At 42.4% G+C, this 1,153,433-nt stretch overlaps 1 protein-coding gene across 1 annotated transcript; it reads left to right on the forward strand.

The window, feature by feature from the left end:
- The first annotated feature begins 11,152 nt into the window (after positions 1–11,152).
- LOC126417100 (uncharacterized) lies at positions 11,153–916,165 on the forward strand. The gene is made up of 6 exons (XM_050084995.1): positions 11,153–11,270; positions 100,285–100,514; positions 348,708–348,843; positions 550,391–550,524; positions 793,179–793,524; positions 914,175–916,165. Exons 1-6 carry the CDS (start codon positions 11,153–11,155, stop codon positions 914,261–914,263), a joined length of 1,053 nt encoding a protein of 350 aa, XP_049940952.1. The 3' UTR covers positions 914,264–916,165.
- Positions 916,166–1,153,433: the final 237,268 nt, after the last annotated feature.

Genomic DNA, 1,153,433 nt, shown 5'->3' on the forward strand with positions numbered 1-1,153,433 from the left:
CAGAGAGGACATTATCATCGTTGATAAAGAACGTCCGTCCTCAGAGACCAAAAACAGGAAAAGTTAACGTAATATTGGTAAACTGCAGGAGTATCCAGGGCAAGGTTCCTGAATTAGTATCTCTTATTGAAGGAAATAGTGCGCATATAGTATTAGGAACGGAAAGTTGGTTAAAACCGGAAGTGAACAGTAACGAAATCCTAGACACAGAATGGAATATATACCGCAAGGATAGGATAAACGCCAATGGTGGAGGAGTATTTATAGCAGTAAAGAATTCAATAATATCCAGTGAAGTTATTAGCGAATGCGAATGTGAAATAATCTGGGTTAAGTTAAGTATCAAAGGTGGGTCAGATATGATAGTCGGATGCTTCTATAGACCACCTGCATCAGCAACCGTAGTAGTTGAGCGCCTCAGAGAGAACCTGCAGAACGTCGTGAAGAAGTTTCGTGATCATACTATTGTAATAGGGGGAGACTTCAATCTACCAGGTATAGAATGGGATAGTCACACAATCAGAACTGGAGCCAGGGACAGAGACTCTTGTGACATTATCCTGACTGCCTTGTCCGAGAATTACTTCGAGCAGATAGTTAGAGAACCAACTCGTGAAGCTAACGTATTAGACCTCATAGCAACAAATAGACCGGAACTTTTCGACTCCGTGAATGTAGAAGAGGGTATCAGTGATCATAAGTCAGTGGTTGCATCAATGACTACAAGTGTAATAAGAAATGCCAAGAAAGGAAGGAAAATATATTTGCTTAACAAGAGTGATAGGGCACAAATCGCAGAATATCTGAGTGACCACCATCAAACGTTCATTTCTGAGGAAGAGGATGTGGAACAAAAATGGAAAAAATTCAGAAACATCGTCCAGTACGCCTTAGATAAGTTCGTACCGACTAAGGCCCAAAGCGAGGGGAAAGATCCACCGTGGTATAACAATCATGTACGAAAGGTACTACGGAAACAAAGAAAGCTTCATCATAGGTTTAAGAGTAGTCGAATCATAGCTGATAAGGAAAAGCTGAACGAAGCGAAAAAGAGCGTAAAGAGAGCAATGAGAGAAGCATTCAACGAATTCGAACATAAAACATTGGCAAACAATCTAAACAAGAACCCTAAAAAGTTTTGGTCATATGTAAAATCGGTAAGCGGATCTAAATCCCCTATTCAGTCACTCGTTGACCACGATGGCACCGAAACAGAGGACGACCGAAGAAAGGCAGAAATACTGAATTCAGTGTTCCGAAACTGTTTCACTGCGGAAAATCGTAACACGGTCCCTGACTTCAGCCGTCGCACGGACGCCAAAATGGAAAATATTGAAATAAACGATATCGGAATTGAAAAACAACTGCTATCACTTAGTAGCGGAAAAGCATCCGGACCAGACGAGATACCCTTAAGATTCTACAGTGATTATGCTAAAGAACTTGCCCCCTTTCTATCAGCAATTTATCGTAGATCGCTGGAAGAACGTAAAGTACCTAGCGACTGGAAGAAAGCGCAGGTCGTTCCCATTTTCAAGAAGGGTCATAAATCAGATGCGAATAATTATAGGCCTATTTCGCTTACGTCAATCTGTTGTAGAATAATGGAACATGTTTTGTGTTCTCGTATTATGACGTTCTTAGATAATAAAAATCTCCTTCATCATAACCAACATGGATTCCGCAAACAGAGATCATGTGAAACTCAGCTCGCCCTATTTGCCCAAGAAATTCACAGTGCCGTAGACACTGGCGAGCAGATTGATGCCGTATTCCTGGACTTCAGGAAGGCATTTGATACGGTTCCGCACTTACGTTTAGTGAAAAAAATACGAGCTTACGGAATATCGGACCAGGTTTGTGATTGGATTCAGGATTTCCTAGAAGAAAGAACACAACATGTCATTCTTAACGGTTCAAAATCTGCAGATGTAGAGGTAATTTCGGGAGTACCGCAGGGAAGCGTGATAGGACCTTTATTGTTTACAATATACATAAATGACTTAGTTGACAACATCGGTAGCTCCGTGAGGCTATTTGCAGATGACACGGTTGTCTACAAGAAAGTAGCAACATCAGAAGACTCGTACGTACTCCAGGAGGACCTGCAGAGGATTAATGCATGGTGCGACAGCTGGCAGCTTTCCCTAAACGTAGATAAATGTAATATAATGCGCATACATAGGGGCAGAAATCCATTCCAGTACGATTATGCCATAGGTGGTAAATCATTGGAAGCGGTAACGACCGTAAAATACTTAGGAGTTACTATCCGGAGCGATCTGAAGTGGAATGATCACATAAAACAAATAGTGGGAAAAGCAGGCGCCAGGTTGAGATTCATAGGAAGAATTCTAAGAAAATGTGACTCATCGACGAAAGAAGTAGCTTACAAAACGCTTGTTCGTCCGATTCTTGAGTATTGCTCATCAGTATGGGACCCTTACCAGGTTGGATTAATAGAAGAGATAGACATGATCCAGCGAAAAGCAGCGCGATTCGTCATGGGGACATTTAGTCAGCGCGAGAGCGTTACGGAGATGCTGAACAAGCTCCAGTGGCGGACACTTCAAGAAAGGCGTTACGCAATACGGAGAGGTTTATTATCGAAATTACGAGAGAGCACATTCCGGGAAGAGATGGGCAACATATTACTACCGCCCACATATATCTCGCGTAATGATCACAACGAAAAGATCCGAGAAATTAGAGCAAATACGGAGACTTACAAGCAGTCGTTCTTCCCACGCACAATTCGTGAATGGAACAGGGAAGGGGGGGATCAGATAGTGGTACAATAAGTACCCTCCGCCACACACTGTAAGATGGCTCGCGGAGTATAGATGTAGATGTAGATGTAGATGTAATTCATTGGCATACCAACAGTGTTTGTCAGAATTTTGCGTGAGCTGTTAAAGTCCTTATGGAGCAACACAGAACGACGAGCTGCGCTAGCGTAACGGTTAAGGCGTAGGGTTAGTAAGTATAAGGTAGCGAGTTCAAACCTTGTGTGACGCTAAATATTTTCTTTATTTAAAAACAATATCGAAGTGTCTTACTTCACGAATTTTATTCGTTTGAATGCAATTTTTTGAAATTTCTAGTGCTTTGTCTCTTCATTAACCCTTTCGCTGCTGCAGTCACGTGCTCCCCGCATTCTGCGCTGTGCGCGATTTTGTCATCACTGCACTGCTCGCCTGTGCAGACACATGGTGTTCCCACTGCTTTGACACACTTATCATTCGATTTCACAAAAACTATTTGGCCCAAAAATTAGATTTTAACACATCTTCGTGACTGATACCTTCCCCCCATAAATGACTTAATTTTGTTTCGATGTTCAACCCAGATATTGTGCTGCACTAAACGTAGAAAACCATTGCACGAAATTTTGAAGAGTTTGCAGAGGTAAAAGTCCATAGCGTATACTTTCCGTATGGTCGATTTTAGTTGCCACAATGTTGAGAATGAAATGTGGACAAGGTACCTAAATTTCATATAAAATTTACTGTATAACAATATCTCATTTAATGTAAGTACCACATAGGTGTCGTATGTAATATTGAGAAATATTCCGTCTTTCGCGACTGTAATAAAAGTTTTATTAACAACGGGCGCGTTTGGCTTTATTTTAAAGCACTTTAATCAGTCAAAGGAAGTGGGGGGAAGGTATCAGTCAAGAAGATGTGTAAAAATCTAATTTTTGGGCCAAATAGTTTTTGTGGAATCGAATGATAAGTGTGTCAAAGCAGTCGGAAACACCTTGTGTCAGCACAGGCGAGCAGTGCAGTGACAAAATCGTGCACAGCGCGGAATGCGGGGAGCACGTCCTTGTAGCAGCGAAAGGGTTAATGCGGCCGTGGTGGCTTTACTTCATACACTGCGCGCTCCCCCCCTAAACGTAAGCTTGCTAACTTTGCTATACTATACTATGGCGCTGCTTCTCTTGGCGCGTGCGTCGTGTGCAACTGGCAACGCAGCAGTCTCCCGCGTCTGGGCGGGCATGCGCGAACCGCCAAGATAAAAGAATTCAACTATAGTGACCCCTGTGCGCCCGCGGCATTAAGTTTCGTAGCGCCCGCTGTTCTCGGATCGCCCCTGTGTCAATGCCCTCGAGCACGTGCACGTCAGTACTCACAGCCGCAGCTGTAGACGCTTCGTGCTCTCTTTGAAGGCAGCCTCTCCGCGCAGTATTGTGCTTAAAGGCACTGAGTGCTTCAAAGGCGTCGACGCCTTGTTCCCACAATGCCGCCTACTTCCAGCAAAATTGAAAGCCTGTGGCGTTAATTTTCTGGCACCATTAAAGGCGTCACGCAGAAACTTACGTCGTCACTTGCAGCAGAGTCTGTGCTTAATAAAATGTCTGTTGCGAGCTTAATTAGATTTTCTGACGCTCGAGATGTTAAGAAAGGAGCATTGCCCTGCATAATCTAGCTTTAAATATCTGACAACAAGCTAAATGACGGAGAAAACTGCGGATTACCCTTCCGTGTTTATTATGTTATGGGCATGTGGCAAGAATATTCAGAATTTTTTTTTTATTTTTTTGGCATCAGACTTCTGACTCCTTTAATGCAGGACACCACAAATTCCTTTCCTGCGCCAACTTCAGAGTAGCACTTGGTTTCTTCGATATTTGATAGATGTATACCAATCTCTGCCTTCCTCCACAGCTATTACGCTGTACAGCTCTCTGTATTATTGTGGAAGTTATTCCTTAACGTCTTATCTTCCCTTCCAGTATCAGGCGCAATGTCAGAACTGCCACCTGGTGGCCTTTCCCGAATTTAAACTGATCATCATCTAACATATCCTCAATTTCCTCTTCCATTCGTCTTTACAATATTCTTATCAGCTACTTGGATGCATAACCTGTTAAGTTAAATTATACGACGGTTCTTGTGGAAGATATTTTTCCGAAATTCCGATGGTATATCTCAAAGTTTCTAGAAACCAACTTGAACAGTTGTTTGGTACCCACTTTCCATAATGATTTTAGAAATTCGGAAGAATGTTATCTGCACATTCAGTTTTATTTGATTGCAAGTGTTCCAACGCCCTCTTAAGCTACAACTCTACTGTTGCATCTCCTGTGTCCTTGAGATCAACTACCATTTCTTCTATAACGACATCAGACATTTTCTCCTGTTCGTTTAGAGCTTAAAAGAGAGCAGTTCCATCTCTCTGCTCATTCATCAGCGCCTAAAATTTGCCTCAGTACTCTCTCTCTCTCCTGATGTTGAGGCCTCTACTTTTATTTTTAATAAAGTTTTTTGGACTTTTCTGTATTCTAAATCAGTCCTTACAACAGCGATTTGGTTTCCGTTTCTTTCCCATTTTTACTCCAGCCATTTCGTTGTGGCATCCCTGCAATTCCTAAGTACTTCATTCAGAACTGATTTGGATTGATGTATATCGTCCTTTATTTAGAGCATTTCTGGTACTTCTTCCTTCGTCGGACAGTTGATGTATTTTTTCCGTTACTCAAGGTGTTTTAGAAGTTCCTTTCATTGTATCTGTATTAGTCTGTCCACTTTCCGCGATTGCCTTTTTCGTGATGTCGATTTCTCATAAAGTGAATTGCCTCTTGCGGTATTCATTATCGAAGTATTTACAGCCGTAGAGAGCTCATGATTCCTCAGTAATACATTATCCTACTTCTTTCCACATTGATTCTTCAAGAGAATTGTCTTAAACTTTAGCATAGACTGTATCATTACCACTTAGTGATCTGAGTCTATATCAGCTACTGGGTACGCCTAACAATCCAATAGCTGATTTTAGTGTGTGTTTATGATCATGAAGTAATTCAGGTGAAATCTTACCGTATCTTCAAGTATACTACTTCTCCTTGTGCTTACACTAGCTGATATTTGTTGATGACCTTAATTCGTGTTTCATCTCTTTCCGTCGTACTACCAACCTAATATTCTCATGCAACTATATTTTCTTTTCCTTCCCCTACTTCGGGTTTCAGTCAGCCGTGATTACTAGATTACGATCTCTCATTTCTTACTGAATCACATGTCCAGTGTTCTCATATATTTTCTCTGTCTCTTCATTTGTCGCTTGTGATGCAGCCATGTATACCTGAAGTATTGTCGGTGTTGGTTTGCTGTCGATTCAAACGAGAAGACTCCTGTCTCCACCGTATCTTCTTATTCATGATACTTTCTGCTCCAGTTACCTCTTTTACGGTCGCTGTTGATGTGAGCCTTAACTCATCTGACCAGAGGTTCTTATCTTCTTTCCATTTCATTTCATCAGTCGTGACCATATCTGTCCCGAGTCTTGCCGTTCTCGTGTCAGATTTTACAGCCTCCCTAACAAATTCTGACTACTGCAAGATCTGGTCTTTGCTTCACATATTTTAACTATCCGCATGACTATAGAACTATTCTCAATTAACTCAGCTCTGTCTTCTTCTGCACACTCTCATAATTTATCCACTGACTGTATGTACGATGATCAGAAGGTTAATTACTCTTAGATGAATTCTGCCAACTGTTTAATAATTAAAGACAAATACAGAAGTAAATAATTGTAATTTTGGATGATGTAAGTGCAATGTGCCTGAATAGTGTTTAATTTGATTCTGCAAACGTAATTACAATTCGAATTTTCCTGTTCAGCATGCACATGCATGAATAGCTTATACTCACCTGTTACCTGCAAAACTGCTATATCATTGCATTATTATGAAACCAAGGACCAGAGAACGAAACAGACCATTGTAGTTCTTGCCTGCATGGCGCTACAAGACGTTATATTTAAAGATGTTTTCATTTTATTACGAATTCCTGCTGCTGAGTACCCAGCCTAAGGGGCCATCTACACGTAAAGAGATATGGTATAAATTTAGAAATTTTCCACACGTCTACCACATTCATGTCATCGTTTATTGGCAACTCCTACTATGAAATAGCCCTGCCAGGCTATAAATAGTTTTACCACCTTTCAACATTCCTCCAGGCCGTTGTAGCATCTGCACGGAACGCACATTTGAACTAAAGTTTATTTTTAGTAACAATAGAAGTAATGATAATGACTTAGTGGTTTTATTTATTAATGTCTAACAATAAGTTGGCAGATAAAGTACGAAATTTAGAAGTATCAAAAAGAATGGTCGTAGGAAAGCTGCAAGACAAGACGGGAAAGATTAGTGGAATATTTGCTACGATATCCAGGAAGCTGGAAGGAGCGCTAGATGAGATAAATGACAGGAATAGGCAAGAAGCAATGTACACAAATCGCAATATGGTGAACATTGAATGTAGTAGTTCTTCAGAGACGAATAGATTAGCACAAGATAGGAACAGATAATGGACACCATCAGGACAGTCCTTCGACTGAAGGTTTTAAAGGATTGAAATAGAAATAGGGATCCTACGGATTTCTCGCTTATTACAGGTATAACTCGACAATAGTCTGCTATATCAAACGCCTTCCTGCAAGAAACTGTCACATATGTCTAAGCCTTAGCACTCAGCTGTTGTTGCGTCTTTCCTTATTAAATTGCAATACAGTTTTGTATTCTTTCGTTCTCAATTCATTTCACATGACTGCATCAAAGCAGTCTATGCTCTCAACTGTGGCGTGCTGGATATCAGTGCATCGTTACGATATATTTATTTCTGATATATTGTAGTCGTGGTGTAACATCCACGAGATAAATTTTTAGCTACAGTGCGACGAGAGGAAATTATGCCTCTAACAGTTACAAATGTTATGTATTCGATGTATGAAAAAACAATGAAAACTTAGAGTGAATTAATTATTTATATAATATTCTATGATATAAATAGACATATCGATCTGTATCATACAAAGACAATGATAATTGTAAACTTCTTTTATGATCTGCGATTGTCTTTTTTTGTTTTTACCTTTTGTTGGTTGGCTTTTGTAGACTGCGGACGCATATCAAACTGAGGTCTGTTAAGAAATTGTAATAATTTGTTAATTATTACTTGAAAATACAGTTCATTATTATTATAAATATGAGTGAATAATTATTTGTAGCTTTAATCCCTCTCTCAGTAAGCATTATCTGTGTTAATTATTTCTTTCCGCTGCAACGAGCGCAGCCATTGATGATAGCGATTTGTATCGCGTTTTTGTCTATGTTTTCCTTAGAAACAAATCATATGTTTGCTTGATGAAGTCTGAATAGTGCACAGTACAAAAGTAGAGTTTCTGTAAAGTTCAATAAGCATTTAAAATACTTATTTGCTCTAACAATAGAAAGTCTCTATCAATTGTCTGCCGCCATCTTAACAATTATCACAGCGCCAAATTCAAATTACGCAACTCTGCAGACATAAATGCTGAACGCAATACAAATGTGTAAAAATAAATGTGCACCGGTGGTCCCGAACTCATTTTAATGAAATTGATTCGAATCAGATTTGTTCTTTAAAACCAGTGCTCATAGCACGATCCTTATAAGAAACTTTTCTAGCTGATGTATGGAGCCGAAATTATTTACGCACGAGTTGCGAAGAATATTGTTTCAGGTAACATATGTCAGTGTTGTGCGCGGCTGATATTCGGTGGTTTTAATGATCATTTTGCTGAAGATAACTGCTTCCATCTTAATCAATAGTTGTATAGAATCTGTTGTATGAACTGTGATTTATTGACACTTACACAACTTACAGACAACACTTTAACACGACGTTAACTTGGAGTTCTTTAGCAACTTGATCAAATCTTTAGCCGGAAGAAAAATTATTTAGTAATTACTCAATGTAATAAAATAAGATTATCATTTCCATTTACAAATTAGTTAAATACCAAACCACTGAATAACATAGCGAACGCCACAGAGGGATTAACTATGCGCAGGAAATGGCCCATATCCGGCCACTTTCTTAGAGTAGTCGTTGTTCTACCTGTAACGCAACAGCATTGCGTACTATATGTTGCGGCTATCTATATTTTTGTGTTTTTCTTTACCTTGCATATCAACTAGGAAGATGAAACTACAGAAATTCCAAAAATAAAAACGAATTAAAGTCATATCCTGTGTGGCGTCTCCAGATGTCAGAATGAATACCATACATAGTGAGTTTGTTAAATGAGGACAAACTGCAGGAAACCATCCCAGAGAGGTTAGGGAACGGAAATGTCATGTGGAAATTTAACGGATTTCTTTCCGTATACATGCGTATGACCACACACTTTCCCTTATTCAGAGACTACTGCCACTTTCTGCACCATACAGATATTTTGCGTAAACCATTTTGCAATCGGTTTCGATCTTATGATGGCTATACTAGACGATAAACAATATGAGAGGGCTGCCCAGATTGTCTTCTACTTTTTTATATAGATCAGGAAGAGCGGAGGGCCTATAACACTTCCATAGGGAAAGCTAGTTATTACTTCTGTTTTCTGAGTCGATACACTGTAGGCATGCAATTTGGTTAGAAGTCTCTGGTGAGTAACGGCGTCAAAATCCTTCTGGAAATCTAAAATATAGAATTTGCTTCCCCTGTTGATAGTGTACTGATAGATAGGACAGCTTGGCTGTGGAAGTGGAAGGGTAGCCCACGATATAGACAGACAACAGTATTCACAATTACAAGCACCCAAGCTTTAATGATCTTCCAGCAATAAAGGTTCGTAACAAATCTCAATTAAGCAAGGACATAAACTTGGTTACAAACATATGTTAACTTTCAACCAGTGAATAACCCCAATAAAGAATTACCAATGAATAAAACGTAGATAAAGGACTGCTTTACAAGAATGCTTAAATGAAGTAAAATCATGAAAGCTAAATTACAAATTTTATGTTAAGCTTCAACAGGTGAAAAACCCCAACAAAGAATTCTCATTTCAATAAAACGTAGATAAGAAAATGCCTTACCAAAATGCATGAATTGTGTAAAATCATGAAAAGCTCAGTTACAACTTTTCTCACAAACTACTTAGGAATTTACAGCAAATAAACAAATTTGATCTGTTTAACCAGAAGGTAACTGCCAAGTCCAAGCGACCGAAGCCACTCAGAGCGGACGACCGCCCCAACGCTGGTCACCAACCGCCATCGTCACGGCCCAGTGGCCACCGTGCTAAAACAGACTAACGTTTCGGTAAGCGACCGACAGCAACACAGGAGTAACAGTGACTGAAAGTCGGCGTACGCCTTACGAAATACGGCACACCCTGAAGAGGGAGCAGGCACAGCTGACTAGCGGCCATACAACCGCGAGCAAACAAATCTCACGCCGCCCGTACTAATGCAGGAAATGATAGCGAGCGCCAAGACGCCACGCGCAAAGCAGCAACCGTGCCTACCCCTCGACCACAGAATGTGCCCTGTCTCCTTGTCTATGGTAATACAATTTATAGCACACAAGAAACGATTTAATAATGGCATTAGTTCAAAGCAAGATCAGTTAACAGTTAGGCCCAGTAAAGATTTACCAACGGATTTACCTTCAAACCAACTTCCGGACCACAGGCGGAAGTTAGTAAACTTGGCATAAGTTTTCACGAGACCGATAAACAAGAAATCAAATTAAACAGTTGTCAAAAATACAGTCACGATACGCAAGCCCTTCAAGACCTTGCTATCTTACAGTTATCATTAACGGCAAAACATACAGAAATGAATGATAAGAAATTCACCACTGAAAGCAAAAATATAACACACCACAAAGGTTAAATTAATTAATTTGCAGACGAGCCAGTCACTGACAGCTCAGTTCCACAAGATTAGGACTAACCTCACTCGGCAGCAATACATTTGTGTGCGTGATAACTAGGTTGCCCAGACAGGACTCCCAAACCCAAAACAACAGGTCGCACGTTAGCTGTCTTGTTCTCGGATACTAGGCACCTCCGGGCTAAGACAATCGCGACGAAAAAAAAAATCTCTGAAATTACAGCTGCCTGCAGCAAAACAAATGAGTCAGGGTGCATGAACGTAAAGCACCAGCCACTGTTCCAGCCGGAGCGTAACCTTTTCAATGCACATACGTGCAGAACAACACACGTGGGCATAAAGGGAGCAGCAGATGCGTACCAAGCAAACTATACTGCGCCAAAATACGACCCACGTCATGTCCACAAACCGGAGCACTGCTCCCGGAGCTGGTGTCTGCTCGCTGGACTGCCCCAACTCTTTGTCCCCCGGAAAGCGATGGTGACTGTCGGCTTGCTCAACGCTCCCTTCTCGGCCGTGCACAACAACTCTTCTCTTGTCGCCTCAGAGTGCGGCCGCAATGTCCGTTCTCCCCTGCTGTCCGCCCCCGACTCCCGTACTCACACTCACTCCCCCGTTAGGACCCGCTCCGACAGGAGGCGCTCGCGATCGCACATAGTGCCAACCTCAACCAGAGAAGTAATCTATGGCGACTTGCGCCCGAGAGCCGCGCCACGGCTCAGATAGCAGTCATTATTTCGCGAGGGTAAAGAACAAGTCGGATTTCAATAGAACGACGTTCCCTCAATCCGTGCTGACTGTCAGTAAATCGTTTTCGTTACAGGTAATTCATAACGTTCGAACAGATTATTATGATCCACTTTTTCTGTTGATTCGTTATGTAAATAGTTAACGTCACAGTTTGTACACTGAAGAGCCAAAGAAAGGTGTACATCTACCTAACACAGTGTAGGACCCCCGCGAGAATGCAGAAGTACCACAACACGACGTGGCATGGACTCGACTAATATCTGAAGTAGTGCTGGAGGGAATTGACACCATGAATCCTGCAATACTGTCCATATATCCGTAAGAGTAGGAAGGGATTGAGATCTCTTCTGGACAGCACGTTGCAAACCATCCTAGATATACTCAATAATGCTAATGTATGGGGGTTGGGCAGCGGAAGAGTTCAAACTGAGAAGAGTGTTCCTGGAGCCACTCGGTAGCAACTATGGACATGTGAGGTGTCGCATTATCCTGCTGCTATTGCCGATGTCCGTCGGAATGCACAATGGGGTTGAATGGATGTATGTGACCAGGCAGGATGTTTACATGAAACTTCCTGGCAGATTAAAACTCTATGCCGGACCGAGACTCGAACTCGGGACCTTTAATCTGCCAGGAAGTTTCATATCAGCACACACTCCGCTGCAGAGTGAAAATCTCTTTAGGATGTTCACATATGTTTCACCTGCCAAAGTGGTATCACTTCAACTGCACACACCCCACACCATTACAGAGCCTTCATCAGCTTGAACAGTCCCCTGCTCACATGCAGGGTCCATGGATTCATGAGGTTGTCTCCATACCAGGTCACCTCCATCCGCTCGATACAATGCAACTTGTTTCCACTCATGAACAGTCCAATGGCGGTGTTGACTAGCCTAAGCGAGGCGTGATGCTTTGTGTCGTAAAGTTATCAAGGGTACACGAGTGGGCCTTCTGCTCCGAAAGCCCATATCGATAATGTTTCGCTGAATGGTTTGCACGCTGACACTTACTGACGACCCAGCATTGAAATCTGCAGCAATTTGCTGGTGTTGCATTTCTGTCACGCTGAACGATTCTCTTCAGCCGTCGTTGATCCCGTTAAAACAAGATCTTATCCCTGCCTCAGTGATGTCTGAGATTTGATGTTTTACCGGATTCGTGATATTCACTGTACACTCTTGAAATGGTCGTGCGGGAAAATCCCCACTTCATCGATACCTCGGAGATGCTTTGTCCCATCGCTCGTGCGCTGACTGTAACACCACGTTCAAACTTACTTAAATCTAGATAATCTGTTATGTAGCAGCAGAAACCGATCTAACAACTGCGCCAGACGTTTGTCTTACAAAGGCATTGCCTACCGCAACGCCGTATTCTTCCTGTTTTCGTATCTCTGTATTTGAATACGTATGCCTGTAACATTTTCCTCGTCGCTCCAGTTTAGTTCCATAGTTCTACGCCTGAGCAAACCCATTGTCTGTAATGATCTTAGTCTCAAGGAGACGCCGGGACCTAGCCTCAGGGCGTTCCATTTCGGCACGCGTAGCCAGATGAGTGCAGTGGGGGCTTTCGTTTGTGTGAGGCCCAGCACGTGACCGGATGCGGTGCTTGTGCAGGGCATGCGGCAGATTACGGCAAGTGTTTGATGAGCCTCATGGCCTCGACTGGCTCAACGCGCGACACCGGCACTCTGCCAGCTGTTCCCCATTCGACAGGCTCGTCCCAGCACGTCATTTGTGCTTTTTTTTTAGTGCAACAAGAAACGATCGTTGCCATATTTTTATCGCTCTGAGATATTACCTTCCGATATTTTACTGGAGTGTTTCACCTGAAAACAGTGAAACCTTCCCGTCTCCTCTATATCTGCTTTGTTACGCAACCTTCCCTTCTACAATATCCTGTGAAACCTTCCCTTAGGATTTCTATCTCTTACTTAATAATAACAACAAATGAAACGTTCCCTTTGAAATTAATTCTCTTTCTCAATCTTCACATACAAATTTAAATGCTGCTTATTAAAAGTGATTTTCTGATTATTTCGAAGAAACGTAGAATGTGTCGTCGTCGTGACCCTCAGTCGTTACGGGCAATAACCCAGAACTGTTCTTTACCTTTTTTTACTGTTACTGGATCGCCATGTGACTGCTACATCGAACTGCGACATGAATATACTTACTCTGTTTTACTAAATTCTATTAGGTGCTGGTAGGCTGTCATAATAAGTGGCTGTATTTATTACCAAAGCTGACATTCTTTTATAGCAAAGCTCATTTTATTCTTTAATTAATTTGACTGAAGTTACGTAATTCATTGTTGAACTTTTTCTTGACAACAATAAAATTTTGCAAGGTTTTACGTTGATGGTTTTTGGGATGGATTATAATCAGTAATGCAATATTGCTGGTAAAAACTAATTATATTCTGATTGAAATGATTTCACAAACGTTCAAATGGGACTTACTTTTTACAATAATCTTACAACTAGCATTGCGCAAACATACCTTCAGTAGCCTTGAGTCTCTCAAAAAAAGTAATTCAATAATACTAGTTCCTCTTGTGATAATAGTTAGCTGATGCCTCTGTACATCCGTCTATAATCTCTTGTAAATCATAGCTAGTGGCTGGCCGGCACACCGCTCCTCTCAACCTCTCGCTTAAGACCTGCTACCGACTCGCTTCACTTCTCGCTTACTACTGACTTCCTACGAACGCTAAAGTGCGGTCTCTCCCGACAACAATGCTTTCTGGTGCAGACAATCACTGCTACTATTACAAAATGTATCCATACGCGGTCTCTCCCGCCCTTTTTAAAATTATGTCAATGTGCGGTCTCTTCTGCCAACAACACTTTAGTGCAGACATTCCCTGCAACCACAATTATTTCCAACATGACAAATATTAATTATTCATACTTAATCCTATTAACAAAATATAAACATCTTTCATAAATTGTGGTTTGACAATAGACAATAGAAATATACACGTCTTTCAACAGATTATTTTGCACTTATTCAGTTTAATTTTATTTTTTGAAAGTTAACGGTATTCAACGACTAGACATAAATTGTTCGATTGAATACTTTTGATACTTGCCGTCAAACTAGGCCTCAGTAATTTTAATCCATTATCATTATCATCGGCTTCAAGGAATAGGCTTTCTTGCTTGTTCCGCCTGAGAATTCTCCACTCCCTTAAAGGGCACCTATGTTTCTCCTTGCTATTGGATTATATAGTACTACAGTTATAGCTGTCCTGCATTGGACAAGGTAATTCCTGTACAGTCTTTATTTTTTCAGTTATAGTTGTAACTGGTTCGACATTAAGATTTATCCATGTTCATGGTCCAAAAATGAGTGATCCACTACAATGCGGAGAAATTTCATCTCTGATGATTCGATCTGTGACAACTGATCTGATGTCAGAGTCCAATATCCGCTACACACAGAGGTAAAGGCAAGGCCCTTGCTTTATGATGTTTCGTTAATGTTTCTTTCCGTAATTTATGTTACAATGTACGTCGTGTAGTTCCATAGAATTGTGCCATTCTGTTCAATTTTAGCTTCGTATCATATGGCATGGAAAATTTAAAATTGCACTCCAAATGTTTGAACTCTGTTATTTGGTAAATTATTTTGTCCTTTTCTAACAATTTTCGTTCTAATGGCCTCTAAGACTTAAAATCCCATCAATTGTGTTTTATCCGTGATATTCCCATTTCCTAATTGATACTTTATTAAATACAAGAAATAAAATACCTGCTAAGACACTGCAATCGTTATGAACTTTATTGAATAATGCTCCATATGTTGCTTAATGATCTTTTAATTTATTGCTTGGCTCAGAAATTTCAAAATCTGTGACTATTGACTGTGCTAGCCTGAATGTGTTACTTAAGATCTAATGAACGGAAGAAAATTCATAGAAATCTGTTATTTCGTAAGTCATGTACTAGTAATACTTCCCACGCGTATTCCCTAGAAGGTGATTAATACGAACAATTACAAATTGTTGTTTGAGCAGCAGTGGTGTGTGGGAATTCAGCTCTCGAGTTTTCAGTAAAATTGTGCGTACGTGTCCCGTAGAATTCTATGCCCACAAGCGACAATATAATTTTAAAATTTATTCTTTCGGAAATCATATGTAAATGAGAGTGCTAGAGTTCCATAATCTTCTTACTTTTTAATGGGTGATACCTACAACTAAGCTTTGCAATAAATTTTAATGGGTAATACCTACAACTATGCTTTGCAATAAATTTGCCTCGCGGGAAATTCAGTCGATGAGCTCTACAGAATTCTATCATAATACTAAATGACTGTCATGATTATTTATCTTCGCACGAATTGGTGACGAAGTATTGAGACCTATGCAAGATCAAATACATGTGAAACAGTAGTGTGTCTAACAAAATGCTTGTTCATTGTCATAGGAACCACTTTTCTCAATTTTTTTATATTTCATATACAGTTTTATTTGACGGAACCTTAAGAAGAATAATATTAATTTTCGCATTCACTGAACTATCCCTGATCATGCAACGAAACAAAAGATTTTCTTATATTAAAAGAAGAAAAAAAAAGTTAATAAATGGAAACATTTGATTCATACCGCGAAATAAAATTGCCCTAAAACAGATGTAAAAAGCGAACTTATTGGAAAAGCAGTTACAGCATGCGGCAAACATTAAGTCTACGATGAAGGGTTGATTAGATAAATCAATTGAGTAAGTAGCAGAACAATATAAATTAATGAAATAACATATTTCATCCTACAATGAACACCCATAGTACGACGCAGCTTACTATAAACTTCACATCTAGCACGCGTTTGTGGCAGGCTCAACATCTGTGGTCCATAAACGAGAAAATCTGACAATACAAAGATACAATTAAGTCTGTGAGGAACCGTAATTGTAAAAGTAGATAAATTAGTTATCTTTCAATTAACGTTTTATAACTTAACATCAAGATGGCCATGATTTGTGGATTAATAAACTACCGCTTTTTCTCTTAGTACGCTATGTCCACACGTATTTAATTCCCGGAAATCCGTCGTTCTCGCGGACCTGGGACTGCTGTTGCTGATGTAACTAAAGAATTCATAGCCGTATCATAAAGGAAATTTATTTCAAACTGCTAGATTCGTCGCCACACTTATATTCAGGTCTACTATATACCAGAAATTTACTTTGATTTCTCCGCCCACGTGCCATAGAAACCATGTAATACTAGTTGTCGTGAATTGCATACATCATGAGTATACACACTATAAAGTGTATACCACACAGTAGTGAAAACATGTGGAGTATGCTCTCCTGATGTATGAAATCCGTGACAACTAATTTATTTGGGTACTACGATAGGTGGGCCAAGGAATGAAAGAACTTTTCTTGTTTATAGTGAACCTTAAGATGGCGTAAATGTTGCGCCGAATCGAGTAGTTTGAAATAAATTTGTTTGATAATACAGTCCTGTTGGTTCGTTGTCTTCATTTACGCGTATTTCCTGTCGCAAGTGGTGAAGGCGTCAGTGACTGGATAAAGACCACGTCCCAGAGCACGCTCAGTCTCCCACAAATGTCAGCAGAGAGGACAGTTCTAGTGATCGTTTAGGCCAAAGGGGTTGACGAAGCAGTTCGATAACGCCTCGGTAAAGTCCGTGTATGCAGAGTCATTGGAGGCCCTCCTCTGGAAAATACAATGATTATGGAAACATGAAGTAAGACACGGATGGATACTTACGCCATTTATTGTTCAGTCTATATATCCAACAAGCAATAACAGAAATGAAATGAGACTTAAAGAGTGGTATTAAACTTCTGGGCCAAAGAAATCCGTGATAACATTCGCAGATGATGTTGCTCTCCTCAGCGAAATATAAGAGAAATTGAGAGAAATTGTAGCATCTGTTGAATGGGATGAAAAGTCTATTGAATGTAGTATATGGATGAGAGTAAACCGAAGGGAAACGAAACTAATGAGGGGAGCAGAAATGAGACAAATGATAAACTTAACATAGAAATACATGAGCATGAAGTAAGTGACGTTAAGAGATTATACTACGTTGGATGCCAAATTATGGATAATGGCCGAAGGAGGGAAGACATGAAAGCAGACTTTCATTGGCAAGGAGAGAATTCCGGTCGGAAAGAAGTGTAATACGAGTGGTATAAAATACCCTGAGAATGTGCGTTTGGATTACAGCTGTGTTTGACTGTGAATCGTGTACAATGGGAAAACCGGAACAGAAGAGAATCGCAGTGTTTGAGATGTGGTGCTGTAGAAGGACACAATAAAAGCATGTTGGAAATCAGGAGAACTGATATGAAATAGGGAAGCTGTCCACAGAATAATGGAACATACGGAATACACTAACAAAAGGAAGGTGCAGGTTGATATAATTTTCATGGGAGTAAAAGAAGATTGTAGAGGATAACAACTGTAGGGTAGACAGAGCTTGGACATGGAACTGATAATTGTGGGCGTAGGCCGCAAGTGCTACTCTGATATGAAGAGCTTAGAATAAGAGCAGATTTGGTGTCGGCGTGCATCAAACTAATAAGAAGGCTAAGGACGCAAATGGAGGGAGAAGTGATGATCTGTAGGTATGTTAGATAAATTATTATTTTTTTCAATAAAATAATTTCTTGACTACTTCGGCTGCACCCTAAACAGGTTACTACACAGATTATGTTTTTTGGCTACACCGACTTGTTGTAGGAACGTAGTAAAATGTGAATGTCGTGTGACTAGAGCCTCCCGTCGGTTAGACTGTTCGCCGGGTGCAAGTCTTTCGATTTGACGCTACTTCAGCGCCTTGCGTGTCGATGGGGATGAAATGAAGATGGTTAGAACAACACAAAACGCAGTCCCCGAGCGGAGAAAATCTCCGACCCAGCCGGGAATCGAACCTGTTCTCTTAGAATTGACGTTCTGTCACGCTGACCAGTCTGCTACCGGAGGCGGACCAGGAACATAGTGAAAAACAAACATAAGTTTCAGGCATGTGAGCCTACACCATTGGCAATCACAGACAGAAATCTACAAGATGCTGACTACAGATCTAATTCAAACAACATTTCTCACACATCAGTAGGTCCGATATGCACGACTGACAATAAAAAGGCACCCATTCAGTGAAGAGCGCGTGAAAGGTTTGCATTAAATCTAGCAACTGTTAGGCTGAAGTTTGGAGTTCACGTTTTAAGTACTTCAATCTAATTATTGGAGCTGAAAGTACAATGATAGCCAAAGCTGAAAATATTATTCAGCAGTGAATTTGTCTGTAATGTTTACTAGATGAAGCTTGATTCTTAAATGTATACTGAGATTACCGTAGTGCCATAAGTCTATTAAGATAATACGCTTAACTACGGGATCAGCGCAGCAGTAAGCCGACATATACCATTGTAAGATGAAATGTTTATATTTTTAATACTGGAATCCAAAGGCATCATGTTTAAACTTTATAATAAACAGACAGCACCTATTATTTTTTTACTGCCCAGGAGACCAGTAACTATAAACTTAGATACTGACGAGAAAGAAGAGACAGATTAACGTTTCAAGATTCATGTTTTCTCTAATATAATTTTCAAAGATATTTTCAAAGTTTCTGTATCCAAGGTCGCAGCAAGTTTGACAGCCTCTATAAAATTCCCGACCCATTGCAATCATGAAAACTTTCGACCGGTCTGTTCTGATTGTCATTTTGTTGGCATGCTTCATACAGGTTTCTTTACGACCATTCTGTTATTTTGGTCTCTCTGACGTTCCCTACCCTGATTAGATCTATGTTTTTTTTTCTGAATCCTATATACAGAAATTTCCTTCATTGAAGAAGGTCACGTTGGCGACTAATGGATGCTGTGAAGAGCATCTCTGACTGGTTACTGTGCAGTTATTATTGATACGTAGAGTTTTTAAATGAACTTAGTCGATTATCATCGTGGACTTAAGCTACTGCAGAATGTGACAAATGTATTAATTTACAGAATCTTAAACATGCCTGCTAAACAGCAACTGTCTAAATCTGAAGAGGTTGAAAATCAGCAAAAGAGTTGGAAATAAAGGTATATTAATCCTTCACGTAGGTTTCGATATTTGTAGAAATATCATCTTCGGAGGTAGTGGGTCCTAAAAATGTACACAAGTAGTTACAAAATTATTTATAAAAACATAATAAAATATTAATAGAAAATTGTTTGTGGGTTAATCGTACTCACTTGTTATATTACGTGATGGTACATTAGATTACATGAAGCAGTGCAGCTCTAGTCATAAACAAAATTTAAAAAAGAAAAAAAAAATTTACCGCAAGCCATGGCTTTATATAACAACCAAATTGCATATATCATACTTCAGTGCTCACTAGTTAATAGCCACAGGCAGAGGCTATCGTCAACATAAAATTGTAATAGGCGTCTCAGAATAAAATATTAGCGTAATTTACGTGTACCTTAAGCAAAATGCTACAGATATACAGGTTCAAGCGACCAGGAAAAATTGGGCTACAGAGGACGCTAGATACGAGGATTGCTTAGAAATAATGCACTGCATTTTTTTCTTCTGCAGTTCTTTCTTGAACATAATGGGAATTACACACTTGAAAGAATGGTGTTTCTGTACATCCCATTTTCCCACGTAATCTCCATCCCGTTCTATGGCCTTCCTCCAACCCGAAACAAGGGCTTGTATGCCCTGTCGGTACCAATCCTTGCCCTGATGGCGGAACCAGTACCTCACTGTGTGAATCACCTCTTCATCGTCCTCAAAATGTGTTCCACGAGCATCCTTTTATGGCCCAAAGTCCGAGGGGGCTATGTCAAGTGTAACAGTTGTGGATGGCCTCCACCACAGCTTGAAATCGTGGAGCCCCGCAGAATCGCCTTCTGATGACCTCACCCTTCGTGCCCAGCGACTAACTGTACATCTGTCGACAGTAGATGATCCACAGACTTGGCACCAGCGTTTGTGAATATTACTCACAGTTTCTTTCTCTGCAGTGAGAAATTCAATGACACCACGTTGCTTATAACGTACATCATCTAAGACGCCATTTTGAAACTGTACTGCAGCTACGCTATCTGTCGTAAGTGACGGAAACTTTGCGTACTCATTCAGGAGACTTCAAATAATACATACGTAACATTTCACATTTACAGCATTGTTTCCGGCTAAGAAGAAAATGCGGTGCATTACTTTCTGGGCAACCCTCGTACATGCGCGTAAGAACTGCGTCTTGGTTTTGTTGAACACCAGCATTGTATATTAAAGTAAGCATGAAATTTCCTCTATAAGAGTGTTAATAATATAATAGATTTACAGGTATACATTATGTACAAAATTACCAATACATTTGCTATCAGAGTAATACAGTACATAAATTACGCGTGCAGAAGGTAGATTTCTGCTTACAAAAGATCACTGCTACAAATGCACGGGAAAAGAAGAGGATATACAACTTAACACTTACAGCACGGTGCCCGTACGCCATACGGGCGCGGCCGCCCTGTCGTTGGCGACGGCGCCCGTATACCGTACGGGCGAGCCTTTATTTGGCTCCGTAAGCGCGTTTAGCGGGTCTCCGAAGCAGTTTCGTCAACTAATGTGGACGTATTTCATTCTTCTTCCGCAAGAGGCAAGCACTTATCGGCTATCTCATCCTGGGAGCGGCTGTCAGCACTGCAAAGACGAAGTTACCTGCATTTCATTCAAAGGTGTTTACGATCGTCAAAATATCGCGCAGCGAGTTGACGGAGGCAGAGATCTTAGATATTCTTTATGGAGATGCAGGATCTAAAATTGACGATTCTGACAAAGAGGATTCGTACTCTCCAGACGAAAGCACAACTGATGATTCAGGTATGTATATGTCTCAATTGTTCAAAAATTGAAGAGTTCCTTACCGCATTTTGTATTGTGAGTAATGTTCATTACTTCACTTGCATTTAGTACCTCCTAGTACCAATCTTAGCATTATATTTTTTCTATGCAGACAATGGTACAGACCATCAGTCACCATTTGTGTCGTGTGTGGCTCACTGAGCACAAAGAGCAAGAATGGTCGGAACTAGACGATCAGCCAGCACACTTGGATTTCCAGGAAATAGTCGGCGTAGCATCGCATTTTTCATATGCCACTGAGGAACTTCGATATTTTAGTTATTTCTTTGATGACGACCTTATTCGGCTCATCAAAAGTGAAACTAATCTGTACGCTGGTAACGTTATTACGACAATGAAACGCAAAGGTAGACTGAAAATAAACTCTGTTTGGCATAAGTGGTCTGCAGAAAAATTGCAAGAGGTGTACTGGTCTCTCAGTGTTATTTTGTATACGTGCGTCGTCAAATAGCCGAAAATCAGTGATTATTGGTCAACAGACCCGTTTCCGCAGACAGGATTTGCGAGTAAATTGTTGAGTCGCAATCGATTTTGATCTACATTGTCGATGTTACACGTGAATGACAATGCTACGTTAATTAGCAGAGGCAAAGAAGAGCACGACCCACTTCACAAAGTGAGGCCTTTGTTTGATTTCTTTGTGAATAAAAGCAAAATTAGTTTTCGTCTAGGCATGAATCTGACAACAGACGAGGCCATGTGTCTCTTTCGTGGTAGAACAAGCTTCAGAGTATACATAAAAAACAAACCCAATAAATATGGAATAAAATTGTATGCTCTCTGCGATTCATCAACTGGTTATTTGCTAAACTGTGATGTATATACAGGTTCTGCAGGCAGTGTTGACAATAGTATCCAGGGCCTTGTAGAAAGGTTGTGTACACAGTACTTTGATAAAGGACATTGCATTTATATGGATAGGTACTACACCAGTCCATCTCTTTTGTACATGTTGTGGGAAAATAAAGCTCTTGGAGTGGGAACTGTAATGAAAAACAGGAAAGTTTTGCGACGAATATTCAGAACACTAAAACTAAAAAAAAAAGAAAAAGATAGTTTTTCAAAGGAAACACCATCTCTTGGCAGTGAAGTGGAAGTCAAAACGAGATGCTTTTTGTCTTTCCACAAAGGAGAGCTCTACCAGCATTAGTATTCAAGTGAGGGCCACAGGTGGAATAGCAGAAATTGTAAAGCCAGACGTTATTATTGATTACAATAAGAATAAAGCTGGGGTTGACAGAGCAGATCAGTTCTCATGCTATTATCCGTTTGCCCGAAAAACTTTGAAGTGGCGGTAAAAGCTTTTTTTCCACTTGTTTATCGTGGTAACTGTCAACAGTTTTAAATTATATAAAGAGAACACTAGGAAGAATGTATCCCTAGTAGACTTTATTCACAGAGAGGGGAAGAAATTGGCTGAGAAGGGCGGAAATATTTTTCAGCAACAAGCCGCATCATCCTCGCAAATTGAGAGGACATTTGCAAGTCACTTTCCAGAGAAGGTCCCACCAACTGCAAACAAGGTGAACATTACTAGGTATTGCAAAGTATGTTCAGACAGGGGGAAGAAAGAGACGGGTAAGCGCATCAGGAAGGAAAGTAGATGGTGGTGCAATGATTGTAGCTTTGGCCTTTGCGTCTCACAGTGTTTCCAGGATTTTCACACAAAGGCTAACTACATCTGAACTATTAAAATACTCTAGTTTACAGGTACCTGCCGTTAAACAGTCCAGTGATATTTTGTTTTAAATTTAGATACAGTAATAATGGCATTACTCAAGAGAGAGACCATGTAAAACTTTTTTATCCACGATATTTTTGTGTTTTCTTTTTTTAATTATAACATCCATTTTTAATTTATAATCTAAAATAAACTGAAATTCATGTGAAGCTCTTACTTTTTCCTTTTAAATGATGCAAGAATCATATTCCTATCATTTTTCTGTTCTTTGCAATCTAATTTCAAACATCCATTAAATATGCCAATCCACAGCAAAGCGCCGGGTGTAAAGAGGGCAGTGTTGAAAGTGTTAAAACAATGTCACCAAAAAAAAAAAAAAAAAATCTTCCGCTTAAAACTACGGAGCCCAAGCGATAAGAAAAATGTAAAAGTAGTGGGCCCTATATACATGCGCGTAAGCATTGCGTCTTTCTGGTGTTAAGTAGAATAATTTTACATTAAAGCAATATGAGAATATCTTATAGAAAGTCAGTAACAAATGCAACAATTTTAGAGGTGTGGATTAAATAAATGGTCTGTAATACATTTATGTAGAAAAGTAATATTGCACGTAGCTTGAGTGTGCAGAAGATAGCTGTTACAAAACTTACTTCTGTTACCAAAAATGTGAACGGCATAATAAATGGATAAAGTTATATCATAACATAAAAAGAGTCAAACAGTACCAACATCATTTTTGGAATATCAACTGTCGGAAAATGTATTGATAAGGCCACGAAAAATGAAACCCAGTTGTATGAAATGTCAGGAGCTCAATAGTGGAGAAAAAATATTTTGAGGGAAACGGCACATTCACCGACATTAGCGGAGACCGTTATACATGTATTATGTGACTGTAAGCAGCGATTTAAATCCATCAAGGAAGTGCTTACTCGCGAGTTGCAACTGTCCCCCTTTCTTACCCCAGTAGGTGCTCCTTATATCTGGCTTCAATAGCTCTACCGCTCTGCCCAATATAATACCCCTGGACAATCTTTAAAGACGATTTTGTAGAAGCCTGTTTTTGTAAAAGGATCTAGTTCAGTTTTTAATGTATATACTAAATTTTTCTTCAAGCTACTGTTCATAGAGAAAGTAACTTTACAGTTGTATTTTCTAGTAAGAGACAGCTAATCCGTGGAACACACGTTAATATAGAATGTTGTTGTTCAACACAACTGAGTTCATAAGTGCATGTATTTAGCGCCCTCTGCAGCATAGTTTTTCCAGGTCACTTGAGCCAGTATATTTGTCGCAGTTGGCCTTAGTCTCTGGCATGATGTACACGTAACTTATGTAAATACTTTATCCTGTGACTCCTATTACAATTTTATATCGACAAGAGCCTCTACCCGTGGACATATACTGGTGAGCACTGAAGTATGATATATTTCATTTGGCTGCTATCTAACGCCATGGTTTGCGATAGTTCTTGAATTGTCAATTTTTTTTATGACAAAAGCCGCTCGGCCTTATCTAATCTAATGTACCATCATGTGATGTAACAAGTGAGTACGGTTGCCTCACAAATATTTTTCTGTTAATATTTTATTATGATTATAAAATTAATTTTGTAACTGATTATATTTATTTTTAGAGTTCACTACTTCTGAAGAAGATTTTTTTACAAATATGGAAACCCAGGTGAAGGGCTAATAAACCTTTATTTGCAACTGGTTGTCTGATTTTTCAACCCCTTCATAATAATTTACACGTCATGCGGCTTCATTTCTTTACAATATGTCACGCTTTCATAAATAATCATAAATTTGTGGACGTAAAGAATACAACATGAACGGGAACCTTAAAATTTGCACACCGGAATATGGAGAAGGAGATTAATGTTTCAGAAGAACTGGAAATCTTCTCTTAAAAGCAACTGATGGTACAGTAAATCCAAAAATGTAATATAATAGGTATAGATGTTTTGACTACTTTACGTAAATATTTTGGAAGAGCAGATGAAAGGAGTTAAATAGTTTACACAATAAAATACACAGAATCAATAGTAAATTCTAAACTTTGCAGCCGTTTGTTAGTTTGAACATCAGTGTCATGTTTTCTTTTAGGTAATAGAGGTAAGAGTAAAAATTCATGTAATTAAATTGACTGCTGTTGTATGTTCAATGTACCGTGTACTCAATCGCTGATTTCACTAAAAACCCTTGTAGTAATTAAACATTCCATCAGCTTCACAAACTTATATTCTGAATGTAGATGAGATGACTTTTAAAATGTGTAATAGATTTCCTGGCGCATAATAGCAACACCACGTTATCAATCTAATTAAAGTGAAGAGTTGTTACCAAATAGATTTGTAGGAAATTAGAGTTTTATTCATATTTAAATTGAGAAATTTAAGAAGAAAATCCTCCCCCTCACCCCTCCCCCCCCTCTATGAACCATGGACCTTAACGTTGGTGTGCAGGCTTGCGTGCCTCAGCGATACAGATAGCCGTACCGCAGGTGCAACCAAAACGGAGGGGTATCTGTTGAGAGGCCAGACAAACATGTGGTTCCTGAAGAGGTGCAGCAGCCTTTTCAGTAGTTGCAGGGGCAACAGTCTGGATGATTGACTGATCTGGCCTTGTAACATTAACCAAAACGGCCTTGCTGTGCTGGTACTGCGAACGGCTGAAAGCAAGGAGAAACTACAGCCGAATTTTTTCCCGAGGGCATGCAGCTTTACTGTATGGTTAAATGGTGATGGCGTCCTCTTGGGTAAAATATTCCGGAGGTAAAATAGTCCCCCATTCGGATCTCCGGGCGGGGACTACTCAGGAGGACGTCGTTATCAGGAGAAAGAAAACTGGCGTTCTACGGATCGGAGCGTGGAATGTCAGTTCCCTTAATCGAGCAGGTAGGTTAGAAAATGTAAAAAGGGAGATGGATAGGTTAAAGTTAGATATAGTAGGAATTAGTGAAGTTCGCTGGCAGGAGGAGCAAGACTTTTGGTCAGGCGAATACAGGGTTATAAATACAAAATCAAATAGGGGTAATTCAGGAGTCCGTTTCATAATGAATAAAAAAATAGGGGTGTGGGTAAGCTACTACAAACAACATAGTGAACGCATTATTGTGGCCAAGATAGACACGAAGCCCACGCCTACTACAGTAGTACAAGTTTATATGCCAACTAGCCCTGCAGATGACGAAGAAATTGGAGAAATGTATGATGAAATAATAGAGATTATTCACATAGTGGAGACGAAAATTTAATAGTCATTGGTGACTGGAATTCGGTAGTAGGAAAAGGGAGAGAAGGAAACGTAGTAGGTGAATATGGATTGGGGGTAAGAAATGAAAGAGGAAGCCGCCTGATAGAATTTTACACAGAGCACAACTTAATCATAGCTAACACTTGGTTCAAGAATAATAAAAGAAGGTTGTATACGCGGAAGAAGCGTGGAGATACTGACAGGTTTCAGATAGATTATATAATGGTAAGACAGAGATTTAGGAACCAGGTTTTAAATTGTAAGACATTTCCAGGGGCAGATGTGGACTCTGACCACAATCTATTGGTTATGATCCGTAGATTAAAATTGAAAAAAAAAACAGCAAAAAGGTGGGAATTTAAGGAGATGGGACCTAGATAAACTGACAACCAGAGGTTGTACAGAGATTCAGGGAGAGCATAAGGGAACTATTGACAGGAATGGGGGAAAGAAATACAGTAGAAGAAAAATGGGTAGCTTTGAGAGATGAAGTAGTGAAGGCAGCAGAGGACCTAGTAGATAAAAAGACGAGGGCTGGTAGAAATCCTTGGGTAGCAGAAGAAATACTGAATTTAATTGATGAAAGGAGAAAATATAAAAATGCAGTAAATGAAGCAGGAAAAAAGGAATAGAAACGTCTCAAAAATGAGATCGACAGGAAGTGCAAAATGGCTAAGCAGGGATGGCTAGAGGACAAATGTAAGGATGTAGAGTCCTATCTCACTAGGGGTAAGATAGATACTGCCTACAGGAAAATTAAAGAGACCTTTGGAGAAAAGAGAACCGCTTGTATGAATATCAAGAGCACAGATGGAAATCTAGGTCTAAGCAAAGAATGGAAAGCAGAAAGGTGGAAGGAGTATATAGAGGGTCTATACAAGGGCGATGTACTTTAGGACAATAGGAATAGGATGTGGATGAAGATGAAATGGGAGATATGATACTGCGTGAAGAGTTTGACAGAGCACTGAAAGACCTGAGTCGAAACAAGGCTCCCGGAGTAGACAACATTCCATTAGAATTACTGACAGCCTTTGGAGAGCCAGTCCTGACCGTCTGGTGAGCAAGATGTATGAGACATGCGAAATACCCTCAGACTTCAAGAAGAATATAATAATTACAATCCCAAAGAAAGCAGGTGTTGACAGATGTGAAAATTACCGAACTATCAGTTTAATAAGCCACTAATGAAAAATACTAACGCGAATTCTTTACAGACGAATGGAAAAACTGGTTGAAGCCGACCTAGGGGAAGATCAGTTTGGATTCCGTAGAAATATTGGAACACATGAGGCAATACTGACCTTACGACTTATCTTAGAAGCTAGATTAAGGAAAGGCAAACCTACATTTCTAGCATTTGTAGACTTAGAGAAAGCTTTTGACAATGTTGACTGGAATAATCTCTTTCAAATTCTGAAGGTGACAGGGGTAAAATACAGGGAGCGAAAGGCTATTTGCAATTTGTACAGAAACCAGATGGCATTATAAGAGTCGAGGTGCAGGAAAGGGAAGCAGTGGTTGGGAAGGAAGTTAGACAGGGTTGTAGCCTCTCCCCGATGTTATTCAATCTATATATTGAGCAAGCCGTGAAGGAAACAAAAAAAAAAAAAAAAAATTCGGAGTACGTATTAAAATCCATGGAGCAGAAATAAAAAGGTTGAGGTTCGCCGATGACATTGTAATTCTGTCAGAGACAGGACTTGCAACAGCAGTTGAACAGAATGGAAACTGTCTCGAATCGAGGATATAAGATGAACATCAACAAAAGCAAAACAAGAATAATGGAATGTAGTCGAATTAAGTCAGGTGATGCTGAGGGAATTAGATTAGGAAATGAGACACTTAAAGTTGTAAAGGAGTTTTGCTTTTTGGGGAGCAAAATAACTGATGATGGTCGAAGTAGAAAAGATATAAAATGTAGACTGGCAATTGAAAGGAAAGCGTTTCTGAAGAAGGGGAATTTGTTAACATCGAGTATAGATTTAAGTGTCAGGAAGACATTTCTGAAAGTATTTGTATGGAGTGTAGAAATATTGGTACACATGAGGTAATACTGACCTTACGACTTATCTTAGAAGCTAGATTAAGGAAAGGCAAACGGAAAGCGTTTCTGAAGAAGGGGAATTTGTTAACATCGAGTATAGATTTAAGTGTCAGGAAGTCATTTCTGAAAGTATTTGTATGGAGTGTAGAAATATTGGTACACATGAGGTAATACTGACCTTACGACTTATCTTAGAAGCTAGATTAAGGAAAGGCAAACCTACGTTTCTAGCATTTGTAGACTTAGAGAAATTCTGGAAGTGAAACATGGACGATAAATAGTTTGGACAAGAAGAGAATAGAAGCTTTCGAAATGTGGTGCTACAGAAGAATGCTGAAAATTAGATGGGTAGATCATATAACTAATGAGGAGGTATTGAATAGGATTGGGGAGAAGAGAAGTTTGTGGCACAACTTGACTAGAAGAAGGGATCGGTTGGTAGGACTTATCCTGAGGCATCAAGGGATCACCAATTTAGTATTGGAGGGCAGCGTGGAGGGTAAAAATCGTAGAGCGAGACCGAGAGATGAATGCACTAAACAGATTCAGAAGGTTTTAGGTTGGAGTAGGTACTGAGAGATGAAGAAGCTTGCACAGGATAGAGTAGCATGGAGAGCTGCATCAAACCAGTCTCAGGACTAAAGACCACAACAACAACAACAAGAAAAAAATACTTATTTTCGCATTTTTTATTGACTTTCATTTTGTGTAATTAAATTACAGAATTTAACAGTATATAAAACAATTTTGAAATTCTTGACTTATAGTAGAAACAGCAGCCATAAAGATGTAACAACACATGTATGTAAAAATAGGAATTCGTAAATTTGGAAAAAAATTGAAAAACTGTATCTATGCATAAAGTGTTTCTTGTCCAAGGAAAATAGTATTACAATAAATAGCTGTAAACTTCTAAAAATAACTATAAGAAGTTGTCCAGTAGGAGCGTTTAATATTAGAAAATTTTTTCAGGGACTAGCATTGTCTTGGTGTGTGACTATTGGTGAGTTTAGTTCGGTGTTATCAATCCGCCAACATACGTGAATTAGACTACAGTTTCTGATAAAATATGTTTCGAATAGGAAAACCTAGCCTAATCAAGTATTTGGTGCTGAATCCAATCTGAGGAAAAGAATAAACTGCAGATCCACTCCCGTCAATATTTTGCTTAAGACAAAGTCAAGGGGGAATTAAGACAGAGCCAACCATAAACAAAAAATTTAACAGAAATCGCTGTATTCTACAGGACATGTTCAGCTACGTCTCATCCTAATAATTGCAGTAGATGAACGTGCAACTCTATACCGAAATAGGTTTTCAGTCAATAGAAGAAGGTAGAAGAAAATTTAATTTATCATTATCTTTGTGACAGGTACAAAAGTAATAAATTATTGTAAGAACTGAATAAAGTTGTTTTCTCTCCCACCCCCCCCCCCCTTACCTAGAATATCCCCACAATATCTTAAATCCGATGTGTAGCAATAAATGTTTTGTAATTAAAAACTGATTTTGTTCAACATCGCAGTAAGATTTGTTTTTATATAGAAATAAGAACTACCACTGCGATATTTATCCAGTCAAACTGGTATGGAACAAAATAAAACAAAAATAAAGGCACAGTTTACCATCAGTCATTCGTTGGAACGTTTATCGGACTGATAGAAACTGAGTAGAACCAACTGTAGCAGTCTGGACTTAAGTGTGCGCTTCCATTATGAATACTGAAAAGGAATGTTGGCGTCGTGATGGTTGAATGAGTGAGGAACAGAACAAGTTGTAGTTCCAATTAGACCTGAAAATGACATACACCGTTACCAAGAACGGCCGTTAAAATATCTAACCAGAAAGAAGTTATGTAGATAAGGTAACGGTATCTAATGACACAGCTGATAAAACCATAACCTGAACAGTTAAGGTTTACCACAGAATTTACTACTGTATCCAATACTCATACAGAATCATTCTTGATAGGTTATACAGTATTTCATTTTTTTCTGGCGACTGACGAAAATGTGATATTTTGGATGTTTTTTCCATTACGTCACTACCCTTTTTAATGAATGTAACATCAATTACATTTCACTGGTGCTGTTTCTATGTCACACCACATTCTCTGCTCTACAGGAAAATTATTTCGATAATTACTAGGCACAAACAGGATAAGTAAAACGACAAAAAATCTCTAGGGGAAAATACATTAGTAGTATACTCCAAGAACAGTTCCAGCGTAAGGACATATCCTAGATACTGAATCACTGTCAAAATAATCTCTTGATGTTTTTTTCTTCGGTTCTGTTTCACGCCACTTCAAGTTTCTTGTCACTTATTGATCGAAGAGTGTGGACATATTTCTGAAATATTGGACGACTTCAAGTCTACCCGATAGAATCTATCTTAAATGACAGACCCTTCCATTTTTGTAGGGAGCACCTTGTGCTCATGTGGGAGAGACCTAGATGATTGTAAAACAATAAAGATCTCAGGAATTCTTTTTATTCCATGATTACGGATTTCGGCGAAACTAAAGCCGCCATCATCGGATCTTAGGACACATTTCCATTTTTAGCACTGTGCAACAATTTTTCATTCTTCAGTAAATCAGTTTAATGTTTCTCAAGTGTATCCCGATTTCGAGATGCTGCAAAGAAAATCAGTGCCACGAAATTGCGAGTTTTGCGGACGACGACACCCCAGTTGCCTGTCTTGCACCATTCCTGACAGGCGAAGGTCTGGCCGTAATTACGGCTTGTAACGCCGGGGGTGCTGCCAGGCGAGAATCTGCCGACCCCCACACTTCTTGTTTAAATTAAAAAAGGAATTCTGCACACCTTTGCAAGTTGCTGAGCGTATAGCAAAACCTCGTAACGTCAGCCTTTTTTTTCAGAGGTAAAATAGACGTGGTAATTTATAAAAAGGGAAAAATTACGTTTTTTCTTGGTGATATGGTCCGTCTGTGCAAATGTGGTACACTCATTTCTCTCCTTTTTTAGTCATCTACGGTGGCCTGTAATACATTTTTTGTTTAGGTACATGTCTTGGAAAACTGTAAAATCCGGCACTTTATGGAATTTCTTGGCAATATATAGATTCCAAAAAATCATTAGGCAGGGTTATGAACTGCAACTTACTTAATACTTCGGTTAGGCATTTAATAGAATGTCGGTTACGATTAAGGCCAAGTATGAGAGTAAGATTATTTAAATATTTTTACAGTTACTTGAGCCCCGGACATCATTGTTGTAACAGTTTCAGAGCAGATAGGTTGGAATTCATTTGTGTCAGAGTGACATCTTCTCTACAATGGAGGCAGCGCATGATGAAAGTGAAAACATCGTGGATGATGATTGTACAAACACATTGAAACAAAGATTTTATTGGGAATTACAGATAATGAGGAGTATTTCTTCAAGAAAGGGAGTCTTCCTAACAGATGAACCTATAAGGAAATAATGAGGACGAATAGGCTAAGATTCTGGAAAGGAAGCAGGCTCATCCTAAATGGGTCATGATGAAGTATACTGTAATACAGATCCGTGGAAAACAGAAAATGATAGTACGACTAAGTTAAATACGTGGTGCAATACTCTTTTGAGTGCCAGATACTGAGTTGTTTAACATATTCTATGAGATCCATTCTTCGATTGGCCATTGTTGGCGAGACATGATAGATTCGTTAATGTAACGCGTCATGTTAACATTTCATACAAATCTTTGAACCCTGTCAGCAGAAGCAAAGACGTTAGAAAAAATGTAGCAAATCAAAGATTTCTTCTGAATTTAATTATCGATACCAGGGTGGCGTAACTGATTTTCAGACTCATTCAGATCGTGAATATAAGTTCACTCTTGTACTTTAAGATCACTTGACGAAGTTTGTTTCACTTAAAGCCTTTAAACTAAAGACAGCTGAGGAAATAGCGTATCACTTGACTAATATATGCAAGCTTTCTTTTCATTGAATATATGGATTTCTTGTTTGAACCGGGTATTTTATCGTAATTTCATATTTTATCTGTGTCCATTTCGTGTATTATTTATAAAATCGCTAGACGTTTTGTGCATTTCATGGGAGAAGCAAAGGACTTGGAAGAGCAGTTGAACGCAATGGACAGTGTCTTGAACGGAGGATGTAAGATGAACATCAACAAAAGCAAAACGAGGATAATTGAATGTAAGCGAATTAAGTTGGGTGATGTTGAGTGAATTAGGATAGGAAATGAGACACTTAAAGTAGTAAAGGAGTTTTGCTATTTGGGGAGCAAAATAATTGATGGTGGTCGAAGTAGAGAGGATGTAAAATGTAGACTGGCAATGGCAAGGAGAGCGTTTCTGAACAAGAGAAATGTGTTAACATCGTGTATGGATTTTAAGTGTCAGGAAGTCGTTTCTGAAAGTATTTGTATGGAGTGTAGCCATGTGTGAAGTGAAACATGGACGATAAATAGTTTGGACAAGAAGAGAATAGAAGCTTTCGAAATGTGGTGCTACAGAAGAATGCTGAAGATTAAATTGGTAGATCACATAAATAATGAGGAGGTATTGAATAGAATTGGGGAGAAGAGGAGTTTGTGGCACAACTTGACTAGAAGAAGGGATCGGTTGGTAGGACATGTTCTGAGGGATCACCGATTTAGTATTGGAGGGCAGCGTGGATGATAAAAATCGTGGACGGGGACCAAGAGATGAATACACTAAGCAGATTCCGAAGGATGTAGGTTGCAGTAGGTACTTGGAGATGAAGGAGCTTACACAGAATACAGTAGCATAGAGAGCTACATCAAATCAGTCTCAGGACTGAAGACCACAACAACAACAACAACAACAACGTGGGAGAAGTGTTAAACCTGAAGAAACACCATGTCAAGAAATTCTTGACATTCTATATATTGTCCACGCATTCTATACATTTTCTTGACGTCACACACAGCTCGTTTTCTTGTTATTAAAAAAAAACAAAAATTCAAAAAACTGTAATACAGTAACATATCATTAAATTATTGTATATATAAACAATATATTACAGGCAATAGAAGATGTTTCATACATGAAAAGAAGCGAAATTCATATGTGATGTAACAGATTATAAATTAGTTTCATATAAAGGCAATATCGGCAAAAGTACAGGAGCAACCAAGGTACGAAGGAAAACATAAAAAAATTACGGAAAAATAGCATTTATCATTTCAGTGAAGTCGTGTGACATTTTTATTCGAACTGTTGTGTGCGTGAGTCAGAGAGGCTCCAGGCAGTAGTCAGAGACAGAAGGCATTGCCTCAACAGCGTGGATATACAGCCAGACGACTCCGTAGTTCTGATGTGATGTACAGCTGGCGCCGGCTTTGCAACACTATATTTGCTGCACCTCTCACATGACCAGATTTAGTACTTTGACCAGTGTCCTTCCGCCCGTCGAGTATTTAGAGGTTGCCCAACTTGACGTTGGTAGAGCGAAGTAGAAGCTCAACTGGATTTCAAGTGAGGAGTCAGTGGGTCCACTTCTGGGGCTCTTGCAAACTGTAAACTAACGCTATTAGAACTTCGATACAAGGCGATTATTAGTCAGTAATGAGCCTAACGTGAATGCAATAGAGACAGTTACTGCATATACTTTATTCAGTAACGATACTGCTTGTGGCAACGACAGAAGCACCACCTGTGAAGAGCCCAGCCGCCTCTTGCAAGTCTTTTTAGTTGACGTCTTTTCGGCGACTTGCTTATCAATGAGGGTTGAACCGTGGCGAGCTGGTGTCAGTCTTATTTTGTTCACGTGTCGTTGAGATCGATTTCGGTTGAGTTAAGTTAGCTTTGCTTTTCGCGTGTCTTACGTTGCGGCTTGGCAGGCGAAGCGAGTTGGTTGTTAGCCTTCGACGAGTAACTCTCGAGATCTCGTGACATTTGCTTGTAGACGAGTGTCAACGGCTGCCGAACGAGGGTGATGACCGTTACACGTTGTGGTGAGAAATTGGTTGGCCGTTTTGCTGACATGGCCGGCTTAGAGATACAAGTTCTGTGACTTCGCTGGGAACAAATTTGAAGGGAAGCGGTGAAGCTGTGGAGCCAATTCCCTCCTATTGTGTACCTGATATGGAGTAAGTCGTCGCAATTGTTTGTTTGCCGACGCACTGAGAGATTTTAAACTTTATTATTATGGTGAGACTTTCATAGTCGACCCTTAAGACGGTGTGGAAGAGTTCAGTTGGCCTAGTTAAATGTTGGCCGTCATTTGAAAATTTTCTCTGAAGTTTTACTAGTGCTTTGTGTCTCTTGCAATCAAATAATTTTATGTTGCTGTTTTTAAAGCCTGCATTCTATTAATACAGGCGTCCATGCGTAAGTGAGTCAAAGGTTCTACAGAGTGTTTCTATGTTTCAGAGTTATTGGAATGTCTTTGTGATTCGGGCAGAAACTTTTAATTGTGCCAGCGCCCTGGACTGGAGCGAAATGTCATCCGAGGTCTAGGTCTGGCAGTGTTTAAGAACCTGGCCACTACCGGAAATGTTCACATACCCCTTCCAAAGTTAGTATTTATCTTCCTTTCGTCAAGGCAGGTTACGTTGGTAGACACATATATTGTATGTAACCTGTTTGTATATGAACTTGTTTTCTTAAATACTAGGGACTGCAAACTGGCTAAACCTTAAACCGCATAGCATCTGCTGAGTTCCTTGTGCAGCTTTTTCTAGTAATTTTTTATTAGCACGTCTGAGCACGTAAACATTTATTTTTTAAAGGTCAGTGTCTCTGTTGCAGTTCTTTTATTTAAGTGATTCTATCATGTCGTGTAATGAAATCTTAGCTTGGTACTAGTCTTCGAGTGTTATTAAGTCACCATTTACCTGTAACTGTTTCATTATATCTATATCGAGGGTAGTCCTATATGGGAGTTTGAAGTTTTCAAGTTTGTCAGTAACCCTGTTTTCTTAATTTGGAATTGTTTGTTAGAGTACGTTGGGTTTCTAACTGTATTAGTGAAGTTTTATCTGGTTGATCGGCCACAATTTGTAATTGTCAATTTTTTAAAGGGGTAATGTCAATACACTGTCTTAATTGTATATTGTGATTACCAACCATGATTCCATCCCGCTTCCTCTTTTATGGTATTTATGATATGGTGTGTAAGTGTGGTACGATTAAAGAATCACGTATCAAACTTGAATGGATAGTCAATGCAACACACACATTTCACAATGTGACGCATTTGCATATCTGTATCTTGCGGTACCTTCTAAAGTAATTTAAATAAATTGAATAGTGCCACAAATACAACGGTGTGTGAACCTTAAGGAAGAAACGAACATTCACGTGAACCATACATGTATTTGAACCATGCATAGAAAGAACTGCTGCAGTGTAGTACAGGAGGTAACTGAAAGGAATACGCAGTGAGACGAACGGAAAACACCCTTTCATTCTAAGAGAAGACTTAAAATGGAGTCATTTTGATTCATAGTGGCGCCCTTGATATTACAACTGGAGGGACGTGTTTCGTAACAGGTGTGTGATCACCAAGGACGGCAATACATGGTCTTCAAAGTGCTCCCATCCTGACCACGGAGTTGATAAAGAGTTTTGTGGTAGGGTGTTCCATTTCTCAGCCAGGACGGTTGACAACAACTGGGTGATGGATGGTGCCCGTCGAAGTGCTGCAATACGTCTTCCCAACGCATCCAAAATAAGTTCGATATTATTTAAGGAAGGGGAACGGGTAGACAAGTCCGATCGCTGAATATAATCTCGTTCCAAGAAGTCCTGTGTCGTGTCGCATCGTCAATGTGAGGTTGCGAGGGTTGTAGTGAATGGGCAGTGGTGCATCAGATACAAGCTACTGGATTCCCAGGATTGGTTCCATGCGGTGACCGTAGCCGTGTTAGTCTCTTGGAGAGAAGTGATCATTGAGCATTTAGTTTTCAATGGCGATGCAATTTCTGTGACATCGTCAATGTAAGCGTTACAGTGAACAGGCAGTGGTGCAACGGATACATGCTACTGGACTCCCAGGAGAGGTTCCGAGCCTCATAGTAGCCGTGTTAGTCTCTTGTAGAGACGTCCGCATGGAGCCTGTAGTACTCGATCTTGTTGCAATTTCTGTGTCGCTTCGTCAGTTTGAGGGTGAAGTCAGGGTCGACCGTACCGACTGAAAGACCCACGTGGTGTAGGAGTACATCGTCACAATAATAGGTGGGTCTACTGTCAAGGATTTAGAAATCAGTACAAAAAGGTAACATTATTCTTCCAGACATCACAACACCCGGACCACGAAAACGATCACGCTACGAGGGCTGGGAATAAATAATGTAGCCAGGAAGACTGTCTAAATGATCGGTTTGGTTGTCGGGGTGTTGTGATGTCCGCACGGGCGGACTGATCTCTAAATCTTTGAGCATGGTAACCTCACTGGCCAACGCTATTGTGACAGTCTACTCCTTCCTCATGTATTTTCAGGGATGCACTCGGCCGCGATCATATTTTTATGCACAGCACAGGGCTACCATATCGAATAGAACAATTGGAGGAGGTCTTGGAGCGAGAGAATATTCGGCGAATGGATGGCCTGCCGGTTCCCACGACTTCAGTATCGACCCGTTACGTGTGGGATGCGTTAGGGAGAGATATTACAGCGCGTTCATATGAAGAAAAACATTGCAGCATTTGTCAACCACTATGGTGGTGAGAGTGGAACGCCCTGCCACAAGTCCTTGCCAATCTAATGGCTAGCATGAGCCGGCCGGAGTGGCCGAGCGGTTCTAGGCACTACAGTCTGGAACCGCGCGATCGCTACGGTCGCAGGCTCGAATCCTGCCTCGGGCATGGATGTGTGTGATGTCCTTAGGTTAGTTAGGTTTAAGTAGTTCTAAGTTCTAGGGGACTGATGACCACAGCAGTTAAGTCCCATAGTGCTCAGAGCCATTTGAACCATTTTTTTGATAGTATGAGAATACGTTCCAAAGCATCCATGTCAGATCTTGGTGACCACACATCTTATTAAGAGCCATGTCCGTCATTTCGAATATCCAGTGAACCATGTAAAATTCATAGTAGTTATTGACTTTGAATAAAAGCATTACTTCTGTTCGTCTCATTGCGTACTTCTTTCAATAATCTTCTGCACTCTCCTGTAGCTGTACTTTCTACGTGTGATCCAAGTTTGAAAGATCTGTGTTACTTGGCTGTGAAACATCATGTGAAACTTATATTCGTCCTCACGTTTGACGCACCAATGTATTACTCCAGTTTGGTGAAGAACTTACTATCCTCCAATATTGCTTTCGGCAAGAAAACAGAAGGGGAATTTAATCAAGATAGCCCGTGGGGCACAAACTATGAGGGTAAATTAATTCTTCTGCCATTATCTAAGAAGAGACCAATATTTATTCTCAAGAAAGTTTGTGTGTAATTTATTTGAGATGTTCGCACACGTCAATTGGTATAACGCCAGGTTATAGATAAACACAGCCAAGTATTATTTTACTTTGCTTAGTTTTTGTTATACTGAAATACGACCGATTTTTGAAGCTGAATGTTTGTTGATCTTAAAGATTTTAACTACATGGATGAAATGTAATTTCTGAAAGCGATAAGACTGATTATACCATCGTTACTTTAACTTCCCTGTGTTTCAAACACTTATGGGAGAAAATATACTGGATTCAGTAAAAGAGTTATTTATCTCGCACAAATAAAAATTCGCGCTTGATAATCTTAAAACAGAGGTGATTAACTTTTTAAATTATTTTTGTTACGGGATACTTGCTAGATGTGTTGATTAATATGTGGATGTCATTGACAAGTTTCCGCGAATTTACAGCTTACGGCATAATGTTTTAAGGAGATATTTTTTTATTCATGTTATGAAAGCCACAGTTACTGTGTAACTTCTGTAGCGCATACATTTTGTAGTGTGTTTTGACTACTCTTCACACCGTGTTAGGAATAGTTATTTCGACAACACAATAATGTAAGGAAAAGTCTCCGTTTTTGTTAAACGTCTGTGTGTCACAAAGTGCGATGTATCACGCGAGCACACATTCTCTCTATCATTTATCCAATTACATGAAATGTCTGACTGGCAGCGCTAAACATTTTAAAATGAAATAAACCCTCCTGTGAATAAATTCATTCGTTCCAATTAAAATATGAATTTCCATAGTGTGTGAGAGCTCGTTTCCTTTAGTTTTTAAAATTTAAGTCTTTTTCATTAGCAGCATGTGCAACGTAGAAAAATAGTATGTTAGTTTTCTCCCACTGAATTTAACTAGGCTTCATTATGCTGTTTGTCAGTGGCAAATGGTATGAATTCGCCAAATACACAAATTAATCATATGTGTATGCAACCTGCAAGCTTACTCGTTCAACATCATTTAGATAGAAATTGTGCAAATGAGGTTTTCAACACGAAACGTACAAACCAGCCAATCAACAGACAAAAACATAATCCTCTCTGGGATGTGATATCTTTCCGTGTGTTTGCCGAAATGTTTAATTGTTCATTACGTGTACGCGACTCGGGGGTAGCATTCATCTTACGCTAGGTGAGGAGAGCCCTACGTCATACTGACGTAACGCTACGTCATGGTGATGTAAATAAACCTAAATCGACTTCATGAGTACGTATATCGATCTTTTTGCAGTTGTACCACAGAGGTTGCACTGTAACGTGAAAGCTAAATGAAAATACATGTGTAGAAACGAAGTTACACCAGTTGTGTGGTACGTTGAGCCCAGTTGAATTACTTATTGAGATGGAATACCAACAATTTTGGATGTTACTGGGTGTTTCTTGAACATAATGAATGTCTTAACGAAGGAACCATAACGAAGAAGAAAAAGGAACGCTTGCAACCAATTTCTTTTAAATCCGATGAATCGTCCATAAATCGTGTGGACAGGAACGTGAAATAATTAATTATTAAGATGTAATCCAAAGAATTTGGGATGTTATTTGGTATTTCATGTACATAACGAAAGTGAAAAAAAGCTTATAGTCATTTTTAGAAATTCCCATGAATCGTGCATGATTGTGTCGACAGAAACGTGAAATAAGTATTAAGCTCTAGTCCCAAGAATGAGGGATATTATTGTGTGTTTCATGAACATAACGAATATCTGAACGAAGGAACCATAACCACAATGAAAGTCAACAAATCCGATTAATTGCGCATAAATCATGTGGACAGAAACGTGAAATAGGGAGCAATTAAAGTGTTCAGTATTTTTATAAGAGCCGATAGTTGTACATAATTTTTCTGGGCAGAAACGTTAAACCGTGAAATTAATGTGTTTCCAAGGATAATTCCGAATGTTGCTGGAATTTTAATTTTGCCTTCGTGTTACAGATCAACTCAGATTATTCACCGTATCACTTTTGTCGCGTATTCATAAAATCACCGAAATTTGCCCTCAAAACGATGCAGTATTATTTAAATCCGATATTAAGCAAAATGTAAACAAAAATCATAAATCATAAGAGCAGTCTGCTTCGAATGTCATTTTTGCAACCTACATACGTTTTACAACTTAAATAAGCTATGTTAAACTAGGTTAATTCGCAACAAGGTATTTAATTTAAAATGTAACAGCAATGATAAAAATCACACTGCTATTTTAATTATCTGTGGACTGTAGAATGTCTGTTTATATTAGAATCCATGGAGAGTCTGTAAATAGCACTACCTACAGTTCTCGACTGACCAATTGGATTCATTTCAGTATTGTCTACACATTGTCACAGCTGATATATGCTAATCACGAGATGCTCATTTGTCAAAAAGTGGAGTCCGTGTAAAGGTTATGATTGATGTATGTGAAAGAGACATACACAAAATGGGGGAATTATTTGACATATGTAAACGTAGGCTTCCGCGGTCGTTGTCACAGTCAATAAAATGCTTCTGGGTTTGAGGCCACATTGTCATCTGTAAAATACCGACGTTTCGGCGACTGTTGAATGGCGCGTGCCTCAGAGTGTGTTGCTAACGGTGTCGCAGCACCCTTCCTCAGGGTATGTTGCAGCAGTTAGTAACACACCCTGAGGATGGCGCGTTGCAACAGTCTCCGAAACGTCGGTATTTTACAGATGACAATGTGGCCTCAAATCCAGAAGAATTTTATTGAGTATGTGACATATGTTCGACTTGATTCAACTGGAATAAATTGTTCGGAGCCTGAAAGTAGGGTTTATCTTATTTCATGCTTTAGAAAACACTTGTGGACCTCAGATAAACCGTGGAACAACGAGAAGCTAGCTATAGCTTGCAGAAAAGGCTAACTGTAATATTATTTAATACTGAAATAGAGGTACTTTCACTCATAATGAAATCGAATGTATTACATATTTATTTATTTATTTACATGTCAAGTTCCGTAGGACCAAATTGAGGAGCAAATCTCCAAGGTCATGGAACGTGTCAGTACATGAACTTACAACATAAATGAAATAACAGATAAAAATAAACGTTCATGAACGTGAAAGAAAATCAGTCCATAAGTTTAAGCAAACGCTATCAGCAATACAATGAGAATCAGCTAGATTTTTCAAGGAACTCCTCGACAGAATAGAAGGAGGGACCCATGAGGAAACTCTTCAGTTTCGATTTGAAAGCGCGCGGATTAGTGATAAGATTTTTGAATTCGAGTGGCAGCTTATTGAAAATGGATGCAGCAGTATACTGCACACCTTTTTGCACAAAAGTTAAGGAAGTCCGATCCAAATGGAGGTTTGCTTTCTGCAGCTTATTAACTGAGTGAAAGCTCCTTATTGTTGGAGATAAACTAATATTGGTAACAAGAAACACAATAAGGAATATACATATTGACAGGCCAATGTCAAAATACCCAGAACAGAGGTCAACAAGAGGTTCGTGAACTCACACCACTTATTGCCCGAACCGCCCGTTTCTGAGCCAAAAATATCCTTCTAGAATGGGAAGAGTTACCCCAAAACATAATACCATACGACATAAGTGAATGAAAATAAGCAAAGTAGACTGATTTACGTGTCGAAGTATCACTCACTTTCGATACCGTTCGAATAATGACAATGGCAGTATTAAGTCTTTGAACAAGATCCTGAACTTGGGCTTTCCACGACAGCTTACTATCTATCGGAACACCTAGGAATTAGAACTGTTCAGTTTCACTAATCATATGCCCGTTCTGTAAGATTAAAACGTCAGGTTTTGTTGAATTGTGTGTTAGAAACTGAGGTCATGTACTGTACTACTTGAAACCGAGTCAGTGTTGCACACTACATCCTTTACTACCAAGCTAGTGTCATCAGCAAACAGAAATATTTTAGAGTTACCCATAATACTAGAGGGTATATTATTTATATAAATAAGGAACAGGAGCGGCCCCAACACTGATCCCTGGGGCACCCCCACTTGACAGTACCCAACTCAGATCCCACATCACAGCCGTTATCAACATCGTGAATAGTGACTTTTTGCTGCCTGTTGCTAAAGTAAGAGGTGAACCAATTTTGAGCTCCCCTTATTCCGTAATGGTCCAACTTCTGGAGCAATATTGTGAGATCAACACATACATATTGATAACATATGTAGGGTGCATAAATGTAGTTTTAAATCACCATTCTCTAAATAGAGACAGGAAGGAACCCTTTCCAAGCGACTGGCTGTAAAAGTGTGGTACAAAAATTGAATTGGAGCTAATATAACGAAAGTCTAAGTCATATTCTCAATAAAAGACAGATTTGCAAGTAATAAGAAGTCAGTTTAATATGAATTTAGCCTCCTGATGGGACCAGTCATAGCAAACCGATGAATGACTTAAAGAGCCTTATCTACATCCATACTTCGCATGCCCGCCAATGGTGTGAGGAAATGTACGTAATGTACCTTTGTCGCTCTTTTCTGCTCCAGTTGCGAATGGTACTTGGGGAGAACGATTGCGTGGAAGCTTCGGTGCGAACTCGCATCTATCTAATCTCGTTTTCATACCATTTTCGTGAAATAAACGTACGCCTACGGAATTTTAACAGCGCCGAGCGTTGTAGTCGAGTGAGAGCTTTCATGGGGGAGGCTTTCACATTTACTACACACATCTGTTACGAAATGCTCTGTTCTTTAATGTGTCTTAGCTATTTCATTTATCTGCCCCAGTCCAGCAATACACAAGCGTCCACCGAACGAGGTTTTGTAAGGATTCTTCTAATTAATCTGTCTGTTACTACATATCTACAAATATTTCTGTGTGGTCACTCCACTTCCGATCATTTCGTACGCATAGTTAAAAAAATTTTGTGGATGTGTCTGCTTCCTGGGATTGTTCATCAATCAGATATTCACACCAGAACGGGCCCTTCTCTTTATTTGTGTGCAATTTCTTTGTGTTAAGGGTCGACTGTCAATTCCTACTCCAAGGCTCAAACCTCTACAGTTCTTCCTCCAATTCGCTGCAGTTCTAGCGTTTCGGTCCCTGTATTTAAAATTGTGTCATATACAAATAGTCACATAGAAATACCGACGTTGTTGATGCATGTTTTCAGAAGTAATGGCCGATAACACTTTGTAGCGTAACGCCTAAATTTATTTTTGAGTCTGAATATTTCTCTTCGTTAAGAATGACACTCCATGTTCTACTCCAAGGAACTCTTCAATCTGACCTTAAAGATTATTTGATATTCCTTACGTTCGTTGGACGAAAGGGTGAAACTGTGTCGAATTCGACGTGAAACTTAAGAGTAACAGTATCGACTACATTATCGCTATTTACCATCTTCTAGGAGTCATGAACAAACAGAGCAAACCACGATTCATGCCATCGATGGTTCCATTATCAATTTTGATTCCTACAGACGATATTTTCACTCTTCATGAAAACAAAAAAATACACTAGCATAGAATGTGATCTAAAATTCTACAACAGTCTGATGTCAGCGAAATTGACCTATAGTTTAATGCGCCTATTCTGCGACCTCCGTTGAATACGGGAATGGCCTGCGGATTTTCTAATTACAAAAACGCATCGATCTTACAACTACCTACAGTATTCTGCTGCTAGAAGAGGCTCAAGTTCTTTCGCATACTCTGTGTAAAATTGTATTGATATCCTATCAGGTCTAGTTGCTTTTCGTCAGTTGAGATATTTAATTTGATTTTCTATGCTTCATTAACTTGTTTCAGCATCTACCATTACAGTGTTCGAGCAACGATGTAAATGAGAAACCTCCTGTAAAACAATTTTGGAAAGAGAAATTTAAAATTTCGCCCATCTCTCTGTAATTCTTCGTATCGATTTCACTACGGCCAAAGGTGTATGTGCATTGCTGGCTTTGATACGTTTAATGATTTAACACATCCCAAGACTATGCCTGTGTTTCTCAGATGGATGTCTGTAAAAACATAATGCAGCAGGAGAACCACGCCATGTGGTAAAAAGGTATGAACAGATAATTTTATTTGCTCTTCAAAAGTCTGTAATTACGATTTTTAAACTAATATCTACATGTATATAAGCAGTAAAGAACATTTTTTATGTCTAAGAGCCATAAAATTAAAAAAATCCTATGATCACGCTGTAACAGCAGTGAAACATGTTTTGGGTAAGAAACAAAACTGTGTTTTGCTAAAGGCGGACCCCAAACAAAAAACACATAAATTGTCAAAACATATATGGACGAAAGAGCTTCATCCTAAAGATGATTGCAAGACTATTGTGACAGAGCGGTAGACATAATACTACTTTCGAATTCGTTGAACTCTTTACGTATGGCTCTCTTCACGCTAATTTTGGCTTCTTGGATAGTATAAGTTTGCCGTAGTGCTTTTCTGTTTTAATTGTTCTTTCCTACACAGCTGTGTAACCATTTTCCAGTGTGAAGTATAACCGTTAAATGCACACACTTTTGCTATACTTTCAACGCTGCCGAAACTACGCAATTGTGAACAATGTAAAATAAAAGGGTGGTTTAATTCAAACAGTAAGAGGTAGTTTATGCTCTTCACCATTATGGAGTCATATTTTATTGTCTGGACGACTCGATGTTTCGGCGGTATCAATATTTATTACACTGGAAAAATTACGTAATCACAAATAACAGGTAGTGACGCAAAGTAACATCATTCAACAAATTTATCATGACCGTGGACCCGTATGCAGCTGAGATACTGGAATTACGGCATTGTTAAGTTTTTCTTTGAGGCTTTGGCTACATTTAAATCTGCGATGAAGCTCTCTTTACTTACAGAGCAGCATTCTAACAATCTTGAACAACCAAGAATGTTCTTCAGCAATTTGACTGGCACATACATGTGTATTGTACAATGATTTTGGACTTTGTCCATTTATACTCCACATTTTCAGTCTCAGAGATGTAATATATTGGCAGCTAAGGTATTCTGAAATCTTTGTCGTTCATGCTAAACATATATACTCATGTCTTCAGAATTATCTGTGCATTCGTATTTTCAGCCGAATTCAGTGGTGCTATAACGCTCCGGTAAGCACTGACTGCCTGTGTTACGTTAACTGAGTCGACGACTTTTGGCGTGTACGTAACCATAAAACCTGAGATGGTACCATCACAACACAGATCTTTGATTAAATAGTTAAGGTAATTTTAGGCCAAGGCATTTAGAACAATTTCATATGATTTCTTGCTCCTAAAACCTGTCCTAATCACTTGGCAATTCGAAATCTCCACATAAGCTACAACATGACTACGGAATATGCACATAACGTTCTGAAGTTCTTCCTCAAATATTCGACTACCCCTGCTTCTGAGCACTAGGTCTATAGTATTGCGACAAGCTGTTTCTAGGACATTGCTCTGCCTTATAGTTATTTTTCTCCTATATTCAAGAAACCTGACCAAGGTCAACAATTGACGTTCAAATAGTTCAAATGGCTCTGAGCACTATGGGACTCAACTTCTGAGGTCATTAGTCCCCTAGAACTTAGAACTAGTTAAACCTAACTAACCTAAAGACATCATACACATCCATGCCCGAGGCAGGATTCGAACCTGCGACCGTAACGGTCTTGCGGTTCCAGAGTGCATCGCCTAGAACCGCAAGGCCACTTCGGCCGGCTAACAATTGACGTACTGGGTTTTGACAGCACAGACGGACAGAAGAAAATTTTATGCCCACGTTCAGCCAAATGAAAGGCATAGTTTGTGAGTTTGATCACAACAGGCAGCACTCTACATACCTCATAGGATAAGCCTACGACAGACCTCTATTCTGATCCATCTCAATACGCTAAAACTTAGGAATTATCTGTATTACTCCGTATAGTCTTGTCAGTTAACCGATCTCAGCCACGTTATTCTGCTATATAATAAATTACACGAAAGAACAACAGGATCAACACAAAACACGTGGGAAGTAAGGAGACAATTTATTGAACTGCAGCTGCCTATTTCTCTGAGCCAAACATGGCTTTGTAAAGTAATAAATGTCCTGATACTATTCAGTAACATTAACCCATTTAAATAAATTCAAAGGACATTACTTGAGCTTCACTATCCAACGAACATTATGTTTTAATATATTGCTGCAGTAGTATACTTTTGTAGGTGTCTAGTATTCAGTTAGTTTTATAATTTATGATTACTTCTTCAAATAATACGAACTCATGTTGTAAGGATGAGGGTTTCACTCGCACAATAGAGTAGATAAAAGCTTTCCTTCTTTCCTTCCCCCTTTTCCAGCTTCGAAGACAGATTCCTGACTTCTCCCTCAGGAAGTCCATAGATAACCATTCTACTACCGTTGCTTGTACGCGTGCTGCACGGTACCTTGAAAGGCGCCATCCCGATGAGAATGTTCTCCGTCGTCTGGAGCAAAGCCTTCGGGAAACCGATAATGATCATCCACAAGTAATGCACAGAGTTCGTCCAAAGACTAGACCTACTCCACAGAGGGCGCGAATCTTGAACAGCTTACCAATCATCTCGGCGAAGTACCCGTGATAATGCAAGGTAGTTTGAGATATCTCAGATACTGAGTGTTGAAAAACTTCACCCACATCATTACACGTTATCTCAACACCAGCGGCCAGAAGACCGCATTCGACAAGTACAGTTTTGTGAATGAGGTTCGCACCAAGTCTAAGATAACGAACCTTTCGTAAGTGACTTGATATAGACTGACTAATCTAGCCTCACTCATGAAGGTATCATCAACCTACGCAATAGACATTATTGATCGGAACACAACCCACTTGTTAACCGTGAACGTGGACCTAAGGCACGGTTTGGCATAAACCTGAGGGCTGCAATCATGGGAGTGCCTTTGCGCCCTTACCTGTTGCCAGATGAGTTGAACTCGCCCCTGTATCGTGTTTCTTTGCAACACGCTATCTGACGTATTAGAAAACGTTCCACTTCGTGTTCGGTGACAGCTATGGTTTCAGCACCGACATCCACAGTCACACTTCGGAATGAATGGGAGTAACTATTTAAATAAAGCGTTTCCAGGGAAATGCGTTGGTTGCGGTTCAATATTCTGGCTTCCATGTTCCCTGGACCTTAATCCATTTGATTTTTGTAAGTGGGTTCACGTCAAGGAACAAATTTGTAGTACTCTTTCCCAGGATGTATACGACCTAATAGCTGGCATGCATTCCGCTTCTGCAATGGCGGATAGAGATGTATTGCATAGAGTCCAGCAAAGTGTGATCAAACGAGTGGCAAAGCAGTGGAAATATGTCGCTCGACGAATCTTGTGAACAGAGACACGGGCTTTCAGGTCAGTACAGCTTGGGATCCAGCAGTGGCCATATGAAGTCGCATCGAGCAGAGAGGAGTACTATTGGTCATACGACGGATGATGATTCGCCAGCAACATAAATATTCTGTTGACAATGGGAGGATAGTCATTGCGCCTACGCGGACGCCCATTTTTGCTTGCGGCTTCCGACAAAGGTCGCTGTGGCGGCCGATGACAGCGCAGAGCAGCAGCGGCAGCCTCCGCGCGTGCGCCGAAGTCTTTGGTTCTTCATCTTGTAGGTGGTTTTACTGTCCTTCCAGCTATCGGTTGATATTGTCGCTATTGGCCATCGAATTTGGCGCCTTCCACGCATGCGCACTTCCTGCCTAAGACTGGCATAAATAGGGTTGGTTCAAATGGCTCTGAGCACTATGGGAGTCAACTTCTGAGGTCATCAGTCCGCTAGAACATAGAACTTCTTAAACCTAACTAACCTAAGGACATCACACACACCCAAGCCCGAGGCAGGATTCGAACCGGCTCATAAATAGAGGGCTCTAGTCTTGCCTTAGCAGTGTGTTCGTCGCACCTGAAGATGTCGGCCAGTTGCACTGATGAGATACTGTGAAGTTTTCACTATGACATCCGACGTCTCGCCCGAGAACCATATATACAACATATCCAACGGGAAAGCCTCAAGCAACACATCGAGTGGCAAAATGTTTGCAAATGCAAGGTAGTCACTTTGAATATATTCTTCAAAGTGAACGTTTATCGTACGCGTTTTATGAAGATAAGTTTTCCTACTGCGTGACATTTCGACCACTTTCTTGTCCGTAGTCTACCTCAGTTATCCACCTTAGCAAAGGGGGGAACAGCGTAACGCAGTATCTGAACCAATTGTTGTTTCTAGCGATTCCTTACATTCTTACGTGGTGTGGGCTGGGTTATTTCGGAGACTATAAGATAGTGGTCTTTGGGAGATTCGATCACAGACCTCTGGCTTTACAGGCATGCACTTTAACGAAAGACCACAGGACACAACATGTACAGCAGTAGTTCACCTAAAGGTTTAGCAGAGTGAGTTTGTATCAAAAGTATGGCTGCATCATTTGATTGCATTGACTTAGAATTTCAAGTTATTTACGCCGACAAGGAATCGTACACCTTTGTATTTGACATAAGTTTCAACATGACACCTCTACTCATTCCTGAGAAAAAAAGGATCTTAACAGTTGGACACACAGACCGACATACAACAAAGTGACCCTAAAAAAAAAATTCGAAACCCTTAAGAGGAAGTTGATACTTTTCTTCTTGATATTAATTACACTACTGGCCATTAAAATTGCTACACCACGAAGATGACGTACTACATACGCGAAATTTAACAGACAGGAAGAAGATGCTATGATATGCAAATGATTACGCTTTTCAGAGCATTCCCACAAGGTTGGCGCCGGTGGCGACACTTACAACGTGCTGATATGAGGAAAGTCTCAAGCCGATTTCTCGTCGACAAACAGAGTTGACCGGCATTGCCTGCTAAAACGTTGTTGTGATGCCTCGTGTAAGGAGGAAAAATGCGTACCATCAGGTTTCCGACTTTGATAAAGGTCGGATTGTAGCCTATCGCGAATGTGGTTTATCGTATCGCTACATTGTTGCTCGCGTTGGTCGAGATACAATGACTGTTAGCAGTATATGGAATCGGTGGGTTCAGGAGGGTAATACGGATCGCCGCGCTGGGCCCCAAGGGCCTCGTATCACTAGCAGTCGAGATAACAGGCATCGTACCTGCATGGCTGTAACGGATCGTGCAGCCACATCTCCATCCCTAAGTCAACAGATGGGGACGTTTGCAAGACAACAACCATCTGCACGAACAGTTTGACGACGTTTGCAGCAGCATGGACTATCAGCTCGGAGACCATGGCTGCGGTTACCCTGGACGCTGCATCACAGACTGGAGTGCCTGCGATGGTGTACTCAACGACGAGCCTGGGTGCACGAATGGCAAACGTCGTTTTTTCGGATGAATCCAGCTTGTATCTACAGTATCATGATGGTCTCATCCGTGTTTGACGACATCGCGATGGACTCACATTGGAAGCGCGTATTCGTCATCGCCACACTGGCGTATCACCCGGCGAGATGGTATGGGGTACCATTGGTTACACGTGTCGGTACATCTTCTTCGCATTGACGGCACTTTTAACAGTGGACGTTACATTTCAGATGTGTTACGACCCGTGGCTCTACCCTCCATTCGATCCCTGCGAAACCCTACATTTCAGCAGGATAATGCACGACCGCATGTTGCAGGTCCTGTATGGGCCTTTCTGGATACAGAAAATGTTCGACTGCTGCCCTGGCCAGCACATTCTCGAAATCTCTTACCAATTGAAAACGCCTGGTCAATGGTGGCCGAGCAACTGGCTCGTCACAATACACCAGTGACTACTACTGTGGTATCATGTTGAAGCTGCATGGCAGCAGTACCTGTGCACGCCATCCAAGCTCTGTCTGACTCAATGCCCAGGCGTATCAAGGCCGTTATTACGGCCGGAGGTGGTTGTTCTGGGTACTGATTTCTCAGGATCTATGCACCCAAATTGAGTGAAAATGTAATCACGTGTCAGTTGTAGTATAATATATTTGTCCAATGAATACCCGTTTATCATCTGCATTTATTCTTGGTGCAGCAATTTTAATGGACAGCAGTGTAGGTTGGGCGAAAAATATTTGAGAAGAAACAGTTACACGCCTCACGCAGTAGCGGTAATCCGCAGACAGCGAAAGGCGCTAGTGTAGCTGCGGCACGATTTAAAAGGAAGACGCAGGCAGGCGCGAGGGGGAGTTAACGCGCACGAGGAAATGGACAGGAAACAGGCCGACATGAGGGCCCACACGCGACCCGGAAATACGGCGGCAAACGGCGGACAAGGCGGCGCATCTGGCGCAGGGCGCGGTGAATATTTAGTCGCTGCGCGCCGGCAGCTGCGATGTTTAAATTAAAAATGCCTTACACGCCCCGCCGCGGCGCCCTCTGCCGCCGACAGCGACAAGCGACGTCGCGCGACTGTGGCGTGGCGGTTGCGGGGGTGGAATGAGGGTGAGGGGTTGTGGTGGGGAGACCGCCTCAGCCGCTGCGCGACTCTACACGGTCTCCATTAGTCGCCCGGCCGCCACGCGCTATCAGCGGAGAACTGTCGCTTCGCCGATTCCATCTGTGCTCCACGGCTCCACAATCGACGGGTGGAAACCTGAATTAGGCGTTAGAAACGCCTTTTTTCTCTCTTTAGGTGATCAGCTTCCTAAATGGTGTGATGTGACCCACCACGGTTTCTTCGCCTCCACCGGCCATTTCATTTCTGAGTGGAACTCACAACATCCGTCATCAATAACTGGGAAGAAAAAGAGCGTCGATGAGAAACGGTAATAGACTTATGACGAACTTCAGTCAAAGTTACCCACAGTCACATTTCATGACAAAATCATGACCGGTTTCTTACTCATGCAGGAATTAAAGTTCCTGTACGCGTTCGCTATCATTTTGGATATTTTGTGAATAAAACTGTCCCGACAGCTTAATAGATTTCTTTATTTACTACGCCGTTTCTGCTACTGCCATCATTAGATATCAAAGCTTAGTTAGCCAGGGGACCAACATGAAGTCCGAAAAGTTACGGAAAAGGCTAAAAATCAGAAAGTATGTTCCTGAATTTTTTGTCTACTTGCAATAAGTTGTTGTTAAATTGTTAAAACATGCTATAGATAGCAATGAACGTAATTAACAAAGCAAAAGAAAAAGAAATACAAAAGAAATTGTTCATAATTTCATCCCCATTTAAATATATTTTCCATTCTAACTCTGCCAAACACTTTCACTGTTATAAATCACTTGAAAACCATCAAGGAACAACGCTGTTATGATTCAAAAATTGGTTCTAATGGCCCTGAGCACTATGGCACTTATATTCTGAGGTCATCAGTCCCCTATAACTTAGAACTACTTAAGCCTAACTAACTTAAGGACATCACACACATCCATGCCCGAGGAGGCAGGATTCGAACCTGCGACTTCAGCGGTCGCGCGGTTCCAGACTGTAGCGCCTAGAACCGCTCAGCCACTCCGGCCAGCCAACGTTGTTATGCCTTCTAAACATTTGTCACGTATGAATTTGTATGTTTGTGTAGAAGAAGAGCACGTTCCGTGACATCGAACCAAGCATTTCGAAAAACGATGTTTTTTCCCATGCGAAAAAAGTAAATAGCAAAAAAATTCAAATTTTGATTATAGTTCCAAATTTGGTCCCCGGGACGTAAATTGAAACTACAAGGTCGACGAAATTGTTTATTATAATGGCTGCTGCAGTAAGATACGCCATACCCTTTCCTATAGCGATTAACACCAGAAATTACATCACACGACATACATACAGCCAAATATTTGAACGGAAGTCGGTACTCACACTAAGAATAACAGGCTGTTAATTCCACTAACGCAATAGCTCTCATCAGCGTAAGAATTGACTTCCCTCGTACACGAATGCTAAGCTCACACAACAGACTTTCTCAACAAGAGAACAGAATAAGATCAGTCATTCGCACGCAGCTTAACATTCGTTATCAACTGTGGAAACTGGAAATTCCTAGGGGTACGAAATCTCACTGACGGAGTAAGGACACCTAATCTTAGAGGTACCAGAAGGTAACGTCGTTTCTGCACATGCCGATATTCGCTTGTCATTTATCAGCTCCTCGTGAACTACAAAGTCGTGCCAGAGATGCTTTAAGGTTAAAGTGACGTGTGCACTCGAAAATAATTGAATCTTAAATATCTTTCTTGGCGATTTATGGACGTATGGGAATCCAAATACAAGGAGAGGTACATATCTTGCATCCTATGACTTTTTTAGTTTCGAAAGACTAGTAATGAAACAGTTGCTACCAAAAAGTGTATTAGAAGGTCGTAAACGCCAAAGGCGGTATTCAAACTGATAACTCTGAACTTCGAATCTATCAAGAAGACCAATAACTTTAGACAATGACATCTTCACCGTGGAAGGAAATCCGTGTCAGACAAACGAACGACTGTCAAACACTCTTAACTAACCAGGATCGACTATTCAAGAACATTTGCAGGAACCTGGTAAAGACTAAGAAAGCGAACACATCCACCAGATGCAACTTGTTGCTTCAGCTAAACGATACAGAATCGCTTCTTGATCACTTGAACAATGCAGACGAAAAATCGGTCCACAGCAATAATAACTAACGCAAAAGGCAGCTCTCTCCGTATGAATAATCACGAAGTAAAGCTGCGCCAGGTTTACACCTAAAAAAAGGCGCTTTTATGTATTTCTTGGAGTTTTCGCACGATCTTTTATTTTGGAGTGCCGAATCCTGGACAAACTGTGAATTCAGAGATTTACTGTGAACAACTGGATAGAGAAAATGAATATTTGTGGAAAATATTACAGCGATTGTCAACAGAAGAAGGCGTTATTCTGCAAGATGATGTTGCAAGACTGCATTGTGCAAGACGAAACGTGAATAAAATTAATGAATAGGGGCGGGAGCCGCCGCAATACTGCGCTATCGGATTTCCACTTACCTATCGCTACAAACCTCTTCTACGTAGCAAAAAGTAAAACTTTATGGTATCCACATTGCTATCTCCAGATGTTTTGCTCAAAAACTGATTGCTTTTTATCGATGCGACCACTCTAGATGGAAAATGGTCGTTGATAACGAATATGATTATGTCTTTGCTTAAAAGCAAAAACTTGCTAATTTACCTGTTTCAATTTACTGCAAAAAAACATCATTACTTTTCAGTCCCCATAGTACCAGAAAACAAAGTTTCACTGTCAGTATTAAAAAACTATGCCTGACCGGGGCGTCCCTATTAGGCACACGTTTTTAATACTAACATTAAACTTTGGTTTGAAAGTTCTAAGTTTCTGATATAATGGCAGTAACTGAAACGGTCTAAAAAATGATGAAATATAGACGTCTGTATTCACAAGACACAACACCTGTCGGCCTACATCTGAAGACGGCCACTGGCGGAAACCGGTTTTTATTGTGTCATTGATTATAAATGCGTCTGAAACAAATATAGTCATCCACTATTTGTTGGATATCTTCCTACCTCCGTTATTCTTAAAAAAATTTTGCTCTCTGTCGCGCCCTCTAGTAGCATAAGAGTTATTCTACATCTATCTGTACGTAGATAACGCGCAAGCCACCATACGGCTCGTGGTTCAGGAAACCCTGTACCATTGCTAATCATTTTCTTTCGTTCCACTCGCAAAAAGAGTGAAAGAGAAACGACTGTCTATAGGTCTCCGTATGAACCCTAATTTCTCGAATCTTATCATCGTGGCCCTTACGCGCAATGTCTGTTGGCCGCAGTAGCATGGTTTATCAGTCAGCTTCAAGCTCCAGTTGTCTAAATTTTCTCAATAGTGTTTCTTGAAAGCAACGTGGCTTTGTCTCCAGCGATTCCCATTTGAGCTCCCAAAGTGGTATTCAAACCTATCGGTAACAAATCTAGCAGCGTGCCTTTCAATTGCTTCGATGTCCTCTTTCAGTCCGACCTGGTACGGATCCCAAACACTCGAACAGTATTCAAGAACAGGTCGCAGTCTCATTTACGGAGTAAACACTCTTTCCTAAAATTCTCCCAGTAAACCAAAGTCGAACATTCGCCTTCGCTACTACAGTTCTCACACGCTCGTTCCATTTCACGTTGCCTACCAATGTCACGCCCAGATATTTAAACGACTTGACTGTGTCAAGCAGGACATTAGTTATACTGTATCCGAAAATTACAGGTTTGATTTGCCTAGTCATCCGAACTAACTTACTTTTTCTCACATTTAGGGCTAGCTGTAATTCATCACACCATTCGTAAATTTGTCTAAGTCATCTTGTATCTTCCTACAGTCACGTAATTTCGACGCCTTACCGTACATCAGAGCATCATGAGAAAACAACTGCAGTGTGCGGCCTACCCTGTCCAACAAGTCATTTATGTATACAGAGAACAACAGCGGTCGTATCACGCTTCCCACGGGCACTCCTGACGATACGCTTGTCTCTGATGAACATTCGCTCTCAACGACAACGTACTGGGCTTTTTGACCCAAGAAGTCATCGAGCTACTCACCCATCTGAGAATTTATTCATATGCAGGTACCTTCGTTAACAGCCTGCAATGGGGCACCATGTCAAATGCTTTCTGAAAATCTAGAAATATGGAACCTGCCTGTGGCCCTTCACCGATTGTTCGCAGCATGTCATGTGAGAAAGGGGCAAGCTGAGTTTTGCACGAACGTTGTTCTCATAAACGATACTTATTCATGGACATAAGCCTCTCATTCTCTAGTAAGTTTATTATATGCGAACTGAGAATATGTTCAACGATTCTGCAGCAAACCGAAGTTTGGGATATTGGTCTGTAATTTAGCCGAACCGTTCTTTTCCCCTTGTTATATACTATAGTCACGTTCACTTTTTTCTAGTCGCCCGGGCGAGAGATTCTCGATAAATGCAGGCTAAATAAGCGGCCAGTGCCATAGAGTACACTTTGTAAAATCGAATTGGGATTCCATACGGACCTGTTGACTGATTTACTTTCAAGTCTATTAGTTTTTTCTCTACGCCGGGTATGGTTGTTACTATGTCGTCCATACGGGACTGTGCCCGATGGTCAAATGACGGTATGTTGGTACGTTTCTCCTGTGTGAACGATTTATTGAATGTGAAATTTTATACTTCGGCTTCCGTTTTGCTATCTTAAACTGCCACACCAGACTGGTCAAAAGGGACTGAGTGGAAGCCTTAGATCCGCTTAGCGATTGTACATAAGACCAGAATTTTCTCGAGGTCTCTGCCAGATCTTTTGCTAATGTGTGGCAGTGGTAGTTGTATGTTTCCCACATAAGGCTTTTCACAGTCATACGAATGTCTGCTAACCTTCCCTTATCGTTGTTTGTGCGTTACCTTTTGAATCGAGAGTGCAACAGCCTCTGCTTCCTCAGCATCCTCCGAATTTTGTTATTGAACCATGGAAGGTGTTTTCCATCCTTTGTCCACTTACTAGGCAGATAATTCTCCAGACCAAGATTTACAATATGCTTGAACTTCGTCCATAATCCCTCCACATCCATCTTACTGGTACGAAGTGATCTCAGTTCATTCCCTAAGTGAGATGCTAACAACTTCTTCTCTGCTTTATCTAGCATAAACACTCTCCTACTCTTCTTGACTGATTTATTAACGTCCGTAATCACAACTGCTATAATGATATTATGATCGCCAATCCCCGTTTCTATACTGACATTGTAGATAAGGTCTAAGATATTTCCATTGCGTGTAGGCAGACAAGCTAGCTGCTCAAGGCAGTTTTCAGAAAACTTGTTCAAAAGTATTTCGCATGCCTATCTCTCTGTACTACCCGCCATGAATCCCTAGACATCCCAATTCATACTCAATAGGTTAAAGCCGCCTCCAACTAGGACAGCATGTTATGGATATTGCCCGTAAACTCTTCTGGAATGACTCTAGAACTGTGACAGTGGAATCTAGTGGCAGCTAAAAACATCAAACAATTACTTTGCTTTCATGTACACCTCTCATACGCTACCAGACAGCTTCTCTGCCACACTCAACATCGACCTCAGTAGAGACAATATTTTTCTCTACTGCAATGAACAGTCCGGCTTCTGCGGCCGATAATCTATGTTTCCGACACAAGTTCCACGACTCACTCAGTATCATAGAACTTCCAATTTCGGCTTTCAGCCAGCCCCCGCTCCCAAGAATAATTTGAGCGCAATAACTCTCCTGAAGGGCAGCAAATTCGCGACCTTTGTTACGAATAATTTGACAATTTACGAGTAAAATTATGGGAGTCGAAGTGTTTTTATTCTGATTGCATGTGTTCATCAGAGCACCTCAAACTATCGCCTAGCCTAAAAAACCTCTCATGTGCACTCCACAAGTACTCTGCTACCCGACTAGCTGCTTCTTTTGTGTAGTGCACCCCTGATATACCGAACTGGAGTGCTACAGATCTCAACACGATGACGCAGGTGTAGTAGTCAACAGCCAAGACCGTCAGAGAATAGACGAAGCTTTTGGCCGAGACCTTCCACTCGACTCCGAACCAAAGGACCCCGATCAGCTCTGGGAAGAATGATGGAAATTGCGAGATGTGCGTGCCCTGGGTGCAAGACCAGCGGCCTCCACTGCCTCCACCAGACGCCCGTACGAACTGAGGATCGCTTCAGAACCCATGCGACAGGCGTCGCTGGTGTCGACGTCATCCACAACTTCCAGACGACTGCACCCTGCACGCTCGATACACGCAGGCAGGGCCCCCTCCATATCTCAGATAGGGCCCTCCGGCAGACACATCGAGTGCACATTGGCTTTCTTTCCACCCCTGAACACTATCTCCGTAAGGTGCTCCATAAAGCGCCTAACATTGAAGCTTCCAACTACTAGTAAACCCCTCCTCCCGTGTACTTGTTTGTACCTTGCTGAAGGAGCGGCCACCTGTCCACTCACAGGGTGAATGGGTGACGCCAGCCGGCCTTTCTCCTCACAGGTCCTCCGCCTCTAGCAACTCGAACGCGTTACCACCCGCCACTCATCCTGCCGTGGGTTCGGATCCACCACGTCACATGCACTCGTAGGGGTCTCGGAAGCAGAGTCCTTCAGAAAAACAAGCAGAACCTTAGGTATCTCAGGCAACGCGCCAGACTCTCCGCACCGCTACACCTCGAGGCAGCAGCCTAAAGAGGACTCACCGTAGCCAAAAGCTTATTCAGCTTTTCGCCAACTACGGCCAGCTTCTCCTACACCCTCACACAGCATGCAAACGTCCTAATCGTCCTAGCAAGACTAACTGAAGAAGTAAACTGTAAAAACAGACAGAATCCTACATTCCTGATTTGTCACTAGTGGATGCTCATGAGCTAATGAGCTATGTAGCTGGCTGTTCAGTTGGCAACTCTTCCGCTACAGGCTGAATTACTTTGCACGGTTCGTTGGTTGGTAGCCCTGCACAAGGCCGCACGTACGGTGACAGAGCTCTCGTGAAAGATAAGTTATTGAGGTAGTAATTAATAGTAGTTGAACACTTTTAACTAATTAAATAAGTTCTTTAGTTTACTCTTCAAGCTCACCATTAAAAGTTTTTCTCTTATTTGCGTAGTGTTCTAGTAATCTTGAAAAGTTCGTTTGTTTACTTACTGCTACTTAGGCATAATTTTTCGAGTGTACATATTTAGCGTTATACCGCAACTGGAGGTGCATTTGCTGTAGTTTAACTGATTAAATACGTTCATTCGGATGCCTTTCAAGCTCACCATTAAAGGTTTTTCTTTTATTTGCGTATTGTTCCAGTAATCGCGAAAAGTTCGTTTTGTTTATATTTCGCGGCTTTGCCTTACTTTCCGAGTGTGCATACTTAGCGTTATACCGCAATCTTAAGTGCATTTGGTTTAGATTAACTAAATAAATACATTCATTAGTGTGCTCTTCAATCTTGCCATTGAAGGTTTTTCTTTTATTTACGTATTCTTCCACTTATCGCAAAAAGTTCGTTTTGGTTACATTCGGCTGTTTAGGCCTAATTTTTGATCGTGCATATTTAGTGTTATACCACAAATTTAAGTGCATTTGGTAATAGCTTACTTACATATTAGTTTCCAAAACATATTTAGTGTCCTTTTGCATCTGTATTTAATGTATTATCGTTATCACTCAGTAAATCTCTTTAACTAATTTTCAAACTACCATGGATACTCAGTGTGTCAGCTGCAGTAGGAAAGTTAGTTCAGGGGTTTTGTGCAGCTGTTGTGACAGGTGGTTTCATTGAGGAAATTGTAGCGGCGTGGGAATTGGGGAAGCAAACGAGACTCTTCCATTCTCTTGCAGGGTTTGCTCAAGAGATAGGGTTATAGCTGAACAGGAGGAGAAAATTAGAGCCCTTCAGGCTGATATGGACAGAGCGAGGGTGGAACTGAAGAGGTTAAGGGGGGAGAAGGGCAAACAGCGATGGGAAGTGGTAGATGGGAACAGGGGCCACAGAAAGAGGACAGTGTCTGACAGTTTCCCAATTGGCACAACCAATAGATTTGCTATGCTACCACAGTTAAGTAAGGAAGAGGCTCCAGTAGAAGTAGATGTAGTTACGATGCAACAGAATTTCACTAGGAAACCAACTGTTTCAAAAAAAGTAGAAAGTAAGAGGAAAGTTCTGTTGCTAGGTAGCAGCCACGGAAGAGGTGTGGGCCAGATTTTGCAGGAAAAATTAGGTGACAGGTACCAGATCACAAGCCAAGTGCAAGTCTTAGCCAGGTGGTAGAGGATATAGGTTCCTTCTGCAAGGGATTCACAAAGCAGGATCATGTGATGGTAGTGGGTGGAGTGAGAAACAGTATTGATAGGGATCAGGGCTACAGCATTGTGTGTGACATGGTGAAAATAGCCTCAGAAACGACCCATACCAATGTTGGGCTGGTGCCTGCTTTCGTGCGGCATGGTCAGCCCCAGTTGAACCGCTCTGTCAGGAGGGTAAATATGGAGCTGAATCAGTTGCGTAGGGCGGCCGCTGTCTGAGACATTGGATTGGTTCCCGTCAAGGCTATTGATAGGGGGGATTTCACAAGGCATGGCCTACATCTCAATAGGAAAGGGAAGGGTAAAGTGGCTGGGTTGTTAGCGAAATCTATAAGGGGGGCCACTAGTACTCATGGATGTACATCTTATTTAGGCTAACATCAGTGTCCAATGAGAAGTTCAGGCAGGCAGGTGCTAAAGTCAAAAACAAAATTCTCACACCAGGAAAGTAAATAATAGTTTTACCATATTTAACCAAAATATTGGTGGATTAAAGAAAAAAGTAGATTCTCAGAAAAGTAAAGTAAAATATAATGTTACCATTTCTCACCAAAATATTCTGGGATTGAAGAATAAAGTAGATGAGCTCCTGGTTTGTTTAGATGGCATTGAATCTAATAATGTAATAGATATACTATGCCTGTTTGAGCATCACATTGTGTCTGATATGGAAAAGGTAAATATCAGTGGTTATAAACTAGCTGCACATAGGAGTAGAGAGAATAAGGTGGGAGGAGGAGTTGCCACATATGTCAAAAAGTTTTGTCTAGAGCAACATATAGAAGCATGTGCCTGTCAACTTAAACTGGAGGAGGGCTCTTTTATAATTGTAGCAGTATATAGGTCCCCTTCAGGAAACTTTCATTTATTCCTGGAAAACTTGGATGCATTGTTGTGCTATCTTTCAGATAGAGGAAAGCAAATATTTATTTGTGGGGACTTCAATGTTTATTCATTGAAAGAATGACCTGGAAGCCTTGCTCGGTTCTTTCGATTTGACATCTGTCGTCAATTTTCCTATTTGGATAGTAAAGGACAGCAGCACATTGATAGATAGCACTGTTATAGACCAAGATAGGTTTATAAACATAAATTCTTGTCCTGTTGAGAATGGGCTTTCCGATCATGATGCCCAGCTAGTTACAGTATATGACATAGCTCCATTTAGTAATTCAAAACTACCATCCAAAGTTGTGCATTTAATTAATGACTCAACAATTAGAAATTTCAGAGAAAATCTTCAGCAGGTAGACTGGGATGAGGTGTACAGAGAACCCTATGCTAATTTAAAATATGACATATTTCATGATACACTTGTAAGAGAATTTGAAAACTGTTTCCCCAAGAAAGTAGTTAAATCTAATTTTAAGAAACTATACAAAAACCCTTGGCTTACTAAAGGAATAAAAAATCTTGTAACCATAAAAGGGAACTGTATCTAACAACAAGAAAGAGTATTGACCCAGAAACAGCCAAATATTATAAAAACTACTATGCTACATTAAGAAAGGTTATTAAAAAGTCCAGAAGCATGTGCATCATGTCTGTGATTAATACTTCTGATAACAAAATCAAAACAATTTGGAATATTATTACAAGGGATGCAGGACAACCGAGAGTACAGGATGACGGCATCACCATCAAAGCGAATGGAAACTTGATAAACAACAAGCTAGAAGTCCAAAACATTTTGAATAATCATTTTTTAAATGTTTTAGAGAAAATAGGATCTAAATGTTCAGTAGAAGAAGCAAGGCAGTTAATGGAAGAGGCCTTACCCACACCATTTGATACAGTTGAAATTCCACCCACTTCTCCTTCTGAAATTAGGAAGATGATAAACTCTCTCAAGAATAAAAGCTCACATGGGATTGATGGCATTTCCAGCAGGATAACAAAAGCTTGTTACCAAGAAATAAGTTGGATTCTTAGCCACATATGTAATAGCTCTCTGAAGCAGGGTATTTTCCCAGATAGACGGAAGTATGCCATTTTTATACCACTGCATAAAAAAGGGGATACGTCTGATCTCAACAACTACCACCCAATCTCTCTTCTGACTACCTTATCCAAAATTCTTGAAAAAGTAATGTATTGTAGAGTAGCTTCACACCTTTGTAAAAATAAAGTTTTAACAAAAGGTCAGTTTGGTTTCCACAAGGGCGTTTCAACGGAAAATGCTATATATACTTTCACTAATGAAATATTAAATGCTCTGAGTAACCGGGAGTCACCTGTTGGGATTTTTTGTGATCTATCAATGGCTTTTGATTGTGTAAATCATGGAATACTTCTAGATAAGCTCAAGTACTGTGGTATGAATGGGACAGTGCTCAAATGGTTTATATCATACCTAATTCAAAGAGTGCAGAAAGTTGAAATAAACAGTTCACATAATACGCAAAAAACCGATGATATCTCAAACTGGGGAACAATCAAGAATGGGGTGCCGCAAGGTTCGGTCTTTGGTCCTCTGCTGTTCTTAATATATATTAATGACTTGACATTCTATATTCACGAAGTTGCAAAGCTGGTACTTTTTGCCGATGATACAAGTATGGATAACACACCCGACAGACAAGATTTAACTGGTGAAACTGTAAACAATGTATTTCAGAAAATCGTTAAGTGATTCTCTGCAAATGGGCTCTCATTAAACTTTGACAAAACACAATATGTACAGTTCCACACAGTAAATGGTATGACACCATTAATAAATATAGACTTCGATCATAAATCGGTAGCTAAGGTAGAATATTCAAAATTTCTAGGTGTATGCATTGATGAAGGGTTGAAATGGAAAAAGCACACTGAGGATCTGCTGAAACGTTTGAGTTCAGCTGCTTATGCTATTAGGGTCATTGCAAATTTTGGCGATATACATCTGAGTAAATTAGCTTACCACACCTATTTTCATTCACTGCTTTCGTATGGCGTCAAATTCTGGGGTAGCTCATCACTGAGTAAAAGAGTGTTCATTGCACAAAACCGTGCAATCAGAATAATTGCTGGATCTCATCCAAGATCATCCTGCACACACTTATTTAAATAGCTAGAAATCTTCACCGTGGCCTCATAATAGCAGTGTACATGGCTACAACACTAGGAGAAAGGATGATCTTCACTACTCAAGGTTAAATCTGACTTTGGCTCAGAAGGGGGTAAATTATGCTGCCACAAAAGTCTTTGGTCACTTACCTAATAGGATCAAAAGTCTGACAAATAGCCATATATCATTTAAAAGGAAATTAAAAGAATTTCTTAATGGCAACTCCTTCTACTCATTAGATGAATTTTTGGATATAGTAAGTGGGTAATTTCCCAAACTCCACAAAAAAAAAATTGAGTGTCATGTAATATTTTGTCTAATGTACTATCTTGTATAGACACCTTTTATTAACTTGACACGTTCCACATCATTACGAAGTGTCGTATTCATGATCTGTGGAACAAGTACTAATCTAATCTAATCTAATCTAATCTGTTTACAAAAACGCGAGATTAAACCTCTTCAACATAAAAAGTCCCACGAAATTTAACAAATATGCTACGAGGAAACCACACAGAAGATAAACAACTTGCCTCTCAGTAGACGTACATTAGCCGAAAACTGGTGTCTAATTGACAGGCTTACTAAACGAAAGGAAGTTTGCTTCAAAACAGAACAAATCTCTTAACACGTATCATTCAAAAAAAATGGTTCAAATGGCTCTGAGCACTATGGGACTTAACAGCTGTGGTCATCAGTCCCCTAGAACTTAGAACTACTTAAACCTAACTAACCTAAGGACATCACACACATCCATGCCCGAGGCAGGATTCGAACCTGCGACCGTAGCAGTCGCGCGGTTCCGGACTGCGCGCCTAGAACCGCGAGACCACCGCGGCCGGCTCGTGTCATTCCCTATTCTGCTCTTCTGATTGGCGACTTCAACTCAATACTTTCATTGCTTATTGCAAACTATTTTTTCATTTCTAATCCTCCATTTCGGTTTCAGCATTCTGCCTGTAAGACGACAGCTTCAGTGCTTCGATTCTCTTCGTCTGAAATTTTATCCCCACGAATCACGTTCACAAAATATTATGGTCCATTTAATGAGATTTATTCCTTCATTTAACGCGTACAAATGAGACCAGTAGCATACTTACTTGGAGAAGGAATGCTCTTTTCTTGCACTCATCTGCCTCATTTGTTCTTTTTGCTTCGACAGCAGTACAATTCCTTCACTCCATACATTACGTGAACAAAAGTATTGTTTGTCTTCTGGTCCTCAACATTTCCGTCTCTCTAAGGGTCACTCTCACCCACATTCTGTGATGATTAGACCATTTCATTCAACAAGTCCTACAATTCTTCCTCTTTTACATAGAGTAGCAATGATAGTAGCAGATCTTGTAAATGATATGATCTATAAATGTTTAAAAGAAAGTTCACAGGTCCATTCCCTATTTGCACAGGAAGAGAAAATCCAGCGATCTATCGTCACAAGCTGTTAAAAGTGAATGGGAATGACAGAAGGATGATAATACCTAATGTCTACTTCGCTGTCGCATAATCGATGTGTACCGTAAATTTGCTATCGAACGACATTGCAACATAATGCAGAAAGAAGGTGAAGGCTTAGTTGGTTTTGAAAGAGAAAAACGTTACAATGGTCGAATTGCCAAGATTCGTTGTTTTGTATACCAAGAAGCACTTCGCGCAAAATTTGAATGTATATAATACATTATGAAATTGGATGTACCGAATAGTACATTTTGTGAATTCGGGTTCATAGCTGCAGTGTCAGTTGTAACCGTTTTCGAGTGGAGTGAGCGAAGAGTGTGGGGACTTTATGTAGTACTGCAGACTATGTTGGCTAAGTCAAGGTGCATGCCAGAAATGACATAAAACTCGCTGTTGTTGAATTTATGGAGGAAAAAGGAAACGAGAATCAGAACATCCGGAATGGATTGCAGACAGAGCATTTATGTAGACTTGACTGGACACAGTAATACACTGTAAGGTAAGAAACAAGTTGAAGTTATAATCTGATGGGTTATTAGGACGCATCATATTTTCTCTAAAGTAATCGACGTTTCGACACCTCTACTGGGATCTTCCGGTGTCCACTACTGCTAGAGCACATACATGCATATATATGAAACAACTGATTTTTGATTTGATGGGGATTTATTTAAAAAGGTAATCGCATTGTGAAAAGGACTAATTCTTACAGAAAACACCGGCCGTTTCCCTAATCTCACTGGCCTTAAAGAAAAGGTGAGTTTAAGAATTTATTATGGTCTAGAAAGAACTAAAAGGATATTTTTCTAAACGTTTTGTAGACACTGCCTATCTTATATCCGCTTTCGATCCATTCTAGAGACAGTTCGTCTTTTCAATTGAAATCGAAACCACCCCTGTGCATCATGTGCAGATGGAAATGATGGATCTACCAAGTAAATCTTCAGTCTTATGACTGGTTGACGCGGCCCATCACGGATCCCCTTCCGGTGCCAAACTAAGTATGTTACAATTACGTGGCAACCTGAGTGCGAAAATCTGTGAAAGTTTCTGCGTCTGTCCATATGCCGACAGTTTGTACTATACATAAATTATACTATGCCTGAAGCACGCCAGATTGATTCAATAATAGTGAAAATCTGTTTTGTTTGTGATCTAAGTTGTTCAGAAACTCGAAAGATGACACCAATTCGTATGCAGTGTGACGGCATTGCCTTCTACGAGGGTGTGTAGCAACGTAATGCTTCACAATTTTTCTTCTGTTGTCCATATCGGTTGTGGTATTCACGTCCTCCTTCGCTGACGCAAATTGCAACCGTCAGCCACTAGAGGGCTCCGAATTGTAGCACGTAAAATGGCGGTTTTTAACGTTTGTATGTCGCTGCGCGGGAAACTACGAGCTGCAATCGTGTTTGTAACCGCAGAAGATTTCGTCCGCACATGGAACACCCTCTTCACCAGCATTACAGTCCCAGACCACACACAAGCGCTGCAACATTTGTAACAATCCGATGTCTTGCGTTCACTATGATCGATGATCCTCCACACTGAACCGACCTGTCCCCACCGGACTTCATCTGTTTCCTAAGCTTGAATAACGTAATCGAGGACTTTACTTTGATAGTGATAAGGCGGTGCAAGGAGAGGTGAGGTTATGGCTCTGTCAAAAGTGTCAGACATTCTAGAGTGATGGTGTCAATAAACTGGTCTCTTGTTGGGAGAAAGTGTTCATCACCAGACAAACTATGTTGGGAAATAATTGTGTAGATGGTTCAAATGGCTCTAAGCACTATGGGACTTAACATCCGAGGTGATCAGTCCTCTAGACTTAGAGCTACTTAAATTTAAATAACCTAAGGACATCACACACATCCATGCCCGAGGGAGGATTCGAACCTGCGACCGTAGAAGCAGCGCGGTTCCCGACTGAAGCGCCTAGAACGGCTCGGCCACAGAGGCCGGCAATTGTGTAGTTTTGAAGAATAAAGATGTTTTATTCAAAAAGCCTCAAGAATTTTCACATTAAAAATTCGGAGGCCTTACCGAAAGGCATGCACTCCTAATGTGACACATCCTTAGTTTCCCCTCTTCCCGATCCTCCTGCTCAGATAGCTTGGCGTGGCGGTGAGGGAAGTGTGCAGCCAGGCAAGAGAGCTATGCAATTGTGCAAGAGCGCTGCACATTTTTCAAATTCTTCGCCATTCCCGTATTACGTGCTATCTGTGCAAATCAGGGATGGGTCACTATTTTCGCTCTAAACTTTCATCACACTTCTGGCGCTTTATTTCCTACCTTTTGTAACGGTACTTTGCGGGTAGGCGTGTCAGTTACCATCATATTAATTAAAATCGGGAAAGAGTTAAAAAGGGGAAAGTAATACGAAACTTTAATAACTGCACAGTATTACTAAGAAGCAATACAATGAAAAGTAATAAAAAGCAAAGTAGCAAAGATCAAGCGGGACGGAAAGATATAGGGACGCGTTTGTTTTTTAATATATATATAAGAACATGTGACACATTATTGAGCTCTCTACCTTCAGTTATCACGATCGGGCTAGTCGATGAAAAAGTTGTACGCGACTGCGAAATTCGTTAAGGAGATTATTTAAAGACTCTTCAAGCACGTTTAAAATACATTACGTGTGACGAAGTGATCAGAGGCGTTTGTTGTCGGGTGAAGTGAAAATGATTCCGACAACATAATTCGAGCTTTGTGTTAGCTGATAAAAATACTCTTGGGAAACTATTATGGTTGTGGAACACGGGCGAAAGTTGTACGCAACGGAAAGCTATAGTTTACATAATTCTGCATTTTTTAAAATTGTGAAACGCGTGTGCGTGGAACATTAAGAGAATCTTCTCCTTTGACGGTTGCGGGGGTAACTGATACAAACAACGCGCCAGCATAAATGGTTCAAATGGCTCTGAGCACTATGGGACTCAACTGCTGAGGTCATTAGTCCCCTAGAACTCAGAACTAGTTAAACCTAACTAACCTAAGGACATCACAAACATCCATGCCCGAGGCAGGATTCGAACCTGCGACCGTAGCGGTCTTGCGGTTCCAGACTGCAGCGCCTTTAACCGCACGGCCACTTCGGCCGGCCGCCAGCATAAAAATAGTTCGCTTATTAACTACCAGATATTAATGAATGGGGACCTAAAATACTAAAAACAGTGCCTACACCGTTAAATTGAATACTGAAAAAAAGTATAGGATCATCACCTCCAATCCCGATTCATATTTCATATTTAGTTAACGAATAGAAAGTGTTAATAAACAAATTACATTTCAACTTTATCCACGATTTTGGCTTCACTACGTAGTCTTGACTACATGATAAACAATATCTGTGGAAGTTATATACAACGCATCGTCATAATATTTAGCCAACCAATATTGTGGGACACCAGAAATGTAACTCCATGAAATTGTTCTTACAGCGGATGTATAATGTGTGAGTGCGACGAACTATACTGAGAAAATGAACATCCATTACGTACTTGCATGTTTATCTGCGAAAATGGTCCTTGTCAGTACAAAAGCACAGAGTTCGAATAGAATCGCTGGAACGTTGCAAACCATTCAGATTAATCGAACATCTAAATACGCATAATGCTGTTATCACCAGGATGTGTTCTTTCTCCTCACCCCCGTGGCAGCAATTGAATTAAGAGTCAGCCGCGAATAATATTGAAATCAATTCACGACCATTGAGCTAACGCCACGAATTTTCAAACGTCCACTGCCATGTATGAAGGCGAGTAACACCATTAGTGCTAACGTCGATCGAGGGTTGTCGTCGTCATCGTACTGAATGACGTTGAGCGGTCACACTTTCTCCATGTACAGATCGAATGGCAGAAAAGAATGACTGTAGCCCTTTCTGAACAGTTCTTCTGTCTTGCTCTTCCATTCTTATGGTTCTATTTTAGTTCTTGTAGATAGTACACATTGCAGCCTACATTACATCTGTCTCAAGAAGTACTTCAAACATCTTGCACGACATTATATTGTGACTGCTTTTTAGGTACTATGAAAGTGTCTTGATTTTTCTTAAGTCTTGCTTCCCAAGCATAATGCAAGAACTGTCTCTTGGGTACCTTTCCTTTCTAAAGACAAACTGTTCGTCATTCTTCAGTTTACTTGACTTTTTTCCCGTTCTTATCCATCGTTTTTCTTCCACATTCTATTCTATGCCTAATGACAAAGTGAAAAGTACTCTCCCAGACAGTGAACAACAGTTGTCATTTCTGTCAACACCCTTAAGGTTGAAATTTTTATCTTTTAATTTACGACGCTTCCCAGTTATCCGCTTCATTTAAGCAAAAATTGCACTCTGCATTACCCACAGCCTGACAGATGTATTCATATCTAGACCACATCTGTGACTCTTTCCTTCCGACAGCCAATTAACCACTGTTTCCACAAACATCGCGTCTGATAATATGTGGTTAGCCACCCTGTTTCGCAGGTTCATTATGCATTGTATCCAGCACGTCCTCTCGTTGACACAATTCAGGTCGACTTTATTCACTGTTCGATGGATCTATCTTCTCATTAACAGTCCCCTTTAACACATTTTAAATGTTTCTGATCACCTTATTTCTACCTTGATTTTCTCCTTGACTCGCATCCAAAACTGAATTCTAAAATTTTAGAAAGCGTTCTTGACTGGAGCATAGCGATAGTTATAAAATGTTAAAAATCAATATAAAAAAAGTCTCGACCGCGTTTTTAAATTTTTTGTTTGTTGGCAAGCGGTTTCGTCCCTTTCCTCGGATCATTTTCAGATTTACTCTGCCATTATCGCTGCTTGTGGTGGCAGGCGGATATCGCTCAAATAAAAAAATCTGAAAACGCGAACGAGACTGTTTTATTGATCTTTAACAAACAGAATTCTGCTCTAAACATGACTTTTCATGAAAACTTTTCTGACCTCACGGTTGATATTTTTGGATGTAACAGCTGCTTTTATTTTATATTCCATTTTTATCATTTAATTTTACTACAATATTGCTTTCTCTTCTGCAGTCCTTCCTAGTAGGTCATTCTTCCTTTTTCACGTGTTCTACTTCGAAGACAGTAATATTTGCCGACCACAAATACATTTTTCCTTTGACTTAACCCCATTAATTAAAACAACAAGCTTACTGCAACGAGTTACAAGTTTCTTTATTTGCACTAAAAGTTTCAGAGCTTCAAAATAAGTTGATACATGTCGATGAGAATTGTGAGTATTATGAGTACGACTGTCTCCAGTGGTCACAGGCTGCGTTTTCTGTCGTCTTTACATCATAAAAAGAGGCCTTTAGGCACTGAAGACAGTTCCTAATTCATACTCACGACATGTACATTTCCTATAGAATGACGTGAATCAACGTGATGATTGTTAGTGGAAATAGAATAAATTTGTACTTTCAGTTGTTGTCAACGTCACGGTTGAGCGTAACCTAAAATTTTCGCTTGTAACGTAATTCATTGTTATGTCAATGCCCTTTCCTCAGTGTTTCTCCTCAGTATATACACCGGTTCGAAAGTGAGATTCTGGAACCCCTCGGAGGAATAGTCGAGGTTAGGGCGACCTGTTTAATGGACTTCAAATGGACTCACATTTTCCAAACAAAAATTTCTCTGGATGGGGCAAGAGACCAGAGTGTATCCAGTTTGCGTAGACCGTTGAGAATGCAGGTCTGTGTGCATTAATCGGATGAAATATATGTATCTCGCTATTCACAACTTTTCTTATGATAGTTTTATGACGTTTGTTGCGAAGACTTTCGTAACACTCACCATTTACATTCATTCACTATGTAGGCTCAACGAACTTAATCAGAAGAGACTTCAGCAGCCTAGAATATCTTCCGTGCAGGTGAAACCATACGAAGAAGGGTGAAGAAGTCACAGGCTTTTTTGATTACAAAGAGAACGTAATAGGAATGTTTAGTACCGCAAGTTGCAGATACTCTTTGAAAGACACCGTATATCTCATTAGACTTTGCTCAGAAATCGTTAACCACAACTTTTCACGGGAGAAACGTTATATTCTTTAGCTCCCTAGTATTATTCCTTTAGGTACTTATTCATAAAATTAGGCGCATAACAGCTCTGTCAGAGGCGATAGAACTTCAAGAAATGTTAATATATCGCACACTACAGAGTTCCCGTTACTATGCAGTTCGCAATGATTCACTGGGTATAGACTTAGTTGTAGAAAAGTTCTTTCATCACCAAGATACGAGCAGGCTACTTCCAGGACGAGCACTATAGTTGTGCTGCACTTTAGTAACATCAGCATGGGGTCATGTAGTACAAGATACGTATGGCTTCCTCAGCAACACTCACTGTATTTTTTTGTAGCAGCTAGTTTCAAAATCGAAATTTGTGCATCCTTATATAAATACACTACTAATCATTAAACTGCAGCATGTCAAGGCAACATGCGGAAAACGTCCCATTAGCATGTAGTGCATTGGATATGCAAATAATTAGCATTTCTGGATAGCCAAACACGGTAGCAGAAGAAGGAACGAAGGTTAGAGCCTAAAGTTCTGTTGACAGTACGGTCATTAGAGATGGCGCAATATTTAAAACGCTAACTATAATCCGGATATAAGATGAACATCAACAAAATCAAAACGAGGATCATGGAATGTAGTCGAAGTAAGTCGGGTGATGCTGAGGGAATTACATTAGGAAATGAGACACTTAAAGTATTAAAGGAGTTTTGCTATTTGGGGAGCAAAATAACTGATGAAGGTCGAAGTAGAGAGGATATAAAATGTAGACTGGCAATGGCAAGGAAAGCCTTTCTTAGGAAGAGGAATTTGTTAACATCGAGTATAGATTTAAGTGTAAGGAAGTCGTTTCTGAAAGTATTTGTATGGAGCGTAGCCATGTATGGAAGTGAAACATGGACGATAAATAGTTTGGACAAGAAGAGAATAGAAGCTTTCGAAATGTGGTGCTACAGAAGAATGCTGAAGATTACATGGGTATATCACGTAACTATTGAGGAGGTATTGTATAGAATAGGGGAGAAGAGGAGTTTGTGGCACAACTTGACAAGAAGAAGGGACCGATTGGTAGGGCATGTTCTGAGGCATCAAGGGATCTCAAGTTTAGCATTGGAGGGCAGCGTGGAGGGCAAAAATCGTAGAGGGAGACCAAGAGATGAATACACTAAGCAGATTCAAAAGGATGTAGGTTGCAGTAAGTACTGGGAGATGAAGAAGCTTACACAGGATAGAGTAGCATGGAGAGCTGCATCAAACCAGTCTCAGGACTGAAGACCACAACAACAACAACTATAATCCACATATATGGGAAGATAATGCAGCCGGTTCTTCATTTAGAAATAGTATTTTGATGTTGATTGTTTGTGAGAGGACGATATGCTTCGAGGTGTTAAAAAGAGAAGCAACTATCAGCAAATATCAGAATTCCAAAGCCACAGGTTCGCCATATACCAAGGACGAAATTTTATGTTCCTGAATTTTGCTGTTTGCGTTGATCCTACTATTTTCGTGTGAATATAGAATCGATGGGTTCAGGTGGGTCATCCTGTACACTATGCGGAAACTAATTTATCGCCAACTGACTGGCACTCCAGAGGACAGACACATTTTTCGATCGGCGCCAACACTGTTGCGCTCGCGACGGCACTGGACAGAGAAGTGGCACTGCAGCCTCTTTTCAGTCAAGTTCTGGTGCTGCATATAGCACCACGATACATGACGCAAGTGGATACACTGCAAGAGGCGTTTTTCATATAGCCGGAAATTTGAATGGCACTCGTTACATTTTCGATATGATAAGTTTGGTGGCTGATCTTCAAGGTCTCAGTGCTGCCATCTTTAAGCAAAATAACGCAAAACTGCATGGTGTCCTTTCATTTCTCTGCTCCATCTAATTAGATTGTGTTCCACTTTTCTTCTGGTCAATATATTCTCCAAATTTCTCTTTCACTGGAAAATCTGGTCGTGGGTAACCGAGAGATTGGAACGCCTGGCACTACGATTGACTAATTTCGGAAGAGAGTTGAGCAGCATAGAATGACGTGTGGCGGCCGCTGTGGCCGAGCAGTTCTAGGCGCTTCAGTCTGGAACCGCGCGACCACTATGGTCGCATGTTCGAACCTGCCTCGGGCATGGATGTGTGTGATGTCCTTAGGTTAGTTAGGTTTAAGTAGTTCTGAGTTCTAAGGGACTGATGACTTCAGATATTAAGTCCCATAGTGCTCAGAGCCCTTTGAACAACCATTTGAACCATTTTGACGTATGTGTATCTACCATACAAGCTCATCTCGGCTCAGTGCCCAGTCGAGCAAGAGCCACTGTCGCTGCAAGAGGTGGAAGCTAAGTGTATTAAAGTTTTCACCCTTTATATCTCCAAAACACCTACAAATCTAATCATGAGTTTACTCTGCTTTGCTGAGTACGAATAAAAATTTCTTATGCAATGTTCTTTGTGATGTTACCGTTGTCATGTCAAGCGATTAACGCTAAAAATAGATTCCACTCAGCATAAAGATTCAAAGCTTTGAGAAACTTCTGAAAAAACGTGAGGCGGGACTCTACTTTCAGTAACTAAAAGAACATTTCTTATAAAGACGATAAATTTTTCTGAGCAATTAAGCAGCATTATTACTCTTCAAGCATCTTCGTGCTCGATGTTTTGAACCGTCTTCTGGAATATTCCTTGGGAGTCTGTTATGTGGTACAGTGTAGACAGAATAGTCCATTCTTTTACCCTGTATGATAGCTGGAAATCTTTTAGACTACTGCCAATGATTACGTAGCTAATTCTTCTTCGTCTCCTTTCATTTTATTGCGGTGAGGGAAGCATATTATTTTCTGCAGCTCTGGGAACTTTCTCAGCTGCCTCGCAACACAGAAGTTAATTTAGAAGGGCTGGGGCGTCACAAACTTGTTCAGCGCTGAATGTGGCTCCCGAGCAGTTATAAGGTAGGAAATTTACTGTGTCCTATCTCCACAGAAAAGGGATGCTGGTGGCGGACTGCATTCTGAAAAAAAAAGAAAGATAAAAAGCTGGAAACCCAAGTGCAGCACTCAGAACTTGATTCTGTACGAGTGGTCATGCCAAGAAGGAATGTTCGTATGAGTCCAAGTAACACAGACTCATAATAATTATTTCCGTACAATCCAACTTTTCAACATTTATCTACATTGAAGGCTTTTAGCTGCCCTGAGTTATAAACCGGTCAGGTAGTGGGACAGATTTTTGGCCTTCCTTCTCGGGCCACAACACTACTGGTTAACCATCACAAAATCTACGAGACTAGAATTCGTTAAACTTGTTTGTATAAAAATGTTATTGGTCTGAAATCACATCGTCTGCTGCGGTTGGCCAGCGAGATTCCTATGCCGACATATCCAGCTAAGTCTTGGTGACTTAGGCCAGTGGACTCTGGGTACCGGGTCATCGAGAGCAGAGGAGACCTGCTTTAGGAACTCCATCAAGAACACGCTCCACTTTAGACAGCTGCAGATACAGAACTCTCCTTCTTATAGTATAGAGGTTGAGCTGGATTCAGAATTTCCAGCTGCTACTACCATCTTATTCCACTCAGAAACCATTTGTTAGTGATCAGCACAGACCATTGATGCAATCATGGAGCCAAAGTGAATGTGTTGCTAGTTAATTTTCATCAGGATACATTCGCGCACTTTCACGGTTCGCAGCCAGCTAGTTACTGCCATCATCTACTTTGGCGGATCTGTTCGTACTTCGCTTTCTGGTGTTCCTTCCTTGAATCACTAACAGGTTATGCAGTTACTGGTCATGCCAGAGTTACAGTTTGAAGTTATGATTTCATGTGTCCACCAACCTGTGCCAACGTTACATTTGCCGGCCGATGTGGCCGAGCGGTTCTAGGCGCTTCAGTCCAGAACCGCGCGACTGATACGGTGGCAGGTTCGAATCCTGCCTCGGGCATGGATGTGTGTGATGTCCTTAGGTTAGTTAGGTTTAAGTAGTTCTAAGTTCTAGGGGACTGATGACCTCAGACGTTAAGTCCCATAGTGCTCAGAGCCAACGTTACATTTCACAATTACAGCATTTCGTTTGCTTGTAGAACGTGTACATCCTTAATTCAATGGGTAAATTATTTGTTCAACGTCTAATGGTAATAAATCAAATTGTTCCTGTGACTACTAGTTTCCTTTTCTAATTAGATGAGCCCCTTCATTAATATATCCATGTGAGTTCTGGTACTCACAATTTCATGTTTTTACTGGGCCACACCCCTTTGTTTTCCATCAATAAAGACTAATCTGTTGCACGACATTGTTTCTCTTAAATTTGCGTTAGCTCGCAGCTAGCCCTAAATGTGAAAAAACGTAAGTCGATGCGGATGAGTATGAAGATAAAACCTGTAATATTAGGTCCTGCTTGACACAGTCAATAAGTTTAAATATCTGGGCTGAAGGTTGCAAAGAGATATGAGATGCAACAGTCATGTGAGAACTATGGTAGGGATGGTGAATGGTTGACATTGGTTTACTGGGAGAATTTTAGGAAAGACTGATTCACCTGTAAAGAAAACTGCCTATAGGACGTTGGTGCGAGCAGTTCTTGACTACTGCTTGATTGTTTGGGATATGTACGAGGTCGAATTGAAGGAAGACACCGAAGCAATTCAGAGGCGGCCGCTACTGGTAGGTTCGAACGACACGTTAAGTGTTACGGTGATGCTCCGGGAACTCAAATGGGAGTCCTTTGAGAGAAGGTGACGTTCTTTTCGAGAAACACTATTCAGTAAATTGAGAGAACTGGCACTTGAGGCTGATTGCTGAACGATTCTACTGTCGCCAACATAGATTGCGCGTAAGGACCACGAAGATACGAGAAATTACAGCTCATACGGTGGCATATGTATAAGCATTCTTCCCTCGCTCTATTTTCGAGTGCAGCAGAATAGGAAATGACCAGTACTGGCACAGTGTACATTCCACCACGCACCGTACGGTGGCTTGGGGAGTGGCTCGCGTGTAGAGATCTTCCCTTCCCTGTAGGTCACCAGAGTTTTATAACGCCTTAGGTGTTTCTTAAACGGCTCACTCGAATCCACACAATTCCACTCGTGTCCCTGAATGGTTGAACAAACATATCGCTATCTTAATTAGGATCAAGAAATATACAGGGTATAAATTTTAAGTTGACAAACCAGAATAACTCGAAAAATAAGCTTCATATGAAAAAACGTTCAGAATCCAAAGTTGATTACTTTCGAGCGGGACATCTACTGGTGCTAAAATAGCCATCACCCACTTTGGGTGGGGCTGCAGGCAACTTTAAAATTTCAAATGGGAACCCCCATTTTTTATTGCAGAATCAGATGCTACATAAAAATGTACGTACATTTGGTCTTAAACATTTCTTTTGATTCATGGTAGTTGGCGCTGTAATTCAAGAAAATCCATGTTCCCATTTTTTCCTGGAAAATGGTTTCGGATAAATAAAAAATAGTTATTTACTTCGTAAATTCTGATTCGCTGAAACGAAAAAATTATCAGCAATAAACGAAACCAATTGTTCCTTTTTAGGACCACCAAATCTAAAAGTGGAATACGTTCATATTTAGTTAGCGAGTGCGTTAGTCTTTTCCTCGGTTAGTATTTTACTTTGTTTACTGTGTGAGTTAATGAGTTCATTCGTTAGTAAGTAAGATGTTTGGTTAGTTCGTTAGCTAGTCAGATGATTTTTTTGATAGTTAAAAGTTGTGTGGCCTCATAACCACGAAACTAACAAGACTTATCAGAATCCACAGAAAAAATTAATATTTGGGTCAACATTTATAAAACTCTTATTGCTCTCTCTCAGACCCCACCCTATGGGGAGATGGTTCAAATGGCTCTGAGCACTATGGGACTTAACTTCCAAGGTCAACAGTCCCCTAGAACTTAGAACTACTAAAACCTAACTAACCTAAGGACATTACACACATCCATGCGCGAGGCAGGAGTCGAACCTTCGACCGTAGCGTTCGCGCGGTTCCAGACTGTAGCGCCTAGAACCGCTCGGCCACTCCGGCTGGCCCTATGGGGAGAGAGGGAGAGTTGTAGTTTTAGCGAATCAAAATTTACGAAGTAAATAAATATTTTCCACGCAAAAATGAGAACATGGATTTTCTTGAATTACAACTCCGACTACCAAGAGTCAAAATATGATTCTGCAATAAAAAAATTGGGGTTCTCATTTGAAATTTTAAAGTTGCCTCTTGCGTCACCCCCAGGGGGCTGGGGTGGGTGGCTAATTTTAGAACCAGCATATGTCCCCCTCGAAAATAATCAACTTTGGATTCTACACATACGTAATTTCGTGTGAAGCGTATTTTTCGAGTTATTCTGGTTTGCCAACTTAAAACTTACAGCCTCTATATTAGTACACGATTACATTTGGAAAAAGTCGAAAAGATTATAAAGGTTTATGTTACTACAACGTTTCATTACTCTCCAGTGTTAATTAGCTGTATATAGTAAGAAGCTGTCAGATTGTATAGTCAAAATTCGGACGAAACAGTGCATGACACTTTCCTTTTTTGTTACCAGTTTTCTGACTGTCAGTAGATACTCAGACTAAGTGCACATTTCCAGTCTGATAAAATCTTTACAAGGGACTTTAAATTCATAGCGGCTAGACATGTGCTTAATATAGCTTTGCGCCACCCTTCAGTAGGGAGCAATGAATGAGGAATTAACTGCAGCTCCGTCTTAAGCACACTCTATTACGTCCCGGTGCCCTTAATTACATCCGAGAAGCAGCGTACCGCGCGGCCCACGGAGGACGGAACCCATAATTACGAGAACATTCGTGGATTAGGCTGGGGGGCAGCGGCCGTTTGCCGTGGAGCACGCCTGACATGAACACCAGTAAACACATCGTCGGCGGGTAACGACAGCGGATTTAAACGAGTCCAACTTAATAAAGGAGGGAGGCAGCAAGGAAAAAGGAAGGGGGAAAAAAAGCAGCAGAAAGGAAAGAACAGCGATGGAACCGCTGATTTAAAACTCGCCGTCAGCGGCGCAGAAGAATGCAAACTTGAAGCCGTATTTCATTTCGATGCGTCTGCGTGGGCGACGAGGAAAGTTTTCTCGTTTGCGGCGCAGGAGAGGAGGAAGAAGCAAGCAAAGAGGGTATGGGTGGGTGTGAGGGGGGTGATGGGGAGGGGATGGGGGAGGGGGTGGGGTGCTGAAGGCGGTGGCGCGAGAAGAGCCATGGACCTCGCCACTGCTCGGCTGCCGCCTGTTCGACACGGCTGTAGGGACGCCTCGCCAATTACGAGCACGGGTAACCCGCGGGTCTGCCTTTAAGGGCGCACCGGAGCCAAGAATGTCGCCCTTACCTCACAAGTTTAGCTGAATCGGCCTCTCCCGCCTCAGTGAACCGCGTCCCTCAGCAAAACGCGATCAACAACATTTTGAATTCGACTTCAAACAAATTTGTTTTGAGACGATTTGTTTGGCATTAACACGAAAGCATTGAGGATATAACGAGACAATTAATATGGCTGCTGTTACTGTTGTTGGTATTACAAAATATGTAAATATACTGCATGAACGCATAATGAGATCCAAAAATGACAATTAAATTATAACGATTAAGTTATATGTTAGTCCGCCTGACAAAAATTTTATTAATGTTCATATGACTTTCGTCCGCTCACCACCTCCAAGTGAACTGTAAGTAGAAGAATGGCTTGATCAATATTCGATACAATGCACCTCGTTACCACCGATAATAAAACTGGAAGATATAATGGAAATGGCCGTAGGTCATCATCACAAGGCAGTGTAAACAGGACTGAGGTATGAGAAAAATAATTATGTAGTTAACTTAACAATTACGAGTTCATACAAGTCATGAATTAACTCGATATTAAGTTCTAATTAATGTTGTCGTGGTCTGGTACCCAAATTTTTGATATGAGATTCTGTTTCCATGTATCAATTGTACTGATAAAATAGACGAGACGTGTAAATCAATCTGTTTTGTTGTATGTCTGAAATTGTAGTTGATGATGATAGCTACGTAACAGTCTTTTTCATACTTCTCTTTACACTGCCCTGTGAGTATGGATGCCTGTTTCCCTTATATCTTCCAGTTTATACTTACTTTTCAATAGGAACAGTGACGAGAGAAACTGTTTCGAATTTTGATCATGACATGTTGCCGATATGTTCATGTACATTACATTTTGGAATTTTTCTGGATCTGTAGAGCTATAGACGTCTTGTAAGGACATTATATGTTTAGTAAGCCGAAGACGTTTCAATAAGATATTGCTTATTGACGGTATAAGCTTATTTCGGATCCATGACCATTATGAAGCCATCTTCAAACGTATGGACCTACTAGTGCACATACCTATTTCTATTTGTAACTAACCACAGTTCTGTGTATGCGAGTATGTACCACGACAGATACATACAAAACTGTTATTAGTTACAAGTAGACATATTCGATAATGGTCATGACGTCAGAATATGTAAAAATTCATTTTGTGTATTCGCAAGTAAATGAAATTAAACAATTCCTGCGATTAAATAGAGCTGTATATACTACAATTTCAGTCATCAGGATCTCAATATCATCACATTTGTAACTATATGCTTAAGCAAATAAGATTATAAAACATTCTTATCCATCCCCTTTTTTCCTTCATTGCCAACTCACTTGCAGTATTCCAAAGTCCTTTCCATTCTGCTATTTTGAACAGTACCATTTAACCTGATGGTTCTAACTACGTAAATTAGGGCACTCAGTTAACAGTAAATGAGTGTCGGACATTTTCCTTTGGGACCTGATTTAAACGTTTGAATATATGTGCCAGGAAGTTTAATGAAATTACCTCAAAGCGATCTCAACGATTATATATAATTTACAGCATGAGAAGATAATTAAAGTTCAGTGATAAAATTTAGATTTACTCGGTGAAAAGTGGAACTGAGTACAAAAAGTTTCATGCAAAACTGGCTAAATTCCAAATCGTTTTACTCGTATTCATCCACATCAGCTACAAATTACACGTTTTGGTAGGCAGTCATCAACGGATTTTTTCACATAAAAATATGCATAGAAAATTAACAAAAGGGAATACTGTTTCACGACACGGATATCACTTTATGACAAACTATCAGATAATAAAGGAACAGTACGTTTAGAGAGGAAAAGATTAATCATCAGGAAATTGTCAGAGATTTTTTTTTACGCTGAATCGTATCATGTAGAAGGGTCAACTTCCAATTTGAACGTGACATTCAGTAGGCAAGACTAATTCCTGCAACACGAGAGGCGCACTCTGCATTGTTTATTTTTGGTCTTCCATTTACAATAGAATCTAATGATGACAGTTAAAAAATGGTTCAAATGGCTCTGAGCAGTATGGGACTTAACATCTGAGGTCATCAGTCCCGTAGAACTTAGAACTACTTAAACTAGCTAACGTAAGGAATCCCACACACACACACACACACACACACACACACACACACACACACACACACACACACACACACACACACATGCCCGAGTCAGGATTCGAACCTGCGACCGTAGCGGTGGCGCGGTTCCAGACTGTAGCGCCTAGGAATGCTTGGCCACTTCGGCCGGCGATGAAAGTTAAACAATGTCCGATATGGACAAGTCATTCATTGCATAACTATAAAATGATGATTGACATCTTTCTAGACTTTCCGCCTTCTGTAGTAGTTAATAGTTACATCCTCACGCACATTTACATGGATGGAACATAATAACAACTAAAATTTGTTTATATTGAGATGTAACTGTAAATTAAAACCAGCCTTTTTCGAAACAATACGCATCACAATTGAGACTTTCAGTGGTGTACTTGCAAATATGCAAAGGCAAACAAAATGTAATATGAAAATCACTTCGATTTGACGGACTAGGTATCTTGAGTTAACCATCATGTAATTCCTGTACCCAGAGTTTTTCCTTTTTAATCTTAAAACATGCAGAGCTTTCTTAGATAGCCTGGTTTGAAATCTGTTAAGAAAATGAGTAGGCGTCATTAATAATACTAAGCAAATAAAAAACCACAAAATATGGAATATCATTGAAATAATTAATAATTTTTAAAAATTGCATGTAAGGTGAATACATCTCTGGAATGGCACCTAGTTATTAAATTTCAGCTTAGTACGAGGGAAATTCGGAGTTTTAATTATTACCTCTAAATAGCAAAGCTACGTATTAAATTTTTAAGCATTTTCAGGTGCATGTCTGCCGTCCTGGTTCATGTTAGCTACTCCTTGGTACTGTAGCACTACGGTAGAGGAGTCAAAAACTAAAGGGTGCAGCCCATAACGAAGTATGGTATCGCGCGATTATTCAATGGAAGGGAACAACGCCTTAAAAATCCATGATGACTTGATGGAAGTGTGCGGTAACGATTCACCGTCGTATGACACAGTGTTTAGGAGAGGTAGACAGTTCCATGTGGTCAAATAAGCCTAAATGATGAGGAAGGAATTGGCAGACCATCTCAAGAAAGGAGAATCGCAAGAGATGTGTTGGCCCTGGCGCTCGACAACCTGTGTATCAGAATCTAGGTAAAAGAGGAAAAAGTGAAAGTCAGTCGTGAACACCAATTGTTTCGTGCCCAAAAGAGACAAATCCTAAGGTACTGACATTCCTCCAAGGCTACTATTCGGGTTTTAAAGTATTAACCCCGTCAAATTTGCCTCCTTCATACTAGCAGCACAGTAGTGCTGCTTGAAAAAACTATGTTGACACCAATATCTCTGTTATTATTGTAGCTGTGAAAAGATACTGCACGTCATTTTGTGTGGATATTTTCACAGCTCATTTGGGTGAAAAGAGAATTATGATGTCTTAACTGGTTCGGGAAATACCTGAGATAATTTAATTTTGTATTTACGTACTAAATATACGTTGGAATTTTAGCTGTTGTTTATTTACCCCAATACATCCTTGAGATGTATTTTTCATTTGGTACTGATCTGCCTAATGTCTGGTGTTATAGAAGAAGAAACAGGAGTCGATTTTGAAGAGATAGGGGATCGAGTATTAGAATCAGAATTTAAAAGAGCTCTAGAGGGCTTAAGATGAAATAAGGCGGAAGGGGTAGATAACATTCCATCAAGATTTCTAAAACCATTGCGGGAAGTGGCAACAAAACGGCTATTCTCGTTGGTGTGTTGAATGTATAAGTCTGAACGTACCATATGACTTACGGAGAAATATCGTCCACACAATTGCGAAGACTGCAAAAGCTGACAAATGCGAGAATTGTAGCACAATCAGCTTTATAGCTCACGCATCCAAGTTGCAGGCAGGAATAATATACAAAATAACGGAAAAGAAAATTGAGGATGAGTTAGATGACGATCAGTCTGGCTTTAGAATAAGTATAGGCACGAGAGAGCCATTCTGATGTTGCGATTCATAATGGGAGCAAGACTAAAGAAAAATCAAGACGCGTACACAGGATTTGTCGACCTGGAAATGGCGTTAGACAATGTAAAATGGTGCAAAATGATCGAAATTCTGAGAAAAATAGGGGTAAAATATAGGGAGAGACGGGTAATATACAATATGTACAACAACCAAGAGGGAACAATAAGAGTGGACGACCAAGAACGAAGTGCTCGGATTGAAAAGGCTGTAAGACAGAGATGTAGTCTTTCGCCCGTACTGTTCAATCTGTAGATCGCAGAAGCAATGATGGGAATAAAAGAGAGGCCCAGGAGTGGAATTAAAATTCAAGATGGAAGGATACCAATGATACGATTCGCTGATGACATTGCTATCCTGAGTGAAAGTGATGAAGAATTACATGATCTGCTGTATGGAATGAACAATCTAGTGAGTACAGAATACGGACTGAGAGTAAATTGAAGAAATACGAAAAAATGAGAAGTAGCTATCAGAAATGAGAAAAGCGAGAAGCTCAACATCAGGATTTATGGTCACGAAGTAGATGAAATTAAGGAATTCTGCTACCTATGCAGTAAAATAACCTATGACGGACGGAGCGAGGAGGACATCAAAAGCGGACAAGCAGTGGCAAAAAGGGCATTCGTGGCGAAGAGAATACTACTAGTATCAAACATAGACTTTAATCCGAGGAAGAAATTTCTGAGAATGTACGTCTGGAGTACAGCATTGTATGATAGTGGAACATGGACTGGGGAAAAAAGGAAGATAATCGAAGCATCTGAGATGTGATGCTACAGACGAATGTTGAAAATTTGATGGACTGATAACGTAGGGAATGCGGAGGTTCTGCACAGAATCGGAGAGGAAAGGAATATGTGGAAAACACTAACAAGGAAGAGGGGCAGGGTGATAGGACACTTGTTAAGACATCAGGGAATGACTTCCAGAGGACAAGAGGGAGATGTAGAGGACAAAAACTGTAGAGGAAGACAGAGATTGGAATGCATCCAGCAAATACTTGAGGACGTATGTTGAAAGTGCTACTCTGAGATAAAGAGGTGGGCACAGGGGAGGAATTCGTAGCGGGCCGCATCAAATCAGTGAGAAGACTAACAAAAATTTGATCTGTATCTCATGTGTGTAGAACTTATCTTCACTTTCTTCATGAGTCGAATACCTTAAGTCTCGTGACTGTCGTAACTGTCGTTCCATCAGTGGAGGCATCTACTATGATGTATGGCAGACTTACTGAGTAAATATTTTTTCATAAATTCCATGCATATCAGCAAGCATATGAAATAAACTAAAAGATCTCATTGTCACTCACACATTCTCAATATGTCAAGAGAAACGAGGAATTACTGGAGTAACACAACTTCAGCGTATATTCAATAAAGCCGTCTGTACAAGGAATACGCTTAGTAATTCACTAGACGTCTTCCTTTAACTCAGGTGCAGTTAATAAAAATTCCATGAAATGATCTATCTTGGGCAACACATATAATTTCGTTTGTCTGGCACGGAAACAATTCAAAGACTGATGTGTACATAATTTAAATAAAATTCTCCTTTGAACTCCTACGGCCTTCAGGTCTCCTTTGTCGTGCACTGATCTTCGCTTTGTAATCACCGCACACGCTGCCTATGAATAGGTATTACGTTCCCTGCGAGTCAAATTACTGCGTGGTGTCCCATAACGTACTAGAACAATTTTCAAACAAACTAGTACAAGGATCATCGCACGATTTCAGCTTTAATTATTTTGTTCGCCATATGTTTTTCGAACTCCGCGCAAGTCATGTTACTTCGAAGGAAGAAATTAAAAAAAAAAGAATGTTCATGTACTGCCGATATACACAGCACATAAGAATTGAAGGGTCACTTTTTTGAAAACATGTCGTTTTCTACTAAAGAAAGGCTAGAGCTCAGGAATTCACGTGTGGTCTAAGGTGGGTTAAGGGTCTCTTATTGGCATCAAATTTCACCACAATTCTGCCCAACGCCACCATGGACATATCACACGATGGAAAAGTCGTCAGTCTTCCCCATTACCTCCACTTCATTCATTATTTGAAACCTCTGCGATGGAGGTCAGCAGGCCGATGCCCAACGTTGATTTCGCCTAATCTTCTTGTGGATTACTAAAGCAAACATTTCAGTCACACCGCCGGTCGGAACCGTCACGAAACGGTCTCAGGGAGTGGCATAAAGGGAGTCAATGCTACCACCCCTCCCCTTGGAGTGTTCATTTACACACATTTTTCAATGTGGTACGCAACAGAATGACGTTCTTAACAACCTTCTTTAACGACATCATGGGACTGCAACTATGTTGATTTAATGTGACCCCTTTGCAGTGTATCGTTACCGCAATTATTTCAACGCTACACAGGGTGGACTTACTAGGGACCGTTCAAAACCATTGGACGAAATTTGAATTTGACCCAAAGCAGCAGGTGTTCTTGCTTTTTCAGCCCTCCTGTTTCACGACCTTCTATGGGGTGGTGGTGGTGGGAGGGGGGGGGGGGGGATGGAGAGGGGAGCGACATGGACATGTGAAGGAATAAAACAGCGAAGGGTTCCCGTAAGGCTCGATATTGCGGCAACACCCTCAGTGCCAACCGCGTGCACTTTTATTAAGTACGTTAATAATGTACCTGTGCAGAGAAAACAGATGATCGTATCCTAGACGCCTGTGGGCAGGCAACCCATTCGACACTCTAAGATTCAGCATGCCCGCAAGCAGGCGTTAGACCAGCCGTATTGTGCCACTCAACTGTAGAGTGTCGAAGTGGTTGCCTGCCCACAAGGCTCTACGAACTGAATAAAGGTTGTTACTATGCGGGTATATTTTTAACGTCTCCAGAATGAAATTTTCACTCTGCAGCGGAGTGCGTGCTGATATGAAACTTCCTGGCAGATTGTGTGCCTGACCGAGACTCGAAGTCGGGGCCTTTGCCTTTCCAGGCAAGTGCTCTACCACCTGAGCCACCCAAGCACGACTCATGTCTCATCCTCACAGCTTTAATTCCGCCAGTACCTCGTCTTCTATCTTCCAAACTTAACAGAAGCTCTCCCGCGTACCTTCCAGAACTAACAATCCAGGAAGAAAGAATATTGCGGCGACATGGCTTTGCCACAGCCTGGGGGATGTTTCCAGAATGAAACTTTTCGCTCTGCAGCGGAGTGTGCGCTGATATGAAACTCCTTGGTAGATTAAAACTGTGTGCCGGACCGAGACACGAACTCTGGACCTTTGCGTTTCGCGGGCAAGTGCTCTACCATTTTAACGCGCTCTAGGAAAGTCAGGAATAGAAATGATGGTGCTAGCCAAGATTATGTAAGAACTCGCAAATGATACCTGCATGTAGAATAGTAGCAACAGCAGTGAGGACATACTATGATATGTACAGGCTGAACAAAGAGGGTACGAATTCATATTTGCACACAGTTTGCTTGGATCGATTATTGTAAAGTCGCCTCCTCTCTGACACATTTGGTGGTTTATTTTGAGAGGGGAGGAGAGCTTAGGAAGCCAGCGCCGGCAGGCTGAGCGATGCCACTAATCCGGCGTCACCTCCGGCGCCGTGTGCCGGCTGGGTGCGGCTGTTGCCTCCCTCTGCCGACTGCTGCTGATTTACGCGGCACTTAGACGGGCCGGGCTGCCGTGTTACCGCGCCGGGCCGGCCCTGTTAGCGCTGCTGACAAACGGCCCGGCGCGGTCTGCGGCGGCGCAGGTGGAAACGTGAGCTCTCCTTGGCTGCGAGCGACGCCAGACGGATGGGACCCGGGATTGGCTGCAGGAGGGAGGAAGCCGTCACACTCCTAACATGCACGGGACACCGCACGTGTATCCTCTGTCGTACAGAATCCTACACCGAGTAGCCACGTTTGGCTGACGAACAAGATAAGGTTACTTTTATAAGAACATTTCAGTCGTTCATACCAATGCTCTTCGTCCGCGCATTGCGATAAACGCTGTGTCCGGGTGGCGCAGTGGTTAACGCTACTGCCTAGCGATTCTGGGTCCGAGTCCCGGTCCAGTATACATTTTCACTCGTTGTCACTGATTCTGCAAAATTCCCAATGCGTCTGATATCTTAGGTTCCTTCCCATTCCTTTCGTTTATTGCCCTCCTTCTTCAATATACATAACATTATAGTCATTGTAGAATGTGCACAAAATATACAGCGTACTACTCGGTAGGACATGGGACAACTGTATTCATGAGGCTATGTTGTGAACGACCACTCAACAGTATGTGAGGCGCACCTAAAGTCTACTCACAGAAAAAAATGGTCCAAATGGCTCTGAGCACTATGGGACTTAACTTCTGAGGTCATCAGTCCCCTAGAACTTAGAACTACTTAAACCTAACTAACCTAAGGACATCACACAAATCCATGCCCGAGGCAGGATTCGAACCTGCGACCGTAGCGGTCGCGCGGTTCTAGACTGCAGCGCCTAGAACCGCTCGGCCACCACGGCCGGCTCTACTCACAGACCTATGTCGCTTGCATTATGTATGTTGCAGATAGAGTGTCTGCTGTGGCACTGCAACGAATTATTCGATAGATGTAGCAAAAAAATGGTTCAAATGGCTCTGAGCACTATGGGAATTAACATCTGAGGTCATCAGTCCCCTAGAACTTAGAACTACTTAAACCTAACTAACCTAAGAACATCACACACATCCATGCCCGAGGCAGGATTCGAACTGCGACCGTAGCAGTCGCGCGGTTCCGGACTGAAGCGCCTAGAACTGCTCGGCCACCTTGACCGGCGAGAGATGTAGCAGCAGAGAGCTAATAGTTCCTTTCTAGACTGCCGAGAAGTTTATAATTGGATAAGAAAATCGACCATGTGTTGAAAAAAGAAAATATTATAAAAGAAAGAGGGGTTAAATGTACTGCATTGTACTGATTGTAAAACTAACAATATAAATCGTAGGACTTGTGTCGTGTGAAAATTATGTGTCAGTTTCCTGACTATGTTTTCACTAAAATAACCCAAAAATAAAATTTTCTTCTTCTGCACCTTGCCGAAGTAGCGGAACCTCGGGAAGCCCTTTCCGCTATGCTTTTCGCCTCCTATTTTCTTTTTATTGTGAATTTGGAAAAGCTAACAGGTTCTACAACTTTCTCACAGTATCATTCCATGTAGGCTTTCACGGCCGGCGTCTTTATCAGTAAACTCTTCCGGGCTAAGTTGCCGTGGTCGATCTGTAGAACTTCTTCTCCCTGACGTTTCGTTCTCAACTACGGAGAACATCTTCCGAGGTGAGTCGACGACTGGCTGCTAGGAGCTGGGGCCGCCGCTTATATAGAGATCGTAGGGGGCGCCACCACACGTCACATGGCGTCGATGTGCAGCTATCTCTGGCTATCGTCTGTTCTCTCGATTGCAGGCAATCGATTGTCACGTGATTGATGCAACGTCGACCGCCATATCTTATCCAATTTTAATCCTTCTTCTTTACGATTAAAATTGTATTGATATTTGTGGATTTCAATTGCCTCTCTATACATACGTGTATAATAGTGCGACGTCCTCGCTAGCACGCTTGTTTCATCAAATTTTATGTCGTGATCTCCATCCTTAAAAACATGTTCCGCTACTGCCGATTTGTCGATATGTCCCAAGCGACAGTTTCTTTTGTGCTCCGTCAACCGTGTATTGATGCTTCTTTTGGTAGTTCCTATGTAAACCCTGCCGCAACTACACGGAATTTTATATACCCCTGGGGTGGCTAGGGGGTGACGAGCATCTTTTGTTGATCTTAGGCATTCACTAATTTTCTTAGTAGGTCTAAAAATGGTCTCTACCTGAAACTTGGCTAGTACTTTTCCAATGCGATCCGTGATATTATGGATGAACGGAAGAAATACTTTTCCAGCTGATGGTCGTTGCTGTCTCCTATTTTTAGGCATTTTTCTATTTGGGTGAAGTGCTCGATTAATCTCGTTTTTTGTATAACCATTTTTCGCAAAGGCCATTCGTAAATGATTTAGTTCTTCTTGTAAGTAGCCTGGTTCACAAATACTTTGATTCATCAGTTGCCTTTTCTAATAAAAATTTAATGTTATTCCATATAATGACCAACAGTGGATTATGAAGAAGTTTCCTGCACCTGTGGTTCACAAAGACTGTAATACTTAGATATCTAGACTGGTGTGCAAGACTAAAGGAGGAAATTATCATTCACATTATGTGTTGATGCTAGGTAACATAGCTTGAACAGCTCGGGGCCGCGCGGTAGCGTTCTCGGTTCCCGAGCACGGGTCTCATGTTCGATTCCCGGCGGGATCATGGATTTTTACCTGCCTTGAGATGACTGGATGTTTGTGATGTCCTCATCATTTCATCATCTTTCGTGCACGTGGCTAAATTGGACTGAGCAAAGGTTGGGAATTTGTATGGGCGCTGATGCGTGCTTAATGGAGAGAGGAGGTAACATGTAATGCACAGTGTCGAACATGATATTTTGGTGGTGATGGTGTTACGGTGTGTAGAGGCATGGGCATGCTGTCCTCCAAATCTTTGAACACGGTTCACGTACAGTTCAGCATTAATGTGACATTGTACTCCTTCCCCGTGGGCATTTCTTCAGGGGTACATTCGTCTCTGACTTCATTTATATTGATGAAAACGAGAGTCCGCATAGAACGGAGCACGTGAAGGAGCTCTTGGAACGAAAGGATATTCGGGAATTGCCTGGCCTGCCCGTTCCTCCAACTAAAATCCCATCGAGCATATGGTGGATTTGTAGGCGCGCCCAAATGCACTAAAGATTGTCCCGAAGCTGTCAGCAGCCCAGGTGGAGGAATGGTTCGCTCTACCAGAAGAATACCTAACCAACCTTGTGGCCAACATCGGAGCTTATTGCAGAGTATGCACTGTCGTCCTATTAAGAACCATGTCCCAGCTGTTGTGACGTCCATGGGACAATCGTAAATCGTGGTTACTTCGGTATAATACTGCCCACCACAGCTGCTTTTAGTTGAGGTCATCTGAAACTATAGGGCTGATAAAGTCGACCCGTAAACGAAAAGGTAAGTCCATTGTTTCCTCTGCCAAACACCGACTTCAGTGTTTTCCAGCCTGAGGTGAGTGTACGCAATGCATGTTGCTGGGCGAGAAGAAAAATAACACATGGCAGCTGGTTAAAACTACTTACTTTTATATGGACTGGTGATTTCTAATGCGCTGGTGGGGACGGAAGGAGAAATCCAATAAACTGGGAGGCAGTATGAAGGAAAAAGGATGAATGGTTCGTAAAAAGATCTCGTATTGGCGATGGTAAACTACAAACTTAGCCTCGCTTGGTGTAAGAAGCGTAAACATTGGACTATAGAATAGTGGAAAAACATTGTGCGGAGTGACGAATCACGATGCACAATGTGCCGCTCCGATGGCAGGGTGTGTGTATGGCGGATTCCCGGTGAACGTCATCTGCCAGCGTGTGTAGTGCCAACAGTAAAATTCGGGGTCGGTGGTGTTATGGTGTGGTAGTGTTTTTCATGGAAGGGGCTTGCATCCCTTGCTGTTTTGCGTGCAACTGTCACTGCACAGGCCTACATTGATGTTATGTTATGTTACGTTATGAGCACCTTCATACTTCCCACTACTAAAGAGCAAATCGGAGATGGCTATTGCATTTTTCAACACGATCGAGCACTTGTCAATAATGCACGGCCTATGGCGGATTGGATACATGACAATAACATCCCTGTAATGGACAGGCCTGCACAGAGTCCTGACCTGAATCCTATAGAACACCTTTGGGATTTTTTTGGAACGCCGACTTCGTGCCAGGCCTCACCGACCGACACCGATACCTGTTCTCAGTTCAGCACTCCGTGAAGAATTGTCTGCCATTCCCAAGGAAACCTTCCATCACCTGACTGAACATATGCATGCGAGAGTGAAAGCTGTTATGAACGCTATGGTTGGGCTAACACCATATTGAATTCCAGAATTACCGATGGAGGGCGCCACGAACTTGTAAATTATTTTCAGCCATGTGTTCGGATACTTTTGATCACATAATGTATAAGGCAAACGAGTCGTGGAAATCAGTCATAAACTTAGTTAATCCGTTTGACACACAGATAGTGTGAGGAAATACAATTAGTACTTCACAATGCTATTATGAAGGAGAACTTTTGCAGCCGACACCCATTTTGTGTAGCACCAATATCTTCAGTAACTAATTCGGAGCTTTTAAACAGTGTGATTTAATAAAATGATTATTGGGGACAAATATGAATAGTGTAGATAGATAACATAGTAGGAGACATTTCGGAATTTTCCTGAAGTAGTTTCGCGAAAGCACAGAAAACCTAAATGGACGGCCATATAAAGACTGGAGCTTCCACTCCCAAAATACAAAGCCGGTCTCTCGAAAGCAGTGCTACATCATTCCATTAATTCCTAGTGTAGAATACTATTTCACAAAGAAATTATTTAATAATGTAAAACGCTAGAACTAAACTGTTCATCTATTTGCTATTCCCATTCACTCCGCACACTGCAATCACTACACTCAAATTCTTTCATAATGTAGAACTACGCGTACTACACGATGATGTCCACCCATAGAGACGATGTCTGGTTTCAATTTTGTGTATCGCGACCTCCCTTTAGCTAATCTGAGGAAATGTATCATCATCCCTTGTAAGGTGACCATAATTTCGCACCTTACAAGCACTCATCCACGTACTTTGCCGTGATTTACAACCGGAATTAGGTATCTTTGTTTGACTGAACATCGTATACATAGATATTTGAAGAAGACTGACAGTGTCACGTAAACCTTGTAAATAGTTGTTAACGCTTACTGCATGAACGGTGATGGAGTGTCTGTAGTATAAAAACGCCAGTGGAAATGAAACTCTGCAAGAGAGGCGCTCTGCATCGCGGTGTAGCTTGCTCGCCAGGTTTCAAGAGGGTGCGTTTCTGGATGAGGTATCGAATATATTGCTTCCCCCTACTTATACTTCCCGAGGAGATCACGAATGTAAAATTAGAGAGATTAGAGCGCGCACGGAGGCTTTCAGACAGTCGTTCTTCCCGCGAACCATACGCGACTGGAACAGGAAAGGGAGGTAATGACAGTGGCACGTAAAGTGCCCTCCGCCACACACCGTTGGGTGGCTTGCGGAGTATCAATGTAGATGTAGATGTAGAAACGACAGGCGTAACTCAGGCCCTGGGTGGAAAAGCCCGCCAGCTGTTTTGGTCCTGCTTAACACCTCACCCAAGACGGACAGTCGGGACACCTGATCGCTGAAGCACAATAGAGAGGCGGCTGGCCGGTGTTGTAGCTAGGCCGGAAGGATAACCGGAATCTCTGAAAATCTCGGACGCAGCTGAGAGCAACAAGGAAGCGTTACCTCAGAAATCACGCAGGCTGGGTTACTTCCGAGGATTTTTGCTCTGAGAAGCGTACCATTTTATGAATTCCTAATTAATGGGAATAGGTGTTTCCTTACAAACTTTCCGCGCTGGACGACAAAAGACTAAAATATGGTTGGTCGGCGTTTGGAAGAATCTGTAGAGAGGGAGAATATTCCGTGGTTTCGAGAATATGATTCGCCTTCTGCAGTTACGAGGGAGGGAAGCCGAGCTTTTCTGGGAAGCCAGCAGTGGAGAGTTTAAGGTCTTCCGTTTTGAGCGCCCATGTTTGACGGTCGTTTTGTATCAACTTTGTTGGTACAGACAGACTTGCTGTCTTTGCTCTCAAGAGATTTTATAGTTAGAACGGTTAGGCCCTGTACTGTTGCGAACTTGTACGATTCTGGACTTCGCCTCCGGGTAGGGAGTCGTTGAATATGCAGCGTTCAGTGATTGAGAGCACTTCCTCTGTCTATACTCACGTAGCGACGTTATCTGGATTCCGTCCTTGTGGCTGGGAGCTCGCGTTTCTTGCCTGTAGACGGCAGAAGGCAGTCCTCTGACTAGTGTGATCTAATACTGTCTACTCCTTTCCGTGGAGAGGAGAAGACATTATTAGATCATACTAGTCAGAGGACCGTCTTCTGCCGTCCTAGTCTCTGAAAGAGTTTTTTATTTTGTGGCTGAAGTTCTTCCATTGTCGCAGACGTGTACGAGAACCATCATTCTGACGTACCGGACGCAATACGTACGGTGATATTGCTAATTCCTTTGGATTATTAGGGCTATAAAGCTAAACAGCTGTGATGACGTAAATTTTATTTCCACTGAGGTTGCACACCACTGTAGATCATCTTTGAAAGTAGTGTCTTCTAGTGTTTCGTACGTAGATGATGTCAGTCATTTCACGTATCCATAAAAAGGAGCAGATTTGCGCAGTTGATCACTAATATTAGATATGAAATTCATTTGTGTCTCTTTATGTCCACTGGACATTAATATATAACCATGTGTAATACACTCCTGGAAATTGAAATAAGAACACCGTGAATTCATTGTCCCAGGAAGGGGAAACTTTATTGACACATTCCTGGGGTCAGATACATCACATGATCACACTGACAGAACCGCAGGCACATAGACACAGGCAACAGAGCATGCACAATGTCAGCACTAGTACAGTGTATATCCACCTTTCGCAGCAATGCAGGCTGCTATTCTCCCATGGAGACGATCGCAGAGATGCTGGATGTAGTCCTGTGGAACGGCTTGCCATGCCATTTCCACCTGGCGCCTCAGTTGGACCAGCGTTCGTGCTGGACGTGCAGACCGCGTGAGACGACGCTTCATCCAGTCCCAAACATGCTCAATGGGGGACAGATCCGGAGATCTTGCTGGCCAGGGTAGTTGACTTACACCTTCTAGAGCACGTTGGGTGGCACGGGATACATGCGGACGTGCATTGTCCTGTTGGAACAGCAAGTTCCCCTGCCGGTCTAGGAATGATAGAACGATGGGTTCGATGACGGTTTGGATGTACCGTGCACTATTCAGTGTCCCCTCGACGATCACCAGTGGTGTACGGCCAGTGTAGGAGATCGCTCCCCACACCATGATGCCGGGTGTTGGCCCTGTGTGCCTCGGTCGTATGCAGTCCTGATTGTGGCGCTCACCTGCACGGCGCCAAACACGCATAAGACCATCATTGGCACCAAGGCAGAAGCGACTCTCATCGCTGAAGACGACACGCCTCCATTCGTCCCTCCATTCACGCCTGTCGCGACACCACTGGAGGCGGGCTGCACGATGTTGGGGCGTGAGCGGAAGACGGCCTAACGGTGTGCGGGACCGTAGCCCAGCTTCATGGAGACGGTTGCGAATGGTCCTCGCCGATACCCCAGGAGCAACAGTGTCCCTAATTTGCTGGGAAGTGGCGGTGCGGTCCCCTACGGCACTGCGTAGGATCCTACGGTCTTGGCGTGCATCCGTGCGTCGCTGCGGTCCGGTCCCAGGTCGACGGGCACGTGCACCTTCCGCCGACCACTGGCGACAACATCGATGTACTGTGGAGACCTCACGCCCCACGTGTTGAGCAATTCGGCGGTACGTCTACCCGGCCTCCCGCATGCCCACTATACGCCCTCGCTCAAAGTCCGTCAACTGCACGTACGGTTCACGTCCACGCTGTCGCGGCATGCTACCAGTGTTAAAGACTGCGATGGAGCTCCGTACGCCACGGCAAACTGGCTGACACTGACGGCGGCGATGCACAAATGCTGCGCAGCTAGCGCCATTCGACGGCCAACACCGCGGTTCCTGGTGTGTCCGCTGTGCCGTGCGTGTGATCATTGCTTGTACAGCCCTCTCGCAGTGTCCGGAGCAAGTATGGTGGGTCTGACACACCGGTGTCAATGTGTTCTTTTTTCCATTTCCAGGAGTGTATATAAAGGGGTTTTAATTAACAGTAAATGTACAAACAGAAACAGCATTTATCATTTTATAGTTGCAAGTTCCCTGAATCATTCATTTATGTTTATGTTGTAATTTATATGAGAAGTAATTTATATAAGAACAAAAAGGAGGAGATAATATCACCTTTAAGAGAGCCTAAGATCTTGTCTCGAATAAAAGCCCACAGTTGCACTAAATTATCTTTATTTAAAACCTTGACCATGGTTTCTGCTATAATAATATAGCCTTCTTCAGAAGTCATGCTCACTAATAAATGATAATGTCTGATCCCAGCGGCTGCGTCAAGACCAATAAAATAACTTCAACAGACATAAGCCTGTTTCGGACATAAGTAAAATTACATATGATACCGTTTGTCCTCCGCCAGTACTAGCCCGACCACGGTTGACCACATTCTTTTGTTATATCCTTTCTGTTCCTGATGTCTTTACACCTCAGTTCTCAATTTTACAAATCTATTCAATTTTTGCCGTGTTCATCTCTCTCAAGGCTGTGGCAGAAACAAGAGCAGAATTGCTACCGTCGTTAACTGGTAAATATTACTTCATTTGCATTCCAGTTGGTGTGTTTCTCCAACAATATATCTATGCGTAATATCTAATTAATAACAGATAATGCCTACATCAACACTGTAGCCATAAAAGGTTGACGAGCCTGGAAAAAACCTAGCAAAAAAAAAGAAATATGTTAGCGAACCTGTGCTGGCGCAGCATATAGATGCACCTTAGGCATGTTCATTGAAATGAATGAATACCACTGCCAGAGGGTTCATACTGCCTCGTAATAGGAAAGAATACGAAGAGGAAACTGTGTCTTGATTTCAGCCAAAATACTAAAGATCGAGAGTGAAGAAGGTACAGCTATGGTAAAACTGTCAGTAAAGTAAAGTAGATGAAATATATTGCAGTGTCATCTAAAGAGCTGAAGTATTCTGTTTCATTACGTAACATCGCAATTGGCTTGCCTATTGCTTTTGAGGGCACTGCCCAGCTCACTGTGGGAAATCAAATAATTTGTTTAACGTGAAGAGAGTTTATAAATTATTCCTTACTAAAATTGCTTTCTGGAGCAAACTTGATACAAAGACATCCTTCTTACTGTGCAGTTTCTTGGTTCGCTCACTATGTAACTTTGTAGTTCAAGGATCTGAGAGCAAGTCTGCACTATTGAGAATATGTGTGGGAATCTGAATATTGCCTACAGTATGTACACACTTGACTAAATTAACCGCCAACGAGGTTCCGTGACTGTAAACGATCTACTATTTGTAGCCCATGAATTTTCCGAAGCTGCGAACTTTAGGAATCTCGTCGATTCTGGTACTGAGACAGCAATCTGCGTGGAGCTCACTTTAAACAGTTAGCTATGAAATTTTTACCTTGATGCCAGGGCATGTAACTTCCCACAAATGCTACCCTACCTTCGTCCTGCATGCGTTCGAGCGTCTAAGAACATTAGGTTTTTCACAATGCCCTCGTACCTTGCTGAGCGCATTCTACATCATTTTCGTTCATTTCATGCTCAACAGAGAACACCGACTGTGTAATAACTGGAAGAGGGTCTCTCGAATAGTCGCGAATAGGTGAAGCAGACCGTACAAACCAACAACAATGGCGGCCGCTCGTGGCAAGCGGTGTGGAAACACCTATTGTTCACGGACCAAATTTCATTACGTGCGTAATACGTTGTGACATGATACATTATTATGAGATGCGTGCTCCTTTGGTGCTAAATTCGTAAAATTATGGCACTGGAAAAATGACAGGTAATGTTACGTTCTCAATGAATAAATTGTTCCCTAGTGGATTCTCGATAGCAAACAATAATATACGCTCGTCGACCCTTTACAAAAATTACGTTCACAGCGCCCCAACTTCAGCGAAATACGTTAATGCTCTGTGTGGAGGTTTCGCATCAAAATCCAATAATTGGAACGAGTGATTCATAATTGCTGTACAGTCAGAAATAATTTTTTTGCATTTATGTCAACCGTATTTCCACGTGGATAGACAACGCAGCCTGAAAATACACTCTTATCACGTTTAGAACATACTGCACTTCGGCACCTATGACTTCCACTAACTTAAATCTCGTAGCCATTAGAGTGTTAAGGTATTACATTAATGCCACTCACTCTGGTATCATCCTATCCTTAATAAACAGATACTTTATTCCTGCTGTGATAAGATTCTATTTGGTATTGTTTTCTTTCTCATACACACACACACACACAGTGTCACATTTCAAACAGTTCTTCTCAGAAACCTATAGAATCCAACAAAACTTGCTTTCATTCACTGTTATGTTGCCAAGGTAACTGAAAAGATCCAAAACCGAATGTTTTCAATTGGGGAACTACGGCATACTTCATCTGCTTCTCGTTTCTGTGCTGATCGTGTGCGCCAGGAAAAGAGATTGTGTCCAGTCTGGAGGTAATGAGTCAGCCTTTGCCTAATCGTCCTAAATTGGTAGTAGTCTGGCATCCGAGGCCGGCGCAGGAACAACTGATTCTACCATGACGTTTTATCTAAAAGCGGCGCGCACATGAAAGGTATTTTCAATCAGCAAACCCCTGCAAGCATACGAAGCAAGATGTACTGGCTCTGGAGCCAGAGAGGCGGCTCCATTTCCCAAGTCACGAGCGGGAAATAAGTACCCACTTGTGTGCGCTATAATTGGGAATAGGACGCCTAGATACCGGGCGTCATTCTGAAGGGCTGAAAACCCTAAATGTTAAATATTTTCTTCGACCGTTTTGGGAGCTCAAGAAATCAAGGAGTGGACCGAAAGCCCACGTTGTTGTAGGTGGCACGGTGTGTCTGATGGAGCGGAAGTGGTGTTCCAAAGTGTCTATCTGAAATCAGTTTTTCGTGATCCTGAGCAACGCCCTTATTTTTTCAGCTCACTCAGTGTACAAGAATGGAAAGTGCGTTAGCGTTGGAAAGTTCAAAAATGGTTCAAATGGCTCTTAGCACTATGGGACTTAACATCTCAGGTCGTCAGTCCCCTAGACTTATTCTAAACGGGTGTAAATAGGTAAATGGACAAACGAAACAAAAGAAACATTTCAGAAAAATTTGATGATTCAATCAAGAGAAAGGGATTCAAGAACTGACCCAGTGAATAAAGCATTGGTCCACCTCTGGCCCTTACGCAAGCAGTTATCCGGCTCGACATTGGTTCATAGAGTTGTTGGATGTCCTCCCGAGGGATAATGCACAATATTCTGTCCAATTGGCGTGCTAGATCGCCAAAAACCCCAGATGGTTGGAAATTCCTGCCCGTAGTGCTGGCCGGCCGTTGTAGCCGTGCGGTTCTAGGGGCTTCAGTCTGGAACCGCGCTGCTGCTACGGCCGCAGATTCGAATCCTGCCTCGGGCATTGATGTGTGTGATGTCCTTAGGTTAGTTACGTTTAAGTAGTTCTAAGTCTGGGGGACTGATGACCTCAGATGTTAAGTCCCATAGTGCCTAGAGCCATTTCAACCATTCAATCCGTAGTGCTCCAAACATTCTCAACTGGGGAGACATCCGGTGATCGCAAGATAGCCAAGGTAGCATTAGGTATGCATGGAGACAAACAGCAGAAACTCTTGAAGTGCACTCAAGACTGTATATGTGGAAATTGCACTCATCTTCTATGGCTTCAAGCGTATCAGTTGTAATGGTTTTTTTTTTTTTTTTTTTTTTTTTTTTTTTTTGCTTGTAGTCGCAAATGGCCATGCTACCTTAACGACAGATGGAAAGCGCTTTTTATTTCTTTCTTTGTTCATTGCCTTTAGGCGTCGATAACGTTAACTACTTGAATCCACAATCTAATTCATAACTGGCTCGCCCGCATTGAACACCTTATGCTCCCTGTCAGCTCGGTTTCAGTAACTCCGAGCACAAATCCTGGTGTGCTGCTGTGTATATATTAATACATCCCATACACTATACAGTTGCACATATTCTTCTCCAGCGTAATTTTAAAGGGATTCACTTCCCTTAAAACGAAATCCACCATGAAATCTCCCCCTCCTATCAGATTTAACCCCCTGTTCCCTAACCCTTCTAGACTGCAGGGCTCCTTTCTTTGCTATCTCTCCCTCTCCTTATCTTGACCTGTGCCTGGCGCACTTTCTTCGTATATGTACCCTGAATCCCATTTTTACTACAAACTGTGGTGTCATCGTCAGACACCACACTTGCTAGGTGGTAGCATTTAAATCGGCCGCGGTCCGTTAGTATACGTCGGACCTGCGAATCGCCACTATCAGTGATTGCAGACCGAGCGCCGCCACACGGCAGGTCTAGTCTAGAGAGACTCCCTAGCACTTGCCCCAGTTCTACAGCCGACTTTGCTATCGATTTTTCAGTGTCTACATACGCTCTCATTTGCAGAGACGACAGTTAGCATAGCCTTCAGCTACGTCATTTGCTATGACCTAGCAAGGCGCCATATTCAGTTACTAACAGTTAATATTGTGAATCATGTACCGCCAAGAGCGACGTTCATCTTTAATGGATTAAAGTTAAGTATCAAACTAGTTACGTCCGCTTTCCGAATTCTCATTCCTTGTCATGTTCCAGACCTCACGCCAGTATAGTTCTTCCCTCCTCACGCCAGCCTGCGTGAGCTAAAACGCGTGCATTTCAGCCTCCCCTCATGAAACGGTGTTGGCTCTGCAGTCAACACAACACAAACAATAGAACCTACCTGAACCAAGCAGCTCCACAGACCTTTTGAGTACCTCAGAGGACCAATCTACATGCCCTCTCCACAGAACTCCTCCTGAATGCCGCGGCGCGTACATCACGTGACACTGCAGGTCTTACGAGTAACAGCAGCCATTACCTGAGGGGAGCGAGTAACTACTTCAGTCGAGTTTGATAATTCTTAACTGTGTGTTTAAACGCATGCATGATCTCGATAGCACACGACAAATCTGAGACCTTCAGTGGATACGTTTTCATTGACGTATTGATTTCCTGTGGACCATGCACGGAGTAGAGCGTCCGCGACTGGTGTGAATTTCTCGTGGACGTCGTCCATGATGGTAATGTGCAACACAGTACAGCGTTTGTTTTTATCTACTTGCAACCCACTGCTTTTTAATACCAGGCAACAGGCAACATTTTCCTGTGCAAGCTTCTCTATCTCCAAGTAACTACTGCAGCATGCATCATTATGAATCCGCTTTGTGTGTTCACCTCTTGGTCTCCATCTACGATTTTTACAGTACACGCTGCCGTCCAATACTAAATTGGTTATCCCTTGATGTCTCAGAACATGTCCTACCAACTGACCCCTTCTTCTAGTCAAGTTGTGCCACAAATTTCTCTTCTCCCCGATTCTATTCAATACCTCCATCTAATCTCCAGCTTTCTTCTGTAGCACCATATTTCGAAAGCTTCTATTCTCTTCTTGTCTAAACTATTAATAGTCCACGTTTCACTTCCATACATGGCTACACTCCATACAAATACTTTCAGAAGCGACTTCCTGACACTTAAATCTATACTCGATGTTAACAAATTTCTCTTCTTCAGAAATGCTTTCCTTGCCATTGACCGTCTACATTTTATATCTTCTCTACTTCGACCATCATCAGTAACTTTGCTCCCACAATAGCAAAACTCATTTACTAAATGGCTCTGAGCACTGTGGGACTCAACTGCTGAGGTCATTAGTCCCCTAGAACTTAGAACTAGTTAAACCTAACTAACCTAAGGACATCACAAACATCCATGCCCGAGGCAGGATTCGAACCTGCGACCGTAGCGGTCTTGCGGTTCCAGACTGCAGCGCCTTTAACGGCACGGCCATTTCGGCCGGCTCTCATTTACTACTTTTAGCGTCTCATTTCCTAATTTAATTCCCTCAGCATCACCCGAATTAAGTCGACTACATTCCATTATCCTCGTTTTGCTTTTGTTGATGTTCATCTTATATCCTCCTTTCAAGACACTGTCCATTCCGTTCAACTGCTCTTCCTGGTCCTTTTCTGTTTTCCACAGAATTACAATGTCATTGGCAAACATAAAAGTTTCTAGAATGAGATTTTCATTCTGCAGCGGAATGTGCGCTGATAAGAAACCTTCTGGCAGGTTAAAACTGTCTTCCGGACCGAGACTCGTACTCGGGACCTTTGCCTTTCGCGGGCAAGTGCTCTACCAACTGAGCTACCCAAGCACGACTGACGCCCCGTCCTCACAGCTTTACTTCTGCCAGTACCTCGTCTCATACGTTCCAGAAATTTCCAAGTATCAAATTTTCTATTTCTTCTCCATGGATTTTACTTCTTACTACTTACACTTGAATAATATCAGGGACAGGCTACTAACCTGTCTCAGTCTCTCAGCAACCAATGCTTCCCTTTCATGCCCCTCGACTCTTATGACTGCTCTCTGGTTTCTGCACAAATTGTAAAAAGCCTTTCCCTCCCTGTATTTTACACCTGCCACTTTCAGAATTTGAGAGAGTATTCCAGTCAATATTGTCATCTGTTTATGTGTATATAATTTATTCTCTCAAATTTATTGATTGTATCTTTTAAACCGTTTCTGAAGTTTCTTCCCTTTCCCTTTACACAGTGTGCAGTATGTTAGATATTTGCTTCATTTGGGTATTACTCTGGTGTTTAATTATGCCTTCTCTGTTTATATATTTCAATAAACAGATAATCTTATTAATAGACTGGTATGGAGTTTTACCATTCTTTCGTTTGATCTGCTTCTCACAGACCTCTGGCTGGTCAGTTCCTTTGACCAATTCTCGCCTATACGGCATTCCAGTGGCCACGCCGCCAGAGGGAGCTAATTACTTGCTACAGTCTGTTGTTGACTCCATGTGGTTACTTCCATATTTATATTGTTGTTTTTATAATATTCTGTTACCTCCGTAACCTCGTTCTTATGTATTCGATTCTCTTTTTATCTAAAGTTGCCACAGGTGCGTCTCAGAATTACATTTCGTCAGTTAAGCTTTTACTTTCCAACAACCTAAATTTAACTTAGTCATGCTTTCTATTTATTGCACTTTCACTGTAATAACTTATATACTTGGCAATCCCTCTGTAGACTTTACCTATTGCATTCTTCTTCTTACTGCATTTTCTCTAGAATTATGCGATTGATGAATTGTTGTAGCGTTACAATAGCAACAACTTGATTGAGAAGTAGCGGCTCCGGTCTCGGAAACTCAAATACGGCTTGGAGAGCGGTGTGTCGACTACATGCCCCTCCATATCCGAATCCAGTGACGCCTGTGTGCTGAGGATGTCACGACGGTCGGTCGGTACCTTTGTGCCTTCATGGCCTGTTCGGGAGGAGTTTACACTAGCAACATCTAACTAGCTTACTACACCAATATTTTGTGGCTACCGTACTGCAGTTTGTTATGTTTGTAATACCTTACCCTTATACACGTAGTAGCCTTACGATAGCTTTTATCTAGCAATTTTTTTACAATTATACATTTTATAAATACGTGGAGGCTTACAGCAATGCCATCTAACGAGATTGCGACCAAACATTTTGTGGTTGCTGCATTGCAGTTTGTTATTAAGAGTAGCGCCGTTAACAAGATGACTCCGCCTACACTGGCCTACTATGTAACATAAATATGTGCTACAATGCTAAGCTGATCTCGTGTGTATCTTTTGACGGTCTCTGTGGCTTCATTACATTAGGACATCTTTTAAAATAGTTACGCCTCGTCACATTTTAAGCGTGTGTTTTCCAGAATCCTGTCATTATTGTCTTTCCGTTGTGGCCTATTTGTTGGTTTAAGGTGTAGACCAGTAGCTTGTGTTTTTATCCAACTTTTTCCTGCATACCTGAAGATGGTGACCGTTGACCGAAACCGGTAGCCTAATGACCTAACAATTTTTGTGGTCATATATGGATCCTTCTGTCCACAGAGAGGAGTCTCGTTCCACAGTCATCCGATTCTCCTCCCTCCGGGACGAAAAGTGTCAGAACAGAGTAATAAAGACTACGCTTCTTCTTATTTTAGTGTTCAACCCTGAGGTTGACTGTGCGACGCTAAATGACGTTGCGCTGAGACGAGACGTTGCTTCTGTTTGCAGGCGTGGGCGGGCTGCGCGACGTGTCGGTGAACATCCCGCTGGCGGTGGCTCCCGGGGACACGGTCAAGCTCACCTGCCTGTACGATCTGGAGGGCGACCCCCTGTACACCGTCAAGTGGTACAAGGGCCGCCAGGAGTTCTTCCGATACGTGCCAAAGGAGCTGCCGCACACCCGCGTCTTCCCGCTGCCCGGCGTCAACGTCGATGTGAGTAGCGCGTTCCGCCTCGCTCCTATTCTCTTGCAGGTGTGATGGGGCGCTGACGCGACGGAGCAGTCTTCACCATGTCGCTCCTAACACGTGTGGCTCATTCAGAGCCTCGTCCACTTCCGTACCAACTGATTGTAGGCTGTACAGGTTCTCAACGTACAGGTCCTTCAGTTTCCTACCGCGTAAGGAGATACTTCTGAACTGGTCGGAGCTGGGTCCAAATCATGCATATAGCATTCGATAACTTCCACGCTGTGCTTTATATTTATTTGTGTAACCTAATCTGATTAGTGTTTTTGTTACAAATAAAACTCCTTCAGCGGTACTTAAGGTTTTATATTCATTTGGCTACTAGTTTCGACGTTGCGTCAACGCCATCTTCGGTCTCGTTCACTTTGATGAAATCAATTGTGTGTGGCTCAGTACTAGAAGTCCGCTGTGAGACCAACACGTGTGATGTGGAGCACGTGTTGGTATCACCGCGGATATCTAGTACTTAGCCACACACAATTGATTTCATCAAAGTGTACGAGACCGAAGATGGCGTTGACGCAACGTCGAAACTTGTAGCCAAATAAATATAAAATCTTGAGTACAGCTGGAGGAGTTCCATTTTTAACAAAAATTATACCAGCTGTGTACCACCTTTATCCAATTTAAATATGGATTTACGATGATCTAATTAGGGTCATCAGGCCGTCTCTTACATCGGACCAGGATTTCACAAATACAGTACGTTTTTTTGCATCATACCTAGTAAGACATAACCATTTTAATATGACAAATAGTGTTCGATAACTAGAGTGTCTGTATTGACACGGTGAGTGAAAAAATATTTTCTATATAATGATCAAGTCAATACTGGCAATACTCGTACTGTTGCTGCTGCTGTCACTAATAGTGATAATAATAATACGACATCAAAAATGAAATTTATGGGAAAACTTTCAAAACCATTCGAGATAAAAACTGAGGTTAGACAAGGTGATGGGTTTTTGTTCAATGTAGTTCTAGATACAGTCACGGAAGAATGGGAAAAGGAACTTGAAGAAGAAAATTGCCTGAAAGTAATTTCATTAGGAACCAAAAACAACAACCTACAAATTCCCTACTTAGCCTTTGCAGACGACCTCACAATAGTGGCTGATTCTTGTGAGATGGCTATGAAGCAGACAGAAACTCTGAAAGAATGCACAGAGAAAGTCAGCCTGCACATATCGTTTGAAAAGACAGTGTTTAGAACAACAAATTTAGAAATTTTCAAATTACAAACCAAATATGGAGAAATTAACAGAGTATCACACTTTAAATATCTATGAGAAATCATCTCTGAAAAATATGCACAACAAGAAAAAATACAAAAAATTCATAAACTTTTAGGATTAGTGCAAAACCTCTATAATAAAAAATACTAAACTTTAAATGCCAAAATTCGACATTACAAAAGAGTAATTATACCATGATTGTTATATGCCAGCGAAACCTTGGCACTTAACAGGAAAACTGATATAGAAAATATAAAGAAAGAAAAACAAATATAATTAGGAAAATTTTGGGACCAAGATGGACAGAAATGGATATACAGGGTGTTACAAAAATGTACGGCCAAACTTTCAGGAAACATTCCTCACACACAAAGAAAGAAAATATGTTGTGTGGACATGTGTCCGGAAACGCTTACTTTCCATGTTAGACGTCATTTTATTACTTCTCTTCAAATCACATTAATCATGGAATGGAAACACACAGAAACAGAACGTACCAGCGTTGCTTCAAACACTTTGTTACAGGAAATTTCCTGTTCAAAATGTCCTCCTTTAGCGAGGGTACATGCATCCACCCTCCGTCGCATGGAATCCCTGATGCGCTGATGCAGCCCTGGAGAATGGCGTATTGTATCACAGCCGTCCACAGTACGAGCACGAAGAGTCTCTACATTAGGTACCGGGGTTGCGTAGACAATAGCTTTAAAATGCCCCCATAAATGAAAGTCAAGAGGGTTGAGGTCACGAGAGCGTGGAGGCCATGGAATTGGTCCGCCTCTACCAATCCATCGGTCACCGAATCTGTTGTTGAGAAGCGTACGAACACTTCGACTGAAATGTGCACGAGCTCCATCGTGCATGAACCACATGTTGTGTCGTACTTGTAAATGCACATGTCCTAGCAGCACAGGTAGAGTATCCCGTATGAAATCATAATAACGTGCTCCATTGAGCGTAGGTGGAAGAACATACTGACGAAACTAAAATGAGCTCTAACATGGAAATTAAGCGTTTCCGGACACATGTCCACATAACATCTTTTCTTTATTTGTGTGTGAGGAATGTTTCCTGAAAGTTTGGCCGTACCTTTTTGTAAGACCCTGTATACTCCAGAAAACGACCAAAATTGAGGAATATTCTAACATAGAGACATAGGGAAAAGACGCCTCAGCTTCTATGGCCCCATAATGAGACTAACAAAAAGAATAATAAATTACGTAGATTCCCTCGCTAATGGAGGAGAGTGGATCCAAAAGGCTAAAAAATCTTGGAATTAGCCAAAATCACCAAAGGAGAAGCAGAACAATTTTAGAATAAAAGTAGAAAAATTGGAGGTTAAACCAGAGACAAATCCGCGAAGAACCGGAACAAAATCGAGCGAAACTGGTGGGAAAATAAAAAGAAACAGAAGAACAAGCAGAACGAAAAATGAACCATCTTTACTTAGCGTCTCCCACTCTAGGAGTTTTGCGACTAATAATAATAATAATAATAATAATAATAATGACAATAATAACAAGAATGACAGTATAAGGCATAAAAAAAATTTGTTTTCTGATATAGCAAGTTCTGCGGAAAGGAACTTTAAAGAGACTGCATCAGCTAAGTATACAGGGATATTACGAAGACCTGGTTGGAAAGAAGGATGTAGAAGGGTACCGAGTGCGTGCAGGAACAATGGCATTTATTACTGTTGCTGTAGTATATATGGCATTAACCGTCTTCTGGAGATGTTATTCAGTCCTCTAATGTAATGCGGGAGATATTCCTAGAGTCAGGATTCTACTACTAAGAATGACTTAGAGGAGTGGTTGAACGATGGAGTGGGACATAAAGTATTTTGCTCTGAATGGTGCAGGTGTTTATGCCACGTTATTCAGACAATAACATTGAGGTTGAGGACAAATGTTGGGGATAGTGTACATTGATAAGGGTAAGCTGATAATGAAGTAGAGAAGACAAAGGGTATGTAAATATCTGCGCTTGTCTGCACGCAGTTGGGATAGCCGTGCGTATTATGGTGAAATATAATCAAAAATTAGAACATCATAGATGTAATGAACACTAGTGTAATCAGTTCCACGCACCGTGAGTTTTCAGGATAAATTTGTTGTAATCAAGCATAAGTGTTTGTACAATTTTCTTTTTCCGGCAAAGAGGGAAGAGATTTTACATTTTTGCAGGGCACGGCGTGATACTGTTGTCTTCTAGCACATCGGAGCTACGTGCTACGTCCAATTTAGATTTCCATCTGTTATTACTCCTAGACTATTTCCTAAAGGGGAGAAGTTGATATTAGTCAGTTATTTGTAAGATTGATTGGTTAGATGAATCTTTGATTTTGAAATACTAGTAAATTTATGAAAAGGGAGCAACATGCATTTGAATCACTTAGAACACAAGCGACCTCACCTCACTTGGGGGTCTATAAAACCTTCTGACAATGTTTGAGTGATGTAACGATACATTGTCCTGACGAAGATACAGTTCACAAGAATTGTACAAAGTGTAGGTTCTCTTGGTGTTAACTTGTCAGGAACACAATGTCATCGTATGTAAAATGCAAATCTACAACACCTCCATCAAGTGCCTGAACGGTAAGCTACCTGGAATTGGGATGTGTCGGTTCGTATATATTGTTGTATGGGACGCCTTTTGAAGAATGCTTTTCTGTAAATATGTGGTGTGGTATAATAGACCATCAGCTTCTAGTGAGGGTCGTTGCTTATCAATATATGTAGATACAGAAGGCGTTTCAAGAATGATAAATACTGTATCTTAGGAGATGGTAGTAGAGACTAATTCTAATAAAACATTCCTTCATTCACAACATGTGTCTAGTTTTTATTGAGTACATATATACTTTTGGGTACAGAGATAAGTTTTCATTTCATTTGTTGGTACTTACCGATTTTTTTTTTTTTTTGAGGTTGTTGCAGAAAGCTGGCCCACAGTGGAAACGGGTGGAGCAATTGACAGGATAGAGGCAATATTAACACTTTAAGCATTTGCATTGTAATCACAAAGTCACACCGAACTTGTTCATTGGTAACCCAACAACAATACTCAATAAAATTATCCAAAACACAACAAACGCTTCAAATGAAAGAACTAATGGAACCAATATTACAAGAAAAAGAAAGGAGTTACAACCATACAAATATTGATAGTAACATTCAAAGTTTTACATCTTAAATCTTTAAATTATTGTTTTTCCTTAGAAACTGCTATTACCTTAATCTTACTCAAACCAGTAATCAGCTGCATGGTTTCCACCCTTATTCACAATGCAGACTAAGCATAACCATATCTTTAAAATTATGTACACATGCACGGGAATATACAAGTGAATATACATAATTTGTTTTGGAATTATAGAAGACTCAGTAGTAACAAAATTTTCTTGATATTCACCATCAATATCTTTGATAGAGTTAGATATACAACATTACCTCCCTTTTAGTATCGTATTGTTGTGTCACTCAGGGTGTTCCATCGCACGCCTTTCTTTACGATGTGCTCCAACCGTCTAGCTCTGTCCACACAATTACAAGACTGTGTCAGCTTCTATACCTGAATCAGTTAAGTATCAGAGGGCCACACATAACAATAACTTTTAAAAGACAAACAGCTTCGAATAAGCGGCTTTTAGCAACTTGCTTAATAAACAACTAGACGAAAACGAGCATCGTCTAATTCGGTAAATAGTGACAACCTCCACTTTATAAATTTCTTTAGCACGCGCACTCAGACAACCATTTAGTCCAAAAATCAAATGCTGCACAACCCGAAGAAAACAGGGCTTTAAGCAAAAGGTTGAGCAGTGTGATACCGAGGCACTATAAGTTAATGTTGGATAAAGATGATGAGCCTATAATATTGACGAATGAAAGAATCTTTTGCAAACTTTGCATTAACACAGCGGCTGCATTAACTTTTCACGCACCTGGCCACTTGAGACACGTTACACGCACCATTGTCTGCTTTGAGTCACCGTGCTTCTTATTTCCGCTGTGCACGAAGCGGCGCACTCGCTCGGAGCCGCGCTTTTCTCACGCGGACAGGTTGCTGCCGTGTCCCGTGCGTCTGTCTTCTGCGTCTGTCTTCTCCCTTCACCGCCAGCGACCTATCCCTTCTCGAAGCCTATACATTCCACAGATAATCGTCCTCAGAGGAGTTTTACATACAAAGGCAGGGCAGTCCGGTCAACCTTGATCTGCTAGTGCCAGCTAAATCATCGTGCCGTACACTGCACAAAGTTAAAGCTGTGATATTGTGTTCGAATTTACATAACTGAATTTTTCAGCTGTGACTGTGATTCGTTGGTCAGTTCTACTGTGTTATTTAAGAATGTGGTACATATTTATAAATGCTGACTATTTCTCAAAGGGGTTTTTGTTCGGGTTTTGTCATTAAAACACTGTTGCTGCTTGTTAGGAATGCAATAGACGATTCCCAAAGCACCTTAATATATTACTATTATTAGTTAGTTAATGAAAATTATTCTTTATTTATTCATTATTATAAATAAATATTCTTTATGCGTGCTTTTATTTTAAATGGTTCAAATGGCTCTGAGCACTATTGGACTTAACATCTGAGGTCATCAGTCCCCTAGAACTTAGAACGACTTAAACCTAACTAACCTAAGGACATCACACACATCCCTGCCCGAGGCAGGATTCGAACCTGCGACTGTAGCGATCACGCGGTTCCTGACTGAAGCGCCTAGAACCGCTCGGCCACCCTGGCCGGCGCTTTTATTTTAAATATTGGTTTAGTTATTAGTTTTAGTTGGTTTAGCTTAGTTCCTTATTTTCTTTTATCTTTACTGTCCTGAAAACCTGGAAAATATAACTATTTCGTTTTAAATACCACAGGAGAGCAAGAGGTGAATTCCACGGCAGCGATCTCGTGGAAATTCCTCGTCGGTATCTGCTCCATCTGAAATCTCTGCAACCTTTACTCGCTACGCAGATCGTACGGCACAAGTGTGTGCTATGGTGTTTGTTGAGTCTAGGTGATAGGTCCAACAAATTAGCAAGCGCTGTTGTTCCACACTTCACCTCCGAGCGATCTCGTAATATCTGCACCGTGATAATTAACTAATTTCGGTATGGAGATATACACACCTGAATTCGTGATGTTAGTTATTGGATTTTATTTTGTGCAAAAGCTTTTTGAACATTTACTGTATACCATAATGGCGTCTCACAACAATACAACCTCCCTCCTCCTCTCACACGTCTGACCTATTTTCTTCCCAAAGAGCCCTAACACAAAATCTTTGATTCGGTAAAAGGCAGAGATTCGTTCGTAGCACGGAACGTCAGATTCTTGCAGTCGGTATATTCCAAGTAGTAGACAATCGGTTGATTGGGTCTGCTGTGTTACTGCATCGTCTTATAGAGCCTCTTTATATACAGTTTCCAGTATTACTCAGAAAGGTTCCCTTGGGTGCAAAGATGAGTATCTTCTTATGCATGACGGCACCCCTATAAATTCCAGTCCTTACGTGACACACAATCCAAACATAGCATCCCCCTCCAAGATGGATCGATAGCAATGATCACGATTCTTCGTCACCAACTTGTTCGGACCTTTAGCGCTTTAGATTTCTGCCAGTGGAGATGACCGAAACGCTAAGTGTACAAAGAAAAAATTAACACAAGAACTGATAGGATTACCAGTAGTCCTCTCCTGTAAAAGAACATCAAGGCGATCTACGAATAGCTACACGTTGTCTTGGTGAGAAAATTCGATAGTACACTGAAGCCATGATTGTAATTTATAAAAATGAACTATTATGTTAATCATTTGCCTTTTCTTAACAACTTCTGCGAGTGTTTGTTGGGGTTATGTTCTAAAACTTACAGCTTGGTAAACATTAAAATTTGGACGCTTGTTATGTGTATTAGTCTCTTTTCACTACTACTTTCTTTTTACTTCTTTTACTACTACTACTACTCCTCAAACGCACTCTACATGTAAAGCGTCCCTTTTCCTGCACTCCTGGTAACATTTTTCTCTTTTGCCATGCGGTGTGGTCGTTGTGTATGCACTTTGTACAGGGCCCGTGGATACGAATGGAAGTGAATGTATGCAAAAAACCCGCACCCTGTGACACGCACACCACTTGCAAGTCCACCGCGTGATCCACACCGCCTCAGAAAATAGTGCGGGCTGTGTCAGTGTGAGTGGAGCAGTGCAAAGGGAACGATGGTACTCACAGCGAAGCCTGCGACGAGTGCCATGCAACGCTTAGCCCGAAAATAGCTTGAGACAGGATCTGTCTTGAACAAGTCAAAAAGTGCCCGCACACCAGAATATGTGGCTGCAGTTCACCAGAAAATGCTTCAGAGTCCTTGCAAATCAACCCGACGCCTGTCGCAAGAGACCGGCATATCACGTCGATCATGCAGACGAATGTTCACCTAGGGCTGCACTGCCATCCCTACCGAGTGTCTGTTGTTCATGCATCAAAACAAGCAGCTGCTCCTCGGTGCCTCCAATTTTGTGAGTAGGTCTTCACTGAGGTAACAGTGAATGGCTTGGACTTGGATCTGTTCTTTATGTCTGATGAAACATGGTTTCACCTGAGTGGTTACGTCAGTTCACAGATACACAGGTTCTGGGCAACGGAGAATCAGCGTAACTTCCACGAAGCACCACTGCACAATCAGAAGGTTGGGGTTTGCTATGCAGTACCTCCAGTATTATTACCCCATCTTCTTTCATCCCACAGCAACTTCGGCGAGTTACATTGCCAACGTTTTTGGCAACATTATCGGAGGCAAGAAAGACCTACAGTTACTTCCAAGAGGATCGACCAACTGCTCATGCAACCCACAGAACCTTGAAGCATATGTACACAATGTTCAAGCCTGACACATTTTTTAGCAGATGTCAGTATGATCGCGGGCTTAGCTAGAAACTCAGTTCACCTGATATGACAGTCTGTGTGGAGCCCTCAAGTGTAAGCTGTATCGCAACAGCGCTCATAGTCTTGAAGAACTGCAGCAGAAATTTTCCGAAAAACTGAATCAATCCCAGCAGTCCAGCTTCTATACGCCCTCAGCAAGATGCTGATCAGGGTGCAAACTATAGAGGAATAGGGCATGTGCCGGTAACTGCCATCAACCTGCCGCACAAGCAAGAAACCATACCCATTGCAGTCATCGACGCTCAACGGGTACAATTAAGACAGTGCTCTCATACACCTCATGGAAAGGAGGCATTGTGTGCTGAATAAGAACGTTCTTTTCGATTAGACAGTTCAGCTAATTCTAGGGCATCTCCAATGATAATATACAATTCTGTGTTGCCCATTCGAATTAGTGTGACTACCTGTGAAAAGCCTGAATGACTATCTTCCGCAACGCAGAACGCTGCGTGCCGTGGAAGAAGACGTTTGATGAGATTCTGAAAGGTACCGACCGGAATGACTCTAGTGGCCAGCTGCGCTAAGTTTCTCGTTTGAGGAGCATTGATGCAAACAAGCTGGTCGAGCTGGTCACGAGGATTAAATTCGGGGAGTTTGACGGCCAGGGTAGTACGGTAAACTCATCCTGTTGCTCTTTGAACCAAGGACGTAAACTGTGGGCTATGCATGTTATATTGCCCTGCTGGTAGATACCGTCGTGCCGAAGAAAAACAAACTGCATGTAGAGGGGAACATGGTCCCAAAGGATAGATCCATTCTTGTATTGATCCATTGTGCTCCGGAAACATCCCCCACAATATATTGCTCCATCTTCTGGCCTGGACCCTTCCGAAGATTGTTTTGGGTGTCTAGTTTCAGACGTTTCTCGGCGTACAGGCAAGTGACCACACATCCAATGGAGCATAAAACGTGTTTCATATGAAAATGCCACCAGTCGCCACTCAGTGATCGCCCATTCACAGTACTTGAGTGGAGATTGCAGCCTTCCTCGCCGATGACCATCAGTCAGAATGGGTGCAAGAACCAGGCGCCTGTTGCTGAAGCCCAAACGCAGCAACATTCCCTGGAGGATCGTTGAGGAGACACTATTGGTAGCCCCTTGGTTCATGTGGGCGGTCAGTTGCTAAAGAGTTGCACGTCTATTCGCTCGTTTACCGCTGTAATCTATGGCCAGTGGAGCATCACAGTTGCCTCGTAGCCGGTTTTGGAGAGCGCCATTCTGCCAAGCACGGTGCGCTTTAACCACGGCGGCAAGTAAAATTTTACAGACTTTGCCGTTTTGGAAATGTTTTCCGCTCTTGGTGCGAAAGCCAATGATCGAGACCGTTTGGACGTCAGATAACTCTCTCCGTCTCCACATGAAGATGTCGGCTGTATTGCTTGCGCATTCTCCCGTGACACTTTATATACTCTCCATTGCTAGTGCTGGCACTTGCCATTTATCATCACTTTGATGTCGAACATAGACGGTGGTCACATTAATGTTTTTTTTCTTTCGACAAGCTGTAAAAATGATTCCTCGTTGAACGTGGCCTGAATGACGCCACTGGCATAGTAAATATGTGCTGCAACGTGTTTTCGATAGATTTAAGATCGAACATGCACTTTTATCAATGCGAAGAAAAACACAGCTGAATTTGCAAGGGGAGAAGAAGGAGCATGAAAACATGTAAATGACTTCGGAAATGTACCAGGCATTTCTATGTCTTCTTGTCGAGGGTGTATCCTGAGTACCTCGATTCAAGGGAAACAGATGACGCCACAGTCAACAGGCGCGGGCGGAACTCTCTGTCGAACATTTTTCACGTCAAACTTCCCCGTGAATTATCTTGTGACCAGCCCTCCATCATCACGTGAGCACTTCAACCTATAATAAGCTTCTCTTCGGACCACTCCTTCCTTTATTATCCTATGATGACAGTATCGATTCTGAGGTACACACCTTAGCGGTGCTTGAGTCGGTGTCTTCGGATCACCCCCATCCAAGGCGTACGTGGTGGGTAACCTTTGCAGGCTCTGGCAAGCATAGGGTTGTGACGTAGGGACCCTGTCCAACGGCTCGACAAGCCGTCATATGCTGTCTGTATATGAAGCCTTCAATAACGCACCATTCCAGTTCTAGTACAACGACATATTATTCTCTTCTTCTACGCTTACTGAATTTTCTCCTGCCACTATGGACATACTTCGCAAAGACTTTGACTTGTTTCACGTTTTATGTTACCCAGCCGATCTACATTGAAACTCCACTTTCTTACTTTTAACTGTGTCTGAAGAAACAGACATTGGCGATGATCTTGCAGCTGTGCTAAACCTATGAAATTAATCCGCACCTGCGAAATCTTTCTGACATTAGCTCCGTTAGGTACGAAGATAACCAGCTGCTGACACATGCAAATCTGAACCGGGTCATATAGAAGATTGAGTCGATCCTGGAAGCATGCTCGGATAGCCGAAGTTGCTAATCTCTCTGCTCGTGACAAGTGGAAAATTCGGTTTCAAGTCCCTGTTCGTCGTAAAATTTCGTGTGTCACCAATAGCTAATGTCTTCATGCCTAATGCTACTAATGTCATAAATTCGTAATTATTCGTAATTCGTAGTTACGAATAAATATCATGAACTCTACTTTGCAGGACTACGCCCTGATCTAACACTTCGTGCTCCCGCGGTTATCAGTTTCGTCGATTTACGCAAGTCACCAGACGCACGTGTTTCTATCGCGGCCAACAGAAAACTTCGGGAATAAGAATATCTGGCTATGCGTTCTCGGTAACGGGATAATCCCAGCCCTCGCAACCAGCACCCAATAGAGCTGTTCAGTAATTGTCAAAATAATTTACAGATTTCTATTGCAACACGGCCAAACATCAACATATTTATTCTTGAAATTCATTCTTAAACCTTTCACAAAGAGCAAAATTAAAAAAAAGAAGGAATTAAAAACCTTAAACGTAGCGAAAACTAGCCTTGTGCGATAAATTCTGTGTTAAGATGTCGTAAGAGTGTGTCTTTACGTTGTCAATATTTAAAAACCTAGGAAATTTCGGTCTTAAGGAAAATTTGTTGTCAGGAATAGGATGAATTACTGTGAAATGAAGGAAAATCCAAAGTAAGTGTGTACTGAGATCAAAAAGATGCTCTTCGAGAGGCCAAATAGCTGTGAGCTTTGAAGCAATTATCTCAGCGACGCACCAAGTTGAAAACACCGTCTACTGCTGCGTGAAGAAGTCCGTAACTCCCTGCCGCACAAGCGCGTCCGACAGGATCCTTCGAAGTCTTTTTTAAGGAATCAAAGGCTTTATAATCGAACGGGGAAAGATGAGGACAGCAGGGCGGGTGCTCGAGTGCCTCCCAGTTGAGTTTTCGTAACTTTGCGTTACGACATTTGCGATATGGGGACGAACATTATCATGAAGCAGCAGCTTCCCTTGTTGTAGCGTTCTTCAACGGTGGTTTTCGTAAGAAATGCTGCCCCATACACATTCCCCGTTCACCAGTGGGAGTCTACAGCCGGTTTTCCTTTGGCAGCCACGAAAAGAATAGTTCATGTTTCCGCATTTACCATATGCACGTCGGAGAGACAACAACGCGACACTTATCTCTTGCCTACATGTCGGTGCTTGTACAGTCACATCGGGGGCGCGCTGCGTTGCATGTACGTTGCAACGTTTTAGTTGCCGTTGTACAATAACTCAAATATTGCATGTCTGTTGAGAATCAACGGGCTTTCATGGGCAGGTCACGTCGCTCGACTGCATGGCGTTTGAAATTCGAGTATTTTAGTCCCCGTAGAAGCAGACCAGTAAGAAGAGCAACGTTGAGTGGTGGAATTCATGATGATTGGCTGCAGGTCGGGGTAGAGGGCGACTGCCGGTAGAGAGCAGGAATCAGGATTTCCATGGGAGAGGTGCCATGTAGCTGCGCACAGTCTTCTGAACCTAATCACGTAAAGCAAAATAAAGTAACGAAGATGTTCTTACTTCCAGATAGAAGTATTTGATAAACTAATCGCATAGCAAATTTTTCACGTCGATTGCTGTAAATGACGCCATTTGTAAGAAATTGAAATGCCTCGGGACCTGGTATCCGTTGGAGTAGCCTGCACAGTATTCAGTGCAACAACAGGTTCAGTGAAAAATAGGTTCATTGCAAGTAATAAAAATTCAGTTTTCTCCACATTGGAACATAAATTCGCAAGAACACAAAAATGTAGTTAGTCGTTGCTCGTCTGTTCATTCTCTAACGCTGCTGATAATTCAAGACAAAATTTAACTGTTCTCTGAGAAAGGCTAGGTCCCGAACGATATTATGGTCTTAAGGACAACGCGGTGAGACGACTGTTTCTAACACTGTGGTCGTCAAACTGTGAACTGCTCGCCACACGCGGCCCCAATCAAGTATTCGTGCGGCCCGCGGTACTAAGCCGTATTTTATAATAATTATAATTCACATCTAGCAACTAACAGCCGATGACTAAAACATCCATTAAAATTAACAGATCCTCAAGCGTGTAGTTCTCCTGTTCAGTAACACACAGAAAGACTTACAGAGACTGTAATATTTTAAGACGTACTTCATTTTAATTGACGTGGTGAATTCGGCCGCAAGCTGAGTAAAGTTCGTCGCTTATGTCAGGATCAGAGGGGTTTGCAGCGCAGCCACTGTGGGGTCAAATTGTTCAAATGGCTCTGAGCACAATGGGACTTAACTTCTGAGGTCATCAGTCCCCTAGAACTTCGAACTACTTAAACCTAACTAACCTAAGGATATCCACACATCCATGCCCGAGACAGGATTCGAACCTGCCACCGTAGCGGTCGTGCGGTTCCAGACTGAAGCGCCTAGAACCGCTCGGCCACACCGGCCGGCACTAAGTAATTAATCACGGTAACTGTGTTTGTAATTTTATTGTCTGCTACATTCGTTTGTTTACGAATATGATAAGTTGCTATCTATCTCTGACTCTATGTAACGTCTCTGCCCTAGGTATGACGTCTTTGCTCAAAGCCGACGAGTGGAACCGGACACTAGAATTGACCCCTGATTTTCATAGATTACCGGTTAATAATAACATCGGTACATATACGGGAAGAGATGCCGGCTCACAGTATCACTATCGGCTCTTCAGCAGAATTGTTTGACAGTCACTACTCTAACACAGTAACAATTAGAGCGAAGATACCAATGTGCTGGACATGCTGAGTATCAAGAAGTCAAGTACCTGCGTTGCCAGGATGAGGATTTGTTGATGGCTCTATGTAGCTCCGGAAGGCGACGATACTTGGTTACCCGACTGCAACTCCAGATACGAGCTGTAGCTTAAATACCGGCGGGTGGATGAGTTGCTAACGAACTACTTGCGGCCGTGTGACGTAGCCGAAGCAAAAAGTTGTATGCTATTTGCACCTCCTAAGAGGCGAGGCGAGCGGACGAAGTCGCAGCAGTGTAGTCGTTTTCCGTTATATGACTTGTTAATCGTAGTTATTGGCGTACTGACACGTAGATTTCCTTGCCTCGTTGTGGCCCCTGCACTGATCTGAATAGGCAACCCGGGGTGCACTGCTGTCATGCTGGTGTACTATTTGCCTCGACATCGCACTCTTTAGGCTGCGGTCATGCTCGTTTGTGAGGGAATTAACGCTGACATTATATGAGTAGACCACTGTTTGTTGAACTGAGCTAGCCACACGAAGCGTTTTCGCACGCTACGCACGAACGTTTATGTGACGCTAACGCCCTGGGGTGCATTAGAACTTCGTGTTTTTTTCACACTGGGCGCTCGCCACGAGTCCGGAAAACGGTGCGGAAATGGTGGTACAGAATGACTAAGAATATGTTCCCCATATATCAGCTCAGTGCAGCGAACGGTGAGCTATCTAAATACATTTCGTTAACACAGCTTCCGGGATTTTGTAATTTAGTAGCACCGATTTATGCAAAAATTTGACCATGGCCACCCAGTGCCGTGCTATATTTCAGTTACACGGAAAAATAATGTTTCTTGCGTATGTACTGACAATTATGAAATCAGTAATAAACAAATTTTCGACAGCACTGAAGTGTTGGCGAAAGCATCCAAAGGCTCGTAAGTGATTATGTCGATTCCGATTACAGAGTAACTTAGTCATAGTGCCCATAATAGTCACTCACACTGCCAGACATACAACTAAATTATTAGTTATGAACTGAACAGGATAAATATTTGTACAAGGAACACTGTGCAGTTTTTGTGTATATCAGTTTACTGTACTGGCAAATCCGTACGTTCCGTTTGATTTACTGCCAAATGTTTTATAAAAATTAGTTTGAAAAATAGCCAGGCAACACTCGGACCCATTTTATTGATTTTAATGAAAGATAGTACCTACATTCATTATGAAAAGATGTATGTTTGTGGTAATGTTTTAGCGGCAGATAAGCTTCTTGTCCTTCATTGTTAATTTTATGGAAATGTCACATCAGTGATTCCATAGCATCCATCCTCCTCTTCTAATGTTCCCGTATATTGACACGTTACAGGTATAATTCCATTTTGCATTCCTTTATCATTAAAAAAACACGCTGTTGCTGTATTCCGAGCACATCACACGACAACTATAACTATATTCAAATCTACTACAAAAATAAAGTCTTTGCCTAACGTGCCGAGCTCTCTTACCACGTTAATTTGTTATACGTGCTGCATTCACTCCACATTGCGTTCACTACATATTTAATGGTTCCTACATTACTAATCTTTTGACATAATTATTCACGGAAATAATATCATCACCATTTACGAGTCTCTTCATACAGGAAAATGACAAAATATGTGCAAATAGTTCTTTACGCTTCTAACAGATAGCATTACTCGTCGCATTCTCAGAATATTTGTGCCTAATTTTAAATATCTAATATTCCGCTACGTACTGAAATTTACAAATGTAAGAATAAACTTTACGCCATGTCTTCATTTTCTAAAAGTGAGTGTATTTAAATGCGTGTTACAGTCTTTGCTTAACTCTGTCATTACAGTGTGTTTATTTGCATTATTTACTAACTACTGTATTTCATATAGCGTGAAGCGTTTAGTCAAAAATTTAACACTCTCCTGATGCGATTGCGCAGTGTGTTGCTATTAATTTGAAAAGCGCACTACGGAAATTTAGGTATTACTTAGACACAGCTGTGTAGAGGGAGTACGGACTTGGAAGCTTGCTGTTCAGTGTGCAGGCAGACTATACCACCCTCGCATTATTGTCGATGCAGCCATCTTGTTCTACCTTATAAAGTGTCGTAATTGAGTATCTGGACAGTGAAGTAATTATTATAGAAGTGCAGACACATCCATGGCTGCAAGACACAAGAGCCAAAGAGTAGAAAAACAGAGACAGAAGGAGAAAATCATGGCGATAAGTTACATCAGCCTATTAGGGAGAAAAAAATAAGACATTCGTGAGAACCAACAGTACACTGAAACGTAATCATGAGTAAAATGTCAATGAGCCAATTTTTAAACTAAAGAAACCTGTCTTCACGTCGGATGTTGCTGTGGTACAGCCCCTTGAGCGGACAGAAGTAGTCAGCAAGATGATCTATGATCTGCTGCTATTAGATCTTTTTATCTCATATGCAAGAAAAATTTCAACTGCACATGTCAGTGCATGAACAAAATTGTGATTTTTTATTTCTCACGTGCAAACTTTAGTTAATTATCGATTTTAAATACGATACAACTTTAGGTAAAAATTGTTCATCTTTGTGCACATTTTCGTACACCTGTGGTCAATTAACGCAGCGCACGCACTGAGCTGTCAAAAGTTACTCAATAGAGATTAGCGCGTATAGTGATAGTGGTAGTATCACACACACACACAGAGTACAATAGGGCAGTAGACTGGTGGAGCTGTCATTTGTGTTCAGGTGTTTCAATCTACACGGTTTCCAACATTATTATGGCTGCACGACGGGAGTTAACAGACTTTCTACACGGAATTATATTTGGAGCTGAACGCTGGGCACATTCCATTTCGTAAATCGCTAGGGAATTCCGTATCCCGAGATCCACAGTGTCAAGACAGCCTCAAGATTACCAAATTCCAGGCATTTCCTCTCCCCAGGGGCAACACAGTGGCCCACGACCTTCACTTAACAATCGAGAGCAGCAGCGTTTGCGTAGTGATGTCAGTACTGTCACACAAGCAACACTGCGTGAAATAAACGCAGAAATAAATGTGGGGCGTACGACGAACGTATCTGTTAGGACAATCTGGCGAAATTTGGCGTTAACGGGCTATGGCAGCAGACTTCCGACACTAGTGCCTTTCCTAAGCACGACATCACCTGCAGCATCCCTGCTGAGTTCGTGACCATATCTGTTGGGCCCTAGACGACTGCATAACCGTAGCCTGGTCCACTAACTCCCGATTTTGGTTGGGAATATTCGATGGTATGGTTCGAGTGTTGAGCTGACCCCACGGAGCCATGGACCGAAGTTGTCAAGAAGGCACTATGCAAGCTGGTGGAGGCGGCCCCATAATGGCGTGGGTTGTGTTTATATGGAATGGATTGGGTCCTCTTGTCTGACTGAGCCGATCATTCACTGGAAATGGTTATGTTTGGCTACTTGGAGACCGTTTGCAGGCATTCATGGACTTCATGCTCCCAAGCAATGATACGCCATGTCTCTCGGGCCACAACTGGTCGCGATTGGTTTGGAGAACATTATGGACAATTCGAGCGAATGATTCGTCAACCAGGCCGCTCCACATGAATCCCATACAACATTTATTGGACGTAGTGGAGAGGTCAGTTCGTGCAGAAGATTCTGCACCGACAACACTTTCGCAGTTATGGACAGCTGTAGAGGAAATATGGCTCAATATTTCTGCAGGGGACTTCCAATGACTTGTTGAGTACATGCCACGTCGAGTTGCTGAACTGCACCGGGCAAAAGGAGGTCCGACACGGTATTAGGAGGTACCACATGTCTTCTGTCATATCAGATGTAATGCAAGGAATGTATTCTTATTTAATAAAATACCACTCGTGATTATCACTAAAGTGCATCGACAGTCTACTAATGTGATTTCCGTGACTTAATGCTGCATGAGAAAAGCTAAGTGCCACGCGTTCTGCGTTAATTCTCGCACAAACTGGCGTGAAAAACGCGATGGTGTGGCCATAGCCTTAACGTCTCAGCCTCACCGGTGCTTCCACTCCTCAACGGCAGTGATTCGTCATATACATTAGTGCAGTGCCATCACCCGAATTCCGACGAACTTCGCTCAGTGGGAAAGGAAACAAAATAAGCGAGCACGTGTCAAGACTTCTCCGCACTCGACCATTTATGAAACATCGACGGTCAAAGTCTTTGAGGTATTTTCCAGGTACTTTATGTTCCAGCGTAATATCAAGCACCGGTAGCTAAATGGGTTGAAAATAAATAAATCGCCAGGTCCTGATGGGATTCCAATTCGGTTTTACAGAGAGTACTCTACTGCATTCGCTCCTTACTCAACTTGCATTTATCGCCAGTCTCTTGCCCAACGGAAAGTCCCGAGCGACTGGAAAAAAGCGCAGGCGACGCCTTTGTAAAAGAAGGGTAGGACGGATCCTCAAAATTACAGACCAACATCCTTAACATCAGTTTGCTGCAGGAATCTCGAACATATTCTCAGTCGGATTGTCGACTTCGGTTCATTGGTAGAATTTTGGGAAGATGTGGCTCATCTGTAAAGGAGACCGCATATAAAACACTAATACGACTTATTCTTGAGTACTGCTCGAGCGTTTGGGATCCCTATCAGGTCGGATTGAGGAAGGACATAGAAGCGATTGAGAGGCGGGCTGCTAGGTTTGTTACTGGTAGCTTCGATCATCACGCGAGTGTTACGGAAATGCTTCAGGAACTCGGGTGGGAGTCTCTGGAGGAAAGGAGGCGTTCTTTTCGTGAATCGCTACTGAGGAAATTTAGAGAACCAGCGTTTGAGGCTGACTGCAGTACAGTTTTACTGCCACCAACTTATGTTTCGCGGAAAGACCACAAAGATAAGAGAGATTAGGGCTCGTACAGAGGCATATAGCCAGATATTTTTCCCTCGTTTTGTTTGGGAGTGGAAGAGGGAGAGAAGATGTTAGTTGTGGTACGAGCTACCCTCCGCCACGCACCGTATGGTGGATTGCGGAGTATGTTTGTAGATGTAGGTGTAGACCGGCGCGACGATCAAGCACGGAAGACCAGAGATGACTGTGAGAAGAAGTCAGCACACAGTACGCTGACAGACCCCTCTCCAGGACGACACCGAGACTGGAGCGGCATCTAGGCCAAGAGAATATAAGCGCTGATTACGTTTCAGTGTACTATTGGTTCACACAAATATCTTATTTTTATTGCCACACATCACATCCCACTTTTCTCCCTGAAAGGCCCACGTAACTTATCGTCACGATTTTCTCCTTTTTCTCTGTTTTTCTACTCTTTGGCTCGTGTGTTTGGCAGCCGTGGATGTTTCTGCACTTCTGTAATAATTACTTCACTGTTCAGATGCTCAATTATGACACTTTGTAAGAACAAGATGGCTGCAACGACAACAACACGAGGGTTGTATAGACCGTCTGCACACTGAACGGCAAGCTTCCAAGTGCGGATTCCCTCCATACAGCTGTGCCTGGCCGCAGCCCGAGGTGAAGTCGAACCGACCTATGAACGCTACCTCAGTCATTTAGAAACTTTATTGGTTCACTTGTATTGCGAGCTACGTGCGTAGTTATGTTTGTCTGTCGCCCCTTGCTTGCAACACATCTGTATCTCACAATTCCTTTTTTAATAAACACCATTAATACGATTTGCTTGAATTGTTGCCTATATTAGACGAGTGGGCAGAACACAGCACTTTATGTGCGTTTTACGGCACCGTATCCTCAGACAATACCGTGACAGTGGTTAGCGTCACGGCTCATTGAGTTTGCGCCTTGCGTCAGAAACCCCATTATTGTTTCATTTATTTTATTTCGCGTGTTTATTGTTTTCATTTATCTACCCACGTTCCTTCAACGTTATTACACGAATGTTTCTATGAGACTGGGGTACAAGGGCATTATATTGGCTGTATTATTACAACTGAATTTCACTGTAACTCTCACACATTTATTACGTAATATATGTGTGGATGATATGTAGAGGGGTTACAATATTGAAATACTTATATTCTGATATTCCATTCTCAAGTCAATTCTTATATTAATTTTTATGTTTTATTCGTATGTTCATTATTCAAGTAGATTTGGTGCTTTCCTTGGATGATACCGATCGTAGAAACATTCGATATACAGATGTTCTGAACACCGCGAGCATCTCGCGAAGGCAGATTTGCCACAGTGAATTTCTTCGTATCAGTCTCACTTGGGAAAGCAATATCGTTAAATTGCTGAAGATTTGACGTGTTAGCAATAATTAAGCGGCAAACCATGCATAGCGGATCCCTTTTCCGAAACTGATTTTGCAATTGCTTGTAAATAAAAATGCACTACAATAATTTTCTCATCCTTTTTTTTTTTTTTTTAATTCAGTCTTCTGACATACAATTAGTAGATGAACAAGGACAACGTTATATTAGTATAGACTGAAAAACATTAGGGTAGTAAACTCTTGTAGACATTAGTGTATAAATTAAAAACATAAGAAGAGGTAATAATCGGGTTTCGAACAAGGAGCGCATAATCAAGAAGCCGCGACGCTCACCACTGTGCCACCATTTTATTCGAGAAAACCGAGCAATAAGAGGCACGTGAAGTATCTGGAAATTATCTACAAAACTTCAGCCTTCCTTTTTTCAGTAACGGCAAATACCTACGGCTACGCTGAGACACGTGCTCGCTTATTTTGAGTCCTCTCCCAGTGAGCGAAATTCCTGAAAAATAGGTTGATGGCATTTGCCGTGTTCTCCTCATCAGCGCTAAAAACGTATACTTAAAACGACCAGGTAAACTCACGTCTAGTTGTCATTAACTGAGAACGAGCTCTGAGGATAATCTATCTGAAACACATGAACAAATAGTTGTGGCGTGCGCAAGTGCAAGCTGCGTGGGCGCCATTTTTTCCTTCCCTCTTTTTTCTACTGGTGAAGTTTTACGTCAGTGCACAAGTGAGGTGCGAGCGTGCTTTCGTTATGAGGACAGGCGGCCCGCGAACAATGGCTGGCAGCGGCGGCGGCCTTTGATCGTGTCCGCGGCGCGGCCGCCGTGGCTCAGCAAAAATCAGACGGAACAATGGCGGACGCATTACTCGGGCGATATTTTAGCGGCATTCAAGCGCCGCATTGTGCCCCTGCGCGCACTCTTTTGTGGGCCGGGGTGCTGAGGGGCGGCCAGTCTTATGCGACACTTGCTGTGCACGCCTGCTTTCGTGTCGCTCTGTGTCCTCTGGCACTACGCTGCGAACTGCAGCCAAATGACTCCCTCCACGAGAGAACATAAAAATTCGTTACAATGATATGTAACCCTATCATTAAGAGTGAGCGACGTAGCTGAGGAAAATTATATCGCGTATATCACCATTACTATTACCATACCTCATAATCAATCGAAATTCGAGCTGATGTTTTCCCGGTGCATTTCCAGCTTGTAGGATTTCCTTTGTCCTTATTTAAAACTCCAGTGGCATTAAATGTGCAAAGTGAAAGATCGATTAGCATGGTGGGTTTGTGGGCCATAGCTGGGTGCCAACAGTGCCATGGCATCTTCGAACAGGGTCCCTAGTTTGGAGGTGATGATTTGTGCCTCCTTGAAATCCTTCAACGTAATTGTAATTATGCCAAAAATGTTCCGTTGTTGCAACGTAGAGAGAAAAGCTTCAGAAAGTCTTCAGAAGGGGAAATGTTCTTGTGGAGCTGCCATTGGTGGTCGTCGAGGGGTACGACGGAGCCTGTCGATTCAGAAGTCCTGTAAAATCGTTTGTACTGTTATAGAGTTGGTGGCGGGTTTCGCTGATGCCTGTAAGTGTGCGGTACGGCCCTGGGTAGTGTAGGAGCGCAGAGATTGTTGAAAGGTGCTGGAACCTCTCCGAGCGGCCGGGTATTCTTCGAAGCAATTTGCATAAGTTGGTTTTTCAGCTGTAGATTTCGTGACTTTTGCGCCTGACACACCTGGCGGGAAGTGAACAGTAATTTTCAGTACAGATATAAGACTGGCAGCTTTGAGACTGTGGAGGACCCTCCTTAGGTTTGTAAGTTTCCATCTTTGTGTCCGTGATATGAAGGACGTCGTAAATCGACTCATTCTTTGGGCCAGCAGGGAGTGACACAGTGGATTCACTGGACTATTGATATATCCGTCTTGGTGTCCCTCGTGTTGAACTGGCGCGTCACATTTTGTGTAAAACCAGTGGCATCTAACTCAGTCTCAACTTGCTTCTCTGTAATTTCGCCCGGAAGAAGTTGCGGAACGAATTTTCGTCGCCCGAGGTTTAGGTGACCGTCTGGAGCCTGAGGTGGGAGGTTGCTGTGAGTCTTCCATTCATACGCGTCACTTCCACTACCTAACCTTTCACTTGCAAGGGGTTGAATTGGTTGGTAGTGAAATTTTTCGCATCACGCGACGTCTTGTGAGTTATTCTTCTTACGCCAAGTTCGTTTCGGACAAAGTGAAAATCTGCGTCTTCATCGTTGCCTGACGGATGGGTAAGCTTCGAATCAGATTCGATGGCTGGTATTGGATAGCGGACAGAATCGGAAGAGTCATGGCCGTTGTATCTAGGCGTGATTTCACCGTGCCTATCGGCCATATCACGCGCCAGTTTCTCTTGCCTTCTTCAGTGTCGTCTGTTATTCTCTGTCCTCGACGGTCTTCAGTCGGTGGAATGTGGATAGGTGATAGCGTGTGTATGACGGTCGTTACCGTAAGGCCGTGGCGGATTCCAGACCTCTATCGTTGATGTGGAGGTCGCGAGCTTACCTGCCGCGGCAAGGGCCGACGCCTTCCGTTGTTGCCGTTCGCACCATCACAGAAGTTGCCGTGTCCGTACCCATTGTCGTCGTCCTTTCTGCATGGCCATGGTCGTCGTGGACGGGGCTGCCGATAAGGCTGCTGTCGGCACAAGCGCCGCCAGACGGCGATCGGCCGATCCCTGCGCGGTCGAAGCAGCTGCCTCAGCCCCGCGCTCGCTCCGATCGACTCATTTGTACATCACGTGCTTGATGATGCTCAGGATGTGACCGAACCGTCCTATTTATGACAAAAGTTCGCAGGCGCAAACGCGCAAAATTTTGGTGACCGATAGTGCAAATTTACAGACCGGTAGCGAGGGAGACAACTAAGCCGCCCGTTGGACGATGAACTCACACGCAGAGGCGTGTCGGTCGTACTGTGCGCTGCCATCGGCCGTTCCAGCGCCCTCTGTCGGGAGCCGCCTGTCAGAAAACGTTTCCGCGCTGGCTTGTGGCTGTCCTCACCATTTTCAGCCAAATATCTATGTAAAAGACATATTTACGCCAGTGACCGTAACACTTTCTTTATTTCACGATTGCAGTTTCGGCCTTAGGCCATTATCAAGTGCAGATTTTTGTGGCTTTAAGCCGAAATTGCAATCGTGAAATAAAGAAAGTGTTGCAGTCACTGGAGTAAATATGATGTCTTTTGTTAAGTTTCACATGACTGTGAGTCCCAGGAATGAAAAGTTAAATATCTATGTCGTCACCGCAGCGTCATTTCTCGTACGATCAACAGTTCGCTGTGATTTTACCTGGTCAGCGCTGGAGCCCATGTCCTGCTCAGCTGGTATCCTATGTTCCTGTTAAGCAAATTAGTGGAGCTGCGAATTTCCACAACTTCTTTACTAATGCTGTCCCAATACGAAGACATCGAATACAGAATATCAGTGTTTTTATATTCCATACAATGTCCTAGACTACCGTAGATTTCTCCGGGTAGTCCAGACGTGCGTATCATCGATGTTCGACGCATCTGTCCTCTACGAGGCAACAAACTTGTCCTATGTATGACATTTTTCGGCTACAGGGAGTCTTACAGTTTCGTTGGCGGACGAAAGACAGATGTAAGTTCATGTTTCTCCAATAATCTTCCTGCTTTAGAAGAAACACCGCTGACTTATGGCAAAACGACGCTTCCTATTGTAAGTAGGCTGTTTATGTTTTCTCTATGTAAGTAGGCTGTTTATGTTTTCTCTATGTAAGTAGGCTGTTTATGTTTTCTCTATGTAAGTAGGCTGTTTATGTTTTCTTATTGGCAACGTTACGTAGCACTCAATATGAAAATCACTGGCTGTGCTGTGTGCAGTCTGTGGCTGCTTTGCATTGTTGTAATACTCGCCATTGTAGTGTTAGGCAGCTGGCTGCTAGCTTTGCCAATTTGCATTTTTTGCATTGCTGTTTGTGTTGATTTGTTATGTGATGCTGCATTGCCCCGTCCTTTAGTTTAGCATCTGAGCTCAGTAGATTTAAGTTAGCTTAAGAGGGGGTAGCCTCTAAGAGAATGAGTTGCGATGAATTGGAAGAAATGCATTGAGAAAACAGGTTTAGGTAGGATTTTCTTGGAAATAAATGTTGAGGTAAGAAATGTGTGAACATATAAATACAGAAGGCATGCTTAGATAGAATTTTTTTGGTGGAAACAAAGGATGAAATAAGAGGAAAGATATATGAAGTTTTGGGTTGGACTGCAGTACCAAATGTTACACTGAAAACGAACCCTGTCCTTTCCTATTGGTGTTATCCCACTACGTGTTTGTGTACCCTTGTGTATTTGTTTTCTTCCTGTCTCTGTGTAGTTTCATAGAATTTTTTCTTCTTTTAATATTAAGCTACATTCACTATGATGAGGAATACTGTCATCCTCGAATATAATTGGCATTAATAATATGTTATTTACTTTGTAAAGATGTTCAGACGTTATTTATTCTGGTTTGTTGCTCACATGTGAAGGTGATGTTTCAATAATTATTCTGATCCTTTATGTATGTACTCATGTCATAATTCTTGTAACACTGACGTATATGTCTATTTCTATTCTTTTGTAAAGCCCCTATTACTACAAATGTTATCTATATTGTTATGTTTTTAATGATGTATTGTGTACCTTTGTTATTGTATTCTCATGTTATAAAATTGTAATTGTTACCAGTTCTTCAAATTAAGTAACATTTCACTGCACACGTTTCTGTTGGTCATAGTATATGGACAATATGTGAGAAGTAGGGACTGTTAGTGTTTGCACGTGTGTTAATAATTCAGCAAGGGACTGGATAACAGCATTGCTGGTTCTAAGGACAATTCCAAAAACTTTTTGAGTGCACAAGTGGTGGTTTATGGACTTGCTATATTCTCCGCAAGACTCTTCGATGGTGAATGTGCACCTGCACAATCGCAACAGATGGCTGCTGGTTATCTCTACAAGGACTACAGTGGGTCTACATCTTTGATGATCCATCAGTACCATTATTTCTACAAGGACTGCAGTGGGTCTGCGCCTCTGGTGGCCCACCAATATCGTAATCTCTACCAGGACTACAGTGGGTCTGCTCTGTGATGACCTACCAATATTCATCAAAACTTCGACTGACTCTGCAGTGGGTTTGCTCTGTTGTGACCCAATACTTGTCTGCATGTCGAGAGTCAGCACTGTCTTTCCGTTGGAAGGACAACACTACTTCTTCAAGACAGCATGGAAATCCACTACTCCTGTGTGCATTTTCCTTTACTGCCATAGACTTTGAGAAAAACACTGCAATTTTACTGTGATGAATCAGGACTGTCTTTATAGACTGTGAGAAAATTTTAGCTTTTGACCAACATTGTATCAATAAGTGTGTGCATTTGATTTCTTTGTTATTGTAATTATGAAAAATTTTATCAAATCATTATTGGCCACTGCCCAAAAATATTTTGTAAAATTTTTTGTGGGGAGCATGGGGGCTATGTAAGTAGGCTGTTTATGTTTTCTCTATGTAAGTAGGCTGTTTATGTTTTCTCTATGTAAGTAGGCTGTTTATGTTTTCTCTATGTAAGTAGGCTGTTTATGTTTTCTTATTGGCAACGTTACGTAGCACTCAATACGAAAATCACTGGCTGTGCTGTGTGCAGTCTGTGGCTGCTTTGCATTGTTGTAATACTCGCCATTGTAGTGTTAGGCAGCTGGCTGTGAACAGCGCGTAGCGTTGCGCAGTTGGAGGTGAGCCGCCAGCAGTGGTGGATGTGGGGAGAGAGATGGCGGAGTTTTGAAAATTGTCATGAACTGCTATATTTATATATGATAATATCAAGGTAAATACATTGTTTGTTCTCTATTAATATCTTTCATTTGCTAACTATCCCTATCAGTAGTTAGTGCCTTCCATAGTTTGAATCTTTTATTTAGCTGGCAGTAGTGGCGCTCGCTGTATTGCAGTAGCTTGGGCAGCGAAGATTTTTGTGAGGTAAGTGATTTGTGAAAGGTATAGTTTAATGTTAGTCAGGGCCATTCTTTTGTAGGGAATTTTGAAAGTCAGATTGCGTTGCGCTAACAAAATATTGTGTGTCAGTTTAAGCACAGTCTCGCGTATAATTGTTCAAAGGGGACGTTTCACTATTTGTTTATCACATTCTTCGAGCTCCTCACTTTCTCCAGCACGCGCCGGAAGTACGCAGGGCGAATCTCCCATTCAGAATATCCATTCTCTAAAAATACGGCACGAAGGTGGCGTAGTTCATCAGACAAGCTCGTGCTCTGTACACAAGTCCTAAGCGCGCCACTTCATTGTGCAGAATGGTGACAGCTTGTTAGCTGTAAGTTCACGCTGTAGGTTCACGATACACAGTGTGACCCAAGCTGCCATCCTTTTTCTCCGCACCAAAACGTCCAGCAACTGTAGCTTGCTGGTTTCTCCATCTGTATCGTGAACTTGATGTTTGAGTGAAGAGAATCTAGGTGTCGCAAAAATGAATCCAGAGACGCAGTGCTGTAGGGTCAGATGACATAGGCGTTATCTACATATCGCCAAAAGGAAGTAGGTTTCAGCTCCTCTGACTGGGGTTCTCCGTCTTCGAAATCGTCCATAAAAAGACTGGCTACAATGGGTGATAAGGGACTACCCATTTGAACACCGTCATTGGTGGTCATCGAATAAAATGTAAGTCGAGGGAACTGGAAAGGAACGTCGTTTTCGCGCGTATCGATATTTGTTTCTCATCCAAAGTTGAGCCAAGCACATTACAAGGTTAGAGTGGCATGTTTATTACTAAATAATTAAATCTTGTTATTATTTCTATATGATTACCATTTTGCAATTTACGGTGGAAGGCTAACGAAATACCAGTTGTGGTACATTTCCGACATTGTAAGTTTTCTGAGTTTCACAAGGATAGTAACGCAACAGTTGCTACCAAAAGTATTTCTGATGTTTATCCAAGTGCATTAGACATTTTTGAACTCCAAAGGGGGTTATCTAATTTCAAATCCGCTAATTTTAAGCTTTCCGACGACTACTGTTGAGGACGACGCACGACTTTAGACAGTGACATACCAAGAGCGGAAGTGAAAGAAAATTCGTGTCAGGCAATCGAGTAACGGTCAAACACTCTTAACCATCCTTGGTTGACCATTCAAGAACACTTGTAGCAGATTGATTAAGACAAACAAAGCAAACCGATCCACCAGATGCAACTTGTGCATTCAGTGGCACGATACAGTAGCGTTTTTCCACCGCTTGATCAGTGGAGATGTCAAATGGGTCTTTTATAACAATCCAAAACGCAAAAGGCAGTAGCTCCATCCGAATAAACCGCCACGAATTATAGATAAGGCAGGTCTATAGCCCAGACAGGCGCCGTTTTGTGTCCGATGGAGTATTCGCGGGGTCGTTTGTTTTGGACTGCTGAAATGTGGACGAACTGTGACTGCAGAGCTTTACTGTAAACGGCTGGGTCGAGTAAATCAATATTTAGTTGATAAGTGCCCGTCGACTGTCAATAGAGAAACGTCTTGTCTGCAACACGACAATGCAAGACCTCACTGCACAAGACGAACCATGGACAAAAAATTAATAAATTGGGCTAGGGGGAATTCCTTCCCCACGATACTCGCCCGATATTGCACTGCTGGATTTCCTTTTATTCAGATTGCTACAACATTTTCTAAGACGAAAAAATATTTGAAACTTTATATAAAGTCCAAAATGCCATCTACGTACATTTTTCTCAAAACCAAATCGATTTTTATCGACTTGACATTGATAATTTGCACACAAGATGGGCATATGGTGTTGATTACGAGGTGAGTACATCATTGGGTAAAAACAAAAATATGTTACAATTTACCGGTTTAAATTTAATGAATAAAAATGACATTTTCCAGTCCCCATAATATATAAATTACTCCTGGACGAATCAATACACTTTCGTTTTTCATGGTACCAATTGTAAGTGAAATCCTTAGCGGTTATAAGTTGGATATTATTATTATTAATTTCAGGTTAAAGTGGGTTATCAGTGAATGCCGCTCAGTTCTCAGGCGACAGTACTTGACAGTGCTGTATCCATCTTCGGATGCTTTTAACGCCTATACTGGGGTGACGTAAGTCATGGGATACCTGCTAATATCGTGTCGGAGTTCCTTTTGCCCGGAGTAGTTCAGCAACTCGACTGGTATGGACTCACCAAGTCGTTAGGAGTATCCTGTAGAAATAATGAACCGCGCTGCCTCAATAGACATCCATAATTGCTAAAGTGTTGCCGATGTCACATTTTTGTGCACGGACTGACATCTCGACAAAGTCTCGTAAATGTTCGATGCGATCCAAGTCGGACGATCATTGTTGCCAAATCATTAGTTAGGATTGTCCAGAATGTTCTTGAAACCATCCACCAACATCTTTGGCCAATGGACATGGAGCACTATCGTCCACAAAAATTCCATCTTGGTTTAGGAACATGGTGAATGGCTGGAAGTGGTCTCCAAGCAGCCGAACATAACCATTTCATGTCAATGATCGGTTAGGTTGGACCAGAGAACTCAGCCCTTTCCATGTAAGCTCAGCCACCACCAGCTTGCACAGTGCCTTATTGACAATTTGGGTCCAGACCTTCATGGGGTCTGCACCACACTCATACCAGCTGAAATCTGGACTCATCTGAAGAGGCCACAGTTTTCGAGTCATCTAGTGTCCACCAGATACGGTCACGAGAAAATGAGAGGCGCTGCTGGGGACGTTGTACGTTTATCAAAGTCACCTGCGTCGGTCATCTGCCGCAGTAGCCAAAAAACACAAAATTTCGCCATACTGTCAAAACGGATACGTTCGTCGTACGTCCCATATTTGTTTCTGAGGTTATTTCAGGCAGTGTTGCTTGTATAGTAGTAATGATTTATGATAGTACTGACATCTCTACGCAGACGCTGCTGCTCTCGGTTGTTAAGTGAAGGTCGTGATCCAGTGTCTTGTCTCTGCTGAGAGGTAATGCCTGAGATTCTTGGCGCACTTTTGGCTCTGTGAATCTCGGAATACTGAATTCTCTAACGATTTCCGAAATGGAATGTCCCACGCGTCTACCTCTACCATTCCGCGTTCAGAGTCTTGTTGCTGGTAGCGCGGCCATTATCACGTCGGAGACAGTTGAACATGAATCATCTGACTACAAATGACAGCTCCGCCATTGTACGGCCCTATTTTACTTTGTGTACACGACACTACAACATCTGTATAGGCGTATACCGCTGTTCCATGAGTTCTGTCACCTATGTCCACTTGATTTTTATTCCGTGTTCTTAATGTAGTGGATATCTTCCAAGCTTAATTTGTTCGTGCGCCGCCAATGCTCTTTTCTGCATCTTCGCCAGTTTGCTACAAAGATTCGTTTTTAGCCTCAATTTCTTTTCATGTGTATCCTTTCCACTCTCTCTGTACTATCGCTACGATTGGTCGATTTTTTTTTTTTAAATATATGTGAAGAAAGAACAGATACCATTTATGACCGTGCAGCTTCTCTAGAATAAATGGTAATTAATTGAAGAGCTTATTTCAACAGTGGTACAACTCCACTTTTGTTCATTCTCAGATACAGAGTCCCAAAGTTAAATGAGCGCTGAAAAATCTGCAGATGAGATAGCAGAAATATTCAAGCATATGGCTTCTTGCTAGAGATGAATCTTTCTTTCTGTTTGTTTGGACCATTAATGGCAAAGCATTATAGACAGAAAAGTGGTGGTAATGGACTTGCACCACTATTGAAAGAAGCCCGTCAATTGAAACCCTCAGCTGCCGGCAGATGTCGTTGATATACCTCGATGGGGACATCCGAAAATGCGTGCCCCGACCGGGACTCCAACCCGGATCTCCTGTTTACATGACAGACGCTCTATCCATCCGAGCCACTGAGGACACAGATGAATAGCGTAACTGCAAGGATTTATGCCTTGCTCGCTTCCCGTGAGGCCCACATTCCCAGCTGTCCACGATCTACATACGTAACGTTCCTAATAGATATTTGCCCATCCACTCATTACTCGCGCATACTAAGGTGACGACTCCCCTAAGAGATCGGGCAACCTGTGCACATTCGCACAGACGAAGGTCAATGGCCGGGTAGCCATTTAACACATTTTCGCCTGCCCCTATCGAGGTATATCAACAACACCTGTCTGCAGCTGAGGGATTCAATTAATTATCATTTATTCTAGAGAAGCTGCACGGTCATCAATGGTATCTGTTCTCTCCAGAACAGTTAATATCCTCATATATTTAAATGGCTACCCGTCCATTGACCTTCGTGTGTGCGAATGCAAACAGGTTGCCCGAACTCTAACGGGAATCGTCACCTTAGTGTGCGCGAGCAATGAGTGGATGAGCAAATATCTATTAGAAACATTACGTATGTAGATTGTGGACAGTTGGGAATGTGAGTCTCACGGGAAGCGTGCAAGGGATAAGTCCCTGCAGTTGTGTTATTCATCTGTGTCCTCGGGGGCTGAGATGGATAGAGCGTCTGCCATGTAAGCAGGAGGTCCCGGATTCGAGTCCCGGTCGGGACCCGCATTTTTGGCTGTCCCCATCAAGGTATATCAACAACACCTGGCAGCAACTCAGGGTTTCAATTAATTATTATTTATTTGAGTTTAATATTTTATTTTAAGATTTTCCTTATTTTATTCTTGTTCTTTTACTGTGCTGTTCCACCTTTCATCAAATTTTCTATTCGATTTCTTTTTATGCTAGTGATTCAAATGCTGCCATATGACTGGCTGCAATGACATTCGATATACTTCTTTTATAGTTGTTTTAGTCCTTCATAATGACGCAGCCTATTACCCAAAATTATTTTATGCGAATTGAAGCCTTGGCTGAAATTAACTACGTTTTGGCGATCTTCACTGATATACGTAGAGGCACCGGAAAGTAAGTCAGTCCTACGGTAAGACCATACCGCAACAGGAGTGATGCATTGTCAGAAGAGAGTACATGTTCCGGGTTTCCTGCAGAGACAGTTCTGCTGCGCTACTAATAATAGATGCATCACAGTGTGCGACTGAAACAGCAGAGCAACTGGAAACGTACTTCGAAGTTGAAGGGCGCAGGACAGTGCACACAAATTGGCCGTGAAAATCTGGCCATGTATGGACTCAATGCTTTGACGCGACCAGCAGTAGTCAAATAGTGCCGACAATCTGATCATCACCATTAAGATTTTATGAGAAGCCACGATACTGTTTTCGACAGTGCTGCCAATAGAAAACATGTAATTTAACCTTTGTAATGCTGGCATCCACAACCTTCTATACAAATGTTACCGTTTTTATTTTATCTTGAAATAACGCATATCGAATTTTTAACATTTACATGTCTATACAATATTTATAAAGAACGTTTCCCAAGTTTGTTTGTAATTGTTATACATAATTTTATTAGGGAAATTTGACATTTTATAACAGGATGAAAATCGGAAAACTTAAAAAAAAAATATGCCTACTTCCCTCAACTGAATAAATTTATTGTTGCTTTTAAATCTGAGAATACGATGGGAAATTCGTTGCCATTTAGTTACCAGTTTTCGTTTGTAGATTTCATATTATGGTGTTAAGAACGTTTTCAAAGAATAACCATCAATTTAGGCGTAGTTCAGAGTGCGAATAAAACGCATTACGATGTACTTAAATTGCATTCCTGCACTGCCTCGCTTATTCATTCAGTTTAATTGATTATAAACACTGCCCTCAAACGCATTACTTCAGATAGTCGGCTTGATTGCAGTTCGTTGCTTGTATGTTCACATTTATAAATAACAAATGTAATTAACAATCCACAAGTAGCAATCCATCACTATGCAAATGGGAAGATCAAAGTTGCCTAATGAAATGCAGCAGCTAATAAACCGGTGAAAAGCTCTCAATCTCCAATCAGGCGGCAGTGTTGAGTTACCACTGCGTTTCGACCAATATTTTACTTATTACTTTCTGTCGACTAATCGAGATATTGCGAATGTGCCCATATTTACAAGCGAGGCGGATCAGGTATTTCCACACAGAGATTGGAATGCAGCCTTCGTCTTCTCCCACCTCACCACTCCGCCCACCATCCCGACGGCAACCAGATGGTAGGGGGCCACCGCCATCACGTATAAATGGTGATTAAGAAGGGAAAGATTCCACATTTTGGTCAGAATAAACTGACAAGTAATGTTGCTGTTGTTGTTGTGGTCTTCAGTCCTGAGACTGGTTTGATGCAGCTCTCCACAAGTAATACAGGTCCCAAATTTACGACCTAATAATTGTTCACTACAAACTGTAGGCGGCAACATTTACATATACATCTACACGACTATCTTCAGATCACACTGAAGCATATGGCAGAGGTTGCTTCGGACCACGTTCAGTCTCTTTTTCTACCGTTTCTCTCTCTAACATCTCGTGGGAACAATGAATACTTAAAACTTTTCGTACGAGCTCTGATGTCTCTTACTTTTCTATGGAAATCATTTTTTGCTATGTAGGTTACTGCATACGGAGGAGAACGTTGGTGATTGAAATTTCATGAAAAGATCTCACGAAAACGATAAGCACCTCTGTTTTAATGATGGCCACCCAAAGTCGCTTGTCATATCCCTGGCACTGTCACCCCTATTTTGCGATATATGCAAAACGAGCTTCCCATTCTTTGAAATTTTTCGGTGTCCTCCGTCAATCGTATCTGGTAACGGTCCCATAGAGCACAGTAATAGTCTAGCAGAGGACCAACAAGCGTAGTGTAGGTTGTCTCTTTAGCAGACCTGTTGCATCTACTGGATGTTCTGATAATTAGACGTAGTCTTTGGTGTACGTTGCTCGCAACATTATCGACATGGTCGTTCAAATGTAAGTTGAAAGTAATTGCAATACATAGGCATTAAGTTGAACGGACAGACTTTAAATTTGAGTGATTTATGGAGTAGTGTAAGTTCAACCGATTTCTTTTTGTATTCATGTGGACGACCTCATACTTCGTCGAGACAAAGCTGCCAATTTTCGCACCATTCGTATCTAAGACGTTTTGCAATTGATTTTGATATTATGATGACTTTGTTGAACGGAAAATGACTTTATCGTGTGCAAACTATCCGAGAGGGCTGCTCATATTGTCTCCTAAATCGTTTATGTAGAGTAGGGACAGCAAAAGTCCTGTAACATTTCCTTGCGAACGCCGTACACCAGTTCGTTCTACTCTGTAATTTTCAGTCGATTGCTACGTACTTTTAGAGAAATCACGGATTCAGTCGCGTACTTGAAGCGACGCTCCATAGGCAAGCAATTTGATTAGAAGTCTCTTGTGAGGAACGGTGTCAAAAGCCTTCTGGAAATCTATGCATATGGAATCAACTTGAGATTTCCTGCCCATAGCACTCATTACTTCGTGCGAATAAAGAGCTAGTTGTATTACATAGAGACCATGTTTTCTGAATCCGTGTGTGTTCCAATGGATCATTCCCTTAGAGTTAATTCATACTGAATATCGATCTATTGTATCAGCAACCTCTGAAAAGAGCCTTATTGGTATGCTATCTGGACCATAAGACTTGCCTTCATTAAATGCTCAAGCTGCTTCGCTACGCCGAGGATATCGACTCCTAAGTTGCGCGTATTGTCAGCGGCTCTTGATTCGAATTGTGGAATATTCGTCTTTTTGTTGAAGGAATTTCGGAAAACTTTAATTAATAACACCGTTTTAGTCGTACTGTCATCGATTAAAGTACCAGTCGTATCGCACAGTGAAGGTTTTGATTGTATCTTGCCAATGGTGTACTTTGCATACGAACATAATTTATTTGGATTTTCTGTCAGATTTAGAGACAGAGTTTCACTGTGGAAGTTAGTGAAAGACTCTCGCATTGAAGTCCGCGCAAAGTTTCGACTTCCAGTAAATATCGCCAACCTTGGAGATTATGCGTACTTTTAACTTGGACATGCTTTTCTCGATACTTCTGCAACGGTATTCTGACCTGTTTTGTGCACCATGGGGGATTAGCACAATTTTTAATAATTTATTTCGTATAAATATCTCAATTTCTTCAGACACTAATTGTTTGAATACAAGCCACATCTCGTCTACACTTAGGTAGTTGGAAAGTGGTGGAGGCTGTTACTTAGAAAACCGTCTAGTGGATTTTTATCTGCTTTTTTAAATATTTTACGTTTAATTTTATTAGATTTGGATGCTGCGATGGTCAGTCTCTGTACATCTGTTTAAACCAATCCCTTTTATCCGTCATTATACTCCCTATTTGCTCAGGATTACTTGTTGCTAAGACGTCAAGAATGTTTTCGCAACCATTTACACTTAGATTTGGCTTCTGTACTTATTGTTCATAGCAATTTTCGGAGAAAGCATTTAGTAAGATTCCTGACAATGTTCATGCGTGCCAGCGGGTTTGAAAATGTATTCTCCCGAACAAATGGAAGGTAGTTTGCCGTCACAACTTAAGTGAGTACAATACAGACTTAAGTCAGAACTTCATAATGGCCAGATGCTATGGATCACGTGTTATAGCCATTTAGTATTTGAATTTTCTACGGTAAAGAGCACTTGGAAGAACACGGCTACAAATCAAAACAACACTGCGGCTAGTGAACGGTAATATGTTTGCTCTTTAAACATTGCCTTATTTCTTGATTAGTGACACCACAGTTATTGAGATACATTGCTTTGCTGCTAAAGAAAAATCCAAGAATTATTTGTTCCGCAACAATCTAGTACGAAAAGGGATAAACTGCTGGTATGGGAACGTTTCGCCCTCCAGGGCGAAATTCTACGTAGAGCCAGTGCTCAGAAGCGAGGCGGTCGTAGCCGCGCATCGAGGGCGTTCGGTCTCCGGCCTCCAGATTCCAGTACTGGAGAACGGCCCACTATCCGCCCGCAGCGCCCAGAAGCATAAAAGGCCAGAAATCGGATCGTCTGCCGGGTAACTGGCTCCATTACATTTCGAGGCCGGGCGGTGATGGCTTCCAGGATTACGTCTGCGTACCTTGCGGTCTCTGCATTAATGCAAGCGGGCGCCGTGGAGGGTGCGGTTAGATAGCGCACCTGCACGGCACATGATCGGTCTTTATGGAAGACAGACTGCGTAAAAATGAAATGTCTTGCAGTAAGCTGCACTTCAAGTAGCGTGTCACTTGGCGACTAATCATTTCACACTCACTCACTCAAACAAACACACACACACACACACACACACACACACACACACACACACACACACACACGCACACACACACAATTGCACTAAAGATCGCAAAAGCAACCGTCTCTTTCACATTTTATAGGTTCATCCACAACTACTCGGTGCATACCACCTTAAAATATGTGCTAATGGGTACTTAACGCACCAGCATCGTTTCGACCTTTCTGTTGCATCGTGGATAGTAGTAGGAAGAGCCAGTGAGGGTAACCATGCGCTGTTCTTGTTGTTGTTTACAGTCCAAGAGCTGGTTTGTTTGAGCTCTCGGTGCTGGTCTATTTCATTCATGCCTCTTTATCTTAGCATAGATACTGCAACTATGTTGCTTTCAAGGTGCATACAAAAATGGTTCAAATTGCTGTGAGCACTATGGACCTAAGGACATCACACACGTCCAAGCCCGAGGCAGGATTCGAACCTGCGACAGTAGCGGTCGCGTGGTTCCAGACTCAAGCGCCTAGAACCGCTCGGCCACCCCGGCCGGCTCAAGGTGCTTGCAGCAATCGAGTACGGGTCTCCCTCTGCAATTTTTATCCTGTACACTTCCCTGCATTACCAAATCGACGATCCAAATCTCTCTTAGGTTGTGCTATAAATTTCTTTTTCCCCTATTCGATTCGGTACCTTCTCTTTGACAAGGGTATCGTCAAGGAACTGCATAAATATATATTTCTACTATCCCGTTTCGCTAGAGGAGTAACTGATTTTTGCAACTCTAGAAGAAGACACAATTAAGATAATCGGATTGCTAAAGGAAAGTCACTTCTAACTAAAATAAAAATGGCTAAAACTTTGATGTTTCACAAAATTTATTAGGGGTCTGAGACATGGACAATGAAAAAGCTAGCCTGTAATATAATGGAATATTTTGAAACATGGATTTGTACAAGTATCCTGAGGATTTGAAGAAAAGAAAAAGTAAAAAATAAAACGGTCCGGAAAAAAATAAATAAAAAAGTATCTACGTGGTCATAATGCCATGGATGAAATTGAGGTACGTTGCACTTATCATGAGAGCAGAGGACAACTGATGAAGTTGTAATCTCGGAAGAACTAATGACAAAGACGTAAAGGTAAACCAATGAGAAGATAGAGGACAACAACGAAAGCACTGGAATGCTCCTGGAAAAAGTGAGGACCAAAACAAAGTCCAATACTGCATGGAGGAAGGTCGTAATGTCACCAGAAGACGGTGATTACATAATGGATCATAAGACCAAATCAGAGTTCTTCTTTAGTTATTCGATGTAGCAACACTATTTTCAAAATTCTTTTGTAGCCCCACATTTCAAAATTTTTATTCTAGTCTTGTCTCAGCTGTATATCATCCATGTTTCACTTCTGTACAAGGTCACATTCCAGACAAACACACCCAGAAAAATCTTTCTAACATTTAAGTTTAAATTCTGTGTTAGCAAATTTTTAATTTTTAGTAATGCTTTCCTCGCCATTATGAGTTTGCATTTTAGATCCCCCACTTCGGCCATCGTTAGTTATACTGATTCCCACATATCAAAGTTCTTCCAGTAATTTTAGGCTTTCACTTCCTAATCTAATTCCTTCAGAACTTGATTTAATTGTACTGTATTCCACTAGTTTTGTTTTACTTTTCATATTGATCTGGTAGTCCCTTTTCAGGACATTAACCATTCAGTTAAACTGTTCGTTCGCGTCCATTGCTTTCTCTGAGTTACAAACGTCCGGCTAAGGTCGATTATCAGCATACTAAAGGAACCCGTGGATAAATCCACTGCTCTTTTATTGGAAATTTTCGTTTGCTTATTCACGAGTACTGTTAAAGGTTCCAGAGACTGCCGAGGAATACTCAAGAATCGCAAGAACAAGAGTTTTCTAAGCTTTTCATTTTACGCATGGACATCATCTTCTAGTTAATCTCAGACGTCTGTGTTTCATTTTGTGTGGTCATTCCACTTCATATCAGCGCATTATTACATATTTTACGATTGCCGCTATTATCGCTGTTTGAGGCCAATCATGTAATCGACTGCAGTGGCTCTTTCGCTCATTTACGTGCAATAACTATCTTGAGGTTCAACTATCAATCTGTCCTACGCAGGTAGTCTTGAATTTCGTTACAGAGTCACGCACATACACGTACACACACAGACACAAAGACACACACACACACACACACACACACACACACACACACACACACACACACACACACACGCCCAGTAATTGCGTGTAATTGTGCTCGCGCGCGCCCGCGCTCGTGTGTGTGTGTGTGTGTGTGTGTGTGTGTGTGTGCGTGTGCGTGTGCAATTATTTGCACACGGCTTCCAACCTTATCAAGCCGATCGCTTATAGTTACCTCGAAAAGTTATTTTCCTGCCTAATCTTGATCATTAAGGACCTACAATTTCCACTTGGAGTTACTTCAGATTTGATGATTTGTGACCGTTAGAAAGAGTAACTAACCTTACGTGGAATCAGAAATATGGACTCATTATCGACAAACTCCTGTGTTGTTCACAAGGCAACTGTGTGGAACTGTACAGACTGGCTTTCGGAAGCTCCTTGGGTATCACAATCTATCTCCTTACGAAACTCGAGGATGATCAGTAAGGGAGGGTACCTATTTACAAAGCCGTGTTAATGTCTGTGGCCTCCAAAAGAGTGGTAATATATGAGTTCTTGGTCTATAGTTCTAGAATACATGGTCGCCAGCGGTTTAGTGACCTACAGCTAAAAGTAATGGGCTGAGACAATTTTCGATATACACTGATGAGTCAAAAAATTATGAACACAGCCCACCGCGAGATTGAACGCATCCTGGTGGTGTTGCGGGCACGTCACACAACAAGGATACAATGTAAGAGGAAGAGAGACGAATGGGCAGTCATTGTAACGAAGATACGGTCCGCAAATGTGTAAATCCATTGATATAAGAGGTTCTGACAAAGGGTACATTGTTATCGCGCAGCGACTGGAAACGAGGATCTCTGATGGCGAAGGTGGTCGTCTGTTTGCCTACTATTGTCGTGAGGACCTGTGGAAATCTGTTGAAGGATAGTGAAATAACGCTTAGGCCGTATGCTACTGGACGGTCACGTCTCATCACAAATTCATTCATCGGTGTATAAAACTAATCATCGCCATTTCGTCTCCGACTGCGGGAGACGTCTCCGAAGATGTCTCCCTCAATCACACACGAAACTTCAGGGAATAGTTTCACGTATCGATAACGGCCATTCTGCCTGGAAGATTCCATTGATGTGAGCACCACCTGAGAATGTCGTTGTCTGTCGACCTTTCTTCTTAACTGTTTTGCGTAAAGGCAGGTGGCATCGTTAGAAACGTGTTACCAATTAAGAGAGAGTTGCAGAAACCAGCGCCCACTTCTGGTGACATCCAATGAGTTGTCCCCAATCACCGAGCTCTCCTGTCCCACCCATTCTGCTGTTACTGCTTCTGTTTCGGATAGCCCATTTTAATTCTCAGTATATCGTACGCACGAAAAAATTTGCTAATAAAACCTGTGTTCGATCTGATCTTCAATTTGGTTCTTCAGTTTCATGGATTACTAACTGAATTAATAGTAGTAAGGAAAAGGGCTCAAAGAAGAACAAAGCAGTTCAATATGGATTTGTTTTGTCAGCATATGAGTGTTGACAGGTAATTATCTACAAGCTGTATGGAAAATGTAAGAAAAGTGTTCTGCATAACAGAGAGAATCACTCACAAATTCAGAGCGCCCCCGACCATTAAGTAAAAAAAGAAAAATATATTCTGTTTCCTACAATATACTTTTCATGTAACAAAATTACGATGCTAAAATTGCAGAATTTAAGCTCAATAAAGAGGCGCAGATCAAAACTTCGGACCTCAGAGGGGGAAAGGGGCGGAGGGAGGTCGGAGTTTATTACGTCTAATCCTACCTCGCTACCCCATTCACCCCCCCCTTCCCCCCTTAAACGCAAAAATAAAATCCATCAGGCTTTTAACGACCCCCAATATGCACGATTTTAATAAGAACAATAACATATATAAAATATTAAAATATTTTACGATAATAATTAGAAAATGTTGCATGATTGCTATAAAATAATCAGATGTTTTGTTAGTGAAAGTAATTGCTTTACATTGGTGATAGGACACTGCTTTAGCATAATGTCAAAGACCTTTCACCCGTCTAAATTTCCAAATTGTTATTTTATTGGGCTACCAGTTTCGACGATATATTACGCTATCTTCAAGCTCCTTCTCGACATATAGGAAGATTCCCACCTTTAATCTTGTCTCCTACTGACTGGGTGATCTTTGAAGTGACCGCTGTCTCAAAAATCTACGGATACGACAGTTTCAATTCTGGCCCCTATTTTGATTGGACCAATGGTGCGAATATTCCAGCACGTCGGTCAGGGGGCTTGAAGATGGTGCAATATATCGCCGAAACAGGTAGCTCAATAAAATAAAAATTAAGAAATTAGACGGTTGAAAGGTGTTTGATTTGACATTCTATTCTAAACAGCCGAGGTCCTGCAACCTCGCACAAAATGTTACATGTAAGCTATTAGTCGTACAGGAAAAATGAGTAGGCTCTTCTTGTAGGATATTTAATTTGGCTAAATTTTGTACCTGGAGGTAACGGTTCATTCTTTTTCTCTAGGACTAATAGTTTTCACGTAGCAGCAAAGAGGGTATTAAACTCTTGCCTGTGATATTAGGGCTATTCGGAAAGTAAGTTCCGATTGATCGCGAAATGGAAACCACTTTTGAAAATGAGTAATATTTTATCTGCAACAGTTAGCTACAGCTTCTAGCCACTGCTGTTCATAGTCACCACTCCGACTTACACGTTTGCGGTAGCGTTGTACCAACTTTCCAATACCCTTGTCATAGAGGGCAGCCGCCTTTGCTTCATGCCAATTCTCTGCGCTCGTCTATAGCTCGTTGTCTGTACTAAAATGTTGTCTTCATGGCCAGTAGTTAATATGAGCAGAGATGAAACGCAGAGAGAGCCAAGTACGGGCCGTAGTGCGGGTGATCAAACATTTCCCATCGAAAACGCTGCAGGAGCATTTTCATTGCCCCCTGCAGATTTCGACCGAGAATTGTCACAAAGTGGGAACCGTATGACAGTCCTGTAATGTTGGCTGCATAACATCGGGCGAAATCTCTCACCAGGACCTCATACTTAGCGGGAGGCACTACTTTCTACGCATTTTTATGTGCTCACCATGAGCTCAGAACTGAAAAGAGCGAAGTAATGCAACCGACAGCCATACTAGAGACTCTGTCGAACACATATGTGCAAAGCCTTATTAGATTTTCACAGTGTTTTCCATTTATTGACGGATCATCGCTTACTTTCCGAATATCCCTCGTACCTGAAGGCGGTGCGGGTTCTGCAAAGCCCAGAGGCAGTTGTAGCTTATTAATTTGGATTGTAAAAATATAAACTTTTTCTAGAAATATTCTATTCCTTACGCCTGCCCCACAGGCTGTGAAGCGTGTCTAGTCCCTCATCCTCCATAGGATATGCGATGTAGTGGGGTGCCTCGGGGGTAGGGGGTGAGGGGGATAAGGAGGAAAGAGAATGTTACTGCAGTACTATAATAAATGAGTCATCCATTTTCAAAGCACAATATTTTCCAAATCATGGCATATACGAACGTGAATAATGAATGAATAGAACCGTAAACTCAACATGTTCATATTTTCCACTCTACAAATGTTGAATGCTCGCCTATTTGGCCACACGACAGACGACCAAGCGGTAGTCAAGTTTGTTCCACACTTTACGTAGCAACATCATGTCAGTTGTTATCACGCAGCAGCAGTGATGCTCTTACTGAGCTGCCCCAGTGTTCTTGGCTGAGGGAATAGACAAGCACGGTACTTAATGTACCCTAAAGGATACAGGAACGAGCGACCGGGAGGGGCGGAGCGAGATAACGGAGCCACATCATCTTCACTGCGACGTCCAGTTCACCGATGCTGAAGTTCGTCGTTTAGTGTAGCAACGAACAATGATGGTCCAAAGAGGGGAAAATGTAGGAGTCAGGCAGTCAGTTGTGGAAACAATCACAACTGCAATACATCACAAAAGAGAAACGGCCCACACAGCTATGCCTGTAGTATTGCACAGAAAACGTTAATCGGCTGTAAATCTCGTTCATACACCACAATTTCAAGAGAATGTTCAGTGTCCCACATTATCACATTGTGGTGATTAACTTTTGAGATAAATGGAAGATAGTTTTGTCGCTGGTTGTCAGCTTGAAGGCGAGATGTTCATTCCTAAGTGTTTCCTGCACTGCGATATAAAACTGAAGGCGCAGGCCATAATTATTCGGTTTAATCGTTGCACGTGCTGCAGACGCTATGGTTTGAAATGTAACCGCCGTCGCAATATCTTCGACGCCGTTTGATGGGGTATTCAAAATTCGTCGCTTGCGTATACCGATGAGATCTTTGGACTGCGTAGGAACCATGCCCACACCCTCTCTACGGAAGCATCTGTCTCACTTGGTCGACCGGTACTTTTCTATTTATAGAGACAACCCGAGTCCCTAAACGTTTTTGTTTACATTGCGGTTCTTTTTTTCATACTGCCTTCTGAATTCACAGTGGAGTATTTTAACGGATAAACATCTCGCATATTCCAACACATAAAAGCTCTTTTCTTCCTATGCCTCAGTTTTGTAAATGCACTGCACTCGTAACGTTATCTTGTGGGCACAATGCAGTTCTATTCACGCATCAACCTTTTTTGTACACGTGATATTGTAGAAAATATGGAACTCTTATAACGAATATAGTAGCCCAGTGTAATACTAACTTTTGTCAGAGACGCAGGATACTGTATTTTGTTCATAGTTACTACTACGATACTACGAATGGATGGGCAGATGAGGAAAAAATTTCACGAATTCGGCCAAAGTCACCAGATCTGCAGCATCAGCAACCACCCATGGATGCCAGTTATTCATCTTCGCTAAAACACTGCATTCCACTTGCATCGCGCAGCAATTTGAATCCACTTGCTATCCTTTGAATCGTTAGCTGTTTACTGAGATTTTGTTTCTTTTCATTTATTACAGTAGAGAGGGTAAATATTTAATCTGTTATGGCGAAATGTATTTACTGATAATAAATAAAAAGTCATGTAGGTGAGCTGTGTCCACTTTGCGTCAGCAAAGTAGGACATTACCATGTAAGATTTCCTAGAGACTAATCAGTGAGTATCTACTAATTTACCAGTGAACTTCAAGCTAGAACATACTGCTCGACAGCAATCATAAACACAAGAGAGAGAACAAAATTATGTTCAGATCCGGGAGTGGTAGGAACGTAACAAGGAAGCAAAAAAATATGAAATTCACAACACCTCTCAGACAAACAGAAGCTAAACGATGTCAAAGTTGGCGTAAGGAGGGCTATGCGTGAAGCGTTCAGTGAATTCGAAAGTAAAATTTTATGTACCGACTTGACAGAAAATCCTAGGAATTTCTGGTCTTACGTTAAATCAGTAAGTGGCTCGAAACAGCATATCCAGACACTCCGGGATGATGATGGCATTGAAACAAAGGATGACACGCGTAAAGCTGAAATACTAAACACCTTTTTCCAAACCTGTTACACAGAGGAAGACCGCACTGCAGTTCCTTCTCTAAATCCTCGCACAAACGAAAAAATGGCTGACATCGAAATAATTGTCCAAGGAATAGAAAAGCAACTGGAATCACTCAATAGAGGAAAGTCCATTGGACCTGCCGGGATACCAATTCGATTCTACACAGGGTACGCGAAAGAACTTGCCCCCCTTCTAACAGCCGTGTACCGCAAGTCTCTAGAGGAACGGAGGGTTCAAATGGCTCTGAGCACTATGGGACTCAACTGCTGAGGTCACTAGTCCCCTAGAACTTAGAACTAGTTAAACCTAACTAAGCCGGCCGCGGTGGCCGTGCGGTTCTGGCGCTGCAGTCCGGAACCGCGGGACTGCTACGGTCGCAGGTTCGAATCCTGCCTCGGGCATGGGTGTGTGTGATGTCCTTAGGTTAGTTAGGTTTAAGTAGTTCTAAGTTCTAGGGGACTTATGACCTAAGATGTTGAGTCCCATAGTGCTCAGAGCCATTTGAACCATTTGAAACCTAACTAACCTAAAGACATCACAAACATCCATGCCCGAGGCAGGATTCGAACCTGCGACCGTGGTGGTCTTGCGAAACGGAGGGTTCCAATTGATTGGAAAAGAGCATAGGTAGTCCCAGTCTTCAAGGAGGACGAGCAGATGCGCAAAACTATAGACCTATATCTCTAACGTCGATCTGTTGTAGAATTTTAGAACATGTTTTTTTGCTCGCGTATCATGTCGTTTTTGGAAACCGAGAATCTACTCTGTAGGAATCAAGATGGATTCCGGAAACAGCGATCGTGTGAGACCCAACTCGCTTTATTTGTTCGTGAGACCCAGAAAATATTAAATACAGGCTCCCAGGTAGATGTTATTTTCCTTGACTTCCGGAAGGCGTTCGATACAGTTCCGCACTGTCGCCTGATCAACAAAGTAAGAGCCTACGGAATATCAGACCAGCTGCGTGGCTGGATTGAAGAGTTTGTAGCAAACAGAACACAGCATGTTGTTATCAATGGAGAGACGTCTACAGACGTTAAAGTAACCTCTGGCGTGCCACAGGGGAGTGTTATGGGACCATTGCTTTCCACAATATATATAAATGACCTAGTAGATAGTATCGGAAGTTCCATGCCGCTTTTCTCGGATGATGCTGTAGTATACAGAGAAGTTGCAGCATTAGAAAATTGTAGCGAAATGCAGGAAGATCTGCAGCGGATAGGCACTTGGTGCAGGGAGTGGCAACTGACCCTTAACATAGACAAATGTAATGTATTGCGAATACATAGAAAGAAGGATCCTTTATTGTATGATTATATGATAGCGGAACAAACACTGGTAGCAGTTACTTCTGTAAAATATCTGGGAGTATGCGTGCGGAACGATTTGAAGTGGAATGATCATATAAAATTAATTGTTGGTAAGGCGGGTACCAGGTTGAGATTCATTGGGAGAGTGCTTAGAAAATGTAGTCCATCAACAAAGGAGGTGGCTTACAAAACACTCGTTCGACCTATACTTGAGTATTGCTCATCAGTGTGGGATCCGTACCAGATCGGTTTGACGGAGGAGATAGAGAAGATCCTAAGAAGAGCGGCGCGTTTCGTCACAGGGTTATTTGGTAACCGTGATAGCGTTACGGAGATGTTTAATAAACTCAAGTGGCAGACTCTGCAAGAGAGGCGCTCTGCATCGCGGTGTAGATTGCTCGCCAGGTTTCGAGAGGAGATCACTAATGTAAAATTAGAGAGATTAGAGCGCGCACGGAGGCTTTCAGACAGTCGTTCTTCCCGCGAACCATACGCGACTGGAACAGGAAAGGGAGGTAATGACAGTGGCACGTAAAGTGCCCTCCGCCACACACCGTTGGGTGGCTTGCGGAGTATAGATGTAGATGTATATGTAGAACACACTAATACAGGATTTTAAATTAATCAAACAGTAGCTATTAACATGGTCTGTTGTTCTAAGTGATGGTTTTTACTCATGTGACAAGCCCTTAATTCTAGGGGACTTAATTTTTATATGAAAATACAGATCGTTGCCGATGTATCTCATGTGGAGGCATGTATGTGAGTGGATTGCTACTGTGAAGTTGTCTATCCTTCTGAAGAAGACGGGTTCAGATAGAAGAAGGGTTTAGATCCGTTGAAACCGTGGGGAAGGTTATTTGAAAACCACCATTTTCTGTAACGGTTGCTGTAGTGCAGCAATGTTCAACATTCTGAAGTCCGAGTGTAATGGATAATGTAATGGTTCACTGAGTTGAAGATTGTAGGTTCGCGTCCTTCTATATCCCAATATTCTTATTTTGCATAGTAGCGTTGTAACACATAATGGGACGTTCTTCACAAGTATGTTCTGCAATATTCAATATTTCCGTCTGATTAGAGAACGAAGTATGAAATAAATATTTCGGTGTTTACTTACTTCCGACTCTGTGGTGATTTCCGAATGTGCGGTTAGGCAGAAACCTAGGAGGACAGCTTAAATTGTTCCGAATGAATCGTGGAGCAATGGCATTCACATTCTTCCTAGTAACCACTATCTCGCGGGTAGCACTAATATCAGAAGCTTTTCTGAAAACCAGTGGCACTTCCGATTAGTATGCACTATGTGATCAAAATTATCCGGACATCGAGCTAAAAATGACTTACAAGTTCGTGGCGCCCTCCATCGGTAATGCTGGAATTCAGTACGGTGTGGACCCACCCTTAGCCTTGATGACAGCTTCCACTCTCGCAGGCATACGGTCAACGGTGGCAGATTTCTTGGTGAATGACAGTCCATTCTTCACGGAGTGCTGCACTGAGGAGAGGTATCAGTGTCAGTCGGTGAGGCCTGGCACGAAGTCGGCGTTCCAAAACAGACCAATGGTGTTCTATAGGGTTCAGGTCAGAACTCTGTGCAGGACAGTCAATTACAGTGATGTTATTGTAGTGCAACCACTCTGACGCAGGCCCTCCATTCTGTACAGGTTCTGGATCATATTGTAAGATGCAGTCGCCATCCGCGAATTGCTCGTCAACAGTGGGAAGCAAGAAGGTGCTTAAAACATCAATGTAGGCCTGTGCAGAATAACAAGTCCCCTCTATGAAATACACGACCAAACCATAACACCACCACCTCCGAATTTTAATGTTGGCACTACACGCGTTGGAAGACGACGTTCACCGGGCATTCGCCTACCCACATCCTGCAATCAGACCGCAACATTGTGTACCGTGATTTGTCACTCAACACAACGTAGTTCCACTGTCCAGTCTTTACGCTTCTTACACCAAGAGAGGTGTCGTTTGGCCTTTACCAGCATGATGTGTGGTGTATGACAGAAGCTCGACCATGAAATCCAAGTTTTCTCACCTCCCTCCAAACTGTCGTAGTACTTGCAGTGGATGCTGATGCAGTTTGGAATTCCTATGTGATGGTCTGGATAGATGTCTACCCATTACACGTTACGACCCTCTTCAACTGTCGGCGGTCTCTGTCAGTGAACAGACGAGGTCTGCCTGTACGCTTTTGTGCTGCACGTGTCCCTTCACGTTTCCATTTCACTATCACATCGGAGACAGTGGACCTAGGGCTGTTTAGGAGTGTGACACAAATGGCACCCAGTCTGCGGACCATGTTCGAAGTCGGTGTGTTCCACGGAAAGCCACATTCTGCTGTCTCACGATGTCTAACGGCTGCTGAGGTCTCTGATGTGGAATACCTGACAGTAGTTGGCAGGATAGTGCACCTAATATGAAAAACATATGTTTTTGGGGCTGTCCAGATACTTTTGATCACATAGTGTATTTGTGCTGCCAACAACATCTGTGAGATGTTTGCGAGAGTGGCCCACATCCAACCCTAAGAGGGAAAGGCGACACCAGCTCGATACTGTGAGTCTTGTCAAAATTACAGCACGTCTGGACGAAGTGTTGTGAAATGAGTGTTACGCTCAGCTGCTGTCGTATTCCGGCGGACCGCACTCAGTGCGCGGAGCGCTGCTGGGGGTCAGGAAGCTCGTCGGAATGCAATTTCGGCGCCGCTGCGCGCCGGCCCGCCTGCTTGTAGCGTCGGTGTCGATGTGCAGCAAACCAGCTGCTGACGTCATCCGCGTCCCGACGCGTGTGGCTACGGCGAGGCGGATGCACCAGCTGCTTCTGGACGGCGCCGGCGCAGCTCGCCTGCTGGCCCCAGGAATGCGTCCCTGCAAACGGGCAGTGCAAACCCCGCTGCACCATGTGCGCTAAGTGCTTAGATTTTTGGCTGCAAGGGACAGCCAGACGAAAACGAGACTAATGAAAAAAAGTATGTTCACTATTTCTAAAGTAATCGCCATAACTGCCCTGAGAGTTTATAAAATAAATAAAATAAATAAATAAATAAAATGTTATTTTAAATATGTTAATTATTCTATCTGTATGATGGTGATTGTGATTGCAATTGTATTTGCTTATCTGGAACGTGGACGTTTAATTATTCGGTATCAGACGCTTGACAATGGCTTTTTCGTAAAGGCAATGTTACTCGTAGTTGACCGTGAAATAAAACTGAATAATCGGACTTCGTAATTAAATCGTTTCCAAAGACTGCTGCGGTAGGTGCGGACTCATAATCTAAATCTCAATATTACAATAATTTGCCAGCCATGCCAATACGTCGTACAGAGGTGATTGTCTACTAAACATAAAAAAGTTACTCAGTTAGTTAAATCAGATATATTCAATGAATAAGCCAACAGTTCATAATCCTACTTACTTTTATAAATATAAATTCTTTACAGAATCGAGTGCCTAGTGTGGTTGCAACTCGCAGTATTCTTCTATAACATGAAATATGGCGGTGTGCCAGACAATAAAATAAAATACGTGCTTCTCGCACCACTTCAACCAGAGCTCTCCCTTTCTTAATCAAACATCAGAGTAACGTAATTGTGCTTTTGTTTTATCAGCGACACAGCGCTGCAGTTGTGTGCCATAGGCTTTATTTATTTGTCACTGATTATTTATTTAATTAGTAGTTCGCGTTTCCGCGGAAACTCACGCTCGGCATGCAAATGTGCCTTTATAAGTTTCTTGCGGCGATATGTTTAAATAAAATCTTTCCGGTTTGTAAGCCGCGTCTGTTTGAATAAAATTCTCAAGCTTTCGATGACCATCTCCGCTTTTGTCGTCACCAGAAGAGCCACTAACTGCCGGAGTTCGCATGATTTTCCTCGTATATAGCGGCGATTGTGGCCTCTGACACCAATCACCACACATGCGCCGAATCGGATTGGGCAGCTCATAGCAGCTCCGGCCCGCCACGGGTCCGAGTGACGTCTGGTTGCGTGATGGCCGGCGCCATGTTTGAAACTGCCGCTCCCGTCTCGCTTCCTTTAGACATCCAGTTCAAATAGATACGGCTTGAAGACCGGGAAGATTTTATTCAATCACCATAACTTGTGATGCATTTACCCCGCTGTGAGGCGAAACCGACAGTGGCTTCATGGAAGCATGTTTGTTGTTGCCTATGTAACCTCTTCGTGAGAAGCCACGAATGTCTTCCTTCGCATCTTCAAAAATATGGAAATAGTATCGGGACTGTATGAAGGCTGCGCAAGGGCTTCCCAGAAAAATCTCGGCAGCCCAGTCGAAACTTCCTTCGGAACATGGGCAGACCACTATCCTGAAGCAGAATGGTGCCATCGGTCAATATTCCAGGACGCTTGGGCTTGATGGTACGCTTCAAAATTTGCACAGTGTCCACTTACCACTGTGCGTTAATTGTGGCTTCGTGTTAAAGAAACTCGACGAGCAGCGGACCCTTGCAATCAAGAAAAGTTTCATCGTGACTTTCCCTGTACTGGCATGCCTGTTGTTGGCTGCACTGATCTCTTATCTCACAGTGAGATAAATGTGTTGACGGTCATGGTCATTACTTTTGGAATAACGAATAGTTTACTCACTTTTTTCTATATCCCTCGTTTTAGTTTGACTGTTCATTACAGGTGAAATTAAACATGGGTACGAATCAATACAGTACCTTAAGTATTCGGTATTGACCAAACATCCTTTCTAAAGTACCCAGTACTCTTATAACTGCGTAGGCTTTCGCGACCAGAGACAGTTTTCACGCAAATGTCACGAGTATGGTCCTGGGTCATGTTATAAAAAAACTGTTAGTGGTGAAACGAACGCCGGCCGGAGTGGCCGAGCGGTTAAAGGCGCTACAGTCTGGAACCGCACAACCGCTACGGTCGCAGGTTCGAATCCTGCCTCGGGCATGGATGTGAGTGATGTCCTTAGGTTAGTTAGGTTTAAGTAGTTCTAAGTTCTAGGGGACTTATGACCACAGCAGTTGAGTCCCATAGTGCTCAGAGCCATTTGAACCATTTGAAACGAACGTTTCGAACACTGTTGCAGTAATGTTCATCTGGATGTAGTAGTGACCAGCAGATGTAGAAGTAGGTCATTGTAACCAAGATCGAAACACTAGTTTCACCAGTAATAGTTTTATGTAACATGAAGTAGTACCAGCTTTTATTGTGGACCTTTTTTACTAATCTAACTAAAACACGTTATTAATTTCTTTTGCTAATCAAGCAAATTGACTGTTTCATTTTGGTGTGTTCTTTTGCCTGATCAGATTTTTCTTTTCTGCATATTGATTAACAGTCACAAAGACCCTGCTTCCCACAACGCATTACTGAATTATTTTTTTTACTTCTTTAAAAAATTAATTTCACCTTGTTTGTTTCTTCGGAAAATAACAATTTAAATTGAAAATGCAATTAGTAGATTTAACATAATATAATCAAAATAAATACGTACCGCTGTGTACTGTTGGGAACAAAACACCAAGTGATATGTGAAGGTTACACGTGTTTGTACTGAACCAAACGAATTAAACATGGGTACAAATTACAAATTAAAAACAAAAACCACTATTTACTTGGTATGATGAGCGGCTACACATTCAGTTCGCAGTCCCTCATTACATTTCTTCGCCGGATACGTACTGATGCCGTACAGTTTATTCCAACACATCACCTTGTTTTGAGATCCGGTATTTACACAACGACGTGGCTCATTATACCAGACCCGAGCTCATCTGCTACCGTACACCTGTTTGGGGTTCTTCCAGGCCGTTTCGGTGGCGTCGCATACAGTACATCTTCAAGAACAGATGCATAATTTCTCTTAGAAAACTTTCATGAGACACTGTTTCTCCATTTTTGCGATAGAATTTGTGTACAGTGACCTCCAGTAACCACCTGAGAAGAGCGTAGTAGCATTTCCTGTTACAGATACCTCATTCTTCCCTATTTCCTTATTCTTTGGAAGGAGGGAATTTTTGATTGATGTGATTTTCTCTCAGAGTCCCAGTGCCCAAAACAATACAAAATTACAACAGCGATAGGCATGATACAATAACCCGCGAAAATTGTTATGGTGTTCTCACTGGTGGTTAACGGCACTTTTATGAAAATGTAGCGGGTACCCCTGACATAGGAGTAATACTGCTTAAAATTAAATAAATGGCATGCGATTGTCAACGTGTTAGGGAACCGTTCACACTTTTTAAACCAGATGATTCAAAATTTTAATTGTTATGCTTACTATAAATCTATGCGAAAAAGAAATTCAGGCTGTAGAAAAACGTTGAAATTCAGTTGCCAATTGTTCGCAGACGTGGACTGCCTTTCACAACTACTAACACCAGAATCAAAGACGAGACACTTAACAATCCCTAAATAAGCATAACAAGTTTCATACTTGACCAGAAAATCTGTGGAGGTCGCATCGTATGTAGCATAAATATAACGCTGGATACTAATGGGTTACTGGTTCAAATAGTTCAAATGGCTCTGAGCACTATGGGACTTAACATCTGAGGTCATCAGTCCCCTAGACTTAGAACTACTTAAACCTAACTAACCTAAGTACGTTACACACATCCATGCCCGAGGCAGGATTCGAACCTGCGACCGTAGCAGCAGCGCGGTTCCGGACTGAAGCGCCTAGAACCGCTCGACCGAAACGGCCAGTGATTACTGGTAACAGCTTAAGTTGCGTTAGTTGAACTGCTCGTATGAACAGGTTTCCAAATGAATCGACAAGCCACTGTCTTGTGTGAACTGCTACAAGCAGACACAGCGGTTCAGTCGTAAGGCTGTGACAAGGCACGGAGGCTTATTTTCACCGGACGGCAGTAACTGCATGCCGACTACTTGCCGTACACTGTGAAAAGCTCCGTTTAATGTCATGGGCTACCGATTTGCCGGCGATTTGCCTTACAGCAGAAACCATAATGTGTGAAATGAAAGAACTGTGGGATCATGAATACTGCTGAGTCTGCCCGAATAGGGTACGAATTCTATGTGGAAAAGAAAACAAGTCGAGTGACAAAAAATGTATTCGATATTCTTTGTCACTAGCGACTTATAAGAAATTGGAGTAATACGAAAACTATCGAATTGGCACGAACGTGCGGGAGATATATTTGTAGTCTCCTTTACGACCTACCTTACGTCTATGGTCTAAGTGGGGTGGTCATAAAACTTTAATAATTAAATTAATAATTATTATCAACTCCAAAAGTTACATCATTAAGTTTTTGCTACGGGTTCGTGTCTGCTAATTTCTTTTCTTCATTTCAACGGGTGCAATATGAGAATAAAGGGCGGAAGCTCATGGAACTGTATGCTTCCAAATACGAAAAGTCTCTCAAACATCTATGATGTACATATGCAGACTCAAACGGTGAATGAAAATTTGTGCCAAGGCTAGGAATCGAACCGAGGTCAACTGCTCGCGAGACAGATGCACTAACCACTACGCCATCCTGGCGCAGTGGTTTTGCACAATTGCACAAATTATCCTAACATGCCTGATTACTCAGTCGACATTCCAATTCACGCCTCAGCCCACTTGGTATTGCCCCAAGTAGGCTTGGGAGTGAATGGGAATTGGGTAGAGAAGGGAGGCAGGCTAGTGCAGTTTGTGCAGATGTGTAAAGCGACTTTGCTAGGGTGGCGCAGTGGTTAGCGGAAATGCCTAGTGAGCATTATACACGCCTTCGAATCCTGGTCTTTGTGTAAAGTTTCGTTCGCCGTTTCACTGTTGCATACGACACAGTGGTTCTTAGGTAGCGCAGACGCATCCAGTGTGATCAAACGAGTCTGAATGACGGAAAACGAAGTGATAGCCAATTTCTCTGAGAAGAGTCGGGAACTGTTAAGAGATGGAGGCTCTGGTGGTTGGAGAAAGGTTTATCACAAAATTGGTGATAGGTGAAAGAATAAAAGTAATGAATAAAGTTTCAATATTTTGCACGAAGTTCGCCGCCTCCCACTCATTCTGAAACTTCGGTGAACTGAGGCATCGACGGATATACAGCAGTTGTTTCAGGACATCCAGATGAATTTTCGGCTTTCTAATAACCTTGGACCAGTTATGGGTGTAGATCTATGATACTGCCATGAAACCCAGTGACTTCTTTCTGTTTCCTCTTTGTGCAAAGTTTACTAGGGAACTCCTGTGTTTGTAGTTTGAGTAACGTCTAGCACTGCAATGAGAAACTGAACAGGTAGCACATGGCGAAGCTACCTTACGCCTTGAACCACTGATGGTACCAGGTGGTCCATGGACATCAGGTGCGAGTTGTATTTAACGGATGACAGCTGAACGTGGTAGATACGCTACTGTGTTAAATCAGAAGTGATTTACGCTGGATAAAAATTAAATCCGGCTTAAGCCACCAGGTGCAAATATTGCACTGTACACTATTTGCTTATGGTATGACATTCACTTTGTCATTTGACTAGCCAGACCCTGAATGCACAATCTGACTATTGAGAAAAGAGACAGTGCTCTGTTAGTGGAACTGTCTTACGTGAACGGCAGCAATTGCCGTGCTGCGTTGAGAGATTATCGCTGACTGAGTAGAGGCCTGACGTCGTAAAACAGTTTAAAAATGTTAATGAAATTAGTGTGGCACCTGTAAGATGAAAGCGTCTTATCCCGGTGGAAGTTATTGAAGAGGTTACTGCTGCTATAAATGACCGTGCAGCACGTGCCCGTGTTGTGTTATTGCTTCTGTAGTGTCACGGGAATTATCTGTCTCATGGTCAACAGTAAAGAAAGTTTTGCTGTCTGGTTTACTCTGGTACCCGTACAAATTCTATACGATGCAGCAACTGCAATCTCACGATCTGCAGCAAAGTTCTGAATCTGCTCTTCGGCTTCTGGCCCGAAACGCAAATGATAAAATGTGACTGGACATTTCATACGGAATGACACGTCACCTTTTATACAAGGTGTAGTGAATACACTGAACTGCCGAATTTTGGTACTGTTAAACGGCATGTACAACACGAAGAGACACTGCATTCGCCGTACGTGATTGTGTAGTGTGGGTTCGCAAGCACCTTCATTCCCAGTCCATTCTTCTTTAAAGAGAATACACCCAGACGTACCGTGAAGTCTGCGCATTATCGAGGCCTCCACGTACAGCACGTGATTCCTGCTTCTGAAGAGCGCAGCTTTATGGAAACCACTGGTTTCACGCAAGTTGGGGTATCACCTCATTTTCTCAGTGAAAAATCTGCATAATGCTGCTTTCCACGAGCGTACTCGTATAATCTCCAGGAGCCTTCCAGATGCACGGCCTGCATGATCACTTGACATGAAACCATGTGGCTTTTGTGTATGGGTATATGTACAAGAATGCATTTAGCAGGTACACGTTCGGTCTGTACGTGATCTGAAAGCCAGGATACTGGAACACATTGCTCAGATATCACCGGAACTACTGCGAGCAACTACTGATCACGACACTTTACGGATGCAATATCTCGTCGACGCTTTCGGTGCTCCTACTGAACAAATTGTGAAAGCGGCGATTAGCGATAAAATCAACATTTTACCTTCTTCATTTGTCTGAACTTCTCTGCTCACATCTCGTTCCTAATCCATCACGTATGGTAACATTCCTATACATCTCTCTTGGATTCACAGTGCTAGATTTGAACCGGTGGCCAAAATTGGAACTAATTATTTTCCAGCGTAAATTGGTTTTGCATTAAAGGATTAGCACATCTATCAAGTTTCGCTGCCATACGATAATTCCCGCCCACACTGGACCTGCGTTAGTGGCTGCACTTTAAATATAACAACCTGGTATTAGAAAGCTAATTTGGTGGATCCACAAAGAAAGACTAGCGAAAGGGACGTCATCATTTCTATCTGGGACGTAAGTTTTTCCAGTAAGTAAGTACCTAAAAGGCGTGCTGTTGTAGCGAAAGTAATGTGGTATAAAATTTAGTGTGGTAAAAAGTACTTACCGGAAAGAGCAGACAGAGCAGTGGCTGGTCAAAACCACCAAGCAGCAAAGCGTTTTCCCTAAGACGTAGATGCAGCCTTCGCCACGAGCAACTGAGGAGCAAATTAAATTTATAAACAATTCAGATACACATACCTCAGAATAAAATATAATTTAACGTATTTTTTTCGGTTTTCCCATAATCTTATTTTAAAAGTGAAAGTGAGCTGATTACATGTCGTCTGTTTGTGATAGATTATTTGTGTAAAAACGGTACAATAATAAATTACAGACGCACAAACCATCATCACATTAGATTTAGACGTGTTTTATTACCTGCTCTTTAAATAGTTAGCTTGCTTTTTAAATCATTAAATTTGCATAATGACATAGTCATCAATTTAAATTAACCGACATTAGTAACGGTTTGAGCTCCGAAATAGAAACCTGCGAACACTGCTCGTGGTAAAAATGAAGAACTTTGCATGTTACGCAACATTCCATTAAAATTTGGTCTCTGCGCAGAGGACAGACGCCATCACATTAAAATAACAGTGTACAGTAATGCATTCCTGATATATTTCTTGAACAAGGGTCGCCTGATCACGGGAGAAGTTATGGGAAGTAGGAGTCATAAATGGTAACGTTTATCACTATACTAGCAACTTATTCAAATGCAAAACCTACATGGAATCTAACCGCAATGTGACCTTTGAAAAAACGAAAACACTGGACGTTAACGCGAATTACGAAAGTTAAATATGTGGGGCTTCGACTGACGTCGTTAGGAAGGAAGACTGAAAGAAGAACAGATCACAGGCCCTCATCTGCACAATTCGGATTTTCGAACAAACATGAGATATAACTCACTGAAATTCGCGTCCAAGGTGCACAGATAACGAGATAAGTGGGAACTGCTCAGAGCAGGCACTCTGAGATATGAAACTAACGCCTCATGCTGTAGCCAAAGTCACATTTAAACCTTCAGACTTCACAGTCAGTATGAGACATCAGTCAGGAAGCGAAGGACAAGAATACCAAGTTCCCTTATCTTAGCCTAAATAATATGTCTTCGGAGCGGCGGCATCAAGTTCGTGGGCAATGTGACGAAAGTAAGCCTCGAAGCATAACAGTAGAAAGGAATAGAACAAAAGTTGTCCTGAAATGGCGTACAAATACTTAGAATTTCTATGGCTGGTACAGAGTTTCGTCGTCTTTTGCTATTCGCTGACGTAAAATATACAGCGCATAGTAGGGCAAGTAATACACAGGATTAAAAAATGTTCAAATGTGCGTGAAATCTTATGGGACTTAACTGTTAAGGTCATCAGTCCCCAAGCTTTACACACTACTTAACCTAATTTATCCTAAGGACAAACACACACAGCCATGCCCGAGGGAGGACTCGAACCTCCGCCGGGACCAGCCGCACAGTCCATGACTGCAGCGCCTTAGGCCGCTCGGCTAATCCCACACGGCATACACAGGATTGGCCAGACAATAATACTGTTAAGATGTTGTGAAATGCAAAGTTTCATGAAAATGCAAAGATAGGATTCTTGTTCATATTCAAGCTGAATAGATACTTTCCGCGTCTCAAGTAGGCACTAAGACACCTTTGCAGTCGCGCGTCGGAGATTACCTCCCGGCAACCGCAACTCCAAGACACGCCGTTCACGAACTGGGTTCCATCCCCAACGCCACTCAGCATGAGCTACGCCTTTTCGGTTGCACTTCTTACAAAACACACGATGTCCCGCAATCCGATACGTGCAAAACTTTCAGCCACAATCTAACAGTCAGTACTGCCCATTTTGGTTTTAAAAATATATGCAGCTGATATGAGTGACAGAGAATGGTGAAGCAGTCTCTACCGGTCATTTCATGTAATAACATTGTCGATGGGGCAGCATAGATTTCTTGAAATTATTCTACAGATCATAAGGGAAGCATATTTTCTTACGTGTATGTTAACAAGATTTTCTCAGACGAAAAATATTTGGACAAAGCCGGCCGGTGTGGCCGAGTGGTTCTAGGCGCTTCAGTCTGGTACCACGCGACCGCTACGGTCGCAGGTTCGAATCCCGCCTCGGGCATGGATGCGTGTGATGTCCTTAGGTTAGTTAGGTTTAAGTAGTTCTAAGTTCTACGGGACTGATGACCTCAGATGTTAAGTCCTATAGTGCTCAGAGCCATTCGAATCATTTGAACCATTTGCATAAAATTTAAAGGATATGAGAAAATACTTACCTTTCATACACCAGTCCTCTTTGACATTACACAATAAGTTTAACGAAATGACATGCCAGTGTAAGTACCAATGAAACTACGTTGTGAAGAAAGACATAGGTGTTTTTATAATAAAAACTTTAGAACTAAATACATAGGCATCTTAAAATATATTGTTTAACAAAAATCTTTTGCCAGCGTAATGGCAAACGAAGAAGGCTTACATTTGTAGATTTAACGTCGTCATAACTGACGAAAGTGAAAGTAAAAACTTATGACCAAGCAAAAAAATTTAAAAGAATTAATTGTTTAATAAAATTAACGTGCCAGCAAAATGATTAAATGTTTGAATTTGCGGCTATTAAATCCACGAATAATTAACTCTAACACTAATTCTGCTGTCTATGCTTACCGTTTTACGTCATTAGGTTCGTCAGCATAAGAGGAACTTAAATTCAAGGGCAAAATTTCACAATAGTCCCTGACGCTAGGTGTAACATAATTTACTTTGCTGTCTTTTGAAAGAATAGTATTAACAGTTTCTATACAAAATATTTTCTTTTAGTCAAAACTATAAAATAGAGAAAAGATTCCAGAATGAGATTATCATTCAGCAGCGGAGTGTGCGCTGATATGAAACTTCCTGGCTGATTAAAACTGTGTGCTGGACCGAGACTCGAACTAGGGCATTTGCCTTTCGAGGGCAAGTGCTCTAACACCTGAGCTACCCAAGCACGACTCACGCCCCGCCTTTACTTCTGCCAGTACCTCGTGTCCTACTTTCCAAACTTCGGGGGAGAGCTTCTGTAAAGTTTGGAAAGTAGAAGACGAGGTACTGGCAGAAGTAAAGCTGTGAGGACGGGGCGTGAGTCGTGCTTGGGTAGCTCAGATGGTAGAGCACTTGCCCGCGAAACGCAAAGGTCCCGATTTCGAGTCTCGGTCCGGCACACAGTTTTAATCTGCCAGGAAGGGAGAAAAGATTATTTAAGATTAACTCCTTATAATCTTTTCTGGCGACAGATGTCAGACAGGGCTCTGGTCCTTTTGTCGGCAGTCGTGTTAATGACACGACCTACGAAATGATTACGCACTCCACCTTCAGTGCAGCCCCCCCCCCCTCCCACCCCCCAGATGATTCATAGAGACATCTGTCTATTGTAGGCCTGCCGCTGCCTCTCTCTCGTAAGCGCTGTCATGCACCGCGCAACTCGCCTTTACTGCAAAAATGGAGACGGTGCCTTATACGCATATTTCCTACAGAAATACGGTTTATATAACAACCTGAGAATCATATTACAAAAACTAATTGAGTTTCATTCCATGAAAGGCAATTAGATATAACAGTGAAATTTTAGATAAAAGTTGTAATACTTAGCCTCACTTTTTTTTAATGAAAATTATATATATATATATATATATATATATATATATATATATATATATCAACACGGTTTTCATAGTTTAAGTTTTGTTTTATGCCAATATTTTACTTTTATTTTGACATTAGTGAAACTGTTAACCCCGAGAGAAGACAAATATACACTCCTGGAAATTGAAATAAGAACACCGTGAATTCATTGCCCCAGGAAGGGGAAACTTTATTGACACATTCCTGGGGTCAGATACATCACATGATCACACTGACAGAACCACAGGCACATAGACACAGGCAACAGAGCATGCACAATGTCGGCACTAGTACCGTGTATATCCACCTTTCGCAGCAATGCAGGCTGCTATTCTCCCATGGAGACGATCGTAGAGATGCTGGATGTAGTCCTGTGGAACGGCTTGCCATGCCATTTCCACCTGGCGCCTCAGTTGGACCAGCGTTCGTGCTGGACGTGCAGACCGCGTGAGACGGCGCTTCATCCAGTCCCAAACATGCTCAATGGGGGACAGATCCGGAGATCTTGCTGGCCAGGGTAGTTGACTTACACCTTCTAGAGCACGTTGGGTGGCACGGGATACATGCGGACGTGCATTGTCCTGTTGGAACAGCAAGTTCCCTTGCCGGTCTAGGAATGGTAGAACGATGGGTTCGATGACGGTTTGGATGTACCGTGCACTATTCAGTGTCCCCTCGACGATCACCAGTGGTGTACGGCCAGTGTAGGAGATCGCTCCCCACACCATGATGCCGGGTGTTGGCCCTGTGTGCCTCGGTCGTATGCAGTCCTGATTGTGGCGCTCACCAGCACGGCGCCAAACACGCATACGACCATCATTGGCACCAAGGCAGAAGCGACTCTCATCGCTGAAGACGACACATCTCCATTCGTCCCTCCATTCACGCCTGTCGCGACACCACTGGAGGCGGGCTGCACGATGTTGGGGCGTGAGCGGAAGACGGCCTAACGGTGTGCGGGACCGTAGCCCAGCTTCATGGAGACGGTTGCGAATGGTCCTCGCCGATACCCCAGGAGCAACAGTGTCCCTAATTTGCTGGGAAGTGGCGGTGCGGTCCCCTACGGCACTGCGTAGGATCCTACGGTCTTGGCGTGCATCCGTGCGTCGCTGCGGTCCGGTCCCAGGTCGACGGGCACGTGCACCTTCCGCCGACCACTGGCGACAACATCGATGTACTGTGGAGACCTCACGCCCCACGTGTAGAGCAATTCGGCGGTACGTCCACCCGGCCTCCCGCATGCCCACTATACGCCCTCGCTCAAAGTCCGTCAACTGCACATACAGTTCACGTCCACGCTGTCGCGGCATGCTACCAGTGTTAAAGACTGCGATGGAGCTCCGTATGCCACGGCAAACTGGCTGACACTGACGGCGGCGGTGCACAAATGCTGCGCAGCTAGCGCCATTCGACGGCCAACACCGCGGTTCCTGGTGTGTCCGCTGTGCCGTGCGTGTGATGATTGCTTGTACAGCCCTCTCGCAGTGTCCGGAGCAAGTATGGTGGGTCTGACATACCGGTGTCAATTTGTTCTTTTTTCCATTTCCAGGAGTGTAGAACGTGTTATTATGGCTGCTCTTTCACCTGTTAAACTCAGTTATTCTGTTGATTAGATGTGCGCTATGCACTGAAAGTTTGTGTCTTATGGCGAAATTATGGCAAAACCGAAATGTTCCCACTAACTCTTAAGTAATATTTTAAAATGGCACAAAAAAAAAATTGTTTCTAACACAAACAAGAAAATCAAAATCGTTCACCCCTTCCTCGGTAAACTGGCGTCAGATAAAACCCTCTCAGCAATCCGTACAATTGCTGGATAACACCCTTGCGTATTTACTCGCTACTGGTGGCATTCCGTACACATAATGTCTCGAGTGCGTCTTGGTAACTACTCAGATCAGCAAAGATAAAACTACACTGCTCCACTTGCCATATACTCCACACTTACATACCATACCCCAATGAATTCAGCTTCACCGTTCATAACCTTACACAAACATAGAAAACCTTGGTCTCCACAAGAATTTAAGTTTTCTTAAAGTAATGGAACACTACACAATAGAAAGGAGACACGGTTTTTCACCATTTATAAGCTAAGGAAGAGTGGCACTTGACCATGTGTTAACCTTTTTCCGTCGCATCGAGAAGGACTGAAAGTAAAATAATGTATATAAACCGGCACCTTCGACATTTCTCGTTGATCATCGCCGTAGCACTTTGTCTGGAACGTATGATGAAAAAGCATTACATCTTCGAACTACATAATTAGTGAGACAGTAATGACTGGTTAACAAAAACAGACATTTCTAAAACACAAGGAGCGTAGTAACAATATTTACATAACACAAAATGAAACCGTAAGATTTACGCAGACACTGGCGCAGGTGTGCCTCTTTCCAGCACCTTACTATTTCACTGCATACGGCTCATGAATCTAAATACTTACGGGCTAACAGCTCAAATTACGTTAAGTGCATATAAACAAATATTAACAGAGTCACGCGTAAAATGTCATGAACTGAAAATCGTTTGTATAACTTTCAGTAAACAAAAATGTCAACTCAGAATGTGTATGCTCAGCGACTGTGCAGTATATACTCAACGTGCCCACTTTGTTAATGTACAACCTCTTGGAGGCGAACTATAGTGTTTCCAACGACCCTCACACAAGTCATCCGTGATTCCCCGGAAAACTGTTGTGATAGCCGCTTGCCGTTATATTAGATTACTTCGTTTGTTGCTGCAGACCGCCTCCGTCAAATGTCTTCATAAGAAATGATCACAGGGAGTAATACACGGCATGTGCAACGGCTATACTGAATCGCCCGGGAAACTTTATGGATTTCTGTGTGGCATTATACGGTACCCCGAAATGTTTGTGGAGGAAATCCGGGATAATATTAGCTGTATTAGAAAGAGCTCCATTTTGCACGAACCATTGTATCTCCATTGGTGTATTCCTTTCATTTTCTGGATATGCAACATTCCTTTCCACTTCCGTGAAACAAACTGTTCCCTGTGTCAGACAAAAGATTCCTGACGTGTGCTACACGGCCCAGAAAAATCTTGTGAATGCCTTAGACGTGGAGCTACCTGTAGCCCTCTTAAGTGATGTCCAGGTGACGTATTTAAAAACAATCTTCGTAGCTACGAAGACATTATAGTAACGTTTTTCCTTCTTACTACCGGTCCCCAGAAGATGATAGCAGTATAAGCCACTGAATTTCTTCGAATGATTATCAAAAATCGAACACCGAGCTTCTACATGGAAGTTATGCCTTTTCGCACAGGGCAAAACTTCCTTTCATTTGTGTCAGTCCATGCAATTCAAACAGACCGAGTTCTTAAGCTTATCGTCACATTTTCTCAGCCCAAAATGGATGAAGAATGGGTGCGTTTAGCAGATGAGTTCCTCTCCTCTGGCTCTCAATGCTGGAAAATTGATTTTCCTGTTATGCTTCTCATTGCGCCACAACTTTGTCCTGCTGCTTATCTATGCTCAACAGTGCTTTTCCTACGAAATTTTCGATTAGGACAAGATATGGACGATTTATTCCTCTTTTCCGTGACTTACTCCAGCAGGTGACGATGCCTATGACTGTATTCTCTTTTTCAGGGATGTGTTTTACCTGAAAATGATCTTCAGTTTTTATCTACAGTTTCTAACCAATTAATTATGGTCAGAGACTAAATTCACCCCAGGAAATGTCTTATAGTACAAAATCTGGTTCCGAAATCTCTGCCTCCCGACTATATGATCAGTCGGAAACCTTCCAGTGTGTGTAAGACCCTTCCACATACACCAACGTCTTTCATGATTCTTACACAAAGAATTATCGACGATTACCTTACGCATTGCGAAAAATTCTACCAGGCGGGTTCCACTTTCATTACTTTGCACCAGACCATATTCTCCTACTGTTTTTCCTTCCTCTCCTTTTCCTACTTTTCAGTTCTCTACACAATTATCCTCTCCCTTGACTATCTGATTTTTTTCACGTAATACTTTCTTTTAATCTCTTCGTGATCTGGGCAACGATATTTCATGTAAAATGTGGTGGAGAAAGGCTAAAAGTGAAGTAAGCAGATAAAATACCGAATGAAACTAATATAAGAGGCGGGGAAAGATGTTAATAATGAGCCCTTAACAGACATGTTAGTGGAATTTTTCCTATACCATCATGGAGTAGTCTATTCGACGCTGAAAGAGGGGGAAAATAGTAGAAACGTACAAGGATCTGTGTTAAACAGTTTTTAGTAAAATTTGGCTATAGTACATACCTAGAGATGAATAGCTTAGCACAGGATATGATTGAATTACAAACTCAAAGCAGTAGGTAACCTAATAGATGGCACACAATGATTCACGGATAAAGTTTCATTCTTTCGTACCATAAATTCATTCTCTATCTGCACGTAGTCCATTGTACTTATTTTTATTTGAGCGCGTCTCTCGAAAACAGGACTTCCGTGTCAGTAAGTTAGCACTCTTTTCTGCTTTTCCTTTGTTGGTGTCTTGGTGGAGCTGTGGTATCCGTCTCAAGAAAAATGCCGTCAACGTTAATTGAGATATGCGAGTGCTTTGTCTTGCCCGCTCGAAGAACTGCAGCGCGTATCCTTCACTTTTCTCCGAGAAGAACCGTACTGCCGCGGTCGCGGTACCTGTGGGACTGCATTCTTCTCGCGGACTCTCCAACCACTTCCGAAACAATGTGCGGCTATTGCAGCAGTTGGGAAAGTTTCGATGTTCTGTGAAGCGGCTCCATTGTTTCGGCCAAAGCACTGAGAAACCGCGCTGGGAATCTCCATCAAACTTAGTCCCAGCTTTACCCCCTAATTGAAATCGAAGTTGATTGCTCGGGGCACGCAACAAATTTCATGCAACATTAACACCTTTAAATTAAGCCATCTGTAAATTCATCCACCGGAGAAGCGAACGTTGCTAGTTGTAATAGAATTTGTAGAGCGATTGTTTTGCATACGGGTTTATTTTCAAGCAAAAGTTATGCTTTATTCTGATAGTAATGGGTAGACATGAAGACACTCCATCGCATTTGTGAACAAGTTCAGAGAAGCTGACGGTTATTCAACTGTTGTAGTCATGTCTTCCTCAGTTGCGTGTAATACGGTATACTGATAATTTTTACTTTTTGGACCGTATGACTACAACTGAATGAAACACAATTTTCGTGTCACCTTTATGCTCCTCAAGGCATCTTCAGTGGCCTCGAATATGTACATATTATTACTATTTAGTTCACATAATATGCAGAAAATCGTCTAAGCAACCTGTAAGTAAAATTTAAAACAGTACTACATCGTGGCAAAAACGAACCACCAGAACTGTTTATAACCATAGGTACATTGCCCCAAAACGTAAACTAAATAGTAAAAATATGTACATAATCCTGGCCACTGAAGATGCCTTAGAGAATAAAGGTTAATCGTGTATGGCACGAAAATTGCGTTTCATTCGAGTTGTAGTCAGACGGTCCAAAAAGTAAAAATTATCAATATACCGGAAAGTTGACGAACATTCACTTAGATTTCAATGAGATGTGTGTGACACTATGCACTGTACACATGGTCAATACAGCATTCAGTGTTCATAATATTCACATTTGCAGCTGCATAAGCATCCCTAATAAGACTTAAATCAAAAATTAAAAAAAAAAAAACACACACAAAAAACCTGTACGAAGTAAAGAAAAGTATAAATGTTCAAATGTGTGTGAAATCTTATGGGACTTAACTGCTAAGGTCATCAGTCCCTAAGCTTACGCACTACTTAACCTAAATTATCCTAAGGACAAACACACCCATGCCCGAGGGAGGACTCGAACCTCCGCCGGGACCTGCCGCACAGTCCATGACTGCAGAGCCCCAGACCCCTCGGCTAACCCCCGTGGCAAAGAAAAGTATATATTTCCTCTTTATGTTCAAATAAGTAGTAATATTTTAATGCAAGCGTCGTCACGTCGATGGACCGCTAAGTAAATAATTTTAAAAAAAGTAAGAAGTTAACAACAGCTATCCTCTCTAAAACACTGGAACAGCAGACTTCCATTATTGCCGGTTATTAACCTCTTCTGTTTGGCATCATCTCTTCCAGTCCTACGCGTCCCGCATCCACTCTTCAAAATAGGTAGTGAATTTATAATTACTTGTTATGTAAAATATGAAAACCAATACCTCTTTAATTAGTTTAACATTGATAAATAATGAGAGTTACCTATTTAATTTGTATCGCATTTTTACGCAATTACTTAAGAACTTAGTTTCAAGCATTAGTCTATCTTACGAGGCCTATGTCACAAACTGGTTTGAAGACAGCGTGCTAAGTCACGCTTAATAAAATCGCGAGCGCGAGTGACGCGGTGCGGCGTACGCAGCGTACGGGGCTTGACCAAGTGTGGGAGTGTGGGAGTGGTCGCGTGGTTTGAGGTGTCATGTTACGGAGCGAGCGGGACCTCCCGCCGCAGGTTCGAGTCCTCCCTGGGGCATGTGTGTGTGTGTGTGTGTGTGTGTGTCGTTCTTAGAATGAGTTAGTTTAAGTAGTGTGTACGTATAGGGACCGATGACCTCAGCAATTTGTTCCCTTAGGAATTCACGCACATTTGGACATTTTGCTTGACCAAGAGCGGCGATGCGAACGGGCAGTCTTGTGAGAACAGGCGTGATGACGGTTGTGTCTGTGTTGCGAATTTTTCGGTTCAACTACTCAACGATTTGATATTGTTGTTTTGATGTTCAGCTACGTTGCCTAAGTAGCCTGCTTGTATTTAAATTTCATACTTCACCATTTTTAGATGTATTCTGTCTTTATTTCATTTACATAGCGGTCCCTCGACGCTAAGACACTTGGATCAAGATACTTACTACTTATACTAAACTTACACAGGCATACGTTTTTTACAGGATTTTTGTGTCTTTCCTTTAACTTTTAATTTATGGTATATTTCATGCTTTTATTAGTAGACGTTCTATCCCCACTTTTACGCAAATGGCCGGCCACTGTGGCCGAGCGGTTCTAGGCGCTTCAGTCCGGAACCACGCTCCTGCTGCGGTCGCAGGTTCGAATCCTGCCTCGGGCATGGATATGTGTGATGTCCTTAGGTTAGTTAGGTTTAAGTAGTTCTAAGTCTATGGAACTGATGACCTCAGATGTTAAGTTGGTTCAAATGGCTCTGAGCAGTATGGGACTCAACTGCTGAGGTCATTAGTCCCCTAGAACTTAGAACTAGTTAAACCTAACTAACCTAAGGACATCACAAACATCCATGCCCGAGGCAGGATTCGAACCTGCGACCGTATCGGTCTTGCGGTTCCAGACTGCAGCGCCTTTAACCGCACGGCCACTTCGGCCGGCAGATGTTAAGTCCCATAGTGCTTAGAGCCATTTGAACCATTTACGCAAATATTTTCCGGGACGAAAACGAAATTGGGACGTGAGATCTTTTTCACTCATGCCATTTACGAGTTTTTTTTTTTTTTTTTTTTTTTTTACTCACACGTGTATTTCTTACCTATACTTTATTATGTGTTTAGCTAATTTAGGTAATGTAACCAACAATGAAGTCTGAATGATACGGGAAGATTTCAGTTAGATTACATCATGGTCAGACAGAGATTCAGAAATCAGATACTGGATTGTAAGACGTATCCAGGAGCAGATATAGACACAGATCACGTTGTAGCAGTAATAAAGAGCAGACTGAAATTTAAGAGACTACTCAGAAAGCATCAGTACACAAAGATGTAGGATACGAAAGTACTAAGCTATGATGGAGTACGCTTAAAGTTGCCCAAGGCCATAGATAAAAAGCAATAAGGAACAGCACAGGAGGCAGTACGGTTGAGGAGGAATAGACATCTCTGAAAAAGGCAGTCACAGAATTGGGAAAGGTAAACGTAGGTACAAAGTAGATAACTGCGAAGAAACCATGGGTAACAGAAGAAATAGTTCAGTTGATCGATGAAAGGAGAAAGTACAAAAATGTTCAGGGAACCTCAAGAATATAGAAATACAAATTTCTGAGGAGTAAAATAAACAGAAAAAGCAGGGAAGCTAAGACGAAATGGCTGCTTGAAAAATGAGAAGAAATTGAAAAAGAAATTACAGGCGGGAGGACTGCCTCAGCATGTAGGAAAATCAAAATAACGTTTGCTGAAATTAAAAGCAAGGGTGATAACACTAAGAGTGCAATGGGAACTCCACTGTTAAATGCACAGGAGAGATCGGATAGGTGGATTGAGTAAACTGAAATTCTCTACGACGGGGCATATTAGTCTGATGTGATGGAAGAAGAAACAGGAGTTGATTTAGAAGAGATGTGGGATCCAGTTTTAGAATCAGGATTTAACAGAGCTTTGAAAAACTGACTACCAAATAATACAGAAGGGATAGATAACATTCCATTTAAATTTCTAAAATCATTGGGGGAAGTGACAGCAAAACGACTATTTACGTTGGTGTGTGGAGTGTATGAGTCTGGCGACATACCATCTCACTTTCGGAAAAATATCATCCACACATTTCAGAAGACAGCAAGAGTCCACAAGTGCGAGAGTTATTGTACCATCAGCTTAACAGCTCTTGCATCCAAGTTGCTGACAGGATAATATACAGAAGATTGCAAAATAAATTTGCGGATGTTTTAGATGACGATCAGTTTGGCTTCAGGAAGGCTAAAGGCACTAGAGTCGCAATTCTGCCGTTGTGGTTGATAAAGGAACCAAGAATATAGAAAAACTGAGACACGTTCATAGGATCTGTCGATCTAGAAAGAGAGTTCAACAACGTAAAGTGGTGCGCGCGTTTCTTTGTAACGTTTCTTTCAGTTTCAGAGCAGCTACGTGCTGACCTAAAAATATTTAACGAAACATTTGGGCTGATGGAAAATTTAATGATACCCTACGGCGAAAAGAAGATGCCTTATGGGAAAAAAATAGATATTTACTTCTCGGCTGACTTTAGCTCCTAGATATGTTGAGCATACTTTTCGTGCAGCGAATAATAAGTGAACAATACCACACAAAATCATTAGATGTCAGTGTAGCTTGTGGCGAACACATTGTAAAACAGATTGTAGCACTTCACAATTATGTTGCAATGAGAGTTCGTTTTAAACACGAAGAAGGAAATGTCACAACTGAGGATAGCCGATAACGTCCGGGCTAAATTTATCAACAGTTTTGTTAACGAAGGTAGACTTGAAAATGCAGACCTTATGTTATGAACGGAAGTGTTGTTATTGCGGACTTCAGTCCAGAGACTGGTTTGATGCAGTTCTCCATGCTTTTCTATCTTGTGGAAGCCTCTTTATCTCTGAATAACTATTGCAACCTACATCCTTCTGAATTTGCTTAGTGTATTAGCCTCTGGGCCTCCCTCTACGATTTTTACCCTCCAAACTTCCCTCCAATACTAAATTGATATTACTTTAATGCCTCAAAACGTATCCTACCAACCGATCCCTTCTTCTAGTCAATTTGTACCACAAATTCCTTTTCTCCCTAATTCTATTACCTCCTCATTAGTTGCGTGCTCTAGCCATCTAATCTTCAGCATTCTTCTGTAGCAAAACATTTTGAAAGATTCTATTCCTTCCTTGTCTAAACTAGTTATCGTCCATGTTTCACTTCCATACGTGGCTGCAATCCATACACTAACACTTAAATCTATATTCGATGTTAACAAATTCCTTTTCTTCAGAAACGCTTCCCTTGCCATAGGCAGTCTGCATTTTATATCCTCCATACTTCCACTGTCATCAGTTATTTGGCTTCCCAAATAACAAAACTCATTTGCTACATTAAGTGTCTCAGTTCCTAATCTAATACGCTCAGCATCACCTGATTTAAATCGACTACATTCCATTACCCTCGTCTTTCTTTTGTTGATATTCATGTTATATCCTCCTTTAAAGACACTGTTCATTCCGTACTGCTGACCTACCAGATCCTTTGTTGTCTCTGACAGAATTACAATGTCGTCGGCTAACATCAAAGATTTTATTTATTTTCCATGGATTTTAACACCTACTCCAAATCTGGCTTTAGTTTCCTTTACTGCTTGCTCAGTATACAGATTGAATAACATCGGAGACTGCTTCCTTTTCGTTCCTCTCGACTCTTATAACTACTATATGGTTTCTATACAAATTGTAAATAGCCTTTCGCTCCCGGTATTTTACCCCTGCCGCCTTCAGAATTTGAAAGAGAGTATTCCATCCAACATTGTCAAAAGCTTTCTCTAAGTCCGCAAATGCTACAAAGGTAGGTCCGCCTTTCCATAACGTATCTTCTAAGATAAGTCTTAGGGTTAGTATTGCCTCGCGTGTTACAACATTTCTACGAAATCCAGAATCCAAACTGATCGTCCCCGAGGTCGGCTTCTACCAGTTTTTCTATTCGTCTGTATAGAATTAGTGTTAGTGTTCTGCCACCGTGACTTATTAAACTGATAGCTCGGTAATTTTTCGCTCGACGAGAGATCCGTGCCCAAAGACTGGAAAGTTGCACAGGTCACACCAATATTTAAGAAAGGAAGTGGGAATGATCCAATAAATTACATGCACATATCATTAACGTCGATACGCAGCGGGATTTTAGAACGTATATTGTGTTCTAACATTATGAATTACTTCAAAAAAAAAAAAAAAAAAAAACAACACGATGTGTTGAGTGCTATTGACAAGGGATTTAAAGTTGATTCCGTATTTTGTATTTTTCGATTTTCAAAAAATTTTTGATACTCTACATCACAACCAACTTGTGCTTATGAAATATCAGCGCAGTTATGTGACTGGATTCGTGATTTCCTGTCAGAGAGGTCACAGTTCGTAGTAACTAACGGAAAATCATCGAGTGGAACAGACGTGATTTCTGGCGTTCCCGAAGGTAGTGTTATAGGCTTTTTGCTGTTCCTTATCTATACAAACGATTTAGGAGACAATCTGAGCAGTCGTCTGAGGTTGTTTGCAGCTGACGCAATCGTTTATCGACTAGTAAAGTCATCATAAGATAAAAAAAAAAAAAAAAAAAAAAATTGCAAGACAATTTAGAAAATGTATGTGTATGGTGCAAAAATTGGTATTTATCCTAAATAACGAAAAGTGTGTGGTCATTTACATGAGTGCTAAAAGGAATCCGTTAAACTTCGGTTACACGATAAATCAATCGAATTTAAAGGCTGTAAATTCAACTAAATACCTATTGTGGGGTCCTGCCCACTCGTCTCTTACAGGGTGGCTAATGGATGTTGCCTTCTCAGATAGTTATATAACAATTCATGCAAATCATATTAAGAGTTTTTATTACAATAAAGAAGATTGAAAATACTTCGGATTTACAACGAGTTGTCGCTAGCAATGGGTGGCATGAAACATTTTATCAGCACAATCATTCATACATTTTTCTCAGCGGAGGTTTCACTATCGCGAAATAGGCGAGCGAGTGTCACTTAAATACAGGATATTGGTGACCATCATTAAAATTGACGTGTTCTTCATTGCGGCTGGATCTCCTCACGAAATTTCAATCACCAACTTTCTCCTCCGAATGAGAAAATATTTGGTTGACGCCTACCTACATAGAAAGAAGCGATCGTCATAATAAAATAAGGGAAATCTGAGCTCACACGGAAGGATACAGCTGTTCGTTTCTTCCGAGCGCTGCACGAGATTGGAGTAATAGAGAATTATTGTGAATGAGGTTCGATGAACCCTTTGCGAGTCTGATTTCCAGATTATCCAAGTAGATGTAGTTGTAGATTTTATTATTAACCGCCACTTACACAATCTGTTCAGTATCAGCGCGAGAAACATCCTCGAGATCCTGTACAGCGCCACATAAGCATATGGTGCCCAAAAATGGAACTAATTTTTTTCTAGCGTAGATCGGTTCCGCATTAACGCATTAGCATATCTACCAAGTTTCTCTGCCATACGATAGTTACATCCTAAACAAAGAAAAGTGCGAGGTCATCCACATCGGTACTAAAAGAAATTCGATAAATTTTGCGTATATGGTAAATCTCACAAATCTAAGGGCTGTCAATTCGACTAAATACCTAGGAATTACAATTACGGACAACTTAAATTGAGAAGACCACATAGATAATATTTTGGGAAAGGAGAAACAAAGACTGCACTTTGTTGGCAGAACACTTAGAAGATGGGACAAAACCCACTAAAGAGACAGCCTATATTACACTTATCCGTCCTCTGCTGAAATATTGCTGCGCGATATGGGATCCTAACCAAGTACGATTGAAGGAGGATATCGAAAAAGTGGAAAGAAGGGCAGCTCGTTTCGTGTCATCGCGCAATAGGTGTGAGTGTGTCACTGATATGATACGCGAGTTGGGATGCCAGTGACTGAAACAGAGGCGGTTTTCTTTGCTGCAAGATCTATTTACGAAATTTCAATCACCAACTTTCTCTTCCGAATGCGAAAGTACCGGGTGAACAAAAAGTCAGTATAAATTTGAAAACTGAATAAATCACGGAGAAATGGAGAGAGAGAGGTACAAATTGACACGCATGCTTGCAATGACTTGGGGTTTTATTAGAAACAAAAAAATTACAAAAGTTCAAAAATTGTCCGACAGATGGCGCTTCATCTGATCAGAATAGCAATAATTAGCGTAACAAAATAAGATGATGTTCTTTGCAGGAAATGCTCCATATTTCCACCATCATTCCTGAGCAATAGCTATAGTCGAGGAATAATGTCGCGAACAGCACTGTAAAGCATGTCCGGAGCTATGGTGAGGCATTGGCGTCTGATGTTGTCTTTCAGCATCTCTAGAGATGTCGGTCGTTCACGATACACTTGCGACTTCAGGTAACCCCAAAGCCAATAATCGCACGGACTGAGGTCTGGGGACCTCGGAGGCCAAGCATGACGAAATTGGTGGCTGAGCACACGATCATAACCAAACGACGCGTGCAAGAGATCTTTCACGCGCCATCTGTCGGACATTTTGTGAACTTTTTTTGTTTTGTTTGTTCTAATAAAACCCCATGTCGTTCCAAGCATGTGTGTCAATTTTTACCTCTCTATCTACATTATTCCGTGGTTTATTAAGTTTTCAAATTTACACTGACTTTTTGATCACCCTATAATTTGTTGACACCCACATACGTAGGAAGAAATGATCATCATAATAAAATAAGAGAAATAAGAGCTCGAACGGAAGGATTTGGGTTTTCTTTTTTCCCACGCGCCATTCGAAAGTGGAGTGGGAGAGAAGTAACATGTAAATGGTTCGATGAACTCTCTGCCAGGCACTTGTGAAATGCGGAGGAACCATGTAAATGTAGATGTAGATGTCGGTGAGTAGCTGAAATTTAATAAGAACCACGCGGTATTTCCGTATTCCGATAAATAAAACGTTGCTGGGACCTGGAAACACGTACGGCATCGCCCCCTAGATGACCTGGCGCGAGTCAAAGACCCTTGACTAAACAGCGGCAGTGACGCGCTGTGGCAGCAGGGCGCGCGTGTGTATGTGACTGTGTGTGCCTGTTTCCCCACCCCCCAGCAGAGCACAGTGGGCGCAATAACGGCTCCAATCGGCGCGGACCGAGGTCCCGTGTATTATTCACGGTCCGCTACGCGGTCTGATCAATAGCTGCCAGTTCAGTTGGGAGCGCGACAGCGACCGACCGCCCACCCACCCGCGTGCCTCATGGCCGCTCTGCCGGAAGGCGACGTCCTTGGCTGGTCGCCCCTGTCCTGTGCAAAACAGCACTGCGCGCGCAGCACGCGCGGACACATACACACACCACGCCCGTCAGCCACCTCAGGGGGCACATCTCCACATCCAGTTTGAATCACTATAGTACCGTTAAACTAGAAAACACCTCACTCTCTGATCAAAAGTACCCGGAGCGCAGAATTGACAACCAAGTGTCACGGCAAGCGAACCGTCCTGCACAAAATGAATCGGGGAGTATTGTCAGTGGAGAAGCGGCAACGGCAGAACTGGTCCGTCAGGAGAGCCCAGTGATTTCAAACGTGGACCAGGCATTCGATGTCACCTGACAAGGGGTCCGCCCCCTGTAGCTGAGTGGTCAACGCCACAGAATGTCAATCCTAAAGGCCCGGGTTCGATTCCCGGCAGCGTCGGAGAGTTTCTCCGGTCAGGGACTTGTGTTGTCTTAATCATCGTCATTTCATCCCCATCGACGAGCTAGTCGCCAAAGTGGCGTCAAATCGAAAGACTTGCACCAGGCGAGCGGTCTACCCGACGGGAGGCCCTAGTCACACGACCTGACAAGGGGAACAGGGCAAGTGCCCGAACCGTAGTACTACTCAATTCTTCAGAAAATCTAAATTTAAAATCTCACCACAGTTCTTTAAAGTAAATAGGAAGCCAGGGATCACTGGTGATGGACAAGCTTGTAATTGTTTTACAATTTTAATTTGACTCAAAACAGACTTTATTACTAACTTCAGTTCGGACATTTGCCCTCGTACTGATGCAATATACAAATCTTCACTTTAATTTAATTACATAAACACGAATAAGAATAATATTTTGCGCCCGCAAGCCGCGCGGGATTAGCCGAGCGGTCTTGGGCGCTGCAGTCGTGGACTGTGCGGCTGATCCCGGCGGAGGTTCGGGTCCTCCCTCCGGCATGGGTGTGTGTGTTTTTCCTTAGGATAATTTAGATTGTGTAGTGTGTAAGCTTAGGGACTGATGACCTTAGCAGTTAAGTCCCGCAAGATTTCACACAAAAAAATGGTTCAAATGGCTCTGAGCACTATGGGACTTAACATCCATGGTCATCAGTCCCCTAGAACTTAGAACTACTTAAACCTAACTAACCTAAGGACATCACACAACACCCAGCCATCACGAGGCAGTGAAAATCCCTGACCCCGCCGGGAATCGAACCCGGGAACCCGGGCGTGGGAAGCGAGAACGCTACCGCACGACCACGAGATGCGGGAATTTTGAAACGTCCCCTTTCAACAATTTTACATACGACTGTGCTTAAACTGACACACAATATTTTGTTAGCGCAACGCAATCTGACTTTCAAAATTCCCTACAGAAGAATGGCCCTGACTAACATTAAACTATACCTTTCACAAGTCACTTACCTCACAAAAATCTTCGCTGCTCAAGCTACTGCAATACAGCGAGTGCCACTACTGCCAGCTAAATAAAAGATTCAAACTATGGAAGGCACTAACTACTGATAGGGATAGTTAGCAAATGAAAGATATTAATAGAGAACAAACAATGTATTTACCTTGATATCATCATATATAAATATAGCAGTTCATGACAAATTTCAAAACTCCGCCATCTCTCTCCCCACATCCACCACTGCTGGCGGCTCACCTCCAACTGCGCAACGCTACGCGCTGTTCACAGCCAGCTGCCTCTCTACAATGGCAGACAACAATGCAAACTAGCCACAGACTGCACACAGCACAGCCAGTGATTTCATTTTGAGCGCTACGTAACGTTGCCAATAAGAAAACATAAACAGCCTACTTACATAGAGAAAACATAAACAGCCTACTTACATAGCCCCCATGCTCCCCACAAAAAATTTTTACAAATTGGTTTGGGCAGTGCCCAATACAGATTTGAAAAAAATTTTTCATAATTACAATAACAAAGACATCAAATGCACACACTTATTGATACAACGTTGGTCAAAAGCTAAAATTTTGTCACAGTCCATAAAGACAGTCCTGATCATTCATTACGGTAAAATATAGTGTTTTTCTCAAAGTCTGAGCAGTAGAAGAAAATGCACACGGAAGTAGTGGATTTCCATGCAGTCTTGAAGAAGTAGTGTTGTCCTTCCAACGGAAAGACAGTGCTGACTCTCGACATGCATACAGCTAATGGGCCACAACAGAGCAAACCCACAGCAGAGTCAATCGAAGTTTTGAAGAGTATTGGTAGGTAGGTCATCACAGAGCAGACCCACTGTAGTCCTGGTAGAAATAATGGCGTTGGTGGGTCATCATAGATGCAGACCCACTGTAGTCCTTGTAGAGAACGCCAGCAGCCATCTGTTGCGATTGTGCAGGTGCACATTCACCATCGAAGAGTCTTGCGGAGAATATAGCAAGTCCATAAAACACCACTTGTGCACTCACAAAGTTTTTGGAATTGTCTTTAGAACTAGCAATGCTGTTATCCAGTCCCTTGCAGAATTATTAACACACGTGCAAACACGAACAGTCCCTACTTCTCAGATATTGTCCATATACTATGACCAACAGAAACGTGTGCAGTGAAATGTAACTTAATTTGAAGAACTGGTGTCTGTACAATTATAAATTTACAACATGAAAATACAATTACAAAGGTACAAAATACATCATTAAAGAACATAACAATACAGATAACATTTGTAGTACAGGCTTTACAAAAGAATCGAACTAACATATACATCAGTGGAATTATGACATGAGTACATACATAAAAGATCACAATAACTTTTGAAACATCAACTTCACACATGAGCATTGAACAGAACAGAATTAATAATGTCTAACATCTTTACAAAGTAAATAACATATTATTAATGCCAATTACATTCGAGGATAACAGTATTCCTCATCATAGTGAATGTAGCTTAATATTAAAAGAGAAAAAAAATTCTATGAAACTACACAGAGACAGGAAGAAAACAAATACACAAGGGTACACAAACACATACTGGGATAACACAAAAGGAAAGGACAGGGTTCGTTTTCAGTGTAACATTTGGTACTGCAGTCCATCCCAAAACTTCATTCCATAGATCTTTCGTCTTATTTCAACCTTTGCTTCCACCAAAAAAAATCTTATCCAAGCATGCTTTCTGTATTCTGTTCATATTTCTTTCAAAATAATTATTTCTGATTGTACAATACTCATTTGGGCCCAAATCCTTTTTATATAACTTCACAATGCATTCTTTACCTATTCTCCATAGTCAGTTTCTCATATAGTCTACCCCCTCTTAAGCTAACTTAAATCTACTGAGCTCAGATGCTAAACTAAGGGACGAGGCAATGCAGCAGCACGTAAAACAATTATTATAAACAGCAATGAAAAAAATGGAAAGTTGCAAAGCAAGCTACAGTATAAATTAGCAAAAGTCAAATTCAATAACACTATGCCAGGCAAACAGCAGCAACTTATACCTAAACGTGACATAGCGCAAGCAGAAAAAATATTACACTAAAATGGCCATGTCTAATACCTATGTCACATCTTAACATTAGAGTGATGCATCACAATTTATTCTACAAAAGAGATTACCAAGTACTTGAAAAGAAAATTATGAATGCAGTTCCTGTGAAGGTAAATGTCGCTTTGTGCTCCCTCATTTTTTTGAAAAAAATTATTATATACTCGATCTGTAGACAGAAAATATTTATATTAGTACATCTATAAAATTTTATTTTAACCAATGCTGCAGTGCAGCTAGAAACTTGATATTAAACAAAATGTGTAAATAAATACATAAAGCAAGCCATATGGCATTTTTCTTAACTAGCAAGGCAATAGCTGTGAAATGTTTCTCATCGTTTCATTAGGCATTTCAGTAAATATCATAAATTACGAGCTCCACAGTATGCTTTCAACAAGGAGATGTCAGTAGCGCGGACAATGGCCTTCCCTTTCTTTTTTTTCTACCTGTGCTTCTGACGAGGCACTCACACTAATGGCTTGTTCTCCAGGCGTCTGACACACCTGGGTGCCCACGACGCATTAACTTTCGTACGGAAATATTTACGACAGCAGTTTCCGCTACAGTGACAGTCATATATACAAAATTTCACAGGTCGAGAATTTACTTTGCAAATGTGTAGAAACAAAATCCTATGAATATAACAGTGTCCAAAAAAATTTTCAGTGGCATTGTGATACATTCACACATGATTCACACATGTACACACATTTCATAATTCTAAAGTACGATTCTTGGTTTCCAACATCCTTTTTCACAAGTCAAGAGTCCCTACCCACTATTCATTACTCCTTACCTTATTACACATATACATATCCATCGACACTCGTCAATATTTCGTCATTATAAATATGAAGCATAATCAAATAACTCATATAGCCTCAGCCTATTAATCGTAAACATACCTCAGCAGCATAATACACATCGTCGTCGTAAAAATAACATCATAACACCTCAGTCAAATCTCAAAATCGTCGTAGCTTCCTCCAATAATTAAAAAAATTCTCTGCTCATGTCAAAAGTGTCATCTGCCTCAAACGTACTTTAAAAATCATGAATCCATATCAAATACATCATTCAAAGCTCTCATAGTATCACAATGGTCCCAAAAAAAATATGAACAGTTTACAAAGTACAGACAAAATACAATTTCATAAGTGTGAAGTTATCCAACTCTGTAATTGCGTAAACATCTGTCACTGACGTAGTAAAAAAAATGTTTGTTTCTCTGTCAAATAATCAGATAGCTGTGTAATTGTGTGTTAGAGAAATATGGTACTGAAGTGTAAAGTTGTATAAGCAAATACCATATTAGCTAGGGCTCCTTGTGCTTGCCAAACACATGGTACACAAAGTGAGCGTGTACCCCCCTGAGGATTAATGTAATTATACCCTCAGGTGTTACAGATTACAGCAATGAAATGAAATGTATCACTGAAAACTTTCTTTGTAATGAAAAAAATCTTTAAAAATAAATGTTTTAAGTACAAAATTAATGACTCAAATACGTGTCCTGTAGCGCTAAATGTGCGTCTTGTTGCAACATAATCTCTGTGGAAGTGTCATAGTTATCGTCCTCCGAAAGCTAAGTTCTGCAGAAGTCAATGTACTTACCTCATGATAAACAAAAGTGAAATGCTTTGCGTAGAGATATCTTAGTTATTACGCTTATTGTTGTGATGATGAAAGTACTGTGCTGTAACGTATTGTTGTGCTATGGAAAAGGCTGTCTCCTTGTAGCTATTCCACAAAAGTTACTATTAAAACATGTTTTACTTTCCAGAATAATACAGAAAAACTGTGCAGATATAAAACAGATACTCCGCAAAAGCAACAATGTAAATTGTCACACATTAGTAACGTCGTGATATAAATCGTGTAGCTGTCCCATAAACTAACCACTGTGTCATCTGGTATCTCACAGAAAGTACTTTAAATACAGAATGTATTTTCAGGTAACCAAAATGTTGCATTAAAATCTCATTAGCAGTACCAGTTATAATGTTATTTTTCTCGGAGCCAGCCGGCGCACGCGACTGCCTGCGGTGCGAGTCATTGTCTGTTCCTTTGTTGGCGCGCGTCGTTATTGGGATTAGGAGACCTAACTTCTACAAATTCACTCTGACGAGAGGGCCCTGCTCTGTTTGAATCCCGCCAGTTCTGATGCAATTCAGGTCTGTCGTTACGATTATATCGTCTGTCGTCATGTCGGTAGATTCCGTAGTTTCTTCCTTGTCCGTCACGCGGTGGAGAATTTCTCCCTGAATCGTAACTGTGCGCCGAACTGTTGCGTCTGAAGTTATTCTGCCTCCCTTGATAATAATTGTTTTGGTTCCCATATTGTCTGTTTCTCTGGTAATCTCTGTCATATTCATTACTACGGAAATGCGATCTTTCTCTGTAACTATTACTCTGCCAGTGGTTGTCATACGGGTGGTGTCTGTTTGGGTCACGATTTGCGTTGTAAGAATAGCCTTGTCGTGTCCAGTTATTGCTTCTGTCGTCACGGAATTGTGACGGATGTGATTTGTAATTGTTGTGCTCCTGCGTTCCGCGATTGTCAGTGTCACTTTCCAGTTCTTGTAACAGTCCCTGAAAAGCTTCAATGTCGTCTTTGCAACGTCCTGCTAAAATAATATGTCGTAAATGTTTAGGCAGTTTGATTAAGCAAATGCGGATGAGTTCTGAGGGGCTGTATGGGTTTGACAGGTATTGATTCTTGTGCAACATGTCTTCAAAATATTTCACAAGACTGGAAAATTCAGATTGTTCGAAGTGTTTCATCATTATGATGTTATGTTTTACACGGTCTTGTGTAGCTTGAGACCAATACGCTGAGAGGAAGGCATGATAAAAATCTCCTTCACTGTGACAATCGTGAATGACCGATCGCATTCTTACACCTGGTTCATTCTCTAAGTAGCCACACATAAATTCTAACCTGTGCTCCAATGACCAGTTGGGAGGGAAACAATGAGAGAATTGATGGAGCCATGCTTGTGGATGAATGTCGTTGCCAGAATTCTTAAATGTTTTGAATTTACGTGTAGTAATGAACAGCTTATAGTCAAAATCATCGTGTCGGCGAGTAGCATCTCGGTCATAGTTACGTCGTGTCGGCGGTTCCATCTCAAAATTCGGTGTACCTTGCCAATTTCTTTCATAATTACCGAAATGCCCTGTGTTATTATTTTGTGGCTTTTGCGTATTTCTAAGTTCCTCTTCCCGTGTTGGAGCGCGAGTGTCTTCTGAAATACGTAATTCTTGTATTACCTGTGTCAGCCGATCTTGTACTTCCCGGATTTCTCTTTGGTGTTGCGTATCAATTTGATTCAGATTTTGTTTCAGTTTCCTAATTTGTTCGCTCTGTTCTGTGTCATTAAAGACTACCGGTTTTGCGTCATTCAGATTATCATCTACCTTCGTAGATAAATTATTTAGCTGATCCGAAAGTTCAACTACTTTCTCTGATAATGAACACATTTCCTCAGTGTGTTTTTCTGAACCAAGCTTCAGAGTGTCCATTTGTGTTGAAATCGAATCTACTGTGTCCTTTAAGTTTTCCTGAGTTTTTGCAAGTTGCGTAACCGAATCGGTAGATGCAACTGAGTCAATTTTAGCCCACAAGGTCTCATGATTTTCATGAACAATGGTTTGCAGTTCTTTTATGGCTGCTTCGTGATTCTGTAATGCATTTTCATGCCGCGAAAAAATAGGTTGAAAATGCTCACAAATTTGTGTTTTTACGTCATTACACACTTTCTGACATTTCGATTCAATGTTATGTAACTCAGCAGTTAAATCCTCACGTGTTTGTTCGAGAGTTTGTTCCAATGAGTCTAACTTTTGAAGCTTTTGCTGTGTTTGTCTCTGATTTTGTTCAAGCGTTGTGTCTAACTTTTGTAGCCTTTGTCCCATTTGTTGCATTAACTGTAATAACAATGCACTGGTGTCTGAAACATGTTCCTCAGTGCTTTTCGGCAGTGAATTTGCACCGGCAACATTCACATTTTGACAAGCGGAAAACGTGTCTTGACTCATTTGAGAAAACGGTGAGGACGCAAAACCTGAATCTACAGTGTTTGCAAAATTGTGTCCTATCATTTCGGATTCCTGAGGCGAGCTGTTGCCGACCGATCGATCGATAATGCTTCCCTGTTCACTACCTGTTTCACTGCCTACGCCATTGTTTGACGCCCGCTCCATTTCCCTATGCACAGTTACCAAATTACTGCTTTGAATATTAGTTAATTCATTACATGGTGGGGCCAACACACTGCTTTCGTTTTCACTGTCATTTCTCAGTTTACTTTGGAGCCGAGTGTTACGTTTTTCACACGCCATTATTGTCACAATATTTCACACGATAACACAGAAAAGCACAATTTGAAGAGCAAAGATAGGGGAATACATTAAAATAGCACTGAAAATAATATCTAGTTAATTACCAGCGCAGCTGCGAAATACTTGGTGCAAATCTACATGCATGCCACAACTGTTTTACAGTACAACAATGAAAGATTGCAACTACAAAGGAGATTCTCTCTACAATTACGCGCTAGCAATAAACAAAAGCTACACTAAATACACAAACTACAAGAAAAAATCAGAAGATTCCAGTGAGGTATCCTAGGCTAAGGGTCGACATATGAAACGTCCCCTTTGAACAATTATACAAGACTGTGCTTAAACTGACACACAATATTTTGTTAGCGCAACGCAATCTGACTTTCAAAATTCCCTACAAAAGAATGGCCCTGACTAATATTAAACTATACCTTTCACAAATCACTTACCTCACAAAAATCTTCGCTGCTCAAGCTACTGCAATACAGCGAGCGCCACTACTGCCAGCTAAATAAAAGATTCAAACTATGGAAGGCACTAACTACTGATAGGGATAGTTAGCAAATGAAAGATATTAATAGAGAACAAACAATGTATTTACCTTGATATCATCATATATAAATATAGCAGTTCATGACAATTTTCAAAACTCCGCCATCTCTCTCCCCACATCCACCACTGCTGGCGGCTCACCTCCAACTGCGCAACGCTACGCGCTGTTCACAGCCAGCTGCCTAACACTACAATGGCGAGTATTACAACAATGCAAAGCAGCCACAGACTGCACACAGCACAGCCAGTGATTTTCGTATTGAGTGCTACGTAACGTTGCCAATAAGAAAACATAAACAGCCTACTTACATAGAGAAAACATAAACAGCCTACTTACATAGAGAAAACATAAACAGCCTACTTACAATTTCACACACATTTGAACATTTGCGTTCACAACCAAAATCATAGATAGTAGACACGGTGAATAATCAATCATAAACAATCCTTCTTGTTTAACCATATCTCAAAATAGTAGTAGCGCTATACAAACCAAAGTTACACAGCCACATATTTCCACAACTTCAGTAAAAAGAGAAAGATCTTAAAGATTAATAAAACTGGACTCCCAACATAAAGGTCCACAGTGAAACATGCTTATGCTAAAAATGCAAAGTGGGAGCCGGCCGCGGTGGTCTCGCGGTTCTAGGCGCGCAGTCCGGAACCGTGCGACTGCTACGGTCGCAGGTTCGAATCCTGCCTCGGGCATGGATGTGTGTGATGTCCTTAGGTTAGTTAGGTTTAAGTAGTTCTAAGTTCTAGGGGACTGATGACCACAGCAGTTGAGTCCCATAGTGCTCAGAGCCATTTGAACCATTTTTTTTTTGCAAAGTGGGCCAACCAAGGTCGAAAAACTGGCACACAGGAAAATTAACAAGCTGCAAGTTCATTAAAGATACACAAATGATTAACATAAGTGTTAAATAAGAATGGCTAGTAATAACTCAACAAGTAAAATGACTTGCAGAAACGCTGATGTTAACAAAGTGACCTCACTTAACTAACGGACATAATGACTCAGAATGGTTCCCAAATCGCACTTAACTTTAGAGAACAGCGTTAAGGCCCACAGCAGTATTTGGAAGCAATAACGCTACGGCCGGCAGGCAATACGAGCGTTCACTCCCCACGGCTTGTGCACAGGCTTACTAGCAGACGGTATATATTTATATACAGTCCGACCGGCCTCCCAATGAGCAGTCCTGACCAGAATCCATAACAGCACCGTTGCCAGGAAAAGAGCAGACTTACCAAATAGCCTGCAGCACAAATAGATTGCAATGAAAACAATGTCAAATCACAGCCACACTGGAATATATAACAAGCATGACGTCAGATTCTTATGGAGCAATACTCTGACGTTACCCATCTCCCAGAAAATTAGCAGGAAACATAGATCACGCTTTAAGGCACTTTCAGCATTAAATAAACATACCAAATCCTGCCATGACAAATGATTAATCCATTAACTCTACGGCTACCAGGCGCGTACAAAACAGCAACCAGTTCCAAAACCGATCAATATGTCCTACAACAAGTTTAAATTGGCATGAAAACCACTTAAAACACGCACTCCACAGATGATGAGGAACGAAATAAGAAACATCAGCCTCCTTAAAAATCCACTGTGGAGCCAAGTTCAGAACCATCTCCGGCAGCTAGGCATGCCACAATTAGTTTCAACAATCTTCTTAGTTAAACACAGAATAAAAGTCATACGTAACTTAGAGCTTGCAAATTACGAGCTGGGATGCTGTTCAGCGTGAGTCGACGAACCCACTACAATTTTGCACGTTAAGGCGCCCATTGATCGGCACCGTACATCCGGCGCGACAAAAGACAAGGGCGGCGGGTGCGACGAGGCCCATGCACCACGGTTAGGGACACCGGGTTGTTTTCAACACAAGTTGGCTCGTTGAACGAAAACCAGAGACTCTCTCGTGACACCTTCACCCGGAAAACTGCCGGGGGGAGCAGTCAAAGATAGCAAGACAATCGAATATCGATATCAGAGATGCAAGTAGAACACCCTAGCGCCACCCGCCACAGCTCAGTGCAATAAGCCGATTTACCTGTAGCTTTGCTTAGTGGAAGAGGAGTCAAAATAACCGAACACGTGTTTCGGCTCATCGGTTGACACTCGTACGTTTCTGATAAAATGACCGTCAAAGTTTTCGACGTATTTCAGATGCCCTTAAACGTGCACTGGTCTCAGCTTAATTGCTGGCGCAGTGGCTAGCAGCCCGACACAGTACTTCACTATTGCGCTCCGTGTTCCTAACCCGATTATTGTTTTCCTTATTCTATTTTATAATTTTTTCTCATTTATCTACCCATGCCTGTAGAAGATTACTACACGAATCTATATCACCACTTTTGTGAATACAAGGGCAATTGTGAAATTACAACTGGGTTTCACGATACCTTGCATTTATTGCACGATATGCACTGAAGAGCCAAAGAAACTGGTACACCAGCTTAATATCGTGTAGAGCCCCAGCGAGCGCCAAGAAGTAAGTGCCGCAACACGACGTGGAGTGGATTCGACAAACGTCTGAAGTAGTGCTGGTGGGAATTGATGCCATGAATCCTGCAGGGCTGTCCATAAATCCGTAAGAGTACGAGGGGGTGGAGATCTCTTCTGAACATCACGTCGCAAGGCATCCCAGATATACAAGACTTGGAGTGGATTCGAAAAATGTCTGAAATAGTGCTGGTGGGAATTGATACCATGAGTCCTGCAGGACTATCCATAAACCTGTACGAGTACGAGGGGGTGTAGATCTCTTCTGAACTTCTGAACACCACGTTGCAAGGCATCCCAGATATGGTCAATAATGTTCATGTCTGGGGAGTTAGGTGGCCAGTGGAAGTGTTAAAACTCAGAAGAGAGTTCCTGGAGTCACTCTGCAGCAGTCCTGGACGTGCGAGGTGTCGCATTGTCCTGCTGGAATTGCCCAAGACCGTCGTTATGCGCAATGGACATGAATGCATGCAAGTTCAAAAATGATTGAAATGGCTCTGAGCACTATGGAACTTAACATCTGAGGTCGTGAGTCCCCTAGAACTTAGAACTACGTAAACCTAACTAAACTAAGGACATCACACACATCCATGCCCAAGGCAGGATTCAAACCGGCGATCGTAGCGGTCGCGCGGTTCTAGACTCAAGCGCCTAAAACTGCTCGGCCACTGCGGACGGCTGCATGCAAGTGATCAGACAGCATGCTTACGTACGTGTGACCTGTCATAGTCGTCTCTAGACGTACCATGGGTCCCGTATCACTCCAACTGCATACGCCCCATACGATTACAGATCCTCCAACAGCTTGAACAGTCCCCTGCTGACATGAAGGGTCCATGGATTCAAGAAGTTGTCTCCATACCCATATACGTCCATGTGATCGATACAATTTGAAACAAGACTCGTCTGACGATTGAACATGTTTCCAGTCATCGACAGTCCAATGTCGGTGTTGACGGGCCCAGGCGAGGCGTAAAGCTTTGTGTCGTGCAGGCATCAAGGGTACACAAGTGGGCCTTCGGCTCCGAAAACCCTTATTGATGATGTTTCGTTGAACGGTTCGCACGCTGACACTTGTTGATGGCCCAACATTGGATTCTGCAGCAATATGCGGGAGGGTTGCACTTCTGTCAGGCTGAAAGATCCTCTTCAGTCGTCGTTGGACCGTGCTTGCAGGATCTTTTCCCGGTTGCAGTGAGGAGGGAAATTTGATGTTTTGCCGGATTCTTGATATTCAAAACTCACTCGTGGAATGGTCGTAGGCGGAAATTCTCATTTCATCGCTATCCCGGCGATGCTGTGTTCCATCGTTCGTGTGCCGACTATAACACAACGTTCAAACTCACTTAAATCTTGATAACCTGCCATCGCAGCAGCAGCAGCAGCAGCAGTCACCTATCTAGCAACTGCGCCAGACACTTGTAGTCTCAAGTAGTTGTTGCAGACCGCAGCGCCATATTCTACCTATTTGCGTATTTCTGTATGTGAATACGCGTGCCTGTACCAGTTTTTTTGTCGCTTCAGTGTATGTGTGAACAGTATTGTCAGGAATTTCAGCCATTTTTAAATTCTCACATTTGTTTCAGTTCTTATATTCTTGTATATTATTGTCGTTTTCATTCTTCAGGGAGATTTGATACTTTCCCTTGCATGATATAGGCCTCAGAAATATTCATATTACAGAAATTACGAACACCAGGAGCATTGGGCGATGGCAGGTTCGCGAAAGTGACATTTCTCCTCATGAATGTCATTCGGGAAGAAAATGTCGTTAACACTGCTGAAGATTTGACGCATTGTAAATTATTTCGGGGCAAACCACTAGTACCATATCACTTTACCGAAAACTGAACCTTGCAGTTGATAAGACTCAGGGTACACTACAAGAACACCACCGACAATAACTTCAAATAATGCTCTTATTCATTTATTTTTAGTTTTCATATTTTTAAAATTCGTTCACCAGATATACATTTGGTAGACAAGTAATGACAACCTAATTTCAATAAACACTGGCAAGTATTCCGTAGTAATCTTCTACGAACATGGGTAGGTAATTAAGTGGAAATTAAATAAAAACTAAAATCGGGATTCGAAAACTGGGCACAAAAATGTGGATTCGCGATGCTAGCCACAGTGTCGCCGCTTCGGTTATGCTATTTGGTCGCTTAAACTCGAAACCTTTGACCGTCGTTCCGTCTGCAACGATAAGGTATCGACACATAAGCCGAGACACGTGCACGCTTACTTTAGCCCTCTTCCATTCATCGAAGTTTGTGAGAAATCGGGTTACAGTAAAATTGTTTGGAAGATTGGAAAAATTTTTGGAAATTAGTGGTAAGTTCCTATGGTACCAAACTGCTAAGGACATCGGTCCCTGGATTTACACACTACTTAACCTAACTTAAACTAACTTACGCTGAGGACAACACACACACCGATGACCGAGGGAGGACTCGAACCTCCTACGGGGTTATCCGCGCCAACCGCGGCAAGGCGCCCTTGTCCGCACGGCTACCCCGCGCGGCTTGGATCATTGTTCCAGGAAATTAGCGATCTATCAATATTATCTCATTTCAATACACACAGTCATGATAGCATTTAAGTAGCTTATTTTTGTTTTGTGTTGACCAGTTTCGGCCTTATAATGAATCATATTTTGGGATCTTACATTCCTTGATGACCTTAGGAACCGTCGGTGCGGACCAACACACTAGTGTTCTCCACGCCCGCGAAGATGGATCTGCTGCGCTGCAACGATTCCCACGTTCATGTAAGAATCTAAGGTCCCAAGATGTCTTCTTAGAAGATCGAAATCGGTCATTTATAAATGAAAGTAAGCTACTTAAAAGCGATCGCAATTGTGTGTATTGAAATAAGTTATACATTTGTCAGTGACATTTCAGCCTTTTTAAAGCTGCCGAAGTAGACTCTCGTTGACGTGACAGAAGTGGAAACGCGAAGTGACAACCGTAGCTCTACCAAGACCATGTAGACCTCATGCATTGACGGACGAGGCAGGAACCGTCGAGCATTGCGGATTGTGCTGTACTGTCAGCGGCATGAGTCATTCACGAGTTCCCAAGTGATACCCACCGTCCAGCTAGCAGAATGACTGGAAGTAGGGAGTTGAAAGTGCGGCGTACAACAGTCGCGCAGCTCCTCATAAGCTACGTTTTTCTGTAGTTAGAGGTAAGAACACGACTGGATAGTGGATTACTGAAAGTGAGTTATGAGTTACGCTATACCCGTGGCAATCCGATCGATGGGGTTGGGTTTGGTGAAAGCCTAGAGAACATTACTTGCCAACCACATTGTTACTGATTCTGGTTTTCTTGGTTATCAGCTGCAGTTTCCTCTACGCCCACACTTCTTTCATCCTTCGAGAATGTTGTTTCTGCTGTTGTTGTATCCGTTTTTCTATAATATTATATATCTTCACATTTTTTGTATTTTATGTTGTCTTATACTGTACACTTTATTTCATTTAACCTTATGATACATATTATAGATTGGCAGAGGAATTTTATTTACCCGTCCTGTTCCACTGTGATCTACCATCAATTTATAAGAATTTATAACAGTACATTGTGGAAAGAGATTATTTACTATTATTCTTACCGGCTGCTGACGTAGGCTGCCCAACGAAAAAAGGACCATCTGATGCGCGTTTTAAAATCGCGCGTTTTGAAATCTAACATCCAACGTACAGTCGATTAAATGAATACCCGTCGACACGCGTTAATGTAGTACTCGTGGAAAAGATCACTAGATGCAGACAGAAGTGCACTGGCGTACGGCAAGAAAAATAAATGTGCCCGTGTGCCATTCAGTAGATGGTGCGTTTCTGTCGAGACCAGGAGATATTTTCGTACTAATCTATTACTTTATTTTGTTGAGCATTGAGAAAATGAATGAAATCGAAGCCGAAAATTTTGTGTCGGAACAGAAATTTTCGTTTTGATCTGTTAGGTAGTCTGAAATCTGCCTCCTATTACTCTTGCTAAACAGATAAACCTTCCCTCCTTTTTTTTGTATTCCTATTTACTTCCATATTCAGGGATGCTGCAACGACCTTATGATCACTGATTCCCCGTTCTGCGCATACAGAGTCTAAAAGTTCGGGTCTGTTTGTTATCAGTAGGTCCAAGGTGTTGTCTCCACGAGTCGGTTCTCTGTTAAACTGCTCGAGGTAATTTTCGGATAGTGCACTCAGTATAATGTTACTCGATGCTCTGTTCCTACCACCCGTCCTAAACATCTGACTGTCCCAGTCTATATCTGGTAAATTGAAATCTCCACCTAAGACTATAATATGCTGAGGAAATTTATGTGAAATATACTCCAGATTTGCTCTCAGTTGTTCTGCCACTAATGCTGCTGAGCCGGGAGGTCGGTAAAAGGAGCCAATTATTAACTTACTTCGGTTGTTGAGTATAACCTCCACCCATAATAATTCACAGGAACTATCCATTTCTATTTCACTACAGGATAAACTACTACTAACAGTGACAAACACGCCACCACCGGTTGCGTGCAGTCTATCCTTTCTAAACTCAGTCTGTGCCTTTATAAAAATTTCGGCAGAATTTATCTTCGGCTTCAGCCAGTTTTCCGTACCTATAACGATTTCAGCTTCGGTGATTTCTATCAGCGCTTGAAGTTCCGGTAGTTTACCAACGCAGCTTCGACAGTTTACAATTACAATACCGATTGCTGCTTGGTCCCCGCATGTCCTGACTTTTCCCCGCACCCTTTGAGGCTGTTGCCCTTTCTGTACTTGCCCGAGGCCATCTAACCTAAAAAACCGCCCGGTCCACGCCACACAACCCCTGCTATCCGTGTAGCCGCCTTCTGTGTGTAGTGGTCTCCGGACCTATCCAGCCGGCCGGAGTGGCCGTGCGGTTCTAGGTGCTACAGTCTGGAACCGCGTGACCGCTACGGTTGCGGGTTAAAATTCTGCTTCGGGCATGGATGTGTGTGGTGTCCTTAGTTTTAAGTAGTTCTAAGTTCTAGGGGACTGATGACCACAGCAGTTAAGTCCCACAGTGCTCAGAGCCATTTTTTGACGTATGCAGCGGAACCCGAAACCCCACCACCCTATGGCGCAAGTCGAGGAATCTGCATTCCACACAGTCACAGAACCGTCTCAGCCTTCTAACTCCATAGTCATGAAGATGCAAAGCTAGTTCGATTTGCTGATGATACAAGTATAGTAATCACACACAACAAGCAAGAATCAGCTGAGGAGATAGCAAATAATGTCTTTCAGAAAATTATTAAGTGGTTCTCTGTAAATGGACTCTCACTAAATTTTGAGAAAACACAGTTTATACAATTCCATACAGTAAATGGCATAGCACTATCGACAAATTTAGACTACTAACAGAAGTCTGTTGCAAAGGCAGAATACTCACAATTTCTAGGTTTGTGCATTGATGAGAAATTGAACTAGAAGAAACACATTGATGATCTGCTGAAACGGTTGAAAGGTGGCTACACTGAGCCACAGCGCCAGAGATTGCGCCAAAGGGTATTATTCAGCCGCCTCCACTGGCAGTTCTTGTTGAGATGTGGTGGTGGAGAGTGCTTGTTGAGATGTAGCAGTGGAGTCGTTGTTGAGAAGTTCCCATGGAGAGTGCTTGTTTAGAACTTGTAGTATTGTTTTGATGGGCTTGACACCAGATGTTGTTGGATTGGGGATGCTGTAATGATCAGAGTGCGCTTTTCGTCAATATATATGAAGGTAAAAAAAATTCCTTTTTCTTATTATTTCAATGTCTTAACCAATAATGCCTCTTGGTCACAGGTTCAGTCAACAAAGCATCTGGGTCGTGTTCTTGTATTAGACTGTATTTCTGGTTTCTATGTGTAATTATAGTATTTGTTTATGTTTTTTTTAAATTACTTCAGTATAAATGGTGTTCAAAATATCTGGTATTATTGAGGAAGAACCGTGCCAGATGTGTACGTTGAATCACACTTCCACACGCAGAACAGCTACACTTGTGCTTTGTTGTTTCCTAGGTTTTATAGTTGCTGGGGACTTAATTAATTAATTGTGTTAACGGAAATTTCCTTTCATTCTTGGATGTTATTTTATGCAGTCAGATTGCGTACTAATACTAGTCAGGGCCAACCGGTTACGAGACTGCGTAACCGGACAGACAGCTACTAAAAAAATTAAAATTATCTGCATAATAAAATTTAATTAAGCCCCCATGCACGTGGCGACCGCTGCTTCGGATCGACCCTTGGTATTCTTCTGATTGTAAAAATAGCAGACAGTAGTATTGTTGAAGTAATTTGTAGTTTAGTAATTGTAGTCTATATTGAATGTGTAGATTTGGTAATTGTCTTTCTTGTAATGGTATTTTTGCAGAATTTAATTTTTGTTGTCTTGTATACGCGTTTGACAATTTTGTGCAATTATGAAGATTTCAATTGTTCGTTAGGCGTGTTTGTCGGGAAGCATTTCGTGTGGACGGTATTGTTGGAAATAAAGTCTCATTGTGTGTAATTTTCGTATAGTGACGAATTTTGTATGTTTTGTAAATGATTACGCGATCGATGAAAAAGGCAAAAATGATGGATAGTCAGAATGACGAAATTGTTGACATGGCGAACTCGCCAACACAGGAGAACAGTATGATGAATAATGAAGTGGAAAACAATTTAATAAGTCGGGAAAATAGTCCGGAACCATTTCAAAATTTTTCTCAATCAAACAATTTTCAGAATACGAGATTAACGACAGAAGGTTCTGGAATAGTATCGAACACAGATGCTATGACGAAGGAAGTTAGTTTTACGGGAAATGTTAGGGGCGAAAAGAATTTCGAACAAGTTAATATGGAGCAGTTGATGAGTGCAATATTAAATTTGGAATCACAAATAGGAAGAATTAACACGAAGATGGATACATTGACAATACGGTTAGGCTCACAAATAGGAACAATTAAATCCGAGATGGAAACAATGGAAACACAGTTAGGCTCACGAATAGGGACATGTTTCAAAAACATGAAAGATGAATCAAAGAAAGAAATTAGAGAAGAAGTACAGCCGATTTTGAATGCTCACAATAATAGTTTAATTTCAACAGAAATTAGACAAGAGGAACAGGACAGAGAACAGGAAGAAAAAGATCGCGTGATAGTACAAAAATTTTCAGCGTTAAATCAACAACGTGCACACGATAAGGTAGAAATACTTGAAAGAATCGAGGAATCCGTACCAAATGACAGAATAAATAACTTAATGCAACAGTACGAACAGTTAACTACTAAATGTGACAATACCGAAACCCGAGTCGCGACACTTACGGAAGACGTAAATAAACAGAATAAATAGGTGACTCATCGGAAAGAGTTGAGAAGATCTCAGATAAACTGACAAATCTTACCAGAATGAGATTTTCACTCTGCAGCGGAGTGTGCACTGATATGACAAATCTTAGTTTAAATGGCGACAAAGATTCAGATGATACAGGTCCATTGCCATTTCCAGAAACCGAAGAGTACCAGAACATAAATAAGCATGTTGAAAATCAGGGAAAATTTAATGATCGCGTTAAAAGGGAATCTGAGGCATTACGAAAGCAAGTCAAATATATTGAAAGCGAAATTGATGGAAAAGGCATCAGAAGAAATTTGGAATCACCGATAGCAGCGGGTTTGAAAGATGATGATGTAATTCATTTACGAGATGCAACAAGAGAGCGCCAGGCGCGCGAACTTTACAATAATCGACATTGGGACAGGGACAGACGTGGTAGGTCTTTGTCGCAACGAGGAGAAAACTTTGACTATAAAAACTTCTTAACTGTTCGGAAATTTAAGATCTTTCGCAATTCTAAGAACGACATACATCCATGTTCATGGTTAGATCAATTTATGTACGCACTTCCACCAAATTGGCCACTAAGTCACAAACTGGAATTTATGTGCGGCTATTAAAGTCCTCAGGGGATTCGCTACACTAAGTGAATATGTGCCGTAGCGTGCACAGGGAACCGAGCTGTAGTGGTGCTATTTCCCTTTTAGTTTTCTGCGCCGCTGCCTACTCTTCTATTATTCTTTGTACCTATCAAAACAATTCTTCAACTATCAATCTATCTAGAGAGTCAGTAAACAATAACCGGATATGACTATTTTACCTAAAAGTGATTTCGGAAATTACCGTTTGGACTTACTGTATCCTCTGCAGCATTCATTCGCAGTTTAAACGAAATTTTACCTGTTTATCTTCGTGACAAAATTACTTCATATGTTGACGATATTCTTATTGCTAAACGTTCTTGGAGTGAGCACAACAAAATTTTGGATTCATTATTACGTATTTTTGCAACAGTTGGCATTACAGTGAACTTGGAAAAATCTGAATTTGGTCGTTCTCAGGTGAAATTTCTTGGTCATATTATTTCTACTGAAGGTATTCTTCCTGATCCAGAGAAACTAGACGCTATTCGTAATTATGCTGTTCCTACCACAAAACGTGATGTTCGTAGTTTCCTTGGTGTCTGTAATTTTCTTAGACACTTTGTTAGATTGGACGATTTGGCCACACCTCGTTTATGTGAACTATCTGGAAAGAATTCTAATTGGTGTTGGGATGAGGAAGCTCAGTCAGAATTTGAACAACTTCGTGATGCTTCAGTTGCTGCTCCACTTCTTTCATATCCGGATTTATCTAAAGATTTTTGTTTGGCGACGGACTCATCATACAAAGGCGTAGGTGCACACTTATTTCAAGAGATAGAAGATAACGGCGTTGTAGTGCAGAAAACTATTGCCGATCTGTTCTTGCCAAATGCAAATTATGTCAAAAGGCTAAGCCGCCAACTATTTCTCACAGAGCACCGTTGTTTCCTATCATTCCAGCGAAATTAAAGGAGATGGCTGTAGTCGATTTGTTCGGTCCAGTGGTTCGTTCTACTAATGGTTTTGCGTACATTTTGGTAGCAGTGGAATTGACATCAAAATATGTGTGTTTTACACCTTTACGCAAAGCAGCAGCTCGTTCAGTATATAATGCTTTCATCAAACATTTTCTTAAAGAAGTGGGTCATGTTGATAAGGTTATACCAGATAATGGATCACAGTTTCGTTCTAAAATTTGGCTTCGTACTCTACGGCGTCGTAAGATTAAACCAATTTTCATTTCACTTCTTCATCCTCAATCTAACGCTTCAGAGAGATGGATGAAGGAAATCAATATATTGTGTCGACTTTATTGTCATCAGAATCACAGAACTTGGGATCAGTATCTTCATATTTTTCAAAACATTCTGAATGAACTCTCCAATGATTCAACGTCTTTACCGCCGAAATTGATATTAAAAAATAAGCACCGACAAATCGCATTTCTGAAATCGTTCCTTTTCCGCCTACACGGAAACTGTGGCATTCTGAAGTTGTGAACCTGGCTCCGCAAAATATTGCATCTGCGGCTGCTAGAAGAGAGAAATCAGCTAAACGTCCTGGTCGTTTAAAAACCTTGTAAGTTGGTCAAAAGGTGTTGATTAAGTCTCATCTTTTGTCTCATAAAGGAAAAGGCTTGTGTCGCAAATTTTTTCTGCTTTGTAACGGTCCATATAGAGTTCGCAAAATTATTCATGTTAACACTGTCGAAGTAGAAACTCTTAAATCTCGACGCTCTATGGGAGTACATCATATATCTAACGTTAAAATTTTTATGGAATGACATACTTTCGAGAAACCAACAGTTATACGTAAACATGCGGAGAGTACGAGGATACCGCGCCGTGTTCCGGCGGCGGCACAGACTCATAGCAACAGTCAAGGCTGCGCGCCGCACAAGGCAGTCGTTGACCGCAAACAATTACTTCCTACGTCACGCGTACCTACAGCTGATCGAGCGCACTGTGCGAATGCACTGACAGCCGTAAACAAATACACAGTCTAATTTTTCTTTTTCAATTCAGTATAAACCTATAGTGACTGGATAAATTATGTTATTAACGTTCAGTATTTTTCAGCATACGGTTGTATAAAATATTTAAGACCTTCAGGTAAATTCTGTGTGTGTCCGATGTTAAGAGGACTTGCTATCGAGAAAATTTCAGGAAGAATGTAATTTCGAAGAAGAAAGTAATAAACTAAAAAGGTAACTATTAATTGAGTTATTTTTCAGGTAACATATTTCCACTTGGTACGTACTTTAGATGTAATTTGCTGCTCGCGATTACGTGATTCATACTTCGTGTTACTGATATTGACAATGATTGATTAATGAACAGGCGTGATGGCTGGGTGTTGTGTGCTGTCCTTAGGTTAGTTAGGTTTAAGTAGTTCTAAGTTCTAGGGGACTTATGACCACAGCAGTTGAGTCCCATAGTGCTCAGAGCCATTTGAACCATTAATGAACAGGGTTGTTACTTGTGTATATTATGCATCGCTTGGCTGCACTGCTTTTTCACTGATGTCATATTTTTCTATTATGTGCCTGCTGTGCTCATTTATTTAAATTATAATTGTCACCTGATTAATTGTGCTGATGTGGTTATGTATGTAGGTTACACTTCGTGATTTATCTGCTTGCGCCTTCATGTTTACTTATTAAGAGTACATATGAACATTTATTTGCTTATGCTGATATGATGCTAATGACCTGTTTATTATGTAAGATACATAATTGCTGCTTGCATATGGATTACATATTTACACGTTTCTGTTTGTTGTCATAACTACTCTTTAATTTGGCATATAGAAATGCTAATATACTGTGTACCAACATGGAGTTTAGGCCACAGTATGGTATTAATTATAGATTGTTCGCTTGGCAGAGCCTCGTTGTAGGAATTGTGCTGCATCCACTTGTTGACATTCTGTTCTCCACTGGTATATTTACTGGCTATTGCATGTTTTGCTTACGCTCAGTGCTTTATATTTTAAGATAAGAAAATGAACTGCTATAATTCTGCGAACGACATTGGTGCAAGAAACTTCATTGAAGTCACATGAGATGGAGGTTTTATGGAAGCTGTATAAATTTATGATAATAGGAAGGATGCTAACGACATGACATACCAACACGAGCTTTAGACCATTGACAGTTATTACACTGCATTCTTCGTGAGCAATTTAAATAGCAAGTGACACTTGTCACAAGAAATACTCCAGATGTTTGCTTCTGTTTTGCCATGATTCTTGAAGTGGTGTACACACTGTGAAATATTACGATCATTAACACTCCGTACTCATACTTACTTACTGAAAGTTATGCAAACTAAAGGCTGTTAGAGGTCATGTATACATTTCTTTTATTTAATGGTGGACAAGGTAACCAAAATGTATTTTTATAATTCATAATGAGTAGAAAACTTGGGTCAGATGGATTACACAGAGGTTGTGTGTGGATATTGTGTCATCGGATTGTATGGGATGATGAATTGAAGTTTGCACTAGGATTTTATCTGTACTTGTTCGAGGAGACTGACTAGAGGAAAGAGTTGTTATGGAAGTGAAATGATATTGGCGATAAGGTTTATATGTATCGACGTATTGAAGAGGTACTGTTGAGGTATTGAGATTGTGTAAAGTTGATAATTATTGGAGTTTTGGTGGACAAGAGGTAAGGTAAATGATATTCATGATAAGGTTTATATGTATCGACGTAAGAGGTATTATTGAAGTACTAAGATTATGTGATGCTGATGATTATTTGAGTTTTGGTGGATAAGAGGTAAAGTAAATGAGGAGTATATTTTTATTTTGTTGGTTTGTATGGAACAAGGAGGATGAAGATGGCAGACTAGAACACTCAAGTAGAAGGACGATTGTCTACACACACACTTTGTTAAATCACTAAGCAGTATATACTTTTTTTTGGAGAGAGGAAGCATTTGTATATCTTGGCACACTGACAGTTGTTCAGCAACCGTACATTTTGATTTGGTTTGGCAAACATTGGTCTTGACATGATGACTACGGCGTTGACTAACTATTATTGACTGTTATACATTGTTGCCACTACTACTTGATACACAAGTTGAACATAAAATTTTGGACAGAACTGCATTTACACAGTTAACACTATTCAATTACACAGTAGTACTTAATGTAGATGAAAGATGAGTGAGTGTGTTTTGTGTGTTTCCCCTTCCTAATCCCAAATAATTGGTACCGACCTATCTCCTAAATATTATTTTACTTGTTTGTTGTGGCTTGCACTGACACCCACAAATATTATAGGTTTACTGTTATTTGTGTATTGTAATAGTTAATATGACAATTATCTGATATCATTTGTGTGTTTATTATAATTTGTATGTTTAGTGTAAGAGAATTGATGATAATTTTGTAAAAGCAATTGTGTGTGCCTTCAAACTGTTGTACGTGCTTGCACCTGTCAACATTACTGGGTGTCACTGATGGAACTGCTTCTACTGAATTAATGTTACTTGTTACTGTCTGCACCTGTTCTACATTGCTGGGTGCCACTGATGGAACTGATTCTACTGAAATGATGTCACTTGTTGCTGTCTGCACCTGTCAACATTACTGGGTGCCACTGATGGAACTGCTTCTACTGAAATAATGTCACTTGTTGGTGTCTGCACCTGTTCAACATTACTGGGTGCCACTGTTGGAACTGCTTCTACTGAGATAATGTCACTTGTTGGTGTTTGCACCTGTTCAACAACGCTGGGTGTCACTGATGGACTGCTTCTACTGAAATGATGTCACTTGTTGGTGTCAGCACCTGCTCAACATTACTGTGTGCCACTAAAGGACTGCTTCTACTGAAATAATGTGACTTGTAGCTGTGTGTACCTGTTCAACATTGCTGGGTGCCACTGATGGAACTGCTTCTACTGAAATGATGTCACATGTTGGTGTCTGCACCTGCTCAACATTACTGAGTGCCATTGATTGAATAATACTTATGTAAACTATTATGTAAAATCACATGTATGCAGGCATTTGTATTCCCTACTGTATTTTATATATTAGGTTATTGAAGGGTCAGTGCAAAGCCAAAATTTATCTAGTTATGTGATATTTAATTATTTATATTATCTTTTATTTTTGTCTGTGTTTTTTTTTGGACGAATTTGGTGGTATTTTCACCACCAATGCTGCCAAAAATACCATCAAATTCTAGCTCGTGGAGGAGGGGCATATGAAAGGTGGCTACACTGAGCCACAGCGCCAGAGATTGCGCCAAAGGGTATTATTCAGCCGCCTCCACTGGCAGTTCTTGTTGAGATGTGGTGGTGGAGAGTGCTTGTTGAGATGTAGCAGTGGAGTCGTTGTTGAGAAGTTCCCATGGAGAGTGCTTGTTTAGAACTTGTAGTATTGTTTTGATGGGCTTGACACCAGATGTTGTTGGATTGGGGATGCTGTAATGATCAGAGTGTGCTTTTCGTCAATATATATGAAGGTAAAAAAAATTCCTTTTTCTTATTATTTCAATGTCTTAAACAATAATGCCTCTTGGTCACAGGTTCAGTCAACAAAGCATCTGGGTCGTGTTCTTGTATTAGACTGTATTTCTGGTATCTATGTGTAATTATAGTATTTGTTTATTTTTTTTTAATTACTTCAATATAAATGGTGTTTAAAATATCTGGTCTTATTGAGGAAGAACCGTGCCAGATGTGTACGTTGAATCACACTTCCACACACAGAACAGCTACACTTGTGTTTTGTTGTTTCCTAGGTTTTATAGTTGCTGGGGACTTAATTAATTAATTGTGTTAACGGAAATTTCCTATCATTCTTGGTTGTTATTTTATGCAGTCAGATTGCGTACTAATACTAGTCAGAGCCAACCGGTTACGAGATTGCGTAACCAGACAGACAGCTACTAAAAAAATTAAAGTTATTTGCACAATAAAATTTAATTAAGCCCCTATGCACGGTTAGGTTCAGCTACTTATGCTGTTAGGGTTATTGCAAATTTTGGTGATAAACATATTAGTAGATTAGCCTACTATGCCTATTTTCATTCACTGTTTCATATGGCATTATATTTTGGGGCAACTTGTCATTAAGAGACAAAGTATTCATTGCACAAAAGCGTGTAATCTCGATAATAGCTGGAGTCCACCCAAGATAATCTTGCAGACATTTATTTAAGCAATTCAGAATATTCACAGTACCTTCGCAATACATATGTTCACTTGTGAAATTTGTCATTAATAATCCACCCCAATTCAAAATTAACAGCAAAGTGCATAGCTACAACTCTAGAATAAAGGATTCTCTTCACTATTTTGGTTTAACTCTCACTTTGGCACAGGAAGTGGTGAATTATGCTGCCACAAAAATCTTTAGTCGTTTGTCAAATAGTATTCGAAGTCTCACAGAAAGCCAACCAACATTTAAAAGCAAATTAAAAGTATTTCTGAATGACCACTCCTTCTACTCAGTAGATGAATTCTTAGATAAGAAGTAGTAACTGTAAAAAAAAGAAAATTAATTAATTAATTAATTATTCTGTGTACAGAAAACTTACGTTAAAGTGACTCGTTCCACATGATTATGAAATGTATTCACGATCTATGGAACAAAGATGTATGTATGGATGTATGTATGTATGTCTAAAACAGTAATGGAGTAATGCTATATATTCTGGTCTCTCGTGAAAAACAAAAGTGTGCTAGCTGTAGGATCAGTAGTGTGCATGCTGTCCATAATATTTGAAATGCACTTGAAATTCTTTTGACTGATAAACGATAACATTTAAGAAAATCCGACTTCTTTACCAAAATTATATTAACTGGACAGGGAGGCCATAATGATTATGGTGAGTTACTAACACTGAGTTTTTTTGCAAAATTATATTGCAAGTGAAGTTTGACTTTTCAGAAACATCTGATAATTGAAGTTACATTACTCAAAATTGATTCACAAACACTGAGATTTAAACAGCAAGTATTATCTAACCTCATTAAACCAGTATAAGTGCAGATCTCAAGTTACGTGTAGCTCTGTTAAAAAATCTTAGAAGCATTATAAAAGTGAAATATCTAACTAGCCTTTTTATCAAAACAGTTTACGTACATTCTGGGGTTACACAACAATTACCAATTATCAGCCAACTCATCTACTCTAACTAGGTAGCAAAAACCAAAATCATATGACATCTTTACTTTGCTTGTATGGAAACTTATGCTTTCATGTTCAACAGTAATGACATACCTAAATTAATCTAACACTTGGCGGCCTCACACAGATCACCACAAAAATTGCCTACTCCATCGTCTTATGTTCATAGACAGCTAGCTACAGCTGGGCGCCATGCGCTCTCTTACTCCAACACTATAGTGATCTCAGTCCAGAAACAGTATCTCTGGGTCTGCGATCTTACATAGCAGGCCGGCAGGCCGACCGCTACGGTCGCAGGTTCGAATCCTGCCTCGGGCACTGATGTGTGTGATGTCCTTAGGTTAGTTAGGTTTAAGTAGTTCTAAGTTCTAGGGAACTGATGACCTCAGAAGTTAAGTCGCATAGTGCTCGGAGCCTTTGAACCATTTTTGATCCTACACAGTCAGCGTTACAAAGCCTATCAAATACATGCATCGTCTATAAAATCATATTCCGGTGCCACGTACTAGTATGCCCCAGGATCCTTTTTTCATAAGTTATTGGAGCGTGCCAACTTTCCTGCAAAATGATCACTTGCCGGAAGCAATGTGGCAAGTATTTCTGAACTGAGTTCATATCTGTCACTCGATTTTGTTCCAGCGCATTAATTAGTTGTTCCTCCAAGGTTTACTGTGTTGACGACTACAAAAAACCTATGATTCACTGCTGATCTGTGCCTCCTTATCTAAAAGCGTTCAGATTAAAGTGCTCTTCCTTCAACATAATGGCGACGCTACGACATCCTGTATGTGACGTTTCAGAGCGCAGCTCATTAACGATAAGAGGCGGTTAGCACGGGCGTAGGAGATTTTTAAAGGGAAAGACAGCTTGTCGAATTACATACACTTCACTGCTGTCATGAGTAGAGGAAGCGATTAATCTTGCTGTCAGATAACGATTATCAGCGGCTTTTAGGCGGAAGTAGACACAGTTTCTGAACCAGCTATGTGTGTGATCAGTTCTTGTGCAATTGTGAAGTAAACACGCTGGAAAGGGACAAAGCACCACTCTAAATAACGGACCTGAAACTGTGCAGACTCACGTGTCACTCACCTCTGAGGAGAACTTGGACTATGCTAGCACCTAATGGCCAACAGTCATGCTACACTGAAAGAGCTGTCTCGAATTCATATATAGGCCAAACAGAATGGTGCCACCCTTGTATGATGGGTTTGTAATTTCTGGACCAACAGTGTAAAGTCGCAAAAGGAATTTCCGCCACAGATTCAACGCTGCACGGCTGTTCGTTGGCGACACGATATCTTCTTCAAAGAGACTCGTTTTGGGCTTTACATAATGAACCATATATCAGGTAACACACACGAAAGAGAAAGAAAACAAGACATTACAACACACGATGTACAGTGTAGGAAGACGTTATTACGTATACGACATCCTTGGCATATACGTGATCGAATGCAATCGTGTTACGAGCTCTCTTAATTTTTCTGTCTCTTGAACTATGTTTTCTTTCACTGCTTTAGGTAAACACAGGTAAAAGTAGTTTCTACATGTGTTTGTATTTCATGTGTTTGTTTACAAAATCCTTGCACGTTTATGTAAATAACAGTACTTTCAGTTAGTCTTCTTTTGTAGTACTTCGTTTGTAATACGTGACGTTACACACGCCGGTATCCTCTCGCAGCCAATGGCGAGAGAAATCACTCTGATTAGTTTTTGATAATTTTCACCCCACGTTTTCGACGCCACCGATTACGTTCGACTAGTAGTATAATTCAACGTCACAACTGGTGGGCTATATTTATTTACTGATTACTGTTAAGTTTTGTTTAACTCTCATGAGTTAGGAAGTAGTAAGTGACATATTATGAAACAAAATGGTTTTCCTGCCATCTTGACAAGAGGATGAGTCGCTCAGTTCAATAAGTACTGCTACATTTAATCTCGAGTGTATTGTAAAAAGTAATGCGACACTGTTCATCAGAGAGAAATGAAGGTCCAGGTCCTATTACTGACTAAGCAGAAGAAGGGTACGTGCTAACAAATTTCACATATTTAGTCTATAAATTTCTGTTCTGTTAATGATAAATGTATTTTTTAAGGCGTCAGCTTATGCCAAAGGTGTCATACAACTTTCATCTTAGCATCTCGTGTTACGCGATTAATGTTTCATCGTCAATCTTGAAACCATTCTGGACAGACTGCGTCCCGCAGCACTAGATATGACGATGATCGTAATCTTTAATTCAGTATCACAAGGGAAACGGGAAACTCCCCATCGCACTCACCTCAGATTTAGTGATAAAATCACCCAGTGGACAGCCCGTCAAAAACTAGAACACAGATCAAGCATGAAAACAGGAGAAGGGTGTACTGAACTGTGGGAGAGAAACGAAATAAAACCAACGAACGGTCGAAGCTCAGGACGTGCAACATAGAGCGAATTGAGAATCACGGCGTCATGGTTGTGTGGTCACGCTATTGGACTGCACAACAGGAGATCCGTGTTCAAATCTCCCTCACGTCCCCTTCTTTTTCACAATATTATGAACTTTCCGTCCGGTTATTGACGTGTTAGTTCTCCTTCTGTAGCCTTGGCAAAATTCATACAATTAACTGGTTGCGGAATATGATTAATGTGATAATATTTACGTCGCAAGTAAAACTGATGAATAGTGAGGGCAGGGCGAGATGAAAACAACAAATAGACGGATGTCAGCTATGTTGCAACAAGGAAATTAAAGAGTCAAAACTTCGAAAAGGAAATGAAAGAGTCATAACGTGTGGTATCTGTGTGGACCAAGTAGGAGATACGTACGTCTGGAGGCTCCTTCCTAACTCCTCGCTGCAGCAGATCGACGTACACCGCGACACAGACACAAATTTGAATAGAGCGACCAGACACTTCAATGACTGGACGCACATCTACATCCACATCTACATACATACTCCGCAATCCACCATACGGTACATGGTGGAGGGTACCTCGTACCACAACTAACATCTTCTCTCCCTGTTCCACTCCCAAACAGAACGAAGGAAAAATGAGTGCCTATGTACGAGCCCTAATCTCTCCTATATTTGTGGCCTTTCCGCGAAATATAAGTTGGTGGCAATAAAATTGTACTGCAGTCAGCCTCAAATGCTGGTTCTCTAGATTTCCGCAGTAGTGATTCACGAAAAGAACGCCTCCTTTCCTCCAGAGACTCCCACCCGAGTTCCTGAAGCATTTCCGTAACACTCGCGTGATGATCAAACCTACCAGTAACAAATATAGCAGCCCGCCTCTGAATTGCTTGTATGTCCTCCCTCAATCCGACCTGATAGGGATTCCAAACGCTTGAGCAGTACTCAAGAATAGGTCGTATTAGTAATTTGTAAGCGGTCTCCTTTACAGATGAACCACATCTTCCCAAAATTCTTCGAATTTCCGCCTATCCACCTTCCCCACAACTGCCATTACAAGCTCGTCCCACTTCATATCTCTCTGCAAAGTTACATCCAAATATTTAATAGACGTGAGGGTGTCAAGAGCTACACTACTAACGGAGTATTCAAACATTACGGGATTCTTTTTCCTATTCATCTGCATTAATCTACATTTATCTATATTTAGCTGCCATTCTTTACATCAATCACAAATCCTGTCCAAATGATCTTGTATCCTCCTACAGTCACTCAACGACGACACCTTCCCGTACACCATAGCATCATCAGCAAACAGCCGCACATTGCTATCCACCCTATCCAAAAGATCATTTATGTAGATAGAACACAACAGCGGACCTACCACACTTCCCTGGGGCACTCCAGATGATATTCTCACCTCCGATGAACAATCACAATCGACGAAAACGTACTGGATTCATAATTTGAGAAAAAAAATTGGGCACCAGTAACATCTGTACAGTGATCCCCCATTAGCAGTCCAACATCGTAACCGCAGAACCACGACGCCATGGCTGTTCAAATTCGATCGATGTAGCACATCTTGAGATTGGCCCTTTCACCGTTTCTATTTTGCTTCTTAGTTCACTGTTCGGTACACCTTCCTCTTGCGATTTCAGTCTGTCTCGGCGTATTCCACTGATGAATTCTTCTCGGGTTATCAGCAGGGTGGTCTTGTCGCAACGTTTCAATGAGGTTCATACCCATTATCTTCTGGCGAAGTGTCGGGATGCTGCTTACTGTCATCTAATACTTTCCCCTCTTTGGGGAAGTGTGTGTGGGAGGTTGTAGCCTCACGGCTTTTCCTCCACTGTGTAATTGTGTGTATGGTTATTTCAATAGTTTTTGGGTGTCTGCGTGATGTGATGAATGTTCTCTGTGTGTCTGGTACTTGCCTTAGGTTGGCGAGATGATTGGTATTTTGGGGGAGGGAGGAGGATTAGGAATTGGATATAGGGATGTTCTCTTCGACTTAGTCGTCGAAGATCGTCATTGGGCGTTTGTGCTTATCGCGGGACATATTACACCGACCTAAGGAGTGGATGAGGTTATTTCCAGATCTGGAATAGCTCTCGTAGTAAGCCCTTGCCAGATCTTGGAATCTTTCTTTGATGAGTGGGATTTCGGCAGCGGCGTGCAAATCGTCGGTGTGTAATCTCATGGGTATATGCAGTGCCCTCCTGAGGGCGTGGTTCTGCAGTCTCTGGAGTTTTTCCAGGTGCTGTTTCGCATGCATACTCCATTACTGGCCTGATAAACGTTCGCCCCTACAGAGCAGGGAAGGGAGCTGGATGTGTTGAAGACTGGGTATAGGATGGACATTCTGGCACAGACCTTCCTGTGGACGTGGTCTGTGTGGGGTTTCAACGTAAGACGAGAGTCCAGGGTTATGCCAAAGTACTTGGCGGTACTGCGCTAGGGGAGTTGGTTTCCGTTTAGGTGAAGGTGGGAAGGGGGGGGGGGGGCGTTGAGGAGGTCCGCGCCTTACAAGCCTACTGGTGATCAGCATAGCCTGCGTCCTTTCAGAGTTGATGGTGATGCGCCAGCGACTGGCCCAAGTTTCTGTGTCATCTAAAGCCCTTTGTAGTCTACGGATGACCAGGTCCTTGTTCGCATTTCGAGTGTAGAAGGGTGTGTCATCTGTGTACTGTGTGGTGTGATCCAGTGGGGCCATTGGTTTGTCCGCAGTGTACAGACTGTACAAAACTGGCCCCAGGACCGATTCCTGTGGCACCACAGCACGAATGCGCCATTTGGTTGATGTGGAAGTTCCTTCTTTGGCAGAGAAAGTTCTATGTGTGAGATAGCTTTTGTTCTGCTTAACTATGCTCCCGGGGTACCCTTGTGCGTACAACTTGTAGATTAGCCATCTATGCCATACAGAGTCGAAGGCTTTGGCTATCTGTTGTAGCAGGGCGTGTTTTATTTGTGTCTCGGCGTGCAGACAGGAGGCGGGAGGAGAAACCAGAAGAAGACGAAGCAAAACGTGTGGCGTTTCTGCCGTCTGCTGGACCGCCAACAGTCAAAATCGCAAGACTATTAAAGAAGCACGAAATAACGACCATGTTTCGAGCACTGAAAAAAGTCAAAGATATACTTGGCTCGACCAAAGACCAGCTGGGGTTGCAGACACCAGGCATTTACAGTATTGAGTGCGATTGTGGGATGGAATATATCGGGCAGAGACCACGATGTATCTCCCAGCACTGTACTTGAAACGTCCCCTTTGAACAATTTATACAAGACTGTACTTAAACTGACACACAATATTTTGTTAGCGCAACGCAATCTGACTTTCAATAATCCCTACAAAAGAATGGGCCCTGACTAACAGTAAACTATACCTTTCACAAATCACTTACCTCACAAAAATCTTCGCTACTCAAGCTACTGCAATACAGCGAGCGCCACTACTGCCAGCTAAATAAAAGATTCAAACTACGGAAGGCACTAACTACTGATAGAGATAGTTAGCAAATGAAAGATATTAATAGAGAACAAACAATGTATTTACCTTAATATCATCATATATAAATATAGCAGTTCATGACAAATTTCAAAACTCCGCCATCTCTCTCCCCACATCCACCACTGCTGGCGGCTCACCTCCAACTGCCCAACGCTACGCGCTGTTCACATCCAGCTGCCGCTGCCCAACACTACAATGGCAGACAACAATGCAAACTAGCCACAGACTGCACACAGCACAGCCAGTGATTTTTCATATAGAGCGCTACGTGGCGTTACCAATAAGAAAACATAAACAGCCTACTTACATAGCCCCCATGCTCCCCACAAAAAAATTTACAAATTGGATTGGGCAGTGGCCAATACAGATTTGAAAAAAAATTTCATAATTACGATAACAAAGAAATCAAATGCACACACTTATTGATACAATGTTGGTCAAAAGCTCAAATTTTCTCACAGTCCATAAAGACAGTCCTGATCATTCATCACGGTAAAATAGTAGTGTTTTTCTCAAAGTCTGAGCAGTAGAAGAAAATGCACACGGAAGTAGTGGATTTCAATGCAGTCTTGAAGAAGTACTGTTGTCCTTCCAACTGAAAGACAGTGCTGACTCTTGACATGCTGACAGGTAATGGGCCACAACAGAGCAAACCCACAGCAGAGTCATTCGACAGTTTGAAGAAGATTGGTAGGTAGGTCATCACAGAGCAGACCCACTGTAGTCCTTGTAGAGATTACAGTATTGGTGGGCCATCGAAGGTGCAGACCCACTGTAGTCCATGTAGAGACGGCCAGCAGCCATCTGTTGCGACTGTGCAGGTGCACAATCACCATCGAAGAGTCTTGCGGAGAATATAGCAAGTCCATAACCACCACTTGTCCACTCACAAAAAATTTGTTTGACATGTCCTTAGAACCAGCAATGCTGTTATCCAGTCCCTTGCTGAATTATTAACACACGTGCAAACACTATCAGTCCCTACTTCTCACATATTGTCCATATACTATGACCAACAGAAACGTGTGCAGTGAAATGGAACTTACAAGTTACTTAATTTGATTAACTGGTGTCAATTACAATATTATAACACGACAATATAATTACAAAGGTACAAAATACATCATTAAAAACATAACAATACAGATAACATTTGTAGTACAGGCTTTACAAAAGAATAGAAATAAACATATACATCAATGTTACAGGAATTATGACATGAGTACAAAAATAAAAGATCAGAATCACTTTCAAAACATCAACTTCACACATGAGCATTAAAACAAAACAGAATAAATAATGTGTAAGCATATTTATAAGGTAAATAACATATTATTAATGCCAATTATATTTGAGGATAACAGTATTCCTCATCATAGTGAATGTAGCTTAGCACTAGAAAAATTCTACAATTCATATCAGATAAACACATAAAGACAGGAAAAACACAAATACACATGGGTACACAAACATATAGAGGGATGACACAAAAGGAAAGGACAGGGTTTGTTTTACTGCAGTATTTTGCATGGAGATCTCACTTTGTTCATCATTATTCCCAATTGTACTATGTAAGCCTGCTGTCTGTATTCTGTTCACATCCTCTTTCAAAATAGTTTTTCTCCACTGCACAATACTCATTTTGGTCCAAATATTTTTCATATAACTTCTCAATGCATTTTTTTTCCTATTGTCCATAGTCAGTTTCGTATATAGTGTACCCCCTCTTAAGCTAACTTAAATCTACTGAGCTCAGATGCTAAACTAAGGGACGAGGCAATGCAGCATCACATAAAACAATTAATATAAACAGCAATGAAAAAAAACGCAGATTTGCGAAGCAAGCAGCATTAAGAAATTAGCAAAGCAATTTTAATATTACAACTAATCTAAGGCAATGTGCAGCAAACAATAAAAATAAATCATTAGTAAAACTGGCTTAACAGAATAATGTAAAGTCAAATTCAATAACACTATGCCTGGCAAACAGCATAGCTCAAGCAGAAAAAATCGTACACTAAAGATAACAATGCAGATAAGGGAAATGTATATTCACATCTTAATGTCTATGTAATTAAAGTGGTGCACCACAAATTATTCTACAAAAGAAATTACCAAGTACTTGAAAAGAAAATTATAGATGCAGTTACTGTTATTAGTCCCTTCTTATTGTTCACTCCATTCCAAGAGCTCCTTTTTCGAAGAATGTGGATCAGAAAATAATCATTTAATAAATCTGTTGACAGAAAGTGTTCACATTAGCAGATGCATTTAAGTTTATTTTATAAAACCAATGCTGCAACACAGCTGGAAACCAGATATTAAACAAAATGAGCAATCTCTTAACTACAAAGACAATAGATGTAAAATGTTTCTAATCATTTCATTAGGCATTTTAGTAAATATCATAAATTACGAGCTCCACAGTGTGCTTTCAACAAGGAAATGTCAATAGCGAGGACAATGGCCTCCCCTTTCTTTTTTTCTACCTGTGCTTCTGATGAGGCACTCACTAATGACTTGTTCTCCCGGCGTCTGACACAGCTGCGTGCCCACGACGCATTACGTGCAGGTGGTCACTTAACTTTCTTACGGAAATATTTACGACAGCATTTTCCGCTACTGTGACAGTCTCATATACAAAATTTCACGGGTCGAGAAAAACCCTATAAATATAACAGTGTCCAAAATATTTTCGCCGACATTGTGATATATTCACGCATTTACACACATTTCATAACTCTTAAAGTACGAATCTTGGTTTCCAACAACCTTTTTCACAAACTAGAGTCCCTAAACACTACTCATTATTCCTTACCTTATTCGTCGACACTTCTTCAATATTTCATCATAACAGCTACGTGGCTTAATTAAATAACTCATATAGCATCAGCCTATTAATCATAAACATACATCAGCAGCATAATACACATCATGGTCGTAATAATAACATCATAACACCTCAGTCAAATCTCAAAATCGTCGTAGCTTCCTCCAATAATTTCAAAACCTAAAAAGAATTCTCTGCTCATTTAAATAGTGTCACCTACCTCAAACGTACTTTAAAAATCATGATCTCATACCAAATACATCATTCAAAGCTCTCATAGTATCACAATGGGTCCGAAAAAATATGAACAGTTCACACAGTACAGACAAAATACAATTTCATAAGTGTGAAGTAATCCAACTCTGTAATTCCGTAAACATCTGTCACTGACGTAGTAAAAAGAATGTTTGTTTTTTCTCTGTCAAATAATCAGATAGCTGTGTAATTCTGTGTTAGAGAAATATGGTACCGAAGTGTAAAGTTGTATAAGCAAATACCATATTAGCTAGGGCTCCTTGTGCTTGCCAAACACATGGTACACAAAGTAGGCATGTACCCCCCTGAGGATTAATGTAATTATACCCTCAGGTGTTACAGATTACAGCAATGGAATGAAATGTATCACGGACAACCTTTGTATCATTGTACTCCAAATATCTTGAAAAATAAATATTTTAAGTACAAAATCAATCACTCAAATACGTGTCCTGTAGCACTAAATGTGCGTCTTGTTGCAACATAATCTCTGTTGAAGTGTCGTAGTTATCGTCCTCCGAAAGCTAAGTTCTGCAGAAGTCAATGTACTTACCTCATGATAAACAAAAGTGAAATGCTTTGTGTATAGATATCGTAGTTATTACGCTTATTGTTGTGATGAAGAAAGTACTGTACTGTAACGTATTGTTGTGCTACGGAAAACCCTGTCTCATTGTAGCTATACTACAAAAGTTACTACTAAAACCTGTTTTACTATCCAGAAGAATTCAGAAAAACTGTGCAGATATAGAACAGATACACCGCAAAAGCAACATTGTAAATTTTCACTCATTAGTAGCGTCATGATAAAACCGTGTAGTTGTCACATAAACTAACCACTGTGTCATCTGGTATCTCACAGAAAGTACTTTAAACCCAGAATGTATTTTCAAGTAAACCTAAATGTTGCATTAAAATCTCATTAGCAGTACTGGTAAATGTTCTAAGTATGTGAGCCTTATAGTTGTTACGTAATCGTGCAACTAACAAGCAAGAATGTACACACACAATAACACTGTGACGTCTGTTCACTGTAACAATGCATTCGTAATTTCTGTTTAAAAATGTTCCCTAGGTTCTAGACTGGATATTTAACTTCAAACATTGTTGTATGTTAACAGATTCTAAGTCTGACAAAGCATACTAGCAATGTAAAGTGAAAAGTTATATGGCAAAGACAAAGTTAAAAAGCAGATTATCTTTCAATAAACGGTTTTACATGTGAAATGTGGTGTAAACCTTTACTCTTCCTAGTACGCAGAGTTTCAACTGAAATGCAATTGTCATGTTTTATACGTCGGTAAGGAATGTTAAAATTTTTCTCAAGGTTAGCGTCTATGTTATTTTTTCTGAGCCAGCCGGCGCAAGCGGCTGCCTGCGGTGCGAGTCATTGTCTGTCCCTTTGTTGGCGCGCGTCGTTATTGGGATTAGGAGGCCTAGCCTCTACAAATTCACGTTGCTGAAAGTGCCCTGCTCTGTTTGAATCCCGCCAGTTCTGATGAAATTCAGGTCTGTCTTTATGATTATCTCGTCTGTCGTCGTGTCGGTAGATCCTGTAGTTTCTTTCTTGTCGGTTAAGTGGTGGAGAATTTCTCCCTGAATCGTAACTGCGCGCTGGACCGTTGCGTCTAAAGTTATTCTGTCTCCCGTAATAATAATTATTTTGGTTCCCATATTGTCTGTTTCTCTGATTGTCTCTGTGATAGTCACTACTGCGGAGAGGTGATCTTTCCCTGTAATTATTACTACTCAGCCAACGGTTGTCGTACGGGTGGTGTCTATTTTGGTCACGATTTACGTTGTAAGAATAGACCTGACGTGTCCAGTTATTGTTTCTGTCGTCACGGAATTGTGACGGAAGTGACCTGTAGTGATTGTTTTCCTGTTTTCGCATCCCGCGACTGTCTGTGTCAATTTCCAGTTCTTGTAACAGTCCCTGAAAAGCCTCAATGTCTTCTTTGCAATGTCCTGCTAAAATAATACGTCGTAAATGATCAGGCAATTTGAGTAAGCAAATGCGGATGAGTTCTGAGGGGCTGTATGGGTTTGAAAGATACTGATTCTTATGCAACATGTCTTCAAAATATTTCACAAGACTGGAAAATTCAGATTGTTCGAAATGTTTCATCATTATGATGCCATGTTTTACTCGGTCTTGTGTAGCTTGAGACCAATATGCTGAGTGGAAGGCATGGTAAAATTCTCCTTCACTGTGACAATCGTGAATGACCGATCGCATTCTTACAGCTGGTTCATTCTCTAAATAGCCACACATAAATTCTAACCTGTGCTCCAATGACCAGTTGGGAAGAAAACAATGAGAGAATTGATGGAGCCACGCTTGTGGATGAATGTTGTTGCCGGAATTCTTAAATGTTTTGAATTTACGTGTAGTAATGAACAGCTTATAGACAAAATCATCATGTCGGCGAGCCGCATGTCGGTCATTGTTACGTCGTGTCGGCTGTTCAATCTCAAAATTCGGTGCACATTGCCAATTTCTTTCATAATTTCCTAAATACGCTGTGTTATTATTTTGTGGCTGTTCCGTATTTCTGTGTCCCTCTTCCCGTATTGGGGTGCGAGTGTCCTCTGAAATACGTAATTCTTGTACTACTTGTGCCAACTGATCATGCACTTCCCGGATTTCTCTTTTGTACTGTGTATTGATTTGATTTTGATTTTGTTTGAATTTTCTTATTTGTTCATACTCTTCTGTGTCAGTGAAGGCTACAGGTCTTGTGTCATTCAGATCATCATCTACCTTTGTAGATAAGTTAGTGACCTGATCCGGAAGTTCAGCTACTTTCTCCGATAGTGTACTTGTTTCCTCCATGTGTCTTTCTGAACCAATTTTCAGGGTATCTACTGTGTCCTTTAAGTTTTCCTGAGTTCTTGCAAGTTGTGTAACCGAATCGGTAGATGCAACTGAGTCAATTTTAGCTTGCAAGGTCTCATGATTTTCATGAACAATAGTTTGCAGTTCTTTTATGGCTGCTTCGTGATTCTGTAATACATTTTCATAACGCGAAAAAATAGGTTGGAAATGCTCACAAATTTGTGTTTTTACGTCATTACAGACCTTTTGACATTTCGATTCGATGTTATGTAACTCAGTGGTTAAATCTTCACGTGTTTGTTCAAGTGTAGTGTCTAACTTTTGAAGATTTTGTTCCATTGTGTCTAACTTTTTGAGATTTTGTTCCACTGTGTCTAACTGTTGCTGTGTTTGTCTCTGGTGTTGTTCCATTGTGTCTAACTTTTCAAGCTTTTGTCCCATTTGTTGCATTAATTGTAATAACAATGCACTGGTGTCTGAAACATGTTCCTCAGTGCTTTTCGGCAATGAAGTTGCGCCGGCAACATTCACATTTTGACAAGCAGAAAATGTTTCTTGACTCATTTGAGAAAACGGTGAGAACCCAAAACCTGAGTCTACAGTATTTGCAATATTGTGTTCTGTCATTCCCGATTCCTGAGGCGAGCTGTTGCCGATCGATCGATCGATAATGCTTCCCTGTTCACTAATTGTTTCACTGCCTACGCCATTGTTTGCCGCCCGCTCAATTTCCCTATGCGCAATTACCAAATTACTACTTTGAACATTAGTTTATTCATTACTCTGCGGCGCTAACACACTGCTTTCGTCTTCACTGTCATTTCTCAGTTTACTTTGGAGCCTAGTATTACGTTTTTCACACGCCATTATTGTCACAGTATTTCACACGACAACACAGAAAAACACAATTTGAAGATCAAAAATAAGAGAACACATTAACACATAATATCTAGTTAATTGCAGCTGTGAAATACTTGGTGCAAATCTACATGCATGCCACAACTGTTTTACTGTACAACAATGAAAAACTACAACTACAAAGGAAATTCTCTCTATAATTACGCGCTAGCAATAAACAAAATCTACACTACTTACACAAACTACAAGAAAAATCAGAAGATTCCAGTGAGGTATCCTCAGCTAAGGGTCGACATATGAAACGTCCCCTTTGAACAATTTATACAACACTGTACTTAAACTGACACACAATATTTTGTTAGCGCAACGCAATCTGACTTTCAATAATCCCTACAAAAGAATGGGCCCTGACTAACAGTAAACTATACCTTTCACAAATCACTTACCTCACAAAAATCTTCGCTACTCAAGCTACTGCAATACAGCCTGCGCCACTACTGCCAGCTAAATAAAAGATTCAAACTACGGAAGGCACTAACTACTGATAGGGATAGTTAGCAAACGAAAGATATTAATAGAGAACAAACAATGTATTTACCTTGATATCATCATATATAAATATAGCAGTTCATGACAAATTTCAAAACTCCGCCATCTCTCTCCCCACATCCACCACTGCTGGCGGCTCACCTCCAACTGCCCAACGCTACGCGCTGTTCACATCCAGCTGCCGCTGCCCAACACTACAATGGCAGACAACAATGCAAACTCGCCACAGACTGCACACAGCACAGCCAGTGATTTTTCATATAGAGCGCTACGTGGCGTTACCAATAAGAAAACATAAACAGCCTACTTACATACTGAACACATCAGGAACGTACGACTAGGACAGACAAACAAGTCCGCGGTAGCAGAACATAGCATTATCGAGGGACACAACCTCGAATTCGTAAAAACGAAGAAGCTGTGCAGCACCAACGGTTTCTGGGACTCGATCTTTAAAGAGGCAGTAGAGACACGCCTGCACAACAATTTAGTAAACATGGATAGCGGTTTTCAGCTCACTGCAGCGTAGAATCGCACAAATGACAAAAAACGTCAAGAACGCTCCCATCTGAGGGCAGCGGCGTCCGGAGACAGATTGGATATCCACCAGGTCTCGACGCCAGGCCGCACCACATTTTGTGACGCTATGTGGTACACAGACGTCTACGCGCAGGTTATTTAATTCGCGTAAATAACGGGCCGCTGATTTGGATACATGATGATGGCTCCCGATAGCGACCCAGATGGGTTCCATTGGATTCACATCAGATGAATCTGGTCGCCGAAACATCAACGTGACTTTACTACAATTGTCCCCAAATCAGTGTTGAAACGTCCCCTTAGAAAAATTATTGAATTACTGTGCTGATAAAGCTCTTACATTATTTGATTTTCAAACAGCTGAGCAAAACTGAACGTACTCAGACGTTTCGCTCTTAAATACCTATTCTGATCAACACAAAACTAACACACAATATTTTTTAGCGCAACGCAATCTGACTTTCAATAATCCTACAAAAGAATGGCCCTGACTAACATTAACCTATACCTTTCACAAATCACTTAGTCCGCAGCACTTGGTCGTGCGGTAGCGTTCTCGCTTCCCACGCCCGGGTTCCCGGGTTCGATTCCCGGCAGGGTCAGTGATTTTCTCTGCCTCGTGATGACTGGGTTTTGTGTGATGTCTTTAGGTTAGTTAGGTTTAAGTAGTTCTAAGTTCTAGGGGAGCCATTTGAACCATTTGAACAAATCACTTACCTCACAAAAATCTTCGTTACTCGAACTACTGCAATACAGCGAGCGCCACTACTGCCAGCTAAATAATAGGTTCAAACTACTGAAGGCACTAACTACTGATAGGCATAGTTAGCAAATGAAAGATTTTGATAGAGAACAAACAATGTATTTACCTTAATAGTGTTCAAAAGTCATAATATATATAGCAGTTCATGACATCTATTCTTACAAATGTACTGTGTCTGATGGACACACGTCCAGATCGTCCGCTCTCAAAACTCCGCCATCTCTCTCCCCACATCCACCACTGCTGGCGGCTCACTTCCAACTGCGCAACGCTACGCGCTGTTCACATCCAACTGCCCAACACTACAATAGCAAATATTCGAACAATGCAAATCAGCCACAGACTGCACACAGCACGGTCAGTGATTTTCATACAAAGCGCTACGTGGCATTACCAACATAAAAACCTAAACAGCCTGCATACAACATTAATGTGACTGGACACTGGAGTTTTATAAGTAAACATAGCGATCCAGACGAGCCTTCTTTCCAGTGCTTCCGGTAGTCATATGCAAACGTAAGAGACCTATGTGCATGCTTAATGACGTACGTATCGTATGTAAATGTCCTGTCTCTCTCCATCACCTCGCCCCACACCCTCCTCCCCCAACGACTAAGTCCCCCCTTCTCACTCTACGTATATGTATCTTACAGACAAAAAGAGTTTTAGTACCAAATTAATTTTTCTACCACGTTTACAACACGTGGCTCAGTGGTTCCGCGGTCCCAAGACGATATCTCAGTTCATTCTTCAGGCGACGGGCTAGTTTCTGTAACAGAAAAAAAAACTGATTCAAGTTCCCATAGATAAAATGCTAGAGGTATCCCGCGACACTCACATTGAACTCCTAATGAAAGATGACGAAAAAGCGGATAGATAAGAAAGGAAAATGTAGTAAGGTTCCAGATGACAAATCGATAGGTCTCGGGTTAGTTCCCGACCCAGTACTTGGATTTTTATGTGTAATTTGTCAAATCTTTCATCTGTGCCAGCATTTGTTGATTTGAAAAATGCCGGGTTGCACCGTGGTTCTGAATCCAAGTTAAATTGTGTCCCCCACCATTACTGAATGGGTGAGTCAGTGTAAAGGTCGGAGGAAGCCAAGGTCTTACCAGCCCCCACAGGACCATGTCTAATAAAGCACTGTGGTGTTAAAAACAGTCTTCAGATCTACGACTGCTCAACTTTTTTATAAATGGAAGTAAATGCTGGAAGTACAAGTTAGAATGTGCGTTCCTTAGCCGCGCTATTACTTCACTTTCCACGTTTAATTTACTTTATGTTAAGATGTTTTATGCTGTTTGTTTCCAACTATTGAACATGATTTGAAACCAGAAGAGTGCCGAACCGTAAACCGGAGACATTCTTTCAAAGAGAAATCCTTTCAGACCTGCTGTCGAGCTTTAGCATCTCGGATGTGGACGCGTATATCTCTCCTCTTTAAGGCACTCCTGCGACTCTCTGACAACGAGCGCAGGAAGCAGAGTGGAGCAAATCTCCAGCATCTGTGGAAGCGGCGTATGAAATATCTTCCCTAAGCTTCGCCGCCTCGAGTAATAAGCCAGCAAGGCGGAAGGCAAAAATGGGACCGAGGACGTGCAGACGGATGGAGGTCGTACCCGAGACGTAGTGTCCACTCACCACGCACACGAACACACACACACACACACACACACACACACACACACACACACAATGGGTGGCTGGGGACGAGTTGCTGCGAGGCGAGTCTCTCTCTGGCCCTCTCCCTACCTGTTGGGGGGACATTTTTCCAGACGAGGGCGCCGCTACTCTAGGGGCAGCGAAGGAAGAAATTGCCGCCCACTTTGAGGCCGGCTGTTTCGGCTCTCTCCCCGCACCGCACTCCCGTGGCGACAATAACAGACCGCCAAAACTGCGCACCTCTCGGGACCGGCCAGTCCGGTACATGTGTAGCCAAGTCCGTCGTCGCTCCGCCGAATACCTTCAGGCTGCGCGCTGGAATCGACAACAAAGATTCCATTTACACTCAGCCACATGCAACAGTACTACATGCCGAAGAGTACATATTAGGAAATACCCTCAAACCCAGAGACAACACGGCAAAGAAAATATTTGACACTCTCAGAGACAAGCCACTCAAGAAAACTACATACAAGGAGACCACATGGCAACCGGGATTTTGTAATTTGTTATATTTATGGTATGTCAAGTTCAGAACATAAATATTAATCACTCGAAGCAGTTCAATGCAGTTCTCAAAATTTATCGAGAAAATCGCCTTTGAAGGTTTCCGAGAGGTTTTAATAACCTAAAATAAAAAGGGATTAAAACATTATGCGTGGCTGTGTGATAGAATTCTCGCGAGCAGGGTGTGCGACGCACGTTGGATTTTCTGTCATGGTATCTTTTTAAAAAGATGCATGTTCTACAAACATTTCGTTGAAGCGTAAAATGCATAAAGATGAAAAAAAGCTTAATCTGTATTTTTTTAATTTAAAGAATCTTTATTAACAGTCTTCGTAAAATGTCGATAACTAACTGACAAACCCGGACTTGCCAGTTTTTTATTAGAAACAAAAACAAAAAGTGAACTGCGCTTGTACTGAAGCATCGAAAAAATTTAATTTCTGTGTATTCATAAAAAACCGTTGAAATTATGAAACAGTCGTACAAAGAAATATGTACCGGGTGATCAAAAAGTCAGTATAAATTTGAAAACTTAATAAACCACGGAATAATGTAGATAGAGAAGTATAAATTGACAGACACGCTTGGAATGACATGGGGTTTTATTAGAACAAAAATAATCAGTCCGTGCGATTAATTGCTTTGGGGTTACCTGAAGTCGCAAGTGTATCGTGATCGACCGACATCTCTAGGGATACTGAAAGACAACATCCGACGCCAATGTCTCACCATAACTCAGGACATGCTTTGCAGTGCTGTTCACAACATTATTCCTCGACTACAGCTATTGTTGAGGAATGTTGGTGGACATATTGAGCATTTCCTGTAAAGAACATCGTCTTTGCTTTGTCTTACTTTGCTATGCTAATTATTGCTATTCTGATCAGATGAAGCGCCATCTGTTGGACATTTTTGGAACGTTTGTATTTTTTTGGTTCTAATAAAACCCCATGTCGTTCCACGCATGTGTGTCAATTTGTACCTCTCTATCTACATTATTCCGTGATTTATTCTGTTTTCAAATTCATACTGACTTTTTGATCACCCAGTATAATGTACAAGTGTGTATGTACAGTATCCAGTTTAAGAAACATGATCCCGGACAGCAGCTGCTTCGGTGTCTACAACGCGATTTTGTAAACGTCTCTATGGCAAGGCCTCTTCATAGCTCCGTAGACGGCTATCGCTTTCGCCTACAAGTATTTGCGCTTCGCAGTTGAAAGCTGTCAGAAGCGGTGCCCTTTGTCAGAGATTTCCTTAAGTTGACTCGACTGTACAGGATCTTGGTAATAAAGAATAAATCTGTTGAAACACTTCTTACGTATCTCAGTGTTTATGACGTCATATCTCTTGAACTGCGTGTCCTACATTGCCATATTTGTGTAGGTACATTCAGCGGGATATGTGGATACGGCCAGGGAAATACGCTGCGAATGGAGTTAGTACCAAAGAAGTAATAAATTTAAACGTAATTCATGATGCAACAGTTCTCACTCATATCAGTGTTTATGAAGACATATATCTACTGATCTACAGGTCACGCAATGATATAATTTTGTAGGTACGTTGGGTGGCATATGTGGATACTGTACGCAAAATGTGTTGCGAATAGAAGTAGAAGGAAAAATGTTATAAATTTATACGTCATGCACAATGCTGAAGTTTTTCACACATCTCAGTGTTAATACCGTCATATATCCTGGGTAGGTGGTTCTTACCCCTCAGAGATTGCTGCTAGACAGCAGGGGACAGGTGTACCAAGTTTGCTTGAAATCGTTCCAGTGGTTTAGAAGGAGATGTGGAACACACACGCACACACACACACACACACACACACACACACACACACACACACACACACAAATCCATTTTGATAATACGTATGGAATAAGAATTTATATTTACAATGAAAACTGTTCTATGTGGAATACGTAATTAGGAATAAAAAGACGTGCATTTTTCTTAAAAATTACAAATATGTACTACTTGGTAATTGACATATGTGTGACGGACTTCACAATGTGTGACCAAAAGTATCCTGACACCCAGCTGAAAATGACTTTCAAGTTCGTGGCGCCCTCCATCGGTAATGCTGGAATTCAGTATGGTGTTGGCCCAACCTTAGGCTTGATGACAGCTTCCCCTCTCGTAGGCATACGTTCAATCAGGTGCTGGAAGGTTTCTTCACGAAGTGCTTCTCTGAGGAGAGATATCGATGTCGGTCGGTGAGGCCTGGCACGAAGTCGGCGTTCCAAAACATCTCAAACGTGTTGTAAAGGATTCGGGTGAAGACTCCATGCTGGACAATACATTACAGGGTTGTTATTGTCATGTAACCACTCCGCCACAGGCCGTGCATTATGAACAGGTGTTCGATCGTGTTGAAAGATGCAATCGCCATCCCCGAATTGCTCTTCAACAGTTGGAAGCAAGAAGGTGCTTAAAACATCAATGCAGGCCTGTGGAGTGATAGTGCCATGCAAAACAACAAGGGGTGCAAGCCCCATCCATGAAAAACACGGCCACTCCATAACACCACCGCCTCCGAATTTTGGTGTTGGCACTACCCACGCTGGCAGATGAAGTTCACCTGGCATTCGCCATACCCACTCCCTAACATCAAATCGCCACATTGTTTACCGTGATTCGTCACTCCACACAACGTTTTTCCACTGTTCAATCGTCCAATGTTAACTCTCCGGGACCGATAACCAAGCAGTCTGGTCTCCTTCCCCCCTTTTCAAACCAGTCAATCAATATACTCTCCTTACACCAAGCGAGGCGTCGTTTGGCATTTACCGGCGTGATGTGTGGCTTATGAGCACCCGCTTGACCATGAAATTGAAGTTTTCTCACCTCCCGCTTAACTGTCATAGTACTTGTAGTGGATCCTGGTGCAGTTGGGAATTCCTGCGGAATGGTCTGGATAGTTGTCAGGCTATTACACATTACAGCTCTCTTCAACTGTCGACGGTCTCTGTCAGTCAACAGACGAGGTCGGCCTGTTCGTTCTGTGCTGTACGTGTCCCTTCACGTTTCCACTTCACTATCACATCGGAAACAGTGGACCTAGGGATATTTAGGAGTGTGGAAATGTTGCGTACAGACATATGAAACAAGTGACCACGTTCGAAGTCCGTGTGTTCCGTGGAGCGCCCCATTCTACTGTCTCACGATGTCTAATGAATATTGAGGTCACTGATATAGAACACCTGGCAGTAGGTGGCAGCATAATGCGGCTAATATTAAAAACGTATGCTTCTGGGTGTGTCCGGACACTTTTTATCACATAGTGCATATACGAGGTGTACTCAAGTTCTAAGGCCTCCAATTTTTTTTTCTCCGGACTGGAAAGAGATAGAAACATGCGCATTGTTTTAAAATGAGGCCGCGTTCATTGTCAATACATCCCAGAGATGGCATCACCGTACGGCAGATGGAATTTTACCGCCAGCGGCGAGAATGAGAACTGTTTTAAATACTTAAAATGGCGACGTTTTCCTTACTTGAACAGCGTGCAATCATTCGTTTTCTGAATTTGCGTGGTGTGAAATCAATTTCAAATTTATCGACAGTTGAAAGAGACATGTGGTGATGGAGTTATGGATGTATCGAAAGTGCGTTCATGGGTGCGACAGTTTAATGAAGGCAGAACATCGTGTGACAACAAACCGAAACAACCTCAGGCTCGCACAAGCCGGTCTGACGACATGATCGAGAAAGTGGAGAGAATTGTTTTGGGGGATCGCCAAATGACTGTTGAACAGATCGCCTCCAGAGTTGGCATTTCTGTGGGTTCTGTGCACACAATCCTGCATGACGACCTGAAAATGCGAAAAGTGTCATCCAGGTGGGTGCCATGAATGCTGATGGACAACCACACGGCTGCCCGTGTGGCATGTTGCCAAGCAATGTTGACGTGCAACGACAGCAGGAATGGGACTTTTTTTTCGTCGGTTGTGACAATGGATGAGACGTGGATGCCATTTTTCAATCTAGAAACAAAGCGCCAGTCAGCTCAATGGAAGCACACAGATTCACCGCCACCAAAAAAATTTCGGGTAACCGCCAGTGCTGAAAAAATGATGGTGTCCATGTTCTGGGACAGCGAGGGCGTAATCGTTACGCACTGCGTTCCAAAGGGCACTACGGTAACAGGTGCATCCTACGAAAATGTTTTGAAGAACAAATTCCTTCCTGCACTGCAACAAAAACGTCCGGGAAGGGCTGCGCGTGTGCTGTTTCACCGAGACAACGCACCCGCACATCGAGCTAACGTTACGCAACAGTTTCTTCGTGATTACAGCTTTGAAGTGATTCCTCATGCTCCCTACTCACCTGACCTGGCTCCTAGTAACTTCTGGCTTTTTCCAAAAATGAAAGACACTCTCCGTGGCCGCACATTCACCAGCCGTGCTGCTATTGCCTCAGCGATTTTCCAGTGGTCAAAACAGACTCCCAAAGAAGCCTTCGCCCCTGCCATGGAATCATGGCGTCAGCGTTGTGAAAAATGTGTACGTCTGCAGGGCGATTACGTCGAGAAGTAACGCCAGTTTCATCGATTTCGGGTGAGTAGTTAATTAGAAAAAAAATCGGAGGCCTTAGAACTTGAATGCACCTCGTATCAGTAACGTAGCTATTTAACTGAAGGGAAAAAACGAAGGAAAAGAATAACTGATACGGGAGTCGAAGCATCGATTACCAGTCACGCGGGATAATGGTTGTCTTTTCATCCTTATGCATTTCATGCTTCATTGGAACGCTCGTAGATCATCTACCGTTGTTTAAAAGTTTGCATCAGACAGAAATCGAACCCTGGCCTCTTTCGTGGCAAGTAACCACTCTGCCGCACTGCCACTCTGCTTGTAGAAAAATCGACCTTATTTTAGATTATTAAAGACACTCGGAATACTTCAATGTAGTTATCCTTGAGAATGTTTGAGCTATATGCGTAACTGCTTTCGGCGATTTACATTTGAGTTCTGAACTTCATGTGTCTTAGACATAAAAAAAGTTTTAAAAATCCGATTTGCCATGTTGTCTCTACGTGAGTCAAAATTTCAGAAATACTGCTGAAACATAGTATGGAACAATAACCCACCGCGTTGTTTACCATCAGACGTCCATAGCCGCGTGATACAAGATTGTTAACAAGATAATATCAACCAGTGAGAAACTAGCAAGCGCACATCTGATCAGGACAGACGCCTGAAGCCCTTCCGGCGAACCAGACACTATGGAGGACAGGAGTCTGTGTCGAGAGTCGTCAGACGTTTGGAAAGAAACTAACCTAAATATATCGCGGCAGTAAAAATCACGGCATCAGACTTTAAGCCATTAACTGCCTGCAAGAGATCTGCCAGAACGTGGATAGCCGGCGACGCGACGTACTCGATCTGTCACTTGCGACACACTGAGAAATGAAGTTTCTAACTTTTCTAAGGGACCAACACGAGACAGCAAGGAATTCACTACAATTACATGAAATTTTTAACACTTTTTAAATTATTGCATTAGACAAAACCTTTTAAAAATTGACGAATGGTGGCAGTCAACAACAACCCTGTCAACATGAAGACGGAGCAGCAACTGCACGAACGAAGCATCCCTCTACGCGGAGTCAACCTCCCAGTAACATATAGCCACAACGAACTTCATGAACCGTCAGATCATTCCTCATTTAGTCTTTCGAATTAACTGCGTATGTTCATAAGAAATTAATAAAAGTTTACCAAAAAGAAAAAGTTTCATTATATTTTTCTACAGGAAAAATCTACACAATTTACAAGAAATTTCTGTTATGGCTTTGGTTGTAACCTCAATAAAAAGCAACATAAGTAATTTAAGAGTGGAAATGTCAAATGTTCTAAATGCAAAGCCTTACATTGTACCTCTTCATGTAAGCAGCTTATTTGTGTTCGAAAAATGAGAAGGTTATTCTCATATCACTTAATTTTGCTGCTTACCTCATCCTGCAAAAAGCAGTGAGACAAATTAGAAATTAAATATGTTTATCGACAATGTATTACGTGCCATAGCAAGTAACTGACTGGCTCAAACACGGGACCTCCCTCGGAACGAACAGGGATTTGTTTTTGAACATTTGTACACAGAAATAGCTCACATTTCTAACAAGGCCTGCGACGGCATGTGATTTTGTTTCTCGTGGATTGTACACTACAGCCTTACAGTCTTGGAGGAGAAGGGGTTAACACGCCAGTCAGTCGGTTACTGCAAAATCTCTGTCGCCGTTCGCAAAGCTATGCGCTCGGACATAAAACTTGAGTGTTCCTCTTTCAGACAGTCTCAGGCTTAACGGAAACTTAATTAAAAATTAAACAGTTGAGGCCTTGACGCATGGCACTTGGAACTCTGGAGAAAAGCTTTGGTTGGCACAAGGCCCGGCCCATCTAGTAGTGATAGTTTGAAGCATTTTCTTCATGATATAGCACTTTGAAAATGTATAGGGACATCCCACAGAGTACGGAGAACACAATAGCACCGAAAACGCACTTCGTGAAAAAATGACGCTCCTTTCTTAATTTGATAAACGACATCTTGGTGTGCATCATGTGCTGCACTTAAAAAGTATTTCCTTTCCCGACCGATATTCTCGCATGTAGCCCATCATCAGTGGCACATTATAGAGAGGATAAACAAACAAAAATATTCATGTCGATATCGATAACACAAAAATATTTTGTGTGAAGTGGAAACGTAAGATTACTTACATACCGTACACATCTTCATCAGCCAATATGTCTATCATGGTACTTGAATGAAGACGAGATTGGATTACGCCCAACGTATAATTGTGGACGTTCTGTGTAACTGATACTTGGTTGGCACAGGAGAGAAATACGTGGCGGACCACATCGTGCCAGTTACAAGACTGACGGTCTCAGGTGGTACGCCTAATGGCGTCGTTAAAAGTCTTGCTGTTTCGACGAGGAACCCGCTGGTTACCTCCGTGCGAAACTGTGGACAGTCACGACACCACCGCAGGCCGTTAATTGTAGAGCAGAAACACGAGTCTGCATGAGCGAAGCGACAGTCTTTCTGCGGCACCTTTATCCTAGACAGAAAAGGAACAAGAGTCGAGGATGGAACTATGCTGCAGTATAGTCGGATACTGATTCGGAAGGCACCATGTTATGATTTCACAGTTTTACTGCAATGACGCCATGTGCAGTCGAAATTGACATTTACTGTATAGTGGTCGCTTTAGAAACGATGAAGATTCGTCGTTGGTCGACGAGATACAAGAAGAAACTTAAGTACAAAGACATGTTGAAATATTTGCAGCTCATTCAACAAATTTTTCGTAACTTTGCTCGCTCTTCTACTTCATACTACAAAACAGACCAACTGTAGTAGGATCAGAGTTTACAAAGCACATTTACTACAAAGGGATCGCTTTACAAACGATGAAGATTCGAAGTTGGTCGACGAGATACAAGAAAAAAGTTAAGTATAAAGACATGTGGAAATATTTACAGCTCATTCAACAAATTTTTCGTAGCTTTGCATGCTCTTCTACTTTATACCACAAAACGGACCAACTGTAGTAGGATGAGCGTTTACAAAGCACAGTAAATACTTCTTACGTAAGCTGTGTAAGGACTTGTGCAGTATTACTGCTATCATTATTGTATGCTAATATCGACCATTTAGAATTTGCTCTGTATTTGATTTTAAATTGACTAAAATTAGACGTTAATACTCAACACGGTATGCGATACGTAAACACCAAGGTCCTAACTATGGCTGACACCAAAGTTATAGCTTAATTGAAAGACGTTCAGAACCCAACTTCATCAGGCGTTTGGATTACGTGCTAGCAATGATAAAACCAAGAAGAGGAAAAAAGGCGTCATAACAAGAGGATACTTAGATATTTCATCCGATATCCTATTTTCGAGGTATTCCTGTCATCGCGGCGCCGAACGCTGGTTGTAAATTCGGCAACAGAGTTCTCAGTGCTATCGAGAAGCGACAGCGAGCAATCTGGAGTTGCGTCCAACATCAAGACCACCGATTCCACGTCACGGATAGCTTCGTCCGGCAGCATTCGACACTAGAATGAAAACAGTCTCTAGAAAAACGTAGTGTGTTGATTATCAAACCACTTAGCAAATGAGGAGATTATTAGATGTAATATTATTGCACAGTGGATGTGACGATCTCTTAGTTTTGACCGGACGACGGGGCGCAGTGGGTAGCACACTTGGCTCGCATTCGGGAGGACGATGGTACAATCCCGCGTCCGGCCACCCTGATTTAGGTTTTCCGTGATTCCCCTAAATCGCTCCAACCAAATGCCGGAATGGTTCCTTTGAAATGGCACGGCCGACTTCCTTCACCGTACTTCCCTAATCCGATGAGACCGACGTTCTCGCAGCCTGGTCTCCTACCCAAAACAAACCAACCCAACCCTCTTAGTCTTGGATGATTTTACATTAATATTTCATCGAATTGAATAAAAAGTTTCAGCTATGTAGCCTGCACAAAATCTATTTCACTGTGTCCTACCAATTTGAATTGCACACAGAAATTTTTCCTTATCCTAAATTTCAGTCTTGACCAATGAACGATTTTTTAATAAATCCTGTAACAACAGTCAAACCCCACCCCCCTGCTCACACAAACAGTGGACTTGCCGTCGGTATGGTGGCTTGCGTGCTTCAGCGATACACCTTGGATGCAACCACAACAGAGGGGTATCTGCTGAGATGCCAGCCAAACGTGTAGTTCCTGAAGAGAGGCAACAGCCGTAGTTGAAGGGCAAAACTCTGGGTGACTAACAGATCTGACCTTGTAACATCACCCAGAGAGGTCTTGCTGCTCTAATACTGCGAAGCAAGGGAAAAATAATGCCGCAACTTTTCCCGAGGGCATGCAACTCTACCGTATGGTTAAATAATGATTGCGTCCTCTTGGAGAAAATATTCCGTGACCAAAAAAAAAAAAAAAAAAAAAAAAAATGGTTCAAATGGTACTGCGAACTATGCGACTTAACTTCTGAGGTCATCAGTCGCCTAGAACTTAGAACTAATTAAACCTAACTAACCTAAGGACATCACACACATCCATGCCCAAGGGAGGATTCGAACCTGCGACCGTAGCGGTCACGCGGTTCCAGACTAAAGCGCCTAGAACCGCACGGCCACACCGGCCGGCGTAAGTAAAATAGTCCTCCATTCGGATTTCCGGGTAGGAACTACTAAGGAGGATGTCGTCACCAGGATAAATAAAACTGGAATTCTACGGATCGGGCAATTAGGAGAGATTATTTAAAAAAGGTAATCGATAGATAGACGTAGGCGGAAACACTGAATTTTGGTGGCAGGAGCAACAGGACTTCTGGTCAAGTGAGTATAGGGTTCTAGATACAAAGTGAAATAGGAGTAATGCAGGAGTGGGTTTAATAATGACTAAGAAAATAGGAATGCAGATAAGGTACCCGAAACCCACGCCTACCACAATAGTACAAGTTTATATTCCACTTAGCTACGCAGATGATGAAGAGATTGAAGACTTATATCAGGAGATAAAATATATTATTTAAGAAAATTTAAATGTGGTGGAGGATAGGAATTCGATTATAGGGAAAGGAAAAATAAAAATAGGTGAATGTGAACTGAAGGAAAGGAACGAAAAAGCAAGCCGTCTGTTAGAATTTTGTGTAGAGCATAATGTAAAAGACATGATAGAAGGTTGCATACGCGGAAAATACCAGGAGACACCGGAAGGTGTCGGATTGAGTATGTAATTTCTATGAAAAAGATTTTGGAACCAGATTTAAAATTGCAAGACATTTCCAGAGGCAAATGTCGACTCTGACCACAATTTAATGACTATGAACTGTAGATTAAAACTAAAGTCATTGCAAAAAGATAGAAAATTAAAGAGATATGACCTGGATAAGTTGAGGGAACGACAGGTTGTTGAGAGTTTCAGTGGGAGTATTAGGCAACGGTTGAGCAGAACAGGGAGAAACAATACAATATAAGACGAAAAGGCAGCTTTAAGATATGAAACAGTGAACGCAGCAGATTAACAAATACATCAAAGGACAAAGCCTAGCAGAAATCCTTGGGTAACACAGGAAATATTGAGTTTAATTGGTGAATGGAGAAAATATAAAAATGCCGCAAACGAAGCAAGCGAGAGGGAATACAAACGCTTAAAAAGAGACAAGATGTACAAAGTGGCTAAGCAGGAATGGCTAGAGGACAGGTGTAAGGATTTTAAAGCATATTTCACATGGGAAAATATATATGCCGCTTACAGGAAAATCAAAGAGGCCTTTCCAGAAAAGAAGAGCAGACATAAAGGTCTTAGAAGAGCAGCCGAACAGAATTTATATTGTCTTGAAAGGAGGATGTAAGATGAAAATCAACAAAAGGAAAACGGACATAATGGAATGTAGTCGAATTGAATCACGTGATAGTGAGCGAATCAGGTTAGTGAAAGAGACACTTAAAGTAGTAGAGAATCTTTGCTATTTCGGCCGCAAAGTAAATAATGATGGCCGAAGTAGAGGGGATACAAAATGTAGACTGGCAATTGGGAAAAACTTTTCTGATAGGGAGATAATTGTTAACATCGGTATAGACTTGATTGTTAGGAAGGCTTTCCTGAAGATATTTGTCTGGAATGTAGCCATGGACAAGCACAGGACAAATTCTGGTACATTAAAGGATCATCACTTTAGTTCTGGAGAAAGGTGTGGGGGAAGGGGGCTCGTGGTCAAAAATCGTAGAGGGAGACCAAAAAATGAATACAGTTAGCAGATTCACAAGGATGTAGGTTACACTAGGAGCTAAAGGGACTTGCACAGGATGTGGTAGCATGGAAAACCGCGTCAAATCAGTCTTCGGACAGAAGACGACACAAACCAGTAGCTGTAAATAAAGAACGAAATTGGTTACTTGCTTTACTCGCGAAAGTTCTCGATTATCCGATAAATCAAAGTGATTGAGACTCTAGTCTCGCATTTGAGAGGGCAGAAGTTATAAACCCACTCTCCCGCACAGATGTTACCAGTAAGTCTCTGAAGCAACGAAGGAAGCTGACGAAATGATTCTTTAGCGAGGAGGCGGTCGATTTCTTTTCCCATCCTTTCCTACTTGATAATTTTCGTGCGTCTCTATGGACTTCGCCATTTCCGGAACGTTATATCGTAATCTTCCCCTTTCTTTGTGTGTGTGTGTGTGTGTGTGTGTGTGTGTGTGTGTGTGTGTGTGTTTGCGTGTGTTTACATCGCTGCTTTGCTTCTACAGCCTCTTCGGGTGAGGATTCAGACAATAGCTTTAGAAAATAGCGAGAGTGAAAAAAACTTGAAACAAGTACCGTAGAAAATTTTTAAGTATAATTCTAGATTTCCAAAAATTTCATTATCCATTGTTGAAACTAAGAAAATCATAGCATATCCCCAAGAATAATCTCCAATCAGATTTCAAATTGCAAATTAATGTTATCTCTAACGGGGTTCTCGTTAAGGTATGTTGGTTTATGTGATGAAGAAGGGAGTTATCGGTTGTAATTGCTAAGAGGAGCTGTCCGGTGCGGTTTTAGGTGCTTCAGTCTGGAACCGCGCGACCGCTACGGTCGCAGGTTCGAATCCTGCCTCGGGCATGGATATGTGTGATGTCCTTAAGTTAGTTAGGTTTAAGTAGTTCTGAGTTCTAGAGGACAGATGACCCCAGATGTTAAGTCCCAGCCATTTTTGCTAAGAGGATAAGGCGTAAAGAAGGGGCGAATGGGGTTTATTAAAACATATGTTTCAAAATTTACGTAACACTACTTTATTGTATGTAAACGCTGCTATTTTCAAAAAGTAGTTTTGGTACTTTCGTAACATATTCATAGTTAAGACGAAGTCATCAATTAAAATTGTCTACTTTTATGAATTGATGTAGAAGTACCACATGTATCGCCACTCGTAATGGGTAAGCTGCTGATACAGCATACGATATGATTTAATTTCCCATAGAGTATCACTGCAGAGAATTTACATGCATCTTTCATTCTTCGATCGAAGACGGTGACGTTTTGAGTGTTTGATTGTAGCACACTATTTAACAGTTTACACTCCTTCCAGTCTAATCTGATAGCTAAAGTTCCTTTTAAATACATGCACATTTCCCCTTTCTTCAGTAATTACTTTGATATTGTTCTCTGTTTGGTTCTGAACAGTTAATAATAACGATAACAGGTTCAATCTTTCATCATCCAAATAAAATATCCTTTGGTGTTCATTTTGTTATCAGGATACAGATACTGGCGTTAATGAATATTTGATGTTACGCAGAGGGGTATATAGGAAACTCAATTTGCTCTAAGAGGAAGTATTTCATCGTGGACAGTTGCAACGTTTCCAAGTTCGCCAGAAATCCAGTTGTCACATGCTGCCTGCAGAATGCCGTGTTGATGATATTGTAAGCGATGGCAATTTAGATGAGATTTCGCGCGCAGTCGTGTTGTTGGAAATTGGGATGTTTTAACAGGATAACGTTACTGAAATGGCGGCGACTTCCGCAATTGTGGTCGGGCCATTTCTACATCTGTCCGTTCCACGTCATAACATTGTAGTGCTATGTTTGTGTCATCGAGCAGGAGCCGCGGCATTACAGTGAAATTGCATGACGTATCGTGCGGCTGGTAACTGGTCGCCAACTGGCGAATTAACCCAGGGCGTGCGGCGGGCAGCATGTCGTATGTAGCCGCGCGAGAGCAAGCGCTGACGATCGGAAGCAATCTAATGGCTCGGTGTCCACCACGCGTTCAGCAGACCCACGGAGACTCTTGCAAACTAGCTGCAATCGAATTCTCTATGTGGATATATGCCAAATAGCATCCGCAACGAAGAGATGAATATTAATCAGAGAAAAGCGACGGCGATGAAATGTATACGAATTAAATACTGCAGTGCCCAGATAATTCTGCTAGCTAATGGGATATTAAATGTGGTAGATGAGTTTTGTTATTTGGGCAGCAAAAGAACTGAAGATGGCCGAAGTAGCTAAGATATTAAACGCAAAATGGCAATATCTGCAAATTCATTTCTGGAAAAAAAATTGTTAACACTGAATATAAATTTAAATATTAGAAAGTTTTTTCAGAAAGTGTTTGGAGCATGGCCGAGTACGGAAGTGCATAGTGAACGGTAAACTACTTAGAGAAGAAAAGAACATAAGTTTCTGAAATGTGTTGCTACATATGAATATTGAATGTAAGATGGATAGATTGAATAACTGATGATTGGGTACTGAATCGGAGGAAAAATGAGTATATGACACAATTTGACTACAAGAAGGGATCGGTTGGCTGAGCGTATCGTGAAGTAACATGGACTCAACAGTTTGGAAATGGAGAGAAGTTGAAGGACAAATTGCAGAGGGAGGCCACCACAACTACAATAAATTTTCAGAAGGCAGAAGGTGAAAAGATTTATCCATAAAAAAATATTTTAAATGAGGCTGAAGGCCCAAACAATGCAAGACTTGACAAGTAAGGAACTTTCAATTTTAGAACGGCTGAAGGTCCATTATGTAAAACGCAACTAAAAGCATACAAATTCAAACCATCGGCTATGAGCCATTAAAATACACAATAAAATACCAATAAGAAAAGGTATTACAGGCAGCGGCGTTCAAAGTTTCTGAGGGTCGATCTGCACTTGAAATATTAACGTTCGCTTAGGGGACACAGGCATTCGGCCCAACTATATCCGATCCGCCGGCAACTCAACCAAGAGACAGTCAACGGACCCACCGACAAGACGACTTGCTTTCCACCCGACCAGTACACAAGGAACTCCAAAGCTAAAACGTAAAAGGCGCAACCACCCACAACCAAGTATGCATAAGCTGTCCAAAATTACACACACGTGTAGGACAGCGACAACACGGTGAGGAAAGGAAACTGCCTGAATTTTACGTAAGCGGCCAGGGCAGATAACCGAAACGCTAACGGCCACAAGGCAGAAAATTCCGCTGGGGCACTTGGACTTCAAATAACCAAAATACAGTTAAACTCCACTGGATGGTGGCCAAACTTTCGCCAACCTGAACACTCGCGGTTTCTCACGGGAATACCCCCAACAGCCAACCATGAAAAGCAACGGCACAATGTGAACAGACTGGCTTCGGCAATTAAACCACCACTCAACTTTGATGTACTGGGTCGGTGAGCCACGAACCTCGTAGCAATCAGAACAGCTCCCACACACTTCGATACTACGTAGAGACCGCCAGCGGACCCGGCCCACTGCGCCCCATGGAGATTTTCTGTCTGCTGTACACCAACCGACCGACTTCCGCACATCGGCTAGCCGGAAACTATAAGCGCCAGACCAAAGATAGTACAAGGTGCGAGTATCGATATACACCGCTGCTGCCACACGCAGAAAGACGAAGAATCACTGAATAACGGCAATAACCGCGGGAAACCAAACACAGTCAAGGTTTAAACCAGCGCATTAGCCGGGGCCAGCTCGGCTCAAACCGGATGCTGGGAGTGAACGAACTACACGGCAGTTGTGGCGGAAGAAAGCGTTCACGAAAGGCTGCAGCCTACGCCGTCAACAAGTACACGAGGTGTCTCCCGCCCAATCCTCCGTCTGATGCGTTGGACACGAGGAAGGACTGCATCTATTTCATTCCCAACGAGTCCAGGCATTGCAACCTGGGGAACTACAGCAAGCTCACTGGATTGACCCGGTGGTTTATGCAGGAATCAGCTGCAGACCGAAGTTTCGCGGCGAGTGTCCTCTGATCAGGCTGCGTTCTCATACGAGGGTATGATGAACATTCACACCCTACATACTGCGGGTGCTACAAGTACGCAAGCCTCACAACATAAATATACCGTTAACGGGTGGGATGGCATCGTCGAAGTGTTTAACTGAGTCGTACTTTCTCCCGGACCGACTTGATGGTCGAACGTATCTCGTTTTACTGCTAGAGCTTCTACCGCAAATGCTAAACGATGTTCCGTGCCTATTCGTCGCCGCATTCGATTTCAGCACTACGGAGAGCTCTCTCATTTTACCTGACAGGTGAGGGCACATCAACAGGCAACCTTTCCAGGCCTCTGGAGTGGTCACAGTGAGACGGGATCAACCGACCTGTCCCAAATCGATTTTTTTTTTTTTTTTTTTTTGTGGTCGTCAGTCTGGACTGGTTTGATGCGGCTCGCCACGAATTCCTTTCCTGTGCTAACCTCTTCATCTAAGAGTAGCACTTGCAACCTACGTCCTCAATTATTTGCTTGACGTCTTCCAATCTCTGTCTTCCTCTACAGTTTTTGCCCTCTACAGCTCCCTCTAGTACCATGGAAGTCATTCCCTCATGTCTTATCAGATGTCCTATCATCCTGTCCCTTCTCCTTATCAGTGTTTTCCGAATATTCCTTTCCTCTCCGATTCTGCGTAGAACCTCCTCGTTCCTTACCTTATCAGTTTACCTAATTTTCAACATTCGTCTATAGCACCACATCTCAAATTCTTCGATTACCCTTCTGTTCCGGTTTTCCCACAGTCCATGTTTCACTACCATACAATGCTGTACTGCAGACGTACATCCTCAGAAATTTCTTCCTCAAATTATGGCCGGTATTTGATATTAGTAGACTTCTCTTGGCCAGAAATGCCTTTTTTGCCATAGAGAGTCTGCTTTTGATGTCCTCCTTGCTCCGTCCGTCATTGGTTATTTTACTGCCTAGGTAGCAGAATTCCTTAACTTCATTGACTTCGTGACTACTTTCCTGAAGACCTAGTGGACAGGATTGTTGCGGCAGGTGGATGTCTTCGAGATACAACAGATAACTTTGCGATGATGCGTGGATGTCAGACGTCTCTCTATTCATCAGGACAAAACTTTGATCCTCTCCTGCAGTGGGCGTGCATGTGACTAAATAACAGCATCGTCATGCAGTAGACCCGGATGGCCGTAGCGGAGCCCTGGTTCCTATGCGATTACTGATTTTTGTGTGCCCAGTGTGTCATGTCAGTCTTTAAACGTTTTTGTGAGTCACAATGTGGTATGTGAATACGGGAATAGTGATAAGCTTCTGAAGCTTATCGCATCGAGTGCGTCTTTATCGGTATTACTAAATATGGTATGAAGTGGCGGGAATAGGTAAATTCATTGACATGAAAGATGCGTAACAAACTTCACGTTGATGGAAGGGTTCTGTAGAATAATAGTGCATCTGTAATGGACATCAAATTTAATAGTGTAGTGCGACCAGTTAGAAAATTTTGTAGTAGTCTCAATTGGTCATTATGTTCTTCTAGTCTTGGTGAACTTGCCCTTTGTTCTCATCTATGTTCTACTTATTGGGTAATCTTGAGAGATTCAATCAGAGACGCGCTGCTTGTCTCGCAACAGGCCACTGCAGTGGTTATAAAAGTGTATGAGAGGGCATCAGGTAAGTTCAACCTGAATGTATGAAGAAACGGAGAGGATTTTGCTCTCTAAATTTAGGGTACTGGTGCTCTCTGAATATTGTGCCGGAACTATGCTGCCAACGTCTTATGTAAGGAGATGAGAGAAGAAAAGTAGTGTGAAGCGTCATACACACTGTCATTTTTCCCTTACCTAACACACGAATGGAGCAGGGCAAAATCGTCAGGGACTCTCCACCAAGCTCTGTCCAGTGGCTTGAATACTGCAGTACTCTGCATCACTGAGTTCCTCGTGCAGCTAGACAGCTATTACTGGGTGAATGAAAACTGATAATCGTAGCATCACTTGTATTACGAAACACATATGTGATTCATCAGAAAGGTTCGTGGTTGGATCTGAAAAGAAGACCAGGCATACCACCAACAAAACTTATTCTAAAGCAACAGTCAACCTAAAACAGTGCAGACCGGTTACGAAACCAGGAAGGGTATGTAACAGGAGACATTTAAAATAAATACAAGGAAACAATTATTGTAGTCCTCATTCCATAGAGCCATTTCGTGCATCTATTACGCCACTCTGTCCTATCCGTGACTCTTCGACTTCGCGTAATTACTACTACGTACTTCCATTTAATAGTGCTCCCCACCACATTTAGCTCAGTTTTTTAAGTCATCAGTCTTCTAACTGAATGCCTCACCTACGCCAACCTACGTCCTGAATTATTTGCCGGATGTACTCCAATCTTTGTCTTCTTCTACAGTTTCTCCCTCTACAGCTCTCTCTAATACCATGGAACTTATTCCCTGATGTCTTAACAGATGTCTTATCATTCTGTCCGTTCTTCTTATAAGTATTTTCCATTTATTCCTTTCCTTGCCGATTCTACGCAGAACTTTACCTTATCAATTCACATAATTTTCCACATTCTGTAGCACCACATCTTAGATGCTTCGAATCTCTACTGTTCCGGTTTTTCCACAGTCCATGTTTTACTACCACACGATGCTGTGATCCAAACGTAAATTCTCAGAAATTTCTTCCTCGAATTAAGATATATGATTGATACTAGTAGACTTCTCTTGGTCAGAAATGCACTTTTTGCCAGTGCTAGCCTGCTTATTATGTCCTTTTTGCTCCGTCGATTTCCACATTATTACTTGATCTCTCTATGTTTAGTTAAGTTAGATTCAAATGGTTCAAATGGCTCTGAGCACTATGGGACTCAACTGCTGAGGTCATTAGTCCCCTAGAACTTAGAACTAGTTAAACCTAACTAACCTAAGGACATCACAAACATCCATGCCCGAGGCAGGATTCGAACCTGCGACCGCAGCGGTCTTGCGGTTCCAGACTGCAGCGCCTTTAACAACACGGCCACTTCGGCCGGCGGTTAAGTTAGATCTCAACACTGTTTTCTTACCAGTTCATATCCCTTCTTTATTTATACGGCCAACTGATAAATCTATTTTTAACACATTGCTAAGATTTCCATTATTTTCTTGTCGGTCAAGTTATCATACACGTTTCAGTTTCATACATGTCTACATTACACGTAGCTTGAGAGACGTCTAATTTCTACGAAATTTTTGTTAGATGGTAACACATTTCTTTTCAGACCCAACAGTACAAATAGTCACGCATAACAAATTTACATCAGTGACAAAGCTTAGCAGTTCTTCGGCTATCAAATTAGTACCACAAGTGAATTTCAGTTAAGCATAAATTTGTTTCATAAATTTCCCGTGGATTATTTTCTTCCACCAATAACGGGTAAGCTGCAGGTGGCACATCTTATTCGGGCAAGTGGAAATTGGAATATATGCAGAAAATAATTAAAGACATCAGCTGTTGATGAAGAAATTTCATCGTGCCTAGCCGCGTGTAACTAAGAATACCATAAGTGAATGTTTTACCACTCTCTACTATTTTGTCAGTACTGCTTTGATGCGACCCTCCACGAATATCTCTCGCGTGCCAGCCTCTTCGTCTCAGAATAGAACTTGCACCCAACGTCATCAGTTATTCCCGTGTACTCTTCCTTGGTGTGTAATGCGACACCGTATGATTTACTTACGTGTAGCACCAATAACACTATCAGTTTCGTGTATTAGCTTTTGTTCTACACCTACGTCACTACCCTGCAATTCTCAGTCCGTCCTGGTCTGCCAGTGCTGTTGGCAATCAAGGTGCACTCAGCCCTAGTGAGGCCAACTGAGGAGCTACGTGACTTAGAAGTAGCAGCACCGGACACGAAAACTGACAACGGTTGGGAAAGCGGTGTGCTGAGCACATGTCCCTCGGTATCCGCATCCGATGACACCTATGTGCGAAATGGGGATGACAATATGGTCGGACGCTACCATTGGGCCTTCAAGGCCTCTTAGGACGGTGTTCGTTTCTTATCGTCTTTTTATTCGTCTAGGTTAATATTGTCTCGTCAAAATAGTCCGCAATGCATGTTATACACTTATGCTTGCTCTTCTACCAATCCCCGAAACAGTTTTGGAATTCGATCTTTGGGATAGCGTTTAGCAGTTTCAGCGATCCGCTTTTAATCTCACCTACGCTTGCAAAACGATGGCCCTTCACGGTTTTCTTTACTTTTTGAAACAGAAAAAAGTCTCACCGTTCCATACTTGTAGAATATCTAAACTGGAGATCGTATTTGTTTTTCCCCAAAAGTTTACGAGGAACCAATGAAGTGTCAGCAGATCCATTACAGTGATGCAAAAGCCTTGAACTGTTTCGCCAGAAATCCGTTCTTTTTTTCGGATTGCTTCTCGGAAAAGATGTTGAACATGTAGGTAGTACTACCAAATGACCGTCTTACCTTTTGCCAAAAACTCGTGATGCACTACGCCGTTAAAACTGAAGAAAACAGCGAGCAGAACCTTCGCATTCGACAGCACTTACTGAGCATATTTTTGGCACTGGTGATCGAGAATGCCTACAATAGGACGACTGGGCCTTCATTTCGACGTCATACCCGTACACCAACGTATTAGAATAGGTTTCAGCAGTTCTGAAAAGTTGTTGACTGCATTTAGCGTCTCCTGAGCGACTTACATTCGCCGCTGTTTTTTTTCGAAAGTTTGCTGTCGCACTTTTAATAGCTAAAACATCTGAAAATACTACATGGCAGGAGCACTTTGGTATGAAAACCTCATCAGCAACTTCTCTTATTTTGATCTGGCGCTCGTTCACAATCATTTAATTCACTTTTTGCACGTTTTGATCGGTTGTTGATGCGCTTGGGCATCTAGAACGCTCATCCACTTCAGCGTATTCACGTCCATCTCGAAAACGCTTATACGACTCGCAAACCCTTGTTTTGGTCATAGCATATTCACCAAAAGCAATATTTTACATTTCTAAAACTTTGTTGCGTATTTTCCATTTTTGTAGGAAAATTTAATATAAATTCCATGATCCATTTTTAAAAGAAATCAATAATCCCCATTTGTAAGGAAACACATAGTACGTACTTGACAATTGACGACCGTCTAAAAGCCCAATATGGCCAACAGTATACAGATCTGTTTCAGGCACGTCTACCGTCACACATCGGACTAATACAACCCACGAAATTACAAAACTGCCGGGCCGAGCGGTTCTAGGCGTTTCAGTGTGGAAGCGCGCGACCGCTACGGTTGCAAGTTCGAATCCTGCTTCGGGCATGGATGTGTGTGATGTCCTTAGGTTAGATAGATTTAAGTAGTTATAGGGGACTGATGACCTCAGATGTTAAGTCCCATAGTGGTCATAACCATCTGAACAAAATTCCTGGTACCTTTTGATCATACTTCGTGCAACCTCAAACTGCAAAGGCTCTGAGCACTATAGGACTTAACTTCTAGGGTCATCAGTCCCCTAGAACTTAGAACTACTTAAACCTAACTAACCTAAGGACATGACACACATCCATGCCCGAGGCAGGACTCGAACCTGCGACCGTAGCGGTCACGCGGTTCCAGACTGAAGCGCCTAGAACCTCACGGCCACACCGACCGGCAAACCGCAAAAGATCACGTAATTTCCTCCTGACCTTCTTGGTGCTTCGCTTTTCTTTTTTTTGACAGCCAGTGAATTTTCTGCACCCGAGTCGCTATAAAGTTCTTTCACTTTCCGTTTATTTCGCTCCCAAATGCTATAATCTTTTAGTTTCCCGAATATTTTTTGTATTCACTTCTTGCAACAAGTGATTGAGGATATAGGGCGTATGTCTTTCTTTGACGTGAGGAGGAGGAATCCTGCTAGTGGCATCAACTCGCTCAGAATACCGATGACCCTCGTCCCTTCCATAAATGCATACTGAATCACTTCCTCATCTTCTCAAACAAGCTAGAAGTGTGATAAGACTGCGCGTTAACGAACGCAAACCGCAGCAGTAATTATAAATGGCGAGAGACAGAAGCTGTAGCTGCTACGCACGGAGCTTACCGCTGTAGCTGCTGAGTCTGCCTCATCAGTGCCCGGCTGAAGGAAAAAGAAAACAAGAGAAGGCGAGCTGCCGCACGCAGCTCCGCCCGCGCCCTGCTGCGTCAGCCTCTCGCCGTGACGCACTCACTCCGCTGCGCAGCCGCCTGCAGCAACCGGTGCGAAACCCGCGTCCTTTTGCGCCGGCTGCACGTCACGCCGTTGTTCCTCTTTGTCTCTTTCTCCGCTACGTCCACTCAGTGAGCTGCGAAAAATACGTTCTGTCACCGATTAAAATTCTCCAAGTTCCATTTGCTTGAAAATTTTTATAGCGATGGTGTTGGTTGTAAATGGAACTATGTTCATTCAAAAAAATTTCTAGCACTTTATCTTTTTAAGTAAACACATACACACTGTGGTTCCGAAGTCGCTCCCCAGTGGTAAATGTCCACAAACATTTTATTAACGATCATTAATACATAAGTTGTACCCGGTTCTCAGGAGCCTGGGAATTCGTGTACTACACTACAATTCCACATACACTCCATGCGTTGTCGACCAAACGACGTAAACCTGTAAAAATGTGATCCACTGATTTCTGCAGGAGAGTCACCGGTACATTTCTAAGGACAACTGTGATCATCCCCTCTAATTAATCAGGAGTTAGTGGGTTTGATCGGTAGATCCCTTCTTTCGCTCAACCCGACAAAATGAAGACACAAGGGGTGAAGTCGGGACTACTTGTGTGGCCGAGCGGTTCTAGGCGCTTCAGTCTGGAACCTCGCGACCGCTACGGTCGCAGGTTCGAATCCTGTCTCGGGCATGGATGTGTGTGATGTCCTTAGGTTAGTTAGGTTTAAGTAGTTCTAAGTTCTAGGGGACTGATGACCGCCGGCCGGAGTGGCCAAGCGGTTCTAGGCGCTACAGTCTGGAACCACGCGACCGCTACGGTCGCAGGTTCGAATCCTGCCTCGGGCATGGATGTGTGTGATGTCCTTAGGTTAGTTAGGTTTAAGTAGTTCTACGTTCTAGGGGACTGATGACCTGAGAAGTTGAGTTTATAGTGCTCAGAGCCATTTGAGCCATTTGACTGATAACCTCAGATGTTAAGTCCCATAATGCTCAGAGCCATTTCGGGACTACTTGGAGGCCAATTCCTGATGTCCTCCCTGTCACAGCCAGCGTCCTGGAAAGAGTTGGTCAAGCCAGCCACTAACGATGCAGGTAATATGAGGTGTTGCCCCGTTTTGCTCGGAAAGAATATCCGTACCATTGTTCCGTAATGATATCAGTGACCACATAAATTCATTCCGCATCTGGTGATACCAATCGCTGTTCATGGTGTCTCGTAATCTGAATGGAGCAATCAGGCTATCCGTGGACATACCGCACTATGCTGTCAGTTTTTGTCCACTCTTCTTTCAGTTGTCATTAATGGATGTATTTCGTTCCATTTAAGTCAGCTGCGTCGACTGACGACTCTCCCAATGTGAAAGACCGCCTCATCGCTCCAAATAATGCCCTCGAACAAATCCGGCCAATCGTTATGCCACGATAGCATGATTTCGCCTTATTCCACCCGCCTGTCACAATCCTCCAACGGTAACTCCTGAACATCATGGGATCTACAGGGTTTCCAGATCAGGTCTTCCTTTAATACAACACGCAGCGAGGGCATACTGATTCCTCTCTCGTGAGCTGCCTGACATGTTGATTTACCAGGACTGCAAGTAAAGATGCCCCTCAGTGCAACTGCATTTTATTGAGATTGTGCCACCGAAGTCCGTCCTTCTCGTGGTTTATTCACAACTGCCCCCGTTGTGTTTAGCTTGGTGCGGTAACCCCTAAAGCTTTTAACATAAAGTGGGACATGAGGGCCCTGAACACACACCACCCTCCCTGACCAAAGGCTACAGACCGCCATTCTTCAAACCGCGAAACGATTTCGGCACGCTCTTGTACTGTCAACTTCACTGCCATCTCGTCGTTCACTAAAAGAAGTTTCTTTGGACGGTCAAGGTATTCTCAGGGATCCTGTAACAAAACACAACAATGTTCTTTAATACATATCAAAGATTACAGAACTTATTGGCATTTAAAACTACAGTTAGCATTACCCACCTCATATACTGCAATCCAGACGGCAACCGTTAAAATAAACATTAATGGTTTCTTACTTTTACCCATGTTATATTTAACTAATAGTTATCTGCAATTGTATTGCAAATTTAAGAAATAATTTCTATTCTTTCAGTAACATTTTACTAATATTTTTTAACACAATGCGTTTCAACACGCTGCCATTATCAGCTGCTTCACAGTTACATGCACATTGCATTAACCTCACCACGTGCGTAGCGCAGTGCACAGTTTGTCTACCTATTATGTGGACGCACGGGGTTCGATTCTGATTACTGCCAGAATATTTTCCTTGGTAAGAGGACTGGAAAGGGGTCCACCAAGCCAATTGAGTACCTACTGGATTGGTCACGAGAGTTGACAGGGATAGCGAGAGCGGTGTGTTGATCCCACGCTCGCCTATGCAGCTTACAAATGACGCCATTCACAGTGGATGACACGGCGATCGGTCGGTGCCGATCGGCACGACTGGGATAGGACATCGAGCTTTCTTATTACATTAATTGACGTGTGATTAACATTATTCACTGGGTGTGTCGAAGAAGTAATGTAGAGACATTTAACCACTTTTTATGGAAATTTGTCTGACGCACTAAGCATGGAAGTAATCACATCACTACTTAATTTTTGACATTCAGATCTGAAAGTATTAAGTGATTATGATTCATTTGTTTCTATGTTATGTGTGTCAAACAAATAATTTTCAGCGAAAAAGGATAAATCTACGTACGTAACATCACCGGAACAGCAAGAAAGTAATCCTCATCAATTTTCAGATTAATGTAATATAAGTGAAACCACAATGCATCTGGTGGTGACTGCATACTGGCGGAATGCGGTGTGCTAATAAATATTCGTAAAAAGCCATTGAGACACTAAAAATTATTTCATAAAAAGTTAAACTTTACTGATTTACTTATCTTCACGTGTCTTTCGTACGATTTACATTTTGTTTTGCACGCGACATCATTCGTTCGATTGACTTTTGCGCGTGAAGCGTCATTAGACTGAAGGATCTGTTCAAATGCAAAAGGAAGCGAAGCCGGGGGAATTGTTTCCATTTCTGATGTCGAGACAATTATTGCCTGTAAGGTTTCCTTGACTCGTGACGTTGCAAATTTCTTTGATGCTCATATGAGTGATAATACCGTCATGAAGTCTGTCCTCATTATCTACAGCATCTAACATTTACCAATTAGGTTACTACTTCCCTCTTCATGTTGAATATCATTATGTCTAGGCTATTGCTTTTAAGTGTCATACTAATCCAGTTTTTGAAGCCCTAGGGATGAGAAACAAAGTTATATTTACGGGAAACTTTCGTGAATTGTGTTAGACTCGATGGTGGAACGGTATTTCAGCCATCCACAAGGAAAGGAAGTGACCTCAACTAAACTAAAATGCATTTCTAGTACTAGCAACAACCGCAGTGGCCACCTACAGAAGGGCTCTCTTTATTAACGAATCTTAATGACTCGTACATTCCTTCATTCGTTGATATGTAAGATAGAAATACAACTATTCCTTTCCGTGTACGTCCAGTTTTGTATCGTTTAGAAACGCCGACATTAAAATCTCGTAGGCCAAACTTTGATGTCGGGTCAGAGATAGCTTCAAGGACAATCGAAAATTGCTGAGAAAATGCTATCTTCAAAGATATTACAGCTAAAATAGTAAAACTTGTTATGATTATGTACAAGATAATGAGTGATATTCTGTGCAATTTATGTTTAAAGATGCCCATCGAAATATATTTTATAAGGATTTGAATTTTTTGTTATTATTGTGTCTACAGTGTATCTTTTATCGTAAACAATTTAAGCAATTTAACTGGAATTTCACAGTTTGCATTCGCGTAGGTCGCTACTAACACACGTGGAACAGATTTTTGTTTAAGGTCATAGTCGCTCTGAAATTAGTTTTTTTTATGTACCCATTTTTCAGAAGTTCAGGGTTGGCTGGGTACCTGAAACTTGGTTTTATAACGTAATACACTAATGGCCATTAAAATTGCTGCACCCCGAAGATGACGTGCTACAAACGCGAAATTTAACCGACAGGAAGAAGATGCTGTGATATGCAAATGATTAGCTTTTCAGATCATTCACACAAGGTTGGCGCTGGTGGCGACACCTACAACGTGCTGACAGGAGGAAAGTTTCCAACCGATTTCTCATACACAAACAGCAGTTGACCGGCATTACCTGATGAAACGTTGTTGTGATGCCTCGTGTAAGGAGGAGAAATGCGTTCCATCACGTTTCCGACTTTGATACAAGTCGGATTGTAGCCTATAACTATTGCGGTTTATCGTATCACGACATTGCTGTTCGTGTTGGTCGAGATCCAATGACTGTTAGCAGAATATGAAATCGGAGGGTAATACGGAACGCAGTGCTGGATCCCAACGGCCTAGTATCACTAGTAGTCGAGATCAAAGGTATCTTATCCGCATGGCTGTAACGGATCGTGCAGCCACGTCTCGATCCCTGAGTCAACAGATGGGGACGTTTGCAAGACAACAACCATCTGCACAAACAGTCCGACGACGTTTGCAGCAGCATGGACTATCAGCTCGGAGACCACGGCTGCGGTTATCCTTGACGCTGCATCACAGACAGGAGAGCCAGCGATGGTGTACTCAACGACGAACCTGGGTGCACGAATGGCAAAGCGTCATTTTTTCGGTTGAATCCAGGTTCTGTTTACAGCATCATGATGGTCGCATCCGTGTTTGGCGACATCGAGGTGAACGCACATTGGAAGCGTGTATTCGTCATTGCCATACTGGCGTATCACCCAGCGTGACGGTATGGGGTGCCATTGGTTACACGTCTCGGTCACCTCTTGTTCGCACTGACGGCGCTTTGAACAGTGGACGTTACATTTCAGATGTGTTACGACCCGCGGCTCTACCCTTTATTCGATCCCTGCGAAACCCTACATTTCAGCAGGTTAATGCACGACCGCATGTCGCAGGTCCTGTACGGTCCCTTCTGGATCCAGAAACTCTTCGACTGCTGCCCTGGCCACCACATTCTCCATATCTCTCAACAATTGAAAACGTCTGGTCAATGGTGGCCGAGAAACTGTCTCGTCATAATACGCCAGTCACTACTCGTGATGAACTGTGGTATCGTGTTGAAGCTGCATTGGCAGCTGTACCTGTGCATGCCATCCAAACTCTGTTTGACTCAATGTCTAGGCGAATCAAGGCCGTTATTAAGGCCAGAGTTGGTAGTTCTGGGTACTGATTTCTCAGGATTTATGCAGCCAAATTGCGTGAAAATGTAATCAAATGACAGTTCTAGTGTAATATATTTGTCCAGTGAACACCCGTTTATCTTCTGCATTTCTTCTTGGTGTAGCAATTTTAATTGCCAGTAGTGTATGTATATATAGATATATATGTATGTAGGTCACGTGATAGTTTCTGTTAGTTAATGACCAATTGCGCGGTTCCCTATGCTCTCAAATGAATTAAAAAGACAAGAATGTAGAGAAATCATCTCCGACCTTTAAGTCCTCACCTCGATGTGTTAATGTTAGGATCCTTCACCATCTGTGTAATTTTGGCTCCACGTGCGGGACGTTTTCTGTACTCTATAGCGATCGGCCTTGTTCCGACTTATAAGCTTCCATGGAAGTAGATTCCACGGTGCATACGTGCTCTGAATTGGCAACGAGAGGAATAATTATGAGTCAAAACAATCAACAACATTTTACTCGCGAAATCTGTACTCGTATTGTCGTAGGGACTGTAAAACAACAAACAGAATTGGATGACCGATCAAAAGCGTCCCACTCTGCTGGAGATAAGATTCTAATGTGATTTAGTTTGTTGCTGAGTAAAGACGTTGTCTGATAATACCTGTCTTCATTTACTACGCTTTAGGAAACGTTAATGGTTTTGAATCTTCAGAACGCTTTGTGTACTCCATTCGATGTGACTTGCATCAAGCCATTATACTTGAGTGATATTTCCTGTGCGAGTAAGGCCTTCTGATCTTAGTCTAACAAAAATCGATTCCTATACTCAAGACACCTCTGTCCTTTACCTAATTTTTCTTTTATTGCGATTCGGCGAAAATTATGACTATATTTTCTTTCTTCTGCAATCTCCTTCACGATTCTTATTTCCGTATTTCTTTTCATATCTGCGCCCATAGGTTTCGCAGCTGCGACTGTCTAGAGTTTCCTCGCGCCTCTATCGCACCCTGGTCTGTTATTTTACGAGTGCTGCGTCACATCTGAATATTCTCATTTAAAATCTTTTCTCTGCTCGAGAATAATACTACGTGTTCTGTCAGCTACGGTGAACATACAAGTCTTCTGTCTTAATGTATTTCGCGTTTTATGTGTTTACTAGAATAAAGTTTAGGTAGTAGGCAGTAGCTTTATGTACACAAATCCTGCATCATTATGCCTTTAGTAACACAGTAATGGGCTTACTGATGCACAAATTCTGAAATCACGGAATCTGTACCCGCTAGTGTCCCTGTGGGTAGACGTATTACGGCATATCTAAAAGTCCAAGGTTGAAGCTTTGTAAAGAGGTTTTCGCCATCTGCATCAGAATGAATTTTTTTTATTGTGATGTATTTTGCTTATCATGACCGGTTTCGATTTACTATATCTCATAATGTATTTCGAAGAGAACTGAAAACTCCCATTATAATCAAAAAGAAAACCATCATTTGTGTTCCATGCGGTGAATCACTTGTAAGTCATAAGCATGAAGGATTCCAAGACCTCATGTCACAGCTGTAAATTGAAAGAGGCTTAACCTTCGGCTAGCGCAGGGATTTGGGTCTCTTATTACATCTTTTACCATTAGTAAATTTATGCACACTCTAAAAAGGTGAAGTGGCACCTTGTTTCTAAACCTACACTAAAATGTAGGTTGTAGTCTTCTTTTTGATATTCTAGCTTTTATTGTATTCCGTGAGATCTAATAAATGTTGGAGGAGACGCAGTTTACTTCATTTTCTTTCACCTACATATGTCTCAACCATTTTATATGCTAACTTCAGAAGATTTTTGTTTATTATTATGATTGGAAACCTGTTATAAGTAATAATATTTCACAGAGGTTCACACGGAATTTGACGAATAGCTATTTCTGCACAAAAGGAAATGATAGTTGAACGTTAATTTACGTTATACACAAATAGCTAAAAATTGTGACACAAATTACACAATTACGCTATGGAATATTATAAATCTGTATTATTAACAATAAAAGAGAATTATCCTAAAAAAAATCAATAACTCAGATGTTCATCACTCCCCTATAAAACACCGTTTGCCACAAAGGAAGTACTGTACAAATAAACTAGTACCAAAAACAAAGGAAACACAGAATGATTATAATTAAAGCTAAACTTTCAAACCGCTGTAGAAATAACACCACTGGTAAGAATGACTTCATACTGCAGTGGAATATTATCGGAGAAGGGGGAAAACGTATGGCAGAAGAAAAATAAATAGTTACAAAATTTAGCTATAGATGGCGCTGTAAGTGTCATAATTTATTAGTGGTCGACTACAAATCACAAATGAGTCATACAACAATGCCTAAGGTGTACGTTTGACGTTAAACAAACTGTACTTCTGTGTGTGCATGGGTGTACAGGTGCGATACTGTAAGTTACGTAAGCCCATCCACCACAGCAAGGTCGTATCACATCGGATGGGAAAAATCGGTTTTTATTTATCCTGAGGCTAAAGCACACATAAAAAGCATCAATAACATGGGTTTTTAATTGTCCTAGGTCAAAAACCTCATAAAAAAGATTTAATAACATCGTTTTCCAATTGTTCTGAGGCCAAAAACAGCAAAACATCAATCACATCGGTTTTTAATTGCCCTGAGGCCTAAAACCGCCTAAAATGCATGAATCTAAATCAAATCGGATTAATTGGATTATTAATTTCCGTGTGACTGGCGCAAAATATCTTCAATATGCTGTCCACCGTTTTCTGCAACAAGTTGAACTCGAGAAACAGCATGTTCCACAACTGACCCAAGTGTTTCCGGGGTCACGTTCAGAATGTGTTGCGCAGTGCGTGCTTCAATGTAGTAAAGTTTGCAATCGGAACACTCAACACAACATCTTTCACATATCCCCACAGCCAGAATTTCCACGGATTAAGCTGAGGTGGTCCGGATGGCCAGGCTGTACGGAAATGGTGGCTGATAATTCTAGAATTTCCGAAATGGCGCTTCAGCAGCTGCTTATCTGGATTTGTAATGTGCGGAGGTGCGCCATCTTGCATAAAAATGACCCCATCCACACATATATGCTGTTGGAGAGTTGAAATGACATGGTTGCGCTAAAGACACTCATTGCGTTACCACTGATGTTACAGGCAACGGGACAGGAAGCCCCTACGGCCCTATGATGAATGATGCCGTAAACCTGCACCACACAGTGACATTTTCAGGATGAAGTGGTACTGGCTGATTTGCGTGTTCATTTTCTGTTGTCCATACTCGACGATTCAGTGTATTGACATATCCTTTCAGATGGAAGTAGGTTTCGTCTGTTCACAAAATATTCCGCGGCCAATTATTGTCCACTTCCTTGCGAGCAAGAAATTCTAAAGCAAAGGTCTCTCTTGTTGGCAGGTCAACAGGAAGCAACTTGTGCCCATGGATACTTTTGAATGGATAGCAAAGAAGGATGTTTCGTAGGATTTTACGCACCGTGCTCACGGGTATATCCACTGTTCGGACAATTCTCCGTGCACTACACGTTTGCACACCAACACTTGCCTCCTCTTGCGTTGCTGTGGCCACTGCTTCACATGACGTCGAATCAATTCGTTTCCTCCCTGTACCAGACTGCACACCAAAAGAACCCGCCTATTCGAATTTCCGAATCATTTTCTACAGACCCACGGCAGTCATCGGACCAACGCCTTTCCTCAAACCCTTCATTGTCCGGAACTTCTGCAGAGCGATCCGTGTGGGACTGTCATCACTCTTGTAACACAGTTTTACAAGCAGAGCGCGATCCTGCATTGCGACGTTGCAGACGCTAAAGGAGGAAAAGCCGTGTACCCGGCTTGTTTCGCGAACTTCAATGGGTCGTGCGCATGGCAGGTGTTTTCATTTACGTAATCTGACATATATAGTGCCATCGATTGATCAGTTTTGACAATGTTTTTTCTTCTGCCGTACGTTTTCCCCCTTCTCCGATAATATTACGTTGCAATTTGAAGTCATTCTGACCAGCGGTGTTATTTCTACAGCGTTTTGAAAGTTTTTATTATAACCACCCAGTACATCAACTCTCCCTGTAATTGAACTTCCCCTACTCGTATGATTATCCTGTATATCCAAATTTTCACTAACCGCACTGTACCCTCACTACGCCTTCACACACACACACACACACACACACACACACACACACACACACACACAAATACACATACACAAATAAACAGGCTACACAATCTACCATCCTCAAACACGCATTGAATCAAGTGAAAGATCATGTAGCTACGATAACATACGAGCAGGTAGCAGAAACTTTGTGTTTCTGTGATGAAATGGTAGCGATGGATGTGATATAGTGAAAACAGCGAAATTAAAGAAACTAAATGTTTTAATGCGCCGAATACAACGACAAACATAACAAAAACACGAGAAAGCTCAAGGTAACGTACTAAAATCATGATAACATGTAGGATTGCTACTTTCAACTGAAATGAAAAAAAGTAGGAAACGCATTTTTGTTAATAGATGAGAGGCTGTAGAAAGTAGATGCTACATTAAAACTACCAGCACTAAATAAGCGACAGCGCTATGTGACCTTAACATACAGGAATGCCCTTTTTGCAGTGTTAGTCTGCTTTTGATGTCCTCCTTGCTCCTTCCGTCATTGATTATTTTGCAGCCTAAGTAGTACAATCCCCTAATTTCATCTACTTCGTGAGTATCAGTCCTGATGATAAGTTTCTCGCTGTTCTCATTTTGCTACTACTCATAACTATCGTCTTCCTTCGAATTGCTCTCTGTCCATATTCTGCATTCATTATACTTTTCATTCCACTGAAAGCACTGTAATTCTGCTTCACTTCCACTGATGATAGGAATGTCGTCAGCAAATCTTACGCCTTTGAACTTGAATTTTAACTCCACTCTTGAACCTTTCTCTTTATATTCGTCATTGCTTCATCGATATGTAGATTGAACAGTAGGGGCGAAAGACTACATCCCTGTCTTGCACGGTTTTTAATTCAAGCACTTCGTTCTTGGCTTTCAACTCTTATTATTAGCTCTTGTATCTTCTACATCCCCCCCCCATGAACCATGGACCTTGCCGTTGGTGGGGAGGCTTGCGTACCGTAGGTGCAACCACAACGGAGGGGTATCTGTTGAGAGGCCAGACAAACGTGTGGTTCCTGAAGAGGGGCAGCAGCCTTTTCAGTAGTTGCAAGGGCAACAGTCTGGATGATTGACTGATCTGGCCTTGTAACAATAACCAAAACGGCCTTGCTGTGCTGGTACTGCGAACGGCTGAAAGCAAGGGGAAACTACAGCCGTAATTTTTCCCGAGGGCATGCAGCTTTACTGTATGATTACATGATGATGGCGTCCTCTTGGGTAAAATATTCCGGAGGTAAAATAGTCCCCCATTCGGATCTCCGGGCGGGCACTACTCAAGAGGATGTCGTTATCAGGCGAAAGAAAACTGGCGTTCTACGGATCGGAGCGTGGAATGTCAGATCCCTTAATCGGGCAGGTAGGTTAGAAAATTTAAAAAGGGAAATGGATAGGTTGAAGTTGGATATAGTGGGAATTAGTGAAGTTCGGTGGCAGGAGGAACAAGACTTCTGGTCAGGTGACTACAGGGTTATAAACACAAAATCAAATAGGGGTAATGCAGGAGTAGGTTTAATAATGAATAGGAAAATAGGAATGCGGGTAAGCTACTACAAACAGCATAGTGAACGCATTATTGTGGCCAAGATAGATACGAAGCCCACACCTACTACAGTAGTACAAGTTTATATGCCGACTAGCTCTGCAGATGACGAAGAAATTGAAGAAATGTATGATGAAATAAAAGAAATTATTCAGATTGTGAAGGGAGACGAAAATTTAATAGTCATGGGTGACTGGAATTCGAGTGTAGGAAAAGGGAGAGAAGGAAACATAGTAGGTGAATATGGATTGGGGGACAGAAATGAAAGAGGAAGCCGCCTGGTCGAATTTTGCACAGAGCACAACATAATCATAACTAACACTTGGTTTAAGAATCATGAAAGAAGGTTGTATACATGGAAGAACCCTGGAGATACTAAAAGGTATCAGATAGATTATATAATGGTAAGACAGAGATTTAGGAACCAGGTTTTAAATTGTAAGACATTTCCAGGGGCAAGATGTGGACTCTGACCACAATCTATTGGTTATGACCTGTAGATTAAAACTGAAGAAACTGCAAAAAGGTGGGAATTTAAGGAGATGGGACCTGGATAAACTAAAAGAACCAGAGGTTGTACAGAGATTCAGGGAGAGCATAAGGGAGCAATTGACAGGAATGGGGGAAATAAATATAGTAGAAGAAGAATGGGTAGCTTTGAGGGATGAAGTAGTGAAGGCAGCAGAGGATCAAGTAGGTAAAAAGACGAGGGCTAGTAGAAATCCTTGGGTAACAGAAGAAATATTGAATTCAATTGATGCAAGGAGAAAATATAAAAATGCAGTAAGTGAAACAGGCAAAAAGGAATACAAACGTCTCAAAAATGAGATCGACAGGAAGTGCAAAATGGCTAAGCAGGGATGGCTAGAGGACAAATGCAAGGATGTAGAGGCCTATCTCACTAGGGGTAAGATAGATACCGCCTACAGGAAAATTAAAGAGACCTTTGGAGATAAGAGAACGACTTGTATGAATATCAAGAGCTCAGATGGAAACCCAGTTCTAAGCAAAGAAGGGAAAGCAGAAAGGTGGAAGGAATATATAGAGGGTCTATACAAGGGCGATGTACTTGAGAACAATATTATGGAAATGGAAGACGATGTAGATGAAGATGAAATGGGAGATATGATACTGCGTGAAGAGTTTGACAGAGCACTGAAAGACCTGAGTCGAAACAAGGCCCCCGGAGTAGACAATATTCCATTGGAACTACTGACGGCCGTGGGAGAGCCAGTCCTGACAAAGCTCTACCATCTGGTGAGCAAGATGTATGAAACAGGCGAAATACCCTCAGACTTCAAGAAGAATATAATAATTCCAATCCCAAAGAAAGCAGGTGTTGACAGATGTGAAAATTACCGAACTATCAGCTTAATAAGTCACAGCTGCAAAATACTAACACGAATTCTTTACAGACGAATGGAAAAACTAGTAGAAGCCAACCTCGGGGAAGATCAGTTTGGATTCCGTAGAAACACTGGAACACGTGAGGCAATACTGACCTTACGACTTACCTTAGAAGAAAGATTAAGGAAAGGCAAACCCACATTTCTAGCATTTGTAGACTTAGAGAAAGCTTTTGACAATGTTGACTGGAATACTCTCTTTCAAATTCTAAAGGTGGCAGGGGTAAAATACAGGGAGCGAAAGGCTATTTACAATTTGTACAGAAACCAGATGGCAGTTATAAGAGTCGAGGGACTTGAAAGGGAAGCAGTGGTTGGGAAGGGAGTAAGACAGGGTTGTAGCCTCTCCCCGATGTTGTTCAATCTGTATATTGAGCAAGCAGTAAAGGAAACAAAAGAAAAATTCGGAGTAGGTATTAAAATTCATGGAGAAGAAATAAAAACTTTGAGGTTCGCCGATGACATTGTAATTCTGTCAGAGACCGCAAAGGACTTGGAAGAGCAGTTGAATGGAATGGACAGTGTCTTGAAAGGAGGATATAAGATGAACATCAACAAAAGCAAAACAAGGATAATGGAATGTAGTCTAATTAAGTCGGGTGATGCTGAGGGAATTAGATTAGGAAATGAGGCACTTAAAGTAGTAAAGGAGTTTTGCTATTTGGGGAGCAAAATAACTGATGATGGTCGAAGTAGAGAGGATATAAAATGTAGGCTGGCAATGGCAAGGAAAGCGTTTCTGAAGAAGAGAAATTTGTTAACATCCAGTATAGATTTAAGTGTCAGGAAGTCATTTCTGAAAGTATTCGTATGGAGTGTAGCCATGTATGGAAGTGAAACATGGACGGTAAATAGTTTGGACAAGAAGAGAATAGAAGCTTTCGAAATGTGGTGCTACAGAAGAATGCTGAAGATTAGATGGGTAGATCACATAACTAATGAGGAAGTATTGAATAGGATTGGGGAGAAGAGAAGTTTGTGGCACAACTTGACCAGAAGAAGGGATCGGTTGGTAGGACATGTTCTGAGGCATCAAGGGATCACCAATTTAGTATTGGAGGGCAGCGTGGAGGGTAAAAATCGTAGAGGGAGACCAAGAGATGAATACACTAAGCAGATTCAGAAGGATGTAGGTTGCAGTAGGTACTGGGAGATGAAAAAGCTTGCACAGGATAGAGTAGCATGGAGAGCTGCAACAAACCAGTCTCAGGACTGAAGACCACAACAACAACAACATCTTCTACATGCTGTATATTACCCGTCTCTTCCTATAGTTTACCCCAATTTTACTCATAATTTTGAACATCTTGCATCATTTGACACTGTCTAACGCCTTACATCATTATCGTAGGTAATTAGTTCATTTATTAAAGTCTTTTCGAGACATGATTCAGTCCGTTGAACGGCAAACTTCAAAATTATTGTTTCTTTTTCCTAAACTTTTATTACCTTTCCAAATTTTGGTTCATTAGCTGCCTGTTGAATGTAAAGATTGAATAACATCGGGGCTCTGACACTTCCTTTTTGTCCGTCTCTTTTAACTGCAATCTAATTCCTGTACAAGCTGCAGATCGCCTTTCGCTTCTAGTCCTTTATCCCAGATACCGTCAGAATTGGAAATAGTGTATTACAGTTGACATCGCCAAATCTTTCTCCACATCTTCAAAAGATTTAAATGCAGGATTTCTTCTCTTCAAACAGTTTTCTGGTAGAACAAAAATAAACAATCGGTATTTTGCGTACGGAGAAAATCTTCTCCACTGTGTAGGCCTATCCTACTACAGTAGGCTGGTATGTCGGCTGAGCTGTCGGAGTGTGACCCCATTATCTTAGCGAGACTGGTCGCGTTTCGAAATGCGCTTGTGTGCATTCGCGAGAGGCCGTTAATGAAGAAAAAAACATTTCAAAGTTCCCCCAGCATTAAATGTTACTTAGCTGCTGATTAAAAAATCAGGGAGGAGACAGACTGCAACAGATCGATTCTTAACATACTGAGTATGCCGGAATTTAATGTCAGACGTGATCATCTTGCTAGGTTTTGATTATTTGATGAAGATGGCGACAACCGTTACATTCGGAAAGAAATTCAAACGGCTCGTCTTTCTGCTAGAGGAGACGCATTGCTACAAAAACGATTGTATTACGACGGTTGGAGTCAAGGCAAGAGGAAAACGTCTATGGACAAAAAACGTCTGATTTGGATGTCTTATCAGGTCTTTTTTTTATGTCGGGGTTTTACCGGTTTCCGAGTGTTCCGGAGTTATGAAGCCTCAGGTCACTATCCGTCTACACATCTAGCCCCCCCCCCCCCCCCCCTCCTTCCCTTCACCAGTTTATCTTAGGAGCAACGGTTGTAGCAAGTCCACACCGACGCACATGGGGTAAACAATCGGCACTTAACGCCTTGGATAACATAGAAGTTGCCTCCTCATTATCTTGAGCGAAATGTAGGGATGTCGATCGTACATAGGCAACATCGTCTAAAATCGGCGAACACAACTACGTCGCACTGTTACAGTGAAACAACACCCTCCATCAAGTTCTAAACAGTCATCGCAACGGCCCCCTTTTGTCACCACGATCACTACGTCGTGTGTCCAGTTCCTTCTTTAATAATTTAGGATACTGCTCACATGAATTCAGCCTTTCGCTAGGGGATGTGTAAGCTATTAGTAAATACGTTTGTTGAGTACTTCATTCGTTAAGTGATGTTTCCGTATGTAATTTACCTTGTCAATAAAGACCTATCTCAGCTACAAGTCTGTGATTTGTAGTTCATTATATTCCATTGTTAAACTCTGTTTTAATTACACTTGCATCAGCTGTCCTATTTCCTCAGTCTTGTAATTAACTGAGATTCCCAGTGACTAAGAACGGAGATTGCCTTCTACGGTCGGAGCTTAGTTAGATCTCTATTAAATTCCTGGCACGTAGCTAATTTCCGACTCAGCGTCAGTTGCTATGATAGACGTGAAACTAGTACATACTACTTCTTACAGGACCATGCCTAATAAAGCGCCAATACTGCCATACAGACTGTAGGACGTCCAGCAATGCAAAGCTGTGTTGTACAGTCTCAAACCAATAAACAAAGCGTGCTATAAACTAATGCCTCCAAATTTTTTCGTGAAGACTCATAAGTATTCTTAAATAAATATTATTTTTATTAACGTTCTATACATTTATTTTTCCTTTCAGTACATTTACGTTTACCATAGTCGTCCTGGTGACGAATACGTTTCTGCCAACGAGAGACCAGTAAGTTGATACCTTCACTGTAGAATGTCTGACTATGTTGACGGAGCCAGAGCCTCACCTCTGCTTGTACCACTTCATTACTATCAAAGTGGTCCTCAAATGTGTTGTTTAAGTTTTGTACACTTGTGAAAATCGGATGGGGCCATGCCGAGATTGTGTGGCGGGTGATCTATGACAGTGAAACCTAGGCGTCAGATCTTTGTGAACGAACTCTTCGAGTTCGTGGTTTCAGTTTCCTACTTTCTCTCAGCACCTCGAAAAGCTTATGGTGTTGCCTTCAGGCATGAATTACAAATGCACCACACCTTGAACATCACAGGAAAGTGTGAGCATGACACTGCGTGCTGATGACATTTTCTTGAACGTTTTCGGCGTTAGTGATACCTTGTGGCCGAACTCCAGTGAGTTTTCGGAGTAAAAATGGCGACCACAGGTTTCCTCACCTACTACAACGTTGTTAAGGAACCCAGTAACCAAACGTACAAAACGCGGAATTAATTGTTGACATATGTCCAATTTCCTCTATTTCATTTCAGGACTGAGCCCCCGAGTCACCCACCGAGGCGTACCGCATTTCTGCATTGGTGACCTGTACACCCTTTCGTGATATACCATGCTTACCTCTGAGCTGTGGCTGCGTTATCCGACGGTTTTCTCTTGAAAGTTCATCAACCCGATTCCGATGTGTCTCGTCGTTTGCTGTACGCGGTCGTCCTCGCGTTGAGGTTGGCACCACCATTTTTACATTAGGATCACGAACAACCTAACATTTCTCATTACTGATATCGATACTGCAGTAACCGCGGAGTAAATGCAACCAGCGACATTGACACAAGTTTATGAAATAGATACAATAGGTCTGATTACACGACTGTGAATGACTCAAAATCCTTTCCATTGTAAATACTATTTGTAACTAGAAAGTGCAGAAGTCTCTAGGTAGCCAAGATAGACGCCTACGAAAGTGGTATAAGTTTATTTGCCATCTAACTTTCCAGATGACGAAGAGACTGAAGAAATGTACGATGAGATAAAATAAATTATTCAAGCAGTAAAGGAAACGAAAATTTAATTGTAATGGGGAACTAGGATTCGATAATAGGAAAAGAAAGAGAAGGGAAAATAGTAGGTGAATATGGACTAGAGGAATGGAATGAAAGAGGAAGCCTCCGGGTAGAGTTTTGCACAGAGAATAATTTAATCATCGCTTATACTTGGTTTAAGAATCATAAAAGAAGGTTGACTACGTGGAAGAGACCTAGGTTCATCGGAATGTTTCATATTGATTATATAATGGTTAGACAGAGATTTTGGAACCAGATTTGAAATTGTAAGACGTTTCCAGGTGTAGATGTGGACTCTGACCACAATTTATTTGTTATGAAATGTAGATTCAAACTGAAGAAATTGGTAAAAGGTAGGAAATTAAGCATAGGGACCCGGATAAGTTAAAAGAACCAGAGGTTGTTGAGAGTTTCAGAGAAGCAACGGTTGACTAGAACAGGGGAAAGAAGCAGTGTAGAAGACGAATGGGTAGCTTTAAGAGATCAAATAGTGGAGGCAGCAGAAGATCAGATAGGTAAAAGGACAAAGCGTTGTAGGAATCCTTGGATAACACAAGAGATATTAAATATAATTGATGAAAGGTGAAAATTTAAAAATACAGAAAGTCAATCAGGTGAAAGGCAACCCAAAGTTCAAAAAATGAGATTGACAAAAAGTGCAAAATTGCTAAGCAGGAATGGCTACAGGACAAATGTAAGGATTCAGAAGCGTGTTTCACTAGGGGTAAGATAGATACCACCGACAGGTAAATTAAAGAGACCTTTGAGGAAAAGAGAAACAGCCGTGTGAATATCAAGAGCTCCGATCGTAAACCAGTTCTAACCAAATAAAGGAAAGCTGAAAGAAACATTATGGAAAGGGAAGTGGACGTATACGAAGATGAGACTAGAGAAATGATACTGCGTGAAGAATTTGACAAATCTCTGAAGGATATAATTCGAAACAAAGCCGCGGGAGTAGAAGAAATTTCATCAAAACTATTGACAGCCTTGGTATAGCCAGCCATGACAAAACTCTTCCATCTGGTGTGCATGATGTGTGACACAGGCGAAACACCTTCAAAGAAGAAAGTGATGATCCCAGTTCTCAAGAAAGCAGTTGCTGGCGGGTATGAAAACTAACGATCAGTTTAATAGTTCACAGCATAGCATTTGTAGACTTAGAGACAGCTTTTAAAAATGTTTCCTGTAATACCCTCACCGACGTTCTGAAGTTGTCAGGAGTAAGATATACGAAGCCAGAGGTTATTTACAACTTGTACAGAAACCAGATGGCCCTAATAAGAGTGGAGGGCAGGGAAGAGACGCAGTAGTTGAGAAGGGAGTGAGACCGAGTTGTAGCCTGTCCCCAATGTTATTCAATGCGTACACAGAACAAGTAGTAAAGGAAACTAAAGGAAAATTTGGAGTATGAATTACAGGTCAGAGAGAAGAAATAAAAAAATTAGAGATATGCCGATGGCACAGTAATTGTGTCATAGACAAAAAAGGACTTGGAATAGCAGTCAAACGGAATGGGCAGTGCTTTGAACGGGAATCATAAGATGAACATCAGTCAAAGCAAAACAAGGAAGTAGAATGTAATCGAATTAAATCAGGTGATGCCAAGGGTACCACATTAGGAAACAAGAAATTTAAAGTACTAGATGAGTTTTGTTATTTGGGCAGCAAAATGATTGCTGACGAAGTAGAGACGATATAAAATGTAGACTGGCAATGACAATAAAAGCATTACTGAAGAAATTTGTTAACATCGAATATAGGTTCAGGTGAGAGGAAGTCTTTTCTGAAGGCAAGTACAGCTGTGAAACAGGAACGACAAACAGTTTAGATAAAAAGGGACTAAACTTTCGAAATTTGGCGCTTCAGAATTGTGTTGAAGATTAGATAGGTCGATCACGTTACTTATGAGGGAGTACTGAACAGAGCTGTGGAGACAAGAAATTTGTTACGAAATTTGACCAAAAGAAGGGATAGGCTGATAGGACACATTCTGAGACATCAAAGGATCGCCAGTTTAGTATTGGAGGGAAGTGTGTGGGGTAAAAATCGTAGAATGAGACCAAGAAATGATAAAGTAAGCAGATTTAGAAAAAAAAGTAGGTTTCAGTAGATATTCAGAGATGAAGAGGCTTGCACAGGATAGAGTGGCACGTAGAGCTGCATCAAACCAATCTTCGGACTGACCACCAAAACAACAACAAAAACAACCACGAGGTCTGATAGAGATGCAGTAAGACTTACAACACTGTGTTGTTCCGCTTTTGTAGACCATTGTGTTCATCCCTTCCAGATTCCCAGTACGAGTTTCAGCTCCGTATAGGTATCAAGTGCTTTTTGAGAACGCCATCGGTGAATCTGTGATTTGTTGTGTGTTACGAAAACGGAAGAGGGGAATTTAGAGCAACATTGTGTCATCAAGTTCTGTGTTAAGCTTGGGGAACCAAGACGACCTCTGAAAAGCTGATACAGTCCTATGGGGGACCTTTTTCTATCAAGAGCACAAAATTTTTGCTGGCACAAATCATTTTTGGTATGCAGAGAACCTCGCTCAGAGAGACCTTCAGCTTCATAGCTTCATAAACCGACGAAAAGGTTGAACGTGTACGTTCTCCTGCGAGATTGTTCCTCTGGAATAAATTTTTAACCAAGAGTTTCACAACCTTGAAAGACTCAGGAAAAGGGTGCATCGATTGAGACCAGAGATTGCAGACAAGTGGGTGCTGCATCATGGCAACACCCCCTGCACACGTCCACTTACATCGCGGAATGTTTGACCTCAGAATGCGCACCTGATGTTGTACAGCCCACAAATTCACCATTTGAGTCCTTGTGACTTTTGCATAAATTGAAAAGTGTTTTAAAATTACATCATTTTGGGATTCTGAAGAACAATAAAAAACTGCTATCGACATGTTAAATGACCTACCAGCTGAAGGCTTTCAGCGCTGCTGCCAAGAGTGAGAGCAACGACTCCACCAGTGTATAGCTGCCAAGGGAGACACATTGAAGGGAACAATGAAAAAAATTTAAAATGGTTGGTAGACACTTTCACCAATGGCGTTCTCAAAAAAAACATGATGCCTATACGGACCTGAAACCCGGACTGAGCATCTGGAAGGGATGAACACACCGGGATACAGAAGCAGAGCAACACAGTGTTGCTATATCGCTCACACACCTTGTAAATCACCACCTGTAGGCTGTACATGGCTTAGTATCTACAATAATAAATGGTTAACTACTTGGTGCCGGCCTGTGTGACCGAGCGGTTCTAGGCGCCTCAGTCTGGAACCGCGCGGCCGCTACGGTCGCAGGTTCGAATCCTGCCTCAGGCATGGATGTGTGTGATGTCCTTAGGTTAGTTAGGTTTAAGTAGTTCTAAGTTCTAGGGGACTGATGACCATAGTGCTCAGAACCATTTGAACCATTTTTTTTATTTTGATTTTTGTAAGTTATCGAAAGATTAGACCCGTGGTCTAGGGGTAGCGTCTTTGATTCATAATCAAAAAACGTCTTCGGTCCCGGGTTCGATCCCCGCCATTGCCTAAATTTTGATAAATAATCAACATTGGCGGCCGAAGACTTCCGGCATAAGAAGTCAGCCTCATTCTGCCAACGGCCTTGTCAAAGAGGGCGGAGGAGCGGTTAGAGGTTCAGGGCACTCTCTTGTCCTAGGGGTGGGAAATTGCCCCTAAAGGCGGAAGAATCAGCAATGATCAACGACATGAGGATGCAGAAGGCAATGGAAACCACTGCATTAAAGACACGTTACGTATATTCACAGGACATGTGGCCTGTAATTGAAAAAGTGTCATGATGATCTCTCCATTGGCAAAAGATTCCGGAATAGTCCCCCATTCGGATCTCCGGGAGGGGACTGCCAAGGGGGAGGTTACCATGTGAAAAAGATTGAATAATCAACGAAAGGATAACGTTCTACGAGTCGGGGCGTGGAATGTCAGAAGCTTGAACGTTGTAGGGAAACTAGAAAATCTGAAAAGGGAAATGCAAAGGCTCAATCTAGATATGGTAGGGGTCAGTGAAGTGAAGTGGAAGGAAGACAAGGATTACTGATCAGATGAGTATCGGGTAATATCAACAGCAGCAGAAAATGGTATAACAGGTGTAGGATTCATTATGAATAGGAAGGTAAGGCAGAGGGTGTGTTACTGTGAACAGTTCAGTGACCGGGTTGTTCTAATCAGAATCGACAGCAGACCAACACCTACAACGATAGTTCAGGTATACATGCCGACGTCGCAAACTGAAGATGAACAGATAGAGAAAGTGTATGAGGATATTGAAAGGGTAATGCAGTATGTAAAGGGGGACGAAAATCTAATAGTCATGGGCGACTGGAATGCAGTTGTAGGGGAAGGAGTAGAAGAAAAGGTTACAGGTAGATATGGGCTTGGGACAAGGAATGAAAGAGGAGAAAGACTAATTGAGTTCTGTAACAAGTTTCAGCTAGTAATAGCGAATACCCTGTTCAAGAATCACAAGAGGAGGAGGTATACTAGGAAAAGGCCGGGAGATACGGGAAGATTTCAATTAGATTACATCATGGTCAGACAGAGATTCCGAAATCAGATACTGGATAGTAAGGCGTACCCAGGAGCAGATATAGACTCAGATCACAATATAGTAGTGATAAAGAGTAGGCTGAAGTTCAAGACATTAGTCAGGAAGAATCAATACGCAAAGAACTTGTATACGGAAGTACTAAGGAATGACGAGATACGTTTGAAGTTCTCTAACGCTATAGATACAGCAATAAGGAATAGCGCAGTAGGCAGTACAGATGAAGAGGAATGGACATCTCTAAATAGGGCCATCACAGAAGTTGGGAAGGAAGACATAGGTACAAAGAAGGTTGCTGCGAAGAAACCATGGGTAACAGAAGAAATACTTCAGTTGATTGATGAAAGGAGGAAGTACAAACATGTTCCGGGAAAATCAGGAATACAGAAATACAAGTTGCTGAGGAATGAAATAAATAGGAAGTGCAGGGAAGCTAAGACGAAATGGCTGCAGGAAAAATGTGAAGACATCGAAAAAGATATGATTGTCGGAAGGACAGACTCAGCATACAGGAAAGTCAAAACAACCTTTGGTGACATTAAAAGTGACGGTGGTAACATTAAGAGTGCAACGGGAATTCCACTGTCAAATGCAGAGGAGAGAGCAGATAGGTGGAAAGAATACATTGAAAGCCTCTATGAGGGTGAAGATTTGTCTGATGTGATAGAAGAAGAAACAGGAGTCGATTTAGAAGAGATAGGGGATCCAGTATTAGAATCGGAATTTAAAAGAGCTTTGAAGGACTTACGGTCAAATAAGGCAGAAGGGATAGATAACATTCCATTAGAATTTCTAAAATCATTGGGGGAAGTGGCAACGAAACGACTATTCACGTTGGTGTGCAGAATATTTGAGTCTGGATATATACCATCTGACTTTCGGAAAAGCATCATCCACACAATTCCGAAGGCGGCAAGACCTGACAAGTGCGAGAATTATCGCACAATCAGCTTAACAGCTCATGCATCGAAGCTGCTTACAAGAATAATATACAGTAGAATGGAAAAGGAAATTGAGAATGCGCTAGGTGACGATCAGTTTGGCTTAAAGAAAAGTAAAGGGCCGAGAGAGGCAATTCTGACGTTACGGCTAATAATGGAAGCAAGACTAAAGAAAAATCAGGACACTTTCATAGGATTTGTCGACCTGGGAAAAGCGTTCGACAATATAAAATGGTGCAAGCTGTTCGAGATTCTGAAAAAAGCAGCGATAAGCTATAGGGAGAGACGGGTCATATACAATATGTACAACAACCAAGAGGGAATAATAAGAGTGGACGATCAAGAACGAAGTGCTCGTATTAAGAAGGGTGTAACACAAGGCTGTAGCCTTTCGCCCCTACTCTTCAATCTGTACATCGAGGAAGCAATGATGGAAATAAAAGAAAGGTTCAGGAGTGGAATTAAAATACAAGGTGAAAGGATATCAATGATACGATTCGCTGATGACATTGCTATCCAGAGTGAAAGTGAAGAAGAATTAAATGATCTGCTGAACGGAATGAACAGTCTAATGAGTACACAGTATAGTTTGAGAGTAAATCGGAGAAAGACGAAGGTAATGAGAAGTAATAGAAATGGGAACAGCGAGAAACTTAACATCAGGATTGATGGTCACGAAGTCAATGAAGTTAAGGAATTCTGCTGCCTAGGCAGTAAAATAACCAATGACGGACGGAGCAAGGAGGACATCAAAAACAGACTCGCTATGGCAAAAAAGGCATTTCTGGCCAAGAGAAGTCTACTAATATCAAATACCGGCCTTAATTTGAGGACGAAATTTCTGGGGATGTACGTCTGGAGTACAGCATTGTATGGTAGTGAAACATGGACTGTGGGAAAGCCGGAACAAAAGAGAATCGAAGCATTTGAGATGTGGTGCTATAGACGAATGTTGAAAGTTAGGTGGACTGATAAGGTAAGGAATGAGGAGGTTCTACGCAGAATCGGAGAGGAAAGGAATATGTGGAAAACACTGATAAGGAGAAGGGACAGGATGATAGGACATCTGCTAAGACATGAGGGAATGACTTCCATGGTACTAGAGGGAGCTGTAGAGGGCAAAAACTGTAGAGGAAGACTGAGATTGGAAGACGTCAAGCAAATAATTGAGGACGTAGGTTGCAAGTGCTACTCTGAAATGAAGAGGTTAGCACAGGAAAGGAATTCGTGGCGGGCCGCATCAAACCAGTCAGTAGACTGATGACAAAAAAAAAAACGTTATCGAAGTGCACGTAAGAGGGAGGGAAAGTTACGTTACTGTTAAAGAATGTTTGGTCTTGCTGTGGCAGAATTTGCCTCTGCTCAGTCTGATACATTCTCAGCTTAAGTGTGGTAGGTGATGGACTTATTTAGTAATGGTGTGTTGACTAGTGATTATACCTGTTACATGAAAACCGATTTACTGCAAAAGACAGCAAGGATAAATATGAATATATATTTGAAAGTGAAAAGAATAACGTTAATATTTTCGAAGAGAGGAAGTCTGAGGTAAGACTGCAAGATATGATCTGGTTAAGCTGTTTAGCTTTTATAGAAATTGTCTGCTAATATTGCACACTTTTCAAATCATTATCCACTTTGTTAACCATAGTGTTGTTCAGAACTTTTACTTCTGAAGGTCATGCGAAATATTACTCTGTCCCTTTGAATACATATTTCATTATTCTAAAATCGTTGTCTCTGGCATATCATTTCGTAGGAATAGTACTCTCCACACCCTACTGTTTGAGAAAGGTTCATCATTACGCATTACTAGATTGAACCATATGGTATGCAACAATTTGAATATTGTTTGGAAATTTTATTTAAAAATAGAAATCTAGCTTAGCTGCTGTCTGCTTGCTGTTTGCTTTTTGCTTACAAGAAATCTGCAACAATGTTGTCAAGACGCGAGCTTAGTGGAAATTTTGATTTAAGCCAAATAATTGTTTTACTTCAGTTGTGCTTTAATATAAAGACACGTTGTATTCAGATCAGTTGCAGTTACATTCAAATTATGTTCTGTTTAGCTAAAGGTTATCACACGAGTTTTAGTTGGATAACAGTTTTGCTGTGCGTAGTTTTGTTAATACGTAAAAATATATAGAGTGAAAGCTGAGTGTGGGCTAAATTTCATACAGAAACACCATAGAGGGGGGCTTACACATCCTGTAACACTAGATAAACAAATCACTAAAAATATGTGTAGAAAAGAGAAAAAAGTTAACTGTATGTAACAAATGTACCAGACAGTGAAAGGTGGACACTGTAGCTGTGAGCAGCTGTCTAACTGTACCTGTCTATAGTTAACTAACAGCAACTAAACGCAACAGTGTTTGGCCTAGTTACAAAAGCTTATAATCAGCAGGTTACACTCCATAAGTCACAGTTAAATAGCTATTTTCAATATTTTTTGGGAAGTTGTTATAATCATGAAACAACTAATTTTCTCGATTGCTACACCTTAACAGATTTAAGAATTTAGCTGTTATAAACCAGTTCAGTTCCTGTTTATCACATCTCCCTTATCTCTACCTACCAACCCCACCATCCCACCCCCATAAAAGCCTTTCCACCCTGTTTCCCACCTTATCACACTTCTCCCTTCCCATCTCCCCAAGCTCCAAGCTGCAAGCTGTGTGTTGCTCAACCCTGTTTTGTGTGTATAGTTTACCTTCTCGCTCTCTTTCTCTCTTTACGTGTATTTAAAATCAATCCACCCACCTTCCTCCCTACCCCCTCCAACACTTCAACCCTCCCCCATTTCCAAGCACCTCACATTTTTATTATTATTGGTCTATTACGATTACAGAACTGTAAAGCCAGCCTCTGATACGTAATTGGATTCCCTTGGTGTGGATGGCTAATGATATGACTCTATCAGTCTTCATAATTAGAACATTGCAGTTTGGTAGGTTACAGTCGCTACTACGACAACTTGTTTGCAGTTGTATTCAGCAAGTTGCAGTCCTTAGGTTCCAATTTGTATGGCAGCTTCAATAATTTGTAGTAAATGGCTGTACTTAGACGGTCAGAAAATTGCTATTTACAACCACTAAGTCGTTGGTAGTATTCTACACACTATAGCTTGGCCATACTCTGTTGCGTTTAGCTTCTGTTAATTAGGCATATCCACTTAAATTTAAATTCATAGCTACATTTAGTGAGCCTTTATCTTTTTGGTATATTTTTTACATATAGTTAGTTTCTTTTTTTTTTACACAGCATTTTTAGTAAGTTGATCATCTATAGTTACAAGTTGTTATGCGTCTTTAATTAAAAGAAGTGGAGCATTTTCAGTCCTAAGTGGTGGTCGTCTTACATTATCAGGCAGTTAACCGTTTATTGTTGCAGGTACTAAGCCATATACTACATTCATTTTTCGTGCAGGTGGTTAGCTATGTGTAAGCAATGACTTATAGACATGCTATTCTATGTTCCGCTTCATAGTTAAAAGTCATGTTTAGGGTTAACAAGCGCTTCAAGTCATTTACGGTCATATAACGTATGTGACTGTCGCTAGCTATACACCGACGGAAAATAAAACCGCAACACCAAAAAGTAATCAGTGTAAGGTAATGATGTTCCCTGAATATACTTATTAACGTTGCAAGGTCACAGATTAATGTAAGCGCGGCATACACCATTGTAAATGGGAATGCGGTACATTAATAACCAGTGTAACCTCCAGAATATTGAATGTATGTGGGCAAAAGAGCATACAGGCGCCGGTTTCTGGGATGGAGTTCCACGCCTGTTGCACTTGGTCTGTCAATACATGGATGGTTAATGCTGTCGTCCGATAATGTGATCGATTGGAGACAGTTCTGGTGATCTAACATGCCAAGGCAACTAGTCGACATCCCTAGGGCGTTGGGATACAAGAGCGGTATATGAGCTATTGGTATCGTATTGGAAAACTCCCTGAATGCTGTTTATGAATGGCAGCACAACAGGTCTTGTCATCAGATAAACGTACAATTTTGCAAGCATGGTGCGTAGGGTAACCACGACGGTATCCTACTGTAACGAGATATCGCACTCCAGACCATCACTCCAGGTGTAGGTCCAGTATGTTTAGCACTCAGACAGGTTGGTCGCCGGCCCTCAACTTTCCTATAAGTCACCAACACACCGCCATCACTGGCACCGGAAAATAACAAGTTTTCTTCATGAAATTCACAGACGTGCAACCTGCCCTCCATTGGGCTCTGGCTTTACTCCACTTAAGCTACAAATTTCTGTATGTTCATCTTTTTAGCGATGGTTGCCGGATCGGCTGTTCAATAGAGGATGTCAAACTAAACACCTTTCAGCAGTCAGTTTTCATCCTTACCTTATTAGGCCACCAGTTTTAGCATTTTGTTGCGCCATCTTCAGGCCGCTGATCGACGTGTAGGGATAATCTACCTCACTTGTGCTCGAAACAGGGGTCAGTAATACTGGTACTAGCAGATATTTGCTACAGTGACCAACCAGGTCGGCAGGTGGTGATAACAAATATCGGCTAATGCCAGTGTTGCTGGTCCCTGTTTCGGTCACAAGAGAGGTACATTATTCCTACGGGTCGGTCAGGGGCATGAAGATGGCGTAGTAAAACGCTGAAACTTGTTGCCTAATAAAATAAGGTTGAAAATTGACAGCTGCAAGATGTTTTAATTTGACAAACTCTGACTTACAAATGGCGGTGGTTTAAGTTCAGTGGAAAGCACACGACAGAGCCACTTGCTCGGAGCTGTCCTTGAAGTAGCCTACTTGCAACAGTTCGCTGTATCATTGTGGTACGAACTGCTGCAGATACTGTATGATGCGCCTGAGCCATACGTCGAATATGATAATGTTTCCTCTCGGTATTCCTACATACCCCTCCCGAGGCCGGTCTTCTTTCGACCGTACATTATCGCGACCACCGATGCCAGTAATCACGTAGAGTGGCTACATTCCTGCCAGGTCCTTATGCAGTATCACAGAGAGAAAATCCAGCTTGTGGTAGCCATGTTACACGAACTCGTTGAAACTCAGTGAGGTGTTGACTAACATTAACTCACCGTTACCAACATCAAAGGTAACTAACGTTAACAAACCTTACAGCGTGAGTTTGAAGCAAACCTGATATGATTCTCATAACGGCACTAGCAGTGCGAGTCTTATGCGACGGTGCGAAATGTCAATAGACATCTACCAACTTTGGTTTGTCTCGCACTACTCTTCCTTGGATTTGCGAGCTATTTCGGGCAGTGTGCTTACGTCATGGAGCGTATTTAGGACTTTGTATACATTTTCGAATCACTTACTGACTGTAACAAAAGTATACAACGATGCCCACAGTTTCTTTCACCTACGGTCAATTTTGACCAATGACTAGGAACTACTTCTCCATTTTTTTCCAGTTATTGCTTTTCCCCTCTTGGTGCATCTCGCGTGCTGCTTACGCCTCCGTATTTCCTGCTACAACTCAATTGACATCACTACACCAGTTCAGCGAAGTATTTTAAATTTACAGCACTGTATAACTGCGTGATGTCGCTAGTTACATTACTTTCATGAATTGTACTTTCCACCAGAATATATTCCAATACCATTTGTTTCACTGTAATGGAAGTATACATCTATGCCCAAGTTTACTCTCCTCTATAGCCACTACACGACACTTAATATTTTGCAATAATTGAGAATTGTCTCCAGTTGCGGTTCCTAGCCCCATCAAGCGCTTCGCACTTCGTTTTTGCTGATAGGTTCCCTGCTAGCATGCTACTCACCTCGCTACAGCTGTCTGGAGCTTAGTTCCCAAATTTCCCATCTTTAGCGCCTCTTGCCTTTCGTATTAACTTATTTATCATTAGGTTTTTTATATTTTACGTATTATTCTACTTACGGACAACTATATTCTCGTTTATGCCTCCCGAAAAGTATAATTTTGTAAGGTTATATTTCGTATTATTTTCGCGTACTTTTGTCTCCATTCTGAGACCAAATTTAAGATATGCATGTCAACAAGCTCCAATTCCGACATGATGTCTGCAATTGTTGTTAGACTTCCACCGGCTGTTGTGGCCAAACGGTTCTAGACGCTTTAGTCGGGAACCGCGCGACCGCTACGGTCGCAGGTTCGAATACTGCCTCGGGCATGGATGTGTGTGATGTCCTTAAGTTAGTTAGGTGTAAGTAGTTCTAAGTTCTAGGGGACTGATGACCTCAGCAGTTAAATCCCATAGTGCTCAGAGCCATTTGAACCATTTTTGTTGGACTTCCTCATACCATTTTCGTACAGGTACAATGAATCACATGTAGCATTTACTGTTGTATCGCCCGCAGTCCGGCCGGCCATACTTTCAAATACGCGCGCCGACAGTTAAGCAGCCGCTTTTCGTACAGCCGCCACCGGGGTACGAGGGCGCGATTAAGTCGCTGCCAATGAGATGCAATAAACCTCTTTCCCGAGTTACAGCGGTGGGTGTAATTAAGTTCGAATATCCATGGGCTGAGCACATTTTGTGTGTCTGCCAGTTGAATAACATTTACAGGCTTCTTAGTGACCAAGGCTCCACATCTGCTGCGTAATCGTTCAACTGAAGAGTGATAGATTTATAAATCTTTTCTATCTGTATGTATTTTTAGATTCGAATCAGCTGTTTGCAACTGTTGCTGCCACTCCAGAAACAAAGCTACGTACTATTTTTCGGTCTTTACTGTTTGTAGAGTAGACTAGTATTTGAATTAACTGTTATGTATTTCAGAAACTATCATTAAGTTCTTGCAGCACGCTCTTTTTTTAAATTTTTGGTTGAGGTGTTTTCTTTATTATACACTTTGAATTTTGGTACAGCCAGGGCGTGTTGTGCCATTCCATGCTGTCTACTATTACGCAGTCGTGCGCAGGTCCCTATATTACATTTAATTTGTTAAAACAGTACAGCTGCTCGTAATGGATTATCGACCGTACTACTAACTTATTCAGATTCTCTAATAAACCATTTTACAGCTCTTGATACCACTTTCAACGTATTAGTTGTTTGCTCTAATAATTAAATTCATTAAATTTTGAAACTCCTAGCGAGGTTTTGGGTAAGCGGAAGGTACCAGCCCACAGACACCTTTAATTTAAAAAAAAAGTGCACCAACTTTTATTTCAATTTTAAATGTCATAACCTTCAGAAGTAATGGTACCGATCATTAAACTTTAATCGTTTACACATGTTGAACGAACTTCTCCAAGCTGTTTGGAAAACTTTAATACTGAATTAAACTATTATGAAAGTTTGGTCTAATAGCTGTTCGGAAACTAGCTTGGCATTTGCCTCCACTCATGTGTACAATTGTTCAAATTACAGTTAGATAACACAAGTTTACGATTTCAACCGTGTGAGTTCTCCAACATGTCTAAAATTGATTTCAAAACCTGTTCTGGTCATCAACGGCCAACATGCTGCATTGATGCAGATTGTAAATGGCGTCAAACCGCTGCGCTGTGCACAGAACCGGGTACATCCAGCAGTCACCGGAAATTTCCTCGCTCCACCACACCTCAGTCGTATCATATAAATAATCACATTACGTCGAATTCGACACTGTACTACGATGCCGTGTTTAGAACAGATTAACCCTGTGAAAGTAGAGATCTGCAAAACTTGGTCACCACATCTGACAGTCTTGTGGCATTTCAAATCAAAATCGCCACTGCGCAAGTTCCATCCGTGAAATGTAACTGCGACATCGCTGAGCACACGCTGACACTCAGAACATCAGTCTGAAGTCTCTGGGACTTAAGTACGAGTGCTGTTCGGAAAGTAAACAACGATAGGTCGCGAAATGGAAACCACAGCGAAAATCAAAACTGTTTTATTTGCAACATTTAGCTATAACTTCCAGCTTCTTATCTCCATAGTCGCCGATCCGACTTAGACCATTGTCGTAGCGTTGTACCAACTTTCAAATACCCGCAGCCGCCAGTACTTTCCGCCAATTCTCTACGCTGTCTGTGCCAAAATGTTGTTTCATAGCGAGCGGTTCAGGTGAGCAGAGATGAAACTCAGAGGGAGACAATTACGGGCTATATTGGGGGTAATCAAACATTCCCAATTCAAAACGATGCAGGAGCATCTTCATTGCCCCTGCAGAATGCGTCTGAAAATTGTCTTTAGGAAGAAAACGCACGACAGTTACGTAATGTTGGCTGCATAGCTTCAGGCGAAATTTCTCACCAGGCCCTCGTACTTTGCAGGAGACACTATTGTTATAGGTATCTTTATGTGCTCCCTGTGTGCCCAGAACTACACCTGTGCTAAACTTTATCTGTTTTTCACTGTTGTTTCCATTTCGCGACCGATCGTTTCTTACTTTCCGAATAATCCTCGTATCTGACGGAATGCCGGTCAAAACAGAGAGATCCCATCGCCCCCAACAACACTGAATCATAATGTCATCACAGCACCACAGCCACGCTACTTAGGCGGAAGTTTCAACGCACGTGGGCACACGATGACGTCATGCGCAGGTAGTCATAATCTCTCTACAGCACTCGAGACAGCACCACACTGGTTCAACATTTTATACATATCTTTGGGTGAAAGAGTACTATGATTTCGGCTATACGTTGTATAAGCTCCCTACGTCGATTTTTTTTTATTACTTCGGAACCGATACCTTGTTTCCGAAGCCTTGAGATATACTTTCAAGATGTCAAATGATTGATCGGGGTAAGAGTTAAGTTATATTGTATTACGAGCTCGTCAGCCGTCATACTGGTTGCAGACAATCCTTCTCTTCTATAGATATCCCCTAAAATAGGTGGAAGAAACTATGTTATGACGTAAGCAAACACGTTTGCTTTTAGTGATCTAAAATTTCGTGTGTGGTGGTAGGCCGCTGGTCCGAAAAAAAACATTTAAGCCTCCCGGAGAAAAATCTCCTGATCTCAAAATTATATTCATGTCTTTTTATGGACAGAGACGTGAAGTGGATGGAATCTGTGACTTTGAAAATTATGCAGAGCTGTAGCTGTTTTGCTGACTTCGTTTCACAATGCACCGAAGAAGAAATGTGGTTGACAGCCACTGTCGTATCAATTTTACCTTTTATTCCAGTCACTGGTTTATTACCGATACCTATACTAGCTGTCACACTTACTGAGTTGAATAGAGCAATCAGTAAGACGCTGTCGCTATATCTGTGACTACAGAGTTAACCCAATAGCACTATTCTGCAATTTCGGCTCCAAAATCCAATCATAATGCAATACAATGCCTTTTCGGCGGATTGGTTTCCTGCCATAACCTTACCGCAGAGCAGTGAGAGTTATTAGTGGTCGTTGACACAGGAAACGCGCCAACGTTGAGGGACGAGTAAATGCAGGTGCACACGGTCTCAGATCAGTATTACCGAGCACGGCAGTCCAGTAGTTAGGAAAGAGGACTCAAATTATGGTGGATAGCGGTTCAAATCTATGTCGTCCTTCCAGACATCGGCCCAGGCAAATGTCGGGATGGTTCCTTCGAAAGTGCACGGCCGATTTCATTCCCCATCCTTGAAACACGCCGAGCGTGTGAACCGTGCAACGTGCACCGTCTCCAGTGACTTGGATATCGATGGGACATGAAATCCTAATCATCCTCCATTCCAATCACAACTGACATTTCCGAAATGTAAATGCGGGTGTTGCATGATGGTAAGCGGTAAAAAAGAAACGCATTAGTTCCCAGAATGAGATTTTCACTCTGCAGCGGAGTGTGCGCTGATATGAAACTTCCTGGAAGATTAAAACTGTGTGCCTGACCAAGACTCGAACTTGGCATCTTTGCCTTTCGCGGGCAGGTGACATACCATCTGAGCTACCCAAGCACGACTCATGTCCCGTCCTCACAGCTTTACTTCTGCCAGTACCTCGTCTCCTACTTTTCAAACTTTACAGAAGCTCTCCTGCTAAACTTGCAGAACTAGCACTCCTGAAAGAAAGGATATTGCGGAGACATGGCTTAGTCACAGCCTGGAGGATGTTTCCAGAATGAGGTTTTCACTCTGCAGTGGAGTGTGCGCTGATATGAAACTTTCTGGCGGATTAAAACTGTGTGCCAGACCGAGATTCGAACTCGGGACCTTTGCCTTTCGCGGGCAAGTGCTCTACGCATTCAACGCATTAGTTGCTAGAAACACACAGTAGTAAATTGCGTGATACGAATTTTTAACTGAGGTTCCATAAGCTATATCGAAGTACTCAGTTGTCGTGTCGATAGAAATGCCTCCCAAATAGCTGAATGAGGCACGCTCCATATCCTCCTCACTCTCTTCATTATCACTTCAAGTGCAACTTGTGCTGCATCGTATACATGTTTCCGCTCCATTAAAGCATTATGTTGCAAAGTAAAAAATAAAATTAAAGCAAGAACAGCCATCGTTGGCAAAAAAGAAGTGTTTTGTTCTAGATTTCGGCTATGTTCAAAAGTTTAAGATTTCTGCTTGCTCAAGCATCCAAAACAGCCTCTAAATATATTTAAAGAAGAAACAGCTAAGTACAGGCCAGTTTTAGTGTTTTACTTCTGATGAAGGAACTCACAGTACTGCCGAAACCTAGATCAAAAGAGTTCTTTTTTGCGATCGAGGGCTGTTATTGCTTTGATTTTACTTTGTAAACGGTCGGTAACAACGCAGCCTTGTTCAAAAAATCATCATGTTTTCCTTGTTTCTTTTCAGTATGAGCAGGCTTTTCGCAGTCTTTCAGAGCTATCTTTTGCGTTTAGCTCTGTGACAGTCCCTCTGAATTTTACAACAAAGCGAAGATGATATTTAGTTTGATGCTCGTAGTTAAATAATGTTCCAAATTACTTCCAGTGGACTTGGGTTGCAGTGGATGGGTGGTAATCGCGTAAAACCAGTTACCCTTATCCATGTTGTACCCAGGCGAGTAGCGACGAGGGTATTACGGCCTGCAGCGAAATCGAGGTTGAATCGATTAGCTACCTCGATTGCGAGCGGGGCATAGTCATGGCGTTGCGCTGCAGCAGAGGCCGCCAGAAGCGCTAACTCAGATAGGCAAACAAACCCTTAGTTCCCGGGCTTGAACGTAGTGGGATGCATAAGTTATGTACACTCTTAGGTTTGTTTACCACAACACTCAACAGTTCTCCCTTGGGCATGATTCTGTCGTAGAAATATTATTTATGCTGAACCGCGACCATTTTCTTTGCAGGAAGCAAGTGTGCGAGGTATATTTTCTTGAAGGGTGTGATTTGGACGCAGTATAACCACAAGTCCGTTCGATGCATTTGGTTATCCCCGTCACCTCTTAAAGTACTTGGTATTGTACACCTTATCATATATACAGTTAAATAAATGTGAGTTGTATCTGTTTCTTCTGATTATATTACGTTTATCTTATCATTTGCATATCTTCAGTGTACGTACATTCTATGTATTCAGGCAAGATATATATAAAAATTATGCCATACATAAACGAAAGCTGCTCTACAAAATGATACAACTGCTGCTTGCAGGAAGACGCATATGTTTCTCACTCTCCAATCATCAACAGCTCGCGCAATTACTTTGAGTAGTCGCTGCCAGTAATTTCACACGCACCTTACTAATGAGGATTCTGAGAAGCATGATGTAGTTGACGTACATGAACAACTACAACAATAATATTCATAAAGTTACTACCAGGCGAATGAATGAGTGACACGAGCCATCACCCAGTGTTAGTGCAGGCATCGTGGACAACGCAGGCGTAGTATGTATTGATACGCATCCTCAGAAAGCAGCAGCAAAACTATGTCCTTGTAGTTTCGTCTGTAAGCTATAACACATACAGAATAGAGATTTTTAAGTTAGTTATGAAAACGTTCAGATATTTTACGACATTGCAGTGCCTGTGTCCGAATTACGATACAAAGTCCCTTTGGACATGCATGCATGATCAAAACAACTTTGAATCGTAATTCAAAATACCACAGGAGCTGCAATATCGTATTTATACGCGGATATTGGGCGATTGAATTTCAAGTAAAATGTCTCAAAAAATGGTTCAAATGGCTCTGAGCACTATGGGACTCAACTGCTGAGGTCATTAGTCCCCTAGAACTTAGAACTAGTTAGACCTAACTAACCTAAGGACATCACAAACATCCATGCCCGAGGCAGGATTCGAACCTGCGACTGTAACGGTCTTGCGGTTCCAGACTGCAGCGCCTTTAACCGCACGGCCACTTCGGCCGTCTAAAATGTCTCACCTGTACGGGAATATACATGAAGGAGGTACGAGTACAGGCTGTAGACGCGTGACTGTGGGTCGTGCAGGGATATACAAATGGTAAGGCGACCGCTCGTGACAAGCGGGTCATCCCGATTCGAGTCTCGGTCCGGCACAAATTTCCATGGTGGTCATTCCATTCTACAGCTGACTGTTGTCCATATTTGCAATTGCGATTACATTTAATGTATGCAGATATTTTATTTTCCACTTGCACCGTTAGCTGTGTTAGACGTTCCACTTAAGCAATGCTAGGTTGTTAGTGATTTCTAAAGAAGTATTTTTCTGAACAGAATACGTTGTTGCGGAATGCTGGAAACACTTTAGGTCCCCTTAGACACACTTAGAGAGTAATGAGATTTCCTGAGCTGTTTGCCGTGAAGTTCTTCTACTATCAGTTTTCACCCACCTCAGCTACGTGCTTTGCACTTCGTTGCATCGTCGGAGGCGACTGGGTGGCTACAACACGGTACAAACTTATGGAAAATATTATATACATTGCGGTCAGAAACAGTCTACAAACCTGTTAGTAGTTGTTAAGAAAAAAATTCTATACGTTGCGCCGTTTCCGAGTTAATCTGCATTGGCGTTAGATAATCAGGCGGTCGCGCGCACAATTCAAGCTTCCCCTATTCGCGATCATCAAGCTGCGCTGAGGGTAGCGCAGCGCTCTCCGTAAATAATTAGAGCAACAGTGTCTGTATTTTGGATTTTGGAGGATCTCGCAGTTCTGTTCCTGCAAATGGTTCCAGAACCCCAAAGCGTCCTTTTGGCGTCATGAAACAAATAATGCACGGCGTGCCCGCAAAGCCACGTCACACACAGCATTAGTTCTGGCACGCGGGTAATATGTCTCATTCAGGATATGTTTGGTGTCACCCAAAGAAAATACGCCGATATTTGCTTCACCAAGAGCCACACTGCAGCTAAGCGGTGTTAATCGTTAGATTGCACATCCCGTGTACAGTGGTAAACCAACATACATTTCCAGTGTAGCCTCGATCTGATTACCTGCTTGCCGTGAACCGTAATAAACCACATCACAGTAACGGCGGATTGCAGCCTAACAAGGTGAACTGTCCGCCACACTATGTTCCAACAAACATTCCAGTGCTTCATCTCCACCACTTTATATGGTCGTCCGCGCTGCATGACACCGCCCGTGCTGTCAACAGTGGAATCTCTAGTAAGGCGAGTCAGATGTAATCCAGGTCTAGGTAAAGTAGAGCGATGTAGAAGAGCGACGGGGGTCAGGGTGCATAGTCGCAGGCGGCGAGAGCGGTGGCAGTTCTTCTAATAGCAATCGCGTCAGACTGTCCGGACGGAGGTACCACGTTTTGGCTAAGGTGCCTACAAAGGGAGCAACCGCCCCGTCATGAACATGGACAAAGTCAAGCACGAGAGTTTCATATTTGACCTTGAAAAAAAAAAAATTCGGAATTCACAATGGGCCCAAAAGCCACTAGTATACGGCGAGCAAACGTCATCGTTATAGGTAGTACCTGAGGGATGCAGGACTCGAGGTGCCAAATGTGTGTTGACGAACTGATTCTTATGGAGGATACGAAGTCCAGTAGCTGACTGCAGGAAATCCATATCCGGAACTTTTGTAAAAGTCTTTGGTTCTTGTGAGCATTGGTGCGTCCTATAATGTCAGTGAAAGCAATGCTGAGGCATTTCATGGTATCTCTTGAGCTTAAGGCCAGAAGGGAGGGGGGGGGGGAGAGGAGGAGGGGGAGAGACACAGTCAGCAGGCAGCCCGACCTCGACATTCATTGTGACATTGATTTGGTGACGATGATACTATCCGAGGTTATGACATATGTATCGATCCAGTCCAGTGCGATGCCCGTGTCGTTATCGGTGCGGATATAGTCAGCATATCGTCAGCATACGCCTTACCCCGGAGTGTGTGACCTCTTTGCGTCATACCCGTTAGTCGTTGGCGCAGGCGGTGTATAGTGGTTTAGGGGTCACAGCATAGGGCAATATATAGGCAGAGGACATCCTTGCCGTACCTACCGTGAAACCATGAGGGACAGCGTAGGTCTTCCGTTGGATATCATCTAGAAGTTCGCACTGCAGAAACGTGGCTGTAATGTAACCAAGTATCAAGACAGTTGCACCGTCTCTTACTGCTCAGTTTACAGGTAATCATATGTTGGATGTATTCTACGAGTGCAACGTCAAATATTTAGTAAAGTTATTGTCAGTGTTATTTGTGTGATTTAAAACTGAAACTGTATACTTAAATGATTTGTAGTATTGTTTTCATGTTGTGGAGGAGGGCAGTAATACGACGATGGGAGCATCTTCGTCGCAGCTGCTAGGCAGCGAGCTGGCCGCTATTGTCCACCAGGCGAACGGCTTCACGCGGTAGAAGATCCTGTCCGAGTACGTTATCGCCCTCTGATTCAAATAAAAATAATGTAATAGATTATAAGTAACAAACAAAACAAATGATCGATCAGGGTTGTAAAAAAATGTAATACTAATTAGTTTAGTTTTGACCCACTATGATAAACAGCGACGTTATTGTAAAGAACATCTTCAAATAAAACATATCGTTGAAAGTGAGAAGTGATTTTATTTATCTGTCAAGAAGACTCATATGAACGTCTATGTGGAAGATAATTACTTGCTTTTGAATCTGGTTTTATTAGAAAAAGATTGATTTCTTTTTTCGTGATTCAGTTTTGCCGAAATTAATACAAATACTGCATTTGGAAGTTAATCATTTATCTTTATTTAAACGCAAGAGAGGTCAAAATATCCCAAGTGTCAACTTGGAACCCCATTAAATTGATCTTAGAGAATGATTGCATTTTTGCCTCGCTTTACTTCTGAAATTCATTGAAGTAATTCAAATTCATCGTAGTGATCCCTCAGGAAAAGAAGTCTGAATCGGTCAAGCTGAGTTATTGTACGTACATAAATTTTGACGACAAAGCCTACGGAGAGCAGCAACGTGATGTTATATTAACGTTAAAATGAATAGTATTATACATACCTTAGATACGACGTCTACTGGTACGGTCTGTGTAAGTAATAGCATCCAATAAGGAGGGGGTGGCACCGCATCGCTGCAGTGATAAATGGGCAGAGATATCGCATATGTCGGAGGTGTGCTTCCCAATAGTCACGATCCACGCAATCGAAGACTTGACTGAAATCAATTGACGTCAGCGCACCCTTCACACGAAATGCCGACGGCCGTGCGACTAAGCCACAGTATTTACTGATCGCTGTTTGAATGTTATTGTCATCTAGTGACGTTTCATCGGGTGAGATAACTTAGTCTAAGGTCTGGCGTATACGTGCTTCCAGCAACATGGAATCGGTCTTAACGTCGCAATTCGTCAGTGAAACGGTAATCCTGTATCCGTGAGCCACGGGACGGTTTGTGAAATGGTATAACCATCCCTTCCAAAAACGTCGCGGGGGCGCCATGTCTGTAGATGGTAGTGCGCGACAGATAAACATCCGTCGGTTAGCTGGCATATATTGAAAAGCCCGGTAAAATTCTACGGGGAGGCCGTCAGGACCTGGTGACTTACTTGACTCCCTTTTACCAACGCTGTCAATCACTTCCGAAATTGCTTCCAGCAAGCCGCCTCTATGGTGCAGCAAATCATCTGAGGAACATCTGCCAACGCCGTCTGATCAAGAGTCTGAGGTGAATAAAGTTTGGAGTAACGGTCATGAACGCGGTGCCTATGTAGTGTTGAGTGGAGGGGTGACGACCATCCTTCGTCTCGATTGAGTGTATCGACAATCTTCGGAGTCTGGGGGGGGGGGGGGGGTGTCGTATCTGAGCCTGAGAAAGGTGTTCCCATGTGTCGTTCCGGAGATGGCGCCATGGTATCGCAGTCCTGCAGTACCTGGATGTAGAAATCAAGCGTACGTCTGCGTCAAGCAGCGTGATCTGGACCATACTTTATCAGCCTCCGTCGTAGGGGCAGTTTGGCGCAATCCAACCACCAGCGGATCATCGTAACATATGCATGTAGCCCGATTTCACACGGACGCCAGCTGTCTTCAAATTGCTTAGTGGCAGTCCGAAGCAAGCAACGTTTAACTTCCCCAGACTATGTGGTGTCGCACGCACTAGTTGTCGACGAAGGACGATGGCACGTATGTAAGCTGAGTGGTCCGAGAAGAGCGCAGACCACTGTTCCACAACCTGTGTCTCAGCAGCGAGAATACTTGGTACATAAATATCCAGTCAATGCGAGCAGAAGAGTGATTCGGGGAATGTGCGAACCCAGGTCAATGGCTGTGAATACGCTCTCAAGTGTCCACCATCTGCTGCAGGTCCTGGTTTAATGTCCCGAGTTCCACGCACGGATTGTCTTTGGTTGCCAGGACGCGATTTAATGTACCCCCGTGCGGGGAGGGTGTCGCTGTGGGGGGGGGGGATGGGGTAGTCCGTGTAATCCTTCCTTATAGAAGGATCGGAATGACTGAAGCCGTCACCAGTTCGATCTGCAGGGGGTGATGCTACTGCGACCTCTTTATCGCCGTCATCACCGTCAGATTGTCCACAGTCCTTTCCAGATGTTCGTAGTAGGAAGTCCTCCTATGGAGCACGTCGTAGTCGTATCTTGTGTCCTCATGGCGATCAATAATGCGGGCGCGTGTTTCAGTATCTCAATGGGGGTGGATCTCTTCGACTGATCTGTTCTGGAAAAAAGGCTGCCGTCGGTATCACTCTCGCACCAGTGACCATCTTCTTATCTGTACCTACATGCTAGGTCGGTGGTTGTCTTCTGAAAGGGACACTGTCGTAGTGGATGGATGCAGTACTTCTGACTCCATTATGTTCGTTCTGCTGCAAGCGCCTATCTGACAAGTGTGATCGACGTCGGATGGGGCATCCATCCATTGAGCCACTGCATAATTGAGACGGAGGGCCATGATTGTAGGAGGCGTCAAAAATTAACCTGTCGGGGTTTGAGCATGTATTCGTTCTATACACGCCAATATGACGTGAATTTTCTTGGCTGCAATTAAAGCGAGTACGTAGCTGTTCGTTGCACATAATAACTGCCTTACAGACGCCGATGGTGAGGTAGGATGGCATGTATTTCGTCAACTAGATTTTAATCTGCTCATACAGAGCATCCCAGAGGGTCCCAGGGGCATCCCAGAGTGCGCTGGGGAGCTAAAATACCAAGAAGATTGCTTCTCGGCTTTGACAATGTGTCTTCTTTATTTTTATTTTTTTGATACAAAGATTTATTTACGATAATATACAGTACAATCATAAGCCATGTTTACTTATTCACAAACACCTTTAACACAAACATGAACACTTTCATCAGAGTTTACTTTACGTTTAGTAAGAGTATATAAACTAAAAGCAGGTGGAGATAGATAATAGGACTTTCCAAAACCCTTGTTACCTCGTAGGACCAGATATACTGTAAAAGTGGTCCATTTTCGGTCACGTGGCTGAACACTCTGCCATGAAGTTGAAAACCGCAGAGACGGAGTAGTAAACAATTGTGCACACACATGACTCTACGGATGGGACATGAACAACACATCCACGCCACTCCTCTGCTGACCTCTTCGGATGTCCGACCACTCCTCCAGGACCGACCCAACTGTTCACGTCTCCTAATGCTCACACACATGCAGTGTGATTCCCGCCAGAGAGGGACTTTCGATGTGATCGTCGTTTTTCTCGTCGGGGCATATTATACTTATTACGTTGTTGTATAATTTCTGTGTCGACTGTTTACATCTGAAGGAATAAGAGGTCCTAGAACTGAAATATGCACATAGTTAGAAGCGAATCAGTTACTGCAAATGATGTAGGCCTATATATTTTACTGAGTGGAATACCACTGATGTTGTTGATGTTACATTATATACTGCCGGCGCCTGGTTCCACCTCTCTGATCATGATAGCACACAAAACATATAATTTTGGTCAGCAGAGAATCTTCGTGCTGTGGCTGAAACGCCCTTGCATAATAAGTAAATCTAAGTGTAGATAACAATATCCAGATGGCGCATTATTTGAAGATAACGTGAACAGTGACCGTTAGTGTTTAATGACCCACAACTTCATTAGCCAGCTAAAGGAACATGTATTGAGCCACTCATGGTTCCAAGAAGATGGCGTTACTACGCACACAGCTGCCAACACTTCGTCTTCTGGAAGAGTTTTTTGGGGAACGTGTTATCTCGAAAAACTTACGGCCCCCTCGCTCTCCGGACCATTTTTTTATGGGGAGCAGTAAAAAGTGTGTATATCCAGTCGCCCACAAACGCTTTGTGGCTCAAAAACTAGAATAAATGCGTAGATGGGAAGAATATCACAATCACATCTGCAGAAAGTGTTTTCCAATAAAATTCCGAACATCCTTGTAATACGAGGAGAAATGGCCAACAGTGATCTATAACTTATCATCGTTGTGGCACAGAAGCGAGTGAGGTGCTCAGTTACAAAACTTATTTGACATCTTACCCAGAGATATGAAAAACATAATAGTTAATGAAATTAACTTCAAACACCAACCGCATGAACCTGTGTTCAGGGTATGCCGCCTTTAGAACCTGAAGATGACCATTGTATGGCCGAAACCGGTTATCACTGTGTCATAAACATGTGATTGCGTCTACAAATAAACAAAAATATTTTACAAAAGAATCAATCACGCACTCCGTAGACAATATGTCGTTTTTTCCACCAAAGGAAATCGTAACACAATTTACGTATTCCCGGCACATTGCCTTTGCAACGACGACCAACACACTACTGAAAAGTGCATATTTGTGTATGCAACCTGGATTTTTGCCTACTGGCTACTGTGGTCGATACACAGAAACTTACTCAGGCCGTTCCCTGGCACACATTCGCCACAATTGCTTCCCAAGCAGGTGTTCCACTATTTGTTTTAAGAGAGAGGGAGAGAGAGAGAGAGAGAGAGAGAGAGACAGGCAGACAGAAAGAGACAGTGGGCCGGAACGGCGAGCTGTGAAGCGCGTAGCGCTTGAATGTAGTATCTATCAAATGGCTCTGAGCACTATGGGACTTAACATCTGAGGTCATCAGTCCCCTAGAACTTAGAACTACTTAAACCTAACTAACCTAAGGACATCACACACATCCATGCCCGAGGCAGGATTTGAACCTGCGACCGTAGCGGTCGCGCGGTTCCAGACTGTAGCGCATAGAATAGTATCTGTTATCGCACAAAAATAAGAAAGGCAGGTTTAAGTCAGAACAGCCACATAAGATACATGAATGTTTCTTGAAGTTTCTCCGTCCAGCCGTAGTCTCCAACAGAGTCAAGAACCGCAATAGTAAACACATTGGACTAGCATTCGGGAGCAATAGCATTCTAATCTCGGTACAACCACCCATTGATTTTCCTAAACCAATTCCATCTAACGCTTATTTCTTTGTCCACACCTTTTGCTCTACCTCTAATAACCAACATCTCTATTTTTATGTTTTCTAACTGGAAAATCATTCTCCACAACTCTTCTCCGTAGTGACAACAGTGTAAATACTGCACAGTGTTGCAGCTCGCCCTCTTCGCAGACTGTCGAACGCGAACGGCCGTTTCTTTGACTCTCCATTCTTCGGTGCAGTAGGGAGGAGGGACTCGCGGATGCCCTACATGTGTCGGCTGCGGAATTTATTGTCTCGGTCGGCGGCGATGGCGCGCAGTAAATCGCGGCGTGACGTATGCCCGATTTAATCCAATAGCGCCGCGCCTCGCCTAGGCGCCCTGGCCTGAGGGGAAGCTCGCGTTATGAAACGGACTGCACCCCCGTACCCGCCCGCTTCTCACCCCCTCCCCGGCCTGCGAGCGCCGTGCCTGCCCGATCCTGAATCATATCTCTGCACTGTACTCTAGTTTCTCTGCGAACGCCGCGCTCGCCTGGCGATTGGAGTCGACAAGAAATCGGGAATCGCCATCCTTCTACAATGTACATCTTACCGGCACTGCGTAGAATTTAGCTCCTTTTGTCTGGATATTTTGTAAACATTTACGACGAAGGTAAAACTTTGGTCTCCTACTGGCATACGTAACAACTTCTTGAATAGTGCATACTATTAATGCTGCCGGTTAAAATACTTTATTTTCCTCAAATTAAAAGTCAAAGTAGTCAGGGAATGAGCGTAGGGGAGTAGAGGCAGCAATCTTGCAAAGCCACTTTAGACAAAGCGGTGTGGCTTTGCCTTCCTGCGACCTGCCATGAGGTGTCATGTTTGTATATCGTAAATCGTTTCTAATCTTAGTGATAGAAAATTATCACTGCCAGTATTTGGCCGACAAGGGGAGGTGAGGTAGCAGCATAAAATTCCTGATCACCAGTTTGTGCTTCAACGCGCTGGATTAAATTCCAAGCCTCCCGCAATATCTCATGAAGTGAGGGCGTGTGAAGTTGTCCACCTTGATCCTCCTGTCGGATGGGGACGTTAAACTCTGTGGCCACCTCGGTGCAATTCGAGAGGATTAGCCTATGTCGCGGCAGCGGATTTCTCCCTCTCCCTTCGTTCCATCCATAAAAATACGAACTTCGCATAAGAACTTAGCCATCCATACGATGCTTACACAGAAGATATATAATAATGAAACAATTTATATTTATATACGTCCTCGTGAAACCTTAATTTATTTGCAGTACCGAATCTTCCTTTTTCTTTCCGCTTCATGCCTTGTATGATAATATTCGTAAATACCATATATTCAAAATTATTTCAGATTATTTGCAGTGTAAGTAACGTAGAAACTGAAACCATAAAAACATTCCCTTTAAGAACTCGACCCAACGGGCCTCGAACTACCGTTCTGCACTCTTTCCGCAGAGGCAAGCGTTGCTTTAAAGCAAAGCATACATAAATGCTACTGTTTTATAAACGCTTGGCCATCTGGAAATCCCACTTCTGTCACTTTCATTCCTGACCCTGCATATGCCATAAAGTTGTACGAGATCGGTGATGACGAATAGGCGCGGTCACCTTGTCGTATCCATACAAGAATCCCAAACCAACTGAGATATAGCTGAATAATGAAAATTGAAACCAACAACTTTACGGCAATTCAGATGTCCTTCATTCAATTCTTTCTCCATTTTCGACGGGAAAAGGCGTCATCTTTAGATCCCAAGTGTCATCTGCCATCAACTTCAGAACCACAATCACAAATATCAAAGGAGTCTAGTAACTGACACAGTACAACTTATTAAGCAGTTATAACAGCATGTGCAACCACCACCGGGGCTAAAATCGGTTGGATTCCGTAACTTCCAGTAACAAGGCTACAAATGATTATCTACAACTCAGCCTTGTTGTCTGACCATTGATGGGTTGTTAGTGGAAGTTACGGAATCCGGTTGATGTTGGCTCCACTGCACTCTGTTTTGTTGGTTGCATGTGCTGGCGTAAAATGCTTGATAATTTGTACTGTGACGGTTTGAGGATTCAGTTTGTCATGTGGTTCGTACGTTGCTGGCAGATCACGCTTGGATCCAGGAGATGACCCGTTCTGTCGTCGAAACTGGTAGCAACTTTTGAATAAACGACCCTTGAATTAGGTTTCAACTGTTGGTTTCAATGTTCATTATTGCGTACTTGCTGTAAAAAAAAAAAAAAAAAAAAAAAAAAAAAAAAAAAAAAAAAAAAAAAAAAAAAACCTCTGAGCCCTATGGGACTTCAGATTTTAGGTCATCAGTCCCCTACAACTTAGAACTACTTAAACCTAACTAACCTAAGGACATCACACACATCCATGCCCGAGGCAGGATTCGAACCTGCGACCGTACCAGTCCCATGGTTCCGGACTGAAGCGCCTAGAACCGCACGGCCACCACGGCCGGCACTTGCTGTCCAGTTGTTGTCCCACTGTCCTTGATGTATTACCAGAGAATCTCAGAGATAGTTCCTCTAGGTATGCAGAAGAAATTCCGTGATGTTTTGAAGACAGGACAAAGATGTCGGCGAAAGTAAAGCTGTGAGGGCTGTCACGGGGCATCCTCCTCTAGCGCCACGCGGGGGTAGCCGCGTGTTCTCGGGCACCTTGCGCGGTCCTCGCGGTTCCCTCCGCCGGAGGTTCGAATCTTCCATCGGGCGTGGGTGTGTGTGTCGTCTTTAGCGTAAGTTAGTTTAAGTTAGATTAAATAGTGTGTAAGCTTAGGGACCGATGATCTGAGCAGTTTGGCCCGATAAGACCAAATTTCCTCTAGCATTACTTTTCCTCAACAGTCGTCGCTACAAGTATTATTTCTCGAATTTTGGAAAGGTCAGTATTATCTCAGTTGTTTTTCTGAAAACTTTCGTATTATTTGCACGCAGTATGTTATTTTTCAAGCTAAAATTTACGGCAGTTATTTACCTTATAAAAGGCTATTTTATAACCGATGAGTACTAGTTATTTTGATGAAATAAGAAATATATATATATATTTATTATGTAAAAAAAAATGAATGGATGAAAATGGATTTGAAAATGTGGGGAGAAATGTTGCTTTAAATATTTTTGTTATTTGCTCTTTCAGTACGAACTTTGTTGTAGAACCCCTTATTTACGTGTGGTAATAAAAATTCATTTACACAGAATTAAGCACATTTAAAATTACGTGAACCTTAACAACCCTCTCATGCTGATAAATTCATATTAACTGATTAAGAACATTTAGTTGAAAAAGGTATAAATTAAATTTCTTACGTATTTCGGCCTTGGCACACATTTTCTAAATGCAGTGGTTTTTTTAAAAAATATTTACTGAATTCTTTCCCGGCGTTAGCTATGGAACACAAGACTGTCTCTGTTAGCATAAAATGGTTAAATATTGCCAAGCCGACCTGAACGTTTAATTATAATTGACAAAACACACTTCACCATACGTTTAAGTTATTTGCTTTAGAAATTGAAAGAACCAACAGATTAACAACTTCAACGTTAATTATTCGCCTATGAATGTACAAATGTAAAACCAGTAATAAATTCCGTCAGCCTCAGGATCGATGTAAAAGAAAAATATTTCGTAATTCACTGCTAATTTTATCTGCTCCCGATTTACAGGTTTGGTTAATTTTTTTAGTCGAACAATTTTTTAAATGTGCCGCCGCTGCAAATCGTCCGGTCGCGGCAGAGCCCAGCAACACCAATGATAATCGCTAAAATTGCTGAAAATTCTTTAAAGAAATATTATAGATTACGTGGGCAAGCTAATTTACATTAGTAATACACAATTTTGATAAATTGTAATGTATTTAGACCACAACAATAATTAAACTTACATTACTTTGTAATTTCTCCTCTAATGGCAGCTAAAGATAGATACAGACAAAAGAAGTCTACTCATTCATAAAATGCTACGTCACACGTTCCTCCCTCTCTCAGCTCTCGAGGAAGACGACAAAGAATGCACATTATGTATTCCTGTTTATACTGTTGCTGATTGTTAATGTCTCTTTGTAATCTTACAACATTATTTTCCTCTGTGGCTGTATTTTACATTTCTTTTATCGCAGATATTAACATATTTCGTAATTACATTATGAGTATAGAAATATTACAATCATAAATACATCGAAAATATTATTACAGAAAATATTACAGTAATAACGAATGTCCTTTATACAAAATTAAATAATATTTTTTTGTCAAACAATTACAGTACATACGAATTGCTTCATAGCGGCGTATATAGTACAATTAAATGTCATTTCATTTCATTAATAGTGTGTGTGCTGCCAGGGAACGTTACATTATGAAAGTAGAGTTAAAATTATTTTTGTTAGAAACATTTGAATTGACGAACTACTGGCACATTTAAAATATCTGTTATTAATTACGCAGTCCTGTATTGGTTTCCATGTTTATTTCTGGATTCATTTTTGAAATAATAATCGAATGCGTTAATGTAACAGAAACTAGTAGAAATTCATGTGTTAAGAAAAATCTTAATCCCTCCGGAATATGGTTATTTCGGCAGAATGTGAGAGTCGTAAGCATGTCTCTGATGTGTTCAGACGTATTTTTGTATTTAGTGCGAACGATGTAATTTCGGCTTTGTTTTGCCATTTTTCGGGGTGCACTCAGCCTCGTGAGGGCAATTGAGGAGCTACTCGACCGTATAGTAGCGGCTTCGGTCAAGAATGCCATCATAACGACCGGGAGAGCGATGAGCTGACCCCACGCCCCTCCTATCCGCATCCTCCCCTGAGGATGACTCGGCGGTCGGATGGTCCCGGTAGGCCACACGTGGCCTGAAGACTGAGTGCTTTTTGTTTTTAATGTGAAAAATCAAAAGACTATATGAAATGTTAAATCATGACAATTTATATTTACGTAAAAACTAAAATTCTGCAACAACAACCTTCAATTTTATTTAGTTCAATTGAACAGTGCGGACCTAAAATATAAGAATTTCAGCTTCAAGAATCAGACCACTAGACGAGAAGAACTGGAGCCAACTCAACATGACAAAGCTCGGAAACTATAAAGTTTATTGTGATCTTCGCTTCTCTCAAATTTTTCATAAAAAACTTCGCTTATTGTGGACAATAGCTGGAATTAGCAACGAGGGGGGAGATTACAGGGCGTTTCGTGAGATGTGCCTAGACAGCTCCGTCGTCAAGTCCGTCGCACGCGAAAGGCAGGTTCCTTGTTCGAATCCAAGTCTGGGAGCCAGCTTCACTCGAATAGTATCTAACAGGCTAGTTTAAGAGCGAATTTTAATTTCCAGAATTAAATTTTCACCCTTCAGCGGGCCCAAGGCTCCGTAATATTGTTTCTTCCCGGAGTGCTAGTTCTGCAAGGTTCGCAGAAGAGCTCCTGTGAAGTTTGGAAGGTAGGAGGCGAGATATTGGTGGACTTAAAACGGTGAGGACGATTTGTGAGTCATGCTTGGGTTGCTCAGTTGGTAGAGCACTTGGCGTGGGAAAGTCAGGTCCCGAGTTCGAGTCTCGGTCCGGCACAAAGTTTTGATCTGCCAGAAAGTTTAGAACTTCAGTTTCTCGAAAATTGCACTAGGACAGCATTCGGTCCATCTGTGTACTAGAATCGCGTGAGTGATGAGCAAAAGCGTTGCGTGTATGAGTGTATGCTTCCGTTGTAAGAGCAGATGGCCAAGTGTGAGGACGAACAGTGTGCGAAAACACGTCGAGACGTCGTAAACAGGTCTTGATAACAGCGCTGCAGGCGCTCTTTACGAGACAACTGCGAGTTGCGAGACGCGATGCACGCTGAATGCAGATGCGAGTCTTCTGCGGGGTGACCCAGTTCGGGCTGAGTCTGCAGCGGCTGCGGCGGCGCCGGCGACAAGTGGATGGTGACCCGGCCAGGAGCGGTCCGGGCTGGTGCCAGAAGCCGGCCGGCGGGGCCCGCCCTGCGGCCCCACCCAAGTTTGTCGTCGCGCTAACCGCAACAGCACTCCAGCTGCGCCTCCCAACTCCACAATGCGACGCGCCGCCCCGCGCCGCAGTTCATCCGGGCACCAACTTCTGCGCGCTCCCGAATTTATTGAGGCCGTATTGAAAAAGTTTGCGTTATCTAACGAAGACGCGCAGGCAGCCGGGAAAACGACACACATCTCAGAACTTGGGCGTTACTTACGATGACAGCTGAGATCCTGAAATCACATTTGTCTCCTGGTATTTCTTTCCGCCTCGTCAGTGGCACCGGGCCAAACGACTTTCGTATTTCTGGAGCCATTCTTGACATTTGGTTACCATTTCACCATTTAGAACTGGAGAAACATTGTGAATAGGGAGTACATTGAGAAAAGAATAAACAACAGATAAGGAAAGTGACAGTCTAAGCACTCATGCATTTTTTGATTTGATAGTTTAAAACATCTCTTGTGCAAGAAAACTTTTGTGGACGAACCCTTCACGAATCGTACAACTATAAGGAGACGGCAACGCTCACCAGATCTCAAGTCTCCAAGCAACGGTAAAAAATGAAATTTCCTAATAGAGCAATGAAATGGCCCTATCTCCAGATGTATCTGACATATATACTAAAATGAAACTGTATGGGTCCAGAGACATTCTCTACTCTCAAAACATCTATGATCTGTGCATGCAGACTAATGTGACAACTGGAATTTTTTTACCAAGGTGGGATTCGAACGCCGGCCTTCTGCCCTCAAGGAAAATGCGCTAACCAGTACTGCACCCTGGTGCAGTGGCTTTCTACTCCTGTATGGACTACCCTTGCACAACTCCCTCCGCAATTCGAAGGGAGAGGCGTGCTAGGGTTCTCCTAGCAGTTATGCAGAGCCGCTGTGCCCGTTTCGTGAAGAGGTCTACGCATTTGCCTCGTGAGCGTGACACCTAGGTTCGGATACAGCCTTGGTACGAATTTCCATTTGTCGCATTAGTCTGCCTATGTAGGTTATGATACATATGCACTGTATCGATGTGCGGTGTCTTAGTACCATATCTCACTGATATCAAAAGTCATTCAGTAACGTATACTGTCTAAAAAATTGACTACCCTCTCTGTAAAACCGTGCGTTGTTGGGTGAAAGATTCATTAGGCCTGTTGTGTGCAAGTCGCACCTAGGAAACAACTTGACGTTATAATGGGCGAGCAGTAACCTTACCCCTTTCAATTTGGTGTTAATAACCATTTCTCTGTTGGCGTATTGGATTGCGAATTATTTAAGTCTTCTTGCTTAGTGGATTTACAGAACGTGGATGTAGCGCGTTTATTCGTAAACGAATCAGTACTGCTATTACAGTGACGATTATGGCCTTTATTGCCACTTAATTACTCTCGAACGTGTTTTTGCACCTAGACACTCACCGCTACGGAAATATTGTTATACTTTACTATTAAAAGCGGTCACAGGGTTATCAACGAGTTGCTGTCTAGCTACCTTCAGTAGCACTTAGAACTATGAATCTTCCTACAGTTGGTCTACAATGGCAGCTAGTTTCTCAAGAGCTATTCCGTCAATCACTTGTTTTATAGTCTGGACATAATGTACTTTGCAAAAAACCTTATATAAAATATTTTCTATGAAGGGATTTTCCCAGTGCAATTTCCGTAATGCAATAATTGTTTCTTGAAATTGCTGCAACCAGTCGCTTGAAGGCGACGTTTTTGTAGTAACTTCTGGAAACCTTTATTCATCACAATCGCAAGGTTCCACTTTCATAATGGATAAAAGTTTTGCGATGCAATGATTACTTATAACGATGTAAATGAATAGCGTGTCACCTCGCGATATTTCCTGTGTTGTATACAGCGATCTTATCGACACCAAACAGAATTCACCTGAAATGTTCCCTCTCCACATACTATCGGTTTAGTTAAATCTCTCATATTTTTCCATTCAGACGACCTTGAAACGTCCTCTTCGAAAAATTATTGAAAGACTCTGCTTAAACTGACACACAATATTTTTAGCGCAACGCAATCTGACTTTCAACAATCCCTACAAGAGAATGGCCCTGACTAACATTAACCTATACGTTTCACAAATCACTTAACTCACAAAAATCTTCGTTACTCGACCTACTGCAATACTGCGAGCGCCCCTACTGCCAGCTAAATAAAAGATTCAAACTAATGAAGGCACTAACTACTGATAGGCATAGTTAGCAAATGAATGATTTTGATAGAGAACATACAATGTATTTACCTTAACAGTGTTCAAAAGTCATAATATATATATATCAGTTCATGGCATCCAGTCTTACAAATTTACTGTCTCTGTCCAAACTCCGCCATCTCACTCCCCACATCCGCCACTGCTGGCGGCTCACCTCCAACTGCGCAACGCTACGCGCTGTTAACAGCCAACAGCCCAACACTACAATAACGAATATTACAACAATGCCACAGACTGCACACAGCACAGTCAGTGATTTTCCTACAGAGCGCTACGTGGCGTTTCCAATATAAGAACCTAAACAGCCTACTTACATAGCCCCAATGCTCTCCACAAAAAATTTTACAAATTGTTTTGGGCAGTGGCCAATACAGATTCGAAAAAATTTTTCATAATTACAATAACAAAGAAATCAAAGGCACACACTTATTGATACAATCTTGGTCAAAAGCTAAAATTTTCTCACAGTCTATAAAGACAGTCCTGATCGTTCATCACAGTAAAATAGCAGTGTTTTTCTCAAAGTCTGAGCAGTAAAAGAAAATGCACATGGAAGTAGTGGATTTCCATGCAGTCTTGAAGAAGTAGTGTTGTCCTTCCAACGGAAAGACAGTGCTGACTCTTGACATGCAGACAGGTAATGGGCCACAACAGAGCAAACCCACAGCAGACTCATTCGAAGTTTGGAAGAATATTGATAGGTAGGTCGTCACAGAGCAGACCCACTGTAGTCCTGGTAGAGATTACGGTATTGGTGGGCCACCAGAGGTGCAGACCCACTATAGTCCCTGTAAAAATAATGGTATTGGTGGGCCATCAAAGATGTAGCCCCACTGTAGTCCTTATAGAGATGGCTAGCAGCCATCCGTTGCGACTGTGCAGGTGCACAATCACCATCGAAGAGTCTTGTGGAGAATATAGCAAGTCCATTAACCACCACTTGTGCACCCACAAAGTTTTTTTTCTAATTGTCCTTAGAACCAGCAATGCTGTTAACCAGTCCCTTGCTGAATTATTAACACACGTCCAAACACTAATTGTCTCAACTGCTCACATACTGTGCATACATTATGACCAACAGAAACGTGTGCAGTGAAATGATACTTAATTTGAAGAACGGATGTCTATACAATTATTAATTTACAACATAAGAATACAATTACAAAGGTACAAAATTCATTATTAAAGAACATAAAGAAACAGATAACATTTGTAGTAATAGGGGCTTTACAAAAGAATAGAAATAAACATAGACATCAGTGTTACAAGAATTATGACATAAGTACATACATAAAAGATCAGAATAAAACTTTTGAAGCTTTTGCTGTGTTTGTCTCTGATTTTGTTCCATTGTGTCTAACTTTTGAAGCTTTTGCTGTGTTTGTCTCTGATTTTGTTCCATTGTGTCTAACTTTTGAAGATTTTGTTCCATTGTGTCTAACGTTTGAAGCTTTTGTCCCATTTGTTGCATTAATTGTAATAACAATGCACTGGTGTCTGAAACATGTTCCTCAGTGCTATTCGGCAATGCATTTTAACCGGCAATATTCGCATTTTGAAAAGCAGAAAATGTGTCTTGACTTATTTGAGAAAACGGCGAGGACGCAAAACCTGAATCTACAGTATTTGCAAGATTGTGTCCTGTCATTTCGGATTCCTGAGGCAAGCTGCTGCCGACCGATCGATCGATAATGCTTCCCTGTTCACTAATTGTTTCACTGCCTACACCATTATTTGCAGCCCGCTCCATTTCCCTATGCACAATTACCAAGTTACTACTTTGAACATTAGTTAATTCATTACACGGTGGCGCTAACACACTGCTTTCGTCTTCACTCTCATTTCTCAGTTTACTTTGGCGTCTGGTATTACGTTTTTCACACGCCATTATTGTCACAATATTTCACACGACAACACAGAAAAGCACAATTTGAAGAGCAAAATAAGAAAACACATTAACATAGCATTCAAAATAATATCTCGTTAATTACAAGCGCAGCTGCGAATTACTTGGTGCAAATCTACATGCATGCCACATCTGTTTTACTGTACAAGAATGAAAAACTACAACTACAAAGGAAATTCTCTCTACAATTACGCAGTAGCAATAAACAAAGGCTGCACTAATTGCACAAACTACAAGAAAATATCAGAAGATTCCAGTGAGGTTGTAAGTAGGCTGTTTAGGTTTTCTTATTGGTAACGCCACGTAGCGCTCTGTGTGAGAATCACTGGCTGTGCTGTGTGCAGTCTGTGTCTAGTTTGCATTGTTGTCTGCCATTGTAGTGTTGGGCAGCGGCAGCTGGATGTGAACAGCGCGTAGCGTTGCGCAGTTGGAGGTGAACCGCCAGCAGTGGTGGATGTGGGGAGAGAGATGGCGAAGTTTTGTAATTTGTCATGAACTGCTATATATATTATGACTATTAAGGTAAATACATTGTTTGTTCTCTATTAAAATCTTTCATTTGCTAACTATGCCTATCAGTAGTTAGTGCCTTCAGTGGTTTGAATCTTTTATTTAGCTGGCAGTAGTGGCGCTCGCTGTATTGCAGTAGCTTGAGTAGCGAAGATTTTTGTGAGGTAAGTGATTTGTGAAAGTTATAGTTTAATGTTAGTCGCAGCCATTCTTTTGTAGGGATTATTGAAAGTCAGATTGCGTTGCGCTAACAAAATATTGTGTGTCAGTTTAAGGACAGTCGTGTATAATTGTTCTAAGGGGACGTTTCATATGGCGACCCTGCCAGGATTCGAACCTGGAATCTTCTGATGCGCAGTCAGAATGTTCCAAAGTGGTGTGAGTGGTAAGGATGGAGTTGTATGGCTCCACAACTGCTGTTGAGACCTGAGGAGTTGGGTAAATAGCAAATTCCAGTTTTTTTTTTTTGCCATAATCCACAGACAGACGTTCCATCAAAAGTGAAGTAAAGCCTGAACCAGTACCACCCCCAAAGGAATGGAAGATCAGGAATCCCTGAAGCCCAGTACATTGGTCAGCAAGCTTGCGAATACGGTCCAGCACATGATCCACTATTTCCTTTCCAATTGTACAGTGACCACGGGCATAATTGTTTGCAGCATCTTCCTTGCCAGTAATCAGCTGCTCAGGGTGGAACAGCTGCCTGTAAGTACCAGTACGCACCTCATCAACAACAGTCGGTTCCAAGTCCACAAATACTGCGCGTGGCACATACTTCGCAGCACTAGCTTCGCTAAAAAATGTATTGAAGCTGTCATCGCCCCCTCCAATAGTTTTGTCTGATGGCATCTCCCCATCAGGCTGAATGCCATCCTCCAGGCAATACAGTTCCCAGCATGCTTTACCAATCTGGGTTCCCGCTTGGCCAACATGGATTGAGATACATTCACGCATTTTGTTATCGGTCACTAGAATTCAGGAGATGGAAAAAATCGAAACCGCAAACTTCTGCCTCGTCTGGAAAGTGCAAAGGTGTCCCGCGCCGAGGTTATACACGACTGTCCTTAAACTGACACACAATATTTTGTTAGCGCAACGCAATCTGACTTTCAACAATCCCTACAAAAGAATGGCCCCGTCTAACATTAAACTGTACCTTTCACAAATCACTTACCTCACAAAAATCTTCGCTACTCAAGCTACTGCAATACAGCGAGCGCCACTACTGCCAGCTAAATAAAAGATTCAAACTACTGAAGGCACTAACTACTGATAGGCATAGTTAGCAAATGAAAGATTTTAATAGAGAACAAACAATGTATTTACCTTATTAGTCATAATATATATAGCAGTTCATGACAAATTACAAAACTCCGCCATCTCTCTCCCCACATCCACCACTGCTGGCGGCTCACCTCCAACTGCGCAACGCTACGCGCTGTTCACATCCAGCTGCCACTGCCCAACACTACAATGGCAGACAACAATGCAAACTAGACACTGACTGCACACAGCACAGCCAGTGATTCTCACACAGAGCGCTACGTGGCGTTACCAATAAGAAAACCTAAACAGCCTACTTACATAGCCCCCATGCTCCCCACAAAAAATTTTACAAATTGTTTTGGCCAGTGGCCAATAATGATTTGAAAAAATTTTTCATAATTACAATAACAAAGATATCAATTGCACACACTTATTGATACAATGTTGGTCAAAAGCTAAAATTTTCTCACAGTCCATAAAGACAGTCCTCATCATTTGTCACAGTAAAATCGCAGTGTTTTTCTCAAAGTCTGAGCAGTAAAAGCAAATGCACACAGATGTAGTGGATTTCCATGCAGTCTTGAAGAAGTAGTGTTGTCCTTCCAATGGAAAGACAGTGCTGACTCTTGACATGCAGACAGGTAATGGGCCACAACAGAGCAAACCCACAGTAGAGTCAGTCGAAGTTTTGAAGAATACTGGTAGGTAGGTTATCACAGAACAGACCACTGTAGTCATTGTAGAGATGGCCAGCAGCCATCTGCTGCGACTGTGCAGGTGCACAATCACCATCGAAGAGTCTTGCAGACAATATAGCAAGTCCATAACCACCACTTGTGCACTCACAAAGTTTTTGGAATTGTCCTTAGAACCAGCAATGCTGTTATCCAGTCCCTTGCTGAATTTTTAACACATGTGCAAACACTAACAGTCCCTACTTCTCACATATTTTCCATATACTATGACCAACAGAAACGTGTGCAGTGAAATGGAACTTACAAGTTACTTAATTTGATGAACTGGTGTCAATTACAATTTTATAACAAAAGAATACAATTACAAAGGTACAAAACACATCATTAAAGAACATAACAATACAGATAACATTTGTAGTAATACAGGCTTTACAAAAGAGTAGAAATAACATATACATCAGTGTTACAGGAATTATGACATAAGTAATTATATAAAAACTAGAGAATAGTTTTCGAAACATTAATTTCACACTTTAGCATAGAAACAGAACAGAATTAATAATATCTATAAACATCTTTACGAAGAAAATAACATAGTATTTGAAAAATTCTACAACATAACTCTTATTAGCTAAACACATAAAGACAGGAAAAACAGAAATACACAAGGGAACACAAACACATAGTGGGATAACACAAAAGGAAAGGACAGGGTTTGTTTTACTCGTTTCAAGGTATCCTCGGCTAAGGGTCGACATATGAAACGTCCCCTTACAAAAATTAATGAATCACTCTGCTTAAATTGACACACAATATTTTTAGCGCAATGCAATCTGACTTTCAAAAATCCTACAATTGAATGGCCTTGACTAACATTAACCTATACGTTTCACAAATCACTTACCTCAGAAAAATCTTCGTAACTCGACCTACTGCAATACTGCGAGCGCCCCTACTGCCAGCTAAATGAAGGATTCAAACTACTGAAGGCACTAACTACTGACAGGCATAGTTAGCAAATGAAAGGTTTTGATGGAGAACAAACAATGTATTTACTTTACCAGTGTTCAAAAGTCATAATATATATATCAGTTCATGGCATCCAGTCTTACAAATTTACTGTCTCTGTCCAAAACTCCGCCATCTCACTCCCCACATCCACCACTGCTGGCGGCTCACCTCCAGCTGCGCAACGCTACGCGCTGTTAACAGCCAACAGCCCAACACTACAATAGCGAATATTACAACAATGCCACAGACTGCACACAGCACAGCCAGTGATTTTCATACAGAGCGCTACGTGGCATTACCAATATAAGAACCTAAACAGCCTACTTACAACCTCCAGCATGGAAGTTTGTAGTGGAGATAAACTGTCTTCCAAGTGTTTCACCGAGCGAGGTGGCTCAGTGGTTAACACACTCGCAATCGGGACGACGACGGTTCAATCCCGCGGCCGGCCATCCTGATTTAGGTTTTCCGTGATTTCCTTATCACTTCAGGCAAATGCCGGTATGGTTCCTTTGAAAGGGCACGGCCGACTCCCTTCGCATCCTTCAGTAATCCGACGGGACCGATGACCTCGCTCTTTGGTCTCTGCCCCCAAGTCAACCAATCAATCAAGTTTTGCAGCACATGTTTTCTCGGATTTCTTCTACGGATTTAGCTTGTGACGTGACTCGCTTGGCCGAAGGCTGAAACGATTTCGAACATGGGTATGGCAGCGTTCAGTAACTGTAGTATAGTATAAAGACATTGTTACACAGCTACGAAATTTTGTCTCCAAATCCGTCTTTTGAATGAATGGTCAATCAAGAGATCTGTCAAGAGGAAAGTATATAGCTTACATCTTAAAACATTGAGCCAGCCAACAATGCTCGCGGGCGTTCCATGCTCGACTTTTCTCAAAAAACTAGAATAAAATTAGAAAAATGAAAAGAAAATAATTGAAAGTGATCGGAGAAGCGAACTATGAAAGTGACTGCTGTAATAGAATTGTTGTGAAGAGCAAAGTATGCGGTTGGTAGCAAAAGATGACAGAAGGAATGTGAGAGAAAGAGTTGAACAAGGAAGTGAGGGGGTATAATTAGAAATTGAAGCAAAGAGATACAAAGTGAAGCCAACAGAGAATAGGTAGGAAAGACAATGAGGAAGTGATATTTAGAAAACACCTCTTCGCTCTTTCTGCTGAAAACAAGATACACCTTACCAACGCCACAACCACTCACTTCCTTTCTGGGTGTGTTCGTCACCATTTGCGGCAAAGCAGATTTTATATGTGGGTAACCTACTACCAGGTTATCACAAAATATTGCGCTTCAGCTGGTAGCAGCAGAAGGGCTATGCCCGCTTACCGACACAGGATAGAGCAATAGATGTATGAAAATTAACCGACGCCTGGTCATTTAACCTATCATCGTTTGCATTTGGTGAGCGAGTGGAAGAGCGCTGCTACTTCTATTTTCCCACCAGGTAACACCCGTAATGAGTTGTACAGTAGAGTCTGTGCTCTGCGAGTCTAACACGACCATTCATGATTTTGTTTACGCCTCCGTGGAAATGGGAATGAAGTCCCATACTTGTTGACAGAGCGTAGGGGAACGATTCGGGGGACACGCACCGCCGCACTAGGCAAGGTCCTAATGGAGATGGTTTGCCGTTCCCTTCCTCCGACCGCAATGGGGATGAATGATGATGATGAAGACGACACAAAAACACCCAGTCATCTCGGGGCAGGTGAAAATTGACTCTGCCTCACCCGTGTTCGGGAAGCGAAAACGCTACCGCTGGACCACGAACTGCGGACCCGCCTCTATGGCAACGCCTAAATATTATCACAGCTCTGTAGCGGACTATTATTTTCACAAATAGCCGTTTGCTTTCACCTTACAGTGCTGGAATCAGCGCTGTCATTTGCCAGTGCTAAACTTCCTATAAGTAACTCGTAAGTTTTTCTCTCTACTTCTTGCTACTGTCTTATCAAATAAACAAAAACTAACGGATCATTCTCCTCTAGCCGGTCCCTGTGGCCGAGCGGTTCTGGGCACTTAAGTCCGGAACCGCTCTGCTGCTACGGTCGCAGGTTCGAATCCTGCCTCGGGAATGGATGTGTGTGATGCCCTTAGGTTAGTTAGGTTTAAGTAGTTCGAAGTCAAGGGGACTGATGAGCTCAGATGTTAAGTCCCATAGTGCTTAGAGCCATTTGAACCACTCCTCACTGTCACTTGGCAATATATCTCGGAATCGGATACCAAGTTGCGTGCTTGTCAGATACATATACACACACACACACAGAACTCGTTATTACTCTTCTTACGTCTGTTCAGCTGATAACCACGTGCACTAACGACCAAAACTGTTCACTTACTGCAGTGTCTCACGTTATCCTAATGACAATAATCGCACATACTCACATACAACAACTCAGAGCACACAATGAAAATATGAACCAAAAGGATAAATTGCATAAATGATAGTTACTAAAATAAATAATGCAATAAGTGTTAATTCTTGGATTAAGTCTGTGTATAGATTCAAGGAGAATCAGTAAACACAAGCATGAAGTCTAAAATTCCTTAATATGAAGAGACTATGTGTAAACTGATGTCAGCCTCCCAGAGATTGATCGTTCGCCTACGCTTTCGTTTAAACAGTTTTACCAATTGCAACAACACTCTTACACGAAATGTTATTTACATCAACAACATGAAAAATAACACCCCTTTTGACAGGTAAGGTTGATGTAACAAAAAATCTCATCAGAATCATTATTAAAAATATACTTCATTTGGGAAACAAGTAATCTGGTCTTGCACTGACATCTCCCGATTCTCATGAGAAGTTTAATCAATATGTATCAAAGAAAATTTCCTGTCTGACTGCCTCATCTTTGCCCAGGCCAAACCGCAAAGGATAGAACCTTGGAATTTGGGGAGAGTGATGGCCTGATACTATTGGCATCGTTTAAGACTGGATTTTTCGAAATTCCACCCCTAAGCGTTTGAATTAGGGAATGAAAGATTTTTGAAAATATTTCGTTCTTAAAGCAATTTTGAAGCTACACCTACGAAAATTGATATTTGGTTTCTCGATCAGAGATAAAGTAATCCGTGTTTAAGTAGTTTTTTGCTAATTTAACCCCTAAAGGGATGAAATAGGTGATTTTTTTTAAATAAATCATTATTAAAGAACTGCTAAAGTAATTCTGAAACTACATCTGCGAAAATTGACATTTGACATGTAGGTTTGCAAATAAAGAAAAAAGTGCTTCACTGTTCTGGGAAATTCTAGTCCTAAGGGGGTAAAATAGGGGATCAAATTTATGAAATATTTCATTATGAAAGCACTTTTAAACCTAAGTCTATGGAAACCTGAATTTGGCTTTTCAGTTACAAATAACAAGTAAGTGTTTCACTGTTTTTGGAAATTTAGTCCCGAGGGGTGCAATAGAGGTTGAACGTTTTTATGGAAATGTCTCATTCTACAAGCATTTCTGAAGCTAGAACTAGGAAAATTAGTACTTGGTTTCTCGGTTAGAAACGCAGAGATACGTGTTTCAGAATTTTTGGAAATTCAGCCATTAATACCGCAAAACAGTGCCTGAAATCTTTGTTGAAACCAAATCATTATTTACGAACTGAAGCCTTTTAAAGCTACATCTACGAAAAGTCGTATTCTGCTTCTCAGCTGGAAATTAAAAAAAAACCTGTTTCATTGTTTTTGGCAATTCGACCCCTATGGCGGTGAAATAGGGGATATAAGTGTTTATGAAAATATTTCATTATGAAAACATTTTCGAAGATAAATTGATAAAATTTCGTCTTTGGCTTCTCAGAAATAAAAAAATATTGCGAGTTTCAGTGTTTTCAAAATTCATTCCCCTAAGGGGGTGAAATAGGGCCTATGTTTTTCGAAATTCAACCTTAAGGCGGTGAAACACTGACTGACTCATTCAGTGACTCATAACAGTCCAGACCAAACCACTCACGATAGAAACTTGAAAGCTCTAGATTGTGTTGCTCCCCTACTGTGGGCTTCGATTAAGAAAGAAATTTTCAAAATTCCACCCCTAAGAGGGTGAAATAGGACATGAAATGTTTTATGAAAATATTTCGCTATAAACTAAATGATGAAGCTAGAACTACGAAAATTGGTATTTGATTTCTTGGTCAGAAGCAAACGTAAACATATTTAAATATATTTGGAGACAAATCTTACGGGGATAAAACAGCGGGGAAAGTTTTTTAATTTAGTCCATTAGTTAAGTACTAACAAAATATGTTTAAAGGTAAAATTATGACAGCTGGTATTTAACTTTTCGTTTACAATAGAAAATCCTTGTTTCAATGTTTTGAGAATTGAAGCCGAAAGAGCATAAGATATGGGATAAGTTTTTATGGAAATATTTCATTACAAAAGAATATTTTGAAATTCTATCTCAAAAAATTTGTATTTGGCTTCTCGGTTAGGAATGAAAAAATATGTACTGCAGAGTTTGTTGGAAAAGTGAACCTGTAAGGGGGTGAAATATAAGATGAAAATTGTTACGAAAATATTTCATTATATTAAGATATTGTTAAAGCTAAATCCATGAAAATGTGTTTGAGTTCTAAAGAAACAAGTATGAAAATTTTTATAGAAATGTCAGGACAAGAACTCAAACGGCAGGATAAACAAAGACCTCAGACTCTAGCAAGCAAAATCGCATTTTGGTCAGAAGCACACTCAAAAAAGTCCGTGCTACTTTGGCATTAATTAGCGTGCGAAGTTTAGAAGATGTTGCGATTTGGGAACAAAATAAAAATTCTATGAAAAGAAAAAAAATCTGTGCAGGCCACACAGTACACGCAAGTGAAGCAGCTGGCGTTAGCTACTAAATGTATAATTTAAAAATCGTTGTTAGTGGTAAGCTGTCTCACGCTTATCCATCTGGGCTTTTGTGTTGCTAATTACTTCGCCATGAAAGAACTTTAAGACTTTACGTTATGTTCCTTCTTCTGGTAAAACATGGTCTATAGCAAAGTGGCTTCTCAATCAGCCGAGATAGACGTTGTCTTAACTTTGATAAGCAGTCCATTTCTGTTTTGCAAAGATGATGTTACTTCGAGGATTTTCCGAAAACAAAGTGAAGGTATTGTACAGGACGAGTGTGAACATGTCAGCAACTGTCACTGAGTTATACATAGTGGGAGTAAATTTACGGTTAGTCAAGATACCATATATGATTCTCGTATGGTATTGTATGTGAAGAATAAACAATTCACGCAAGTCTATATATTGGAGTAGGTAATTGGGTGGCCAGGGACGTTCTACCCCTTAAGCAATTAAAAGTTGCGCCAAGGAAATTCAACGTGCCGTATGTAGCTATAAGGAATAGTCACTTGTTCAATCACGTCTGGTGACGTTTTAATTTCTTCGCGGCAGATTTGAAGCATGTTCGGATGCTTTAGAACCGCCAAAAGCGAAATGCAAGAGCTCACGATTATCTCCCGATACGGTATACAGTTTCAATCTGTTGGAAACTGTACATCCATATGAGATAAAGATTTCTTGGGGTATAAAAATCCTATTAGTCTTTAATTATTCTTGATTGAGTAAGTATTTTCTGCCGTCCTTTGATGTATGTAATTGTTACCACCAACTTCTCGTGGGAAACAAGAAAGAAATGTTGTGTAGACAAGTAGTACTTGTGACCAGCATTTGGTACTCATGTGGTCTTGTGTGTTAGTATTTGAGTTATTTTCACCCTCTTCACATAGACACCATAGAATCCACTACTAATTTTTCAATGTCTCGTCCATAGCGTTGACTTTCCGTAGTTTGTGGGACATTTCTGTAAGGAACAATTTGATGATCATCATTCAACGAACTTGCTTCAGGTTCCCCTTGATTTTCTGGAATCGCTTCAGGCTAATCCTGGTAATTTCTTCTCCATCCTTTCCCAGCTGTTCAAGTTCTCCACTCGTGGCAACTCCAGAATCGACGGAACAATAAAGTCCTAAACGTTCTATTTTTTTAATCATTATTCGTCATGGACGCACGACTGGCTGTAAATTGCGATGTATAATAGGTGGAATCAAAATGAAGACAACGAAATGAAATTTATCGCTCTACCTTTACTAATTTTGTAATATTTTCAAACGTGTTGTTACACTTATTTCTCAGAGGCGGTAACGAGCACTAACGCAAGTTTGCTGCAGAATGTAGATGAACAGTATAAAGGTGATAATAGTCAGAAAAGAAGTAATTTACGAAAGTAATGACCCGTAAGCAGGCCAGAAGGACAGAACTATCCACACAGCTGTGTGTTCAGTATGAATGAGTACGATCAGATTAAGGGTACGTTAATAGTTATGCATAGGCAGGGATAATGAGAGTCCTTGAACTATTCATTATTGTTTCCGAAACAAAAATAGAAGGAATAGGTGTGAGTACAATATAATGGTTTCTGAGTATGTTGAATAAATCGATGACGCAGCATCTAATATCGACGCAAACGCTCAGCGTAACGTATAATAAATGTACATTCTAACATTTATGTCTGTTTGAGAAGTAAATGCCTCTACTGTAGATCACGGATGTTCCACTGATTAAAATACAAACACCAAGACTAATTTCAATATGAAAATGTACAGTACAACTTCTGTCATGCGTTTCTCTTTTTGTCGCTATCTACAAGTTAAAGATAATTTAAAATATTGGTTCTCAGGAGTTAGTTTATAATCAAATAGTTCAAATGGCTCTGAGTACTATGGGACTTAACATCTAAGGTCATCAGTCCCCTAGAACTTATAACTACTTAAACCTAACTAACCTAAGGAAGTCACACACATCAATGCCCGAGGCAGGATTCGAACCTGCCCCTAGAACCGCTCCGGCACAGTGGCCGGCAGTTTGTAGTCCTCGTCTGTAAATGTTGTAATGTATCTTGATATTTACCGAACGTTTCTGTGAAGATGAACTGAGTATAAATCATTGAATGGTCCAACGAACTACAGAGCGTAAATGCATTACGATGAGTAACAGTTTATTGCTCAAACACTGATGAACATAGATGAAACTTGTCTAGCACAACTCCTTTAGTGTATTTACGCCACATGGCACTAATTTTTGAGGATAAAGGACAATACATGTGTTTATAAATTACTTGTATGCTTGAGGCCTATGTAAGGAAGTCATCTATCAGTAAATGAAAACTAGTAATTATTATTTTTGAGACTGAAAGCTACAGAACAAGAAAATTAACCGTTCAAGCAGCATCCATGAACATCGCTATCTCACATATTTGTGAAAACAATGACAACATACGAAAAGAATATTACGTGGTAATCCATTATATTCATAATTAATTTCGAAACTCAAGAAAAATTTTGACTAACCAATTTAAAAAAAAAATGTTTTCTGGTGTCATTGTATAGTGGTTCACGTCATCGACATTAAGTTAAATTCTGTTAATGAAGTGGCCAACGATCATCCGAATTAATCGAACACAGCATACAGTCGTTCAGATTAAGAAGCTGTATTTCGACTAACGATATACTCACAAAGAAGAGGCCTCATTGTCGTCTAAAAATCTGCAAAATTACATTTACGCATTATTACACGTAATACATGACAGCAATTCTGATACTGCAGCTTATATTTTGGAACAGGCGGATACATTGTCTTCAAGACTACCCTGTAAATACCGGAGATCCAGGACTATGAAATCACACACCGTGAATGACAGTGTATGTAAAAGTACTGCATCTCTTATCAGAAAGACATTCTGAATGAAGCACCTCACCTTATTAGAAAACAATATAAGAAATGCGGAAGGGCGAAATGAATAGAGGAATACAGAGGGTTAAGGGTTAAGTAGGAGCAGAGAAGGAGGAGAAGGAGGAGGAAGAAGAAGAAGAAAAAGAAGAAGACGGGAATGGATTTGAGTGCACTAAAATGGGAAGGGAGCGGAGACATCTTGTGGAGATTAGGGCTGAATTGTGTCGAGCGGCAGATTCATAAAATGTCATTTTTCCTGCTGCAGAGACACTTGTTTCTTGTTTCGGGTGTTAAAAATTAGCAATTCTCGTTATGCTAAGTGAGTCAACTACACGAAACTGCAAAGATCATGTTGTGTGTTTGCTGGTCTGTCTGTTATTGGCTCAAATGTTACAAATGGCTCTTAGCACTATGGGACTTAACATCTGAGGTCATCAGTCCCCTAGAACTTAGAACTACTTAAACCTAACTAACCTAAGGACATCACACACATCCATGCCCGAGGAAGGATTCGAACCTGCGACCGTAGCAGTCGCGCGGTTCCAGACTGTAGCGCCTAGAACCTCTCGGCCTCCCCGGCCAGCTCTGTTATTGGTTTACACTGAACAGCAGGACAAAATGAAAAAAGGAACAGCGTTACTTTTGCAAGGGATGCGACTTTTGACTGTCTGTTATTCCATGTTTCGAATTTTATCGTACAGAAAACTAAAAACTAAACTCCTCCCGAACAGGCCATGAAGACGTGACTGACCGACCGGCCGTTGTCATTCTCATCCCATAGATGGCACTGTATGCGGATACGGAGGTGCATGTGGTCAGCATACCGCTCTCCTGGCCGTATGTCAGTGTCCGAGACCGGAGCCGCTACCTCTCAATCAAGTGCTGAGTACAGCCCGCTTTGCCAACAGCGCTCGGCAGACTTGTTAGTCACCCATCCCCGTGCTAATCCAGCCCGACATTAACTTCGGTTGGCTTATCGTACAGAAGGAGTTATTAAAATTACTTTTTATTTCATTTTATAGTTATGTCCATCTCAAAACTCAGACACGTTACTATGAGGACCAAACAACAAATGAGGAAACGTTGGAACTGGGGAAGAGAGAAGGGGAGCGAAAATCCGAAGTTTTCCTTGGGCAGTTGCACTAGCTAGCCCACTGACAGTGCTATTAGGGTTTCTGTTAAACATGGATCTTGACTTTATGCACTTCGCCAGGAAAGCATGCCTTTCTGAACAGTTGCAGTGCTTTTCAATATCACTATGGACGCTAAATAATCGGTACACCCGAAACTTCAATACCAACCTGGAGGTTGCACGCTCCTTTGACGATTTTACGAACTGTTCATTTGTTCAGTAGGATTTTGAGTTGTTGTTTGCTATAGTATTCATCGGCATCGGAATATTTACAATTATCACCCAGGTACACATATCACTGTTCACTTACATAACCGTGTGCCTATGTGGCACGTGTCTTCTCAGTCTACAGCTGCCAGTCGCCAACTGACTCAGTAAACACACTTGATGAAATGACATCTGGAAATGAGTCAGTTTAAGATTATCACTGGGTTTAATTTGCCATAAGTTCATGAAAATGTCCCTACAATGATGTAAATTCTACTCAGGGCCCATGCGCTCGCACCGTATTCACATATATTCGCGATGTTAGAGATTACCTTTCTTGATTCGGTCCGGTCACCTTAAAGAAAGATGTACTGTTCAGTATTGCACAACAATAAAAACAAAATACACTGAAGCGCGAGAGAAACTGCTATAGGCATGCGTTTTCAAATGCAGAGATATGTAAACAGGCAGAATACGATGCTGCGGTCCGCAATACCTATGTAAGATAACAAGTCTCTGACGAAGTTGTTTGATCGGTTACTGCTGCTACAATGGCAGGTTATCAAGTTTTAAGTGAGTTTGACCGTAGTGTTACAGTTGGCGCACGAGCGATGGGACACAGCATCTCCGAGGTAGCGATGAAGTGGGAATTTTCTCGTACGACCATTTCACGAGTGTACCGTGAAAATCAGGAATCCGGAAAAACACCCCATATCTCCGACACGCTGCCGCCGTAAAAAGATCACGCAGAAAAGAGACCAACGAATACTGGAGGGAATCATTCAACGTGACAGAAGTGCACCCCTTCCGCAAATTGCTGGAGATTTCAATGCTGGGCCCTCAACAAGAGTCAGCGTACGAACCATTCAACGAAACATCATCGATACGGGCTTTCGAAGCCGAAGGCTCACTAGTGTACCCTTGATGACCGCACGACATAAGCTTTACGCCTCGCCTGGGTCCTTCAACACCGACATTGGACTGTTAATGACCGTAAACATGTTGCCTATTCGGACTAGTCTCGTTTCGAATTGTTTCGAACGAATGCACGTGTACGGGTATGGAGACAGCCTCATGAACCCATGGACACTGCATGTCAGGAGAGGACTGTTAAAGGTGATCGAGGCTCTGTAATGGCGTGGAGATGGCATAATATGGGACCCCTTGTACATCTAGATACGACTCTGACTCGTGACACGTACGTAAGCATCCTGTCTGATCACCCGACGGACTTCGACAATTCCAGTAGGACAATACGACAACCCACACGTTCAGAATTGCTACGGAGTGGCTCCAAGAACACTCTCCTGAGACCGAGCGAGGTGACGCAGTGGTTAGCACACTGGAATCGCATTCGGGAGGACGACGTTTTAATCCCGTCTCCGGCCATCCTGATTTAGGTTTTCCGTGATTTCCCTAAATCGCTTCAGGCAAATGCCGGGATGGTTCCTTTGAAAGGGCACGGCCGATTTCCTTCCCCATCCTTCCCTCACCCGAGCTTGCGCTCCGTCTCTAATGACCTCGTTGTCGACGGGACGTTAAACACTAATATCCTCCTCCTCCTCCACTCTCCTCAGTTGTAACACTTCCTCTGGCCGCCAAACTCCACAGACATGAACATAATTGATCATATCTGCTATGCTATATTAAAAATAAAATATCGCAATATAATCTATGAAGCACACAATAGTGTGCATATCTACAGCCTAAGTACTATCATTGCTGGTGAAATATCTGAATTAGTTGTCACTGCATCAGATATTTAACCTGACGCAAAACCTAATATCAGACATCATATTAAATGAAAACAGAATGCAAAGGATAAGCGAAGAATACTCAAAACATACTCTGAGAACAAACGTCGTATACCAAATCAAAGTAAAAGATACGACTAGGTTTAGCCATGGTTAGAGGGTCATTTATTTTTGAAGATTCGGTTTTAGTAATGGTGGAGTACTATTGCGTTTTTGTTATTGCGTGCTTGGACCTATACATTATGGTTGGGTTAGAAATATTGGACAGCCTATTTTGAAGAGCTCTTGATCTGATCTTTTCGTAGGTTGTCGCTTGGCTTTTTTACATTTAGCGGTGAACATATGACGGAATCGTATAGTAGAGAGTGATTTGTCTTTCCCATGATAGTCCTCTAGGTGGAAGTTCCTATCATTAGTGTACTAGTACTTTGTTTCATGTATGTGCTTGCCATGTAACATAATGAGGAGACTGACTTGTGTTTTCACAGGGCGCGGCGGTTTTACGGTTTTGATTGGGAATACGTGGTTTGCTGTCAGTGACTAGGCTTCCATCGTTTCTTTGCTGATACTACGCTTTGTAGCAGATATGCCGTGGTATAGTCTGTTTGTTAGCGAGGTATGCAGTTTAAGAGCTTCTTATTATATTATGTATTCCCTTAGGGCGTTCTCTGACCTTAAATCTATACTACCGATTTCATTTTGATAGAATAACAAATGAAGAATTTATCACATTAGCGTCGGGAAATGAAATGCCATATTTGAGTTTTATTTTAGTAACTTTCTTATTGTTACTTCGCTGTCTTTTTTAGCTCATACGTGTTACCTGGGTTTACCGATATTTGTGTACCTCCTTTTTAAGTCCAGTTTTTATGTTTTTGACCATTATGTTTCTGACAATCTACACTTTTCTCTACCCGTAATCTTGTGTCCACTACTCTTAGCAAGCAATTAAATTTTTACATTTACAGTTACGCATTGTTCGTTTGGCTGTGAGGTATAGTAGGTCCCCTTATTATGAGTATTGGGTTAGCGCGAAAGCTTAAAAACAACAAAAAACTAGAGCATGATCAATAATAAAAACGTACTACATACCAAAAGACTATAACATTACAAACGAGTTGCAGAAAAAACAAGGATCTATGGCTTTTTTTGCGATTCTTTGTTTCTCGCTTTGTAACACTAAAATCGTTTAGTATACAGCACGTATTTTATTATACGTCATGTTTCTGTTTTTGTTGTTTTTAAGCTTTTAAGCTTCAGTGAATGGGTTTTCTTCATGAGTTGTACTTAATACTTAGGACGGTGAGGATTTTATTGTTTCCTTATATTCTTCTGCATACCACTGTTTAGCCGATTACATTTCTAGACCCAAACTGACACATTCTACAGTTCATGTGAGGGATATTCGCTACTTCTTGACTGCATCTCATTTAGTTTTTCATTGTTTCAATTTGTCCTCTACTTCACCATACAGCTTATGGGGAATGCTATGATGTTCTTAGCAGATATGAGTTGTATGCTGTTTAAGGATTACTGTTTGATTTCGATCTCACAATAATTTTTTGGGCTAAAGTATTACGCCACAAGGGCTTGAGACTCCTGGGATGTTTAGAATTGTACCAACATGTTTCTTTGTCTCCTTGGATTTCACTGTCACTTGTAGTGTTTTTAGTAGTAGTATTCCGCACCATGGTTAGTTTATAACATGATGTCATTTAGTAACTCGTTTTTAGCTCACAATATTTTCCCCCTTTTGTGCGCAAGTATGTTACTTAACTGGTGGGCTTATAGTTTGCTGTTTTCTTGGTCTTCGCATACTTACCTGTCATTTAGCTTTGTCCATCCCTGCGCTGCCTATCGCGATACAACTTGCTATGTCTCAGTTCCTATTTGGATGGATTCGTCATTTTATTGATAGGTCGTTAGTGTGATACTGTACGCTTCTAACGACATTGTATGACGTTGTCAGCTGAGAGTCTTTTTTTTTTCCGCAAGCCACCTGACGGTGTGTGGCGGAGGGTACCTTGAGTACCTCTATCGGTTCTCCCTTCTATTCCAGTCTCGTATTGTTCGTGGAAAGAAGGATTGTCGGTATGCCTCTGCGTGGGCTCTAATCTCTCTGATTTTATCCTCATGGTCTCTTCGCGAGATATACGTAGGAGGGAGCAATATACTGCTTGACTCTTCGGTGAAGGTTTGGAGGACTCCCCTTAGCTAATGTGGATTTGAGATCCTTCTTGGCTCCACTCTTGTATTGCACGCATGTCAAGTGATTTAAGGGACACCAAGTCATCTTTTTGCTTTATTTTGGTACATAACGTAAGCTTTTAAGGTGTGTTTGACAGTCTTCGTCCATCCTTTGCATTCCGTTTTGATTTAATATGTTGTCTGCATTTGGATTTTGCGTCAGGTTTTTGATACAGTGACCACTAATTATGATATATCACCAGCAGTGATAGTATTTAGGCTGTAGATACGCACATTATTGTGTCCTTCATAGATTATAGTGCAACATTTTACTTTGAATACTGGTAGGTCCTTATCATCTATAAGAACTAGATAGGCTTTTTTATATTTAAAAATATGACAAGCCTAATTTGGTTGAGCTTCTGGTTGTATACTGTCTACTTTTCGCCTTTTTAGTTTTTGCAGGTTCTCTTATAACACTATGGAATTGAAATAGTTCAGTACTAACCAGTATGTACACGTATTCTATTTTGTGGTGCTGCATGTACACGGGGATTTGTCTTAACGTTGCTACTTTCGCTGTGTAGTTTTTAAGTGTTTTTCTTATTACCCGTCGCTTTCTGTGTACTGTAGTACACTTTCAGGTATATTCTTTTTATTATGCCGAAACTGGTAGCGAAAGTAAAACAACTTCTCAATTTGCCCGACAAATTACTTTGTTAAAAATTAAAAGTTCAAAACGTTACTTTTGTCATAGAAATAATTTTTTTGCAGAATGTGGTGCAGTAAATGCCCTCGACGGTTTGAAGAGCGAGTGGGAGAGAGTCACTTTTCCGACGCCGGAGCCAGTCTCTTCTTTCGCCTCCCTCGAGTGAGCCGTCTGCTGTGAACCTGCGGTGCTCCGCGCTTAATCACGGCGGCGGAGCACATGTACGACTGCGGCGGCCCGCCGGCGGAGGGCGGAAAGAATCGCCGTCATTATGGCGGATTATTCAACGTCGGCGCAAATTTAGGGCCGGCCGCGCTTGAGTTACGTCCGCCGGGACTTGCCGCCGCCTAGTTGTATATGCATTGAATTCCCCGCTCAGCGTTATGGCCTCATAAAAGGCTGCAGAGGAGGTTTTTAAGCTGATATGCGCGGCAGTTTCTCAGATACAAAGGAGCCGAGATTCTTTCAGAATGTCCCGCACCATAGTAACATATTTCTCCGCGCGCGCTCCTCGCCCGCGGCGCTAAACGCAAACGCACAGACCGTCTAGCCCCCCATGCGCGCACCTTCTTCTCGGGTGCAGTCCGTCTGCATAACTCCACCCCATAAAGGCTCCTTGGCTGCTTTTCATCTTCTCTCCGACTTCACGTATGCTCTTTTGTATTCCTCGACACGTTAAAAAAAATGTAACAACCACATTTTGTTTCCATTTGATGTAACGTCGTAAATGTTAATTCAGATCAGTTACTTGCATATTCCACGGGACACAATTCAGTCTCCCTTCAATGGTGAAGAAATAATCAGTTTTACAGCTGTAGTATACTTTCTCACTGAAAAATGTAGCAACGCTTTGACCAGTTACATGGTTGTGAAATTTACTATTTCTTGCATGCGTTTGTTTATGCAGAACGGACAACGGAACATTCCTAAGTGTCAACAAACGTTTGTGGCCAGTTTCACTTTTAAGGTGTACTACTCACCCCGGAAGGTAAATTGGAATTCCAGGTTTAGAGGCAATATCTTCGAAACGATGATAGATAAAAAATGTTTTCTATACGAAAGTTGATACGTATGTAATGTTCTTGGAAACTGCATAGTCAATTTTTGTAATAATTTAAAATTTTGCAAAATACCCCTCTACCATTAATTGATTTAGAGAAATGAAAACTTAAGTTATAACATCAATTAAAGAACCTTTCAAGACACATACATCCATTTGTAAATAAAGCGGTTTCTGAAGCAAAGGTTTTGGAAAATAAGCTGTACACAGTATGCTGTCGGTGTGTTTAAAACAAATGTAATTAAAATATATAAATAGTCATTACTATTTTAAATAATTATTTTACTTACACTTGTATTATTTTTAAATTGTTATTTAACTTTTTACATTCATGTTTTTTTTTTATTTTGTGGTTACCTTTCGCGTACATATATTTTGTATTTGAAAATAATAAATAACTCATTATTAAGATAGAAAATAATTAATACAATGATAATCTGTAAGAAAACGCTTAAAACGTAACGATTTTGTACACCATGCACACAAAACCGAAATTTCTTTACGGAATGCATTAAACAATCCCGGGAAGACAATATAAAAAAGAAATTTAGCGCGATCTCAAACTGTCAAATATCCTGATTTGCATAGGCATATTTCAGCTCATTAGAAGGCCTTGGCGAAGAGAATTGATTGTGTGCTAGTGACTGCAGCTTGATTGAATTGTTTTTCAAGTGGTGAATACATAATAATCGTTCAGCAGAGCTACATCTGAAAATCTTCTCGCAAACTTCTTCCAGCATCGAATGCCGTATACCTTCCACAGTTGCACCTGTGCATTAAGCCCTTTGGGATCACAGGAATGTATGTGTCTTCAAAGTTTTCCAAATTTATGTCGTAACAAAGGTTTTCATTTTTCAAAATTAATTAAAACTGGTGGAGTAATGTGCAGAATTTCAAATTATTAAAATTATTATATAATTTGAGTAGGACGAGTGGTCAAGTAGGTATGACTTCAATCAGATCATTGGAGGAAGTGTAAGTAATTAGAGTTGCAGTCCTCTGAGGCAGGCAGAACAGCTACCACAACAGCGTTGTTCGTGTCTGGTGTTGTTGCCAGACATGGTAGGGTATACAGGAGCTTTGAACATTTAAAAATCATACACCAGCCAAGATCGCATGAAATAGTTTTTCTTTTCAAGACAATCTATTTAATAGACTATGCCGTCATCTTCAGATGTTAAAATCTTTTCTTGTAAAACGTCTCCATTTTATGGCCTCATGCAGAAGATGTCAAGCGGATAAAAATAGCACATTACAAAATGTTTGTTATCGCTAAAATATCTTAATAAAATAAAGCACCTTTTGCAACAGGCAATATGTACATGTCCATGCACATATTGATCACAGTTACTTGTTGCATCATAAAAACACGTTACACAGTAGCACAACAGTTTACATATGCTGGAAATAGTCTAAACAGTGCGGTTCCACTTTTAAAGGGATGTCAGGTGAATCACCCTTTACATACCTGAAAATAAACGTTGTACTCTGCATTCTTTGTAATAAATTTAAATAAAATACGCTCAAGGGTCAAATTTACAGCGTGAGGGCTTAGAACAGTTTTTAGAATATTGACCTCAGAAGCAATGAAATAAACCGTAGAGAATTGCAAAAAATATTTAAAAAACTGGAGGACTTCGTTGAATCAATGCCGCATTCTCGATTTCTGAGAAGTTTTCTTTACGTTTCTCCTGTGAAAAACTGAGCTTTCTGATTGAAACGAACGTTTTCTGGGTTCTGAAAACAATCTGCGAGGCGTAATATTCACGACTGGTGTGCCTCGCCGGTACCTGGAAACGGTGCGCTCTTTAAGTGTAGGCACCTCGGCGGAATGAAACGCTAGGTTTATATTGGCGCAGCCGTCGAGTATTTTAATGGAGGGGCGGTATTAAGTTGCAGAATGAAGAGGCGCCGCACCGTCTTCCCTTTTCAATTTCTGCGCGATCGCGGCAGCCACTTAGCGGGGCCTCTCTCCTCCTCTTTCCCTCCTCACCCACCCCCACCCCCCTCCATCGCTGCCGCCCTCAAATGAATTCGGCGGGAGACAAACAGCGGGCCAGCGACGCCATATTGATTCGCGCTGCCGGAGGCCCTTCTTCCACTTCGCGGAAAGGCCATTCATCGGAGCGCTACTGCTCATTCATCACGTGTCGACCATCGTGAGGAAATCACCGGACCCGATGTGTCGGCGCTCAGACCTTCGGCATTTCCTCTGTCGTGTAGGCCTCTCGTTAGAGATGCCGTGAGCTACATTTATTGGTCTGTAAGTCTCAGTGATGTCGTCGCAGAAATTACGAGAACACTGGAAATCTATTCGCGGCTGCGAACATGGACAACCATCAGCTCTATAAAGGAATGACCACAATCAAAATTTGTTCCGGACAGTAACTTGAACCCGGATTTCCCGCTTTATTTTAATGGTCACCTTATCCGCATGCACGCATGAATGTGTACAAAGGTACATTATTGCATCGTACTTCTTAACAACAATGCCTCACGCAGTTGACGTCAACCAGTGTATGGGCCTGAAGATGACGTTGTTACAACGTTGAAACTAGTTGCTAAAATAAAATCGACACCTTAAATACAGCTGGAGGGATTTCTTCATTTTTAATACAAATTTAATATACACTCCTGGAAATTGAAATAAGAACACCGTGAATTCATTGTCCCAGGAAGGGGAAACTTTTTTGACACATTCCTGGGGTCAGATACATCACATGATCACACTGACAGAACCACAGGCACATAGACACAGGCAACAGAGCATGCACAATGTCGGCACTAGTACAGTGTATATCCACCTTTCGCGGCAATGCAGGCTGCTATTCTCCCATGGAGACGATCGTAGAGATGCTGGATGTAGTCCTGTGGAACGGCTTGCCATGCCATTTCCACCTGGCGCCTCAGTTGGACCAGCATTCGTGCTGGACGTGCAGACCGCGTGAGACGACGCTTCATCCAGTCCCAAACATGCTCAATGGGGGACAGATCCGGAGATCTTGCTGGCCAGGGTAGTTGACTTACACCTTCTAGAGCACGTTGGGTGGCACGGGATACATGCGGACGTGCATTGTCCTGTTGGAACAGCAAGTTCCCTTGCCGATCTAGGAATGGTAGAACGATGGGTTCGATGACGGTTTGGATGTACCGTGCACTATTCAGTGTCCCCTCGACGATCACCAGTGGTGTACGGCCAGTGTAGGAGATCGCTCCCCACACCATGATGCCGGGTGTTGGCCCTGTGTGCCTCGGTCGTATGCAGTCCTGATTGTGGCGCTCACCTGCACGGCGCCAAACACGCATACGACCATCATTGGCACCAAGGCAGAAGCGACTCTCATCGCTGAAGACGACACGTCTCCATTCGTCCCTCCATTCACGCCTGTCGCGACACCACTGGAGGCGGGCTGCACGATGTTGGGGCGGGAGCGGAAGACGGACGGCCTAACGGTGTGCGGGACCGTAGCCCAGCTTCATGGAGACGGTTGCGAATGGTCCTCGCCGATACCCCAGGAGCAACAGTGTCCCTAATTTGCTGGGAAGTGGCGGTGCAGTCCCCTACGGCACTGCGTAGGATCCTACGGTCTTGGCGTGCATCCGTGCGTCGCTGCGGTCCGGTCCCAGGTCGACGGGCACGTGCACCTTCCGCCGACCACTGGCGACAACATCGATGTACTGTGGAGACCTCACGCCCCACGTCTTGAGCAATTCGGCGGTACGCCCACCCGGCCTCCCGCATGCCCACTATACGCCCTCGCTCAAAGTCCGTCAACTGCACATACGGTTCACGTCCACGCTGTCGCGGCATGCTACCAGTGTTAAAGACTGCGATGGAGCTCCGTATGCCACGGCAAACTGGCTGACACTGACGGCGGCGGTGCACAAATGCTGCGCAGCTAGCGGCATTCGACGGCCAACACCGCGGTTCCTAGTGTGTCCGCTGTGCCGTGCGTGTGATCATTGCTCGTACAGCCCTCTCGCAGTGTCCGGAGTAGGTATGGTGGGTCTGACACACCGGTGTCAATGTGTTCTTTTTTCCATTTCCAGGAGTGTAAATATCGTATTTATCCGCCGATACCGGGCGACAATTTTTAATAAATATCCCTCCCCTGTACAGGAATTGCATAATGTGTACGAGTGCATGCTGTGACCCATGAACGATGACATGTGGAAGCCTGGATCTGGCCGTGAGAGAAAGCGAATAAGAAGATCACTCGCTTAATTCAGGAAATTCGTGTTCCAATCCCGGTGTGTTTCCGTTATACAGTTGATGGTTGCCCATGACAGCTGTAGCCGCCACAGTGTCTCGTCCGCACCGTACATCTTAACAACACAGGTGCTACAATATCATAAATTACGAGGAATTCGATAAAAGCAATAACTGCAGGTCGCCCTATATGAAATTGTAAACGACTTCTGTTGGTCAGAGATCGAAGAGAAAGCTCTGCAGGCTTGCTCTGTATTTTTATTGGGAAGTCCATCGCTCCTTCATTCTGAAGATAGGAATTCGGAAATATTCTTCAAGAAGAGTGAACACAAACGAGACACACTCTGTATCGTCCCGAAGATCGGCCCTCAAAATTGATATCTTATCGTCGACAACTACAGTCCGAAGACTGGTTTGATTCAACTGACCATGCTCGTCTGTCAAAATGGGAACATCATTCTTGGAAAACTACTGCAACCTACATCATTTCGAAGCTGCTTACTCACAAGGTATGGTCCTGCCTACCACCGACAATCCCTTCCACTATGAGACTGACGAACTCTTGAAACCTCGTAATGTGTTCAATCGGCTGTTCCCTTCTTCTTCTCAAGTAGAGCCATAAGTGTCTTTCCCCCCAATACGATTCAGTGCTTATATGTAAGTTAACCGATCTACCCATGTAATGATCATCATTCTTCTATAGCAGTACATTTCAAAACCTTCTGTACTGTTCTTATCTGGTTTATCGTCCATATTTCACTTCCATAGAAGACTACGCTTCACACTGATATATTTATGGAATACTGCAAAACATTTGAAATTGTATACTATGTTAGCAGCTTTCTCTTTTCTAGCTATTACTAGTCCTTCATTTTATGTCCTCTCTACTTCGACCGTCATAAGTTATTTCGAAAATCATATACTGTTTCTAGTGTCTCATTTCCTTATCTAATTCCATATGTACTTCTATCCTTTTATTACTTGTTGATACGTTGCAATCTCTTTTCGGGAGTCTATTCTATTCAGATGTACTTCTTAATCCATTACCGACTCTAACAGAATTACAATTTCACCGGCAGATCTCAATGTTTTGATTTCTTCTCCCTGAACTTCAATTCAGTTTCCAAACTACTCCTTGGTTTCCATCACAACTAGCTCACTGTGCGGATCGACATTATTGTTGTATTAGGTATACAGGGTGAGTCACCTAAAGTTACCGCTGAATTTATTTCGTAAACCACATCAAATACTGACGAACCGATTCCACAGACCGAACGTGAGGAGAGGGGCTAGCGTAATTGTTTTATACAAACCATACAAAAATGCACGGAAGTATGTTTTTTAACACAAACCTACGTTTTTTAAATGGAACCCCGTTAGTTTTGTTAGCACATCTGAACATATAAACAAATAATCAGTGCCGTTTGTTGCATTGTAAAATGTTAATTACATCCGGAGATATTGTAACCTAAAATTGTCGCTCGAAACCTCCGACGTTCAGTTGCGTGTTGTAACAAACACGGGCCACGGTCGGCGAGTAGCATCTGCAGGGACATGTTTACGATGACGACCGTGTTTACGAGTGTGGCTGTAATGCACTGTTGTGGTTTGGTCTAGCTGTCGCAGTGTCCGCATGTAGCGCTAGCTGCTATTGTTATTCTGCATTCGTCTCCGCACGCAGACCAACACCGTGTTACCAGACGTCTGTGATAGTGTAGTGTTGTAGGAACAGTGACCATCGTGTATTCGAACTCTGAAAAGGGAGAGATGATACTCATCTATGGCGAGTGTCGACGAAATGCAGCTGAAGCCTGTAGGGTGTATGCAGAACGGTACCCAGACAGAGAGCATCCAACGTGCCGCACATTGCAAACCATCTACCGCCAACTGTATGCAACAGGTATGGTCGCAGCACGCAAACGGGTCCGTAACAGGCCCGTCACAGGAGAAGGGGGTGCAGTTGGTGTGTTAGCTGCTGTTACCATGAACCCACACATGAGTACACGGGACATTGCGAGAGCCGATGGACTGAGTCAAAGTAGTGTCATGCGCATACTGCATCGTCACCGCTTTCACCCGTTTCATGTGTCGCTACATCAGCAATTACATGGTGATGACTTTAATCATCGAGTGCAATTCTGTCAATGGGCATTAACAGAGAATGCGTTGCAGTTCTACCTGTTTACCGATGAAGCGGGTTTCACAAACCACGGGACAGTGAATCTACGGAACATGCGTTACTGGTCCGTGGACAATCCTCGCTGGCTCAGATAGGTAGAGCGACAGCGACCGTGGACTGTAAATGTATGGGGCGGAATCATTGGCGACCACCTCATTGGTCCTCACTTCATTGCAGGGGCCCAAGCAGCTGCAACATACATCGCGTTTCTACAGAATGATCTGCCAACGTTGTTCAAAAATGTCCCACTGGAAACGCGTCGACGTATGTGGTATCAGCATGATGATGTACCTGCAGGTTCCGCAATTAACACTAGGCTGACCCTTGAGAGGATGTTCGACGTGCGTTTCATAGGACGTGGAGGACGCATAAATTGGCCAGCCCGTTCTCCTGATCTTACACCTCTGGACTTCTTTCTGTGGGGTACGTTAAAGGAAAATGTGTACCGTGATGTGCCTACAACCCCAGAGGATATGAAACAACGTATTGTGGCAGCCTACGGCGACATTACACCAGATGTACTGCGGCGTGTACGACATTCATTACGCCAGAGATTGCAATTGTGCGCAGCAAATGATGGCCACCACATTGAACATCTATTGGCCTGACATGTCAGGACAAACTCTATTCCACTCCGTAATTGAAAACGGAAACCACATGTGTACGTGTACCTCACCCCTCATGGTAATGTACACGTGCGTCAGTGAAAAAGACCAATAAAAAGGTGTTAGCATGTGGAAGTAATGTGCTGTTCCAGTCTCTTCTGTACCTAAGGTCCATTACCGTTCCCTTTGGCTCCCTACGTAATTCGGTGCTCTCCGATACACACGATCGAAAAGCGGAGGAGTGGTACTCAAGCGTCAACTTTAGGTTACAATATCTCCGGATGTAATTAACATTTTACAATGCAACAAACGGCACTGATTATTTGTTTATATGTTCAGATGTGCTAACAAAACTAACGGGGTTCCATTTTAAAAAACGTAGGTTTGTGTTAAAAACATACTTCCGTGCATTTTTTATGGTTTGTATTAACCAATTACACTAGCCCCTCTCCTCACGTTCGGTCTGTGGAATCGATTCGTCAGTATTTGATGTGGTTTACGAAATATATCCAGCGGTAATGTTAGGTGACTCACCCTGTATTCTATTTTTTGTGAAGTATATATGCAGCTTCGTAACTAGTTTGGCTTTTGAAATTAACATTGTAAAACAGTAGTAACCTTGATTGCATTTCGACCTATTCTTTACGCAAAGACAAGCTTTTAACTCATTATTTATTAAAACGGTAGCCTGTGAGGTAAGGCAGGTAAAGTTCACGTGTTCTGGTCCTCGAGGCGCCAATCGGGACTGAACGACCGCCGTATCACCCTCTGCCACTGGCATCAATGGATGCGGTGAGATGAGGCTCGTGGTCAGCAAACCGTTCGTCCGTTAGTAACAAAACTGTGACCTTGAAACTGTTACAACTCGTTAAAGTGGCTCCTTAGTTGGCCTCAAGAGGCTGGGGCACACCGTACTAGTCCCTCTCGTGAAAAAATCCCTGGCAGTACAAGGAATCAAACTCGGATCTCCCCTGCTTAGCAGTCAGCCGCGCCGACCGTTCAGATAAGGAGTCGAACAACTTCATAATGCGGCTTACAGTTAATAGTTTGAGGATTAACTGAAAAAAATACAGTGAATACGTTTCCTGACAAGGGTCTTTTATCGAAGAGAATTTTTATTTTAGCATCGTAATCAAATAATCAGTGAAGTCGAACTTATTAATATCTAGTGACTTGGAGGGAAAACTCTATTGAGAGAAAAGCATATGCTGGATCTAGATCTCTCTCTCTCCTTGCTCGATCTGTTACCACTGTCTCTTATACAGAGGTTCCCAAAATTGTTTATTTCCGCATACTTTCAGTCTATTATACTCTATAAATCATAATTTCGGGCTGCTCATTGGGTTGACAATGTTCATTGTCCAGAAATTGACAGAACGATCTGTGGTGTAAGTCGTCGAATTTGTAGGTCCACCTTGGACGATAACTCTCACACGTTGCCAGTATCCGTACTTTTTCTTAGTCATCAGTCTTCTGACTGGTTTGATGCGGCCCGCCACGAATTCCTCTCCTGAGCCAACCTCTTCATCCAAGAATAGCACTTGCAACCCACGTCTTCAATTACTTGCTGAATGTATTCCAATCTCTGTCTTCATCTACAGTTTTTGCCTTCTACAGCTCCCTCTAGTACCATGGAAGTCATTCCCTGGTGTCTTAACAGGTGTCCTAACATCCTGAACCTTCTCCTTGTCAGTGATATCTTCATATTCCTTTCCTCTCCGATTCTGCGCAGTACTTCCTCATTCCTTACCTCACCACTAATTTTCTACATTCGTCTGTAGCACCATGACTCAAATGCATCGATAATCTTTTGTTGCGGTTTTCCCACAGTCCATATTCCACTGCCATACGGTACAATTCTGAGCTCCAAACGTACATTCTCAAATAATTCTTCCTTAAATTAAGGCTTTTTTTCATACTAGCAGACTTCTATTGGCCAGGAATGCCCTTTCTGCCAGTACTAGTCTGCTTTTGATGTGCCCCTTGCTCCGTCCGTCACTGATTATTTTGCTGCATAGGTAGCAGAATTCCTTAACTTCAACTACTTCGTGACCATGTTAAGTTCCTCGTTGTTCGCATTACTGCTACTTCTCATTACTGTCGTCTTTCTTCGGTTTACCCTCAACCCATGTTCTGTGCTCATTACATTGTTGCTCTAACAATCCACGGGTGTACTGCCGGTCCATAGTGTCCAATGGGCACAATATTTCGACGATCAGACATGTCGCCATCGTCAGGTGCGCTGACGAATCACATTACATTGTTGATTCCATTCAGCAGATCATGTAATTCTTCTTCACATTCACTCAGGGTAGCAATGTCATCAGCGAATCGTATCATTGATGTCCCTTTACCTTGAATTTTAATTCCACTCGCGAACCTTTCTTTTGTTTCTAACATTGCTTCTTCGATGTACAGATTGAACAATAAGGGCGAAACAATACATCCCTGTCTTGCACCCTTTTTAATCCGAGCACTTCGTTCTTGGTCGTCCACTCTTATTATTCCCTCTTTATTCTTGAATATATTGTGTATTACCCGTTTCTACCTATATTTATCTCAGAATTTCGAGCATCTTGTACCATTTTACATTTTCGAACGCATTTTTCAACTCGATAAATCCTATGAACCAATGTCTAAATTTTCCTTAAGTCTTGCTTCTATTATCAACCGCATCGTCAGCGTTGCCTCTGTCTTGGCTTTACCTTTCCTAAAGCCAAACTTATCGTCATCTTGCATATCCTCAATCTACTTTATATCTTCTGTATATTATTCTCGTCAGCAATTTGGATGCATGAGCTGTTAAGCTGATTATCTGATAATTTTCGCACTTGTTAGCTCTCGCAGACTTCGGAATTGTGTGGGTGATATTTTTCCGAATGCCAGATCGTATGTCGCGACACACATATATTCTACAGACCGACGTGAATAGTTGTTTTGTTGCTACTTCTCCCAATTATTTTAGAAATTCTGATGGAACGTTGTCTATCCCTTCTGCCGTATTTGCTCTTAAGTGCTCCTAAGCTCTCTTAAATTCTGATTCTAACACTGGATCCCTCATATCTTCTAAATCGACTCCGGTTACTTCTTCTACCAAATCAGACAAGTCTCGCCCTAATAGAGACCCTCAATGTACTCTTTCCTCTTATCTGCTCTCTCCTCTGCTTTTGACAGAGGAATTTCCGGTGCACTGTTAATGTTATCACCCTTTTAATTTCACCGAAGGCTGTTTTGACTTTGCTATACGCTGAGTCAGTCCTCCCTACAGTCACTTCTTTAACGATTTCTTCCAATTTTTCATGGAGCTATTTCTTCTTAGCTTCCCTGCACTTTCTATTCATTTTATTCCTCAGCGACTTGTATTTCTATATTCGTGAATTTCCTTGCTCATTTTTGTACTTCTCCCTTTCATCGACCAACTGAAGTATGTCTCCTTGCACCCATTGTCTCTTCGCAGTTACGTTCTATGTACCTTCGTATTTCTTTCCAGCTACTGTCATTGCCCTTTTTAGAGATGTCCATTTCTCTTTAATTGTACTGCCTACTGAGCTGTTCCTTATTTCTGTGTCTATAGCCTTAGAAAACTTCAAGTGTATCTCGTCATTCCTTAGTGTTTCCATATCCACGTTTTTGCGTGTTGATTCTTCCTGACTATTCTCTTAAACTTCAGTCTACTCTTCATCACTACTACATTGTGATCTGAATCTATATCTGCCCCTGGGTACGCCTTACAATTCAGTACCTGATTTCGGAATCTCTGTCTGACCATTATGTAATCTAACAGAAATCTTCCCGTATAACCCTGCCTTTTCCAAATATATCTGCTCCTCTTTTGATTCTTGAACAGAGTATTCGCTATTACTAGCTGAAATTTATTACAGATCCCAAGTAGCCTTTCTCCTCTCTCTTTCCTTGTTGTAAGCCCATATTATCCTGTAACCTTTTGTTCTGCGCCTTCCCTAAACTGCATTCCAGTCCACCATGACTATTAGACTTTCATCTCCCTTTACGTACTCTGTTACCCTTTCAGTATCGTCATATACTTTATCTACTTAATCTTTAGCTTGCTACGTCGGCATGTATACTTGAGCTGTCGTTGTCGGCGTTAGTTTGCTGTCGATACTAATAAGAACAAACCTATCGCTGAGCTGTTCACAATAACACATTCTCTTCCCTACGTTCCTATACATAACGAAACCTACACCAGTTATACCATTTTCCGGTGTTGTTGATATTACTCTATACTCACGTAATTAGGAATCCTTGTCTTCCTCCCATTTTACCCCGCTGACCCCTACTATATCCAAATTGGAACCTCTGCACTCCCTTTACAGAATTTTTAGCTTCTCTATCACGTTCAAGCTTTTGACATTCTACGTCTTGACTCTTAGAACATCATCCTTTCGTTCATTGTTTAGTCCATTTCTCATGGTCACTTCCCCTTTGGCAGTTCCCTCCCAGAAGTCCGAATGTGGGCTATTTCGGAATCTGTTGCCAATGGAGAGATCACCATGACACTTTTTCAGTTACAGGCTACACGTCCTGTGAATACACGTTGTGTGTTGTTAATGCCGTGGTTTCCATTGCTTTCTACATCCTAACGCCGTTGATTATTGCTGATTCTCTCGCCTACTATCGACGTGCAATGCAGTTGGAGCGATGTACCTCCGCAGCAGAGGATACAGTGGCTGCGTGACATCTATCCCAATCATTCCTGAGCATTTATTCACTTCCAGAGAGCGTGGAGTGTCTAGCTGACAAGACACCAGCTGTGTGTTCGTACTGGCAATGGCGTTACGTTGTGTACCCGTCGTCTAGGGGTAGCGTCTTTGATTGCTAATCAAAACAACAAGGTCCCAACTTTAGTCTCCACACCTGCTTAAATTCTGAATAAAAATCATCAGCAGTTGAGGCCGAAGACTTCCGACATAAGAAGTAATCTTCACTCAGCTAACGGCGGAGGTGCGGATAACGGTTCAGGGCACTCTCTTGCCCTTGGGGTTGGAAACTACTAAAGGAGGAGGAATCGTCAACGATCAAAAGTAAGAGGACACAGAAGGCAAAGGAAACCACTGCATTAAAGACACACAGTGTGTATCTACAGGACATGTGGCCTGTAACTGAAAAAGTGTCATGATGACCTGTCCTTTGGCAGAAGATTCAGGAATAGTCGTCCATTCAGATGGGCGCGAGGGTACTCACAATGTGGAGGTGACCATGAGAAAAGAAAAATAAAAAACTAAAGGACAACGTTCTATCGGTCGGGGCATGGAACATCAGAAGTTTGAGCGTTGTAGGCAAGCTAGAAAATCTGAAAAGGGAAATGCAAAGCACAACCTAGATACAGTATGGGTCAGTGGAGTGAAATGGAAAGAAGACAACGATTTCTGGTCAGATGAGATGGCATAACAGGTGTACGATTCGTTATTAATAAGATGGGCGAACAGAGAGTGAGCTACTATGAACAGTTTAGTGATAGGGCTGTTCTCATCAGAATCGACACCAATGAAAACCGACCATAATTCAGGTATACATGACGTCCGAAGCCGGAGATGAATAGCTAGAGAATGTGTATGAAGGCAATGACCGGGTAATTCAGTACATAAAGGGTGATAACAATCTAAAAGGCATGGGGAATTGGAAAGCGGGTGTAGGGGAAGGGGCAGAAGAAATTGTGATTGGTGAATATGGACTTCGTAGCAGATATGAGAGAGGAGACCGACTAATCGAGTTCTAAAATAAATTCCTGCCAGTAACAGCGAAGACTCTGTTCAATAATATGTTGAGGAGGAGGTATACTTGGGAAAGACCAGGAAATACGGGAACATTTCGATTAGATTACGTCATGGTCGGGAAGAGATTCCGAAATCTGATACTGGATTGCAAGGCGTAGCCTAGAGCAGTTAAGACTTAGACCACAGTTTAGCAGTGATGAAGAACCAGCTGAAGTTTAAGATACTAGCCAGGAAAAAGTGTGCCCAAAGAAATGGTATACAGAAGTACTAAGGAATGAAGCAAAACGTTTTATGTTCGATAGAGAATAGCCCTAAAGGCAGTTCAGTTGAAAAGGAATAACGTCTCAGAAGATGTCAGTCACAGAAGCTGGAAGGATAAACGTAGGTAGAAAGAAGACAAGTGCGAAGAAACCATGAATAACGAAGAAATACTCCAGATGAACAATGAAAGAAGAAGGTACAAAATTGTTCAGGGAAGTTCAGCAACACAGACATGTAAGTCACTTAGGAATGAAATAAATAGAAAGTGGAGGGAAGCTAAGGCGAAATGGCTGCAGGAAAAAGATGAAGAATACGAAAACGAAATGACTGTCGGAAGGACGGGCTCAACGTGTAAGAACATCAAAACAACCTCCGGTGAAATTAAAATCAAGGCTGGTTACACTAAGACAGCATTGGGAATTCCACTGTAAGATACAGAGAGGACAGCAGATAGGTGAAAGAGAACATTGAAGGCCTCTGTGAGAGGGACGACTAGTCTGATGACGTGATAGGAGAAGAAACAAGGAGAAGATAAAGAAGAGGTAGACGACCCAGTGCTAGAATCAGAATTTAAAAGAGATTCGGAAGACTTAAGTTCGAATAAGTTAGAACTTCTAAACTCATTGGGGGAAGTAGCAACAGAGCGACGACTCACGTAGAATACATGAGTATGGCGATACACCCCTAACTTGCGGGAAAACATCGTCCTTGCAATTGCGAAGATTGGAAGTGCCGACAAGTGCGACAATTATCGCAAAATTACCTTAACAGCTCATGCACCCAAGCTAATGCCAAGAATAATATACAGAAGAACAGAAAAGAAAATTGAGGATCTGTTAGATGGCGATAAGTTTGGCTGTAGGAAAGGTAAAGCCACCAGAGAGGCATTTCTCATGATGCGCTTAATAATGGATGCAAGACTGAAGAAAGTCAAGGCACTTTCGTAGCATTTGTCGACTTGGAAAAGCGCTAGTCAATGTAAAATGGTGCAAGATGTCGGAAATTCGTGAAAAATAGGGGTAAGCTGTAGGGAGAGGGGATAATATGTACAAGAACCAAGTGGGAAAATAAGAGTGGGAGACGAAGAACGAAGTGCTCGGATTATAAGTGGGATGTAGCGTTTCGCCCCTATTCTTCAATCTATACATCGAAGAAGCAAGACTGAAGGGTAGAAATAAAAATGTCAATGATAATATTCGTTTATAACATTGCTATCCTCAGTTAAAAGTGAAGAAGAATTACAGAACCTGCTGAATGGCAGAACATTCCAATGAGCACAGAGCATGGATTGAGAGTGAATCGAAGGAAGACGAAAGTAATAAGAAGTAGGAAAAATGAGAGCAGCGAGAAACTTAACAACTGTATCATTGGTCACGAAGCAGAAGAAGTTAAGGAATTCTGCTACCTAGGCAGCAAAAATTCCATGGCTCTCGGAGGAAGGAGGATTTCAACAGCAGACTAGCACTGCCAAAAAAAGGGTATTTATGGCCAAGAGAAGTCTGCTAGTATCAAACATAGGCCTTAATTTGGGTAATAAATTTCTGAGAGTATGCATTTAGAGCAAAGTATTGTATGTGAGTGAAACATGGGCTGTGGGAAAACCGGAACAGAAGAGAATCGAAGAATTTGGGATAGGATGCTACAGAAGAATGTTGAAAATTAGGTGGACTGGTAAGGAATGAGGAGGTCCTCCGCAGAAGGTGTGACGAAAGAAATATATGAAAATATTGACAAGAAGAAACGGAGGCTTAATGGAAGGACATCTCTTAAGACATTGCGGAGTAACTTCCACTTACTGGAGGGAAAGTAGAGATGAAAAACTTTGAAGTAGATAGAGATTGGAAGAGAATGATAGTTACAAGTGCTACTTTGAGATGAAGAGGTTGGCGCAGGAGAAGAATTCGTAGCGGGCTACATTAAACCGTTTAGAACACTGATGACTCTAAAAATCGTATAGCCTCTCGAAGACTCGAATTTCATTCCATATCCTCCTCTAATTCTGTCAGTTGAACTTCTTTCTGTAAATAACTATATGAACGAGACTTTGGTATCAGATTCTGTGTTGTATTCTGAAACATAATATGTGTTGTGTGTTGTGTTCCAAGAGATCAGAAAATTACCGCACCGTTGGAACCAATCGGAAATATGCCTCATGACTCAGTTATGATGGCTTTACTAGAACTCGTTTTTAGAATTTTTTAATATTCATGGACTTGCAACTTTGTCATCTCTGGAAAACAAAAACAATGATTTATCCGTGTAGCTAATTTTAGGAAACTATCCCGTCTGTGAAGATCATACGTAAAATGAAAAAACGATTCAAGATACTTGCATAACGTTGCACCTATACTATTTTAAATATGGACTTCGCATCTGGGATGGCTGTGCCCCAACCTAGTAAAGTTGTTGAGTCGTGTTAGGCCCGCAACACAGACTGCTTTTCCCCTCACGATGAAGTAAAGACTACAACTTTTAGTATAGAGTTTTCTTATTATGCTGCAGTTTGATAATAAACAATGGGGCAAAAATTAGTAAACAACGAAAAACATTAAACTAAAAGAGGAGCCAACGCATGGAAATAACATCCTTCAATAAAATTTAGCTGCACTCACCATGAAGAGGCAAGAATTTAAAAAAAGTAAATTATAATCAAATTTTGGCTAACGAATTCCGTGTGACGTAATGAGCAGAGTTGAACTCTATTACAAAATTACGTAGTTCTGTGTGGTTAAAGACGATTACAAATCTTGTGGCGACATGGCGGAAACTGTAAGCTGCAACCTACTGTATGGCCAGTAGGCAATCCGCTCCATAATGTTGATCCAGAGTGTTTTTCTCATCCATTTTGCCGGGACGGAAGTTCTCTGATGTCTCGTCTTCTGACCCTTACCATAGTAAAAAATTTCAAAACAAGCGTTTCAAGTGATTTAAGTTACCATCCTTCCCGTCGCTCCGACGAAGAATGCACCAAGCTTCGCAAAGGTAGCACTCAGGACAACCATAGCAGTGATGTATGCACATACACTAATGAGAAAAAACATTATGAGCACCTGTTTAACACCTTGTTTGTCCATCTTTTGAACAAAGTACATAATTCAACCTGCGTATCTGGGATCCTACAGTTTGTTGGTCGGTTTGTGGAGGTATATGGCAGTAGAGGTCTACACACAGGTCATATCTCTTTTTTCGCCCAGTCTTCCGACTCGTTTGATGTGGCCCGCCACGTATTTTTTCTCTATGCCAACCTCCACGTCTCAGAGTAGCATATGCAAACCTACGTCCTCAGTTACTTTCAGGATGTATTCCCATCTCTGTTTTTGCCCTCTACAGCTCCCTCTAGTACCGTGGAAGTCATTCCCTGGTGTCTTAACAGGTGTCCTATCATCCCGTCCCTTCTCCTTGGCAGTGTTTTCCACATATTCCATTCCTCTCCGATTCTGCGCAGAATCTCCTCATTCCTTACCTTATCAGTTCACCTGATTTCCAACACTCGTCTGTAACACTACATTTCAAATGCTTCGATTCTCTTCTGGTTTGGTTTTCCAACAGTTCATGTTTCACATCCATGCAATTCTGTGCTCCAAATACATTCTCATAAATTTCTTCCTCAAATCAAGACCTATGTTTCATACTAGTAGATTTCTCTTGGCCAGGTATTCCCTTTTTGCCAGTGCTAGTCTCCTTTTGATGTCAAGCCTTGCTCCGTCCGTCACTTGTTGTTTTGCTGCCTAGGTACCAGAATTCCTTAACGTCTATTTCGTGACCATCAAGCCTGATGGTCTCAAAAATGAGATCGACAGGAAGTGCAAAATGGCTAAGCAGGGATGCCTAGAGGACAAAGGTAAGGATGTAGAGGCCTATCTCACTAGGGGTAAGATAGATACTGCCAACAGGAAAATTAAAGAGACCTTTAGAGATAAGAGAACGACTTGTATGAATATCAAGAGCTCAGATGGAAACCCAGTTCTAAGCAAAGAAGGGAAAGCAGAAAGGTGGAAGGAGTATATAGAGGGTGTATACAAGGGCGATGTACTTGAGGACAATATTATGGAAATGGAAGAGGATGTAGATGAAGATGAAATGGGAGATATGATACTGCGTGAAGAGTTTGACAGAGCACTGAAAGACCTGAGTCGAAACAAGGCCCCCGGAGTAGACAACATTCCATTGGAACTACTGACGGCCTTGGGAGAGCCAGTCCTGACAAAACTCTACCATCTGGTGAGCAAGATGTATGAAACAGGCGAAATACCCTCAGACTTATATAATAATTCCAATCCCAAAGAAAGCAGGTGTTGACAGATGTGAAAATTACCGAACTATCAGTTTAATAAGTCACAGCTGCAAAATACTAACACGAATTCTTTACAGACGAATGGAAAAACTAGTAGAAACTGACCTCGGGGAAGATCAGTTTGGATTCCGTAGAAACACTGGAACACGTGAGGCAATACTGACCTTACGACTTATCTTAGAAGAAAGATTAAGGAAAGGCAAACCTACTGTTTCTAGCATTTGTAGACTTAGAGAAAGCTTTTGACAATGTTGACTGGAATACTCTCTTTCAAATTCTAAAGGTGGCAGGGGTAAAATACAGGAAGCGAAAGGCTATTTACAATTTGTACAGAAACCAGATGGCAGTTACAAGAGTCGATGGACATGAAAGGGAAGCAGTGGTAGGGAAGGGAGTAAGACAGGGTTGTAGCCTCTCCCCGATGTTGTTCAATCTGTATATTGAGCAAGCAGTAAAGGAAACAAAAGAAAAATTCGGAGTAGGTATTAAAATTAATGGAGAAGAAATAAAAACTTTGAGGTTCGCCGATGACACTGTAATTCTGTCAGAGACAGCAAAGGACTTGGAAGAGCAGTTGAATGGAATGGACAGTGTCTTGAAAGGAGGATATAAGATGAACATCAACAAAAGCAAAACAAGGATAGTGGAATGTAGTCTAATTAAGTCGGGTGATGCTGAGGGAATTAGATTAGGAAATGAGGCACTTTAAGTAGTAAAGGAGTTTTGGTATTTGGGGAGCAAAATAACTGATGATGGTCGAAGTAGAGAGGATATAAAATGTAGGCTGGCAATGGCAAGGAAAGCGTTTCTGAAGAAGAGAGATTTGTTAACATCCAGTATTTATTTGAGTGTCAGGAAGTCATTTCTGAAAGTATTCGTATGGAGTGTAGCCATGTATGGAAGTGAAACATAGACAATAAATAGTTTGGACAAGAAGGGAATAGAAGCTTTCGAATTGTGGTGCTACAGAAGAATGCTGAAGATTAGATGGGTAGATCACATAACTAATGAGGAAGTATTGAATAGGATTGGGGAGAAGAGAAGTTTGTGGCACAACTTGACCAGAAGAAGGGATCGGTTGGTAGGACATGTTCTGAGGCATCAAGGGATCACCAATTTAGTATTGGAGGGCAGAGTGGAGGGTAAAAATCGAGAGATAGACCAAGAGATGAATACACTAAGCAGATTCAGAAGGATGTAGGTTGCAGTAGGTACTGGGAGATGAAAAAGATTGCACAGGATAGAGTAGCATGGAGAGCTGCATCAAACCAGTCTCAGGACTGAAGACTATAACAACAACAATCCTGATGTTAAGTTTCTCACCGTTCTCGTTGCTGCTACTCGTCATGACTTTCGTCTTTCCTCACTTTACACTCAATCCATATTCTGAACTCATTAGACTGTTTAGCAGATCCTGTAATTCTTCCTCACTTTATCTCAGAATAGTAGTATCACCATCGAATCATATTGTTAATATCCCTTCACCTTGAATTTTAATTTCTCTCCTGCACCTTTCTTTTATTTCCATCATTGATTCTTCGATGTACAGATTGAGCAGCAGGGCGAAAGACTACATCTCTTCCTTACACCCTTTATAATCCGAGCACTTCGTTCTTGGTCGTCCACTCTTATTATTCCTTATTTGTTCTCTCTGCACAGATCATGTGATTCGCGTAAAATACGGGCCGATGATATGCGTAAGTGCTGATGGCGCCTGATAGCCCCTCAGAAGAGTTCCATAGGATTTACAACAGGTGAATTTGGTCGCCACGACATCAACGTGAGTTCGCTATAATACTCCTCAAACCATTGTATCACGGTTCTGGCTCTGAAATAAGGATAGTTATACTGCTGAAAAATGACATCGCCGTCGGTAAAGATGTCAAGCATGAAGGAATGAAAGGTAATTCGCAGGTGTCAGCGTGTATTCGATTACTACCACAGGTCCCATGGAAGTGCAAGAGAAGGGCTTCCATATCATAACACTGCTCCCAAAAGCCTATGTCCTTGGCATGCTGCACGTTTCGAACCTCCGCTCACCTCGATAACTGAGTGTTTGGAGACAACCATCGACCTAGTGTAGCAAAAATGTGATTCGCCCGAAGACCTGACACGTTTCTATTGATCGACAGTCGAATCCCGATGGTCCCGCGCCCACTGCAGTCGTAAGTGACGAGATCGTTGGGTCGGCATGTGAATACTTAGGGGTGGTCTGCTGCGCGACTCCATGTTCAACAATGTACGATGAAGCTGTGCCCAAAACACTTGTGCGGGCACTAGCTTTGTGCTCTCCTAAAAGAGGTGCCACACATCACCACCTATCCTACTTTACAGAGCACACAAGTATGTGAACCCCACGTTCTGTGAAAAGTCGTGAACGTCCATTGGTAGTGGTAGCTTCGCTGTCCTTCTACCATTTTTCGTAGATGCTCACGATAATAGCACAACTTTCGACCAGCTTCGCCGCTTTCGAAATACTCCTCCACAGGCTTTGAGTAGTAAAAACCTGGTCTTTGTCGAAGTCGTAAATCTCGATGTATTTCCTCATCTGAAGCCCATATCTTCGCTAGGGTGATCCCCCATCCGTGTCTGCTCCGCTCACATACTTCTGTTGTTACCTCGTCAAGTGCCCTCAAAGCCACTAGGTGGCATCCAACGTCGCAGTGGGCAGTGGTCATAATTTATTGCCTTATCAGTGTATGTGCAGCGATAGTCGAATACAGCAAAGCAGAGAAACAATGAATACGTCTAAATTACCATCTGTGTCCTCTGCTACATGTAAACGGCACATAACCATTTTACTTGTACTGAAACCAAAAGATTGCGGAAGATACACCCACATTTCACTACTTACAACTATGAATTAAACTAACTAGTTTACTCGAGTCTTAAATAACAACTAAGCCCTAAATGGTTAAATATTTCCGTTGCTATTTTTTGTGATATTTACAAGGCCTTTGCTTCCATAGATAATGTTACTCTCTCAGAAAAACGTAAGTTTAATTGATTTTATAGTTTTATCAGAACTGGTTTGAATCAAACATAATAAAAATAATTGAAATAAGTGGTGTTGAATAATTACAAAATGTTGGAAGGAAAAAAATTTCAGCAACTCGGAGGGAAATAACGGAGGGAGTCGCATAAGATTCAATTTTGGGTCTGCTTCTATATCTTGTTCATGCGAGTTGACTTCCACTTAACATTTATCAAGCAGAATTGACACTTTTTGTATACGATATTATTGTAATAAATTCCATTAGAGAGAAAGAAGTAGAAGAAAGTGTCACTGCTGTTTTAAAAAATCAGTTCAGTGTTTCTCTGAAAATAAATTCTCCCTTGATTTTTTTTAGTAAACACACTATATTCAGTTCTGTACAGCAAGTACAGATACGCAAACAGTTTATGCAGCATAGATTGCCCCAAATTTTTAGGTGTACATATTGATGAAAATTGAAATGAAAGATGCATATTAGTGAGTTCCTGCATTAAATTCACTTAGTTTTGCTCTTCGTATAATTTCTAGTCTTAAAAACAAAGGAATTGTGCACGTAACATGTTTTGCATCTACATCTACATCGATACTCTGCAAATCACATTTAAGTGCCTGGCAGAAGGTTCAGCGAACCACCTTCACAATTCTCTATTATTCCAATCTTGTATAGCACGCGGAAAGAATGAACCCCTTTATCTTTCCGTACGAGCTCTTATTTCCCTTAATTTATCGCGGTGATCGTTCCTCCCTATGTAGGTCGGTGCCAACAAAATATTTTAGCATTCGGAGGAGAAAGTTGGTGATTGGAATTTAGTGAGAAGATTCCGTCGCAACGAAAAACGCATTTCTTTTAACGATTTCCAGCCCAAACCCTGTATCATTTCTGTGACACTCTCACCCATATTTCGCGATAATATAAAACGTGCTGCCCTTCTTTGATCTGTTTCGATATACTCCGTCAGTCCTATCTGGTAAGGATCACACACCGCGCAGCAGTATTCTAAAAGAGGACGGACAAGCGAAGTGTAGTCAGTCTCCTTAGTAGGTCTATTACATTTTCTAAGTGTCCTGCCAATAAAACGCAGTCTTTCCCCACAACAATTTCTATGTGTTCCTTCCAATTTAAGTTGTTTGTAATTGTAATACCTAGATATTTAGTTGAATTTACGGCTTTTAGATTAGACTGATTTATCAAATGGTTCAAATGGCTCTCAGCACTATGGGACTTAACGTCTGAGGTCATCAGTCCCCTAGAACTTAGAACTACTAAAACCTAACTGACCTAAGGACCTCACACACATCCATTCCCGAGGCAGGATTCGAACCAGCGACCGTAGCGGTCGTGCGGTTCCAGAGTGTAGCGCCTAGAACCGCTCGGCCACTCCGGCCGGCACTGATTTATCGTGTAAGCGAAGTTTGAGTTCCTTTTAGCACTCATGTGGATGACCTCACACATTTCGTTATTTAGGGTCAACTGCCACTTTTCCCACCATTTAGATATTTTTTCTAAATATTTACACTCAGAAACGTTTTGGAGAATAATATTCAGGGTAACCTATCACTTACAGAGAAAGTATTGATTGCATAAAAGCAAGAAGTATGTGTGGTGTTCACGGTCAGTCTTCTTCAGTGGGATCTTTTCTGCATCTTCACAGTACATTTATTCGCTCATGGAATTCCTCAAAAAATTGGAAATTTGTGGTGTGGGCTTATGGGACCCAACTGCTGAGGTCATCGGTCCCTAAGCTTACACACTACTTAACCTAATTTAAACTAATTTACGCCAAGGACGACACACACACTCATTCCCGAGGGAGGACTCGAACCTGCGACGGGGGGAGCCGCGCGGACCGTGACTAGACACCCTTGACCGCGGAGTCCGATTGATATGGGTAGCGGGACTCACCGTCCTCTTGCATTCTTTCGTCATTGACACCCTTCACATAACAGCACTTGCCATTGAACTCAATGATATTGTAGGTACCCATACCGGATTTACGAGCAAATCGTACTGGAATGCCTGTAGAACAATTTACTTTTTGCGGTCAGAAGCAAATGTCTTCGAACATAACGCCATATTATGCAATTATCTTTGAACATGGCGGCGTTTGTACTCAGTTCAAATGAAACGTACGGATCTTCAAACCTACATTCTGATTGGATGCTTCATTTTACTACTCACTAAAACAATACGCTATGTTTGACCATCTCATAGTACACCGAGATTGACCCAAGAGGAGGAAGGAGAGGGGAAAGGGATGGATGGGGGGGGGGGGGGGAAGGTGTGACTTGACACGTGATGTGATGATGATGATGATGTAAATGTTCGAATAATAACTAGTAATGTATGTATTGTCTGTAAAGTGATGCGATGCACATCATTTTCTATAAAAAATCGTCCGAACTATCTATGGAACAGGAAATTATGAAAATGAGGCAGCAAACTCACTCTGAGGAAAGGAAAAGTTTAGGAAAAGGAAGAGTTCATAGATTTCATAGTTCAGGCTGCAAAATGTCTAAAGGCTTCGCAGCTAATAATGTCATATGGCAATGACATTTGAGTTTTAAATAAAAAGTAAACTCATTTAGTGTGGTAAGGGGCGCTCTGTAATAATTACTTGAGCCACAAAGAAATTAGATACATTCGCTGCGAGTGGGCATTGATTTAAATCAATGGGGAAAGTTGAAAAATTGTGCCAGATCGACATTCTTATCTGTATCTCCCGCTTACTGGGAAGACGCTGTGACCACTAAACTATCCAGACACAGCGATCATTACAGCTGCACGGACTATCTTAGCACGCCTCCCGTCAGACCGAAATTCCCCCTTGCCCAGTATCCTCATTACTCGCGATACCTCCCCGACTCCCGTAAGAGTTTGAACCGAGTGGGGGATCCGAACCAAAGAGATCTCATATATATACTTGACAGAAGTTGAACTTATTAGCCAAGATCGCTTGTAAACAACCTTTATTGTCGATTATCGGTTTCAGCAAGCATGGTTACCATCTCCAGATCTCGATAATTACTATGGGAGACATATTACAACCTTCGATCGAGGTACAAAGATGGCGCCCACTGTTGTGACCGAGCTGTTGTAGGCGCTTCAGTCTGGAACCGCACGACCGCTACGGTCGCAGGTTCGAATCCTGCCTCGGGCAGAGGTGTGCGTGATGTCCTTAGGTTCGTTAGATTTAAGTAGTTCTAAGTTCTACGGGAGTGATGACCTCAGATGTTAAGTCCCATAGTGCTCAGAGCAATTTATAAAGATGGCAACCACGCTTTTCAAAACTGGTAATCTTGCCCAAAACGGTCATTTTCTCTCAATTAAAAAATAAACTAACAACTCTAGGAGAGAATACCGCTTCAATGACTACTGTGCTCTTACTTATGTTGCTCACTGGGACAAGTTAAAATTGTTTAGAATTTCACGAAGACGGCGAGATGCGCCTTCGTGTGTTTCGTATATTCTCATCTGCTCTCATCGCAAATGTGTAGCCTTCAGAGAGCGGGCAAATACAGCGGGACGCCTTAGGGCGTAAATAGCAGCGCGGAGAGCGGCCAGCGCGCACGTTTTAATAAAAGCTAGAGCCCCGCCGCCCCTGGCGCCGGCCACTTATTGCGTTGCGGATTTAAGGGGCGGCACCCAGAAAGGCAAAAAAATGAAGAAAAATAAGTTGGCCGCCAAGGAGGAGTAATAAAAAAGAAGGATCGGCGCAGGATAAACCGCGGCGCAGAGACACGATGGCCTTGTATAGCACTGCAAACCGCGGTAGCAGCATGGCGATTGCCTGAAACGGCATGTTGTCTAGTCTAGGGGCTGGATCCATCGCTAACGCTCTTACTGCAGTGCTATAGCTAACGGTACGTTCCCGCGGACCACTGAAATGGCATATTGGCCACAATATAGCTTGCAGTGTTGTCTTGCGACATTGCTGTCCGCACGAACTGCAGTCACATCTTAAAAATCGTCCCAGCCCCTGTAGTCTCGAAGTATTTGCGGCAACAGTTTCCCAAACGAAATAAAATTAGCAAGAAAAACGTAAATTGAGGTTTTAGTCATAAGTAAGCGAACTGATTCCGATGTTTTAACTCGTGAACAGGATAAATACCTGTTCTAGAATTCGGTCTCATCTTTCACTGCAAGTATATAAATATTCGTTTTTTAACCTGAAAGCGATTTCTCCTTTCTACAGTGTAATACCAATCTGTCTTACAGAGGCATTTGACTGTTATATTAAAGGTACCTTCAGTTAGCTTTTTGTGGAAAACATAAGGGGCAGTCAAATAAAATCGACGCAGATAGAGTAAACGTAAATCAACTGTTTGTTTCAGAAGGAATCGTATTGACCGATAATCCGTTCACCCACTTTGAGACAAGACGGTCAATACGTTCATGGAAAAAATATACAGGATGTTACAAAAAGGTACGGCCAAACTTTCAGGAAACATTCCTCATACACAAAGAAAGAAAATATGTTGTGTGGACATGTGTCCGGAAACGCTTACTTTCCATGTTAGAGCTCATTTTATTACTTCTCTTCAAATCACATTAATCATGGAATAGAAACACACAGCAACAGGACGTAAAAGCGTGACTTCAAACACTTTGTTACAGGAAATATTCAAAATGTCCTCCGTTAGCGAGGATACATGCATCCACCCTCCGTCGCATGGAATCCCTGATGCGCTGATGCAGCTCTGGAGAATGCCGTATTGTATCACAGCCGTCTACAATACGTGCACGAAGAGTCTCTATATTTGGCCCCGGGGTTGCGTAGACAAGAGCTTTCAAATGCCCCCATAAATGAAAGTCAAGAGGGTTGAGGTCAGGAGAGCGTGGAGGCCATGGAATTCGTCCGCCTCTACCAATTCATCGGTCACCGCAGCTGTTGTTGAGAAGCGTACGAACACTTCGACTGAAATGTGCAGGAGCTCCATCGTGCATGAACCACACGTTGTGTCGTACTTGTAAAGGCACATGTTCTAGCAGCACGTGTAGAGTATCCCGTATCACATCACGATAACGTGCTCCATTGAGCGTAGGTGGAAGAACATGGGGCCCAATCAAGACATTACCAACAATGCCTGCCCAAACGTTCACAGAAAATCTGTGTTGATGTCGTGATTGCTCAATTGCGTGCGGATTGTCGTCAGCCCACACATGTTGATTGTGAAAATTTACAATACCATACAATGAAGCCTCATCCGTAAAGAGAACATTTGCACTGAAATGAGGATTGACACATCGTTGGATGAACCATTGGCAGAAGTGTATCCGTGGAGGCCAATCAGCTGCTGATAGTGCCTGCACACGCTGTACATGGTACGAAACAACTGGTTCTTCCGTAGCACTCTCCATACAGTGACGTGGTCAACGTTACCTTGTACAGCAGCAACTTCTCTGACGCTGACATTAGGGTTATTGTCAACTGCACGAAGAATTGCCTCGTCCATTGCAGGTGTCCTCGTCGTTCTAGGTCTTCCCCAGTCGCGAGTCATAGGCTGGAATGTTCCGTGCTCCCTAAGACGGCGATCAATTGCTTAGAACGTCTTCCTGTCGGGACACCTTCGTTCTGGAAACCGGTCTCGATACAAACGTACCGCGCCACGGCTACTGCCCCGTGCTAATCCATACATCAAATGGGTATCTGCCAACTCCGCATTTGTAAACATTGCACTGACTGCAAAATCACGTTCGTGATGAACACTAACCTGTTGATGCTACGTACTGATGTGCTTGATGCTGGTACTGTAGAGCAATGAGTCGCATGTCAACACTAGCACCGAAGTCAATATCACCTTCCTTCAATTGGGCCAACTGACGGTGAATCGAGGCAGTACAGTACATACTGACGAAACTAAAATGAGCTCTAACATGGAAATTAAGCATTTCCGGACACATGTCCACATAACATCTTTTCTTTATTTGTGCGTGAGGAATGTTTCTTGAAAGTTTGGCCGTACCTTTTTGTAACACCCTGTATACGGTTGCCAAAGCAACTATGTTCGTACCCAGACGCAATTTGACGGCAGTGAATTTCTTCATGGGTCCAGAAATATGCTGGCCTTTGTGGCCGAGTAGTTCTAAGCGCTTCAGTCTGGAACCGTGCGACCGCTACGGTCGCAGGTTCGAAACCTGCCTCGGACATGGGTGTGTGTAATATCCTTAAGTTAGTTAGGTTTTAGTAGTTCTAAATTCTTGGGGACTGATGACCTCAGATGTTAAATCCCATAGTGCTCAGAGCCATTTGAACCATTTGAACCAGAAATATGGAAATTGAATGCAGAGAGAACGAGACTGTATGAAGGATGTATAAGGGCTTCCGTGCGGAACGTCTGCGGCTTTGTCGAAACTATTTTGGCAAAGTGAGGACGGGAATTATCCTGCAGCAGAATCATTACATCCGTCAAAATTCCTGACCATTTGGACACGGTGGCACGCTTCAGTTTTTGCAAACTGTCAATGTTGCGCTATGAGTTAACTTTGGCGTCGTGTGCTAGAATGTCGATGAGCAGCGGGCCATTTCAGTCAAAGAAATAGGTCATTATGACTTTCCCGGAGCTGGCGTTCACGGATTTGAATTTCTTCTGTGAGGGTGAATCCATGTGGTTTTATTGTTAGCTTTGACTCTTGCTCTCCATCTCAAAATGATGACACCACATTACATCTTCCGCAACATTACGGTACGGGAAAAGATATTCCTCATCGCGACTCTGTTCCTGGTACCGCAGACATGTAGATGTTCTGTTCAAAGTCTGCTCCTCCGTCAAGTTGCTCGCAGATTTATCCGGAACTTCAGATGCTCTGTCATGACGATGTGAGTGCTTTCGTGACTGATGCCCAACATGAGCTGAATGTCTTCTGTGTGTCATTTGTGCCGACAGCATCTACCACAGCAATGGCAGTAGGGTTAATATCACAATGAATTTGTACTGGCCGACTGATATCTTTTTGTGACACCCGACGTTGTATAAATTGTCTATTACAAGCAAAGTCGCACGCACATACGACTCGCTGACCTCACGTGAAGAACGTCTAACAGACTATGGCGCAAGCCGTGAACGTTCGCTTTGTTCCTTCCTGATTCCCAATAGAGGACACTTCTGTACCCATATCCACGAGCGTCACCAACGTTCGCGCGATGCTCAAAATATAGTCTGTCTCGTTTCATCTGACTGTTCCTTATACGGTTTTGATTTAGTTATAGGTTCTCGTCAGAGCTGAGCGCTAGTCTGGTTGCAATGGCAGCCGAGCACTTTGCTCAAATGTGGTCAAAACCATGGCAAGCCACAAGGGTACGGGGCTGACCGTTGCAACAATTTAAGAGCAAGTATTGGGCTCGTCAGATATTCAATGGATTGGGTATAACAGCCAGTCACTTTCAAAATTCAGATTTATTATACCTCGACCATGGTTTTGACAACTTTAAAATTGTCTTTATCACAAGGTACTGTACGTAGAATTTCATATTATCTACACTGAAGGGCCAAAGTAACTGGTATAGGAATACGTACTCAAATATATATATATATATATATATATATATATATATATATATATATATATATATATATATATATATATATATAAACAGGTAGAACGTGGCGCTGCGATCGACAACGCCTATATAAGACAACAAGTGTCTGCTACAATGGCAGAATATCAAGACTTTAGTGAGTTGGAACGTGGTGTTATAGACGACACAGGAGCGATGGGGCACGGTGCTAGCGATGTGGGGTTTTTCCCGTACGACAATTTCACGAGTGTGCCGTGAATATCAGGAATCCCGTAAAACATCAGATCTCCGACGTCGCTGCGGCCTTAAACAGATCCTGCAAGAACGAGACAAACCACGAGTTACGGTAACCGTTCAAGGTGACAGAAGTGCAACCCTTCCGCAAATTGCTGCAGATTTAAATGTTCGGACATCAACAAAAGTCAGTGTACGGACCCTTCAGCGAAACATCATCGAATGGGCTTTCGGTTCCGAAAGCCCACTCGTGTACACTTGATGACTGCACGACACAAAGTTTCATGCCTCGTCTGGGCTCGTCAACACCGACATTGGACTGTTGATGATTGGAAATATGCTGCCTGGTCGGACACGTTACGTTTCAAATTGTATCGAGCGGATGGACGTGTACGTCGTGAATCCATGGACGCGGCTTGTCGGCAGGGGACTGTTCAAGCTGGTAGAGGCTCTGTAATGGTGTGGGCCGTGTGCAGTTGGAGTGATATGGTCCCCAGACAAGTCTAGATACGACTGTGCCAGGTGACTCTTACGTAAGTATCCTGTCTGATCAGTTGCATCTATTCATGTCCATTGTTTATTCCGACGGACGTCGGCAATTCCAGCAGGACAATGCTACACCCCATACTTCCAGAATTTCTACAGAGAGACTGCAGGGGCGCAATTCTCAGTTTAAACACTTCGGCTTGCTACCAGACTCCCCGGACATGAACTTAATTGAGCATATCTGGGTTGGCTTGCAACTTGGTATTCAGAAGTGACCGCCACCCTCTCGTACTCTACGGATTTATGGACAGCCCTGCAGGTTTCAAGGTGTCAGTTCTCTCCAGCACTACTTCAGACATTAGTGGAGTACATGCCACGTCGCGTTGCAATACTTCTGCGTGCTCGCCGGGGCACTACACGATATTAGGCAGGTGTTTGAGTTTCTTTGGCTCTTCAGTTTATAACCAACGCGGGAGTCATTGACTCTGTCTAGTACACGTGCGGGCCATCCATTTAACCATCATTTTAAATATATTATTTAAAAGCAGTAGCTCTTTGTTGTACAGGTCTGTCTTAGATCATTTTAAAATACCACACATTCGAAATGGACCCAATAATGTGTTGTGTTCCACTTGAAACTGCACGTTGTTGCAGCCATTGTCAAAGGTATTAGGCGGTGTCAACGACACTCATATTTCATACAGCGAATATGTGAGTCTACGTATTATACCTTCTGATTAAAACAGTTCTAAAACTGTCGAAGCTATGTTCAAGGTTTAATAAAACTGTATTTTGCGACTGGTTGGCTATTACATCCATTCGATTGAAGCTCTTGCATGCGCAGTTGCTGAATCATAGACATACTCAAAATCTTTCTCGACATATATTCTCACAGCTTCCTCCAGATACATTCTCACAGTTAACTTACTACTATATACATTACAATGTTTGCAGAACACTCCGGAAAGGTAATACAGCCTGTCTTGTTGCGTCATGTGCAAGATGTACACCTTCTCTATGCACAGCCCTTTGACAGCTAATGACACAGTTACAATGTAGCTCTCTTTGTAGGAAGTAGAAGGAAGGAAGGAAGATTTGGTTTAACGTCGACATCAAGGTCATTACAGACGTCGCACAAGCTCTGGTTATGTCAAGAATGGAGAAGGAAATCGGGCGTGTCCTTTCAAAGAGATCATCCCAGCATTTGCCTGGAGCGATACAGTGATATCACGAAAATCCTAAATCAGGTTGGCCGGATGCAGGTTTGAACCGTCTTCCTCCCGACTACGAGTCCAGTGTGTTAACCACTGCTCCACCTCGCTCGGTCCTTGGAAGTAGAAAAAACAACGGTACCATCGAAGCTGCCGGCAACTTATGCACCCACGTCATCATTAATTACTTTATCGTACATATCTTTAGCAAGGTGGTCGTACTGAAGACCACACACTTCAGAATTGTAGATTGTTTCGACTACCCAGGTCTCAGTACCGTCGATACGGGGACACTCTACCCCTCAAGGGAAACCGAATCTAACGGTTAATCTCCTGGCGTCCGTTTCTAATATTGTCACTGGGAGACGTCCAGCAGCGAGCAGCAGTGAACTCAGACTGAGAATTGTTTACGCCAGAACGGCCCAAGGGCTTCACGCGTAATACTCCGTTGATTGGCGGTAGTGTGCTGTACTGTTAGGACGTACTGAATAGATTTGCAGAGTAAACTTGATCGGTTGATAGGACACAACTTGAGTCAGCAAAGAATGGTTATTTTCGCCCCGCAAAGAAAAGTGGGGAAGGAAAACTGTAAATGGAGAATTGGTTCCAAGTTCAGAAGAATTTAGGTTACATCAGTGAAACAGAGATATAGAGGGTTGGACAGGTTAGAGCAGCGGGAATTGCTGTACCAAACCAGTTTTCGGATTAAAGACTATAACGTAGCTCTCTCTTATTATTTGGAGTTACGATTACTATATAATGTTTTTATAATTGTTTATTATTTCCATGTATAATCGTTTTCCGAGATTTTTGTTATTATGGGTGGCCCCTAGAGCCATTTTCTCCTTACTGCGATAATTTCACACTATGGGCAGAACATACAAAATATATCACTCAACACACAGTGTTTGAGACATCAGGAAGTAGAACATTACGGAAGGATCATTTTCGGCAAGTATGGTTTCCAACATCATTAAACAGGACACTGCGCCAGACCAAGGAATCCTGCTAACCAAAAATTCGATTTCCGAGATGAAAAAACGTGAAGGCCATGTTCAGGACGAATTTTGAAGAACTTCGTGGTAGAGATGTAAGAGCAAGAGAGATACAGTACGTCTGTGGGTCACTTTGCTACTATATCTAATGTGAGACGCTTCAGAATTTTGTGCAAGTTTCCAATTTGCTCTGGAGCGCAGGTGATGGGCATCAGCTGGTAACCGATGCATAACATCAGGGAGAAATGGAACCTCTGCTTCACACAAGCTGTAACCGCCTACCCGAAAAGCTGCTATCTCAAGTGTGCAACAGTCTCTCGAGGCCAACGTATCAGGGGTACATTGCATCGAAGTCTGTCAACAAAAGTTAGTAATCGACTTTGTAAAGGACAACCGCAATTGGTTTAACTGTGGTTTATACTCAGGTATATTTCGTAGAAGTGAAAATAATTATTATCTATTTTACAATGCTTCTACAGATGATGTACCTAAATCGTTTATTTTTACCTGCTGAAAAATCTTAACTCAAGCAGTGAATTGTATATGACTAATAAATGTAATTAATGTAAATGAGTTTTTCATCCTGGAGAGTATGAAGAGTATAGAGCCATATAATCAGCATCCAATGTGGGGCAAATAGATTCCTTAACCAAAATTTCTTCCCTATGCAAGGATGACCAATTACCCACTACAGTTCTTGTGGAACTCGGTGTGACATGTAGTTGCAGACTGCCGGTAATTAGTAAAAGACAACATACACTTTATAGAACGTTCATCCTCTAAACAAGCGGCTCGGACTTTCGTTATAGCTAGAAAACTTCCACCAGGTATATGAACTAGGAAGCTGCTTTCAGAGTACTTGGCTTCCATTTGATATCACAAAGAAATTTACTCGGGCCTTTTGTATCCCTCCTGGAAGGCGGCGCGTGGGTCTGCTCCTGAAAACTGAAGGGTAGGCTGAATGTAGGAAGCTAGGAGGAACAGGTGAGGTAGAACAGTCGGTACTGCAATTAAAAGTGGTATTACTATGTACTTAACTTTTGCTGAGACGAGCACGTAGGTGCAAGCTGAACATCAAGTTACAATGGCAAAATCTGTAGTGGCTCGCCCACTATGAAATAGAAACAATCTTGCTTGGTCGTCTACTCGGAATCAAATGGGCTGAATCCGGAGCGGCGCTCGTAGAGCTCCACAGCGCCGGCTAGAGGGCGCTGTCGTCCGTGTCGATCTCTTAGTACCAACCTAAGAACTTGCACCTAGCCGTGCCATCGTAGCTATCGATACCACAGGGCCGTTTCTGATTAAACTACATTTTACGTAGGAATCGCCTATCTACCATGAACAACTATTTGCATTTGCAGGTATCATTTCCTGCTAAATTTACTGTAAAGTAATACCTTTCAATGTATTTAAGAAGATAACCCTATTTCTCTTGTCATCTCATGTAACTGAAGGGTATACAGTAGATGACGACAAGTGCAGCCTCTCAATTAATAGTTCTGAACGATTATGGCAGCGATGAACAACAGATCTAGTGTAGTGGCATGATAAACCATATCACGCAGTTTATTTTATGTCTAGTGCGAATAACAGCAGTACATTACTATTTTCTTCGACACAATTTTCTCGTGGTAGTACTTCATAATGCATATGCTGATCAAACACTCAGCATCCTAAACGCAGGAAGATTTAAGTGCCTAATTCAGGACTTTGACGACAGTATCATAAAATCAAAACGCAGTAAAAGACTGTCATAGATGCAGGACGGACCGACAAAGGCTGACAGATGTGAGGGTATGATAGCATCAGTTTATCATTACCTTAAATACAAACATCAGGGTAAATACGTCAGAGAGAGAAGATAACCAACGCAACAATAAAAAATATTGGAATATGCTTAGACACATCTGAGGGAAATGACCCAAAACCACGTAACATTGTTTTCAGTAATCACCTGTGGACTAACTGACTGCAACTGCTGCAGCCCTCACTAGTGTTTCTACTCACAATAGGAGGCACTTCCCCTACGGCTGCCAAAGAGTACCGTTTGCTAAAGAAAGACTTGTGTGATGGCCATGATTAGCGATAGGTCACACACTTCAGACGACGTCAGCTTGTGGAGCTTTATAGCCCTGTGATCTCCACGCAGAAACCTGTTGGAGAACTACATTTAGTCGTATTTTCAGACCCGTAAAATAGATTCATGGTAGTGGAATGTCAAAGGCACACCAGTCCGAGGAACATTTGCTGTTTAGTTTAGGTGAAATAAGCTGTAAAATTATGCGCACATCACCAGCTTTTATGTGAACCATAAAGAGAACGTTGATCTCCCCGCTGCTTCACAGTGTTGTGCGAGAAAATTTCAGCCTATCTATTTTCCATATGTATGAAACGTTTTTAGTGGCTTTGTTTGAAGTCCTGATCTCATGAATTAATGCTTATTCAAATGAGAAACTGCTGCTACACTGGCGGCTCATCGATTTGGTTTGCATTCTGCATGGAAAATAAAACCACTGTTCACTCTCATATAATTATGCTGGACTTCCTTCTGCAAGCAGTGACTCCAATAGTCAGTTACATTAGTTCATAGTGCTGAATACCGTCGAACAGTTACATATATCTGCAAAACCTGAAAGTGGGTAAAAGCTATAAAATTTTGAAGGGGATTCGTCAAATGGAGAAATGAGATTTTTGAACCCGTCATTAGAGTCAGCAACGAAGCACAGGTGGTCGTCGTATATTATCTCCGTGATGAATATGAGATACTTTCATTCAGCTTACCCATAATGGATAGTCTAAAACACATGGCTGTGTATAGAAACGCAAATACAGAAAACTGTGACAATTCATTCTTAAAGTATTGATTAATTCCCAGAAACCAGTTTTTGAGCTTTTTCAGGCTTATCTTCTAACAGAAATTCCATATTTAATTTCCTTATGTGATCTAGGGTACTGACTTAAGCAATATGAACGCCACAGTATTTCGTATCCACCAGGAAGCATCCATTTTAATTGCCTGTTTTCATTATAAATATAAATACTGACGTCACCATAAACCCGTTAGCTTACATTAACCCGTTAACTTACAGCATATGCTATAAAACTGATATCCTTCTGTATAAGCTTTGTTAATCATGCTGCATGTGTTCGTTCAACCACAAATCGCTCCGGAGAGACACGCCTGGATATAAGAATGTTGAAACTAGTAACTGCTCACCGGTCGCGAAATCAAATGACATCAGACCTTTTCGTATATTTACACGCATTACATGTATTTATTTAACCTCAGAGTCAGCTGCTAACCTTTTCTCAAGGCGCGGGTCACCTGCAAGTCTCTCGGCATTTGTAAAACCCCAGCAATACCACACCTGAGGATAACAGTGTCGTCTTCCAACAGCCTCATGCTACAGATGTCCACTAGGTCATCGATATGCCTCGTACATAGCAGTGGCTCTATTAAACTGTTTGTAAGTCGGAAGCATAGTCTGTTTGTTTGCATCACCATTAGGAATGTACTGGGTAAGATGTTTGTTTGCGTTCTTCAGTGCTAGTGTCAGCTGTGGAGATTAAAATGTACAAGATTATTCCACACGGATTTGTCACCTGAGTGTCCTTGAGACACTTGCTCATAAGGAACACTCAATTTACCATTATGAGATGTTGCCTAAGGGGCTCACCTATCTGCGAGCAGTTTTCATGGGAAATCGAAACCTCGCCCGACAGATCAATGGGGCACAACCACTTAGGAAACAAAAAACAGCAGCATGTCCACAAGAATGGTAGTATGCCAGCAAAATCCACACTTTCCCTCCGTTAGTAATGTCTCATTAAAGATAGGCAGAATCCTCCAGGAAATGGTTTCCCATCCACTATCTATGAAGACATTCCTGGAGTGGTGAATGCTGGTGTATTATTGGTACTGTTAGTAAAAATGTTGCAGAAGGATGTATTATAGGAAATATTTCATGAATGTGGTGTGACTCATATATATTAGAGCACACGAACCGTTGAAATGGGTTACAAAAATTCTCCACTCACTCTTTAGGACCCACTAAGCCTGACTTTCCCTATCGACCGCGCGTGCAGTGGGACGGAACAATAATTTTGACTACTGATAATCAATTCCGCTATTCCAGTGTTCAGGACTAGTCGGAGAACGGATGGCACAAAGCAGGATAAACAGGAACAATGACTGCCGGTTGTGTAACGCATATACTTCCATTATTTCCACATTGCCATCGAGCAACGCGCCAATATACGCCTACGGTCACGGCGACCGGCAACCTGCAGGACACTTTAGTTTCGCGTTCCCACCGCTTATGATGCTGCCGCTTGCAATGTAGATTGCCTAGCAGTTACTGTCACAATGCATGACAGGGACTATTCCTTCAGGACACCATAGTGAAATATGTGCTGGAAAAGAAATAATTCTGAATTAATTAGCAGCAAAAGTTGAAATGGTAGCATAAAATTTATAGGTCCGACACCACCAAGAATGAATTAGAGAACACTGTGTGCATTGAGTCTGAGTGTCGTAAATGACCACAAAAAGTACAAGCATCTCATTCTCGACCAAACAGGTAACTGATTTGGGTGGTTGTAAAATGACGTAATTATTCACATCTGATTGGAGGGTTGCTAATCACTACAATATTTTTTTTTTCTGTCGATATATTCTTTTGGCGTACGGACAAAAACAGCTTTCATTTCTTAGCAAGAACGGCTGGGAACTGGAGCTGTGGTCGACTTACTGTTTGGTGCACCACCAAAAATTCACTTTTGTTGTCCCTTTAACAAAATTCTCGATGTGCGATGCGATAAGAGAATATCAGGCGCGAGATATTTGTAAGGTACAACTGACGACTTGTGAGATACATTTCTCAGTGACTGAGTGGCACAGAAGTTTAAACGGGGATAGTTAGCTCTTTGATGTGTAGTAGTCTGATATTATGAGAACACTAGATAACGTGGTTTATACAGATGGAATGATAGAAGGAACTCGACAGATAAATCATCATCAAATTTTGCTGTCGTAGCTCTCCGTAGTATATCTTTCAAGCTGTGCAGAAATATTTCTTGTCTGTGGGCACACAAAACACTTACACAAAATGAAACTAAGACGTGTAGGTGTTCGTGAATGTGTCTCAAACTACTGGGCTGAGAGAAATTATTTAATGGCTCTGAGCACTATGGGACTCAACTGCTGAGGTCATTAGTCCCCTAGAACTTAGAACTAGTTAAACCTAACTAACCTAAGGACATCACAAACATCCATGCCCGAGGCAGGATTCGAACCTGCTACCGTAGCGGTCTTGCGGTTCCAGCCTGCAGCGCCTTTAACCGCACGGCCACTTCGGCCGGCGAGAAATTATTTACTAATTACGCTTTCCACTACTGAATATTTATGCTACTTCCATCCGGAAATGAAACGTCATTCATTATGTCAATAGCATATAATATACTGACGAGCCAAAATATTACATCCACGAACTTAATAGCGTGCTGCTATGTTATTTGTTTAGAAATATGAGTTGTGAGGGCGAAAAGTAGCAGGCACTCTTAGAACTTCACCCATTAAGCACCATTTCTTTTCTTCGATCTACATTTATTTCTGTGTTGCGTGATTGACAGAGAGACTGGGAAAAGGCATATAAAATGAAATTATGCAGTAACCTTGAAATAAATGATTTATTTTAATCGATCCCCAAATGGAGTCATGGCACATGCCACTTTCTTTTTTGTGCCCGGCAACAAAACAATCAATATTGGGTCCCACATTGCACACAGAACACTGTTTCCTCACATTTTTATTGCAAATTGCACATTTTCTTTTTTTCCATTGTCTTCTGCGTTCAATCATATGTCCGTTTCCGAAGTCCTGAGTTCAACTTGAATACGTGAGAGGGATGATTTTTGGTATGATGGCCGTCCTGCCCTTTTCGATTCAGTAGCAGCAGATGACTGAACACGATATGCCCTTGCCACCATCCTCCGCAATTGAAGCAGTGGAATGTTTTCATTCGAGAGGCAGTAGATGCTCTTTGACCAACGCTACATCTAACACATTGGCGATAAATGGGAAGTACCATTTCCTACCTCGAACTCTCACACGATACTGCTACACATTCCAGCCCAGTTTTTCCGCACCTCCCATATGATTGTTATATTCTGAAATAATTCTTGAGCCGACCAGGGTGGCCGAGCGGTACTACCCGCTACTATCTGGAACCGCGCGACTGCTACGGTCGCAGGTTCGAATCCTGCCTCGGGCATGGATGTGTGTGATGTCCTTAGGTTAGTTAGGTTTAAGTAGTTCTAAGTTCTAGGGGACTGATGACCTTAGAAGTTAAGTCCCATAGTGCTCAGAGCCATTTGAACCATTTTGAACCAATAATTCTTGGCAGTGGAACTTGCACTTCTTTGTTCTCAGCTTTGCTTCATCTCTTTATTTGGCTTACTGGATGCACTGTCTCATGGTTTGACAAGAGATTTACACAATTGTTACCCTTCCACGTTCCTGCTGTTATCTCCATACTTTTGTTAAATCAATAGTCATATGTTCCTCGTCGTTAATTTTTCATGCTGTTCTCAGATTCAGTTGAACAGTTGTTCATTCGGTTCATACGGACAGCTCCAGTTGCCCTTACTCTCATTTCTGAGAGCTCTTTCATCTAACAGAAGCTCGTGAAAAGGTTATAAAAAAATATTTTGTGAAGTTCAGGAGTCTGTAGAAAATAAATCATATTCAACACACCTGATCCGCCAAGTCCCAGAACTGATAAAACACTTATATCCTTCAATTGTCCTTCATAGACTGACATATGGGAACAGAAACAGCTTTGAGAATAGCATATGGCCCACTGTTTGAATCCAAATCTCACTGGTTTCCCACGAATGAAATATTTTAGGTAATGGTGTCCATGATATCGTACTATTTACTCATCACTGCTCTGGCTGTCGGAAACACTAGAAATTTTATGAAATTGTTATTCAGTAAATTCAGCAACGCACGAATTTTGAAAAGTTTATCGCTTTCGTAAGGTGGGATTCTGTTCAGATTTGCGTCATCATTGAAATGAAGGTGGCACTTTATTTCCAGATATCTGTTGCGACTGATACACTGTGTACACATTTTATATCAAAGTTAATGTCTTCATTGCAGCACCGGTACAGCTTTTCCTGTGGAAGAGCATGGTATCCAGTGAAGAGCTGTATACCTGTGAAGTTTTTTATGCATTCATTGGATAACTCATAGCTGTAATTATTGTTCTGTGCAGCATATCAGACACTTTCACTCACAATCTAGTTTAATACCTGTTCATCAACAAATTCTTCAAAGCACTCAACAACAGATTTTCCTTTTACTACTGCTACCAAATTATATTCTCGCTGTTCAATTTCTATGGTTTTAGTGTAAGTCGCATCTTCTGTTGTCCAATTAGAAGTGATAATAACTTTCACTTTTTTCTTTCTTTGGCCTGCATGCTCCTCATTTTCCTTTTCTCCATTGGCATGAATTTCCAAGCACATCATATAGAACTGTATTTTCAAATATATTTTCATCGATATCTTCGCACTCAGACATCTGATCTACACGATCTGGAGAGAGCTCGACCATGTCAGTGCTCTCATTCACATCATCACCAAAAGAAGCCATGAGCTTCAGGTCATTTACAATTTGTCCCATTTTCCTCATAGAAAGTGCTTCATAGCAACTCATCGTCTAAGGAGCAAATAAAAGCCAAATAAAGTTTTACATGAAAACTGCCATGAGCTCCAAACGGGGATCAAAGGTCAGACAGGTGTCATACAGAAATGGAATAGATCTTTGAAATAAATGATCAATAAACATCTTCTGAAACCATTACAGACACACCTATTCACAGTTACTGGAAGTTATATACACAATAATGTAACTTACGCTGCCGGGCGTGGTGGCCGAGCGGTTCAAGGCGCTACAGTCTGGAACCGCACGACCGCTAGGGTCGCAGGTTCGAATCCTGCCTTGGGCATGGATGTGTGTGATGTCCTTAGGTTAGTTAGGTGTAAGTAATTCAAGTTCTAGGGGACCGATGACCTCAGAAGTTAAGTCCCATACTGCTCAGAGCCAATTTGAACCATCTTTTAACTTACGGTGTTTTGAAAATGTGGTACTCTTGTAACTTCACAGAAATAAGAGTGTATAACTCACTCGTTTAACAACTGACGAAACTTCAGTGCAAGCGCTCGGCAAAGATCTGGACAACAATGAGAAATGGTAGCACTCGATGTCAGCATTATTAGAAGACGAATTACGCGGATTCCTGCGGATGACTTCAAGAGGAATAGGAGAGACGCACTTCTTAACGTGAAAAGTCACCATTACAGTAACGGTTTTTGGAGGTATCTGATATCAGGTGTCCGCACATAAGTCACGGAATTCCGACAAATAAATGTCCCATATAACACAAAATTGACCCCTCAGCCCGTTGTCTGTGGCGTAGTGGATGTTTTGAGCATCCATTCGCTCCACCACGACGTTGCCTATGAACATCTAGTTTCTTTTTTACACAATCACGTTTAATGATTCAGTCACAACCGGTTTCCGCTCAAAACGGCCATCGTTAGTAGCTGTGGGTCATGGGCATATTCACAAAATGCCGCCCTCACCCACAACATCTGAAGACGGCCATTGTGGTCCGAAACAGGTAATGATTGCACTATGGAAAGTGTGTGAGAAATGATATGCAATACTGATAAGTCAGTCACTAATCTCCTTAAACGTAATGGCATGTTCTGCAAAAAAAGACGGCCATTGTGGCCCGAAGCAGGTTATGATTGCACTATGCGAAGTGTGTGACAAATGATAAGCAATAGTGATAAGTCAGTCACTGATCTCTTTAAACGGAATGGCATGTTCTGCAAAAACTTTTCCGCCCTTTGAGGCTATTCAAGCAGTTTTCATGTAAGCGCATGACAACAGCACGCAGGAATCCGACCAGCTTCGTGGCAACCGGGAAACTCGTTCACAGGCGCCAGGACTTTGTCGCAGTACGTTATGTCAGTGGATTTCACTATTTGTCGCCTGTGCTATCGCTAGAACGATTCCCCATCCTTGAAGCTGGTGTTTCCAATGTTTCGGCCCGTTAGTGTATGTTACTTACTAAGTAAACAGTTGAGACTACAACAGCTATTTTTGGTTCTTTGTGACCGACAGTAAAAGGAAATTTTGGTACCATTGTCGATCTATGGCTTGGTTCCAGCTTGAGAGCTTGGGTGATTATAAGAAAACGCTCGTGAGAGATGGGTTGCAGTCCCGAAAATAGTCGCAGTGAGTGATGATGTAAATAAAATAAAAGCAATAAAGTTTAGCAACAAAACTACTATTTCCAAAATACAAATCTAGCTTTGGTCAGCACTATCTAGTATTGGAATATGAGATACTTTTTTTAATACCATATACCTCAAAACGCAGTAATATATTTTGCAGAAGAGATGACAGTGTAACACTGTATTGCCTGTGTTATCGACGCTCGCCTTGAAGACACTCGGCACGGTGGCTGATGACCGGCTAGCTATGCCGATAAAAATTGAAGGTCCTCGACCAGATTTCCGTTGCTGCCGAGATGGCCCAGCTTTTTTAACAGGCAACACTCAATATGGCGATTGGTCTGGATTTCAGGGTTTCGTACATCACTCGGCAAAAACGGAACCGTTATAGGATCGCTTTGTTTACCGTTTGTTTGTCCTTCAGTTAAGACTCATTCAGGAACTCGTAGTGGTATAAGTTGAGATTTATGTGAAATACTTCGTTTACGGTCCCTTGGTGGTGTATGAAATTTAAGCTTCTAAGGAAGTGAAATCAAAAGCTATCGCCATTTATACCACATATTTCGACACTCGCAAACTTTGTCATCAGAACCTACAGATGAACTGCGTGTGCAGAATGTTTGGAAGTTCTCGATACAAAACTCTAGGACTTGTAAAGTGGAGTGATACATAATACCTTGAAAAGGAACCCATGTCCGGAAACGTACTTTTTCAGTGCTGCAGCCGTTTGAAAACATTTTTGCTAAGTAGGTATGCAACACGGTAGTCATGGCGAGAGTTGCTTACGTCGAATAGACTCATGTCCTTTGATGTGTATCCTACCTCTGTGACCTGGTCCGAGCCTCATTCACGAGTCTGTGCGTGTTAGAGTGCCCATTTCCAGAATGCACCGACGTGATCCTTCTGAATGACGAAGCTGATGGTAACGGAAAAGCTGCTCGTAGCCTTTAAGATCGTTCTCCACAGCGGCCGACCACAAAGCATAACCTTGCCTCCATAATTACTCAAGGGCCTTTAGAAGGAGTACCGCCATAGCTGCAGGCGTAAGTGTGGTGCTCCAAGGACACGCCGCAGACCCGTGTAGGAAGAGGCCGTACTGCATCAGTTTGAAGAGAACCTGTCGACGAATACACGTGTAGTTACTTTGGCTATTAAGGAATGGAACTGCGAAACAAGTGAAGCACTAGGCGAACCCTCAGAAATTACTTGTAAACCAACGTGATTTCAAATGGTTGTACCATGAAAACGGTACGTTTCCGGACACGGGTTCTAATTCAAGGTATTATCAACTCATTCCCCTCTATAATTGCTACGAGGTTGTAACGGGAGTCTCCGAACACACTGTATACATACACTACTGGTCATTAAAATTGCTACACCACGAAGATGACGTGCTAAGGACGCGAAATTTAACCGACCGGAAGAAGATTCTGTGAAATGCAAATGATTAGCTTTTCAGAGCATTCACACAAGTTTGGCGCCGGTGGCGACACCTACGACGTGCTGACATGAGGAAAGTTCCCAACCGATTTCTCATACACAAACAGCAGCTGACCGGCGTTGCCTGGTGAACGTTGTTGTGATGCCTCGTGTAAGGAGGAGACTTTGATATAGGTCGTACTGTAGCCTATCGCGATTTCGGTTTATCATATCGCGACATTGCTGCTCGCGTTGGTCGACATCCAATGACTGTTAGCAGAATATGGAATCGGTAGGTTCAGGAGGGTAAAACGGAACGCCGTGCTGGATCCCAACGGCCTCGCATCACTAGCTGTCGAGATGACAGGCATCTTATCCGCACGGCTATAAGGGATCGTGCTGACACGTCTCAATCCCTGAGTCAACGGATGGGGACGTTTGCAAGACAACAACCATCTACTCAAACAGTTCGACGACGTTTGCAGCAGCATGGACTATCACCCCGGAGACCATGGCTGCGGTTACCATTGACGCTCTATCACAGACAGGAGCGCCTACGATGGTGTACTCAACGACGAACCTGGGTGCACGAATGGCAAAACGTCATTTTTTCGGATGAATCCAGGTTCTGTTTACAGCATCATGATGGTCACTTCCGTGTTTGGCGACATCGCGGTGAACGCACTTTGGAAGCGTGTATCCGTCATAGCCATACTGGCATATCACTCGGCGTGATGGTATGGGGGGCAAATGATTACACGTCTCTGTCACCTCTTGTTCGCATTGACGGCACTTTGAACAGTGGACGTTACATTTAAGATGTGTTACGACCCGTGGCTCTACCCTTCATTCGATCCCTGTGAAACCCTAATTTCAGCAGGATAATGCACGACCGAATGTTGCAGGTGCTGTACGGGCCTTTCTGGATACAGAAAATTTTCGATTGCTGCCCTGGCCAGCACATTCTCCAGATCTCTCACCAATTGAAAACGTCTGGTCGATGGTGGCCGAGCTACTGGTTCGTCACAATACGCCTGTCACTAGTCTTGATGGACTGTGGTATCATGTTGAAGCTGCATGGGCAGCTGAGCCTGTACACGCCATGCAAGCTCTGTGTGACTCAATGCCCAGGCGTATCAAGGCCGTTATTATGGCCAGAGGTTGGTGTTCTGGGTACTGATTTCTCAGGATCTAAGCACCCAAATTGCGTGAAAATGTAATCACATGTCATTTCTAGTATAATATACTTGTCCAATGAATACCCGTTTATCATCTGCATTTATTCTTGGTGTAGCAATTTTAATGACCAGTAGTGTAATTAAGCTTGTGCGGAACCCTCAGAGTGCGAATCATACTTGCGCTGTTTCGGATTTTAGAATATTAAAGCAGAAGCAATTCGTTGTGTTAGCTACACACGAAACAAAGCCCAACGTAGGGACGAGAACAGAGAATGTCGACAACAGTGCCAGTACTCACTGTCTGCGCATACATGGCTAGGATTTATAACGACCCGCATGACACGAATATCGATAGAAACTGTCTTGCGATTTTTGTTAATTCTGATACTCCATCCATCCACCGAGCAGCCTAGTGCCTGTAATTATTAGTACGCACACTGAAATCCGCCGTGGATTGTGACGCTACATACATTTTCCGCCTTGTTGCAGATCGGGCAGTCGAACGCCCACCAGGTGGTGCTGCGGGACGTGCAGTTGGAGCTGGCGGGGAAGTACCGCTGCGAGGTGTCGGCCGACGCGCCCTCCTTCCACACGCAGGTCGTCGCTAGCCACATGCACGTCGTCTGTAAGTACCGCTGCTCTGACTGCCTGCCTCTATCCATGTTAACTCTAACGCACGGCTTTCCGGGCGGGAAGAAGTGCCTGGTCCCCGAGACGAATCCGCCCCGCGGATCTGCGTCAAGGTCCGGTGAACCGGCCAGTCTGTGGATGGTTTTTAGGCAGTTTTCCATCTGCCTCGGCGAATGCGGGCTGGTTCCCCTAATTCCGCCTCAGTTACACTATGTCGACGATTGCTGCGCAAACAAGTTCTCCACGTACGTGTACACAACCATTACTCTACCACGCAAACATAGGGGTTACACTCGTCCGGTGTGAGACGTTCCCGGGGGGTCCACCGGGGAGCGAACAGCACGATAACCCTGGGTTCGGTTTGTGGCGGCGGAGGGGTGAAGTGGACTGCGGTAGTCGTCGTGGGGTTGTGGACCACAGCGGCTGCGGCGGGTACGGAGCCTTTCCGTCGTTTCTAGGCCCCGGTTAACATACAATACACACAATACAATCTATGTTAACACTATGCCGTCCGGCGACACCATAGTGGTGTCATGCGCGAAATAGCGGTCCACGGCCGGCGACAACACAGTGGTGTCGTGAGCATAGTAGCACGCAGTGGCCGGCGACTGCACTTTAGTACCTTTTGCATTCTGTTTGTGTTTTGTCTAGGTAACAATAAGTTACACACCTCACCAAGTTTTTTGTTTTTAAAAGTACTTGTGCCCTTTCATGATGGCAGACGAAAGAGATTATCCAATTATTTACGATGAATGCGCGGACGTCTAGTCTGACGATTGGGAAGAAGACGTTGAATATACATATAAAAAAAATGAAAGTGAAGCAGAATCGCGGGAAGAAAGTGAAATACGTCCAAGAAGCATTCGGCAAACGCTACGGTTGCCAACTGATTCCGATGAATCAGAAGAACAAGACAGTGCACAGTGGTCAGACTTTGATTTACCGAGGACCAAGAATAAATCAGAAGGATCTCCGGGTCCAAACATATTTCCCAGAGATGCTCGGAGCTTCGAGGATATCGTACAATTATATATTGAGAACAATCTATTCGAATATATTAGCAACGAAACCAATAAGTACTACAGTCAAAATTACAACAGGAGAAAACTGGTTAAAGAAATGCCAAATTTGTCGATGTTACGGGGCCGGAACTTAGAAAATGGTTTGGGCTTGCTATCCTTATGGGAATTGTAAAAAAAAAACACGGGTCTATGATTATTGGTCAACGATTCCGTTGATGGGCACACCGATATTTCGCAAAACGATGTCCCGCAACCCATTCAGACAAATATTATCATTTTTCCATTTTTCCGACAACAACAACAATCTGGATAATGTCGACCGGCTTTTTCAAGCGCAATTCGTAAATGATTATTTTTCTCAGAAGTTTGAAGGAACCTTTAATTCAAGTCAAAACGTCTCTATTGATGGCCGTGGCGTGGAATGTTAAATTTTAAAGTTTACAATCCGTTGAAAATTACGAAATATGGCATACTCATTCGGATGCTGTGTGATTCGAGTACGGGATATTCAAGATATATTCCGGTGCCGGACAGCCTTTAGCAAAAACAGTGATGGAACTATTGACACCTCCTTATGGAAAGTGGCATCACCTCTACGTGGATAATTATTATAACAGTGTAGAACTTGCAGAGAAGTTACTTGAAAAGAAAATTCGTGTTTGTCGAGCGATAATTATTATAACAGTGTAGAACTTGCAGAGAAGTTACTTGAAAACAAAATTCGTGTTTGTGGAGCGATATGGCTAAACTGAGGTTTACCGGAAAAATTAAAGCACGCTATGTCAATGTGTTGAAGCTTGTCGTCGACGAAAGGTGAAGTACTCGCACAGGTATGGAGAGCTTCGTAAACTAAAACGATGCGAAGGATCTCTAGAATACATAATGCCACTTTGACTGACACTCAAAGAAAATGTAGATTAACAGGTTACACAATAAATAAACCTGCAAGTGTATTAGACTATATTAGACTACAACAAATACAAGAAAGCAGTACATAGGGGAGACTAATATTTGAGTTATTACCCTATATACAGAAAAACTATAAAAAAGGTTTGCATATACCTCTTTAATTGCGCATGATTTAATGCGTTCCATGCATGGCAATATTTCAATAAAGACCACCAGAGTCTCCGATTTCACGATTTTTTATTGAAAGTGCGTGATTCGTGGCAAAAGACCATGTACCTGTTTCTGAACAAAACTTTGGGTTGCCACTATATCGCGTACGTCTCATCATGATCCGGTTGGCAGACTTTCCTGTCACATGAAGCAACACCAGCTAATACCTATTTCCGAAACGAATAAACGAAAACGAAGGAACTGCCATGTATGTTCCAAAAACCAAAAAAGGAGAACAAGAAACTTAATGTGCAAGTCTTGTGGAGTTGCGTTATATCTTGGAGACTGCTTTGCTGCATATCATACGAAAGAGTACCAAAGACAATGCAAATAAACAAATATATGAAACAATCAAATTTTGTAATTATATTCGCATTTCTTCGAAACTTTATGAAAGTAGGGGAACAGGGTTGTGAACTAATGAGAACTAACGATGAGATTAGTAAAATTTAACAATTTATAATCTCCCGATTGTATCAAGAACGGCCGGCGACTAGCCAAGTAATCCTAATTAGCGTTGCTGGCGCCTAGCGATTACATTTGTACTAGACTTGCGGACGGCAAAGTGTCAACGTCGACACACTGACTACGGAATCGCTCGGTCGCATCTGTTTCATGGCTCCGCCAAGAGTGGCGGGCAAATTCACGGTTTCACAGCCAGATGCTCTGAGTGGCCGCTGGCTTCACTTCAAAGAAACTCTGCAGGCGACGACCGCACTCCTCTCACGCTATTTCCTTTCTATATCCCTGGAAACCATGCACTATATCTTGCTCAGTACATCCACTTTTCTCCGCACACCTCATCCCTCCGTCCTAACTCAAAATATGTCTGTACCCATTGGAACCTCTGTTAAGGTGTTCATTACCAAACGCCCCATGACCATTCCCAGGGACACATGATTGCTTGACAGTTCATACAGTGAACAAATTTTAAAAATACTCGTGTTAAAACTATTAGAATGAAACTGAATGAAATGTTCAATGGTCCGTTGTAACTTTTTTTTTTTTTTTTCAGGTCACTTTTAAACCTACACAAACGGTTACACAACTCTTAAGTTGCATCTTCTGGCGCAAATATCTGTACAAAATAGTTTTTTTTTTAATTAATGACTCGAAATTTTTTTTAAATTGTCTGAGATATCTGAAAACATTGAATTCCTAAGCTTAAAGATGGAAGAAAATATTGCCTCACAAAAGCGGTCTTACATATAATTAATAAATACAATTTATAAGTTCATACCAATGGAAGTAACTTACAAATGCTATGTCATAGGTTACAGAATGCCGCAGAGTAACAACTGGCGAGTCTATATAAAAATTTCAGCACTTCTCGATTGATAAAAATCGTCGTCAGGTAATAAGAAGATCATTGTAAATGATGAATGTCGTGTGTAAGACGAAAGAATAGAATTACAAATCAGATCTGATCCTTAATTAACAGTAGCGAAATAGTAATTTAGATGAAAAATAGATGGGGACCAACCCCATGTGCGTGAATCAACTGCGAAAAAAGGGACTGAACTGTGTTAAGTCACGAACTGTACACTTTCCGACTAAAATACGCCGTTGTGGGCCTATGTCAAGAAAGCAGATGTACCTCACAGATGTAATTTAGACAATTACTGGGCCCTATAGTCACTGACGAATAAAATAAAGTTAGTGATGAAAACTTAAAATTATAATAACTCTTATTGGGGAGGGGGGGGGGGGGGGAGTGACACGAATGACCGAAAAGAAGAAGCGTTTGCGTATTTCAGTCCCAGGCCCCTTCAAGACAACAAACTCTTCTCTAGAACCTATCCGTCCTTTCAAATATTACCTACTCTATTCAATTACATCCAGCTCACGTTCGTTACATGTTAAACATGTAGCTACGTAATCCTTTGGTTTTTATCTGAACCAGGATTCTGATGACAGCCAAAAACGAAACAAGTAAAAAGGGACTAATAAATGAAGGAATACTAGATTCTAATTTTCTGTCCACTATAATTCCTTCATCTGTGACTAGTTCAGCAAACTGCAGACTATTAAGTTATTACACCGTGATCATCTCTCTCCTGGCTGCCTTTATCACCTACGTGTGCCATAATCACAAAAGAACACTCATAATCAAATTTTCTTGCTCCACTTGACATCCCACTCATCTAACAGCTATACCCCACCCATTACGCCTTCCCACATAGTCACGCTTCTTCCTGAATCTTTCTGGTAGAATAAAACTGTTCTCCGGAACAGTCTCCACTGACTGAACTGCCCAGGCATTATTCACGACCCCTCGCACGGCTTTACTTCCGCCAGTACCTCATGGTGATGAGCTTTGGCAGTTAAGCCGCCGGTATGGCAACTAAATGTGTTCGGTCAGAGGGATGGCAACAGAGAGAAATGTTCATTGATGAATTTGAAGTGGTTTTATGTGACGTCCTAACAGACAAAATGCCGAGAACAATGACGAACAGAGCGGGGAAAAAGTTGGCAGAGCACTTGCCCGCGAAAGCAAAAATACCAACCTCTATTTTCGATCCAGCACACTGTTTTAATATGGCAAGAAGTTTCCGAAAGTCAGAAGTCCACACTATATTAATCTGCCAGGAAGTTTCACATCGGCGCACACACGTTGCGGGGTAAAATTTCATTCTGGAGTCTACATTCTTTTGCACATCGTATCCTCATTAATGCTTTCCACATCCCATTCTCTACCCACGTAACCCGGCGGCTCCATTTCATAATAATGAAATGTACATCACATCTTTATGCCTTTCACATGGGTTATTTAAATACTCATTGTCTTTAATTGTAGCTTTTTGAACAGCGGCTGAAGAATGGCAATTTGACCGCTGCACTGCTACTCCGCTCAGAGGAAAGAGGGCTGGCTGTACGTAACTCTTAAAAAGCTGTCGATTCACAGTACTGCAAGTCTATCACATGACTCGTCAGTTACCAATCATACACTACTGGCCATTAAAATTGCTACACCACGAAGATGACGTGCTACAGACGCGAAATTTAACCCACAGGAAGAAGATGCTGTGATACGCAAATCATTAGCTTTTCAGAGCATTCACACAAGTTTGACGCCGATGGCGACACCTACAACGTCCTGACGTTAGGAAAGTTTCCAACAGATTTCTCATACACAAACAGCAGTTGACCGGCGTTACTTGATGAAGCGTCGTTTGAGATGCCTCGCGTAAGGAGGAGAAATGCGTACCATCACGTTTTCGACTTTGATAAAGGTCGGATTGTAGACTATCGCGATTGCGGTTTATCGTATAGTGACATTGATGCTCGCGTTGGTCGAGATCCAATGATTGTTAGCAGAATATGGAATCGGTGGGTTCAGGAGGGTAATACGGAACGCCGTGCTGGATCCCAACGGCCTCGTATTACTAGCAGTGGAGATGACATGCATCTTATCCGTACGGCCGTAAGGGATCGTGCAGCCACCGTATTACTAGCAGTGGAGATGACATGCATCTTATCCGCATGGCCGTAAGGGATCGTGCAGCCACCTCTCGATCCCTCAGTCAACAGATGGGGACGTTTGCAAGACAACAACCATCTGCACGAACAGTTCGACGACGTCTGCAGCAGCATGGACTATCAGCTCGGAGACCATGGCTGCGGTTACCCTTGACGCTGCATCACAGACAGGAGCACCTGCAATGGTGTACTCAACGTCGAACCTGGGTGCACGAATGGCAAAAGGTAATTTTTTCGGATGATTTCAGGTTCTGTTTACAGCATCATGTTGGTCACATCCGTGTTTGACAACATCGCGGTGAACGCCCATTGGAAGCGTGTATTCGTCATCGCCATACTGGCGTATCACCCGGCGTGATGGTATGGGGTGCCATTAGTATCACGTCTCGGTCACCTCTTGTTCGCATTGATGGCACTTTGGACAGTGGACGTTACATTTCAGATGTATTACGACCCGTGGCTCTACCCTTCATTCGATCCCTGCTAAATCCTACATTTCAGCTTGATAATGCACGACTGCATGTTGCTAGTCCTGTGCGGGCCTTTGTCCATACAGAACATGTTCGTCTGCTGCCCTGACCATCACATTCTCCAGAACTCTCACCAATTGAAAACGTCTGGTCAATGGTGGCCGAGCAACTGGCTCGTCACAATACGCGGGTCACTAGTCTTGATGAATTGTGGTATCGTGTTGAAGCTGCATGGGCAGCTGTACCTGTATACGCCATCCAAGCTCTGTTTGACTCAATGCCCAGGCGTATAAAGGCCGTTATTACGGCCAGAGGTGGTTGTTCTGGGTACTGATTTCGCAGGATCTAAGCACCCAAATTGCGTGAAAATGTAATCACATGTCATTTCTAGTATAATATACCTGTCCAGTGAATACCCGCTTATCATCTGCATTTCTTCTTGGTGTAGTAATTTTAATGACCAGTAGTGTAGAATCGTAGCATGTTGGCGAGCCAGTATCAATACGTCCCACAGACTATAAATCTACCCTAAATATAAATATTGTTAGAATGCGAGTTCCACTGTGTCGCCCTCCCAGACAATAAAATTAACCCTAATGTTAGGATCGCATTCTGGCTCTGGGGTACAGTGAGGCCAACGGCATGGGTCTCGATAGGCCGCCATATCGTCATATTCTTCGCATCTGTCTATGTTAAAGACAAGTTGCACATTAATAACCCCAAAACCATCGTTGAGCTGGAAACAGCTATTCAGGAGGTCATCTACAGCACCGATGCTCCGACATTTCAGCGGGTCATTTCGCTATCGTATGCACCACATCATCGCCAGTGATGGCAGACATAACATATCATAACCTAAATCCGAATGTCTGTAGTGACGTTTACATGTCGAATAAAGTGTGTGCACGCCGTAGTTCGTAACTAATACTTTTTTATTTAGTTGAATAATATCGCAAAGATTATTCCGTGATTGGACACTGCACACCATACAGTTACCCGTTGAGCGTGAAGAGACTTCTCGGTCGAGAAATGCAGATTCTCCGTCCCCCCCCCCCCCCTTCTTATTAACAAACCCTTCCAAATCAAAATGGGCTTCGTCGCTAAACCAGACCATATTCACATCAAAATTCGCATCACGCCACGCAGCTAACCGTGAACGTCCTAACGCCCTAACGCAAACCATTCAGAGGTTATGACGATTTTATTTCACGTAGTTCAATAATTGTCACCCTGTATGTAGGCTGAATGCCCGTTGCTTCTAGGGATGTTTCCGTGGTGGCATAATTTGAACAGGGTGTACACGGTCTCGTGATGTCAGTTCAGAAGGTACTTGGAAGAGAATTTGTGTCTGTAAGATTGGGAAAGGGGACAACTGCCTTGGGTGCCGTGTGCTGCCCGCATGCCCCTTCGTACAGCAACCGCTGAGGCCGAAGGCAGAGGATGACCGTGGCCAGTTAGCAACATTTCGTTTTCAACTCCTGATCACGTAAGTCAGGTTTACATGTGGTACTACCTACAGCACGTGTAGATTACCCAGCGTTCGATGTTTGTGAACCTCTGCGGATCTTTTATTGCATCCAATCCTCCAGAATGAATTACATCTCTACTATTATTCACTGGTCTGATAACGTCAAAAGAAATTCATGACACAGCATACCTGCGTAGCCAAAAATGATGTAATTAAATTATTTTGAAAGCTGCAATTCATCTTTCATGTCGATAAACATTTGACGGCCTGCTTGAGAAGACTGAGAACTGAAATAAATGAGTGAACGAATCGCAAAAGCTAGTTGAGAACGTAAAGTGGGCCACAAGGAATCGTATAAATACCACAGGTACGATAACGACAGACACAGAAATAAACTAAATCTGATATATTTCAATTAAAAGAATTTTTTCTGCCAGTTAAAATTATTTTTAATTCTCTTGCACCGAAAGGGAAACGTGCACGCACTCTTTTCGGAACTCGCCGGGCGGAAAATAAAATTAATTGTATCAGTCCACCACGCTCCGTTTCATCGGAATAATTAATACCAAACAGCCGAAGGTTTCCGAAGAGTCATTTTCCGGTTTGCGCAAGAAATTGTGTTACAGTTTTGTGATTGGCATAACTGTATGTGAAATCAAAAGGCCTTTATTATGTACGCAATTCGTTTCGGTCCATCTGCGCCTGCAGTTGTGCGTTGGGTGACTAATAGGCCCTGTCGTATTGCCCGGGGCACATTTTAAAGGCATGAGAGATAGCGTGATAAAAATTCTGAAGAGAGGGACAGTGTCTGTGAGAGAGTCTTGTTCAGGCATTTAACTGCAGCCTACACTATGAACGCCTGCAATCGATCGTTTTGTCATTTAGAAAGTACACACGTCGAGCAAATTCTCAGTGCAGGGGTCATTGTTTTCCTCGAGTCTTAATCTTTTACCTTTACTGAAGGCGGCAGTTCGGCTTGAAAATAGTCCATCAATTAACTACGTTGCACTATAAATTTTTCAGAAATGTTTTGCATCAAAAAATGGTTCAAATGGCTCGGAGCACTATGGGACTTAACTGCTGTGGTCATCAGTCCCCTAGAACTTAGAACTACTTAAACCTAACTAACCTAAGGACATCACACACATCCATGCCCGAGGCAGGATTCGAACCTGCGACCGTAGCAGTCGCGCGGTTCCAGACTGTAGCGCCTAGAACCACTCAGCCACTCCGGCCGGTTATTTTGCATCGTCCTTATGATATGCCTAGTAAAGAACTTTGAGATAAGACATTACAGCTTCTGTTTACCGTTCAATCTGCCAGTAGTTCGCAAGTATAGCAGAGGACTCGAAACACTGCCGCTACATACGAAACCGTTGGGCATGTCGAGTATTAAATACCAGTACATTCACTAAGGAGTAAGCAGTGAATCATTTTGTATTTATACATAAATTAATATGGATGTATCAGTATTTGTATATGCATAGGTACTCTGAAGGAAAAGAATCGAATGCCGGTGTGGCCGAGTGGTTCTAGGCACTTCAGTTTGTAACTGCGTGACCGCTACGGTCGCAGGTTCGAATCCTGAATCGGGCATGGATGTGTGTGATGTCCTTAGGTTAGTTATGTTTAAGTAATTATAAGTCCTACGGGACTGATGACCACAGATGTTAAGTCCCATAGTGCTCAGGGCCATCTGAACAATCTTTTTGGAAAAGAATCACAACAAGAAGAAGGAGTTGTGCGACCTAATTGAAAGCTGGTAGGCGTCTTTTTGGATCTGAAAAATGATGACCCTTCAAATTTCGCACCTATCGCTAAGACCATTGCTATTTGCGACTTCGGTGGTGTCAAGGGAGTGTTCATTGTAGAACAGATTGGAGGTCTGCTGTGTTTTATGACGAAAGCTGTTTCTGTCTAGGTGCCTGTGATGGCCGTGTGTTGGTCAGAAAGAGGCCAGCTGGGTGCCAGCAACCAAACTGTCTGTGTGCTACACATACTGTATCTACATCTAGATTTATGGTCTGGGGTGTGACTTCTTATCACAGCAGGAGCACTCTCGTGGCTATGTCCACCTTCGTAGCTTCAAATTTGTTCGTCAATCTGATGATGCGACCTGTTGTGCTGCCTTTCATCAACAGCATTCTTGGGGTGTTATCCAACACGATAATGCTCACCCACATACCGCTGTTGTAACGTTGCAACCCAACTGGCTGTACAGTGTGTCGGCACGTTGCCTTGGCCTGCTCGATCACCATATCTGCCTCCAATCGAGCTGGAATGGGATAACATAGGACGACAACTCCAGCATCATCCACAACCGGCATAAACCGTCCCTTTATTGACCGACCAAGTGCAATAGAAATGGAACTCCATCCCAAAACTGATATACCGGACCTATACAATACAATACAAGCACGTTTGCATGCTTGCATTCAACGTTATTAATGTACCAGCATTTCCCATTTGCAGTGGCTGATCTCACATTAACCTGTGGTCTTACATTTGGGTGGACGTAGGCTACATATTTATTTAATATTTATAACATATAAATAAATATTTGATGTATAAAGGGGAAACTTGTTACCAAAAATCTCGAAGATTTCTTGACCAATTTACTTCAAATTTTTACACGAACACATATGTCTATTCTTGAAATAAATTTTTTTAAATAAAAACTTTTAATGCCTAGACCGCAATTTTCCTATCAGAATTAAAGTTCGATAACTAGTTTCGGTTGCTATCTGCAATCATCATCAGATCATTACCAAATGTAGGAAACACACTCAAAGAAAGTTACGTACAATCAAGTAGAATACGAAAGCACTATACGAGAACTGAGCAAAAGTAATGGAGAGCCAATTCTAGAAGTAACATTTGACAAAGCCATTTAACAGTGTAATACAAACTATGTCAATGCTTAACATAACGTTCAAAATATGAAAAGGCGGTGAATAAGCATTGGAAGGCGTCATTAGCTGTCGTCGTGCAACAACATACATTCGTAAGTACCAAAACAGTAACAGTACGTAGTTGAAAACGCGAGTAAGACACGTTGTAGACATGTCGAGAGAATTGCAGAATTCTTTAGTCGTCTTTACTCTGTTCCTTTGCAGTTCGCGTACAACGCAGTCGTGTCTATCTTTGTAAATGCAAGCGCTCCTGCGCGATCTATCACCTTTGGTTACTTTGGTTGGACTGTAGGACTCTTGCACAATTCAGTTCGTTTTGACGTGTCTTGTCAGAATGGTGGACGTGCAGTGTCCTCGTAGTATTCTTCAATTTATACATATTTCATAAAGATGACCTCTTAGGACCATATGGTGTAAGCTTGGGTATGGTTTTTCCCTCTCATATTATGAATGTTGATCACGTAGCCTTATTACGAAATTACTATGAACTGTATGCCTTGTATGTTTACAGCTACGGCACAGCTGACAGTTGTTGCACCTGTTGCATATAGTGTTCTCAAGACAATACCTGTTATACAATTGCAAGTAATGAGCTTTCGATCCAACTTCTACTCATGAAGCTGGACAATTTCCTATATGATCGTCAGTATGCAAAATTACCGTATTTTACTCAAATTGTTATCGCGACTCTGTGTACTTCGATGTTTTTATCATTTGACTCTGACGTATGATCTGTCTTTTATTCTTTAAATACATTTGTTAGCGAAACTCTTCTCTTTGATGTTATCAACTGACTCTCACATATGAGCTATCTTTTACATATGGCACATTGACAGTTAGTTATATAAGGCAGCTTCCCCGGCCTGTACTTCTTCATTCTCCTGTGACTTTTATGGTTTTATAATTAGCCGGACGTAGGCACAAGCTTTTTGGATTTTATTCATGAATTAATGCCAGTTACGTCGGGTCTGCTTGCTGTAAACGGCATGTTACCAGTTCAGGACTTAGTACAGACCTCTTCCTAGCAATTTTAAATTGATGACAGTATTACCTTCATATTTTAAGAACCGTATGGACGTAGAGTTAGCATTTTGAGATTCCTGGTCTACAATTCTTTCGACAGCTCTACAACCTCTCTTGGTATCGGTGACATTTTCAACTGTGTACTGTAATTGTTTTGGAACTTATGAATACATGTTGTTGCTTGACCACAGCTAATGATGCTTTCCCAATCTTATTCGCCGTCTTTTCATATTTTTAACGGTATATTACATGATAAGCATTAGCATAGTTTTTACTACACTGAAAAATAGTTTTGTTAAAGGTTCAGTTTTACTTCTATAACTAGCTCCCCATATTTTCACTTAATTTTCCTACAGTGTTTGACTGTATATAATTTTCTCAGGCTGTGTTTCCTAAACGATTTACAGATCTGAATATGGTTGCTTAATTGTGATAGGAAAATTGCGGTCTACACATTTAAAGTTTTCACTTTTAAAAAAATTATTTAATAAACCACATTAAGACCGCGGACTCCCCCCTGACGATGTCGGGCTTCAGCTTAATATATCTATACTACTGAATAGAGAAAAGTCCAGCCGGCCGCGGTGGCTGAGCGGTTCTAGACGCTTCAGTCCGGAACCGCGAGACGGCTATGGTCGCAGGTTCGAATCCTACCTCGGGCATGGATGTGTGTGATGTCCTTAGGTCAGTTAGGTTTAAGTAGTTCTAAGTTCTAGGGGAGTGATGACGTTAGATGTTAAGTCCCATAGTGCTCAGAGACATTTGAATCATTAGAAAGAAAAGTCGTTGATGAACGTTGTTACCGACAATCTCGAAAATACTTGGCCGATTTACTTCAAATTTTTACGCGATTAATGAAAATTCAGACGGACATTGTGTGTATATGTTTTTAACATTTATAGTGTAATAACGTGTATTTAATATAGAAAGGGAAGAAGGTGTTAGCGAAAATCTCGAAATGTTCTGCAGCGATTTACTTGAAATTTTCACACGATACACTACTAAATATTCACACGGACATAAAGCTATATATTTTATCAGGTACCAATGTACATGTTTTCTATTAAAACTGGCTGTAAAAAGAAAGTTCTGTGCCATGAAAACGTGTAGTTTCGTTTTATTTATCATAGTCAGTTTTATTGTGATAGCAGGGCACGTAAACCATTAGATAAATTGTTTCTCCCATATATACTCGTATTCTTTCTCCTTATGTATAATTTCAAACATTGTAGTGTTTTGTTTACTTCCTCACCGTCGGTTTCACAGAAAGCATGTAAACCGTATTTATGACTTATCGACTCATGATCAGAATACTACTACGGAATCTGCATCGTCTGAAATTTTGTAATCCTGCCCATTCGCTAATTAAAACTATGCGAAACTCAATCATCCTCACAGATCCAGCATTTGGAGAGGACTCTCTCATACCATACATGCCAAGGATCCCTACCGACTTACCTATTCATTTTAAGCGACTTCTATTCCCAGTGCAGATTTGGCTTGTGATAAACAAGACTTAAGGTCAGTGCGACGATAAGAAGACAGTGACAGGCGGCGTAGGAGATGGACAGCGCGATGGGGAAAAATGATGGGCAGAGAGGAGGAGGAGGAGGTGATGCACAAGAAGAAAAGGAGGAGGAGCTGGATAAAGAGAGGAGGGATGAGAAGATGACAACGCGACGAGGGGGCGAGGTGTTTAGAATGTGTATCCCACTGGAATAAGTTTGTGTGCTTTTCATCTGAAGCATGGACTATAGCATAGAAATTTTTACTAGACGTCGCTCTTCCTCTTACGAGGCATATTTCTACTAGTGCACATTGCATTTTTTAGCTATCGTCTTACACCTTTCGCTGTTTCTTCGTTAGAGGTCATCTGAGTCACTTTCAGCCTGTCAATGCTACTTCACAACAGCAAGATCATTCACTCTACGTCTGTACTAAGCCCGAATAGCCTTACGATCCCGCATACTTCAGTAGAAGGTAGTGTGTCACCTAGTAGCAGTTCTGCTATCAGGCCCCTCGCACTCGAGGAACTACAGTGGAAAGTGTGGAAGTCAGTATAGCACTGACGTAAAAACAGCGCCTTGACTTCCAGTATATGCGTCTATCAACAATAAACTCTTACTCGCTGTATTTCTGATTTCTAGTAGTTATCACCGAGAAGATTGCAAGACACAAGGAAGGCAGAAAATCCCTGTCGCAACAGTCTGCACACCGTTGGTTAGGTCCCTAGATTCACTTGCGAAGAACGACATAAAAATCCTCTTCACCACGGTGATCGAGGTGGGGGAGGAAACGTCGTAGAATGGAACCTGGCTCAGTGAAATCTTTCTTCTTCGACGACGGCTATATTTTTCTGGCGCCAGATGGTAGGGGGCCTTGTGGCGTACCAGTGCACGTCTCAGGCGTGCAACTCACTGGTTAACCAAGAATGTCTAGAACTTAAACTCCGTTCAGAGACCCTGACGGGTCCGCCATCCTCTGCCAATGGCACCATTGGATACGGCATAGAGAGGCGTTGGGTCAGGATACCGTTCTGCCGGGCGTTGTCAGTTTTTATGACAAGGAGCTCCTAAATTGGTATTGCGAGGCTGAGTGTACCATGTTCCAGTCCTCACACCATGGAAAGGTTCTGGGGATTACCAGGAATGGAACCCAGTTCCCACGAAAGTATGAATGCCTGTCACCTAAGATAGCATCCAGATACACACTGCAGTGTGGGAACAGGATCTTCCAAACTATTCTTCAAACCAACAGTTGAGGTTTAGGCCATTTATCCGACTTTCAAGAGGAAAATTCACGAACGTACTGCGCCCAGCTCGTGAATACCTTCCTCCCGGAAACAGGAATCAACAGAATGGAAGGGCTTGTTGACATGAACCTTATTGAGCATTCATGGGAATAGTTGGAACTTACAGTTATCGTAAGAACCCCTCCCCCCCCCCCACCTTCATCATATGTTGGATGACAGCAAGATGTATGCCGTTGAAGAATGGGAGCTGCGTGGCCTTGGGCACCTTGCCACGATTCGCGCGGCTCCCCCTGTCGGAGGTTCGAGTCCTCCCCCGAGTATGAGCGTATGAGTTGTCCGCGTAGATTATTTTGCGTTAGATTAAGTAGCGTGTAAGCCTAGGGACCGATGACCTTAGCAGTTTGGTCCCATAGGAATTTACCACCTTCCGCCACCAGAGGAGAGGGATGACGGGTCACTGCCGAAAGGTGGACCCGGCTTGAGCACCAACCTACCGCCGCCGAAGTGGCCGTGCGGTTCTAGGCGCTACAGTCTGGAGCCGAGCGACCGCTGCGGTCGCAGGTTCGAATCCTGCCTCGGGCATGGATGTGTGTGATGTCCTTACGTTAGTTAGGTTTAATTAGTTCTAAGTTCTAGGCGACTGATGACCTCAGAAGTTAAGTCGCATAGTGCTCAGAGCCATTTGAACCATTTGAACCAACCTACCTACCATCTTGAGGACCCCATAGCAAGCAGGATACATGCTAGATACTGTGAATCAGGTACATCAACACGGTACTGAACATTACTGAACTGCAGATATTTTGGCATGAGCATACTTATTCTTTCATAACCATTACTCCTTGAATATAAACCATCGCTGTAGATAGACAGATGGCATCAAAACGTATTCTAAGCTATTTACTTCCTGAAGGAATGTAATGTATACATAACTGGTAGACAAAGAGACCAATGATGATAACATTTCTTGATATTATGTTTAATGTATTTGCTGCGATAATAAATCATTATTGGTGATAATGTAGCCCAAAAAGGCACATTGAGGAAACACTGCGTGTTGTCAAAAGTAAAACACGCAGAAGACATGGTCGGATGACAACGTACACATTGTGGAGACCCCAGACACGTCTTCGCTGGTCGTTGCAGAAGACGCGTCTGGATGCGCCCCTGAGATCGGTGACATATAAACCTGAAAATCGCCCGAAGTACAGCCCAACAAAGAATTTATGACGTGCGCTGCCATTTATTTTCAGAACAGGAACCCTTTGATATCCATGCGAGAACCCTTACAGCACCGCTGAACGTCGACAGTTTCCTGTGCACCGGGCTCACACTTCAGCAAGGTAATGCCCGCTCGCTCACGGTGAAAGTTTCTGCGCTCGCTAACGGTGAGAGTTTCTACTACTCTTCTTCGTGACTCTTAAATCCTACTTTGTCCAGCAAGGTCGCCGCATTTCTCCCCAACGCTTGGAGCATTATGGGCAGGGCCCTCGGGCAAGCTTGGGATTTTGACGATCTAACGCGCCAATCCGACAGAATTTGGTGTGATAGCTCTCACGAGGACATGAAACGATTCTGTCAACCCATGTGAGTTGCTTGCGTAAAGACCAGAGGTGGACCAACGTGTTATTACCTTGCTCGATTTGTGAATCTCTTTCTCCTGAGTAAATCATTCAACAATATAATTTCTTTGAAATTTAATCATTCGTTTGTGTAAACATGTACATCTATCGATTACTGCCCCATTCGTAATTCCTTTAATTCCTGAGTTGTGCTTTTTTTGTCTTAGGGAGTGTGTTAGACACTTAATTTGTGTCATGCACAGAGCGATTTGCGGCAGTGGACCGTCATTCCTGGGGTTGGCTGCACTAACCACTGCCAGAATAGACTGATTTAGGTATTCAACAATTTCAGGAAATCGCTTAAGCAAGTAGCACAGTAGTCGCTCTGAAAATGTTCAAAATGGTTCAAATGGGTCTGAGCACTATGGCACTTAACAGCTGAGGTCATCAGTCCTCTAGAAGTTAGAACTACTTAAACCTAACTAACCTAAGGACATCACACGCATCCATGCCCGAGGCAGCATTCGAACCTGCGACCGTAGCAGTCGCGCGGTTCCCGACTGAAGCGTCTAGAACCGCTCGGCCACCGCGGCCGGCTACTCTGAAAAGGGTACGGTATATTTCGTTCCTCATTTTTCCACCCTATTCGAACTTACGCTCTTTCATTGATAACCTACGGGACTTTAAAATGAATCAGTGGAAGATAGATATATGGGCTATATAAGTGTCAGCGATCATACTTGGACCTTTGCTAAAGAATTCACAATATTATCGGTTTCGCCTTTGTCCCATCATATCTTTTTAATCAAAAATAGTGGAATACTATGTAGCAATAACAGTTCCTAACGGCTGAAAGAGAAGTCTACAGGAAATAAATGTAATATTCTGATACGAGTATCAGCGCTACGTGAAATAAGAAAGATAATGTGCATGACAGTCATAACACAAGATCAGTACCGATAATTATTAATGAAACGTTCAACATTTTTCATCGTTCGTTGTGCATTACCGTTAAACACCACAGTGAGGAAACGTCGATGTATTATTTTGTCAGATCTTCGCTGAAATTCTGTCGTTTTCTCAGTCGCATTTGGAAAGTAATGTAGGAAAAATCGTCTGAAAGTTGTATGAGAGCAGTAGAGTTAGGGGTTTGATTGTGGTGGTGTCGAGTGCCGCAATGGCGGTCGTGTTGGTGATAGTGGAGTGTCTGAATGTGCGGACGAGGATGAAGACGTCGAAGGCGAGAGATGACTACAGGAGTAGTCGGCATGGATGTCGGCAGAGTCTCGCTGTGAATACTCTTTGAGACGTCCCAGGCTCTGAGGAAACAGAAAGCAGAACCGTGTTCAATCGGCGTAAAGTCGCGCTATTTCACAGAAGCCGGTCGCTGGAAGAAATTTACGCGCCCCAGTTGCGCGCCTTTCGGGCCGGCCGTAAATACAGGGACGTTTAGAGGAACTGTACTTGCCAGTCGCGCCGGCGCCCGGGCGAAAGATCACAGGCGTCCCCTGATGTCTGTTTAATGAGCAAAGTCTGCAACTCAAAGGCGGGCGGGCCCGCACCGCTGACTGCCTCCCGGCCGATAAGGGGCCGGGGAAGGGGCGGTGGGGGCGGCGGAGGCGACAGGGGACACGGTTCCGGAGCAATCGGCGCCGCCAGCCGTAATAACGAGGCGGTCGCCAATCAGCGCTCGCCACGCCCCGCCGCGGCCGACGCCACCGACGCCCTCGTAATACCTGCGCTAGGCTCGGACACGCTGCCGACATCTCCATACAGAGACGTTTCTTCTACTGCGTCGAAATGAGTGTGTTTTCCTTTTATAGAACTCCTATTGTATTCTGTACATTCTTTTTTGTCTCGTGAAGACATTCGTTGTCCACGCGTGCAGAAGTGCTTCATTTTTAGTGCTCATGACACTCGTTTTTCTGTATTTCTTCTTTTTTTGAAAAAGGTCATTAATTTTTCGACTTACCAGGATCGTTTGTCTTCCGAGTTGTACGTGGTCCATGACGCTTCGTTCAGAGCATACTAACGAACTGCTAAAGCGCCTAAACAAGACTGTGTTTGCAATGCGAATGATGTCAGAAATAGGAGATTTAAATATAAAGAACTGGCATATTTTGCTTATTTTCACTCCATTATGTCATATAGTATCATATTTTGGGGCAATTCCACAAACAGAGAAAACATTTTTAGGGTACAGAAGCTTACAATAAGAGTAATGAGTAATGTAAATGCAGGAACATCATGTCGAAACCTATTCAAACAATTCGGCATATTAACCATAGCTTCTCAGTATATTTATTCCTCAATGAAGTTTGTTGTAAATAATACATCTCTTTTTTCCAACTAGCTGCTTAGTACACAGTATCAGTACTAGGAATAAGAATAATATACATAAAGGTTTAAAATCACTTACTCTTGCCCAGAAAGGAGTCCAGTATTCAGCAACGCATATTTTCATTAAGTTACCAGCAAACATTAAGTGTTTAGTTTCAGACAAGGCACAATTTAAACATAATTTAAAAGAATTTTTGGTGGCCAACTCCTTCTATTCCATCCATGAGTGCAGTAGACCATTTTAATGAAAATTTATTATACTTTAACTTTTGACAATACTTGGTTGTAACAGCCAAGTAACTTCCTACTGTGTGAATGATGGATGTATAGAAAGCAGATGTAAGTCTTAAGTCTGTAAATAGTAGTAGTTTAATTATAAATCTTGTACATAATCTGACTGTTCTTAATCGAGGATCACTGAAATGAATAATTTACTTTAATTTTTGACAGTACTTGGTTGTAATAGCCAAGAAACTAGCAAATGTCTGAATGGTGGATTTAACGAAAGTAGATGTAAGTATTAAACCTGTAAATATTATAAGTTTAAATTTAATTCATGTACATAATTTTACTGTTTATTGACTGAGGCTCATTAAAATCAATGAAACTTAGGTTTTTCTAATTACATTTTTGTAAAGTGTTTATCTGACATGTTCCACAACCAGGAGGATTCCCTCTTTTGAGGGTCTATGGAATGAATAATTAAACTAATCTAACCTAATCTAATCTCACAAGTGCTCCTGACTACTTAATCTTCCAACTGATGGGTTAAAAGGTACCGTGGTGGAAGTCTACACATGATCGGGAGAGGGAATGGTTGCCAAATTCTGATTTCGGGTTGATATGGCCTAGCCGCTGGCGAGGGTCGCTCGTGTGTCCCCAAAGCCTGACTCTGAAGCCGTCTATAACTTCAAGCTTCACTTTGAAGACCTGCACTCAGATTCAGGTGGCCAGTTTGTTTTCAGTTCCGGCCACAGATACAACGCACTCCCTTCTGTACTATTACCTGTTTTTTATACTAGCGTCGTGGCAATCACAGGACAACTTCGCGGCTGCAGTCGTTTCATTTACGCTATTATCAGAATCTTACCCTAGAACCTTTTATCACATGTTCCAAGGTTTTGCTTGTGAAATGTTTTACGCGTCAGTCTAACGGAATAAACCGAATTAATTGTATTTCTTGTTTCTTTAGTTGCCATTGAAGTCCGAATTCATTATTTTGGAGGGTTGCTAATTAATTCACGTTAGGTAACAGATCCCATTCACATACCTTCACTTTAGAAGACGGTCTTTCCTCCCGCCCTTACGAAAGGCTGGGCTGAAGTTCAAGTCCGGAAAAGCCATTGTGCTTAGAAGTGTGCTACAGAAGTATAGAGAATGGTGTATTGCGTTTGATGTTCTTTAAGGATGTAGATACTGATTAATGAATACCACAACAGAAATTAGAGAGACATAGGCACAAGGAGGGTTACTGTGAAGAATCTTTGGGCTTCAGGAGAAACACGTCAACTAATCGACGAATGAAGGAACTAAAAACATATTCAAGGTAGGACAAGAATACAACAATATAAGCCGCTACCGTATGAAGAATTTAACGTCCCTCCAAGGACGAAACCCTTAAGGGTGAAGTTCAAGCACGAGTTGCGGTACGATATGAAAGTGAGTCTTCCCTGTGATTTTCCAGGAGGTCGTTGCGGTATATGTCTTACCCGATTTACCAAAGCCACAAAAAATTACATATGGATGGATAATAAGTGGAGCTGCAGTCCTCGCTAATGCGAGTCCAACGCCTTAAGCACTGCGTCACTGTTCTGCCTCTCGAATCGAGTACCCACATCCCAACATGTTGCTAAAGCAAAAGTAATTATTAATTTACTTTCCCTTCTCATATTAAAAAAGACTGGGGTTTCCAATGTTTGGCGTGTTACGGAGTCCTTTAGCAAGATAGAGTACAGGGCTGGAAATAAAGTCGATCTTCACTCCGAGATGTGGAGGCGGCCCTGCCTGCGGCTATCGAGCTTACAGTGTGCAGTTGTCTGCAAGTTTGGCTCACGTCGGTACCAATTGCGCCTGTCACATGTGTTCTGTGGCCATCCTCAGTTCCTAAAGGCGGTTGGCTGAGGCGGTGAAGACTGCTGGTCCCGTGCGCTGTGTGGTCGTGAACCTCTTGAGTTGCAGCTTTGTGCCCACAGTTCATCGGGTTCAATCGCTTTGAAGCCGAGTGGACGTTCCGATGAAAAGCTTCGTTGACTCTGTGGCAGTCATTTCTGCGAATTTCTAGACGTGCGTAATCGGCTGTGAATTTGTAGGACTCCATTTGATAGGCCAGGTGTGCACAGCACAAGAAAGCAGCTACTCCGATAGTAGGGTAGTTGTGGAGTGCACACGAAGTACTCTGATGAACGCTCGATAGTCGATACGCAGAAAGGGGAGTCAGAGCGCGTTCAGACTAATATTTTCTCAATAAATTGTCGAAGTATTCGTGACAAAGTTTCCGAATTTACTGGCCTCCAGGAATGCTCTCGCACTAATTACTCTTGGGGCCAAGCACTGGCTAAAACCTGAAGTACGAAGTACGAAACAGCATGGCCTGTGTTATTCTGAACTACGATGCAAAGTTCCTTTGAGCATGCAAAGGAACAAGCACTGCGGTACTACAGCCATTATGAATACGTTAAATATATTCGCAATAGCGGATATGGATAAACATCATCAGTAGAATGGAACGACGACAATGAAAATTTGTGCTGGCCCGGGACTCGAACCCGGATTTCCCCCTCACAGCAAGTGGTCGCCTTACTGTTTGGCTGTTTGGCTACTCAGCACGAATTTTTATTGTCGTCATTCCATTCTACGGCTGATGGTGGTCCATATTCGTAACTGCGAATACATTTAATGTATGTAGTAGAAAGCACAGAAATATTTAGCAAGTCATCGAACGTATATCGGAAAGACAGCTTATACTTCATAGGCGGGGGAGTATACATTGCAGCTGATAAAAGTATTTGTCTCTATTGATGCCGAAGCTGAGTGTGACAGCGACGTTATCTGGTCGCCTATCACAGGTGTAGGTCAAACCAAGTTAATTGTTGGCTGTTTTTGCCAGTCAGTTGATTCCGCTGTGATGTTTGTAGGTTTATTCAACGAAAGTCTGCGGTAAATAGCGTGAATGTGACTAGATTATGCAATAATTGTAGGAGGCTACTTTATCATACCATGTGTGGACTGGTGCGTCATCGGATTCATTGTTGAGGAGGGGGGGGGGGGGGGAGGGGAGGAGTGTCTCAGGCAGACAGTCGTGCGAAGTATTCCTGAACACGTTTTCTGAAATGTCCTGAGCTGCTAGTTCAGCAGCCCACATGCAATGGAAATATGTTAGACCTTGTAGATTCAAACAGGCCGGACCTTATCGACAGCGCGGTTGGTGATCTTGATGTCTGAAACCTGGTAGGTAAGGGAAGGCAGGATTCGGTTACGATTGTGGACGAGGCCTAATCTGTTACTGTTGGTTACCTTTTACAGTTACACACAATTTATTTTCAACCAGTAGAGTTACACACAATTTACTCGTATTTCAAACCATTAGTTCCAGGCTCAACAATAAATAAAAGTATCACACGTTATCAACGAAGGAATAAACAACTGTGTAAATAACAGTGTTTTCAGTGAGTTACAATTTAGCAAATCACCATTAAATACAGATACAGCAGATAATGTTTTAAAAAGCAAACCACGTGATCCTGGTAGAAGGCCTTACACTCCAAGAATGGCAATAAATTAAGAATTGTATAAAACTCGCTGCAACTTACAAATTAGAGGTACTGAAATATTAAAGGCAAGTCGCCACAAACACAGCATAAGGCATCAGACGCCAGGAATGGCAGTAAATAAGGTTTTAAAGGCATACTACGTAAATACAAACACCAAATTAGAATTTTAAGGCAAATGACCACAATCATGGCTCAAGGCCTTACAAACCAAGATGGCAATAATATAAAAAATTTAGAAACCTGCTGTAAAACAGCAAATACAATAGCAGGGGTTAATTAAAAAGAAACAAACAACTGATCACCAACGGATTAAATAAGATGATGGTAAACTTTGTAACACAACCCATAACATCCACTGAACAACTGCTACAGGGTGTTTCAAAAATCACCGGTATATTTGAAACGGCAATGAAAACTAAACGAGCAGCGATAGAAATACACCGTTTGTTGCAATATGCTTGGACAACAGTACATTTTCAGGCGGACAAACTTTCGAAATTACAGTAGTTACAATTTTCAACAACAGATGGCGCTCCAAGTGATGTGAAAGATATAGAAGACAACGCAGTCTGTGGGTGCGCCATTCTGTACGTCGTCTTTCTGGTGTAAGCGTGTGCTGTTCACAACGTGCAAGTGTGCTGTAGACAACATGGTTTATTCCTTAGAACAGAGGATTTTTCTGGTGTTGGAATTCCACCGCCTAGAACACAGTGTTGTTGCAACAAGACGAAGTTTTCAGCGGAGGTTTAATGTAACCAAAGGACCGAAAAGCGATACAATAAAGGATCTGTTTGAAAACTTTCAACGGACTGGGAACGTGACGGATGAACGTGCTGGAAAGGTAGGGCGACCGCGTACGGCAACCACAGAGGGCAACGCGCAGCTAGTGCAGCAGGTGATCCAACAGTGGCCTCGGGTTTCCGTTCGTCGTGTTGCAGCTGCGGTCCAAATGACGCCAACGTCCACGTATCGTCTCATGCACCAGAGTTTACACCTCTATCCATACAAAATTCAAACGCGGCAACCCCTCAGCGCCGCTACCATTGCTGCACGAGAGACATTCGCTAACGATATAGTGCACAGGATTGATGACGGCGATATGCATGTGGGCACCATTTGGTTTACTGACGAAGCTTATTTTTACCTGGACCGCTTCGTCAATAAACAGAACTGGCGCATATGGGGAACCGAAAAGCCCCATGTTGCAGTCCCATCGTCCCTGCATCCTCAAAAAGTACTGGTCTGGGCCGCCATTTCTTCCAAAGGAATCATTGGCCCATTTTTCAGATCCGAAACGATTACTGCATCACGCTATCTGGAAATTCTTCGTGAATTTGTGGCGGTACAAACTGCCTTAGACGACACTGCGAACACCTAGTGGTTTATGCAAGATGGTGCCCGGCCACATCGCACGGCCGACGTCTTTAATTTCCTGAATGAATATTTCGATGATCGTGTGATTGCTTTGGGCTATCCGAAACATACAGGAGACGGCGTGGATTGACCTCCCTATTCGCCAGACATGAACCCCTGTGACTTCTTTCTGTGGGGACACTTGAAAGACCAGGTGTACCGCCAGAATCCAGAAACAATTGAACAGCTGAAGCAGTACATCTCATCTGCATGTGAAGCCATTCCGCCAGACACGTTGTCAAAGGTTTCGGGTAATTTCATTCAGAGACTACGCCATATTATTGCTACGCATGGTGGATATGTGGAAAATATCGTTTCCCAGACCCCAGCGCCATCTGTTGTTGAAAATTGTAACTACTGTAATTTCGAAAGTTTGCTGACTGAAAATATACTGTTGTCCCAAGCATATTGCAACAAACGGTGTATTTCTATCGCTGCTCGTTTAGTTTTTATTGCCGTTTCAAATATACCGGTCATTTTTGAAACACCCTGTAGATTTCTTCCAGAAGGCGACCATAACTATTAACTAGACATATATAACCTATTATGAGGCACTAAAAGGTAATAAATAATACAATAATGAAACCGAGGATCAGTACCTAAGTCCCTTAAAGGGTACTGAGGCTGATTATGGCCGCAGAAGGCGTGGACTGAAGAAGCTTTTCACGAACTGCTGGCCATCAGACCTCCTTTTGGAACACACATGTCTTACAAGAATGAAGAGGCCGCAGACTGTGCTCCAGGAATCGATCTCTGAGAAGGTCCGGCAACAAACACTTTCCTGAGCAGTGAGATAGCCAAGAGTTGCATTCACTTCACGAGATAGTAACTCAGACTAGAAGCAGTCTAACGAATGACTAATGATAATCTTTCTGAAGCTACTTGATATCCGATAAACCAAATGCAAGGATGGAACAATACATCAAAGCCAGAACCGACGGTCTGCATTACGTCTCCAGAACACTGTGTCTAGAGCGCCCAGAACGACGAAGGAATCACTGCCACCAGAATAGAAGAATCACCACCCGGCCTGCAATCAAGAAATCTGTCAAAACTACACGCCTTACCGGACAGCAGCGGCAAGGCGAGGAAACGTACACTGCCGTTACATACACTAACCACCGGGGCAGGTAACTGGGTGTTAGCGGCCACCAGGCAGGAAAATTTACCGCTGGTTGAACTTAACAAATTGTAACGTGTTAAACGCAGTAAATAGTAATAAGAAGTCGAGGAAAGCTAATCATATCCGCCTTCCCCAAGCACTCCACTCGCTGCTCTTCGCCTCGGGGACACTACGACCAGCAACACAAACACAAGTCACTGGAGAATCGTGAGATATCACAATGGTGGACATTTCTCTACTTGGATTGAAATGCACTCATCTTAAAGCTTGATGGATCCGGTTTACGACGAGGTCGTGCACCCTCGTGACCACAGCCCTTCTATGCGGCAGCCCATGCATGCCGCCAGCGGTTCAAATGGCTCAAATGGCTCTAAGCACAATGGGAGTTAACATTTGAGGTCAACAGTCCCCTATACTTAGAACTACTTAAACCTAACTAACCTAAGGACATCACACACATCCATGGCCGAGGCAGGATTCGAACCTGCGACTGTAGCATCAGTGCGGTTCCGGACTAAAGCGCCTAGAACCGCTCGGCCACCGCGCGCAGATGTGGCTCCTCCTGAGTCCCCAACCGAACTGCTCACTCACACGACCCGGAAAAAAACAACGACGTCGCCCTGAAGATAGGGCAACAGTTACCACATATCGATAACTGCCGCTGCTGCCACTAGCGGACAGGCAACGCCTGCAAAACCGAATGGCGCCAGTCAAAACGAGAAGAAGACAAACAACCGCAGCCATGCCAACTAAACGATACCGTCTGGCCTCCAGCAGAGGGCAGAAGCCTACAATAGCACCAACGCGAGCCGCAGCACGGCTCTTTCATTATGGCAACTAAGTTTACGAAACTTACTAAATCAATTAGGAAATTTTGGAAATTTGTGGTAAGTTCCTATGGGACCAAACTGCTGAGGTCCTCGGTCCCTTGGCTTACACACTACATAATCTAACTTAAACTAACTTACGCTAATGACAACACACACACACCAACTCCAGAGGGAGGACTCGAACCTCCGACGGCGGTAGCCGCGCGAAATGTTGCAGGGCGCCTGAAACCAAGGGGTTACCCCGCGCTGCAAAATCAGTTAGGAAGGCTAGGAGAGTGTTTCTGCTGGAAAGGACAGATAAGCAGTTTTAGCGTCCCCATTCAGACAGTGAACTGACTTCACTTAGGCCCAGCAAGATGGACGTAGGGGAATTACGGGCAAAGTTTCAGCAGATTGTAAACTATGGTTAGGAGACCTACGTATCCTGTATTAGACTGAAGGATGGCAAAATCAACCATGGCTTAGCAACGAAATTCGGAAAATGGTGAGGAAACAGAGGCTGTTGCGTAAGCATCCCTGGCGCTGAGAAACAACTGAAAGAGTGTAAATATAGGTATGTCTCAGGTCCAGGTGAAATTCCAGTTCGGTTTTACAAAGATTACTCTACGGTATTGGTCCCTTAATAGGCATGCGTTTATCTCGAATCTCTCGGCAAGCGTAAAGTCACAAGCGATGAATGGCAGTCAGTTGCACTCGAACATACTACTTGATTCATTTGACAAACATTACAGGAGAAAAGAAAACATTAACGACAGAGCAATCCAAACATTAATTTTAGAACTTAATTCCCTGCTAAATGCGCCATTCAATCTCAGGCCTCAAGGGCTAAAGAACTTTAATTTAAAACCTGCCGAAGGCCAATCACTTAAGACCCAAAACAAAAATTTGAATTTTAAAAGGCAGAAGGTCTCATCTTAAGACATTTCTCTAAATTAGTTTGAATGCCCAAACAATCCCACACCTTAAGGGCAAAACAACTTTAATTTAAAATCGGCTAGAAGCCGTACATTAACATACAACAAGGACAAATAAGAAAGGCAGCATATCAAGCGGTGCTCAGAAGTTTTCAAGGTCGGCCTGGAATTCAAAAACTAACGCTCGGTTAGGTGAGACAAGCAGGCGGCCCAACAATTCTCAATCCAACGCAACCCAACCCACAGACAGTCAACGGACCAAGCGACAGGATAACTTCCGCTCCACCCGACCAGTACACAACAGGGAGTTCAATGGAACAATGCAGAAGGTATCGCCGCCCACAACGAATTACACATTCCGCTGTCAAACTACACGCTGTGCTGGACAGCCACAACACGACGAGGAAAATACACTGTCTGAATTTACGTCAACGGCCAGGGCAGGTAACCGAAACGTTAAGGGCCACAAGGCAGAAGATTTCGCTGGTACACTTCAATTCAAAATAAGCAAGTGAAGTTAAACTCGACAGGAGGACGGCTAGAATTTCGGCAACTTGTAAACGCACGTTGTTGCTCGCGGGAATGTCCCAACAGCCCATAACGAAATTCAAACGACATAATGTGATCAGTTGGAACTGGCTGGGAGATTAAGTAAAGACTCAACTTCCGTGCCCGGGATCGGTGAGCCACGGACCTCGTAGCAATGGGAACAGCCCCTCACACTCCGACCTCACGTGGATGCCGCCAGCAACCCCGGCCAGACAGTCGCCAGAGAGACTTCCTCGCTGCTCCACGCCAACCGACCGACTGCTCGCACATGGCACAGCCGGAAACTATAAGCGCGAGACCAAAGATAGTATAAGGGTGCGAATATCGATACACGCTGCTGCTGCCACTCGCGGAGAGAGCGGATAACAGCATAATCGCCATAACTGTGGGAGACTTATCACAGAATAGCAACCAAGTGGTAATGCAAAGCATAACACGAGTCAGCCACGGATCAATAAGGAGAGTGAAAAAACGAACCCATCGCTTTACAGATCATTATCCCAAACAACGGTTTGCTGCAGAATGCATGAACATATTCTCCGTTCGAGTACATTAAATTTTCTTGGGGCCGACAAGATTACGTCACTGTCATGGAAGCATCGCTCTTCTGAAACTCAGCTTGCCCTTCTCACATGATGTACTACAATCTACGGATGAAGGGAACCAGGTAGAGTGCGTGTATTTAGATTTCCGGAAATTATTTGACACGGTGTCTCATTGCAGACTGTGAACGAAGCTAGGAGTGTATTGAATAGGTTCCTAGATAAGCTAGTGGCTCGAAGACGTCTTAAGTAATAGAACCCAGTATGTTGTCCTCTATGGAGAGTGTTCATCAGAGACAAGGGTGTTGTCAGGAGTGCCCCAGGGAAGTATACGAGACGACCGCTATTATTTCCTTTATCTGGTGGACAGGGTGGGCGTCAATAGGCGGTTGTTTGCTGATGTGCTGTAGTATGCAGGAGGGTGTCGAATTTCAGTGATTCTAGCAGGATACAAGATGACTTAAACTAAATTTATAGTTCGTACTATGAATGAAGTTAGTGAGAATAAAGCATTAAAAGTGTCCTGCTTGACACTCGGGTCGTTTAAATATGTGGACGTAACGTTGCAAAGAGATATGAAATGTTACAAATGTGCTTGACAATGACGTGTAGTCTAGTTCACCGCACTATTAAATGAAAACCGCATTGGAGCCTACTAAAGATCATGTTTAGGTTTATTAGATATGAAAATGGTACTGCGTGTGAGGATTGTGATAGAGAAGGCGAATTGTTGACTTCTGTTTATTGGGAGAATTTTAGAAAAATGTGGTTCTTCTGTTAAGGAGGCCACAAAGAGGACGCAAGATGTCCCTATTCCTGAGTACTGCTCAAGTGCCCCAGGTCGGGTTAAAGGAATAGATCGAAACAATTCTGAGAGTGGCTGCTAAATTCGCTACCGGCAGGTTCAAACAACATGCAAGTGTTACGGAGATGGTTCGTGAATTCAAATGGGAATTCTGGGAGGAAGGTGATTTCTTTTCGAGAAACGCTGTTGAGAAAATTTAGAAAACTGGGATTTGAAGCCGACTGCTTAATGATTCACTGCCACCAACATACATTTTGCTTAAAAACCATGAAGGTATGTGAAATTACAGCTCATGCGAGGCACGTATACAGTCGTTATCACTCTCTCTGTTTGCGAGTGGGCAGGAAAGCAAATGAGTAATAGTAGTACACTGTAACCTCCGCTACACACAGCGCGGTATCTTGCGGAGTGTGTATGTAGATGCAAACGTAGACGTAGATCTTTAGACTATGTATATATGTCTCTGAGTGAACACTATTGACTCAGTGGCTTGTGTCTTAGTAGGAATATCGATTAACCAGAGTCCAGAACCTACTTAGAGAGATGTACTACTTTTTGTTTTGGTGAATCATTTAATTTTTTGCATTAAGTTGTTCCTTAGGGTACAGTGAGTCATGTTTCCCGTTATCGCTGAGTGTGCCATCTACGAACTTCGATTCTTCAGTGCGACCTACCAAGCATGGTGTGTACTGCAGCCACAAAAAATCGATCTTCCTCCAGTGAGATCTATACTGTAGCAAAACTATCTTCAGTCAACAGATTTGTCCATCTAGATTACTTTCGTTTTTATAATGTAACAGTATTAGTTCCGCATTAACCATCCTCATATCTGGTTTTATGTGTTATAACATCCATCCGCTCGAATTAAAAGCAAAATGTACATATGTTGCCACAGGATGAATCTCCCTGTAATGCAGCACATCAAATTTACTGATAAGTGGAACGGATTACTCCTGCAGCTGATAAAATATGGTATGAGGATGTTTCACGTGGATCCGCAACTTTGTATTGGTGGTATGCTTTCAGATATGAAGCCGAGTTGTCGTTTTCATTTTTGCACAATATATCGGTGACCACGGTTTTGTTGCTTGATGTCTAGACAGTCTAGACACAGGGTAAACATAACAGCAAAACGCGAAGCACCTGAAAACTATGATTGGTTCAATCATCGAAAACGCCGGCCGCGGTGGCCGTGCGGTTCTAGGTACTGCAGTCCGGAACCGCGGGACTGCTACGGTCGCAGGTTCGAATCCTGCCTCGGGCATGGATGTGTGTGATGTCCTTAGGTTAGTTAGGTTTAAGTAGTTCTAAGTTCTAGGGGACTGATGACCTAAGATGTTAAGTCCCATAGTGCTCAGAGCCATTTGAACCATTTGAATCATCGAAATATTGTGAAATCATGGGAACGACAACGTGGATGTCCACGTTAGGAACGAGAGCAATCTAGACAGACAATAAAGTCTGGGGACAGAAAGTCATTATGACTTTTCGGTGAGGACAATACTTAAGTTTTTCTAAATTTCTTGAGTTACTGGTGAATAAGATCGACCGTCGGTTCTAGAGTTTTTGCATTGTGGAAGTTGATTGAGCCTGCATTTAGCATTGAGTTTAACAATCGCGATCTCGCATCTATCACGGGTGAAGTCAAATTGTAGTGTACCGATACATGGGAAGACCTGAAACTAAGTATCACCTAGTCGAGCAGAGATGTTCCGGGCAGGCATCCTCAAAATCAAATGACAGCGCAACTTTTGGATAACGACCGTAGGGAGAGCAAACGGAGATATACTGTTACCGCGAGACAGTTTGCTGCATCCAAAATATCTCCTGCCTACCGTCTGACGTTGTTTGATGCCATTAGTCATACAGTCCCTGGTAATGAAATTCACTAAAGCGCTGTTGTTGATGTCCACTTATAAAGTTCATTTTGTCTCAAAATAATTCATACCCAGGCAAAAGATACTGACATCATTAGAAAAATGGAGTAAAACGTCTCCCGTTATGTTATTAAATACTAAGTTATTAAATAACCAGCAGCAATTTATATGTGGTCGAAATTACGTAGATTTTATTCAAAAAATGGGCAATTATTATATATTTCAATTAAATTCTTATGTTTTATGCACAGTGTTTGCTTATTTTTATTGCCAAAGTCACAATAAGAGTATTGTTTATAACTACACATACTTTCTTTCTTTCGCTTACACCATAGTCCCGCAACGATCGCAGGGTCGGCGTGGTTAGAACGGATTTGGCAAGGATAGTCTGAGGGGTGGCCGGATGCCCTTCCTGCCGCCACCCCGTACTCCCAGGGAATCAGTGTACCCCAAATGTCTGCATCTAGTGTAAATCGTGAAATAGTACGAACGTGTCTCAAATGTCTGCGACGCGTGTAACTGAGGCGGAATGTGGGGACCAGCCCGGTATTCACCTAGCGGGATGTGTAAAACAGCCTAAAAACCACGTTCAGGCTGGCCGGCACACTGGCCCTCGTCGTCAATCCCCCGGGCGGATTCGATCCGGGGTCGGTGCGCCTGCCCGAGTCCAGGAAGCAGCGCGTTAGCGCGCTCGGCTGCCCTGGCGGATCTTATAACTATATATAGTATTAAAGTAAATTTGTTTCGCGAGATGGATAGCAGCACAAAACCATCAGCATATAGACAGATCCCCAAACGGTGCTATAATCACACACGGAAGAAATGCAGGTCCAAGAAGGACCTATGCGTCATACACGATAGTTGATAGTCGTGTTTATACATCAGAAGGCCGGCTGAAGTGGCCGAGCGGTTCTAGGCGCTACAGTCTGGAATCGCGCGACCGCTACAGTCGCAGGTTCGAATCCTGCCTCGGGCATGGATATGTGTGATGTCCTTAGGTTATTTAGGTGTAAGTAGTTCTACGTTCTAGGCGACTGTTGACCTCAGAAGTTAAGTCCCATAGTGTTCAGAGCCATTTGAACCATTTATACGTCAGAAATTTCGCGTTACATTATAACGATGCAAAACATGTTTTCTTTCAATACTCGCTGTAACGGTCGTGACCGCTCGTTACTCTTGAGATTAGACATAGTGAGCTGATGCCAGTCAAGAACGTCTTTAAGACGATAAAGACGCCATTATCAACACTTCACTGAGTTTAAAGGAGATCGTGTAGCAGTGGTACGAGAAGCTTCTTTTGCGACCATACGGAAAGACTTGGCAGGAGCGCAGCCACTGTACATGACTGCTGACAGCGGTGGTCACGAGAATGTATGGTCGCATCAAGACCGGGCTGAAAACGCCACGTGGCACTGCCGAGAGGGAAGACCACCGTGCTCGGCGGACGGCTCTGGGGCGAAGCCCTACATCTGCTGCAGCTGTATGAGCAGCAGTTGGCACCACAGTAGCAGAGCTAACTGTTACATGTCTACTACTTCAAGGACAGATCCGAGCACAGCTACCTGTAGCATGTTTTACAATGATCCCTAACGACCGCCATTAGGGACTTCAGTGGTGTCAAGCGAGAACACGTTGAACGACACGGTGGAGGTCTGTTGTGTTTGTGATGAAAACTGTGATCGTCGTGTATTGGTCGGAAGGATGCCAGGAGACGGCGTGCAGTCGGTCTGATTGCGAGATAGACACATTCGACCTACACCTGGAGTTATGGACAATGGTGCGATTTCGTATAACAGCAGGAGCACTCTCATGATTACCCTACATCTACATCTACATTCTACATCTACATTTATACTCCGCAAGCCACCCAACGGTGTGTGGCGGAAGGCACTTTACGTGTCACTGTCATTACCTCCCTTTCCTGTTCCAGTCGCGTATGGTTCGCGGAACGACTGTCTGAAAGCCTCCGTGAGCGCTCTAATCTCTCTAATTTTACATTCGTGATCTCCTCGGGAGGTATAAGTAGGGGGAAGCAATATATTCGATACCCCATCCAGAAACGCACCCTCACGAAACCTGGCGAGCAGGCTACACCGCGATGCAGAGCGCCTCTCTTGCAGAGTCTGTCACTTGAGTTTGTTAAACATCTCCGTAACGCTATCATGGTTACCAAATAACCCTGTGACGAAACGCTCCGCTCTTCTTTGGATCTTCTCTGTCTCCTCCGTCAACCCGATCTGGTACGGATCCCACACTGACGAGCAATACTCAAGTATAGGTCGAACGAGTGTTTTGTAAACCACCTCCTTTGTTGCTGGACTACATTTTCTAAGGACTCTCCCAATGAATCTCTACCTGGTACCCGCCTTACCAACAATTAATTTTATATGATCATTCCATTTCAAATCGTTCCGCACGCATACTCCCAGATATTTTACAGAAGTAACTGCTACCAGTGTTCGTTCCGCTATCATATAATCATACAATAAAGGATCCTTCTTTCTATGTATTCGCAATCATTACATTTGTCTATGTTAAGGGTCAGTTGCCACTCCCTGCACCAAGTGCCTATCCGCTGCAGATCTTCCTGCATTTCGCTACAATTTTCTAATGCTGTAACTTCTCTGTATACTACAGCATCATCCGCGAAAAGCTGCATGGAACTTCCGATACTATCTACTAGGTTGTTTATATATATTGTGAAAAGCAATGGTCCCATAACACTCCCCTGTGGCACGCCAGAGGTTACGTCTCTCCATTGATAACAACATGCTGTGTTCTGTTTGCTAAAAACTGTTCAATCCAGCCACACAGCTGGTCTGATAGTCCGTAGGCTCTTACTTTGTTTATCAGGCGACAGTGCGGAACTGTATCGAACGCCTTCCGGAAGTCAAGAAAAATAGCATCTACCTGGGAGCCTGTATCTAATATTTTCTGGGTCTCATGAACAAATAAAGCGAGTTGGGTCTCACACGATCGCTGTTTCCGGAATCCATGTTGATTCCTACAGAGTAGATTCTAAGTTTCCAAAAACGACGTGATACTCGAGCAAAAAACATGTTCTAAAATTCTACAACAGATCGACGTTAGAGATATAGGTCTATAGTTTTGCACATCTGCTCGACGACCCTTCTTGAAGACTGGGACTACCTGTGCTCTTTTCCAATCATTTGGAACCTTCCGTTACTCTAGAGACTTGCGGTACACGGCTGTTAGAAGGGGGGCAAGTTCTTTCGCGTACTCTGTGTAGAATCGAATTGGTATCCCGTCAGGTCCAGTGGACTTTCCTCTGTTGAGTGATTCCAGTTGCTTTTTTATTCCTTGGACACTTATTTCGATGTCAGCCATTTTTTCGCTTGTGCGAGTATTTAGAGAAGGAACTGCAGTGCGGTCTTCCTCTGTGAAACAGCTTTGGAAAAAGGTGTTTAGTATTTCAGCTTTACGCGTGTCATCCTCTGTTTCAATGCCATCATCATCCCGGAGTGTCTGGATATGCTGTTTCGAGCCACTTACTGATTTAACGTAAGACCAGAACTTCCGAGGATTTTCTGCCAAGTCGGTACATAGAATTTTATTTTCGAATTCACTGAACGCTTCACGCATAGCCCTCCTTACGCTAACTTTGACATCGTTTAGCTTCTGTTTGTCTGAGAGGTTTTGGCTGCTTTTAAACTTGGAGTGAAGCTCTCTTTGCTTTCGCAGTAGTTTCCTAACATTGTTGTTGGACCACGGTGGGTTTTTCCCGTCCCTCACAGTTTTACTCGGCACGTACCTGTCTAAAACGCATTTTACGATTGCCTTGAACTTTTTCCATAAACACTCAACATTGTCAGTGTCGGAACAGAAATTTTCGCTTTGATCTGTTAGGTAGTCTGAAATCTACCTTCTATTTCCCTTGCTAAACAGATAAACCTTCCTCCCTTTTTTTATATTCCTGTTAACTTCCATATTCAGGGATGCTGCAACGGCCTTATGATCACTGATTCCCTGTTCTGCACATACAGAGTCGAAATGTTCGGGTCTGTTTGTTATCAGTAGATCCAAGATGTTATCTCCACGAGTCGGTTCTCTGTTTAATTGCTCGAGGTAATTTTCGGATAGTGCACTCAGTATAGTGTCACTCGATGCTCTGTCCCTACCACCCGTCCTAAACATCTGAGTGTCCCAGTCTATATCTGGTAAATTAAAATCTCCACCTAAGACTATAACATGCTGAGAAAATTTATGTGAAATGTATTCCAAATTTTCTCTCAGTTGTTCTGCCACTAATGCTGCTGAGTCGCGAGGTCGGTAAAAGGAGCCAATTATTAACCTAGCTCGGTTGTTGAGTGTAACCTCCACCCATAATAATTCACAGGAACTATCCACTTCTACTTCACTACAGGATAAACTACTACTAACAGCGACGAACACTCCACCACCGGTTGCATGCAATCTATCCTTTCTAAACACCATCTGTACCTTTGTAAAAATTTCGGCAGAATTTATCTCTGGCTTCAGCCAGCTTTCTGTACCTATAACGATTTCAGCTTCGGTGCTTTCTATCAGCGCTTGAAATTCCGGTACTTTACCAACGCAGCTTCGACAGTTTACAATTACAATATCGATTGCTGCTTGGTCCCTGCATGTCCTGACTTTGCCCCGCACCCGTTGAGGCTGTTACCACTTCTATACTTGCCCAAGGCCATCTAACCTAAAAAAACCGCTCAGCCCACGCCACACAACCCCTGCTACCCGTGTAGCCGATTGTTGCGTGTAGTGGACTCCTGACCTATCCAGCGGAACGCGAAACCCCACCACCCTCTGGCGCAAGTCGAGGAATCTGCAGCCCACACGGTCGCAGAACCGTCTCAGCCTCTGATTCAGACCCTCCACTCGGCTCTGTACCAAAGGTCCGCAGTCAGTCCTGTCGACGATGCTGCAAATGGTGAGCTCTGCTTTCATCCCGCTAGCGAGACTGGCAGTCTTCACCAAATCAGATAGCCGCCGGAAGCCAGAGAGGATTTCCTCCGATCCTACACGTGATGATTGAAAATTTGTACATCAGTCTGATGATTCGACCTGTGGTGCAGCCAGTGGCGAACAGAGTTCCAGGGGTTGTTTTCTAACAGGATAACGGTCCCTCATATAACGGTGTTGTAACCCAACACGCTCTACAGAGCGTAGAAATGTCACCAGGCCAGCACGATCACCAGGTCTCTCTCCAATCGAGAACATATGAGACAAAATCAGATCGACAACACCAACGTTATCCACAGATAGCATTAACCGTCCCTATATTGACCGACCAAGTGCAACAAGCACGGAACTCCGCCCCATAAACTCACATGTGGCACCTCTAGAACAAAGTGCATTCACATTTGCACGCTTGTATAGAGTATTATAGTGGTTAGAACTGGTATTAGTGTCACAGCACTTCATATTTGCAATGGCTTGTCTCGCGCTCACGTTAACTTATCATTTGCTATGTTAATCAATTAAATATGTTACCTACTAGGGACTGGCCCGCCCGGTTGGCCGTGCGGTCTAACGCACGGCTTTCCTGGCGGGAAGGAGCGCCTGGTCCCCGGCACGAATCTGCCCGGCGGATTTGTGTCGAGGTCCGGTGAACCGGCCAGTCTGTGGATGGTTTTTAGGCGGTTTTCCATCTGCCTCGACGAATGCGGGCTGGTTCCCCTTATTCCGCCTCAATTACCCTATGTCGGCGATTGCTGGGCAAACAAGTTCTCCACGTACGCTTACACCACCATCACTCTACCACGCAAACATAGGGGTTACACTCGTCTGGTGAGAGACGTTCCCTGGGGGGTCCACCGGGGGGCCGAACCGCACAATAACCCTACTGTGTTCGGTGTGAAGCGGGGAGGGGTGAAGTGGACTGCGGTAGTCGTCGTGGGGATGTGGACCACAGTGGCTGCCGCGGGGACGAGCCTCTCCGTCGTTTCTAGATCCCCGGTTAACATTCAATACAATACTATGGAATGATGACCTTAGCAGCTAAGTCCCTTAGAATTTCACGCATATTTTTTTACCTACATAAATGTATTCCCAAAATTTCATTACTCTACATTAATGATTTTTTGGTATTGCTATTTTTTTGTGTTAGTGTATAAATGATGCTGTGTAGAAATTAGGTTCTCCTCCATCAGCAAACAAATTACTCAGTACAATGTCGAGGTCAGTAATGTTAAGAAAGTTTCTTGCGGGAACAAACTTTGCATGTACTTTTAAAAATTTTCTGTTGTGGACAATTTTAAATTATGACGATGCGGTCTGATACCCTGAAGAATTTTATTGAAGAATTAATACTTAGTTACAACGCTGTGGCACGGGTGATAGCTCGGGAAAAACTGAAATTTGATCTGCACTCGAGACAAAAATATGGACAGTGGTTCAACAAAGTAAGATTCTTGCTGGATACAAATAAAATAATTGAAATATTAGCAAGATTCTTCCAGTTGTGAAGTATTAAAACTCTCTAGACACATATTGTGAAACTTCTGGTTTTCATCACCGCTGCTATTATTCAACATGTTTCATTTTTCCAGGAGTTCGTACCAATTTTCCCATTTCTTTTGTTTTGATGAAGGAAATGACTGGTAAAAGCAATGAACACTGTAGCCCACTAGCAAGGATTGCTTCGTTTCAAATGAAAGTAACGAATGAATTTTTAGAAAGAATTTACCTTAGTGCAGGTAATTAATTATTTTAAACACTTCCACCAGCCCTAATGAGGAATACTTGGCAAGTTTGCTACTCAGAGAGAGGAGGCGGTGGCCGATGCTGGTGTGCCGTACGGCGCCTCACGGATAGTTGCTGTGCCGCGCCGCCCCCAGATTTCATTTGCGTCCGCGTCACTGTTCTCCCGCCCCCAGACCCCTTCCCACCGCCAGATTTACCGCCGCTCGCGGTCGCTAGCGTCCCCGGTCGTTGTTTGTTTCCCGGCAACTGGCGATTTATTCGCCAGAGGAATCGCGCGACTATTTCATCCTCAGATAGCGTCGCTGACCCAGAGGCACGCAATGATTGGTGAAGCTGCTACCAACGGTGCGAGCTCTGTTTCTCTCTTCTCTCTCTGCCTCCTCTCCTCATATCTGTATCTGCCGCTGGGCTGGAGAGAAGTTGCAGCGCACTGCATACGACCCGTTTTATCATCGCCACCATGTCGAAATCTACGAGCACGATTTCGTGCGAGCTAAGGCGATAGGGCATGCCGTCTTGTCTGCTAAAGCCCCCGCTTAAAGCTTATGGTATCTAAGGTAGCTCCTATCAGATAAACAACTCACGTTTCACGAAATAACGTTTCTATTTCATTAGTTTATTGCCGCCAACATCAGGTGCTTTACAGATACTTTAATTTGTAATCATAGATCCTTTTGAGTGTGAGGTCTATTTCTGTGTGTGCTAGATTATGTGCCAAAATTTGTTCGAATAAAGAAAGACTGATTTATTTCATCCCTTTCCTGAATCATCTCAGTGATTTCTGAACTGGGTGTACGTAACCTAAAGCGGTTTAATACGTTGTTGAACGATAGGGCTGGGCCAGGAGGCTGTTGTAGTTCCTGGTTGAAAATGTGCTAACCTTTTATTTAAATAAAAGTCAATAACTTATGATGCCAGTAAAATAGGTTTTAATATAAAGTAAGACATTAAACAACCTGTCGATTGTTATCGAGAAAATGAGATCAGCGATTGATGTCAACAAAAGAGGTTTTAAACAATTAAAAAAACCTAAGCAATTAACAGGTATCTGAAGTCAGTCAAGCTGCATATTAATAATCAAAATATATTTACAAAATTTTTCAATTGACTTCAGTATAATACCCTAAATGATTGCAGTAGATTTGGTAACAGCAATAATATACGCAGTGCGTAGCGTCCTTTGGTGACGTTAGTTCAGAACAAGACGTTATATAGGTACAATTGAGCCCCCCCGGCAGGTGGGATAATTCGACGGACAGAGTGAGCGACGTGTACTCGACACCCACGGGTGCGCTGGTGGATGGGGCAGGTCCTGTACAGCGTGAACTACAACAGATTAACCTTAGAAAACTAGTAACAATGCACTGCTTAACAGAGGGCGGCACACATTTTATTACAGTACCAATTAAGAGCCAAACATAAATAAACGTCTACCCAATCAGCGAATATGGTGAGAAGAATCAAAGCACAATGATTACAGAAGTGAGAAAACCTAGAAAGGTGAAGTGCACCCAAAATTAATTATCAAACAGTTACTAATACTAATTATGCAGCAGAAACTATAATTAAACACTCTTTTTTAAATGAAGTAAGGCATTAGCTAAGCAAGCGAATCTCACATGTCAAACATGGTTTACCAGGCTGCCAGTATCAACTACTGAGGGAAAGTACATTCTTATTTTAGCAGAAATTAGCTTAGAAAAATCTCAGGGATGGTAAACTAACAACCCCACCAAAATGTGTACTATTACTTAATTAAATTGATTATAGTGTAAAGGCTTTGTGGTTTAATTAGTCTAACTCCACTAAAACGTCTTGCAAATGCTTAACTAAAATGATCACAGTGTAAAGGCACTCTGATTAAATCAGACTTCACTGTGCTTAAACGGAAGAACAACACACAATTCAGCCCTTAACATGGTCCACGGTAAGCCACTCACAATATGAGCAATTTAAACAGGCAGTTCCGATAAACGTAACTCCACCAGCCCTTTAATCCACACATTTCACAAAAAGTGGCCAGTAACGTCTGCAATAAAACAGAGTTGCTTCCTACAGGGTAAACTTCAGTTTTTTCAGAGTGAACCGCCCTCAACAGTAAACACAGCAGACCTTCCTGGAAGAGGAAACTATAGCAGGACTTTAACGAAACAAGGTGCAGAAGCCACAGAAAGAGTCTCACCAAAATTTTTTATGATCGGTAGCAAAGTGGCACTCAAAATCTCCACACGCTCGGCATAGCCAAATTTACAGAGTCGCATCGTAACTCTGGGGCTCTGACCTCTGCAGAAGCCGTTTACTATCGGCTTCAGACATCGGAGGTAAACCAGCGACACGCCCAACAAGTACTCCTTCCAATTCGACGCGCAAATTCTGTCAACTACCACGCCAGTAAAAGCTCATCGCACGGAGAACCACCAAAGATCGTGCCCCGCTACTGTGATCTAGCTATCGAATGATCGATGCAAACCGGCACAGTTCGATCTGTATTGTCCTGCACACTCATCAGTATAATAAATACGACAGCACCACTGAATATTTTCAGTTGGTTGCGTTTATCAGATGCTTAACTGCTACTTTAGTTGATAAGGTGGTACGAACAACAAAAAGACTTTTTATACAAGCACATATATATCACAGCACGTATTGTATAGATGATTTTTTGGTACCTGATGCTACCTACATTTGCACCCGCATATCAGCCGTTTTGTTTTGATGACTGTTGGTGTGTGAGCTACTGCGCATGCAATAACGTGAATTGTCATTACGTATGTTACGTATCTGCCTGTTCGGGTAAGCACAAGTCGGGAGGTGTGCCCTGCCCTCTCCGTTCCCAGAATGTCCCCAAGCACGATGCAGTAGCGCGATGGAGTAGCGTCGCTACCGATCAGTGCATACAGAGGGGCATGGGCGGGAGTGCGCATGCATGTATTGAGCTATTGAAGGTAGCTATAAATTATACGACTTATACATTATGTAACAAATTCAATAATTTTGAATCATAGTTCAAGTCCATTGATGTGAAACGAAAGTTCTCTTTCGTATTTCACGCTTTTAGGGGTCGATTTTCTTGTTATTTTCTAAAGTAGCCTGTGTTCATCCTCAGGATTTGAGAGACCTCTATTCCGAAGTTCATCCAAAGCGGTTCAGCGGTTTGGTCGTCAAACATAACAACAGACTTGCCCATTTAAAATATTAGTATTGTGGCATTTATGCCACATTGCGCCCCGCTTTTACTCCTACATTACATTATAGGCTCCAGTGTATAGAGCGAAGGTGCACACAACGCGGCGCCAGATGGTCATGTAGAGTGAGAATACGGAATGTTCGAGTGGCTTCCTGTGCTGGAGCAGTGGGCAGTAACCGTTGGACGGGACGCCAAGCCGCATATCGCTCACAATTTGCTTTTGCAGATTTCTATTACATTTTAGTTTCCAACAATACTGGTGGCCTTGCTTGTTTATTTAATAATTCCAACTTCAACAATTTTTATGAGAAAATTTAGATGCTTTAATGAAGGTGAACTTTTAATAGGAGAAGGAGCAATAAGAAGCGAGCAGGAGGAGACAGGGGCGAAATGGTGTCTGCAGGAGTTGCGATCGGGACTGAAAGGTTTAAAGACATGTATTGTACGTGATATGGCACTGAGTGACACTGAAATGTTTCGCGTGATATTAACGAAAGATATATAAACTAAACATTGCGTACAATGAGATTGTTATTCACGGTATTCAGGAAATATTTCAAATTTCAAAACTTACTTTTACTGTCTCTGTGCGTCTGCATCCAGCTCACGGCTAAATTTGGATAAATTTGGAGATGCGTTTGTGACATCCTAAGCCAGTGTCTATTCCTTTATTTTGGCCAAGCCATAACTCGGATTTTTATTTCTCGCCATTGAGTATAGGAGCAACGAACTCAGGGCCTGCTGAGGGAAAGAATACAATGGGGGCATCAAAATCTACAGACGGCATCCGCGAGACATCTATACAGAAGACGCCAAGTAAGCTAAAACAACTCCAGACAATCAATCAAGATACTGGGCGCAAATGCAGAACAGTGTTATAGACTTCAATTAAATAGCGTTAGTATTATCTTCGTGTAATCAAAATTGTGAATTTCAGTGCCGGCCGGTATAACGAGTGGAAGCGGGAGTCTGCAGACCAATTTTCGGTATTATCTAGTAGGCACTGATCATAAGCCTTGAAGACCACCGTTTAAGCGACAAAAAGGCTTAATGATCAGCAGTGCACATCACTTTTCACTGCTTATTTTCATTTCGCTATTTCATCACCGTATTTGTGTTATAGTATGGATAAAACTGTATATAACGTCATCTTTTCTTCCACGAACCGATTTGATGAAAAGAAGCCTATTATTTCTCCAAGCTACGCTCAAGTAAGCCAGAGAAACCCATGAAAATTCGTGTAGTGCTCCTGGAGATAAGCGTGGTCAAAAAGACAAACAGACAGACACGAAGGTTTTACAGATTTATTATTAGCACAGGGTTCTTGGTTATAAGTATTTTTAAGAGTGTCTGCTTTTTTCACAGTTAACTAAGTTTCTTTATATCAATATAACAAGCCTTCCAAATTGGAGAAATTTACATTATTTATTTCTAATTTCTCGTTTTGCAAGCTGTTATTATTTATTTTGCTTTGAATTCCATATTTCGTGCATAAATTTATGTTAAACATTTAATTAATAGCACTTATCTTGATGTTTATAGCATTGGCCTTCTTATAATAAGTTAGACGGCTCTGGTGTCGTACTCTGTTTCATCTATAAATGCTGGAGACTATTTACCAAATTTGTACGGCAAAAGTACCATCCGAGTTACAACTTTGCAACATCACATTATTGCTATTTGTTGTTTGTTGCACTGATTCGCCAGTACCGAACTACTCAGGATTCAAGAGCACCTAGGTTCTATTTCCCGATCGGCCAATGGATTTCGGTTTTCCCGCGATAAGGATAAGCACTGCTGTTGCGGCCATAGACGGACGATTATGACTGAACAGGTCGTCGTCTCAATCATCAGGCAATGGTGTCTTGAATACGGTTTGCTGAGCTGGGGGTCTTCATACAGCATTCGTGGCCGTTGTCGGATTAGCAGACCACTACTCGGTCAAGTAGCTCCTCAACTGACATCACGAGGCTGTGTGCACCTCATTGCATTCCTCGCACCCTGGCAATTTTGGCAGTCGAACCCAGGTCCTCTGCATGTCAGTCACCCACGCTTACGATTCAGCTACGGAAGCGGATCTGTTTCCCACGGTTTGTCTGTCTATCTCGTGTAAGGCGAATGACTGAAAGTTCTGGAAAGTGCTCGGCTCATTCTAGATCTCTTTTTCGTTCGATCTCTGACCGTGCTGCTTTTGTAACAGTCTTGCCGTAGATGGAACCTTAAATTGAGAGACGCCCTCAGATTTTCACTTATACTCCATAGAATGCTACACCAGGTGTGTGGCACTGACCATACTGAGAAAATGCCCTAATGGTATGGGTTGTTTACTCAATACCGACAGCTTCACCCTTCGCAAAAGTACGCAGACAATGTTTTGTTTCTGAAGTCTGTCTGTGTTAAGCTGAAATTAACTTTACCATCACTTCAGTGACGTGTACACCACACTTACGCATTAAATCAAAATCCGGGTTCATCCCGAACGTGACTCTAAGCAGGCAATGTGAACATTAGAGGGTGCTCGGAAATCCCGTTTACGAACTTCTAGACTTTGTGAAGTGTATTGAGCAGATAATATTTCGATTTGGAATCCATGTCTGGAAACGTACCTTGTCCGTGCTACAACCATTTGAAAACATGTTGGTAAGGAGATTCCTTTTACTAGTAATTGATTAGGCCTGACCCAGTACTTTACTTGTTTTACACCTCCACTCATTAACAGCCAGGGAAATTGCTCGTGTACTCGTTGACGGCTGTCTTCTACGCGATGCAGTATGGCCTCTTCCAATACGGGAGTGTAGCGTCTCCTTGAAGCACCACAGTGACGCCTGCTGATGGTGAAGGTACGTTGTGGACAAGGATCTTGGTAAAGGCGACGAGCAGCTCTCCCATTACCGTGAAATTCGCCATTCAGAAGCATCACGTCGATGCATTCTGCAATAGTGTACTCAACTATGTTGCTCTAACGCTCACAGACAATTGATTGAGGCTCGAACCAGGTCAGGGAGGTTGGATACACGTCAAATGGCATCAGCCGATCCGACTTGACCAACCCCCTCCCACCATCACTATCCTGTTGCATCCACACTTAGCAAACATGTTTTCAAACGGCTGTGGCCCGGAAACGGTAAGTTTGCGGACATGGATTCCTATTCAGATATTGTGTACCCATTCCCGTCTACAAATCCTAGAAGTTTGTAACGGGAATTTCCGAATTGCTTGTACAGCAGTTTGCTTCCACGGCCTGCAAGAATGTGAGCACAAAGGATGTCAGGATTTAGAATCAAATGACAAATAATACAGACATACAGAAAAAGTTATCATCTACTGAGAAAACCAGCTAGCAAGCGCAGATCAATAATGCATAATGCAATAGAGCAAGAAAAATTAATGAAGGAACTGATACTCTTCCTTTCTCTAGCTCAACTTTTTGGCTAGTGAGCAGCATTGTACTTGAGCGGCAATGATTTCTGACATAGTAGTTTGTTAGTCAATACAGACGGCTTCCTCTGATGCCATCTAAGATTTCTGCGAGATGTTATAAAGAAAGCTCATTAAAAGTGAGGATATCCACAGGGGTCTGAATGCCTCTGAATAACAATTTGGAAGCCAAACCAGTTATGGTTCAATTGCAGTACACATTCACGCCAACTAATTGCAGTTTCGTAACCATAATGCGGAAAAAATCGTTACATTCATTTTTTAACGATAATTAATTCAAAGAACAAGGATGGTTACAAAAGATAGGGAACCCACGAAATACACTCCTGGAAATTGAAATAAGAACACCGTGAATTCATTGTCCCAGGAAGGGGAAACTTTATTGACACATTCCTGGGGTCATATACATCACATGATCACACTGACAGAACCACAGGCACATAGACATAGGCAACAGAGCATGCACAATGTCGGCACTAGTACAGTGTATATCCACCTTTCGCAGCAATGCAGGCTGCTATTCTCCCATGGAGACGATCGTAGAGATGCTGGATGTAGTCCTGTGAAACGGCTTGCCATGCCATTTCCACCTGGCGCCACAGTTGGACCAGCGTTCGTGCTGGACGTGCAGACCGCGTGAGACGACGCTTCATCCAGTCCCAAACATGCTCAATGGGGGACAGATCCGGAGATCTTGCTGGCCAGGGTAGTTGACTTACTCCTTCTAGAGCACGTTGGGTGGCACGGGATACATGCGGACGTGCATTGTCCTGTTGGAACAGCAAGTTCCCTTGCCGGTCTAGGAATGGTAGAACGATGGGTTCGATGACGGTTTGGATGTACCGTGCACTATTCAGTGTCCCCTCGACGATCACCAGTGGTGTACGGCCAGTGTAGGAGATCGCTCCCCACACCATGATGCCGGGTGTTGGCCCTGTGTGCCTCGGTCGTATGCAGTCCTGATTGTGGCGCTCACCTGCACGGCGCCAAACACGCATACGACCATCATTGGCACCAAGGCAGAAGCGACTCTCATCGCTGAAGACGACACGTCTCCATTCGTCCCTCCATTCACGCCTGTCGCGACACCACTGGAGGCGGGCTGCACGACGTTGGGGCGTGAGCGGAAGACGGCCTAACGGTGTGCGGGACCGTAGCCCAGCTTCATGGAGACGGTTGCGAATGGTCCTCGCCGATACCCCAGGAGCAACAGTGTCCCTAATTTGCTGGGAAGTGGCGGTGCGGTCCCCTACGGCACTGCGTAGGATCCTACGGTCTTGGCGTGCATCCGTGCGTCGCTGCGGTCCGGTCCCAGGTCGATGGGCACGTGCACCTTCCGCCGACCACTGGCGACAACATCGATGTACTGTGGAGACCTCACGCCCCACGTGTTGAGCAATTCGGCGGTACGTCCACCCGGCCTCCCGCATGCCCACTATACGCCCTCGCTCAAAGTCCGTCAACTGCACATACGGTTCACGTCCACGCTGTCGCGGCATGCTACCAGTGTTAAAGACTGCGATGGAGCTCCGTATGCCACGGCAAACTGGCTGACACTGACGGCGGCGGTGCACAAATGCTGCGCAGCTAGCGCCATTCGACGGCCACCACCGCGGTTCCTGGTGTGTCCGCTGTGCCGTGCGTGTGATCATTGCTTGTACAGCCCTCTCGCAGTGTCCGGAGCAAGTATGGTGGGTCTGACACACCGGTGTCAATGTGTTCTTTTTTCCATTTCCAGGAGTGTATTTCTTTGTTCTGTAATATCCTGCCACGAGCTTGCCGTGAAGCGGCTAGAATAAGAAATCATTGCTTGCTCGTCTGCGAGAAAAAAATGCACTATTTCGACGAAAAATGTCCAATTTACTTCCTCTTGTTGAACGAGAAGCTCGCTGGAGGCAATTCGCTACATACGTAACGAATAGTGCAGAATTTCTTTCACCAGGTACACAGCTCGCACCACAGTCCACCTATTGCCCATGGATAGGACGTCTCTCTCTCTCTGCTGGTCATCAGCCAGGTGTTGGTTGTTCCACACTTCACTCACGCTTCCACCACGCAACCTGAGATCACATCCTCTGACCAAACTCACCAAAGAAGACGAAGTGGCGCACACAAGGCTCAGGTCCAAATTCTTTCGACTGATATTTTCTTGTAATAGATATTTTAGTCCACTGAAGCAGGAACAGAGCGATGAAAGATCATTCCGGTATATACAGCAACAGTGTGACGTTTCTATTCCCACGTAGAATTAAAAAAATTAAATAATATTTATTGAAGTCGACGATAGTAACTTGGCGGTGGAATGTGATGCACGGATGACTGTTTATTGGTTATTGCTCATTTGTGTCAGAGGGGTTTCTACAGCTACATCAACATCTACGTGCTTACTCTGCTATTCACAATAAAGTACCTGGCAGAGGGTTCAATGAACCACCTTCAAGCTGTTTCCCTACCGTTCCACTCTCGAACGGCGTGTGGGAAAAACGAGCGCTTAAATTTTTTTGTGCGAGCCCTGATTTCTGTTATTTTATCGTGACAATCATTTCTCCCTATGTAGGTTGGTGCCAATAGAATGTTTTCGCTATCGGAGGATAAAAATGGTGATTGAAATATCATGAGAATATCCCTTCGCAACGAAAACGCCTTTGTTTTAATGATTGCCACTCCAATTCACGTATCATGTCTGTGACACCATCTCCCCTATTTAGCGATAATACAAAACGAGATGCCTTTCTTTGTACATTTGCGATGTCATCCGTCAGTCCCATCTGATGTGGATCCCACACCACACAGCCATACTCCAGAATAGGGCGGACAAGCGTGGTGTAAAAAGTCTCTTTAGTAGACCTGTTGCACCTTCTAAGTGTTCTGCCAATGAATTACAGTCTTTGGGATGGCACTACCCACAACATTGTCTATGTGATCGTTCCAATTTAGGGTATCTGTAATTGTAATCCCTAAGTATTTAGTTGAATTTACAGCCTTCATATTTGTGTGACTTATCGCGTAAAATTCAGCGGATTTCTTTTAGTACTCATGTGAATAACTCGACGCTTTTCTTTATTCAGGATCAATTGCCACTTTTCACACCGTACAGATACCTTATCTAAATCATTCTGCAATTCGTTTTTGTCATCCGATGACTTTACGCGGCGGTAAATGACAGCATCATCTACAAACAATCTAAGACGGCTACTCAGATTGTCCCCCAAGTCGTTAATATAGTTCAGGAGCAATAGAGGGCCTATAACACTTCCTTGGGGATCGCCGGATATAATATCTGTTTTACTCGATGAATTTCCGTCTATTACTACCAACTGTGATGTTTCTGATAGGAAATGATGAATCCAGTAGCACAATTGAGGCGATATTCCATAGGAAAGCAGTTTGGTTGGAAGAAGCTTGTGTGGAATGGTGTCGAAAGCCTTCTGGAAATCTAAAAATTTGAAATCCATTTGACATCCCCTGTCGATAGTACTCATTACTTCATGAGTATAAGGAGCTAGTTGTGTTTCACAAGAACGATATTTTCTGAATCCGTGCTGACTACGTGTCAATAAATCGTTCTCTTAGAGGTACTTCATAGTGTTCGAATACAGCATATGTTTCAAAACCCTACTGCAAATCGACGTTAGTGATATGGGCCTGTAATTCAACGGATTACTCCTGCTTTCCTTTTTGTGTATTGGTGTGACTTGAGCAATTTTCCATTCTTTAGCTATGGGTCTTTCTGTGAGCGAGTGGATGTATATAATTGCTAAATATGGAGCTATTGTATCAGTATACTCAGAGAACAACCTGACTGGTATACCATCTGGACCGGAAGCCTTGCTTTTATTAAGTGATTTAAGCTTCTTTGCGACACCGAGGATATCTTTCTCTATGTTTCTGTGCGCCGTCGCAACACTGTTCATTGAGAACACCTGTAATATTCCTATACAATAAGGACGTACGGCAAATTTCCAATAACGGTATTCAGTACACGTGGGAAACCTGAATTAAAGTTTATTATCCTCATAGACAGGTGCAGAGAGTGGTGACTCGTAAGAACAATAGGGCTTGACTGACTCACTGAAGTGTCTGAAGTCCAATTAATGAAACTGAAATACCACCTATTTTTTCTGGTCCACTAACGTTTAATGGAGTGTAGCATTCTTTCTGAAAGTTCAAGTCGTCAATTTAGCACTTCAAGTGACAAATTTCTGGTCAGACGAATATAGGATAACGTTAACAGCGGCCAAATATGATATAACAGGAGTGGAATTTGTTATGATCAGTACAATACTGCAAAGAATGAGTTACTGTGAATAGCTTTTTCTCATCAGAATCGACAACAAACCTTTGTAGGCAACGTTAGTTCAGATATAAAAGCCACGTGGCAAGCAGAAGATGAAGATATAGAGAAAGTACATGAGGATATCGAAAGGGTAATTCAGTATCTATAGAGAGATGAAAATTTAGTGGTCCTGGGGGAAAAAATGCTGTTTTAGGGGAGGAAGTAGAAGAAGGGGTTAAAACAGAATATGAGTTTGGTAGTAGCAATGCGAGTGGAGAAAGACTAACTGTGTTATACAATAAATTTGAGGTAGTAGTAACTGATACTCTGTTCAAGAATGAAAGGAAGTTAAGGTACACTTGGAAAAGGCTGGTAGATATAAGAAAATTCCACTGAGATTACATCATGGTCAGGCGAAGATTTCGAAATGAGGTATTGGATTGTAAGGCGTAACCAGGAGCAAATACAAAATAAGATCACAATCAAGTAATGATGATACTGATGAAGAGTGTGTTGAAGTCCGGGAGATCAGACGGCAAGAATCAATGCGCAAAGAAATTGGATACGGATAAACTAAGAAATGATGAGACACTCCTGTAATTGTCCGAGGGTGTAGATACTGCGACAATGAATAGATCAATAGACCGTACCGTTGAAGAGGAATGGACATCTCAAACAACAGCAATCAGAGAAGCTGGAAAGAAAAACGTAGGAACAAGGAAACGATAGACAACAGTAGAAATGCTTCATTCAGTACAAACATTTTCAGGGAAATTCGAGAATACAGAAACAGAATTCACTGAAGAATGAAATGAATAATAAGACAGAGAAATTAAGGTGAACTGGCTACATGAAAAATGTGAAGTAATCGAAAAAGAAGTTACTGTCGATAGGACCGACTTAGCATACAGAAAAGTCAAAGCATCCATGGGTGAAATTAAAAGTAAGCGCAATGACGTTAAGAGTTCAATGGGAAGTCTACTATTAAATAGAGAGGAGAGAACGGATTGGTGCAGAGAGTAGACGGAAGGTCTCTATGAGGGGAAAGAGCTGTGTGATGACGTGATAAAAGAAGAAACGAGAGTCGACGGGAAGAGATAGGAGATTCGGCATTAGAGTCCGAATTTGAAAGAGCTCTAGACGATTTAAGATCAAACAAGACAGAAGGGTTACATACCGTTCCATCGGAAATTCTGTATTCACTGGTGGAAGTGGTAACAAACAACTATTCACGTTGGTGTATGTCTGTGTACCATCAGACTTGAGAGAAAACATCATCCACACAATTACGAAGACAGTTGGAGCCGAGAAGTGTGAGAATGATTGCAAAATCAACTTAACAGCTCATGAATCAATGTTGTTGACAGTAATAATGTACAGAAGAAATAGAAAGGAAACTGAGGATCTTTTAGACGACCGTTTGGCTTTAGGAAAGGTAAAGCACCAGGGAGGCAGTTAGTATGTTTCGTCTGCTGATGAACTGAACTGAAAAACATATACATATATATATATATGTTCAAAGAATCTGTCGACCTGGAAAAAGCCCTCAGATTTTTAAAGTCGTGCAAGATGTTCGAGAAAATATTATGAGAAAATCAGAGGATACCTACATTATAAACAAGAACCAAGAAGGAACAAGAAGACTGGACGACCAAGAACGAAGTCGTCGAATTAAAAAAGGTGTAACACAGAGGAGTAGTCTTTCGCCTCTGCTGTTCAATCTATACATCGAAGAAGCATGGATGGAAATAAAAGAAAGTTTCAGGAGTGGGATTAAAATGCAAGCTGAAAGATCATCCCTAGTGAAAGTGGAGAACGGTTAGAGGATCCGTTAAATGGCGCGAGCGGGCTAATGACTGTAGAATGGCTTAGAGTAAATCGAAGGAAGACGAAAGTAATGAGATATAGTGGGACTGAAGTCCTACAGTAGTAAGCAGTCTCAGATTCTACGGTATGAAGTAGAAGAAAATTTTCTCTTTATTACAACACTTTCAGAGGAGGCAGGGCACTTCATGGGTCCTTAGCACTCTTGGATGTTTAAACGTAAATTACCAGAACATCGACATTACAAGGGACACATTATGAAAGAAAAGTAAGGTAAGTGGTGCTCTGGCCAAATAGCCTAGCTATGGCGTATCAAACTCCCGGAGAAGACCTTCAACAATGGTCAGTACATTACTAAGTTTTTTTGTGGAGCGTGTACAGCAGATTCCTAATATCAGTGCCGCGCGGAATACCCGAGCGGTCTCAGGCGCCCTGTCACAGTTCGTGCAGCTCCCTACGTCGGAGGTGTCCTCCCTCGGGCATGGGTGTGCGTATTGTCCTTAGTGTAAATGTAAGTTAGATGAAGTAGTGTGTAAGCTTAGGGAGCGATGACCTCAGCAGTTTGATCCCATAAGACCTTACCACAAGTTTCCAAAATTTCCTGATATCAGCAAGAGCGTAAAAGAGGTAAAAGCGTCGGAAAATTGAGGCTGTTAATGACGTTTCGTCCTACCTTCTTGTGAATACGTCAGCCGTCGACGCTGAGGGGTAAATCATGGTAGCGGCTGGTGTGGTTAAGGCTGTGGTTGTCGTTTCGGACGCTGCTGTGTTGAATGGAGTGACCGTGAGCGGACGTCGGAGGATTGGTGGACATCCTGGGAAAATAGCCTGATGAGAGTGGTGCGCCGAGAAGGCCGTGACCTGCCGGCATCACGTCATTGATAGTCATGACGTAATTCTTGGTAGATCAGAAACCCTCTAGATGAAGCAGGATTCACGATTGTGGCAGTTCTTATTCTACGTCCTTTGCAGAGAGCAGTTCCGAGAATGATGGTAACCGGCACACCGCACACACCGTTGTGGGAGGTGGCAGTAGTTCGCTGTATACTCACAGAGCTGGCAATTTTTTATATTGAGAGGGGCCCTGCTTCGGTATATAGCCCTCGACCAAAATTCTGGTATCAAGTACATATTGCAGACTGTGAACTCGGTCATTGGTTTCCTCTGGCAACAAGATAATAACGTAGATGGGAAAAGGTCGTGAGTTCTTTGACGGGTCCTCCCTTTTCTTACATTGGTACTCAGTAGTTACTCAAATTTCTCTCTTCAAGACATCGACCGGAACTTGTGCCGGAAGACCATTTAAGAAAACATTACTCGCTGTTGTTCTGTGGGCTTGAGGGTGTAGATATCGAGTTGATGGTGTTGACAGAAAGCGATGGTTAGTAGTAAAATGATACTTGAGCCTGTTGCATTGATAGGCAGCCTTGAAGGGGAAGTCAACCGTGCTTTCATCACCGCGTTTAATTCAGAGTAGTTTTTGGTAGAACGACTGGTAACTGTCGGCAATTTCTTCTGTTCATGCGGAACAGTGGCCGCCGCAGGTTCCTGGGTCGCCGAGAGGGTTTCCGTTGAGGGACCAGCGAGTCGTCGTCGTGCGTTTGTAGTGGCGTAAGGAGTTGGAAACACCTTTTGCGAGGATTGGAGTCACTTGGCGGTGAGCCAGAGTTGCGGTTAGGTTCAGACTGCACCGTCGAAAAACCTTCACCTTCGGAGGATTGCTGCTCCGACCTGTGAGTCGTGATATCAACATCTTCTTGTTCCATGGTCTTAATAAATACACGTTCGTCATCATAGTCAGGAATGCCATCGACGTTAGTTATGGAGGCTTACGTCTGTTACATGGGAGTCTGTGTTTTGTGACGTGGTAGGTTGAGCAGCAGGTAAACATTGGTGGACAGTCGTGGTCTGGTATTCCTCTTCTCCAGTAGAAACTCCCGTGAGCTGACAAATTCAGTAACTTGCTTAGCAGACAGTCGTAATATTTGTTTCTGTTTCTGGCACCTCTCTATTAAATGGTTAGTGGATCGCAACCTTTAGTGGCTGAATATCCTGCATTTAGTCTTAGTAGATGGTTTCCTCCTTGTACCCTTGGCCGGACGCGGGAAATGAGGGCTAACCACCTAACCACCTTCGGGTAGATGGAGCTAGCCATTCCCTTGAAGGAAGCTAGCACAGACTACCTAGCCAATAGCAGTGATGATGATGATAGTAAGCAGGTGATGAAGAACCGGACGAGTAAGCAAGTTCGCTGGTAGGCGGGCGAAGGACGCAATAAAGGAAAACAACTCGTAGAGAGAAGCAAGTGAACGTAAACACGCGCGCCACTAGGACGTACCCCGCCGGATTCTGACCGGAAAGTATTCTGCTACCTAGGCAGAAAAATATGATATAATGGACGGAGCAAGGAGGCCATAAAAAACAGACTAGCTTCGACAAAGACGGAATTCTTCGCCAAGAGAAGTCTCCTAGTAGGCCTCAATCTGCTGAATAAATTTCTGAGACCGTACGTTTGGAGTACTGTATTGTATGGTAGTGAAACATTGACTGTGGGAAAACCGGAAAAGAAGAAAATCCAAGCACTGAGATATGGTGCTACGGAATAATGTTGAAAATTAGGTAAGAAATGAGGAAGTTCTCCACGACATCTGGGAAGAAAGAAATGTATGGAAAACACTACTAAGAAAACCGGCAGAATGATAGGACATCTGGTAAGACATCAGAGAATAACTTCCATGGTAATAGAGCTGCAGAGGGTAGAAACTGGAGTGGAAGACAGAGAGTAAATTAAGTTCACCAATAATTGAGAACATAGGTTGCAAGTGTGTAAGTAGGCTGTATAGGTTTTCTTATTGGTAACGCCACGTAGTGCTCTGTATGAAAATCACGGGCTGTGCTGTGTGCAGTCTGTGGCTAGTTTGCATTGTTGTCTGCCATTGTAGTGTTGGGCAGCTGGATGTTAACAGCGCGTAGCGTTGCGCAGTTGGAGGTGAGCCGCCAGCAGTGGTGGATGTGGGGAAGGGAGATGGCGGATTTTTGAGAGCGGATGATCTAGACGTGTGTCCATCAGAAACAGTACATTTATAAGAATGGATGTCGTGAACTGCTATATATATATTATGACTTTTGAACACTAGTAAGGTAAATAAGTTGTTTGTTCTCTATCAAAATCTTTCATCTGCTAACTATGCTTATCAGTAGTTACTGCCTTCAGTAGTTTGAATCTTTTATTTAGCTGGCAGTAGTGGCGCTCACTGTATTGCAGTAGTTCGAGTAACGAAGATTTTTGTGAGGTAAGTGATTTGTGAAAGGTGTAGGTTGATGTTAGTCAGGGCCATTCTTTTGTAGGGATTATTGAAAGTCAGATTGCGTTGCGCTAAAAATATTGTATGTCAGTTTAGTGTTGATCAGAATAAGTAAAGAAACTAATGTCTGAGTACGTTCAGTTCTGCTCAGCTGTTTGAAAACGAAATAACGTAGGGGCTTACCAGCACAGTAATTTATTAATTTTTCTAAGGGGACGTTTCAAGTGCTGCTCTGAGATTAAAAATTTGGCACAGTGGAGGAATTCGTCGCTTGCCGCATCAAACCTGACAGCCCTCTCCCCACAATGATGTCTAGGAATTTATATTCTTTACGTCCCGTAGGGACTCCAACCCTGATGAACTTATTTACCAAAGTCGAAAAGTTCGTATCCTTGGAAAAATATATGATCTTTGCAAAATAAATGTCCCGTGACCTACACTGTTATTTTATGGACAAATTTACGATAAGCACTATGGGTTTAACTTAAATATGAGTACCTTCATTTGTGGTAGTGGCATAAAGTACCAATCGACAAACTCTTGAAATGTATCTTAATTTTATGTTGACAAAGTAAATAGGGAATTTTTCCTGTGGAAAAATCTTTCTCACATTGAAATTCTCGTTCTGTTACAATGACGATTTTAATGATACGAAAGAAACTTCATCTAATTTTGACCCTCATTTACATAGAAGCATAGACGCTTTTATTCCTTCTCATAGCTCGTCTTTTGTACTAATGCACGCTGTTGCCTGCAACGTTCGGTTAACCATATAACTTGACATACGTGATTAACTAATTGTGGTAATTAATGACGGCTTCCCGCCAGATAGGCAGACATGTGCTTGATGCCAGTTAAGATACTTAAACACAGCTTTAACCAAGATATGCCTGCTGATACCGTGCTGAACCTCGTTCCGCTAACAAACTAACTTCAAAGAGGGGTAGTAAAATATATTTTTAGCGTATGTGTATCTCTGGAACCGAAGATCGTATCAGAAAGATCTCGTAACCAGTAATTCCATCTCAACTTATTGTGCTGATTTTGCCATTTGGATATCCTTACTCCTGCATGAATACTACGATTGATTTGAACCTGATAAAATGCCACTGCTACATTTTACACTGTGTGCAAACGTCGCCATTTACCGTCCCCAAGACAACGACGGACAATGTCCTGGGGTGACGTGTGACACACCTGTCGACCGTCTGCTCATTAAAAAAACCACTATGTGATTGATACCTGTCAGTCTGCTGTCATATTGCTCGTACCTATCGAAGTGTCGTCTCGTTACGTCACAACCCTACAAGTGATGGGAAACATCATTTGCTGGTTACATAATCTTTCGAACTTAAATGCTGACGTGAAGTTTTTTCAGCATCTAACGTTCAGATTCATCCAGAAAACTCCAGAAGAAGGGAAACATCTTCCAGACGAGCAATTCTGTTGTAGCGTTGTTTGATGCAGTTATGTCTTACTTTGTCTTTCTCTCTCTCTCTCTCTCTCCGTAAAACACACACACACACACACACACTCACAGAGAACCTCAAGTTCCGATATAACGGGAAAGCGGCTGTTCATAGAGTACAGACTTCTTAACGTAAATTTTAATGTTAACAGAGTAACATAATAAACTATCAACAAAATGTGGTATTGAGAATGAAAACGAGTTCCAAATAGGCTGTAATCTTTTTATTACAATTGCAATTGCTCAATTTGAGCTCTTGGTAACTTTCAGGCACTTTCAGGTTCATTTCACATTCTAATACATCGCTGGTACATGTGGACAGTTACACAAGTATTAGAAATGGAAATGAAATTGGAAGCTTAAAATACGCTTTGTGACCGAGCTGTTCTATGCGCTTCAGTCCGGAACCGCTCGGCTGCTACGGTCGCAAGTTCGAATCTTGCCTCGGGCACGGATGTGTGTGATGTCCTTAGGTTAGTTAGGTTAATTAGTTCTAAGTTCTAGGGGAATGATGACCTCAGATGTAGTTCCAAGTTCTAGGGGACTGATGACCTCAGTTGTTAAGTCCCATAGTTCTCAGAGACATTTTTTTGAAAATGACCAATAGCTGACGTTGGCACCACGATAATGAAAATAATTCAGCCCAATTGGAGCATGTTTTCTTTCTCAAACACGTTGAGGCTCTGGACGCCCACAGAAATAAAATATTGTAATTTTGTATAGCTTTGTGTCGCTATTGCTGGAAGCCGTGTATACAGTAGGTTTGTATACTTGTAGAAATACGGAATAGGGTGAGAAAGAAAGAAAAATCCATCAGCAGGAAGAAAAACGAAGCAGAATGGCATATGTATACATGTTTTCTCATTTTGAATAAACTTCACTCTAGAGAATTTTGCGGCAGAAATCACAAACAATTGTTCTGGAAGCTAAAGTGAGTATTAGATACATTTGACAAAAAAGAAAATGGTTTTGAGAAGCAACAAGGAGTAACCCATACCCAAAGTTTTAAAACATAACAGGGAAGGGGCAGTGATCAGTTTTTCTTGTTACGTCGTCTGTAGACAGCGCAATAAACATCAAACTGCAATAAAGTTGTTTCCGACTCCCTGGAGCTTTGTGAGCTGGTGCTTTAACTGTATCAGCCCGAATCAAATTTCCTAGGTTAGCTGTTTCTTTGATCTAAATTCCGTTTCGTAAGATCCTCCTCGCAAAGTTTGGGAGAACTATTCGCAGGACATTACCAGCCCATAGTCAGCAATGTTGGACCCTAAAAAAGGAAATTAATCACCTCTGATGGTGGAGACATTTAAGACGGCACTCTGGTTGAGTTGGAAAATACCGGTGGAGAAAACAGGAAATTGGCCGGTGCTCCTTGTTAACTATTCACTCTTGGCACTCCACTCAAGTCCTTTATAGAAAAAATTAATCTAGATGGTTATTATCAACGCAAACCAGTTTTATGTCACTACAGAGTGAATTATCTCAAAATGACAAATAATGTGGCTCGATATGATACAAAAGTAAAAGAAAATTTTAAGCATGTAAGATAGACCAAAGTCAGAGTGGTTGTTCTCCCGAATGCACTCAAATATCTACCGTTTTACAAGAGCGATCGTACCAAAGTAGTTACATGATGTTGCAAGGAAAGTTGTTTCCACCTCTGAATTATTTTCATGTTTCCGTCTTTAGATGTATTGCCAAAAGACCAGGTATCTGACGCAATAAATTCAATAATGGGCTAGAAGAATACTTGCCGTTTCTGGAATGTCATGGATATAATGATTGGTTTTCAAATATTATACACTGGTACTCGATGGTCTTTCCTGCTCAAGCTCCGCAGCCCTGTGAATACAGACAAGTGAGGTTCTTTATATTTTTATTTATTTATTTTTATTGACTGTGATAACTTCAATAACTGGCGAAGCAAAGCAATTTGACAGTCCTGTCCTACAACTACTAAGAAACTTTGATGATATACGACACTTGTGGGCGAGTAACGGATAATGTATTCAAAAAAAGCTGTATGCATAGATGAGTACAATATACCATTCTGGCTCACGACGTGGAGCCGTGCAGCTAAGCTGCTACTACTTTCACCACGTGGTACTTTCTCAGAAAGCGTGAGGATATCAAAATATGACTCTTCTATTCCGAATAAATGAGAGAACAGCAAAGACGTTGCATCCTCGCGAGAATAGTCTAGAATAACTAGGAGAGAGAAATAGAAATATACTAGCAAAGTGAACGGAGCAAACAATGCAATCACTAAAACGAAAACTTAATGCACCAACGAACCGAAACATTATGGCTACTACCCACCGTGAGATGGAATGTCACCTGATTGTGTAACGGGAATGTGATGAGAATGTGATGCGGTAAGCAAAGTATAAAGGTTGAACCAGGAGGAACAGTCAGTATTCACGGATATGACAGGAGGCAAAAGAGTCTAGTAAAGACGGGCTTTAAAATGCATACCTTAAGGGCTATGAGCACTTCTTCATCATCGATAAGCACAGCACGAAGCTCTTGTGCTGCAGGCTCTTTGCTTTCCATATTCTGAGAGGCGGTAGTAGGGACCACAACAAGAAAATAAAAGACCTCCAGTAAATAGGGGCTCTAGAGCGCACACCTTAAGAGCACTTACTCATCTGCGCTTGTGTCAGACACAGCTCTTCAACTGAAGAAGGGCTCTTAGCTCTTAAGGTATGAATCTTATAAAATGGCTCTGAGCACTATGGGACATAACTTCTGAGGTCATCAGTCCCCTAGAACTTACAACTACTTAATCCTAACTAACCTAAGGGCATCACACACATCCATGCCCGAAGCAGGATTCGAACCTGCGACCGTAGTGGTCTCGCGGTTCCAGACTATAACGCCTAGAACCGATCGGCCACCCCGGCCGGCGTATGAATCTTAGAACACATGTTTACTGGACAATTATTTCTTGTTTCTGTCCATAGTACTTGCTCTCGAAATATGGAAACCAAAGAGCTTCTACTAGATGAGACTTGTTTCTCAGTATTAAAGAATAAATGCTGATATATCTTCAGATACCCGTTTGAGACACCCATGTTTGCTAGAGTCTTTTGCTTCGACTTATTGTCCCTGTCACAACCCTCAGTACTGTCCAATTGTCCAGTGTAAGCGAAGGTGAGGCGAGTGGAGAATTATCTAGTGACGACACAGGCCACAAATGCGGGAAATTTACTACCGCACCAACTTTTACAAAGGGCAGATTGCTGTGGACCAGAGCCTTGAATGAGCACCTCGGAAACAGCAAACTTGTTCTGATGTTCCCGTTCTATTTTCGTGGCCATCTACAGAAAGTGAACCGCAGAACGTGGATGTGGGAGGGTTGGCCGCTCTGTAAAGCATTATAAGGGGCGCTCTGTGGCAGATCTGATGACAGAATAAAATACTGCTTGAGGCACAGGTGTTAACAGTGCACACCATTCACCGCACACTGAATCTGGAACGAGATCTACGTGTTCCCATGTTCATTCACTCAACAACAACAATAACTTAATTGCAGGAGGCACTGAATCAGCCGTCCGCTGTGACCGAGCGCATCTAGACGCTTCAGTCCGGAACCGCGCTGCTGCTACGGTCGCAGGTTCGAATCCTGCCTCGGGCATGGATTGTGTGACGTCCTTAGTTTAGTTAGGTTTAGGTAGTTCTAAGTCTAGGGGACTAATGACCTCAGATGCTAAGTCCCATAGTGCTTAGAGGCATTCGAACCACCGCAATCCTGTGCTGAATGGGCCGCCCGTGTCCCGCTAAGTGGTCTCAGCATACAGTGGGCATAGCCCAAACTGCTGTTGATATGAACCGACTCCTGTGTACAGACGCTCAACTATGAGTCGCTGTCGCTAAAATAGGAGCCTGTGCATCACAGAGATGGTTTCCTCTCATTTTCCAAAATGACCACGATGAGAAAGTCTGAGAAATTAGAGCTGTTACGGATGTTTTTCGACTATCCTAAAATTTGAATTCTGTGCTCCATTGTTCCATTACGAAGGAACACAGAGTGTAGCCATTCAGGTTGCAGCACACTGTATCTGGTACAACACAAGCACTATTATACGGATCATCTTCCCGCGTAGGCGATAGCTGAGTGTCATAGGGCGCCGTCCAGTTCTGTCTTGTTTGGGGTTGTTTCTTTCCACCTGGGAGTCTGAAATGACGACTGCCATGACGTTTTAGCAGGCTTCATGTGACATATTTGTTGATTTACGCCACCAGCCACTCGTTCTCTCATTGGCACGTGAGATCTGAGGTAATAGCGTGCTGTGGAATAACACAACTTGTTACAGCACGTCCCGCACAGTCACAGTTAACTCATTCCCACTGATTCCAACTTGCCGTTGCTTCCTGATAAATTTTACTTCTTGTCCTTGAGGCTGTAGAAGAAGAAGCTTATGTGATAGCGAAAGGCCCTGCCCCGAATACTGTAAAATGATTTACCCATGAAACCCGAAAACACCGTCAAAAAAGCCTATCAACAGATTGCCTCCGAATACTTGGAGACTTCATAGTAAAATTACAGATCACATAAAATTTCGTAAAATCTGGTCTAATGAAATAATTTGGAATACTACACTTATAGTGTTGTGTCATATGTCAAAACAGATGAAAGTAAGCAAATAACAGCTCACACTGAGGCATGTAGCAGTCATTTTTTCCGTGTTCCATCCATAAATGAAAGGGAAATACACCTTAGTATACAGGATTTTTCAAAAAGACGATCCAGTTTTCTTAATTTTTGTTTAGTGAAATTATATTGGTTGTGAATGAAATGTATACAGATGAAAACTGAAACCCTCAGAGGTCACAAACACGGGTTGTAAGCATTCAGTGTATCTGCCTCTTGCTGCTCGGCCGACATCTCACTGGCAACTGGACTCTTTCGATACGTGCTGCTGAGATCACTGCATCCATTATGCCGTTCCGCGGTGTCCATCGACGTGAAACGTAAACTGCTTGTTTGACTAAACTCCAAAATAAATGTTAAATATCTTGAGATCCCGAGATCTCAGGTATCAGAATGTAAGGGCCAGATCTTTTCCGTGCGAGGTTTCCATTGTTGTGGAAGGGACTTATTCAGGAACACCCAATCAATAATGTACCAGTTAGGACGAGATCCATTAAATGTCTTTAGGTTGAGGATTTGAGGAAAACGTCATTGCACCAACACGTCGAGGTATGTTATTCGATTAACACTTCCTTCTGCAAAAAGAGTAGCTCATTAACTCTGTTTTGCAATAAGCCATGGAATAAGTTTATCTTCGCCATTTGGCAGGATTTTATTCTCCTTTCCACTGAGAGGAAACGTCTCTTCATCGCTAAAAATTAAGTGTTGGAGAAACGTTTCATTCTCCGCCATTATTAACATATGACCATCGAATTCAATACCTTTTTTAGCCATTTTAACGAGAACCTGCGCAAGTAATAAGAAATACTATTCATATAGCATACGAGGTCTCCAAACTCTCCATACAGTCAGCTGAGGTATTCCTAGGTTTGTACTGGTAAACTGGTTGACTTACGTAGACTACGCACAGGTCTTTAGTTCGAATGAGGTCCATATCTGACACATCTACATCTTATTCTATAAACCACCTGATGATGTCAGGCAGAGGGTACTTCTGGTGCACTAGCTGAGCCCCCTATCCTGCTCCATTCGCGAATGGCGCGTGGGAAGAATGATTGTCACTAAGCCTCTGTCATCATCATCATCATCAGTTATCTGCTATATTAGCAGGTCCTTTGCTTCTCCATTATCTGCGATCCATTGCTTCCTTCTTAAGGCTGATGTATGTTGTACCGTCCATCATGTCATCCAGTATCTGGAATCTCTTCCTCCCTCGCTTCCTTTTCCCTTCTACATAACCTTCTAAAACTGTTTTTATCTATCTGTCATTCTTTCTTAATATATGCCCAATCAAATTTCTTTTTCTTCTCTTTATTACATCTAGTAACTGTCTTTTCTCTCCCACTCTTCTCAGTACCTCTTCATTTTTTACTCTGTCCATCCAACTTATTCTTTCCGTCCTCCGCTATGTCTAGATCTCAATAGCCTCCAGCCTTCCTCTGTCTTTTTTCCTCATAGTCCATGTTTCAGCGCCATATAGAAGAACACTCCATACAAGACATTTTATGAGTCTCTTTCTGACTTCTCCGTCCAGGCCGCTGCAGAAAATTCTCCTTTTCTTATAAAACGCCTCTTTTGCCGTTGCTATACTTGTTTTAATTTCTGTTGTGCACTCCCAGTCGGTGTCTATCCTGCTTCCAAGATACTTAAAATTTTCCACCTGCTGTAGTATTTCCCCATTCGGCATAATTTTTATTTCCTTATTTCCTCCTAGTGCCAATACTTTTGTTTTAATTGTGTTAGTTTTCGTTCCATATTTTTTTTTCGTTAGCTGCAGTAGTGTCCACCAAATCCTGTAATTCTTTTTCCTCTGTGACTAAAAGGACCATGTCATCAGCAATCCTGAAACACCCTACTCTTCTTCCTCCAATTTCTACTCCTTTGTCATCTAATGAGCATTGGTCAATCATCTTTTCCAAGTAGAGGTTGAAAAGAGTAGGTGATAGACAGCATCCTTGTCTTACTCCTTGTCCTAGTTTGATCCAGTTTGTACTTTCTCCTCTCACTTTAACTGAAACTTTTTGATTAAGATATAATGAGTCTATAAGTCTTCTGGTTTTCCAGTCCACTCTCTTTTCCCTCAATATTGTCGCCAGCTTGTCGCAAACCACATTGTCAAATGCCTTTTCTAGGTCGATGAAGCACATATATAGGTCTTTTCCTTTTTCAATAAAGCTTTCTCCCAAGATTCGTAGGAGCCCTATTGCATCTCTGGTGCCCGTATTCCGTCTAAAGCCAAACTGCTCCTCGCCAAGATGCTCCTCCATTACTTTTTCAAGTCTTTTAGTAATTATTCTTAACATTACTTTGGCTGCATGTGAAATGAGGCTGATTGTCCTGTGCTGGCTGCATTTCTTGGTTCCTTGTTTTTTCGGTAATGGTATCATTACTGTTGTCAGAAAGTCCTCAGGCCATTCCTATATTTTATTACATAACCTCAATATTTCTCTTATTCCATCTTGGTTCAAGCATTGTAGTATTTCTCCCAGTATTGTATCCGTACCTACCGCTTTGCCATTTTTCATTGAAGCTATGGCAGACTTTACTTCTTCCATTATGATGGTTGGTCCTTTCTCATCATCACTTACACTGTTGTGTAATTCAAGTTCCAGAGTTTCTCGTTTGCTATTTGTGTCTTATAGCTCTTTTAGATATTCTTCCCATCTCTGGAGGACATCGTCACGATCTTTGTACACTACCTCTTCGCCTTTACTCAAAATTTCCGTAATAGCACTTCCTGCTCTGTTTTGTTCCCATGTCATAGTCTTTACTCTGTTGTATAATAAGTCGTATCTTCCCTTCCTGTCCAGTTCTTCAATTTTATCACATTCCTCTTTTAGCCATTTTTTCATAGCCTGCTCTGTTTCTCTTCGCAGTTCATTATTTAACGTTCGGTATATCTTTCTTGCAACTTCAGTGTTCTTGTTTTTCAATATTCTTCTCTCCTCCATCTTGGAAATCATTTCTTGTGTGACCCATGGTTTTTTTGATCTTTTCCCTTTTACATATCCTACATTTTGCTGTCCTGCTTTAATGATTCCTTCTTTCAGCATATTCCAGTACTCGTTGGCATTATCACGTGGTTCTTTGTCTCGTATTGTGTTTGGAAACTCCCGTGACAGCATTTCTGTCATTTGTTCTTTGTTGGATCTTATCTTCTCTAAATCCCACTTCTTCACCATGGTCGCCTTCTTCAGTTTTTTCATTCTTATTTCTATTTCTGCCGTAAGTAAGTTGTCGTCGCTATTAATATCTGCACCTGGTAATGTATGCACCTTCTTGATTCCATTCCTGTATCTTTCTTCTACCAGTATGAAATCGATTTGGTTTCTGTATTTACCCCTGGTGATTTGCAAGCCTCCTCTTGTGGTTCTTGAACCATGTGTTTGCCGCTATCAGCTGCCTTTCCCTGCAGAAGTCAATTAACAATTCACCTCTGTCATTTCTCTTTCCAAGACCATCTGCCTACTATTTTTCCCTCTTTCCCTTCCCCCACAATGGCGTTCCAGTCTCCCATTACTATTTTCCAGCATTTTTTTATTTTCGTCCATTGTTCTCTCTATTACATTGTACGTTTCCTCTACAATTTGGTCATCATGTTCTGAAGTTGGCGTATACACCTGGACAATCAGTAAATCTTTTTGTGCTCCTTTCAGCCATACACCAATAACCCGGTCATTTGCATAGTCTACATTTTCCACACATTTTGCCAATTCCTTTGTCATAATCGTTCCTACTCCATTCATTCCTTTTACTTCGCCTCCTGAGTAGTACGATACATGTACATCTGACTGCAGCTCTCCATGTCCATTCCATCTTACCTCAGCAACTCCTACGAGGTCCATATGATTCGTTTCCATCTCTCTTTTAAGATTTTCTAGTTTTCCTGCTTGTAGCAGAGTTCTAACATTCCAGGTACCAATTCTCGTTTTGATTTTTTGCCTCCTTTCAAGTTGTACCGCCCCCCCCCCCCCCCTCCCGGAGAACCGAATGGTGGACTATTTTACCTCCGGACACTGATTTAACATGAGAGGAAGCCATTTTTGTGCATACAATGGAGACTGCATTATGCAGGGAAGGTAATCTGCGGTGGTATTCCGTTGCCTTCCGCAGTTCTAGAGGCCGCCCGTGACATGGGACACAGACGCCTTTTGTAGCCGGCCGCTCCGGGTCAGACGCTGCATGAGAAGTATAGGTTAAGACCCCTAGCCCTCGAAACTTATTAGCGTCAGCGTCGGAAAAGAACAAGAGCTGGCCGAGGGTAGCCAGGTAGGAAAGATAAAAGTGAGGAGCCTGGCATAAGTAAGTGGAAGCAATGCCAGGACTCAGCTCGGGGCCCCGTGGTCGCCAGCTACGTATCACTAGGTGTGACTCCCTAAGGAGCCTCTGTACTGGCTCTTATTTGTCGAATTTTCTCTTGACTGTCATCAAGTGAGACGCATATGAGAAGAAGTAATATGTTGTCCGGCTCTTCCTTGGAAGTGCTCTCTCGAAATTCGATAATAAACTTCTCCATGACCCACAACACTTGTGTTGTAACGACTGCCAGTGGAGTTTGGTGAGCATTTCGGTAACGCTCACGTGCCGCTCTTCATTGGATCTTGTGTGTGTGTGTGTGTGTGTGTGTGTGTGTGTGTGTGTATGTGTCTGTCTCTTCAATCTGTGCTACCTGGAAAGGATCTCATATTGGTGAACAGTACTCAAGAATCGGCCAGAAAAGCTTCCTACAAGCCCCTTCCATCACGGATGAGCTACAGTTACTTAAGATGCTTCCTACGGATCTCAGTCTGGTCTGTGATTATCCTACTATTTACGCAGTCATTCCACTTAAGGTTAGTATGGAGTGCTACGCTTAGATGTACGATAGATACTGCTCCACAGTAATTTTCCATCAATGTGTGGTTCTTCAGTAGTGGCTTACTTTTCGTGTATATGAGCAGTATGTTACATTTATTCACTTCTGGGTCAACTGTCAGAGTCAGCACCATTAATCAATCCTCTGCAGGCCATTCTACAATTCGATAGCGTCGGCTGGAGTTGCTGCTATGATATAGACAACCGCATCATCTGCGAACAGTTTTAAAGAGCATCCTACTCTTTCTACTAGATCATTTATATGCATTGTTAACAATAACGGTCCTATCACAGTTCCTTGCGGTACTCTGAAAAATTGCCTTTTTGTCTGTCGATTTTGTCCCGATAATAGCGACATGTTGAGGCCCATCTGCAAGGAAGTCTTGAATCCAGTCGCAAATCTAGCCCGATACTCGATAAGCTTGTACTTCTTCCACTAAACGGCAGTGCGGGAGGGTGTCAAATGCCTTCCTGAAATCGAGTAACACAGCGTGAATCTGAGCGGCGTTGTCTATAGTGCTGTGGATGTCATGGAGGAAAAGAGCGAGCTGAGCTCCGAAAAGCCTCAGGATGTGAAACCCATGTTCATTTGTCCATAACCTTCATAAGTCTTGAGCGTAAGAGATGTTCCATAATTCTGCAACAGAGTGACGTCATCGATATAGGTCTATAACTGTGTGCATCTGTCCTGCGGCCCTTCTTGGAAACGGGAATGACTTGCGCTTTCTGTCTAGACACTAGGCACCCTTCGTTGTTTCAGAGATCTAAACTGCTGCTAGAATTGGAGCAAGTTCTTTCGCATGATTTTGGTCTGGTACTGATGCCTTTCCCTACTAAATGATGGTAGTTATTTTTCTATTCCTTGATCGGTCATCTCAATATCTGCCGTACAATCATAGGAAAGACGGGTTGTGTTACGATGTTCCACGGAGAAACAGTTTCGAAAGAAGGAGGTCGTTCTTTCGCCATTCTCTTTGTTATTTTCTGTTTAGATGCCAGTATTGTCTCTGAAAGAATGAATATGTAATTTCGAACAGCTTACTGACTTTACGTAAGACCAAAACCTCTTGGGCCTTTAGTCAGATCGCTTGACAAAATTTTACTTTCAACGACACTGAGCCTTTTTCTCATTGCTCTTCTTACGCTTATTTTCGCTACGCGTAGTTCTAGTTTGTTAGCTGGGTTTTGACCCTTTGAATCTGAGATGACGTTCTCTTTGTTTAAATACCTGGGTGGGTCTTTCTCATCACTTAAGATCTTGCACGGAATATACCTAAGACATATTGAATGACACTTTTGAATTTTTTGCCATTTCTACTCTATATCTTCGTCCTCACTACTGAACATTGGACGCTGACTACAATCTTCCTACCTTTCACAATATTCCTTGTAAAACCCGTAGTAATAGTTGCTGTCACAGTCTTCTGACCATTTATACCTTCCTACAAGTTCACTTATCTTTCAGGATATCTTCCATTTGGAAAGTGGGTGCACTCAGCAACTGTTATGTGATTTATATATTATAGAGCGCAGAAATCAGTCGTCCTTTTTTTTTGTTGCAGGTTTCATTACGCAAATCCAGATTTCGGCTAATGTCTAGCCATTATCAATGCACTATTTTGAAATCTCGATGCAATGCAGTTACCTGTTGAATACTCAAGTATTCAAAGAACTGTGACTGACGCCCGAACAACAGGGAACAAACATGCACCGATATTATAAAATAGTGCATAGATAATGGCTAGGCACTAGCCGAAATCTGGATTTGCGTAATAAAACCTGCAATAGAAAGGACTAGTGATTGCTGCGCTCTATCATTTATAATTCGAATCGGTTTGTTGCAAGGAGGTCCAAGACGTTTCCTTTATTTGTTGGGTCTCTAACTATCTCTGCAATGTAATTTTCGGTACAGACATTCATAATAATGTCACATGAATGCTTGTCTCTCGGACCAGTTTTGACAGCATGACTCTGTCAATCTATACATGGCAAGTTTTAGTCAAACCAGTTATAACAGCATGATGAGGAAAATTACTAACGATATCCAGTATGATCTGTCTGAGTTGCTCTACCAGTGGAGCTTCTGACCCGGGTGGTCCATAAAACCATCCGATTACCATCTTCGACAGATCTTTGATGTTTAACTTGACCCAGAGTATTTCACATTCGGGGAGCGTGATAACCTTCCTAGATATTATGGAATTCTGTGCTTCAATAAATTCACCGCCGCCATTGGCGATTAACACCTCCCTACAGCAAACGTTCCTGTCTGAACTTTGGATTTCGATCCTGTTTACTTCCGTTTTCAATCAGCTAGTACCATCTGAGTATCATAACCTTCAACAAGCGATACTAGTTCTAGAACCTTACGTTGGATGCTCCTGCAGTTTACTAACACATTATTAACCTTCGTTATATCAGATTTGCAAGGACAAGCATTCTCTAAAGAACACACGGTCGTCTGCTTTGCGTAGAGACATCCAATTTGTTCGGAATGCTTAAACCAACAGCTTATGCTTTTCCTAGTCGGCAGATTAACGCTCAGTTTGAAAAGAATCGCCCTCTGTGCTGAAATCGTTAACTCGCTCCTTCCGATTTCAACTCACAACCGACTCTGACTCTTTTTCTGTTGGTAGCCTTGGGAGAGCCAGGCCTAACAAAACTCTACCATCTAGTGAGCAAGATGTATGAGACAGGCGAAATACCCTCAGACTTCAAGAAGAATATAATAATTCCAATCCCAGAGAAGGCAGGTGTTGACACATGTTAAAATTACCGAACTATCAGTTTAATAAGTCACAGCTGCAAAATACTAACACGAATTCTTTACAGACGAATGGAAAAACTGGTTGAAGTCGACCTCGGGGAAGATCAGTTTGGATTCCGCAGAAATGTTGGAACACGTGACACAATACTGACCCTACGACTTAGATTAAGGACAGGCAAACCTACGTTTCTAGCATTTGTAGACTTAGAGAAAGGTTTTGACAATGTTGACTCGAATACTCTCTTTCAAACTCTGAAGGTGGCAGGGGTAAAATACAGGGAGCGAAAGGCTATTTACAATTTGTACAGAACCATATGGCAGTTATAAGAGTCGATGGGCACGAAAGGGAAGCAGTCGTTGGGAAGGGAGTGAGACCCCGATGTTATTCAATCTCTATATTGAGCAAGCAGTAAAGGAAACAAAAGAAAAATTCGGAGTTGGAATTAAAATCCATGGAGAAGAAATAAAAACTTTGAGGTTCGGCGATGACATTGTAATTCTGTCAGAGACAGCAAAGGACCTGGAAGAGCAAGTGAACGGAATGGACCGTGTCTTGAATTGAGGATATGAGATGAACATCAACAATAGGAAAACGAAAAAAATGGAATCTATTCAAATTAAATCGGGTGATGCTGCGGGAATTAGATTAGGAAATGAGACGCTTAAAGTAGTAAATGAGTTTTGCTTTTTGGGGAGCAAAATAACTGATGATGGTCTAAGTAGAGAGGATGTGAAATGTGGACTGCCAATGGCTAGGAAAGCGTTTCTGAAGAAGAGAAATTTGTTAACATCGAGTATAGATTTAAGTGTCAGGAAGACGTTTCTGAAAGTATGTGTATGGAGTGTAGCCATGTTTGGAAGTGAAACATGGATGATAAATAGTTTAGACAAGAAGAGAATAGAAGCTTTCGAAATGTGGTGCTACAGAAGAATGCTGAAGATTAGATGGTAGATCACATAACTAATGAGCAGGTATTGAATAGATTTTGGAGAGAAGAGCAATTTGTGGCACAACTTGACTAGAAGAAGGGACCGGTTAGTAGGTCATATTCTGAAGCATCAAGGGATCACCAATTTAGTATCGGAGGGTAGTGTGGAGGGTAAAAATCGTAGAGGGAGACCAAAAGATGAATACGCTAAGCAGATTCAGAAGGATGTAGGTTGCAGTAGGTACTGGGAGATGAAGAAGCTTGCACAGGATAGAGTAGCATGGAGAGCTGCATCAAAGCAGCCTCTGGACTGAAGAACACAACAACAACAACGAACACCTTAGTGGTCGTTTAAGCAACAATCAGTGCTCTAGCGGCAGCAAACGAAACTTCTGGTTCTCCCTTTTCCAAAGGTTTGTAGATTATTCGTAAACAGTTTAGTGTAAAAATTAGTTATGATAAGAAGAAATGGTGCAACAAAAATTTTTGTTTTGCATTTTACATTCATTTGTAGGGTCTACATGTGGATGGTTAATCAGGATTTGAATGAAGTGAAAGTCGCTGAGGAGTTCACGAGTAGACGAAGCCCTGTGTCCGCGGCTGATGGTCCCAGCAGAGCTTTCGCAAGAAGCCGCCCCGTCGTCTTGCCGAGTTGGCAGCGCCGGCCGTTATTACGTTCCGGATGCCATTAATATTTCTTCGTAATTTTATTAATGCGAGGTTTTTTCGGCTGCTACTTTTAGCAACGCGGGTAGCTTGCCAGGCGGATCGCGGCCGTAACTCAAAACTTTGCTCTGTACTCTCCCTCCGTACTTGGGCGCGTTCCCACGCGGGTGTGTCTGGATCGCGGCCAGCGGCGCAATTACCAGCTAAAATGTCGACCTACTAACCCTAAACATTAATCCTTGTTTTCCCTCTTCCGCGCATTGTTTTCATCGACTGGTGTCACGTATGGCGGAGAGGCCTATTATTCTTTTTTGTGGTGAGAGTGAAATTCCAGCGCTTCCTGACGTAATCATAAATTACAAAAGGAAACCACCTCTTGTCCTTTAGATACAATATTTATTTCTCTACCCGTTATACGTTTCCACCATTTCACAATATGGCACGTATTCACTTCGTGATAGCAATGGTGATGCAGCCCATGACAGTGCCACTAAAGCGGAGTTGTTAAACATTCGAATCAAGAACAGCTGCTTACATTTGTACTTAGATGTAGATATCCTCGGTACAGCGAAACAGCTAAAGTCACCAAAGAAATTTTTTAAGGAATTTCCGCCATTTGATTACCAATTTTTCATTTATTTTACACAACCATGATTTCGGCTTTATAGCGATACTCAAGTGCATGACGAAATATTACAATATGTGCGACCTGTGTGTGACATGTCACCGCCCAAAACACATATTTCTAGTCTCGTAACCAGTTGTTGTACTACAAGGTAATGAGTACATATCGAAAGTATATAATATGTCTGTTATTAATATTTTAATATTCTAACATGCACTTGAGAATAGCTGTAATGCCGATATCATAATTGCGTAAATAAATTAATAACAGTCAAATGGCGACTGTAGTCCGCCACGAAGGAAATACTATTCTTTAAAGGCAATTCCACACTGTAAACTGATTAAGTTCCTTTCAGATCATACTAATAAAATAGTTCCGTATTTAGCTATCATATACAACCACTTGCTCGACGGAAGATCTGTACCCAAAGACTGGGAAGTTGCCAGGCTGCACCAATACTCAATAAAGTATATAGGAGTATTCGGATGAGTTATAGACCCATAACACTAACTTCGATTTGCAATAGCGTTTGGAAACGTATACCGTGTTCGAATATTACATCGAAGAAAACGATTTCGACAAGGTATTCCAAACTGATTCCATTTTTCTATATTTCCAGAAGAGTTTGATACCGTTCTTCACAAGCGACTGCTAATCGCATTGCGTCCTTATGGAGCGTCTCTCAGTTGTGCGACTGAGTTCGTTCAAACTGGTTCAAATGGCTCTGACCACTATGGGACTTAACATCTCAGGTCATCAGTCCCCTAGAACTTAGAACTTCTTAAGCCTAACTAACCTAAGGACATCACAGACATCCATGCCCGAGGCAGGATTCGAACCTGCGACCGTAGCGGTCGCACTGTTCCAGACTGAAGCGCCTAGAACCGTTCGGTCACAACAGCCGGCACTGAATTCGTGATTCGCTGTCACAAAGTAAATGACGGCATATATCGAGCAATGTAGGTAACATCTGGCATTCCCAAAGAAAGTGTTACAGGCTCTCTGTTGTTCCAACTATAAATAAACGTTTTGGATACAATCTATAGAGTTGTCTTACAGCCTCATGTAGATGATGCTGTCATTTATCATCTTGTAAAGTCATCGCACGATCGAAAACCCACTGCAAAATCGGATAACACAACTATATAATGCAAAAAGTGGCAGTTGATTCTAAATAATAAGATCCGTGAAGTACTCTATACGTTCAACGATAATTTAGCCATTTTACTGGCTTTTGAGCTCCGTGGTAGTAGAGTGTATTATTTTAATAAATATAGCAACCAGCCACTTTGTAGTGAATATGTATTTTATTTTATGAAGTTCCTGGTTGCTGCATTTATTAAAATATTTATTAAAATCATCCCGCACAGTTCGTTTCTCTAACAGGTCGCGGAGAAAACGAACATTTAAATATTTCCGTGTGAGCTCTGATTTTCCTTAATTCATCGCGTTGATCGTTTCTTCCTACGTAGATGGACGCCAACGTAATATATTTTTTCCATTCGGAGGAGGTAGCTGCAGAAGTGCGAATACTAAAAGGAATCTGCTAAATTTCGATTACACGATAAATCACAGAAATCTAAAGGCTGTGAATTCAACCAAAGAATTAGAATTACGAATAACTTAAAAAGGAACGATAACATAGATAATGTTGTGGAGAAAGCGAACCAAGGACTAAATTTTATTGACAGAACACTTAGAACATGCAACATGGCTACTAAGCAGTGTGGATACAATACACCTGTCCGTCCTCTTCTAGGGCTCTGCTGTGCGGTATGTCACATATCATATTTAATGACACAGGACGTCAAAAACGTGAAAGAAGGACAGGTCGTTTTACATTATCGCGAAATAAAGTGGGGAATGTCATGAACCTGGCAAGAGGTCTCTGTCACTAGCTTCCACCTCCGATTGACTAAAATATTTTGTTACAGCTATGTTGCATAGGGAGATGTCTTCTTTGCGATAGATTGAGTGATATCAAATGGTTAAAATGGCTGTGAGCACTATGGGACTTAACAGCTGTGGTCATCAGTCCCCTAGAACTTAGAACTACTTAAACCTAACTAACCTAAGGACATCACACACATCCATCCCCGAGGCAGGATTCCAACCTGCAACCGTAGCAGTCGCGCGGTTCCGGACTGCGCGCCTAGAATCGCGAGACCACCGCGGCCGGCGAGGGATATCAGAGCTAGTGTGGAATCTGTTAATTGTTCGCTATTCCCGAGTGGGGTTCGAGAATGGAAAGGCAGAGAAATGGCTTGAAAGTGGTTCGATGAGTCCTCTGCCAGACACTTAATTCTGAACTACGGAGTATGAAGAGTAATGACGTAGATGTAGGATAGTGTAAAGAAAGTGTGTCTGAACTTCATTTCTTGTATTATTCGATTTTAATAATTTTACAAACTGCTTTGCCTTATTTTCATGATGAAAACGTCACGGCATAACTGCAGGTTTACATGCACAGCACGGAGGAATACATTTGTGACACGAATCTTTTCTGACAATATATGGAGGGAGAACCAACAATTCAAACTGTGAAGGTATTCCACTTACATATGACGTAAAAAATGGCCTGTAAAAGAAAATAAGTGTTACGTATAGCGTATCGGCGTAGTAAAGCGGTAGACTGTAGAATCAACATGCGACAAGAAACACACACTGCTAAATACGAATATTGCGTAGTAAGTGTCTATACAACATTTCGGCAACAGAATCTGAACATACCATGGAAAAAGATGATAAGGAAATTTCTGTCCTTACAACTGAATTAAAAAGCAAACAGCCATGTTTTCTTGAAAAACCAGCGCAACTCTCTTTGGCATCAGGCCAATTATATGAGTAAGGACTACATAAGTTAGCGAAAAATTTATTACTTCTGTTGTTGTATGATTTACTGCAAACAGTCTAATTAGTGTACTCACGAAGAAAGAATTTGCAGATAGATGTGATAATTACCATGCAGTCACTTCGTTACAACATACTTAAAAATGTACATTATCGTGGAATGGAACGGCAGGTGGAAAGCTAATCAGGGGTGGACCTGTTCAGCTTTAGGAAAGCAGGGATACTTGGAAAGTAAACCTGCCAGTGTGGTTAATAAGGACAGATTTAGAAAGTAAAACAAGGAAACATTCGCAGGAGGCTTTTGGTAACGTCGAACGATGTAAATTATTTTCCTTTCTTATGTGCTAATGTATGAATTATAAAAAGAGGAAAATAATCCGTTCTCTTTATCTGAAACAGAGAGGAGTAGTGAACAGAGACAAAGGCCAAAATAGCAAACGTGCGTCTTTTTCTCGTTTTTGTCATTGATATTTAATTTCTGTATCGAAAAACCAATGAGAAAAGTGGACACTCTCCACGTTGAAACTGTTTGCCACAGGCAGATATTTACTGATGGTGTAATATTCGGCACCGAAAGAAAAAACGTAATGATTCAGGTGCCTAGTGAAATGAAATCTCTGCCAGCTAATGGGTGTGAAAGGCATGTGAAGGAAGGGATATAATATTGATTTACGCATCTGCTGTCAAAAGTTCTCAGTGCCAAAAATATTGAGAAGATTTTCTGATATCACAGTGTTACGATGTTCACGTCATCACTCCAAGAAATAACCGGATTAAATAGAAAATAAATAATTTATTAAGAACGTTCTACGTGCCTTACTAGGGAACTCACCAAGATTATGTGCCATTAAAAGAGTTTTTGTGCCGTTAGTACTGAAGTACTATGTTTTAAGTGGACAGTACAACTACAACAACACAGTTGTAATTTTTTAACAATTTGAACTGTAGTAATCAATAACTTTTTCTTATATCAGTGAATTTTTTTACAGAAGAATAACAAAATTAAATTTAAAAAAACCTCAGTGTTGAATTCTGTTTCTTATACAACTCTTTTTTGAGATGAAGTGTTGCAGTGTTTACCTTAGTGACCAATTCATCAATAAGTCTTTCTATTTTATAGCTTATGAACATGGCTGGTCTATGATATGAAGTATGCCCCAGCTTACATTAGCCATGGTCTTTCTTCTTTTGAATCAATGACATTTTCCATTGTTTTGTTTCGATGTAACAGTGGCTATTTGAGATAGATGAGTAAGAGACACTTATGTCTTACAGCACTTGGAGATATTACATGCCTGCAGTGACAACAATGTTCTAGCATCGCCTTTAAAAACCAAGGGAGTGAGTTTTCTGCATTGTAGTTGCTTGGAATGGCTGCATTGCCTTAACTGACTGAACAATCTTGTGTAAATCCGGCAGAACAAAGATTGTGACTCATGGCACTTGCAGCTCCAGAGGAAAGCACTACCTGGCACAAAGACCGTGCATCATCTGGTATCTGAAACATTTTCTCCGTGATTTGACACTTGGAACAAGTCTAGGGAGATGTAACAGAATACAGAGAACTCAATAGCACTGGAAGTGTATTTTTTGAAAACATAGCACTTAAATCGTTTAACGACAGTTTGACATTTCCGCTCTTCAGAGACTGAAATTACTCAAGAAACTTTACAAGGGTGCGAAAGAAGTTCATTTCATCATCGAGTCATCTAGTAGTTGGTTAAGGCGGGTGTAGTTACTTGCAGTACGATAGTATGATTAAGTGCTCTCTCTTCTTCTTTCTTTTCTTATCTCCCAGAGCCATATCAGGTAATATTACTGGGAAGTGCGGTATCTATTACGCAATGTCTGCCGGCCGAGGTGGCCGAACGGTTCTAGGCGCTTTAGTCCGGAACCGCTCGACTGCTACGGTCGCAGGTTCGAATCCTGTATCGGGCATGGATGTGTGTGATGTCATTAGGTTAGTTAGGTTTAAATAGTTCTAAGTTCTAGGGGACTGATGACCTCAGTTGTTAAGTCCCATAGTGCTCGGAACCATTTGAACTATTTGAACACAATGTCTTCGAGCAGCCAGAAATCGCTCTCTACGGAGTCTTCATGTCTGCTGCTCCGCAGGGGACCAGGGAGAGGTATGGCCAGACTAACAAGGGGTCCATGCCTACTCTTCATCACCGATTTTGCCCATATTTATAGTATATGCAGGGTCTGACCAGAAATGAATTTGACAGGAGCGGGGTGTCCTGAAGGCCAGATGTTTAGAAAAAAAAATCCACTTGTGGCTCAGCTTGGACGAGGCATGGGCCATTCATGTTAGTGTAGGAGTGTAGGTTCTATGCAGCGGATGGCGCAGCGGAAGGAGTACAGAACGCTATTCTAGATGTCTTGGGATCGAGTCTCTAATCGTAAACTTCTTTTATTTTCAGTTCACATGTTACTTACACTGCAAAGAAACCAAAGCGGTGCTCAGTATTTCGTATTCAATAACAGTTTGATTAAAAGAATAAAGAGAGAAATGCAAAGGAAAATTTGGGATAGCAAATAAATTTCCAGGACTGTACTTACAGCGTCCACGAAGCAGGTATTCTAATTAAAGCGTACAGGACTCCGTATAGTGTCAGTTTTATTTCCACCTTGGAGCCACCCTTTGCAGCTGTGCGCAAACAATAGTTCACCAATGCAAGTTAACCAGGTCCATTGGCCTTTAAGGGCAACGCTCCAACCTGTAAATCAACTCTAAGATAATAAATGTACGTAATTCTACATATGAAGTTTTATTGTGCACCTTTCAACCCCTCCATGGAAATTTATTTGCAATCCTACACTTTCCTTTACCTTTTCTTTTCGGAAAATATTTATAAATGCGATATACTGGGAATTATTTAGGTTTGTTTGCAATATAAGTAACGTAGAAATGGAAAGAAGAAAAAAAGTTTCCACATAGGGGCTCATCCCCACGACCCTTCGATTAGCGTTCTGTACTCTTTCCTCTGTACTCTTACAGCAGCGCCAGCCGCTGCCTAGAAACAATGCTAACGTAAAAGACTGGCGCCTCGCGCAACCTACGCCATAAGTACTACTTTTTCTAAACGCTTGGTCGTCTGGAGCTCCCACTTGCGTCACTTTCATTTCTGGCGAAGCCCTCCATAAACCATAAATTTGGACGAAATCGCTGATGACGAGTAGGCGCGGTGCCCTTGTAAGGTAGCAATTATACAGAGCGGTCATAAATCGTCTGAAAAGCGTGATATGACGTTCCAGGGTAGTTTGTGCAGAGAAATGTCAATAAAATAATTTAATACGTCTCGCCTTTTTCGAGCTAGTTAATATCGAAATAAGCTAATCAGGCCCATGCGCGCGCAAATGCAAGCTGTCCGCCAGAGACGTTGTCACCAAACACGTCGATACAAAAGTTGAACATATGACGTTAGTAAGGATCGCACTGAAGCTAAAGGCTGAGCATTCTTGTGCGCTGTCACCTACGCTATGGCAACAACCTACACTAATTGTATCTGTTAACAGATTTAACATGGTTCACGCCAAACCAGTATTTGCGTACACTTACACAGGTCATGTTGTCATAACAGCTACGGCAATGTAATCAGCGCCACGCTTTGGTGAAGACGTCAGCACAGGACGTAATCAGCAAAACCACTGTTGACTTTTCTCAATGAAACGTTAGCCTGTTCCTGAAATACTTAACGAATGAAGAGAAAACTATTGCTAGGGTAGAATAGTAAGGGAAACTGATTTATCTGCTTGCAACCTCGTTATTAAATTTGGATGTAATCAGTTAGCTACCGAGTGCTGTTTGGGCTACGGAAATAGAAAAAGTAAATGACAGTGTAACATAATAATAGTATATTCGCAAAATTTTTACTGCTTTTATTCGAGAACTACACGAAGAATGGTAACGGAGAAAGAGGGTGTTGTGAATTGCTCACTCTGAAGTTAATTAACTGGATACTGCAAAAGAAACCGATAGAGAACGGAATCGTGGCTGTAAGCCAAACTTGTGAGAGCTGTGCGATGGCCTTGAGTTGATTAACAGTAGTAGCGTCACCAAACTACTGTAGTCAGCAGTATATATAAGAAGAAATCAAATGAAAACTGAACACCGGCCCCAACGGGACCATGGAATGGCTCCTTTAGGAAGTAATCACCGTACGCGTTACGACATTTATCGCACTGGGAGACTAGACGACCAACTGGTGTTTCGTGGAATGCGGTTGACCGCTGAGGGACCTGCGACAGCGCCTACCCTTGCACTTTCCTGTCTGACTGAAACCCTGTCTTTATTGACGTCGCCAAAAATGTGAAAATCGCATGGGGATAGATCCGGGCTCTACAGAGGATGCTGAAGTGTTTTCAAACCATATCGCTGAACTGCAGCCTTGACAGTGTGGAAGTGTGTTTTATCATGCGAAAGGATGGTTCTGTCCAACAGCATTCCCACAGCCCCATGGGAAACGACCTTCTTCTTCCACTGGAGGGGCTTTCTGGTCGTCGAGTTTCTTGATCGCGGAACCACGATCAATGGGCAGCACAATGAAGAGACTTAGCAGAGACTGCGACGCGCCATAAAGTCATAACGCCCAAGAATGCGGTGAAGTTTGAGAATGGGAGCGGTTGTGGATCGATCCGTGAGTTGATAACTCATATCCCATGTTACATACCAAGTTGTCTTTCCATCCCATTGCCATCTTCCTTTGCCCCTTCCCTGAATTACCTACGAATACTTGATACTACATGAGTGGATAGCGCTTATTCTCATTGTTTGTACCTATACCTGACACTAGCTGTTAGAGCAAGAGTTAGGTAATATTAGTACTGTCATTATTATCACCATTGTTATAAAGAGCAAGAACTCTCACGCAATCTCTTCAGTTTACAATTTTTAGAATTTTTACACAATATGTAAGAAAATCTTCCCCTTCTGGAAATTCTTCTACTGCAACCTTTATAAATCTGTCTTGTGGCGACCTCATTACATGGAGAAACAACGTGTTGCTTCTAGCCTTCATCTTTGCCGCAGTGTCTAGTTGTTCAATTAGATCTGAGTTCTTTGTTCCATATTCACAATTTTCCAATAATAGAGACTTTCACAGCTCCAAAACATTTGCACGGTATTTTCGTCTCGAGAATGGAAGTGTCAGATTGGAGCTATAGAAGAATGTTGAATATAAATGGACTGACAAGGAACGAGGAGTTTTGCGCCGAAGGAAGAAATATTTGGAAAAAAATTTCAAGGGGAAAGGTGTAGGATAACTTCTGCGTTTTTTTCTCCTTTACGTGATTCGGTCAATTACAAACGGCTTAGAACCTAAGACAAAGGTACACTCTTTTTCTTTTCATCTTCTTAGAGATAACTTATTCGTTGACTGATGACCTGCTCTATGCATTTCACATCACCCTCGTGCGTCGTGAACTTCATTATTGGTCAGTATATTTTCCAGTATTGGTCAGTAGCATGAAACTACCCTTCTTCCTTATGGTGTCTTCTGCGACGTTAAGTTTTCTCAAGTCCTTTCTTTTCTCTTCCAGCCATTCTGTGTTTTTTTTTTTAAACTGGAAATGAAAAATTTCCTTCGTTAACCTGTAGTCATTTATTCTGTGAATATGACCGTAAACTTTAATTCCCTCATCCTTACTTTGATTGCCAATGTTTCAGTATAGGTCTTCATTTCACCTCTTCGTGCGGTTGTTATCTTTGTTCTTTTGTGGTTCTAAAATTTTTCTGAGTATTTTCCTTTCTTTCATTCCCAGTTTCTTTTGTTCTCTTGATTTATTCAATGTTAGGCGTTCCGATCCGTAAAGTGCTTCCGGGTTAATTACTGTTGCGTACTGTTCACTTTTTGCTTGCGTTTTTTATATTTTATTATATTCGTTTTGGGTGAGTTTGTACGTTATTCCCATTTTCTTCAATCTTTCCTTAATTGTGGTGTAATACAACCCAACTGATTGCATGTGTTCTCCCAAATATTCAAACTAAACAACTCTTTCAATATTTCCGTGTTGTGTTTGCATATAATTTTCTGTTTTCTGTTTGAGTTGAATGTACTCCGGTTTCTCATGTGATATTAGTAATCGGTGAAATTTCGTGAAGAGTTTCTATCATTACATTTGCATCTGTTTTGTCCTTAAAAATTACTGCAATATCGTCAGCAAAAGTGAGATATCTCACCTCAGATCTCCCTCTTCCTGTTTATAGAAGGAATCCATCGATGTTTTTCTCTTGCCGTTCCTTATCCCACTCTTTCATAACCATGTCCAAGACCAGATTGAAGAACATGAGAGTCCACTGCTCTGCCGAGCACGCGGGTTAGTTCCGAAGGATTCAGAAACTTCTCCCAGAAATTTAAATTTTGCAGTTGTGTCTGTGAGTGCCTGCTCGAATAATTGTGTGATGGGTTTGTCGATACCTGCTTCTTCCAGTATTAGCAATAATCTCTGTCTGTCTATAGACTCGTAGGGTTTTTGAAATCAATGCCGGCCGGAGTGGCCGAGCGGTTCTAGGCGCCACAGTCTGGAACCGTGTGACTGCTACAGTCGCAGGTTTGAATCCTGCCTCGGTCATGGATGTGTGTGATGTTCTTCGGTTAGTTAGGTTTAAGTAGTTCTAAGTTCTAGGGGACTGATGACCTCAGAAGTTAAGTCCCATAGAGCTCAGAGCCATTTCAACCATTTCCAAATCAATGAATGCAACCACTGTGCTAAGGTTCAGCATTTTAGTAATCCTGAGGATAATTTTCAAGTTAAACATTTGTTTTGGACGCGATCTGTTTTCCTGGACCCTGTTTGGTACTCACCAAGTGTGTGTTCTGCTTGATCTTCTATCTTATTCAGTAGATTATAAGTTTTAAATGAACACGCTGCCATTTGACTGTATTTTATTTAATTACGACCCAGGTTACGGCATTTTATAGCATTTTCAAATAATTGAATTTATGTCGTTAAGATATATTGCAGGACATCAAGCTCAAAACTTGCCATAGATAAACAAAATATATGCTCCTCACGACATTCCAGATGTAAAATCATCATATTGTAAACAGATAAGTAAATTATAGTGGGATTACGTCATATTTAATCAAAACAAGTTTCGTTTGGTGTATAAAAGATGAAAACATATTCTTGAGTCGTAATGATAGTGAAATCTTTGATTTCGTTCGTCACTGAAGGGAAACCCAATATTACTACAGGTTGGTTGTAATATGTTTAGGTAGTAGACACTGTGGTGAGACCTGCCAAATGTGAAACATGATGATCATTTAATGAGATATAGTCAGTCCAGCCAAATAGTAGGGTGTATGGAAACAAAATGCCGTGCAATATGGGATAAATCCAACTCGGCATCACGCATTTCTTCCCGATCACGCACTGAGTGCATGACTGAACATGAGAAACGAGTGAGGAAGTCTTTCCCGTCTGTTATTGGTTGTACAAAACACGCCCTCGTGAGAAAGCGTGCGTTTTACGGCCTCTGATTGTCTAGCATTCGAGATCAGAGACTCCAGACACAAAGGGTTGGTGACAATCGCACAGCGAGTATTTTCTGAGATAGTTCAGGCAGGTGCTGTAAATAGTACAGATATTAATTATGCTTGAACTTAATTGTATGTGATAATTATTCAAAGCCATTGCGAATACGAATTATACACATTCCACAATGATTGCTCTCTTTAAAAATGTTTTAATGCTCACTGGCAACAGCTGAGCAGCCTGCTAATCATTTGTAGCGATCCTCATTGCAATCAAGATGATCGATACCAACGAACCAACGAGTGTGTGTAAGGTACACATCGCCACGCGGGATTAGCCGAGCGGTCTGGGGCGCTGCAGTCATGGACTGTGCGGCTGGTCCCAGCGGAGGTTCGAGTCCTCCCTCGGGCATGGGTGTGTGTGTTTGTCCTTAGGATAATTTAGGTTAAGTAATGTGTAAGTTTAGGGACTAGTGACCTTAGCAGCTATGTCCCATAAGATTTCACACACATTTGAACATTTTTAAGGTACACATCTATGGAAAAGGCAAGGTTAGTGATAGGTATTTCGTAAGGTACAAATCTATGGAAGAGGCAAGTTTAGCGAAAGGTAATTTCGCGATGTGTATCAGAAGTGTATGCCAACAACGCACGCGTGAAATATCTGTTACATCACTTCATCATGTTTACGGCAGTAATGTCGAGTGGAGTTATCGCATGGTCTCCTGGACTGCTTTCGTCTGTTGGCTGGGGTCGCAATTGAAGATTACAGATTCAGTGAAAATGAAAGGAGAAATCATCAATAAAAAATTTTAGTTGCACCTCATTCACTGAACATGAGAGTCATGCAAAGGCGTATCAAATTTCTTTTTACATTTTTTCTTATTTTTAGACTAATCATTTCTGAAAACATTTGACCTATTTGTAAAGTCCCCCCATGAACCATGGACCTTGCCGTTGGTGGGGAGGCTTGCGTGCCTCAGCGATACAGATAGCCGTACCGTAGGTGCAACCACAACGGAGGGGTATCTGTTGAGAGGCCAGACAAACGTGTGGTTCCTGAAGAGGGGCAGCAGCCTTTTCAGTAGTTGCAAGGGCAACAGTCTGGATGATTGACTGATCTGGCCTTGTAACAATAACCAAAACGGCCTTGCTGTGCTGGTACTGCGAACGGCTGAAAGCAAGGGGAAACTACAGCCGTAATTTTTCCCGAGGGCATGCAGCTTTACTGTATGATTACATGATGATGGCGTCCTCTTGGGTAAAATATTCCGGAGGTAAAATAGTCCCCCATTCGGATCTCCGGGCGGGGACTACTCAAGAGGATGTCGTTATCAGGAGAAAGAAAACTGGCGTTCTGCGGATCGGAGCGTGGAATGTCAGATCCCTTAATCGGGCAGGTAGGTTAGAAAATTTAAAAAGGGAAATGGATAGGTTGAAATTAGATATAGTGGGAATTAGTGAAGTTCGGTGGCAGGAGGAACAAGACTTCTGGTCAGGTGACTACAGGGTTATAAACACAAAGTCAAATAGGGGTAATGCAGGAGTAGGTTTAATAATGAATAGGAAAATAGGAATGCGGGTAAGCTACTACAAACAGCATAGTGAACGCATTATTGTGGCCAAGATAGATACGAAGCCCACGCCTACTACAGTAGTACAAGTTTATATGCCAACTAGCTCTGCAGATGACGAAGAAATTGAAGAAATGTATGATGAAATAAAAGAAATTATTCAGATTGTGAAGGGAGACGAAAATTTAATAGTCATGGGTGACTGGAATTCGAGTGTAGGAAAAGGGAGAGAAGGAAACATAGTAGGTGAATATGGATTGGGGGACAGAAATGAAAGAGGAAGACGCCTGGTCGAATTTTGCACAGAGCATAACCTCATCATAACTAACACTTGGTTTAAGAATCATGAAAGAAGGTTGTATACGTGGAAGAACCCTGGAGATACTAAAAGGTATCAGATAGATTATATAATGGTAAGACAGAGATTTAGGAACCAGGTTTTAAATTGTAAGACATTTCCAGGGGCAGATGTGGACTCTGACCACAATCTATTGGTTATGACCTGTAGATTAAAACTGAAGAAACTGCAAAAAGGTGGGAATTTAAGGAGATGGGACCTGGATAAACTAAAAGAACCAGAGGTTGTACAGAGATTCAGGGAGAGCATAAGGGAGCAATTGACAGGAATGGGGGAAATAAATACTGTAGAAGGAGAATGGGTAGCTTTGAGGGATGAAGTAGTGAAGGCAGCAGAGGATCAAGTAGGTAAAAAGACGAGGGCTAGTAGAAATCCTTGGGTAACAGAAGAAATATTGAATTTAATTGATGAAAGGAGAAAATATAAAAATGCAGTAAGTGAAACAGGCAAAAAGGAATACAAACGTCTCAAAAATGAGATCGACAGGAAGTGCAAAATGGCTAAGCAGGGATGGCTAGAGGACAAATGTAAGGATGTAGAGGCCTATCTCACTAGGGGTAAGATAGATACCGCCTACAGGAAAATTAAAGAGACCTTTGGAGATAAGAGAACAACTTGTATGAATATCAAGAGCTCAGATGGAAGCCCAGTTCTAAGCAAAGAAGGGAAAGCAGAAAGGTGGAAGGAGTATATAGAGGGTCTATACAAGGGCGATGTACTTGAGGACAATATTATGGAAATGGAAGAGGATGTAGATGAAGATGCAATGGGAGATATGATACTGCGTGAAGAGTTTGACAGAGCACTGAAAGACCTGAGTCGAAACAAGGCCCCCGGAGTAGACAATATTCCATTGGAACTACTGACAGCCGTGGGAGAGCCAGTCATGACAAAACTCTACCATCTGGTGAGCAAGATGTATGAAACAGGCGAAATACCCTCAGACTTCAAGAAGAATATAATAATTCCAATCCCATAGAAAGCAGGTGTTGACAGATGTGAAAATTACCGAACTATCAGCTTAATAAGTCACAGCTGCAAAATACTAACACGAATTCTTTACAGACGAATGGAAAAACTAGTAGAAGCCAACCTCGGGGAAGATCAGTTTGGATTCCGTAGAAACACTGGAACACGTGAGGCAATACTGACCTTACGACTTATCTTAGAAGAAAGATTAAGGAAAGGCAAACCTACGTTTCTAGCATTTGTAGACTTAGAGAAAGCTTTTGACAGTGTTGGCTGGAATACTCTCTTTCAAATTCTGAAGGTGGCAGGGGTAAAATACAGGGAGCGAAAGGCTATTTACAATTTGTACAGAAACCAGATGGCAGTTATAAGAGTCGAGGGACATGAAAGGGAAGCAGTGGTTGGGAAGGGAGTAAGACAGGGTTGTAGCCTCTCCCCGATGTTGTTCAATCTGTATATTGAGCAAGCAGTAAAGGAAACAAAAGAAAAATTCGGAGTAGGTATTAAAATTCATGGAGAAGAAATAAAAACTTTGAGGTTCGCCGATGACATTGTAATTCTGTCAGAGACAGCAAAGGACTTGCAAGAGCAGTTGAATGGAATGGACAGTGTCTTGAAAGGAGGATATAAGATGAACATCAACAAAAGCAAAACAAGGATAATGGAATGTAGTCTAATTAAGTCGGGTGATGCTGAGGGAATTAGATTAGGAAATGAGGCACTTAAAGTAGTAAAGGAGTTTTGCTATTTGGGGAGCAAAGTAACTGATGATGGTCGAAGTAGAGAGGATATAAAATGTAGGCTGGCAATGGCAAGGAAAGCGTTTCTGAAGAAGAGAAATTTGTTAACATCCAGTATTGATTTAAGTTTCAGGAAGTCGTTTCTGAAAGTATTCGTATGGAGTGTAGCCATGTATGGAAGTGAAACATGGACGATAAATAGTTTGGACAAGAAGAGAATAGAAGCTTTTGAAATGTGGTGCTACAGAAGAATGCTGAAGATTAGATGGGTAGATCACATAACTAATGAGGAAGTATTGAATAGGATCGGGGAGAAGAGATGTTTGTGGCACAACTTGACCAGAAGAAGGGATCGGTTGGTAGGACATGTTCTGAGGCATCAAGGGATCACCAATTTAGTATTGGAGGGCAGCGTGGAGGGTAAAAATCGTAGAGGGAGACCAAGAGATGAATACACTAAGCAGATTCAGAAGGATGTAGGTTGCAGTAGGTACTGGGAGATGAAAAAGCTTGCACAGGATAGAGTAGCATGGAGAGCTGCATCAAACCAGTCTCAGGACTGAAGACCACAACAACAACATTTGTAAAGTTTTGTTCAGAAACCATGATCCCATTGACATCTGCTTCAAAAGCGTCTTTCATTCTAGAAATGTCATTTTGCTACTCTAAGAAAACCATTTGGCAGTTAAATTTCACACTAATGTAACTTTTTATACGCAAACTTGCACGACTTCGAAAGATAAACGTTTTGATACCTGGTTTCTCTTCTTAATGTCTGCTGCCCTCAAAATGTTCTAAATTTAATACATGATTTGATGGAAACCTTTTAAATATCATATAGCCCACCAGTACAGCTTTGTTACCCAAAATAGCTACACCTTGAATAAATTAACTTTTTGACAGTTACTTTACTTTCCTACCTTTTTCTGTTCTCAAAATGTTCTAAATTTAGCATTTGACTCAAAGGAGGCCTTTATGACAGCTATCGGTCACAGTAGCAATTCGAGAAATGTTTCAGTCTTACCTCAAATCACTAATAAAGTTTTTCTTAATTACCGTGTCTACTCTCGAAAACTGAAATATGTTTTTTGCAAAACTAGATCACACGATGGTCAGTTTGAGAACCCATTTATCATTCTCCACTCTTCGGCTGGTGATGAAAGTTCATACAGAAACCAGTTGTATAATTCAAAAAGAGCCATGTTGGCACGCCATTCGATCATTGGACCACAATAGTGAAAAATAAAAGGCACGATTTTCGGAATGAACGGCGTAGAATGTGTTTGCCTGTTTGCTGAACACCATATTATCACGTTTTGTCGGAAATTGAACAACTGATGACACGGGGTGATTAAAGTCTGATACGGGCTGAAGGCTTAAAGCGCTCTTTCGGACCTTTGGTGAACATTAACACTTTCGATGATGTAGGTGCCTATACACGTCCTGCTATGGCATTTCCACAAGTGCTGTGGAAAGGTACATGCGTGGCGCGTGTTTTCTTGCAGTGCTATGGACGTCTGTATGAGTCGTGGGTCGCCGATCTCTCACTGCTGCAGACGAGTTACTTCCATGTCTCAGTAAATAAATCAGTTTCGTGTATTTATCACGTATCATGTGTGCCTCATTGCATGCTATCAATTACAAAAATCGTCGTTTCGGTATCTTGAATCGTTTACGAGATATGACGATTGGTGTGACCACATAATTCGCTGTGAGTGACGACGTGAATAGATGCGGCACGTGCGACAGTCCGTCGGATATGAAACACAATACCTTGAGAACGAAACGAAATGTCGTTCTGCCCACGATTTTAAATGACATTTCGATATCTTATCTCCATTTCATTTTCTGTAGTGTATGAATCAAAATCAGCCGTACGCAAAAATTTACGCAATGCCTATTTATTTCTGCAATACCTTAAGAATTTCGTGCAATGTTTTACTTAATTTGATAGAGCGTAGTAACTACGATATATAACGAAAAAAAAAAATCCAGTACTTTATCGAGCGAAGATATAAGACTATAAGAGATGCAAAAACAAAAATTTTTCACTAATGTTTTTCTTGTAACCGGATAATAGGTACACACATCAAAAAAAGTTTCATCTTGGTTCAGAGAGTTCCGGAACCTGTACAGAAAATTGGAATAGGAATCAACATGAACATCATTGCTGCCCTTTTTATTGCTCATGATCATCACGCATTGCACCACCATTGTACCACCACACAGCGAGACCTTCAGAGACCTCTAATACCCAGTAGCACGTCCTCTTGCATTGATACATGCCTCTGTTCGTCATGACATGCTGTCCACAAGTTCATCAAGGCGCTGTTGGTCCAGAATGTCCCACTCCTCAACGACGATTCGGCGTAGATCCCTCAAAGTAGTTGGTGGTTCACGTCGTCCATAAACAGCTCTTTTCAATCCATACCAGTCATGTTCCACAGGGTTCATGTCTGGAGAACATGATGACCACTCTAGTCGAGCGATGTCGTTCTCCTGAAGGAAGTCATTCACAAGATGCGCACGATGGCGGCGCGAATTGTCGTCCATGAAGACGAATGCCTCACCAATATGCCGATATGGTTGCACTATGGGTCGGAGGATGGCATTCACGTGTCTAGAGCCGTTACGGCTCCTTCCACGACCACCCCCAGCGTACGTCGGCCGCACATAATGCCATCCCAAAACAGCTGGTAACCTCCACCTTGCTGCACTCGATGGACAGTGTGTCTACGGCGTTCAGCCTGACCGGGCTGCCTTCAAGCACGTCTCCGACGATTGTGTGGTTGAAGGCATATGCGATACTCATCGGTGAAGAGAACGTGATGTCAATCCTGAGCGATCCATTCGACATTTTGTTGAGCCTATCTGTTCCATGCCGCGTGGTGTCATGGTTGCAAAGATGGACCTCGCCATGGATGTCAGGAGCGAAGTTGCCCATCTTGCAGCCTACTGCGCACAGTTTCAGTCGTAACACGACGTCTTGTGGCTGCACGAAAAGCATTATTCGACATGGTGGCGTTGCTGTCAGGGTTCCTCAGAGCCATAATCCATAGGTAGCGGTCGTTCACTGCAGTAGTAGCCCTTGGCGGCCTGAGTAAGGCATGTCATCGACAGTTCCTGTCTCTCTGTATCTTCTGCATGTCCGAATAAAATCGCTTTGGTTCACTCGGAAACGCCTGGACACTTCCCATGTTGAGAGCCCTTCCTGGCACAAAGTAACAATGCGGATGCGATCGAATCGTGGTATTGACCGTCTGGGCATGGTTAAACTATAGACAACAAGAGCCGTGTACCTCCTTCCTGGTGGAATGACTGGAACTGATCATCTGTCCGTCGCCTCCGTCTAACAGGCGCTGCTCATGCATGGTTGTTTACATCTTTGGGTGGATTTAGTGACATCTCTGAACAGTCAAAGGGACTGTGTCTGTGACAATATCCACAGTCAACATCTATCCTCAGGAGTTCTCGGAATCGGGTTGATGTAAAAATTCTTATGTGTGTTTTTAATAGCAGACGGTAAGTCCGCATGGGCAGAAGCGGGTGACTCACTCGAGACCGTCGATCGGATGCAAAACTCAGGAACTCGAGAAAGAAATGAGATGTCGCCCTGCTTTCAGTTATAAGTGAAGTTTAGGTATCATATCAAGAGCTCATTACCTGGAAAGTACAAGCTAAAATCAACCATATGCAAAATTTGAACCTCTCCAAGATCTTTAAAATTGCCGGCAAAGTTTTACTTTATTCGATGCAGCGCAGTAAGTATGACGAATCTTGAAAATGGACTCAGTTCTTTATCGAGTGAAGATGTGCAAAAATGAAGTTTTTACCACCCAATTGTTTTCGAAAAATGCGATGATAAGTATATCGTATGGTTCGGAATGCCGTCCCTCGGCCCAGACACCAGCATTTGGTGAGCAGTGCAGCCGTAACGGAAGCCGCCCTCAGCACGGAATGCAGTGAGCACATCTGTAGCAGCGAAACAGTTAATATCTCTGGTAGGACCCGGCAAGGATTTCCGTGCAACGCTCAGGATGGCCGGAGACACCGTCCCACTAAGCATCGGCTAAGAGAAGAGGGGGCTGCGAAAGTCATCCCGCGCAAGCCAGCATTCATTACTCGCGGATAATTGGCGGCGCCAGGGGCAGGGTAGACCACCCGCTTCGCTGGTTGCGGAAGGCATCCCAGTGGCCGGTGCGGAGCGTAGCTCATCTGCTGCCGCTGCCGCCGCCACAGGACGCCAAACCAAACTTGGCCGTGGCGGACTGGCGAGTCACCCCGTCCTTCCCTGTCCGCTCTCAACTGCCGCCGCCGTCTTCGTAATTAGACGGAGCGCTTCGGAGGACTGCCCGTTCTCCTGCTATCTGGACCGCTAACTCCTCAGTCGTGGCCCTACTTCCATGAAGGTCTCTATTCTCTCTCCCCTGTCAGTTTCTCTCTCTCTTTCCTCTCTCTCTCTCTCTCGCAGTGCTATAACCAGTCCACATTTTATATCCTCCCGACCTCGGCCATAGCCAATTTTTTTGCTGCCCGTATAGAAAAACTCCTCCGCTACTTTTCCTAATCTAATTCGTTTAACATAACCTGATTTAATTGCACTACATTCCCTGTATATATTTTTCTTGTTGTTCATCGGTTAACCTCCTTTCAAGACACTATCCATACATCCAAATGCTCTTCTACGTTTTTTGTGACACTTGACACAATTAGAAGTCACTGGCAAACCTCATAGCTTTGACACCTTTAGCGTGAACTGTAGCTCCTTTTTCAAATTTCCCCTTGGTTTCGTTTATTGCTTGCTCATTGTACTGATTGAATAACGGTTAGGCCACAAACATGTCTAATTTCTTTCTCAACCACGGCTTCCATTCCATGTCCTTCAGCCGGCCGTTGTGGAAGAGCGGTTCTAGGCGCTTCCGTCTGGAACCGAGCGACCGCTACGGTGGCAGGTTCGAGTTATGCCTCGGTCATGAATGTGTGTGATGTCTTTAGGTTAGTTAGGTTTACGTAGTTCTAAGTTCTAGGGGACTCAGATGTTAAGTCCCATAGTCCTTAGAGCCATTTTAACCATTATACCTCCTTCAACTCTTATAATTGCTGGTTCCTCTCCAAATTGTAAAGAACCTGTAGCTCACATTAGGGAAGAGTTCCTTTAATTAAAGTAATTTTGAGATATTATATATTATATATAAAATACCGGGTGATCAAAAAGTCAGTACATATTTGAAAACTGAATAAATCATGGAATAATGTAGATAGAGAGGTACAAATTGATACACACGCTTGGAATAACATGGGGTTTTATTACAATCGAAAAAAATACAAAAGATCAATCAGCATTATCACACGCGCTTGTTCAGAGAAGCTGTGGAAATACAAAAACACGCGAACAGTTTGAACAAGAAAGAGGAAAGCCTTAACGTCAACGTATCCTGGCTTCCCGTACTGCAGCGAACGACCGTCGCAGGTAGCAAGAGGAGAACCGCACTGGAAATGACCGCGGAGAAGCCTTCGGACGTTGGCGCGCCAGGTACATATAGTCTGCGCCCGCGAGCGCGGCTCCAGTTCACCACCGACAATGGAGGGCGAAGCTTTGACAATGCCAGCCACTCGTGCTGGCGAAACGTCAGAAAAATCATTAGATGAACGTCGGCCGAGGAACCCGAGACAGAAGCCTGTGAATATTATTTCTGTATTTGCACAGATAAATGATATAATGAAATAGGGAGCAGCTAGAGACCGTCTCCTGGTTCGCAGATTGGTTGATTAGTTTGTGCACTTTGGATCCATTGCGTCAACACCAGATCTGGTGCCATTATAGAAGGAAATGATCTCAGGTTTGCTGTTTGTCACATATGTTTAATTTGAGCGATACATCGATGACACAAGTATCACAGCTTTAGATTTTTTATGTATCTAAGACAACAGTGTACCATTACTAGTAGAGTCATTCATTGAAGGGCCAACTGCTCTAATTTTATTAGGAACCAATTCTTTGGGGATCTCTCTAGTGTTCGAGTGCAAGTAAGTTTCCTCTTTCCCAATTCAGGCACCAGATCAATCGATGAAGACCAGTTGCTTGACGTTATGTTGCGACTAGTTCCCACTATTGGTGAAGCAAGTTGCATTACAGGTTGTGTTGGTTTGCTTAACCATTTCTCTTCAATTGACAATGTCCTTCCATCACTGTCCTTGCCCAAGTATAAATATGAATTTAGATGCTGTGCATTATGAGCATCACTAAGACACATGAGCTTTAGTCCATCTTTGGTTAGTTTATTCGGCATGACCATTCGGAACCGACGCATGCGTCTGAATAGAGTTAGTGCTTCATCTACACAAACATGTGCTCGAAAATCGTATAGTTTTTGACAGTTTGATATTAATTTGTTGAAAACAAAAGAGGCTGCTGCAGCTGAATATTCTTTTCTTCTTCCTTCCTGAGTAGATGCCCTGACATCTTCTCAAGAACATGACCCCTCGAAAAACATCACGCCCGAAGATGTCCGCAAAGAACAGTGCCTGGAGATCCTTTCGTCCAGATTTGAATATGGCACATAGCATCATCAACCCTATTAGAAATTCTATGCCTTTTTAAGATGGGTTTTCAAAAATTTTTGGTTTCCTTCTAAATAACCAAAGCTGTGTTTCTGTGTGCCTAACAATTTCGGTACTTATCCCATGACTGAAAAATAATCGCCACACTTCATCGCGCATAGAATTCCTATTCAGACTCAAGTAACTACCTTTTTAGTGACGTCAGACTTTTTTTATAACATTCTCTCCCTTACATTATCGTCATTGTATTGTTCCTGTGATTTCCATGTGAAACACTTATTTTTCCCAGAGGAAAACTGACTGTTTTTTTCTTCTGTTGCACCGGAAACCGAATGTCATGGCATCCACTAGTTTCACTTTCATTGTCATCAATTTCAGATTCTATATAATGAATGGAACCTGACAATTCATCGTTCTCATTATCAAAGTAGTCACTTAAACAATAGACGTAATCAGTAGCATCTGCTTGTTGTAAAGCTAACTAGACCTTCAGGTGACGACGGCATAACACCTTTACATTCAGGGTCTCTTTCGATAATTTCATTAGGACTGAAATAAAAACATTGAAATGGTAGTTAACAGTGATTGCTTACTGAGAGAGTGAACTATTACTTGTAATACTAGAAATCAACGACCTTCTGTAAAATAAGAGATTGGAGGTACGCAAAGTGTAATTGAGTTTTGAGTAATACTAGTCGACTCAGCCTTTCTGATAAATTTGCAACAGTGAGTACCAACAATTACAAAGCCACATTTTCACATCAAAGACAAATGTTTTGTGACATAGCTTTGTGTTCAAGATCGCGACATAATCAGTGTAGGCATATCACAGAAATATAGAGCTCCATGTTCTGAGAGGTCGATGTTACGAATTAAAGGTTAAAGTGATAGTCAAGTAGAAACTAGAGAGAGCAAAAATAATTAAAACGACGTTAGTGTTTCTTCGAAGGTTCTGGCGCACAACTATAAATTATAGATACCTGTAAAAAGTGCTCCAGAAAACTGTTTCCAATTCACATTTTACAGCAAAGGTCCCTTAGCCCGTTATTTGTTTGTTCAGTTTCATTCTTCTCACATCGTTTTGGTGTATTAAAGTGTTTTTATGGATGTGACCTCCTGTTATGTTGAAAAATGTGACCTTGTTTCAATTAAACATAATTTTGTGTAAATATTGAATACAGTTCAAGAAGAGGAAGAAAAATGAGTCAGAAATAGGAGCCAACGAAATGTTTCGGCAGTGAAAAGCAGTGAAAGATAAGAATGAAATTTAGTTAAACAATATTTTTTGAACACTCGTCTCACTCATGAGAATGATATGTGCGTTGAATTTGATGGAAGGCAGTTATGATGTATAAGACATCTGATCATATTTTAAGTTCAGTGGTGAATTACTGTGCATACTGAAGAAGGCCAAGCCTAATTTGGAGGCAGGATGTCAACCTTCTACATCTACATCTACATCTACATTGATACTCCGCAAGCCACCCAACGGTGTGTGGCGGAGGGCACTTTACGTGCCACTGTCATTACCTCCCTTTCCTGTTCCAGTCGCGTATGGTTCGCGGGAAGAACGACTGCCTGAAAGCCTCCGTGCGCGCTCTAATCTCTCTAATTTTACATTCGTGATCTCCTCGGGAAGTATAAGTAGGGGGAAGCAATATATTCGATACCTCATCCAGAAACGCACCCTCTCGAAACCTGGCGAGCAAGCTACACCGCGATGCAGAGCGCCTCTCTTGCAGAGTCTGCCACTTGAGTTTATTAAGCATCTCCGTAACGCTATCACGGTTACCAAATAACCCGGTGACGAAACGCGCCGCTCTTCTTTGGATCTTCTCTATCTCCTCCGTCAACCCGACCTGGTACGGATCCCACACTGATGAGCAATACTCAAGTATAGGTCGAACGAGTGTTTTGTAAGCCACCTCCTTTGTTGATGGACTACATTTTCTAAGCACTCTCCCAATGAATCTCAACCTGGTACCCGCCTTACCAACAATTAACTTCATATGATCATTCCACTTCAAATCGTTCCGTACGCATACTCCCAGATATTTTACAGAAGTAACTGCTACCAGTGTTTGTTCCGCTATCATATAATCATACAATAAAGGATCCTTCTTTCTATGTATTCGCAATACATTACATTTGTCTATGTTAAGGGTCAGTTGCCACTCCCTGCACCAAGTGCCTATCCGCTGCAGATCTTCCTGTATTTCGCTACAATTTTCTAATGCCTTATTGGTAAGCAGCTTCAATGTTTTACTACGCCATCTTCAGGCCCCCGACCGTCGTGTAGAAAGAATCTATCTCGCTTGTGATCAAAACAGGGGCCATCAATACTGGTATTAGTAGATCACTTCTACCATCCACGGTCGCCAATTAAATTAAGTTTGAACACTGACGGCGGAAATATGTTTACCAGCTGCAACACAGTCTCGAATTTGAACAGTAATTCAGTTCTGTCAAATTCCAGTCTTTGCTCACAATATAAATTCCTCTGATGATGACCGGTTCCAGTCATCAGTAATGACCATCTTCAGATTTATACACACCTACTGGGCAGTCTACCTTCAACACAATGCAGCATTTCGTATCACAATATACTGTCATACAAACCGGGAAACGTACACATAAAACAAGGTAAAGCGTACCTGTTCTACACCATGTCCTAATGTGATAAAGCGGTAATGGCATCGTTAAAACATATAAGCACACTCAGCATAGCATCGTCATATAGATCTAAAATATGGTGTAAAATATGCCACAACGCCCACAGTCATTTTGCAATTGGCGTTACTGCACGAAACTTATTGAAGTGCAGTAGCTACCAAAATCTGTTTCAATATATCCTTCATACATGTCGCTACTGTGGGGTTCAATGTATTCTTCATTTACGTAAGAACCACAATCTGATAAAAACACATTATGTAAAATACATGTAGCAGACATTTAAATTTTGATAGCTATTATAGAAAGCAATTGTGATAAAATAAAAGACGAATACAGTTAATCATATAGAATTTTTAAAAGGAGACATATAAAGATAATAGGTCTGCACTCTTACGGTGAATTTACGGTCAAAAATAAAATATACGTAACACATTGCCTATAGCAAACTATAAATTACCTATGGAAGATAAAATGTCCATATGACAAAATAATTGAAGAAAGGGCAGATCAATGATCAGCGCCCCATGTTGGCTCGGCTGCCAAGATGTTACGTAGGCGCGTAGCGATCGTAAGAACTTAACCACTAGAGGGATTTTCTTACATCGTGATATATCTCCCACAGAAAAGTTTATACAACGTATTAACAGTCAATAAATAAAATGATATAGTCTGGCCATACAGTTTATGAATAGCTAGGATGTAATCAGTTACAGGATTAGAGCGACAAATGTATGGAAGTAAGGCAAATGCGTATTATTCTCAACATAAATCAGCATGAAGGCTAGGTATAAATAAGCGAGGCATTAGGTGGTTATCACACACAGCAAAGTAGGCGTTGGGCACAAAATCGCTCTGTCCATTGGATACACTTGTGGACTCATGCTTTTTGGCTTTATAAATCTCCAACTCCTCTAACAATTCGAAAGCGCAACCCTCCTCTACTTTATGCAGAATACGCATGCAACTCCCAATATTGTCCATAGTGTGGCCAGTTTCTGCTAAATGCATTCCAAAATGGTTCAAATGTCTCTGAGAACTATGGGACGGAACATCTGAGGTCATCAGCCCCCTAGAACTTAGAACAACTTAAACCTAACTAACCTAAGGACATCACACACATCCATGCCCTAGGCAGGATTCGAACCTGCGACCGTAGCGGTCGCGCGCTTCCAGACTGAAGCGCCTAGAACCGCTCGGCCACACCAGCCGGGTAAATGCATTCCAAATGCAGTTTGTTATGTGCCTGCAAATGGCCCCGGATCTTATATTAAAAGAACGGCCAGCTTGACCAATATAAAATTTGTCACAACTGCTGTAAATCATCTTGTAAACCCCAAAACTATCAAATTTATCAGTTTTATTACTCAAATTATGTTTTAAACGGAGTTTCAGAGTGTTGTTATTTTCAAAACCACATCTAACCTTAGATTTACTCAAACACTTTTCTATTTGCTGGGACATTTTTCAGTAAAATTTCATCGGAATAGTTTTCAGTTTTTATTTATTATTTCCTTTTTTTTGGGTGATTGTAGGTCTGCCTACTATTTGAAAGGTGTTTAATCTGACACCCTCTATCGAACAGCCGAGTTCCATCATGTCTAAAAAGATGGACATACAGAGACCTAATCTGGTAGGCAGTTGTCCCACAATGTAGATATCGTGCGAACATTTCACGTCGACGAGTTCTTGGATTATCATAGGCTGTGAAGCTCGTGATGTGTTTATGTTTTATAATTAACAACTTCCTGTTGTATCTGCGTAAAATGGTAATATGCTGTTCACGGTAATGTTTACCATTGTTTACGATTCATAAGCAGGTTTCCGAAGACTGGTCATTACTCATTACAGAAATTCGAATGCATGTAGTGTGTTGTCCAGGAGGACGCAGAGTTCGGGAAGCTGAATGAACTTACAGAAAATAAATTGCTCAACAGGTACCATGCTAACTGGAAGTACAGGATGTTAACATCAAACCTCCCTGATTTACAAATGCAATTAAAACAACCATGAGACCTAGATCCTTGTGATATGCGGTATCTTCTAAAGTAAAAGAATCTTTTAAAGTTCAAAAAAAAATGAATACTACATTGACTCCTTTGTAGCTCCTAGAATGGCGAACATATCTGGGGTGATGGTGGCCATTGACAATCCCGTCGGGATCGCCAAGTTCACATATGGGCACGGTACAGACAGTATCGTTCATGTAAGCCAACAAAAAAATAAAGGGAATGTGCCCCGAGACTACAGTGGCCACTTGGTTGATCCATCATGTCCTATCGACTAGGAAATGGTCCGTCAAGGAAGACACAAACAGGTGAACAGCAGTGTGGTGGTGCACCATCCTGCTGGAAAATCACATATTGCTCAAAGGTAGGAAGCTGAGGGGCAGCGTATTATTCAAACCTGTCCAGAAAACGGTTCCTGTTTCCTCGATGGAAAAAAGGGCCATGTATGCTGTCATCTTCTCGTTGACTCTGGCTACTTCCTGGAAACTGTGTAGATTTTTACGCATCCCATATGCTAACATTTCGACATTTGTTGGTTGCTTCATCAGAGAAAACGACATTTACTAACTACCTGGGACTTTGGCGGATCCTGTACAACAACTTAATTAGGAAATTGGTGTCTAAGGTGTAATATGTTTCGCTTCAGTGCTTGCAGAATTAGAACATTGGAAGAGTGCTAGCGAAGCAGTTTATGCAGTACCTTGCGAACCGTTGAACGAGGAATGTTTAGCTCTCCTGATGCTCGGCAAATTGACTCTGATGGGCTTCTTTAGTAGGTCACTATCATCTAATCTAGCATTTCATTAGATGTGCGTTTTCTGCCAAAACCAGAGATACAATTTACATTCCCAATGCCTAGGATCCTGTCAAACCAAACCATAAATAAGCTGAACTTCATGTGGCACTATTATAAATTCACATTGGAAATATCTTTGGACAGCAGTGGGAGATTTCGTTCCTGCAGCCTACACTTACAATTGGGCTCTCTCTTGAGGTGTAGACGTTTTTGATAATTATTTAGCACCTGAAAAAACAAAAGGAATCAATACAATACTGCAGTGTCTTTGTTGTTAAGAAGAACGATGCAATGGTCCGTTGGACTAGACAGTGACTTTCAACGAAAAAAAAAAAGGAAATGTCCTTTCCTGTACGGGAAGTACATAATATTCGTACGAGTACAGTTGATGATGTAGGAACGACACAACATGGAAGTTTGGGTCTGGCAGTGAGTCGTGCATGGATAGACAAAGGGCTTAAGGCGACCGCTCACTTGAAACAGGAAAACCAGATTCGAGTTCCGATCCGAACGAAATTTTCATTCTCATCATTCCCTTATAGAGCAGTTCGTTTTTGCAACTGCGAATATACTTCATGTGTAAAACGAATCGTTTAGGAAACATAACAAAATTTTTTGATCTGTTTTACATGATACCGCAAACCATAAGTATTTATATACGTATTTGCGTCTCATAGACTTTTAAATTGCGTTAGGAAATCACAGAAGTTAAATGTGCAGACCCTATAGTTTATCACCATTGATGGAAAGATATAACATCCTGAGTCGTTCAAGCTATAGCAAGCTTGTCAAGGTTCTGTGTAAGAAACTCTCCGGAGACTAGATGATACGTGATTCCTTAGTCGTACCACGGTTGCACACCATATCTCAAGTACCATAAAAGAGGAAGCGCGATGGAATCATGGTTGGTAGACACACTTTATAATTGAAACAGTTTATTGGCAATACGCCTTAAAAAAATAACAATTTGAGAATAATAAATTATGGACGAGACACTAGATAAAACTTCACAAATACAGTTAGAAACCCAACGTACTCAGTACTCTAACAAACAACTCCAAATTAAGAAAACAGGATTACAGACAACTTGAGAACTTCAAACTCTTATATAGGACTTCCCTCAAAGTAGATATAATGAAAACATTTACAGGTAAAGGGTGACTTAATAACGCTTGAACACTAGTGCCAAGCTAAGATACCATTACATAACATCAAAGAACCACCTAAATTAAATAAACTACAACAGAAACATGATCGTCAAGAAATAAATGTTCACGTTCTCAGGCGTGTTAATAAAACTTGGTTAGAAGAAACTGCACAGGGAACTCAGCAGATGCTATGCAATTTAAGGTTTAGCCAGTTGCCAGTCCCTAATATTTAAGAAAACAAGTTCATATACAAAAAAGTTACTTGCAATATATATATCTACCAGCCTAACCCGTCTTGAGGGAAGGAAGGTAAATACTAAACTTGAGAAGGCGATATGTGAACAACTCCGGTAGTGGCCAGGTTCTTAAACACTGCCAGACCTAGACCTCGGATGACATTCCACTCCCCGCCAAGTCGCTGGCACAATGAAAAGTTTCTGCCCGAATCACAAAGAGATTCCAATAACTCTGAAACATAGAAACACTCGGCAGAACCTTTGACTCACCTACACATGGACACTTGTATTAATAGAGCGCAGGCTTTAAAAACAGCAACATGAAATCATTTGATTGCAAGAGACGCCAAGCACTAGTAAAAATTTTCAATTAACTAGGCCAACTGAACTCTTCCACATCGTCTTAAGGTTCGACTGTGAATGTCCCACCGTATTAATAAAGTTTAAAATCTCTGTGTGCGTCGGTGAACAAACAATTATGACGACTTACTCCATATCAGGTACACAATACGAGGGAGTGGGTTCCACTGCTTCACCGCTTTCCTTCAAATTTTGTTCCCAGCGAAGTCACAGAACTTGTATCTCCCAGCTGCCTATGTCGGGAAAACGTCCAACCAATTTCTCACCACATCGTGTAACGGTCATCACGCTCGTTCGGCAGCCGTTGACACTCGTCTCCCAGCGAAAGTCATGAGATCTCGAGGGTTACCTGTCGAAGGCTAACAACCAACTAGCATCGCCTGCCAGGCCGAAAGATAAGATACCCGAAAAGCAAAGATAGCTTACCTCAACCACAATTCATCTCAACGATACACTAACAAAATAAGACTGGCACCAGCTCACCACGGCTCAGCAGAATTTTAAGATATTTTTTGATTAGGAAACACTTAAATTGGAGCGATCACGTAGATAATATTGTGGGGAAAGCAAAACAAAGACTGCGTTTAATTGGCAGGAGACTTAGAATGTGCAACATACTAAACAGTGCGTTCACCAAGGATGTCAGGCCCCTTTTGGAGTATTCCTGTCCGGTGTGGGATCTGTATCGGATGTGATTGAAGGAGGACGTCGAAAAAGTTCGACGAAAGTCAGCTGGCTTTGTACTATCGCTAAAGAGGAGAGTGAGTGCTACGGGTATGATATGTGGATTGGGGTGACAGTCATAAAACAAGGCGTTATTCGTTGCGGCAGGATCTTCTCGTGAAATTTGCTATCACCAACATTCTCCTACTATTGCGAAAATATTCTGTCGGCGGCTACCTACATTGGGAGAATTGATCATCATGATAAAATAAGAGAAATCAGAGGTCGCGCAGAAAGATTTAAGTGCTCGTTTTTCCCCACACGCGTTGGAGAATGGAACGGTAGAGAAATAGCTTTAAGTTGATTCGATGAACCATCTGCCTCGCGATTAATTATGAATTGCAAATCAATCACGTACATGTGGATGTAGATGTAGATCATCTGAGAGAACGTTCACTTGCCCTTGAATTGCTTACTTTGAAGAAGACAATTTGGAGGATACTTACGGAAGTATAATAACCCATCTGTCGTAACCAACGTGTGCAGTCAACATTGCCAAATGAACTTGAATCCAAATTACTTTGAAATGATTGTGTTGGAATATACGTATTGCGAGTTACGGTGCCCTTTTTGAACAGTCGCCATCAGCTTCAGTCTTTGCAGTCGCTGCTTACTGTTTGTCAATACGTCAATAGTGTAGTATAGTATTGTCCAGTCATTAGTTACGGAACTCGGAGTACTTTCGATCCCCTACCATCTACATAAAATTGAACCTAAAAGATTAAAGCTGGAGACACTTTATGTCGCCACGACCCACTTTGTTTAACAGCTCTAGTTCAGCTGAAATTTAAATTGAAACATAACATTTAAATATATGTTCCATATAAAACGTAAAATATATAAAATTTAAAATGCTGCACTCACTGATACTTCTCTCAGCTTACAAAATTCCGCATCTTTCTGCGAAGGGCGTCAGAATCCTCGTACTATAGAAAATGGATGAATGAGAAAAATCTATGACGTTGATCGCCAATTTTTTCACCCCGTTGCACTGTTCAGATAGGATTTTCTACAGCTGACAGCCATTTTTCTTGTTCGAAACTTTGTGACATCAACTTCCTTTTCACATATTTAAGCGAGCATGGAGGACATTTCTTTACCTGCGAGTATGCGGAATAAGTTTCAACCGTTGTATTAGGACTAAACGCACACTTTTAAGTTCTACACCTGCAAAGAAGTCGTCAAACCAATTCTGCCCAACTTTTGTGACCCTGATGGCATATTTGCAATAAGCTCCATTTCTTCCAAGAATCCTAGTTTTTGGATCGGTGCAGGTCACCGAGATTTTGTGTGAGAAGATAATGACAATGAAATCGGGCCCAGCAACTGTGAGTGATGCATTTTATTGCGAATCAACTATGTCAATACTCACATTCCATCTCTTCTTAGAGTGAGCGATTACATGTTGATTGTTATAAATTGCAAATTTTTTGACTTTATTTTTCTAAGATCAGATCGCTTGTACATCGCTCACCGCCTTTATTTTTTAAGTTAACAGGTGAGAGTAACGAGGGACTGTACCGTATCCGGCATAGACACCAACTTTTCTGGGAAAGTGTGGAGTCAGCTGTACACTCGAACCGTTGCTTTGAGACCAGAAACCCGGCCGAGAGAGGCGTTTTGCTTTAGTCCCCCTTCACCCCCATAGATGAAGCGCGACCTAATACAGCTCCGCTACCACTCTAGCCAATTGGCTGCCATTGTAGGAGTTGCCGCTAAATGTCGCCGGCCTCCCGCCACAAGGGGGATATGCATCCCTGACGGAGGCTCCTTTCTTCTGGCACGTTTCTTCTCTTTCTTTCCCTTTTTTATGTTTCTTCCTCTTCCGTCAGTAAGGGTCCTCCAATCTCCCAGCCACACCGTCGCTCCTCATACTTTGCCTTTCTTCTGGAAGCCGAAAGCATTCGCGCAACACCGTCTTGATTAAATCGCATACGTCTCGCTTGGCAGAAGTCTCTTCCCTGCTCTCTCTTTCATCCCAGGTTACAATTATGTCCCTCGGTCGCTAGAAGCTTAACGCATCCGTGAACAACGAATTTCCTTACAATGTAACAAACCATGTTCACAGCTTTAGACTTCCGGCGTACTTCTGAGATATTAAAGAATTGTGTGCAGTTAGTGGGACATGCTCAAACATGTTACCGATAAAAATCATATACCAGTTCTCCAACAGACTCCAGATTAGGCGAAAAAGAATAATGGGCAACTAGGATTTAAATTTAGAGATTTCGTTCTTGCTTCCTGGATATGTTACACAGACTACATTGTAAAATACTTTTATCATTTGCCTTGTCGAAGAGGATGAATACGTACATAAGTCTTTAAAGATCATGAAAGATAAATCCACTTTTTAAAGTTAAGGCCTGTGGAGTAACTGAGTCACATTTTGTAGACTCTACTCCGAATACGTGTAGAATGTTTCATGTTCTGCTGTCTTACTATGGGATTACACATTTTAGAGGGAGATTAAGATATACGCGTATAACCAGTGCGTCAGAGTAGACCACGCATTGAAGACAGCAATACATCACTAAGAAACATATCCTGGTAGTAGATCATTTGAAAGACCAGTAACACAGGTCAACGATGGAAAAACTTTTTTGCTGAAAATACCTTATTATTATGTTTTTTTTAGTGTGGGGAATCCAAATATGATACCTAAAAAACTGTACCACTCACCATTTCTTCACATTTTTCAGTTAAATTTATGAAATTAAGAGATTTTTTCAAGAATTTAACAGCTTTTATATAGTTAAAACAATTTAAAAAGGAGGTGTAATGAACGTAGATGACGTTTTCAGCACTGCTGAAAAACATTTGCTGCCAAAAAGGTCGATTCTGTTTTTGTGTTAACATGTGGTGTTTTGCTTACTGTCAACCTAACATCACTTCTCCATTTCCTATACATGTGCTCAATACAGTGTCTAATCGTGGCTCTAAAACCTCAGCTGACAGTTTTTGTTATATTTCTGGTGAAATTGTGATTAAAAAACGCCAAAGAAACATAAGAGACTTCGTGAAAAAGGTTTATATATCATACTTTGGATTTAAACTTGGTGATCAAGATAAATCCTGGGCGCCGAATATGGTATATTCTGTGTGTGTTGCAGATCTGACAAAATGGCCCAAAAAGGAGAAAGAAGCCTTTAGATTTGCTGTTCCTATGATATGAAGGGAGCCAAGAAATCATTCCGATGATTGCTACTTTTGCTGTGTTGATATTACTGGTCAAATTTCGAGAAACAAAAGGGTAATAAGCTACCCTAACCTTCCGTCCGCCATCCGACCAGTAGGGCATGGTGTAGATTTGCCGGTTTCTGAACCACCTGATGATTTAAATTATATTCCAACAGAACTATTTTCTGATGTACAATGAGATTTAGATGAACCCGATGATGATGAATTCCATCGTAATGCAGAAAGTCTAGAGCCCAAATTGTTTACTCAGACCGAGCTTAACGATTTGGTTAGGGATCTGGGCTAAATGAAAGAAAAAGCTGAATTGCTTGGCTCCAGATTAAAAGAAAGGAACTTATTGGCAGTTGGAACCAGCATATACATGTATAGAAACAGAGAGTAGCAATTTTCCAAGTTTTTTCAACAAGAAGGTGATTTAGTGTACTGTTCAGACATTCCCAGTCTGATGAATTTGTTTGGTATTGAATACAAAAAGAAAGACTGGAGGCTGTATATTGATTCATCCAAAACTAGTTTAATGGGTGTTTTATTACACAATGGTGACATTGTATGCATCTATACCTGTTGGACGTTCTGTACATATGAAAGAAAGCTATGAAAACCTAGAAATAGTGCTAAATAAAATATGCTATTCTGCTCATGGTTGGTTGATATGTGGCGATCCAAAAGTAACATGCATGCTCCTTGGTCAGGAAGGTGGCTTTACGAAATTTCCGTGTTTCTTGTGTGAATGGGACAGTAGGGCTATCGATCAACACTGGTGCAGAAAGAACTGGCCTGTGAGGGAGTCTTTAAAATCTGGGGAAAAGAACATTCTACGCAAAAACCTAGTAGATCCAAAAAACGTACTCCTACCACCTATACGTATAAAGTTAGGCCTAATGAGTTTGTAAAGGCTTTGCCTAAAGGTGGACCATATTATAAGCAATTACTTTTGAATACATTATGGGAGTGGCAGTGACCAATGTGTTACAAATATTTACTATTAAAAACAGTCTTGATCACGATTTATTTATCAAGGTAACCGGTTTCGACCACTACTGTGGTCATCTTCAGACCATTGAGTTGGAACCTCTTTCTGTTGGAGAATCACACTAGTGGTCGAAACCGGTCACCTAGATAAATAAATCGTGATCAAGACTATTTTTAACAGTAAACATATTATAAGTATCTCTGCCAAAAGTTTCCACACCTTTCAGAAGATAAACTGAAACAAGGCGTCTTTGTCGGACCTGAAATATTTGATGTTATCTTTGAGTCCACAATGACCTTAAATGAGAAAGAAGCATGGATATCATTCAAGGAAGTCGTTAGAAAGTTCTTAAGACATGAAAAAGGCCGAGAATATGTTTCTATTATAGCTACAATGTTACAGAAGTTTAAAACTTTAGGATGTTTAATGAGCCTGAAAGTTCACTCTTTGAACAGTCACCTTGATTACTTTCCGGAAAATATGGGAGATGTTATTGAAAAGCAAGGAGAGCGTTTTCACCAGGACTTTAAAGTGATGGAAGAACGCTACCAAGGCCGCTGGAACACCAACATGATGGAGGACTACTGTATCACTTCGCTGAGAAGTTCACCAAGCGACTCATCGTAGAAAAAGCTACACAAGAAGCTTCAAAGAAAAAAGAGAAAGAAAATACAAACCGATTCCGGCTGACAAGTGAAACCTCTGTCACACATATCATTGTTTTAAGTTGCTTACTGAAAATACAAACCATACTTATGTTGTAACAAAGCGTTTCATTAATTTCCCCGTTTAGCATTGGATTTTATACTATATAATAAAAAGTATATTGCTCGAAAACTATGAGTGATACAAAAGAACTGAGGCTAGATTTCGATTCAGCTCATAATTATCTATAAAGATCAGCTGTCAAAGTAAAAGAAGTATAAAAAAATTTCGTAAGCCTGTGTAATTAAACAACAAGAAGTTACGTGATATATGAAAGTTACGAAAAACTTGTTGATAAAAATATGTTGCTAAAATGTTTGCAAAAATGACCCAAGTGTAATGGTTTATTAGTAAACCAGTAGTAAGACAGACAACTGAAGTATGTGACTTTAGTGCATTCTTGGTCTTCACTAAGGTTAGCTTCGAATGTTGCAATCAGCGTTCACACCTATGAAGAGTGCCATCTGAAACCATGGCTTTTTCTCTTTCTACACGCTAGGGACCTGTTGTGTACACAGATATAAACTGGCGTTAAGACTTAATTTGCTGCAGCATTTCGTGTAAGAGGCAAGCAAACTGTGTTTACAATACACTATTTCGGTAGCCAAGTTTATGTAAGGATATAAGAATACGCAAGTGTTGCCATATACGGGATAAAGATTATCAAAACCGAGTAGCCACAGGGATGGATTCCTGCCGAGGAATGGAGGAAAAAAAGTTCTATGAACTTGTGTCCGGAAATGGACGACGTGTGTAGAGTGGCAACAAACAGTACGGACCAAACATAATACAGAGCTGCTTGGCATCCACGTAACAACAGATGTTCAGAGTGTCCTCCATGGGATGGAAGATGACAGGGATACTAGCGGTTGTCAAGCAGGATACACATAATCATATTTTGGATTACACCATGTTGATGGGACACTTGTATGGGGCTTGTACTGGTGTTCCCTTCAATATCCTGTAGAACCCAGTGCTCGAAATCTGGTGTCCGCACGTTCGTCTGTCTGAAAGGACCCATGATTACACCAACACCTAATAATGACTGGAAATGTCATGTGATGTGGCTATAGTTAGTGAAGGTTCTCGTTTTAATATAGCTGTGCTGCCCATCGACAGTTTTCATCTGCTTAGCCGTTCACAAACGATATCTCAGTTTGTTCCCAACATAAATACCAGACCATCCTGCTGCTTACGGTACGCTTCGTCAATCACACAGCATGCAATACACAAGGAACACACGACACATAGTCAGAGGAACTTTCATTCATCAGTACCATCTACCGTGCAAACGCTGCATTTCCTGACACATGTTAATAAGACCTTTTTTCCAACATTTAGAGTCAGGATTCTGTCCCTGCAGTTTGTCAGCTTTACTAATGTTCACTCTGTATTGTTGATCCTGTTTGTTTTCTCCAAGGTATTAAATGTGCATCTTACATAGTTGGGCGTTAAAATTCTCTAAGTTGGAAAAGGATCACAAAATTAATTTTCGAACCTAAATGGGAACTGGTTACCACAAACTTTCCAACTTTCCACACTAGTCTACACTAACATAGGAAATGAAAAGACTCGACATATATCACCATCACTGCCAGAGGGGAGTCTGTATGACTACTCTGCAGTTCACCATTAAGTGCCAGGCAGAGGGGTCATTCAACCGCCTTCAAGCTATTTCCCTACCGTTCCACTCCCTAACGGCACTCAATTAAATCTCTCTGAGTAAGAAGTGATTTCTTTTGTGATGATTATTTCTCATTACGTAGGTGGACGCCAAAAGAATGTTTTCGCAATCGGAGGAGGAAGTTACTGATGGAAATTTCACGAGAAGAAGTTACAGCAACGAAAAACGACAAAAAATGAAATTCCACCCAAATACAGGTATCATGTCCGTGGTGCTCCGCCCTATTTCGCGGTAATACAAAAATGAGCGGCCCGACTTTGAATCCTATATGATGCGGATCTCACTGCGCACAGAAATGCTCCAGAAGCGGGTGGACAAGGTTTGGGGTAAGCAGTTTCTCTATCAGAACTGAAGCATATTCTAAGAGTTCTGCCAGTTGATCGCTGTCTTTCATTTGCTTTTCCCACATCATTACATATGTGACCGTTCCATGTTAAGTCATTCATGATTCTGATCCATAAGTATTCATTTGAGTTTACAACTTTATGATGTGTGCGAATTATCGTGTATCTGAAATTTTGTAAATTATTTTTAGTGCTCATGTGGACGGCTACTCACTTATTTAAAGCCAATTGCCATTTTTAGCATCAAATAAATATTTGGTCTAAATAATTTGGAAGTTGGTTTTGACCATCTGATGACTTTACAAGGCTGTAAATGAGAGCATTATCTGCAAGTAATGTAAGAGCAGTGTTCATATTGTTTCCTATATCGTTTATGAAGATCAAGTGCAGACCTCTATATAACACTTCCTTGGCGGACCCCAGATATTACTTCTGTTTCAAAAAACGGTTCAAATGACTCTGAGCACTATGGGACTTAACATCTGAGGTCATCAGTCCCCTAGAACTTAGACTACTTAAACCTAACTAACCTAAGGACATTACACACATCCATGCCCGAGGCAGGATTCGAAACTGCGACCGTAGCAGTCGCGCGGTTCCGGATTGAAACTCCTAGAACCGCTCTGCCACCGCGGCCGGCCTTACTTCTGTTTTACTGGACGACTTTCCGTCCATTAGTACGAATTGTGACATTTCTGACAGGAAATCACGAATCCAGTCGCACAATTTAGACAGTACTCTACAGGCACTCAGTTTCATTAGAAGTCTCTTGTGACGAACGGTGGCAAAATACTTGTGGAAATCTAAAAATATGGACTCAGTTTGAAATCGCCTGTCTATAGCGCTCATTACTTCGTGAGAAGAGGGGGTAGTCGTGTTTCACAACAACCCATTTCCTGCTGACTATTTGTCGATAAATACTTTCCATCGAGAATATTCATAACGCCGAACACAGCATGTATTCTAGAATTCTACTGCATATCGACGTCGGTAATATGAATCTATAATTCAGCGGATTACTCCTATTTCCTTTCTTAGGTATTCATGTGACTTGGGAAGACCACTTGCGCCACCAAGAGCACTAATCTCTCTTCAAACGGACGAAATATCGAAGGCAAAATCTTCTAGGTTCTTAGGCCACGTCATGTTCAGTAACTTCCACAAGACTGACGTTTCAACACCTCAGCTGGTATCTTCTTCGGGATCTTCCAGTGTTCACAGTTAGCTGACTGTGAACATTAGTAGATCTTGAAGATATGCCAGCACAGGGGTCAAAACATCGGTCATGTAGAATGAAGTGAAGACGAACATGATGCGGCCTAATAACCTAGAAGATTTTTTCTTCAATGGAAACGGCCACGTAAACCTGCAAATTAACCTAGGACGATTTTTTTCTATCCATGAACCTTTCGACATCTCGCTCATAGACCAAATTAAGAAAAAAAAATATTCCGGGTGATGTACACGTATTACATATCTCAAGTAAACATACTATGATGGAACTGTGATAGTGGGTGAAAGGATGAAGGATGTCTACATACTGCAACGATGGAGTTCAGTGGCCATTATGGTGGTGGTACTGATTGGCAGATCGAGGTCAGGAAGTGGGTAGGCGATGGTGTAGTCAGTGGGTCCCTGTCAGGTGACCAATAAGGCCCCAGTGAAACAGTGCTGTAATTAAGAATACATCACAATGACACCGCGTCTGGCAGACAGCGCTCACAGCACGTCTGCACCTCACGCCTGCTAGGGCAGGAACTGGCCAGCCACTTGCAGCCACAGGCGGGTGGCCAAGCAAGCGGGGGCGCCAGCACAGGCTACGCTTCAAGGCCACTGATCGCACAGAATCGCCTCACTGTGCCACACACACCCAGTGCCACTAGCAGTCTCGGGAGAAGGCGACCAGGGCGATCACGACTCCGATGTAGATTGCATGCAGAAGGGGCAGCCCGCAGCGGTGGATTCTGCCCACGCAAACAGTGCAGACAGCAAGTAGACAACTGGGAGCAGACGAGGATCTGCAAGCCCCCTGTCAGGAACCAGAGGCCGCCAAGAAGCCCTCCGGTCGCAGAGCAACAAGTCCCGGGCGCTGGACTCTAAGCATTGCATCGCCTCTACAGCCTACGCAGTGTCATAGGTCCCTCTCTGTAACTGGATTCCGGTAGACTGAGATACCTCTAGCTGAAAATGAGGAATATACACGAGACTGCCAGTGCTTGTTTTGCTATAGCACTAGTTTCTTCTACTCAGATCATAAAGCCTCAGCCTGAGCTTGAGGTAATCATGTCGTCCGCGCCATCTTTTTGTGACGGTACTTCTGCGCATCTGGTCGTTCGGCTTGGTGACATCGCCAAGTAACCACATCAGTCCCAGAGGAACAATTCCCGCTGACTAAGCAGGATCGATTGCCATGACCCACTTCCCTGGGATCTTGCGGCACCAAACGACGATTCCTTCATTTTACCAAGCCGCGGCACAACAATACTCTTTTTACACAATTACATAACACGTTTATTAACGGTTTCGGCCATAAATACATGTTGTGGAACAGTCTACATTAAAATCTTTAAATTTCATGCCAGTTGAGATTTCAATGAAAAATTTTCTTATTCTCCCAGTGCCGATTCTGAAATTGTGATCGAAACGGTTAATAATCTATAAGGGGCGATGAGAACGTTTCAGTTCGAAGGCCGTGCAGACGAAAATCGGTACATCAGACAGACAAAATCGCCATGAGATTGAGACAGTCATGACATCGATGCACTAAGTTGGAAGCTTTCCTTTGCTAAAACACCATGTCCTGCTTCGTGAAGAAGTCCGAAACTACCTACTGCACATTCTCGTCCGACACGAATCGTCGACCTTCCAAGGCCATTTTTAAGGTTCGAAAGCGTGATAATCGCATGGAGAGAGAGAGAGCAGGACTACGGGTCGGATGCTCGAGTACCTGCCACTTCAGTTAATGACATTTGCGATATGGGGATGTGTGTCAATATGAAGCATCATCATCTCTTTCGAAAGACATGCTGCTCCCACAAATTCTTCATTCTTCGATGGATGTCTACCAGTGTTTGACCCCCGGGAACCAATAAATGAATAGCAGCATGTTTGTCCTGTTTGTACGCATTTGGTAACACCGTCGCCGTAGTTTACGTTTTCAGATTTACCGCGCACACGTGGAAGACCCGGATGCCACGATAATCCCTTGTCTGCATTTCGGTGCTTATGTGCCCGCATCTGAGTTGCACTACGTTGCATATACACTGCAGCAAAGCACTCAATGCGAAACTTTCTGATCACCGCTCATTAGAAAGTAACGGTGTGCTGCTTGATGCAATCGCTTCGGTTAAATATGTAGGCGTAACGTTGTAAGGGCACATGAGATGGAACGACCACGTAAGGTCGTTTGTAGAGAAGGCCAATGGTCGACTTCGGTTTATTAGGAGAATGATAAGAAAGCATAGCACATCTACAAAGAATGCTTGTGTGATCCATTCTTCGGTACTGGTCGCGTTTACGGGATCTCCGATAGGTTGGGTTAAGGAAGACAAGGGAGCAATTAAGACACGTGCGGCTACATTTGTTACCGGTAGGTTATATCAACATGTGAGTCTTACGGAAATACCCCGCGAACTCAACCAGCAATCCGTTTATGGAAGAAGATGTCCTTTTTACGAAACGCTGTTGAGAAATTTTAGAGAAACGGCATTTGCGAAAGCCTCCAGAACGACCCATTCGTCACCAACATACGTAAGTGTCGCGAAAAGAGAGCGAAGACGATATAAAAGAAATGAGAGCTCTTATGAAAGCATGTAGTACGAAAGCATATAGTCGTACAATTGTTGGTACTGGCAGAAGCGACGAGCCGCTATGCAACGTATGGCTGCTTGCTGAGTTGTATGTACAGGGAACAGCCAAAGTAACGTGAACATTGTTAGTAATGGGATGGTTGTGTTTGACGGTCAACAGTGCGGGTAAGGCATGTATCACACTGGGCTGTGCATGTCAAGTACGGAGTAGGCATCAGTGTGAGTTGTTTACAAGTAGTGCACATTCCGTATTTGCATTCAGAGACCGAGGTCGACGTGCAATGAACGACCTAACAGATTTCCAAAGAGGGCAGATTGTGGCGGCCCGATTACCCGCAGCCAATTTATTGAATGTTTCAAGAGCGCCTGTTCCAACAGTCATGACAGCCTACACAAAACATGCAAATACATTATCGTGTAGATGTAATAAAGGGCGCAAATGAAATCTAAATGATAGAGATCGTCGAACGCTAACAAGATGTGTGTCATAACAACACAGAACTACGGCGGCGAAGTTACTGCAGAGCTCAACAGCCATTTTCGAGATGCCGTATCTACCGACATTATCCGCCGAGAACTCTGTACAGCGAACATTCATGGACGTGCTGCTACACTGTAAACCATTATCTATGACAACTACCGCAAAGAAGCGTAAAAAATGGCGTCAGTAGCATAAATCCTGGACGGCTGATCAGTGGAAACACGTCATATGGTCCGGCGAGTCAACTTTTTCGTTATTTCCAACATCGGATTGGGTGTAAGCCTGGAGAACGCCAAAAGAAGCCTACAACCCTGATTGCTTGATTCCAACGGTTAAGCATGGGGATGGAAGCGTGATGGTGTGGGAAGCCATATCATGGTACTCTGCTGACATCGTTACTCTCAAAGGCAACGATTATGTTAATGTTTTAGGTGTCCACGTGCACCCCATAATTAAAATATTGTTCCCCAACATGACGCCATATTTCAGGACGATAACGCAGCCATTCACACAGCCAGGACAGTACAATCGTTGTATGAGGAGCATGCAACTGAAATGCAGCGTCTTACCTGGACAGCACAGTCAGTTGTGGGCGGTACTGGGGCGCAGACTCCCGAGCAGATTTCCACCTCTCTCGTCACTAAGGAGATAGAAGTTCTGATTGAAGACTGGCATAACGTTCCACTGAAGACTATGCAGCCATTATACGCCAGTAACCCAAAAAGAATCGCAGCTGTATTGCGGGCAAATAGGGGTCCAATCCTTTATTAACAATACCATTCCCAAGTAATTCCCGTAAGTGATGCAAGACACATTTCAGTTTTTGTCCCCTGCAACTCCCTATAGTACTCGAAGTCATTTACCAATGTCTTAACAGTCCTAGCATCCTGTCCCTTCTCCTAGTCAGTGTTTCCCACATATTTCTTTCCTCTCCGAGTGTGCACAGAACCTCCACATTCCTTACCGTATCAGTCTACCTAATTTTCAATATTCGTCTGTAGCACCACATTTCAAATGCTTCAATTCTCATCTGTTCCGATTTTCCCGTAGTCCACGTTTCATTAAAATACAATGCTGTGCTCCAAGCACAAGACCCTATAACTTCATGAAGTTCCGATAGGGGGTGATGCTACACTTAGCATTTGAAATTGCGTCTGCAATGTACGTGCATTCCAAGCACAGAACTGTCATTGAATTTCCTTGTGCGGAAAACCAGAGCTTCGAAGGCGCGTGCAGAATTTCGTCAGAGACCTGTAAGTGAACAAAAGCACGGTGAGTCGTAGAACGAGTCGTCTGTCGTCGTCGCAACAAGCTCGTACAAACATGCACGATCCCCCTACAGCCCGGAGCTTTCATCTTCCAACTCCCATCTGTATGGCGCAATGAAGGATGCTCTCCGTGGGAAGCAATACGTGGATGATGCGGAGGTTATTGATGCAGCGAGACACTGGGCCCCTATTCCGATTTGTAGAGTTGTACTGTGGGAGCATACAGGTCTTCCCATTAACTTGGCGTAAGGCCGTCGCATTCAATGAAGATTATGTTTTGTAGCCAAAGGAGTGGGGAATAAATAATACGGTGTATTGGAATCCTGAATAGAACCAACTTGCTTCCAGAAAAAAAGTGTTGCATTACTTACTGAACGCCCCTCATCGGTTTAAGTGTGTTCCCTCATCTAAGATGGAGGGTCTCGGGTTAGCACCCTCTGCAACTTCTCAGAGAACGGTTTCAATTTCAGGCCAGACGAGGCCACTTCCACCAGCCACTGTGAGTGGCCATTGTCCAGGCTTCCCTGCCATCAGGGCGCAGCCGGAGGTGCCAAAGGCTGGGGAAGCCACCGAGGGCGTAATGGCGCGCGCTGCGCCGGCATTTGTCAGATGCCCCCACTCCTCCTCCACCCCTTCCACCCCTGCCGCCCTCTAAAAGTGTGTGCGCGTGTGTGTGACGTTTTCAATTTTAACGGGGAGACGTGACCAGAATAATACATGGCCGACCGGCTGGAGTGTCGGTTGTGGAGCGCGCTCCGAGGCCCTCCTCGTGAACCCGCCCTTACACATTCACACGCGGGTGGCGATATCTCATCAGAAAAATTTAATATATGTCGTTTAATCGCCACCTGGAAACCACTGACCTGGTTTCTCTCCCCTCCTATCCTGCCGCAAATGTTCCATATTTGCGTGATTCTGGACCTTGTCCGCTTCCTTCTTCAGCTCTGCACCGTTTCCTCTACTCACAATGTATCAAATCTGACGGTCAATGTAATGGTGAGCGTTCTTTCCGTGCATTTGAACTGTCAAAACTCCCTCCCAGAATCGGAAATCACGGGGAAGTTTCTGACATTGCCCAAAAACACGTTTTACTCAGCCGTCCAACGTGTGCTGAATTCATTCCTCACAGGAGCTTACTATCATTTTCCCTTTCTTATTTTTTTTCTTTTACTCTGTGAAATATTCACCACCGTTTCAGCGGAATGTGCTCGTGTGCGATTGCCATATATTCACCTACCCTAAGATTCGTGGAATATTTACGTGAAAATTGAATCTCTGAATCTCAAATCGCCCTCATTTAAAATAAATCTGATTTTATTCTAACGACCCCTACGAGTTACGTCTGAAACTACGGAATTCTTTCCATACAGCATACCTACGCTGCTATTCTTTCATTTTCGACAGAATGAAATGCATTTGATTTTGAAGTTGCGGATTTAAGGAAAGTTTATATACGTAAACCAGTTTATTGGTCACTATATTTATCTCTTTCATTATTATGTCAACGTCTTTCAAGCGTAACGTAGAACGAGAGAATCGGTACATTCTCTATTAGGTCAAATAACACAATAATTGTAACAGAGCAAAAGAAGAAAATGAGGAGCTAGCAGAATTGAGATTAGAGATAAGCTTGTAACGAACGTAATGCTTTTCTGTTGCGCCACTACAAGGTTATATTACGTTTAATGTTGAATTTGAATTAAATAGGAATACTTAAACAATAGGTATTTAAAATGAGGCGCATAACTTTTACTAGTAGAATGTATGTTAAATGCAGTGAAGCAGTTAGCTGCGCCCTTATTCGTATGATGTAGTTTGGCTGCATCCTTATTCGTAGGATGAAGTCGGTTGTGTGAAAGCAAGGATTGTGATATTTGATTCATGATGAATTTACAGTACAACCTTCATTTTATTTGAAATATTTACATAACTGAAACTAATAATCATTCTTTGGAGGTTATAAATACTCTTAGGGAAATTTATATTTAGATTTCGCGTAGGGAAGATGGCGATTTTAAAACGCAGTCAGATGAACACACAATTGAATGTCCGTTGGGTGTGTAATGGGTCTTAATATTAGATCTCTTACCCGAGCCAAAGACATTAATAACTTCAAGAGTGCTTTCCTGTTCACCTCCTCATACGAGAAACGCCACAAATTTAACATCAAGATTGATGACCGAAGTAGAGGAAGTTAAGGAACTCTGCTACCTAGGAACGTAAATAACATATGGCAATCGAAGCAAGGAGGAAAGTACAACACAGACAAAGAGGCCATTTATGGCCAAAACAAGTCTACTGTGGTCAAACGTACGCCATAATCTCAGGAAACAATCCTGAGAATGTGCTTTTGGAGCATAGCACTGTATGATAGTGAATCAAGGACAGTGGGAAAACTGGAACGAAGCGTGTGAGATGTGGTGCTACAGAAGGATGTTGAAAATTAGATGGATGGATAAGAAAGAGAATGAGGAGGTTCTCCACAGAATCGGCGAAAACAGGAAGAAGAACTGATAGTACGACAGGACAGGTGTTAACGTATCAATAAATAGCTTCTACGGGCTACATGGAGCTACAGAGGGTAAAAGCTATACAAGAAGTCCAACATCGGAAGCCATCCAACAGATAATTGATTTATGGTGCAAGTACTGCTCTGAGGTGAAGAGGTTGAAGCGAGAGAGGAATTCATGACTGGCCGCCTCAAACTCTCGCCCGTGAAACCATGACAAAAACTGGAGAAAGACGGATAGGGGGGGGGGGGGGTAGATAGATAGCTGGACAGATAGATAGGTAGATAGAGATAGAGAGAGAACAGTAACCAAGGATTCTCCGTAGAAGAATTAAAATTTCTACATTGAGGAAAGATACTGAATATACACATTCCTTGTATTTTTTGCGTCATACATCCTCTAGAGGGAAGTATATTTTCGATAAAATTGTTTAGTCTACCAAAAGCAGTACAGTTTATATTCAATCTTCTCTCACGAGTTTTGAATTATATCCACACCGGAGGCAAACAGCACGATGTCAGTATCACAACTATTTTGTTTCACGTGTATTCCATTAACACATTTTATGTCATTGTTTTGCTTGTTTAGTTATCTGCAAACATAGCAGCTCATGTAGCTTAACACGTAACGCGCTACCTAGTGAGACTGGTAGGTGAGCCAGATCGGATCTGCGCGGTGGATTAACGAACGGGCGGCCTGCCTGTGGTTTCCAGGCGGTTTTACACGCCCTTTTAGGCAAATCTGGCGTAGTCCCGAAACTCACCGCAGAAAATACTGTACGAAAACAGTTTATTTGCGATAACACACACAACAATTTACGCGCTTATATTAGGTTGACTGGCGACAAGAAGGATAAACGGCCAAATAAGTAATACAGAAAATATATTTGTGAAACCATGAAAACAGAGAAGCCCATACGACTGGATAATCGCTAGCAGTGAGAGGCAATCACCTATAAACATTCTATAACTACTGAGAATATTTTTGGTAGTCTACCATCTCCTCGCCTAATTCCTATTGAAGGAGAGGTCGTTACAAGTACCCAACCAAATAATATGGTGAAACGCACAAAAAACGAGGGATACAAATGGAGCACAAGAGGAGCCTCATTTTCCACTCACGGTCTGATCCTTTTTCTCGAGAACAACAATGGTTATTAACACTTGGAACTGCTTCGACATTAGCTCGTTACGAGTGTAATAAGTATGAGTAACAAAGATAAAATGCAGACAAGCTAGGACGAAAGGGCTGCTTGAAAAATGTGAAGAAACCGAAAAAGAAATGACTATCGGAAAGACTGACTCAGTGTACAGAAAAGACAACATCTGGGGCAGTTAAAAGCAAGGGTGGTAACATTGATAGTGCAGTGGGTATTCCAGTTTTACATGCAGAGGAGGGAGCCGATAGATCAAAAGGGTATATTGAAAGTCTCTACGAGGGGGGCAGAGGGGGCCGGAGGCTGGTATATTGACGTGACGGAAGAAGAAACAGCAGTCGACAGGGGGGCTTAGGCGAACCAGTATTAGAATCAGAAACTTTTTAGTTCCAATAACTGTCGCCGCCCACCTCTCTTCTTTCACTTCTGTGCAGTGGACACTGCCGCCTGTACAGTGACTCCCGTGCCTCAGCGATACAAATAGCCGTTCCGCAGGTGAAACCACAATGGAGGGATATCTGTTGAGAGGCCAGACAAACGTCTGGTTCCTGAAGAGGGGCAGCAGCTTTTTCAGTAGTTGCAGTGGCAGCACTCTGGGTGATTGACTAATCTGGTCTTGTAACATCAATCAAGACGGATTTTCTGGGCTGGTACTGCGAATAGCTGAAAGTAAGGGGAAACTACAGCCGTAATTTTTCACGAGGGCATGCAGCTCTATTGTACGGTTAAATGATTATGGAATCTTCTTCGATAAAATATTCTTGAGGTAAGATAATCCCCCATTCAGATCTCCGGGCGGGGACTACTCCGGAGAATGCCGTTATCAGGAAAAAGAAAACGCGTTCTACAGTTCGCAGCGTGGAATATCAAATCCTTTAATTGGGCAGGCAGATTAGAAAATTTAAAAAAGGGAAATGGATAGATTAAAGTTATGTATAGTCGGAGTTAGTGAAGTTCAGTGGCAGGAGGTACAGGGCTCTGGTCAAGGGAATATTGAGTTATAAATACAAAATGAAATAGGGGTAGTCCAGGAGTAGGGTTAATAATGAATTAAAAAAATAGAAACTCGGATAAGCTACTACGAACAGTAGAGTGAACGAATTATTGTAGCCAAGATACACACGAAGTCCACCCGCATCACAGTGACACAAGTTTATATGAAAACTAGTTCCGCAGATGATGAAAAGATTGAGGAAATGTATGGTGAGATAAAAGAAATTATTCAGAGAGTTAAGGGAAACGAAAATTTAATAGTCATAGGAAACTAGAATTCGATTGTACTAAACGGAAGAGAAGGAAAAAATGGTAGGTGAATATAGACTGGATGGAAGGAATGAAAGAGGAAGCAACCTAGAATTTTTCACAGAGCATAATTTAATCATCGGTAACACATGGTTTCAGAATGTTGAAAGAAGTTTGTATACGTGGAACCTGGAGACACCGGAATGTTTCAGATTGGTAATATAATGGTAAGACAAGGATTTCAGAACCAGATTTCAAATTGTGAGACATTTCCATGGGCGGATGTGGACTCCAACCACAGTTGATTGTGGATGAGAACTGAAGAAACTGCAAAAAGGGAGTAATTTTAGTAGATGAGAGCTGGATAAACTGCGAGAATCGGAGATTTTAGAAAATTTCAGAAGGAGCATTAGGGAACGACTGACAAGAACCAGGAGAAAGAAACACAGTAGAAGAAGAATGGGTAGTTTTGAGAGATGAAATAGAGAAGACAGCAGAGAATCAAGTAGGTAACAAAACCAGAGATAGTAGAAATCCATGTATAACACAAGAGACACCAAATTTAACTGATAAAAGGAGAAAATATAAAAATACAGTAAATGAAACAGGCAAGACAAACGTCTAAGAAATGTGATTGACAGGAAATGGAAAATGGGTAAGGAGGAATGGCTAGAGAACAGATGTAAGGATTTAGAAACATACATCACTAGGGCAAAGATAGATGCCAGCTACAGGAAAATGAAAGACCCTTTGGAGAAAAGAGAGCCACTTGCTTGGATATCAAGAGCTCAACTGGGAAAACAGTTCTTACCAAAGAAGGGAAAACAGACAAAGGGTCTATACATGGCAGATGTACTTGAAGGCGTTATTATGGAAATGGAAGAGGACGTAGATGTGATACTGCGTGAAAAATCTGGCAGGGCATTAGAAGACGTAAGTCGAGCTACTGACAGCCGATTTGTATGGCTACTGTAAATTTGTGTGTTTCTGACTTGAGAATAAAAAGTAAAGAAATTGCCCCCCTCCCCACACCCTTGATCGAGAATGCAAACTTAGTACATGTACCTTCATTTGTCGGTATATACAGGAACAATTATTCACATTCTAAATATTAACACTAAACTGTTTAATATAGTATGCCTCAGATGCTACCTAGTCCTCACAGTACACATGTTCACGTCAGATGTGTGGGGTCGTTACGTACTAATTAGAAATTGAACGATCCACAATATCAACAGATCTGGCAAAAAACGATGGAGTCCCAATGCTGACGCTTGAGGACTGTCGAATATCCACCAAAATGATAACTGAAACACTGGCCTCTGCGAAAAACGCATTAGTTACATTATTAACAGCATCCTACACTTAAGGAAGTGAAATGGGTATCGAAATGTTTCGACTGAAAAGAAGCAGGCCGAAGTTAACATATCCAAAGGTGTTTTGGCTAATTTTCCTGGTGAAAAGGTCTTTTTGGCTAGAATAATAGCTAACTGCAAGAGCGAAACATCGCCCCACATTTATGTTCTCGAAACCAAAGTACCAACGTACAGCAAGAGGAAGGGCATCACAGTTGGTCACCGTCATGGAAAAACTTTTTCACATAGAAATCTGCCATAATATTGATGGTGTCCGTTTTCCGTTGGTAAAAAACTGTTGCACATAGAAATCTGCCATAATATTGATGGTGTCCGTTTTCCGTTGGCAAAAGACCAACCGCAAGTTGTACAAAGGATTATGCCGTCCCACTCGATCAGCTAAAGTCAATATGTGCCCAGTACTTTACAGCCTCCAAGGCGCTTGGAGTGGCTTGCAGGTCATTCTTCGTGCAGAATGTAGGGCACAATGGGCACTGAAGCATGTGGCTTGTGATTTGTCCTTGTCCACAATTTCAGGACGTGTCTTCTGTTATGAAGCCCCAACTTTTAAGGTTGTCTCTGGATCGTCCAACCCCCGATCGTAATCTGTTAAAAGATTTCCATACCAGCCAGCTTTTATTGTGTCCATATGGTAGCTCTTCAGCTTCTGGCATCCATCGGCGCAGGTGAGGCGTGGACTTTATCCGTAATTCCAGCTTTGTCTTCGCTGGTGAAACGGTGAGCTTCTCGGATGCTCTCAGGAAGCTCTTTAGCGAGCTCAGCCATTTTGTGGCGGATTATGTGTGTGCAGTGGATGGGCACTGTTCTGTTCCACTTTCAGTCTCCCCTTGTTGGCAGCCACTGCTCTGCGTACCCATGGTGGCATTATTCCAGCCGGGTAGTAGAGCTTATCGATTGGGGTAGGTCTTAAGCATCCTGTGATCAACCTGCAGGTTTCTTTGAGAACAATGTCTACTTGTCTGCCATGAGATGACCTGTACCAGACTGGGGAAGCGTATTCGGCAGTAGAAAAGCACAGTGCCATTGCAGAAGAGCGAATAGTTTGTGGATGTGAGCCCCACTGTGTGCTTGCTAGTTTGCGATTTAGAGGAAATTTTCATTTTACTGTTCTTGCAGAGGGTTTTCAATGTCAGAGTTCTATCGAGAGTGACTCCCAAGTATTTATGGGTGTGATGATGCAGCAATTGGATCCCTGACCATTCAACATGTAGCTCACGGCTAGCTTTCCTGTTGCTTAGATGAAAGGCACACACTTGGGTCGTCGGAGGGTTTGGTCTGAGTTGCTTCCGATTGTAGTAGCTTCTAAGGGCAGTTGTCAGGTTTCTTTCCACTGTTTCAAAGCATGAACTCCGCGTTGCAATGACTAGGTCATCTGCTTATAAGAATCTCCTCGTACTTGGTGTCAAAGGCTGGCCGTTGGTATAAATATTGAAGAGGAGTGGAGCCAAGACGCTTCCCTGAGGCAGACCCTTTTTCTGTGCTCTCCGGCGACTGTGTTGTCCTTGAAATTCAACAATAAACCTTCTGTTTTGGAGGAGGGTGCTGATTAGTCTAACTAGGTAGGCGTTCTTGATCAAATTGTATAATTTCGAATGGAGATACCGATGATCGACAGTATCATACGCTGCGGCTTTCAAAGCCATCCTCTATAAACTAACTGAGAGTCAAACGTTGCTCTGTGCAGATTCTGTTTGGTCGAAATCTGCTTGTTCGGGTATGAGATGAGGGTCTATTACTGGTAGGATTCTATTCAGAATCATACGTTCGAAAAGTTTATAAAGTTGACTCAAAGGACTAACTGGCCTGAAATTCTTTGGATGATTTGCTTCCTTCTTAGGTTTCAGAAGAGTTATCACTCTATTCTTTCACCAGATCTTTGGTATATGGCACTGGTTCATGCAGTTGTTGGAAAGTTGCAGGATCCATTTTCTTGTTGCTGCCCAGAAATTCTTAATTTGCTCCATACGGATGTCATTTCAGCCGGATGCTTAACCAGTTTTGCTCTCGTTAGTAGCCTTATTTAATTCGGATATCTCGAATGGGGGAGTCAGCTCCCTCGTTTATTCTTGAGCCTCTTCGTGTGTTTTTGGCACTTTGATTCTATGGCTTCCTTTCCCAATCACGAGAAATTGGTGTGCTTTCCGATCTGCAGTGATGTTGTAGTGTGCTCTGGATCTGGATGGGTCGTTATTGAGGCGTCTCCATAGTATTCACGCTTTATAGCTGTTTTTGATTAGATCAAGATTTTCTGTAGTTCTAACCCAAGAATTCCTTTTACATTCTTTCAGAGATGTAATAAATTTAATCCCAGCCTCCAGCGTTGTCTCACCGAATGGGTCTTCTTCGAATAGTACCTTGTACTCTGTAATCGAGCACTGAGTTCTGAAGATAGACCAGGAATGTATGATGTTCGACAAGTCCGAGGAGCTGCAATTCTGGAACATCTTTCTACAGTCTCCACAACAGTGTCATACGAGTCAGGTGAATGTTCAATATTGGGAACTGTAGCGTCAAGCGTTTCTGTAAACTTCGGTCGATTGGCTTTCCCGAAGTTAAACCTCCATCTAAACGGCAGTGCCTGTGGTCTAACTGCTGCGTAAATTTCGCACATGATAGGTCTGTGCTTTGGAGTTGGAATATGGTTGGAAGCAGTTTTTATGCACTGTTGTGAGTTATTCTCACTGCTGCAAAATATCAGATCGGTGTTGTATCCGCGTTTCCATGTGCCACTGTTGAAAGATGCAGGTTGCTTATGGTCATGTATAAGGCTCAGATGTTTGGCGTCCGCCCATTCTTGTAAAACTACACCATTCTTATTATCATGCCCACAGCCCCAAGTGGTGCTGTGACAGTTGAAGCCACCAGTCACTATTTGTGTGTGTCGACTATAAAAGCTATCAGATACATTGACTCTGAGATCAAAATCCGGTGGGCTGTATACGGAAGTGATTGTACAGCCTTTGATTTCCTAAGTTAAGACTTCAAGATCATTTGCTTCAGTAAAGACTGTTGATATTACTTGTATATCTGGCTTGACAAGCACAGCACTTCCATATTTTGGGTGGAGTCTTTCCATAGCCAGTGGAATTCCATTTATTTTTGGTCTGCATATTTCACAGCTTCTGTGGGCCTCCTGTATTTAGAGTACATTGCACTTGGTTTGTCTGCACAGATCTTCAAGCAATTCTTCTTTTGTTGATGATATACGAGGGCAGTTCAATAAGTAATGCAACACATTTTTTTTCTGAAATAGGGGTTGTTTTATTCAGCATTGAAATACACCAGGTTATTCCTCAATCTTTTAGCTACACAACACTATTTTTCAACGTAATCTCCATTCAATGCTACGGCCTTAGGCCACCTTGAAATGAGGGCCTGTATGCCTGCACGGTACCATTCCACTGGTCGATGTCGGAGCCAACGCCGTACTGCATCAATAACTTCTTCATCATCCGCGTAGTGCCTCCCACGGATTGCGTCCTTCACTGGGCCAAACATATGGAAATCCGACGGTGCGAGATCGGGGCTGTAGGGTGCATGAGGAAGAACAGTCCACTGAAGTTTTGTGAGCTCCTCTCGAGTGCGAAGACTTGTGTGAGGTCTTGCGTTGTCATGAAGAAGTCGTTTCTTCAATTTCTGAAGAGTAGCACAATACACTTCAGAGTTGATCGTTTGACCATGGGGAAGGACATCGAACAGAATAACCCCTTCAGCGTCCCAGAAGACTGTAACCATGACTTTACCGGCTGAGGGTATGGCTTTAAACTTTTTCTTGGTAGGGGAGTGGGTGTGGCACCACTCCATTGATTGCCGTTTTGTTTCAGGTTCGAAGTGATGAACCCATGTTTCATCGCCTGTAACAATCTTTGACGAGAAATTGTCACCCTCAGCCACATGACGAGCAAGCAATTCCGCACAGATGGTTCTCCTTTGCTCTTTATGGTGTTCGGTTAGACAACGAGGGACCCAGCGGGAACAAACCTTTGAATATCCCAACTGGTGAACAATTGTGACAGCACTACCAACAGAGATGTCAAGTTGAGCACTGAGTTGTTTGATGGTGATCCGTCGATCATCTCGAACGAGTGTGCTCGCACGCTCCGCCATTGCAGGAGTCACGGCTGTGCACGGCCGGCCCGCACGCGGGAGATCAGACAGTCTTGCTTGACCTTGCGGGGATGATGACACACGCTTTGCCCAACGACTCACCGTGCTTTTGTCCACTGCCAGATCACCGTAGACATTTTGCAAGCGCCTATGAATATCTGAGATGCCCTGGTTTTCCGCCAAAAGAAACTCGATCACTGCCCGTTGTTTGCAACGCACATCCGTTACAGACGCCATTTTAACAGCTCCGTACAGCGCTGTCACCTGTCGGAAGTCAGTGAAACTATACGAGACGAAACGCGAATGTTTGAAAATATTCCACAAGAAATTTCCGGTTTTTTCAACCAAAATTGGCCGAGAAAAAAAATGTGTTGTATTACTTATTGAACTGCCCTCGTACCTTCTATATTCACCGATATGGTGGTCAGCTGTGGTCCTGGAAATGACCAAGATGATGTTTCTGGTGTGATAGGATCAGCTGTCAGAGAAATACGATGCCCAGGGTATGCCCAATTGCAAGTCTTATCTTGGACAGAAACCATTGCAGTCTTCGTGGAGGCTCCTTTCATGTACCCCATTTCTTTACTAAAAGTATTGTATGGTAAATAGTTTCCTTTTTATGAATTAATTGATTTACAAAGTAGTTTAAATTATATGTTTCAACGCTGAGAGTAAATGTATTTTCCTTGATGACATAGGTTCGCCATTTGTGTTTATTTCTGAATATACGAAAACAACTGAAAACAATTGTAACAGATTACAAAAAAAAACTAAAAACACCTTTAATAACTGCACCTATAGACGAGCCACAATTTTGGAAAACTGCTGCATTCTGCAAAGTTTCTTAATTCATTTCGAATCTTCCTAAAACAATGCTGCAAATGAATTCATTATTGATTTCATTGTTGGGTTGATGAGTATTATAATATCCATTATGTCTCCGAGTGTCTACCTTTATCTTCATAATTACTGCAAAACCGAAAATCACTAAGCCAAAAAGATCACTAACAAAAGACCTAAAACTAGCCCTTTCAGAAAAGTGTACCTTAAACAGAAGAACTAAAATATTTATTTACTTCAAAAAGTAATTTTTTGTGTAACACGTTTTTTGATCGAACTAAAAAGCATAAAATAATTTTTGTAGGTTATGCAGATTTCTAACCCCTTACAGATAGTAAGGTATGTGTATCAAATAAGGCCCACTTAATGCTTAGGTATTTCATATTCAGTACGTGTAAGTGGTAAGTTTCCGAGATCGTACGTGAAACATCCTACAATTATATTAAGTTCAATAATAAATGAACTCTGAAAGTTTATTTAATTAATAGCATCAATTTAAAGAAAATGTTTAACTCTTGCAAGTGGGCCCTGTTGGGAGACCCCGTTCCTAATGTGGCACGTAACCACATGTTGTTCATATTAACATTCCGGGGCATGTAAATTGCAGGAAAAGTGTTTGAATACACTGCAAGAGTCGTAATGTAATTTTATTTCAGAAATAGGTGGCATGAGATGATACTTTTATAATTACTTGTTTTTACGAACGCTTCATACAGAACTGTTGGTACTTACTGCTTATTAACTCTTCAGATTATTAAATTTAATCAGTAGTTAACATTGTTCTCAGAGGAATAAGTTTCCTTGTCGTAATAGGAACAATAATTCTAATAATAACAGTTACAGTGAACACATGAATAATGATTCGTGAAAATGGTTTGGTGTATTTAAATCATTTTTTACAAGTGGGGCACAGGAAATTTCGCACTTCGTCTTTGAGTGTCAACCCTACACAGTCTTCATGCACATATTTCATGCATGTCGAATATCCTGTCTTCACAGCCATCCTTTTCCAACACTTTCGTAGAGGTAGAGCTGCTGCTTGCTTCAGCGGAGTCTTTTTTTCTTCAATTTTTCTTTTGAACATTCTTTGCTGGCACTGAAATTTTTTTGCGACGTTTATCTTCCTTAGACCAAGTGTTTTCGTTGATATCATTTTTCTTTTCTTTATGCGTGAACAATGCCTTACATGCAACTTGTTCCTTGTAATTTCATGCCTTATACAGTAGTGTTTGGTATTTTTCCTTCAGCTTAGGGGTTTGCAAAACTTCCTTGAAAGAGTAATCGAGATCTTCAGCTGCGTCACTATCTTCAAGAATGAAGTCATTTGAGCTGTCCTTTACTGAATATGCCTCGATTTCTGATGAACTAGAATCAATGTACTGGCGTCTCCTTTTTCGGGAAGCCTTGGGACTGATTGAGTCTCCGGCAGTTTTCCTGTTTCAGGGGCAATTGTCATGTCCTCTTCTGAGTCAGGATGCTCTGATAGACGAGATAAACGAGAGGGAACAAATGTGCTTGGAATAGCTTCTGGGTCAAAAGGACAAATCCCTGTTGCACGGAATCCAAACATATTTACTGGAGATACTGCTTTTGGCCACACCTTGCTGAAGATTTTTCCAAACACATCTCTAGTAATTGCTCTGCTTTCTTCCCTTTCATGTGTAGATCAGTACAGCCGAAGTTCGTCATCCCAGCAAGACTCAAATGGCTTGAATACTGATTTATCCATGGGGTGCAGCTCATGTGTTGTGTTGCTGGGCAAGCAGTAAAATCTGATACTGTGCTCTGTATCAACGGCGCAAATTTCAGGGTACAAATGTGACGATGCTCCATTAAATATCAAAATAACATCTTTTGCAGGCTTGCATTTGGCAAAATGATGCAGCCATTTGATGAATGTCGCAGCATTCACTGAACCCTTATCTGTCATTTCTACTGCTGTCCCAGGTGGCAGATAGTCTTCCCATTCTGGCATTCTGGTTTTCCTTTGAAAAGCATCATAGGAGGATTAACCTGTCCAACTGAATTCAAACATGAGACAATGGTGACATTTTCCCCATGTTCTGGGGCAACAAAGTGCCAGCGTTTCTCACCTTTCTTCGTTAAAATTTCAGGAGACTTGTGGCGTGAGAAGTGATATCCCTTTTCGTCCGTATTGTAGATAAAGTGGAGTTTGTCAAATAACTCAGATTCTGGAAAGACCGTTTTCAGTTTCTGAAAATGATTATTTACAATAACCATGTTTAGCTTTGCAGCTCTTCCTGGATTCATGAGTTGTGCACTCGTTCTTGCAATGTCTGGGTGACTTTGTAGGAAGAGCTTGAACCACTTGCGTCTAGCCAATCTCTTCGTCTCATTAAAAGGATCCTGCACAGTATTCTTTTCACAATATACATATACGCATTTTCTGAGCAATTTTGCTGTAATTGGATACCCAACTTCAGCGAGTCGAAAAATTATTTGGCAAAGTTCTGTTTCGTGAGCTTCGTTCAGACTAGAATTTCGTTCCAAACTTCTGCTTGTTTGTCCAGAACTTGGGTGGTTCCACAGCGTACGTCGGCGAATCCTGTATGTTTTTGAAGCGGCTCTGACAGGCATCCCTTCAGAAACAGCTTCCATAGCTCGTTTTAAATTATCTGTATCCCATGTTGCTCTTTTTTCTGTGGCCACATCTAAAAACAAAGATTTCCAGTAAGCCTGACGTTCCTGAATTAGAGCTGTAAAACTGTGATTATCTATTTTTTAAAGTACCATACTTAGATTATAGCTACTAAAAATTATTGATCTAAATACAGAGCACCCTGTCACAAAGATTACCAAGAGGGAATCCAAAATGTTTTCTTTTGACATTTCTTGCATCGACCAACTAATAGCTCAGTAACAATGTATAAAATAATTTAGATTTAGTTTAGAGATAGTAAATACGTGTTACATAAGATTTCCCAGGATACGCTAAAATTAAATATGCATTGTCGTTATGCACAGCTCTATACAACAGGGTGTTTAAGAAGGTCCGCCTGGGACCTGTTCGGAGCGCTACGGTGTTGCCTGATTGGGATAAATCAGTTTAAAACGCGTGTGCATTTATTGTTTAAAAAGAAACTTCTTAGTCGAAAGATAATGCCACTATCTTAATAGAGCACAATTTTCTGTTCATGAATACATATTAACCTGTAAAAGTGCTTCATAACCGAAACGATTGCATTCTATGAAACGTACCGTGAAAATACGAAGCAGCCCTACTTCGTTGAGAGCCGAAGCACAACTGAAAGCAAAATGGCCGGCACGAGAGCAGGTGCGGATATAGTTGTTGCCTTGGCCACTAGATGTCACTAGCTATTAGTACCGAAGAAATTTAGCGCTATTTTCTAACTTTCTATGCTAGAAAATGAGAGTTGGCCTTTTTAGGAACTGGGCCTCATTTAGTACATGTACCTTACTGGAAATTGCTTCTCGTGAATTTTTAATAACTATGACATCACCTTTATGATTTGTAACGAAAAACATAGGGTGTGTGATATACATGGCTGATGTATATGCTATTACATGCACCTCACGTCTTTTTTGCGAATCTTAGAAGTATTCTCATAGCTGTTAAGAATTCTCAAGCACAAATTTTCAGAACTGTCTGGATGAGGTTATGCATCTGTATAGAACCAGCAGAAATTATTTTATACTTTTTATCCGATTTAAAAGTGTGTTAGTTTAAAAATTTACTTTCATAGCTACTTTCTTCTTTTTAGTCTTCTGCGTGTAAAATTTCTCAATGGATTCGAAAATTTTGAAGACAGTTTTTTATTGAAATAATTATATAAATATATTATACTAGCTTTTCACCTGTAGCTTTACTCTTGTATGTGTGTGTCAGACGTATTGCAGACCTCTCCCCCCCCCCCCCCCAAATCTATCCATCTCGAATTCTTCCCCCTCTCTGCGGAGCTGTGCCTGTACACCTATATAATGACTGGAATGCATACCATTACTACCCACATAACATGTTGGTCCTCCAGGACAGATGAGAAGTCAGGCGTTACTAAAATGTTTCATTCAGCCCTTCCTAAACAGCCAACAAGAGAGCAAGTTAATATTGCATTGTCTTCTGGTTCTGAGTTACGTTTAATGTATCAAGTGTCTGCCTCGTTAGGGAGTTGGCTTAAAATCAAATGCAAAAAACAATCAGACAAGGAAGTGACCTAATAGAAAACTGTTAAATGGCTTTATATAATTGTAGCAGAGTCTTGTGCTTTCAACGAGATGTTCATGCTTTTATGAGGTCACATTTCTACATTAGTTTACATCAAACATAATCATACATCAAACATAATTTGCTGTAAGTTTGTTTGTGTGGAGATGGAGAGGTGGAGGATGATGATTTGTGCTGCAATGTTTATGTGACTTACTGTGTTTAACATGTTTGTCCTTATGATGTAGCTGTTATGATTAGTAGTTTGCCAGCTTTGATTATTCCGTACATGCTTCTTCTTGGTGAATGATTTATTTGGTTTAACAGTTTCACTAGTGTCAAATCGATAGTTTTCTTTTTTATTTGTTATGCCAACAATTTTGTTCGTCACAACGTTTTAAAGATCTGATAGCTTAATTGGTAGATACTGAGTATCTGAATTTTAAACTATGTCAATATCTCGTGTACTTATTAAATAGCCTACTTTGTGTGGAGTTTCTACATAGTGAAATGTATTTGTTTCTAGTTTTATTGTTATTGGTTATTGTTATAGCTTCTGGCTTTATGTGCTGGGAGTATGTAGGCATAGTTACATATGTCTGGTGAAAAAAATATAAATCGTTTTATTATTATTGTTTTAATATTTATTCTTTCAATTCAGTTTTAATTATTAGCATTGCATCTGATAAATTCATACGTCACTTTTCTTTTCTTTTTCTCTTTGCACTGGGAAATAGAGTTGGTAGGCCACCTCCTAGCGTGTTCTGTCCATTTAGAATTGAAAACAATTGTCTCTTTACCATATTCAGTGTTGGCGATATCAACTGTTAGTGTTGTTTGTCGACTGTCTGTATAATTTGACATATCTGTGCAGTGTGAAGTGGTTTTTCATGAAGTCACTTCTGTATGCTGATATTTAAAATTTTCTGTTTATTGCAGTCTGTTAGTGGTGTTTATGGGGGTTGTCTGAGTCTATTTCATGTGCCAGAAGGAGATTAACCTTGTTTGCTTTCCCTCGTTTTGTAATTTTGTACGAGAAATGTTAGTGTATGGTTGGCCTTGTGGTATATGGTAGGTGTTGAGATGGTAAGAAGTCGCTGTACTTAATTTTCTCGACATTATGATTCAATACTCTTTTGTATTAGTCTTCATTTTTTGCAATTGAACTTTATCTTTTTTGGCTTTAATGTGACTTTAAATTTCATGAGCTTCTCAATTCAGGTAAACGTTGACTATCAATGAAAACCAACATCATTCTGATCATTCTGTGTATTGCGCTGTACTGATCTGTATAAACGAACATTCCACTGTATATATTTAAGAGGCATTTTGTGAAATGAATGTAATTAGACAAAAATATAAATTCAGCACTTTACAGATAATTGTTGTCGATCTGTGGATTGGAGCTTAAGAGATTCTGGCAGTATTCAGTGTCTCTGAGATGAGTAATTATTGAGTGAAATGATCTCCATTTGAGAATTTACGTAGTTTATAAATTTTGCTTCTTACTGTTTTAAAAAGCATAATACTGAAGTAATGCTTCAGTTATTTTTTCATAATAGGCAATGCACGCATAGAATTCATTGATGTTTGTGGATTGTTTGGTTCTTTTCATAATTTTAACCCATTTAATTTATTGGTATTTGTTTGCTTTATGCCTTTCAGCAGCATGTACAGCACATAAAAATTGCGTCGTAAACACAGAGATAAGGTTTCTTTTGTTGATTCTTACAGTGTCATCTTACAATGAAATGAAATGTAGGTACAATGTAACTCACTACGACTTATTTTACGACTAACAAAAATATAAATAAACTTACATGCTTCCCTTTTCTTTAACAATTAAAAATGTAATTCTAAGTAACTTCGTTTCTAGGAGACTGCTCATTAATGCGAAATTCAGCGACAGATTTCAACCATTGTCCAAAGTGATGCACATACACTGTCTTCCTTTAAGGCTGTGTTTTCGCTAGTGGCTGAACCTTGCGCATGTGACTTCATAGCCGGCCGAAGTGGCCGTGCGGTTAAAGGCGCTGCAGTCTGGAACCGCAAGACCGCTACGGTCGCAGGTTCGAATCCTGCCTCGGGCATGGATGTTTGTGATGTCCTTAGGTTAGTTAGGTTTAACTAGTTCTAAGTTCTAGGGGACTAATGACCTCAGCAGTTGAGTCCCATAGTGCTCAGAGCCATTTTTTTTTTGTGACTTCATATCTGACCTGTAAGCCCTTGTCATCTAACTAGCACTGCTCCATGCCACTGCATTCCACATGCGAATGAAGTCATTTGCTGGAGGATGACATGATGGTCAGAAAGGATCGTGCGGTGCTCTGTGAATGACAGAAAATTTTAGTTTACTTTTTAGAAAATAGGAAGTATGTTATATAGCACAATTGCATAACAAGAAACCCCTCTTTAATAAAGTGCCCGAAGCCAGAACATGATAAACACTCCTCCAATTTCATACACGACCAGTTCACATCACGATACTACATGACATAGAGTATTTAATTGTCTTTTTTTAGCACACTTCACGTTGTAATATTTTTGGCTAATAGGCCCTACATTAAAATTGCCAAATCTGAAACATGATTCTAGAATGAAATTTTCACTCTACAGCGGAGTGTGCGCTGATATGAAACTTCCTGGCAGATTAAAACTGTGTCCCAGACCGGGACTCGCACTCGGGGCCTTTGCCTTTCGCGGGCAAGTGCTCTACCAACTGAGCTACCCAGGCACGACTCACACCCCGAGGTACTGGCGGAATTAAAGGTGTGAGGACGGGACGTGAGTCGTGCTTGGGTAGCTCAGTTGGTAGAGCACTTGCCCGCGAAAGGCATAGGTCCCGAGTTCGAGTCTCGGTCTGGCACACAGTTTTAATCTGCCAGGAAGTTTCATATCAGCGCACACTCCGCTGCAGAGTGAAAATCTCATTCTGGAAACATCCTCCAGGCTGTGGCTAAGCCATGTCTCCGCAATATCCTTTCTTTCAGGAGTGCTAGTTCTTCAAGTTTCGCAGGAGAGCTTCTGTAAAGTTTGGAAAGTAGGAGGCGAGGTACTGGCAGAAGTAAAGCTGTGAGGACGGGGCGTGAGTCGTGCTTGGGTAGCTCAGTTGGTAGAGCACTTGCCCGCGAAAGGCAAAGGTCCCGAGTTCGAGTCTCAGTCCGGCGCATAGTTTTAATCTGCCAGGAAGTTTCAGTACAGAGTTTAATTGTGTTTTACATGATTTGTGTCTGTTTCTTATACATACTGAATGTGCTTGCGAGTGGTACATATTCTACAAGCATAATGAGACTGAATATTTTCGCTTCAGTTGTGACTTTGTTTTATTATAAACACGAATGGTTTGGGAAAAATTATATTCCCATCTTCAGGTCTACAAATTGACTGAGACGTGTGATGAAGTGCGTGTAGCGTACATGGAATTGTAAAAAAGTAACTAACCATGGTAATTCACTTACAAGCATAACTGAGAAGTACGATCAGGTTAATCAGTTTAGAAAAGAGGGAACCTAGAAAGCGAAATGAAATGCCTGTGGGTCACCAATTATGTGAGTAAAAAGCCGAGCAAAAGCAGAAAGCACTAAAGTCTAACAAAAGAAACAGGGACCAGTAAGCACTAAAATTAAACAATTGAAAGAGGAACTCACATAGTCAGCTGCAAGCTGGTCGCATGCCATGGACACCAGATTGAGCTGGGGAACAGATGGACTTGACATTGTGGCACAGACTGCTCCAAGCGGACAACGAGAGGTAAAAGCTAAACTAGTGACTGGTATAAGTGCTCAGAAGGAAAGCTATCATGTGACGGGAGAAGTAAATGAAAAACTACGACAGCTGACTTGCCCGACCCCTCGCAAGTAGTTAAAATAAAAACTAAAACTAAAATTAAGATAAAAACATAAAATATACCAAAAATTGTAAATATATAGTGCCATAATGAAGGGACTTGTGGTACAAAAAGTATTAATAGCACTAAATTGGCAATAAATTAAGAGTTATAAGGCCGTATGAACATATATGTAATAACGCTTGATGGAAAAATAATGTTCACAAAAACGGACATAAAACGGCGTGAGGGAATGTTACGTGAAAATTAGTGGTACTAATGCAGTGCACATATAAGCGTGGTGATTCTTGGTGCATAAAATAATATTCGTAAAAGAGAATTATAAAAGTCATCACTAAAATTGACTGGAAAGGATAAGCAGTCAAGAGAATAAAATGAAAATAAAATGGAAAGGGGAGGAGAGAGGGATGTAGATGGATGGGTAGGGATGGAGGCTAAACAGCACACTACTATTACTAGTTTGGTGTTTATAACAATGTAAAGTAGAATTTTAAACTAAAATGTTTAACAACAAGGATAAAAGGGGACCGAAAACAAAAATAATGTTGGTTATATATAAGAGAAATGCCTAAATGAATGGGGATGTCATAGATGGGTTAAGAAGGGGTAAGGAGCCTAATTTGCAGTAAGTAGGATGCAAGATTCCAAACAGGAGATCCGTGACAAATACTGTGACGCAATAATGTTATATAAGGAAGTTGTATTTATTCAACAGAACCCAGTGCTTTGGCTTGCTTTGTTCGTTGAGAGGGCAGAACGGGCTCTGATGTCAACTTCTCAAAATATCTATTTTCTCTAAAATATTAAGGATATGTTGTGCTTGTAAATGAATTATCACCCACAGTCACAGGTCATGCCGTTATTTTCAGTCTCACTAAGCAACTCAGCTGTAGATGGTCTGTAAACAAAGTCTTACGATATAAAGATAGTTTTCTTGATGAATTAATCCCCAAAAATGTTTGAATACTCATTGACAATAGCTAAGCCGCCTCTTAGTCACGATATTGCTGAGAAGGTGGGTGCTGTCAATAGACCTAAGACCATGCGATATTTTCTGCGTAAGGGGTAGTGCCTTAGGAGACACTAAGTGGTAGGAATGGGAAATCACGACGTGTTACTCAAGTATACATGTCCACCTACAACGCACGCGAGAAATGTATGGTTGTTACAACCAGCCCACATCATCACGTTTCTCGTAGTAATTTAGAGATGTTGCAAATCTATCGCAAAAAATAAAAATAAAAATGCTCAGGAATCGCTTAAGTTGTGACAGTCACTCTCTACCTAAACTGCGGTTCGGTAGTGTTGACACAGTGCAGAATTGACATAGTAAATAGAAGGATTTTCGATAGTATTGGTGGCTTCGTTACAGAAAGAAACACGAATGAATGTAGGAGAGATAAACCGGGAGCCGACGACTTCTTTCCGGTTTCTGTTTTCTCATTTACTTGTTTTGCACATAATTAGAAAGGCACAGTGTTCTCTGTCAGTTCATTGTGTATTTTATATACTTACAAAACATAAGCTGCTGTTTAGTTGATCACTTAACTTTGGACCTTTTTGTAGGCAAAGCAATATTACTTTTGATGCAAGTGCAATCTACAGGCGCAAACAACAAAAATCTGTGCAGTTATTGTTGTTATTTTGTACTCAACAGGACATTGTTCAACACGATCAAAGGCGAGGGTTTCTTGTAGTTATTAAAAAGTTCGAAATGTGTTTACAAATAATAGAAACACGTTTTACATAAGCTCAATGATGTATCGAAGCGAAGTTTGATATGTTTTCGGTTTGCAGCTTTTAAATTTTGCCTTTTTTTCCTTTTTAGAAAATTGCGTTTTCTAGGATTGTATGGTAAATGTCTGCTGTTTTTATTATTTATACTACAACATCCCCCTTTTTCACGTTATAGATCAACTATTTTTTAACAAAGCCTGAATTAAACATTAACAGTTACGATTTTGCTCTAAATATTGTTTGTTTTTACTAACAAACAGGAGTATAAATTTGTTGTACTGTAATGTTCAGTATGTTACACATCTCTTTATATGTCCTCACTCAGTTTCTAGGTGGTTCATCTCTTCTTGCTTCTAGGGGAATCTAGTAAGAGGCTGGTCGCTTATGCAAATAAAGCTATCGGAATAAAGTAACGCCTCCTAGGTATGCAACAATTCTAACATACAAGTAACGCGCTAACGATCCTAGCTGACCAATGCTACTAGGAAATGTACCGCACTCTGTACTTACTTAACATAAACTATGGTACCCTACGGTAGTTTTTCAGTGAAAGTGATGAAATGAAATGTGTAATCACAAGCTGGGATCGTCTGGAAGTCTGGACATGTCTCCGTCTTTGGGTCGGCCACGGCGTGAAACTGTCCTCGGCGCAGCGTTGGTCCCGCCGTTGACACAGGGGCTGCGCTGTTTGTGCCGCGAGTAATGAACAAGTGTCGGCCGGCGGCGTGGCGCCGTTCGCCGGAGTTCCGGCACAACTTGCCCGCACAATCGCGGCAGCGGCAAACTTTAATGAAGCCCCCACCGCAGCGCGCAGCCACAGTTCATATCTCAGGACGGCTCGACTCGCAGCCAGCGCCTCGGCCCGGCCCAGCCCAGGCCGAGATATGAGCAGCCCAATTCCCGGCCCGGCCCGGCCCGGCTCAGCTCAGCTGCCGCCAACACCAGCCAGCATCGGTACGTTGCCCGGCAAACCAACCGCTGAAAATTTTCCAGTCCTCTCGTGGAGACAATCCACTGGGCTGTTGCTAGGGATAGGTGTTACTTAATATAACTCCTAAACTGTCATAGGCGTTGTAACTCCCCAACAAGCACCTTAAAGTCAATTTAGGAAGAACATGAAGTTACCTTGGCAGTTACGACATCTTTGCCGATGAGCTAACACGAAAGAGTTTTGTCAACAACTACATTGTACACCACTGAGCATATTTGTTAGCGAAAGAGAAAGAAGAAACATCGTATTTCAGCAATGGACAAATATCCATGTGACAAATGTGAGATAAACACCTCAAAAGTCCAAAGTAATGTCATCAGTGATAACTTTTATGTGGAAGAGAGTTGTAAGCGCAACGAAGAAATTCAATGCGTCTACAATGCTCTTCCACAGAAGAAGTCGCTTGCTAGAACTCATCCAGTGCAGACGTACAAGAGCAGTTCTGATCGGAATTATTGAGATTGCGAATAGTGACGAGATTGTTTTCGAGTTTAGAAGTGTTTGTTGCCTGACGGGATTCACGGCTTAAGAAACTGATTTCAAGAACTGAGACAGGAACAGATAGACTCATTTAACCGTGCACTACGCGTTAATTGAAATCTAATAACGGAATTAGTGAACATTGGACTTGACTTTAAATTAGTTGGACCTTAAGGAGAAGTGAACATTCTATGAAAGAATACACGCAATTAGTCTTGAGTAGGACCTAAGTACACGACATCATGAAGATAAAACAATTACGATAACGTGTTGAGTTGTGGTAATTGCCAAGAAACTATAACTCAATCGGACTGACTTAACTAAACTATTCCGTGTGCGTGTGGTGCGGGAGTTATAAGTATTTAGTGACAAAATAACAATAAACTGTTCGTTACCAGTTAAATACCCGGAGTGGACCACATCATCAAATAGTTTGATAAATGACTAAATCAACGACTACTAATGAAAGGCTATTTCATTCAAGTGCAAATATTCACGTCATTAGTTGAGAAGTGAACTTTAAAATATTTTCGTATTACGACGCAATCCCACAAAGACTGAATCAAAGAGTATCTCTGGATCTCGTTGCATACCAGCACAACAATTCCATAGCAACGAGACAACAGCGAAAGAAAAAACTGTTGACTGAAATATTTACTCGCAATCAGTAGTGTGTGCTATGCGAACGAGGGAAGAATTAATAGCTACTGCAAATCCGGGCAATTAACAATACAATCTTAATAATAAAAAGCATCAATTATACGAATTCGCCCAAGCGGAAACGCTTCGGACTTCTAACTGAGATACAACGACAACGCAAGGAACGCCTTTTCGGAAGATTTTCAGGTTTTTTCTCCAGTTATTCTACGGGGACTGACGTTATATCGCATCGTGTCTCTACTCTGCCGCGAGAGCTGTGGCAGTAGCAGCTCCACGGCGTCGACTACATCAGCATGCGGTTGGAGTCCGGGGACACGCGCCACAGCGTGTATGTGGACTCTATTACTGTTAATAATAATAATAATGTAAACACACACGCTACATAACATGCTTTATGAGTATAAGACAGGTGGCTGATGAGAAAAGAACAGGTGCTGCGCCGCAGCCTCCGTTAAAGAACCATCCGAGCATTTTCCCTAGTGCTGTAGGAACACCACAGAAAACATAAATCATGATGGCTAGTCCAAGCAACTCCATCTTCGAGAAAATTGGTTGAGTGTCTTAACAGCTGCACTGCGCTATTCTGTTGGTCCCTATTGTTCAGTGTTCCTTGATGTACACATAATTTGTCTGTGGTAACTCGTAATACACTGGGAGCGCCATAGAAACTGGCATGTATATTCAAATACAGAGATATGTAAACAGGCATAATACGGCACTGCGATCTGCATCGTCTTTACAAAACAACAAGCGTCTAATATATGTGACTGTAGGCACTTCACCAGAAGATGGGTAGTATGACACTTCCCGAAACGTCGCGCGATATCAACGCTACCACGCGGCTGGAGACCCGAGAAGCCTTCGTCAACAAGCGTCTAGCTCTGTTGTTAGATAGGTTACCGCTGCTGCAATGGGGGATTATCAGGATTTAAGCGAGTTTGAATGTGGTGTTATAACCGACGCAGGAGCGATGGGACACAGCATCTCCGAGGTAGCTATGAAGGGATTTTCCCCTACGACCATTTCACGAGTGTACCGTGAATATCAGGAATCCGGTAAAACATCAAATCTCCGATATTGCTACGGCTGGAAAAAGATCCTGTAAGAAATGAACCAATGATAGCTGCAGTGAATCGTTCAAGCTGGCCGAGGTGGCCGAGCGGTTATAGACGCTACAGTCTGGAACCGTGCGACCGCTACGGTCCCAGGTTCGAATCCTGCCTCGGGCATGGATGTGTGTGATGTCCTTAGGTTAGCTAGGTTTAAGTAGTTCTAAGTTCTAGGGGACTGATGACCTCAGAAGTTAAGTCCCATGGTGCTCAGAGCCATTTGAACCATTTTTGAATCGTTCAACGTGACGGTAGTGCAACCCTTCCGCAAACTGCTGCATATTTTGTCGCTGGGCCATCAGCAACTGTCAGGGTTAAAACCATTCAACGAAACATCATCGATATGGGCTTTCGGAGACGACGGCCCAGTCGTGTACCCTTTATGACTGCGTAACACAAAGTTTTACGCCTCGCCTAGACCCGTCAACACCGACATTGGACAGTTGATGACTCGAAACATGCTGGCTGGTCGGACGAATCTCGTTTCAAATTGTATCGAGTAGAGGGATGTGTACGGGTATGGAGACAACCTCATGAATACATGGACCCTGCATGTCAGGAGGGAACTGCTCAAGCTGGAGGAGGCTCTGTAATAGTGTGGGGCGTGTGCAGGAGGAGTGATATGGGACCCCTGATACGTCTCTGATATCTGACACGTACGTGAGCGTCCTATCTGATCACTGCATCCACTCATTTCCATTGTTTATTCCGACGGACTTTGGCAATTCCAACAGAAGAACGCAACACTCTACACGTCCAGAATTGTTACAGAGTGGCTCTAGGAGCACTCTTCTGTGTTGAAACACTTCCGCTGGCCACCAAATTCCCCATGCATGAACATTATAGGGCATATCTGGGGTGCCTTGTAACATGCTGTTCGGAAGAGATCTCCACCTCCTCGTACTCTTACGAGTTTCTGGTGAGCCCTGCAGGATTCGTGGTTTCAGTTCCATCCAACAATACTTCAGACAAGAGTTGAATCCATGCCAAATCGTTTTGCGGCACTTCTGCGTGCTGACAGGGTCCCTACACGGCGTTTGGCAGGTGTATCAGTTTCTTTGGCTCTTCAGTGTATAAAATACAGTTCGTGCTTAATTTGGCGAACACAAAAAGTACACCCGCCAGAGACTCCTGGACTGTGAAGATGCTGGTGGGCCTCTTGCACCAACTTCAGTCCGTTCAGAAAGCAGGTTAAGTGGCACACACATTCAGGTATGCTCCACAGTTTCCTGCATGACGAGTCAGGGTCCCCTCACGGTTAGTGATATGTTTAACTCAGGCTTGTGACATTGCTATTCACATCACGACTTTTGATTGCCTTGTGAAAGCAGTAATCCGTAACAAAATGCGGCGAGGTGTCTTAGCTATCCTCTTTCATTACTATCCATGAATCCGAGTCCTCTAAGTCATCTTTAACTGTTTAGTATGCTGTTTTTTTTAAACAGATGTACTTTAGTAATCTTTTTCTTTTCTCATATGCTTCACGCTGAGCCAATCGTAGGTGGAGATCTGAAATTTGTAAGATTGTATTATTCTTGAAGAATCAAGTTTGCCAAGATCGCTAGTAATTCTTTTTATTTACTATAATATAACTTTTTTATTTTTTTTGCTATTCTATTGTAAAATTTTATTCCCTGATAGAAAATGACCCCGACAGCACCATTCATGTATCAAAATGTAACCCTGCTCAGTATGAAAGAGCCCTCTTTCGATATGTTATGAACAGACTCCTTACACTACAACTACATGGAGATGACGCAAAAAAGGAATTAACGGATTAAGAAATATAGCCCAGGAAAACAGCTGTCACTGCAATGTAGTTGACGACGTCTATAATTTTTTGGAGTCTAGAATAAATGTCGCCACTACATGTACATGAATGTATAAACACCTGAGGATTGGCACAAGCCCAAAACCGGTCGTATGACGAATAAAAAATCTTTTTTTGTTACTGGTAACGGAAATAATTCTAGACCCTGTAAAGGAACAGCCACGGAGTTCAACAGTATCCAATATGGATAAAATTCACGTGGGAAAGGAATCCTCATTCTGCCATAAGTCGAAAATAGTCTTGTAATTCTTAGAACAATTATTCGGGAGGACGACGGTTCAATCCCGTCTCTGGCCATCCTGATTTAGGTTTTCCGTGATTTCCCTAAATCGCTTCAGGCAAATGCCGGGATGGTTCCTTTGAAAGGGCACGGCCGATTTCCTTCCGCATCCTTCCCTCACCCGACCTTGCGCTCCGTCTCTAATGACCTCGTTGTCGACGGGACGTTAAACACTAATCTCCTCCTCCTCTTCTTAGAACAATTAACAAGTGATATTTCATGGACAAGTATGGCGATAACCCGTCCGGAAAAATACAAGGAAAGAACTGTATCTGCAGCGAACATAGAACAACCCAGTTTCCTACATATATTCCACACTCTTATTGACAGCTTCCTTTAAAAGTACTCCGCACGTCTGTAAACGTGCTCTTACCTTGTAAGCAGTCCACGTTGCCGCCAGGAAACGCTAATGGCCTCTACAGTTCCCAGATTTATAACTTTTACCCGCTCACGCTGTATGACGTTGGTCTGGTCGCCGCCATCCGCTGCTACTACTTTAGTATTTTGTCAAAACTAAACAGTTACCTATAGTTTTTCACTCGTAAAGCAAAGTTTAAAATTTCGAACACTTAAAACTTAACTTTTTTCAAACCATTCCAATATTTTAATGAATGAAAATGTACAATTTTTATAATAATGATATACTGATTTTTCCTATGATATTACTGTGCATATCACTTTTTGATGAACTCGACTCTTATTATTATAATAGTATGGTGTTGCTTCAGGACAGCGTATGTGAGCTCTTTTTTTGTCTATCTTTTATTCTTCTTTACGTACAGGTGTTTCATAAAAATATAGAAACACCACGAGAAAAGCGTACTTGAATATAAATGTAGATGCTGGTTGCTCTGTGGTATGTGACAACCAACGGCACCTGAGCGATGTCCTCAATACGTTGCAAGTATCGGTGGTTGTCACAACAGTGTTCTGTGTAACTGTGCGTGCATTACGTCGGAGTTTAGTGAATTACAGTGTGTGCAAATTGTTGGCGCTTGTATTGTGGGTGCATCCGTAACCAAGGGATTCAAAGTGTCTAGTGCCTCTCGGAGATTTATTCCCCGTAAAGGTAAATCTACAAAACATCACCCGCTAAGTCACAACGCGGACAAGAATGCGTGTTGAACGGTCGTAACAGATGGTCATTGAAGACTACTGTGAAGAAAAATAAGAGAACGACAAGTGCAAAGGTTACTTCTGAACAGAACGTCGCATCTACGAATCCAGTCAGATGGGACCTTCATAAGATAGGAATTTCAGGGCGAGCTTGATTTTCAAAACCACATACCATTGAGCCAAATGCTCGAAACAGAAAACCGTGGTACCGAAGCTATAAAATATGGATATGGAGCAATGGTTGAAAGTCATGTAGTCAAATGTATCTGGTTTCACACTGTTTCCAACTTCCCAAATTATGGTCGAGTTTATGTCCAAAGAGTGAATCATGACCGGGATCTGGTGATTCGGGTTCTGTCGCTTGGGTTCTGAGGCGATCCTCAGTTCGTACAGGCGGCTGGCGGATTTGGTGAAGATCGCTGGCCTCGCGCGCGGGGTTCAAGTAGAGCTTTACTTATTTGCAGCATCGTTCCCAGAGTGGATCGGGGTCCTTTGGTTTGAAGCCGAGTGAAGGTTCTCAGCCAGAGGCTTCGTCGACTCCGTGACGGTCTTGGCTGCAGATTTCTAGGCTTGCGCTATTGGGTGGGGAATTGCAGGACGCCCCTAGATAGGTCAGGGGTGCACTACACAAAGGAAGCGGCTACTCGGGTAGCAGAGTACTTGTGGCGTGCACATGGGGGTTTCTTATGCTAGGCAGTAGTGCGAGGTGTCTTCATGAACGCTCTCCAGTCGACGTGTAGGCAGGGGAATCAGGACGCCCTCAGTCTAAAGACACTTCAGCTATCAAGATATTAGCAGAAAATTTTCAGAGGATTCGGAATAAAGGTCCTGATTTTACTGCCCTCCAGGAAGCATGTGGCGCGCAAATTATTCTCGGGACTGAGACCTGGCTGAACCCTGAGATAGGAAGTTCTGAAATATTTAGTGAGGGTTGGAACATGTATCGGAAAGACAGATTAGACACCGTAGGAGGTGGTGTCTTCATTGCAGTTGACTAAAATATTGTGTCTACTGAGGTCGAAGTAGAATGTGGTTGTGAAGTTATCTGGACACGTTCAAATGGGCTAGGGGAAATAAAGTTAATTGTGGGGTGTTATTACCGGCCACCAGGTTCCACCGTGACAGTTCTAGAATCATTCAAAGGCAGTCTACATTCTGTATTGCAGAAGTACCCGGATCATGCTATATTAGTCGGAGGCGACTTCAACCTACCTATTATAGACTGGGATGTCTATGGATTCATTACAGGTGGTACAGACAAGCCGCCGTGTGAATTACTTTTGAACACATTATCCGAAAACTGTCTTCAGCAGATAAATCGACAGCCAACGCGTAATGGAAATATTTTAGATCTGGTAGCCACGAACAGACCAGACCTCATCGACGGTGTCAGTTCAAAATGGTTCAGATGGCTCTGAGCACTATGGGACTTAACTTCTGAGGTCATCAGTCCCCTAGAGCTTAGAACTACTTAAACCTAACTAACCTAAGGACATCACACACATCCATGCCCGAGGCAGGATTCGAACCTGCGACCGTAGCGATCGCACGGTTCCAAACTGTAGCGTCTAGAACCGCTCGGCCACTACGGCCGGCACGGTGTCAGTGTTGAGACAGGGATTAGTGATCATGATGTTGTCGTCATTACGACTATGGTTACGAAAGTTAAAAAGTCGGTCAAGAAGGCTTGGAGAGTATTCTTACTAGAAAGAGCAGATAAGCAGTTGTTAGCATCCCACTTAGTAAATGAATCGAATTCATTTTCTTCCGGTACGATGATCGTAGAAGAATTATGGGCAGATTTTAAACACATTGTAAATCACGCATTGGACTAGTATGTGCCGAAAAAGTGAGTTACGGACGGAAAAGACCCACCGTGGTTTAACAGCGCAATTCGGAGAATGCTCAGGAAGCAAAGGCAGTTGTACTCGCGGTACAAGAAAGATCGGCAGAATGACGACAGGCAAAAGTTAGTAGAGATTCGTGCTGCTGTAAAAAGAGCGATGCGCGAAGCATTCAACCACTACCACCGTCATACCTGAGCAAAAGATCGTTGCTGAAAACCCAAGGAAATTCTGGACTTACGTAAAATCGGTAAGCGGATCGAAGGCTTCCATCCAGTCACTCACTGATCAGTCTGGCCTGGCAACGGAAGACAGCAAAACGAAAGCTGAAATTTTAAATTTAGCATTTAAGAAATCTTTCGCGCAGGAGGATCGTACAAACATTCCGCCGTATGAGTCTCGTACAGATTCCCGTATGGAGGACATAGCGATAGACATCCCTGGGGTTGTGAAGCAGCTGAATGGGTTGAAAATAAATAAATCGTCAGGTCCTGATGGGCATTGGCTCCTTACTTAGCTTGCATTTATCACGAATCTCTTGCCCAACGTAAAGTCCCGAGCGACTGGAAAAAGCGCAGGTGACGCCTGTATATAAGAAGGGTAGAAGGACGGATCCTCAAAATTACAGACCAATATCCTTAACATCGGTTTGTTGCAGGATACTCGAACATATTCTCAGTTCGAATATAATGAATTTCCTTGAGGCAGAGAAGTTGCTGTCCATGCATCAGCACGGCTTTAGAAAGCATCGCTCCAGCGAAACGCAACTCGCCCTTTTTTCACATGATATCTTGCGAACCATGGATGAAGGGTATCAGACGGATGCCATATTCCTTGACTTCCGGAAAGCGTTTGACTCGGTGCTCCACTGCAGACTCCTAACTAAGGTACGAGCATATAGGATTGGTTCCCAAATATGTGAGTGGCTCGAAGACTTCTTAAGTAATAGAACCCAGTACGTTGTCCTCGATGGTGAGTGTTCATCGGAGGTGAGGGTATCATCTGGAGTGCCCCAGGGAAGTGTGGTAGGTCCGCTGTTATTTTCTATCTACATAAATGATCTTTTGGATAGGGTGGATAGTAATGTGCGGCTGTTTGCTGATGATGCTGTGGTGTACGGGAAGGTGTCGTCGTTGAGTGACTGTAGGAGAATACAAGATGACTTGGACAGGATTTGCGATTGGTGTAAAGAATGGCAACTAACTCTAAATATAGATGAATGTAAATTAACGCAGATGAATAGGAAAAAGAATCCCGTAATGTTTGAATACTCCATTAGTAGTGTAGCGCGTGACAGTCACGTCTATTAAATATTTGGGCGTAACATTGCAGAGCGATATGAAGTGGGACAGTCATGTAATGGCAGATGTGGGGAAGGCTGATAGTCGTCTTTGGTTCATTGGTAGAATTTTGGGAAGATGTGGTTCATCTGTAAAGGAGACCACTTATAAAACACTAATACGACCTATTCTTGAGTACTGCTCGAGCGTTTGGGATCCCTATGAGGTCGGATTGAGGGAGGACATAGAAGCAATTCAGAGTCGGGCTACTAGATTTGTTACTGGTAAGTTTGATCATCACGCGAGTGTTACGGAAATGCTTCAGGAACTCGGGTGGGAGTCTCTAGAGGAAGGGAGGCGTTCTTTTCGTGAATCACTACTGAGGAAATTTAGAATACCAGCATTTGAGGCTGACTGCAGTACAATTTTACTGCCGCCAACTTACATTTCACGGGAAGACCACAAAGATATGATAAGAGAGATTAGGGCTTGTACAGAGGCATATAGGCAGTCATTTTTCCCTCGTTATGTTTGTGAGTGGAACAGGGAGACAAGATGCTAGTTGTGGTACGAGGTACCCTCCGCCACGCACCGTATGGTGGATTGCGGTGTATGTATGTAGATGTAGTTGTAGACTATTTCCAACTGACACTTTTCCATAATTAGCATAACATTCCATTTTCAAATTGCATTTAACGTAAATTAAAATATTCAGCGACTTAAGTATAGTGGTCCGCCGCAGCAGCGCTTCAGGTACAAAGATGATCTTTGTCTGTTGATTCACAACTGTCACTTGAAAACTTATTTCGCCCGTAATTTGACAAACCTTCGTTTCTGGAATGTTATGAATTTAGATTTATCTTTCGTATTCCTGCAAAAAAAATCTCAGCATCCTAATCGCCGTGAGGTATACATAAAATATCACGTCCGTGCATTCAATATTTCAAAGATAGCAGTATCCCGTATAATTTAATCTCCCGTTTCATTAAGCTCACTTCATCTTTAAAAAATCGACTTCCACTCACATAGACTCAGTTCGTAACAATTATCTTCATGTAAATTTTTCGACAGAAAACTTCAAAATTAATTACTTTTTATCCACTTGTACACAGTGAAATCATACAGTTATAAATAGCCACGTATCAAACATTAACAACGTGGATGAGTAAGTTTGCACTCATTCGTGACTAAAGCTGAACATGAACTCCCTCGATCTTTGCAGTATCTATTCCATACAAAATCTTTTTCAGTTTGTAACGTTTTTCTTTGTTTTCCAGTATTACGGCAAGGTTGGCGAGTCTCTTCGGGACGTCTTCTTTGGAACGTTGTCGCGTTTCTTATGGCCGGTAACTCTATGGTGCGACGGGAAGACATTTCCTTCCGCTCTCCCACACCCCCGCTCGTATCAAGAAACAGAAATAAACATATATTTCTTCCAGTATTACAGTTGTAACAACGAAATATAAAATTTCATTTTACCATATCTAAACAGTGTAACAAACTACAGCTACTTACATTCCATGTTTCACCTGGCGGGAACAAATCGATGGTACACCTCTCCAAACACTGTATCATCACAACTCCCGCGATACGCACAGCAACCGTGACTCATTAAAAGGACTGCCTGGGTTGGTTGTTACATGCTTGCAACTTCTCTGTTACTTCGGAACGTTTTATCACAGTCGTTCCGTGTCGCAGCGGTAAATCATTAATAGGTTCGCCTGGACAGAGTGTAACTTGGGTTTGGAACATATTAGTCCTTCGGTAGTAGTTAACAGGGGCGGTGAGCTGATTGGAGAGTGTTCCAACCGCGCAAGCCACGCAGCAGTTCCAACAGATCAGCCGCGCCACGTTTACAGCTCCAGGAGCGTTGTACGTTGTATTGATGTATTATGCTAATATGATATAACATAGGAAAGCGAAGTATGGAAATTCTAGCACGCAGACGGGATTTAGTTCCCTTTCATTGGCTGATGGTCACTAGAACCTATTTCATTACATTTTATGCCACAAACGTTTTCGATTAAACATTTTCTTAGTAACAAATGATTTAGTGATTGTAGTAGGATAATAAGAGATTGTGACATAATGCCATCCCGCTTGTGTATTAAAAGACGCGCTAAAAAGAGTTACTTTCATATTTCTACATGAAACAGCAATAAATACATAAAACGGCAGAGAAAACGTACTTGGAGATTGAAACTGTAAGTCTGACGCATGCCAAGCTACGTCGATGAGGATATAGATCGATTTTTGCATAGTCAATATTTTCTTTATCATATAATCTATTTGAAATGCGCAATTCAAGGAAATTATTCAGTTTAATGTCAGTCTTTGAATCATCGTATTTCTCCTATCGGGAAAATGTTTTTCGTCAATTCTCTTCTGATACCTACTCTTCCTGTTATACTGACAATCAAGACGTTAGTTCTTTACACATGTTTGAACGTCTTATCACCAGTAGCTGCAGTTTATTATTATTTTATAATGGAAGTTCTGCCATTTGACTGTATAGCTAGTTTATTTTAATGTACAAACATAATTTCGGTCTTTGGCAATTTTGAAGTACCACAGTGCTGTGTATAATCAGATTACTTTAAACGAAGTCATCGTCAAAATAAATCGAATCTGGTTATAGAATGGAGGCCTCACAACATAAAAACGAGAGCTGTGACTCCTGAATTATACAACCACGTTTAATGTATTTCGATGATGACTCGAGCCACCATACCAGCTGGGCATGAATCATACGTTCCATCACCTTACAAACGCAACTGGTAAGAGAGATGGGGCATTAGCTAGAAGGAAGGTTTTTGTCCTTGTCGGGCTTAGGTATGGGTACGACGGTGGCTTCACGCGAGCGTCTGGGAAATGTACCCTCTGCTCAGATGCAGTTGTCAGTTTTAAGCAGAAAGTGCTTGCCCGCAAGAGAAAGGTGCTGCCACATCAGAATGTTGATGACATCTGGCCCTTGTACGGAGGGTCGGGATCAGCTGAGATCGTGATCGTGCTCCCTCATAGTAAATGCGACATTGTAGCACTCATGATTCGGAGAAGAGAAGGGCATCGCCTGAGCCTCCTCCACTCGTTTCCGACGGAGAAAGGCAGGGTGATAGTGGGAAGCGCTCAGAATTCCCGTAAAATGGTGGCCCAAGGTGTTGGAGATAGCAAAAGGGTCCATGATAACATCGTCTGCTACTGTCAAGCCGGAAATTGGTGACTGGATCTTGGTCCCAGAGGGCCATCGGAGGTTGGCCCACACGACAGCATGGCGTGGAGCTGTTAAAAGAGCTAGTGAATGAAGGATAGCTAGCTCGTTTGCTGTCCCGACGGACGCGACGACACTTTGCACGCTTCTGTTTACAATGAATGTAGTTTGTCATCGAAGGATGATGGTTAAAAACGCGGAGAGCACGTCTCCGTGAGCGAATTGCATTGCGGCATTCCTCAGTCCACGAAGGGACTGGAACACGACATTGTAAAGAGGAAGTGCGAAGAATGGAGCGTTCTGCTGTAATAAGGATAACCTTGGTGAGATAGCCCACCTGGTCATCACAACTGAGGAAATCTTGTTCTGCGTAGGTCGCCAGGGAGGAGTAAAGCTGTCAGTAAGCCTTAGTATGCTGACATTTGGGCGTGCATGCGGGTGGGGTAGTTGTCAGCAAACATAGAGTATGCGGGAAATGGTCGCTCGAGTAGATGCCAGAAAGAACGGACCACTCAAGACGATGTGTAAGCTGGCAGTGCAAAAGGATAGATCCAAATGAGAATAGGTGTGCGAAGATTCGGAAAGGAAAGTGGGTGCTGCAGTGTTAAGGAAGAAGAGGTTAAGTTGATTAAGAAGGTCAGCCAAGAAGGCACCTCTCTGATAGGTCCTGGGAGAACCCCAAAGTGGATGATGCGCATTAGTCACCGAGTAGCAAAAATGCGGGAGGTAGCTGCAAAATAATCTGAAGGAAGTCTGTCCTGGTGACATAGATTGACAGAGGTACATAAATGGCACAGAGGGAGAAAGTCAGGCAGGGAAGGAACAGACGAACTGCAACAGCTAGAAGATGGGTAGCCAGGGAGGTGGGTTGACTATGATGGTCATCTTATATGAGCAGCATGACGCCCCCATGAGATGGAATGCCGACCTCATGGGGAAAGTCAAAACGAATTGGTAAGTAATGTGAAAGCTCAAAGCGGTCTTAGGGGCGCAATTTCGTTTCCTGTAGGCAGAGTACAGAGGGATGCTGCGATGCTAAAAGCAGCTGTAAATCCACTTTGTGGGACCAAAGACCGCGAAAGTTCCATTGGAGGACAGTCATAAAGAGGAAGAGATGGAGGGATGCCAACTCGGCGGCCGCCAAGTGACAGCCGGTGTAGAGTCGCTACTATAGGGCACAGGAGCAGGACGATCCTGCTCCATGGCGTCCACACAAGCATCGGCTTCCTTGTGTAGTCGGTGTGTGGAGTCCAACGCTGAAAAGTGGTTTGTAGTGTGCACCGGCGAGACAGGCCAGCCGGGTCAAGGTACCAAGTGGCGAGAACGTCGAACACGATCTCCGAGTTGGCGAAGGTGAAGATCGTTTGCCCTTAGCGGACTTCGAGTCTTTCCGGTTAGAGGAAGGCTCGGATGTTGTTTGGCTGGAGGGACGGAGGAAGTCTTCACGGGAGTACTCCTTCTGTCCTTTTCTGCCTACTGGTTGTGTAGTCAGTGACATCGCCCCTTGAGGCGAGCGTTTTACTGTTTGTTGCACAGCGCAACGGGAGGATGACGATGCTACCTTGACACTGGGCGATTTCACAACCTCAGAGCCGAGTATGGGACGCATGTCTGCGTGGCCATGTCCTTCGTGCAGCGAGAGATAACAACAACAGAACTGTTGGTGCCAGACGGCAGAAAACAGGGTTTGCGACTAGCCAGTAGCTTGCGAGCTACTGGGTAAGGCACTTTTTCTTTTACCCGAATCTGTTGGACAGCCCGCTCATCTATCTGGATAGTACATACACGGGACAATCCAGAGAGGAAGCAGAATGGCCGCCATAGCACATGATACAGCGGGGAGAAGGTGGCGGACAATCGCCCTCGTGTGCACCCCTGTCACAGGTTACATATTTGGTTGGGTGTTGACAAGATGTTCTAGTGTGGTTAAAACGATGACACTGGTAGCAGCGTATTGGGTTTGTAATTTACGGCCAAACTGTGATAATTTCATAGCCTGCTTTGAGCTTGAACGGCAGCACGACCCTATCAAACGTAAGGAAAAGAGTGTGGGTGGGTACTAAGGAGGAATCCACATTTTTTTTTTTACACGATGGACGGAAATGACACTCTGATCAGTGAAATAAGATTGTATTTCGGCCTAGGCTAGATAGTCAAGCAGCCTGGTGTAAGTTCTGTGGGCCTCGACACGAACACGGTAGCCGTGGAAAAGCGAGGCAGCAAGCAGTTGTTGTGTTTGAGAATCAGAAGCCGTCTGAAAAACTGAAAGTACCATTCCGTAAACGATAGCGGGATTTCACAGGGCCAGCAACTGCATTCAACACCTTTCTGAATGTTGAATTCTTCTCGGGTTATCAGCCCAGTGTTGGCGTCGTCTTGTCGCAACTTTTCGATGAGTTTCGTACCCATCATGTTCTGGCGCCAGAAGATGTAGGGTACGAAACTCATGGAAACGTTGCGACAAGACGACGTCACAACTCGGCTGACAACCCGAGAAGAATTCATCTTTGGAATACGCCGAGCAAGATCGACTTTAGCACGTTAGATTGCAAGGAACCGTGGGACAGCGGGAAGGGTCTTCGAATCAATAGCGTCATTACGTTTACGTTTTGTAGACGTTGAGTGTGAAGATGATTGACTCATAGCGTGGAAATCCCCCATGGTTGCCAGCATCTCTGTTGGCGCGCTCCTTCCAACCGGGGGCCCCCTTCACAAGGGGGCGCATCCGCCTTAGGTGGTTGTTCACACCTCAGGTCACATCTCCCGATCACCTGACAGAGGGACATCATCTTTACGCCAGTGACTGTTGTAAGTTTTTATTACGCTATTGCAATTTCGACCTTAGGCCATTATCAAGTGCTGATGTTATGGCCATCTCAGGCTATCACCCCTTCCTGGGCCTGGCCTCTACCAGGGGGTACGTGTGAACCCTACCTGTCCACCTGGGCCTGGGAATTACGCGCTACCCAGTCACCTGTTACGCATCAGATGCGTGGATCGGCCTTTAGGAGCACACAGAGGGGAAGAATAAAAAAAAAAGGATCCTTAAACGCCGAAGCGGAGGAACGAGAGGAGAAGGGAAACGAAGAAAGGAAAACGGAGCGAAAAACAAAGGTGTACCTGTTCGCACGTCAGCAACAGAATTCAGAACATTCCAATAATACCCTGGACATGTTTCCAACAGAGAGGAAAAAGAAGAGCAAGAGGACAGACATTCATCACGGAAGGGAAAAAATGCTGCAAAGACTGGGGCCCCGTGGGAGTCAAGCACGAATCCGCCAAAGACTGGCGAGCCCCCTGGTGTGTGTGTGTGGGGGGGGGGGGGGGGGAATGAAAGAAAAGAAAACAGTATGTGGAAGAGGTTGCTACTGTAATAGGGGAACTATTGTCTCTTGAAGATGAACTGAGTTAATTTCTCTGATTAACGAGAAAGATCGTTGTAATGTCGGTTTCCTATTACTAAAAATGATGAGAGGATGACTGTGTGATGTAACGGCTTAGAGGCGGTATTGCTTTGTTGAGAAAGAGTATTCCTACTGTGTTATTCAGATTGTAGCGTTACCGTTGAAGACAAAGTGGGTGCACTGGTTCACCAAAATATAGTGGAAACTATGGTTAAGCCATAATAAGTGTTAAGTCACTGGTAATTCATCGAGGATGGTGGGAAAGAAGCCGGACATTATGTATCTAATAATGAAAATTGAAACCATCAGCGGTATTGTTTATTCAAAACATGCTACAAGTTTCTACGCGAGAAAGCTTCACCTTCATGAACTGTAGAGGAAAACATACACAGCGTATTAGTGAAGTATACACTCCTGGAAATGGAAAAAAGAACACATTGTCACCGGTATGTCAGACCCACCATACTTGCTCCGGACACTGCGAGAGGGCTGTACAAGCAATGATCACACGCACGGCACAGCTTACATACCAGGAACCGCGGTGTTGGCCGTCGAATGGCGCTAGCTGCGCAGCATTTGTGCACCGCCGCCGTCAGTGTCAGCCAGTTTGCCGTGGCATACGGAGCTCCATCGCAGTCTTTAACACTGGTAGCATGCCGCGACAGCGTGGACGTGAACCGTATGTGCAGTTGACGGACTTTGAGCGAGGGCGTATAGTGGGCATGCGGGAGGCCGGGTGGACGTACCGCCGAATTGCTCAACACGTGGGGCGTGAGGTCTCCACAGTACATCGATGTTGTCGCCAGTGGTCGGTGGAAGGTGCACGTGCCCGTCGACCTGGGACCGGACCGCAGCGACGCACGGATGCACGCCAAGACCGTAGGATCCTACGCAGTGCCGTAGGGGACCGCACCGCCACTTCCCAGCAAATTGAGGACACTGTTGCTCCTGGGGTATCGGCGAGGACCATTCGCAACCGTCTCCATGAAGCTGGGCTACGGTCCCGCACACCGTTAGGCCGTCTTCCGCTCACGCCCCAACATCGTGCAGCCCGCCTCCAGTGGTGTCGCGACAGGCGTGAATAGAGGGACGAATGGAGACGTGTCGTCTTCAGCGATGAGAGTCGCTTCTGCCTTGGTGCCAACGATGGTCGTATGCGTGTTTGGCGCCGTGCAGGTGAGCGCCACAATCAGGACTGCATACGACCGAGGCACACAGGGCCAACACCCGGCATCATGGTGTGGGGAGTGATCTCCTACACTGGCTGTACACCACTGGTGATCGTCGAGGGGACACTGAATAGTGCACGGTACATCCAAACCGTCATCGAACCCATCGTTCTACCATTCCTAGACCGGCAAGGGAACATGCTGTTCCAACAGGACAACGCACGTCCGCATGTATCCCGTGCCACCCAACGTGCTCTAGAAGGTGTAAGTCAACTACCCTGGCCAGCAAGATCTCCGGATCTGTCCCCCATTGAGCATGTTTGGGACTGGATGAAGCGTCGTCTCACGCGGTCTGCACTTCCAGCACGAACTCTGGTCCAACTGAGGCGCCAGGTGGACATGGCATGGCAAGCAGTTCCACAGGACTACATCCAGCATCTCTACGATCGTCTCCATGGGAGAATAGCAGCCTGCATTGCTGCGAAAGGTGGATATACACTGTACTAGTGCCGACATTGTGCATGCTCTGTTGCCTGTGTCTATGTGCCTGTGGTTCTGTCAGTGTGATCATGTGATGTATCTGACCCCAGGAATGTGTCAATAAAGTTTCCCCTTCCTGGGACAATGAATTCACGGTGTTCTTATTTCAATTTCCAGGAGTGTAGTAAGAGTACTGAAACAAAAATCACAGTTTGTGGATAAAATCACATCGTGAAATTAGATAATAAAATATACTATTGGTACCCATACAACGAAATTGCCGGTAGACAGTATTGAGCGAAAACAGTACGAAACGAGCAGCGGCCACGTTTTAACACGCTCTATTAGTTCGTCAAAGTATTCGTTGCGCAGAGACGACGCCTGTTTGTACTGTGTGCTGCAAAGCTTCAGCGTAAACTGTTCGGGCCGACAGAAGCTCATTTCCCCGCGAGTATATGTCCGCCGTGACGGCATATGGCGAGCTGTTGATTGTGGCGCGCGCCATTAACACCGCCAGTCTCCGCGGCAAACGCAGCCGGCCAAATATGTGTGCAGCCGCGAGAGCTGCGCGCCCTGTTTAGTCCGTAAACCTGGACCGGAAAACGGAGCGGAGCTCTGCCTTCCTTCCGCCTCCGCACCCCAACCTCCGGCGCCACTCTCTCTTTGCACAAACAAGTCCTCCGGCGCAGTGGCGCAGTATTTCAGCTGCGCAGCATCCCGGCCCCGCGTGGCTGGCGAAGTGAGCACACCTAGAGACCGCTGATTTGTGTCGGCTCCGTGCTTACCTTGCCAGTATTTATGGGACCTTTCGCGACGAACGCCGATTCTGATAAACTGAACAATCCAATAAGCACTCGTGTTGCTGCAACGCAAGTGAATTATGTTCTCCGTCTGGACTGGAGCTGCTGTCGTGCAAAGAATCAGCAAGAGTGTAGTCCACCATGTCTAACTTGCCTCAGCTGTCGTCTACTTCCTCCCATGGATATAATTTTCTTCCGATTAGCGTGTACATGCACCACAACCAGTACCAAGTTATGTAAGCTCTACTTTACATCAGTAATATGCAATGAACCCTGTGGAGAAAGCTATCTGGTATTATGACAGAAGTCAAAGACGTGTACTACTTTTCTAGAGCAGTGCATGTACATTAACTCAGTGATGTGCTTTTGTTAGTTACACATCTTCAAGGAGAAATGTAAATGTATTTTTCTTGGGGTGTGTGTATGGGAGGGGGTGATGGGGAGGGGTTGTGTGCCTTGCGACAAGACATAGAGAAAATGTGATCTCATAGTGCCGCTTATTGCCTCAGAAAGTGCTCTGTCTTAGCTGAGGTTTGGCGTTCCTTGGTTCTGGTCTAAAAGTATTGCAGAATTTTTTTCTTCCTACAGTGCGTGCGTACATTTACCATCATGGTAAAGACGCGTAAATTAAGGACTAGAAGCAAAAAGTACATCGAGGTTTTACACAACGAAGACCTAAACAACACTTAAAATTGCGAAGAAGTTAAAGTCTCCCAGGTCAGGTGTGAGTAGAAATCTGCAGAAGCTGATGGCCAAAGCAGTACAGAATATTTACCACGAGGAGGGCGGCCACGCATTTCTTCGCGCCGGGAGAGCAGAATACTTCATCGACTAAGCCGGAAAAAAACTGGAGTACTACTTCAGCTGAACTGGAAAAAGCCTGGAAAGAGACAACGAGAGCTGATTCCAGCTCATCAGTTGTTAGGGAAACACTTTTTGCATTGGGAATAAAGGCTATGGTTGCTAAGAAGAAGCCATTTATAACTGCTGTAGTGAGGAAAACGAGAATTTCATGGGTCAGAGTGCACGTAAACCGGTCTAAAGAGAAGTGGGGAACTGTGGTATTTTTACGTGAAAGCCGATTTTCCATGATGAGGGACAGCCCACAGCTCGTCAGGTGTGAACCCAATGAAAGGATGGATCCTGACTGCCTTACAAGAGCTGAGAAGAGTGCTGTGCCGGTAATACTGTGCGGTGCAATGCCATAGCAAGGTGTTGGAAGGCTGCGCTTTGTTCGGGGAACAATGATCAGTGATTAGGTCAGTACTGGTTCCATAGGTCATGAGTACGACACATTGTAATGACGTGGAACATTCCAGTCTTACAAATGGTTCCTTTAAATGCCATAATTCAAGTTTTCTTTTCTCTTAGATATAAGATTACTAATTTACATCTACGAATTCATATATTGAGTAAGAGTTGTCATTGAGAAATTCGTTTAATTTGCTTTTAAATGTTGGTTGGCTGTCTATCACACTTTTGATGCTGTTTGGTAAGTGACCGAAGATTTTTGTAGCAGTGTAATTCATCCCTTTATGTTTTAAAGTTAGATGTAACACAAAGTAGTGAAGATCAGCCTTCCTCCCAGTTTTGTAGCTGTATAGGTTGCTGTTACTTTTGAATTCGAATGGGTTATTAATGAGAAATTTCGTAAGTGAATATCTATTGCGAAGCTACTGTGATTATGCTCAGTTCCTCAAATGTGTACAAGAGGATCTTGGCTGGGCTCCAACCATTATTCTAATTACACGCTTTTTTCCATTCAATATTTTCTTCCTTATTGATGAATTGCCCCAAAATATGATGCCATACGAAAGAAGTGAATGAAATAGGCATAGTAAACTAATTTACTTATATGTTTAGCGCCAGACTTTGCAAAGACCGCATAGCAAAGCAGCTGAACTCAAATGTTTCAGCAGATTATCAATGTCTTTATTTCAATTCAATCTCTCAGCAGTGCACACTCCAAAAATATTTGGAATATTCTGCCTTTTCTACAAACTTCTGGCCGGACTCTGTATTTAATAAAAGTATTTAGTCATTTATTGTACAGAACTGTATATTCGGTGTCTAGTCAATTTTTAATGAGAGTCCATTTGCAGAGGACCATTTAATAATTTCCTGGAAAACATTATTTACAATTTCCTCGGCTAATTCATGTTTGTTGGGTGTGATTAAATACTTGCACCATCAGCTAAAAAACCAGCTTCACATCTTCGTGAATATGAAGTGTCAGGTCGTTAATGTACCTTGGAAAGCCTTTCTGAAAATAAGGCGTTTTGTCAGTAATTTATTTTGTAGATATACGACGCTATTCTTGAATACATTACTTTTCAAGAAATTTGGATAATACTGTTAGAAGTGAGACTGGACGCTAATTGTTGCCATCTGACTATCCTCCCTTTGATCCACTGGTTTAACAATGGCATATTGCAATCTTTAAGGAAGAAAGCTCTGTTACGGTGAGCTATCACGTATGTGACTTAGAGTTATCTGTTGAGAACAAGCTTTCATTACTTTGTTGGAGATGCCATCAACTCCATGCGAGCTTTTACTTGTATTCGAGTACGAATGGTACCTGCAAAATGTCCTGAATGCGATGCAGGTCTCAGTGGTACACGAAAAGTGATCTGTGTAGTTGAGATGCATTATTTTGGAGCTCAGAGCATTCGAATGTGGGAAAAAATTTTGGGGCTTGTATGGTGGGTGCCTTCCTAAGACGGGTAGCCAAAGTATATGGTGTTTCAAGAGGTACCATATCGAAGGTTTATAGCACGTACTGACAAGTCGTAAAACATTACCCTCTAAGTCATAACACTAACACTAACACTAACGAAATCGCTTGTTGAATGGTCATGACAGACGGTCACTGAAGAAGACTGTGACGAAAAAATACAAAAGTAACTGCAGAACTACATGTCGTGCAAGCGAGTTATGTTAACACCAGCCGGCCGGAGTGGCCGTGTGGTTCTAGGCGCTACAGTGGAGCCGAGCGACCGCTAGGGTCGCAGGTTCGAATCCTGACTCGGGCAGGTTAGGTTAGTTAGGTTTAATTAGTTCTAAGTTCTAGGCGACTGATGACCACAGATGTTAAGTCCCATAGTGCTCAGAGCTATTTGAACCATTTGTTAACACCAAAACAACACGAATGGAGTCCGTAACCAGAGAATTTCAGAGCGAGCTAGATTACAAAAAGAATTCATCGGTGATGGAAAGGCCAGTAAAATAAAACGTGATGCCAAATAAATAAAACAAAAGTAATGGAGCAATGAATGGAAATCATTCAGTCGGATGTGTCGTGCTTCAGACAGTTTTCATCTTCTGGTGGAACTTACGTCCAAAGAATGAATTGCGGCGGGATTTCTGTAATGATTTGGGCAGAATTGTGAGATGCCATGGACCCCATGATACTGCGTAAGGTTGCAGTACTGCCAAGAATTGTGTGACTTTTCTGGCAAATGAGTTCTATCCCATGGTACAATGTTTGTTCCCTACATCTGATGCTGTGCTGCAAGACGAGAGAGCCGCTGTTGACCCAGTTTGCATCGTCTTAGACTCCTTTTGTGAGCACAAGAATAAACTGTCGCATCCCCTCTAACCACCACAGTTATCAGATTTCGTTATTATTGTGCCTTTGTGGTCTACTTTGGATAGATGGGTGCATGCTCGATATCCACTTCCATCATTGTTATTTGAACTTGGTACAATTCTGCGGGATAAATGATATAACTCTACATCCAAAGAGGCCTTGGAAGACCCACGGGTAACGAATGACCTCTGTGTCAACCTGAGCCGATGCGTGTCACAGGATGCGAATATGGAGGAGCATGTGGTCAGCACACCGCTTTCCCGGCCTTTGTCAGTTTTGGTGAGCAGAGTCGCTACTTCTTATCAAGTGGACTCTCAGTTGATCTCATAATGGCTGAGTGCAGCCCGTTTGCCAGCAGCACTCGGCAGACGTGGACGGCCACACTTCCAGGTGCTAACCAAATCTGTCAGCGCTTATCTTCGATGTTCTCACGGTAACTGATGTTACCAGTGCGGCAAGAACATTAGCTAGATTTGTATAACATTCCCTTGAAAACCATAGTCAACTGGAAGCTGTTTTGAAGGCTAGCTGGTTTCCCACATCGTATTAGGAATAATAATGTGTTGTTTGTATGGATTTCCATATTCGTGTCTACCTCCTGTACCTCACAGCTGTGGAGGCTGCGTAAACTCCGCAAAAACTGCCAGCTGCCGTAGCCTTGAAAGCCCTGGCGAGACAGGAATGTTATATTTAGTTGCGCTCTCCTCAGTACCTTCCTGCAGCTTCTGAGTAGCAGCCGATGTACCTATACGCTTGCTTCAAAGCTGAGTACTGGGGATGCGCCGTTGGAGCATTAGTGCTACTGACGCAAGTACGTGCCCGGCGCCGCACGTGTGCCGACGTGGCCTCTTAGGGAAGCTGGGCAGCAGCCGCCGCTCTAATGAGCTCCCGGGGGAAGAGCCTGCAGCTTGCAGCCCGCCGGTGGCCGCTGGCCGCTTGGCAGCCGTAGCCGCCGTTGGTGCTGCTCCGCCAGATGCGATCGAACTCCTCCGATAACCGCCCAGCCGGGTCCTGCAGGCCTACCGCAGGCTACCCGCATAGCACGCCGGCAGTCCTAGCATCAAGTACGCAGCATGGGGCGTGCCTTCCGTATTAGCAGCCCACTATTACAAGATCACTCGAGAAACACATGCGAGTGATATCACTTTCCATAGGCAAGTCCCCGAGCAATCACACAGTGACATACAATGAGGATCGTCTTGAGAACGAAGAGTCATATCGGATAAGCTGTACTACCAGATGTTTCGCTAGCATTGCTATTGTCCACTTGAAGGTATCGTCGCTGGACGATTGTAAGGAAACGCAGGAAGATTTTGGCCAAATTCCCACGTAATTTTCAAGCGTATAGCAGCACTCTTTCACTCTGTAACACGTTCACGCTGGGGTGTTCCACAGATGTCAGCAGCAATACACTAGGGTATGTTGTATACGGATTAAACAGGGTTAAAGATAGCGATGTAGTCTCTTGCCTCTATTGTTCGTATATCGAAGAAGCAATGACGGACATAAAAGAAAGGTTGAAGACCGGTATTAAAATTCAGGGTGGAAGAATATCAATGATCAGATTCGCTGATGACATTGCTGTGCTCAGTGAAAGTGAAGAACAGTTAGAGGATGTGCTGAAGCCAATGTACAGAATATGGATGGGGACTAGGTGGAAGAAAGATCAAAGTAATGAGAAGAAGCAGAAATGAGAATTGCGAGAAACTTATCATCTGGATTTTTTATCACGAAGCATATGCATTAAAGGAATTCTGCTACCTAGGCATGATGGACGGAGCAAGGAGGACATAAAAAGCAAACTAGCACTGGCAAAAAGCGCATTCGTAGCCAATAGAATCTCACTAGAATCAAACATAGCTTTTAATTTGAGGAAGAAATTTCAAAGATTGTGCATTTGGCGCACAGGGTTGTCTGATAGTGAAACATGAACTGCGGGAAAATCGGAACAGAAGAGATTCGAAGCATCTGAGACGTGGTGCTATAGAAGAATGTTGAAAATTAGGTGTACTCATAAAACACGAAATGAGGAAGTTCTCAGCAGAACCGGCGAGGAAAGGAAAATATGGAAAATACTGACAAGAAGAAAGGACTGGATGATAGGAGATAAGATATCAAGGAATTACTTCCGTAGCACTAGATGAAGCTGTGTAGGATAAAAGTATAGAGGAAGACAGAGATTCGAATTATCTAGCCAATAACTGAGAATGTAGGTCGCAAGGTTGGTTCATTAGAGTAATTCGTGGCGGGCCGCATCAAACCAGTCAGAAGACCGACGGCTCAGAAAAAAAATACCGATTAGCCACTCCCAACGATAAGCTGTGAATAAAATTTAGTGTGATCTTTCAACGAGAGAGGTTTCTGAACAAATGAGATATCACATGATCCGTCACTAACTTACTGTAAAATTATTGTGCATGATCTGACATTTTTTTTAAAACAATGGGCTTTAAAATAAAAGGGTTGTATGTTAAAACAGTAGCGAAGAACATATGAATACGACTGCCACCCCTCAGCGAAAAATAGGAATATCATGAATACGCGTGACGGCCTCATAGAGAGAAACACAATTCTAAGCACCTCTGCGAACGTGTTAACTTCTAGTGATGTATAGTGATTCAGCTGTCAATAACTAAGCTTTTTCACGCATCCCGCAATTATATAGCAAGTCTTCAAAAACCATGCGCGAGATTTTCATATTCCCTCGGTCACTTCTCGCAAACATTAGTCCTAAAGAAAAACTGAACAGGACCTTCAAATGCACCGCCATCACCAAACTGACCCATCACCAAGCAGGATTTCTAGTAGGTTATTGCGTCACTCCATTCTACCACTGTACAAAAATACACGGTCTCACTAACCACTCCCGATATTCGGCATTTTGCTTGTCTCTAAGGATTGGATCAACAGCATAGTCGGCTACTTTGTTAACATTATTAATTTAACTGTGTCTTGAGGCTAATGAAAAAAAACGACTTTTGTAACCACGAAAACTAACTACGTTGACACTTCGATCCAAATTCAATTCCTTACGAGCACAATAGTTTCGTAGTCGGAAGACCTGACGAAAGCAGAGAACGTAATAAGGCCAAGTCAATAAAGAACAAAAAAGTCCGAATGTGGGAAATAATTCGTGCAGTCGCAAATTTTTGTAGCGTGGTAGGAGGGAGGGTCCTGAACAAAATACTAGAAATCCCGACCGACGTGAGAGCTGAGTGAGGGAATGTTCGTGGGTCTGAAGGTCACTTTTGTATGTTTTCCTTGAATGACTCGAAAACTACGTTTCTCTTGAATAACTCGAAAACTAGGGCCTCTACCGAAAACTTTCCCCATTATAAAACTTAATTACATTAAATTTCCTACAAAATTTTACTTTTCATTTTTTCTGTAGGACTAATAGTTTACTTGTAGCGAGCGACAGAATATGAAAACCTCGTGCGTGGTTTTTGATGGCCAGGTAATGAATTGTGGATTGCATAAAACGACTTCGATAAGGGTATCTGAGTCACCATGTATATTCGTGCACAGTCGTCGGACCTCCAATGCTAAAGACGTATGCAGCGTAGTCCGTGATGTCGTTACTAACTTTGAAGACAGATGGAGAAGAGTAAGTATATTAATTAGATGTAAGGGACTCTGGTTCGGAAAGAACCGAATTGAAAGATTTAAGCGGAAATCATTCTGATTCCTCTTATAGCGGACCTCTTCTACTGCAAGCTCTTTGCCTTGCTTCTTTTGGGAGAGGGTAGTATGGAACAGAAGATTGAAATCAGTTCTCTAAACACGGGCTCCAAAATGCTTACCTTACGAGCTATGAGCACTTGTTCAATACATGTGTGTATTTCTATCTTATGTGTCTGTATCTTATATAGCATAAATGAACAAATACCTAAAGCTCATAGTATGTAATTTAGAGTCCATTTTTACTGGACTCTTTCGTTTTGGTTCATACCTCTCCCCTCCCAAAATATGGAAAACAAAGAGCTTGCAACTGAAGAAGTCCATTGTCGGAGATTCCACAACTATTTTCGCTTATAGCTTTCGACTCCGTCGTTTTCGGATCAAGATCTCTTATCTCAAATTACACATTCACCCTTCTCCATCATTGCTGAATATTTTTAACGCGACCAGAGAATCACCCTGGACAGGAGCTGAGCATGGCAGAAGTGCTTACGTCGGACTTACTCGTAAATGTTTCAAGGTTTCCTTAGTAAATACGCGCTATAAAACCCCGGTGTATGTGGAAAATATGGCACACAGGTCCATATCCCTTCAGTTACTTGAACTAGAGAAGAACAAATGCAGTAGGTACAGATTGCTTGTGCAGAAAAGGTACGCCAAAACTTGTAAACAAACTGCGAAAAGTGAGATGGAATTTGGGTCACACAGATACTCTGATGGTATTGTAGTAGCATAACAAAAGAAACGTAGACTATGTATGTTTTCGGCATGCCACATATCTCCAGTTAAATCAGATGTGAATATTTACTGCCAACTGATATCGGAAAGTTTGTACCAAAATCTGTGTTGGCTTGCACTGAGCATGTAGGTGCAGTGAAAAAGTAAGACAGACTACTTAATTCAACAGAATTTGTTCACAAAACACTGAAAATTCTTTTGTTCCTTAGACATGTGCGTGCTAAATTCTCACGTTATTCACAAGGTAGATACCGAAAAGAATACGTCAGTCACAGAAATTCATGTCAGCGTTATTCGAGATATTACAGAGATAAGACCCTGAAAGGAAAGCGTCAGGACGTCGTCCATCAGACGAGGAAAATCCATTGCAGCTTCGGGAAAGGCACTTTTCAAGCATCGTTGAATCATCGATATACCAACACGGAACAGTAAGGAGATACATCATACGCAACAAAAACAAAAAACGAAAGGATTCGCGTTACTGCTGCAAACAGTGGGAGTGTGTGTTGCGCCTTCTGTCGAAATGTATGTGCTTCTTTGTAGCATTATCAAGTTCTAGGAACTTCGAACAATAAGGAATATTCAAACAAATTTATTTTTAGAACTCGTTGATGCGAATAAATACAGGAGACCCTGTGATGACAACGATTCAGCGCAGCAGGCGCTGCGGTGATTAGCGCCATATAGTGCCAGCACGGCTGTAATAATTGCCGCGTGGAGAGGCCGCACACGGATTTACGCATTGTTAAGGCGCACTCAGCAGTGAAAGGTGTAAATGTGCACAAATGCAAGGTAATGCCTGTAAAAAAGACGAAATTTTCGGGAGTACAAGACCAGCTATAATGCAGACAGCTGTTGCGATTTAATGTCACAGCAAAAATGGTTCAAATGGCTCTGAGCACTATGGGACTTAACATCTATGGTCATCAGTCCACTAGAACTTAGAACTACTTAAACCTAACTAAGCTAAGGACAACACACAACACGCAGTCATCACGAGGCAGAGAAAATCCCTGACCCCGACGGAATGTCACAGCACCTTGTATCATCATCAGCGGGTATTTTTTTATTTTGTAAAATGAACATGTCTTGAGTGATAAGTATAGTGATGAAATTAGAAACTGAATAATATGATGTCTGTTTTGATTACTGTCTTAATCTCTAGAGTAATAGATATTGTATAATTTGTCATCTACATTGAAATATTTTATGAGTTTTGTTGGCGAATAACGAATCAAATGAAGAGTGTAATCCAAAAATCTGCTATGTATCATTTTTAAATAAATTAGTTTTTGCATTGCAACCTATCTATATAACATTACCAGTACACCCAATACATGGCTATGTGCCACTGCGATTAATTTAGTTCTTCTATTCATCTCAACATAGAAATTTTGATATGTTTCTCACGTGTTTACCCAGAAGTGTGCTAAATACCAGTTGATGATTTCTATTTAAACAGAATTATGATCTTTCTCTTTTTATCTTGTGTTACATGGATTCTCTGACATCACTGAAAAAAATTGTTATTATCTGTCACAGCTGCTTGTCATTCGATAGATGCTTCGAGAAGGGGGGGGGGATGAGTGCAAGGCATTTGTATCTGAAGATCTGCATCATACTCTAAGACCTGCTACATATTCTAACAAATTTTAAGTCGCTGATTTAACTGAAAAAGGTTCACCTTATTCAGTTGACTGCTAATAACTGGGTAAAAACAAAGAAGCTGCAGATCTCGAAGGTAACGATGGTACGCTTATAAGCAAGGAACCCGAAGTCATAGAATGTAAAATATACTTTCAGAGAATTGGAAAGTTGCAAAAGGGTTAATATGGAGTGGAGTTTTCTGACATCAGATACGTAGTATTCAACTGAATTGAAGGCCAAAGAGTACTTAGCAAGGAAAAAAAGACTACATACAATGATACCATATTTGGATGAAAATACCGACAGTTTTTTTTAAAACTTATGTCCTACTAATGGTGACTGATTCGTACGTGGAGTTTCTTTCAAATAGTGTACTAGTACTGACTCTGCCTTGATCTTTCTTCCTTTCTATTTTTTTTTTTTGAGTCGAAGTTATTAGACACTTAGCAGCGTTTAGTATTTTTGACTTCAAAAGTTCATTACACTTATGTGACATGCCGTATCATTAATTAAATACAACCACCTATGTACAGTTTTCCTTCTGTTAAATGTATGCTATATTTCGCATTACGATTTAAAACGAAAACTCTGGTGACACAGTTTTAACACACCTCCTATTTAGCACTTAGAAGGTTTATGGGTTGCACTCTCAATTCATATACACACATCAAAAGAAGTTTTGCTTCACCTCGGTTTCGAGAATTCCGGAACATGTAGAGAAAATTGGAATAGAGATCAACATAAACATCATTTCTGCCATTTTTTTTGCTCATGAAAACCACACATTGTATATTGTACCACTATACAGCGAGACCATAAGAGGTGGCGGTCCAGATTGCTCTACACACCAGTTCCTCTAATACCCAGTAGCACATCTTGCATTGATACATGACTGTATTCGTCGTAACGTACTATCCACAAGTTTATCAAAGCAGTGTTGGTCCTGATTGTCCCCCTCCTTAATGGCGATTTGGCGTAGATCCATCTTTGGTGGGTCACGTCGTCCATAAACAGCCCTTTTCAATCTATACCAGGCATGTTCGATAGATTTCATGTCTGGAGAACATGCGTTCACTCTTCCTGAAGGAAGTCATTCACAAGATGAGCACGATGGGGGCGCGAATTGTCGTCCATGAAAACGAGCGCCTCGTCAATATGCCGATATGGTTGCACTATTGGTCGGAGGATGGCATTCATGTATCGTACAGGCGTTACGGCGCCTTCCATGACCACCAGCGGCGCACGTCAGCCCCACAAAATGCCACCCAAAAACAGCAGAGAACCTCCACCTTGCTGCACTTGCTGGACAGTGTTTGTAAGGCCTTCAGCCTGACCGGGTTGCCTCCAAACGTCTACGACGATTGTCTGGTTGAAGGCATACGCGACACTCATCGGTGAAGAGAACGTGATGCCAAACCTAAGCTGTCCATTCGGCTTGTTGTTGGGCCCATCTGTACCGCGCTGCATGGTGTCGTGTTTGCAAAGATGAAAATCACCACGGGCGTCGGGAGTGAAGTTGCGCATCATGCAGCCTTTTGCGCACAGCTTGAGTCGTAACACGACCTCCTACGTCTGCACGAAAAGCATTATTCAATTTGGTGGCTTAGCTGTCAGTGTTCCTTCTAGCCATAATCAGTAGATAGCGGTCATCCACTGCAGTAGTAGCCCTTGGGCGGCCTGAGCGAGGCATGTCATCGACAGTTCCTGTTTCTCTGTATATCCTCCTTGTCTGAACAACATAGTTTTGTTTCACTCCGAGACGGCTGGACCCTTCCCTTGTTGAGAGACGTTCCTGCAGAAAGTAGCAGTGCGGACGCGATCGAACAGCGGTATTGACCGTCTAGGCATGGTTGAACTACAGACAACACGAGCCGTGTGCCTCCTTCCCGGTGAAAGACTGGAACTGATCGGCTGTCGGACCCCATCCGTCTAATAGGCGCTGCTCATGCATGGTTGTTTACATCTTTGGGCGGGTTTAGTGACATCTCTGAACATTCAAAGGGACTGTGTCTGTGATACAATATCCACAGTCAAAGTCTGTCTTCAGGAGATCTGGGAAACGGGATGATGCAAAACTCTTTTCGATGTGTGTATAAACGTAATTTTGCTGCACGCACATATTTCGCAACTGTACTGTATGAGTATTTACATTTATTTTCGTGGTATCTTCCTCATCTGATGCTCGACTTGAAACGTTCCTTTCGTCCAGTCCTCGGTGTCATGTGAAATCACAGTCGTGCCCTCGGCCAGAACCCACATACTCTTAGCGATGTGCGGCACGTGAAACGGATTGAGAGATACATTTCTCGGCGAAAGTAATTGACAACGGATACGGGCGGCCTCGTGTTACGTGCCTCGCTTTGACACGCAAAGATAGAATTAAACTTTAGAAATCAAAAGTCAATAATGAAAGCTCCTTACCTGTCTGACTGCCTTAAGGAAAGATCCCGAACTCCGATCGCTGTACTGGAATAGACTGTTGCGTTTCGCCGTTCATAGTTACCCTACCAATGATACAGGAACACTTGCCAAAACAATCATGGAAGAGCTCGGTCAAAAACATCACTCTCAAACTTACAGGAAAAAATGAAGTTTACTTATTAACAGCTATCCAAGTGACCATGTCTACCCCGTTTAAGCATCATCGCCTTCAGCTAGTTAATAGCTCCCCGCTCTGCTCCGAGGCCCGTTTCTAATAGACCAGCAAAGGCTGACTAATCTGCCACACACAGATAATTGTAGCGAAATGCCTAAGACGAATTCCACACCCGCGCACGAGGAAGAACTTTAGAGTGCTTTCTAGACTTTCCGTACCGTAGACTTAACCTAGTTGATTGCGGATAATCACAAGCAGAAGACTTTCAAAATGATAACCATTGTAAAACACAAACTCAGAAGGAACACCTTGGGTGCTAGGTCACAAGTTTCGTTTTTAGTAAGACTTAGTTGAAGGTGTTTTGTTAACAATTATGATTCAAATGGCTCTGAGCACTATGGGACTTAACATCTGAGGTCTTCAGTCACCTAGAACTTAGAACTACTTAAACCTAACTAACCTAAGGACATCACACAGATCCATGCCCGAGGCAGGGTTCGAACCTCCGACTGAAGAGGTCGCGCGGTTCCAGACTGAAGCGCCTAGAACCGCTCGGCCACACAGGCCGGCTAACAATTATGACAGGATAAATATTAGCTGCTAGTGATTGACCATGAGCATCAGCAGGGCGACAGAAAATGAGTGTCCGGGAGCTGCCGAGATCGACCTTCTATGGGATGTATGTATTACACTTCCCGTAAGGGACATAGTCGACATTTAAGAAATGTTCAAAACAAACAATTGACTTGCGCCATGAATACCGAAAGAAAAATGGCGCACCACAGTGATCACAAAGGTTCGCAGCATCAACATCGAAGGCGAACTCCTTGGACGTTAGTAACCATGCAGGACGTTCAACTAGATATTCGCACTTAAAAGATGCATATATAAAAATGTTGACGTAATGGGGTGATTATAGCTTAATGGAATGTGATAGCAAGCAACCGAATGCGACACATCTGTTGCAGGGCTTACGGTGAAACTGGCTATCCTTTAAGGCGTAGCTGCAAATGGTACGATAATTTATTTTATGGGCACGGAAAGAACAAACATCCAGCAGCTGAATTTGTCTAGTGGTTCCATGGGGTATGAATTGCAAACTCACTTACTTTCAGGAGGGATAGTTCACTCTGGATTACTGGGTGTTGTGTGCTGTCCATAGGTTAGTTAAGTTTAAGTAGTTCTAAGTTCTAGGGGACTGATGACCGTAGATGTTAAGTCCCATAGTGCTCAGAACCATGTGAACCATTTTGAAGTTCACTCTAAAGGAGTATGATTTTTATACGGAGACCAGGAACCAAACAAAACGAAGTTATTCTGACCAGCTATTGTCCGAAAGCACTGCTCATGCCATAGTTATAGTTCTCTTAAGCCCATTTTCCCACTCGGGCTAGCTGTGACGTAAATATTCCCTTCTGCCCTTGCAGTATCATGAAGACGAGAAAGACACGTAGGGGGTAGACACCTGCAGCTTCTCCCAGTACAATAAATAACTTTCCAGCCAATTTACCATCTATTATAACAGTCGGCATAATGTGATGCCAACGCATTAAGGCACTAATGTTAGCTGATCGTCATGCAAGTCTTTTGGGATCTATGAATTCCAAGATTCATTTCTTGCATTTCCTCTCCAAATCTCGAATCGTCGAACGATGGGGCCGAGTGCGGTAGCCGCGTGGTCAAGGACGCCTTTGCCATGGTTCGCGCTTCTTCCCTCGTCGGGGGTTCGACTCCTCCCTCCGGCACGGGTGTGTGTGTTTGCTTATCATTAGTTAGTTTAAGCTAGATTAAGTAGTGTGTAAGCCTAGGGACGGAAGACCTCAGGAGTTTGGTCCCATAGGAACTTAACACCACTGAATGATGTGGTAAGTTAGTTTATCTCATCTAAGAATTTTCGGGCCCATTCCGCAGTTTGCTGTGCATCGTCAAGTTGGCGATTTGTTTGAAGTTGCTTTCCAATTTTGCACCGCTGTTGGAAGTTATGCAACCATTCACAGCTTCTCTTGAAATCACTGTAATTTATGTCACTCGCAAGTTGATAAGCTTAATGCAGTAGGTCACTACCATGCACATCCCGTAAGTTGTATCCAGCATCCTTGAAACGCGCAAGCTCTAGTTTTTGTAAGAAGTACTCCTTATCCTTCCTTGACATTCCTTGTTTTTCTTGAGCCCTAAATTGCCATACTACTGCGGGCTTATTCGAAATCTGTCTCATAATGTTTTTTTACTAAGCTACAGATAATCTACCGTGTACTTAATTATGTTTACTACTAGCTACTTGAAGAACGATTGTCCATTACGACGTGTAATTAGAGATGGGATTTTTGGCTCCCCGTTCGACTAGGATGATGAACTACATGGCCAGACATGTGCTTCATTACAATTTTCTCTTGTTAAGCACGCATCGTCATCACTGTACAACCCATGTACATTGTCCGAACCGTCTATCATATACGACACTACAGATTACACTGACTCATCTTACGGAAACGCTAATGTTTCATTTTCCATTTCATTCTCCCTTTGCGAAATTCCTTGAGTTCTTTGGTGACGAAATGTCAACATAGGCAACTTTTGCTATAAATATAACACAGTTTACCTTTTGTTTATTGTTGCCATTGCTCTTCTTTGTATCAACGCTCGTAGCACCGTTGCATGTTACTCATCGACTACGTTGTTCTACTACGTTCCTTAGTCTCATGCTGTGCACACATTGGATATGTACAGGCCCACCCTCTGTTGCCATTAGCAACCAAATATTGTGGTTAAACGGTAGTGGGATCGAACACCGTAAACATCAGTGGCCTTCTGCAGCCTCGGGCTCAACAGGCTCCTTAGACGCAGAGGGACCACGACATGCGTCCATACCTCCACAGCGGCCCCTGGCCAAATCCTTGATTTCGCGAGCTCCATACCGCCCCAAAAAATTATTTAAGATATAGGCCTTTCGGTCAGTTAGACCGCAAGCATTTTCATTGGCCGCTTCCCGTTCTCAATTATAGCGCTTCGTTAAGGAGCAGCTCCCTGAAAGGATGTATAGAAGTCCCTCTGCGAGTGTTGGAAACCAAAGATTGCCCCGGTAAATACGAGCCTTTGGGTTGGTACTAACCGTCCTCGTCCACTACCCCTTTAGCGTCCGGCCATCCTGATTAAGGTTTTCCGTGATTTCCCTAAATCGCTCCAGGCGAACGCCGGGATGGTTCCTTTGAAAGGGCACTGCCGACTTCCTTCCCCGTCCTTCCCTAATCCGATGAGACCGATGACCTCGCTGTTTGGTCTCTTCCCCCAAACAGCCCAACTACACCTTTAGGAAGATTAGGAATTCCCAGCAGATAATATTCAGCCGAACAAAAACCCCTCCCATGTAAGCGAAAGCTAGCCGAGACGACTACAATAGCGAAAAGGGGCCAACCGATACGAACATGGAAATGGTATGTCACGAACTGTTGTGGAAATTTACGCACAAATACAATAACATTTTGTGAGGAACTACCCTTGCAAGATACACTCCTTTGACCTTCACGAAACAAGGTGTTTATGTTCCTGTTGTGTGTTAGATCCCAGTTGATGTTCCCCAGGTTTCATATTCGTCGTTGTGCATAATTTGATCTTCACTTACGCACGTTCACGTGTGTGTGTGTGTGTGTGTGTGTGTGTGTGTGTGTGTGTGTGTTTGTGTTTGTTGGTACAGCTTTCTTTTACTTTTTCACTGTTTTTAATTTTTTGTCCCCCTGTCTTATCTTTCAATGTGATAGATGGTGTACCATTATATAGTGTGTTTAATATTTTTTCTGACATTCTTCTCTATACGTAGAAACTTCATTCTATGATAAGTTTTTGACGGAGGCCAAGACCGTATTTTCCAATTTTTAAATCTCTTTCTAGTTCAGCTGGTTGTTGGTTGTGGGCTATTAAGTAGTGCACAAGAACGTTATACGAACGAATACTTTTAAGGACTATAAGGTATTGTGAATATCGTGTTTTAAAATTTCTGCATTTCGTGCACACGAGACGCCACACAGAAACACAGAAGAACCCAAAGCTCGCACACACGCACACACACACACACACACACACACACACACACACACACACACACACACACACACACAGACTCAAAATGACAAGACATAACCAGAACACGAATCCAGAAAAAAAACGACTAAGTAGCACATACTCACTTACACTAACAAAACATTTCACAAAATAAGCAACGTCTTCAAGGAACTGGAGCTACAATTAACTTGAACATCATCCTTAATAACGCAAAATATTTCTTCACGACACAGAAGCCAAAAAAAATCGCGTGTGGATATTAAAAAGAACAGTTCAAGGCAAATCTGAATTCCCGTGCCTTAACCTGCAAACCACGGCTGCTGCAGACCTAAATGACGATTAAAGAGAAAAATCTCGACAGAATACCTTGCTGGCCATTAAAACTGCAGCGCTGTGAAGGCGGAGTTCGACAGACCTTAAATTGAGACGAAGTTTATTAAATGCTTCGATATGCTAATGATTATCATTTCAGTACAACTCCACATATTAAACCGGAGTAGCGTCAACAGTTTTCTACACTTAGAGTAAACCAGGGATGGACAGCCATACGGAGGAGATGGTCAACGGTTTTGGTTCTCCTGCTGCACGCTTTACAGCGTTCCCGCTCGATAGATATTTAGTCTTTGTCCCGGATGACGAGTTGATGCTTCCCTTGACTCATTTATTTCAACGAAAACCAAGAATTTTTTATGAGTTTAGTATTTAATACATCTTAATATTATGTAGCAAATCTAGCAAATCAGTAATTTTCTGTTTTTGCCTAAGTTAGACTGTGAGTAGTACGGGAAACTTACATTTCATGGCTTTATAGGTCTTTCTACATATCGTCATGTTGCTTGCCTTGCGTTATCATACACCACGTTTGATGATGCGCTGTGGCCATCTATCTGCTGAATGGGGAATTGGCTGTACCATGTTTGCGATTGTACTGTATTGCATCGTATGAAACTGGGGACCTAGAAACGACGGAGAGGTTCCGTCCCCGCCATAGCCCTCAATGGTACACAACCCCACAACAGGCTACAGCAGCCGGCCGGAGTGGCCGAGCGGTTCTAGGCGCTACAGTCTGGAACCGCGCGACCGCTACGGTCGCAAGTTCGAATCCTGCCTCGGGCATGGATGTGTGTGATGTCCTTAGGTTAGTTAGGTTTAAGTTGTTCTAAGTTCTAGGGGACTGATGATCTCAGATGTTAAGTCCCATAGTGCTCAGAGCCATTTGAACCATTTGAACCATTTGAACCAGGCTACAGCAGCACTCACCCCATCGCCGCCCCACGCCGAACCCAGGGTTATTGTGCGGTTCGGCCCCCAGCTGATCCCTCCGGGAACGTCTCACACCAGACGAGTATAACTCCTATATTTTCGTGGTAGAGTAATTACGGAGTACGCCTACGCGATGAAAGCGATTGCGCAGCAATCGCCGACGTAATGTAACTGAGGCAGAATAAGGGGAATCAGCCACCATTCACCGGGGCAGATGGAAAATCGCCTTAAAAACGATCCACAGACTGGCCGGCACACCGGACCTCGACACAAATCCGCCGGCAGATTCGTGCCGGGTACCGGCACGCCTTCCGACCCAGAAAGCAGTGCGTTAGGCCGCACGGCTAACCGCAAGCGCATGTTTGGGATAGTTACCCACCTCGCAAAAATTTGTTTACTTTATAGTTCTAAAGGGAGTTCATACTTTTTTACGGGTTACAACTAAGTACGTTCCCAAGATCAGTTCTACTAAAGGCAAATGGAGTGAAGACTTCGAAATGCTATTAGTGAAGTAAAAAAATTCAATCAGAAAATGTTCTATAAATTGTAGAGCGAAAAATATAAAGCTGAGGTGATTCGAAAACTGCAGCTGGTCCAGGTTTCTGTTTGGGTATACTCAGTGAAGAACGACTTTTGCTATTTCCTGCAATCACCTCTACAAAACGTACGTGTAATAAGTGGTTCAATAAAAATGTATTACGATTATTGAATACTCCTTCAACAAGATTTCCTCTTCGTTTTTAAAGTATTTGTCAGCTGCCCCTCTATCCTTTGAGTATCTGGCCATGTAAGCCTGATACATGGGAGAAGTGGCCAAGTGTTACATAAGACAAAAAAATTCATAGTTAGTTTGAAATTTTGTGTAACATTGTGAACAAACACCCATTTTGTTTTTGGAATATACAAAGCAATGTATGTAAATTACGCAGTAGTGTTCTTACACATATATAGCGTTTGAATGTTGGCTCTGTGTGAGATGATCACTTTATCGCTAGTTTAAGAGGGAGAAACGTCTTCCAGCAAGTGCCACAATCCTAATGTGTCAGTATCGTGTTCTGTCGAGTCTTCGGGGATATTGCTGATGGCGTTGAACGAGAACCCTTGGAAAACTTTAATCTCGACGGAGAGACGGTATTCTATCCCTTCTCCTACAGATCGAAAACCTAATGCCTAATCGACTGCGCGGTTCTTCTGAAGTCCTTTATTTGTATGATCATGGCCTAGAACCCTCATAACAATAGAGGTTAGGCGTGAACAGAGGGATTCCTCCAGTTGTAGCGTAGAGCTGGACTATAGGTGACAATGATCTTTGGGAATCTTTTGGAATACAAATTCGACCATAACGCCTGCCAGTAAGTGACAGTAAATGTATAAGACAGTGTGTGCTGCACTGATACTCAAGGTGTCTGCTGGCTTAAGGACGAGGAGAATATCGCTAACGCTGTAGGGAAACATGCGGGAGAGAATTCAAGAGAAACCCACCTACTTAGCTTCTATAAATCAAACGGGGGAAATCTCGATAAGACGGAGTGAGGTAGGAGTTCCGTAGATGTTCCTGCTGGCAAGAGCCACAGGAGACCGAAAGAGAAGTAGATAAGACGGGAGTTCACCTGCTCCAAAAGTGACTCAGTAAAAAGATCCTTAAACAAATCAGTGCTTCTTATTCGTTCCTGAGATGACGCAGCACTATCAGCGATTCTAAGAAAACAGAAGAACACCATTGCTGAATAATTTTATCACTAACAATAAATTTTGCATTGATGAAAAAATGGCTCTGAGCACTATGGGACTTAACATCTATGGTCGTCAGTCCCCTAGAACTTTGAACTACTTAAACCTAACTAACCTAAGGACAGCACACAACACCCAGTCATCACGAGGCAGAGAAAATCCCTTACCCCGCCGGGAATCGAACCCGGGAACCCGGGCGTGGGAAGCGAGAACGCTACCGCACGACCACGAGCTGCGGACTGCATTGGTGAATTAGACTATAAAGTGCAGTACGTTGTATTACCTGTTCATTAATTCAAATGAAGTTTGATTTATGTTACCATGTGTGTCAACGAACGGTTATTTCAGTCTCTTTATTTTTTCTTTTTATTCTTTTTTTTTTTTTGCTACTTTTTTTTCATTGCCGTTTCGCTGTAATTGTCAGACTTTATTTTCCATTATTGAGAAATAGAATCTAATAGCTGAAGTCTAGTAATTGACGACATCAGTGCCGAAATTTTTATTTTCAGACCAACAGTTACGGAATGTGTCACAGTTTTTCTGACATGTCCATAGACTGGACGGAAGGATAAATTTGCTTATTTTTGGTCATTAGTATGTAGTTATTTGCTCATTAAATTCTCCTCAAGTTCTTATGAACACTTGGCTTTGCATTTTGATTAATTTCCTTGTAAGAGACTGAAAATGTGAAATTAAAATACATGTATCAGTTTGTTCATATCTGGTATTTTCGTATAGAACAAATGGCAAAACAACAAAAAATATAGTGGGCTACATTAAAGTAGGCCATATTAAAAATTTATTCTTGATATATCATTAAATGTTGCTGTATGCTTGCACAGATCCGTAGAGTTACTTTCCCGAAGATTACATGTCCTAACATTTGGATTTTTTATTTGCATGACTGAACGGGGTGGCGCAGTGGTAGCACACTGGACTCGCATTCGGGAGGATGACAGTTAAAAACCGTGATTTTCCTAAATCGCTTCAGGCAAATACTGGAATGGTTCTTTCAAATGGCACGGCTGACCTACTTCCCCATCCTTCTATAATCCGATGGGACCGATGACCTCGCTGTTTGATCCCCTCCAACCAAGTCAATCAAACAGACTTTATTTGCATATGTTTATTTTCCACCCACAGTAGGTGAGGGCACCAGTATTTTCCACAGAAAATTGAATCGCTCTATTTTTACACACATTCGCCTAAGTCGCAATTTCAATCGTTATAAAATCCAGTAGAGGGGTGCAAATTCGGGGTCAAATGATACCAATTATAAGATTCGCTGGTGTCATTGTTGTCCGCAGTGGAAGTCGTGAAGAATTACAAAACCTGTTTGATGGAATGAAAATATCAAATATGGATCGAGAGTAAACTGATGAAACTAACATGTAATTATTTGCAGCAAAATTGAGATTTACGATAAAATTAACATCAAGATTGCTGACCATGAAGTGAAAGACTTCTGTTACCATGGAAGCAAAATAACACCGGAGGTGAGGTACTGGGGGAAGTGAATCTGTGAGAGGAAGTCGTGAATCGTGCTTGGACAGCTCAGTCGGTAGAATTCGAGTTTCAGAAAGGTAGCGATCCCAGGTTCAAGTCCCACTCCAGTGCACAATTTTATTCTGAAAGGCAGTTTTAAAACAACACAATATGGATGAAGCAAGAACAGAGAAAGCGGAGTAGATAAAGAAATATAGTAGAATGAAACATACGCCTTAATTTGATGGCGAAATTTTTGAGAATATATAGTTGGAGAACAGCATTGTGTGGAAGTGAGTCACGAACCTGTGGAAGAACCGGAAAGGAATAGAATCGAAGCGTCTGAGAAGTCGTGCTACAGTAGGAGCTTGAAAATTAGGTGCACTGATAACCAGAAAATGGAAGATTCTACACAGAATCGGCTTGGAAAGGAACATAACGGGAACACTGACAAAAAGAACGGGATAAGATCACACGTATTAAGATATCAAACTTACCTCCAATGGTGCTAGATGGACATGTAGATAGTAAGAACTGGAGAGGTAGACAGAGAATGGAATATATTCAACAAGTAATTGAAGAAGTTGGGTGTAAGTGATATTCTGAGATATTAAGTTGGCTCAGGAGAAGAATTCATGGCGGACCGCATCAAACCAGACAGAATACATAACTTTAATTTATTTGCCATCTATACCACATTCCTCTGGCTCTATGTTACAAAAGCATATTCTTGAAGTAATCGTCATAACCGTTAATAAATTTATCCCGCTGCGACGCAAGGAGGTTAGTGCCTTCATGATAAAAAATTTGCGGTTGCCTACGGAACAATCATTGTACCCAGACGTGCACTTCTTCGTGCGTAGCAAATCGACGGCGATGATTTACTTTCTTCAGGGCTTCGCAAATATAGAAATCACATGGGGAGAGATCGGGACGGTATGGAGGATCTGTAAGGACTTCCTAGCGAAGTTCCTGCAGTGAAGTTGAAACAGCAACATATGGCCCGTGTATCCCTCCTAGCACAGCTTCAGGTTCGCTTTATACAATCCACTTCAGTGGAAAGCAGTTTAATATTTTGCTGATGTCCCAATTCTAAAATTAGACAATACTAGCATACAAACGAAGCAAACCACACGTTATCTAGAACTGCACCTTGACAAAACAGACTTTCAACTATCACATCAAACTTGATATATGACAAAGCCTCCAAAATTATGCACAAACTAGCAAGACTCAACACATCTCAGTACGACATACCTGTTAAAACGATAAGGACCATATGGCGATATTTGAATCCATCGTATGCTTCGCCGCAAGTGCTTGGGCTCACAGACTGAAAATACGGACTAACAATACAAATGCAAGACGACGTCAACGTAGTCTACTACTGAGCATGAGCGGAGCCTTCAACATCACGTCACTAGAGGCTCTCTGCGTTGTGATGGGTACGTTATAGAGCTGCACCTTACTGACTTATAAGGGACAGGCTCTGTAAAGTCACCGAAATTACGGAAACCAACATTTAAAAAAATGCAACAATGGCGCTTTGAAAGGTAGGAGAGAGAGCGAGACGCATCTGACAAGAGTCGCCAAGTGCACTCCTCCTTTCCTGACGTACGAGAAAGATTACAACTGAAACATGTCGACCCAAGCCGGGGGATGGTCCATTTCCTGACAGGCTACGGGCCGTACCCGGTACATTTGAAATGCATGGGACTACCTAACGATGAAATATGCATTTTCGGAGAAACTGGGACACCAGAACATGTCACACTGCTGTTCAACACGCTAGCATGCGTGAGACTTATACAGAACGACAGCGACAGCACCAGAATAATACGTAACTCCATGATTGGAATAGAATAAATAGCGTAGCCGATATCTACTTCCACATCTACTACATACCCTGCAAACCACCTAATGGTGTGTGGCGGAGGGGACATTCGGTACCACTATCTAATCCCTCCAACCCTGCTCCACTCACGAATAGTGCATGGGAAGAATGGTTGTCGGTAAATCTCTGTATTGGCTCTAATTTCTCGAATTTTCTCCTCGCTGTCAATACGCGAGATGTATGTGGGGGGAAGTGACATTTTGTCAGACTCCTCCTGAAATTTCTGTCCCAAAATGTCAATAGTAAAACTCTCCGTGATGTACAACTCCTCTCTTGTAGCGTCTGCCAGTGGAGTTTGTTTAGCATCTGCGTAACGCTCTCTCGCCAGCTAAACGCTCCCGTCACGAAACGCCCTGCTCTTCGTTGGATCTTATCTATCTCCTCTAGCAGTCCTACATAATAGGGATTACAGATAGAAGAACAATAGAATTGGGCGAAAAAGTGTCTTATAAGCCACTTCTTTCGTGGATGAGTTACACTTCCTTAAGATTCTACCGATGAATCTGAGTCTGATCTCAGCTTTTCCCACTATCTATTTTATGTGGTCATTCCACTTAAGGTCGCACTGCACAGTTACACCTAGATACTTTACGGCAGATGCTGTCTCCAGCTGTTTGTCATCAGTAGTGTAGCTGTACAGCGTTCCATTCCTTTTTCTATGTATGCGCAATATGTTACATTTATTTACGTTCAAGGTCAACTGCCAGAGCCTGCAGGTCGTTCTGCAAATTCTTGCTATCTTCTGGCGTTGCTATTTTCGTATAATCAACTCCATCATCTGCGAATAGCCTTAAAAAGCATCCGACGCTTTCTACTAGATTATTTATATATATTTTATATTATCTTAACATCCGTCGATTCTGTTTCGTTAAGAGGGACGAGTTGAGTTGTATCTGCAAGAAATCTGTTGAATCCAATCACAAGTCTGCTCCGATACTCCGTAAGCTCATATTTTGTTTAGTGAACGGCAGTGCGGGACGGTGACAAAAGCCTTGCTGAAATCAAGGAACACGACATCAACCTGAGCGAAAATAAATGGTTCAAATGGCTCTAAGCACTATGGGACTTAACATCTTAACGATATAGGTCTATAATTGTGCAGATCTCTCTTTTGGCCTTTCTTAAAGACGGGAATGACCTGCACTTTTTCCGAGGTACTTTTCTTTGCTCAAGCGATCTACGATAAATTACTGCTAGAAGTGGAGGGAGTTCTTTCGCATCACCTTTATAGAATATTATAGGTATCTCATCTGGTCCTGACGCCTTTCCACTACTAAACGATTGTAGCTGCTTTTCAATTCCGCGATCTATCATCTCAGTATCTGCCATTTGGATGTTCGTACAACGGTTGAAAGGAGGGACAGTGTTAATTATTCCACCTGAAACAACTTCGGAAGACCGAATTCTGTATTTCGATCTTCTTTCTGTTATCTTCCGTTTCGGTGCCGGTGTGGTCACTGAGAGAATGTATAGATGATTTTGAGTCACTTACTGATTGTACATAAGACCAAAATCTCTTTGGGTTTTTACACAGGTCGGTTGACAACGACTTACTGTAGAAATGATTGAACACTTCTCTCATTGCTCTCCTTACTCTCATTTTCGCTTCGTTCAGCTATTGTTTGTCAGCTAAGCTTTACTTCTCTTGAATCTGAGATGAAATGTTCTTTGTGTACGTAGCACTCCTCTAACACTTCTATCAAACCATGGTGGATCTTTCCCATCCCTTAAAACCTTGCTCGGAACATACTTGTCTAGGGCATACTGAACGATGCCTTTGAATTTTTTTCCATTTGTGTCGATCAGACTCCATGAAGAATATAAGCAGCAAAACCCATTTGGAAGGAGGAAGGAGAAAACACAAACAACACAACAAATCACATGGGAGGACACGAGCACGACAACAGATACCGAAACCGAGAAAGGAACAAACACACTAAGTGTACATGACACAGAAAGGATCAAAGGGTGAGGGGCCCCAACCAACAACACCTGACGGTGCATGCCATAATTCAATCACAAACAACACAAGAGGCAGCAACAATTCTGAAAAAAAAAACACACCGACACCACATACTAAGACTCTCGTAATAAGGCACAGTCGCTTGGGAGGAGAAGCCTCGAAGAACTTTTATTTCGAGGCTATTCTTCCCCAATGACACATTGCATATTGTTTAAAGTATACTGCACACAAGCAGTAATGCATTATTCGTCTTACTATTTGTGTGCTACATACAATCTGTGTAATACCAGGTGTATGTATCTAACGTATCACGTAGAATACATGACAACTCCCAAAAATAAGACAAACAACTACTGAATATCGTGTAGTGTCCTGATATGTGACACTGCAAGTAATATATCAATACTCACCAACACAATTAACATGCGTAAACACAAACCATTTCAGATGAGAATAGCTCGAGGTTCTACCGAGACCTTCTCAGACCTTCTCACCTGAAATGCATAGAAATAGGCTATTATCAAAAACAAGCTACTTACACTATATTACACATCCAAATATAGTATATCAGTTCTCTCTACATATTGCAACTTATTTTCACCACACTTATATTCACGTCAACTAGGCAGAAACAAATTATATAGAACCGCTTTAACAATTGTTAAACATTCAATTGTATGTAATTTTAGAGAAATTTTTATATAGCCTATTATGTTCTTGATATTATTTTTTTAAAACAAGCTTTACCAAATGTATACCTACAAGATTGAAATAATAAAGTCTCTGCTTTTAGATTTAGAAGCATCCGATCCACATTACATTTCAAGGCGGTGGGTTACTCTGTATTGTTAATGATATAATAATAAATAAGTAGGCCTTTGACGTAAACAAATGTAACGTACTGACTGTAAATGCGCCAAATCACGCGTTGTTGTACGGTTGGTTACACGTTAACAGAATAATCCTAGGAAGCAATCACATTCATTAAAGATCTCTGAAGATTCAAAGTGGAACGACCAAATAAAATTAACTACAGAAAGGCAGGTACCAGAGTGAAAGTTATTGGAGGAATCTTCAGAAAGTGTAATCCACCTACGAAGGAATTAGCTTACTAAGCCACCGTGCGACCGATACTTGAATGTTGTTCGTTAGGAAAAAGGATTAATAGAGCAAATAGAGCTGAAGAGCCAAATTGCCACTAAGACGCTCAACCAACTCCTATGGCAGATGTTACAAGAGAGGCGTTGTGCTTCACGGAGTTTTTTTACTATTAAAATATCGACAGTGTACAAGAGTCAACGAAAATATCAACAGATTGCTTTATTCCACGTATTTATCAAAAAATGGTTCAAATGGTTCTGAGCACTATGGGAATTAACATCTGAGGTCATCAGTCCCCTAGAACATAGAACTACTTAAACCCAACTAACCTAAGAACATCGCACACATCCATGCCCGAGGCAGGATTCGAACCTGCGACCATAGCAGTCACGCGGTTCCGGACTGAAGCGCCTAGAACCGCTTCGCCACCAAAGCCGGCGCGTATTAATCGCTGACAGATTATAAAGGTGCGATTAGGGAAGGTTAGAGCCACATTGAGAATTACCAGCAGTAGTTCCTGTCGTCCACCGACGTGAATGAAAGGAGGAAGTGATATGGTACACAAAGTACCCTCCACTAACCGCCGTACTATGGTTTGGGGAGGGGGGGCGGTATAGATGAGATGTAAATGTAGATCCTTGCCGTATAAGATAATTTATTTCGGCTACATCCGGCTGAATTAAAACGAAATGCAGTCTGTCAGGCGCGCCTTATAACTGGTAACGAAAGCAAATATCTGGGTTCGACCCTCGGACCAGCACGTTTGTACAAACAGTCTTAAAGTTATTTTAACGAGGCCAACTGGAGCATTGTGTTTTCTCCACAGGGTAACAAAGCGGAACACCTGTTAAATGTTTTGTATTATGCAGGAACATGTAGTGACTAAGGATTGTCCCGGGATAAGCAGATGTCCTGTACAGCCGGCAGTGAGCCAGTATTTGCGGAGCGGGGACGCCACCGTGTCCGGACCCCGCCCCTCCGACTGTTTCATCACGGAAAGCGGTCCCGTGTAAACACCGGCTTACTTGCATTAGCGGCGGAGCCGGGGCGGTTCCCCATTATTCTGCGAGCGCTGGCAGCGGCCCGCAAAAAAAAAGTAGAGAGAGGAAACACGGCCGCAGCGGCCCGTATAGGGGCTCCGGGGAGAAGAAAGAGCGCCCAGATTCATTTTCGTTCCGCCACAGTTTCCAAGCGGTGGTTACCCTTCCCTTGGCGGACCAGAACATAGTGATGAAATGTAGCATTAGGAGTCACCGGACTCTAGGGTTGGCAGTAGAGTAGTGATGCTCCTGTGACGGCGTTGGGCGAGGGTAGGAGAAAGGGGGAGGGGTAAGGAACGCCCAGTGAGTGGACCTCAGCGCCGACGCTCTCTGCGGAAATGTGTATCTGTCCCGTGTAATACTGTAGCCAATCCATCAAAGCGACGCCCGGCGCCCACGCCGCGCAGACGGGGAAAGGCGGATACCGGTGGGTCATCCGTTGAGTGCAGTTGTGGAAGAACCCCGCCGATGGCGTCGGAGCTGTGAGAGGGGCAGCGCAGTGGGCGTCTCGTTCGGTTACAAGCGGCCCCAATGGAAAGGGGCGTTGTCGTCCGGCGACGCTCGGAAGGGAACAGCGTTTTGTTCGACACGGGGAGCGTCCCCGCCGGAAAGTGTGGGTGCGCTGTGTGTGTGTGTGTGTGTGTGTGTGTGTGTGTGAGTAGTGCGTCGAGGGCGGCAGCGATGCGTCATCAGCACTCGGCGCGCTCGGCGGTGCGGCGGCGCGCCTGGCGTCCGTGTCAGCGGCCGGAGACGCGCTGTTCCCGCATAATGGATGGCACTTAGCGCCCCGTGTTTCACTCGCTGCCTAATTAACATATGTTTTAGTGCCCCGCCACGGTATGAGCCTCGAATCTAGCGTGGCGCCTGGCCCATGCCGTGCCAAAGGCTTCCACACACAATGCAACTCTGCCGTCGCCATCTTCGTTCCACGCAGGAAGTAAGCCGTTGATACTGCTTGTGCTTGACGTAGAGGGATTTTTTTTAATAGAGGTGGAGCCCCTCCACGCCCACACCGGCATGATGGCCAACACAATAGGACTACTGCCATCTCTGCATAAGGGTTAGTATTCACTAAAGTGAGGTGTCGCAGGATGTGGGTACTGCAATGTTTGCGTACGTCTGGTTAAGGTTAACCATTAATACGCTCTCGTCTGGAGATAGATTGGGTCGAAATCGAACGAAGGGTAGCGGCTTGAAGGGCACAGGAAAAAAAGTGCCAAGGCAAGAGCCAAGGGAAGAAAACCTCTGCGATAGTTAGGTCGGGTGGTAAGAGCAGTAACGGTTGTCTTGCTGCCTGCGATAGGACGTGCAAGGAAAGGCTTTGTTAGTAGTGGGTATCATGCATGTCGATACCTTGACGTTGTGCGGTTGTGCTGCTCGGAGGCTGGCGCTGGGTGATGGTGCAGAGTTCTCGTTCAGCGTCAGTAACCTGCAACAGTTAGTTTAACTATCGTTCTTGTGTCCGATAGGTCATATACCGGGAGCACAGTGTGAGGGATTGTTGGCGGATTGTTTGTGCGTCTGTGGGCGAGCTCGTCGGTGTCCCTGCTGTGGCCTGTTGGTCAGCTCTAATAGCAGCTGGTAGTTACCAGTCAATGCTGCTGATATGCAGGGGCTTGCCGACGTTTGTCGCTTGTTTGCGTGGGTTAGTTTACCATAGGTGGCTATGCACTAGCTAGCAGTGTCTTTGGCCGCTTGTGCTTCCGCCTGTGGTATGACGTAGAGGGAGTCAGAACAGCGCCGTATATTGTGCTACACACTCGACGTTTTGAAATTGATGTCATTCCTGACTTATAAACGACGTCAGTGCGGTAATTACCGTGGCAGCTTAAACAGAACACTGTCAACAACAAATGTGTAGTTTGACGACTCAGTCGTCAGAACACATTGTTCGGTAGTGGACGTGCGGCAACAGTGTGTCAGCGTATTTGTGCCACAAACCCAAACGGAGCAACATCCCTGAATATGTGCCATACATTACCCAGAATGTACTGAAGAGGAGAAAAGTCAGTGCAAAAATTGTCTCGCCAAAAACAGTGTTGCGTGGACGCTTGACGCAGACTGATTGAAATGGAAAACTCGTATAATTCTTGTCTGGAAAAATTCATCAGACGTGACGGGTAATGGCGTTAGCAGAGCAAACCTAGCACAATAGTGCTTCGGTCGCAGGTTCGAATCCTGCCTCGGGCATGGATGTGTGTGATGTCCTTAGGTTAGTTAGGTTTAAGTAGTTCCAAGTTCTAGGGGACTGATGACCTCAGAAGTTACGTCCCATAGTGCTCAGAGCCATTTGAACCATTTGCAACATCTGTGCGTTGCATTCAAACGCTCGGGGAAGAGGGAGGGAGAGTGTATGCATAAGACCTGAACCATTAAAAAAATCATCTAGTTTCTCTATTTTTTATTATTCAAGCCCGGAGACTTTATTGGACTCTCAAGGTGCATACAGGCTGAATTAAAGGTCCACAGATAAAAGTGGTGCTACAGAAGAATGCTGAAGATTAGATGGGTAGATCATGTAACTGATGAGGAGGTATTGAATAGGATTGGGGAGAAGAAAAGTTTGTAGCACAACTTGACTAGAAGAAGGGATCGGTTGGTAGGACATGTTCTGAGGCATCAAGGGATCGCCAATTTAGTATTGGAGGGCAGCGTGGAGGGTAAGAATCGTAGACGGAGACCAAGAGATGAATACACTAAGCAGATTCAGAAGGATGTAGGTTGCAGTAGGTACTGGGAGATGAAGAAGCTTGCACAGGATAGAGTAGCATGGAGAGCTGCATCATACCAGTGTCAGGACTGAAGACCACAACAACAACAACAACAACAAGATAAAAATTTCGGGGTTCTCGATGATATTCTGGGATTGCAACCGACTGTCGTTTGCTACCATGCACGATCACGATGTTCCATCTGAGCGCCTGACACGATTGCGGATGGGCCGTCTAAAACAGACATCGGCTACCCACGTCGCACCATTTATTAGTGCACAGTACGGGATTTGCACGTGTTTCTTGATCAGAATTGCATGGCTAACCACACTGCCAGCAAGCAGTGCTAATTCTGTACCAACAGCTCGCCTGGAGATGTCTGCCAAGTTCTTATATGATATGCCGTACGTGGAAGTAAATGAAGGCTAACTGCACTGGCGAAACTTCGATTATTCAATACGACAGGAAAACTTCAAGCATCACGATATTTCAGAAGTTGTTCCGGAATATGTTTTAGTATTTTGCTACAAGGGGCCATTGTAGCCGGTGGCTTATTGCAGAAAAGTAATGTGTGGGTGATTGTTGTTGTCGTTGTCGCTGTGGTCTTAAGTCCGGAGACTGGTTTGATGCAGCTCTCCATGTTAATCTGTTCTGTTTAAGCCTCTTCGTTACTGAGTAGTTACGCAGTCAACATCCTTCTGAATTTGCTTATTGTATTCATGTCTTGGTCTACAATTTGTACCCGCTTCCGTGCCCCTCCAGCCACTTTCTACTACAGCTAAACTGCTCTTCCCTTGATATTTCAGACTGTATCCTGTCTACGCTTCCCTTCTTTAGGCTGACTGTGCCACAAATTCCACAAGTTTGTTGTCTCCCTATTTGTGTTCAGTACCTACTCATTAGTAATGCATTATATCCACTTAATATTCAGCATTCTTCCGTAGCACCACGTTTTTAAAGCTTGTATTCTCTTCTTGTCTAAATTGTTTCTCGTCCATATAGTCTCTAGACAAATACCTTCAGAAAAGGCTTGCTAATACTTCACGCTGTATTCAACGTTACTTTCTCTTATTCAGAAAAACTCTTCCTGACATTGCAGTCTACATTTTATATCCTCTTTACTTCGGCCATCGTCAGTTATTTTGCTGCTCAAATAGCAATCTCAGTTCTTACTTTCTGTGTCTCGTTTTCCAATCGAGTACCGTCAGCATCGCCTGATTTAAATGCACTACGTTCCACTATTCTTATCTGCTTTTGTTGATGTTTATTTTACATCTTTTTTTTCCAAGATGATGTCCATTCCCTTCAACTGGACTTCCATGTCCAACTCCTTTGCTGTCTCTGAAGGAATTGTATCATCAGCAAAGCTCAAAGTTTTTCTTTCTTCTCCCTGAACTTCTATTTTCACTCCGAATTTTACTTTCGTTTCCTTTACTGCTTGCTCAATGTACAGATTGAATGACATTGTGGATAAGCTACGACCGTCTCTCACTCCCTTCTCAACCGTAGCTTCCCCTTCACGCCCCTCGTCTCTTATAACTGCCGTCTAGTTTATGTACAAGTCTAAATACCATTTCGCTACCTGTATCTTACCCCTGCTCCCTTCAGATTTTCCGAAGTGAGTAGTAAAGAGAATTTAACTATCACCTTGAAAAAAATCTATCTGTTTGATGTTCAGCCCCGAGGTTGGTTTGTAGCAGTACGCCATGCTACTCTTCTGGCTGCAGTCTTCTTCATTACCGTGTATACAGTGCACAGTGTTATCAACGCCAGCGCGGACGGGCCTAGTCCACGCCAGGGATTCTTACTATCACCAAGGGATGTAGATCTGATAATGATCTCTGTAGTAGATCGAAACCGGTCATCCACAAATAAAAAGTAACAATTTATAAGCGACCACAACAGTGTTCACTAAATGAATTATGATCTTCATAATCCTTCTGTGGCACCAAACCTCCAAGACTCTGTTCATCTTGTCTCTTGTTATCATGTTGTCCAAGGTTTACATCTGTATAGGGCAACACTGCAAACAAATGCCTTCATGGTGCGTTTCCTTATTTCCAGACTGACGTTCTTGCTGGTGATTAAGTTCTTTTTATCAGATTAAATGCAATTTTGATCTTCTGTATTCTGCTTACAATTTCATTCCTGCCTTTGGCCACTTTTGCTTCCCTTATAGATAAATTTCTCTATCTCTTGTTGTTATGCTCTTCTAAACCGAAAATAAAAAGTTGCATCATTACATTTTGTTCATTTTTAGGCACATGAGTGTAGTCCTGCTACACACAAATCTACGCGGAACGTTACCGTTATAAGCCATTAGAGGAGCCGAAACAAAGTGGCGCAAGCCCCGTGATAAAGTGGTGTACCGCGCAGTAATTCATTTTCTGCACCAGCGGAAATGTCGAATCTGTGTCAGGCCAATCCAGCTGACTTCTTTTACTGTCTCAATTGGCCTGACGCAACTGCAACATTTCCGCTGTCGCCAAAAACGAATTACCGAACAATATCCCATTTTATCAATGGACTCTGCCTTATCTTTTAGCTTCTCCCATCGTGTGCTACGGTACTAACATAGGAATTTCAGTGTATACCACCAGGGCTGTAGCGATGTATCTGCAGACATAAAATTAATTACGTAATTTTAGTTTTTGACGTGACATACTTTTATGATCACTTCTTATAAATATTATTTATTCGGTTATGTATCCCTATTGCCTTTGTTTCTGTGAAAATACCTTCACAACAGTGAAAACTCCTGTAGTATGTAATATTTCAAAATATCAATTCCTGCCCTAAGTGTTAAAAGTCTAGGATACTCACGGATAATATAAATCCAGATAACTGGTCGATAATTTGAACTGCTGTGTACTCGAGAGCAACCAAGCGAGGTGACGCAGTGGAAACACTCTGGACTTTGGAACGTGCTTAAGCCCTCATCTAACCATCCGTATTTAATTGTTGGTGAATAAAGTAACGAGCCAGAATTACTCTTAAAAAACTTTTACACCAGAGCTCTAACCGGTTTTGGGCGCTCACGCCCGTCTACTGATGCTGCTGCCGCTAACAGCTATGTAATTGGAAACGTTAGCCATCTGAAGCTGGGATGAATGCCCCGAAAATCTTGACTGTCGAAGGACAAACACAGGTAGGCATCCGCCGAAGAATTCAGAATTTGTATGTAGCAGCATGTCTGTCGAAAGCCATCGTTGTGAAATGGCGCGCCGAGAGGTGCTGAAGCCTCATGGTAACGCACGTCTCCATGTTGATAATTATTTTAACGCAGAAGTTATATGAACTCAAAATGGAAACACCAGAAAAAAAACCCTATAGTCCTGGTCTCCTCCCAAGGTGTTATCACGCCTTCGATTCCTTAAAAAAGGCCTTGGACTGTTGAAGATTCCTGTCGGACGAGGATGTGCAATAGGCAGTTACTGACTTGTTCAAGCAGCAGGACAAGATATTGTACTAAACTGGTATCTTCAACTTAGTGCCCCGGTGATATGGTTGCCTCAGTGCTCAAGGCGGTTTTGCCTGACTGACGTAGCGATATTGGACCATACGGCCATCAAACTGAAACTTTATGATCACCCCTTATATTTCGCTTTTGGTAAACCGAGACATTTATCTTTCCAATACTTTACAGGTACGGTTATAATCAGTTTATTTATCAATGTAATCACTGTGAGCAATGGGGTGTTACGAAACACTCCAGGGCTAGTTCTAGTTCATGGTGCCATGTCTCATCTGTGTTCGGGCTTGGGACGAAGTCTGTCTTTGCATGGTGGCGCTCTGTGATGGTGTGGTTTCTCTACAGTGATGAAAGGACTGGGTGAGACCAATTCAGATATCAGCCATGGTAAGCTCAGGTAAAGTGGCTATGTTATTTCGGCATAACTCGGTGGCGATTACTTCGCACTTAGAAATGCGGAAGTGCGCTTTGCACAGTACAACAGATATTCATAGGTTAAATGGAAGATGATTATAGCGTCGTATATTATCTTTCAAGTTTGTCTAGGTGTGAATGCACAGTTGCTGTCTTCTCCTGTATTATGAATGAGTTAATCCTTTGCTCAAAGTCGCTTACCGTGAACGTGATTCTCTGATTACCGGTCGTGAATCTGATTTTGTATCAGTTCCTTTAAGATCCCATGTGAGATTGTAAATCGTTTACCAGTGCTTACTAGCCGTCTGCTGTGGCCGAGCGGTTCTAGGCGCTTCTGTCTGGAACCGCGCGACCGCTACGGTCGCAGGTACGAATCCTGCCTTGGGCATGGATGTGTGTGTTGTCCTTAGGTTAGTTAGGTTTAAGTCGTTCTAAGTTCTGTGGGACTGATGACCTTAGATGTTCAGTCCCATAGAGCCAGTGTTTAGTGATAATGCCCGCTATTCAATGTACTTATTCCAGACTTATTTTTATCCAAACTGCATCATTCCCAATGAAATGACACAATTTCAGAGACTTTACTAATCTCATACAAATATGGTTTTATGTTATAGACTGAAGCGACGAGTGAAAATCTGTAACAAGGCGGGAAGTCTAACCCGTCTCTGTTGCCTACTAGGTAGGTGCCTTAGCCACTAATCCACCTGCCACTGCGATTCACACAGCTGCACGGATTACACTTGATCCAAGTTCTCATTGCGGCCCCAGTCTACTTTAAATTCCCCTTTCATATTTGTATGAGACCAGTAAAGTGGCAGAAATTGTGTCATTTCATTTCTATAAGTGACTGGATTTGGGCTTCAGGCTGGATCCCCCATTTAGTTTAGATGCAGAGTTCCTATTCGAAAACATGGGGAGCCTCAGCAAGTCTGTTCGTTTGTAAGGTTGAATTTAAAGGAAATTTGGGTGGCAGCGAGAATTTGTGTCGGCGAGAAAGGTGCGCCAGGGTAGTCCGTGAAGTTGGTGGCATAATGGCTAACACTCCTGCCTAGTAAGTAGGAGACCCGGGTTCGACTCCAAGACTTGGTAAGAATTGTCTCTCGCTGCTCCCGCCTTTTTTTTACCGGTCATCAGTCTTCTGACTGGTTTGATGCGGCCCGCCACGAATTCGTCTCTTGTGCCAACCTCTTCATCTCAGAGTGGCACTTGCAACCTACGTCCTCAATTATTTGCAAGCCGCATTCCAATCTCTGTCTTCCTCTACAGTTTTGGCCTCTACCGTTCCCTCTAGTACCATGGAAGTCATTCCCCGATGTCTTAACCGATGTCCTATCATCCTGTCCCCTCTCCTTGTCAGTGTTTTCCACATATTCCTTTCCTGTCCTATTCTGCGCAAAACCTCTTCATTTCTAATTTTCAATATTCGCCTGTAGCAGCACATCTCAATTGCTTCGATTCTCTTCTGTTCCGGTTTTCCCACAGTCCACGTTTGACAACCATACAGTGCTGTGCTCAACACGGTACATTCTCAGAAAATTCTTCCTCAAATTAAGGCCTATGTTTAATACTAGTGGACTTCTCTTGCCCTTTTTGCCAGTGAGTGCCACACTGCGTGGTCGCCACCTTATTGTACATCTTGGATTCGCCTCAATATCAGTGAATTCCTGGCATATCAAAAACCACATATTGAGTTGCAATCCAAAAACGTCAGTAACAAGTAGCTGTGGCGTATCTTCCACGTATACTTGAGCGATATTTAGTTTTAATCTCATTTCCTGGCTATTTTTGAAGAGAGAACTAGGCGCGCTAAGACTGGGGAAGGACTTCAAATTATCGTTAAAAAAGGAGAGGGCCCAGGTGTTCGTCCCGTGCTCTGCCTTGGCCGCAGGTTGTCAGTCACAGGAGCTCTAGAGAAGGGAAGTGGTTTCCCAGGGCACAGCAGTCCGTGGAAGTGAGTGCTATAAACCCTGCCCCTCGCTTTAGTGGCAAACACTTTTAAGGTTGCTGCTGCTACGCCATTGCAAGTCCCTAGATTATAATTGAGCCACTGCAAGAAAATTCATTTTTTCCACTTAAATCTTGTCATCCACCCAACTCAGTCTTCCCGCCACAGTATTCAGAAGCGATTGGCTCGACCAGTGAGGGGAAGACGGCTAGCAGCTGATAGCATCCTGGTACATGTTGAAATGCATCCATTAAGCCAAGAATGGGAAATTTGTGCAGAGGTCCCCTACATTCATTTAAATATAGCGAAATTCTCGCTGGTCACTGTAGTAGTGGATGGGAGTCCTCCCCTCCACGTGGAATTATTCATAAAATCAGGAGCTAGTCTGGAGGAGAAATTCGGACATTTGTCGTGGGAAGGCCGTCTAGGGGATTTGTTGTCCAGAGTTAGTCGGGGCCAGACTTCTCCTAACGCCATCTCGGCTGTCTTTATCCGGTAATGACTGGTGAATTCTGGCAAACATTTCTCGATCTTTGAGTGAGTGTCGCAGTCTGCATTAGCGCAGTCCGCTCCTTGAGTAGTTTGTGAGATTTGCTACACAACTGTTTTCGTCTGATGTGTTATACCAAATTAAGTGGCTCTGAGCACTATGCGACTTAACTTCTGAGGTCATCAGTCGCCTAGAATTTAGAACTACTTAAACCTAACTAACCTAAGGACATCACACACATCCATGCCCGAGGCAGGATTCGAACCTGCGACCGTAGCGGTCGTGCGGTTCCGGACTGAAGTGTCTAGAACCACTCGGTCTCAACGGCCGGCTGTGTTATACCGTGTAGTGGGTCTTGGACTGGTTTACTTGGCATTAGCAAGCTGCACAAATTAGGAAAGATTGTAGCGTTTCCGAAGTACTTTGCCATGTATGTGATGTACCTCCCGCAGTGTTAGCGGGACATTCATGATTATGTTAAGGTTGTAGAATGATTTGTGTATCAATATTTTAGACAACTTCGTCTTTGTTCACTTAGTCATTTTACTGTGGTATACTTCGAGGTTTAAAGTGAATAAATGCCTCACTAAATTCAGACTACTTGAATCTCAGTGCTAAACTATTGCCCTACAATTAATTCTGGTTAGTCGAGCCTGTAAAAGCAAATTTAAGACCAGCATTTCAAATTCTTTTCCTCACTGTAAGGTGTTCCATTGCAAAAGCACATGCCAAACCTTTTGTTCATAAATTAAATATGAGAGCCTTTTGAGCTGTGATGTGATTTATGATGCTAAAGGTAGGGGACTGAGGGAATAAAGAAAGGATAATTAGTATAATTAAGGTTTATATTAAGTCTCAGAATGTGTAAACAACGCAAGCCGACTTGGTCATTGCTAAATATCATGCACCATACTGAGTGATGCAGCAAATAACCATGAGATTTCGAAGTATATGTTGGGTCTGGTAGTTTAATTATTTTATGTATCTAATCTCAGCGATTGTAGATCTGAGGAAACATCCTCTGCTGCACATCCGGACGCTATAAGCAGAAACCTAAAACTTGTTCAGTTTTAGATCATTGTATTGATGAATCACTTCTCGCTACATGGAGTTCAAACAATAGCCTTGCAAGCCTATTGTTTGAGTTGCCCTAGATCATGAAAGTGCAAGTGCGTGTTTGTTTGTGTGTATGTGCGCGCGGGGGCTTATATGTATGCATCTGTGTGCGCGAGTGTGTGTGTATGGACGTTTATGTCTGTGTGTGTGACTACTTCTATTAAACATTTACGAGTCAGATAACGTTTCCAAATTGTTCCCTGCACGATAAGAATTTCACTTTATCCATAGTTTGAAGTTTCAGGGCTTATCACTGCTTATCGGAGTCGTTACCTGTTTATTACAACACAGGCCATTCGAATGGTAACAACTCTTCCAGCAATTACAGTCGTAAATAACTACGGTGATAATAGTTCTCTCCGAGGTACATTAGCTACTCATTTAAGTCAGACGGTTGTGTAATGATGGTATAAAAATTGACTGACGAACAAGATTGTTGTACACACAGTGTTTTTTCCCCGACTGATGTAAAAGCCAGTTAGGTTACAACAATATTTATGACTTGAAGCGCTAGTTCCTTCCGTCTAGAGTTCCACACTCTCCGATGGTCTTGGTAGATGGTCCACAGCTCGTGGTCGTGCGGTGGCGTTTTCGCTTCCCACGCCCGGGTTCCCGGGTTCGATTCCCGGCGGGGTCAGGCATTTTCTCTGCCTCGTGATGACTGAGTGTTGTGTGTTGTCCTTAGGTTAGTTAGGTTTAAGTAGTTCTAAGTTCTAGGGAACTGAGGACCATAGATGTTAAATCCCATAGTGCTCAAAGCCATTTGAATCTTGGCAGATGATTTTCGCGATGAAGGCAACTGAGTTAACGCCTGTAACAAGGACAGAGTCGGTCGTAGGCTGAGTTTTATACATGCGTTTCGTTGTGCAAATGGTGTCACTGGCGGCTTTGTCTCTAGCCCCTCACTCATTACGTTTCGAGACCAGATGTTCGACATCGGCAGTTTCAGTCCTTGATCACAGATTTCAACTAAGTCGGCGAGAGTTACATATTACAGAGTCATTAATTCGACACACTTCGCCTCGTACTTGTGTTATGTAGATCCATTAGAGAATATCCAAGAACACGGTGTACTGAGGCGAGATTGGTGATTTTAATCTTGTCATGAGACTCGATAATAACGAACCGGCGCTTAATTGCGATAGCTTGATTATTATCAGGAAGGATTACGGATTGAAGTTTGATGGCTATTTCCTGACCTAAAGTTCACGGTTTCTTGACTCTCAGTCCTCCCGCATTATATGATTAACCAGTCATTCGAAAGGATAATTTCAATAGTTTTGCCTGACAAATATAGCAGAGAGTCACGGTGAAATTGTTGTTTGTGGTGTATTAAGATCTCGTAGTACAGCTGCAGTCTCGAGTAAACCAGTAAAGACGGAGGAGCTCACAAACTCCATTTTATTTAGGCACACCAATTCTCTGGTATTACCTACCCTAAAGATCTCTCATTCGGGAAAATGGTAATTCAAATCCCCGTCCGAGCATTGAGTCATAGATTTTTAGTGGTTTCCGTAGGTTCCCTAGTCCGTATGAGGCATGTAACGGGATGTTTCTAAAAGGAGGAAATTTGTGAAAGTTTCCACTGAACTCTATGCAAAAAGTTGTTCTCTAAATTGGTGTCAGTCTAGAACAACGAACTCTCGGGCTTTTAGCATCAATACGATAGGGAAAATGACCGTCGCCTCTTTTGGGGTCTTGGTGATTGGCCACCCACAGCCCTCCCAGCTTCCCTCCCTCCCCCCCCCCCCCCCAAACACACACACATTGAAATTCCGCTCCAAATAACGGCGTCTAAGGATGTTTCAAGAATTTCGGACACACGCATTCTTCGTGTGCAGGCGTGGCGAGTAGGACGTATTCTTATGGTCGCACCGTGGTATAATTCATTTTTGGATGAAATCGGTTAGTTACTTCGTTTTTCAATGTGGGTGATCATTGAGTTACTTATATTCAATATGTGGGCTCAGGTAGTAAGCATACTACCTGATTCCCCATTTTATTTCGTTACACGCTCCTGTGAACGGGAACGCGTCATGCAGATCTTGGTGCCTCTCGCGTCCATCTTGAAAAGATAACTTGAAGACGCCTAAATAAGGCGAAACGTGTCGTTGAAAAATAAAAAAAAAAACTAAAATTGCAACCAAGTCTGTTTTTAACCAATACTCAGTGACGAACTATTGCCCTATAATAAATGCTGGTTAGGCGAGCCTCTAAAATAAAATAAAAAGTCAATCGTTTTGTATTCGTTTTCTCAGTGTGACGGAGTTCCGTTGCAAAGCACATGTTAAACTTTTTGTTCAAAAATTAAATATGAGAGCCCTCTGAGCTATGATATGATTTATGATGCTAAAGATAGGGGACTGAGGAAATAAAGAAACGACAATTAGCATAATTTAGGTTCATATTACTTCTACGAATATGTAAATAATGCAGGTCGACATGTTTTGTTTCTACGATTGGTGCTTGATAAATATCATGCATCATACTGAGTGATGCAGCACGTAACCATGAGATTGCGAAGTATATTTTGGGCCTGGTAGTTCAAATATTTTGTGTATCTAATATCATTGACTGTAAATCTGAGGAAACTACTACACATCTGGAAGCTAACACTTGTTCAGTTTTGGATCATTGTATTGATGAATCATTACTCGCTATGTGGAGTTCAAATAATAGCCTTTCAAGCCTTTTGCTTGAGTTTTGCTAGATTATGAAAGTGCACGTGCGTGTTTTTTTTCGTGTGTGTGTGTGTGTGTGTGTGTGTGTGTGTGTGTGTGTGTGTGTGTGTGTGTGTGGGCGGGTGGATGGTTATTTTCGTGTGTGTGACTGTGTATCTGTGTGTGTGACTACTTCTATTAAACGTTTACGAGTAAGGTAAAGTTTCCAAACTGTTCTCTGCACGATAAGAATTGCACTTTTTCCATAGCTTAAAGTTTCAGGGCTTATCATTACTTATCGGAGTCTTTATCTGTTTACTACAACACAGGAGATTCAAATGGTAACAACATATTTAAGTAGTTCTGGAAACTCTTCCTGCAGTTACAGTCGTAAATATTCTATGGTGACAATAGTTCTCTCCGAGGCACAGTAGCTACTCATTTAAGTCAGAGGGTTGTGTAATAATGGCATAAAAGTAGACTGACAAACAAGATCGTTGTACAAACAGTGCTTTTTCCCCGACTGGTGCAAAAGCGACTTAGGTTACAACAGTATTTATGACTTGAAGCGCTAGTTTCTTCCCTCTAGAGTTCCACACTCTCCGATGGTCTTGGCAGATGACTTTCGCGATGAAGGCAACTGAGTTAACGCCTGTAACAAGAACAGAGTCGGTCGTAGGCTAAGTTTTATACATGCGTTTCGTTGTGGAAATGGTGTCACTGGCTGCTTTGTCTCTAGCCCCTCACTCATTACGTTTCGAGACCAGATGTTCGACATCGGGAGTTTCAGTCCTTGATCACAGATTTCAACTAAGTCGGCGAGAGTTACATATTACAGAGTCATTAATTCGACACACTTCGCCTCGTACTTCGACTGTTAAGTGGATCCATTAGAGAAATCCAAGAACACGGTCTATTGAGACGATATTGGTGGTTTTAATCTTGTCTCATGAGACTCGATAATAACGAACAGGAGCTTAATTGTGATAGCTTGATTATTATCAGGAAGGATTTCGGATGAAAGTTTGATGGCTGTTTCCCGACGTAAACTTCACGGATTCTTGACTCTCAGCCCTCCCACATTATATGATAAATCGGTCATTCGAAAGGATAATTCAATAGTTTTGCGTGCCAAATATAGCAGACAGTCACGACGAGAAAGTTGTTTGTGGTATATTAAGATCCGGTAGTACAGGTGCAGTCTCATGTAAATTAGTAAAGACGTAGGAGCTCACAAACTCCACTTATATAGGCACCCCAGTTCTCTGGTATTGCCTACCGTAAAGATCTCTCATTCGGGAGAACGGCAATTCAAATCCCCGTCCGAGCATTGAGTCATAGATTTTTAGTGGTTTCCGTAGTTTTCCTAATCCGCATGAGGCCTATAACTGGATGTTTCTAAAAGGAGGGAATTTGTGAAAATTTCCACTGAACTCTATGCAAAAACTTGTTCTACACATTGATGTCAACCTAGAACAACGAACTCCAAGGCTTTTAGAATCGATACGATAGTCGCCTCTTTTGGGTTCTTGGCAACTGCCGTCCACAGCACTCCCCACATAATGAAACGCCACTCCAAATAATGGCGTCTAAGGATGTTCCTAAAATTTCGGAGAGACGCATCCTTCGTGTGTAGGCGTGGCGAGTAGCACGTATTCTTGTGGTCGTACCATAGTATAATTCATTTTTGGATGAGATCGGTTAGTTATTTCGTTTTTCAATGTAGGTGATCATTGAGTTACTTACATTCAATAACAATGAGGTTTAATGCTATTTGGAATCGTTTGCAATGATTATTTACTGGGGCTCGTTGTAGTCCTGTTTGCAATTGATGAGTACGTCTGTAGATCAAGCTCTCATCCTAAAAATCAATGTATGCTCTTTTCCTAAGACGAATACGAAGACTATATACGGATTCGAGTGTGTAGATCTTTATCGATATTACCATGATTTTTGGTGGACTCAATTAGAAGTTATCGTCCACTCTCAACAATGATGTTTCATTGTAACCTACTTAGTTTCGTGGGCAGGACGAATAGTTGCAAGTTAGGAAACTTGTGGACAGATTGTAAGTTCTTGGTATTATTAGCGTTTTATCCAAAATGGTGGTACAATGATTATAGTTTTCTTCTGCTCTATCAGTGATGACACTACTTGCTGGTGTACGAATCCCATGTACCCTCCTCCTGAGCTTCTTGTTACCTAGTACGTTTGGATGTTGCTTCAGAGCGCATTTCTTGGCAGTGTCCTATCGTCTCTGTATTAAGATACCTTGCTGACTGAAAAATGTTAATATTTGTTAGGCAGCCACCCGCCTCTTAAGGAACCATATCAATACGTCTGTTTTATTTTTGGTAAGCAATAAGTACATCGAGAAGGAATGTTTATAAACTAATAAGTCGTTGCTTATGGTATACAGTATGTTTATCGTCCTGCCATTTCCCTGTATTTCCCGTGATCAGAAATAAAGTGTTCTTTGACATTAATGTGACCACCTGTCAAAGCACTGAATAACAACCGTTTGCAGCATGGACCACTGCGACACGTGCGGAAGGCACGGACAGGGATGTGGAGCCGTGCCAGCTCAGTCCCGTGAACAAGTTCTCTAGAGCACTCAGTTGAGGATCAAAGACACGAGCAACCCAATCGAGGTACCACCAAAGATTCTCGAGTGGATTTCGACCCTGGAAATTTGGTGACCAGGAGAGTAAGGTAAACTCATCTTGGAGCTCTTAGAACTACGCATGTGCCGGTTATGTGACACATGCCATTGCGCCGATGAAAAATAAATGACATGTGGGGATGGACATGGTCCCCAAGGACAGGTGAATACTGGCGTTGATCTGTTGGCCTTGTACAGAGGAGATCACTCAGGAAATGCTACGAGAATTCCCAAGATCATAACGCTCCTTCGTCCATCCTGAACCCTTCCGATGATCTAACTGCCATCTGTCCAATAGAGCGCAAAACGTGACATCTGAAAATATCACCTGTCGCCATTCAATGGATGTCTAGATGCCGTACCGACGTAAAAATTCCAGCCTTCGTCGCCGATGTACGGCAGCGAGCAGGAGTGCGTGAATTGTACGCCCACTGAGGAGGCCAATACGCACCAACGTTCGCTCAACGGTAGTTGATAAGGCGCTGTTGGTAGCCCATTGTTTCAACTCGGCAGTCAGTTGCTCAACTGTTGCGCGTCTATTCTCTCGTACACCTATCCACAGACATCGTTCAGCATTTCCATTTGCAGCTCACGTTGCATCACAGTTTGCATCGGTGTTTGGATAGCGCCATTTTGCCATGCATAGTATAGGTTAACCACGGCGGCACGCAGAAAGCATAAAGATTCAGCCGTTTCGGGAGTGCTTCCATGCTCGGCCCGAAAGCCAATAATCATGCATTTCTGGACAGAAGATATATTCCTCCGTTTTCGAATTTCAAAAACTACTGCCCTGTCTTACACGATCCCCCTCCCCCCTTACATGATTAATGTACCCTCCACCGCAATTTGTGGGTGGTTATTCACGTTGATGTCGAACATAGGCGTTGGTCTGACTTTAGCGTCTAGAAAAAGCCCGAAAGTGTTGAACGTAACCCATTCCTTGAACTGCATTGCTTGATCACAATTTAACGTGGTACTTCCACAACAAGATGCTGGGTAGTTTGTCCCACTTACGATTTAGGACGGTAAGAATTCCAAATGTTCCAGACTAAGAGGCTAAGAATGAAAAGCGTTCAAGAGTCTCATTCCATTTGCGGGAATGACGCTAGACTGGCCGAGCGAACTATGCTTTTGGGCAGACGGTACCAGTGAATGCAACATAAATCATTTCTTGATCGGTGCGTAACTGTAAACATTCTCGCTTCTCTCCGCGTTCCCCGGGAATTCTGCTGCGTCACTCACCTTGCCGAAACTCCGTTGCTGGTACTTCACCAGGGCGGGAGCGGTGTCGCCGTCGACGTGTAAGTGGCACGCAGGAGGAGGCAAATCTGCGGCGTTGTGGCGTCAGCCACAGCGTTAGCAATTTACGTGGCCCTAAAGGGCCCGCCGTCAGGGCGGCGTAGAGCACGCTGCCCTCTCGGGAGCGTGTAGCGCGCATCTCGCGCTTCCCTTTATGGCTGGCTGATGGGCACTGCGTCGCTCGTGATGGGCCATAGTCCGGCTCGTCCCACGAGCTCCTGGGACAGGCGGCAAGTGCCCGCCTCGGAGACAGCAGCATGGGACGTCAAACCAGTAACTTGCCGCCGTCAGATACTGGCACTCTGAAACAGTGTCGCAACACTGCTTTTACAAAAAGAAAGTCGTTTGTTTTAAAGTAAGTATACGTCTTTACAAATACAAACAGGGAAGGCACGATAGTAAATGGGGAAATCCATACGTATTATAGAACTGGACGTATCTATGCACTGAGGAGACGAGGGATGGCTATAAGCACAGAAGTATCGCGTACACAGGGTACAAAAGCGCAGTTGTCATTTGTTCTCAGGTGACTCATGTCAAAAGATTTAAGGCGTTATCATAGCTGCACTACGGGAATTAACAGGCTTTGGACCTGGAATGGAAAATTCATTTTGGGAATTCAGTATCTCCAGATCGACAGCATCAAGAGCGTGCCGAGTGTACCCAATTTTAAGCATTACCTCTCGCCAAGGACAACGAAGTGGCCAACGACCTTCACTTAACGCCCGAGAGCAGCGGCGTTTCCACACAGTTGTCGGTGCTAACAGACAAGCACACTGCTGAAATACCCGCAGAAATAAACGTGGGACGTACGACGAAAGTGTCCGTTAGGACAGTGCGGCGAAATTTGCCAGTAAAGGGCTGTGGAAGCAGACGACCGATGTGAGTGCCTTTACCAACAGCATGACAGCGTCTGCAGCGCCTCTCAAGGGCTCGTAACAACATCTGTTGGACCCTAGGCGACTGGTCAGATGAGTCCCGATTTCAGTTTGTCAAAGCTGATGGCAGGGCTCGATTATGGTGCATATCCCATGAAGCCATGTCAATAACACGCTGTGCAGGGTGGTGGTGGTTCCATAACGGTGTGGGCCATGTTTACAGAGTAATGGGCTAGGTCCTCTGGTCCAGCTTAGCCGATCATCGCCTGGAAATCGTGATATTCGGCTATTTGGAGACCATCTTCAGCCATTCATGATCATAAGCCCAAACAACGATGCAATTTTTGTGAGCTGTAATTCACCCGCCTCTCGGCTTTGTTGCCATGTAGGTACCGTTAGCGATGCGGTATGTCAGATCAGATGAAAGCTCAGTGCTACTGTGCTGTATCGAGTGTTCACGTCTGAGATCAGTGTACTGCTGACTTTATAAAGGTGCCCTGACGTGCGTTCGGTGGTGAACAACAATGCAGGAGCAACGGCCTACTTTTAGTACTCCTCCGGCCGGTGTGCGTAAAGGGCGGAAAGACATTCGTAAACAATAGAAAATTATCATATCGAATGTACTCAAGGTTTTTACTGATCTGGTCGACAATGAAGAAGCGAGGAATAACTTAAATTTTGCACAAGTTCATAAACATACTGCTAAAGCGTGTGGTGTCTCCAAATCAACTGTAGGCCTTATTAGCAAATCTGTGTTATTGGCAGAGTCTCCAGTCTTGAATGAGTGTTTCGATTCTCCAAGAAAGGGAACTAACGTGAACGTAAATTAACCAATTTTGACGATGTTAACAAAGAGCTCGTGCGTAGAGCTGTACTTGGATATTACAACAGAGGATAGTATCCTACGGCTAAAAAATTACAGGCTCACCTCCGTGAAAAAATTAATCACTCGGACTCAGGGACCTCCGTTCTTCGTCTTATCCGCTCCCTTGGATTCCGATTCAAGACGTGTAAGACGGAAATTCTTAATGGAATACAGAGATGTTGCAGCATCAAGAGCGAAATTTTTGCGTACAATGCATTTCTTGAGTGTTGAAGACATCGGGCCTGTAGCGTGCGAGGATGAAACTTGGGTTTCACAGAACCACACCAATAAGGATAAATCTCACGACTCCAAAGGAAACGGCGGTTTGAAAGTGCCTACTGGTAGAGGTAGCCGATTAATTATCGCCCACGCTGGTTTATTAACCACAGGCTTCATACCAGAGGCCAAATTTGTTTTTCGTGGTGGGAAAAGTTCTTCCCAATCCGACTATCATTCAGGAATGAATGGAGAAGTTTTCAAGATTTGGCTTATTCGACTGTTGTCTGCGCTGGAAGAAGGTTCAATTATCGTGATGGATAAGGCCAGTTACCATACCATTCAGATAGAAATGCTGCCACTTTCAAATTGGCGCAAGGCAGATATAATGATGTAGTTAAGGAGAAATAATGTTTCATTTTCAGTCGATAAAACGAAGGCTGAACTCCTATCTAAGGAAGAAATCGTAGGTACCAAAAGGACTTACGAATCAGATCAACGGGCAAACGAAATGGGACAGCAGTATAGTTCCACTGAATTGATATGAGCCAAAGTAAAGCGAGAAGTAGTGAAAAGAAATACTACTTTCAAACTTGCTGATGTCGAGAAGCTAACACACGAAGCTCTTGACAATGGTACTCAGCAGGACTGGGAGAGGTGCGTAAAACACGCAGAAGCATTGCAAGAATCTGATTTCTTGGACCAGGGTTTAAGAGACACCATAGTGGAATCTGTGATGATACACCTGGCTGAAACAAGCGACAGTGAATCTGAAGATACGGAGCCTGAAGATCCTTCAGTTTAGATAAGTGCCACCTATTTAAAAAGCTGACGCGATTTAAATGTCTGTCTATTCATTTCAGTTATAGACGACATGCTGCGAATGTTTTTCCCTTACAGTAGACGAAGTGGTGGCGATTAGTTTTCTCGGCAGTAACTGTCAATTAAAATACGATTGTCAATTCTGCATTAATTAACAACAGTTTTCCTAAAAACCTCTATCGGATGTCTTTACATTCGGATATAGCCTTACTCCATTCGGTTTACTTGTACATTCGAAATCTAACTCCTTTTTTTTCATAGAAGGATATACTAGCTGTTTCGTGGTAAGGGTAATGCAGTTCATAAAATGACAAAACGTTGTCGTGCTTCTGTATCGACTGCATATATAAACGGAGCAGCAACGTCAGAACGGTCCCAGCACCTATTCTGATTCTCCGAGAAAACATACAAACCTATGATATTTTGACGACATTTACAAAAAGTTAGAACGTAGAATTGTATTACTTTAGTATGGCAGAGGATAGTATCCGATGGCTAGAGAATATGCGCAATATCGCGGATGTAATTGGCCTCTGTACGTGATACGATACAATAACGACATCTGAAATGCTACCAAAAAATGATTTTGTAGTTTTCTTGACAACGTTCTCGATGGAAGTTCCTTCGCAGTCCTACAGAACGAAAATTCATCAGCGACTAAATTTCTCGCTACGCAGTCGGCCCAATTTCACACCTGTTTATTTTTTATCTCAGAATATTTTTATATTTACGAAATAAAAGACGCAGCATATGCATCTGTAAACTTTGAGGATGTTCATATACTTTTTTCAGTCCAGTTGCATTAGTGATTCTGTTACTACCACAGGTTGAAGTAAAAAATTATTTTCCTCCAAAATTTCTTGGAACGTTAGTTTTCATTTCTTCCCCTAGCAGCGAGTGAGAATTTTCTTTTGGAAAGTACTCCATCATATTATAGACTAAAAATAGAGTCGCTCAATATTTTTTTTAAATTTTTAAGAACATTAGAAATTATTTCTATAAAAAACCTGGCAGTGCTGTAAGACAGCGAGATTATCTTGTAGCACTTTTCGTGCAGTCCACTATAGTGACAAAGAGCCGGGTAAGCAAGCCGATGGGGCGTAAGTGGGACCCGACCCTGGGTAAAATGTACCAGCTGTGAAGTGCGAGAGATTACTAATGGCAGTTTCCTGGAGCACAAATGAACTTTATGTCCAAAAACCGTGAAAACTTAACTACTTTTAGTAAGTTAACCAAAAGATGTAAGAAACTAGCTACAAATATTTATAAGAAATAATTTCAGCAATAAGATAGTAACATGAAAAATTCTCCTTTGTAGCGAACTATTAAAACAGTCACTGGAACGATAATCAGAGCTCATCAGTACACACATTAGTCCATAGGATTCGGAGAGAACAAATGTGTCCTGGAACAGAAAATTTTTTCTGAGGCACTTAAATAGATCAGACGCACTATATAATTCATTAGACAACAGAAAACTGTAGCATTAACTTCAAAGAAAGCAGAACAACGAACGCAAATTATGAATTGGGCAATCAAATAGTAAAATACACACATTCGGTCATAAACAGTTAATAATGAGTGGTAAAAGGTAATATTAGACATTTCACTGCTCCTCCAATTGAAAATTACATGAGCAATCGTTTACTTTAAAAATGAGAAGAATTAAGGGGAGGCAGACAAGAACAGGTAATGCATGTACTAATGCACACCACCAAGTTTCAAAATAAGCTTTCTGCAGGAACAGATTAGTTTACACTGGCGAAAAGTCCTCAAGCATCACGAATGCATGAGGTTAACACATGAAACGTATTAAAATATCAGCCAAGGAATCAGTCTAAAATGTCTACCAGATCTTGCAGTCACATTGCCTTTAGATTTCCATGGAGACACGGACATCCGTACCCAACAAACAGATGAAAGATAGACCAAAATGACACTGCCCCGACAGCTTTGCGCCCTTCTGATAAATCACAGTACAAACCCTGTCCATACTCGATAACTTACACGGGGTAACATGGTCACAATATTCTTCACCCGCCAACAGCGAAAACCACGGTGAAGAGCATCCACTGAAAGCTCGCTACAGCTTCGTTCCTCAGCTCATACTGCCCACCAAACCGGCCGCCACGCCCGGAGCCGCCACACTGGATGGCGCTGTGCTCCAACGGCAACGTGTTAGACAAAGATCATAAGAATAGTGATATCAACACATTGGAAGAAAGTCGACACAGCTCAGAAAAGTCCGTGTTCAGTAGGGATGAAGAGTGTGGGTACAATTAGAAGGCTATAATGTGCTGTAATGGAGATTGACGTACATGTTAGGATTGATAAACCCTGTATAACTAGATCCCTCGTCATCTATATAACGGATCTTAGCACTTAACTAACTTAGGGGATTTTATGTTAAATCACTTATGTAGTCATAAACACACTCGATATACATAGAAATAAAAAAAAATTACAACAGCGACAAAGAGTTGTGTGACATAAACGAAAGTGGAAAGAAGACTTCGAAAGATGCCAAACCCTTATTGGCTTGTCCTATTACTTTATTTTTTTTCATTTTTCTCACTCAGAAGGTCATCAGTGGGAGCAGGCCAGTTAGGTTATGGAATAACGTGTGACCGGGTACTGGGAGCTGTACATTCATTTTCTCTAATTAAATTGGCTGTTAGCTCTGGCCTTCTTTCTGTGTTTTTGTTCTGAATCAGTGACTGTGGTCTCTCTGCGAGGAGCGGTGCGCTTGAGCCGCGTGTGGTCGGGCCAGAGAGTTCCCAGAAGGCGGCCGGTCGGTGACAATAGCGGGGCGCCGACAGAGGCGACCCCTGGGGAACGGTCGGCGGTTCGCCTTTGTATCAGAGACCAGAGGCCCGGCAGAAGTTTGGTGCGACTGGCTGACACCTCGCAAAATAGTTTTCTGCTGATTGCGGCGTACTGGTCGCCATCTCGGCGCCAGGCATGTGCATTGTGAGGGGGCATTCTCAGAACTTGATCCGTGCCACTATGACGTGCCAAAGGGGTGCTGTTCGCAGTCTATGGAGCAACCCTTTGCTGACAACAGTCTCGTCTATCCCCGACCCAACTCCAAAAGTTTTCGCAGCACCGCTGACGCTCTCAGATATGCTCACCATTAGATTGTAGCCACACCTTGCATTTTTGCATTTGTGAAATTATAGATGAATAATCTTACTCGATCGCTGTTCCACAGCATAGTCGACTTTTAGTGTATTTCAAATTTCATACTGCTCACAACAGATAGTAGGAGACCGTACTTTCTCAGCTACCTATTTTTGGCTATAATATTACAGAATCATTAAGTTGTGTATTGAATTTGCTGTATGTACTAAGATAATAAATCTCATAGTGGTACCCAATATTATTATTATTCCTGAAGTTATGGTACGAAGTTTAATATTCTGTTCTGTGGCATAGATTTTTGTGGTATATTTATTGATCAAATTATCACCAAAATAAACTACGACAAAGGCGTCAACTCTTGAACTGGGTCCAAATAATTTCTTCCAGTGCTAATTATTGTTCGTTACGTGACAGGTCAATAGGGAGGGGATGAATGTATTTGCCTTTCAGATACAGAGTTACATGAAATCAGGTGAACATCTCACCTCTCCACCGTGACACCTCACAACGTACTAAAAGTAGCGCTAGAAGTGCTACTATGAGCATATAAATTAGGTTTGCTTTAGAAGCATGTTGTAACTGTCGTGAGCATTAGTTTATTTGAGAATGGATGCGGTGAGTTGACGTCAGCCACGAATGCCTTTGAGGAGACAAAGCATCCATTACCAACATCACAGTGAGTTTCGACGAATTCGTGTAATACGTCTACGTGGAGCTGGATGCTCCTTCTGCATTACTGCAGAAAGACTTTGCCAGAATGTAATCACTCTCCCTGAATGCCAGCAGCGGCGATCACGAGAATGTATGGTCTCAAGGAGACCGGACTCAAGAGAGCAATGCGGCACCACCGAGAGCGTCGTGTTTGACATATGGCTCTGACTTGTCGTGCTGCACCTGCAGCAGCAATTTCATCACCAGTGGGCACCACAGTGACACAACGAACCGTAAAAAATCGGTTACTTCAAGGACAGCTCCGAGCCAGACGCCCTGTGGGATCCGTTCCACTGACCCCGAACCACCTCCATTTGGTGTCAAGCGAGATCTTACTGCGGGATTAGCCGAGCGGTCTAGGCGCTGCAGTCAGGGACTGTGCGGCTGGTCCCGGCGCAGGTTCGAGAAATCCCTCGGGCATGGGTGTGTGTGTGTTTGCCCTTAGGATAATTTTGGTTAAGTAGTGTGTAAGCTTAGGGACTGATGACCTTAGCAGTTAAGTCCCATAAGATTTCACACACATTTGAATTTTTTTTGAGAGCTTACTGGAGGCTGCGTGGTGGTCTGTCGTGTTTTCTGGTGAACGCTGGTTCTGCATCGGCGCCAGTGATGGTCAGAAGGCCAGTTGAGGACCTGAAACTAACCTGTTTGCATGCGAGACTCGCTGGGGCTTCATCTGGAGTTATGGTCTGGGGTCCGATTTCGTATAACGCCAGGAGCACTCTCGTGGTTATCTCACGCACCCTGGTAACAAATTGGTAAGCGAATCCGGTAAACAGGAAGACGCTTGCCAGCATGAATCTGTTGTAACACAACGTGCTCTACAGAGCGTCGACATATTGCCTCCAACATCATCCCCAACCAGCATTAACCGTCTCTGTACTGACCGACCAAGTGGAACATTTATTAACTCCATCGCACAAATTGACATCCGGCATCTTGTTAGTAGGCTGTTTAGAATTTTATGTTGGTAACGCCACGTAGCGCTCTGTATGAAAATCAGTGACTGTGCTGTGTGCATTCTGTGGCTGGTTGGACTCATTGTTGGAATATTCGCTTGTGTACTGTTGGGCTGTTGGATGTGAACAGCACGTAGCGTTGTACAGTTGGAGATGAGCCGCCAGCAGTGGAGGACGTGGAGAGAGACATGCCAGAGTTTTGAGCGGACGATCTGGACGTGTGTCCGTCAGAAAAAGGAAATTTGTTTAATTGGATGTCACATAATTATATAATGACTTCTGAACGCTATTAAGGTAAATACATTGTTTGTTCTCTATCAAAATCTTTCATTTGCTAACTATGCCTATCAGTAGTTAGAATCTTTTATGTAGCTGGCAGTATTGGCGCTTGCTGTATAGCAATAGTTCGAGTAACGAAGATTTTTGTGAGGTAAGTGATTCATGAAAGGTATAGGTTATTGTTAGTCAGAGCCATTCTTTTGTAGGGATTATTGAAATTCAGATTGTGTTGCGCTAAAAAAATATTGTGTGTCAGTTTAGTGATGATTACAACAAGTAAAGAGAGAACTGTCTGAGTACGTTCAGTTTTTCTCAGCTGTCAGCTACGCTATCAAATAACGTAGAAGTTTACCGGCACAGTCATTCATAGTTTTTCAAAGGGGACGTTCCAATCTGTATAACACAACGGATACACGCTTACATGTTTGCATTAAACATGCTGGTGTTTACACCGGTTCTTAATGTATCAGCATTTCACATTTTCAATGGCTTATCACGCGCTTACATTAACTCGTGATCTTACAATGATAATCACTTCCATATTTTACCTAGACCCATTAATTAATTTTTTGATGTTGCGATTTCTTTCCGTTAGTGTACTACGAACAGATTATTACAATAATTCCTACAGAATACATAGTGCATGCTTGCAAAGCTCCGTGTTTTTCATGTCTGTCTATGATGGTAACTACTTTGCAGGGTCTATGATGATTGTGGTACTGGTGTAAGGACTGTGAATCACTGGTGTCTAGTGCCTCGGGCCCTTTTTACTCTGGCTGTGATGTTGTGTGCTGGCACGGAACCAGATGGTGTGTGTGGCTCTCGTGAGTGAGTGTGCTGAGATAACGTACTGTGTTTTGTGTTGCAGACCAGCCGGAGGGTGAGCCACGGATGTTCGTGGAGAAGCCGCGCTACGCCGTCGGCGACACGCTTCGCGCCAACTGCTCGGCGCCCGCCTCCAGCCCGCCCGTCAACCTCACCTGGTTCCTCAACGACCGCAAGGTAGGCCAGACACGCCGGCTGCTGCCGCCGGCAGGAGCTTCACTCTCACGAATACCTTACATAATACCCGGGCCATTCCTTGTATCAAGCAGACTCGTAAATGCAGACAACACTAGTTGCCCCCTCAAACTATCAGCATACGACGCAGTGATCTATACTGAAGTACTAACAGAAAAAAAAGTACGACTGAAGAACGGCGCCAGTATACAGCCTAATTTCGATGCGGTTTCACAGTAGCCCAATGTTCAATATGCATTTCACAAAACGCACAAAGGCGTTGCTGTATGATTATAGTACCAGAGAGACGCAACTGGTATCAGCCAATCCTACGATAAGCAGAGTCTAACAATCTGTGGGATACGAAATGGCATTATCATATAGGCTCAGCCGTAGGTAACGCAAGTGAGAGAGAGACTTTGGGTCATTGACAGGATACTATCAAAATGCAGTCGTTCTATTTCAACGGAGCCCAGGTCCTATCATTAGCTTTAGGCGAAGGTCTGGCTTGCGATGTGCAGTCAGGACGTTGGCGATAATGTAGCTTAGTCTGATAAGTTAGATTTAAGGGAGAGGGAGGAAGTCTCCTAGTATACTTAGCACAGGCGATTTTGGGACAGAGAGGAAAACTTGTTGGCTTAATAGGAAGTGAAAAAGGATGCGAACACTTAAAGATAATATTTAAGGACAATTAGTCTAAGAGGCGTCTTACAGTGGCTTTTTACGAGGGACGTTTAGTAAGTAATGCAACACGCACAAAAAAAAAAAAAAAAAAAAAAAACAGATAGGTTTTGTTCACGATTCCAACATAGCACATAATTACACATACTTTCATCTACATCTACATTGATACTCCGCAAGCCACCCAACGGTGTGTGGCGGAGGGCACTTTACGTGCCACTGTCATTACCTCCTTTTCCTGTTCCAGTCGCGTATGGTTCGCGGGAAGAACGACTGTCTGAAAGCCTCCGTGCGCGCTCTAATCTCTCTAATTTTACATTCGTGATCTCCTCGGGAGGTATAAGTAGGGGGAAGCAATATATTCGATACCTCATCCAGAAACGCACCCTCTCGAAACCTGGCGAGCAAGCTACACCGCGATGCAGAGCGCCTCTCTTGCAGAGTCTGCCACTTGAGTTTATTAAACATCTCCGTAACGCTATCACGGTTACCAAATAACCCTGTGACGAAACGCGCCGCTCTTCTTTGGATCTTCTCTATCTCGTCTGTCAGACCGATCTGGTACGGATCCCACACTGATGAGCAATACTCAAGTATAGGTCGAACGAGTGTTTTGTGAGCCACCTCCTTTGTTGATGGACTACATTTTCTAAGCAGTCTCCCAATGAATCTCAACCTGGTACCCGCCTTACCAACAATTAATTTTATATGATCATTCCACTTCAAATCGTTCCGCACGCATACTGCCAGATATTTTACAGAAGTAACTGCTACCAGTGTTTGTTCCGCTATCATATAATCATACAATAAAGGATCCTTCTTTCTATGTATTCGCAATACATTACATTTGTCTATGTTAAGGGTCAGTTGCCACTTCCTGCACCAAGTGCCTATCCGCTGCAGATCTTCCTGCATTTCGCTACAATTTTCTAATGCTGCAACTTCTCTGTATACTACAGCATCATCCGCGAAAAGCCGCATGGCTACGTAACGCCTTTTTTTAACATAATATCCGTTCAGTGTGATCACATTACGCCACCTTAGAGGGAGGGCCTGCCTGCCCGCATCGTATCACTCTACTAGACGACGTCGGAGTCAAAGCTTCGCTGCATCAGTAACCCACCATCATTCACGTTACGCAGAGTGCATCCTTCAGTGGCTAAACAGATCCGCGCTGTAGGGCATATCTTTGAATACCCCAACTACTGGATCAATTTGGTAGCACTACCAACAGAGACGTCCTAGTGGTCCAACAAACTGATTGACTGTGATTCGTCGCTCAACTCGAATGAGAGTTCCCGCACGTTCCAAAATTGCAAGAGTCACTGCTGTGCCTGGCCGGTCGGTATGCGGGGAATCGGACTGTCTTGCACGACTTTGTTGCCATAATGGCCTTTGTTAACAGCGAGCTAACCGTAGACATTCTGCAGTGCCTTTGAATATCTGCGATGCTCTCGTTTTCTACCAAAAGGCACTCACTGACAGCTCTCTGCTTGGAACACAGCTCCGTTACAGATGCTATTTTGAAGGCTACGTATATCGCTGCCGCCTATAATAACTTCGTGGGTCGATAGGGAATGAAGAGGGAATATTCAACGATAAACTACAACAAATTACACATTTCTTCAGCCGAAATTGGAGAAGGGAAAAAACGTATTGCATTACTTATCTGTACACAACAACGATTACTCCCCAACACACTGTATGTTAGTCGTTTCCAACAATTTACGGTTTTCCAGTTCTATCTTTCGCTGTCAGTACCGACCACTCTGTTTGCATCTCGTTCTCACAATACTTTACCTACAGTGGTTCCTTCCTATATTCCGACACACAGAAAATATACTGTTCCTTGTTGCTAATACTAAGACGAACTCTACAGAGCTTGTTCCTTACTGACAGGCACAAAATGCAACATGATCACTCTTACTAAAGTTAAAATCTTCTGGGTTGTTAGGCAGCGTCGTATTTCCTCTAAGATAATCGTCGTTTGGACCCCTCTGCTGGAAATTTGTTCAGGATCTTCGGGTGTCCTCTATTGTCAGAGACTAGTGCCGCGCTCTCTTATAAAGGGCAGTTTTCCCGCGTTTGTGCTGGAGAGGTCTGAGTACTGGTTAAAATTCTTGTGGCGGTCATTGGTGGGCCATCGTCATAGGCTAGTGTACCTGCATTTATGCAGAAGAACGGGGGTTATTGGCCTATCGCTTGCTACTGGTGGCCCATTGTCATTGAACAGAAAGGCACTATTCCACACTTACTCTGGAGAAGGGTTATAGGTTGAAATTGCTCCCACTGCTGTTGCTTGGCCGTCGTCATTGGCTATATTAGAAACGGACAAGGCTGGGGAGGTGGAATGTTTTCGTCCGCCGAGCTGACTTGCAGCGCGGTGTTTATGTCGCTCGCACGCCTCGGCCGCGTGTTCACTTCTTTGATGGCGGGGAGCCACGGTGCCGGAAGCCTATTGGTTCAAATGGCTCTGAGCACTATGGGACTTAACTTCTAAGGTCATCAGTCCCCTAGAACTTAGAACTACTTGAACTTAACTAACGTAAGGACATCACACACATCCATGCTCAAGGCAGGATTCGAACCTGCGACCGTAGCGGTCGCGTGGTTCCAGACTGTAGCGGCTAGAACCGCTCGGCCACCCCGACCGGCTAGAAGCCTATTGCCGTCCTCTCTATTGAAATTACATGCATTCTTGGATATTTCAACAGCTTCTCGGACCTTTCTTCTATAAATGTTTTATTCGTTGGTAAATTTCTTAAATGGAATTCACCCCAAAATCAAATTTGCCTTGGAGGTTGAGAGTGGGGTTGGTCTCCCTTTCCTAGATGTGTTGGTCTACAGAAGATCTGATAACACTATAGGTCACAGAGTGTATAAAAAGCCGACTAACACAAACAGGTATGTATATGCCACTTCACACCACCACCCGGTCCAGAAGCAAGCAGTGCTCAACACACTGTCTTCACGTGGCTTCCGTATCAGCGATGACGACAACTTTGAGTTGAAGTTTTTAAAGAGGACATAAAAGGAAAATTGCAATGATGGTTTTTGAAGCGACAGGGCTTTTAAGCGGAATATTAATCACGCTGATAAGAATGACGAGAAGCCGTCTTCTCACTCCATCAGGTTACCGTTCGTTTCTGAGGTCACTGAGCACATAAGCAGAACAAAGAAAAATGGTATCCAAAATCTTTCCTTAATAAGAACAAAATAAAAGATATTTTCCGACGGAAAATGAATACACTTGATTCCCTCCACAGTGCAGGTGTCCAAATGGTTCAAATGGCTCGGAGCACTATGGGACTTAACATCTGAGGTCATCAGTCCCCTAGAACTGAGAACTACTTAAACCTAACTAACCTAAGGACATGACACACATCCATGCCGAAGGCAGGATTCGAACCTGCGACCGCAGCAGTCTCGCGGCCCTGGACTGAAGCGCCTATAATCGCACGGCCACCGCGGCCGGCAGTGCAGGTGTCTAAGTGGCTGCGGCAAAGTGTATATAGGCCAAACGGGAAGATCATTTATAGAAAACATTAAGGAACACGAACGGCACATGCGGCTAAAACAAACTGTAAAATGGACCAGTAGTGGAACACCATGCTGGCCAAGGAAATAAACTTTTATAGAAGAAAGATCCGAGAAGCGGTTGAAATTTTCAAGAATGAATATAATTTGAGTAGAGAGAATGGCTATAGGCTCCCGGCATCGTAGATCCCCACCATCAAGGAAGTGAACATGCCGCCGCGGCGTGCGAGTGACGTAAACATGCCCGGCAGGTCACCTCGGCGGACAAAAATACACTACTGGCCATTAAAACTGCTACACCGCGAGGAAATGCAGATGATAAACGGGTATTCACTGGACAAATATATTATACTAGAACTGACATTGATTACATTTTTACGCAATTTGCATAGATCCTCAGAAATCAGTAGCCAGAACCGGCTTGATACGCCTGGGCATTGAGTCAAACAGAGCTTGGATTGCGTGTACAGGTACAGCTGCCCATGCACTTTCAACACGATACCACAGTTCATCAAAAGTAGTGACTGGCGTACTGTGACGAGCCAGTTGCTCGGCCACCATTGACCAGACGCTTTCAGTTGGTGAGGTATCTGGAGAATGTGCTGGCCAGGGGAGCAGTCGAACATTTTCTGAATCCAGAAAGGCCCGTACAGGACATGCAACATGCGGTCGTGCATTATCCTGCTGAAATGTAGGGTTTCGCAGGGATCGAACGAAGAGTAGAGCCACGGGTCGTAACACATCTGAAATGTAACGTCCACTGTTCAAAGCGCCGTCAATGCGAACAAATGGCGGCCGAGACGTGTAACCAATAGCACCCCATACCATCACGCCGGGTGATACGCCAGTATGGCGATGACGAATACACGCTTCCAATGTGCGTTCACCGCGATGTCGCCATACACGGATGCGACCATCGTGATGCTGTAAACAGAACCTGAATTCATCCGAAAAAATTACGTTTTGCAATTCATGCACCCAGGTTCGTCGTTGAGTACACCATCGCAGGCACTCCTATCTGTGATGCAGCGTCAAGGGTAACCGCAGCCATGGTCTCCGAGCTGATAGCCCATGCTGCTGAAAACGTCGTCGAACTGTTGGTGCAGATGGTTGTTATCTTGCAAACGTCCCCATCTGTTGACTCAGGGATCGAGACCTGGCCGCACGATCCGTTATAGCCATGCGGATAAGATACCTGTCATCTCGACTGCTAGTGATACGAGGCCGTTGGGATCCAGCACGGCGTCCCGTATTATGCGCCTGAACTCACCGATTCCATATTCTGCTAACAGGCTTTGGATCTCAACCAAGTCGAGCAGCAATATTGCGATACGATAAACCGCAATCGCGATAGGCTACAATTTGACCTTTATCAAAGTCGGAGTCCTTACACGAGGCATCACAACAACGTTTCACCAGGCAACGCCGGTCAAGTGCTGTTTGTGTATGAGACATCTGTTGGAAACTTTCCTCATGTCAGCACGTTGTAGGTGTCTCCACCGGCACCAATCTTTTGTGAATGCTCTGAAAAGCTAATCATTTGCTTATCACAGCATCTTCTTCCTGTCGGTTAAATTTCGCGACTGTAGCACGTCATGTTTGTGGTGTAGCAATTTTAATGGCCGGGAGTGTATTTTAGGTAAACATTTCCCCTCTTTAGCCCTGTCCGTTTCTAAAATAGCCAATGATGACGGCCAAGCAATACAGTAGGAGGAATTTCAGCCAATAACCCTTCTCCAGCGTACGTGTGGAATAGTGGCTTCCTATTCAATGACAATGGGCCACCAGTAGTATGTACAAGAGATTAGCCAATAAGGACCTTTCTTCTGCATAAGTGCAAGAATAGTAGCCTTTGACTATGGCCCACAAACGGTCGCCACAAGAATTTTAACCGTTACTCCCACTTCTCCAGCACAAACGAGGGGAAAACTGCCCTTTATAACAGAACGCGGCACTAGTCTCTGACAGTGTTCTAGCAATAGTGGACACCGGGAGATCCTCAAGATGATCCCAACGGAGGGGTTGAAACTTCGATTATTTTATAGGAAATATGACGCGACCTAACAACCCAGATGAGTTTAACTTTAGTGACAACGGCCACGAAAGCCTGCAGATTTACATGATTACTGTTGTTGGATACTTATCGGAAATTCAGTTGTCCTCCCTGGAGTGCACAAACTGTTCCCAACGACTCGGCCGTGGTACTAGCTGCTTCCTGGTAACCCCTTTTGTTCATGGTAGCAGCTCCGACTGGGTCTGACTTGATGCTGTGCGATACTCGCTTGTACACTGGTTTTTCAGGGACTTCTTTTTCTCTAGCACCGTAGATTTCCCCTGATGCTACTGATGGTTCTCTTAATTCTCAAACACAGCTGCCTTGCTAGCATTTCTGCGTTTATCTCTGTTATCTGTCTGTTGCTACTGTTGTTCTATGCAGGCACATCGCTCGAGCAGTTTCAGGGATGTGATGCACCACTTCCACTTTTGCGTGTTGACAGGCTCACTGCACTTTCCGCTGGCCGTATGCCACACGCATTACTGGTCTTCTTACATTGCTAGCAATTTAAAGCCATGACTCTTTTTACGTTAGTAAAATTTGGTACGCATGGCCCTCCTTACATTAATGAAATCCGATAGCTGTGACAGTTCTCCTATGGGGACTGTTCACAGATCACCAATTCTCCCATCTTACAATGTTCCTAAGGTATATGCGACGATTACGAAATAGGACTAACAGAGGTATTTAATGTATATAAAGACAGGCGCCAAGGATGGTAGCAGTTTTGTTTGAATCACGAGAGGGAGTCACGGAAATTATGAAGACTCCAAACTGGCAGACGCGTCAGTATACACGTCAGTTATTCAACAAAAGACTATTTAGAATGTTTCAGGAACCAATAGTAAATAAAGCAACAGAAATGATGCATTATAATATGTTCTAAGGACTTAACAACATTCGTCGGTCCTGTTGAAAATAAATTTCGGGTAAGGCGCTAACCTAAGTAGCAAAGAAATCTTTGCCCCTGGTATACTTTTTAATCGTGTGTGTCTCCCAGTCAGCAGCTGCCAGCTAGTAAGATAATGACGAATTTCAAGTGATCACAATTTTCTTCTAGAGCTTTCAGATATTTCTCCTTCTGAGGTAGTTAGTTTATTACCCTACTAAAAATTTTGATTATCCATGACGATATTTTTCTACTGGCAGATGTTGAGTTATTAAAAATATCTTCTTTTTTGAACTTCTTTGTTCGAACATGAAGTGGGTACGATGCAGCATTTATGACCGAAACTGTAGCATTAACATTGTCGTAATATCTGCCTTGGTCGCTGTGAAAGGGAAATTTTGGCTATATAGCCATGCACGTGCAGTTCCACTTATTTATCTTTCAGACCTATTCCTACAAACAAGGAGCCGACCTCACGAGTAACACATTGTAGATAAGGCAAAACGATCTACAGAGAAGCACAAGATGGAACCTCTCAGTGAAAAATATGGTAGTTGAAGACACAAGTAAATCCTGTGGTTTTCTCAACGCACATCAGAAGACCATTCAAGTTTATGTCGAAAATGTAATAGGTATTGCCCTTTTATGGGCATAAAGAGATACCTTCTATGCCTATAAATATTTTGTTTTTGCTTTTTTCACCAGCTCTGATCATACATTCCTGGTCAGCTCGAGCTCCACAGTTCAAAATGTTGTGACTTAGCAAGACAGCCAAGTCACAACGAGAGGAAGCCGAAAGGCACGCGTTAAGCTCAAGCAGATTGGCGTGAGGTCTGGAACAGTTAAAAGGAAATGAGATCTTGTAAAATGGACGCAGTTGCTGTAATACTTAACTTTAATCCACATTTGTAGAACATCGCTCTTGATGATACATGTTTCACAATATTAATTATCAACTGCTATGGCGCCTTGCTAGGTCGTAGCAAATGTAGCTGAAGGCTATGCTAACTATCGTCTCGGAAAATGAGAGCGTAGTTGTCAGTGAACCTTTCCTTGCAAAGTCGGCTGTACAACTGGGGCGAGTGCCAGGACGTCTCTCTAGACCTGCCGTGTGGTGGCGCTCGGTCTGCTATCACTGACAGTGGCGACACGCGGGCCCGGCGTATACTAATGGACCGCGGCCGATTTAAAGGCTACCACCTAGCAAGTGTGGTGTCTGGCGGTGACACCACACAAAAAATGGCTCTGAGCACTATGGGACTCAACATCTTAGGTCATAAGTCCCCTAGAACTTAGAACTACTTAAACCTAACTAACCTAAGGACATCACACACATCCATGCCCGAGGCAGGATTCGAACCTGCGACCGTAGCAGTCCCGCGGTTCCGGACTGCAGCGCCAGAACAGCACGGCCGCCGCGGCCGGCAGATCCACAGTTGATTCATGCTAACACTAACTAGAATCACCACATCTGTACTGAGGTACATTTATTGTGTCACTACCGGTTTCGTTCAATGAATATCAAACGACACTGTTAACACGATTCGTAACAAATCTTCACAGAAGAGTGTTGATCTCATGACAAGACAATTAGTTTTCTAGATACATCGTGTGACGTTCATTCAACTAAACCGGTCGTGTCATACTAAATATACTTTAATAAAGCTGTGGTGATACTTTTCAATATTAAGCTCCTGTCAAATAACTCGTAAGGTTTCCCTTTGCTATCAGTTAGGTTAATAAGTGTTGAAAATCCAATTGGCGCACTTTCTGACTGCTGGGGGCTTTTGCTGGAAAACGTTACAGTTCTGTAACGGCATCACACTCTTTCAAAAAAATGGTTCAAATGGCTCTGAGCACTATGGGACTTAACATCTTTGGTCATCAGTCCCCTAGAACTTAGAACTACTTAAACCTAACTAACCTAAGGACATCACACACATCCTTGCCCGAGGCAGGATTCGAACCTGCGACTGTAGCGGTCGCGCGGCTCCGGACTGAGCGCCTAGAACCGCGAGACCACCGCGACCAGCCACACTCTTTCGCTTGCTGTTGTGGTGAGAGGAAGAAAAATGTATGTGCCGTAAGCCTTTAGTGAATCATTAAATTTAATACTAGAACTTGACAAGGTAGTAAGAAGGAGAAACAGGATTTAACATTTATTGAACCACGAAGTCATTAGAAATGGCGTACAACTTCGTATTGGACAAGGATAGTTCCTGTAGTACGTGTCTGGATCTTTGAAATATACTTTATTAGATCCCTTTTAGTGGGCTACATATTTTTAGAAGATGCTGCGATCAGGTTAGTTCTGCTACCTGGAATAACGATTATAGCGGTCAGGTTGGTAGCTGCTCAGTTTTGACATTGCATGTAGAGGACTTCAAATAATGTGAGTAGCATCAACAAGCTACGTCTTCTGGCGGTAACTCCAGCTGAATAGCGTGGGCGGTCGTATCGTATCTGTTCAGCGACTTTCTTCTTTTTTTTTATTTGTAAGTTCATTAAACAATTAGGATACATTTTAAAAGCGTCTTTGAGTGTGGTACTTTGAACATAGGGTTGCTCAGTAATCCAAGGCAGATATGCTGACATATTATTCGAAACTACGGAAAATGTAGACTGACAATGGAGAAATGCAGCGATCATAGAATGCATTAAGGAGTTTCCAACGAGGCGTGCCGTAGACAGCACCGGATATCAAGTCATGTAAGCCATCAGTCGCCAATGGCTTTTTATAACAAACAACAGAGTAATGAGTGTAAAAGATCGTATTTTTCGATTATTTGCGTATGATGTGGACAATATTAAAGTGTAATGCTAGTGAGACAAAGTGAGAGTGATCGCCAACTTTCTAATTTAATTAGTCATCTTGGAGCCGGCCGAGCACATAGCCTGATGATCTGGTTACCGTTGAGTACCAGGAGCGGTCCCAGATGTTACGAAAAGGAGCCAATGTCGCTAGGATCGCCGAATCAGAAGAGTATAAATACCTAAATTTAAGCGTATTTTCCTTCAGCACAGCTGAATTTCAACTCTATGCTTCTAGCACACAAGTTACTAGGCGTAGCCAGTATGTCATTCTGATTGATACTGACTTCCTGCGCATTTATTTGTCGTGTCACCCACTGAACATGTCCGTTATGGCGTATGAGGGCGTGCTGAAAAGTAATGCCTCCGAATTTTTTACTCTAATCTCAACACCGGATGTAGTGTTACATCTCATGCATATTATTCAATTGACGCAAGTTGCACCCATCTGTCTCTAAAGGGTTCCAAATCGTAGCATTTCACATGGCATTGTATAACGAAACTAAGTCGATGTACAGCGAGGCCCTCAAAAACTGAAACCGCGAATTTGAAGAATTCATCTTCACTTGAAGCACCCTGTCCTTCAGCTTGGCAGCGCCAGCCCTTACACGAGTGCTGTGACGTCTGCAACAAACCGACGCCTTGGTTTCACTGTCAATGATCATTCTACATACGGATGCGACTTGCATCCATCTGATTTTTATCCGATTAAAAAATTTAAAGAACATCTTCGAGGATTTCCGTTTGATTGTGAAAAAGCGGTGCAACCAGAGGTGAGGTTGTGGCCCCGTCAACAGATTCAAACATTGTAGAGTGACGGTATCGATAAACCGGCCTCTCGGTGGAGAAATGTGTTCGTGACTATGCTGAAAAATAAATATGTAGACATTAAAAATAAAGATTTAGAATGTTAATATTGCTGGTTTTATTTAAAAAACAGTAAGTGCTTTCACATAAAAAATTCGGAAGCATTACTTTTCATCACCCATTCGCATGGCGGGTAGTGACTCGCAACTTTCGTTCAGTAGCCAGTAACGCTGAATTGCTTGGATCGCTTACGGTCTAGAATTAAATTCATCAGGAATGCAATGAAACTTTAATGCGAATTTGCTTCTAGGAATCCCTTATAACAGCTACTTCACCAACAAAGGTGTCGACTAGGGCACATCGTTTACATGTCAGTGAAATTACTGTGCATGTTGATAAAATGTCATTGATTTATCTCAGTTTGGCCGCGTGGAGTAGCCGGGCGGTTTGAGGCGCCATGTTACGGACTGCGCGGCACCCCCACCGTAGGTTCCAATCCTCCCTCAGGAATAGGTATGTGTGTTGTTCTTAGCAAAAGTTCGTTTAAGTTAATTTAAGTAGTGTCTAAGTCTAGGGACCGATGACCTCAGCGGTTTGGTCCCTTAGGAATTCACACGCATTTGAACATCTCAGTTTTCGTTATGATAGTGATATTTTGGTAGATTAACGTGAGCGGCAACAGAAAGTTGCACTGCACAATATTTAATGGGTCCTGCACTTCTCGGAATAAGTGCCTCTCACTGAACTAGTTTGAGAAGTAAGAGAGCCAGTAAACGGATCAAGGGTTCGTACTACTTCCTGGTACAAACAAACTCCACCAGGCTTGTAAAAATGTATTGCATTTCGGTCAGTTCTTGAAAAATTTTCTAACGTATTTACTGGCCCGGTCGAAAATATTTTACGTGACGTGAAATGCTTAATTATGTAAACACATTAAAGAACACTACGTATTAAACATGTCTTTTCTTGACGAGTAAGAAGATTTGCAAATGTTAGTTTCAGAATGGAGATAGAGACTCAGTACCATTACAAATCCTACAACTTTGTTCGAAACAATAAATACCTGTTCAATTATTCTTGTGAAAGATATAAGCAAATTTACGTAAGAATTAGGGTCGTTAACTGGCTATTTGTACCTGGTTTCTTTGAAATACAAATGCATTGACTTAAACGTTGCGCCATCACTCCTATCCGTTCGCAGTTGAACTGTTGGATTGCAACGAAGACTGGAAACCCCTCCTGAAATCTGTTTGGTTGTAATGTTAGATTAAAAATTTAGTAGGCCAAAGAGATCTGTGAGGTATAGTTTCAGGAGATTCGATTGCCCATAATTCCGCACATGTCACAACAAACATGTTCTGTATGAAAATTTTGAACTATTCATCGATCTTCTTCCAGGCATTGTAAACAGTGTTGCTGTGAAATCGATTAGCTAGAAGGAAAATACGCACTTTTACCGACACACACGATTAGTTGGAATATGGGAGATAGATGTCGGTATATGAATTCATGTTACTTACTCCGTTACACGTATTTGAAAAAAACGCGTTTTGAAAATTATTTAAAGGAAACTGCTAATGAGATTTTGTCTGAAGTTTTAACGAATTCTGATTAATTAGCTGTGTGCGGACGGGTAGTAAATATTGTCGCATAATCAGTAATTTGTTTGGCGTGCAGATGGTCAATCAGGTCTTTTTTCTGCAAAATACAGCCTTTTCGCCAGGCACTGTTATTAATTATGGTGACAATTAGGACAGAGAGATATAGGAAAGAAAGATACAAACCCCTCTGTTGCAGTTACACAAATTCTTTTCGAAATACTTTGTAACACAAATGTAGGTCACACGTTAACTTAATGAACACATTTTTCAGAATTCTGTAATTGCCGGCTAGACGGGGAAGCAACTGATCCATGTCTATTTAGTAACATAATTCACACATCATAATAATAGACATGTCGTAATTTATCCAGGAGGTCTCTGCGTACTGTTCCAATTTTAATTACTTGAAAATTGCATACGGTTAAATCCCATAGCAATGTTTTTTGAAAACACTACAATTTGAGCATTCTTATAATTGAAACCCAACAATAACGAACGTCGTTCATATTTCTCTGGTAACCGTATAATCGTTAGCGGAACATTTTGTAGGTATAAAAATTCGGCTAGGAAACTTCCTTGCCGGCCGTTGTGGCCGAGCGGTTCTAGGCGCTTCAGTCTGGGACCGCGCGACCGCTACGGTCGCAGGTTCGAATCCTGCCTCGGGCATGGATGTGTGTGATGTCCTTAGGTTAGTTAGGTTTAAGTAGTTCTAAGTTCTAGGGGACTGGTGACCTCAGATGTTAAGTCCCATAGTGCTCAGAGCCATTTGAACCATTTGAAACTTCCTTCTAGTGTAAATCGTCTTAGGCTGACTTCTGACGGCTTTGGAAGGCATCTGAATATCACTTACCCAAAAGTACGGCCGGGGTGGCAGAGCGGTTCTAGACGCTACAGTCTGGAACCGCGCGACCGCTACGGTCGCAGGTTCGAATGCTGCCTCGGGCATGGATGTTTGTGATGTCCTTAGATAAGTTAGGTTTAAGTAGTTCTAAGTTCTAGGGGACTGATGACCTTAGAAGTTAAGTCCCATAGTGCTCAGAAACATTTGAACCATTTTTGAACCCAAAAGTACCTTTCCCTGAAATGTTCCTGATGTTAAGTATTCAAAATGCAGTTATTCGTTTTTTTTCACATAAGTGAAATCGCAATTAATGATAAAAGTAACGTCAAGTTAACGTGTCCTCAGCATGTCTGCAGACATTGAACCGCTTAACTCTAGCCTCATAGCAATAGGATCATTTCCCTGTGTAACTCACAGTATCATTCTGTCGGCCGATTTGTTGCTGTTCCCCATTTTTTGATTTATTGTGTTAACCTCTTCTCCAAAACTCCACTACGCTGGTCTTTGTCTGCCCCTACAATCTTTCCCTCTACTTGTTTCATCCATAATGTTTCCTGGATGCTGTACCAGATGTCCCACGAGGAGCGCATTCTTTTGGAAAAGGTTCTCCGTAGACTTCTTCCCTTGTCTATTTTCTGTTGTATTTCTTCATTTCGTACTTATCTGCCTACCCAATTTTAATATTCTCTGGAGATCTTCAAATGCTTCCAGGTACCTCTTACTCAAATCTGATACTACTAGAATTCTTTAATTTAAAATGTGCTTTTCTTACTTCATGAATTTTGTGTAACTTTCTTTTTCATCGTAAATTCTCTCACTATGGTCTTGTCTTTCCCAGCCTTGTCGTTATTCCCCTTTTTCCTACCCTTAATCAACTCCGCTCTTTTTCTTTACTTTGGCCATGTTCCGTGACAAATATAATGTCTAATCCTTTCAGGAGGCCTTCTATATCATTCCTGATATCCTCACATAAGGGCAATATCGTCTGTGAACCTTAGCGTTGGTGTCCGTCCCTCTAGCATTTGTATTCTTTTATTCATTTTCCAATATGTTCTTTCACATGCAGCACTGCTTCCTCTACAAACAAGTTAAACACCAGAGGTGAAGAACCGCAACCATGTCCGTTTTAACATGAACGTGTGTTACTTGATTCTGATATTACTTACTCCCACTTCGCTTTTGTGGATGATGCAGAATATTTGTCAGTTTCTGTACTTTTACCACAAAGTTATTAGGTTCATAAATATTTTATTCCATTTTAGGTAATCGAAGGAGGATATTGTATCGACAAAATTTAGGCACTGCATTAAGTGATTAGCAGTGGCGCAATCGCGCACAGATCACATTTGTTGCTATTAGTGACCGCTTGCCCTCAGTGGGAGGACAACTTAAAAGAAGAACAAGTACAGTATTCACGGCTTTACTTTGAAAATATTCTTCTCCTTCTTTTTCCTGACCTTATCCCGTATAAGAGGGGGTCGGCAAGCGATTCTGGTTTTTGCAGCGGTAGTAGGGTGGATCGATGCAATTCCTGTCGTCACCTCTTCCCTTCCTGAATGGAATGTTTGTACCTTATCTGTCTGCACCTAGCGTTATCCATCTGAAAGTGCGAGAACGTTTTCGAAATTTTTGCTAATCGTGTGAGGCAGGATGTGGGTGCTGACCTGGCAATGACATGGTTGTGGGAAACAGCCTAAAATCCACATCCAGGCTACCCGGCACACCAGCTCTCGTCGTTAACCCAGCAGGCTTTCTCGACCCGGGGCCAGAGCACTTTCTCGTACGGAAAGTGTGCTTTAGTTCTCACAAGAGTTCGGACGGGTTCGCTTTATTTTTCAAAACATCATTTGATAACACCTGTCACCACAAACTCACTCATATTCATTTCACAAATCACAGTCCTGTCTTTCTATCTGGGTAACTTCACTGTCAGTGAACTATGATAATTATTTCGTGAAATTAGTTAACATGAGTTCAGTATCCTGAATAAATCCAACGCAGTCCAAAAACATTTTAGTATCTTAAACCCGCTCAACAACCACTCTACAGCTCTACACTAATACTGGCTCTGGAAGTTCTCTTTCAAATATTCGCAGTTTGGATTCCTTCTCACTCCACTCCCAGTTTGCAGAGACATTTGGCTGAAAAGAACCGCGACTCTGAAATGTGTTGCATCTTAAACAATCTGCTCTGCTCCTTGGCGTAGAAAATGAAAAATATCACTTCGCCACTATTACAAGGCGTTCACCTCGATGAGAATTTCAGTTATATCCAACGCGCTTACATGCCTCCCTCGCCAAACCTTCACTGTCTTTCTGCACCACCACAATATCAAGATTCGTGCAAGCCGTGTGGCAGCTCAGAGCGATTTAACAGCCAAAATAAAACACGCTGCCCCGTAGCTAAGTGTGTGCGTGCGCGGTACACTTGCAGTCTCCTGAATTTACGTGCGCCTACCTTTTCTCCGAAGGCGAGGAGAGGGTAAGGAGCTCATCAGTCTTCTCAATGGCACATCTTTCTCTTCTGTGTTAAACTCTTCATGGCATATCTTTCTCTCCTGTGTTAAACTCTTCAAGTCAGAGTAGCACTTTGTTCCTACATCTTCAGTTATTTGTTGCATGTATTTTAGTCTCTGTATTTTCCTTCAGCATTTCCCGCTAAGCTCCCTCTAGTGGCCTGCAATTATTCCCTGGTGTCTTGTCTCCTAACACCTCAAAATGTGACGTGTCACATACGAATATGTTCAGCATCTCCTAAGCCCCGCGTAACGATTTCAATCAAACTTGGTACACGTATTACACACGTAGTGTGTGGAGAGAAATACTGTGGGGTTAGAAACCACCATCCTACCATTATCGTGGAGTGGAGGACAGAGAAAGGGGGGGGGGGGGAGTAGGACATGGACGGAGAGATGGGGACTAGGATTTGGATAGACTGAGAGGAAGGGAGGAGATTTACAGAGAGAGGGATGAGGAGAAGGAGATGGACACATAGAGGAGCGGAAGGAGACAGACAGAGAGACGGGGGTTAAGAGGGCTGGACAGAGGGGGCAGGAAGAGTGGACGTATAGAAGGTCGGCATACATAAATACCCAGGCAACACCGGGTTCCTAAGATAACACTGTTCGACATGGGTTCTATTTCTGATATTAAAGTATGTGCTTCTAGACCATTTTACCGTGGGAAATTCAAATATGTAAACAAAATATCGTTGTCAGGGATACTTTTTATGTAATATGTATATATATGTATATTCACAATTCATGGCAAACACAGAGACGTTATAGAGAAATACGGGTATGTTGCCGCATCCAGTAGTGATAGAACGTGATAATTTCTTGTGCAACAGCAGGTGGGAAGAATCAGACATCATTAGGTTATCCCCCGCCACACCTATGTCATTAAGACCACCGGAAATATTTCATTAACTCGAACGGCGACAGCCGATCGCTGCCTCGACAGTAAAGCTTCACGCCTCCTAGGGGCAGGTGCATCGAGTTTACAGTGGTGTTAGCCGCAATTTGTGTCAGTCTTAACGAGTAGGTGTTTTGGCTAACAAGTAACTGTCTGTCATATTTCCGAGCACGGTTGAATTTTTTAGTTCCTGTGTGTAAACTGATTGAGCCTGGTGCTGAAGGTAAAACGACTGCTTGTTTTTACACATCAGCGTTCCTCTAGTTCCCTACTATTAATTTAATACAGGTGTATTACCAAAGTGGTATTTTTAAATTTGCAGAAATGCCACGTCGTCGTGGATGTCGATATAAGCCGGACAACTTCTGCTACATCTGTGGGAAGTTCACTTTTGCCAGAAATAGGAAGAAAATTTCTTCCGTCATAAAGAAAGCATACAAACATTACTTTGGAGTAGAGGTAGGAGACCAAGATAAAGAATGGGCACCACATTTCTGTCGTGCTGCATGTTACTGCAAACTAACTCAGTGGTGGAAAGGTAAAGAGAATGTGGCGTTATTTGCTGTTCCCATGGTGTGGAGGGAGCCTAAGGACCATGTTACTGATTGTTATTTCTGTCTAACAAAAATTCAAGGTTTTACAAACAAAAAGTCGAAGAGGCACATTATTTACCCAGATCTGCCTTCAGCGAGAATGCCAGTGCAGCATTCCGACAACCTTCCAGTACCTTCAAGAGCTCGAGGTCAAATTCCGAGTGACAGTGAAATTAGTCGCACTGAAGAAATCACAGATGATGATTCTTTATATCACTGCACAAGTGAGTCATCGCCACATTTGTTAACACAGGCAGATTTAAATGATTTAGTACGTGATCTAGGACTCAGTAAACAAAAGGCGCAGCTGCTTGGTTCAAGGTTACAAGAGTATAATCTACTGCACCAAAGTACTAAAATCAGTGTGTTAAGGCACAGAGAACATGTCTTTATTTCTTATTTTTCAACTGACGAAGCACTGGCATTTTGCAATGACGTTGCTGGCCTGATGAAAGTGCTGAACTTCACTTATATTTCACAGGAGTGGAGCCATTTCATAGATGCATCGAAAACAAGTCTGAAGGGTGTTTTGCTCCATAACGGAAATAAAATACCCTCTATTCCAGTAGCTTACGCTAGTTTGACAAAAGAGAATTACGAATTCGTACGAAGGATGCTAACTAAATTCATTAAAATACAATGAACACAAATGGAAAATATGTGCAGACTTCAGGGTAATTGCTATGGCACTGGGAATGCAACAAGGCTACACAAAGTAAGCCTGTTTTCTTTGCGAGTGGGATAGTCGAGACAGAAATTCTCACTACGTGAAAAATAAATGGCCTAGGCGAAGATGGAAAGTTGGCGAAAAGAATGTACAACGTGAAAGTCTGGTAGCTCCTGAATATATACTACTTCCACTGCTTCACATCAAACTTGACCTGATGAAACAATTTGTGAAGGCCATGGATCCAACAGGCTGTGGGTTTGCATATCTAGCAACCAAATTCCCCCGTCTTTCAGCTGCAAAAATAAAGGAAGGTGTATTTGTGGGCCCACAAATCAGGGAGCTGCAGAAAGATGCAAATTTTGAAGCATGTAAAGAAAAACCGCATGGGACTGTTTCAAGACGGTGTCGGAAAACTTCCTCGGAAGAAGAAGAGATACTAACTACAAAGCAATGGTGAAGGATATTTTCAAAGCATATCAGGATTTGGGATGCAATATGTCTTTGAAGGTACATATAATGGACTCTCATCTGGACTACTTCACAGATAGTTGTAGTGACGTATCGGATGAACATGGGGAAAGATTCCATAAAGACATTTCTACCATAGAAAGGCGCTATGAAGGGAAGTGGGTACCTTCTATGTTAGCAGATTATTGCTGGAATATCATTCGAGAGAAGAAAGATTCACAATACAAGAGAAAAAAGTGATGTGCATTACAAGGCAGATGCTCATTGTTTGTCAATTTTCTGTAATTTCTCATGTCAAATAAATGTTTCAAAGTGTATACACAAAGGTTACTGTGTTATATGTTAGATCCAACCCTCCATTAATGTGATGAACTTATAACATCATAAAGATGTGCATTTGTTTGTCGAATTTCACCTCACGTTTGCTGCACTATATCAGAAACTGAAAAGAAAAATAAAATTGCGATTACTCATAAACTATCCCTGATAGAAAAAAACCAAAAACAGTTTTCAATTCAGCACTCAAAATACAACTAGAATCACAATATTTTTCATCAGAAATAGAAAAAAAGTTTTTTTTTGTAGAACAGTGAATCAATAAAAACTCCGTTTGCGTTTTAGTGGCATAATTGCACCTATAACAGGTTAACCTAAGGTAGTTTTAAAATAAAGCACCGTAATATAATTACGTAGTCTTCTACGGCCAGAATCAGTCGACATAAGAGTTTCCTTGGTATGGTACTGCGTCATAATGTATAAAACTACTGCTGCTGAAGAAAGACCAACAAAATATATGGGACACTGCATAGCCAGAACGCACCAGTAGATCCAGAAGAAGGCCGCTTCAACCGTGGCCGAAACGTTCGTGTTTCTTCAGCAGCAGTTGTTTTATACATTATGACGCGGTACCATAGCCAGAAACCTTTTATATTGAAAGCACCGTAACATTGTAGTGAAATAAGAATGCCTGTACGCTTGCGAAAGTATTGCACTAAACTACAAGCTTGATATTAGAAAGATCAATTATACGAAAATGTTAGGTCTTCAGAAAAATGCAGCATTACTGAAACGCCAAAGTTACTACGAAGTTTAATAGAACGTAGTAAACATGTCAGAAATAGAAAGGAAGATGAGATTAATATTTTTTGGAGATATTTACGAAACTGACTCACCAAGCGTATCTTCAGATATCTTAGGGAGAAGACCTGCATTAATGAGGTTAGGAAAAACTTGTGGAGGGATGAAATAAGAGAAGCAGAAGTATTGAAACGGGAGATCTTTAAGAAAAATGGAGTTATACTGGAGAGATATCAAGGCAGGAGGGGAAAGTAAAGACACTGCAAGGAAACATAGTGAAACAGTGAAGGAATACGGAGATGAAAAGGAAAGAACAACAGATGAAGATTTGAAATTGGAGCATGGTACCTAGGAGGACTTGGTGTGACAAGGAGGGCGACTTTTGCAAATTGTGTTGAACACAGACCTAAACGAAGAACAAAGGGGAACATGTCTTTTACATCATATTGTAACATCAGCCATCAAGAAAGCTAGATGCTGTGAAGTTTGCGTGGGCGGTTATAGGAGACAATAAAGGAAGGACAAGTCAACTACAAACGAATAAGTAACAAATGAGGTGACAGCTTCGGGAACCATTCTTGATGGACAACCGGCTGGCATATTCACAATTTGCAAACCAAATATATTTCGAGCTATCTAAGAATTCTGCCATGAATTGAAGCATTACAGAAATTTCAGAGAGGAAAACAACCTTGTAATAATAATTCCTGACATACAGAGGAAACTGAATCAGTAAGCAGATTTCGGCAGCCGTCATTTCGAGACGGACTGCTGATTCGTTAAGATGACAGCAACCGTTAAAACGATAAAGACTAAAAGGAGCGTCTTCTTAAGACGCGAAGAAAAGCAGAAAAGACCTCCGCACCGACAACTGTGGCGGCGCCGGGGCGGGTCATGTCTGGGACAAAAAGGAAGTAGACTGTTTCTGTACCCAGGCTTGCGGGAACCAGCCGCTTGCACGCCCAGCAGGTTCACATCAGACCAATTTCTCGAAGTCGTAGAAATACTAGCGTCTGGCACTTGTCGGTCTTTAAAAGGTGTAGCTGCCTCACCTTATTCCCTGTTCTGCGAGAACTTCTTGGATCGACTAGTAGCTGCCGACTCGATACCTCCTCCGACAGCGTCTTTTTTTTCACCGCCATGCTGCAGTTTGACTGTTCGCTACTTTGAACAGAGGTTAGTAGTGTCCCTCGATTCCGATCGCTTCTGTTCGCTTGGCGATCGCGCTCATTCCGTGATATAACGGCCGAGCGGCACCGCCTGCATCGCGATAAGGTTCATCGAAATCTCCTTCCCTTCTGTTGCATAAAATCTGGTTGTCATGGTTTAGCATGCCATTTCTACGTATTTCCTGTTATGTATGTGTAACTATAGATCAATGCCCATTCTCCGCGTCGTTTTAGTGATTGTGGTTTTCAGTGAAGATTGCCCCCCCATTGAACAGTATCCTGTTCTATTCTGATTGCGGAATTCATTTCTCCTTTTATGTTTATTAAATCTTTTATTGTTATTTTTTTATCTCTGTTACCCTTCTTCAGAGGACCCCTATTAGTAGAGACTTATTGACTGATATGCCCTTATGGCATTTTTGGCGGGGTGTGCCAGCCTGGAAATTTAGGCCGCCTAGTGGTAGCCTTTTTATTTGACTCCACTCTGGCGACTTGCGCATCGATGATAATGAAACTATGATGAGGACACCAAAGTCAGTCAAGAGCAGAGAAAGTCCCTGATCCGGCCGGGAATCGAACACATCCCCCATAATCGAGAGTTAGGAATGCTAACTTCAAGATCGCGAGCTGATAGACCTAGTCGATGTCTCCCATGATCTGATACTGGGTCGAGAATAAGCCTAAACCATGACGACCTATTAATATTTTCTCGTCCGGAAACTGCGGAAAGTTTCTTTTCATTTACACCGGCTGTGCTTGCGAGAGGTATGCCACACAGTTTAGGTGTAACAGCAGAATGTAATGAACGAGTAAATAGTATGTGATTTGTAAGTTAGCTTCCAAACCATTTATCCATGAGCATAGTTAATAAAATATCATTGATTCATTACTCTTGTAAATATTTTTCATTGGCACACTGTTGGTAATAACTGAGTGGTCGAAACAGTCCAAAAATATAAATGTTTATCTGATCAAAGTGTGTGGTGGATTGCGGTCTGAACAAAAATACACAAATTTCTTACCATTCTAGGGTGCTCATACCATATGAACGCTGACAGAGGGAAACTCCCAGGCAGAAGAAGAGGAAGGGTAATGTGCCTAGCTTTCTTTTTTTCAGTTATCAATCCTCCGATGTGGCCCGCCACGAATTTCTCTCCAGTGCCAACCTCTTCATTCTAGAGTAGCACCTGCAACCTACATCTTCAGTTATTTGATCGATGGATTCCAGTCTCTGCCTTCCTCTACAGTTTTTGTCCTTAACTCTATCACTAGTACCATGGAAGTCTTTCCTTGATGTCTTCTATAATCCTGCCCCCTTCTCCTTGTTTTCCACATATTTCTTTCCTCTCCGATTCTGTGCAGAACCTTCTCATTCCTCACCTTATCAGTCCACCTAATTTTCAACGTTTGTCTACGGCACCACATGTCAGATGTTTCGATTTTCTTTTGTTCAGATTTCCTCACAGTCCGTGTTTCACTACCATACAATGCAGTGCTCCAAACGTACAGTCCCAGAAATTTCTTCCTCATATTAAGGCGTATGTTTAATACTAGTAGATTTCTCCTGGCCAGGAGTACCCTCTTCGCGAGTGCTAGCCTGCCTTTGATATCCTTACTCCGTCCGTCATTGGTTATTTTGCTGCCTAGGTAGCTGAATTGCTTCATCTACTTCGTGACCATTAAACCTGATGTTGAGTTTCTCGCTGTTCTCATTCCCGCTACTTCTCATTAATTCCGTCTTTCTTCGATTTACTCTCAGTCCATAGTCTGTACCCGTTAGACTGTTCATTCCTTTCAACAGAACATGTAATTATTCTTCACTTTCACTCAGGATAGCAATCTCATCAGCGGATCGTGTCATTGACATCCTTTCACCATGAATTTTAATCACAGTCCTGAATCTTCCTTTTATTTCTATCATTGATTCTTCGATCTACAGATTGAACATCAGGGCAAAAGCAAACATCCATGTCTTACACCCTTTTTAATCCGAGTGCTTTGTCCTTGGTCGTCCACTCTTATTATTCCCTCTGGACTCTTGTGCATTTTTCAAAATTTTAAACATGGCTGAAGCAGCAACTGTTGAAAAACTTCACGGTAAATGATAACAGCCAAACTGTTGCAGGATAAAGATTTACTGAAATCCTTGACGACGGTTTCGGTATACCTAAATATACCTTCATCAGAAGTAAAAATACACCTGAACGGGAAGACACCTTCAATAGCAAAAAACTTAGCACCATAACTGAGATAGAAGAAAAAACTAACATTTATAGCTTTAAGTAACCATAAAAATTACCAAAGTAATACAAGCACAAAAACTTTTGGTCATTTACCATAATCACATATTTCAGTGGAGATACATAAAACAATCGTGCCAAAGGCGTCTTTCGTAAGTAGTTAAAGTATCACCTCCATCTGTACAGCATAATTATGAAGAGATGGTCGATATGAACACGGTATATTATCAGTACTTAGCTTGTGAACTAGCGTGAAGATAGTGTATATATTGCATATTACCCAGCGCTCCCTATAGCTTACATCAATTTTTTTCAGAACTGGGAACATTTTGCACCACTGTACATTGTCGAACGCTTTTTCCAGGTCAACAAATCCTACTAACGTGTCTTGATTTTTCTTTAGTCTTGCTTACATTATCAACCAAAACGTCAAAACTGAATCTCTGGTGCCTTTACCTTTCCTAAAACGAAAATGATCATTATCTAACACAGCCTCAATTTTCTTCTTCATTCTTCTGTGTATTATTCTTGTAAGCAACATGGATGCATGAGTTGTTAATCACATTGTGCGATATTTCTCGCACTTGTCGGCTCTTGCATTCTTAGGTATCATATGGATGATATTTTTCCGAAAGTCAGATGGAATGTCGCAAGACTCATACATTCTACACAACAATATGAATACTCGTTTTGTTGCCACTTCCCTCAACGATTTTAGAAATTCTGACGGAATATTAACTTCTGCCTTATTTGATCTTAAGTCTTCCACAGCTCTTTTAAATTCTGATTCTAATACTAGATCCCCCATCTGTTCTATATCAACTCCTGTTCACCGAAGGATGTTTTGTCTTTCCTATATGCTAAGTCAGTCCTTCCGACAACCATTTATTTTACGATTTCTTCACATTTTTCGTGAAGTCATTTCGTTATAGCTTCCCTCACTTCCTATTTATTTCGTTCCTCAGCGACTGTATTTCTTTATGTCTGAATTTTCCTGAACATTTTTGGACTTTGTTGTTTCATCTGTCAACTGTGGAATTTCTTCTGTTACCCATGGTCTCTTCGCAGTTACCTTCTCTGTACCTATGTTTTTCTTTCCAACTTATGTGATTGCCGTATTTAGACAGGCCCATTCCTCTTTCAACTGTGCTGCCTACTGGGCTATTCTTTATTGCTGTATCTATAGCATTAGAGAACTTCAAGCGCATCTCGTCATTCCTTAGTACTTCCGAATCCCACTTCTTTGCGTATTGATTCTTCCTGACTAATCTCGTAAACTTCAGCCTACTCTTCATCATGACTACATTGTGATCTGAGTCTATATCTGCGTACGTCTTAAATCCAGTGTCTGATTTCGGAATCTCTGACTGACCATGATGTAATCTAATTGAAATCTTCCCGTGTCACTCGGCCTTTTCGACGTATACCTTCTCCTCCTGTTATTTTTGAACAGAGTAGTCTCTATTACTCCTGAAATTTACTATGGAACTCAGTTAGTCTCTCTCATCTCTCATTTCTTGTCGCAAGCCCATATTTTCCAGTAACCTTTTCTTCTATTCTTACAACTGCATTCCAGTCCCCCATGACTATTAGATTTTCATATCCCTTTACGTTCTGTATTAGCTTTCAATATCCTCGTATACTTTATCTATTTCTTCGCCTTCAGCTTGGGACGTCGGCATGTATACCGGAAGTGTCGTTGTCGGTGACGGTTTCCCGTCGATTCTGGTAAGAACATCCCATGATTGAGCTGTTCACAATTCATAACGAGTCCTACTGCCCCTAAAAGGTAGATTGTAAGGTCCATGTTCATCTCTGAGACGGTTGTTACTAATATTAATTTCATACCATATACAGAGAATAAATGGATGATAGTGTCCAGTATATGGGTGAGCAGACTGTAGAGATTCTATTTGCTAAGCTGCTTTCAGCATCTTTTTTTTTTATTTATAGTCTGGAAACAATGTTACTGATGCAGCTTGACATCTATTTAATACGTATGGCGTCAATATGATACTCTAAAGGTAGCCATAGGTTCCACAGACCAAACCATCACAGTCACTGGCACAAGATTTCACTTCCATGATAAAATGGTTTCGGCAGTCTCACTATTTATTTTTAACAAGAAAAGTACAAATTATAGAGGTTTCGATTGGTCTTTCACTGTCGATGTTTGGGCATTGGTTATTGACCTGATCAACCATATTTTTCCTACCGAATTACTGCAAGTGCTTCATCATTAGTATAAAATAAAATACCTAATTATGTTGTCTCTAATGAGCTTCATTTCCATGCATCAACAGCTAGTGTTTAATGTAAAAAGATGACTTAATAGCAGAAATAGCTGACAAGAATTTAATGATTGTAGGAACGATGTCAGGAATGTGAATCGTCGAGACGAATATTTTTCTGAACATACTGAAGATGAACATGTTCGTTCCAGATTAATAACTGAAAAATGCAGATACTGAACGAATACTATTTTCAGATACCGAGAAGCATACTTTCATCATCGACCTTGTTCCCGAGTAATGATCTAGCATTCAACCAAAGGAAAAATTTCCCATACATTCTTCTGTTAGCGAAATTTTTCAGCATGACGTACACCTGCATCGAATTTAAAATGAACGACTTTATACGTCTTGGTACCACAATCTATAGTGTGAATTTTCACCGAGATCTACTTTCCTGTAGAAAGAAATTATCGATCAACCACAGTGTTCGATAATAAAGAAAGCGTTTCATCTTAACAATCTGTACACCCATCACACTATAAGACTTTCCCAGTTTGAATAAAAATAGAGTTGAAACAACACGTAAGTATGCATATGTTCGTAGAACAACGAGCAATTCGAAATTGTTCCTAATTGATTTGGAACGATGCCCCATGGATTAAGCTCCTAGCACCTTGTCATTTAGTTCGATGACAGGTCTGGAGAAGATAGGAACTACTGACGGATAAAACCACCAATCAGCAAAGCAAGCGCGGTAATTACATTTATTCTGTAATTTATAAGTAAGCTATCGTTACACGATTTAAAGTATCTCAAAGTTAAAACAATGAGACTACTCGTTGAGTATTAAAATTTGTAAACCTTAATACTGACCAATTCCGTCTGTGGTCTGCCTGTCATTTCTGCATTCTGTTCTACATTCTATAGCAAATTTTGACCTTATGATAATCTTTGCTTTCTGACAATACAGCTTTTCACGGCTTGCTTCGTATGTTTCTCATGTCACAGCATGACAATATTTTGCGGAATAGCCTACAGCGTCAACAGGCCATACAGGTGTACGCAGGACGCAGGTGTATGTGTCTGAACCAGCCCGTTTTCTGTTCACTGTGCAGTGTTTCTGATTGCATTTGTGTGTCTGTGTGTGTGTGTGTGTGTGTGTTTGTGTGTTTTTTGTGTGTGTGTGTTTCTGTTTGGCACCTAACTGAACAAGATGACACATAGAACACATGCGCATAATAGAAAATACGAAGATGAACCGCTTCAGCCGTAAAAGACTTGTATTGTGGCTAAGAAATGTCTATCATGAGGTCTAATGTTACTGAAATAAGCAAGAGATAACGCTAATGAAAAAGATTTTACAAATGCTTATGTGTGTAAAGAAAAACTAAGAGGTACCATGAAACACGTTACAATTAGAAACCGCTTTTTTCACGTCAATAAATAAGAAATGTTTGTGCAGTATTGAATATAAGCTGGAGAGGCCCTTTCTTCTGCTACAGCCGGCCGACATGGCCCAGCGTTTCTAGGCGCTACAGTCTGGAACCACGTGACCGCTAGGGTCGCAGGTTCAAATCCTGCCTCGAGTATGGATGTGTGTGATGTCCTTAGGTTAGTTAGGTTTAAGTAGTTCTAAGTTCTAGGAGACCGATGACCTCATAAGTTAAGTCCCACACTGCTCAGAGCCATTTGAACCACCTACCTGCCTGCCTTCAGGCCCATACCTGTTGACAGCAACCGTATGTGTCTAGGGGAGAAGGGAAAGGAAGCGGCTAAACTAATGAGAGCAGCTACATCGGACTTCACGCGGAATCAGCGGTGACGTGTGAAAATGTGTGTCAGAACAGACGTGAAGCACTCACATAATTGATTCGGTACACGCCATAATAATGTTCCTCGTCCATCAGCAGAAGACCACACTGACGCCGACACAAGGTCCCAGGCCGGTTGCCCTGAGTACCTTAATCGCTGTGTCACGTGTTTGTGTGTGTGTAGGCCATGTTTATAATCTAATTTTTATCTTATTATTCTACCACGTTTATTCACATTCATCTCATAAAATTTCACTATAGGCAATACAAGCCTTGCTGTCATGCATCCAGACTAACACATTACCACCACCGCCACGTTTCAGGATGTTACCAGGATACTGCCAAATAACACATTGTTTGAGGAACACCCACGAAACCTTAAATTCGGTAAGTCAAGGCACTCGCACCTAGTTTAACTTCCTTATTTAAATTTTCCTTATCTTCCCGCAGATACCTCAGTCATTTATTTATCTTCTCCTGCATAGCCACTTCAAATACCAACCTCCACTTTTTGTATAAATGCAACGATCACAATCTCTACGACCTCCCAATATCGCATTTCGTGTACCTTGGTGTCCACATCAATTTTTGACGTCATACCGTTGTATACGGGGTGGTCCATTGATCGTTACCTGGCCAAATATCTCAAGCGTCAAACGGAAAAACTACAGGGAACGAAACTTGTCTAGCTTGAAGGGCGAAACCAGATGGCGCTATGGTTGGCCCGCAAGATGGCTCTGCCATAGGTCAAACGGAAATTAACTGCGTTTTTTTCAATAGGAACCCCCATTTTTCATTACATATTCGCGTAGTACGCAAAGAAATATGAATGTTTTAGTTGGACCACTTTTTTCGCTTTGTGATAGATGGCGCTGTAATACCCGCAAACATATGGCTCACAATTTTAGGCGAACAGTTGGTAACAGGTAGGTTTTTTAAATTAAAATACAGAATGCTGGTGGGTTTGAACATCTTATTTCGGTTGTTCCAATGTGATACATGTACCTTTGTGAACTTCTCATTTCTGAGAACGGATGCTGTTACAGCGTGAATACCTGTAAATACCACATTAATGTAATAAATGCTCAAAATAATGTTCGTCAACCTCAATGCGTTTGGCAATACGTGTAACGACATTCCTCTCAACAGCGAGTAGTTCGCCTTCCGTAATGTTCGCACATGCAATGAAAGTGCGATGACGCATGTTGTCAGGAGTTGTCGGTGGATCACGATAGCAAATACCTTCAAATTTCCCCACAGAAAGAAATCCGGGGACGTCAGATACGGTGAACGTGCGAGCCATGGTATGGTGCTTCGACGACCAATCCACCTGTCATGAAATATGCTATTCAATACCGCTTCAACCGCACGCGAGCTATGTGCAGGACATACATCATATTGGAAGTACATCGCCATTCTGTCATGCAGTGAAACATCTTGTAGTAACATCGGTAGAACATTACGAAGGAAATCAGCATACATTGCACCATTTAGATCATCGATAAAATGGGGCCAATTATCCTTCCTCCCATAATGCTGCACCATACATTAACCCGCCAAGGTCGCTGATGTTCCACTTGTAGGAGCCATCGTGGATTTTCTGTTGCCCAATAGTGCACATTATGCCGTTTTACATAACCGCTGTTCGTGAATGACGCTTCGTCGCTAAATAGAACGCGTGCAAAAAATCTGCGATCGTCCCGTAATTTCTCTTATGCCCTGTGGCAGAACTGTACACGACTTTCAAAGTCGTCGCCATGGAATTCCTGGTGCATAGATATATGGTACGGGTGCAATAGCTGTAGCATTCTCAACACTGACGTTTTTGAGATTCCCGATTCTCACGCAATTTGTCTGCTACTGGTGTGCGGATTAGCCGCGACAGCAGGTAAAACACCTACGTGGGCTTCATCATTTGTTTCAGGTCGTGATTGACGTTTCGTATGTGGCTGAACACTTCCTGTATACTTAAATAACGTAACTATCCAGCGAACGGTCCGGACACTTGGATGATGTCGTCCAGGATACCGAGCAGCATACATAGCGCACGTCCGTTGGGCATTTTGATCACAGTAACCATACATCAACACCATATCGACCTTTTCCGCAATTGGTAAACGGTCCATTTTAACACGGGCATTGTATCACGAAGCAAATACCGTCCTCACTGGCGGAATGTTAAGTGATACCACGTACTTATACGTTTGTGACTATTACAGCGCCCTCTATCACAAAGCGAAAAAATTGGTCCAACAAAAACATTCATATTTCATTACGTTCTACACGAATATGTAATAAAAAATCGGGGTTCCTATTAAAAAAAAAAACAACGTTGTTGATATCCGTTTGACCTATGGCAGCGCCATCTAGCGGGACAACCATAGCGCCATCTGGTTTCCCCCTTCAAGAGTTTCGTTCTTTGTAGTTTTTTCGTTTGATGCTCATTTCGTGACATATTTGGCCCGTCACTATCAATGGACCACCCTGTATACACATTGCGTACCCTCTGCGAACGTTCAGAATAGGATGAAATATGTCATACTCTTATGATATGTAGGATAACGCTGGCCAGAATGATCCAAAATGCCTTGCTATTTAGCAAAGATGTCTTTTCAAATTTCAATACATAGCGATCCGACATGCCTCTTGGAAGAAGGGTGCGTTTAATTTTTCGAGTTACTTTTGACATGTGAGCTGAAACACGAAAGAGCTGTAGAATGTTTCTCATCAAACTAACAAAGCATATCCAGCGGCAGAATTGTAGCTTGCACAGTGACAGTGTGTACGGCAAGAGTGTTGGAGCGCTGCGGCAGTAGATGAAGGCCGCCTCTCTGCCTCGCCAGCTACGACAAAGCTGGTCTGGAGACCGCGACAGATGCGGGCTGTATGTTCGCGGTCTCGTGTACACTTTGCAGGGCGGCCGGCATATTGTCAACCGCAGGGTTCCCGTCCACTCCAAGGAGACCGGCACAGAACGATCTGACAGCTGAGGGGCGCGGGAGCTGCGCCAGCCCCCAAGTCCACGATCGACCCCGAAAGCCCAGCTCGCAAACTGTAGTTCAACACACGCTCATGTCCTTAAATGTTTCATCTTACAATATAAAGAGTGTAACGGATATTAAGTGCAGATATTTCTGTTAGTGACTGAGAACAGTGTACCGAGCGACATTCCATCAGTATTTACTTCGTTTGCGAACTAATAACTGCAGCTATTATGAGTAGTAAGAGCAAGCCTTTAACTCTTATTTTCCCCTGGCAGAAGGTCAGTTGTTGAAGTGTGGACACGTGGACGCATAGTTGTTGGTCCATAATGACAGGCGTAGTCTGCTTAGTGATGCAGTTACGAACGTGCAGATAACGTCTTTAAGCTTGTGTCTTGTTTGCGGAAAGAATGTTGACACAGAGAAAAAACAATCAAAACGTTAATGCGTGTACATATTAGGGTACCACACATAAAAATATCTGAACTTACACCCGTTCCAACCCGTATATTGTTTACTGCTTACCCAACGTTTTACCTCACTATATTCAGTGCTACCATGCAAATTTTATCTTTGAGAAATAAAACTTCGTCGTATGAAACTAAAACTCCGCAGCTCTTTTCTTCATATCTTTCTTCATCTTTTTATCTTCTTCCTGTCCTCACAAGAAAAGTAACAGCCAGCAATAACCTAAACTAACCTTGTCATCAACATCAGAGAAATAGTGACTGAGTGTTATTACTAAGCTGTACAGATTTGAGATCCTCAATTAAGGAAAAAACAGACACCTCCTCAGTTGATTTAGAGAACCAGTGAAATCTTATATCCAGACACTTCAATGCTTACTGCACGCGGCTCGTCTAGCTGTACATCTTGTGACTAAACAATTCAGTGACATCGTTGTTTTCTGCTGAAAGACTAGGCCACGGGATATTTCAGCCCCACTTTTCAGATCACTTTTTATTTATATCTAATGCTATGCCATTTGGGTTTCTCTCTAAGAGATCAGTAAGATACCTACAACAGTATTGGCACTGTCAGTGTAGTGACAGGGATTAGTGATGTCATCATAGCCGTGGTGGTTACTGAAGTTGATAAACCCATCAAGATGGATAGAATAGTTTTTGCGGTAGAAAGAGCCGAAAAACAGTTGTTAGCATCCTACTTAGAACATGATTGGATGTAATTTTGCTCTAATATGATGGACGTAGAGGAATTACAAGCAGATTTTGAACCGACAGTGAACAATCGTGCTCTGGAAGAGTATATGCCCTGTAAGTTGATTAAAACCGGGAGAGATTCATTGTAGTTCAATAACAGAGTTTGGAATATGCTGAGAAAACAGAGACTGTTACATTCTCGATTCCAAAACTACAAGGATCTACAAGAAGATCGATGCGCGAGGAGCAGAACATCAACTATCTTACGTTAGCGAAGCATCTTGCCAGGAATCCTAGAAGATTCTAGGGATCTGTAAATTCAGTAAGTACGTGAAAGCCTTTTATTCAGTCGTCAACCAGTCTGATGTGACAATAGAAGACAGGAAAAGAACTTTTGAATTTTTAATTGTCGCTATTAAAAATCGTTCAGAAAGGAGGATCATATGGACCAACGCCTAGACTCCCGTATGGAGGATTTAGAAGTAGCCTTCCCTGGGGTGGAAAGGCACCTGAAAGAGTTATAAAAAACTAAGTTACCCGGTCCAGATGGAATTCTAATTCTGTTTTACAGATGGGTATTAATCAGAAATATCCCCATGCTGAGGTTGCATTTATCACGAATCTCACGCCCAGTAGAATGTCCCAAGTGACTGGAAAAAAGCGCTGGTGTCTTATATAGGAAGAATGACTGAATGAACCCGCAGAATTATAGACGTACATTTTTACCTTAGCAAGTCGTGGTCTAGGGATAGTGTTTTTGAGTGACAACCAAGACGTTCTCGTCCCATATTCCAACACATCCAGTACTTAAATTTTGAGTATAAACTATCAGCAGTGGCGGTCGAAGACTCTCGTTCACCCTCGTTTGCTAACGGCCTTGTCAAAGAGGACGGATGGGCAGACCGCAGCCTTCTGCTCTTAGAAAGGGAAACTGCATTTAGACGGAAAATCAGCTCTGATCAACGAAATGAGATTGCGGAAGTCAATAGGGTATGTGGCCACTAATTAAAAAAACTTCTATGATGGTCCCTCCACTGGAAAATGATTCCGGATCAGCTCCTATTCGAATCCCCCATGGTACACAAAACAGGTCCGAACGCTGTTGCAGACGCAACGGAAAAAGCATGCAAAGTTCAGAAGAACGCGAAATCCCGAAGATTGGCTAAAATTTACAGACGCGCGAAATTTGACACGGACTTCAATGCGAGTTGCCTTTAATAGGTTCCACAACGAAACATTGTCTCAAAATTTGGTAGAAAATCGGAAGAAATTCTGGTTGTATGTAGAGTACACAAGCGGCTAGACGCAGTCAATACCTTCGCTGCGCAGTGCCGATGGTACTGTTACCGACGACTGTGTCGCTAAAGCGGAGTTATTGAACGCAGTTTTCCGAAATTCCTTCACCACGGAAGAGGAATGGAATATTCCAGAATTCGAAACACGAACAGCTGCTAGCATGAGTTTCTTAGAAGTAGATACCTTAGGGGTTGCGAAGCAACTCAAATCGCTTGATACGGGCAAGTCTTCAGGTCCAGATTGTATACCGATTAGGTTCCTTTCAGATTACGCTGATACAATAGCTCTCTACTTAGCACTCATATACAACCGCTCGCTCACCGATAGATCTGTACCTACAGATTGGAAAATTGCGCAGGTCGCACCAGTGTTTAAGAAGGGTAGTAGGAGTAATCCATCTAACTACAGACCTATATCATTGACGTCGGTTTGCAGTAGGGTTTTGGAGCATATACTGTATTCAAACATCATGAATCACCTCGAAGGGAACGTTCTATTGATACGTAATCAGCATGGTTTCAGAAAACATCGTTCTTGTGCAACGCAGCTAGCTCATTATTCGCACGAAGTAATGGCCGTTATCGACAGGGGATCTCAAGTTGATTCCGTATTTCTAGATTTCCGGAAAGCTTTTGACACCGTTCCTCACAAGCGACTTCTAATCAAGCTGCGAGCCTATGGGGTATCGTCTCAGTTGTGCGACTGGATTCGTGATTTCCTGTCAGGAAGGTCGCAGTTCGTAGTAATAGACGGCAAATCATCGAGTAAAACTGAAGTGATATCAGGTGTTCCCCAGGGAAGCGACCTGGGACCTCTGCTGTTCCTGATCTATATAAATGACCTGGGTGACAATCTGAGTAGTTCTCCTAGGTTGTTCGCAGATGATGCTGTAATTTACCGTCTAGTAAGGTCATCCGAAGACCAGTATCAGTTGCAAAGCGATTTAGAAAAGATTGCTGTATGGTGTGGCAGGTGGCAGTTGACGCTAAATAACGAAAAGTGTGAGGTGATCCACACGAGTCCCAAAAGAAATCTGTTGGAATTCGATTACTCGATAAATAGTTCAATTCTCAAGGCTGTCAATTCAGCTAAGTACCTGGGTGTAAAAATTACGAACAACTTCAGTTGGAAAGACCACATAGATATTATTGCGGGGAAGGCGAGCCAAAGGTTGCGTTTCATTGGCAGGACACTTAGAAGATGCAACAAGTCCACTAAAGAGACAGCTTAACTACACTCGTTCGTCCTCTGTTAGAATATTGCTGCGCGGTGTGGGATCCTTACCAGGTGGGATTGACGGAGGACATCGAAAGGGTGCAAAAAAGGGCAGCTCGTTTTGTATTATCACGTAGTAGGGGAGAGAGTGTGGCAGATATGATACGCGAATTGGGATGGAAGTCATTAAAGCAAAGACGTTTTTCATCGCGGCGAGATCTACTTACGAAATTTCAGTCACCAAATTTCTCTTCCGAATGCGAAAATATTTTGTTGAGCCCAACCTACATAGATAGGAATGATCATCAAAATAAAATAAGAGAAATCAGAGCTCGAACAGAAAGGTTTAGGCGTTTGTTTTCCCCGCGCGCTGTTCGGGAGTGGAATCGTAGAGAGATAGTATGATTGTGGTTCGACGAACCCTCTGCCAAGCACTTAAATGTGAATTGCAGAGTAGTCATGTAGATGTAGATGTAGATAAGGAGGGGGTCGGGGACTGCCAAGGGGGAGGTAAACGTGGGAAGAAACCAAGGTATGGGTAAGATGCTACAAGACGGGGCGTGTAATTTCAGAGATTTGAACGCGTTAGAGAATCCAGAAAGTTTAAAAAAGAAAGGCAAATTCTAATTCCAGATGTAGGGGGATAGGGGCGGGGTCGTCGAAGTGAAATGTAAAGAAGAAAAGAACTAATGGCTAGAATAATGTAGCGAACCGTAAAATAGGGTGAAGAGAAATGGTTTTCACCTTTAAAAGGAAATAAGAATTATTTAAAACATAGGAAAATGAAACTTATTATGATTACATGTCTAGTGCCTATTTTTAAACATGAAACAGGATTTGGGACCTAGCTCATGCTTTTATATTATGAAAAATAATAATGGCTAATAAAAAGGCAGCGTTAACCCTTCATTTTTCTGGTCATTGGTCTTCGTGTCGAAATCTGTTTCTGATGTAGGGAGAATAAGAAACAAAAGCTACCTGGTTACTCAATACAAAAACTAAAAGTACTGCATGAACTATGGTTCTTTAGTCTGATTTCCAAATAAAAATTGTTATTGATCCAATTAATTTATTGTTACCTTAAAATCACGAACTTGGTTTGTTTGATAATACACTAAATCATTGACGTCATGTGCATATCTACAAGTCGTGCCCCGAGACGTAAGGAGGAGCTTTCGAACAACATACGCTTCTCTAAAAATGACTCGTGTTTAAACAAAAAAACAAAACCTTTGCCTTCTAAATAAAGAAATGACTGCGAACTTTTTCCACACGATTTAATCAGCTTAATCTTCCGAGCTGAGAAAAGTGGCATTTGGTTCTTCATTTCCGTAAAATTCCCGTTTCTCTTCTGAGGAAACTCTATTTAGCCACAAATTTCGAAAACACGATCGTACATTTTCAATTAGCCGAAATAAATTCAGATTTAAGAATACTTTGGAACTCAACTTTGGTTAATGAAACGGGATTGCAAATTTGCTTACCACGTTCTAAATCTAGAAAGACGCAATTTAAATTGATATTTACAAATAAAGTTCAAAGAAAGAAAATTCAGCACCACATCCATTTTTATCACTGAGTGACCAAAATATCAACTTACAACGCAGCCAACCTTGAAATTCGTAACTTCCATTTTCGATTGATTCACTGACCTTAGACAAGTAAACCTTCGAATGATATTTCCATTTGTTTCTGATTCGATAGCACAGAACGTTTTTTAAAAGTTTCGTTTCTGTTAACCAACTGTTCGTATTCACCCTATTTTACGGTAATATCAACAGCAGTAAAAAATGGTGTGACAGGAGTAGTATTCGTTATGAGCAGGGAGGTAGATAAATAATGATGTGGATACATGATGGCAATTGAAAATCTGCAAGCGGAAATCGCAACTCAGTATGCCCATAGGATAGGTACTTGTGGTTCTTTCAGACTCTGGAAGGGCGTGAAGGCCATGGCAGCATCATACTGACAGTGTGCAGAGTACTGTAGTACAATGAACGCAGAACGAATGATGACGAGATGGCCTCTGGACAACGGGTGTGAAACGAAGCCACGGTCTCTTCCAGAAAAACTACACCGTGAGAATTTTGTCGGTTTTGTCCAAGCGGCTCTAACAAATGAGTGACCAAAGCTGAAATTTGAAACAAATTTCAGGCCTGTAGCAGGTCACCATTGGAAACATCCCTCGGTATTTCATCTAGACACCTACCAGCTCTCTCTAGGTAAGCCATCGAAGATTGACAAAGATGTCCTCCGTTCTACAAAAGATATTAGTCCACCACAGAATTATTGTACCTGGTAGTCAGGACTCTTCAGTCAGCCTAACGTGAGACAGCACGTAATCGGGTTTGATAGTATGTGCAAACCGACCTGAAAGCATTGATACTGAGATGTATTTCCCTTAGTCACCACTGTGCTTGTTTACCGTAACATCATAACATGTTTCCGAAGCGGCAAAGTGCTGTTATATCGTGGTTGAGTAGTAACATGTTTTAACTTTTCTTCGCATGCGTGAAAACCATACTGTATGGATGGACCACACTACCCGGCGTCACCGCTCTCCGTTTTGGAACCGCGAAACCGTCCTGTGCATTACCGGTCGCCGCGGCCGTCGGAGCATTCTGCCATCTTTGATGAGAACTTCTCCACTGTCCACACACTGTACGACTGGCAGACGCTGTCACTGTTCACCCAATTTTTTTCCTAGGTGTGTTTCCACTGTTTCTTTACAACAGAATCCAAGAAAGATGTCACTGTGGACAGAATCATTATTATATCATACTCCACTGTATGTGCGGTAGAAATACAATATTTGGCAACAGCGGACTTGGTTTGCTATAGAAAGCTAGTGCGTCGTTGATGTTCAGTACGGCGTTCTTTCACGTTGCATGTGTTCTGTCCTATGTACGCCTTACGACATTGGCAAGGTATTTTGTAGATTCCGGCCTTCCGTAATAACAGTCTTTCTTCACTGACCCCAGAAGGTTTGCAATTTTAGATGGTGAGCGAAAAACCACTTTCAACTGAAATTTACGGAGGATTCTGGCTACTTTAAAAACCAAATGTTCCTCACAAAAGGAATAAAAGATAAAGATTTTGCCGGCGTGTTCATCTCTTTATCCACTTCCTGTTTCTATGTTTTTACTAACCGGGTCCCATTGAACTGCAGAGTAGACTATTCGTTTATCCTGAACATCTCTTCAGGCAAACTATCGGGATCTGAGACTATGTCAGTTCTACGTACAGGCATCTTAAGTGCGCTCATAGTTTGCGACGCCTGATGACGACTCGACGACTGTAAATACAAAGCAGTATGAGTCGGCGTATGATAATTGAATGACCAAGACAGCCACCATTCTTCCGTCTAATCAAGACATCGAAGAAAGGCACACATTTGTATTTCTTTACATCCATAAAGTTCGAATGTTGTTATGAACACAGTTGAGATGATGTAGAAACTGTATTCATTTATCTTCCCCATGAGGTCAGTTAATGAAAATATCGTCCACGCGCCTCCAAAATACAGTTGGTTTAAAGACAGCTGATTCATACACTCTTTCCTCATAATCCTCCATAAAAGTGATGGTCACCAAGCGAAACGCAGGGCTGTCCAAGATACCTTCAGTCTGATTAAAATATCGTTGGTTGAGTGCAATATTGGTTGCGGAAAGAGAATGCCGAAACAGAGCAGTGATATCCACCTGAAACTTATTACGAATTAGTGCCAAAGAAATTTCGAGAGCGTCCTTTGTAAAAAGGGATACCACATCAAAGCTAACCAGACGATTCGAACTGCTTTGATCGACAGGCCCCAGTCTATTGATGGAGTCAGCTGAGTTACATATGTGACGTGAGCATTTGCCCATGTGTGATTTGATCAAAGAAACAAGATAATGTGTAAATCATATACAGAGTGGTTTACTTAAATGCTTCAGCGCAAATGTCTCCCGAACAACAAAGATATTGAAATACCACTTTCACGGGTATGATTGTAAGGCAAGAGACCACGACATTAAATATTATGACACCTTCTAGAACGTAAATGGACACCTCATATTATTTCTTACGCAATCAGTAATATGAAAGATCAAAAAAATAATACCGTTGTTTGCATCACAATACGTTAATTATATGCGAGAAATTGTAAAGCGAAGTCGGCGCTTGATGTAAATGAAACGCGCCGCTATTGCACGTCCCGAGACGGCCGGTGAGCCTTAACTATATATGTATATGAAGATGGTATCTGTTCTATCGGACATGTCCGAAAGTGCAGATACCATCTTCATATATACATATATAGTTAAGGCTCACCGGCCATTTGACAATCTTCTTCTGTGCGGATGCACAAACAGTGCCCGAACTCTTACGGGAATCGGCAAAAAGCCGCGAGTAATGAGTTTAATAGGCAGGGGCACTATGAATATAGTGCGAGACAATAAGTTGGGAGTGTGGGTCTCACGGGAGGCGTGCTAGAGATAAGTCCCTGCAGTCGCACTATCCTCTGTGTCCTCGATGGCTCCGATCGTCTGCCATGTAAGCAGGAGATCCCTGGCTCGAGTTTCGGTCGGGGCACACATTTTCAACTGCCCTCGTTGTCTTTTATCAATACCTATACGCAGCCAGGGGTATTCATTTCATTGTAAAGAACTATTTACTGTGTTATCTATTCTAACGCAAGTTGGTTAATGCACTGGCATAGAGACCCTGTACTAAGCAATGAAAGAACAGAGTATGATCATTAGCAGAGCCCCTGCTTTAACTTTTGAATCATTTCAAGCTTTTCCCCGTTCAGTATTGCTACTAGTTTCGTGTGTGTCGCTACTTGGTTTTATATAGTGTTGCACTTAGTTAATTTAAGATGTGTGTTTTTGAAAGGCATAAGTTACTGTTTACTATAATATTGGCCATTTGTTTGTTAGTAGCACATTTATCTGCAAAGTTAGGTTAATGAATTGTAGTATAAACAGTTATAAGGAAAGAGTTTAGTGTGTGCCAAGGAAGGTTAGGTTAGCCTTAGCCTGGCGTTCTGCTTTATTATTTTGCTTGACACAAGAATGCCTAATTAGGCTGGCGACCGGTTTTAATATGTAATGTTACAACTTAATTTTGTGCTGGGAGAAAGTCTTTTCCCTAACCCACTGGTTTATTGTTAGTTACACTCTGCTGGAGTGTTTTGGAAGAGAGTCCCCGTTTGATTGTTCTGGTTCCATTAGGTTATCTCACGATCAACTTTTCAAAAAATTCCTCGCAGAGGTGTAACGTGAGCATCGACAGCCGTTTAAGGTGGCCGGTGATACCGTTACATGTGTGCTGTTATCTTCTCTGCAAGATGCAACCTGTATTTTGTACACGGGGACGGTCTCGAAGCGTGAGTTATCGACAACATAGATTAGTAATAAAAATAATAATAACAGTAATAAAATGATAATGATAGATATAAAAACAATTTATGGGTGTACAAAATAGATGTTCACTGATATAGCGAGTTCTAGGAATGGAAATTTAAGGAGACTGCTCCAGCTAAGAATACTGGGAAATGAGGAACTTCTGTTTGGAAAAAGGCTGTACAGGGATAACAAATGTGTACAAGGACAATGTTAATCAATAGTATTGCTCTAGTAGATATGTCATTAACTGTCTTGTGAAACTGCAGATGTTACTCAGTTGTCTTAAAAATTACGAGAGTTTATTACAGAGTCGGAGTCTTGCTGTTGAGAAGGACTTCGAGAAATTGGCTGGACGATGAAGTGCGAAAGAATGGGTTTTGCTCTGACGGTAACGGATGTTTTGCCTGTGTTGTTTAGGAAAGAGCGTCAAGTTCGTGAAGAGACACGAGGGACAGGTACTTCGGAAAGACAACAGATAAGACAGAGTGTATGTAAATCTCTGTGCTTGTGTACTCGCAACCAGGATAGGTGTGCGTACGATAATGAAATATGATCAGCGAGTCCTGAGATCAATATTTGGAAGTATAAGTGTTTGTGCAAGACTTTTTTGAAGAGGCAAGAGCGTTTAATATTTTTTAGGACATGGAGAGATTCTGATGCCTTCTTGCACACTGCAGTTATGTCCTCAGTCTAGTTCAGATTTTCGTCTATTATTACTCCTAGGTTCTTTTCTGAGAGAGAAGTTCATATTTCAAGACACAAAGAAATTAATAACATTAGCTTCCAGTGAACATTGACTTAAATCAATGGGGAAAGCTGAAAATTTGTGCCGAACTAGGATTCGAAGCTGGGTCTCTTGCTTTCTAGGCAAATACACTGCCTACTGAACCACCTGGACACAATGGTTGTCGCAGCTGCACCGACTATCCAAGCACGCCTCCCGTCAGACTCAACTTATCCTCCAGCTACCGATATAGTGGCCCTTACGATTATCCTCACTTTTTTTGTCATCAGTCTTCTGACTGGTTTGATGCGTCCTCCCACGAATTCCTCTCCTGTGCTAACCTCTTCATCTCAGAGTAGGACTTGCAACCTACGTCATCAATTATTTGCTGGATGTATTCCAGTCTCTGTTTTCCTCGACAGCTTTTGCCCACTACAGCTCCATCTAGCACCATGGAAGTCATTCCCTCATGTCTTAAAAAAAGTCCTATCATTCTGTTCCTTCTCGCCGGCGGTTCTAGGCGCTACAGTTTGGAACCGCGCGACCGCTATGGTCGCAGGTCCGAATCCTGCCTAGGGCGTGGATGTGTGTGATGTCCTTAGGTTAGTTAGGTTTAAGTAGCTCTAAGTTCTAGGGGACTGATGACCCGAAGTTAAGTCCCATAGTGCTCAGAGCCATTTGAACCATTTCTTTTGTTACTTCTCCTTACCACTTTTTTCCACATATTCCTTTCGATTCTGCACAGAACCTCCTCATTCCTTATCTTATCAGCCCACCAAAGTTTCAACATTCGTCTGTAGCACATCTCAAATACTTCGATTCTCTTCTGTTCCGGTTTTCCGACAGTCCATGTTTCATTACCATGCAATGCTGTACTCTAGACGTACATTCTCAGAAATTTCTTCCTCAAATTAAGGCCAATCTTTGATATTAGCGCCCTTTTTGCCATTGCTAGTCTGCTTTTGATGTCCTCCTTACTCCGTCCGTCATTGGTTATTTTATAGGTAGCAGAATTCCTTAACTTCATCTACTTCATGACCATCAATCTCGCTGTTCAATAAATTTTTTCTGAGTCTGTGACCGCATTGTCAATAAATGTAAAACTACCGACGCTTCGGTCCCTGATGCTGTTCGTTGCGTTTCGCCTGGGCGGACGTCATAGGACCCGTTCAAGTTGATCGTTGGTTCCTTTACTCAGTTTTTGTTTTATTATTACAGAGGGCCAGTGCCTCTCTCACCGAACACGCTGAGCTACCGTGACGGCACGCTAGATCACGGGACCTGCATTAGTCGTAGCTTTTAGGCAATTTCCATAAGAGGTCGAGGTCCTGTGTATCCGCACTGACAAATTGGCCATCCTCGTCTTAATTATAAATGACGTGTCTATTCTTCGGAAATTTCCGAAACAACACGCACCACACAATTGCATCGGTTCATATTTGTGCCGATGTTTCGGGCTAATGAGCCTAGAATGACTAACCGGTACCGCTTAGGGTTTAGATGCTTTGACTTTTAGTCCTATATGCTGCGCCCATTTCCATAGTGAACACAGATCGGTATTGTGATTCTCGATGGCTTTCTTCAGTTTTATTGGTTTTGTCGTTAGGTACAACTTGAGGCCATCACGGTGCGCTTGGTATTTGCAGTAGGAGAAAATTGATGACACATCAAAACACCCAATGACAAGAGTATAGGAATAAATACCGAATCCTGTGTGACTATGAAGAAAGAAGGTGGCTGGCAGTCTTTCGCGTTTCTGAACCCACTTTTCGAATTTTACTGACAGTTTCGCCGCTTAGAACAGGGACTACTGCCCGGCTTCTGCCGGTGGTGCAATCTGTCATTATGCTGAGACAGTTGCGGGTTCGCGAGTCGCTCGTAAATCGCGGAGAGCTCTGCGCGCTGTGACGCCGCAGCGGAAGTTGTCCGATGCGTAACGCAGGCTGGCGGTACCCGGGGGCACCTTGCTGGGGAGCCGCGCTGCCACGCACAGGCGCTACGCAGCGCTACGCGTCGCGAACGTAATTAATTATCACGGGGACGGAATAAGGGCGCGGCGTGGCGCTACTCGGGATAATTGTCTTAGTTGGGGACGCGCGGCTTTGATCTAATGCAGTTAGCGGCGGCGCGCCCGTAATTAAACCGCGCAGTTTGTATTCAGCCACCGACTGCGGCCGTGTGTTTGTCCCAGTGTCCTCGGGCGGGGGATCAAGCGAGCGATTCAAAAAGCCTTCTTTAATGGCCTGAAGTACCGCCGGTAGCGGCCAATGAACTCCTTCGGCGTACCTTATAGCCAACGTCTTGTGAAATGGGATAAGTCCTTCGAACAAAAACAGAAATTAAGAGTCCTATGACATGGAGTGGTCTACTAGTTGGTTCTGCGGCCCCACTGTAATGACTTTGTTCCATTGCGAAGTGTGACAGTTCTGTACATACCGTCCAAGTCATTCTATTGCTCTTGACTATAGTTCTGTTGTAATGATCAGTATAAGACTTTATTTGTCAGGTCATCAGATGATGGCACGACCCCGAAACGCGTCGTGACAGGAAACAATACAGAAATTCACAAGAAACCAGAGAATATTTTTCAGCAACTTTACACTGTTTTTATACTTCGTAATTAAAGTAAAACGCTCTCGCGTAAAATCATCTACACTAATCTCCATTCCTCAGACGCCGAAGGATCAATCCGTACCTACCGACCACCGTGGCTTCCTTTGCCAGTGGCGTCATTGGCTGTGGTATGGAGGGGAGAGGAGACACAACACCGATCTCTCAGCCGTTGTCGGTTTCGTAATTTGGAACTGTGAGTGCTCGGTCAAGTAGGTGCTTGACTGGTCTCATGGAGATGAGTGTACCCCCTACCGTTCTTCCCAATACGGAGAAGTCCCTGGCAGGACCAGGAATCAAACACAGGTCCTTTGCATGGCGGTCAACCATGGTGACCTCTCATCTATGGAGAAGGACAGCTGTCACATATGTGACCGTAATTAGTGTGTTTATAGTGACGACGATGGTTGTGGAATTAATGCCAGGTCATAGTTTAATTTTATTGAATATACCACCGATCGTAACTTCCGTTGGTGCATCGCTATGAATAATGTCACGTACCCCTCCTAAAGCAGAAAATGCGAAGAGGTTAGAAATTTAATTCTGGACACTGGCCCATTGTCTAGTGATCAGCATCTGTATACAACCACCAGGTTTGGAACTGGCTACCACTGAACTGGTGTGCCATTTTGGACGCAAAAATGGTTCAAATGGCTCTGAGCACTATGGGACTCAACTGCTGTGGTCATAAGTCCCCTAGAACTTAGAACTACTTAAACCTAACTAACCTAAGGACATCACACACATCCATGCCCGAGGCAGGATTCGAACCTGCGACCGTAGCGGTCGTGCGGTTCCAGACTGTAGCGCCTTTAACCGCTCGGCCACTCCGGCCGGCCATTTTGGACGCAGTAACGGAGGATGTTGTACTAATGTATGGCCGACCTGCGACACCGAATTGTATGGTATCAATACACCATTCGTAGCTAGAACCCGGTGAAACAAAACGTGATCTTCGCAAGACTTGTCCGATCTTCAAACAATTTTCATGGTAATATGCACTGGTTACTGTAATGTATTCCTTCTCTGAACTGAATATTTATGTGAACTGTAACAAGTAAGTTATGCTGCTTTTTTTTTATTTGTCTGACAAAAACTGATTTGATCTGGAACACAAAACTGTGCATTAAAGGCCGTTTCAAAATGATTCAGCTGTTTCACTTGACACTTCCTTCTACAAGACTGAAGATAGAAGCTTTGGGTGAATATTAAATGAGGCATCAAAACTAGATACTATCAGGGTGCCAGCTGTAAGTTGCCGGTTGTTACTAGGTGTCTCCCTGGTACAGCTAATTTGCTGCCTTTGCAAGACGCCGAGGTGGCCTAATAAACCCTTCGGTCATTTTTGTGATCTATTTCGGATTTACCGACTGAGAGACAAATTGCTTCCCATTAGATCATATAATAATTAAATGTGATTCGATGGAATTACATTTACCAGGAGACGTTTTGAGTTGCAACTTTAAGTTTGACAAGGATAGAAGCTGAAGTAACGAATTAAAAATTTCTCAAAAGTGGGACCCGGGTTCAAGTCCCGGCCTTGCCACCAATTTTACTTTATTACGTCAGCTTCTATCGTTATCGAAGTAATTGAATTTGTCCCCAGTGGCTCGCATAATGAGAAAAGAAATCAACAGTTGAGTTCTGGGCGTCGGTTCTAAGAAAATCACTAATGATCAACTGTGAGGGTAGGATATATATTTATCAAACTGATAACATTGGTCCAAATTAACCCCAGTTTATTCTTTGTGGACGCACACAAGGAAAAACACACACTGATGTAATTAATAAAATAAGAAAAACGAAGAATGAACATTGGGACAACTTAAATTAGTGTTAGACCTGTTTGACAGGCAGCAAGACATGGATGATGCAAGAGTGATGGTCATCTCAATAGGTGGCGTGACTCCCCCCCTCCGCAGGAAACATGTTATCATCTCCGTTGGAAAGCACCTGCCAGCTTGTGGTTCAGAGTGCTTTTACCACATGACAGCATCAACGTACTGCATGTATCTTATTTCTGACACTCGCACATAATGGGATAGCTATAACCTTCTGAAGAACGGCACTATGTACGTGATACCGGCCAAGGAAGTAAAATTTCTTTTGTGCAACTGGTTGTTGATTATTTCAATTAGCACAAATGCAGTTACTGAAGATCGTTGATTCTTTGGTTGGCACACAAGCGAAACAACTTAAAAAACGTTAAAATAAATAAAAAATATTATTTATGCTAAATGTAGCTGAAAAAATCCCCAACGAGATAAAAGAAAAGAAAAAAGACGTGAAAAATGTGTTTGCACATCGCAACTAGTATGTTGCTGGGCTTTCAACAGACCCTTATGTTAGTTATTGTACCGCTCTTATGAAGCCATTTTGTTTCAATTACTTATTTAAGCTAACCGTATTACGACCTTCAGGCTCCAACATACTTCCGACGACGTTTTTACACACACACACACAAAATTGAGTCGTAGTTTATCAGAAATGGTTTCCAATGTCACGAATGATAACAATTATAATAATAACAATAGAAAGAGCTACTTTAGAAGAATGTTAATATAATAGTCAGTGTACAGAAGTCAGATATTATGATATAGCAGGATCTAGAAGAGAGAACAGGCGTTTATTACGATAACTGTGGACTTTGCTAAATAAAATATATCTCATGGGAAAGGAGGGTACTTATTTTTAACGGAGTAAAAACTAGGTTCAAAATAAGGACCGTCTTTGACGGACAGATCAAAAGCTAAGGAAGTGATTCAGTCCTCTAATACAGTATATTGAGGGAAATGATTCCCAAAATCGGTTTCCTCTTACAGAAAAGTATTTTCAGTAACAGTGAAAAGATACAGTTCATTAAGGGCTGAAAGGAAGGGACATTAGAGTTTAATGCCATGTCGACAGCGCGATCATTAGAGATGAGATGAAAATGTAATTATAGCACTTATTTTGTTTGTCTATAAATGTAAGTATAACTCTCATTTTTGAGGTTTGCTGCTTGCATTGTGAAGTACGTGATGCAGTGGTCGTATAATGGATTCTCGTCCTGCGGCCTTTCAAATGTCTAACGAAACGAGTTGTAACACGCCACATTGAGTTTTCATTCAGTGTTTAGAAATTATTTTCATTTGATTTCCCATCCATAATCAGATACAATTCAAAAGGTTCACAGAGGTTTATTACGCAATGTAATTAAAACCATTTCTGAGTTTTCCTCTCACTTATTAATTTTAACTCGCTCATGGAGTCTTTTTCTATTTTTCCTTCCTGAGCCTAACAGAAGTTCGCGCTCACAGACCCCAGCATCAACAGAAGCCTTAGTTAGTTAAGTTCACAGACCTCTAATCGAATCCTCGTATAAGCGGTGCTTCTCTATCTCTCTATATTAGCTATTACACTGTTCACTATCGAAGAATTGCAAACGTGTACAATTACAATAAACCACACGACCATGGCATTTTGCTGTAGGCGTATAGACACTTGACACTTGCAAGTAATGCGATAACTTTCTAATGAAGGTCACTAAGAATCCAAAACTAGTAAAGAAATTAAATTTCTATTACACAACTGTTTGCTTATTATTTTGTTACATACAACTACAGTTCCTGAGGATGGATTAAATACTGAACGTGAAGTTAAGATGGCCATACCTCTCTGACATCGTATTTCTGTTATTGTTGTGTATTCTTTGCGCTTCCTGATAGAAAGCGCATTACTTCTGTTGCTTTAATGGTGTATTGATCGCACGATATGCTGCTGAAACCCAAGAGAATTTCAGGGGATTAGATTACGAGAATACCGAAGAAGATCATACCCTTACTGATTTGCGAGGTACACAAATCTGGAATGTTCTCGTAGACAAGAAACAATATTTTGAAAATAAAGTATGCCGAAAGAAATATGAACCAAAAATGAAAATATAAAGACCCTGAATAGCCCTGTTATCATAGTAAGAAACTATAAAAGCAACAACTGCCGCAGAAAATTAACCTCATGAATCTTTGAAAAAAAAAAAAAATATAACTGTCCTCAGAAAACATCAATGAAATTAGTAACTCAGTATACAAAACCAAAGCAAAATTGCTGAAATTTTCAATAAAACATGTAAAATATCATGTAGAAGCAAAAATTGCTAACCATAATTAATAAAACAATTATAAACGCGTTATAGCTAAAGGCACGGTTTCATTAAACTGGGTTTGTTGTTTTATTTTGAAACATATTCAAAGTGGAAGCAATTCTTTCAGTGAAAGCTTATCATGGCTGACTTTAAAACTCAATTTCTTAATTTCACCTAATTAAACATCATGAAGATTTTAATGTCGTAATGGAACTGAATCATTAACTAAATAAAAACTTTGTTGTGTAGAACGCTACATGAACCAGTTGACAGACGCTATAAAATAGTGCCACAGCAACCCTGAAATCATAGTGAAGATATTAAAACGTACATAAACATCATTTCAAAACTTAATCATCTGCGCAGTGCCATTCGTCACACATTCACCTATAAAATTCATCGTTTTCACGTCCTTTCTTTCGTAGCACTACACTTAGACTATTTAGTTTTATGGACAATTACAGTCCTCGATTGACGTTTTATTTCCATTAAATACTGCACTTAACCAATTTAATTACGCCTTTCGAATGTCACACGGACTTTCTGTCTCGTAAGACGCAATACGACACAAAAAGCTTTGTTTGAACATTAATACAAAGGGTTCCCTTGACAGTCGACTCACGTGCGGTAGCGTTCTCGCTTCCAACGCCCGGGTTCCCGGGTTCGATTCCCGGCGGGGTCAGGGATTTTCTCTGCCTCGCGATGGCTGGGTGTTGTGTGATGTCCTTAGGTTAGTTAGGTTTAAGTAGTTCTAAGTTCTAGGGGACTGATGACCATAGATGTTAAGTCCCATAGTGCTCAGAGCAATCTGTTTGACAGTCGACTCGGATTTGGCGAATATGAATCAGTAACGTCTGGATGAGAGTCAGCCGTCAGTTGTGTGACACTGCATGGTGTCTCGTCTGACTTCCCTATAGGAATATGCGACAGAAGTAAATCCTGCTCCACCTCTCCGTCGTAAGGAGACAGGTACATACTGACATGAATATACATAAAGATAGCAGTAATAACCAACGCAGTTTACAGTATCAAGAACTGAAGTAAACCATAAGTGTTTTCATTGCTTGTCAGTAAGTTACTTTTCATAGTATATCTTCACCGTGACTGTGTATCATAAAAAATAGACATATTAAGAGTTTGCCGTTGTTTCCAAAGACAAGTGCATTATTTCTTACTATGTCTTGATAACCGTGGGTATTTCACAGAGTTTCACAGGAATTCTAATACCTAGTCAGTAAACATTTTGCTTTGATATTAGCAGGTGATCTTACGAATTATGTAGACATAGAAATGTTATACATAGCGTTTGAAAGAACACGTATGTCTGTAAGCCAAGTAATTTCTGACCACATGTTTATATCAGAGAAAAACAAAATTCAGTCAATATACGACGTTGCCTTCACTCAACAGTCAGTCCTTGTTGTAGTATACCGGTTATGTATAACTTTTCATGAACCTATAAAGTGATCATTATCATATCTTCCTTCAATAAGCGTGGAACAGTATTTATGATGACCCATGTGTGTGTGTATAAACATAAATAAATATGTAACACATCCATATATGATATGTTGTTTTAGTTGTAATGAAATATGCTCGTATGTAAAGTGCAGTACATTTCTTGATGCTAGGTAAATATTTAGTCATTTATAAAATGTTTTGTATGAGGTAAAATTTTTTGGCGCTGACAGTTCTTGTGATAAAAATGTTGTCGTGACACTGTTGAAATTTTTCCGTACTATTTAGTGTCTTATTTGCGGCCTTCATGCTGCTAATGCTGTATGTCTTTCTTACAAACTGTATACGTGCTCCCTCATACTTCACTGATCTTTGGCAGCAGCATTATTCCTTATGCTTCAATCTATCTCAGTTTCAATTAATTACATGGCCTACTGTAACGACACCTCGAAAAGAATATCCACAATCACATTTTCTCTTTGTGTGTGGCCGACTTACCCGTTGCCTTATAAATCCCCCTAATACACCACAATAACGCGATTCGCCGGACCAACCATAGCCATCAAACTGTACATCTCCTCCCTACTACTTCATAATTTCTGGCGGAAGCATCATCTTCTTATAGTTCAGTCTATGTAAGCCTCAGTTAATTAACTGGCTGACTAGCACGACGCCTGAAGAAATGTTCTCGATCACAACTTCTTTCTGTATGTGGCTGACTTACCAGTCCCCTTGAAAATCTCCCTAATACACCACAATAACATGATTCACAGGATCATCCCTTGCCTGTTAACATTAACACATCTCACATGGGTAAAACGCACGTCGCCGAACAATCTCTCACCGTAACAGCATACCATTGTTCGTACTGAATAAACGTTAGCTGTATGTGACTATGTGTGCTAGTAGACACTAGCAGCAATTCTCTTTGTTAACACTTCTGTAAACTACTCTTACTTCGTTGCTTCGTTACCAGCTCATGGTCTACTACCTTGTTCTCTGCTGCAAACCTAAGTAGTACAGTGTATACTGCGTGTATTCTTTGTCACTTGTTTTTGCACCACTGTTCTAACATTAAAGAAAATGTGTTCGTTCACGAACTGTGTTCCTCGACATGGCGTTTGCTACTGAAGAATCTGTATACCTGATTATCACGAAAAACATTTTCCGATGTATGGTTTGAGTTACCAATATTTCAAACTTACGTTAGTCAGCTAACACATGTGTTTGCTACAAATGAAGAATAAATATATTTTGTTTAGCTACAATTCTTTAGACAGAGATTTTTAGTAGTATTTTATCTAGACATAAACACGTTGTTTTAAAAATTCGTATTCATTCCGTTTATTCAATGTGGCACGTATTCGTTTAACATGGTCATATGTTGATAACTTCGTATTAACATAATGCCACATTATGTGAAAATAGATCAATACATCTCACACTTTACACATTTCAACTCATCTTGTTCATTTCTTTTTAATGTTATCTCGATGTTCGTTTCTCGCTGTCTCATCTCCGGTAGAGAAGTTATGAATGGCAGAAAAGGAAATAATTGGCGATGCGAAAAGAAAATTAAGCAGTATCAATAATTAATCTTCAGTTACCTGGCATAACAAAGACTTACTGTCTCCAGAAGTAGTTATTCTCAATTTATCTGCTTCTATGCAAATACGTCGTATATACTTTTGGTAACTGCGTCTCCCACACGTACACCAAAAGCACTGATTATTTTTGGCATCCACCATGGCCATCTGTCCTACACTGGCTGTACACATTACATACTGGAATGGATCTTGGTTGTGTCCAAGTGACTGGATTGTTGACTTCCAACTGATGCACTGTGGTCAAGGACCGCACGGGTCGTTCTGGTAAAAGAGCGCGAAATTAGAGAGCATCAACGCTACGTACTGCGGCACGTACGATAATTCTACTGTCTCCCTTTTCCCGACCACCACGCAATTTTGCTTTATTTATAACTTTATTCGATATTTTAGTGACTCTAATGGTCACAGTTTTGATCACTGCGTCGGCAGATTGAACTGCTTTTTTCCATTACTCCTCTCAAATTAATCTGACTCATATTTCCGTTGTCTTTACAAAAGGATTCTGCGTTCCAAATATTACTACTAATTTTTCATATTTCTTCAGGTACTGGATCAATGTGCGTATATTGCTGTGCGCAATTTGTACTACGTATATCACTTTTTTGTTGACAATTTCAATTATTTTTGTGTCAAACATTCTGATGTCAATTTCAGTTACAAGTGTCTGTCTGTCACCAAGTGACTCCACATTAAGTATCTCACTGCGTAGTTTGTGTTCTCCCCTTGGCACTGACACGATACTCACGCTCTGATGCTGTGTACTTGTGTTACAAAGTTCACTGACCTCATCAGTTGACTGTTCTTAGATTCTAATCATTCAGTGCCATATGAACTACATTTTTCATCATTTGTGTCAACCTATCCACTGATTTTATCTTTACGCTTATTTAAACTTTCGTTACATCTTTCGTTTCTTCACGTATTTTCATGGTAATGTTTTTTGTTTTAGCTTCAAATTCAATGATGCTTTGATCTAACGCTTTGAAATTACTATCAATCTCACGTTGGCTGCATCAATTTTTTTATGTTTCTTTTTGTTCTGATTTTTTCCTACACTTAATATAATCCTGTTTAATGACAATTTCATCGTTGACATCGTTGCTTGATCCTTATTTGTATTTTGATCCATTACAACATTATTTTACTCGTTATTCATCTCTTTTGGCAAATGTCAGTTGACTCATTATCATAGCTTAACCTATGCTATTCTTCTGTCAGTTCATTTCAAATGTCGACGTCAGATTCCGTGTCTCTGTCGTCTCATCTCAAATCTACTACGTCATTTATAACAGACTTTACACTTTCATATTCATTATGTACGACTTTATTATTTGTGACTTTTAGCATATTTGAAGTATTGTTGCTACCAAAGTTAGTGTACACTACTTCCCTACTTGTATAAAAAAACTTCTTTCACCTTCACAAGGTAATTAAAAATAATTAACAAATTAAAAACAACTTTCTAAATACAGCTGTTAACCGCACCATACGCTATTAAAACTAAGTTCAGTCAATTCCTTTTGCCGGCTACGGCATGTCTTAAACTGCACCATGCAAAGCTTAATCGTCACTTTGCTATCCAGTTATTTGCGCGCTGTCGCAGTTAAATGACGCGGTTAAATGTGTGCCAGCGGCGTGATGTCAGATACTGCTGGTGTAACTATTTACACACACTGAAGGCAAGGCAATGTGTCTTGTTCGCTGCAGCCTGTTCGGCGTTATTTCCTTCTGCACTGATGAGAACCGTTATGTGATGGAGTCTTCATAATGAAACCAGTTACGTAATCCACTGGTCACACACACGAACGTTAATTTAACACAGTTCAGTAGCATCTGATCTAAACTGAGCCATTAGCCTCACACTCAACCATCGCCATGTCGTAACAACCAATCGCTTGTTGCACAGTTCAAATATGGCACGAGAAAACATCCTACACAGATCAAATTCAGTTCAAACGTTCAGTTGAAATAAAGGTACATTACGGCGTTATTGGACAAGAGACCCCATCTGGAGTTGTTCGTTCGCCCGCTGCAGATCTCTTTATTGGACATGCGCGTCGACGATGATGAAACGACGATGAGGACAACAAAACACCCAGTCCCCGACTGGGTAAAATCTCTGATCTGGAGGGTAGTCAGCCATGATGATCACCAACTACTAGTTCAGTTGACAGTAGTCTATTAATTTTAAAGAGCATGCCGGCTGGTTGAGCTAAACAAAGTATTACCATTACTTTGAGGAGGAACTAAGCGTCCTAGCAGGATGAGCTAAATTAAAGTAGTGTGTTATAGGTCAAAAATATCGTCGCAAGGTGAGTTAAACAAAACGTAAATATTACTGTGCAGGGATTGTGCGTGCTGCCCTTTGATTCTACTGTCGATTCCACACAAGGGTCGCCAGATGCCTGAGCGTCAATGCTTAATACAAAATAAAGGAATATATCGTACGGCCCTTAGACTTGCTGGAAGCTATCTATTGTTTGAAAAATTTTCCCACCACGGAATTGTCATAAGAAACAATGTCCCTCATATCTAAGTGTGGCCGACGGTCTCGGTTAATTTACATTTATGTCACATGAAAATAACTAACTACAATGACATCAAGAGGAATTCCATTACTATACATTTATTTCACAAAGATCAGCACACATGGAAAAAGTAATTGTGACGAAACCCATCGTTCTCAATAACTAGAGATGTATAAACTATTGAACAGTCTCAGTTACAAGTAATTTACGTAGGGTGGGTCCACAAGGCAGTGGGGAAGAGAGTATAAAAGAGGCGTTGCTTCCAGAGATAGCGACTGAATCATGAAGCAATTGATGTGGCATAAATAGATGCATTACCGATAATATTAACGAGAGATTTACTGTAGAAAACTTTGAGTCCCAAATCGTGGAAGAATAGGCTCATGGCTACTACTGTGAAACGAGTAACTTGATCATAAATTTCCTAATCTTTACACAATGCTAATCTTAGTTAAACCCGAACATCACAGTGAGAACACACATCATGCCTGCTGCCACCTCGAATGTTGGACGAACACCCACTGCTCTCTGTCGACCTCAGAACCAGAAAGCAGACATCACTCTCATCAACACAGTGCTTTCTCCACTGGTCTGACACCGAATGCTCTTATTTGTGATAAGGTCTTAAATGGGACCAAACTGCTGAGGTCATCGGTCCCTAAGCTTACACACTACTTAATCTAACGCTAAACTAACTTACGCTAAGGACAACACACACACCCATGTCCGAGGAAGGACTCGAACGACGGAGGGAACCGCTCGGACCGTGACAAGACGCCCAAGACAGCGCGGCTACCCCGCGCGGCCGAATGCTCTCTCAGCCGCTCTCCGAAAAGGGCGTCTCACTAAAAATAGTTCCACCAAAGTCTCTCGTCAGAGCCAACTAGGGCTCTTCCGTATCTGTAGACATGTTGAGAGAGAGAGAATTTTCCACGTGACTCTCGTCCTCCCACATTTTACACTTCAGAAATAACCATACACACATTAGCGACCGGTGAGAGCTTCTATATCAGCTTTAGTCTGTGATACGCGAGCAGATGCTCGCACTTCCACTACCATTGAGACTGTTTCTGAAAGCATCTAATTAATCCATGGAAGTTCTCACGTTTCTTGCAAACACCTTCGGCGTCACCGAGTCTGGCAAGGCCGTAACTTCCTACTTATTCAACAGATTGTCAACCCCCGGCTGGCGCCAGCATGTTGCTTGTGGGCATAAAAAATCGTCAGTTTCTGAGCTGTTTCCTTGCTGCTGGAGTCATCGTGTCTGCAGAAGGCGTATCTCTACCGTTAATCACAAAGCTGTCCAGTACAGTGTATTCCTCTAACATCACGGTGTTACGGATATCTGGTGAGTTTGATAAGTGATCGTCTATGGAGAAGCTGTTATGTGATGGTCTGCTTTGTCTGAGGGGTACAAATGGCCACTCTGCCCTTAGAGGCATGTAACTGGAGTTAGAACTACTTTAGGTGAAGATATTAGATCAGATGAAAAAAATTTATCTCAAGAAAATTTGATTTGCTTATTCCTTTTCCTGTTCAGGGGAGTGTCGAATTGCCTATCAAGATTCTATTCTTCTTCTTTGCTTATACTCACACGCAAATTACTGGTGGAAATCAACCTGAACCAACTTTTAATAACAGCAAGCCGATGTATCAATCAAAGTACAAGTTGTGAGACACACACGAGCAATTTTTCATGATCTTTTCATTAATCTACCTCCTTTTCGTACATCGTCACATTGGCGTTGCCTAGTAGTTGGATTAGGAAAGGAGTTAGGAGTGGGGACCAGTGTTATCACTTCTCGAACATGCAGATCTAAAGAATGCAATGGATCTTCCTCAGATGTTGATTGCCATTTAGCAAGTGGCAAAAGCCAGTGAACAGTTTAAAAAAGTGAAAAGGTGTACAGAGGGATCTGACAGATCTGCCCCACAACGTCCTCACTCGCTATTCACAGCCTCATTTATTCAGAAAAATATTTAATATTTTTCCTTAACCGACGGAATCAATATGATAGGCGGTGCTATATTGGAAACATTATTTATTTAAGACCTAACTAACGTTTGCAGTCAGATTTAAACAAGTGTCAATGTTCAATGCACCTATCGTTCTGGCATCCTGTGTATTCCCTCCTGTGTACTGCTATAGATTACACCTGTTTTTTCACATTTGTACTGTGAATGCAGAGTATGCGAGTGGCCATAGCTGTACTCTCTCAAGATGGAGCACAAAGGTGTAACTGTCCACCACCCTGGTATCTTCCACTGATGTACCTGCGCAGATGTAGCTCTTAGGTCATGGAGATCGGCTGTCATGTGAAGCTGTAATGAAAGTTATTAGTGAGTGGAATAAGGCTCTCTAACTGTAGAATGAAAAGTCCAAATCAAATTCTGTGATCGCAGTGACTTTTTAATAAGCTAAATGACATAGCAGATAGAGTGACAAATTGCTATCAAATGCTGCAATAAATGCTCGACTACAATGTCACACGCAATAGAGTTCAGATGGTTAACATTTACAAATTCTGCTCCGCATTGCATACAGGGTCATGGTACATTAATATTTACAAATTCGGGGAATAACTAAAGTATAATACACGTGACATGGCTACACCGAACTGTCAGCCGATGTAGCTGTGAGCTGAAAACTCTGATGATAGTCAACCTGAAACCTTGTCCTAGGCTCACACTGTTGGCGTATCGACGGTCCATGAAATGCTTTGTCTGAATTACATGATAATGCATAAGTTATTAAGAAATGTGTTAATAAAAAGAATCTCAATAAATTGTCTGCTCTCTTACAATTTCGAGTCACTTGATACCTGCCGTACATTAGTGCAAAGTGTGTATTTGACAATATCTGTAGCGTTCGATGCAAAGTCCCTTCGGACCTGCATGAGTGTATTTTGCTGTTGGGGAATTGTCACCGGATGGGAAAGGGCGCAGAATATTACAATCTCTCCTTTCTTCAAAAGGGAAACAAACCTCATCACTCGTACAACAGATGCAGGTGGATGGAGTGTGACACTGATTAGAACAATGTCATTAGGTATCCGATGCTCAAATGGTCCGATGGAGCCAAGACCATTCAAAATGCTGGAGATGTAGCACGGTAAGGAGGATGTCGAGAGAGAATATCAGCCACGTCGGAACACCTCTGCCATCTGACGTCTGTCACTGTTAAGTATTAGTGCATTTACTGAGAAAAATCTTTGTTTCTAATGTTGCGCTAAATATTTTTCAGTACTGATCCTTCATAATACTATTTAAACAGCATCGTGCTTAACCATCATCGATGCGAAGCAGAATAGTTAATTCGCAAATCTTTGTTGTGATGCGGCAAGGAGGAACTTGGATCTAAACAGCTCCAGTTTATAAAAAGCTACATTTTTGGTCATGCTAATAATACACATGACGCAAACGCGAAAGAAGAAGGGGACAGCGTCAAGTCCATGCGGGTATAATGCCTGCGTTAACATAACCCGTTACGTGAAGTACAGTATAGTCTAAATTCCATTGGCAAGAGCCACCAGACAATTAATAGTCATCCAACAAGCAAAATTTCGTGTTGGCCAGGTGAGGTTCTTTCTCTCAGCAGTCAAATTATTTAGCTACTTTTATTGATATTACTCAGTGATCCCCTTTCCCATGCTAATTTCCCTGTTACAGCAGACTTTCGAAATCTCAAGTAATGGTCAGTTTGCCAAAATCTGCTAAACTCCGAATCCTCTAGTCTCCTACATACAGTCAGGTCCCTTCGATCGTTTCTATTGTACTGAAACTCGCCCTGCGTGCCCATCTGCTCCGTCCTGTCGAACAATAGCATCTGGGCGCCCTCCTGGAACGGAATTGTGGCTGAGATACTCTACCAGCCTCGACTGAGCTTGAGGCTGCTCTCGCACACAAGTTTACTGAAGACTAAAGCATGTCGTTTTGGACTTGCACATTTACTGTCCGGCTGGGAGGAGGAAATGGTCCACGCACTTATCTGAAAATATACCAGGGTCTGTACAGGAACTGAGGGTATTCGTTTAGCCGTTGTTTTATAGGTTACATCAGCTTCCAGCTTCTTTCCAATCAAAAACATGCCCGCTGTTATTTTACAAGCGGAATTATGACTCAGATCAGTCTTCCGTTGGTGTGACGTTTTATAAGTGCGCCCATTACTCAGTGTTGCCACCACACCGAAAGGGCAGTAAACAAATGCGACGTTGTTCCGCGGTTATTCTTTCCTGCAAAGATTTGCCAACCATACGCATCGTAGCGGTTGACCACGTTTAGCTGAACGTTATGTTTGCCAAACGAGTAGGTAGAGATTATTGCCCCATTCTTTGAACAGCATAAGGTCGAACATCTTTCATCATGTTGCCACTTCTGGCAGAATTTGCCCTAGCTCCAACTTCTTAATACATAGCAGTCCATCTGGTAACGTAGCGACGTCGGCACCGTACGACGAACTTATCTGTACTACCTATTTGTCCTTACTCTCACAGCATCAATGGCCGTAACAGTCGTACTCACACAGTTATCAGATTCTAAAGATGACATCAGAAGAAAGCCCTAACTAGAAACTCCCTCTCAAATATTCCCAAACAAAAACTGAGACCCCGCTGTGATATTTGGCTGAAAAGAAGAAAATTTATTCTGCAATTGTTCTATCAGGAGCAGGGAGCGAAACAAGCGACAAAAATTACTTGCAGCACAATGGTTTGCGTGTGACAACAGTAATAACTTACCGTCACCTGCTCAGTCATTCTCGATTTTTTGCAGTTTATCTGCTATTATTTTGACTGTAAGATTATCGTATAGTGAATGTTCATTTCAGATGTTACTGATGAAATGCGACAGTGTTATAAACTACTCATGATTATTAGTTTTACACACAATCACTGTGTTCCGGGATGATTATTTTCGCTACATGCACACCATCCATTTACGGAGATATTTCCATAGGACCTTTTCTCCTCTATTTCTGATCATGAATCCGTTCCAGCCGTTCGCCGGTTATATGAATGTTCACCTTGTATGTATGTCCCATATTGACGCAACGACATCGTCATTTACAAATGCAGTGAGTACACGTTAACTGAGATTACTGTATGGATCAAAGGAAGCGTGTCACCTGGTCGGATGAATCACGTTTCTCGTTATATAAGGTTGTTGCTCGTGACCAGGTACGCAGTCCTCAAGGCGAAAGGTACTGCAGGCATGCAACGCACCACAGACGCACGACGCTGCGTTTAGTACACGACTGGCCATTAAAATTGCTACACCACGAATAAGTGTAGATGATAAACGGGTATTCATTGGACAAATATATTATACTACAACTGACATGTGATTACATTTTCACGCAATTTGGGTGCATAGATCCTGAGAAATCAGTACCCAGAACAACCACCTCTCGCCGTAATAACGGCCTCGATACGCCTGGGCATTGAGTCAAACACAGCTTGGATGGCGTGTACAGGTACAGCTGCCTATGCAGCTTCAACACGATACTACAGTTCATCAAGAGTAGTCACTGACGTATTGTGACGAGCCAGTTGCTCGGTCACCATTGACCAGAGGTTTTCAATTGGTGAGAGATCTGGATAATGTGCTGGCCAGGGCAGCAGTCGAACATTTTCTGTAACCAGAAAGGTCCGCACAGGATCTACAACATGCGGTCGTGCATTATCCTGCTGAAATGTAGGGTTTCGCAGGGCTCGAATGAAGGGTAGAGCCACGGGTCGTAACACATCTGAAATGTAACGTCCACTGTTCAAAGTGCCGTCAATGCGAACAAGAGGTGACCGAGACGTGTAACCAATGGCACCCCATACCATCACACCAGGTGATACGCCAGTGTGGCGATGACGAATACACACTTCCAATGTGCGTTCACCGCAATGTCGCCAAACACGGATGCGACTAGCATGATCCTGTAAACAGTACCTGGATTCATCCGAAAAAAATTACGTTCTGCCTTTCGTGCACCCCAGTTCGTCGTTGAGTACACCATCGCAGGCACTCCTGTCTGTGATGCAGCGTCAAGGGTAGCCGCAGCCATGGTGTTCGAGCGGATAGTAAATGCTGCTGCAAAAGTCGTCGAACTGTTCGGGCAGATGGTTGTTGCCTTGCAAACGTCCCCATCTGTTGACTTGGGGATCGAGACGTGGCCCACGATCCGTTACATCCATGCGGATAAGATGCCTGTCACCTCGACTGCTAGTGAAACGAGGCCGCTGGGATCCAGCACGGCGCTCCCTATTACCCTCCTGAACTCACCGGTTCCATATTCTGGTAACAGGCATTAGATCTCGACCAACGCTAGCAGCCATGTCGCAATACAATAAACCGCAGTCACGATAGGCTACAATCCGACCTTTATCAAAGTCGGAAACGGTACCCATTTCTCCTCCTTACACGAGGCATCACAACAACGTTTCACCAGGCAACGCCGGTCAACTGCTGTTTGCGTATGAGAAATCGGTTGGAAACTTTCCTCATGTCAGCTCGTTGTAGGTGTCGCCACCGGCGCTAACCTTGTGTGAATGCTCTGAAAAGCTAATCGTTTGCATATCACATCATCTTCTTCCTGTCGGTTAAATTTCGCGTCTGTAGCACGTCATCTTAGTTGTGTATCAGTTTTAATGGCCAGTAGTGTATTATTCTATGGGAGACACGCACTTGGACCTCCGCGGCATCTGGGCTAGTGATCGAGTGCAGCGTGGCAGCTGTAGACTACGTGAACATTATTGCCGACCACCTGCATTCGTTCGCACTTGATATGTTCCCCACCAACAATACTTGCAGCAAAATAAGTGTCCGTACCAAAATGACAGAATGAAGCAGTAGTAGCTTCAAGAGCATGCTACTGAATTTACGTTGCAAACTTCGCCATCAGATTCACATGATCACAAATAGACCACAACTGTGACGCTATCGGGCGACAGGTCTGCGCCCACATACTTCTAATGCCTAATTTATGGTAATTTCGTGACCTGTGCGTAAACGCCTAGTGGTACACACCTCCGGAATCGTACCAAGGACTTGAAGAATCCATGCCACGCTGGATTACTGCTACGAAACTGGGAAAAGGTGGCACGTTAGAGATTAGGCCCGTTACAGAGGTCAGATCCTTTAAAAAACATCCCAACTCTCTGCAGGTGGGGCATAGGTTGTGGTGGGAGGGGGGGGGGTATATAAATGTTAATATTTGGAAGCGGATTAAGAGTTTTGTCATCTGCTGTACAGGCAAAGCGAATCTACACAGAAACCGAGGATTGGAATCAGTTCAGGTTATTGCTGCGACGACACCTGTTGTGTGTGAATGCAGGTGTTTGGCAGATACGGGAAGTACATATTATCAACGTGGCTCTTTGATATTTGTGACGGCTATTAGGACATAGGAAATAGTAGTAGTAGTAGTACTAGTACTGTGTGTGTGTGTGTGTGTGTGTGTGTGTGTGTGTGTGTGTGTGCGTGTAGGTTGGAATCAGTTCCGCTTAAAGTAGTCAGATATAAGTCTTTGCACGGCTGGAATCTAAGCTCTGATCCGTTAAGTAACATTGTTCTGGTTATGAGGTGGAATGAAATGGAAGGAAACAGCAACAGTAGCGAGAAAGTTACAGTGTAACAAGCATGTGAAATAGACATAGAAAAATCACAAAAATACCTTAATAGCTATCTTATGAGTCAATTATAGCGTCAGTGTAAATAACGGGAAGCAGCAACCCGAATAAAAGGATAGCAACAGCCGTCATCGATATAGTCTGATATATGTCGAATTATTTTCGAAGTAAAATCAGCTGGTCAGCCTCAGGCAGAGACGATATTTTGCTTCGTATTGATGGGGTTACTTTTGTAGCGTTCAATCACACTACCAAATATCCATCAATTTACGCAACGCCGAAGTTTCGAAGTCAGAGCGGTTCTAGGCGCTTCCGTCTGGAGCCGCGCGACCGCTACGGTCGCAGGTTCGAATCCTGCCTCGGGCAGGGATGTGTGTGCTGTCCTTAGGTTAGTTAGTTTAAGTAGTTTTAAGTTCTAGGGGACTGATGACCTCAGATGTTAAGTCTCATAGTGCTCAAAGACATTTCAACCATTTTTTTTTCTGAAGTCAAAGGCCTCGTGATCATGTCGCTAATACCACATCACTGAAAGTCGTCAAGGCGCTATTAATGAGCAAGGCCAGAAAACTTAGGTGAACTGCAGAAGGAAGTGCTGGTGAAACTAAATAATATATTGCGTATAAACAGCCGAAGGAATCATTAAGTCTGCCATTCTAATAGGTTACAAGCTGATGAACAAGCTTATAATGTCTAGGAGTATCCATCAGTGATAAGATCAAGTGGGAAGTCGATATAAACATATTTTTAATAAAAGTAGATCCCAAACTGAGATAAACCGTAACTCTTGTACAGAAATGTTATAAATCTGCGGAAAAAGTGGTTTGGAAAACCTGTCCATCCTAATATTCGTTACTCCGGACTCTGATCAAATAAGGTTAATACAGGACAGAGAAAAACGATCCATAGAAGAGCGGAACTAATACCAAGGGTTTGTATAATAACCGTGAGAGTGTTACAGTCAGTTTCATCAACATCCTGTGACAGACACGGTACAAGAGAAGCGTTATTTATCAGGATAGATTTACTTTTAAAATTCTGTCTTCCCCTTCAATTGTTACCGTCAATACCTCTCTCTAGTACCATTCATGCTGTTTTCCGTTGCCTTAATAAAAATTCGAAAACTAGGTTATCTGCCATCCTCACTGACGTTGGAGTTGCCAAGGTTTATGTATATGTTAGATTATACCAGGAATGAACATCATTTGCTCTTATTGATATGAAAGTGTTCTGCTTAATCCAAGAAAAGAAAAATTTGTTACGTCGACTTTATTATCACACCTTACACAAATTACAATGAATTTCAGCGTAGTGTTAAAATGTGATATTCAAAGTTCACTCGTGTCAATACGCAGACGAAACAAATCTCTTGTGGTGGCATACACTATAACAAAGTCAGGTAACAGTAACTGTAGAACTTAAGACATCTAGACAAGTAAATACACGGCTTCCAAAAATGGATAATGGGAAATAGAGATACTGCTGATTCAGCAACTGTTGTAAAAAGGACAAAAACTCCACAGCCACTCAGTTGCCGGTAACTACTTTGCTTAGTGCATGTTTACGTTATTTTTATTTGTTTAGTGTAATGTACCATGCTGATTACCATATTTGCTGTAAACATTACAAGTATGAGGTGGTGGAGACCTTTCGCGGCATTACCTTAGTCTAGTGCCACATTTACCTTTATATACCAAGAAACTTCAGGTTCAAGAAAGAAAAAGTTAATTTGTACCTTTAACACCTTTTGAGGAGCGGAAAACTACGTTCATTACAAGTACGCGGTCAACTCGAGAATATTGCTTTCAAGGCTCGCTGTGGTGGTAGGGAACAAATGACGTTTAAATGAAGATATGTACTAGGTTACAGTCAAATAAATTTCAGATATCACTTACCAGGGATTAATTGCGTAAAAAAAATGCTACGGAAGTATTCCTATAATATTTGCCGGACACCGAACCTATCCGATGAGAACTGGATGCCTCGGCTATTCTCGAGCTCTGCTCTCTGCACTGAAACCAAGAACGGAACTAACTTTTTATCTAACGCTAGAGTTTTCCAGAGTTTTAACTTGACTGCAAAACGAGAGTTTCCTTTCCAGAACGCGAATCTGAAGATTACTGAGCAGTTACCTGACTGACGCAGCTCTGTTAGTCGCGATGACAGCAGGAGATGACGACGTTCGCTCGAAGAGACAACTTGCGGCCTGCAGGGTTAACAAACTTTAAGAAGTGCTTGCTCCGCCTTACAGTGAATTCAAGGTCGTATTCTAACAAAGGACAACTTAGGTAAGGCTGCCTTGAATTGAAGACATGTTCGAACCCCAGATTTCAGGGGTCCGGCAGTTTAACGTGGACACCGAATCACGGTAAAGCTTGACATTTTTCACAAAAAAATTGTTCAAATGGCTCTCAGCACTATGGGACTTAACTTCTGAGGTCATCAGTCCCCTACAATTTAGAACTACTTAAACCTAACTAACCTAAGGACATCACACACATCCATGCCCGAGGCAGGATTCGAACCTGCGACCGTATCGGTCGCGCGGTTCCAGACTGAAGCACCTTTAACCGCATGGTCACACCGGCCGGCCGATGTTATTCAATCTGTATACTGAGCAAGGAGTAAAGGAAGCAAAAGAAAATTTCGAAGTAGGTATTAAAATTCATGGAGAAGAAATAAAAACTTTGAGGCCGCCGATGACATTGTAATTCTGTCAGAGACAGCAAAGGACTTGGAAGAGTAGTTGAACGGAATGGACAGTGTCTTGAAAGGAGGATATAAGATGATCACCAACAAAAGCAAAACGATGATAATGGAATGTAGTCAAATTAAATCGGGTGATGCTGAGGGAATTAGATTAGGAAATGAGACACTTAAAGTAGTAAAGGAGTTTTGCTATTTAGGGAGTAAAATAACTGATGATGGCCGAAGTAGAGAGGACATAAAATGTAAACTGGCAAAGGCAAGGAAATCGTTTCTGAAGAAGAGAAATTTGTTAACATCGAGTATAGATTTAAGTGTCAGGAAGTCGTTTCTGAAAGTATTTGTATGGAGTATAGCCATGTATGGAAGTGAAACATGGACGATAAATAGTTTGGACAAGAAGAGAATAGAAGCTTTCGAAATGTGGTGCTACAGAAGAATGCTGAAGATTAGATGGGTATATCACGTAACTAATGAGGAGGTACTGAATAGAATAGGGGAGAAGAGGAGTTTGTGGCACAACTTGACAAGAAGAAGGGACCGGTTGGTAGGGCATGTTCTGAGGCATCATGGGATCACAAATTTTAGCATTGGAGGGCAGCGTGGAATGTAAAAATCATAGAGGGATACCAAGAGATGAATACACTAAGCAGATTCAGAAGGATGTAGGTTGCAGTAGGTACTCGGAGATGAAGAAGCTTGCACAGGATAGAGTAGCATGGAGAGCTGCATCAAACCAGTCTCAGGACTGAAGACCACAACAAGAACAACAACTGAAAGACCCACAAATTGGCTGTTTGATGCTCTTTCTTAAAGATGAACAAATTAAAGTATATGTACAAGTGTGTTTTGAGTTGACAAATGGATAACACAGTTTTCTAGCCCGGTTTTCTTCACGGCTTCGTAAACAATACTCAAAAGAAACAGGTACGACCTCTTTTGAGTGTGGTAACGAATTTGGTAGAGACTCAGTGATATTCATTACCGTGAAACAGAGCTAATATTCTCAATTTTCATTAGCCGCTTCCTTATGTTACCTCTTAAATTTACATTGTATATATCTTGCTGGTCAATATAGCAGCTCATATCTGTGCGTCAACTGCAATACTTCAGAATCGTCTTCGTGTCAAGCAAGTCACTAGCGGCTGCCAGTACGACTACCAATACGTACACTTTACAGGTTATCGCATGATGCTGACGTTGAGCAAGTTTTTAAGGAGACTTAACAGCTACGATCATCAGTCTCCTACTCATCCCCTAGGACAGGAGAGGTGTGCACAATTTGTTTGCGTACACAGTATATTCTATGTGCAATGTAAGGAAATGTTCTTGATGTTTGCGTAGCTTGTATCTGAGGCAGAATACGAGAACGAGGCCGGTATTCACCAAGTGAGATTTAGGAAACCTAGAAAAAAAATCTCATCCAGGAGGGCCGGCTCGCCGACCCTTCATCGTTAATCATCCGGACGTTTTCGATCCTGGTCGGCATATCTCCCTATTTCGGAAGCTTTCCTGTTATCACGCGCTGCTGTTCGGTGGAGGAGGGAGATGATCTACTGTGATAACATAGAAAATTAATCTTCATGTGTACGTCATACAGAGTCTGGGCGTTCAAGCAAGGTCTGCCGTGTTTAAGCAAGGTCTGTTCTATTTAGTTCTGTTTATACGATAGTTAATTTTTCGGCGAGAAACTGAGGTCACCAGGAAAGATTTGACAAAAGATGCATATCTTGGAAACACAGCTGACAGAGTTTTAATAGCTCTCGAAGTGAGCGACATTGGTTGCCTGGATAAGGTCTAGGCAATGCTCTTTCCCTTCTGCACGTCTCAAGTATAGCTGGTGTGACCATTTGCTGTGGTCAGTCAGCGCAGATCTAAGCTCAGCGGACAAATGCGCACGCACAGATGAACTGTTAAGTCTTCACAGATGGCGCAGCGATCGAGACACTTGCTCAACCACGAGTGCACCGCCTCAAACGAGCATAAGGCAGTAGTAATCAATGAGACACTTATGTTTCACATGGGTGAATGCAACAACGTGTCAGAGTGGCCAAAGGGGCAGTCGTATTTGGCCTTGCCCACGGCAATATGGTGCGCGAAGTTGCTGAATTTATTGGTAGTTTCGCGGTGCACTGTTCCACGTGTCTACAATCAGTGGCCACGAAACACCACTTCAGAATCACGGTAGGAAAAATATGCTGATTGAAAGGTACCGGAGACGCGTTTCTCGGATCGTGAACCCATATCGTTTCCATATCCGACAGCAATTGTATCCGACTGGCAGAACGTAAATGGTCTGATGAGTCACATTTTTGCCTGTATTCAAATGACGCACCTCACCGAGAGCACCAAAGGCCAAAGGAAGCGATTCATCCTGAATGTGTGCAACGTCAGTTTCTAGTCGGAGGTGAGTCTCTTTTGGGAGTGCTTTTCGTATCATGAATTGGGCACAGTCACTGAGGTGACCGCTAACATTCACCAGCATGTACCTCTCAGCAGTCTGGCCCTTAAGGTGTTGCCTTTCCGTCAACATCTACGTGACGAGCATGCTATTCATATCCCTATAATTCCAGACGTCAACAGCGCCGTTCATCAGGTTGGAAGAATGTGTGACTGGTCTTCTGAACACTCCCCCACCCTTTTACATCTCGACTGGCCTGCAAAATCGACTGAATCCCATAGGAAATCTGTGAGACCTGTTGGACTAGCCGGTAAAATGCAGTTTGCTAGAACTGCGCAATCAAATCCTCGGTGAGTGTCACATGCGACATGCCTGCGCAACCCTGTGGATTCAATTCCAATCCGAATCCAGGCGGTTGTCAAGTCGAGGACCGGAATTCTAAGATATTAAATTATGCTAGCAATGATGCTTTTGGGGAGCGGGGGCGGTAATATTTTGTAAGGGTATCTTACATCAGCCATACGAGTACCGTACGCTCGCGTTTTCATAATCCCAAACAGAAAGAATTCGACCAAGGTGGCTATAGCGTTGTTCCGCCTCCACCGTTTCAGCTGTCTGGAAAAGTCTTATCGAGGAAGGCGGTCATGATATTGACACAATGGCGACGGAGCTGTCCCCTTGTAAAAGGTGCCCGTTGACGATTGTTGACCGCAATAACTCTCTAGCCTAGCCAGTGGTTACATGGGTTTCATGGAAAAAGTGTGGGCGATTTATTCCAGTCTTCAGTGGGCACCACCACACGTTCATCTTCGGGCAATAACGCTTTTACCCTACCACGCCCTGCCGGTTTTCGTTGCCGCACACAATGCCTCTTCACTTTTCCACCGTGAGTATTCAGGCTACGGACGTGAATATATTTGAGAGTTGCTCCCAACACAGTCACCACAGGCCACAGTTGTTCAAGAACACGACCTCCCCCCCCCCCCCCCCCTCCCACTTTATAAGCATAATACGCTCGTTTCTCCATCAACATTTCTCGACAGACGGATTAGGAGAGGCGACACGACGGAAGTTTTTTCATTGCTCATTGCCGAAGGAGCACTGTTGCCGACGCACATCATTGTACAGGGAGATGCAAAAGCATTTGCGTGATCGCAAGGTACATACATATATAGTCAAAATGCATAAAATTTAATTTCTGTATGACGGTCCGGTCACATATGTCGGGCTATGCTCGTGCTCTGACACGTCCGAGTATCGGCTGAAACGCGTGGAACGAAATACACCTTTAAAATAATTGTAACGGTCCAGACAAGACAGGGCCATGCTCGAGGAAGGTCAATAAGCCGAGATCCTGCCAGGCGCTCTTTAATTGTTTACGTGATGAGCCACGCGACGATAGAATTGTGCAGCTGTGCAAGTCTGATTTGTGTGCAACAAATGGGTTTGGAAAGAAGAGGTTTTTCGTAACTTTGTTTTTGTTTACCATTTGTTTACCCTTTTTTAAATCCACTTTAAAAATATACAAAACGGCCAGGCATTATTTGGGTGAAATTGATAGTCTCCAGAAAGTATCGCTTTTTCTCAATTTTGGTTCTAGTTTGTTTAAAAGCCGACAGAATGTGCTGTGCGTCATGTTAAAATGTTTGTAAAAGTTTGTCTCCTAATCCCAGAGATGAGTAAATAATGTTCGAAACCCTCCCTTGGCTGCTCTTATTTCCCAGACACTGTCGATCCACATATTTCTTCATTTTTTGCACTGCTTCTTTTTCTTCTTCCTGTGAAGCAAGTGCTGTAAGTCCTAATTTACTATTACGTAAACTAACGAACATATTTGCAACTTTGACAAGAGAAAAACAGACCCCCACTTCCGAGTCACTACAAGGAACAACAGAAATGCGGACGAGCCTTGATTATGCATGGTTCTTATAGGAACTGGCTGGAGCACGGGCGTCACTCGTCCGACTCCCGATCCTGACTCGACCTAGGCATGTGTGACCCTACCTCAAATGTAGACTTGTCGGAGCCGTTTCAGGACCGAGAGTCGGACGAATGACGCTCGAGCCTCAGCCCATTCTTCTAGGTACCACATATAACCAAGGATCTTCCGCAGTTCTGTCGTTCCTTGTAGTGACGCTGAAGTGGGTGTCCGTGATTCTGTTTGTGAAAGTTGTAAGTATGCTCGTATTTTTGGTAATAGTGAATTAGGACTTACAGCACATCTTCAGAGAAAGAAAGGAAAAGAAGCAAGACAAAAAAAGGAATATGTGGATCCACAGTGCCTGTAAAACAAGACCAGTAGAGTGATAATTTCGAACACTGTTTCCTCATCTCATGGATTTTGAGACAACACTTTACGAAAATTTAAGATGACGCAGCACACTCTCTGACAACGTTTGTTTCGTTTCAGTCGGTAAGAAGGATATCCAAAACGCTTTCGGTATCTTGCAAGAAATGTTTCAAATATTTATAATAATTCGTCATGGAGATCCTAAAAACCGAACAATGATTCTGACAGCACTGTGTGTATTGTACAACTTTGTTCGAAAAATAGAAGAACGAATCAAAAGGAAAATGCTCAAGGATCAGAAAGATCATCAAACCATCTAAACCTACCTCGAAATCGTAAGAGATCAGCAGACGCTGCATTTTCCGTACGAGACCAACTAAAAAACCTCCTAATACTCTACAAGTAAGTGAGGAATGTCAAGAAAACGTCGCATTGGCTATACAAATCAAATGGTTCAAATGGCTCTGAGCACTATGGGACTTAACTTATGTGGTCATCAGTCCGCTAGAACTTAGAACTACATAAACCTAACTAACCTAAGGACATCACACACATCCATGCCCGAGGCAGGATTCGAACCTGCGACCGTAGCGGTCACGCGGTTCCAGACTGAAGTGCCTAGAACCGCACGGCCACACAGCCCGGCTCATTGGCTATACAGCTATGACATAAATCAAAAAATTTAATTTGTTTCAAAAATAAAAAGAGATTAAATATTTTTCTGGTATTAAAATTTTCATATTTTTTATTTCACTTCTGGCTTCCAAATCTGTTGCAGTTTTCTTCCAGACTCTATCTTCGTACTCAGACATTCCGGTAGTTTTCGTTTGTCTGGTCTTAAAGCCCAGGTAACTTCCGAACTTCTTCTATTAGTCTTTGGACATCCTCTTTTTGTACACAAAGATGTCTTGCACGGTTGCACAGCCTACAAAACAATTATACCGTCGCGTCGCCCATCACGTGAAAAGTTAAAGAGAACAAATTCCATGCGACACGCTTTCGGTTCACCGGCGTTCCTACAGCACGGGCCGGTCACGTCTTGAGCTCCGCATTTATTTAAATGGTGTATTACGTCCTCCCGCTGACGGCCGATACTAGGACACGCACCAGACGTGTGTGACCGGACGCTACTGATTAAGAGGGTCAAACATACTTATTTCAACAGTAAATACTCATAGAACAAAGTCGATTAACAGGGCATCACGCAACTTATCCAGTTGTTCAAGAATCATGAAAGAAGGTTGTATACATGGAAGAACCGTGGAGATACTAAAAGGTTTCAGATAGATTGTATAATGGTAAGACAGAGATTTAGGAACCAGGTATTAAATTGCAAGACATTTCCAGGGGCAGATGTGGACTCTGACCACAATCTATTGGTTATTAAAAATGAAGAAACTGCAAAAAGGTGGGAATTTAAGGAGATGAGACCTGGATAAATTGACTAAACCAGAGGTTGTACAGAGTTTCAGGGAGAGCGTAAGGGAACAATTAACAGGAATGGGGGAAAGAAATACAGTAGAAGAAGAATGGGTAGCTTTGAGGGATGAAATAGTGAAGGCAGCAGAGGATCAAGTAGGTAAAAAGACGAGGGCTACTAGAAATCCTTGGGTAACAGAAGAGATACTGAATTTATTTGATGAAGGGAGAAAATACAAAAATGCAGTAAACGAAGCAGGCAAAAAGGAATACAAAAGTCTCAAAAATGAGATCGACAGGAAGTGCAAAATGTCTAAGCAGGGATGGCTAGAGGACAAATGTAAGGATGTAGAGGCTTATTTCACGAGGGGCAAGATAGATACTGCCTACAGGAAAATTAAAGACTCCTTTGGAGAAAAGAGAACCACTTGCATGAATATCAAGAGCTCAGATGGAAACCCAGTTCTAAGCAAAGAGGGGAAAGCAGAAAGGTGGAAGGAGTATATAGAGGGTCTATACAAGGGCGATATACTTGAGAACAATATAATGGAAACGGAAGAGGATGTAGATGAAGATGAAATGGGAGATACGATATTGCGTGAAGAGTTTGACAGAGCACTGAAAGACCTGAGTCGAAACAAGGCCCCGGGAAAAGACAACATTCCATTAGAAGTACTGACGGCCTTGGGAGAGCCATTCCTGACAATACCATCAGGTGAGCAAGATGTATGAGACAGGCGAAATTCCCTCAGACATCAAGAAGAATATAATAATTCGAATCCCAAAGAAAGCAGGTGTTGACAGATGTGAAAATTACCGAACTATCAGATTAATAAGTCACAGCTGCAAAATACTAACGCGGATTCTTTACAGACGAATGGAAAAACTGGTAGAAGCCGACCTCTGGGAAGATCAGTTTGGATTCCGTAGAAATGTTGGAACACGTGAGGCAATACTGACCCTACGTGTTATCTTAGAAGAAAGATGAAGGAAAGGCAAACCTACGTTTCTAGCATTTGTAGACTTAGAGAAAGTTTTTGACAATGTTGACTGGAAAATCTCTTTTAAATTCTGAAGGTGGCAGGGGTAAAATACAGGGAGCGAAAGGCTATTTACAATTTGTATAGAAAACAGATGGCAGTTATAAGAGTCGAGGGACATGAAAGGGAAGTAGTGGTTGGGAAGGGAGTGAGACAGGGTTGTAGCCTTTCCCCGATGCTATTCAATCTGTATATTGAGCAAGCAGTAAATGAAACAAAAGAAAAGTTCGGAATAGGCATTAAAATCCATGGAGAAGAAATAAAAACTTTGAGGTTCGCCGATGACATTGTAATTCTGTCAGAGACAGCAAAGGACTTGGAAGAGCAATTGAACGAAATAGACAGTGTCTTGAAAGGTGGGTATAAGATGAACATCAGCAAAAGCAAAACGAGGATAACGGAATGTAGTCGAATTATGTCGGGTGATGTTGAGGGAATTAGATTATGAAATGAGACACTTAAAGTAGTGAAGGAGTTTTGCTATTTGGGAAGCAAAATAACTGATGATGGTCGAAGTAGAGAGGACATAAAATGTGGACTGACAATGGCAAGGATAGCGTTACTGAAGAAGAGAAATTTGTTAACATCGAGTATAGATTTAAGTGTGAGGAAGTCGTTTCTGAAAGTATTTGTATGGAGTGTAGCCATTTATGGTAGTGCAACGTGGACGATAAATAGTTTAGACAAGAAGAGAATAGAAGCTTTCGAAATGTGGTGCTACAGAAGAATGCTGAAGATTAGATGGGTAGATCATATAACTAATGAGGAGGTAATGAAGAGAATTGGGGAGAAGAGGAGTTTGTGGCACAACTTGACTAGAAGAAGGGATCGGTTGGTAGGACATGTTCTGAAGCATTAAGGGATCACAAATTTAGTACTGGAGGGCTGCGTGGAGTGTAAAAATCGTAGAGGGATACCAAGAGATGAATACACTAAGCAGATTCAGAAGGATGTAGGCTGCAGTAGGTACTGGGAGATGAAGAAGCTTGCACAGGATGGAGTAGCATGGAGAGCTGCATCAAACCAGTCACAAGACTGAAGACCACAACAACCCAGTTATATGGCATTTCGTTTTGCGAAACTTTGTGTGGTAATGTTTCAATATTTCCACGTGAATGTGAGCACACAGATATGATCAGAACTTTCTCATTAAGACGAGAATATACGACAGTCTAATTCTGAGAGCACAGTCGGCTACCTAATATAAAGTTAAGACTACTATGTTGCACACACTACCATAAATTTTCATTCTACTTTTATTTTCCAGATGACATTGTTTCTAAGGCGATTCTTTAGGCAAGAATTTTTTGACGTTTCCGTAGTGCGTGCTCAGAATTTCCGTTTCCTCTGACAGCAGCAGCTATGTTTAAAATGTCGTCTGGAAGTGATGAGTATCGTGTAGTGACTAAATTTGTCACTGCGCACAAAGAAAGTGAGAGGAACACTCATAAACGTCTGTGTGAAGTTAATATCCATGGCTGTCACACGTGACATGCTGTAGCGTGTTAATGTTCTCATTCATGAGGATCTGTGGGTTATGACTTCAGCTCCATAACAACCCAAGGGATGTTTTGAGCCGGCCGGAGTGTCCGTGCGGTTCTAGGCGCTCCAGTCTGGAGCCGACCGACCGCTACGGTCGCAGATTCGAATCCTGCCTCGGGAATGGACGTGTGTGATGTCCTTAGGTTAGTTAGGTTTAATTAGTTCTAAGTTCTAGGCTACTGATGACCTCAGAAGTTAAGTCGCATAGTGCTCAGAGCCATTTGAACCATTTGATATTCTGATTCAGCATGATAATGCTCGATGTCATGGGGTTTGAGAGCTTATGAGTGCAATCACGAAACGTGGTTGGAAAGTGTTACCCCTTCGAGGCTGCTGCTCTGACTTAGCTTCCTTGGACTTTCAGTTATTTGGGTCATTGAAGAACAGCGATCATGGAAGACTTTTTCTGGATGATGGCTCCGTGACCAAACCAGGGACTCGCATTGACAGGGCATGCGTGTCCTTGTGTTTCGTTGGAGGAAGGTCATATAATTAGAAAGAGATTACGTAGAAAATATAGTGTATGGATAAAAAAGCAGTCTTTCAAGTGCATGATTTTCAGTATAGCGAATAGGTAGTAGTTAAAGAGAAATATATTGTGTGTTACTTTCTAGGCCATCGTAGTATATACACGGCGCACATCAACCCAACACACATACGCACACATAATGAACAGTGGACACCACGACCGTACCCAGGTACTCATGTATTCGTGGCTAAACTAGCAAAGAATTGCCCTATATCACTCCAGGCAAATGCCGGGATGGTTCCTCTGAAAGGGCACGGCCGACTTCCTTCCCAATCCTTCCCTAATCCGATGAGACCGATGACCACGCTGTCTGGTCTCCTTCCCCAAACCAACCAACCAAACAACCAACCAATTGCCCCATACATACCACGGAGATTTCCTAACTGAAATTTTTTCTGTGCAGGTTTAGCAAATTGGATAATTTTGTAAGTGAAGCGAGGCATAATTGAATAACATTACTTACATTATTATACTGATGAAAAACATTTCACTCAATATAGCGTCATAGAAATACATAAAATACCAATTTATAAACTTTCTAAAACATTGAAAGTAAAACAAAATCTATATCTTGCTGTTGAAGGCAGCAACTATGCACTCGTTTTAGTATGATGTGTAGCACAAAACAGATTTTGGTACATGGTGTGAGCAGCGAACGGGAGTGTCACAAGCTGGGATCTGACGAGACTTCAGGGCTCTATTGGAGAGTAATTGCTATACGTCTAACAGATCTTCAGGCGTGACTTTGCGTATTTCGTGACTGTGATAACGAATTACAGTTGCCGCACATCACTGCTCTGGAAACGCTTAAACCACGACCGTCACTTGAAACAACGTCACACATCGAGTAAGGGATATAGTATTGATCCTCGGCTTGTTAGGGGAAAGTCACAGTCTCACCGCTTGTCCTCTGCTGCAACAACGTACTATAGCTTCTGTGTAAAATAAATCCAACAAAGTCTTCGCAGCATTAGCTAATTTCAGATTTCGTTATCCATATTTTGAGTCGTAGTAAATGGTTTAATCAGAAAAACCCTAGGCTTTGCCGACCAATCACCATCCATTGTGGTGTTAACTATTTATTGGTTGTATTTGTGTTGTCAACGAATTATTATTTATTTGTCATCACGCTTACTTGTATTGTTTTCCCTACTTTATGATCAATAAACTTTTGCCATAATTTTTTTTAAAAGATCAGTCCCTTATTGATGTTAATCGTCCATCGACAGTTGACTACAATAATGGCAGGGCCACCATTTCATTAAATTATCTCAGCATTCAAGTTCATTTAAATTTTGATAAATGTGATAACCTTTAATGCAGGCTAACAATTGCAAACACTGTGAAAGGGCAAAATCAGTTTAGCAGTCTAATGGATCAGGTAGTCAAGTGGAAGGATTACGAGTTAAAGTGGTTACTGTCAGTCCTTAAACTCATAGTCGCCTGTAGCCTTTCAAACTCGTGTCCAGTGTAGTCTCGTAAGTGTAAACTATTAATGAGAATTGAGAAAAGAAAGGGCTGAGTTAAGAGTAGAGAAAATATCTCATTGCAAACATTGTGTTTTCATTAAAATTTCACTTTAAATTTCCTTGCTTCGAACGACGCAAACTAGCTTATTTGCTTCTGGGCTCGCTACCCACCGTTGAGGTCCGAAAACGCTGTAGCGAAAAAGCAGCACGAACAGCGTTAGATACGTGCGACTTTTGTAGGTCCTAGCTCTGTGAACCAAGCGTACTGCTGACCCACTAACCATGTTAGCGATAGACGTCTGTTCCGTAGTCGTCCTCTTTTGTGACGCTACTTAGACGAAATGAGTTCAGAAATGGCACTGTGGCAACAGCGTTGGTTTACAATCGCGGATTGAGAGAAAGTTTCTTATCGTAGGTTCAAATGGACTTTCTTTTCTGTTTTTCCGATCAGTTTTAGCGCCCCCTTATGCCAGTGCCCTTGGCGGTGGGGGGGGGGGGGGGGGGAGGGGGGCGTATCCCGTAAACCCCTCGGCTCGGAGCTCACAAAAGTAGAAGGTTTTAAATTACTCCCTCACTTCGAGCCCCAAGTTCACCAGATGTCGCACCCATTTAAGACATCTGCTCTTGGCGTGCTGAGAGGGTGCCAACCCACACTCGCCAGCCACTAAGTCTGATGTACGCAGGCATCGAGTTGGAGCAGCACGGGATGACGTAGCCGTATCCGTCATTGTAGTTAAGTTCCAGTCGGTGCCTAGCACTGTGAAAGCTATTGCTAATACCAGACAGATCTGTTTGTGAAATTTCCCACCAATTACATCCATAAGTCACCTAAAAATTTAATCATGTATTCTTCCTACTACAATGTATACGCAAACCCAATAAATTTTCGTTAACTGCTGTCCATCTTGGTGTAACAGGACAGCAGTGTATAGTAATCGTAACTATCAGTTAATCGGGAAAGTACTGCTAAAATAAGAACAGAACACCTTCCGCAAAGAGACCATGGCATCATTCAGTTCAAAAGTAATCACCAATCATGTTAAGACATTTACCCCAAACCGCACCGACAACTGCACTGCCTCAGTCAATTCAAACCAACGTCACGTATCTTTCTTCAGGTTGCCAAAGATGTGAAAATCACTCGCTGAACGATCCGGGATTTTGCAGTGCTTCCCAACCAAATCACTGAACCGTAGCCTTCACCCGATTGTCAGTGCTGTGGGTGGGTGCGGGGGGGGGGGGGGGGGGGGGGGAGCCCGTTATGTTGTTATGTTATCGTGCAGCAGGATTCATAGGCGTTTTGACTTTATGGCGCTTCAGGGTTTCTAGAAAGTATCTTCAGACTACTACGCACTGATTGTGGCTCCACACTTGAGGTACCCGACGAGCAGAGATCCCATGCAGTCAAACAAGAAGGTCATCATGAACATGCGTGCTACAAATGCTACAACCATTTCGAACCTGATGACAAACCTCACAGCCGACAATGGAAGCATGCCACATCACCCGGGCTCCTCGCATTAGTTCTGGTACAGTCTAATTACAATTTTGTTTGACAGCAGGGGCCCTCTTCGAGTTCATCGAGCGTGGAACCACAATCAACGTGCATCAACGTGAGCACTCCTTGAAAAAACTGAGAACGGTAGGAATACTGACACTGCCAATAGGACGGAGCCTAACCTTCAGCAGTTTGGTTGAGAAACATTGCTACATCCTCAGTACAGCGCGTATCGTTCACTGTCATTTTCACATCTTCCGTACGATAATGTAAGACACGCGTGGAAGTGGGTTTCAGTCGGACGAGGAAGAGCAAGAGTGGAAGCGATTGTGGAACTGTTAGTGCCCGACCGTGTTCTACGAAACAAGAATTGATTTTCTCGCCTACAAATCGGATAAATGTCGTAATATGTGTGGTGATTACTTTTGAATGGAACCATTTCATAGTACCGTTGTGGTGGCTGATCTATTTACATCGGTTTACATTTGACTGCCCCTCGTGAATTCTCACCCCTGTTCTTCACAAAATACAAATTCCGTGTACAAAATGTATCGGGTAATGATATAATTTTGCAGGTAGAGTCAGTGGTATATACGAAAAACGTGTAGGGAACAGAGTCAGTAGTGAGGAAATTGTAAATTAAAACGTCATGCCTGATGCTGCAGTTTTACTACATGAACTGCTAAAATGTAGTAAGCGATAAACTGTTTTCCTTTCATCATTTTGTGAAAGCTGTCAGCGACAAAAACTTTAACAAAATTAAATGTGCAATTTTCTGGAAATCTCTGTGCTCTCATTCTCAAATACTCGATGAATGAAGTCCGGGTAATCTGCACGCGATGAATGAATTACGATGCCTCAAGACTTATACATAGTTGGAACTGCAATGCCTGAGTTATTGTGTTAAACTTCTGAGATTATACACTACTGGCCACTAAAATTGCAACACCAACAAGAAATGCAGATGATAAACGGGTATTCATTGTACAAATATATTATACTAGAACTGACATGTGATTACATTTTCACGCAATTTGGGTGCATATATCCTGAGAAATCAGTACCCAGAACAACCACCTCTGGCCGTCATAACGGCGTTGATACAACTCGGCATTGAGTCTAACAGATCTTGGATGGCGTGTGCAGGTACAGCTGCCCATCCAGCTTCAACACCATACCACAGTTCATGAAGAATAGTGACTGGCGTACTGTGACGAGACAGTTGCTCGGCCACCATTGACCAGACGTTTTCAGTTGGTGAGAGATCTGGAGAATGTGCTGGCCAGGGTAGCAATTGAACATTTTCTGTATCCAGAAAGGCCCGTACAGAACCTGCAACATGCGGTCGTGTTTTATCCTGCTGAAATGTCGGGTTTCGCTGGGATCGAATGAAGGGTAGAGCCACGGGTCGTAACACATCTGAAATGTAACATCCACTGTTCAAAGTGCCATCAATGCGAACAAGAGGTGACCGAGACGTGTAACAAATGGCACCCCATACCATCACGCCGGGTGATACGACAGTATGGCGATGACGAAGACACGCTTCCGATGTGCATTCACCGCGATGTCGCCAATAACGGATGTGAACATCATGATGCTGTAAACAGAACCTGGATTCATCCGAAAAAATGACGTTTTGCCATTCGTGCACCCAGGTTCATCGTTGAGCACACCATCGCAGGCACTCCTGTCTGTGATGCAACGTCAAGGGTAACCGCAGCCATGATCTCCGAGCTGATAGCCCATGCTGCTGCAAACGTCGTAGAACTGTTCGTGCAGATGGTTGTTGTCTTGCAAACGTCCACATCTGTTGACTCAGGGATCGAGACTTGGCTGCACTATCCGTTACATCCATGCGGATAAGATGCCTGTTATCTCGACTGCTAGTGATACGAGGCCGCTGGAATCCAGCACGGCGTTCCGTATTACCCTCCTGAATCCATCGATTCCATATTCTGCTAACAGTCATTGGATCTCGACCAACTTGAGTAGCAATGTCGCGATAGTATAAACCGCAATCGCGATATTCCACAATCCGACCTTTATCAAAGTCGGAAAGGTGATGGTACGCATTTCTCCTCCTTACACGACGCATCACAACAACGTTTTGCCGGCCGGTGTGGCCGAGCGGTTCTAGGCGCTACAGTCAGGAGCTGCGCGACCGCTACGGTCGCAGGTTCGAGTCCTGCCTCGGGCATGGATGTGTGTGATGTCGTTAGGTTAGTTAGGTTTACGTAGTTCTAAGTTCTAGGGGACTGATGACCTCAGCAGTTGAGTCCCATAGTGCCCAGAGCCATTTGTTGAACAACGTTTCACCAGGCAATGCCGGTCAACTGCTGTTTGTGTATGAGAAATAGGATGGAAACTTTCCTCGTGTCAGCACGTTGTAGGTGTCGCCACCGGAGCCAACCTTGTGTGAATGCTCTGAAAAGTTACTCATTTGCATATCACAGCATCTTCTTCCTGTCGGTTAAATGTCGCTTCTGAAGCACGCCATCTTCGTCGTGTAGCAATTTTAATGGCTAGCTCGTAATGCGTAGATTACGAGAGCGTTTTAGATTTTTACGTCCTCTCGATAACTGTATGACGAATTAAGAATCAAATATCTGTTTCCCCATGGAAACCTTTAGAGAGGCATCCTACAACTGTGATCTAGTTTAGCCAGTCAGTAATAAATATAACTTCGAAGCAGATATAGCGGCATTGCTCCGGTTCGGGAATTTCTGTGTTGGTGCCCACGTGTTCGGTGCCAGCAGAGACACACTGGTGCGTCGTCGGTGCGTGTAGGGGAGGGGCGGAGGGGCACGCACGCGGTTCTTGAGCGTTATCGCGAGGGAGGCCGCGCGCTGAAAGACTCCCCCTGCCGCGCTCACCCCTTTTTCCCAGCGTGTAGATGAAACCGCTACGTGCTTTTACAGCGCCCCGCACTCAAAGAGACGCCATTACCTATTCATGGGGCTCCTCCGCTGTCAACAGCCTCCCACGGCTCGGCCGTTCGCCCCCGCGACTCTGGACGCTTTCCACGAAACCGCCGCCCTATCCGCCAGAATTCCGCCCCTCCCGCGCCCCAGCCTTCCGGCAGCGGCGACACGCCGTCCTCAGCCCCTTCTGCGCGCAAAATAGCCCTCCGCTGTTCTGCACCGCCACTTGTCGATACCGCAACGCGATTACGCCCGCCTTCGAAGTCACCGGCCCGCCGGCACTCCGGCGCTTGATAAATACTTCACCGGCCGTGGCAGTCGCCGAGTGCTCCACCGCTGCAAGTCGCCCGCTCCCAGAAAGTACTGCGGGGCTGCGGGAGCTGCAAGGAAAATACGATTTAGACTTAGGACCACTCTTACTCTACAGGATCCGTGTTCCCCAACGGCTTCTCAAGAGAAGACAAGAAATACAGATCACATTTCCGACACTGATTCCATTATTCGACAACTTCACAGATTCCCCAGTGGACCGAGTCCATCTTCCTCGTTCCAGAAGCTATACCCACTGGACTCCAAACAATTTTCCTCACACGCATTGTTCTACAGAACGATTTGAATCATAATCGAGTCCCGGCGTTGTTCTCGATGGTGAGGGTGAGGGTACCATCAGGAAAGTGTGGTAGGTATGCTGTTGTTTTCTATCTACATGAATGATCTTTTGGATAGGGTGGATGCAATGTGCGGCTGTTTGCTGATGATGCTGTGGTGTAAGGGAAGGTGCAGTCGTTGAGTGACTGTGGGAGGATACAAGATGACTTGGACAGGATTTTTGATTGGTGTAAAGAATGGCAGCTAACTCTAAGTATAGATAAATGTAAATTAATGCAGATGAATAGGGAAAAGAGTCCTGTAATGTTTGAATACTCTATTAGTAGTGTAGCGCTTGACACAGACACGTCGATTAAATTTTTGGGCGTAACATTGGAGAGCGATATGAAGTGGGACAAGCATGTAATGGCAGTTGTGGGGAAGGCGGATGGTCGTCTTCGGTTCATTGGCAGAATTTTGGGAAGATGTGGTTCATCTGTAAAGGAGACCGCTTATAGAACGCTGGTACGACCTATTCTTGAGTACTGCTCAAACGTTTGGGATCCCTGTCAGGTCGGATTGAGGGAGGACATAGAAGCAATTCAGAGGCGGGCTGCTAGATTTGCTACTGGTAGGTTTGATCATCACGCGAGTGTTACGGAAATGCCTCAGGAACTCGGTTGAGAGTCTCTAGAGGAAAGGAGGCGTTCTTTTCGTGAATCGCTACTGAGGAAATTTAGAGAACCAGCATTTGAGGCTGACTGCAGTACAGTTTTACTGACGCCAACTTACGTTTCGCGGAAAGACCACAAAGATAAGAGAGATTAGGGCTCGTACAGAGGCATATAGGCAGTCATTTTTCCCTCGTTCTCTTTGGGAGTGGAACAGGGAGAAAAGATGCTAGTTATGGTACGAGGTACCCTCCGCCACGCACCGTATGGTGGATTGCGGAGTATGTATGTAGATGTAGATGTAGAAGACACACCTACAGAAATAGCGGCGACGATACGTGTAAATTATCACACATACGACTAAATGGCTGCCAAACGTTTCTTGTTCGAGCTGTGTTGCAGTAATATTTTAAGACCCACAAAAGCTTTGAACCTTGATGTTAATCGTATCATTATGTGTTACAAGAGCAAGACTTCCAGCAAACTCTACGTCCGTGGGAAAATTGCTCCAACAAAACTGAAAATTCGATTTTTTGTGTGTCGTTATAGGGTAACTGGGAGTGTTCTTGTCCTCTCACCTGACCATTCGTCACCAGTTGTTTCTCTGTTTGTCTTAGCTTTTGCATTTAATTTATTGACATCTAGTCTAAATTTGTCTCTGTTGAGTGAGGTGTGCTGTGCAAAGTGCATTTCTTACAGGTCCTTTTCTATCTAGCCTCCCCGCTTATTTGCTATATCCATTTTCCTATTTTGAAAGAATGTGTGGATCTTCTTTTTTAATTTGCCTCCCTTCGTTCTCTCTAGATGTCTGCAGAGCGTAACACCTCTCTTACTTATCTCGTCCTGTTATTTTAGGGCAGAATATTTCCTTACCTTTTCTCGAACTCGAACTCCCATCTTTGGTCTTGATTGGACCTAATGTTTTTCGTTGGATCCTTGTTTCTGTCTTTCCCAGATCTTGTAAAGTTCTTTTGTATCCAGATAAAAGTTGTCTTTCCGACGCATAGATGACTTCTGGTATTACAACTTACTTTACCATATTAAAAAAAATTATTGTACAGATTCCTCATTTTCATGTACGCTCTTCCCATATTTCAGTCCTTATCTTAACTGCGTCTTTTTCACTTTTTGTTGTGATGTTGTCATACTTGCTTTCTTTTTTTTGTTTTGTTTCTGTTAATTCTAGTTCAATTACTTTCTTTGGTCATATATTCTGTCTTCCCAACCGATATTTCTCGGCCTACATTCGTGTCTGTTCTCCCCAGAAGTTTTGGTCTTTTCTTTGCATTTGCTAAGGTTCCATCTACTACTGTGGCATCGTCTGCAAACGCCAAACAATTTATTGTTCGTAGCTAAAAGAAAAGTTGTATGCCTTAGCTGCTTAGGGCGTTGAAATAATTCAAGAGCGGCACTTGAAAATTTGTGACCAGTCTGGGACTCGAACCTCGATTCTCCGCTTCCCACTAACGGTTGCTTAACCACATCGGCTCAGTATGATGCTCAATATATCGTATTTATTAATATTTTCATAAAAAGCAAGGAAATTTTAACGAAAATTCTGGATTGCAAATAAATTTACGGAAAGGGACTGTAAAGAGTACTCAAGAACATCGTGTACTGTAAAACGGAAGTATAATTTGGTATTAACCAACGAAGTGTTAAACGCATTCTGCTATTCCCGGTCAACATAATGATTAAGGAGACAATCTGAGTAGCCTTGTTGCACTGTTTGCAGATGACGCTGTAATTTAACTTCTTATAAGACGACTTATAATTCACCACATGGCAAAAAAATGCAAGACGATTTAGGTGAGATATCGATATGGTGCGAAATAGCGACAAATGACTCCAAATAGTGAAAGGTGTGACGGCATCCACATTGGTACTAAAAGGTATCAACATATTCGGTTACACAATCTAAAGACTGTAAATTCAATTAAATAGTTCGGAACTACACTTACGAATAACTTCAGTTGGAAAGATCATATAAATAATATTGTCGATAAAGCAAACAAACAACTGCGATTTATTAGCCAAATGCTTAGAAAATGCAACAGAGCTACTAAGGAGTGGTTTAGGCTACGATTGTCTACGTTCTTCGGAATATTTCTATGTGGTGTGGAATCCGCATCAAATAGGATCGACGGAGGACATCGTTTTGTACTATCGCGAAATACGGAAGAGAGTGCCACGAATATGATACACGGTCTGAAGTAGCAGTCATTAAAAGGAAGATATTTTTCGTTGCAGCTGGACCTTCTCATGAAATTTCGAACATCAGCTTTCTCCCTAGAGTGTGAAAATAATTTGTTGGTGTATGGAGGAATGATAATCGTCATAAAATAAGAGAAATAGTAACTCACAGGGAAAGATTTAGGTGTTCGTTTTTCTCGCGTGCCGTTTGAGAGTGGAACTGTAGAGACTACAGCTTTACGGTGGTTCGATGAACCCTCTGCCAGGTACTTAACTGGCAAGTGCAGAATGATTATGTAGGTGCAACTGAAAATATATATGTAAAATTAGATGTACCATTATTTAACACATGGTAATTTACACGTTCTGCTTTGTAAAAATAGCGGAAGCAGTAAATCGCTTTTCATCTTGCACACGTTATAAAAGCTCCTATTTTCAGCTACGTGGTGGCTTTTATGTTGTGGCGTAACAAGGTTGCTACGCCACACTGGTAAGGGAGCCGAAAGAAAGGCACGCGTACACACACGCCGACTGGCGTCAAGTCTGGAACAGGATAACTATTGAATGGTAGCAAGAAAAGTACGTAGCTGCTTTATACTTAACTTTTATTCTTTGATGAATACAGCGTTCTTCTTGAGACATTTATACGATAACTCTCAAACTAGGTAAGGCTAATGGCGCCTTGCTAGGTCGTAGCCATGGACTTAGCAGAAGGCTATTCTGTCTCTCGGCAAATGAGAGGGAGGCTTCGTCCGTATTGTCGCTAGCAATGTCGTCCGTACAACTGGGGCGAGTGCTCTAACGTATATCGAGACCTGCCTTGTGGTGGCGCTAGGTCTGCGATCACACAGTGGCGACACGCGGGTCCGACATGTACTAAATGGACCGCGGCCGATTTAAGCTACCACCTAGCAAGTGTGGTGTCTGGCGGTGACACCACATTTTAAGTTGCTATAGAAGAATGAATTTGGTTTACATTCGTGAAAGGTTCTATCTCACCGCACAGTGTAGCAGAAAACCATGTAAAAAGCACCATTTCATCAAATATTGACACGAAATGTATTTTGATGATCATGAAGTTTAGCTCTGTGAAAATGAAAATGAAATTCGCTAGACATACAGTTGAAATATGTGTACAAATATCTGTGAACGGGCAAATCATCCAACACCCTAGAGCGATTTCAACCAAATTTGGTACACATATTAGTTAAAATTTGGAAATAAGTAGTGTGGGGGTAACAACAGGTTGAGATGGTTTGGGGTTGGTTTCGTATTGTTTAGTTATTTATTGTCGAAATGTAAAGTCTTATAGTGCTGGTATATTAGCTGCTTTATCTAATCAGCTTCCTGTTGGAGTGGGCGTGATAACGTTGGGTGTGAAGAGAGAAGGGGGGGGGGGGGGATGGGCAAAAAGCAAGCCGAAAGGAAGAGATGGGCAGAGAGGATGAAGAGACGAGGGAGGGAGGAATCGGATATTTGTGGTAAGGTCTTATGGGACCAAACTGCTGACGTCATCAGTCCCTAAGACAACACACTATTCAATCTAACTAATTTACGCTATGGACAACACACACACACACCCTCCGACGGGGGGATCCACACTGACCGTGACAAGGTTCCTCAAACCTCGCGGCTACCCCGCGCGGCTGAAGGGGGGAGGGCAATGGGCAGAGAGAGAGGTTAGGAGGAGACGGACAAAGAAAGGAAACAGCAGGAGATGAACAGGGATGGGTGAGGAGGATATGGACAGAAAGAGGGGGAGGAAGAGATGGATAGAGGAAGGGCTAGGAGCAGATGGACAAAGAAAGGAGGGAGGAGGAAGGGGAATAGTAGGAGAATAAGGAGATGAACAGAGGAGTAAGGAGCATATGGACAAAGGGAAAGTAGCAGATCGACAGAGATTGGTTGGGAGAAGAGATAGACAGAGAGGGGCAGGAGAAGACGGTCAGAGGAAGGGAGTGGAAGATATGACAGAGAAAGGTGGAAGATATGACAGAGAAAGCGGATGGAGGAAATGCAGAGAGAAGGTTTGGATGAGGAAATGGACGGAGAAAGGGAAAGAGGAAAGTGAGCTAATAGGAGATTGGAATAAATATATAACAGGGATACACCGTGCTCTCGGCAAGTAAATACAATACGCTGAGCTTCATTTTGGCTTACATGCAGTTTAAGTCACGTAAAAACTAAAAATAAGAAGAATTCAATTTCGTTTTCTTTGCGATATGCCAACGGATGCCAAGGAGCTATTCTAACATAATAGGCTCATATCTCCTCGACCGATGCCAGAAATGTTATTTTTTTCTAAGCACATGGCTCTCTAGAACTCCCACTTCCGTCGTTCTCATTTCCGGCCAAGCCCTGCGTATACAACGAATCTGGACAAAATCGGTGACGACGACTAGGCATGGTCCACTTGTCAGTGTATGACAACCAGGCTGTCCCACGATATTTTGAGGTCGCTTAACTTTGCTACAAAACGGCGGTGGGAATCTATTCAAAAACTTTAGCCTGTACTTAAACTATCATTAAAATTAAGTATTCATATCTAGGAATAACAAGGAAAAAATTTGTGGTAAAATATTAGCGATGTTTCAAGAATAATGTCCGAAGGATTTTGCAGCTACCGCGAGTAAGAAGCGGCTAGAGATACTGCGACAGAACGTCGCAATGCGTTCGCACTCACTCACTCACACACACACACACACACACACACACACACAAACACGCAGGCTGTTATTAAGAACGTGCGCCATCTGACGCACTTGAATATTCATAAACTCGCACTGCTCGGCGCGGAGCTTCCTTTTCGTGCAGCTCTTGACGTGGCCGTTGTGAGGACCCGGCTGAAAAGATTTTTCGCTTCGTTCTCTCTGGCGTGGAAGGAGCTACAGAATGCGTTCAAGTGTCGCTCTGCCTCTTTTAACTCGCTTTTTGTAGTGGAACACATCGGTGCATTTCATGTTCTGTCTTCAGTAGCAGCAATGCTCACAGCTCCGCGTAAATTATCACAGGCTTTGTAGACGGACTGCTTGCTACTTGTCACAGAAGAAACTTGATGTCCGAAACTACTCAGAGACATCATACAGTGTGTAACCTAAAGTCCGTAGGTCTAAAGGAGAAATGACACGTCTGAAAATGAAGTACTGTGAATCGCACTAGTCACTTCATATAAATTTTCTTCGACTCTTTATTTACTTTAAGTAATGAAATGGAATACATGAGTGATAATTCATTCAGCGACTCACGTACCGTAGTCCATATATATCTAATCATGGAGGAATGTTTTCAGAGATGTGAAACAAGTTAACTTCCCATAACATCCTGAGAAACAGAATGAACCCGAATTCCGCCGATAAAATTTCAGGGGACTTTCAGTGAAATGTTTCTGAATATTTTTGTGTAAGTGACCCGTATTTTCCGGTGACCGTCACAGAAAAAAGCATTTCATTTGAGGCTGTTAAAAGCGAGGGGGTCTAAGTACCAAATTATGTTTCTAGGAACAGAAGCTTCAAAGTTTATTACGAATTTAAAGTCTATCCTCATTTATTACATTATCTACAATAACCGTCATGTGCAGTAGTTATTAATGAAACTATACACAGAATGTAAGCGAATTAAATCCACAACGATGTAAACAGTAATGTTTTTACCCATAATCTAGCTAGCACTTACTTCCCTCTGCTTCCAAGAATGCTACATACTCCTTTTACAGGCATTAATATCACATTTGTAGCGAACCAGAACAATGTAATACATGAATACAATGTAATACATGAACTTCGTGCTGGAACTGGAAAAGTAACTACGCACATATGGCTACGGTTTTGTTTCAGTCGAAGATTGATATTATCTTACCATCACCGTAAGCATTTTCACTGTCTGTCTGTGCATTGTCTCCATTCTTCTTGCCACTCGGAGGGGCCGCGCGATTAGAGAGGCCCCATGTCACGGATTGCGCGACCCCATCCGGAGGTTCGAGTCCTTTCTCGGGCATGGGTATGTGTGTGTGTGTGTGTGTGTGTGTGTTGTTCTTGGCATGAGTTAGTTTAAGTAGTGTGTAAGTATAGGGACTGATGACTTCGGCAGTTTGTTCCCTTAGGAATTCACACACATTTGAAAATGTTTTCCATTCTTCTTAAATCGTCCATCTTCTTCTGCCGTTCATAATTTACAATATGGCAAATTCTAATGCACCAAATCACCTGATCACAACATGAAATAAATAGATGTGTGTATACTTTCTCCCTTTGCATTTAAAGAGGAAAACACACTTTGCTGAATAGTTCTTCAAACAACCGCCAGAAAGCAGTTGAAATTACTTCATTCACTTATATTTCTTCACCATTAAGTACAAAGGTTCTTCCACTTCAATTTGGTACCCATATTTCGAAATATTCGATTTCGTCTCTTACACTCGGTTGTTACCAACAGCCTCATTTGTTTCCTTATCGCCGGCCGCGGTGGTCTAGCGGTTCTAGGCGCGCAGTCCGGAACCGCGCGGCTGCTACGGTCGCAGGTTCGAATCCTGCCTCGGGCATGGATGTGTGTGATGTCCTTAGGTTAGTTAGGTTTAAGTAGTTCTAAGTTCTAGGGCACTGATGACCACAGATGTTAAGTCCCATAGTGCTCAGAGCCATTTGAACCATTTTTTTTTTTTTGTTTCCTTATCCCTGTTTATCTTTGTATTTGCAGTGCAACAGATCGACAGTTTGTGCTTTATGCATTGTTTGGAAACGAATTTATTCTATTCACTCATGGTACTTGATGTTGAGAATCACAGTGCCCACTTCATCTTTCACCCCCAAGCCTTAATTCAGGATTACTCGGCTCTGTCTCACGTTAATTTTCTTTGGTCAAATATGTTGGTTAATAGGCATGACTAACAAAGCGAATAGGTTTACTGATGGAAGAGCTGGCTGATACGCATCTCGGGTATGAGTTCTTTGGATGCAACGGAAGCACAGCACAACTACGTTATGCCGAGCTTGTCCTGAAGCGACGGATACCACTCAGCAGTGCTTTTGCATCTCAGGCTTGTCTCATTATCTGTTTTGTCCTTTTAGGTTTGCGTGTTACTGTTACAGTGTTTTCCACTGTTGTGAACATATCTTCACAGAAACAAAGCTGATTATAATAAGCTTACTATTTATAGCGATCCACGGGGTCCACGTGTCCATTATTCCAAAATACTCAGAAAACGCCAGTAAATAGCCACGCAAATTCTGTCAGTAGGATTCGCTTCCACCCTGCATTTTAGGGGGAAATTCGCGGTGGTCGTGCGGTAGCGTTCTCGCTTCCCACGCCCGGGTTCCCGGGTTCGATTCCCGGCGGGGTCAGGGATTTTCTCTGCCTCGTGATGACTGGGTGTTGTGTGATGTCCCTAGGTTAGTTAGGTTTAAGTAGTTCTAAGTTCTAGGGGACTGATGACCATAGATGTTAAGTCCCATAGTGCTCAGAGCTATTTGAACAATTTGAAATTCGCGGAGCGTTCAAGGTCGAACAGTGTTTGTCTTATTTCCTGTGAAATTTCTTTCTACATCTACATCTACATGGATACTCTGCAAATCAGAGGGAAGAGGGTTCCCAATTATGACACCGTACACTGTAGAGAAGCGCTGGACGAGCTGATTTGCTCCTACCAGTCTTGAGTGCACAAAGTCCTTCACGTACTTCCATAGGAAAAAGTCGGGAGCGTAGAGGTCAGGGGACCGCACAGACCAAGAGTAGGCACCCCGTCGCAAATACTATCTGCACAAAGACATCTGTGAGATATACGCGGCGCAGGTGACTAAAGAGCGCTGAAGAACCGCTGTTGTATACTAATCCGCATTTGGAAGCGAATTTCCTCCAGAGATTTAAGCAGGACAATATCAACGAAGCTAAGACATCGTACTCCATCGAAACAATCTAGAAAGATGTGTGGTCCAATAAGATGGTCTCCAAAAGCTCCACCCACACTTATGAGATATTACTCATCAGTGAATATCAAGAGTTATTTAAAAGTGTGTACAGCATCACATCGATGAAGCAAGTACAATGAGAAATGTCAACTTGGTTCTAAATCAGCGTATCTCAAAGCTTCAAATGGTAGAGAATGGACTGTACGTTGCTTGCAAAACACTGATATTCACTGCATGAGGAACTGCACATACTCTCGATCTTATGTTAGCTGTTACATGTAACAAATATTTTCAAATTCGGAATTCCGTGTTCTTTCCCCTCTGGATGATGTCTGTTACCAGAGGAAGTTTCTGTCAATGATTAACAGTGATGACCGTTGTTTTGCCAGGAACTCATCTCCTTGTGCATCTTTCCGCTTAGAAAGCAAGGGTCACTGGGATCGTTGTGCTCACGTTCCTAACTCAAACGCTTATCAGCGAGTTCTGCAAGTGTAGAGTTATCTTCCATAATGTCAGACCGCTATTATTTTAAAAAAAAATTATGCACTTAGATAGACCAATCGCAGCACGACAAGATAACCACTGTGCAATGAATCAGTCAGATTAGCTGTGATTGCATCCTGTCGTTTACAAGTAGACCTGTACTATAGCATCAATGGATGGCTGGTGAGCTATCGAAGGTGCATGACATCAAGCACCTCATAATGTTGTGGGTGCACATTCTTCCATTTAAACCAAAAGTTCCTGGATGAAAAAATTAAAATCTCCATGTTTTCATTCCGAAAAACAATTCAGTAACTACAAATGGTGATTCACAAAATTTAAAACCAAATTTCTGTACTCTCTCTCCATAAAGCAATCACATTGGCTCATATAGTACGAAAGAACCAGACAAAACGAATACTTAACAACCTGCAATGAAAGGTATTTTCTTTACGTTGGATTGTGCAGTGTGCGGTCACTGAGTGGCGAGAACATCGTCTAGACCAAAGTCATATTCCTTTTAATCGGTTCCTGATTTCTTCACGCCACTGTATTCGTTTTATGGTCATCGTCAGCGTTTGCCTATCGAAGAGAACAACTGTTCTTAGTTTACACACCGTTACTTCTTTAATCTGGATCACGGGCCTCCAAGTCGGAGTGAGCATGATGAGCTAGGTGTGGGCAATTATCAACACACCGATAGCAACTTTTCGGAATACAGTGTAAGCCGTCGATATGATTTACCCACTTACGTGTACCAGTCACGAATGAGGTTCTGCGGGGACTACTGTCGCCGAAAAATCTCCTATGAGCTCAAATTTCGCTGATTTTGTCAGCATAATCATTCCACGTGTGAGGAAATAATATATTATGTGAGTCGTCTTGTCGGCCGTTGTGACCGAGCGGCTCTAGGCACTTCAGTCTGGAACCGCGCGACCGCTAGAGTCGCAGGTTCGAATCCTGCCTCGGGCGTGGATGCGTGTAATGTCCTTAGGTTAGTTAGGTTTAAGTAGTTCTAAGTTCTAGGGGACTGATGACCTCAGATGTCAACTCCCATAGTGCTCAAAGCCATTTGAACCATATTTTTTTGAGTCGTCTTGGATAGCTACTCTGGGAATTTTAACAGTAAACGTCGGGTGATACGCAGTGCCTCCCTTGCAGCGTCTGCTATTAGAGTACAATTAATTCATACGAGATACTGTTCTTAACTGAAACTTCCGCTACAGTTCTACTAAATTTTCATTACTGAAGTCTTACACAATGCGGTTTCGAGCATTTTGAGATGCAACTGTAAATTAAAAATGAAGCCGTATTTCAGAATAGTGCGACCCATGAAAGGTTACCAGTAGTACAAAAGCAAATAAAGGAAAATAATTTATAGACAACAATGGACATATCTCAAATCAGTAAAAGGTGTACATGTCCAAGATAAGTTAATTGCAGCACATCTGCTGTACATAGCATCAGAGGGAGTACGGAATAGAGACCACGCGCCTTATGTAAGTCAACCGTATGTTGCAATCGCTGGCAAGTGCCTAGGGTCTAAATAAACCCAGATAGTGCTGTACCACAGACTATACGAAAGGTCATGAGCGATAAATTACGGCTGAAAGTGAGCCACAAATAGCTGCTTTTCCGGAAGGACGACCCAAGCCAAGTTTGCACAGCGCTGTCATTAACAGGCGGTGTGCAAATTGCCATAACTGTGACAAAATAAACACTGTTTAAGTATCCGTAACTAAGCAGCTAAACGACAGAAAAAGGACGCTACCGAAAGGCCTGCCACATTTAAACTACTTGCAGAGAACGGTGGTGTCAACCGTGAACCAGAGGATCGGGGAGTGAGTAAACACGGTGTGAGAAGCGCCTCATTTGATCGAAAGAGAAGCGAAGATTACGTTCAAAGCGACGAAACTGTTTAATAAGCAGCTGAATGTCTCGGCACGTGAACGAGAGAGGAACGTCCCATAATAATACGTAGTGGACACAATTCAACCTAACGAGAAAAAGTGACCTCAAGTCGTCACGAGCTGCGCCGACTTCAATTCCCGCCCCTGCCTCTCACTGCGACGCGACTGTGGTGCCTCTGCGTTCAGCCTTCGGCCTGGAAGTACCAACAAGTGGGCTCACTCCCATGCAGGACGCTGTAGACTGGTTACATGGTCTGTATAGGCGACAGCGGCAATTGCCGTTGAACATTAATGTTATTTTCTGTAATATTTGAATCCGATAATGGAGAAAGCATGCACGCTGGACTTCCACTTTGGTGGGCTTCAATGCATGGGTTGCTGACGTTTTCGTGTGGCTGCTGTGACAGGCTACTGCACGTGAATATCGGCTCATGTTATCATTGTGCAAGCTGCATTGGCAGGATTGTAATTGCCTGAGTTTTATCTCCAGTGAGCCATTTTGAAGAATTAGAACGGTGCTGAGTTACATTATACAGAGAAGCAATGATCTGTGTAGCTATTTGAACTAGTTGATGGACATACGTAGGACCATGTTTTTCGTTGTTTAAGTATATTGCAACAAACAGTTCAGTCAAAACCTTTAATGGCTGAAAGGGGCGAATTTCTGTGATTCCTGATGTTAGTTCTACCTTGATGAAAGTCATAAAATTACTGGCGATTGTTAATAGCAATTAAGAAATTTGCGTTGGTTTTATTGTACACTACTGGCCATTAGAATTGGTGCACCAAGAAGAAATGCAATTGATAAACGGATATTCATTGGACAAATATAGTATACTAGAACTGACATGTGATTACATTTTCACGCAATTTGGGTGCATAGATCCTGAGAAACCAGTACCCAGAACAACCACCTCTGGCCGTAATAACGGCCTTGATACGCCTGGGCATTGAGTCAAACAGAACGTGGACGCCGTGTACAGGTACAGCTGCCTATGCAGTTTCAACACGATACCATAGTTCATCAAGAGTAGTGACTGGTGTATTGTGACCAGCCAGTTGCTCGGCCACCATTGACCAGACGTTTTCAGTTGGTGAGAGATCTGGAGAAGCAGCAGTCGAACATTTTCTATACCCAGAAAAGCTCGTACAGGACCTGCAACATGCGGTCGTGCATTATCCTGCTGAAATGTAGGGCTTCGCAAGGATAGAATGAAGGGTAGAGCCACGGGTCGTAACACATCTGAAATGTAACGTCCACTGTTCAAAGTGCCGTCAGTGCGAACAAGAGCTGACCGAGACGTGTAACCAACGGCACCCCATACCATCACGCCGGGTGATACGCTAGTATGGCGATAACGAATACACGCTTCCAATGTGCGTTCACCGCGATGTCGCCGAACACGGATGCGACCATCATGATACTGTAAACAGAACTTGGATTCATCCGAAAAAATGACGTTTAGCCATTCGTGCACCCAGGTTCGTCGTTGAGTACACCATCTCAGGCGATCCTGTCTGTGATGCAGCGTCAAAGGTAACCACAGCCATGTTCTCCGAGCTGATAGTCCATGCTGCTGCAAACGTCGTCGAACTGTTCGTGCGGATGGTTGTCGTCTTGCAAACGTCTCCATCTGTTGACTCAGGGATCGAGACGTGGCTGCACGATCCGTTACAGCTATGCGGATAAGATGCCTGTCATCTCGACTGCTAGTGATACGAGGCCGTTGGGATCCAGCACGGCGTTCCGTATTACCCTCCTGAACCCAGAGATTCCACATTCTGCTAACAGTCATTGGATCTCGACCAACGCGGGCAGCAAACGATAGGCTACAATCCTACCTTTATCAAAGTCGGAAACGTGATGGTACACATTTCTCCACCTTACACGGGGCATCGCAACAACGTTTCACCAGGCAATGCCGGTGAATTGCTGTTTGTGTGTGAGAAATTGGTTGGAAACTTCCCTCATGTCAGCACGCTGTAGGTGTCGCAACCAGCACCAACGTTGTGTGAATGCTCTGAAAAGCTAATCATTTGCATACCACAGCATCTTCTTCCTGGCGATTAAATTTCGCGTCTGTAACACGTCATCTTCGTGTTGTAGCAATCTTAATGGCCAGTAGTGTAATTGGGAAGTCAGTTGTATTCTGTTTTATTATAATTGTATGGGAAGCTATTAGTGTGGTTTTTTTATTATTGTGTGTGAGTACATCTGTAAGTAGTAACTACTGGGATTTTTTCGATTCGAAATCTTGTAGTAAAGAAAGTGTTGCGGGCGGGGTTGTATTAATTTTTAAATAAGTGTCTGTTGGATGTTGGAAGTGCAATTATGTGTTCCGAACAAGAGCGCCGACTTTCCAGAATTTCTGTTGGTTCATATCAATGGTGGAATGTAATATATTTTTTCTGGGGAGTCTCGATATTTTTTAAAATGTTTACCTTTCATTTACAAGCTTTTATAAACACTGCCTGTGTCGTAAAGATCTGTGCTGTGATAAAGTACAATATACCGGCATTATAACCATACGTTGAGACTGCCCTAGATCAGTCGGTATCACAGTTGACTTAAAAGCAACTGAAATGAGATCAAGCTCGGGTTCAAATCTACATCAGTTGACTGCGTAGCAGCGAGGAGAGCTCCGCCTACCATCCTAAGGGAGCCATGGGTCTGATGATGGTTTTGTAGAAAGAACCGAAACCGGTTACCTATATTATTAAAACATACATGATGTGATCAAGACTGAACTTTAGTCAAAATACTACTTGGAAGATCTCACAGACTCGGAGACGTGACGCGCGCAACCCGGGACCGCCTGCAAGAATGAAAAAAAAAGTGTATAACATATCATTAACTAACATAACTTTCATTACAGCAGATGGAAATGGAAATTTTGGGGGAAGGTGTTGTAAAATCCTATGTAATTTAAAACAAGAGATATGTATAGAAACTATACTCAGTGTGTTTCAGCTTTCCACACGCGTCCAGTAATCGAGCAACGTTTGAAAACTGCGAACATTTTTGCCCGGCGAAGAGCTTTTGTTCCACGCATCCTATCAGTAGATATGTACTTTGTACTAGCTATTAATGCGGTAATACCCCTTCAGTCTACAATGAAAATTCCCGCAGCCTTTACAACCATTGTCAAAACAAACAAAACGATAACTATCCAGAATACGTGAAACAATTTCTCTGAAACCCTAAGCCGCATCGCTGTTATGTTTAAAAAATGGCTATTAAGGTAGTCTGTAATAATCGGCTTCCTCGTATCTCGGATTATTCTTTATTATTGCTCAGTATTGACAAGCATATATTTTAGAACAATTGTTGACGAATGGTGTAGCGTATTGTAGCACGTCACTTGTAAGGAAACAAAGCGAGCTGAAAATATGGGATTCCATTCATAGAATAGTGCGACTCTTATTCTGGGGAGTGCCTTTGACTTGTCCAGAGGAAGGCAAGGAGCGGGAGAGTGTATTACTTGGCTGCGTTTGCACAAGACGTCCTGTCTTAAAAGTTCATTACTTTTGATAAAGGTAAGTGAAAATACACTCCTGGAAATGGAAAAAAGAACACATTGACACCGGTGTGTCAGACCCATCATACTTCCTCCGGACACTGCGAGAGGGCTGTACAAGCAATGATCACACGCACGGCACAGCGGACACACCAGGAACCGCGGTGTTGGCCGTCGAATGGCGCTAGCTGCGCAGCATTTGTGCACCGCCGCCGTCGGTGTCAGCCAGTTTGCCGTGGCATACGGAGCTCCATCGCAGTCTTTAACACTGGTAGCATGCCGCGACAGCGTGGACGTGAACCGTATGTGCAGTTGACGGACTTTGAGCGAGGGCGTATAGTGGGCATGCGGGAGGCCGGGTGGACGTACCGCCGAATTGCTCAATTGTGGGGCGTGAGGTCTCCACAGTACATCGATGTTGTCGCCAGTGGTCGGCGGAAGGTGCACGTGCCCGTCGACCTGGGACCAGACCGCAGCGACGCACGGATGCACGCCAAGACCATAGGATCCTACGCAGTGCCGTAGGGGACCGCACCGCCACTTCCCAGCAAATTAGGGACACTGTTGCTCCTGGGGTATCGGCGAGGACCATTCGCAACCGTCTCCATGAAGCTGGGCTACGGTCCCGCACACCGTTAGGCCGTCTTCCGCTCACGCCCCAACATCGTGCAGCCCGCCTCCAGTGGTGTCGCGACAGGCGTGAATGGAGGGGCGAATGGAGACGTGTCGTCTTCAGCGATGAGAGTCGCTTCTGCCTTGGTGCCAATGATGGTCGTATGCGTGTTTGGCGCCGTGCAGGTGAGCGCCACAATCAGGACTGCATACGACCGAGGCACACAGGGCCAACACCCGGCATCATGGTGTGGGGAGCGATCTCCTACACTGGCCGTACACCACTGGTGATCGTCGAGGGGACACTGAATAGTGCACGGTACATCCAAACCGTCATCGAACCCATCGTTCTACCATTCCTAGACCGGCAAGGGAACTTGCTGTTCCAACAGGACAATGCACGTCCGCATGTATCCCGTGCCACCCAACGTGCTCTAGAAGGTGTAAGTCAACTACCCTGGCCAGCAAGATCTCCGGATCTGTCCCCCATTGAGCATGTTTGGGACTGGATGAAGCGTCGTCTCACGCGGTCTGCTCGTCCAGCACGATCGCTGGTCCAACTGAGGCGCCAGGTGGAAATGGCATGGCAAGCCGTTCCACAGGACTACATCCAGCATCTCTACGATCGTCTCCATGGGAGAATAGCAGCCTGCATTGCTGCGAAAGGTGGATATACACTGTACTAGTGCCGACATTGTGCATGCTCTGTTGCCTGTGTCTATGTGCCTGTGGTTCTGTCAGTATGATCATGTGATGTATCTGACCCCAGGAATGTGTCAATAAAGTTTCCCCTTCCTGGGACAATGAATTCACGGTGTTCTTATTCCAATTTCCAGGAGTGTATTTATCTTATTTTCTTTTTATCAAACCAAAAAAATTGATTTTCAAGCCCTGGCTTACCCACGTAGTCAGCACGGATGGTTTCAAAAGAATATTTCACACCCACTTCAACCTAGCCGTTCCACTCGCTAGAACTTTTACAAAAAGGTGTAAATAAACCTGAGGTAAAGTCAATAAAATCACCAAACACAAAAACTTACACAGATCAATCTACTGTCAAACCAGCGCACTATGCAAGACGCTGTGGTATTCAAATATAAAACTGATACAATAACAGCACAAAAGCAATTGTGAGAGTAAGGGTACAGGACAGAAGCATCAAAATTGTAAATATCGACAAAACTGCTTACAATTCTGAATGAGCCACTGGGTCGATAATTGAAATATATACAATAATTAATACCAGTATGAAATCTGCCAAGAAGACACCATAAAAGATACTAATGACATAATCTAAAGCCAAACAGGACCAAAACAGTAATACCTGTGGTTGGAAATCAAACCGGTACACACACAACCAGACATTAAACGGCCAACAAATATAACAGTAGATAAAGAATACTAGGAACTGGGGCTGCGGTAGGGATATGGAATAGGGTCAATAAGAGCAAATTAACTGAAAAATTAACTGGCTGTTGCAAGCATTGCAACGTGATACTTTGTTTGTAGAGGCATATTTCAAGTTAGTCTTTACTCGAATTTTTTAAGTTATGTGCAGATCTTCCTATGTTCTCACATGACACCAGACATCCGACTGGCGGAACTGAAATGCGAGTGCGTGGTGCTGATTTATTCCTTGTAATATGCACTGCTTTCCATAATAAAGTGGAAATAAAAAGAACATACTTGCGTGGACGGAGCACATCTGACTGCTCTGGATCATCATAAAAAACTTTCCGTTCTATACAGTTACGCAAAATATTCTCCATGGTTACATAGAGTCCTTGCCATTGTAGCAGCTCTCGTTTTCCCTAAAGACCAAAATCACCTATGAGCGAATTCTGTCTTGTGATAACTGCAGGAATATCCATTTAGATCTCAACAAAATACCAGCCTGAATTAAATTTGGCTATCAGATTTTAATGTGGAGAAAAGCACAGTTGTTCACGTCACTTAACGTAAAAGTGCGGTATCCTTCGACTATGCGATTTATGAGTCGCAAATAGAGTCACTCGAGGAATAAATAAATTTGACAGTAGCAGTATGGGGAAATTCGCAAACACACTTTCCACTAAATCCACAAATCCACAAAAACTCTTGCTGGATAACTGTCTAAGCAAATGAATCGTAAATGTAATATATCCATGTCAAAATAATTCGAAAAGTTATTAGGAACCAAACAAAAGAATATTTAGCCGGACGATATTTGAATAGCTGATGGTACGACCCCACACGTAGCAGTTTCAAAGCACGCAGGAAGTAAAGAAAAATTCAATCCCTTTTTATTAATTGTACTATCCACACACTATCGGAAAGATTCGAAGTAAATATATAATGGATATCCTTTTTCTATGTGACTAAGATAATGATGGGACGAATCGTAGTCGAGTTTGGCAAATAATTACAATTGTTACCTTCATGTGATGCACATCGCTATACCGGTACATTCTTTCCGTAACCGAATCTTTGACCAATACTTAAAATCATACAAAAATAAGATATGCATGTTGACGACGAATTCTAAAATTTGGCGCTAGTTTTTCTATCAAGAACATGAAACAGATAATATCTGATTTGATGATTTTCTTATTGGTCGTTGACACACAATCATTATTAGTTACACCGTATGGCCGTAAATTAATGCCTGTCACAACTGAATGTCGAGAAATTTTATTTTACAACAAATTATGAGGAAAGACAGTGTCGTGAATTCCGTGTTCTCAAATTTCAGAACTGTGTTAAGAATGAATAGCGTGCTCCTTGAAGAAAATGGAAATTCCTCACACTCCCTCTATTGATTTCCACTTTTTTCCGTTACAACCAGTAAGAAACCAAGCCAATTTTGTTTTCTTACAGTATTTTATTTCATTTTCTATTTTTAACGTCTTTTCATTGCAAAACATTCTTATTTCTTTCTGTCGATTCTCTTTCCCACATGTTGTGTGATTTCCGTTTTGCTTTCCTCGTACCCAACTTGTAGCTAGTTAATCACCATAGAGATATTTCAAGATCTGTTTTCAAGACTGTTATTTTGATTAATTTCCTATTTTTCTCAATTCTCATGATTTTCATTGTTGGAAGTTAAATCTTCCTAGTAATCTTTCTCTAAATACTATTAATTTGTCTAATTTATAATCAGTGCTAGGGTCTAGCATATGCGGAGGGACCTACACTGAACTACCGTCTCGTAATTCTTAGCATTTGAACATATTGAACTGCACAGTGCATTGTATATAATCTCAGTTATTCTGTGTGTTCGTTCTATTTATGTGTTTTCTCATCTATTGAAGATTTTTTGAACCTATTTTCAAGAGTTATCTCTCGTGTATACTTGGTCTTTCTAACTTTTCTTTTACCAGTATCTGTAACGTAAGAATTTTGGGCGTTTTTATGTTGGTAACACATGTATTTTTATAGCCACACATTCTTTAACTTTCTCTGGTGCTTATCTGCTCAAAGAGACTGATTTATGTTTTCGCATCTACAGATTTTCAGACGGTATATACGTGCTCCTGAATGCCAGTACAGGAAATAGAGCGCCTGATCGCCAACATATTTTCGCCATTCTGTAGTTCTCCGGCCCAAATCCAATATCGTAGGTAACACAGGTTTCACCTGCAGGGCGCACAGTGACGTTGGCGTTAATATGAAGATAAAAAGAGTACAGGTCGTCTATTACTTGGTTCGTTACTAATTTTTCTCAGCAGACATGTGCAATACACTTGCCAATACGACTTAGTGCACTCGCCAACCACTAGATGGCACCGTTCTCTTTGCATGTTGCAGGTTTGAGCGTTGTTAAATTTGTTCGCTTTGCACTCTTACAAAGTAAACTCATCGTCAGCACCAACTGGGAAGAACATCTTGTAAGCTGGTTCTTGTGCTCTGAAGATTGCCAGGAGTTGGAATGCATAGAAGACTTTCAACGCAATACGGAGTCAATGTTGTACCTCGCCAGAGTGATTCCGGGTGGACTCACGAATTGAAAGCGGCTGAACAAGTGTGAGGAACAAGCAAATAGTAGGACGTGCACTGACATTGACAGCTGATGCTAACACTAGCAAAGCTCATGATTTGATTTTGACTAACTGATGAGTGGCTATTGATTAAACGGCAAGCTAAATCAACGTTTGTTACAGTTCTACATATGGTTTTAAGCATAACAAGTTCCACTTTCATGAAGTCTGAGCTAGATGGATCCCAAAACAACTGCATCGAGAGCACAAGTGCAATAGTGTGAGACTCTGTCAATAACCACTGGATCATCGTAATAACTATTGTGAAAATTTTTTCAAATGAATCGTCGCTGCAGATCATGGGTTCATGGCTTTCAACGGGAGAGTAAACGCTTGCTGTGGAATGGAAACATCTCAGGATCTTCAGTCAAGAAGAAATCGTCCCCAGGATAGATGGTCTCATAATTATTTGGAGAGCACACGGGCCTAGATTTGGAACATTAAATTGAAAAGGGGGAAACAGTTAACGGTCAACGTTACAGTGATACTTTGCCATCAAGTGAAGCCTGCAATTCGGACAAACGCTAACGCTAGAAAGCGTGACTTTACTTTTGAAATAAAAGTTATAGTTTACATGTCGCCACCAACATTGTTCAAATACTTCACACTGCCGGAAAAATTAGTGCATCTGGAAGGATGTCGTTGTTGATTTGCCGGCCGGTGTGGCTGAGAGATTCTAGGCACTTTAGCCTGGAACCGTGCGACCGTTACGGTCGCAGGTTCGAATCCTGCCTCGGGCATGGATGTGTATGTTGTCTTTAGGTTGGTTAGGTTTAAGTAGTCCTAAGTTCTAGGAAACTGATGACCTCAGCTGTTAAGTGCCATAGTGCTCAGAGCCATTAGAACCATTTGAATTTCGTTTTTGATCTGGTGGTGGCGCATGCCAACTGGGGGACAGTAGATCTACGGACAGTGGCTTGAAGGTCGTTCACCAACAGATAGCGTAGTGGTACAGCTAGCAGAGCGCCATCTGTTTCCACCCTGTCAGCACAGAAGGCTCAGTGTGGTGCGAAGCAAGCAGGGAACCATGCCACGCAGACGCACTCGTGCTTCCTACGGCCAACTGAGCAAGTATGAAAGGGCTCAAACTGTGGCGTACTAAGTGGCGGGATGGTTATTTCGGAGAAATGCAACACTTGTTGGACGCAATGCGCCGGATATGCAACAACGCTGGTATCAGTGGTCGCGTGAACATTCGTACTGCTGTAGAAGAGGTTGTGGACGTCTACACAATAGACGCCTGTCAGGATCGCCGTATTGAACGGGCAGCAGTGGCAGATGGAACAACTAACGCCGCAACATCGACGTTCACGAGTCAACTGTTGCCGTCGGAGGATCACTTGGAACATGGGACGGCGCGCCGTGGTCTTCAGTGGTGAAAGCAGCGTCGGCCTGCTCGCAACTGATGGTCCTTTGCGCGATTGACGTACGCCTGATGAGCACTGTCTCGTAGAGTGCATTCGTCCAAGACACACTGGCTCCCGCCAAGACCTTATGGTCTGGGGTGCATGCGATAAACTACAACAATTGTTCAACTCCGGTCTCTCTCTGTTTGTGTATGGGGGGGGGGGGGTGGTTAAACAGTGCTCGGTACATACGGGACTGTTGTTAGAAAGGTTGTGAAGGTGATGAGTTGTTCCAACAGGATAACGCTCGTCCACACACTGCGCTTGAATCTCAACGTATTCTGCATAACCTGGAGCAACTTCCCTGGCCAGTACGATCTCCGGACTTATCTCCAGTTGAGTTCTCGTCAACCAACAACTCTTAAAGTGCGTGAAGAATTCGAGCAGGCGTCGGATAACATATCACAGGACAGATTCGCTATCTGCACAATAGACTGGAGTCAGTGCCTGAATTTCCGCCCGTGGAGGCTACATCACCTGCTAATAGCATGTGTCAGGTGTGTGAGCACGTGCAAATGATCTATAAATATAATCATTTCATGTGCACTGTTGCAACAATAAAACTTGAGCGAATTGCCCGCGTAAAGCTGGCTTAAGAGGGTTGGAGAAAGGAAGGGCTTCCGGGACCTCTTCAAGTAACCGTGCCAGTTCAGTTAATAGAAAATTTTTGAAATTAGTGATAAGTTCCTATGGGATCAAACTGTTGAGGTCATCAGTCTCTCGGCTTACACACTATGTTATCTACATTAAACTGACTTAGGCTAAGGACAAAACACACACCCATGCCCGACGGGGTAAGCCGCGCGAAACGTGGCAAGGCGCCCATGACCGCGCGGCTCAGTTAATAGCAATGCCGACACTGCGGCGATGCGGGACATAAGATACAAGAAATATAAGAGGAATAAGTGAAATATTAAAAAAAATTCGATACGCGTAACTAAGCACTGATAAAGCCTACTAAGCTAGAATGCGATTCATTTCACTGCCGTAATATGCAGATGGACTAATGTAAACGTGATTCCGTACCGTGCTTCGAAAATTATCTATCTCACTAAACAACGTACGTGTCACCTCAACGACGTCAACTGTTCGTTAAAGTTTGGGAAATGCTGTAAATATCACAACAATATCCTTACAATACGAAACAGAAAATAGGCAAATATTTAAAGGACGCCCGCATCTCGTGGTCGTGCGGTAGCGTTCTCGCTTCATACGCCCGGGTTCCCGGGTTCGATTCCCGGCGGGGTCAGGGATTTTCTGTGCCTCGTGATGGCTGGGTGTTGTGTGCTGTCCTTACGTTAGTTAGGTTTAAGTAGTTCTAAGTTCTATGGGACTGATGACCATAGATGTTAAGTCCCATAGTGCTCAGAGCCATTTGAACCATTTTTTTTTTTAAATGACGTGATATGGGAATCAATAACAGAAACTGACTTTAGTTCTACATAATATCGTGCACAACTAAAGCAGCGTCTTAATTCATCAACCAATGTCCATCAAAATCATCCAGTTAGAATTCTCGGTATGTATTCAAGCTGAACGTTCCCAGTAAACCACGAGGTGTGTTCCCTTCTGACTGTTTCGCAGTAGTCTCCACGCCAGACGGGTTCCTCACAGACTCCTACTGAGCGTGTCAAAGGCAGGGATGCTTTCCTAGTCCACTGCTCGGGTACAGATTAAGCCACCGGAAATAAAATCGTTACTGAATGTTGTGATTGGGGCAGACGGGCTAGCTGTATCTGTCGTTTGTTTGACCGTTGGGGTGTAGAGAGAGGGAGAGTTATAAGTTCTAATTTAATCTCACCTGCTTCCCTAATAACCATAATAACGACAATATGTGGAAGTGCAAATCGGAACGCGTCTGCTGTTATTATCCATAGGACGACTGATATCAAGGCAATGGTCTACAGTATCGGTTTTGCTTGACTGTTTTGTTTCCTTGTGACGCTTATGCTGTACTCAGCGTTCCTCCTTGGTCCTGGATGCCACGTTCCGACTAAATGGTGTCTAGCTAACACACGCGTTACACGAACCGAGGCCATCCTTGGCAAACTCCAAAAAGGGGCCTGATCTGATCGAGAAACATAGCCTAGTGTTTGTGTTGAATACGACCATTTCTATTGAAAATGCTAACTGCGGAATGCTAGAAGGCCGTAGACTTAGATTGCACCTAAATATTTTTATCATCCATCCGATTCGTGGAGTGATCACTTGTTGGATGATCGATGGTTGTCGCAGACGTCACCCGGCTGCATTCCCGTAAGTTGTTTGGACATTTTAGGTAGCTTACAGCTGCGCTGCTCGAGGGAACAGAATGGCAGCAGCCAAAATGGGAGTTTGGAGAAACAGAGGGTTAGTCTTTGCAGTTGATCCACAAATTTAAATAATTCTTTTCTAACAACCATTTTGTCCTCGAAGGCTTCTAACATCTACATTCTTCCGTGCAGGCATAACAATAAAAAGAAATACAAACAAGAGGTACCATTATGTTATGCAAAACACATACGCTAACAACAAAACATAATGACAGCTAATCCTATGAGAGCAGTTACACTGAGTTGAAGACTGAACTGTGTATTTCGTTGCTTGAAAGTATTTAATCAGTTGTCACTTTCATCACAAATGTGCCCGTTGTCCAAAGGTCTTCTTCATTCTAGTGGCAAGAAAGATCCATGAAGAACAGGAGGGGTGTAATCTTAGATGGACAGAACGTCATCAATTTTCTTCTTTTCAGTGAGACAGGGTTCGTTGAATTGTATTCGAAGAATTGGGTTTCGCAGCGATCGTTTCCTGAAACTTACTTTGCGCCAGATGTCATGACATAATGCCTCACAAATGAATAATGATAATGGGAACTCAGAAGTCACCTGTCACAAGCGTACTATCCTTAGCTTGACAGCCAGATGCATTCTGGACATCAAAGTTATCAACCTCCCAGAATGTTTTGAACTTTTACCTGACTTAGCTTTCACCGGTTTTCTCAAATCGGTTAAGAGTACAGTGACAATCAGGTCCTACATCCCTTTTTATGGGAAGTTTTTCCAGAGATATTCTTCGCCATTATTACAACTCTTTTGCGTTGTGAGGCACCCCTCATCTTTTTCCGAGAATATTTCCTCGTCTCTTGTACCCCTTCATGGCAGGTATCAGAGATAGTGACAGACTGCTCGGTATTAAAGCCTGTTTGAAATCCTTCGAATAGCAACAAACATTGTTACTATTATTATTGCTCTTACTTGTACGAATATAAATGGAGAAATATGCATATACAAGCCAGTAAGTCTTCAACAGCAGCCGTTCAATAGCAACATCACAATTCATCGATTTCAGGAACATAGTCCTATTTATATGTACTTACCATTATGTTTGTGAAACATACTATGTGCAACATATTTTCAAATTTGCATGCCTCTGAGTCATTAGGAATATACTGAGGATCCTGGTCAGAAGTATCAGGCTCTTACTTCTTTTCTATTAACACGTCAAATTTGGCTATAATCTCAGGAAATGTACGTGGGTTGCCCTTAGCATCAGAGTTTTACCTGTCGCTTACCAATACGTTCCTGCAGCAAGCAGCCGCTGACGTCTACCGTGAAGCATCGGCCTGGCATCTGTTGAATGAAATTATAACTTTTTCCTGGTTTATTATATTCTACTGCTCTTAGGACCGATAGCACTATAACTGCAAACATACGGTAGTGGCGCTTGCCGTTGTGTTCCCCCAAGCCGCTCAGCTATCAGTGTGATAACACTAAAGCCCACCCCACATTTTGTGAAGAATCGAACTCTCATGTATAAAACGTCACATCTACCGAAATAATTGTCTTACAAAGATATATTTTTGGGTACATCCATTGGTTTATGTGGATACTGTCTGGAAGATGTATTGCGAAAAGTGTAGAAAACACATAATAAATTTAAACGTCGTGCATAAAGCTGCAATTTAACTGCATGGGCAGTGGACATGTATTCAGCATTAAAAGAATCGTGAAGGCTTGAAATTATGTGTAAGATTTGCTGGAAGTCGCTAAGTGCTCTCGTTCTTAGATACTGGGTGAATATAGACTGGTTAGTTTGTGCATCATGAGTTACAGTCCGTCCTGTATACGGTGGCTGTTTCGCAATGATCAATTTTCGTTCAAAGCGCTGGGCGAATTCATTCGTTGTGCGGAAAGGGAGGCCAACATTGTTTGTCAGCTTTCGGCCCGTCGGCGACGACAGACTCGAAGCGCACGACCAGCAATCTTTCTCAAACGATTTTACAGAAACTATCCGGTAAAAAGTTCATTTTTGGCTACTTTTAGCTTTATATGCCAGCTTCACGATGACGTGCCCATCTTTTCATTAATAGTCGTAGTTATTGTGATAATTGCATTTAAGGAAGACACTGCTGAAGTTTGAAAAAGTTTGCCATGAAAAACACGGGTAACTAGAGGGTGGCGCACGAAATGTGTTACCATTTTGTTTTTGAATATAAACTTTATTGTCAATACAATCTGAAAGGAACATATACTACAGTGAAGAGCCGTCCATGGAGATTTGTTCTAACTCAGCACATGATCGATACGTCCACCATTTCGTTTCCTACGGCACATGTCTTCCGTAATTTCACTGCAAGCTTGAAGAATAAGTCTTCTGAGCTCCATTCACTCACGTGGACGTTTCGGGAAAACTTTTTCCTTTAGGTACCCCCAAAGAAAGAAGTCACACGGATTGAGGTCTGGGGTATTGGGGAGCCAATTTTGTCCGTCATTGAAGCGGCCTGGAAACCTGAGGGAAATGATCCGCATGTCGAAATGCTCGTGTAAAAACTCCAAAACAGTGTTTGCAGTATGTGGCCTTGCTCCATCTTGCATGAACCACTGCGTTTTGAAGGGCAAGGCAGCAGCAAGAAGCTGTGGAATAAAGCTATTGCGAAGCATGCTCAAATAACGCTTCAGAGAAAAAGGGTCCAATATGTCCGTGAATGGAAATTACTACCCACGCTGTAGTCCTCGGAGCATAATGTTGTCGTTCATAAAGCACTTGTGGGTTTTCAGTGGCCCAAAAGCGTACATTTTGTTTGTTAACCACGCCGTCCAAATGAAAATGCGCCTCGTCTGCAAACCAAACGTTGTTGAGAGTTTCTTACCCTATCCTTCGCCCACTGAGCGAACAGTAGTCTCTGCTGCTTGTGTTCTTCAGTGAGCTTCTGTGCACAGGTCATCGTGTATGGGTACATATGGAGGTCACTTTTAAGAATGCGTTGAACGGAGCGTCTGGATATTCCCAGTTGCACTGCTGCCTTTCTACACGATATCCCGGGGCTTCTCTGTACAGCAACTCGTACCGCTTCAATATTCTCCGGCGAACAAACAGGCTTAGGCCGAGGTCACTTCGCTTCCAATACTGTTCCTTCCTGTACAAATTTATCGTAGAACCTGTGGATGGTCTTCTTGCAAGGGACCCATCGTGTGTTAAACTGTTGCCGAAACCGCCTCTGAGTCACAACAAGGCTTTTCGTTTTATGAAAAAGTAACACAATTGCCTATCGTTGCTGTGTCGTCAGTCTTCCATTGTCAGCCATTGCTGCTTACTAGTCTGCTAGCGGCAGTATCGTGAATTAGGCTTGAGTAGAGGTCTCCATCAGCCATCAAACGCAAGAAAATTGATGTAATGTAGCAAACTCATTTGCGATCGTGCGCCTCAGCGTTAAAGCCAGAAAGAACTATCCGCAACTCTCACCATATTTTATAACCGGTTCGAGATACGGAAAAGAGTTTTTGGCAACCGATAGCAAAGAAAGAGGAGAGTATTTTACCATATGGCAAAAATTAGAGAAGTGGAAAAAATGGAAAATTTCATTATATACCACCACAGTCATATTTCATAATATACCATATGGTATAAGCCATATACCACACGCACACACACACACACACACACACACACACACACACACACACACACACACATATATATATATATATATATATATATATATATATATATATGTGTGTGTGTGTGTGTGTGTGTGTGTGTGTGTGTGTGTGTGTGTGTGTATATATATATATATTGCATGTATAAATTTCTTTATTTACCATGGAATTCCAGTAACTAGAGGCCGTTTCGTGAAAGAATGTAATTTTTGTGGGTCATCGATAGCTGGTGAAGCGAGAAATGCTATGTGTTATGGAATAGCGTAAGTGAAAACATTGCACGTATATTTTCGTACCGAGGTTGTGCATTTTCATTAGCTGTTCACCTTACTTTTCTGTTTCAGAATTTTCTCGCAATTGCATCTGTGCAACACGTTGTAAGGTGATATTGTGTAAACGCCTCTGTGTTTCACCAAAAGAAGCGAGTTTTAACATGGTAGAAAGAGAAATGTAGGCTTTACTCAAAGTTCGCGACTCATGACGTTTCTCTGAATGTTACATACGGTCAGAAAGGCAGGCTAAAATAAATCGCTGCTTAGCAGCATTTTCAGCGGATTTCTTGTTAGATGGTAACCAAAGCAGAGATCTTTTTGAATGGTTATCATGCAAGTGTGGGCGTGGAGGGGCTTCATTTAATATTTCTAAAAAAATTGTATCGGTTTCAGTTTAGAACAGCATTTCCCCTCCAGCGCCCATATTTCCCCTACAGCGCCTGCCCGAAACCCCGATCACAGATAGTGTCCCCACACTTGCACTGCTGACTGCCCATCTACTAGCCATGTCATTCTGCACACGCACTATATTACCTCAAGACAAATGCAGTTTCTAACCGTAAAACTTGACCTACTGTTTTAAACGTAGTGAGTACATTAGGACAGTATTCTAAACTTTTTAATCAAATTTCTGTTGCTCTTGGAAACTGTCAGATACGCATCGTTCAACTGGGTCTGAGGCCAAGGCTAGCCGTTTAATAATATACCGGGTGATCAAAAAGTCAGTATAAATTTGAATACTGAATAAATCACGGAATAATGTAGATAGACAGGTACAAATTGACACTCATGCTTGGAATAACATGGGGTTTTATTGGAACCAAAAAATTACAAAAGTTCAAAAAATTTCCGACAGATGGCGATTCATCTGATCAGAAGAGCAATAATTAGCATAACAAAGTAAGACAAAGCAAAGATGATATTCTTTGCAGGAAATGATCAATATTTCCACCATAATTCCTCAACAATATCTGTAGTCGAGGAATAATGTTGTGAACAGCGCTGTAAAGCATATCCGGAGTTGTGGTGAGGCATTGGCGTCGGATGTTGTCATTCAGCATCTCTAAAGATGTCGGTCGATCACGACACACTTGCGACTTCAGGTAACCCCAAAGCCAATAATCGCACGGACTGAGGTCTGTGGACATGGAAGACCAAGCATGACGAAAGTGGCGGCTGAGCACACGATCATCACCAAACGACGCGCGCAAGAGATCTTTCACGCGTCTAGCGGTATGGGGTGGAGTGCCATCCTACATAAACATCGTACGTTCCAGCAGGTGTTTACCAGCCAGGCTGGGGATGATGCGATTCTGTAACATATCGGCGTACCTCTCACCCGTCACGGTAGCAGTTACAAAACCAGAATCACACATTTCCTCGAAGGAAAAAGGTCCGATAATGGTAGATGTAGTAAATCCAACCCATACCGTGACTTTCTCGTCGTGCAATGGAGTTTCCGTGACAGTTCTAGGATTTTCGGTAGCCCAAATTCTGCAGTTGTGGGCGTTGACAGACCCTCGGAGCGTGAAATGAGCTTCATCGGTCCATAACACGTTACTCAACCAGTCGTCATCTTCCGCCATCTTTTGAAACGCCCACACCGCGCATGCCTTCCGCTTCACTAAATCGCCAGGTAACAGTTCATGATGCCGATGGATTTTGTACGGATAGCATCGGAGGGTACGCCTCAGTGCCAACCAAACAGTAGTGTATGGAATGCCGGTGCGACGTGCGACTGCACGAGCGCTGACTTCCCCGTGCATAGGCGAACCCGCTACAGTCTCCATTTCTTCCTAAACTGTCTCAGCAACATTACTCCTTGTGCTCGGTCTGCCACTACGGGGTCTATCGTCTAAACAACCCGTGGCTTCGAACTTCGAAATCATTCTCGCCACAGCTGCATTTGTCAACGGACCTTTACCCGTTCAAATCCCCTTCCTATGGCGATAGGATCGTAACGCTGAACTAGCAAATTCCCCATTCTGATAATACAGCTTCACTAAAAGCGCCTTTTCAGGTAACGTCAACATGCGGCGACTGCTGGCGTATCTGATTCTCTCTCTCATTACAGCTCCTTTTATACACGATTGTCATGTACAGTCACTGACGTTTTGCTGTCCAGCGCCATCTGTCGGACATTTTGTGAACTTCGTGTTTTTTTTTTTTTTTTTTTTTTTTTTTTTTTTTTTTTTTTTTTTGTTCTAATAGAACCCCATGTCATTCCAAGAATGTGTGTCAATTTATACCTCTCTATCTACATTATTCCGTGGTTTATCAAGTTTTCAAATTTATACTGACTTTTTGATCACCCGGTACATGAGTATGAGTGCGAGATCTGTAGACTTGGTGTAAGACGTGTGGCGGTTTAAAAATGGCTCTGAGCACTATGGGACTTAACATCTATGGTCATCAGTCCCCTAGAACTCAGAACTACTTAAACCTAACTAACCTAAGGACATCACACAACACCCAGTCATCACGAGGCAGAGAAAATCCCTGACCCCGCCGGGAATCGAACCCGGGAACCCGGGGTGGCGGTTTACCTGAACATTAAGTCCACTATCGCGGGTATTACAGACGGTCGGACGTGGCGCGCTCTCCCACAGGAGGCAGCACACAGTAGCAAGGCGTGGGGCGGCGTGGCGTGGCGTGTACCTGACTGCCCGCGCGATGGACAGCGCCGTTTGCATAATGCGTGGCGCGCGCCCAGATTATATGCGGGGCGGCGCGTGGCGGCCAGCGGCCGCCGTGTTATCGCCGAGGAGCAGACGCCGCGCGCCGCCCACCGCCGCCCACCTCTGCACTCCGCCGCCCACGGCCGCCCACCTCGCCGTCTTTCGATAGCCGCCTGGGTCGATCGAGCGGCCGCTGGCCGCGAGTCAATTAATTACGGCCGTCAACGACACGCCCGGGAGCGGCCGGCACAGTGCGGCAGGCGCGCCGCTTGTACACACGCCGGCCGATACGCCGCGACAAAGCAGAGGTACCTGTCGAGTCTCTGGCCGTTGTCAACTGGAAGAAGTCCATCAGCCTAACACGAAAGATCATGACAGACGTCTTAAGTGCCACGATTTCACAAAAAGCTATTGTGCTATTTTGCTGTGGTATCTGTTACACGTGCCTAGCGTTTCTCCAAGTGACAGATCGTAGACAAAACGTTTTAAAAATTAATTACTGTGTGAAGCATGGCCTTTGTATCTAGCGACGTTTCCCTCTGGAACTCGAGGTTGCGTGCGTCAAAATCTACGGTTAGTTGATGCACAGTACAAGGGGCCTTTGAAAAGTTCGTGCGAAGTCCGAGTAATGGCACCACGGGTGCGTATCGAGGTCGTGTTTAGTTGTAGCATCTTTGGAAAGAACTCACACCAAGTTTCAGCCATATCGGTCTATTTGTTTGTGTTTGGCATTCATGTGAATCAAGTGAGTCGAGTGATTGTCAAAAATTGGACGAAAAAGAATTTCGTATGGTGATTAAACATTACTTTATGAAAGGCAAAACGCCTCAGGAGCCGGTCGATGTGGCCGTGTGGTTCTAGGCGCTACAGTCTGGAGCCGAGCGACCGCTGCGGTCGCAGGTTCGAATCTTGCCTCTCGCATGGATGTGTGTGATGTCCTTAGGTTAGTTAGGTTTCAGTAGTTCTAAGTTCTAGGGGACTGATGATCAAAGAAGCTAAGTCCCATAGTGCTCCGAGCCATTTGAACCATTTTTGAACGCCTCAGGAGACTAAAGAGAAGCTTGATAATCATTACGGTGACTTTGCACCTTCGGTTAGAACATTTTATAAGTGCTTTCAAAATTTTCGGTGGGCACAAGTAAAGCTGTACTTTCTGGACGCCCTGTAGAGGTTACGACTCCAGAAATCATTGAGAAAATCCATGATATGTTGATGGATGACAGAAGAGTTAAGGTGCGTGAGGATTCCTAGTGCTGTGGGCATGTCGAATGGAAGGCACATAATATTTTGCACAAACATTTGTACATGAGAAAGCTCTACGCAAGATGGGTTCCACGATTGCTCACGCTTCACCAAAAACGGAATCGTGTGAAGTGTTGCAAGGATGATTTGCAGCTGTTCAGGAATAATTCGCAGGAGTTTAAGCGTAGTTTCATCACCATACTCCTGAGACCAAACAACAACATAAACAATGGGTTACCAAGGGAGAATCTGCATCAAAAAAGGCGATGACCATTCTGTCGCCCGGAAAAAAATGGTTCAATGGGCTGTGAGCACTATGAGACTTAACAGCTATGGTCATCAGTCCCCTAGAACTTAGAACTACTTAAACCTAACTAACCTAAGGACATCACACAACACCCAGTCATCACTCGCCCGGAAAGGTTATGGCGACTGTCTTTTGGGATTCGCAAGGGATAATCCTCATCGACTATCTGGAAAAGGGTATAACTATTACAGGTGAATGTTATTCGTCATTATTGGACCGTTTGAAAACCGAGCTGCAAGAAAAACGCCCGCGATTGGACAGCAAAGAAGTCCTTTTCCATCACCACAATGCATCAGCACACACCTCAGCAGTTGTGGTCGCAAAATTAATGGAAATAGGATTCCAACTCGTTTCACATCCTCTGACTATTATTTGTTCCCCAGTTTGCAGAAATGGCTGGCGGGACAAAGATTTTATTCACACGAGGAGGTGATTGCAGCAACTAATAGCCATTTTGCAGACTTGGCAATTCCTACTGTTCGCAAGGGATCAACAAATTAAAACAGCGTTGGACGAAGTGTATAAGTCTAAAAGGAGACTATATCGAAAAATAAAAAAGGTGTACCCCAAATACTTAAATAGTTTTTATTTTTGCACGGAAATTTCAAACACGCCGCGTATGTGTTACAAGCAGAACACAAGTAAGCTTTTTTTGTTTATCAAGAGACCTCTTTGTTATGGCAGAAGATAATTTGAATTTGTAAAGAAAAAAAAGAAAAATTGGGACAAGTGAAGAAGATTTCCAGAAGGTTTTTGCGTCAGCTGAATCTGCCAACCCATCCATGTATGAGGCGCAGCTAAATTAAAAGCGAACACTCGCCACAAAGAGATCATTGTATGATTCCAATCAAAAGAAATTTCCCATTGGAAGACAAGACAATCACTTCCGGCTTCGTAGAACGCCGTCGGCCGCTGACGGATCCACAACTGCACCCATGCCTGCAGTTCCTCGCCCGACTGAAACCGGCGTCCAGCTGATGATAATGATGTTTGTTTTTTTGGGCGCTTCAATTTCCCGGTCATCAGCGCCCGCACTAGGTCCCAATTTTTTTCACGGTCCAATTTTTTTCCCAGTCCATTCTAGCCACTGTCACGAATGATGAGGATCATGACGAAATGATGAGGACAACACAAACACCCAGTCCCCGGTTAGAGGAAATCCCTAACCCGGCCGGGCAACGCTAGCAACTAGACAACGAGCTGCGAACCCAACGTGGAGACATATCTGTTTCCAGGTCGCCAAAGATGAGAAAATCCTACGGTGAAGGATCCGAGCTGTACGTACGATGTTGCAGTGTTTCCATACCAAATTGCTGAAGCATAGCCTCCATCCGACTGGGAGTGTGGCAGCGGCCATTATCATGCAACCAGATTATTTCTTGGAGCGTTTGTTAACAAGTCTTTCGCAGTTGCAATATATATATTTGCACATCAGTTCCGAAGCAGCTCGTTCGTTCTCAAGCATGACCTACTAACGCTACTCTAAAACTGCCCCATCTTGTTATTGTGATAGGCACTTCCGGTAGGGCCTCAGTAGGTTATGCTTGAGAAAAAACCAGTTGGTTTGAAACTATTCTCGAAGGATATCTACTTCCACCGTGACAGATTTGTTAATAAACGCTTCATGAAATATTGGATTGGATGCTGGTCCAGTGTTAACAATTGTTGAAACCGGAAGAAAATGACTCCATGTGACAGCATTCTCGAGCTTTTTGATTTTCTATCGCAACTCAGTTTCTGCAAAATGTCTTCATAATGCTGCGCATACATTGAGATTTGGTGCTTGAGAAACTCGATGGGCAGAGGCCTGTGCAGTCGAAGAAGATCAGTATTTGTTTCCCGAAACTTGCATGAACAGCTTTGGATTTCTTTGGCGGGAGAGATGTGGGATGTTTCCACTGTTGGTTGTCGGAATGATTTCAGACGTAACAAAAGTGTTACACGATATTTTTGCGACCACGCACTGCCATTCCGACGAAGGCTATAAGCTTCAGCGATTTCGTTGGGAAACACTGCAACATCCGCTGTCCAGCCCGGGTCTTTCACCGGGTGATTTTCACGTCTTTGGCCCTAAGGAAAGACATGCGTGGACGACGGCTTACGTCTGACAAAGAAGTGGATGAGTGGGCGCGGTTACGGATCCGTCAGCGGTCTAGCGCTTTCTGGGAAACGGGAGTAGATCATCTCGTCTTCCAGAGGGATAAATGTCTTAACGCGTGTGGTGATTACTTTTGAATGGAACCATTCAATGGTCCGTTGTGACGAGTGTTAGGTTTTCATTTTACAGACCCTTATACTTCCAATGCATGCAAGTACTTCGTTGATTTTAAAGAAGCTGCTGAAACATAGTTGTCAGTTCAAAGTGTCTCTTCTATACCGGTATCAAATGACTATTAAAACTTTTTACTTTCAAACAGAAGGAAGAAAAAATTTCAGTGTAGTGTAAAGCGGACAGACCATGGCTGATGTGTGGCAAGCCGTTCTTCAACAGGAAAACCAACCGCATTTATCACTTGCGAAACCGAAAGACGAGGGGGGATGACATTTCTTCCTCAACAGCACAGGGCGTTCTACAGAAAATTTTACAAATATTTTATCCCAAAAAAAGTTTGTCTATGTGGCCATCCTCCGCAGCAGGTAGAAAAATACTTGTTTTGTATAAGAAAAGGAAAACCACTTTTGTTGCTGAAGCTTAATTTATTTTTCCCAGACGCGTTTCGGCTATTTCTTGTTGTAAGGTGGCTTCAGTGAGATCTAGAACGATACAGTTTTGTTATTTTCAGATTATCAAACAGTTCCCGTCGCGTTTATTTGAGTAAATAAATAATTACTTACAGTTTGTTGTGACCTACGTTTCCTCTCATCTGGCCTGGAGGTCGCACTACCACGTCATTTCCGACACATAAGTTGTGCTTATGTGTCGGAAATAAATATTTTTCTCCAAAATCAAGAAGAAGACCCTGCGAGATTCAAACATGTGGGTCTTTGAAGTTATTTTTACCACTGATTTACATAGCGTTGAACGTTATTTAGTGTTGAGCAAACAAACGACTGTTGTCAAGATTGGAATGTCTAAATAATCACCAAGACAACTGACGAAACATTCGAATTATCCAATCTTAGACAGCCGCTAAATTAGAATTGTGGGGTGTTTGTGGATGGTGTGTAATGACCATTACTTCAATCTATCGAGTGGGCCAAAACACATTGGGATTTTTCGATTTATCAAAGTTTCTTCGTGGGACTGGACCAGAAATTCGGTCTTTGTAGGTTCTAATTAACAACAGGGTATGTAAACAAGCGTGGAGATTAATTCAAAAACCCCACAAATCTCCACTGCCTTGTAGTGTTACGATCTCACACCGTAGGTTAACTGTATTGTGATTTCATTGGCAGGGATTCATAGAGCGTGACTATTTATAGTAATATACGTTCGATAAACCTACGAAGATCCTATGCCACCTGCAACCAAAATTATTCATCAGTGTAATGAGGTTCCTGGTGTTTCCGCACATGAACTTTCGGCAGACAATAGTATATTGCGACCAGAAAGGTAAATCATTCTTCAGTTTCAAACCAGTTCGCTGTCGTAGTAATACTATTAATCCTTGTTGTAATCTTTTTATCGTCCGTATCTTAGCATGCCGCATTCGCGACAAAACTTAATTCCTTTTTGTATCTTGAATGAACCTCATTTTATCTCTAGATGCAACCGAAGAAATAGCTCACTCCCTCTTTTAACTTCTGGATACTAATGTGAGTTTGTACTCTGAGATACATAATTTAACTTCGGCCTGCGAGTAAGTTCACGTAACAAGAATCCACCGGAGGTCCTACAGTTTGTAAGAAATTCAGTATGGTTGCATCTCTGAGTCAGAATGTAGAACCTCATACAATATATAAAAATTTGTTCCAAAATTTAATTATTCACCTCAAGATATTTCAATAAGTGCACAATTCCGGCTTACTTTACCACAGTATTTAAAGCGTAGGCATTTCTTACTTGTCCAAGTTAATTCTGAAAAATTTAGTCTCCCTTATGGAAGTTTCTGGAACCAGAGAGGGAAACTTGCGTGAAATTAGACTAGGGTAAATTTTTTTACCAACTACTCGAGATCACACTTGAATTTTCCTTCAAATATCCCAGTTTGAGGTTAATTAGTAAACTACACTCTTACGGAAAATTCTGATAGGTATACTACCACACAATTCTGAAAAAAAAACTTACGATCTTCAAATAAATTTTAAAGCCAGAATGAAATTTTCACTCTGCAGCGCAGTGTACGCTGATATGAAAGTTCCTGGCAGATTAAAACTGTGTGCCGGACCGATACTCGAACTCGGGACCTTTGCCTTTCGTGGGCAAGTGCTCTACCAACTTTTTTTTCTTCCTTACACATGTTTATCCTTTAAACGCATAGCTCTCTATCTGCAGCCTATTTGTTTTCTTTCGCCTGTGCTCCCCCAACAACATAACATAAAAAAAAATTTGGGTTGCTGCTGATAATGAGACTGTATACTCATTTATGTAAAAAAAATAAATAAAAAGCCGTTGCGGAAATATAGCTACCTTTCATGTTTTACGTTTTCAAAGGATATTGTGTTATTTTATGGAGAAGGTCGTCTTTTATTTTCATAAACAAGCAGTTTTTATTTGTTTCCTCCTTACCCGCAACTTTTGCTCATGTTGTAGGTGTTCTTTTAAAAAAAAAATGGAAAAAGCGGTCTATTAAAAAGAAAGAAAAGAAAGTTTGTAGAACACTTGCCCGCGAAAGGCAAAGGTCCCGAGTTCGAGTCTCGGTCCGGCACACAGTTTTAATTTGCCAGGATGTTTCAAATTTTAAAGCATTTTACATGCATCTTCTGGTACAAATGACTATTACATACAATAACGTAGTATTGTATGGCTTATGAATACTGCATCCTGTTCCAGTTCGGCATAGTCTCATCCAGACTGATTCTATCGAAAGCAAATTTACAGTTCATCATTTCATTGTTTTTTTTTTTTTTTTTTACTTCTCAAACTTCAGTACAGCCAGAATTTCATGCTCCCGGCTATCTTCTTTGCCCATGCGGCCATCGAGCATGAGGGGAATGTGTCCACTGACTGTGACTCCTTTCTGGATTGCTCACGAAAAAAGAGAAACATCGTTCGTACTTTACTGGTATATAATACATCATATAACAACAAAACATACTAGCTAAAATATTCACTATTTTTACGTACCATATATCGATGTCGCTGGCCTCACGAAAACTGCCTGTTCTATTACGACCCATCTCGGAAGATAACCCTATACTTGACTAATTATACAAGAGTATAAAGTAATTTTGCCAACTGACTTGCCGCAATGATAGCACCGTTTCCCGCCAGATTAGCGAAACTAAGCGCTGTCATGCTTTTCTTGCACTTGGATGCGTGACTCTCCTCGTATTCCGAGCGCTGTTGGCAAGTGAGGTGCAAGCAGCGCTTATCAGGCCAATTGAGAAGCTACTTGATGGAGACACCGCAGTTTTAGTCAGGAAATCTGAAAACGGCAGGGAGAGCGTTGTGCAGACCACACGCCCCTCTGTGTCCCCATCCAGTCACCTGTCGGCTGACGATGACGCTGCTATCAGTCGCCTCCGTTGCGCATTCCGAAACCTGTTAGGACGCACTAGAGAGCCATTGCGAAGAATGGCGAGACATTTCTCTTAGGACTTCTGATTGTTCATACGGCCGTGTCTTGAGGCGAGTAAGGTGACCTAGCAAGTCGCAAGTGGAGAACTGCCTCATTAACATGCACCACTTTGCGAGTATTTCGGCCCTCTTGAAAGTCGGCGACCGTGCAGGAGTGAATCATTGACTCTCGGCTGGCAGGAAACATCCATAACAGTAGCGTCAAAACGCGCCTAAATCGCGCGAAACGAGCTCATTAGCAACACGCCCGCCCCCGCAGCCGCTCGCGACGGCCGCATAATGCACTCAAACAATTGCGACACGTCCCGCGCCGCCCCCGCCGCGCCTGACAAATATCCCCGTGTCTATTACGCGTGATTTGCGAGCACTCGCTCGTTCTGCGCAGCCGGTGGCGCGGTCGGGCCCCAACAACGGCACTTCGCCGCGGAGCGGTGAATTATGAGCGCGCTCCGCTCATTGCCGCATTCCGGCGTTCCTACTGTGCATGCGCCACGGCAGCCGTAGCCGATCCCCGTGCCGCTGCGGTCGGATAGTTTTCCAGGCGCATTTCGGTAGTCGAGAGCACGAGTATGCACACCGAGGACCAGGTGTTGTTGCATAAGGGCAAGCAAATCATTCGCAGAGCCGTGCTTTGTCAACGCTAACCGAATCATCTCTAATCGCTATGACCCCAGCGATTGACACGATTTTCTGCAGCAGAAGTGCTTTGCGCCGACTACCGCAGTTGGGTTGGGTTGTTTGGGGGAAGAGACCAAACTGCGAGGTCATCGGTCTCGTCGGATTAGGGAAGGACGGGGAAGGAAGTCGGCCGTGCCCTTTCAAAGGAACCATCCCGGTATTAGCCTGGAGCGATTTACGGAAATCAAGGAAAACCTAAATCAGGATGGCCGGACGCGGGATTGAACCGTCGTCCTCCTATATGCGAGTCCAGTGTGCTAACCACTGCGCCACCTCGCTCGGTACTACCGCAGTAGGGATTACTTTCCTCACAGAGGTTCCGTTTAACTTCCGTCGGTAAGCAGCAAGTTGATGTATTGATGAAGCAAGGCATAAGAAAAGTACCATGTGTAAGAAACATCAGACATGAACAGGGACGTGCATGATGTAGTGATGTGTACCAACAAAGAGAAACGTAACAAATACTATGAGAGGCCACTGCCACATAGACACAACCGTTTGCCTGCTGGCTCTCACCTCCATGCATGTCTCCAGATGGCGCTCACAAACATTGACCTCTTGGTTTGGCGCCACTTGCTCCAGCCCGTCATGTATGTCTGCCAATGACGTGGACAGCCACCAGGAGCGATGTCAGCCACCGACTACATCGTTTCTGCCCTGTATTAGTTGTGTACAGCTCCGCACACGTAAGGAGAGGTGAGTTACAGGGTGGTGCAGGAATTTTCGTCGTAGGTATTGTGTCTCACCGTTTAGAGGCACAAAACGCGTGGGTGTTTTCAGCTCGTTACTAAATGCAAATAGCACACTGGACTCGCATTCGGGAGGACGACGGTTCAATCCGTCTCCAGCCATCCTGATTTAGGTTTTCCGTGATTGCCCTAAATCGTTTCAGGCAAATGCCGGGATGGCTCCTTTGAAAGGGCACGGCCGATTTCCTTCCCATTCCTTCCCTAACCTGAGCTTGCGCTCCGTCTCTAATGACCTCGTTGTCGACGGGACGTTAAACACTAACCACCACCACCACTAAATGCAAATAAGTAGGAGGTCGAGTTGGTTGGAGCTGAAGGAGTCCAGGTTGCAATGATATGCAGGACGGCACACTGTTAGAGAGAAGGATTATTATTCAAGAAACACATAGTACAATGAAATTACTTATCTTCAGTAGTTTGTAGGACTGCAGCTGCGACTATGAACTGACAATCTCGCAACATGGAATACCATGAACTAATACAACATATTCTCAGGGACTAAGCCTGATGGGCCCTCCTCAGAGAATCAATGCAAATATAACAGAACTGGCTGAGGGCCGATTAAGAAAGTGCGTCTGCCTAGGTTGAAATCTAGCTAAGAAGTAAACGAGGCACACTCCAGTTCCGTCGAGATGCACAGCCCGCTAGAGTGCGCTGTGCTCGCCAGACGACGGGCTACCAACCTTGTGTTGGCGCGGTGTTGTAGTAGTATCTGTGGCAATGATACTACAGTAGGAAATCTGGACGGGCGCACAAAGGTAAGACAAATAACAGAAGTTTTACTTCACTTGTATTCCTCCAAGCGTACGAAGACTCATTACACATAATGCAGCAAGAAACACTGCCCAGCTATCTCAATGTCAACAAGGATGAAACATGAACGGAGGTGTGATAGCATAGTGGCTCTAAGTGGGCTGAGCAACTGCTGCCGGCTGACCATGTTGTGGCGGCAGAGGGCACTCATGGTGCAAAACCACTGAAGGTTTGGCTCACCGGGCTTGCTTCATTGGGTCAGCCAGATTCCTTGAGAATGCTGCCGGCGTCAGACGGAAACTTGCCATTCTGTTACCAACTGTGGAATGCCTGTTTGGGTGATACTGATATGTGATACCGAAATATTGTTGGACTGCACATCCTTCCACTGACAGGCACCAAAACACGACACACAGTGGATACATGCTCAGTTCTGTACCAGCAATCAGACAGTACCATTCAGTGCTGCAGTCAGGTCAGTACAGTACTCTTAACTCTGCCCTTCGACTTAACGTTTTTACAGCGAATGTGAACCAACCCAGAGTATGTACAACACACCTGTCAGTTGTACAGGGTGTTCAAAAATATGTCTAATACTTTGAGCAGTGGTAGTACTCATCGAAACAAGAAAAATTAGTCCAAAAACATGGGTCTGGAAAGGCATACTTTAGAACATAAACACGTGTTCATAGGAAGGGCTGCGCAAAGTTTGGTTGTGGATATTAGCACAGTCGTTGCATTGACACTACACTCAGTTACATGTGTCGGTAGGGCATTATAATGTCTTACTCACAGTTATTTACGTACCATTAGGTGATCCGCAGTCAGTTGTGTGGTTCGAGACATGTTGTTCAAAATGGTTCAAATAGCTCTGAGCACTATGGGACATAACATCTGAGGTCATCAGTCCCTTAGAACTTAGTACTACTTAAACCTAGCAAACCAAAGACATCACATACAGCCATGCCCGAGGCAGGATTCGAACCTGCGACAGTAGCGGTCGCGCGGTTGCAGAGTGAAGCGCCTAGAACCGCTCGGCCACACCGGCCGGCCGAGTCATGTTGTAGGCCACGTTATTTTCGTCCTATTTGTGTGTATTATAATATTGTACTATCAATCCTGGGTATGTATCATGGCGCTTTACCTTCTTCCAAATGCGGATTCACTTATGTGTTTATTGTTACTGCGCTGGTTGTATGTACAAATGCTGTAGGACTTTTACATTTTCTCTCTTCCACAACTTGTCACGTGTAGGTTGATAAACATCAACGTAATAAAAACTGCATCAAAATCGCAACAAGTCAATGAATAATATGGATGCAGATGTGTAGCCTTTAGGGCTGATGTTTGTAGTGCAATGTTATCATCTCAGAAGTTATTCTTTGCAGTCGCATGAAGCGTTAAGAAGCTGCCGGTTCTGAATGCTATTATCACTATAGATTATCAACTTGTGAAGTTTTCGAGATATTGAAAATGTTATAGTGTCATCTTTTACGAGTTATTTTTTTGAGGCTGTGGATGTATTCAGATTTGCTCTACTATGGAACTGTGGTTTATTGTTGAATTTCTAAGTGCCGTATGTAGCCATATTTTAGAGTGCTTCAAATGCCACCTTTACTGGTGCATCTTCGCACTGTAGCCATGCCAGCAACTGCTCTGCGATTATCCATTTTCAGCCAAGGGCTGACTGCCTGGATACGTGAGCTCGCCTGGATAGCCGCACAGCATCCTCGCTCCATCGAGTTGCACCCAGATAAGCAAGCAAATGCGCCTCTCCTCAATACCAATCCTAGATGGCCGAGTAGCTCACCTAAATACGTGCAACGTTACAACCCTCGGTACAATGGCACAGAAAATCAGTTACGCTAGTTGTGTATGAACAACAAAATTTTAAATATGAATTTATTGCACGGAAAATTAAGTACTGCTACTTTCATACAGAACCGAAATATAAAAGTATACAGTAGCAGTATTGTGGAATATGGAGTCCTTACACATCTCTGCACAACTCTGACAATATGCAGCCACATCTGTAGCGAAAGATCTCATCTATAAATTAAAATCTTACTAAAAAATAAAGCAATCTGTTTCGTTCTGTACGACCAAGATGTTTCTCTGTACAGGGAGTGGACAAAAATATTGTAACATCAAAAATACAATATATTACCATGCGCGGAATGCAGTTAGCATTCAAAACAGCTTGCAGTTATCTCGGACTGTATAAATAATGGTTTTCAAAGGTATCTTATATCATGATGAAATTGACTGGCGATCATGTACCCTTCTCTCCTAAACAGACCACAAAAGCTCCGTAGTCTTGAGATCTGGTGACTGTGGCTGCTGTGGCAACTCGTGTTCACAAAACAAGTTCCTGTCAATATGAGCAATATGAACAGATGCCGTGTCGTCTTGGACCACAGCATCACCATTGGGAAATAAATATAGTGCTATTTGATGAGCCTAAGAAGCGAAAATAGTCACAGAATATTAGGCAGTAAAGCAGCTTTGCAGAGTAACCATGGGGCCCATGGAAAACCACTTTATGGTTGCCCAGATCATCACTGAAGCCGCACCATATTTCACTCATGGCAGAAAGCAGTCTGCATCGTGGGCTTTTGATGGCGTACGCCAGAAGCAAACTGGACCATACGTTGGGAACAGCGTGAATCGAGACTCATCCCAACAGCTGACATCCTTACATTTCTCCATTGGTCCATGGTGTCTGGCTTCATCCCCACGTGGTTTTGGAATTTCAGGAAGCCCCGCAATTCTCTGCTTGTGAAACTTCCTTCGTGCTGTTTTGGTGAAATGGAATGTCGTGTGACGAGGGCCTCCCGCGGGTAGACCGCTCGCCTGGTGCAAGTCTCTCGATTTGACGCCACTTCGGCGACCTGCGCGTCGATGGGGATGAAATGATGGTGATTAGGACAACACAACACCCAATCTCTGAGCGGAGAAAATCTCCGACCCAGCCGGGAATCGAACCCGGGCCCTTAGGATTGACAGTCTGTCGCGCTGACCACTCACATGATTCACGAACGCTAGATTCAGCTCGGCAGTGACTTGTGCAGCTGTTGTCCTCTTCTTTTTGTCAAATCCTCATCAAAGACAGTCTGTCACTCTCAGTTGACACACTCTTTCGTCTGCATTGTGGCCCAGTGAATGATGTTTTTCCTCTTTCCCTGTATGCGTTATAAATACTCGATACGTCCTCGAAACAGCTCCCTTGATTACAGAGGCACCAACCACGCGAGCTCCATCTATTTTCCCGCGTTTCATTTCACTTAGCTCCCACATAACGCACTCACAACTACATAGAACACTGTTCTGACTACGACTGACATGCGACGTACTGAGGACATTACGTAAATGCCGTTCGTGGTCAAATACAAAGCACCAGTTGCGAGATTGTCTAGCATTTACATTTAAGTTCAAGCACTCACTTCGTGCGGTGTTTCCATAATTTCATCCATTCTCCGTATTTCAACTATTGTAGTTCCCTGTGATATGTATGAGTGAAGCATTCGTTGTGACCGAATTGAACTTCTGAATTGCTTCAGCTGTTAATTGAAGGATGGAAGAGTTTTATATCAAGTCTTCAAGCGCTCTATCGCTTCAAGCTGTACTGAAGGAAATTAGCACACTTACAACAGATTGGCTTGAATTATATCAGCATAGATGAGCTATTTCTCTGCTGAAATAAAAGGAAGTGGTCTACAAATATCCTTACAAGTAAACAAAGCGTATGGATGTGACACATATCTAGCATTACTTTGATCTAAGTATGTTCCCATGTTTAATTCCGCCGATGAAATTTGAAGGCCACCATTTTCATCATTCACAAAGGATCTTTTTAGCGCACTAAAGATCCAAGTTCACGCATCTTTCTTGTTTATGACGTAACCACAACAGCAAAAAGAGCAGGACTGTAAAATTAACTGAGTGCTGTTTGTTTCCTTGGTTCTTAAAGTAAGTATCTCATTGACACGTTATCTGAGGTATACGCAACATGTTTTCGAAGCACACAAGAGTTATAAAGCTTTTATTACTGTATTCTTATTACTTCCTTGTGACGCGTTTTGATCAGGCAACAAACTACACTGAAAATCAGGATCCGGAGCTCAGAGAGGAATTTTGCTGGAGGGAATTCTGTTCCTTTCAGCAGTTACCTGACGATTTGTGCTTAGTCCAAACGCCTCATATAAAAGTAATAAAAAAATCATTCTCTCCGAGACGACGAACTTCTTATGTGCTTAACTAAAATTATCACCCACCTTTTTCATATTTCATATTTACTATTCTTACGAACGTTTTCTGTTCGCCACATACAATTCTATTGTGCAGTGGCATTACAGTACTTCATCAAATAGCCCAACGTACAAATCATACGAGGGATATTTAGTAAGTAATGCAATAAATATACCATTCCCCACTGTTTTGGATACAACTGATCTCCAATCATTTTCACGGAATTACGGGGAGCGGGAGTGGGCTATGCCCTCATGGTGCCACTACGCTGATCCACGTCGGATCCAACGATCTGCTGCAGCAATAACCTCCCCGTCATCCACTAAATGTAAAGAATATCCCAATGAAGTTTTGGGAGCTCCTCCCGGCGGTGCAGACTTCTGTGAGGCTTCCGTTGTCAAGGAGAAGGAGAACTTAGTTACATTTTTGTGGCAACGAACACGCTGAAGTCGTTTCTTTCATTTCCCGAGGTTAGTTCAATGCACATCAGAGATGATCGTAGTACTGTGAGGAAGGACATCAATGACAATAACACGTTTAGAGTAATCCGTCGCCATGAATGTTGCTGAGGGTATGGCTCTGAACTATTTCTTTGGAGGGGAGATCGTGTGGCTCCACTCCATGGACTGCCGTTTCGTGCTGGTTCGGAGTGATGAACCAACGTTTCATTGCCTGTGATGATATTCGACAAAAAATTGTCACGATCAGCCTCATAACGCGCAAACAATTCTGTGTAGATGGTCCTTCGTTGCTATTTATAGTCTTCGGTTAGGGGGCGAGGAACCCACATGGCGCACACTTTTGACTTTCCCAGCTGTGGACGTGTATATCAGCACTACCAACACAGACGCCCAGTCTAGCAACGAAGATGTTGATTGTGATCTGTCGGTCACCTCGAATGGGAGTATCCGCATGTTCCAACATTCCAGACATCGGACAGGTAACCGAAACTGGCCGACACAAAAGAATGTGTTGTATTACTTATTGAACAACCCTAGAGACAATCCTTAAAAGAGGCCACCAGCCGCTCTATGGAGATGTAAATAGTGTATAGCTGACGCAAACCGAATGTGGCCTAGGTCATGCGAACCGAAGCTCTAGCTAGACGGAATAAGCACGGTAAGATGGGTCGCCATGGAGCTGTGGCACAATGACACGAAGAACGGTTAGGAGTGTTTGGACGTATCGTTGACCACACCTAAATGACGTTGCCCGATTATTAGTTATCAACGCAGACTGTTCAACATGTCTATATATCCATATCACTTACGTCGATTTTCAATAGGATTTTGAACATACGCTGTATTCAGACATTATGAATTACCGCTAAGATCAAATGGCTTCAAATGGCTCTAAGCACTATGGGACTTAACATACCGGCAAGAAAATTATCTATTGACAAACAGCCAGCACGAATTCATAAAATATAATTTTTGCGAAACACAACTAGCTTTTCGTTCACACAAAGCAATTAGGACTAGCGGCAGTAGATCTCAGATAGATTCCACATTTCTAGATTTCCAGAAAGCTTTTGGCACCGATTCTCACAAGCTCCTTCTATTCAAATTACGTGCCAAGGGAGTGTCGTATCAGTTGTGCGATTGGATTGAGTTCCTCTCAGAAAGGTAAAAGTTCATAGTATTTGGCGGGAAATCATCGAGTGCAATAGAATTTATATCTGACGTCCATACGGAAGTGTTTTAGGCCCTCTTTCTAGTTTATATAAACTGTTTAGGAGACAATCTGAGTATACTTCTCAGATTGTCTGTATATGAAGCTCTCTTTTACTGTCTATACTAAACTCATCAGAAGATCAAAACCAAGTGGGGAAACGAATCAGACGTCTGTATACAGAGAAAATTGGAAACTGACGCTCAATAATAAAAAGTGTGCAGTCATCCAAATGAGCACTTGAAGTAATCCGTCAAACTTCGTTCACACTATAAATCACAAAAATGTTAAGGCTGTCAACCTATGGATTACAGTTACGAGCAAGTTGCACTGGAATCATCATACACAGAATGTTGTGGGGGAGGTGAACGAAACTCTGCGTTTCACTGACAGAAAGCTTAGGAGATTCAACGAATCTACTAAAGAGATTGTCTGTATTAGTATTTCTTAAAAGAGATCACAGTCGCCGTTGACTGTATGAAATATTTATTATTACGATTGCAATTTCGGCCTTAGGGCCATTTTCAAGTAACACTGCAAAAGTTACATTCTGTCAGAATATAAGACTATTTGACATGAGTACACGTCGTCGTCAAAATTTAGCCTTTTGACTGCGAGAGTCCCACAAGATCCGATGAGTACGACACTTATTACAAACTAATATGTTGTTAAATATGTGCTGTATTGCCAATGTTACCATCGCTCTAATAATCTATCACAAATAAAAGCTCAGGTGCACTGACAACATGTGGAGATAAGTCTGTTGGCGCAAAAATAAATAGTCTTATATTCTGACAGAATGTAATTTTTCCAGTGTTACTTGAAAATGGCCCTAAGGCCGAAATTGCAATCGTAATAATAAATATTTCATACAGTCAACGGCGACTATGATGTCGTTTACGAAATACTATATGACTGTGAATCCCAACCATGAGAATGTACTACTATTCTTCGTCTTTTTCTGGAGTACTGGTACTCGGTATGGGATCCGTACCATATAGGATTGACAGAGGATATCGAAAAAGTTTTAAGAAAGGCAGCTCGTTTTGCGTTATCGCGAAATAGGAGACAGCGTATCACGGAAATGTTACGCGCGTTGGTGTGACAATCATTAAAAGAAAGACGTTTTTCGTTGCGGTGCGAGCTTTTCACGAAATTTAAATCCCCAACTTCATCTCCAGAATGCGAAAATGTTTTGTTGACATGTAGAAATGATTAACGTAATGAAATTAGAGAAATCAGAGCTGGCACGGAAAGATGTTAAGTCTTCGTTTTTCGGTGAGCTGTTCAAGTGGAACGGTAGAGAAATAATCCTAGGGTGGCTCGAAGAGCCCTTTGCAAGGCACATAAATGTGTTACGTGAACTTTATTCGCAGTTGCAAATACGTACAACCATAAGCTGTATAGCAGAATAACGACGACAATGAAAATTGGTGTCGGTCTGGCAGCCCCGCGAATTTCCCGCTTCTCGCGAGCGGCCGCCTCACCATTAAGTTATTCAAGCACGATTTGCGGCCAGACTCAAATATCCAAATGTCGTCACCCTTGTGTCTACAACCTGCACCCGTAGATTCGTTACATATTTTTCCATACACGGGAGACACTTTGACTAAAAGCTGCTTGCCGGGTCTAGGCGGATAAATACGATGCAATGTTTCTTCGTACATGCTTGTATTGATTCATCAAGACAGTAATCGAAAACTAAAAAAGTGTTAGCCTTCTGCTCATAACATCCAGCAATGCAACTGAGGATGATTCTTCACATTTCTAATCACTGATTTTAAGTACAAGTAATAGTTAAACCATCAGAATCAACACGTAATTTGTTCAAATGTTCAAATGTGTGTGAAATCTTATGGAACTGAACTGGCAAGGTCATCAGTCCCTGAGCTTGCACACTACTTAACCTAAATTATCCTAAGGACAAACACACACACCCATGCCCGAGGGAGGACTCGAACCTCCGCCGGGACCAGCCGCACAGTCCATGACTGCAGCGGCTGAGACCGCTCGGCTAATCCAGCGCGGGAACACGTAATTTGAAAATGTTGCCAAGCGAGGGCTTGGGAGTGATCAGGTGCCAAGCCACAAAAAATGTAACACGTGAAGAAGAAAAGGGACATTAATTTTATTTAACAAATTGAACAGACCGTTATTAATTTCTTCTAAAACGTGGAATTCGACAAACTTGAATGAATGAAGTTATTTTTAACAATACAGGCAAAATTACAATAAATCTTTAGAATTTCAAAAAAATGGTTCAAATGGCTCTGAGCACTATGGGACTCAACATCTGTGGTCATAAGTCCCCTAGAACTTAGAACTACTTAAACCTAACTAACCTAAGGACATCACACACATCCATGCCCGAGGCAGGAATCGAACCTGCGACCGTAGCAGTCGCGCGGTTCCTGACTGAGCGCCTAGAACCGCTAGACCACAGCGGCCGGCATTTAGAATTTCATATTCGATGAATACTAAATCGAGACTTCAAACATAACCTTGCGTAGTCCCCACCCAGATGGTCCGGCCCCAAGATAAATTAATAAAGCACAGTATGAAATCACTACTAGAACGGGCTCGAAGGCAAGTCAATTAACAAACATTCCAGAACAATACATCAGGCTTGAATAAGCATGTATTTAAGGCCTCAGTTAACACCTGCAAACGCACCATTTCACAACAGGAAGGGAACAGCAACAAAAAAGTGTGAAATATAATCTTTACATAAATTAGCGGAAGGCTATTTGAACTCTCACAAGCAGGTAGCGTTTGCCTCCTTAAAGAACCTAAGATTAGGAACAAATAGCCAAACGTGGAATTAGGTGCTGCACAATGCAAATCTCACCCAAGAGAGCATGTAGTTTGGTTTCAAGTTGCGATAGTTCGTGCTAGTTCTACCAAAGAATGTGAAAATAAAATTTAAAAGACAACGCCAACATCGTCTAACTAAAATAGCAGGTAGTAAAATTAAGCGTACATAAGTCATAAGTACCAAATAAATTACACATAAACTGCACGAATAACATTCATAAACTATCCACAGTGCTATAACCGGACGGACTTGAACGAGACAACGCACCAAGAGTAACAAGAAAACCAATTTTAGCAATGTAATTTAGGTAATCGGAGTGAAATCAAACATAAAACAATTCAACAGTAGTTTAAAGAACATTAGGACATGGAGGATAGCTTTGAATAACTATTGATACAGTCTACTCAACAATGTGCTCATGAAACAAGTCCAACAAGTGTCGATGACTATGGCTCTCCCATACTTCCCATGAATTCTGTAGTCGCAAAGTGCAGAAAAAGCCCAAAGGCCGTCTTCCAAAGAATTCGAGCGACATGCTTCTGGGGCATGTAAGTGGGTGGAATAGAGAGTCACACGCAGTTTCGGAAAGTGCTCACATCAGCCCTGCGCCATGTGACTGACACGACTTGTCCTTGGATATCCGCCCTGCAGTTATGGGTCGTAAACGATAGAGAGCGGTGACGCCGCCCTCACAGGATGCAAATGACGTGGCTGCTTACCTACTCGTATTTTACCACCCTCTCGAGTTCATAGGAATCTCCAAACGGATCATAATTAGTTAATATATTTTTTTCGTAATAGCATGCTAATGTGCGATGTCACTTGCTATCATGTTAAGCAAGCAGTATTCTTCGAAACATTACTGACCGACGTCCCTAGTCTGATCCTCAAACTGACAGTATCAAAAGAAATGCTCGAGCTCACAAAGGCCTACAATATTACTTGGCGACACGATATTTTCGCTACTCTTCACGAGTGGGTTCTCCAGTACTTTTTATCACACGACACTTTCAGAGTTCGCATAGGTGCTTCCCATATTGCACACCATATACAAGAGAATGGGGTCTGACAAGATCAGTCCTGAGTGTCCCACTCTTTTTAATTGCCATCAATGGCCTCGCAAAAGCAGTAGGATCGCCAGTATCTGCTCTCCTATATGGTGACGATTTCTGTATTTCGTTCTGCTCCTCTTCTAGTGCTGCGGCTGAACTCCTTCTGCAGGTAACTGTATGGAAGGCGCTATCGTGGGCCCTCGCTCATGGCTTTCAGTTTTCGGCCACCAAAACTTGCGTGATGCACTTTTGTCGTCGTTGTACCGTCCACGCCCATCCAGAACTTTACCTCGATAACCAACTACTAGATGTAGTGGAGACTTATTGCTTTCTTCGACGCCCACCTGTCTTCTTTTCCCCAACATGCTGGTCCATCTTCTGCAACGGCGGCCTAGAACTGGGCTTCCCTTCACCGTCCATATATGGTCACTTCTTCATGAATTCGGCACTTCCCCATTACCACCTTTCCTACAGGCCACCACCATGGTACATACCTCTGCCACGGCTTTGGCTCAGTTCCACCTGAAGCCCTCTGTCGGCATTTTATCTATCTTCTTCACCAGATTGAGGGCTTAGAAATAATCTACACTGATGGATCACTGGCTGACGGTCTTGTTGGCTATGCTTTTGCTCGCATTGGCCATGCTTTACAACACTCCTTGCTGAATGGCTGCATTATATTCAATGCAGAGTTAGTTGCCATCTATCGCGCTCTTGATCTCATCCGCTCCTGCTCTAGTGAGTCCTTCGAGATTTGTTGTGACTCCTTAAGCAGCCTACAGGCTCTCGACCAGTGCTTCCCTAGGCTTCCTTTGGTACTGTTAATCCAGAAATCTCTTTATGCCCTCTGCACCAGTGGACGCTCAGTGGTCTTCATTTGGAATCCAGGCCATGTCGGGATACCAGACAATGAGCTTGCTGACCACCTGGCCTAACAGGCCACCAGTTAACCATCTCTGGAGACTGACCTAGCGGAGACCGATTAGCGAGCAGTATTCCGCCGCAAAGTTTTCGCGATCTGGGATACTGAATGGCGCACTCTGAGTACACCAAATAAACTCCGTGCAATCAAGGAGACGATGAATGTGTGGAGGTCATCCATGCGAGCCACTCGCAGGGAATCTGTTGTCCTTTGCTGGCTCCGCATTGGCCATACGTGGCTAACTGGATCCGTCGTGAGGACCCACCTCAGTGTAGCTGTGCCTCCCTTCAGATTGTCATGCACATCTTGCTTGACTGCCCAATTTTAGCTGCTCTGCGGCGGACTTTTAACCTTCACAGCACCCTACCTTCGGTGTTGGGCGACAATGCCTCAATGGCAGATTTATTTTTACGTTTTATTCGTGAAGGGTGTTTTTATTGTACCATCTGAGGGTGGGCGTTACGCCATCTCTCTGGGGCCTCCACCTTCCCTCCATTTTAACTCTGTCATCCTTTCTTTGGATTTGTTTGTCTTAGTGTTCCTCTTTTCCCTACATGCGTTCATCTCGCCTTGTCTTTTTGTGGTGGACATATTAATGTGTTGCAGAGTGGCTGGCTCATCCTCTTTTATTCTTGTGATCAGCCAGCCCAGACCATCTGCTCTATGGTTTTAATACAACCTTCTACTTTTCTATGTTTTCTCCATTTTTTATTTGTACCATTGGTTTTCTTTTTAGGTGAGGTTCCGCATTCATTTTCCCCCTTTTCCTTTCCCAAAAGTATTAAGTGAGTTGTTTTACCCTGTTTGCGTCTCGAACAAGGTACTGATGACCCTGTAATTTGGTCCCTTTATCCCTCAAACCAACCAATCAGGTTACATCCCCCATTTACGTCCAATGCTTAGGTGCTATTCCAGAACATGGAGAGCCTCCGCACTTCTGTACGTGTATAAGGGGGAATTTAAAGTAGACCGGGCCCGCAGTGAGCATTTGGATCGAGGAGAGAGGCATGCCACGCTAATCCATGCGGTTGTGTGAACGCTGTGCCATGGTAGCTTAGTGGCTAACACACCTGTCTAGTAATCAGGAGAGATTCCCGACCTTGGTACAGATTTTCACTCGCAACTTCAGCCTACAAACATTTAATAAGCTTATATATTTTGTTGCTAAATAAGTAGGAAATTTGCAAGTCCATATGAATCCTCAAAACAACAGGCACAGTATGACTACAGAAAATCAGAACATAACGTGCCCAGTCCACGACTCTGAACAAAGCAATAACTATTCCATAGTTTAGAAGAGGGTGACGACTTTTAGTTTATATTACGACAAAATGAAAACATTACACACGACGCTATAATGAGCTTGTTTTCAGTCAAGTATGGGCATCCTATGAGTTTCCATTTTACCATGCACAACCGCAGTACCACATTCGTGACCACGCAGTAACTGTGAGTAGGCAATGCGAGAATAACCTAACCATTTTCATAAGATTAACGACAGCTAGTAATTGCAATGGTCTCACCTAATTCTTTCAAGATTGTAGCATCACTACATCAATGCAGAACGTCACCAAATACAAGCTGTCTTCCTCAGAGGTCGGAAGGAAGGAAGATTAGAGTTTAATATCCCGTTGACAGCAAGGTCTTTATAGACGGAGCAGAACCTCCGATTACGAAAGAAGCGCGAAAGAAATCGCACGTTCCCTTTTGAAGGAAACTATCTAGACATTTGCCTGGATTGAGGGGAAAATCACGGGAAACCTAATTGCGGATGGCCGGACGGGGATCTGAACCATCATCCTCATGAACGCGAGTTCAGTGTGATGACCACCGCTGCGCCACGCACGTTTCCGAATCGGACCACCGCATGAGACTCCTTCACATAAGATCTTAGAATAGAGAAGAACAGCGAATGTTCTTTCATGCAAGCACGGCTACATGACTTTCCTATAGTCGTAACCTTCCTATTAGTTGGGAAATATACTGTCTCCCCAAAGTTGCGAAACCGCTGCAGCGGCCATGCAGAGAAATTGCTGACAGTGCTTACATCGATTAATCTAGAAAGGTTGTGGCGCATACGTGTAAAGTATTACAAAGATAAATGTTGCGATCTACTAAACGCAAAATGGGAAGAAATGAAAGCGCCGAATAAACAGGCAACTTTCAACAACAATATGCTTTCACCGGTCTTCGGGCCTATCAACCCATCAGCCCACGAGGCAGGTACCATATGGCACCATTACATCTGCGCCACCCTATATACTCCGCGAGCCACGATACCTGCTCTTGGCGGAGGGAATTATCGAATTTCTGTCTTACTCAGTTCCCATATTTAGCGGGAGAAAAATACGTGCCTGTAACCCTGTGTAAGCGACCTAATCGCTTATTCTCACGACTCCTTTGGAAGATATACATTGGTGCCAGCCACTTTAGAGACAGGAGTGATGACACTTTCTGCAGGATCTGACCATCATTTTGCAGCACAATGCTCAAGCACGTACATTGCAAACTGTTACTGATTTGTTTGACTGATGGAGCTTCTAAGTACTACCTACAGCACTCTCCTGACTTAAGTCCTCGTGAGTTCAACTCGATTTGTAAACTGAAAGAAACACTTCATGGCATTCGCTTCAGAACTGCTACAAATTCGTCGGGGAATAGACCACGTCGCTCCAACTGTTAACACAACTGGCACTGCTAAGAGTATCCTACGGCTTCCACATCGCTGGTAACAGGTTATACATAATGCTGGTGACTACTCTGAACTGTCAGTAAAAGTTTGAAACTCGTATCTATTTAGTACGAGCTGCAAATAAACAGTTAACCACCATTAAAGTTCCAACCCTCGTAGTTTGGAGTGATACATCAAGCTGAAGGTACTTCCATCTTTAAGTTTTGCGCACCTGTGTATGTAGCCCTTAAACAACAGAGGACCCAAAGCAAAAAATTCGTGATTACTGAAATTCACGCCAGAGTACTCGACTAATTTCTAAACTTCCCTGCAGTGTTTCAGGGAGAGAGGCCATGTGACACTCCTGTCATGTGGGTGCAACCAGCTTGGGTGACTCTCTTTGTGGTATTCGGTAGCAGTAGTTGCGGGCTTCACCCATTTCCTACTATCATTGTCATCATCAACAGTGACAGAGCTACACTACACTGCACACTGCATAATCATAGTTACCTACACAAAACCGGTGACGGAAACCTCACATGCTAGCGGGTCAAATGCAGTTAACTTTATGGCTATCTTGAAGTTGTAGGCCACACAGGGAAATGTTTTATACGTTCTACCGCTTTTTCGTCCTTTACGAGGATACAAACAGGGATGAAGAAGAAAAGGATGAAAACTAAAACTCAAAGGGAAATAATATCTGTAAGACTGAGATACGAGCATCATAACTGACGTGGTGACGTTCAAATTAATAATTTCAGTTATGGTATATGGCAAACGTCAGTGAAGTCGTTAAAAACAAGAAATATCACTATCGTTCGCTAGCAGGAACGTTTAGTAGCTTTCGAATGAATTACAGCCGTAGCTGTCAAGATGCTGTTACCTAAACCATTCCGAAGAGTTATGTCGGAACTTAGCTGAGGACTCTCCTTCCTCCTCCGACTTGTCGTCTGAATCTCCGCTAATGGAAAAGGGGTTAATGTAATTAAGTGATTTGCTCGGAAAAGAGTTCTGTGGTGATCAGCGAAACTTTCTGAGAAGTTTTTAAGATAATTCCGTAATTACTGCAGACGCACAAAGCTGTAGAAGGGTGACCGTTTCTCTGATCGAACTTATAGAACTTTCCTAGTAAGGATCAGTACTTATGAACTACTCACTAGAAAGAGCTGATTACATTTACTGTTACTACGAGTAGGTAAATGAAATGCATCGCATAATACGTTGTATCCCACGTTCGCCCAACAGCTAGCAACAGCTTCTCAAGAAAGGATGCGAGTTGGTGGTAAGAGCCCGTACAGCTTCATTCACCCCGAAATTCAGTTTATTTCATCTTTTTTTGTGTGTCACATTGTGAATCAATTTCACTTTGCCTGTGGAACGAGTCGCCGCACAATTCGCTGAAAGTTTATCCCAAAATTTAGAAATACAGAACGATGACCAATACATTTTAAGAAGAAGCAGGAAACGCATATGAAGCGGTACGATGCATGACAAAAAGTTAGACTCTAAAGTACTATAGGAATTCGTGCACGATTCATTGTTAGCTGCCCCAAGCAAAAGAAGTGCTTAGTTGATGATCTAAAATTTTCGCAATTCTGACTGTAGTAAAGTTACACTGCAGTGATATTAAACACGCTTGTGTAGAAGATGTCACAGATTCAACTAAGTAGAAAATCATTTTTTATGTGCGTATACAAGCCAAGTTTGGGATTTTCCTTTGTGTGAGACCACTTTTGCCATATTAGTGTTCCGATTTCAAATTCTAGATTATAATAGTTCACTGTTCGCGTCGTTACCGCGCGTCGTCTTTCATTGATGATGCAGGTACTAATCTGTATCATGATGTATTGCGCAGTTTCGAACATTTTCGAGTACCAAAAAAACAGTATTAGTGGTCTAGTATAGGATTAAAGGATAAATTTAATTTTGTACGAACTTTTGATAACAGTATACTCGTTCGAAAAAAATCATTCCTTAATTTTATTTTATAATTACGTTATAATTGGTACATTTTTGCGAATTTTCGGGCGCTTTTAAATGTCAACTTTTCTGAATTTTCGAAAGTTAGAAACGTTTCGGGTACCTCATTTCGTAGCAAGTCGGCGTTTTTTGATTTGTAGTTACTGTCAAAGAATAGTTCGTCCCGAATTTCAGTCTATATCAAAGTGAGAAACTACCATATTTGTGTCAAGTGCAGGATGTATACACGGCGCTATTGAAAGGGAAAACTAGATGTAAAACTATTCGTTAGTTGTAATATGTGCTACAGTAACTAAATCGCAAACGCCGATTAACTACGAAACAGTTTGTGCACAGAACAAACGTAAATTCCGACTAATTTTCCGAAATGTTCTTTTGTTTGCGATTGTCAGCTCAGAAATGTTTCAGGAAACTTGTAATCTCACCCAAGATTTTCCTGTTGGCTTAACAGAAATATCATTTTACACATTCACTGCTGTGTTTTACCAGGGAATTTTAGCGTAACAGATGGGAAGAGAATCAGTAGCCTTACGTTGAAGTCCCCTTTTCTGTTCTGTAATACACTGCACAAGCTCCAATGAAGCCCAGTGCGGATGCTGTTCTCGAGCACGGGATGAATTACCTGATGTTCGTAATCAGCTGGAAATAGCCTTGGATATTGTCGGATGATTGAAACTGTTGCAAATGGGTGTGCTGGGAGAGGTGTCGAGAGTCGTATACCTGAGGTCTCATTCAACATGTTGAAGAGCCTATTCTGGCAGTGGCACTGTGCAAACAACTGCAGATTGTGGCTCACCTTAGCACAAAAGATCCTTGTCGTGTGAGCTCCGAGGTCATACTTCTATCATTCCATTGACAGAGGAGGCTGAGAAGACCAGCCAAGCGGACGGAATTTCGACGAAGCTCACATTTTGCGAAATTGTACCCAGAATTGAATGTAGCTCCGATTCTGATGCGAGTGGAAGCACTGAAGGAGAAACTTCGAAGGTTGCGCCATAGTTTTGAGAACTGCGAGTTTACCTTCGATGAGTCAGGTGTGAACTGCACATAAGAGGCTGCTATCCAAATAGCTGACTAAGTGTGTGGAGCTCACAGGAGTTCACTCTAGGTACACAATACTGTTGAAACCAGAAACTGATAGTAGCGACATGTTTGCGGAAAATTTAAGCGTGTATCGAAAGGATAGGCTAAAGGCAAATAATGGTGGAGTATTTGTCGCAGTAGACAAGAAACTCTGATTTACCGAGACAGATTGAAACTGCGTGTGAGACTGTTTGGCAAGGCTCAGTATGAAGAATGGACATAAACTTACAATCTGATCCTTCTTTCTGCCACAAGGCTCACTTCCAGATGTAAGTTCGCCAGTATTATTGTCATCATTGGAGGAGGCTTTAATCACCCGGCAATTAATTGGCATAGTTACGATTTTGTGTCTTCAGTACACAGAATCACTCTAGGTTACAAAAAAGAGCATAAGTTTTATCGATGCGTTTCGCCTTTTTGAGGCATCTTCAGAATTCCTACATCGCAGAATACATAAAAGTAGGTTGGGGGTATAGTCTTACCTAGCATGAGAATGCGGTAGAAACGATGTTAAAGTACTATAAAATATGTAAGATAGGGGGGGAGGGGACTTGGAAATGCGGATAACACTTTAGTTTTAAGCAGTCAAGATTTTGGTATGGAGCTAAAATGGAAAAGTAAAAGAGTTTTAAAAAGCGTTGCCCTAGACTAGCAAAGAAAAGCCAAACTGCAAGTTGGAACTGGAATCGCGAGATAGGCGATGATCCTTATCTTCGGCGAAGGCATGCAGCTATGCTTAGGGCCACACTTCCAGACTTGACACAAAGATTGGTATACAAAATGTAGTGGCCGTGAACAAATGACCGCATGTCACGTGAGACTGGCAGGCAGGACGCTGCCAACGCAGTGGGCGCGAAGCTCGACTAGGCGGCGTTTACATGTTTAAACGTACTTTCAAACATTTAAACGCCATCTAACGGAGCTCCCGTCCATTGCGTTGGCAGCGGCCTGCCTCCAGTCTCACATAGGGTGCGCACGTACGGTCACAATTTGTATATTCATATTTGTGTCTAGAATGGAAGTGTGGCCCTATCAAAACATAGCTGTATGCCTTCAGCAAAAGTGAGGATCAAAAATGGCTCTGAGCACTATGGGACTTAACATCTATGGTGATCAGTCCCCTAGAACTTAGAACTACTTTAAACCTAACTAACCTAAGGACATCACACAACACCCAGCCATCACGAGGCAGAGAAAATCCCTGACTCCGCCGGGAATCGAACCCGGGAACCCGGGTGTGGGAAGCGAGAACGCTACCGCACGACCACGAGATGCGGGCGAAATGTGAGGATCGTCACGTCTTTTACGGTTGCACTACCAACTTTCCACCTGGATTTTCGTTGCTAGTCCAGGGCAACTTTAAAAAAAATCCCTATACTTTTTATTTAAGGCGCACACAAAAATATTAATAGTAACGTCATACATCTCGCAGAGAATGCAGTTATCTAAAGTAAAGTAGTCTCTGAAAAAAGCTGTAGAAGTATTCAATCAGATCGTGATAACATTTAAAAGTGCAGCAAAAACTGGCAATTTCCTCTAACTGTTCCAAAACGTAGAATTGTGCACCTCACTAAACGAAAAAGAAAGTTGTATCACGTGCCCACGATATCAGTGAGTCACCGCTCGAACCTTGTGAGGTGCCACGGTGGAGAAAAGTTTGTAGCTCTTTAGTTCTGACGAATTTTGCATGAGAACGAGAGATGCACTCAACCCTTCCTTACCTAACACCTAACTAATTATGCGCACAACAAGGAAATGATGGTGGACCCTGCTAGATGGTAAAATAAGGAGTGCACATTCACAATAATTAAATAAAAATCGTAATCTACTCAGAGAAAAAAAAAAGAGAATGTTATCATAATAAACAAGAGGAAATGGGAGTCTGCGCATATCTACGAAATGATATGCGGATTAAATATTGCAATGAGATTTATTATACATCAGAACATAAAGGCATATGATTATCAACACAAACAGTAGCTTAAAGGGTAGGGATACTGAACTATTATGAGAACAAGAGTTGGATCGAGAACAAGGGGCTCCTACTATTTGTGATGCAATAAAAAAATTTTCAAATATGTGTGGAATCTTATGGGACTTAACTGCTAAGGTCATCACTCCCTAAGCTTACACACTACTTAACCTAAATTATCCTAAGGACAAACACATACACCCATGCCCGAGGGAGGACTCGAACCTCTGCCGGAACCAGTCGCACAGTCCAGGACTGCAGCGCCCTAGACTGCTCAGCTAATCCCGCGCGGCTGTGATGCAATAGATTGACGATAATGACTGGAGGTCCTAATGAATCTAATATTACTCTCCCGATTATATTGCAGTATCGCGATTAGTAGTGAGAGCTCAAATGGGATCACATGCAGAAACAAGAAAGGTGGACTTGTAGCAAAGCGAGCGCGCGTGCTGCTGAGGGATTCAGTACAAAAATGATAGGTCCTATAATGCCGAAGCCGCAAAATACAGTACCAGACCTGAAATCTGCAGTACGTCGTCGGCATGCAGTGTCCTGATCATGTAGGCGCCGACTTCTGCTTTGCAACAATTCTATTTCAACGCCTGGCCTCGAAGGTTGTACGAGAATTCTAAGTTCTCCCGAAATAGTGCGACTAAGTCACAAGACCATCCGACTCCGACGAAGATCATATCCCGAATGCCCTGCGCCCGCGCAACGCAAGAGTGAATCCAACATTGCTCAACTCCCTACCATCCACGAAAACCGCGAATCAGCATTCAGTGTCTCAGAACATCATTAGTGCCAATAGCAACCATTCCCTCCAATTTCGAGCAGGGTTTTATGATGTCAGCTAGGCTCAGTTTAAGTTGACCAGTCATGCTTCTGCTATTCAGGTGAGAGTGCCGAACCTGCCCTTTGACTGGCTATGGAAACAACATGCCTAGACCACCGGCCATCCGGCGCCAGACAGCAGCGCCCGGCAGGGCGAGGACAATGCAGTCAGTCGGTGCCAGCAGTCTTCGTTCCGGATGCGCCGGAACAGTAAACACATAAACTGCGGCGAAACTCAGACGTCTCACAGATCGTTTCGCCCTGCATACAATAGGCGAAACTCCACCGATTTCAGTCATTCCGCCAGGCGCCAAAGCCCATTCTCTGAGTATTCGCAGAAAAGCAGCTGATAACCGGAAAGGCAGTGTGCCGCGTCTTCCGATGCTCGCCTCGCACAGACCACCCAGGGAAGTAACCCAACAAGTAAAGGGATCAAGTGACAAGTATTTTGATCTCTCAGTATAAATACTCTCATCACAATAACCTCATTCGGCCTGTTACCCCCGTGCAATGCCATAAAAAATTAATAAATTTGATGAAAATGAGAGGTGACATGCAGAAGAGGGCATGCAACTTCTCAGTCTGTCAAGTCATACAAATACGTAGGTGCAACACTTTGTATATATGAAATGGAACCATCACATTAGCTTAGCCATTGGTAAGGCACGCGACAAAAATCAGTTTATTGGTGGAATACTAGGTAATTGCAGTAACACTACAAGGAAGAATGCTTAGAAACCACTCGTGCAATCCATCCCAGAGCATTGGTTCAAATGGCTCTGAGCACTATGGGGCTTAACTTCTGAGGTCATCAGTCCCCTAGAACTTAGAACTACTTAAACCTAACTAACCTAAGGACATTACACACATCCATGCCCGAGGCAGGATTCGAGCCTGCGACCGTAGCGGTCGCGCGGTTCCAGACTGTAGCGCCTAAAACAGCTCGGCCACCCCGGCCGACCCTAGAGCATTGCCGAAGTGTGTGGTACCCCTACTAAACCGGACTAACATGAAAGCTGATACTGAGAATGGCAACACAATTGGTCACAGGTCTGTTTAACTCACGAAAGTGTGCCACAGAGATACTGAAAGAACTGAATAGGTAGATATACGAAGATGAAGCAAGTTATCCCGAGAAAGCCTACCTACCAAATTTGAAAATCCGGCTTTCTGTGATGACTCTCGGAGTATGCAAGGGGCGTTCAGTAAATAATGCAATACGCTTTTGATGGGCCAGTTTACGTTGAAAAACTGCGGAATAGGTTGCGGGACATCGCGGAATATTCCCGCTTCAGCCTCTATAATTTCATGAATACATATATGGTGGCTTCAAAATGGCGTCTGTAACGTTCCAAGCAGAGAGCTGTCATTGAGATTCTTTTGGCGGAAAACCAGAGCATTGCAGATATTCAAAGGCGCTTGCTGCATGTCTTCTGAGAGCCGTCAGTGATTAAAAGCACGCTGAGTCGTTATGCTAGGTCTCAGTCATCATCGCAACAAGGCCGCACAGACGTGTCCTATCTCCCTCATTTCGGCCGGCCGCGCACAGCTAAGTTTAATACACTGTTTGAATTAAAGGTAGAGCAAAAATTAAGCCTTTTGACGTGGTTTCAGCACTTCTATGAGTGCCTTCATCAGAAATTAAACAATCAAATTGGCCTATAGCATAAGTACAAAAATATGGGAAAATTTTTTTTGTATAAAAATGTAAGCTCGTGGTCTTGCGTTCTCGCTTCCCGAGCACGGGGTCTTGGGTTGGATTCCCGACAGGGTCAGAGATTTTCACCTGCCTCGAAATGTTGTCCTCATCATTTCATCATCATTCCTGAAAGTGGCGAGTTTGGACTAATCAAAGTTTGGGAATTTATACGGGCGCTGATAACCGCGCAGTTGAGCTCCCCACAAACCAAACATCATCATCATCATCTTTGGTGGATCGGCGCAACTCTTTCTACGGGGAGTTGCTACTTTTTTTTTTTTTTTTTTGGTCTCAACTATTCATTTATTTTCTTTATGTTATCATAAAGACACCATTTACTGTCACCAGTATAGGAAGAGTCGGTGTTTCTCGCCAGGCACTTGATGACGACGCCGCGCGGGATTAGCCGAGCGGTCTCGGGCGCTGCAGTCATGGACTGTACGGCTGGTCCCGACGGAGGTTCGAGTCCTCCCTTGGGCATGGGTGTGTGTGTTTGTCCTTAGGATAATTTAGGTTAAGTAGTGTGTAAACTTAGGGACTGATGACCTTAGCAGTTAAGTCCCATAAGATTTCACACACATTTGAACATTTTGAACGTGATGACGACCAAGCAGAGATGCACATATGGCTACCAGTTGATCTTTGTAATTTTAGCTTGGAGCATGTGGACCAAGGCGTTTAAACGATGTTAGTCAAACTCCGAAGGTCTTCCTGAATCTTAGGAGTCACTAGTGGAAAATCGATCCTCCTTAAAACTAGAAAACCATTTTCTTCCCGTGCTCTGTCCAAAGGCGTTATCCCGATACACGGTGCAAAGGTTTCTGGCTGTCTCTGCTGCTGTCACTCCTCTGTTTAACTGAAACAGGTGATTACGTCTGAAATGTTGCGAGTTCTCCACTTAACACTCCATTTTCAAGTTCTAAAGCTCCACTCATTAATTCCAAAAGAAAAAATAACAATATGTAGACACAAATAGCAACAGCGAATTCGAAATAAAGAAAATGACAATCGATAAATAAATATATATCAAACGGAATACCAACATGCAAAACAAAAACGTAACTAATTTATGCATCAGCCTAATGCTTCAGCCCAACTCTAGTAGAAAGTATATAAAGAAATAGTATTGTACAGCCGGCCGGTGTGGCCGAGTGGTTCTAGGCGCTTCAGTCCGGAAGCGCGCAACCGCTACGGTCGCAGGTTCGAATCCTGCCTGGGGCATGTATGTGTGTGATGTCCTTAGGTTAGTTAGGTTTAAGTAGTTCTAAGTTCTAGGGGACTGATGGCCTCAGAACCATTTTGAGTATTGTACATAGAGTTCATTAGTGTAAGTATCGTAACGAATCGGTAATAATTTCACGACCCACCGGAGGCAGTGAAAGATTCATATTTTGTGAATAAAATTGAGTCAACTCTCTAAATTTTGGGTCTCAGATTTTTATTACCAATGGGTATATTGGAACAAGGGCTCCATCTTCACAGTCTCATTTGTTTAATGTGTGTTTGAGTGAAGAGTATGCTGAATGCTTTACACTTGCGTTTAAAGCGATATTAGTGGAACGATAATCAAAAAATTTCGTCATGAGACAACAATGAAGCAATTTCTCACACTGTGCAAGTGCGATTACTTCACCAGTTCAAGACACAAGGTCTCATGCGAAATACCTGTTCTTGAAGGAATGATCTGCGTGGTAAATCTCCAAATTAATGAACAGCCCTTCCGACTGTGGATGGTCATGTTGACACGTTACTAGCCGGTAAATAGATCTTGAAACTGGAATCTCTGAGATTTGATACAAATTGAAAAATTATTTGAAACCGGGTTTGATGTCACCAGATCGTGGTTGCGCTCCTATTGTCGGACGCAACGAAAAAAGGAAGAAAGAAATTAATCAGCACTTCTTGCCGAGTTCAGCGAGAAACGCACGTTACTAGGCGGTAAATAGATCTTGAAACTGGAATCTCTGAGATTTGATACAAATTGAAAAATTATTTGAAACCGGGTTTGATGTCACCAGATCGTGGTTGCGCTCCTATTGTCGGCCGCAACGAAAAAAGGAAGAAAGAAATTAATCAGCACTTTTTGCCGAGTTCAGCGAGAAACGCAGTCCAGAATAAAAACCATCATCAAATTCAGTCAATCGTGAGGGCCTCTGTCCGACTAGTGTAAGCAGTACGACAACACCATTGTTAGAGGACGAATGACCAAATCGCCGAATGCATGGCTTGTAACAAAAATTCCAGAAGATAACTTACTGATACCTCAGCGACGTATTGCTCAGCACTGACGGAACACGACTGCGAAGTGCTGGGGTGGAGAATAGTGTTTGTACCTCTTTCATTCTGACGAATCTTGCATGAAAAGGAGACATGCACTCGACCCCCTCCTTATCTATCAGATAGTTAATTATGTGCACAACGGTAACGGAAGGAAATGATGGTGGACCCTGGTAGTTGGTAAAATAATGAGTGCACACTCACAATAATTTAATAAAAATCGTAATCTAATCACAAAAAGGGAACTTTATCATAATAAACAACAGGAAATGGGATTCTGCCTATATCTACGAAATGATATGTGGATTGAATATCACAATGAGATTTATTAGATATCAGAACATAAATGCACATGATTGTCGACACACACAGTAGGTTACAGGATAGGGTACGCTGAAATAAAATGAGATTAAGAAACTTCCTGGCAGATTAAAACTGTGTGCTGGACCGACACTCGAACTCGCAGGAGAGCTTGTGTAAAGTTTGGAAGGTAGGAGACGAGGTACTGGCATAAGTGAAGCTGTGAGGACGGGGCGTGAGTCGTGCTTGGGTAGCTCAGATGGTGGAGCACTTGCTCGTGAAAGGCAAAGGTCCCAAGTTCGAGTCTCGGTCTGGCACACAGTTTTAATCTGCCAGGAAGTTTCATATCAGCGCCCACTCCCCTGCAGAGTGAAAATCACATTCTCATGAGAATAAGAGTTGGCTCGAGAACAAGGGGAACCTACTCTCTGTGATGCAATAGATTGACGATAATGACTGGAGGTCTTAATGAATCAAATATTAATCTCCCGACTATATAGCAGTATCGCAAATAGTAGTGAGAGCTCAAATGGGATCCCATGGAGAAACAAGCAAGGTGGGTTTGTAGCAAGGCTCGCGCACATGCTGCTGAGGGATTCAGTATAAAATTGATAAGGTCCTACAATGCCGGAGCCGCAAAATACTGTACCAGTACTAAAATCTTCAGCAAGTCGTCGGTAGGCAAGGTCCTGATGATGTAGGCGCCGACTTGAGCCGTTCTGCAACTCTGTGTCAACCCCTGGCCGCGAAGGCTGGCCGAGAATTCTAAGTTCTTCCGAAAACGAGCGACCAAGTCGCAAGCCCGTCCGACTCCGACGAAGACCAGATCCCGAATCTCCTTTGTGATGCGATGCAAGAACGAAGCCAGCATCATTCGCGCCAATAGCGACCATTCCCTCCAATTTCGAACAGGGCTTTATGACGTCAACTAGCCTCAGTTTAAGTTGACCAATCGTGTCTCTGCTATTCAGCTGAGGGCAATCAACTTGCTGTTTGACCGGCTACGAAAGCAACCTGCCTAAACCACCGGCCATCCGGTGCCAACTAGTCGCACTCAGCAGGGTACAGTCCACAAGTTTTCTCCGAATCAAGAGGACAATGCAGTCAGTCGGTGCCAGGAATCTTCATTCCCGACGCGCCGGAATGGTAAACACATAAACTGCGGCGACACTCAGACGTCTTGCAAGTCGTTTCGCCCTGCATACAATAGGCGAAACTCGACCAACCTCAGTCGTTCCGCCAGGCACTTAAGCCTATAGTATGAACCCCACAGAATTCAGGGAAGTGCAGCCCCCAACCGGAAATGCCATGTGCTGCGTCCTCCGATACTTTCCTCGCACAGGCCACACATGGAACTAAACCAACATGCATGGGGATCAAATGAAAAGTATTTTTTGGAGCTCTCAGTACAAATACTATTCCATCGCTTGAGTCTTGTCCCTCAGTTACGCAGGGTCAGCCATCGTTAATCGGATTTCGCATGTTAATGTTGAAGGGGTGGCCGGATGCCCTTCCTGCCGCAAACCCCATACCCCTCCGGGACGGTATTAGTGTACCCCAACTGTCTGCGTCGAGTGTAATCCATGGAATAGTGTGAAAGTGTTCAGATGTCTGCAAACCGTGTAACTGAGGCGGAACATGGGGACCAGCCCGATATTCACCTAGCGGGATGTGGAAAACCGCCTAAAAACACATCCAAGCTGGCCGGCACATTGGCCCTCGTCGTTATCAGCCGGACGGATTAGATCCGGGGCCGGTTCGTCTACCCGAGTCCAGGAAGCAGCGCGTTAGCGCTCTCGGCTACCCTGGCGGGTCTTCTCAGTAGAAATACTCATTACAAAGCCTTATTCGGTCTGTTACTACCGTGCAATGACATAGAACATTAATAAAATTGATGATAATGAGAGGAGACGTGCAAAAGAGGGTATGGAACCTCTCATGATGAGCGTTCGGTCATTAGCGTCCACTGACGATGTGCTGTCAATCCTCTGTTCCAGTGGCGCCTCTCTGAGAACATATCATACAAATTTAGAAAAAAGCAAATATAGAGAAATGAAGAGGTTTAAAATACAACCGAAAGACAGAACAATTTTTACATTTATTATAATAAGAAAACTTACAAAAGATATTCATGGGAATTTTTAAAAGAGCGTACGAAATGGTTCCGGTATCTTACCAAGATAATACATGAAAGACGTTTCAAACAAGGTTATTCGAAACATCTAAAGATCAAAAATAGCGGACGAACGAAATTAGTCCAGCGTTTACATTTATCTTCTAGACGTGAGATTTTAACGATCGATGCAGCAAAATAAATGAGTGAAATCAGAGGAAGTGAACAGGTGGATCGATTGAATGGTTATTATTTAAACAGTTCATACGTGTAAATACTGACAGGCAAAAGGTAATAGTACAGTGTTTATCGATTTCAACAGTGGTACACGTCGCGTTTCAGTTCCGAGAAGTAATTTCTTCGCAGTGACAACAGAGCTTACATTTGGCACAAACACACACACGCATACACGCGATTTGGCCAGATTGTGAACAAAGGCGGTTCTACAAGCAGGAGAGCTGACTGGATTCCCCCGCGGCGCACAGTGCTCCGGTGTCTACGTGGCTGGCTGCATTGACCCCCGCAGCTTCACTGCTTGTCCACCGAACCTACAGGGGGAAAAAAAAGCAAAAGCGAAGCGAGCCAGCATGTCGGCATTGTGTGCAGTCCATAAGGTAACCAGTAGCGAACAATGACAGCACCGCTGGAGCGCGCCCGCGCTATCCCTGGCTGGACAACTTTGATCCCATTCAGCGCGGACAATATCGGCCAGCGGCCGACACGGCCGGCCGGAATGAAGCACAGCGCCCCGCTTAATCTCTGCCTAATATATATCATTTCGCTAAAGCCGGGCGCCGCGCCGGCCGCCCGCGCTTGATGCGAGTTATGGAAACTGTTGCGCGAGTACTGCGACGCACGCACATACGCACACAACCACCCACACACAGGCGCACACACATATACATAACGGGGTGCCGGTTACAGCGCTGTGCTGAGAATTACTGCAGCGGATTCTCGTACGTGGTGCGTGTGTGTGTGACTATGTGTGTGAGTGTGTGTGTGTGTGATATGGTTTCCTATTACAGCACTCGACTCGTCTATTGCGTGGCGCTCTTCGTCACGACCGGGCACTAGTCACTTCGCTGTCGCGAAAGCTGCCGTGCTGTAACGCCGCAGCACACTCCAACTTGCGACAGCGATACTACACGTTGAAATATATGCCCTCTTGCTGTACTACATCATTATTTTACGATGTTCTCTAGTTCGTAGATTGGCACTGTCCTCTTTACACAAAGGGCCCCGTTCTCTGTCGGAAGTTCGTAAGCGGCATATCATATCCCTAATTTTCTACATCTAGATTCTGCATCTACATCTACATCTACATTTATACTCCGCAAGCCACCCAACGGTGTGTGGCGGAGGGCACTTTACGTGCCACTGTCATTACCTCCCTTATCTGTTCCAGTCGCGTATGGTTTGCGGGAAGAACGACTGTCTGAAAGCCTCCGTGCGCGCTCGAATCTCTCTAATTTTACATTCGTGATCTCCTCGGGAGGTATAAGTAGGGGGAAGCAATATATTCGATACCTCATCCAGAAACGCACCCTCTCGAAACCTTGCGAGCAAGCTACACCGCGATGCAGAGCGCCTCTCTTGCAGAGTCTGCCACTTGAGTTTGTTAAACATCTCCGTAACGCTATCACGCTTACCAAATAACCCTGTGACGAAACGCGCCGCTCTTCTTTGGATCTTCTCTATCTCCTCCGTCAACCCGATCTAGTAAGGATCCCACACTGACGAGCAATACTCAAGTATAGGTCGAACGAGTGTTTTGTAAGCCACCTCCTTTGTTGATGGACTACATTTTCTAAGCACTCTCCCAATGAATCACAACCTGGTACCCGCCTTACCAACAATTAATTTTATATGATCATTCCACTTAAAATCGTTCCGCACGCATACTCCCAGACATTTTATAGGAGTAATTGCTACCAGTGTTTGTTCCGCTATCATATAATCATACAATAAAGGATCCTTCTTTCTATGTATTCGCAATACATTACATTTGTCTATGTTAAGGGTCAGTTGCCACTCCCTGCACCAAGTGCCTATCCGCTGCAGATATTCCTGCATTTCGCTACAATTTTCTAATGCTGCAATTTCTCTGTATACTACAGCATCATCCGCGAAAAGGCGCATGGAACTTCCGACACTATCTACTAGGTCATTTATATATATTGTGAAAAGCAATGGTCCCATAACACTCCCATGTGGCACGCCAGAGGTTACTTTAACGTCTGTAGACGTCTCTCCATTGAGAACAACATGCTGTGTTCTGTTTGCTAAGAACTGTTCACTCCAGCCACACAGCTGGTCTAATATTCCGTAGGCTCTTACTTTGTTTATCAGGCGACAGTGCGGAACTTTATCGAACGCCTTCCGGAAGTCAAGGAAAATAGCATTTACCTGGGAGCCTGTATCTAATATTTTGTGGGTCTCATGAACAAATAAAGCGAGTTGGGTTTCACACGATCGCTGTTTCCGGAATCCATGTTGATTCCTACAGAGTAGATTCTGGATTTCCAAAAACGACATGATACGCGAGCAAAAAACATGTTCTAAAATTTTACAACAGATTGACGTCAGAGATTTAGGTCTACAGTTTTGCGCATCTGATCGACGACCCTTCGTGAAGACTGGGACTACCTGTGCTCTTTTCCAATCATTTGGAACCTTCCGTACAGCATTTACTAAACACGAGACTTCGAATATTGTTTAGATGTTGCGGAACTAAAGAGTAGGCCACGTCTCAGATTTTGGTAGTACTGTAACCCGCCTCGCGTGTATCTTCAGGGAGATAACTTGTCCTCCGATGTGTGATGGAGTTCGCAGCAGTTATTGCTTTGCCTCGCATGCTTGCTGATGTAATGCGTCCTCACGTGTTGATTGTCTTTAGGGGTGCTTCCTCAGCACAGCCCTGCAGTGCTAGCTAGGCAGCTAGCAGGTGTGGCCATCGGGTGGTGACGCTGCGCGGCAGTTGGCGGTCCAGCGACCGGATTTGGTTGTTGTCTGACAGGCCAGCACGTACGTAAAAGGTGCGGCCGGTCGTCTTGAAGAGGTCACGGAGCAGTGGTACTTCCGCGATGTCGTGAAGATGAGCGCTTGGGAAGTCGTAAGGCAGGTGTAAGGCCAGACGAAGTATGGGATTCTGCAGTTTCTTCAGCTTCTTCAGGTTGGTGTCGGCGGCGTTCCCCGGACGACGGCGGCGTATTGTAGTACAGGGCGGAGCAGCGCCTTGTACAGAGTGATGCCCAGTTGCGGTGGTAGTTGGGAAACGGGGTTCAGCACCGGGTAGAGTCCGCGGAGCCTGTTCCGCACTTAGTTCTTCACTTCATGGATGTGTGGACGCCACGTGAGCCGGCGGTCGATGGTGACGCCGAGTTATTACGCCGTAGGACGCCACGGGACAGGGCTTCCACCAACGGTGAGCGGTTGCAGGCCCGCAGGAAAGAGTCGCCTGGTGACGATCAGGAACTGCGTCTTGGCCCCATTGAACTGTAGACGCCACTTGACGGCCCAGGCTGCCAGGGTGTCAACGGCGAGCTGCAGACCGCGGCGCATGACAGCGGCATTGAGGCTCCATGTATATAGAGCCGTGTCATCCGCGTACAGAGCGAGCCGCACACGGTCGATCTTCGGTGCATCAGAAGTGTACAGCGAGTACAGGAGTGGCCCCAAGACCGAGCCCTGTGAATCACCGGCGTTGATGCGGCGGACGGTGGACAATCCGTGCGCGGCCCGCACATGGAAGGTCCGATCTTCAACATAGGAACGGATGAGATGGACGTGCGACGCCGGTACCCCAAGATAAAAATGCTTGACTAAGAGGTCACGGTGCCACACACTGTCGAAAGCACGCGACACATCCAGAAACACCGCGCCGAAGAACTCGCGCTGCTGCATCTTCCACCAGCCGATAGATTTGGTGAACTGCGGAGTGGCCCCTGAGAAATCCGAACTGCTCTTCGGGCAGGAGGCGCTGCAGTCGCCTGATGTACATCCGTTCAAAGACCTTGGAGACGGCCGGCAGTAAACTAATAGGCCTGTAGTTCGCGGCGGTGAGGTTCGTGAATCGTAATTGCATGGTATTCTTTGATAACAGTGCTTTACAATCCATGGTTCAATTAGACGTGGTACGCTGTCACGCCTCCGTGACCACCGAAATGGTTTACCGGGAGTTTCACGGGAAATCACAATTACTCCACCTACATTCTCAGAGGTGAAAGAAGTACCAACTATCAGATAATGTGCACACTCCGCTGCAGAGTGAAATTTTCAGTATGGAATCACCCTTCAGGCTGCGGGCTAAGGCATGTCTCCGTAGTATCTTTTCTTCCAGGAGTACTGGTCTTGCAAGATTCACGGGAGAGCTTCTGTGAAGTTTGGAAGGTAGGAGACCAGGTACTAACGGAAGTAAAGCTGTGAGGAAGAGACGTGAGTTGTGATTGGGTAGTTAAATCGGTGAAATCCGTGAAAGGAAAAGACCCCAACTCCTGGTATCAAGCAGACACACAGTATTAATCGGCCGGGAAGTTTCATATCAGAGTACACTCCGCTGCACAGTGAAATATTCGTTCTGGAAAGTGCTGCCACGCGGAGTGGCCGCGCGGTTTAAGGCGCCATGTCGCGGACTGCGTGGCCCGTCTCGCCGGAGGTTCGAGTCCTCCCTCGGGCAAGCGTGTGTCTGTGTTGTTCTTAGCATAAGTTAGTTTAAGTTCAAGTAGTGTGCAAGTCCAGGGACCGATGACCTGAGCAGTTTGGTCACTTAGAAATTCACACACACTTGTACATTTGGAAAGTCTAAGTGTCATATAACAATCTTAAGACTGACCGAGGATCAAACCCGAAACCTATGGATCTAGGGAACAGCGTTAGATGAAATCCCAGACAATTATCTATGAGGAAATGACATTCGGCAAAAAGTTACAGTAATATACAATTACATTTCGGTCTGGTGCTAAGATCGGCAACTAGATACTGATGTAGAGAAATGTAAATATGTGCACTTCACGAAATTTAAATGTCATTTCTCTTTACTGTGTCCAATGAGTCGTAACTACACTGTATCATGTGAAACAAGTATTTCAAAGTAACATTGTGTAGAAATTCGGAAGCTAGCCGGTTTTTTTGTGTATTTTTACTTATTTCAATATGCATTTCTCACTATCGCCCATCTTTACTTGCTGTAATATATTTTCAAATCCTCAGCCAGCATATTGTTAGAAACAGCGACCGTTATTTGAATGCTTCAGCTGCCTTGTAAAAAAAAAAAAAAAACCAATTTTGTTTACGTGCCACATATCATCAGTTGGACATTTACAACGCATTATTTGTTGCATCAGTTTACTTTCTGTTGTGCTTGCTGTTGCTGCGCGGGGTAGCCTCACAGTCTGAGGGGGTCTTGTCACGTTTCACACGGCTCCCCCGAACGTAGGTTCGTGTCCTCCCTCGATCATGGTAGTATGTGTGTTGTCCTTAGCGAAGGTTACTTCAAGTTTGATTAAGTAGTGTGTAGGCCTAGGGACCGATGACCTCAGCAATTTGGTCCCATAGTACCTTACCACAAATTTCCAAAAATTTGTGCTTCTTGTTGCTCCCTTTTTCCGGAGCAAGAATAAGCTTTTAAACAATGATGAAGTGTAAATTTACAACTCCCAAAGTGTGGTACATGAACAGGATTGTTGTTTTTGACAGTTCAAGTACAGTCGATGTTTTTAACGATTTGCTAATTGAATATTTGAATGTGTATTACATCAACGGAAGATGAATGAAAGCCCAAAATGTTTACCAGTATAAATTTAAAAAAGTGGCTGCTTGCTGTTTTTGTGAAAGTAATATAATCCTCATTCACGGAATCCAACAACCTGTAGAATGGATAAATGAATACTGACAGTGTGTAGGGATTAGAAGGGAAAGGACAACATAGGCTCAGTTACAGGAAAAGCAGCTGGCAGGGTATTGTTCATTTATAAGATACTGGAAATTGTATTTTATCAACAAAAGAGGTTCAACATAAAAACACTTGAATGATACGTATTTGAAAACTGATAAAATGGGAGGAACCTCTGTCATATGGGACTGACAGGGGATATCGAATATACATATAGAAGTGTGATACGAAAGGTAGTAGGCTTGTTGAACTGGCGAGAGCGTGTAAAAGAACTACAGAAATCTCGAAAAATTGTGACCAGAATAAACGTGAAAAAATACACCGTCTACCCTCCAGAGAAACTGCGCAATCAACTTAGGACCCATCTTTTAGGGCAGAAACTAGGTAAGTTTTTGAGACCCTTTCGTATCTGACCTGTAGACAGCTTGCACGTAAAATGAGGCAAATAATTGCTCGCTCGGAGGCCTAGAAGCACGCGTTCCATCCATGCTTCTTCTGTGAATATAACGGGAAAGAACGATAATGAATGGGACAAATTTATATCCTAACAAAATTTACGTGTATGGTATAGTACACTTTATGGCTACTGCTACCCATCAAAGTTGATACATCCTTCAATACAACGCTCTTATGAATTACACATTTGTACAATTCGTAATTGGGCAGTAATGTATAGTTGCCTAGATACAACTGCACATTGTGTTAGACGGAACTTAATAATTTGCACATGAATCCTGCTATAACGTCAAACACAATACAGGTTTACTGCTGAGTCCGTCACAACATGCAACACGTGATATAGTTTGTTTTAAGCAGCTGGCTGAGGAACCACCCATTCTGATGGTACTATATGGAAACGTTCGCTCACATGCATTATTGTGTCGTTCGCGTTTCGATGCCCCTTTGTTCGGATTTGGGCTGACTCGACCTGAAATAATTGTAGCGAATATTACACAAGGTCACGGAGCGAACAAAATAGTTATCGCTATACCACTACACATTTTATTACCTGTAGAGCACTGCTAGTTGCGAAACTGTCTCAACAGGTAAAAAATACTGTAAAGAATGGAGGAATTTAAATGCTTGAGAAGATATAATGTGTAAATCCCTAGCAACAGAATCAAATCGATTACATAGGTTAATCCTCGTAGATAATACAAGCACAATGCAGACTGTATAGAAAAGCTGAAGTGAGTACAGGATGTTTCAAAAGATGCATTCGTTACACAAGACTCTATCTTCTAAATGAACGAAGAAAAAAAATTGGCGATGAATTTAACTTACGCATAAAACAAGAAAGAGATCATTTTCAAAAACCATTCTATTTTTCAAGCTTATATCTTGTACCAAAAAACCTTGTTTTTTTTTTCGATTGCGCTTAAGATCAAAGTTTTCATTTACATTAGGCAAATGTTCGATGTGTACTCCACTAGATGCACTGCAAAGCTCCAAATGATGTCTAAAATTGCTGCATTCTCATCTGTTGTTATTCGTCGATGTAATTCATCCAAAGTTGACAGAAGGGGAGGTACACGGTGTCTCGGTGTCTTCCACAAAACCGTAGTAAAATTAAAGTCGCACATGGTGACATCAGGCGACGTAGAAGGCGGATGGAGAAATGCGAAATCCGTATCCCCCTACACTATAGGAGGTGCACAGCAATGTTCTCGTCGAAGTTCACATGCCGCAAAGTTGTAGCTTTAACCGTACCTAGTGAAACGGAGAACGCAGAACACCTTTAGTTGCTGCGTTAACCCAATCTCGAATAGACGCATATCGCATAACGAACGAGGGAGCGAGGGAAACAGTTGCATCACCAGTGCCCTACTGGCGGTTGCGTGAACAGGCATCTTAAAAATGGCGCCGAGTTAATCTTTCAGGTTCGATGCGCAAGTTACTATTTTCAAGATTTTTATCTACATTCCTTTCGAATGAATAGCCTTGTGAGACTGGACAAAACTTTTTGAAACACCGTGTAGGTTCATTAATCAATCACCCAGTGAATTATTCTGCATGAGAGCTAAGGCGGAATGGAAAAAAAGTATAAGTAAGAAACTTCTGTACAGTTTAAAACTATGCGTCACACCAGAATTCGAAACCGGAGCTTTATCTTTCGCATTTGTCCAGTTCGTCATTCTGGGATTTAAATAAGACTTGACACACATTTCTCATGACGCAGTAAGAGGCTCTTTGCCAAACATGTTGAATTACACATTTTGCTACGTTTCACAAGCAGCATTCGGAATTGCACTGTATGGGGATGTATTACACCACGCAGTTGCTCGTTCTACCGTCAGTCTAACATGGTATTAACGTAAGACATTCATCATAATCAACAACGTTACACTCTATAGCTCAACCAAATGAGCTGCGTACCTCGAGCGACACTGGTGTGTTATCGAATTAAGGGCTGACGCACAGTCTAGTGTTCAACATTAATTACAACGGTGTGCACGCAATAAAACAAGACGCCAAGCAATATGAATGAAACACTGATGGCACGAATGTGGTCATCACTGCTTCACTCTCGTTGTTTCACGTCATTTTATTGCGTGCACGTCGTTCTCATTAGTGTTAATTGCCGTACGCACTTTAATGAGGAACTGAAAGCAAATGCGCTAGATAAGTGCGTCGGAGGATAGTAAGCGCTATGCATTATTTGAGAACGTAATTGTTCAGTATTTCATGAGATTTCTTCATGACTGGTGTCCTTACTCCTGTAAGGAAACGAATTATAAGTTCGTCAATTTCAGCAAGAGAGCTGTTATGTTGCAAGCAGTACACCTTTTCAAAAATACACACCGTTAAGTCGTCATAAAGAATATTTGTACACAGATAGACAATGACAAAACAAAACTTACTGCTTTTCACAGGCCTCCACAAGCTACAAAAATAGCCTACACAAACAAAGAAATACCAGAAATAGATAGCGTTACGTTTAGGCATTGCAGGTAGAGTCCAACCTTAACTGGGAAATCTACACACAGGAATTATTGAAACACCATAGATCAGCTAAATTTTGAATGGACGTGATAGGTACTTCATAAACAAATAAAATAGTTTATTCTGCAGAATACTGTTCAGTAATGAGCTACGGAAATGCTTTGTTTTATGCAGTCGCACTGAAAGCGTAAACATCGTACGACAGGCTTCAGATCGCTGAGGGAAACGATGTATTGTGGATGACGGAAGGGTGTTTCCGCCCGCCTTGGTACGTGCTTTAAGAAAGTTTCACAGCTATTATGCGGTCATTTCAGTACAAGCCTTAACAAACGCCACACCACTGCTCTCGTCTTTCCAAGACGTTTCTAGCGTTTTTAAGAAAAGTATATCGTTCCATTACTGAAAAAATGGAAAATGATGCTTCAGTGTCCGAAAAAAAAAGATTTTAAAGATTCCAAAGCGACGCTGCATACACGTCGACCGGTTCCTCGGACTCACTCAGCTGCGGTATCTGTTCCAGGCGCATTAGAGGAGTTAGAAAATCGTTTCGCCAATTAACACGTCAGAGCGGAGGATCAGGATAATAATACAAAAGACCTTGTAATAATGACTTAGAAGTTTTGATGTAGTATTCTCTGGTATTATTGAGAATGAAATAGCAATAGGTCTTTCCATTAGTTCTTAGCTCTTTTACTTTTATTTTTTTAAAAAAGGAAAGATGTTTGCATATCAGAATATCGGTCCAGTAGTTCGTGTTATGTTAAATTCGTGCCAACCCTTATTTTCAAATGACATGGAGGCTACTGATGTAACGTCTGATTATTTTCAAAACTCCAAAGTCTCTCGTTCTGCAATTTAACATACACCGATGAATACATCTCATAGCCATTTCTTCAACTGCTAGATTTTCCTAAAAGACTCATCATCTTTGATAACTTCGTGCCACAGCATCTGCTAAGTTTTATTTTGAAAGGTTTGTCACTTTGTTTTCAGTGGTCATTTTGTGGTCATTGACATGTAATACAGATTTCAGTTGAAGGTATCTGTTACGACTCATTACATTTTTCGATATTTTAACACCAAGATCCTCATTCTAAGACCAATAATGTCTTTCACTGGACAGTTTATGATAACCAGTAAAGATCAAGAACCCAACAAAAACAAGGAATTCATAATGTGCACGTGAAAACTGTTTTTATTTTTGCAGCTTCCTAGCGTATCTTTCAGTTTCCTCTACACTCATGTATACAATGTCTTCTGAAAATAGTTCTTCAAAAACCTGTGTGGGGTGAGACCATATAACTTTCTTTTAGTTTATCTGACAGACAAGAACCTTTATTCACTGCTCAGCAAACGGAAATATCGAAACAAGATCGCACCATTTAATTTCCTCTTTACGAGCTCTTTTAAAAGAAACATGACGAATAATGTCTTAGTTGTCTCTTTCATGTAAAATTCAGTCGTAACTGCAGTATCGCTTACATGGATATTTCTGACAAGTGATCTTCAGTATTTTCCTCACCTTCCTATTCATCTACAACTGGAGGGAAAGCTATATCTGCCTCTGTTCCTCCAGAAAATAGATATTCTCTTCAACAGTTTTTAAAATTTTTCGACCCTTGACAAAGAAATACGAAAAGACTGAAAATCTTAACATTTAATATGGAAGTGCCCAATGTCTTCGAATGAGCACAGCAAGTTTTCATGCACTTGAACACAAAATGCGATAACGTATTTTGGTCTTCACTAATACCAAACACTTACAACGTTACATTACACGGCAGCCAGAAAATGACAGTGGTCTTACCTCAGACGCAACTATACTAATAAAAATAGAAATAACCAGCAGACTCTGAAAAAACACTCAACTGTTCCTAACTGTCTTGAACCGGACAGCTTTAGCGGACCCTACATTGCCACATAAAAATTCTATTGTTGGTTTGAAATAGCATACATTGCAATAATAACGCTAAAACCTACTGTCCTCTGACAAGGTCAATAGGGGCTAAATGGTTAAAGAAAAAAATGCATTCTTCATTTCATTCCATATACCTGGAAGTCCCTGTGGAATTAAGGAATACGGCTGATATAAAGGTGACTAAGACGGTAAAGCAAATAATACGTAATGCCTCCCAGCCATGATACTGCATTCATCGACACCCTCTTTGGTACGTATGAGCCCAGACGCCGTTTCGTCGCCTGCTACTGCGAACAGGGACTGTGATGCCAGCCGCACTCCCCGTGGTCTGGTTTACCACGACCCGCGGCCTGTGAGTAGAGAACTGAATTTGTAGGGCAAACAGGCGGCGGCAGCAACAAATGCATTGCGCACATTAATTGGAATCTGGTACTGGCGCACACAGCGGTACGAAATTACGTTGCTCGTGTTTGTGTTTGGTGTATTTGTTTAACGTGCGCTTGGGTTAGCAGTTACGCCATATGTGGATGGTACCATTTCCGCCTCCTGCTCTCGTACCATAATTCTCGCCTCATCTTGGAGAACACTGTCATTCCCCAGAACATCTGCGATAAAATTTTCCGTACTCTACATATGCTAAATGTGAAAGTGTACAGAAACACTAAATTTCAACTTATCCTATCCTGCCTTATTGTTTCACGTAATAATGAACCCAGAATATAGTAACCGCTCCTGTGTATAAATAATAACATTAATACAGATTAAAACTGTGTGCCGGACCGAGACTCGAACTCGGGACCTTTGCCTTTCGCGGGCAAGTGCTCTACCGACTGGGCTACCCAAGTACGACCCACTCCCCGTCCTCACAGCCTCACTTCTGCAGTACCTCGTCTCCTACCTTCCAAACTTAACAGAAGCTCTCCTGCGAACCTTGCAGAACTAGCACTCCTGAAAGAAAGGATATTACGGAGACATGGCTTAGCCACAGCCTGGGGGATGTTTCCAGAATGAGATTTTCACTCTGCAACGGAGTGTGCACTGATGTGAAACTTCCTGACAGATTAAAACTGTGTGTCGGACCGAGACTCGAACTCGGGACCTTTGCCTTTCGCGGGCAAGTGCTCTACCGACTGAGCTACCCAAGCACGACTCACGCCCTGTCCTCACAGCTTTACTTCTGCCAGTACCTCGTGTCCTACCTTCCAAACTTTACAGAAGCTCTCCTGCGAACCTTGCAGAACTAGCACTCCTGAAAGAAAGTCTCCGCAATATCCTTTCTGCTAGGAAGTTTCATATCAGCGCACACTCTGCTGCAGAGTGAAAATCTCATTCTGGGAACATTAATACAGTTTTATTCCTTAATTCATTTAACACTAGCAGCTGGTTTCATCGCGCGAGTGCTTTCAAGTGCTTTTTGGAGCCTACAACTTATCGAGAAATATAGAAACAACAAGAGAAATACATGCTTGAACGTAAATTCAGATGCTAACCAATCCTGCACGTTACGCTGTAGCATTTGGCCACGAACTGCAGTTCCACAACGTCCTCAATTCTTTTCAGGCGTCAGTCCTGGTCATAACAGTCTACTGTCTGGTTGTGACTGCGTTATGTCGGAGTACAGTGAATTCGAACCTGGCCCAATTGCTGGTGCTCGTATGCTGCGTGCTTCCGTAACGAATGTAGCCAAAGTGTTTTTGTTTCAAGAGGACGATTTATACTGAATAGAGGGAAACCGGAAAGAACATTATCCGCCATGTCTCAACGTGGGCGAAAGTCAGCACTGAGTGATCGTGATGGACGGCCACTGAAGTAGATTGAAACGAAAGCTACGAGGACGACAACTGCAAAAGTCACTGCGGAACTGAACGTTGCGCTCACGTACCCTGTCTGCGCCAAAATACGATGGGGACGGCATCGCGAGCTGGTATTCCAAAACGACTCCTCAGTGATGCAGACGCCTGTAACAGGAATCCATGGTGTAGAAGCTATGAAAACTGACTAAGAAGTAATGAAGGAATTTGATAGGATGAGTCTTGTTTCACGTTGTTCGCAACTTCCGGACAGTATCACGTCCAGAGAGAGAGAAAATCCTTGTTGATGGTGGTGGGGGTTTCGATGATTCTTTTGGCTGCCAGATCGCGGTATCCAATGGTCCTCATCAGTAGTCTGCAACGTTTGTTTGTGGCCAAGGGTTATGTAGCCTTTCTGGCTTATCAGGATCACCCCATGGCAGGCTTACAATGTTTGTTTTGCAATGGTGATGCTGTGTTCCAAGACAACAGGGCCACTGTTGACACAACTCACATAATCGAGAACTGGTTTTTCCATATCTCCTCTGCCAGCACCATCACCTGATCTCAACATTATTGAGCCTGCGAGGTCTTCTACTTCGTAGAGAAGAGAGCGTGATCGCTATCCACCTCCATCATCACTACCTGAGCTTGCTCCCATTTTGCAGCAACAATGGCATAAGGCTTCCTTAGAAACTACAGAACTTTTGTTTATCAACTCTGAGATGACTGGAATCTGTTTTGAATGCCTGTAGTTTCCCTTCCTCGTATTAGGCACGACAACGTGTTGTGTTTGCGACGTTTTCACATTGTTGTACCCCCGTAGGTATAGTAGTCGCGTAGGAAACTAGCTCAAATTACACAGCAATGCACCTCAAACCACGTAACTTTTGTACGGCTAAAAATATCATCGGACTGTTGTGGATATGCTAAGCGGTTCCTTACGGCCGCGCGGGATTAGCCGAGTGTTCTAGGGCGCTGCCGTCATGGACTGTGCGGCTGGTCCCATAAGATTTCACACACATTTGAACATTTGTTTTGGTTCCTTAAGGGTGTGCCACGTTTACCATATGTTTCCATAGTTTGGCACATGCTGCGTTACGATATTGCGATGTTTTCATGGATCTCGAAGGTTCCCTGATGTAGAGTCGCGAATGCGGTTTATCACAAGATTAGAGAAGTTAACTAAGGATAACAGTGGGACATGTTAGCCACGGGTAATCGGAGGTCGTTTAATGCTTACCTTAACATTACTATTACATTCGTAATAGTATATTTTTGGAACGAGCGTTCACGTGAGACAGCTGCTTCGTTCTGTGTGTCTCAGATGCTCATTGTGTTTCATTATTATACGCCAATCCACTCTTTAAAAGGAAACTGCTTGCGGTAAAATCAAAAGAAAAGCGACGTACAGGCAGACGTTCACTGTACACTCTAACGCAAGTACAGCAGAGGCAATTCTTAAATCATTTACCAGGTGTGCGCCGTCTGATATTGCACAGAACTTTGTAATCCTAGAAGTTTACACAGCGTGCTTGGAGTGAGTACCCAGAAAATTTTGAAAAAAGTTCATTGTCGTACCATGCATTAGTCCTCAGCTTTAATGAAGCGACTCTTTTTTCTCTCCTACACTACTGGCCATTAAAATTGCTACACCACGAAGATAACATGTTACAACCGCGAAATTTATCCGACAGGGAGAAGATGATGTGATATGCAAATGATTAGCTTTTCAGAGCATTGACACAAAGTTGGCGCCGGTGGCGACACCTACAACGTGCTGGCATGAGGAAAGTTTCCAACCGATTTCTGATACACAAACAGCAGTTGATCGGCTTTGCCTGGTGAAACGTTGTTGTGATGCCTCGTGTAAGGAGGAGAAATGCGTACCATCACGTTTCCGACTTTGAGAAAGGTCGGATCGTAGCCTCGCGCGATTGCGGTTTACCGTATCGCGACATTGCTGCTCGCGTTGGTCGTGATCCAAAGACTGTTAGCAAAATATGGAATCAGTGGGTTCAGGATGGTAATACGGAAAGCCGTGCTGGATCTCAACGGCGTCGTGTCACTAGCAGTGGAGATGACAGGCATCTTATTCGCATGGCTGTAACGGATCGGGCAGCCACGTCTCGATAGCTGAGTCAACAGATAGGGACGTTTGAAAGACAACAACCATCTGCACGAACAGTTCGACGACGTTTGCAGCAGCATGGACTATCAGCTCGGAGACCATGGCTGCGGTTACCCTTGACGCTGCATCACAGACAGGAGCGCCTGCGATGGTGTAGTGAACGACGAACTTGGGTGGTAAAACGTCATTTTTTCGGATGAATCCAAGTTATGTTTACAGAATTATAATGGTCGCATCCGCGTTTGGCGACATCGCGCTGAACGCACATTGGAAGCGAGTATTCGTCATCGCCATACTGGCGTATCACCCGTCGTGTGGTATGGGGTGCCATTTGTTACACGTCTCGGTCACCTCTTGTTCGCAAGGACGGCACTTTGAACAGTGGACGTTACATTTCAGATGTGTTATGACCCGTGGCTCTACCCTTCATTCGATTCCTGTGAAACCCTACATTTCAGCAGGATAATGCACGACCGCATGTTGCAGGTCCTGTACGGGCCTTTCTGGATACAGAAAATGTTCGACTGCTGCCCTGGCCAACACATTCTCCAGATCTCTCACCAATTGAAAACGTCTGGTCAATGGTGGCTGACCAACTGGCTCGTCACAATACGCCGGTCACTACTCTTGATGATCTGTGGTATGGTGTTGAAGCTGCATGGGCAGCTGTACCTGTACACGCCATCCAAGCTCTGTTTGACTGAATGCCCAGGCGTATCAAGGCCGTTATTACGGCCAGAGGTGGTTGTTCTGGGTACTGATTTCTCAGGATCTATGCACCCAATTTGCGTGAAAATGGAATCACATGTCAGTTCTAATATAATATATTTGTCCAAGGAATACCCGTTTATCATCTGCATTTCTTCTTGGTGCAGCAATTTTAATGGCCAGTAGTGTTTAAATGATGGCAGTGCACAGCTGATAAGTTACAAAGCGCTTCACAATAAACTCAACGGACATTATAAGAGGGCACAATGGTCGCTTTGGATCGCTGCATACGGTCTGCATCTGGTACCAGGCTGTCACGGGATCCCCCGCGCAGACTTATATCGAGACAGTGAATTGAGGTGTACACTGAGGAAACACAAATCATGGGGTATCTCCTAATATGACGTCGGACCTCCTTTTGCCAGGTGTAGTTCAGATATACTGAACCATTCTGTTTCTACAGCAGTCCAAAATTGCAAATTTGTGCACGAACTGATCTCCCGATTATGTCCCATAAATATTATATGGGATTCATATGGCTCTGAGCACTATGCGACTTAACTGCTGAGGTCATCAGTCGCGTTATGGGATTCATATCGGATGACTGTATGGACAAGTAATTCAGTCCAGAATGCTCTTCAAACCTGGTGACATGGCGCATTGTCATCCATAAACATTCCATCGTTGTTTGGGATCATGAATGGATGCGAATGGGCCCCAAGTAGCCGAATATTCAGATGACGCTGTCCATTCCATGTAAACACAGTCCACACCATTATGGAGCCATCATCAGCTTGTACAGTGCCTTGTTCATAACTTAGTGGGGTTTCCGCCACCCTCTAACGCTGCCACCAGCTCTTACTAACTGAAATCGGGACTCACCTGACCAGTCCATGATTTTTCAGTCGTCTACGTTCCACTACATATTGTCGTGAACCCAAGAGAGGCGTTGCAGGTGATGTCGTGCTGTTAGCAAAGGCAGACGCGTCGGTCGTTTGCTGCCATGACCCAATAACACCAAATTTCGCCACACTACCCTAGCGGAGGCGTTTGTCGCACGTCCCAGATCGATTATTCAGTGCTGCTTGTCTGTTAGCACTGACAGCTCTACGCAGACGCAGCTAGTCTCGCAGCTTAAGTGTGGGCCGTCGGGCACTGCTTTTTCCGTGCTGAGATTTAATGCCTGAAATGTGGAATTCTCGGCACTACTCTTGATACCGTAGATCTCGGAAAGCTGGAGTCCCTAACGATTGCGAAATGGAATGTCCATGCGTCTAGCTCCAACTACCATTCCTCGCTCCAAGTCTGGTAATTCCCGTCGCGTGGCCCTAATCACTTCGGAAGCTTTTTACATGAATCACTTGAGCACAAATGACAGCTCCGCCAATGCACTGCCCTCCTATGCCTAATGTGCTCATTTCCAGGCGCCCAGCCATAACAATGAATCGCTGGTCAAAATTGCTTATGCCAGTCGATTTCCCCACTTTGAAGCCGTATCTTCACTAGACTGCTTCCTCATTCGCCCCTGCACAGTTCGTATACTTTACTTACCACGTCACTTATCTGCAACGCCAGCAGACTTCAGTCTCGTGTTGGCAATAGTAATGCTTTAGTTCAGTGGTATACGGGGTGGTCAGAAACATCTGAATGAACTTGTATGTGTGTTGCAGGGGAGGTTCTGCTGGGAAATAAGTGTTAAGAGAAACGTCAATACGCTGTGCCGTTTCCGAATTATGTAGGTCTGAAGTTAGCCAATCAAGTCGTTGCATATTCAAATTCAAGCAGTCTCCTAGAGACATTATCACCAAGTGTGTTCTTCGTAGCTTTTGCTCACCTAGCTTAAATTCATCCTACGAAAAGGCACGTTTTAATTGGTAACGATCACCTGAAAGAACGCTAACTCACTGATCCACAGATAGCTCTAAATTACAGCGTATTAGCACGTGTAAGTGCTTAAAATCTCTCGTGCGACGATCTGACTGACTAACTTCAATGTTAAATATCTCGGAAACGGCCCAACGTATCGAATTTTATTCTTGACAAATATTTCTTAGCACAACCTCCCCTGCAACACTATTATGAGTCTTTCACGCGGTTTCTGATCACACTGTGTACGCTTTAGTAGTACAATAATGGTGATTTATTTTCAAAACCATTTTAGTAGTTCAGTTTCCAAAAATGCTGAAGCATGTGTTTAGTTTTTACTGACAAAGGAAAATATACCTATTTTCGTAGTTCTGGCTTCAAAATTCTTTAATGGCGCCATGTTTTCAAAAAATTTTTCATGCCCTACTTCACCGCCCTAGGGATGAAATTTCTAACAATTCTTTACTACACGATGCCTACAGTACATGATTAACACCCTCTCTGAATTTCAAGTTTCTACCCTTAGCGGCTTGGGGTGGGCGATAATAAGACAGTGAATCATTCAGGTCCTATTTTATCCCTTAGGGGTTGAATTTCTTATTCAAAATTTCACAGATTTAGGTTTTAAAATGCTTTCACAATGAAATATTTTCATAAGATATAAAGCACTGGAACACGTATTCTCTATTTGCAACCGAGAGAACAAATCCCAATTTTCATAGATGTAGTTTTAAAAATACTTTAGTAATTCGTTTATAATGATATATGTACAAAAGTTTCTAAGCGCTACTGAAGCCCTTCGGGGTTAAATTTTCAAAAGTGGTGAAACACGTATTTATTTTTTCTGTTTCATAAACCAAATACCAGTTTTCGTGGTTCTACTTTCAAAATTGCTTTAATAGCGACAAATTTTCACAAGCCTTTCATCCCATATTGCATCGCTTTAGGGATGTAACATCGAAAAATCCCTTCTTAAACGACGCCTACAGCATGCGGTCAACATCCTCCACAAATTTCATGTTTATACCCTTTATGATTTGGTCTAGGCGATGACGAGTCAGTGAGAGAGTGAGTCACTCATGGCATTGCCTTTTGTACTTAGAGATGAACAATGGGTACAATGTAGAACTTCTGTGTGGAAATCTTACGCAGTCATATTGGAAGACTATTAGCAATGTTGCAACCATACCTTAATATTTGCGAAAGAGAGCTGATTTATCCTGTCAGTTAATAAGAGAACAAATATCTGTGTCAGTGGTGTCTGTTCTTTTACACATGTCCGTAAGAACACTCACATCGAAATAGTATATAAGCGTCTTGAACGCTAATATGATCATTGAGTACAAAGCACTTCAAAATGATTCAAATGGCTCCGAGCACTATGGGACTTAACTTCTGAGGTCATCAGTTCCCTACAACTTAGAACTACTGAAACCTAACTAACCTAAGGACATCACACACATCCGTACCCAAGGCAGCATTCGAACCTGCGAACGTAGCGGTCGTGCGGTTCCAGACTGTAGCGCCTAGAACCACTCGGCCACACCGGCCGGCTTCAGAGCAGTCTTCACCCGACGTTGTGCGGAACATCACGTAATTTTACGTACAAAAAGAAGAAAAAGGGCTAGGAAACGCCATATTGGTGGCGTGCAGAAAATGGGAATTTGGATTGAGGGGGGAGGTGTGCTTCGGTAGTCCATGCAACTGTGTCTAAGCACTGTGCCAGGGTGACATAGATGGTTAACAAATTGACCTAGTAAGCCAGAGCCCCACGTCTGAAACTCGGCCTTTGTACAAAATTTCGTTCTCCGCCAATGAATTCATCGATTGCCCGAATGCGGCAGAGATCGGAATTTCTACTATCTGAGTAAGACAGCATATAAGGCATGACTGCTCAACAAAACCATAGTTGTAGCGATTCATTACTCTTCTCCACAGGGATATACGTGATTTCCAAATTTATTTCATGTGTTAACCTTAAAAATCGATAAGGCGTTGATGAGAATCATGCAGCTGACATATTTTTACCAAAAGTTAATTACTGAATAAAATTAAAGATAGTATATTGTGATTCTAATTTGTGGAACGTATTTCGCCATAGTTATGGCTAATTCACCACACAATAAATCTGCTGCCACAGTTACCTATTTCCTTACATGTGCTGCAGATACCTTCCATCCGTCAGGCCACATAACAACACATCCTGTCGGTCGTGTGAAATGAAGCGCGAGTAATGAGATTTGAAGCAATTACGCCGTGTAATAGACACATTAAAGATGACAATGAACGGAAATGAAGAAGAGAGGTAAATAGACGGGAGGACCGAAATGAGTACCTGGCAAGGAACAGATAAAGCATGTCATAACACATATAGGACAAGATATGTTTAATAATGAACAGGGGAAGCAGATGAAAGGAGAGAAGCAGATGGGGCATTTTGGACCCCGGAGGCGTGCGCCGGTGATGATAATGGCGGTGATGATGAGCCCCTGTGAGGAGAGTGTTGGCTGATCCCGCCGACGGTAACGAGGTTACGCGCGCCCGCCACGGCCGGGCCGGTAATGAGGTCGCGCCTGGCTGCTCGGCTGCCCGCGGCGCAGCGCCGCGCTGTTTGCGGCCGCTCTTCAGGCGCGCCCCGCGACCGCAGCGCCACGCAGCGCCAGGCGGCGCGGCACGCGTCAATATTATCACTGCCACTGGCGTGCGTCAGTCCGCAGCTGTCTCGCTGGCGGACGCCGCGTATTCCAACACTAACATTTCCCCACTCAGCCCTCTGCCTATCTCTCCCCTGCCCCCCCCCCTCTCCCTCTCTCAACCGTACTGACTACATTTTTTAATCTCAAGCTCGCAGATACAGGTGACAGGATAAGTTTCAATATTTTCCGCAATCCAACTAATGCGGGATCAAATTAAACCATCTTACTAAACGCAACCGCAGTCCCACATGAGCATTTTTCACTCAGCCATAAATCGCGCAATAGTAAACCCTTTATGTCTAATAACCAACAGAAAAAGAGATGAATATAACCAAAACTGTAGCTTGTGATAACGGATACGATCCATCCACGGAAAAAAATTGAGGAGAAAACTAGGAAAATATTACCTGCCATGGCCTTAAAAACGGGAAAAATGAAAGTGAAAAGCAAATTTAAATACCTTTCATAAGCCAGATCTCATACAGGATTAGACGTGTGCTACATAATAAATATGGCTGCAGAGTAGCAGCCTCTGCTGTCAACTTACTGCAGGAAATTTAAGCCATAGTATGAAAACCACAAATGACTCATTATGCAATTCATGTGCCTACAAAATTACGTGCACTGCGTAGGGATTGCATCCAGTATTAGATAAATATAATAACTTTGGGGTAAAAACGGTACCATCATCCACATTTCTACGTTGGAGAACATCAAAATGAGGTCATAATTCGAAATGTGGAGGAAATCGAGATTCTGTATAAAGAGAAGAAAGGATAGAGGTTGGGTATATTGGAGGAACTAGAGACTTTTAGACATGTAATAAGAAAATATGGCCTCCTCTTAAAGGAACAGTTGCAGTCAAGGAGTCTTTAACGGTTTTGGCTCGCTATCATGTAATAGCTCGTTTTATCAAGATCACTTCCTCTTTAGCAGGGCTATTTTCCTCACATACGTCTCGTAATACTTTTCTTTATCTTCACGATGTGGCACTGTCTGTTTGATTACTATTTATTGTAATGTCGTTTTCAATGATTCATAATTTTGTATTTTTCAACATTTTTCTCTAGAGAAACGGATAGTTATGCCTTTATGTTAACCCAATTTTTTCCCTTATTGCATAATAATGTGATTAAATGTGAGACATTGTCCAGTTACAGTTTCCGAAGTACTTCATACTCCTTTTAATTCTATCTGATTCCACTCCACTGATCTTACACAGTTTTACTATCGCTATTCGGAAAGTAAGTTCCAATTGATCGCGAAATGGAAACTACTTTAAAAATCAGAAATATTTTATCTGCAACAGTGAGCTACAGCTTCCAGCCACTGCTCTACATAGTCACCACTCTGACTTAGACGTTTGTCGTAGAATTGTACCAACTTTCCAATAGCCTCGTCATAGAGGGCTGTGCTTCCCGCCAGTTCTTTACGCTCATCTATAGCTCGTTGTCTGTGCGAAAATATTGTCTTCATAGCCGATAGTTAATGTGAGGAGAGATGAAACACAGGGAACCAATTATGGGCTGTAGTGTGGGTGATCAAACACTTCCCATCGAAAACTCTGCATGAGCATTTTCAGTGCCCCTGCTGATTGCGACCCCAAATTGTCACAATGTGGGGACCGTACGACAGTTCTGTGATGTGGGCTGCATAGCATCAGGCAAAATCTCTCAACTGGACCTCATACTTGGCAGGAGACACAATTTTCTACACATCTTTATGTGATCACCATGCGCTCAGAACTGAAAAGAGCGAAGTGATGTAACCGACAGGTATACTAGAGACACTGTTGAACACCTATGTGTAAAGCTTTATTAGATTTTCACAGTGGTGTCCATTTCTTGACTGATCGGAACTTACTTTCCGGATATCCCTCGTATTTTGATCGCAATTTAAATTAGCATTTGGTATGTTTCAACGGCACACCGTTACATATTGAACCTAAATTGCGGCATCAGCCTACAACATATGGTGCTTTCTATGCTAGTCTACCTAAGCGCTGCAATAGTTAGTTTGACGTTTGTCTCTTCATTAGCAGTAACTGTTTTAAACTTACAGATTTAATATATTTTAATCATATTGTCTTTATGTGACTTGAGCACTCAGCTCATGATGAACTGACTTGTTTTACATAATGTTGACCTAATAAGTAATAGTTCTTATTTTCCATTTTATGTTCACAACAGGGAGCAAGATATCATTTCTGGTTGTTAAATAAGAGAAAATATGTAACTACTTGTTTTTCTGAAGATGCTACCCTTAGCGCTATCAAAAGCTGAGTCAGGTCTATGGATGAATAAAATTTGGCAACTGACTGGCTATGTACTTCATTCTTTGAAAACTTACAGTTGCTGTTAACAGCATTGTTCAAGATCCATTACCATATTTGACACCTGTACCTTCAGCGATATCAAAAACTAAAGGTGAACGCACTACGACTCAGAGCGTGGAATCTCAGAAGTTAGAACGTGATATGAATGTTAGAAAATCTGGAAAGGGAAATGCAAAAGTTCAATCTAAATATGTTGGGGCTCAGTGAAGTGAACTGGAAAGAAGATATTAGACGAATATCGGGTAATATCAACATCAGCAGAAATGGTGTAACACGGATAGGATTAGTTATGAACATGAAGGTAGGACAGCTGGCGGGCATATGGATCTAAGTCACAACCAAAAGAATAAGGGATAGATAAAGTATATAATGACATTGAACATGTAATTGAGTATGTAAAGGGAAACGAAAATGTAATAGTCATGGCTGATTTGATGGCTATATTAGTGAAAGGAACGGAAGACACAGCGGAGAATACGGACTCGGTAGTAAGGAAGAGAGAGGAAAAGATGATTGCAGCTGGATTATATCACGATCAGAAATTCCGAAATCAGATATTGAAAATGCAAGTCTATAGGGAACACATAGGGAATAAAGTATTAAAGCCAGAGTTTAAAATAACTTCGGAAGTCTTATGAAAAAATAAAGGGGCAGGTGTAGATAACAATCCTTCAGAATTTTTAAACCATTGGTGGATGAGTTAATCAAGGGACTCTCAGAGTTGATAAAATCCTTGCGTGCGAACATTTTAGGTTAGGCTCTGTCGTGACTGTTGTTAACATCGAATTGAACAACAAGGTTACCGATAGTGATTGGTAATAGTAAACTTGTTTCATTCGTTGGTAAAATCTATCATCATACTTTGGTTAAAATATCATACACACAACCCCATAGGTACAATAGAACATAAGTTCTAGAACTGTCTCAAAGTTTTTTGCAAGAATAATACGCGAACAATGGAATAGAAATCTGAGGACATTTAGATGACAATCAGTTTAGCTTTAGGAAAGCTAAAGGCAGCAGAGAGGCAGTTCCCACGTTAAGGTGGACAATGAAAGCAAGACATCAGAAAATCGAGAGATGTTCATATGATTTTTGGGGCTAGAAAAATCGTATTCTTAGACAGATAGATGAAAGGTGTAGAGAAATATACAATATGTACTACTAGCAAGAGCCAAAATAAGTATAGAAGAAAGAGAAGTTCCCGTATTAGAAAGATGTAAGACAGGGACGTAGTTAAGTTTCACGATATCATCCCATACGAAAGGGTCACACAAACGCCTAGTGGTAAGTAACCATTGATGACTTTTTTTAAATTAGAGAGGTATGGTATTCGCACGAAAAATTTTGATGGTCACTAGGTCGATAGTAATTTCATTGTCATAAACACAAAGCTTTTAGCACTCTGGTGTGGTTAATTTCCAACAAATTAACATGAAAATTGTTCAGGAAAAGAAAGGTTTCAGCTATATAAATCACCTAGAAATAAATTCGGTTGGATTGCAACCAATGTAAAGAGTGAAGTGCGAAAAAATCCAGTAGGAAATGTTCATAGAAAGGATAGATTCGGCTTATAGAACATTTTTAAGAAAATCCTTCGTTGAAATTTAAAGCGTCAGAACAGAGCGAACTGGCGGGAAGGGTATATAATGAGGATCTACGAAAGGAAGAACTTTCAGAAAACTTGGTAGAAGAAGAAATTCATAACGATTTGGTGGGAATTTTGGATCCAGTGACAGAATCACAGAGACATAACTTAAAATCAAAGAAGACTCTACGAAAAGAAAAGAATCCTGAAGATCTATAAAATCTTTGAGGGAATGGGAACTAAACGATTATTCAAGTATGTGTGTAAAAATATGAGATCAAATATACGTCAGAAGACTTTCGGAAGAAAAGATACATATAATCCCGAAAACAGCAAGAGTAGATAAATGCGAGCTCCATCACGCAATCAACTATAGAGTTCATGCAGTCACATTGATGACAAGAATAATCCACAGACGAGCGGGAAAGTAAATCTGTTAGATGTATATTAGTTTTACTTCAGAAAATATGAAATTACCGGATGTGCAGTTTTTAGGACTAAAGCAAGATTTAAGGTAATTTGATGTGATATGTCAACCTGGAAAGGTATTCAGGATATTCAACAGCGTAATGTAGTGCAGGTTGTTTGAAAATCTAAAACAGCTGGGCGCTATAGGAAAACACGCTTAGTATACAGTGTTTACAAGAAGGAATACATCTTAGGAAAACAAGTACGTGCTAGAGGGAAGGACGTTTAGTATATAGTGTGTACAAGAAGGAGGAAAAATGGAGAACTACGAGATATATGCTCATGCCATAGAGGCTGTCTTCCCGTTGAAGAAGCAACGAAGAAAATAATACAGACGCTTCGAAGTATGACTGAAATTCATGATGAAAAGATATAACTTTCGATGTTGACATTACTGTTCCAAGCGGACGTGAAGAAGAATTACAGGACCTGTTGAATAGAATTACGTACTGACCTCAGCATATGGACTTACATTAAACAAAAGAGAGATTGAAGTATAAAAGCTGATTAATACCGTGCTTGGAGGTTAATTCGAGAAAAAGTTTCTGGAAATACGCTGCATTAAGTGAAGGTGGCTCATGGACAGTGGAAAAACCAGGAAGGATAACAATGGAGTCGTCTGAAATGTTGTGTTACAAAAGGATACTGAAGTCAATGTGGACATTAGATAAGAAGTGGCATCGTCAAGGAACGAAATGTGTGGAAAGCGCTGCGCTGGCTAGAAGAAGGGAAAGCATGGTAGATGCCGACCTTCGGAGTAGAGGGAGCCACAGAAGGCAAAAACTGTATTGGAGGACGTAAATTGGAGTACATGCAACAGATAGTTGAGGACATTGAGTCTAGATGTTTCTCTGAGATGAAGAGGTTCTACACCCATTGGAGTGTGCGTCGATCGATGTTTTGTGAAGCACACCTGTGTTCTCTGCATGCCGCTCATGAATTTTCGATACGTGTAGCGTACAGTTCTTTTGTTAATGTGTGTCCCATGTGATCAATGAAAGGATAAAAACATAAACCGAAAGATAAATGACCGTTATTGTGAGTAGAGCAATAAAAATGTGACAATCGTTTGTAAACAATTTCACACGTTTATTTCCAACATTCTCTCTACAGTACCTGACAGGAGCATGAAATATTGTTTAATGCTCAAACTGTTCTATGTGTCCATTCGCAGCACTCTGACCTGGATTTATGTGATACGATTGGTGCACAATCACACAGACGCTCAGCATTTTATACTGCACCCACACATTTTCGCTTGACTGCTGTCGATAAACAACAGTGGGTCGGATGTTTTCCACGTAAACTGTATGCAATTGAAAGAAACTCTGTTTTCGAAAATATGAATTTTATTTACAGTAAAAGCTGAAGTATTGCTTCGATTTATCGCAGTTTCTGCTATATATTTTGTACGATTGACAGAGTGTGACAGTTTTCTGCATACTCACTGAACTCAAAGCCACTGCCAAAGACAAGATATTTTTTTCTGTTTTTATAAGATTCATGAGCTTAAGTGCCCCCTATCAATAGAAATTACAGTCCGCAAGGAACACATGAAATGCTTAATGCCTTTCTTAACCGGCATCTTACATCACCATGGCCTGTCTCTCCTCTTACAGACTCTTGGCGACCGTCATGAAGTACTTTTCTGTTCTCAAATGTTCTAATGTGGCAATGTCCTCCGCGTTTCCTTTCATCTTTATTTCAATGATAAATCTGCGTGAAAGTGTACTCGTTTCGTAATACCTCGTCAATCCAAACTGTTTCGATACTGATTTAACGATGTGAAACGGTCAGGAATGTCATTCGGATTCCTAATTTTGGGATGTTCTTAAACTTGCGCGTCACATCCGTTAGCATGTCGGTTATTTCGTCAAACCGTTGACCCCTCACTTGAATTTCTGCACTTCGTCGTTTTGTGGTAGGTTCGGATTTACAATACGAATTATCGGCACCCCTTATGATTTTTTACAGTAAGTAACTGTCCATGCCTTTCAGTTGAAACAAGCCGCAGCATTGATCCATGTGTCGCTGTTTTTGCTAGGTGTTCAAGGTGTCCAGGCCGAACCTTGTGCACACCTTTCTCTTCTATAAAATACTTGCACTCTTGATTTAGAGATGTTGCTCCATTTTCTTTTGTGAGACACTAACGTTGATAGTCTATTGCCGAGTGTCCACTACTTAAACCTGCCTGCTCACAACTAACTGGTCGAAGGCACATCTACTGTTTGTAGTTGTTAGTTCAAGTTGCCACCGTAGTAACTGCGATGATGACGCTTGTAAGTCATAAATAAAATCAGTGTAGAAAATTTTCAGACAGCCGGTATATATATCCAAACTTCGATACTTTCCATTTATTGCCTGTGAGTATGACCTCAAAACTATTAGCAGCAAGGCAAACTGCCTTATCATTGGTCACATAATCTGCTTACGAAATCCTTAGCATGGCTTTCGGGGTACACAGTTCAGATGCCTTTAACCTGTACATTGACGAGGATTTTACTGTTCAAGATTCTACTGCATGTAGTAGTGCCACTAGCTCATAGTACTTCACTTCGTCAATCAGCTCTAGTTTCTAAGATTTACATTACATGACAGATTTGTTTTTGAAATTATGAATGTGCAATATCAAACTTGCTTTTTACGTCTTCATAAAGATCCCGTTTTTCGGGTAGACTGCATTCTTAGTATTGACTTTCCTCTCACAGGTATGTTCGTATGAAGTTACTAATGTCCATAATTTTTATTCTTTCGATATTCATATTATTTCTCCTCATTAGTTATTATAATTCTTGAAATAATCTAGATCATATTCATCCCACATCTGAAATTAAAGTTTACGTTTAATGAAAACCACTTCAGCTGTATGATTACGCATTTATTGTTTGGTTTCGTTTATCTGAACACTAGGCTGTTTACTGTACACAGCATGCCGTGTCTGCTCGCCGTTCTTCGGCCAAGCGGTTGGTAAAACGTTTACAGTCAGTGTTCACGGATTTAGACACTGACATCACATACGACAACCAGACCATTTATGACATTATTTCAGCACAATTCGGAAACTTTAAGATGTTCTAAGAACTGTAACTGGTCGTAACATAATAAATTTGTAATCGTACAGATTAGGTGGCTGTCATTAATAATTAATATTGTAATTCTGTTTAGAAGAAGCTGAAAGTCTTCTACCTAAACAGCGAGAATCATAACTATTGTAATTCTGTTTAGAAGAAGCTAAAGGTCTTGTAACTAAGCAGCGAGGATCACAGCGTAATCTTCGTTATGATGTCCATTGCTTTTAAAAATAAATTTGAAACTTCTGGGTTGTCAGAGATGACCTACTTGCATATCTGACACATTTAGTGTTATCAAGTTGTCTGTAACACGGTCCCATGCTTGATGTGGCCGTTTGATTTCACCACAGTCAGTTAATTATGTTGACGTTCTTGCTGCCTAGCCGTCTGCGTCTTGACTGATCAACAAGAACGAAGTGTTTACATCATCAAGTGGCTTTTCGTAATTCACAATGTCAAATATGGACTGTGTTACAGCATAAACCACCGGTCCAATATGTATCTCATTTTGTGTGTAATTCTTCATACAACAGGTATTAAATGCTTAAACTATCATCTACCCCCCCCCCCCCGCCCCCTCCTCACCCGCCAGTAAATCCGACTAATGGCTTCCTGAGATGTTTCCGGCCTTGCAAGCTGTATCAAATCAAGGACAAATCAGTGTTGCGGGTAAGACAGTCATGGACACGTACATTCCTGTTCAAATGTGTGTGAAATCCTATGGGACTTAACTGCTAAGGTCATCAGTCCCTAAGCTTACACACTACTGAACCTAAATTATCCTAAGGACAAACATACACACCCATGCCCGGAGGAGGACTCGGACCTCCGCCGGGACCAACCACACGGTCCCTGACTGCAGCGCCCTAGACCGCTCGGCTAATCCCGCGCGGCTACGTACATTCCTGTGTGAAAGGCAATGTGACATATTATAATATCCCACTAAAATATGCCATTTGGTACACTGGTCATGAAGTGTATAACAAAAGGCTGTTAGCATTGTTCGCGCATACTGGAGGGAATTCAGCTTCATTTCATCAATATAGATTAGCCCTATATTGTTGTTGTTGTTGTTGCTGTCGTCATCAGTGTGATACCTAGTTTGATGCAGGTCTCCGTACTATTCTATCCTGTGCAAGGCTCTTATCTCTGCGTGCTTACCACAACCTACGTCTTTCCGAACCCTTTTACAGTATTCAAGCCTTGTCTCCAGGAAGCAGACCGGTACTCGAAATCTCTTTTTCTTCTTACCTTTCACTCTATCACCTACGGCCACATTGGCGTTTATCTGATCGCAACAAATAAAAGCGAAACAGCGCTGTACACCATGAAATGCCACTTAATGTCCCTGTTGACTCTGGCTCTATAGCATGTAAGCCTATCTTATTTGTGATATACAGGGGGTGGACAGAAATGTGGAAACAGCAAAAACACATCACCATGCCTGAAACGGTGTAGGGAAACCTGTTGGTACTGAATATAGCTTCCAATCGTCTCGAAATTAATAAATACAGGCCTTCTATGGTTTTCATCTTACACGATTCTTTCTGAAAAATAGTGTCAAGTTCATGTAACAATAATACTGAGATCCGTTGACTACTGCGGACAGGGGAGATGCGACAAATCGTCCTCGTGCTCAGTCCTAGACGATGGGAGTTGTGTGAACAGGGGCCCTGTCCTCTTGTAGCACAGTATCGCCTTTTGGGAAAAATTTCTGTACCATGGGATGAACTAGTCGAAGTGGTCACATAATTCTTCACAGTAAAGCGACCCTGCAGAGTAATAGTGGGACACATGGAATACCACCATATAGCTGCCCCAAATCGTCACCGGAGGCCAACCATGTTTCATTCTTAGGATATAAATTCATGCGGAAGTTGGAAACAGTATACAACAATACCTTCGGTCAGAATGACCTCTCTCATTCTCCATAGTCCAGATTTAATGGCTTCGGCATCAGGTTCTCCGTCTACGGGCATTTGCATCACTGATGTGTCGTTTTGGAGTTCCAGCTCACCTGCAATTGCCGGCTTATGAAGCTTCCTTCGTGTTGTTTTGATGCAGACCAGGTTCGTGAGCGCGATATTCCGTTCTACAGTACTTCCGCAGCTTTCATGTTCTTATTTTTCCTCACAATCCTTTTCAATGACTGTCTGTTACGATCACTCAACATATGCTTTCGTCAGTGTTGTGACCCAGTGCAAACAGTCTTCCACTTTTCTTGTATGTGTTACAAATCTTCAATAGGGTATCTGTTGTAACACCAAACATTTCGGCTACCTTGATTACGGAAGCGCCTGCCATACGACCACCAAAAGGCATCTTGAGCTCTCAATCCAGCTTCCAGTAATCAGTTTCTGCCGGCTCGTGGTGACCATCTGCCTGTAACATCAGCGTGGATTTCACTTCTTGTCAACCGTTTACTCGTCAGAGCTGCATATGTACGTCCTATACGCAGGATGCGTTGAGATCTCCATCTGAATCTTTCCAATAGCTTTCAACATACCCAACAGCAGTATTACATTCGTACCATTTTCAAGCAGTAGGAATGGCTTACTTCTGTACTAACAATACTGGAAATAAGCTGTAATAAGAATGAAATTTTAATCAACATGTCCAACAGGCTTGGAAATTCTGATGTATCAGTTTGGTACTGTTCCGTTAAGGTACTCATGGCGTAGCTTTCGTGGTGGTGGTGGTGGTTAGAGTTTAACGTCCCGTCGACAACGAGGTCATTAGAGACGGAGCGCAAGCTCGGGTTAGGGAAGGATTCGGCCGTGTCCTTTCAAAGGAACCATCCCGGCATTTGCCTAAAACGATTTAGGGAAATCACGGAAAACCTAAATCAGGATGGCCGGAGACGGGATTGAACCGTCGTCCTCCCGAATGCGAGTCCAGTGTGCTAACCACTGCGCCACCTCGCTCGGTCGTAGCTTTCGTCATTACACAAACAAGGCACAGACAGAAATTTACCAGTGGGGACTTTTTTTGACCTGGTACTGGGATAAAAAATAAGGAGTTCTTTCTAGAGAGTCACTCCTATAATCAAACTGTATTTCGTTGTTGATGCGCTTTAGTTTTTTCCGCAACGGGCTGTACTGTATTCTCAGGAGAAGTATTATTATTTCCCTAATTAATCTCTAGGTCCATTGCACTGTTCAAATATAGTAAAGTTATATTATATGAATGTAACAGTTCTACGGTGTTAGCGACAGACTGCCCGAGTAAGCTCTATGGGATCCCCTCCTTAGCGGGAATTAGCCACATGCATCCCCGCTCAAACCTCCCGTAGTCAGCGGCTCTGGTGCAGCTCACTCAGTTTGTGTGTGTGTGTGTGTGTGTGTGTGTGTGTGTGTGTGTGTGTGTGTGTGTGTGCGTGTGCATGTGCGTGCGTGCTTGCATATAACAGAGGAGAAAGTCTGTAAACGCTGGTATACGTAATTTCAGGTCGTCGTGTATTGGTAAGACAAATCATAATTGTAACCTGAAGAGTACCGACTGAAACTATTCCCAGAATATATCTGAATCCAGCATGTAGGCAAGCAAATACGGGGTTATAGTGCTAATTATACACGAATAATAATTAATCAATCAAGGTGATAGGTGTGTCTGTCTTTCTTACCTTTGTATCCGAGTGAGTTTTGTCAAAATCGCTTAAGGTTAATCGTCTATAAGGAAGTTTTCGGGATTAAATCAATGTACTTCTTTTGAATGATTAATGCACAGTTCCGTGGATAACAGACGTACCTCTAACAATGTCGCTTCGTTTCAGACCTAAAGGTGTGGGGTCAGAATTTCAGGCTTTAAAAATTTTTTTTTATTAGTATACTGCCAAATAAATTAAACGATAAAATTTCTGTAATATGGTTGCCCATTTATCGTTTCCAATAACATTAGACGTTAATAGTAACGTTAGCTGAAAATTAACCATTGCCGAAATCAATATTTCCGAGACAATAATAAAAGTTACCATACACACTATCAATTAATATATGAGCCACAGATCATGTCTGTAACTGTAATGGCCAGACACTTCCCCTTACTCTCCTGGTCAAACTTCCTCTTCTAAAATGTAAAGTCGCATTCGGGAGAACGAGTGTTAAAGCTCGCACCTGGACATCCTGAATTACGTTTTCCGTGATTTCCGTAAGCCGCTTCACGCAAAGGCCCGAATGGTTCCTTTGAAGGGGCACGGTCGATTTCCCTCCCCGCTACACCCCGACAGCTGAGACAGCATCTCATAACTTGTATCTCGTTGCGTTACTGTTTTGATACATCGAAAAGCAAGCTCTATATGACAGAGAGGGCGTAATTGCTGAAACATGTAATGCCACGTATTCTGTGTTAATTTAGGTTAAAGGGCAATTACTGTGTAAATCAGTAATTTATTATATAAAAGGGAGACCTTCACATAATACCGCTGCTTGAAGGAAGCCATGTTTAGAAACTGTTAATCGATTCCTCTTGACAGGCTGATGGTGGTACTAGAAACACAAAAAATAGTTTATTGCGAAAAAAATTTGAATAGAGATTTACTGTCAAATATATCGAATGAAAGGAGTTCATCCACAGAAAATTAACCTGGAAACACCTTTTATATATACAACGTTTGTACGTCGTTCTCGTTAGTTAAAAATGTCATCTTTTGTGGGAAAAAGGGTGTTGGTATAGAGGCAAAATCCTAATATTACATCACGTACATAGATTCATTCTGCGAGCTTATCTTTCTTTTTAGTTTATTTCCATGTAGTTCTTGACAATTACTGTTTCTCCGTGACATCTGATCTTCACATGACTTTCACAAATATGAAATACGTAGTTCCATGTAACTTGAGGTTGGCGGGGGTGGAGGGGGCGGGGTGGAGGGAGGGAGGGAGGAAGGGAAGGGAATGGTAAGGGCTTTTGATGTATGTTGCATCCGCACTTCTGGTGAAATCATGATTGAAATTGTCTGTCACACCGAGATTCGAACCCGAGTTGTTCTGCTTTTGAGGCAATTCCGTTACCCACTGCGCTATCCGTATACCGGCTTCTTCGCTCTTGCGCGGTCTATCTCGGAAGGCTTCCAACTCGACCCACATCCTCATCCAGCGCCACCTACCCGCAGTCCCCTGTCCACGTCATCCATGCTAGGTGCTTTGAGACACACAGGAGGTTCAATGTAATTGTGTGTTCGCGCTGAAAGTGGTGGAATCGTTGCCCATCGAGACGAATCAATAATAGGACTGCGGAGTCTCTCTTCTTTCTGACATGTCTGAAAGAACAAGACACCACGCAATCATATAAATACATAGTAGCTCAAATGGAATTTTACCTTCTCTCTACTGACTTCTTCCTCATTCTCTGGCACTCAGGCACACAGGTGGATTACGTTGTTATGCAGGGTGATTCCGTGATGATTATACTTACTTTCAGGTCGATGGAGGAGGCTAAATGTATGAGCTTGAGGTAACTGAAACTAGTCCGGAAAGGATCGAGTCTAAAAGTATAAGTGAAAGTCGACTCCAGTTCCGCTGTAGCCTGGTGCAGCACTCCAGCCCTGTAAATGATGTACAGAATTTCCGCTGAATACTCCACAATACCCTAAGATGATTTCACATGCTGATGGACTAGTAACGGGGCACGTAAATCAATGTCAGAGCGATAAAAAATCTTAATTCTGTGGTAAAGTAACAACGAATTCCATTTACTTGCAAAAGTTTCACAAGCTGCTGATTTTACAACAGGTGTTCAAAACGGTGTTCCCTAGCGTCTGTACAGACTTGGTATCGTCGAACAATGTTCTGTTGTACCCGTTCTAGTATCCCCGCTGTCGTATCAACAGTGTCGCAGGAGTGATAATTACTGCCGGAGGACACAGTTCAGTTTCGTCAGATGTCTTGTACACAAGACTTTTCACGATGTCCCACAAGAAAAAATCCGTTGGGGTGAGGTCAGGTGAACGTGATGGCAAGAAACAGGACCTCCTGTGCCTGTCCACTTTTCAGGGAATGTCTGACCGAGGTGTTCATGAACCCTGTCCGATACCAGATGGGGCTCTATAATGTTGATGAGTAACAAGTGGGATATATTCCAGGAACGTGGGCAGTAAAACTCTGATAAACACTATGTACCCTTCTGTATTTAAGTGGAGAGGAAGAAGAAACAGGCCTAGTACGTAAACACTGAGTACGTCTGCACGCATATTGACTGATAAGCTGTGTTGATACCTCTTCACAACTGCAGTGTGGGGATTCTCATAATGCCCAAACACGACAATTGCGCCGTTTAGCACATCCTCTCTGGTAAACCAGGCTTCGTTTATGAAAAGTAGATATGCAGGAAGATGATGATTGGAAGCAAGGCGCTCCAAGAACCGTTGGATGAACACAACAAGAGGCCCGAATTCAGCAGGAGTCGAACAATGTACTTTCTGTGGAAAGTAGGGGTATAACTGAATTTCTTGTAATAGTCATCATACAGTACTCTGCCTACTCTGACACGTGAAATATGCTCGAGGGTAGACAATGGGTGCTGGGGTAGTTGAAAAGTGAAAGCCGATCTCGGCCCCTATAGTCCGCCCTAATCAAAGACATCTCGCTCTGAAGCTGTAAGATCCAGCGTACTGCCTCAAGTTCTGGAACGAGTGTCACCTGCGGCACCCACGAATCATTGGCAGTGGTTCTCATGAAGGATTAGTGATGTGACTTGACTGCGATCTGCGTATTAAACTAAAACAGGTTACGTAACTATGCAAATAAGCCTACCGGATATCGTGGCCGTTGTCACTGAAGGTAACATCTTCTGAGTTGTCAAGCCGCATTATATTTCTTCAAATAACCTGCGTTTCAGCCCCTCTGCTGGGATCTTCTTCAGTGTCTTGTGGTATCCGCTGTAGATTGTGCACTCTATAATGGACTCCTCAAGATCCTGAAGAAAATCCTAACATAAGGGTCGAAACGTCGATTTTTGGAAGAAATATGATTCGGCACCTCGGGGAATATCAGTTGGATTCCGTAGAAATGTTGGAACACGTGAAGCAATACTGACCCTACGACTTATCTTAGAAGGAAGATTAAGGAAAGGCAAACCTACGCTTCTAGCATTTGTAGACTTAGAGAAAGATTTTGACAATGTTGAATGGAATACTCTCTTTCAATTTCTGAAGGTGGCAGGGGTAAAATACAGGGAGCGAAAGGCTATTTACAATTCTTACAGAAACCAGACTGCAGTTAGAAGAGTCGAGGGGCTTCAAAGGGAAGCAGTGGCTAGGAAGGGAGTGAGACACGGTTGTAGCCTCTCCCCGATGTTATTCAATCTGTATATTGAGCAAGCAGTGAAGGAACAAAAGAAAATTTCGGAGTAGGAATTAAAATCCACGGAGATAAAAACTTTGAGGTTCGCCGATGACATTGTAATTCTGTCAGAGACAGCAAAGGACCGGGAAGTGCAGCTGAACGGAATGGACAGTGTCTTGAAAGGAGGATATAAGATGAACATCAATAAAAGCAAAACGAGGATCATGGAATGTGGTCTAATTAAATCGGGTGATGCTGCGGAAATTAGATTAGGAAATGAGACGCTTTTTTTTTTTGGTCATCAGTCTACTGACTGGTTTGATGCGGCCCCCCACGAATTCCTTTCCTGTGCTAACCTCTTCATCTCAGAGTAGCACTTGCAACCTACGTCCTCAATATTTGCATGACGTATTCCAATCTCTGTCTTCCTCTACAGTTTTTGCCCTCTACAGCTCCCTCTAGTACCATGGAAGTCATTCCCTCATGTCTTAGCAGATGTCCTATCATCCTGTCCCTTCTCCTTATCAGTGTTTTCCGCATATTCCTTTCCTCTCCGATTCTGCGTAGAACCTCCTCATTCCTTACCTTATCAGTCCACCTAATTTTCAACATTCGTCTATAGCACCACAACTGAAATGCCTCGATTCTCTTCTGTTCCGGTTTTTCCACAGTCCATGTTTCACTACCATACAATGCTGTACTCCAGACGTACATCCTCAGAAATTTCTTCCTCAAATTAAGGCCGGTATTTGATATTAGTAGACTTCTCTTGGGCAGAAATGCCTTTTTTTCCATAGCGAGTCTGCTTTTGATGTCCTCCTTGCTCCGTCCGTCATTGGTTATTTTACTGCCTAGGTAGCAGAATTCTTTAACTTCATTGACTTCGTGACCATCAATCCTGATGTTAAGTTTCTCGCTGTTCTCATTTCTACTACTTCTCATTACCTTCGTCTTTCTCCGATTTACTCTCAAACCATACTGTGTACTCATTAGACTGCTCATTCCGTTCAGCAGATCATTTAATTCTTCTTCACTTTCACTCAGGATAGCAATGTCATCAGCGAATCGTATCATTGATATCCTTTCACCTTGTATTTTTATTCCACTCCTGAAAATTTCTTTTACTTCCATCATTGCTTCCTCGATTTACAGATTGAAGAGTAGGGGCGAAAGGCTACAGCCTTGTCTTACACCCTTCTTAATACGAGCACTTCGTTCTTGATCGTCCACTCTTATTATTCCCTCTTGGTTGTTGTACATATTGTATATGACCCATGTCTCCCTATAGCTTAGCCCTACTTTTTTCAGAATCTCGAACAGCTTGCACCATTTTATATTGTCGAACGCTTTTTCCAGGTCGACATATCCTATGAAAGTGTCTTCATTATTCTTTAGCCTTGCTTCCATTATTAGCCGTAATGTCAGAATTGCCTCTCTCGTCCCTTTACTTTTCCTAAAGCCAAACTGATCGTCACCTAGCGCATTCTCAATTTTCTTTTCCATTCTTCTGTATATTATTCTTGTAAGCAGCTTTGATGCATGAGCTGCTAAGCTGATTGTGCGATAATTCTCGCACTTGTCAGCTCTTGCCGTCTTCGGAATTGTGTGGATGATGCTTTTCCGAAAGTCAGATGGTATGTCGCCAGACCCATATATTCTACACACCAACGTGAATAGTCGTTTTGTTGCCACTTCCCCCAATGATTTTAGGAATTCTGATGGAATGTTATCTATCCCTTCTGCCTTATTTGACCGTAAGTCCTCCAAAGCTCTTTTAAATTCCGATTCTAATACTGATTCCCTATCTCTTCTAAATCGACTCCTGTTTCTTCTTCTATCACATCCGCCAAATCTTCAACCTCATAGAGGCTTTCAATGTATTCTTTCCGCCTCTCTGCTCTCTCCTCTGCATTTAACAGTGGAATTCCCGTTGCACTCTTAATGTTACCATCATTGCTTTTAATGTCACCAAAGATTGTTTTGACTTTCCTGTATGCTGAGTCTGTCCTTCCGACAATCATATCTTTTTCGATGCCTTCACATTTTTCCTGCAGCCATTTCGTCTTTGCTTCCCTGCACTTCCTATTTATTTCATTCCTCAGTGACTTGTATTTCTGTATTCCTGATTTTCCAGGAACATGTTTGTACTTCCTCCTTTCATCAATCAACTGAAGTATTTCTTCTGTTACCCATGGTTTCTTCGCAGCTACCTTCTTTGCACCTATGTTTTCCTTCCCAACTTCTGTGATGGCCCTTTTTAGAGATGTCCATTCCTCTTCAACTGTACTGCCTACTGCGCTATTCATTATTGCCGTAACTATAGCGTTGGAGAACTTCAAACGTATCTCGTCATTCCTTAGTACTTCCGTATCCCACTTCTTTGCGTATTGATTCTTCCTGACTAATGTCTTGAACTTCAGCCTACTCTTCATCACTACTATGTTGTGATCTGAGTCTATATCTGCTCCTGGGTAAGCCTTACGATCCAGTATCTGATTTCGGAATCTCTGTCTGACCATGATGTAATCTAATTGAAATCTTCCCGTATCTCCCGGCCTTTTCCAAGTATACCTCCTCCTCTTGTGATTCTTGAACAGGGTATTCGCTATTACTAGCTGAAACTTGTTACAGAACTCAATTAGTCTTTCTCCTCTTTCATTCCTTGTCCCAAGCCCATATTCTCCTGTAACCTTTTCTTCTACTTCTTCCCCTACAACTGCATTTCAGTCGCCCATGACTATTAGATTTTCGTCCCCCTTTGCATACTGCATTACCCTTTCAATATCCTCATACGCTTTCTCTATCTGTTGATCTGCAGCTTGCGACGTCGGCACGTATACCTGAACTATCGTTCTCGGTGCTGGTCTGCTGTCGATTCTGATTAGAACAACCCCGTCACCCGGTCACTCAACTGTTCACAGTAACACACCCTCTGCCCTACCTTCCTATTCATAACGAATCCTACACCTGTTATACTATTTTCTGCTGCTGTTGATATTACCCGACACTCATCTCACCAGAAATCCTTGTCTTCCTTCCACTTCACTTCACTGACCCCTACTGTATCTAGATTGAGCCTTTGCATTTCCCCTTTCAGTTTTTCTAGTTTCCCTACCACGTTCAAGCTTCTGACATTCCACGCCCCAATTCGTAGAACGTTATCCTTTCGTTGAGTATTCAATCTTTTTCTCATGGTAACCACCCCCTTGGCAGTCCCCTCCCGGAGATCCGAATGGGGGACTATTCCGGAATCTTTTGCCAATGGAGAGATCATCATGACACTTCTTCAATTACAGGCCACATGTCCTGTGGATACACGTTACGTGTCTTTAATCCAGTGGTTTCCATTGCCTTCTGCATCCTCATGTGGTAGATCATTGCTGATTCTTCCGCCTTTAGGCAATTTCCCACCCCTAGGACAAGAGAGTGCCCTGAACCTCTATCCGCTCCTCCGTCCTCTTTGACAAGGCCGTTGGCAGAATGAGGCTGACTTCTTATGCAGGAAGTCTTCGGCCACCAATGCTGATTATTTATCACAATTTAGACAGTGGCTGGGATCGAACCCGGGACTGAAGACGTTTTGATTATGAATCAAAGACGCTACCCCTAGACCACGGGTGAGACGCTTAGAGTAGTAAAAGAGTTTTGCTATCTGGGTAGCAAAATAACTGAGGATGGTCGAAGTAGAGAGGATATGAAATGTAGACTGGCATTGAAAAGGAAAGCGTTTCTGAAGAAGAGAAATTTGTTAACATCGAGTATTGATTTAAGTGTCTGGAAGTCGTTTCTGAAAGTATATGTATGGAGTGTAGCCATGTATGGAAGTGAAACATGGACGATAAATAGTTTGGACAAGAAGAGAATAGAAGCTTTCGAAATGTAGTGCTACAGAAGAATGCTGAAGATTAGGTGGGTAGATCACATAACTAATGAGGAGGTATTGAATAGAATTGGGGAGAGGAGAAGTTTGCGGCACAACTTGACAAGAAGAAGGGACCGGTTGGTAGGACATGTTCTGAGGCATCAAGGGATCACCAATTTAGTACTGGAGGGCAGCGTGGAGGATAAAAATCGTAGAGGGAGACCAAGAGATGAATACACTAAAGAGATTCAGAAGGATGTAGGTTGCAGTAGGTACTGGGAGGTGAAGAAGCTTGCACAGGATAGAGTAGAATGGAGAGCTGCATCAAACCAGTCTCTGGACTGAAAACGACAACAACATGACTCGGCATAACCACCCAGAAGAGCTTAGATTCAATACGAAAATAAACTGCCACGTAACAGCTATTCTAAAATCTTAGCAACAACATTTCTAGTGCTGGTGCTGTACATCAGAAAGATTGTTTCTTATGTTTCCACTCCGTTCTTTCCAGACCAGGATCCCTTTAGTCTAATTGATACATTTCCGTTCTCCATCATCCCTGAAAGCTTGTAACATCATCACAGAAGCACCCCGTTTCAAGACGAAGGTATTTGAGAGTATTTGTCTTATTAAATGTTAAAGTGTTAATTCTGGAAGAAAATGCGAGCTTTCAACAATGTCACCCATTGTCGTCGTCAGTTAATTAGCTTACTGTTGCAGAAGTGGAGTTATTCCACGGATATAAGTTATCTAGTGAAGGCTCACTACAATGGGTGGTTACATTTGTCGCCAACTGTGAAATGTCACTTGTCGGATCTTGTTCCATCACGACCTAAATAAGTGCAGTTTTTCGGTTACAGGTGCCAACACCCAGTCACTGTTAAGTCCACAGACAAAATACTTATGAAAATTGTTCACTGGCACTCTTATTTACACCACTGGCACTCTTAGTTCCACAGATTTCTTGATGACTGAGCCGCTGTACTATCTAAGTGTAGGTTCATGTTAACCAAATCCAAAATCTGTATTTTAAGCGAAAGTGTACATAAAAGCATATCCAGTTGTATTAAATCGACTTCTCACATTTATAATTTGCGGATGTGTATTGAAAATAAGCCGGATCTAGGATTATTGAGCATTTTAAACGCTACTTTTCTGAGTTTTCATGTGAATAACTGTACAATACTTATCACTTGGGTTGGAAGTCGAGTCGATTATTTAACGATTGTATGTAACACAATGGAACTATGTTCTCAACGCCTGAAGGACGCCTAAGGTACGATCATTCACCATGAGATAGTCATTAACGGTGTTTATCCCCAACTACACGGAGATATAAAGTCGTCTTTTCCGGAGCTTGTAACTTAGACATAAATATCTTAGGTCACCTATTATTAGTCATGGAAATTTCTTTGTGCTTCAGTCTTTGCCACTGACACCACCGCTCTTCCTAAGCAATGAGAATAGTCGCAGTTTGACCAGCATATTGTTTCCTGATGCTTTTTTACACTTTCATTGTTCATGAAATAGACATATTTTCCGTGTGTCGATCGCTGTTTTATTTCAGCTTAAACGGATTCGTGCGATGTCGACATCTTCTTATTCTTTGTCGTAGTTACAGATTGACCAAACGTAACTAACTACTGGTTCCGTTAAGACTGAAGATGGGCGGAACTGCTCGAAACCGATCAGCGTGCAATAGTAAAACGATTAATCGAGAGACGAAAAATATGTGCCTTGTCTACAAATAACAATCTCCTGTAACCCTCTGTGACAAGTATGTTTTTTATTTGGTTTCTTTTGGACAGGTTAAATCTGGGTGCTAGGTACCTCTTGGAAGCCTCAACAGTCCTTAGGAATAGTCAAATGTTCATGTGGGCTTCATGTTGAAGAGATGATCGTTTATATTTTCCACTCTGCTTTTATTTGCTTCGGATCACTCCCCCACATATTTCATGAAGTTGCAGCAATTAGAAAGTTAGTTGATTTTTGCTTCAGAACACTCCTAAAAGCAGTCACAAATAAAAGGAACTTTTCGTCCTCCACCAAAGACAACAGCACTCTTTGGTTGCGTCAAAGATGATTTGACTCTACCGGAGGCTGTGGTTACCAAGATCCCCTGTGAATGTGGTCTTACATCGGAGAGACTACTCTTGTTGTCCATGAAAGGTGTACGGAACACCCTATGTACAACCGGCTCTGACAGCCAACAACGGCTGTAGCAGAACATTTTGTTGATACTGGTCACTCTACATTGTACGAAAACGTCGAAACTTTTGCATTTATATTTATTTCATCCTTTTGAGACTCATTGCTGAAACAGGTAAATGAAATTCATTTGGTGACGAATTTAATTAACAGAGCTGGAGGTTTCAGCTTGGATTAGGCAAGGAATAGGGCGCTTGCGGTAACAGACATATCGTACAAAGACATCGCCACAGTTCAGCTTGCGTTGGTACACCGACATCCCAACGTGCAATGACCGAACAGCGAAAGATATAATTCATGCATATTGTACTTCTTCACCGCCAATGAAGGTAATCGGCGCTTGTGTATCTGTGGCTGCATGCGCAAAAGGACGGAGCGACTGCTGAAGCGTGTCTTTCGGCTCATGCTTAAATGACTGGGCGATATACAGCCAAAATATTAGAAGAAGATGAAACGGAATTTATGCGGCTGCACACATGAGATTTAATGGAGCATTCTGAAAAGGTTTGATACGTGATTCATAAAAAGATTGATGAAAAATCCAGACGCCACACAACTATCTCCACCGATCAGGAAGACTTAGGGTGATTACAAAAAAAAAATTGGTTTCCGTGTTTCTCTCTCTCTCTCTCTCTCTCTCTATGTGTGTGTGTGTGTGTGTGTGTGTGTGTGTGTGTGTGTGTGTGTTTGTGGGTGTGTGCGCGCGCTCGGAGAGAGAGGGAGAGAGAGAGGGGAGAGAGGAAGAGAGAGAGAGAGAACAGACAAACAGCAATAAAAAATTGAAGGATGAAACACAACTAAAATTATACTGCATACCCAGGTGTGCTAAAATTCCTGTCCAGTGTCAATTTGTGTTTGGCTATACATACTGTCGTGTGCGTAGTATTAAAAAAAAGGTATGAGTACATCTCAAAAAAGTTAGTCTTGTCTAATGGAAAACAATTTTACCCGCACTCCATTCAAGAGGTGCTACAACTCGTTTTAACAAAGCAATTGCTGCGTCGTCTCTTAAGCTTACAGCTGATACAACAAAGAGTTTTCCTAATTGGAGGTTAAGATAATTAGCCCCATTATTTCTATTTTCTCAAACTGCGGACCCAAGTTCGTCCGTTGCAGAGCTGTTGTCTTCGGCGAGAAAGGGTGGTGAACATCTTTGATCACTCTGTGCCTTTATATACAATTTAGAGGGAGTTTCATGTTATCAATATTTTAGAGATGTTTCCAATGGTATTAAAAGGAAATTGACGTAATTTATGGTTATTAAATTAAATATCACTCTTTTGCTGTTTCTTTCATTAATTAAAAGAGATCCGAACACTTACTTGGTAAATGTAAATTAAAATTTTCCTTGAAAAAGAAAAATCCTGTTTGTCGAGGATGAGGGGTAGTCTTTGAGTTTTAAAGGTAATAGTTCCACTTATGTTTTAGCCTGTTGCGTCTTTGTTCTTCCGTAAATGAAACATATGTAGAGTGATTTCTGTTAAGATATGTTTCTACCATGTTAGCGGATCCAGGTCGCCGTGGCACTCAGTTTCATTATACCGTTTTTCTGACTGATTGGCGAAAACTTTTGACTGTCAGGATTAAAAAGATTTATATCACAGTACTCATCTTTAGAGTAGCACCTGCAATCTACGTCCTGAATTACTTGCTAGATGTATTCCAATCTCTATCTTCCTCTAAAGCCTTGCCCCCTACAGCTTTGCATGCAAGTCATTCCCTCAAGTCTCATCAGTGTTCTCCACATGTTCATTTCCTCTCCGATTCTGCGCATAACCTCCTCATTCCTTACCTTATCAGTCCACCTAATTTTCAATATTTGTCTGTAGCAACGCATCTAAAATGCTTCGAGTCTCTTCTGTTCCGATTTTCCTACAGTCCACGTCTAACTACCATACAATGTTGTACTTCAGACCGATATTTTATATTAGTAGACTTCTCTGGGCCAGGAATGCCCTTTTTGCCATTGCTAGTCTGCTCTTTCGATGTCCTCCTTACTCCGTCCGTCATTGATTACTTTACTGCCTAGGCAGCAGAATTCCTGAACTTCATCTGGTTTGTGACCATCAATCCTGATGTTTAGTTTCTCGCTGTTCTCATTTCCACCGCTTCTCATTATCTTCATCTTTCTTCGAGTTACTCTCAATCCATACTCTGTACTCATTATACTGTTCATTCCGTTCAGCAGATCATGTAATTTTTCTTCACTTTCACTCAGCATAGCAATGTCATCAGCGAATCATATCTACATCTACACCAATATGAATACTCTGCAAATCACATTTAAGTGCCTGGCAGAGGGTTCATCGAACCACATTCACAATTCTCTATTATTCCAATCTCGTATAGGACGCGGAAAGAACGAACACCTATATCTTTCCGTGCGAGCTCTGATTTCCCTTATTTTATCGTGGTGATCGTTTCTCCCTATGTAGGCCGGTGTCAAAAAAAAAAAAAAAAAAAAAAAAAAAATCGCATTCGGAGGAGAAAGCTGGTGATTGGAATTTCGTGAGAAGATTCAGTCGCTACGAAATACGCCTTTCTTTTAATGATGTCCAGCCCAAATCCTGTATCATTTCTGTGACACTCTTCCATATTTCGCGATAATACAAAACGTGCTGCCCTTCTTTCAACTCGATGAACTCCGACAGTCCTATCTGGTAAGGATCCTACACCGCGCAGCAGTATTCTAAAAGAGGACGGACAAGCCTAATGTAGGCAGTCTACTTAGTAGATCTGTTACATTTTACAAGTGTCCTGCCAACAAAACGCTGTCTTTGGTTAGCCTTCCCCACAACATTTTCTACGTGTTCCCTCCAATTTAAGTTCTTCGTAATTGTAATACCTGGGTATTTAGTTGAATTTACGGCCTTTAGATTAGACCGATATCGTGTAACCGAAGTTTAACGAATTCATTTTAGCACTCATGTGGATGACCTGACACTTTTCGTTATTTGCCGGCCGAAGTGGCCGTGCGGTTAAAGGCGCTGCAGTCTGGAACCGCAAGACCACTACGGTCGCAGGTTCGAATCCTGCCTCGGGCATGGGTGTTTGTGATGTCCTTAGGTTAGTTAGGTTTAACTAGTTCTAAGTTCTAGGGGACTAATGACCTCAGCAGTTGAGTCCCATAGTGCTCAGAGCCATTTGAACCATTTTTTTTCGTTATTTAGGTTCAACTGCCAATTTTCGCTCCATTCATATATCTTTTATAAATCGTTTTGCAGTTTCTTCTGATCTTCTGATGACTTTATTAGTCGATAAACGGCAGCGTCATCTGCAAACCACCTAAGACGGCTGCTCATATTGGCTCCCAAATCATTTATGTGGATAAAGAACAGCAAAGAGCCTATAACACTACATTGGGGAACGGCAGAAATCACTTCTGTTTTGCTCGATGACTTTCCGTCAGTTACTACGAACTGTGACCTCTCTGACAGGAAATCACAAATCCAGGCACATTACTGAGACGATATTCCATAAGCACGCAATTTCACTACAAGCCTCTTGTGTGATACAGTGCCAAAAGCCTTCCGGAAATCCAGAAATACGGAATCGATCTGAAATCCATTGTCAATAGCACTCAACACTTCATGTGAATATAGAGATAGTTGTGTTTCATAGGGACGACTTTTTCTAAACCCAAGTTGACTGTGGTTCCATAGACAGTTTTCTTCGAAATTATTCACAATGTTTGAATACAATATATGTTCCAAAATCTTGCTGCATATCGACGTTAACGATATGGGCCTGTAATTTAGTGGATTACTCCTACTACCTTTCTTGAATATTGGTGTGACCTGTGCAACTTTCCAGTCTTTGGGTGCGAATCTTTCGTCGAATGAACGGTTGTAATGGTTGCTAAGTAAGGAGCTAATGCATCAGCATACTCCAAACGGAACTTAACTGGTATACAGTCTGGACCAGAAGACTTGCTTTTATTAAGTGATTTAAATTGCTTCACTACTAAGAGGATATTTACTTCTACGTTACTCATGTTGGCAGATGTTCTCGATTCGAATTCTGCTATATTTATTTCCTCTTCTTTTTTGAAGGCATTTCTGAAGGCTGTGTTTAGTAACCCAGCTTTGGGAACACTGTCTTCGATAGTATCACCATTGCTATCGCGCAGAAAAGCCACTGATTGTTTCTTGCCGCTAACATACTTCACATATGACCAGAATCGCTTTGGATTTTCTGACAGGTATCGAGACAAAGTTTCGTTGTGGAAACTGTTACAGGCATCTCGCATTGGGGTCCGCGCTAAATTTCGAGCTTCTGTAAAAGATCTCCAATCGTAGGGATTTTGCGTGTGTTTAAATTTGGCATGTTTGTTTCGTTGTTCCTGCAACAGTGTTGCAACCCGTTTCGTGTACCAAGGAGGATCAGCTCCGTCGTTTGTTAATTTACTTGGCATAAATCTCTCAGTTGATGGCGATACTATTTCTCTGTATTCAAACCGCATTTGGTCTATACCTGTATTATCAATTTGGAATGAGTGGAGATTGTCTCTCAGGAAGGCGTCAAGTGAATTTTTATCTTTTTGGAATAGGTATACTTTTCGCTTTATTTGGGAGATTTGGGGACTACAAAATTCAATCTCGCTACGACAGCCCTGTGTTCACTAATCCCTGTATCAGTTTTGATGCTCGTTATTAACTCAGGATTATTTGTTGCTAACAGGTTAAGTGTGTTTTCACAAACGTTTACTATTCGCGTGGGCTCATGACCTAACTGTTCAAAATAATTTTCGGAGAATGCATTTAGCACAATTTCGGATGATATTTTGTGCGTACATCCGGAAATAAACATGTATTTTCGCCAACTTATCGAGGGTAAAATAAAGTTACCACCAACTATTATCGTATGAGCCGGGTACGTGTTTGAAATCAAACTCAAGTTTTGTTTGAACCTTTCAGCAACTGTATCATCTTAATTGGGAGGTCGGTAAAAGGATCCTATTATTATTTTATTGCGGTTGCTAACAATGACCTCTGCCCATACTAACTCACAGGAAGTATCTACTTCGATTTCGCGACAAGTTAAACTACTTCTAATAGCAACAAACATGCCACCACCAACAGTGTTTAATGTGTCCTTTCGGAATACCGTTTAAAAGAACTTTGGAGGACTTAAGATCAAATAAGGCAGAAGGGATGGATAACATTTCATCAGAATTTCTAAAATCTTTGGGGGAAGTGGCAACAAAACGACCATTCACGTTGGTGTAGAGAATGAATGAGTCTGACGACATTCCATTTGACTTTCGGGGAAGCCTCATCCACACAATTCCGAAGACAGAAAGAGCTGACAAGTGCGAGAATTGCCCTACAATCAGCTTAACAGCTCATGAATCCAAGTTGCTTACAAGAATTATATGCAGAAGAATGGGAAAGAAACTGAGGATGCGCTAGCTGACGATCAGGTTGGCTTTAGAAACGTAAAGGCACCAGAGAGGCAATTCTGATGTTGCAGTTAACAACGGAAGCAAGACTAAATAAGTCAAGACACATTCATAGGATTGGTCGAACTGGAAAACGCGTTCGAAAATGTAAAATGGTGCAAGATCTACGAAATTCTGAGAAAAGTACGGGTAAGCTATAGGGAGAGACGATTCATATACAATATGTACAACAGTCAAGAGGGAATAATAAGAGTGGACGACCAAGAACGAAGTGCTCGTATTAAAAAGGGTGTAAGAGAAGTATGTAGCCCTTCGCCCCTACAGTTCAATCTGTACTTACAGGAAGCAATGTTGGAAATAAAATAAAGGTTCAAGAGTGGAATTAAAATTCAAAGTGAAAGGATATCAATGGCTCCGAACGCTAATAGAAAACACTGATGCTCAAATCGTTATAGGCACTGAAAGCTGCTTAAAGCCGGCTATAAGATCAGCATTGAAATGAGGGCGGAGGAGTGGACAGAGGTTCAGGGCACTCTCTTGTCCTAAGGGTGGGAAACTGCCCCTAAAGGCGGAAGAATCAGCAATGGTTAACGGCATGATGATGCAGAAGGCAATGGAAACCACTGCATTAAAGACATATAACGTTTATCCACAGAACATATGGCCTGTAATTGGAATAGAAAGTATCAAATGATCTCTCCATCAGCAAAAGATTCCAGAGTAGCCTCCCATTCGGATCTCCGGAAAGACTGCTATGGTGTAGGTCACCATGAGAAAAAGACTGTATAATCAACGAAATTATAGCGTTCCACGAGTCGGGGAGTGGAATGTCAGAAGTTTGAACGTGGTAGGGACGCTAGAAAATTTGAAAAGGGAAATGCAAAGCCTCAATCTAGGTACAGAAGGGGTCAGTGAAGTAGAATGGAAACAAGACAAGGATTTATGTTCAGATCGCCGGCCGATGTGGCCGAGCGGTTCTAGGCGCTTCAGTCTGGAACCGCGCGGCCGCTACGGTCGCAGGTTCGAATCCAGCCTCGGGCATGGATGTGTGTGATGTACTTAGGTTGGTTAGGTTTAAGTAGTTCTAAGTTCTACGGGACTGATGACCTCAGATGTTAAGTGCCATAGTGCTCAGAGCCAGCCACTTATGTTCACATCAGTGTACGGTAGTACCAGCTGCCGCAGAAAATGGTGTAGCGGGAGTAGAATTCGTTATGAATAGGAAGGTAGGACATGTTACTGAGATTAGTACAGTGACAGCGTTGTTTTTATCAGAACAGACAGCGAACGAACATAGAAAACGATAGTTCAGGTTTACATGCCGACGTCGCAAGCTGAAGATGAAGAGATAGAGCAAGTAGACGAGGATATCAAAAGGGTAATATAATACTTCAAGGGGAAATGAATATCTAATACTCATGTGGGACTGGAATGCAGTTGTAGGGAAAGGAGGGGAAAAAGAGGTTTCTGTGGAAAATTGGCTTGGGACAAGGAATGTCAGGGGGGAAAGACTAACTGAGTTCTGTAATAAGTTCCAACTGGTAATAGCGAATATTCTGTTGAAGAATCACAAGAGGAGGAGGTGTTCTTGGAAAAGGCCGCGTGTTACGGGAATATTTCAGTTAGATTTCATCATGTTCAGACAGAAATTCTGTAATCAGATACTGGATTGTAAGGCGTACCCAGGAGCAGATATAGACCCAGATCACACTGCAGTAGTGATCAAGAGTAGGCTGAAGATTAAGAGATAAGTCAGGAAGATCAATACACAAAGAAGTGGAATACAGGAGTACTAGAGAATGAGGAGTTACGTCTGAAGTTCTCCACGTCTATAGATACTTCAATAAGGAACAGCGTAGTAGGCAGCACAGTTGAAGAGAAACGAACATCTGTGAAAAGGGCAGTCACAGAAGTTGGGAAGAGAAACTTTGGTACAAACAAGATAACTCCGAAGAAAACCATGGTTAACAAGAGAAATACTTCAGCTGATCGATGAAAGAAGGCAGTTCAAAAATGTTCAGTCTCATTTAGGAATACATAAATACAAGTCGCTGAGGAACGAATTAAATATGGCTTACAGGAACGCTAAAACGATATGGCTGCATGAAAAATGTAAAGAAATCGGAAAAGAAGTGATTGTTGGAAAGACTGGCTCGGCTTATAGGAAAGTAAAAAAAAAAAAAAAAAAAAAAAAAAAAAACACCTTCATCGTAATTAAAAGCAAGAGTGGTAACATTAAAGAGTGCAACGGCAATTTCACTGTTAAATGTGGAGGGGAGAACGGGTGGATGAAAAGAGTACATTGAAAGCCTCTATGAGGGGGAAGATTTGTCCGATGTGATACAAGAAGTACAAGGTGTCAATTTAGAAGAGATAGAGGATCCAACACTAGAATCAGAATTGAGGAGAGATATGGAAGATTTAAGATCAAATGAGGCAGAATGGATAGATAACATTCCATAATAACATCTAAAACCACTGCGGCAAGTGGCAACAAAATGACTATTCACTTTGGCGTGTAGAATTATGAGTCTGGTGACATACCATCTGACTTTTGGAAAAAATGTCATCCACACGATTCCGTAGACTGCAGGAGCTGACAAATGTGAGAATCACCTTAACTGTTCATGCATCTAAGTTTCTTATAGAAATAGTATTCAGAAGAATGGAAAAGAAATTGAGCATGTGTTAAATGACGATTAGTTTGACTTTAGGAAAGGTAAAGGCACCAGACAGGCAATTCAGGCGTTGTGGTTGATAATTGAAGCAAGACTATAGAAAAACGAAGACACGTTCATAGGATTTTTTGACCTCGGAAAAGCGTTCGATAATGTAAAATGTTGTCAGATCTTGGAAATTCTGAGAAAAATAGGTTAAGCTATAGGGAGAGACGGATAATATACAATATGTACAAGAGCTAAGTTGGAATTATAAGAGTGAACGACCAAGAACGTAGTGCTCGGATTAAAAAGGTCGTAAAACAGGGATGTAGTCTTTCGCCCCGACTATTCAATCTGTACGTCGAAGAAGGAATGATGGAAATAAAAGAAAGGTTAAGGATTGGAATTAAAATTCAAGGTGAAAGGGTATGAATGATGCGATTCGCTGATGACATTGCTATCCTGAGTAGAAGTGAAGTAGAATTACATTATGCTTTGAATGAAATGAACAGTCTAATGAGTACAGGATATGGATTGAGAGTAAATCGCAGAAAGACGAAATTAATGAGCAGTAGCAGAAAAGAGAACAGCGTCAAACTTAACATGCGGATTGATGGACACCAAGGAGATGAAGTTACGGGATTCTCCTGCCTAGTTGGCAGAATAACCAATTACGGACGGACCAAGGAGGGCATAAAAAGCAGAATAGTACATGCAAAAGGGCATTCCTGGCCAAGAGAAGCCTACTAGCATCAAACATAGGCTACAATTTGAGGAAGAAATTTTCAAGAATGTACGTCTGGGGCACAGAATTTTATGATAGTGAAACATGGACTGTTGGTAAACTGGAACAAGAATCAGATCATTTGAGATGTGGTGCAAGAGTGACGTTGAAAATTAGGTGGAGTGTTAAGGTAAGGAATGAGGAGGTTCTGCGCAGAATCAGAGAGGAAAGGAATATATGGAAAACGGTGACAAGGTAAAGCGACAGGATGATAGGACAACTGTTAAGAGCTCAATAAAGACTTCCACGGTGCAAGAGGGAGCGGTAGAGGGCAAAAACTGTAGAGGAACACAGAGATTGGAATACATCCAGCAAATAATTGAGGATGTAGGCTGCGGGTGCTACTCTGAGATGAATAGGTTGACACAGGAGAGGCGGGCTGTACCAACCAGTCAGAAGACCTATACAGGGTGTTACAAAAAGGTATGGCCAAACTTTCAGGAAACATTCCTCACACACAAATAAAGAAAAGATGTCATGTGTACATGTGTCCGGAAACGCTTAATTTCCACGTTAGGGCTCATTTTAGTTTCGTCAGTATGTGATCAAATTGTAAATTTTCACAATCAACATGTGTGGGCTGACGATAATCCGCACGCAATTGTGCAATCACGTCATCAACACAGATTTTCTGTGAACGTTTGGGCAGGCATTGTTGGTGATGTCTTGATTGGGCCCCATGTTCTTCCACCTATGCTCAATGCAGCAAGTTATCATGATTTCATACGGGATACTCTACCTGTGCTGCTAGAACATGTGCCTTTACAAGTACGACACAACATGTGGTTCATGCACGATGGAGCTCCTGCACATTTCAGTCGAAGTGTTCGTACGCTTCTCAACAACAGTTTCGGTGACTGATGGATTGGTAGAGGCGGACCAATTCCATGGCCTCCATGCTCTCCTGACCTCAATCCTCGTGACTTTCATTTATTGGGGCATTTGAAAACTCTTGTCTACGCAACCGCGGTACCACATGTAGAGACTCTTCGTGCTCGTATTGTGGACGGCTGTGATACAATACGCCATTCTCCAGGGCTGCATCAGCGCATCAGGGATTCCATGCGACGGAGGGTGGATGCATGTATCCTCACTAACGGAGGACATTTTGAACATTTCCTGTAACAAAGTGTTTGAAGTCACGCTGGTACGTTCTGTTGCTGTGTGTTTCCATTCCGTGATTAATGTGATTTGAAGAGAAGTAATAAAATGAGCTCTAACATGGAAGGTAAGTTTCCAGACGCATGTCCACATAACATATTTTCTTTCTTTGTGTGCGAGGAATGTTTCCTGAAAGTTTGGCCGTACCTTTTTGTAACACCCTGTATATTTAATGTAAATAAGTAATTACTTACGGTTTGCTGTGATCTGCGTTTCCTCTCATCTGGTTTGGAGGTCGTACTACCACGATGTGTCCATAACAAAGTGGTACTATGACCTCCAGACCAAATGGATATTATGAAATACACGAATGATATATCGTTGTTACTAAATCACTGGCTGCAAACGAACTGCTGAAAGCTATCGTAGGTGATCACAAACTGATTCCATATTTCTAGATTTCCAGAACGGTTTTCACACCGTTCTACTGGAGTCGTTTCCAATTATATTGCGTGTGAGTGGATTACCGTTAAGTTATACTACTTAATTTGTGGTTTTCTGCCAGTGAATTTACAGTTCATAGCAACTGACAGAAAATCATCTCGTGAAACAGAAGTATTATAGGATCTCTGACATGATTAGGAGACAATTTGATCAACTCTCAAAATGGTTCAAATGGCTCTGAGCACTATGGGACTCAACTGCTGAGGTCATTAGTCCCCTAGAACTTAGAACTAGTTAAACCTAACTAACCTAAGGACATCACAAACATCCATGCCCGAGGCAGGATTCGAAACTGCGACCGTAGCGGTCATGCGGTTCCAGACGAGCAACTCTCATTTTGTTTACGGACGATGATGTCGTTCACCGTCTAATAAACTCATCAGAAGATGAAATTCAAATTCAAAATGACTGAGCTATATATAACTGCAGTGGACCCCAATGAATGAAAATTGTGAAGTTCTCTAGATGAGTATTAAAAAATTCCGTTGTACAAGATGCCCTTAAATTTTCTTTGCAACTGAAGAATTTAATGCTTTTAAAAATATACAAGCTTTAACAAATGGTTTTCAAGATGTAATAAAGTAACTCATACAGTTTTGTTTCCTCATTAGTGCATCAAAGTGTACCCATGTAGTGGCATGCTTAATGTCCAGTCGGAATTCCATTTCTCTATATGTACAATTCAAGATCTCCATGATGACATTTTCAAATGCATTCGTAATGCATGCCTTCAAATGCTGTGGTTCTCTGGCCCCGGTTCGGTACACCAAGCCGTGTACAAAATCACATAAGAAGAGTTCTAGTGGTGTCTGATCAGGGCATCGTGGCAGACGCATATTGAGATTTCTCCTGTACCGTACACATTATACTAGGTTTTCAAGTTGCCGTACACATTATACTGGGTTTTCAAGTTCAATTTTCTTTAAAATTGCATTACGTGCAGAGTAAAAAACACTTTATAGCTATCTTGTCACATGTTGGAAGCCATTTGATAATAGGTAGTATAGTTTTAAAGTTATTAAAGTGTTAATTAGTAATCTGTATTCCATTACAGGATAGGTCACACAAAATTTAAAGTTTACCCATTGAACAGAACACGTATGGATTAAAATAAACAATAAATTAAACAGGAAACATCACACAAAAATGTTGTGGGGAAGGGGAGTCAAATACTGCGTTTTAATGGCAAAATATTAAAACATGGAACGAATGTACTACAGAGACTGACTTCACTATTATTGTTCATTCTCAAAAGTGGTTCAAATGGCTCTGAGCACCATGGGACTTAACTTCTGAGGTCATCAGTCCCCTAGAACTTAGAACTACTTAAACCTAAGTAACCTAAACACATCACACACATCCATGCCCGAGGCAGGATTTGAACCTGCGACCGTAGCAGTCGCGTGGTTCCAGACTGTAGCGCCTAAAACCGTTCGGCCGCTCCGGCCGGCTGTTCATTCTCTTCTGGAGTAAAGCTACGCAGTATGGGATGCTTACGAGACAGAACTGACGGAGGACATTGAAAAAATTATCGTGAAGTAGGTGAGAGAGGCACAGTTATTATAATCGAGTTAAGGTAGTAACCAATATAACAAAGATATTTCTCACTGTGGTGACATCTGTTCACTAAATTTCAATCACCAACTTTCTCCTCTGAATGAGAAAATATTTTATTGACTTCCACTTATGTAGAGAGAATGACCATTGGAATAAAATAAGAAGAATAAGAGTTCACAAAAAAGTAATCATCTGCCTAATTCAAACCTCATCCACTACAACTGTAGCTCATTCATCGTCTGTGTTCTTTTCTTTTCGATATAATGGTTGCGCAGTACTTTACTCTTACTGAAACAAATTTTGAAACCTACTTTCAAGTTTTGGCCGTTAACGTTGTCCTGCCAGTAGGGGTAAAGGATGGTATCGATTGATTAGGTTTGAGTTAACAGAACAGTTTCTGTGATAAGCAACACAAGAAAAGAAACAGCTTTCAGACAGATGACTTAAAGAGCTCCCAAATTTAAAAAAACTTGCACAAACCAAGTTTTATATATCATTGGCTTCTTGGCCACAAAATCCTTAACAGTTGAAGATGAATTAAAAAATCAGTTAACAGCACTTAAAATACCATATATAAAATCAGCAGCGCAGTAGAGCACAGTTAAATGCTGTGACTAATCGTACAGGAAAATTAAAATTCAAATTTCAAAATTTCATTAAACAGAAGATACGCAGGTTAAGATTTACAAATAAAAATTCTGAACAATAGCTTCCTTTTTAAAAGGAGCACATCCACTTTCACAGATGACAATTTGTCGACCTCTGCACATTCAGTGTACATGAAAATTAGCAATGCGATAAATTATCTGAAGCAGGGCAATATTAGGTACAAAACGCAGTAACCATTTATTTACATTAATAACATAAATAAAGCGAATAATGCTCTACGATTAGTCATTTTACTAATATTTCTCTTTGGCCAGTCACATTATCACGGTCCGTTATCAAGTCTACAACCAAAACTCAATTAATTACTCACTGCTGCCGTTCACATTAATGCATTCAGTTACGGATCACAAAGTTACTGTGACTGTTCGCAAAATGTTAGCTTACAGTCCATCTTTATTAGCACAACTAATCATATTCTTGCACTTGAACGTACCATATTGTAAAGCTACCAAAACGAAGCTCCAGCTATAATCCTACTTTGGCAAGTTATACGTTCTAATAGTTCCACCCCCCCCCTCCCCCCACCAGAGTGTAATCCGTGCGGTAACTCTGCTGCGGTCGAGCATATTCCACCCTCAACAAGCTGCAAACGCTGCTACAGTCGGCTATCCTCCACAGAACCAGACTGGATCGCTGTGCACTTTCCTCTTCCTCCTCTCTGTACCATCAGATATCACACCTTCTGCCGGAGAGGGCATAATGTCGCTGCCCACAAACTTATTGAGCTGGATCAAAATGGTTCAAATGGCTCTGAGCACTATGGGACTTGACATCTTAGGTCATCAGTCCCCTAGGACTTAGAACTACGTAAACCTAACTAACCCAAGGACATCACACACATCCATGCCCAGGCAGGAGTCGAATCTGCGACCGTAGCGGTCGTGCGCTTCCAGACTGAAGCGCCTAGAACCGCTTGGCCACACCGGCCGGCCGAGCTGGATCAGTGACAGTTCATGTACGAAAAGGAAACGTGGTGTCACCCTTACCCTTGTCTCAAGGCCTTAAATACTTTGTCCGAGTTATACTGTATTGAAGGCAAAGAGTACAATATGACCAGAAAAACAAAGTTGGTATAAGGATATTCCTTTAACGAGTTATCTTTCGCCGTTTTGCTAAATCTGCATCCATACTCCACTAACCACCGTGCAGTGGTTGGCGAAGGGCATCTTGTACCACTACTAGTCATTTCCTTTCCTATTCCATTCTCAAACAGACTGTTTAAAAGCTTCCGTAAGAGCCCTAATTTCTAGCATCTTAACTTCATTGCTGTCACGCGATATGTGCGTTGGCAGCAGTAGAATCGTTCTGCTGTCGGCCTCAAATGCCTATTCTCGAAAATTTCTACAATCTCCACAATTCCGGTTTGCTGGTCGAACTTACGGGAAACAAATCTACCAGCACGCCTCTGAATTGATTCAATGTCTTTCTTTTGTCCTTCCTGAGCAGCACAATGGGTCGCCCTTACGTTCTATACGGCGTCGCTTTTGTGTCGAGCATTCATCTTCCCTACTCCCAGCTTGATATGTTCATTCCGTTTCATATCGATAGGCCTAGGAACTAAATCGAAGTCACTGTGTTAAGCTGCATCCTACAAATGCTGCATTCTATCTTTACAGAATTGTTTTTCCGACTCATCCGCACTAACTTATATTTTTCTACATTTAGAGCAAGGTGCCATTCGTCACACCAACAACGAATTTCATCTAAGTTATCTTTTATACTACTGCAATTACTGAACGACGACACCTTCCCGTACACCTCAGTGTCATCAGCAAATAGCCGTAAATTGCTGCTCATCCTGTTCACCAGGTCATTTTTGTGTGTAAAGAATAAAAGCGGTCCTATCCCACTTGCCCGGAGCACTCCTGACGATACCCTTGCCTCTGATGAACACTCGCCGTCGAGGACGGCCTACTGGAATCTGTTACATAAAGAAGTCTAATAGCCACTGGTAACCTAAACCGTATGCTCGCCACTATGTCAACAGTTAGCAATTGGGCAAAATTTCAAATGCTTTTCGGATATCTACGGACACGGAATCTGTCTGTTTCTGTCAATCCATTGCTTGTCAGACATCGCGAGAGGAAAGGTCTAGCTGAACTTCGCACGAGCTGATTCGTGGAAGGAAGCTTTTCTGTCTCAAGGAAATTTATTTTATGCGAACCCAGAATAGTTAAAGTTCAGGGATCTCAAAACGTCTACCGGAAGCACGAAGAATAGTTACACAGATCGTTTTTCAAACTGAGTCTAAAGTTTTGTCAAGCATCAGTGAATCAGTTCTGTCATTCATACACATTTCTCCGTTCTGCAACTTCGTTCATGTCTCGTAGTGCGCTGAGGTGACAAAAGTCTGTGAATAAAAGGACAGTGTATTGGCGGATCTGTCACAAGGATTCAAATGATTCACGTGTCCGCCTGCTCACCTCGGTAGTGACGTGCTCGCCTCCAATGCAAGCGGGCCCAGGTTCGATTCCCCGTCGGGGACTGGGTGTTGTATTGTCCTCACCATCATTTCATGCTCATCACCGGCGCGCAAGTCGCCCAATGTGGCGTCGACTGAAATAAGACTTGCACTTGCCCTGATGGGGCCTCCCGGCCAACGAGGCCATACGCTCACTTCCATTTAGATGATTCACGTAAGGTTCTGACGTGACAGTGGCCGCACGACCGCAAATAACAGACTTTGGACGCGCATCGGTGGTTGGAGCTAGACGCAAGGGACAGCTCACTTCGTAATTCGTTAGGGAATTCAATAGTCCGGGAAGTTCAGTGTCAAAGGTGTGCAGAGAATACCAAAATTCAGGCATTACCTCTCACCACGGACAACGCAGTTACCGACTTCCTTCACTTAATGACCGAGAGCAGCAGCGTTCTCTTGAAGTTGTCAGTGTTAGCAGACAAGCAACACTGCGCGAAATAACAGCAGACGTCATTGTGGGTCGTACGACGAACGTATCCGTTAATATAGTGCGGTGAAATCTGGCGTTAGTGGGCTATGCCGGTAGATGACTGACACAAGTGCATTTGCTTGCTGCACGATATCGCCTGCAGTGCTTTTCCTGGCCTAGTGACCATATCAGTTGGACCCTAGACGACTGGAAAATCGTGGCGTGGTCAAATGAGTCTCGATTTCAGTAAGAGCTGATTGTAGGATTTGATAGTGGCACAGACTCCACGAAGCCATGGACTCAAGTTGCCAACAACGCACTGTTCGATCTGGTGGTGCCTTCATAATGTGCGGGCTGTGTTCACGTGGAACGTAGCGGGCTATCTGGTCAGACTGAACCGATCATACTGGAAATAGTTATGTTCGGCTACCATCTGCAGCTGTTCTAGGACTCCGTTCCCAACCAGCGATGGCATTTTTATTTATGACAACGCTCCATGTCACCGGACCACAATAGCTCTCGGTTAGTTTGAAGAAAATTCTGGAAGTTTCGAGAGGATTGTGTGGCCACCCATATCGACTGACATGAATCTAATCAGACATTTATGCGACATAACTGAGATGTCAGTCCTGTTCAGAATCCTGGACAGGTAACACTTTCACAGTTATGGACGGCTATAGAGGCAGAGTGGCTCAGAAATGTTTGTTTTGTAAATAAAACCGCCTTTTCTGGCTGGAACTTAATTTAATTTTCCCAGACGCGTTAAGCATTTTTATTGCTTTAAGGCATCATCAGTGGGATTTATAACGACACAGTTTTGTTAGTTTTAGATTATCAAAACATTTCACGTCGTGATTTTTTATGTAAATAAGTAATTACTTATGGTTTGCTGTGATCTGCGTTTCCTCTCATCTGGTTTGGAGGTCGTACTAGCACGTTGTGTCTGTAACAAAGTGGTACTATGACCTACAGACCAAATGAGAGAAAACTAAGATCACAGCAAACCGTAATTAATTACTTATTTACATAAAAAAGCGCGACGAGAACTGTTTGATGATCTAAAAATAACAAAAGTGTATCGTCATAGATCTCGCTGATGATGCCTCAGAGCAAGAAAAAGGCGTAACTCGTTGAGAAAAAATAAATTAAGTTAGAGCACCTAGTTAGCATGGCTCATTATTTCTGCAGTGGACTTGTTAGTCCATGCCACGTCGCGTTGCTGTACTGTGACTGGCAAAAGGAGGTCGGACACCATATTAAGGTTTTCACCTCAGTGTGGTCAATTCTAACGGATTTCTACTTTAATTTCTGGGGCAATATAAATATCCTGACTCCCTCTTGGGTGAGGTTGATGAATTGATAAGTTTAATTTATGTGTGTGGCTTAAGCAGTACGACCTTAAGCCAGCGATACATGGATGCGACAGAACGTGCCATGATTCCCTCATTGTTGTATACACATTTGACTGCACAGTCGTTAATTGTTGCTACCGCAGCTCCTACTACATGTCTTTAATGTACTCGTACTGCCACTTCCTCTACGTTATCACTAGTTACTATATCCTCCAAATTGCAACCAGACGACCATATTATTTTTCTGACCATTTCTTTTTTCTGTACTAGGTGATAGGCAATGCCCAGAATGTGGATCACTACTTCGTAACATTACATCGTCACTCATTTTTTTTAATGTTGCCATTTCGCAGTACTGTGGTGCCAGAAGATGGGAAGGCATGCTGTTTTTCTAAGGATGCGGCGATGCCTCTCCGAGAGTCATGATTAGGAACCTCTATAGAATTAACATCCGTTTTCTATGTATTTCATGAAGTGCATCTTCATTTTGATGCATACGGAGAAAACATGAAGTACTAGGAATTTACAGCACACCGAAGTCTCTGCGATACTTTCCCAGAGCTATTCTTATTCGTCTTAACTTGTGACCATAACTAAAGCAATAAATTTACTCGTTATTTTTGAATAATTCCGTGGTTTTAATAATTCGCTTCCTAATTATTTTTAGACCACGTTGGAGAACTAAAAAGTTTACTATTTTTGGCGTTTTGTAACACGCACTCGCTGCCGTAGACAAATTATATTGCTTTACTTTCCTCCGGAAGAAAGAGTGCTTTTGTTATGAGAGGAGGGGTAATTTTCATGTGTTTCGCATGAAACGCCGAAGACAATGGTTACGTAGCGAAAACTTCGCTGCAGATGAATGCTCAACAGTGTTCAAAGGCTGAATCACAAAGACTCGTAGAACAATGTGGACTGCAGTGCTGAATATCACAGCTGCTCAACAAATCTTTGTTGACATTTCAGCAGTATCCTCATTCTCACTGCAGGTCTTCAGAATGGAGCTTTCGCTTAACAATATTACTGCAGCAATTTATTCTTCTAGCACACGACAACAAGTTTTCAGAAACTGTCTGTCTGTAATCGGCGTAACTTGTTATCCATGAGTTATATGCACCTTTTTCAAATGAAAAATTTTAGTAGAAGATCTTTTAGCTGACGTTAGAAAAAGGGATTAGTGTTTTGCAGGATGTGCTTTGTTTGCCTGTTACCATAAATAACGTTTTCTATCAATAATTTCGCTTGAATGGAGGTTACCTAGCACATATAAAAGTGGTACTAAGTGAGAGAAACCTAAGCTGTGTTGAGTATTGGTTATTTGAGAATCTGCGCTCCCCGACTATTTTTTCCCCTAGATGTAGTTAAGGAAACAATGGGCGTAGAAACAGTGTTACGTCGAAATTTATGATACCTTGCAACAATTCTTCCGTAATATTGTATAACCGTGCTTATTTTTGGAATATTTTTTGTGCCTTATCTTATTCTTTAATCTATTTATAGGTCAATATGAGTTTGTAATGGTGCTTGTGCTTTTTCAGGATATTTATTTCCATATTCACTTTGTATATTCTATACCTCCTCCCAAAAACTCCAACCTTCAGCGAATGCTCCGTTATTTATATGAGAATCGACTACACGCAGCCTAATATTTTCCTGTTATTCTTGTTTCCGTGCTCTCTTGCGTATATCCATGCAAAACAGAACTGTACTGTCGCTTCGTCAGTGTGCTTTCATGTAAGTGCTGTTGCTCCGTTGTTCAAAAACATTTCATGTCTATCTCGATTGTTACTAATGTAGCATTAGTAAGTGCCTTTGTTTCTTGCTTTCTCATGAGAGCAATATCGCTGCTGGTAAAGGTAAATTCGCACTCCTGTTTGGTTCGTTTCGAGCTTAGCATTAGTGTATAACGTTATGGGCGCAGTATTAATGTCCATAGAAACTAAAGTGCGTACGTGGGATCGTTTTATTCACTTTATCACTGTACTAGAGGTAAAAAAATCCGAAAGTAGAACTGGTGGTGGTGGACGTGTGAAAAACAGTTTACTAACTGAATTTCGAGTTCGACTTGCACGCTGCTGCATTGTGGTAAAAATGTGCTATTACAATTTCATGATGAGACCTTTGGCGAATGGTGTGTTGCGAAGGAATTGGTTAATAGAATTTCGTGATGGGATAAATATGACATTCTCTCCCAGCTGGTTTCAAAGATAGGAAGAAGACAGTTGCGTAATGAAAAAGAAATCAATATGATTCCTAACGTTTCATGCGAGGATATAGACCCATCAATGTATTCAATATTTTTGTACTAGTTTAAACATAACATCACCTTGTTAAAAGCTGTTAGGATCAGCGGCTGGGTATTAAGGATTACCAGATCATCCAACAACACTACAAACGTTGTTGATGTGATTATATTGTAGTTTCAGTGTCGATAGTTCTTACTTACAATGATACTCAAAGCTAACAACACCTTGCTGTTCCTCTGTAAGCTGACAACAAACTTCAAGCGGCAAACGAAGGAAAATAGAGGCTGATTTTAATTTTAATGGTAACTATTTGATCGAATTTATTGGTCAATCATGAAAACTGCTAAGCAATTAAAGCTGCTACATTTTGCACAAGACTGTATAAAGTGTATCCACAGATCCTACAGATAGGCCTATGAATCTTTATATTTCACCACCCTTACAGGGAACATTGCTCAGAAACTGATTCCACTATGAGATTACCCCCTCATTCGCAGTACCAGTTACATCATTCAATTTCGAATAAAGGTCTGTTTCTCCCCAAAGTCTTCACTGAAATCCATTCCGTATATACTGCAGTATCATCTACCGATATGCTAGTAGATTGTCTTCACGATCTTTTCTTATCCCTTTAAATCCAGTATAGAACTCCCGTCCATTTGCATGAATGTATGCCTCTACATATTATTCTCATTACCGACGAAACTGCATATTCCGCTGTGGCCCGTAGCCCGAACTATATTTTTTCACGTCTTTCTTAGTAGTAGCCGGAATGCTCCATTACACTGATGCAGTTAAACTCTTAGTTATTAAATGATTTCTTTATTAAAGTCAAAGTCACTCGGTGGTATGTCTAAACTGCTAGTAGTGACTCAGTGTATTCTTTCCCTTTCAGACATATTGCAGGCTTAGTTCCGAAAACTCTAGTTTGCTTAATGCACCCCAAGACGTTTTACATCTCTTTTGTTGTTAGTCCAGTAGTTATCTTCAACAACCACAAACAAAAATTCATCAACTAATTCAATGACTTAATTGTCAGATAGTACAGTCCCGGTTTTCGTGTCTTATTGTACATTTTTTTATATCTTCTTGTAATTGATTTCTCGGCTTATTTTGCACAAGTGAGCTGATCCGTTCCCTTTATCAGTTCATCTGCACCAGAGTCAGGCAGTACACTGACCTGAATCAAATGGAAGTAAATTAGATACGACCCGTTAATTTATTCTTCTTTCTTGCTTGCCAAGGAATTTACGTTACAGTATTATTGATAAGTTCTCATAACCTTACCTGAACTCCTGGTTCAGTTCTGAATTATTCACTATCGTCATTGAGTTTCAGACACCTTCAGCAAAATTAGGGTTTTTCTTACGCTCTTATTGTTTTCAATTGTTTCCCACACTACACTTTCACTGAATCAGCTGACGCCATCTCACTCACTCGTTATAATTATGTAATTATCAGAGTATCAACAACAGGACACGCCGAATACGAGACTCTCTGACACAGCGATACCGTTTGTTAGCGTAACTGCGTTCGTTGTTCCCATTGGTAGTTTTAATCCGTGAAGGCGGATTTTTTTTTTTCATTCGTCATGAATCATGATGAAGAGTTGGTGCATAGATTCTTACGTCTTCTTTGCTTTGAAGTTTAAGTTTCCTTCCTTTGCGAAAGATGATGTATAGTTAGACTCATAGAATATACCAAAAGCTTGATTCTATCGAATCAGAATTCAATGGAACTTGCCCCGCACAATAAAAACAAACCGCCTTCAGTATAAAATCGTGATTCTTATCTCAATGCGAGCTGCATTTCAAGCCCATCTTTAGGTGCAAGATCTGTCTACATAATTTTTCTAATTCAAGTTAATACTTGTCTTGTTAAGATTACGTAATTATAATTATTAAATGACATCTTGTCGGCAGAAGTGTTCACTAAAGAGAGATATAGTAAACTCAGTTACTGTTTCCAGTAGTGGTCACATGTTTCATTCTTATGAAGTACAGTAGGAGTAATATATACACGGTACGTACTACAGTACATTTGTGAACGCAATTCAAAACGTTTAAGTAGAAAAGTAGCATCTTTACGTGTTGGTATTCTCTGACTTTTTGAATTGCGTTCCCAAACATAATATCAGAGAAAAGGTGTGTCTATGTTCATAAATATAAGTACTTCAAACGTTTGTGATCACAACTTGAAACAGTTGACCATTTTTCGACATCTTTGTTTGTAAAATCTTGTATCCACCAGGTGCCATTTCGTAATTAGCCTATATTACGGAATCTTAATAGGGCCAGTATTAACCTAATATTGAAAAATGATTTCCACTGATATAGTACCTGATGATAAGCGTCCCGAGCTCGAAATGTGGCATGCATTGAAATAAGAATACGATTTGTTTTTATTTTGCGGAAGTAATACAGCCACGCAGGCAACACTGACACCAATGACTGAAGTATCATCATCATGGAACTACACACTGTGTGGAAAGCCTATTGTTGTCTAACATGCTTTCGTGAGTATCTTATTCGGGGTGAAACAATGAAAAATACTCGTGGGACATCGGTCCGCCTCAAGTAAGAATCAGTGTTATTATGAACTTCCGCTAGTTTCATGTTCGTACGTCTGACAAGGAAATGGTCCTATATTCCGCGTCAAAACGTATAGGAATTTTTCTGTCCTCTTGTAGTTATCACAGAGAACCTACATGCCAAATTTTTGCTACCAATAGACATAGAAAGTTGTAATCGGCTTGGATTTTGTAACCAAGAAGCCGATGTCCCTGAATGTTGCTAGTTAGGATTTAGTTCAGTATAACTGGCATACGGGGGGAGAAATTGCTATTGTAAAATAATATTACTAACAAAAGTGAACATTTTTGCTTGCTACCATTCATTTTTTTTTAAATTTCTGACATATGTTAGACTACTTCCGACTAAAATTCAAAAGTGTGTCATGTGTATTTACATCTTCCCACAATGGCACTGTTTTTCAGCTTAGATTGCCAAGGATATCTGCTACGGACTGCCGATAAAACTAAATAGTTTATAACTGATAATATAGTAAAAATGTCAGACGAATATTCAAGAAATATGTACACTGTGGTTGCACGGTCTGTACCTGGAAAGCGATGGTAATGATGAACATATCAGTTCGGTTCTAAAGAAATTTCGCTTTGAACATCTACAATATGGCTGCTATAACTGGAAAAAACACAGCTGCGGAATTATATAGGAGTCCATCGGAAATAACGCTGAAGTTTTGTTTTATTCGTTGGATTCAGCTTTAGTTATTAGTAGTGATTGTAAACAATGACCTGTGTTTCTAACTGCAACCCAGCAAGAAGTAGTAATACTGCTCGCTGCAACCGATTTTACGAATGTGTTTCAACCACTAAACCAGTACCTTTCCATTCGTCAAGAATTTTACAGTTTACACATAAAATTTGTACAGAAGTAATAACTCAGTCTCAAGGCTTCGATGACGGCGACATAATTATGGTCACCTATACGTTACTAATATTCTTGGCTGAAAATTTTGATCAAATATTCAATCCATTCCTCCAAATAGACAGATATTATGCAGGACTTAACACCGACTACGAACTTTTTTGTGTCAAAGCGGCAAAAACTGTTTACAGCTCACATTTCTGTCAATTGTAAACCTTAATCGCATATTCAAAGTGCATAAGTAATACATATTTGGCAAGTTGCATCACCGTTTCTCAGCTTTGCTGCAGTAGCTAGGAATACAAATTTTTTTATTCCACCTGGAAGGCGGCGCTTGGGTCTGCTCCTGAAAACTGAAAGTTTGGCCGAATGAAGGAAGCGAGTAGGAGCAGGTGAGGTAAAACACGTCGGTACTGTAGTATAAACTTAAATCACCTTTACTCTAGCAAGAAGAATACATAACTTATTGAGGAGCACGTAGGTGCGAAACCATATTCCCGTCGTAAGTAGTACAAAGTCTCAATAGGAAGCCAACACCCTGAGAAGTTGAAGTGATGTTTCCAGGCCGTCTGTTCTTGATCAAATGGGCTGAATCTGAGAGCTCCCCAGCACAGGCTAGAGGGTGCTGTCGTCGGTGTCTGTCGTAGTGCCAACTCAAGAGCTAGCACCTGTGCCGTGGCATCGTAGCTATCGACACCACACATGTTGACATGCTGTAATATTGTATGTACTGCTTTATACTTTACCAATTTGAAAAGAATACTATACATAAAACGAAAGTTGTATTTATACATCTAAATTCAGCAAATGTTCGTTGATCGATTCCACGCTGCGCCCTCAAACCAATGGAAGCGGCGACAAAAGATCGTGAAAGAACTTTGAGCAAGATTTCAGGACTGTACATGAGACAATTTTGCAAGCAAAATCCATAATGCGCCCTCTACTATTTTAGAGTTCCAAAGCCAGTGATAATGCACTGCATGAATTTCATGTCATCTTCCCCCTCGCCTTGTACAACATGATGTACGAAGTGTCCCAGCTACCACATAACGTTATGGGTTTTCGACCCTGGAAAGAAAGAAGAATCTGGTTGCAATATGATGTCCGTAGTGTGTGCATTCTCAGAAGATCGATTAAGGAAGGCCAGTTGTGTCCCGATCCAAGACCAGTTTGCCATACGACCCCCACAAGTAAAGCGATGTCGTATCGTATCTGGAGACTTACAACGACTACATAAATCCGTGTCCATAAGACCAATACGAAAAAGTCGCTCGTTCGTTGGAATCAAGTTATTTACTACCTTACACCACGAGGACGCTACGCGCATCGGTAAAATCGGAAGACTGATACTGAACCAAACTGTCGTCCAGGTTGTATGCGCCGATTCTCTTTCAACGGGGTTCGGGCAAAGGACTGCTTCCCATCGAGTCTTAAAGAATTTCATGATGAGGACAGGTCTCCACAAGCTGTCAGCCCCTAAGTAGTTCACCGAAAGATAGAAGTCACGAATGTGTTTTAACTTATAATTTATGCGGCCGACATCAATAGGGGGTTCAAGACTAGCAGGACGGAGACAGAGAAAAAATGAGACGTGAATGTGGGAGTTTATTGATTCATCGTGAATACAGTACGACGCCCACATAGCATCTGCGTCTTCCTCTGTATATCTGTCAGGCCTAACTCCCCAAAGGAATAAGGCATTGTTATCACCTCATACAGTAAGCGAAATATATGTTTCTTCCACAAGAAACGACCAGACAATTGTTGTAGGTTCTTCGCCATCATTGAGGGAAGCGGATAAACTTGGGCCACGTAATAAGCTTTGCATAAGACGCATGTATCCAGTATTCGGACTTTCTGGAGCGTAATAAGAGAACGCTTTTCATGCTCTAGTATCGTTCCCTGAATTTTGTCCATAACGGATTTCCACTTGAGCGTCCCTATTTTGAGTGGACAACGATCAATGATGATACCGAGAGACGTATGCCGGTGCATCGCAGTAGCCATGGAACAACCGCCTCATGAAAACCTTGCAAGGGAAGAAGCTTACAGCTATAGTCCCGCCGGAAAGCGTCCAACGAGTCAGCTGGGATTCTAGCATCCGAAGTAGGGGCTCCAAAGACAACACAAAGTCATTGACAGCGGGCTTCCCTGAGGCACTCCCCTGCGGATATTTATTGGGGGCATCAGTTGGTCATTGACAACCACCGAAGCCGAAATACCCGTAAACAGATTTGAGAGCATTCGCTGTGTGTCAACAGTGAATCCAACTGCCTCCAGAATCCGAAGCAGAAAGTCGTGATGAACACGATCAAATGCCTTATAGAAGTCTAGAAAATCAAGGGCACAAGGAACGGATCTTACAGCAGCAATGGAAACCACGCCACGACACTCATCTGTGAGCAAGAATGGTACGACTAGGTACGCAGCGTTCCATCGGCTCCGACATCCTACTGTTAACTGCCCTCGCCACAGTCTTTTTACAAAGTAAGTGGGCTAAAGCTGTCAGGGGCAGCCGGTCCAGTGCGTTTCGGGATTAAAACAAATTTTCCCACTTTGAACGAGGTCGGCACTACTCTACCCTGTAACACTTCATTCAAAAGAGAGGTAAAGGTAGCACCCAACAACGGCCAAGAGCGCACCTAAAATTCCTTGGGAAGTCCATCCAGACCCGGGGACTTTTGAGAAGGCGATCCCACAACACGTTCGTAAACTTCCTAAGGCGGAAAGGCAGCTAAGAGCGTTGTATTATGTTCAGGTGTAATATTCGTATCCAAGATACTGACAAGTGGGCCGTGAAAGGTTTCATTGGACTCAACGACGTCATAGATTTCTACGTAGTACTGGTGTAGGATACGCACTGTATCAGCTTGCGTCATTACGGTACTTCCATCATTTGTCGTGAGACAATGAATACAAGCACGTCGGTGACGGGTCTGATGCCGAAGCAAATGATATAAGGACAGTTATTACGTCACCAATGAATGCGGCTTCGATCGGATTTTCAAACCTTCCATTTGTATTCTCTTCAAGGTCAACAGTTTTAGTCTTACACGCCTAACATCCGCAATTCGCAGAGGGGCGTGATCCTAAGCAGCATAAAGTTCACTCTGGATGGAATAGTAATATTCCTAAGTTCTCCGAAAGTTTCGCGCTTTGGCAGCACAGTTTGCCTGAGCCTCGGATTTGGTAGCTGTGTCCACCAGTCAAGGGTGGAAGAACATTTCCCAGTGGACCGTAGAGTACGCTCCCACACGACTCGCATCACGTCATCGACAGAGGGGTCATCGAGATGAGCGAAGGTTAACATCCACGGGGGACGAAACAATTTGACTAGTTGTCATTCAAGATTGAGAGTTGTGGCCACAGCATGGGATGACTTCGATATTGAAATTTATGGTATGGTCTTATGGGACCAAACTGCTGAGGCCATCGGTTCCTAAGCTTACACACTACTTAATCTACGCCGGCTGTTGTGGCCGAGCAATTATAGGCGCTACAGTCTGGAACCGAGCGACCGCTACGGTCGCAGGTTCGAATCCTGCCTCGGGCATCGATGTGTGTGATGTCCTTAGGTTAGTTAGGTTTAAGTAGTGCTAAGTTCTAGGGGACTGATGATCTCAGAAGTTAAGTCCCATAATGCTCAGAGCCATTTGAACCATTTGAACTTATTCTAACTTAAACTAACTCACGCTAACGATGACACACATACCCATGCCCGAGGGGGAACTCGAACCTGCGACGGGGGAAGCCACGCAGACCGTGGCAAGACGCTACCCCGTGCGGCTGACTTCAACATTAAGTATCGCTCAGGCTGTCTGATAAGTGAGACCTATCTAACCTGCTACTAGAAGTCGCTGTACAGTGGGTAAATTTAACTAATGTTGGGTATTTACATATCCAGATATCTTTTAGGCGTAAGGAACGGACCAATTCATTTATTTAAGGACAGAAATTAAAATTAGGAGATTGATCTGCAGGACGCAGTACAGAGTTAAAATCACCACCAAACAGAATACCCGGAGGACTCTTACGCAACGGATAAACAATATCCTCCTTATAAAAACGCGAACCATCCACTGCGCGACCAGTGCCAGAAGAGGCATATAAAAGAACCAAGGTAAGATTAAAAAGTTGACAACCTATGCCCCTGCCAGAATCCGACATTTCCACCTCAGTAACAGGAATGCCTTCGCAAAAGAATAAAGCGGTCCCCGTAGAATATTCGAGTGCTACATTAAAGGTGATACGAAAACCAGGTACGAAAACCAGGTAATGAGAAATTACAAACTAACACCTCCTGTAAGAGGACTATGTCCGCACGTGAATCATAAATGAACTGACGTAGCGAAGCCAATCGCAATTCTGATTCCACACGATTAACGTTTAAGGAAAGAAAGGTGAAGATTTGGGTCACTGATCACAGCTGGACATGTACGAAACCTCCAGTTAGAATTAGTAGACTGCTGGGACTCAGGGTCAATTGCGGAATCCACAGAGGAATCAGACATCGGAGATCCAGAACCCCCGTCATTACAACCCTTTTTCTTACATTTCTTACGTGCTACCGCAAGGTCAGGTTGCATGCGCTGTTTCTGTCGGCTACGTGGGATGGCGGCCTCTGCAGACGGACGTGTGGGAGGGGTCATAGGCCTGCCCATCAGAACCAGGATCATATAATGCAGTTCCAGTCGGCGGAAGGATTTTGTGGAACTGCCAACGCAAAAGGCGATGCTTGGTCATTAATTTTATTCTCCTGTAGTCGGCAACTGCAAAAAACCGTAGGAGGCTATAGACGAAGGAGCAGGAGGACATTGCATCGTCTCAGACTGTAACGGAGGACACAAAGACGAAGAGGGGGGGGGGGAGGGACTCCGCTCCCTCTCCATACACGGGCAGCTCAGAAGGAGCCACTACGCCAGCTGGAGGGATGCTGGAGAAACTTCTTCGCCACTAACCATACCACGGACTGGAGGTACCGTAGCATCAAGAGGAGCGGGGGACACGATCGATGCGGAGGAGCTTGACGCAGGAGGCACAGCCAAATCCTCACCATCACCATCCTGAGTGCGACGTCGCTTGTTGGTCGCCGTTATAGGTTCTATCCTGGGGCCAACAGGATTGTGATCCTGTCGCGGAGGTAGAGGCGGAAATTCAGTGACACGATGATCAGAACTGACTGTTTGTTCATTATAATCAGAAGCAGAAGTAGGCCCGACGGCGGGTGTGGAAGGAACAAGATCAGCAACCGTGAATTTCGACGCTGCACTAATGATGGTATTAATACAAAAACCCTCCGCGGGCAATTAGACCGAACGTGTCCACTTTCATTACATAGGAAGCGGGTTCCTTCTTGACCAGTGTACATGACACGCACGCTGTAACCACACACTTGTAACTGTGATGGAATATTGCGTTTGACATGCATTTCCACGGAAACAATTCCACTATAACACTGTAATCTGTAATGATTTCAAATGGCTCTGAGCACTATGGGACTTAACTTCTGAGGTCATCAGTCCCCTAGAACTTAGAACTACTTAAACTTAACTAACCTAAGGACATCACACACATCCATGCCCGAGGCAGGATTCGAACCTGCGACCGTAGCGGTCGCGCGGTTCCAGACTGTAGCGCCTAGAACCACTCGGCCACTCCGGCCGGCGTAATCTGTATTGAGTAGACCGCCGTTCACGACGGACGTTTCTTACGTTACTATATGACGTCAATATATCCTTCAGAGGGATGTCATCAACTTCTGGCGGGAGGTTGAACACTCGAACATTGGTATATTCGATTTCAGCATCTGCGAGGGACACCATACTAACGGAATATTCGCGATACTTGAGCGGGACTTGAGAACCATGTCGCAACAGTAATCTTTCATCGTGAAATGGATCCATAAATTTGACGTACTCGTCTGCATCAAAATAGGCTGTGTGGACCTGATCAGAGTTTACATGAATTTTATCGACAAGCCAATCGTGGATTTCTAGAGACCTGGGCCGCACGTGTCGCGTTGTTTTACCGAAAGTAAAGCTCACAGTAGCTTTTCGTGGAACACACGTGGAAACCATGGTAGCCATAGCGGAGCGGCCGACGCCTCTGCAAGCAGACGAACACAGACAGACAGTAAAGGCGCTACGTCTCTTTCGGCGGACAGATCAACATTAACGAGGAAAACTCCACACAAGCGACGCTGCGGCAAGTGAAATAAAAAAGAACCTTCCCGCTCGACTCTCGAAGTGGAACTGCAACGCTAGTCACTGGACCAAGAGCTGCTGTCATCGAGGACACAGAGGATATTTCGATTGCAGGGACTGATACCCGGCACACTCCCCGTGATACATTTTCTACTTACTGTCCACACACTACATTTGTAGTGCCTCTGCCCACTGTACTCATTACTCACTGCACTCAACCTACCGATTCCCTCAAGAGTTTGAGCAATGTGAGTGCATCCACACTGAAGAAGATCATTGGCCGGTAAGCCTTATCTATATGAAGATGATATCTGTTCTTTCAAACAAGGATGGAGTCGACGTCCAAGCTGGTCACACATACGTTCTCTCGAGGAAGTATTTAGAGATCTTGCTTGCCACAGTAGTACTTCAGAACTACGCAGACACTTCATAGAAACCCGCCACGCATGGACGAGCAATTCCCTGTTGAAAAATGCCACCACGATACTGTCACATATGAGGTACCACATGATGACGCAGGATGTTCCTGACATGTACCATCAGACTTCTCTCAGTCACTGTCAACCTTCCTCTAGCAAAACCCAACGGCGACAGGTGTAACACCGCTATGCCTCATTAAAACACTGAAGGGACGGAACCTTGCCCACGTCTCCACTATACTCCTCAGGACAGTCATGTGTAGTAGTGGATCAACGTGATTCGGGGCCGAACACAACACGACGCCATTCATCAGCAGTCCATGCTTCCCGAACACGGCACCACGCCAAAACACAGCCGTTTGTGTTGCTGCGTTAACGCTAGCCTACAGGCATGGGACTGTAATTCCATAGACCGACTGACGTTAGTTGGAGATGCTGTTAGTTGGATCGGAAACTCGACGACGAGTATACCTGTTCTCCTATTCTCAAGCCGGCCTCTGTGGACGAGCGGTTCTTGGCGCTTCATTCCGGAACCGCGCTGCTTCTACGGTCGCAGGTTGCAATCATGTCTCTGGCATGGATGTGTGTCCTTAGGTTAGTTAGGTTTAAGTAGTTCTGTGTCTAGGGAACTGATGAGCTCACGTGTTAAGTACCGTAGTGCTTAGAGCCATTTGTACCATTTTGAACCCATTCTCATGCTATCCAACATCGGACCTCGGTCACATCTGTTTGCCTCACAAATCCGGATAGTGAACGATTCGAAGAGCCGGCCAAATGGAGACCCACAATGAGGCCCCTTTCGAACCTTTGCCAGTCGCTGAAAACTCTGTCGTACAGGAGTACTCTCCATCACCATATCCTTCACAATGATCCTTTGACCTCCGCTTCTGTTCTCGACCTTTCTATAACCTACCAGGCCTGGTAACAACACTAAACGCGGTCAACACTAATGTAGTCCGATGGACACTCTGTCACAGAGAATTGCAACTCTTATCATTTACACATCGGCGGAAGGTAGGAAGATCAGCTTTAACGTCCCATCGACATCGGTGTCATTAGAGACGGAGTACAAGGTCTGATTGTGTCAAGGATGGGGTAGGAAGTCGGCCGTGCCCATTCAAAGGAACCATCCCGAAATTTGCCGGTAGTGATTTAGGGAAAACACGGAAAACCTAAATCTGGGTGGCCGGAGGCGGGTTATATCTGTCGCTCTTTCGAATGCGAGTCCTGTAGACGGTGTACGAAGTCACGTTACACCATCAGTACCAATAGAAGTGGTTACATGTAAGTCATGCAAAATATCTCTAATGAAAAGTGCAAACTCCAGGCACCCTATATAAACTACCTTTCGAACACGCTAATACGAAGTAACCCATTTAGGCATAAATTCTTTTATCTTCCCTTGGTTCAAATGGGTCAGATGGCTCTGAGCAGTATGGGACTTAACATCTGAGGTCATCAGTCCCCTAGACCTTAGGACTACTTAACCTAACTAACCTAACGACATCACACACATCCATGCCCGAAGCAGCATTCGAACCTGCGACCGTAGCAGTTCCGGACCGAAGCGCCTAGAACCGCTCGGCCACAGTGGCCGGCGATCATTTCTTGCTCTCAAATGCTTAGTCTCATCCAGCTCAGAGGATGTTGACGGCCCTTCCCTGTGTTTAGTGGTCAATGGAGTGAGACATTTCTCCTCGTTTGGATACGTTCCTATGCGACAGTTATCTCTATCCGCCTCATAAGTTTTTCCTGTTCTTAATACCAGTACATTATAAAACAAATCGGAATTACCCCCTTAGAACCTTATTGAGACATATGCTGAGATGAAATGTATCATGCTTCATTTCAATTTCTTGTGATTTACAATCTACAGTCTTTTATTTGTAACTCTCTAGGTACAAACTCTACAGCTCGCCTATGAGGTGTCTATCTATTTTTCGGTTCTCTTCGACAAATGAATATTGACTTCCGTCGTTCCTTAAAGATAGGCTTCTGATTGCTTCAGTATGCCTCAAACAACATAATGGTGCTTGATCAACGTAACAGATCGCCTGCCCCAGTGGACATTCAGTGAAGCATGATTAAGGGAAAAGATGAATCTTGGGTTGTTATTGATAATGAAAACATATACGAATGTTGAGAAGCTTTTTCCCTTAAATATGTTTACTGGAGGCAAATACTGAAACCAAACCCAAAAGCTGTCGAATGTCTGGCAGTGCTTCAATCACGTGACATTCCGGGAGAGCAGTAGAGTTTTGATTAGAGTAGCGTGTTTGTTGTCCACGTGTGTCCACCACAGGGTTTCTAGTGCACGTTTTAGTTAAATTAGATGAATGGAGACACTTTCAAAGAAACCGCCTCAAATTATGCAATCCAACAGCAGAAAGCGCTTTTTATTTTTATAAAGAATAAAAACAGAAAGGCGTTACCATTCCGTTGCAGAAAAGTTGTGAGATTGGAACGTCATACTACATTTTGTTGTTGGTGTTGTTGTTACTGTTGTTGTTTTCTGTCCGAAGTCTGATTTGACGCAGCTCTCTACGCTGCTCTGTACTGTGTAATCCCCTTCATCTCCGAAAAACTACCGCAGCCTACAACCTTTTGAAACTGCCTACTGTATTATTCGTGTTTTGGTGTCCCTGTACAATATTTCAAATTTTGCACGCCCCCTGCCCCCCCCACCCCCCACCGCCTCATACACACACACACACACACACACACACACACACACACACACAAACTTCCCTCCAATACAAAATTGGTGATTCCTTCTTTCAGTTACTTTATGCCACAAATATCTTTCCTCCAGAATTCTCCTAACCTTCAGCATTCTTTCGCAGCAACACATTTCTAAAACTTCTTTTCTGTTCTTTTCTGAACTGCTCATCACTCACGTTTCACTTCCGTACAAGGCTACAGTTCAGAAAAATACATCCCAAAAAAACAATAGCCTACCAATTAAACTGAGGTTAGATTTTAACAAATTCCTCTTTTCTAGGAACGTTTCTCTTCTTTGCCATTGCAGTCTGCTATCTATATCCTTTCTCTTTCGGCAATCACCAGTTATCTTAATACACAAATAGCAAAATCCCTTTACTTTTCAGCGTCTCATTCCCTAATATAATTCCCTCTGTAAAGGATGATTTAATTCGATTATATGAAATGACCCATGGTTTGCTTTTGTTGACGTTCACATCATATCTTCCTTTCAAAACACTGTCAATTCTGTTCAACTTCTCTTCCAAGTCCTTTATTGTCTCTAACAGAGTTACTTCACCAGGGAACCTCAGCGTGCTTATTTTTTCTCCATATGTTTAATTCCATCGCCAAATTTTTCTTTGTTTGTCTTTGGTCCTTTCTCGTAGTACAGATTCAATCACACTAGGAAGACTTCTTCCCATTCATACACTTCTACGCTGGTATCTGTACAAGTTGTAATTAACCCTTCGGTCTCTGTATTTTACCCTTGCTACCTTTCACAATTTCAAAGCGTGTATGCCACTCAACACTGTCAAAAGCTCTTCATATGTATACAACCGCTTCTCTTTTTCTCGAAAGGCCTCTTTCATTTTCACATAGGTGGTATCTATCGTTCCTGTAGTCATAGTCTTACATTTGTCCTTAACCCATTTCTGTTTAGCCTTTTTGCACTTTCAGACGGTCTTATATTTTAGACACCTGTATTCCATTTCATCTGCTTCATTTACTTCATTATTATGTTTTCTCCATTTATCGATCTTGTGTGGTATCCAAGATCTTCTACTAAGTCATACCTTTTTACCTATCTCATCGTCTGCTGCCTTAACTATTTCGTCTCTCAAAGCTATCCATTCGTCTATTCCTTCTTCCTGTTACAGTTATTCGTTGCCTAATGCTGTTTTTGAAACTGTCAGCAACCTCCGGTTCTTTCAGTTTATCCCGATCCCATCTCCTTCATTTCCTACGTTTTTGTAATTACCTCATATTTAATCTACAGTTGATAATAAATAAATTATGGTCAAAACACAGGTATGCCCCTCGAACCAGATCTGCCCCTCGAAGCGTATTAGAGTTTAAAAACTACAACCTTCTTCCACGATTCGGAAACCAAGGGTTACTGATGATTAGATTTTGCTGTCAGCAATATTCAGTCAGTCGGATTCCTCTTTGATTCATGGCCCCACTCCCCCCTCCCCAGTCCATATTCTACTACTATTTTATTTCTTCCTTCTGTAGAATTATGGTCCTCTATCGTTATTGAATACTCCTCTCCCTTAACCATTTGAATAGTTTATTTCATCACACTTTCTTCAATGTCTTCATCTTCTGGGGATCTAGTTGTCATATAAACTTATACCACAATGGCTGGTGTTTTCGTTATTTCGTTTCGTGTGTACCTTCCTTACGCAGGGATGGTGCAGGACAGGTCGTACTGACATATAATTTCGATACGTTGTGCCGTTTCTGAGTCATTTATCGTTGAAGTTAGCCAATCAGGTCGCCGCACGCGCAAATTCAAGTTTCAGCTAACCAAAGAAAGACTCGCTGGGCAACACCACTCCTTGCAGGCGGCCGGAATGTGAGTGCGTGACGCTCTGGTTGGCTAATTTCAATGCTAAATAACTCGGAAACGGCGCAACGTATCGAATTTCTTTCTTAAGACTTATGTCTCAGTACACCCTGCACTGCAACATCCCTACAAGTGTGTCTGTCCACATCCAACGACGCCACAGAGCGTCAAAGTTACAGGCGTCGGTACCTGTAAATGCATGTAAATTCAGGGTGATTCTGTGACGTTGTTACAAACTTCGTAGGCTAATTGAGAAGGATAAATGTATCAGTTTGAGGTAAGGGTCCCTGTACCGGAAGCCAATAAGTCGAATGTTATAACTGTAAACCGTTCTGATACTTCTGACAATGGAATACGTGTACTGACTGATATTGTTGTTGCTAAGACTGTAAGGTAGGCAACTTTCAGAGGTGGTAGTGTGGACCAAAGCAAAGAAATAGTCTAGTAAAGCCGGCCGCGGTGGTCTTGCGGTTCTGGCGCTGCAGTTCGGAACCGCGGGACTGCTACGGTCGCAGGTTCGAATCCTGCCTCGGGCATGGGTGTGTGTGATGTCCTTAGGTTAGTTAGGTTTAAGTAGTTCTAAGTTCTAGGGGACTTATGACCTAAGATGTTGAGTCCCATAGTGTTCAGAGCCATTTGAACCAAGTCTAGTAAACATGGGCACTAAAATGTATATCTTAAGAGTTATGGGCATTTGTTCACTAGAGAAGATGTATTTCACAAAAAATGGTTCAAATGGCTCTGAGCACTATGAGACTTAACATCCGGGGTCATCAGTCCCCTAGAACTTAGAACTACTTAAACCTAACGAACCTAAGGACATCACACACATCCATGCCCGAGGCAGGATCCTAACCTGCGACCGTAGCGGTCGCGTTGTTCCAGACTGAAGCGACTAGAACCGCTCGGCCACCACGGTCGGCTATATTTCACAGTAGGGAAGATGAACCACTCATAGCTCCTCAGGTATGCAATTCGGAGCTCATGTTTACTACACATTTTGTCATTGATTTAGTCAGTATTGCCCCTCTGACAGTTGCAGTCTTAGCAATAACAGTACCTGTACAATTATTCCACTGTCAGAGGTATCAGACCGGTTTGGCTTGCAAATTTCGATTCATTCGTTTCCGGTACATACATTTATCCGTCTTTAAACTTTGCAGCATCAGCCCGTAATCATCCTGTATCGGCGCCTGTAACTTTGATGCTCCGTAGCTTCGTTGGTAAGACTTGGTTTGCTAATTCCTCTCTGCAACCTCCAGAACTGTTAAACACCCTCAGTTAACTAATCCTTCAGTGGTGGTGCGATAATTATGTCAAGAAACAATTGTCCCTCCTCTATACGACCTTGTGTCAGAAAAGTTATAACACAGGAACTTAATTATGTTCGTGAGATCGATATTCGACTTCTTCGTGTGTTTGTCAGCATTTAAAGAAAGTGTGTGAATAATGTTCAACGTTGTGTTTATTAATTTTCAACTACATCTGCCTGCGTTATTTGTAAAAGAAAAGCTTTCCCAGAAATTATTGTTCTACTATATACAGACCTACTTTGCCGTTCCAGAAGGGCGATGAATACTGGCAATCCACTACCACGTCACGTATACTAGAAAGAAAGCGAACATGTCAATGTCGCGACTCAATACAATAGTTAGTCGGTAGGTAAGATGTTTACCTGTACCTGAGCTCATAACCACGATTACCGTATCAAATTCATAATAATGATCATTATCATCAAGAATGACGGCTGCTACGTTGCCGGTCAACAGTGATATTTGAAACTAGCTGAGTAGCCAACACGCAGCCACGCCGTGTTAGCTGCAGGCCCTCGCATAGATATTGCATCATGTAAATGGAAATTGGGTGCTTACATATTCATGGCGCATTTAAATTTATTAATGGAGTAATTATTTAAGTAATTACTTTGAAATACTGAAGAGAATTTCTTTCTGGTGTAATGTAATCAATAATCATTGCTGCGTTGCTCACATGCTGCCCTACTGTGTGAAATATTGAGGTAACCTTGGTCAATCCGGCGACACGCGTTAAGAAGATACTTTTTTGGGAACTCACGCTTTATCTTTTTTCTGTTTTCCGTATAGGTAGTCCCACCCAGCGTGTTAAACAGACCCAGAATGTTCAGAGGTGTTTCGGGCAGGCTGATTCGAGCATTTAGACAGGTTCATACATTAGTCTATTATTTTAGTATTTTTTTTAGTCCGCATGTTATTGCACTTCCTTCTCTCGTCGATCAGCTGAAGTATTTCTCCTGTTGCCCATGGTTTCTTTGTAGCTACCTTTCTTGTGCCTACGCTTTTCTGTCCAGCTTCTCTCATTCCGCTTTTTACAAATGTCCATTCCTCTTCCAATCAATTGCCTATTGAGCAATTCCCTATCGCAGTATCTATATCCTTAGAGATCTTAAAGCGTACCCTTCATTTTTTAGTACTTTTGTATACGTTTTCTTTGTGCATTGATTCTTTCTGACTATTCCTTCAACGTCACCCTACTCTTCATCTTAACTAAATTGTGATCTGAGGCTATATTTACTCTTGGATATTACTTACAGTCCGGCATCCCATTTCGGAATTTCTGTTGACCATGATGTAATCTAACTGAAATCTTCCGATATTACCCGCCGTTTCGCAAATATACCTCCTCCTCTTGTGATTCTCTAACAGAGCATTCAGTAATAATGATAGTTATTGCAGACCTCATTTAGTCCTTCTTCTCTCTCGTTCCTACTACCGTATTCTCCCTTAGCCCTTTCTTCTACACCCTCCCCTCCAGCCGCATTCCAGTCCCCCACGATTATTAAATTTTCATCTCCCTTCCCCGTTCAGTATCCTCATATAGTTTCCTCTGCTTGCGACGTCGTCGTGTAGAGCTGAACTATTGTTGTCTGTGTTGGTCCACAAGAACAAATAAGCAGTCTACGGATTGTTTCAGTTGCAGTGTTGTCTCTTACCAGTGGTCTGATGCAAAGTTGTCCATTACATTATTTTCTTTATACTTGGCAGCCAAGGTACATGAAGCACCGTCATATAATCCAGGTGCTCGCCGCAGACACTGGTTCAACAAAACACCTTTCAAATTGTCTACACTGGCGTAGCGACTGGCAAAGGTCATAAAAGTAAGGTAAACGCATTACTGTAAACGGCGCTACATCGCTCGCTCCCATAGAAGAAAAGCTACAGTGATCAATGTGTTGTTAAAAGAGAAAATTAGATTTTTTGACGTGTAATTCAATCTTAAATACTTCTTCCTCTTCCTGCACCAGATACATCCCCCAAAAATCACAAAAGTTATATTTGGAACATATAAATATTGAAACGGGCTACTGATCAACCCTGAAAGTAGCATGTTACGCCAGTACGTGTGACGGTCTGATCTTGAGCGATGAGACAAACTTTTATGCATCAGGCTTTGTTAATAGGCAAACCCTTAATCACTGATCACGTGAAAATTCTAAAATGCTTCATGAAACGTCACTTCACAGTTATAAAATGGTAGTGTGGTGCCGTGTATAATCTTTTGGAATAACAGGGCCTTAAATTTTTGAGACGATCACGACAATGGTGTTAATGTGAATACATAAAGTTATGTTCAAATGTTGAAACATATTGTACTGCCACAGCTTGCTGATATTCATCTAAATTCAAACAATTTCTTAGAAGAAGACGGAACCTCTTGCAATACCTCTTAGCATTCCATTAACGCACTACAGACTATCTTTCCTGTCATCTCATCCCCAATAAAGGGGACAGTTCCTGCCCTTCAAGATCCTCTAACCATTCAGCGTGTGATTTATACCTTTGGGATGATTTGTAATCTCAGATCTTCTGGTGAGACCAATCAAGCACCATACAAGAATTGAAAGATCAAATTCAGGAGGGCGTTAGCGAATTCCAGTGTCAGTCATGCATGCGATGTCTAACTTCCGCAATAGATTTTAAAATGGCGGCTACCTACGTGATGTAATTTTCAAGCGATCAGCACTTTAAATTGCATTTTAAATTCAAGTTGTATTTCTCTTATATTGCTTTGAATAAATTTGTATCGCTGGTGGAGGTTTCAAAATCTCCCGTTTCACTGCCACACCCAGCCAAACCACAAAGCAGCTCTACTGACTAGGTGGAAACACCGTGACACCATCGCCCAAGAACTTTGAACCAGCACATGTCAGCATCAGCAAAGATTTCTGGCACATGATCACAGTACAAAATTATATAATAGATTTTTCTTTTAGTGCAGAAAAAAAACAAGTGGAACAGACTGTGTCTGATATCGGTAAGAGGTATCGGTCACCTTGGCCATTCCTACATCGTTCTAGAAATCTGAACGTTTTTACATGTAATAAACCCTTCCGTGTCCACAAAAATTCTAACAGTGGCCCTTAAGAAAGGACGAAATCCGATAAAGAGCGAAAAAGTCACCTGTGTCCTATTTATAGTTTTACTTAGAGATTGTTGTATTGATTTGGTCTATGACTCACCTATTGTGTACACCTATGTGTGTTAGTGTCCATGGTTGAGTCAGATATGGTGAACGCGTCATCTTGCAAACCAAACCAACGTTTCAATTTCAACGGATACGGTATACAGTACTGGATCAATGCCACTTCAGCCCTAATAAACTTACCTCTCGATTCTATCGTGCATTGACAAGGATGTCATGAAACCCATCTTGTGTTCGGAGGTCCTTTATTGATCTTAATATTTTTTTCCATTACCCAGTGACCATGACACACGGGGGGGGGGGGGGGGGGGGTAAAGCGCTTTCGTGACGTGCAGGAGTTGCCACGATGATGATTACGATGGGTAAATGTTTTCTATGCCGTCTTGGGATAATGTGTAGAGTCCGTGCTGACGACGAAGCAGCCTCAACAAAGTTCTCGGTTTGAAAATTAGCTACTTCTGGTAGCCAAGGCTAAGAAAGCCCGTAAACATCACCTCCCCTAATTATTATCATCTCTTCGCGTACCTTCTGCGAAACGAAGAAGCGTTCTCCGATTCTGCTTGCTTACCGCATTCATTTTAGTAATCCGCCATCTCCGAATAATTACGTTGTCTGTGTAATAATACCGAGCGAGGTGGCGCAGTGGTTAGCACACTGGACTCGCATTCGGGAGGACGACGGTTCAATCCCGTCTCCGGCCATCCTGATTTAGGTTTTCCGTGATTTCCCTAAATTGCTTCAGGCAAATGCCGGGATGGTTCCTTTGAAAGGGCACGGCCGATTTCCTTCCCCATCCTTCCCTCACCCGAGCTTGCGCTCCGTCTCTAATGACCTCGTTGTCGACGTGACGTTAAACACTAATATCCTTCTCCTCCTCTGTGTAATACGTGACCCTCATGCTGTCTTAGCCTTGTGCTAATTGGTTGATTCGTCTCTCCGGTGTAAACTAATCTAGACTGGGTACGGTGTCTCATAAATAAACAACGTTTTATTGACACTGGGTCTGCTACAATAGATTAGCTTTGTGCCAGGCCTCTAAAGAATTTCCCGCATGCCGTCTTTGCTCATGCGCGGTAAACAAACGAATCGTTTCCAGAATGAGATTTTCACTCTTCAGCGGAGTGTGAGCTGATATGAAACTTCCTGGCAGATTAAAACAGTGTACCTGACCGAGACTCGAACTCGGGACCATTGTCTTTCGCGTGCAAGTGCTCTACCAACTAAGCTACCCAAGCACGACTCACGCCCCGTCCTCACAGCTTTACTTCTGCCAGTACCTCGTCTCCTACATTCCAAACTTTACAGAAGCTCTCCTGCGAACCTTGCAGAACGGCAAAGGTCCCGAGTTCGAGTCTCGGTCTGACACACCTTTTTAATCTGCCAGGAAGTTTCAAACGAATCGTATTTGCTGTACCCTTCTGCTCTTGCTTCCTGTAATGGATTTGTGGTTTCTTCACTATAAACATCAGCACTGATAGTGGGATATACTTCCCTCATATCTGACTTCATGTTGTCAGCAACGCAAGTTAACGTGTATAAGGCACAATTATTTCGCAAAAGGTGAGAATTTTCAGTGCTTGGAGTGTTGGAAACTTTGCTCACCATTTGAGGGCAACTGAATATCTACTGGAGAAGTAGTCATACAAACATGCAATGAGCAGGATAAGAAAAATTTTGATCACATAACTTTCAAATGCAGCAAGGAGACACAACCGTGATGATACACAGGTTTTGAATTTCTAGTTCCATCTTCAGTTATTAATAAAAATGTTTACGTTTATTGTATGCCATTTTTTTTCAGAAAGTGTCTTGCAATGTTTTAGCTGTGTAACGTGGTTTTCGCTGTGATTAGTTTTAAAAAAAATACTATTTCCTTCTGAGTTTTTATTAGGGTGTAGACAGAATGAATTATCCATTGCGACGCGTACATAGAGTGGAAACTTGCAATAGAACATATACAAAACATAAGAAGATAGTCATTAAGACGCTGATCCAAATTCAATGCACAATTGTGAAGAATAAGGGAGAACCTCCTTTCTTAATTCGACTAATAATCCACAATTGGTCACTATGGTATTTGAACTAGTGGCACGATATAGAGACCTACATAATGTTGCAATGAGACTATGTCGATTTTGTTAAAATAAAAGTACTTTGGATGGAGAAGAGATGAGCAACTTTCTAAAGACGTTTATTTCTGAGGCACGAGAGGGATACAAAACTGCTATGGAACTAATGCAACACTCCTTCGGCCCTGAGACAGAGCCGCAAGCGTGGGACGCAAGCATGTCACGCGGTCACGACAGCTACTACCTGCGCTGTATAAATCCTGTAGTCAAATGGAAACGAGCCACTTACTGTTAACCATTGAAGCTCATCGTTACGTGCTGTAAGGTTCATTGTATACCAGCCCGCTTATTCTAGCAGTGTGTTTCTGACATGTGTGTTCACGAGTTTTGTTACGCACGAAGGTGACAAACGTCACCCGGAGTTGCATGGACACAAAAAATTGTTGGAAATCCCCTGCAGAAATACTGAACCATGCTGCCTCAATAGAAGACAGTAGCTGCGAAAGTGTTGCTGGTGGAGGTTTTTGCTCTCGAACTGACCTCTCGATTAGCCGGCCGCTGTGGCAGAGCGGCTCTAGGCGCTTCAGTCCGGAACCATGCGGCTGTTACGGTCTTAGGTTCGAATCGTGCCTCGGGCATGGATGTGTGTGATGTCCTTAGGTTAGCTAGATTTGCGTAGTTCTAAGTCAAGGGGACTGATGACCTCGGATGTTTAGTCCCATGCTGCTTAGAGCCACTTGACCGCTAGATTATGTCCCATAACATGGTCGATCGGCTTCATGTCGGGCGGTCTGGGTGGCCAAATCAATCGCTCGAATTGTTTGGAATGTTCTTCAAACCAGTCGCGAATAATTCTGCCCCGATGACATGGCGCATTCTCTTCCATAAAAATTCCATTGTTGTTTGGGAACATGAAGTCCATGAATGGCTGAAAATGGTCCCGAAGTTTCCGAACATAAGTATTTTCAGTCAATGATGGTTTCACTTAGACTAGAGGAAACAATCCATTCCACGTAAACATAGCCCACACCATAATGTAGCCACCACCAGCTTGCACAGTGCCTTATTGACAACTTGACTCCACGGCTTCTTAGGGTCTGCGCCACAGTAGAACTCTACAGTCAGTTCTTACCAACCGAAATCGTGACTCATCTGACCAGGCCACTGTCTTCCAGTCTTGTAGGGTCCAACAGATGTGATCACGAACCCAGGTGAGGCGCTGCAGCCGACATCACGCTACTAGCAAAAGCAATCGCGTCGGTAGCCTGCTGCCATAATCCATTAGCGCCAAATTTCGCCGCTAACACGTATGACCGTTGTACGTCTCACATTCGTTTCTGCGATTATTTCGAGTAGTGTTCCTTGTCCGCCAGTAATGACAACTCTATGGAAACGCTACTGCTCTCGGTCAAGCGAAGGCCGTCGGCCACTGCGTTATGCCAGAAATGTGATATTCTCGTCACATTCTTTACAATGTGGTTCTCGGAATATTGGATTACCTAGCGATTTCCGAAATGGAATGTCCCATGCATCTAGGTCTATAATTCCTCACTCAGTCTGTCAATTCAATCCGTGCAGCCATAATCACGTCGGAATCAGTTTCACATAAATCACCTGAGTAAAAACGATAGCTCCGCCAATGCACTGCCCTTTCGTTCGTTGTGTAAGCGATAGTACCATCATCTGAATATGTGCATATCGCTATCCCATGACTTCTGTCGCCCACCTCAGTGTATAGACGATGTTCTCTTTGCAACGTATTTCAATCCGGGAAACCTACTGCTGATGAACCCAGTGCTACGTATCACTGCAGCATTGCTGTATCAACCAAGGTTGTAGACTTAAGGGGACACAGTCGCAAAGGTACTCCCATAAGGAAGCAACGGAAAAAGGGACAGTTTTCACTTTCTGAGAAAAATAAGGGGATAAAGGCCTGATACTTTTACAGTATACAGATGAAACAACATCCGCAAACCACATAAATATTTATTACTATAGTTTACAAATGTTGTGAGTAACGATTTTTTGTTCTAAGGGACAAAAGTTGTAACTTTTACAAACACCCAGCTTTTAGATTTGTTCTTTTTATTACTACAGTTCGTATTTTTTATCTGATTAATCATCGTTTTATTAACAAGAGGTACTGAATGTCCGATGTCTTTATCAGCCTTAGTTTTTGAGGAAAGCATACCAGAAGATCAAAAAGCGTAGTTCTGAGAAGACTGTGTTTAAGTTTCATATAGAATAGACTAATGTACCTTACCATACAGGAACACTATTAAGACATTGCATGACTACACTGTGGCTCAGCTTCGTCCTCTTTATCTTTTTGTCTTCGATTTTATGGCTGTCCTACTTGGTAGCATTTATTGCAGAAGATTCAGCGTAACAGATACGGTGAACCTCGAGGCTTTTCTATCTCTTTGCAGTACTGATGCCATCCCGTGTACCCAAGTGTCGTAACACATCAGTCTTCTTAGACACACCAGCACTGAAGCACATCATCCCAGTACGAAAACAAAATTTTAGCGTTTCTTTTCTAACAAAAACTGTTTTGGTAGTCTTATCCAAATGACACAATTCGAATTTTGACACGGATTCTTAATTTTTCAGCGAAGAGAATTTTTTAAGAGATTTTGTGGACTAAGGTATCTGAAAATGGGTTTCAAAGCAAGATGGATACTTTTTGGAATTGAATGTTTATGCTCATTGGAAGCTACCGTAGCCGGACTATTGAATTTGCATCAGCTGTCAGGCCCCTGTGGGCAAGTTCGATGTTCCTCATATGTTGAAATTTTGTGAAAGAATATGGCCCAGATAGCTCTTCTCATTGTTTTCATATTGTTGCAGTTATTTCTAATTGCCATACCATTAGAGTTCTGGACTGTGTCTATTTCAGCACTTGGCAGGCCACCTTTACAACTAGACTGTTTTTCCTTACATTTCTTCAGAAGTCGAGATGCCATTCTTTTCTGTACATGGCCAATACATTCCAGTTCATTAATTTCGAATGTAGGCCCATCACGTTTTCCTTCTACCACTTTCTAATAAGCCTTACTGTCCCTGTCCCCAAGATAGTCCTTGTACAGGACACCTCTTGTCTGCAAAGATCTTTTGAAAATGTTTGATGTTAGTAACATGAGCCACTTCCGTGACTCCATTATAACCACCCTAGTCCCTTCCGGACACGTGTAGTGGAATTTTTGCTATAGATGTCACAAAACTTACTAATTATTACAGTAACCAGAACCTTTTCCGTATCAAAAGCAGTGACTGACGCAATGACATTTAGGATGTTTGCCTACATTTCTGCCAGGTGCCATCAAAATCAGCAGCACTATGCCATCAGTGAGATATAGTATCATTTAACTACTTCTTTTGCTGCTTTCAGTATTATATCCACTCATCCCAGCTACTACTGTACAAATAGTCTTGTTGTAAATAACAGACTTTCTGTGAGGCGAGGGAACGTTCATCACTGAACAAACAACTGGCCCTGAACTTCGTCCTTTGCCGGTAGATCTAACTGCATACACTAATCTTGCACTGTTTTGATAAAGTCTACTTCCGGCTATTTTAGATGTCATTGTATTGGCAGTATTTTTACATGCTAAACATTTTAAAACTAAATTACAAACAATTTCCTTGGTTTTCCCTCATCTTCGTGCAATGTGGCGCTTCCGTCACAGCTTGTAAAAGTGCGTTTCTCGGTAAATTCAAGTAGCAATCTTCGTGTGAATCAGAATTTTTAAGTCAGCAGAAGCAGACACACTCTTCATACATGTATTTCGTTGTCACATATTAGAGTAGCACTTGAAAAATGTGTAGCAGCTAGAAATCGTATTCCTGAAGTATTGACTCTCGCACTGACTTCACTTTCAATCTTATTTTCTCCCCTCTGTTTATAACTAGAAATTTCGTAGTTTATTTTTACATGTGTATTCCCGTGAAACTTGGGCTTATGTCTAAACTTCCTTATTCTGCCCAATCTGTTATAACTTATCACAAAAGCATTACACTTGTTTCGCCAAGATGTAAACAACAAAGGTGAAAAGCTGACAGACGGAAGTCGATAATGCAGACAGGCTGGCAAACATCAAAATAACAATTCTATCTTGCTACTGAAATCAGGATACCTGTGGACCATAAATGTTTGCTGTACTAAAAATTGTTGAAATGGCTCTGAGCACTATGGGACTTAACATCTGAGGTCATCAGTCCCCTAGAACTTAGAACTACTTAAACCTAACTAACCTAAGGACATTACACACATCCATGCCCGAGGCAGGATTCGAACCTGCGACCGTAGCGGTCGCGCGGTTCCAGACTGTAGCGCCTCGAACCGCTGGGCCCCCCAAGCCGGCCAATCTTCTAAGAGTGGACTGAGTAGACAACATTTTCATTAGGAATGAAGCGTCCGGAAACGTACTGCTTCCGGGCTACAGCCATTTGAAAACAGGTTTTCTAGTTAGTTAGTCATGATGGGGGCTGCCGACGTTGGATTGGCGGAAGTCTGTTGACGTCAGTCCTACCTCTCTGACCTGGTTCGAGCCGCATTTACGTGTCTGTGAGTGTTGCAGCATCATGGTTGTGTGCGCATTTGCAGAATACACAGACATGATCATTCTCACAGTAATGGAAGAGCTACTCGTCACCTTTATCAAGATCTTTTTTTGTAATTAGGCATGGCGACCAAGTGTAAAGTTTTTTGCACTTTCTGTAATTTACAGCGTCTATGGCTTGACTACTGTACTGAAGTTAGATAAAGTTAGAAATAAAAAGGAATTTATCAGTATCGTTATTCACAAGGTATGACTCCATCGCATGCCGTTTCCGCCATATCTCCGTAACGGCTTCGAGAAAGAGATACCTTACCCGTCAGCAGTTGTGACTGTGCTGCTCCAAGGAGATAACGAAGGCTAAATGGAAGAGAACCTGTCAACTACTACACGAGCAGTTTATCTGGTTATTAATGAGCGGAATTGTATGACAAGTAATATACTGTGTCACATTTAATTATTACCAGTAAAAGTCATTTCGTTACGAACATGCTTTCAAATAGTTTTAGCTAGTACTCACTCACCTCTACAACTACTAGACGTTTGTAACGGAAGTTTGCTAACATCCTGTATATATTTTGGTTATTTTTGTTTTCAGAGTTGTGTCTCTAGGAGTGATTTTAAAAGAAGTCAAGAATTAATTTATTTTTGTGACTTGCAAGAGAAAGATTTTCTGTTACATTTGCAAACACAACGAAATACAGACAGCTTTTAAATTGTATTATGATCAACCATTATGTAACATGCTGATGCTGATTGTCTGTCCACCAGTAAAGGATGACGTGAAATTTATGTCAAGTAAGATCGCCAGCACGTGCCACTCCCCACCCACACTCCTAACGTGTCAGCACATCAATAATACCAGAGTTAGCAACACGTGGAGAACGTGATTTCTGTTTAGTACATGTTGACCTACAGCTACCAAATGCGAAACTTTGCCCCCACGTTGGTTGACCCCAGGAAACGAGTGTTGTAATACTGAACTGACGAGCAACCGCGCTGTCGGACCGTGACCGTCAAAGCAGACGTCACCACCAGCTCATGTTTGGTGTCACGCTCCCATAAAGATCTGCACATAATGGAACGGTGCCCCCGAGCAGTAAATATCAGTCAACAAGTCCCCTAATTCTTCTGGTCTGCTGCCGAGAATGGGGCGGCCAAAAACCATTCGGATCGAAAACACCGGACGGCGCCGTATACAGGCATTGTCCGCGAAAACGCTCTGTGCGGCTCGCGGTGAATCCAGGGTAAGCGTACTGGTGTATGCGTCTGGGGAGAGAGGAAATGTATTTGCGCGTGTGTGCGCTTTTAGGTGAAGGGACGTGTGTGTATGGGAGGATTTGGGTGGGGAGGAGGGGGGGAGGTGGAACACGGGGTGGTGTCTGGTGACAGTCGACAGCAGCGGTGGCGGAAAAAGGCCGTCGCGAGCGGACGCGGCGTTAATGGCTGGCGGCGCTCATTTCATTAGGCGCATTGAAACGGCTGAATGCGCGGCCGCGCGCGCTAAATGCGACGCGCATCTCTTCATCAATGTGCGCGAGCGCGCGACGATGCCGGCGTGGCGGGCAGGCGGCATAATTGCGCCTCGCGGGCCGCTACCCGTGGCACACGCCGTGATGAAGGAGCACAGTCGCGATTGGTGCTGCGCGCCCATCGCCCTCGCACGCTACCCCCGCCCCCACACTACCCCTCTCCACCCCTCCCCCCCTTCGCAAAGCCCTACCCCCAGCCATCACCACTCTCCTCGCCCCCGCCTCGCTCTGGCTCTGACCATAGCCCGTTTCATTACCGTTTAATTAAACAAAAGCAGCACTGTTTCTTGTCAATGAGGCAACCGTTTGTTCCTGTTAAACAAGACTCGGCCAGTAATTCCCGCGGCCCACTGTTTGTTCTGGAGGGACAAGGCGGATAAGTGCTTTTGAAACAACCAATAATTAAACCGGTACAAGATTAATTAGCGCTGATCCGCGCGCGAGCACCTGCCGCTGGGTGGGCGGGTCGTGTGATCAGTGCCGCGGTGCGGATGCGTGCGTGTTTGCTCCGTTGTGACCTCTCCACTGCTTCCTGCGAACACGGCGGCGCGCTGTTCTCTACAAACACGAGCAGAGAGTCCCAGACTCGGATGGAATTTATGCCAGACCGGGACAGACTCCATGATAGACTAAATATCAGCGGTTACACCTCGCAAATCAACTTACGGTTTCCAGTGGTAGGTACGACGTGTACCACCACCACTTAAGGATTATCCCTGCTCCCAACTCGCGGTCATTTCATGACACACTTCTGAGAGACAGCAACTTGCTACTTCGCCCTTCTAAACAAATACCTTCCAAGCTGTAACACACACCACATGAGACTCTATAATGTGTGTAGCCATGGCCGTTCATGTTCATGGTAAAGTGAACTTGAATAAAACACAAACAGCTGCTATGTGATGATTTACTAACAACCGATTTCGCTGCATTGAAGCAGCATCTTCATGAAACTTCGTGGCAGATTAAAACTGTGTGCCGGACCGAGACTCGAACTCGGGACCTTTGCCATTCGCAGGGAAGTGGCCTGCCAACTGAGCTACCCAAACACGACTCACGCCCCGTCCTCACAGGCTTAATTCCGCCAGTACCTCGTCTTCTACCTTCCAATCTTCACATAAGTTCTCCTGCGAACCTTGCAGAACTAGCACTCCTGGAAGAATGTATATGGCTTAGTCACAGCCTGGGGTATGTTTCTAGAATGAAAATTTCATTCTCTAACAGCATCTTCATGTTGTTCGGAATAGTAAAGTAGGCATCCGTGTAACCTATATTAAAAAAATTGATTGAGGACAGCCGAAAAAGGTAATTTCAAATAAAACTACTTCCTTTAGTACCACATAGACAAGGACACGAGACGCCCCCAATGTACGTTTTCACATAATCCAACGTCAATTAGGCTGATAATTAACCTTTTGGGACTACATGTTTATTCTCAGTTTTTACTAGTTTTTGATAAATTTCTTAAACGAAGATTATAGCCTTATAAGTTTGGTAACACTGTTAGTCCTTCGTCTACATTCAATTTGCCCATGGCTGCAAATGAAGGCCGAACAGCTTAATTAACCTCTCCTTCCCGACTTTTAATCTTGCATAATTTTATCCTTCTGAGTATTTTATTTTTATCTTTGTGTTTAAGGGGATTGACAGGTGTGGAAGGTACCGAATTATCAGTGTAATAAGTAATGGTTACAAAATACTAATATGAATTCTTCACAGAAGAATGGAAGCACTGGTAGAAGCCGACCTCAGGGATGATTTGTTTGGATTTTGGAGAAGTGTAGGAACATGTGTGGCAATATTGACCCTACGACTTACCTTAGATTATATGTTGAGCAAAGGCAGAACTATGTTTAAAGCATTCTTCAATCGCAGTTAAAGTAGGTGGCAGACACGTTACTTGGTACATTACTATGGACATAAGATCGTAAAACTAATGAAGATACGAGGGATATTTGGAAAGTAAGGTCCGATCGGCCGCGACATGTAAACCACAATGAAAATCCGATGAAGCTTTGCACAGATGTGTAGGACACTGCCTGTAGTATTCCCGTCGATCAGGTCACGTCGCTCTTTTCAGTTATGACGCACAGTGAGCACGTAAAGACAACTAGAACAGTAGAGCATCCCAGCAAATTTGAGGACCTGGTGAGATATTTCGCCTGATGTCATGCAGCCCACATAACATAGCTGCTATGCGTTTCCTTCTTCGTGACGATTCTCGGCCGCACTTTGCAGGGACAATGAGGATGCTCATGCGGCGTTTTCCTAGGAAAGTGTTTGATCACACACAATACAGCCCGTAATAGGCTTCCCTTGACAATCATCTCTGCCCACACAAACCACTGGCTATGAAAACACAGACAACGAGCTGTAGAACACGGAGAGTTTTGACGGAAAGCACAGCCGGCCGCCTTCTATAATCGAGGGTACAGGGGTACGATGAATGTCTAATTCAGAGCAGCGACTGTGTAGAGAAATAGCTGAAAGGTGTACCTAAATGTTTTAAATAAAACAGTTATGATTTTCATAGTTGTTTCCATTTCACAACCGATCGGACCTTACTTTCCGAATAGCCCTCGTATAGAAATATATAACCTAAATGAAAAAAATAAAGGAAACCAGAAGAAAATCGAAGGAACATACAGACCATATGGGCAGAGAGAGATTCTTGGTAAAGGCAATGTAAGACGAAATCTAGGATAACAATATAAGAGATGCAGTACCATAACAGGCAGTTTGCCTAATACGTGAAGTGAAGAAGAAGAAGAAGAAAAAGAAGATGTAGAAGAAGACTATGGACATGCAGTCAGTATACAAAGCAGAATACGTGCAAAACTCTGGTACGGTTCATTGTAAAATACTGCTTAAGTGTGAGAAATCCGTACAGAACGCTTGAAGACAGACTGTTCACTGAAAGCCTACCTTGTAAGTATGAAGATCCGACCTTAAGTGTTGAATCTAGGAATATACTACACCACTCTACGTATTACTACTGTAGGGACAGCGGAAGTAAGATTAGACGAACTACAACGCGCACAGACGTGTTTAGGTAGATATTCTCCGGATGGTTCGTACGTAGATGGAACGGTAAAAGTCTTATCAACTGTCGCAACGATAAGTCCGACAAGCAGTTCACAGTGGTTTACGAAGTATGGATGTACACGCTCATTTAGATGTAAAAACACCAACTCGGGTCCTCTAGAGAAATACCTTAATTCCCACTATAGCTAATTTTAATTGAACGTCCCCAGAGAAGACATACCTCATACCTTGTAGAGTGCTTTAGTAGTTATTAGCATTCCATAATGAGGCGTAGCAAACTATATGGTATTGATACTGTTTCGAGGTCCACCAATGCACTGCGCATTCTCGTAGAGAAAATTTAAAGCATTTCTTCATAGCAACTGAGGTGATTTTTCCGTATACCTCATCTTAATACGTTGGCTCTTATTTTTCGCTGACGCGAAACGTGCAGAGACGTGCTACGTATCGTCAGGAGTGAAAGTTTATTTTTTTTACATTAATTTAGCTTTCGAAATTAATTCGTTGACTGCTAGATATCAGCTTTATAACACACAAATTTACTGCTTCAGCTTATCACGATCGGTCGCTTTAACAACTTGAGCTGTCCTTGCAGACCACCAGACTGACGCAAACTTCTGTATGTCACACTGCCTACAACCTTTTATCTTATTCCATGAACACTATATGATGAATTTAGTGGACTACGATATAACGATGGAGACAGTGTGACATATAGAAATCTAGGGAATGTGCACGAATACCAGTAGTGATGAAGGCACCAGTGGTGGTAAGCTGGTAATCCGGATTCGACCGCAGGTCCAGCCAGATTTTCATATGTCACTGCTCAGTAGTGGACCTACAGCTAATACAGCTGGCGTGAAGCAATTCGCAGTCACCGAATTAGTTTCGAAGTATTTTGTACAGCTGTGGATCGTCATTAGTGTCTGTCCCTTCAGACATGCATGTAAGAAACAAAATTGTAGCTTCCGTTAAAGCTCATAAACGAAAGCTCCAAGACCAAACTGACATTCGTAATTTGAAAACTTTTGTCCTAGCTTTTATTCAAGGAATGCACTCTATATCAGCCTGCGATGACAAAAGCTATGTCCGTCTTTTGGAATTTACTTGCTAACTTCCTTGAGTTTCTTTACTACCACAGCTGCCTTGAAGCAGTCTATTATGTACTTAATATGGTAAACCTTTTCACAAAGTGCGTACAACTTTCTCTTTCCTGCCTCAAAGGCGATTAGTTATGATACGTCTAATCAACGCCACTGAAAAGAAACGAGTTTTTAACTAAATGTTTCTCATACAGTGAAGAGCCGAAGAAACTACTACACCTTCACAATATCTTGTAGGGCCCCTGCGAGCAAGCAGAGGTGCCGCAACGCGACGTGGCATGGACTCGACTAACGTGTGAAGTAGTGCTGGAGGAAACTGACACCATGAAACCTGAAGGCCTGTCCATAAATCCGTAAGAGTACGAGGGCTGAAGATCTCCTCTGAACAGCACATTGAAGGCACTCAATATGTGCTCAATAATGTTCATGTTCGGAGAGTTAGGTGGCCAGCCGAAGTGTTTAGACTCAGAAGAGTGCTCCTGGAGCCACTCTGTATCAATTATGAATATGTGGGGTGTCACATTGTCCTGTAGGTATTGCCCAAGTCCGTCAGAATGCGCAATGAACATGAAAGGATGCAGTTTATCAGACAGAATGCTTACGTACATGTCACCTGTCAGAGTCGTATCTACATGTATCAGGGGTCCCATATCACTCCAAAAGCCCTCGCCACACACTGTTTCAGAGCCTCCACCGTCACGAACACTCCCTGCTGACATGTAGGGTCATTTGATTCATGAGGTTGTCTCCATGCCCGCACATGTCCGTCCTCTCGATATAATTTGAAACGAGACTCATTCGACCAGGCAACATGTTTCCAGTCATCAACACTCCATTGTCGGTGTTGATGGGCCCAGGTGAGGCGTACGTCTTTGTGTCGTGCAGTCATCAAGGGTACACTTGTGGGCCTTCGGCTCCCATACCGATGATGTTTCTTTGAGTGGCTCCCACGCTGGCACTTGTTGATGGGACAGCACTGAAATCAGCAGCAAATTGCGGAAGGGTTGCACTTCTGTCACACTGAACGATTCTCATCAGTCGTCGTTGGTCCCGTTTTTGCAGGGACGTTTTCCGACGGCAGCAATGTCGGAGATTTGATGTTTTACCGGATTCCTATTTTCACGGTACACTCGTTAAATGGTAGTTTGGGAAAACCCCAACGTCATCGCTATCTTGGAGGTGCTGTGTCCCATCGCTCGTTCAATTGGCTCAAATGGCACTAAGCACAATGGGACTTAACATCTGTGGTCTTCAGTTCCATCGCTCGTGCGACTACTACAGAACCACGTTCAGACTCAATTAAATCTTTATAGCCCGCCATTGTAGCAGCAGTAACCGATCTGACAACCGCACCAGGCACTTATTGCCTAATATAGGCGTTGCCGAGCGCAGCGCTGTATTTTGCATGTGTACATATCACTGTATGTGATACGCTGGCCTATACCAGTTCCGTTGGTGCTTCAGCGTATATTCCAGCTTTAATAATATATAAACCATTGGAAAGACCTTCCTAAAACACAGTTTTCACACATTCTCAATTATCACGTTCACGCAGATAACACAGCCTCAGAATATTAGTCGACATACGTATAGTACTCGCGACCTGCTATCTGAAGGCCCCCTTATTTTAAGAGCCAATAAAAGTTTTGCACGTTCGGTGATGTTATCACTTTTTCTATGGTCTCTCATTGTTGCACAGTTTATTTATATTCACGGTTCTGAAGTTGAGAATTACAACTGTATGCCATGCTATGTGCAATTTTTTTTTAGTTCATAGCAGAAAAGTCACAAAATTCTTAAAAATTCCAGGAAAGTTACTCTTCCAGACAGAATTTACACTCCGTAGCGGAGTGAAAGACCGTGTGATGGACAGGAATCGAACCTGAGAGCTTTGCCTTTCACGGGCAAGTGTTCTAGTGACTAAGCTATCTAAGAACAACTCGGGACGCACCCTGACAGTTTTACTTCCCCAGTGCCTGTACCCTACGCTCAGAAGTTCTCCTGCATACATTGCGGGATTAGCACTCCCGGAACAAAAGTTGCTGCGACACAAGGCTTATCCACAGATTGGGGGAATTTTTCCAGAATGAATTTTCACTCGCAACGAGGTGTGCACTAATAAGGAACTTCCTGGTAGGTTGAAACTGTGTGCTGGACTGGAAATCGAACATGTGACTTAACCTATCTGGAAAAGATTAGTATCCTATATTCCAGGAGCGGTAGTCCCACAAGTTTGCAGGGGACCCTCTGTAAATGGAAGGTAAGAGATATATAGGAGGCAGCATTGCCGTAAGAATGGGTCTCGACTCAAACTTAGAGTTTGTACAGCTCATTTAATAGCGCACATACCCAAGAAAGGCAAAGGTCCCAGTCCGGCATAGCGTTTTAATTTGCCAAGATGACTGTTGGTTCTTATTCTTATCATAATCTGATCTACTCTTTTTGTTAATAAAAGTAGTGTGCACCATCTTTAGAAGTACAATTCGAGACGACTCCCCAATACAGACGCGTGCGTATTTCTCCTTCCTCTCTTCTCTTCTCTTCTCTTCTCTTCTCTTCTCTTCTCTTCTCTTCTCTTCTCTTCTCATCTCTCTCTGATTGGGGAAAACATATTGTAGCTAATCTTCTTCACAGTTCCTCGAAGACAGAACGGTAATATCCTTATTTATGGTCTCAATTACTAATTTGGCTAAACAGATTACAAAAATGAGTATTTCCCGAAAGGAAATCGGAAAATAATCTGATCTGTACTTGTCATAAGGACTGAAACAAAAGTTTTGCTTCTACTATCCTCACGATGGAAACTGTATGTCACACACACAATGCCATGCATTTGAGTCGCAGCTGGGTTACAAAACATATTTGTCACGGCTCCTTAAATTACAGCACATCTGGAGACTGAACTTCACTTACATGCCTTATTCAACTTCTCATTCTTTCTGACAAACGAAAATAATTAATTCAGACAAATTGAGGCAGTAATTACCATCTGAGTACTGAAAAATGATGTAGCTTACTCTGCTCTGAATGACAGCCAGCGATCACAACATACCACAGACGGCGGGCACCCATCGTGAGAAGACGTTCGACATGACATCATCGCCATAGACGACGAATTTCATCGCTTCCTTTTCGTGGATGCTTATCGCTAAGCCAGAGGTTCTTCCGAACGAATAAACTCATTTACAACTTTAGAACTTTAGCGATAGGTCTATTAGTATGGAAGAACTGTGGTTTCCAAAACGATTTTATGTGATTTCAGCCACTATTGAGTACTGAGCTGTGTGTGTGAAAGTAAGGTGGAATAATAACGTGAAAATAGGCTATACATATTTTCTTAGTCAAAATTTTTTTAATTTAGTGAGTACTTATGCTGGAATTTTAACCGTAGTTGTATTTGATTAGTGCATACAAACCGTTTTCATTCCCAGATATTCTTATCAGATGTGGGCCACTCAGACATGCAACTGTTTAATGTCTAATTTTTATGAACTAATGATTTTTGGTGAGATTTATCTATATATTTATTTGTTTTACAAACTAAACCAATATATTTGTTGTATAATACAAACTATAGCTTTGACAATAACGGAAACAATGTGTTTCCATTATTTTCTCGGTTCGTTTGTGTCAGGTTCGTTGCGATATCTTTATCATTCGTCCATGGAGATTAGGCTGCTAAGGCGGTTGTCTTGACTGGCTTGACACAACACCAACACTCCCGGTGGCCCTTCGGTTCGGCGAGCCTTTTGAGTGGCTGTCAGCAGTCGAGAAACCCAGCGGGTGACGACCTTAATTCTGTTCAAAATGTGACGGATGTTGAATACTAATACACGATTAATTTAGACTTTTTCTGCTGCCACTTTATTCGACATGTTCGTCTTGTGAGAATCAGCAGCTATAAGGATAATTAAGATAACTCATTTATTTTTCTTATGATTGCATATCTTTAATTAGATTACATGTCTCGATTACTCAGTATCATCTTGAGTTGTAAAACAAAATAACACTATATACGTACCTACCAGTATTTTAAAATAAGTAGAAAAGAAAAGAGTTGTACGTAAATGTAGAACTTGCCTACGTAGCTCCATCACAAACCTTTCATTGCTACTGAGGATCATGTACCAGAGTACTGTTTTATGCATCTGAGTCCAATAGGTATATGTTGAGGGTAGGGGGGAGGCAAAGGGGTAATATAGTGAGGCTGATGAGGGAGGGGAAAAGATACAGGGAGAGGGTGGTGGGGATATCGTGAGTTCAACGAGGGCGGCACTGCTAATATTTTTATAACGTGTAATTATCAAAAATTCTCGTTAAATACTAGTAATGTGGAACAATGGATATGTAAAATGTAAAAGGCATAACATAGTGAAATTGTAAAATGGAGCGAGAAGGGATTGAGAGCGGGTAAAAAAGGCAAGAAAAAGGGGGAGGGGGGGGGGAAGGATATTGGCAGGGATATTTTGCGTTTAACGACAGAAGATCTGATACTAAAATTGCAAAAAGTCAGTTATGTAAAAGGTCTTATATTAAATGCCAGAATCGATGGGTGAAAACTGTAAAAGCGGATAAAAAAAGTACAAAAATGTGGATGTATGAATAGTGAAAGACGTTAAGATCCTAAGATTACAGAAGTAGAAGGCCTAGAACTGCATGAAGTCTAATAAAATATTGTGAAGTTTAAAAAAAAAATGATGAGAATGTAAAACAGTAAAAAAATTATAGCAGTAAATTATAAAGGTGAAAGTATATCCAGCAACTAAAGTTATAGGGAACATGGTGTGACAGTTATCGCTAACTGCATTTGCGTCTGCTTAGTGACTTGAGTGTACTATAATTAAGGATTTAGAGGTCACTACGCCCATGAAACATTATGCCCTCCCGCACTGTAACACCTTGTCCACCAAAACGATCATGTGCGACAATGTTCCTGGGTGTATTACGTGTTCCGACAGCTCTCACGACGTGATGGTAATTAAAGCACCGATGGACTTTGTTGCGCATGGTCGTTTGGTGGTTCAGGTTTTATGGAATTGGGGGGGGGGGGGGGGGCGGGGGTGACGTATGGCTGCATGGGCGACTGACTTCCAGATCTTCGAACACTGTGCATTCACCAGTCAACGTTATTGTTATGGGTTTCGAAAAAGACGGTTGTGTGAAACCCAGCTCGCGCTATTCGTCCACGAGACTCAGAGAGCCATAGACACGGGTTCACAGGTAGATGCCGTGTTTCTTGACTTCCGAAAGGCGTTCGATACAGTTCCCCACAGTCGTTTAATGAACAAAGTAAGAGCATATGGACTATCAGACCAATTGTGTGATTGGATTGAGGAGTTCCTAGATAACAGAACGCAGCATGTCATTCTCAATGGAGAGAAGTCTTCCGAAGTAAGAGTGATTTCAGGTGTGCCGCAGGGGAGTGTCATAGGACCGTTGCTATTCACAATATACATTGTGGATGAAATCGGAAGTTCACTGAGGCTTTTTTCTGATGATACTGTGGTGTATCGAGAGGTTGTAACAATGGAAAATTGTACTGAAATGCAGGAGGATCTGGAGCGAATTGACGCATGGTGCATGGAATGGCAACTGAATCTCAATGTAGACAAGTGTAATGTGCTGCGAATACCTAGAAAGATAGTTCCCTTATCATTTAGCTACAAAATAGCAGGTCAGCAACTGGAAGCAGTTAATTCCATAAATTATCTGGGAGTACGCATTAGGAGTGATTTAAAATGGAATGATCATATAAAGCTGATCGTCGGTAAAGCAGATGCCAGACTGAGATTCATTGGAAGAATCCTAAGGAAATGCAATCCGAAAACAAAGGAAGTAGGTTGCAGTACGCTTGTTCGCCCACTGCTTGAATACTGCTCAACAGTGTGGCATCCGTACCAGATAGGGTTGATAGAAGAGATAGAGAAGATCCAACGGAGAGCAGCGCGCTTCGTTACAGGATCATTTAGTAATCGCGAAAGTGTTACGGAGATGATAGATAAACTCCAGTGGAAGACTCTGCAGGAGAGACGCTCAGTAGCTCGGTACGGGTTTTTGTTAAAGTTTAGAGAACATACCTTCACCGAAGAGTCAAGCAGTATATTGCTCCCTCCTATGTATATCTCGCGAAGAGACCATGAGGATAAAATCAGAGAGATTAGAGCCCACACAGAAGCATACCGACAATTCTTCTTTCCACGAACAATACGAGACTGGAGTAGAAGGGAGAACCGATAGAGGTACTCAAGGTACCCTCCGCCACACACCGTCACGCGGCTTGCGGAGTATGGATGTAGATGTAGGTTGTGACACTATAGTCCTTCCCCATGTCGGTCTCTTTGGGGGTAGATTCCGCCATAACTTCATGAGTGCGTAGACAATGGGCGATCGCATCAAACCGCAATTTTCAACCACGCTGGTTGGGGAATGAAACGCTCTACATAAGAACTGATTACCAGCATTGTGGCGAAAAAGGGAACACGTTGCAGAGCATTCATTCCCCCTCCGCCGCGTTCAAATACTCTGCTAAGAATCCCAGATTTGGGAATGTTCAATGTCAATCATGAATCCCCATGACCTGAGTGTAATTACTGTCCCCTAGCAAGTGTGCGTTGCATCGGGGAGACGTACTACAGGATGTCCACATGCACCAACGAGCATTCATCAGTTGCCAACCTAACATGAGGGGGAATGAAATGCCCTCCCAGGAGATTCCTTTACTAACCTCGTGGCTTGCGTGGGACTGTGTCGCAAAGCGTGCAGTGTCGTCTGTGGTGATCACCCAGTCCTTAAGAACCAAGACCCCTTTTTTGTAATGTCCAGGGGACCGTTATGAATCGCCATGAAACTATCCTTTCAGCTCCTATCGCACCTTATTTCTACAGTCATGTTTTTTGTTATACTGTAGCAGTTCTTTCTATGGATGGTCCAGGTCTGATCGAGCTATTTTACTTGGAATTGCATGTCATACGAAAGTTGTTTTGGTTCCTAAGTTTTGCACATCAGCGTATCTGAATCTACCTCGTACACTACTGGCCATTAAAATTGCTTCACCCCGAAAATGACGTGCTACAGACGCGAAATTTAACCGACAGGAAGAAGATGCTGTGATATGAAAATGATTAGCTTTTCAGAGCATTGACACAAGGTTGGCGCCGGTGGAGACACCTACAACGTGCAGACATGAGGAAAGTTTCCAACCGATTCCTCATACACAAACAGCAGTTGACGGGCGTTGCCTGGTGAAACGTTGTTGTGATGCCTCGTGTAAGGAGGAGAAGTGCGTACCATCACGTATCCGACTTTGATATAGGTCGGATTGTAGCCTATCACGATTGCGGTTTATCGTATCGCGACATTGCTGCTCGCGTTGGTCGAGATCCAATGACTGTTAGCAAATATGGAATCGGTGGGTTCAGGAGGTTAATACGGAACACCGTGCTGGATCCCAACGGCCTCGCATCACTAGAAGTCGAGATGACAGGCATCTTATCCGCATGGCTGTAACGGATCGTGCAGCCACGTCGATCCCTGAGTCAGCAGATGGGGACGTTTACAAGACAACAACCATCTGCACGAACAGTTCGACGACGTTTGCAGCAGCATGTATTATCAGCTCGGAGACCGTGGCTGCGGTTACCCTTGACGCTGCATCGCAGACAGGAGCGCCAGCAATGGTGTACTCAACGACGAACCTGGGTACACGAATGTCATCTTCTCGGATGCATCCAGGCTCTGTTTACAGCGTCATGATGGTCGCATCCGTGTTTGGCGACATCGCGCTGAACGCACGTTGGAAGCGTGTATTCGTCATCACGATACTGGCGTATCACCTAGCGTGATGGTATGGGGTCATTGGTTACACGTCTCCGTCACCTTTTGTTCGCATTACGGCGCTGTGAACCGTGGACGTTACATTTAGATTTGTTACGACCCGTGACTCTACCCGTCATTCGATCCCTGCGAAACCAAATGTTCAAATGTGTGTGAAATCTTATGGGACTTAACTGCTAAGGTCATCAGTCCCTAAGCTTACACACTACTTAACCTAAACTATCCTAAGGACAAACACACACACCCATGCCCGAGGGAGGACTCGAACCTCCGCTGGGACCAGCCGCACAGTCCATGACTGCAGCGCCCTAGACCGCTCGGCTAATCCCACGCGGCCCTGCGAAACCCTACACTTCAGCAGGATAATGCACGACCGCATGTTGCAAGTCCTGTACGGGCCTTTCTGGATACAGAAAATGTTCGACTGTTGCCCTGGCCAGCACATTTTCCAGATATATCACCAATTGAAAACGTCTGGTGAATGGTGGCCGAGCAACTGGCTCGTCACAAGACGCCAGTCTCTACTCTTGACGAACTGTGGTATTGTGTTGATCTGCATGGACAGCTGTACCTGTACACACCGTCCAAGCTGTCTGACTCAATGCCCATGCGTATCAAGGCCGTTATAATGGCCAGAGGTGGTTGTTCTGGGTACTGATTTCTCAGGATCTATGCACGCAAACTGCGTGAAAATGACATTACATGTCAGTTCTAGTATAATATATTTGTCCAATGAATACCTGTTTATCATCTGCATTTCTTCTTGGTGTAGCAATTTTAATGGCCAGTAGTGTATATCTGTGCGGCGAATGCGTGACAACAGCGGAAGTGCACAACTGTACTACATTCTGTAGAGAGAGGTCGCTCGCTGATGACTGTTGGTGTCTGTGTGTCGGCAGATAAACGAGACGTTCCTGGAGCGGCACGAGGTGCGGACTTCCGCCGCGGCGGCCCCCGGCTCTGCACCCGGCAGCGGTGGGGGCGGCCTGCAGCCCGCGTCCGTGGCGGGTGGCGCCCCCCAGCAGCAGCAGCAGCAGCAGCAGCCGCCGCAGCAGCAGACGCGCTACGTGACGGTGATCGGCCTGGAGATGGACGTGGGCAGCGACGCGTTCCGCGGCGGCAAGCTGCGGCTGGCGTGCCGCGGCGCGCTGTTCGGCCTCTACCGCCAGCAGGCGCTGCGCGTCATCGACGAGGAGCGGCCGCGGCTCGCCTCCGTCCTGGGCACGCGCGAGTCCTCCGCCACGGGTAGGCAGTAGGCACCACCAGCCGGCCGGCTGCACTCACCCTGTACTGTTAGCGCGCGCAGTGAAAGAACGGTCCCGACGTGGATGCTTCGCTCATCTCCTACGAATTTTTATGCGGTTCTCTGTTAACACCTAGGGTGATTCCGTGATGATGTCACAAACTTTAAGGGATGATGGAGGAGGGTAAATGTATCAGTTTGAGGTAAGGGACCCCAGTCGGGAAACATATAAGTCGAAAGACAAAAGCACCTTCGGGCTCACCTAGCACTGAAACTAAGGCTCCCGACATCCCATGGCCGAGCGGTTCTAGGCGCTTCAGTCCGGAACCACGCGGCTGCTGCGGTCGCAGGTTCGAATCCTTCCTCGGGCATGGATGTGCGTGATGTCCTTAGGTTAGTAAGGTTTAAATAGTTCTAAGTGTAGGGTACTGATGATCTCAGATGTTAAGTCCCATAGTGCTTAGAGCCATTTGAACCATTTGAACCAATATCCGACCCCTGTTAATGTTGTACAGAAGTGCCGCTGAATACCCCAGTAAAAAATGGCTCTGAGCACTGTGGGACTCAACTGCTGAGGTCATTAGTCCCCTAGAACTTAGAACGAGTTAAACCTAACTAACCTAAGGACATCACAAACATCCATGCCCGAGGCAGGATTCGAACCTGCAACCGTAGCGGTCTTCCGGTTCCAGACTGCAGCGACTTTAACCGCACGGCCACTTCGGCCGGCCATACCCCAGTAAGCTCAGATAGTTTCCTCTGTTGATGCACTAGTGACGGCGCACGTAATTTGATGTCAGATAGACTAAACATCTTAATATGACCTTTTGGATGACATCGGAAGTTCACTGAGGCTTTTCGCGGATGATGCTGTGGTATATCGAGAGGTTGTAACATTGGAAAATTGTACTGAAATGCAGAAGAATCTGCAGCGAATTGACGCATGGTGCAGGGAATGGCAATTGATTCTCAATATAGACAAGTGTAATGTGCGGATAGATCCCTTATCATTTAGCTACAATATAGCAGGTCAACAACTGGAAGCAATTAATTCCATAAATTATCTGGGAGTACGCATTAGGAGTGATTTAAAATGGAATGATCATATAAAGCTGATCGTTGGTAAAGCAGATGCCAGACTGAGATTCATTGGAAGAACCCTAAGGAAATGCAATCCGAAAACAAAGGAAGTAGGTTGCAGTACTCTTGTTCGCCCACTGCTTGAATACTGCTCAACAGTGTGGGATCCGTAGCAGATAGGGTTGATAGTAGAGAAGATCCAACGGAGAGCGGCGCGCTTCGTTACAGGATCATTAGTAATCGCGAAAGTGTTATGGAGATGATAGATAAACTCCAGTGGAAGACTCTGCAGGAGAGAGCTCAGTAGCTCGGTACGGGCTTTTCTTGAAGTTTCGAGAACATACCTTCACCGAGGAGTCAAGCAGTATATTGCTCTCTCCTACGTATATCTCGCGAAGAGACCATGGGGATAAAATCAGAGAGATCAGAGCCCACACAGAGGCATACCGACAATCCTTCTTTCCACGAACAATACGAGACTGGAATAGAAGGGAGAACCAATAGAGGTACTCAAAGTACCCTCCGCCACACATCGTCAGGTGGCTTGTGGAGTATGGATGTAGATGTAGATGTAGATACTGCAGCGAGCACAGTGAAAGAACGGTCCTGCTTCGCACGTCCCCCAAGAATTTTTATACGGTTCTCAGCCAACACATCTGTTGCGCAGAACCTAGGGTGATTCTGCGATGATGTCACAAACTTTCTGGGATGATGGAGGAGGGTAAATGTAGCAGTTTGAGGTAAGGGACCTCAGTCGGGAAACATCTAAGTCGAAAGGCAAAAGTGCCTTCGGCTCGCCCAGCACTCAAACTAAGGCTCCCAACACCCGATGGCCGAGCGGTTCTAGGCGCTTCAGTCCGGAACCACGCGGCTGCTGCGGTCGCAGGTTCGAATCCTGCCTCGAGCGTGCAGCACGAAACTTCCGGTACATCCTCATCCGACGATATACAGACAACCTCTTCCGGGGCTTCCATATCCGACGCGTCCGACGCATCAACCTCATCCTTAAATGAACGACAATGGACAATGTGACAATCTGCAAGTCTGGAAATGAGAGCTTCGTCTCCAATACTAAATTCATTCGATACAAATGTATCCAAGCCACGATGTGTAATAACCATGCCAGGCTTATTCTTAACGTTTGCAGTTACTGGTCGACCTTCGACAATACGCTTCAAAACAGATGCATATTGACGCCACCTGGATCATTCAAAGTCTTCAAAAACAATTACTTTGTGTGTGATGTCCTTGGGTTAGTTAGGTTTATATAGTTCTAAGTCTAGGAGACTAATGATCTCAGATGTAAAGTCCCATAGCGCTTAGAGCCATTTGAACCATTTGAACCAATATCCAACCCCCGTTAATCTACATCTTCATGATTACTCTGCAATTCACATTTAAGTGCTTGGCAGAGGGTTCATCGAACCACAATCATACTATCTCTCTACCATTCCACTCCCGAACAGCGCGCGGGAAAAACGAACACCTAAACCTTTCTGTTCGAGCTCTAATTTCTCTTATTTTATTTTGATGATCATTCCTACCAATGTAGGTTGGGCTCAACAAAATATTTTCACATTCGGAAGAGAAATTTGGTGACTGAAATTTCGTGAATAGGTCTTGCCGCGACGAACAACGTCTTTGCTTTAATGACTTCCATCCCAATTCGCGTATCATATCTGCCACACTCTCTCCCCTATTACGTGATAATACAAAACGAGCTGCCCTTTTTTGCGCCCTTCCGATGTCCTCCGTCAATCCCACCTTGTAAGGATCCCACACCGCGCAGCAATATTCTAACAGAGGACGAACGAGCGTAGTGTAAGCTGTCTCTTTAGTGGACTTCATGCATCTTCTAATTGTCCTGCCAATGAAACGCAACCTGATGTACAGAAGTGCCGCTGAATACCCCAGTAAGCTCAGATAATTTCCTCTGTTGATGCACTAGTGACGCCTCACGTAATTTGATGTCAGAGAGACTAAACATCTTAATGTTATGTGAAGTGAAGGTGAGAAGGAAAAGGGAATGAAAGGAGAAGGAAAGGAAGTAACTGATAACATCAAGTGCATCGGGGCTTTATGTACAATCACAACAGACCATTGTGCCGGGCTGGGACTCGAACCCGTGATCTCTGGCTTAGTAGGCAGTGCGCCACCCGGACACGAAGTTAAACTCAAAGGTGCGGACTGTCTCGACGAGCGGCCAATTCCACTCCCACCTAGTTCCATACATATCCACAGTCCATACCTATATCCTCAGAGTTCGCTACTTTTAGATTACCACTGGAGGTCTAACGTTAGTGTGTATCCGCTATGGTGGTTGGGGATTCGTAGCCCATCGAAATGTACCAAGTACATGAATCCGTGGTATCTGTTCTTGCGGACATGTCCAAAATAACAGACACGATGTGGTATCTGCAGCTGTGGTGCATGTTATATAAACTGAAGGTGGAAGGAACAGAAAGAGAAAGAACTGATGATATCGGTAGGTGCGTCAAGACTCAACACAGAATCAGCGTCGATGACTGAAAATGTGTGGCGAGCAGGGTCTCGAACGCGGGATGTCCTGCTTATTAGGAAGTTTCCTTAACCATAGTGCCACCTGGACATAGTGTTAATAGCAGATGCGCGGATTATCTCGGCAATCCCATCTAGCGCCACCACTTTCCATCAGTCTCCATTCATAATCTCTGTTATAGCTAATTTTAGATTCCCGCTGCAGGTCGAACGAAAATTTGTAGCTCCACTGATGTTTGTCCAAAAGAACAGACACCACGCGTTAATATAACCGATATACGTCGATGAGCTGTGCATACACAGCCGTCAGCGTAGACAAACATTTTGGTCCGACATCCAGCAGGAATCTAAAATTAACAATCATGGAGGACACGGATGAGAACTGTGGATAATCGGCAGCGATATGTGGGAGTGTCAGTCTGTTGAGAACCATGACGAGATAGTCCGCGCATTTGCCATGAACAGTGTCTCCTGGTGACGCACTGACCAGCGAACAGGAGATCCCAGGTTCAAGTACTAGTCTCTCTCACAATTTCAACCATCACCACCGATTCTACATATGATGCAGCAGATATCATCAGTTCCTTTCCATTCCTTTCTCCCCTCTTCACCTGCACCTTGGATAGTATGTCTCATAGCTATAGATTCAGAGTCTGTCTGTTGTTTTGGACGTGTTCTGAAGAACGGAAACCAAGCATTCATATAAAGGTCGTAAGTCTATAGTATGGTAATAATGAATTCTATTTACCCACACAAGTTTCACAAACTGCTACGAATTGTTCAGAATGGTGTCCTCCAGCGTCAATACAGGCATAGCATCGTCAGACAATGTTCTGTCATACGCGTTCTGATAAATCTATAATCGCTTGAACAGTGTCGCATGTAGTGAGAATTCATGCCAGGAGATCCTATTCAGTCTCTGCTGGCCTCTCGTGAACAAGACTTTCCACATGGTTCCACTTCCACAAGAAGATATCAACGGGGTTATTTCAGGTAAATGTGCTGGCCGTGAACAAGGACCTGACCTTCAACCCATATTTCATGGAATTTCTGATGCAGGTGTTTACGAAACCTCATTCCATTGTGGGATGGTAATCCAACTTCTTATGACCACATCCGTCGATGAATACAAGTGGTATGTGTTCGAGGAACGTGGATAGTATATATCTGATAAATCGATACGTATATTCCACTATCAGAGATATCAAAACATATTTCGCTTATAGCTTTCGACTCTTTCATTTACGGACGAGGGTGCCTTACCTCAAATTGATACATGTACCCTTGTCCACCATCCCTGAATGTAACATGATCACGGAATCAACCTGTATAGATTGTAGCGTTCAGTCTCGCAGCTTCGGTACACCAACTGCTAGGCTGTTGAAAGCTGGCGGCAGACCTGATACCTCTAGGGCTCTTCTTTCACAGTATATGTGTATACATGCGCTCTATATATGTGTATACACTACATATATGTAAACAGGACATCGCATCCACATGTCGAAGACGTAGGACTCGTCTTTTTTTATTCAACAAAAGACATTAAATGTCTGTACATTAATCTTAAGTACACTATAATAATTTCAAAGAAATGGTTAAATGTTTTGTGAAACCAGTTAGACAAACATTCGACGCGCCTTTGAATGATGCTCGAAATCACTTATAGCATATGAGGTGCTGATTGATAATTTAAAGTTCAATGTTCAAAAAAATGGCTCTGAGCACTATGGGACTCAACTGCTGAGGTCGTAAGTCCCCTTGAACTTAGAACTACTTAAACCTAACTAACCTAAGGACAACACACACATCCATGCCCGAGGCAGGATTCGAACCTGCGACCGTAGCGGTCGCTCGGTTCCAGACTGTAGCGCCAGAACCGCTCGGCCACCAGCGGCCGGCTTCAATGTTCAGCTTAGAATTTTATAGAGTAGAAGAAGATATTTGTCTGGAGATACTGTTGCTGCACGGAGTCAAGCGTTTAAATATTTTACCGGCAAAGCTACCGTTGCTATGCAAATGATTAACCGTGACATCTGAGATCCACATACTTAGATGACGTAAGGGTAAAACTGAGTAAAATTCGATACCGTTTCCAACCGCTGTGTGATCGAAGGTTCCAGTTATATTCCATTTTCCGAATAACCTTTTCTGCTCATAAGAACAATGTTGTCAACAGCAATGACAAAAGACGTACTACCTCTTCCACAACCACACGCAAGCCTTTTTCTTGTATTTATACGGTTCACTGGTTCGTTCGTTCGTTGGTTTGGGGAAGGAGACCAGACAGCGAGGTCATCGGTCTCATCGGATTAGGGAAGGACGGGGAAGGAAGTCGGCCGTGCCCTTTGAAAGGAACCATCCCGGCATTTTGCCTGGAGTGATTTAGGGAAATCACGGAAAACCTAAATCAGGATGGCCGGACGCGGGATTGAACCGTCGTCCTCCCGAATGCGAGTCCAGTGTCTAACCACTGCGCCACCTCGCTCGGTGGTTCACTGGTGAAAAGTTTTCAGACTAGGGTACTGTTGAGCTGTTGCTGCAGGTCAAAGGAATACGTCATAGCCTCACAAATATGTCCCTGTACCCCGAAAATTTCACGTAAAACATAGGAGTAAAAAAAGGAAATGGTTCAAATGGCTCTGAGCACTATGGGACTTAACTTCTGAGGTCATCAGTCCCCTAGAACTTAGAACTTCTTAAACCTAACTAACCTAAGGACATCACACACATCCATGATCCATGCCCGAGGCAGGATTCGAACCTGCGACCGCAGTGTTCGCGCGGTTCCAGACTGTAGCGCATAGAACCGCTCGGCCACCCTGGCCGACGAAGTGAAAATGTGGATGACATTTCTATACAGAGTCAAGTATTTAAATATATAAAATTGTAAACAAAGAACCGTAGGAGGTGGGACGCTCGTACGTTAGCGATGCAGAAAAAGCAGTGAGTAAAATCCACGTTCGATTCGAACTGTTCTGATTTAGTGTTCAAGTTTTTTTTTATATACACTTTCTTATCAGGAAAGGTTACAGAGCAAAAACCGTGATGGCGACAGCACTCGTGAGAGAGACATTACTTTTTTGGCGAAACGCGTTCTCTTTTCCGATATTTCAACGATTCTCTATTGAAAAAATATTTAAACTGAGAACCTACCGCAAAACTTTCACACATTCTGCCACAGATGAGTTGAAATATATCAAGACCACAGCAGGAAACACCGCGGTCTACGTAATCCATCAGTCAAATATCTTTTATTTTTAAAATATTTCTTGTACCCATCTCTGTTGCATTTAGTCGTAGCAGTTATTTTAAAAATTTATGCAGTTGCGGCATCACTCTTGGCAATATTAGAAAAAAGAACTTCGTCTTCAGGCCACAAGTGGCCTACCGGGACTATCCGACCGCCATGTCATCCTCACATGAGGATGTGGAGAGGTGGGGCGTGTGGGCAGCACAGCACTCTCCCGGTCGTTACGATGATACTCTTGACCGAAGCCGCTACTATTCGGTCGAGTAGCTCCTCAACTGGCATCACGAGGCCGAGTGCACCCCGAAAAATGGCAACGGTGCAAGGCAGCCAGGATGGTCACCCATTCAAGTGCCGGCCAAGCCTGATAGCGCTTAACTTCGATGATCTTACGGGAACCGATGTATCCACTGCGGCAATGCCTTTGCCGACTCTTGGCAATATATCTTCTATTTTAAAATATACTCTAGGACTCTTCACTCTTTTTATGATTCTACGTTAAAAATTAGAGTTTAAATTTTCAGTAGTAAAATGATTCAAATGGCTCTGAGCACTATGGGACTTAACTTCTGAGGTCATCAGTCCCCTAGAACTTAGAACTACTTAGACCTAACTAATCTAAGGACATCACACACACCCATGCCCGAGGCAGGATTCGAACCTGCGACCGCAGTGTTCGCGCGGTTCCAGATTGTAGCGCCTAGAACCGCTCGGCGGCCCCTGCCGGTTTTTCAGTAGTACCTCATTAGCCGTACATGATGTCGAGCATCATCAAAGGCGCCTTAAAAGTTTCTCCAATTTATTTTATTCCTAACATTCAGATAAATCATTCCACAAAACATTTCATCCTTTTTTACTTGTTTTACATGTTTTTCCAGAAAGCATAAAGTATAATATATTTAAATGACGAGCGGTATTTTGTTATTACTAAGCGTATATAAATCAAGAGAAAGCCGGAAGTTCAAGCTGTGATTTGACGTTTATTTTATTGTTTCAACATCGTAGAGAAGTAGAATTCTGAAAACTCTTTCAGATCTTGATATGGGTGACCTGCATGCTCACTGTCAAACAATACTTTTATAGTAGTTGTAGTGGTTCCGAAGTCCGGTTCTACAAACGTTCTTGATAGCAAGGAAGCAATTTTAGAAAGCAAATGTTACACGTACACAAAAGGTTTGTACACACTATGCCTTGTTGAGATAGCAACAGCAATTCGTGAAACATTTCTATTCTCCCTGAAACCACTAACTGAGTTTTTCTTGATTGTCCTTGTTACTTTCAGGCACTTAAATCTTTTTCTTTTTCCAAAACTAGGCTTTGCACTTGTCAATTTCATACCTCATTTGTCTAGTTCCCATTCTTCGTTTGGCTATGAAAATTCAGAAAATCCTTTCTCTTAATCCACTAAACACTTTTTAATTTACCCTGATTACTTCCAGTCAGTTAAAATGTCCTTCGCTAATCTAAAACTCACCCTGCTCAATGTAATACCCCGTTTGACCATTTCCCACTCTCTGTTCGGCTATGAAAATTCGGGCGAAAATCCGTCGTGTAATTTCTAGCGAGTCTTGCGTTCTATCCATTCAAGTATCTGATCAATAACGAGACTTATTAGGAGGCTGACATATCTCTCGTGTCTTTAAAGCTGCCAGGTAGGTCGAAAAATAGTTCTTTCCATAACTAAGTCTGCCGAAGATACATTCACTTTTTTGTGCTATGATAGGAGCATCATTCGTTCTGATTCCCAACATTTACTCTAGCATAATTCTGACATTAGGCTGCCAGAGCTTGGAAACAGATATGGTCATTTACTGATTAGGCCGACGAAAGATCAAGTATACGTTTTCTTGTTACCTTTCGAACCACCATGTTTGAGCTGGTCACCGTTAGTACGGCTCCTCTACAGTTACCTGCCAGGTTTGGTTGAACCTGTCCATTATAGACTACTGTGTCCTCAGCACACGCCGCCCTCACCACCTAGTCAAGGCCACATGAGCACAGGAGGATTTTTGTTTTAATTTTTATTTTTTATTGTTCTGATATTTTTTATATTTATTATTTTGTTCTACACGTTTATTTTCTTATTTTGTTTAATTCTACACTAGCTTTTTAATTTTTTTATAGTTACATACCCATCATTCATATACAACTGAGACAGTATACACAAACATATCAAAAATAACTATAAAAAATTAATACAGTGCACAAATCACAGTAAGTATAGATACAATACCGAACAGACTATTGAGTACTGTGAGAAATTTATAATGATAATGTATGTAAATTATATCACACACAGAAAAGTTCTGCGCAGCCATATTATGTAATTAAACTTACTTAAACGTTTTAAAATGCGAGCTGAACGATCTGGACATTATATAATAAACAACTGAAAAGCATTGATCTTGTTATGATCTCTTACCTTGAAATTCGTCTCCTTGTTTATTTACAAAAAGCAATAATAGAAATTGAAAGTTAAGACGCCGCCACTAGGAAAACTCACTTGAATGATTTTGGTACAAAATGTTGAAATACCCAATCCGAATTAAGTATGACTTTGAATACCTGAAATAAGTAGAACAATATATTATAAAATTGTTTGAGGAAAGTCAGAAACAGAACGGGCGCCCAATATGGTGTTTACCCCAGTGGTTCCCAACATTCCTGATTCGAAAATCCTTTCTACAACGATATGAGTTGGGCTAACCACTGATATATATACAAGACATGCATAAAATTTAATTCCAATCAGAAGGTTTAATAACTTTAAATTTACTTAACCCTTAACGGTTAACACCGTAGAGTTACTCCAGTTATGGTTCAACAGTTACACAACGTGTAGGCCTATCTGCAATTGTAAATACGGATTTTCATTGTAATTACTCATTTCTTCCTTGGAATTCAGTGAGGAGATTGCATCTGCTCTCTTTGGAACAGAGCTATGATATCAGGAACCACAGAAGTACGTAAGAACTCATCCTCACTCAGCCAACCGCATTGTCAAAGAAGGTGGGAAACTGTCCCTGAAGGCGAAAGAGTCAGCAATGATGAACGACATGAAAATGTAGAAGTTGATGGAAGCCACTGCAATTAAAGACCCTATGTGCACCCACAGATCATGTAATTTGTATCTGAAAAAGTGTCACGATGATCTCTCCAATGGCAAAAGTTCATGAACGAGTCCCCCATTCGGATCGACCAAGGGGGGCGTAGAATTTCAGAAGATTCAAAGTGGTAGGAAAGCTAGAAGGTCTGAAAAGGGAAATGCTAATGCTCAATCTAGACATAACTGTAGTCAGTGAAGTGAAATGGAAAGACCACAAGGACTTTTGGTCAGATGGTTATAGGATAATATCAACAACAGCAGGAAATGGTATAACGCAAATAGCATTTGTTATGAATGGAAAAGTGGGACAGAGAATGATTTAGTGGGAACAGTTCAGTGACAGGGCTATTCTCATCCAAATCGACAGCAAACCAACACCGACAAAAATATACACTCCTGGAAATGGAAAAAAGAACACATTGACACCGGTGTGTCAGACCCACCATACTTGCTCCGGACACTGCGAGAGGGCTGTACAAGCAATGATCACACGCACGGCACAGCGGACACACCAGGAACCGCGGTGTTGGCCGTCGAATGGCGCTAGCTGCGCAGCATTTGTGCACCGCCGCCGTCAGTGTCAGCCAGTTTGCCGTGGCATACGGAGCTCCATCGCAGTCTTTAACACTGGTAGCATGCCGCGACAGCGTGGACGTGAACCGTATGTGCAGTTGACGGACTTTGAGCGAGGGCGTATAGTGGGCATGCGGGAGGCCGGGTGGACGTACCGCCGAATTGCTCAACACGTGGGGCGTGAGGTCTCCACAGTACATCGATGTTGTCGCCAGTGGTCGGTGGAAGGTGCACGTGCCCGTCGACCTGGGACCGGCCCGCAGCGACGCACGGATACACGCCAAGACCGTAGGATCCTACGCAGTGCCGTAGGGGACCGCACCGCCACTTCCCAGCAAACTAGGGACACTGTTGCTCCTGGGGTATCGGCGAGGACCATTCGCAACCGTCTCCATGAAGCTGGGCTACGGTCCCGCACACCGTTAGGCCGTCTTCCGCTCACGCCCCAACATCGTGCAGCCCGCCTCCAAAGGTGTAGCGACAGGCGTGAATGGAGGGACGAATGGAGACGTGTCGTCTTCAGCGATGAGAGTCGCTTCTGCCTTGGTGCCAATGATGGTCGTATGCGTGTTTGGCGCCGTGCAGGTGAGCGCCACAATCAGGACTGCATACGACCGAGGCACACAGGGCCAACACCCGGCATCATGGTGTGGGGAGCGATCTCCTACACTGGCCGTACACCACTGGTGATCGTCGAGGGGACACTGAATAGTGCACGGTACATCGAAACCGTCATCGAACCCATCGTTCTACCATTCCTAGACCGGCAAGGGAACTTGCTGTTCCAACAGGACAATGCACGTCCGCATCTATCCCGTGCCACCCAACGTGCTCTAGAAGGTGTAAGTCAACTACCCTGGCCAGCAAGATCTCCGGATCTGTCCCCCATTGAGCATGTTTGGGACTGGATGAAGCGTCGTCTCACGCGGTCTGCACGTCCAGCACGAACGCTGGTCCAACTGAGGCGCCAGGTGGAAATGGCATGGCAAGCCGTTCCACAGGACTACATCCAGCATCTCTACGATCGTCTCCATGGGAGAATAGCAGCCTGCATTGCTGCGAAAGGTGGATATGCACTGTACTAGTGCCGACATTGTGCATGCTCTGTTGCCTGTGTCTATGTGCCTGTGGTTCTGTCAGTGTGATCATGTGATGTATCTGACCCCAGGAATGTGTCAATAAAGTTTCCCCTTCCTGGGACAATGAATTCACGGTGTTCTTATTTCAATTTCCAGGAGTGTACATGCCAAAGTCGCAAACAGAAAAATGAACAGATAAAGGAAGTTATGAGGATATTAAACGGGTAGTTCTTCTACATAAAGGGACTGTGATGCGGTTCTGGGGAGAGAGTAAAAGAAAGGGTCAGGGAAGAATGAAGGCTTGGTGGTACAAACGAGAGAAGCTAAAGGCTAGTTGATTTTTGCAATAAATATCAGTTATTAATAGTGAGTACTGTGTTCAGGAATCACAAATTACACCTGGAATTAGTTGAGAGATACTAAAAGATTTCAGTTAGATTACATCATGATCAGGTAGAGATTCCGAAATCTGATATTGGATTGTAGGGCGTACCCAGGAGCAGATGTAGACTCAGATCACAGTTTGGTAATGATGAACTTGGCTGAACTTTAAGAGAAGTGGGATACGGAAGTACTATGAAATTAAGAAATACGTTTGAAGTTCTCTGAGGCTATAGGCACCGCGGTAATGAATAGCTCAGTGGACAGTAGATCTGAAGAAGAACTGACATCTCTAAACATGGCGATCACGGAATTTGGAAAGGAAAACACAGCTACGTAGAAGGAAACTGCAAAGAAACCATGGATACCATATGAAATACTTCAGCTGACCGACCAAAGAAGGAAGTACAAAAATGTTCAGAGCAATACAGGAAGAGAGCCATAGAGGTCACTTAGGAAGGAAATAAATAGGAAGTGCTGGGTTCAAATGGTTCAAATGGCTCTGAGCACTATGGGACTTAACAGCTGTGGTCATCAGTCCCCTAGAACTTAGAACTACTTAAACCTAACTAACCTAAGGACATCACACACATCCATGCCCGAGGCAGGATTCGAACCTGCGACCGTAGCAGTCGCGCGGTTCCGGACTGCGCGCCTAGAACCGCGAGACCACCGCGGCCGGCGAAGTGCTGGGAAGACAATGCAAAATTTCTGCGTTACATACATGAAGAAATCGAAAAAGAAATGATTGTCGGATGGATTGATCAGCATATAGGAAAGTCTAAGTAACCTACGGTAAAATTAAATCAAAAACCGTAACATTAAGAGATCGCTGGGAATGCCACTGCCAAATTCTAAGGAGAGAGTGGATAGGCGGAAAGACTATACTGTAAGACTGAAAGCCTGAAAGCCTTCCTGACGGGGAAGGCATGTCTAATGACGTGATAGAACAAGCAACAGGAGACGACAAGGAAGACATAGGGGTTCTCGTATTAGAATCAGACTATGAAAGAGATTTGGAAGACATAAGATCAAATAAGGCAGAAGGGGTAGAGAATGTTGAATCGGAATTTTTAAAATCACTAGGCGATGTGGCAACAAAACGCATTATCACATTAGTTAGGAGAATGTATGAATCTGACGATATACCATCTGACTAACGGAAAAGTATAATCCACACAATTCCGAAGACTGAAAGAGATGACAAATGCGAGAATTATGGCAAAATCAGCTTAGCAACTCATCCATCCGAGATGCTGACAAAAATAGTACATACAGGAATGGAAAAGAAAACTGAGGATGTGTTAGATGACGACCAGTTTGCCGTTAGGAAAGCTAATGGCGCCAGAGAGGCAGTTCTGAGGCTGCGGTTGGCAACGGAAGTAAGATTGAAGAGAAACAGAGACACATTCATAGGATTTGTCCACTTGGTAAAGGCATTCGCCAATGTAAATTGTTACAAGATGTTCCAAATTCTGAAAAATATTAGGTAAGCTATACGGAAAAACAGGGAAGTTGGAAATTTGTGGTAAGGTCTTGTGGCACCAAACTGCTGACGTCATCAGCCCCCAAGCCTACACACTACTTAATCTAGCGTAAACTAACTTACGCTCTGGACAACACATACACGCCCATGCCCGAGGAACGACTCGAACCTCCGACGGGAGGGAGCCGCACGGACCGTGACAAGGCGTGTATCGTGGCTTAAGGTACGCGTCTACGTGCAGTGTGCAAAACTCGCACCCACCTGGTCTATAGGTAGTTTCTCGCTGTCGTTGCAGGTTATACACTGTCTTGCAGAATGATATCAACCCTAGTCGGGAGATACTTTTACGAAGTACAATGCTTCATTTGGTTTAAAAGATTAAACATTTGCCTGTCATTCCTATGAAGTAATAAAACAGGAAGGAAATTATGATACCATTAACAAAAACTTAACAGCAGTTCTTTCATGGTATAAATTGGAAATAGAAGGTAACTGATCTGCTGCCTATGTCTACATAATGTTATGCCTTTCTCAGCTTGTAGCCCTTGAAAACGGACAAGTAACACGAAAAACAGGTTTATTCAACTGCTTGTATGGATATGGTGTCTGTTCATTCGGAACAGACACCACATCATTATTATTACACAGTTCTGGCAATACCGGCCATGACCTTCTTCTGCACACATACTACCCGAACTCTTACGGGACTCGGTAAGAATGTAATCCACGAGTAATGAGTGTGCTGGGTAGGGACACTATGATTACAGTGTGTGGACATATAAGGTGAGAAAGTGGGTCTCGCGGGAGGCGTGCGTGAGATAATCCCCGCAGTCGCACTATCCTCTGTGTCCTCGGTGGCTCGGATGCATAGAGCGTCTGCCATGTAAACAGGAGATCCCGGGTTCGAGTCCCGCTCAGGACACACATTTTCACCTGTCCCCGTTAATGTATATCAACCCTCATCAGCAGCTGAAAGTATTAGTATATAATTACGATTTTATTCAACTTCAGTTTTCACTCTTTGGCACTGACTGTTGATAATGCCCAAATAGATCCCCGATTACAACAATATTTTTGAGCATAGTTTGAAGAAATTAGATTCAGTTAATTTAATATCTTGATTTTATGTGTGTTGGAACTGAAAGAGTGAAAAGTTTTCAGACTTATTTCTATTTCTATGTTTGTTCACGAAGTAATTGGGATAAAAATCGAAAATCAGTTATTTCTGAAGCTGGTTATTTTAGCAAAAACCTAGCACATTGCATTCGCGACAGCGCAACGTCGTGTCTGAAGAGAATCGCATTTCCCAAACATTTTCTCTCGAAAAATTCTCATTTACAAATCCTACCAAATGTCCTCACGGCTGTAACTGCAAGGGTACTCCTGCTACGCGCACTTTTTTCCCACAAAACAAATAATTTTCAATCTGACGACGGGGCCCTCCGCAGGCGCAGCGGGTTTCTTATCGAGTCGTCGCGGCCGCCCTGCTGCAGAGCTACAGTAGTTATGAACAATGAGGCCCTATATTTCACGGACAAGGACTGGCGGAGGCAGCGGCAACAATGACGGCGGGTGGTACGGCGCAGAACGGCAGGTGGCCGCGCGCCCCTAATGGACAGCCATCATTTCTGGACGGAGGGCAATCAGCGTTCTTACCGAGGCGGCCGACCCGAATTGCTCGCTCCTCTGGGGAAATCACTACCCCGCCTCTTTTTCTTGTGTACTTTATCTTTCCTTCTGCTTTCTTATGACGCAAACTTTCGCTTCATCCGCCACTGACGACAAACATTTAGTGAACTGCACGGTCATCTCCTTCGATCGCGATCGTACTCCCTTTGCAGCGACGCAGTAACGCCCTCAGCAAACAGCGAAAGACCATTTTCTCCCTTTTGAGGTCATAAATTGACTGCTACGTTTCATCAAACTTGTATAGCAGACCTGAGTAATCATATAAGAATATTACCATCTTCCTGAATCTAGATGACATACTAAGTAGATCCGAGCTGCAAATCCAAACATCCGGGTTTTATCTCCAGTGAAGCCCATAATTTCCAATACACCTTACGAGAGGAAGAAGATCACAGAAGATGGGCCAACATAGCTGAATTCTAAAGTTCATTTCACTTTAAGTCAAAACCTGTTTCGTAGTGATGTTCATTGTCAATGTGCCAATTAGTGAAAGCACGGATGGGTAATTCAGTATTGGACTTATCTTCCAGTTTAAAATTGTTTGCCGTGTCAGGACATAAATAACGTAGAACAGTGAATTTCACGGCCCATTGCATACCATGCTAGACTAGCATCCTTTTTCAGGAGTCACATTCCAGTAAAAAATGTGCTTTTCTAAATTTCAGATTCAATTGCGGTTGATGATAAGCCTCGCGGTATGCACTTAGAATTTATTACTTCTTTATAAGTGCGACATTTTTTATATCGATGCCGAGTTCGTCTACACATGCAGAACCCTCTCCTGCATCATGATGATCCCAGACAACAGATGAGCTCGACGACATCTGAAAGTATCCGACACCGTGGTTTCGTTGTCATCGAACGTCTTGGCCCCATCCGGTTTTTATATGTTAAATAACACCTTCGAGGGCTTCAGTTTGACGGTTATGAAGCGGTGCAACCAGAGATGACGTGTGTCTCCAACAAAAAAGTCAAACATTTTGCAGTGACGGTATTAACAAACTAGTCTTTCACTGAGAGCAAAGAGTTAGTCTTCAGGGTGACGATGTAGAGTATAAATATGTGCACGTGAAGAATAAAGCTGTAGAATGTTGAAACTGTCTGGTACATTAAACAGTGTGATGTACCGAGTTTCATCTCGGCACCTTTGCCTCTCTCCAGCAAGTGCTCTATCGACTGACCTACCGAAACAAGACCCACGATCCGTCCTCACAACATTACTTCCGCTAGTAGCTCGTCTACGACCTTCCAAACTTTGCAGAAGTTTCCCTGCGAAACGTGTAGTTTTTCCGCGACAGTGGAAAATGCGAACTGGTTGGGGTTCGACGGAGAAAAGAATTTGCGCTATTTGAAGTTAATATGACTAATAGTTGTAATCACTGTGCTATCATGTCAGCAAGGAGCTAGTTCTAATGCATACCGCGGTCAATAAAGGCAAAAATATTTACTACATATGTGGCTGCACTGTACAGGACTCAGTCCTTTTCAAACACGTGTTCTACAGCAGTTGTTCTGAAAAGTGTTACTGGAAAGTCGCTACACATCCTCCTAACAGCACTCATTTCTTACCATACGATTTCCATATTTTTGGAGCCCTAGGAAAAGACGGTCGTGGCCGTCGATTCGCTTTCGACGAGAGGTGCACGTCTACTGTAGTAGTTTACTAGACGACTGCAAACATTTTTCCATGATGGCATCGACCTTCTCATCTCACCGTGGGATAAATGTATTAACAGCTACGGTGAACACTTTTGAAATAATAAGGAGTGTACGTAGTTATTTTTCGTTTGTCTCTTTTTCACTTTGGCTATCCCTTAAACATACACACCGAGCGAGGTGGCGCAGTGGTTAGACACTGGACTCGCATTCGGGAGGACGACGGTTCAATCCCGCGTCCGGCCATCCTGATTTAGGTTTTCCGTGATTTCCCTAAATCGCTCCAGGCAAATGCCGGGATGGTTCCTTTCAAAGGGCACGGCCGACTTCCTTCCCCGTCCTTCCCTAATCCGATGAGACCGATGACCTCGCTGTCTGGTCTCCTTCCCCCAAAAACCACCACCACCTTAAACATACTGATGTGAACATCTGTCAAAAGCCTCAATACAACACCTTCTGGAGCGCGAGACGTGCAGGAAGAGTCTCAGTGAGATTGTGGATGATACCGACAGGGATGTGGAACCATAGCAACTCCAGTACCGTGCCCAAATGCGCTCGGTTTCTCGGTTGAGGAGCCATTGTGCAAACGGCCTGATGGAGGTGGTGCCACAGATTGTCGAATAGGTATAAATCCGGGAGGTTGGTGGCCAGGAGTGTACGGTAAACCCATAATGTCGCACTTCGAACAACCACGTACACTGCGAGTTCAAAAAAATGGCTCAAATGGCTCTAAGCACTACGGGATTTAACATATGAGGTCATCAGTCCCCTAGACTTAGAACTACTAAAACCTAACTAACCTAAAGACAACACACACGTCCATGCCCGAGGCAGGATTCGAACCTGCGACCGCAGTAGCAGCGCGGTTCCGGACGGAAGCGCCTGGAACCTCTCGGCCACAGCGGCCGGCACACTGCGAGTTGTGTGATATGTTCGTAGTCCTGCTGGCAGATGCCTTCGTGGTGAGGAAAAACAAACTTTGTGTAGAGGTCGACATCGTTCCCAAGGATGGAAGCATACTTGTGTTGTTACATTGTGCGTACTTGTTGTTTGTTTTGGTCATCAGTCTACTGACTGGTTTGATGCGGCCCGCCACGAATTCCTTTCCTGTGCTAACGTCTTCATCTCAGAGTAGCACTTGCAACCTACGTCCTCAATTATTTGCTTGACGTATTCCAATCTCTGTCTTCCTCTACAGTTTTTGCCCTCTACAGCTCCCTCTAGTACCATAGAAGTCATTCCCTCATGTCTTAGCAGATGTCCTATCATCCTGTCCCTTCTCCTTATCCAAATATTCCTTTCCTCTCCGATTCTGCGTAGAACCTCCTCATCCCTTGCCTTATCAGTCCACCTAATTTTCAACATTCGTCTATAGCACCACGTCTCAAATGCTTCGATTCTCTTCTGTTCCGGTTTTCCCACAGTCCATGTTTTACTACCATACAATGCTGTACTCCAGACGTACATCCCCAGAAATTTCTTCCTCAAATTAAGGCCGGTATTTGATATTAGTAGACTTCTCTTGGCCAGAAATGCCTTTTTTGCCATAGCGAGTCTGCCTTTGATGTCCTCCTTGCTCCGTCCGTCATTGGTTATTTTACTGCCTAGGTAGAAGAATTCCTTAACTTCATTGACTTCGTGCGTACTATAATTACGAAATCCTCCAGTAAATGTCACGAAAGACCGCTGGACCTGATGGGATACCAGTTCGATTTTACACAGAGTACGCGAAGGGACTTTCCCCCCTTCTTGCAGCCGTGTACCGTAGATCTCTAGAAGAGCGTAGCGTACCAAAGGATTGGAAAAGGGCACAGGTCACCCCCGTTTTCGATAAGGGACGTCGAACAGATGTGCAAAACTATGGATCTATATCTCTAACGTCGATCAGTTGTAGAATTTTGGAACACGTACTATGTTCCAGTATAATGACTTTTCTGGAGACAAGAAATCTACTTTGTAGGAATCAGCATGGGTTTCGAAAAAGACGATTGTGTGAAACCCAGCTCGCGATATTCGTCCACGAGACACAGACGGCCATAGACACGGGTTTCCAGGTAGATGCCGTGTTTCCTGTCTTCCGTAAGGCGTTCGATACAGTTCCCCACAGTCGTTTAATGAACAAAGTAAGAGCATATGGACTTTCAGACCAATTGTGTGATTGGATTGAAGAGTTCCTAGATAACAGAACGCAGCATGTCATTCTCAATGGAGAGAAGTCTTCCGAAGTAAGAGTGATTTCAGGTGTGCCGCAGGGGAGTGTCGTAGGACCGTTGCTATTCACAATATACATAAATGACCTTGTGGATATCATCGGCAGTTCACTGAGGCTTTTTGCGGATGATGTTGTGGTATATCGAGATGTTGTAGCAATGGAAAATTGTACTGAAATGCAGGAGGATCTGCAGCGAATTGACGCATTATGCAGGGAATGTCAATTGAATCTCAATGTAGATAAGTGTAATGTCCTGCGAATACACAGAAAGAAAGATCCCTTATCATGTAGCTACAATGTAGCAGGTCAACAACTGGAAGCAGTTAATTCCATAAATTATCTGGGAGTACGCATTAGGAGTGATTTAAAAAGGAATGATCATATAGAGTTGATCGTCGGTAAAGCAGATGTCAGACTGAGATTCATTGGAAGAATCCTAAGGAAATGCAATCCGAAAACAAAGGAAGTAGGTTACAGTACACTTGTTCGCCCTCTGCTTGAATACTGCTGACTACTGTGGGATCCGTACGAGATAGGGTTGATGGAGGAGACAGACAAGATCCAACGGATCATTTAGTAATTATTTAGTAATCGCGAAAGCGTTACGGAGATGATAGATAAACTCCAGTGGAAGACTCTGCAGGAGAGACGCTCAGTATCTGGGTACGGGCTTTTGTTGAAGTTTCGAGAACATACCTTCACCGAGAAGTCAAGCAGTATATTGCTGCCTCCTACGTATATCTCGCGAAGAGACCATGAGGATAAAATCAGAGTGATTAGAGCCCACACAGTGGCATACCAAAAATCCTTCTTTCCACGAACAGTACGAGACTGGAATAGAAGGGAGAACCGTTAGAGGTACTCAAGGCACCCTCCGCCACACACAGTCAGGTGGCTAGCGGAGTATGGATGTAGATGTAGATTAGACTATAACGCTCCCTCTTGCTCGGAGTCGGTTCACGCAGTACACGCAAGCAGCCATCTGTCCGATGGAGAATAAAACGTGATTCATGCGAGAAGACGACCTGTCGCCACTCATTTGGCGTCCAGACTGGCGTGCAAATTCGAATCTATGTCGCCGATGAACAGCAGTCAGCACGGATGCATGAATCAGGCACCTACTGTGGAGGGCCACACACAGCGAAGTGTGCTGAGCTGTCGTTGAGGAGACACGCTTGGCAGCCCCTTGGTTCATCCGGGCGGCCAGTTGCTCAGTAATTGCACAATTATTCACCCGTACACGTTTCCGGAACCAGCGTTCACTGCTGTCATCTAAGTCCCGGAGAGCACCACACAACTGTGACGCTGGTTTTGGATAGCCATGCATGGTGTATGTAACCATTTCACCATTAAAATTTTGGGAAATGCTTCCACCCGTGTCTCGAAAGTTAATGATCTGCTCTTGTTGGTTCTCCCCAACATGCTTTATACACCCTTCAGTGCTAGTGCTGTCGCCTGCCGTCTGTGTGTGTTTCTTGACGTCGAACGTAGTTGCTAGTCACTTCAAGGTGACCGGGCCTGTTACTTTCACCTCTGCTTTTTCTTCGTTCTCTTTGCTGTGCAATTTATATTTAAATCAATATTTTATGTTAACGATACGACAGAATCTGTATGCAGTGATTTTCTTACGTTAGTCATACACTACCGTTTGTCAAAATTGCAATACCAAGAAGGAAAAACATGAAATCAGTTTATTTAATGCCACAGGTTAGGTACATACAAGTAACTGATGATTACCTTTTCAAATCTGTACATGTCCGCAAAGCCATACTACTCAGTATGTCGTCTGACTACCATGCACTGCGATTAGAGCCGCTATACGCTGTAGCATTGAATCAGTAGTGTTATGAATACGTTCCTGACGACTTTCCCTCCACGCAGTTTGTACCCGAGCTCACAAATCCGTAACACAATTTACTGGAGAACCGTGACGCACCAGGTGCCGACCAACCATATCCCAGACATGTTCGATGGGCGACATGTCTGGCGAACGTGCAGGGCATGGAAACAGTGGTATTCGTCACTCTTCGAAGAAGGTCTGTACATTCCTCGCAATATGTGACCGGGCATTGTCCTGTTGAAATGTGGCCTGTGGAGTTGCCTGAAGCAGGGGGAGTACCTCAGGCTCCACAGCCTCCGTCAGTTACCGGTTGCTGTTCAATGTGCCCGCAATACGTACGAGGCGAGATCGGTTCTTGTAACCAATGGCACCCCAAACCATCACACCTGGTGTTTGACCGCTATACCGCTCCACAATGCAGCCCTCCATGTTGCGCTCGCCACGGTACCGCCGGGCACGTAATGCGGCCATCACTGTAGGACACGCTGAAGCGGGACTCATCCGAAAGGATAACATGCTGCCACCCACCACCCCAGTAACGGTGTTCAGGTGCCCATTGCAGTCGGACCAGCTTGTAGTTTCTGGACGATGTAAACCGACGTAAAGGCATGTGTGCAACCAGCCCAACCTGCAGCAGACAGTGACGAACCGTCGATGCAGACAAGTTCACACCTTTTGCAGTGCTCCAGCGACGAGCCAACAATGTGGATGACGCTGTACGGTCCGTAATGCCCATGCGGAAAAGATGACGGTCATCCCGTGCTGTGGTTATGTTACGTGGTTCTGTTCCCGCTCGCCGCTGCGTACGGCCTTCCTCTATCCAATGTTTCCACACACGCTTCACTGTCGTAGCAGCATGCCCTGTGCAAGCCGAAATGGCACGGTATGACAACCACGTTTCCCGGAGACCGATCATTCTGCCCCGTTCGAACTCGCTCACATGCCGCTATGGCTTCCTTTAACGTCGACGAGGCATAGAGACATTCAGTGTATTGTTTCCACCTTGTGTGACAGCTCTGCACCGACTGCACTAGGCGCAACACCGACCCGGTCGGACGGACACGGGAGGGCTGTGTTAGGCCAAAGTGTACCCCATCTCATTACAAAACGTATCACGAATTATATATACTAAGATGGTATCTGTTCTTTCGGACATTCCCGAAAGAACAGATACCATATTATTATATATATAGTTAAGGCTCACCGGCCACTTGTCCATCTTCCTCTTCTGTGCGAATGCACAAACAGTTCCCGAACTCTTACGGGAATCGGCAACGCACCGCGAGTAATGAGTGTAATGGGCGGGGGCACTACGAATGTAGTGCGGTACAATACCTTGAGAATGTGGGTTTCGCGGGAGGCGTGACAGAGATCAATCCCTGCAGTCGCGCTATCCTCTGTGTCTTCGGTGGCTCAGATGGATAGAGCGTCCGCCATGTAAGCAGGGATCCCGGCTTCAAGTCCCGGCCGGGGCACACATTTTCATCTGTCCCCGTTGAAGTATGTCAACGCCTGTAAGCAGCTAAGGGTGTTCATTTCATTGTATCACGAATTGCCTGCACACCCGTCGCCACTTCAGCCAAGTGTGGCGCTATTAGGGTAATTCCTTCTCGGTGTTGCACTTTTCACAAACGGCAGTGTAGTAATATCCTTCTACGATTTCGATTCCGATAGTTGCATTTTGTCTACATTGCGGCCGTAACATTTTAAAAGTTCCTCAAACCACTTTTGTAGGTCAACTCTTTCTTCCTGCTTTGCTGCACATAAAAGTTATTCATGAAATTTTAATTAACACGTCGCAAAGTCAAGCTAAACTAAAGAAAACTGACGATGATGTTAGTCGTTCTCTTCATATTCACCCACTACTGTGAGTCAGTTTTGTCAACGTTGTATGGCTATGCACAGACCTCGGTTACAGATGGCAGCATTTTGATCGTTCAGGAATCGTTTCACGTCGAAATTCACGACTCTACCTTAGGAGGACGACGGTTCAGTGGCGGGATGGTTCCTTTGAAACGGCACAGGTGATTTCCTTCCCCATCCTTGAAACTTTAAGAGGTGGTGCTGTCTCTCTAGTAAAATACTTGCTGATGAAACGTTAAACCCTGATCTTCCTTCCTTCTTTCGAAAACCACGTCGTCGCCTTCCTGGAAATCCCTGACACACAGTTGTTTCTTCACCCATGGAAAGAGGAAGAACCAGGCAAAATTTGATATTACAAAACTGATTCGCAAAGTGTGAAAATCACTATGAGGTCAGCTGTACTATTTAGTAGTGATACATGAAGGTTTTTTCGCCGGCAGCAACTCGAACCCGGATTTTCCAATTATTGTGAGCGGTCGCATTAACCATTTCGGCTATCTGGGCTCCCCGAACTGAACCAAATCACCTTATTCCAAACTGTCCACATTCCCCAATGCCCAAGCAGTATGTGTTCCATGCAACAGGTCTTCTCTTGCCGAGGTATGTAATATACATTTTAAAACTAAAAAAATTGATGGCCCAAAAAAGTAGCTCATACGACGGTGTCATACAGAATGAGCTGCGGCTTTGTTGCGAAGCCAAACAACTGGCTTCTTGTTGACAGCTTCTCGCAATCTCGTCAGGAGGTTTCCTTAGTTACCCCTTGTGACAGTATGCTCTTGTTACGGTTTGCCTCTTGCGATCGTAATCTGTCATAAAAAGGTTACGTCATCCCGTAGGACAGTATGACCTCGCCCGATGATCATTCGGTCTTCACCCTCTTCGATAAGCCCGAACCCACACGTCTCCACTGCTTGCTACGCTCCTGTGTCACGCTTTTTGTATCACCGTGATACACCCAGCACTTGTCCAAGGCGACTAGAGCCGGAAAAGTTATGTGCACTGGCCTGACGCAGCTGCCATATTTGTACTGCTGCCTAGGTTCAGGAGGATTTTTGAAGATGTGATATGTCACCAGGAAAAGATTTTTCTTAGCTCATGAAACTTGTGACAGCTTTGATGCTGTCCGTCACGAATTCTTCTCCTTGTCAACAATTTCATCTCAGCATCCATCCAACTTCCTCAGTTATTTGTTGAATATGATCCATGTAAGGATGTAGAGGCGCATATCACTAGGAGTAAGATAGATACTGCCTACAGGAAAATTAAATAAACCTTTGGAGAAAAGAGAACCACTTGCATGGATATCAACAGCTCAGATGCAAACCCAGTTCTAAGCAAAGATGGGAAACCAGAAAGGTGAAAGAATTATATAGAGGGTCTATACAAGGGCGATGTTCTTGAGGACAATATTATAGAAATGGAAGAGAATGTAGATGAAGATGAATAGGAGATATGATACTGCGTGAAGAGTTTGACAGAGTACTGAAAGACCTAAGTCGAAACAAGGCCCCGGGAGTAGACAACATTCCATTAGAGATACTAACAGCGTTGGGAGAGCCAGGCCTAACAAAACTCAACCATCTAGTGAGCAAGAAGTATGAGACAGGCGAAATACCCTCAGACATCAAGAAGAATATAATAATTCCAATCCCAAAGAAAGCAGGTGTTGACAGATGTGAAAATTACCGAACTATTAGTTTAATAAGCCACGGCTGCAAAATACTAACACGAAGCCTTTACAGACGAATGGAGAAACTTGTAGAAGCCGACCTCAGAGAAGATCAATTTGGATTCCGTAGTAATGTTGGGCCACGTGAGGCAATACCGACCCTACGACTTATCTTAGAAAATAGATTATGTAAAGGCAAACCTACGTTTCTAGCATTTGTAGACTTAGAGAAAGCTTTTGACAATTATGACTGGAATACTCTTCTTCAAATTCATAAGTTGTCAGGGGTAAAATACAGGGAGCGAAAGGCTATTTACAATTTGTACAGAAACCGGATGGCAGTTGTAAGAGTCGAGGGGCATGAAAGGGAAGCAGTGGTTGGGAAGGGAGTGAAACAGGGTTGTAGCCTCTCCGCGATGTTATTCAATCTGTATATTGAGCAAGCAGTAAAGGAAACAAAAGAAAAATTCGGAGTAGATATTAAAATCCATGGAGAAGAAATGAAAACTTTGAGGTTCGTCGATGACATTGTAATTGTGTCAGAGACAGCAAAGGACTTGGGAGAGAAGTTGAACGGAATGGACAACGTCTTGAAAGAAGGATATAAGATGAACATCAACAAAAGCAAAACGAGGATAATGGAATGTAGTCGAATGAAGTCGGGTGTTGCTGAGGGAATTAGATTAGGAAATGAGACACTTAAAGTAGTAAAGGAGATTTGCTATTTGGGGAGCAAGATAACTGATGATGGTTGATGTAGAGAGGATATAAAATGTAGACTGGCAATGGCAAGGAAAGCGATTCTGAAGAAGAGAAATTTGTTAACTTCGAGGATACATGTGTCAGGAAGTGGTTTCTGAAAGCATTTTTATGGAGTGTAGCCATGTATGGAAGTGAACCGTGGACGATAAATAGTTTAGACAAGAAGAGAATAGAAGCTTTCGAAATATGGTGCTACAGAAGAATGCTGAAGATTAGACAATTAGATCACATAACTAATGAGGCGGTATTGAACAGAATTGGGGAGAAGAGGAGCTTGTGGCACAACTTAACTAGAAGAAGGGATCGGTTGGTAGGGCATATTCTGAGGCACCAAGGGATCACAAATTTAGCATTGGAGGGCAGTGTGGGGGCTAAAAATAGTAGGGGGAGACCAAGAGATCAATACACTAAGCAGATTCAGAAGGATGTAGGTTGCAGTAAGTACTGGGAAATGAAGAAGCTTGCACAGGATAGAGTAGCATGGAGAGCTTCATCAAACCAGTCGCAGGACTGAAGACCACAACAGCAACAACATTAGTTTATGCCAAGTAGACTTGAGGTCGAGCGATTCTTACCCACTTTCACTAATAATATCGATGTCATCAGAGTGCTTTATCACTGACGGCAATTCACTCCGGATTTTAATCCCGCTCCCGAATGTTTCTATTGTCTGTGTCATTGCTGCTTCGATTAATCTTGAGAAGCACTGCACAGGGATGTCAGACTTGGGGTCACATTCGGAGACGGCCTCCTTCGGTAGTGCAGGGGAAGGGACATATTACTCAGTATGTCGTATCTTCATCTGTTGATCTTCTTAAACTAAAATTTCTCTCTTTTATAATTTTCCAGTCTGATATATAGTATTTTTAAAACATGATGTTTATCCAGACGCTAAGTTTCGATGACCGATAAAGAAAAGAAGAACGTAACTATGTAAGACATATTTATTGGAGTATTTACATAGATTCAATGCTTTTCTCAACATAGCGACCAAACTGTGCAGGCATTTACTATCAATTACATCCCCACCGCATAGGCGTCTGCCGCCAACATCAGGAGCCACGAATTCACTTCAGCTTGCACCTCAGCGTCGTTGTGGAAACGTTTTCCTGCCACAAGAAGCTTCATAAGATGGAAGAGATGAAACAAACTTGGGGCTATATCGGGGCTGAAGGAGGTCCCATCCAAACTAATGCTACAGATTTCTTGTGACGTTTACTTCACAATCGTCTTGCCTTTTTGTCACCATCCCACGTCTCGTTTCCTGGATGTCCCTCCTCCGATGTTTCAATGTCTGACAATAACGATCAGCATTCACGGTCTCACCTAGAGGCGAAAACTCGGTGGACACCACGTCGATCACAGAACAGTGCACACGATATTTTTGACAGAAAATTTGGTCTTTACAGGTGAGCCACTATGCCACCAAAGCATGGGTTGTTGTTCTGTTCCAGGTCAGGCATCTGACACCCATGTTTCATCCTCAAAAACAACATTAAGACACTCTGATAAACCCGCAGAACAGGACAGGTAATTTAAGTTGAGGAAAGGGGCCAAAATAAGCTGCTGTCAGTCACACTCGAAGGTAAAACCGTTTATTTGGTCAAACATTATAAGAGCCAAGAAAAATTCTTTAAAAATACACACACACATATAGTTTTAGTTTTGGAACTTAATTAGCAGCTGAACGCGGGGCACGATCGCATGTCTTAAGAGCAAGACCACTTTAATTTAAAAACGGCTAAAAGCCAATAACTTAAAGCTGAACCCAAAACAGAAATTTAAAAGGCAAAGCCTTATCTTAAAACAGTTCCTTAATTAGGCTGAAGGCCCAAAGGATCTGACACTTTAAGAGCAAACAACATAAATTCAGAATCGGCTGAAGGCCCAACACTTAAGACTCAATAACATTAATTTAAAAAAATGCCAAAAGCTTTACGTAAAACAGATCTTAAATTAGGCTGAAGGCCCAAACCATCTGACGCGTTAAGTGCAAAACAACCGTAATCTAACAATTGGCTAGAAGCCATACAAGTACAAACAACAAGAACAAATAAGAAAAGGCAGTACACCCAAGGGTGCTGAGAAGTTCCGACGGTCGGCCTGGAATTCGAACACCAACGCTCATTCAGGTGAGAGAGGCAGTCGACCCAACCATTGTCGATCCGACGACAACCCAACCAACAGACAGTCAACGGACCCACCACAAAGATAACCTCCGCTTTACCCGACCAGCACACTACAGGGAGTTCAATGGAACAAAGTAGAAGGTATTGGCGCCCACGACCAATTATAGATTGAACTGTGCTGGACAGCGACAAGACGATGAGGAAAATACACTGCCTGTATTTACGTCAACGGCTAGGGTAGATAACCGGAACGGTAACGGCCAAAAGGCAGAAGATTCCACTGGCGCACTTAAATTCAAAATAACCAAGTACAGTCAAACTCCACCGGAGGGTGGCTAAAATTTGCCAACTTGAAAACACACGTTGTTGCTCGATGGAATATCCCAACAGCCGCCAACGAACTGCAAACGACACAATGTGAACAGTCGTGACTTGCTGGTAGATTAAGTCAAAACTCAACTTTCACGTGAAGGTTCGGTGAGCCCTGAACCTCGCAGCAATGGGAACAGCACCACACACTCCGACACCGCATAGAGGCCGCCAGGGGGCCTGGCCAAACTACGCGCCACGGAGAATTCCTCACTGCTCCACGCCAACCGACCAACTGCCCGCACACAGCGCAGGCAGAAACTATAAGCGCCAGGCCAAAGATAGTCCAAGGTGCGGATATCGGTACACACCGATGCTGCCACCTACGGAAAGAGAGGATAACAGCATAATCGCTATAACTGCGGGAGATTGAACACAGAATAGCAACCAAGGTTTAATCCAACGCATAGCATGAGCCAGCCACGGCTCAAAAATATGAGAGAAACTATTCAAGATTCTCAGTGTACCACTGTAAGAATGTTAATTCAGTGGCCATACGTTTGGGATTGCGGTTATCTGTAGTTGCCTTGGAATCCATCTGGTACACATTTTATGAAAACCAAGCCACAAGGAGACAATTTGGTGCAACAGGGAGCGAGTCATCTCGGGTTCTGACACTGTGAAGCGCTATTCCTGCAAAATTGCTTGCACACACTTCTCGTAAGTTCCAATGAGACTAGGGACAGTGAGCAACTACCGTCTTCGCCGAATGGCGAACTGCCTGGAGTGAACTGCTTGCACCGTCGGCAATCTGTATTTTCGCTTATAATGTCGTGTCCATACACGTGGCACAATTTGTAAGGATCTCTACTGGAGATAACTGCACGAACCTCGCTGTTGTCGTGCGACAGTATCTGAGCAACCATTTTGTCCTACCACTATACGGTAACCAATGTCGACACAAAACGGAAACTGCACTGCACTGTTCCCGCACACCTCTTCTCTACTCCTAAGCATGCACATTCTTATCATACTACTCATGCCAAATATGGGATGCACCTCGTACAGTCGCCATTAACACAATGGAGGACTAAAGATCTCCAAGAGGCTTCACCTCCACATGATTCTGCATGGACAACAGAGCCTGCAGCCTCAGCTGCGTAGCGTAAGAGCGGCTCGGTTGGAAATTGGTTGGTTCCGGCTAAGTGGACAGTGTGGTGCACTAAGGCCCGCACAAAACGTATCACTTTGCGGGCCGTATTAGACTAGGGCATGGAATAAAATGGAACACCATGGCTCCTTTAATTCTATCATTGCTTATTCGATGTGTAGATTGAACAGTAGGGGCGAAGGAACACTTCACTGTCGTATACCCTTTCTAAACCGACCACTCCTTTCTTCGTCAGCCTTGTCAGCTGATGCTGTTGTTGTGGTCTTCAGTCCTGAGACTGGTTTGATGCAGCTCTCCATGCTACTCTATCCTGTGCAAGCTTCTTCATCTCCCAGTACGTACTGCAGCCTACATCCTTCTGAATCTGCTTAGTGTATTCATCTCTTGGTCTCCCTCTACAATTTTTACCCTCCACACTGCCTTCCAATACTAAATTGGTGAACCCTTCATGCCTCAGAACATGTCCTACCAACCGATCCCTTCTTCTAGTCAAGTTGTGCCACAAATTCCTCTTCTCCCCAATCCTATTCAATACCTCCTCATTAGTTATGTGATCTACCCATCTAATATTCAGCATTCCTCTGTAGCACCACATTCCGAATGCTTCTATTCTCTTCTTGTCCAAACTATTTAACGTCCATGTTTCACTTACATACATAGCTACACTCCATACAAATACTTTCAGAAACGACTTCCTGACACTTAAATCTATACTCGATGTTAACAAATTTCTCTTCTTCAGAAACGCTTTCCTTGCCATTGCCAGTCTACATTTTATGTCCTCTCTACTTCGACCATCATCAGTTATTTTGCTCCCCAAATAGCAAAACACATTTACTACTTTAAGTGTCTCATTTCCTAATATAATTCCCTCAGCATCACCCGACTTCATTCGACTACATTCCATTATCCTCGTTTTGCTTTTGTTGATGTTCATCTTATATCCTCGTTTCAAGACACTGTCCATTCCGTTCAACTGCTCTTCCAAGTCCTTTTCTGTCTCTGACAGAACTAAAATGTCATCCGCGAACCTTAAAGTTTTTATTTCTTCTCCATGGATTTTAATACCTACTCCGAATTTTTCTTCTGATTCCTTTACTGCTTGCTCAATATACATCGGGGAGAGGCTACAACCTAGTCTCACTCCCTTCCCACCCACTGCTTCCCTTTCATGTCCCTCGACTCTTATAACTGCCATCTGGTTTCTGTACAAATTGTAAATAGCCTTTCGCTCCCTGTATTTTACCCCTGCCACCTTCAGAATTTCAAAGAGAGTATTTCAGTCAACATTGTCAAAAGCTTTCTCCAAGTCTACAAGTGGTAGATACGTATGTTTTCCTTTCCTTAATCTTTCTTCTAAGATAAGTCTTAGGGTCAGTATTGCCTCACGTGTTCCAACATTACTACGGAATCCAAACTGATCTTCCCCGAGGTCGGCTTATACAAGTTTTTCCATTCGTCTGTAAAGAATTCGCGTTAGTATTTTGCAGCTGTGACTTATTAAACTGATAGTTCGGTAATTTTCACATCTGTCAACACCTGCTTTCTTTGGGATTGGAATTATTATATTCTTCTTGATGTCTGAGGGTATTTCGCCTGTCTCATACTTCTTGCTCACCAGATGTTAGAGTTTTGTCAGGACTGGCTCTCCCAAGGCCGTCATTAGTGCTATTGGAATAATGGCTACTCCCGGGGCCTTGTTTCGACTTAGGTCGTTCATGCAGTATCATATCTCCCATTTCATCTTCATCTACATCCTCTTCCATTTCCATAATATTGTCCTCAAGTACATCGCCCTTGTATAGACCCTCTATATACTCCTTCCACTTTTCTGATTTCCCTTCTTTGCTTAGAACTGGGTTTCCATCTGAGCTCTTGATATTCATACAAGTGGTTCTCTTTTCTCCAAAGATCTGTTTAATTTTCCTGTAGGCAGTAGCTATCTTACCCCTAGTGAGATAAGCCTCTACATCCTTACATTTATCCTCTAGCCATCCCTGCTTAGCCATTTTGCACTTCCTGTCGATCTCATTTTTGAGACGTTTGTATTCCTTTTTGCCTGCTTCATTTACTGTATTTTTATATTTTCTTCTTTCATCAATTAAATTCAATATTTCTTCTGTTACCCAAGGATTTCTACTAGCCCTCGTCTTTTTACCTACTTGATCCTCGGCTGCCTTCACTACTTCATCCCTCAAAGCTACCCATTCTTCTTCTACTGTATTTCTTTCCCCCATTACTGCCATTTGTTCCCTTACGCTCTCCCTGAAACTCTCTACAACCTCTAGTTCTTTCAGTTTATCCAGGTCCCATCCCCTTACATTCCCACCTTTTTGCAGTTTCTTCAATTTCATAACAAATAGATTGTGGTCAGAATCCACATCTGCCCCTGGACATTACAATTTAAAACCTGGTTCCCAAATCTCTGTCTTACCATTATATTATCTATCTGAAATGTGCCAGTATCTCCAGGCTTCTTCCATGTATGCAACCTTCTTTTATGATTCTTGAACGAAGTGGTAGCAATGATCAAGTTGTGCTCTGTGCAAAATTGTACCAGGCGGCTTTCTCTTTCATTTCTTACCCCCAATCCATATTCACCTACTACGTTTCCTTCTCTCCCTTTTCCTACTGACGAATTCCAGTCACCCATGACTATTAAATTTTCGTCTCCCCTCACTATCTGAAAAATTTCTTTTATTTCATCGTACATTTGTTCAATTTCTTCGTCATCTGCAGAGCTAGTTGGCATATAAACTTGTACTACTGTAGTAGGCGTAGGCTTCGTGTCTATCTTGGCCACAATAATGCGTTCACTATGCTGTTTGTAGTAGCTTACCCGCATTCCTATGTTTTCATTCATTATTAAACCTACTCCTGCATTACCCCTATTTGACTTTGTATTTATAACCCTGTATTCGCCTGACCAAAAGTCTTGTTCCTCCTGCTACCGAATTTCAATAATTCCCACTGTATCTAACTTTAACCTATCCATTTCCCTTTTTAAATTTTCTACCTGCTCGATTAAGTGATCTGACGTTCCACGCTCCTATCCGTAGAACGCCAGTTTTCTTTCTCCTGATAACGATGTCCTCTTGAGTAGTCCCCGCCCGGAGATCCGAATGGGGGACTATTTTACCTCCGGAATATTATACCCAAGAGGACGCCATCATCATTAACCATACAGTAAACCCGCATGCCCTCGGGAAAAATTACGGCTGTAGTTTCCCCTTGCTTTCAACCATTCGCAGTCCAGCACAGCATGGCCGTTTAGGTTAGTGTTACAAGGCCAGATCAGTCAATCATCCAGACTGTTGCCCCTGCAACTACTGAAAAGGTTGCTGCCCCTCTTCAGGATTGGATTTTTTTGGGGGAAGAGACCAAACAGCGAGGTCATCGGTCTCATCGGATTAGGGAAGGATGGGGAAGGAAGTCGGCCGTGCCCTTTCAAAGGAACCATCCCAGCATTTGCTTGGAGCGATTTAGGGAAATCACGGAAAACCTAAATCAGGATGCCGGACGCGGGATGGAACCGTCGTCCTCCCGAATGCCCTCTTCAGGAACCACGCGTTTGTCTGACCTCTCAACAGATTCCCCTCCGTTGTGGTTGCAACTAGGTACGGCTATCTGTATCCCTGAGGCTCGCAAGCCTCCCCACCAACGGCAAGGTCCATGGTTCATGGCGAGGGGGGGGGGGGGGGGGGAGGCGTAGAATAGCGCATGGAATAAAATGGAACAGCATGGTACTTTTAATTCTATCATTGCTTATTCGATGTGTAGATTGAACAGTAGGGGCGAAGGAACACATCACTGTAATATACCCTTTCTAAACTGACCACTCCTTTCTTGGTCAGCCTTGTCAGCTGATATTCGGACCAAATAGACACGTCACGGTAAAAAAGCATCTCAGTCTTCCAGTTAGTCACAAGTCATTAGTCTGTCCTAACCAATGACGATAAGATAACCTCGATCAGTGTTTGCACTGATTATAGAATGCTCGACCGAGGCAAGACGCTGGGGTCAACAGCCGCCCCTCGGCTGCCGCCGAGCCCGGAGCCGCCTGGCGGGATGCGTGACACCGCGGCGTAACAAGGCCCCTCGTTATGGAACCCTCCGGCTGCCGGCTGCCGGCTGCCGGCTGCCAGCTCCTGCCAAACGACTGCGCGCCGCTTATCCCAGCCGCGGTTCGTTATGAGCCATTCAGCGCGCCCTCGCGAGGAACCTTGTTGTTTGCCCACCAAAGCGCGGAGCGGTTACCGTCGTTCAGCGGCGTTACTACTCGCCGCCAGATGCGTATGACGTGGGTTGCGAATAGCAACAGCGTTACGCTTCTGTGGGCTGACGACGTGCAAAGTCAGCCCTCACAAGTCGTATGCTCTGAAACGTAGCAGCCGCTCCCGCTGCTGCGTTCTGAGAAGCCGATGGAGCACTCGGTTTCCAAGTACGGTGTATCACAAAAGCAGCCGAATATAGGATGTGACGGTAACCGTTTTTTCCGGAGTGTGAAAAGCCGCGTCGGTATACGTGTCCGTCATCGAGATCTTCTTAGCCGAACTTCTTCGTTCCCGTTTTTCTGTGAAGTCTTAATCGTCAGCGCTGTGCTTTCAGAAGTTCTGCGTACTCCGTACTTGTGTCATTTCTTCTGATGGCCTTTTTTGACATCGACCTGAAACGTGAAGAAGATACCTGAGCGAGATAGGTACATGAGCGAGATAGCCTAGTGGTAACACAGATAACCCATATTCTGGAGTACTGTGTGTCATACTTCCGTTTAGTCGTCCTAAGTTGGGTTTCCCGTGTTTTTCCTAGTTAAATGTTTAGTCCATAACGGACAACATAATGAGGCCAGCGACCGTTGATGAATACTAATAAATGGTTCAAATGACTCTGAGCACTATTCGACTTAAGTTCTCAGGTCATCAGTCCTCTAGAACTTAGAACTACTTAAACCTAACTAACCTAAGGACATCACACACATCCATGCCCGAGGCAGGATTCGAACCTGTGACCGTAGCAGTCGCACGGTTCCAGACTGTAGCGCCTAGAACCGCTCGGCCACACCGGCCGGCAAGACTAATAAACAGTTCCTGCGTCAGTCACTTGTTTATTTCGCCACTACGCGTTCCAGTGGTCCACACCATCACCTTCAGGTGGAAAACCGTTCATTACAACTGACTGACGTAGGAACTGTTTCCTATTTTGCTTAAGGCGAATTCCAGGACCGTACCTTCCTCATCCTCCCTCAGTCCAGTCTCGTGCTCTAAGTTCATCGTCGTTGAGGGAACCTGACTTAATGAGATTCCTGTGTTTGCGGCAAATGATTACAATGAAGTTGCCCGATTTGTTGGTACATCTCCAGAGGTGAGTCTCAGCAGAGAGGTGCCAGTTTCAGGACGACCAGTAAGATGGCTGAACAGCGGATTTACTTTGAAAACCTTTTCTTAAAGAATTTACTTTATTTTCCAGCGATTAATCAAGAACATTAACACATTTAATCACAATGTGTGAGCGTGGAATTAGTTGCCGGCCGGCCGAAGTGGCCGCGCGGTTCTGGCGCTGCAGTCTGGAACCGCGAGACCGCTACGGTCGCAGGTTCGAATCCTGCCTCGGGCGTGGATGTGTGTGATGTCCTTAGGTTAGTTAGGTTTAACTAGTTCTAAGTTCTAGGGGACTAATGACCTCAGCAGTTGAGTCCCATAGTGCTCAGAGCCATTTTTTTTATGCATCCCGTAAGAGGGATGGAAATGGTACAAAACACTCACATTAAAAGTTATTTGTCACCGAAAGTGCAACTTGTTTTTAAAAGAACTCTTACGGTGGAAGGGTGGCAACTTTATGTACTAAAATGACCATTTAAATAAAATCCATGAAATACAGTTTTACCTAAAATGTACCAACATGCTCTACAGTACACATATACCGCCTCTCAAGATGATAGGCAAGATAAAAACATATTTCAGGAATTTGGCCTTTACACGTTAAGAAATAAATTCGTTAACACCGAATCGGACAAACATGACAGAGGCAGCTATTAACGTATGGCAGATTGACAGGGGGATTACTGAACAACCCGAACCGCAGATTGCTCTAACCCGCCTCAACTCCACAAGGGAAAACAGACCACCCAATTCATAAATAACCACCTTCCCACGGGTGGGCAAACGGAGAAGAATGGTGGGACGACCCCAAAACAAAGCGGCTGGTGACCTCACCAAGAAAACAAGTAGAATTTAACAAGTAAATAAAACAACATATCTCCGATCACTTAACATCTAATAAACTGCGATTTCTGGCGAAGACCTGGCGCAGCACCCCGAAAACGCTCTCCCGAACCGTCCGCTGCCAGTCACTTCAACGGACGCAGGAAGGTGCGCCGATCTCCCATCTCATGGTGTCGCAGCTCACACCGGCCAGCCAGATGTCGTGGGTTGACTCCTGTTGCTCTCGTGTCGGCCGCGAAGCCACTACCCCTCGCTATACGGCGCGGCCCACTGGACTGACGTGGCGACCTCCCATACGCCGACGCTCAAGGCGGACAAGTCATCTTGTGTCCCAGTGCGCGACCGACCAACCGATCGACCCAACCGCCAATGATCATTGCCTGAACAAACTCCAGCAGACTGGCGGCCTAAAACATACTAGCACTCCGGACGACAGACAGACACTCACTTCCTCACAAATGCGGACGAGAGACAGACCCACATTGACTTGGCTGACCAACTGACTAGACTCCCCCCAGACTGACCGACACAGACTGCCCCACTGCCGAGCTCATAGCCCCCCTTAAAAGCACGTGAACAGGCAACTTTTCCCCTTTCCCACCAGAGGGAGACACCAAAGCTGCGATTGCCAGAGCGGCGCCACCGCCAGAAACGGAGGGCGACTGCTTCACACAACCCGCTGCGGCGCGCTCTTCAAAACAGCAAATTTTACCACGGCTCAATGGCACTGCAGGTAACGACCGACTAAAGGGAAGAGGCGGAGCAGAAGGTCGTGGAGGTAAACGGCAGAGGCAGCGTGGTGGAGTCTGGCGTGTGGACTTGCGGTGGCTTGCTGTCAACTTGGGGCATCAGTTCCGGTCAGGACTTGCGCTGCAGCGACCATTTCTGTGACTGGTTACATTTGTCTATCGCAAAGATCATTGGCTGAATGAAAGAGTCCTTGGTGGATGCTCAGCAAGAGTAACTCGACACTATACAACCAACTAGCTGTGTTTAAACGTAGAAACAGTTCTCAGGGTTGTGTGGGTCATAGTGCGAAAACGACCACCACGCCACGAATAGAATCATATAGATGTCTTAGGGACAACCGCAAAGGCCGCTTCTCTATTGGTAGACTGACGAATGTCGTCCTGTCCCATCGCTCCACCTCCCGACCCTGCTGTACAACAGGCGTTCATACCCACCCTCATGTACTACTGTTCCTTTGAACTTGAGAAAGCCTATGATGCTATTTACAAGGAAACGTCACCAACTTGAATGCATATTTTAAGGAGGAAAAAAGCACACTTGCAAGACTCAGTTCCAGCATTGGATCCAACGTGAGATTAGTGCCATGAGTCTGATAGTACGCAAATATGACCTTCTGGAAATACAGCTTTTAAAGTTTCGAGCACACCAGCTGTCGTCAGACGCACCACCACACTGCAGCCCCTTAACGCCAGAGCGTGAAGTACTTTGCAGTGGAGTCTCTGAAATACTATTTCAAAGTTATTAAGATTGTTTTTTTCATCGTGTCAAAGTGCATGGCTTCTAACCGGTAGTTGATAGCACAGATCTCTATGCTTTGAACATTTTTATGTTGCGTTTCGAAAATGCAGTGTAAACGGACGAAAAGAGTTTCTACGACACTGAAGAAGTAGCGTAGCGTTATTTAACGATTAACGTCGGTGTTTGGTGGTATTATCCTTCGATTTTAAAAAAATGGCTCTTAGCACTATGGGACTTAACTGCTGTGGTCATCAGTTCCGTAGAACTTAGAACTACTTAAACCTAACTAACCTAAGGACATCACACACATCCATGCCCGAGGCAGGATTCGAACCTGCGACCGTAGCGGTCGCGTGGTTCCAGACTGTAGCGCCTAGAACCGCTCGGCCACTCCGGCCGGCCTTGGATTTTAAAGCTGCATCTGTTAAAAATGAAGTGCATTTTCAGGAGATGTGCTGCTCTTCAACGTGATGAAATAGTAAATCGAAAATCATTAACTTAATTTCATAAAAGTTCTTTATTCGCTTAGGTTTATTCATTTTCATATTGAGAAGGCACGTGTAGCGGCCTAATATCAACACGAGAATATTGTTAAAGTAATATTGAAAGTATATGTGCCTATATTGTCTTATTGCTTACTATTCATCGCTGGGCAGATGTGTCCAACTCCGCCTCCTCTCCCCTCGCCTTCAACGTCCCTCGAATAAGGCTGTGGTTGTCACTCCGTCGTGCAGTACTTCGCGCTCGTCGGGGCGGGGAGTGTAACGAACAAATAGTGCGCGCGTAGGTTTAGAAGATGTACTTTCACAAGCTCATAACTGCGTACTATCGCAGTTATAGACCTCATTTTCATGCAGTATTGATTTCTGAGGCTGATATCTTCCAAGACATTTTTCCCTTAAAGTATGACGTCACGATGATGTTTCCCGGTTGGAAGCAAAAAATCCTCCATTACATGCACCTGCAGAGCTCTAGGGAGTATTTTCCTGTTTTTAAACGTTCTTTCAGATATCCGTTTGTTGCAGTTTTATCATACAGTTTTGCACAATAAAACGGTGTCCTTGAAGGCAATGTTCCAAGTATGGCCTTTTTAATAACTACATTATGTGCACAGTAGGGAGTCCTGTCAAGCACTCTTTATTTGTGGATGATATTTCATACCGTTCATCTTGCATTCTAGCAGCAAGTCCATACCAGTTGCAATGACTTTAAGAGGGTGATTTTAGGCTTTCGTCAGAAAAATCTGTATGTGCTGGTTTTAACCCCTCTTGTCGTCCTTTTAATCTTCCATATCTTATATTGAACGACACAGTTTTAAGTTTGAAAGAGTGGTGAATGTATCTGCGTCTCCATATTGATCAGACGCTTACGTGGCTGACTTTGGAAATCGAAGTCTCAAAATCCTTGACATACGTGTTGCACACCTTGGATGGGGAGCAGACCGAACCTATTAGCTTCGGTTTGATAGAGCTTCTGACCAGCCCTGGCTTGATTATGGATCCGAACACAGTGAGTGTGGATATTATAGACTAAAATACCTTAAGGTACTGTATAAGTTCACCATGAGGCACTAGGAAGGCCTCAGGTGCGTTTAGAAAGAGCTCCATGCCCAGTTTGTGCATCGAAGGCGGCGAGCTACTACTTCATATCAAACGGCAATTAACCACGGTGCGACATGGGTACAAAATGTATTACGAATTCCAGGTCCTATATACAGTCTCATTGCTGGCACACTCATAGAGCTGCTTTTAAGTATTTTGAGTAAAGTGACAGCGCTCTTTGCACTTTTCTTTTTACGTTACCATGAACTGCTTTAATCCCTAAGAGCATTATTCAGTGTGGTATTTTAGGCGTCCTGTGTTCTCTCAGGACGCCTGACGTATTCTACGAGATAAAGGCCTTGCGGGTCGAAGCCGGTCGTGGTTTTAAAAAGAAAAAGGAAAATGCAACTGTTGCTGCCATTTTCTTCAAAATTTAAACTGCAGATGCGGAATTTGCATAAACATGCTTCATATGGTCGACAAAGAATTTTAATAGCCATATGCGGACAACATGGTCATACGCGATCCGAGAAAAAGGCCATCCTTTAGGAATGGTCGTGGCAAATATCAATGATTTTCCCTGACCGCGTCTTCAGGGTCAACCTACCAGATATGTCTACGATCTCTCATTTTGAGTTGTACTTGGTTCTGAAGGCACTGGAGCAGATGAGACGAGACCAGGTTTTTATGATCTGCAGCCTGTTGAACAAGTGTACCCAGCAGAAAAAGTTTTACTATATACGCAGTATACTCTTTTCCTGCTTCAAAAACATGGAAAGGAATGACAGAGACAACGTGTCATTCCCCTGCAGTCTATCAGCAGGGCGGGTTTCGCTAGACATGGCCTGCACCTCAACAGGTATGGAAAGGGAAGGTTGGCAAAGCTTATAGGTGACAGCATAGGTGAGGGTGGTGGGATCACTCATGGGAAAATTCCTGTACTAGTGGGTGTTAGAGCTGCACCTTTTTTAGATTGAAGTCAGCTGATAGGTATTCCTGCTTAGGGGAAGTCTCTGTAACAAAGAAACCACTTTCGACAAAGCTTAGGTATCCGAGTAATGAGGAAATTAGTATATTTCATCAAAATGTACAAGGTATTAGAGATAAGGTTAGTGAACTGCTTATAGATGTTGACTCTGAAGTTATTGGTATATCTGAACACTACTTAAATAAGGAGATAATTCAGAGGCTTCCTTTACCAGGATACAGGTTGGCTGGCAGCTTTTCTAGGAGCTCTTTGCGGTGTGGGGGAGTAGCCATGTATGTGAAAAACGGTATCTCATTTGAGTCAATTGATGTTTCAAAGTACTGCACTGAAAAGGTGTTTGAATGTTGTGCAGGTGTCGTTAAATTTAGTGGAGTTAAACTTCTAACTGTTGTTATTTATAGATCCCCAGACTCCGATTTCACAACATTTTTGCTAAAGCTAGAGGAGGTTCTTGGTTCACTTTATAGGAAATACAAAAAGTTAGTTACATGTGGTGACTTCAATGTTAATTGTATAAGTGATTGTGCAAGGAAAAGGATGCTGGTAGACCTCCTTAATTCATATAATCTTATGGAAACCGTATTCTTTCCAACGAGAGTGCAAGGGAACAGTAGAACAACCATAGACAACATTTTTGTTCATTCCTCATTACTAGAAGTGCATTCTATTAGCAAAAGAGTGAATGGCCTTTCATATCACGATGCAAACGTTTTAACTCTAAAAGATTTTTCTGCTGCAACACATGTTAAATATAGTTATCAACGTTTAGGTAAGCTGATTCAGTTGCTGTAGAGACCTTGTAAACGTTATGAAGGAACAAGAGTGGCAAGATGTTTATAGTGCTGATACAGTAGACGATAAATATAATGCTTTCCTCAAGAATTTTCTCGTGCTCTTTGAAAGTTGCTTTCCGTTAGAACGTTCAAAACAGGATACTAGCACAAACAGGCACCCTGCGTGGCTGACTAGAGGGATAAGAATATCCTGTAGAACAAAGTGGCAATTATATCAAAACGTTAGAAACAGTCAAAATCTAAATGCAGCAGCCGATTACAAACAGTATTGTAGGGTGTCTCGCGTCCGTCGGCCGTCGTAATTTAATATATATATATATATATATATATATATATATATATATATATATATATATATATATATATATATATTATTGTTATTATTATTTGATTGTTGCCGACTTACGTGGTGGGCCTTAATAAAAATGATATTCCATTTAATTTTGATTTTACGATTAAATGCTTTCCTGAAGTTCTCCTTTTCAACAATATTAATTTCAAATTATTCGTTACGTTAATGAATGTTAGACTCGCTGAATCTTAAAACATGAGCATATAAGTTGTACAATGTAATAAACTTTTCATATTAATTTCCTCGGCTAGTCAGTTCACCTTAAAGCATAAGATCTTTAGTTATTAATTACAATTGCGGCCCACACACGCGCGAGAGTATTTTTCTTACCTCCGTTAACCATTGTATTGTAGTCAGAGTCCTGGCTCCGGCTCTCGGCTATGGTACTGAAAATAAGAATTTTAAAGCTAAGTATTTTCTGCCACGTCGGGCGGCTGTGGAGAAAAATTAATATTATGTTAATAGCGGGCGAGTTTTCCGCTTCCGCTAATTTTTTATAAGTTAATATCGCCACGTAATGGCGTCGTTGGCTGCATCGGCCGCTGCGATTGTTGAACCGTAAATTACTTGAATGCAGGTTAATTCAAGGAAGGCGGACATGAAATCGGGATCACCTCTTACAAATTAAAAGTGCACAATAATATTAAATCAGTATATTATATGGTTAACTCATACAAATATGCTTACATTTGCCAGCACTCGCAAGATATCCCTCTATACACATTCAAGACAAAAGAGGAAGTCAAGACGACTAAAAAATTAATAAACAAAAGAGCGTATCTTGTCGTCTCTTTAGATCATTTTGTCATAAATTATTTCTTTGCATTTGAAACTTGGACAGAGAGATTATTACTTTACGGCTACATGAAAAAAAAAAATATTATTCAATTTATAAATACTGTTTTTTAAGTCTTTTCGTAATATAGCACTGGGGACGCTATATTGCCCCCCGAAATGTTTATGTCATAAAAAATGTTCGTGTTTTTTGACATAAATATTTCCTCTTTCATGTCTGCAGTGTCCACACGCAGATTTTTCTTTCACAGTTTACATATGTCACATCGTATGTTGTAATTACTGAGGTGTGTTGCACACAAAGTGTAATACAGACGAAGTTATCTACATAACAATATAATATACAATTGGTTACGTATACAGTCATGTAAAAAAGGACATAGAATATAATTAATTTCATTTTGGTTGCTTCTTTTTCGGTTTGCAACTTTTGCAGTGTTCAAGGTATACAATCACTAGTTAGTCTGTAGAACTTGAAGTCCCAGGGGTGTCAACTGTTCGCTCCCCATTTGGCGCGGCCGTAGGGAAACCCTGGGGAAAACCACGGGGGAGCGACAGACTAACTGCTTGGGTCACTTTCACTTAAATGTTTCTGGGATGTCATTGGAGTACAGGATGTGCATACGTTACAAATAATGTTTTGTTGCACTATGCAAAGGAATGAGGTCATTATAACAATTGATTGCGGTGTCGTTGATGATCTACGCCGCGGTGTTTAGCTCGCGACGGCGTCGGTTGGTGTGTTCGGTGCTCGGCGGTCGCGGCGGCTGCGGAGAGGTCAACGCCCGCTCGACGCCAGCGTGTCTCTCGCCGTCGCGGAACGTCAGAATCGCTGATCGGCTGCCCGGTTGGCGATGCGCTTCTGTCTCGGCCGGGCGTGGCGGAGTGGGATGATATTCGCCCCCCGCGCTTGTTGGCAGGAGTCAGCTCTGCTACGCATCTCCGACGTAGTACATGAAACACACACACAACCAACGTAATATTTGTTTCCCGCTGCAGATGGTTACGCTAGTGGGAAAGAAGCATTTATTAGTGCGGCAGTTGTTGTTAAGTTTTCGCCAGTTTCCGAGTGTCAAGCTAGCACTGTCTTGCAGAGTACATGACATGGATCTTCTCCCGTGAATGAAGTTTTGATGCGCCACTGTTTCCATTACACGTCAGTTTTTGTCTTGATAAAATTATTTATGTTTTCGCCGCACTCGCAGGCACTGGTGAGTGTCCCAGTACGAGCTTAGCACAAACAATCGCCGTTTCTGCGGTCGCTGTTTTGCAACAGTCCACGCATCGCATTCCAATCTCGCATTATTGTGCTCACTGAAACTACAGTCTGTCCCAAAAAATATTGACTGTGGGTTCACTTCACGTTAACAGTTCACATTTATAAGCAAATTCACAGTTTTTCGTGCGTAATATTGGCGTTTGGCGTCCTTACCGCTGTTGAACGTTCAATACTAGCACTTCACTGTCCATATCACAGTTTCACCTTCACAGTTTTTCACACTGCTTAAAGTAACTGTTTCGATTATTTCACAAACACTAATGTATTTCATTCAGTCTGAACTGGATTTTGGCTCGTGCTGGATTTTACCAGTCTCTCGCACTAATTATCTCTTTTGATTTTCCACTTAGAGTCGTACTTGTCTTCAGATTTTTTTGACTATACAATTATATTTCCGTCTCATCTGAGCTAAGTCCCCATGTCATGTCTGCCCACTCATTGCGTACTTGCCCTCCAGAGCCAGGCTCGACTTTACAAAACTTTGCCTCTCGCATTATTGTACACATTTTATAATCTAGGCCTAGCGTGCAAGTTCCTAGTTTAGTGTTAGATTTGTGACTTTTGTTTACACTACAAATTCGTGCAAATCTCTGCCTTAGCAGATGGCAGTATATTTTAACAGTGCTTAGCGGCAGTCGCGTTGACTGATTTGCTTTGTACCTTGTCCATAACACATGAGGTACCTTGGGTGATGTACACCCTGTACTGATATTGTTAAGTAAATTATGATTGAGCATATTTCAAGATCGGTTTAGACATAAATACATGAAACGACGTGTACACTATAATATTGAATTTCATAAGTTGCGTTACTACTACAGTTCAAAAATATCCATGACACACTAACGAAAAATTCTTTCATCATTAAATGCTGTTGAATTGTTTTTTAATATTTTTAAAGCATTTTTAAATATGAAATTTGTAAAATATTCTTAAACCTACGTTCATTTTTTTTCTTCAAAATGCAATTGCTTAAAAATACTATTATTCCATAACATCTGCAAAATTGAATCGCACTAATCTTGTGCGCCTCATTGTCTTTAAATGTTACACTAGAATCTGAACATTTACACACAGAAAAAAATACACTCTAAACTTAACCTACTGCTTATATATATGTAAAAGTTGCTCTACTGAGCGAACGTCTTTGTAAGTATTTTTCTCATTTCCTTCGTAGCTGCCTCCTTCTTTGACCACGGGATGGTGTAGTTTGCGTGACAGAAAGTAACGTGAGGTACCACTTCGATGTTATAGGTATAGCCCTCGATAACACCGGGTTTTTCCGAAAACACATTCTCATAATCTGTAAGTAGCTGAGTCAATTCGTTTTGTTGTGCTTCAGTCAAATGTTCTGACTCCCTAACTTTCATGGCTATCAGTTTCCTTTTTTCCTCTTTGTCTTCAATAATAAAATCTTTAAAATATACTTGTCTTGTACTTAAGCCAGAATATAAATTCATTACCTGTATTCCTTCGAATCTCGACTGAAAGCTCCGGCAATATTTACCGTGCACTTCCCGTGTCCTCAACAACGGCAAAACTACACGTGTACCCTCATTCATAAGGCTTACTTCCCCGCTCAAGAGGTCGATTTTTGCGTCCCTCTGGCGTAAAAATTCTATCCCCAGGATGCAAGCAACACCTAATCCCTTAACTACTAGGAACGAGCTTTTCATTGCTTCATTTCCTACCGTAAACTCGACTTGCACCTGGTGCTTTATGATATGAGATTGTGTACCTATTGCACCTGTTACACGACAATTCTTCACTGGCAATACTGGTATTCTATTATTTTGACTCAAGTACTTGTAAAAATTTGCTCTCATGACATTGGTTGACGCACCGGTATCGACTATTATGTGTATTGGTGCTCCATACATATCTGCTTGCAATATAGCCTGCACAACACTTTTGTCGGTTCGGTTACATTTCTGCGGTATGTCTACAAGTTCCTTTTCTATTTTTGTTCCTTCATTGTATCTCAGCATACAAAGTTTATGGCTGTCATCCGTGAATGTGCCCTCACTACACCATCCTGCAGCCAACAACGGAGAGCGTATTGTGGCTGTCTTTAGTTTAACGGATGAGCATTAGTGAGTTGACAGTTGTCTGTCACTTCCACTAACCTCACATTGTGGTTCTGGTTGTTGTTGTTGCTACTGTTGGGTTGGCCACCCTGCCTCCCCGATGGTGTAATTTGATATTGTGTATGGCTCTGGTTTTGCGGTGGTCGGTTGTAACTCCCTGACATGTTCTGTGACGGAACTGGGTTGGCGTTCCATTGTGGCGCTGTATTTTGTTGCCACTGTGGTGTCGTTTCATTACTACCACGCCACTGGTTTCGGTTGTTCCGCCATTGCGGATTGCCGTTACCATTATATCCATTACTCATGCGTCCATCATGATGCCTCTTTCGATTTTGACGATTATAACCGTTGCCGTTATAACCATTGCCATTGTTTGTGCCTCGATTCTGTTGCCGGTGCTCTTGCCTATTCCCGTTACCATTTGGTACTGTTACTACCGTTACTGTGGCTGCTATTGTAATCGGCTTTTTGTTGATTACAGCCTGCATGGTTCCACTTGTTTTCGGTTTTCATATCTTCAATCAATAAGTCAACAGAATCCACTATTTCCATGAATTGTTCTATATCGTATTCCGGCACATTGATGAAATATCTTTTAATTTCACTGGGCAACTTCATTTTTATGAATCTGATTATGTCACGATCGGACACTGGCTCGTCCCAGTACCTGGTTTTGTTTATATACTTTTCTAAATATTTGCGTAACGTTCCCATCTTAGGATTGTACATTTCTGGACTGTACAACTCCTTTCGTAGTCTTTCTTGGACGCTATCGGACCAGAATTTTTGCAAGAAAGCACCTTCAAACTGTTGCATCGTTAGACATTTTTCGGACACGTCGGTGGCCCACAGTGCCGCGCCACCTTGAATAAAGGAGACCACGAACTGTATTCTTTGTCTTTCCGTCCATGTCCTGGGAAACACATTCCTGAAGCTCTTAATAAATACAACAGGGTGGATATTTCGTTTTTCGCTACATTCTGGGACATTCATTACTTCGTGATGTGCGCTGCACGGTATCGCATGTTGATCGTGCTCATAATTCGCATTAGGTTGCGGTTGCGCACTCGCACCCTGCATACCGTCAGCGTTATTACAGTAATCAGCACGCCGAGTCGGATTCATGATCTGTCCGCCACTGTTTACATTGCTTTCCAACGCAGACAGTCTCCGCGCGACCTCCTGTTGCCAATTTGGCAACTCCGCTGTCACACGGGATTTGATCTGTGTTAATTCGGCATGTAGTGCAGCAGAGCTAGCGTCAATATTTACACTCGCGGCCGCAGTCGCTTGTTCTACAGCTGTTTTTACGTCGCTTTCAATCTTTGCAAATATCTTGCGATCCTTTACTTCTAGCCATTCATTTAATTCTTTTTCTACTTTTTGAGCTTGCACTTCCAAATATCCGTCAATACTTTTCCGTGCGTCTGTCTCCACATTATCCACGCGGTTGGTTAAAGTCTGGATATTGTCTTCAAGCCTAGCCTGCGATATCTGTAATTTCTGCATCTCGCCGGCTAAGCTTTGCACAAGATCGGGGATTTCTTTGCAAGCGTCCCGCATCTCGGCAAGTTCGCTTTGGATCCTATCTAGTTTCGCTTCATTGCGCTGCTCTTGCTCACGTAGCATCTGAGCCAGTTTTTCGTCTCTTTGTTTTTCCCTCTGTTCTGACATTATTTCTTTTTCCCTTTCTTTCTTTTCTCTTTGTTGCTCTTGCTCATAGAGCATCTGAGCCAGTTTCTGATCTCTTTCCCTATCTCTTTCTTCTAACCTGCGCAGAAATTCTGCAAATGGGACTGCAATCGGTGAGCATACTGGTGCCCCGCTTAATCTAGCACTCTATTGGCCCCCCTGCCCAGGCAGTGGAGTTGTTGCTCTATTCCCAATCTGCTGTGGAGCGTCATTCACCGTCCACAGATCCTCGCCCCCCGCTCCGGAAATTATGTTATGCGAGGCGGTGGCTTGGGATGCGTTTACGTATTGCAAATGATCCTCACTTTCCATATTAACTGAATTTTGTTCTTCTGGTACGGATGCTTTAGGTTGTCCTCTCTTACCCATACTAAATTCACTTTAAGCCACTGACGAATCTTTAACACTGATACACACACGATTAATTATCCCCTCCAAAAATAATCATATAAATAAACAAAACGAATAATTATCCCCTCCAAAAATAAACACATAAATACACAAAACACCGAAGGTATCTCATGTGCACATGGGTTCGATATTCCGCACAGAGCTACACAGGATGCTTGCACAATAGGCCTTACCTTACTTATTTTTCTTTCTCGCAATTCTTTTTCTTTTCTATACTTTTTCCTCTCCAGATCTCCTCAGGGTGTGGTTTTGTTGTTGTACATGTAAAAGAATTCATACAAGCATTAATATGATACAACAATTAGACATACATAATTACATTCATTACAATAGAGTCAGATTTCGTAAATTTCGTATTATCTTTAATCGGGCCCCAAAGTTGCGGCGCCAATCTCGCGTCCGTCGGCCGTCGTAATTTAATATATATATATATATATATATATATATATATATATATATATATATATATATTATTGTTATTATTATTTGATTGTTGCCGACTTACGTGGTGGGCCTTAATAAAAATGATATTCCATTTAATTTTGATTTTACGATTAAATGCTTTCCTGAAGTTCTCCTTTTTAACAATATTAATTTAAAATTATTCGTTACGTTAATGGATGTTAGACTCGCTGAATCTTAAAACATGAGCATATAAGTTGTACAACGTAATAAACTTTTCATATTAATTTCCTCGGCTAGTCAGTTCACCTTAAAGCATAAGATCTTTAGTTATTAATTACAATTGCGGCCCACACACGCGCGAGAGTATTTTTCTTACCTCCGTTAACCATTGTATTGTAGTCAGAGTCCTGGCTCTGGGTCTCGGCCATGGTACTGAAAATAAGAATCTTAAAGCTAAGTATTTTCTGCAACGTCGGGCGGCTGTGGAGAAAAATTAATATTATGTTAATAGCGGGCGAGTTTTCCGCTTCCGCTAATTTTTTATAAGTTAATATAGCCACGTAATGGCGTCGTTGGCTGCATCGGCCGCTGCGATTGTTGAACCGTAAATTACTTGAATGCAGGTTAATTCAAGGAAGGCGGACATGAAATCGGGATCACCTCTTACAAATTAAAAGTGCACAATAATATTAAATCAGTATATTATATGCTTAACTCATACAAATATGCTTACATTTGCCAGCACTCGCAAGATGTCCCTCTATACACATTCAAGACAAAAGAGGAAGTCAAGACGACTAAAAAATTAATAAACAAAAGATCGTATCTTGTCGTCTCTTTAGATCATTTTGTCATACATTATTTCTTTGTATTTGAAACTTGGACAGAGAGATTATTACTTTACGGCTACATGAAAAAAAATATTATTCAATTTATAAATACTGTTTTTTAAGTATTTTCGTAATATAGCACTCGGGTCGCTATAGGTGCTTGAAAAAGTTATTAGGAAGGCAAAAAGTATGTGGTATGCAGATAGAATAGCTAAGTCTCAGGATAAAATTAAAACCATATGGTCAGTCGTATGAGAAGTGGCTGGTCTGCAGAGACAGGTCGAGGATATAGAATCAGTGCGTAGTGGGAATGTCCGTGTTACTGATAAGTCAAATATATGTACAGTATTTAATAATCACTTTCTGAATATAGCAGGTGAACTAAATAGAAACCTAGTCCCAACAGGGAATCATATAGCGCTCGCAGAAAAAAGTGTTCCGAGACTGTTACCTGAAATGCTCCTCCATGATACTGACAAGAGGGAGATTGAGTTAATAACTAAATCACTAAAGGCCAAGAACTCTCATGGATATGACGGGTTATCTAGCACAATACTGAAGTATTGTTCTATGTATGTTAGCGCAGTACTTAGCCATATCTGGAACTTTTCTTTTAGGAGTGGTCGGTTTCCTGACCGATTAAAGTACTCGGTAGTGAAGCCACTTTATAAAAAGGGAGACAGGGATAGTGTTGACAGTTATAAACCTATTTCTATGCCATCGGTGTTTGCTAAAGTTATCGAGAAGGTTGCATATACAAGGTTACTGGAGCATTTAAATTCACATAATTTGCCGTCAAATGTACAGTTTGGTTTTACGAATGGTTTAACAACTGAAAATGCTATATTCTCTTTTCTCTGTGAGGTTTTGGACGGATTAAATAAAAGGTTGCGAACGCTACGGAGACAGGGATAGTGTTGACAGTTATAGACCTATTTCTACGCTATCAGTGTTTGCTAAAGTTACCGAGAAGGTTGTATATACAAGGTTACTGGAGCATTTAAATTCACATAATTTGCTGTCAAACGTACAATTTGGTTTTACAAATGGTTTAACAACTGAAAATGCTATATTCTCTTTTCTCTGTGTGGTTTTGGACGGATTAAATAAAAGGTTGCGAACGCTAGGCGTTTTCTTTGATTTAACGAAGGCTTTTGACTGTGTTGACCACAAAATATTACTGCAGAAGTTGGACCATTATCGAGTAAGGGAAGTAGCTTACAATTGGTTCGCCTCTTACTTTAAGAACAGAAAGCAGAAGGTAATTCTCTGCAATTTTGAGAGTGGTAGTGATGTTCAGTCCCAATGTGGCACTGTTAAGTGGGGTGTTCCCCAAGGGTCGGTGCTTGGGCCACTGCTGTTTCTTATTTATATAAATTATATGCCTTCTAGTATTACAGGTGATTCAAAAATATTTCTGTTTGCTGAAGACATCAGCTTGGTAGTGAAGGATCTTGTGTGTAATATTGAAACATTATCAAATAATGTAGTTCATGAAATAAGTTCATGGCTTGTGGAAAATAATTTGATGCTAAATCACAGTAAGACTCAGTTTTTGCAGTTTCTAACTCACAATTCAAGAAGAACTGATATTTTGATCAGACAGAATGGGCATATTATAAGCGAGACGGAACAGTTCAAGTTCCTAGGCGTTCGGATAGATAGTAAGCTGTTGTGGAAAGCTCATGTACAGGATCTTGTTCAGAAACTAAATGCTACTTTATTTACCATTAGATCAGTATCTGAAATGAGTGACATTTCAACACGAAAAGTAGTCTACTTCGCATATTTTCATACGCTTATGTCATATGGTATTATTTTTTGGGGTAATTCTTCTGATTCAAAAAGGGTATTTTTGGCTCAAAAACGGGCTGTTCGAGCTATATGTGGTGTAAGTTCAAGAAACTCTTGTCGACCCCTATTCAATAGTTCGGGAATTCTGACATTGCCCTCACAGTATATATTTTCTTTAATTTCGTTTGTTGTTAGCAATATTAGCTTCTTCCCAAGAGTTAGCAGCTTTCACTCAGTTAATACTAGGCAGAAATCAAATCTGCATGTGGAATGCACCTCCTTGACTCTTGTGCAGAAAGGAGTGCACTGTTCTGCTGCATCCATTTTCAATAATCTACCAAAAGAACTCAAATATTTTAGCAGTAGCCCAAACGCTTTTAAGTCTAAACTGAAGTGTTTCCACATGGCTCACTCCTTCTATTCTGTCGAGGAGCTCCTGGAAGAGCTGAAAAATTAAGCAAATTTCAGTGTTACATTGTTGATTTTCTTTATTTAAACTTACGAATTGTCGCCTGAATACGTTTCTTGTATCTCATTTTATCTGTTTGTACTATCGTGTTATAATTTAATGTATTGACTCGTTCCATGACCATGGAGACTATCCTTAATTTGGTCCCACGGAACAATAAATAAATAAATAAAAATAAGAACCAGAAAGTCACGTATCAATAGGAGGAAGGGTGAATGGATGTGAGGGACAATGATTTGCAATCTGAAACAACCTGTACGTTGGTGTCGTTCCACAGTTCAGTCACATAGGTGGAATGCACTCTTCTCTGTATAGGACACAGCCGGTTTGCTTCGGTGGGAGGACCCACCCATTCGTGATGCCTGTTGCATACATGTCTGGGTATATCATATTATAACGGAGTGGGTTTTATATTATGACGAGAGGAGAGTAATAGCCTCAAATGAGTGTCTGCGTGCAATATCCGCAGACTCAGCAGCAAACTGAAAATGTTGTAAAATGGGCCGACTCCCTCGGATAGTCTTAGGTTTGAGTTTTTAATGTGTTGCAGAGTGATTGACTCATCCCTTACTAGTCCAGTGATCACTCAGCAGCTATCCCTGCTGTATTATTTTACATCATTTACTGCTTATTTTTTGTTTTAATTAAATTTCTGAACTGACGATTTTGTGTGTGTGTGTGTGTGTGTGTGTGTTTGTTTGTTTGTGTATGTGTGTGTGTGTGTGTGTGTGTGTGTGTGTGTGTGTGTGTTTGTTTGTTTGTTTGTGTATGTGTGTGTGTGTGTGTGTGTGTGTGTGTGTGTGTGTGTGTGTTTGTTTGTGTATGTGTGTGTGTGTGTGTGTGTGTGTGTGTGTTTGTTTGTTTGTGTATGTGTGTGTGTGTGTGTGTGTGTGTGTGTGTGTGTGTTTGTTGTGTGTGTGTGTGTGTGTGTGTGTGTGTGTGTGTGTGTGTGTGTGTGTGTGTGTGTGTGTTTGTTTGTTTGTGTATGTGTGTGTGTGTGTGTGTGTGTGTGTGTGTGTGTGTGTGTGTGTGTGTGTGTGTTTGTGTGTGTATGTGTGCGTGCACGTCTGTGTCTGCTTAAGTATGTAAGTGACTATGACTAGGCCATGATATCTTTGAATTCCTGATGTCGCCTTGATGGATTTCCTTTCAGCATTTTCGTAAGAGCCAAATGTCGTTCCAATATCATGTTTGTTCTGCAACATCATTGAAGTAGTACCACAGTCACTTTGATCTGTTATAAAAAATAAATACTTTTCCATGTTGTGGTATATTAAATGAGATTACACATTACATTGTTGTACAGGGAAAATTGCACAGCTTCATAGACAGTGAGATCGGGTGACTGATGAGAAAGTAAGGAATCGAATCAGGAAGAAAAGTTATTTGTGGTATAGTTATACTAAAAGGGAAGATAGGTTGGTATGATACATCCTAAGGCGTCAAGGAATAACCTATTTGATGGTAGAGGTAACCGTGGACGGTTCTCTCCACTCAGGGGCTGGGTGTTGTGTTAATCATCATTTCATCCCCATCCGGTGCTCAGGTCGCCCAATGTGGCGTCGAATTTAATAAGACCTGCACCAAGGCAGCCGGACCTGCCCCGCAAGGGGCCAAACACTCATTTCCATTTTTCCAAATGAAACGAAGTCGACCACTAGAAATTCTGTCTAAATCAGCTAGTATACTCCTGCAGTCGCTAAGCGACACCTTCCGGTATACCACAGCGTCGTCATCGAACAGGCGTGAATTATTGCTGATCATCCTGCACATCAGATCATTTTTGTGTGTAAAGAGAGTAAGGGTGGTCCTATCAAACTTCCCTGGGACACTTCTTGCGATAACCTTGCCTCCGATGAACACTAGCCGTCTATGACGATGTTCTGGCTTCAATTACTTCAGAAATCTTCGAGCCACTCGCGTACCTGAGGATAAAATCCCTATGCTCGGACGTTCGTTAACAGACTGCGGAATGGCCTCACGAATTTAATTAATTGTTTGCTGCTGAAAGATGGTAGGACTCTTTTTTAGTGTAATACGCAGTATTCAGTCAGTCTCCTGTTATATAAAACAGGATATAAAATACTGCGTCTTGGGGACGATATATTAATACGAAAATATCTCACTAATTTATAAGTTGCAATCACGCATGCATTTAGAAAGCTGATGAGTTTTGCTGGTCGGGGTTCACAATAATGTAAATTTTTTTAGAGGACAGTATATTCGCCTTTCAATGTATAAATTATTTATTTCATTCTTGCACTCTCTGTGTTTGGGCCATTTTCAAGTGGTAATGCAAAATATTTTGCTACAGCACATGTCAGACATTAAAATCCTCCGAAATTTCATTATTGAAATATTATTGAATTGTAGAAATACAGTAACATCAGACGATTGTAAAGCTCCGAACGTTGTGAATACAGTGACATCATACTCGCCTTGATTCCGTTGACTGCAGAAATTATTTATTTCACTATCGCAATTTCTGGAGGAGTTTAGGTTACAGACGTACCTACACAACAGTCTTCTGAATAACTTAAAGGACGTTAACATTCGCCGTTGAATGTAGAAGACATTACATTGATTGTACAAATTATTTGTTTCACTATTGCTGTCTCGGGGGGATTTTAAAGCCTTCGCATTTGATTGTGGAAATTATTTACATGTTACAAGCGTACCTACACAACAGTTTTCTAAACTTTTGAAGAACATCACATTCGCCGTTGATTGTTGCAATAGCACATACAAATCAGTATTCTAATTTTTTAAGGAACATTACATTCGCCATTGACCACAGAATTATTTTTTTCACTCTTTAAATTCTGGGAAGTTTTTAAAGTGGGACAAATGAAGTTCCTACGATGAAGTTTACAAGCTTAAGGATCACATCATTTCACAACGTGCAGCGTTTCACTTGTCAGACTTAAAGATTCTCCCGAAATTGCGGTAGTGCAGTAAATAATCCCTACTATCAACGGCGAATATGTGTCCTTTAAAAAAATTAGAAAACTGTTGTGAAGACACGGTTGTAGCTTTAAACTAGAAACGAATGTGATGTCCATGATTCTGCCGAAATTGCAGTAGTGAAGTAGATAATCCCTACTATCAACGCCGAATGTGTGTCCTTTAAAAAAATTAGAAAACTGTCGTGAAGGCACGGTTGTAGCTTTAAGCTAGAAACGAATGTGATATCCTTGATAAAATTAGGGCAGCTGCTGTGTAGGTACGCTTGCAACCTGTATCGTATTAGCTCCATCTTGTAGTTTATTTCCTGTCTCTCATAAATTGTGCTCTTACAGTTTGTTCAACTGCGAGGTTACGAGGCGGCACACAGAAGGCTTCAAACTCTGCAGCTGAATCCTACTTTTCTAAAAGGTGTTGCGTGGGGAGGGCTGTAAGTGAAGCCCCTTTTGCAGGACGGGTGGCGTGGCCGCGCGAAGGAGCAACGTAGAGCGGGGCTGGGAGCAGAGGCAACAAAGAAAACACTCGCACAGTTGCCGCGGCCTCCCGGGGAACTTAACTTCCTTTCGAGAGCTGAATTAAGTGCGCCCGGAAAAGAATAATTTCCAGGTTGGCGGAGCCTACGGGACTACATATCTTATACCGCTGGCTGGTCGCGGGGAGCGCCGAAGTGGGAAAAGTTCCAGCCGGGAACAACTTGGGAGGTGCGCAAACAACGCGCTGGAGCGGCTGCTGGAGGCTGGAGTCTGAGAAAGGGAGCAAGCAGTCAGAGCAGGGGGCGGACGGCGCTCCAGCAGCTAGCCCCATGCCGTGCTCACCATCGACCGTGCTAGGTCTGTGATCACAGTAATGAGCTTCTGTGACAGGAGTATTAAACGGCATATTTCCGTCGATAGCGCCTCGCAGCGACAGTTTTCAAATCTTCCCTGGTTTCCCCCTCAGATACGGGTCATTGCCGGTGCAAAAATTGTTCAATTACGCTGTTTTTTTTTTTTTCTCGTTGCAACGACTTTTGTAAAACTGAGGGATTAGGACATGTTTCACTTTGGTGCAGCACACATTCGGGACTGAAAACCAGAAATCCTAGTATAAATGACTACGTCGACTGCAGCAGATTCCGATCACACGCGCCAATAATGCACGGTGCTGGAAACGGTGCGTGTGGAAAGTCTCTGAGGGTTGCGTTAACGTAAATCCTTAATACCTTTTCCACACTTATATGAATAAAACTCAACAAACACGAGAGCGTGCACAAGTTGAACTGAAGCAAGGAAGTCAGCCGTCATTTGACAAACACTATCTTACTATGTATAAGGGATAACCAAATGGAAACAAGACCAGTTGGAAAAAGTAAGTTAACTGTTTATTCCAGAGAGACACTTTCACCCTGCAGCAGAGAGTACGCTATGAAACTTATTGGCAGATTGAAACTGTGTGCCGGATCGAGATTCGAACTCGCCACCTTTGCCTTTCGTGGGCAAAAGCTCTACCAACTGACTCTGGATAGTTCAGTTGGTAGAACAATTGCCCGCGAAAGGCAAAGATACTGTGTTCGAATCTCGGTCCGGCACACAGTTTTAATCTTCCAGGAGAGTTTAAACACTTTATTATTTCGAAACTAATCGCCATAGCTCTTAACACATGTATCCTATAGGGAGACAAGACGGTCAATGCCTTCATGGAAACATGTTTGCCGTTGTCTTCGGGAACCGTGATTGTACCAATGCGTGCATCTCTCTGTCCGAAGCAAATCGACAGCCATAAATGCGATGCAGCCACTTGCGATTCCCATGTTTCTAAGACCCTCAAGAAAGACATTCATGGTCTTCGATTTGCTTTGGACACAGTGGTGCACGCTTGGGTAGAGCCATGGTTCCTTAGACAACCGCAAAAAATTTTACATGAAGGCCTTGACTGCCCTTATACCATACTATAATATATTACAAACTTTCTGTCCATCAGACTGTCTTCAGCTTTACCACAAGAAGACACAAAACACTATACCATAAACAACCAAGGAACTGTAAAATGGCCTGCCGAGTGGCCAAGCGGTTCTAGGCGCTACAGTCTGGAACAGCGCGACCGCTACGGTCGCAGGTTCGAATCCTGCCTCGGGCATGGATGTGTGTGATGTGCTTAGGTTAGTTAGGTTTAAGTAATTCTAAGTTCTATGGGACTGATGACCTCAGCAGTTAAGTCCCATAGTGCTCAGAGCCATTTAAACCATTTTATTTAAACTGTAAAATGATGGCAGGAGCAACCACAATAATAAGCACTTAGGCCCGAACACAGAATATCAAAATATACACTATGTGATCAAATGTATCAAGACACCCGAAAAACTTACGCTTTTCATATTAGGTGTACTGTGCTACCACCTACGGCCAGGTACTCCATATTAGCGACCTCAGTAGTCATTAGACATCGTGAGAGCAGAATGGATCGCTCCGCGGAACTCACGGACCTCGAACGTCGTCTAGTGGTTGGGTGTCACTTGCATCATACGCCTGTACGTGAGGTTTCCACACTCCTAAACACCCCTAGATCCACAGTTTCCGATGTGATAGTGAAGTGGAAACGTGGAGGGACACGTACAGCACAAAAGCATGCAGGCCGACCTCGTCTATTGACTGACAGAGACCGCTGACAGTTGAAGAGGGTCGTAATGTGTAGTAGACAGATATCCATCCCGACCATGACACAGGAATTCCAAACTGCATTAGGATCCACTGAAAATACAACGACAGTTAGGCGGGAGGTGAGGAAACTTAGATTTCATGGTCGAGCGACTGCTCATGCACCACACATCAGGTCAGTGAGTGTGGAGTGACGAATGGCGGTACACAATGTGGCGATCCGATGGCAGAGTGTGGTTATGGCGAATGCTCGGTGAACGTCATCTGCCAGCGTGTGTAGTGGCTACAGTAAAATTTGGAGGTGGTCGTGTTAAGGCGTGGACGTGTTTTTCATGGAGGGGGCTTGCACCCGTTGTTGTTTTGCGTGGAATTATCACAGCACAGGCCTACATTGATGTTTTAAGCACCTTCCTGCTTCCTACAGTTGAAGAGCAATTCGGGGATGGCGATTGCATCTTTCAACTCGATCGATCACCTGTTCATGACGCACAACCTGTAGCTGAGTGGTTACGCGACAATAACATCCCTGTAATGGACTGGCCAGCACAGAGTCCTGACCTGACTCCTATAGAGCACCTCTGGGATGTTTTGGAACGCCAACACCGTGCCAGACCTCATCGACCTAAATCGGTACCTGTCCTCGGTACAGCATTCCGTGAAGAATGGGCTGCTAATCGCCAAGAAACCTTCTAGCACCTGGTTAAACCTGCGAGAGTGGAAGCTGTCATCAAGGCTAAGAGTGGGCCAACACCATACTGAATTCCAGCATTACCGAAGAATGGCGCCAAGAAATTGAGTCTTTTTCAGCCAGGTGTCCGAACACTTTTGATCACATAGTGTACTATCCCAAGATACACCCGCCAAAAAGCAAACACACTAAATTAATTTACTAACACGTGAATTGAGCATAATAAATAATACACACCTACTAGGTTGGCCACTGCTGACTGCAGAGCACAATAAGCGAGAGGGTAGTTTAGCTAATCCCAGCATATAACATGTCACAATTCAGTAGAACACAGAAATCAATGAAATTCAGATTCTAAGGGTTTAACAAACTAAGGCAGGGCAGCCAAGAATTCGGATTGTGTGCGCTGCCCCGTCTTGCGTACTCTAACGCTCAGCCTCGCTGCACACTTTGCCCACCACCACACCTTGATGTCTGAGGTTCAGGAGAACAAACTGAGAACGTACCATGTGCAAACGACTATTCGATCGCACTGTATACGACAATACTTCATATTTCTCAACAACACAGATCACAAACGAAACAATATTTCAGTGTTATTTAGTTATTTTTGGCACCGTGAAGACGTAATATCATTTGTTTCTGGTACAAATTCTCAGCTTATGGACAGATGCGAATATTTTATACACTTTTGCACTCAGGTTGTCACGTATTCGGGACTTATTTACTTTCGTAATCGAAGAACGGTCTTTCACACATATGTTAATCGAAATAGTGCTGTAGTTTTGCCTCTTCTTTATGGAGATGTGGAAAGTCTCTGACGAAAACAATGTAAATGTCCTGGACAGTTTAAGGGAAAAGATTTTTTCTTTATAATGGGAGCTACATCTCAGATCAATAGGTTCCATCAGCATATGCACAGGGGAGTTTTCAATTTAAATGGTCTCGGAAACAGATAAAGAAAAAAAGTGTAAGATTGGAAGTCTCTTCAAAACTTTCGAAAACTATTCCCGTAATTCTTTCAAGGCCACAATTTGTTCTACAAATTTCGCGTTTTTCTTTAGCACCAATGAGCATATGGAGCTGAACTCTGTTTCTTTGTCTGGATTTGTGTTTTTGAATTCATTTCCATAAAATCAGAAATATATTGTTACTCACCTCTCAGTGTCTTACTGTGGGCACTGAGCAGTCAACTTCACTTAAAATGCGAGTTGTGCAATCCATCCTGTATGTGAAACTTCCTGGCAGATTAAAACTGTGTGCCGGACCGTGACTTGAACACGGAAGCTTTTTTGCCTTTCGCCGGCAAGAGCTCTACCATCAGAGCTATATAAACATTACACGACCCGTCCTTACAGCTTCACTTCCGTTCTAATTTGCGGTTCTGAACTCCATTTTCCTTCATAAATTTAACAATAGCAAGTTTTAAATAAAAAAAAAAAACATTCCAGGTGCAGTATGCATAATCTTCGAAAATGGCTAATCCTGCTTTCACTCTCTCCCTGTTAGGCCGTCTCTCCTGTCGAGGTTATAGCAACCCAACATTTTAAATTTGTTTCCAACGTACGGAAGTACAAAGTTTTGCCATGTGCTATAAGTCTGACATCATCCATATGAGTTCTGAACACATTTCCATCGGATGAAAAAATGGGAGCCCTTTTATTGGTGATCTTTTGTGTTCTCCTTGTCCCTATCCATTGTCGGACTGGCGATACTGAGGCAGGAGGAGAACCGATAGAGAGATTTGTTGGTTCCCTCACAGCAGATTTCTATGTTCATATCGCTTATACTTCCGTACATTCATCCTACAAGGCTATTGCAGTCTGTTTCCCATCGCTCTCAGCTTCCTCGACGTACATTTCTCTTTGTGACTCAGCCATTGAAAACACTCTCTTGACTATTCTACTACATACGTGTGGGGATGTATTTGCAGCTTGTAGGGTCAATTTGTTCGCAGGGTTAGCTTTCTGGGCAACAGACACCCCCGTTGCAAGTGCACATGCTTGTGTAGCTATTTGTGGCTGATTCATTTGGTAAAGTGTAGGAGAAGTTGCTACTTGAATCAGCGGAATAGGTCGCGGCATATGGTCTTACTTTCAGGCGTATAACTCTAATTCGCCTTTCACTCTCTTCAATTGGTTTTCAATAGCTGACACGCCAACATATTACTATTCTTAGTTCTGTTTCTCTAAATTTGTACCCACATCTCCACCGTAAGTTAACAAGACCTTCGATAAAATTAAGAGTGTTTTGAACTTAGTGCACAATTGTATACTCCCCCAAAGCTTCGGTATTTATTTTTTCTCTCTTGTTAAGATTTCGGCTTGGCATCATACGCTGCTCCTCAAGCGCTTGATAGATTTTAGTGCGACGTTCTTCATACACAGAAAAACAACATTTTTCATAATTTCCCCCTGAGTTTTGATAACCAGAAACACATTCAGGGACACGTTAAGTATCCTCCTAGTCAATGGCATTGTTTCTTGAGCTAACGCTAGCAGTGGGCAGTGTAAACTCATTTTTGCCGAGGAGCTGTTATTAATGAGAGATGGTTTGTACCACACTCGTGATTCGAGCGGTTAAACTAGTTGCGAGTTCCCTGTGACATAGGACGTTGCACCGTCGCTCGGCATGGTGGTCGGCACATTCAGAGCTTGCTAGTATAATAACAGAGGACTGGCGGCGCTCACCAGTCCCTAGCTCACTAGCTCATGAACCCCGGGTCAGCTAAAACCATAAGCAGCGATTTCAGTCCACCTAGAAAGCATATGTGCATTTCGAATGCCGCTGACGTGACACACCCCTTCCCCCTCCACTGATCATTTTCCATACCCCTTCCCGTCACAGATTCTCACCGGACCAACCGTGAGTGTCATTCCCAACAACGAATGAGTGCAGAAAAACTATTTAAAAAAAAAGAAGAATATTTTCTTAATTGAAACCTGTTGCAGACTGGAACCACGTGGGAAGCTTTGCACGCCACGTACAACTATATTCTGGTCTGCCGGACACTGATGTTGACAAGTATTCAGACTGAAAAAAAGTCAGTACAGCGAAATGATCTCACATTTTATGAGACGTATCCATTAATGTTAACTACTAGTACAAAGTTTTTTAGCTTGACCCAGCATACTAATCCAGGCATCTCTGTAGTTATCAATGATCTACACTCCTTCCGTATTTTAATATTTTTTCAAATAATTCAACTGATGAGGACAAAATGGCAAGTGCCCTAACCCGATTTGTCAGAAACTTCGCACATTGGAAGAGGGGCCAAAATATGCGAAGGCATGTCTCGGCTTATCCGTAGATATTCGACCGTTTCTGAGAAAACGATGATCAAAGTTTTCGAGGTATTTAATATGTCTTTTAGAGTGGAAATTGTTAAACCGAAGCGGTGACGCAGTGGCTGGTGTTGTGACTTCCCAATTTTGAGCGTCGTTTTCAATACCCGAACATATATTTTTATTTTTATTCTTGTTTTTCATTTATCCAGCCAACTCCGTAGAAGATTACTACGCGAGTATCTTCCAGTGAACATTTAAATAACGTTGTCCATATTCACCTACTAATTGTGTGTCTGCTGAATGAAACAGAGTGTAAACAAATCAGTGGAAAAGTTTATTTGAAACTGTTTTCTCTGAAATTCCAGTAGTGCATCTTCTCTCATCATGCATTGCAAGCGCAAGGCTTTCGAAAAGTGATTCATTATGCGTGGTTTGCCGCGAAATTATTGTCAACGTACGAAACCCTCATCAACTTTAATGACGTTTCTTCCCCGAGAGATACTCATACGAAGAAATGTCGCTGTGGCAAATCTGCCTCCATGCGATGCGCGTGGTGTTCGAGATTCTATGTTTCGAATATTTCTACGATCGTTATCATACAAGCGAATGCACCGAACCTTCCTGAAGAATAAATGTAAGAATAAACTATAAGAATTAAGAACTAACTCAAGAATTAGATATAAGAATATGAGAATTTAAACAGATTGTAACCCCCGGAAGTACCACATAGACATATTATAGAATAAATATATAACATTTACTTTGAAAACTACTTGTAATGTTACAATTAATATAACACCCTTTTAACCCCTAACTTGATAAGAAACATTCGTGCAGTAACTGTAGTGACCTTCTACGGACACTGTCGGATGAATAAAAACAGTACTCGGGTTTCCAACACGGGCCGCAACAGTGAAAGGTCGCAGCGCTAGCAATTATGCCGCCAGGCGGGCCCAGCTTATCACGGACTTTAGGGCGTTTAAACTATCCAGAACGAGAAATTTCACTCTTCAGCGGAGTGTGCGCTGATATGAAACTTCCTTGCAGATCAAAACTGTGTGCCGGACCGAGACTCGAACTCAGGACGTTTGCTTTTCACGGGCAAATGCTCTACCATATTTTTTTTCTTTTTCTTTGCCTTTCGCGGGAAAATGCTCTACCGACATTTTTTTATAAAACCTCTATTGCCTGAAAATAAAAGACGACGTTCTTCATAAAATAAAACAATATTCCTTGAAAACGTAAAACACAAATAAGTAGATTTTCTCGTTTTTTTTTTTTGTCTGTAAACGTAAATACGTACACGGTCTCAACATCAGTAGCAACCCAACTCTTGTTGTTTTGTTATTAGGGGAGCACATGAGAAAGAAAACAAATAGGCTGCAGATACAGAGCTCTAGGATAAACATGTGTAAGGAAAAAGAAACTTAGAAGATGAAGAATAAAAGAAGTGAAAGAAATTAGGCACACTTGCTGCGCCAGGCTCCACTTTGGCGCGCCGTCAGAACAGCATTGACCATTAGAAGGAGAACGTGGGATCGTCGAGTCTTGGCTGGCACGTTTCATTGAGATTCCAGCTCCGAGGAGGATTGGCGAAAGTACTCTGTAAATAGTTCGCCAAAGTGGCTCGATGGGGGCGATGTCGGCGAAGGGTGTAGTGATATACTGGGAGGCGTGTCCAAAAGTCCGCCGGATCGACGATGTCGTCCCGGAAGAGGTAGTTGGTAGCAATGCCACTGATCCATGTGATGGCGTGCCACTTAGACACCAACTGAGCTACCAAAGCACGACTCAAGACTCGTCCTCACAGCTTTGCTTTGTCAGTACCCCGTCTTCTCCCTTACAAACTTCACAGAAGCTCTCCTGCGAATTTTGGAAGACTAGCACCTCCGGAAGAAAGGATATTGCGAAGACATGGCTTAGCCACAGCTTGGTGGTGTTTCCAGAACGAGATTTTCACTCTGGAGCAGAGTGTGCGCTGATATGAAATTCCTGGCAGATTGAAACTGTGCGCCGGACAGAGACTCTAATTCGTAAAGCCTGGTGAAAATCTCATTCTGGAAACATCTCCCAGGCTGTGGCTAAGCCATATCTTCGCAATATCCTTTCTTTCGGAAGTGCTGGTCTCGTAAGGTTCGCAGGAGAGCTTTTGTGAAGTTTGAAAGGTAGAAGATGAGGTACTGGCGGAAGCAAAGCTGTGAGGAGGGATTGTGAGTCGTGGATGGATAGCTCAGTTGGTAGAGGACTTGTTCACAAAAAGCAAAGGTCCCGAATTCGAGTCTCGGTCCAGCACACAGTTCTAAACTACCAGGAAGTTTCATCTTAATTATGCTGAAAATTTTGAAAGTCGGTTTTTCAGAGACGGTCGAGTATCTACGGATAAGCCGACCCACTTGCTTATTTTGGTTTCTTTTCCACTGGAACAAGTTTCTGGGAAATCGGATTATGGCACTTGCCGTGTTCTCCTCGCGAATATTGGCGTAATTTCTTCCCTTGCATCGAGAATTCAGTGATTCCCGTGACCGTGTCTAGTACTAAAATGTAAAAACAGCTGTTTTCGCGTAGCTATTTGGGTACAATCAAGGGGGGATTGTGAAATTTACAATAATTCGTCGACGTTAAGTCAATATAGATACCATTTTGTAATCACAAATTCAGCGAATGAACTATTTCAAAAAAAGGAAAAATCTCTCTAAAGAAATCCGACGTTCTTCTTTGAATCTGTTCGTATTTCTTCTAATAATACAACCCAACCCAATGAAACGTGGAAGAAGTGCACTACACCAGTTCGTTGAACTTACCAACAGCGCACCCAAACAATATAATATAGAATTGGAGAGGGATCGACTTGGCCATTCAGTGTACATAAAACAAATGCAAACTGTTCGTTACTTCAACGCAAATAACTTTCACCACCATGTACACAAGAAAGCGGTGCTGAACACAGTACAGGGAACAAATATTATTTGACAGTCTGAATCACGGCACTTAAGACATTGGTTCTCAGAAAATCGCTACAGCATGGGGGACATTGATAATACTATGTTCTACCGATGAAAGCCATCACTTGATCTGGCGGAAGAGACCAAGCCGGCTACACTCCTTTCATGCTGTGGAGAAATGAGCAACAAGATACGACGTGTGCTCCAGGGACATGGACAAAGACCAGTGTTCCGATCCACCTCAAAGATACGAGAACTGTTATGCCCCGGTATAGGTCTTCGAGTTCCCGGTGTGTACGGTGTCCCATGAGAATGTGGCAGTGTCTATGCCTAACTATCCGCTCCGTTGTCCAGAGTCGTACTCAGCACACTCAATTATTAAACAAAGGGAGAATACTGCACTGAAAACGGAGATAGAATACGGGCTGATAAGACCAATGTCGTAGTTCACACGTCATCGTGTGGGGATCCCGTTATAAAGGAGAAGGCGAGATTAGAGCCGTAACAGTTTTAACAAAGATCAGGGGTTAGTATTCACTGAGTACGGCTTGTAGGCAGGCTTTGGATTGGCTATCAAGCGAAAGCAAATATATATGCTTGACGCTTCCAGGGAGGCAGGACCGACAGTTTCAAACATGACGCCGGCACCATGCACCACCTGACGTCATGCTCCCGCTTCGGACCGGAGCTTGTTGTGAACTGCTCCACTCGCCCTCCGTCCATGAGTAACCTCGGCCCTCTCCGGAAGGTTCTATAAGCTGTTACCGCGACTATGCAAGAGGAAAACCGCAGCGATCCCGGCATCAGTGGTTTTTATGTCAGGTCACGATCGAGGAGACAGCTGTCGAATCCTCGAATATTTTATTCGAAGTGCCGCGGCTTGTAAATCTAGAAGATGATATGCAGAAATATACTTCCAATGAATCTCAAGTATTCATCTCCCCAGCGATAAGTTTTTCCAACTCACCGGACATTAAGTTGAACCCGTAGTGTGTAACGCAGTCTGCTCTAGGCAGCATGTGAGATACCAATGGCCAAAGATTCACAGATCTGCCTACTGCTGATGTTATCTCGAAACATGCTAGAGATGGGTTCAGAACCCTCACCTCCCAAACCTAAAATGACAAAAGAGTGTCCCAAATTCTTAGTGTAACAGGGACCTACCATGAAAACCCATCTCTCATGTACTCTAGGACCCAGTAATACCTCCTGTCGGATGTCTGCAGTTGGTCGGCGCAAAAGGGCATCTGAACCTGCAATTCTCGGCTGAGGATCTGAATGATAAGCCTCTAGTGACTTCCTCTGGACCTCATTGTTCAGAGTGGTCTATTTTGAATTAAGGTTTGAGCAAACGAACGAACAGCCCCCCCCCCCCCCCCCCGTCCGCCCGCTCTACGGATTGATTCGCCTGTTAGCACGACGAAACACCCCTTCCGATCGCACAGACGTTTCAACGCAAAACCAGAACGTAATACCTACTCAAGACCGAACTGATTCACTTTGGACTTAGCCAAGTGTATCCATGAATGCCTTCAATCCAGGCAGGAACTTTGCCTATGGATAACACACACTGCCATGGAAAATTTCAGCTGTGTGCTTAACAACTTCATTGGAGCAAACTGCAGTCTTGTTCTCCGCTGGCTTCTGGAGACCATCTGATATGGAGAAGCTGAGAGCTCCGTTTGTAAGTCCTCAGTGGTGCAACATGACAACTACCATACGAGGAACACAGATACGTGCATGCGTGGTAGGTTACGTAATCGGGAAGATGACTGTGTAGAATTGGGCCAGAATTACATAAATGAATTTTCAGTACGCTTTGAAACTCAAAGTTTAATATCTCACCGTCGTTGACGACATTAAAAACACACGTGAGGGGTCGGCAAAAAAGAAATCGATTTAGATTATACAGAATACGTAGCCCAAGTCTTGATCCGTTCAGCGGTTCGGTCTAGGCGACTGTGCAGGATTCCAAGTAAACGTCCTCATTGCTGAGAAAATAGAGCAGGGAGATCCTGCGAACAGACTGTCTAGCCACTTGCTATACATACACTTTCTTGTGAAATTATATTTCCTCCACGGGTAAAAATAACTGAGTACAACAAAATATATTAGCTATCCTTAATTTTATAATGAATATTCGAACAACTAGTCTTATTACACAAAGGTAATGTGAGAATTAATGACAGCAGAAATATTTTTAATCAGTACGGACATCTCTTGCATGTAGCATTGTTATATCATGTGAATATGAAGAGGTACAGAAGAGAGCTTACACACATCGCGAATTTTAACAAAACCATTCACGATTTATTCACATAATTATATAATAACATTTAGAGGATTAGTGTGTAATTGCCTCTGTACTCTGTCCTCGACAAAGCACGTGCGAGAGCCCATGATGAGCAAGATAAATTAATTTATGTTTCTATTAAAAATTTATATCCTATTCAGTTTTAACCAGTTTATTATCTGCTATTGGCCGACGACTATTCAAACTGCTACCTGTCCAGCCAGTAATTCATAGAACACGATTTTCAAGCACCAGTTGTGCTGATAAACAGTAAATAGGTCTACTAAATACCAAGCGATACACGAAAAAAAGAAATTCTTTCTACCAGTTTTAAACACGCTGAACTCAACAGATAATAGAAACATACAAACAGCCGACTAGCGAACTATTTCTTCTACACAGTAGACGTGTTTTATGTTTCCTTTGTAAGTTTATGAACATTCAAGGACCCAAATCAATGAAGATGTCTGAAGATACCACAAGTAGAAAGCTATTTCGTATGAACGAAGTAAGTGGTTAAAATGTCTTATGTGAAGACACAAACCAAGTAGATATACCTTCATATTAGATTACGCTTCTCTTTTTCAGAGGGATAACCATAGAGCAGCCCAAGACTATAATGAACGACTTGATATCTATGTCCACTTTTATTATTTTTCTTTTAGCCTGAAAATCAGATTTGTACCTCGAAATAAGTTTCTTCCTTAATATAAGTAGGTCAACAAAATTTTGTGACTGGTAGCCGTCGCTGTAAACTTTTAAAATTTGTGAAACATCCGCGGTCGAATAACTACCAAACTGTCTTGAAACTGTTCAATTAGTAATTTTACAGACTCATGGAATTACATCATTCATTGGATTGGTATCAGGCCTTTCCCAACGAACGTGGTCCCGGTCTTCCCATTTACGTTTCTCTCTGGATGTTTGACGTGACTGAACCACGACTAGAACAACCCGTCCTTCAAGTTTTGTTTACATTGTGTTCAATCGTTATTAGGGATAGTTACGTTTAAATAGAGTGTTGCTAATGTCGTTTTGCCGCTGTGGGGCACCACCACCACAAGGAACTTTCACCACATAGGGAATTAAGAACCGAGGATCAATGTAATAATTAACAAATGTGTATTTAGACGTAATAGCAATCTGAAGGTAAACCTATTTGTCAGAAAGTCGTGATGTCCGTGTTTATATAACTGAATAGTGTTATCAATAGTGGCTGGTTTCTCTTATCTTCTTTGCAAGTATATTTTGTATGCAGCCTCCCTCTCAAAATGCCACTTTTGTAAAAAAACAGCATGATGATTCCGTACAAACTTCAAAATGTTTTGCATCACCCCGGTTCCCAGAACTCCTGAAGATAGACGTTGACTGGGGATATTCGTATCACAGACACAGTCCCATTGACTGTTGAGAGATGTCACTAAACCCGCCGAAAGATGTAAACAACCATGCATGAGCAGTGCCTACTAGACGAAGGGGGTCCGACAGCCGATCAGTTCAAGTCATTCCACCGGGTAGGAGGTACACGGCACGTGTTGTCTGTAATTCAACCATGCCTAGACGGTCAATGCCGCGGTTCGATGGCATCCGCATTGTCGCTTTCTGCCAGGAAGCGCTCTCAACAAGGGAAGTGTCCAGGTGTCTCGGAGTGAACCGAAGCGATGTTGTTCGGATATGGAGGAGACACATAGAGACAGGAACTGTCGATGAAATGCTTTGCTCAGGCGGCCCAAGGGCTAATACTGCAGTGGATGACCGCTACCTACGGATTATGGCTCGGAGGAACCCTGACAGCAATGCCACCATGTTGAATAACGCTTTTCGTGCAGCTAGAGGACGTCGTGTTGCGACTGAAACTGTGCGGAATAGGCTGCATGATGCGCAACTTCACTCCCGACGTCCATGACGAGGTCCATCTTTACAACCAGGACACCATGCAGCGCGGTGCAGATGAGCCCATTATCATGCCGAATGGACAGCTCAGGATTGGCATCACGTTCTCCTCACCGATGAGTGTCGCATATGCCTTCAGCCAGACAGTCGTCGGAGACGACCCGGTCAGGCTGAACGCCTTAGACACACTGCCCAGCGAGTGCAGCAAGGTGGAGGTTCCTTGATGTTTTGGGATGGAGTTATGTGGGGTCGACGTACGCCGCTGGTGGTCATGGATAGTGCCGTAACGGCTGTACGATACGTGAATGCTGTCCTCCGACCGACAGTACAACTATATCGACAGCATACTGGAGAGGCACTCGTTTTCATGGACGACAATTCTCGCCCCATCGTGTACATCTGGAGAATGACTACCTTCAGCATAACGATATCGTTCTTATAGAGTGGCCAGCATGTTCTCCAGACATGAAGCCTATCGAACATGCCTGGGCTAGATTGAAAAGAGCTGTGTATGGACGACGTGACCCGCCAACCACTCTGAGGGCCTACACCTAATCTCCGTTGAGGAGTGGGACAATCGGGACCAAAAGTTCCTTGATGAACTTGTGGATAGTATGCCACGACGAATACAGGCATGCATCAATGCATCATGCTGCTGGGTATTAGAGTAACCGGTGTGTACAGCAGTCTCGACCACCATCCCTCTGGCGGACTCGCTGTATGGTGGTACAACTTGCAATGTGTGGTTTTCACGCGCAATAAAAAAGGTAGAAATGATGTTTGTGTTGATCTCTATTCCAATTTTCTGTACAGGTTCCGGAACTCTCTGAACCGAGCTGATGCAACACATTTTTGGTGTGTGTATATGCATTAATCGTGGCATACGGCCAGGTTCGCAGCGTCATCGCCAGAAGTAAACATAACAGTCGCGAAGTGGCGATAATATCAAAGCATACAGTTATTTCTGTGTAAATGCCTTGATATGTATTTTTAATATAAAGTCGCTACGTTTTACATTCTTAACCTACGAAAGTGAAAAGAATTTGCAATAAAGCTTTACACGACGTATAGGATATGTAAAATTACATTAAGCTCTGCCTTGTATAATGTTATTCAAAAAAATGGTTCAAATGGCTCTGAGCACTATGGGACACATCTTAGGTCATCAGTCCCCTAAAACTTAGAACTACTTAAACCTAACTAACCTAAGGACATCACACACATCCATGCCTGAGGTAGGATTCGAACCTGCGACCGTAGCAGTCCCGCAGATCCGGACTGCAGCGCCTAGAACCGCACGGCTACCACGGCCGGCTATAATTTTATTGCCACACGGTAAAATGTTTTATCATCACATTTGCCCATTATGATATTTACACATTAATTGACTGTATGCTTAACACGTGACGTAAATTAGATTTTTTAGCGTTACAAGTCCTGTTTATTACTTTTATAGATCTTTTTTTATGTTACGACTGCACGCTCAGTTTTGTAGAGGTTATGAATTTTAACGTGACAGTTCCAGTTCGTTGCTTTTTACTTTAATAAAATCGCAGTATGTTTAATTTGTAGACGTTAATTGGAATTCAAAATTGTAGAATCCTATCGCCCTTAATGCCACCTAAAGGCTACAGAGTGCTGGCTGGCTCTGAGCACTATGGGACTCAACTGCTGTGGTCATAAGTCCCCTAGAACTTAGAACTACTTAAACCTAACTAACCTAAGGACAGCACACAACACCCAGCCATCACGAGGCAGAGAAAATCCCTGACCCCGCCGGGAATCGAACCCGGGAACCCGGGCGTGGGAAGCGAGAACGCTACCGCACGGCCACGAGATGCGGGCGCAGAGTGCTATTTCAGGTAAGCTGCCTCGCGGAACAGAATCGTCGTAGTCCAAGTCTACGCGTAACTCACGAGATACAGTGTTTATAGTTTTTCTTTAATGTTATTGTTTCTGTGCAGCGTATTATTGTTGAAATATTATTTCTCATTTGTTCTGTTTTATCTGACAGATTATGATGATGGCTGCGTCATAAGCGCGTAACGGTGTATTATTAAAATAAATTATAGTTATGATAGCGTTAAAGACGGTTAATTACATTTTCTATTGGACATCACTTCAGCGGCATGCGTATCTATAACCTGCCCGGGTTATACGACCGAGGAAAGGCGATCTCCAGATTAACGTGGAATCAGAACCACGTGTTTTTTCTGGTGGCTAGTCATATCGTTGGGAGGTGGAGGGTAGATCACAACAAAGACTGAAAAACCAATGATCCGACTGACATTCCATCCTGGGACATAGGATGCGCGTTTTACCACTACCCCACGTGACCCATCATATATTTATATTGCCTAGAAGCTCACTGACTGGTATAGAATTGTCTGGAGACTTATCTGGAGACGCCCTGGACAGGAGTGGGACACCAACCCGATTGTCATCCTCCATAAGGTCCTACAGCCAGAGACGATGGTCTGGGGTACCATTTCAAATCATGGCAGGACCCCTTTGGTTTCAGCAGTGGCACCCTTAAAGGCCAGCGGTAGATCTACGCCCCTCTTTGTTTTTCTACATGGCTACATTCCAGCAAGGTAATTCCCTCGCGAGTTTTGTTGCTTGTCTTATGTGTTTGTCAAACCTTAGCTTGGCCAACGAGGTCTCTCCCCAATTGAAAACGTTTGGAGCTAATGGGGAGTCCCCCCAACCAGCTAGGAATTTTGGCTTATAACGCGCGAGTTAGAATTTGGCACGATATCTCTCTGGAGGACCTCCAACAACCCTATCAATCAATGCCGGCTACGCTGTGTGCGGCGTGGTTTCAGGCGCCATAACCCAGCCCCTCCCGCCGGAGGTTCAAGTCCTCCCTCGGTCATGGGTGTGTGCGCTGTTCTTCGTACAAGTTAGTGTTAGTAGTGGGTAAGTCTAGGGACCGATGACCTCAACGGTTTGGTCCCTTACTAATTCACACACATATCAATGAATGCCAGTCCCAATAACTGCTTGCGTAAGGGCCAGAGAAGGACCAACGCGTATTGACTTGCTCAGATTATGACACCCCTTCCCTTGAATAAATCATTTAATTTTTCTTAAATTGTAAAAATCTATTTTTTGTACATTTATATCAAGTCTAACAGTTTCCGTAGCATTCAGATGATTCGTTCGTTGTGCTTCTTTATATAAGAGACCATCAACTTTGATTGTACTGACTCAGAAGCTAGAATTATTTACGTGGTTGCGGATCGTAGACTTTACTATTTGACATAAATTTCACCATGATATCTCGATCCGTTCCCGAGAAAGAGGAGCCTTAATAGTCGTAGGAACTTAAGAGGATTCCGTTTCCACTGACTAAAGTACGGAGTCCTAAAATACACACTCTACTTACTTATTTCACAAAATTATAATGTGATACAGCTAATTTCATTTGATAGAAATAAATATCTTGATGTTGCTCAGGCAGCGAAGGCAACAGTGTGCTCGAAAAGTAAGTCGCTCTTCACGTTTTACGATTACTTTTTTAATAAAATTTCAGAGTTTTATAAAACTGTTTATTTTATATCCTGGCTTATATTAAGAAAATAAATCTTAGGATTAAACTTTATTTCGTTTTTCTCTGTGACTCACAGACGGTTAAAATAAAATAACCTGCTGAAATCATAAATAACATATCGACTGACAGACTGACTGATTAAAAATGCCATGATATATGATACAGTTAAGACATTCTCTTTTTTTATCATGTACAAGTATCAGGGGCGCAGGTGAATCCTGTTTCATCCTCTTTCGTGGGTTGGCCGCCAGTTATGTGACTCGTTACAAAGGAAATAAACTGAGGTGACAAAAGTCATATACAGGTGGGGTAGTATCGCGTACACAAGGCATAAAAGGGCAGTGTATTGGCGACGCAGTCACTTGTACGCAGGTGATTCACATGAAAACATATCTGATTTGATAATGGCTCCACAACTGGAATGAACCGACTTCGAACGAGGAGTGGTAGTTGGCGCTGGGAGCATGGCACATTCCGTTTCGAAGATCGTTAGGGAATTCAGTATCCCGAGATTTACAGTGTCAAAAGTGTGTCGAGAATAGAAAATTTCCACGCAGCATATCTCACCACGGACAATGCAGTGGCCGACGGCCTTCAATTAATAACCGAGAGCAGCGACGTTTACGTACAGTTGTCAGTGTCAACAGACACGGAACACTGCGTGAAATAACAGCAGATATAAATGTGGGACGTACGACAAACGTATGCGTTAGGGAAGTGAGACGAACTTTGGCGGTAATGGACTGTGGCAGCAGACGACTGACGCGAGTACCTTTGCTAACAGCGCGACTGCAGCTTCTCTTCTGGGACCGTGACCATATCGCTCGGACCTACCGGGTGATCAAAAAGTCAGTATTAATTTGAAAACTGAATAAATCACGGAATAATGTAGATAGAGAGGTACAAATTGACACACATGCTTGGAATGACATGGGATTTTATTAGAACCAAAAAAATACAAACGTTCAAAAAATTTCCGTCAGATAGCGCTTCATCTGATCAGAATAGCAGTAATTAGCATAAAGTAAGACAATGCAAAGCTGATGTTCTTTACAGGAAATGCTCAATATGTCCACCAACATTCCTCAGCAATATCTGTAGTCGAGGAATAATGTTGTGTACAGCACTGCAAAGCATGCCCGGAGTTATGGTGAGGCATTGGCGTCGGATGTTGTCTTTCAGCATCCCTAGAGCTGTCGGTCGATCGCGATACACTTGCGACTTCAGGTAACCCCAAAGACAATAATTGCACGGACTGAGGTCTGGGGATCTGGGAGGCCAAGCATGACGAAAGTGGCGGCTGAGCACAAGATCATCACCAAACGACGCTCGCAAGAGATCTTTCACTCGTCTAGCAATATTGGGTGTTTTTTTTTCTTAGTTCTAATAAAACCCCATGTCATTCCATGTATGTGTGTCAATTTTTACCTCTCTATCTACATTATTCCGTGGTTCATGAAGTTTACTGACTTCTTGATCACCCAGTACATCACGGGAAAACAATGGCCTAGACATATTATCCCAAATGAAGTTGGTTAGGTCTGTTGTTATATTACGAGTGTGGTGCAGATCCCACGAAGCCATGCAACCAGGTTGTCTACAAGGCACTGTGAAAGCTGGTGGTGGCTCCATAACGGTATGGCCTGTGTTTACATCGGACGAACTGGTCCCTCTGGTCCCACTGAACCGATCAATGATTGGAAATGGTTATTCCCGTCTACTTGGACACCATTTTCAGTCATTTATGTTCCCAAACAAGCAACGAATGTCATCTCACCGGGCCCCAATTGTTCGTGATTTGTTTGGAGAACGAATGTCGAATTTGGCCACCAAGGTTGCCTGACATGAACCCCATCAAACAATTATGGGACATAATGTAGTCAGTTCGTACAGAGAACCCTGTAAAGACAGCACTTTCGCAAACATGGAGGCAGTATGGTGCAATATTTCTGCTGCGGACTTCCAACGATTTGTTGAGTTCATGCCACGTCGAGTCGGTGCACTGGGCCAGGAAAAAGAACGTCCTACAAAATATTAGGAGGTATCCCATGACTTTTGTCGCCTCAGTGTTTTCGATGTATGAGATGCTGGTCTCTTCTGTTCTAGATGACTGACATGAATCAGAATCATAAACACGATTGTACAGTACAGCTAACTGCTTTGAAGCTAATAAAGAAAAGGTTTTGCTTTAAAAGATAATAGAAATCTAATGAGCCGACAAATTTTGACACACTACCACACACTAAGAAGAAGGTATGAGTGTGCGGAGTTTTCGAAGGGGTCGTTCTCCGTAGCATCGAAGTTTCACAATACATCGAGTCCATGAACACTAGTCCTACTACATTTCTAACGTAAACAATCGAAGTAACTTCTACACTGTTACCTTGTCTGGTTCCTTTAAGACTGGTTTGCGCTAAAATTGAAACCTGGGTCGGTGAAACGGCTGCAGTTACAGTTCTAATTTGTGTCTATAGATTTTTGATATAACTAAGTACAGTGTCGGATGTTAACGTATTCTTCTCTGTCAGTTATTTATTTACTCATGTTCCATAGATGATTTGATCGATTCTTTTATTGCAATGATGTGGAACGATTGTTTACAAGATACATGTACATGATTTGTGTTAACATTAATGAACACATTAAATTCGTCAATGAAATAGTAGTTGTCGAGGAGAAATCATTTTAAATCAGATTTAAAACTTTCTTCGCTACCTATGTGACATTTATGTTATAGGGCAAATGATAAGAAACTTTTGTTGCTAAGTACAACAATAGTTAATAAAGGTAACAATGCTCTAAAATGATGTAGGTATGTTCATCATCGTTCGTTTCAAATTGTGATGGATTATTTTACGAGCGAGAGTATGTATTGTGACGGCGTTGTGAAAATACCTAACTCCTTGAAGAAGAAGAAACGTGACTGCTATGACTCTATTTCTTGTACAGAACTGAATGGAGGGTGTTTTCCCAAAATTTAAGGAGTCAATTTCGGAGACACACTTAATAATTCTTTGAAAAATATCACTTAACAATTCTTCTGTTGCATTTTCTCTAATGGGATTTATTATAACACTAGTATCGTCTGCAAACCCATCAATTTTGCTTAGTGCATCCAAAACTGAACACTGTGGGAAAATCTTTGTGATTTTTTTTTCCCCAGTCAGCAAAATTTCCTACCTTTCCGACGTTGTCTGAATTTCTCAGAACAACTTTTTGCGTTGTTTCTGTTAAGTATTATTCAAAGCAACTGTGAGTACAACCATCGGTTCCATAAAATTTGAGTTTTCTAAGAGAGTATCATGATCTAGGCAATCAAACAGAAGTGCCTACAGGCGATACTACCATTGTACTATTTCATGACTGATTTATTTATAGTATTCTCAGCATTTCAACCCTACGTTACAGCTCGTTTACTTGCATTGTACAAGGTTTTCAGTTCAAAAGACAAAAAAGACCACACGCAGTAAGATACACGAAAACTAAATTTAGAAAAACCACAACAGCTACAAACGCAAATAGTACATGGCATCGGAATATGAAAATCCGCTTATCAGAGTATTGGTAGCACTCAAAACACGTTTTTGCTCTCAAACCTAATTACACTCTTCGGCGATACATCTTTTCAGAGTCCGCGCGACAGGCTCGCACGAGTATCGTTCGAATACAGTAACGGCAAAAAAACACGGGGCGAGTGGGAGTGGGGGGGTTGTTTGCACGGATGACATTCGCATCTCCAGGCTAAAAGAGTGCTGACGCAGCGCCACGCACGATATATGGCGCTTGCCTCCCTTTTTAGTGGCCTTCCGTATAATAAAAAAGGAAACGCCTATTTTACCATTATGGATTATGCAAATAGACACACTTTTTTTGGCCACATTCAGCATTTATCGGAAATGAACGTCCCGCGTGTGTTTGTTTTAGAGCGGCAGCGGAGCGAGCGGGTAAATGCATCGCTCACCAAAAAAAGAGACGCGGCCGATCCAGTGTAACTGCGCATTAGGCGGCTGTCAGCGTGGCGCCGGCTAAATGGACACGCGGCGACGGCAGCTGCTGCAGCGTGCTGCTCTGTGCTGCGGTTTAAGCGGCACGTATTTATTTCAATCAGGCCTCGGCGGCGCCGGGCCCTACAAAAACCACTTTGCGGCCAGCCCTAATTAAAAATAACTCCGGCGCGCGCACATCAGCGGCGCTTTACTGCATGTACCGGCGGCGCCACCTCTGCGGCCAGAACCGAGGAAACGCCGCCACTTTGAGTCCCGCTCGGGAGTAAGTAATATAGATGGCTGGCGCGGGCGTTAATTTTAATTTCTTTTCTTGCCGCGGGGGGTGGCCGGGCCGGAGGCGGACGCAGTAAACTGTGAGTTACTGCCGGGCCGAGTTACTGCGGGGGCCTGGCCACGCCGGCCGCCTCACCTGTATCCGCCCCCGCGTCGTAAACAGCCCCCTCCCCCCCCCCCCCCCTCCTCCACCCAGTCTCCGGAACAGCTGGCGTTCTCCCTAGCGCGAACCCGTTACTCCTTCGCAGTCTTCCGCAGCAGCCGACAATGAGCTCGGCGGGTGCTATGGGCTCGTTTCCCTGCAGAAATTTCCCTGGAAACCTCAGTACTCATTGCTAATATCACACAGGCTGTGCGGAATAGGTCGTCTGTTATATCCACAGAAAACGACGTGTTGTAAACTGCGGCACGGGTGTTAACCTGCAAATATTCTATGAGTTAATGAAGGGAAAGTAGGCTACACGTAAAAATTATGATTATACATAAAAGAAAGGAGCAATATACGAGAGGAGAAAAAAAATAACAGGGAAAGAAGCCTGTCTTACATCGCTGTACTGTATCGTGGTTTGATTCAGCAAGCGTTTCGATGACAAATACAAATAAAAAAGGAATAAATACATAAAAATGAAAAGAAAATGACGCACCACGAAGGAGTTATGCAAATTGACCAAAAACTGATATTAATACAGGTTCGAGGGAAAAAGCAATATTATAAATTTTACCGGCCGATGGCTGTAGTGCACTCAGCAGTTAAGGGTGGTAAACAGGAGACTTATCGACACCAGGGCATAAAGTCCTTGTGAATTTAATTCGTTGTTCTCAGCTGGACAGTAACAATGCTTCGCACAAGAAATATTCTCAGATGTCACCATTTTTGAGAGGACGTGTAGATGAGCTTAAAGAAGCTGGCTGGTATTATCGGCAAACCGCTCGACATTTGAATAGGAGCGATGCCATTATTCTACGATGTTGACACGAGTGGTTGAACCTTGGTCGTACACAGCATCAAGAAGGGAGCGACTCAACTAGAGAAATGAGAAAGCGTGAAGTTCTAGGAGTCGTCAGACAGGCCTCAGAGCACAGATTCGTCACTATCATTGATCCAACGTGCAACTCGTGCTTCAGAGACCACATGGACTGTAAATAGGCAGCTAACAGAAAGCGGGATGAACTCACGGCGCTCCATGCACCGACTACCATCGACATCTGTACAGTAAGAAAGCCGTCTGAAGTGGTACTGGGCACATAAGGCCCTGCACTATCAGTTACTGGAGTAGAACCGTTTTTCCAGTCCCACTTCGAATTGGGCCCCAATGGCCAAAGAAGAGTGTCTGAAGATGCCCCGGAGAGAAGTGGTATACCTACATGGCTGTAGCCAGCGATAAGGCACCACAACCAGAGGTGCACTTTATTTCATAATGGAACCAATCTTGCTGTCATCTGTGGTATCCTTACAGCACAGCTGCTAGTCGACGATATTCTATGAATTTTCTATGAGCTGTTTTGTTGCCGTTCACAGGAAGCCATCCTGGACTTACTGTTCAGCAATATAATTCCCACCCGCACATGGCGAGAGTTTCTATTGCTTGTCTTCGTGCTTACCAAACACCACCTAGGTCAGCAAGGTCGCTGGATCTCTCCCTATTTGATAAAGTATGAAGCATTATGGGCAAGGCTCTTCAACTGTCTCTGGATCTTCATTATCTAAGGGACCAATTGAACAGAATTTGGCACGATACCCTTCAGGAGGACATCCACCAACTCTATCAATCAAAGCCACGCCGAATAATTGCTTGGATAACGGCTAGAAGTGGACCAACGCGTTATTGACTTGCACAGTTTGTGATTCCCTTTGTTTCGAATAAATCATCCATTTTTTTCTGAAATTGTAATCATTTGTTAGTCTGTACATGTACGCTCTACATCACCAAAAGTGGGCCACCCTCGAATTCCAATGTGAGGGCCGGCCGCTGGTGACCGAGCGGTTCTGGCGCTACAGTCTGGAACCGCGCGACCGCTACGGTCGCAGGTTCGAGTCCTGCCTCGGGCATGGATGTGTGTGATGTCCTTAGGTTAGTTAGGTTTAAGTAGTTCTAAGTTCTAGGGGACTAATGACCTCAGCAGTTGAGTCCCATAGTGCTCAGAGCCATTTGAACCATTTTCCAATGTGAGGGCCACACCTGACTATGTAACCAACGTAGCATAGGGGCGTCTCAGAGGTATGTGGCACGTCTAAACTTCTGCCACCTTCTCTCATGTAAAATCCAGTTTTTTCAGTAATAGGGAAGACTTTATCTCGATTTGATCTCTCACAGTGAGCTATAGAAACAAACGGCCAGATGTATATTTCAGCTGGCTGCTCTTATACTGATGCCAGGAGAAGAAGAAAACATATTCACGTGAAAAGAAACGGCAGACGCAGAGCCATACACTGGGACCGTGCTAGGCCGTCCCGGGCGGGAGGCTGTTAGCCCGCCACCACCGGCTCACTCGCTTCGGTCTCGCCCGGGCACGAGCCTGCCGCTGGCCGGCGAGCCCTTCAACCGCCCAGCCTGGCTGGACCACAAATAGCGAGCCGCGACTGGTAGAGGCCCAGGTCGCAAAGCCACGGGCAAACTTTTCATCTACCCTACCCAAGTCTGTAGTATAATCTACTGTAGCTAAACTTATTCTGCTATAACATGAGAAGGCACAGCTACTTTTGACGTTTCAAATAATATCTAACGGAAAATAAGTTAAATAACACTCTTGTGATAAACATAACTACTACAAAATATTTCATCTAGGAGTAACAATCTTAGGTCTAAAGGGCAAGACAGGAACATTAATTCAGGATATACAAAAGCTCGCCTGAAGGTCACACATCAACCAAATAACTGAAACTCAAACAGGGAAGTTACTGTGTAACAGACATGGAACGTCGCTCAGGAGTTTCCAAGGGTCGGCTTGGAATTGTAAGACTAACGTCCGTTTAGACGAGACAGGCAGCCTGATCAACAACTTCCATATCGGAAGGCAACCAAACTGACAGACAGCGACGAACCAACCAATTACCTGATTTCGTACACTAGACCAAAGACACTACAACCAGAATGTCAAAGGACCAGTAACACTCGTCTTCAAATATTGGTTTGTTAATAAGCCAAGGCACAACAACTACTGACATACATGAACATCGCAACGGCTGTGGAACTACACGCCGTGGCGGACAGCATCAACACGGTAAGAAAACACTCATTCGCTGCTCTGTTGCAGCCGACCAACTGGCTGCTGCAGTACGCAGACAGCACTATAGCATTTAAAGCATTGCTCAGTCGAACTGACACAGAGCACATAGTGTTGCACGAAACAGTGCCACAAGAAACTCGAACACTCGTAAAACGAGTCATTGATGAACAACTAGAACAAATCACCGACGGACACACACAAAACGGAAACACGGTCGGTGACGAAACACATGTTGTCTGACCAGACGACCGACCAACAGCCAGCCTAGGTCGTTGCCACACTAACCATGTGTGTCAGCAGCGGTCGGGCGAGTCTGAGTATCCGGAGCTCACTGCAGCTCCACCCCGACTGGACCCGATGTCTGTCCGGAACTGGGAGAGACGGAGATCCGGAAACACTGGCTCGGACCCAGTCATGCAGAGGTACCTCTTGCCCACTGGCCACGACGTCTCCGCACAAATAGGAACCGAACCACGTCCAGCAAGATGACCCAGTGACGATTCCTAGAAACGGTCAAAAGACCAAAGATACGGCTAACTGAACCACTGACCAACGGTCGATCCCGCTGCTATCTCCGTCCGTCGGACAGTTCATTCTGCGTTGCGAGCTGTCGGCGTGTACTCGCTATCCTAGCCTCCCTAGCGCTCCGTCCCCGACTGCTGCTACGTCCCGACTGCACTTCTGCCGCGTTCCGACTCGGCGACTTCCAGACACACGACGACCTGGAAATACTATCGGTCGCCCAGAGATAGTACGTCAGCGCACTTATCGACACCCGCTGCTGCTGCCGCTCACGGGCAGGCAAGGCAGCAATTCAGTGACACCAGTAATTGAAATTAAAATGACGAGGCGGCCGTACGGTAAAAACAAGATATTAAATAAAGATGGCATGAAAATGAGCCACGCACAGCTCAGTAATATATCATTCACATTTTGAGCCCTCTTAAGGTCTACTCGATGTCTCTGAAACAGTTAGTGCTGCACAATGGAAATTATATTCTGCTGAGGCACTTCATTTACACAGCAATGATACACCATTACTCTGTAACTCACAGTTAAGTGTTTTATAAGGGGTACACAGAATCATTTCAGTTTCTCAAACGTTCCACTCACGTACGAGGCACGAGAAAATCGAGTTTCAAAATCTTTATGTGTGAGTTCTTATTTCTCTTATGTTTTTACAGTTGTAATATCATCCTTTGCACGTCTGCCGCAACAAAAATTGTTTGCATTCGGAGGACAAAGATGGTGGATGAAATGTCGTGGAAATAGCGTACCGCAGTGAAAAACCATTTATTTTAATATTGCATCCTAAACTCGTCTCCCTACTCCATCCCTCCTCCTACCTCAATGAAAAGAAAAGAAAGACATCCCCTAATTCACTACATTACAAAATTAGCTACCTTACTTCAACATTCTCGATATCCTCCTAGAATCCCATCAGGTAATGATCGCACTGCGGCCAGCAATATTCCAGAAGAGGTCGAATAACCGCAGTGCTGGTAGTCTACTTAGTAGACTCATTGGGTCTTCCAAGGGTTGTATCAATAACGCAACGTTTGTTTTACCTTCGCCACAACATGTGATGTTTCCCATTTACGATTTTACATTTGTAACCTCTATGACTTTCGTTAGACTTATAACCCTCAAATTTACTTACCGATTTCTCGAAGCTCGATGAAACCTTCTTAGTAATCATGTGGAGAGCCTCACACATTTTCTTGTCAAATTGTCACATTTTGCGCGGTGAAGATATATTTCCTACATCATTTCGCAATTCGCTCTGCTTTTCTGAGCAGTTTACTAGTCGGCAGCATTATCTGCCGCAAATATAAGAGAAATGGTCTGCTTTTCAGCTAAATAGTTTATATATGTTAGAAATAGCGAATGTTTACTTGCGGAATCACACTCATCACTTCCATTTCACTAAATGACGTTCCGTCAGTTACTGCGAACTGTGACCTTTCAGACAGGAAATCACGAATCCAGTCCCACAAATGAGACTATAATCCATAGGAAAGCAACGCGGTTGGAATCCGCTTATGAAGAATGATGTGAAAAGCATTTTTTGAATTCTATAAACACGGAATCAATTTGAGAGCCCATGTACACAGTACGTCAGCTGTGGCTCACATGAGTCATCCTTTCCAAATTGATGCTGGTTTGATGCCAATAGGTAATACATTTCTGGGTATTTCATAAAGATGGGGAAAAATATTTGTTCACACGTCCTGGTACATATCGATATCAATGAAATGGATCTGTAACTCAGTGGATTACTTTTCTTTCCTTTCGTATGTACTGCGGCGATCGGTGGAACATTCCATTCTTTCAATCACTGTAAATACTAGAAGACACCTCATGACATCGTACGAAAATTCCTAAATTGTTAGGCCACTCAAAAAAGACATTGCCTGTAAAAGCATAATCGTACTGCTACGACTATGATAGGGTCATGACAACATAGTGGAACTTATCTGGTGACGCTGTGATAGTTTTGTTACTGCTTGGAATGGCAGAAAATCACCTTGCAAGATTCACTTGATATGTTAGTGGTATACCAGTCAATGATTGCGAATGAGTTCCACTTTTGTGTGTCATCGACTTTTCAACACAGAGGGCAGATTATTTGCACGCAGCAACCACAAATAATCTCGTTGTCTACGTTGCGAATTATCTGTATCAGCCGTCACAAGGACATTGAGGGGGCGTTGGGCGCTGCACTTGGTAGCTTCCTCCGTGGAAATGTCGATACACTGTAAAGAGCAAGAGGCAGTAGCTCTGATCGAACCTACTGGTAACAAATCTAGCAGCACGGCTCAGAAACAACTGTCCTGTATGCGGCCTCCTTTATAGATAAGAATGATCCCAATAAGTCGACCCTCACATCCGACATTGCATGGTCCTTCATTTCGTATCGCTTTGCAACGTTATGCCTAGATATTTAATCTTTGTATGTCTTGAGCTCAGGCTACCACAGAACATCAGCCAAATTCCATAGAGCGCATGGCACTTGTGTTCATGAGCCATCACTTTTGACGCGTCGCCGACAAGGATCCTCACGCGCTGTCCGTGACACATGTGGACAACTGTCATGTCCGAGGCAATGTGGTCCACAGTCTAGATGTCTATCCTGAAATCTTTCCGCGATTATGAAAGGCATTCTGGTAACAGTCAAACCCATAATGTTAGTGGTCTGAAACCCGAAACAAATGCGTTTACACATCATCAGTAACAGTCTTCACACGATGCTGCTTGTTATTGTCACGTACAATTGCCTCATTCCACTGGTGTACCGTAGACAAGTTCGTGACGAAGACAGCAATCACAATACGAATCGAACCCCATATTAGAACTCGATGCAACTAGAGATGAGGACATCCATAACCTCAAGAGCAAAAAGTTGGCTGGAGAATAGATTCTGTCTATTCTAATGTCGCCGCCCCTGCCATTTTTCGTGAGGAATCCATCCTACATCTATTCCTATTTCCTCCTAATATCTCACTTTTCTTAATCCATACACCTAGAACCCTCTACACTCTGGAACTCTCTTCTTAACTAATTTCCGTTCTACTCCTTCGTATAGTGGGGAGGTTACCAAAGCCCTGGCAGTATCCCACTAACGTTAATGATCTTCAGATAACGGTTCCTGTTGAATTATTCCTTCTTATTCCCTAAGTTGTCCCGTGCTCACGCAATTCACTTTGTGAGTCATCCGCTATATGTTTCAATTCGATGCTTCTTCTGGACGTACATCTGCAACAGGCATATCTTCACTGAATGTCCGATCGTCGACTGTATGGTCTCGTCTATCCACATTTAGTTGGTATGCAGACTTTATCACAGTGCCCTATACTGATCTATGTAAGCTGTGGAGCCCTCTCGCCTATCATCGGTGTTTGGCTTTACGCTGACCGACTATCTGATGGCACTGTTTCTTATGCAGTCTGTCACACTCTTTCACCTTACCTGGCGCAGCGGTTTCCAAGTATTAGACCTTGTAAGGGTTTATTTCCTGGTTGTATTTCTTCAGTCGATTATTCACTTTTTCAGTTTGTTCGTACCATAGAACTCTTGTCCTCACCATTGTATTTAGTACCGCATCTGTCGACAGGATATTCATGGTCCAGTCGTTTCGCATAGTATTATTGTTATGAAATCTGTACAATAAGACATTCGTCGACATGAGCTGGAACACGTAATACGACGCAAATAGAGGACTTTGAAGAGCAATAAGCATTAATAAAATACTAGAGAGCAGGAAAGGTGCTGAATGTGAATTTTGTAGAATTGGTCTCGAGGACATCGATGTGCCTCAGGAAACTGCCAAGGGGAAAATATCCTCTTTTCGTCACTAACATGCATTCACTGGAAGGACGTTGGGTCTCAATACACAATTCAATAACTATATGGAGAATATATGTGAAGTGGATTGTACTGTAGATATTGAAGAAGTGTTACTTTTTTTTATATCTACGATGCTTACTAAGAAAGGAAGTCCAGTTAGCCTACACTCAAAATATTGTTAATTTATGTGTTTGTTGTTTTACTTAGCCAGAACAGGCCCAAGCACTATGCACATCATAAACTACCAAAAAACAATATGTGCTGAATCTGAATTTTGTAGAAATAGTCTCGAAAGCACTGAAGAGCCACAGAAAACTGTCCAGGAGGAAATGCCCTCTTTTCGTCGCTGACATTGACCCAGAAAAATAATGTCATGGCCGCGGTGGTCTAGCGCTTCAGGCGCTCAGTCCGGAACCGCGGGACTGCTACGGTCGCAGGTTCGAATCCTGCCTCGGGCATGGATGTGTGTGATGTCCTTAGGTTAGTTAGGTTTAAGTAGTTCTAAGTTCTAGGGGACTGATGACCACAGATGTTAAGTCCTATAGTGCTCAGAGACAGCCAGCTTCCTGTCACAGAAACTAACACGTGATTTTATAAACATTCCATACGTTAGGCCTTATAGGCAAAACTAGTGCAAGAAGAAAACTTGGCTCCAGATTGTAACTGACAACACTTTTATATAAAAACGTCGAGAACACAGATTTTTATAGAACACTGCATCTAAAATGGCACCGTAACTGCTGATTCGAAGTCCTCGACCTCTGGGACTCTTAGATAATTTTGTTAGAACTGAAAGAGATCGACAGTTGGAGGTCTTCTTTGGCAAATTCATTTTTGGGTAACGATTTTATGAGTCTCTGCCCCAGGCTATTCGGAAGGTGCTTACGGTTGGGTAAACATAGGTTTAATTACAGATAAAACATCAGAACTTTTAACGAAAACAGTCAACTGCCGATCAGATAAATATGTGTGAATGTACACGACGTATTGTTCATTTATCTGCAACATATGTGTCTCAAGATGTCTCTAGATTTAATCGAAAAGTGATTGCTAATTACAGGATAATATTTTTTATCGGTGTTATTGGCTATATTAAGTACAAATATTTCAGAGAAAATCATAGTGTAAATTATACTTCGGCAACGGAAATAAGTAAAACGTGTTAATTACACTCACGCGATGGGAATCAGTAAAAGCTACGATTGAGCCTGAACGTTTCGTCAATGGCTAGTCAAGTAGGGACAAAGTCTAGCTCAAAAATTGTACAAGGATCCGAAGGAAATCTACCATCAAGTGTTGAATGGACAATACAAACGTTGGCTTCAAGCAATTTTGAAAACCTAAACTGCGATTACATAGTGTCCCCAAAGAAGGCAACAGAAGACAAATATGGAGCCTATAGAATGATGTGTCCTTATATGACGCACTTCCTCCTTACTAGTATAATATACATATGAATAAGAAGTAATTGCGAAGCAGTAGTGAAAGATAACTCTAGTTTCAAAGAAAGGCAGAAGCAATTTTCCTCTGAATTAAGTAATAGAAGAAAAAATACAACAAAATCGTGATACTTTCCCAGCACGTATAGACCTAGAAGGTATCTTTAACTATTTGAGTTCGAATAGTTAATTCGCTTGTTTAGACGTCTGGGACTAAAGCAGATCGCTACATGGGAGAAATACAAGTGGAAAATGACTTTTAACTTACACAATGGTAAAACATTTACGGACGTGAAATAAAGTTTCGGGCATCATCAAGCTTCTCAGACGACACAGCCTTTCAAGTAGGAAGGAAGATTTAAATTTTCATTTGAGAGGATACCTCACACAGGTTGTGGGTTAAGGATAAATAAAGAAATAAAGGAAGTGTGTAAGAGCAGTCGAAAGAAGAAGAGCGACTTGCTTAACATCAAAGTTCGGAAGACACAGTTTTACGAAAAATTCTTCCTTAGATAAATGTCCATCATTTTAGAGATGGTTGCGGGACTCGACTGTTCGATACAGGATGTCAGATTAAACACCGTCTAGTTTACAAACTTCTTTCATTTGGATACCAGTTTGAGCGTTTTACTACGCCATTTTCAGGCCCCTGATCGACGTGTAGGAAGTGTCGGTTCTGATCAAAACAAGGGCCAGCAATACTGGTATCAGTAGATTTTTGCTATAGCGATTACATGTATCATCATATTATTCACTTTTTCAGCATGTAGTGCAGAAAATACTCACTTCTTCTCCCGGTAATACGTATTTCTTATTTCAAACTTTTTTTCTGAATCCATTACATTAATGTTTTCCTTCCTCTATTTCTTGTGTTCTGTCACTTCAAATGGCTCCAAGCACTACGGGACTTAACATCTGAGGTCATCAGTCCTCTAGACTTAGAACTACTTAAACCGAACTAACCTAAGGACATCACGCCCATCCATGCCCGAGGCATGGCGTAGTAGCAGCGCGGTTCCGGACTAAAGCGCTTAGAACCGCTCTGCCACAGCGGCCGGCTATCTTAGACGTTAAGTCATACCTTGTGAGTCAGTACATTTTGGAATCTGTCGTATTCAAGCGACCCCATACAGCCTGACTTGCTATGTGTTTTTCATGCACTCTTTGTTGTTTCTTTTTTTTTCCTTATAGCTACCATCACTGGGCTACTCTTTAGCTTAGTAGCCTTTCCAGGTATTCTGAAGATGAGCGTGTTAAAATGTGTCAATAAAACAGTTTCCTTATATCTAATGATTATTAAATATCTATCCAGCATCCTTATCGGCATCGTTCAACATTTTAAATTGCATAAAGTAGGTGCATACCTCTTGCATGACTATATGTCACACTCTTTACATAAGTTTTCATTTGGTTTATGTACATATTAGGAAAGGAAGCCTAGGTGGGTCACTTCAAAAAAGTCTTTCGATTTAAAAAATGTATAGTAATCGAATTACAACCATCAGCACATATTCAATTTCATCAAGAACTCAGCTCAGTCTCTGTTTACTTTCTTTGACTTCTAGTGTCATCAATGAAGAAATTAAAAATTCATTTCCTCGTCAGAAGATTGCCCATCCCGGATTGTCGTGCGTCTTAAAGCTCCATTTCAGGAACGGGGAGACGCGCCGACCACAGATCTGATCCGCCCGGCGGTTTAACAACGAAGGTCGGTGTACCAGCCAGCGTGGCGTGGCTGTATGGTTTAGGTGGTTTTCCGAATTCAAGTAGGTGAACACTGGGTTGGTACCCAAGTCCCACCGCAGTTACACGGTTCGAAAATATTTATAAAATTGCACCCTTTCACAGGATTACCATTAGTCGGTGGGGTACATGCATTTCGTCCAGGAAGGTAACGGGAGGGCGAGAAGAAGGGCATTCGAGCACATCTTAAAGTAACCATGCCAAATCCATTGTTAACCTTCTTGATCCTGCGTAGATTCGGGACAAAGACAAAACATGATGAAATAATCAGAAGATTTCCTCTTCAGGAGATTCTACTTTACAACACGCTTTTAACGTCGTTTTACTGCCAACGTCTTTATTGTTCGCAAACGTGGACTTTATAGTACGTATCCTGTCGCACGGGCATTACTGTAATTTCCTTGTAAAAATACGACAAGGAAAGTATGAATGAAACACGGTGAGTTTTCTGCGACTTCACAACATGTGGGTGATAATGCGTTTTGCTTACAGCTAGTGCAACTTTGCATCCCCACTTTCAGATAGCCGACCTGGCAGTGACACAAGAGGGACCCAAAAAAACGCCCGAGAGAAGAGCGGCAGCCGCCGAGGGGAATGACGGAAGGGGCGCGAGCGTGAAGGGACATTCATCTATACGTCAAAACTTTGCGAGGGGCCCGGCGTTATTGACAAATTGTACAGACCTCGCGTGTCCTATCGCAACCCCACGCCACTCTGCGAGGGACTGCCCGCCGGAAGAGCGCCAGCCCTGTGACAAGCGTAAAAAAAAGAAGCGCGGGGAAAAAAGTACGCTGCGAAGAGCGGGTAGTGAAATGGAAGGTTGGGGAGGAAGGCAAAAAAGTTGGTGTCGGCTGACTAAAGGGGCACCAGCGGCGTTTTTCCGGTGACCGGTTGTACCGAAAATTGTGAGCGACGTAGAAGAACCAGCACTCTGTTGACCGCTCTACTGGACGCGTGCGATGCGGGCCTTGTTCCTTTTGTGAGGAGATCGTTTCTTTCTAGAGCGAGCAGGTTGACGGCACACAGAAAGAGTCTCAAGGACTGGCACCATACCTAAAACCTCCTCCTGGCTGGATCGACTTTAGCGGTCCAAGTTACGTTTCATTTTTTTCAACTGTGATATCGAAATGAGGAAAAATAAGTAGATTATTCTGGGACACAGCAAGCACCCACATGCAGTGCTATTCCGTTCGGCGCGCGTAAAGAGTAAAAAGACATTCCAAAACAGTATAAAATTGTCGTATCGAACGCACGAAAGATTTTTTACTGATATGCCCAACAGTGAAGAAGACTGGAGTAACATAAATTTTGCGCAAATTCAAAAATAACAACAACGTCTTGTGGTATTTTCAAATTTATTACTTTCCGGTATTAATACTGCAGTAACAGCAGCAGAATCCCTAGACGTGAAGAAGTGTTTTGATTCTCGAAGAAAGGTGTATGAATGAAAAACGTAAATCAAATAATTTAATGACTTTCACAAACAGTTAGTGTGTAGAACTGTGTTTCGATACTGTGACAGAGGGGATAGAAAAATACAGAGTGATCTCGGTGAAAGAAAATTATTCTGGTTCTGAAACCTGTGTTCTTTGTCTTCTCCGCTCAGTTGACTTTTCATTCGGAAGTATAATGATGGACAAAAAATTGTAATGAAATGCAGAGACACTGCAGCCGTAAGAACGAAGTTTTGTTCAAATATGGTTCAAATGGCTCTAAGCACTATGGGACTTAACATCTGAGGTCATCAGTCCCGTAGAATTAGAACTACTTAAACCTAATTAACCTAACGACGTCACACACATCCATGCCCGAGGCAGGATTCGAACCTGCGACCGTAGCAGCAGCGCGGTTCCGGACTGAAGCGCCTAGAGCCGCTCGGTCACAGAGACCGGCGTAAAGTTTTGTGTGAAATGTACTGCTGGTTGAGGGCAACAGTATTGTAGTATACTTCAATAACACTTGAGTTACACGAAACCACGCGTTACAAATATACCTTGCTATATTTCAACGGAAATATTGGCCTGAAAGTACCTACAGTACTTTTGTATAGCGCATATCGGCGACTTGGATGATGAGTGTAGCAACGATTTGTCAGCGAGAGCTGCAAGTAAATATTTCTCGGGAGGTAGGGAATATTCTCGGTCCTATTTTTTTAAGGGAAGGCACCAGGAATAAAATTCTGCCGATGGTATACAAGACCAGCTGGCTGTCGCGCAAGAAGTCGCTCGTAAATAAAATGCGTTCATACAGGGCACTATGGATTAATGATGTCTGAGATGATACAAAAATTAATTTCATAATTTTTAAGCAACTTTCTCCCTGGAAGTTTCTACTAGGTCGAACAGAACACAAATTCATCAGCGGCAACATGTTTTGTTACACAGGCGGTACAGTTTCATACTTCTCGTAGTATTTTATGTTTTACATATGAATACTTTTATGTTTTAACAATAAAATAACTGCACATGCCTCTATAAACCTTTGGAATGCTCATATATTATTTTTAGTCCAAATGTGTCACTGGTTCTGTTTTTTCTTCCACAGGTTGAATTAAAAAAGTCTTTTTCTTCAAAATTTCCTCTAATGTTAGTTTCTACTTATTTATTTTTCTTTCGCAGCAGATGACAAGAATTTTCTTTTGGAAAGTACTCCATCATAATTTAGCCTAAGGGTAGAAATGTCTAATATTTTTTCGGAATTTTTACTAACATATGACATTATTACTAACTGACAACGTTGTAGGAAGGCGAGATGACTTTGAGGTTTGTATTATCGTGACGGCCGCTTTAGACAGAGATAAAACCTCTTTTTCAACTTCAGAAGCAATTACGAAGTAAGCATGTAATTTTAATGTGAAACAATTATTCCCCTCCTTAATATTTCAATTGCAGCATAAACATGCACCATTATTTAAATCATTTTACAGTGGACGATAGTGGTGCCACTTCCACAACGTTAAGCTTTAAAGTTTAAAGCCTGTAATTGTTACATGTGCAGAAGGAACATCTGATTGCAGTATCAATACATGACTAGAACTAGCAGTATTACGTTTGTAAAGGGGAAAGGTACTTTATTTTGAGGCCAGGAAACAAAGGAAACAGTATGTACGTACTAGATATAGGATCATATAAAAAACATTGATGACAACAATAACAGGTATGAAAATAATCACAGTAAAAAACAATGACAGTAAAAACACTGATGACAGCAATGGCAGTGAACAATATTGATAATCCAGAACGAAATTTTCACTCTGCAGCGGAGTGTGCGCTGATATGAAACTTCCTGGCAGATTAAGACTGTGTGCCGGACCGAGACTCGAACTCGGGACCTTTGCCTTTCGCGGGCAAGTGCTCTACCAACTGAGCTACCCAAGCACAACTTACGCCCCGTCCTCACAGCTTTACTTCTGCCAGTATCTCGTCTCCTACCTTCCAAACTTAACAGAAGCTCTCCTACGAACCTTGCAGAACTAGCACTCCCGAAAGATTGGAAGGTAGGAGACGAGGTACTGGCAGAAGTAAAGCTGTGAGGACGGGGCGTGAGTCGTGCTTGGGTAGCTCAATTGGTAGAGCACTTGCCCGCGAAAGGCAAAGATCCCGAGTTCAAGTCTCGCTCCGGCACACCGTTTTAATGTGCCAGGAAGTTTAATACTGTCATTGATAGCACATATGTGGTGTATATGTAGGTATTAAGTCTAGCTTTCTTGTGTTAAGGTGTATAAAATAAGTAGCGTTTGATGACAAGTTTACGTGTAGTGAAACCATAATGAATACGTAACAGAAATATGTCTTATCCTAAGTAAACTGCGCAATAATTTTACGAAAATAACATGAAATATATCAACAGTAATGTGCACTGTTGGATGCGGGATACTGAAGTGGCGATCCACAACAAATCCCGCGTGACCTACACGACCATCTTGGCACTTAAATGCAGCTAAAGTAAATTCTGATGATACACTGCTGATATCAGAAATGACAGCAAGATCACCGGAAGCCTTATCAGTTAACACATTAAGGGTTGCTGAGTGTCGAAGTCGTGTAAGAGCAAGAATCCAATAACTTACGGAAGCAAATCCACTGTTGTAAAAGTTCACTTGGAACAATGTCGTAAATGCCGAAGTTACACAATACCAGTAATCCATCACCAAATTTTCGTTTTAAAATCACCATTCCCGAAACTGCGTTTCAAGGAATGATTCGTAGAGAAAACGAATCCATACCTAAACCATATTTATGCCATGGCAATAGCCAAGGCCAGTTAGATTTCAAGAGATGATTCGTAATGGAAATGGAAGCATAAAACTACATAATGTGCCATGACAATTGTGAAAGCCAGCCGAAAACCCACATCAGATAGACCCTCGCTACAAAAGAAGATGACGTTTACAGCACCATCAAATCAAGAACCTATGCATCTTCAGTATGAAACATCGAAATCACATCCAACACAATGTGTCGATAAACAAGACACATCCACGTAGGAAAAGTAAGAAACAAGGCGGTGCCATTACCATTAGCACAGCAATAATAGTTTAAAGAAACATATTCCTTGTGACAGATACATATCATATGCTGTAATTATTTTCACGTTAGTAATGGTAGATCATTACAATAAAAGAATTGTACAAAAACATTACTTTACAGTTCTCACCCTGCGATCTGCGACAGCATGTATGCCGCAAAACTAACTTATTTCCGTGATCTTGTTTACAGTGTGTTCAGCTCCTTCTGCATGGTGCTCCATCCCACTGCAATCTGGACGTTCGCGAATTTTTAAAGACAACACTGTGAAACCGACAGTCGCACATTCCTGACATTGCTCAAAAAATGGTTCAAGTTGGGACTTAACTCCTTAGGTCATCAGTCCCATAGAACTTAGAACTACTTAAACCTAACTAACCTAAGGACATTACACACATCCATGGCCGAGGCAGGATTGGAACCTGCGACCATAGCGGTCGCGCGGTTCCAGACTGTAGAGCCTAGAACCGCTCGGCTACACCGGCCGGCCCTGCCATTGCCTCCATATCTACCCAACATAGGCCCCTAACGATTTTATGACTTAGATTAAATGTCTGTCCTACTTTTTCTAACAAGTCTACGACCTCGCATCATCACCTAAACACCCGTCGTCGGATGCAGCAGCTCCTATGTTCTCCTGTTCTAAATGTGTAATACTGACTTGGCTGGCCATGTGGCATCCCATGCTTATGTGCGTGATACGGTATAGTTTGTTGACAGGTGGCTCTACATTTCTCACACCAGGGTATTACGTTTTCTGCCACCGTGACGTTGCCCTTCTTCATAACGTTCATCAACAAGTTTAACAGGCTACTCGATACTGGGTGGCATTCATTCATACGAATGACTGTCACTAAGTTTTCATAATACTGCTTATATAATCCGATTGTATGGTGCACTATTATGAATGCACTCTTCACAACATGTAAAACTTCTTTCGAAAATGCCAGGTTTTACAAGTGTGTCACTTACTTTGTACGTCCAGGTTTGTAAAGCGGTTGGAAATTTCGTAGCTGCTATTCAATAAGGTGTTCTTAATGGTACGAAATCCACAGGATTTAACTTCGAGGCCGTTTCCAACAAAGTGTTAATATGACCGTTACTGTGTTCTATCAAGGGGCCCCAGGAAGAATGTGTCAATATTCTGTGATGTGACAGGAACGATCACTCGAAGCAAAACAGGCTGGTAAACATGGAATCTTAAGATATCTTAACAGTGATGAGCACTTTTTCATCTTCGATACTGTGAAACAAATGTCTTCTTCCTCAAGCTCCTTGCTTTCCATGGTATAAAAGGTGGTAGCATGGACCAAAATCAGAAAAAACTGTAAACTTGAGCTCCAAAGTGCATACCTTAAAAGCTGTGAGCACTTGTTTATCTTCGCTACTGTGAAACAGATTTCTTATACCGAACAAGTGTTCATAGCTCTTAAGGTACACATTTGACAGACCATCAGACCATGTTTACTACAAAGTGTTTTTTTGCTTTCGTCCATACTACCTCCTCCCAAAATACGGAAAGCAAAGAGCTTGCGGAAGAAGAGATCTGTTTAACTTTGTTGAAGAAGAGAAATTGCTCATACCTCTTATGTTATGTATTTTAGAGTCCGTGTTTACTGTTTTTTTCTTCAAATGATAGGAACGATCATATCCCTGAATAGTGACCATTCCACCTGAGACATCCTGTGAATTCAAGATGTAATGGATATGAGTGCAAATGTTTTAATTGGTGAGTGAGAACAATGTACTTAACCACATTACATAAGCATTTACTTCATTTGCAGACTAATAATTATAGCAGTTAGGAGTATGTTTTTAGGTTGGTTAGTGCCTCATGTGGCAACAGCAAGCCATTAAAGTTTATTTTGCCTGGGCAGCAGTTCAGACATTGAAGTGTGGACGTGCGGACGCAAAATGGCAAGTTTATACTAACAGACATAGTCCACTTAGTGGTGCAGTTACGACATCTTTTGATGTGTTTGCAGTAGTACTGTTCCAAACAGACAAAAAGCAACCAACATACTAATGTGTGATGTAAGGAAGCAGTACCGCATATAAAAATATCTGTACTTATACCCATTTTACTCTGAATATACAAACGATGCAGTGGCTAATCGAAAGGTCCAAGTGACTGTTCCTTGACCATTATGTAGCTTACAGGAAGGTGACAGTGTCATAAGGCTGTAGAGAAATACAGGAAGACAAGCAGAGGGCCGAAGATTGGTGTATGATCTCGCCTTTAATAGTAAAACTGAAGACGTCATCTTTCTGTTCGATCCCACTGTTTCCTTTTTGTCACATGCTCCAATCTCTGCCTCTCCTTATATTGTTTAACGTCTCCGACTCCCGCTAATACCATATATGTCAACATACATACTGTCGCAACATACTTTCTCATAAGCACGGTTTTCCATTTTTTTATGTTTTTTTATTTTTTATTTTTATTTTTATTTTTTTACTTTCTCTCTCGAATTTGCAGAGCACATTCTCATTGTTACGAGCGATTTCAGTAGTTATCGAAAAACTTTTTTTCTTGGCGTATTTCGCTTGAAAACTGCAGAATTTGGAATTTGTTGAGGGACATAGTGCAATATTCTCGCTTCAGGCCCTGTAGTTTCATGAAGTTCAGATGGGTAACGATGTTATACGCAGCCTTCAAAATGGCGTCCGTGGCGGAGGTGCGTTCCCAGCAGATTCCTGTCATTGAGTTTCTTTTGGCGGAAAACCAGAGCATCGCAGATATTCATAAGTGTCTTCGGAATGACTACGGACACTTAGTAGTGAACAAAAGCATCGTGAGACGTTGGTCGAGACTATTGTTATCGTCACCACCAGAAATTCCAAAGGAATGCTTCCTATACCTTCTGCCTTGTTGGTCGAAAATATTCCATACCTGTTTCAGTGAGACTCTAACACAGGAACCACTATGTCTCCTAAATCTATGCCCACTTCCATAGCGCCACGAGATAAATAAGGTCTTCAGTGTACTGTTTCCATCCAAACACTTCCTCCTCTGCTTTTAACAGAGGAATTTTTTCTCACGATTAATTTTGACGCCCTCGCTTTTAATTTTATCGAAAGTTATTTTGACTCTTCTGTGTGCTAGTCTGCCTTTCGGCAACCAGTTCTTTTTGGATTCGTCACGCTTTTCCTGCAACTTTCCGGTTCTTGATCATCCGTCTAATTTCATTCTTGAACTTCCTTTCGACTTTCGTCGATAATTTGTAGTCCTTCTTCTGCCACTCATCGGTTCTTAGCAGTTACCTGCCTAGTATTCTTATTCATTATTCCAACTTGTATGATCCCTTCTTAGTGGTGAACAATATTCTTTAACCGATCTGTCTATTGTATTACTCATCAACGTAATATTCATAATGTCAGAGGTATTCAAACGTACGTTATCATTTCTTAGTTCTTCATTAACCTACTTCCTTACACGTTTATTCCCCCTGACGGTTCTCTTAAGTGCAGCTTCTTCTTTATTCACAAACAACCTAACTAACCTAAGGACATCACACACATCCATGCCCGAGGCAGGAATCGAACCTGCGAACGTAGCGGTCTCGTGGTTCCAGACTGTAGCGCCTAGAACCGCTCGGCCACCCCGGCCGGCAAAACAAGTGTTCCATGACTCTATATCTGCTCCTGGTTATGGCTTGCAGCAAATAACTGGTCGGAAGTTTGCATCATAAAATGGGCCAGTAGTATATTCCAGTGTCTGCATGTATTATCCTAGTACACGCCCTTCTTTTCTCATTGGTGGGTAGTGCATTTCCTGTGACCAGCTGAAAGTTATTCCAGAATTCAAACAGCCTATTTCATCTTTCACTGATTCTTCCATACCAATAACTCCTACCTTCTATTCGTTTCATACTGCCTTGAAATGTCGCTATGATCATAATATTTTGAACCCTGTTTGCTTACTATTCGTTGTCTTTGTATGCTCCATCTTTCCATCGTGACGTTGGCATACATACATTATTATTATTATTATTGGCGTTTGTTTGCTGTCGATTCAGATGAGGGTAATCCAACCACTGGACCATTCACAGTAACTGGCTCCTAGCACTATACTGCTGTTCATAACGAAACGTACTCACGTAAAACACATAGCTATTCATTTTACCCTATATTTACCTGATCAGAAATCCTCATCTTCATACCATTTCATTTCACTGAATGCAACTAAATTGAAGTTTTTCTTTTCTCTTTTAAGATATTTTTAGCTTCTCTACCTCATTTAGACTTCTTACGTTCTACAATACAACCCATTGAATGTTATCATTTCGCTGGCTTTTCAGTACTTTTCTCAAGGTCATCTCCCTTACAGCAGTTTTCTTTTACGTATTCATATGTGGAGCTAATACGGGAATACTTACCAAAGGAGAGATCATTATTACAATTATTCACTTGCACGAAACATATCCTGTGGCTAATGTTTACCTTTAGCATGATCATGTCGTTAATCACTGCTGATTATTTGGACTTTTAAAAACATTTTCCCACCTCAAGGCCATAAATCACTAGAAAGAACAACAACCGCAATATACTCAATAGCAACCTTGCTGAGAGATTTAAAGAGGACTGGCGTTATAAAAGTTATTGTAGGAAAAGCAGATGATAGCCTGAGATCCGGCAGAAGAATTTTAATGAAAGAAATGAATTAAAAAACACTCGTTCAGCTGCTTCTTGATTATTTTTTGTGTCTGATACTTACCAAGTACGATTACTGGAAGCAATAGAGAAAATCCCATAAAGAGAGGCGCGCTTCGTCAATGATTAGTTTACTAGGCACGAGAGCGCCACAGAGATGGTCATCAGCTCCAGCGGGAGATGCTACAAGAGTGGCTTTGCACATCACGCAGACGTGCATTTTAAATTCCATGGGCTTACGTTCCAAAAAATGCATCAACTGTAGTACAACTTTCTTCCCCTCACTCTACTTTCTCTTGAAGTGCTTTTTTTTTATGTGTTCGGTCTAGGACCTAAAGGTGTTGAGAAAATAGCTTTAAGTGTGAATAAAACGATAGAACCGATGAACAAAAGTCCTATCAGTAAGCTACCATACATAGCCGCAGATAAAATTCATATGAAGCAGTTTGGTATGATAAATGAATTTTGTAGACTGTTCTGTAAGCAAAGATAGGGCGAATGGTCAGCTCTCTGAGCGGTAAGAATGTAGGCAACCGGGTGTTGCAGGCGTCGCAATGACGTTGCCTTAAGGACTGGGATGCGCTTGAGAATTTTTTGCTGTCAGACAGTTTGGTACTCACAGACAGTACTCGTAAAACTGTTTACACTAGGGTCGAATTTTCTCCGATAGTTGTTGATAGTTTGTTGCAAGTACTTCCTGTAAGTGTCTGTCTTGGGAGAGCAAAAATACTGGAAGCGTTTACAAACAGTAGGGTGAGCGTGTCTGTGCTAGCTGAGAGCTGCAATGGAAAAGCGTTAGGCTACAGCTGCACTATTAATACTTTTAGTAGAAAAGGAAAAACGTAAACGACCCTGTGTTGGATAAGAGAGCGGATTAAACTGCGCGGTGATTTTGGAGCACGCAAGGATCTCGTTCTAGAGCTTGTGATTAAAAGTCCACAATATCGAAATTTTAGGAGAATGATAGCGATGGGGATGGAAGAAGAACTCTTTATAACTGAACCCATGAATGCGGATACAGGTACTGCCATGCAGAAATCCATTGGTGTTAGCGACAGAAATTTAATAAACAACAATTTTACCAGCTGTAAGCGGACTTTTTCCTAACATCATTCTTTTCAACAGCTGCGGTTCCCCGGATTATAAAATATTTTTTAACATTCCTTGCATCAGCTATGATTATTATCTTTAATATCTGGCAGTGTAACGATTCCGATGAAGTAACTTGATACCAATTCCATTTGGGTACCCACAGACGTTCAAGATCCACATAGGGTGGATACTGGATAAATGAATCATTTCTGGACATACATTTATTTGAACGTTTTTACTTGTACTGACTTAAAGAGCCACTTGTAAATTCCCGAATTTCTGTTCTTCAAAACCTAATACAGTAAAGTAATCAATAAACAGCACCTCATACAAAATTATTGATATAGCAATATTACTTGCAGTTAAATGGCAATTTTCAGACTTTAAAAACGATTACTTTCTCTGCGTTAACTAACCTGCGTTATAAAACTACTTTGCCCACTTCCTTGAACTGCGGCTCAGCTGGTTAATTCCTTCTGTGGAGGTGTTAAATTGTAGCCATTCCAACCAACAAACATTGCTCCGTGTCTCATTTCCTGTAGCCCAGTAATTGTACATTCCATAACTCTGGGTTTTCCTGGTAGAAACTATTTAAACGGACACCCTCCTCAGTCCACTTCCTGGAAGCTTTATTCATTACTTGGTTTGCCGACTCATCACTGACGGTCACTCACAGAGCGTATCCATCGCGACAGTACTCTCAACAGTGCCGATAGTGCCGTAATAAGTTTGTCGAACACATGGTTATATTGTTGATGTGGTGCAATGGGTAAAGTGATAGGTTGCCAGACGTAATTTCATATTAACGTTGGATCGTGACTCTTCAATGAAATTTGCATTGCCTGTTTAGTGTATATAATATGTCTGTGAAGCTTTTATATGTTATTTTCTGCGTGGAATTGTTTTCTAGAACTTCCGAAATATGCTAACTACTCGCGTTGTCCATTTAGGAAATAAAACAGGCGGATTCTTCTCTCAGAAACATGTCACGGGCACATGTTAGAGCTCAAAACAAGTAGTTTCATGGGAACTTTTACTTAACGTTTGACTGAGTGCTGAAAAATATTATACATCAAAAAACGTTTTGCGTCACCTCGGTTCCGAGATTTCCGGAACCTTCACAGAAAATTAAAAACGAGATCAACATTTCCCCTGAAATATCCCTAAAGCAAACCGGTCTTTAGAGCTTTGGAGCTAGACGATCCCTGTCCTCGCCCTTTTCAAAGTCATCACATTTGTTTTCATCCACGTATCTGGTATTTTCCCCCCCAATAAATACGTTTGTAAAGTTGGCACAAATACACGGTCAATTTTCTAACGTGTACGTACTTCGGGGATTGATCAATGAGGAGATACGGAACAAAAATGTTGTAATGAACTTATGTCCGGAAATTCATGATTTCCATGCTAGAGGCCACTCATACAATGAAATGTCGTGAGGCTAGGGCCTCCTGTCGGGTAGACCGGTCGCCTGGTGCAAGTCTTTTGAGTTGACGCCACTTCGGCGACTTGTGTGTCGATTGGGATGAGATGACGATGATGAAGACCACACAACACCCACTCCCTGAGCAAAGAAAATCTCCAACCCAGTCGGAAATCGAACCCGGGACCCTTAGCACGGCATTCCGTCGCGCTGACCACTCAGCTATCGAGGCGGACATTTATTCAATCATACCTTGTTACAAAGACTGCGGTCTACTACGCCCTGCACCATGCAGCCACAGTTACAATATGCATGGCTACCTCCTGGAGGAGGGTACTGTTCCTTATACGTCATACACTAGTGGCCTCTCCTTCCACAGTCATTGCTAATGTTATGTCCGATTCACATCTCTTGCTGACTCACCTTGTAGTGGGTGTGATACAGCGTTGTACACAATGGTTCCGTATTCGAATTGGGAGCATGCCAGCATGGTGTTCACTTACGGGAAGGCAAATGACAACGGGCGGCGGTCAGCTAGGTTGTATCAGGGGAGTCCTATTCCCGGCGACAACAACCACAGCATTCAATGTTCGCAACTGCGTTTCGTCGTTTGTGTTAGAGAGGGTCGTATCAGGAAGCAGGAAATGATGAAGGACGTACCCGAAATGTTCAGACACCAGACCTGGAGGAAAATGTGATTAACACTTTGGAAGGTGACCGCCTTGTCATACCAGGCGGTTGGCCAGGCAGTACATAGTAAGCCAGATGACCGTGTGTAACATTCTCCAAGACAGTTGTTTCTACTCTTATCACTTACAGTATGTGCAGGGCTTACTAGCGACAGACTTTCCACGTCAGGAGCACTTTTGTCACTGGTTTCTGCAGTAGGCAACCACGATTCCGGGATTTGTGTCATCCTTCCTATTCACAGATGAGGCCATCTTTACGTGGAGTTTCAACTTTAATAACAGTCATTTTTTCCTCCCTTGATCTCTTCATTGTCCACATATCTAAAGAATACAGTGAAGTTGCTGACATCAGCTTTCATCATATGACTATTGCCACAAACGTGGGCGCTACATTGCTCACCGCAAACTCTCTTCTCGTAATTGCTCAACATATCTTTCTCTACACCCCAGTGTCAGTTTTGGAAAGTTCCTCACGCAAGCGAGCATTCTCTGCTTGTAGCTCTTACAGCCTCCCTGTAAGCTAGGCTTGAAACAAAGCCAATTTATACAGTTTGTGCTTCAGCTCGCCAAAACGAAAAATGCATTCTGATTGACTGTTGCACTCCAACTGACATTTTCTCTTAGAAAATTAGCCTGCCTAAGTAAGGCCACCACGCCTTCGCAATTCATTGGCCGAACCGTAGCTACAAAGACCACAGGCACAGTCGATGCAGCAGAGAAAGGCGAAAATCTATCAGTGTGTTAACGATACAAAATCGAAAGTGCGTGCCACCAAAAGATGTGTAAATAAATGGGACCTGTAGAAGTTGGCTGATTAAAGCAGACACCTTACAAGCGTCACGAATGTACTGACAAACATCAGTTGCCAGATGCTTGAAGACAGAAGCAAATTATCCCGCGAATTCTTACCAGCAGTAGATATTGAAGAACTTGAATTAAACAAAGCGTCTAGAGATATTCTTCCCTCACCTACTTCTCGCTCTCATAGATATGACTAACTACAGCACCGCGCGACGTGGCCGCTCGGCTTGAGGCGCCATGTCACGGATTGCTCCGCCTCTCCTCGCGCATGGATGTGTGTGTTGTTCTTAGCATAAGTTAGTTTATGTAGTGTGTAAGTCTAGGGACAGATGACCTCAGCAGTATGGTCCCTTAGGAATTCACACACACCTACACACACACACACACACACACACACACACACACACACACACACACACACACACACACAATCTACAGCATGCTCGGGGCCTTTTAAGAGATAATCGTCCGGAATTCTACGACAAACGTGAACGGCAATAAAGCCTAACATGTGCCATCATTCTAACTATCCACTTCCACGAACTTCGCTGCGGTTTGCAATGTACACTACTGGCCATTAAAATTGCTACACCAAGAAGAAATGCAGATGATAAACGGGTATTCATTGGACAAATATATTATACTAGAACTGACATGTGATTACATTTTCACGCAACTTGGGTGCATAGATCCTGAGAAATCAGTACCCAGAACAACCACCTCTGGCCGTAATAACGGCCTTGATACGCCTGGGCATTGAGTCAAACAGAGTTTGGATGGGGTGTACAGGTACAGCTGCCATGGAGCTTCAACACGATACCACAGTTCATCAAGAGTAGTGACTGGCGTATTGTGACGAGCCAGTTGCTCGGCCACCACTGACCAGACGTTTTCAGTTAGTGAGAGATCTGGAGAATGTGCTGGCCAGGGCAGCAGTCGAACATTTTCTTTATCCAGAAAGGCCCGTACAGGACCTGCAACATGCGGACGTGCATTATCCTGCTGAAATGTAGGGTTTCGAAGGGACCGAATGAAGGGTAGAGCCACGGGTCGTAACACATCTGAAATGTAACGTCCACTGTTCAAAGTGCCGTCAATGCGAACAAGAGGTGACCTAGACGTGTAACCAATGGCACGCCATACCATCACGTTTGGTGATACGCCAGTATGGCGATGACGAATACATGTTTCCAATGCGCGTTTACCGCGATGTCGCCATACACGGATGCGACCATCATGATGCTGTAAACAGAACCTGTATTCATCCGAAAAAATGATGTTTTACCATTCGTGCTACCAGGTTCCTCGTTGAGTACACCATCTCAGGCGCTCCTGTCTGTGACGCAGCGTCAAGGGTAACCGCAGCCACGGTCTCCGAGCTGATAGTGCATGCTCCTGCAAACGTCGTGGAACTGTTCGTGCAGATGGTTGTTGTCTTGCAAACGTCCCCATCTGTTGACTCAGGGATCGAGACGTGGCTGCACAATCCGTTACAGCCATGCGGATAAGATGCCTGTCATCTCGACTGCTAGTGATACGAGGCCGTTGGGATACAGCACAGCGTTCCATATTACCCTCCTGAACCCACTGATTCCATATTCTGCGAACAGTCATTGGATCTCGACCAACACGAGCAGCAGTGTCGCGATACGATAAACCGCAATCGCGATGGACTACAATCCGACCTTTCTCAAAGTCGGAAACGTGATGGTACGCATTTCTTCCCGTTACACGAGGCATCACAACAACGTTTCACCAGGCAACGCCGGTCAACTGCTGTTTGTGTATGATAAATCGGTTGGAAACTATCCTCATGTCAGCATGTTGTAGGTGTCGCCACCGGCGCCAACCTTGCGTGAATGCTCTGAAAAGCTAATCATTTTCATATCACAGCATCTTCTTCCTGTCGGTTAAATTTCGCGTCTGTAGCACGTCATCTTCGTGGTGTAGCAATTTCAATGGCCAGTAGTGTATGTAGGTGTAGATGTAGAGTGCATTCAGCTACCGATAAAGTTTCGTTGTTGGTTAAGTATCTGTAGTATCACTAAGCGCTGGAGTTGTTTTATGCCGGCACGGAAACTGAACTGTGATGTTTTACACTTCGCCCATAAAGAGTGTTCCGGGCGTCCCCCAGGGTACCGGCGCAGAAGAGCAGCCCACTCGGCGCTGGCGGCAGGTAGGGGCAGCAGCAGCTCTGCCGGCGCACTTGGGCGACTTCCGCCGAGCCTCCTCAGGTGGAGATGCGAGCTCCTGAGTACCTCTCCCGGAGAGGCTTATGAATCCAATCACAAAGTTGCCGCGATGGCCCATAACGTGAAGTTTCGTTAATAATCTACAGCGCCCAGGCCTCGCAATGCCTCGTAAAGCGAGCGGCTCCCGAGAGGATGGCGCTGGCGGGGTACAACTCGCTGGGTCACTTACAATCTGCGTCAACCACCCATTCCACTGAGCTAAGGCAGAGCGGCGGACTCACACGAAAAGCCGGGAGCTCTGGCCAGCACGGCTCGTACATCCACTCAACCTGAATGGCTCAGAACCAGGGCTCGCAAGGGGACAGCTCTTAATGCAGCGACGGTGAATACTCTCAAGAAATATTGAGCAACCCTCACAAAAATGAAACCTTGTAACACCAACCCACTGGTGATCAAGGAAGTACTTGCAGGATCAGAACCTGCCACCGCTCGACAAACTCTCTCCTATTTTTCATCAGCATTTGGCGCTGCAATAGCTCAACTGCTCTAACCAAATTACCTGTGCATTTATATGAGGATATACATCGCAGGAATATTAAAAGTGTCTGGCGGAGAGTACTTTGGGTGCCACTATTACTTCTCTCCTCTTGCCTGTTCCAGTTGCGAATCGTGCACAGCAAGAACGGCCTGTTGATTACAAGCACTATCTTAAATCCTGGCAAGGTTAATGGCACATCAGCGATAAGGGACTAAGAATCTATACATTTCCCGATATTTTAGAGAGATTAAGAAATAAATATGACAACCCTAGCCGCAGCATGGTGCCCTTCTTATCGGACCACGGACTCGTCTCACGCACAAAGAGGAATTAGGAACCCAACACAGAGGCCTGTTCTGCAGGAATTATAGAAATATCACATTACAGATACATAACATTAACACTGAACGCCAAATATAAGAAGCCATTTAGAGCATTGATCAGTGGAAGCATCTAAACAAATTTATAGATGAAATTTTTGAAACGAATTAACAAAGAATACTTTTATTTATTATTTTTTTTATTTAAGGGTGGAACCCCTAAGCGTCCACACCAGCATGACGGCCAACACAAAAGTCTACTGCCATCTCTACATACGGTTTAGTGTTCACTATGTGAGGTCTTTGCAGAACGTGGGTACTGCGGTGTTTGGTTACTTCTGGTTGAGATTACCCATTAATACACGCTCATCTGGGGAAAGGTTGGGTATAGAACTGAACTAGGGGTAGCGATTTGAAGAGCAGTGGAAACAAAACGTGTCAAGGCAAGAATCAACGAAAAAAAAAAAACCCTCTGTGATAATTGTGTCGTGTGGTAAGAGCAGTAGTGGAGAGCGTGCTACCTGCGAACGTCATGTAAGGATAGGTTAAATTACTAGCGTGTATAGTGCAAGAGAATACCGTGCCAAGGAGATCTGTTGGTCATAAGAGGTCAGTTCTTCCGGGTGCGGCATCACGGTGTGCTGCTGTGTGAGCTGTGAGAGGCCCCTTCTCCCTCTCCCTCAGTGGTTGACTGGACGCGGAGGAAGGCCCAGATCGCCCTTACGGTCTCTGGTAGCCGTGATTCGTAGTTAAACGAGATGTACGGTCGATTAGTCGCACCCCTCTTCCGTTGGATGTGCTGACAGGCTCAGTGAGGGCCAAGGCCCAGTCTCCCTTGTATAGCGAATGGCGTGGCCGATGTCTTTGTGTGTCTATCACAGTAGCAGTCCACTCACCGCAGCCGAGCCGCTCGGAGCCGATGGTTTTCGCCGGGGGTGAGGGGTTGGGGCTGCGGGAGCGGCGGCAAAAGTCACCTCTTCTCCTCTGGTATGCGCACTGCGCAGATGCCTGCATGCCTCCATCGTCTCCGCAGACAAGGCGGCCTTTAGAGCCTACCTCTCTGCTTTCATAGTGACTCTGAAGGCCACAATCGCCTCTTTGCCGCTGCCACCAGCATGGCGCGCACCTCCTGGACTTGCGGCGCCAGCTGTGCTACCACGGGCCAGTACCCCGCTCCACTCTCACTAGTGCGGTCTTCCGACCACCTTTGGACACTGGGAGCTGTAGTAAAATTTAATATTTTCCCCCAGTATCAACTGTTCAAAGAGATTTTGGGACTGCAGCCGGTCGTCGTAAACTTCATTCAACGATATTTCGGCTGAATAACGCGTGGAATCCCGTCATGTCCGAAATTTCCTTGAGACTAAGACGCCAGAAGACTTCGATAGCTGGAGCCAGCGACCGACGGCAGTTGATTCTTGCAGTTCCACCAGCGAGGGCGCTGCCGCTGGGCGGTGTGGTCCTTCTGTCTCCGCGACTTCAACACGTGCGTGACAGTACCATCAGCGCACTATATGACGGAGCGGAGAACGTCTTCGTTACTCCTCGTTCGGCTCACCTGAAGATGGCTGACAGTTGTTCAGCCGAAATATCGTGGAGTGAAGTTTACGACGACCAGCTGCAATCCCGAAATCTCTTTGAACACTGGAAGCTGTCTTCTCTACTCCCGGTTGTGTCGTCGTTCAGCGGTGCTAACGGCATCGTCGTCCCTTCTTCTTGGTTTGCGTCTTGCAGTCGCCGCGAAGGAGCAGCAGTCTCGCCAGGTGGTCACATGTGATCCGACACAGCGAGCACAAAACGGCGCCTCGTCTCGTCACTTGTGACAGCCTCGCCGGTGCACTTGAAGACACCGCGGTGAGTTCCGGCATTATTTGGCCACATGACACTCGGCATTGGCGCCTAAGGCACTGTGGCTCGGGGTCCATGCCGAGCGGGGTGGGGGGGCTTCGGCGGTCACCGGAAAGCCTAGGCTCTTCCTTAGCCCGAGATGTCGCCGCCATCTGCCGCGGTTTGCACGGCGATCATGTACAGCGTCGGACGCTTCTTATTCGTCCTGGTGTGGAGCTTTGCAGTTGCATCCCGGAATGTAACACTAACAGTCCCTCTTGGACCATCTTCTCGTCGCAGATCTAAGGCGGCCCCTTGAGGAGAGCCTTAGTCGTCTTCTCGCGCTATTTTGGTACAGTCGCCTTCTTCACGGTAGGTGAATCAACAATGTGGGTGGCTAGAGCGCTCCTGAGAACGTGGAGGTCGGACACACTCAATGTCTGCATCTGGACGACAGCGTCCCACTCGAGACGGTACTTAAGTCAGCTTCTTCTCTGCAGCAGTCGCCTCTATCACCTACATCTACATATATACTCCACTAGCCACCAAGCGCTGTGTGACGGAAGGCACAATTCGCGCCGAAGTCATATTCCCCCCCACCCCCACCCCCTGCCGCCCACTGTTCCACTCGCGGATCGCGCGAGGGAAAAACGACTGTCTGAACGCCTCAGTACGAGCTCTAATTTCCCTTATCTTTGAATGGTGATCATTGCGCGATTTGAAAGTTGGTGGTAATAATACATGCTCTACATCCTCGGCGAAGATCGGATTTCGGAATTTAGCGAACAGCCCCTTCTCTTTAGCTTGTCGTCTATCTGTAAGTGTGTCCCACTTCAAACTTTCTATGAAATTTGTAATGCTCTCGTGTTGGCTAAATGTACCAGTCATGAATCTTGCCGCTCTCCTTGGACCTTCTCAATCTCTTGAATCAGACCCAACTGGTAATGGTCCCACACAGACGAACAATACTCTAAGACTGGACTCTAATGTACTGTAAGCAATTTCCTTTGTTGAAGGACTGCATCGCTTCAAGATTCTACCAATAAACCACAATCTAGAGTTCGCCTTGCCCGTTACTTGTGTAATCTGATCATTCCGTTTGGGATCATTTCGAATAGTCACACCCAGGTACTTCACGGACGTTACCGCTTCCAAAACCTGGGAATTTATTTTGTACTCGTAAATTAATGGGGATTTTCGCCTTGTTATACGCAGTAGGTTACAATTACTAATATTGAGTCATTACACCACTCACTTATTTTCTGCAAATCCTCATTGATTTGGTCACAACTTTCGTGTGATACTACTTTCCTGTAGACTACAGCAATATCGGTAAACAGTCTAATACCGCTGTCAGTACCATCAACCAGATTGTTTATGTAAATCGTAAAAAGCAGCGGAACTATTACGCTGCCCTTGGGCACACCGTAAGTCACGTTTGTTTCTGTTGAAGTCACCCCATACAGGACGACATACTGCTCTCTGTCTGTTAGAAAACTTTCTATCCAACCGCATATGTCATCGGATAGACCGTAAGCGCGCACATTTTGGAGCAATCGACAGTGCGAAACTGAGTCGAACTTCTTTCGAAAGTCGAGAAATATAGCATCAACCTGGGAGCCAGTATATAGAGCCTGTTGTATATCATGCACAAAGAGGGCCAGCTGTATCTCGCATGACCGTGCTGGTTTCCGCAGATGAGCTTCTCAGAGTCTAGAAAGATCATAATATCAGAACACAAAATACGTTCCATGATTCTACAAAAAATCGATGTCAGTGAAATTGGCCGGTAATTATGTGCATCCGTTTTTCTACCCTTTTTATAGATTGTTATGACCTGGTCGTTCTTCCAGTCCAGTGGAACTTTCCGCTGTTCGAATGATCTCTGATAGGTGATGAATAAGATGGTTCAAATTGCTCTGAGCACTATGGGACTTAACATCTATGGTCATCAGTCCCCTAGAACTTAGAACTACTTAAACCTAACCAACCTAAGGACAGCACACAACACCCAGCCATCACGAGGCAGAGAAAATCCCTGACCCCGCCGGGAATCGAACCCGGGAACCCGGGCGTGGGAAGCGAGAACGCTACCGCACGATCGATGAATAAGAATGGTGCTATATTTGTAGTAATCTTACAGGGATACCGTCTGGGCCAGATGCCTTCCTGACGTCTAAGGATCTTAACTGTTTTACAATCCCAGATACAATAAACGTTATGTCAGCCACCCTTGCGTTTGTTCGATGATTGAAAGGGGGAATGGTGATACAGTCCCCTACCGTAGACGAGTTTGTGAAACCTAGGTTTAGAATTTCGGCCTTCTGTTTACCATCAACTGTTACATTACATTTACTGTCAGCAAGAGAAGGTGTTGAATTAAAATTTTTTGGGGTTATTTTTAGAATCTGCAGATAAAATATTGCTTTCAAATTCGTTAAAAGAATCTGTAATTGACCTTTAGACAGCTGAATTCATTTCGAATGATTTCTCTTTGTCAGCGGGGCAGTGACTACGTTTAAAACGACTGTGCCAACTCCTCTGCTTTGGAGCTGACTATGAAGATATTCATTATTGACACTTTCATTTGCTTTCCCAAACAAGAAAACTCTACGCCGTTTCTTGTGTTTTTTTGCAGCTTCCACTGACATAGAAGCCACAACGACATTATGGTCGCTAATACCTTCTTCTAGACCCTCTGCTGCAATGAATGGGCAGAGGGGGAGAGACGCACGAGAAGCTGCGCGCTTCCGTTTCGCATTACTTGCGGGTTGTGGTGCCGAAAGCTTCTTATCAGCGTGGCGTGGTGTGAGACACGACAGTTTTGCTGTGTCGTAGTAAGAACGCACGACAATTCGCTTTGCGTCACGCCACAGTTCGAGCACAGCGTCACAGCACTTCTTCTGGCCAAGCTCGGGTAGCGCGCAGCATCAGTAATGGGCACGCGTCCATTGTTCGAGGGCTACAACTCTCCATGCACTGGATCAATCCATAAGATGGAAGAAGGAAAAGATCTAAATATTTACTGATTATAAACTCTAGACACTTTGACAACAGATGCGTTGCATATAAACTGACAGAAAAAATATCGCAACATGAGCAATTAATTAATGTAGAGTAATGATATTTCGGGAATACATTTGTCTAGGTAACATATTTAAGTGATTAACATTGCAAGATCACAGGTTAATGTAAGTGCGAGATAAGTCATTGCAAATCTGTAGTGCTTGCACAAAAGTAATTGGTTTAAAGGTCAGCATGTGGAATGCAAGCATGCGGACGTGGATGAATCATGTTGTGCAGGTGCCGGATCGTAGTTTGTGGAATTTAGTTCAATGCCTGTTGCACTTGGTTAGTTAATACAGGGACAGTTAATGCTGGCTGTGGATGAGACTGGAATTGTCGCCCAATGGAGTCCCATATGTGCTCAGTAGGTAATCGGGCTGGCCAAGGCAACATGTGGACACTATATATAGTGCCAGCCATATGCAGATACTAACGCCGTACACGGCAGGCAGCGTGAATGACGACCAGTTGTCCCGCTTGACCACCAATTTTCGGCCCGGCCAATAGTGCTAGGTATACAAGTCTCAGACCGACTTTTGTTTCACATATGCTCCCTCAAACAGTATTACTTTCAGAACAGGCAACTATTATTGGGTGTTCCTGGAGCACAAATGGAATTATGAGGTCTACTAAATCAGGAAGACACGCAAGAAGCAGAAGGCGTAGGTCAAACCCACAACCCAGGCTCCGTGATACAACAAATTGTAAGAAATTACGATCAAATAAATAGCACGTCCCAATACGATAACGAACGTGCTAAATTTAAACTCTTTAAATAAATAATCCTATCCCAATAAACCCAAGGCAGTGCACTTACAAGGGAACCTCCTCATCGCACCCCCCTCAGATTTAGTTATAAGTTGGCACAGTGGATAGGCCTTGAAAAACTGAACACACATCAATCGAGAAAACAGGAAGAAGTTGTGTAGAACTATGAAAAAATAAGCAAAAATATACAAACTGAGTAGTCCATGCGCAAGATAGGCAACATCAAGGAGGATGTAAGGACAGGTGCGCCGTGGTCTCGTGGTTAGCGTGAGCAGCTGCGGAACGAAAGATCCTTGGTTCAAGTCTTCCCTCGAGTGATAACCTTACTTTCTTTATTTTCGTAAAGTTATGATCTGTCCGTTCGTTCATTGACGTCTCTGTTCACTGTAATAAGTTTTGTGTCTGTGTTTTGCGACCGCACCGCAAAACGGTGCGATTAGTCGACGAAAGGACGTGCCTCTTCAATGGGAACCGAAAACGTCTGATCGCAAAGTCATAGGTCAACCGATTCCTCCACTGTAATAAGTTTTGTGTCTGTGTTTTGCGACCGCACCGCAAAACGGTGCGATTAGTCGACGAAAGGACGTGCCTCTTCAATGGGAACCGAAAACGTCTGATCGCAAAGTCATAGGTCAACCGATTCCTCCACAGAAAACACGTCTGGTATATTCTATACGGAACTGGTGACGGCATGTGCGTCACATGACAGGAATATGTTGTCGACCCACCTAACTTGTACACTTGGCGAATGTGTAAAAAGATTCTTCTACCTTTCCCGATTTAGGTTTTCTTGTGGATGTGATAATCACTCCCAAAAAAGTGATGAAAACATAAGAGTTTGTGACATAAACTGAAAACAAAAAATGAAAATTTCCACTCAAGGGAAGAGTTGAACCAAGGACCTTTCGTTCAGTGGTTGCTCACGCTAACCTCAGGACCACGGCGCTCCTGAGCTCACATTGTCTTTGATGTTGCTTGTGTTCCACATGGACTACTCAGTTTGTATATTTTGCTTATTTTTTCATAGTTACACACAACTTCTTCCTGTTTTCTCGATTGATCTGTGTTCAGTTTTTCAAGGTCTATCCACTGTGACAACTTAGAATTAAATCTGAGGGGGGTGCGATGGGGAGGTTCCCTTGTTAGTTCAGTATTAGATAAAAGAACATTAAATTTGTTCTAAATTACTTTAAACAAATTGTCACTACCTCCAAGCAGTAACCAAATCACACTCAAAGCCCAGGTTTTTTAAACAAGAATTCAAATCCCACTAACATAAGATTACCTTAAGAAAAGGCATAAAATGCTAAATTAGCCTTACAACAATACGACGTCTTTGATGGACCCAAAAATTCAAGACTCCGCAGAAAGGTCTGGCGGAATGACTGGTGCATCGGTCTGTTCAATGATACACAGTGCTTTCTGAAACAGAAAAAGCACTGAGATTAAGAAATAATAAACAGTAAGCCCCAGGGTTTAAACTGTATACCAGAATATTGACGCCATCAGACGCCAACACGAATTACTACAGTTAGAATGGCACAACAAGCCTCGCTGCAAGACAAATTGTGCACAGTTTCGTGACTGAGAATCAACCAGTAATCTGTCTTACTTTCATCATACTTGTAACACTGAGGTCAGGAAATGTGTATCCAATAAATGTAAATAACATGACGTCACCTTATTACATCACTTGAAGTCCTTGACCAAGAGGTCACGAATCAAGACCCCCAACAACATATTATCTGCTAACGACCTCCAAACTTCTTTGCAACACTGTCCATCCCAAAATGAGCTCAATACAGCCGACGCCGACCCGAATGGACGTTTTCATCGTGACAGTCTTCGCCGCCAAGGTTACCCCTCGTGTCTACCACCAACCAGATTCTGTTAATGCCCATCACTCCGTACGTTCGCTCGCACGATCGTCTTTAGTGCGCTGTACTTCGCGATTACATTACGAGCGCCGAAGGAGTACGATATCTGGAGGAGTATCGATAGGACGAAAGCCGGCAAGGCTCAAAGCCCACCGACAGTCCATGTACCAAGAATCGATGCTTTACAAGTCTTCCACCATTCTGAGAAAAATTTCTAGATCAACCCATACAGAACTGTATCTCAACTGGCGTAGCTTTCGCTATCCTGCTCAGAAAAGACTGTCCTCAGCAACTGTAGTTGTACAAATCGAAATAATCAGCAGCCAGATGCAAAAAGCAATTTAATTTCGTAACCGGTTCCAGACACTTAGGGCCATTCTTCAGAAGGTTATACCTATCGCATTATTTGCGAGTGTGAATAATAAGACGCATACAATAAAATGGAGGCGTCATGTTGTTCATAGTGACTGTACATGAAATACATGACATAGGCGTACCATTCTGAAGAAGGGTACTAAGTGCACGAAACCGGTTAAGAAACTGAATTTCATTTATGCAACTGTTGCACTTCATTTATAAGAGATATCTGAACGTTAATAGGAGCTGCATAATAAGGAGAGTGAGGACAGGAGAGAAACCTTCAAAGCGGTTAGAAGAGAAACAGCAAGAGTTCTACGAACAGAGAAAAGGAAATATCTAAGGGGAGTCCTAGAATCTATAGAAGTGCAGGAATGGAAACTCAAAGAAGTTGTTCAGTGTACAAAGGAAAGTAAGAGATGTTATCGACGTGAAAACCTATTCATAAAAGATAAAAACAAAAATATGCTAACACAGCTGGAAGATATCCTAGAAAGATGGAAGGAATATCTCTCAGAAATTTAAATTGCACTGATCCGCACATAACCTTCAATTACGTGATGTGAAGGCATTAATAATGAAGAATGTAGAATAACAGAACATTAAGGGATCCACACCATTCAAAAGCTGAAAAACAACAAGGCAGCAGGCGAGGACCAGATATCAGCAGAGATGTTAAAAGAGGGCGGAAGCAAGCCACACAAAGAAATTCATAAGCTTATCACAATGATATGGAAAACTGAAACACCGTCTGAAGATTGGAAAACTGCAATAATTTGTCCCATATACAAGAAAGGAAACAGAACGAAATTTGGAAATTACAGAAGAATCAGTTTGCTGAAGATACAAAATCCTGTCAATGTCTGGAAAAGCTTAAACCTTATGCAGAAAACGTTATTCAAGATTACCAGGCTGGATTTAGAACAAAACGTTCCTAAACTGATAATTTGTTTACTAAACGACAGAGCTTTGAGAAATACTGGGAATTTAACGAAAATTTCCACTGCCTCTTCATTGACTTCCAGCGAGCCTATGACAGAATCCACAGAAGCAGCCTTACAACACATTAAGAGAATTTAGTATACCCAGTAAAATGATTAGGATGATTCAATTGTGCATGGATGGCTCCCAGGCAGCAGTGAAGTTCAGAGGATCCATATCCCCCACCTGTCAAATTAAAGTAGACTTACGACAAGGAGATGCTCTTTCATGTGTCCTCTTCAACCTTACATTAGAGAAAGTGGTTCGGGAGAGTAATTTGCATCTATACAATGGTCTCCGATTCGAACACAGTTAAATAAAACTACTGGCTTATGCTGATGATATAGTGTTGCTGAGAGAAACTGAAGAAGAACTCAAAGACATGTACAGATATCTCAGGCACAGTGCCAGCAAAATGGGGCTTTTGATTAACCAAGAGAAAACAGAATATATGGAAATAGGTCGAGTCATAAACCCAAATCCTTATTTTGAAATTGACCAACATTCTAAATTCAGTAAAGTTCTTCAGTTTAAATACCTTGGATCACGTTTCAACAGTAAAAATATCATAAAATCGATATTACCGAAATAATAGCCTCAGGGTGAAGATTTTTGTATTCACTAAGCAACTCACTCAAAAGTTAAAGCTTTGTCGGTCACCACAAAGCTGAAGATACACAACACTACCATCTGCCCCAAAGTACTGTACGGTTCAGAAAGCTTGGCGCTTACAAAGAATGAAAGAGAAAAACTGAATGCCTTCGAAAGAAAATAATGAGAAAAATCTGGGGACCTGCGTTGGAGAATGGCCTATGTAGATTTCGAAAGATCAATGAAATTTATCAGTTCATGAAGAAACCCACTATCATCCAGAAATTAAAAAGTAGGAGACGTCCATGGGCTGGACTTGTGGCTAGAATGGAAAACAACACAGTCACCAAGAAAGTATTTGAAGGAACTCTCCAGGTAACAAGACTATGGGGCCGACTTGGCACAAGATGGAAAGATGACATAGAGAAGGACATCGCAGCATTAGGAATTTCCGCAGGGTGGAGAGAGACAGAAGGCGATGGAAGCAGACCACTGATACAGCGCGTGGTCTACAGGGCCTGTGATCGCTGAGAAGAAGAATTGGTTACTGATTATTTCGATTTCAAAACTATGCTGAATACCTTAATACCCAAACGCAGAACTGTTTCATACAAGGAACGCCTGTACCTCGAATCGACTGTGTTAAGAAGGAACGGGTTTTCAGTCAGTGGTATTTCGTCAATGCTGTCGATAAAATCAAGAAGCAAAGCTAGGAAAGCCAACACAAAGCACGGCTCCAATTCTGCAGTGCATCAACTAATAAGACCGACAGAGTGCTAAACAAGTACTCCTTGAGAGTGTGGCAGCACATACTTGGAGCAATCTATACGGCCTATTGCCAACAGCTATGTTGAACAACAGCATCAAGTTAGGCAGAGCAATTTTGAAAAAATCAGCGGTGGCTGAGCACAGGCCGTTGAATAAATGCAAGATTATATTTTAACAAACGAATCTTCTCGCTCGCTGACCGTATTCTTACTGTTGGGACTCTTTAACTAGATAAGCAGTAGAAATTAATCTATGAGACAAAAATTTCGACAGAAGCATCGGTAATGCACTTAATAATTCATGGGAGCGTGGGCTTGGTAAAAGAAGAGCACAGGGAAAGACTTGCAGCTTATCGCCAGATGCAGTGACAGCGCTGAAAGCGAAGCTGGATAGAGCGCGCAAGCATAATCTACGATCGTAGCGGGCGCCACCATGTTATTTACGTGACGTTACCACGACATATTTCAGGCAGGCAGATACCTCCCTTTGGCCATAACAGTTGGTGCCAGTTTTACGACGGATTCTCCTTAGTATTTTTTTCCTCATTAAAAGTCTTTATATCATCGCCTTAATGCAAAACTGGTCATGATAATTGTTTGTGTGATTTCATTGCAGACAGATTGCAGTATCAGTTTTGCGATGTGCTACAAAGTGAGCTTTACAATCTCTGCCATCAGTTATGACAATAGCAGTGAGATACATCTGCATCGCCGGCCGAAGTGGCCGTGCGGTTAAAGGCGCTGCAGTCTGGAACCGCAAGACCGCTACGGTCGCAGATTCGAATCCTGCCTCGGGCATGGATGTTTGTGATGTCCTTAGGTTAGTTAGGTTTAACTAGTTCTAAGTTCTAGGGGACTAATGACCTCAGCAGTTTAGTCCCATAGTGCTCAGAGCCATTTGAACATTTTACATCTGCATCCATAGCAGATCAGTCTGCGTGTGATTGCTATGTGGTGGATCCGGCTTTAGATCTCAGTACTTCCTTTTCTCTTGATGGGAGGACTGGAACAGATACACTCGCAAGCGAAATACCCAGTCCGAAATGTCTAAACCTGCCTTGAAATCTTTTATACAGGAAGGCTACACCCAAAGATAGCTGCTAAGACATACTGTAAGTATTTTTTGAAAATATCTTGAAATTTCCCAGATTCCCAGCTCACCGGCTGGCTGTTTAAATATGTAACCCTGCCGTAGCTGCAGCAGACAGTGTAAACAACATTTAACAACACAGTCGTAATTTGTAAAAGGCATTTTAGTTTCCACTGATACTTTCCCTGACACAACGGTTCACAGTTATTATTTGCTCGAATTTGCAACTCATTTAATATCCATAACAACTATCAGTTGCTTTTGCAATGTCGCTAAGGCTTAATAAACGAGATCAAACTGTATTAATTATCTTTGTGATTTCTTCTCATATGTTAGCTAATAGCGACGGCTTTGTGCAGGTTCCATATATTCAGAGTGGTATCGTACCCAATTAACGTTTTCAACCTTGAAATGTTGAAATGTAAAGAACATCGTATGTATTCGAGGTTACGTAATTCTCCTGAAGACCTACATAAGTGTTAATTGATTGCTAATTTCGTGGACAATGATTCTAATGATATGGTTATTTGGTTAGAAATTATGGAAACTACAGAGTAAACAAGAAATTACTCGCATGATTCCATGAACTGAGGTTCGAATGAAGATTGTTGTGTTCATTAATGATCAGAACAAAAATACATTGCCGTCCAAAACCAAAGAAAACATTCTCAGTAATAGCTTTCCTTGAGAAAGGAAAATCTGTAAGTGTTTTAGTTAGGAGAAGATGGGAGGAAACGCTTATACATAAGCAGTGTGCAAAGCGGCTTTCGTTTCGTAAAATCTAATAATGAATTGCATAAATTAAAGAAAAATGTACACGAAGTACAAAATATGCGCGAGAATGAAACTCGTAGAAGTGTAAAAGAAAAACTGTTTGAAAGATCTAGAATTGCTAGTGAGAGTCAGTGCACCGTCCCCACGATCTGTGAAACTGGCCTATCTGAATTGCCGGCGAGATACACATTACTGATTTCCAGGTTTCTGAAACGTGTTTAAACAAATTTAGGAAATCATATGGAAAAGGGGTTTAATGGCCGGATATTTAACAGACTATGCGATCCACTGTCAGCCAGAACGCGAGTGCGTTGTTTGCAGGACAGTGAGATAGTGTCCTGCAATCAAGCATTTGACCTTTCACCTGAAGAAGTGAAGAGTACTGAATTGTGGGTTTCGATGGGAGCCCATTGCATCCCCTAATCTCATACCACAGGGCATAGTCTTTTGTTTCAGCTTTTGTTTGTTTCAAAACTACTGATTCTCCGATAATACAAATGTATTAGCCCGTTAGCGCCGCTTTCCATTTGTATCCTACAAGCGTAATGTCTAATGGCGCACTCATTCTGTAGCTTCTCTTCTGGTACGTGAAGCCGCTCTATACTTGGACAAACTTTGGTTTTAAGGCCTGCGCGGCCGCTTTAACGTGTGGCTTGGCACCGCAGCCGCCGCCCCTGTAATTTCAAGCTAGGTGCCAACATCATCCTCCCCCCTCCACTCCGCCACTCCCCCCCACATCAACCCATCCCGCCTCAGCACGCCCACCACAGGCTAGGCCTTGGCGCTTTTTGTTTTCCTTCATTTTCCCTCCGTGTTCTGTTTTTCCGCTCGCCTGTTCTGGAAGTGTCCTTTCATCTTAACGGCAGTGCGGGTTCCATTATGCGGAGCATTTACAGAGGAAAGACTTCCTCTCTTTGTTCGGGTAAACATTTCCATCATGCATTTCCTCTCCATCGCCGTGTGTACCCATAAAGCAAAATGAAACACTGTTTCACTCAATGATAGAACGGACAGTACAGGGATCCTCCATCACTACTGTTGACTCAATGTTTCATGCTCAATGTAGACATTTTCCACTGTTTCTCTCTCATCGATTTCCATTGTCTTCCGTTATACATAATCATTATTTTGACGCAAAATGTTATTAAAATACTTCAATACAGGCCTTATCAAAGTCAGAGATGTGACAAAATCACGCCACCTTTTCATTTTCATTCGTTATAACATATACTGCAAACTGTTGGCACATCCGCAATTTGTTTTTAATAATGTAACATGGGCCACTTCTTTACACTTGGGTCTCTGATAATCACCCGAATTCATACGATACAAACAGCTGAAAGGCCCGTAAGAGTAGGATTAGCCTTGTATTTCTTTGCACACTTTGCCACCTATTCTTTGTATTGTGTGAGTGTTACGCTGTGTCCGCAGCTCGTGGTCATGCGGTAGCCGGGTTCCCGGGTTCGATTCCCGGTGGGGTCAGGAATTTTCTCTGCCTCGTGATGACTGGGTGTTGTGTGCTGTCCTTAGGTTAGTTAGGTTTAAGTAGTTCTAAGTCATAGGGGACTGAGGACCATGGCTGTTAAGTGCCATAGTTTTCAGAGTCTTTTTTTTTGTTGCACTTTGTTGTAAGTGTGCCTGCTGTGTGATTAGTGCATGTCGAGTGTTAGTGTCATCTCTGTATTACTGAAAACCAAAAATAAGGGAAAGGGCGAAACCAGTACCCCCTCACATGTTACTCTTATCTAATAGTACCAAAAAGCCTCCAAGCTTAGTGCACCCATATAATGGCTGATCACTATCAACAGCGTCAATGTACTCACTCCAGCAGACACTATGGACAAGATCGGAATTTAATCCAGGTAACTGGCGCCAAATCGTATGTTGAGAAACTGTATTCCACGAACACATCTCCCCTTAACGACAATATACTGGCAATGAATATTTTGTATTTTTCAATGTGTGATTCGAACTAACTATCTCTGATTCAAGTGCCAACGCTCAGGTCTACGGCAAGGACAACAGCTATGAATGAGTGACACTTGAACAGCCATGTCATTGAACTGTGGTATTTTAATGGGAATTAGTCATAGATAATAATGAGAAACGGGCGTATCTTAGAGCTTACTATGCTTTGTAAAGTGTCTTGAAAATAAATAAATTAAAATTTCTGAGTACTAAGTCGTATGAAACGAAAAAAGTAACCCATCGATTAAGCCCAGAGCAATGTTGATTACCACACTGTCATTTTCTACAGAATGACGTCATGTCGATGAGACGCGAAGGACTATTGGATCAACACACTGCTCTCATAGCCATTGTTAGCTTCCGGGCCTTGTAGCCGCTACTCCCCATTCAATTAGTTCCTTAATTAACCGCACAAAGCTAAGTGCATCCTGTTCCAGTCGCCTCATCAAAGGAAAAATACCTCTATGTACTGGGAATTGAACCCAGGTCCCGCATATGACGACCAGACATACAGACTGGTCAGATATGGAGGAAGACTAAAAATTAAATTTTTAATTTAAGAATTAAAAAAGAATTGACCAATGAAGTCACATTCCAAGAACAAGATGCGTCAGAACTGACTGGAAAAAGCTAATACAAACAGGGCAGTTAAGAATAAATTTAAGAACACCTCAGTAGGTGGAGGAAATAGTACCCGATACAACTCTCTGTAAGTAAGCCCTTGGAAATTTGACAATAAGGCACTCTGTCACTCACAATGCCTCTCTTGTAACATTTGGCATAGGAGATTGTTGAGCATCTTCGGTACGCTCTCACATATGACCAGAGAGACTCACGCTGTACCACTGAAGGCTCATACTGGAGATCCCCATTGTGTTTCATGTACTGGCGGCTCATGTTGGAGCTCCCTCAGGCAGCTTGTACCACTGGTGGCTCACACTGGAATCTCCATTCAGGCGACGTATACCACAAGTAGTTCATGCTGGATTCTCCCACATGGTGGCGTGTACCACCAGTGGCTCACCGTGGAGTCTCCCACCAGGCAGTGCGTACTACTGGTGGCTCCCAGAGGATTTTCCTGTCGGTTATCGTTTACTACCGGTGGATCACACTTGAATATCCCAACACACGAGGAAATAACTTACTAGAAAAGTTTCCCATATAGTTGAAAATGGAAATCATATAAATTTAACGTACACTAATTGAATAAAGTAGGGGCTATTATATTTCATCCCAATGTAACAACTAAAGATAATGTTACAAAAATAAATAACGAAAATTCTCATGGAAAACATAATAATTCAATATTATAAACTAAGCTTTAAGTTTTCTATGCAACTTCTGAAAGCATTTCAGACATAGTGCTGACTGTTCCTCATAACGATTTCAGTAATTTGCTACCCTTTTAGCTTTCCTCGTAGCATAGTCTTTACTTTTTTCTTCATATAAACGTTAGTACTCGTACATTCCTTCATCTTTTTCTTGACTCCCTTACCGGCTCTTTGTACGATTCAAGAAAATTTGAGAGACTTATTTGAAGTATTTGCCTTTCTACATGCATTTGTTCAAAGTGACGACCAATAGTCGAAGGTAAGAATATTCATTTTATGTACTTATTTTAGAAAAAAAAAAGACAGAATCAGACTTCAATTAATTTTTTTTTCCTTTGAACAGTTGTATACGTGTGATTCTCACCTGTGGTTCGGATACAAACTAGTCTTTTATCAGTCCATCTCAAAAATTTAACGCCGCAACGATTTACAAAAAGCATTTCATGTCTTTTGTTTTTGTATTGCTTGTGACGATAATAAGTGTTTTGATTATTTTGACAGAACCCGAAATAACGTTTTTACTAAGGTTTTTCGGTCAAAGGGACGTTAGTGTAATAGCTATCTACAAATAATTTACAGCCCTCAAATAATAATCCATTTACTAATGCCATTATGACATCATGTAAATGTGTTTTCACATTTGGCGTTGTATTTTTCTAGCATAAATGTCAGTATTATAAGTATAACCTTCAGAAAAACACAGTTTATTTACTTTTACACAATACCTATGGCGCATGTCTATAGTATATTGGAGAAAACTGAGACATTCTCTTCTTTGAACTATACTTTCGTCGACAGCAATACTTTTTCCAAGTTTCACAGTATTTTAGAGAGAGTCAGTAATTGTTACTACAATATCTAGACTACTGTTCAGTCGATGTGCAGTTTTTGTCGTGGTGTTGTGTAAAAACTATAAACTTCAATATGGATGGAAACGATCCAATTTCTTGACAGTTCTGTGCGTTTGTTCGTATACAAGCCATTTGCAGACCAAATTTACAAATGAATGTTGTTACAGGCAGTATAGATCACTCAGCATTGCTAGCTAATGACATTCAACAAGTCAGAAATCAAACAACATGCCTACAAAATATAGCATGAAAACAGGACTCAAGATATCATTCGAAAAGATTGAAATAATAGCAGGCGATCCACTAGTAATCAACCACATAACAGTAAGTAACAATAAATCAAAAACAGTGAAAAAATTCAAATTCATAGGTGAAATTTGAACATACAACTTGGATGGGAAACTTCCATTACAAGTAAAAAGTAACAAAATGATAAAAGCTCTAAAATTAACTTGTGCTACTTGTACAAAAATGTCTCTCAATGAAATTTAAACTAAAATTTTACGAGACGGTGGTTCAACCAGAGGTGATTTACGAAAGTGAAACTCTGTTCAAAGTCACCCAGAAAACAGAATCGACTAAATCTTGAAAGTAGAATCGACAAAATCTAAGAGAAAGGAAAAGCTAGGAAATATATAAATAGAAAAATATCAAGAAGATGGAAAATGGCTGACAGATCCAGCCAAATGAAGTGGTGTATAGTGAACTGGAGTCCTTTATAGGTACTAAACGCCAAAAGTATCCCTATTTTTGGCCACGTTATGAGGACACCAGAAAACAGAGAAACTGTGGAACATGAAACACCAAGGGAATGATGGATGAAGAAAACAGGGAGGATATGAAAGAGCTATATTTAATCCTGGGCGATTTACAAAACAAAATAGAACCTGAAAAACATAAAAATAAAACTTAAACAAAATACAAACAAACGACAAACGATGAAAAGGGTTTTTACAGATGAGAAACGAAATAAGATCAGTCAGAATGAAAAGATGTTGGGCGAAGGAAACCTATTGAAAAAAGATGACCAGGAAATGACTGACTGAAGTGATGCAGTGAGCCCGTAAAAGTACAAGAAGTAGAAGAAGAAGAAGAAGATGATGATGATGAGAAATAGAGGGTATGATGTCATGCATTTCTTGAAGTCTTTATATGCTGTTGACTTTCGCCGAAGCAAAGTACTTAATTTCCGATAGTTGCACTACACCCATGGCGAAAACTACGACAATAAAAGCTCACCTCCCGCAACAGGCTACCAGACCAGTAGTGCCTATTGCTAGAAGGTGAAGATTTTACACATTACACAGAGTTTTTATTTGTTTCTTCAAACTTTATTCGTAATATATAATCAGTGAAAAATAATTTGTATTATGAAACAGGGTCACTGCAGTCGATATTGTCAATTAAAAATTTCTCTTCTTCCGAAAATTCATTTATTACTGGAATTCCTTTTCTTATTTTATGTCATCCTTTATCAACCTCTTCTTCTTCTGTCAATGAATCTTCTTTCTGCGTGGTAGATTCGTTCCTTTAATTAATTCTCCTCTGAAGAGGTTGAGAGCATTCAGGCCTTTATATCTTTTCTTCTTCAATTTACAGATTCATCGCACGGATCACTTACTTCCATATCCATTTTACCTGTTATTTATATGGGCAAAAACTAGAAAAAAGGAAATATGTCAATCACCTTTTTAGTTCCTCTTACTGTAGAAGTGCAGGTCCTTTATGCCTTTTCTACTTCTATTTACAGATTCATCGCACGGATAACTTACTTTCATGTCCATGTTATCTGTTAGACATATGGACAAAAGCTAGGAAAAACGAAATCTGTCAATCACCTTTCTAGCTCCTCTTCCTGTAAAAGTGCATGGTCAGGTTAAACAAACATCTCGAGTTTTGTATAGCTTCCAACACGAAGTTGTAACAGCGAACACATCATTGAAGAGGAGCAGGGTGGAGGGTAAAGATGTTGCTTGATGGTTCAGTATGAACCGGTCGGTACGTAATTCAACAAGTAACTGGAAAACGTCCGTACACTGACAATACCTCTAGCAGCACCTCACATTGATGCTTTTGGACAACAATTCACTCACGCAATCAAGAACAGATCTTACATGGGTTCCTTTATTTAGAAAGCGCTATATGTAATTTTTTTAAGAGACATCTTTTTGTTTTATTTGGTATCACAGTATTTTTCTAAAAATAGTAGACTTACATTACTTTCAAAATAAAGCCCAAATATATTAAAATATTAGTCCAGGCAGTTCGCATGCGGCCGCCGCCCCACGGTTGGAAATAGGAAAAGCAGCGGCAGCCGATGCAGGAGAGCGCTGCCCCCAAAGTGAGAAACACAGTCAGCATCGGGGTGAACACGTCGGCCACTTTACGAAACGCGACTCTCTTCTCTCTATCTCCCCGGAATTTTTTTATCTACCTGTACATATGTATAATCACTTGCATCAACAGCTATACTACAGCTATAATATGCAAGTGAAGATATGTGGTGCCACTATTATTTCTCCAGAATTGTTCCATTAGCAAACAGTGTGTGGGAAAAAACTGCTGTCAGTAAACTACAACATGATTTAAATTTCACTGATTTTCTCGTCCTGGTCATATTACGACATGCAAATTACAGGAAGTAATATGCTGGCCAGCTCTTGCGCACGCTCTGGCAATTGAAACAGAAATTCTCTGCATGATACACAACTTCTCTCTTGTATCATTTGCAAGTGGAGTTTTTTCAGCGTGGTCGTAACGGTATTGCTCTTACTAAACAAACGCGGAACGAAATGTGCCGTTCTTTGTAGATCTTTTCTATGTCCTCTAATGGTAGCTACTCTTTCGCCGTCTTCCAAAAATTTATTCACTTCGCAGCAATTTGTCGAATCTTGTGTGTTGCCTGCGCGATGTGTGGGCAGCCACCCACATTTAAGCTTTTGCTCTTTTGTGACGTCTGCAGGAGCCGGCGTGTCGGCGTGGGGCCGACCCGGTTGGTTGCTGCTGCTGGCCACGGGATCGCTTCTGGCGCTGCTGTCGCTGTCGAGATAGCAGACCGCGGTCTCCGCCTGCAGCCGCTGCTGCTGCTGCAACTGCTACTGATGCGGCTAGCAGCTGACGTCGCCACCACGGCCACCAGAGCTAAGAGATCAACACCAACGACGCTCACAAGGCCACACACCCACAAGTTTAAAACCTACCAGGATTTAAGTGAGAAGGAAGCTATGGAGCAGTTGTCTATTGCCTATCCGTTTGGGTCGGTTGGACACCTTGCAACCGGCCAGAGGCAACTCGACACGATTCGCAGCTCTTTCCAGACTCTACCCGTATCAGCAGATTGAATCCAGACACAAGTCGAAAGCGGAGGTAGCCCTCCACTTGACTAAATCTTCCCTGAAGGCACCACAGAGTGCGAAAAAGTCCAGCGCAATCTGATAATTCCGAAAGTATTTTTCGCATCACAAAAACAGTCTTCCTACTAGATATGAGAATGAAAACCTACAAAGTAAATAAAAATAAAAATAGTTGTGCCATTAGGTTGAATGACACGTCTCATAGCCCACTTACAGAAGGCCTCTTTACGTATTCTTTGATTTAGTTTTCTCTGCATTGTTTCGATATTGACTTCATACTTTCCTAACTTTACCTAACTTCCTTTTCACGGCTTCTTCATTAGCTTCACACCACATTTCAAATCTGAAACATTCTTTGCAGTATTCTGTTCTCCGGAAATTATGTCAGGCTCGTTGAGGACGTTTCAATTTCCGATATCAAACCGTTGACGAGATGCTCGTGTGAATTCGGCGATCGGACTGAACCGTGTTTTGTTGTATCCACTGCAACGCACAAGACGTCTCTCTGCTGTGTCCTTCGGAACATATTACGTAGCCGTTTTCAAGGAGCAAAGTGAGAAAATGACCTGCAAAGAACGGATAGTGGTCACTGTTCCTACTGGAGCTGCCTCGCAGCTCCGCCCAGTGCGCCAGCACACGGCGACATTCGTAACGAATGAGCCGCCTCAATCGTGACAAGTGTTAGCAGTTAGCGAGTTGATGAGCTCGTGTGTCAGTGCCAAATGACAATGATTGAGCCCTTGTAGGTACTGGTGTACAGAAAACTGCGGTGACATCGAACTTTCATATTACGTTAAAGTTAAGTAGTGGGAACAGGCACAGTATGTGAACATTTCGGAGAAGTATCTTGGTGGTCAAGTTCAAACGCACTTCAAGTTTGCCATCAACGCAAAATTCTGAATTGCCTTCCTGGATGCCCTGAAAGAACAATATTCAGTGGAGTTCCTCAAACATTTCAAATTGTGACACGACGAAATACTGCCCAAAACAGGTATCCAGGTAATTCTTAAGCAGATCGTATTCGACATGCATGAAACACAAAACCTATGTTGTAGGAGACACGTTTAGAGCTACCCACGTGCGCTGCACAATACAACCATCGACGTCCTTGATTTTGAAAAAATTCGACGGACCACCATGATGCTGAACTCTCTCGCTGTGTCTTCCTCAGGAGTAACAAATAAAGCTGATAGACTGTGTTCTTTGTACTAAATACGAACATATAACAAACTATATGAAGCTGCCGTTTTGAAAAGTTGGTATTTAGTTGTTCTAAATGACATCATATAGAAAGAAAATTTGTGGACGTACCCTGTATATCGTAGAACAAATCAAATAACCAGATGTCCTGTTGATACTTGCCCACGTGTTTTAGTGTCTATATTGTTTATATCAATAATCAGTGTTTGTGTACATATTTATGTATATTCGACATATGCTTCAGATCAGATGATGTACCCATACAGAGTTGTATTTACGTTGTCTGTAAGACTCCGCATGTTTGTTTCTGGAAATTTTGTGCTCACTACTTATACCCAGGTCTGTAAAAGGAATGGTCCAGAATAAACAGATTTTGTCAAATAAAAGCTGTCAAAAGACAGGTTGCGTCATGGTGCATGTGTGAAATAAAGAATTCCCAGATCTCAAGATAAAAGATTCCCTGTTTTTAACGGCAAACATTGATGACCTGTCTTTCTGATCATGGGAAGCAGTAAACATCCGTGAGCAACCATCTTCTTATTTTGGTCTTCAATTTACGGTATATTTTTTGTAAGGTGAATTCAGCTCTAATAAAAACAAATGGATATTATTAGACTGCTGCTGTCCCAACAAGAGGTAAGTCATGTATTTATTGAGGAAAATTAAATATTTATATTCCGAATCTTTATTTTTCTTTCAACACTAGGATATGTTTATGAATATAAAATATACATGCTATCCTTACCTCACTCAAAAAGCTTCACTTTCAAGAGGCCAAGAAGAATGCAGGGATCAAACTAACTCGAAGAGTTGTGCCATCTCCTGAAAGCATGACAAAACAGATTTTCATGTATCAACAGAAACCCGAAGATGCTTCAGCGACGATAACTTCAGTCAGGTTATTGTAACTGGCAGTCGTCTCTTTTAGTCATGTTTTCATAGGTCGTCTTGTATCTCTGCTGGCTACCATGTTTTAGACCACACTCAGGTCAACAATGCAACACCACTGACGAAATCTTTCAGGACGCTGTCCTTTATATCTGCATTAGATTCCAATTCTGTCCTGTGCAAAGACCATCCAGGTCAGAAGCTGACCTGTCCTCTAATGAGACTATCACTCATGAGTGGGATACGCTGGATCGAAAGAAACCGTTCATCGATGGTCTTTGGATAGTTTCTTTGGCTACTAATCAAAACGTTGTGAGTTCCGCCTTCAAACCTACCCGCTGCTTACTGTCTGACTAAAAATCATCAACCATGGTGGCCGAAGACTTCCGGCATAAGAAGTCACTCTCGTTCTTGTCTAAGAAGACGGAGCAGTGGATAGAGGTTCACGTCACTCTGTTGCCCCTGGGTATGGAAACTTTTCCCCAAAAGGAATGAGGTAGCTGAAGTCAATACAACCCATTGATTTAAGAAACTACTGTACATGTGGCCTGAAACTGAAAAAGTGTCTTGATGATCTCTCCATTGGCAAAATATTCCGCGTTAGTCTCCCATTCAGATCTACAGGAGAGGACTGCCATGGAGGAGGTGACATTCATAAAAACATTGGGTAACCCACGACGGGATAACATTCCTCGAGTCGGGGCATGTAATATCAGAAGATTCAACGTGCAAGGGAAACTAGGAAATGTGAAAGGGGAAAGGAAAAGTATCGCTCTAGATGTAGTGGGGGTAACTGAAGTGAAATGGAAAGATAACTATTTCTAATCAGATGAATACAGGGTAATATCAACAGCTGCAGAATATGGTATAACGCGGGTAGGATTCCGCATAAATAGAAAGATAGGGCAGAGACTGAGCTAATGTAAATAGTTGGGTAATATGGTTGTTCTCATCAGGTTCAACAGCAGACCAACGCAGTTAACGGTAATTCAAGTACACGTGCCAACATCGCATGCAGTAAATGAAACAGGAAGATATTTGAGGATTTTGAACATGTAACTTTGTAAAGGGATATGAAAAGCTAATAGTCATGGGTTACAGGTGAAGAATGAAGGGAAGGTTTAAGGGTGATTATGGGAATATCGACTTGGCGGTAGGAATGACAGAAAAGAGAAACTAATTTCATATGACAACAGAGAATACTCTGTTAAAGAATAACAAGAAGAGCAGTTACACTTGAAAAATACCGGTAAACAGGGGAAGGTTCCACGTGGATTATGTCGTGGTCAGAGAGAGCTTCTGAAATCAACTACCGGATTGTAAAGTGTGGCCAGGTGCAGATATAAAATCAGATCACAATTTAGTAAGGATGAATGATAGACTGAGATTTAAGAAAATCGTCCGAAAGAATCGATATGGAAGGTAGTCGCATAGTGTTGTACTGAGGAATACCGAGAAACGTTTGAATTTCGCTGAGGACTTAGATACTGCGATAGAAAACACAGAAGTAGGCAGCTTACTTATGGAGTCCATATTTTCTAGAAAGGGGAACCACAGGTATTGTACCGACAAACATAAGGAGAAGGGAGGTAACCGCAAAGATACCGTGTGTATCAGATGAAATAGTTCAGTTGATCGACTAAAGAGGGAAACACAAAAATGTTCAGCCAAGGACAGGAATATAGCAACATTAATTCCTTGGGAATAAAACAAATCGAAAATGCAGGGCGATGAAGGTGAAATAGCTCCAGGAAAGACGTAAAGAAATCGAAGAAGAAATTAATGTCTGGAGGGCTAATTCAGCAAACAGAAAAGTCAAAACGGTCTCCGGTGAAATTAAAAGCAAGGGCGGTATCATTAAAAATACAATGAGACTTTCACTGTTAAAGTGCAGCGGATAGAGCAGATAGGATGAGTGAGTAAACTGAAGGCCTTTGTGAGGGGGAAAAGTTGCCTGATGACGTGTTAGAAGAAGAAATTGGAGTCGATAGGATGATATAAAAATGGCTCTGAGCACTATGGGACTTAACAGCTGTGGTCATCAGTCCCCTAGAACTTAGAACTACTTAAAGGTAACTAACCTAAGGACATCACACACATCCATGCCCGAGGCAGGATTCGAACCTGCGACCGTAGCAGTCACACGGTTCCGGACTGCGTGCCTAGAACCGCGAGATCACCGCGACCGGCTAGGATGATATAGATGACCCACCATTAGACTCAGAATTTAAAACAGATCTGGAAACTTTAGATCAAATAAGACATTACATCGGAGATCCTAAAATCTTTGAGGGAAGTCGCAGCTAAACGACTATTCAGTCTGGTTTCCAGCATCTAAGAGACTGGCGACGTACCATCAGACTTTTGGAAAACTATCACCCACACAAATCCGAAAATAGCAAGGGCGGCTTACCAACTCATACAGTGAAGCTGCTGACAAGCATAATATACAGAAGAATAGAAAATAAGCTAGATGACGATTAGCTTGGTTTAGGAAAGGTAAACGCACCGTAGAGCCACCTCTCACGTTGCGCTTGATAAAGGAAGCAAGGATGAAGAAAAGTCAAGACGCGCTTATAGCATTACTAGACCTAGAGAAAGCTTTCGATAATGAAAAATGGAGCAAGACGTCTGAAATTCATAGAAAAATACGAGTAAGCTATAGTGAGATGAATAATACATAATATGTAAACGATACAAGAGGGATTCATGGATGAGTTTAATTTGCTGACACTCTCTTCTGGAGGTAATGGTCCGAGGTATAGTATTGTATGAAAGTGAAACGTGGACGTTCAGTTAATGCAACAAATAGGTAAAATATTTTTAAATGTGATGCTGTAGAATCTGATGAGAACAAACCTATTACTCAAATTTTACATTACCTCAATATCTGCCGTACGTTCCTATTTATGCGGAATACTACCAGCGTTATACCATATTCTGCTGCTGCTGATATTACCCTGTATTCGTCTGATTAGAAATCCTTATCTTTCCATTTCACTTCACTTACCCACACTAAATTTAGAGTGAGACTTTGCATTTCAGATTTCCTATTTTCCCTTGCACGTTGAAACTTCTGATATTACTTGCCACGACTCGAGGAATGTTATCCCGTCGTGGGTTATCCAATGTTTTTACGAATGTATTGAGTTCAGTTACCTCATGCCTTTTGGCGGAAGTTTCCATACTCAAGGGCAGCAGAGTGCCGTAAATCTCTGTCCACTCTTCTCACTTCTTAGAAAAGACCGTTGGCTGAACGAGAGAGACTTCTTAAGCCGTGGCCGCCATGGTTGATGATTTTTAGTCAAATTGTAAGCAGTTGGTAGATTCGAAGGCGGAACTCACAACGTTCTAATTAGTAGTTAAAGAAGCTAACCATAGATCATCGATGAACGGATTCTTTTAGTCGAGCTCATCAAATTCATGAGAGATAGTCTTATTAGAAGACAGGTCAGCTTCTGACCTGGATGGTCTTTGCACAGGACAGAATTTGAATCTCACGCAGATATAAAGGACAGCGTCCAGAAAGATTTCGTCCAGTGGTGTTGCCTTTGTTGATCTGAATGTGGCCTACAACACAGTAACCAGCAAAAGACTTCTCCCAAAGGTTTACAGTGCTGCAAAAGATCACAGTTTTACGCAGAACTGCTCAGCAACAGAAGATTCTGTGTTAGATTTCAAACAACCAGGGGTTGGTGGAGGAAAGCAAGAATAGGTCTTCCCCAAGATTCGTTATTTATCCCACACTATTCAATCTGTACACCAACGGCCAAGCAGGTAACAAGACTTGATTTATGCCTACGACGTAACCCTCTCGATTCAGCACAAGACATCTGAAGGCGTCTATGGATAACATTTCTGTGCTCTTGACAGCCTAGGGGAGTATTACGAGACTAGCAGCCTGAAGTAAAATCTTGGCGAAACAGCAGTCAGCTCTTCCCACCTCCGCAAAAAACATGTTAACCACAAGTTAAGCCTCATGTCTGGGAACTCCGTCAATCACAGCAATACTGATAAATACATCAGAACTAATCTTGATAGGAGTCAAACATTCAAGGAACAGTACGGGATTGTCAGAATAGAGATCGCAACACGAATCAGAACGTGAAGAAAACAAATTTGGTGCTTCGGATGTTGGTTCTAGCTTTGTGATACCCGGAAGAAGAATGTGCTTCCCCTGTGTTGTACCAATGCTGTCACTCGATAGAGATTAACACTGCTCTTCACCCAACTTGCTCCCAGGTGACAGGATGCTTAACATCAAATCCAGTCAAAAAGAGCAAAGTTCTGGCCAAAATAACACTACCCGACATCAGATGGATAGTAATAGCGAATGGCAAAAGATGCACAGTCAGTACTGACAGACACTCACACCATCAGACGCTCCAAGTGCCAGTGGGTTCAGTCGCTGCCGCCAGCCGTTCTATATGGCAGATGGCGCTTGTAGTCCTGAGCCACTGAAGGCACGGCTTAATGGGCATACAGCATTCGGTATGCTAGGTCCCGCGTGACCGCTATTAGCTTCAAATGGTAATCTGCCACGCCGCCGCCAACTTGAAGATGCCCATGGGGCGGAATTGATACATAATACTACAAAGATGATTCCTGTTCGTGTGGCGCGTAGCAGACACCGAGCCGCTGCCTTCACTGCCCTGTCTACACCGTCTCCTCAGGCAGTGTGATGCAACAGCATCTGGAATCACCAAGCAACAGTGCACCACTGCACCACTTACAAGGTTGCCACCGACACTGTAAGAGAAAGACCACTTGAATTTGTGTGTCGACATCTTATGTAGCGTCGCCCCCATCTGGAGCAGGCTTAACACTGACAGTTCCGACCTCCTACTCTGAGCGAGAGTGTTTCCTGGCGAGTAGCAGATGCAAATTCAATAGTTCCCATATTACAACCAAATACATTTATTAATATCGAACGGAGTAAAGTGATAATCCAAACACTGGACGTCGAATCAATGATCCTTGGCCTCGGTACACTGACAAGATTCCTGTCGCAGCTGTAAATGACGCAGCGTTGTTTGGAGTGAAGCGATTTTATGTCCAGGCGGCTCTATGGCAACTGGCCACTGAACCAATGCTTTTGGCGTTGCCGTGCTTCAGGCTACGGTGTGTGGTGGACACAGTCCACCTGTCAGCAAGTAGTGGCGAAGGCTGCGACATCCAGGGAGTGAACCCCGGACTCTGGAAGCTGGCAGTGTTGGCAATCTCTTCGGGGGCAGTGGCTAGGATCGTACCAGTTCAACTCTGGGGCCCATAGGTGCTAAAGACGGGACCTATGGCAAATGGCACCCTAAATGGTGCGTAATGACGTTGCTGGCTGCAACAGATTCTCTGGAACTCATGGCAGTAGCTCACTCTAGAGGAGCCAACATCTGAATGCTAACTGCTAACGAGGCAGGCTCTATCATTTTATACCGCCATGATCCAGTATGTCATCGTATAGACGCCCAACGTGCCTCGCAATCATCTTGCCGTAATGCTGAAGTGGCGTCCCTGATTTCTGCAATACCGCTGATTGCCGATTGGTACTCGAATCGACGTACTGGGATGTAGTAGGTGATGACACCCATGTTGACAGGCTTTTCCTTCTCAGAATTTGCTGTCGCCAGTCTGCATTTTGTAAGATGTAAACTTCCACGTCCGGAAATGTCTCAGTCATTAAAGTATTCAGCACTATTACACCGAGTCGGGTGGATTACCTTTCGATAAAGGAAGTTTTGTCCCCGTCTGCGGTGGACATCTTTAAGACTGGTTATAAGTTTTTCGAAGATCCGATGTACACCACGACTCTCTACTAATAACAACATGAAGAAATTGATCCGAAGACGGTGTAACAGCCTGGAAGATTATAATAAGTAAGTGAAAATGCATTAATTTTGTTGATCAAACAGTAGCACAGATCAACTATGTTTAATGTCTCAATTCATAATCTAATTCCCTCGGCAACATGTGATTTGCTTCCGTTTCATAATTCTCGTTTTTCTTTAAGTGACGTTTATCTTACAACCTCATTTCAAGGCATTATCCATTCCGTTCAAATGATCTTGCAAATCGTTTGCCCTATATGATAGATGTCCGCCAGGGAAAAAACTCCTCCACGAACTTTAATTCCTTTTCAAAATTACTTTATATTTTCTTTCACTGCTTCTTCAAGGTACAGACTGAAGAATACCAGGCTTAGGTTACATCCATATCTCACTCGAGTTTCCCTTTAATGTCCTTCGACTCTTGTAACTATAATACTGTTTGTGTACAACTAATCGATAAACTTTCAGTCTCTAGGTTTTATCGCTGCTAAGTACAGAATTTCACATGAGGTACAACACGACATTCTTATAAGTAATTCATTTCCAATTTCTGTATGAGAATCCCTCTGGGTAATCCTCCAGTACATAAGAATGTATGAGTAGATATCTCTGCTCCTACCTAGTCTGTACGATTGCTTTGAAATTTTAACCAACTGCATATGGAAATATGTAGTACCCTTCATATCATTTTGTTATTTGTTACATTTTTTCTTCAGGGTCTTGCAGTTTTAATGGTAATCAGTATAAGTAAGATCCCTGAGGTAAATGGTGTCACAGAGGCACGTTTCTTAGGTTGAGTCAAGATTCAGGCACCCTGTTTTGAAAGAAGTGAAAATAACAGAATAGTCCCACAAAATGCTTAAGAATGCAGAGAAGAGTAGGGTAAGCTTATTTCAGAAATATATTAGAGGACTGATTCATTAGACAGAAGAGGTTCTTGTTTCTCTGGAAAATTTAGAGAGCTCTGAAAAGAAAGACATACTTTGCCTGTCTGCGCACCACATAACCACATGGACAAATAAGTGGCATATCAAAGATTACACTATAGCAACTTACTCATGCAGAAGTAATGTGTGGAAAGGAGTTGCTAGATATGTTAAGACAGAGTACAAGTTCAAAAAACAAAGAGACATGTAGATTTTATAGTTATCTGCACATACAAGTGTGTGCTTCTGGGTTAATACTGAAAAATAGTTCTATTTTAATTGTAACTGTTTGTTTTTGAGGAATCTGAATTCCTTACTGTGCTATCTGTCAGACAACACCAAGCAGTTAAGAGTCTGTGGTGATTTCAGTGCAGGAAAAAGTGTTTGGAAACCTTACTTGGATCCTAAAATGTGATCCCAGTAATTACTTTCCTACACTAGTGGATATAAACAGTAGGAATCAAACTGGCAATGTTTTCTCTGGTGAAGCTCAAAGTAAGAAAATAACTGTTGACTCAGTAACAAGTGCTCTCTCTGATCTTGATGAAAAGTTAGGGTAAATAACATAGAACTGTAGAGTATGGATACTCCTCAGTGAAAATCAGTTAGAATAATTAATAACTCCAGAACACATGTTTTTAAGAATAGTTTACAGGAGATGATCTGGAAAGAAGTTTATAAGGAAGCATATTACGATCTATCATGCAAAATGACCCATGGAGTATGAAACTAACTAACACCAGCAATTATCTCATGACAAAACAGGATAGTAAATGAAAATAATTCCTGTAATGGGAGAAAGAGTACACTCTCTTCTAAAAATCGTGTTAATCTTATGAGAATTGGAATAATGAGGATGGGTAAAGCAGTATACAACACAACTTACTTGATACTGGGAATCAGATTTTGTCTGCCAGCTGTCCACTGGCTGTCAGCTCATGACATGCGGCAGCATAATGCCAGATCAGCACTGTCCATAATACCCAAAGGTGTATTCACATAGCATATTTCTAGTTAATTAATCACAGTGTTGGTAACATGTAATATTTGTTATGAAGATGCTTAAGGTACACAATTGATCATCAGCAGTATTATATGACGAGTCATCATCTACAAGGTGGCTGGCCCATAGTAATTCGTGTTCACGTTTATAATGTGCAACTTAGAACATGTTCAAATTCCTGAAAAACTTTTATTGTAATTTTAATTCATTAAGTGGTGATAGCAGTCTGTTACATGGATTTACTGTACCAGTAAATTAAAATGTTTCCTAACCACAAAAGGTACACAGGTAACTCATGTGGTTGCAACACAGAAAATAGCTTTCTCATTTTCTTGTATTCAAATTCCTCCACATATTAAATGAAAACTTAAATTATTTTATACATATTTACTTCTGCCGTCAGGCTATAGTTAAGGTTGAAATATTACCCTTACAGTTCACCAATATATATATATATATATATATATATATATATATATATATATATATATATATATATATGCAATGCAACAAATGGCACTGATTACGTATTTGTTTATATGTTCAGATGTGCTAACAAAACTAACGGGGTTCCATTTAAAAAAACGTAGGTTTGTGTTAAAAAACGTACTTCCGTGCATTTTTTAATGGTTTGTATTAACCAATTACACTAGCCCCTCTCCTCACGTTCGGTCTGTGGAATCGATTCGTCAGTCTTTGATGTGGTTTACGAAATATATCTCGTGGTCGTGCGGTAGCGTTCTCGCTTCCCACGCCCGGGTTCCCGGGTTCGATTTCCGGCGGGTCAGGGATTTTCTCTGCCTCGTGATGGCTGGGTGTTGTGTGCTGTCCTTAGGTTAATTAGGTTTAAGTAGTTCTAAGTTCTAGGGGACTGATGACCATCGATGTTAAGTCCCATAGTGCTCAGAGCCAACGAAATATATCCAGCGGTAATGTTAGGTGACTCACCCTGTATATATACCTGTGAACAAATTATATTTAAAACACCGTTCACAATGACGCTACGACACTCAGCTAACATTTATTTAAAATATCAAATTTTACGTCAGTGAACTAATAGACAAGAATATTCAGATAATCACATTGAGCCAAATAATAATTTACTATTCACCAATAACAGACACTAACATCTGGGTTGTGCTGTTTATGGACATTTTGATAAAATGTTCATTAAGGAGCCACATTTGGCAACAAGAACTTACTCGAATAAAAAAGCAGTCACTACGGTTAGATTCAATATTACATTTTACATATGAAAAGAACCTGGATAATATTTTGCTTTTTACCGTTTTTAGACCCAAATTAAACACGCTAAAATCCTAAATGATGGCACGGTAAGAAGGTAATGTAAGTATTTTTTTAAAAAAAACTTTGAACACTGGAGCTAAATGGTCACCAACAGTTTGACGTTTGTAATATTCAGTGCTGAAAAATTCAAATATGCTTCCAGATGACCATCTGATTGAATAGCATAATTTCAAGACATGTATACTTTAAAACGTTAACGTCGGAGCAACTACCTGCTTGAGATAATTCAATGGCGTTTCTTTTTATCTATTTTCTTTTTTTTCCAAGGAGTTTCTTTTTCCTGAACGGCTACAGCCAACTACAAGGACAATTTTTATTTACTTACTGTGACAGTCCTTGCGCCCCAAGGGCCATTAGTGAACGAAATCTGCATAATGAAATGGACATTCAACTCCAACTCAAGACACTCTAATGACTGCGCAAGGTGACTGAGACCATCAGCTTTACAATCAAGTTTGAAGCGCTTTTCTCTGCCAGTAGTGCATGATAACACGGTTACTTGTTCGTATTAAGCACCATGAAAGCTGAGTGAAAGGAGGTTAACTGAACTATTTGGCCTGGTAAGGCATTCAAAGTTAATCATAGAACATCAAACACACAAGATTGCTATACTATATGCTTTTCGTCGCATTCATATAAGCTAATAGTTTCGACCAGATGGCAAGCACGAGTGAATCAAATGACCAAGTAATTCTATTATACAAGTAATTGATTGAGTATAAATCAGTAACACTGTGACAGCTTCACTGGGGATAACAGTGGGTTATTATTTCACTATCTGAAATATTTAAATAATCTGACATATATTAGAACAAATAAGCCCTCGGTCACAAATATTAAGTCAAAATGACCAGGTTTCGACGCTACTATGAGCGTCGTCTTCAGAATTAGACTAACTGTTCTAAAACATATTACGTCAATTTCGACTTAATATTTGTGACTGAGGGCTTATTTGTTCTAATATAATTCTGACACGGTCACTGAACCTTAGCAGCTATGTTAAAAGTTTTAATCTGACCTAATTAGGTAAAACTTGTAGGTACCTTTTGAAGAGAGTGTTTCTGAGGCCCGAGCACTTTCACCTCATTAAGTTTCCTCATTAAAGATATAAAAGTTAACTTCACGGATTGTTTGGCTTTTGAAAATTTTATGTTTTGAATTGTCCTTGATTTATCGGATATTTTAGGCTTTCTATAATCCCATTTAAACGAAGGCTCATGTATTTTCTCACAGTTGGTGGAGCTGTACCTAGGATAACATCGTCCTAGTAAGCAATCGGTTGCAGCTCCTGCAACCGAAGTGATACCAGACGTATTGACTTGCCTTTCCTCTGGATATTATCATTTAGGTCGAGGGGGAGACCGTGATGATTGGGCAACTCACGTGTCTTCATATTTATCGCTCAGGCTTGTAGCATCCTGGAGAGGACACTTCAGCGACGTCCAAGGACTTCGGCACAACACGGGAAGAGGCAGTTACCGGTTATAAGCTCTGGCTGATTGGCGTAAGACACCAGTGCCAGGGGCCACTTCCGACGGTGGGAGAGATCATTGCATCTCATTGGACAGCTACCGCCCGCCTCAAGCTGGGCAGCCCCCAGCCAATAAGGTGCTGTCCCGCCACTATCTGACTGCTTCATGGGGTGTGTGAAGCTTAGAAGTAAACTTCGACAAGCGGGTTGATATAGTACACCTACCAACAACAAAAATGAAATAATAAAGAAATCACTGTTTCGTATTGCCACCTGGAATGTTAGGACCATGTGTGCAAAGTACACTGACGATGCCCAAGAGGTTGATTTCATCCGTAAGACTGTCATAATTGACAGAGAGCTCCACGGTTTGAATGTAGACATCGCGGGACTGCAGGAGACGCGGCTTCCAGACGCGGGCTCTATCAGGGAGGATAATTACACATTCTTCTGGCAGGGGAAGTCTCAAGACGAGCCAAGACTTCATGGCGTAGGATCTGCTGTTAAAAACGCCCTCCTGGACTGTACTGTGCCACCATCCGGTGGAACAGAGCGAATTATTGATTTGAAAATATGCTCCTCAAGTGGCACTGTCAACATCCTAAATGTGTACGCTCCCACCTTATCATCCAGCATGGAAGAGAAGGATCTGTTTTATGACTTACTCAGTGACGGAATAGCCAAGGTACTTAGCACCGAGACACTGTATATTCTAGGGGACTTTAATGCTAGATTTGGATCAGATAACGACATATGGCCGAATTGCCTGGGACATCATGGGGTGGGAAAAATGAATGAAAATGGCCAGAGACTGCTTGAAGTTTGCTGCTTTTATGGACTCTGTATCACAAACACATATTTCCAGCTTAAGGATCAGCACAAGGTGTCTTGGAGAGAGCCGCGCTCTGATCACTGGCATCAACTAGACTTAGTCATAGCTAGGCGTACTGCTCTCAAAAATGTGCTACTACGTTATCATAGTGCTGATTGCAACACAGACCACGCCCTAGTGGCGTGCACATTGAGGCTCACTCCTAAGAAATGTCACCACGCTAAACCGAGAGGTCATCCCCATATCAACACAGATCATGTTCATGACACACAAAGAAAGCAGGGTTTTGCCAGTAATTTTGAAAGTGCTTTCCCAGGAAACGTGCAAGCAGAAAGGAATGATGATAAGAAATGGGCAAAACTCTCGGGTGTAATCTACAACTCAGCAGTACTGGCCTATGGAATAAAAGGAAAAAGAAATAAGGACTAGTACGGGCAAAATTTGGAAGAAATGGAACCAGTCACTGAGGCTAAACGGAAAGCCCTGCTTGCTTACAAAAGAAACCCAAATGAAAGAACTCGAGATGACCTACGAAAAGCAAAGAACAGGGCACAGCAAACATCCTGGAGATGCGCAAATAACTACTGGCTGAATTTATGTGCAGGTATACAGAAAGCGGCCGACTCTGGGAAAGCTAAGGCAATGTACGATGGTATTAAGAAAGCAATTGGACCAACTGTCAGAAAAACAGCTCCTCTGAAGTCCAAGACGGGTGAAGTCATTACTGATGAAGGCAAACAAATGGAACGCTGGGTTGAACACTACCTCGAGTTGCATGCAGCCGAGAATGAAGTTAGCAAGGATGCATGTGACGCCAACAAACAAATGCCAGTTATGGAAGAACTAGATGCAATGCCTACTATGGAAGAACTTAGTAGAGAAATAGATTCTCTTGCTAACGGAAAGGCCCCAGGTGAAGGTGGGATCCCTGCAGAGGTTATTAAGTATAACAAGTCTGTTCTTCTCAAACATTTATATTCACTTATCACAACCAGCTGGATGAGTATGCGGAATTCGAGGATAGTTACACTATATAAACAGAAAGGGAACAGAAGTTACTGTAACAATTACCGAGGCATTTCGTTACTAAGTGTAGCCGGGATAGCTTATGCAAGAGTCATCCTAATGCGATTACAGATCTTAGCTTCCAGAATCTACCCAGAATCTCAGTGTGGCTTCAGGCCCGGCCGATCAACCGTAGATATGATCTCGTTAAGACAGCTACAAGAGAAATGTCGTGAGCAGCAGAGGCCACTTTATATTGCTTTCATTGGCCTTGTTAAAGCGTTTGATTTAGGAGCAGAAATGGGCTTTTCAAACTGTTACAGAAGATTGGATGCCCACCTAAACTACTGCAGATAATTGTCTCTTTCCATGAGAAAACACAAGCAACAATTTGCTTTAACGGTAAAACATCAGAAGCATTCCCTGTCAATAGCGGTGTGAAACAGGGGTGTGTGTTAGCTCCTACATTATTTGGGATTTTCTTTTCCCTTCTGCTCAGATTTGCCTTTGAAGACTGTGAGGAGGGAGTGTATCTACATACGAGGTCTGATGGAAATCTTTTCAACATTGCTCGCCTCAAGGCCAAGACCAAAGTAAATACAGTTGTTATCTGTGAGTTGTTATATGCGGACGATGCAGCTCTAGTAGCGAACACAGAAGATGAGCTGCAGTTTATAATCAACAAATTATCAAATGCCTGTGAAAAGTTTGGTCTACTCGTCAGCCTTCAAAAGACTAAGATCATGGCGCAGAGCACTACCAACCTTCCATCCATTAGCATTGATGGCAATCCTCTCCAGATAGTTGATGACTTTACCTACTTGGGATCCACAATATGTAGCAAGTTGTCCATGGACACTGAAATCACTAACAGAATCGCAAAGGCATCATCTGTCATGGCTAGATTGAAAAACAGAGTATGGAACAACGGACTGCTTACCACAAAAACTAAATTAAAAGTCTACAACGCTTGTGTTATAAGCACCCTTCTCTATAGCTGTGAGACGTGGACAACTCTTTCTAGGCATGAATCTCGACTCAACAGCTTCCATCTCCGCTGTCTCCGGAAGATCCTTCAGATCTCTTGGAGAGATAGAGTACCCAACACCGAAGTCTTTCATCGTGCAAGCACAACCAACATCTTTGCACTTCTGAGTCATCGACGTCTAAGATGGTTGGAAGATGTCAGGCGCATGGATCCTGAACGGATACCGAAACAGCTGTTGTACGGCGAACTTCAGGAAGGTGAGAGGCCAGTGGGACGACCGCATCTTCTTTTCAAGGATGTCTGCAAGAGAGACCTGACCAAGACCAGAATCAATCCAAGTCGCTGGGAAAGCATTGCAGATGACCGTGTCAGGTGGCGAGTAACTGTGCGCAACGGCGTCAAGCTCTCAGAGGACGAACGCACACAGGAACAAATCAGGAAGAGGACAAAGCGAAGAGACAGAGCGGCTTCTGTTCGAAGTCCGTCAAATTTCACATGTCCAAACTGCAGTAGGGTCTGCCACTCTCGAGTGGGACTTTTTAGCCACAGCAGACGCTGCAGACTCTGAACCAAGCATGCTACACCTTCATCCCCCAAAGATGGACGGATGCCATTTAAAAAAAAAAAAAAATTAGTAAGCAATCGATTACATCACAACACATCCCTCGCCTAATTTATTGCTCTTGGTACGTAAAGCTGTGATGCCGGTAATGCGATCTCGGTAGCACACATATTATGTAAGCGTAGTGCGTTGAATAATGAATGTCGTGTGACTAGGGCCTCCCGTCGGGTAGACCGTTCGCCGGGTGCAAGTCTTTCGAACTGACGCCACTTCAGTGGCTTGCGCGTCGATGGGGATGAAATGATGATGATTAGGATAACACAAACCCAATCCCTGAGCGGAGAAAATCTCCGAGCCAGTCCGGAATCGAACCCGGGCCCTTGGGATTGGCATTCTGTCACGCTGACCACTCAGCTACAGCGGGCGGACAGCAAAGTCCATTGAAAAGGCCCCATAATGCAAATAACTAAGAATATTAGCTATTCCAGATGCTCTTCAGTAGTTAATCCCGTTAATTCGGCTGGTCCCGGCGGAGGTTCGAGTCCTCCCTCGGGCATGGATGTGTGTGTTTGTCCTTAGGATAATTTAGATTAATTAGTGTGTAAGCTTAGGGACTGATGACCTTAGCAGTTAAGTCCCATTAGATTTTACACACATTTGAACATTTGAATCCCGTCAATTTATTAAGCGACACGTACATAAGCCTTTCTTTATTCAACGGTATTAGTTATGTAACAATCATCCTGTAGATTCTGTTTCCTTATTACAGCGTCTAAAAGGCTTAACATGTTCGTTTTATAACGTTCTCGCCACACCCTTCAAACAACTCCACAACTCGCAGGTTTTACACGCGATGTAGGTATTTCTTCCGAATGCCTCCTTTATTATACTTTTTTCAGGCGTATCACTTACTGTAGTTTCCATCACGCGAAGATAAATATCACGATCAATTCAATCAATCAATTTGTTCTAAGCTCCTATGGAACCAAACTGCTGAGGGCATCGGCCCCTAGGCTTACACAATACTTGATCTAACTTATGCTAAGGATAACATACACACACCCAAGCCGTATGGAGGGCTCCAACCACCAACGGGGGGCGGGGGGAGACACGAACAGTGGTAAGGCGCCTCACATGCAGTTTTAAAATGTCGTTCGACTTCCATGCAACAGAAATTGGATGCCAAAACCCGAAGTATTCAGTATGGAAGAGCTCACAGTAACATTGCTATCTCTGATATCGGTCTCTCCACACAAGAAAGTAAGAACACACTAATTATTCCATTGCGTCCTACATATAATAACAACAGATACATAAGAAGTTCGTCATATCGTAAAAAGTTAAATCTAATGCACGAAACTATTTTCAAAAGGCACTAAATTCTCATGCTCTATGTGGTATTGCCGGGAGAAACATGCCATTGGAAGGTTCTTGGATTATCAGTTAAATAACATAAACAAAAATGACAATGTAAAACAATTTGTTACAAAAACGGCGTCAGAGATAATTCGTGTTGCACATGCTGTAGCGATAAAGCATGTTACTGTTTTTGAGATTTGGTTGATTAGTAACCCGCCTTCTGATCAAGTCACTCTTTTCGCTACGACGATAGTAAGTTTATTCATTCAGGCTATCGGATTGGTGTGCTTGACGTTTCACCATCTGTAAAATATTTCAAGGGGCCACGACAAGCATATAGTTATGCCCAGTTTCTTACATCATTTAAGTTTGAATACTCTACAGCACTGGGAAACACGACGAATTACGTCAGCTGTACTCAACATATCAGTCTTAACGTGAACGGGAAATTCACCTCATTCGTGAGAATATAACGAAGATAATTCCGAGGTTCTTGTGAATCGGTGTACCTCCTATGTGTTTACAACACGACCTGACACTGTACGCTATGAAGCAAATTAATCGGTTCAAAATATTACCGTTTACTTGAATTGTTAAAACGCATGGATTTTCGTCATAGGAAAACAAGTTGACGCCTACATAATCCGAGAAGATGTTGACAGCAATACGTTATCAGGCCACTACGACGAAGAGCTGCCGGAAGTACGCCAAGAATGAGCAAAGAGCTGCTGAGTTCTGCAGGTAATGTAAGGACCAGAAGAAAACCATAGCACACGTTGGGGAAGTCGTGCTGGTTAATCAGAGATTACAGATACACTATGTGATCAAAAGTGTCCGGACACCTGGCTGAAAATGGCTTACAAGTTCGTGGCGCCCTCCATCGGTAATGCTGAAACTCAATATGGTGTTGGCCCACCATTAGCCATGATGACAGCTTCCTCTCTCGCAGGCATACGTTCAATCAGGTACTAGAAAGTTCCTTGGGGAATGGCAGCCCTTTCTTCACGGAGTGCTGCACTGCGGAGATGTATCGATGTCGGTCGGTGAGGCCTGACACGAATTCGGCGTTCCAAGACATCCCAAAGGTGTTCTGTAAGATTCAGTTCAGGACTCGGTGCAGGTCAGTCCATTACAGGGAAGTTATTGCTCTGTAACCACTGCGCCACAGGCCGTGTATTATGAACTGGTGCTCGATCTTGTTGAAAGATGCAATCGCTATCCTCGAATTGCTATTCAACAATGGGAAGCAAGAAGGTGCTTAAAACATTAATGTAGGCCTGTACTGTCATAGTGCCACGCAAAATAACAAGGGGTGCTAAACCTCTCCGCCGGCCGCGGTGACCGTGCGGTTCTAGGCGCTGCAGTCCGGAACCGCGGGACTGCTACGGTCGCAGGTTCGAATCCTGCCTCGGGCATGGATGTGTGTGATGTCCTTAGGTTAGTTAGGTTTCAGTAGTTCTAAGTTCAAGGGGACTGATGACCTAAGATGTTAAGTTCCATGGTGCTCAGAGCCATTTGAACCATTTAAACTTCTCCATGAAAAACACCATGAGAAGCAAGAAGGTGCTTAAAACATCAATGTAGGCGAGTGCTGTGATAGTGCCACGCAAAACAACAAGGGGTGCAAAACCTCTCCATGAAAAACACCGTAACACCACCGATTCCGAATATTACTATTGGCACTACACACCCTGGCAGATGACGTTCACCGGCCATTCGAAATGCCCACACCCTGCCATCAGACCGCCACATTGTGTAGCGTGGTTAGTCACTTCACACAACGTTTTTCCACTGTTCAATCGTCCAATGTTTACGCTCCTTACACGAAGCGAGGCGTCGTTTGTCATTTACCGGCGTGATGTGTGGCTTTTGAGCAGCCGATCGACAATGAAATGCAAATACTTTCACCTCCCACTTAACTGTCATAGTACTTGCAGTGGATCCTGATGCAGTTTGGAATTCCTGTGTCATGGTTGGGTAGATGTCGGCATATTATACATTACGACCCTTTTCAACTGTCGGCGTGTCTGTAAGTCAACAGACGAGGTCGGTCTATACGCTTTTGCGCTGTACGTGTCCCTTCACGTTTCCACTTCACTATCACATCGGAAACAGTGGACCAAAGAATGTTTAGGAGTGTGGAAATCTCGCGAACAGACGTGTGACACAAGTGACAGCAAATCATCTGACAACGTTCGAAGTCCATGAGTTCCACGGAGCGACACATTCTGCTCTCTCACGATATCTAATGACTACTGAGGTCACTGATATGGAGTACCTGGCAGCAGGTGGCAGCACAATGCACTTAATATGAAAAACGTATATTTTTGTGGGTGTCCGGGTACTTTTGATCACATAGTGTATGATTCTCTCAATGATACAAGTACAGAAAATGACAGATTCGAATTTTAATTGAACTGTCGAAACAATGCAGTGTACTCGACCAGATATCACAATAATTAGCGAAGCTAAGCAAGTCACTTTCTTCATGGACATCATTGTGCTCAAGAAAGAAACAATTTGGAAACCGGCTGGAACGAGAATATGGTTAAGTGCAGACATCAAGTAGACAAAATGAAAGCGTGTTGAAACTATTTATACACATTGTCCCAGTGGTAACAGCGGATAGCATGATTCCATATCAGACTACGAAGAGGCCAAAGGACGTAAGACTGCATATTTCCTTCAGCTGGCTGTTGTGGAAGGCATTCATATTCAGTATCTGCAGAACTGTTCTTCGTGTTCTCGGGGAACGTACTTAACACAGCGATAACTCGTGGCTTGTCACTGCTACTGTCAGTGCCACATAAAAATGAGTGTACTAATAAATAATAATTACTATAATACATAGTAACTATTACTGTTATTATAATTACAATACTAATAGTAAAAGGGTCTCACTTGTTTACACCTCTCCTAAACATCACGCACCGTGCAAAATGTTTTAAGGAAATCATAAAAAGAGTGTTCAAAAGTGTTCTACCGTAATGCTACCAGCGTCCCACGCAGTAAAGTGAACATTTCTAGTTAATTCACGCTGCTACCACCTCCACATGAAAATTCCGACAGACACGTGTGTATTAGAAACTTTATCTCCTGACAAAAAATAACTGCATATATCTATTGCTCATTACCAATGCGGCGAGCAAGCATCGATTCAACTACAGTAACAATGACTGCTTTTAAAATCACACCCAATCAAATAGCTATCATTTCATGTGAAGAGACTTTTCGTTATTTCCTCCGCGTGGTGCAATGTCAAATGTTAGTGGTTGTTATCATAAGAGTATTCAATAAATCGTTAATTAAACAGACACATATACAGTTACAATCATTTTTTCCTCGTGTAAACGTCAACAAAGAACTGCTGTTGCATTATGTCAGTTTTTAATATTCGGCGACATTTGTAGCGAATAAATTTGCAGCACGATTACAAACTGCGTGTCTGTGACAGCTGTCAGACCTCAGCAGCTGCATGTTTACCAGCTTCCTCCCGCTCTGCCCTCGCCAGACCGGACACCGACCCAGTTCTACTGCATTGTTACTGGAGTTCAGTCGCTTCATGTACTATGAGTATGGTTTTGGGAAGACAGTTTTTACTGCTGTTATCGAAGAGACCACACGCTGTCAAACGACACTTTGTATATTGCATTAGATTATTTTGTCATGTGAACAGCTGACTTTACGTTACTTCTGGATACCATGTCTCAGTGATATAAAGCTGTTATTAGCTTCTTATTAACTTATTGAGAATGAATTTCGTTTTTTTGGATAACTGAGCCCATCGAGGTGTCGCCATTAAATAGACAAATGAAGTTTCATTTTCCAATAAAGAATGGAACTATCAAACGTTCTACTTGCCATTTTTTGGCAAAACGTGTTTTCCGTGCCATTGTGTTCTCGGTACTCTGCTGCATGTTCCTGGACTTGTTCCAATTGGCGAACCAAAGAATAAATGTTTCAAACGTTAATTACTAGTTGGTTCATTCTAGTAGGAAGATAAGCAAGGCTTTTGTTCAGCTTGGCTTACACAAGACGACTGATTCAGTTAAAGCTAAGTATAAATCCCATATAATTCTAGTGCATACAACTAACTTCATTTATTTTGAAGACGTTGCTGAAGCGTTTATGTCAATGCAAACGTGTAAGGTTCTCCAAATGCTGCATCATCTAAGTGTCTCATAACCATCCATCTCAAACAGCTATTAAAAATTCTTACTCTCAAAAATGAGAATGGAGAAATGTCTGTGTCTTCAAAAACAGACAGGCCTGATGTATGCCATGCAGTACTGCATCTGAAAGAAGTGTTGACGGGGTTGCCATTTCTTCTTCAACAACACATGGAGCTCTGCAGTAACGTTTTGAACATCTGATCCAACAACGAAGTTGTGAGAGAAACAGATGTAAATACCGAAACTATTTAACTTTTATTGTCTCATATAGAATTTAAAAAGTACTAGAATTAGTTTTTACTGACTACAGTTCTACTACTTAAAACATTGCTATTAATTTTCAGTATCTGTATTATCTCAAATAAAATGTAGTGCCTCAGTGTTAACGGTATTTGAAGCAAAAACCACTCATTGGCCCTTAGGATCACACTGTCCCTTCGTATGGCTCTCTGAACGTTCTTAATAAAGTATTAAGTTTCTAGAATGCAAGGTTCGCAGGAGAGCTTCTGTAAAGTTTGGAAGGTATGGGACAAGGTACTGGTGGAATTAAAGCTGTGAGAACGGGGCGTGAGTCGTGCTTGGGTAGCTCAGCTGGTAGAGCACATGCCCACGAAAGGCAAAGGTACCGAGTTCGAGTCTCGGCCCGGCACACAGTTTTAACCTGCAGGAAGTTTCGTTTTACTAAGTTTCTAATTTATGTGATAATTTTTGAAGTGATGAGGGGAGCAGCATAGTTTTGTGATATCGTAACATCATCTCAATGTACAAAATAAAACAGAGAATTTTTTCATTCTCCAGACAGATGTGAAATTTGACAGAACGTTTGAGATGTCCACCGATTAAATGCCTATCTAAATCTACTCAGACGAGAGCAGTTACTAAGTGCTTCACTTAAGAGTGAACTGAATCACTGAAACCATTACACTGTCGGTGACACAGGAATAGATATTCCTCGATCAGTGATGAAACTGGTATCAAAGAAATGTCCTACAAAAAGCAAATAGTTTCTCACCTTTTTCTTCAGTACCAGTACAACATTTTTCTTTATATGAAGACTACATTTTTGCAAAGCATAAACATAATCGTTTACAAGTTCGTGAAACACTGATTAAAGAACATCTGAACGCATTCGTTACTGCAACATCTATAGATTTTCGGCGTTATCCTAGTTACCAATATTTTGATTTCGATTCACGGCTAATGCTCAAGATTTGTGAGATGTCATACGAACATTAAAGGAACAGTAGAGATTAATGTGGTTTTCTTTTAGCTCGGTTCGTCTTCCGGGAGAGGCGTACGTCAGTTTGTCCACTGTGAAATCAACCTTCAAAAGCCGTGAGTGTGCTGCAAATACTGCGTGAACTATACAAACTGTAACCTTTAGCAGACACTGATTATTGTTCTACACTACTCTTTCTATGACCTCTCCGAAAAACGATGCAGCGAACTGCTGAGGAAGGCAGTTATTAAGTCATGAAAGCGCTGCTGGGAAAATATCTGAAGATGTATGTCGATAGACTTCTTTTCGTTGATATATCGGTTGACATCTCACACCCCGTGGTGTCCGCGTCAACATCATAGACGTTGCTGATCATAGGCTCCACTATGAATTTTACTGTTTAGTTGTGGGAATTTAATATTAACAATCATGCTCTGTATGACGTTCGTAGTGTAATATGGTTTTCGAATAAAAGAAAAAGTCCCCCCATCAGAATTTGCAGATGGGTAACGGAAGTTGATAGAATGTGACGAATGAAGCTCCAGTAAAAAAAGTGTACCTCATACTTAATGGCAGACGAACGAGTATTCATGATGAAGAACTATCATTCCACTTTTAGTTGTACCTGACGAACAGGAATCAAAGATTGTGGGAGGAACTGAACAATTCGGTTGCTGACGAACTAAGCTTGGGCTTTCCTAAAACACTGACTTTTTTGTTGAATTTTTAGTGGTAATTTGGGCCATAGAAAAGCGGTAGATGGGCAGCTCGGATTTTGACAGATGAGTATAAAAAAGGGAAAATCGAATGCGTGTTCCACTGACTTTTCTTTCTTTATGTAACTACGCAACATCGAATAAAATGTTTTCTGGCTTCGAGTCGCATCGAAGAGGTTGAAATCACATGAGTTTCGGCCAAGCACTCATTTGCCATTCTCAAGCGCCATGACTGCCGTTATGCTACCTGTACGTACTTATACGAGGGCTATCCACAAAGTACATTACGTTTTGGAATTAAAAATAAATAAAGTATTGGAATTTTTTTTTATTATATACAGATGAAAGCCACACTTAAATACTACCTTTCTACATAGTTGCCATTTAAATTAAGGCACTTATCGTAGCGATGGACGAGCTTAGAAATTCCTTCGTCATAAAATTCGGCCACCTGCGCCTTCAGCCACGTGGTTACCTCTTTTGGGACAGAAAAGGTATGATTTTTGTGGATTTCCTGGAAAGAGGCACTACAATAAACTCTCAAAGGTACTGCCAAACTCTGCACAACCTCAGAAGAGCAATACAGAACAAGCGCAGGGGAAAGTTGGGCTCAAAGATCTTGCTGATGCATGACAACGCCCGGGCCCACACAGAAAATGCCACTCGTGAAGTTCTCGAATCTTTTAAGTGGGAGTTGTTTCCTCATCCGCCGTACAGTCCCGACCTGGCACCGAGCGACTTCCACTTATTCCCAGCAATGAAGAAGTGCTTGACTATGCAGCGTTTTGATGACGACGCACAGCTTCAAGAAGAGGTAACCACGTGGTTGGAGGCGCAGGCGGCCGAATTTTACGACGAAGGAATTTCCAAGCTCGTCCATCGCTACGATAAGTGCCTTAATTTAAATGACCACTATGTAGAAAAGTAGTATTTAAGTGTGGCTTTCATCTGTATATAATTAAAAAAATTTCCAATACTTTATTTATTTTTAATTCCAAAACGTAATGTACTTTGTTGATAGCCCTCGTATATACGACCTGCTGACTGTGGCGTAACTGGTGTTCACAGCCTCGCCACATATGGGCATACGTGGGCCTGGCTTTCGATGCGCGCTTTTAAACCTCTCGATCGCTGGTTCCAATGGCGTACTAAGCTGCAGGCCGTTGACTCTATTAAAAATGTTACCCGTGAATTTTATTTCGATTGATCCCTTAATTACACAGCCCCAGAAGTCGGCAGTTCGAGCCATGATGGAGGTTTCCTCAATTTTGATCCCGTGACTGTTTTCTAACGAACCCTCAGCAAAAGTGCATTTCAAGGGACTTGAAGAAAAGAGGGGAGGTGGACATCCAGGCAATGCTGCAGTACGTTTGGAAGTGGCATATGAGACCCCTACTGCTCAGACAGGACGCAGACCGAGGACCTACGTGGCGTCGTTGGCGCAATGAAATAATATTACAGATTACTGCATTTAGTAGACAGAATACAAGTAGTTGTCGTGTCTTCTGTGACGGCTGGTGGCCATACAATCCGGATAGTGATCTACTGAATCTAACAACAGGCTCAAGATTCCCCAGGACGGTGTATCAGCTCGGAGTGGAAGATGAGGACACCCTGGTGCGGCGCGGCAGTTTGCCCCCAGCTGGCGAGGCAGGCATTTCCCGTCGGCAGCCCTAAATGCAGATGGTGAAGAACGCGACGTGTGTGTTAGATTCACACGCCTGTTGGTACTTTTAGCAGTTTCAGTATATTTCTGGCTTAGTGGTGTGCATTCGGTATCAGTTTTCCGTCAAGGGCTTAATTTTAAATACTTTACGCTGTTAGTCAGACGGATGGGTTGGTTGTAAATGGAAATATGGAAACGTGGACGACGGGAACGCCGAGTTGCACCACCGAAGATGGTGATTTGGCTTTCCTATGGACTTATTTGAAGTTTCACCGTATTACAACACCAAGATGAAGAGTCAAGTGGCGTTGAGGGGAGTATTGGAGGGTACGGTGGGCCGGCCGCTAGGCTGGGGTTTTTGTGATGTAAAGAGGGGAGGAGTGGGGGGGGGAGTACGGAATTGAGGCAGACTTACACTGAGGTAAAAGATGCGTAAGCAGGTGCGGTTGACTGTGACAGTTGTAGGACGGCGGTGATAGAAGGTGCCTGCAAGTGGACACGCTTAACTGGTAGTGCACTGGTTTGTAGTAGCCCAGGATGATACAACCGGTCAAACGTTTTTAGACACCAAGGGGGACCAAAATGGCATATTTTTGTTTATTTAGTTAATGAGGAATAAGGTGGGTATGACACAGAAGGTGCTTGTCATTGTAATAATTGAGACGAAAGCCACGTGGTGTATATCGATAGGTGCTGATTGATAAGTCGGTGGGATGAGAGCTGCGAGGGTCGTTTATCATGTTTTAGGAACAGTTGGATTATGCAGAAGGCAATTAAAACCACTGCATTGAAGACACATAAGGTGTATCCACAGGACATGTGGCTGTAATCGAGAAAGTTTCATGATGATCTCTCCACTGGGAAAATATTCTGGAATAGTTGTTCCCCATTCGAATCTCCAGGAGGGCACTGACAAGGGGGAGGTGACAATGAGAGAAAGATTCAATAATCAAAGAAAGGATAACATTCTACGAGTCGAGGGTTGGAATGTCAGAAAGCTGAACGTGGTAGGGAAGTTAGAAAATCTGAAAAGGGAAATGTAAAGCCTTAATCTAAATGTAGCAGTGGTCAGTGAGGTGAAATAGAAAGAAGACAAAGTTTTCTGGTCAGATGAGTATAAGGTAATACCAGCAGCAACAGGAAATGGTGTAATGGGGGTAGGATTCGTTGTGAATAGAAAGGTAGGGCAAAGAGTATGTAACAGGGAACAGTTCAGTGATGGTGTCGTTCTTGTCAGAATCGACAGCAGATCAGCACAGACAACGGAAGTTCAGGTATACAAGCCGACGTCGCAAGTTTGAGGTGAAGAGTTACAGAAAGTATATGAAGGTATTAAAATGATGATACAGTACTTAAAGGGAGATGAAAATGTAATAGTCATAGTGGACTACAGTGCAGTTGTAGAGGGAGAAATAGCACAAACGTTGCAGGAGAATATGGGCTTGGTACAAATAATGAGAGATCAGATAGACTGAGTTCTGCAATAAATGTCAGCTAGTAATAGAATCACAAGAGGAGGAAGTATACTTGGAAAGATAGGGTGATACGAGAACATTTCATTTAGATTACGTTAGACAGAGATTCCGAAATTAGATAATGGATTGAAAGGCTTACCCAAGAGCAGATATAGGCTCAGATCACAATGTACTGGTAATGAAGAGTAGGCTGAAGTTCAAGAGACTACAGAGGAATAATCAATACGCAAAAAGGTTGGAAGCAGAAGAACTAAGGGATGACGAGACATGCTTGACGTTATATAAGGCTATAGATACAGCAATAAGAACTAGCTCATTAGGCAGTATAGTTGAAGAAGAATGGACATCTCTAAAAAGTGCAGTCACAGAAGTTGGAAAGAAAAAGGAAGGTACAAGGAAGGTAAATTCGAAGAAACCATGAGTAACAAAGGAAATAATTTAGTTGATCGATGAAAGAAGGAAATAAAAAAATGTCCCAGGAAATTCATGTGAACAGAAATACATATCGCTGAAGAATGAAATAAATAGGAAATGCAGGGAAGCTAAGACGAAATGGCTGCATGAAAAGTGTGAAGAAATAGAAAGAGAAACGACTGTCTGAAGGACCGACTCAGCATACAGGAATGTCAAAACAACCTTTGGAGGCATTAAAAGCAAGGGTGATAATATTAAGAGTTCAATGAATATCCCTCTGTTAAATGCAGGAGAGTGAGCGGATAGGTGGAAAGAGTACATGGAAGGCCTGTATGAGGGGGAAGATTTGTCTGATTTATAGAAGAAGAAAGAAGAATCGATTTAGAAAAGATAGGCTTTCCAGAACTATAATCAGAATCTAAGAGAGCTTTGGAGGACTTAGGATCAAATTAGGCAGAAAGGATACGTAACGGTCCGTCAGAATTTCTAAAATCATTGTGGGAAGTTGCAACAAAACGACTGTTCACGTTAATGTGTAGTCTGAGGACATAACATTTGACTTTCTGAAAATATCATCCACACAATTTCAAAGACTGTAAAAGCTGACAAGTGCGAGAATTATCGCTCAGTCAGTTTAACAGCTCGTGCATCCAAGTTACTGATAAGAACAGTATAGAGTAGAAGGGAAAAGAAAATTGAGCATGTGTTAGACGACGATTAGCTTGTCTTTACGAAAGGCAAAGGCATCAGAGAGGCAATTCCAGCGTTGCAATTGGTAATGGAAGCAAGACTAAAGAAAAATCAAGATATGTTTATAGAAATTTTCGACCGTGTAAAATGATGCCAAATGTTCGATATTCTGAGAAAAATGAGGATAAGCTATAAGAAGATATGGGTTCTGTACGTTATGCACAAGAGCCAAGAGGGAATAATAAGATTGGATGACCAAGAACTAAGCGATCGGATTAAAATGGGTATACTGTTCAATCCGTACATCAAAGAAGTAAGAATGGTAATAAAAGAAAGCTTCAGGAGTGGATTTAAAATTCAAGGTGATATGATATCCATGAAACGATTTGCTGATCACAATGTTATCCTGAGTGAAAGTGTTGAAGAATTACATGATATGCTGAAAGGAATTAACATTCTGCTCAGTACAGAATATGAACTGAGACTAAATCAAAATTAGACGGAAGTAATGAGTAGAAGAAGAAATGAGAACAGAGAAAAAGTTAACATGAGGTTTGATGGTCACGAAGTAGATGATGTTAAGAAAGTCTGATACGTAGGCAGAAAAACAACCTATGGAGCTCCAGAAGGACATTAAAAGCAGGCTAGCAGTGGCAAAAAGGGCAACAGAAGTCTACTAGTATCGAACTTAGGCCTTAATTTGTGGAAGAATTTTCTGAGAATGTACATCTGGAGCACAGCGTTGTACGGTAGTGAGACATGGACTATGAAAAAACAGGAACAGAAGAGACTCAAAGCATTTGAGATTAAATGTTACACGTTCTGTGCAGAATCTGAGAGGAAGGAATATGTGGTAAACACTGACAAAAGGAAAGTACACGATGTTAGGACATTTGGTAAGAGATCAGGGAATGACTTCCAAGGTACTAGACGGAGCTACAGAGGGCCAAACTGTAGAGGAAGGCAGAGTTTGGAATACATTCAACAAATAATTGAGGATGTAGGTTGTAAGTGCTACTCTGAGATGAAGAGGTTGGCGCAGGAAAGGTTCAAATGGCTCTGAGCGCTAAGGGATTTAACATCTGAGGTCATCAGTCCCCTAGAACTTAGATCTACTTCAACCTAACTAACCTAAGGACAACAGACACATCCATGCCCGAGGCAAGATTCGAACCTGCGACCGTAGCGGTCGCGCGGTTCCACACTGAAGCGCCTAGAACTGCTTGGCCACAATGGCTGGCTCGCAGGAGAGGAATTCGTGGTGTGCAGCATCAAACCAGTCAGATTATATGGCTCAAAAGAAAAAGTTTTGTGCTTTGTACAAGGTAATATTGGAAAGCTTGACAAGGATTTTATGCTACACCATGGGACATTCCTTCAAATGGAGGTGGGCAGTTGTTTAGTGGTCAGGAGCAGTGCTCCAGTGACACATTTTTTTGTTGTTATTTCAATACCCTGCAAACGAGTTGGCTTTCTGCAGGTACAAACAATTCTCCATACAAAGGTCATACATATTTATAACACGTTTGATAATTCTTAAGAATCAATGGGATATTGACAATGTTTTTTAAGAAATATATTAATGAAAAATTACTATGTTATACAAAATATTCGATTTTAAATTACATTTAAAATACAATCACTGATGACATTATTGACACAATGGGGCACTAGTCACGTGGTGCAGAGGTGGAAGGATGAATATGATGGGTCGGTGGAAGGTGGATCTGAGATTATGGCTGTAAAAAGGGGTTGTATATTCAGGACTATGTTGTCTTTGGGTTGTCTGGTTGTGGGGTTTCATCAAAGGTCCGAACTGATGAAAATGGACAAACTATGAAGATGCATGAACGTAGTGAAGCAAGGCATCTAGACTGGTGATCAGTGGGTGCAGTATTCGGTGCTGGGAATGTGTTTTGTGATTAACAGATTGGATCCTAAGGTGTCCTGAGAACAGAAGAATGTATGGGAATTGGATGGTTTGGTGTAGGATGTGGGCTGTCGAAGGTAGGTGGATGCAGAAGGTTGGGGGGATATGGTGTATTTCCAGTATTTCATGGGAATTTTGAATAGATGGAGATCGAGGAAACCTTAGCGTTGATTGGGATAAGGAAGACGAGGTGTTTTTGGGTGAGGAATATGGTAATAGTGTGTAAACAAAAGGTGTGATAGATTAAGTAGTACTTTTACTAGTTCTTAAAATTTTAATTTTTTTTTTCAAATCCTTCAGTTGCACTAATCACAAATGAAATTTATTGCATTACCGCTCATTACTAGTTCCGGTTGGTAAACAGCTTTCTTGAAATCACTAATGGTAAAGCCACTGTGTATTCGTACATTGTTGGTTGGATACCCTCCTCTGATGTTATGTTTTAGTATGTGTTCATTAGTGAGCCATATTTAAATTCACTGCTGTTTCTACCAACGAAACTACAGATTTCAGCTCTAAGAATTGTGATAAATAAGTGTACCTGAGCAGAAAGCTTACACATTCTCATTACAAAAGATAATTCTTCAAATGAAAGAATATTAAATACAGAATTTCTAGATGTTGATGAGCCATATTTTGTGTCAAGGATGTATAAACTTTCCACTTAGTTACACTTCTTAAAAAGCATGATTTAGAATTGCACTTTGTGACTTCACTGGTATAACCAGTTCATTTAAAAGCATGGACTAAGAGATATCAGACGATGGTTATCTAGTCCACAATTTACTTACACACAGGGTCCTTACCATAATTGAGCTAAGGTGGTTGTTCAGGAAAGGAGACTAGTAAACAAATATAATGTTGTATTAGAGATGAGGACAGTTAGAAGCTTTTGTAATTTATTTAAATATTTTGAAAATATGTGATACCAGTAGTATGTTAATTAGTGTTCTTACGCAAAAAGCATTTCCAAGTCAAATTCCAAGACATTGACCTAGAATCCAATTTCCCAGTTTCCCCCAAACAAAAAAATCTCATTTCCCTAAACCAAAAGAATTAAATTCTACATAAATATAATCGAACAAGTAATAACAAACAAAGCTAAGCAATTTAAAAGCTTAGGAAATCATAGTAAAGGAAACCTTAATTTAATTAAAAAAGAAGAAATATAAAGTTTTAAAATTTATTCAAAAGCAATAACATGAATAAGTCTATCCTTATTTAATTTTTTACCTCAATAACCGCAATTTTGTCTAATTTATCATCATCATTTGCAACGATTATAGTATATCGATCTGGAAGAGTAATTTTATATTTAACATCTAAAGGCAATAAAATTTTGCCACCAAATTTAGTAGGTAAAAGTTCAGCTTTTGAAACTACATAAGATTTATGTTTATTAAGCTCTGATAATTTAGTGAACACTACTGAACAGCCTTTACTATAGTTGTTAAGTTCAGCTAGTTGAATCTCAGAACTACCATTCATGTACATTTATATTTATATGGGAAAAACTAAAAGAATAAAAAGTTAAATTTTTGAAGAACTAAAGTATTCAGGTTTTAGTATACCTAGAGCTCAAAAAGAAATAAAGCCATGTTCCATTCTAGATAGAATACTGTTTCGTTTTTTAAGTGTGATAACACTGAACAACTTGAAGACATAACTATCAATCAGTTTAATATTTGACTTTCCATTATATGCAGAAAAATCTGTTCCACCTGTATGAATAACTTTAAAAGTCTTATACAGCTGCAAACAATTTGAATGAACCCAACCACTGACAATATTAATTTCTGTTTCCATATTACAAAGATCATAATTATTTTTTGGTCTTCTCATTAACAGGAAATGAGTAAGACTGATAACTCTCGATTTGATTCATGATGTATGAAAGAAAAATTTATAGATTCATTTTTAAAACAACAGTTACACAAGCACCATTGAAGTCAATCAACTTATAATTTACGTCAGTTATAATTATCTCTAAATTTTGAATAGTATCAAGAACTGGAATCTTTATATGATGATTTGTTTCATACATTATTGGTCCACCAAATTCAGAATTTGGCATAAATGAAGCAAGAATATTACTTTCTCGATGCCAATGGTAATTATGTTTTACATATATTCCATCTGAAATTTTAAAATTTATGTTTATTAAATCAAATAGAATAATTTTAGGAATGTCTTTAGCAACAGTTTTTTAATAAGCTCAATTATTTGATTATTAAAACTCAAAACTTGACGAACACATTCTTCTTAATCCATGTATAATTTTTTATCAATTTCGATATAAATCCTATTTAAAATTTCATCTGCTGTAATGTGAAAATTTCAATAATTTCAATGGAAAAATCTTTCCCAATTTTTAAGCTATATTGACCAATATTAATTACTACCATCTCTTCATCACATTATTTTTCCATTTGATATTTGGGGTTTAAAAAGTTGAGTAAAATCCAACTACTAAGACAGATTTTAAATTTCTTGTTGGAACAGTTAATGGTTTCTTCAGAACAGAAAAACTATCACTGAACAGAAATAAATCTACTCATTTAAAATAGTAAAAATTATGTATATAAATAATAGATGTGGATAAAAAAGTGAGAATTCCAGAAAAGAAGTCTAAAATTAAGCACAGTACACTTTTAAAAAACTCTATTTGATGTTCTATTATTGGACCAAGTGGTTGTGGAAAAACTACATTGCAGATTGATGATTATATTCTTTTGTGGGATGGTTGAATTTGAATAGAATTAATCACTTGTGTGTTTATTCAAAAAGTTTATATCAACCAAAATATCAAGAATTTATAAAAAGATATGAAAAAATGAGGATAAAATTAATGAAAAGATTGTTAGTTTTCTTCAATTTACATCTATGGTCACAAACATTTTGTTAACAGATTACCAGATATGAACTATAATGATCATTATCAGAGCTACAGCAATTTGATTCATATTTACACTGAGTTTGTTGGTGGATATTTAAAGTTTGATGTTTTTATAGAATATGTAATACATGAAGGAATAAAGATAAATTTGATTTTATTGGAATTGGCATGTCAATAAAAATTAATGAAGATCAATATGGACCGAAATTAAGAATTTTTTGAAGATTGACTATTAACATTGGACATAAACATTGAATGCTAACATGAGCATTGAACATAAACATTGAACATGAATGTTGAACATAAATGTTGAACATTAACATGAATATTGATCACAAATGTTGAACTTAAACATTGAATATTGATCATAAATGCTGAGTGATAAACATAAACTATGTGCGAAATGCAAAAAAGATTATTTTATTCTTAGTAAATGTTCCCAAAATAGCATCCAGCAATCGTTAAAAATGCAAAACAAAATACAAGAGTAAGGAACAACTAAGAAAGCGGTTTAAGCATTTAAAGATAAGATCAGCCAGTTATCAACACAATTGTAAAATTTGAGGAATGGAATGAAGGTTTTCATAATGAAGTTTTACAAGTAATTGGAGAAAACAGACAAGTTGAAAAACAAATGGCTCCTTTTAATCAACACTATTTTGAAGATTTTAACGATATTCCATAAGTTAAGGAATATGATTGTGATAAAAGACATTATACACTGAGTGAATCAGAAATACCAGAATTATTCAACAAATATGAAGAAGATATTAAAAAGAGAAAGAATCGACTAAAAGAAAAAGATGTTAAAAACAGTTGTGTTAAAAAATAAATATAAGTGAAAGAATGCTACAACATGTTAAAAATAGTGATGATTGAGTTTTTGACTTGAGGCCTGTTAGCACCTTTAAATTGGTGGGGATGTTGCCTGTGAAATTTGAAGGAGTCCAAACAAGAATTGTTGCTAAAAATACATGAAGGAAACGATGGGTTAATGAATCCTTTAACAAAAAATAATTTACTATGGATGATACAATTACATTATTAACAATTTCTGATTTATCAAATTTTGCAGATACATTGATTCTGCGAATAATTCAAATAAAATAAAATCGAGTAAACATAGTAAATACGGTTATTTGATAAAATAATTTATTGAAATTTATCTTTCCAAATATTTGGCATCAGGTTTAGATTCAAGTACAGATGAAAGAATTGGTGAGGGTTTAGTGAAAAAATATTCAGGAAACCCAGTTGAGTATGTTCGGATGAATGATGTTAGAGATTTAATTTTTAGATTAACAGTAATTTATGGTGAGGAATAGCTAGAAAAAAATTATAACAATGAAAAGTTGGAATAATGGAAAAGTTAACAAATAAAATTAAAGATTACATAAATGGTAATCCAAAATGAATTCTATATGTAATTAGATTTTTCAATAATCTTCCTTGGACATCTTGGAAGGGTGAAAAACCTGGAAAATGATTAGTCAATTGGTCTTTAAATAATTTACGATTGCCAGAGATGCATCTATGACACTACTCTCACTGTGGACTTTTCACTAAGCTAGAAGAACTACTAGTGTGTGGTGATCCTGGAATAAATAAATTAGACGAAGTTTGCAAGAAACATGACAGTGACTGTCCTAATCACAAAGGTTTGGAAAAGAGAATCACAAAGATTTAGAAAAGACATGAAGTAGATAAAGAACTTCAATTAGCTGCAAAAGAAAGAATGCATGCAAGTGATGATTCTTTAGGTGAAAAATTGCTACATGTGCAGTTCGAGGAATAATGTATGGGCTTAGAAGTTGACAAAAATGAAAGGGGTTTATAATTCTTTATGAACTTATAAACTGTATAAATGAACAACTTTTTGACTGAATACACTTAGCTTCCAATTGGAGAACCAAACCAAATCAATTAAATTGAAGTATTTAATGATCAATTAAATGTGACTGAGCTATTTTCAACAGATGTCCTAAAACGAAAAAGAGAGAAAAATATTGGTGGAAATTTACTTTTTAGTTTAACTGTTACTGTTGTGAAAAAAATTATTGAATATCTAACAAAAAAGAAAGAAAGTGCTGGATTAAGGAAACTTAATAGTGGTTATCTCCCTCTATTATTGGCAGCTTCACCTTATCTTGCAAGAAACAATTGGATCATTGGTTGATAGAATTGCAGCAAATGTAAACAGTCATAAACAAGAAAAATTGCTATAAAGAACTGGTAGATCAAAAAAGACATAATTAGGAAATGGAAAAGAAATGAAAAGGAGTAAAAAAGATTTCAACGAAATCACAGAAAAGTTTAATACTTCTATTAAAAATTAATCATTTTCAAGGTGTTTTTATGATTGATGAACTGCAAGATGAAATGAAAAATTTAGAGTGCAGAATAGTAAATTTAAATAGTTCTCATCATTTTGGCACCCACTGGATTTGTTGCTATAAATATAAAGATAAAATACTGTGTTTGATTCGTTTGGTGGAAATATTCCTAAACAACTCATTAACTATTTGGGAAAAAAAGATTTGTGCCACGATAATGAGCAAATTCAAAATGTTGATGAAGTAATATGTGGTCACTTATGTTTATTTGTTTTAAAACTAATCTGTGTTAATTTTAAATTTAATAATATTTTAAGTTTAATAAATGGACATTTTTGGAAACAAGATCAATGATGATTTAATTCAAAAATTAATAATGAATAAATTTCAAAATCAGAAGATTTTCAATGAATGATTTAAAATCATTAAAAGACCCACAAATAAATATTGTAATTAATCAATCTCAGAAAGTATTTATTGCAATTTTTAAATAAAGTAGAGGTAATATTGTGTTTATGGGTAGAAGAATTGCAAATGTAAATGACCCAACTGATGGAAAGGATGTAGTTGGTTACAAAATAAGTTATCAAATGTTGTTACAAAACCAGAATATACAAGTATTCTAACACAGTTGAATAATTATACCAGTTAAGCTAATCTAACTAACTACTTTACAAAAAAGGAAATAGATTATTTTTCAAAAATAGATTTAACTCCGTACTTAGATGAGATAAGTAATTTTAAAGATGAACTATAATTGAATTTCATTGATGAGTTGAGGGGAACCAAAATTGTATATATTAAATGAATGTGATGTTATACTTAGAAAGTTCTTGTTGCTGGACAAAATATGAACAGAGAGTTAAGATTTGTTGATTTCGATATTGCAATGAATGTTGTTGACAATGTTTATAAAATAACTTGTAAAGTAATGGCAATAAAAACAGTGTAAAGATCAAATTTTCTAGCTGTAAGATTAAAAGGTTTGGTTACAACTGTTCCAGTTGATATGAAGTTAATTATGTTTGCTGAAGTAATTTAAAAATTATTAAATTTTTGTTCGATATAAATGAATAATCATAATCACATCTACTGTTTGCGGTCCAAAAAATTGACTGACACTCATAATCCTCGCAGACTGACCACTATGAATGAGTGACAGGGGATTGAAGTTCTTTGCACAAAATGTAAAACTGAAAAGAGGAAGTTTGTTAAAATATTTGGAGGTGAACATAGTTCTAAGACTGCTTCAGCAGTCAGTGGTATAAATATTGTGAAGAAATTATTCATGAAATACATTAGCTTTTAGTTTTGATGACTTACAGCAAGCTGATATAGTTGAAAGGGACTCTAAGAACTTGAAAGGAATTTCGAAGATAAAGAGAGGGTATAAATATTTATTGAGTGTTATTGATGTCTTCAATAGTTATAGGTAAAATGGGTAAGAATATAGTTGATTCTTTTAAAAAATATTTGAGTTGAGAAAACTGAAGAGCATGCAAACAGATAATGGAAAACTGCTTTATAACGAAGAATTTCAAGAATTGGTGAAATAATATAACATTAATCACTACTCAACCTTTAGTAGTGATTTAATAGAATACTTACAGAAAAAATGTGGAAGAAATTTGCTATCCAAGGTAATTATAAAAAAGTATTGAATTAGCTTCTAAATTAATTGATGAATACAATAACTGCAAATATCATGAATATAAAATGGCGCCCAAAGATGCAAATAAAAAAAACTGAAGTAATCGTACTGAAATTTATCGGATAATGAACCTAAATATAAAATTGGTGGTAAAATAAGAATAAGTAAAGTGAAAGTAATTTTTGAAAAAGCCTAAACAACAAAACTTTACTCAATTGAAAATGTTATATACTCGAATCCAATAACATACAAATTGAATGATTTTAAATGTGAACAAATAAAAGGATATTTTTATGAATGAGAACTATTCAAAATGAAGTTCCATACTGTTTTTTGGTGAGAAAGTTTTAAATAAAAAAGATAATGAAAGGTATGTTGAATGGTTGGGAATTAACAATTCCCACAATAGTTGGGTAAATAAAACCAAAGTAGTTTTTACATAAAAATTTTACCTAAAAATGGAGATAGATATTGAAAGATTGTCATTTTTGGTATGGAATATAATTTTCATAATGTTTATTGTTTCATTATAGAAGATAGAGTTTATTTTGATATTCAAATAAAGGTTAACAAAAACGATTTAATGTCAAAAATATTTGAAGACTTTAAATTTCCATTGATAGAAACAAATGAAGGTTTTAGTAAGTTTTGTTTATTAGATGTATATAAAAATTCTTATGAACACTATAGGAATTTAGTTACAGAAAATGTACTTGGAAATATAGTTTTTATTCTAAGAAATGATTGTTATTCTATTTATTTTAAATTCCCTTAAAATAACAAAACGTAATTTACCTTCTAAATCTGTATGTAAGGACTGTATAAGAAAGAAACAATAATAACTTCTTCATTTCTTGCATTATTAAAACTTCTATTTGTCAAAAAGTCTTTTAAATATATTCATAATTGAGATCATTTACAATATGAGAAATTAGCTTTAAATTACCAAAAACATAGAGAAAGAGATCATAAAAAGTTAAATGATATTGTGGATAATTAGTTTATAAATATTATTTGGAAATACAACAAAAATTACCATATCATGAAAAATATTAAAAACTGATTAATTTTTTTATTTTAATCTTCTGTACAGCTTTTCAATTCCTTTAAGAAATCATTTTCATCTTCTGTGCAACTGTTTAACAATTTTAAGATAACATTTGCATCATCTATAACTTTATTTTGATTGAATTTTTAATGTGCATATGGCAATGTATTATTTCCATTTTGTAATGCAACTAGTTTATCATCATTTGAACTTAAAACAATTTTATTGCATTCAACAGTTTACATTTCATGTCCGAATGATCTGGTCATATCATTTTTCTATAACGTATTATTTTATTTTGTCATCTAAACATTTTTTTATAATTGTTGAAAGTGATCATCGTCAAAAATCAAGAAAATATTTGTTCTCGATAATGGTAGCTCGTGTTTGCCAGATTGATGTTAGTGTCAGTGGGTTTTCTACATACTTTACGTCCTATAGTGTTATCAGATCTTTTCAGCATGGGTAGAGGGGAGATAGTTGTTCTAAATCTTTGTGGTGAAATTGGCATCAGGAGATCTTTGAGGATTGTGTCGACAGCCGACCGAAGATAACTATTAGAGGTTGGGGGACGGATTGGGGGGGGGGGGGGGGGTGGAAGCAGAGGAGCAGAAGGAAGTAGCTAAGTGTTTACTGCGATTTCACCAAATTCTTACATGTAAAAGTTTTCCAGGAAAGGTGATCGACTATGAGCCTAGTCGCCTGGCCACCAAGAGCTGTTGCAGGACGATTGGTTCATGGATCCAGTTATACAGCTCCTTCCGTGTATAGCGATTTTACGACTATGACAAGTAGGGCCTGAAGATGACATATATGAAATGCCGAAACTGGTAGCACATGGAAGCTCATAAAATAAAATAAATTTCTACAATACATACGGCTGCTGGTAAATTATTGCATCAAGAAGCGCATGCCAGTCGTTGTCCGAGGATCCGTAATCGATCAATGAAGACTAAGCTTAACATATGTAATTCATAATTTTTGGTCAACAAAGACAACATTTCTTCGAGATGAATTCTGGTGAACACTGGAACGTTAAAAATCATCAATCTGGAGCATGGATACACTTATATTGGCCTTAAGATATCAGGGATAGTGCTGAATCACTGGTATCATGATTGCAGTACCCATGCAGCCATGTATCACAGTGGCCTGAGGTTTAGTAAGTACATGTACGAGTATTTATGACTCAGAGGCACCAAATAATGACCATAACAGTACAGATTAATTCTGTACCTTTTGTAGACAATGTAGATGAGTTTGCGCTGATATATTTGGTTTCTGCTGCATCACAGTATCTTCCCATTATCGAGAAAGTTCAGGTCTATAGACTTCCATGTGGCAGCAGATGATGTCTGTCAGTTTTTTTCCTTATCGTTTATGACCACCGCAATATTTCCTATATAGTCTTTTTCGTATTGTCCTGTCAGCAGTAAGAATTAATGGAGCATTGTTTCGAAGGTATCCTACAAGGGTACTTAATAAACTATCCTGAAACAGTTACCATTTTCCCATGTTTCGTGAAATTTACAGAAAATATGACACCCATTATATTACTGTAAAGCTCAGCATCTCTTTCCTAGGTGTTCCTTACTAGAACCGGAAATTGGCAAATTGAGTTCTGCTGGACTGGACTACTTTAGGGCATGTGTTACTAGGCGGCAATCGGTTAGTTCGTGTCCTCAGCCGTTGTGTGGAGCCAATAAAGAGAAACAACGTCTGTGAGTGGAAGTGAAGTGTGTAGAACTGATTACGATGGCCAGCAGCTCAGGCAGCTTGCAGCAATGACTCTTCCTGATAGGCATTACTGACTCCAACAACCGAAATATAGTGTGACCAGTTGTAACACGCCCGGGTATACAAATGGGGGTGGGGTCCCTTAAACTGTTGTCGTTTCTGCTTTTCTTAACCGTGCGCCCTGTCCACAACACGTACCTGACAATCTCGCGGCTGTCGTACTGTACTGTTGTACACTGCTGCTGGCTTGCCTGAAATTATCATCGAATTATGCAAGCGGGTTTAGGGGAGCCACTCAACGTTAAAACACAACACTGTTCGACGTCTGGTATGAACAACTATATTCTGATACAATTACAGGAAATCGCAGGTTGCACTGTTTACATTTTAATTCATAAGTATATATCCCAATTAATGGATGATTACCAGTCCACAACATCACTTAGACGACCGTACGCGTAACCGACAGGACGCGTGTAATTGTTGATGATGCGGAAGCCGAATGGTCGCACGAAAGTTCTTACGCTCGTCACGCATACACAGATATTTGGTACCAGTCCTCCTTGACACTAGTAATGATATAACACTGTTCGTAAAGTTAATTTTTCAGTTCTCAGTTCTCACTTGTACGAGCGTGCGCGTAACCGTCGTGGCGCGGCTGATTGTTGATAATGAGGAAACGCGATGATCGAACGCGCGTCCTCACCTATAAGACACTGCCACTTAACTGCGCTCTTTTATGGTAACTAATTTCTGCTGATTCACATCAGTTCATTCTGGGAGACCGAAGACGGCGCGGATGATTGATACAGCACGGTACGACACGCAACGAGAGGATGCACAAATACGAGATCAGCAGCGCCGTTCATTTTTAAATTACTTCTTGACGCACTTTCCTCTGAATCATTTACTTATTTTATCACCTTACTGTAATAGCACTTGTAGCAATACTTCAACTTCCATACTAACAATGCCTGTCACATGCATAGCTACACACTACACAACATAACAGTTCCGTGTACCACGCTCAACTTTACAGACGCGTCTGCCCGCAGAGATACTCCACAACCAAGCCAGCGATATTGACAGTACGCTTACACAGTCATTTAGTCCCTTGGCGTTCTCCAAAATTCGCCTAGGACCCACCTATATGTTGGTTCTTTGTCTTGTCAATCTATATATTAGTAACGTGCGTTACTCAGTGTAATGCGCTCTGTATCCGCTCTAAATACCAGCATTTGAAAAACATGATGCTTCCTAAATGATTCTAGTTTTGCGGTCTATCTCCCATAATTCGGAAACTTTGTGTTGTGGTAAGTTCAAAATAGTTCAAACGGCTCTGAGCACTATGGGACTTAACTTCTGAGGTCGTAAGTCCCCTAGAACTTAGAACTACTTAAACCTAACTAACCTAAAGACATCACACACATCCATGCCCGAGGCGGGATTCGAACCTGCGACCGTAGCGGTCGCGCGGTTCCAGACTGTAGCGCCTAGAACCACTCGCCACACCAGGCCGGCTGTGGTAAATAAATTGTTAGGCCACTTCAATCAAAGCTCTAGCCTGCCCCTATTTTCATCCACATTTGTATACATACTCGGCAAACTACCTTGAGGTTTATGGCGGAGCATACGTTGTGTGTCACCGTTACCTACCCCTTTCTTGTTCCAGACGCGAACGGTGCACGGGATCTATCTACTGTCATCATGGTCTTTTCGTAAGGTGTGTGTAGGAGATATTAACACAATGGTTAATTTTTCTAACAACTAATGCACACGGAATTTCAACCTGAAACCACGCCGTCACCAGCCTGTCCTGTAGCGCCTGCCATTGAAGTAGGATGGGTATTCCAGTGACGCTATTGTACTAAACGAACTTGACGAAATGTTCTGATTTCCTTTGGATCTTTTCTTTTTTATCAGTCTCCTTATCCTGCCAGCCTGTCGTGGGCGCTTCTTTTTAAGCCGCTCCATACGAATACTTCCAGACATTCGACCTGCCCGTATAGTCGTTCGTGTTTATTCTCCGCTTCCAGGGCAGGGAGGCGCCCCGGCTCCAGACAAAGTCCACCAGGCGGATTACTGACGAGAATCGGCGTGCCGTACAGCCTGGTTGTGGTCCTTAGGAGGTTTCCAACATTCCACTATGTCAGTACCCAAGTCCGGCATATTTAAACGATTCGCAAACATTTACAGAACTTTCTCTCTTTTCCACAACGTCAATAAACCTATACGCAGACGTTTGGGGAAAACATATTCTGTACCTGGGGTAACGGTGTGGCGACAGGACTGGAATCCGAATACCCCTTAAACTAACCATGTCACATCCGTTACTAACCACGCTAACCACGCCGACCATGAGTCGATGATCGACATAGGTACTCGAAAAAACAAAAATACTTCCAGATATTTACTATTTGTGACTGTCTCAAGAGACCGATAGCCAATAGAGTAACCAAACAATTATCGTCGTTTAATCGTATTTTTACGTAATATATTACATCTGTAAACGTGGAGACTTAACTACTAATCCCTGCACCAACGCTTGATCCTCGATAGATCTTCCAGCATTTCGTGGCGATTGTCTAGCGTTGCGATTTCTCATTATTAAATAGTATTATTGACGAATATTTATATACATCGCGAACAGTGATGGTTATATAGTTCTCGCTTGGTATACGAGGGAAGCTAATTGCACCTTTAGAAATGTATCTCCATTAAGATTAACATATTGTATTGTATCTTCCTGGCAGATTAAAACTGTGTGCAGAACCGAATCTCGAACTCGGGACCTTTGCCTCCTGCGGGCATGTGCTCTACCATCTGAGCTACCCAAGCACGACTCACGAGCCACTCTTCACAGCTTCAATTATGCCAGTACCATCCAACCTTAACAGAAGCTCTTCTGAGAACCTTGCAGAACTGGCACTCCTGGAAGAAAGGATATTGAGGAGACATGGCTTAGCCACATCCTGGGGGATGTTTCCAGAATGAGATTTTCACTCTGCAGCGGCGTGTGCGCTGATATGAAAATTCCTGGCAGCTTAATACCACCCGGCACACAGTTTTAATCTGCCAGGAAATTTCATATAATAGAAGTCCCATGAAATAGACATATTAGCAACACACATTCTCGCTCAAAATTCAATTCTGACAGTTGCTCGTGTTCCATATAACTTCAGCAATTGTCGCTAGATGGCCACCATCCGCTTATCGATGGTCAACGAATGTGTGCAAGTTCATTCGGACTGCCATTAAGTTGGCGCAACAGAGAGGGCGCCTGTCCCCTGGCGGGATGAGAAAGAGGCGACTGCCTGGCTGCGAGCAAAGAGGTTACGTTCCGCTTTCCATTTCGTATGGAAACAGCGCTTGGGTCAGTCTCTTAATACTAAGGCACAACCAAGAAATGTCTGTAAATTCTGAACCACATCCGCCCTTGAGCGCCGGCCGCTGGTGGCCGAGCGGTTCTGGCGCTACAGTCTGGAACCACGCGACCGCTACGGTCGCAGGTTCGAATCCTGCCTCGGGCATGGCTGTGTGTGTTGTCCTTAGGTTAGTTAGGTTTAAGTAGTTCTAAGTTCTAGGGGACTTATGACCTCAGCAGTTGAGTCCCATAGTGCTCAGAGCCATTTGAACCATTTGAACCGCCCTTGAGACAGCGGAAGAGGGCACTAAGGAATCCAGTTAAAAATAACTGACCCACTTCTAACTCTTACTTTCACCCAAATTTTCTCAGCTGAAGTATAATCTTACTGGGTATAACTGTATTTTTTACAGCTGCAAACATATCTCCATTCATGGTCACCTGCCTAATATCGTTTAGAGCTCCGGTAAGCACGCAGAAGTGCCGCAATACGACGTGGCATTGACTCTACTAACGCCTAAAATAGTACTGGAGTGAACAGACACCATCAATCCTGCAGGGATGTCCATAAATCCATAAGATTACGAGGGGCTGGAGATCTCCTCAGAACAGCACGTTGCAAGGCATCCAAGAAATGCTCAATAATCTTCATGGCTGGGGAGTTTAGTGGCCAGAGGAAGTGTTTAAACTCAGAAGACTGTTCCTGGAGCCTTTCTGTAGAAATTCTGGATGTGTGGGGTGTCGTGTTGTCCTACTGGAATTGCCCAAGTCCGTCGGATTGCACAATGGACATGCATGGATGGAGGTGATCAGACAGGATGCTTACGTACGTGTGGCCTGTCAGAATCGTATCTAGATGCATCAGGGGTCCCGTATCAGTCCAACTGCACACGCCCCACACCATTACACCGCCTTCACAAACTTCAACAGTCCTCTGTTGACATGCAGGGTCCACGGATTCATGAGGTTTTCTCCATACTCGTACACTTCCATCCGCTGGATGCAATTTGAAACGAGGCTCGTCCGACCAGGCAACAGTCCTATGTCGGTGTTGACAGGTCCAGACGAGACCTAAAGCCTTGTGTAGTGCAAGCATCAAGGGTAAAAGAGTGGGCCTTCGGCTCCAACATCCCATGTCGATAACGTTTCGTTAAATGGTTTGCACATTGGCACTTGTTGATGGCCCAGCACTGAAATATGCAGCAGTTTGCGGAAGGTTTGCTCAAATGGTTCAAAATGGTTCAAATGGCTCTGAGCACTATGGGACTTAACAGCTGTGGTCATCAGTCCCCTAGAACTTAGAACTACTTAAACCTAACTAACCTAAGGACATCACACACATCCATGCCCGAGGCAGGATTCGAACTGCGACCGTAGCAGTCGCACGGTTCCGGACTGCGCGCCTAGAACCGCCAGACCACCGCGGCCGACAAGGTTTGCACTTCTGTCACAGTGAGAGATTCTCTTCAGTCGTCGTTGGTCTCGTTCCTGCAGGATGTTTTTCATGTCGCAGTGATGTCCGACATTTGCTGTTTTACCGGATTCCTGATATTCACGGTACACTCTTGAAACGGTTGTACGGGAAAATCCCCACTTCATCGCTACCTCGGAGATGCTGTATCCCATCGCTCGCGCGCCGACTGTAACACTACGTCAAAATTCACTTAGATCTTGATAAACTGCCATTGTAACAGCGGCAACCGATCTAACAAATGCGCCAGACACTTGTTGTCTTATGTAGGTGTTGCCGACCGCTGCGTGGTATTCTGCCCGTTTAGGCCGCGCGGTGTACCGTGCCGTATGAGGCGGCTTGTCACGGTTCGCGCGGCTCCCCCCATCGGATGTTAGAATCCTCCCTCGGGCATGGGTGTGTGTGTGTGTGTGTGTGTGTGTGTGTGTGTGTTGTCCTTAGCGTAACTTAGTTTAAGTTAGTTTAATTAGTGCGTAAGTCTAGGAACCGATGACCTCAGCAGTTTGGTCCCTTAGAACCTTACCACAAATTTCCAAAACTTCTGCCGGTTTACATATCTCTGTATTTGAATACGCTTGTCTAAACCAGTTTCTTTGGCACTTCACTGTACATCAGAATTTGAACTTTAGAAATTCCATTGCTGTTAACTTCATATTTCACCCAGTTTTTATTCCTAGTACTATGTGGCCAATACTTTCACTTATAATAACTCGTTCTGGTACACTTTCGTAGACGATCCGGCAGTTAAGTAATATCAGATTAATTTTTTTCCTGTATGTCATTACGAATGTTATTCTTCGTAATTAATCGGGCTGATATTCTTTCCGTCTCGGAAATCAGAGCGCAAATTATCCGGTATGTGCAGGTATTTCTGTAAGCTAAAGAGCCCATATGTGCAAGATACAAGTTTTCTGGTACATGTATGAAGCTCACATTTCACCTGTTAAGGAGAGCCCTACAGACTCAGCTGCAGAGGTCGAGAAATCCATATCCAGTTTCGCCACAGAACCGTATGCGCCTCTAAGTCTTCCCATACGATCCGAAAACCTCTAGCTCAGCTTCCATCTCACGTGCAAGGCTAGCTGCCCTCAAGTAGTTAGCCTCCTGTAGGAACTATTGATGGCTTCTGAACACAGGTGTAGGCATCATTAGTGCCATTATTAAGCACAGTTTGAAGACTGCTGCACCCAGTACACTAAGTAGCTGGCGGGAGAGCCTACTCCATGACGCGAACAAGACTTACATCAAAAATACGTAGTTGTTCTTCCCAATTTTTTTCTATTTCCTAAAATGGGTACATCACCCGCCTGCTGGCCCTTTCACTAGGCACAAAACCCAGTTTCTGCGCTTGTCTTATAATGTCAGAGAGATCAGTCCAGTCTCACAAGAAGAGATGTCTCATGCCAGCAAGACGTCAGACTTGTTTTCAAAGTGTAAGGAAAATGTAATGCGGTCCGTTCGAGCATGTCGGAAGGCACTGTGACTCAAGAGGGAACAAACGTGCCACAGCTTTCACCATAGATGCGTCAACGCCACTGCACCACAGTGCGACAGCCTAGAGCCTGCCGACCTAGGTCAGTGCAGCTTCCAACTGTTTCTGTATAATTTCCAATTACATCTGTCTGGTACCGCGCGTCGCGGAATTTTGAATCACCGCCAGACGTCATGAACGTCGAAGACACCTAGAGGTCTCTGCACCATCGCGCCTTAAGCTGTGGCGGCGCGCGCCTCCTGGCCGGTATTTAGCGTGAGGGCGCCACAGTGGAACACGTGGTTCCAGCGGCCAATAGTGGCGTCCACGGCAGAGTTGGGGTTGGGTTGTGTGGGGAAGGAGACCAGACAGCGAGGTCATCGGTCTCATCGGATTAGGGAAGGATGGGGAAGGAAGTCGGCCGTGCCCTTTGAAAGGAACCATCCCGACGTTTGCCTGGAGCGATTTAGGGAAATCACGGAAAATCTAAATAAGGATGGCCGGACGCGGGATTGAACCGTCGTCCTCCCGAATGCGAGTCCAGTGTCTAACCACTGCGCCACCTCGCAATGTCCCCGACAGAGTATTTAAGCGCCTGCCTCTCGCTCAGCCAGAGAGTCTAATCGTTGCGTGAGTCTCGACACATCGGCTCGACAACAGACAGCGTGTGTATCGTTCTTTGTTTTCATTGCTAGTGCACGTCTTGGATTCGTGTGGCTGTCTCTGTCACTCCGTTGCTTCTTACGTGTGGTCGTCGTAAGGTCTCTCTCCATCGTCCGTCGTTGTTTCGTGTCCGTCCTTTCTGTTCGTTTGTTTGTTTGCCGCTCTCCGTTATGGTCCCGCCGCGCTTTCTCGACCACCCCGCGAACGTTCCGGTCGCGATCACAACAGGTTACAACAATCTGCATCCTTTCAGAACAATTGCAGCTCCTCTTCATCTTCATCAACATTACTAATGTACAATAATAACAGTAGTACCTATCCACGCAGCTCTTAGATGTAACCCAATGCATGCTGCTACGCTCCTCCTCCGCAAAGCACATACATGTTGTGGACATGTTGACTAAAGAATCGGATAGCCGTCCCGCATCTGCAGAAATAACCTTAAATACCAAGCATCTACTTTGTACCTTATTATTCCACCAATATCTGACATCAGAGGACCCACTACTGCAAACTACTTTGTGTAGACCTATAAACTGTAGCGCAAACCAGAACACAGTGGAAGGGCTTCCATGATACATCTACACTCCTGGAAATTGAAATAAGAACACCGTGAATTCATTGTCCCAGGAAGGGGAAACTTTATTGACACATTCCTGGGGTCAGATACATCACATGATCACACTGACAGAACCACAGGCACATAGACACAGGCAACAGAGTATGCACAATGTCGGCACTAGTACAGTGTATATCCACCTTTCGCAGCAATGCAGGCTGCTATTCTCCCATGGAGACGATAGTAGAGATGCTGGATGTAGTCCTGTGGAACGGCTTGCCATGCCATTTCCACCTGGCGCCTCAGTTCGACCAGCGTTCGTGCTGGACGTGCAGACCGCGTGAGACGACGCTTCATCCAGTCCCAAACATGCTCAATGGGGGACAGATCCGGAGATCTTGCTGGCCAGGGTAGTTGACTTACACCTTCTAGAGCACGTTTGTTGGCACGGGATACATGCGGACGTGCATTGTCCTGTTGGAATAGCAAGTTCCCTTGCCGGTCTAGGAATGGTAGAACGATGGGTTCGATGACGGTTTGGATGTACCGTGCACTATTCAGTGTCCCCTCGACGATCACCAGTGGTGTACGGCCAGTGAAGGAGATCGCTCCCCACACCATGATGCCGGGTGTTGGCCCTGTGTCTCGGTCGTATGCAGTCCTGATTGTGGCGCTCACCTGCACGGCGCCAAACACGCATACGACCATCATTGGCACCAAGGCAGAAGCGACTCTCATCGCTGAAGACGACACGTCTCCATTCGTCCCTCCATTAACGCCTGTCGCGACACCGCTGGAGGCGGGCTGCACGATGTTGGGGCGTGAGCGGAAGACGGCCTAACGGTGTGCGGGACCGTAGCCCAGCTTCATGGAGACGGTTGCGAATGGTCTTCGCCGATACCCCAGGAGCAACAGTGTCCCTAATTTGTTGGGAAGTGGCGGTGCGGTCCCCTACGGCACTGCGTAGGATCCTATGGTCTTGGCGTGCATCCGTGCGTCGCTGCGGTCCGGTCCCAGGTCGACGGGCACGTGCACCTTCCGCCGACCACTGGCGACAACATCGATGTACTGTGGAGACCTCACGCCCCACGTGTTGAGCAATTCGGCGGTACGTCCACCCGGCCTCCCGCATGCCCACTATACGCCCTCGCTCAAAGTCCGTCAACTGCACATACGGTTCACGTCCACGCTGTCGCGGCATCCTACCAGTGTTAAAGACTGCGATGGAGCTCCGTATGCCACGGCAAACTGGCTGACACTGATGGCGGCGGTGCACAAATGCTGCGCAGCTAGCGCCATTCGACGGCCAACACCGCGGTTCCTGGTGTGTCCGCTGTGCCGTGCATGTGATCATTGCTTGTACAGCCCTCTCGCAGTGTCCGGAGCAAGTATGGTGGGTCTGACACACCGGTGTCAATGTGTTCTTTTTTCCATTTCCAGGAGTGTATTACATACTCAGAAGATGAAGATAATTTTTGTAAAACGTGGACATCATTAATAATACTGTGCAAAAAGGAAACAACTACCACCAGCCTTCTTGCAAATGCTAGTAAAAAGAAATATCAGTCTGACGCTATAACATAGTGAATAGTAAACCAAAGTATATGGAGTGTTATTTACATACGCATCTACATCTACATCATATTTCACAAGCCACCTTATGGGGTGTGGCAGAGGATGCTTCCGTACCACTAACTGAGTCCTCCTGCTCTGTTCCATTCGCCAATAGTTCGTGGGAAAAATGACTGTCGGTAAGCCTCTGTATTTGCTCCTATTACTCGGATTTTTTCCTCGTGATCATTACGAGAAATGTATGTAGTGGAAGTAATACGTTGTGTGACTCTTCCCAGAAATTTCTCTCACGAAATTTCAATAGGAAACTCTCTCTGTGATGCACAACGACTCTCTTGTAACGCCTGCATCTCCGTAACGCTCTCGCTTCAACCAAATGGTCCCGTGACGAAACACGCCGCTCTTCGTTGGATCTTCTCTATATCTTCTATTAGTCCTAACTGGTAGGGATCACAAACAGATGAAAAATACTCAAGAATCGGTGAATAAGCGCCTTATAAGCCACGTTCATCATTTCCTTAAGCGTCTTCCTACGAATTCCTCGTGGATAAGTTACATTTCCGTAAAAGTCTTCTATGAATCTGATCCTCGCATTTGCTCTTCCCACTATTCGTTTTATATGGTCATTCCACTTAAGGTCGCTCTGGATAGTTACTCCTAGATATTTTACGGCAGATACTGTTTCCAGGGGTGTCTCATAAGTACTGTAGCTGTCGAGTAGTTGGTTTCTTTTCCTATGTATGAGCAATATGTTACATTTATTCACGTTCAAGGTCATCTTCCAGAGCCTGCACCATTCATCAATTCTATGGAGGTCATTCTCCAAATCGTTATTGTATCAACACTCTCAGAAAAAATGCAGTGACGGAATGCATTGTCAAACTTCTGGATAAATGTAGATTAAGAACCATATATAAAACAACAGAACTGGCAACAGTCACCCATTTTTGTGAAGGAAAAAGCGACCAGCTGGGTATGGAAGGTGTCTACAGGACTGCATGCAGCTGGAGCCGGATTAACATTGTAACTCTGAAGACGGTTGTCGATACAAAGTTAATCGAAAATTGAAGATAACGTAGACCATGCTATACTGAATAGTCTGTGGTATCGCACCAAGCCCTCAGAAATGACCCATACACAATTAAAAAAATTATATTATGTCAACACCATGGCACCTAACTACTCTGCCTATACAGGGTCTCCCAGGAGAAGTGGTAATTATTTAGGGATGTGACAGGAGATATCATTTAAAGGAAAAAGCTTCATATGGACTAATGCCCTGTCCGAAATGTTTTCCATGATAGAACACATTTAATGTACATTGTAATTTATTTTCTGTAACATTCAACCCAAAAATTATTTTTAAAGCTGAATTTTACTAGCCCACTCGATAGAGCGGTTCCAAATTAGTCTAGTGCGATATTTTCTTATTGATATATATTAGCAGGGACAGTAAAACACGAAGAATAACCAGCTGTTGCACGTCGGTATTTGCCAATGGTGGGCAGGGGGCTACTGTTGAAGCAATGGCTATTCTTCATGTTTTACTGTCCCTGCCGATATATACATATCTATACAATAAATACTGCACTGGACTAATTTGTGGCCGCTCTATCGAATTTCCACGTAAAATTACATTTAAAAATATTTTTTTCTGTACTGAATAATACAGAAACATCTACATTAAATGTCCACATTTCTATAAGAAGGCAGTAAACACCGCTCTGGCTGCAGAAAGTTGTTTTTTATTAAAGCTCCTTTTTTTAACCAGTTTCATGCCAATTTAGGCTCATCCTCAAGTACTCTAAACAGAGTTTAGAGAGGAAGTATTTAACAATTTTTCGCGCTGGCTTATTAACCTTGTTGTAGGAAGTAGACTAATCTGTGCATTAGGTACTTACATGAATTGTCCCTGCAACATTATTTTACATTGTCCTGAAGCATTTCCCCATCCACCACATCATGGATAAATTTGTAAAAATAGGGTTTCCCTAAAACAAACTTTAACGAGTGCGGAGAGAATAAAGTAAGCACCGCAGATCGTGCGGAAATTTATTTAAGCACCATTAGAAACGTAGCATATTACCAACTGGAAGCGATGAATGCACGACTGTAAGGAACACGGAACTAGCTAGAGCCCTATACAAGCAGCCATGAAGAAAACTGCACTGGCCATGGCTTCCGAAAAACTAGAGAGATGGTGTTAGATGAGGTGGGGCTTGTGAGCCGATCGGTGAAGCGTGAATAAGACAGAGGTACTGTACATAAAAATTAATTACAGTTTAAATCAGCAAGAGATAAAGCATGGACAATGAGTGGATAGATAACGAATACACCAAATCCCCTACGATGCAGACAACTAATATTTATAATGGGTATTATTTCGCGCAGTTAGGAAACCAGTGGAAAATTTACAAACAGTGACAGTTTCTGCAAGCAGCAGAATACGTTGTCGAAAAATAACAACAATGGGCAACCTAGTTTAGGTAGTTAAAATTTTTTAAGACATTCGTACGTCTCAGTTATGTCTGGGTGTTTAAGATGAGCTCGGTACATTTTTGTAGGCGTAGGTACATCGCTATCTTCTCTAAAATATTGAGATTGTTAGCCTTATTCTCCAAATGTATCATTTGCATATTTTCATGTATGTCCGTGATCTGAGGTGCCGTGTGGGGTAAAATGCAACCAGAATTCGGGCAACTGATACGATCTTTACACCGAGTTGAAAAACTTCTGCCGGTTTGGTCTATGTATCTGGCGTCACATTGCTGAAGAGGGATCCAGTAGTCACCCGTTAACTCAAACCTGTCACGAAGCTTTCTTTCCTTGCGTCTAAACTTTTGGTCGTTGTTTTTAGGAATATAATAATACAGGGCTAAATTTTGGAAACGAGACATTCGTCTATTTCATCAGACGCATGTCCAAAGAAAAGAATTCAATGGTATTTCTTTTAGTGGAAGTTGTATTATCTGTTATAATGAAAGAAGTGACGGTCTTTGGTTGGTATGAAAATTATGCCGTACTGCAATTCTTATTTAGTCTTCGTACTACACCCCTGTTCATGAAACGTGCAAGCGTTGTAACCGTTCGAGGCTGCTATTAAGTGCATTGTCCGATATTCACGTTTTTAAGCCTCTGTAGATAAAAGGACACTATACAGAGTGTACAGCAGTGCTCCAAATGCAGCCCTTATATATAGTTCGGGTGTTTGTATATGCTATGTATAACCACATCACTAGTCATTGGTTTTCTGTAAATATCATATTCAGCCTACTTACCTTCAATATTTATACATGAATATAAAAATGGGAGGATTCCATTTTCGCTCAGTTTCATAGTAAACTGAATATTGTGTCGAATTTTTATAATTCCTCCAAAAAGACATCAAAATCCGGAAAAGAGTCACTATATAATAGAATAATGTCATCAACGTACCTTGTCCAAATCAGCCATATTTTTAGAAAGCATTTTAAGATTTCCAATCGTATTATGCTGGAAAGTAGCCACGAATACGTTGCAAGGCATTAGGAAAATGGAGCACCCAATGCGAGACCCGGTTTCTGTGTATATGTGGTATTTCGAAACTTCAAATAATTGAAATTAAAAACTACTTTGAGGAACTGGCGTATTTCTTTCATTCCCTTCCATTGTCTTCCACTATGCTCAATTTCATTCCTGCTTATTATTTAGTGCAACTAATCAGTCGGGACGGTGGAGTAGATGTTCTTCATATCAAAGGATACCAGCGAAGTGCCTTCAGCAATGGAAACATCACAAAGCTTTTAATGAGATCGTCTGTATTAAAAGTATGAAAAATCACTGCGTTTTGAAAGCCTAATTTAAATAATCTGACAGTAGTGACTCCAAATGATATCATATCCCAGATATGACAGCCCGCATCTCGTGGTCGTGCGGTAGCGTTCTCGCTTCCCAAGCCCGGGTTCGATTCCCGGCGGGGACAGGGATTTTCTCTGCCTCGTGATGGCTGGGTGTTGTGTGATGTCCTTAGGTTGGTTAGGTTTAAGTAGTTCTAAGTTCTAGGGGACTGATGACCATAGATGTTAAGTCCCATAGTGCTCAGAGCCATTTTTGAACCCAGATATGACATTAACTATAGGACGGATCGGAAAATTGTCCTTGTGTAGTTCTATGGGACTTATCCTGTACGCTGTGGCATTAATAGGGATAATTGTTCTTTTTCTAAGTGTATTGGTATTATTTTTTGTACTTCATTGTTTTCTTAACGCTACCAACCTACTTTGCTTTTGTGACATATATATACTTTCCTCTGTGTTATTTACCTCAATAAACTGATTAACTTTATCACCGTCTTCGTCTTAGTGCATGTTTACGGCATACTTTAATTTGTCTGAGTGTATAATATGGGCTTTATTGTCCTCAAGATTTTTCCGTAAGGTGTTGTTTTGTGCGTGCTAGCAAGAATGCGAGTGAGTAGGAACATCGGTACCGATCCAGTATGTTTCTGTTACCCTAGCCCCGTGGCAATATGTTGTCCTGGGCAGCAGTAAATAAATTCCAGTCTACTCTTTTTACCCTCGAGTCAGCTTCGTTGCGTTGAGCTGTAGTAATCGAATTCCCGTTGCGATGAGCTGTAATAAGCAAATTCCCATGTAGGTCAGAAACAGTATGAGAAATCAGTTCGTCGAATTGCTGTTGCGATGCCTACTTCTGAGTATTATAGGACAGTACCTTATTCAACAACATTTTTGTTTCCATTTACCAAAAATAATGTTTGTCAAATTACTGGTCCTTGGAAAGAATACAAACTCGCATTTTGGTAATGCAATATTGGACCTACTTTGCTAAAACTCCTGTAGTTTTGGAAATTTCCTATCATGGCTGCTAGGCAGCCAGTATCTGAAATTTTCGAGATACGTATTGATATATTACAAGACCCACTGGAACTGCTGATCAGATAACTTCAGATAAGTGCAGATGAGTGAAGTGTAGTTCCCTATTTATCTTACCCTTCATACTACAGAGAGAGCGAATTTCATTTCTAATTCAGAAGAATATTACACTCATCATATTTTGTCTGTGCTACTTAAAGGCTGTGAACTAGGTTTCTGATATAATTAGGGATAATCTTTTCTCTTAAGCAATATCGGTTAAATTGGATATTTTTCGAAATCTTTACAATATTTTCCTTGAGATTTAGATACTTACAAAACATTCACTTGGCTATGCAGGGAAATTTGTACATACTATTTTGATTTCAACAAAAAAAAACCTTTATTGAGGCAGGGAGGTGTTTATTGCCTTCTTATTAAAATGCGAATATTTTGCAGTGGTTGCCCGCAAAACGAATTAATATGTACATTAATGAACATTACTAAACATTTAATAATTGAGAAAAATGCTTAATCTAAGATCCTAGACTTCAAAAAGGTTAAAAAAAATTTAAATCGAGCCTCAGTTGCAAGAATAACAAGAATCTATAACAAACATGAACAATGAAACTAAATGGATGATTTATCAAGCGAAAATGTGTCCTCTAATAGATAATCGTTGGCGAATACATAAGATGTCCCAAATGGAACGTCCAGTTTGAGATACAGATCTATTGCACTAAGATCGATGAACCTGCTGAAAAGTAAACATTACCTACCAGCATCCAAATTTTCTCTGTGTTTCAAAATATATTTGCAATTTTATTTTTGTATTGGCTTATCTCACCAGGGGCAAGATAGATACTGCCTACAGGAAAATTAAAGAGACCTTTGGAGAAAAAAGAGCCACTAGTATGAATATCAAGAGCTCAGATGGAAACCCGGTTCTAAGCAAAGAAGGGAAAGCAGAAAGTTGGAAGGAATATATAGAGGGTTTCTACAAGGGCGATGTACTTGAGGACAATATTATGGAAATGGAAGAGGATGTAGATTAAGATGAAATGGGAGATAAGATACTGCGTGAAGAGTTTGACAGAGCACTGAAAGACCTGAGTCGAAACAAGGCCCCGGGAGTAGACAACATTCCATTGGAACTACTGACGGCCTTAGGAGAGCCAGTCCTGACAAAACTCTACCATCTGGTGAGCAAGATGTATGAGACAGAAGAATATAATAATTCCAATCCCAAAGAAATCAGGTGCTGACAGATGTGAAAATTACCGAACTATCAGTTTAATAAGTCACAGCTGCAAAATACTAACGCGAATTCTTTACAGACGAATGGGAAAACTGGTAGAAGCTGACCTCGGGGAAGATCAGTTTGTATTCCGTAGAAATGTTGAAACACGTGAGGCAGTACTGACCTTACGACTTATCTTAGAAGAAAGGCCGGCCAGTGTGGCCAAGCGGTTAAAGGCGCTACAGTCTGGAACCGCGTGGCTGCTACGATCGCAGGTTCGAATCCTGCCTCGGGCATGGATGTGTGTGATGTCCTTAGGTTAGTTAGGTTTAAGTAGTTCTAAGGTCTAGGGGACTGATGACCTTAGAAGTTAAGTCCCATAGTGCACAGATTCATTTGAACCATTTTTAGAAGAAAGATTAAGAAAAGGCAAACGTACGTTTCTAGCACTTGTAGACTTAGAGAAGGCTTTTGACAATGTTGACTGGAATACTCTCTTTCAAATTCTAAAGGTGGCAGGGGTAAAATACAGGGAGCGAAAGGCTATTTACAATTTGTACAGAAAGCAGATAGCAGTTATAAGAGTCGAGGGGCACGAAAGGGAAGCAGTGGTTCGGAAGGGAGTGAGAAAAGGTTGTAGCCTCTCCCCGATGTTATTCAATCTGTATTTTGAGCAAGCAGTAAAGGAAACAAAAGAAAAATTCGGAGTGGGTATCAAAATCCATGGAGAAGAAATAAAAACTTTGAGCTTCGCCGATGACATTGTAATTCTGTCAGAGACAGCAAAGGACTTGAAAGAGCAGTTGAACGGAATGGACAGTGTCTTGAAAGGCGGATATAAGATGAACATCAACAAAAGCAAATCGAGGATAATGGAATGTAGTCAAATTAAGTCGGGTGATGCTGAGGGAATTAGATTAGGAATTGAGACACTTAAAGTAGTAAAGGAGTTTTGCTATTTGGGGAGCAAAATAACTGATGATGGTCGAAGTAGAGAGGATATAAAATGTAGACTGGCAATGGCAAGGAAAGTGTTTCTGAAGAAGAGAAATTTGTTAACATCGAGTATAGATTTAAGTGTCAGGAAGCCGTTACTGAAAATATTTGTATGGAGTGTAGCCGTGTATGGAAGTGAAACGTGGACGACAAATAGTTTAGACAAGATGTGAATAGAAGCTTTTGAAATGTGGTGCTACAGAAGAATGCTGAAGATTAGATGGGTAGATCACATAACTAATGAGGAGGTATTGAATAGAATTGCGGAGAAGAGGAGCTTGTGGCACAACTTGACAAGAAGAAGGGACCGGTTGGTAGGACATGTTCTGAGGCATCAGGGTATCACAAATTTTGTTTTGGAGTGCAGCGTGGAGGGTAAAAATCGTAGAGGGAGACCAAGACATGAATACACTAAGCAGATTCAAAAGGATGTAGGTTGCAGTAAGTACTGGGAAATGAAGAAGCTTGCACAGGATAGAGTAGCATGGAGAGCTGCATCAAACCAGTCTCAGGACTGAAGACCAGAACAACAACAATGTTTAATTAGAGCCAGTCAAACTAAAAACTGCTCAACTCAAACAATATTTTTCGTAATGTAATATCGTAAGTTTTTCGACTTGTCGGCCCTAAATTCGTGTCGTCTGATATTGACGTTGTGTTAAGAGTGAGACCAAAATAACAAGAACGACTATTAACTCAGCACCGCTGCTGCCTGGTGTAAACAGAAAGACAGCACGCAGTGGGCTGGATGGATCGCGCAAGGATGACGTAGCGAACGCATGTGTTACACGTCACTGCACAATTTTATCCTATACCATTGTAAAAACAGTATATATTAACTTACAGAAAATATGAAAAGTCTCAGCGTTTCTGCAGAAGTGACACTTACGAGGCTGTTTTAGCACTGCGGCCCTGTGGTTTATTCTGGTGCAAGACTCTAATGAAGACATCCAAAAGATCATACAGAATTTCAGTGACAAATATTGTGTAATGCATCCAAATTTTGCGCTTTTCATTTATAAAACAAATGCAAATAAATGCCACATCAATAAAGAAAATACATGTGACAGTTCTTAGAAAATACACACATCAAAAGAGTTTTGCATCACCCCAGTTCCCAGATCTCCTGAACATATACGTTGACTGTAGGTACTGTATCACAGACACAGTCCCTTTGACTGTTCAGAGACGTCACTAAACCCGCCCAAAAATGTAAACAACCAAGCATGAGCAGCGCGTATTAGACGGATTGGGTCCGACAGCCGTTCAGATCCAGTCATTCCACCAGGAAGCAAGTACACGGATCGTGATATCTGTAGTTCAACCATGTCTAGACGGTCAATACTGCTATTTGATCGCCTCCGTATCGTTACTTTGTGCCAGGAAGGGCTCTCAACAAGGAAAGTGTCCAAGCGTTTCGGAGTGATCCAAAGCGATGTGGTTCGGACATGGAGGAGATACAGAGAGACAGGAACTGTCGATGACATGCCTCACTCAGACCGCCCAAGGGCTACCGTTGCAGTGGATGACCGCTACCCAACGGATTATGGCTCGGAGGAACCCTGACAGCAACGCCACCATGTTGAATAATGCTTTTCGTGCAGCCACAGGATGTCGTGTTACGACTCAAACTGTGCGCAATAGGCTTCATGATGCGCAACTTCACTCCTGACGTCGATGGCGAGGTCCATCTTTGCAACCACGACACCACGCAGCGCGGTACAGATGAGCCCAACAGCATGCAGAATGGACCACTCAGGATTGGCATCACGTTCGCATCACCAATGAGTGTCGCATATGCCGCCAGCCAGACAATCGTCTGAGACATGTTTGGAGGCAACCCGGTCAGGCTGAACGCCTTAGACACACTGTCCAGCGTGTGCAGCAAGGTGGAGGATCCCTGCTGTTTTGGAGTGGCGTTATGTAGGCCGACGTACGCCGCTGGTAGCCACGGAAGGAGCCGTAACGGCTGTACAATACGTGAATGCCATCCTCCGACCGACAGTGCAACCATATCGGCATCATATAGGTGAGGCATTCGTCTTCATGGACGACAATTAGCATCCCCATCGTGCACATCTTGTGTATGACTTCCTTCAGGATAACGACATCGCTTGAGTAGAGTGACCAGCATGTTCTCCAGACATGACCCCTATCGAGTCTCATAGTGCTCAGAGCCATTTGCCCCCAATCAAACATGCCTGGGACAGATTGATAAGGACTGTTTATAGACGACGTGGCCCACCAACCACTCTGAGGGATATATGCCGAATCGCCGCATTCTGGAATGGGACAATCTGGACCGACAGTTCCTTGATGAACTTGTGGATAGTCCGCCACGACGAATACAAGCGTGCATCAGTGCAAGAGGACGTGCTACTGAATATTAGGGGTACTGGTGTGTACAGCAATATGGATCACCACCCATGAAGGTCTCGCTCTATGGTGGTACAATATGCAATGTGTGGTTTTCATGAACAATAAAAAGGACGGAAATGATGTTTATGTTGATCTCTACTCAGATTTTCTGTACAGGTTCCGGAACTCTCGCAACAGAGGTGACGCAAAACTTTTTTTTATGTGTGAAAAATCCGATGTACTGATTCTTCATCTTTCCACTTGACTAAAACTTCCTTTGGAAGCATGGACATAATGCAGTGCTTTCAGCTACAGTTTAGCTGGACAGATTTCCATTCTACATATTAACTGTGATTATAACGTGAGTATTTATGTCCTCCCTTTTTATTTTATTCTCCTACCACCTTTCTCATTAATATAGAACCCTTTGAAGCAACCCTCTTCAACTTTCCCCAACTGAAAATTGGACAATTTGTCTGGTACTTGGTTTTGATTTCCTTTAATATAAATGGTTTTTATTTGAAACTATTGTAGAAACGACAATGCTGTAGGTTGTTCTATACCCCCTTAAGAATCTATAGGTCACATGGTGTACGTACGCTAGTTCTATAATTGCACAAATTTGTCTATACTTGTGGTAATTAAAGCATCCTGCTCGGGAACGAAGCCATGAATTCATATCAAATTTAGATTGTGGTGGAAAATGTGATTTTTAGATGTTCATCTTGAACCATTTCGTCGGCCGTTTGAAAGACAGTTACTTCAGTGCAGAATGGTTCGTTATAGTCGGAATGATTTCATATTCCATCTTCGGCTAATTCAGTCTTTACATGTTCGACATTTCTCTGACCAAAAGCAACTCCTTGTAGCAGAGAGTGCAATTCCAGATTTGATAGAAATCTATGATAGAATCAACGTAATCCTGTGAATGATTTATAAGTCTTTTATTTCAGTGTGAAGTGCTTTGTTGATTTGCTCTCACTTTTCCAAGATGTTCTCTAAACACCTCTACAATGTATATCACAAAAAATTAAGTTCATACTCACGAATCTTGAATATGATCTACGTTTGGCAAGCTCCTTCATTAATGCAAGGACTCTACTTTCCAGTGTTTGTCTGTGTAGCGATCAAGAGCTCGTCTATGTACACTGCTATTAGGGAACTCCATCCTTTTTCTAATACTTGATTTAATGCTGGCTGTTATTTGAAAATATTTATCCAGAAGGATACGACTATGAATTGGTAACCTTTGGCCGTACATAAAATATAATTGTAATTAATATCCTCAACAGCTTATTTCACTCGACAATTGCCCACTGCGAAATGTAGACTAGTTATGCGTGTTATGCCATGTAACTGAACTGTCGTGATATCATTCACAACAGAACCTGACTGACATAAATTAACAATCGTCTTAAGAAAGGCTACTACATCTAGCACAGTCAAGTGATAAGTCCACATGCTCAGAGGAACAAAGTTTGCTGGGCGACCTCGAAATAACGGTCCTTCACCGGCCCCTAGTGGTGCTAAGTAAGCTTCAGAGGAAAAAAAGAGAATATTGTGCGAAATTCTCGGTATAGCAGTAAAAATGTGCTTAGTCTGTCTTATGGATTTTTATAAATTTCGCTTATCAATCAAATGGAATATCGTTATGTTAAGCTTAATCAAATTACGAGTAAATAAACCTTCGACGGATCCAATAAATTCAGGGAAATTCATATACGTCAACATGGAAAGGAAGAAATATCACCTGTAAAGTGAACTGTATATGGCATAAATATGAGTTTTAAATGTTTGTGAAGGATAAATGTGTGAATCGCATTCAAAGAATTTTGGAAATACAGTTTTTTTCATTACTTAGTTCTGTACGAAAAATTTATTTAAGTAAACACAAAATATATGTCAGTAGCCAGTATTTAGAACTGTTCGTACTTACTGTACTATTAGTTTCACCTCGGAGTCATGGTGTAACCTCCTGTGACAAACTTAATACGATACGGACTAAAACACTGAATTTTTTGTGTGAACTGTAATGTGTAATGACACAAAAATGTTACAATGGTCCATAGAGCCACAACTGCATTCATAAGGCGATACGCTGTACGTTTTATTCCTTAAAGGATCATACTGTATTGGTGTAAGATAAAATAGCATCATTGCCTAGGAGATCACGTCTGATGTTCGACCGCCTGCTGCAGTCCTTCTACAGGGTATCCAGATACAACCCGAAAGTATTGTGAGTGTGCTGCAGGGTACGTTATGCCGAGAAATAATTGTCAAGGAAAAGATTGGATATGTTGCACTGTTTTCCGTTTAACTAGCACTGAAGTTAGCCAGTCAGGTTGTTGCATGGTCAAATCGACGTAGCCTGCCACAGGCGACATTACCAAACGTATTCTTCGTTGGGTTTCCTAAAAACGAACAAGAGAGCGAAACAAAAACCGGACATGGGGCGGTAGCAAGGGTCGTACTCAAGCCGAAGACTGAATAGTCGTGCACTGTCAACTACACTATGATATCAACTGAAGCTAATTGTATCTGTCGGGCCGCTAAAAGTTGTGCCCGCAACCACCTTATTGGCGTACTTCAATTCTAAATAAACCGGAAAATGGCACAAAATATCGAATTTTTTTCTGAACATTTATTTCTCAGCATAAACGTTTCACACTATGTTACGGGAATTGGAAATGAAACGAGCTGGAGGCTGTAAAATGAAAACCGCTGAAGGGATGGAAATACCATTGCCTACGGTGCAAGGACTGGTCCCTTTAAGGCTGCTGAGTCCCCAAACTCGCCGCTAGAGGGGCATGGGCGCTCATCCACGAGACGACACAAGGAGCACGTGCAAGCGTCGACCAACTAGTGCACTCAGTCTCCATGGAAACAAAGAAATCGAGGATTCAAAAAAGCAAAAGCAAGCGTAGAGCGTTACCCTACAGCGGAAGGAGTACAAGGAACGGAAATCCCTCGAAGAGCGGAGCGCATCGTACGTCCACTGCATGGTCAGATGTCACTGGCCGATGATACACGATCTGGAATGCCACAACGAGAGTCATGGTGGCTGCTTTTGTGGACTGAGCGCCACAACTGCACGGGACACTTCAGCAATTGTCAATGAATTTCCGTTCACGGCAATCCTTCCGCACTACATCCCTTTGCTCTTCTTTGGAAGTATGCAGCTGCTTCAGCACTACATTCAATTCTCAATCTTACAACAACAAACTGAATCAGAAGAAACCTGCTCCCAATGCAACAACTGGTATCGCAACGCCATTAAAACCACACAAACAGTGCCTTCTACAGACCTCAGCACTCCACCCATCGCCATACCTATGTCCAAGGGTGCCGACATGAGGTCCAACGCACCAACCAACGGCGCCATTGCAAAAACAACCACCTCTGTCCCAGAGATGCTCTCAGACGGCATTTAGTACCGCTAAAGCAGCGAACATCGGAGCCAACTATATCTCAGTTTTAGTGACTAGAACTTAGCATTAAGTTAAGTAGACTAGAAAGAAGGGAAATTTTACAGAAAGCTGAAAGAATGGTGCTTAGGCAGCTGCATCCAAAGGGTGACCGTATGTTTCTCAACAACTGAGCAAACAGACAGTATCACCCTTAAGATGGAAATCATGCCAACCGATCCCGACTAGTTGTTGGACTTAAAAATGCAAGTGTGTATACGAACTGACAAAATCATTTGACATTGATAACATTTGTGCCGACCATGTCAGGGCACACGGGCGGACGTACTTCAACTGTGCTCAAACTGATAGCAAACGATACGTATATGTTAGACACCCACAGAATCACTAATGAACATTGTTCAACTGAATGCAATGAGGAGCAAGCAAGTTAGTACTGAACTGCCCAAAATATATAAAGACCTACACACAGACATGCTGTGTCTACAAGAGCCATACACCAAGGCAAACTGACATGCTTTCCGACAAATATGATAACCATAGCCGGTTGTCAGTACAGCAAGGCAGCAGTTTTCATATTAAATAAACATGTAAATATTGTCAAAATAACCGAATTATGTAATGAACACTTGGTAACAATTGAACTTTCATACCAAGGTGATAGATGCTTCACAGTATGCCCAGTACAGTCATTCCATAGCACCCTATGCAAATTATATAAAGCTAATATCCGAATACGCACACGGTAAGAAGGTTCTCATATGCTCTGACATAAACGCCAGGTCCACCCCGTGGAATTCCAACAACAGACGACAGAGAACTCATAATAAACGACGTCATACAGAAAACGCGGCTACACGTAGTTAACGTAGAAGGGAACATGCCGACCAAAGTGGACATGACGGATCGGAAAGTAATATAGACAACACACTCGAAAATAACGCCACCAGAGAACGCGTAACGGACTTTAAAGTACAAGACCACATTTCTGTCAGTGACCATAACGCGATCACTTTCAGACTAACAAGATGGTTCAAATGGCTCTGAGCACCTATGGGACTTAACATCTGAGGTCATCAGTCCCCTAGAACATAGAACTACTTAAACCTAACTAACCTAAGGACATCACACACATCCATGCCCGAGACAGAATTCGAACCTGCGACCGTAACGGTCTCGCGGTTCCAGACTGAAGCGCCTAGAACCGCTCGACCGACTAACAGGAGGAAACAACGCAACCAACACAGAACACACCCGACGGTTACTATTCCATAAACCTGTGTGGGAGAGAATAAGAGGAATAGTACAAGACGGAAACCTTGAAACCATCGACGGGAGCATTGACTTCAAGCCACACATGCTTACCGGTCTCATCACAAAAGTACAAAATATATCCTTACCAAAAGCGAAGAACACAAATTGCATACAAATACCATGAAGAAATAAACTTAGTAGGCTAAAGCAAGAAAGCTGAAGAGCGAGACGACTTTATCAGCGGTCAATAACAGCCACAGATAGATAAAGAAGACTGGAAGCATAGAGGCTCGTAAAAGATCAATACAATGGCAATTGTTCAAAACACGTTCACAACACTAGTACAGGCATGTGCTACCGCAAATACAGACATATTGGTGGAATCCATACAAAATAACTACAGAAAAAGTAAAGGGCCCACTAGTACTGGGAACTGTAAGACAGGATGACGGCACGATGACAAAGAGATGGAGATCAACAGCACTATTCCTGTAGCAGAAGCTCCTACCTGATGACATCGTCAACACTGACACACACGAACAAGCAACACTGAGAGAGGAACTCAACGCACCATACAACACTTTCGCAGTCACCTGTCCCTTTGCGCAAGAAGAAGTGGTGATAGCGATCTCAGAGCTCAAAAACAAGAAAGCACCTGGGCCAGGTGGAATTCATTCAAAGTATTAAAACAGACAATGCAACAGATCACCTCATTCCTTACAACTCTGATAAACGACGCTCTACGGCTGGGTAGGTGCCTACTGTTTGAAAAGTCTCCAAGGCAGTCGCAATAAAGAAGGCAGTTGAGAGGGATCCACCATATCCCAAGTCATACAAGCTTATATGTCTTATAAATACCCGTGCCAAGGTCCAGGGAAAGCTCATATGCGGCTGTTTACAGGTGGAGAGAGCTCTCCATGGCCTAAGCCAACACCAGTTCGCCTTCAGAGAGGGAAAATCGTTTGATGATGCCATCAATCAAGCATTACAATTTGCCAGCAACACCTGGGCTAAGTATGCAATGGAAATTATGGTCGAAATTGTGTGCACCTTTGATAATCTCAAGTGGCCCGCAATTTTCAAGAGGCTCAGACAACTGGAGATGCCCGCAATATTCTACAACAGTCTGCTGGACTACTGTAAGAACAGAGTGGTCGAATGGCAGATGAACGGGCGAAAAGTAATCAAACGAATTTCAGAGTGCTGCCCCAAGGATCGACCTGTGGTCCCATATTCTGGACATCACTATTGATCCCCGCGTGCAACTATTGGAGGGAACAACGACAGATGGAGTTGTCGCATACGCTGACAACCTCATGGTTGTGGAGTCTGCTAATACAACATGTAGCAGCTAGAAGAAATAGGTAATGGAACACTCAAAACAATAATACAATGGTGTCACAACGAATAACGCAGCTGACTACAAAACAACATACACTTTACTGACAGGGTCTCTCCAGAGAAACCCTAGTGTTAAAATGGGGAATACGAACGTTAAACGAGCAGTCACCGCATGATACACGTAGACGGCAAAATTTCCATGAACACATGCGCATTCACACAAACTGCACAAAAAATATAACAAACTGGCAAGGCTAATTTCAGAAAAGTTTAAACTCGCCTTGCCAGTTACACTGTGCTCTCATTGAGTCGGTACTTAGCTTCGCCGCCAGCACATGGGTTCACAGGTTGACCGTATCAACAAACTGGACCCCCATCAGAGGAGGACAAAGGACGGCTTACTTAGACTATCGGGAGTTTTCAGCACCACCTCAGTGGAATCACTCCGCGTGCTGCTCGGAATTTACCCAATAAACATTACGATAAGATATAGAGCGGCTAAGTACTGTCTTACGGAGCGGAGCACAACCAGGTTCAGAAGATCACTGGAGTACCAATTGACACAAGACCCCAATTAAGAAGTTGGACGATGAATACCTGGCAAGGTGAATGGGACACCAAGTAATACGGGCCGCAGGTTACATCAGTTCTTTCCCGATGTAAGGGAGAGACCAAAACTTAAACATATCGATCGCAGCAGCGGTGCGGTCCACTCATTATCAGGACACAGCCCTTATCCCATGCACTTAAACCGCGTGAGTCTGAGGCAGACACCAACATGCATATGTGAGGAAGAAGGTTCTCCAGAACACATCATCTTCTTCTGCGGACGATGTACCAACATGAGACACACAATAAACTTAAACGTCAACAACATTCAAGACACCAAACATGCAATGCTCAGAGATGAAGACCAATGGATCATAATAAACACACTCACTGACGATTTATCCAAAGCGACCTATAGGGAGTATGTCTGAGCCAAACAACGAGCCGATATTATGCAAAGACATGAAGAAATACACAGGGTGGATAACACTACTGATTCATACATGTAACCAGGTGATGACACTGATCCCGTCACGACCGTAAATTAAAATGAAGAAATACCCTAAATAAGCGACAAAACAGCCGAAAATTTGAGGTCAATGTTTAGTTATTAGGAAATCTACAGTAGATGTTAGATTTATACGACGAGTTGTTATTGGCGGTCGGTGGCTTGATGGACAATTCCAAGACACTCACCGTCATACACACTTGGTGAGGGGATATTCTTCCACTATCATTTTTCGTACCTTCTGTTTTTATTCTTCCTAAAATATGGTCATGGTTTATAATTCGATTTTCCAGAATTTTTGTTAATTTCATAAATGGTTATTATTTGGTATCTATCCATCTTAAATACAAGAATACTGTTTATTTTAAAAAAGTTTTCCGAATATACAATAGGTCTTACAGTTATAATGTGTCATAACCTCTTCCCTGCCTTCGTTAATTCCTATCTTCCATTCATAAATCGCTAATTTTACGATTTTTCTTAATTACTTTTAACTTTATAAGTATTTAAAGCCGCAATATTATAATTCGTATTAAAAATAAGAAATAACAAGTCAGTTTCACATGCACAATTTCGGGTTATGAATGTACGAACTGTCTTAGTAACAAGGTCGCACGTCATCAGTAAATGGCAGTAAATGAATAAATAAAAATGAATAAACAAACTACTGAGTGCAATGAATGGTCGACGCGTGCACGTACTCGCTCTGCCGTGACGTGGGTGTGCGCAGCTGTCCCTCTATTAGCTAACTTGAATATTGAAAACTGAAATCAACAGCTGTTTTGTAATTCAAACGTCGTCTATTTAAAACATGATACCAGTTTCGACGCGAGAAGGCGTCATCTTCAGGCCCGTGTATACGGAAACATGCATGGCATGATACCAAAATACGTATAATGAGAGTACTAACAACAAAAATCACAGACTGTAACTAAATTCACATAATCAAATTTCATAATTAAAAATATAGTATTGGCACCATAAAAAAGATTAGGCATCTAACTTTGATATATATAAATACTCTAATGACGTAGCATAACCCAGGGGAGTCCACGTGTCCAACAAATTACACCATCAAAGAGCAACCTAAATCATACACATTCCTAACCGGAACACCTACGAATACGGCATTTACGAACAGTAAAGCGAAACTCTTCTCATTCTATTCGTCTCTGGCGTCCAAACGACACTAAGTAGTAGCAACTAGGTTGGTGCCATATTCGTTAACGGACGGCAGGCTTTCAAAACAGCTCCACCCTGTTACCTGGAAATGGAATGCTTGCTTACTGTCGGAACACTTCCTAACAAGAGGAACACACAATTGAAAAGTTCGTGTGAGCTGAAAGATGAGTTGTACTATGATTTAGTGTCCACGACATAAACATAGCAGTTAGCATCAGAAGCTTCATGATGACCGTTTTCGATTTTGCTGATGAGTATAGAGAAGTCGTAACGGCAACTACTGTTGGTTTATACCACTCAAATAAAGCAATGGAACTAGTTAAACCTTAAAGAAAGCATCCAAAGAGATTTAATGTGAAACGACTAAGTTTGTAGGGAGGGCAAAAGACAGGCATATTCTGAAAGAATCCCAATGTAATGTGACTCATTTAAATGTAAGATGTCTTGAAAAGTGGTGTTAGTTTGGATGAGAGGTGAGAGTCTGCGCAGTCCTGGTAATATTTCGGCAGCATAATCTCCAAGACGAGTAAAACTAATTATACTTATGTTTAACGAAACTACAGAAAGATAAAAACGAGGGCTGATAAAGAGTCGCCTTGCTCGCCCATCGTGCATGTATGATGAATGTGATTTTATCAGCTATCTAATTTAACATAAGCACAGTTGCTTAAGCATCTCCGCAAAAACTGTAGAAAATGTTTTCCACTTTCGAAGCCTTACTTTAAAAAAAATAAAAGAGGTTTAATTTTAGTTCGCCCTTTACGTTGGACGCACTTTTCTTCATTAATTTCAGTCTTTCGACAGAAACGTAGCTAATGGGTAAATGGCATATTAATTTGTTGAAAATGTTTTGAGGAAACCCAGTAAATGAAAATTTCGCATTCATTTTTCATACTTCAATTTCGGTCCGCCATTGGGGTTCAGTGTGTTGTCAAAGAAGAAGGCGGGACAGAGGGGAAGGTGGGACAGAGGGGGCTGGGGGGAAAGTGTGGCGTTAAATCAAAACTAGTAACTGTAAAAGAAAGATAGGCACTGAACTCGTACAGGGTGGATCTGCGTTAAACCCACGTTATGTGATAGAGATTCAAGATTTCCTGGCTTTCTCTACATCACTTCCATGCACGTTGTAATGGTTTCTTTGCGAAGGACACGATCGATTTCTTTACTCATCCCTCTTGCACCCAAGCTCCTGTCTAATACGTAAAGGCGTTTTTCTCGTCCGAAGTTAAAGTCTTGTCTTTTATTAATTTACTTGTTTTTTAGAAACATTGTAATGTGTCTTGTGGTGAGCAATTGAACACTTCGGGAAAAAGTGACAAGGCCCAATTTTTCCATTTTAGAGATGCGCGTGCCTTCTGGTAGAGGAGATATAAGTCTGTCAGGAAAAAACGAGACATGCCTGGGAAGTGTACATTTGCCGTCGTCTGTTAACAGAGTTGCCAACTTTCAAGAAGTGAGACCCCTCTGTTGGGTAATGTAATGAGTCAGATTCATCGAGTGTTGAATAAGACGGACTGTAATCTGGAATAATTCCGGACACCATAAGAGCCACCAAAACCACAGCGCAGTGCGTTATATATTAGGAAATTCGAAATGTTTAGTTAATGTACATCTGTTGCAGAATATGAGACACGAGTTTACTTTCAGCTTATAGCATCATGTTAAAGACCTCTATTTAGAGTTTTTTTCTGGAAAACTATTACGAAATGGGCCTACAGAAAATGTTTCAGTTAATTATTTAATCTGACTTTTCATACACCATAAAAAGACACTTGCCAAATTTTCGATAAATTTCAAACTATTAACCGGGATGAAGAGGAACCTGAAATATGCTTATGGGCTGTACACGCACAAGGTAGATGCAGCAAAAGAGAGCCACCCTAAGGATAACCCAGTGAGCCTATAATTTCTCTTTCACTTCACATAAAAATCAAAGGTTAATTATTTAATTACTATCAAGAAGAAAAACCAGTATTGTAGTAATGACGTGAGCTAAGGAAGAAATCGGCGTAATCAGTAATCGTTGATCCATTGTTAACTATAGTCAGTCGGCGAAACTGCATAGTGGCAGCTGTTTCCGCGTGCCTGTGTCTGTTGAATGACTCATTGTTTGGCATAATGACATCCCTCTTCTGCACATCGAACCGCAAACAACAATTTGCTCGCAGATATGAACACAGCGAAGCGAAGTTTTTACCCTTCCTTGAAGCGCCTGCGTCGGCGAATATGGCTGACTGCCCTACGCAACACACACTAGACGCATGATTTCACGCAAATGTTACCTTGTCTGCAAGTGCCCTAATTTGAGTCACAAACGTTTCATTGCTACTAGGAGCGTAGAGAGATTTCATAACAGCTTGAGTTTATATTGCGTAGACATATTCCAAGTTCGTCCTTACGGATCTCGTCATTCTCAGTATAACGCAAAACTCTTTGTACCTCATTAGACAAAGAATATTAGTTTTACATTTCTGTTTACTCTTATCCTCTACAGATACACAGAGTGAATCGAAATTCGCGCATTCGGGCTCCGCAGGACGACTCCTTACATGAAACCATAAAAAAAAAAGGGCTGTCACAAAATTTCGTCCGGCGACTACATCCGGCAGAAAAAGAACGTTAAGAGTGGCAATGTGGCAACACTGCAACCACATGTGTGGTAACTACCTCTCTCAGTACATATTACTACTGCTGTACGGTGGGTGCATTAGACAGAGTTTTCAGTTAGAATGCAGGATGTCGATGGTTCGATCCTGGGTTGAGGCACATGTTTTAAATGTAGTCCACGTGGTACGGCATCTGGCATCTTAATCGTCAACAGCGGGTCCTCTAGAAAACATTTGCACTTTTATACTACAATCGTAGAAATGGAAGATTGGTCAGCTTTGAAAGAAGCCCTTTCCACCATGTGGTCGTGAATTTATTCGCCCACTCCATCTACTAGATGTTTTCTTTGTACCCTTCTCCAGTAGTCCCATACATTAATACATTCTTGCCTCGTTCAGGTCCATTACATTTCGTTAAGACCTTACGTTATCAGTAGCACTAGCAACGTGCTTTGCGAATAATGTCCAAACTCGGCTACTATTTGCATGTGTTGCCACCATGGTTCAATTAATCACGTCTTTCAACATTGAGTCTGGTAACTGCACGCTGTTTAGTACGTATGTCAATGAGCTATTATTATTATTATTATTATTCTATCAATGGGATTGTGGAAACATCACGTCAAAATGGTTCAAATAGCTCTGAACACTATGGGACTTAACGTCTGAGGTCATCAGTCACCTAGAAATTAGAACTACTTAAACCTAACTAACCTAAGAACATCCCACACATCCATGCCACAGGCAGGATTGGAACCTGAGACCGTAGCAGTCGCGCGGTTCCGGACTGTTGCGCCTATAACCGCTCGGCCACCACGGCCGGAAGCATCACGTCTATTACCGTTAGGGCGTCTATTACCGTTAGGGATACAATGTAATTCGAAATCGGGCATTTCACTATTAGCAGTGCATTATGAATCATGCAGAACAATATCTGTCAGAGAGGTAATGCACGTTAGATGGTACAGCGCGCAGGACTGACGGCGTGTTTATGCTGTACGCGCTGTCCACCAGACAGGGACTAGTTGAGAGCGGAGTGACGCTCCTGTCACAGACTGCGTATATGTATCGAATTTTCTCACTGTAAATCTCTAAACCAATGTCTCACACGTATGGCGACAAAAACAATGAATATGTGGATATGCTTCTGGTCTTTGGTGTATCTGATAACCGGGCTGGTGTTGCCAAAATCGTCAGTATGATGCTAGATATCCTCGTAGACGCCATCGACATGAAAATGTGTTTCGTGTTCTGGAGCAGCGCCTTCGGGAATCAGGTTCTCTCCTTCCGTCAGTGCTTGACAGAGGCCGTCCACGGACTTGCCGTACTCCAGCTACTGTGGAAGCTATTCTAGAGGTCATACATCAAGAACGTCAGCGAAGTACATGCAGAGTAGCTGGGCAGCTGCGTGTTTAGCAAAGCACAGTTGTTAACGTCCTGCACAAGCATGGGCTGCACCCCTATCATTATGTTTTCACACCAAACCTGCATCATGCAGATCGCCATCAGTGGATGCAATTCTGTGAATGGTTCCAACAAAAACTGGAGGCCAACACCGTAATATGGTCGGGTGATGCAGCAATCACTCGTGAGGCTCTCTTCATTACCCACAATTCCCATCATTGGTGTGAGGTTAATCTGCATGTCTGGTATCAACGTCTGGACCAGAATATTGGACGACAGGTGTTTGGGCTCCTGCATGTTTGACTGCACGAAGATGTCATGCATTCCTCTCAAACTACCTGCCTGATGCACTGAATGATGTTCAACTACATGTTTGACAACCCTCTGAAACGACCATCGTTGGGGAGCTTAATGAGGCTAGAATTAGTTTGGCAAAACTTCTGTGGTGGTAGTTAGCACTGTCTCACTGGCCAATTTAAAAAAAATTACCAATTGGCATTAGTTCTTCCAGCTAGCATTAGGTGGACCACGGTGCGTTTGATTATTCTGTGGGTGAGTATCCTGGGTTCGAATCCCGGTCGGGGCACACATTTTCAACACGTCCCCAATGTTGTATATCAGCGCCTGGTTTCAGCTAGGGTGTCGATTTAATTTTCATTTCATTGTAGAGAAGCTACACATACATCAGTGGTATTTGTTCTTTCGGGAACAGATGCTACCTTCATATATAGTTAAAATGTGGCTACCCAGCCATTGACCTTCTTGTGCGAACGTTCACGCTATGCCCCATGCCCCAACTCGTACAGGACTTGGTAGATTAATCTGACACGAGTAATGAGTGCGATGAGCAAACTTCTATTAGGCGCACTATGAATGTAGTGGTGTGAACAGGTGGAGCGTGCAAGGGATAAGTCCCTGCAGGCACACTATCCTCTGTGCCCTCGCTGCCTCAGATGAATAGAGCGTCTGGCATGTGAGCAGGAGATCCCGGTCGGGGCACATATTTTCATTATGTCCTCAATGTTGTATATCAAGCCCTCTTTTCAGCTAGGCTGTCGATTTAATCATCATTTCATTTTAGAGAAGCTGCACCGTCATAAATGCTATCTGTTCTTTCGGGAACAGATACTACCTTCATATATTATCATTCAGATTCATTGTGCATCATACCAATGTGAGGTAGTAGATGACGTCAGTTAGGCAGCACGATATCCATTTGGCTGGCCTGAACTGGGATTTTGAACGTGGGTCTAATTTGACGGTGGCGCGCTGTTGTTGTGACCGAACCTTACATCTTCATAAACAGGTCATGAAACCACGTATGGTAAAGTGTTCCATCTTATCTTCTGGTTCATGTAGCAATTTCTCTAGATTGTATACAGGAAGTTTTACCTTTAGAATTGTCAACATATTTTTGTCAGAAGTCGGATCGTCCCAACGGCGAGTTTTGAGCAAGTGTATTCGGACGCTACCTGTTTACCATGAAATGATTCAGAAGTGTGAATCTGTTTCGTCAGCCTTTCCTGGTGGCATTATGAACAGTACTCAGAAAAAAATGCTTTTTCATGTTGAAACTTCCTGCCAGATTAAAATTGTTTTTTGGTCTGAGACTCGAACTCAGGGCTTTTGCCTTTCATGATTGAGTACTGTGCTGACTGAGCTATCCAAACACGACTCATGAGCCGTCCTTACAGCTTTACCTCCGCCAGGACCTCATCTCTTAGCTTCTCAACTTCACAGAAGTTCTCCTGCGAAACTTGCAGGTCTAGCACTCCTCGACGAAAGGATGTTGCATAGACATAAGATAGCCACAGCCTGTGGAAAGTTTCGAGGGTAAAATTTCCACTCTACAGCGCAGTGTGTGTTGATATGGGACCTCCTAGTCGATTAAAACTATGCTTCAGCAGTGCATATTCCTCTGCAGAGTGACTGTTTCATTCGGGAAACATCCCTAGTCTTTGGCTAAGGCATATCACCGCTACACCCTTTCTTGCAGGAGTGCTAGTCATGGTAGATTCACAGGAAAACTTACGTGAAGTTCAGAAGGTAGGAGGTACTGGAATAAGCAAAGCTGTGACAAGAGGTCGTGAGTTGTGTTTGGATGACTCAGGCAGTTTAGCACCTGCCCACGAAAGACAAATTTCCTGAGTTGGAGTCTGGGTCTAGCACACAGTTTTAATCTGTCAAGAGGACCATATAATGGCACACTCCACTGCAGAAAAAAAATTTCACATTGGTTTCTTCAAATTGTTGACAGTTTTGATAAGATTCTGTTGTCTGAGTTGCCAAAAGCGTGCCATCATCCTAAATACAGCCTGATGTGAATCGAATCTTTTGCTGTTCACTCCAGGATTGGGGTAGCATACCTTTTAGAGCCGTTGTGATCACAGATGGATGTGTGGTACGTTTATCTGGCGAAAATACCTGAAGTTGTCTGTGCTTAAGTAAACTTCTTTGAACTGTTATTTGAACACTCCACTGCGTTGGACATTTGCTTAAAGTAAATTTTATCTGTGCTAATGCTGAGTCATCGGAGTATCCCGGTAGGATATTGTGGTTGTGACCGATGCATTTACGACATGTTCTAATTCTGAACCTAGTTTTCTATTAATTTCTACGTCCTCGTGTGAAAGCCATTGAGAAAAGTCATTACCAATGTGGTTGCACTGATCATCAGATTGTTTTTGCAATTTAACCCCCTGCTCATCCACAAAAGTATCACCTTTATTTTTTTTAATTTCTGGGTAGTATTTCTTAGTTATCTCTGTTTCTTAGACAAAGAATGTATAACTTATGTAGGATCACGATAAGCAGACTTTAGGTGCAAAATTTCATCTGCGGAGTATCATACTGTAGTAATAAATTGTTGAAATAAGCTCACTTTGGTTAACTATCGCATTGTTTTCTCTGTTGTGCATATTGATTCTGCCATTGCGTCGACATGGTTTTTTTCATTTCTTTGAAACTACGTAACAGTTATGTAATTAGATCAAATGCCTGATTAATTATTTGCACTTTCGATTCGCGTGCAGTATAGTTCATTGGATCATTTACATCACATGAAGAAACATTGTGCCGAAAATCTATATTAAATGAAAGACTGTCCGTAAAACACCAACTTCACATAAGTAATAATCAATTACACTTCTTGTGTCGATTTCGCAGTGCTGTTCTAGATCAGGTTCGGAAGTGCATGAATTTTCATTTTCTATATGAGCGAATTTATTGTGTTCTGTGTTAAGGCACCATGTTACGATTTCCTTCCTTAGTCATTTTTGTCATCCTTCCTATTTTTACCATAACACGAAATGCAAGCAATAAAGGTTTAAAGGAATTTTTAGTCAATTATAAGCAGAAAGAGTGTATATTCGGTAATAGTGCTTAACACTGAAAATTATCTTTCTCAATAATCTAAGGTCACGCTTATAACAATGCGATACAACTTATCCATTATACTTTTTTTATAATGCTAATGGAACTGCCATCTTGTGGCTAAAATCACTGAATGGTAAAAAGATAATATTATCTGAAGTTAAAATTTTCATTTGTAATAGATGAAGATCCTAATGTCAAAGGCTGTAAGCACATGAAAGGGAAGCGAAGAAAGATCTGTTGCCCTTACCTTGAATAATAACGTGTTGTACGTTCCGGATAACAGTTCCCCTTTTTACCTTTTGTAAATAAATTTCTACTATTAATTGTCCCTTCCATTTGATTGTTCTTCGATATTTATTCCGTACTCTCTTGTTTGCACGAAAGGGTTGGACATGAAACATAAAAAACCGCCAATCGAAAAATCTAAAAATATCGTGGTTTCACCGTCATAATTCCTCTTCCAGTTCAAACAAAGGATGTAACGTTAATTATTTGATTACTAGCAGAAAGAGAAAGTGAAACTATCTAAGTCATGTGAGCTAAGAAAGAAATCGGTGTAATAGTGATCACTGAATGGTTGCTAATAGGATGATGCATGAATGTGCATCTGTATTTCAACGCTTCTATGGGATTTGCAATCCAATGATTCTTTATTAGGCACTGGAATTCGTGTAGTGGATTAAGAAGTTACACAGCTTCTATTATTAACCATGTGATGTGTAATTGAGGTTGCCGTTACAATGGACAATCAATTTCATCACCGTATTAGCATTGTCTAGCTTAAATCGTTGCTCGCCATCAAATCAGCTGCAAAATTATTTAAAAATCTATGTTTGGACAAAGAATCTTAACAATGTTAAATAAAAAATCGCCACTCTCAAGGTTGTATTTTTAATGTAAGAAGTACAAAAGCCACAATACGAATACCTTACATTAGCTGATTTGACAGTAGACACGTGGAAAAGAGTGATAAATATTTATAACATTATCTGAGCGTTTATCAGACTGTGACGGTTATAATACACGCCATAATTTTTGCCTATACCTAACGTCACGGTACGACTTTAATGAACACGATAAGATTTTCTGAAGATAAACGTGAGTGAACCAGCAGCCCAGTGCCGGTAATCAAGAGAACGCTTTGGCTTCATAAACGTTTGTGTATGTAGTCCATATTAATTATTTACCAAGGTTCTTATTTATTTTTTTGGCAAACGAAATTAAAAAACGCAGTGAAAATCCGGTGAAGCTTAGCGCAGATGTGTTGCACAGTTTTCTAATATGGCCGTCTGTCGCGTCATGTTACACTTTTCAGTTCCGTGTGCACATACTCAATGATGATCATTTTCCACGAACTGTTATACAGGGCTGACCTCAGAGCTTGCACAAAAGACTTCTAGATTCACAAGTGCCATGAAGAGCTGTTATGTCAGGTTACTAGCGAGAGAGGACAAGTTATTCACTCACCTATTTTCCACATATGGAAAATTATTAAAGATATTATTACAACCTGACGCACCTTAAGCGAGACCCTAGCAAGTCAACGGCCTGAAAAAGCATTCATGGAGCCTGGTAGGGCACTAAAAGCATCAGGTATTTTTATGGTTCATAGATCGTATAAACGGCATATTGGGAGTTAGAAGCAAATGGCGGTGAGCCCATCCCTCAGTTAATCTTTCTGGACAGGCCCACTGCTGTACAAGGATAACAGGGCAGCCCCTTGTTGAGACATGTCTCAAGCTGAACAATGCCAAGATACCTACCACAGCGCCAGCAGAGGCCTGGGCGGGGTGCAACGGTCTGAAAGAACGTGTCTGCACAATGAAGTCGTAAACCAGTCATTGTGTGCAGAGCAACGCGTAATAAAAATTCTCAAGTTTTCGTGTTCACCAATACTGCAAATAGGACTGTGAACCACTTCCATCAGCTGTCTCGGTTGTGTAAGAAACTCCGGTGTCTGAGATACATTTAGAGTTAGAGTCATTATTGCACCTCATTGCTAGGACAAACAAGCTCCAAGGCACAGGCGATTTAGATAAAGGTCTTTAAGATTGTATCTGTTCTCTTGTTCCCACGGGAAAGTGACATGACTTTGGAGAAAATCATCTTCGCCCCTCTCATCTCTTATCACAAGGATCGCTTTGTTATGTACCTATCCGAGCACGACTCACACTACATCCAGACTTCCATATGTCTTCAACCATGTGTGTACAGCATATACTCGTACATCCATTACGTACATTCCAGCACACGGGAGATATTTTACTTTAAAGGCGCTTACGGATTAATACGATACTGCAGTGCCTACATGCATCTCCGAAGGAACATTGTATCATAATTCGAAATAAGACATGCTCGCCAACACCGTATTAATAAACAAAAATAGTGATCGAGACGGTGTTTTTCATTCACTGTAGCAACGGAGATCACTACTTCCGGAGGCATGTCGTCAGTTATTGAAACTTCTTAATAGATACTGACAATTCGTTATTTGTTTCTAAGTGACTTTACTCAGATGTGTAAATAAGTGAGAGTTTTTTATCTACTTACAAAGAAAGGCATTCTGTAAGCAGAGGGAAGGTAAATATTGCGTCTCAGGGCGCCTATGGCCTAGGATCTGCTATAGCTTGCTTGGTAAGGAATACCCATACACGGTACTACAGTAATAGAGGGACTAAATCTGATTATCGAGTAGTCTTAAACACTCTTTCCAAGATGAGTGGAGCACCCATAAGACATGGTTGACTCCCAAAGTAACACCGTACACGTACACACCATCTGCGGTTATTTAAAGGATTAGAGATGCAGTTGTCTGTCACGTGTCTGTAACGTCCAAAGACCTAGGCAAGGTTCACTTCATATCGAAATTGCGTTGACTAAGCACGGAATGATAAAACAAGCTCATTCCGGTCTGTATCCGGTAATCCATTTACAGACGTCGGTCGAAAAGGTGTGACCTTAAGGTCTTTTTTCAGGTGATCTTGCATTTTTGTCATCGGTACAGCGAGTTTTGAAGGGCTTTTACTTGTCGATTTCACAGGGGATTGTTCATTCTTAGTAGCGACGCCGACACACGTTTCTGCTCGTATATGTTTCCTTCCACTCCACCGCCTGCCTTTAACACTGCCAACAGCAAAAGCCTGTCTTTCCCAACCCAAAAGTGTCAAGTTTCGCTGTGGAGTGTTATTAAATCTTTCCTGGAATGCTGGCACAAAAAAAAAAAAAAAAAAAAAAAAAAAAAAAAAAAAAATTCAAATGTGTGTGAAATCTTATGGTACTTAACTGCTAAGGTCATCAGTTCCACTACGTAACCTAAATTATCCTAAAGACACACACCCATGCCCGAGGGAGGACTCGAACGTCCGCTTGGACTAGCCGTACAGTAATGCTGGCACAATCTCTCATTGTCTGCCCTCTGTGTTGTCGTTCATGAACCCACAAAATTGTCACTAAGCGCTCCTCAACAACGTAACTATTACGGTTCACATCTGTCTGCCATGGCTACAAATTAAATCTCTGCCGCACCGCCGGCCGGTGTGGCCGTGCGGTTAAAGGCGCTTCAGTCTGGAACCGCGTGACCACTACGGTCGCAGGTTCGAATCCTGCCTCGGGCATGGATGTGTGTGATGTCTTTAGGTTTAATTAGTTCTAAGTTCTAGGCGACTGATGACCTCAGAAGTTAAGTGGCATAGTGCTCAGAGCCATTTGAACCATTTCTGCCGCACCGCGAAAACATGTAAACTCGAATTCCAGTAATCAATAAGAAGTAGCATAGCTAGCAGCAAGCTGCATAATAACATTCGACACTAAACAGCCGCGCGGGGTAGCCGCTCGGTCTAATTTGCCTTGTCACGGTCCTTGCAGCTCCACCTTTCGGAGGTTCGAGTCCTCCCTCGGGCGTGGATGTGTGTGTTCTCCATAGCGTAAGTTAGTTTAAGTTAAATTAAGCAGAGTGTAGGCTTAGGGACCGATGACCTCAGCAGTTTGGTCCCGTATGACCTCACCAGACTAAACACGGTTGCAGAGGTACAAGGACTTCATGCCAAGCCTGTACTATGAAACTTGCTTCAGAACTGATAATTATGATGTTTGATTTGTGAGGCGCCCAATTGCGCGGTCACCAGCGCCCCTAAAAAGTCCCAATTTTTAGACAGGCCATTTTTTTTTTTTTGCCCAATCCACTCTAGCCATTGTCACGAATGATGATGATGATGAAATGATGAGGACAACACAACACCCAGTCCCCGGGAAGAGAAAATCCCCAACCCAGCCGGAATCGAACCCGGGACATCGTGATCCAGAGGCAGCAACGCTCGCCACTAGATGCTTCAGAACAGATAATAATAAACTATGAATCTCAAAGAAAAGGTACCATTTTTGTCGTTGGATTTACTGTGTAGTGAGAAGCCACAAATAGCAGCATTTCCACAGAAGGCGAACAGAATTTTCGGCTACCCGCGGACACAGACGTGACTAATGGTGAGGACCCAGCGGGTGGCCGCTGAGTGCGGCGCCGTCACCCGCTCTGGCTGGCTGGCTGGGGTCGACGTGACGCGGGGCTGGCGGGGAGCGCTCAGTCAGTGCGAGAACACGCCGTGTCGAGAGCTCTCGGGACAACCTGAGGAGCTTAAACGTCTCAGGGCCGTGTAATCCCCGGGAAGAAGTTTAAGCAGAAATTCCCCGCACGAGTGCAAACTGTGTTGCGGTATTTACGTAATGCTATTTGCCGAGTGCCTTGCATTCAGCGGAGATTACAGACAGCTAAAGCGGCTGCAGCGCCCCGACCCGACTCGACCGTAAAAGTAATTTCGTGAGGGACAAAGGGCTGCCAGCGCTCCCTCCCCTCTTGCCTTCCCTCCTGCGCCCCCCTTTCCCTTCCCCTCCTGCACCCCTCATGCTTAAAGCACGACGCACTGCATAAACGCCAACCCCTGAATAATTTCCACTCGCTCGATCGATGCCGTTTGTGAAACAGTTCATTACGCAGGTGCCTTTAACAGGTGAAAATCCTGATGAATGCATAAATAGTACATTTAGATTGACAGCTGTCTGCTTTAGTGATATTCTGAATACAGAATACAGCAACCCATGCTGCGAAATGCAATCCCTCTTTAGCGAAAAATCCATCAAATACCTCGCTTCAGCACCTATGTGTCTTCACTACAGAAAAGCGGAATGAAAGAACTATTTACGATGCTGCCGACTTTGTAAATATTTTTTAGCTGAGCGATCAGGATATACTCTTTTCATTACACAATGTACTAATCCACCACATATATTTCTAGATCCTGCATGATCAAAGGAATCTCCCATTTACATTAGGTGCAACAGACTTCTTCCGTGACCATCCTTTCAATATTTCTTTTTCTGGCTCCCAGTCTCTGTTTATCCTCAGACAAGGCCCCAAAAGCTCTAGAAAACAAATCTCTTAAATAGGCGACTCACTGCAAAGACCTTGGCTGTAAAGTAGCTTACATTGATCTTTATATCTAACATAACCTTAAAAAAGTCATATGTGGAACACAAGAATGCTTTTTAGGAATAAGACTCAAGAGACAAGAACGTACTCTTAGAAAGTGATGTCTGCGTCAGTTTTGCTGTATGACTCAGACTCCAGAGATCTATGGAAAACTGCATGAGATGGATTAATTTATAAATAACGATGGCGGAAAGAACAATATTTTAAAACAGGATATCCATTCAAAGAAAATAAAGGATGACTGCTTTGACAGATCAGCGGAATGAAAGAAAGAGGAATGTGGAGAGAAATTTTATCTAATAAATCAAATGATAACGGAGTCTTCATATGACCAACCAAACGCTGATGTAAACTTGCTGTGTGAGAAGAAGGTGCTGCTTACGGTACTTTAGCAAACATATTTGTCTCAACCTAATAGTTTGACAAAATGCTGAATTTAGCATTTTTCCATTTCTGTGGACGTTATATAATATTTCAGGAAAATGAGAGACACAATGAAAATGGAAACGAATGCTAAATCAAAGATTTTGCTATCTTTTATTTGAAGCAGTAATGGTCAGATTCTGTCATTTCTTATGGTCATTTCTTTTAAGTACTGGAAACTGAAATCATTCTTCCTGAATTTTCCAAAATAAAGCAGTAGTCCCATTGAACCATATTTCATCGTTATAAAATTGCAGACTTGTACCCATGTATAACTGAACACTCAACACAATTCACTCCTTACAACTGCTACAAGACTGATTGCGCTTTAGCATAACTAGTACTTAAGTACCTTGTGGTACTAGATTATTGATTTACACACTTTCTAAATTATGTGTTTTTAATTTTTGTTTGCATTTTAAATGCCATGAATTTTAAAAGATACTGTTGTTGTTGTTGTGGTCTTCAGTCCTGAGACTGGTTTGATACAGCTTTCCATGCTACTCTATCCTGTGCAAGCTTCTTCATCTCCCAGTACCTACTGCAACCTACATCCTTCTGAATCTGCTTAGTGTATTGATCTCTTGGTCTCCCTCTACGATTTTTACCCTCCACGCTGCCCTCCAATGCTAAATTTGTGATCCCTTGATGCCTCAAAACATGTCCTACCAACCGATCCCTTCTTCTAGTCAAGTTGTGCCACAAACTTCTCTTCTCCCCAATCCTATTCAATACCTCCTCATTAGTTACGTGATCTACCCACCTTATCTTCAGCATTCTTCTGTAGCACCACATTTCGAAAGCTTCTATTCTCTTCTTGTCCAAACTGGTTATCGTCCATGTTTCACTTCCATACATGGCTACACTCCATACAAATACTTTCAGAAACGACTTCCTGACACTTAAATCTATACTCGATGTTAACAAATTTCTCTTCTTCAGAAACGATTTCCTTGCCATTGCCAGTCTACATTTTATATCCTCTCTACTTCGACCATCATCAGTTATTTTACTCCCTAAATAGCAAAACTCCTTCAATACTGTAAGCGTCTCATTTCCTAATGTAATCCCCTCAGCATCACCCGATTTAATTTGACTACATTCCATTATCCTCGTTTTGCTTTTGTTGATGTTCATCTTATATCCTCCTTTCAAGTCGCTATCCATTCCGTTCAACTGCTCTTCCAAGTCCTTTGTCGTCTCTGACAGAATTACAATGTCATCGGCGAACCTCAAAGTTTTTATTTCTTCTCCATGGATTTTAATACCTACTCCAAATTTTTCTTTTGTTTCCTTTACTGCTTGCTCAATATACAGATTGAATAACATCGGGGAGAGGCTACAACCCTGTCTCACTCCTTTCCCAACCACTGCTTCCCTTTCATGCCCCTCGACTCTTATAACTGCCATCTGGTTTCTGTACAAATTGTAAATATACTTTTGCTCCCTGTATTTTACCCCTGCCACCTTTAGAATTTGAAAGAGAGTATTCCAGTTAACGTTGTCAAAAGCTTTCTCTAAGTCTACAAATGCTAGAAACGTAGGTTTGCCTTTTCTTAATCTTTCTTCTAAGATAAGTCGTAAGGTTAGTATTGCCTCACGTGTTCCAACATTTCTACGGAATCCAAACTGATCTTCCCCGAGGTCCGCTTCTACCAGTTTTTCCATTCGTCTGTAAAGAATTCGCGTTAGTATTTTGCAGCTGTGACTTATTAAACTGATAGTTCGGTAATTTTCACATCTGTCAACACCTGCTTTCTTTGGGATTGGAATTATTATATTCTTCTTGAAGTCTGTGGGTATTTCTCCTGTCTCATACATCTTGCTCACCAGATGGTAGAGTTTTGTCATGACTGGCTCTCCCAAGGCCATCAGTAGTTCTAATGGAATGTTGTCTACTCCCGGGGCCTTGTTTCGACTCAGGTCTTTCAGTGCTCTGTCAAACTCTTCACGCAGTATCTTATCTCCCATTTCATCTTCATCTACATCCTCTTCCATTTCCATAATATTGTCCTCAAGTACATCGACCTTGTATAAACCCTCTATATACTCCTTCCACCTTTCTGCCTTCCCTTCTTTGCTTAGAACTGGGTTGCCATCTGAGCTCTTGATATTCATACAAGTGGTTCTCTTCTCTCCAAAGGTCTCTTTAATTTTCGTGTAGGCAGTATCTATCTTACCCCTAGAGAGACAAGCCTCTACATCCTTACTTTTGTCCTCTAGCCATCCCTGCTTAGCCATTTTGCACTTCCTGTCGATCTCATTTTATAGACGTTTATATTCCTTTTTGCCTGCTTCATTTACTGCATTTTTATATTTTTTCCTTTCATCAATTAAATTCAATATTTCTTCTGTTACCCAAGGATTTCTATTAGCCCTCGCCTTTTTACCTACTTGATCCTCTGCTGCCTTCACTACTTCATCCCTCAGAGCTACCCATTCTTCTTCTACTGTATTTCTTTCCCCCATTCCTGTCAATTGTTCCCTTATGCTCTCCCTGAAACTCTGTACAACCTCTGGTTCTTTCAGTTTATCCAGGTCCCATCTCTTTAAATTCCCGCCTTTTTGCTGTTTCTTCAGTTTCAATCTGCAGTTCATAACCAATAGATTGTGGTCAGAATCCACATCTGCCCCCGGAAATGTCTTACAATTTAAAACCTGGTTCCTAAATCTCTGTCTTACCATTATGTAATCTATCTGATACCTTTTAGTATCTCCAGGATTCTTCCAGGTATACAATCTTCTTTCATGATTCTTGAACCAAGTGTTAGCTATGATTAAGTTATGCTCTGTGCAAAATTCTACAAGGCGGCTTCCTCTTTCATTTCTTCCCCCCAATCCATATTCACCTGCTATGTTTCCTTCTCTCCCTTTTCCTGCTGATGAATTCCAGTCACCCATGACTATTAAATTTTCGTCTCCCTTCACTACCTGAATAATTTCTTTTATCTCGTCATACATTTCATCAATTTCTTCATCATCTGCAGAGCTAGTTGGCATATAAACTTGTACTATTGTAGTAGGCATGGGCTTTGTGTCTATCTTGGCCACAATAATGAGTTCACTATGCTGTTTGTAGTAGCTAACCCGCATTCCTATTTTCCTATTCATTATTAAACCTACTCCTGCATTACCCCTATTTGATTTTGTATTTATAACCCTGTAATCACCTGACCAAAAGTCTTGTTCCTCCTGCCACCGAACTTCACTAATTCCCACTATATCTAACTTCAACCTATCCATTTCCCTTTTTAAATTTTCTAACCTACCTGCCCGATTAAGGGATCTGACATTCCACGCTCCGATCCGTAGAATGCCAGTTTTCTTTCTCCTGATAACGATGTCCTCTTGAGTAGTCCCCGCCCGGAGATCCGAATGGGGGACTATTTTACCTCCGGAATATTTTACCCAAGAGGACGCCATCATCATTTAATCATACAGTAAAGCTGCATGTCCTCGGGAAAAATTACGGCTGTAGTTTCCCCTTGCTTTCAGCCGTTCGCAGTACCAGGACAGCAAGGCCGTTTTGGTTAATGTTACAAGGCCAGATCAGTCAATCATCCAGACTGTTGCCCCTGCAACTACTGAAAAGGCTGCTGCCCCTCTTCAGGAACCACATGTTTGTCTGGCCTCTCAACAGATACCCCTCCGTTGTGGTTGCACCTACGGTACGGCCATCTGTATCGCTGAGGCACGCAAGCCTCCCCACCAACGGCAAGGTCCATGGTTCATGGGGGGGTAAAAGATACTAAATGCTTTTATATTTGAACGATTTTATAGTATTACTATTAAATTTAATTCTCGTTCTTCTAATTATATTTGAATAACATGTTACAGATTATAAAATCATTTAAATATTGACTAAATATTAGAAAGAATATTGTTTGATGTTATGTACTATACTAAACCATCGAAGTTAATTGTAAAATGTTTTCCCTTAAATATGACAGTTACATTGCTGAATGACGTCTAGAAGAGGTAACTGGAAACATTGTTACTCGCCATTTACCCAATTCGTACGCAACTACTGCTCTGGACGAAAGACTGAAGGAAGACGCTTCACGGCATTATGTACCAATTGTATTAATAGCAACGTTTTGATTACTGTTGTATGCTCCGCATTTCCTACACTAAAGAGGACGAAGTGAATATTTCAGAATTCGAATCAAGAACAGGTGCCAGGATCAGTAACGTAGAAGTAGATTCCGTCTCTGCGGTGAATCCACTTAAATAACTTAATAAACTCAAGTCTTCTTTCCCAGATAATATAACAATTACATCAGATTAAGAGCAGCCGACCAGTTGCAAAGGATAAAGTAATCTTTACCTAGGTTTCAATAGATATAAATCTATCTTCTTCAGAAGACGGCAGTATTACATTAATATGAAGCGATATGTCCTTATCGTTTTTACAAACGTCTGCCTAGTTTCATTAGTCAAATAAAACATAGCCCTAAGAACAGGGTTTGTCAGATAAATAAAATAGGTACATGGAAGTCGGAGAGCGCTCTGAAGAAGATAGATTTATATCTATTGAAACCTAGGTAAAGATTACTTTATCCTTTGCAACTGGTCGGCTGCTCTTAATCTGATTACGTGGAACCGTTGCTGTAGCTCAGCTATGTTTAAAGTATAACAACTACATTCATTTCAGAGTATGCTGACACAATAGCCTCATACTTAGCAATCATATACAAACGCTCGCTCGACGATAGACCCGTACCTAAAGACTGGAAAGTTGCACAGGTCCTACCAATACTTAAGAAAGGAAATTGAAGTAATTCGGTGAATTAGAGACCCATATCACTGACGTCAATTTGCAGCAGGATTTTGCAACATATACTGCCTTTGGCCATTACGCATTACCTCGAAGGAAACGCTCTATTGACACACAGTCAGCGCTGTTTCAGAAAACGTCGTTCCTGTGGAACACAACTAGCTCTTTATTAGCATGAACTAATGAGTCCTTTAGACTGAGAATCTCAATTTTTTTTATATTTCTAGATTTTCAGACGGGTTTTGGCCCGTTTGTCGCAAGAGACTTCGAATCAGACTTCGTGCCTACGGAGTATCCCTTCAGGTGTGAGACTGGGCTCATGATTTCCTCTCAGAAAGGTCACAGTACACTGTAATCGGCGGAAAATCGTGGCTAAAACAGAAGTGATATCCTAAGTTCTCCAAGCAAGTGTTATAGGACCTCTGGTGTCCCTAATTTACGTACATTATTTAGGATACAGTCTCAGCAGCCCCCCTAGATTGTTTGTAGATGATACTGTCATTTACCTTATAGTACAGTAATCAGGTGATCAAAACCAACTGCCAAATGATTTGGACACGGTATCTATATGGTCTGAAAAGTGATAATTGTCTCTGAATGAGTAAAAGTGAGAAATTATCCACATGAATACGAAAAGAAATTCGTTACATTTAAGTTATACGGTCAATGAAACAAATTTAGTGGCTGTAAATTCAAATACAAGCATAGGAATTAGAATAACAAACAACTTGAACTGTAAGTCTCACATACGTAATGGTGTGTGGAAGGCAAACAAGAGATTGCGTTTTATTGGCAGAAAACTTAGATGGTACTAGAGACCAAATAAAAGACCGACCACAATAAACTTTTCCGTCCTCTGCTAAAGTATTGCTGAGTGGTAAGGCATCCTTACATGACAGAATTGACGGAGAACATCGAAAAAGTTCAAAGATGGGCAGCTCGTTTTCCGTAACAGTATCGCCAAATGGGGGAAAGAGTGTCACGGGTATGATAAGATAGCAGGGGTGGTAATCATTAAAACAAAGGCGTTTCTCTTTCCGTAGTGGTCTTTTCATGAAATTTCAACAACTAATTTTCTCTTCTGAATGTGAAAACATTTTAATACCGCCAACCCACTTAGGGAGAAATGATCATCCTAATAAAATAACAGAAATTAGGGAGCGGAACGGAGGAGGAACAGGTGGTTCGAAGATTTATCTGCCAGCCATTAAGTGTGAATTGTAGAGTGATAATGTACAAGTAGAAATAGAAGCAACTTCTTCAATAAAGTTCTCCTGCATTTTTGTCCCCTACACAGAATTAAGTTTAAAATGCAGTAACTTACACACTTCTTAAAGAGGAGAACGCAACAACTGAGGTGACGGTCGTTGTTTGTTGTCATTTCGGAAACTCGAAGATGCTTTTTTTGGATTCAAGTTGGAAAAGCAGAATTAATGAGCAGGTGAAAAGCCACTGTGATCTGAGAGAATTTCGTGATGTCGTCAGGGAGTGATGACCCACATGTGACTGGAGATGCAGACATATCAGGCCGGTGCAAAAGTTGGGATTTTACAGAAATGGATAGAAGACAATTTATTTCATAAAAGTTATCAAAACATAAAGAAATATCTTATCTAAAATTTAGATGACGATGTTGTTATTTTTTTTGCATCTGTACTTTGTTTCTTTGTTTGCTGTACATAGAAGTAGCTTTTACAGTCTCTCAAACCGAAGTCAAAATCCAAACGAAGCTTAGGAGAACAAAAGTGACTAGAGAAAGCTAATAAGTTGTAATTTTAAATACAAGTGACAGTGACCATAGTAATGAATGCTGTAAACGAATTGAATGGACGTTAACGAAAGCCTAAACCAGAGTACTGTATACATATTGTTGGTAAGGTAAAAAGAAGCGCTGGACCAAAGAGAGTAATGGACACGCATTCTATATCTAACGGGCCTTAAGTTCCTTGAAAGACTAACATTTCTTAGACAAAGCATTGCTTGCAGTGGCAGTTTTACATTGTGACAATGGTTTTATGAGGAACAGCGATCGCTTTGCGAGTGGAGACAATCGGGAAACTGAGTTCTCCTGTGAATATTAAAAGTGATATAAAAGCAGCGTAAATGGAACAGGAAGAAGAATATTAACAACAGAATAATGAGGAAAAGATACCAATAAAAAATTATGGGAGTTGCTTTGGAGTAAAATGTGGCTAGAGGGTTTGAGGTTCATAGTAGAGTGAGAACGATAAGAAACAGTAATTACCCTGTACGATGTTGCACCTAAACTCTTATAACTATCACTGGGAATTTTCTCGAATGCCTATAAACACTGTGACTGCGAACGGAAGTTTGCTAGGATTGCCATTTTTGCCTAATAAACAAATTTTGTTCATCAGAGTAATTAAACAGAAGCCATGCATAGTCTTTTATTTATTAAATTGCGGTTACCTATAATGAAACCGTATAAAAATGAAAACCTTCCCATGTTTATTTGTACATCAGTAAGTAAATAACTTTGGCCTGCCTTTAATTAAATTGGCGATCACTCTATTTATTGAAATATAGGCGACAGACGTTGACAAAGTACATTCTGTTGGAAAAAGTCTAAGAAGAAAAATGTCTCTCAGCATCAATAATCTACAAACGGTTAGAGATGAATATGGATTTGCCAAAGAACGGCGGTTCGATTCCCTGTCGGGCCATAGAGATTTACATTTCTGCGGTTTCTCTAAGTCTAATAATCCAAATCACTAAATATAGTTATATCAATCTCGAGGAAACCAGGTGCTGAAAAGTGTGAAAATGACCATACTATCAGTTTAATAAGTCACGGTTGCAAAATACTAACACGAATTCTTTTCAGACGAATTTAAAAACTGATAGAACTCGACCTCGGGGAAAATCAATTTCGATTCTGTGGAAATGTTGTAACATGCGAGGCAATACTAACCCTACGACTGAATGGAAGTGCGAAAGGGCTAAGCAGGAATGGTTAGAGAACAAACCTAAGGATGCGGAAGCTATATCACTAGCGGTAAGGTAGATTTAAAGAGACCTTTCGAGAAATGATGACAACACATATGAATAACAAAAGCTCAGATGGATAACCAGTCCTAAGCAAAGAAGGGAAATCAGAACTGAAAGAAATATATGGAGGGTCTGTATAAAGGCGATGTATGTACTTGAGGAAAAAATTATGGAAATGGCAGAGTACATAGATAAAGATGAATGGGAGATATGATACTGCATGAAAAATTTGACAGAGCACTGAAAGACCTCAGTCGAAACAAGGCCCCGGGAGTAGACAACATTCCATTAGAACTACTGATAGCCTTGGGTGAACAAGCAATGACAAAACTCTTCCATTAGGTGATCAAGATGTATGAGACAGCGAATTACCCTCACACTCCAAGAAGAACATAGTTAGATTACATTAGATTAGTACTTGTTCCATAGATCATGAATACGACACTTCGTAATGATGTGCAACGTGTCAGATTAATAAAAGGTGTGGATAGTGGATTACAGAAAGTATTGCATGCCACTTAATATTTTAAATTTTTTTTCTTTTTTGTGGGGGTTGGGGAAATTACCCACTTACTATATCCAAAAATTCATCTAATGAGTAGAAGGAGTTGCCATAATTCTTTTAATTTCCTTTTAAATACTATATGGTTATCTGTCAGAGTTTTGATGCTATTAGGTAAGACACCAAAGACATTTGTGGCAGCATAATTTACCCCCTTTCTGAGCCAAAGTTAGATTTAACCTTCAGTACTGAAGATCATCCTTTCTCCTAGTGTTGTAGCCATGTACACTGCTATTACTTTTGAATTCGTTCGGATTGTTAATAACAAATTTCATAAGTGAATATATATATCGTGAGGTTACAATGAAGATGGAGAGAATACCCAAAACTGTATTTGTTGGGCTGACAGTGCTGAAGATTGGTGTAATGGATGCAATAATAACATTCAATGATGGTGCGACTTCAAGGATCAATTTTATGAAGAATTTGATCATCCAGATGGAAAGGAATGTGCCTTCAGCTCTAAGTGCTATTGATAAGCGTCGGGTAACTGAAGCAGAGACAGCTGCACAAACTGCTACCAAGGAGGCAAGGATAAGGAAAAGAATGAAGAGAATTAGTATGGAGGATAAGGAAACAGGAGGACAACTGGAGTATGCAGCTGGAATGTTCTAAACGAGCTTAGTGGTAAGTAAATAAATCTGTAAACCCTCTTTTGCAATTTAGCGAAAACTTGAATTTTGGTCATTCAAGTACACTTTTCTCATAAATGACTGAAGTTAAACTCACAAAAATTGGAACAGACATTTATAGAGACCTCCTCTACCTCCCTTGCCTACTATTTCCTGACAAATTTATAACATGATGATGATGGCTGTGAAATTTGAACTATATTTTTAAATATTTTGTTGTACTATAATAAATCACTTGTATTTTTCATAGATCATCATCAGGGAAGGAAACTGGAAGCATAAAACACTTATGTGAATGTTATCTGTACTCTTACATTATTTCCAAGCTGTGCAATCAGTGGTTCCAAAGAAAATAGTATCGCAGTGAAATAGTGTTCCGTTTTTATACTATTATAAATATTGTTGTCGTACCAAAATATTGTGGACTGATAAGGTAAGGAATGAGGAGGTTCTACGCAGAATCGGAGAGGAAAGGAATATGTGGAAAACACTGATAAGGAGAAGGGACAGGATGATAGGACATCTGCTAAGACATGCGGGAATGACTTCCATGGTACTAGAGGGAGCTGTAGAGGGCAAAAACTGTAGAGGAAGACAGAGATTGGAATACGTCAAGCAAATAATTGAGGACGTTGGTTGCAAGTGCTACTCTGAGATGAAGCGGTTAGCACAGGAAAGGAATTCGTGGCGGGCCGCATCAAACCAGTCAGTAGACTGATGATAAATATATATATATATATATATAATATGTCTCTCAATGATTTTTTGGGAAATGCTTCGACTAAGGACCCTAATTATGTGTAAGAATTTTGAGCTATCTCTCATTTATAGATCAGTTGGATTGTGAGGGTGAAAGTAATGCTAAAAATGCAACCCGTTCATGGGCGTGTCTCCTTAAGGCACAGTATACAAACAGATCTTTAATTATTAAGTTGACCACCCAAACAATTTCTGCAACATCGGCATTTTGTACACAGTTCATTCATCGAATCCATTACAAGAAACGGTTAGTACGGAGATACGTGCCATGATTGTTTAAATGGAAAAGGGATGTTCTCTGCTTGTGGACTGTAACAAAATCGTACTGCACACACCAAAAAAAGAAATGAAATAAAGGGGAAATTATACAACACGCAAAAGTAAAGAGTGCGTAAAGTCCAGAGCTCGCCGTTTACTTCTTTCTAGAGATATAATGAGAAAAAAATTAAAGAAAAAGCACAGGACACATTCCGCTTCGTGCGCATGGAGCATCTGGCTGAAAAGCTGAAAAGAAAATATAGGGAGAGTGGAGCTGTTAGAAGGTAGAGCAGGGTCGGCGTGGGATGAGGTTGGCGTGAGGAGGGGAAGCAAAACACGGGTTCCTAAATGTGCACTACAGAGCCAAATGGAAGTTAAAAGGCCAGAACATTACCTAACTACACTCGAGTTAGAGCGTCAAAAGAACGAAACACGCTGGCGCTGCTAGTATGATTAGTCAGGAAACGGGAAGTAATGGGTTGATCTACTGTATTTTGAACTTTAAATCTGGCGTTACAGATGTGAAGCCAATTTTTCTGCAGCGGAAGAAGTTTAATGAAAATCTCTCCTCGTTCGTACTAATGTCCATAGAGAAACCACCAGCAGGTTACCGAACATTTCAAGAGTGCCTTCCAATTGTGACGTAGTCACACAGAAAGCCTATGACCATACTGAAAATCAATGGGTGCAGAGCACAATTCCTGTACTGATCAACAGCTCATAAACCAATGACTTTATTTGACGCGTTTCGGGTAAAAACCATCCTTAGACTGTCATGAACATCTTGGTTATCAAACATATATAGACAATGTGTAAAAAAGCTGTAACGACGGCTCTATGTTAATTGCATACTGTTTCTATACATCTGATCACTAAGGCGTTCATGACAATCTGAGGATGGGTTCTACCCGAAACGCGTCAAATAATCATTGGTTTATCAGCTGGTGGCTACGCATTTAGTGACTAATGCAGCAACCGTGCAGTTCTTCTGCAGCGTTCGACAATGCGGAAAACTACATCACAGTAATAGCAAATAAATTATTTATTGAATATGGGAGGATATCAAAAAAGTAGTACAACAGATAGTCACTCAATTACGGTACTGGTCAAACATTTGTACTTCTGCTGAAACAAAACCTGCCTGGAGATTTTATCGTTGTGTGCTGCTAATGATATTCCGTCTGCACTTATGTCACCGAAAATCGAGGTACCGTATAATGCTGTTGGTTCCTACAGCTACCCACAATAGGGTTCTTCGTTGGCTACCAAAACGCCTTCATTGTAGTTAACCACCGCCCTCTAAAGAAAAAAAATACGCATGTACGTAACCTCCCATTACATATGGGATCGGAATACAGTCTTCCTAAGAAGCAGAACAGTATGTCGTTCGTAATGGACAGGCATCGACAAAATCGTGTGTACCGTGTGGGATGCCTTGACGTGATGTGACTGCTGTTGTTAGCGATAGATACCGCTAACAGGTATTAGAGATGATACTGTTCTGGTGTAACCACGAGCGCCGGAACCAAGACGAAGAACGAAAGACCAGAGAAGGCGGTGAAACAATGTCGGCCAATGGTTTGCTGATTAGGACAGCGCTGCGACAGGAGCGTCACCTGCAAGAAGTGAATCCAAGAGCCGCTCCTGCCAGCCTCGGCAGCTCAGATCGGACCCGTATGCGAGGCATACGGACATTAGTACTCAGCATCAGCTCAGTGCCGGGACATCAGTGGACGGGATTCGCTGAGTACTAGCCCGGCCTAACAGAGAGTGCTGCAGTATCAGATTGTTGTGATCCATATCCATTGCTTGATGGAAAATTTTGTACAGCAAGGACTCGAATTTATGTTGCATGTCACCACTGTAAAGTCAAGTTTATAGAAATAAAACTACTAATGTTATTTGCTTGAATTGTTGTATAGCTTTCCGGAAACGTAGCATCCCTTAGGCACCCTGTATGAAACGAGTGGGCAAGATCAAACAACTGGAGACGAGAATCCTCCAAACTCAGTGCCCGACGGTCACAAACTTTTCGTTTATTTTGTGTTTGCAGGTATCTTAATTCTCTCTTGTCTTTACATTGCAAGGGCGCTTATTGCTTTAACAGTTTCTTATCGTGTTTGCTAGTCAATGTTTCCAGGTGGGCGCTTTCAGAAAATCTCTTTGTACATGTTTTTGCATTTTTGTTGCATTTGTGTCTTCCAACTCCCCCCCACCTGTTCCAACCCCTGCATAGACGCCACAGCTACTAGAAATGTTTCAGTTTCAGACGCAGCTAATTTCTCTACCACTCGACACGACGCAGCACCTACTGGCCAACGCTGCGCTCCCGGCGGAAAATGCATCGCACATTACAGCTGCTATACCAACTTTTCGACTGTTCAAGACGAAGAATCGCATCTTATCCCCCACAATGTACCAGGTACTGTGAAACTTCTCCATCTATTATCAACGGTAGGAAGTGCAGTGTTCAGACTTATCCATAAGTTAATTCTTAACGTCACTCCAAATGAACTGTCTAATGACCAAGTAGCACAGTCCCTAACAATCTACTATGACCAACAAGTGAATGTGGTAGGCTCGGAATCAATTCTTTAATAGCAAGAAACGGTCAGAACAAACTGATCACGAGTAGGTAACAGATTTGCAGGGTATGACACCGAAATGCCAACTGAACTGTGCTTGCGGTGCTTTATATTCAGATATTACGTTGCGTGATGCGATCGTGTACAGTGCACCTGATATCAAACTCAGAGAACAAATCTTGAAACAGTCCAATCCATCATTTCAGCAGGTAAATGCAAATGCTAGATCAGTACGATTCTGGTGCCTTGTCGGCTCATACACTTGAAACGCCCGCTAAACCCGCTGGGCAGAACAAGTGATTAGGATTTTGGAAAGAGCCAAATAACGTGTCGTCGGTCAGCTTCACTCAAAATTGTAATTTATTGTAATTTAATAACACTGTTAAACGAAAATGGCACACAGCCGAACCTTTAGAATTACGAGTGTCAAAAAGGCAATTATTTCACGGCTGAAGGCCTCCAAACAAGAAATCTTAAAGCAACAAGATAAATCTCAACTGGTACAAACATATATATATATATATATAGTGAGGCTGAGAGCCTCAAGGGAAGGATGAAAAAACAGACATAAGAAAGATGCAATACAGATGGCTGAAGGCCCACAATAAAATTTTCAAGATTTTAAAATGAATCATAACCATTCAAAGGCAGAAGGCTGCTATGGTTTTTTTCTGTTTTTAGAATAAGGATTTAAGTGACTGAGGGCCCACAATTGATTTTCCAAAATTAAAAAATACATAAAATGCACAATAAAGAAAACGGCACTCAGAAACCTCCAGGGAGGCCGGTCTGCCCACGTTCACTTAGATCAGACAGTTGGTGAGCCCAACTACACTTGATCCGTCGGAACCCAACCAGGGGACAGCCACGAACCGACCGACAAAACGACTTGCTTCCCACAAATCCGTACATGAGAACTCAAACACCAAAGTTTACGAACGTGATTATCAACAATGAAATACACTCCTGGAAATGGAAAAAAGAACACATTGACACCGGTGTGTCAGACCAATCATACTTGCTCCGGACACTGCGAGAGGGCTGTACAAGCAATGATCACACGCACGGCACAGCGGACACACCAGGAACCGCGGTGTTGGCCGTCGAATGGCGCTAGCTGCGCAGCATTTGTGCACCGCCGCCGTCAGTGTCAGCCAGTTTGACGTGGCATGCGGAGCTCCATCGCAGTCTTTCAACACTGGTAGCATGCCGCGACAGCGTGGACGTGAACCGTATGTGCAGTTGACGGACTTTGAGCGAGGGCGTATAGTGTGCATGCGGGAGGCCGGGTGGACGTACCGCCGAATTGCTCAACACGTGGGGCGTGAGGTCTCCACAGTATATCGATGTTGTCGCCAGTGGTCGGCGGAAGGTGCACGTGCCCGTCGACCTGGGACCGGACCGCAGCGACGCACGGATGCACGCCAAGACCGTAGGATCCTACGCAGTGCCGTAGGGGACCGCACCGCCACTTCCCAGCAAATTAGGGACACTGTTGCTCCTGGGGTATCGACGAGGACCATTCGCAACCGTCTCCATGAAGCTGGGCTACGGTCCCGCACACCGTTAGGCCGTCTTCCGCTCACGCCCCAACATCGTGCAGCCCGCCTCCAGTGGTGTCGCGACAGGCGTGAATGGAGGGACGAATGGAGACGTGTCGTCTTCAGCGATGAGAGTCGCTTCTGCCTTGGTGCCAATGATGGTCGTATGCGTGTTTGGCGCCGTGCAGGTGAGCGCCACAATCAGGACTGCATACGACCGAGGCTCACAGGGCCAACACCCGGCATCATGGTGTGGGGAGCGATCTCCTACACTGGCCGAACACCAACTGGTGATCGTCGAGGGGACACTGAATAGTGCACGGTACATCCAAACCGTCATCGAACCCATCGTTCTACCATTCCTAGACCGGCAAGGAAACTTGCTGTTCCAACAGGACAATGCACGTCCGCATGTATCCCGTGCCACCCAACGTGCTCTAGAAGGTGTAAGTCAACTACCCTGGCCAGCAAGATCTCCGGATCTGTCCCCCATTGAGCATGTTTGGGACTGGATGAAGCGTCGTCTCACGCGGTCTGCACGTCCATCACGAACGCTGGTCCAACTGAGGCGCCAGGTGGAAATGGCATGGCAAGCCGTTCCACAGGACTACATCCAGCATCTCTACGATCGTCTCCATGGAAGAATAGCAGCCTGCATTGCTGCGAAAGGTGGATATACACTGTACTAGTTCCGACATTGTGCATGCTCTGTTGCCTGTGTCTATGTGCCTGTGGTTCTGTCAGTGTGATCATGTGATGTATCTGACCCCAGGAATGTGTCAATAAAGTTTCCCCTTCCAGGGACAATGAATTGACGGTGTTCTTATTTCAATTTCCAGGAGTGTATGTACTAGCTGTCAAAACTACACACCATGTTGGACAACGACAACAGGTGAGGAAAGGATGCTGCCTGAAATTACGTTAGTGGCCAGGGCAGGTAACCGGAACACTAATGGCCACAAGGCAGGAAATTCCGCTGGTGCACTTGAATTTGAAATCGGTAATATAGTTAACTCCACCCAAAAGGAACACTGCCTAAATTTACGTCAGTGGCCAGGGCAGGTAACCAACACACTAACGGCCACAAGACAGAAAATTCCGCTAGTGCATTTGAATTGTAGTCAACAAATTTAGTTAATTGCACCGCATGGCGGCTAAATTTCAGCAATAGAAACACACGGGGTTGCTCTTAGGAAAACCTCTCCAACCGCGAACCACCGAAACGAAGCACACAACATAAATGGACGTAGCTTGGATAGTTGAAACCACTACTCAACTTTGACGTTCTGATTCGGCGAACCACGAAGCTCTTAGCGATTGGACAGCTCCACACACGCTCTGACACTGTGCATGGACCGCCGGTGGACCCAGCCGACTGCACTGCGCGGAGATAAATTCCCTGTTTCGCAGCAACCGACCGACTGCCGTCTGAATACCGACGACATCTAAAATAGTCGTCAGTGGAAATTACGCGAACTACACACACAACCTAACAAACACTTCCACAAAGACCCGAACGATACCGAGCAGTAACTAAGCACACATGAGGACAAATTGGGAGTCGATGCACACTCACACAGCCGACTCATGAATGATTGGCGAGCCAAAACGCATCGTCCAGCAGGATGACCGACCGACGATTCACCAACACCGTGGCCTGGCTCAAGTGATGCGTGGCGGCAATGGTCGGGCGAGCCATGTCGACGCAGACCTCACTGCTGCTCCACCCCAACTGCACTAGTGCCGCAATACAACTCCCCGACTGGCAGGCCTGACTGCGCTCCAGACGCGTTCCAACTGACTGGCAGCGCGAACTCGCAACCCGAACTGCCTTACGACAGACAACGACCGGAAAGTAACAGCAGTCGAGCAAAGATACTACGAGGGGATATATCGATATGCACTGCTAGCGCCGGTCACGGTCTGGCAAATCAGCAACTCAGTGACAGTACTAATTAAAATTAATGTAGTGAGGTGGAAGTACGTTAAAAACCGGGTGTACAATACATGATGGTGGGAACATGAGCCACGCACGGCTCAATACTATGTGATCAAAAGTATCCGAACACCCCCTAAAACACGGTTTTCATATTAGGTGCATTGTGCTGCCTCCTACTGTCAGGTACTCCATATCAGCGAGTTCAGAAGTCATTAGACATTGTGAGAGAGTAGAATGGGACGCTCCGTAGAACTCACGGACTTCGAACGTCTTCAGGTGATTGGGTGTCACTTCTGACATACTTCTGTACGCGAGGTTTGCATACTCCTCAACGTCCCAAGGTCCACTGTTTCCGATGTGATAATGAAGTGGAAACGTGAGGGGACACTTACAGCACAAAAGAGTACAGGCCGACCTCGTCTGTTGACTGACAGAGACCACCACCAGGCAAGAGAGTCATCATGTGTGATAGACAGACATCTATCCAGATCATGGCACAGGAATTCCAAACTGCATCAGGACACACTGCAAGTACTATGGCAGGTAAGTGCGAGGTGAGAAAACTTGGATTTCATGGTCGAGCAGGTGCTCATAAGCAACACATCAAGGCAGTAAATGCCAAACGGCACCTCACTTGGTGTGAGGAGGGTAGACATTGGATTATTGAACACTGGAAAAACGTTGTGTAGAGTGACGAATCACGGTAACCAACGTCGCGATTCTATGGCGAATGGCCAGCGAACGTCATCTGTCAGCGTGTGTAGTGCCAATAGTAAAATTCGGAGGTAGCGGTGTTATAGTCTGGTCGTGTATTTCATGGAGGGGGTTTACGCCCCTTGGTTTCCGTTGCACTATCACAGTACAGGCCTACATTGATCTTTTAAGCGCCTTCTTGCTTCCCACTTCACTGTTTAAGAGCAATTCGGGGATGGGGATTGCATATTTCAGCACGATCGAGCACTGTTCATAAGGCGCAGCCTGTGCCGGAGTGGTGTCACAACAATAACATTCCTGTAATGGACTGGCCTGCTCAGGGGCCAGATCTGAATCCTATGGAACACCCATGGGATGTTTTTGAACGCTGACTTCGTGCCAGGCCTCACCAACCGTAACCGATACGTCTCCTCAGTGCAGCACTCCGTGAAGAATGGGCTGCCATTCTCCAAGAAACCTTCCAGCACCTGGTCGAAAGTATGCCTGGGCCAATACCATACTGAATTCCAGCATTACCAATGGGGTTCCACGAACTTGTAGGCCATTTTCAGCCAAGTGTCCAGATACTTTTGATCATGTAGGGTACATTTGAACAGTCAGCTTGTAACCACCACTTATCGACCTTAATGACAGTGAAAAGTTAAAGCGCGTGCACTTAATGGAAATTTGGGAAAAGCAATCGTCACCGAAGTTAATTTGTCGGTAAAGAGGGAGGAAAGGGTTACATCTAAATGAAAGGAAAAATGCAAATGAAGACGGTGGAAATTAATTTTAAAAAGGATAAAGTTAATAAAGAAAGTAAATGTGCGGTTGTTACGTTAACAATTAACTAGCAGTAATTAGATATTTGAGATTTTGGGAAAATTACGGTTGCCAGTCCTATGGATAATTACTATAGTAACTGAAAAAGAAAGGTTATTGCACATATAATTAGCACTAAAAGCGTGGCAACTGAAGGTTGACACGTGTTGTGTCAAAACTGAATGTTTGTCAGAAGTAATAAATTTCGCTACACTGACTTAATTTAGCAAAAGAATTACTAAAACCGCAAAATTGAAAGTTAATTTAGTGACTGAAATTAATAGTGAGCTTTGTTTCTGAAGCACTACGAAATTCAGTAAAATAAGGTTAGTCTTGGGCTACCTCAACAATCATTTCAAAAGCTACTTGAATCTACGCAATTTAGAAATAAGAGATTTAACTTTGAATTTGAATTAAATAATTCTGAACAATTAACAATAGTAAAATTTAGTACGTACCAAGCTGAGCTGCAGTCACAGGTAAGCTAAAATATGGTAAGAAAACTCGCACCCTTAATTTGTGCTTGTTTAATCTAAATATTGTAGCCAGCTATGAATACTTTAACTGAACTTCGAAATTAAAGCAGTGAAATGGAATGATATTACTTTAATGCTGGCGTTTGAATTTCAACGACACTCGGGTTCATTCCGGAAAAGGAAGGGACCCTGCTTGGTAATGCAATTGGGACAATTAGCAACAAACGTTCATGCTAAGTTGCTGTAATTTTGTGACGCAACAATTTCAAAAGCTGAGGTCTGCCATACAGTTCTAAAACTTTACGTGCTTCCAGTCTTCCTTGTTGATTGATTGAAGGTTTGAAGCCGTCGATCGAGGAGATGGCGACCGTCACACATTGTCGGCGGTCGCTGTTTCCAGAAGCTGGATGTCGGCGCGCCTTCTTCTCGACACGGTCATCAGGCGAAACGGGCTCTTGATGTGCGCCAGCTAATGCTTCCCGTCCGCGACACCATGTCAGAAACTATCATCGCGAGTCGAGCGCAATTACATGCTGCCAAACCCCGAAAGCGCGGCAACTCGCGGGGGCGTCACACAACACACCTGCTCCGCCGACCTATTGCCGCCAGACTCTCTCTGCTCAGCCCGCGCTCCACGCGGCAGATTTAACACTACCAAAGATCCTAAACACTTTAGCTCTCCACACGACCTATCGATGTAGTCGTTCGATACCATAGTTTTCCCTAGGCCAGACCCAGCGTAAAAATACAAATAACGTTTACAAAACAAACCAATTATACATCGACATAAATGCATAAATATATGTAAATATATATATATATATATATATATATATATATATATATATATACAAATATTAAAACAATTACAATATATAATGACACAGAAACGTCATATCTTCAGGTAACAAAATAAAGAAAAAAAATTATAGTACAATAGATGGAAATAGGAGGATATGCATTTCCGGCGTTACACGTGCCCCACATTGTCTGAGGATGTTCGTGTAACCTAAACAGACTCAGAAAATGTCCCAAAAAAGAAACAGCGGGAATGCATATGCTCAAAACGTCAACAAAATTTAGCATTCGTCTAATTAACCATAAACCAATTTTTAGAACATAATAATTGAGTGGAGACAGTCCTAATCTTATTCCAGTCTGTCATCTTCCACAAAATAAAAAAGGTTGACAACATATTAAAATTCATATAAAACATAGAAAATGGTTTAGCTATTCCAAAATCATTAAAATTCGTAACACTATCAAGAAATGGAATTCTATTCACAAGATTAATCAGAGTACATGGTCATAAAAACAGGTAGATCAAAATACGCAAATTAATAATTAATTACATAGAATACACATTTTATATAACCTTTTCATAATTAATACTCTCGCCATGAGAGTCCACTGAACGCTAAACAAGAAAATAATATACAGCCGATCGACAAAAACATAAATATTGACAGCAGAATTCTTTCACATCAACTGTCCGGGAAGAAAAACAACTCCGCCTTCCGTACCCGCAAGTACAAAGAATGCCGCCAGCGGCACAAGAGCCGACAGCGGCACAAGAACCGACAGCGACTCCCCCTTGCCAGTATTGTTGCGCCCGCCTGTGCGGCACGCTTGATCTCACTCCCCCTTGTAACGGCACTTCCAGAACGTCCGTTTCACTGAATTCTTTCGGAAAAACTCACCCCCGAGTAACCTCTAGGAGTCCATTAACACTATCACAATGGATAACTCCACACTGTCCATCATCATACGCATGTACTAGCCTGAAACTTAAAACAGGGTCTAAGTACATCGGCAATGACTAGTAAATCACATATTTAGGAAATCTTACAGCTAGTTACAAAATCCTATTTACATTCCTTAACCTACTGTGACTCAGCTGAAATCTTAAAATAGCAGCTTGGATTTTTCAATTGATTAATAATCAGTTAATCTTAAATCATTTAGTCAAAATTAATTACTTACTAATTACAACTTCTTTCATGACCTCTTGGTCCGGCAAAAGCATGTCAACATGGCAAATCCTTAAATCTTACACTCTATATTTACATACTGTACAAATTACCCAATCTGTGGTATTAATCAATCCTAGGTTGGTACAATTTCAAGTCTACAATGTTCCGTATACCTAATAGTTTTCCAGAGCTTGGATACTCTAAGCAATAAGCATTTGTGTGAGGTATACCGATGACTTTATATGGTCCATTATAAACAAACTTACATTTAGAAATTTCATTTTCTATCTCGCTCGATTTCTTATGAGCTTTTACAAGTACTAAGTCTCCGATTGCAAACTTAGCAAAACGCGCTTTAGTGTCAAGACGAAGTATGCGAGCATCGGCTTTTAGCTTCACTTTTTCTCGGAAACGATCTTTTTTCACACCAATACTAATGTCGATTTGTGGAGGAAATTTGATTATCTCTTCCACTAAACTTTTACTTTTGTCATCTAACAGGATTTCGTCACGTTACAGTTGTTCAAATTCATACCTACGGCAATGGCATCCGGCCAGTTAACAATGTTTATAGGCTGGTATTGCCTATGCACATCATCTCCTGCCTCGTCAAAACTAACTACTATTGTTTTATCTTGTGACGTACATGTCAAAGTTTTGCTTTCGGAATTAATCACTGCACGGTACTTTAATAGCCAATCTAACCCGATAATTACTTCCGTAGTTAAGTCTGGCACGACGACAAACTCTTGTTCAAATCGTGCCCCACATATCTCGAAGTTGACAAAAATCTGTTTTGTGACCGGTTTACTGGCCTTCCCAGTAGCACCGATAATTTTCACTCCTGTTACTGGCATAACTACGATGCCAGGTCTGTCTTTCAGTAACTCAAATATTTTCCCAGATACAGCACTCAATTCTGCACCGGTGCCAATCAACACGTTTAGTTGTAGGTCGAGCATATTAACAGACACTACTATCTGTCTACACTTGTCCTCGACTATTTCTTTATTTTCCCACAGTAAATCCTCGTCTATATTCAGGTCATTCCAGAAAAAACCATCCGGCTTTGATCCTAAATCCGGCTTATCTGGCGGCTTTTTCAGCCTCTGTTCACATACAGTGTTAATTTCAACACGTTTGTCCTGAGGCTTAGTCTGTAGCTTCGCTTCCAATACCGAAAACTTTTCCTGTAACTCGTCCACTAGTGAGTGTTGCTTTGCTATCTATTCACTAATTGTCACCTTTGTTGATTCCTCTTTGACCAGACTGATCTCATCTGCCAATCTACCTGGAGGAATGTGCCCAGTAGTATCTGAAATTACTTCCTCTGGATCTGCGCAACCCACACTGCTACCGTCTGACCGTATAACGTCAGCTCTAACGTCATACACGCTGTAATCTGCATGCTTTTCTACCAATCGTGTCCGGCTATCACTAAAATTCTCGTAATCTTTCTCCTTATTACTTTCGCAATGTTTAAACTGGAGTTTTGCATCGGATGGGTCGGCCACTTCTACCACTATAACTTTCGTTAAAGTCTGCCGGTCAGGGTCAGAACTTTCCGTTACTACTTCAACATCCATCTCCTGCGGGACGAAACACGACGAATCTTGCTCGTGCTCCCCATTAGCATCAACTATTTCTGGAAAAGTCTGCCGGTTAGGGCCAGAACTTTCTATCACTTCACAAACACTATCTTCCTGCGGGACGAGACGCGGCAAATCCTGCACGCGCTCCCCATAAACACTTCTCCCATACATGCCCCTATAATCTCTTAGTTCGTCGTATAAGGGACCGAACTGCCTTAACCAGACCTCATCCCTCTCTGCATCCCCTCGCTCGATGACGGACGGGTTATCCGACATCTGGTCTTCTCTCAACAATTGCGAATCATTCTTAAACTCAGTCTCCAGTTCTGCTGTGGGTGTTACAGCTGCCACTTTGTAATCTATTTCCGGAACACTACTTACATTGTTCTCACTGACAGTGAATGTATTTTCTACTGCCGTGTCTACAGCTGATCTACTACTTGTGGGCGCACTCATTTCTCTTAACACTGGCACACTCTCCCGCCGTTGAATATTCCATACGGAATTTTCATAACGTCGACACCTGGGTTTTCTCCTGTTATTGGGCCTCCAAAATTTCTCCACGCCCGGTCGACCCCTCACCGGCGCGGCTAATGGTTTCCCTGTCTCGTTCCAGCAGATCTGCTCCCCGGATGCTGCTGAGGCGGCTTATCGCACCCTCTGGCGTTATTTCTATTCTGCGAAGCCCGTATCACGTTAGTACGATACTGGTTTCCGTCATTCCTGTTATTATTTGCATTGTACCGATTGTCATTACGGCCCGAACCACTATTGTTATTGCTGCCAAGATTGCGGTATGCATTATTCCCAAAGTTATCATTTTTGCGGTTGCTGTGGTACCCGTTGTTGTTACCACGGCTTCTACCACTGTCGCGATTATTGCGCCAATTGTCCTCGTCCTCAACTCTTTCCAGGATATCATTGATTGTCCTGTAAATGCTTCCTACGTAGCGTTTTGTATCATCTGGAAGCTTCTTGTAGAGTTCCCAGACTATTTCGGATTCCGTGCGGCGATCACGCAAATGTTCCAACTTGCGGATCCAGCCCTCACAAAACTCCTTCATCGAGCTGCGCGAATTCACATCGAAAGGTCTCGATACGACAAATTCGCGCCAGACACTTTGTAGTTTTTGCTCTGACCAATATTCAGCCAGAAACAAATTTTTATTCTTGTCAAAAGTCAGGTGCGTGATGTTGAGGTTTAAGCCCCAACGCTTGGCATCACCAGCCAGCACGTCAATAACCGCATTAATTTTTCCCTCATTAGTCCATGATCTGGGTAAAGCTCTTTCACAATTTTTAATGAAATCCATCGCGTGTATACCGCCTTTTTTCAAGGGGTCGAACCGCTCCTCTTTCGTCAACAATTACGAACTATGTGCACAGATTGGCACATAGCTCTGTTTTTCGTGAAGTTTCTTTTCTAATTCCGAAACTCTCGTAATTACTTGGCAAGTGGTTGTCGCAAACGTTTCCACTTCCCTCTTTTTCTCTTCGCAGGTATTAGCCTGCTTCCTCACTTTGGTATCTACTTCGGATACTAAAGCCGTTAAAGTTTCCACCTTCTGTTAATCATCTTTTTTCACTAATTGAATTTGTTCCGTCACCTTATTCTCGATGATCGGAGCAACTGCTCCTCCTACATATTTCTCGATTCTGCTAATTTCGGAATAAAAACGAGTATTTATGCTCGCAATTTCCGCCTATCATTTCCTGTTTAAGATTACCGATTTCGGTAATAAACACAACAAAATCTTCTTTGATTTAATCAACATTGTTGTTAACAACATTAATAGCTTTGTTCTGATTGTCTAGCTTCCGTTCAATTTTTTCAGACTGAGCTTCTTGCTTGGCAGACTGAGCTTCTTGCTTGGCAGCCTGAGCTTTAATTTCTGCCGATTGACTCTTGATTTCATTAATCAAAACATTCAATAAATCAGTTAAATTCCCGGAAACTACCGGTATTACTTCCGTAGCGGCTTCCTCTTTAATTGTATTCGTCATCAAGGGGTTCAGATTTGATTTTCACTTGCGATTCCGAAACATTTTCTAAAGTTTGGAATTCAATTTCTGCTCTTTGTTGCGTTTCGGCGGTCGCGTCTTTCATGCTAGTCGCCTGCCCCTGAACAATTGGTACCGCAGTGCGCGTTTCCCACTGTTCGACAGATTGTTCCGTATCCAAGTCTACCAAATTTTGGTAAATGTTGCCTTCACTCATTTTAATAATTTTCAATATAAATGACAAATCTCGAATCTAATTAGGATTCCTCCCACTACTTAATCTCGCTGACGTAACGACCTGTTCGTAACCAGTACTTTGTTACGAGATTTGCACAATGCAAAATCCGTGTCCATAACAACCTCAAATCCGAAGATTGTCCTGTCACCAGGTCGCCACGTGTAACCTCCCCCTCACTTATCGACCTTAATGACAGTGAAAAATTAAACCGCGTGCACCTAATGGAAATTTGGGAAAAGCAATCGTCACAGAAGTTAATTTGTCGGTAAAGAGGGAGGAAAGGGTTACATCTAAATGAAAGGAAAAATGCAAATGAAGTCGGTGGAAATTAATTTTGAAAATGGGTAAAGTTAATAAAGAAAGTAAATGTGCGGTCGTTACGTTAACAACTAGCGCCGGCCGCGGTGGTCTAGCGGTTCTAGGCGCTCAGTCCGGAGCCGCGCGACTGCTACGGTCGCCGGTTCGAATCCTGCCTCGGGCATGGATGTGTGTGATGTCCTTAGGTTAGTTAGGTTTAAGCAGTTCTAAGTTCTAGGGACTGATGACCACAGATGTTAAGTCCCATAGTGCTCAGAGCCATTTGAACTATTTGCCAATTAACTAGCGGTAATTAGATATTTGAGATTTTGGGAAAATTACGGTTGCCAGTCCTATGGACAATTACTATAGTAACTGAAAAAGAAAGGTTATTGCACATATAATTAGCACTAAAAGCGTGGCAACTGAAGGTTGACACGTGTTGTGTCAAAACTGAATGTTAGTCAGAAGTAATAAATCTCGCTACACCGACTTAATTTAGCAAAAGAATTAATGAAACCGGAAAATTGAAAGTTAATTTATGACCGAAATTAATAGCGAGCTTTGTTTCTGAAGCACTACGAAATTCAGTAAAATAAGGTTAGTCTTGGGCTACCTCAACAATCATTTCAAAAGCTACTTGAATCTACGCAATTTAGAAATAAGAGATTTAACTTTGAACTTGAATTAAATGATTCTGAACAATTAACAATAGTAAAATTTAGTACGTACCAAGCTGAGCTGCAGACACTGGTAAGCTAAAATATGGTAAGAAACTCGCACTCTTAATTTGTGCTTGTGCAATCTAAATATTGTAGCCAGCTATGAATACTTTAACTGAACTTTGAAATTAAAGCAGTGAAATGGAATGATATTACTTTAATGCTAGCGTTTGAATTTCAACAACACTCGGGTTCATTCCGGAAAAGGAAGGGACCCTGCTTGGTAATGCAATTGGGGAATGAGCAACAAACGTTCATGCTAAGTTGCTGTAATTTTGTGATGCAACAATTTCAAAAGCTGAAGTCTGCCACACAGTTCTAAGACTTTACGTGCTTCCAGTCTTCCTTGTTGGTTGATTGAAGGTTTGAAGCCGCCGATCGAGGAGGTGGCGACCGTCACACATTGTCGGCCGTCACTGTTTGCAGAAGCTTCTTCTCGAGACGGTCATCAGGCGAAACGGGCTCTTGATGTGCGCCAGCTAATGATTCCCGTCCGCGACACCGTGTCAGAAACTATCATAGCAAGTCGAGCTCAATTACATGCTGCCAAACCCCGAAAGCGCGGCAACTCGGGGAGCATCACACAACACACCTGCTCCGCCGACCTATTCCCGCCAAACTCTTTCTGCTCAGCCCGCGCTCCACGCGGCAGAGTTAACACTACTAAAGATCCTAAACACTTTGGTTCTCCACACGACCTATCGATGTAGTCGTTCGATACCATAGTTTTCCCTAGACCAGACCCAGCGTAAAAAGGCAAGTAATGTTTACAAAACAAACCAATTATACATCGACAAAAATGCATAAATATATATATATACATATATACACAAATAGTAAAACAATTACAATATATAAAGACACAGAAGCGTCATATCTTCAGGTAACAAAATAAGGAAAAAAATTTATAGTACAATAGATGGAAATAGGAGAACATGCATTTCCGGCGTTACAAGCTACTTGTCGGGTTGAGTCCCTTGCCTGCGATCGGCCCATTCAGCTGCGGCTTGCACTACCCAAGCATAATAACCAATGCTACACGCCGCATAAGCAGTTCGCTGAACAGGCAGCTATACAGGCGAACAGAATTAAGTCTTTCCCTCGCTGTTATACACGGCACGAACCCCAAGACTGTCACTCAGGACAAGTTCACTGCTACGCTTATGGTGGGAAAGGACGTGTGCAATCTATATGTTTGCAACGGAACACTCATAAGAATTCGGCCTACTCGCAAAATTGTAGTCACTAGGCCCAGGTCTTTAGTGCAGTATATTCCAAGTCTGCAACTAGTAAGCAAGCAGTTTCGTTAGTGATATGCCAGTCAAACAAACTTTTTGTTCATTTACTTATTTGTTGGAAATATGTGAAATTTCAATTGGGCATGGGTGCCTCTGACACATTGCTAAATCATCACCCATATGAACTGTTGGGCTCCCGATGCCTGTCTAAAACTAGTACGCAACTGACAGCTTATAAAGAACGAGACATTCTCGTTCTCGGAACATGTACTCTGCCTGCTATTTATCGCTTACATAGGCGAACAGTGACTTTTACGGTGCTACAATCACGCGATTGTGAGAACATTTTTGGCCTTGATTCTTTTGATTTGTTCGGCTTTAACATTCAGTACAAGGTGTTGTCCATGTCTGCATTCAAGGCAAAAGACAGTGTAGCTATCTTGCTAAATGAATTCCTGAAACTCTTTTCTGAAGATTTTGGCAAAGTTAACAATTTTGTTGCACATATTACGCCGAAAGACAATGCTCAGCCGAAATTATGCTGGGCCACACCTGTTACCATTGCATTTTCTGCAAGAAGACCAAGTCCCTTCATCCAGGCATGTATTTCATCATTACCAACTTTTCTACAGGAAGGAGTAAACAATGTAAAAGGCATATTACTATACATATAACTAGGTCTACCTTGAGTCTTCAGGTCGATACCACAATGTCACGTTTTGTAGACGATGACATCTCTATCGACGAAAGATTCCAGTCCAGGAAGTGATGCATTTTCATAACGGACAATGGCCAGTGTAAACCAACCACTACAGGAATTTCCCGTAGCAACGTCCAAGGTAAAATTAACCCTGCATCCTCGAAAGAATATGGGTCCAATCAATTTAACAGCTTGTGCAGTTCCATTTCCTCCAAGTTTATTTTCCAAGCTAATAATATGTTTGTACACAGGCATGCAATGGCGACTTTGACGATACATACGTCGACGAGGCATACTGCCTCGATGCTGTTGCAGATAGATCTCACGGCGGAATGGTTCCGCTGGCGTGCAATGCCCGCTTTTATATAGAGTGGGTGACCTTGGTTACGTAAAGCACTGATAACGGACTTTGACTTTGTAGGTACTGACTGGCGATGCCTATCCCGTATGCGCTCAGTAGACATACTAGCTGCGCGCGCCATCTGGTGCGCCGGCCTCGTTCCTATAATTAATAATAAAGTGTGATCCTGGACCTCTATAACCGAGGAGTGTACATGAACCGTGGAATCAAGGATGCAACAGTTTGAAAAAATTCGGAAGCATAGTGCCGCACTGCCCGCTCAGCGCCTAACGAGTGTGTGCCGCAACCCGCCAGACTTGGCTTGGCTCCAGGCCAGCGCACCAGCTGGCCCGCGCAGCTAGTATGACTACTGCGCGCGTACGGGAATTGCATCGCGGCCGGTGCCTGCACAGTCTAAGTCCGTTTTCGGTGCTTTACGTAACCAAGGTCACCTGCTCTATATAAAAGCAGGCAGCACACGCCAGCGGAACCATTCTGCTGTGAGCTCTATTTGCAACAGCATTGAAGCACTATGCCTCGTCGACGTGTGTATCGTCAGCGTCGCCTATTAGCTTGGAAAATAAGCCTTTAGGTCACATTCGCCTCTGTGTTGACTTTAAATCTACAGTCAACCCACAAACTGTGATAGTTACTTATCCATTGCCAAGCTCAGAGGACCTCACAGACAAATTAGGTGCTGGACGCCAATTTTCAAAACTAGACTTGCGCGATGCATATCTTCAAATACCGCTAGATGAAAATCTCAAAAAGTGTGTCTAATAAATACCCATTTGGGCTTGTTCAAATATTTGCGTTTCCCTTTTGGTGGAGCTTCCGCACCCGCCATTTTTCAACGGTATTGGGAACAGCTGACTACGCAAGCACCAAACTGTTCAAACTATTTCGATGATATTGTTGTAGCAAGTCGTACACCTGCAGAACATATTGCAACATTACGTGCTTTGTTTCGTGTGTTGTGTGATGTACGACTAAAGTGTAGACTGGACAAGTGTGATTTTTTAAACATGAGTTGCAATATTTTGGTCATGTCATAAGCAGTCAAGGTGTACATCCTCTTCAGTCACATTTGTTAGCCATACGAGACTTGACAGTTCCTCGCAGTGTTACAGAATTTCAGTCAATCTTAGGGAAAATTAACTATTATATTCGGTTCATACCAAATGCTGCACAAATTGCGACTCTGTTGCACCGTTTGGGTCCCAAGAATGTCGCCTTTGTTTGGACCTATGAGTGCCAAGTTGCTTTTCAAAAACTTAAAGATGCATTGTTCAGTGATCGATGATTAGTTCACTTTGATCATGACAAACCAGTAGTACTGAAAGTTGAGGCTTCCTCGTACGGAATCGGTGCAGTGCTTTCGCACAGAATTGGTGATAAAGACAGACCTGTTGCTTTCACATCAAAAGTATTGTCCAAAGCTCATTGTAACTATTTATCAATTGAGAAAGAGGCATTGGCTATGGTGTCACCAAATTTCACCACTATTTGTATGGCAGAAAATTCTGTTTAGTAGCGGATCACAAGCCTTTGGAGTCCTTGTTTCATGCGACGGAACATGCCCAAAAATTGCAAAGATGAGCTTTGTTGTTGTCTTAATACCAGTAAGAGATATTGTATCGACCGAGAGCTCGACATGGTAGTGCGAACACGCTTTCACTTCTTCCGACTGGCTCTGATATAGACTTTGACGCTTCTGTTGCATCTTGTTGTCACATCGATGCTCATGATTCTGAATTGATTCAATCCTTTCCGCTGAACTATGGAAAAATCGCACAGGCCATGGAAGCTGATTCAGATTTGAACATTGCGCTAACATACTCGTACATTCTCACAGCTAGGCCTCGTTCCTTCCACAGCACAAAGAACTTAGTAGTGCACAGATACTTTGCACGTCGGCATAGCCTCGCTGTACAAAATGGTGTGATGCTTGTTCAAAATGACAGTGGACAGTCACTTGTGTTGATTCCTAAAGTTTTGCTAAAAGAAGTGTTGCAGTTTATTCACCAGGGGCACTCGGGGATTGTACGTACCAAACAATTAGCGCGTCGATACTGTACTTGGCGGGGTATGGACACCCAAATAGAACAGATGACGTCAAGTGTCACGCGTGTGCGGAAAATCTGTCCGCTCCGCCACAAAAACCCTCTACTTGGCATAAGTCGCAATCGTCATGGCAACGTGTACACATAGACTTTGCGGGACATTTCTGGAACTCTAGCTGATTGATAGTGGTTGACTCATACAGCAAGTTTCCTTTTGCTGTGCAAATGAACTCGACAACGTCTCGTAGCGCAATTCAGGTATTGCCATAGATTTTTTGCCTAGAAGGATAACCTCAAGTAATAGTGCCAGGCAATGGCTCTCAGTTCACTTTAAACGATTCTGGAACATTCTGTGAACGCAATGGCATACAGCATCTAACTAGTGCACCGTCCCATCCCCAGTCAAACGGCGATGTGGAACATTTTAACAGAACATTCAAGCAGCAGATGGTCAATCTTCGCTTCGCACACTCCAGGGATCAAGCACTTCAACGGTTTCTCACAACATATCGCTCGCACCCACGAGATGGACCATCGCCGGCGGAATTGCTTCACGGTCGCCGCCATCGAACACTGCTCCACCTGTTCTACTCTCCTCAGCATCCGCCGCCGTAGGAAGGCCGCAAGTATCGCTTCGAGTCGCATGATACTGTCTTTTACAGGGATTTTAGCGGCGGCAGACGGTGGGTGGGAGGCATGGCGCTTGCATGTATCTTCTTTCAGGTCACGATGGCTTGCAGCGCAGCCATCATAATCAACTTCATCTCTGTCATGTACACGGTGATCTTTCAGTCTCTTTTCCCCTTGATTCACTGATTCCGAGAACAGGGCGCCCAGAGCGGTCGCCAGAGGGTGTCATCACGACACCGCGGGACGACCCCATGGAGCCTTCGCTTCCTCCACCTCCTCTCGTCCTACCGATGGAGCTGGACCCGCCCACAACTCAGCAGACGCCGCCTTCTTCATCTGGTTCATGGCAGCAGGAGGTGGAGACGCGTACCCTCCTGGTCGTTTCCCAGGGTACGTTTCCGCCAGAGCGCAGGCCGGATGGCGGAGTATGGCCGGAAGCTTGACGTCCCCTGCAGCCACAGCTTCCGGTCCGACGTTGCACTCCCACTCCTGCATCCCCTGCTGTGGTCGCACTCCCTACACGATGATGATCCATTGTTTTGTGGGGGAGGAATGTTCTGGTATAACCACAAGCGCCGGAACGAAGACGAAGAACGCAAGACCAGAGAATGCGGCGAACCGACGTTGGCCAATGGTCCGCTGATTAGGACAGCGCCGCCACACGAGCGACACCTGCAGGAAGTGAGTATGGGAGCCGCTCCTGCCATCCTCGGTCGCTCAGATGGCTCCGTATGCCGCCATTAGTACTCAGTATCGGATCAGTGTCAGGACTTTAGTGGACAGGATTCGCAGAAAACTAGCATCGCCAAGCAGAGAATGCTACGCTATCAGATTGTTGTGATCCATATCCATTGCTTGTTTAAAAACTGTTTGTAGCAAGGACTCGAATTTATGTTGCAAGCTAACACTGTACATTCAAGCTAAGTATTGTCATTGTCATTATCGAACTCTTACAGGACTCAGTAGAAAGAAGGATCCTTTATTGTATGATTATATGATAGCGGAACAAACACTGGTAGCAGTTACTTCTGTAAAATATCTGGGAGTATGCGTGCGGAACGATTTGAAGTGGAATGATCATATAAAATTAATTGTTGGTAAGGCGGGTACCAGGTTGAGATTCATTGGGAGAGTGCTTAGAAAATGTAGTCCATCAACAAAGGAGGTGGCTTACAAAACACTCGTTCGACCTATACTTGAGTATTGCTCATCAGTGTGGGATCCGTACCAGATCGGTTTGACGGAGGAGATAGAGAAGATCCAAAGAAGAGCGGCGCGTTTCGTCACAGGGTTATTTGGTAACCGTGATAGCGTTACGGAGATGTTTAATAAACTCAAGTGGCAGACTCTGCAAGAGAGGCGCTCTGCATCGCGGTGTAGCTTGCTCGCCAGGTTTCGAGAGGGTGCGTTTCTGGATGAGGTATCGAATATATTGCTTCCCCCTACTTATGCCTCCCGAGGAGATCACTAATGTAAAATTAGAGAGATTAGAGCGCGCACGGAGGCTTTCAGGCAGTCGTTCTTCCCGCGAACCATACGCGACTGGAACAGGAAACGGAGGTAATGACAGTGGCACGTAAAGTGCCTTCCGCCACACACCGTTGGGTGGCTTGCGGAGTATAAATGTAGATGTAGATGTAGAAGATTGTCTGCCGCGAGTAATGAGTGTAATGGACAGGGGCACTACGAATGTAGTGGGTGGACATTAAGTTGGGAATGTGGGTCTCACTGGGAGCTTGCAAGGGATAAGTCCCTGCAGTCTAGCTATCCTCTGTGCCCTCAGTGGCTCAGGAGAGCCTGTCGGCAGTGTAGGGTTTTGATTCAATTATCATTTCATTCCAGTCGTTACTATGTGCTCTGTGAGTGTTCTGGGAATAGCTCATCAGAACTACAACATATGGAATATTAGTTCACTTTATTATGAGAATAGTAAAAAGATTCACTTAATCTTATACAATCCATCGCCACAGAAGTGAGTCAGATATTTATAACTGCCTTTCAACATTAAAGCATCACTTATAGCAATTACAAACTCCTCTCTTGATGTATAAGTTCTACATTAAAGAAAGTACGATTACATCTGAAATTTTAATAATTTTGGTGTCTTAAATAGGTGATGCTGACTGCATCATCGGAGTTCATGAATTGTGCTGAGCAAGTCCATGCTCGGCTCTATATTCACCCGGTGTGATGGTGCTGAGACAGTGTGTTTTCAGAAGCGCCTCGCATTCGTCGTTGTAATTGCAGCGAGACATCGCTAGCATCTGTGGTATCGATGGACTTGCCGATTTTCGTATGCACTGCGATCTTTGGACAATACCACACTTGAGGATCTGCAGTGTATTGCATTTTAAGTGTTCAAGAGGAATGATCCTACACATAATTTTAATAGAGAGCCAAGAATGGCAGGAAAGGGGTGGTTTACAGGATTACACAAGAGGTTGTGGTCAAGTGTCCAGGATGTGCACTGCTGCCCACGAACAGAACGCAGCAACTGGTGATGACAAAAATTACTGTTCACGTGAAAAAGTGTCAATTTTTTTACATCGCCTTACCTTATTTTTCTCAGTAGAAATTTATTCTGAAAAAAAATTATGTATTCCATTTATTATTCACAACATCTTCAATTTATTAGTTATGTGACCATTATGCGCTCCCCATGTGCACAATGGTGACTCAGGAATTTTTCAGACTATTATTTTGGCACTTCTATTTTTTCCAACAAGACTGAAAAAAATCGCATCCGGTGATTTTGGAGTCTTAACTAGGTGATGCTGTTTGCATCGTCGGAGTTCATGAACTGTGCTGACCAAGTCCATACTCGGCTCTATATTCAACCGGTGTGAGTGCAACTTAAGTAAGGAAATAGTCAAGGCTTAAGGCGGGCATTATGCCCGCCATACCCCTCCCTTAAGGGTGAACTATGCGTGAACTTCGTGCAACTGCGATGGTTAGTTTTTCACGTGCATTTTCCTATTTTGTATGTAGATGTTCGCAGTGTTTAGTCCTTCCAACTTGTGCATATTCTTGTGAACTAAAGAACTAAATGTGCAGTAATTGAATTCCTATTGCTGTTATTTCGGTAGCTAGTTAACCTTCGTCACCCCTCGTTTATGGACTAGCCAGGGCCATCAGCCTTACTTATATATGAGGCACATCAGGTTTGGACCACTCTGTTGAACAAACGACTGACAGGTTTCAATTATCATACAGGCTATAGAATATATTTATTTTTAGTCAGTCATTAATGTTCAGGAGTCTGGCGACTCTTCATCATAGTGTTAGTAGAAATATGCGTTTAACTAATCTTTTACATAACTTTAGGCCCCTTTCAGCTCGTTTATCCTGCCATTAAAGTTTGTCTTCGTAGATCCCCCCCCCCCCCCCCCCCAAAGAATTACTAGGTACATTTCAACTAGAGGAAACAAGTTTCAGTACACCTTGCAATGGTGCTACTCTGTAGTAACATTGGCTGCCTTAAGTAAAACAGTCACTGATCATTATGTGACGTTAGAACAGACAAGCTTTCGAATATTTCCCGTGTAACTCGTATTATTATACAGGTTGTCGGGGCTAGAGACATACACAAACAAATCCTTATAACGAAAGAACTCGATATTTTGTGTTAAATCGGTAGATACGGTCTCCAAGACGTGATCCGCACCATTTCGTGCGCGCCAGTGACAGGGCGCAACTATCTCGAACCTGCCGTTGTGGCCGAGCAGTTCTAGGTGCTTCAGTCTGGAACCGCGTGACCGCTACGGCCGCAGGTTAGAATCCTGCGTCGGGCATGGATGTGTGTGATGTCCTTAGGTTAGTTAGGTTTAAATAGTTCTAAGTTCTAGGGGACTGATAACCTCAGATGTCAAGTCCCATAGTTCTCAGAGCCATTTGAATCATTTTGAACCAACTATTTCGACATGTTGGCGAACCATGCAGTTCCACAGATGACTCCTGGCGTCATTTTCCAACAGGATGGTGTCCCTTCCCCCATCCGGCCCTCCTTTCCCCGAATACCACGGGATATTACCTCATTTCTCAATGAGACATTTCGTGAGAATTGGGTTAGAATGGGAGACCCATTGACTGGCCCCGTCAGTTTCCAGATCTCACTGTCGCTGGATTTCAGTGCATGAGGGCTTATCAGGGAAGTTTTTTTGTGGAATTAGGGTTCTAAATCTGAAGAGGTTGAAAAGAATCGGCAAAGCAGTTGCAAAACAACGGTTAATTAGCCGTCGACCTAAGTTTCGATGTTTCTAAAAATACCTTCTTCAGAAGGAGTGGGCCTTGTTACATTACATGACGGTACAATAGATTATCTGAAGCCGAACGGCTCTTACAATATACTAAACGGCCTAAACAAGAATTATCCGAAGCCATGGCTTTAGATAACAGCCCGATTACATTTATCGTACTTCAGAATGAAATCTCAGTAGTTAATGCCCACAGGTATAAAATTGTAACAGGAGCCACAGTCAAAAATATTTACGTAAGTTACATGCATATTAGGCCAGAGAGTGGCATGTTGATCTGATAGGTTTGAGACTAGTAGATATAAGTCGCAGTGGAGGCCATAACGTCTGTCATGCTTGTGAACATGTGACAAGATGTGGAATACCGTTTCAATGTCTGTCGAGCTGCTAACGGTGCCCGCGTTGAACTATACCAACGTGCATAAAAATGTTTGAGCTCCTACGTACAATGTTGGACAAATAAAGTTATAAGCCTTAATAATTACTAAAATGCAAACAAGTGATTTTGTGAACCCCTAGGCTGGACACCCTGTATACTATTTTTATGTATATGTTAAATCTGTAATCATAACAAAATATGCTATGGAATATAGTGACAGTGGAATTGCTTTAAGATGTGACACAGTGATACAAAAAAGAAGTATGAGTATTTTAAATCTAAATTTACATAAAATAGGTATGATACGCCGTAATGATGGCTTATATTATTACGAAATGGAATGAGTCTACTAAAATATTAGAAGTTAATGCACCGTCGGGCTCTCGTGTTAGGCGGGATGTAGCCGCCGGACAGCCTCTGCAGCACGGGTAAACGTCGCTGTGCTGCACTCGCAGTGTTGCTGCACCAGCAAGTCTTGAGAGATGTTTTCTTTTGTGCATATACTTGTTCAGAGATTAAAGTAGAACGTCTAATCTGCTCACTCCTTCGAATGCAACCTTCCGTGCAATGTAGTAGAGTGTCTGGGAGGTGAAAGGTAGATCAACCTCAAAACATGACCCCGCTCCAAAGACGATGAAACCGGGAGAGAAATTTCCAGAGCTCGTTTGAGGTGGATGGCGAGCAATAATTTCGCAGTGGTTGAGGGTGCCTGTTTCCCTAAAGGAGAAATGAATTTGCGTAACTGGAGAGGGATGGCAAGGACTGAGCGTGCAGCAGCTGTCAGAGCAGCACCCGTCTAATTAAATGTGGCGAGAGATGTGGGGGCGGAGGCAGAGGTCGTGGGAACCGAGTAGACACGGGCAGGCAGCAGCCGGCTGCATAGGTAGCGAAGCAGGGCGGAACATGGCAGAGCGGGGCCGCTGCAGCGACTGCGCCTCGCGATCGGAATTCGATCCGTGCGCGCCCCAAGACGCCTCCCCCCTTCCCTCCAGACTGTCCGATGTTTTAATTGAATTCCTCAGGCGGCGCGCGGCGCGGCTGCAGGCGTTCCCACGGCCCGCCGCTGCCCCCGCCGCCTGGGGCTGAATAAATTGCCAGCCACTTTGGCGCGCTTCCTTCTCCTGCTCGCGGCGGATGTTAACAGGCCGGCACTTTGCCGCAGCCGCTCTCACGCTTAATTTCTTCGGGCCGGTGCCGTAACGCGACAGACCACATCCGCTTGTGTTCCGTTACTCCGGCCGTCCAGCCCGCCATTAGCACTGCGAGGACCGCCTCCGGAGCTACTGCCCGGCTCAAAAGAGATGGAAAACACAGAGTGGCAGCACCGAGACGTCATTTGAGCAAATTGAACAACCTTCCACAGTGCTTTATGTCGTCGAAGCCACAGGGCTTGATGTTGGTTATTAACACACTGACGCCCATTAAAATTGTAACACCGTGACGATTGCAGGCTATTAGGCGCAGTCAAACGAAAACAAGACGGATGAAGGAAAGTACGTTAACTGTTGACTGTGTATCTATGTTGACTAAAGCGACGCATGAAAATTCTAACTCGGATCTCGCGCTCACTCGTCAGGTGCTGTAACCAATACACGACCCTAGTGCAGCGGCTTCGCACAAGTGCACGGGCTGCTCCTTCCTCAGTCCAATTTCCCATTCACAACTTATCCCACTTGGTATCCCATCTAACCTGGAACAGCATTGCAGAGACTCCTAGCTGCATTGGGATAGCACGTAACCATCGAACCAAGTGGGCGATCTTGCCTGAAACCCAAACATAGGTGCTTCAATCAAATGAAACTATATGGTTTCGTAGACCTTTACAATTCTCAATGCTGTTTGAACCGTGAATTTACTTCCAAAACCTTTTCTTACTTTATTTACTAGCGATTCATCAAGAACAATAACACATTTAGTCACACTATGTGAGCGTGGAAGTAGTTGCCAGTGGGTAACTGATGAAAACAAATTAAGTTTCTTTCAACAAATGGAAATTTTATTCCTGAAACACCCTTTTTTTAAACAGATTTAAAGTTATAATCAGAAAGCACCCTCAAAATATCAAGTTAGAATTTTATTCAGAGGCAGAAAGAACAAATATTGACAGTATGAGCTTTCGGTTCAAAATGGTTCAAATGGCTCTGAGCACTATGGGACTTAACTTCTGAGGTCATCAGTCCCCTAGAACTTAGAACTACTTAAACCTAACTAACCTAAGGACATTACACACATCCATGCCCGAGGCAGAATTCGAATCTGCGACCGTAGCGGTCGCGCGGTTCCAGACTGTAGCGCCTAGAACCGCTCGGCCACTCCGGCCGGCTGAGCTTTCGGGCTGAGAACATTGCCACTGCCTTTTGACATGGCCGTAGTCACGACCGCTCACAACAACCTCTGAAAGACTACACTGGTGCAATTCTGCCAGACACCAGATTACAATAAACTAAAAATTTTAACAACTCACACAAGCATATAAACTATGCACCCCGTAGGAGGTATGGAAATGGTACAAAACACTAATATCAAAAAGATTAACTTGCCACCGAAGGTGCAACTTGATTAAAAAAAAAAACCGTACGGTCGATGGGGGGCAACTTTCTAAATTACCATTTAAATAAAAACCCATGAAATGCAGTCTTACATAAAATAAACAACATTACACATCTCCCGCCACTCAAGATGATAGGCAAGATAAAAACGTATTTCAAGAATTCGGGCGTTAGACTACAAGCAATAAATTCGTTAACACACCGAATCCGACAAACACGACAGAGGCAGCTATTAACGTACGGTAGACCGACAGACAGACAGACAGACACTAACTGTCTACCAAACGCTTACGAGAGACAGACGAGGAATCCGGGGACGAGAGAGTGACCAAGAAAACAAGTAGAATTTAACAAGTAAAAATGAAACAACATATCACGAATCACTTAACTTCTAATAAACTGCGATGTCTGGCGAAGACCTGGCACAGCACCCCCAAAATACTCTCCCGAACCGTCCGCTGCCAGCCGCTTCAACGGACGCAGGAAGGCGCGCCGATCTCCCGTCTCACGGCGTCGCAGCTCGCACCGACCAGACCGATGTCGCGGTTTGGCTCCTGTTGCTCTCGTGTAGGCCGCTAAGCCACTCCCCCTCGCTATACGGCGGTGCCCACTGGACTGACGTTGCGACCTCACATGCACCGACGCGCAAGACGGACCACTCATCTTGTGTCCCAGTGCGCGACCGAGCAACCGATCGATCCAACCGCCAATGACCATTGCCTGAACAAACTCGAACACACTGGCGGCCTAACACATACTAGCACTCCGGACGACAGACAGACACTGACTGCCCCACACTGACCCGGTTGACCAACTGACCAGACTCGCCCCTAGCGAGCTCATAGCGCCCCTTAAATGCACGTGAACAGGCTACCTTTCCCCTTTCCCACCAGAGGGAGACACGAAAGCTGCGATAGCCACAGCGGCGCCACAGATAGAAATGTAGAGCGACTGCTTTACACTACGCGCTGTAGGGCGCTTTTCAAAACAGTAAATTTTACTATGGCTCACGTTTAAAGTGGACTACCAAGTGGGCTGCAGCGTGAGCGAAATTTTGACTGAGAAGGGAGGCGTCCTAGGCTAGTCCGTATAGTTGTGCTAAGCCATTGTGGTAGGGTGGCGTAGTGGTCAACGCATCTGCCTAGTGAGCAAGAGACCTGATTCCAATCCTGACCTTGGTACAAATTTTCATTCGTCACTTCGGTCTACATACATACATCATAGATGTTTGAGAGTTGAACAAGTTTCTGATATCATACGCCTTCATTTGAAAGTAATCGTCATGACTGTTAATACACTCTTGTTCAGAAGGAAACAGAACACCTTGAACGACTAGAGACATGACGTTCATATTCACAGTACATGTACATTAGTATGTTCTGCACAAACGATTAGCATTTCACTCACCTCGATTCAGCATGTGCCCTGTAACCTAGTAGGCACTGGGTTCGCCATGGACCCTGATAAATTGTTCCATGCGTGATTGCATCGACGCGTATAAGGCGCGAATGGCATCCTGTGATATAGCCATGTATGCTGCATTCACCTACTTCCAAAGTTCATCTGCGGTGATTGCCATTGGGTCACAGCACTGCTCCTGTTGTTTCCCCAAATCCCACACATTTTCGATTGGCGATAAGTCTGGCCATCTGGCGAGCCAGGGCTAATGGCTGACATCCTGTGACACAAAGAAGGCACGTGTTCGTGCAATGTCTTGCTGAAAATGGCGTGTGGGGTGTTGTGCAGAAAGGATATCGCTACGGGTCACAGGATGTCATTCACGTAAGTTCTGCAACAACCGCCAGATTTCGCAAGCTATCTTTCCGAAAATACGTAAACAGAAAGATTCCAAGGAGGACTGGAAGAAGTTCGCGTTCTTACCATTCTGTGGCAAGCTGCCTCCTTAAGACGCATAAAATCGATTGGGCCTTCACGGCTCCAGCAAAAATTCGGCAGCTGTTGAGGCCTGTGAAAGACGACGTAGGCCTCAGAACGCCAGGAGTATATAAAATACCATGTGGCTGTGGACTATTCTATATCGGACAGACTGTGCATACCACTGAACAGCGCTGTGTAGAACACGAGATATGTTTTCGAAAGTCCACGGTAACCAGAGAAATCAGCGGTAGCAGGGCATGCATTAGGAAACGGTCATCGTATTGCTATCGACGAGACATCTGTTATCACACGGACTAACAGTTTTTACGATAGCATAATAAAAAAAACTATCGAAACGAAAATTTGTGACAACACGCCCAATAAAGACTGCGGCCTGCAGCTAAGCACAATGTGGCACCTGGCCATCGGAAGGTTGAAGAGGGCGCGGCGACCGCACAACGCACCATTACCATACATGTGACCAGTGACGTCACGGAAGGCAGCGCGGCTATATAAGGACGGTAGCAGCAACCAGAAGACAGTCACCACTTGACAATGGTCGAGGAGTACTCGGCCGAAAGCTCGTGTATTTTAAACCACTTGGCATGGCTGTAAGCTCGAAAAACCTTTATTATGAGTGTACGTTATTGCACTGTGAGACAAGATGGTCATTTACTTCATGGAAAAATGGTTGAGGTTGGATATGTAACCATGACTGTACCGAGGTGTGCATTTCTTCGTTTGAAGCAAATCGAAGACTACGAATGGTTTTCTTCAGGGCTCCAAAAATACGGAAATCTCATGGAAAGGGACCGGGACTCAACTGAGACTATGTAAGAACTTACCAGCGAAACTTCCGCAGTGTAATACAAACAACAGGCACGACAGCTTCTTTACATGATCTAAGATTAGTCGTAGGGTTTCTCACTCAGAAAGAAGATCTCACAAGTCTCCGAATTCGACAGGGGCAGGATCGTGGTTGATCAAAACTATGATTCATCGTTCCACAATACTGCTGCTAGCACTAGTCCGGACTGCACAAGTGTTATAGTTTCAACGCGTTGCAGGATCTGAGCACCCACGCTCGAATAGCAGACTTGAAAGGACCCCCATTACTCGTCCACCTGTGCAGGAATGTACTGCCAGTTTTCTGAAAGACTAACGTCCACGTAGAATACGAGACAACGCCTGAAGCAGCACGGACTATCAGCACGGCGACCTTTGTTGGGACCTCCCATGATACACCATCATAGAGGGGCGCGTCGACGAAGGTACCGAACACAGGAGTGGCATCACGTTTGACTTCCAAACGAACGTAAGTCCTTCTCCAATGAGGAGAACGAACGTTGTGAAACTCTATTATTCATCATCATGTTGCCCCTGCATCTGATATGATGGTGTGAGCTGACATTGCGTACACATCACTACCAACTGCGTTTCACTTAGCCGGTAATCTGGACAGCAGCCATTACGATTCTGACGTGCTATGGCTCGTGCCTATGCCCTATCATCGAAGTCTCCATTACGTTCTCTTCCAATAAGATAATGCCAGGCAGCACTTTTACCTGTGCTGCCCTGATATAGCTCGTCACGGAAAGGAATTTACAGTGGGTATGATCAGCATGTTCTCTAGATATATCACGTAATGAAAACATGTAGTTTTGGCTAGCTCTGACTCTGGTACAGGCCCTAAGTTTCATGCATACTTTCGTACACTAGAAGCAGGTTGGCAGGTTGGAACGAAGTACTCGTCTCCCTCATCGAAACCCAGTTCTACCCATGACCAGCTGGGTTGGAGCCCTTTCTGTTGCCCGGGTTGGAGCCCTTTCTGTTGCCAGAGGTAGTAGCCGTTTGTAGCAAATTTCCCACCTTGGCTGTCCCAAAAGAACGTATTCTTCCTATGACACCGCACACGCACAATAAGGTAGATTAGTCGAAAACTTCAGTGTCCGTAAAAGGAAAGGTCCTGGTGATATGGGGCACAGTCTTAAGTTCTATTAATCTTGCAATGTCCCAATTCGAAATTTTAGCAGTAAACCTCGCTTTGATGCACAATGCCTTCTTTGTAGCGTCTGCCACAGTAGTTTGGTGTGGATCGCAGTAACTTTTCTCGCTTACTAAATGAGTTTGTAAACATCCACTCATTTTTGCATCCCCGTATCGTCTTTATTAAGCCAACTGGAAAGAGTCTTACACGAACGAACAATACTTGAGAATCAATTGAATGTGTGTTTTGTAAGTCAGTTTAAGGATAAATTAAAGTGCTTACAATGAAGCACGGCTTAACATCTACTTTCCCTGTAGGTAGTATAATACATTCTAAGAAAAAAAAAAACCGCATCACGAAGGAATTATCCGAATGGGATGTACATGTTATGTACATGTACCGACAAACAAATTAGTTCAATTTCACAAAAATTTGATTATTTATTCAGGAGAAAGAGATTCACAAAAGAAGCAAGTCACTAACGCGTTGGTCCACCTCTGGGCCTTACGGAAGCAGTTATAGAGATTAGTATTGATTTATAGAGTTGTTGAATCCTCTCAGTGACGTCGTTCCAAATCCTGCTCCACCGGTGCGTTCGACCGTCAAAATCTCGATCTGGTCAGAGGGCCCTCGCCATAGTGCTCGAAAACTTCTCAATTGGGGATCGATCTGGCAATCTTTCCGGCATAGGTATGGTTTGACAGGCACGAATACAAACAGTAAAAACTGTCGCCGTTGGCCGGTGGGCATTACATTGCTTAAATATAACCCCCTGGGTGGCTTCCCAAGAAGGTCAACAAAATGTGACGTAGAATATTGTCGACCTACCGCTGTGCTGGAAGGGTGTCGCGAATCACGAACACAAAGACCCTTTTTATGAAAAGAAATGGCACCATAGACCATCACTACCGGTGAAATGTAATAATACTGTAAGAACAGCCGTTACTTTTATAACATTTTATTAGGCAACCGGTTTCCACATTCAACTAACGTCGTCTTAAGGCCTGATATGTGGATGACACTAAGTACCATTCGGACTTATATATCCCAAGGCACCAATATTCGTATCTGATTCCATAGATATCCGAACTTCATGAGCATATGTGGTCTTCAGTCTTCATACATATGACTGCATCTCACTGACACTCACACGCACACATGCACACATGCTGGTACCTTATTATTGCTCTCCTGTGCCAACTTATTCATTTCAGAGTAGTATTTGCAACCTACGTCCCCAATTATTCGCTGAGCGTATTCCAATCTCTGTCTTCCTCTACTGTTTTTACCCTGATGTCCTATCATCCTTTCCCTTCTCATTGTCAGTGTTTTCCATATATACCTCTCTTCTGTGATTCTACGCACAACCTCCTCATTCCTTACCTTATCAGTCCACTTAATTTTCAACATTCTTCTGTAGCAGCATGTCTCAAATACTTCGACTCTCTTCTGTTCTAGTTTTACCACAGTCCATATTTACTGCCATACAATGCTGTGCTCCAAACTTACATTCTAAGACATTTCTTCCGCAAGTCAAGGCATACGTTTGATACTAGTAGACTTCTATTAGCCGGGAATGGAATTTTGCTTCTCATGGCTTCCTTCCTCCGCCCGTCATTGGTTATTTTGCTGCCTAGATAACAGAATTCATTAACTTCATCAACATCGCGACATCAATCCTGATGTTAAGATGCTCGCTGCTCTCATTTTTGCAACTTCTCATTATCTTCGTCTTTCCTCGATTTACTGTCAATCCATATTCATCCAACTGTTCATTCCGTTCGGCAGATCACGTAACTCTTCTTCACTTTCACTCAGAATAGTAATGTTATCAGCGATACTATCATTGATATCCTTTCACCTTTAATTTTAATTCCACTCCTGAACCTTTCTTTTATTTCCGTCATTTCTTCGATGTACAGACTGAACAGTAGGGGAGAAAGACTATATCCCTGTCTTAATCTTTTTAATCGGATCACTTCGTTCTTTGTTGTCCACTCTTACTATTCCCTCATGACACTTGTACGTATTGCGTATTACTTATCTCTCCCTGTAGCTTACTCGAATTTTTCTCAGAATTTAAAATATCTTGCATTATTTTACACTGTCGAATGCTTTTTGCAGTTCGACAGAATCTATGAATGTGTCTTGATTTTTCTTTCGTCTTGCTTCCATTATCAACCGCAACCTCAGAATTGCCTCTCTGGTGTCTTTACCTTTCCTAAGGCCAAACTGACCGTCATCTAAAACGCGCTCAGTTTTCATTTCCATTCTTCTATACATTATTTTTGCAAGCGACTTGCATGCTTGAGCTGTTAAGGTGATTGTTGGATAATTCTCGCACGTGTCAGCTTTCGCAGTGTTCGGGATTGTGTAGATGGTATTTTTACGAAAATCATATGGTATGTCGCCAGACTCCTACATTCTACACACCAAGGTGAACAGTAGTTCCAGTGCCACTTCCTCCAACGATCTTAGAAATTATAATGGACTGTTATTTGTCCCTGCTGCCTTATTTACTCTTGAGTCCTCCGAAGCTCTCTTAAATTTCGATTCTAATATTGCATCCCCCTATCTCTTCTAAATCGACTCTTGTTTCTTCTTCTATCAAATCAGACAAATCTTCCCCACCATATAAGCCTTCAATGTAATCTTTCCATCTATACGCTATCTTCCATGTACTTAAGAGAGGAGTTCCCGTTGCACAATTAATGTTACCACCCTTGCTTTTAATTTCACCGCAAAAATTTTGACTTTCATGTATGCTGTGTCAGTTCTTCCGACATTTGTTTTTCGATTTCTTCACATTTTTCATACAGCCATTACTCCTTAGCTCCCTGCACTTCCTGTTTCTTTCATTCTTCAGCGACTTGTATTTCTGTATTCATGAATTTCCCTAATCTTTCTAGCACTTCCTTTTTCCACCGATCATCTGAAGTGTTGCTTCTGTTACCCATGGTTTCTTCGCAGTTACCTTCTTTGTATCTATTTTTTTTATTTCCAACTTCTATGTTTGTCCTTTTCAGAGATGTCCATTCCTCTTCAACTGTAGCGCCCACTGAGCTATTCCTTATTGTATCTATAGGCTTAGAGACCTTTAAGCGTATGTCGTCATTCCGTAGTACTTCCGTACCCAATTTCTTTGCTTATTGATTCTTCCTGAATAATCTCTTAATTCAGCCTACGCTTCATCCTACTAAATCTTGAATTGAGTCTATATCTGCACCTGCATACGCCTTGCAATCCAGTATCTGATTTCATAATCTCTGCCTGACCATGATGTAATCGAACTGAAATCTTTCCGTTTCACCCGACCTTTCCAGTTTTACCTCCTTTGCTTGTGATTCTCGAACAGAGTATTAGCTATTAATAGCTGAAACTTATTACAGAATTCAAGTAGTCTTTTTCCTCTCTCGTTTCTTTTCTCAAGCTCATATTGTCGTGTTTCCTTTTCATGTACTCATTCCCCTAAAACTGCAGTCCAGTCCCCATGCCTATTAGATTTTCATCTCCCTTTACGTACTTTGCTACCCTTTCAATACCCTCATATAATTTCTCTATCTTTTCATCTTCTGCTTGCGACATCGGCATGTATAGCTGAACAATCATTGTCAGTGCTGGTTTGCTGTCTATTCTGATAATAACAACCCTATCACTGCTCTGTTCACAGTAACACACCCTCTGCCCTACCTTCCTATTCTAACCAATCTTAGTCCCGTTATACCAGTTTCTGCTGCAGTTGGTATCACCCTGTACTCATCTGACGAGAAATCTTTACCTTCTTTGCATTCCACTCCACCGACGCTTACTATATCTAGATTGAGCCTTTGCATTACCCTTTTCAGATTTTCTAGCTTACCCACCACGTTTAAAATTCTGCCATTACGCTCCCAACTCGTAGAACGTCCTTTCCCCTTGGCAGTCCACTCCCGGAGATCTGAATTGGGGACAGTTCCGGAATGTTTTGCCAATGGAGTAATCATGACACTGTTTCAATTACAGGCCACAGGTCCTGTGGATACACGTTGTGTGTCTTTAAAGCAGTGGTTTCCATTGTCTTCTGCATCCTCATGGTATTGATCATTGCTGATTATTCCGCCCGTAGGGGCAGTTTCCCACCCCAAGGACAAGATTGTACACTGAACCTTCGTCCGCTCTTCCGCTCTTCCGCCCAAGTCCGTTCGCAGAATGAGAGTGCGTAAGTCTTCGGTAGCCAGTGCTGATTGTTAATCAAAATTTAAGCGCCGGCTGGTTTCGAACGGAGGACCTGTAAGTAGGCTGTTTAGGTTTTTTTATTGGTAACGCCACCTCTGTATGAAAATCACTGGCTGTGCTGTGCGCAGTCTGTGTCTAGTTTGCATTGTTGTCTGCCATTGTAGTGTTGGGCAGCGGCAGCTGGATGTGAACAGTGCGTAGCGTTTCGCAGTTGGAGGTGAGCCGCCAGCAGTGGTGGATGTGGGGAGAGAGATGGGGGAGATTTGTAATTGGTCATGAATTGCTATATATATATATATATATTATGACTATTGAGGTAAATACATTGGTTGTTCTCTATCAAAATCTTTCATTTGCTAACTATGCCTATCAGTAGTTAGTGCCTTCAGTACTTTGAATCTTTTATTTAGCTGGCAGTAGTGGCGCTCGCTGTATTGCAGTAGCTTGAGTAGCGAAGATTTTTGTGAGGTAAGTGATTTGTGAAAGGTATAGTTTACTGTTGGTCAGGGCCCATTCTTTTGTAGGGATTATTGAAAGTCAGATTGCGTTGCGCTAACAAAATATTGTGTGTCAGTTTAAGCACAGTCACTTGTATAAATTGTTCTAAAGGGGACGTTTCAGACCCAGCAGGTTGTTATTACTGATGAAAGACGCTACTCATACACTAAGTGTGCTACAAATATGGGCCATCGTAACGTAATACCTTTGTGCGCCAGTGGGACACTCATTTATCAGATGAATATGAACACCGCCCTTTTTCCTTCCTTTGCACATGCAACAACAAGTTCTTTCGATTACCATAGCTGCTCTAAGTCGCAGGACATACATACACAAACGGCAGTGATTTTAACACTGAAGATGAGGCTATTATAGTAAAACGAAAAAAATTGTCAGTGACTAAATTCAAGGGAAAACTGTCGTGAAATTATCAGAAGAATGGGGTAATGAACAGAGTACATTTGCTTTGTGATTTTTTTAGTATGGAAATCTCGTTCTCTGTGAACGTGCAGATTTATAGAAAGAGGTACAGCATCGAGATTGGAATTGATAATGTGTATTTCACGAATAATTTTTAAGTCAGGATAAACGACTTTGGTAGATAAAAATCCAGATGAGGCGTGGAGACTGGTAGGCAAAGATGACCATGTGAGATGAATTTGATGACAGACGTTCATAATACAAAGCCTAGACGTGGAAAAGTATCGGTAAATACAATGATTCCTCAACCGAAGCGTCTAAATATTTCTTGCTGGAGTTAGTTAATAACGTGCAAACTGTGCTACGTGGACTTTATCTCCAAGAAGCTACTTCTGTAAGGGAGCATTAACTGTCATGTCAACATAATGTACAGCTCAAGTTAGCGAAGCCAAGGGACGCTAATCTCAAAAGTCCTTTATTAAACGATAAGCTGGAAACTTTACCAGCCTCTATGTGTGCGCCTTTGTTCTCGTGACTTTTTTCTTGCTTACTGTAGCAACAAAGATGTGTAAGAAATTTATTATGACACATCGTAACAATAAGTGCTTTGCATCTTCTGAAGTAATGTGATAATGTCTTCATTCTGAATAAGATATACTAATTACTATCTTCTTCGGTTAATATTTCACTTTAAAAAGAGACGCTCACAGTGTACTACTCAGAATGTACCGAAAAGCGGAGAGTCTGCAGCGTTTATGAACATCCATCCTTCAGCAACAGAAGTTCCTTTGAGCTACTGATGATAATGCAGATCTAAGCCCAAAATTGTCAAGAAGAAAGTTGTAGTAGTAAAATTCCATCGGTTGTTTTAAATTTTTAACTATCAACTACGAGATTATCAGAGCTCTTACTAAAACTACCATTCACATCCTCTTCTTCTGCTGCATATCCACTAATGGATGTTTGCAACCAAATTTGCTCAGTCTTCTCTATCTCTTCCAATATGGATCAAGTTCCCCGCATTTCTTATTCCTGTTCACTATCTGACGTTGCGAAGTCATGACATCCTCCTCCTACCAATTCCTACCTTGCCTTCAGTCTTCCCCTATATTATCTGTTGAAGAAAGTGATACCTTTCATTTTGTGTTATATGACCTAAATAAACTGCTTTCTTACGTCTGATTGTGGTTAGCAGCCCTCGGTGTCTTTTTAATATTTTCAAGATCTTTTCAAGATCAAAGAAATGTGACTGCCACCCAAAAAACAGGTCTTACTTGCATCGAGAATAGAAAATAGTGCATTGAGAATGGCTAGCCACTAGCTGAAATCTGGATTTGCGTAATAAAACCTAAACAACGACGACTGATTGCTGCACTCTATAAGTTATAAATATCTTAATTAATCTCTTAATTTGTTTTCTTTGCAGTCCATGGTATAGCCACATCTCTAATGATTCCAAATTGTTTATAGTGTTTACTTTCAGCGTCCAACTTTCTATGCCATACAAAAGTACTGACTACCCATAGCTCTTTATAAATCTGATTCGAGATTAACATCAAACTCAGCGCTTCTAAATACTGATAACATTCATGAATGCGCTGCGGGACTTATTGTTTATGCATCTAAGTTCCATGACGAACGACCAATTTTCGTATAACCACGTCCCTAAGAAGTTGAATCTATTCTCCTTTTCTATGGGTTGAACGTTATGCACTAGTTCTAGATTCTGATGTTCGTCTGAATTGCAAGTGACTGTATCATAGACATACGGGGTTAAAAAGTGTAAAGTAGAAAAAGGAGAAAATTATCAGATGAAACTTCATTTAAAATATCGTAAAATAATTATACTGGCCAGCGCAATCCATAACAAGTAAAACAGAATGGATGGCCTCCTCAATAATCTGTTATGGAATGAGACAGATTGACTGAGTGAAGCACGGAAAGCAAACAGAATTATTTCATCGAAATGCTTCGAACAATTTTCAAGAAAGACTTCGTGTTGCCTTCGTTATTAGTAAATTTGAACATCTGTTTTGTAAACTGATCTTTCATTTGTTACTTCTGAACGCTTACTCTTGAATTTCAAAAACCATAGCACCCGTTACACACCGATGTTCAAAGCGTTAAGGACGAAAGTCGCTTGCGCATGACGTGTCACTGGCAAGTAACGTAGCTCGACGTAACTTTGACGATATATAGAAAGAACCGCTACAGTCTCAGTTTCTACCTGACAGGCCATTTAAAGTGAATTTGTCCTGTTTACAATAATTCCAGCATATGTAAACAGTCGTGCTATTGTATACTGTGTTTGTGTGAAGCAAAACGCAACTGTGAGCAATATGTGTATGGACATCGACTGTTGCACAAGGTGCTTAATGTTTTTAAATATTTTGGAGATAGCAAACGAAGCCGGACATCTTGTGCGTGAGGTCAGCTTAAAATGAACGTAATTTACAACAAAAGGTTGAAGACCTGAAAAAGAGGCTTAGTTTGTTGAAATCTGTTGTCATAAATAAAATAAATATTTTATACGATCTTTACGATCTTGGCTGTTCAGTTGCTTTTAACAACTAAACAGAGAGCCCTTCATTCCCTGCAAAATGAGAAATTTCAATCTATATGAAAACCATTACCTACAAATGACTTCCCATGTTTTTCTTTTTTTTTTTTTGGGGGGGGGGGGGGGGACTGCATAAAGACCTTGGACAAGAAGGTAGATGACCTGGTACTGGGAATGGGATATCAGACAATATCGGACATTGAAGGCGCACTTCTTTTCACTGACGAGAACAGACTTTGTCTGACGTCTGATTATTGTCGTAGGAGAGTTTGGTGTCAGCCAGGTCCGATACACGTCTTTGGCGTGCAGTCCAACTGGTTCAAGAGGGAGATGGCCAGTTCTGTGTTTCGGATAGGTATTTTGTACCAATATCTGACGGGATTTTCAGTAACGAAACGGAATTCTGCAAGCTATTGCTCAGCACTGCAGTTAACATTTCAGTGACTAATATATTCACACATGTTGTCCCTTGTTATGTTACCCTAATGTTGCGATAATTTTATGTCTCAGCCGAAACGCTATGTCTACAATTATTATTCATATGCTGCCCATAGAGACTTCAATTTTACTATAGTTCATTTGTCTGCCAGTAGTTTATACTTTGAAAGAGTTTAATTATTTCACTGAACAGGGAGCTAGACTGGTTACTACTGGGCAGTTATAACATGATACAGTGTGTATACACTCGTGAAAGAGAGATGATAGGTCTGTGATACATGTAGGTGGAGCATTAGGTATTCAGACATTAATGTTGGTAATTATTTCTATTTAAACATTTCAAATAAGAACAAAATATATTACAATATCTTCGCAGTCGAATGACGGATAAAACGAATTCTTAGGGGGTAAGAAAATAGGGTTAAGTGGCAAGGTACAGGAAGTTAAAAGCACAATTTGCACAAACAATTTTCTTAGCCTTTTCTAGAAATAAAATTTGATAACATAGGATTTCTCAAAAAAGGAATCTCAATAATGAATAAGAGAAAAACATTTCATAAGCAATCAAGGCCTGCAGATAACTAACTGAACCAACTACACAGCTTTAACCTGGTGGCTTAATCTTCCACGGAAATGATATTTCGTTAAAAAACAAATATCCTTTAATAAAAGAGCAGTATTTAATAGTCAAGGAAAGCCTCGTAGTAAATGCACAACCTTTACTTCCGCACATTTATGAGGCTTTGACATAACAAGGCCACTGGAGCCTTAGAATAGTAATAACAATTACTTAGGATAAAAAATGATTTGGAGTTATAACAGAGAGATAGACAATTTAAAGAAACAGTTACACCTTTAATACACAAATTTACTAAATCAGTAAATTTTGGCCACAAGAAAACGGGGGACAAATCATAAAAGTCACCCCTCCTCCCAGTTGAGATGGTAAACTAAAACGTTATACGCTGTTCCCGACAGTTAAAAACTGACAGACAGAGAGGAAGACAATCACATAAGTAAAATATTAACCACGACGGGCAGAAAAGGTAAACGTTTAGTGTCAATTTTCTGGTAAGATCTGAAGCAATTTCGTCATTAAGTTCTCAGAGAACAATTATTCTTCTGTGATCGTGCTGGAGTAACTGAGTCACAGCCTTCAATGTTGCGTGCCAAACTTAATGCGGTTAACCTACCCTGCTTCTCAAGGTGCTCCACTAACAGCCAGGTCTGGACTGCATGAACGCACTAGAGGTACAAGACCACCAAGACGAACTCGCCCCCTTGGCCACAACACGGAATCACGGACAATGTACCACGCCTAGCCCATCACCGGCGATAACGCCACAAGTCACTTCAGGACACGACTACTTCGGCGACATCGATCGATCCGCTTAAACGCCAATTCACATTGGCCGTCACGGCATCGTCAGGTCACGGTGCCGTCACGTCAAGTCAATTCAAGTCATATGATTCCAACTCTGGTGGCTGTCCTCAGCTGACTTTTTTTTTTTTTGCTGTCTTTGCAAGATGATTCTCAGATGTGTTTAGGCACAAATTGCACATACACAACGCGGTATCGTACACAGCGTGAATCATCTAAAACGTGCAGCGCAGATATCTCCGTAATGGAAAGTGTTATTGATAGGCGGGTTTTACAGATTGGACTGGCAGTCAGATGCTGTGTGTGCAGTCCATACACAGCTTCAAATGTGTATTTAAAAAAGGTACAAACATTTCAAAGGAGCTATTGACAGCACCACAGTCAAAGTAGTTGTAGGCCTCTAGTGCAAGCAGGTTACGAGATATCGTAGTTTGAACACAGTAAACACAAACAGCTTTTGTTCCATGCTGTAGCACAAACGAATGTGAGTTTCAATTGGGTGTGTACATGCAGCCCTACACAGATATTAAAGTCTCCAGAGGTGTGATGTTGTTAAATGGGACCAACGAAAGAAAAGCTAAATTCAGTGCCTCTCTGGGATCTGACAGATAAAGAACCAATGTCACCTCAAAGCCTGTACTCAAAATGATCACCACCAACGTCAATATAAGCTTGCAGTCTGCCATGGAGCGATTGTTGCACACGTTCTAGCATTTCAGCGGTAATTGTACCGCTGGTACCAATAATAAGCCTTTTCGCATCGCCAGTGACTGCCTGAAGAGGTTGAAGAGACTGACGTCTCTTGGAGTATATTCCGGCGTGCAAAATACACAAACAAACGGAAAGCTTCCTAGATATCATATACCATGAGCATGTCCGATTTCTTCGCATTGGTAAATACCATCTTCTTACTGCGTCCACTGTCGCACAGTTAGTGACAAAACCGTCGCCATGCAGTCTCAATGTACAAACAGCACAATCTTAAAGACAATATCGTCGACTAGTATCTATACAATACGATGAGACAAACAGCTGTTGGTGTTTACAGTGTTCACAGTACAATGATTCGTAAACTATTTGCACTTGCTTCCTGTAATATACATCACTGACTTTCGGACTTACGCTACTTCTGGAATTTTACTGTCAACAGTCCCTGTCCCATTCAAAAATAGGTAACAAATACACGCCCTTCCCAAGAATTCAGTTCTGTGGAAATCGTGTATTGATAGCGCCTTCCATATCCCATATATCTGTGGTTCAAGGGCCGGCCGGTGTGGCCGAGCGATTCTAGGCGCTTCAGTCTGGAACCGCGCGACCGCTACGGTTGCGGGTTCGAATCCTGCCTAGGGCATGGATGTGTGTGATGTCATTAGATTAGTTAGGTTTAAGTAGTTCTAAGTTCTAGGGGACTAATGACCTCAGATGTTAAGTCCCATAGTGCTCAGAGCTATTTGAACCATTTTTGTGGTTCAAGTATTAGGTAATTAACCTTGTGTAGATGGATAATGCAGTCCACATTTGCACGAAAATATAATTTATCGGGATCAAATGGGTTTCAGCTTGCAGGGGTAGCTTGTAAGGCAAAAGGGCGAAACAAGGCAAAAAAGTGTATCCGGAAAGTGTCATTACGTGGAATTTCACACATTCTATAAGGAAATCAACGAAGAGGAATCTGCATTTTGTTAATCTATTAGAAAGTCGAAGCACCAATTTTTATTAAATTTCTTAATCCAAATTGCACCCAGAATTACTGAAAGGAAGTATTAACAGCTGCCATCACACCTCACGCAAAACTAGTTACTTTAAGGTTAAGTTTACTTGCCAGTCCAGTGCAAATTTCTGGCCAATAGCCACATCTCCCTTAATACCTTTCTCTTTAAGATTTATAGATTTTCTTGTTTTTGGCTTTTAATAGATCAAGAGCCTTATTTGTACCATGTAAACATTGACCTCTGAAGCTTACAAAACCCTTTCACACATAATCCAGGGAGCTGCTTAACAATAAATAAACTTGCCACGAAAGCATATTTAAACTAACAACTCTAATGCGTTACGTGATGTAAACTTCACAGAAATGTATTTTACAAATGCTGCTGTGTGTGCCCCTAAAAATCGGAGAAAAAGCAATAATAAAAGGCATGAACATGAAGAAGGCAATGCAAAAAACTGCATTAAAAATACTTCACATGTATCTATGGGACGTGAGACCTGTGACCTATAAAGTGTCATGATGATCTCTCCACTGCCATAAGATTCCGGAATAGTACCCTATTCAGATATCTGGAAGAGGACTACCAAGGTGGAAGTGATCATGAGATAAGGATTTCATTACCAACCATAGGATAGTGTTCTACGAATCGGGGCGTGGAATATCAGAAATTTTAACGTGGTGGGGAAAGTATAAAATCTTAAACTGGAAATGTTAATGCGAGTATTGATGAAGTGAATCGAAAGAATACCGGTGAGACAACTATAGGGTAACATCAACCGTTCCTTTCCCACAGACTTCGTTGTGGATCTGAACCATAGACAGTAACTACAATACTGATTGAAGTCAAATATCACAAAAATATAACGGCTCCCATGTTTAACCATGCACCCCTACATATCCCACCACATACACAGATTAATAACGGGGCAAATCACAATTGCTATGCTTAGCAATTAACAAGAATGTATGATCACTATTATGTAACATTGTAATATCCTCTTGGAGTTTAAGCCTTTAAATACAGTGAACATTTTATTACAGACTTTGGAAACATGCTATCGTGTTTGATTTGTTTGCGCGCAACATTTCTACTGCGAATCGTAAATAGGTTAAATGTAGTAGCACTACTACGTTACGCTATATAATTATACGTGTTTCTGGAGATAGTTTACATTGGTATAGTGGTTACAAATGCTTCGATCTAGGGCAATAATCTATTTTCATTGTAATGTTCCCTGTGTGTACTGGAATACTAGTTTCAAGAAATAACTTCTAGCGAGGTGGCGCAGTAGGGAGACACTGAACTCGTATACGGAGAGTGACAGTTCATATCTCCGTCCATATTTAGGCTCTACGTGATTAACATAAATCGGTTAAAATTCCTCCTTTGGAGGGGCACTGTTTGTTTCCTTCCCCAGTCCAAGCTTCCGTCTGTAATGACCTCGCCTCCGACGGGACATTAATACCTAATCTTCTCTTCGTACTTTCGAGAAACATCTAGCTGTAATAAAAACAGGAAAGGTTCCATTATTGCGCAGCTAGAAATTCATATGAATCTCAGTGAATAAAGGCATATATTGATACAAGATAGGTTGACGGTATATACTATCAGTAGTTCGTTATCGATCGTCAGATCCAGTGAGCCACTCACTTATTTCCAACACACAGAGAGATGCTCGCTGACGTTTCTTCTCAATAGTTTTCCACTTATCACACTCTGCTCACTATAGCAGACGCCAAATGGTAGCTCGGGAGTTTGATCAGAATTTGTGTCACCAGCCCAACCAGGTAAGCCAGGTAAACTAGAGATGACAACAGACGGTTTACCTTCATGTTTTGAAATGCTGCTAATGTGAGAGTCTTTACGTTAAAGTGAATTCCCTTACAAATAACAGTGTTAGAACCCTTTTGCATGATCAGCAGTAGCCCTGCATCTATAGTCCGCAAGTTACCTCATGGTGCCAGGGGCAGGGTAATTTTGTATCACTTCCCTGTTTCCAGGATACATACAGCCTCGAATAGCTCGCGGGAAGGATTATTACCGATAAGCCTCCATATGAGCTCTAATGTCTCTGACTTTCTCTTCATCGCCTTTAAGCGAGAGAAACTTAGAAGGAAGCATTATATTTGTTGACTCTTCCAGAAACAGTAAACCACGCTGTGACTTCCAGAAGGCTTTTGACACCGTTCTTCACAAGCAACTTCTACTCACATTGCATACCTATGCAGTTTCGCCTAACTTGTGCAATTGGATTCGTGACTTTCTATCAGAAAGGTTAGAGTTCGTATTAACTGACGAAAAATAGAATGTAGCAGAAGTAGTATCTGGCATTCACCAAGTAAATGTTGTAGGTCCTCTGCTGTTCTTGTTCTACATAAACGATATTGTAGAGAATTTGTGTAGCCATCTTAGATTGTTTGCAGATGATGCTCCTATTTACCGTCTTATAAAGTCAGCAGATGATCAAAACTAATAGCAAAACGATTTAGGTGAGGTATCGGTACTATGCGAAAAGTGGCAATTAGCTCTAAGTAATGAAACATGTGAAGTCATCCACATGAGTACTAAAAGTAATCCCCTAAATTTCTGTTACACAGTAAATCACACTAATATAAAGGATTTAAATTGAGCTCAATACTTAGGAATTATAATTACGAATAACTTCGACTAGAAAGATCATACAGATAATTTTGTGGATAAAGCAAACCAGAGACAGCGATTTATTGGTAGAACACTAAGAAAATGGTACAGAACTGCTAAAGAGACTGCTTACACACGCATTTCCACATGCTGTGCACAATGGAATTAGCAACAGGTAGGACCGACGGAGGACATAGAAGATGTGCAAAGAAGGGCAGTTCCTTTTGTATTATGTTAATTGGTGTGGAAGATATTAAAACAAATTCGTTCTTTGTTGCGGCGAGATACTTTCAGGGAAGTTCAATCATCATATTTTTCCTCTGAATGTGAATATATTTCATTGCTGCAAACCTACATTAGGTCGTCCTGCATTTCGCTAGAATCCTCCAGCGTTGCGACTTCTCTGCATACAACAGCTTCATCCGCCATAAGTCTCTGAAACTTTCGACGTTATCCACCAGGTCGTTTAGAAATATTGTGAAAAGTAATAGTTCCGATAACAGCTCCCTGGGGAACACCGAAGTTGGTTTTATGCCTCCAGACTTCTTTTACATCTGCAGACATCTACCCTTTGAGAATGACGTAATGTTTTCTGTTTTCTAGAAAGTCCTCAGTGCAACCACATAGTTGGTCTGACATCTCGTACGATCGTACATTATTTTCATTAGGTGGGAGTGCGGAACATTTTAGCTTTTACTAGACCGCGGCATTTTGTTGAAATTTATACACATGTTTTACACACACCGTTACCACTCATAGTTCTTTGTTGTCTCAATTAAATTATTTTAGGACAGGAACGTCAGCATCGATTGTTATGTCATCTTCCTTTTTTATCGCGTGGAAGATATATATTTCAACTAACAGTGCATGTATCATCAGTACTACAAATACAAATAATACAAGAATCAGACATAGAAACGTCATATTCATCAAACGACATGTCACGGTTCTACTCAATTAGAATTACACAATTACACACCATTACAAGTAGGCACGTAGACTGAACGTGATTGTTATGACACATATTCTAATCTGAATCACAAATGAAGAAGCATTAGTCCAAATAAGGCTGCTGTTTAGAAACCCATAAGGTTAACCTCGGCTTACGTCATAATGAATACACAACGCCTTCTACTTTTATTGTCCATATGAAAAGAATGGGTTACAATAAAAAGAATCGTACATAAAAAGGCAGGGTAATCAAATAGTAATTATTATAAAATACAGTGTTGGTTAAACGTAATACAGCACTTGTCATAATGATTTTTTTGGATTTATGTGCAATTGTATGTTGTTATAATTACTAAGTGAATTCTTTGTATATTTATGCAATTTTTTTTAACATAACGCTTTCCCTACCATCGGGCGTCAGAGCCAGGCTGTAATATTTATATCTTCTCTATTAGTAACTACACATTTTATTTAAACGAAATTTTATGACTTTCCCTAAATCATCAAGTTAATCATCGTTTTGGAAAAAAGTTGTAAAAATTTAATTATATATCTGTATTAAAGCGTTGGTGCTCAATTGCTCCCGTACAGCCCTCGCAGGCCTGTACGGTTAGAAGCAATTTCTCATTTATCAGACATATGTCGGCGTAACTTCTATTAACATAATTTGCCATTGTTGACTCTCGCAGTTATTCATCCAGTATCTAACATTCCTCCTTGTAAGAACCACACCTTTATCTTGGTGCTTTATTCCGTAACAGTTGTCTGGCCTACAAACTGAAAATGTTACAGTGAACAGGACTATCAGGTGAGAAGACAAGGGAACTGCTGCAACAATCTACTAATACTGAAAACACACCTAGTGAAAGGGAGTCTTCCAGTGATGATGATAATGAGGCAGATGTCGCTGAAAACGCAGAACTACACAAAGCTGATAATAATGAATAATCCAATACAAAGAAGCAGAAGAACAATTTGGCGCAAATTCTGTTGAGTGTGGCTAATTCTTTTCTCGTATTGGAGGAGAAATCTGGGTTACAACTCCTCAAGCTGGATTTTCTGGTAGGCGGAGCAAAAAGGATCAAGTGTGAATCAATACCAGGGACCTACAAGTTATCCTAGGAACTTTGATAATGTAAAATCTTCTTTATGTTGTTCTTTCGCGTACCTCTCGTTGACAAAGTGTGTATCTGGACCAATATGGAAGGTCGAATCGCTTACGAGGGTTGGGTGATATAGATATGAATGACATGAAAAAGTTCCTTGGTGTTCTGATCCGACGTTTACAAATCAACGAATGTGTTGACAATGGCCGACCAACGTTCAATGAAATTGTCTCCCAACAGCTTCCATGCTACTCTGAGGGTGTTGCGCTTTGACGCTGCAGCAGCCCGATGCCAACAATGGTCAAGTGACAAACTGGAACCAACCAGAGAAGTTTTTGAGATGTGGGAAATTACCCTTATGGATGCGTACATTGCAGGATGGTGCTATGTATATTGGAGAAGGAAGAACAAACCAGAGCCACTCGAAATGGAGAAAATGTTGTGAAAACCCTGCTGATTGAAGCTGGAAAATGTTGACTTATTATCACCTGTGGTTTCTTTTTAACTCTCAGTTTAGCTCATTATTTGCTGTCAAAAGATCTGACACTAGGCGGTATTATCCGCAAAAAAGGTGAACTGCCTGCCGATTTTACTTCACATACAGGACATGAAGTTTACATTACCTGGTTCTTAACCAGATTTGATGATAGCCTTTTATGTTTCTAAAAGAAACTAAGTTGTTGCCGTCCTTAGCTCTCCGCATGACCAACCAACAGTTATCATCATCACAAGTAAAGAATTATGAAGCTATAGTAACATACAACGCCACAAAAAGCGTCTTTGACACCACGGACGAGAAATATGGAGAGAAAAACAAGGCGCTTGCCGTTGGTGGTTCTCTTCAACATGATCGATGTAACTGTAATGAATGCATGCATAATATGAATGCTGGCTACCAATAATAAATGAGATGTAGGACATTCATCATCAATTTGGGAAACTAACTACAAGGGTAAAGAAGTCAATGAATTCATTAGTAGCAGCGGTCCCAGGAAGGGCAGCGCAACCACTAGCATTTAAGAATATGCGCATTTTTTGTAGAGGAGAAAGGTATAAAAAATCAGATTACATGTTATAATTGCAGCAAACCTGTATGCTCGGAACGTTGTGCTATTGTCTGTAGACCCTGGGCAAATTTGCAACAAGAGTAAAACCCAGCGGTAGAGGTATAAATATCGTGTTTTTTAAATGAAAACTTTAAATAAATAAAATTATTTTAAAAGTATTTGTACCGGAATAGCCGTTCACATCATAAGTAGTCCAAATAGGATCAATTTAGTTCAATTTAAACACGGGTCTCAGATGCCCAGTTGTAGGCAACGCTAAATAGACTTTTTAGTAAGCAGAGGATTAACCTAGTGTTTTATATAAAAGCAAAAAAAAAATAATGCGTTTATATCCAGTATGGCGTAAACCGAGGTTAGCTGTGTCGATGGGTGTGTGCGTTGTCCCTAGCGTAAGTTAGTCTAAGTTAGGTTAAGTAGTGTGTAAGCTTCGGGACCGATGACCTTAGCGGTTTGGTCCCATAAGACCTTACCACAAATTTCCAATTGAAATCTCGATGTCCACTGCAATAACAAAGACAGATGACATTACGTCCAATGGCGACCATCTTTCTGTCCTGGATTACACCGCGGTCGTGGGGCACAATCATCCCCATGGAATCAGCATGACAAACTGATTTATTTACTGGACGATGTTCCTAGGTATGAGACCCTCGGGCAAGAATGACACTAAACAAGCATTTCAGAAAAGCATTTTACTTGTCTACAGGTCGACCTTAATGCAGAAGGGTTAATTTTTGGAGTTTGTTGTGAATTACCCCGTTTATTACAAATAATAAATTGAGATATGTCTGTGTTTTAGTTGTCGGTTTTGTCCGATGATGAGACATGCTTAGAAGCATAAATTAATTTAAGTACGTTAACAAATCATTCTTGCTGGCAGAGCTCTCCATCAAACCTGTTTATGAAGGATAGCCACGTTGTGAGTTTATAAGATCCCATCTTGAATGACAGGCCTTGTATAATGGAGACCCTAGGTGCCTCGTCAGCACGAAATTCCGCGACGCCTGTTTGCTGTCAGTTATTCCCGCCCCAGTGAAACAAACCATTCAGGTCGTGGGGCATCGCTGTGACCGACGACGGCGAGTCAAGAGCTGTGACAATTTAATGAAGGGACGGGACGCGCTAGGCAGAAGGGAGGCCAGGGCGCAGGCAGCGGGGACCCTCCTACGCGACGCCTTTCCGCGTCGCTGACGTCTGGTTGCCCGCCTCGGCTTCGCTCGTCTCGTGACATCCTGTTTTCTCGCAGTGCAGCTCGGGTAAGACGAAAGCATATTGCACAGGCGGCACCCTGAACGTAACGCATTCTTGATTGTGCGTCAGTGAAAGAATTTTTATGCTATTTCACCTGCTAAGCAAAATTACTTAATTCTCAAGTCCAAACACAAGTGTTTCTTCTTAACACACAGTCAGTAGAAACGCATAAGTCAGATTTTCAGTTGGGGAATATCTGTGAGCAGTAACTACAAAAACTCTGGGATGGTCACTACCTATCAAATTTTCAAAATATACTTAAAAATTTAGAATGAGTTATATACAAGTAATACACTTTATAGTGGGTACAAAACTGATTCCTGTAGAGGTCGCAAGAAAGGATTCCATAGTGCATTGTGAACCATTTAAATTTAACACTTAAAGTGCTGGTTTGTAGACTGGCTAAGTTTCTGGTTATTTTCGAGTTATAATACCTGTGAAGAATGCATCAGACTGGGGCCATACCATCAAACTTTCCGAAAAGTATTATCCACAAATTTCCGAAGAATGCAAGAGCCAACAAGTGCAGAATTATCTCACAATCAGCTTAATAGCTCATGACTCCAAGTCGCTAACAACAATAATATACAGAAGCACGGAAAAGAAAGTTCAGGATCTGTTCATTGACGATCAATTTGGCACCAGAAAGGCAGTTCTGACGTTTGGGTTGATAATGGAAGCAAGACTGAAGAACAACAAAGCCACGTTCGTGGGATTTGTCGACCTGGGAAAAGATTAGACAATGTAAAATGGAGAAAGATGCTCGAAATCCTTAGAAAAATGGGGGTAAGCTATAGGGGAAGGTAACATACAATACGTACAGGGACCAAGAATTAACAATAAGAGTTGATGATCAAGAACGAAGTGATCAGATTAAAAAGCATTGGGAGGTTCGTACCCCATTCTGTGGCATCTAATAGTCAGGCCTATTAGATGAGTGGCTTGCCAAGAGAGTGCAATTATTATTCGTACATCAGATTTCATGATTATCATACCCACTGCAACTATGCTTGAAATATGAGCCCTAGTACCTATCAGCTAATCTATAATTTATTCTCGTCCTTACCTTTTAATGCAACGGAATGGATAACGCATATGACGTAGCTCGGTGCACATTTCTGATGGACTCACTCCATCCTGCCAAGGCCAAAAATCCTTCCTGTTGTATATATTTTATCCAAAGCTTGGATATCCCAGCAAGGAGATTGAGATTATGATAAAATACCTGAACAAAATGCCTACTCACAACTCAATAATGAAGACCACTATTTGTCTCACATATCTCCCCTTTTATTACAATAAATTCTTTCAAGTTAATGTTGCAAAAGTTCTTGCATTACACTTAAACACAATAGTTAAACAAGGGATTCTCCACCCAATGGGTATGACATAAGCATTTTACTATTCTATGGACTCGTAATGTTTCTGTCTATCGCTACAGTGCACTTTCGGGTTTGGTAAGGAATCTTTCCCAACTTCATTCTTTCCCACGTTCACTTAACCTCATTCATTACCAACACAACGAATTTACTGACTTTCGTGCAGTACTAGCGAAAATCATGATTGTTCCACTGTATTTGAAACAAATTCTCTACTGTCTCATGCTAATCGCACAGATTAAATACACGTAATAAATCACACTGCAGCATAAAACACATCTCACAAACAAAATGTTTGGTTTTCTACTCGTTTTGCTTTTCCACATCAAACAATAGTCATCCCAGATTCACACGTCACCGACCCTACCGCAAACTCTGGAGGATTTATGCACATCTCCCTGTGCAACGCATCCCACATGGAGTTGTCGGGTAGATGGCTGACTCACCTTAATTCACTCTCAGCGTATCAGAATATGAAGCTGGCGTCACACGAATGTATCTCGTAATGGAAGTTTCGGCATCTTATTTATCTCACGCACGGATTCTCAACTAAATACTAGGACAAGCACTTCTAATTCTTTTTATTGTCTCATAGTCAGGTTGAGACTGACACTTTACTCACCACGTGGAAGTGCTGTCTCTAATTCAAGTTCTGCACACGGAAATCTTAATTATTTTCAACTTAGATTTACACATGCAAGTATTTCATATTAATACTACCACACGCAAGTATTTCATATTAATACTACCACACGCTAGTATTTCGTCTTATAATTACAACACTGGGTTTCTTTGTCCGGCTGCTCCCGGCGGAGGTTCGAGTCCTCCATCGGGCATGTGTGTGTGTGTTTGTTCTTAGGATAATTTAGGTTAAGTGGTGTGTAAGCTTAGGAACTGATGACCTTAGCAGTTAAGTCCCATAAGATTTCACACACTTTTTTTTTTCTTTATCACTTATTAAGAATTCTGTGTTCCCCAAGAATTTTTTTGCCTGCTCATTTTTTTCCGAACAATTTATATGAGCATCCCAGCAAAAATTTCTGAAAAGAGAAATTATTAGTTCATCTACTCCTGAATAATCCATATGCATACCATTTTCATTTAAATTTGTTTTTCTGGAGCACACATAGAGCACGTGTTCACACCTCAGGAACCAGCGACAGAGTGCTGAAACATGGCCATTAATCCGGTCATCCCGCGCTTCCGCAGAAGTGGGGGAGGACCTTGCCACCGTATTTGTCAGCCACATTCCAGGCCCTCTGGTGCTCTGGTATACTTCCTATCCTTGGTTCGGCCAAAGGTGACCAGAGAACCGTCTCAAAGATGATTATAGAATCTACCTTCACTATCTGTGGTCATCAGACGACCAGCCATTCATTCAATTCACATACATTACCAAACTGGATTCGGGGATCTATTTCAAGGAAGTGCACATCTGAATAATCAAACATACAAATTGCCCTTCTTTCCCACATTGGTATCCGGCTTCGGTGTATTTAATAAAATGGTGTTATTCTACAAGAAACGCTGTTCTGACAAGAACAACAAAGTATGTTGTTGTACATATTTTCTGTGTCGGTAAGTACTGTGCCCTTTCAGCATGTATGACAGGAAGGTAGTCTTTCACCGTTACAGTTCAGTCGAAGAAGCAACAACGAAAAAGAAAGCTTCAAGGGTGGGACTAAAATTCAATATGGAAGAATATTAATGACATGATTCGTTGATGACATTGTAACTCGCACTGAAAGTTAAGAAGATTTATAGGATCAGTTGAATGGAATGAACTTTCTTATGAATACAATACACGATTTGAGGATAACTCGAAAAATACCGAAAGGAATGAGAAGTAGAAGACCTGAGAAGAGCTAGAAACTGAGCATCAGTATTGATGATCTCGAAGTAGCTGAAGTTACGGATTTCTGCTACCTATGCACCAAAACAGTCTATGGAGCACTGGCAAAAAAGGCATCTCAGGCCAAGAGAAGCCTACTAGTATCAAACAGGCCTTAATGTGAGGAAGAAATTTCTGAGAACGTGCGTTTGGAGCACAGCGTTGAATGCTAGTGAAACATCGACTGTGGGAAAATCGGAACAAAAGAGAATCGAAGCATTTCAGTTGTGGTGCTACAGAAGAATGTTGGAGACTAGGTGGGCTGATAAGGTAAGAAATGTGGAAGTTCTCCGCCGGATCATCGAAGAAAGTAATATTGGCAGAGTTAAATCTTGAATGCGCATTTCAAAGTTCAGTTTAACAGAAATCATCACTGAAAAAATATGAAAACGTGTACTAGTTTTCAAGTATGTAACCACAGACGTGATTTTCCTTTTTATATTTCCTTTACAGCCATATTACCCTTGAAGAATGACACACAACACAAGTTCAACTTAAAATTTTGCATTCAGATACATAGTCCAAAATTACATTTGCTGGACTCAGATGTTCACTTACATTTCCTAATGTACGTGAAGGAGGAAACTTTATAACAACATAGTCTGCGAAAAATAATGCGATAAACATATGCAGCAACTCATCAATTGTCAGATGATGTGTAATCTGAAGCTACATCAAATACTTCGTTTTCACTATTTTTAAACTCGTCAGGGCCTTTATCAATCAATTTCTCGGAACCTTTCTATTTACATTGCACATTTTGAACATAAAAGCACGCAAAACGTCCGAAACAGAGTAAACTCGACCGTCATCTAACGCCTACGAAGCAAGAGACCATACTCAAGTGATCTGCTGCTGCCATCTGCAAAACCTGCGGACCGCACAGACGATTCCGAATGTAAAAATACGTTTGACACCGAGGAAAACCATTGTTATCGGCTCAACGTAATATTCTGTCTGCCACCTATTCCAGTTTCTTGCAACACCGTAATATTGCGTCGGCCGTACGCTCATTATTAACAAAGTCAGGTTGACGTAGGAAGGAAGGAAGGAAGGAAGGAAGACAAATTGGATTTTAACGTCCTGTCGACATTACGATTGCTAGAGATGGAGCAGAACTTCAGATTACGAAATGGGGAAGGAAATCGGCGGTGCCCTTTCAAAGGAACCATATCAGCATTTGTCTGAAGTGATTTAGGGAAATCACGGAAGACATAAACCTGAATGGACGGACGGCGATCTGAAACGTCATCTGTCGACTGTGCGTCCAGTATGGAAACCACTACGCTACCTCACTCGGTATGGACGCGGGGATCTTTGTGCTCATGTCCGTAGGAGAATTTTGTACAACAGTTGCTGCCAAAAACTGACAAGGGGAGAAAAATTTAGCTAAATCTGTAAGATATTTAGAGAAAAGCATTTTTATACATCAGCTTTAAACATTATATTTTTTCTTGACCGGTTTCGATAATTTCAACCACCATTATATGAAAGAAACATTATAATCTGTTGGTTTAAAAATGCATATTTCTTGTAGAAGACACTTTGGTAAAACAAATGTGACAATGACAAAACTTGGTACGCAACATAGCCTTATTTTGACGACATCTTGAAGAACGTAGGTAACTTACATATACACTCCTGATAGTTAACTGTTGCTGTCCGCGTTTTGTCATTGTTACATTTGGAATATGAAAGTGTCTTCTACGAAAAATGTGAGACAGGAAGAACTGAAATTGAAAAACATTCCATTACAAACGCTCACTGACACACACACACACATACACACACACACACACACACACACACGCGCGCGCGCGCGCGCGATAGTCCCGCAAAGATGTGAAAACAAGTATTAAAACTGATGGCAAGTAGTGTAAATTAGGCAATGTGGAGGACTGTCCAACGCAAGGACGTTCGTTTGGTGTTGGGTCAACTATATATCTTCCCTCCTTTAGCAGCGTAGTGTAACCATTATTTTATTATAGCTGAGTCTGGTGTCTAATATTTGCAAAATGTTAATATGAATGCGAAGTTTCAGCATTCTACAAAATTTAAATATTTACTGAAAATTTGTATCATAAATGTTATATACCAAGTCAGCATCTCTTTTTTTTTTCAACAAACACTATCGTACAGGAATGAATAAGGGAAGAATCAGGTATCGTTAGAAAGGATTTTTAACCGGCTTCTGGCACTGCATACCGATGGAAATCTATCAATTCGTCCACCCTCTTTCGTCTGCTATGATTTTTCCCTACAACACCATCCCTTCTTCATATTACGCACAATTCTTTCCCACTCAAATTTGTCACTTTGTTTCGTTATTATTACACGTTCCAGTGGCACAATATCAGACTCTGCCCGCCATCGTCTCTGCACATATTTAATGTGTTCACAATTCCAATAAAACTTTAAAATGTACATTATTTGCCCCAAGGACAAATTTACAACCCTCCCCTTATTTACACCTAGGTGACAAATGTCATACTGTAGCTCCTAATATCACGCAGGTCCTTCTTTTGCCTGGCTTAGTGCAGCAGCTCAGCGTGGCAAGGACTCAGAAAGTCGTTGGAAGTCCCCTATGTAAATATTGGTCATGCTGCCTCTATAGCCACCCATAACCGCGAAGATGTCTTGTGCATGGGATGACCTCTCTACTATGTCCTGTAAATGTTCAACGGGATTCATGTTGGGTGATCTGGGTGGCCAAACCATTCGCTCAAATTTTCCAGAATCTTTGAAAGACATGCATTTCATTCTCATTCACTATGCACGCATTTCATAGTTTATGCTTTTTTCTAACGAAACTACTTCCTCAGTCTCATATAAAAGAAGCTGAATGTTTGTGTCACTAGATAATTTATGTTAATATCAGGCTGATTATTGAAAGAGGATAGATGCAGGACTTTTTTTTGTGCAGTCAGTTGATGTTTGTTCTAGAGGAGCACATGGGACCAGTTTGAATGATAGGTGGTGGCCAAAATTGTCCCTCTTCTTAGTCTCTCAAGTGGTCACACCAACTGAAATTTCACTTCTCACTCTCCTTTAACGCCGCAAAGTAGCCTCACTGGTTATAGCAGACCCTCTGTTTGGGCTGTGTAGGAGCGCGTCACAGTTCGCTACCTAACTCTCCCAGCTCTCCCCTGGTCACAGGAATCTTCGGTCAATTCTAGTCTGCTGTAACTCATGGCTCGAGACGCCATTTTGAAGTCCCGTATCGGTGAGCATGACTATTCTGTGTGAATTGCAGTTTCGTTGGTTACAATACGATGAATGAGTCGGGAAATCTTTCATTTAAGGAGGTTTCGTAGTTTTAATTTTCTTGTAATATTTATCCCATAAATCGAAGCATTTCTTTGCCATGCTGGGTTTGGTGGCTGACCTCTGCCCGATAGACATGAAACGATAGTTATAATTCACATTGGGGTAAGGGTTTCCAGTCTCAAGGTTACAACTGCTCCTTTTTCGTTCTATCTCAGTTTTTTTCCGTATTATGAGCAGAGAATTATGATTCTTTAAATTGAAACCTTTGTGAAATGAGCTTGGTCCTTCGTGCTAGACCACAGGACCACGTGGCGAGCGACTGGCCTTACGTCATGATGATCCCATAGCAAGTGCTCGTATTCGAGGTAATTTGAGACTATTTGCTCAGACGTAAGTTATTATCAAGGACATTGATGACTGTTACTTGATTTTCCGACGAGAGGCCGCTTTGTAGTCATCTTTTCCTTGTACTGATCACTTGTTCTGTTTAGTTTACAATAGTGGTGGTTGCATGCTGGTAACTTCATTGTCTTGTTAAGATGTAAGGTAACTTTCTGTCACGAAGATTAGGTTCCTTGCTTCCTTGATCGCTGTCCTTTTGGTTTCTCGTCATTGGTGAAAAGGCAGGCTGCTGGATCAAATCCCCCTCACACCACCCCTTTAAGGCCATGCTTAACGCTAAAAGAGTGAGTAAGAATATTGAGGTTGACCTTCTGCAGAAGATTTTGTTCATCTTTTTTTGTTGATAAATATGCAATGTAAAGGTCCATCTACCTGTTTTCACTCACTAGAAATTCAAAGCATCACATAATAGTTTGGAAAGTCCCCTGTAAAATCATTCTCATCAGCAAGGTAAGTAAATAATAAATGCACTACGTGGCCGGTCTCGTAAGGTCGCGCGGATTTTGCGTCTTTTCATGTTGGGGGCTAAGGTGATTTATGTAGGTCCGTTATGACCATTGCACTTGCCGTACCGCCAATAGTCAAAGCATAATCTTACCCTTCATAGCAATGGAGAGGTCACGATTCACTGTGACTCATGAATAAAATTCCACTCGATTTGATGAAAGTAGGATAACTTATTCTGAACAGATAATAATTAGTGTTAGGATTCCTGATTCTGAAACATTTTTATACAATTAATTTTCCATAGTTATAAAATTGGGTGTCAGTGACATGGCGCATTGTCATCCACCAAAATTAAATCATTGTTTGGGAACATGACGTCGATGGATGGCTGCAAATCGTTTCCACGTAGGCGGACCTGCAGAGAACCCGGTCCACTCCTTGTAAACACAGTCCACACCATTATGGAGCCATCACCGGCTTCCATATCACCTTGTTGACAACATGGCTCCACCGCTTCGTGGGGTCTGCACCACACTCGAACCTTACCATCAGCTCTTACCAACTGAAGTCGGCACTCGTCTGACCAGGCCACGGCTTTCCAGTCGTCTAGCGTCCAACCGATGAGGTCACCAGCCCAGGAGAGGCGCTGCAGGCGATCTCGTGCTGTCAGCAAAAGGCATTTGCGTTGGTCGTCTACTACCATAGCGCATTACCGCCAAATTTCGCCGCACTGTCCTAATGGATACGTTCGTCGTACGTCCCACGTTGATTTCTGTGGTTATTTCCTTCAGTGGCCGTCCGAAGTGGCCGTGAGGTTAAAGGCGCTGCAGTCTGGAACCGCAAGACCGCTACGGTCGCAGGTTCGAATCCTGCCTCGGGCATGGACGTTTGTGATGTCCTTAGGTTAGTTAGGTTTAACTAGTTCTAAGTTCTAGGGGACTGATGACCTCTGCAGTTGAGTCCCATAGTGCTCAGAGCCATTTGAACCATTTTTGTTCCTTCAGGGTTGCTCGTCTGTTAACACTGGCAATTATAAGCAAATGGCGCAGTCCAAGTGAAGGCCGTAGGCCACTGCGTTGTCTGCAGTGAGGGGTAATGCCTGAAATGTGATATTCTCGGCGCACACTTGTCACTGTGGATCTTGGAATACTGAATTCTCTAGCGATTTCCCAAACGAAATGTCCTTTATCTCTAGCTCTAACTACCTTTCCACGTTCAAAATCCGTTAAATTCCGTCGTGTCGCAATCATCACGTCGGAAACCATTTCACAGGAATAACCTGTGTACAAATGACAGGTCTGCCAATGCGCTGCCCTTTCATACCATGTGTACGCTATACTACCACCATATATATGTGTGTATATCGCTGTCCGACAACTTTTTATCAGCTCAGTGTACGTATGGTTACTGGCAACTGAGAATAAACCAAAGAAAAATAAATGACTGGCTACAGTCACTAACCATTAGAGGACCGTATAAACACAATTGCAACAGGTTATCATTAATACCTCCGCAGTTAAAGTTCAAACATTTAAACCTCTTCGTTGAACACCCTGTATATAAGTGAAACGAAGACGAATGAGGAATGTTCTAGTGACGAAGTGGCCCGCATCTGCGGATCTACAGTGTGTCAACGTATACAACTGGTTGTTAAGGCCCTCCGCCCGGGAACGAGCAAATCGAAAACGGCTAAGCTGGTCTACTGTTTACATGCTGCTATAAATGAGCATCTACAGGAAGTGGTTGAATGGCGGCGAAATCATGAGTAGGCGTGAAGCTGTTGGACGTCGACGCCACATCGCAGAACGTGGGAACGGGTGGCTCGGAGGCTTACCAGCGCTGTAAAGCAGGTTAGGCGGCGTTATGTGACAGATCTGACGACAGAGTACGATACTGGGGCAGACATACAACACACTGCTCAGCGATTGTTGTTGATTTTATTATTTAGGGAACTTGAAAACGGCTTCCTTTTTACTAAAAAGTTCTTATGAGTTGATAGTAATTGTAGTGGATTGTCCGCAGCTCGTGGTTGTGCGGTAGCGTCCTCGCTTCCCGCGCCCGGGTTCCCGGGTTCGATTCCCGGCGGGGTCAGGGATTTTCTCTGCCTCGTGATGACTTGGTGTTGTGTGCTGTCCTTAGATTAGTTAGGTTTAAGAAGCTCTAAGTTCTAGGGGACTGATGACCATAGATGTTAAGTCCCATAGTGCTCAGAGCCATTTGAACCAACCATTTTGTAGTGGATTAAGACTCTTGAAATCGCTTTAGCTGTTATATAGTCTTTTATTAGGGACACCACCAGTTTCCCATTGTTAAGTGTGAATCTTCAGGTGATGAACTGTTAAATAAAATTCAGTTTTTTAGAAGAAGGTTTTACAGAAAAGAAATTATTCTTTATACAAATTCTTAAAACTGTTTGTCGAACGTGAATTACCTGAAAATACGCGACCACACCATAACACCACCGCCTCCGAATTTTGCTGTTGGCACTACACACGCTTGCAGATGACGTTCAGTGGGCATTCGCCATACCCACACCCTGCCATCGGATCGCCACATTATACACATTGGTTTGTCACTCCACACAACGTTTTTCCAGTGTTCAATCGTCCAATGTTTACGATCCTTACACCAAGCGAGAGGTCGTTTGGCATTTACCGGCGTGATGAGTGGTTTATGAGCAGCCTCTCGATCATGAAATCCAAGTTTTCTCACTTCCCGTCTAACTGTCATAGTACTTGCAGTGGATTCTGATGCAGCTTGTAATTCCTGTGTGATGGTCTGAATAGATGTCTGCCTGTAACACATTACCACTCTCTTCAACTGTCGGCGGTCTCTGTCAGTCAACAGACGAAGTAGGCCTGTACGCTTTTGTGCTGTACGTGTGCCTTCACGTTTTCAATTCACTATCATGTCGGAAACAGTGGAACTAGGGATGTTTAAGAGTGTGGAAATCTCGCGTACAGACGTGTGACACAAGTGACATCCAATCACCTGACCACGTTCGAAGACCGCGAATTCCGCGGAGCGCCCCTTTTTGCTCCCTCACGATGTCTGATGACTACTAAGGTCGCTGATATTGAGTACCTAGCAGTAGGTGGCAGAAAAATGCACCTAATATGAAAAGCATATGTTTTTGTGGGTGTCCGGGTACTTTGGCCACATAGTGTAGGTTAAGGAAAGACAAACTCACGTTTGAAGCTCGTATACAGTAATAGAAAGCTTTTGACAATTTTGACAGGAAAACTCTCTTCGAAATTTTGAAGACAGTTGGGGTAAAACAGAGGGAGCGAAAGGCTATTTACAGCTAGTACTGAAAGCAGACGGCAGTCATATGAGGCGAGGGGCAGGACAGGGAAGCAGTAATAGAGAATGGAGTGTAAGCAGTAAAGCAACCTAAAGAAAAGTTTGGAGTATATGTTCAAGGAGAAGAAATAAAAATTTTGAGGGTTTGCTTATGACATTCTAATTTCGTCAGGCATAGTAAAGAATTTGCGAGAGCAATTGAACGGAATCGACAGCCTCTTGAAAGGAGGATATAAGATAAACATCATCAAAAAGAAAGCAACGATAGTGGACTGTAGTTGCATTAAATCATTGATGTTGCGGGAATTACTTCAGGAAACGAGTCGTTTAATGTGGTAGATGTCTTTTGCTATTTGGACAGCAAAATAATTGAAGAGAATCGAGGTACGGAGGATATAAAATGCGGAATAGTAATGGCAACGAAAGCGTTTTTGAAGAAAAGAAGTTAGTTAACATCGAATGTAGACTTCAGCATTAGGAAATCTTTTCCGGAGATATTTGTATGGAGTCTAGCCATGTATAGAAGTGAAACATGTACAAGAAACGGTTTAGACGCGAAGAGAATAGAAGTATTTGCAGTTTGGTGCTAAAGAAGAATGCTGAAAATTAGATGGGTAGATCACGTACCTAATGAGGAGGTATTAAGCAGAATCGGGAGACAAGAAATTTGTGGCTCAACTTGACTAAAAGAAGTGATAATTTGATAGGGATAACAAATTTAGTATTGGAGGAATGTGTGAGTATCTGTGAGGCCGGGGAGGGGGGGGGGGGGTTAAAATCGCAGAGGGAAACCAAGAGATGAATGCAGTAATAAGATTCAGAAGGAAGAATTTTCCAGTAGTTATTCGCAAATGAAGATGCTTCCACACGATAGAGTAGCATGATGAGCTGCATCAAACTAGTTTTCACACTAAAGACCACAACAACAACACCAACAACAGAATTTGCTTGCACTACTAAAATAGAAATGAAACATGTTTTAAGCGGTTTGCCTCTGGGACACGTCCCCGACTGCCTTACGCCAGTGGCGGACTGTGGTAGCCAGCAAGCTCTCTGGACGCGGCGTTAATTAAACTTGTCCGCAAACAGGGGGACGGCGAATCGCGTCGTCACTCCCCGCCTCTGGCCTCGCGCCCTATTGTCTCAGCTAGCAGGTGCTGGCCGATCCGGTAAGTGGGGGTTTCCGGGGAACTCTTCAAGGGCTGCTCTCAGATTCGGGTGTGACGCGCGCCTCACGAAGCAGCTCTGAGAACACACCACAACCACTTTTACAGCACGAGACATCAGGCTGGTATCTTCACATTTCTCTTTCATTTTGAACCAGGAAACTGAGTGCAAACTTCAACCTGTGATGTTCTTAAAAGAATCCGCAACGAAATTCCAATTCTTGCAGGAAAGCCAAACAGAATCTGGTTGAACGTAAGGCACTGTAACCGACGACACGTCCTCTAAATCAGCCTTCTTAGATTTCAGATGATGTTGTCTCTTACCTTTTAATAAAGTCATCACAAAATCGAAAAGAGTTGCAAAATAATTTAGCGGGACATGTGGATGATGCGAAGAGTCGCAACTGACCCTGGGCAAACAAATGTGTCACATAAAAACGATTCCGTCAAGTTTCAACTACAGGCTACAGCGGAAAAATGTAAAGGTTGTCTGTCCAAGTAAATACATAGAGATTAAAATGATGAACAATTTCAACTGGATCCATCACATACAAAATGCTGTGCGGAAGGCGAACAAATAACTCCGTTTCATTGGCATAATACGTGTAAGGTATAACAAACTTGCTAAGGAGACTCCCTGCACTACACTAGTCCATCCTCTTCTGCGCAGTATGGGACATTTACGAGATGACGATGATGGAGAAAAATGGAAAAAGTACAAAGAAGGATAGTTTGCTTCTTTTTTATCAAGGAATAGGGGAGTGGGAAAGGAATGACATTCATTCCATTCATTCGGTGCGGCACCATGTAAACATTAGCGTCACTGGAACTAAACTTTTGGATGTTCTGGAGTTCTGCAGTCGTCGTATGGCGAGCCGGCCCGCGAACTTAAATAAGTATGTGGATCAGGCCCGTGGGCCGCAAAGGTTCATAATGCCTGGCTTAGCAGCTCTGCCAGCCAATCCCACTCTCACGTCCATGATGGTAGGCTTTGAGCAATGCACTCCCTTATTAGGAGTGAAGCAGACGGGAAAGGGCGACAGGCTAGATCTCGCGGCCTTAACTGGGACCTGCGGTATTACAGAGAAGTGTCCGACAGAAATATCTTTCGGGTCAGGAAACCTAAAGGTAGAAGCCCTCTACTCGTGATAAAATTTGTCCGTGATTGACAGGTTACAGTGGTGGTCTGCAGTGCTGACAGTGTGTAGCCAGCCATGCTTCACAAGGCGCTGCACGTACCTACAAAACATTCAACACAGCGAGCAAACGGCGCTCGAGAAAGAACTACAACTGGATGGCGGTTGGCCCCGACCACTGGTCTCGCTGGAACATCAGTCACAAACTAATTTTAATGGGTATATTCCACTACGCTAGAAAGAAGGAAGGAAGCTGGTGTCTAGTTTTCTTTTTTGAATGGTTTGTATCGTATTTAAAAGCACTTAAATAGTTACCGTCCGTTCAACATTTGCAGATCATCTAAAACAAGAATACCATAGCCAAACAATATTGAAAAAGATATGGACATCATAAGAATCAATAAAGACAGACACTTTCTCCCTTCCCAAGAAAATTTCTATACACACAAAGCATTAACACAACATAAACAATTGCTCAGTTACCAAATAAATATTAGAAACCGGACACTATGTAACTTAACTGAAGAAATTACATGAAAAAGAAAAGAGCCTTTTCCATTCTTCACGCTCTTCCACTCAACTCCTCCCTCCCGATATCATTTCACTTCTTGCTCCTCACCTTCTACTCCAGCCCACACTCCATCACAATACTACACACTTACGTCATCTTCACTTCTCCCTCCCGCACAAAAAAAATCAATGCTCTTTCACTACTTTTGCACAGTATATAAGTACACAGTAACATTATTAAATAGAATTACATATCTACAATTAACTAAAGAGAGTATATGTCAAAGACAAACTAGCGGCAATGTTCTGTTGGCAATGCTACAACACAGAAACCACAATACATGCTTAGAAGAATAAAAATAAACAGAGAGCGGTGATGTGCCAAAAGGTGTGCTGTGTAAAACGAGAGAAATGCATACTTCAGCAGTGCAGCTAAAAATTAGGCTACAAGTACGGAGAAAAACATCGAAGATGTGCTAGCAATTCCCGACGTGGGCGAGAAACCACGCGCAAATCACCATTATCAAAAGGCAACATGTTGTTACCGAACTGTTTTTCGAACATAAAAGCAAATCAAATCGTAAACATATTTAATTACAGGCAACTGATGATGCTTTACCTCAATAAAGCGAAACGCGTCTGGTGCAAGAAAAAGCATTTGCTTGTATTTCCAACGACAGAAAGAAAACACCCTCAGGAATTATTAGAACATTGTACAAACCAGCAAAAAACTCGGTTTTCACAGTGAAGATATATATTTTTCAATGAGCTAATAGTGGTACTTGGACGGTTAAGTAATATTTTTCAATAACGCTTCATTTTCATTAATCTTACCTACGAGGAATTGCTTGAGTACGAAGTCGCAAAAGACCGACGATGTATACGGCACTCGATACCCCACAAATTGTCTAGCACGCAACTACAATATATTTCATTCTGGAAACATCCCCCAGGCTGTGGCTAAGCCATGTCTCCGCAATATCGTTTCTTTCAGCAGTGCTAGTTCTGCAGGGTTCGCAGGAGAGCTTCTGTAAAGTTCGGAAGGTAGGAGACGAGATACTGGCAGAAGTAAAGCTGTGAGAGCGGGCCGTGAGTCGTGCGTGGGTAGCTCAGTTAGTAGAGCACTTGCCCGCGAAAGGCAAAGGTACGGAGTTCGAGTCTCGGTCCGGTACACAGTTTTAATCTGCCAGGAAGTTTCAAAACTACGGATGGTCACTTGTTACAAATACATATTCACTTGTTACAAATACCGGTGTTTGGGCGTTTCAAGGATGCTCGGAACAAGTTCCAAGATGTGCTTGCTAGTGACCTGCTACGTTATGCACATCAGACTGTGAACGGCATAGATTACAGTGATTTGAGGGAAAACAGCGGAACGTTGCATAACTTCAGTGTTATAGAATTGTTAAGATAAAGAAATTTCAAACTAAGCGTCAACTTGACGATGCACATCAAACTGTGGAATTTGCTTGAAAATTTGTAGATGAGTTAGCCGGTCTGGGTGGCCGAGCGGCTATAGACGCTACAGTTTGGAACCGCGCGACCACTACGGTCGCAGGTTCGAATCCTGCCTCGGGCATGGATGTGTGTGATATCCTTAGGTTAGTTAGGTTTAAGTAGTTCTAAGTTCGAGGGGACTGATGACCTCTGAAGTTAAGTCCCATAGTGCTCAGAGCCATTTCGATTTTTGTAGATGAGTTAAGTGAACTTATCCCTCCGTGCAGCAGAATTTCTTTTCAGTTCTGGCGGATCAGTATTTGAAGAGGAATAGCATATGAAAGCGAACCAGAAAATTAGAGGTACGATGAGACTTGTGTCAAAATCAATAACATCAATGACTTAATGCATTCGTATACAACAATGCTGACTGTTAATGTGGGTGGTAAATTGCATGGGAAAATTTATTATGCTACGAGAAGTTGGAGGTGTTCTGCTCTCTACGATTCTTTCTCGTGTGCATGGTCTTTCAAGGGAATTAGGAAATACATCACAACAAGCAAACGTGGGAAAAATGGGCGTAAGAAAATTTTGAAATTTGTGGTAAGTTCCTACGGGACCAGACTTCTGAGGTCATCGGTCCCTAAGCTTACACACTATTTAATATAATTTAAACTAACTTATGCTAAGGACAACACACACACACACACACACACACACAACACACACACACACACACACCCATGCCCGACAGAGGACTCGAACCTCCGACAGGGGGAGCCGCGCGAGCCGTGGGAGGACTACAACTATGGTACAGGGTGTTTCAAAAATGACCGGTATATTTAAAACGGCAATAAAAACTAAACGAGCAGCGATAGAAATACACCGTTTGTTGCAATATGCTTGAGACAACAGTACATTTTCAGGCAGACAAACTTTCGAAATTACAGTAGTTACAATTTTCAACAACAGATGGCGCTGCGGTCTGGGAAACTCTATAGTACGATATTTTCCACATATCCACCATGTGTAGCAATAATATGTCGTAGTGTCTGAATGAAATTACCCGAAACCTTTGACAACGTGTCTGGCGGAATGGCTTCACATGCAGATGAGATGTACTGCTTCAGCTGTTCAATTGTTTCTGGATTCTGGCGGTACACCTGGTCTTTCAAGTGTCCCCACAGAAAGAAGTCACATGGGTTCATGTCTGGCGAATAGGGAGGCCAATCCACGCCGCCTCCTGTATGTTTCGAATAACCCAAAACAATCACACGATCATCGAAATATTCATTCAGGAAATTAAAGACGTCGGCCGTGCGATGTGGCCGGGCACCATCTTGCATAAACCACGAGGTGTTCGCAGTGTCGTCTAAGGCAGTTTGTACCGCCACAAACTCACGAAGAATGTCCAGATAGCGTGATGCAGTAATCGTTTCGGATCTGAAAAATGGGCCAATGATTCCTTTGGAAGAAATGGAGGCCCAGACCAGTACTTTTTGAGGATGAAGGGACGATGGGACTGCAACATGGGGCTTTTCGGTTCCCCATATGCGCCAGTTCTGTTTATTGACGAAGCCATCCAGGTAAAAATAAGCTTCGTCAGTAAACCAAATGCTGCCCACATGCATATCGCCGTCATCAATCCTGTGCACTATATCGTTAGCGAATGTCTCTCGTGCAGCAATGGTAGCGGCGCTGAGGGGTTGCCGCGTTTGAATTTTGTATGGATAGAGGTGTAAACTCTGGCGCATGAGACGATAAGTGGACGTTGGCGTCATTTGGACCGCAGCTGCAACACGGCGAACGGAAACCCGAGGCCGCTGTTGGATCACCTGCTGCACTAGCTGCGCGTTGCCCTCTGTGGTAGTCGTACGCAGTCGCCCTACCTTTCCAGCACGTTCATCCGTCACGTTCCCGTCCGTTGAAATTTTTCAAACAGATCCTTTATTGTATCGCTTTTCGGTCCTTTGGTTACATTAAACCTCCGTTGAAAACTTCGTCTTGTTGCAACAACACTGTGTTCTAGGCGGTGGAATTCCAACACCAGAAAAATCCTCTGTTCTAAGGAATAAACCATGTTGTCTACAGCACACTTGCACGTTGTGAACAGCACACGCTTACAGCAGAAAGACGACGTACAGAATGGCGCACCCACAGACTGCGTTGTCTTCTATATCGTTCACATCACTTGCAGCGCCATCTGTTGTTGAAAATTGTAACTACTGTAATTTCGCAAGTTTGTCCGTCTGAAAGTGTACTGTTGTCCTAAGCATATTGCAACAAATGGTGTATTTCTATCGCTGCTCGTTTAGTTTTTATTGCCGTTTCAAATATACCGGTCATTTTTGAAACACCCTGTATGAGCACTGCTTGTGGTCAATAGCTGGACAACATAATTTGTTTTGCTTGATTCCTTCTCTGTGCATAAAATTCGTATTCCTTTAGGGTGTGAAATTGTAATTCAAACCACCTGGAACCACTGGACAAATGCAGCCTCTGGATATTTGTTTTTCATCACACTATCCGCAGATGCACCCTGAAGGATAGTCAGTGTCACAACAAACTCCATGACAGACTGATTCGCATTCGGTTGCATACCTTCACATTCCATCAGTTCTCATCACTCGGTTACACCAATATGATTCTGGATGCATTCTTTAAGAATGTATAACTAGCTCTACATTCTGCACGGTTTGTAAGTCCCAACAAGTTCGCCTTTCATCTCGATAGTGCGAAGCTTTACGGTCAGTGTGGTGCACCATTTTTCATTATTTGTTTGTGCTTCAAGTTAATTTTTTGTTTTGAACATTTTTTGAATGTCGACCAAGTCCATTTTGTGAAGTGTAATACCTATATCACGAAGAAAGCTGATCTGTGCGCCTGCAGGCACTCATTAGCACCTACTATTTTTCCTGTCATAATTGTTAACATAATACTTTCAAAGGGTTGAACTAACGACCTCTAACTCAAGGGGTAGCCTGTTAGAATATCATGCTAAATCTCTACAGAAAAAATTGCAGATTGGTCACTTTTTTGGTGGGGGAGAGGCGGGATGGGGGTTGCTGTCTTTGTGGTTCTGCGAGGGGCAAGGCACTGCACCTCGTTATTCTCATCATTCGCTCGATTCTCGGGGCGCGGTTGGTCCACAGCCAAATGTGCTTCTGATCACCTCACCACATCCATTCTGGCTAAAGGTAAATTCAGCATGGGCTAACTCAGTTGACAAACGTTCAGGGTCTGATGTCCATGAACCAAGGTGAATGGTGACAACTATCTCAAGTTACTAGAATCAAATACACTACTGGCCAGTAAAATTGCTACACCACAAAGATGACGTACTACATACGCGAAATATAACCGACAGGAAGAAGATCCTGTGATATGCAAATGATTAGCTTTTCAGAGCATTCACACAAGGTTGCCGTCGGTGGCGACACTTACAACGTGCTGACATGAGAAAACTTTCCAACCGACTTATCATACGCAAACAGCAGTTGACCGGCGTTGCCTGGTGAAACGTTGTTGTGATGCCTCGTGTAAGGAGGAGAAATACGTACCATCACGTTTCCGACTTTGATAAAAGTCGGATTGTAGCCTTTCTCGATTCTGGTTCATCGTATCGCGACATTGCTGCTCGTGTTGGTCGAAATCCAATGACTGTTAAGAGAATATGGAATCGGTGGGTTCAGGAGGGTAATACGAAACGCCGTGCTGGATGCCAACGGCCTCGTATCACTAGAAGTCGAGATGACAGGCATCTTATCCGCATGGCTGTAACAGGTCGTGCAGCCACGTCCCTATCTCTGAGTCAACTGATGGTGACGTTTGCAAGACAACAACCATCTCCACGAACAGTTCGACGACGTTTGCAGCAGCATGGACTATCCGCTCGGAGACCATGGCTGCGGCTACCCTTGACGCTGCAGCACAGACAGGAGCGCCGGCGATGGTGTACTCAACGACGAACCTGGTAGCACGAATGGCAAAACATCATTTTTTCGGATGAATCCAGGTTCTGTTTACAGCATCATGATGGTCGCATCCGTGTTTGGCGACATCGCGGTGAACACAAATTGAAAGCGTGTATTTGTCATCGCCATCCTGGCGTATCACCCTGCGTGATGGTATGGCGTGCCATCGGTTACACGTCTCGGTCACCTCTTGTTCGCATTGACGGCACTTTGAACAGTGGACGTTACATTTCAGATGTGTTACGACCCGTGGCTCTATCCTTCATTCAATCCCGGTGAAATCCTACATTTCAGCAGGATAATGCACGACCGCATGTTGCAGTTCCTGTACGGGCCTTTCTGGATACAGAAAATGTTTAACTGCTGCCTGGCCAGCACATTCTCCAGATCTCTCAGTAATTGAAAACGTCTGGTCAATGGTGGCCGAGCAACTGGCTCGTCACAATACGCCAGTCACTACTCTTGATGAACTGTGGTACCGTGTTGAAGCTGCGTGGGCAGCTGTACCTGTACGTGCCATCCAAGCTCTGTTTGACTCTATGCCCAGGCTTATCATTGCCGGTATTACGGCCAGAGGTGGTTGTTCTGTGTACTGATTTCTCAGGATCTATGCACCCAAATAGAGTGAAAATGTAATCACATGTCAGTTGTAGTATAATATATTTGTCCAATGAATATCCGTTTATCATCTGCATTTCTTCTTGGTGTAGGAATTTCAATGGCCAGTAGTGTAATACTCATGTCACTATTACATCTGATGCGGTAGGATATCCCCAGGAAGAACTTGACGGCAAATAATAATTGATTAATATCTATTTTTTGTTCGTAAATCTGTATCGAGATGTCCCGCATTTTACTGGGAACCACATGGCCACGTGTGACCACACCAACTTTATATAGATATATATGTATTTTTATACATTCTGACATTCGGTAATGCTGGATATCGTTTCTGTCTTCAGGCACGCACTCCCATCGGAAAACGTTTAATCATTGCGGGCAGAGTGCGGCGGACGGGACAGCCCGGCGCAGTCCGGTGGCGCAGAGTTATAGCCGGCGGCAGCGGCGGTGGCGGCGGCGGCGGCGGGGACAGCCGAATGGCAGTTATCGGCAACAAAAATATGAGCGCGCTTGCGGGCCGGACGAGAGCTTAATTACGGCGCTATCGCTCGTGTGGTATGTGCTTGCAGCAATTCCATTTGATTGAAACTTCTTTGATGTGGAGTGGATGCCATCCAAATTTGCCACAGAAATCACCCAATATTGCCGCGATAATGACACGGCAGCACATTCATAACAGGAACCAAAAAAAGGAGGAAGAAACTGAAACAGCTGGAATATGGAAATTTCGAATAGTCTTTCACACCGTTTCTCTGCTGACGGTACTATTCAGTTAAATCAGCAACATTATCATCCACTAAAGCCAACGGCTTATTGTAGCAAATATCCTTTCATGCTATCTTTACCGTTCCGGTTCTTAGGTAGATCTGATAATGAAATTTAATGTTACACTTTAGGATTAGAAGTAGAGATGTTGTCAGCAGTCTACGTGTCGGCCGAGTCATAGTGATACCATCGCTGATCAGTAAGGTGGCAACCACGTGCATTTCCACAGTTACCGTCCGTACACACCTCCCACATCCGTGGAAATCACTAGAACAAAGGCAATACCTCACAGTTAAGAGGAGTAGTAATAAATTTTTAAGTATCACCTCGAAAACAGAAAACACCCACATGTGGCCATGAAGCTTAGCAATGGTGTTAGCCCCCTTGTACATACTCACGCTCTGAAGTACACTCCTGGAAATGGAAAAAAACAACACATTGACACCGGTGTGTCAGACCCACCATACTTGCTCCGGACACTGCGAGAGGGCTGTACAAGCAATGATCACACGCACGGCACAGCGGACACACCAGGAACCGCGGTGTTGGCCGTCGAATGGTGCTAGCTGCGCAGCATTTGTGCACCGCCGCCGTCAGTGTCAGCCAGTTTGCCGTGGCATACGGAGCTCCATCGCAGTCTTTAACACTGGTAGCATGCCGCGACAGCGTGGACGTGAACCGTATGTGCAGTTGACGGACTTTGAGCGAGGGCGTATAGTGGGCATGCGGGAGGCCGGGGGGACGTACCGCCGATTTCCTCAACACGTGGGGCGTGAGGTCTCCACAGTACATCGATGTTGTCGCCAGTGGTCGGCGGAAGGTGCACGTCCCCGTCGACCTGGGACCGGACCGCAGCGACGCACGGATGCACGCCAAGACCGTAGGATCCTACGCAGTGCCGTAGGGGACCGCACCGCCACTTCACAGCAAATTAGGGACACTGTTGCTCCTGGGGTATCGGCGAGGACCATTCGCAACCGTCTCCATGAAGCTGGGCTACGGTCCCGCACACCGTTAGGCCGTCTTCCGCTCACGCCCCAACATCGTGCAGCCCGCCTCCAGTGGTGTCGCGACAGGCGTGAATGGAGGGACGAATGGAGACGTGTCGTCTTCAGCGATGAGAGTCGCTTCTGCCTTGGTGCCAATGATGGTCGTATGCGTGTTTGGCGCCGTGCAGGTGAGCGCCACAATCAGGACTGCATACGACCGAGGCACACAGGGCCAACACCCGGCATCATGGTGTGGGGAGCGATCTCCTACACTGGCCGTACACCACTGGTGATCGTCGAGGGGATACTGAATAGTGCACGGTACATCCAAACCGTCATCGAACCCATCGTTCTACCATTCCTAGACCGGCAAGGGAACTTGCTGTTCCAACAGGACAATGCACGTCCGCATGTATCCCGTGCCACCCAACGTGCTCTAGAAGGTGTAAGTCAACTACCCTGGACAGCAAGATCTCCGGATCTGTCCCCCATTGAGCATGTTTGGGACTGAATGAAGCGTCGTCTCACGCGGTCTGCACGTCCAGCACGAACGCTGGTCCAACTGAGGCGCCAGGTGGAAATGGCATGGCAAGCCGTTCCACAGGACTACATCCAGCATCTCTACGATCGTCTCCATGGGAGAATAGCAGCCTGCAGTGCTGCGAAAGGTGGATATACACTGTACTAGTGCCGACATTGTGCATGCTCTGTTGCCTGTGTCTATGTGCCTGTGGTTCTGTCAGTGTGATCATGTGATGTACCTGACCCCAGGAATGTGTCAATAAAGTTTCCCCTTCCTGGGACAATGAATTCACGGTGTTCTTATTTCAATTTCCAGGAGTGTAGTTTATGCTATGGACCTAAATTATCAACAACGCATCGTGCAAGCTTTTCGTGGGTCCATAATTGTGTGGGCTGTGCATTCATGGAATGGATTGGATCCTCTGGTACAACTGAACTAAAAATTGACTGGAAATGGTTATTCATGGACGTCATGTTTCGAAACAACGATGAATTCTTATAGATATCGATGCGCCACGCCACTTGGCAACAGTTATTCGCGATTGGTTTGAGGAACATTCTGGACAATTCTAGCGAATTATTTGGCCACCCAGATCGTCGGACATGAATCTATTCGAACATTTATGGGATCGAGGGGTAGCTTGTGCACAGTACATGGATCGGCAACACTTTTTGCAATTATGGACAGCTACAGAGCCAGCATGGCTCAAGATTCCTGCAGGTGATTTCGAACGACTTCTTGATTCCGTGTCACGTCGAATTGCTGCACTTCGCCAGGCAAAAGAAGATCCGACACGATTTTAGGAAGTGTGCTACGACCCACGTCCCCTCAGAAAAATTAATGAATTACTGTGCTGATAAACTCTACGTTATTTGATTTTCAAACAGCTGAGCAAAACTGAACGTACTCAGACATTACTTTCTTTCTTATTCTGATCAACACTAAACTGACACACAATATTTTTAGCGCAACGCAATCTGACTTTCAAAAATACCTACAAAAGAATGGCCCTGATTAACAATAACCTATACCTTTCATGAATCACTTACCTCACAAAAATCTTCGTTCTCGAACTACTGCAATACAGCGAGCGCCACTACTGCCAGCTAAATAAAAGATTCTAACTACTGAAGGCACTAACTACTGATAGGCATAGTTAGCAAATGAAAGAATTTGATACAGAACAAACAACGTATTTACCTTAATAGTGTTGAAAAGTCATAATACACATATCCGTTCACAACATCCAGTCTTACAAATTTACTCTTTCTGGCGGACACACGTCCAGATCATCCTCTCTCAAAACTCCGCCATCTCTCTCCCCACATCCACCACTGCTGGCGGCTCACCTCCAACTGCGCAACGCTAGGCGCTGTTCACATCCAACTGCCCAACACTACAATAGCGAGTATTCCACGCTACGCGCTGTTGACATCCAACTGCCCAACACTACAATAGCGAGTATAACAACAACGCCAACCAGTCTCAGACTGCACACAGCACAGCCAGTGATTTTCATACTGAGCGCTGCGTGGCGTTACCAACATAAAAACCTAAACAGACTACTTACATAGCCCCCATTCTCCCCACAAAAAATTTTACAAATTGTATTGGGCAGTGGCAAACAAAGATTTGAAAAAAATTTCATAATTACAATAACAAAGAAATTAAATGCACACTCTTATTGATACAATGTTGGTCAAAAGCTAAAATTTTCTCATAGTCCATAAAGGAAGTCCTGATCATTCATCCAAGTAGTAATTGCATTGCACAAAGTCTGATCAGTAGAAGAAAATGCACACAGAAGGCTATGCAGTCTTGAAGAAGTAGTGTTGTCCTTCCAACGGAAAGACAGTGCTGACTCTTGACATGTGGACAGGTAATGGGCCACAACAGAGCAAATCCACAGCAAAGTCAGTCGAAGTTTTAAGGAATATTGGTAGGTAGGTCATCACAGAGGAGACCCACTGTAGTCCTGGTAGAGATTATGGTACCAGTGGGCCATCAAAGGATCAGACCCACTGTAGTCCTTGTAGAGATTGCTAGCAACCATCTGTTGCGACTATGCTGGTGCACAATCACCATCGAAGAGTCTTGCGGACAATACAGCAAGTCCATAAACCACCACTTGTGCACTCACAAAATTTTTGGAATTGTCCTTAGAATCAGCAATAGTAATTCCATAAACCACCACTTGTGCACTCATAAAGTTTTTGGAGTTGTCCTTAGAACCAGCAGTGCTGTTAACCAGTCCCTTACTGAATTATCAACACACGTGCAAATGCTAACAGTCCCCTTTTTTCTCGCATATTCTGCATGTACTATGACAAAAACGTGTGCAGTGGAATGAAAATTAATTTGAGGAACTGGTGTCTATACAATTACAAATTTACAACATAAGAATACAATTACAAAGGAGCAAAATACTTCATTAAAGAACATAACAATACAGATAACATTTGTAGTAGTACAGGCATTACTATAGAATAGAAATAAATAGATACATCAGTGTTACAGGAATTATGACATATGTAAATAAATAAAAGAACGAAAATAGTTTTCGAAACATTAATTTCACACATGAGCATTGAAACAAAACAGAATTAATAGTGTCTTAACATCTTTACAAAGTTAATAACATAGTATTAGAAAAAATTCTACAACGTATCTCTTATCAGATAAACATATAAAGACAGTAAGAACACAAATACACAAGGGTACACAAACACCTAGTGGAGTAACACAAAAAGAAAGGACAGGGTTTGTTTTACTGCAGTATTTTGCAAACAAAACTTTCTTTACTTCTTGGAGATCTCCCTTCATTCATCATTACTCCCAAAATGCAGTAAATCTAAATCGGCAAAGCAAATGCAACATTACAACTAATATGAGCCAATGTGCAGCAACAAGAAAAATAAATCAGTAGTAAAACTGGCTTAACAGAGCAATACAAACTGAAATTCAGTAGCACTATGCCTGGCAAACAGCAGCAGCAAAAGCTATAACTCATACCAAATCATGAAAAAGCTCAAGCAGAAAAAATATTACAGTAAAGATATACCTATGTCACATCTTAAAACTAGAGTGATGCATCATGATAACTTACTCTAGCACACAAGTTACCAAATTGTCAAAAGATTATTTATGCAATTCCTGTGAAGGGAAATATCTATTTGTGTTCCCTTCTTTTTGAGAAAGTAGATCATAAAATTATTGTTTAATGGATCTGTTGACAGAAAACATTTACATTAGTAGATCTATTAAATTTTATTTTAACCAATGCTGCAGTGCAGCTAGAAACTAGATATTAAACGAAATGAGCAAATATATACGTAAAGCAAGGTGTGAAATGTCATTCACTAGCCATATGCCATTTCATAAGGCAGTAAAAAAATCTCTCAACTAGCAAGACAATAGCTGTGTAATGTTTCTCATCATTTCATTTGTCATTTCAGTAAATATCAGAAAGTGTCCTATTTACGATGCTTTCTACAAAGGAATGTCAATATCGAGGTTAATGGCCTCTTTCTTCTCCACCTAATGGCTTTTTTCTCCAGGCGACAGGCGCAGCTGGGCGTCCACAATTCATTATGTCAAGGTCACTTAGCTTTCTAACCGAAATATTTACGACAGCAGTTTGCACTACAGTGACAGTCTCATAAAAAAAATTAACAGGTCGAGAATATGCGTTACAAATGTGTAGAAACTAAATCCTATAAATATAACAGTGTCCAAAAAATTTTCGCCGACATTGTGATACATTCACACATGGACACACAGTTCATAACTCTTAAAGTACGATTCTTGGTTTCTAACATCGATTTTCTCAAATCAGAGTCCTTAACCTCTACTTATTAGTCTTTACCTTATTACACATATACACATTCGTCTACACTTCTTCAATATTTCATCACAATAAATACGTAGCATAAATTCCTCATATAGCATCAGATTATTGATCATAAACATACCTCAACAGCATAATACACATCGGCGTCGTAATAATAACATCATAACACCTCAGCCAAATCTCAAAAACGCCGTAGCTTTCTGCAATACTTTCAAAACCTAAAAAAAATTTCCCTGCTCATTTCAATAGTGTCATCTACCTCAAACGCACTTTCAAAATCATGATCCCATACCAAATACATCATTCAAAGCTCTCATAGTATCACAGTGGTTCGGAAAGAAATATTAACACTTCACAAAGTACAGACAAAATACAATTATGTAAGTGCGAAGTTATCCAACTGTGTAATTGCGTAAACATGTGTCACTGACGTAGTAAAAAAATGTTTGCTTCTCTGTTAAATAAGCAGATAGCTGTGTAATTCTGTGTTGTATAAGCAAATACCAAATTAGCTAGGGCACCTAGCGCTCGCTACACGCTTAGCACACAAAGTAGGCGTGTACCCACTGAGGATTAATGTAATTATACCCTGAGGTGTTACAAATTACAGCAATTGAATGAAATATATCACGGAAAACCTTTGTATCTTTGTAATTCACAAAATTTTAAAAATAAATGTTTTAAGTACACAATTAATCACTCAAATACGTGTACTGTAGCGCTAAACTGTGAGTCTTGTAAGATAATTCTGTCGAAGTGTCGTAGTTATCGTTCTCTGTAAGCAAAGTTCTGGAGAAGTCAATGTACTTACCTCGTAATAAGCAAGAGTGAAATGCTATGCATATAGATATCGTAGTTATTATGTACGTTACCATGATCAAGAAAGTGCTGTACTGCAAAGTGTTGTGCTACGGAAAAGACTGTCTCATTGTAGCTATACCACAAAAGTTACTACTAAAACATGTTGTACTTTCCAGAAGAATTCAGAAAAACTGTGCGGATGTAAAACAGATACACCGCAAAAGCAACAATGTGAACTGTGTAACATATTAGTAGCGTCGTGATATAATCGTGTAGCTGTCAAATAAACTAACCACTGTGTGATCTGGTATCTCTCAAAAAGTGCTTTAAATCCAGAACGTATTTTCAAGTAAACCAAATTGTTGCATTAAAATCTCCTTACCAGTACCGGTATATGTTCTAAGTATGTAAGCCTTATAGTCGTTATGTAATCGTGCAACTAACAAGCAAGAATGTACACACACAATAACACTGTGTCGTCTGTTCACTATCACAATGCTTTCGTAATTACTGTCTAAATATGTTCCCTAGGTTCTAGACTGAATAGTTAACTTCAAAACATTGTTGCATGTTAACAGTTTCTAAGTGTGTCAAAGCGTACTAGTAATGTGAAGTGAAATATTTTATAGCAAAGACTAAGTTTAAAGGCAGATTATCTCTCAATAAATGATTTTACATGTGAAATGTGGTGCAATCTTTTACCCCTTCTAGTGCGCAGAGTTTCAACTTCAAAGCAATTATCCTGTTGTATATGTCGGTAAGGAATGCTAAAATTTTTCTCAAGGTTAGTGTCTATGTTATTTTTCTCTGAGCCAGCCGGCATACGTGGCTGCCTGCGGTGCGATTCATTGTCTGTCTCTTTGTTGGCGCACGTCGTTATTAGGATTAGGAGACCTAACTTCTACAAATTCACCTTGTCGAGAGAGCCCTTCCCTGTTTGATTCCCGCCATTTCTGATGAAATTCAGGTCTGTCATTACGATTATACGATTATATCATCTGTCGTCATGTCAGTAGATTCCATAGTTTCTTTCCTGTCGGTCACATGGTGAAGAATTTCTCCCGGAATCGTAACTGCATGGTGGACCATTTCGTCTGAAGTTATTCTTTCTCCCTCGATAATAATTATTTTGGTTCGCATATTCTCTGTTTCTCTGATTGTCTCTCTGATAGTCATTATCCCGGAGATGTGATCTTTCCCTGTAATTATTACTACTCTGCCAACGGTTGTCTTACAGGTCGTGTCTGTTTTGGTCACGATTTACGTTGTAAGAATAGCCTTGTCGTGTCCAGTTATTATTCCTTTCATCGCAGAATGTAATAGTTGTGTTCCTGTTTTCGCGTTCCGCGATTGTCAGTGTCAATTTCTAATTCTAGTAAGAGTCCCTGAAAAGCTTCAATGTCGTCTTTGCAACGTCCTGTCAAAATAATATGTCGTAAACGTTCAGGCAATTTGATTAAGCAAATGCGGATGAGTTCTGAGGGGCTGTATGGGTTTGACAGGTACTGATTCTTGTGCAACATGTCTTCAAAATATTTCACAAGACTGGAAAATTCAGATTGTTCGAAATGTTTCATCATTATGAGGCTATGTTTTACTCGGTCTTGCGTAGCTTGAGACCAATATGCTGAGAGGAAGGCATGATAAAATTCTCTTTCACTGTGACAATCGTGAATGACCGATCGCATTCTTACAGCTGGTTCATTCTCTAAGTAGCCACACATAAATTCTAATCTGTGCTCCAGTGACCACATCCACCACTCAAATGGTTCAAATGGCTCTGAGCACTATGGGACTTAACATCTGAGGTCATAAGTTCCCTACAACTTAGAACTACTTAAACCTAACTAACCTAAGGACATCACACATATCCATGCTCACCTCCAACTGCGCAACGCTACGCGCTGTTCACATCCAACTGCCCAACACTACAATAGCGAGTATTCCAACAATGCCAACCAGCCACAGACTGCACACAGCACAGCCAGTGATTTTCATGCAGAGCGCTGCGTGGCGTTACCAACATGAAAACCTAAACAGCCTACTTACACGACTTTCATCAGTTCACTGTACTTACTAATGCTTTTGATGCTTTAGAACACAATAAGCACTTGATTGAAAACCAACTGCAAATGTAGCTAGATCTGTTTCCTTTTGACTATTTCTTTCATTTGTGTTTTATCAGCGTTTTGGTGATAGCATATGACACTGCCGATGGTTAATGATTCGAGTCAATGAAGTTTCTCTCGAGACATTTTTTCTTTGAGAAAACGCACTATAACGTACCAAAACCCTACTAAGAAGCTGGCGTACCTGTCACGCAGCTACACCACTTCTAGCTAGTTCTTTCTTTGTCACACGACCGCTACGGTTGCAGGTTCGAATCCCGCCTCGGGCATGGATGTGGGTGATGTCCTTAGGTTAGTTAGGTTTACGTAGTTCTAAGTTCTAGGGGACTGATGACCTCAGATGTTAAGTCCCATAGTGCTCAGAGCCATTTGAACCATCTTCCTTTGTGGTGCGTTGCTTGTGGTACGGAAAAGAGCTTATTATGGAAACCATAGGCAACAGGCTCTCTTAGATTAGAGAGAATCTTGAATAAACTTGGGCCACATGGTATTCTTCATTCATTCCAAATTCCCCTTGTGACATTATACCGTGCCCACATACTTCCTCGCCCACTTACAATTTTCCAGGCTACCTTTTACAACGTTTTCGACTCAGACAATTTGACTTTGCACACCAACACGTACGTCCATTCCACGCCACAGATGCTCGCAACTGCATTTGTGCCTTTCCTCTATGACTACATGCTCTCGTGTCAACGATGTTGTTGTTACACAAAACATAATCTCTGTGATTTGTATAATAAGAAGTTCTCTGACAAGGCCAGCGTGTTTCTACAAAGATTTGATACAAATAATAATTAAATATCCTGTCAAAATACATTTCATTTTTCATAAACACTAACTGCTGACAAAATCATTAATACATATATTTACTAAGAAATGATTGTAAGCTCGAAATATCAAGTAACTGAAAATTACGTGGGGCAATAGCTTGCAGTGTTACACTGCCAATGATAAATGACTTGGTGGAGACCTTGCTGCAGAAGTGTCCATTTTGGCTTTTCTGGAAATGTTCCACCTCAGAACTCATCTCGTCGTCGTTCTAGAAATGCCTGCCACCAATGATTTCTCCATAGGAAGGAAGAGGACGAAGTCAGTGACTGCCATGTTAGGAGTGTACGTGCTTGAGACAAAATTTGACAGCCCAGAGAAACAACATGTGTGACTGCCATGTGCAGATTATGCAGCTGGTTGGTTGGTTGATTAGGGGGATGGGACCAAATAGTTAGACCATCGGTCTCATCGGTTTAGGGAAGGAAGTCGGCCGTGCCCTTTCAAAGGAACATTCCCGGCATTTTCCTGAAGCTATTTAGAGAAATCACCGTATACCTTTATCAGGACGGCCGGATGCCATATATATATTGTATTGCGAACTCTCTGTAATCAACAGCATCATCCCTGGAAAGCCTCATGGAATTTACGACGTTATCTACTATGTCATTTATCTTGTGTTGGTTACTGCGGGCTGTCAGCATCGACACAAACAAGGAAGGAGAGAAAATGTGTGTGTGTGTGTGTGTGTGTGTGTGTGTGTGTGTGTGTGTGTGTGTGTGGCACCTTACTGCGTGTAGTGAAGCGTGCTTTGTGTACGTCTCTTCCCCCATTACCTGTTCCAGTCGCGAAAGTTTCGCGGGAAGAATGATTACTAGTAAGCCTCCATGCAGGCTCGAATCTCCATAATTTGGTCATCATAGTCTGTTCACAGGAGAAGGACTATAATCTCTCGGAACTTCAGTAATAGATCACACTGTCATTCAGAACGCTTCTCTCGCAGCATCTCCTACTGGAATTGACTGAGCATATCCGTGACGCTTTCGTGCTAACTAAATGAACCTCTAATGAAACGCGCTGCTCTTCTTTGAATCATTTTCTGTTCCCCTATCAATCCTATCTGATAGGGAACCCAGACTGACAAGCAATATCTCATTCAAGCGTTTTGTAAGCTACTTCTTTTGTCGATGGACTATGTTTCCTGAGGATTCTTCCAGTGAATGTTAGTCTGGTATCTTCCCTATTCGGCGTTAATTTTATGTGGACGTTCCACTGCAAATCGCTCCATATCCATACCCCTAGATATATTATGTAAGTACGAGGTAACTGCTTCCAGTGATTGTTCTGCAATTGTGTAATCATAGAGCAAAGAGTCTTTGTGTATGCAATACGTTACACTTGTTTATTTTGAGGGCAACTGACTCTCCCTGCATCAAGTGTCACGGGCCTCCTTGTATTGCGAACTCTCTGTAATCAACAGCATCATCCCTGGAAAGCCTCATGGAATTTACGACGTTATCTACTATGTCATTTATCCTGTGTTGACTACTGCGGGCTGTCAGCATCGACACAAACAAGGAAGGAGAGAAAATGCAACGGCTGGTCGCAGGAATGTACAATGATCTGCACACAACACTTCCAGATTACTGTAACATTTTATTCATTTCCTATGCCTCTTACATCAAGTACTTTTATACACTACTACTACTCACAGGTTGAAGGCTAAATAACGTCTTCGTATTACTCAACACTGATGCTCTCGATGCCTGTGACCGAAATTGGCCGACCAGTCTTGGACGGCTGGTTAAATCAGCGTTGACAGGGAGCGCTAACTCTGTCTTTGTGGAGGTGTGGCGCTACCCACTATTTCCATTGGCGCATGGGTTAGCGCCGTCTTGATGCCGCTTCTCGAAGCTGCGCTGGACTGTGCGCAGTGGATACTTTATGAGTTCACAATTTTCACAATCAGAACATCACGGCAGTCTCTTAATCTTTCTCAATGCTTATTGGGTCTTCACTTATTTCGGCGCTAATACACTCCTGGAAATTGAAATAAGAACACCGTGAATTCATTGTCCCAGGAAGGGGAAACTTTATTGACACATTCCTGGGGTCAGATACATCACATGATCACACTGACAGAACCACAGGCACATAGACACAGGCAACAGAGCATGCACAATGTCGGCACTAGTACAGTGTATATCCACCTTTCGCAGCAATGCAGGCTGCTATTCTCCCATGGAGACGATCGTAGAGATGCTGGATGTAGCCCTGTGGAACGGCTTGCCATGCCATTTCCACCTGGCGCCTCAGTTGGACCAGCGTTCGTGCTGGACGTGCAGACCGCGTGAGACGACGCTTCATCCAGTCCCAAACATGCTCAACGGGGGACAGATCCGGAGATCTTGCTGGCCAGGGTAGTTGACTTACACCTTCTAGAGCACGTTTGGTGGCACGAGATACATGCGGACGTGCATTGTCCTGTTGGAACAGCAAGTTCCCTTGCCGGTCTAGGAATGGTAGAACGATGGGTTCGACGACGGTTTGGATGTACCGTGCACTATTCAGTGTCCCCTCGACGATCATCAGTGGTGTACGGCCAGTGTAGGAGATCGCTCCCCACACCATGATGCCGGGTGTTGGCCCTGTGTGCCTCGGTCGTATGCAGTCCTGATTGTGGCGCTCACCTGCACGGCGCCAAACACGCATACGACCATCATTGGCACCAAGGCAGAAGCGACTCTCATCGCTGAAGACGACACGTCTCCATTCGTCCCTCCATTCACGCCTGTCGCGACACCACTGGAGGCGGGCTGCACGATGTTGGGGCGTGAGCGGAAGACGGCCTAACGGTGTGCGGGACCGTAGCCCAGCTTCATGGAGACGGTTGCGAATGGTCCTCGCCGATACCCCAGGAGCAACAGTGTCCCTAATTTGCTGGGAAGTGGCGGTGCGGTCCCCTACGGCACTGCGTAGGATCCTACGGTCTTGGCGTGCATCCGTGCGTCGCTGCGGTCCGGTCCCAGGTCGACGGGCACGTGCACCTCCCGCCGACCACTGGCGACAACATCGATGTACTGTGGAGACCTCACGCCCCACGTGTTGAGCAATTCGGCGGTACGTCCACCCGGCCTCCCGCATGCCCACTATACGCCGTCGCTCAAAGTCCGTCAACTGCACATACGGTTCACGTCCACGCTGTCGCGGCATGCTACCAGTGTTAAAGACTGCGATGGAGCTCCGTATGCCACGGCAAACTGGCTGACACTGACGGCGGCGGTGCACAAATGCTGCGCAGCTAGCGCCATTCGACGGCCAACACCGCGGTTCCTGGTGTGTCCGCTGTGCCGTGCGTGTGATCATTGCTTGTACAGCCCTCTCGCAGTGTCCGGAGCAAGTATGGTGGGTCTGACACACCGGTGTCAATGTGTTCTTTTTTCCATTTCCAGGAGTGTAGATCCACATGATTTCATTGCTCAATTTGCTTCGTTACCTCTGGGTGATCAGTAAGCGAAAGAAATCTTTTGGATTGCCTGACATAGCTGCAACATTTCTGCTACTGTCTCGGTTCAGTTTTATATATAAGGCGTGAGCAGTCGTGGAAACAAGTGGGCAGCAGGCTGTGTCCTGTTCGTTATATCTTGCAAGATGTTGAAAGTTGATCATTGACTAATTTTTACTTCAACCATATCTCGTCGATTATAACTTGCGCAAGTCCTTGTCATGTGGAATGGCGGCTCAATTTTCAGCTGTTCTGCGCCCCTCCATTAGCTGCTGGCAGCCAACAAGAGCCTTTTCGAGTTACAGCTAGACGGCGAGAATCTCTTTCCTGCATATTGCATTGTTGCCACACTTAATGCTGCATCATTTCTATACTTCCTGGCAACCGAATTATTCATTCCGCCGTCGGTGTATCTGTAGATGCTTGAATGCGACTTAAGAAAACGTCAGATGACGGGAAAAAACGTGAAGTGCTTCACTAGCGGACAAGGACAGCACAATTAATGGCAAGTTTGTTCGATTCCCGGCTCACCAGAGGGTGCCATGCTGAGAAAACTGAATTTTTTAAAATGTGAATTTGAAAGCGGAACTCTTACTGTTGACATCTGAAATCACAAGAACGGACTGAAGAAGAATGTGGTGCCGGCAAGAGAACTGTAGAGAGAACTGCAAATGAAAGTGTTAGAGCTGTAAAAAACTTAGGAAAAGTTGGCTTCAGGTAGCCTGGAAAGCACAGACATCGCAAGAAATCTGTAACGCAAATAGATGGTTTTCAAAACGTTTTGAAGCGCTCAGTGTGATTCGTGGCGACCCGATATCACAAAAGGTTGTTACAATTATGCATAGAAAATTGACTTCAAAGGTATGGCTTCGTCAATGTAAGGAATCTTACGACATTGGTTTCAAATGTGTTAAGAAGAGAGTGTTAGTTGAAAGAAGTGGCACAGGTGCAGAACGACCCACGTCCTTTATAAAGATGTACGATAGTAGAGTACGAGTCAGCGTATTATCTTGAAGAAACATAATCAGAAATATTCCAATAACACCTGTTAGAAAGTGAGTGATGTTACTGATGGTCTTAAAGTTCCCGTAGGAATAGGTTCTCGCATAATTATTCTGAATGCTGGCTGTTCTTCTGGTTTTCCTGAGATTGAACTTGTATTTAGATGTAAGAAAAAGATCAGTGACTGCCATTTTAAAATGAATGCTGTCAGTTTCATGAAGTGATTCACTGAACAATTCTTGCCATACCGTGCATCGAAGTCAGTCATTTTAATGCACCATGCCAGTTATCATTCAGCTGTCACAGAGAAAACTCCAAGTAGAAACATCAGGAAAGCGGATATTGTATCCTGGCTTAAAAATAAAAATATTCTGTACAGTATAAAGCGGACTCTTGCGGAAACCTTGCAGCTCTTTGAGTAACGCAACTCAGACGACCGACCGTACAAACCTGACTTTCTTTCGCGAGTCTGTGGTCACATAGTTTTGCGTTTACCTACATATCTCTGTCACTATAATCCCAGTACAATCCAGGGTCACAAACACTTACCAGACTCGTATACTTGTAGTTGGTGGTGACTTCAGTTTACCCCCGATATGTTGGCGAAAATACATGTTTAACCCTGCTGTTCTGTTCACTCTTACCACACAAATCTAAAATTCTAGAAAAAACATATACTTAACATTTCTTTTTCGTTCAGTTGTAAGTCGTCAACATTGTTGTTATAATACAGTATGTTGTTAATGATCATAGTGATAATAATAATAATAATAATAATAATAATAATAATAACAATAACGATATAATATACCGAACTTCACTAAATAAAATTTATTATTTTAATATTCATGTACGGCATATAAGGAACAACTGATATTTCTACCAAAAAGTCAGTCTCAACAACCATCTGTCCGTCCGCCCATATCTCTTTCTTTCCTTCTTACTCATTGTAGTCTGGGCACAAGTATTTGACATGTGTTTTGCATACATGTTTATTACACTTTCCACACAACATGTTCGTTTTGCTTTCATTGCTTGAAAGACAAAACTTAGAGCGTGCACGTCTCGTAGACTTTCTTACTGTTATTGATTTAGTGACACCTGCCATTCCTAGAGTGTTTTGGATTCTCCTGACCATTCTCAAAGAATCTCCTGTTCTTGGGAAATGCTTCTTTGATGCAACGTGCTGTGCAATCAGTGACTTTCCAAGTTCCTCCAAAAATATTCACCTTCTAGTCAATTTTCTTTGCATTCCGGTAGGGTCAATCGAAGTCCACAAGATACACACATTACAAGCAGCAACATCATCAATATTGTAGAAAACTATGATGGGCAATCTCTTGGTTTTTCGTTTGCGTGTATATAAGCCTGTTTGCTGATGGAGAGTGTATACAGCCCCTTTAGTTCAATTATGATGTAAAATAATTTTTGGCTTTTTATCAGCCCTGTCACTTACTTTCCCACTATGGTGGAGATTGTTCATTTGTACAACATTCTCATTTCTGTTAGGAATATAATTGATCATCGTAGTGTCATTTGTGAAGTAAAATGAAGAGCTATGAATCTCCTTGTCGATCATATTTTGTGGAAGCTCTGGCTTATTTTTACTTGTGGTCCCTAACATTGTCCGTTTTCTATTCAGGAGCAGCTGTCTCAAATTGTCTGACATCACTTGTTACATTCTGACCTCGCAAATCCGAGGTAAGGTCAGAAATTACTCTCAATCGCTGATTTTTTTTTAGTGCTCCCCACTCTCCTTTCCTGTATAAATTTGGGCTTTCAGTGCATGTGAAGACTTGCTATCACACAGAGCCCATATCTTCATCCCATGTTTTGCCCGTTTGCTTGCGGTGTACTGGCTGAATGGCAACTGCCTCTAAATGCTACCAACTGCTCGTCAATGGTCACATTTCCCGTGAATTATACTGTCTAGGCAGGACTTCTATTCACTTCTCCCAGTTTTGCGAATTGCGGCGAGTTTATCAGTACGTCGTCTTACCCCTTTTGTGGATTTCTTATCAAATCGCAAGAGGTGTGATATTTTAAGGAATATTTCTAGGCACATGTCTGCTCTAAATATGGTAGGCCCAAAATCTCTATCGCACAAACTGTTTGTAGATTCCCCATATGAGCGATAGGCACCCGCAAGGAATAGGTGTCCTAAGTACGCATGAAAAAGAGAGTCATCACTGTCTGTTATTTGTTTACCGTAAACTTGTTGCCCTTCAATATTTGATATCTCTGTTGTTTCATTCTGAAGTGAAATAGAAAATAATACTTCCAATGAAATTTATACATCACTTACTCAGCTGGTCGCGTACCTGTTAACTCCTGGGGTACTCCTGATGACGTTGAAAGCAGGTAGACGGTCGTGTTGTGCTGGTGGTTGCAACCGCTATTTTACGTTCCTGCTGTACACTACTTTGAAAACGCTCTAGACTGTCATCAATTTCGTCAGAACACTAGCTTTTCGATGCGTTACTGACGTGATTTCGTTCTCTGAAAGTGATCCTTCATCTGTTGAGCTATTTACAAATTCTTTCACTTAGCGCCGGTCCGTGGTGTAACTACCAAGATTTCACAATTCAGACTGATCACAGACAGTATAGAACACAAACTGACCAGAAACAATGGATAATTCGAAAGTCGTAATGACAAGTCCGCTGTTGTAAACTCAGCACCTTTGTTGACTCGTTGATTGTTGAGTGTTAGTATGAACAATGAAAGTCATTCCAGCTATAAAATATGAGACAACTAGAAAGTATTTGACTTAAGAGTAATGATAGTAACGTCGGGTCACATTGCCCCCAATATTATGTATGTAACTCTTAAGGTTTATGGGACGATGACTTAAAATATTTTAAAACTTTTTTAATTGCCTACCGCCCTTGCATTTTCAGACAAAGTCACCAAATTACATAGGGTTAATTTGATATTTAATTAATAAGAAGAAACGAAATTTATAACCATGTTGAGTCATACAGACCCGAAAAGAACATCAGGGTTAAATCCGAAGCTACGCGTAATACATCACCCGAAATTCTGCTAAACATATTCTCTGATAATTATTTCGAGGAATTAACTCATGAGCCCACTCGAATAGTAAACTGTTGTCAAAATACAACATATCTTCTAGAAACAATTAATCCCGAGCTCATTACGAGCATCAAAACGAATACAGGGATTAGTTAACACTAGATTGTCGTAGCGAGATTGAATACCGTAACCCCAAAATTCCCCAAAAATAAACGAAAAATATATCTAATCAAAATAAGCATATCAAAATTCACTTGACGCTTTCTTGAGGAACAGTCTCCAATCCTTCCAAATTAAGAATGTAAGTGTAGACAAGATGCAGCTTAGATTCAAAGAAGTAGTATCGACAGCAACGGAGAAATTTATATCAAATAAATTAACAGACGACGGAGCTGATCTCCCGTGGTACACAAAATAGGTCGGAACACTGTTGCAGAAACAACAAAAAAAGCATACCAAATTCAAGCGAGTGCTAAATCGCTAACGAAATTCAGCGCAGACTTCAATGCGACATGCTTATAATAGTTCCCACGACGGAACTTTGTCTCGGAACCTGGCAGAAAATTCAATGAGATTCTGGTCGCATGTAAAGTATGCTAGCGGCAAGACACAATCAGTGCCTTCTTTGCTCGGTATCGGTGGAAATACTATCGATGACAGTGTTGCTAAAGCAGAGTTACTAAACATAGCCGTCTGAAATTACTTTGCCAAAGAAGACGAAGTAAACATTTCACAAATCTACTCGAGAACAGCTGCCAAAATGAGTTACTTAGAGGATGATGTCCTCGGTGTAGTGAAGCAACTTATACCACTTAATAAAAGCATGTCTTCCGGCCCAGACTGTAAGGCAGTTAGGTTTCTTTTAGAATACACTGAAGCCATAGCCCCATACTTAATAATCATGTGCAACCGCCTGCTCGAAGAAAGACCCTAACACAAACACTGGGAAGTTACACAGGTCACACAAATACACAAGAAAGGCAATAGGAATAATCCACTAAGCTAAAGGCCCATATAATTCACGTCAATATGCAGCAAGATTTAGGAACATGTACTGTGTTGGAACATTATGAATTACCTCGAAGAGAACGGTCTATTGACACACTGTCGCCGGAATTTGTGGCCGAGTGGTTCTAGGCGCTTCAGCCCGGAACCGTGCTGCTGCCACGGTCGCAGGTTCGAATCCTGCCTCGGGCATGGATGTGTGTGATGTCTTTAGGTTTGTTAGGTTTAAGTAGTTCTAAGTCTAGGGGACTGATGACCTCAGATGTTAAGTCCCATGGTGCTTAGAGCCATTTTTTGACACACTGTTAACACTGATTTAGAAAACATCGTGTTTGTGCAAAAAATCTAGCTCTTTACTCACACGAAGTGTTAAGTGTTGCCGACAAGGGATATCAAATCGATACTGCGTTTCCAACTTTCCGACACCGTACCTCACAAGTGGATTCTAATCACATTGCGTGCTTATAGAATATCATCTCAGTTATGCGACTGGGTTCATGATTTCCTGTCAGCGAGGTCACAGTTTATAGTAACTGGTGGAAAATCCTTCATTGAGTAAAACAGAAGTCGTTTGTGGCGTTCCCCAAGGTAATCTTATAGACCCTCTGCTGTTCCTTATCTGCATAAACGATTCAGGAGACAATCTGAGCAGCCGTCTTAGGATATTTATGCTATCATTTATCGTATAGTGAAGTCATCAGAAGATCAACACCAATTGTGAAATGAGTCGCCGGCTGGAGTGACCGTGCGGTTCTGTGCGCTACAGTCTGGATCCGAGCGACCGCTACGGTCGCAGGTTCGAATCCTGCCTCGGGCATGGATGTGTGTGATGTCCTTAGGTTGTTTCTAAGATCTAGGCGACAAATGGTTCAAATGGGTCTGAGCACTATGCGACTTAACTTCTAAGTCGCATAGTGCTCAGAGCCATTTGTGAAATGATTTAGATTAGATACCTGTATGGAGCTAAAATTGGCAATTGACTCTAAATAATGAAAAGTGTGATGTCATCCACATGAGTGTTGAAAGGAATCCGCTAAACTTCGGTTGTATGATAAATCAAACAAATCTGAAGCCCACAAATTTAGTTAAACACCTACGAATTACTGTTACGAACAACGTAAATTGGAAAGTACTCTTAAAACATATTGTGGGGAAGGCGAGCCGAAGACTCCGTTTTGTTGGCAGAACACTTAGAAGATGCAACTGATCTACTAAAGAATCTGTCTACTTTTGGAGTACTGCTGCGCGGTGTGGGATCCTTACCAGATAGGTTAACGGAGTTAATCGAGAAAGTTCAAAGAAGGGCAGTACGTCTTGTGTTATCGAGAAATATGGGGGAGAGTGCCACGGACATGATACAGGTTTGCGATAGACAGCATTAAAACAAAGGATTTTCTCTTTGCGACAGTACCTTCTGATGAAATTTGAACCACCAACTTTCTCCTCTTAATACGAAAATGTTTTGTTGACATCGACCTAAACAGGGAGAAATAGCCGTCATAACAAAATAAGGGATATCATAGTTCACACGGGAAAAGATAGGAACTAGTTTTTTCAGCGCAGTGTTCGAGAGATGAATAATAGAGAATTATTTTGAAGATGGTTCGATAAACACTCTGCCAGCTACGTAAGTGTGTTTTGCAGAATATCCATGTAGACGTAGACGTAGATGTAATTCCTTTACTGAGATATCAAGGAAATTCAATTAAAAGGCTCCCCTAGACTTCTTAAAACTTCCATTAATTTGAGTGGCCGATACTCAAAATTTGTCGATTCCGTTTTAATTTATCGATGAGTTACGTTAACTATTTAATTATCGTCTGTTTACATGTACCTTAGATGTTACCGTTTCCTTTTCAACTGGAACACTGGAAAGGATCTGGTTCTACGTTCTATGCTTTATAAAGGAGAATTTCTATGAATCCATAAATTCATACGGATAATCTGATAAGTGACAAGTGTTCTCGAGTGTAAAATATTTAATGTTTTGTACAGAGAAGTAAGCTGAATTTGGCATTACTTAAGGTCATCGTGGACATTGAGTGTAATATGTAAGTGCCAGTTGTTTTGAATTCTGTATATTCACCCCCGGCGACAAAATGTGGAAATACCTCGACTCTGTATACTTGTAGTCATCATAGAAGTACAACAGCCATAGTAAAACATAAATTGTAATGTATTATAAAGCCATTCTCGTTGAAACTATGCCAAATGCATTTGTATCACTCAGGTCATCGACAGCGCGCTGTATTTAATCGGTAATATGCATTTTTCCTGTTTTGTGGAAGACAATTACAGCAACCCTAGTAATGACCTGTTTTTCAGACACCACTGTAGTAATCTGATTCCGGCAGTGTGCATTATTGGGCAGCTTAATGGATAAATGACCGTCTGATGGACGAGGCCCAATTGAGGACAGCGTGTAGTTATGACCTTAATTTGTTGTTCCAAAATAATGAGAAAACGACTCATTTAGCTTATTACAATATTAATTAAATATAAATACCGATGTTACTTCGTATAGGGGACACAGAATGTAGATTGTTTTTAAATTTAATAACTGAAACTGCCAGCAATCTGAATACATCATGCCAGTCTTAGACCTTGAGGAGTACACACTCCTTCATGTAACTTCACAAGGCTTTCTTTAACAGCACAATGTCTAATTACATGTGCCGATGAAAATATAGGCCCACTTCACTAGCCTGCTCGTTACGCTCAAATGCCGCCCTAACAACTTTTATGGATTATGGTTATCTAGTAGATTGTTCGTTGAGGTCTTTTAAAAACTATTGTGGATGTGCTATGGATTCCTGTATGCATGGAGTTCTGGCTGCCACGTTCAGATTTCCGCGGATTTATCACGGTTTTCACGGCTTGTGGGGACGTCCTGGGGGTTGGGGTTGTACAACTGGCCGGAATAAACTCGGAGGCCTTTTTCTGCGGCTGAAGAAATTGGTCTGACAGCAAATAAACAGATTTTTATAAATCTTATTTAAAATTCACTTCGTTAGCTTTAAATAAAGGTTTAGTGACAAGAACGCTTATACGCTCTCCTACGCATACAGTTCAATGTATATTTATTCAGAACAATGGGAAGCCGTTGACAGTTGGCAGTCCCATGCATCTGTCGCCGTGTCGTCCGCTACACTGATGGCGCAGATGAGAAACGTTTCACGTCATACATCCATGCCGAAAACATGATTTGCCGATATTGCAGTACATCGTCCTAGGTAATTTTGTATTTATTAAACCTTTCTAATGTCATGGTTTCATTTTTATCGTAGCTGCTGATCGGTACAAGGCTCACATACTTGCGTTGTCTGGACTGAAAGACAAACGAGGGAACATTCCCCCTTCGTGACCGCAGGACACAGGACATCGGGCGAACAGAAAGGATGTATCCGGGGGAATAATCCGATTTGATCAAAATGTCCTGGGTTTTCGTTGTCCGGGATCTGCAAATTTAAGTGATAGTATGAACACCTATCTGTAACATTCGCAAGAATATATTCACAATATTTTAATATTTCCATGTTACGACATTTCGGAACAATGACTGTATTCCTTGGGGGGCTACATAATATAGTGTATCTCAACACCAAACATCTTGTAAGATAAAGGTGTCATCAAAGCATCAGTTCGTCTGAACATCGAAGTCCTTTACTAGATACGACTGTAACTATTTGAAATGATTTTGCAGGTTGGTCACATTAGCGTCGTGCTTCAAAATTTTATTTTTGTGGGGTTCACAGCCTCAACGTCTTTTGGGAATGAAAACATGTTCCAAGTATGCTGCACTCCTGTCATTATCTGTGTAGTTGGACAGTTTCAAATATGGATCATTTTCAAGCACTTATGTTAAGCTTCCACCTACATTTTATATCGTATTTCCTTACTGAAACGTAGCAGCTATACAGAACTCTTCAAACAAATCCAAGTATTTGTCTATACATCATCCAGATTTACGGTATACATAATTTCACGAGTATGTCCTATCTCGGGTAAGTGCTTTACTTTAAATTAACATGGCCGGCCGAAGTGGCCGTGCGGTTAAAGGCGCTGCGGCCTGGAACCGCATGACCGCTACGGTCGCAGGTTCGAATCCTGCCTCGGGCATGGATGTTTGTGATGCCCTTCGGTTAGTTAGACTTAACTAGTTCTAAGTTCTAGGGGACTAATGACCTCAGCAGTTGAGTCCCATAGTGCTCAGAGCCATTTGAACCATTTTTAAATTAACATGTGTTACTCGATCAACAGCAAGGGAAACATGAAACTAAAATTCTAATTTGTGTTAAGTTCCTATGGGACCAAACTGCTGATGTCATCGGTCCCTAAGCTTACACACTACTCAATCTAAATAAAGTAACTTACGCTAAGGACAACACACACACCCAAGCCCTGAGGGAGGATTCGAAACTCCGTCAGGGGGGATGGAGGGGGGGAGGAGAGCCACGCTAACTGTGGCAAGGCACCTCGGAAAAGATGAATTTAGATACATTTACTGCATAATTTCTTCAGAGTGCACAAATTTCTTATCTCGTTGAAGTACGTTTTCTTGTTTTTGTTTTCTAAAAGCGAACATGAGAACGATACAAGAATTCGACATGATCTGGTAGTAAGAATAGAACCTAAGCCAAAGGCTGGGTAATCGTGTGCACTATTCATCTACGCTACGCAAACAACCGAAACTAATTGTATTTGACGGGCAGCTTCAATTTGCAAGAGTAACTGCTGATTGACTTAGGTGCTAACAAATTCGGAAAAAGCGCATCGTATGGAATTTTTTATTGTTATTTCACAGCACAATCTACCCTTTAACACCTTTACGAGCTTTTCAGGCTGTTTCTGTCAACCCTGTATACAGCAAGAATGTGTAGACCCTGTACAAGAACGGAGGATCTGGATACATCGAATTTATCCAGATAAGGAAGAGACAAATATTCAGCGTATGTTTGACTTTTGAGAGTGTACTGTAAATACCGAATGTTCTTAAGCTAAAGACAGTCGAAAAATTACAGCTAATTGCCTGCGCGAATGGTCTTTACAAAATTCAAAAGACCTATATGTGATGTTCGGTCCGTAGAGCAACTGGCAGGAAGTCGAACATGACAGCAAAACGAAACACGTGATACATATTAACACAACAGCTGATACTGTGATGTTGCTTTTGCAAGTCGTAAATCAAATTGCCTTGAAAGATGTGGAGAAAATTAAATATTTTATACATATTTTGTATCACACATTAATAAATACACTTACTGCAAACATTTAAATGTAGACATATTAAAGCGTGTAAGAAACGGTAACCAAGCAGGGTCAAAATAGCAACTTAGCAGTACTTACACAGATTACTTTACTGCACTGAAGACGTCAGATCTTACACAGCATTTATTTTTTGTGTTACAGTTAGTAACTCAAGTAATTTAGTTGATTTTGCTAAAAGATTCACTAGCGAAACAGACTGGAGAACTTTGTTACCTATCAGACCTCTAGTTCTTTCTTAAACTGTAGCTCATTAGCACTTTAGCGTTTGATGGATGCTGATAACTTATAGAAATTTGATTTTTGTATCCGCTTCTGCATAAAGTCTTAGAAGATGGTTTTCCCGTCTTGTAACATTTAAAGGAATGAACAAATAAAATGTTCCATCTGCGGGGCACTGTACAATAATTTACAGACCATATCTCCATGGATGTCCAACATGACATGAATAAAAGGATCAGCAACTAGTGTCGAATTCTCAGTTTCCATTTTCTGTCACAGTTGCGTCCACATTCAAATTTAATGGGTAGTATTTAGAAACTTAGTGTTCATTTTAAAACTGTTATATGTTATCATAATACATAATTAGAGTCAAAACGTGAAATAAGGACCATTAAAAATCTTATGAGCTCTGTCTGTACAACATTACAGTTCAGGTCGCTTTTACAATCAAAAACTTACTAGAACTTTAATAATGTGAAACGTCATAAATTTATTTAAGAGATCGGTAAAGTTACGAATACATTTGTGCCTTTCGTAAACAACGGTTTTAATTTAAATACAGTAGTTCCGTAAGGATTATTAAAGAAATTTGATAGTGAAATTAAAAAATTGGGATCGATATATGCACTTATATAAAATCTGACTTTAATTGTTGTTAAGTACCCAAACCCCAAAGCGTAAATTGTTGTTTATGTTTTAATTAGTATGTTCAGCAGTTAGTGTAAAAGACTATGCAAGTGTCCTTCGAGAATTGTTAGAGGAGATAAAGACACTGTTCAATGATGACAGCGTGCGCGACTACACGGTGTAAACAAATATTCCTGCCCACATACCTTGGCCAGGTGGGTGAGTGCACCAAGAATCCATAAAGCTAAGTACACACATCAGAAAACGTTTTCCGTCACCTCGGTTTCGAGAGTTCCGGAACCCGCACAGAAAATTAGAACAGAGATGAACATAAAAATCATTTCCGCCCTTTTTATTGCTCATGAAAACCACACATTGCATGTTGTGCCACCATACACCGAGACCTACAGAGGTGATATTCCTGATTGCTGTACACACCGGTGCGTCTAATACCCAGTAGCACGTCGTCTTGCGTTGATGCATGCCTGTATTCGTCGTGGCATACTATCCACAAGTTCATCAAGCCACTGTTGGTCCAGGTTGTCGCACTCCTCAACGGCGATTCGGCGTACATCCTTAGAGTGGTTGGTGTCTCACGTCGTCCATAAATAGCCCTTTTCAACCAATCCCAAGCATGTTCGATAGGGTTCTTGTCTGGAGAACATGTTGGGCACTCTAGTCGAGCGATGTCGTTATCCTGTAGGAAATCATCCACAAAATGTGCACGATGGGGGCCCGAATTGTCGTAAATGAAGAAGAATGCCTCGCCAATATGCTGCTGATATGGTTGCACTATCGGTCGGAGGATGGCATTAATGTACCGTACAGCCGTTACGGCGCCTTCCATTACCACCAGGGGCGTACGTCTACCTCACATAATGTCTACCCGAAACAGCAAGGAATCTCTAGGTTGCTGCAGTCGCTGGACAGTGTGCCTAAGGCGTTAAGCCCGACCAGGCTCCTCCAAACACGTCTCTGACGATTGTCTGGTTGAAGGCATATGCGACACTCAGCGCTGAAGAGAACGTGATACCAATCGTGAGCGGTCCATTCGGCATGTTGTTGGGCCTATCTGTACCGTGCTGCAAGGTGTCATGGTTGCAAAGATGGACTTCGCCATGGACGTCGGGATTGAAGTTACGTATCAAGCAGCCTCTTACGCAGTTATTCAACATATGGCGTTGCTGTCACGTTTTCTCTGAGCCATAATCCGTAGGTAACGGTCATCAACTACAGTAGTAGCCCTTGGGCGGCCTGAGCGAGGAATGTTGTCGACAGTTCCTGTCTCTCTCATCCATATCCAAACAACATCGCTTTGATTCGCTCCTGAGACGCCTGCACACTTCCTTTGTTGAGAGCCCTTCCTGGAAAACAATAACAATGCGGACACGATCGAACCGCGGTATTGACCGTCTAGGCACGGTTGAAGTACAGACAACACGAGCAGTGTACCTCCTTTCTGGTGGAATGACTGGAACTGATCGGCTGTCGGACACCCTCCATCTAATAGGCAATTCTCATGCATGGTTGTTTACATATTTGGCGGGTTTAGTTACATTTTTGAACAGTCAAAGGGACTATGTGTATGATACAATATCCACAGTCAACGTCCATTTTCATAAGTTCCTTTATCAAAGTCGGAAACGTGACGGTACGCATTTCTCCTCCTTACACGAGGCATCACAACAGCGTATCGCCAGGCAATGCCGGTGAACTGCTGTTTGTGTAAGAGAAATGGATTGTAAACTTTCCTCATGTCATCTTCGTAGTGTAGCAATTTTAATGGCCAGTAGTGTAATAGATGTTCAAGACGTCGCCGACTCCATTAAGCAAATCTCGGTTGTTATTTTCTGTCTCTGAAAGAAACGAAATGTCATCGATAAACTTTAATGTGTTCATTTTTTCTCGTTAAACTTCAAACTCCTACCCTTATTTCTGCCTCCCTTCATGAATGATCATTGGACAGGCTGAATAACGTTTTAATAATTTAGTTTTTCGAGACACTTTTACTTCAATCTCCGTCAGTTAGATCAAAAATTATTGATACAAGAAGAAATGTAACGTCTTTTAGTAAACTCTCCCACTTGAATCGGCACCTGTCTGCTACGCGAGTGTGGATGTATCGCTGCCGACCGGGACGTCCTGGCGCGTGTTCCTCGGGCTAGGTTTGAGACCGCGGGCTGATTGGATGCCGCGAGCCGCTTCTCCTGCCTTTGATGAGCGCCGCGACGCCGAACAGGTTGTTACGCCGGCAGAGAGACTCGCGGGGCGTGCTTTGGGCGTGCGCAATGAAGCGTGCCGCCAGGGACGGGCTGCAGCGCTTCCTGGGCGCAAGTGCGCCCGCAGAGGCACGGCCAACAGTGCTGGGGAGCTGGCAACTCCGGGCCGAGCGGACCAAACTGGGCTGCCGCCCATACCACCTCAACACGCGCCTCGCAACCACATTCATCACTAACAGTAGCCTGTCTGTGAACATTTATAGCGAGAATACTTTGCGTCTAAGACATTTAAATTATTACCTCAAAACTGTCAAGGTGTGCACATAAAATATGATCTGAGATCTGCTCGGTTTAAAGGGCCTAACGCCGGCCGGTGTGGCCAAGCTGTTCTAGGCGCTACAGTCTGTAAACGCGCGACCTCTACGGTCGCAGGTTCGAATCCTGCCTCGGGCATGGATGTGTGTGATGTCCGTAGGTTAGATAAGTTTAAGTAGTTCTAAGTTCTAGGGGACTGATGACCTCAGAAGTTAAGTCCTATAGTGCTCAGGGCCATTTGAACGTTTTCATATGTTTCCTGCTATTGCAAACAATACACATTTTCTGTGCTGGTGAAAGTTGAATGATGCACTGCACTAGTGGAGTGAATAAGATGCTTGACTCTGTGCTTAGCTTTATCTGTTGCTAGACAGTCAGTTGTGCAGTGCTGGAGCATTCTTAAAATGGAAATTTGTGGTAAGCACTATGGGACCAAACTGCTGAGGTCATCGGTCCCCAGGCTTACGCACTACTTAATCTAACTTTAACTTACGCTAGGGACAACACACATACACACACACCCAGGCCCAAGAGAGGACTCGAATCTCCGACGGTGATAGCCTCGCGAACCGTGACAAGACGCCTTAGACCGCACGGCTACCCTGCGCGGCGGTAAATTCTTATTTGAGGCTTAATAGCGAGCAGTTGAGCTTTACAGAGAGTGAGATCTGTTATTTGTGAATCCGGAAGAAACTACCTGGAATACTGTATTATGGAGATGGAAACTCGTTTACGAAGCTATTTCATTCTTTGTATTGATGGAGAAGATTTTTGGAGAAATATTTGAAGGTAACCCATGAGTGTATAAGAATAAGATGTTCGTTTGTCAGAACTATTAATTAATGCCAATCTTTGTCCCTCAGGTAACTAACATTATTTATGCTTAATGTTAATTTGATCTCTTTGTTTCTATAATTGTTTGACATGTACGTAGGTGGTTTAGTGAGAGAATTTAGCAATTGTTAGAACCTTATGTTGTACAATACGTCTTTTCAATGAAAGAGCCGCGCGGAATGGCCACGCGGTTTGAGGCAACACGAAAGGATTGCGCGGCCCCTCGCACTGCAGGTTCGAGTCCCAAGTCTTAACTGGGTCATGAGTGTTTGTGTTGTTCTTAGTATTGTTAGTTTAAGTAGTGTGTAAGTGTAGGGACCGATGACCTCAGCAGTTTGGTCCGTTGGGCATTCACACACATGTGAAAAATAACGATCAGACTCTAATTGTTCAAGAACAATTTTCTTCAAAATAAAACCATCTCCAACTTTTATTAGTAAACTATTAAGTATTATGTCGTGTGTGAAGAGCATATTACGCCATATGCAGCAACAGATAGTTTCTGACAAGCAAAAACAAATCAGAGTACATTATTTTTCTTTAGCTGTTGCATCTGCTGACTTGCATTTACTTCCGAGAACGTCAGTATATCACACTCGCAAAATTACACTGTAAGCAAGTATTAAGTCACTTTTATGTCAAGGCAGATCCAACCTTCATTCTCATGAGGAAACAGTACATAGAATTATCATGTGTTGTGTTAAGCAAGTGCATTAATTTTCAGTGAACTGTGTTGGTGATTTGATACATTTACATTTTTTCTTGGTGGAGCAGTAATTTATTTTTGTGGTTACTCCTAGTCAAACATTGCACTTCATATCACGCAATTTTCATAAAGTACCTCGGAATCAAGTTTCAGGTGTATAGCTTTAATTGAGCGTACAAATAGTTTCTTTTGCCAGTTAATTAGATTCATTTTATTTATTTCTAATTCTGCGTTTCATTAAGTTTAAAGTTTTGTTTCACGGCGTTTTTCGTTTTGGAAAATAAAATATTTATTATTCACACGTACGGACAACTTTTTTTTATGTAAAACCTTACAACCATTCATTAGAAGGACAGATCACACGTTATCGAACGAACGTGCACCGAGTGAGTGATAATAATACCAAGTTTTCAGGCGAGTCTATCGACTTTCTGCCTTACGCAGGGAGCATTCCCAACAAGACTGGTGATGTGGGATGCGTTTTCCAGTCTCCATGTAATATTAGCGTCTTTTTAGTTCCCATTAAGGCTGGGAACGGTTTGCGTGAGGCGGGTGCCAATCATATTCCTTGCGGTGGTGGCATTGTAAGGCTTCTAGTTTATTGTTGCTATTCTAGGAACTTTTTATGTTTACATTGGATGTGTCACATTTCATGTCTGTATGCTAAACATTTTTCAAACAGTAGTTTTCAATAATCCATATGTTATGCTACAGAGGTGCTGAATGTACAGGAAGTACTATGATCTTTGGTAGGCACTATCACTGCCGTTGTTGTAGCGTTCAAAGAGAAGCTGTTGTGAGAGTCCTGTGCCGGTTATGCTGTTGAGGGCAATGAAATAGCTTGAAGGAATTGAAATAGCTTGAAGAACACAGAGATAAAGATCAGAGCAGGATGAGTTTGAATACGTGAGATTCAGGACAAACAGTAGGAATTGTGGGAGGGGGTCCGGATGAGCGGCTGTCAGTTGCACTCCAAACATAAGACTTTATTTAGTTGTCCAAACATAACAGCGCAACTTATAAGCGTGGCTATCGACAGAAAATGTCTCTAATTCTAAAACGGCTGAAGGCCCAAGAGTTAAATACAACTTATATATATGATAAGTAAGAATACAAAATTTTAAAGCGGCTGAAGGCCCATCATTTTAAAAACAAAACAACTACGATAAATTTTCAACAGGCAGAAGGCCCACAGCTTTATCTTGAAAGCATGTAATACTTGACAAGTAAGAACATCAAAACTTAAAGCGGCTGAGAACCCATGCTTTTAAAAAAATAAAAGAACTAAAATTTTCAACAGACAGAAATCCGACAGCTTTATCTTCCAAAAGGTACTACTTGATAAGTAGGATCCTTAAAACTTAAGGCAGCTCAAGGCCGATGCTTTTAAAAACAATACACTAAAATAAATTTTCAACAGGCAGAACGCCCACAGCTCTATCTTCAAAGAGGTAATACTTGATAAGTAAGATCCTAATACTTAAAGTGGCTGATGGCCGATGCCTTAAAACAATACAATAAATTTTAATCAGGCAGAAGGCCCAACCTTTATCTTCAGACAATGTAAGACTTGCCCAATTTAGAAAAACTTACTTTTAAAATGTCTGAGGGTCTTTGATTTTAAAAACACAAATACAAGCATACAAATTCCAACCATCGGCTATGAGCCATTAAAACCACAATTAAACGCCAACAAGAAAGGCAGTATAGGCAACAATGCTCAGAAGTTTCCACGGATTTCCGCCTGCCCCTGAAATCTTAACGTTCGCTTAGGTGAGACAAGAAGTTGGCCCAACTATACTCGATCCGCTGGCAGCACAACCAAGAGACCGTCAGGGTCCCACCGACAAGACGACTTGCTAACCACCGACCAGTATACGAGAATTCCAAATACAAAACGCTATAGACATAGCCGCCAACAACCAAAATTACATTAAGCTGTCAAAACTACACACCATGTTGGCAGCGACAACAGGTGAGGAAAGGACACTGCCTGAATTTACGTCAGCGGCCAGGGCGGTAATCGGAACACTACAGCCACAAGGCAAAAATTCCGCTGATGCACTTGGATTTCAAACCGACAAATATAGTTAATTCCACCACACAGCGGCAAAATCTTCACCAACTCGAACACTCGTTGTTGCTCTCAGGAGTACTGCCAACAGCGAACCACCAACCAAGGGGACAACGTGAACAGACGTGGCTTCAGTAATTAAATCACCACTCAACTTTCATGTCCTGGGTCGGTGAGCCACGAACCTCGTAGCACCCAGAACAGCCCCCACACGCTCCGATAGGGTGCGTTTCTGGATGATGTATCGAATATATTGCTTCCCCCTACTTATACCTCCCGAGGAGATCACGAATGTATAATTAGAGAGACTCGAGCGCGCACGGAGGCTTTCCGGCAGTCGTTCTTCCCGCGAACCATACGCGACTGGAACAGGAAAGGGAGGTAATGAAAGTGGCACGTAAAATGCCCTCCGCCACACACCGTTGGGTGGCTTGCGGAGTACAAATGTAGATGTAGATACTGCATAGAGACCGCCAGCGAGCCCAGCTGACTGCACTGCTCGGAGACTTGCTTGCTGATCCGCTCCAACCGCCGACTCACCGCCAGTACGCCGACAACATTTAAATAAGTTGTCAGTGGAAATGAACCAACTACACACACAGTTTGACAAACACTTGCACGAAGACTTGAACGACACTCAGCAGTGGCTGTGCAATCACGAAGACAAATCGAGAGTCGGGACATACACACAGCCAACCCATAAACGATCGGCAAGCCAAATCACGTCGTCCAGTAGCTCGACCGACCGACGGTCCACGAAGACCGTCCCCAGCTCAAGTGATGCGTGGCGGCATGGGTCGGGCGAACCATGGACATCCAGACTTCACTGCTGCTCCAACCAGACTGAACTAGTGCAGCTTTCCAACTCCACGACTGGCAGGTTCGAACTGCCCTCCTGGCACGTTCCAACTGACTCCACGATAGTCGACAACAGGGAAGTAATAGCAGTGCAGCAAAGATAACACGTGAGGGCTATATTGATAGACGCTGCTGCTGTCGCTCACGGGCAGACAATGATGAAACTCAGTGACAACAGAAATTGAAACTAACATAACGTGATGGGAGCACGCAAAAAAAAAAAGATGTATAACAAGGGATGGCACGAGCGCGAGCCACGCACGGCTCAGTACTTAATATGGAAAAGATTAACTTCTGAATCGATGATTACCAGTGACAGCTGTTGCTGCTAAGCATCCTTGTGCGTGATCATTAATATGTGTGAACAACGGAAAGTTGTGGTACGATTTTTCCTTGGTAGTTTGCGTTACTTACTTTCATTGTTCACACGTGATTAAGTAAAGTTATCTATTCACATAGATGCCATAGGTTTAGCACACCTTTAGCATTTTCAGTAATTAATCATTTGCCACAGTAAAATTTGCTATGTACGAAAAATTTTGCAAAGATGATTAAAATAGTCAGCCATGAGGAATTTCAGTTTTTCCAATACAGTTTTTTAAAGGTCAGTTTTTCTTCAGTCATTTAGCAAGTTCAAATTCTACCACCGTCTCCTCATGAAGGAATGTCATTTTTCTGTGATGCCGCATTGTACAGAATGGAACACAGTTGCTTAAAAGGTGAAACATGATCTATTTAGAATGACTGCACGTCCTTACGATGCACTGCGCGTGGTTTTCATTCCTTTTAGCTTGCTTCCAACTGCATGGGATATCTTACGTAGCAGCACTTGCCACTTGCAAACCGTATGAAATATGTTGGGCCCCAGTTTCGTATTATAGTCAAGGTATTTCGATCATTCACAGGTACCTCTGTATCTCAAAATTATTATCACGTTCAATTTTGGTAAATTTCGGATATGATTACTTTTCCTATGCAGATAGTTTTGTTCTCACACAGCAGTTTGACGTTCACGAGTGGATTGATTATTCAGAGTTTGGATTTCTATTTAGTCAGTTTGCGTGCATAAATTCACAGAGCATTTTGATAAAAACGTTTTAGTTATTTATTCTTTCAAAACCCTTTTGGTAAATTTATGTAGCATTTTTATTCTGTTGGGATTGTATGTTGGCAGTCAAAGCCAAATATTGTGACGTCAGTCATTATATCACTTTTCACTACAATGGACAATACAGAGTTTCATAGAACATCGTATGCAGTTTACTGTTCTGGCTTTCTGATTAATTTGGTTGAAATTAATTAAAATATAGTTATATAATTTCAGTTTTGGCGAATCATATAGCAGATAGCGTTTCCGTAACTGCACCACACGCATACTTTAATAATACAAGACTGATATATGAAGTTCAAGATAGGAAACCAGTCGATGTTCAGTTTGCAAGATTGAACAAAGAAAAGTTACAGCACGTCATGTATTAGTGAGACTATCAGGACCGTGGAGGATCGGCATACAGAATGTGTCAACACGCTTATAACAGCCGAGCAAATCGGCTACTGTAGACATACTCTTGGCAACGGTCATCCTGTGGAATATAAGACAAAGATTCCGGCATTAACTTCCAACTGTTCGGATAGTATTAATAAGGAGGTAGTTGAGGTTAAATTAGCAAATAACATGGTAAATTCTGCGTGGAATCCTCCTCTCTCCCTTGTCAAAAAACAGGAAAGAGTTAATGCTACCTCACTCGTTGTTTAGTAATTTTCACTGTTGATAACTTCGTTCCTCATTGGTTGCGTGGTGGCGCTAGTGTTTTCATTGTATGTGATATGTTTTCGGAATGGCTCTGTAAACGAAGGTTTTATATTCCGTTGTACAGCGGTTACTTGCTGCAGTCTTGCCTTGAAAATAGGGTTTTCACCTGCCGAAGTATCGGCGGTTTTCGACGACCTCACCTGGCTGCATTCCCGTAGTTTATTTGACTGAACGTAGTGTTAACCCCTTCCTGTACATTCACACTTCAGTGTCCACATGTTTCCTGGCGATAGACCGCTTGGCTATTGTGCAACGCTGCAGGGTCCCAGTTCAAAAAACGTTCCGCCCCGAACCTCGTCGTCCTTCTGGAAACGCAGGGCAGTACTTTTGCCGTCGATGTCACGTCAAGAAGATACTGGAGATCATGTAAACTTATAGCCCAAAGAAGCTGTTTTTGTGACTGTTACAGAGCGTTACACGGCGTTGTCCTGGAGCAAAAACGTCCCTTTGGACAGCTACCCACGACTCCGTGTCTTTAAAGCCTCGGTAACCACGCCAGGAAGCTGCGGCAGATTTCAATCACAACAACACCACGTCATTGCAGCCCCAGAAAGAAACAACATTACCTTGCTCAATGATGGTTGGATGTTCGTCCTTTCTGCGGTCGCAGATTCTGCTGGTTCGTCAATGAGGAGTGCAGAAGTGATATTGACGATAAATTTAATACAAAAACTGAAGAACGCGAAGTAGACTGAGTGGAGGAATTCTGCTACCTTGGAAGCAAATTAACACATGCTGTACGAAGCAAGGAGGCCGTAGAAATTAGTTTACCACTACTTAAGACAAATCTATCCGCAGTGGTTAGACACTGGACTCGCATTCGGGAGGACGACGGTTCAATCCCGCGTCCGGCCATCCTGATTTAGGTTTTCCGTGATTTCCCTAAATCGCTCCAGGCAAATGCCGGGATGGTTCCTCTGAAAGGGCACGGCCGACTTTCTTCCCCATCCTCCCATAATTCGATGAGACCGATGACCACGCTGTCTGGTCTCTTTCCCCAACCAACCAACCAACCAAATCTATCAAATATCGGTCTCAATCTGAGGAAGAAATTTCTAAGAATGTTCGTTCGGAGCCCAGCATATTTGTTAGTCAATCATGGACTGTGTGAAAATCGGAAAAGAAGAGTATCGAAGCGTTTGAGATGCGGTACTACAGACGAAAATTGAAAATTAGGTGGACTGGTAAGGTAAGGAATGAGAATGTTTCCCGCAGTGTCGGTGAAGAAAAAAAAATATGGAAAACAATGACAAGAAATAGGGATATGACGATAGAACGTGTGGTAAGACATCTGGAAATTATTTCTATGGTAATACAGCAACCTGTAGTGAGTGAAAACTGTAGGGGGAAACAGGGATTGGAATAACCCAGCATATACAAGATGTAGGGTGCAAGTGCTACTCTGAAAGGAGGAACATGGTGCAAGACAGAAACTCGCTCTGCGTCAAAACATTTAGTAGACTGATGACCCTGAAAGGAAATGGACTTGAATGAATATTGATCGCTCCAAAAAGACTAAGACATCTGCTACAATGTCGCAAGAATTATCGACAGCTTAAATGGAAAGGCAAATTTTAAAATTATGTGAATGCATGGCGTCTTTTTTCGAACAACACGTCCATCTACAGGTGTGATATGTATCACATAAATTGAAGATGAAGTAAGGGTAAACGAAAGGAAATGGAAGGAAATAATGGTATCATTAACTCCTTTCCTTTCCTCTCTCCCTGCCCCCTCACCCCCTAACTTTCAATTTGTACATTAAGTGTCTCATCCACCTTCAATTTACATAAATTTTGTAAGTTTTCAGGTAATTCACCGCTTTTTCCAGCAAAGGGTGCTTACTACTAAGTCTAAGTTTATCATCCTTTCAAATTACAGTTTCTTTCAAGATAAACTGCCAACCAACAATTACTCTTCCGACTAAAAAATATTTTTGTGTTAATATATGATGATTATCACTGATCAGTAAGATTTTATGTTGGTTTTTACGTGCTGCTTCATAATAAGTTGTCCAAACTTGCTTCAATTTCGGAGTTACAATGTTCTAAGCAGTTTCGTTGAGTAAACTCCAGTTTAATGCATGAGGGTGAGGGCTCGGGTTACCATCACAACGATCTGTAGTATGTTACCGTATCTTGTGAACGTTTTCCTGTAAGCAAACTTTCCTTATGTTGTTGAAGACAGTTTACCATTTACCTTTAATTAATAGATTCATGCTACCACTTTTTGAGGTGTCCAGCTCGTTTACAACTTCCTTTAGGTTTTATGCATTATGTTTGTATTAAACTGTCGCTTCCGGGAATAGGACATGCGCACTGGACCCGAACGAATCCTCCTGGCAGGCTAACGACGAGGGCCGTTGGTCTGGCCAGCCTGGATGTGATTTTTAGGCGGTTTTTCTCATCCGACTAGGTGAATACTGGGGTGGTCCTTAAGTCCCGCCATAGTTATACGATTCACAATCTCTTCGAAAACGTTCGCGCTCTTCGAACGCATAACATTAGACGCAGGCAGTTGGGATACACACATTCCGCCAGCAGGGACGTAGGAGGGTGTGGTACAACGTGGCGACACGAAGGGTATCTTTCCAACCCTTAGATTAAATATGCCAGATCTCATAGTAACAACTCCGACCGTGGGTATGTGCAGAACAGAGGCACAACATAAATAAGTAGTAATTATGTTTCTGTATCTATTAACCATTTAACGAAATCGGTCGTAATGAATGGGATTGATTTGAAATTTCGTTAAAGAAGAATAATAAATTTTATCTTTTGCTTTTAAGTTAATTTTCTTTCGTGCGAACTTTGTTGTAGAACCACTCTCTTATTTTCGTGTGGTAATAAATATTTTTACTTACTTAATTATTACGTACATTTAAAGAAAAAATAATATTTACGTGAACTCATATGAACTGGTTAAGAATATTAGGTTGAGAATTGAGTCCTGTAAATCATTCGGCCTTGGCATACACTTTCCAGATGCAGTGGGTTTTTTTGTTAAATATTTTTACTGAATTTTATCCCGGCACTAGCCATAGAACACAAGATTACCTCTATTAGCAGAAAATGTTTTAATTATTGCCAAGCCGACATTTATCACTGATCAAACCTACTTCATTACACATTTAAGATATTTTGAAAGAACCAAACTGTTTAAATTTCAATGTTAACTAACATTAGCTATCCGCCTACGAATGCACAAACGTATAATTAATTCAAATTTTATCAGCCACAGGATCACTGAAAAAAAAAGAACAATTTCTTAATTCACCATTGATTTTAATGCATCTGTTCCCGATTTACGGGTTTGCTATTGTTGGTCGCGGCACAGCCCAGCAACACCGCTAAAAAATGCTGAAAAATTCTTAAAGAAATTTTATAGATGACGTGGGCAAGCTAATTTACATAAATAATTCACACTTTTGATAAACTCTAATATATTTAGATCAAACAACAATACAACTCACATTAATTCGTAACGCATCGTCTAATGGCGGCTAAGTCCAGACAGAGACAAAAGAAGTCTACCCATTCGTAAAAAACTCTTTCACAGTGTCCTACCGCAATGACTTCTGAACAGAGAAGACCAAAGAATACATAATGCGTTGTGCTTAAATAGTATTGCTGACTATTAACATTTATTTGCAAATTGACGATATTATTCTCTTCTGGCAACATATCTCTGCTATCGCAATTACTGACACATTTTACAATCACATAATAAATACAGAAAAATTCCTATCCTAAATATAGACAAATATTACAACAAAAAATATAAGGAGAATAACAAATGTCTTTTACACCACATTCAGTAATATTTTTGTTCAATAATTACGATATACACAACTTGCCCAGAGCGGCGTATATGGTACAAATAAACTCTTGTTTTTTTTTTTTTTTTTTTTTTTTTTTTTTTTTTTTTTTTTTTTTAATAACGTGAGTTTGCCAGGGAACGTTACATTGCCCCCTGGCAGCATTTGGCAAAGAGTTTTTACACTTTGACACAATGGTGCCAGTAACGTTCTTTACACTTGTATATTTTACGGAATGGCTCTTTTATTTAGTCCCAGGGTTATATAAGTTCATGGCTCCCCCATTTGGGCGTAGGCAAACAGGAAACCTGGGCAAAACTGTGCCGGAGCCCAGTCATCCCAGTTGGCTCATGGTCATTTGAATTAAATGCAGTTATTCATTTGAATTAAATTCAGTTCGTCACAAACGGTTACAGAATTACACAAGATCACAGTCACATACAGTTCGACTGAAGTATTTTGTGTGTGATACTATTATTCTTGTGATACACTACAAGGTCACTTGTCCTACGTAGTAAATGTTCAATGTTTATCGAAATGAAGTCATTGACATGTTATTCAGTTTATGTGAACATAAAAAAAAATCAATAATGCTGTATTTGGTGAGCGGTGCGGAGTGATTGTTGAGCGGCGCTCGGCGCGGCGCGCTGACTCCGTGTAGGTCACCGCCCCCGGCGTTGACAGCTACGGCGCGGAGGGGCGTGGCTGTCTGTCTGGTCTGCTACGGGCTGCAGCGGCCGCTGCATAGCTGATGTAGCCGGATGCGCGTTGGATATCCGCTCGCCCGTGCGACGTCTTCTTGCAGTGCTCCAGGAAACATGCAACAAGTTCAGAAACAGTGTACTATCCTTATAGGCATTTTTCCTGCTGTGGGAAAGAACGCACACAGTTAGTGGCAGTTATTACTCAGTAGGCCTTCACTAGTCTGGTTTGCACAATGTTTCGTTGTCACAGTAACACGTTTTATGGGCATACAATATTTTTCACCATTTCATGACTTGTCATTAGTCACACGCAAGTTTTCACCTTTGGACAAAATGTATCTCTGTAGTCAATGCGCTTTCCTAGCGTCCCTTGACACACAAAGAGTTAAAGTTTGACACTAGCTTGATCCACCGTCCGTTATCGGTTCACTGTTCGTGTCGTGCTAGTTCCTTGTGCACTTGCACACACGGCGATGATACAGTTTTTTATTACTTATACTCAACTACTCCGTGACGTATTGCTGCAGGTTTAACAGTCACTGTCTGTCTCTGCCGCACAATACTGCACTTTTGTTTAAGTTCCTTTATTTTTATTTACAATGTCCGCTGTGCAATTTTTTTTTTTTTTTTTTTTTTTTTTGTAATAGCACATTCGTAACTCTTTACCAAGGTGTGATATTTGCGTACATGGTAACAAAATATTAAAATTTGGTATTAGTTTGCCCAAAAGTCATCTATATTCGTGTTCGAGTAGATTTTATTTGTGCATTCCAGCCGGATTCAGGCATATTGTTCAATAACTCCTTTGAACTCATGTCACTTTTTACTATCAACGTCCTACGTAACTACAGTGTAGTCTCTGTAGGCAAAAATTGACTTGGACTGTATCTGGCTAGCTCTTTTTTACTGTTTGAATCTGCACATGCTTCAATTGAAGCTTCTTTGTGCGTAACTTTGCATTACATAAATTTGCAACAAGTTTGCCTCCCGTGGTGCCCTCGGGTCACTACTGGGTGCATTATTTTCTCTAATAACATTGGTTAGATAATAAAGTTCTCAGGGCCTCATATTATTGATATTATTCTGGGTTCGAATCTGTCAATCTGACAGCTACACATATATACATACATACACATAATAGAGAAGATTGTGCCAAGAAATATTTCAAATTTGGGCACATAGAAAATTATGTAGTACACTAACTAATCATTACTAAAATGTTCTTTTTGATTGAACTCTGTCACAGCTTAACACTACAAATAATTGCACTAATCAGATTATCTGTGCAAACATTTAGAGCATGTTCTAGATAACACAAATTAAAAGAGTACATAACACAAATATCCATACACATGAGAAAGTCAATCATATTCTTATAACTAAACACTTCTACACTAGTACATTATCTCTAAAGATCACATATCATTAATGTTCATTATTTACAAAAGAATGGTGTCCACATAGGACTATTAGTCTTTTACTGTAGGAATGCTTTTACATCCTTACGCGGATACAGTCCCCGTACTCTCCCTGAGTGGGGATCTGCTAAGAGATAGCTACACTCATGTGGCACACTTACTACTCTAAAAGTCCATTGTACACCAATTGCCACTTGCTATTCTGTTTCAAGGATGCCGAGGACTTAGGATGATTGCGTAAGAGTACCAAGTCCCCAACACTAAATTTTTGGTTATTCGTCACATGTCGATTATATTTTTCTTTCCTTTTCTGAGCGCACCTGGTAAGGTTGCACCCTGCTTTTCTTATCTTGTGTGCTTATATACAATGTATAACCTGAAAAATTTATTTAACTCTCCAAATGTTCGTAAAAAAACTTTTTCCTTCTTGGGCCAAGGAATGGAGTATGAGGCTCGACAGTAAGTTTTGTGAGGCTTTACCTCGATATTGTACTGATATCCCTTAACAATTCCTGGTCGTTCTGAAAATACATCTGCATAATTAGATAATAACTGTACCAAATCCTGCTGTTGCATAGAGTTCAAATTTTCGGACTGTGATACTTTGTTCACAAGTGCGTCCACATTTGCTTTTAATTGATCATCTCGTACGTCAGGATAATAGAGATTCTGACCTAGACAATGATTGTCTAAATGTAGTATCCACTGATTCCTACACCTTATGTTAATAGCGTTACAATTAGGTACAGGTACCTCTTCAGATCTGAGCATGGACAATTCTATTCTCCTACCAGCATTCATCAAGCTTAATTTTCCCCGAGAAAGGTCGATTATTGCGTCCCTTTCTCTTAAAAAATCTACCCCCAAAATGCAGGCTACCTTTAAACCCTTTACTACCAGGAATGAGCACGCTATGGCTTCATCCCCTACATACATCTCTACCCGCACTTGGAGTTTAATTATTTGTCGCTGTGCACTTATGGCTCCAGTGACTTTACAATTATTCACTGGAAAAGTCAGCATACGCCTTTCCTTCCCCAGTACTTTGAATAAGTCCATACTCATAACACTGACAGTAGCACCTGTATCTACGACCGCTTGCACATCAATATTGTTAATTTTGATCTCTATTATCGCTTGTACTTTGTCTTTGTGCTCCTTTATGCACGTGGATGGTTCAGTTATTAATTCATCTCCCATCTGTACCCCGTCATTATACCTAAGGATACAGATTTTGTTCGGTGTTTTGTTCTGTGTCGGGCTGCTCTCACTCCAAACCTCAGCCGACGATGGAGAGCGTATCTAGGCTGCATCTAGTTTGTTGAATTATTGCTAGTGGATGGGTGTGGCTGCTCTGTGTCACTGACCTCCACTATGTGCACGTTGTGTTGCGTCGGCCGCCACGGTTGCGCAATTGGCGCATTTTGTGGTGGCGGTCGGTTATTGTCATATCTATCACTGTTTTGCCGGTCCGGACTGGGCCTCTGGTTCTGCGGCCAAGTTCGGTTTGCATCATTATAAGCATTAGTGTTGCTCGGCCCCCTGGCATTTTTCCATCTATTATTGCTTGGTGGGCCTGTCTCATACCGGTCATCGAACCTCCTTTTCCGGTCATTATTCACCGGCGGACTATTGCCGTTCCGGTCTCTACCTCTATTTCCGTTTTGTGCATACTCCTGTCTCCTATTATTACCTCCGCCGTTTCCATTACTTGGTGGATGCGTGTTATTTCTACCATTTCTATAACCATTTCCGTTACTTCTAGCCTGTTCAGAGGCTGCCTTAACGTCCTCCTGAATCAGGTCAATTGAGTCCAGAACAGACAAGAAATGTTCCATATCATTTTCAGGCACGTGTATAAGTTTTTCCTTTACATGTATCGGCAAGTGTGATTTCAAAAGCCTGATCAAATCCCGGGATGAAATCTGTTCGTCCCAGTAACGGGTCTTATTAATGTACTTCTCGAAATATTTTCGCAAATTGCCTAGTCGTGGAGAATACGGCTCTGGATTATATACCTCCTTCCGTAATCTCTCCTGGATACATGTTGACCAATATTTGGCCAAGAATGCTTTTTCAAATTGCTCATATGCATCACAACTGTCAGCTGCTTCGGTTGCCCATAATGCAGCATCTCCTTGTATGTAAGACATAACGAACTGTATTTTCTGGGTATGACTCCAAACGCTAGGCAAAATGTTTCTAAATCCCTTGATAAACACTACAGGGTGAACAGATTTCTTCTCCGTTGTAAAGATCTGAAACTGTCGGTTCCTAATCAAGCTTTCTTCAATCACTACTTTGGAATGACATTTATTTGTTTCGCTTACATTGGTTGCCTGTTCTGTCTCGCAGTCGCAATTTTTTACTGCAGTATTTATATGCCTATCATTGTTGGACCTGGCTGGCGTGACATACGCCCGTGCCTCGTCATGCCGCAAGCTAAGCTCCATCTCGGCAAGACGACGGTCCACACTCCGCTGCCACAGTGGAATGTCTTTGAGCACTATCCTTTTTAGATCTTGCACATCCGCACTTGAGCCCACATCTCTGGCCTCAATTGCGGCGTGCACTTTCTGATCTATTTCTTTTATGACTTCATTTTCTACTTTGTGCACTTGTTCGATGACTTTGTTCTCAATTACTTGAGTTGTGTCAATTTCTAGTTGTTCGACCCTATTAGTCAGGACACTAATTTCCTCTACTATATTGGCGTTAGCCACTTGAACACTATCTACTCTTTCGCTTAATTCTTGCACCGTTTTGGGTATGGTTTCATATTTTTGTTTCAAACTAACAATCTCACTTTGCATAACTTCTAAAGTTTGCATCAACTGCAAGTCCCTCTCATGCAGGCGTCGGTCACGCTCTGCTTGTTTAGCATCACGTTCTCTATCGCGCTCTGCTTGTTTGGCAAATTCAGCTACCAATCTCTGGTCACACTCTGCTTGTTCAGCATCACGTTCTCTATCGCGTTCTGCTTGCATACATGCAAATTCAGCTACCAATCTCTGGTCACGCTCTGCTTGTTCAGTATCACGTTCTCTATCGCGTTCTGCTTGTTTAGCATCACGTTCTCTATCGCGTTCTGCTTGTTTAGCATCACGTTCTCTATCACGCTCTGCTTGCACACGTACAAATTCAGCTTGGAAATTGAGCATGCGCTCGAACATAACTCTTAATGATTGCACTTCTGACACCTCACCACTCTCTGGTCCGTGTCCAGTGCTTGCGGATGGCACAGTATTTCCGCTATCAACTGAATCACTGGGTGGCAATGGCAACATTTCTTGTCCTTCTGCCCCCAGATTCTCACATTGTACTTCCTGAACTACGTCACTAACATTACTTTGTGTCCCACTTTCCAACTCGGTATCACTACTTACTGACTGTTGCTCATTATCCATGTTGATATCTTTCTGACTACGCAATCTAACCATAGTAAACAAAAGAAATAAAATCTGAACTAAATATCCTAACACTCAGGTTTCACTGACATAATCACACAAGAAATGGACATTAACTAATACACACTTACTATATACTACAATGACTAACTACCTAAATGTCCTGTTATTTTAAAACAATTTACTAACAACAAGCACACCACTAATGATCCGAGAACACTGCACTGAGGCTACTTTACTACCCACAGGACAACTACACTGTAGCTTTACCTTTTGGTGATCTATCTTGGGTGCAGCTGCCCCCTGATATTGTGGTAGGTAATTAATTTTTCGAAATATTGAGCTCTCTTCTTCAGCTTGCCTCTGGGTACATAGTGTTCTCATGCAAAAAATCATACACAGGTATTACCACACAATATTGGTTATGCAATACATACAATACATAGAAAAATTATTAAATGTTCTGCAACAAAGTTCGACTATATTAATTCCCTAGTTATCTCACGGGTATTTAGTGGCCACTGCATATTCGAGCCCCACGTTGGGCGCCAATTTAACGAAATCGGTCGTAATGAATGGGATTGATTTGAAATTTCGTTAAAGAAGAATAATAAATTTTATCTTTTGCTTTTAAGTTAATTTTCTTTCGTGCGAACTTTGTTGTAGAACCACTCTCTTATTTTCGTGTGGTAATAAAAATTTTTACTTACTTAATTATTACGTACATTTAAAGAAAAAATAATATTTACGTGAACTCATATGAACTGGTTAAGAATATTAGGTTGAGAATTGAGTCCTTTAAATCATTCGGCCTTGGCATACACTTTCCAGATGCAGTGGGTTTTTTTGTTAAATATTTTTACTGAATTTTATCCCGGCACTAGCCATAGAACACAAGATTACCTCTATTAGCAGAAAATGTTTTAATTATTGCCAAGCCGACATTTATCACTGATCAAACCTACTTCATTACACATTTAAGATATTTTGAAAGAACCAAACTGTTTAAATTTCAATGTTAACTAACATTAGCTATCCGCCTACGAATGCACAAACGTATAATTAATTCAAATTTTATCAGCCACAGGATCACTGAAAAAAAAGAACAACTTCTTAATTCACCATTGATTTTTATGCATCTGTTCCCGATTTACGGGTTTGCTATTGTTGGTCGCGGCACAGCCCAGCAACACCGTTAAAAAATGCTGAAAAATTCTTAAAGAAATTTTATAGATGACGTGGGCAAGCTAATTTACATAAATAATTCACACTTTTGATAAACTCTAATATATTTAGATCAAACAACAATACAACTCACATTAATTCGTAACGCATCGTCTAATGGCGGCTAAGTCCAGACAGAGACAAAAGAAGTCTACCCATTCGTAAAAAACTCTTTCACAGTGTCCTACCGCAATGACTTCTGAACAGAGAAGACCAAAGAATACATAATGCGTTGTGCTTAAATAGTATTGCTGACTATTAACATTTCTTTGCAAATTGACGATATTATTCTCTCCTGGCAACATATCTCTGCTATCGCAAATACTGACACATTTTACAATCACATAATAAATACAGAAAAATTCCTATCCTAAATACAGACAAATAGTACAACAAAAAATATAAGGAGAATAACAAATGTCTTTTACACCACATTCAGTAATATTTTTGTTCAATAATTACGATATACACAACTTGCCCAGAGCGGCGTATATGGTACAAATAAACTCTTGTTTTTTTTTTTTTTTTTTTTTTTTTTTTTTTTTTTTTTAATAACGTGAGTTTGCCAGGGAACGTTACAGTGTCCAGCTCGTTTACAACTTCCTTTAGGTTTTATGCATTATGTTTGTATTAAATTGTCGCTTCCGGGAATAGGACATGCGCACTGGACCCGAACGAATCCTCCTGGCAGGCTAACGACGAGGGCCGTTGGTCTGGCCAGCCTGGATGTGATTTTTAGGCGGTTTTTCTCATCCGACTAGGTGAATACTGGGGTGGTCCTTAAGTCCCGCCACAGTTATACGATTCACAATCTCTTCGAAAACGTTCGCGCTCTTCAAACTCATAACATTAGACGCAGGCAGTTGGGATACACACATTCCGCCAGCAGGGACGTAGGAGGGTGTGGTACAACGTGGCGACACGAAGGGTATCTTTCCAACCCTTAGATTAAATATGCCAGATCTCATAGTAACAACTCCGACCGTGGGTATGTGCAGAACAGAGGCACAACATAAAGAAGTAGTAATTATGTTTCTGTATCTATTAACCCCAAGGAATATGCTCACGGCGGGCTCACATATGCAAATGAAACTCCCACGTAAGGGTTGCTCGAAACCCTTTAAACAGTTACGTCCTAACAAAAGGTGGCACACTTTCAGTAAAGCCAAATAACTTGCTGTGTATCTAAGAGGCAAACATTCAAGGCATATATAATGGGCCTTAAAAAGGTCTCCCTTCTAAGGATGCACAGTCCAGAATGCTAGTCATCAAAAACGCCGTGAGTGTTGAAGAAACCATCCCATCGACATACCAGGTCGAGGATACGTGTTTGGTAAAACACTTTGTCCCGTTGCGTGAACAAACTCGGAACTGCCTTCTGCACATCCTCGTCCGACAGTACCTGTCGACCATTCAGGGCCACTTTTTAAGGGGCCGAAGACGTAATAATTGCATGGGGAAGGATGAAGACTATAGGGCGGTTGCCTCAGTTCTCACACTTTGGCTGGCGTAACTTTTGGGTTATGTCATTTGCGTTACTCTAAAGCAGCAGCAGCCCTAGTCGCAGTTTTCCAGAATGCTTCGCCTTGTGGATGCTTATATACCCTCATACGTGTAGCGCAGGGTTGCAGACACTGAGGTGAAAAAGGTAATGGGATAGTGATACGGGTATGTACACATGGTAGCAGTATAGCGTGAACAAGGTATAAAAGGGCGGTGCATTGGCGGAGCTGCTATTTGTACTCACGTGGTTCATGCGAAAAGCTTTCAGATGTGATAATGGCTGTATGGCGGGAATGGTAACTGGAGCTAGACGCATGGGACATTCTACCACGTAAATCGATAGGGAATTCAGTATTCCGAGATCCACAGTGACAAGAGTGTACTGAGAATACCTCATTTCAGGCATTACCTTTCACCATGGACAGCGCAGAACTCGATGTTGGACTTCCGACGAAATTACCCTTTAGGACACTGTAGTGAAACTTGATGTTAATGAGCTATGGTGGCGGCAGATGATGCCTTTGCTAACAGCACGACTTCGCCTGGGCTCGTGACCATATAGGTTGGATCCTAGACGACTGGAAAACCATGGCCTAGTCGGATGAGACTCGATTTCAGCTGGTAAAAGCTGATGGTAGATTTGGAGTTTGGCGCAGACCCCACAAAGCAATGGACCCAAGTTATCAACAGGGCACTATGCTAGCTGGTGGTGGCCATAATGGTGTGGGCTGTGTTTACGCGGAATGTACCACGTCTTGTGGTCCATATGAACAGATCATTGACTGAAAATGGTTATGTTCGGCTACTTGGGGACCATCTGCTGTCGTTCATGGAATTCAAGTTCCCAAAGAAAGATGGAATTTTTATGAATGACAATGCGCCGTGTCACCGGGCCTCAATTGTTCGCGATTGGTTTGAAGAACTTTCTGGTCAGTTCGAGCGAATGAGTTGGCCACCCAGATCGCCCGACATGATTACCATCGAAGCTTCATGGGTCGTAATTGGGAGGAGAGTTCGTGGACAAAATACTGCACCGATAACACATTCGCTATTGTGGAAGAGTATAGAGACGACATGGCTCATTATTTCTGCAAGGGAATTCCAATAAGTTTTTAAGTCCACGCCATGACGAGCCGCTGCACTATGCACGCAAGAGGAAGCTCAACAAGGTATTAGGAGGTTGTTGTTGTTGTGGTCTTCAGTCCTGAGACTGGTTTGATGCAGCTCTCCATGCTACTCTATCCTCTGCAAGCTTCTTCATCTCCCAGTACCTCCTGCAACCTACATCCTTCTGAATCTGCTTAGTGTAATTATCTCTTGGTCTCCCTCTACGACTTTTACCCTCCACGCTGCCCTCCAATACTAAATTTGTGATCCCTTGATGCCTCAGAACATGTCCTACCAACCGACCCCTTCTTCTAGTCAAGTTGTGCCACCAACTTCTCTTCTCCCCAATCCTATTCAATAGCTCCTCATTAGTTATATGATCTACCCATCTAATCTTCAGCTTGTCAGAGACAACAAAGGACTTGGAAGAGCAGTTGAACGGAATGGACAGTGTCTTGAACGGAGGGTATAAGATGAACATCAACAAAAGCAAAACGAGGATAATGGAATGTAGTCGAATTAAGTCTGGTGATGCTGAGGGAGTTAGATTAGGAAATGAGACACTTAAAGTAGTAAAGGAGTTTTGCTATTTGGGGAGAAAATAACTGATGATGGTCGAAGTAGAAAGGATATCAAATGTAGACTGGCAATGGCAAGGAAAGCGTTTCTGAAGAAGAGAAATTTGTTAACATCGAGTATAGATTTAAGTGTCAGGAAGTCGCTTCTGAAAGTATTTGTATGGAGTGTAGCCATGTATGGAGGCATCCCATGATTATTTGTCACCTCAGTGTATAGGCTGCAGCAACGCCCTCAAATGGAAACGTTTTGATCGTCACTTAGAATGATCGTAAACAGACTAAAAATCTAGAAAGAGTGTTGCAGGGTAGTTTGTTTTGAGAAATAATTGTTTAGAACAAAATTGGATATACTGCGCCGTTTCCGAGATGATTAGCACTGAAGGTAAACAATGAGGTGTTGCTTGCGCAAATTCAAGCAGCCCGTCAGAGAAGTGTCACCGGAGCAGTCTCTTGCTCTGTCGTTTACGCTGTGAGAACACCTGACACTAATTTTGAAGAGGTGAAATTTTCGTTAACAGTCGGACTTTTTTCTTGACAGTTATTTTTCACAACAGCGTATTCTGCAACATCCTTACAATCTTTTCACTCTCTCTGTTCTCGAAAAACTACGAGGAATACCTTAACTGCAGCACGACCTATCCATATCGATAATTTCCAAGGGAATGGCACCATGGCAAAATCTTTGTAACTTGATCTTCTCTGTAGCAAATCAGGTCAAATATTTTCTGAGTGTCGGGGCAGTTCAGCCGGGTAGCTGTGTCGCATGCCGCCGACACCTAGACACGTAAACACACCGCTATTTTCTAGGCACTTGCTGCAGCTCAAACTGCTGACACAGACCAACGGGGAACATGGATACGTAGGTTTGAAGCTTATGCAAGGCCATGTAGAATGGTACACAACACGGAACCGAAGCTAGCGCCACTACTTGCGAGAGAGAACATTCTGTGGACACAAAGACTATTTATCATTCAATTATTGACTGCACGATACACTATCAGTGTTGCTCTGTGATACGTAACAAAATCTGTGTCTGGTTATTTAATAGCAGCTCGTTGCAATGCTTTCCATATCATTTGGCTATAAGATCGTTAATTTATTGCGTCAAATACCTAGAAGCGTCTGTTCGGAACGACTTACGATGTAATGATCACTGTAATCTAGCTGTCGTGAAGGCAAATGCCACATTAAAATTTATCACCGACATCTTAATAGGTGTAACTCTCGTTGACCGGAAGGCTGTTTTGAACGGTGCAGTGGTTGACCAGGTATAGTTCATTGACGTGGCAAGCTCTTACTTTTATCTGAACTGGCTAAGCAAGTCAGTTACAAAGGGATAGGGAGTTTGACGTGAATTTAGGATGTGTAATTCACTTCCCAAAGGACTCACTTGCAAGACGCAAGTAAAAGCAATTACAGAGTACATTTCATCGGCATGGGAGCCTTACCAAGACGGATTATGAGAAAAGTTTCGAAGAATAACGGTGTGATTCAAAACGAATTAGTCATCCTAGAGCGAAGAGATTACAAATGTAACGAACTTCACTGGGAGACTCTGAAAAAAGGCGTTGTCCCCAACTGAGACCTCAGCCTCAAGCCAGCTTCACACAGGCAGCTAAAGTAAAGTCACAGCAAGTGGTATGACTTTTGAAACTTTAGTGATACTATGAGCTGCTGTTCCTATACACCACAGTGATTGCAGTGTGTGGTTAACTTAAATTATGTAGTGAACCCGGGAGGTGGGCGGGAGGAATGGGGGGGGGGGGGGGGGGGTGGAGCATGGCGACATGAATATCACGTCGCAGCTTTTGGCAGTAAATGTCTGCTAAGAACTAAATAAGTAGAGTGGGAAAAACATAAACGCTGTTCCAAATGTAGATGATCGAAGTAAGATTGGGGTACCAAACATGGATGAAGACAATGAATCATTATTTATCATCTACATAATAAGGAGATGTAATGCTTAACGAGTATTTAGAAAATTGAATTTCAATCACTGATTCCGTCATTAAATACACAATTTTTGTTTAGACTTTCATGACCCGATAACAACAACTTAAATTAAATATGAATTATTTTGCATCTACATCTAGAAAGTTGTGATGACAGGTTTCTCCTCTTTAAGTGTATTTATGGAAATATCGTGATGCTGTCATAAGGCATTGAGTAAAGTACGAATATTAACTGTTTATGTTGAAGTGTATTATTTTGCTGCCATTACTGCCAGTATGCTATTATGCACCAACAAGTATTCATATTACAAACTAACGTATATTAAATTCATACAAATTACCTCCTTTTTACTTTATTATAAACGACTGACAATTATTGATAAAGGTATGCCAATGCAAACAAGACCATTCCAGACTGGATTTCTACTTATTTTGAACAAATCATTACTTCACCTGATTGTTATGGCATCCAGTAAAAATCAACAATCTAAGATGTTTCACAACGCATGCGCATGCGCATGCGCCATTCGAGCGGCTCTAGCCGATAGTTCGGTAAGACCATTGACATTACAAAGATTCATTCAGTTCCTCGCTTTTGTTTTCATTCCAACCATTCGACCATTAACTCAGTACTCCACTTTGAGTCCTCTAACATGTGATGAATGATATTATGGGATCAAGTTCAAGATTAATAGATACTAACCCTTCGCCAAAAATGTCACCCCTTCTTTTCTTCTCTTTACTGTTTGGCTTTCCTGGTTAAAGTGTTCTTTGATCTGGATTTCACTCTAAGGGCTATTGACTGGTTTCTAAACCATAATCCGAACATGTTTGTTCTTATCTTGTTATTTTGGAAATATTGCTGTAGCTGCCCGTGGAAAGCTGGATTTGGTCTCAAAATTTCGGAAGCCCACGTTCCAATAGGAAAAAATATGGGGCTATTGCCATTTTGGTCAAAACTGTCATTTTGAGAGCGCGGCTGTGTATAAACAACAGGTTGATTCTTGCAAAGAAGAAACAGGAAACAACCACTTTTGATAAAGTTATTTATTACTCAAAAGGGGCCAATACTGATTTCAAACCGACAGGTTCGTCTTCAGACAACTGTTAAGATCCAGATAAGCCTTTTTGAAACTTGCATTAGTTTTCGATTCTTTATTCCTCCTTGTGATGGGGTGGTGCTGTTGAAACTCTCGCGTCATTATCTTGCAAGATTATGGAAGGCAGGTAATTCTAACAACATAATGGAATATAGTAACTTGGAAGCTGTAATATTTGTTAACGAGTGGGTTCAGAAAGATATGTAATGTTACTTAAGGGCTGTATATTTATAGATACAGTACGGAATATTGATGAGAGTAAAAACAATCTTCCAGATTTTCCACTATTTAATGGACGTGTAACCGAACGAAGGTTAACATACCAAAGTGAAGAACTGATTGAATGAAACGGTAGTAATAATTGTCATAATAGCACAAAAGAAGACGGGTGGACCCAAGGTGAAGTATATTTTGTACGCAGATATCGACGGAAGGCGTAAAAGAATAATGGGTTAATAGAAAAAGATGTGAAATCCCAGTACTTAGTAGGACTCTTCATAATGTGTGTACCTTCATTATTATTAATATTTTGAGCGGGGTATACTGCAAATGAAATGTCGTGCTTAGAGAAAAGTAAAGTAGAGTTTATAATGCGGCAAAACTGTCTTAGGTGAATGGAGATTAGGGCTAAGGAGGATAAGGGCAGGAACAACAGCTGAGAAAGGAAATCAGAGTTAATACATGACATCACAAGGGCATCTGTAAATGATACACATAGCAGACGTAAATCCAATCGACTTCCATTTTGTAGATGGACGTAAGTTAAGTGGAGAATGAAAAAATGTGGGGATTTTTATATAAACATTAAAACACGGTAACCAAATAACAGATAAATGAAACACACTAATACAGATACGTGAATCAGTTGGATAATTAGATTTTTTTGTCATCAGTCTTCTGACTGATTTGATGCGGACCGCCAAGAATTCTTCTCCTGTGCTAAGGTCTTCATCTCAGAGTAGCACTTGCAACCTACGTCCTCAGTTATTTGCTGGATGTATTGCAATTTCTGTCTTCCTCTACACTTTTTGCCCTCTACAGCTCATTCTAGTACCATGGAAGTCATTCCCTCATGTCTTAACAGATGTCCTATCATCCTGTCCCTTCTCCTTATCAGTGTTTTCCACATATTCCTTACCTCTCCGACTCTGCGCAGAACCTCCTCATTATTTATCTTAACAGTCCACCTAATTTTCAACATCAGTCTGTAGCACCACATCTCAAATGCTTCGATTCTCTTCTGTCCCGGTTTTTCCACAGTCCATATTTCACTACCATACAATGCTGTACTCCAGACGTACATCCTCAGATATTTCTTCCTCAAATTAAAGCCGATATTTGATATTAGTAGACTTCTCTTGGCCAGAAATGCCTTTTGTGCCATAGCGAGTCTGCTTTTCATGTCCTCCTTGCTCCGTCCGTCATTGGTTATTTTACTGCCTAGGTAGCAGAATTCCTTAACTTCATTGACTTCGTGACCAGCAATCCTGATGTTAAGTTTCTCGCTGTTCTCATCTCTACTGCTTCTCATTACCTTCGTCTTTCTCCGATTTACTCTCGATCAATACCCTGTACTCATTAGAGTGTTCATTACGTTCAGAAGATCATGTAATTCTTCTTTACTTTCACTCAGGATAGCAATGTCATCAGTGAATAGTACCATTGAGGTCCTTTCACCTTGAATTTTAGTTGCATTCAAGACCCATTCTTTTATTTCTATCATTGCTTCCTCGATGTACCCATGGTACAGTAGGGCCGAAAGGCAACATCCTTGTCTTAGATACTTTTTAATAGGAGCACATCTTTCTTGGTCTTACACTCTTATTATTCCCTCTTGGCTGTCGTACATATTCTATATGACACGTCTTTCCCTATAGATTACCCCTACTTTTCTCAGAATTTCGAACATATTGCACCACTTTACAATGTCGAACGCTTTTTCCAGGTCGACAGATCCTATGAACGTGTCTTCATTTTTCTTTAGTCTTGCTTCCATTATTAACCAAAACGTCACAATTAACTCTCTCGTGCCCTTACCTATCCTAAAGCCAAACTGGTCGTCATCTAGCGCATACTCGCTTCCCTTTTCCATTTTTCTTATGTTATTCTTGTAAGCCACTTGGATGCATTAGCCGTTAAGCTGATTGTGCGATAATTCTCGCACTTGAAAGCTCTTGCAGTCTTCGGAATTGTGTGTATGATGCTTTTTCGAAATTCAGATGGTATGTCGCCAAACTCACACTTTCTACACACCAACGTGTACAGTCGATTTGTTGCCACTTCTCCCAATGATTTTAGAAATTCTGATGGAATATTATCTATCCCTTCTGCCTTGTTTGAGATTAAGTTCTCCAAAGCTCTTTTAAATTCTCATTCTAATACTGGATCCCCTATCTCTTCTAAATCGACTCCTGTTTCTTCTTCTATCACATCAGACAAATCTTCCCCCTCATAGGGTCCTTGAATGGATTCTTTCCACTTATCCACTCTCTCCTCTGCATTTAACTGTGTAGCTACCGCTGCGCTCTTTAATGTTATCACCCTTGCTTTTAATGTTAGCAAAAGCTCTTCTGACTTTCCTGTATGCTGAGTCTGTCCTTTCGACAGTCATTTCTTTTTCGATGTCTTCACGTTTTTCCTGTGGCCATTTCGTCTTAGCTTCCCTGCAATTCCTGTTTATTTCATTCCTCAGCGACTGGTATTTCTGCTTTCCTGAGTTTCCCGGAACATTTCTGTACTTCCTCCTTTCATCGAGCAATTGAAGTATTTCTTCTGTTACCCATGGATTCAAATGGTGCAAATGGCTCTGAGCACTATACGACTTAACTTCTGAGGTCATCAGTCGCCTAGAACCTAGAACTAATTAAACTTAACTAACCTAAGGACATCACACACATCCATGCCCGAGGTAGGATTCGAACCTGCGACCGTAGTGGTCACTCGGTTCCAGACTGTAGTGCCTAGAACCGCAGGGCCATTCCGGACGGCTTACCCATGAATTCTTCGCAGTTACCTTCTTTGTACGTTTGTTTTCCTTTCCAACTTCTGTGATGGCTCTTTCTAGAGATGTCCATTCCTCTTGTACTGTACTGTCTACTGAGCTATTCCATATTGTTGTATCTATAGCTTTAGAGAACTTCAATGGTATGTCGTCATTCCTTAGTGTTTCCGTATCTCACTTCTTTGCCTATTGATTCTTCCTGACTAACATCTTAAACATCAGCCTACTCTTCATCACTACTATATTGTGATCTAATTATACGTCTGCTCCTGAGTGAGCCATACAATCCAGTATCTGATTTCAGAATCTGTCTGACCATGATGTAATGTAACTGAAATCTTCCCGTATCACCCACCTTTTTCCAAGTATACGTCCTGTTCTTGTGATTCTTGAACAGCGTATTCACTATTACTAGGTGAAACTTGTTATGGAACGCAATAAGTCTTCTCATTTCATGTCCCAAACCCATATTCTCTTAATACCTGTTCTTCTACTCCTTCCCCTCCAACTGCATTCCAGTCTCCCATGACTATTATTTTTTCATATCCCTTTACATACTGTATTACCCTTTCAATATCCTCATACACTTTCTCCATCTCTTTATCTTCAGCTTCCGACGTCGGCATATATACCTGAACTATCTCAGTCGGCGTTAGTTTGCTGTCGATTATGATAAGAACAAACATATCACTGAAATGTTCACAGTAACACACTCTCTACCCTACGTTCTTGTTCATAAAGAATCCTTCTTCCATAATACAATTTTCTGCTGCTGTAGATGTTTCCCTATACTCATCTGAGCAGAAATCGTTGTCTTCTTTCCACTTCACTTCACTGACACCTGCTATATCTAGATTGAGCCACTGCATTTCCCTTTTCAGATTTTCTAGTTTCCCTACCACGTTCAAGCTTCTGACATTCCACGCCTCGACTCGTAGAACGTTATCCTTCCGTTGATTATTCAATCTTTTTCTCATGGTAACCTCCCCCTTGGCAGTCCCCTCCCAGAGATCCGAAGCGGGGACTATTCCGGAATCTTTTGCCAATGGAGAGATCATCTTGACACTTCTTCTATTATAGGCCGCATGTCCTGTGGATACACCTTATGTTTCTTTAATGCAGTGGTTTCCATTGCCTTCTGCATCGTCATGCCGTTGATCAATGGTGATTCTTCCGCATTTAGGTGCAGTATCCCACCCCCTAGAACAAAGTGTGCCCCGAACCTCTGTCAGCTCCTCCGCCCTCTTTGATAAGGCCGTTGACAGAATGAGTGTGACTTCTTATGCCGGAAGTCTTCGGCCGCCAATGCTGATTATTAATGAAAATTTAAGTAGAGGCTGCATCTGAACCTGGGACCGAAGACGTTTTGATTATGGATGAAAGATGCTACCCCTAGACCATGGGGATCTAAGGAAGAGGAAAAAAACCAATTCTGTTAATATACCAAGAAGAGGCGATAGCAGTCTGTCTCAGTTAAGAAAAGCGTACAGGTAAAGAGCTGACGGACCATCATCAACATGGACGGAGAGAAGAACGATCAAAATAGTAATTAAGATCTAATAGTGCACGCACAGCTAATAATTAAGCCCATGTGGGAAACGAATACTAACAGAATGCAAATTATAACCCTGAACCCATGTATTATGAACAACTTTCAGTTATAAACTATGAACTACGAGGATGAGGAAGCCTGATAGCATTAAATGATATGAAAAACTTGAAGAATTAGCCTACCTATGTTTAAAGTCTAAAATGAAGGGCAAAAGGTGTAACAGACTTAAGTTCATTTAACAATTTTAGATACAACCTGTTAAGAAACTCTTTGTTTTTCAGAGCGACATTTAAATTAAAATTTGATTATCAGTTAGATAAGTATAATCTTTGTATCCAACATTGTAAAAACGATATGCGGACACAAGCAGGAGGACAACGCAGTTGCAATGCCGAGGCAGGGGTGCAGCAGTCGTGGGACAACAGAACGGAACATAAGGAGAAAGCGTAGGGCAAAGGTGGAGACATCGATGCTTCGTGATGTGTAGCAAATGACGTGATAGTTAAGGAGCAATGAAATACAATCAGTGGGTCAAGAAACGGGCAGTACGAAGACGAATGAGATCAAGAATGTGCGGCGTGGAACCTTGCTTCAAATAGGAACCACACCGGAGGACAACAGCCTTGGCAGTCAATGGCAAATGATACATTAAAGTAACAGCAAATATGGGAACAGGAGAGCTACACAATAGCATGGTGTTGAGAAAAGAGATATCAAGATAACCATGAACATATTTTCAATCCTATTAAAATCCCGTATCAAATCTGGCAAAGTTACCTAATATCATAAACTCACATATTATGGGAAAATGAAAATACAAGTAAGAAGAGCAGCAGTTGCTGCAAGAACAGAAGAAAAGACCATGAAGGAGAAGAAAGAAGACCTGGGCTAGAAGAATGAAGTTTCACCTTCCACAATCTTCTCTTTAAATCTCAAAAGTCAAATATTTCAAAATACCCTGAAAAAACTCCATAACCCTTCAACTTAATGCTCAGACAATAGTACGAACACTTAGCACTCTGATCGTCTAGTAGGTAACGTCAGTGTAGTACTGCTTCTGGTTTTCATCCAGTAGAAATGGAGGCAAATCATCAAGAATGAGGGCCTACGATTTCTAGCAAAACTGCGATTTGTAACATCAATAAAGCAATGACACTTGTAATACAACACTATCATGGGCGTCATGCTCATGCCTGTACCAACAATCATGTAACTGATCGCCCACCACGGTACACTGCCAACTACACTACAACTAGAATCATCGTCATATGTCATTACATACGTCTCTACCACACCAAAACAAGACCCTGCGATCTGTGACGACAGTGTGTGGTCCATACAGCCACTCAGCCTACAGACACTGTATACTTCAATTATTTCATGTCGATGTATACCTTTTTTTTTTTTTTCTTTATTGTGATTTCATGCCCCTGCCCCATATGGTCAGGGGAGGGCTGTCAGCAGCACAATCCGCCGCTCTTCAGCCGAGTGACATGACAACTAAAACAAGAATAAAATAATACATACATAAGGAGGTAAAAAAGGGGAACATAAAACAGAGTAAGGGGAGAAAATGGAGGTAAAAATACACTGACATGTAGACGTTCATTGGGGACAGTTAGAAAAGTCACCAGAAAGTTAAAAAAACACAGTTGGCGATTCTTAAAACACAGAGAAGACACTGGATGCGCATGCACAGGTTAAAAGTTGGCCACAGTATTAAAAACACTCCGAAACAACACACTTAAAACCCACTGGGAGCACACACGACGAAGAATAAAACTACCAGGCGGGACCTGCCGAGGGAAAGGTCAGAGAGGATGGAAAAGGAGGGGAGAGCATGGGGCAGCTGGGGAAGCGGCGGGATGAAGAAAGGAGGGGCAACCGTGGGTTCACGAAGAGGCAGGAGACACATGGGGCGGGAGAGGAAAAGGGAAGACAGGGCAGGAGGGAGTGCAGAGACACTGAAAGAAGGCACAAGAGATGGACGGGGAGTAGGAGGGGAAATCCGCTCAGAAGGAGGGAGGGGGAGGAGAGGGAGCCCTGAGGAGGAGGTAGGAAGAGGGGGTTAGAGTTGGTAGGAGGGGTAGATGTCAGTGCGAAGCTCATCATCCGGGAGTGGTAGATGGTGGAAGTTGTGTTGGGAAAGGAGATGGAGGGTGTGGAGATGGAGAGAGGGAGGGACACAACGGTAAAGGCACGGCAACTGGTTGGGAGTGGAGAGGAAGGGAGACACCAGGGGGTGAGGGGGATCAAGGCGGCGGACAATATATAGTGTGCGGATGTGTTCAAGGAAAAGGAGAAGTTGGGGAAAGGGGATGAGGTCATAGAGGATGCGCGGCGTGGGGCACGGAAGGCGGATGCGGAAGGCGAGGCAGAGTGCATGGCGTTCGAGGATTTGGAGGGCTTTATAGAACCGAGGAGGGGCGGAAATCCAAGCGATGCTGGCATAACAAAGGATGGGGCGGATCATGGATTTGTAGGTGTGAAGGATGGTGGAAGGATGCAGACCCCACGTCCGGCCGGACAGGAGTTTCAGGAGGCGGAGGCGGTTGTGAGCTTTGTTTTGGATGGTAAGGAGATGGGGAGTCCAGGTGAGGTGGCGGTCGAGTGTGAGGCCAAGGTATTTGAGGGTAGGAGTGAGGTGGATAGGACGGCCGTAAATGGTGAGGTAGAAATCATGGAGGCGGAAGGAGCGGGTGGTGCGGCCTATGATGATCGCCTGGGTCTTGAAGGGATTAACACGGAGGAACCACTGGTTGCACCAAGCGGTGAATTGGTCAAGGTGGGTTTTGAGGGTACGTTGGGACCTTTGAAGGGTAGGATATAGGGCTAGGAAGGCGGTGTCATCAGCGAACTGGAGAAGATGAACAGGAGGGGGAGGTTTGGGCATATCAGCAGTGTACACGAGATAGAGTTGAGGGGAAAGGACAGAACCTTGGGGCACGCCGGCAGAGGGGTAGAAAGTACGGGAGTTGGAATTGTGGATAGTCACATAGGAGGGACGATGGGAGAGGAAGGAAGCAACGAGACGGACGAAGTTGATGGGGAGAGCATAGGTCTGGAGTTTGAAAAGGAGCCCGGGATGCCAGACATGATCATAGGCGTTCTGGAGATCAAGGGAAACAAAGATAGCAGAGCGACGGGAGTTAAGTTGGAGGGAAAGAAGATGGGTAAGGTTAAGGAGCTGGTCGTCAGCAGAGAAGGAAGGCCGGAAGCCACATTGGGTAAGAGGAAGGAGGCGGTGCTGGTTAAGGTGGCGGTGGATATGGCGAGAGAGGATGGCCTCAAAGACCTTACTGAACACGGAGGTGAGGCAGATGGGACGATAGGAAGAGGTAGCAGAGGGGGGTTTGTTAGGCTTAGGGAACAGCAGGACACGAGAAGTCTTCCACAGGTCAGGGTAAAATCCAGTGGAGAGGAAGACATTGTACAGGGTAGCAAGGACAGACAGGAAGGATGGAGGGGATTCCTTGAGGTGACGGTAGGTGACGCCATCATGACCAGGGGCGGTGTTGCGTTTGGAGCGGAGGACGAGTGTGATGTCTTGCATGGTGATGGGAGTGTTGATGTGGGAGGGGGGTAGACGATCCAAGTACTGGAAGCTAGGGGCGAGCGGGGGGACAGAGGTGTCAGTGCGGTCAAGAACAGTGGGGTGGGGAAGAGGGAGTAATCAAAATGGGGATCGTCAGGAATGGTGAAGACCTCGGACAGGTGGGAAGCAAAATGGTTAGCCTTACTGAGGTTGTCAGGAAAGGGTCGATTGTCATGGAGGATGGGGTAATGCGGGGTGGGATGGCTGCCAGTAAGGTGGTGTAAGGCTGACCAGGACTTGGAGGAGTTGACAGGGAGGGTGGAGTTGAGGCGTGTGCATGTCTGACGCCAGTCCCGGCGTTTCTTTGCTGTAAGGAGGTTCCGGATATGTCGCTGTAGTTGCCGGTGGCGGGTGAGAGTATCCCGGTCACGAGTGCAGAGGAAGGAGCGGTAGAGCCTGCGGGATTCACGCAGAAGAAGAACGGCCTGTGGAGGAAGTGTAGGGCGGTGAGGGTGGATGAGTTTGGTAGGGACATGAGCCTCCACAGCATCAGTGATGGTCTTCTGAAGAAAGGAAGAGGCATGGGTGATGTCATCAGGGTGGTGGAAAGTGAGGGGGTGGCTTTCGACCTGTAAGGCAATGGATTCCCGGTAGGCATCCCAATTGGCACGGTGGTAGTCATGGACAGATTTTGGAGGGGCAGGTGGGCAGGTGGCTGCAGTGGCAGGACGGGTAGAGGAGATGGTGAGATGGACAGGGAGATGGTCACTACCGACAGGATCGAGGACATCAACGGCAATGCGACCAAGGAGGTTGGAGGAAGCGAGGATAACATCGGGGGTGGAGTTACTTTCAGGATGGGTGTGCTGTGGGAGAGGAACAAGGTCACCATGGAGGGTGGCAAGGAACTGATGCCACCGCCGAAGGGTGGCAGGGTCACAGCTGTGGATGTTGAGGTCAGCGGCGATCACATAGGTGGAGAAGGTACGGTCAACATGGGAAATGAAGTCAAAGGGGAGAGGAGCTGCGGGGCGGATATAGATAGTGGCACAGGTGACGGAGGGAAAAAAGAGGCTGAGGAGAAGATGTTCGGTTGGGTCATTGAGGAGGGGTTGTGGCCGGACAGGGAGATGCCTGAGGTGGCCGATAGCGACCCCGCCTCGAGCTAGGGGAAGGGGATTGTCAGTGCGGTGAAGGAGATAAGGGGAGATGCGGACCACATGGTGGGGTTGAAGGAAGGTTTCATTAAGGATGAAGGAGTCAACCTGGTGCTGGAAGAGGGTATGCATGAAGAGGCATTTGTTTGCAGGGAGGGAGCGAATGTTGAGGTAGAGGAGACGATACTGTTGATGAGCCATGGCGTTGGGTGTGGGAAGGGTGTGGGAAGGGGAGAGAGGGGCTTAAACGAGGGTGTCTAGGCGGGTGAAGGTAAAGTGGGCCGGTTGTGGGAGTATGTGGCGTAGGTGTTTAAGTGAAAAACAGAGCGGGCAGAGAGGGAAATCTGCTGGAGTGTGTGGGGGCGCTGGAAGGGGTGGATGTTCTGCAGGACGACGGTGAGGAACCGGATGATGTCTTCTGCTGTAGGGGGAGGGCGGAGGGAATTGTTAGGGTGGATAGGTGGGTCAATGGGGCGAATGGGGACAGTGAGTTCAGGTTTGGTGGGAGGGGGCTTGGCTTTGCATTTGGAGGAATAGGTGGGGTGAGGTTCATTGCAGGTGTTGCAGGATGGGGGGGGGGGGGGGAGGCGAGGTTGGGACACTGTTTGAGGAAGTAGGAGGCTTTACAATGGGGGCAGGTGGGTGGGTTCTTGCAGTTCTGGGTGAGGTGGTCATTGTACAGAAGACAACGCTGGCAGTGGTAGGATTGAGGAGGGGAACGGGACGGGTCAACAGGGTGGCAGCGGTTGAAAATCAGGGCTCCCTGCGTGAGGAGGTGGTCGATGGAGGAGGCGGACTCCGTAGAGATACGCATGAGGAAAGTAGGGCCAGAGGAGTTGTAAATACGGCGGGCAGAGCAGATTTCCAGGGAGGAGTGGGCATTCAGTTCCGCCAACACCTCAGCCTCCGTGATCACAGGGCTAAGTTTTGTGATGACGGCAGTGAGGGTCGGTGGACGACGTGGCGGTTGGGGAGGATGTAAGGAATGGGGTGAGGGATGCATGGGGCCCAAAGGTGATGCGGGGAAGGCGCCGGAGGAGATCAGTATGGAAGGACGGAGAGGGAGACTTGATGAGGGCAGAGTCTCTGTGAGGGATAAGTTGGGTGATGGGTGCACTGGGGATATACTTCCGGATTTCAAGGGTGAGGGTGCGGGCATCCAGGAATTTCGGATCAGGGTTGGCTAGGACAAAGGTATACAGGGAGGGGGCTGGAGAGGAGGGAGGTGGGGTGGTATCCATAGTGGGGTCAGTGGGAGGTGGGGCGGGCAGTGGCTTTTTGGAGGAAGGAGTAGAGGAGAGGTCGCCACTGGGCCGTTTGGAAGATTTTTTGGCAGGTGTTGCCTGGGAGGAGGGATGAGGGACTGGATGGATGGGGAGGTGGTGGGAGGCAGGGCCCTCCTGTGAGGCAGTAGCACCAGATGAGAGGGTAGGGCGCTCTGTGGCGGCGACTGTGGTGCGGCGGGCGGAGACTCTGGCAGGGGAAGCAGCGGTAGTTGCAGGGGGGAGAGGGGGAAAGTCGTCTCGGTGGGCGACAGGAGGGGGAGGGGGGTTGGGAGCAGGGACAGAGGCAGGAGCGGGAGAAGCAGCAGGGGCAGTAGCAGGGGTAGGAGCAGGAGTGACGTACAGGTGGGTATGCATCGATGGAGAGGAGATAGATGGGGAGGAGACTGTGAGTAGGGGAGGTGCGTGAGACGGGTGAATCCCAGAGGAAGCACTCCATGACGTTACAGTGGGGGCAGGTGAAGGAGAGGTGTAGATGATGGTGGTAGTTGGGGCGTCCATGATCGCAGGCCGCAGCGAACACCGAGAGACGGCGGCAGCGGCGAGCACCGAGAGACGGCGGCAGAAGAAGCAGCGAGCACCAAGAGATGGCGACAGCGGCGGCGGCGGCGGCTGAAGAAGCGGCGACCAGGTGGCGGCGGCAGAAGAGGAAGCGGCGAGCACCGACAGACGGCGACCAAGCGGCGACGGCGGCGGCGGCGACGGCGGCGGCGGCGACGGCGACGGCGGCGGCGGCGGCAAGCACCGGGTGGCGGCGAACAGACGACGACGGCGGCGGCGGCGGCGGCGGCGGCGGCGGCGGGCAGCAGTGACGGCGTGCAGAAGGGCAACAACGCGACAAGCACGGTTGGGGCTCTTCCACGTCGAAGATACACCCTGAGAGTAGCCCAGGCAGTGCGAGTCCTCGATGAGGAAGTGAGGGAATCCAACCCTCGAATGATGTATACCACTGTAATCCTCAGTTATATTATAGATGTATGTTCTATCAACCTTCAGTAATGATGAATTAAGTACTCCATAAGTAAACATAAAGAGACAAACATTCCAAATGCACATGTAAAGTGAAGGGTTCAGAGAAAATCGTACAAGGTGCATTCAAGTTCTAAGGCCTCCGATTTTTTTTTCTCCGGACTGGAAAGAGATAGAAACAAGCACATTGTTTTAAAATGAGTCCGCGTTCATTGACAATACGTCCCAGAGATGGCAGCACCGTACGGCAGATGGAATTTTACCGCCAGCGGCGAGAATGAGAACTGTTTTAAATACTTACAATGGCGACGTTTTCCTTACTTGAACAGCGCGCAATCATTCGTTTTCTGAATTTGCGTGGTGTGAAACCAATTGAAATTCATCGACAGTTGAAGGAAACATGTGGTGATGGAGTTATGGATGTGTCGAAAGTGCGTTCGTGGGTGCGACAGTTTAATTAAGGCAGAACATCGTGTGACAACAAACCGAAACAACCTCGGGCTCGCACAAGCCGGTCTGACGACATGATCGAGAAAGTGGAGAGAATTGTTTTGGCGAATCGCCGAATGACTGTTGAACCAGATCGCCTCCAGAGTTGGCATTTCTGTGGGTTCTGTGCACACAATCCTGCATGACGACCTGAAAATGCGAAAAGTGTCATCCAGGTGGGTGCCACGAATGCTGACGGACGACCACATGGCTGCCCGTGTGGCATGTTGCCAAGCAATGTTGACGCGCAACGACAGCATGAATGGGACTTTCTTTTCGTCGGTTGTGAATATGGATGAGACGTGGATGCCATTTTTCAATCCTGAAACAAAGCGCCAGTCAGCTCAATGGAAGCACACAGATTCACTGCCACCAAAAAAATTTCGGGTAACCGCCAGTGCTGAAAAAATGATGGTGTCCATGTTCTGGGACAGCGAGGGCGTAATCCTTACCCATTGCGTTCCAAAGGGCACTACGGTAACAGTTGCATCCTACGAAAATGTTTTGAAGAACAAATTCCTTCCTGCACTGCAACAAAAACGTCCGGGAAGGGCTGTGCGTGTGCTGTTTCACCAAGACAACGCACCCGCACATCGAGCTAACGTTACACAACAGTTTCTTCGTGATAACAACTTTGAAGTGATTCCTCATGCTCCCTACTCATCTGACCTGGCTCCAAATGACTTTTGGCTTTTTCCAACAATGAAAGACACTCTCCGTGGCCGCACATTCACCAGCCGTGCTGCTATTGCCTCAGCGATTTTCCAGTGGTCAAAACAGACTCCTAAAGAAGCCTTCGCCGCTGCCATGGAATCATGGCGTCAGCGTTGTGAAAAATGTGTACGTCTGCAGGGCGATTACGTCGAGAAGTAACACCAGTTTCATCGATTTCGGGTGAGTAGTTAATTAGAAAAAAAAATCGAAGGCCTTAGAACTTGAATGCACCTCGTATGACAGATTAGACAAAGGTTTCCTCAACTTCAGCCGTACACATTATCATTACTGATAAGTAGAATGAATATGGCCATTTCTTTTCACAAATTTCGAATATAATTTTTTTAGGCTAGTTACAGGATGAGTGAGATACTGATTCAGTTATGAATGAGACATTCTTGCGTGATTAATTATAAGGAATAACCAAAAAGCTAAACAATAATTGTGAACGCTTAGTCCATGAATATATAATATTTTACTATAGTAATATTAAGATATACGGAAGCAAATCGCCAATCACTTCTTTGAAAGTTTTACTTATTAAAGATTAATAATACTTTAAGATGGCTCACCTTAACTTAAGATAAGTTGCTTCGACAAAGAGGGAGGTGATTCAATAATTGCATTGAGAAACTCATCTAATTTGGTGTTCCTTTAGTCAGTGCCTCAAACCTTGAGTAAACCGAGCTCTAAATCAAGTAGGGATGGGGAGGTTATGCACGATGGCCGTCCAATTTTTAGCACTGTCCATTAGCAACAGATAAGATGATTCGAATAATATGTCACACACCACACTTTGGACACAACAGTCTTGATCTGCGTAGCAAATGATACTGAAAGTTTTCTTGGTTGATAGGAATAAGATACTAAGTAATCCCTTTTCCCATTTGAGTGTACATATATTTCAGTAATAATGCAGGCCTGGAACGTAGAGGAGATGGCGAGCCATTACGCAACATTTTTCTCTAACAGCCTCTTTTCAGACCCACGTCGACGAACGGGGATGATCATAAATATCAAGGCCGCAAGGGCTGCAGAAAGTATCTCGACAGAGTTGCATAGCATGTTTCGCAACAGAGAGCGAATGGCATTTTTACTGCATGAGGCATCTCAAGCAGAGGCGATTGCGTAGTTCACACTAATTGGATGGGCTGCATTTTCGGAGGTGCAGAAGGTAAAAGCACCATGCGGCATTCAGGTGAAGAGTGCATGATATCTACAAGCATATACACTATGTGATCAAAAGTATCCGGACACCACCCAAAACATACGTTTTTCATATTAGGTGATTTGAGCTGCCACCTACTGCCAGGTACTCCATATCAGCGACCTAAGTATTCATTGGACATCGTGAGAGAGAAGAATAGGACGCTCCGAAGAACTCCCGGACTTCAAATGTAGTCAGGTGTCATATGTCTGTACGTGAGGTTTCCACACTTCTAAACATCCCTAGGTCCATTGTTTCCGATGTGATAGGGAAGTGGAAACGTGAAGGGACACGTACAGCACAAAAGTCTACAGGCCGATCTCGTCTGTTGATTGACAGAGACCGCCGATAGTTGAAGATGGTCGTAATGTGTAATAGGCAGACATTTGTCCAGACCATCACACAGGAATTCCAAACTCCATCAGGAACCACTGCAAATACTATGACATGTAGGTGGGAGGTGAGAAAACTTGGATTTCAAGGTCGAGCGGCTGCTTATAAGCCACACATCATGCCGGTAAATGCCAAATAAATGCCAAACGACGCCTCGCTTGGTGTAAGCAGCGTAAACATTGAACGATTAAAGAGTGGAGTGACGAATCAATGTGCACAATGTGGCGATCCGATGCACGGTGTGGGTATGGCGAATGCCCGGTGAACGTCATCTTCCAGCGTGTTTGTAGTGCCAACAGTAAAATTAGGAGGCTGTGGTGTTATGGTGTGGTCCTGTTTTTAATGGAGGGGGCTTGCTCCCCTTATTGTTTTGCATGGCAATATCACAGCACAGGCCTACAGTTATGTTTTAAGCACCTACTTGCTTCACATTGTTGAAGAGCAATTCGGGATTGGCGATTGCATCTTTCAACACGATCGTGCATTTTTTCATAATGCACGGCCTGTGGTGGAGTGGTTGCACTACAATAACATCCCTGTAATGGACTAGCCTGCACAGAGTCCTGACCTGAATCCTATAGAATACTTCTGGCATGTTTTGGAATACCGACTTCGTGCCAGGCCTTAACGACCGACATCGCTACCTCTCCTCAGAGCAGCACTGCGTGAAAAATGTTCTGCCATTCCCCAAGAAACCTACCAGGACCTGATTGAATGTATACCTGCCAGAGTGCAAGCTGTTATTAAGGCTAATTGTGGTCCAGCATCATATATAATTCCAGCATTAGCTTTGGAGGGCTCCACGAACTTGTATGTCATTTTCAGCCAGGTGTCTGGATACTTTTGATTACATAGTGTATACGAATGCTAGTAACGTCCTGGACCTCTCGTAGAATGCTCTCTCATTGGCAGAACAGTCTGAAAATTTCGAGAGAGGGGAGATAGCACCCTTTACGTCGTTTCTTACAGAGGTGGAGTAAGTGGACAGGACGACTGAAAGTTATGTTTTGAGATTGGGAGAAATAATTACTGTATGTAGCCGTTTTGTTGGCAAATGCAATTTTGGAGGGAGGCAATGTTCTTCATAGGCAGGGCAGAGGTAGTTCAGTATATGCAATCTGCAGACAAGAATGAGCTCTCTCTCTCTGAACCGTTGCGTTGATACACAGAGTACTTAACGCTATGTGAGGCATGGAGAGCGATCCCTTCTGTGTTCACTTTGATCACTATGGACTCTGAATAGATCACTGTTAAATAACCTGAGAGTCTCGTATATTCTCCAAGTGGAGCGATCGAGAGGAGTTGTTTTAGTTAATATCTTCTTGTGAGAACTGCGAGAGCAACACTGTGCTCATCCCCCCACCAAGCAGTCTTCTGCTTCACACAAGAACTCGGTAAGAGTATATGACTGACACTTAGGTCAAGAATAAGCAATTTTATAGGTTGACAGGCAGTGAGGAGCAGATGCATCATCCGGTATTACACAAATCCAAAGACACACCGTTCAACAAAGGTAAACCACGGATTAGAGTCATGCGGAGAGTTTATAATATATGATGTTGTCACAAGCATTCCTCATCGTCCAGTTCAGTCACTAGTTTGGAGTAGTGTACTAAACCCTCGGCCGGCCGGAGTGGCCGAGAGGTTCTAGGCGCTATATCTGGAACCGCGCGACCGCTACGGTCGCAGGTTCGAATCCTGCGTCGGGCACTGATGTGTGCGATGTCCTTAGGTTAGTTAGGTTTAAGTAGTTGTTCTAGGGGACTGATGACCGCAGAAGTTAAGTCCCATAGTGCTCAGAGCCATCTGAACCAAACCCTCCTTTGTGTTGTGTTCTGCCAAGCAAGATCATAATGGTGAATGTCACTTGGAAACTATTGTCCAACCATGTTAATTAACGTTGTTTAAGTATGGTACATTTGAAAATCTATTTCTGTAGCGTTCACTGCTGTTCTTACTTTTATGTTTTAACGTATTGGGTAACAAAGCATTATCATGTATAACTAACTATCTGGTAATTATTTCAAGATCGTCTGTTCTTTTCTAAATTTAACTATCAGTAAAACATTTCAATCCTGAATCATTTTGCAAACAACATGATAATAAAAACAATATAACAGTACTGGGAACCGGTTGCTTGTCCTAGAGGTAGGCTACTTAGTCTCTTTAAATTAAATTAGCCGCGCGGGATTAGCCGAGCGGTCTCAGGCGCTACAGTCATGGCCTGTGCTGCTGGTCTCGGCGGAGGCATGGGTGAGTGTGTGTGTTTGTCCTTAGGATAATTTAGGCTAAGTAGTGTGTAAGCTTAGGGCCTCATGGCCTTAGCAGGTAAGTCGCATAAGATTTCACACACATTTTCTGAAATTAAATTACTTGTCAGAAAAACCCTTTCAGGAATCGAAAAACAACCATTCTTCTGATGTCTGATCAATTCCGTGTCTCATACTCCTTACCTGGCAGAGCCAGAACATAAACACTTCTACACACACACGCACTCAGAGCTATCCTTGCTTGCCAAGTGGTGTGGTGCAGACTGCCAGAATCGCCAGTATGTTCAACGTTCTTTCCCACATAGGAAAGTGTGCATGTTTTGCTTTACACCAGATAAGTGCATATACTATGATATTGATAGCTTAATATGTACCCACTTCAATGTTTTTTTTTTTCCTGTATCTTATACTCTTCTTGCAAACACGACACATAGTTTACTAACTGATGTTTCCTGCAAAATCGTAACTGCACCACTAACTGGACTACAACTGTGAGTTTAAACTAAGAGCGCCCATTCAGCAACACTTCAGCACCTGACCTGCTGCCCAGAAGCAAATAAGCATTAATGCGTTGCTCTTGCTAACCACCCTAAGAGCGTACCACCCTTAATAGCTCTAATTATTAGTCTGCAGATGAAGTCAGTGCTGATGCATTATTATTCCGTACACTGTATATTAAATCACATAACTGCTAAAATCCCGCGGCCCCCAATACATTTCTACACTGAGAATAAAAGACCGAAAACTAATGTAAGCGTCAGAAATGTGTATCAGGATGTGAACAGGCGTCTGAAGATGAATCTGTCGATTTGTGTAAATAAATAGTATTATCAATAGTACACAGTTGTTTTGTTCTTGAAAGACTAAACCTACATATTGTAGTACTTCATTGCTACATTCTATTTGCTCTTATGTAATGATAAGGGAAGTGAATTAAAAAGACTGAGATGTGTGCAGAAGCACGCAGTCAGTTTACCTCCCAGGGATAAAATTCACCCAATGCACACGCAATACCAGTACTTCTGGTGTAGTGTTTTCAGATATTCGTCGTATGTCTATGGTAAAGAATTGCCTGAATGAAAAGACTGGCTGATACTGAAGACGCTAAACAGTCAGTGATTGAAAGGTTTTGTGGGACAAGCGAAACGCTTGTACGACACTGAGATACACTATGTGATCAAAAGTATCCGGACACCTGGCTGAAAATGACTCAAAAACTCCGTGACGCCCTCCATCGTTGACGCTTGGCACGACGTCGGTGTTCCAAAACACCCCATAGGTGTTCTATAGGATGCAGGTCAAATCTCTGTGCAGGCTAGTCCAATACAGGGATGTTATTGTAGTGTAACCACTCCATCACAAGCCGTGTATTATGAACAAATTCTCGATCGTGTTGGAAAATGCAATCGCCGTCCCCGAATTGCATTCCACAGTTGGAAGCAAGAAGGTGCTTAAAACATCAATGTAGGCCTGTGCTGTGATAATGCCACGCAAAACAACAAGGGGTGCAAACCCCTCCATGTAAAACACGACCACAACCTAACACCACCGCCTACGAATTTTACTTTTGGCACTACACACGCTGGCATATGACGTTCACCGGGCGTCCGCCATACCCACACCTTGCCATCGGATCGCCACATTGTGTACCGTGATTCGTCACTCCACACAACGTTTTGCCAATGTTCAATCGCCCAATGTTTACGCTCCTTACACCAAGCGAGGCGTCGTTTGGCATTTACCGGCATGATGTGTGGCTTATGAGCAGCCGCTATACCATGAAATCCTAGTTTTCTCACCTCCCGCCTAACTGTCATAGTAACTGGTCGGCCGGAGTTGCCTAGCGGTTCTAGGCGCTTCAGTCTGGAACCGCGTGACCGCTATGGTCGCAGGTTCGAATCCTGCCTCGGGCATGGATGTGTGTGATGTCCTTAGGTTAGTTAGGTTTAAGTAGTAAGGGGACTCATGACCTCAGATGTTAAGTCCCATAGTGCTCAAAGTCATTTGAACCATTTGAATAGGAGTTGCAGGATTTGCTGACACAGTAGGGAATTCTTGTGTGATGGTCTGGATAGATGACTGCCTATTACACATTATGTCTCTTTTCAACGGTCGACGGTATCTGTCAGCCAACAGACGAGATCGGCCTGTACGGTTTTATGATGTACGTGTCCCTTCACGTTTCCACTTCACTATCACATCGGAAATAGTGGAACTAGGGATGTTTAGGAGTGTGGAAATCCCGCGTACAGACGTATGACAGAAGTGACACCCAGTCACCTGAGCACGTTCGAAGTCCGTGAGTTCCCCGGGGCGCCCAATTCTGCTCTCTCACGATAAATGACTACTGAGGTCGCTGATATGGAGTACCTGGCACGAAGTGGCAGCGCAATGCATCTAATATCAAAACGTATATTTTTGGGGGTGTCCGGATACTTTTGATCACATAGTGTAGCAAAAGTGAGACCGACAGTCACGAATGGTCTGGTGTCAGTGTTGGTTGTGTGAAAAAGTAATAACATGCAGTGAAGGTAAAAGTCGTGTTTCAAAAATGTGTTGCGTGTTTTATATATGTTTCCGGTACATCTTTATTTATTGTCTAGCGTAGTATATATAGAATATAAAACATTATTTAACGAGATGTAGCTTTTCTACTCCACTTAGTTCTGACTAGTGACGATACTCATATTTACCTCGTAACTTTTCAAGTATGTTTTCAGCTGTCTTACGTTGTTTGGCTGCTGATGTTTCAGTCTGGAATCAGTATCGGTATTAGACTGAAAAACGACATGTTTCTGTATTTCCAAAAGAATGTATGTAGCGTTCGCATGATGCGCTGTTGGAATTACGTTTTACGTGGCTGTATGCTACGAAACCTAATAACTCTCTTGATGAGAGGGCAGCATCTGTGAATAAGATGGTTAGCGCCGTTTTACAACATAGAGCACCAGATCTCACCGTAATAGTGTACCAGATGTCTGCCGGATGTCTATCTGAAGCATCAGTTCAGCGTCTCTGACTGCCTATGAGATTCTGAAATCAAACAGGTGATCACTACACCTACGCTAACGAAGCTGCTTTGGCAGACAAAGCTTCAATTTGCAGAGCTGTATCGGAATTGGAGCTCTACTGATTGGCGACCGATTGCGTTCTCCGATAATACCGGCCGCCTTGTTTCATTGAACGGATGGGCCGTCCGCATTTGAAACGAGAAGCATCACAAAACAAACGCTCCACGGTCTGTAGACAGGACTGGAAGAAGTGAGAGAGGAGAGGAGCGAAGGAGGAGGAGGGTGGAGGCGGCGAAATTGAGAGAGGATCCATTCAAGCTGCCCTCAGCCACGTGGCACGAATTCCCGACTTTTTCTCCAACGTTTCTACGAACTGCCTCTTCCAGCTCATCTTGGGCCACTGTTGGCAATAGATACAGGGATAACAACAGAAGTTTTACAGACCGATTACATTATTCATCGTTGTATTAGGCCTCTTCACAGGAAAATCTCTTCCTCTGAACTGACAAAACAGAAATCTGTTGTTTATGTTGTAAATATTCAAAGAAATCATGTGACAACTGTAGCTATACTCGTATTTCGTGAAATTCTTGCACACAGGTTTGGTGAATGACCTTCAGAGAAAATTATTAAAACGAACTACCGATAAATACCTTATAACCAAAGACTTTTGAGTGTCCCCTTTTTTTAGCATCCCCTACTTCAATCGGTAGAAACGGAACCCTTAAACGATCACTTCGTTTTCTGTGTCTCTCTATACGTCTGTAATAATGTATGTGCGACTGTTTGGACCCCTTTTTCTCAGGAACGGGTAGAGATGTAAAGCTGAAATTTATATTACGTATTAAGGGCAATGGTCTCTTGCTCATGTGAAAAATGTAAGCTTCTGAGTCAATCAAGAGATCCAGCCACTTACGCCACATATTTCGATGATCGCAAAATCACTGGTCAACCCATAGAACCATGAAATTTGATACGAGGCAAGTTTTCATAGTACAAGCAAAGGGAAAAAAACCAAACCTTCTTAATTTGTAATTTTATAACATAAAAAATAACGATCATATATTGTTGTCCGTCTGTCCGTTCGTCCGTCACTTAAGACACCCCTTTTTTCTTCAGGCACTGGAATAATTCAGGCTGGAACGTCAGTTACGAAGATCTATGGGCCCTTCATGGTGTCAAAAATGTAAGTCTCTAGGTCAAAGCTTCAGGTCAATCGTAGGTAAGTACCCATTTGCGTTGTCGAAATTGTTGTTGTTGTTGTTGTGGTCTTCAGTCCTGAGATTGGTTTGATGCAGCTTTCCATGCTACTCTATCCTGTGCAAGCCTCTTCATCTCCCAGTACCAACTGCAGCCTACATCCTTCTGAATCTGCTTAGTGTATTCATCCCTTGGTCTCCCCCTACGATTTTTACCCTCCACGCTGCCCTCCAATACTAAATTGGTGATCCCTTGATGCCTCAGAACATGTCCTACCAACCTATCCCTCCTTCTAGTCAAATTGTGCCACAAACTCCTCTTTTCCCCAATTCTATTCAATACCTCCTCATTAGTTATGTGATCTACCCATCTAATCCTTAGCATTCTTCTGTAGCACCACATTTCGAAAGCTTCTATTCTCTTCTTGTCCAAACTATTTATCGTCCATGTTTCACTTCCATACATGGCTACACTCCATACAAATACTTTCAGAAACGACTTCCTGAAACTTAAATCTATACTCGATGTCAACAAATTTCTCTTCTTCAGATACGCTTTCCTTGCCATTGCCAGTCTACATTTGATATTCTCTCTACTTCCGACCATCATCGGTTATTTTGCTCCCCAAATAGCAAAACTGCTTTAATACTTTAAGTGTCTCATTTCCTAATCTAATTCCCTCAGCATCAACCGATTTAATTCGACTACATTCCATTATCCTCGTTTTGCTTTTGTTGATGTTCATCTTATACCCTCCTTTCAAGACACTGCCCATTCCGTTCAACTGCTCTTCCAAGTCCTTTGCTGTCTCTGACAGAATTGCAATGTCATCGGCGAACCTCAAAGTTTTAATTTCTTCTCCACGGATTTTAATACCTACTCCGAACTTTTCTTTTGTTTGCCTTACTGCTTGCTCAATATACAGATTGAATAGCATCGGAGAGAGGCTACAACCCTGTCTCACTCCCTTCCCAACCACTGCTTCCCTTTCATGTCCCTCGACTCTTATAACTGCCATCCGCTTTCTGTACAAATTGTAAATAGCCTTTCGCTCCCTGTATTTTACGCCTGCCACCTACAAAATTTGAAAGGGAGTATTCCTGTCAACATTGCCAAAATCTTATCTGAGTCTACAAATGTTACAAACGTAGGTTTGCCTTTCCTTAATCTTTCTTCTATGTCGTAGGGTCAGTATTGCCTCACGTGTACCAACATTTCTACGGAATCCAAACTGATCTTTCCCGAGGTAAGCTTCTACCAGTTTTTCCATTCGTCTGTAAAGAATTCGCGTTTGTATTTTGCAGCTGTGGCTTATTAAACTGATAGTTCGGTAATTTTCACATCTGTCAACACCTGCTTATTAACAAATTAAACACTTAATTATTCTAATAGCATAATCAAAACATCTGCTGCTTCATTTTGATACGGACACTTAATCTTTCTTCTATGTCGTAGGGTCAGTATTGCCTCACGTGTACCAACATTTCTACGGAATCCAAACTGATCTTTCCCGAGGTAAGCTTCTACCAGTTTTTCCATTCGTCTGTAAAGAATTCGCGTTTGTATTTTGCAGCTGTGGCTTATTAAACTGATAGTTCGGTAATTTTCACATCTGTCAACACCTGCTTATTAATAAATTAAACACTTAATTATTCTAATAGCATAATCAAAACATCTGCTGCTTCATTTTGATACGGACACTTATCTTGCTGCAAACATTGCTGGTGGGGAAGATATCATGTGCGAACGAATGCAGGTGGTCGGCAATAATGTTCACGCAGTCTACAGCTGCCACGCTGCACTCGACCACTAGCCCAGATGCCACGGAGGTCCAAGTGCGTGTCTCCCATAGGATAATACACTACTGGCCATTAAAACTGATACACCACGAAGACGACGTGCTACAGACGCGAAATTTAACCGACAGGAAGAAGATGCTGTGATATGCAAATGATTAGCTTTTCAGAGTATTCACACAAGGTTGGTACAGGTGGCGACACCTACATTGTGCTGACATGAGGAAAGTTTCTAACCGATTTCTCATACACAAACAGCAGTTGAACTTCGTTGCCTGGTAAAACGTTGTTGTGATGCCTCGTGTAAGGAGGACAAATGCGTACGATCAGGTTTCCGACTTTGATAAAGGTCGGACTGTAGCCTATCGCGGTTGCGGTTTATCGTATCGCGACATTGCAGCTCGCTTTGGTCGAGATCCAATGATTGTTAGCAGAATATGGAATCGGTGGGTTCAGGAGGGTTATACGGCACGCCGTGCTGGATCCCAACGGCCTCGTATCACTAGCAGTCGAGATGACAGGCATCTTATCCGCATGGCTGTAACGGATCGTGCAGCCACGTCTCGATCACTGAGTCAACAGATGGGGACGTTTTCAAGACAACAACCATCTGCATGGGCACATCGATGACGTTTGCAGCAGCATGGACTATCAGCTCGGAGACCGTGGCTGCGGTTACCCTTGACGCTGCATCACAGACAGGAGCGCCTGCGATGGTGTACTCAGCGACGAACTTAGGTGCACAAATGGCAAAACGTCATTTTTTCGGATGAATCCAGGTTCTGTTTACAGCATCATGATGGTCGCATCCGTGTTTGGCGTGATCACGGTGAACGAACATTGGAAGCGTGCATTCGCCATCGCCATACTGGCGTATCACCCGGCGTGATGGTTTGGGGTACCATCGATTACACGTCTCGGTCACCTCTTGTTCGCATTGACGGCACTTTGAACAGTGGACGTTACATTTCAGATGTGTTACGACCCGTGGATCTACCCTTCATTCGATCCCTGCGAAAACCTATATTTCAGCGGGATAATGCACGACCGCATGTTGCAGGTCCTGTACGGGCCTTTCTGGATACAGAAAATTTTCGACTGCTGCCCTGGCCAGCACATTCTCCAGATCTCCCATCAACTGGGCAGCTGTACCTGTACACGCCATCCAAGCTCTGTTTCACTCAATGACCAGGCGTATCAAGGCCGTTATTGCGGCCAGAGGTGGTTGTTCTGGGTACTGATTTCTCAGTATCTACGCACCCAAATTGCGTGAAAATGTAATCACATGTCAGTTGTAGTATAATATATTTGTCCAATGAATACCCGTTTATCATCTGCATTTCTTCTTGGTGTAGCAATTTTAATGGCCAGCAGTGTATATTACATAACAAAAGTCGATTTCAATGAGAGAGTGGTATCAGGACAAAGATATAGCAGAGTCTCACAATTAACTGAAGCGGCCGAGCGAATTGTATGTTCAGGAAGTCCAAGTGTACTACACCAGAAGGCATACTAGCCTAAGTGCGTACTAAAATGTGCCAATCAGCCGTAGGACCATAGCTATACCCAGCACTTTTAAACATACTGAGGAAAAACGCGCATCACCTGAATAGTTGCGAACGACTGTGAGCGTAGATGCATGGTTTTCACACAAATAAAATCATTGTATTAATCGTGGACGGTGAACTAGTACTGTGATTTAAATTGGCTATGTATCTGTATAAAATATGAAACCAGTTCTATTTTTAATTTATGATTCAATTCAATTACTACACCATTAACTAGTTTGCGTAACACTGCCGGCTTATCAGACGAAAGTGTTGCAGGAATATTATCTAGACCTTGTGCGAGAAGACACTGTGGTCGTAGTGCTGGTGTAAGTAACGGAATTTAGTTATCAGTGAAAAGAAGTTTGTGAAGCGAAAAGGTTTTTGTGTTTTGGCTACTTCTATTCCTCTGACTCTCAAACAAATGCTAATAATATACGTTTTGTAGATTATACGCACACATGCAAACGGTGCTTAGCTGCACTTGGTTCCACACTCACACAAACTGACAAGGGACCCTCCCCATCGCACCCCCGTCAGATTTAGTTATAAGTTGGCACAGTGGATAGGCCTTGAAAAACTGAACACAGATCAATCGAGAAAACAGGAAGAAGTTGTGTGTAACTATGAAAAAAACAAGCAAAATATACGAACTGAGTAGTCCATGCTAAAGACAGGCAACATCAAGGACATGTGTGTGCTTAGGAGCGCCGTGGTCCCGTGGTTAGCGTGAGCAGCTGCGAAGCCAGAGGTCCTTGGTTCAAGTATTCCCTCAAGTGAAAAGTTTGTTTTTATTTTCAGACAATTATTATCTGTCCGTCCGTCCGATGCGAGATAACTGCGTCGTAGTATGGGGACGTTACAACTAAACAAACATCGAAACATCCACAAGAAAACCTAAATCGGGCAAGGTAGAAGAATCTTTTTACCCATTCGCCTAGTGTACTAGTTAGGTGGGTCGACAACATATTCCTGTCATGTGACGCAGATGCCGTCACCAGTCTCGTATAGAATATATGAGACGTGTTTTCCTGTGGAGGAATCGGTTGACCTATGACCTTGCGATGAAATATTTTCGGTTCTCATTGGAGAGGCACATCCTTTCGTCTACTGATCGCATGGTTTTGCGGTGCGGTCGCAAAACAGAGACACTAAACTTATTACAGTGAACAGAGATGTCAAGAAACGAATGGAGAGAACTTTGCGAAAATAAAAAAGTAAACTTCTCACTGGAGGGAAGATTTGAACCAAGGACCTGTCATTCCGCAGCCGCTCACGCTAACCACGGGACCACGGCGCTTCTGAGCAGACACATGTCCTTGATGTCGCCTATCTTGAGCGTGGACTACTCAGTTTGTATATGTTTCTTATTTTTTCATAGTTACACACAATTTCTTCCTGTTTTCTCGATTGATCTGTGTTCAGTTTTTCAAGGCCTATCCACTTTGCCAACTTATAACTAAATCTGAGGGGAGTGCGATGTAAAGGTTCCCTTGTGAGTTTTATAGTTATTTTATTCATGTAAGAACTTGGTGCTCTGATTTCTTACTCACATCTGCTTTGGTCTTTGTTATTGAAATTACCAACACCTATCGAAGGACAGCTCTGTCACAAATGATAGTAACTAATTTACTCTGTAATTATGTGGTAATAATTTACTCCATCTGTTTATCTTTTGTGCAACTTTTTGATCGATATTACCTGTATATTTCCAATGTAAGAACACACCTGAAACTTGAAACGTTGACATAAACGCTTTATCAACGCTTGTGAACATTCATTTTGTAATGCAATGCATCTCATGTCAAAGTTCGCGGCTTAGCAAACTGTGATATCTCTTGTATTCTCAAACTTTGTACTTTAGTTCAGTGTTTACTTACTGTGAATGAGTGTCAAACCAAGTTCAACTAAATACTGTGTATGTGTGTGTATAATCAACAAACTGTACATTATTGGCACTTTGTTGCCTACGATATCACGAGGCCGTGCAATGTAAGCACTCAAAACAAAAGAAGTTTCCGTCTCATAAGTTCTCCTCAATGGTAATTAAATTTTCGTTACTTCCATCACTAACACAACCACAGCATCTAGCTGCACATAATCAAGTTAATGTTTCTGTAACATGTCAAGCTGATGATGAGCTCGCAGTAGCTCGAAAACTGACTAACGGTAAAGAAAATAAAATCGTATTAGAAATTTTTAAAAGTGACTGTCTGCGAGTTACCCAAATAAATCGCCAATGAAAACATTGGTTTATTGTGAAGTAAAAACAAAACAATAACCAAAGTAAACGTAGCTTGTTCGACAGTGCACTTTTTTTTCACAACTGTGATAGTAAAATGTTTGCTGCATGACCACCAATACCGCTTCCATACAATTCTTGTGGACTATAGATTGTGACATGTTGTAAAATGCGTCGGCTATTAGAATTTGTAATATTTCGCGGTCTAGAACGCGCAAGAATTGTTTTGAAATTGACTTCGGCCACCAAAGCCTACGCACTGTCAATGCTGTGTTGCAACACGCTGTGTTCTGTAACACCCTTGCGATCCTCCTGTGCTGCTCAAGTCGGTCCCACGCTTTCACCGCGGTACTCCTCAAGTTTGTGAGGAGGGTTCCTCGAACGACGCCTTACTAGTTCTACCTGGTCCCAGACATAGATAGAGATGGAAACTCGTCCTACATTTCAAGTTACACTTCGAAACTAAGTGTTTCTCTTGGCGCCATTTCTAAGTTGTCGGTTCATGTGTTTGCGGATAGGTGCTTCCCTGATGCAGATAGCTCGCTCACTCGTAGTTCATTATGCAGTGTGTTTCGAGTCAGTGTGGCTATAACGCAGCAGCAAAAAACGTAAAAACGTGTCATTATTAAATAGGACAGAGCATAACTGTACCAGCACCTGCGTGTACGACGACGCTACGTAGCAATAGCAGCGAATGCACAGACATGCTCCCAAAAATGTGCTACTGGTTTGACGACCGTCTGAACATTAAACTCATATGGAACAAAAATGAAATTTTGAGCCTAAACGTAATTGTAATTATTAACAGCCTACAAAGATTTTATGTACACCCATGTTGAAAATATAGGCTGGTACCAACGAAAAAAAAAAAGTTCGTAATTTTTCGTATAAGTTAAAATTTACGGCTGTTTTCTACCCTCATTCGAGTAGAATGTGAAATGAGATGTATTTTTTTCAAACATCATGCAAAACTTGTCTTAGTTAATAGTACACAGAGGATTTACCTATTGTTTGCAAGTGCGAGAATTGGCAAATTGCTGGAAACTGTTTTAGTAACGATCGCCAGACTTTAGTGTGCTGGCAGCTGCAGTAACGCAGATAAACAGTCCGCGGTGATGGCTAGTATCTCTGTCGGTGCATTGCCTTGTGTTCTTGACCTCACCAGATCGTCCTCACCCTAAGATAAGATGGCACACCGTGGCGCTGTTGTGAGCCTCTGCTTGGAACGCAATGATAGGCACTAGCCACATGGATGCACACGTAGAGATATTGCATCTTGCTCAAAGTACATCGTAGCTAGCATGTAGCGTCTCATTTGTTCTAAGGGCAGATATAGGACTAGAGGCGTACCGGGAGGGAGGAGCCGTACCAGTTGAAGTGCGCTTGGCGCGGCTGCTTCGCGAACGTACAACAACCAATCAAGTATTGCGATTTTGTTTCTGTTCCTATGGCAACACCTCACTGTTGCCAGCAAGCGTGGCTTTCAGGCGATACTGGCGGCAGGCGTCAGCACTTCGAAGCTTAAAACTAACTACTGTACTTGCAACTGTCAGGGTTATTCTTTCGTCCTAGGGAGTACAGATGTTGCGGCCTCCAGCATAAGGGAGGTAATGGACTACCTCAAAATGCCACCTGGCAGGCCCAAAACGAACCTCAAATGTGCACTCGGTATGATTGCTAGAGATCATCACGAGGCGGGATAAGGATCTAAATGTGAATGAAGCTCTAGCGGTGACTTCTGAGAGCACTGACTGCAGTTGACTATGATTCGTGGCACCAATGACACCTGCTACCTAGGTTCAGAAGTAATGCAGATCTTCTTTACAGGCCTTGCAAAATGGTTGAGCACGGCTAGTCTACCTGGTTGAGTGGAAGAACGATTCATCATGTACAAAGAAATGTACCAAGAATCAAACCTGCTCCATTAGTTTGGACACTGAAGAGAGGCTTAATCCACAGGCTCCAAATATTCCGCGATTATCTTGAATGCGCATTTCATACATTATGCTGAGGGCAGTGGAGTACGTTTAGCATCCACATGTGAATTTTCCAGCTTAGGAAAAAACCTCCATAGACAATAATGCTATCACTCAAACTAAAGAGAAAAAAATCATCTGTAACTGTCTAATAATTCACTTGTTAATGGTAATTTTCATGTAATTTTAAGGATAGGGACTGGTTTGACCAAGCAGTGAACAGCAACGAAATCCTAAATTCGAGGCAGAACAGATATCATAAGGACAGTATAAACTTCTACGACAGCGAATGATGGTTTTTTTCCTGTTGTAGCGTATTTAACGGAAAAGCGTCGCTAAAATGGTGTGATATTCCTTACTTACTTACTCATTGGTCATACCGGACTCGAGAGTCCATTACCGCATCAACATATTTTCGCCATCTGTCCTTGTCCTGGGCTATTTCCCTCCAGCTCCTCAAATCAGCCTTCACATTGTCCTCCCATCTACGCCTCTGTCTCCCCACAGGACGTTTTCCTTCTAGGTGCCCTACCAGTACTCTGCGCGCTGCCCTGTCCTCATCCATTCAAGCTACGTGACCCGCCCATCGCAGCCTACGTGATTTAATAATACTGATTATGTCAGGAGTTGAATAGAGTTCGTGAACCTCTTCGTCATGCAGTTTTCGCCACTCTCCTTAATGTCATCCCTTTTCGCTCCGAAAATTTTCTTCAAAATTTTGTTTTCAAATACTGGAAACGGTTTCTCATTTTTCACAGTGAGAGACCAAGTCTCACACCTATACAGCATAACTGGTAGAATAATAGTTGTGTCTATTCTAATCTTTAAATTCCTAGACAATATCCGTGATGAAAGTAATCTATTCAGTGAGAAGTAGCACGCATTTCCCGCCCGTAATCTCTTCTTGATTTCGGTTCAATCTCATTCCTCGAAGTGATGTCCACGCCCAGATACTTAAATGTGTTCACTTTTTCAAACTGCATGTCTCCAACTCTTAACGTTTCCTGATCTACTGCTGTTGGCATTCTAGTAGTAACCAGATATTTAGTTTTGTCTTCACTTAACCTTAGACCTACATCTTCACTAGCCATGATTAACGCATTCGCATTTGCTGTTACAGATTCTTTCCTATCGCTAATGATGTTTAGATCATCTGCACACCCTAATATCTTAATATTTCCATTTAACTCCACACCCTCTGAATTATCTGCTGCCATGCGTACAATATATTCAAGGACTAAATTAAAAAATAGCGGAGACAGGACATCTCCCTGCTTAAGTCTGTTCTTTATTACAAATTCTTCTGTCTCCAATTTCCCCACGCGTACTCTACCTTTTGTGTTTTTGAAAACTCGCTTCTATAAGTCTAACATACTTCTGTGGTATTCCAAGTTCCAAAAGAATTTTGTACAATTTTGATTGCAATACTGAATCATATGCTTTTGTAAAATCTATGAAAAGATTATGAACTGGTTTATTGTATTCCCATTTCGTTTCCAAAATTTGACGCAGGGTGAATATTTGGTCTATAGTTGATCTGTTTCTCCGAAAGCTGGCTTGGTAATTCCCCACAATTTCATCTGCATATGGTGCAAGCTTGCTTAGCAGAATATTCTAGAGAATTTTGGAACATACAGGTAATAGCGATATCCCTCTATAATTACTACAATCCATTTTGTCACCTTTCTTAAAAATTGGGATCAGAATCGACTCCTGCCACTCTTCGGGTATAATCTCTCAGTTCCATACTTTAGTTATCACTTTGTGGACTACTTCCACCAATTTCTGTCCCCCATTTTTAACTAATTCTGCAGTTATGCAATTTGATCCTGGTGCTTTATTGTTTCTCAATTTGTTGATTGCATCTCTTACTGCCGGCCGAAGTGGCCGTGCGGTTAAAGGCGCTGCAGTCTGGAACCGCAAGACCGCTACGGTCGCAGGTTCGAATCCTGCCTCGGGCATGGATGTTTGTGATGTCCTTAGGTTAGTTAGGTTTAACTAGTTCTAAGTTGTAGGGGACTAATGACCTCAGCAGTTGAGTCCCATAGTGCTCAGAGCCATTTGAACCATTTTGCATCTCTTATTTCCTTTAATGTTGGCTCAGGTATCTGGGGTTCTGCTGTATGTAATTCGTACGCTTGCTCATTTCCTGCTTCCTGGTGTACATTTAATAGTTGCTCAAAATACGCCCTCCATTTACTTAATATAGCACTGGGGTCTGTCAGTATTCCCCCAGCATCCCTTCGAAGTGCATTTGTCCTAGCCTTGAAGCCCTCCCTATACCCATTTACGTCTAGGTAAAATTCCCTAATGTTTTTTGTTTTACTGTTTGTTTCCATTT

The sequence above is a fragment of the Schistocerca serialis genome, chromosome 8 (genome assembly GCF_023864345.2).
Source record: "Schistocerca serialis cubense isolate TAMUIC-IGC-003099 chromosome 8, iqSchSeri2.2, whole genome shotgun sequence".
Lineage (NCBI taxonomy): Eukaryota > Metazoa > Arthropoda > Insecta > Orthoptera > Acrididae > Schistocerca > Schistocerca serialis.

Coding starts and splice junctions, on each gene's coding strand:
- LOC126417100 (XM_050084995.1), top strand. CDS start 11,153: ATGGTGACTGTCGGCTTGCTCAACGCTCCCTTCTCGGCCGTGCACAAC. Junction 550,525..793,178: donor GGTTCCTCAACGACCGCAAG/GTAGGCCAGACA, acceptor GTGTGTCGGCAG/ATAAACGAGACGTTCCTGGA. Junction 793,525..914,174: donor GCGCGAGTCCTCCGCCACGG/GTAGGCAGTAGG, acceptor TGACGTCTGCAG/GAGCCGGCGTGTCGGCGTGG.